At 39.7% G+C, this 913,060-nt stretch overlaps 4 protein-coding genes, 4 long non-coding RNA genes and 1 pseudogene across 28 annotated transcripts; 5 read left to right on the top strand and 4 right to left on the bottom strand.

Moving 5' to 3' along the window:
• The first annotated feature begins 53,265 nt into the window (after positions 1 to 53,265).
• LOC131820005 (large ribosomal subunit protein uL11-like) lies at positions 53,266 to 54,136 on the top strand (annotated as a pseudogene).
• An 83,825-nt stretch (positions 54,137 to 137,961) lies between these two features.
• On the top strand, positions 137,962 to 144,283 carry LOC131833575 (uncharacterized). Of its 3 annotated transcripts, none has more exons than XR_009354538.1 (6): positions 137,962 to 138,431; positions 138,979 to 139,186; positions 139,764 to 139,820; positions 140,233 to 140,468; positions 140,702 to 140,794; positions 143,720 to 144,283. It is a non-coding gene; the product is annotated as an uncharacterized LOC131833575 (long non-coding RNA). The 3 variants fall into 3 exon arrangements; XR_009354537.1 differs by having other exon boundaries at positions 137,964 to 138,431; positions 140,229 to 140,344; XR_009354535.1 differs by having other exon boundaries at positions 137,964 to 138,431; positions 140,229 to 140,468.
• Positions 144,284 to 147,446: 3,163 nt separating this feature from the next.
• Positions 147,447 to 151,093, bottom strand: LOC131833580 (uncharacterized). Its single transcript, XR_009354540.1, has 3 exons — positions 151,032 to 151,093; positions 150,247 to 150,319; positions 147,447 to 147,528 (listed from the first exon to the last, which is right to left on the bottom strand). It is a non-coding gene; the product is annotated as an uncharacterized LOC131833580 (long non-coding RNA).
• A 61,124-nt stretch (positions 151,094 to 212,217) lies between these two features.
• LOC131820000 (uncharacterized) lies at positions 212,218 to 218,217 on the bottom strand. The gene is made up of 3 exons (XR_009349439.1): positions 218,060 to 218,217; positions 214,279 to 214,359; positions 212,218 to 213,506 (listed from the first exon to the last, which is right to left on the bottom strand). It is a non-coding gene; the product is annotated as an uncharacterized LOC131820000 (long non-coding RNA).
• Positions 218,218 to 234,979: 16,762 nt separating this feature from the next.
• Positions 234,980 to 448,123, top strand: KIF13B (kinesin family member 13B). 2 transcript variants are annotated; one of them, XM_059176995.1, is made up of 40 exons: positions 234,980 to 235,131; positions 252,572 to 252,665; positions 301,416 to 301,428; positions 306,700 to 306,760; positions 308,338 to 308,430; positions 309,599 to 309,779; positions 318,448 to 318,535; positions 322,151 to 322,285; positions 324,871 to 324,983; positions 326,335 to 326,446; positions 333,697 to 333,909; positions 335,666 to 335,776; positions 338,668 to 338,802; positions 349,234 to 349,364; positions 353,793 to 353,879; positions 355,579 to 355,769; positions 356,476 to 356,686; positions 357,593 to 357,755; positions 361,495 to 361,641; positions 362,846 to 362,995; positions 363,289 to 363,417; positions 368,682 to 368,855; positions 370,652 to 370,809; positions 371,743 to 371,875; positions 376,490 to 376,636; positions 377,283 to 377,312; positions 378,875 to 378,974; positions 379,538 to 379,664; positions 380,627 to 380,682; positions 382,515 to 382,639; positions 383,876 to 384,052; positions 386,761 to 386,853; positions 388,891 to 389,043; positions 389,829 to 389,906; positions 391,669 to 391,722; positions 403,710 to 403,821; positions 411,085 to 411,218; positions 435,942 to 436,004; positions 439,621 to 440,578; positions 443,040 to 448,123. In XM_059176995.1, exons 1-40 carry the CDS (start codon positions 235,077 to 235,079, stop codon positions 443,327 to 443,329), a joined length of 5,775 nt encoding a protein of 1,924 aa, XP_059032978.1. In that variant the 5' UTR covers positions 234,980 to 235,076; the 3' UTR covers positions 443,330 to 448,123. The 2 variants fall into 2 exon arrangements, with proteins under 2 accessions (XP_059032978.1, XP_059032984.1); XM_059177001.1 differs by lacking the exons at positions 435,942 to 436,004; positions 439,621 to 440,578; positions 443,040 to 448,123 and adding an exon at positions 416,973 to 420,361.
• A 2,208-nt stretch (positions 448,124 to 450,331) lies between these two features.
• On the bottom strand, positions 450,332 to 649,268 carry HMBOX1 (homeobox containing 1). Of its 11 annotated transcripts, none has more exons than XM_059176907.1 (11): positions 648,970 to 649,268; positions 574,956 to 575,035; positions 565,066 to 565,542; positions 556,404 to 556,489; positions 516,533 to 516,643; positions 505,888 to 506,041; positions 469,619 to 469,701; positions 467,643 to 467,738; positions 466,518 to 466,612; positions 466,206 to 466,277; positions 450,332 to 464,553 (listed from the first exon to the last, which is right to left on the bottom strand). In XM_059176907.1, exons 2-11 carry the CDS (start codon positions 574,976 to 574,978, stop codon positions 464,416 to 464,418), a joined length of 1,335 nt encoding a protein of 444 aa, XP_059032890.1. In that variant the 5' UTR covers positions 574,979 to 575,035; positions 648,970 to 649,268; the 3' UTR covers positions 450,332 to 464,415. The 11 variants fall into 11 exon arrangements, with proteins under 11 accessions (XP_059032890.1, XP_059032901.1, XP_059032909.1 ...); XM_059176918.1 differs by having other exon boundaries at positions 466,518 to 466,609; XM_059176926.1 differs by having other exon boundaries at positions 466,518 to 466,606.
• A 244-nt stretch (positions 649,269 to 649,512) lies between these two features.
• On the top strand, positions 649,513 to 755,633 carry INTS9 (integrator complex subunit 9). Of its 3 annotated transcripts, none has more exons than XM_059176866.1 (17): positions 649,513 to 649,774; positions 684,814 to 684,941; positions 693,808 to 693,868; positions 697,149 to 697,211; positions 700,794 to 700,933; positions 703,340 to 703,426; positions 718,086 to 718,206; positions 718,835 to 718,969; positions 734,400 to 734,511; positions 736,896 to 737,076; positions 740,823 to 740,883; positions 744,442 to 744,613; positions 747,500 to 747,624; positions 749,905 to 750,072; positions 752,136 to 752,234; positions 753,232 to 753,369; positions 754,888 to 755,633. In XM_059176866.1, the coding sequence occupies exons 1-17, from the start codon at positions 649,766 to 649,768 to the stop codon at positions 755,062 to 755,064; spliced, it is 1,977 nt and encodes a 658-aa protein (XP_059032849.1). In that variant the 5' UTR covers positions 649,513 to 649,765; the 3' UTR covers positions 755,065 to 755,633. The 3 variants fall into 3 exon arrangements, with proteins under 3 accessions (XP_059032849.1, XP_059032859.1, XP_059032868.1); XM_059176876.1 differs by having other exon boundaries at positions 649,513 to 649,806; XM_059176885.1 differs by lacking the exon at positions 684,814 to 684,941 and having other exon boundaries at positions 649,515 to 649,774.
• Positions 755,634 to 768,887: 13,254 nt separating this feature from the next.
• EXTL3 (exostosin like glycosyltransferase 3) lies at positions 768,888 to 912,775 on the bottom strand. Of its 6 annotated transcripts, XM_059176829.1 has the most exons (9): positions 912,660 to 912,775; positions 893,215 to 893,276; positions 890,199 to 890,352; positions 807,261 to 807,360; positions 803,055 to 805,683; positions 789,962 to 790,089; positions 782,139 to 782,283; positions 776,253 to 776,381; positions 768,888 to 772,095 (listed from the first exon to the last, which is right to left on the bottom strand). In XM_059176829.1, exons 5-9 carry the CDS (start codon positions 805,200 to 805,202, stop codon positions 771,886 to 771,888), a joined length of 2,760 nt encoding a protein of 919 aa, XP_059032812.1. In that variant the 5' UTR covers positions 805,203 to 805,683; positions 807,261 to 807,360; positions 890,199 to 890,352; positions 893,215 to 893,276; positions 912,660 to 912,775; the 3' UTR covers positions 768,888 to 771,885. The 6 variants fall into 6 exon arrangements, with proteins under 6 accessions (XP_059032812.1, XP_059032793.1, XP_059032821.1 ...); XM_059176810.1 differs by lacking the exon at positions 893,215 to 893,276; XM_059176838.1 differs by lacking the exon at positions 912,660 to 912,775 and having other exon boundaries at positions 893,215 to 893,294.
• Positions 853,362 to 870,550, top strand: LOC131833520 (uncharacterized). The gene is made up of 3 exons (XR_009354504.1): positions 853,362 to 856,808; positions 860,308 to 860,355; positions 869,981 to 870,550. It is a non-coding gene; the product is annotated as an uncharacterized LOC131833520 (long non-coding RNA).
• Positions 912,776 to 913,060: the final 285 nt, after the last annotated feature.

Below are 913,060 nucleotides of genomic sequence, written 5' to 3'. Positions count from 1 at the left end.
ATTGTGTGTGTGTGTGTGTGTGTGTGTGCGTGTGTATTTTAAATTATTGCCTTTTCATACATACTGACTTTCTCTGTTTTGTGGTTGATTGTATGAAATTAAACATGTTAGAAATAACAGCAACGAAGAACTGAAGAATTTTTCACGTCATGAAGTACTTATGTAATATTAAATGAAAAAGTAAAACAACTGCAGTATGTATATGTGTACTCTGTAGTATATATAATACATGTATCTCCACTTGTATACCCACTGAAGAAAGACTAGAAAAAAATTAAAATAATGGTTGCAGTTTTGTGGTTCAGTGATCTACTGACTCCCACCTTCTTAAAATGTTCTGTGTTGTTACAGTGTTCTCAAGTTTACCAATGCCTATATTATTTATGTTACAGAAAATACTTTTAAAGGAAAAGGACCTTGATTGATTTCAAAGCTTTTTTTTTTTTTTTTTTAATAAAGTGGTTTCTCATCTCACTTACCAGAATAGTTGCAAGAAAAGTTTACAGTGAGGTTGGTTGGTTGGTTTATTTAAGGAGAAAAAATATTCCTGCCTTCTGTAATGCCATTTTCACAACTAGCACTCTATTTTCTTGAGACCCTTTTAATCCCTTGTGAGCTCCAAACAGTCTTTTTTTGTTTGTATTCCCAATTGGGCACACACTGCTTTGATTTGTAGTTTTGTGATCATGTACTGGTTTTTCAACAAATTCTAACAATGTGTGTTTTTTAGGATGCAGTGTAAGCATCCTCTTAGATATGAAAAAGACCCAAAATACAAAGTTTCTCTTTTACATACAATCTAAAAGTAGGTAGTTAAGTGCTGATAGGACCATGTCGTTTCTTCCGTAATATCTCATGCTGAATTGGCATACATTAAGTGTTCTGTGGTTAGTATTGGTTTAATTGGGCCAAAAGCCTGACTTAGATAAGCAAAAGGTTTTTATCGCAGTTCAAGAATGGCTCCGCCTTGGCCCTTGGAGACCAGAATACTTACTCAATACTCTACTCCAAATCTAGGCCTAGGTTTTAGCTGGGATACAGATAAGGTTGCTTTAACAGAGACCCAAAGATACCGTATATGAAACAAGATAGTTTGGATTTTTGTAATTGAAGCATAGTTGACGCACAGTGTTAACAATAGTTTCTGATCTACCAAATTAGCTTCAAATTCAACAAATCTATAGTTAAGCTTACCGGAAGTGTAGCTACCATCTGTCACCATACAACGCCATTAAAATACCATTGACTGTATTCCCCATGTTATATCTTTTATGCCTGTGACTTACTCATTCCATCCATAGAGGTCTGTACCTCCCACTCCCCTACACCCATTTTACCCATCCCCCAGCTTCCTCTCCTCACAGCCATCAGTTTGTTCTCTGTATTTATGGCACTGTGAAACAAGATCGTTTTGGTTTTTTCTCTCCCATAGTGGTCCAGAGGTCACTGGTCCAGGAATGGTAGGTCAGTGCTGCTGTCCTTGTACATAACCTCCATTCCAGAACCTGCCATCACAGGTTAACCCAGCAAAAAGGCAGAAAAGAAAGGGATATACATCTCAGTACTCCTGGGAGTGAGTCTCAGAGGTAGCACTACTCACTCATTCCATTGACCTGATTAGAGACATAACCAAATTCAACTAGGAGGTGGGAGATAAAGTTCTCTAGTTGGGTACCTATGGATCCAGCAAATACCCAGCGGTTCTAGTAATAAAGGAAGGTGAGAATTTACCTTGTTGGAAAATTCTGTCACTGGCCACCCAGATATTTATATATGCCCATCTTCTAACAACGCACCCTATCCCAAAGGGAGAAAAGCCAAAGTTCCAAGAATTATTGCATCCAGCTCTTAAGTCTATGATCTGAGGATGATATATAGTCCTTTACAAGTCTAAATAAAACTCCTCATGACCCAGTGACCTACTAACTAAAAGACGAGGTATCTGCTCCCCTCTCCCACACCCTCCCCTACATACCTGGTGAGGTAGGAATATGAAAAATTATTTGCAAGAAGAATGATGGGGGAGAGAAGTAATCATGGGTCCACTGCCTAGCAAAATGTTACAAAAGGGAAACTTCAGGGGCGCCTGGGTGGCTCAGTCAGTTAAGTGGTTTCCTTAGGCTCACGTCATGATCCCAGGGTCCTGGGACTGAGCCACGCATGAGGCTCTCCGCTGAGCAGAGAGCCTGTTTCTCCCTTTCCCTCTGCCTGCCGCTCTGCCTACTTGTGCTCTTTATCTCTGTTGAATAATTAATTTTAAGGGGGGGGGGGGGGCTTCAGGATTGTCCAGGTGGTCAAGTAAATTCATGGTTAGACCCCATTTCTGCTTTCCAGAAGGAATTCCTCTACTGTTACATTTGAAGTTACTGGTTTTACTCTCTGAGATGTTCTTATCCATGGTTCTCCATGATTGCTTCTGAAGAGTATATTGACAAGTATGCCCTCCTGGGAGCATACATGTCTTTTGGGGCCCAGTTTCTTACTGGTGCCATTTTGAGGGACTTCGGGGCCAAATGCACACAGGTTCTGGGGAGCTAGACTTGTAGCTTTTTGTCAACCCCATTTGAAAAAAAATATTGAATATATTTCTGGTTTATTTGTTCCTTTTACAATTCCTTGTACAAATAACCACAACAAAAGATTTCATCTAGTCATATTTCTAATGCCTAATTACTCTTCATTTTTATTTGCTAGGCTCTGTTTGTCCCATCTATCCTGTATCTATTAACTTAATTACAGTGCCCTTGCAGCCAGCAAAAACAGCAGGTTTGGTTGGAAAGGCATTCCCCTTAATATGCTCTTCACTGCTTGCCTTCTATCATCTGGCAGAAAACACTTTGCTAATGGCCCTTAAGAAGGGCTTTGCGTCGCAGTTTTATCTTCTGTTATTGGGAGTATAATAGCTTTTGGCTTTATCAAAACTATAAGGCCCTAAATAACCACCCTCAGTCAATTTGTATTGCAGACTGCAGGCAGAAAACCCCAATCTTAGCAGAGCTTTATTTCCCTTCCTCTCTTAAAATCACTGGCTTCTACCTGAGATCATCTTTCTCAAGGGACTTTTCCTGAAGGAGGCAGGCAACAGCCAATACTCTCTCATTGGCCAGAGATTCACCCTTCTGACCATTTTCCCTATGGTTACAGATTCAAAGAGCATGTGGTTGGACTTCCAAGATATTGAGTTGACAATTTTATCACATGTTTTATGGCAGCATAAAAAAGATCACCAGCTTTCCAGCCCGTAATATCTGTGTCCTTATTGTCAGCTGCCTGCCATTACATCAATGCCATATAGTTTAGGTTAATGTTGTGAAGTCTACAGAAAAGCTACTAGAGCTAATATGTTGATTTAGCAACACTTTAGGATGCTAGCTATATACAAAAATTTATTGTGTTACTATATTTGAAAGAAAAAGAAAAAATAGAAATTGGAGTTTTTAAAACACCATTTAAAATAGCATCCAAAAAAATATTAAGTATTAAGAGATATACGTGACTAAAGATGTGTCAGACCTATACATCAAAAACCACAAAACACTGTTAAGAGAAATCTTGAAGATCTAAATAAATACAGAGGTATACCATGTTCATGGATCAGAAGATTCGGCATCCAGATATTGTTAAGGTGCCATTTCTCCCAAAATTGATGTGTAGATTCAATGAAATCCTGGGAGGGGGGGGAACTCAGCAGACATTTTTCTAGAAATTGGCAAGCTGATTCTAAAACTCAGGTGCAAATGCAAAGGTCCAAGACTGGCCAAAAACTGAGGAGTTCAGCTCCAAGCCAAAATCCTTCATGTCATCTTTTAGGCCCAACCACCGGCTATTACAAAGGCTTTTCCCAGCAGGTCTCATGAGGCAAAACTGCCCTCCTCACATTTGGTGTACAGGCAATGAATTACAGTCTCTTGGAGGGAATCATAGTCAAGAACTTAAGACTTCGGCTCCACCCCACAAGAGCCATGCTCATAACCAGATCTGCATTTCTAGACCAGGCATCTCCATTTGGAAGCCTCTTTGAGTGGTTTCTCCTCCACACACCAGACTTTTGTTTAGTGCTATTCAGCAGGGAGACAATTTCCCCCCTTTTGTCCTGCATGTCATGTGATTGACCCTTGCACTCAGTGTTATTCCTTGTGGAAAGATGGAACAGGAGCCAGCACTCTCCATTTGGGCCTCTTGCCTACACTATCACAGTTAGTGAATAAAGACTTGATTGTTGTTTTCAGTTCTGCTTGTTGTCCTAGTTGACCACCCCAACACCTGACAGTTTGACACAAAATACTATGAAAAAGGACAAAGCTAGAAGACTTTCACTACCTGAGCTCAAGATTTTTACAAAACTACAATAGCCAAGAAAGTGTGATTCTGGCCATAGGAAACAGAATAATAGATCAAACTAGAAAGTCCCCAAATAAACCTACACATATAAATTGGATTAATTTTCAATCAAGTTGCAAAGACTGTGACTTCTAAAATAGTGACTTCTAGATTTCTAAAAGAAAACATAGATGAAAATCTTTATGACCTTAGAGTAAACAAAACTTCTTGGCTAGAACACAAAATGCATGAGCCATAAAAGAAGAAAACTGATCAATTATATTCTATCAAAAATCAAGATATTTACAAATAACATTTCTGATAAAGTCCTAATATCCAGAATATATGACCCTCAAAATTCAATAATAAGAAACAAACAGCACATTTTAAATGAGCAAAATTGAGCAAAAACAGACACTGCACCAAGAAAGATATATGGATTGCAAACATGCACTTTAAAAAAAAAAAACAACTATTCAACAACTTCAGTCATTATAGGGAAATGGAAATACAAACCACAATAAGAAGCCACTACACACTCACCAGAATGGCTACAATTTAACACACTGACCATACCAAGTATTAATGATGTGGGGGAACTGGAACTCTCATACACTGCTTGTAATAACCTAAAATTATATGAACATTTTGGAAACGTTTTATAAGTTTCTTAAGAAGTTAAGCACTCATCTGCCATATGACACAATCATCTTATATGAAAATATGAGTCCATTTAAGTCTTTTTTTTTTTTGTCCATTTAAGTCTTATACTCAAAGGTTCATTGCAGTCTTACTGTAATAGGCAAAAACTGGAAACAACCCAAATGACTACCAACAGGTGAATGGGTAAACAAATTGTTGTATATCCTTACAATGGAATTCTACTCATCAGTAAAAGGGGATGAACTATTGATATCCTCAACAACACGGATGATTCCACTATACAGAGTGGAAGGAACCAAACTAAAAATAAAAAAAGAGAGAGAGAGAGTAAAAATTGTATGATTCCAATTACTTAAAATCCTAGAAAATGCACAGTAATCTGCAGTAACAGAAAGCAGATCTGTGGTTGCCTGGGAATGCAAGTAAGGGATGGGCAGTGACATAAAAAGATTTATAGGGAAATTTTGAGAGTCGTGGATTAGCTTGATTGTCATGATGGTTTCACAATTGTATCCCTATTTCAAAGACTGCTAAACTGTACACACTTCTAAAAAGTGTGTTTCTGCTATGTGGGTAGAGTGAATATATTAATGTTTGAGCCCAGATCCACCTACAAAACTGCCTCTTGCTCTTCAGAAAGCAGACCCAGAAGTGACAAGATGTAAGGCAGTCAGACTTTGTTAAAGAGAGTGTTGGAGATCAGGAGTGAGAACTGCTATTAAGAGTCCACTGGGGTGAATAGGAAACCATCATGAGTAATATGGAGCAATCTGAAGGCTCTCGAACTTTTCTATACAACTTCACTCATTCTGTTGATACCAACTACAATCCCTGCCTCATTCTCTCTGGTTTTCTGACCTTATTCTTCACCACTCAATTCAAGACTTGTTTTTTCTGTGCAACCTTCCCTGACTGCACAAGGGAACAGTGGTTATTCTTTCAGTCTGGGCTCTCCCATAAAACTCACTGTTTACATCACTCAGGTAGCACATAGCATGTACTGCCTTGTACTAATAATTATCTGAAAGGATATACAAATTTCTGTGAAGTTTTAAAACATACATGAATTCTTTATTGTTTTCCCTTTGAAAAGTGAAGCCTAATTCCCCTCCCTTTACATTTTGTTTGGACTTGGTGTTTGTGTCAAATGAATAGAATAAGGCAGAAGTGATGGTGTGTGTGATCTCTGAGACTAAGTCATAAAAGGCAATGCAAGCTTCCTTCTTCCTCTCTTTTAGATCACCCCCTGAAGGGAAAGCCAGCTGTCACATCATGAAGATCTTTAATCAGCCCTCTGAAGAAGTTCACATGGTGAGGAACTGAGTTCTCCTGCCAGCAGCCAGGTGAGTAAGCAATCTTGGAAGCAGATTCTTCAGCCCTGGTCAAGCTTTCAGATGACATCTTGTCTGCAACCTCATAAGAGACCCCGAGCCAGAACTACCCAGCAAACATGCCTCCAAATTACTGACCCACAGAGACCATGAGGTGAAAAATATTTGTTTTTGTTTTTTTTTAACTATTTTTTAAAGTCAAGGTAAGATAGAGAATATTCTTAGAAACCAGGCTTATGAGAATTAAAGGGTTTTTCTTAACTGATTTTACATAATAAGAACCAAGTGAACAGGACTGGTCTTTAAATAAACCCTAGCCTAGCAATGGTAAAGGACATCACTTAAGAGATAAGAGAGAATATCAAACATCTTATCTCATTCTCCTACCCTGGGATGGATTTGGGGATGGAAACCTCAAAACATAGGGAAGAGTCTGATGATTTGGGAGCTGGTGCTTCATTTCCTGGGGCATAACCTGAGAAAGTGGCCCACTGATCCATAAAGAGATTAGTCTAGTGGATTGGATCAACGCATTTTTAAATGACTTAAAGTTGACTATATTAGAAGATATCAGAGTGAGTCTATACGTAGTGAAGATAAATAGAATTTGGGGAAATCTTTATTTCTTTGGCATATATATCTATACACTATACATGCACTGTACCTAGACATAAAACGTATTCCTTAGTGTAGGTTTTGGTAAAATAGTAAGAATCAGAATAAATTTTTTAAAAATTTAAAACCATGGTCTAGAGAGACTATAAATCTCTCAGAAGAGTCTTACTTTTGGCAGGGGATGCAATGTGGTATATGTGCAGAGGAGGAGCCATGGGGCTGAGGACAGCCTCACAAGATCCTGCACAATTGTGTTGACTATGGAGAAAGCAGGAGAGCATTCCCAGGTCCCAAGGGGGTTAAGGGTTTGGAAGGACCAACAGAACCAAAGACCCAAATAAAGCCTGGAGTTGGAGTGAGGAGACCCAAATACTGAGACCTTGTGATGAGATGCAAAAACAAGGTCCTCAGTCATCACTAGCAGGAGCCAGCATAATGCCCAATGGAAGGAATAAGAGCAGCTGTGTCTCAACAGTGCAGGAGCTCAGGGGCCAGGAGCACAAGCCACACCAATGCAGATACACTGAGGACAGAGGCCAAGGCCAACAGTTACCTTAATGGGAGGCCAATAGACCAGGAGGACACATAACCTCTCTCCAGACCCAAATGCCATCTTGAAAATGAGAAGAAGAATCCAGGAGAGAATCCCAAAGGACTGAGCAGTTACCCAAACAGGCAATTTAAAACTAAAAACCACCAAAAAGCTGCTTTTACTTGGCAAGATCAAGTGTTTCCTTCCATCGCTGGGAATGATGACTTTTTATACATCTGAGTTATGTTGTTTAAATTTCGCTCCCATTACATGTGATCTATCAAAGCATACAGAAGGGGTATTTATCCTGACTAAGAGTAAGGGATGTTCCCTACTTCCTAGGATGACCTTGCAAACAAATGAAATATTGTATAGTAACAATCTACAACAAAATAGCAAAATGAGAGGTGAAAAAGATAATGCAATAATTTTATTAAATATATTAAATACATTAATTGATTAATTAATATTAATTAATATTAAATATATCCAACTTGAAAAGTTATCCTTTATTCTAAAATAATGCACTTCTGACTTTTCTGGTGTCAAAGCATCCTTCCTTCACACATTGTGGTGATGAGAGACAGTGGTTATTCTTTTAAGGCCCTCATTTGGTAAAGTTGAAAATAGACAACATCTTCCAAGATGTTTGATCCAATTTTACCAGCACTTGAAATGCACATGTGGAACTCACACATGGCAATGTGCGTGATGGCCCCTGAGGACACAGAATAGCCACTGCATCTACACAAGTTCCCTTCCTCCCTCATCCAGTCATTACCACCCACCCTCTCAACCCCATCTTGTTTCCCAACAAGTAGCTGTGCTCTTTTTCTCGCTGGCTCTATCTCATTCTCCCTCTCGGCTTTCCTAACCACACATTGTTCCAAGCCATCTCTCACCAGTAGAGTAGAAAGGATATAAAAGATATGACTTAAAGGATGAGAGAGAAGGCCAAGTGTCCCTTCCCTTACTCCCACCTTGCATGAACCTGGGGACAGAATCCTAGAAATAGACATGGATGGGGGAAGGAGCTGAGGATTTGAGGACAGGTGTTCAGCAAAGAAGAGGACAAGAAGAGGTACCTGTCCAGAAGAATCTATAAAACTTTGTCACTACCCAATTTCCAAGCTACATCATATTATATCGTATACATCACAAACCGAGCCCAATTATATACTGAAACTTTTCTATAAACTTAGAAATCTCAGTCTCAAATTATTTTGGCAATTTTCTTTTAAAAAACCACCTACATGCCAGGGTTACTAAAAATCAAAAATAAAAACAGGGACACCTGGGTGGCTCAGTTGGTTAAGCATCTGTTTGCCTTCAGCTCAGGTCATGATTCCAGGGTCCTGAGATTGAGTCCTGCATCAGGGTCCTTGCTCAGTCGGGAACCTGCTTCTCCCTCTGCCTGCTGCTCCCCGTGCTTGTGCTTACTCTCTCTCTCCCTCTCTGACAAATAAATAAAATTTTTAAAAATAAATAAACAAAAACAAAAACCACAATAAGGAAGAAAAACATACTCCCTGAAAAGTCATATAATACATGAAGACATTTTCATTTAGTGAGAATTGAGAAATCAATTGTTATGGAAGGTAGATTTATGCCATTAAGTAAATTACAGAGAACATACCTCCTTCTCGGTTACAGAAGGCAAATGATATATATTTTTTTAATGTGTTGCTTTCAGTGTGCTTTTTATCTTGCCCCCTACATGCAGATTCTGCTGAAACCCTCATTTGTTTGGTAAATGCTGTTGAACTCCATGCCATACACTAGGCTGCAACCGGACGGCATACAACATGAAAGAGTAAGGTCTTCCCAGGACTCCAAGTGGAGACAACTTGAGTCCAGCCATCCCAATGGACCACACAAGTCAGACCAAGGGATGCCACGCAGCATAGCTCTAGAGAGAGGCTTGGGAGTGGTTTCGAGAGAGAAGATCAGACCCTCAGCTTCTGAAGCTGCTGGTCACAGATATGAAGGGCCTTGCACCAGGACTGTCCTAGGTGCGGAAGATGAAGTCAAGAATAACTTGTACGAGAGGCAAGGCTTTGTCCCTTCCAAGAGGCATGTTAGCCCTTACGTATATTTTCTGCTAAACTCCTGAATAACTGTGGGGATCCCCAGGCATACTCAAACAGAGATAAGGCTTTTCTTTTCTTTTCTTTTTTTTTTTTTTTTGGTCTTTGGTCTTTTCATAAAAATCCACTTAAGTAGGTAGAGACACTCTTATAAATGAATAAATAAAAGCTTAATGTGACACTCTATGTTTGCATACTTAAAACCATGTGGCCTTATTTATGGTTTGTTTGTAGAGGATACAAAGCTATCTTAAGCATATTAATTAATTGCATGGATGATTTCACTGAGTTTTAAGAGGAAAATAAATATAACAATAATAACAATACTTACTAATTGTTGGGCACCTATTAACCCCCAGTCACAGTTTAGAAGCTTAACATGTACTATTTCTAACCCTCACTCTGACCTGTTTCCACAGGTTTGGTTTGGTTTTGTTTTTTAAAGATTTTTTTTTTTTTATGTATTTATTTGACAGAGAGAAATCACAAGTAGATGGAGAGGCAGGCAGAGAGAGAGGGAAGCAGGCTCCCTGCTGAGCAGAGAGACCGATGCGGGACTCGATCCCAGGACCCCGAGATCATGACCTGAGCCGAAGGCAGCGGCTTAACCCACTGAGCCACCCAGGCGCCCTGGTTTTGTTTTTTAACATTTATTTTATTTGGGAGAGAAAGAGAGAGTGAGGGTAGAGTGGATGGGCAGAGGGAGAAGGAGAGAAGGTCTAAGCGGATTCCCTGCTGAGCATGGAGCCGGGAGCTGGAGTGTATAACCCCAAGCACAGTGCCCATCTCACAACCCCGAGATCTCGGTGCGAGCCCAAACCAAGAGTCAATAGCTTAACCAACTGCACCACCCAGATGCCCCATTTTCATAGTTTTATACATAAAGAAACCCAAGCAAACAGAGCTACTAAGAATAATCTGGATTCAGGGCGACTAGGTGACTCAGTTTGTTACACGTCTGCCTTCGGCTCAGGTCATGACCCCAGGGTCATGGAATAGAGCCCTGCATTGAACTCCCTGCTCAGCAGGGAGTCTGCTTCTCTCTCTCTCTCTCTCTTCCTCTACCCCTATCCCCTGCTTGCGCACGCTCTCACTTTCTCTCTCTCTCTCAAATAAATAAATAAATAAATAAATAAAATCTTTTTTAAAAAAGAAGAATTTGGATTCAAACCTGAGTGTTCTTAACTCCCACGTTCAAGGTCATTTCTTTTCTTTTTCCCTTTAGGTAAAGGGAAAAAATAATTAATCAATTATTTTTTTTTTAATCATGGTAAGTACACTCTTAAATCTCCATCAACTATGTGACCCATTCCCCCCCAAATCCCCTCCCCTCTGGTAACCAAGAGTTTTTTCTCAATAGTGAGGAGTCTGTTTCTTGATTTGTGTTCTCTTTTTTTCCCCTTTTGCTCATTTGTTTTGTTTCTTAAATTCTGCATACTAGTGAGATCATATGGCTTTTCAATTTCTCTGACTGACTTATTTCGCTTCATATTACACTTTCTAGCTCTACCCATGTCATTACAAACGGCAAGATTTCATTCTTTTTTATGGCTGAATGCTATCCCATTCTGTATATATACCTCATCTTCTTTATCCATTCATCTAACGATGGACACTTGGGCTGCTTCCATAGTTTGGCTCTTGTAAATAATGCTACAAATAAACCTAAGGATGCATGGATCTCTTTTCATATCAGGATTTTCATATTTGGGGCGTAAACACCCAGTACTGCAATTACTCCATCAATGGGTAGTTCTATTTTTAAACTTTCGAGGAACCTCCATACTCTTTTGCAAAGTGGCCGTACCACTTTGCATTCCCACCAACAGTGCACGCGGGTTCCTTTTTCTCCTCATCCTCTCCAACACTTGCTGTTTCTTGTGTGCTTCATTTGAGCCATTCTGACAGGTGTAAGGTGATAGCTCACTGTAGTTTTGATTTGCATTTCCCCAATGAAGAGTGATGTTGGGCGTCTTTTCATGTGTCCGTTGGCCATCTGTATGTTTTCTTTGGACATAAGAAATGTTTAGAGGTGGTAGATATGTCTATTATCTCAGTTGTGGTGACAGTTTCATAGGTGATTGCATATATCCAGACTTATCAGATTTATCCATTAAATATGTGCAGCTTTTTGTATATCAATTATTTCTTAGTAAAGCTGTTAAAACAAAGAAACAAATACACAAGAACATTTTATTTAAATCTTTTGGGGGCCTCTGTGGTGTGCGTGTGTGTGCATGCAGGTGAGGACATGAGTATATTTGAAGGAATTAAATTTATATACTAACTAGAGACACTTAGCCAACAAAATAAGAGAGAAGTCATATCTGCATGGAGACCCAGGAGACACCCAGGAGAAGGGGTAAGGAAAGGCTTTTGAAGGGACTTACACAATTGGCTCAAAAGGGTCTATGAGTGATTTCTAAATTCCTTCAACACATATTAACAGTTATGTCCTTGACACTGAGTAGGCAATTGAGATACAATAAGAAGTGAAAAATGGACACAGCCTCTGCCTTCCTATAACTTACTATCGATGGGAGGAGACAGATTTCAAAGGATCACATGAATAAATGTGTATAATAATTATAGCTAATATTTATTGAGGGCTTCCTGTGTGTCTGACATGATTTCAGGCACTTTTCCTTAACTTATATAATCATCACCAAGAAAAAACTGAACAAAACCAAAACACCTGTGAGTTGGGTGCTACTATGATTATCCCCAACTTTACATCTGATAAAAGCTATCAAGGGAAGGTCTATGGTGACATGAGATCCTTTTCTGGGATCTCTGGAGGTCGAGGAAAGCTGAGAAAAGACTCTCTGGGCTGCCTCCCCTTCCAAGGTGGGCAGTTTATTCCACAAGCAGTAGGGGAGTGCTGAAAGTATATTGGTTTGGGGACACTGGTGAATTCTTCATGATAGGCGAGAGAGTGGAAGATGGACATTTGTTCATGACATACTGCTTCCTCTCTGCCAAAATCTGTGCAGTGCTGAGCCCTCGTCCCACATTAGTCTCTGACTGGACTTGAATGTTCTGATCCTGAGTTCCTTAAAGAGGGAGGTCCAGAGATGAAATGCATCAGGCTACGCATAGGGGTATCTAATTAAAATGAGGTGACCCCTGACCCCTAGGGAGGAGCAGCAGCATGGGGTTGGCAGTGTCAGATGCTGTGATGGCAGCAGCACCAGAGTGGCATCTGTGGTGGCAGTGGGGGGACACGAGTGACAGCTGAGGCGAGCTCACAAGTCACCTGGGATGCTGACAGGGAAAAGAGCTCCGAGACATCTCTCATCAGATGCTTCTAAAGGCCAGTGTGGCTTGGGGAAGTTGCGTTACATGTGAGCTACACGCCTAAACGTTTCCGTGTTCTTCTCCCCTAGCGTCTTTGATGCTTTCTGGTTCCCAGGCACTTGGTTTCTCACTGTCTGTACTGTCTGCTGAGCCCTGCTGCCACTCACAACTTTAAGAGATTCTCCCGTGGGGGTTTCCATCTTTCATTTTCAATCTCTGATTGCAAATCATTTTCCTTTGGCTGTTGCTTCATATGCGTTACCCTCTCCACAACTTCTGATCCTTGTCAAGATGTGCTTGGTGTAGGAAGATGAACGGCTGAAAAGTAGTGCCTTATTTACTTTGACAGACAAGAAAATATATGGAATTTTAAAAATGTGTTTTTAAAGTTCCTGTTGTAATTCCTGACAGCGATGGCTGATTACAAAGAGAAGTTTTAAATTACCAAGATTTCTGAAATCTGGGTTTTGAGGTCCAACACATTCTATTAGATGTCACTGGATATGCTGTACATTTTAACTCTTTGTGTGATTTCTGGTGTGTTCCAAGTCTCTTTAGATCCAGCAGTGATAGCTGTAGAGAAATTAATACTGATCTAAGTTTTAATTTAGAATTCCATGTGTGACCTAAAATGGGCAGTTGAGAGTATCCTTAGACGCCAGGGGCCCCAGAGGCATATTTGGGGCAAGGGTGGTGGGTAATGGGAAGTGTAGTACCTACCTGAACAGTGCTTCTAGAAATTTGGTGCCTAGACCAGCAGTGTCAGCATCACCTGGGAATTTGTTGGAAATGCTAGCCATAGGCCCCTCCCAAACTACTGAATCAGACACTCTCTGGTGGGACTCACCAATTTGTGTTTCAACAAACCCTCTAGGTGATTCTCATGTTGCTGAACTTGAGAGCCACTAATCTACTCAAAACCACAGTGTCTTAAATAATAGAGGTTCATCTCTGACTGATGTATTAGTCTGTGAATAAGTAGTCTAGGAGTGAAATGGCAGTTCCATGGTGTTGGGGACCTAGGGTCACTCTGTCTGGTCACCCTGCTCCCCTCATTTGCAGTTCCCTTCTCCTGGTCTGCAGGGGTTACTCCATCCAGTCTGGCTCTTACACCTGTGTTTCAGCCAGCAGGAAAGGAGGGTAAGAAGGAGATCATGCTTCCTCCTTCTAAGGTCATGACCTAGGAATTGTACATATTAATTCTACTCTGATCTTGTTGATATTCACCTAGTTATATGGCCACACCTGGTCATTTTTACCTTATATCATGGGTCCAATTACAACATGGGGTGGAGGTGGAGTTACTAAGAAATGGATAATGGATATTGGAGATTTCTGGTAATCTTTTAGGAAAGATGCTAAAGGAAACTTTTACCTTCTGCTCAAATCATTCCATTCTGTTTTACATTTAGATATGAACTTCTTTCCAGGTAATAGATTAAGAGCAGAGGAATTCATTTAAGTAATATCTAACCAATTCATTTTTTCGTAAAGAAATTATCATGAAGGACTACATCATAATAAAAAGGTTTTGCACAATGAAGGAAACAATCAACAAAACTAAAAGGGAAGTTACTGAATGGAAGAAGATCTTTGCAAATGGCATATTAGATAAAGGGTTAGTACCCAAAATATATAAAGAATATATATATTCATATATATACATATATACATACAACCCAATACCCAAATACAAATAATCCAATTTTAAAATGGGCAGAAAACATGAACAGAACAGACATTTCTACATACAGATGGCCAACAGACACATGAAAAAATGCCCAACATCACTCTTCATTGGGGAAATGCAAATCAAAACAACAGTGAGCTATCACCTCACACCTGTCAGAATGGCTCAAATCAAGCACACAAGAAACAGCAAGTGTTGGAGAGGATGAGGAGAAAAAGAAACCCGCATACACTGTTGGGAATGCAAAGTGGTGCAGCCACTTTGCAAAAGAGTATGGAGGTTCCTCGAAAATTTAAAAATAGAACTACCCATTGATGGAATAATTGCAGTACTGGGTGTTTACCCCCCAAATATGAAAATCCTGATATGAAAAGAGATCCATGCATCTTCAGGTTTATTTGTAGCATTATTTACAAGAGCCAAACTATGGAAGCAGCCCAAGTGTCCATCGTTAGATGAATGGATAAAGAAGATGAGGTATATATACAGAATGGGATAGCATTCAGCCATAAAAAAGAATGAAATCTTGCCGTTTGCAATGACATGGGTAGAGCTAGAGAGTGTAATATGAAGCAAAATAAGTCAGTCAGAGAAAGACAAACAACAGTACAAAATCACTCATATGTGGAATTTAAGAAACAAAACAAAATGAGCAAAGGGGAAAAAGAGAGGGAGAGAGAGACGAACCCGGGAACATATTCTTACAGAACAAACTTGTAGTTACCAGAGGGGAGAGGGTGGGAGGATGGGTGAAATCAGGGATGGGAATTATCATGATGAGCACTGAATAACATATCGAATTAATGAGTTACTATAATGCACACCTTAAGCTACTGTAACACTGTATGTTAAGTATACAGAGATTAAAATTTCAAAAATATAATAAAATGCTCAAAAAATTGTCTCATGTCCCTTTATTTTGGCTTTGTTTTCGTATGGCAAAAACAACATGAAATCTACTTTCGATAAAATTTGAAGTGCCCAATGCTGTACTGTTAGCTGTAGGCATTATGTTGTACAGCAGATCTCTAGTACTTATTCATCTTGCATAACTGAAACATTATAACCACTGAAACACAGCTCCTCATTTTCCCCTCTTCTCAGCCCCTGGAAACCACTGTTCTACTCTCTGCTTCTATGGTCTAATTCAGATGCCTCCTGCAAGTGGAATCATGCAGTATTTGTCCTTCTGTGACTTATTTCACTTAGCATCATGTCCTTCAGTTTCATCCATGTTGCAGCAAATTAAAGGATTTCCCTCTTATTATATTTTTTTATTTTTTTAAGATTTTATTTACTTACTTGACAGAGATCACAAGTTGACAGAGAGGCAGAGAGAGAGAGGGAAGCAGGCTCCCTGCTGAGCAGAGAGCCCGATGCAGGGCTCTATCCCAGGACCCTGAGATCATGACCGGAGCCAAAGGCAGAGGCTTAACTCACTTATACACCCAGGCGCCCCAATTTCCCTCTTTTTAAAGTCTGGATAACATCGCATTGTATGTATATGCCACATTTTCTTCCCCCCCCACCATTCTTATTTAACTTCCAGTTAGTTAACATACAGTGAAACATTAGTTTCAGGTGTTGTGTGTATCACATTTTCTTTATTCATTCACCTATCAATGGACACTTAGGTTGTTTCCATGTCCTGGCTATTGTGAATATTACTTCAGTTAATATGGGAGCATAGATATCTCCTTAGAATGTATTTTTAAGACTTTATTTTTTTAGAGGAGGTTTAGGTTCACAACAAAATTAAGAGGAAGTACCAGGATTTCCCATACACCGTCTGTTCCCACACATGAACAGCCTCCCCCATCATCTCTGGAATGCTACATTTTTCACCAATGAATCTACATTAATACATTATAATCACACAAAGTCCATAGTTTACCTTAGGGTTCACTCCTGGTATTTTACATCCTATGAATTTGGACAAATGCATAATGACACATGTCTAACATTATAATATCTATGGAATATTTTCACTGTCCTAAAAATTAACTCTGTGCTCTGCTTATTCGTCTCTCCCCTTGATCCCAGAATGTTTTTTGAGGATACTACAATTTGTCAGCATTATCTTTTTTTTTTTTTCTGAGTGCATGCTAAGATTATGTGACCAGTAAACAAGACAATCCAAGTGAAAATACTTCATGTAGTGCCTAATGCCTAACAACTGTTATTTTATTATTATTGGGGTTTTTTGTTGGTTTCTTTTTAAAGATTTTATTTATTTATTTGACAGAGAGACACACAGCAAGAGAGGGAACATAAGCAGGGGGAGCAGGAGGGAGAGAAACAGGCTTCCCACTGAGCAGGGAGCCTGATGCTGGGCTCAATCCCAGGACCCTGGGATCATGACCTGAGCCAAAGGCAGACGCTTAACAACTGAGCCACCCAGGTGTCCCTATTATTGTTTTTATATTAAGACATAACAAATCTGGCCCTGGTCTGCCATTGGAGAGACTTAATAAACATTTGATGATTAAATGAATAAATGGCAAATGAATGAGTAAAAAAGAGGAGGCCTGGATTATAGTATTAGTTTTGGATTAACTAGTTCTGTGACCTTTGACTAGTGTTTTAATGTCTCAGTTTTTCACATCAGTGAAGGTGAAGGGGGAGGGGAGAGAAAACTCTAACTCTAATTCACTGAATCACCAACTTTTTAAGTTGAGAGGGCATTCGGCAGACCTGTCAGCTGGTAAGTAGTTATCAAGTTCACAAAGAGGCCAAAGGTGGCATTGCCAAGTTCTTCCAGTTTAATAAACTAGACTGCCTAGTTCTCTGTCCAGAAAATACCTTTAAAGACACAGTAGAGTCTCAGTAAATGTGTGAATTCAAATGAGTGAAATTGTGAATGATACAGTGTTATCGAATTTAAAGCTGATTTACATTGGTTTTTAAAAGCCTGATTATCAGATAACTTCTTTATTTGACTGTTATTAATAATAATTCAGAACTACTTACATGAAGATAATTCATTCAGTTAATCATTTCTGGGGACACTTGCCCCCAGGATAAAGTACATGTTTCTTTTTTTTCAACGTGTTATTTTAACACAATACAGTTAGAGTTTATTTTTAAATGTGTATGTGAGTTTGTGTGTCCGTGTGTGTGTCTGTGTGTGTGAGAGAGAAAATACTTTTTTTTAAAGACTTATTTATTTATTTTTGAGAGAGAGTGAGTGAGAAAGCATGAGTGGGAGGGGCAGAGGGAGAGGCAATGAGAATCTCAAGCACGCTCCATGCTGACCATTAAAACCCAACCACGGGGCTCGATCTCACAACACAGAGATAATGACTTGAGCTGAAACCAAGAACCCAAAGCTTAACCAGATGCCCTGAGAGTAATTTTTAAAGCCTAGATGAATATCCATTAGGACATAACAGTAGTTATCTCTGGATGGCAAAAATATAGGCAATTTTCATTTTTTTGTTCCTTCTCTTATATTCCTTCTTTTATGTAAATTTTTTGAGGTAAAAAAATGTATATAATATTATATCAGTTTCAGGTATAAAGTGTAATTCAATTTTTGCATATACCTCAAAACAATCACCACAATAAATTTAGGTACCCTTTGTCACTATACCATTAACTTTCCTTCCCCCATTTCACCAACCTCTAACCCCCTTACTCTCTGATAACTACCAATCTGTTCTCCCTGTGACTTTTGTTTGTTTTGTTTTTTAGACTCCACATATAAATGAAATCATAAGGTATTTGTCTTTCTTGTTGACATATCACTTAGCATAATACCCTCAAGGTCTGTCCATGTTTCACAAATGGCAAGATTTCATTCTTTTTTATGGCTAAGTTGTAGTCTTAATACCACATCTTTCTTATTCATTCATCCACTGATGGACACTTAGGTTGTTTCCATATCTTTTTTTTTTTTAAATTCCAGTATAGTTAACATACAGTGTTATAATAGTTTCAGGTGTACAGTATAGTGATTCAACACTTCCATACATCACCTGGTGCTCATCACCACAAGTGTGCTCCTTAATCCCCATTGCCTCTTTCACCCATCCCTCAACCCAACTCATCTCTGGTAACCATCAGTTAGTTCTCAATAGTTAAGAGTCTGTTTCCTGGTTTGTCTCCCTCTTTTTTACCCTTTGCTCATTTTGTTTTGTTTCTTAAATTCCACATATGAATGAGATCATATGGTATTTGTCGTTTCTGACTGACTTACTTTGCTTAGTATTATACTCTCTATCTCTATGCATGTTGTTACAAATGACAAGATTTCATTCTTTTTTATGGCTGAATACTATTCCATTGTGTATGTAATCCACATCTTCCTTATCCATCATCTGTTGATGGACACTTAGGCTGTTTCTATAATTTGGCTATTGTAAATAATGCTGCTATAAATATATCCCTTTGAATTAGTGTTTTTGTATTTTGCAGAGTAAATACCCAATACTATAGTTACTGAATCATAGGGTAGCACTATTTTTAACTTTTTGAGGTTGTTTCCATATCTTGCTATTCTAAATAATGCTGTAATGAACATAGGGGTACATCTATCTTTTTGAATTAGTGTTTTCATTTTCTTTTACAAAATTCAGAAATGAAATGGTTGAATCATATGGATGGTAGTTCTATTTAAAAATTTTTCAAAAGCCTCTATACTGTTTTCCATAGTGACTGTACCAATGTACATTCCTACCAATAGTGTACAAGTGCTCCATTTTCTCCACATCTTTCCCAACCCTTGTTATTTCTTGTCTTTTCAATAATAGTCATTCTAACATTTGTGAGGTGGTATCTCATTGTGGTTTTGATTTTTCACTTATCTGATAATTACTGATTTTAAATATCTTCTCATGTGCCTATTGGCCATCTGTATGTCATCTTTGGAAAAATAACTACTGAGATCCTCTGCCCATTTTTTAAAATCAGAGTGTTTTTCTGGTTATTAAGTTATTTGAGATCCTTATATATTTTGCATATTAACCCCTTATCAAATATATGATTTTCAGATGTTTTCCCCCATTCAGTACGTTGCCCTTTCACTTTGTTGATGATTTACTTTGCTGTGCAGAAGTTTTTTAACTCGATGTAGTCCCACCTATTTACTTTTGCTTTTGTTGCCTTTGCTTTTGGAGTCAGAGCCAAAACCAATGTCAAGTAGCTTACAGCCTGCGCTTTCCTCTAGGAGTTTTATGTCTTCAGGTCTTACATTTGAGTCTTTAATCCATTTTGAGCTAATGTTTGTATAAGGTCTAGTTTGTTATTTTACATGTGGCTGTCCAGTTTTCCCAAAACTGTTTACTGAAGTCGCTGTCTTTTCCCGATTATATATTCTAGGTTCCTTCATTGTATTTTAATTGACTTTATATGTGTGGATTGATTTCTGGGTCCTTTAGTCTGTTCTATTGATCTCTGCATCAATTTATATGCTAATATCATACAGTTTTGATTACTATAGCTTTGTAGTATTGTTTGAAATTAGGGACCATGATAACTTCAACTTTGTTCTTCTTTCTCATTTTGTCTATTTATTTGTGGTTTCATACAAATTTTTGAATTATTTGTTCTAGTTCAGTGAAAAATGCCATTGGGGATTTTGATAGGGATTGCACCAAATCTGTGGATTGTTTTAGGTTGACATTTTGACAATATTCTTCTAATCCATGAGCACCGATTGTCTTTCTATTTATTTGCATCTTCAATTTCTTTCATCATTGTCTTATAGTTTTTAGTGTATGGGTCTTTTACCTCTTTTGCTAAATTTATTCCTGGGTATTTTACTCTTTCTGATGCAACTGTAAATGAGATTATTAATGTCTCTTTCTGTTAGTTCCTTATTAATGTACAGAAACACAACAGATTACTGTGTATTGACTTTTGTATCCTGTTAGTTTACTGAATTCCTTTGTGTTCCAAGAGGTTTTTTAGCAGTCTTTTTTTTTTTTTTAAGATTCATTTACTTATTTTAGAGAGAGATAAAGAGTGAGCAGGGGGTGGAGGAGAAGGAGAGGGAGAGAAAGGAAAGAACCGGACCTCCCACTCAGCATGAAGCGTGACATGAGGCTCGATCCCAGGATCCTAAGATCATGACCTGAGCTGAAACCAGGAATCAGAGGCTTAACTGACTGAGCCACCCAGGTGCCCCAAACCTTGGTGGAGTCCTTACAGATAGATAGATAGATAGATAGAGATATATATAAAATATATATATGGTGTCATATCATCTGCAAATAGTGACAGTTTTACTTCCTTTTTTCCAATTTTGATGTCTTTTACTTTTTTTTCTTGCCTTATTGTTCTGGCTAGGACTTCCAATCTACATTGAATAAAAGAGGTGAGAGTGGACATCCATGTCTCGTTCTTTTTTTTTTTTTAATTTTTTTTTATTTTTAAAAGTCTTTTTAAAAATATTTTATTTATTTATTTGACAGAGAGATCACAAGTAGGCAGAGAGGCAGGTAGAGAGAGAGGAAGAGAAGCAGGCCCCCTGCTGAGCAGAGAGCCCGATGCGGGGCTCGATCCCAGGACCCTGGGATCATGACCCTAACTCAAGGCAGAGGTTTTAACCCACTGAGCCACCCAGGTGCCCCTTTATTTTATTTTTTATTTGTTTATTTGACAGAGAGAAAGAGAGAGATCACAAGTAGGCAGAGAGGCAGGCAGAGAGAGAGGAGGAAGCAGGCTCCCTGCTGAGAGAGAGCCCGATGAGGGCCTCAATACCAGGACCCTGAGACCATGACCTGAGCTGAAGGCAGAAGCTTAACCCACTGAGCCACCCAGGTGCCCCCATGTCTCGTTCTTGATGTTAGAGGAAAAGCTTTCAACTTTTCACCATTGGGTATGATGTTAGCTGTGGGTTTGTTATGTATGGCCTTTATTATGTTGAGGTATTTTCTTTGTATATCCATATACCAACATCACAAATGGATGTTGAATTTTGATTCATTCATTTATCATAAATGGATGTTGAATTTTGATGTTGAATTTTGAGATGATTATATAATTTTTCCCTCCATTTTTTTAAAATGTGGTGTATTATGTCAATTGATTTGCAGATGTCGAACCATCTTTGCAACCCTGGACTAAATCCCACTTGATCATGATGTATGATCCTTTTAATGAGCTGTTAAGTTCAGTTTGTTAATATTTTGTTGAAGATTTGTATGTGTTTTTTTTTTTTAATTCAGAGAAAAATGCTGTTTTGTAATTCATTTATTGAGTAGTCTGAACTCAGGGATATAAACATGCTTAATTAACTATCCTGACTTTCTAATTATAAAAACACAATATAGTTTTAAAAAATGTCAAGTGTAAAGGAGAAAACAAACTAACTTATAATGTACTAGACCAAATCTCCCTTCCTAACCCTTATGGATGTCTACAGAGTTCCCTAAGCTTTATGATCATTTCCAGTTATTAAAAATTAAGTCCAGTTCAGCCTATACTTGGAGATTTCAGTCATACCTATTTTAATTCCCTCCTGCTTCCTTTCCCAGTCTCAAACCTGGCTTTCCTCCCAAAGGCTATGAAGAGGAAAGGGATCACTTTGGTTATAACTTCTCCCTTTTCCTAGGATCAAGCTTTTCTAGGATTGGAAACTAAGAAGAAGGATGGAAAAATTGGGACACACCTTTCCTCAAGTGGACCATCAGCATGATTCTCTGGAGATTTCTCTACTGGCTTCTCAGGTTCACACCAATGGCATAGAGCTCCCCTGTGGCAGGGTCACCTGTATATGCTCTAATGTCCAAGTGAGCCTACTCACAGCATGGGACCTTAATTTTGGGGCTCCACAGACAGGAAACATTCTCTAGCTCCTGGCCTGGAGGTACAGTCCATGGTGTCTGGCCCCTAGGAACCATCCCATCCTCTACCCTTAGGAAACCCTTTCAGGAGTTGTAGAGGCAAGTCGAATCAAGCTAAACTGCCTTTCAAGCTGTCCTTTTGTCTCAGAGGAGCCTATCCATGCCCTTCTTGCCAAATGGTTGGACCACTTATTTCTCTTTCCTGTCTCACCTCTTTATTCTCCTTTTCCCTACTCATAAGAGTGTAGAGTGTGTCTACAAGTATAGGGTGTTAGCAGCATTTCCCCAGAGGAGAAATGCCAATAGTCCCTTTAGTTTTGGACGGAGCAGTAGTAGAGTCCTCCATATGGGGCAGACCATTCTAGACTCTGATGCATCTCCCCTCCCCCGCTCCCCCATGAGACTTTTGCCTATAGACACTGGAGAGGTCTGACCACTTCATAATAAACTCTGGGTGAGCAGGTAGACTCCAACTGCTTGAAGATCTTTTTCAGTGATGGAGTACTTGTTGCCCTTTGTCCGGAGCTTTGGGTCCTCTTTGCCAACTCCAGGAAAACAGGTGAGATTTCCCTCAACATCCAGTTGATTCTATATCATCTTAGTTTCATAGGAAGAAAAAATGAAAGAAAATAACTCAAAATGCCAACAATGGTTTTCACTCTGTCATGAAACTGTGGGTATTTTTATTTTTTCCTCCACACTTTCCTATTTTAAATTTTTCTAGAGTGAACATGTATCACTTTGTAAAGAGAAAGAAAGCAGTTTTTTGAACAGAGAATTAGTGATGCAAAGTTGACTTGTAGATTGGTGAAATGATAAAGTAAGTAAACTTCCTTGACCAATTCAACTTTATTCTTTTCATCTTAAATACTGGGTTACTTCATTAATACAGATTCTTTTCTCCTTTGTTTTATTCATATCATGAATAGAAAGATAAAATATCTGTTTATCAAAGAAAATAAGGGTTTTTTTTTCCCCCACACCTTCGGAAGAAATTAGTACTTTTTAAAGTTAACTGTCCAATGTTAGGTCATGTTTGAAAATGGGCTATTTATTGGGTTTATTTTATTAAATTCTCACTTGCAAATAAATATTTTTAAATTGCCAACCAAGTATTACAAAATGTGTTACACCCTTGGAAATCTTTGCTGAACTCCATTTTACCTACTTCAGCCTTTGTTCAGAAGTTTAAAAATAACCTGATACTGAATATTTCTGAAGGGCTTTTTTAATATATGCTTTTTAAAACATGCACTTAAAAGTATAGTTAGCATATTTAAGATTTTTGTTATCTGTATACCCAGTGTGAGGCTCGAACCCCCAATCCCAAGATCAAGAGTGGCATGCTCCACTGACTAAGCCAGCCAGGTGTTCCACAGATTTAACATGTTTAAGTAGATATTTAATATATATGTCAAAAAGCAGCCTTACAGATTGACATGATTTTTTAATTATCTACAAAGGTTAGCAAAGCTTGCTATCTTGCTATTAACATAAGTAGAAATTAGGATCTCTAATTCACGACTCTATCTTTAAGCTATGCTCCCTTCACAATGTCTACCCTGTGGCATACTTGTCAAATATGTGGATAGAATTATCTTTAACTAGGTTGATATTTCAATTTTTACATTTCAAAATTACAAATAAACATGTGCTTATTCCAAAAATTTCACACAGTACAGAGCATCTGGAGTATACGTTAAAAGAATGACTTGAACATATTCTACCAATGGTGTATATCCTCCCAGATATTTTTATATGTGGGTTTATTTTTTTATGGGTTTATTTTTAATTACCTCATTAAAATGTTTTAATCTAGTCTAACTTCAGCTCTGGTTTTCATATACAAATACCATATATTACAATACATTTTGTTTAATAAATACTATAGTCATTTAGATTTCTGCTTTGTTTTGTTTTGTCTTTTACCTATTCATCCTGTAGATAGTATGCAAAAATTTTCTAGGTCATAATTATTTTTCCACCAGCATTTCTCCCTGAAACAATCACTAGCACCAGTGCACACAATGAGAAAAAGACATCCATCTCTGTTTCTGGTCAACCGTACATTTTTCCATGTTTAGTAAGTTACGCTCTGTGTGGCTCCAATAAGCCTTTCATAAGATTTAATTAGAACTTAGGCACTCAATAAATATTTGTGGAATTGAACTGAATTTCAGTAATTATTCTGTTAATTCTTGAAGCATTTAGACACTGGGCGGATAACACAGGCTAGTGTTTTTCACTTTGAAGGTTGCAAAACCTCTAGAGACAAACCCATTTCCGTAGCAGGTGATACTAGTCAGTGGGTTTTTGTTAGTTATTTGGAGTTTACTACAGAAAGCCTTTTGATCTCTCTCCACTCATGCTTTCCTTGGTCCCAGATTTCTAAGCTTAAAAACCTCAATTGGAAATAAATTCATTTCCTTAAGCCATCTGGTGGCTTTCCCTTGTAACTGCAACATCAACTAATGGCCGAACATGGACTTCTCCAGCTCGCCCCCACAAACCCCAGGCCTGTCATTTTCTTTCTGTATGTTTTACAAAATGTGTTACAACGAAGTGTTACCTAAGTAATATGTAAATCTTAAAAATCCTAGAGGAATCTTCATAATTCTAACCTCAGGACTACTTTAATATCAAGAGCAACATAGTAAAAGCTATGAGTGATGGAGTAAGAAAAAATATATTATTTTTTATAACTATATGCTAAAACAAGCTTTCTTGAGCACCTACTATATGCCAAGCAGCATGCCTGGACTCTAAAAACCAATGTGAGAGGTCCATGTTCCCAGGGAATACAGATAAAGGGATATATGGACATAGACAACAAAGTATGATAATAAACTTGCTGAGGTGGTGAAGGGAAGAACTCTGACCGGTGACCCTTTATGCCACACTGAACACCAGGGAATGGGCTCTGTTCCCCCACAGAGTAGTCAAAATAACAGAAAAGAAAATCAGAAATCTTATCTGGAATCAGCTCAAAATAATAATAAAGAAAAGAATGGGCTTATACATGGATTATGTACCTTTGTAGCTTACTTTATACAAAAACCAAGAATATTCACATCTTTGTGTAATTCACAGCCCTCAAGGCCATGTTACCCTAAATTAGATCATAGCAACAGACCTAGAGACCCCTAGGTTATCAGTCGATAACCTCCAGGTACCACATAACTTAGCCAAACACCACCTCCACACCCAGCATTTGGAGAATGGAAGAGAGCAAAGAGGAACCTGCTTGGCAGACTGCAAGTGGGCTCTTCTAGCTCTGTCTCATTACCCCTGAATGACCAAAGGTTCTTAGAGCACATTCTCCTGGCAAGGTCGGAGAAGGCTCATGAGAGGCTGTTCAGTTTGAGCTGAACATGGAAGAGTGGATAGGAATTCACCAGATAGATACAGGGGTAAACCATTCCCTTTCATGGAGACGTGTGCAGCAGTGCAGCAGTAAAAACACATGGTTTATTTGGGATTTGGCAGGTGATTCAGTAAGGCCAGGAAGACCATTGTGAACAGGGAGTGGTGCACACTGCAGCTGAGGTAGGAAGCAAGTGCCCACTCCCGAGGGTGGCACATAGCATGCTCAGAGTTGGGTCTTTAGCCTTGTTGCTAATGGGGCCACTGAAGGACTTTAAATAGGGCAGTGATGTAATCTTTTGCATTTTAGGGAGAATGCCCTGGAAGCATGGTGGATATTAGGTTGAAACACACTCACCAAGAACTAGAAGGCCAGTTCGGTGGCTGCTAATATATTCCAGGCAAGACATGATGATGGTTTCTGGATGAATTTAGTGGCAATAAATACAGAGAAGTGGGGTTGGATTTGGGAAATATTTAGTAGTTAAAATAAACAGATTTTTGTGACTTGGATATAATAGATTAGATACATAGAGGAGTTTAGGATGATTCCCAGCTACCTGGCTAATAAATCAACATTCTTTAGGCAGCAGGATATACAGGTCTGAAATACAATGAGATGTCAGAGCTGGAGATACAAATTTGGAACTCATCAGCATCGGTGCTATGGGAAAGGAAGAGATTATTTCCGACCAAGATATTACAATGCCCCATATTTGGAAGAGAGGTGTTAAATAAATGTCAAATGACTAAATATACATTCTTATGTCCACCTGAGTATATGCAGATAACCTGGCAGGCTGAATAGGAAGACTTCAGCCTAACATATTCTACAGACCAGTGCCTGGAAATGAGGTTGGGGTTGAGTGGATGGGAGACCCAGAGCAAGGTAAAGTTTGGTTTTTGTGAAGATGTTACGGATAGTTTCAAAAATAATTGTTTCCACCAAATCTGTACCTAGGTGCATTAATATCCTATACCTGAAGTCATAGTGCTGAGTCATTCTTATCCAGGGCCAGCTGTCACTTGTCACTTGATATCTTCAGCTTTGATTGGAACATTGAGCCCTGGACTGACGAGCACTAGGGATGAAAAGTAGGGAGAATGGGAGAACTCTGCAAAATCTACCTCTATTTTTTCCTGGTTATCTCAGACCGGGTGGAAATTCCAATCAAGATCACCCTGAGGAAATAGCAACATTATTCATCTATGGGAACCTTAAATTTTAAAACTACCTAATTCTTTGCGGGAAGGGAGCAGTAACTTCCCCTCCCATTAATAAGCCAATTTCCCCTCTCTCTTCTTCCAACCCATCGTATTTTAGAAGAAATTCATTCTAGTTAATATGAAAATTGGGAGCCAGAAATTATGAAGGATGCTTATGGATGCAGTTCTAGTGTTTCAGTAAGTCGGTCTGTTAATCTAGGTATCAATAATACACTTATTTTTCTATTATTTAAATGTTTTCAGTATCCATCTGCTCTAGGAACCAACTGGAACATCCTAACATTATAAGGAATGCACTAATGGAAAGATACTGAGCTCCTTTATCAATATTAAAAGCTCTATGTCACTTTCAGGCAATCAGTGGGGACCATTCTAAAGGAAGGCATGATGACCACATAAGGATAGTATTAGAATGAATTTGACCCTTTCGGGGGAAAGAGAACCTAAGCCTAACCATAACAAGCCATTGTTCAGTTTTCCCTTATTGAAGTGTTCAAAAGTAAAAAATAGAAACCTTTTGTACCAAATTTCTGCTGAAATATTTATTATTGTCTTTATCAAACCCCACACGGTCAGATAAACAAAAAATAGAGATTTCGCAGTGAGACCAAGTACTTTCTCTAAAATATTTTGACATCTAATGAGGTAAATATTTCTTTGTTAACATTCTTTAAAAAAAAAAAAAACCGTTGTGGTTCTTCTTCCTATTCATTCTTGTTGATAGATTTTGAATAAGTTGGTCAGTTGCCTCTTTGGGGTTTTGACTGGAATATTTTTATATCTGTGTCATAAGCTGGAGAAAACAGATATCTTTAGTTTTCCTATCAATGAAAAGTGATTTTTTTTTCCATTTTTTTCTTTCTTCCTCAGTGAATTTTAGCATTTTTTTCATGTAGGTCTATCTGCTTCTTAATTTCATCCATTATTATTTTATAACAACTTGCTGCACTTAAAACATGTCCAAAAAGTGTGATCCAGAGTGTCATATTTACCAGGACATTAAGAAACTGAAATATTTCTATTAGGCTATTTTAAGAAATCACAGGAAATAAAAGAAAATATCATAATCATCTTTTCTTATGAAGAAATGGATCATCTTATAAGTTTTACTTTGGTTGCTTTATGGAAATGCCTACAAAATCACAATGTGACTACAGCAAATGTGGTTTTATTGAAGAGCACAGCCTGTCAGATCAATCTGATTTTTTCTAGAGCAGGATAACTGACTTTTAGATAAGGGCAAAGATTTATATGTAAAGTATTTGGGTTTCAGGAAGTCTTTATTCTAATGAATAAGTCTGTCACAAAGAATGTAGTAAACAGTCTGGTCCTGGCTACATTGTAGGAGGAGAAGGTAAACTTGAAAGGGAGCTATCTTTTTAACTCTATGCTTATTTATTAAATTTAAAGACAACCAGCCCTATGGCAAACACACATTATTCTTATAGGAAAAGTCAACTAGCTTTTTTTTAGAGTTGCTATTAGTCACAGATAAAAAGCAGCTTCATTCTCTTGGTCTATTTGCTTGGAAAACATTCTTATGCCTAAATTCCCTGAAGTGTAGATATTAGACAATATGACAGTGTGAGCTTGAGAACAAAAGAGGACCACGATTGTATAACCTCATGATTCCATGAATTCTGCTATTCGTTTCCCCATCAGTTTACATAGCCTCTTATTAACTCAAGTCCAAGGAAGCCCAAATCCAAAGGAGAGATGGTGAAGGGTGGTGGGGTGGGGAGTGTGTTCATGGGTAACCATTAAAACTCTCACAACATCCCAATCCCTTCTCTAGTTTTAAAGGTTTGAAGAGATAAACATGGTAAAAAGCAACAGAAACTGATGAAGATGCAGACATTTCTCGTGGGGCTACAAAGGGGCACAACTGCTCAAGATGACAAAGGAAAAACAACGAACCAAGCACAAGATCTTTCTATTATCTATTTTTCTGTGTTACACACCCATGAATACAGCCTTGTGTTCACCCAACAGAAATGAAAGGTATGTGCCCACACGAAGATTTGTATGTGAATGTGGTATATCTGCATTATTCCTAGTAGACCCCAACCTGGAAACAACGGAAATATCCAATCAATGATATGTGGCTTAAATACATTGTTATATAATAGCCAAAATACAGAAAGAGCTCAGCGGTCCATTGACAGATGAATGGATAAAGAAGAGGTGGTATAGATAGATAGATATGTAGATAGACAGATAGATAGATAGATTGATAGAGGGAGGAATACTACTCAGCCAACGAAAAGAATGAACTCTTGCCATTTGCAACAACATGGATGGAACTAGAGGGTATTATGGTAAGAGAAATAAGTAAATCATTTCATATGGTTTAATTCATACATGGAATTTAATAAATAAAATAGATGAACATAGGGGAAGGGAAGGAAAAATAAGACAGAAACAGAGAGGGAGACAAACCATAAGAGACTCTTTAGCTTTAGGAAACAAACTGAGAGTTGCTGGAGGGGAGGTGGGGGGGAGGATGGGGTGACTGGGTGATGGGCATTAAGGAGGGCACGTGATGGAAAGAGCACTGGGTATTATATGCAACAGATAAATCGCTAAATTACCTCTGAAACTAATAATACACTTTATGTTAATTAAATTGAATTTGAATTTTTAAAAACACATTGTGATACATCCATGAAATGGACTACTTATCAGTAAAGAGAGACAAAATATTAAATCATACAACATGGGTGAGTCTCCAAAACCCTCTACTAAATAAAATGAGACACGAGGACTAAATACTATATGATCCTAATTATATGAAATTCTAGAAAAGGTGAATTATTGGGACAGAAGCCAATCATAGTTGCCTTAAACCAGGGATTGGGGAAGTGGCTTGACCACAAAAGGGCAGAAGGAAACATTTTTGGGTGACCAAAATGTTGGGGAATATATTGTATATAAATTATACTTCAATGAAGCCAGTGGGAAAAATTAAACAGCAACAGAAAGCTGAGTATATACAGTGAGAGTTGATTATAAATCACATTAATCTAAAACACTCAAAAATACACATAACATTATTAGTAATACGGGCATTTTAGTTTAGCTGGAATACCAATGTAAATGGCCATGAGCAGGCTGACTTTTCCAGTTAGCACACATGTTTATGATTGTTGTTGCCTCCTTTCTTTATTGCAACTACTGTCAGCATCAGTGTTGAGAACGTTTTCTCACATGAGGTACAGGATTTGGCTCCCACAAGCTTAGTCTCTTGGCTGCTCAGAACTAAGGCTCACACAGCCTCCCTCTTACCTGAGCTGTCCATGAGCGGCTGTCAGCTGCTATCTGCTTCCTGTCCGTGGTGTCCTGAGTAGCAGGGGACTTGGAACAGCAGAAACATGGAACCATGAGGCTGTGTCGGTGGTCTCCCCAGAAACTGAGACAACTCTTACCAAACTTCAGTAGCATGGAGAGAGAGAGAACACTTCCAGAAATGCTCTGTCTGCGTTTCCAGAATCAGAGAGTCTTAGAGACGACGGAAAAGGACAGGGCCTGCCCCTAAGCTCAGGCAAAAAGCCAGGACTCGTCGTCAAAGGAGGCCTCAGAGAAAGAGGGCTGCCCAGCCATCCCAAGTGCAGGCAAGATGGGTGCTGAGTCCTGGAGCTCCAACCCTGCTCCTCCTGCCTGCAGGTGTCTGGGCCCCCCACCTCCAAAATATAGCTACTCAGCTCTGTCTGGAGAAGAGGGGTAGATGGAGGCCATCCAGCCCTGTCTGACTCCAGCTGTCCCAGGAGGCTCAAGTCAGGTGTAATTTCAGGTCCCTCTGTCGATCATCAAAGTATGATTTTTAGAAACAACGGCAAATCTCCTGAATCCAAACAAAGAATTTTCCTCCCTGCTTGTAGAGCCTTTCAATTCCTTTAAGAGGAGTCACACTGAGTCAGAAGGTTTGACTTTCACAAGTTTAGGATAGGTAATAAATCAACCTAAATTCTTTCACCTTTAAGAGTAATTAACGGTTAGTTGACGATTTATATTATTTTTCTTGGTTCCTACTGGAGGGGATTAGAGAAGAAGTGCCAAATGCTGGGGGTGGGGTGGTGTAAGAGTCGGAAGACAAACTTGATAAGCATCGTTATTTTTCAGAAAGAGGCACAGTTCTCTCCATTTGACACAAAGACTACACACTGTGGTATTTCTGCTGCGCGTGCTGAGGCCTAACTCAGTCATGGGAACGGAGTTCACCAAAGCTCTCAGCACTCTGGAGAAGGTGGGTGGTTCTGCCATCTCACTTCACCAAGGCAAGACGGAGACCCAAGAGGTAGGCAGCACAAGGGAGGGAGGCAGGATTCCAGGCCTTTCCATCTCTGTATCCAGGCTCCTTTCACCAGACAGTATGAGGGACCCCAACAACACAGGCTTAGGAAACTGTCCCCCACAAAAAGAAAGGGAAATCCCCAGCTTCTTATATTCTCACTTCTGGCTTCCCAGAGTGGAACTAGAGATGTGCATCTGGAGAGGTCAGTGGAAAGTGCTCAGTGGCTCTTCAAAATGCTAGGGGACCGTGGATGCCATGCTAGCCTCTAGTTGGCTGCTTCTCTTCTGAAAAGTGCACAATTCCTTCCTGCTCCCTCTTCCTCCACATTTTTTTTTCAAGGCTATCATTTGCCTGCCAGTCTCCAGATTCTTTCATCCAAACAGGCTGTTTCCCTTCCTCCTCTGAAGTTCCTATTATACCTTGTCTGGTCTTGCTCTATTCTGCTTTGTATTATAGTTATTTGTTATCATAGGTTTGGTTCCCCAAAGGCAGACCCCCTAAATGAGGATTCCGGTACAATTGATTTATTAAGGAAAGAAATGGTGGCTGGGAGGCAGAGGGGCAATAAGAGAGGAAGGGAGAAGAAGCCAAATAAGAGGCAACTGCAGGCAAAGACCCAGGCTCAGCCCCACCCCCATGGAGCTTTGGAGTCTAAGTTATACCTAAATTTGTTCCTCTTGGGAAAGAGGCTAGGGCTGCTCTGAAGGGTATGAACTCTCAGGCAGGCAGAGCATCTGCAGGCACACGGAAGCGGAGAAGGGACATAGAGAGGGAAAGGGGAGGCAGGGCTCCAGAGGAGGGATGATGTGTCCTCACATTGGAACATTCGCCTTGTCTCCCTGTTATGGGTTGACTTGGGTTCCCCAAAGAGACATGTTGAGGTCCTAGTCTCCAGTCCTTCAGAATGTGACCTACTTTGGAAATAGAATATTGCAGATATAACTAGTTAAGATGAGGCCACACTGGAGTAGGTCATGCTCTTGATCCAATGTGACTAGTGTCTTTGTGGGAAGGGGACATGAAGTCACAGAGTGAGGGTGCCGTGCAGCAGTGGGGGAAGACTGGCATGGTTGGTCAAGGAAAGTGAACAGCAGCTGGTCACCGCTAGAAGCTAAGAAGGGGCAAGAAGAACTCTACCAAGCATTTCAGAGGGAGCATGGCCCGACTGACTCCTCAATGTGGGACTTCTAGCCTCCAGAACTGTGAGGGAATAAATGTCTGCCCTTTTAAGCCATCCAGCGTGTGGTAATTTGTCACAGCGACTCTAGGGAATGAATCCACTCCACTAAACTATAAGTCCCCTGGCAATCAGGCAACACCTTGCTTGCTTTTCCCCTCCACATCTGTTTATAGCAAGTGCTGAGCCAGAGCAAGTTCCCCAAGTTCTCCTCAAAAGTTCTCCGAAGCTGTGCCCCAGCCCTGTGTTGACCAAGCAATTCCTTTGATGTCCAGGTGGCCGGTGGGAGTGTCTTTTGCTCTCTGTACTATGTCTGTTAAATTCATGAAGCCCACTTGGGAGCTGGCATTGCTCTTGATAATCTTGAGTTGTGTCGGTCCCAGTTTTCTATAAGGGGATAAGGTGAGCATCTCTCATCTGGGCTCCCAGAGTACCCTGGGGAAATTTCACTCCTGGCTCTGCAGACTATTAAAGAGATTAGCTTGTGCATTTGTCATCCCCCAAGACTGCGAACTCTGGTGGGGTGTTTCTGAACCCTGAATACCTGATGTCTGGCACATAATAGGATTTTTGTTCAAGCACTGCACTGAACAAACCTGACTATCCTAAAGCTTAGCTCTGAGTTCTAGAAAATTCCTGGATCATCATAGCAGTCCTTTCCTCAGTCAGAGCCACCCAGTGTCTCAAAGATTTAGTGTGTACGCTGTGTATTTTATAGGCACACCGTGCTCATAGAGAGGCTGGAAAGCTAGCCCTGCTCATTTCTTCACAGTTTATTATGCGGAAAAACATAAGCCTTCTGTTTTCCTGGGCTGTTAACTTGGAACCTCATTTCATGTATAAAACTTGCATTAAAAGATACTACCTCCGTGAATTAATCAGCCATATAAAGATCAAAAGTACTTTAGAGTACAAGGGACTCTCAGAGCTCATACCCTAGGAAGAATGACTACAGACCAGGTGAGAGAGATTGGGTCCCTGATCATTAATCCTCAAACAACTTAATGACATTGGTATAAGGCTCACCTCAAAGATGGTGAAATTGAGACTCAGAAAAGTTAAGTGACAATCCCAAGATCACATAGTTGCTAAGGGACAGAGCCCGGTTTCTCTGACTGAAAGCCATGGATTTCTAAATAACTCTAACTAGACTCTCAAAGTGAAAGCATTTTAAAGAAAATAACCAATTGTTTTTCACAAGAAGACCTGGAATCACCTAAGTGGGTGATGTTCTTCACAACCATCCCTTGGATGGTTTAAATAGTTGTGATGATTTGCTGTTCCTCGTTTCATTTGGGGAACACTTCTTTGAGGATTTGGGGTTTCAGAACCTGAAGGACATTCTTTTAAGTATCACTGCTGGGGACAAATCTCCAACTCTGAAGTCGTTCTGAGTAAGAAATGGAGAATAAGGCAGATGATTGAACTAGGCATTTAATGTTTTCAGTCTGAAACATGGTCGGCCATAAAGATACAGTATGGGTTTTCAGCGTGGATCTGGAGACAGCAGAGACAAGTTTCCAACAAGATTTGGAGCCAGGCAGAAGGGGGTCTGAAATCTGCTTTGTCACTTACTAACTGACCTCAGCAAGTGGCTTGACCTCTCCATGCCAGTCTTCTCTACAAAATCAGAATGCCACCTATTTTATAAAGTGGTTTAAATGACATAATGTATGAGAATGATCCCATACAGCCAGTGCTTACCAAAAGATAGCCATTACTATTGATTAAAAAGGACTTCCAAAAAGCTTTTAAATAACAACATAATTGAAGATGAGCTAGTTTCAAGAACATTCATCTAGGGACACCTGGGTGGCTCAGTCGGTCAAGAGTCTGAGTCTTGATTTTGGCTCTGGTCATTATCTCAGTGTCTTGAGATTGAGCCCCGTGTCAGGCTCTGCGCTCAGCAGGAAGTCTGCTTGAGATTCTCTCCCTCTCCCTCTGTCCCTCTCTCACTCATGCTCGCTCTCTCTCTCTCTCTCTCTCTAAAATAAATGAATAAATCTTTAAAAAAAAGAAAGCATACTCACCTCAATGTTCAAGCTGTGGTGCCTGTTACATATGTCCAGGGGCAAGACAAGCAGCTCAAAGTGAGTGCTTTGGTGTCTTATGTGTTCCCATAGGTTGAGTGCATTTCCACACTTTGCAGTGAGGTTGGCTCTTAACAATTAGTTGCAACAATAAAATAACACCACGTTCTGGGATTGATCATTCCTTATCTGTTGGTTACTGCTCCATAGCACAGTGAGTTTCCAGGAAAAACAGAAAAAAAGAAGAGGATTTCTATTAAAACAAGAAAAATTTATTAAGAATGACTGGTAAGTAACTGAGCATGGCCTCCTTCCCTGAGCAGAGCTGACTCTGTACTGAAATGATTAGTCAAATATTTATTGCAGAGTTTTATGCAGTCAACTGGCTGACCAGGATTCAGATCCTAAGAGAATTTTTTCATACAACATATATTTCTTTTTCATTACACTAGAAATATATGTTCCTTGCAGAAAAAGTAGAAATTGCTGACAAGCAGAAATAATGCTTAAATCACACATAATCCTGCCACCCAGAGATAAATACTGTTAATATTTTTGGTGAACATTCATTCAAGTGTCACTGTATATTTACCTATTTTTACACAAATGGGATCACATTATACATGCAATGTTATAACATGGTTTATTAACTAAGCAATACCGTGACCATCTCTCTGTGTCAATAAATGTACTTGTACAATGCAATTTTCATCAAATGGTGCATAGTATTCCACTTAAATAATAACCCATATCTATCCAATTCTGTACTGTTGAACCATGTAGTTGTTTCAAAATCATGTTCTTGCTATTAGAAATGACACTAGGATGAGGTCACCCTGGGAAGAGTGTGTTCCATGAGATGAGAACAAGCAGGGACACGATGGCCCTGATGACAAGGATAGGTCCCTTGGGATAAAAAGGAGTCCAAAGGACAGGAAAGAGTAGTCAGAAAACAAAGTAGAATGGTGGTTGCTAAGAGCTTGAGGGAAGGGGAAATGGGGAACTGTGTTCAATGGGTATAGAGCCATGCAAGACAGAAAAGTTCTAGAGATCTGCTGTCTGACATTATTTTATCAAGAGCGTAGATCTCATGTTATGTGTTTTTTACCACAATAAAAAGTATATATATGATAGGGAAAGTAATAAGGGAGGAAGGGAGGGAGAAAAGAAGGAATAAAGGAAGGAAGGAAGGAAAACCAGAGAAGCAGAACTAAAACCAGGAGGAAGTGGTATCAACAGAAGTCGGTGGAGAAAAGAACCTCATAAAGAAAGGAGAGGCTTCTCAACACTGCAGTATTTGCCACCACACCAATAAATGCCCATCCATGGAATCAACTGGATGTTCTATACAGTCCATATATGCAGCTTCACAAAATTGTTTTACAAAGCCCTCAAATTTACCCCCAACAAAATGCAGCCATTATCAAGCCACTTCGTTATCCAATGGAGTTGGCGTTCACAAAACTGACTCTAGAGCCTGAAGATGCTTTCTGGAAACCCAGTCCCTGACTTCTTGGTCCATGACAGTCTACGTTGATGCACACAGGTGTTGTGTCTCATAAGCAATGCTCCCTTTTCTGGTGTGACAGATGGGTGTGGCCTCTAAAGACAGACCTGTCTGCTGCCCTATAGCTCACTACACAACTAAAGGGTCACCCATGCCCAAGTTGACCAAAAGCTTCACCTCCCGCCGAGGCTATAACTTTATCATTGGCTTTGTTTCTTTCTTTAAAGGAGTTCTTATTTTTCCCTTAACATGTCCAACATTATCCACTGGAAATTATTGATTGGTCTAGTCACATCGTGCATAAATATTAGAAGATACAAACAATAAGTAAAAATCCCTCCAAAATGCACACTTACACAAACCTAGGCCTGTGAATACAGGCCCCTTAAAATTAAATAACCTCTCTGACACTGTCGTCAACCTGGTATAAGAGTTAATGCATTCCTACAAGGTTAAATCCTCTCCTTTAAAGGCTGGTGCTCTCAGCGCTTCCCAGTGAGGGCCCAGGGTGGTAACTGCAAATGATATTTGGCTAAGCTGACCCATCCAACCCTGGGTTTGCCCAGGAGTTTCATGGTTTTAACACTGAAATTCCCAAGTCTTCAAAAACTCTTCAGGATTATTGGTCACCACTGTGGCTCCAATTAGTTTTGCTACTCTTTCTACTAAACTCTAACAAGAGGACTTCTTTTCACCCTGACTTTCAAAACCCATTGATTGTGAACGAATCACAACGTCAGAGGGAATCACGTACAATCATTAACAGTTCATATTTATAAGAAATTATAAAACATTCAGAACAAATGATTTTTTAAAAATGACACAACTCCTTGAGGTTCTGGCATTCACCATCAGTCCCTCAGTGACCGGTGAGCCCTCACCCAGGTGCGACTGGGGGGTGTTCCTCTCCTCGGTCCAGTGCAGGCCCTCTTATATCATACAGGATTGGTGTCAAATCCGATCCTTCTTCTTCCATCCATTCATTATGTAAACTGAGTGCCTACTATGTGTCTGGCAATGTGCTGGGTCCTAGAAATACAGCAGAAAATAAGAGCTGCATCTCACCTGGTAGAATTTACACAATGGCGGAGTAGACTGATATTAATCAAATAATCTCACAAAAGAACATGTAATTATTAGTTGTGAGGAGTGCAATGCAGGGTAAGTCCAGAATGCAGATAGGATAGCAGGAGAAGCTGATTAGGGTCAGAGATAGCTTCTCCAAGGAAGAAACATTAAGTTTGCCATGAAGGATGAATGAAAAAGTGTATCAAAACTCCTACCAGATTAAAAAGTTTCAGAGTGAGACAATACCAAGTGGTAGCAAAGATGTGATGCAGAGGGAACTCTTGTGTACCATTGGTGGGACTGTGTGTCCATTTCTACCTAATGCCTCTGGGGGCACTGGTGTGGCTCAGTTGGTTAAGTGTCTGCCTTGAGCTCAGGTCATGATCCCAGGGTCCTGGGAAAGAGCCCCACATTGGGCTACCGGCTCAGCGGGGAATCTGCTTCTCCCTCTCACTCTGCCTGCTGCTCCCTGTGCTTATGTGCTTGCTCTCTTTCTCTCTCTCTGTTTCAAATAAATAAATAAAATCTTTTAAAAAAATAAAAATACCTAATGCCTCTGAATGTAACATCCTCTCTTTCTAGGCTGTGCTCTAGACCACTAGGGTTCAGACTCTGCAAAATACATTTCCCACGATCCCTTGCCTGCTGGCTTCCCGTGAAGATTTGCCAGTGCAAGACAGTGGTGGAGATGAGAAGGCAGGAGGAAAGGGAAGCTTTTTGACTCCAGCTCTGACCCTGGTGACACTTACCCATGAAGCTAAAGCGACATTGGATGGGCAGTGATCCAGATGCCAGCAGTCTGGGCAGAGGCAGCTCCTCCTTCAGCAGCACTTTTTCAGGTGGTGCCTCCCAGTGGATCCAGAATCAACTGGAATAGTGTCTTACCACAGCCAGCACAGGCTTGTGTGCTGAGCCCCAGGGATCCAGCACATTCTGATTTCTGGGTATCACTGATTCATCCTTTTTGGTCCGCTAGCTCCACCTCCTTCCTTTTGCTCTTCTACCTCTCCCAATGCCTTTGGAACCACTTGCTTGTATTCAAGTCTCTGTCTTTGAAATACCTAGAGTGGTTTCTGTTTCCCCAACTAGACTCAGTTTCAACCACCTTTTCTTCTCACAAATTTTTATTTTGAAAAATTTCAAACACACATAAATGGTCCTTCCACAATTTTGCCACATTTGCTTCCTCTTTCCCTCTTTCTCTTCCTCTATCTCTCTCTCCTCTTTCTCTGTCTCTCCATATACTCTGCTTCATGGCCATTTGAAAATGAACCATAAACATCTTTGCACTTTACTCTTAAATACTCTTACGAAAGACCAAGTGGGGGACACCTGGGTGGTTCAGTCAGTTAAGCCTCTGACTCTTGATCTCAGCTCAGGTCTCAATCTCACGGTTAGGGGTTTGAGCTCCCATGTTGGGCTCTACAATGGGGGTGAAGCCTACCGATAATTAATTAACTAATTAATTAATTAATTAAATTTTTAAAAGTAAAAGAAAGACTAAGGAAAGAACTTTTTCTTATGTAATGTCAATATCATTCACATTTTTAAAAATCACAGTAACTCCACAGTATCACCCAATCTTCAGTCCATGTTCACATTTCCCCAATTGCCCCAAATCTACCCTTTACATTTTCCCCCAGTCCAAGATTCATGCATTGTGTTTCATTTTTATGTTGATTCAATCACTTTCAAAAACGATTCAGCATCAGCTTATAGAAATTCTTGCACAGATGCACCAGGAAATATGTATAAAATGTCCATAGCAACACAGTTCTTTAGAGAAAAATACTAGAAACAATCCACGTGAAGGCAAGAGGAGGAAATGGAAGGGATCAAGCAGGACTGGCTGGGGCAGCTGGGTGGACAATGTTGCCCAGCCACCTGCTTTCCCCATGGGTCCCACAAGAGTCCATTTGCTTTTTGGGTTTTGAAGTGCACCCAGTGGCTGTCTGCAGCCACTCAAAAATCACTCTCCCTGCTTGTGCCTCAAAATAGGAAGAGCATTTTTATTGCTCTAGTGATTTCTCTGTTTGCCTTTCAAAAAACCCAGAAATCCAGGAAATGCACTGGAGGCAATTCCCCTCCAATGCCGAAGAACTCTATTATCGGCCCTCACTCTGCCCAGCCTCCGCACATCCTCGAATGATGTCATGGTCCTTAATTCCAAGTGCAGCCTGAAAGACTCCCCCATCACACAGCAGCCAGTTGTTCTATGATTATGCCCTGTCTCCCACCCTGAAACTTCCCTCACTCACTGTCCCACCCCCTGCCCTCACTGCCTCTAGAGTTAAAAGCAGCCACCTGCTGCCCCATGGGGTTTAACTACTTTACTCTTTCATGTCTTCTTACATGTGTGGGTTACACATGCAGCAATAGGATATTTGCTTTATACTTAGATCTATTTGCCTGTCTACGGTATTATGAACGTGAATGGCTTGAATCATCTACCACTGAAGACCCCGGCTTATAATGTGTCACCTCCATAGGTCATTTTGTTTTCTGTGTTGATCAAGCCTGAAGGATTAATGGGAAAGAATGCTATATTGATGAATGCCTTACGAGGAACTGATTAGGAAGATAGATCCATATACAAGACTCCAACATGACTACATTCATATGAGGCAATATATATTGCCTTCATATGAGGCAATACACTATCATACCTAAAAACAGTTCCTTATTAACCTTGTTCACACTAAGCAATAGATAGTGCTGGTAATAGTTCGAATAAGGTCAGAAGGAAGAGACTATGCCATGGCTTTCAAACAGATTCTTACAGACAGAAGATTATACCTGAGGGTAAAATGTGGTAGACAGTTCAGCATAATCCTTGATGGGCCTCAATTCTTTTTGAGAAGTCATACCAAAATCTTGGCCAAATTTCCCAAGTTATTTCACAGTCTCATCTGGGAAGTCTTTCAAGATTATCAGAGACTTCTTGTAATGACTCAAAGTCCTACTAGTCCCATTTCAAAACCTTGAAAGAAGTAGTAGATCTCCTCCAGTCATGAAAAGAAGTATGAGTGGACTCTTCTAGCATTTCTATACCCAGCACTTGTGATAGCATGGAGATGGTCAGCCACTTGCTAATTAAAATCTTTTGTTCTGTTGGTAAAGGGAGAGGAGAGCCCTTTATCCCAAGTATCATAGTCATTCATTATGCATGGTTTTGTTCTTTTCAGTTTCTTGAGTCATAGATTGCTATGGTGACACTGATTTTCTTTTCTTTTTTCTTTTTAAGATTTTATTTATTTATTTGACAGAGAGATCACAAGTAGGCAGAGAGGCAGGCGGGGGAAAAGGGGCAGGTTCCCTGCTGAAAAGAGAGCCCAATGTGGGGCTCGACCCCAGGACCCTGAGACCATGATCTGAGCCAAAAGCAGAGACTTAACCCACTGAGCCACCCAGGTGCCCCATGACACCAATTTTCTTAAGCAAAATCAGCCTCAGGGTGATCAGTGATCACATTCACAGCAATATTGTATTTACCTCTTGCTTTAACCCTCCAATGTCTCTCAAAACCTCCTCAGTTAGTTCTAGGAATTTCCAGAAGATGTCTCATATATGCTAATGGGTAAGTTCTCCCAATATCAATGTGATATCTACCATTTTCATGTTTTTCTTATCCAGTAGGGATATCTGCTATCCAGCCCTCACACTTACAAGCCCCTATCAAGCTAATCTCTCTCTCCTGCCTCTACCCATGGGGCCCACAAAGACAGTATGAATGTCAATACCACATATACTATCTATTGATGCTCATGAAATGCCAGCCCCACCTCCTGCCACTGGTCCTACAATGTTATAGAACTTCCTACGCCACAGAGTTTATAGCGAAGGCATTCCCCTGTGTTCTTACTTCAGCCTCTTCTCTCCATGGGACTTGGCATCCAAAGACGTTGAATTAGTGGACCACTCTCAAGAGCAGTTTCCAACTGTGCTCAGAAGCATCCTAGCACTCTGAACACTAAGGTATCGTTCTAAGGCCCAGCCAGTGTGCTTGCCTTCCTTTGGGAAGAGTTCTGTCCTGAAAATATTTCAGACCTTTTAAAAATTGACCTCTGTTGACACATCCTGTAACATAGATGAAATTTGAATTTTGAAACATTATGTTAAATGAGATAAGCCAGATACCAAAGAAAAAATATTGTATGACTCCACTTACATGAGACATCTAAAATAGTCAATCCATAGAAAGAGAAAGTAGAATGGGGGTAGCCAGGGACTAGGGGTGGAGGACAATGAGGAGTTAGTGTTTAGTGGGTACAGAGTCTCAGTTTGGGGTGATGGAAATGTTCTGGAGATGGATGGTTACACAATAATGTGAGTGTACTTAATGCCACTGAGCTACACACTTAAAAATTGTTTAAATAGTAAACCTTATAATATTGCATATTCAAACACAATAACAAATAAAATATGTACAACAAGATGAGCCAAAAAAAATATTGGCTTTAGCAGGCCCATCCCACCAGGCCTCTGGATATACCTAGGTGTGTCTGCTTCGCAAAGTAGACTCAAGGTGGACCTCCAACAGCTCTTAGAAACACTGTAGCAATAAAGAACTATTTTATTGAAGGCCTGTCATCTCTTGTTAGTGTTTTCACATAGGAATTCCTTCCTGGAATTACTTGGGAATTTACATTTTCCTGAATTCCAAGAAAAATCAGTCAAAAAATCAAGAAAAATTGGAATTCTCCTGTGAGAATCAATGCTTAGCAATCATCAGACAGACCACCTGGGTTCAAAAGAAACTGCTGGCATGGAGTTAAAAGCAAAAGAAAGATATGCTGATAAGTGGAGTCCATGATAAGATTGACATTTCTGAGCACCAGGAAGAGGACATGGAGTAGGAAAGTGATCACACCACCAAACAGTCTTGCTCGTGGTTGCCTTGTTGTAAGTGTGGGTTTATGGAGCCAGTCTTCTCTTAATGGTAATAGATAAATCATTCTTGCAAATAAAATTGATATTAGTAAGTTTGAACACATATAAAAATCCTATGCGTGACATTCTAAGAAATAAGTTTTGGAAGCCAAATACGTCCTTACATTGGTAATGTCAACATGTGATTCTGGGTAGTGCTATTAAATTTACTAGGACACTCAAATGTTATGCTATTCAAACACTACCCAATAATATTTATCAGTGTTTTCCAATTATCTACAGACTATAGTTTTTTATAAATATTTTACCAGAAAAAAAAGTGCAAAAAGAATAATATGTGAAAGCCTGTCATAGAATGCTTCTATATGAAACTAGAAATTGATCTCAAATCTGAATTGGCAAAAGCAATGTTAATTTCTTTTTTGTAAAGATTTTATTTATTTATTTATTTATTTGAGAAAGAAAGCATAAGCAGGAGGAAAGGAAGAAGCAGGATCCCTGCTGAGCAGGGAGCCCAATGTGGAGCTCAATCCCAGAACATCAGGATCTTGACCTGAGCCAAAGGCAGACTCTTAACCAACTGAGCCACCCAGACACCACTATGTATTTATTTGCTTGTTTGTTTGCCTGTTTATAGAGAGGACAGGCTGGCGGTGGCGGGGGTAGGGGGGTGCAGAAGGAGAGAGAGAAATAATCTCAAGTAGACTTTGCACTGAACACAGAGCCTGATGCAGGGCTCAATCTAACAACCTTGAGATCATGACCTGAGCTGAAATCAAGAGTTGGTTGCTTAACTGATTGAACTACCACGCACCCCAAGCAATATTGATTTCTATAGCAGAACCAAAACAGGGAACAACAAACTATTTTTAACATTAAAAAAGAAAATGAGTTTAAATGAAACAACACAAACCCTGTTATCCAACTTGGAGATGCTTTGGGATGCACCCTTAACAATTCTACCAGTATTGATGTAAAATGAAAGAAATTTCTCTACATCTGAAATATTGGTCACAAAACAGAGATCAAAAATTACCTTCTTTTGGTGTTTTTTTTTTTTAGTTATCAGATGTTTATAGCAAGAAAATATTGTTTTGCATGTTGTTGAAATGTGTAATCTTTTCATAATATATCACTTCATATAAACCAGGCATTTTTTTTTTAAGATTTTATTTATTTATTTGAGAGAGAGAGAAAACACAAGCAGGGAGCACAGCAGGCAGGAGAGGGAGAAGCAGACTTCCTGCTGAGCTGGAAGCCAGATGTGGGACTCAATCCCAGGAACCTGAGATCACAGTCTGAGTCAAGGGCAGATGCTTGACCAACTGACCCACCCAGGTGCTCCTAAACCAGGTATTTAATACATGAAGTAAATTTTTCTATATAGAAAAACCTGTGTATAACACTATCACGAAAATTCACTATTTGTTATTATGGTCACTCAGTTTTAAACTCAAAAATAAAGTATTAAAAATTACAATGGAAGGCATGACTTTGGGAAATCCTGAAAATTCCCAGGGATTCTAACTTCTCATTCTTGAATTCTGAATATTCACATCTATCATGAATTCAGGAATTCTATTTTCTGTCCATTTTTTGAATAAAATTGTATGCATTTAAGGTGTGAAACATGACGATTTGACATACATCACATGACACATTACATGTGAAATGATTAGTACAGTCAAGCTAATGAATGTATCTTCTTACATAGTTGCCATATTTTTGTTCGTAGTAAGAATGCCTGAAATCTATTGTCTTAGCAAATTTGCAGTATTCAATATGGTATTAGCTATAGTCACCGTGCCGTACATTAATTAGATCTCTAGGCTTACTCATCACATATAACTACAACTTTATATCCTTTGAATAACATCTCATTGACCCTAGTCACCACCATTCTACTCTCTGCTTTATATTCATTTGACTTTTTTAGGTTCCACATATCAGTGAAATCATATAATTTCTTCCTTTCTGTGTTTGGCTTATTTCACTGAGCATCCTCCAGTTTCATTCATGTTGTCCCAAAGGATATGATCTCCTTTATTTTAAAAGGCTGAAAAATATCCTATATGTACCCTAGTCTCTTTATCCATTCATCCATCAGCATATGCTTAGGATGCTACCATATCTTGGCTATTGCAAATAATGCTGCAATGAACATGAGAGCACAGGAATCTCCTTAAGGTGATGACTTCATTTCCTTTAAGTATATACCCAGAACTGAGATTGCTGGATTGTACAGTAGTTCTATTTTTAGTTTTTGAGGAACCTCCATGCTGCTTTCCATAATAGCTGTCCCAATTCACATTCTCACCAGCTGTGCACAAGGGTTCCCTTCTCTCCACATCCTTACCAACACTTTCTAGCTCTTCTCTTTGTGATGACAGCCATTCTAACAGGTGCGAGGTGATATCTCACTGTAGTTTACACTTATAGTTCCCTGATGATTAGTGACATTGAACACCTTTTCATGTACTTGTTGGCCATTTGTATGCTTTCTGTGAAAAAAAATATCTATTCAGTTCCTTTGCCCATTTTTTAAATTGGGTTGTTTGTTTTTTGCTATTGAGTTGTATGTCTCCATTATATATTTTACATATTAACCTCTTATCAGATATACAGTTTTTCCTGCCCATTTATTAAAGCCACTCAGTTCATCAGAAAGTTTGCACAGGAGTCTAACCCATTAGTTCAAGTGAACTCTATTTGCATATGGATATATAAGCAGACAGACCTTGGTCTTACTATATACTAGATATCTGAGGAATTCAAAAATTACTTTCTAAAAACTAGAATTTACAGGAAATTCCTTCAAATGGCCAAATATTAGTGTTACTTAGTAATTTTACAAAATAATTAGTCAGACATTATATTTCAATGTTTGAGATTTTGAAGAAGGTAAAATTTTCTAATGAGCATTTTGAAAGATTTAACTTTTTTAAAATTTATTTATTTTCATGTAGACTCCACATCCAGCGTGGAGCCCAATGTGGGGCTCAAACTCATGACCCTGAGATCAAGACCTGAGCTGAGATCAAGAGTCAAATGTTTAACCAACTTAACCACACAGGTGTTCCTCTGGTGATTTTTTTTAATAGTTCAGGAAATTTTATTCACGGAGTTCCTCCATTATAACATGATCTCATGGACTCCACTAGAAAGAGAAGTACATTCTTTGTCACAGATAAAGGTGTAGTTTAAGAAATAATCTTATTCAACTTACAAACACATTTTCTCAACTTACAAAAAATAAAAAATTATTTAGCAAAGCAGATCAGTCTACTTGATTAATCTACATAAGTCTAGGTGTGCTACTGAGAATACTTGTCACCGTTCACTGCAATTTGTCAGAGCTTTATTGTGCTCCCCATTACTAGTAAAATCTCAAGAAAAGTGATTAGATGCTCTAGAATAAATATTGAAGAATAATAGTCTCTATATTCAAATTTATTCTTGTCCCTCTAATAAGGGTGAAATTTCAATAATGGGCAAAATATTAGCCTGGCCCACATTCTGTGGAAAGCAGAGCCTGAGGCAAGGATTGAGTCCCAATGCTTCACTTTATGGGGTGCAGTTCCAGAGCAGTGAGAAAGAAAAGGGACATGATGTTGGTAGGGACGGGGAGCACTGTAAGACCCTGTATGTTACAGCATTAGCCATCCTTTACAAGTTGTGAAGGTATAAAAACTGACTACTTTGTAGATGTACCCATTGGGCCAGAAACTCTAGGTTAATCTAGAGAAACTATGGCTTGGAACTGGCCATTAGAAGCAACAAGGAGTAGTAATTCATCCACTCCGCTTCTTCTCATTTCTTATTTCCTTCCATTAATCAATGTTTTCCCCAGTAGGGACTTAACTCCTCTGAATTTCTGGGTAGTATCTTCTAAGCCCTTTGACTGATGCTCCAGAAATGAGATTCTATGCCCCAACACACAGCATCTCATCCATGTCCCATAGGAGGGCAAGAGGACAGAAACTCAGTGTGGTGATTGGTCAGTCTGGCTATGCAGCAGGTCCCAGGGACTCATAACCTCCAGGTGATGGAGCCATGCCACTCCAGAGGGAAGAGGCCAGAGCAGCAGCTGAGGCAGAACAAGCAGCTAAAGACCCAGGTGGTGACGGCATTGAGAGAGAGTCATAGAAGGAGTATGAGATATGCCTGATCTGAGTATTTCATACCAGTTTCAAGTATTGTCTTCAACAGAGTATCATAGGCTGAAGTGTCTTCCCACTAAAACTCATATGTTGAAGTCCTGGCCCCCAGAAGGTCCTCAGAATGTGACTGTATTTGGAGACAGGGTCTTTGAGGTCATTAGGGAGACTGTGATCCAATCTGATGGCTGTACTTCTGGGAAGAGGACATAAAGACACACACAGAGGGAAGGCCATGTGAAGAGGCAGGGAGAATATGGCTATCTACAACCCAAGGAGAGAAGTCTCAGAAGAAACCAGCTCTGCTGACACCTCAATTTTGGTCTTCCACCCTCCAGAACTGCAAGAAAATAATTGTCTATTGTGTAAACCACTGCCTGTTGTATTTTGTTTAGCAGCTCTAGCAAACTAATGCACAAAGATAGATCAAATCAAATTCCACCCTGCCTTCCCTTCACGTCGGTCTTTTGTTCACATTCCCTTGGGCTCAATTCCTAGAGCAGCCAAATTATTAACTGTCTGAATCTACCAGAATGAATGAACCATCTTAATTTTTTAATCAAAATGAGAGTCTCCAATAAAGTAGTAGATGCTTTTGCTAGTAGAATGTAACAATATATACAAATAGGCACTGTATGTTTTAATGAAGTATTTATTTATTGCACTGGTATTAGCTCTTCAATTATCTTACTACCCCTTACTGGGACATAGCAACAAATATTCATATATTAGTGTACTGATTATTGAGATAATAGAGCAACTTCAACCAAGTCAATAAAAGAAATGAAAAAATAATAGAAGTTATGATGTGCTCTTAAAAAAATTTTTTTAAAAACCCTAAAATTTGTAAAATCCATAGTGAAGCCTGATACAAAAACAAACTAGAAAAACAAAAGTGGCTGAAATACCAAACATTTACATGGCTGTGAGGAATGTCAACTTTATATAATTACAGGTTTATTCAGTGCAATTGGTGTTTTGGGGCTCAAAAAAATCATATGAATTGAACAAAATACACTTACTTTTTGTTTTTAAGATTTTATTTATTTAATTTATAGAGAGAGAGAGAGAACATGAGTAGGAGGGGCAGAGGGAGAGGGAGTGAGAGAATTTCAAGGCAGAACCCAACACAGGACTCGATCCCATGATCCCGGGATCATTACCCCAGCCGAAGACAGACACATAACCAACTGAGCCACCCAGGCACCCAATACTGCTTTATGCATACCTTTTATTAGGTGATTCACTAATGCCCTACAAACCCTGTTTAATTAGGTTCGTTTATATGATAGCAAATAAGTATTGTCTTATGTTGTTTTATGTTATATCTTTTTCCCCTTTCTCTATCGTTTAGCCATCTCTTCTGTTGGAAGTTCCTACACTATTTTCCTCATGTCTCATGTTTTACGTCCTCGTAATTGCATTTTATTGCTTCTCCGCTGGGGCAAGCTATTTTGAATCCTATCTACCTCCATTTGAGTGCCTTTGTAGGAGGCACTGAGTTCATGGGAGGAGGAAGATGAACCAAGCTAGTCCCTGTCCTCCTGGTGTTTACCGTCTAGAATGAACAAGCACTTAGAGGTTAGAGCCAAACCTGTTTAACTTGTGTAAAATTTCTGCTAATATAGGAGCAGGAATTAAAGTCATTTGACCCCTCTTCCAGTGCCTTCTCACCAGCCCCCAGCACCACATAAAGCTGCCCTTCAACAGTAAAATGGATACATAAATTGTGGTATAGTCATACAATGGGTAACTACAAAGCAATGCAAATGAACATCTACAACTATATTCAACAAAATGGATGACTCTCACATACATAATGTTAAAGGAAAGAAGCCAGCCAGGGAAGGGTGCATACTGTGCTGTATAATTCAGGTATATAATGCACAAAAGCAGACAGAACTAAGCCATGCTGTTAGAAGTTAGGAAAGTGGTTATTCTGGGGTTGAGTTGTGGGAGGCAGTGACTGGTTAGAACCATGAGGGGGATGTTCTGGGATCCTGGCTATCTCTCCCTCTGAGTACCAATTAAACAGGTGTTTCAGGTTGTGAAAATTTACTGAATGTGCACCCATGTTCCTCTATGTACTATACTGCAATACAAAGTTTTTTAAAAATATCAAATTGTGCCCAGCAATACATAGTTTTTCTAATATTGATAATCATTTAGCTCTAAATTTTCTTGATTTTCATAGAAACAGATAAGAATAATATTTCTTCATGACAAATCTTGAAGACAGAGGCATAACTTCGTTCAAAAATGTTTAGAAGGATCTTCATAGGGACACCTGGGTGGCTCTGTTGGTTAAGCATCTGCGTTCCGCTTGGGTTGTGATCCCTGGGACCTCCGATCAGGTCCCACATTGGGCTGCTTGCTCCATGGGGAGTTTGCTTCTCCCTCTGCCTGCTGCTTCCTCTGCTTATGCTCTCTCTCTCTTTCTCTCTCTCTCTCTTTTTCTTTCTCTGACAAATAAATCAATAAAATCTTTTTTAAAAAATCTTCGTAGCAAAGTCCCATGCACATCTGAGCTGAAAGAGAGATCTGGGCAACATGATTGATCAAGTTTTGTTTCTTTTGTCCATTTCAGCTGATAAGCCAAAAGCCACAGGAAATTACGCTAAACTAACAAAAACAGTTAAGTCCATTTTGAAAAACAACAAAGGGCATTGTGACAACAAGAACTCCAAGCATGGTACTAGATGAATGAAGTAAATGTGTTTTTAAAATATTTCTTTTTGATGATGAAGAAAAATGCTCTTTGAAAAACATTCACATCTATACTAGTACCCATAAAGCACCAGAGATCTAATGGACGCTCCACTAAGTGGGAAATGAACAACTTGTGAATAGAAAAAAGACAACAAAGTACTCCTTTCAACACATCTACACAAAAGAAATATACACAGAGTCAACTGGGCCAAATGAGCTGGTTGTGTGTGTGTGTGTGTGTTTCTTTTAAAGTCCCCTTGAGGAACAACACAAGAAAAAGGGAAATCAATGGAATTTTTCAAGCTACAAGAGTATGTTGTATAGTTTAAGATCAATACTTAATTCGTAGGATTGAAAGTTGGCACTTTCCTCCTGCATACATCTATTGTATTTAATATATTAGCATATTGTATTTAAAAACAATTCCATGGGTCCCAATTGCACAACAAGAAGAATGTTGAATTATATAGACCAAAATTAAGCATCTTAAAACCTGATTAGATACTTACTAAATCATGACACGACAGATAGAAAATGAATCCTGAGTCTATCCTTGATTTCAAACAAGGACTTATGAAAATGGTTTGGAATATAAAATTATGGAAAACATTACAGTACATCAAAGCAAAGCAAGTTTAATTAGGCTTAGTTTGATAATTGCTGAAAACAAAGAACCTGCCTCACAGCATGGCTAGTGTAAAATCCAGCAGTAAGTCCAGTTGATCCAAATTAAAACCACCCTATCTACCATCCCACATGAATCCTTTTATCTGAAGTCTACAGAGAACAAAGAATTACAATTCAGCTCAGAATGACAGAGGGCCTGTAGTTTTTTCATCAGGATTTGTTTTGGCTAAAACCCGACTATGCATGTTTCATTTCTCTAGTCTAAAAATGTAACATACAAGGACTTTACGGTAAAACCCAAGAGACTTACCATTACTAGCAAAAGCCAATAGGAGATCAGTGTATTTCTTCATCATATGTGGATCTATAGAATCCGTTTCCACTTTTCCCCACATAGGTGTCATAGCAAACAAATATGTCCCCTTACAGCCAAATTCTTTTCTGAATTATTGATTTTTCTGGATGCGAAGCATAGAAATGGATCTCTCGGGAGAACTATAAAACTTCCCCCAAATTTAAGGAGATTAAAAACATCATTAAATTAATTGGGTCAAAGAGTTATAGCTATGCTAATTTTTCAAAGTAAAAACATATAACAGGGAATCAGGAAGCCTAAAAGGAAGTCAGGGGTGGAGCTGAAATGCTGTTAAATCTCCGGTCCCCCTATTTTGTTCAGAACCTCATCACCTACCAGCCCAGCAGGCACTGAGGTCTCCTCCCTGGTATGCCTGACATCGGGGCTCTTCCTCCCAGCCACTTGCAATGCCTCGCCCAAATCATAGTCCTAAAAAATAAATATGATCGTGTTGTCTGCCCACTTATAGAATTCCACTGTAATTTTAAAAATTCAATCCTCATATTTAAAAAACTCACTAATAATAGAAATGCTAATTAAAGCAGCAATTAAATACCATTTTCGTTTATCAAATGGGCACAAATACTAAACAAAAAAATGATTAGTGCTGGTAAGAGAGTTATGGAAGAGGCATTTTTATACATACCTCTAGTGAAAGCATCAATTAGTATAGCTTTTTTGAAAATCAATTTGGCTATATAAGATCATGACCATTAAAAAAGTCATATGCCTTGACCCTACTTCTATGATTTTATCCTAAAAAGTAGTCAGAGTTATGAACAAAGATTTATGTAGAAAAACAATGATGAGAGGTTAAAATTGTGATGCTTAGCAGAAGTAAAACTCCAATATTAAGAAAATGGTGGCCAGAGGAGCACCTGGGTATCTTAGTTGGTTAAGCATCAGACTCTTTATCTTGCTCAGGTAGTGGTCTCAGGGTCTTGAGATTAAGCCCCACTTGGGCCTTTGTGTTCATCTGAGTCTGCTTGAGATTCTCTCTCCCTCTGCCCCTCCCCTACTTGTACACATTTGTGCATGTGTGCAGTCTTTCCTCTCTCTCTCTCTCAAATAAATAAATCTTCAGAAAAAGAAAAAAAAATGATGAGCAGAAGGCCACCTAAAGGCAGACTGGACACCTGTGTCAATCCACTGAGGTTGCTCTAACAAAATAGCATAGACTGGGTGGCTTGTAAACAATAGAAATTTATTTCTCACAGGTCTAGAGGCTGGAGAATCCAAGATCAAGGGGCTAGCAGATGCTGTGTCTGGTGAAAGCCTGCTTCCCAGTACATAGCTGGCCACCTTCACATGGTGTTGTTACATGGTAAAAGAGTAAAGGGTCTCTCTGGGGTCTTTTCTATAAGGGAACTAATTCCATTCAAGAGGACTCTATCTTCTTGACCTAATCACATCTCAATAGCCTCAGTTCCAAATATCATCACTTTGGGAGTCAGGATTTCAACATATGATTTGTGGGGTGGGGTGAGGGCGTCACAAACATTCAGTCTAGAGCAATGCCACAGGGCAAGAGTCTGGGGATAGGAAATCCTATAGTTAGGATTATGTGTGCAAACGCTGACTAGTCTCCAGAATAAGAGAAAGGAAGCTGATTGTTAAGACCATAAATACCTGAGCACATGAGCAGGAGGACATTGTCTCAATGTGCTATACCCTGCAAAGTTGCTAACGCGGCTTTCAAAATATATATTGACTTTTTAATAATGCATATACACAGCAAAGAATTCAAGTAACACAGGATATACCCAAGTAAAGTTTTAGCCCAAACACCTCCACATGAAATAAATCATTATTAATATTAAAGTCCACGATACTCTGGTTTCTCTTCAGATCGCATAAATCTTTCACCTTTTACCAAAGTACACATCAACCCAGCAGTCCTCTGTGCATATTTAAACTGGATAGAAGAAAGGCTTTTATAAAACTAGGATCAAATATAAATAAATTAAATGATACACTTCTTCTTGTTTAAATGCTGCTCATCATTTTTTAAAACTTTTTTGTGTATTTTATTTTGTTTTGACTTTTTAATGTGGTTATTCATTCCATCAAATCCTGTAGGAGGAATATCCTGTGATTTAGCTTGTGCCTTCTTTACAAAGATGTGGTCCTGAGTCTTCGTTTCAAAAACATTGGTGCTGGGTCATACAACTCTAAAACCTGTTGAAACTGATTAGTGTTTCTAACTCCAGAAATGTCCTTTATTAGGGACAAAGGCAGACTCATTTCCGTATCACACATTGTCAAGGTTGAGACCAAAATAGGAACAGAGTTGAGAAAAGAGACCTCTTCGTTTACTCAGGTCCATGTTTAGCAACAACAATAACACAGTGGCTTCTAGAGCTCTTAGGCAGTAAATGTCATCTGCGGAGTTTTGCTGAGACATACGCCTCCCCCATCCCTTTTATAATGGCTCTGAAGGGTCATTATTTAGAGTCCTCTGTTGCTCTGACCTGGCTTTAAGTGTCCCCGTAGTACAAGCATGTGTACAAGCATTAGTGTTTACTGAGTACCTACTACGTGCTCAGCTCTGCAGCTGGTGCTTGGGGAAACGAAAGGAAAAGTCAAGTCTCTGCCCTCACAGGACTTCCCAGCTGGAGAGAGAAGGTGTGTTCTTCGGAAACAGCAGCACAACGGTGCGAGACAGGAGAGAAGTACTCCACTCTGGGCTCCGCCTGAGGTTTGGTGAGATTGATTACATTCATGGGGAGGGCCCCAAGGGGTCGTTCTGTCCAGGTCCTCGCACTGAAGCCCTCATCATAAATGCCTATTTGTTGAGCAGCTGTTACCGGTCGTTACCTGATGACTGCGAGTGACACTTTTAAAGTGGGAAATTATTGAGCTTTTTGTGTGTAAAAGGTTTCTGAACTACCTATTAGTCAACCAGTTCTCCCTTAGCAGCACATAAAACTGTCATTTTGAGTCACACTGAGTCAACCACAGGCTACCTTGACTCATGGGGACAAAAATGAGTTTATGTTGAACAAGAGCTTAGACCCGCCCAACTCCGCTACCGTTTTCGTTTCTCTAAAACTTAATGTGAATTTGTCACACGTGGGTCAAAAATCTGTATTTTCTTAACATAAATTTCAGCATAGGTGACTATCCAATATAAAAGGAAGTATGGAACCAACCCCAGGTTCAAAATCTGGCTCTGCCATTCTCTAGCTCTGTGACCTTGCACCAAAGGTTCCTCATCTGTAAAATGGGACTTTGGCGACCTCCACATGGGACTATGGGACTACGGCGACCTCCCCTGCTGCGAGGATTCATATCACTCTGCAGGGAAAGCACCAGGCATAGAACATTTCTCATTTTAAGTGTCCCCGTAGTACAAGCATGTGTACAAGCATTAGTGTTTACTGAGTACCTACTACAAATCATGTGTTTGCTTCTTTATGTGAGAGTGTCTGTGTTTGTGGCCTTATTGGGACCCTCAATGTTAGTGTTTTAAGCTTTCATTCATTCACTTTCAGCTTTTAGCTGGGAGGACACCTAGGTGCAACTCTCCTCTGTTGTCTCGAATCTGGGTTCATCCGACACCTGCCGCCTCCGCCATGCCGCCTGAGTTCAACCTCAGGGACATCAAAGTCATATACCTGAGGTGCACCGGTGGGGAAGTCACTGCCACTTCCGCCCCGGCCCTTAAGACTGGCCCCCCTGGGTCTGTCTCCAAGAAAGTTTGGTGATGATATCGCCAAGGCAAGAGGTGATGGGAAGGGTCTGAAGATTACAATGAAACTGACCATTCAGAACAGACAGACCCAGACTGAAGTGGTACCTTCTGACTTGGTGCTGATTACCAAAGCCTTCAAGGAACCACCAAGAGATAGAAAGAAGCAGAAAAACATTAAGCACCATGGAAAATCACTTATGATGAGATTGTCAATATTGCCCAACAGATGTGACACCAATACTTTTTATTAATTTTATTATTTATCTATTTATTTTTTAAAAAATTTATTTATTTATTAGAGGGAGAGTACACGAGAGAAAACAGGGGCAGAGGGAAAGGGAGAAGCAGACTCACACTGAGCAGGGAGCACGACTTGGTACTGGACCCCAGGACCCTGGAATCATGACCTAAGCCAAAGAGAGATGCTTAACCAACAGAGCCGCCCAGACACCCCTATTTTTTTTTACTTATTTATTTTTAAGTAGGCTTCATGCCCACAGTGGGGTTTCAACTTACAACCCCAAGATCAAGAGCTTCATGCTCTACCAACTGAGCCAGCCAGGCACTCCAGTGCAGCATCGATAGCCAGAGAACTCTCTGGAATCATTGAAGAGATCCTGGAGGCTACCCAGTCTACAGATTACAATCTTGATGGCCACCACCCTCGTGACATCATAGATGACATCAACAGTGGGGCAGTGGAGTGCTCATCAAGTTAAGAACTACAAAGGAAGATATTTCAATAAAGAATCATAAGGGTTTTAAAGATAGAGGGAGTACTGAGATTAATGATGGCTTCATGAAGGCTTTAAAGAAGTAGAGCTCAGGGGTACCTGGGTGGCTGTCGGTTAAGCTTTTGCTTTCAGCTCAGGTCATGATCCCAGGGTCCTGAGATTGAACCCCACATCCAGCTCCCTGCTTAGCGGGGAGCCTGCTTCTCCCTCTCCCTCTGTCTGCTTCTCCCCACTGCTGTGCTCTCTCTCTCTCTTTCTCTCTCTCTGTCAAATAAATAAATAAAACGTTAAAAAGTAGAGCTGATAAAAATATATGTTTATAAAAAATAAAAAAAATTATATTAAAAAAAAAAAGTAGAGCTGAATTTTAGCAAATACTCTGGCTTTGGGTAGGCTTCAAAGAGAGGGGAAGACAAAGCAGAGGTTGGAGTCTGTATGAACAAAGTTAAGGAGGCTGCAATGAATGTAGCAACAACCTGACACTGACAGCAGTTTTCAGAGAAACTGCTATGTGCCAAGAATCTTTGCGGGCTCATTTAGGCAAATAATTGCATTTAATTTTCCTAACAAACCTATTAACTAGATTTATTTATTGGCTCCTCAGTTATTAACTGAGTGGCTACAATTTTTTTGGAAGAAGCTAGAAGTTAAGAACCTTGTTTCAGACCATGCAGTCAACAAGCAGTAGAGCTAGAATTCACACCCAAAGCTCCTGCCCCAGGCTTGTGTTTTTCCAGCTGTAAATTGCTACCTTTAGCAGCATATAGGAAATTAAAGTGGGGCAGATTACAGAGGACAAGAAAGCTGGGTAGATGAGTTTAAAATTATTGCTATGTTGATGATTCTATTGCCCTGTAATTAAATTATAGCTACACTAGCCATCCATGTATGCAATTTATCAATGATTAAATAAATGATAAGATAAAATTTTTGTTAATCCGATTAAATCAGATTAAAGGAGACATATACTAAATATGTCTATAGATAGTATACTATATGTGTATATATATATATATATATATATATATATACTATATGTGTGTGTGTGTATATATATATATATACACACACCCATACTAGCAGAAAACAAAGAAACGAAATGTGTTATGAAAGACATTATTGAGAGGTGCCTGGGTGGCTCAGTCAGGTAAGTGTCTCCCTTTGGCTCAGGTCATGATCCCGGGGTCCTGAAATCGAGCCCCACATCAGGCTCCCCACTCAGCAGAAAGTCTGCTTCTCCCTTTCCTCACCCTGCTTGTGCTATCTCTCTCTTTGTGTGTCAAATAAATAAATAAAATCTTAAAATTAAAAGAAGATATTTTGGGGTTGACAGACAAAATTGGAATTAGGATGGTAGGTTAGGTAAAAAATATTCTATCAATGTTAACTCTGCTGAACTTGATAACTGTATTATGGTAAGGTAAGAGGAAATACACATTGAAATATTGAAGGGTAAGTTCTGAGATGTATGCCACTCGCTCTCAAATGGTTCAGAAAAAAAATACACACACACACACACACACACACACACACACACACACACACACAAACATATGGAGAAAGAGAGAGAAAATGAGAGAGCCAGTAAGGTAAAATGTTAATTATAGGTAAATCCATAAAAATACGATACAATCAGGTTTTCTTTGTACTATTCCTTGTGCTATTCCTATCCTTGAAACTTTTCTTCAAATTTTCTATTATTTCCAAAAGAATTATATTTTTGATCATTTTTATTTTGAAGATTTGGGACTAAGTGCATTGATCAAATATTTAAGGTTAACCAAAAGTGACTTTTTGAAATAAAAATCTAGCATAATACTTTCCTCTTTTAAAAAGATCAAATTTAATTTATCCAGACTGTAGAAAGAGAAAATGGAATTTAATGAGCACCTAATTTGTTCTAGGTCCTTTACAAATTTTTTTCATGCAATCTTCACAACAGTCTTCAAGGTAGATTTTATCCCCATTTTTTAAGTGATAAAACTGAGGGCTCAAAGAACTCAAAGCTCCCAAGGTAATGTGGAAATTGGATTCAAACCCAAATCTATTAATATCTGTAGTGTCAAATTAAAGTAAATACCTACAAGGCATGAAAATATCACAATCATCTCATTATTTATATGTAAAATTAAAATGCATTCATATTAAACTATTACATTTGATATTAAACAAACACTGGTTAATGTCCAACCTTTACTTGGATTATCTTAAAAGCACAATTTGGATTATTTGCCTTAAGTGCATTGTCTTACATGTCCCTTGTGGAGGTCAATCACCAGCTAAAGAAGCTGAATCATGAAGCAAAGAGAAGAGATGCGGTAGCAGAAAATACCACCATAACCTCACTTGACTGCAACTGAGCACCCAACCTGTTAGATCTGGGTTTTCATTCTACCCCCTCTGTTAAGTACACATGCACGCATGTGTGCACAGCGGCGTGCCCATACGTGTGATATCATTCAGCCCCTTACTCCCCACCCATCCAGACCTATATAGTCCCAACCTGGGACTCTGTCTACTCCTCCTTTTCCTTCCTGCCCCATCAATGTTTAGTTATCAGAGAAGGACTACTACTAAGGGCCCACAGTGAAACAGGACCACCTCATGTCCCATCACCATGGGTCTGTATCTCCACAGGTAATTTCACCCAACAATGCACTCCACTGATTCAATTTCCTTTGTCACATTCCCTATTGTGATGCCAAACAGTCATAACTGCTGTTAAACCAGGCCAAGAATGTGTTTGGAGATCGTGTAGAATGGAATTGGTTGTAAGAAGAGGTGTCAATTATCGTAGACTTGTTCATCTTTTCCCTGCCATGGTGGCATTTGAAATTTTTCTCTTACTCATTTAGATTCCAATCTCTGAGCTTCCCTCTCCCTTCTTCCAGCTTCTAAGTCAAACAGATTTTTCTCAGCAAAATAACCCTTCGGTGACTAGCAGAGACAGGCTGGTATGTGGGCTACAGCAGATGTACGAGACAAGCTCTACAGGCATGTTAAAGGGCTCAGTGTCAAGATAAAATTTATCTAATGCAGCATTTCCTCTCAAGTGCAATTTATCATCCCTTAGATGTTGAACCCCTTATAAATATTAGATTCTCTTTTTCCACAAACACTGTTTGTTATTGTACCCTTGGTTCAGGACAGGCTTTGAAATTAGATTGACTCATTTCATTTCTGCTTGCAGATTCACTTTCTTTACTCCCAATTCTAATTTTTTCCCTTTGCCTTGAAATTCAATTTCTATTCTAACACTTTGAAAAACAATGTCAATTAGAATTTGGCACTTCTGTGGAAGCTGTTTGTTCCAAAATGCCTTTTAACACACTTGCATCAGTGCAGTGTCTATTGAAGGACCCACATCCTAGGAAGACGGCTGGCATCTGCAAAGTCACCTGGGATGTGCCTCAGTGTGACAGTGCCACTGATGCCATGAGGCCTTTGCTGCGACTGAGCAAAGAGATCCAGTTGTTTCTAAACTATCAAGGCCAATGATGATAGAATATTAGAGCTCGACGCCGGCCGTGCCAGCTCATTTTTTTTGGCGGCAAGATTGGAGAAAAGAGCAGTAGTCACTGAACGCGATCCTAGAGAGGGATTAACAGGTCCTGACTCATAAGGATTCTAGGTCATGTCACAGTAGCATGCCCAAAGGGACTGACAAAGCCATGCCAGTGCATAACTAATAGACGTCAGAAACCGGGGAGACATGCATGAAATGTACAGTGGATCCGAAAAGCAAACTAGGCAGTAGGTAAGGCAAATTCTGGAAATGGGCTAATGTCCTCTGCCAGACACAATAAAGGTTTGGAAGGGGCAGAATTCAGAGACCTTCCAGCCCGACATCTGTGCTGAATGAGGCCTACAGACCTGCCACTCTGTGTGAGCTGTGCTTTCCCCAACTGGAATTAATCACTTGCTCCCGAAACTCCCACAGCTCTTTGTTACCTTATTTACAACCCTTGAAATAACGGATGTGGAAGTGCTTTGTAAACTGAAAAGCACTGTACAAATGTCAGGCATTGGGGGTTTAGCAGGGGAGCAATAGATGATGCCTTTCTTCCAGTCCTGAGTCGGGAACCAATTGAGAGAGAGAGAGAGAGATCGAGACAGGGAGTGAGCCAGACCAAGCTTGTCAGGCTTATTACTGATACAGCTGGTTCAAGCACAGGGCAGCAGTGGACTTCCTCCGACTTCCCTCCAGAATCAAACTTACCCCTCAGTCAAGGCAGAAAGTCTGACCAAGGAGCCCAGGCTAATCAGAGGCTCCTTCCTCCTTCCTTGAGGAGACTTGAGTGTAGGAGCAGAGCGAAGGGAGCCTGGAAGTGTTCCTCTCAGTCCCTCCACATAGAAAACCAAAAAGAACCAAAGTCCATTCACCATAAAGGACGATCTGTGCTTCAAGCTTCAGTCACTTAGATATACTCGGCAGGCTCTGGGCAAGATGGTGAGGATATAGAGAGCAATGAGACCTCGGGGAGTTTATAATCTCATAGAAACTATTAATAATCCAATGTGCTAGCTGTCCATTAAGAAAAGTGCGGGTCATTATGCCTGCATGAGCAGGGGACGTTTGCACAGAGCAGGTGATAAGGGAGTGGGCTCCTGGAGTAGGTGTAGGAGTTCCCTAGATGGAGAAGAGCAGGAAGGGACTTATTCGTAGCAAAGGAAACGGCAGGGCAAAGACAAGAAAACTCAGACCCTAGAAGGAAGTGGAAAGGAAGTTCCCTAGAAGGAAGTTCAAATAAATGAACACAAAGGCCTTAGAGAGTACAAAGCTATACACTTCCATATCTTACTTTTTTATACACCCAAGTTGAAGGCAAAATTCAGATTAATATCTAGGCTTTTTATTTCAAGATAAAACAGAATGGTTTTCCTTTCTAGTCCTATTTACCATATATAATGAAAACTTTCGGAATTTGCTTTTTCAAGAAAAAAAGTAGTAAGTCCAAAAAGTGTCTTGAGGAAGACACAACTTTCGTGAGACACTGGTAGTTCACTCCTTACCAAAAGGTACAGTTCACTAGACTATACAAAACAAGAGAGGATACTACGGCTTATTTACTAGGTTTCTTGGAATGGTAAAGGAAATTTATATAGCCCACAGCGACTTGTAGCAAAATCCCCTTTCTTATCTTATCTACTTCTCTCACACTCCAACACTGGCCAGAACCCCTCTCCTTGACAGCCCCTCCAAAATAGACAAAGCCTACTTCAGATCAGGGTAGGAAGCACCCCTGCCTTAATAATGTGTGTTTTATGTCCTCACTTCTCTGTTTTCAATATATGTGAGATATGTGATATACACCAGCTGTATAGATGAGTATATCAATTCCCATTCAGTATGTAGAAAATTCGCTGGTCACCAGAGACTAAACTCTGTACCCAAACATACTTCCCATTGCTCTCCCTACACTGAAAAGCAAAACATTTTGGCGGCTTCCTCCAGGTTTAAGTTTTTAGGATCCTCTTACATGCATTTGCCATAATTTTGGTTTTGAGCAGCTTCCTTCATTCTCGGGAAGGGTGTATTGCCTCCATCTGTCATCTGAACTTTTCAAATACGCTTCCCCCAAAGTCTGAGGACAGTGATTGCCTGTAACTCTTAAGTTGTCAGAGTCACACTCTCCAACTGTTCCCATCGCAACCACTTTGTCAGCACTTTTCCTGATTCTGGGGGTGCCCCAGGGCAGGCGCCCTTCATCAGCCTCTGTCCTCTCTCTGCTCCCCTCCCAACTTTGCTCATCGACACAGGATCACCTGTTAAACCTAGTGACTCAGCCAGGCTTCATACCAGCATCCTCAAAAAACAAACAACAACCAGAGTTCTAGACCAGAGTATTTCTAAATGTCGGCTTGTCCCCATCTTCCACATGGCTGTGCTTCTGTTCTCAGGGTCCCATTGTTCTGCCATGGTTATGACTAAGAGGACCAAACTGCTTAGGAGAAAAGTGGGTCTAAAACAAAATAACAAGGAGTTAAGATTTTTATATAGTGAGAGGAGATGCAAAAAATTAAGATCCTCAATTGATAAGCGGATAAATAATTCACCAATATTAAATACAGAAGATTAACAAACTCAGGTGAAATTTTCACCCTCTCAAGTATTCAAAGCAGTACAAATTAAATTAAAACAATGATAAGATAAAATTTGATAATAAGAGGCGCCTGAGTGGCTCAGTTGGTTGAGTGTCTGCCTTCGGCTCAAGTCATGATCCCGGGACCCCGGGATCGACCCCTGTGTTGGTTGGGGGGGCGGTCCCTGCTCGGCAGGGAGTCTGCTTCTCCCACCCCCTTTGCCTTCTACTCCCTTTGCTTGTCCTCTCTCTCTCAAATAATACTAAATAAATAAAATCTTTTAAAAAATTGGAAAAGGGGATATCTAAAAGATGATATCCAATGCCATCAAAGGTTTAGGAAGACAAATATTCTCACACTTTTAATTGGTATGATCTTTGTTGAAAGCAATTTCAGAGTATTTGCTCCAATTGCAACATTCTACCAGAAGTATAATGGGAATAAAATGTATACAAAGGATACTCATCATTGTTTGTATTACTCAGCATTATTTATAGTAGCAAGAAAATTAGAAATATCCTTAATGTCTATTTTTAGACAAATAAATAAATTATAATTTATGACACTCATAAGGATTTTAATGCGTAAGAAACTATTCATATATATCTATATATAGTGTAATAATTAAAGTATTGGCAGATATGCATAAGAAAAAGAACAAAAGGAAATACACTAAAATATTAACAGTGATTGAATTTAAATGATGGAACTCTGGTCGATCTTTTAATTTTTTAGTTTTTTTGAATAAGAATGTATCATGTCTATAATGAGGGAGGGGGAACTTTTTAGAAAGTATTTGAATTGATGATCAAGAGACCTATTTCTAGCCCAGTTTCTGCCACTAAAAAAATTATAGAGTTTAAGAACATTCGCATATCTCTGAGCCTAATTTTTCAAGTCTGAAAATGGTGGCTCAACAATGTGTCAAGTTGATGAAACTAAGCGGGATCCTAAAATTCCCTTCCCTCTAAGTTCCCAGCTGGCACAGGTCTCCAAACTGGAAGGTAGCAGTAAAGCAAGAGACATCTTGTTCTTATGCTCAGCAGGCTGGTGCAGGGAACCAGGTGGTTCAGGCACACTGTCCCTTACCTTCTGGCTCAGCTTGCTGGTATGGGCAGCAGTCAGTCTCAAGCTTCTCTACCTTCCCTCAGATCCTCATTCAGCTTCTCCATATCCTGGAATAGATGTGTGTTTGCCTCAGTGACGAAAGGCACCATCTTCTTCAGCAGGACATCCACACCATCAAGGTCAAAGGCAACAAGAACGGACATGGGTTTGTTTTAATCCATCCTCGTGGGCTCTACATCATGCTTCCGGGTTCTGCCTTGTTCTGACTCTCCCCTGCTTTACATTGATCTCTCCTGCAGAATTCAAATGCCAGGGTCAGACACAAAGACAACAGTCAGCTTCCACGACTGCGTGGGATCAAATTCCTACCATAAATAAATGAATATCTCTTGGTTTTACTTCTCTGATGACTGATAAAGAAAGTAGGAGATGGGTGGTGGGATTTATTTATTAAAGTACAAAGTTCCTTCCAGATCTAACCTAGAAGATTCTGAAGTAAATTCAAAGTCTCCTTACATTCATAATCAATTGAAAATCCAGAGTCGTCTCAACACAAAGTTAACATCAAAGTAACATTGAGGGGCTCAGGGTGGGGTACCAAGCACACATGAGTATCTGGGCTCCTCTAAGATCTCATGAAAAAGATGGTAAAATCATTTAAAAGCTACAACTCCAAAAGAACCAAGACAAGAGTCAGCATTGAAGAGTATTAATAAATTGCTGGAAGACATAAAGCAGATGGAAGAACGGTGACTAAGGAAAGGAACCCAAGGATGCATCAGCCCAGGGTACAAACGAAGGGATCTTCAGAACCTTAAGAACTCTGGATTCTAAGATAGCAGGTTACTCAGGCACATGTGTGGGAAGCCATGCTGAGAACACCAGGATCAAATGAAAGCCTACGTGTTGGATATATGACCTCTCCCAGCAACTCCTCACCAGCATAGTGAGCAGAATGGCCACAGTCAGGCATGTCTCCCTAGCCAGGAATTGAGTTCTTAATTTTTTAAGAGAAGTTGTCCTCAACTTTATATGCAATGTGGGGGGAAATTAGGGCAGCCCCTAAGCAACATTCCCACAAAGTCGAGTCGTCCATTTAATTCCATGTAGGACCCCCCCCCAACAGTCTGCTCCCCGTCTGTCCTGTCCAAAAGCCTGATAGTCAATGACACTAGTTCTATACACCTAACTCCCATTTTAGTGTCTATTGCTTTGGTATTAAGTGTAAACAAATATTTGCATTGTAAATGAAAAAAATCAAGCAGGAAAAAAATGACATACACACACACCCCAAAATTCAGGGAACAGAAGAAAACTAAAAACACAAGCAAAGCGAAATCTGTAAAACCAAGAATTATATTCTATGAATGAGCCAAGAAAGAATAAGGAAGAGCTCTTAGAATTCAAAAATCTGGCTGTACGGTTGTTGAGATTTAAAAAGTACAATGGTAGGATAGAAAGATAAATTCGAGACTCTTCCCCAAAGCATAGAAAGAAGAAAAGTTTGAAAAATATGAGAGAAATTTTAAGAGAGATCAAATCAGAAGGCCAACATTACATTAACAAGTGTTCTGGAAAGAGATAACAAGGAAAAGAAGAGGAGAGAAATTATCAAAGAAATAGTGTAAGACAACATACCAGAGCTAAAGAAAGATACAAGTCTTTAGATTAAAAAGAGAGCCTCTGAGTAAAGGATCAAAGGATGAAGAAAGATCCCTACCTGGACATGGCATGTTGAAATTTCAGAATACCAAGGATAAAGGATAAATAGGATAAATACACTTAATAAAGAGATTGTAAATGTCATCAGAAAAAAAAGAAAGAAAATACATATACTAATATAAATTATAACCATCACCACAACACAATAGAAATGTGATTCAAAGTTTGAAAAAGTTGAGGATATGATAAAAGCAGGTAGTGGAGTGTAAAAAATTATCTACTTGAACTAAGTATTGGGCAGTCTCCATCAAATGGCAAAATAACGATGGTATTACACCCACAGAGAATGATCCAAAGTGCGGTGCTTTATACATCAGTGAACAATATTTACATGATCATAATAATGTACAAAATAAATACTTCCTGGTTTTAAGCTTATAGAATCAACACATATAGAAATCTTGGAAAATCCCACTGTAGTTTTGGGACATTAAGAGTCTCTTATGGTTTGTCTCTCTCCCGATCCCATCTTGTTTCATTTATTCTTTTCCTACCCGCCAAACCCCACATGTTGCATCTCCACTTCCTCATATCAGGGAGATAATATGATAGTTGTCTTTCTCCGATTGACTTATTTCACTAAGCATAATATCCTCTAGTTCCATTCAAGTCATCAAAAATGGCAAGATTTCATTTCTTTTGATAGCTGCATAGTATTTCAGTGTGTGTGTGTGTGTGTGTGTGTGTGTGTGTGTGTACCACAAGTTCTTTATCCATTCATCTGTTGATGGACATCTAGGTTCTTTATATAGTTTGGCTATTGTGGACATTTTTGCTATAAACATTCGGGTGCACGTTCCCCTTTGGATCACTACGTTTGTATCTTTAGCGTAAATACCCAGTAGTGCAATCGCTGGGTCATAAGGTAGCTCTATTTTCAACTTTTTGAGGAACCTTCATGCTGTTTTCCAAAGTGGTTGCATCAGCTTGCATTCTTACCAACAGTGTAGGAAGATTCCCCTTCCACCATAGTTTTGGAATATGATGTAGCTGTTACCAACTTTGAAGTAGAAGGAAGTGGGGAGGGACGGAAGGAAGGAGGAGAGCAGAGAATTCCTCATCTTATAAAATAGAGTAAAAACACAATGAGTGGAGTAAGAATGAAGAGTAAACATATTTTTTATGGGTGGAGAAGTCATCCAGGGAAGGAGAAACCAAGCATAGTGATAGAACTCAGTTGGGACAGAAAAGATATAAATGACTTGATCTTTCTTGATCATGAAAAGAAACTGATTTTGAAAAACTAAGAAGCAGTTATTTAAGCCTGTTTATATTGTTATATTAGCATTTATTTTAGAGACTCTAAAAGTGATGAACCAAAAGAACCCAAAACAAGAATAGTTGAAAAAGTGGTTGCCCTAGGGAGTGTGAGACTGGGAGTGAGCATTAACAGTGCTCGGAGTTACTGAGACTGCCTGGAAAGGAGGGCCTGCCTGAGCATGAAGGCAACATGGAGGAACCAGGATCAGGAGACAGAGAGAAAAAGAACAATCTAGATCTGAGGATATTGTTAGACCTCATCAGTCAAGCTAAAAGCAAAACTGGGTTTTTAATTTTGAAAGTTATTTTGGTGCATTCTTAGGGCTGCTCTAACAAAATCCCATCAACAGGGTAACCTGTGGACAACAGACATTTATTTCTCACCATTCTGGAGGCTGGAAAGTCCAAGATCAAGGTTCCAGCAGATTCAGTGTATGGTAAGGAGCAGCTTCCTCCATCTTCTCACTCTAAACTCACGTGGTAGAAGGGGCAAGGGATCTCTCTGGGAATTCTTATAAAAGAGCAAGAATCCCATTCATGGGGACACCACCCTCATGACCTAATAATCACCTCCCAAAGGCCCGACCTCCTAATACCATCACTTTGGGGCTAAGATTTCAACATTTGAATTTGGGGGGGACATATTCATAGCATAACCCAATAAAGTCTACTTTGGAGTTGGGTTTCTAGAACTTATCTTTAAAAATACCCAGTATAGAGGTGCCTGGGTGGCAAAATTGATTAAATGTCTGACTCAATTTCGGCTCAGGTCGTGTTCTCAGGGTCGTGAGATTGAGCCCTGAGTCAGGCTCAGCTCTGAGCATGGAACACACCTGGGATTCTCTCTTTTCCTCTCCCTCTCCCTCTGTCCCTCCTCTCCTCTTATCTATCTATCTATCTATCTATCTATCTATCTTTCTCTCCATCTCTCTCTGAAATAAATAAATCTTTAAAAAATTAATTTAAAAAATTAAAATACCCAATATATACAAGATGTTCCTCTCCCTCTACAACCTCCCTACTTCCAGCCATAAACCTGCATTGTTGGATGCCTTGTGTTGTGTGTTAGGAGAAGTTGGAATTTCCTAGCTTGAACATGAATTAATACAAGAATTATTTGGGGGGATGCCTAGGTGGCTCTGTTGTTAAGCATCTGCCTTCAACTCAGACCATAATCCCAGGGTCCTGGGATGGAGGCCCATTTCAGGCTCCCTGCTCAGTGAGAAGCCTAATTCTCCCTCACACATTTGCCCTGCTTCTGTTCCTTCTTTGGCTCTCTCTCTCTCTCTCTGTGTCAAATAAATAAATAAAATCTTTTTAAAAAATTAATTTTTTGAATTATTAAGTCCAAGCTTATTTAGCAGTGCTGTATTTAAAAATAAGGAGGTACTGGGGGCATCTCGGTGGTTCACTCAGCTGAGTGTCCGACTCTTGATTTCAGTTTAGGTCGTGATCTCAGGGTCGTGGCCCAAGCTGGGTTCCACACTTGGCGTGGAGCCTACTTTAAAAAATAATAGATAAATAAATAAATAAGGAGGTACTGTTGATTTAAAGAGACTGGATTGGGTACCTAAATTGAGTGTCTGAGTTTGGGGCCTCTCTTGTAGCCACAGCAGTAGTATTCTTGGCCTGGCACCTTAAAGCTCTGCCTGATGAACAAAATGCATGACTGTCTCTTTTTTTTTTAATTCTTAGAATTGTAGAGCCATGGAATATCAGAAACAATCACCTAACATCCTCATTTTTGTGTGTGAGAACCTGGGGCTCCGAGAGATTAATTTGTTAAGAGTATATGCTAAGAATTAGTGGCAGATCCAAGACTAGTGTCTGAGTTTCTCCAGGCTCCTAGTTCCCTTCTCTTTGTGTTACACCTTTGGGATGGGGCTGGGCAGAAGAAGCGGGGAGAGAACAGCAAAATGATGGATAGCATCAAGTCTGCAGAGTCAAATAAGGGACATAAATAGGAATACAAAGGGGTCTTGAGACCTTCCTTGTCTTCCCCAGAGACCTCCTTGCCCCAGTGATTTCCTTGACTGAAGCCAGTTCCAGAGAGTTCTGAGGCCCTCTAAGGCTGACATCCTAGATCTGGGATGCTGGAACATCTGAGAGGGGAGGACAGATCCTTTCCGTAACTTCCAGGTGTGCAGAGGGCATGCAAGGACCCCGCTCAGCCTGCTTCAGGGAGCCCAGCAGCATTTGGGCACAGACAGACCAGTGCTCTCTGGGTTCTGCGGGGTTTTAAATGCTTTTCAGTCAGGGGTGCCTGGGTGGCTCAGCTGTTTAGGTGTCAGCGTTCCCAGGTTCCTGGGATTGAGTCCCGCATCAGACTCCTTGCTCTGTGGGGAGTCTGCTTCTTCTTCTGCCTGCCACTCCCCTGCTTGTAGTCTCTCTCTCTCTCAAATAAATAAATGAAATCTTTAAAATAAATAAATAAATAATAAACGCTTTTCAGTTAGACAAATTCCTTTTTCAAACCTAATTAGTAGTAAATACAGTCTTGTATAAATATGAGCTAAGAGCATAAAGGAGCATCTGAAAGAGAAGAACGAACCACCCTGGTCTCACTAGCCTCACCCAATAACTGCCTTCCTTTCTTCTTATTCTCCTCTGGCTTTTGTCCATGTGCACACATCATTTTCTTGGTTGTAATCAGAAGGAGCATACAATTTTGTATTAAAGCAATAAAGTTTTAATGATATATAGATATAGAAGGCAAATGGCTATAAAGCAAAATTTATGCAGGTTTGTGGGAAAAAATCCATTTTAAAGGGGAGCGTATAGGATAATAACACATATTAGAGCAGCACTTTGGGGATAGTGCTTATAAAGATTTTAATAAAATCCCTTCTCTTTCCTTTTTATATTGTTCCTTAACCAACTCATGATAAAATAAATGTAATATATGTTCAGCCTATATTTGTACCATTTGATTTTTAAAACAATCATGGTGGTTACAGAGAAAAGAAATTTTCATAGATCTTAAAGCAAAAGATATTACTTCCAACCCAGTGACAGGCAAATTGTCCACAGCATTTGGAATCATGTAATTCTGTCTTGCCATGCAAATCCAGCTAACCTCAAGTAATACATAAACAAGCCCTTATCTCTTACTTACCTTGAGTCTAGAGCTAAGCATTATTATGGGGTCACACAATGGTTGCCTACGAGGTTCTTAAAAGTCCCTGAAAATTTGAGGCAAACCGACATAAATTGTCAGTGACTTGACCTGACATATTATATATTTAATTGTCATTTTGTTTTCTATCTATATTTCCCTATCAGAAGGTGACACCCCCCCCCCATGAGGGCAAGAACTTTGTTTTGCTCACGGCTGCATCAACTATGCCTCTGTCTTAGCTGGGCTGCTGTAACAAAAACACCATCAACTGAGTGGCTTACACAAGGAACATTTCTTTGCCACCCCTCTGGAGGCAGGAACGTCCAGGATGGAGATGCCAGCAGATCTTGTGTCTGGTGAGAGCCTTCTTCCTGGTGTGTGGATGGCTGTCTTCTCCCTGAGTCCTCACACGGCAGATAGTTCTAGTCTCTTCAGCTCCTTATTAGGCCACCAATCCCACCATGCGGGCTCCACTCGGAATCTTACCCAAACCACCTTACTTACCAAAGGCCTCATTTCCAAACACCACCACATTGGGAATGAGGGCCTCAACCTATGAATCCTGAGGCGACACAAACCTTCAGTTCCTAGCATCCTTCTACAGTGCCTGACCATTGTGGGTTCTGGTGCGTCAGCTGACTCCCACTTTCTGTTGCATTCTGACTGAATCTGCAGCCCAAGCACCTCCTAATGGCTTTCCTGTTTTGTTTTGTTTTGTTTTTTCCTCCAGTTCTAGACTGCAAGCTAACTGGTCTTTTTCATCTCAGTATTTCAAAGAACATCCCAGATTACATTTTTTGAGAAGATGGGCAGTCTTGTATCTTGTGACTATTTCACATGGATACAGTCAATGAGAAGGTTAATCTGTTCAATGTGAACTCTGCTCCTGTCTTCCCTAAATGTAGGCACAGATGACACTTGTCCCCGCAACAGTGGATTGATTGGGATAAGTTGCAAAGATCACAACCCACTCTCCCTGATTTGAACAGAAAGGGATTTACAACAGACATGGCTCATGGTATCAGAGACAGACCCTACACTGACCTTCCAAAACCAGCTGCAAAAGTCCCCCTGCGGAACGGGACCGCTGAGTTCCCTGCCTCAATCAGGAAATTCCTGGATGAAGCAGAGAGTTACCACTGCATCAGCAAATTCCTAAACCACACCATGTCTGCCACAATGCAGTCTCCTGCTCCTCTCAGCATCAATGGCATGTCTCCCACAAGTGCAGCTGATTGGCATCATCTAAATCCCATCCAGAAATGTAGCTGCAAAAGAGTCTGGGGAGTGTCACTTTTAGCTTTCCATACTCTGTAATAGTAGGATTCTAGAGATAAGGAGGTTAAAATAGAGGCGGTGGGATCCCGACTACACTATCCTCTACGCTGTGAGGAAGGGAAATGCACAAAATTAAGGGGGTGAGCTTTGTATACTGCCAAACACTCACCACAATAAATTTAGTTAACGTCCATCACCTCGCAGTTACACATTTTTTTTTAAGATTTTATTTATTTGACAGAGAGAGAGCAATCACAAGTAGGCAGAGAGGCAGGCAGAGAGAGAGAGGGGAGGAAGTAGGCTCCCTGCGATCATGACCTGAGCCGAAGGCAGAGGCTTTAACCCACTGAGCCACCCAGGCGCCCCACAGTTACACATTTTTTACCTTGTGATGAAAACGTTTAAGATTAGCAATGTTCAGATATGCAAAACAGGATTGGGTTATTAACTATGCTCATTAGCTACATGGGCATTAACTGTAGTCATAACTGTGTAGTTATTAACTATAGTCATCATATTGTACATTACATCCCTGAAACATAGTTATCTTGGAATAGAATCTTGTATCTTTTGACCACCTTCACCCAATACCTCCAGTCCCACTTTTGTTAGCCACAAATCTCATTTCTATTTCTAAGTTTGTTGGTTAGGCGTTCGTTGTTTCATTTTACTGTTTTAAGTTTCCACATATAAGTGAGATCATACAGTATTTATCTTTCTCTTCCTGACTTTTTTCACTTCACTTAATACCGTCAAGGCCCATCCATGTTGTCACGAGGCAGGATTTCCTTCGTTTTTATGGCTGACTAGTATTCCTCTGTGTGTGTGTGTGTGTGTGTGTGTGTGTGACATTTGTTTTTGATCATTCATGTTGACTAGTCAGTAAATATTTATTGAGCCCCTACTATGAATCAGACACATTGGGGCACCTGGCTGGCTCAGTCAGTAGAGTGTATGACTTTTGATCTCAAGGTTGGAAGTCTGAGTCCCCAATTGGGCAGAGAGATTAGTTAAAAATAAAATCTTAAAAAAAGAAGTCGGGCACTGTACTCAGAGCTGGGAATACCACGATGGCTACAACAATGGGTACCTTAAGAAACTTATGGTCTAGTGGCAGAAACAGATAAGCCAGTGATGGCAACAGAGGAGAAAGGCTTCCCTCACACAAAGTGCTGAGGGAGCCAGAAGAAACCATGTACATTTCTGGATTCCTTTCCTCTGAGAGAATGAACCAGCTTTCTACTGCATCTTCTGATGGAATCCAGCTTTTTTTTTTTTTTTTTTTTTTTTAAGTATTTTCTCTGACAGAGCTCCCCTGTGAGAGTCGAGGCATTCAAAGTTGTAAATCACTTCAAAGCTGGCCATGATTCTTCAAGTATGTTGTGTTACCATTGTTCTCATTATCAATGGTGTTGTTCTGACAAAGCCCTGGGCTGTCCTTCCCCCAAAAAAATACTGTTATGCAAATACTAGCACAACTAACTAATACTAGCACATACTAACTATGTGCCTGTATGTGAATACGTGTGTATTTAGGTAGTTCTGCTTATATCTGTATATATGCATCCCCACATAAACTGACATTTGTACACATTTATACTCATGAATGTTCATGGAGGGATGTGTATTTGTTGGGCTGTCACTCCATAAATGTGTAGCTATGTGCATGGTCTTTCCGCCTCCTTGTTGTTTATACAAATGCATGAATGTAGATGAAAGTTTGCTGAAGGTCAAATGTAAATGAATACATTCAAAGAGGTATCAGGGAAGGGAGGAAATACATGTGTGTAGGAATCATATGTGGATGATTCTCACATTGAATTATGAGGGTTGTCTTTAAGAGCATCTTGTTTTACTTCTTGAGTTATCTTAGAAGTTCTATTTTATTACTTCCATGTACAGAAGTCCTCAAGTCAAAGATTAAATCCCCAACAGGACCCACTGCCCGTTTCTGCCCACCACCCCAATACCTTGTGTCCCTGAAGGACAGAAACTGAGCTTTTACATCTCTGGATCAATGGTATGGCATAAGGGTCATGCTCAGGAAAGAAAGAAAGAGGCCAGGAAGGAGAGAGGCAGGGGAGGAGGGAAAACACAGGAAGGAATGGAGGAGAGAAATAGAGGAAGGGAGGAGAGGGAGAGAGAAGGAGAGGAAAGAGAAGGAAAAGACAGAGAAGGAGGAAATCGGCCTTACTTCTCATGAATAGACAAGCAGCACACAGTAACAGAACTGAGCTAATAAGCTGCAGGATAAGATAGGTAAGACCCATCACTGGACCATCAAGGGACCACCAACATGTACCACCCCACTCTCTGCCCCACCCCACTATCTTTTTGGTCCAAGCTTCTCTCCTGGCCCATCCATGGACTCTCAGCCCTTGAGGGTGAAGAGCTGTTCTTGGTTTGACCTCCATGAAGCCCTTTTGTCTACAAGAGTGCCTGATTAGGTGGCACCATGAGCAGAGCTCTATAGACTGTTAGCTCTAAGGCCGGTTCTCACTGAGGCTCTGCCTGTCTCAATGTCTTTGGGCAAGTCACTTAACCTTCATGGGCCTCACTTATAAGGTACTTCTCCACTGAATGATGCACTGTATGATCCCTATCCCTCCTGCCCCAGAATCCCATGATTCAATGTCATGACAGCTAGCTCCAACTGCCACCTCTGAGGCTCCAGGCTTTGTTTGTGACCATGGTCTTCCCCTTCCCCCAGCCTCCTCCCCAGGCTGGTCATCAGTTCATCGCACTCACACTGGACTCCATTTGAAGAAAACAGCAGCTGCCTCACCACAGACAGACAAGATCAATAAATAAGGTAACACTATTTATGTTAAGCTCGTGCAAGCACCAAATCCCAGGCTAGATACAAAGGTCAGTTCAAAGGCCGCCCCTGCAAGACGTTGTGCAACCCTATTATATCCAGCCGATTCCAGGCCCAGTCCCCATCAGGGAGGCTTCTGGCTCTGCACAGACACCAGCAGACCCTCACTGGGCTCCACCAGTGGCTCCAGAAACCCTCACTGTCCGAAGTCCTTTCTTTCACATGGCCTTGTGTCCCTTCTCTGTCCTGATTCTCCCTGAGCATAAAGGCCTCTCTTTAGGGAGCCAAACGGGCCTCTTCTCTTTATCCATCATGCCAACATATTAGCTGTCAGTGATTAAAGGAAACTCTAGATCCAACCCCATCTTCAACACCCAAGGGCACAGGAGAGCAAACGTCGGCTGCTTTTTGAGGGTGGGGAAGGAGAGAAGGTGAGAGCAGATCAAGATATTTGCCCTGGGGAGGGAAGAGGGCAGGAAGTCCACTAATATTAATGTTCAAAGCACTGAGGTGGGTTCCAGGAAGGATCCCCAGGACAAAGCCATCATGGCTCTCTCTAAAGGACTTTTCTAGCTACCAGAGGGAGACAGGTACATAAACTGGTATTTTGCATAAAGCATCCTGGAAAAAATGCCTACTGCAGCATACTGAGAGAATTCTAAGAAAGTAGTCATTGATTCTGTCTTTGGGGGACATTTCAGGGGAATGTGAAATTTGAAGACTTCTGAGATTTTTTTCAGTGTTATTAACCAGTGGTGATAATACTTTCCATTTGAGCAACACTTTGTGCTTTACAAAGTGCCCTCACAGCCTTTATCTTCAACTCCTACTCAACAATACCATTAACTGGGTCACTGTTGCATGACCCTTCTAACTCTGCTGGATCCTCTGGTCCTGACTTCTGGCCTGTCTGGCCCTATTATATTCACCTGAGCCCTGTTTATGCTTCCATCACCTGTCTCTGGACCACCTGACCCAAGAATCTGGGGTCAATTTATTTTCATCCCTGGTCCTTGTCAGATCCATGTGTTTCTATATCTGTCCCAATCTGGCAGACTAATACATCTTCAGTCTCTCTCTACAGGATGAGTGGCAGCCTCCAGATAGAAAAGGCGGGATTGAGAGCACTGTTGGTGGGCTTGTAAAATGGTACAAGTGTATGGAAATCAGTATGGACGTTCCTCAAAGTATTAAAAATAGAATTATCATATGATCCAGCAATTCTATTTCTGGATATTATTCAAATTATTGAAACCAGGGTCTTGAAGGGATATATGCACACCCATGTTCATAGCAGCATTACTCACAATAGCCAAGAGGTGAAAGCGGTTGTAGATGTCCATCAACAGACAAATGGATAACAAAATGTGGTGAATGCACACATGGAATGTTGTTCAGCCTTAAAAAGGAAGGAAATTCTATCACATGCTATAACATGGATACATCTTGAAGACGTGATTCTAAGTGAAAAATCCAGTCACAAAAGACACTGTACAATCCCACCCATATGAGGTATATAATGTAGGTAAATTCACAGAAAAACAAAGTAGAGTAGTGGTTACAAAGGAATGAGGGAAGAGAGTGAAAGGGAGCTGTTATTCAGTGGATATGGAGTTTCCTATTTGTAGAATAAAAAAAGTTCTGGAAATCTATTTCACAACAATGTGAATAGCACAATAATACTACTGAACTGTACACTTAAAATGGCTAGGATGCTAAATTTTGTGTTATGTGTCCTTTTAATGCAATAAGAAAATAAATCTTAAAAAAATAAAAAGTAGAAAACACAGAGCCATTAAGAGTGTGGAATTCAAGAAACATTGGGTGGGGGGGGGGGTTTCCTGGGTGGCTCAGTTGGTTAAGCCTCTGCCTTTGGCTCAGGTCATGATCCTAGAGTCCTGAGATGGATCCCTACATCAGGCTCAGTGGGGAGCCCGCTTCTCTCTCTGCCTGCTGCTCCACCTGCTTGTGCTCTCTCTCTCTCTGAAAAATCTATTAACAAAATCTGTAAGAAAAAAAAGAAACATGGGGTGGTTGTAACATGAGGCATGTAGACATGTGGTTTGGAAGGTGAGGCCAGGAAACGTGAACAAACCCATTAAGGGCCTTGTTTACACACGGCCTTTCTGTGGAACATAAAACACTCCACATCTTTGGTAACTTTGGGGATCATCATCAGCTTTCTAATCTCTGACTTATTTGGGCTTCTACATTATTAGAAACTTTCACAATCATAAACATGCAATTTCAAAAGTTAAGTTGGGGGCACCTGGGTGGCTCAATTGGTTAAGCATCTGCCTTCAGCTTAGGCCATGATCTCAAGGTCCTGGGATTGAGCCCCACATCAGGCTCCCTACTCAGTAGGGAGACTGCTTCTCCCTCTGCCTGCTGCTCCCCCTGCTTGTGCTCTGCCTCTCTCTCTGACAAATAAATAAATAAAATCTTTAAAATATTAAGTTGGGTCTCAATAACTAAGATAGTGACTGTCTAGTGTATAACCCAGTGAGACTATGGAGAGCAAAAGGAGGCTGGATTTGAGATACATGAAGAAAGCAAAATGAACAGGATGTAGGGAATGATTGGAGGAGACTATGTTAGCTAAGGATACCTTTGACTGCCGAATGTTCAACACAAACTGGCATAAATAATAAAGGAAACCAGTTCAGTCATGTGATTGAAAGAATCCAGCTATAGAATGGGCTCCAGACTGCCTCTGTGAGAGAGACTCTAGGCTCTGGCTCTGCATCATGACTCTCTTGGCCCTCCTATTGGGGGTGAATGGACTGTCCCCTCGTATGAGCCTTCTTCATGGTAACAAAATGCATTTAGCTTCTCCAGACCTCATATTTGCATATCACCTCATTCAAAACAAAAAAGGGAGGTATTCTTCCTGCAGCCATCAACTTTATTTCAGACCAGACTGGACCAACCTCCAGGCCATGGGAGGGCCATACACTAAATGGCTTGGGCCTCTGAGACAATCTCTGTGGCAAGAGAGATGGAACTATGTTGACTGACTCTAATGAATCAGGGCCCACCATCAGGGCTAGGGGCAGGGTAAATTCTACCCAAACTACACAACAAATACAGGGTAGGAGAAGCGAGTCCCCAAAAGGAAATCGAGGGGCTGAGAAACAATAGGAAAGGGAAGGAAAAGATGCTGGGGAAGAAGCCAAACCTGTCCATGATGGAGGGGGAGGAACAAGGCACCAAGGACAGCACCAAGATTCCTGACTCTGATGGCTGTGGACATTGACACCCCTAAAAAAAAAACCGGAAATGCCAGAGAAGTAGAGCAAAAAGGTGAGGGAGATTCATGAATTTGTCATTGAGTTTGAAGTGACTAAAAAGACACATAAGTGGAGTTGTTTTATGTTTGGTGGTCAATTCTGGATCCTTCCGGAAACCCCACAGAAGTGAAACCACAACTAAGTGGTCCCCCTGTCTTCTACAACACTACGCCATGTCTCTTTAGAGTTTTGAAATACTCCATAGTTATTGATCAGCCATTAGTAATTCCCTCTGACCCTGCTTAAGTATTTCCTCTCCCTCTTCAGTATTACAACCTACAAATCACTGGAAATGGGGTTGAGCAGGTGCTGATCAGAAGACAAAACATTCCTCTTAATGTAAGAAATTAATTTGTGGCTCTAATTGCCTCAAACTCTAAATGAAAGAAAAAAAAATCTACATTCCCCCAGCATTCAAAATAGAACACAGGCTTTATCTGAGTAAAGAAAATAATCTGTCAGGGGGAGAAAAAAAAGGGACTTAAGCTGCTAAAATGTCAATCTTACCCCATTGTTAAGGAAAAGCTAGTTTAATTACATTCATTTCTACACAGAATCATTTTTGAGTGGTGTACACAGGAACCTAAAGGTCTAGGGTTTCAGAATTGACAAGCTACATTAAACAAAGACAATGGGAAAAGAGCAAAGCACAATGGGGGTAAGGGAGAGACATCATTTGAGAGTCCGAGGCTTCGAGTCCTAGACTTAGCTCCTCCATGAAGCCACTTTGTGACTTTTGTCAAGTCACATACCTTCTCTGGACTACAGTTCTGTCATACGTGGTCGAGGGTCCCAAAGCGCAAATATTCTCAACTTGCCTTTCGTGTCCATGAAAACGTCTCGGGAAATTGAGGCTAGACTCTTTTCCCCAAGATAACTTATTTTACTGTAATAGAACATAGCTTTGTGTTCTATTACACATGCCCGTGAAGTATACAAAAAAACAACCGGGAGTTTTCCAATTCACAGATGTCAAAACAGGGGTAAAGGGAAAGATCCTATCTGAGGTGATCCAGAAAATCAACTGTGACTCAGAAAATGATGAACAGAAATCAAAGTACATCCCAGAAGCCAGGTCCCCAAGGAAATCAACTAAAAATAAAAGGTGGCTAGTTTCCACTCCATGGAAAATAAGCCTACCCTTATCCATTTTCCCTTTTCCCACACACGCAAAAAAAAGTATGGGGAGGGTACTAATTTTCTGTGTCTCTATACATGGAGGGCAGATAGGCACACCAGCTTCCAAGGGCGGGGAGCACAGAGAATGCATGTGGGCACAGAGCAGCCCTGCTAAATGGACGTGTTACCTTAGTCGAGCAAGTGCTCTGCACCACTGCGTGGAGGGAAGATTGAGGCAACCCCAAAGTCTAATTGCTTAATAAGCTTTAAGGGTTGTCCCTCACACGCTGACCTGCCACCACCCACCCATAGTTGCTCCCTGCCTGGGGTTTGGGCTGCTGCATTATTACTGCAAATGGCCTCTACCCGGTCCCAAGCTCAGTCTGGTGATTCCCAGCCCAGCTAGCTAGCCTTTTCTCTTCTTTGCTTTCTATCGAGAATGAAGCCATCTGGGGAACTCATTTCTTGGTACAGTGTATGTCTCCCCACTCCTGTGTTGCATCTGCTGAGGTCTTTAGAAGCATCAAGAAAGAACTGGAAAAAAAAAACAACAAAAAAAGTGGTAGAACACAGGACCCTAGGAGGGCAGTAAACTGAAGCTAGATTTTCATTTCTCTAATACTAGCTGGGTACTGGGCAGCCTGTGCAGACAGGAATCCTCCAGGCGAAAGCTGTCTTCCAAAAGGAAGATGCTCGGGGCTGGAGTTTTGCCTGCAGAAGGAAGATGGTTCCAGCGGTTCAAATATCAGTCTACAAAGCACCTGAGTGGCTCAGTGAGTTAAGCCTCTGCCTTCGGCTCAGGTCATGATCCCAGGGTCCTGGGATCGAGCCCCACATCGGGCTCTCTATTCAGCAGGAAGCCTGCTTCTCTCTCTCTCTCTCTCTCTCTCTGCCTGCCTCTCTGCCTACTTGTGATCTCTCTCTCTCTCCGTTAAATAAATAAATATAAATCAAATATCAGTCTACGAGAACCCCTGAAGAAGCAATGGATCTGCACCATGAACAGAGAACTACCTAGGGTATCATATATAGCTAACTGAAACAGAAGGATACAAACAACAGGAAGAGATATATATCAGCATGCATGTTAATTTCCATTCTCCACCCCCCACCCCCAGTTGAGAAACCAGTGAAAAGCCTCAGTCAGATGTGGTGGGGGACTGCTTTGGTCTGGTCGTGTTGGGATTTATTTTCTTCTCACACGATTTAAGGTTCTGCTGGTCCTCTGCGTGCCAAGCTGTTCTTGTTCCGTGCCATTCTGTGCTGGAATGGTTTCTTCCTGAGATCAGTGTCATTATTACTAATTTCAGAAAATACCTGTCTCCTGGCCTCTGATTTTTAAGAGTCTTCATCTATTGTTTGGCTAGAGAAGAGTGCTTGCTTTCCCTTCAGGACTCTCCGTTGAATGCCTATTTGCCAGTCCTTTGTCACCTCGAGACTGGTTTTTCCTCTGATAGGACTGTGCCTTTTGGTCTCTCCCTGAATAGTCTTGACAGAAACCTCTGTGCCCCCACTCCAAAATCCTAGTGGAAGACAGGGAACTTCTAAACTTGAGCCTCTCGACAGGGGATATTAATTTGCAAATTCAAATAGGTCTTGCTTTCCTCCCAGGATCCCGGGCATTCCCTCCCTCCCTACAGCAACCCTAGGTTTGATGTTTTAACCACTTCACATCCTCTATTGTGTTAGAACAAACTTGCCAGATTTGCCCTGGGCCATCGTGGGCTCTCCTTGCATTCTGACTCTGGTAATACAGCGTAATTGCATCAAAAATTAAATTAAGACCATCAAGTTTCAAGGATGCACGACCCTAGAAAATGAATCAGATTTTTGTTGCCTTGATGCATCTTTTACTTTCTAGGGATTGGCGCAGGGTAGATTACCGTGGGCCAAATCTAGACTTGGCATCAAATGTCTTTAAATGACAGAATCTATGCCACCAGAATATTTCGCCCCTGTCTTGGTTTCGATCCAGATATGAGCAACCTGACTACCATCCTACAGAAAATGTTTGGACCCTGAATCTATAAAACAGCAATTTTTATCACAATATTTCTGATGGCCCTATAAAGCAAACTTAAGACAGTTGTCTCTGTGAGTCGTCAGTATTTGTTCTCAGATAAAACATGCTTTTAAAATTCACTTCCAGGTGGAAGCAACCCAGTGCCTGTTGGGAAATGAATGGATAAATAAAATGTGATCAATACATACAACAAATATTATTTGGCTTTATAAAGGAACAAAATTCTGACACATGCCATAACTTGGAGGACCCTTGAGGACACGATGCTAAGTAAGATAAGCCAAGCACAAAAGGATAGACACTGTATGATTCTGCATACATGAGGGACCTAGACATAGAGACAGAAAAGAGAATGGGGGCTGCCAGGGACTGGGGGAAGGAGAAATGGAGAGTTCGTGTTCAAAGGGGACAGACTTTCAATTTGGGAAGACGAAAAAGTTCTGGAGATGGATGCTGCTGATGGCTACACAACGTCGTAAATGTATTTAATGCCACTGTACCGGACACTTAAAAATGGCTAAAACGGGGGCCTCTGGGTGGCTCGGTCAGTTAAGCATCTGCCTTCAGCTCAGGTCATGATCCCCAGATCCCGGCGGCAGGGGAGTCTGATTCTCCTTCTCCCCTTCCCCCCCTCATTCTCTCTCTCTCAAATAAATAAGTAAATAAAATCTCTTTTTTAAAATGGTTAAAATGATGGGTTTTGTGTTATGTGTAATTCGCCACAACTTTTGAAAATATCATATAAAAATTCATTTTCAGGCAAACACTTTGCATATTCCTCAGACTATCGAACTCTGTGGTTGAAACGATTTCCCCGTGACTTGATTTAGTTGCCGCACAATCTCAACAATACATACAGACTCTCCAGGCATCAGGAATAGAGGAAAGTTGTGTTATCCACTTACAAAGATTTCAAAGTTCAGAGCAATAAATCACCGATGCTTTTTCTTGGCTTTCTGGACAATCTTCTTAAAGGCCTTTTCAGTTCTTCAGAATTAAAACAGGTATGTCTTGTTTTCCTCTCAATGGGAGCAGACATGGCTGAAAAGACAAATGCATGACAAACAGATCTCTACAACAATTCACCCAGGAACGCTGTTCTCAGGTTTGAGGCTTATGTACCCAGAAGCCGTGCTGCTCACCATTCTGCCTCCCAGCCCTCCGCCCTCCTGGGCCCCTTGCCCCGTCCACTGCTCTTCAGTCTGATTATACTCTACAAGTGTTTTACATCAGGGGCCAATTACACAAAGAGATAAAATATATGCCTATATATGTTTTCATTTTTAGAGACCTTTAAAGGCCCCACATTACCTGTCTTATGATAACCTTCAATGCTAGCAACTTCAAATAAGGCATATATCCTCAACCATATGGAAGCTGAAATATAATAAAGCCTAAATGAAATTCTAAAAACTAAGTCCTTATCCAATACCCCACAACTACCTTTTTTTTTTTTTTTTTTTTTAATCAGTAACTTGCAGAGGACTCTGGCTTCGATTCCTTTTTCCATCTCTGGCTGTTTCTGGAAGGAGGGTGATGTGGCAAAAAAAAGGACAGGGAACAGAGGGGTGGGCTTTAAAGCCAGAGAGATGGATCCAATTCCTGGCCCTGCCAAGTACCAGCTATGTAGCTCTAGCTCTCTGCAGAACCCCAGCTGCTGATCTGCAAAATAGGGATGGTAATCTATACAGGCGTCTATACTGCAAAGCTGTGGCAAGAACTTGAAATTATGTATGAACAGCATTTGAGCAATGCTTGGCACACAGTAGGTGCTCAACAAATTACAGCCATTGCTCATGGTGTCTACATCCCAACACTGTGGCAGATATCACTTTCCGCTCCCCAGCTGCACTGTACCTCCTTCACCACTCCCCAGGAACCAAGTTCAGCTCAGAGCCCACAGAAGCTTACCCAAGCTGGGGTGTCTGGGTGGTTCAGTCCGTTAAGCAACTGCCTTCAGCTCAGGTCATTCTCCTGGAGTCCCTTGATCAAGCCCTGCATCAGGCTCCCTGCTCAGTGCGGAATCTGCTTCTCCTTCTGCTTCTCCCTCTGTTCCTCCACGCCACGCACCGCGCCCCCATCTTCTCTCTCTCACTCACTCTTTCTCAAATAAATAAATAAAAATTTTTTTAAGAAAAGAAGCTTACCCAAGTTCTTTCTCCAGGCACTATTTCCCATAGTATCAGTGTGGAAAAGTAGGGAACTCACACATATACCTTTACCAATAAATGTTGCATCAGGCTTTAACACTCAAGAGGCAAATATGACATTATTTGCTTGGGGAAAATGATATGCTCACTACGAAGAGACAGGGCCCAGGCCGGAAGACTGCTTGATATTTTTCTTCACTGCCATCGTTCAACCCTGCTCTAGTTCTCCTTGTCCTACCCCTTGCCCACTATCCTTCTCTTTCCTGAACTACCTGAAATTCATGAACATGACTTCATGAAATAATGAACATTAAAAGATGAAAAGCAGAGTTAAGCTTTCCTTAAATAAAATTCATCCTTTGTCATAGGAGATGATGATGTACATTCAAAGGGAATTAACCCCATACGGTATGTGACATCATCCCATTTGGCCTCCGCATCCCTCAGGATTGGCGCAAACACCAGGGGACATTGATGCCTACTTAGAGCACACACCTCAGTCCACTGGTCTTCTTGCCTTGCCTTCTCCTAGTGTTCCTGCGGAGTAAGCACTAGCCAGTGACCTCATCCCCTCAACCACAGCCAGCTGGACCAAGGACGACCACCTGATTGAAACTGTGCCAACCAGATTCTCTCTTCCAAGAAGCAATCGTTGTTTCAGAAATTCTAGCTAGCTGCCTTTGAGTACTTAAACTGGAATAGGGTCAAGACAAAGTAGACTATATTGTGTCCATATGGAAGTAGAAATGAGAAATGTGGTCTGGAGAGAGAAAAAATAGAGCAGATGCCTGGAGAGAAGTAGAATGAGAATATGCACTGGAGGGAGGAGGAAAGAGAAGAGAAAGAGGGAGAGACAGAGAGAAAGAGGGACAGGAGGAGAGAGAGAAAGGAAGACACAGAGAAAGCTTTCCTCCTGAAGACTTTCCAGTTGCCGGTTCCAGCCCTTTGCGAGCCCCAACTGTGTACTCTGTCCTTGGGATCTTCAAGAGACACCTGTATCCTTCTGATGATCTTCTCCTTTTGCTTAAGCCAGTTTTTGTGGGGTTTGTCCACTAAAAACAAAGGGTCTCTGAGCTACTGCTTCTCATTCCAACCACTCACCCAGCTGGGTGACACCACCAGCACTGCCACCAGCAGTCACAATGGAAAGCACCTCCCACTGATTGTAGGGAGCTGAGAGCCAACACTTCCTGGAGAGCAGGTCCAAATGCCAGAAGCATACCATCTTTGTGTAGCAGTGTCCATAGCCCCACGATGTGCTGGTAAATAGTTAACAACCAGCTCTTTCAGGGCAGGGAGGGAGATCCCTGATCTGTGGTGTGAAAACTCACACCATTGCTACTTCCAGTGAGATATTGTTGAGTGTGGAGTCTAAAGGAGATATTCACAATTGGCTCTTAGAAGTCAGGACAAATGGCCCTCTAGCCTATATTTTCTGATTTATAAGTACTTCCTGACTCTCTTTTATTACTCGATTCTTGTTATTATACTGTTGTTTTCATGGTTTAAGTCTTATTAGTTCTATGTCTCTTATTTTGAACTAATTCAAATCTTTTTTGGAGAGTGCATAATAAAATGATTTCAAAATACAACCACATTCCTCTTTGAGAACTGTATGCTCTCAGACACTAAAAGAATAATAACAATAATAATAATCACACTCATACAGCAATTAGACTTTCTAAATTAGCTCAATGGCATGTTAATGGCAGTAAGAACACAGGCATGATCATCTGACTGACCTGTTTTGAATCTTGGCATAAAGGATGCACCTGATAAATATTAGATTTCCCTTCATATTCACTGACTCATTTATTTCAACTATCCATCCTAGCCAAGTGTGGTTACACACAGGACAACCAGAACCTGCAAAACATTCCTGAACAAAGTTCACAGCTTTTCCAGGGCAGTGCACACCTGAACCCAGCTTTGGGAAACCTCACATGTATACAGAGACTAGAAAGAACATTAGAGAACAAATGCTTCATTTCTTATGTTCTACTTTGAACTGAGCTGTTGTTATTTTTGGTTCTGCTTATAAAACAAGAATGAGACAAGAACTCACCAGACATCTTCTCCCTCTCTACATATTGAAAGTACCTCACCCTACCAACACCAGAAGAAGGAAATGCCTTTCACTGGTTTGTGGCAGGGGTATCTAAGTAGGTCCCCTGTTCAATTTCAGCTTTAGTTCCAACCATTTCCAGTCTTGTCTTTCCAGGAATTAGATAACAAGCCTTATACAAAAGAAGCAACTCAACCAACATTTCTTTGAACTCTCTGCCCTCCCACTAGCTCCCACCTTCCTTTGTAAGAAACGCAAATGCCCCCCAGGCCCCCTTAGCCTTTGGACACCGAAGGGAAAAGCTGAAAAAATGGTTCTCCTATATGGAAATCTTTCAAAACTAGACTAAGGCTCCATCTTACAGTGTCTTTAACAAAGACTTGTGTTTTAGACCAAGGTTTTCAAAACACTTAGTTATAGATTTCTCTAAGTGAAATTTCACACAAAAGTCCTACAACAGATAAAAAGTAGAGTTGATCTTTCTTGGCTTCGTAGGTCTTTCTATTTCTCAAATTTCAAAAGATTTTCAAATTAGGACTAGTTGAATTGCACTGAGGGTCCCCAGAGACCTCTCCAGACTGAAGCCCAGCCTCTCACTTTTTGAAAAGACTTTAAAACATTTCTGGGAAACCCTAGGGCTTCTGAAGCACAATTTGAAAATCACCACATTAAGAAGCTCTCTGTGCCTGTGTGCAGGAGCAAAGTTGATTTGGGGGCAAGAAAGCCAGTTAGGAGGTTCCCACAACTGCTCAACTGAGAGATAACGAAGACCCAAACTGGCCTAGAAGACACTTCCCAAGTGAAGTCACTAGGATGGGTGGTTGATTAGATGGGAGAGTCAGGAGAAATGACAAAAACACCTCTGATTTTTCAAGCTTGTTTGACTGCAAAAATTATGGTTCCATTAGAAAAGAAACAGTCTGCAGAAAGAGAAGGAAATAATCACAATGGTTTGGAAGTATGCCATATATTATTGTTTGAAGTTGTTTAGCCTCTCCATTTGAAGCATCCAGAGGGGACTTTCTTATCCCAGAGAGAGGGAGTGACTTGTCCACAGCTTTCCATAGGAAACCAGGACCCCCATTGTGCCTAAACGGCAAACACCCATAACACAAGGCACAAAAAGATAAGCCAGTTGCAAGGCAACAGGCCCCCAGGTTGTGAGGTCTACTTATCCTGAAGTCACACACAAATGGTCAAGATCATTTTCCAAATAAAAAACTGTTTCCTCTCTCTAGGCTTAGCTTTTCTGAGGATACCGGCTGGCAGCATTGCCATCAGCAGAAATGATGTCAGATCAGATATTGACAAATGTTTACTGAGGGCCTGCCATATTGGGGTTAGCCTAGAGAGGGGAAATGCTGGCTCCCCTTAGGATTCCACGAGCTTAAGCCCACAGATGGGGTCACTGAGACCACTGCTCGTTCTCCAGAGGAAGCTCATTTGTTTGTCTTCGAGGGATCTACAAACAGTGGCTTCCTGCAGTTAGGATCAGGGACTTCATGCTCCATGACCCGCGCTGGATGCACTTGGCTGTCACCATTAGAACGCTATCATAGAAAGATCTCCCAGTGCCAATCTGCTTTTTCCCTCTGTTTGCCACTGGATCACCAGAGAAGGCAGATGGCGCACTGCAAACACAGCCATAAACCAGGCAAATGTGAACCATGTTGATAATAGAAATCCAACTTGGGGCACACCAGCCCTTGGGACTGATGCCTGCAAGTGGGTCCACTGGGCGGAATGGGAGGCAAACTTCAGGTCAACACAAAGAATACCCTCAACCGTTCTAAATGGGACCCACAGAAAACTCTCTGCGCCTCGATGTCCACACCATAGAAATGAAACAATGCTTAATATCTCCTAAATTGAATCTAAGCTTAAAGATAAACACGTGGGGATTTTAGCACCGGCACTTCCACAGACCAAGCGGCCAATACGTGTCGACAGTTATCAAATCCCATGCGCGAAGGACTGGGCTGCCTCGGGGGCAAGGGGGCCCCATCACACGATTTTTCACCTGGCATTTGGACACTCTCGCCAGTAATACTGCAGAGGGGATTTTGGGCTGTGGGTGGGAAGCGGACTCAGTTCCGCTCACGCTCTAGCCACTTCACTGCTAAGATTCCAAAACAGGGAGTCCGGCGTTTCTTCATGGGCGGCCGCATCATCCGTGTTCACTCAGCCGACAATCAGGGGACACGGGCTCTTTCCAAAGCATCGCGCACCGAGTGTCAGCAGTGGGGAATTTTAACCACAAAAGCTTGTTTCCACCCAGCCACTGTGGCCATGGCTCCAGCAACCCCAGAAATGGGGGACTCAGAATAGGCTACATGAGCTAATCACAAAAGGGCTTGTTTTCTATTTCTGTCTTCGGGATTATCTAAGGGATTGGCAGGTCTTTAAATCACTCCAAGCTGCTTGACCACGCCGCCAAGCCTGCTACCCAAAACACCCCGCCAAGCACGATGCTGTTTATCAAAACAGGGTTAAAAAAAAATCTTTTCTTTCAATTTCCACTCTATTTCCTAATTGAGAAATACATAATCCCAGGAGAAAATCAGCTCTCCTTTCTCCATCTCTTTCTGTCTCCTTGTCTCCCTTCCTTCTCCTTCCCTGTCTCCCAACCCCCTCCAGCGTTTATCATTTTAAGCTCTATGCATGCCATTCTTCAGGGGATTAAAGTCAAATTTAGTCTTCTGCAATTGTTATTACCTACCCTTTGGCTTAGGAGATGCATTTGCCTGCATTTGTAATGCCTCAATAACTTCCACTCTCCTCCACTTGTAAACAATGCATTATATTAAATAGCCTGTGTCTAGCCTTGTATTGAAACAGACAATAAATTAGGACTTCCAGTTCCTGGTTTTTACTGATTCCTAAACCTGCCAGTTACATGCCTGTCTGCCCCACTGAACATTCTCTCTAAAGCTGAGAATGCACAAAGCCCTGTTCATCGTTCTCCTGTCTCCATCACTGCTGCCGGCTGTCAGTTTCACACCACCAAGCAGATTGTAATTGGCAGGATGAGGTGCAGAAATAGGGAATGGTTTGAATATGTGGTTCTCACCACACCACACACACACACACACACACACACACACACACACACACACAGAGTCTTTCTGGCTTACAACATTCTGCAAATTTAGGGACTTGATATGTGAAGCTTGTAATCAGAACTTGCATGGGCTGCCCTCATTCGCTAGCCAGTGAGTTGGAAGCAGAGAAAGGAAACACAGTGCAATCAACACCCAGTGCTGTCCTAATCCAGCGCAGGCCCCTATGTGTGTGTTGCTTCGGGCATGTGCTCTGCTGGGAGCCAGCCGTGGTGCTTTGTGGGGAGTCTCGCTGGGATCTGAGATCTGCAAGCTTCCCAAGAGTCATGGGGGCCTGGCTCAGCCTTGAGTGAGGTCCTAGAGCAAGGAGCAGAATCCAGCTTTCAGAATCTTTGGTAGTTTTTGTGAACCTCTCGTTCCTGGGAGATGAAAACTCAACATCAATCTTACCACCCAGCGTAGTCCAACACCTACCATTCTTATCTAGACTGAAACCTAGCTGAACTAGATCACTCAGAACAGGGTTTCTCAACCTCGTCACTACTGATACTTTAAACCAGATAATTCTCTGGGGGGTGGGGAGATGCCTGTCCTGTGCCTTGTAGGATGTTTAACACCATCTCTGGCCTCTACTTACTAGATTGCCAATAGCACACGCCCTGATTGAAGACAATCAAACATGTCTCCAGACAGGGCCAAAGCGTCCCAGAAAGACAAAATCACTGGGACTGAGAACCACAATAAATCAGAGTTCTCTTTAGTTCTCATGTGTGCCCATGGTTGCAGGATGCCAGACCTAATAAAGACCAGAGAGTTCTCTATTCCTCTCCCTCTCAAAGTGTGCTCCCCAGACCACCTAGAATCACCTAGGAACTTGTTAGAAATGCAACTTATAAAGCCACACTCCCAGTGAACTGAGTCAGAAACTCTAGAGCTGGAATCCAGGCAATCTGTTTTAATAAGCCTTCTAGGTGATTCTGACCAAAGCTTAGGTGCGGGAACTACCATGCTATTCCCACACTCCCCCACTCACTATTTACAGGTAGAAAAACTGAGACCCAGAGAGGTAAAGTGACTGCCTCAAAGTTGCATAGCTCCTGGACCCTCAGACCTTCTCCTGCCCACACCGAAGCACCCGCAATTGAATTGGACTATTCTTCATGCTTATCTTCCTCATCCTTTACCCTCATGAGATTATTGCCTACAGTTAAGCTGGGATTGAGTTCAACCCTTTCTGCCTATGCTCCCTTCCTGCCAGCAGTGGGGTGTGGGGCAGTGCATACGGAACGAGTGTGGGTCTGTGTGGGTTTGGGGTGTTCTATGTGCTTGTGCCTACAAGGGTGCATTTGATAAACGTGACTGTGTGCACACCTCATCATGTGTGTCTGCAGAAGGCACATGGAGGGGAGAGGCTGAGGTTACCACAGGGTGGCCGTGCTCCTGCTCTCTCAAGAGCACACCTCTGAATACAGGATCAGTAACCTGTGACAGTGTCTGGCAGCCTGTCTCTCAGTCTGAGGGCCAGTGGCAGGTATGAATTTTGGATGGCAGAAACTGACATGCTCCTTCTTTCAGAAAGGATGACAATGAAAACTCATCTCTTGGGACTTTCAGAAAACACACATGTTCATCCAGGGTCAATAGCTTGACTATTTTTGACTAAAATTCAACCAGCCTTTGTGACACCCACCCCCCAACAAACACACGCAGAATTGATCAGTTGTTAGAATTGGCAACAGTTATTTTCACATCAGATGGACAGAGCCTCTGACCCCTACTCTTGTGTGAATATTACTAGTTGAAAAATAAATATATTTCCTAGCTGAGAAGAAGATCTGAACTACTGCCTGATTTAAATCCTGACTTTAGTCACATGTATATGTATTTGGGTTGCTGCAGAAATGTCCTGTGTAGGGAACAGAAGGATCCAAGCTGCAAATTCACAGTAGAGCTTGGGGAAGAACTCAGGCATGCTGACTTTGATTGAAAGTTATGTTCTGACAAAGACTGTTTCCTAGACCAAACTTGGGCTCCTCTGAGCCCTCTGCTCGACTAGGCCCCATCTTGGGCTTCCACCTCTGTTCTTCTAAACTCCAGTTCTAGCAAGAATCCTGCTAAGTCAGTCTAGAATCCCCATCCTCAAGATCTGATCACCCTCAATATCTGATCAAATTTCCTCATCTGTCCCCACCCCCGACCCCATAACATGGCCAGCCTTCAACAAGTATCCTGTTAAGTCAGTTTAGAAAGAACCCTCCCCCATTCATGACGTGTTGTCTTAGTAATGTTCCATCCATGGATCCCCTCTCTGCTCCTCACCTACAAATCCCTACTTTCCCTTATTGTATTCAGAGTTGAGCCCTATCTCTCTCTCCCATCACAGAACCCCATTATAAAGGCTGCCTTTCAACCAAGTCTTCCTTACTATCTCTAACAAGCATCAAAAGTGTCACATGCCAGTGTTGGAGGGGATGTGGAGAACAGGGAACCCTCTTACACTGTTGGTGGGAATGCAAGTTGGTGCAGCCACTTTGGAGAACAGTGTGGAGATTCCTTAAGAAACTAAAAATAGAGCTTCCCTATGACCCTGCAATTGCACTACTGGGTGTTTACCCCAAAGATACAGATGTAGTGAAAAGAAGGGCTGTCTCTACCTCAATGTTTATAGCAGCAATGGCCATGGTTACCAAACTGTGGAAAGAACCAAGATGCCCTTCAGAGGGGGCGCCTGGGTGGCTCAGTGGGTTAAGCTGCTGCCTTCGGCTCGGGTCATGATCTCAGGGTCCTGGGATCAAGTCGCACATCGGGCTCTCTGCTCGGCGGGGGGTCTGCTTCTCTCTCTCTCTCTCTCTCTGCCAGTCTCTCTACCTACCTGTGATCTCTCTCTCTGTCAAATAAATAAATAAAATCTTTAAAAAAAAAAAAAAAGATGCCCTTCAGCGGATGAATGGATAAAGAAGATGTGTTCCATATACATTATGGAGTATTATGCCTCCATCAAAAAGGATGAATACCCAACTTTTGTATCAACATGGACGGGACTGGAAGAGATCATGCTGAGTGAAATAAGTCAAGCAGAGAGAGTCAATGATCATATGGTTTCACTTATTTGTGGAGCATAACAAATAACATGGATGACATAGGGAGATGGAGAGAAGGGAGTTGAGGGAAATTGGAAGGGGAGATGAACCATGAGAGACTATGGACTCTGAAAAACAATGTGAGGGTTGTGAAGGGGTGGGGGGTGGGAGATTGGGGAAGCCAGTGGGAGATTGGTGGACATTATTGGAGGGCATGTATTGCATGGAGCACTGGTATGGTGCATAAACAATGAATGCTGTTATGCTGAAAAGAAATAAAAAATAAAATAAAATAAAATAAAATAGAAAGTGTCACATGCCAGCTAGATTTTGTCCATCTCTAATGGCAAAATGGATTCTTCCTTGACAGATATCTGAGGTTGAAAGGATCACTGTGAAATGCTAGGATACAGAGGACAGATGAGGCCAACAGGCCATGCTTCCCCACCCAGGACTTGAGACTTCTGTGAGCATCTAGAAATGGAAGCATTCCACTCCCAGGTAAGGTAACAGAACTGGGGGGAGAGACCCCCGATGAAATGGGTCAAACCCGGAAACCTAAATAGTAGATTGGACCATATGAAATTGCTTTTTTCATCACCAAAAATGGAAAGGCATTGGCAAGCTCATGTGGTTCAGCCTTATAACATTAATGGGTCTCTCAACAGCTGTCTTGTGAATACCCACTATGTCCAGGAGGCTCAAGATGCTACTGGAAAGAGGGGAGAGAGGGGACACAAAAGGCTCCAAGAGCTTGCAATCTAATTCAAGACTCAGAAAATCAGAAGTTTGTTCTTGTCTTATTCCTGAATGGAAAAATCAGAATTTCTCCTTGTCTTTATGGGGAAGATTCCTTAACATCAGAAATGAAAGAAGAAAGAAAATGAAAGAAAGAAAGAAAGACCTGTGGTCTCTAGTGATACCCAAGCTCTTATTAAGTATATGTGTTTATTTTAAAATCATTTCTAGGGGCGCCTAGGTGGCTCAGTGGGTTAAAGCCTCTGCCTTCAGCTCAGGTCATGATCCCAGGGTCCTGGGATCAAGCCCCGTGTCGGGCTCTCTGCTCCACAGGGAGCCTGCTTCCTCCTCTCTCTCTCTGCCTGCCTTTCTGCCTACTTGTGATTTCTCTCTGTCAAATAAACAAAATATTTTTTCAAAAAATCTAAAAAATAAAATAAAATAATTTCTATTCCTAACAGATGAAAAACAGTTATAAGAAAAACGATTTCCTGAGGGCCACACAACAAAAGACTGCCAAACCAAGGATTGGGCCTCTTACAGAACTGGGCAAAAATCAGGGTGTAGAAGTCTAGAACAGGACAACTTGGAGGTTGTCTGTGAGCTGGTGACCATCCACAAATGTTTGCTACCAGCTCCTGATAAGTAAGTACAGAAATTGAAAGTAATTTTCTAAGGACACTTAGAGCCATTTGGCATAGTAATTTTATTTCTGTTGACTCTAATAATAAAAAATTGGAGTTAGAATTTTATATGTCCGTTTTGTTTATTTCATCTTTCTAGTTATTCGAGGTGATTATATTTTACAAAATTATCAGTCCACGCTGGATTGGAAAAAGTTTTTTTAAGTCTTCCACTGTAGAGATATCTGAAAAGCACTGACCCATAGGAAGGTAGACATCCGCTTCATGTAAAGAACAGTAACACTGTCATAATATTGTGTAGCAGGTCCTATTATAAATGCTTGCAACATAAGCTCATTTACTTCTCACAACACCCCTGTAAGTCAGGAACTATTACCATTCCTCTGATTTCACAGACGAGGAAGATAAGCTGCTTTCCCAGTATTGCTCCCCTGGTGTGTGACAGGTGAGATGAGTGCCCACCATGCGTGGATCTTGGGTCCACACTAGTAAACTCTGTCATGAGACTGTACGATAAAATAGGAAACAACTTGATTCCTATGTCAGTGATAACATAGAAAGAAAATCGAGAAATGATGAACCCCCAAACTCCAGAAGGAAGATACTCCCGGGAGGAAGGAATGTAGGGAATGTGACTGGAAACAGTACACATGCCACGCTCCTGGGGTCTGGCCATGTTTTATGCTGAAACCTGGTGAGAAATATGCATGGAGTTTCATTCACTATAATTCTTATGCAATGCATGTTATACACTCTTTTATATATAGGATACATTCTACAGGTTAAAAAAAAAATTTTTTTTAAGGAGTAACTGGAGCTGTCAACCAATCACATCCACAGTCTCTAGAGAGGATGAGCACCCCCTAATGGAACGGACAGGTACAGCCATTCTCCTCTCCAGACAGAGAGCATCTGGGAAGTCTGAAAAGGACCTCAAAGTTTCCTTCCCACATTCTAGAACTCACAGGAAGGAAGAAGCCCGCATTACCTGAGAATCTGAACCAACAGCTTTATAAATGGATGCAGAATTAACATTTAAGCCTTGCGGAAATGCCACACTTGAGAAAACGTACAAGAGCACAATTATCATGAGAGAGGGTATTGAGGAACTCCTTGATGTATTCCAAGAGCTTTCACTGTATATGATTCATACATTAATACTGATGTAGGTAATATGGGGCCCACTTCAGCAAACAGGTGAAGCTACTTGCCTCATAAGAGACTGAGGTGAAATGTGTGTTTGTGCTACACAAGAACTCTTCTTGTTGTGTGGAGGGCTAATGTTGCTGAGGAAAGTCAGCGCTTGAAATTTTTGAACCATTTTTAGGTGTCCTGACGGCAGCCACGTGAGATGAAGACAAAGATGCTTACTCACCAAGAAAGCAGGGTCGATGTGCCAGGCAATCCAACAAGCATGAAACTGAGAGGCAGCAGACCCCTGGGTCGCACATCAGACCAACCGAATCAGAATCAAACCAACTGAATCAAAAATCTGCTTTGCTACAAATTACCTCCCCCACCCCATGATTCTGACTGAAATATTCCTAGGATCATTTCAGATGCACAAGGCAAATCAAGAACAAATGTTTTAAAATCACACAAACCTAGGCTGAATTTCCTTTCTGACACTTACCAGTTGTATGGGCTTTCCAAGAATGTTATTTTATTTCACTTGAGCCTCAATAGTGCCATCTATTAAAACCAGCTGATACTATCCCTGATCTCTCTGAATTGCTAATAAGATATAATTAGAGGTTGCAGATAAAGTACTCGGTATACAGTAAGTGCTCAAAAATGTTAGTTGTATTTATTCATTATCATTTATGACTCTCCATGATATGCAAGGCAATGTAGGGAAGGTGTGGAGGGAACAATACAAGAGTGGATGAAATAGATAGATAGTCTCCAATCTTCAATGAAATTATATCTAGTGGGCTTGCTTTTGAAGCTTTCCTATAAACTTACCAAGTAAAAGCAATTCCCAACTTTTTTCTAGGATTATCAAGACATCACTAGCCCAAGTCAAAAGCACTTTATAACCCTTGATCATTTTCAGGAGACAGCTTTAGAAATTGGAGGTGGGAAATCTGCTGGGAATGTATGATCCAAAAAGCTAATCTTCCTTTGAACCAGACAGGCACTATGAGTGACTTCAAACTACCAATTGTTGACAAAAAGTTTACCAGCCTGTATCCCATCCCTCACACTGGGCCCTTGTACCAATGTGTTTAATGCCAGAGATCATGACAGCCTTAAGAAATGTGTGATGGGTGCTCTTGGCCAGTGTTTATGGGTCCCCTTCAAATCTCCCTTTAGGGGATGGTGGCTCCCAGGGCCCTGTTGACCTATGTCTGCAAAGTGAAGAGAGAATAGAGGGTGAGAAGCACCTTCCCAAACCAGGCCCTAACAAAACTCATCCCCCCTGAAGGGAAAGCAGACCCGTATGTGTGAAAGTGCCTCTGATTCTGCACGGTCCTATGGTAACATTTTCTAAGTTCTACCATCAATTCTCTGTGCCAAAAGAGGGATATCATTGGCAACTTTCCTTCAAAATTATAATGAATTCAGAATTGTATCTGGGATCTCTAAGAGTGCACAATACTACAGAGACCACTCCATCCAAACTGACCCAGAGAAAGTCCAAAATTTGTACCCCTACCCTCACCTGAACTTTTCCTCATACCTGTGCACATTCTAGAGATAAGCAGTGAACACTTTTGGGGTTGATGTAAAGGAACCTGATGCTGATTTTCCTTCTCTCCGATTCAAACCCGATTGGAGTTGATAAGCAAGGGTTTTGATTCAAAAGGACTCTTAGTAAAATTATAGACTGCACAGAAACATAACTGTAAATGAGAGCTACTGAATAAGTTGAAATAAGAACTTTATCATTTTTGCTAATTATGTCAAGAAGAAATTTAAATCAAGAGTTTCCAGGGAGGAACAATGGTTGGATAATCTATCATCAGATAAGTGGCAACCCTATTAGGAAAGATATATGATTGCTAGTTATGACACTTAACTCAGTACAGTGATTTGCAGTGGTGGTTCTTTAAAATATTGATGCCAGACCCTAACCCAAGAATAACCAGATTGGAGTTCCTGGGGGTTGGGATCAGGCATCAGTATTTTTTAAAAGATCCCCAAGTGCTTCTAATGGACAGCTTGGGTTAAAACCTACTGTCTTAGTTAACAGAATTTAGTTACCTAAAGAGGTAAATGCTGCTTTTAAAATAGTTTGACTTTTTCCCTTGGGCACCCAACAAATCATGTTGATTAATTAACATTTTCCAAACAACAGTAACGAATTAACTGCTGCTAATGTTGAAGCCATGGAATTAGACATGATTTTTAGGCATCAGACTCATGTCCCCAGATAGAAGGTAGAACATGAATTTCTGAGAATGAAAGCTTGGCAGACAACAGTCAGGGATAGCCTGACCTCAGCTGAGCAAGTGCCATGGAGGGAGCAAGACAGAACTACTGGCTCACTTCTACATTAACTCAAGTATTTATTAAGTACACCAGTCACAGTGCTAGGGGCTGGAGAGTCTGAGATTAAGAGAATATGACCGATGCCCCCACAGGAACTGACAGTCTAATAGGGAGAAAGAAATATAGATAAAACTTTCCACCCGTGCAATATGTAATCTAGATACATAGCAGGTACTTGGGGAGAACAAGGAGGAAGTATAGAAGATAAGGATTAGATAGAGGAACTGTCATGAAGACAGATGAGGATTCCTGGAAAAGGTAACTATGAGCTAAATCTAGAAGGATGAGTGGAACTCTGCTAGGTCAATGAGGTCTACAACCTGTGCCAAAGTGAGGAAGAGCATGACCAGTTCTGAGAACAACCCAAGTGATAAATGAAACTGGAAAGGTAGGCAAGTTGCTGATTATAGAGGCCCCTGTATGCTCTCTAAGGGTTTTGGATTTAGCCTTGGAAGTGAGGAGGTTATTGATGGAATTCAGGTAGAAAAATGATATGATCAAGTTCACATTTAGAATGATCATACTATGGAACTAGAGCGTATCATGCTTAGCAAAATAAGTCAAGCGGAGAAAGACAACTATCATATGATCTCCCTGATATGAGGAAGTGGTGATGCAACATGAGGGCTTAAGTGGGTAGGAGAAGAATCAATGAAACAAGATGGGATTGGGAGGGAGACAAACCTTAAGTGACTCTTAATCTCACAAAATAAACTGAGGGTTGCTGGGGGGAGGGGGGTTGGGAGAAGGGGGGTGGGATTATGGACATTGGGGAAGGTATGTGCTTTGGTGAATGCTGTGAAGTGTGTAAACCTGGCGATTCACAGACCTGTACCCCTGGGGATAAAAATATATGTTTATAAAAAATAAAAAATTTTTTAAAAAAAGAATGATCATACTAGCAGTTTATAGAGCCTTGATACTCAAAGTGCAGTCCACAGACTAACATCATCAGCATCACATGGGAGCTTGTTAGAAATCAGAAAAAAAAAAACTCAGCTCCCATCCCAAATATACTAAATCAGACTCTGCATTTTAACAAGCTCTCCAGGTGATACACAGGCATTAAAGTTTGAGGTGCACAGTTAAAGAGGAGAAATTTTCATGAAAAAGAGGTGAGATTTTTAGGAAGACCAGTCAGAAGGCTATGGCAACAATTTGTTAAACCATCCTTTTAAATGGCTTTTTAACAACTGCCTATGCACATACCCACCTATAGACCCTCTTCCAAAACATTCAGTTGATAACTGAAACATTCAAGAAATACTTGTCAAGATAAGCTGAGTTTTTTCCTCAAGTTACCTTCATTTTCCACCAGCTTACTAAGAATCCTGTATATCTAACCATAGCATGAGATCGACAGGCCACGTGCACTGGAATATGCAGTGATATCTATTGTGGTATTTCAGGTGCAATTTCAGCAGAAGGGAGGAGAGGTCCCTTCATCTAGCTTTGATGATGAGTACAAGCAATGAGCCTATAATCTTTCTCTCTCTGTTATCTCAAAAACCACGTGTGGAGAGAACACTATCTTGGTAGTGGGGACCCAGAGACCTAGACCAAAGTCAATTACAAACTTTACAGTCGTTGGTTGAGTGTACTGAGAGAGATAGAGACCAAGAAGACACAAATATAACGATCTGAAAAGAGAGACGGGAGAAGTTATGTGTCTAGGGGTGGCCTTTGATGAAGATGATTTCTTCTCCTTTATCATGGACAGTAAGTGATCATGGGAAAAAGCTGAAGCTACCTGAAAGCATTCTTTTCACCAGAAAATAGCCTTCCCAAAGAGCACATATGAAGAATTTGAAAAAGGGAGTGTGATCTGGTAGGTAAGAAGGAAGGGGGCTAAAAGGACAAACAAACAATTAGTCTATAAATAAGCATAAATGTACCTCATCTTTAACAATCAGCATGTTATTGAACAGGGTGTACAATTGGACTGGGGTTAAATTAAACCTATTTTAAGCCCATTCTGGGAATTTGCTATTTAAAGGAATCCTTTGTAAAATGGATAATCACCCACTAATGAAGCTTTTGTTAAATCTAGAGTTCTACAAAGCTGAAGTTCCCAAACAGACTATGATTGGAAGATCACCCCACAGATATCTGGCAGAGTACAATTTGTCTGTATGCCAGAGAACTGAGTTCTGTAAAGAGTCCAGTGGTTAGGGAACCTTGCTCAAAGGAGTCCTGCCTTGGTGAAAAGCGGGTATGTAGATAGATGAAAGAGTACATAACTTAATAAATAGAAGATCCAGGGATTTTAGTCCAAGATCCATGGATCAAGTTAAGTAGGTGGGAGACTAGTGAAGAGAAAGCAGATTGCACATCACAGGCAGACAGAAGAAAGGGCGACAGACCACAGAAAATATGGAGATGGTGTTTAAATCGTGATTAAGTCTTCCTTTACTCATCTCTGGATTTCTAGTGTTGGTATCCAGAATGTTTCAAAATACTGTCAATTTAATTACCTGATAAGCATCTGTCAGTTCTTAACTAGCTAGAAAGACATTCTGTATTGCAATGCAATACACAAGTAATTTAGTGTTAATCAAGTGATCTTGTGTATCTTGTATATCTTGACTCTAAGTGCCAAAAGGAGACATCCCTCTGTGCTGGACTTCTTTGAATGCCTTCACAGAAAAAATGGAGCTTGGGACACCTGGATGGCTTAGTTGGTTAAGCGACTGGCTCTTGGTTTTGGCTCAGGTCATGATCTTAAGGTTGGGAGATCAAGTCCCACATTGGGCTCCATGCTCAGCTCAGAGTCTGCTTGAGATTCTCTCTCCCCCTTCTGCTCCTCCCCTACTTGTACATGCACTCACTCTCTCTCTCTCTGTCAAAGAAATAAAATAAATAAATAGATGTTGAATGGAAAGTTAAAAGATGGGAAAGGTCTGTAGTTTGGAGAGGAATGTAGGAAGAGGTCATCAGAATTAAATCCAGAGGTATAGTTATTTAAGACTCTCTCTTTAGGGGCGCCTGGGTGGCTCAGTGGGTTAAAGCGTCTGCCTGCAGCTCAGGTCATGATCCCAGGGTCCTGGGATCGAGCCCCGCATCAGGCTCTCTGCTCAGCAGGGAGCCTGCTTCCTCCTCTCTCTCTGCCTGCCTCTCTGCCTACTTGTGATCTCTGTCAAATAAATAAATAAAATCTTTAAAAAAAAAAAAAAAGACTCTCTCTTTAAATTACCAAGCACAAATCATGGACTTTGAAATAAATAAATATGTATATCCAATTGTAAGCATAGAACGGGACTCCAAGAAAGAGCCCAGGGTGAAGATAAGAACCAAACACATTTCATTCTCAATAGCAACCTAGGATTGTGATGGCCTCCTCATGCTTTCCACAAAGTAGAATGCTGCCTTTCTACAGCCAAAGGTTGAATGAGAAGGAGGTTGAGAGATACAAAGGCATCAGTGCAATGAATCAAAACAGAATTCAAGGGATGAAAAAAAAATTGAAGAGATAGGCCAGTGAAAGGGTCAGAAAGGGGTTAAATAGAGTCAAAAGAAGTTCCATTTAGATTTCAACCAAGATCAGTACCAGCTATTTCTCAAAAGCTTTTATGACTTCATGTAACTTAGCAACTGACCTATGTTTAGTTTTTGTTTTGTTTTTATCCATGTTAGTATCTCTGGAGTCACTCAGCAAAAATGCTTAAGATTGTGCATTCACTAAGAGATGGGAGGCAAGGGGAAAAAATATGTGCTATGTCCTCTTTGGCAAGGTTGTGACAATATAGGGCAGCAAAAATGATGAGCAAAAGATCCAATCCTTGGGGTTCTCAAAAGAAAAATCAAAACCTAATGGCTGTTCTTATGATCTAGACATGTGCTCAGGACAGTGTGTCCCAGAAAGCCACTGTCCTTGGGATATTTCAGGATTTTATTCTTCCCCTACCTGGAAATCAGAACCAATCCCTCAGGCAATCTGTCTTCATAGACCCCCTTGTTCTATCCCATATTGAAACAAAGGTACTGGGAAATAAAGCAGGCTCTCTTACAGTTGATGGTGGGCCCCCACAAGAACTCCACCTCCCCCCCCACATCCCCATAAGATTCTCTTCCTTGTGAAGAATATTTGGAAATGCCATGGCCAGTGAGCTATCCCAGTTGTGAGGGATGACTTTCACTGGAATGGTAGAATCACATACCCTCCCCCGACCCCCCCTCCCTTGCTGCTACCATGCCGTGGCGAGGCAGGGACAGCTCCCAGCTTCCTCACTAGCGAGGCCATTTAATGTGCATATCAGCACCACCACAGCGGACAGCTCATAGCAGGGCTGTGTGCGGAGTGTGTCCTAGAAATTTGTTCAAAACTTGGTAAAGGAAAGTTCCTAGTTGTGCACTCAGCCACCCCTTTCACTCTGCCCTGAGACAGAGCCAAGAAGTTTTGTGACCCTCTCTTGGCATAAGGAGAGCTCACACCTCCCCACAGGATGTCCATCTAGCTTTTCACTTTAGAGAGTTAACTGAAGAAAGGTTGTTATTTGTTTAGACCCCAGTAATGCCACCAGGAAGTCTGAATCTTTCTAGCTTCTACTCTGCCAGCCTTAGCTTATTGGCTTTTCGTCGCTAATGGTCTCAGGACAGCTGCCCCTGCGCCAGGTATCACATCTGCATTCAAGAAAGACAGAATAACGAAGGGATGTCATTCCAGTAAATCTGTTTATTTTATTAAGAAAACAAAGGTTTTCCTGAAGCATCCAGAGAGTCCCACTTAGGTCTCTTTGGCCAGTACTGTCAGATGACCACATCTAGCTGCAAAGGGGGCTGGGAAAATGAGAATTTAGCTTTCCTACCCTTGCTAGTCAAAGCGTCAGGCAGGAGAGCCAAGGCAGCTACCATGTCTGCCATAAGCAAAAAGTATAACCACTGTCAGGTTACTTACCACTGTGAGGCTACTTCTTCATCTGTAAAGTGGAATCATTCTAGTACCTTCTTCATAGAGATTATAGAAAGTCATATGACATGGTTCCCATAGGACATGGGACACACAGGCTCTTCAGGTCCCAGGTCAAGCACTGGATATTCTATAGTCCCAGGACCTATACCAGCAAAAATCTGGGTTACAGAGTGATGTTAATGTCCATAAAGAACTTTTTTGAGTCAAGTAAGGTACACATCAATATAAAAGTCATAGGAAGCTTGAATCTTCATGACCTCAGAGGCCAAAACCATTTTTTCTAAAAAAGGTTAATATGTTTAATTACATTAAAAATAAAACTATTCCTGGGCGCCTGGGTGGCTCAGTGGGTTAAACTGCTACCTTCGGCTCAGGTCATGATCTCAGGGTCCTGGGATCGAGTCCCGCATCGGGCTCTCTGCTCAGCAGGGAGCCTGCTTCCTCCTCTCTCTCTCTGCCTGCCTCTCTGCCTACTTGTAATCTCTCTCTGTCAAATAAAATAAATAAAATCTTTAAAAAAAATAAAAAATAAAATAAAACTATTCCTAATCTACAGAAGAGAAGCTGGGGCTCAAAGAGTTAAGTAATTTTCCCAAGATTTCATAGTTAAGAGTGTTCATGATGATAATAACCACTATTTATGAAACACCTAGTATGTACGTATATTATATTTAATCTCACAACAACCCATAGGTATTATTATCTCTACTAAGCTATTCTATCTTAGAGGGGCAATAAAGGAAGCCAGAGCTGTCTGATTCCAAAGCTCTGTCTGTGCTACCCTAATGTATGTACTTGACCCTTCTGCCATCCAGAGATGGGACCCAGGGAATGATCAAAAAGAACATTCAAGCAGGTCTGTTCTGTGAAATGTACTTTCAATAAGTAAATTAAACCCTTGCAGATCAGCTGAGGGGAGAGGGATATTCAGCATAAACTATGATGATGAAGCAATAACGGTGACATACTCTTGTCCTGCAACCTGCTGACAAAGGAGCCAGGTTCTCAATTCTGGAACTCATCCACCCACCACCAATTCCTGGCCAACTTCCTGGCCATCCCACAGGTACTTCCCACCCCCTCAAGAAGAATCCTTTTCAGGAGACACTTCCCATCCAACCTGAGATACCACATTAGGTCAGCCTTGAAAAGCAGCCACATTTCTGGAGGTGTTGTTCATGCTGAGTTTATTAGAAATGAGTTTAATTCATTCCCTTTTGAAAAGCCAACTAAGAACAAAAGGAAAATGAACCTCACATAGGTTACATATTTTGAAAGGAAGTGGGAGCTTGATTGGATAAAATGGAAAAAGCAATAAACAAAGAGTCTGAAGCCCTGGGTTCTGATTGCTTCTTCATTGATTGGTTGACTGGGTGATTCTTTTCAACTGTACGAGCTTCAGGGTCTCTTACAACTCAGGCCCCAGAAAAGCAGGAAGCAGGTTTGAAAAGGCAGCTTTCTGAGAGAGGGGTCAAGATTTTACTTAGCCACATGGCTGGCTAAGTAAAGTGAAGTTTAGCCACAAGGGTAAAGTAAGTGAAATTCAGGGACAATATTTTGAGAGCAGACAGTTAGGGGTGGAGGTAGGTAGATGGAGATATAATGGAGGGAGCAGAGGGAGCAGCTATCAACACTCAATGAGAAATCCAGGAAGAGTGTATTACTTCCTGGGCTTACCCAGGGAGAAGAAGATGGCAGTCCTTATCTTTGCAGACATCTGGACCCATGCTACCCATCTGTGCAGTGAGATGAGCGGCCATGGTTCCCTTCCTAGGAAAAACTTGCTCTTAACTGAGAATCATTTTGGAACAGCCTGCTTGCTGATGTGTCAAATAGAATGAAGCTTCTCCATTAAGTCAGGAGATTGAATCCAGCATCAGCTTTATGCTAGGCACTGTGGGAGATACAGAGAGGCCTAGAAGAAAACATGTGCACAGAAGAAAACTTGCACTGACCACCAACTTTCAAGCCCAAGGCTAGGAGTTGTGCATCTATTATCTCACTAAATTTCAGAGGTCACTCTTACAAAGTGAAAAGGAATAAAGTTCCATGAGAAACTCAGATGATAATGATGATAATAATAATTATAATGCCTGACATCTTTGGAGTGTTAGGAGTGGAGAGCCAGGCCCTGTTCTAGCATTCTGATGTATCATCTCCTTGAGACTGTGCTATGGGGCGGTCTCTTGCTTTTTCCCTTCCTTTTCATAGTTTTACCCTAATCGTTATGGCTTCTATTTCCTGAGTTTTCTTCCTGCCGTGTGGGGCCTCTGAGCCTGTCTTTGATCTCAGTCCATAAAGTGATTCTGGGAAAAAGAAAAGGTTGGTCTCGATAAGCTGAGAGCCCCCAGGGTGGCCTTGACTCAAATGGAAGCATCCAGGGAGAAGCACAGGAAGGAGCAACTCACCAGAGACCAGGTGCATTAAAGAAGGGGCATCCCTTCGGAAGTGATCCATCACTTATGACACTTAAAATGGAGCTGGGAAGAATTTGACGACAAGGATGACAGAAAGGAGCTCCCTCACTCATGCCCAGGAAAATGAAACTGATTGAGTTCCTCCCAGGGCTCTCTCTCTCTGACTCCCCAACTTCCATCCTATAGACTCAGAGGCCCCTCCCAAGAACTGGATGGTGAGCTCAGCCTGCCTGAACACAGGGACTCTAAGTTTTAAGCCCAATTAGACTCTCCATTTGCTGCTTGACCCTTGATCTCTTAAGTAGTGTCTACACAACCCCAAAACATTTTATCGGTTGAATCAGAAAATTCAGCCAGTCATTTACCAGAGATCTGAGCTCCAAATCTTTGGACCAGTTTGAAAAGATGCTTTTATTGGATTGATCAAATTGAACAAATGTTCTCCCTTGATCCTGGCATGGCCGTGGGTCCATATCTAGTTACAGCACAGAACCTGAAGGGAGGGATGAATGAGGAAAGAATGTGAGTTGTTTTTTTCTTTTTTAAGATTTTATCTACTTGACAGACAGAGATCACAATTAGGCAGAAAGAGGAGGAAGCAGGCTCCCCACTGAGCAGAGAGCCTGATGCAGGGCTCGATCCCAGGACCCTGGGCTCATGACCCGAGCTGAAGGCAGAGGCTTTAACCCACTGAGCCACCCAGGTGCCCCAAGAATGTGAGTTTTTAAACCCAGGGCTCTGCTTACCCAATTTAGCGTGAATAAATGAGATCGAGTACCCTAGGTTTCTGTTAACTAAATCTATGGGAAGTGTCTCCTCATCAATGACACTTCTTTAGTTACAATTATAATTCTTAGGGCATTTTATAGTTTATAAGTACAAATTTTATATATATCTGCTGAGAGTCCCCTGAGACTGTGGTTATTCTAAACTGAGGGTCTGAGGACTATAGATGGCTGCAGGAGGACCCAGAGGCAGTCTCATAACCAGGAACTAAGCAGGCCAATTGCTGACCAAGCTGGGTCAAATGTTGCTTAAGGACAAGTAAGATGAGAATTCCCTGACTTCCCTCCCATCTAGGTCCTTCCAGTCACTAAATATTAGAGTGCCCAGGGCTCTGCCTTCAGCCCCTTTGGGCTCTCTCTACACTCACTCCCCTATAATATTCCTATAGCTTGGTGTTTTTACCAAATGTATCCTGGTAGCCTTGACCTCCCTCTCTCAGCTCTAGACTCACACAAGTAAATTTCATGAGGACAGGGATTCTGTCATAATTCATCTGTGCATTCCTCACGGTACCTTGAGCAATACTAAGGTAGCAGGTCTCAGAGAGATGTGCTTCACGAAACTGTCTCCTAAACACAAAGGCAAGATTGGCCATGCCACCGAGAAAGATCAGTACTCATTTCTCAGGCCTGTACTTTCATCCCAGGATGCCCAAGGGTGACTTGTCCCTGTGGCGTTCCAAGGGAGCCTGTACACCTTTGCTCCCACGTAAATGCCATACTTCTCCCAACCTTGAACAAAATACCATCACCAACACAAAAGAACTGGGATTTCCAGATCCCATAAAACTGGAAACTAAAACAGCAGAATTATTCACCTCTGTCAGAATAATCTCCAGAACAAATCCAAGGGGATCCTGGTAAAAGACATGAGGAGTTTTCTCCAAGATTAAGCAGAGACGGTTGGTATAAGCTACACTGGAATAGTATGCCCACTGTGGTAGGTCACCTCTAAAATATCCTCCAATCATCTCCACCCTCTGCTGTTTACACTTCTGCATAATCCCTTCCCCTTGAGTGTGGGCTGGATTTACCAATGGCTAATGAATAGAATATGGCAGAAATGGTGGTAAGTCACTTCCAAGATGCTGTTCTAAAAAGACCATGGTTTCATTTTGGGACTCGCCCTTGCTCTCTCTACAAGCAAGCTGCTGCACTGCAAGGCAGCCCTGCGGAGAGGCCCCCATGGTGAAAACCTGAGGTCTGCGATTGCCACACAAGTGAGCAGGAACGCAGATGCTCCCCCCAGTTGAACCTTGAGCTGACAACTTGATGGCAGCCTCTTGAGGGACCTTGAGTTAGAATCGCTGGCTCAGCTACTTCTAGATTCCTGACCCACTTAGAAACTGTCAGATAATAAATGTTTGCTGTTTTCAGCTGCAATCTTTTTGGGGTGATTTGTAACATAGCAATAGAGAACTAATGCACCAGTTTTAGCATGTACGGCCCCCCACAAGCTCCACGTACCTATTTTAGCTCTTTCCCACATTTGTTCAGATGTTAACATACTCAATTGTTACACACACATTCAGTTCGGCTGTTATTCACATGTTAGTGTTTTATTCATATTTGAATGCTAAATGTAGTACTTAAACATAAAATATTCATTTAAGTGTACATGAAAGCTCTCAGATGCTGCTTTACCCCAGGTTCCCAAGAAAGCAGTCTGAAGCAAATTGTATGTGCCAACATATTACCAGTGATATAATCCAGGGCCACCAGGGTGAGGGGGAACTGGGAAGGGAGGTGGGAACAAATCCCGAGCTTCACAAAATAGCACAGCCCATTGCTTAGTCATACCGGAAGTCTCCAGAAAGACAACATGGAGTCATGGCACCTGCAACAGTCCATGAGACGGAGAAAAAGGGAGTCATTTGTTTGTTGGTTCCTTCCTGTCTCCCGTCTCTCTGTGGTCAAACTTCATCCGATGGACATGAAAGCCCTCTATGCTTCCAGGTTGTGTCCACATCCTCAGGGCAGCCACTGGGGAAACCAAGTCCCATGCCCATGACCTGGTGCTTCCCCTGAAACCAGACATGAGGGTGCCTAAGCCTCTGTGGGTGCCTCAGTACCACCCTCCCCATCCCAGGGTGGAGCTGTTGTGGCTACCACTACAGCAGACGTTAGAGACCTTGCCAAAGTCTGGCCCTCACTTGGAGGAGGCTGAGACAGATGGCAGTGTTAGGAGGTGAGGTGACAGAGGAAGCAGCTGGGGTTCTTCACTGATCAGACAGCCAAGAACTTGAGGGCAGTTGAGACTGAGCAAATCAAGGTGGAGTATAAACAGGATCTGGAACAGACTACACACAGATGAACGCAGAAGCTGCTTTTATATTGGAACTGTGTATCTATGGACACACTTTCAGGTGTTATCTGTATTCACTCAGACTTTATTACTTGTCCCCTGAACACAGGGATGAGCCACCCCCTACAGGAGGCTTGGAAGACAGGTTCGGCAGCTCGGAGTTTTGTTGCCTGGAGGCATCCTTATTCCTCAGGAGAATTTCACTTTCCTGGAAACTTAATATTATTTAATTCCATTGTCTGGTTTCATATCATGATGTCACCAAGAGTACAGGAAGATGGGAGCTGACCCAGGATGAGATTGCAGCTGAGACCCGAGTCGACCCTCTAGAGGGCTCTGGTGTGAGGATGGCCCTTCAGAGTTGTCCTAAGTGAAGAGAAAGAACCAGCCTTTGTATTCCTGCATCAGCCAGTCATCTGGCAGGCTGTGTCCTGAGGGGGATTGTAACCTTGGATGAGACAGCTCCCTGCTGCCAAGAGCAAATCTCAGCAAGAGATGCAACTCTGAGCCCCTCGATGCCCTTCCCAGTGACCAGAGATGGACACATGGGCCCTCTAACAGGGATCTCGGTGGAAGACCACAATATTCTTGGGTAAGAAAAAGTTTTCTATACCCTTCAAGGTTCTGACTGATCTAAGAATCAAGCTGATATGAGGCAAATTAACAGGAGGAAATCAACTTTAATTTCATACATATGGGGAATCCACATAAGCATGAGATTCCAATGACAGTTGGGCAATATGAGGTCCATTTGTCATCCTGAATTAAGGAGAAGAGGGGTAGGGGTCAGGGCTTCAGAGGGAAGAAAGGCAATTCACAGGAAGAATGGAAAAAGTAAATATTTGGTAAACAAGTACTTATTGGGCCATCCAGAAACAGTGAGACATAGAGAGGACTTTGATCAAACAGGCCTTGCTAGGTCCCTCCCCCACAACATAACTAGTTCATATCATAATGTAGTTATTTATGGTGCCAGCTCACTTCCTCGAGCAGGACTTCTATCTTTTAGACAGTTAGAGGGAAGGTGAAAACTTCTGAGTCTTTTGGGCCTCGGTTAAGTTTTCAGCTCAAAGTAATCTTTGTGCCAAAGTGATACATCTTGGGGTAACTTCTTTTGAACACCTACCATGTTCACTACAGTTGGCTACCATCTTGACTAAACTTCTCATGTTAAAAATTGCGACTAAATCTAACTCCTATTTTCCTCCAAAACTGAACATAATGATTCACCCTAGACTTTTCCCCCGGAGTTGAAAAGGTTTTCAATGAGGTGTAATAAAAGATTTTACAGTGTTTGCAGTGTTTACGATGATCACGTGATGTTTCTTTCCAGGCTCCAGTGATTCCCTGATTCACCAGATGACAGGGACGGGAACCAGGCCTCAAGTAATCCCAAAGTCCAGGAACCTTTTCCTTAACAAATAATCCGAAATACAAAGTCAGCTTTCTTAATCACTGTGCCTAGATTTCCTTGTCCCTCCTGAACTAAAGGGCAAACCCAGCCATTGGCTGTAGACCAAGAGGATGTTGCCCTATTGTCTCTGTTGATCTAAAGAAACCAGTAAAATAAAATAACATATAATAGCCATAATCTGAGGCCAGAAATCCCATATTCCTCCTCCTATCCCAAGTCTGGCTAATTTCTTCTGATCATTCTCCCTTTCCTTCCCCTTCTACTGTCCCCAACGGTATTGAGACTGCAGAGTCCTGTCATTGTATCCAAGTGTTCAAACTCTGGTTTACCAGGTGCCCAGAATCCCCCAGGTGCCTAAAGTCAGTGCTTCTCAAAGTGCAGTCTGAACACTTTGGGGTCTGACACAGTAGGAAATGGGTCCCCTATCCTGGCTATTTCCAGAACAGTTATTATGGGTTTTGTTTTGTTATTGTTGCTTTTAATATGTTTTACACCCTGATCTTCCTATAAAATATTTTCAGAAGAGAGGTCAAGACAACGCATTTGAAAAGCTCTCTTCCTGATCAACATTCAAGTGTTTTGCATCACCAACACCAAATTAACCTCCACTTTGTACCTACGCTTCCTCTCTCTGAGCACAAGCTCCCATCTCTCTAACACGTACTAATTTCCCACTTTAAGTGGGAAAATGTGGACTCGAGGCAGTATCTAGCTGGCATTGCATAACCTTGTTTCCCACTGTGCTCCCTTTACAGTTGCCTTCTATTGTAACAAGTAATATCCGTTTACCATCTTACACTTGTGGCATAAATTTTTCATTTTAAATGGGTATAATTCACATCATTAGATAAATGAATTTAAAGAAAACTATGAAGTAAATGACAGAGCAGACTCAGAGTTATGGCAAAGAACATGAAGGTGGTCCAGGGATGAATGCCATCCTCTGTGGGGCCGTTACCCCTTGCTGGGCGTTCCATCTGTGCTCGCTCTATCATCACCAGCTTCCAAATACAGCACAGCGAGAGTCCTCCACCTTATTGGGCATGAGAACCAGAGAGTCCGATTCAATATGTTGGAGGTGGAACCCAGGAATCTGCATTCTTGACTGACACCTCAGCTGGTTCTGATGCTCAATTATCCCCTTTGTGACGTATCCATTCTCCAGGACTCCCAGGCCACAAGTTCCTTAAGGGCAAAAATCATCTCTCACTCTTACTCAGCTGGGCTTAGCACATGGGCAGTCCTCAAATCAATGTTTGGACGGATAGAGTCAGCCAGATAGGGCAGAAATTACATGCAACCGGAAATGTCAAGCTGGGAAAAAGCCTTTCTTTCTACAGCTAAGGAATGGAGCTCGGAGAGATTGAACTCCTTGGGTCTGACCCTTGGCCTATGAAAAACAGAGTCACAGCAAAGGCCAAATATCTGAGCTCCCGCCTGAGTCCTAGACCACTGTTTCCTGCGTTGGCAGGCCTGCCAGGATTAGAGCAGGAGTTGACGAGAACTTAACAAATCATGAGCACATATTCAGTCAGTTTGGCTCACAGCAGAATCTAAGCCTTGAATTTTTCAAAGGCATAAGAGAGACTATGAGAGTCTGGGTAAATCTGCCCAACTGGAGGAAAAAGAAAAAGCAAATCTACTCTAGGTTGTCAGTAGCAACTTCTTCAAATGCAGTTGCCAGACATGGAAGATGTGTTGGAACCAAATAAGGACACATAAGGAACCAGACGGAGACATAAGGAAGCTGTACCACTCCCCAGCGTGCAGACTGGGAGGTCCTGTGCAGCCGTCTCTATCCATCCCTATGTCCCTATGGTTATTGCCTCCATTCAAGGCCCCTTCAAACAAGCCTGTGCGCTCAAATCCTTACCCTGCTTCTCACTATCTATAATCTAGCATCCTCTGTACCTTCGTTCTCTCAACTGTAAAGCTGGAATAATAGTAGTTGTTACTTCATAGCGTTGTTCTTACCTCAAGGGTCAGAACTCTGCCACCTTAGTGAGCAACCGCTCACATTTTTCCATAGTCACTAGTCAAACACCTACATAATACACAATACACTTTGCCTAACATGCTATCTTACAGATGTGATGTGTGACAAGGTTCTAAGTAAACTGCGCCAGTAGATCAACATTCCTCTGAGTTAATCTTACCAAACCCAATAAATCCATAATAGCACTGTATGTGCTAAATAGTCCTTCAGTTAATTATTTAATTAGCTAGTGATTTACTAATGCACCAATAAGCTACTAATACCTAATTGTACTTATCAATACTACCCTAAGACTGGACATAGTCCACAGACCCAATCCATTCCTTGGTAACTAGTATAATGCCTGGCACATAGTGTATCTTCAGTAGATATTTGTGGAAAAAATAAACTTACTTCTGGTATCCATTTATTTTCATGTTCAAATATCTTTAACATTTTGTTATTATTGTTTGTGTTTTGTGTGTAACCTGAGTACCCGGTCTCATACGGACTATGAGCATGGGATACTGAAAACTGAATACTAAAGTGACCTTTACTAACCCCTCCAACAATTGTAGAAAACAAGGAGTCACAAGAGAAAATTTTCTATTGTGCAACTCTACCAGAAGCCTGAGAAAATACTTCACAGGCAGGGAATGACAAGAAGACCCTGGACGGTGTGGAGTGGGAAGCAAGCTGATGGGCTCAGAGGAGAACAAAAATTCTACAGCAAGGAACATGCCAGCAGTCTAATTAAGAAAAAGGGACAGGGAATTGGAGACAGAGTCACGTGTCAAAAGATAAATTAGAACAGATATGAAACTACTGACCTGCTATTCCTATTCTAAGATCTTTAGTCAGCATAACCATAATGCAGTTTATGTTCCTATGAGCTGCTCACTGAGAGGAGAGACTGTAATAACAAGTCTTCCTCAAAAGTATGGCTTGAGGGGCACCTGGGTGGCTCAGTGGGTTAAGCCGCTGCCTTCCGCTCAGGTCATGATCTCAGGGTCCTGGGATCGAGTCCCGCATCGGGCTCTCTGCTCAGCAGGGAGCCTGCTTCCTCCTCTCTCTCTCTGTCTGCCTCTCTGCCTACTTGTGATCTCTGTCTGTCAAATTAAAAAAAAAAAAAAAAAATCTTAAAAAAAAAAAAAAAGTATGGCCTGAGTCAGAGAAAGACAAGTATCATATGATTTCACTCATATGTGGAATTTAAGAAACTAAACAGATGAACATGGGGGAAAGGAAGGGAAAATAAGATGAAATCAGAGAGGGAGACAAACCATAAGAGCTAGGAAACAAACTGAGGGCTGCCGGAGGGGAGATGGTGGGAGGTTGGAGCAACTGGGTGACCGACATTAAGGAGGGCATTTGGTATAATGAGCACTGGCTATTATATGCAACTGATGAATCATTAAATTCTACCTCTGAAACCAAAAACAAGAAAGGGGAAAAAAAAAAAAAAAAGAGGGATGCCTGGCTCAGTCATTCAGTGGCTGCCTTCTGCTGAGGTCATGATCTCAGGGTTGTGGGATTAAGCCCCACATGGCGGTCCCTGCTCAGCAGGGAGCCTGCTTCTCCCTCTCCCTCTGCAGCTCCCCCTTCTTGTTCTCTCTCTGTCAAATAAATAAATAAGAATCTTGAGAGAGAAAGAAAGAAAGAAAGAAAGAAAGAAAGAAAGAGGAAGAAAGGAAGGAAGAAAGGAAGGAAATGAATGATTTCAAGTGGAGGTATCCACTTAACACAAGAGTTTTGGGGAAAAAAATTAACAGTTATACCTTAGTCCCCATTTTAATGATATTAACAGTGAAGATGCCAAAAAAGAAAAAAAAAATATGGCCTAGCTTCCTTTGTCTTGCAAGGAAAGCTCTCAGCTCTGCACAGCACTAATTGGAATGGGCTGCAGGAGGCTTTGAGCATGAAGCCGAGGGAAACTGAGGTTTCCCATGCCTGTGTGTGTCCTTGTACAGGGGTGGGTGTGGGAGCAGCAGGCCTGAAGTGAAGTCTTCCCAAAAGTGATCAGGTGAGATGGAGTGGTGACATGTAGGAGGCAGAAGTAGAAGAGTATCCCTGAGGTTCCAGTACAATCTGTAGGGAAACTCAAGGCCTCCAGTAACCTGGAGATGTCATGGAATGGGCCACCTGTGCCAGGCGCTGAGTTAGTCCACCTCAATGCAGAAAATCAGTTGGCATCTCAGGAAAGCCAGGTAAAATTTTACTTGTATTTGACTTTTTATCCATCAGAGTCCTGGCAGGAATTGAATAGCAGCCCAAGTCATAGATGAAATTAACCAGGGATGATGTCATACCCCAGAGCTAGAATATCAGGGACCCATTACCTTTCCTGAACCCACAGGGCCAAGGGGAAGTACCCGTTGCCAGATCCCGGGGGGAAGTAGCTATGGAAGGAGATGGTCCCCATTAGCACCGGTGGTCTCTGGTACGGGGCACAGCCAGCCCCAGCAATACGGCAAGGAGGGAGCCAGGGGAACAAACACCCTACCACTCTCTCAGGCGGCAGGGCGTGTCTCCTGTTGGCCAAATCTAACCAGAAGCCAGAGGGTAAGTGTGACCCTGAGGCTCAGGGCAGAGCGAAGGATGGAGAGTGAATCAGGACTGGGAGGGGCTCTTCAAGGCAAATGTGACAGAAGGTGATTTCACACACCTCCCAAATGTATTTTTACCCTTCTCCAGCCTACTTTCTACTTGTATGGACCATATCAAAGGGCCACATCCCATGATCGCTGGCTTCTGGTTGGGTTTAGCCATTGACAAAGTTGAGAGTGTGAGCATAATGTTTATTTGTTTATTTATTTCATTATCTCCATCTCAACAAGGGGAAGCTGACTACTTGAGTCTCCATCCAGGTCCAAAGGACAAATACTCTTTCCACTTGTCCCTTCTGACTATCACACACACTTATCTCTTGTGGCCCATTATAGCTCCATGCCTTTGTAAAGAAAGAGTTCTTTAAAAAATTTAAAAAAAAAAGTCCCTTTGACTTATCTCATTTTGAGATGCTGCATTTTTCCTGTTGGGACCCTGACTAATTCATTTCATAAGGATGATTTTTATAAGGTGACATTGTTCTATAGTAACACGTATCCAATTTTTCAGTGGAAATAAATGAAGAATTATAATTTATTTACCAGAAATCCATTTTTACTTCTTATGAACCATTTTGGAATACATACATTCTACTACAGGAAGGCACACCTGGACAAGGGATAAGTCATTATAATTTTTTACTTACACAAGTGGGGAATATAAGAGAGAGAGAGGACATTCCTTTCCCCTAAGACCCTGGGGCTCTGCCACTGGCTAGCTCCAAGCTTCAGCTTAAGTAATTGCTTCCCAATGCTAACATTAAAAGCAAACTGACCATTTAGCTTCACTATTCAGCAAAATATGGATTGAGGGGCTGTTCATCTGAACAGACTTGAAATTCTAATTGGTCTTTCCTGCCTTAAAAAAAAATTTTTTTCCATAGCTCCCCATTGTGTGTAGAATAAAATAAGCCCAAACCAGAAACTCCAAAGCCCTCTGAGATCCAACTCCAACCTGCTCTCTTCTCTTCTTGCCCTCTGAGCGAATATCTTATATTTCACCTACCACAGATGGCTACAACACTCTTCCCTGTCCATGTCCTGTCTTTACTTCTCTGTGGCTGTGTACTTCCTCTGTTTGCATCTCTTGCTGTCAAAATAGTACTTGACATGCAAAGACTTCTACACATATTCACAACAGCTATAATTTAAATAGCCACAAACTGGCAACAACCCAGATGTCCATCAACAGGTAAATGGATACACAAACTGTGGTATCCATACAAGTGACTTCTACTCAACAACAAAGAACACGGTATTGATACATGTAACAACACGGATGACTCTTACAATCCTTATGCTAAGTATAAGAAGCCAGATCAAAAAAGAGTATGAAATGTATAATGCCATTTACGTAACATTCTAGAAATGTAAACTAATTTATGGTGGCAGAAAGGAGATGGAGTGGTTGCCTGGAGATGAAGGCAGAAAGAGGAGGGATTACCAAGGGCCTCAAGGACCCTTGGGAGAGTGATAAAAATGCAAGTTACTGATTGTGATGATGGTTTCACTGATATACATGGTTCCAAACTCGTAAAACTGAACACTTTAAATATGTGCAGTTTATTATACACCAACTGAACCCCCAAGAGGGGTCAAAAATACCATAAACAAATTATAACACAAACTGGAAAAACTACTGGCAGCAAACCAGAAAAGGAGTATTGCTCATATTAAGTGCCCCCAACAAACTAAAAAATACAACTAAAACAAAAACAATAATAATAATACAATACAAATGAAGCAATGGAAAAAGGGTATGAGCACAAGTAGTCAATTCAGAAACAAATAAAAGGACACACATGTGTGCATAAAATCCTTCTGCCTCAACACAATGTAAAAATACACCCTCTTCACCAAGGGACCTGAAGGACCATTGGTGTCTGGACTGAAGGTCAGGAAGCAGCTGTCTCATGGGAGGGGAGAGGGTTTTTTTAGGAGCGTCTTCATCACATCTTCAGCCCTTTCACCTTCATCGTGCTGGGCTGCACTACTTGCCACATCAGGTCACCAAGTTCCTTATGGGAAACAGAAGCCACATTCCATCTGGATGCTTGTCCTTGCATTGCCCCACCTCAGTCATCATCGGAACCTTACCATGTTCCAGTCACAGTTACATTTAGCTCATTCCAGCCCAGTACAAAGAAGGGCTGGTTACTCATCCTCAGGCCAGGAGAGAGCTTGTGACGGGCTTTATCCCAGTCTGCGTTCTGTCACAGCCAGTGACACACCTCTCTCTCTCCCCCAGAGGGAACTATGGACCCCTGAGGGCCATGGGCGGGTCTGTTCAAGGTAAGCCTCCCTCAGAACGCAGCACAGCACCCGCCACTCTTCACCCGGAATAATATCTTGAGTTTTAATGTGGCATTTACCAAAGCACTGTCGCATACTTTTTTAATTCCACTTTCACAAGAACCCTGAGCTAGGATGATGATTAATCTTATCATTATTCTGACTCTCAATGTGAGGAAGCAGAGGCTTGCAGTTGGGTGCCTTTCCTCGAGGCGGTCCACTGCAACAGAAAAGGGACAGGAGCCTCCACCCCCTCCCTCCCCGTCCTGGGTTGTCCCCAGCGCCCCCATCATTTGGGGAAGGACAGCTGAGCGGAAGGGCCCCCGCGCTGGGGCAGAGGGGAGGGTGCACCTGCAATGTGCTCTGGCAGCTCCACGGTTTTCCTGCATCCAGTCTCTCTCTCTCTCTCTCTCCCTCGGCCCGGCTGTTCCACTCTGTTTGCGGGCAGCAGCCGACTGAAACTGACAGGCTGGCGGGGGAGCTGGAGCAGAGCGGGTCGAGGGAGGGAGGGGTGTGGAAGGGGGGAGGGGTGCGGCAAGAATCGGGATGGAAAAACCCCAGGTGAGGAGGAAGAAAGAGGGAAGAAACGGGAGCATCCCTAAGAAGCGGGAGACAAAGAGAAAAGTTGGACCTCCGAGGAAACACAAAAGAGTGCATAAGCCTCTATGAAGGGGGGCGGGGAGAAAATGAACAGATGATGGCTCATTTATTAATTATTAACAAACAAGTAACACTAATGAATAGCATCATTAAAGGGCATTTTGTGAATATTAATATGTAGCTGTATTCTAAACGTTCTCCCCTTGGCCAGCCAAGGTCTTTCCGATCTTTGCTGGAAGGTCACTTATTTTCATTACAACCACACCCCATCAAAACCCCGCCATAACCACCCTAATTCTGTCAAGCATAGTTCTTATCACCAATAAGATCCCATAAATTAGTGTTTCCTATACTCATTTTTACCATCTATCTCCCTGCACTTAGATCGTATGCTCTACAAAGACATGGATTGTTGTGTATTTTGTATACTGTTGTGAACAATTACCTAATATACGATAGGTGCTCAATAAGTAGTTAATGAAAAAATAAAATAATACTAGACAGAAAAGGCAGAGAGGCTTCCTTTCATGCACCACCACCTACTTCCTGCACAATTCCTCTCTCCAGCCAGCCCTTTCTCTCACCCAGGCTTGCATGAAAGTTCAGCAGTGAGCTCAGCCTTTCCCTCTGAGCAGGCTGTGAGCAGCAGAAGGGCTGGGACTGAGAGCAGATCACAGAGCTCCTGGCTGCTAACCCCTGGCACTCTGGACTCAGGGCAGCATCCTTCCAAACAAGCACGAAATCAGAGTTCTAGACTTGAAACTGTCCAACCCTCTCGTTTTATAGAAGTGGAGTGTGGGACCCAGGGAGGTGGAGTGACAGTGAGCTCCTGAGTCCCTCTGCAGTCTGGACTGATACATACGTGGGGGCTTTGTTGGTAGGTAGCCAATGGGCCAGCTCTGGGAAAATGTTGAAGGTAGAAGACACATTTGGGCCTTGCAGCTTTGGCTTTCTGTTATTGCCTCTCCTCCCCCCTGCACAGGTCTGTCCTCTCCCAACCTCCCCGGAGCTGTAATATACTCAGTGATTCATTCAGTGATCGCATTTGGCCCAGCAGATAAAACCCTTATTTGGATTAGTGCAGGGGAGGAGGCTCTGGCAGTAGGGTTTCAGTCCTCAGGGACCTGAGTAGAAAGGTATTTCACAGAGGAGGGCAACCTTGTCCAAACCCTAATATGTGGTTTTTCAAAGGAGCTTGCACCCTTTTGGAACCCACGTGATAGTAGCAGAAGCCCAAAGCCAATGAGAGGAAATGACTGGCTCATGGTCTGTCTGTGAGTCGGGCTATAGAAATCCAGGTTTTTCCATTTCCGGCTCCCTGCTTGCAGATTTTCTCTTCCTTCCATTATCATTAGGGCTTGAGCAGGAAGAGCTGCGTATATAAAAAAAGGTCCGCAGGTTTTCCCTGGACCCTCCTAGATCTAAGTAAGCCTGTGATATGGGAGCTTTTTCTCACCCATACCTCTTTCATTTTTTTAAGATTTATTTTAGAGAAAGAGAGAGAGAGAGTGCGCGGGTGTGTGAATGGGAGGGTTAGAAGGGGAGGGAAAGAGAGAATCCCAGGCAGACTCCCCGCTGAGCTCAGAGGAAGAGGCAGGACTCAATCTCACAACCCTGGGATCACAACCTGAGCCAAAACAAAGAGTCAGATGCTTAACCAACTGCGTCAGCCAGGCACCCCCATACCTCTTTCAAATAGACAAAACGACATCATCAGAGAGGACTTGGAGCGAGAGATAAGAAACCCAGTGCTTAAAATAAGCCATAATGACTTCTATTTGTTCAGCATCTAATACGTGCCAAGAGCTTATATTCACTCATCCTCTGATATAATCCACACATCAGTCCCATGACGTAGGCTCAGAGAGGTTAATCAGCCTGCCAAATGTCACACAGCTGGTAAGTCTCAGAGCTGGCACTCAGACTGAGCACTGTGTGCTTGGGCTCCCTGTCAGGCCCCCTCCGGGCCATCCTAGCCGCCTTGGGCAACAGCAGAATGGAGCAAAGGACCAGCTTCCTGTCTGCCTTCAGGAGGATGGCCCTCTTGTCCCTCAGAGGCTGCCATCCCCACGGGGTCCTTTCCATCTCACGTTTCTGGGTTAGGTTTTCCACAGCTCCGTTGCCATGGCACTGGGGGCTCTCGTCACTATTCAAAAACCCAGAAGAGGAAAATAAGAGGACTCGGCTCTTTGATTCAAGAGCTGACCAGTTCTTTTAAAAGATAAACTCAATCTGGTCCTTGAATCAGGATTAGAAATGGGAGCTAGATAATGGCACTTATAGGTCTTGGAGTTATTTAGCTTCTTGCTTCAAGTTCAGCTCACTTTTCAGACATGATCACACTCTCCTCCACAGGCTCTTAGCAAAAGCCAGGAGTAGAGACGGGGACAATTCTCTGTCGGCCGTACCTACAGGGAGGCTCATGGCCCCCGTCCCTGTGTCTGAACTTGTTCCTCTTCGCTTCTCTACTGCCTGGCATGAAAGATAAAGATGTCACACTCCCGGCACTGTTACATGTAAATGGAAATTGATGGGAGGGCCATGGTTTACTCCATCGGGTTTAAAATATCAAGAAGTAAATATGCTGCAAGGTTGATAGGTAGCCCGTTAGAGATGAGAAGGCTTTTACTGCTTCAAGCACTGTTCTCCCCACCCAGCAGTCACGTGGTGTCTCCCAGAGGAAGAAACAGAAGTCCCAAGAGAATGAGCAAACCAAAGGGAAGGGGTGCCTGCTACCCCGCTTCAAGACAGCCTCTAGGGATGGAGACCACCTTTCCTACTGGCAGTGAGAAGGAATCTCCACCCCTACTAGGATGCTCAGCGTTTATCCCTCACTCTCTTGGCTCTTTGATTTTTCTCCTTGACTCTGCTTGCTCTTAGCACTTGGTTATCATGGAAAGAAAATGCCCTTTGGAATCAGGGAGACTGGGATTTAAAGCTCAGCTCTTCCTCAACTGAATAGCTGAGTGATTTTAGACAAATTACTTAAAATTCTCTCAATTCGGGTCTGAGGACAGCCTGGGCAGACCCATCCACTCTCTGATTTCCTGTCCTTGTTTACTTAAATAAGGTATCAGAAGATTCAAGCCCTTGCTCCACACTCTGGTATCCCAGTGCTTGCATTTTGAATGCTTTTAGCATTCAGTTTTGGATTCCACATCTCCATCCACCAAGTTTTTGTATTTACACACTAGGGTTTAGTCTTGCTGACTGGTTCTCAATACGGAGGGATCTGTTGAGAGTTCTGTAACAGGGACACATACCGATTACCAAGTTAGCTAACCCACTGACTGATGAAGGGAAAAGAGATAGAGCTTTTGCTTAGATAAAGCATGCCCTTTAGTAACCAATCGTCCAGTTTGAAGGTGAAGCCAAGGATGTTAAACATTATTTATTTAGTCTTCTGTGAATCAGTGCTCCTCTGCTCTCTGTTCTCAGCCCAAACTACAAAGGAAACTTTATTTGAAATTTGCAATAGTCCCAACCTTGGGCACCACGAAAACGGAGAAGAGAGGAATGGCCTACAATCATAGAACTTCCTATCCCAGTCAGTAATTTGAAAACAGAGTGCAATCGACGCTATGTGGCAAGAATCTATCGAGCAATTCATCCTCATATTTAAACTAAACCATCTACTTCCCTGTCAGTGCCCAGCAGGCCTGAGTTAAAATTTGTAGGCAGAGGTTTGGGGATTTGGGGAAAAATAAGGCTAATGGATTTTAGGGGTTTTTTTTTCCAAAGATTTTATTTATTTATTTGACAGAGAGAGATCACAAGTAGGCAGAGAGGCAGGCAGAGAGAGGAAGGGAAGCAGGCTCCCTGCTGAGCAGAAAACCCAATGCAGGACTCCAACCCAGGACCCTGGGATCATGACCTGAGCTGAAGGCAGCAGCTTAACCCACTAAGCCATCCAGGCGCCCTTGGATTTTAGGGTTTCTTTTCAGGGTGATGAAAATGTTTGAAAATGGATCGTGGTGATGGTTGCATGACTGTGAATATACTAAAAAGCAATGAATTGTATACTTTAAAAGAGTGAATTATATGATATTTGAATTGGATATAAATAGAACTGTTTTTAAAAATTCCTTGGCCTGTAATTCTGTTTCCTTAGTATGAAGTGGGGATAAGAGCTGACAAAGCTGTTGTGAAAGCTGAATGACTATAGCAAAGTGCCTAGTGCTGGATTCTAGTAGATGCTCAATTAGGAGAATGTTATTGTCAGAGTAGCAGAAGTAATAGTAATTAAGATAGCAGTGGTAGTGAAATCATTCTCATAGCCTCCACACTTGCTTAGCTCATTGTACCCCCTTATTTTTTTCCTCTAGATTATTATCTCTACAGCTCATTTGAAAATTTGAAAAATTAATGACCTCTTTGTGGTAGCTCTTTCAAAGCTGTCTGGAACAATGAATCCTATCTTCTATTCAGCTAGTTTTACAGTAAAAAGTAACTTTCTGTTTGTTTGTACCATCTTTCAACTAGACTATGAAACCCCAAGGACAGAGAACGTGTTTTAGTGCCCCTCTCAACACAACTTGCTCTTGAAGCAAGTCGAGATGATTTCTCGACTGGGTTTTACTATTGGATCTGTTGGGAAAATGGGATTAATATCCTCACAGCCTCTTTTGTCCCTCAGTTCCCTCACCTGTCCTTTCTTTTGTCCTTTCTTTTATCCATCTAGTAGCCTATCAATCATCTATTTTCGAATGTGAAGCATCAGTCTTTTAAAAATGGCTTCCTCCACTTTCTACTACCCCTGTGAATCTAACAGTACACCAGAGCTGAGAAGAAATTATTGTTCCAGCTGACAGATCATCAGTTAGAGAGTATTGCACAGAAAGGTGGATATGATACCCTCACAACATGTTCCTTTGAAGAAGCTTAATAAGTGGGGCCCCAAGAAATCTTTTACATACCGAATCTTGTGCCCCAAAACAGACTTCCAGGGAGTGAAGGGGTCTCCTTACTAGACAAATATCTCCTTTCCTGGTTATCTCATTGTCCTTTGCAGCTGAAGGAACACTTTCTTACCAAAACAAAGAAAACTACACAGTTCAGTCATTAAGGTAGCAAATGAGGCTTGGCACCTCGAGGAAATAGAACTGGTTATGATTAAGAATGAATCTGAATCCCCCAACAAAATAGAATACACAAACTGGCAGAATACTATGTCTCCTAAGGGGAGCTAGTAACTCGGTTCATTAAGCGTCTACCTTCGGTTCCAGTCATGATCCCAGAGTCCTGGGATCAAACCCCACTTTGGGCTGCCTACCCAGCAGGAAGTCTGCTTCTCTCTCTCCCTTTGCCTCTGCCCCTCACACCCCAATCCTGCTTGTGCTCTCTCCCTCTCTCAAATAAATAAAATAAAATCTTTTTTAAAAAAATACATCTTCTAACTACTGAAACTACCTTACATCAGTTGGGCACATGGGGCTAAACATGGCAGGAATGAGTGAAAGCGCTGTTGGTTGAAGAAACTCTGTTGACTGATTTGGAGTACTCAACAACAGATGAAGTGTGTACTGTATCTTTAACAAATGACCTAGATTCATCTCCTGACTAGCCACTCAGTGTATTAGAATGCTTTTAGCTGCAAGGAACAGAAACCCCCGCTCAATCAATAAAGAACTTGACTCGCTCACATAACAGGAAGGCCAACAGAAAAGCAGGTTTCAGAATTGATTGAAATAGGGGCTTGGCGATGTCACCAAGGACTCAAGTTCTTTTCATCTCTCTACCCTGCCACATGCAGTGTTGGTTTTAATATTAGGTTGGTAGCAATTTGGCAGCAACAATTCTCAACATTTCATCATCAGACATTCTCAGACATTCCACCATCCTTTAAGAGTAAGAAACCTTTTTGCAGCGACCTCACAGCACTAGTCACTGGTACAGGGAAGAGGAATACCCCTCCCCCACTCAGCCCTACTCTGGAGCTGGGGGTAAAGTTGACATATGGCCACATGAAGAATGGAGGGTACATGAATACAACTGGAGTTCTGAGGGGAAAGAAAGGGAAATGGAGGCTATGTAGACAACCAAGCATGACCATTACACAAACCATCCAAGGACATATGGGATGACTGGTGGGAATTAAACACCTAAATGAGCATATTCACAGAAAGTGCTTTCTCCACAGACTTGGGATGATAGAGCTTATCCTTTCTTAGAAACAATACAAAGCGGTCGTTCTTAGGAACTCCAAAGGAAGGTCAAATCATCCTAAAAAATATGCAGCCATGAGTGGAAGTGACATGAAGGTAGCTGGGGGAAGGATGAGAACATGTGGGCAATGACTAATAAAACCCACAGGCTTCTGTAAGGTTCTGAGATGTCTTACTGCCAGTAGGAAATGAGGGTGGAGGAGGGGATGTGTCACTAGCTGTTTCCAGCAACACTGTGACTGTCTGATAAATCAATGGTGTCAGGATGAGGATCACTGGCTTATTATGTTAATGGTAGAAAAAAATTTCAGATACAGAAGGGACCAAAGCCAAGTTCACAGGCAATGGCCAACTCAAAGCAGGATAACAAATTTCTCTTTGAATTGTCCTGGCACTATCTGCACATATCTGATGGGCATGGTTTGACACTGGCATAGCCCATAAGGATTGGGAAACCAGAAATGCTAGTATCTCCCCATCAAAGTTTTTGTAGGGACTGTTACTAACTTTGGGGCGATACTCTACAGTTAACAAAAGAACTTTGTGTAAATGATACCATTAATTGTTAGAGAAGATAGGTATTTGTTGTTATCTCTCTTTACATTTAAGGAAACTGAGACTCAAGGGAGTTAAGTGACCTGTTCTAATCTTCATGGTTCTTGAAGAATCAAAACTATACCCAGGGTAAATTTTCATAGAGGCAGAATAGCAATGTGCCTTTTCTTGCATACTTTGTGGCGTCTCTGAGGCCCTAGAGATTCTTAGACTTTCTTCCATCTTGTCCTGAAACTGAGCCTGAAGCTCCCACTAGTGGGAACATGTTCATTGAGCTAAGATGCCGTGTCTGCTAAAGATCCCTGTACTGCCTTGGATAATTGAAAAGAAATGGGCATCCAATTCTCCATCAATTATTCTTCAGTGTCCACCCATGCTTCCCTGAAATCCAGGTCTGTGTAGCCAAATCTTACGTGGTAAAACAGAGAGCCAGAGAGTGCATACTTAAACCGAAAGGGATAAGATTAGTTACAGGCGGTGCGGGGGTGGGGGTGGTGGGGAGGAATGGGAGGGGGAGATGCCATGGGATTCCATCTTCTTTCTGATAGAATGGCACAGAAGGGATTAGATAAATGCCTCAAGCAGCTGGGGAAAAGGGCAGGCAGCTGATGGGTTGGGGTGGGGACGGTGGTGAGCCTTAAAGCCCAAAGAATAGACTAAAAAGGGAAATGATTACTAGCCTAGAGTAAAACCCAAAGGAATCTGAGTTAGACTCCCAGATCCTAAGCGTTCCTTAAGACTCCAGTTTCCAATATTCAGCACAGCTTGCCAAGGACACTGAGTCAAACACACAGAGTTCCCCAGTGTAAAGACCGACGTAGCCCTCGCTGGGATTCTGAAGGGCCCTCGTGGTGCTGTCTTGGGTGCTGAAGTAGTACAGCCTGGTGCCCAAACATGCAGAGGCAGCAAGGTGATTTCAAGCTGCACCATACTCCACTTCTGATTCAGCTTGAGTCAGGCTGCCCTCCACCCTGGCACTGCTTATTGCAGAACTGGGACAAAGTGCCTCAAATACTCAGCTTTGCCTTTCCTCCCACCGCTCTCAGGAGCTTCTTGAAGAAACAGAAAAAGGATTTTTGAAACTCTGAGACATGTACCAGACAAACTGGCAGTTCAAATCATTTGCCACTAATCTCCCAGGAAACCACTTTTTGTGTCGCCTTTTCTCTATCTGTGGTTCCTTCTTCCTCTGCTGTAAGTACACCTATTCCACAACCCGCTTCTCTTCTTCTTGGAGGAGAGTCTGGGAGAAATCTGTCCTAAACCAGAGTGACTTAAAGTCATTTGACAACTTATATGACATGAAATGAAAGGTTGACACTTGCATAGCCCATAAAGATTAGGAAATCAGAAATGGCAATATCTCCCCATCTAAGTTTTTGTAGGGACTGTTATTAATTATTAGGCAACACTCTGCAGTTAATGAAACAATTTGACATAAATGATCCCATTAATTGTTACATAAGATAGGTATTTGTTGTCATCATTCTTTACAGTTGAAGAAACAGACTCAAGGGAGTTAAGTGACCTGTTCTAATCTTCATTGTTGTTGAAGAATCAAAACTATAACCAGGGTGACCTTTCATAGAGATAATTGACCATTTAAGAAAGGTATTTGGGAGGCAATAAGGAAGGAAGAGATTCTCCATGCTTTTAATGTTACTAAATCCATAAACAACCTCCTGTTGTCTCTACATATAAACGGTCCTCATTATTACTACATTATACAATGTGAAAAGTTTTAGTACTATAGGGGAAAATATTAAACTTATTATAAACCCAAATTATTTAGTCATTCAAGTGAAATATAAGGATGATCAAGACACAGGCTCTATCTTCAAAGCTTTCCCAATCCAGTTGAGGGAATGGGTGACATCTTGCAAACTAATAATTTTTCTACCAAGACAGGAGCCAAGTTTCACAGAAGCCCAGAGACCTGCCTGGAGGATCTAGGCAATGATCTAGGAAAGAAGTGTATTAGGTTAACAAAAGGGAAAAGGAAAAAAGAAATCCAGATTTTGTGGTTAGAAGATGTGAGCTCCAGTCCTGATTCTGCCAATTACAGTGTGATCTTAGGGAAGTCGTCTAGCTTCTCTTTCTTTGTAGCAAAGAAAAATAATAATACTGGACTCAATGAGTTATTTCAAAGATGATCTGAGATAATATGAAAACATACTTCCTAAACTGCAAAGCGCTATTAAACAAAAGGCTAACCATGTTCGGACTGTTTGAGTGACAGTGTAAGCTTGTGTGTAAGTGTGATGAAGGCAGGACTGGGTTCTTCTCACTGGTTACAGTGCCCAACAAAACTTCATGTTCCCAGAGAGAGATATCAAGAACAGTCTGATTGCAAAAGAGCTCTGACTTGGGGAAAGAAAAAGGCCAATGTTTGTCCTTAGTGGCCCGGGCTGCCCAAGCCATCCCTGGGGTGCAGAGCTGAGAGGTGCAATGGAAAAAAGACGGCTCTCACAGGAGGAGTTGGCCTTAAACAGTAGCTCCAGATGGAATTTCAGCTGGAGGCATACAGCAGCAGCTGAGCTCAAAGAAATAACTGAGGTTTTCTGGACCTACTCTCTGGCTGGTAGATGAGATGAATCAGAAAGGAATAGAGGACAGGTGGTGCAAGCAGAAGGGAAAGGAGATGGGATGAGGAGAAGCAAAAGAGAGGTCACGATATAGGGTTACATTCTAAATCCTTTGCTTGGGTGGAAATTTTCAACTAATATAACTGCCATTGGATATTGCTATCGCCTCATGAAGAGATACTTTTTAGAAAGAGGATAACCACAGATTATGAAAGTTGGAAGAGACCTTTAAAATGCTCTAATCTAACACTTTCATTTTACAGATAAGATGAGGGTTAAGAGAAGTGAAATTCAAAGTCAAAACATGAGGTCCCGAGAAAACAGACCAGGATTCAGGTCTTCTAATTCCCATGTCAATTTGTTTCTCACTACTCAATAATTGAATTAAGGTGAAGTTTGAAGTGCTGTAACAAATAAACCCAACACTGCAGAGACTTGAAGAATGAATAAGGATTTTTCTCCATTCACATAACAGTCAGAATGTGAGTGGTCTATGGGGTTGGATTTCCCAGGAAATGAACTGATGAGGAAACTTGCATGCCAGAGCATTACTTACGGAGTACTTTCCAGAACAGCGACCGGCAGAGGGCTGTTGCAACTGCAACAGAAGCTTCAGCCAATACCATAGGAAGCTCTAGAACTGGGATGCACTTTACCATTGTCCAAACTTGAGGCATGGGAACCAGGCCTGTTGACCATACATTGACCAATCACTGGATGTGGGCTGCACCTGAAGGAGGGAGTGGAACATAAGGTGGGGTAGTTCTTTCTGGCCAAGAACAATGTTTGAAAAATCCAAATGTGAATCCTCAACAGCCTATGACCCCAGAATCTGAGGGAAGGAGTATTCCAGGCCTGAAGGGGGAAATATAGATTTCCAAAGCTGGGTTACCATATTGTCTGGGTTCATGTCTTGGGAAGGAGATAGCATGGTGGAGACACACCAATATCTTAAGTAACAGAACAGGTAGTGGCTGAGATTCTGTTGACAAGAACTCAATGGCATGGTCATACCTAATCTCAAGTGCAGCTGAGAACAGTGGGCTTGCCGTGAAGCATGCGCCCAGCTGCATCCACTATCTGTGAGAGAGCATATACAAGGGTATTTATTTTTTTGATGTAATATATGTTTAAATTATCTGTTGTTTTATTCCTCCCTTTGGGGCTGGATAACACATGTTCCTTGAGACTCTTCTGTCTCCTATTATTCTCCAAGGTAGTGGTCAAGCCAGAATGCTCTCTAGATAGAGGTCCTTCTCACCTGCCCTTGAAGTGACCAGAAAACTATCAAAGAGATTTTCAGAAGCTATCACTCTGTTCTAGAGAAAACCTAGATTCGAGGGTTTCTCCATACCCAGTAAAATCTGGAGGCACAATGGCTTATAGTTTTGCCCCTCCTTATGTATGTGATGCACGTTGAGCTACAGGTGGAAGTTTCGTTTATGTCATCATTTGTTAATATTCCGTCTCTCTCTTCCAAAGTCTAGCTGGTCATAGCAGTATCTCTTCTGGCTCAATGCCCAACACAGCCTGACCTCACGTATTTTATATCAGAACCTTATAACTTAACTGCTTTTTGAAACAAGAACTAGATTTGTCAGGATCCGGGAAGTGTTTCTGAGTATTCCGTCCAAAATCCTAGAACTGAATTAATAATTCCAATTCTCTGAAACCCAACAAAGCCTTCCAAAATTTCAATGCAAAATCATTTTTTTCCCTTCTTTCCATTTTTGATTCTATAGTCACATTAAACCCACAGAGCCGTCTTTCTATAGACATTCTCTTGGGCTTCCAATCCAGTGAAGGAGGAACTGGGAAAGATACTCAGATGCTTCTAAGGGTCATGCAGAGAGCATAGCTGGAGTCAAAAATGTCGAGATGTGCACCCCCCAACTTGCAGGGACTCCAATCACCGAGGAGAAATGACCAGCCCTGTTCTTACTAATTCTTCTTTAAAAAATGTTCTTACCAATTCTTCTTTAAAAAATGTTCAGAGATTCGTAGAGCTTTCATTAGGAAAGCTCTGAATATATAGAGCAATCCTCACCATTGCTTTCTGTAGTCGGTGCTTTGCAGCTTACAAAGCACATTTACATCCATTGACTTAGATATTTCAAAAAAAAAAAAGGGTGCAGGCATGTACCTATGCCAGGGGATATGCAGAACCATCCACTGAAGTGCAGGAAAGGAAATATCAGAGCCCGAGTGTTTTATTAAATAGCAGAAATGGATTTTTATTAACATCTAATACATGGATTGATATTGATGACATTTTGTCCCTGTGCTGAAAGCCCAGATGTAACTTATAGGAAACATGTTACCTGAGGGAAGAGTGAGAGCTTCACAACATTGAAGGCTCAAGTTGGGTTGCAGACTATCTGATCTAGTTTTAATTAAACAAAGTCTCCTCTCCCGAACAAAGTGGATGCTTGGCTCAGAAAGAAATCCCAAATGGAAGTGAGTACTTAGAACACAAGCAACAAAAAAAGGCAGGGCTGACCCTTCCACTCCTAGTAAGAACGCAACTGTATAACCACCATATTATAAGATCAAAATAATAAAGACTTACTCATATCTAAGAAGTTGGCCAAAAATTTTTGTAATTATCGTAACTGTTTGAAGTACCATTTAGCATCCACTACGATTAATAATGAACCTTATCCTTAATGTATATTATAACTTGATATGTTAGCTAATGATATAAGTGATGGGATTTACAAATATATAAATATACATATATTGGGGTTACACACACAAATACATTTTTAGCAACAGGAAACACTCTCAGAAAGTTTGGGAGACCATTGCCATAAATCATTTCAACAATTCTTCATGGTCACCCTGTGAGTGGTATTATTTTGCAACTAAGAAAACAGAAACCCAGAGACTATGAGCTATAAAACTTATGTGGAAGTGAAGACCAGCCACCAATGAAACTGGCAACCCAAAAGCTGAGTGAGCGATTCAGGCAAACATCTGTGAGAATTAAAAAGCAAACCCCACCCCTCTAACTACTGAGTCGCAGGCTCTGCCCTGTTCTATTCCTAAAAGATTATACCAGGAAAGCTGGCTCCACAAAGAATATCTCATTCTATCAGACTGAACGATGTCACCCTGAATCCTGGAAGCCTGCAGAAACATCATCCTTTAAGAAAAAAAGCCAGGCATTTGTCCTAGGATGCTTTAAAGACGCTGTCACCATCCCCACCTACAAACACAAATGTTGCCTTAGTATATGCCTGAAGCAGGAAGTGAGACCACAGTCCCAAGTGACAGAAGCTGACTTCACAAGGGGTTAGGGGAAGGGGGGAGACTGATTGTGGCAAAAGCCAAGGTTTCTCGAAGTCATCCCTTTGGGGGTTGCAATGTTTAAAAGAAAATTTGCTCCCACCACTAAAACTCACTGGGTGGAAATCGCCCTCGGAAGAATGGAAACCCATTTCCCTCTGCAGCAATCCAGTCAGCTTCCCCAATGCTCAGAAATGTGCTGTGCTCAGCATTTCTGTGCTGATGCAGCATCCATGGTCCAAAAGGCGGCCGGCTGCAGCAGCCACAGCAGCAATTGCTCTAGGGGGTGGAAATCAGCTCGCACCATTTCTACCTCATTTGGCAGCAGAAGCACCGAGTCACAAGGAAGATGAGGTTCTAGTCCAGAAGCAGCTGGGCTATGTCACTCTAAAGGTGGTGAGTAAAATGGCTATTCACTGGGGCATTAAGTTTTTGTGCCATTTTCCTAAGTGAAGATTCTGGGTGTAAGCAGATATGTGTGTGTGTGTGTGTGTGTGTGTGTGTAATTGTACACATGAATGGGTACTCATATTGTCACTGAGCAGCAATACTTGGATATCTGTAAGTGGAATAAATAAATAGAATGCAGTGTTGTCGAACTGGAAGGGGTCATAGAAATCGTGCTTTCCAAGCCCCTTATTTCACAGAAGAGGATCTTGAGGTTCAGAGAAGTGAAGCCTTTTGCCAGAGATTACAGAGTTAACCGGTGGCCAGGTCTAGCTTCTCGTGTCCTGATGCCCAGTGCAGGATTCTTCCCATTGCTCTATGTGGGTATAAGATGACTGCCTCTATGCCAGGAGACCTGTATCCCTGGGAATAGGCTGAAACCTGCAGCCGCAGCATCAGTGTCACCGAGATCCTTCTCGATGTTTCCAGTAAACATGGGAAGCCATTTCTAACTCACTGCAAGCTGGGGCACAGAAGCAAAACAGCAGCACGTGTTTGTCATAAATTGCTCCAGTCCTAATGGTCACCTCCTCCCCCGAGGTTATTCTTCCGGTCACACTGCAAACAAAGTGTATACAGCACTAACGAATCTTCTCAGCAGGGTCAAGTGGGCTGTTGATAGGGCTGGAGAGTATGCTTCATCAATAATATCCCCCTTTGCTTGGAACAAGTATTTGCTGAGTGCCACCCATACGCCAGGCACCATCATATTCTTTATATCAGTACATTCTCATTGCGGCGCCGTGAGGCATCATTACCCATCTTGACAGTAACACGGAGGGTGGGGGAGGGTCGCATAGGCAAGCTATTTTGGGTCTTTGAAAAGTTCCTAGTTCTTCCAAGAATTATGGTTTTCGAAACAGTTATTTTCTGTGATCCTCCTTACCAGAATGACCACTGCCCCTGAAATGGAAGGAAATGTTCTCTCCTTAACGAAAAGCCATTATCTGCAACATTCTGGATCAAATGTGTAGTCAGATCGAGGAGAATGACATTGAACATTTGCAGGCTTGGACTCTAAATTAGGCATTGTATGGGTCTTTGGGGTTTTCTCAGGTTTTTCTCCTATTTTTCTGGGTTCTGGTTCAAGTGAAGATTGCGCAGCACGTTTAGGAACCCTGGCTTTTTAATACAGCTCTACTCCTAATTATGTGATCCTGACCAAAGTTAGTTTACTTCTCTGAGGCCTCTCATTGATAAACTGACAACGAAGACTAAATTATCTCTAGCCCTCCTTTGAGCATGGAAATGCTTGTGCATGAGTTCATTCATTCACTTACTCAAGTGTTTCCTGAGTTCCCATGACGCGCCAGACGTAGGAAGGAATTTTAGGGAGAACTGCCTCCAGCCCCACACCTTTCAAGCCTGCAGGAATTACTTGCACAGGAGTAGTTCTGGTGAAGCTCCATCAAGACACTGTCCAGCATGCTTTCTGTAAACTAAGTACGCCCTCCCTCAAGTCCCCTCTCAGTTCGAAATGAAGAGAATTTCCTTTCTGCCGGCTCTTTTGTATAATAACATTTATTGAGTACTTAGTAAGACACAGTGCCAGGCACTATGCTGGATCATTTTTATGCCTTACGTCACTGAATCCAGACAGTAATCCTATTCAGTAGATCATATGATTAGCCTCGATTCACAGATGAAGAAACTGGCAACTTGACCAAAATTGCAGTTAGAAAGTAGTGGGGACAGAGTTTCTGTTTGTGCTAATGAGAAAGATTCAGGCATGGATAGTAGTGGTAGTGGTTGTCCCACATTATGAGTGTACTTAATGCCACTGAATCGTACGATTTAAAATGGTTAGGAGGCGCCTGGATGGCTCAGCCAGTTAAGTGTCTGACTCTCAGTCTCAGCCCGGGTTTTGATCTCAGGGTTGTGAGTTCGAGCCCCATGTTGGGCTCCATGCTGGGCATGGAGCCTACTTAAAAATAAAATAAGATAAAATGGTTAAAATGGTAAGTTTTACATCGTGTGTATTTTACCATGATAATACGTATAGCAGTGGGGAAATTCAACCTCCATCGCATCGACTCCAAAACCTTCAAACCTTCAAACCTTCAACTCCAAAACCTTCAACCTCAAAAACATTCCTCCTTCATCCTCACCACAAGACAAGACTCAGAAAGGAGGGTGTACCCTCTCTAACAGAGGCTTAGACTTTTTCCTTTTGTTTGTTTGGTTTGGGTTTTGGTTTTTTAGTTTCTTAGGAAGCCACAAAAATAATGCCTACACATTGGGAAAGTTCCTTTCTGTGTTGAAGGTCAACATGAGCCTATTCTGAATCATAATCAGATTCTCAAATCTGGAAGACTCAGAAACCACTTCCATGTTGTTTCTCCCATTCTTCTCCCAGTCTGTAAGATAAAGCTCTGTCTATAAGGTCAATCCAACTTCAAACACATTTAAATACCAGGTCGTTCCTTTGTACATGTCCTGGTTTACATATTGTGGGGGAGCCGGGATGAGAAAGATATCATTTCTGCCTCCAAGAGTTTGCAATCTAGCAAAAGGGGCCAAGACAGAAATATGAAGAAGCAAAGTCATTGAATAGAATTTCTGAATACCTATGCTAGATGTGAAGATGATAGACATGAACACAACAGTTTTGGTCTGCTGCAAAGATGACACAGAGTCAATGAGAAGGGCCTTCAGAGGGAAGAGATGATATTCTGTGGAGAGAGAAAGGTATTTGCATGGTGGATTTTTCTCCTCATCCATAAAATAGCCATGGACCTATTCCAGATGGTATTAGAGTTTAAATCTCACCACCTGTCCCTCCTTTTTTTCCCCTCCTCTCATTGTTTTTTTACCCTCCTTTCTTTAGGCTCACTCTGTTTTCCTTTTTTCTAATGTTTTCAATTGGACACTTAGATCAGTAATCTTTGGTCTTTTCCTGCACTTTAAGACTAAGTTCTCCTTTAAGCGTTTCTAATGACTACAAGATACAAAGTCTTGATGTGTAGTATTTTAATGAATTAATATTTTACAATCTGGTTTCTTCTTAGACCAGGGAACCATTCAGAAATATCTTTTATTCCCAAAAGCAGGGGAGAAGAAAGTGGATGTTTTTTCTAACGATTTCTCACTAAATTACACTGTAGTCAAATAATACAATCTGGGGGTGCCTGGGTGGCTCAGTGGGTTAAAGCCTTTGCCTTCGGCTCAGATCATGATCCCAGGGTCCTGGGATTGAGCCCTGCATCGGGCTCTCTGCTCCACGGAGAGCCTTGTTCCTCCTCTCTCTCTGCCTGCCTCTCTGCCTATTTGTGATCTCTGTCTGTCAAAAAAATAAATAAAATCTTAAAAAATATATACAATCTGTATGACATCATATCATAGTATTTGTTGAGACTTCGTTTGTGGGCTACTACAGGATCAAGTTTTGTAAATGTCCCATGTAGCTTAAAAAATGTAATTTTTCTAATTCCTGATAAGGGATTTCTAAGGTTGCCCACTACAGCAAGCTTGACAGTGTGGTGTTCAAATGTTCTATATCCCTTCTAACCATTTCTACAATTACCAAGAGAGGTACCTTGAAATCTCTTCTTATCATACCTAATTTGTCTTTTTCTTCCCAAGATTACATCATTTTTTTCCTGTTATATTTGGAAGCTATGTTTCTAGGGGCATACAAGTTTAGAATTGTTCTTCTACTTAATTGTTCTTCTTACACTGGTTTTTACTTGGAGAACATCTTAACCACCATGATGTCTTTTGTCTTCAAGTGTATTTTATCTGACATTAGTAAAATACACCGGTTTTCTTCTGACAGGTATTTACCTGTTATTTCTTTTCCTATCCTATTCCTTTCAACCTTCTTGTTAACATGTTTTTTAATGCATCTCTTGCAAACAGCCCATAGCTAGCTTTTTATTTCTTGTCCAACTATATTTACTTCCCTTAAGCTTTACTATGCCATTCAAAGAATATTCCTATATCTCACCTGAAAATTGTAGATACTAACTTCTGGGAGGTTTTCAGGTTTCTTATTGCCAGAAACGAAGGGTCTAGGACCCTGTTACTTAAGATTTCTAAGGGTGTGTCTTCTCCTTTCTCCCTTTGGGGTGTTAAAATTGGCCCTTTCTCTCACTCAGTCTGTACTGTTCCATCGCATCACACCAGTCCTACCTGTCATCTTCTTCTTCCCAGACATCCCCCAAAGAATTTTGCTTCTACAGCTGGAGTCTTCAGTGTCTCCTCTTTATCCCTGCTAATAGATTGTACCAGAAGTGAATGATGATGAAGATATTCTAGATTGGCACTTCCTTGAAAACAGACCTTAACAGCAAGACTCAGTTCTTCAAAAGAAATGGAGTTACTTAGACCCTTGGAAAATGTGGTTACAATTGCCCTTCTCTGCAATTAATGATAATGCCATTACCACAAGGCATTGGGGAACTTCTCTGGCTTTCATCAAGAACAAATTATACTAATAGTCTTTCTTTGCCAATAGCAACAAAGATACCCCTTTTTAAAGGTAAAAATCAATGTCTTTAATATTTGTTGAGCATTTACTACAACAACGCACTGTGGTAGTTTTGTTTTGTTTTGTTTTGTTTGCATTGTGTGATTTTATCCTGACAATAGCTCTCTGAGGTAGATATAACTATTACCCCTGTAAGTGGAAACCTCCAAAGCGTGGGGTTCTGTGAGAGCTGTGCTCAAGCCCAGTGAGAAAGCAAGTCAACAGGCTCCACAGTTTCCCAATGAAGAATTCTACCTCTTCTCATCTGTCCCCAACTGTGGTTTACTACACAAATGCGCAAGCCCTTTTGCCTTTGACTTCCAGGCACCAAGTAACTGTGTAGCCTTGGGCAAGGTGCTTCTCTCCTCTGGGCCTCCACTTCCTTATCTTTTAGCTCTAAGATTCTCCCGTCTGACCACTTCACACACCATGGAACCAAGACTGCCAGTCAACCTGGGGAGGCAGAGCTGTGTAGTAGAGCGAGTATGTGGTCTCATGTCTGTCTCGACTCTAAAACCCACACCTGTTCTAGAGAATCCACCCTCTCTGGGAGAAGCCAGAGACCTATGCAAAACCAGCACAATTTCAGAAGTGCCAGCAAAGCATCCTGTTTTCCCCAAATAGCCATCATTCGCTGGCTTACGGGTTCCCAAAATGTTATTAATTGATGTTATGGCCTTTTAAAAATTTCCTCAGAGAAGAAATGTGGGTAGATGCAGGTTACTGAGTTGGGATCTTGTTGCGCAAGCATTGGGAGGGAGCTGCTTGAGAGGGAAGAAGAGAGCAAAACAAAGAAAGCTTGGAGCTCTGGGGAAGTAGGAAGAACCCCTACACCCTCCACTTCCCAGTGAGAGAGGAATAAGGCTCAGCAAGGGAAAATGATGTGTCCAAGATCACTGCAGCAAAGGAAGTACCAGAACCAGTTCTTCTGGTTCTTCTCCGGACTCCCAGACCAGTAGCCTACAACACCCAGTGTCTTGGGGCTTGCCTTGCAGCCTCCTGGATTAGGCAAGGAACTCTCTTGGTAACACTGTGGCTATTGACATGCAATGTGTAAGGAACGTGGAATGAAATGCCATCTTTTCCTGTCCTAGGGTAGCCAAATAATTTAAACATGTATTAAACAGAGAAACAATTCCCATAAAAACTAAATTCCCATTGTTTCTTTCATTCTCTCCTACCTTGTCCATCACTTGCTTCCGTCCACTATTTCCCTTTGTAGTCTATCAGCTCTGAGTCTCAGATCATGCACCAGAAACTGGGAACATCTCTGCCAAGCAGGAGTCCTGCTTATCATCCCTGCCTTGGGGGAGACAGGAAGCAGGAGATCACCCAGAACAAAACCGAAGTGTATTCACCTTGGTTTATGGTCCCCCATCCCGAGAATTTCCCCTGGGAAACTCTGCCCTCAAATGAGCCCCTAAATCTGTTTCTATTTTCCAACTCCCCTCCCCCCACCCCATTCCAGGTGATGAAACACTGAGACTGGTTAAGATGCTGCTTAAATGCAGAATGTAGAGGACACCTGGGTGGCTCAGTGAGTTAAGTCTCTCCCTTCAGCTCAGGTCATGATCTCAGGGTCTGGGGACAGAACCCCACATTGAGCTCTCTGCTCAGTGGGGAGCCTGCTTCCCCCTCTCTGCCTGCTTGTGATCTCTCTGTCAAATAAATAAATAAAATCTTTTTTAAAAAAATAAAAAATAATTGCAGAATGTTATTATCACCATGTATCATCCACATCAGTTTTCTAGGTCGTCCTAGATGTCAGAATGATGCAAGCCAACATTTTTATTATTTAGGATACAGTATACTAAGTTTATGTTGATTACTCTAAGTATCATCTTTGAAAGATAACTAGCATTAAAGTGTTGATAATGTTCCACTTTTGCAATCATATTTGCATAGTGTACAACAGAGTTTAGCAGGAAAAATTATCTTAAGTGGTGTTTCTCATCTGCTCTGTCAGTCTCACACTGCTTGCTTCGACTTGGTACATGAGGCAGGACAAACGTTTACAATTTTTTTTTTTATATCAGCTTTACATTATAGAATGTTATTCTTGTCCCTTCTGGGAAGCCTGCAGCATGGAGTTGTCATGGAAAAAGCAGAGTCTTGGGGGCCGGTCGTAACTGAATTCCAATTCCAGCTTATGTACTTGAGAAAGTGATTTAACCGCTCAGGGAAGCAGCCACCAGCCACCTCTTCCGTAAAATGGAGTTAGCAAGGCAGCGAGATTGCAGATAATGTATGGGAAACACCTAGACAGCACCGGGCCTGAAAGGCAGCAGCCCCCTTTGTTCCACATACAGTGTTTTTAAATGCCCCTTGACCGCATGCTGAAATTAAAGCTGGGAAGTAAGCTGACATTCCCTGCACCACACTTCTGGCTAACGATTCTTTGGCCTTCCAGCAGAGTTATATATGCAGATAATCTGTTTGATGCTGTTCAACACAGAAGGGACGCTGATTTTATTTTAGAACAATAGTTGACTGTCTCCCGAGTGTCAGCTACTGGGAAATAAATATTGTAGATTTCATTTATCCATTCATTCATTACAAACAAGCTATCCTCCAAACGACCCCCTCATTCTTCCTTTCTCCCATTTACTTTTTTTTTTTTTTACACTCCCCCCAGGCCTATTACAGTCTCTTGCCCAATTGGATGTTATTTTTCATTTCTATCCTGTCACCACCTAATGTCCAAATTTATTTAAATCATCCTCAGACACAATCCTACAAGATATGAATCACGTTCAGGGTTTTTCTCCCCCCCAACCCCCCGCCCCGACTGTCAGCTGTCTCATTTATGATTGACAAGATTTCCATTTCAGTAATTTCTACTAATTCTGCTTCAAATCTGTATATCTAATGAACACACCAATCGGCACCTCATTTTTAGTCAGGACCATTTTTTTCTCGTGCAATGCACTGACTTCATAATTTGCAGTACAAGGTAGCTGCCTCTAAATGAAACTCGAAGAAAGCCTTGTCCAGTTTGCATGAAAACAGTCTCTGGCATGTGAGTACACCCATAATATCCTCTCTAGGCTCTCATCCTTTATGCATATGAACACTGTTTGCATGCTGCCGTCATAAGAACAAAAAAGAAAAACAGTTTGTCTGCACCGAAAAGCAAAAAAAAAAAAAAAAAAAAGCAAAAAACACAGTCTAAGTTCTCCAATGCAAACGCAATCTGACACATGCTAAAAATTGCCTGAAGCACTGGTGAGTTATAGATCTTCTCCCTGGGGCAGATAATTCATAAGGAAATAGCTTCATGCCCTATGTAGCAATTGAACAAAAATATTTACTTGCAGTAATATCAGATGATAAGGGGAGCAGGGTTTCTTTCTGGGCAAGGGGGGAGGGAGAGCCCTGCGGTAGAGGCCCATCATAAGCATTGCAAATGAATCATTAGTCGTCATCCTGCAATCTAGGTCAGGATGGAGCCAAAGGGAAGGGCTTTTAAATGGGCTACAGGGCTCAGGTTGGATCTGCTTCTGTGAAGGCACAAGAGGCAGACACTTATGTTGTGGTGAGGCATTCTAAAGGGAATACAAAAATGCTTTCACCTGAGAGAGGGACCTTTTCCTGACCCAGAGAGTAATCAAGAACAAAGAGGGTTGTACTTTCAGATGAATGCCATTTAAACACACACACACACACACACACAACTTTTCTCTAAGCATTCTGTATTCAACTTTGCAGGCCCTGAAGAGTGTCTACCAGATAGATGTTAAAAAGGAGAGAGTACCTTTCAGACTCAGAAACCTGTGGGTTGTCTTTTAAACAATGCAATTTTACGCTATTTTGGTCGAAAAGGACTTTTCAAGTCATCTACTCCAGGCATCTTGTGTTGAATAAGAGGATATGAAACAAGAAAAGAGGGACCTACTTGCCCCAAGGGCATACGAGTCACCTGCACACAACTGTTTAATTTTCTTTTATTTCTTAAAGATTCTGTTTTGTGCAATAGGAATAATTAAATAAGGCAGAAACAAAACAAATTGACTTGGCAACTGCCACCTGATAAACTAAATTGGTGTCAGATATTCTTGCCAGGTGCCTCAGCCTTCCCCCAAAATGATTCTGAAAGGCTGCTGCTTGGTGGACCACTGTCTTGGGGGTCCTTCCTGAAAACCTCCGGCCCTGGCATGTTGGGGTACTCAATCCACTTGGCCAAAGGCTCTGAGACCTTTGTGTGACTCCTGCCCTACCCCTCTGGGGCCACAGGAGGCTGGCAGTGTGTGTGTTTCAAAATACATTCTGAAATATCACTAAAACTAGAGACATTTAAATAGAAAGACTTGAATTCCAAAATTAAATCCAAGCTATGCACTAAATGTAGTTGCTAGGGTTGGTGGGCTATTTCTTTTATTTGCAAAAATCATAAGAAAACTTAAAGGTCAAATGGCATAGGAAGAAAATAGGCAAGAAAGGAAGAGAATCAGTTTTGTCTTTAACGCTAGATTTGCTACAAACCATCCACATGATATCCAGAAGTAATGTCGCCTTCTGTCTAGGCCTCGCTTTCCTCTGGCTTTTCCTCTTTTGTACGAAGCAGGAAAAAAAAAAAAAAATGATCTCTAGGCATCCAGCATTAGGGTTATGCCATTCCAAGGGTATCTCCAAAACTGACTTATTTTTTGCAAGCCACAGTCACTGTAGAACTCTCTGTAGCTATTTCCAAGATGTGAACTGACACATTAGTGTCTGCTAAATTCATGTAAAGCTTCCGAAGGAGGTAGTTTCACTATTGAAATCATTCTCCAAAATAATGGTGACTGACTTGAGACTAAGAGCTTATGAATCTAACCCTCTAACCAGTATTTTTTTCCCCACTTCACTTTCCAGATTGATTTGTGAGGGCTTTTTTTTTTCCTCTTCCTTCTTTTAAAATATTTGTTAAGGCCTGAAGAGAACTAGGAATATGGGGTACGCAGTACATGTAAGCACACATAAATAAGTCAGAACAAGCCTGGTTCTTGTCTAGCCTGAACACTTCGGTAGGAAAAGAGCTCTGTATTCTATTTCTTCGGCCACCACAACTTGAAGGTTATAGAATATTCTATTTCAGGACACTTTTAGGACGGAGAAGCCCATTTAAAAGTACTGCAGTGTTATTTTGATTTCTGCCACTGAATGAATCACTCCTCCTGAATGCAAACACCAGCAAAGAATGCGTTAGACGATCCACCATCATATTAAAAATTAAATCCGGCTGCATTTCATAATGGGCTTTCCTTTTTAAAGCACAGTTTCATCTTTTCACCATGGAAATTGTGTTCTGATGGCTGTTCTTTATGGTTAACACTGAGGCATCGGCCGAGGTCAGAACCCTGCCTCTCTGAACAGGGAACCAAAATGTCACAGACACATGGTATGCTTGGCAAATAATATATTTCTTTCCAATCTCCTGTGTGTCTTCAGTTTGCCTAGTGTCATGCTTGTGGTAAGCTGAAGAGAGTTTATTTCTCAGGTCTTCTTTCCTTCCTTTGGCGGAACCAGCGGGAGGCGTGCGATTTACAATGAATTCAGAAGTGCACCTCTTTTGATTTTTGTTGTTGTCTTTATTTTAACCTCCAAGAAGAGAGAGATTTAACTCAGTCTTCACCCCAGGCTAAGCTAATACTTAGGTCATGTCTGAGCTCTCTGGGGAACCCCGCTTTATACCATCCGAGGGGCAATGGTGTCTTTTCACGTGGAGCAGCACAGCTGTCCAGCCATATGGGCCCCAAACAGCCCAGTCAATCGGATTTGGGGAGGTTTTACAATGTAATTTCTTAACGTGCTAGTATTTGGGGTGAGTTTGATCAGGGGTAGAGACAGCTCTTAAGCCCAAGGGTTTAGGTTTTAAGAAGCCATCACAAATGTCCCAGCATCTGATCAGACTGGTTAAAAACAGATAAGAAATCTGTGACTGGGGGAGGGGAAAGGACTCCTGACCCCCTCTTAGGAGAGAGCCCCAGGGGTATGCTGTAACTATTAATTCGGCATCAGCTGCCTTTTTTTTTTTTTTTTTTCCTTTTCTTTTTTAACCCGGGGCTCATCATTTAAGGCGTTCCCACTCAGGCCTGCAGAGCATGTTACAAAACCATCTCTCTGCTCCCCTCCCCCCATGCCGCAAGATGAGAGAGCAAATCTCCTGCATTGCAGCAACCGCGCTGGAGGACCGCATTGAAACCGTCCTCAAGCTAAACAAAACCAGGCCTTTGAGAAAAACCTAGAGAAGGGCAGCACCGGTATGTCCTACTGCCTCTCGGGCAAACGCACTCCAAGTCGCAGCCCGGTCCCTCCACGTAGAAGGGGTTTGGAAACTGCCTAAGGCATTCGTAAGGACTAGAAGACAAACAGTCCTGAATCTAAAACCCTCATCAAAATGGTGGAAGTCCTGAACCAAAGTACCGCCAATACAGTTTTTTCCACCCGAAAAGTATTTTAGTTGGAGGGGAACGTTAGCAGAATGGTAAGTCTTCCCCCAGAAAGGTATCCCACACCATGGCCCTTTCCAACTAACTACACAGTCTTCAGAAATTAACAATCTATTGAAGGAAGGTTTTATATATTTTCCCTCTGTTTCTCCCTGTCTCTCTGTCTCGCTCTCGCTTTCAATTTAAACCAAGGCTTTCCTTTTCTTAGAATTTACAAAAACTGCTTATTTTTAAGCTTTCTCGTGGTACGCTGTTGGAAGCAGAAAGCCAGTGCTACGGGGTTTTGAGACTGCTATTCTTTTATTGGGACAAACACTCTGTAATTGACAACAACCCTAACGGCCTTGAAGCTGGCGGGACAGCGCCCAGGGTCACATTTGATCTGGACCCTTCGGGCTCCGCGGGCGCTCATCTGCAGCGACCCCCGCAGGACCGCTCTCCGCCGCCCCGCACGGGCCATCTGATTTGAAGAGCTGCTTTCAGCTGTCGGGGGCTGGTGCTACACCTATCCATCTCTAGGTGCTCTGAAACCAGCGCTGCCCAAGAAACAGTTTTGGTTCTGTTGTTTCTGTTGTTGTTGTTGTTTGAAGTCCTCAAAGAAGAAAAGCCGGAGTAGGAGAAACAGATGGGCCCTGCGTGTGCGGAAATCACCGGGGCTGGCGATTGCCTCCCGCCGCTGCCGAACGCACTCCTCGGGGAAGACGGAAGATTTCTCATTGCTGGCGCTGGGTTTTTGTCGGGGGGTGTCTTTGGGTTTTGTGTTTATGGGCAGATTCATTCTGAGTCCTTCCTTATGACCATGCTAACCCCGTGCTCCCAGAAAAACACACAACACGGCCACAACCATCACAACAAAAGGCACCTCCCCGAAGTGAGTCTAAATGTACGCGGGACGGGTGGCGGCCGGACGTGGAGACGCACTTTTGTGCCTCTCTAATCTCGGGAGTCCATCTGGCCCCGGCGGGCGCTGGGCGGCGGGGCGGGGGGGGGGGGGTGGCACTGTAGGGGAGGGCCGGGAGGAAGGGAGCCGGGATGGGCGCGCGCACGTACCCAGAGGCGCGGGCACGCGCGCCCGCTCTCCTTCACATTCACCTTGACTGCAGGGGGGCGGAGGATGGGACTACCTTCCCCCATCACCACCAGCCCTTCTCCCCAACCCACCCCATACCCGCCGCTGTCCTGCCCAGACTCTGCTAGGGGCTGGGAGGGAGGGATGGTGGGGAGGTGCAAAGGCGCTCGGGTCGCCGCAGCGCCCGGACAGCCGCGTGCTTTCCACAGTGATGTCAACCGCATCCGCCGCAGCACCGCCCCCCCCATCCACCCCCCACCTCGGGCCTCGCCCGCGCCGTCGTCCGCGGAAACCCCCGTCTGGCTCCTCCAGCCGGGGGACGAGAAGCGGGGGGCGTGCCTGTGTCCTGAGCCCCCCACTCCTTTTGCAAAACCGGGAGAAACAGGGAGTGAACGAACCGTGGTACCGCAGCTACTGGGGCGGAGGAAGGGGTGGGGGACGATGGACCTGGGTGTAGGTTTGACGCCCAGGACTGCTGAAGGGAATCTGCCCGGGACTGGTGCAGCCGGGGTTACGTTTAGGGGGCGGAGGGCACGCATCACTGCAGGTGCCGCGCTTGTGGGCACGGCGAAAGCGCCCCCTTCGCCCAGGATAGAAACGGATAAACGGAAGCGCGTGTGAGTGTGGGGGTGCGAATTGCCACCTCCAGCCTTGGCTTTCCCGCTCTTCCGAGCGCTCCCACTTCTCACTTTCCCCAAATCCGCATTTTCCTTGGCACAGCTCTCCCGGAGCAAGAAGGAGAGGGAGGTACCCGGGGGCAGTGAGAATGACGTGTGCTGGTGCAGAGAGCGGGTGGGGGGCTGCGGGCCCCGCTCTGTGGACCGGCTCCTAATCCTCTTGTTTTCGGTACAGTCAGCAGATGTGGCTTCTTTTAGCTGAATAATCGGTTAAAGGAATAATAATTTTTAAAAAGGAGATCGACCTCACCCAAAGAGGATGGCGAACGAGATTAGGGCTGGGTAAGGATAAATTAAAAGGCTCCAAATTCTGTCTGTCCCTCTCAGCCTTCCTCTCTATCCACCTCCCCCTCCCTTCACCGCCCTCCCCTCCCCCCCTTCTTCCTCATCCCCTGCAATCCGCACTCGACGCGAGTTCACGCGGAGGGCTGGATTTTCAGGCTGAACCGCAACTTGCGCTGCGCGTTATTATTATTCATCTGAGGGTGCTGCCGCCACAACCTTTGCCTCCTGCGCTCCTCTCCTTCCCCCCGGCCGCTGCCGCCAGCAGTGCAGTCCCTCCTGCACGCATGCTCTGGTTCACCGAAGGGAGATTCTGAATTTTTTATCGTGCTCATGATCATCATCATGATGTTCCTTATCATGGTTATCATTTCCTCCTGCCAGGTGGAGCGACCACCAGCGCCTTCTCGCCACCCGCCCCTTCCCCAGCGAAGGAAGCAATTCCGGCCGGGCCGCGGCGGCCGCTCCCTAGATGCGGGTTTCCTTTACCTCTCCGCATCCTTCCCTCTTTCATCTGCATGTATGTATCTTGATTCCTTTATTCCAGTAGATGTATTGCCTTTCTTTGGGCTGGCCGAAACGCTGAGGAATGCCACCAGTCTCTTCAAAAGAAGAACAAAAAGAGGAAGACCTTGAGTGGACCCCAGGACAAAGCACTTTGGGCTCGGCAAGAAGGGATGCGCGGGAGCGCTGACTCGGAACGAGAGTGATCTCCGGTGCCAAGGAGCGCCCACCCAGCGTGCGGACCTATGAGGGTATTCGGATTGAATTTTATTTATCCTTTTGGCATGCTTGAACAGTGACACTGTTGGAGAGGGCTAGGGTTTGATTTTGTTTAGTTTTTCTGGGAAAGCGAGCTGAATGGTGGGAGATCAGATAGACCTTAAGTTGGCTTTCCTGCTCCCCTGCCTGGCCTTCTCGAGATCCGGGTGTTGGAGAAGAGAGACTGGGAAGCAGAAGGCTTAGAAAAGAGTAGGCACCGGAGATGTTGTCGGCGAGCTAAGGGAAGGTTGAGGTGAGGGGTAGGTGAGTGGAGACGGGACAGCTGGAGGAGGATTTTGAAAATAGGAGGTTTCTTTAAAACCCCCCCTTTGGGTTCACAAGATGAGTTTTGCTGGGGAGGAGAATATGGTTGTCTGTCCGTAGAAGCTCTGAGAAATTGATGAAAAATTGATATGTCCATGTACACACATAAGGAGGCGTCTGGATTTGTGTGTAAACAGAGCAGAGAGGTGGAGGAAGGCATGGAGGGAGGGGGCTTAAAATAATGTCTTATTATCCCTTTGGCTTTGGGGACTCTTATCCTCTGTCCCTCCCTCTTTTTTGACCCAGGGATCCAGCTGCATTAGACACGAGTGACCTTTTAAATCTACACCCACCCTTTACCTGGTAAAGCCCGTTGACAGTTTGGGGTGGGGTGGGGTGGGGTAAGGAGACTGGTAGGGGTGTTTTGAAGACATATATATATTCTCTCTCTCCCTCTCTCTCCCTCTCCCCTTCTCTCCCCTCCTCCCCTCTCTCCTCCCTCTCCCCTCCTCCCGTCTCCTCCCCTCCCCTCTGTCTCCTCCTCCCTCGCTCTCCCCCCATCACTCTTTCTCTTCCTCCCTCCCACCTCCCTCACTCCCTCCCTCCCTGCTGCATTTTGCATGAGCTATCTAGGTCATTAGCATTTTAGCGTATGCAAGACTTGACAAAGCTGATGAGGGGCCAGATGGGCCTCGCTCTTATGGTTTTTTTTTTTTTTTCCCTTTTTTTCCCCCTCTTTTCCTTTTTCCCCTCCACCACTTGGGACCTGAGCAAGAGGACTGCAGCAGGCGAGTTTCGGAAGGCTGCCTCCCCGATCCCGGCCCGGAGCGAGGCGGCTCGCCCCTGCGGCACGCCCGGACAGCCTGCGCCCGCACTCAGCCAGAAAGGTAAAGGCGGCGGCGGCGCGCCCTGCCCTGGTAGCCGCTGCCAAGCCCCCGCTGCCCTCCGCGTCCTGTGCCCTGGACTTCCTCCTCCACCTGGTCCCCCTCAGTTTACTGGGCTAAACTGAGGGTGAGAGGTGGGTGGGTAGGGTTTGCTGTGCTGGGGCGAGGTGGGGTTGGTGTTGGGTTGTTTGTTGTTTTGGGGGGGTTGGTTTTTTTTTTTTTTTTTCATTGTCTGGATCTGCAGGGGAGGCGAGGCGCGAGGAAGGGGCTAAGGGAGTCGGGGTAATTAACACGGGGGAGGCACCCTCCGTCTCCCACTTCCACCCACACCCCCAACCCTCCACCCCCTCCGCTTTGCAGGAAAAAGCCTGGATCCGAAAGGATGGGGGAGAACAAAGAGCCTTTGGAAGACGTCGCTGTTATCTCATTGTCTGTGTGATTGGGGGAGCTGCGGTAGGGAGGATGCTGTGGTCCTGTTCTGCCTGCCTCCCCACCCCCATCCCTCTCCCCGCTGTCAGTGCGCACGCACGCGCGCTTCTTTTTACTTATTTTTCCTTGTTTTCTCATTCCATTTTCTCCCCCCGCCCCCCATCCACCTGTCCTTCCTTCCTCCTTTCCTTCCTCAGGAGAAAGGCCTCTCTCTCCGTGTTCACAGCGGACCTTGATTTAAATGTCCATACAATTAAGGCACGCGGTGAATGCCAAGAATGGGGCTGGCTGAGCACCGTCGGTCCGAGAGGGCCCGCCGGGAAGGAGCCACGGAACCGAGGCGCCCTCCGCAGAGCTCAGCGCCGCGTCTTTGGGCGGGAGGGGTCTCGGTCTTCCGCCGGCCGGGCTGCCCCGAAACCGAGACCTTGGGGTGGGGAAGTGTGCAGTTTGTGACAGACAGGGGGCTTAGAGACACAGACAGGGAGAGAAGCTGATTCTGTGACAGAAACACAGATCTGTGCAAGCACAGATGCGATGGGGGCGGGGGGGGGCGGTTTGCCTCTGAGCGCATGACGGAGTGCTTCTGTGTGCATATTTTTCTCTGGGCTGGGGGCGCATTGTATGTGGGTCGACACCTTCCGTGGCTGTGTTTTTGTTCTGAGCTTAGCTTTTGGTTTGCCCTTAAAAAAAAAAAATAATTTGGCATCCGGAGACTGGCGGTCTGTGCCAGGGCTTGCAGATATATTGTGTTCTCCTTGAGATGGGGGGTAGGAGGTGGGAAGGGGGGGTAGCCAGTTGGAAGGGAGGAGGGAGGTGTTTGTCATTCTTTGCTGTAGAGCTGGAGGCACCTGACAAGCTTAAGGAAGTCATGGGATATATGAGGAAGAAGGAACAAACTCCTGGAAGGTTCACTAGCTTGATGGGGGCTGAAAGCCTGGCCAGGGCTCTTAGGAGCATCTCACTTCCTCCTTGCGGCTGTAATTGTAGTTTCAGGCAGAGATCCAGGAGATGCAGAGGAAGGGAGAGGCGCCATAACCTACATGTACCAAAGGAGGGGGAGGGAATGAATTCCTTCTTAAATGGGAACCGAAGGAAAAACAGATTGTGCGCAAGTGTTGCTGAGGGAAGACTGTTTTGAAAGAGGCTGTCAGGGAATGGAAAGGGCTAGCCCTCCCTCATCCTGGAAGAATCTGCTTCACAAATGAGGCCTTCCTCCCCAGCCCTAGATGGAGAGCAGCAGCTGGTCCTGGGGAGAAGCCCTAGCTGTGGAGAATGGTGGCAAGACCTAAACTCTTAAATTTGCAGGTGGAGAAAATGGTAGAGGTGCAGGTCCCTGCAGAGAAAGGAGGCCAAGAGCTGGATCTCCCCACCAGGAAGGCTGCTACGTCCCTTTCCCCACCCTTGGCAGAGGCCTGTCTTTGCAAGGCTAAGGCCATGAGGGATGCTTGGGATTTTAGTTTGATTCCTAGGCCATTAATAAAGGCCTAAAGGAGTCTCAGATGAAGCTTGCTTATTTTGTTCAGCAAAGTACCCGGCTAACCCACTTAGCAAATTAGTATTCAGAGATGCCATGGAGCCCTAGCCTCATTTCCTCCAAAATACTTATGGAGTACCTCCTATGTGCCAATCATTGTATAATTATTATATCTTGGGTTCTTCCTTTGCCCTCCTAAGGGAGTGTCTGGAGTCGGTTAAGTGCGCTGTACCCCCTCTAGATACTCCCAGAACCTTCTCTGTGGAAATGTGCCACAACCCGCTCACTCCTGCAGAGAGAAGACCGCAGTTCTCATCATGCAAACTGTGGGCATGGTGCTATCTCTCAAGTCCCAGAAGTCAAGTTTGGCCAAAGGACAGAAAAGAGCACTCTGGCCTCTGAGCCTTAGTCCTCGTTGTCCTAATAGTCAGCGGCAGCCACTGCCTTCAAAACAGACCAGCCTCCAAATGGTGCCTTGTTGGGGTGTAAATCCCCTTTCCTCTCCCCTCCCTCTTACCTAAGGAGGCTGCTCTGGTGTTGGGCTGGGGGTAGGGTGGGGGGGAGGCACGGTTTAAGCCTCTGATGACCAACACTTTGCCCCACGCTTGTGGGCGATAGTGGGATTCGTCTCTAATTGCTTCCCCATAAGTCCATCAGACATGGCCGTGCCCTTTCACTGATGCGCCTGTCCGTCAGTACAATCTCCAGATGCCTCCCCAAGTAATGGCCCTTTTAGGTGGAAACCTAACACGCTTCTCCCTGAGAGCTTAAACCACAGGCACCATGGACATAGCCCCCACCAGGTTCCTGAGGCTGATAAACTAGGCAGGGAGGGGCATATTTTTTATGACTTATATAAACTCTTGTTCCAGAAAGCATTTCATGGGTGTGGGAGTGTTCTAGGTTTGCCGGGTCTGTGTGCCTGGGTGTGGGGGTTTTCCTGTGTTCACCAGGTCTCGTTGTGAAATGTATTTTTATGTGGGGTTTTAATGGCCGAAAATGGCCCAGATGAATGCACCACTTTGCCCCTGGTGTAATTTCAAGGCCCCTTTTGTGTTCACCAAATAGAGGCATCCGAGCGAAGGTCAGTCTTAGCTTCTTGCCTTCTGTTATATTCAGGGCCTATTTATACCTGCTGATACTTACGTAAGAAAACTGAGATTTATGCCCTTCCAAGGCATTTCTTTAACTCTCAGCATCATCTGCTCGCTTGTCTAGTTGAGCCCCTCTAGTTACATCCTCAGCCTTGAACGAAGGGAAAAACATTCAATTTTTAAAACACAGGACGTGTTAAGGCAGTTCGCTGATTGAATATGCCAAGGTGGCCCCCAGGAGTCCCTACCCATCACCATCATTATGGGCCTCATGACTGGGAGCTCCTCTGTTGCTCAAGGTGACTGTACCAGATACATTAAGATGGATTTAGAAATGTTATCAAAGGAAAAAATCGGTAATATTATTCTTTCTCCTGCCAGAGACGGCCCAGGCCCAGATCTCTGTTTAAGCAGAAAAGAAACTGATCTTTTAACAAAAGCTAAGGTAAATTTCTCTTATCCTTTCTGTCACCAAAGGGGTGGGGAGCAGGGATAGGTTTTGTGGCTTAGCCAGAGAAGTGAATAACGGGGTAGAGGCAGACTTTCCATCAGGCATATGCCCATTACACATATATATGTACATTTTCTCTCATAATCCTATGCATTGCTTACATTTATAGGAAAGCATTTAAACACACACACACACACACACATCTATACTCTCTGCACAGGAAGACAATTTTCTCTTTCCCTCAACTTACATAATACCCCCATCCCTTGTTCCAGTCTTAGAATGGAGTCCTCTGGGGGCAGCTGCAAAGCACTCTCCCTAGGACAGATGGAGCCTCCCTTCCTCATCTACTCTGTGGGTGGTTTTAGAGCTCCATGAGTCAACTGGGACCAAAGGCTGTGCTGGTGGTATGTGTGTTTGATTCACGGGGATGAGCATGTCAATAACAACAGTTTGAGAATTATGATACCTAATAAAGATTTTTGTTCTTCCAAGTCCCATCTATAACTCTTTCATTTGGGTGTTTTTGCCAAGTCCTTCCCCATTTGATTCCAATGGAAAACAACAACGACAACCACCACCAAAAAAAAAAAAAAAACCCAAACCTAAAAAACCATTTAATAGTTAATTGCATCTCCAATGTAGACCTAGAACAAGAAAAAGGACTTCAAATGGGATTCGGTCCAGTCCATGTGTGCTGTTCTGTGCCACCCCATCCGGATGCCAGTGGCCTGGAGAGATCTGCACCAAATTTAGATGGCCTGGAAAAAAATGCAGGTTTCACTGAGAGCAGAAAATGTTCCAGGTCAGAAATGAAGAGTCGGCAGCTCTCAAAAGGTTCACCTTTTCATTTTCTTACCCCTCTCCCTTTTGTCTTAAGATAGAAATATTTGCCTCCAAACACGAGGACCTGGGTCATGGCTGCTGACGCCCTCTAGAATAAACCTCCAGGATGACCCGGGGCTTTCCCAGTATTACTGTGGGGAGGCAGGTTTATTTGAAATTAAAATCCAGTCTATTTCTTAGACATGTACAAATAGTGAGGCCTAGAACCTAGAACCTAGGTCACCTTGAGGTGACCTCTTCAAGGCCGTTGTTGCTGGAGAGGAGCGAGCGCGCGCTGCCCAGCCTGGGTGGCAGGGGTGTGGGCTAGGCCTGGCCATCCACCCGGCCCGCGGCCCCACGCCTGGAGCTTCGCAGTGACCTGCATTCCAACGTGCACAAGGCTTTCACTTTTTCTCCTAATGCCCCTGAGACCTCTAAATGGAGCAAGGCGAAGATGAACAGGCGCTGGTTCTGGTTTCCTTTTTCTTTCCTTCCTTGCCCCTGTTTTCCCAGCTTTGATTTTTGTTTTGTTTTGTTTTGTTTTGTTTTGTTTTGTTTTTGTTTCTCTTGCCTGAATCAAGAAACGGGTCCCCGAAGCCCTGGGTATCCCGCATTTCCAAAGCTTCGGGCTGATCCAAGGTGCGGGTGGTCGCGCAGACAGCAGTGTCTTGGGCACAGAGCCCCTGCACGGCGGAGGCAGCCCCAGAGGCCCACCTCTTACCCTCTGCAGCCCACCTCGGTTTCCCCAATTTCGCTCCAGAGCCAGAAGGGTAAACGAAGGTCAAGTTAGAGATAATTACGGAGTCGGTGGGAATGGGGGATGCATCGAGGCGGGGTACATCTTCAGCTTGGAAGAATGGGACACGGCAAACCCAAGGCCGCGGCGGAATGGACTGCCGCCCCCTCCCCCGTTCCCAGCACCCCGGAGCTTTCCCCAGCGAGCTTTCCCCAGCGCACAAGTGGAGGCCTAGATCCTGCGCCTTCCCGCTGCGCACCGCGCTGGCCTTGGCGTGCAGAGGACCCAGGGCCCCCAGGACGGTCCCTCTCCCCTCATCCTTCTCCAGGCCGCCTTCCTGTCAGCTCCAGGACCTGCGGTCTCCACGACCTCACCCGGCACCCTGGAAAGCCGCAGGATGTGCGCGCGAGAAAGAGGGGCGGGCATAGCCCAGGGAGGAGGTTGGGAGAGATCCCCATCGAAAAGTCACGGTTTAACCCCTCCCGGGCTTCCCACCAGCCCAGGGCCCGTGTGAAAGCTCTTTAGGGGTGGTTTTAGGGAAGGGAGCAGTGTTTCTGCCCCCAATACGTCCTCGGTGACTCCCCTTACACCGCCCAGCCTCCCCTAACCCCCTACACATGGAGCCCTGGCGATGGGGCCAGGTCGCTGGCACGGGCCCCCAGGACCCAGCAACCCACCAACCCCAGCGACAGGTCCTCGCCATTTCCAAATACCTTCCTCCTCCACCCCCACCACACTCTAAAGTAGGCAAAACAACCACCATGGAATCCTCAACCCAGAAGAAAAACGACAGTTTTCTCCTTCAGCCTTAGCGCTAGTCTCAACACCAGAGGAGATGGAGCCCCTGAGAAGTGGGCTGGAAACATAGGAGCAGACACTCTGTGTCTTCGTGAGCCCCCAAACCCCAGGCCTGGCCCCAGGCAGAGGAGACACTCAGCCTCCCTTCCACTGGTCCGCTGGATGGCGCCTCTTGAAAAAAGAACTTAAACCCCCCTTTTCTTCACTTGCTAGGCCCACCAGGGTGCAGAGTCAGTGCTGTGAGGCTCCTTTGGATTAACAGGCCAGTGCCCTGAAATAACCTTCAGAGCCTTGTCTCAAGGTCATGTGCCCAAAGAAAGGAGGCCAACTGGCCTCAAGAGGCTACCGGTCCCTTCAGGAGGAGTCTGGCAAATGTCATACCACCAAAAGCCTCTGATAGACAGGAGAGTACACCTGGCCTTCACAGGGGGCTTCCCTTCAGCCCCCTCTCACACTTACCCAGATTGATGTGGCAATATTTATTCCCATTTAATTGAGACACTGGTTTAATTTCAGATTGCCTCGGTTTAAGGCCCAGTGGGGTTTTCTGCAGCTCTTTTCCCCAGTGCCTCTACAGAAACTAATTGCTGTTAATATCCAATTTTGGCTTTATTATTCGTTAGCCAATTATGGATCCCATAGCCCAGGCCCCTTGCTGCTTACCGCCTCTGCTGGAATCAGCTAACACTATGCCTGGCTTCTGCTTCTTGCCTTTGCCTCTCTTCAGACCCTTCCCCCACCCCAAGATGATTTACAGGACACATCAGTCATTTGGTTAGTCCCAGTACTTAGCACAGTTGGGGATGGGGGTGTGGTATTTTCGGGCTTTATTATTTTCTCATTTTGAGGGAGACTTCTTTGCAGGTGAAGTAAACAATTTCCACTTTTTAAAAAAGAAAATGCAAGTTTTTTTGCTCTCTCTTCACCACCTCTGGGCTTTCTTTTTCTGGAGCCATTTTTGAAGTAGCCTGTTTCAGCCAAAGGCAAGCACAGTGCCTCAGCCCTAGAGTTTCCTCTCCCTCCTGGAACTCCTGTAATCTCCCCCAGGGCCCTGCCAAAAGCTACAGCTACCCCATGTGTATAACACCATGGGCTCTAACAGTAGAGTGCTGGGACCGGGTCATTTCACATTTCAAGGAGGGAAACATGAAAAAGCAATTTGGGGAAGGCACCATTTTCAGAGATGAGAAGGGAGCTGCTTTTGTCTCTAGAAACCGCTCCTGCTTTAGTTCCTTACAGGGTGGAGCTGACGCCAGTGGAGGCAAGAGCCTTTTAAAAAAGTGGTTTTGTTTTGGGCTTTTTTTTTTTTTTTGCTTCTTTTTATTTGTGTGCCCCAAGTTCACCGACATGCTGAAGCAAACACTTCCCGTTACTTGTGCTCTGCAAACAGGAAAATAAAAGTAAAAATCATAACTGACAGCAGGAAGATCCTTCTTTGTCTGTCTTCCTTTCTTCCCTCATTTTGAAATAACGCTTTACATGCTCTAATGTGCTCTTACAGTTATCTCTAGCACTTCTATAGCAACCTGCATTGTGTCCGCATCAGAATCGATGGAAATAAAACAGAATGTCAGAGCAGCTGGCTTTAACTGAGGCCTTCCTTTGCCACCTGGAGGCCCATCCCCTTCGGAGGAGGCTGAAGAGTCAGCATGGCCAGGGAGCGCAAGGGTCAGGTTATTAAGAGCGAGGAAGTGGGGGTGAATGTTGTGTAGGTCTGGGACACTGTTAAGAAGGTGCCTTACACATAAGGCTCAGTAAACACCACCAAATTGGATGTAATTAAATTAGCAGCAGCTGTCCTGCTTTTCTTGCAGAAAAGCTTCAATTATGCCTTAAGGGATTTGGGGCAGAGGACAGACAGAGTGACCTCACAGAGAACGAAGGGACCTAAAAATGTTTCTGGTTCATCCCCTAGTCTCAGCCCTGCTTGATTCATGCAGGTGTCTGGAGTTTGATTTTCAAACAGTGAATGAGTTTTAGTAAGACTGCATACATGACCATGGCGGGGGTGGGGGTGCAATGGTACATAAATAAATATCCATTTCTATTTCCTTCAACTGTAGTCCCCCCAGCCCCTTGGAAACATCTATAGTCTCAATGGTCAACAGGTGTTAGAAAATTAAGCCATCTCACAGTAATTTGTGAGTTGTTCAATCTCTTAAGTTTCCCAGAGATGTTTCTATTTTAGAAGAAACCCTTAAAGGAACAAGTGGGATTCAGTTGTAGGAGTTTCTTATAAAGGCATCCAAAAGTGGGAAAGCGGAAAAACATCAACTTTCCCACTTTTCATGTGAGGAAAGTATCATTGCCCCTTCATTCCAGACAGACCAGTGCTCCAAACACATAGATATGACATAGTTCATAAGAAAAAAAACATCTTGGGGCAACTGTCTGGCTCAGTGATTGGAGCGTGTGACTCGATCTCAGGGTTTTGTAAGTTCAGGTCCCATGTTGGGTGTAGAGGTTACTTAAAAAATAAAATCGGTGTGTTTTTGTTGTTGTTTTTGGCTTTTTTTTTTTTAGAGAGAGAGAGCATGTGAGTGGGCAAGGGGAAGGAGGAGAGGTAGAGAATCCTAAGCAGGCCCCATCAGCATGGAGTCCATTGTGGGGCTCAATCTTACAACCCTGAGATGGTGACCTGAGTCAAAACCAAGAGTCAAGATGCTCAACCAACTGAGCCACCCACGTGCCCCCCAAAAATAAAATCTTAAAAAAGAAAAGAACACATTTCAGGAACCCCAAATGAATCCTTGTTGGTTCCCTCTTTAAGCTCTGATGGTCAACTAATCCCAAGAGAATGTAGGGAGGAGCCCTGAGCCCTTAAGAAAAACACCTGTGATTTTTTTAAAAAGATTTTATTTGTTTGACAGAGAGAGAAATCACAAGTAGGCAGAGAAGCAGGCAGGGAGGGGGAAGCAGACTCCTTGCTGAGCAGAGAGCCCAATGTGGGCCTCGATCCCAGGACCCTGAAATCATGACCTGAGCCGAAGGCAGAGGCTTAACCCACTGAGCCACCCAGGTGCCCACAACACCTGTGATTTTTGCATAATAAACAGTTCAGGTTAAGGTCACCACATTTAAAGCCAGCCCTTTCAGGTCACTTTGCATAATTGTGGACTCTGATTTCACTATTCCATGAACGACAATTAATTTTTCCATCAAACCCTGGATATGTGATAGGGTGAGCCTTCCCTCCAGAAGTCCAAAGCAAACCCAAAGGAGTTTCAGGCAAAACTGGAATTGGGCAGAGCTTTACTTTGCCCCACTCCAGCCTTGGTTTTGTATACTCTTCTCCCTAGCCGGCCCTTCCCTTGTCTAAAGGAGCTCCTTCTTCTCCTTGACAACCTGACTGTGTCTTGTCCCCACCGTACATCTGTGTTTCCAACAATGGCAAAGCCAGGTCCCAGAGTAGGTCCTTGTAGGGCAAGAGGCAGGAAGGGTTATGACTTTTGTTCGGGCCCATATAGTAATGACCTTCCCAGCTTTCTGCCAGCCAGCCTCTTAGAAAACTTGGATTTGGAAAATGTCAAATGTTTCTCCCATCTTTCCACTCTTCCCCTTCTACCTCAGCATCTTGCCACCTTCGTGTGGACAATTAGCCAATAACATCAGCGCAGCAGGAGAGGTTCTCATCAGAATCTTGCTGCCAGGCCACACTGTCTCCCTGTTGCATTAGACCTGTCTTGCTCAATTCCTGAATCACTCATACTACTGACTAAAAACTATCCAAGACAGCATTTGGGGCATCTAGGATCATCATTTAACGTAATACCAGGGACTCTCAGAAGTCTAGAGGGATTTGGTTTCTTCCTTTTTCTTTTTTCTTTTGAGACTTCTGGGGTATTACAAAATTAAGAAGTGCCAAAAGCAGGGTCACCAAACTTGTAGTGTTCTATATATACTTATAGTTAAGAATTTGAAATGGCCTATGCGGTATGTATAGCATCTTCCCAAAATAGTACCAAAAGTTCTGCCTCTGAGACCCTCTATGATTCTGGAACCCAAGCAGAAAGTCCTGCAAGCTCAGGCCTACCCCTTAGCCCCCAGAGAGAGAGTATAGAATAGCATAGAGGACTGCCAGCTTTGGCATAAGACTACCTCTGTTTGATTCTTGGTTCCATCACTAGGCCTTGTGACTTAGGGTAAGTTGTTAAACCTGTCTGAGCATCTTCTGTAAAAATAAATAAATAAATAAATAAATAAATTAAAATGATGATAATAATGCTAGCCATACTTCGTAGAGTTGTTGTCAGGATTAAATTCAACCTTGCACGTTAATACGTTTAACATAACACAAAGCACTGTTCAACAGAAGTATATGGAAGTGTAGATGGAATTTTAAGTTCTCTAGTAACCATATTTTAAGTCAGAAGAAACAAGTGACATGAATTTTAATACTATGTTTTATTTAACCCAATAGATATAACCCCAAATATTGTAATTCCCACACTCAATCAATACAAAAATGATCACAAAGATCTTTAACATTGTTTTACTCACAGTAAATCTTCAGACTCTAATGTGTATCTTACACTTACCATGCCCATCAATTCAATGCTAAATTTTCATCAGAGATACTTGCTTTGTTTTTAGATCTCACAAAATTTTTGTTGAAAAGGTAAATTTGCATGCCCCAGTTAGCTCTGGCCATTCTTAAATATTTTCTCATAACCAGAGCATCTGTTTTTAAGTTTAAATTAAAGATCCCATTCTTCAGTTTGGTCATAGTTCAGGTGCTCAATAGCCACCTGTGGCTAGTGGCTCCCACACCAGACAGTGCAGATCTCAGCATAATACTTGGCATAGAGTACTATAATTGCTCACTAGCCATTACTCTCAGGGCCGATCCCTCCCCAGACACAGGGCACAACTCCTTTTCTTACCTCAGACTCTAAACTGGAGCAGGCTTATCCTTTGTTCCACGCATGGGCTCTGAGGAGAGCCCTTCTTGACTTTCCCTATTGTGATTTCATGAGGCCTTCTGGAATCTCCAGGATTGTTTTGCCATGTGCTTATGTCAGGAGTGAGGTTAGTAAGGTTTTTGTGAAGGGTTATTCTTGGCGACAAGAACTGGTACATCTGTGCAGCAGAAATGACTGGACTAACGTGGTCACACTGGTGACTGACATTTGTTCCTATTCACAGACCAAATTGTATATGACAGAAAATAGACACGGGTATGGGACATGCTCCTAAATTTAATTCTGTGCTAATTTCTCATACTGTTAATTACAGATCTTTTCTAGCTTCCCCATATTCATTTTTCAAGCAATTTTTATTAAAAACTTGCAGTGTGTCAAACACTGATGTCAGCCAGGAGGAATTTGTAGATTTGTAAGACTCACTCCCTCTCTGTCCTCAGTAGTCCTACAGACCACTGGAAAAACTAGGACAAAAACAAAAATAATTATGACAAAGCCCAATGTGATTGGTGTCATACAAAAGAGAGAGTCCTAATGCTAGGGGAGTTCAAACGAAAGAGATGCCTTTACCAATGAGAGGGTTAGGGAAACTTCAAGAAGCAGGTGGAATATTGAGGTAGGGCGATGCTGAGTGGCATCCTAAATGGTAAGATTAGCCTGAGTGCCAGCCCAGGGACGAGGAGAATCTGCAGGACTAAGCCTGAGTATGATGACAATATATCAGAAAGAAAGTTTGGGGCCAGATTGCATGTGGGAATTGCTGGATCATATAATGTCTTAGTCAGCTTGGGCTGCCATAACAAAATACCACAGACTGGCTGGCTTAAACAGCAGAAATTTATTTTCTCACAGATCTGGAGGCTGGAAGTTCAAGATCAGAGTGCCAGCATGGTCGGGTTCTGGTGAGAACTCTCTTCCCAGCTTGCAGATGGCTGCCTTCTTGCAGTGTCCTCATGTGACAAAGAGGGAGAAAGAGAGAACTTGGGTCTTTTCCTGTAAGGGTAAGCATGATGTTCTGACCCTCTTGGCAATCTAATCACCTCCCAAATATTATTTGGCAAATGCTGTCTCCAAATACCATCAAGTGGGGGTTAGGGCTACAAAATACGAAGTTGGGGTGGGTGGGTGAGGGGACATAATTCAGTTCATAATACGTAGAAATCCTATTTTTTAATTTTTTGAGGAAGCACCATACTGTTTTCCATAGTAGCTGCACCATTTTACACTCCTACCAACAATATATGAGGGTTCCAATTTCTCCACAATGTTGCCAGCCTTTGTTATTTTCTGTTGGTTTTTGAATAGCTGTCATCCTAGTGAATGTGAGGTGGTATCTTGTTGTGGTCTGATTTGCGCTTCTCTAAAGACTAGTGATGTTAGGGCATCTTTTCTTGTGCTTATTGGCCATTTTTCTTTCATTGGCCATGTATATATCTTTGTTGGAGACATGTCTGCTCAAGTCCTTTGCCCATTTTTTAATTGGGTTGTTTGGTTTTTGTCACTGTTGTGACAATCATTACTTTGGCAAATCTGAGGCAGTTCTGACAAGTGGAACAGAGTCAGCGGTCCCTTGACTGCTGAATGAACTCTTCCCATCCTGAGTCTAGTAGCAGGTAGTAGCCCCTGGTCACCTGCATGCCCACTTATCATCCTGGGTCTCCCACAGTTTGTGCTTAAATCCCCAAACCTTCCTCCTTGGTTGGGTCTCTGAAACCCTTCTTCCCTCCCTCCAGTTCCTGAGGGTGAGGCTTGACCTCTGGAGGACTCCTATTCCAAATCCAATGAAGGGCTTCAGACAATAGAATGTTTACATCCCTGACCCTGACCTCTGGCATATTATTCAGAACTCTGATGATTTCAAATGACAGAGACCCAATCTGAACCAGCTTAAACATGCAGGGGAATTTAGCAATTCATGCAACCCTGTCCAAGAACCTAGTTGTAATGAAAGGACAGCTGGAAACATGGACTCAAACATCTTTAAGTCTTCATCTCTGTGTCTTTCTGCATGCAGGTAATTCTTCTCCTTCTGCAAACCAGCCTCTGCTTCCCAGGTCTACACAGCAAGACCCATGGGTATTGGGGTTTCCCAGGTTTTACATTTTAGAGCCCAGCTTAGATCAGGGGGCCACCCCTGGGCCAATCAACTTGACCAAAGAGATGGAAAACCCCCATTGGTCAAGTGTGAATTAGGTGTAGGCATGGAGCTCCCATGGTAACTGTGGATGTAAGGGAGGGGCAGCCACCTAGAGAAAGGTACTGGCTGAGTAATACCACAATGTCCTGGGACCACCAGTGGCCTGTAAATGGTGCCCCTGGATTTGCACAGAGGTCCTGGGAGAATATGCTATTTCTGGACTGAAATCCAACAGACCAGCGTCACCCTTTCTCACCTGCCTTCCTCAGAAGGCTCTAATGCCAGAGCCCGTCACATCCTCAGGAGTCCTGTGGTTTGAAATGCTGACCCTGTCTCCTGACCCTGGTGCCAAGCTCCCAGCATGCTTCAGGGTCAAGTTTAGTTTATGATGGAAGCTAGTTGGGAACCACACATTGTTACTTTTTTTTTTTTTTTTTTTTTAACCAACTGTATAACATTTGGTGCTTTTCACAACACTATACCACTTCTATCTTACTGTACTGTCTCTCTCTCTAGCAAGCCATCAGTATGTCTTGTCTACTCCCCAAAAAAGAGAAAAGGGGAGAAAAGCACCAGAAATACCTATGCTCTCATCTCCCAGGGGTTCCTGGACAGAGAGCAATTTGGGACCTGAAGGAAATCCCCATGGAAAGGCCCTGCCCCCAGGCCTCACTAATTCTGGATTTTATTCTCTCCTGTGAGCTGGGCATTGAATTACTGTCCCCCAACCCCCATACCTCCTGTTTTCCATTGTCTCATCTAATAAAGGTTCCAGATCCGAAAGTATCTGAGACCCTAACCCTAATCCAATTAAACCCTGCAAAAGCAACTAGACTTAGGAAAGACAAAGGGGTGAAGAGGTTAATAGCAGACAGAACCTCCACTGACGAGCTAAATTAGCCTTGCCCTCCTCAGGAGAAATGTTAAAAGCAGATTACTAAGACTGCTGTTGGTGATTAACATTTGCTCAAAATTCTAAGTAGCTGATTTTTTTTTTTTTTACCCCAAGTTAAATGTTAACCTGAGGAAAGGACAGTAGCTGTGGGAGAAGAAGGTGAAGAAGAAAACAGAAAGGCCTGCTGGGTGGATGTCTTCCGCCCAAAGTAGGAGGAATCAAGAATGGTGAGGAAATGCTCCCCATCCACCCTCGTTCACATCCCTTCTCCAGTAGGAAAGACGGAGATTGTTCACCATCTTCATTCAACCAAAAAGCTCCGCTCCAGGATGGCAAGGGAAGCAGGGAGGCAGCTCCCACCCCTGACCTTGAAGGGGAGGTTGGGAGCTACCTGGAGGCCTTCCAGTTGTTTGTTTGTTTGTTTCTTTGTTTGTTTAAGGTTTTATTTATCTATTTGAGAGAGAGAAAGAGTGCACACAAGAGAGAGAGCACAAGCAGGGGGAGCAGCAGAGGGTGAGGGAGAAGCAGACTCTCCACTGAGTGGAAGTCCTATACGGGATTTGATCTCAGGACCCTGAGATCATGACCTGAGCCACCCAGAGCCCCCAGTCTTCCAGTTTTGTATCCTATCTTAGTCTGTTAGAGCGACTATAACAAATGCCATAGACTGGGCGGCATAAACAACAGACCCTTATTTCTCACCGTTAAGGAGGTTGGAAGTCGAGGATCAAAGGGCCAACCAGTTCAATCCCTAGAGAGGACTCTCTTCTTGGTGCGCAGATCTATGCCTTTTCCCTGTGTCTTCATGTGGCAGAGAAAGAGCTCTGATCTCTCTCTCCCCTTATACTCTCATCAAGGGAGCTCCACCCCTAGGACCTCATTCAAACCCAACACCTCCCAAAGGCCCCACCTCCAAATATCATCACACTGGGATTAGAGTTTCAGCATAAGGATGCTGGGGCATAAGCAGGGGTGGGGGGTTGGCTCCATCCCCTCTCGACATTTTACAGTACGTTGGTGCCTCAGGACCATATTTGGGTGCAAATAAATATCTTGATTTTCCTTGCTATCCTTTGCCAGAAGCTTCATTTACCACAATGAAGAGTAGAAAGGTTCTGATGGGAGTGTGTATGTATGACTGTTCGTGAATACCATTAGTCGGATGTCAGTGTAGACAGAAACTCAGTCCAGCAACCAGAGAGGCCCAAGAGTAATAGGCAGAACAACAGTAGGCACTCCATTAAGGCACTAATCCATCTGGGAAGAAGCAAAGAAAAATTGGACGTGGGTCTTAACTTTGAGAAACTTAAAATACGAGGAAGAGAAGACTTATAGTTAGGGCTAAAAAACATAACTAACATAGACTGCTGTTAAAAAGTCATGTCGAGGGGTGCCTGGGTGCCTCAGTGTGTTAAAGCTTCTGCCTTTGGCTCAGGTCATGATTCCAGGGTCCTGGGATCAAGCCCCGCATCCGGCTTTCTGCTCCGCAGGGAGCCTGCTTCCCTTCCTCTCTCTCTGCCCGCCTCTCTGCCTACTTGTGATCTCTGTCAAATAAATAAATAAAATCTTTAAAAAAAAAAAAAGAAGAAGAAGAAGTCATGTCATTTCAAGAATATAAAATGGTGTGGCCACCATGGGAAACAGTCTAACAGTTCCTCCAAAAATTACAAATGGAATTACCATAGAATCTAGCAACCCCACTTCTAGCTATAAATCCAAAAGAACTGAAAGCAAGACTCACGTATATATTTGCACACTCACGCTCATAGCCGCGTTATTTGCAATAGCCAAAAATGTGCGAGCAGTTCAAGCGCCCATCAACAGATGAATGCATTAAAAAAATGCGGTCTATCCAAACAATGGAACATTACTTAGCCTTAAAAAGGAATAAAATCCTGACACAGGCTACAACACAGATGAACCTTGAGGACGTGATACTACCTGAAATGAGCCAGCCTTGAAAGGACAAATCCTGTATGAGTCCATGTATAGGAGGCACCTAGAGCCCTCAAATTCACGGAGACAGAAAGAAGACCGGTGGTGCCAGGGCCTATGCTGAGGGAGGGTTGGGGAGTTGTTGTTTAATAGGCACAATGTTTCGGTTTTGCAAGAGGAAGAGTTCTGTGGACGGATGGTGGTGATGATTGTGCAAAAATGTAACTGCACTTAACAGTGTTGAACTGTGCACTTAAAAATGGCCAAGATGGTAAGTTTTAGAAATGTGTATTTTGCCACAATTTTTAACAATATCATGTTATTTCAGATAAGACTTCCTGGAAGAGGGAGCATTCAGCTCTGCTTGGAAGGGCAGGTGAATTTCAATATGTAAAGGGGAGAATAGACTATAGAAACAGAGGGAAGAATGTGAAATGTCCAAAGGCAGTGACATATTCATAAATAGACACAGTGAGTGGTTTGTTTCCTGGAACAAGGGCTCAGGGAAAAAAATAAGTTCAAACGGCTGTTGAAGCCTTGAAAACCAGACCTTGAAATCCAGGATTTTATCCTCTATGCCAGCAGATGGAGTGTTTCCATAGTGTGTTCTATAGAATACTAGTTCCCTCCGATGCTGTGGGTAAAGGGGAGGATGGAGCCCTACTGATACATTTGAGGAAATGCTTTGTAGCCTATGGGCGATTTACAAATAGCTTATCAGTGATACCCCTAACATTTTGTTTAACTTACTGTTGCCCAAGTGTGTTTGCTCATGCTGCCCCTGGAGTCTCACAACACCTAACATCCCCCGAAAGTGAGTTCCATATGTTGAGAAACACCTTCTCCAGAGCAAGGCAACTGTTGGAGATGTTTGAGCAGAGGTCATGGTCAGAGATGGCTTTAGGGAAGCACCCCAGACACCAGGCAGGTGACCGGAAGGAAGGGAGTCGAGACAAATGACGAGAATGGTGGATGATCCGCTGTTGAGGAAGGGTCACGTGTCAGGTTCATAGGTTAAGCCCGCTTTGAAAAAGTGCCCGAAACACCAGAGACTCTTCAAGCACTGAAAACATACCTTCTTACTGAAATCAAAGGCTGACAATCAGCAAATGTTCCCAAACCCAAATGCTGACTCATCCTACCCCCAAGCAAAACACAGTCTCCTCTAGGTCCAGCCCTCCTATGTTGGTTGGAATCCCCTCAGCCCCCAGAGGAAGATGAAGTAGTGCATTGAAGGGGCTTATACCAGCTTGTGAGAGCTATTTAGGAATTTTGCAAGACCCTTTGGTGGGGGCCTGCCACCATGGGAGCATTTAGACCATGGAAGTCAGCCACTACACCAAAAGCAATGCTTTGTTTTTCGGAGGTTTAGTTTACCACACACCACTGAGCAGATGCCAAGATGGGATTAAACAGGGAAGGATTTTATTAGGAAAGCACGTGTGTGAGAAAAAATGGGAAAGGCTGCGAGAGTGGTGTCAGAGAGCAAGGCAAGTCTGACCCCAAGCCAGGGAAAGAGGGAAAAGGAGGTTGGTGGAAGCATCCTGAATTACATAGACATTTTGTTGAAGAAAGGTTCTGCTAGGTTGTTGGGGAGTCCTTGAGACCTTGAGTCCTTGGACCATGGGTGGAGGTGTCCCAGGAAACAGCCTGTCTCAGTAACCCTGTGGCACTTGATCATTTATACGGAGCCAGCCCATGGAAAATGTGGCCTCAGCGCAAATGAGGCAATAGTTTTCTGAGCTCAGTAGCTAGGACCGTGAGTCATTTGTGGTCCCTGTTGGCCATGGTCCCTGTGGCATGTTCTCACTGTCACCACAGTCTACCCCTTTCAGCACACAGGAGAATCAAGAAGCAGCTCCTCTGAGCTTCCTTCCCATGGGCCTTGCTTCCTAAGGGATGAGCCACAGCCCCCATCAGCTGTCAACTGCTGTTGACCTCGAGGCTGCAATTGGCACCCTCATCTCTCTCTACTCTTCATTTTAAGCCCCCTTCCCCTTTAGCTCTCAACTCACCAGGTGTTGGTTGCTTACCTGAGGGTCTGAGCATCAATCTTGAGAGTCTAAATCCTGATCATCACATGCTTCTCACTTTGGAGGGGCTGCACATGTCCATTCATAGTTGCAGTGGAACAAGGGAGTAGCAAGAGGCACCGCAGTAGGTCTCCCGGGTTCCTCCTTGCCCTCATTGTGTGAAAGCACTCTTACCTCCTCCTGCCGATGAAGGTCAATGATTCTTGTCCATATGGGGACTCCTTTTTTCATCTGTGGATCTCTGTGCACAAAGACTCCAAAGTGTCCTGGTGGTAACCTTAACTTGTAGTTCAATGTGATCCTTGCTGTGTGTCCTGGCAAGGGTGTGTCCTCTTTGGGGACCAGGACCTCTGACCTTGCAGAGCACAGAGTTTCAGAAACAGGAGACACAAAATCTGCCCAGGGGTCACTGATAATGGTGAGGCCAGCGGTCTCAGGGTCCTATGGTGTGTGATACCCTTAGAGAGTCCCTTGTTCACAGGCCCACTTCTGAACCTCCTTAGCTTGGGCTGTGTCCCTTAATTGGATGCTGTGCTGTATGGAAATCCATGTCTATGGATTGGGTGTTATATAAGCTCCCAGAGAGCAGGGCTGGTGGAGGCACTGTAAGCAAGAAAGGCAAATCCATGCCCAGAATAAGTACCTACCCACATGAGGATGAACCAGTGGCCTTGTCAGGCTGGAGTCCTTGAGCAACAGTGCTCTATCCAGGACTCTATCCAGGGCAGCTCTGTGGCTGACAGTCAGAGGCAGCAGTAGTTAGATTGGCCTTGGAAAGTGGGAGTCCATGCTGCTGGACCCATACGTTGCCTCCATCTCTGCCACCTCAGCCATTCTGTTCATGAGTCTATTGTGCCAGTTCTGGGGTGGACAATGGCAGCTGACATCATCCGCCAAGTCATTTTGTCTAATTGATTGTTCAGAGCATCTCCCATGGCAGATGCTTGTGGGTGGACATTAAAGCATGCAGGAGAATTCTTCACATATTGTACCCACTCTTTGTACTGCACATGTCTCTACCTCTGAACTCCTCAGGCACTGCCCAGGATCAGCATACATTCTCATCCTTCCAGGGAAAGTGGTTGGCCCAGTGCACCGCTCATAGCTCTGTCCACTGGGAAGACTGTCTCTCTATACTGAGTTTTCAGGCCACCCCTGAATGTGACTGTTATCCACTTTTAGTTTGTTCCTGCATATCAAGCCAATCCATTTGTAAACCAGAACTGGGACTTTCTCCCTCTTTTAGCTGGTCATGCAAGATCCTGCATGCCCTAGGTACAACCATGGAGGAGAGCCCCAGGACAAGTGAGGTTGGTGGTGGCGTGAGGGTCTGGACTACCTGCTCTCCCAGTTTACTCACACCTTCTAGTCCAGCTCAGACTCAATCCAAGTTGCACCATTTCTATTTCACAATGGAGTGCAGCAATTTAATTTATGACTTTGTAGATTTGACAAGACTCGGTCCATAATAAGCAGTTCTGAACACAGGTCCCTGGGTACACCAAGGTCAAGTGTTCCATTTCCACTAGGGCCCAATAATATGCTGAAAGCTGATTCTCGAAGGACATTTCAATCTCTGAGTATGATGACGTGACCCTGCTCCCAAATCCCAGGACCTGCATTGTGATTCTCCCACGAGTGCTTGCCATAAACTCTATAGTGTGTCTTTTTCCTTTATTTACACTTCCAACCCCCCAGGATCTACCAGATTGTGTGACCCAGGTGCCATGGCAATTACACCACAACCGAACTCTCTGAATCACGCTTTCCTGCTCTGGGTCATCCTCAAAGCTAGATTCTTCAATGTCACAGTACAGGAGCCAGAACAATATATTTTTTAAAAGATTTTATTTCTTTATTTGAGAGAAAGAGAGAGAGAGAGAGTGAGAAAGAGCATGAGAGGGGAGAAGGTCAGAGGGAGAAGCAGACTCCCCATGGAGCTGGGAGCCCAATGTGGAACTCAATCCCATGGAGCAGATCATGACCTGAGCCAAAGGCAGTTGCTTAACAAGCTGAGCCACCCAGGTGCCCCAGAACAATATTTTTATGTGTGGAATGTTTCTTTCAGAACTTGAATAGACTCACTGGTATTGGGCTTTCTTCTTTGTTGTATAGGATGCAAGATATGCAATTTGCTTTTTATTGTGAAGGGCCTTCACCACTGGACTCCTAAAAACTTCACTGAGGTGGCCAATCCCTGAATCTCCATAGGGCTCTCTTACCACCTACTGGAGTACGTGTGCTTTACCCAAGCCTCCAGCATAATGGCTACCTCGTGCTTATCCTAAGAGCAGGATGTCATCAATCAAATGGTGTAATCCAGATCTCTCTGGACTACATTATGACAGAGAGCAGAAGAATTAATATAGATTGGGGGCAAAACCATAAATAAACATTGTTGGCCACTGCACAAGAATGCAAACTGTTTCCCATCCTCTTTTCTGGTTGAATTGGAAAAGAATACATTCACCAAATCACAGGCCACATAGCATGTACCTGTGGCTTGATTAACCTTCTCTAATGGTAAAACCATATTCAATACAGTAGCCACAATCAAGGGTCCTCATTGATATAAGTCTGTGGTAGTCTACTGGGATCCAACCAGGCTTTTCAGGACCCAGACAGGCAATTAAATGGACCACTACTGCTACATCCTTTAATCATCTCCTCCTTCCAGCCCCCACTATAACATGATATTGTTTTTTTTACTTACTTCTCTGGCTGTGAGAGGGTCAGTTTCAGAGGTTCCTTTTGGCTTTCTCCGTTATGGTAGCTTTGTACAACATAGACCAGGACCTGGTATGGAGGTTATTCCAATTGCCAAGTATACTCATTCCAAATACACACTTCAAACCTGGGGAAATTGCCATCAAGTGGATCTAAAGATCTAGTAGCCCCATTATTAAGTGTACATTAGCCAGGACCTCATTTATTACCTGGCCCTTACAGGCCAGGGAATGTAAGGACAACTTGGATCTCCAGGTATCAGTGTCATCTCAGATCCTGGCTCCAATGCTCTTCAAAAATTTCTGGTTATTCCCCTCTTCCCAGTGTACAATTACCCAAATAAATTAGGACCCCTGGGGAAGGACTTGGGGGATCATTACAATGTATACTGCCATGATATTGTAGGTTCCCTCCTTCTAGAGACCATCTCTTCAGTCAGTGGGTTTCCAATCTTAAAGTCTGTTCAAGTCTGGGAACTGAACAAAGGATCTTGACTTTTTATTGGAATGGCTATCCTTAGATTACTAACCTTCATTCTTGCCTTATTTTTTTATTATGGATATTAAATAGCATCCTTTTTGACACCTGTCTATTCTTCCTCTAGAGAACCAGTTTCACAGTTCCCTGAGGGTCAAGCCCACTTGGCTCTCTCTCCAACCTCAGTGGTTTTTATAGCAGTTAGACTGCTGGCCTCCGGGAGTTACTGTTATCACCTGGCCTTTATTACTTGGAAACCTTCATTCCAGTAGCTCTGTGACCACTTCTTTTATTCCTCTTTGCCTACAGATGAGATCCACCACTGAACTCCCTCATTCCTTCCTAATACTTTTGGCAAAATGATGTATCCATGGGCCTTCCCATGGAACATAATCCTCTGCTGGGTCTTCTTCTGGCCTTATATTATATATCCATTCTAGTATACCTACTTCCTCTTTCTGCCTTCTATTAGCATCTTCCAGAGTAACTCAGGCATTTTCCACTTTGCATCCATTGTTTTTTTCCAGGCTTCTAAGAGCCACCCCAGCAAGCAGCAGAGTTTTTTCCAACCCAGTGGGGTCATCAATAAGAGTGTTAAATTTCATGCTCTTTTAAAGTGCCCCCAAGTCAATACATTCTTGCCTATCCAACCTCACATTCCAGCCCCTTTGATCATGTACCCCTAAAATCCAATTCCAGACATAGCCCCCTGGCTCCTGCCAGGACATGTCATCTAGTTTGTATAATTCTTTAGGTGCAGAGTCTCTGTTCTCTTTCTGTGGCTGAGCACACCCCCAGCCAGATTTAAATCTATGCTGAGAATTAACTCATTCTCAGCCTGGCAGTCAGGAGAAGAGATAAGATCAACTCCTTAGGGAGAACACCTGATACCCTGTAGGGGAGGGATTTCTGCAGAATCTTCCAGTATAACAGAAGTTCTGGACCTCACTAGGGAAGGGTTCACTACCTCTGCAAACCCATAAGGCCCCATTGTGGTTGTAGAGTTAACATCCTCAACATCCATCCAGATGCCCCTTGTCCCATGTTTTAGGGTTCCAGATCATCTTAGTCTGCTCAGGCTGCCATAACAAAATTCCACAGACTACACAGATTAAAGAATAGAAAGTCACTATCTCACAGTTCTAGAGGCTGGGAAACTAAGATCAAGGTGCTGGCCAATTTGATTTCTGGCAAGAGCTCTCTTCCTGACTTGCAGACTGGCTGTGTTCTTGCTGTGTCCTCACATGGCAGAAAGAGAGATCTCTGTTCCTCTTCTTGGAAGGCCACAGTCCTATCAGATTAGAGTCTCACCCCTATTATCTCATTTATCCTTAATTCCCTTCTAAAAGCTTTATCTCCAAATACAGTCACATTGGGGATTATAGCTTCAACATAGGAGTTTGAGGGGAAGACAGTTTAGCTCATGGCACAGATTTTCCCAAGACCCTGTCCTTTGCATAGCAGACCTGTCTTTGCTGAGCATTCAAACATATTTGGAGCTCTGAGATTTGCAATGAGGTCTTCAACCTGCTGCTCAAAGTGTGTCTGCCTTTTTACTCTGAGTGGAAAAAACCTCTTTGTCAACTACCACCACAGCATTCTGGCTCTTGCATTTAGGCATTATCTGCTTGTTAATAGCCTTCAGTCTCTCATTATCCTTTTTGAAGGGCATCAGTACAACTTTGCAGTAATCAGTCAGCTCCATTGTCTTTGTAGGCACTGTCTGTCCATTTTCTTCAAATTCCTGCATCATCACACCTGCCACAGCATTCCCTGCCTCAACATTCCCTTCCACCATGACATTTTCCCAAGTTACCACCAGTGAAATCTTTAGCAAATGAGCCACTCCATTGTGGTGACTATCCGAGACCCGCCTCCTAATCAAGATGGCTTCCTCTTCCTGTTTTGGGTGGTGGCTGATCCAGTCCCACATCTCCATCTTGCCCCTTGTTTCCTCACACCACTCTCAATACTACTTGTGTTAGTCCAGGTCCTCAGAGAAGCAAATGCCAGGAAAGGAATCAGTCTACAAAGGGAAATACCTGTGGGAGAGCAAATGGGAGGAACTTCCAGGGTCTGGAGAGTCATGTCAGATCATGAAGGAGGTCTGACCCCACGTGAAGGAAAAAGGGAGGAAGGGAGGCTAGATGGAAGCATCCTGGATTGCCACGAAGTCTAAGAAAGTTTCAGCAAGGCCACCAAGAAGTATTAGAGCCAAGGTCAACTGTCAGTATCGTTGCACATTTAGTCATTGACTGGGAGCACCTGATGGAAGCCTGGACCCAGCACAAATACTGCTGCAGATTTCAGAGCAAAGAGCCAGGACTCTTGGTCACTTATGGTCCCCAGAGTCAGAGGTCTGCCAGGTGCAGTCACTAGTCCACAGTGCTTCAGCCCTTCTCTGTCTCCAACTCTGCAGGAAGAGAAAAAAATTGTTATATTCAACAGAAGAATAAATACATAGTTTTTTCAATGCTTGAGTGTCTATCTTAATACCCACTTATGCCAATTAATCCCAGATACGATCTTCCTATCACTGCATCATCTCCACCATACTGGTAAGTGTTTGTTATTTTCTCCCCCAGATCAAATACTACTGCTGATGGCAGTCAGTGAAGGCAAGGGTGCTAAAGGCCATCTTCACATTTTGTCCCATATAATCTCTTTGATAATTGCCTTCTGAGAAGCTCACCATCCAGAAGCAGTCACAATGATTTGCCATTGCCATGGTATCACTTGTATAATGTTCACAATACCAGGCTAGTCTCTGTGCCTGAAAGTTAAATGATCAGTCAAGGCACGTCCCCATGCTCCTCTGAAAGGAAAGGAATGGGCAGCTGGGATCCTGCTCCTTTACCCAGAAGGGAGAAACTCAAGTCCGTAGTAGCAGAGTGGTCACCATGCAGGGAAGAGCTGGGGCAGGACAGAGTGTGTCTAGTCGCCAAAACCATCCCACAGGTGCAGTTGCAAGTCAGTCCTGTGCCAATGATTTTGTTGTTGTTGTTTTATATCTCTACTCAGTTTTTTTTTTATATATATCCCATTCTAGATCCTTCTGACACTAGTCAAATCCATTTCCATCCATGAAAGACAAGTCCGTAAGCTCCTTCTGGCCTCAACTCATATAAAATTAGAGTATACAAGATCCTCTACACTGTCAACTCAGCATCTATTGAGCTCCTGCTGCATACCAAGTAGCAGGACTGGTAAGTCCTGGAACACAGAGATGAGATGCAGTCCCTACTTTTTGAAAGCTCCCAATCAGCTCTTCCACCAGCCTCATGCTCTTCACTGCATTTGGTGTGCCAGGGTCTAAATTATTCACAGAGGATAAAATGGTCTATTTTGGGGTAACTCCTATCACACTTCATGGTGACTGCTTCCATTTTTAAAATAGCCTCAAGTGTGACTATTAATCAGGATATCATTAAAAATAATATCTGTCAGGATGACATTCATTTCTGTTCCATAAATAATGTCACCAGCATTGAATTCCTGAACAGTGGAACATTTACAGAGTTACAGAAGAACTCCAGGTAATGAGCTTCTGGAGGACAGGGCTGTGTCTTTTGCCTTTCTGACACAGAGCACCTGGGACAGTGCCTGACACAAAATAGGAGCTCACAAAGTTCACTGAATTAATTTTAAAATTCTTACCTCTCACGTTGTGACCCTGTTGTAAAAGTTTGTTGTTCTTTGTGATGTCAAGCTCCAAGATTCAAAAAGCTCCCAAAACATCTTAATGTGTCTTAGAGAACCATGATTGCTTTCTAAAAGTGTACTTACCGCACATCCCTTAGGTGAATTTATTTCATGAGTTTATTACTCAATATGTGAAAAGACACATAGTTCCATTACTTTTAAAACCACCTCTATTAAAACTCAAGAGCTGTCCCCTTTTGAATTGGATAAAAAAAATCAATGTCAGTGTTGTTGTGTCCACTTCTAATTTTCTCTAGTGCGAACATTCTAGGCTTATTTAAGTTTTTAAATTAGATTTTGAGCTAATTGTAGATTCGCATGCAGCAATCCCATGTGCCCTTCACCCAGTTTCCTACCAATGGAAGTATTTTGCATAACTCTAGTACAATATGGCAACTAGGAAATTGGCATTGCTACAACCCAATGACCTTATTTAGACTCTAGTGTTACACACATGTGCACACACGTGTGTGTTTAATTCTATGTGTAGAATCAGTGTATTCACTGCCACAAACAAGCTTCAGCATACTTCCATTGCCACAAAGGTCCCTCCTGCTACCATTCCAGAGCCACCTCCCTCCTCCCTTTGCTCCCTAACCTCTGGCAACTACTAATCTGTTCTCTAGCTCTATAATTTTATTTACAGGATGTTTCATAAAGGCAACCACACAGGATGTAACCTTTTGAGATCTGAGATCCATGCAAGTAGTTGCATGTATCAGTAGCTTTTTTATGGCCAAGTACTATTCCATAGTCTGGATGTAACACAGTTCAACCATTCACTTGCTGAAGGACATTTGGGCTGTTTCCAGTTTGGAAATAAATCTATTTGATTTTACAACACTTTTTTTTTTTTTTTAATAAGGTCTTCAGCCATCAGGTCTCTCTTTTTTTTTTTTTAAGATTTTATTTATTTATCGGATAGACAGAGATCACAAGTAGTCAGAGAGGCACGCAGAGAGAGAGGAGGAAACAGGCTCCCCACTGAGCAGAGAGCCCGATGCAGCGCCCGATCCCAGGACCCTGAGACCATGACCCGAGCCGAAGGCAGAGGCCTTAACCCACTGAGCTACCCAGGCGCCCAGCCATCAGTTTTATCATATTCAAAAGCATAAATACTCTGTTTCTTTTCTTATCTCCATCTTTGCCTGCTCCTTTCTCTTTTTAGACACCTTTCTCGGCAATTATCATATGGTTTCACTCATATGTGGAATATAAGAAATAGCATAGAGGGTCATAGGGGAAAAGGAGGGAAAACTGAATGGGAGGTCATCAGAGAGGGAGACAAACCATGAGAGACTCTTAATTATAGACAATGAACTAAGGGTTGTTGGAGGGGAGGTTGGTGGGGGGATGGGGTAACAGGATGAGGGGCATTAAGGAGGGCATGTGGTGTGATGAGCACTGGGTGTTATATGCAACTGAAGAATTAATGAACTCTACATCTGAAACTAGTGATGTACTGTATGTTGGCTAATTGAATTTAAATAAAATTTTTAAAAAAGAAATATAATAGAGCATGCTTCTCAAGTCCTAGCATATTTTTCTGAGCTTTATTGATCAAAATTCCACACAGAAATCACACTCAAGGGGCGCCTGGGTGGCTCAGTAGGTTAAGCCTCTGCCTTCGGCTCAGGTCATGATCTCAGGGTCCTGGGATCGAGCCCCGCATCAGACTCTCTGCTCGGCGGTGAGCCTGCTTCCCCTTCTCTCTGCCTGCTTGTGATCTCTCTCTCTCAATGTGTGTCAAATAAATAAATAAAATCTTAAAAAAAAAAAAAAAAAAAGAAAGAAATCACACTCAAGGGGCACCTGGGTGGCTCAGTGGGTTAAGCCTCAGGTCATGATCTTAGGGTCCTGGGATCAAGCCCTGCACCGAGCTCCCTGCTCAGCAGGGAGCCTGCTTTCCCCTCTCTCTCTGCCTGCCTCTCTGCCTACTTGTGATCTCTCTCTGTCAAATAAATTAATAAAATCTTTTTTTTTTTTAAAAAGAAACCACACTCAAGAACACAAGACTTTAAGATGATAGTACAATGATAGTATTTTCCCATGTTTTTAATACCTTCCTTGACTGGGCCCTACACTTGGCTAACTTTTTTGGCTACTTGAAACTGATAAGCTCAGAGAAAGGTCTAATATTGTCCAGAGACATGTTTATCCCAAAAAGTTATAAATATAGTTTGGATTATTATTTTTCTGAACACCACATCTTTTATTTAGCCATGCTGAAACTCGTTTGCTATTTTTTTGTAGCTCAGAGAGTCTGGCAAGAGTTTCTTTTATTTTACAACCCTCAGTTTGCGTTTTCACTACCCAGTAAGCCTTGTGCAGTCTGCATGCTTGGAGACCGCACCAACAAGCCCCACCCTTCTCTTGTGTACTGGTCCAGGGCTTCAAGCCAGCTTTTCTCAATTTCTTATGATTGTGTTTCTTGCTAATGAGAGTCTTATTTATGACTACTTTCTGTTCATCAGAAGGAAGGGATTCATTTGACTTTCCAGAGGCCTGAGTCAGTTTTCTGAATTCTAGGAACACCCACATTCCCATCATAGACTGGAGAAGAAAGACACCAATAAGCTACACCAGTGGTTCTCACATCTGTCTGTACATCATATCCAGGTATTAAATCTGAGGAAAACCCAGAGCTCTTTTAAAAGTCCTCAAGAGTCACATAAGTTGTAGTAAATCCATATATTGGAATACTATGCAACCACAAAAAAAAGTCTAAGGAAGTTGTTCTGTTCACTGGAACATCCTTTGAATAAAAAGACAAATTTCCTCTTGCCCACTACCTATCCTGTCTTCTAGTCTGAAATAAGAAGTTGATGTCTCGAGATATGAAAACCATCATCTGATAATGACACAAAAGCACAAGAAAGGCAGGGTGGGAAGCTATGAGATATCTAGGTCTTGGATGATCTAGAACTGCGGCACTAAACCCCAGACTGCCTACTATCAGACCAGATAACAATAAGAGAAATAAGAAAATAGAAAAAAGGTACAGAAGTAGAACAGGGATGAGGAATGGGGAAGCTCTGATGGGCCTGAGTCTCAAATCTCAGTTCATTTCTGAGACCTGGTTGTATCTTCCTCTCACACTTTGCAACGTACCTGGTCTTCTCATAAATTTTTCTTCCTTTGCTTACATGAGCATCACTGGATTTGTGTTACTTCAACCAAGGGTCTCACCTAAATCAGTACTTCAGCACTGTATTATCACTGACATTTATAATTTTGTCTCTAATTCATCAAGAAAAGGTTAAAATATACTTGATAATCTCAAATTTGTTTTTTAAAAAATTAGGAGTGTTATCACAGTGTGGTAGTAATAACACTGGCTTTGGAGTTGGACAAATTGGATTCAAATCCCCATTCTGGCGGTCAGCCAACATGTTATTTTAGCCACGTTACATACATTCTTTGAGTCTCCATTTTTCTTACTGGATAAAGGGTGATAATAATCTCTACTTTGCAGGGTTGTTAAGCATTGAATACCGTAACGTAGGTATAGGGCTGGCAGAGAATGAGTATCCAATAATGCTAGGAATTTTTGAAAGAAGGTACAGGGGCATCTGGGTTGCAGTCATTTAAGTATCTGACTCTTGGTTTTGGCTTCTGTCACGATCTCAGGGTGGTGAGATCAAGTTCCGTGTGGGGCTCCACACTGTGTGAAAGCTGCTTGGGACCCTCTCTCCTTCTCCTCCTCCCTCTCTCTCTCTCTCTCTCTCGCACTCAAATAAATAAATAATTTCTTTTTAAAAAGTTGGAGAAGTATGTATTATATTTGAGAAAGACTTAACTTGAAAGTAACTTTTATGTTTAATAGGTTATCTTTTTTTTTCAAGAGAGAGGATTACCTTATTTCCCAATGATGCCAGATGGTAGATCATCCATGCACACTGGTCCAAACTTGGAATATTGCAAACATTATTTTTGAGTGTCAATAAACAATCAGAAAAATTATGTGCTGGCTAAACTATATCCTCCAAGTAAGAGTCCTAAAATTTATAGGCACTGTGTAAGGAGATCAGCAGCCAAAGGCAGCTCTGAACATTACTTGCCAGAGCTCAAGGAAAAATCAGGTGTCTTGGAATGCCAGATGACTTTACAGACCACAGGCCTCCCATATTCATCTAAGCCCCAGAGTCTCTGCAATCTCTGGACTAGGAAACCATATCCACAGGTCTGCTCTTCATCATGAACAACCATAGCTTTAAATACAAGACAGCACTTTAAATCAAACAAATCCAGATGGACAGTTCTCTCAAAGCCAAATCTAGACCCAGGACACAGATTTCTAGAGGAAAATGCAGCCAAGGCAGATACAAAAACAACCCAGGGAACAAAAAGTCCCAATCACTATAAAGTCATCGATCCCACTGCTGCTCAGAATCAAGTACCACATGTACATGGAGAGAGCCGAGGGGAGGGCCACAAGCTAGAGTCCAAAGCCCTGAGAATGTGCAGGCAGAGTGGAGATCAGTAGAACACAGCAGTACCAGTGAGGGGGCATAAGCTCCTCTAACAAGACGGTCCACTTGACGTCCACTCCTTGTTAACATTGCGGATCTGACTTCACACATATCCATGGCCCCACTACATGCACAGCCCTATACTGTGGGCCACTGTTGTCTGATATGATGCGTGTAGAATATGAACTATCTAGGAGGCTTCAACCTTCCAGAAGACACTGAAGCTCTGGTTCCTCTTCCCAGCCTTGCAGGCCAGCACTTCAACTTCATCAGTTTGCTCAAAAGTGTCCAGACCCTGCAGGACTGCCTTGTGCTGACCAAACTTGTAAGACACTCAGGTAAACCAGATGTCTACTGACTGACTCTCTCACTGGAAGGATACAGGTCCTTTAGTCTGTCTTCCTTTGGTAACACCCTTTCCTCCCAACCTTTTGTGTTCCACCAACATACATTTACTCTATATCTACATCTTTAAGACCCTTCTCTTTGAGGCAAACTCTCTGATAAACTGATGATGGTGGTGGGTGGTCAAGGATAGACTCTTTCTTTCCCAATTACAATAATAATGGTTAGCATGTGTTGAATAATGGTTATATGTCATATGCAGAACATATATGAATATATGTTATATATGACAAGCATTTTACATACACAATCTCATATAATTCTCAACTATATATGGCACTATTATTATCATCCTGATTTTTATAGATGAAGAAGTGGAGGCTCAGAGTGATTAAGTAACTTAATTGTCCCAGACTGGGCTGCCCAAGAAACAGACTCTGGAGCTATCATGCAGGGTGTTTGTTAGGGAGTGCCCTTGAGATCAACACCTGTGGAGCAGAGGGGATAAGAAAGGGAAGGGGCAGAAGGAGAAGTTGACCTGCGATGCCCATTAACAGCCTCAGCCAATCCATGGGAAGCTCTGGAGCTAGAATTGCCCTCTGATGTTGTCTCCAATTGGGCTGAGACATCCAGGTCTTTACACTCCCTCCCAATCAGTCATTGGACATGGATCTTTCAGCAGGGTAGACTTTGGGCAAGATGGCTCTGCAGAGAGGCAGACCCCAAAGAGGCTGACACATGGAAAAATTCTGCTCACCACATTTCCAGCAGCGGGGGCAGGAAGTCCTTTATGACACAGGATATGAGTGGCACATCACTGAGTCTGGAATGTTAAGAAGGTCCACAGCTAGGGTGCCTAGGTGAGCTCAGTCAGTTAAGCATCTGCCTTCCGCTGAGGTCATGACTTCAGGAATGAAGTCCAGGGATCGATCCTCACATCAAGCTCCCTGCTTGACTGGGATCCTGCTTTTTCCTCTCCCTCTGCCCCTCCTGCTTGTGCACTCTTTCTCTCTCTCTCTCAAAAAAATAAAATTTTTTTAAAATTTTTTTTAAAAAAGAAGGTACACAGCTAGTGAATTGTAGAGGCAGACTTGGAACAGAAGCCCCTCTGACCCCAGATCCTTCTAATTAACCATCTTTCTCATTAACCAACTTAGCACCTCCCACAACCCTTTAAATCCAGTGTTTAATTTTGAGCTCTCAGAAGGTGTTTTTTTCTGTTATTTGCTTTGTCTGCAAATTGGTATCCTTCTCCAAGATGATAAGACCCTTGAGTACATTTATGGCTCTTGCTTAGAGGGCAATGGCCCTATGCCCCTCTATGGGAGAAGAGTAGCCTCAGAAGTGTTGGTATCTTGAGCCTTTAGTCGCAAGAAAAATTAAAAAAATCCTGTGCCCCTCCCCCTCCTAACACACTCTGTGGTTACTTCAGCCTCAAGACTAGACACACATACGCACAGAACGAAACCAAACATTTCAGCAGTCCTACTTCATCTCACTGCCTCAGAACAATTTCCATCCATTTCCCTCTTTAAAAATTAACTTTTGAGACCTTATTTAATTTTTTCTCTTCCATCAGAGTAATTAAAATAAGCAACAGTGAATCGAACAATCTAAGAGTCACAGATCATTTTTGTGAAAACGATATTTTATCCCTGTAAGAATTTCAAACCATATATTTTTTAAGTTACGCAAAATGACATCACCCAAGGGGAACCACTGTTAACATCTTTAATATACCCTTCCAGAAAATTCTTTTCTATATGCAGACTAAAATATAGGTATTCAATTTTCCATAAATGGGAGTAAGTCATCCATGCTGTTCTGTGATCTGCTTTGTCCCTCCCTGGTGCAGAAAAGGGGCATCTTTTCATGACAACATATTCTCACCCTGGAGCATGTGAGCCGCTGAAGACGACCCTGGGGATAGAGACAGAGGTGCAGAGAAGGGGGTGGTTGTGATAAAGGTTTCTGATCTTATCCTAAGAAGACATTAAAAGACTGCAAAATTCAATTTATTTTTTAAATGGCTTATTCTGACTACTGGGTGCATTAAAATAAGCCATTATTTGTTTGTTTATGGCCATTATTCAGTAAAAAAAAAAAAAAAAAAAACAAAAAAAAACCACATTGAAATGATGTTTCCATGGCGTTCAACCTCAGACATAAGAGATGCAAATGGGAATGGCTTCCATGCACTCCATACACAAGCTTTTTGAGTTAGAATTTATCAGCTGTCAGAGAAAAAGCCATCAGATCAAAGGGGTTTTCCGTCTTTATAAATTTTATCCGTCTGCTTTCCAGAAACAATAAATGTTCATGGCAGAAAATATAAAGAATTGAAAGAAAAGAAAAGAAAACTTAACTCACTTCTAATTCTACCATCCAGACATAACCACTAACCACTACTATATTCTGCCAGTCTTTTTTTTTTTTTAAGATTTTATTCATTCATTTGACAGAGAGAGAGATCACAAGTAGGCCGAGAGGCAGACAGAGAGAGGCTCACCGCTGAGCAGAGAGCCCGATGCGGGGCTCGATCCCGGGACCCTCAGATCATGACCTGAGCTGAAGGCAGAGGCTTAACCTACTGAGCCACCCAGGCGCCCCTATTCTGCCAGTCTTTTATCTAAGAGTATTTTTTTTCTTTTACAAATAAGAGAAATCATATTGTGTGAACTTTTTATATTTTGATATATTGTGACCATTTTTCTAGATCATTAAATGCTCTCCCATGACTTCATTTTCAATGGTCATCTAGTATCCGTTGTGTGGTACTATCATTTGTTGTAACGGTCTCCATTTGTTGGCATTTAGGTTGTTTCAAACCACTGTGATGAAGAACCTTGTAGGTAAATCACACTATGATGAACATCCTTGCAGGTAGGTATTTTCATATGTTGCCATTTTAAGCTTCCATGGGCCCGATCTATTCTTATAACCTCATCCCACATCATATCAGACATTGTAAAATGTCCCTCCAGCTCACATCAAATGTCACTGTTTTTGCAGTAAAAAGTTTAAAGGATGTTTATAAGTTACTTTTTAAATAATTTAGCTCTGAAGAACATGTTTAATTTAGCTTTGAATTCTCAGCAGTCCTTTAGCATATACCAGAATTCTTATAAACTGAGAAAAATTGAACCTACAGATGGTTTTTAAATATAATGAATTTTATGAATAATAAATTTAATAATCCATTAACTTTATATAAAATTATATTTTGTGAATATGTAGTTCAACATCTGTTTATTTCATTTTTTTTTCTTTTTTTAAAAATTTGGAGCCATACATTTTTTTCTGTGTCTCAAACATTTTTTTGTAAGCTCTTTTTTTTTTTCTTTTTAAAAAGATTTTTATTTATTTATTTGAGAGAGAGAGAAAAAAAATGCAAGCCAGGAGAAGAAGAGGGACAGAGGGAGAAGCTGGCTGAACAGGGATCCCAATGAGGGGCTTGATCCCAGGATTCTAGGATTATGACCTGAGCTGAAGGCCAATGCTTAACCGACTGAGCTATACAGATGCCCCTTTTGTAGGCTCTTTAAAAGTTCATAGGTCTCAGGCATTGTGACTGTAGATCCTAATATAAGAAGTGATATTTTGGGGCTCCAGACTGGCTCAGTTAGTAGAGCATGGGACTCAGGGTTATAAGTTAGATCCCCACACTGGATGTAGTGGTTACTAAAAAAGAAAATCTTAAAAAAAAAAAAAAAAAAAGTGTCATTGCAAATTGCTAAAAGGGGCCAATAATATAGAAATATTTTTAAAATAAAGCATGGCCACTATCACTCTCAATAAATTATAAACTGTGTCTGTGTTCCCCTCCTCTTCTTCTGCTGCCTCCCTCTACACATGCATGTAACATTTACCACCCATAGTCCAATGGGCATCTTGGGAGAAACAAGAGAAAGAGAGGCATTTTGTTTCTTAGGGCTTGGTTACCCACAATGGCCTGCTTTCAACTCTTTGGTGGAAGAATCCTGTGGGCCAGCCTGCACCTTGGCACATGAACTTGCTGTTGCTGAATAGACATCTGCTGAGATGGACATGTTAATGTATTTGCATGGACACATGTCAGCAAGACTCTGAAGATAATGGCTTAGTGATGGAGGCACAGACCACCAAAAGAGACCTACAAGTGGGCCCAATCCTCTACTCCCCTGTGTTGACTTCTCCCACCCAAGGAAGCCCATTTTCCCTTTCATGTTCTCCTAAGGCCAAGGAATCATCATTCAAAAGGCATCTTTGGCACAGAAGACAAGAGGAAAGAAACCCACCCCCATCCAGCCATCTGGGATTAGACAGGCTTCAGCAGGCAGCTCTCAGATATATCAGGGCAGGATTTCTCAAAGCATCTCCAAATGTCAAGTGAAGGAATGAATTACAGCTCATCGATAGATGCTTTTCCCTTTGAAGAGACATTTTAGGCAACAGAAAAGGTCACTCCCTGCCCCTCTCCTTCCCTTCTCACCCATTTTTTATAGACTTTATTTTTTAAAGCAGCTTTAGGTCCATGGCAAAATTGAGGGGAAGGTACAGAGATTTCCCTCAAACCACACATGTGTGGTGCCTTAAGACTCCTCCCTCTTGCAGAAACACCTCTTTTCCTTTCATGTTTTGTTCTTTGGACTTCAGCCCTGTGTCCTTAGCATGGAATCTCTGGGGCTTCTTCCTTAGCTCTTCACCCCAACTAAGTTTCCTCTACCGAAAATTCCCCTCATTAATCTCTGTTTATTAGCAATGCATTTTCTTCTTATTGCATCGTACTTTTTAAATTATAAAAGTAATAACATGAAGCCAGGGTATCTTGGTATTTAGCTATGATTGGATCCTCCATCCACTCAACCCATCTCCACTTATTACCAGCATCAATCATACATTCAACAAATATTTACCAGATTCCTACTATGTGCCAGGGACCCCACTAGGAATTGCACAATATAAGAAGTAATGAGTTTAAATTGGAGCATATAGGGTTTTTATTAAATAGAATTGATGTAATAACTATTTATGGCTTAGCCAATGTTTTCACAGGCATTGCCCCAGTTGCTTCTTATGACAACTCTGTAAAGTGGCTCAGGACCGCAGAACCCATACCTCCAAGTGCCAGACATCTGCTGTTTGCCCCTCCGCATCCATTCTTCCCAGCCTGTCAATGTCACAGCCAACTTTGATGTGACCAGCAGGGTCCTGTTCCCTGTGACTTTGGTAGATTTGGGCCCATGGGGAGCTTGGCAAGGGATCAGAAGGGAAGGGATTGAGGTCAGGATATTTATTTCCCTGGTTTCTCTCCTTAAGAAGTTAACCTAAGAGGGCTATGAATCTGGACCAAAGGTCATTGCTCTTTTCAGAGCAACCTGTTCTCTATAACTTTCCTTCACAGTTCTGGTAACTCCTTCCCCTCAAGCTTAGGAGTGGTAACACCTCCAATGCTGCCAGTACCATGTTCCTACAACATTCTTGTGGCTCCTTTTCATGCAACCATACTTTTTAAATGAGTTCCTCTGCAAATAAAGCCATCTCAAATTGTATTACTTTAATAGAGAGAAAGAGAGAGTGAAGCATATCCAAACATGGCAAATGTTAACAGGTGATGGGTTTATGGGTATCTCTTATGCTATTCCTTCACTTTTAAATTATCTGAATTATTCAAATGATCTTTCCTTTAAGATTTCTTTTTTAATCTAAGTAATCTCTACATCTGACATGGGGCTCAAATTTACAACCCCAAGACCAAGAGTCACATGCTCCACCGACTGAGCTGGCCAAGTGCCTCTTACTTTTCTGAATTATCTTAATTTGAGGGGTATAATTTGCTTATGTTAGTCCCTGACTTATAGAGTAGCCAAGCCAGTGTCCAAATCAAGACTTTGTTACCAGACATACGGTGGCCAACTGCCATGGGTTGCTGGGACTTTCCCAGTGTTATCCCTCAAAGTCCTGCATCCCAGGACTTTTCCACAGCCCCATGCATTTCTCCAAGAAAGAATCAAACTGGTTGTGGTTCAGGAAAAGCCCAGGCGAAACTCTGACCCTCTTTCTGGTTAAATAGTGAATCTCCAGCCTAACTTCTCAGCCTGGAACAGTAATGTGGAGAGAATAATTATGTCTAAAATACTTGGAGTTTTTTGACTGCATATTAATGATAATACTAACTCAACACTGAAAAAATTTTTTAAACTACTAGAGCCTTATGATTTCAAATTTAACATTTTGCATTATGCACATATTTTTAGAGTAGTGAAGTAGGTTGAGATGATCAACAAACATAAAGTCATATTATGACAAAATTCTGTACAGGGAGTATAGGACAATTATAAGTTCCAAGGAGAAATGAAATTATGTAAAATTAAATTAAAATTAAAGAAATGTTTTAGTGTTAAAGTGGATAATGATGGGTATCAAATCACCATAACAGTCATATCCCAAAGGATACACTTAAGAAATTAGATAACAATTTGTTTTAAATTTTCAATATTTACAGCATGCTGGATTTCATGGCCCTTGCAAATATTTAAACTTATAGTGAAACTTTTTTTTTTTTTAAAGTAGGCTCCGCACCAAGCATGGAGCCCAACATGGGGCTTAAACTCACAACCCTGAGATCAAGACCTGAGCTGAGATCAAGAGTCAGATGCTCAACCAACTGAGCCATTCCAGGTGCCCCATAATAAAACATTTTTAATGTCAACTTTAAAATGTCAGAGAATATATAGTTTTTTTAAAAAAAATGCTTAAGGGCCACATAAGCAAGAACATTTGTATAACCTGATGAAAATGAGATAATCATAATAGTGAATTTTGATCACCTGCTCCATGTCAGACAACATTTCATTTCTCTCCCAACTTTTTATTTTGAAATTTTGAAACATTCAAAAAACTGGTAGACCACTACAAGAAACTTCACAAACCCTTTACCAGTTGATATTTGCCATTTTGCTCATTCTCCTTTCATATTGTGATCTTTCTTCCCTAAATATTTCAATAATGCATTGCTTAAGAAAAGATCATCTCCTATATAACCACAATGGCATTATCACACTTTAAAAAATTAGCCATAATTTTATATCATCCAATATATAGTCCATATTCAATTTCTCCAGTTGTTCAAGGATATTTCTTATGCTTGTGCTATTGTTATTTTATTCTGATATAAGAATCAATCAAATGTCATGCATTGCATTTGTTATAGTGACTTTCTACTCTCTTTTAAGTTAAAACGGTCTCACTGCCATTATAGTATAGTATAGTATATTGATTTTTTGGCAGGTCTGGACGAGTTACCCAGTAGTCTTATAGAATTTGTATTTGTCTTATTGCTTCCTCATATTTTGGATTTGCCTTACTGCTTCCTCATAACCTGGTTTCAAGTTAGACATATTTGGCAAGTGTACATTCTATATGATGTTGGATGCCTCTGGTTGCACACATTGGGAGGCACAGAATGTCAGGGAGTCCCATTATTAGTGATGTGAAATTTAGTCTCTGAGCTCAGGTGATAACCCATAGTTCTCTCCACTCTGAAGGTACATGTTGCCCTTGGAAATTAGTAAGATTCTGAGGGGCAATATTTTTGAGAGCATGAGAATATGTTATTCTTTGACAATTGTATTCATCCATTCATAATCTTTACCAAATTGATTATTATATTGGAGGTTAAAAACAATGGCTATCTATCATTTCTTCTATCATTAATTTTATTTTTATCTTTATTCTAATTATTAGTATAGACTTATGGAAGTTTAAAAAATCAATGTGTTGTGTAAACATAAGTCCCCAAACTATAAAACTTCTAGAAGAAGCATAGGGGAAACTACTTGTGATATTAGATTTGGTGGTGGTTTCTTGGATATAGCATCAAAAGGACAAGCAGCAAACCAAAAATAGACAAAAAAGACTGTATCAATCTTTACAACTTTTGTGCATCAAAGGACACCATCAACAGAGTGAAAAAGCAACCTATAGAATGAGAGAAAATATTTGCAAATAATATATCTGATAAGGGATAAATACCCAGAATATGCAAAGAACCCCTACAACTAACAACAAAAAATTCAAATAAGCAATTAAATATAAGGCAGAAGACTTAAATAGACATTTCTTCAAAGATAACTACACAAATAGCCAACAAGCACATGAAAAGAGGCTCAATGTCTCTCATGAACCAAACCAAACTACAATGAGTAGATAACTACACAAATAGCCAACAAGCACATGAAAAGAGGCTCAATGTCTCTCATGAACCAAACCAAACTACTTACATTCATTAGGATAATTACTATTTAAAAAAAGGGGGGGGCACCTGGCTGGTTCAGTCAATAGAACATGGGGTTCTTGATCTCAGGATTCTGAGTTCCAGCTCCTCACTGGGCAAGGAGTCTACTTTTAAACCTCCCCACCAGAAAGAAAGAAAGAAAGAAAGAAAGAAAAGAAAAGAAAAAGGAAATAATATCGGCAAGAATCTGGAGAAATTGGAACCTTTGCGCACCACTGGTAGAATTATAAAATGGTGCAACCACTATGGAAAATAGTATGGCAATGCCTCAAAATTTAAAAATAGATTTACCATATGGCCCAGCAACCATATAACCTCTGGTTATATGTCCAAAAGAATTTGCAAACAAGATCTCAAAGAGGTATTTTCATACCCATGTTCACAGCAGCACTGTGCACAATAGCCATGGGGTAGAAGCAACAAAAACATCCATCAACAGGTGAATGGATAAATAAAATGTAGTATATATATAAAATGGAATATTATTCAGTCTATAAAAGTAATAAAATTTATTTACTCTAACAATAATTATTTTTTATGCAAACAGCTTGCTGTATATATCTAATTGCCATGTTTTACAGTAACAAACATACAGTTTCTTAAGAGGGTCAAACCAATTTTATTGTGGATTTTATTCTCAAATTCTGCATGTATGTATTTAATCTTCATAGCTCAGATAACATTGCTGCCTATTCACAATTTAAAATACCTAGGAGGAATTTTGCTGATGAGGATCTAAATTCCTACTCCCACAATTTTTATAACATAAATAACATAACAATATATATAAATATATATTTCTATATACATAGCATAATAACAGTAAGGGTTAACATGTATTGAGCATAAATATGTATCAAGCACTGTGCTAAGCTCTCTGCACATCTCTGATCATTTAATTGTTATAAAAGTCTGATTCGTGGGTGTTACTATCATGCTCATTTCATAAGTAAAGAAAATGAGCTGTAGAGCAGTTAGATCACTTACTCAAAATCATACAGCCAAAGTGGGAAAGTCAGACAGTGTGACTCCACAGTGGCAATGCTGCATGATGAAGGTATTTTGATGGTGTTTATTAACAAATGTTGCATGGCAGAGATTGAGTGGTTGTCAATAAAAGGGCATTAAACCAACAGTCAATAGAAGCCAGTATTATTTTTCTTATCAACAAGATTGTAACACTCTTTGGGGGTAGGAACCCTATTGTACATTTCTTGCATTCCAATGCTTAACATAGTCTATGCATAACAGCTTCTGCTGCTCTGAAATTAGTATGAAATTCAGTTGCTATCTATAACCCAATCACATGGAAAGAACCCCACCCACATCCCATGAATCACCTGAGTTGGGTCAATTCCACTATTGAAACAGTTGTCTAATCCCACATCTCTTCCCCATCCTCATTGCTACTGCTCCCGACTGAACCCTGATCATCACTTGCCTGGCTTAGGGCAACATTCCCTTTGCAGCTGGGACACTCTTAGAGATTGTTAATATCCAGCTCTTCCTTGACTCTCTAGACAGTGTTAGTCACTCTTTCCCAGCAGGGCTTGTTCCACTGTATTATAATTACCTATACATACTTTTGTGGTCTCCAATTAGACTGAGCTCTTCCAGCAAAGGTGCTGTGTCTTTTCAGGTCTCATCTCTTCTGCCTAGCACAGAGTCTGGAACACAACAAATGTCAGTAAGTGATTGCTGGATCCATGATCTCCTGAAGGACTTTATTAAAATGTCTTGAACTAAAAATCATACTTTAAAAAAGCAAATGTAAGATTTTCACACAATATAGAAATTACAAAATAAAGACAAATTTCCCTCCCCAACCCAAGTTCTCCCCAGTGATTTTGGGGAGACACACATACAGACAATGGAATTACCCTTATGTATGCATATTATACAGCTGCTTTTGTTGCATGTATCTGGGAGATATTTTCTATAAAATTTGTCTCACTATTTCAAACCACTCTGTAGTAGACCACCAAATGTATATTTACTTAACCAGTCCCTTGCTGGTGGACATTTGGGTAATTTTCAGTTCTTTGTTAAACTAATGCTCCACTGAATTTGTCTCAAGGTCTCACTTTTAAGTCTTTTTTTTAAAACAGAGTAACACATTCACATGATTCAAAATCCAAGTGTACAAAACCACGTTGAGATACAACCTCACACCAGTCAGAACGGCTAAAATCAACAAGTCAGGAAATGACAGATGTTGGTGAGGATGTGGAGAAAGGGGAACCCTCCTACACTGTCAGTGGGAATGCAAGCTGGTACAGTCACCCTGGAAAACAGTATGGAGGTTCCTCAAAAAGTTGAAAACAGAGCTACCCTACAACCAAGCAATACTGGGTATTTACCCCAAAGATACATATGTAGTGAACTGAAGGGGCATGTGAACCCCAATGTTTATAGAAGCAATGTCCACAATAGCCATACTATGGAAAGAGCCTAGATGTCCATCAACGGATGAGTGAATAAAGAAGATGTGTTATATGTATGCAATGGAATATTATGCAGCCATCAAAAAAATAAAATCTTGCCATTTGCAAATATGTGGTTAGAACTAGAGGGTATTAGGCTAAGTGAAATAAGTCAATCAGAGAAAGACAATTATCATATGATTCACTGATATGTGGAATTTAAGAAACAAGGAAGAAGACTGTAGAGGAAGAGAGGAAAAAATGAAACAAGACAAAATCAGAGAGGGAGACAAACCATAAGAGACTCTTAATCTTAGGAAACAAGCTGAGAGCTGCTGTGGGGGGAGGGGTAGAGAAATGCGGTAACTGGTGATAAACATTGGGGAGGGTATGTATTGTAAAGAGCACTGGATATTATATAAGACTGATGAATCATAGACCTATACCCCTGAAACAAGTAATACATTGTATGTTAATTAATTGAATTTAAATTAAAAATATTATATTGGTTATAGCTGGTACAATAACTATTGACTTTTACATACTTCTACTGAGGTATAATAAACATAAATAAAGAGGCGCCTGTGGGTTAAAGCCTCTGCCTTCGGCTCAGGTCATGCTCCCAGGGTCCCGGGATCAAGCACCACATCGGGCTCTCTGCTCAGCGGTAAGCCTGCTTCCTCCTCTCTCTCTGCCTGCTTGTGACCTCTGACTGTCAAACAAATACATAAAATCTTAAAAATAAATAAATAAACATAAATAAAATGCCAAAAATACTAATTATTTAGTATTTTTATTTTAGTATTTATATTTGTATATCTGCATATTTTATATTATTTATTTATTTAGTATTTATATAATTATTTAGTATTTACTCAGTAAATACTAATTTACATTTCTGCCAGCAGCAAACATGACTTATTTCCCTACATCCTCACCAACACCAGCTATTTTCAAACCAGTAAATATTGGCCAATCTGATAGATAATAAGGAAAAGCTTCGGTGTACAGTTCTTTAATTATGAGGGAAGGTGAGCAGCTTTTCATATGCTTATTGCTGTTTGAATTTCTTTTTCTGTGAACTGCCTACTCCGGTCCTTTGCATATTTTTCTATTGGGTTGTTGTATTTTTCTTAATGATTCATAAATTTTTCTGGCATAGTATCTGCAGATATTTTCCCTCAATACATTTATAATCAAAACCACGTAATTGAAAATTTCAAGTTTCTATTCAGGTGTCAGTTTTGTCTCCCCGGATTGTAAATTCTTTAAAAACAAGGACCAAGAATTTCTTCTAGTCCCAGATTATATGGCAAATTCTTGTTGATCAGCTGCAACCTTCCTTCTGGACAGCTGACATGGCTGTGATCCTCTGGGGAAGAATTGTATCTTCTGTAGTTACAGAAGAAGATGAGATTTGCCTTCCAGGGTCAGCCCCTTCATCGATCGGTCTGGCTTTCTATCTGACAGCAGCAACAAGAAACGTGTTGAAGGGAATCCAATTACCCTCTTTGACATCTGCTTCAAAAGGTTAGGAATTTATCCTATGTATCACCATTTGAGATCTCTCTTCCATCAATTCATCTAAACCCCTCCTGAACCTCAGTGTATAGACCTGCTCCAGGCACTCCAGGCAATGAGTTCTTTTGTTTATAATGCCATGTATCAAGTTCTGGGTCAGGAGGGCAGTATTATAGGTAGACGCATATAATTCTCCCACCTCACTCCAAATACCTATAAATAATAAATAAAAATAGGTTTAAAATATTAACACAGTATTCCCTGTATTCATTCCTCAACTTGCTTCAAACTTTTCTTTGGTCCTTTTTTACTGTGTATTGTTACATACAGAAAAAGACAAAAAATATGAATACACAGTTTAATGAACAGTGGTAAAGAGCATTGCTATGTACTCACACCAGGTCAAGGGAGAATGCTTCCAGGGTCCCCGAACCCCCTTATGTCCCTTCCCCCATAAAGGGAGAGTAAACACTCTCCAGACTTTTGAGATGATCACTTTCTCCCATTACTTTACGTTCTACCATCTATGGATATACTCCTAAATACTAAACTTTAGTTTAGTTTAGTTTTGAATTTTAGGCAAAGGGACTTTATGTAAGTGGATTTTCTGTGTTTCTGTGTTTTATTGTGTTTTGATTCTTTCCCTCAACATTAGGATTTTTAGGATTTATCTATGTTTGCTAAGAACCATTTTACTTTTATTTTCTTTTTAAAACTGAGAACAGTTTTATATCATTTCTTTTCTTTCTTGATAATCTTCCATTATATGACTATACAGTAATTACACATTCTACTGATGATGGGCATTTGGGTTCTTAATTACAAGCAATCCTGGTATTCTTGTAAATATATCCTGGTACATGTGCAAGTTTCCCTGGGGTATACTGAGCAGTAAAATTGCTGAGTCATAAAGATGCATGTATTCAACTACTAGTTATACCCAAACATACTTTCCAAAGAGGTTATACTAATTTTCACCCCCAGCAACAGTGCCTAAGAGTTACAATTTCTCTATATGCTCTTCAATACTTGGTATTGTCAGAGTCTTTTTAAAACAGCTTTGTTGAGATGTAATTCACATAACACACAATTCACACTTTCAAAGTGTATGATTTAATGGGTTTTAGTACATTCACAGAGTTGTGCTTCCATTATCACAATCAATTTTTGGAACATTTTAAAAATACATATATCAAGTCATTAAAATGTACACTTAAAATATCTTATAATTTTATTCATCAATTATTCCTCAATAAGCTGAAAAATGAAGAATCAATATTTTAAAGTTTTCTAGGACCTTTTAGTTACCACAAAAATAAAAACCCTGCACCCCTTAGACATCATTGCTCAATCTTCCTGTCCCAGCCCATCAGTCTACTTTCAGTCTCTAGAGATTCACATGCTCCAGATATTTCATGTAAGTGGAATTATACAATATGTGGACCTTTGTGGCACTTGGCATAATTTCTCAAAGCTCATCCATATTGTAGCATGCATTAGTATCTCATTTTTATTCCAAATAATATCCCATTATATGCAAATACCATATGTTATTTAGCTATTAATCAGTTGATGGACATTGGGGTTCTTTCTCTTTGGGGCTATTATGAGCATGCTATTAAGGAACATTCATGTACGAGATTTTGTGTGACCGTGTGTTTTCATTTCCCTTGATTATATACCTAGGAGTAGAGATCCTGATCACATGGTAGCTCTATGTTTAACCATTTGAGAAAATGCCAGTCTGTTTTCCAACGTGACTGCACCATTTTATATTCTCACCACCAATGCATGATGGTTCCAGTTTCTCCACATCCTCTCCAACACATTATTACTGGTCTTTTTATTTTTTTTTTAGAAAGATTTTATTTATTTATTTGAGAGAAAGAGAGCATGAGCAGGGAGAGAGGCAGATGGAGAGGGAGAAGCAGCCCCCCACACTGAGCTGGGAGTCAGACATGGGGCTTGATCATGCCAGGACTTTGGGATCATGACCTGAGTCCAAGGCAGATGCTTAACAACTGAGCCACCCAGGGGCCCCTTGGTCTTATTTTTTTAGTAATAACCATTCAGGTGGATGTGATTTGAGATCTCCTTATAGTTTTGATTTCCATTTCCCTGATGGCTGAAGAGGTTGGTCTTTCATGTGCTTATTGGTCATTTGTATATCTTTAGAGAAGTGTTTTTTCAGTTCCATTGACCATTTTTTAATTGGGCTATTTGTCTTTTTATTCCTAAATTTTAAGAGAGATATATCTCCCTTACCAGATACATGCTTTGCAAAAATGTTCTCCCATACCATGGTTGTCTTTTCATTTTCTTTTTTTTTAAAGATTTTATTTATTTATTAATCAATCAGAGAGAGAGAGTGTGTGCATAAGCAGGGGGAGTGGCAGGCAGAGGGAGAAGCAGGCTCCCCACTGAGCAAGGAGCCCAATGCAGGACTTGATCCCAAGACCCTGGGATCATGAACTGAGCTAAAGGCAGACACTTAACTGACTGAGCCACCCCCATGCCTACAAATACTTGATTTGTTTTTGCTTTTGTTTCTTTTCAAGATTTTTGTTTATTTATTTGACAGAGAAAAAGAAAGAGCACATGCAGGGGGAGCAGCAGGCAGTGGGAGAGAGAGAAGCAGGCTCAACTCCCTGCTTGGCAGGGAGCCCAACATGACCTTAATCCCAGGACCCTAGGATCATGACCTGAGCAGAAGGCCGATGCTTACCTAACTGAGTCACCCAGGTGCCCCAAATGTTTTAAATTTAGTGTCAAGTTTACCTATGTTTTCTTTTATAGCTCATGGTTTTTTGTGTTGTACATAAGAAACCGTTATCCAAGGCCAGAAAAATGTACATCTATATTTTCTAAAAATTTTTATTATTTCTGTACTTACATTTAGATTTTTTATCTATTTTAAATTAATTTTTATATATGGTGTGAGATATGAATACAATTTTATTCCACGTGACTATCTATTTGCATGTAGATATCCAGTTGTCCTAATACCGCTGGTTGAAATGACAATTCTTTTCCCATTGAATTGTCTTGACACCTTTGTCAAAAATCAATTAACTGAAAATGTGAGAGCTTATTTGTAGACTGCTCTTAATTTATTCCATTAATCTGCATGTATATCCTTATATCAATATCACACTGTCTTAATAACTGCAGGTTTTTTTTAATAAACATATATTTCTATCCCCAGGGGTACAGGTCTGTGAATCACCAGGTTTACACACTTCACAGCACTCACCATAGCACATACCCTCCCCAATGTTCATAACCCCACCCCCTTCTCCGAACACCCCTCCCCCCAGCAACCCTCAGTTTGTTTTGTGAGATTAAGAGTCACTTATGGTTTGTCTCCCTCCCAATCCCATCTTGTTTCATTTAATAACTGCAGCTTTGTAGTAAATTTTGAATTAGGATGTATGAGTTCCCCAGCTTTGTCCTTCTTTTTCAAAATTGCTTTGGCTATCACGGATCCCTTGCATTTTCATATGAACTTTAGGATCAGCTTGCCAGTCTCTACAAAGCCAACTGGAATTTTGATAGTGATTACACTAAATATATGTATCAATTTAGGGAGTATTTTCACCTTAATAATACTAAGTCTTTCCAATCATAAACATAGAAAGTCTTCTTATTTATTTGGGTCTTTAATTTCTTTCAACAATATTCTGTAATTTTTATTTTATACATCTTACACTTTATACACTTACACACAGTATTTGTTAATTTAGTCTTAAGTATTTATTCTTTTTGGTGCCTTTACAAATAGAATTGTTTTCTTTCTTTTACTTTTTTTTTAAAAGATTTTATTTATTTGAGAGAGAGATACACAACTAGAGGGGGTCACAAACATGGGGAGTGGGAGAGGGAGAAGCAGGCTTCCCACCAAGCAGGGAGCTCGACGCAGGGCTTGATCCCACTACCCCAGGATCATGACCTGAGCCAAAGTAGACACTTAATGACTTAGCCACCCAAGTGCTCCTAGAATTGTTTTCTTAATTTCAATTTTGGTTTATTGCTAGTGTATAGAAATATAAATAACGATTGTGCATTGATCTTATATCCTGCAACATCACAGAACTCATTTATTAGTGGATTAGTAGATTCTGTAGGATTTTCTATATATAAGATCATGTCATCTGCAAATAGTGATAGTTTTACTTCTTCCCTTTCTTTAAAGATCTTATCTATTTATTTGAGAGAGAGAGATCATAGTGGAGGGAGGGTCAGAGAGAGAAGTAGACACCTGAAAGAGTGGGGACCCTGATACAGGGCTTGATCCTGGTACTCCAGGATTATGACCTGAGTTGAAGGCAGACTCCCAACCTACTGAGCCACTCAGGTGCCCCACTTCTTCCTTTCCAATCCAGATGACTTTTACTTCATTTTCTTGCCTAATCCCTCTGGTCAGAACCTCCCATACAATGTTGAATGAAGTGGTGAGAGCAGACATCCTTGTTTTATTCCTGATCTTGGAGGAAAATATTTCACATTAAGTGTAATGTTAGCTGTGGGTTTTTTTATAGATAGCCTTTATTGTACTGAGGAAGTTCCTTTCTTTTCCTGGTTTGCTGAGTGTTTTTATCATGATGGAGTGTTGTATTTTTTCAAACATTTCTTCTGCATGTACTCACATGATGGTATGGTTAATGTCCTATATTCAATTGGTGTTGTGTATTGCACTAATTTTTTGAATGTTGTACTGATTTCTGAATGTCAATCCAACCTTACATTCCAGGAATAAATCCTACTTGGTCACAATGTAATATCTTTTCATATATTTCTGGATTCAATTTCTTAACCTTTTTTATAGATTTACTTATTTTAGAGAGAGAGAGAGAGCATGAGCAGGAGAGGCAGAGGCAGAGGGAGAGGGAATCTCAGGCAGACTCCATCCATGCAAAGCACAGAGCCCAGTGCATAGCTAGATCTCATGACCCAAGATCCCAACCTGAGCCCATACCAAGAGTTGGTCCTCAACCAACTGTGCCACCCAGGTGCCCTACAATTGCCTAATTTTGGGTTGAGGATTTTTGTGTCTACAGTTGACCCTTGAATTACGTGGGTGCACTGACCCCACATGCAGTGCCTGGAAGCCTTATCAATAATATAGTCAATTAACACATTTTGTACATGTATTATACACTGCAGTCTTACAATAAAGTGAAATAATAAAACATTACTAGGAAAATCATAAAGAAAATACATTTGTAATACTGTACTGTAAAAAATCCACATGTAGGTGACCCTGCAACTCAAACCCATGTTATTCAAGGGTCGACTATATATTTATAAGAGATATTGTTCTGCAGTTTTCTTCTCTTGTCACTTTTTTTTTTTTAAGATTTTATTTATTTATTTGACAGACAAAGATCACAAGTAGGCAGAAGGCAGGCAGAGAGGTGGGGGAAGCTGGCTCCCCGCTGAGCAGAGAGCCCAAGGCGGAACTCGATTCCAGGATCCTGGAATCATGACCTGAGCCAAAAGCAGAGGCTTTAACCCACTGAGCCACCCAGGCGCCCCTCTCTTGTCATGTCTTTGCTGGTTTGATATCAGGATAATACTGGCCTCATAAAATAAAGTTGTCCCTTCTCTTCTGTTTTCTTTCTGAAAGAGTTTGTGAAGAATTGGTATTAACTTTCTTTAAATGGTTGATAGTTGTCAGCATTTTTTTTTTTTAATTTCTCCCAACTGGTGAATGTATTTTAGTATCTCACAGTTGTTTAAATTTCCATTTCTCTGAATACCAAAAGTTGAATATTTTTTATATATTCATTGAGCTTTTGAATTTCCTTTAATCAAGGATTTAACCATTTGGGGAAGGCTATTTTTTTTCTTACTGATTTACAAAGTTTCTTTTTATGTTCTGGATACCTATCCTTTGTAAATTGCATGGTTGCAACAAATATCTTCTTTTCTGTGTCTTTTTAAAAAGAACCTTTATGAACTCCTGATAAATAGAAATGTTTAATGTTTATGTAGTCAAATATATGGTCTTTTCCTCTCCATAAGGTCAGGAAATTTGTGTGTCCTAGGTAAAAAATCTTTTCTCACTCCCAGATTATTAAAATATTCTCCTATATTATCTATTATCTCCTAACTTCTTTCCTTTCATTTTTTAAAAGATTTTATTTATTTATTTGAAATAGAGTGAGAGCAAGAGAGAGAGTGAGAGATCACAAGCTGAGGAGTGGGGAGGGGCAAAGGGTGAGGGAGAAGCAGACTACCCCTCTGAGCAGGGAGCCTAACTCAGGGCTCGATCCCAGGACTCTGGGATCAGGACCGACCTGAGCCAAAGGCAGATGCCCAACCAACTGAGCCTCCCTGATGCCCATTTTCCTTTCATTTTTAAAAATTGTTTCCACCTGGAATGTTTTATTGTGAATGACATTAGATAGGAATCCATCTTCATTTTTCTCCCCCAAATGGGTTTCTACTCGTCCTAACACTGAAAATATCATTCTTTCTCTCCTACTATGCAGAGCCAACTCTAGAACATATAAAGTATCCCGGAATGTTTCTTGATATATATTCAGTTCCAATGATCTGCCTATTTGTATCCCAATACTATACTGTTTTAATTATTACAGCTTAAAATTATTCTTGATAACTCGTAAAATAACTGCTTCAACCATGTTTCTCTTTCTGAACACCTTGACTCTTCTTGGCTCTTGTGTTTCCATACACATTGTGGAATTGGCTTCCACCAAAATTTTGTTTAGATTGCATTGAGTCTACTCATAAACTTGAGCAGAAATGATATTTTATAATATTGAGTCTTACAAACTACAAGTATGGTGTATTTATCCACTTATATAAGTATGCTTTAGTATCTCATGCTAAAGATCTTTGTTTTGGTAAAAGCATTGTGCAGGTATTTTTATGTACTTCATTTTTTTGATATTATAAAATTATACTTAAATATTTTTTTATTTTCTGTGTGACTAGTAATATAAAAATGTAACTGATGTTTGTATCTAGTCAATTGCCTAAACATTCATTGATGCTAATCTTTGAACTGCAAATTCCTACAGATTTTTTTAAATTAACATATAATGTGTTATTTGTTTCAGGGTACAAGTCTGTGATTTCCTATGGAATTTTTATGTATACAACAATCATGTGTAATTTACACATGTAATTGTGCATACACATTTACATGTGTTACATTGTGTAACATGTAAAATGATGGGAATTTTTTTCTCCTTTTTATTTTGTTTTCTTGCACTAATGTGCTGCTTAAGACTTCTAGTATAATGTTGAACAGAGCAGTGATAGTGGATCCTTATATCGTTCCCCATCTCAGAAAGAAAGTGTTGAGCTTGTTGAGGATTTGCTTTTTATTTGCTTTTTTAAAATTTTTTATTTAAATTCAATTAGTCAACATATAGTACATTATTAGTTTCAGATTTAGTGTTCAATAATTTATCAGTTGTGTATAACACCCAGTGTTCATCACATCATGTGTCCTACTTAATGTCCATCACCCAATTACCCCATCTTCCCACCAACCTCCCCTCCAGCAACCCTTAGTTTGTTTCCCATAGTTAAGAGTCTCTCATGGTTTGTCTCCCTCTCTGATGACCTCCCATTCAGTGGCCCCTCCCTTCCCCTGTGATCCTCTGCGCTGTTTCTTATGCTTCACAAATGAGTGAAACCATATAATAATTGTCTTTCTCTATTTGACTTATTTCATTCAGCATAATACCCGCCAGTTCCATCCACATCAATGTAAATGGTTAAGTATTCATCCTTTCGGATGGCTGAGTAATATTCCACTGTGTGTGTGTGTGTGTGTGTGTATCATCTTCATTTTTAAAAATCTTTTTATTATGTTCAGTTAGCCAGCACATAGTACATCATAAGTTCTTGTTGTAATGTTCAGTGATTCATTAGTTATGTATAATAACTAGTGCTTACCTCAACGTCCATCCTCCTTAATATCCACCACTCAGTTACCCCATTCCTCCAAGTCCCTGCCCTTCTGTAACCCTCAGTTTGTTTCCTAGAGTCCAGAGACTCTCATGGTTTGTCTCCCTCTCTGATTTCTTCCCATTCAGTTCTCTCCTTGTCCTGCGGTCCTCCATGCTATTCCTTGTGTTCCACATATGAGTGAAACCATATGATAATTATCTATTTTTTTATTTGTTGGTTTTGTTCCATTGTGTTTTGTTTTGTAGATAGCTTTTATAAAGTTAAAAAATATATATAGCCTTCTATTCCTATTTGGTTATGAATTTTGTCATGAATGGACACTAAATTTAATAAAATGCCTTTTCTCCCTCTTTTGAAATGATCACAAATGTTTCTCCTTTAATCTGTTACTATGGTGATTTACATAAATTTTTCTCTAGTATTTATCCAACCCTAGTTTCCCAGAATAAACCAACTTGGTGCTAGCATATTATCCATTTTATACACTGCTGGATTCTATTTGTTAATATTTTATTTAGAATTTTTGTACCTGTGTGAGATTGGCCTATGATTTTCTATTTGCATACATATCAGATTTTGATATCCAGATGACAGCTTCAGAAATCAATTAGAAGGAAACTCTTTCTATTTTCTAAAAAGTTTGTGCAAGACTACAATTATTTCTTCCTTGAATATTGAATTGAATTTTTCAGTGAAGCTCTCTGGGCGTGGGATTTTGTTCATAGGAAAAATTTTAACTACTAATTCAATTGTTCCAATCCTTTATACAAATGTTGAGGTTTGCTTTCTCTTCCAGAGCCAGTTTTCATCTTATTTTTTTTAAGATTTTATTTATTTATTTGAGAGAGAGAGAGAGAGATCACAAGTAGGTAGAGCATCAGGCAGAGAGAAAGAGAGGAAGAAGCAGGCTCCTTGCTGAGCATAGAGCCAGATATGGGGCTCAATCCCAGGACTCTGGGATCATGACCTGAGCCAAAGGCAGAGGCTTAACCCACTGAGCCACCCAGGCACCCCCAGTTTTCACCTTAAATGTTATTGAGGTATAGTTTATGTGGCATCAAATTCAAGCCTCTTAAGTGTATAATTTAATACACTTAATTTAATATAATTTAATACTTTAGTACATTTGCAGAGTTGTGCAACTATAACCTGTTGCACAATTCTGTTTTAGAACCCAGACTTAGTTTTGATAAGTTGTTTTTTTCCTAAGAATTTGTCCACGTCATCTGAGTATTTGGCATAACATTGTTCATAACAACTTATTATTATATTGTTAATTTTTATACTACCAGTTATGTCTCCCTTCTACTTCTGTATTTTGTACCATTTTTATTCCTCAATTAGTCTCACCAAAGGTTTGTCAAATTTATTAATCTTTTGGGGGGGAACAATTTCTGGCCATATCAAACCTCTCTACTGTGGGTTCATTTTTCATTCCAGTAATCTTCTTTCATCATAACTAATCCTTCTTTTTCATTTTTTAAAGTTCATTTTATTATTCTTTTCTAATAGTTAAGATGAATGCTTAGCTCATTTATTTTCAGACTTTTTTCTTTGATAGTTTAACTACAAAGCATTGTAGGGGCGCCTGGCTGGCTCAGTTGGTGGAGCATTCGACTCTTGATCTCAGGGTTGTGAGTTCAAGCCCTATGGTGGACGTAGAGATTACTTAAAAATAAAATCTTTTAAAAAAAAAAAAAAGAATAGTCCCACTAAGTACTATTTTAGCTGTAACAATGAGTTTTGAAATGTAATATTTTTCTTATTGTCTAATTCAAAATATTTCAAAATTTCTGTTATGATTTCTTTTGGAATTCCTGGTAATTTAGTGGTACATTTCTTAATTTCCAAGTTTATGGAGATTATTTTGTTATATATTTTTATAATTGATTTCTAGCCTACTGGTATTTTGTTTAAAAAAATAAGCATTGTGGGCGCCTGTGTGGCCCAGTTGGTTGAGCGACTGCCTTCGGCTCAGGCCATGATCCCGGACTTCCGGGATGGAGTCCCGCATCAGGCTTCCAGCTCCTTGGGGAGTCTGCTTCTCCCTCTGACCTTCTCCTCTCTCATGCTCTCTCTCACTCATTCTCTCTCAAATACATAAATAAAATCTTTTTTAAAATTAAAAAAAAAAAAGCATTGCATGATTCAATACTTCAAAATTTTTTCACTTGTGGCCCAGAACATTGTCAACTTTTAAAAATATAGTATGTGCACTCAAAAAATTTTTTTCATTCTGAAGTTACCAGAAACAGTGTTCTAAATATTTATATTAGCTCTTTTTCATTAGTCATGATGTTCTAATCTTCTTCATCATTAGCAATTATTTTGCTACTTCCTCTAAAGTATTGAGAGAGAGGGTTTTTTTTTTTTTTAATCTTTCAGGATAATTGTGGATTGGTTATTTCTCCTATGATTCTGTCAAATGCTCTTTTATTATGTTTTGTGAATGGGTATTAAGTAAATACAAATTTAGAAATTAGTCAACCTGTCTGATAAATTGAACTTTTATCATTTTGATGTGACCATCTTTATGTCTAATATTGCTTTTTTGCCTTAAAGTTCTTTTATAACTCATTTTACAAATTCTGAAATTAGTTCTTTTTGATGTAGTTCTAATGAGCTTTGGCAAATGCATGGAGCTGTGTAACCATCACTGCAATCAAGGTATGGAACAATTCCTTCAACCCCCAAAATGACTGTGTGCTGTTCCTTTGTAAATACCCCCAGCATCAATCCCTGGTAGTCTGATCTCTTTTCTATCACAATAATTTTGCCTTTTCCAAACATCACATAAAGAGAGCCGTCAAGTATAAAGCCTTTTGATTCTGGCTTCTTTCAAATAGTGTAATGCATTCAGGATTCATCCATATTATTGCATATATCAATAATTTGCTTGTTTTGTTGCTAAGTGGTATTCCATTGTATGATTGCAGTGAAGTTTGCTTATCCATTCACCACTTGATGGACACCTGGGTTTGTTACACATTTTTTGGTGGTTAGAAACAAAGCAGCTATAAACATTCACAAATAGGTTTTCATGAAAACAAACCTTTTTCTTCTTCTAACTGATATGGTACATAGACATTGAACTTCATTAGAAACTGTCAAACTATTTTCCACAGTGCCTGCACCATTTTGCAATCCAACCAGTGATAGATTAGAATTCTGATTTCCCTGTATTGTTGCCAACTCTTGGTATTATCAGGCTTTTGTTTGGTTGGTTTTGTTTTATTTCAGCCATTTTATTAGATATGTAGTAGTATCTCACTGGGCTTTTAATTCGTATTTCTCTATTGATTAATGATGCTGAACAACTCTACATGTGCATTTATTATATCTTTGGTGAAAGTTTCTGTTCAAAACTTTGCTCATTCAAAAATTTTGGTTAGTTTTTTTGTTAGAGTTAGGGAGTTCTATGTACAAGCCCTTTGTCAGATAAGGTTACTTGTAAATATTTTCTTTCAGTTTGTGGCTTAGCTTTTCATTCCTTTATCAATGTCTTTCACAGATCAATAGTTTTTTATTTTATTGACATCTCTTTTTTTTTTTTCTTTTGTAGATTATGCTTTTGAGGCCATGTCCAAAAACTTTCTCAAACTCAAGGACAAAAATTTTTTTATCATATGTTTTCTTTGAGAAGATTGAGAAGTTTTTTACATCTTACATTTAAGTCTATAGTATATTTTGAGTCGATGTTTATGTAGTGTCGAAGATATAGGTCAAGGGGTTTGGGGGTTTGTTTGGGGACAGAGGTTGCATATAACTGTCCAATTGTTCCAGTATCATTTGTTGAAAAGACTAGTCTTTCTCCCTTGAACAGCCTTTATACTTCATTAAAAATCAATCAACTGCAGTTGTATGAGTCGATTTCACACATATATAGATAAATAGTCTATTCTATTCTAGTCTATTATGTACACCATATTGTCTTCATTTCTATGGCTTTATAGTAATTTTTGAAGCCAGGTAATGCAAATCCTCTTTTTCAGAATTGTTTTGGTTATTCTAGTTCCCATGCTTTTCTATGTAAATTTTAGATTCAATTTGTCTATCTACAAAACTTCCAACTAGGATTTTGATTGGGATTGCATTGAATGTTCAAATCAAACTGGGGGAATTTGGCATCTTAGTGAATTTAAGTCCTCCAACTGATGAACAGAACATATATCTCCATTTATTTAGACTTTCTTTGGTATCTTTCTTAAAGTTTATTTTGCCTGAGAGTAATATAACTATAGCAGGTTTCCTTTTGGTTGACATTTGCATGGTGTATCTTTTCCTACCTGTGGCCCCTCAGATATGTCCACATCCTAATCCCCAGAACCAGTGCATATGAGAGATTACATAGCAAAGGGAATTAAGGTTGTAAATGGAAGTAAGACTGACCAGGCTAATCGGCTGACCTTAAAATAGAGAATTTATCCTGGATTATCTGAATGGGCCTGATGTAATCAGGAGGTTGGTTAAAAGTAGCAGAGAGGTGATGGGCATTAAGGAGGGCATGTGTAGTGACGAGCACTGGGTGTTATACGCGACTAATGAATGGCTGAACACTACATCCAACACCAATGATGTATTATATGCTGGCTAACTGAACATAATAAAAAAAAATTAGAAAAAAGGAGGCAGAAAGAGGCAAAGGAGGAGAATAAGTCAGAGTGGAGCAATGTAAGGAAGACAGCCCAGTATTGTTGGTTTTGAAGACAGAGAAAAAGGGCCATGAGACAAAGAACACAGGCACTCTTTAGAAACCAGAAAAGGCAAACAAATGGGTTATCGCCCAGAGCCTCCAAAAGGAACACAGTTCCAATAACACCTTGCTTTTAGCAGAGTGAGACATCGTATTATTTAAACCAGTAAGTTTGTGGTAATGCGGTGCACCAGAAATAGAAAAATAATACACTGTCCCTTTACTCAGACTTTCATTATTTTATGCTTAGAAAGTCTTGCAAACAGCATATGATTTAATTTCGCTCTTATTTTTCTTAGTTTGATCATCTTGGTTTTGTAATGAGAGCATAGAGTCTACTTGCACTTAATGCAATTGCTTATATATGTTTGGGTTTAAACCTAGTACCTTGTGTTATGCTTTCTAATTATACCACCTATTCTCTGTTTCTTTCTCTTTTTTCCCCATCCATTTGCTGTTCCCTTTCCTTGCCTCTTTTCGCTTGCTTGTGTTTTATCATTCTATTTCTCTCCCTGTGAATTTATGCATTATATATTCTGATTCTATTATTTTAATGAATACCTAAAAATTAAAACATACATAATTAACTTGTCAAATGTTAAAATTAGTCAATATGTATTCTTTCTCTGGATAATTAAAAACCTTTAGAACAGTGTGACTCACTTTATCCTTGTCCAACGTATTTGTTATTATTGTCATGTATTTTAATTTTATTTTAAACCTCATGAGATATTATTATTGTTTTATCTAGTTTACATTAATTAAGATTTTACCTAGATAGTTACCACTTTTTCTCTTTATTTATTTTTTAATTTGGTATTACATTAATTCTATTGGAAATATATCCTTTGGAATTTTCTCTATTGAGCTTCTGATACGTCAAAGTCTCTCTCTTTGTGTTTCTTTCTACAAAAATCTCTATTTCATCCTTATTCTGTAAATATATCTTTACTGTACATAAAGTGGCAGTTATTTTATTTTTATGAATTAGCAAATTCCATTGTCTTCTGCATTCCATTGTTGCTATTAAGAAGTCAGCTGTTAGTTTTGTTGGCAGTCCTTTATTTATTTTTTTTTTAAAGAATTTATTTTATTCATTTGACAGAGAGAGATCACAAGTAGGCAGAGAGGCAGAGAGAGAGAGGAGGAAGCAGGCTCCCCGCTGAGCAGAGAGCCTGATGCGGGACTCGATCCCAGGACCCTGAGATCATGACCCGAGCCAAAGGCAGCGGCTTAACCCACTGAGCCACCCAGGTGCCCCTGTTGTCAGTCCTTTAAAGATCTTTTTTCTCTGGCTGCTTTTCAGACCTTTCTTAATTTTTGGTCTTCTAATATCAATATGGACTTTTTTAAAAAAGATTTATTTATTTATTTTAGAGAGAGAGAGTATGTGCACACGTGCGAGTTTAGAGGGAGAAGGAGAAGAAGAGAGAGACTCCCCTCCCATGTGCAGAGCCCAATGCAAAGCCCGACCCCACTATCCCAAGATCCTGACCTGAACTGAAACCGGGAGTTAGCCACTTAACCACCTGAACCACCAAGGGACCCCTAAATATGGACTTTAAAAAAAAAATTGAACCAGGTTGTGATTTTAAAATTTGTACATCTCTGGGTTGCTGTCTCTAATTCTTTCTAGAAATTTCTAGAAAATTCTTAGACTTTCTCTCATCAAATATTGCTATTTCCCTCCTTTCTCTTCTCTTCTTATGGAAGAGATTATATATATATTATATGTATATAATATATATTATATATTTGATTAAATATATGTTAGTTTTTCTCAGTCTTTTAACCATTTTTTTGTGTTTTTTATCTTTTTGCTTTTCTGTGCTACCTTCTGGAAAAACTTTCAGACCTTTCTTCAAGATTATTTATTTCTTATTTATTCTTCAGAGACATTTATTCTCCAAAGACAGCTATGTCTAATCTGGTTGTGAACCCATCCACTGAGCTTTTAATTTCAGTTATTGTATGTTTTACTTCTAGATGTTCTATTTTGTTCTTTTTCTATTAAAATAACTTTGTCATTGCTATTTATTTCCATTTCTCTATATCTTTTATCTATTTAAATATAGTAAGTACAGTTGTTTAATTGTGCTTGACATTTGCAATATTATGCCTTTGTGAGCTTTGCACTGTTGTTTCTTCTGGTTCTCAGTCACAGTTTTGTTCTCCTTTTGCATTTGTTATCTATGTGTGTTGCTACTGTACTAGATAGAATTTCTTATAGGAAGTATTTGAGGCCAAGAATTTATTATAGGAAGTATTAGAGGTCTCTTTCCCAGAGAGGATTTGCATTTTCCCCTCCCTGGTATAAAGATGCTACCAGTCCCAACACTGCCTGAAATTTCCTAACCCATCCAGGTGGTATAAACCTGAAGGACAAATTCCTTTGAGGGTCACCCTTACCCTAAAGATATGGCTCTTTGAGTTTCAGATTATGATATTCATTCAAAATATCTTCCCTAGGAACTTTTCTTCTTGAAGTACCAGAAATTTCAGTGTTCCATGTGGAGAAATGTCTAGCTTTGAACAAAGATAAGACAGTGGGCCTCGGTGGCTCAGATGGTAAAGCATCTGCCTTTGGCTCAGGTCATGATCCCAGGGTCCTGGGATGAAGTCCTGCATTGGGCTTGCTGTTCAGCAGGGAGCCTTCTTCTCCCTCTGCCTATACCTCTCTCTCTCTGTCTCTCATGAATAAATAAAATCTTTTTAAAAATAAATAAATAAATAAGGATAAGACAGTAATGTCAGAGTTCTTTCTTTTTAATAATATTCCCTGTGATATTAAGAGGCTTATCCCTGGGTCACGCCTGGGTGGCTCAGTCAGTTAAGTGACTGCCTTCGGCTCAGGTCATGGACTCAAAGTCCTGGGATGGAGCCCACATCAGGGCGGAGGTGGGGGAGTGGTCTAAGCTCAGCAGGGAGTCTGCTTCCCACTCTTCCTCTGCCCCTTCCCCCACTCATTCTCACTCTCTCAAATAAATTTTTTTTAAAAGATTTTGTTTATTTATTTGACAGAGAGAGATTACAAGTATACAGAGAGGCAGGCAGAGAGAGAGAGGGAAGCAGGCTCCCTGCTGAGCAGAGAGCCCGATGTGGGACTCGATCCCAGGACCCTGAGATCATGACCTGAGCCGAAGGCAGCGGCTTAACCCACTGAGCCACCCAGGCGCCCTCAAATAAATTTTTTAAAAATCTTTTAAAAAGGAGAAAAAAAAAGAAGCTTGTCTCTTGAATTCAAAGTAACACGTTACATCAGTTTCCTTGGAAACAGTTTATAAAACAAAAGAGCATATAATTCAAGAGATATTTATTAAGTGTCTTCCACGAATCAGATGTTATGGTCCTAGGAATACAATCGTGAGAAATACAGAAATCAGCTTACTAATGACTAATTTCTTTCCTGGATATTTCTGGCAGCTTAAAGATTATTTTATTATTATTATTTTTTAAAGATTTTATTTATTTATTTGACAGGCAGAGATCACAAGTAGGCAGAGAGGAAGGCAGAAAGAGAAGGAAGCAGGCTTCCTGCTGAGCAGAGAGCCCACTGTGGGGCTCTATCCCAGGACCCTGGGATCATGACCTGAGCCGAAGGCAGAGGCTTTAACCCACTGAGACACCCAGGCACCCCTATTTTATTATTTTGATTGATAACTTTAAGGTAAAATAAATCACTGTGTTTCTATTATTTTCTATTTGCTACTATTCCTCAGAGAGCTCAAAGCCCATTTGGGGAGAAAACATGAAACAAACTGGGTAATTCAATTCTTTTTTTTTTTTTTTAAGTTTTACTTATTTCAGTAATCTCTACACACAATATGGAGCCTGAACTCCTGACCCTAAGACCAAGAGTTAGATGTTCTTCCAAATGAGCCAGCCAGGCACCCCCTGCATAATTCAATTCTACAGTTATTTGTATGGAAGGTCTTCTATGGGAGTACATAGGAACTATTGGGCATTGAGTCCTTAATTACTAGGTGCCCAGTACTCTTCATTTATTTCTTACCTCAAACTTATGAGACAGGTATTATTATCCCCATTTCACAACTGAAGAAACTGAGGTAGAAAGACATTTACATTTCTGAAGTCACATTGTATGATAGGCAACTTCTAAAATGGCTCCCAAAGATGCCTGCCTCCTGATATCCCCACCATGCTGTATATTATCTCCTCCCCCTTGAAAGTAGGCTAAAACTAGTGCCTCACTTTAATCAACAGAATAATGCAAAAGTGGTGGGATGTCCCTTCTGAGATTAGATTCTAAAAAACTTTCATCTCACTGTCTGTATTTCCCTTTGACTCTTTTCACTTTTCATTCTGATGAAGCAAGCTACCATATCATGAGCTATCCTACAGAGAGGCCCAGGTAAGGGAGCAGAGGTCCGCAGTGCAACAGCCCAGAAGAAATGGAGGTCTGCCGACAATCGTGCACATGAGCATGAGAGCAGGTCCTCTCCCCACACCCTCAGATGAGACCTCAGCCCCAGCTGTCACCTTGATTGCAGCATCATGAGAGACCTGAGCCACAAAGCCCAGTTATATCATGGCCAGATTCCTGACCCATGGAAACTGTAAGATAATAAGCATTGTTTGGAGCCACTAAGCTTTGGAGTAATGTGTTACACAGTAGACAACAAATACATACTGCTAATATGAGGTAGTCTGATATTTGATAGGTCTATCTGAGACCACACTGTCTTCCTGGGCATGTTAATGACCAACAGATAATTAAATCCTCAGAGGAATTACCTCTGAAGAGAAATTTCAAGAGGACTCCAGACAAAAGTACAACTAAAACTACAAAAGTAGAACTAAACTCCATCTGAAATCTCACTGAATGCAATGCTTTCGTTTCACAGTTGAGGAAACTGAAGAACTGGGACTTTCCCCATGCCTTATGGCTAGAACCTAGTTAATTTCCCCATCCAAAGACTTTACACTATTTCATCCTCACTTCCATTGCTATTTAAGTAGGAAAAATGCCTTCTTGGATTTTGCTCACTAATATGTTTTGTATAAGTTGTGTGTATATATTATGAAGTAATTGCAGCAAGAGTAGAAGACCAACAGCAATTGGATGGTTACAATGAAGAAAAATTGCTTGGTGTCCTGTTATTCCCTTTGTTCTCCACCATTTGCCCCAGCAGCAAGAAACAGACACTGATTCCTCAACAAATGGTATTGGGAAAATTGGACATCCACATGCAGAGGAATGAAACTGGACCACTTTCTTACGCCATACACAAAAATAAACTCAAAATGGATGAAAGACCTAAATGTGAGACAGGACTCCAGTAAAATCCTTAAGGAGAACACAGGCACCAACCTCTTTGACCTCAGCCACACACTTCTTGCTAGACACATCTCTAAAGGCAAGAGAAACAAAAGCAAAAATGAACTATTATGACTTCATAAAGATAAAAATCTTCTTCTTTTTTTTATCTGAAATCAAACTATGGGTTTTTTATTTTGTTTTGTTTTGTTTTGTTTAAAAGATTTTATTTATTTATTTGACAGAGAGAAACACAGAGAAAGAAGGAACACAAGCAGGAGGAGTGGGAGAGGGAGAAGCAGGCTTCCTGCTGAGCAGAGAGCCCAATGCAAGGCTCAGTCCCAGGGTCCTGGGATCATGACCTGAGCCAAAGGCAGATGCTTAATGACTGAGCCACCCAGGTACCCCAAGATAAAAATCTGTGTGGCAAAGGAAACAATCAACAAAACTAAAGGCAACTAGAGAATGAGGAAAGATAATTGCAAATGTCTTATCAAATAAAGGGCTAGTATCCAAAAATCTATAAAGAACTTATCAAACTCAACACCCCAAAACAGATAATCCAGTCAAGAAATGGGCAGAAGACATGAACAGACATGTCCCCAAAGATACAAATGGCAAACAGACACATGATAAAACTCTCAACATCATTTAGCATCAGGGAAATATAAATCAAAACCACGATGAGGTATCACCTCACATTAGTTGGAATGACTAAAATGAACAACTCAGGAAACAAGAGATGTTGGTGAGGATGTGGAGAAAGGGGAACCCTTTTACACTATTGGTGGGAATGCAAGGTGGTGCAGTACTCTGGAAAACAGTATGGAGGCTCCCCCAAAAGTTGAAAATAGAGCTACTGCATGACCTAGCAATCACACTGTGAGGTATTTATCCAATGGATACAAGCACAGTGATTTGAAGGGCATGTGCACCTCAATGTTTATAGCAATGTCCACAATAACTAAAATTTGGGAAGATCCCAGATGTTCATTGACAGATGAATGGATAAAGAAGATGTAGTAAATATATACAATGAAATATTACTCAGCCACGAAAAATGAAATCTTGCGATTTGCAATGACAAGGATGGAACTTGAAGGTATTATACTAAGTGAAATAAATCAGTCAGAAAAAAACAATTGCCATATGATTTCACTCATATGTAGAATTTAAGAAACAAAGCAGATGAACACAGGCAAAAGAAGGAAAAATAAAATAAGATGAAAATAGAGAAGGAGGTAAACCATAAGAGATGCTGAACTCTAGGAAACAAACTGGGTTGCTGGAGGGGAGGCAGATGGGGGTAAGGGAGATTGGGTGAGGGCATTAAGGAGGACATTTGATGGAATGAGAACTGAGCGCTATATGTAACTGATGAATCTCTAAATTCTACCCGGGTAACTAATAATACAGTATATGTTAACTAAATTAAATTTTAAAAAAGAATTAAAATAGAAAAAGAAATGGACAATGAATGGAATTTGGAGGAGCCCTGGATAATGGGTTATCTGGATGCTTTATGAATAAGAAATTCTGATCAAGCCACACATAGGCAAGAAAAAAGTTACTAGTCCTAAGAACTAGATGATTAGGCAGCTTATCAGCCAGAGAACTGCAGATATTTTGTGACTCCTGAGATGTGGAAGATGGTTCAGAAGATAAAGAAGAATTTTTCAAGGTCCCAAGGAATCCTCAAAAGAAGAAAACAGAGGACAGAGGACTCTTTTTTTTTTTTTTTAAGGATTTATTTATTTATTTGATAGAGAGAGATCACAAGTAGGCAGAGAAGCAGGCAGAGAGAGGAGGAAGCAGGCTCCCCGCTGAGCAGAGAGCCCAATGCGGGACTCAATTCCAGGACCCTGGGATCATGACCCAAGCTGAAGGCAGTGGCTTAACCCACTGAGCCACCCAGGCACCCCCAAAACAGGGGACTCTTTGCAAAATGTATTCAATAGCCACTTGTCAAGCAACTTCCCCTCGCCCCCAAGCCTCCTTCATAGGTTGCAATGTTACATAGGTCCACTAGAGGTCAGCATTTATCCCTCTCTGAAGCAGAATTTCTCCATCACTCATCTAAACACTGACCACCCTGAGATATTTTGTCTGCTAAACCGAGTTTATAAAGAAATAATCGACTTGGGTTTTGAGTTTTTATTTATCAAAGATTAAAATAATAGCCATTATACATTTCAGATCACTCTGAGATAACTGGTGTAATAAAATTCCACAACCTCCAAAAAATATTTTTTAGTTAACTTTCTCATGGAGAAATAAACATACAATATCCAGTGGAGTTTTGAAATGCTTAAAATTTTAAAAAGAAGAAGAAGGAGGAGGAGGAGAAGAAGGAAGAGGAAAAGAAGAAGGAAGGGAAGAAGGGAGAGAGGAAATCTAAGACTCCGGGATTTCCCAATTTCCTTGGGATTCAGAGGCCCCAGTTTTGGGAAACACCAGTTTTAGCCAGAGAAGTCCCACTAACTCCTCAGGGTAGGATAGTTATATTTTCCTTTTCAATGTAGGACAGGCATGTGTCCTTGGATAGGACTCCCTAGTGTTAGGGAAGAACTGAATACGCATTGAGGAAAGCTTCAAGCTCAAACAAGCTCCTGATCACTTGTTCTTGGCCAATGACGTATGTTTTGGAGTTGAGTGGTAGTACTTGGCATCCGCTGAATTTCAGTGTCTATCCACATTTCAGTGCCATGAGCTCTCGGGGAGACATCAGCCCAGTTTGAGGCAAGATTAATTTAATCACCTTGACTGGGTTGTAATATGTTTGAAGTCAGAGACTCGCGTTTTCTCCAATGTCACTACAGAGCTTAGCATAGGGTATAAATGGGTTGATGGTAATGTTTTAATACCAAAATGTACTAATAAGCCACCTAATGAATAAAGAGCATCAATTCTCCAGAGTCTACAACTCAAGGTACGTGTGGAAATGGGTAATATACGATACACCCATGGTTTAGATATATGACCCATGTTTAGTGCTCAAGTTAAGACTTCAACCGTCGACAAAACTCAGAGGATTTGGAAAGGAATACTGTGTATATTCCTCACGTGCAAATGAAGGTGCACTGCTGGGACAAATTGGCTGCAGTAAAAATGTTGGCCACAAGGTGGCGGTGTTGCCTTGGCGTCAACCATTGCCTCAGCCCTTGCTTTAGCTGGAACCTCAGTGCTCTAATGATTAGGCTAAATGACCCCCACTTTAGTTTTAATTACTAAATCTGGAAAGATGGGGGGAAATGATATAATCACTGCCAGACTTTTCACCCTTGGCTCCATCTGAGACTCAACTTGACTTTATCAGAGGAGGAAAAGAGGGAAACATGTTTTATAGACACTCATTTCCTATTTGTGACAGGATTATTCAGCTAGGAGGCCAAGTATTCTAGGCCTGGGATCCATTTTCTCTCTGCCTCTATTCTAGGGAGTCATTCAGTAAGACCTGGCCAAAGTCTTATTCCTTGTGGAAGAAAGAAATGAGGGTTGAATTGTGTGTACAGCGAGAGGGAGGGAGGTTTCCAGAAGTGAGTTTAAAAGGGTCTTTCTTTTTTTTTATTTTTAAGATTTTATTTATTTATTTGACAGAGATCACAAGTAGGCAGAGAGGCAAGCAGAGAAAGAGAGGGGGAAGCAGTCTCCCTGCTGAACAGAGAGCCTGAAGCGGGGCTCGATCCCAGGACCCCAAGATCATAACCTGAGCCAAAGGCAGAGGCTTAACCCACTGCGCTACCCAGGTGCCCCAAAAGGGTTTATCTTTCACCGGACCCTGATTCTGTTTTCAATAACATCAAAGAGGGAAAGTTATCAGATTTTTTTTTAATGTTACTTATTTATTTATTTATTTATTTGAGAGAGAGAGAAAGCGCAAGCGGGAGGAGAGGTAGAGGCAGAGGGAGAAGCAGACTCCCTGAAGAGCAGGGAGCCCAATTCAGGGGCTTGATCCCAGGACCTCAGGATTATGACCTGAGCCCAAGGCAGACGCTTAACTGACTAAGGTGCGCAGGAGCCCCCAAATACTTTTGATCACGATTCAGAACTACCAACATAGGCAGTAACAGTTAGCCAGATCCAATCAGGTGAAGTTGAACCTGCAATAAATGTGAAGTCTCAAATCTGGAAGCAAATAAACGAATTGTCCCAATTTAGCTGAATGATCCCACCTTCCCACACCAAATTCATTTCTTTTTTTTTTTTAAAGATTTTATTTATTTATTTGACAGACAGAGATTATAAGTAGGCAGAGAGAGAGAGAGAGAGGAGGAAGCAGGCCCCCTGCCCAGCAGAGAGCCCGATGCGGGACTCGATCCCAGGACCCTGAGATCATGACCTGAGCCGAAGGCAGAGGCCCAACCCACTGAGCCACCCAGGCGCCCCTCTTTTTTTTTTTTTTTTTTAAGATTTTATTTATTTATTTGACAGACAGAGATCACAAGTAGGCAGAGAGGCAAGGAGAGCGGGTGGCGGGGGTGGGGAGCAGGCTCACTGCTGAGCAGAGAACCCGATGTGGGGCTCGATCTCAGGACCCTGAGATCATGACCCGAGCTGAAGGCGGATGTTTAGCTGACTGAGCCACCCAGGTGCCCCTGTTTATTATTGTTGTAATTAGATGGATCACAGTAATCAAATTCCTAAGCAAGAAATGGAAGTCTGAGGAAGCTTTAAATCAGCCAAACATTTTTTATTTTTTTAATTTGGTCTCTGGGGGCACCTGGGTGGCTCAATTGGTTAAGCATCTGCCTTCAGCTCAAGTCATGATCGGGCAGTGCGGCCTGCTCAGTGGGGAGTCTGCTTTCTGTCTGCCCCTCACCCTCTTCATGCTCTCTTGCTCACGCACTCTCTCTCAAATAAATAAATAAAATCTCTATTTAAAAAAACTTGGTCTCTCTGGCCCACTGGTTTATAGAACAGAACAGTTTTGATTTCTCTGGACAAATCAAAACTGCTCTGTCCTATAAACCAGTGGGCCCAAGGCTTTGATGCAGCTTTAATGAAGATTGTTCACTTCCATCAGTGGGACAGTGCATACCTTGAGTATCCACTGTGTGCCAGGCTCCAGCTAGCCATTCAAGGATGAAGCCGTGGGCTGCTGCCAGGCAGGGTCTCCCAGCAGGAGAGAGAGTGATTTACAAACAAGGAGAACAATGTGTTGGTGTGCGACAGACCCCGGATCGAGACCCTTCAAAGGTGCGGGAAAGAGAAAGCACTTAATTCTGCCCGAAGCTGTCAGGGAAGGCTTCCCAGAGGAGGGGACATTTCACGGATTTCCGGGGTCAACAGGAAAGAGAATTTAAACCAGAGGAACTGGGGAGCAGGTGGGCACGCTAAACAGCGGGCAAATGTGGGGAAATGGCAAGACCCAAAGCTGGAAGCAAACAGACACCCTCAGGGGGACCGGAGACCCAAGCTCCTGAGTATGGATTTCACACTGTTCAAGAAGAGCAATGTCTAACAATGGAACTTCTCAAACTTTAATTTGCAAACAAACCGTCTGGGGATGGCCTTAAAATGCAGGGCTGAGGAGGGCCCATCTTTCACGTTTCCAGCAAGCTCCCGGGATTTTCCCACACTATTGGTCTTCCTCAGCTGGGGCCTGGTGTTTAGTCACCAGAGAGATTTCAACGCTCCCCTCATGCCCAGAGCGCAGCCTGAGCCCAATTAAACCTGAATCTCTGGGATGAGACTTGGACAGTGGGGGTCTTACAGCTCCCCAGCGACACTGGGGCACAGCTGATCACCCACGGAAGAGGTGTTAGGAACGTAGGAAGGAAGCACATATGAGGACTTTTAAGCAGTGCACAGCCCTGTAAGACGGAATGTGTGAGAAGAGGGTAGATGGGGGGAAAGATTCACCACCTCGCGGAGAATGAACTCTTTTGAAAAGTTTTTCCTTTTTAAAAAAGATAAATTAAAACAATAAAGGGACTCTGGGTGGCCCAGTCCGTGAAGCATCTGACTTCAGCTCACATCATGATCCCTTTTGGGGGTCCCGGGATCAAGACCCTCAGTGCAGCGGGCTCCCTGCTCAGCGGGGAGCCTGCTTCCCCCCTCTGCCTGCCGCTCCCCCTGTTTATGCTCGCTCTCGCGAGCTCTCTCTCTCTCATGAATAAATAAATAAATAAAATCTTAAAAAACAAAACAAAACTTTGAAAAGCCTTTCCTGGCAGCCTGAGGCAGAATTACCTGCTTTTTCCCTTGCCACCCCCCCTTCACCCACCCACAGAAGGCCTGGATCACACGTCTGATCTTGTTTGTAACTTGCCTGTCTCTCTCTGTCACTTTTTAAAACTGTGGTAAAAGATAACACAAAATCTACTCGTTTTGAAAGGGTCCGTGACAAAAGGACGAGACCAATACAAAGCGAAAGTTAAGCAGGGCTTTACTTCGCGCCAAGCTTCGAGAATCAAACCGACCAGCCAGGACCCTCTCCTGCAAAGAGGTGACCCCTCCCAGTCTCACAGACTAACTTTTATAGAGTAAAGGCCATGTAGTTGAGCCTGGCCACACACAGGGGGCCAACTGAATTACATTCTACCCCATGATAGTCATCTAATTCAGCCTATGACCTTGGCTAGAACTGGTGACTTGTCTGGTGCCCAAAAGGCGGGGCTCACACTCCTTGGCCCGTAATACATGCGCTTTCCCTGGATTGGACGTTTCCACCTGGCCTGGCTCATCCTTGGCGGGTAGGGAGGTAATACGTGCGCTTTTACTGATTGGACGTTTCCACCTGGCCAGACACGTCCTTGTATGTGGGCTCCGTTATCAGGGGCTGGTCAGTCATATTTCACCAGTTCTGTTTCTAAGCACTTTTCTCTTGGGTGGAAGGGGCAGATTTAATCTAAGTTTACTGCATAAACAACAAAATGGCTCGCTCTGGCTAGGTAGGCCCTTACACTTTTAACCGTTTTTAAACATACAGCTCAGTAGCATTAAGCACATTCACGTCGTTGGGCAACCATCAGCACCACAGAAATTTTTCACCTCCCCAAATGGAAACTGTTTTTTCCTAAGGAGACCCCACACCCAGCGTGGGGCTCAAACTCACAGCCCTGAGATCAAGAGTCACACGCTCAGGCACCTGGGTGGCCCAATTAGTTAAGCATCCAACTTTTCTTTATTTATTTTTTTAAGACTATTTGTGTATTTATTTGAGAGGGAGATCATGGGGCAGAGGGAGAAGCAGGCTCCCCGCTGAGCAAGGAGCCCCATGCAGGACTGGATCCCAGGACCCTGAGATCATGACCTGAGCTGAAGGCAGAGGCTTAATAACTGAGTCACCCAGGCATCCCATGCATCCAGCTCTTGATTTTGGCTCAGATCACAATCTCAGGGTAGTGAGGTTGAGCCTCAAGTAGGACTCTGTGCTCAGCAAAGAGTCTGCTTCTCTCCCTCTCCCACTGCCCTTCCTTCTGCGCTCTCTCGCGCTCTCTCGCGCGCTCTCTCTCTCTCTCTCTCTCTCAAATAAATAAATAAATAAATAATCACATGTTCTAGTGACTGAGACAGCCAGTCGCCCCGAAACTCCAAAACATAAGCAACAATTCCACATTCCCCTGGTCCCCTGCAACCATTCTACTCTCTGTCTCTGCCAGTCTGACTACTGCAAGTGGAATCATTCAGTATTTGTCCTTTTGTGACCGGCTTAATCCATGTAGCATGATGGCCCTCAAGGTTTGTCCGCGTTGTAGCCTGTGACTGAATGTCCCTCCGGAGACCGAATACCATTCCAGGGAATGAGGACGGCATTTTGTTTACCCACACATCTCACGGTGGACACAGGGCATTTCTTCCTTGAAGCTATTGTGAATTACGCTGCTAGGAACATGGTATGGAAGCAATCAGTTTGAGACCCTGCTTTCACTTCCTTCGGGTCCGTGCCCAGAAGTGGAATTGCGGGATTGTGGGGTAACTTTATGTTTCATTTTACGAGGGACCTGGTCTATGGCTCTCAGAGGACTGAGAGAGCCTGCCAGGCGGCGGCTTCATCTGAGAGCCCCTCTGCAGCTGCTCATTATCGTGGCTTTTTCTGGCCTTTGTGGGGTGTGGACAGGTAAGAATACGTAAAAAAAAAAAAAAAAAAAAAAAGAGAGAGAGAGAGAGAATCACAGGAGCGCCTGGGTGGCTTAGTGGGTTAAAGACCCTGCCTTCAGCTCGGGTCATATCTCAGGGTCGAGCCCCGCATCAGGCTCTCTGCTCCGTGGGGAGTCTGCCTCCCCAGCCCCCACCGCCTACTTCTGATCTCTGTCTGTCAAATAAATCAATAAAATATATATTTTTTTAATGGAATCACAGAAAGCAGACCATTCACGAAGCCATTTTTAGCAATTTTCACTTAGTGCCACAACTGGTAGGGACAAGAACCAAAAAAACTAGAGTCAGTACAGCCCAAGGGATCCGCGGGGAAAGGTGAGAGGCTAGCAGGGAAGTGAGCCTCAGCTGCGGAGACCACTGGAAGGACTGCTTGATGCATGTACCAGCGAAGCCCTGGTGTGACCTGTGTGGGGAGGGGAGATACATAGAGATCACGGGCCCATTAACAGACCTTCCCTAAGCCCCCAGCCAAAAAAAAAACCCGAAACCCAAACCAAAAACATCAGAGTATCTTAAAACATCAATTTCTGAGCTCTAGAATAAAGAGAAAAAATGAAGAGTGCTCCTCCCATCAGTAGACAAAACTGATGTGCCTACAGAGGAAAGAGCAGAACCCACAGTGAAAAACAAGGGGTGACAAATGAAACACTCGTCTGGATGGTTACTACAGCGAAGCAAAGACAGTCTCAGGGTGGGCACGCTGGGCACCTCTGAGCCTGATGTGTGTGGAGTCAAAGACTCTCGGGATCACTTCCGGCAAGAGGAGGAACAAACAAGAAGGAAGCAAAGAAGGAGAGAGAGCACAGGTAAGCCGCGAGCCTCGCCCCAGCAAAGGGACGGAGGAGGGTGTAAATAAACTAGAGAATACACAAAAGCATTTTAAATAAAAGGCTCACAATCCCATCACCCAAAAATATTAGCCAAAAGTAAAATAAAATATATATGTGTAGTTAAAAAAGAAAACCAAAACAAAACAAAAACCTACAAGGGCAGCCAGGTGGTTCAGTCCGTTAAGCACTGGACTCTTGGTTTTGGCTGAGGTCATGACCTTAGGGTCCTGAGATGGAACCCAGCCTCAGTCTCCACCCTTAGTGTGAGTCTGCTTGAGATTCTCTCCCTCCGCCCCTTCCCCCTCATGCTCACTCTCTCTCAAATAAATAAATAAAATCTTTTTTTAAAAAGCTACTCAAAAAAGTATGAAATAAAAGCAAGAGTTTTTTTCTCTGCCAACTTCCTTTTGGCATACCTTTCTCGAAAACAGCATTTATGCATGCCAGTTTATGTAGTTGTATTATTTTTTATACATACTCTACACCCTGTTTTTGTTTTGTTTTGTTTTAAACCCAAAAGAGGAAAGAAAATTGTCAGCAAAGACCACAAAAAATTAACGGCAGGAAGGACAGAGATCCTTACAAATAATTTTCCTACAAATAATTTTCATAGGAATCCACTAAACTTTTTTTAATCCAATTTTTTCCAAAACATCCTCTGAGCAATTAAAAACGTCAGCACCTGTAGTTGGAGCTGAAATGGCAAAGATTAAGATCGCCAGTGGTTTCAGCTTTCTCATTAACACAGTCAACCTCACAGCAATATCAGAAATACCGCATCTCTCATCCATTACACAGGATGAGAAGAGAAACTACTTGTTTAATATGCTGAAAGGGGCCACTCGCCATGGTTCCTACTCTCTCCTGACTGTAAATGAGAGAAGAAAGCATTCTGGACATTTTAATCACATCTGCATTGGCGGTGTAGTTGGAAGAAAATCGCCATCCATACTTTTACTTGTTTGTCCTTTGAAGGTCCCTTGCAAGAAGTAACAAACATTTCAATAAGGCCTTCATTGTGGCACCCCATCTTTTCACAAATTAACTTTGCAGACATGCATGTTCTCTTGCAGTGGGAATGGAAACACTTGTAGAAGAAAATTCTATAGAAAATTTACAGTCCAAGTTGCCAGGCATTTGCATGAAGTGCCTCTCTGAGTCTATTTTTGAAATGGCCACTGCAGGTGAATGTATTAAAGATACTGTGCTTGCTGTTCATGATTCTTCATAACTTTTTTTTTTTTTGATTCGTCATAACTTTCTCTAAATTCTTTTTTTTTTAAGGTTTTGTTTATTTATTTGGCAGAGGGAGACCCCACCAGAGAGAGATCACAAGCAGGGGGAGTCGGAGAGGGAGAAGCAGGCTTCCCGCTGAGCAGGGAGCCTGATACGGGGCTCCATCCCAGGATACTGGGATCATGACCAGAGAGAAAGGCAGACGCTTAACGACTGAGCCACCCAGGCTTCCCACTTTCTCTGTCTATTCTTATGTCTCTTCTCTATTCTTGTTAAAAGTTCATACTTTTTAGATCCACACATGCCGGATCATCTTTGTCTGCTCAATTAGAAAGCTTAAAATATCATGAATGACTACGCTTCAATCATTTTATGGAGCACCTATCATATACCTGGCGTTCAGAAATATAGGGATGAGATAACAGTCTCTGGACTCCAGGGGGCGGACACACCAACCGAGTTGAAAAGTACCTCCAAATTGTCGCGCCCAAAACCCAGAGCTAGGACATGGGGTAGACCATGAAGACATGGGCTAAGTGAAATAAGCTAGTCCCAGAAGGACAAAGATACACAGGTATCAAGGGCAATCATCTTCATAGAGATGGAAAGTAGAATCGTGGCTGTCAGGGACCGTGTACCTTGCTTTATTTATCTTCATGCAGACATACTCTAAGTTGACTTGTCCATGGCCCTATGTTCTTGTCCAACTCCAAGAGAGAACATACTGCTACATCCCCAGCATTTAAATAGAGCCTGGCACATAATAGGCACATTCAATAGATGATGGCTATTTGAATGAGAAGATGAGACAGATTTCCTGATTTTCTAGCTATGAGGTCTTGGCTTGAAATGAGTAGCCCATACCACATTTGTGTAAGCCACAGAAGGCAGCTAAAGACTGTCTGACAAAGGCCACTGTGAGTACAAGTGAGGCACTTTCTGGGCCTAAAGCAAGAGGGGAGTGGACAGTGGCTCTGGTCAAGGCCTCACAGAAATTTCCCTCAAAGAGAAAAAATCACAGTTTTTTATGGAGACCCATATCCTCTCTAGTGCTCTCAAATGACATCCTACTTTTTCTCCCCAAATTCCTATTTACAAAGTTCCAATTACCACAAGGCCTAGGGTCATGGAGCTAGGGTTTCCCTTCAATTCTCATCCCCTACAAAATGAGATCATCTGCCCTTTCAGCTTTAAAAGGCCATAAGAGGTAAGAGGTTCTGGAGAGAAAGTAGCTTGCTTCCTTTGAGGAGTGTTGAAGACAATTTCAACTTAATATTTCATCATAGAAAGGGAGTTGTGGATGAGTGACTTTTTTTTTTTTTTAAGATTTTATTTATTGGGGCGCCTGGGTGGCTCAGTGGGTTAAGCCGCTGCCTTCAGCTCAGGTCATGATCTCGGGGTCCTGGGATCGATCCCCGCGTTGGGCTCTCTGCTCGGCGGGGAGCCTGCTTCCTCCTCTCTGCCTGCCTCTCTGCCTACTTGTGATCTCTCTCTGTCAAATAAATAAATAAAATCTTTAAAAAAAAAAAAAAAGATTTTATTTATTTATTTGACAGACAGAGATCACAAGTAGGCACAAAGATAGTTAGAGAGAGAGAGGGGGCCCTGCAAAGCAGAGAGCCCAATACGGGGCTTGATCCCAGGACCCTGAGATCACGACCTGAGCCGAAGGCAGAGGCTTAACCCACTGAGCCACCCAGGTGCCCCTGGATCAGTGACTTTTAAAGGGTAAAAATGACCCAATTCACCTAGAATTGACAGCCAAGTGACTGCTGACAAAGGAGCTCCCTAACGAGATGTTTCTGGAACTGGTGGGCATGTGTAGACTGAGGCTAAGGGAGAGGCTAGTGTGAAGCTTTGATCAAAGAAAGGGTGCTTTGGAAGCCAACATCTCAGCTGAAAATGTAAAGAACACAATGGAACAACACCCAAGAGGCTGGTTCCCCTGAGCTCTGCAAAGACTGCGGACTGCTCGAGGCAGCAGTGCCCACAGCAAGGGTGGGGCAGGACAGCGCCTGAAGAGAAAAAGAGAGACTGAGAAGAGGAGATAAGCCTCAACAGATGACCTTGGAAATGCTTTCAAGGAGTAGGGAGCAAGAGTCTTTCTTGAACCTTTATTGTGGGCTAGACACTTTGCAGGTACACCTTCTTGAAGCCTCCTACCCACCTGATAGTTTGGTATTACTATTTTCCCTTGGCAGATGAGGAAACTATTGTTCAGCTTGTGTAACTTGCCCAGCACCGGGAAGCTGGCCAGTGCAGCAGGTAGGACTCAAACCCAGGACTGACTGATTCCCAAAGGACAGTCCAACTCTGGCAAATGGAAAGCAAATGGAAGAGCACCTTGCGTTTCTTGTTCTTAGCCTTATTCTGAGCCATAGATCTCTTCGAGGGCAGGAGTGTCTTCTGGGGACCCGCGAACCTCCCCAAACTACTTGCATGTGTATGTTTCTGAAGAGAAGATCCATAGCTTTTGTTTGATTCTTTAAGGATCTCTGCCCCTTCAAAAGATCTTGACCATTGTTTTAGGAGGTCCATGAACTCTTGTAACAGCAAAAGGAGTGCGGTGGGGGTGGGGGGTGGGGTAGCAACAAAAACTCTTTTATCAAGAAACGCATCCAGGGAGTACCTGGGTGGCTTAGTGGGTTAAGCGTCTGCCTTTGGCTCAAGTCATGATCCCAGGGTCCTAGGATCGAGCCCCGCATCGGGCTCTCTGCCCAGCAGGGAGTCTGCTTCTGCCTCCTGCTCTGCCTACTTGTGCTCTCTCTCTCTGTGTCAAATAAATAAATAAAATCTTAGGAGGAAAAAAAAAAAAAGGAAACGGATTTAGGCTATGTAAATGACAAATGAGAAATGGGATGCCCGATAAATTGATAAAGTCTGCAAGGACATCACATATGTAAATGTGATCAGGATCCCTACCCTACTGGATGTTTGTCACATTTGCGGCCGCCCAGCATCTTTTTAACACCTCTCCGATATCTGGGAGCTTCTCATGTTATGAAATGCTTCCCTTCCCCATTGTCCCTTGCTACTAGGGCACAGACATGTACCTGGCTCTGCCTCCTCTCCCAGACAGGGGCTCAGGTGGTATGGAACCAAGAAGAGAGAGAAGGGGGACTTGCTTTGTCTTGAAGGTGGGGCAGTAGATACGACAGAGTGTTTGAGGCCCAGGAATGGCAGTGGGATAACTGTAGCCTAATCATGTTGGCCACAGCATCAGGGGTTTCCTCTTCAGACCAGTTCTGTAGTGTAGTTGGACATTGCTTCTGGAACTGAGCCTCAGCTGGGTCCTCCAGCACCACTCCCCACGAAGCTGTCCAATTGGCTTGCAATAAACTCCTCTTCTGCTGAATCAGCGCAAGTCAGTGTCTACTTCTTATAATTAAGACCCCTGAAAGATGTACCTTCATTTATGAAGAAAACATTAAAATTAAAAGGAGTCTGAGGCATTGGATTCACACATGCAAACAACTAGACACCCATTCATCAGAGATTAAGACTCATTTTAGAAAAAGAGTGTCAAGAAGAAAACAAATGTAATCTTTTTTTTCCTCCAGATTTCATTTAATTTCTGGTTAGTTAACATACAGTGCAATACTGGTTTCAGGAGTAGACGTCAGTGGTTCATCACTTACATACAACACCCAGCGCTCATCCCAGCACCCAGATGCCACCTTAATCCCATCACCTGTCTAGCCCATCCCCCAACCACCTCCCTCCAGTAACCCTTAGTTTGTTCTCGGTAAGGAAGAGTCTCTTATGGTTTATTTCCCTCTCTCTCCTTCCCCCCTCCCATGTGTTCTTATTTCTTAAATTACACATATGAGTGAAATCATATGGTATTTGTCTTTCTCTGATGGATTTATGTCACTTAGCATAATAATCTCGAGCTCTCTTGTTGCAGGTGGAAAGATTTCTTTCTTTTTGATGGCTAAGTAGTGCTTCCTTTTTGATGGCTGTGTGTGTGTGTACACACCACATCTTCTTTATCCATTCATCAGTGGACAAAGAAATGCAATCTACACCTACCTATTGCTCACAATCTCACACTACGATTGATATATGTTATAGTTGCGTGTTTTAAAGGGAAATGGGATTTTTTTTTAAGTTGAAACACTCTGCATCATGTCATCAGGGGATGATAAATGAAAACTATAATAAGATACTACCACGCACCTGTTGGAATGGCCAAAATCCAAGCACTGACAACACCAAATGCGGACAAAGATCTGGAGAAACAGAAACTCTCATCTATTACTGGTGGGAATACAAAACAGTTACATCAGTTTGGAAGACAGTGTGGCAGTTTCTTACAAAACTAAACATACTGTAAGATGCAGCAATCCTATCCCCTGGTATTTATCTTAAGAGTTAAAAGCTTATGTCTGTTCAAAAACCTACACAGATGTTTATAGCAGCTTTATTCATCATTGCCCAAACTTGGAAGCTCCCAAGATGACCTTCAGAGATGAAAGGATAAATCAACTGCAGTATGACGAAATATTACTCAGCAGTGAAAAGGAATGAGCTATCAAGGACAACAAGACATGGAGGAAACTTGAATGCATATTACTAAGTGAAAGAACCTAATCTGAAAGACTACATACTGTATGATTCCAAGTATAGCACGTTCTGCAACAGGCGAACTAGGGAGCCAGTAAAGAGATCAGTGGTTACCAGGGCTAGGGAGAGGAGGGAATGAATCAGCAGAGCCCAGAGGATTTTCAGGGCAGTGAAAAAATACTCTGTATGATATTATGATGATGGATACAAGTCATTCTACTTGTCCAAACCCATAGGATATCCAACATCAAAAGTGAACCTTTAGTTAAATTATGGACTTAGAGTGATTAAAATGTGTTAATGTAGGTTTCCTTAGTAAAAAAGGTACCATTCCAGTGGGGGATACTGATAGTGGGCAAAACTGTTTATATATGGTGGCAGAGAGTAGATGGGAAATCTGTCCCTTCCTCTCAATTTTGTGGCAAACCTAAAAGTACTCTACAAAATAATAATAATAATAATAATAATAATAATAATAAAATGAAGTCTTAAAAAAAAAGAAAACAGCAGGGACACCTGGGTGACTCAGTCAGTTAAGCTTCTGCCTTTGGCTCAGGTCATGATCCCAGGTTACTGAGATCAGGTCCCTCATCAGACCCCCTGCTCAGCCAGGAGTCTGCTTCTGTTTTTGCAGGCTGCTCTCCCTGATGTTGTTCTCTCTCTCTCTGAGAAATAAATAGATAAAATCTTTGGGAAAAAAAAAAAAACATTTTAAAAAGCAGCAAAATAAATAAAAAATAAAAAGCAAATTATTCCATGACAAATATAGGCATCATCATTAGAAATACATGGTAGGTTATGTATAATTTCAAGCAATAATATATGATGTTCTGAAAATAAAAAGACACAACTTTTTCAAGTCCACAACAGCACCAACAAGAGGCATTCTGAGTGGTGTCTTCATGCTCATCAAAATGCTTTCATATAAATCATTCCATTTGATTTTAGCAGTAGACTCCAGGCTGGCATAGCCTTAAACAGCCATGACATTGCCACTGGAAGTGGATAGAAATGATAAAGAGGAACTATTTTATAACTCAGCATTCTATTCTGGTCACAGTAAAACAAAAGAAAATAGACATAGGGCATTCTTCTAAAATTCCAGTCTAGGTAGACATAAAATTTTTAGAAAAATCAGGAAGAGACCACTTTCCAAAACAGCATCTTGAAGAATGATTGGAAAACATCAGAGTGAGTGTCTAATTTCATTAAAGAAAGAGAAGTAAATGGTAGGAATGTTATTCTTTAAAGATTATAAGAAGGGCACCCAAGTGGCACTTTTGGTTAAGACTCTTGGTTTCAGCTCAAGTCGCCATCTCAGGGTCACGAGATTGAGCCTCACATTGGGATCCCCACGGAGAGTGGAGCCTGCTTGAGATTCTGTCTCATTCTCCCTTTGTCCCTGCCCACCCTCAAACCCCCGTGCTCTATTTCTCTAAAAAATGATAAATAAATAAACAAACAAGCAAATAAATATCACAAGAAATATAATCATTGACCAGTAATTAAGGACTAGGTGAGAACTATATGATTAAGTGGTTGTACGTAACGTTGAGAATGGGGGCAAACCCACCAATGAATACTACAGATCCACGGTGTGTTATAGACCCTGTTATTGGTGCAGTCATGGCTTATATTCGCTTCTCCACTGGCCCAGAGAGTGGCTGACTCACAGACACAGGAGCTGCGATGGTGAGCTGGGATCTTCCCACCCCCACCTAGTCCATCAGTGTCATGGACCAATCTTCGCCCCAGCCCCTATTTTAGCCCAAATATACCTGGAGAGTGGTGGCTCTCCCCTCAGTCAAATGCAGAAAAAATTTAGAGAATAAAGGTCGGGCCAACCCTGGAAAAGCTGGACTTCCTCTAACTAATCCTTGTTCTTTAGGACCTAGGTCATGAGGAGGGAGCCCTTGTGAATGGGCTTTCCATCTGCCATGTGAGGACATAACGAGAAGATGGCCAGCTATGAACGAGGAAGTCTTCTCTCATGAGACTCCCAATCTGCCGCCACCTTGATCTTGGATTTCCAGCCTCCAGAACTGTGCAAAATAAATTTTTATTATCTATTGCCCAGTCTATGGTATTTTTATAGCAGCCTGAAAGGACTAGGACACTCACCTTAGTCCAACCACTCTGTTGACTCCTCCTTTCTAACCCTAAAGCCACAATCCCAGCTCCTGACCTGAATATTGTAATGACTTTCTTGGTTCCACTCTTTTTCTTCTTTAAGATCAAAGACACGCCCCCTGTTGATTTCTTCCGGTGTCATTCCCCTAGGCCGACTTAACTGTGCCTCATTTGTGTTCCCAAAACACCATTAGGCACTTATCACCCAGTGTTGTGGTTATTTATGACACATCTGCCCCTCTCTTGAAGGCAAGACTGGTGACATCCATCTTTGTGTCCCCAAAGAATATGCAGTCACAGTTATTCGTGAAACAGGAAGTTATGCTGCAGGGGGGTTATGAAGGGAGTTTCAGAGGCCTGGATTCAAGTCCCAACTCTGCTCTTTACTCAGCAGTGACTTTGAGCAAGTCACTTCACCTTCCTAATCCTTCCATTCTTCAACAAAAAACAAGGCAACTAAAGTCCCTGAGGAGGACTGTCGCAGGATTTGCCTCAATAAATGCCAGTTACCGATATTAACAAATTCTTGCTGAACTAAACCGGGTCTACCCTGTACATCAGTGTCCAGTTACCCTCTCGACATTGTCACTTTCATCAGATCACTCCCCTGATCAAAATCTTCCCGGGGCTTGCTCAGTTTGGATGAAGCCCCCAACTCTTAGCTTTAGGAGGTATTGATTATTCATATAGGAGGTAGTATTTATTGATTTAAATAAACATGTTTATTATTATGTGTTTTTTTTTTAAGAGAATTTATTATTTGAGAGAGAGAGCAGGAGCTGGGGGAGAGGCAGAGGAAGAAAGCCCTGAAGTGGGGTTCAATCCCAGGATCCCAAGATCATGACCTGAGCCGAAGGCAGAAGCTTAACCGACTGAGCCACTCAGGCATCCCCGTTTAAATGTGTGTGTGCTTTTTTTTTTTTTTTAAAGCACTGTTTTTGTAAAGCTTGTTTCATAATTAGGAGTTGATCACAGGAAAATCACACTCTCTGGGAATTCACCTTTCAGGGAGGCATTCTGAGAACCTACCTGTAACTCCGTGGTTCCCACCCCCAGGTACATGTTAAAATTGCCCCGGGGAGTTTTTAAAGCATACCAAAGCATATCCAACCCCCAGAAATTCCAGTCTAATTGGTCTGGGGTGTGGCCGGACACAGGGATTTTCTTTCAAGCTCTCAACTGGGTCTAATAGGCAGCCACTGTGCAGTGGCACCTTTGTCACGAGTGCTTTGTCATACCTGGGAGAACCTTCGTGCCAACTCACCTGCAACCCCACGGTTCTGCGGTTCTTGCTTTTCAGCCGGCTCTTCCTGTTCCCAGTTTGCCTGGTAGAGGCCTCAGGCTCACCGGTTCCTGCCCTGAAGGATTCGTCAAGAAGGACCTTCTGAGGCAAACGAACCTTGTCTTCAAATCAGGCCACAAACAGTCTTGACTCACCCTCATAACTTCCTGGACTCTTGATCTAGTTTACCCTTTCCTGATAACATCCTGGCTGGAGAACCAGTTTCTGACCTATGGTGACCTACTTTCCCCTTGGCTGGGGCTGGAATCTCATGTTCTCTGGGCTCCTCCCCGGTCTCAAACTAGCAGGAGTTGATTACTTCTTTGGCTATTACGGCGTGGCCTCCTGATTTTCACCTCGATGGCCCCTAGCCTTCTGAGCTTTTACAGTCTTAGCTCTCATTTTGCTTGTTCTAAACCCATCCCAGGCCCCAGCCCCAGCCCCAGTCTCAGCCATCGGTGCATTTGCGGTGACCAGATTTCACTTACTTTTCTGTTAGAGAACTGGGTGTTGAGCTGAACCTTGAACAACCAGGAGGAGAGAGGCCTGGAAGTAGTTAATTCAGAGAAAGGGAGGAGAGCAATTTTGGAGGTGGCCCAGCACAATTTATATTTGAGCATGTGTTAGGATCCTGAGGGTAACACACAGGGTATTCCAATGGACTGTGCAAAAACCACAATCCTTGAGGCACCTACATGGCTCAGTTACTCTCTCTCAAATAAATAAGCAAAATCTTTGAAAAAACAAAGACAAAACCAAACAAAAAAAAAGTCACAATCCTTTCCATCTAAATAGCATGCTTTCTACTCCTTATATATTTACTCCTCCAGCTTTGCTTTCCTCCCTTTTAGCACACAAAACACGTGGGGCTCAAGTAGGAAATCCAAATTTCTGTTACTATGGGGAGCAAAATGAGATTTCAGAATCCAATCGACTCACTGCAGAGTGGCAAAGAAAGTGACAGACGACCAGGATCTAACATTTGTACGGGTCCTCTAAGGAGTGTCTGCATCGTTAATCCAGAAGGGCCCTGCTCTTTAATTAAAGCCCCCACAGTAGACTTGGATCACACAGGCCTAAGCCACAAGTCCCATTTTAGGAGAAGGGGTGTTGCGACTCACATCAGCTCACTTCTGGCACCTATATTCCTTCCGCAATTGTCAGCTCAGGGTGACCTATCTCACAAATCTATCTGGGATGACATCTCAAGGAGTTCTTTAACTTAAAACTTAACAGCAACTGAAAGATTTATTAGGAATAAAGGAATCCACACTATGGAATGAGAACTGTGTATGATTTGTTCTATAGTTAGCTTAAATATAACTATTTAGATTATAATTATAAATAATAAGGAGTAGTGTTTTGATATTAATTCCTTCTCTACATCTTGGTTAAAGTTCAAATTTCTTTGCCGTCTCCTATTTTTTTATGGTTTACTTCATTATCGGCATCCCATACCAGCCTGTAATGAAAAAAGTCCTTTCCTTCCACTACGGCCCTTATGACTAATTCCAGAAAATTCACATTCACATGGTTGGCAATTGCTCAGCCTTCAGACAGTATTAAAACGTTTTATCTGATTATTTTTTTTGCATCATCATGCAAATGTTCCAGAGAGGGTCTGAAGGATAATCGCATCAGTTGTCTGCCTCTTCTATGAGAGAAACAATGGCTTCAAGTCTGAGGAGAGGAGCTTGTGAATGAAAACCAGCTTGAATTTTATGAAAAATGTATCCCAAGCAGCTGAATGAAGTGACCTGATGGGTAGGGACGCCCTTGGTATCGTTTGATTGTACCTTGGATGAAAGCTATCAAAATACTGTTTTAACCTTTCCATCTTGACAGTGGCTAACCAAGAAGTCTGGTCATACTTTAAAACCGCTCCAATTTCATTATAGTACAGATAAGTTCGCTTTCTCATTTTTTTTTTCTTTGAGAGAGATAGAGAGAGAGAGACAGCGAGAGGATGGGGAGGGGGCACAGAGAGAGGAAGAGGGAGAGGAAGAATCCCAAGCAGGCTCTGTGTGCAGTGTGGAACCCAGCTCAAGGCTTAATCCCACAACTCTGAGATCATGACCTGAGCTGAAATCAAGAGTCGGATGCTTAACTGATTGAACCACAGAGATGCCCCTGTTTTCTTATTTTTATAGCACTTTTTGGTCATTAAAATACGTAATTCAAAAATACGAAATACTTAAATGCTACAGAAGCAAAAAAGTCAGAAAAAAATTTATTTTTGATTACAGAAAATTGGAAAAATGTGAAAAGCATAGTAAATAATTAATGTTAGCCATAATCTCTTCAACTAAAAACTAACATTCTGGGGTATTTCTTGTTTTTCTTTTTCATTTAATGTATAGATATGTATGTGGTTATAAATGCATATTTTAGGTAAAAATGGCATCATACCATAAACTGCTTATAAAAATTATTGTTAGAATATATCTTTCCTTGCCATTAAATATTCTCCAAAAATGTGAATTTTAATGATTACATATAATGACTGCATCCCGTTGTAAAAAAACATATCACAATTTATCTATTTCCTTATTGTTGAAAATTTAAACTATTTTCAGTTTTTTAATATTATGGATAAAACCCAACGGATTATTCATAACCATAAACGTTTATTTATGACCTCTTCTAATTACTTCCTTAAGATAAACTTCCTAGAAGTAGGAGGTATAAACATGCTTAAGGCTCTTAAAATTCACGTTTAAGTTGCTCTTCAGAGAAGTTGCACCAATGTATACTTCCCACCAGAAATGTCTGAAAGTGCTGTTTTCACAGGAACTGTCTCGCACACCGCTCCCTCCCCACCCCCGCCCCACATCCCCATGGCTTTGGCACTGAAATTTACCACTGAAAGTTCCACATTCCAGGAAACCCCTGTAGAGGTCCCAGTTTTCAGATGGGTGTGGAAGGCTGGGGGAGAGTTACAAAACATCTACTGTCGTTAACACAGACGGGCTGAAAACACTGCTTTTAGTGTCAGATGGATACGGCATAGATTAGCCATCCTCCACTGTCACCAACTGTGGAAGCTGGCTGCCATGATTTTTCGTTCCTGGTGATCACCAGCCTGATTTAATTTAAGTGTGTAACTCGGAGCGCCTTGTAACCGTGAGGCTTAACAGTGTGTCTTTGTCTCTGTGGATTTACTGTTGTGCTTTGTTTGTATTGAGAATTTGTACTGAGTGCTAGTTTAGTTTTTAACATTGTCAATGCTGTGATCATGTTTTCTAAGAATTCAGATAATACCAACACCAGCATGACCCAGACATCACTGAAAAGGAAGGCTAAACAACTGTGCCATTTTACCGACAGACAAAAGGACTCAAGGATGTGATTGGGAATGGAGGTAACCCAAACAGTGCATACTATGCCTGGGCAGTAAACAGTCTGCAGTCAGTCCCTGGGGAGACCGATGTGAATGTATGAATCTCAAAAGCCTGGAGTGAGATGGGCTTGTTCTTCTAACTCAGTCAAAAGTTTGCTTGTTTGTTTGTTTGTTTCTCCAAAAGGCACTGATGCTTAGTGGAAAGGAGTGGCCATTGATTTCGTGTGACCATACCCCACTAAGGAGCACACATTTTCACAACATTCCTTTGATTGCTTTTTGTCTCAGGAAAGTCACATTTTCTGATTCTGGGGTTAAAATAAAACCAGAGCATCCTGGTGCACCTGGCTGGCTCAGTGGTGGAGCATGGGTCCCTTGATCTTGTGGTTGTGAGTTCGAGCCCCATGTTGGGTGCAGAGATCACGTTGAATGAATGAATGAATCAATGAATGAATTTTAAAAATAAAGTGTCCTGTGGGAGAACAGGAGAATGAAAGAGGAAATTTTGATAACAGATGTATCTTGCCGTGTACAGCTTATTATGGCAGAGCTTACCAACTCCGGGGTAGGGGGTCGGGGGGTGCGGTGCGGGAGACAGTTCCTGTGAAAACAGCACTTTCAGACATTTCTGGTGGGAAGTATACATTGGTGCAACTTCTCTGAAGAGCAACTTAAACGTGAATTTTAAGAGCCTTAAGCATGTTTATACCTCCTACTTCTAGGAAGTTTATCTTAAGGAAGTAATTAGAAGAGGTCATAAATAAACGTTTATGATTATGAATAATCCGTTGGGTTTTATCCATAATATTAAAAAACTGAAAATAGTTTAAATTTTCAACAATAAGGAAATAGATAAATTGTGATATGTTTTTTTACAACGGGATGCAGTCATTATATGTAATCATTAAAATTCACATTTTTGGAGAATATTTAATGGCAAGGAAAGATATATTCTAACAATAATTTTTATAAGCAGTTTATGGTATGATCCCATTTTTACCTAAAATATGCATTTATGGCAGAGCTTACCAACCATTATGCTTTCTATGGTGTATCAAATGATGAGTTTAATCATGGCAACAATAGTGATAATAAAAAGGATCAGAATATGCCCCCTCAATATATGCCATGGTGGCATATCATTTCGAGCTGGAGTCACTTAAGAAACAGTAGAGGCAAGAAATGCTCTCTGCCCTCTCCCATCAGCAGATGTACTGTATAAATTTTCCCTGGAGAAAGGTGCCCCCCGCCCTAGCTCCATAGCTTGCATCAGGATGAGAAGAGCACTTGTAGCCTCAGAAATAGGGAGCTGACACTGAGAAAGGTTTGCATAAACAGACCTTACTAAAATAACCATTATCTTCCATAAGTTCCCCCATATATTTCCTAGCTACTTCTCTGTGTTTCATCATCCCTTGAAACCCAAACTTCCTTTCCTTTGTTAAACTGGTATAGAAGCCCCCAAGTCTAACTGCTTCTTTGAGTTTCAGTTCTTTTCTGTGAATTCCTATGCATATAAATATTAAATAAAAATTGTACCTTTTCTCCTGTTCATTGGTCTCTTGTCAGTTTAATTCACAGGCCCCAGCTACTGAACTAAGAAGATAAAAGAAAACTTTTTCCTCCCTAAACAAATATGTTCCACTTCTTAGGTACTTTGATAGGAAAAAACGGAATTCCAAGTCATCTTCTCAATTTCTATGAAGACTTTAATGAAACTGCAGAAAACATAAAACAGAAGACTGTGAATGTATTATCCAACTACAAACTAGACCATGCTTATGTATTTGCGTATTTGGCAGACAGTCCAAAACGTAAATTTTTGGCAAATTCCATTCAGTCTGCACATTTCTTACCAAAGACAATGAGAAAAGATCTTTCCTGCTAAATGTTTTGCATACTTGGTGCACCGAATTGCTAAAGAGGAAGGTGAATTGCTCTCCCATGATATTGAGATTTTCATTAGAAAAGCTTAGGTCATTTTTCAGTCTCCTGAAAATTACAGAACAAGTTCATGAAATATAGGACTTTATAAAAAGGGAAGGAGTTAGCCTTCTGAGGCATGGGCTTGTAGAATTGCTTGCTTTGGAGTGTTCACAAATGACTAGCATTTTATTAATTTTTTTAGATTTTATTTATTTGCTCGAGAGAGCAATAAACTTATGCCAGAGCATAAGCAGGGAAGACGCAGAGGGAGAAGCAGACTCCCTGCTGAGCAGAGAGCCTGAAGCAGGACTCGATCCAAGGACCCCGAGATCCTGACCTGAGCCAAAGGCAGACACTTAACCAACTGAGCCACCCAGGCACACCATAAGTGGTTGACCATTTTAGACATGAATGGTCCATAAGATGAATATGCAGCCACAAAGGACATTATTGGCAAACAGTTATTCTGCCAAACAAGCCTGTAGTTACAAAGAGGATGAACATTTTTGGAGAGCTGGATACAAATTCCTACATGTCTAAAACCCTGCTAAAACTAGTAAGTAAAATCCCAAGTATTCCGTGCTGAAATGCTTTGTGGAGAGGATAGTAGCTTGTCTCCATCATAGTGAACTGACCCAGGAATTAGTGTAATGGGGCTTGGTAAGAGCAGCTCTGTAAATCAACCTGTTTTTCACATTTGAGTATATTCATTCTATCACTACACAAAAGAAAAGGAGCCCTTAAGTTATTGTCAAAGGAAACAGAGAGAGTAAAAAAATCCAACAGCCTTATGGGAGAGAAGGAAACATCTTTGTTGTTTTTTATTAAATATAAGTTAAGGTTTGTTCAATTAGTCCTATTGTATTTACACTCCCCTTTTGGAAAGTACTACATCTGTGTATCTTACACACGCACAGTAATATGGACTACGAAACGTAAATAGCCAATTAAAAGTTTAAAAAAAAGTTAAAGCTGCTGTATCAGAGAACTAAGAAACATGATAAAAATACTATATTTTGGGGGTCAACCATCTGGTTGTTTGAGCATGCTATTCTTGGTAACAGGTTATGGGTTCAAACCCCACGTTGGGTATAAAGCTTACTTAAAAAAGAAAAATCTTTTGGGGCACCTTGGGGGCTCAGTCATTGGAGTGCCCGACTCTTGATTTCGGCTCAGTTTGTGATCTCAGCGTCCTTGAGTCCTGCCCCATGCTCAGCAAGGAGTCTGAGTTTCTCCTCGCTCCCTCTCCCTCATGCAAATGACACGCTCCCACTCTTTTAAAAATAAATAAATAAGTCTTTTTAAAAAATCTTAAGAACATCATATTTTTCTTGCACATCACTTTTAATTTTGTCATGTTATTAATTATACAAGTTGCCCTTGCTCACTAGTCTCATTGTGGTTTTATTTAAATAGCATTTATGTAACAGATAAGTAAATAATACAAAATAATATATAGCTTTAGATTAACACCCATTTTACATATTTTTATGTTAAAATAACAACACATACACATATATCTAGTTATTTATTATACATTCTACTATTATTAATTTTTTGTCCAGTATGATTGTGTCATGGGTTGACTCTCTAAAAAGATGGTCACTTTACCAACCTTATGTCACCAAAAACCAGGCATTAACTTTTCTGTTAGAAGTTTGCCAGTTTGTTAAAAAGAAAAATGTCGTCAAATTTTTGTCAAATGTGCATTTCTTTAATATGAAGGAGACTGAATATTTTTCACACGTTTATTATTTACCTTTTTTCCTTTGGAAATAGCCTGTTTTACTTTTGTCAAAATTTCTATTGGTCTTAACATTTTTTAAAAAACTTTCTATTGGCCTCTTTCTTTTTCTTTTTGACTTATAAGCCTTCTTTAGGATTGTAATTCTACATCTATCAGAATTGCCACACTTCCCAGTTTATAGTTTGGCTCTTTCCATTTCCTGGTGACATGTTGGGGCATTCTTTAGAAATCATTTTTTCTCGAACTATTGGCTTTTATTTTTCCCTTAAAGAAGCAGCTCCTTGGAGGGTGAAGGGTTAGGGCTCTGGCACGGCACTGACCTACGTCTGAGTCCTCCCTGCACCTAGAAAGACCTGGAACAAGTTTCTCGATGCCTGTGCTGTTACCGAGGACTTCCTTCTTTGAGATCAGCTAACTATTTACTTTCACTTTTCTCTAGTTTTTCGTGTTTTTACTTGTAAGCCTTTGATCTGTCTGGAATTTATCTTGGTGACTGAGGGCTACATCGTTCTACGTTTTGAGGGAGGTTTTGCGTTCCTCCCATAGAGGATGTGGCAGCGAGAGAATTCTGCAGCTGTCCCTGCTCCGATCTGGGGCTTGCTCAGCTGGCCCTGAGTCACACTGTGGCATTGGGCGGGTTTTAGAGTTTCTGGCTTTCTAGTGGGTAGCATAGCTTCCAGATTGGGTCCCAGCTGAAAGAAGTCTCCCTGGGTGACAAAGAAAAATGAACTCTGTGATACTTCTTAATACAGAGCCCCCAGGCTACAGCTGTCTTGGGTTTCTCTTTAACCACTTCGAGCCCGGTGTGTGGAAGATTAAAACCACGCGTGACTTCCATCCCAGCCTGGGTCGTTTTCCCTGCTCTTGTCTTCCCTCCAGTATCAGGATTTGGGTGCCCCACCCTCATGCTTCCTGCCGAGGCGACACCTTCGAGATCTGAATCTGGGGTGACTCAGAATGGTCCTCTCTCCCCAGCGACACTTTGGTCTCCACCCCACCCACTTGCAGCTGCACTGTGTGACAACCTCCCTGGGAAAACAGGATCTTAATCACCTGGCCAGTATCAAAGGTGGAAGTCTATGGATAATTCCTTCCATTGTAACAGCATATTTATCTTCAAATGAATTACAGGCTTCTGGAAACGTAGAGCCCATCATACTCATTTTATGCTTCCTTATCGGGCAAGTACTTGATTACACATGCAATCAAATATGGGTGACATTGAATTATATTTCATTAAAAAAACCAATAATGAACAAAGGGAGGAGAGTGTCTTTGATGGCAAAGATGTGTCCCAGGGTATATTGCTAGGAGATGAATTTTCTTCCAGCTCTATCCAGGATTTCCCAGAGGAGGTTTTTGTTCCTTCTCTAGATAGCCCCCTTTGTGAAAAAAAGTCCGTTGCTTCCCTTAGGCAAGGAGCCCTGGACCAAATAGTTTACCTCCAGCTTCCCCTAAGCTTTCTTCTGTGGTTTCAAAAAACCCCTTTAAATTCTAAATGGGATTTGTTGATGAGCTGTGGAAACCTCTGAGTTTAAGGGAGCGGACCACTGCAACCCTAGATCTGACTAAACTAATCCCTTAGGCGGTACAGTGGGTCCCCAAGCAGTCCGAGCGTTTGTAATGCAGCCTATGAATATTTTATAGATGTCCTTTTGTGCTCACTTACGGGGCCTGATCTGTACAATTTGCCTTGAATAATATCAAAGGAATATCCTCTTCTGACCTCTGTCCCTAAATGATTTATGGAATAGGCTTGTCGGAGATATATTATTGATGTCATTAAGAGATGCTTTTCAACAAAAGGGGAAGGAAGTTTATGTTTGTACACCTCACAAACACTTTGGGGGGGGTTAATGTGAAATCTGTGTGTTTTGGAAGGGCATTCACTTCTGGATCTTCAGAGATTGGGAGGAATTGCAATTTCTTCAATAAAAAGGGCTAAGGGATGTTCTGAGGATCTTCCGTCCCCAGGTTCATTTATTCCTGGAATTTCTCGTCACTCTAGAATAGAAGTCAAAATAATTAACTTAAAGCCCTTCTCTTGTCTCGTGACTCTTCCACCTCTGTGTCTTTCCATTGGAACAAATCAGTCGCCTGGTATCTGTCACATGGGCTGTATGCTCTTTGCTCTGAGCAATACCCAGGATGAGAAGACATCATTCCTGCTCCTGAGTTCTCAGTCTTGTTGGAGAAGACAGGACCTCTATCCATTATTGACGTTGGCTTGTAACCCGATGCTAATATAGTATAGTGCTAACAAGTTTCCAGAAGGGAAATAGTAATGTGTGTAGGATTTAGTGAAAGATGACTTGGAGGAGAAAGTAGGTTAGCTGTCACCTGGCAGGGGGAGAGCATCATTGAGTGAGAGAAACCGAAGCAAGCATGCAGGATAATAGCGACTGTACCAACCGGGGAGAGAGCAGTAAGCGGTGAGGGGGGTGAGGAATACCACCTTCCATAAAAAAGTAAACCCCACAGCTGTGAGGGAGCCTGAAGACAGGACTCTCCTAGAGCAGACCCCATGATCTCAAATCTGTATACTTCTGATTTGACTCTTGTGGTCTTTTCCCAATCCCCATCACACTTACCACATTGGCCTCAGAGGTAGACTTCTTCCCTTTTAAAGGTCTGTCAAAAAGCCCCTTCTTTTGCTTCCCCTTAGCATAGGTCAGATACACAGAAGTTTAAGAAAGGTTTACTAAATGCAAATAAAGAATAGAAAGGAAACCAATACACAAATAATTAAGTTTACAACGTGCCTTGCTCTCTGGGATCCTAGACCCTCTCTCATTTCAAATAAGATCCCAGGGAAAGAGGGCTTTACCTGGGGCCACCCTACCTACTATGTTTCAGAGGATGTCTTATTTATTTATTTATTTATTTATTTATCAGAGAGAGAGAGAGAGAGCGCGCTCGCAAAGCAGGATGAGCAGCAGGCAGAGAGAGAAGGAGGGAGCTGTTGAGCAGGGAGCTCAATGTGGGGCTCAATCCAAGGACCCTGGGATCATGACTTGAGTTGAAGACAGATGCTTAACCTGCTGAGCCACCCAGGTGCCCCCCATATAAACTTTTTGCAAATTATGTCTTTGCGGTACTCTTTGATGCAGACCTGAATGTCTTTCATTTACCTTCTTTCTTTCATGCTTATTTTCTCTACCTCTGAGCTGCCTGTTCCATCTCCCGGCTCTTCCTGCCACATCCCCTCTCCCAATCCCTAGAACTGCCTGGAGTATCCTTAGCTTTGCCTTCTGAGTGATCTCCCAGGCCCAGCATACTGAACCTGCCCCCTTTAAAGGACATTGTCTTTTTTCACAGGACCCTGAGATCGCGACCTGAGCCGAAGGCAGAGGCTTAACCCACTGAGCCACCCAGGTGCCCTAGAGGATATTGTCTTTATTTATTTATTTATTTATTTATTAAAGATTTTATTTATTTATTTGATAGCGAGAGATCACAAGTAGGTGGAGAGGCAGGCAGAGAGAGAGAGAGAGAGAGATGGAAGCAGGCTCCCTGCTGAGCAGAGAGCCCGATGCAGGACTCGATCCCAGGACCCTGAGATCATGACCTGAGCCGAAGGCAGCGGATTAACCCACAGAGCCACCCAGGCGCCCAAGGACATTGTCTTTAAAGGGGATTCCCACACAGCACTAAAAAACAAGCAAAGAGTCAGTAAAAGAACTTGAAGAAGTTACAAATTTTCCAGAAATCTAAGCAAAACTTTTGGTTTTTAAGAACAGGTGCTATGTCTTTCTTATCTTTGCATGTCAGGCACCTAACACAGTAGTGCCAAGCACGTAGTTGGACGTTTGTTGACCAGGATAACAACTTAACTAAAACAAGGAGAACACAGTGATTTCATAGAAAGTGAGGGAATCAAAAGCTTCAAGAAGAAGGATGGTGAATAACATGAAATATCACAGAGAAATCAAGTCAAATGAGGACTGAAGGCTGCCTACTGGATTTGCAATCGGGAAGTTGATAGTACGCCTTGCCATGACAGTTTTATTAGAGGGGTGAGGGTGGGTGAAAGCATGATTAAATTAATAGTTGGTTGACTAATGACAGGTGAGGAAGGAAAAACACCGAGTGTAGATTATTATTTGTGGGGAGCTTGGCTGGGAGACAGGAAGACTGGTGACTACAGGTAGACAAAGGATTGATAGAAGGTTGTCCTTGCTTTTTTTCCTTAACTTTTTTGTTTTGTTTTTCACATGGGAGAGTCTCAGCTAAGGGGAAGGGGTCATGGAGAAGGAAAGTTGATCTGGTTAGACAGGGATTCACAAACAGAACAACTTTGCCATGGAGGTGGGATGCAAGATCATGGGACAGAGGCCTTAGCCTTGAGCTGAAGGCGCACACCTACCTCTGCAACTGGAAGGGAAAAGTTGGTGCTAATAGAGTCATGGATGACGTTGTGGGCATAGGAAATTTAGGGAATTTTCCCTTGAAAGCCTTGATTTTTTTGTGGCAAAAGTGGTCCTCCTGGGGCGTGGCCATGTTGGGTTGGGGGCTTGAAGAGAGTGATGAAGATGGCAAAGGCCTCGGGGAGAAACAGGTGAGGGGGCTGAGCAGGAGAAAGGGTTTCATGTGCTGCTAAGGGCCACACTGAGATCAAAGACCACAGATTTGTGAGGGCACTGCTGTGTATGGGTGTGTGACTTCCCAGCTGGGTTCCTGGGCGCATGAGATAAGGGAAATTGATTATGTAGGTTTAGGGGTTCGCAGGTCATGAGTGGTGTTGATGATACAGTCAAGACGGAGGTTTAGGCTAAGGTTGTGAGAAAGTGACCCCCTGAAAGAGTCTGAGTATGAGAAAAAGGATAAGTTGAGGAACTGGAGGCTCAAGAACAGTATACTTACTTGGTCCTTGGGAGTAAAAGAATGAATCAGGTTGGATGAGTTTGAGGTTATGGATGGGAGGTATGGGATTTCATAGGCGGAGCCATCTTAGATCATGGTAAGATCCAGGTGTGGTCTTGTTAGTGGGTGGTTGATGAAGAGTGTCGGTAACGCTGACAGACCCAGCAGAGCACCAGATAGCTCACAGAGAGACAGGGCAGGGGAAGGGTCATGGTGTGGCCGTCTAGGCAATGGCACATGGTGGTTGGGGACACCCAGGATTCGCATTCAGGAACTTCTTGCTCAGGCCCCTGTGCAAGTTAATTTGCCTTATTAAGTCTCAGTTGCCCATCTCTCAAGGGCTGACATCACAGCACCGACTTCAACCTCACAGGGCTGTTGTGAAAGGCAAATGAGATCACACAGGGGGAGTCCTGAGCAAATATCAGGCACAGAAGCCCTCCAGAAATAACAAGTATGGCACGATGACTGCTGTCATTGAGACAGAGGCCCCCCACTAAGGATTCACGTGGTAGAAAAGGTAACACTAACATGAAAAATACAGGAAAGGGCACATGGGTATGGCTGACAGCAACCTAGATTTTTGTAATCAAACAAATTTGTGTTTGCATTCCAACCCTGCCACTTACTAGAGTGACTTGAGGCAAGTCATCTAATCTGTCTGAGCTGAATTGTGATGCTACTATCTTCACTCCCCCAAATGTATTAGGCGCTTGCCTACTACAGACCAGGCAATGGCTTAGGTCTTGGAGATAAAGAGACTTGCAAAAGATGATATCCTTGTGCTCACAGTATAGCTGGAGAAACAGAAGGGATAGTTCTAATTGGGAAAACTAAGTTCCCGCCAAGCTAAGTCTGAGACTGTAAGTCTGAGACCCGAGTCCAGGTCAATTCTGATTTATGTTGGAAAGAAATCTCCTGCCCCGATGTAGCCATTAGTTCATTCTTTCTTTTTTTTAAAGATTTTATTTATTTATTTGTTAGAGAGAGAGAGCGAGTGCAGGCAGAAGCAGAGGGAGAAGCAGCCTCCCTGCCAAGCAAGGAACCCAATGTGGGACTCGATCCCAGGACACTGGGATCATGACCTGAGCCAAAGGCAGCTGCTTAACCAACTGAGCCACCCAAGGCATCCTTTGTTCCCTTCTTTTAAAAGGCAACAACAGAACTTAGTACACAATTCGTACTTTTTTACAGTAGTGGCGTTTTAGAAACAATTCTGGAAAACAGAATGCTAAAAATTGGATCTTTTCAAATTCCCATGGGCTGAGTGATCTGCTTGTAGGTGCTTCCCTTTATGAAAGACTGTGGAGTAGGAGATCAGAACACAGGAGCAGTCCAGCGGCTCCTGTCGTTATTTTCTTGGGTCCTTAGTTTCCTCATCTATAACATAGGGATAATAACAGTAAGTACTTCATGGAGTTAGTATGAGTGTTAAGAGAATTAATTCGTGTAAAGTTCTTAGGACAGTGTCTGGCACATCGTGAGCATTCAAAGTATGTTAGCTATTATAATTTTGCAAGCGATGATCTTAACAAAGACAAGGCAAAATTCTTCAGCCAAGGTACAGACCACCAGAAACTGCTGAATGAGTGGATCAAAGCAATAAAACAGTCAACTAGAAATCAGGTTTAGAATGAGTAGATTTGCAAAATGTCAGGGCTGGAAAAATGAGAAACTTACTGACTCAACTAAAACTCAGCGTTAAACAGACCCATTAAAATGCCTTGGAATGTAATATCTGCACCCTAAATATTTGTTAATTCAGTAAGTACTTGCTTTACAAAACAAAGGTCCATGGAAGTGCTTTCTTTACTAAATTCTCTTCCTCTCCTTCCTCTGAGAGTTGGAGAGAGAGAAACGGTGACTTTCCCTGTCTCCTGTTGGAGCTTGAGCTCACACTCCCTGTGTGGTGACAGCTCCAGTTTCACCTGGTGTGAAAGCCCCCAAGCTCCTGGGCGGCAGGCTGTAACTTGCGTCTCAGTCCTTTCTCTCAGGCCTAGCTCAGGAACACATTCCATGGGAAGATAAAGACATTTCTGGTCTCAGGCTCTCTGTTCTAAGAATCCTCCCTCCTCTTCTTTATTGCAGAAGTCGAAAGAGAGAAGTTAGTGTGAATAGAAATCAGAAGGGAGAATGGCCCGTGAGGGGTTTTCTCTGCAGTCTCTAGGGAAGCTACGATCATTTGCTTCCAGTCGTATGTTTCCAGGACAATTTGTATGATTTTGGAACTTCAGAGAAAGTCCTCACCTCTTCCTATTCTCTCCCCCCACCTCCACTTCAACTCCTTAGGGGCTTTCTTCTCTCTGAAATTTGAGCTTAAATTTAAACACAATGTTCCCACAGAAACTGTGCAGCCTTCTCTTTTTCTGCCTGTCTGGTCTCTGTTTTAAAAAAGCTACAGTCAAGCTATCATCACACCATGCCTTTTAAAACCAACATTTGTCAGGTCATAAAAGAGATATCAAGGGAAGAATGGCTGTCCAAGAACTTAGGTACATTGCAAACCTTTATTTGTTATATTCTGAAAGTTGTAAGATCGTTATTAGAAGTATGTTAAAGACTAGAGCACCCAACTCCGGTAAAGGGGACATGATAAAAATTTTTTCAATGCTAAACAAAAACAAAAGGACAGTAGTGGGGTTCTTCATCAAACAAACAATTTCCGTATAAAAATATATACTTTGTGACCTTTTTCTTCTCTTAAAAGAATGATAGGGACTGTAGATAGCAATTATTTGCATTAGTTTTTAAGAAATTTACTTGGTAAAATTAAAAAGCTGGCAATCTTAAATGGTTCTCTTTATTTGGCTGTGAAAATTAAAAGACTTACTGTATTAATATCCACTGCTTCAGCAGCTGGAAAGTCCTCTGAAACCTCAGAGAAATGCCCCATGAAATAAATTCCCTTCTTTTATTTATATTTATTAAAATTAAAAAAAATTATTTGAGAGAAAAAGAGCAAGCACAAGCAGAGGGTGGAAGAGAAGGAGAGGAGGAGGGAGAGAGAATCTGAAGCAGACTCCACGCTGAGCATGGAGCACAAAGTGGGGTTCGATCTCATGACCCTGAGATCATGACCTGAATTGAATTCAGGAGTCAGTTGCTCAACTGACTGAACGACCCATGTGCCCGAATTCCCTTTTTTAATGAAGGCATTCTGGCATAGCTTTTTCTATTTTTAACCTTTTTAAAAAATCGTGGCAAAATATACATAACATGAATTTACCATTTAAACCACTTTTAGGTGTACAGTGGCATTAAGTACATTCACACTGTGCAACCATCACCACTATCCATCTCTAGAACTTTTTTATCTTCCCGAACAGGAACTCCCTACCCATTAAAAACAAACTCCCCATTTTTCTTCCCTCATCCTGGACAACTTTCTGTCCCTCTGAATTTCATTATTCGAGGTATCTTACCTACGTGAAACCATACAGTGTTTTTGTGTGTGGTGTCTGGCTTATTTCAATGAGCATAACGTCTTCAATGTTCATCTATGTGTGGTATGAGAATGACATTCCTCCTAAAGGTGCTTTTAACCTTTTTTTTTTTTTTTAAGATTTTATTTATTTGACAGACAGAGATCACAAGTAGGCAGAGAGGAAGGCATAGAGAGAGAGGAGGAAGCAGGATCCATGCCCAGCAGAGAGCCCAATGCGGTGGTGGGATCCCACCACCTGGAGGGAGATCACAACCCTAGCGGAAGACAGAGGCCCAACCCACAGAGCCACCCAGGCACCCTGCTTTTAATATTTTTGACAATTCTACTTGTTTCTAAGCTCTTTCAACTAACTGGATGGTTGGTAAAGGGGCAAGTCTTGCTGGCTTTCTCTATTGACTCATCTGTAAAATAGTCCTGAGTTTTGTATTATCACTTAAACAAATCCAAGTAGGCGTCACAAACCTATGGGATCCAGGCACATGAGTGGTAAAGCAGAATGGAGGGGGCAATGGCCAAAGGGACAACCGTGCCTCCCATGAAGGGGGCCACTGCGACCCAGTTCCAACCCATTATTCCTAATAGGTAATGTAGACCCAGAATTGAATGGACAAGTCTCCTAATTTTCATGGCCAGTACTGCTGCACCAAAGGGACCATATTTGCCAGCCAGATCTGGCCCACAGACCACTAGTTCGCAGTCTCTTCTTGGGCATATAATGAGCTAATTTTACAGCAGCTTCATGCTTGCATTCATTCATTCATTCATTCACGCAATAAATATTTACTGGGTCTCTACTGCAGGCTAGGCTCCACATACAGATATGGTTTAAAAAATACATGATAAGACGGCAAATAATGACAGCATAAATGCTATAACAAAGTGAAGATAATAAGGACTTCCATTTATTGAGCACTTCTATGTGCCAGGGAGTTTTTAAGAACCTCACATGTATTAACTCAGTTAAGTCTTGAAACAATCCTACGAAATAGGCGTAAAGTGTTTCCATTTTAATTATGAGAAGACAAGTCTTAAGCAGTCAAACTACTTGTCCGTAGTCACACCGCTGGAGTCCTGAAGTGGGATTTGAATTTGTTCAGGAGCCCATGATCTTGACTGGGTAGTGGCTCAGACGGCGGGGTCGTATATGAAGACTTCCGAAGAGGTTAACTTTCCCCTGGTCTCGAAGGATGATTTCGGCAAACAAGTCCAGGAGTGCAACCCAGGCAGAGGAAGCTGAGCCAGGGATCATACTTTGAAGGTTGGCAGGAAATGAGTCTGAAGAGGTCGCTCTCAGGGTCTCCAATGCCATCTATTCAACTCTGTTTGCAGGTGCGATATCAGCTTATCGACGGCTTAGGTTTCAGTACTAGCTCTGAGAGCAGAATGGTGTAGAAGCAGGGGGGTATTCACCCGTTCCAGACAGCGAAGAGCGCCTTTCTCCCGCCCGAGCCCCTCCGCTGCTGTCCTGCCCCCCACCACGTTCAAGGACTACAAGTCCCGTCATGCAGCGAGAACGCGCCGGGAGCCCGGCGACCTGTCCCGCCCCGGCCCGGCCCCGCCCCCTCCCCGCCCCTCCCCGCCCCTCCCTCCCGCAGCCCCCTCCCGCCCGGCCAGCCCCGAAGAGTTGCCCGGTGGCCGCGGCAGACGGAAGCCGAGGGAGAGCCTCGGCGGCAGCAGGATGGGGGACTCCAAAGTGAAAGTGGCCGTGCGGATCCGGCCCATGAACCGGAGAGGTGAGAGCCGAGCCCGCCCGGGGCCGCGACGGTGGAGGCGGCAGGTGCCTGGCGCGCCCTTCCCTCAGCCGCGGCCGCTGTGTGGGGTCCGTCGGACCCCGCCCCTGCAGTCCGAGTCTAGTCGAGAGAGCGGCCGGCGCGCCCCGAAACCTCGTCCCCCTCGCCCGCCGGTCCTGCTCGGGGACGCCCCTCCCCTCGCCCGCACCGCGTCCCGGGCGCTGCGGGCCCCACGTCCCGGTCCGCTGCCCCTTCCGCCGGCGCGCCTGACCCGCCCCGCCCCGTCGCCCTTTCGCCCTCTCGCCTCCCCTGCCCTTGCGGGAGAGCGCTCTGGTCCCTCGCCCCCGTCTCGCTTCCTCCTCCACCCCCCCCCGCCGCTGCCCCTTGCTCGTGCCCCTCTGTGTCCCCCGCTTTCTCCTTGCCAGCTGTCAGAGTGGCCCCCGCCCCTCGGGTCCTCACCCCACCAGCCTGGCCGGGAAAGCCAGAAACCCCGAGGCCCCACGTCTCTGGCCCAGTCACCCCAACCCTGCACTTTTGTGGTCCGTGGCAGGAAAAAATGGCAGGGAATTTGGTTTTACTCCTGAGAAAGCATTCAAGTGCAAAAATTCCTCGTCTGCGGTTTTCACTTTATGTACGTTTAGGCTGGACGGTCATAAAGAATTGTGAAGACTTTGACTGAAGTTGGGCGAAAGAGATACCTTTCCCCTCCCCCTTTTTTTGAATGTTGAGATAGTTTTGTTTTTGCTTGCAGTCATATTCGTCATCTCTCAACAATAAATAGTTTAAGTGCCAAGATTCTTGTGAAATTGTATCTTTCAAGACATTCTCTCAATTCTGCAGGGAGGGTAGAGAAAGCAGATAAACCGAGTACATTTTAAATCAACTTTAGTTAGACAAATGGAGTGACGAGAACCCCCAACTCAAGTACCAAGAGGAGGTGGGCTGGGCCTTGACTTTAATGCTTAAGTAGCAGCGTCACTGGGCAAGTAACTTTAAATGAGGTAATATATTTGAAAACACTTTCTATCCGAGGCTATGTTATTGAGATCACTTATCCCGGCAGATGACTTTTCAATTGATAAGACTTAACTAATCAAAATCTTGTATCAGAATCACTTCTAAGATGTTTTTGCAACTTACATGTTCATAATCAAGTGTTGAATCTGTGTAGAAATTTTAAGTTGTTTTCTGCTTTTCCTTTTCTTTGCTGTCTTTTGTATATATTGAGATACACAGATCAACCATTTGGCAGTATGTTTTGTTGGGTTGTCCTTTTGGAAGTTGGTTTATTTCTCTTCCGACTCATCTCTTCTGTTGGAGTTGGTGATTCCTCCTGTCCCTGCTAAGTTAGTTTAAGTCTGTTGTGTGACATAGAAGAGTTCCTCCCTCTTTCTCACTAAATGAACTTAAACTAGTACATGTTTGGGATCTTCAATCTTTCCTTTGACAAAAATCAACTCGGAAAGTTTTCAGAAGCTTCTGTTCTTAAGTGCTCAGGCATCTTTATTCAAATTTATTACCATCACAATGATTAAAAAATCAGGAAAAAGTAAGCCACATAACATTGTTATCTGGGATTTGATTCTGAAAGCATGGTATCAGCACATTCTTAAAATTGCCTTTTTCACAAAAAACTTGGAAATGTCAGTGCTAAAAAGATGCAGCTAACCAGCCATCACAAAAGACCTATCTCAGATAATTAGATTCCTTCCCTGTTCCCCTCCCCCCATGAATTTCAGTTTTTGGGGGGAAGTACTATTGTTATAAATTGTCATTTAGTTAGATTGTAATAATTGGCAGGATCAGAGTTTCCAGGGACACACAGAATAATAAAAATTTTAGCTGTGGAATGGATGTTAGCTGTTCCTTTGGGTGAATTCATTTCAAAATTAAGGTTTGTACATGGATCCATTACTCTATTAATAGAAGTGCCTTATTGTGGTAAACTGTTTCCCCCTTCATTTAGTGCTATCTCTTACCTAGCATTGTATTTCCTGAATGCATATGGACTTCTTTTTGCTGTGATTACCATGATAATTAAGGTTATTGGTTCTATTTCTATTTCATCATGAAGTTGTCATTTACCTAAATCTAGACATAATGGAATACACAGTAGTGGAATTCTAAAGCTAGTGATTTTTTCCTTTTTTTTTAAGATTTCATTTTTAAGTAATCTCCATATCCAGCATGGGGTTTGAACTTAGAACTCCAAGATCAAGAGTCGCATGCTCTGCTGACTGAGCCAGCCAGGCTACCCTAAAGCCAGTGATCTTTAAACTGCTACCTGGCATTTGTTTAAAAAGGCTAAAATAGAAATGTATTTCCTTTCCAGTAATTTCGAAAAGAATCCCATTACTTTGACTAATAATTACTTCTGGGAAAATTTAGTGTATTAAGTAAGTAGTGTCTAATTATGACAAATAGTAAACTTTCAGTCATAATTATTTCTCTTTTAGCATATCAGTTCAGGATGCAACCTCGGAAATTACTCTTCACAAATAAGAATGAGAAGAGAATGGGTTACCAGGCTGATGAAGTTTTGCTGTATAGATTCTAATATTTGTAATCATATTGACTTCTTTTTGAGGAAAACTGAAATTTGCAAGAAGCTTCTAGCGTACCATTAAGTCCTTCATGTGATTCAGTGTCTGTGCTAAGGTGTTAAGGGAGTTCATTGGTTTTTTATTTAACATTTATCATGGAAGTAAGAGTTTCAGTCTTTTTTGCTAAATTATGTGTGGGTTAGGGAAACATTGTTACTTCAACATTAAGCATTATGCCCTCATTTGATAATAGCAAGAATTATAATGGCTGGGCGCCTGGGTGGCTCAGTGGGTTAAGCCGCTGCCTTCGGCTCAGGTCATGATCTCAGGGTCCTGGGATCGAGTCCCGCATCGGGCTCTCTGCTCAGCAGGGAGTCTGCTTCCTTCTCTCTCTCTCTCTGCCTGCCTCTCTGCCTACTTGTGATCTCTCTCTGTCAAATAAATAAATAAAATCTTTAAAAAAAAAAAGAATTATAATGGCTAATGAATATGCTTTTGTCAGTAATATTTTTCTTGTTATATATTTTAACATTGCACTAGCAAAATAAAACATAAAAGGGAAAAAGTCTGCAGCATCTTTCCATTTTAACAATTCAGTCTCATTTTCTTATTTTCATTCTAGTTTGTGTTCACATGCATATGTAATTTTACTTACTTTTAATATTACAACTTCTTGTTTTTGCTGTTCTTCATATGTAATATGTCTTTAAACAAGCTGAAGGAAAGCTGTAAATTTGATTCGTCAGGAGATCTTGAAGTTCTTGTTGCAGATATTGTTTGGTTTTTCATGTTATTTTTCAGACTTGGACAACTCACCAGGTAACTCTGGTTGTGTTTTTCTATATACTCTAAGGAACACCCATTCATACATTATTAACCAGTTTAATTACTAAGTGAACTGAAAGGTTTACAAGCATTATCGATGGTATTAACTAGATCAGTGACACTCTCCTGTTTAGGAATTGGATGTTTTATAACTTCAGATGGTTTTAAAAATATTTACTATTTACTGAGTGCCTGCCAGATGTCTAGCTTGTGTTAGATATTACAGGATCTTGTTGCCTTTCTGCAAGGGACTTCCCATGGTTAAATATGTGTAAGATTAACTACCAAAATAAATACATTTACATCAAAAGTGTTTGGAAAATACCTTTCCTATCTACCTAGCCTAAGGTAGTGAAACCAAGAATTACATTAGGTATTTAGCTGGAGAGAAAAATAGTGAAATAGTTTATTTCAGTTGTTAGGGAACATGGATAATAAATATATTTCAACAGGTATTTCTCAAGGGATTACTTTGCATTTTATAGTACTTGATACAGTGAAAGGCACAAAGACAGAAAGAAGAAAGTACCGTCTGACAGAAATCAGTGCTTAAGTAAATCATGGTCTAGAATCTCAGTGGAAATATTGTTATGTAGATATTAAAAATGATGAAAATCAGCATCTTTTACCAAGGAAGACAGTTTTCTCTGTTAGCAGAAAAAGCAGAATGAAAAACATTATGTGTGACTGTATGGTTGAATCTGCTATTATAATTCTTAATGTGTAAAATGTCAACAGGAATGGGCAAGGGCTAGAAAGAAACATGAAAAAATGGGATTGCTTGTTCCTGTTGGGAGACTCCTATGTCCTGAAAATTCTTAGTGTTGACTGCTATTGTAGTGTTCAGCTTTTTATGGTTCATGCTCATGAGGAAATGGCTGTCCTATGAAAAGATAGGATTAAAAGGTAAACAAGCACCTATCGCAGATTGTCAGGTGAGTGATCGGGAAACAGAAATTCAGAGGAGTGGAAGATCTCTGGAAGCCTGGTGATCAGGGAAGGCTTCTCTGGGGAGGGAGAACCTCGGTTGATGTGGAGGGAGGAAGCTTATGATCAGAACGGGTGCATGGTAGCAGGCGAGGGGAGAGTGTTGGGTCGTTGGGGAGGAAGTATGGTTTGAGAGCAAAGGCACAGAGACAGGAATGAACCAGGCAAGTTTAGGCGGCAGAGACAGGATAAGCTTGACAGAAAGGAGGGTTCTGTGAGCTTGACTAGAGAAGGATGAGATTAGAAAGGTAGGGTGGAATTTAAGGGAGCCCTGAGTGCTAACTAGGCCAGAAGTCAGGGTTAGGGTGGATGGTCCATGTGCTCTGTTTAGCTCTATAGAACTTCACATGGATCTCAGACACTGGCAGGAGGAGGAAGATTGCCTGGTCTTAGAGCAGGATCAAAAGCCTGGGTAGATGCCCGATTCAGGGCATAGGTGGGTTACATTTAAGGGTGGTGAAAATGAAGCCATGTGCATAGGAAGAATTAGGCTGATCGAACTTAGATAAGCAGTTGGGACCCAGAAGGCAAGGTGAAACTGAGGAAGTAGGAAGCTGAGAGAATACGCTGGTGGTCTGTGAAGACACAGGGATCCCTAGGAAATGAAGGGGCTTGGTGGCAAGGAGATTCGAAAACGAGAAGGTGGTTTGGACCCTGAGGTCATTAGTGGTGTCGAGGATGAGGATTGGAGTCGAGGATGGCAGTGGATGGAAATTTCTGACATACTTTCTAAAACAGAAGATCCTTGTTTTCTAGCATCTGCTTGATATGCTCATGGAGAATGAGACACACATCTATTACAACATTGTTTTGTTTCTACTGTGCACTCAATGACTGAAATTGAGATTTATCCATACAGGGCCAGAGGCTTTTGAAGAAGAGAGTACACATTTATATGATAAAACAAAAATTTGTCTGAGTTGGCTTTTACTTTTACCCCCTCATCTCCACAAAGCAATGACTAATGTCTAACTTTTCCAGTCCTTAAGGTCCGAAGATGGAGAAAACCACTGACAAAACTATTCATTAAGTTGATGAATGGAGATGTTTATTGAGTGGAAATGGATTGTTATCGATCTCTCAGCTTGCTGATCAGGTTCCCCTTGTGTTCAACAGAGCACGTTAAAAAAAAAAAAAAAAAAAAAAAAAAACTTGGCAAAGAAGAGCAGTGTAATTTATGGGGAATTGTGTGACACTAACTGATCTGTGGGACACAAATCCATGACTTAATTGGTACTGGGCTTGAGCTTTCAGGTGCTGTAGATGTCTTTAAAAGATGCTGTTAGCTTATTCAATATGTGTTGATTGAAGAAAAGAACAATAGCTACTTCTTTCTGAGAGCTTTCTGTTTGTGATCTACAGAGTTGAGTACTTTTTCTTCCTCAAACAAAATTTAGAAGGTAGTTTATGGAATTATCACTTAACAGAATCTCAGAGGGGGGTTAAGTAAATTTCCCCAGAATTACAAGACCTGCTGTGCCATTAAAGCCTGTGCTTTTACTGCTGATTTGGACAGGATGATCTTTAAAGGGACCTTGTATTCTTGAGTTTACATAATTTTCAAAGGTGTACGGGATACATGAGAGGCAGAAGTCATGATCTTTGACCAAAGGACCTCACTGTCTTGTTAGTAACAAGAGATGCACAATTACAAGAATATATGTACACAGTGATGCCAGTGCAGTTTGAATTAAAGAATGGGAGTGAGACTTGAGAATGGTAAGGACTATGCTGGAGACAATGGGCAGGCAGGGAGACATGTTAGGTGGGGTACAAAAACAAGTTGTTGGAATTAATCTGTGTGTTTTTACCCTGCTTGTAAGCTAGTAAGTTAGATAGTTACTGGTCTGTGGGTGCTGGTAGAAAATGTGGGACTTCTGGGTCAGAGGACTTACTCATGGCATGGTAAACAGTGAGAGTAGCTTCCCTTGCTTGCCAATCCACAAGGGTGTGGAGAGTCCAGATGGCTGCTGTTTAAGTAGTAGGTTGTGTTACTTCTGAGGAACACTCAGCTTGGGGAATCCACAGTTTTAAGTGGTAATAAGCAAACCTGCTCTTTGTCCTAGAGGAAGACCTTGTCCCACAAGGTTGCTGGCTACAAACACAGTCCTGAGAGAGAGTCTGGGTAAAAAGCATCTATTGCCTAGCATTCTAGGCCATATATTGCTGTATACCCAGCAAAAATGTGTAAAGGCAGTGGGGAAGCAACTGAAATTTAGGAAATATAGGAAGACTGCAAAGCTTCAAAAAGAAATACAGGAGAAGCAGGTTCTAAGGTGGAAGTGTAGGAAATGATGAGTTTTATTCTTAGACATTCAAGTATTTAGTCAGCCCTTATCACATGTTGTGTACTACACCTATAAATATGAATATAATATGTATTCCTGGAAAAAATCAACATATTTATTGAGTTTTGGATCTCTGAAGTGTAGTTAAGTGGTTGGATCCAGAATGCTGTTGCATATGAGTCAAAATCTAAGGAACTAGAGATGTGTGTAGAGTCACACATTTGGGAGTCATTACTGTAGGTAGTAGATAGAATATCAAATTAAAGTGTGTGTGAAGAAGAAGGTGGTCACAAAGTTCAAGAAGAGAGACTAAGAGGAGCAGATAAAAGTAATAGGGAAGCCCAGGGGACATCTGGGTGGCACAGTTAGTTAAGAGGCTGACTCTTGGTTTCAACTCAGTTGTGATCTCAGGGTTGTGAGATCAAGCTTCACGTGGAATGGGTGCAGAGTCTGCTTGAGATTCTCTTTCTTTCTCCCTCTGCCTCTCCCACTTGTTCTCTCTCAGATAAATAAATAAATACTAAAGAAAAATAAAAGATAATATGGAAGCCCAGAGAGAAAATGTGTCAAAGAATGAATAGTTGGTAGTCAGATATCACAAGAATGGCATGTAATAACTGTTCAGTGGATTAGGTATCATGGCAGTCAGTGGTAATTTTCAGAATAATTTTGATTGAATGAATGAATTAGTGCTGGTATGTTAATAGTGGGCTGAGAAATAAGTGGGTTGCCAGTATGGTGGTAATGAATATACAACTTTCTTTCAAGAAAATCCATTTAGAAGGGAAGGGTAGAGAGTAGTATCTGGAGTTGTACCTAGGAACAGACCTTTTTAATGAGATGTTTGAGCCTCATTATAGACCAAGGCAATAGAGAAGGAAATTTTTTAAATTTAGGAAGAAGAGGATAATTATATAATGGCAAAGGCCTGGAGTGCGTAATTTTCTTGATAAGGTAGATTCTGAGGTTGTTATTTGAGAGTGAGAAGGATTGGTTTGGCTGGGATCTTTGAATTAATGATTGTTTGGAAATGTAATTGAAGAACTCTAACCATATTTTGCATCTATTGAGGGTAGTGGGATCATTCTTTCTAATTTTTTTGAGATAATAATTCATCAAAAGTGTACAAGTTAGTGGTTTTAGTGTATTTGCAGAGTTGTGCAACTATCACCATTATCCATTTGCAGAACATTTTCATCATTCCACAGAGAGATTCTGTCCCCACTAGCATTCTGTCTACCTCCCTCCCCCAACACACACCCATCCCTCTTCTCTGCCCCTGGCAACCACTGCTCTACTTTTTGACTCTATGGATTTGCCTATCTGGGCATTTCATATAAATGGAATCAAGCGATATGTGACTTTTGTATCTGACTTTCTTCACTTAGTATAATGTATTCAGGTTTTTGGCATGTTGTAGCATGAGTCAGTACTCATTCCTTTTTAAAGTTGAGTAATATTACATGATATGGATATGCTGCATTTGTTTACTCGTTCATTAGTTGATGGGCATTTGGCTTCTTTCCACTTTTTGGCTGTTATACTGCTGTGAACATTTGTGTTTAACCTTTTGTGTGGATGTATATTTTTATTTCTTTTGGGTGTATATATAAATAGAAGTGGAATTTCTGGGTCATATAAGTAACTCTGAATTTTGAGGAACTGCTAAATTGTTTTCCAATGTGACTGAATCATTTTATATTCTCACCAACAATGTATGAAAGTTCCAATTTATCCATGTCCTTGCCAATACTAGCTTTGTCTGTCTTTTTGAATATTGCTATCCTAGTGTGTGTGAAGTAGTATCTCACAGTAGTTTCGATTTTCATTTCTCCAGTATCTAATGATGTTGAACATCTTTTCATGTGTTCATTGGCTATTTGTAGATCTTTGGAGAGATTTCTTTTTTCTTTTTTAATTTATTTTTTATTTTCAGCATAACAGTATTCATTATTTTTGCACCACACCCAGTGCTCCATGCAATCCCTCTATAATACCCACCACCTGGTACCCCAACCTCCCACCCCCCCGCCCCTTCAAAACCCTCAGATTGCTTTTCAGAGTCCATAGTCTCTCTTGGTTCACCTCCCCTTCCAATTTCCCCCAATTCCCTTCTCTCTATCTCCCCATGTTCCCCATGCTATTTGTTATGCTTTGGAGAGATTTCTATTCAAACTATCATTTTATTTTATTATTTATTTATTTATTTACTTACTTATTTTAAAAAATATTTTATTTATTTGTCAGAGAGAGACAGAGAGAGAGAGCAAGTGCACAAGCCGAGGGAGAAGCAGGGTTCCTGCCGAGCAGGGAGCCCAATGCAGGATTTGATCCCAGGACCCCAGGATCATGACCTGAGCCAAAGGCAGATGCTTAACTGACTGAGCCACCCAGGTGTCCATATTTTTATTTTTTTCAGTAGGCTCCAGGTTCAGTGTCAAGCCTAGTGCATGACCCTGAGGTCCAGAACTGATGGGAGGGGCACCTGGGTAGCTAAGTTGGTGAAGTGGCTGACTATTCTTTCAGTTCACATCATGATCTCAGGGTCCTGGGATTGAGCCCCCATTGGGCTGGGTGCTCAGCTCAGCTGGGAGTCTACTTGAGGATTCTCTTTCTCTTTTCCTCTCCCTGTGCGCCTCCCTCTGCTTGCCATCTCTCTCTCTCAAGTAAATAAATAATAAAAAAAATGAAAAAAAAAGGGGCGCCTGGGTGGCTCAGTGGGTTAAAGCCTCTGCCTTTGGTTCGGGTCGTGATCCCGGGGTCCTGGGATCGAGCCCCACATTGGGCTCTCTGCTCATCTGGGAGCCTGCTTCCCCCTCTCTCTCTGCCTGCCGCTCTGCCTACTTGTGATCTCTGTCTGTCAAACAAATAAATAAAATTTTGAAAAAAATGAAAAAAAAAAAAGATCTGAGCCGAGATCAAAGTTGGATGCTCAACTGACTTAACCACCCAGGTGCCTCTCAAACTATCATTTTAAAATTTGGGTTGTCTTTTTATTATTGAACTGGTAGAATTATTTATGTTTTTTGAATGCCAAGTCCCTTATCAGAGAAATATTTTCTTGATTATTGTGAGTTGCCTTTTCATTCTGTTCTTGGTTTTTTTTGTTGTTGTTGTTGTTCTTGGTGTCTTTTAAAGGACAAAACTTTTTTTTTCTTTTGTTTTTTTGTTTTTAAGATTTTATTTTTAAGTAACCTCTACACTCAATGTGGGTGTCAGACTCACAACCCCGAGATCAGAAGTTACATGCTCCACCAACTAAGCCATCCAGATGCCCTTGCAGCACGAAAGTTTTTCATTTTGATATGGTCCAGTTTATCTTTTGTTGCTTGTGCATTTGAAGTCATATGTAAGGAATCATGACCTAACTCAAGGTTATGTGGATTTATGCCTGTATTTTCTTTTAAGAGTTTTGTAGTTTTAGACTTTGTATTTAAGTCTTCGATCCATTTGGAGTTAAGTTTTGAATGTGATGTAAGGTAGAGGTTCAGTTTCATTCTATTACATGTGAATATCCAGTGGTCCCAGCACCATTTGTTGAAATGACTATACTTTTTCCCCATTGGATTGTCTTGGCACTCTTGTCAAAAATCAATTGACTATTGATTTTGAGTGATTACAGTTAGCTTTTTAGGAATGTGATTGGGAGGTAAAGGGAGGTACATTTATATTTCTGAGTAGTATATTTGGTTTGAAAATTATTAGTAATTTTCTGGAAAATTAGAAAATAGTTATTAAATGGGCAACTCAACTTACTTTATTCACACTGAGAATGATGCATTTCCTCAGATGGAACATGAGTTATGTAAAGGGAGTATCCCAAACCCTGCCCATCTTTCACTATGATGTCATTGAGGAATGAGCCATAGCTGATTTGTGTGTTGAAGGAAGACTTGTTTCAAATTATTGTTCACTTTTACAGGGTGACTAATTTGCTGGCTGAGTAAGCTGAATTGTCAGCTGTTAATATTTTAATATTCTTCTTGAAGAGCTTGACCTAGAAAAGGATCGTGTTTGGGAAGTAATATGGGATCTTTAATGTTAGTGGAGTAAATTTCTTTCTTTTTTCTACGGACTCATGGATACATCAAAGTATTCATGGTTCTAAGTATGATAGAGGTTCATTAGTTAGGATACTAAATTTATAGGATTACTTAATTTTAAGATCACTCTGGTTTTTTATTGGTTTTTAGACATAGTACTAGTTAAAACCCAATCTCATTATTATAGACTTCCCTAGGAATAAACTGTTGTCCATGTGTTATTTATTAAAATAATGGTGAGCATTTAGTGCTATTTTTTTATTGTGGTAAAGTATATATAATATAAAATTTATCATCTTAAACCACTTTTAAGTGTACAGTTTAGTGGCATTAACTTGTTATGAAACTAGCACCACTCTCCACATCTAGAATGTTTTAATCTTGTAAAACTGAAACTCTGTAACCATAAACTCCTCCATTGCCCGGTAAACCCAGCCCCTGGCATCTACCATCTTTCTATCTCAATGAATATGACTACTCTAGGTACCTCATATAAGTGGAATCATATAGTATTTGTCTAGCTGTCTCACTTGGCAAAATGTCAAGGGCTCCATCCACATTTTAGCAAAATTTCATTCCTTTTTAAGGTTGAATAATATTCCATTGAAGTATACCACATTTTGTTTTTCCGTTCATTCATCGATGGACACTTGGATTGTGGCCACTTTTTGGCTGTTGTGAAGACTGCTGTGAACTTGGATATTCTTTAATGTTGATTTTGCAAATGCAGCTCATAGCAGCTAGGTCCTTATCTTTTTAATCTAAGTATTGCTCTAAACTAAGAGGAAGCTGTTTATCTTTTGGATTTTTGGTAGGTGTTTTAAAATTTTTTTTTGTTTTTTTGGGATGCCTGGGTGGCTCAATTGGTTAAGCATCTGCCTTCGGCTCAGTTCATGGTCCCAGGGTCCTGGCGTCAAGTCCTGTGTTGGGCTTCTTGCTCGGTGGGGAGCCTGCTTCTCCCTCTGTCTGCCGTTCCCCCTGCTTGTGCTTGCTCTCTCTCTCTCTGACAAATAAATAAATATAATCTAAAAAACCTTTATTTTAGTTTTTAAAATTTAGATTAAATTTAAGGCCTACATTTATTTCTATTATTTAATTCCTGCTTGCTTTATAAGCAGTATAGAACAAGAAGTTTTAAATGGAGAAAGTGTCATAATCAGAATCTTGTCGCAATGTAATTTTTAAATTAATTAATTAATTAAATTTTAAAGATTTTATTTATTTATTTGACAGAGAGAGAGAGAGAGAGAGAGAGACAGAGACAGTGAGAGAGGGAACACAAGCAGGGTGAGTGGAAAAGGGAGAAGCAGTCTTCCCGCCAAGCAGGGAGCCTGATGTCGGGCCAATCCCAGGACCCTGGGATCACGACGTGAGCTGAAGACAGATGCTTAACGACTGAGCCATCCAGGTGCCCCTGTAGTTTTTGTTTTTTAAAGAATTTATTTTTAAGTAATCTGTACACTGAGTGTGGGGCTTGAATTTACAGTCCTGAGATTAAGAGTTGCATGCTCTACTGACTGAATGAGCCAGGTGCCCCTTTTGCAATATACTTGAATTCAACCAACTAATATTTAATGGTACTCTAGCTATAGCACTTATATTAAATGTTTCTTGTATATCTGACCCTTAAACTTTCTTCAAATCTCACTGCATTTATTTGCTTTGGTGTGTGTGTCCTAGATGTACTACCCATATTCTAAACAGCCTTGTTTTAATATCTGTCCATCAATCAACAAAATCAGAATGGGAATTTTGTTTGATTAAATGGAACTACTGAAATGAAGATAGTGTTTATATTTTAAAGGCCACCTTTCATGGGTGGCCTTTAATCTTTAGGACAAAATGAATTTCCGTTGAATATATTAGTTATTAGGTGATTCTGTGTATTATATAGGATATCCCCAGGATTGGTTCCTTTATCATGCCTTTTCATGTTTCCAAATTATTGGTTCTATCTAATGAGGTTATGAGACAGAGAAGGGAGGAGCTGTGAAGAGGATAGGGAAAAAGCATACAAATAGTGAAGGAAAAGTTTTGGATCCCTTCTCAATTCAAGATCATTTGAAATGAAGACTGATCACTTAGTGAGAAAATATTTGATTTACAGTTTTTCAGGCATGCATTCTAATGTATACTTCTGCATACAGAACTGTATATGCAACTCCTTTGCTTAAACCAAACATTCTTGCAAGGCACTAATAACTAACTTTGTGGTGGGTGGTGAGATGGTAGATTCTGAGTCACACAGTGCAATTTCCGGAGAATCGATAATACATTTGTGTATAATACAGATTTGACTGTAAGGGGCCAGGCAATACAATGTGATCAGAAACCATTAAGGAGTAGTATTAACAGAGTATTATGATTGCGAACTTTCTTGAGCTGTGGGCCTATAGACTTTAGTGCTAGTTGATCAGAGTAGAACATGTGCTGCTTTGGGATTAGTCTTCTACACCTAGGCAAAACATAGCTCAGTAGTTTTCCTTTCAGTTTTTTTTTTCCCCTCCCCTGAAAAATGTATTGGCTAAAAGAAAGACCACTTAGTTTTTTTGTACTTCTAGAATGTATCTTTGAGAACAATTGTAGAAAAACCAATATAAGAAAAGTTGTGGCAGGTACAGGGAGGGAAATTTTAAATTTTGCTTTTTGGTATTTGTCTCAGTTATGTAAGTTAAGATGAAAAAAAGAAATGACCTTTCCTGGCAATGGAAATACTCTTGAGTTATAATGAATATGACATTGACATTTGGCCAAGGCTCTTTAGGAAATACAGAATAGCTCCAGTATAGTGCAGCTCCTTTCCTTAGAGCTTATCTTTTGGTAATGGAGATAAGGCAAACAGTTTCATACTTCAGGTCAGAAAAATATGAGTATAAAAATATGAGGGGTGGGGCACCTGGGTGGCTCAGTGGGTTAAGCCTCTGCCTTTGGCTCAGGTCATGATCCCAGGGTCCTGGGATCGAGCCCCACATCGGGCTCTCTTCTCTGCAGGGAATCTGCTTCCTCCTCTCTCTCTGCTTGCCTCTCTGCCTACTTGTGATCTCTGTCAGATAAATAAAAAAAAAAAATCTTAAAAAAAAAAAACATGAGGGGTGCCTGAGTGGCTCAATTAGTTGAGCATCCTACTCTTGCTTTTGGCTCACGTCATGATGTCAGGGTCATGAGATCAAGCCTAACATGGGGCTCTGTGCTCATCGTGGAGTCTGCTTGAGATTGTCTTTTTCCCTCTCCCTCTGCCCAGCCCTGCTCACACTCTCTCTCTCCCTAATAAATTAAAAAATATATATATAAAAATATGAAAACATAAATATGCTACAGCCTATACTTTTTAAAAAAAGAACTTTATTGAAGAAGAAAAAAAAACCAGCTTTATTGAGATACAGTTCACATATCATACAATTCAGCCATTTCAGTGGTTTTTTTTTTTTTTTAAAGATTTTATTTATTTATTTGAGAGAGAAACAGTGAGAGAGAGCATGAGCAAGGAGAAGGTCAGAGAGCGAAGCAGACTCCCCATGGAGCCGGGAGCCCGATGCGGGACTTGATCCCGGGACTCCGGGATCATGACCTGAGCCAAAGGCAGTCGTCCAACCAACTGAGCCACTCAGGCGTCCCCATTTCAGTGGTTTTTATCATGCTCACATAATTGTGCAGTTATCAGCGATCAATTTTAGTATGTCTTCATACCCCAAAAGAAAACTATACCCATGTAACCACATGGTGACTATAGTTAGTGATATTGTATTACATATTTGAAGGTTGCTAAGAGAGTAGATCTTTAAAGTTCTCATAATGGAAACATTTTTTTGTAATTATATATGGTGACAGATGTTAATTAGCCTTATGTGGTGAGCATTTTGCAATATATACAAATAGGGAATCATGTTGTATACCTGAAACTCATAATGTTGTATGTCAGTTATACCTCAATTAAAAATAAACAAAACACCATACCCATTAGCAGTTACTCCCCAGCCATAGGCAGTAACTAGTCTATTTTTCTGTCTCTGTTTGCATATTCTGGACATTTCAAATGAATAGAATCATATAACGTGGTATTTTGTAACTGGTTTCTTTGACTTCACACAAGCTTGTAGTATGTATCAGTACCTTATTCCTTTAAATTGCGAAATAGTGTTCCATTTTATGGATGTACTAAATTTATTCATTCATTAGTTGATAGACATTTATCCATTCATTAGTTGATAGACATTTGAATTTTTCCATTTTTTGGCTGTTATGAATAGCCCAATACTAGCATTATGAACATTTATGTACAAACTTTTATGTGGATCTAGTTCTAATAATATATATATAATATAATATAATATAATATAATACAGTACAATACAATACATCTCTTAGATAATATATACCTAGGAGTGGAATTGACAGGTCATATGCCAGCTTTCTGTTTAACCTTTTGAGGAATTGCTAGACTGTTTTGCAAAGTAACTACACCATTTACATTCCCATCAGTAATGTATGAAGGTTCCAATCTCTCCACATCCTCCCTAACACTTGTTATTATCTTTTTGACAGTAGTTATGCCTATGGGTGTGAAGTGGTATCTTACTGTATTTCTAATTTACATTTCCCAATGTGTAATGATTTTGAGCATTTCTTTGCTTATTGGCCATTTTTGTATCTTTTTTTTTGGAGAGATATCTACTCAGATCCATTGCCCATTTAAAAATTGGATTGTCTTTTTATTACTGAGTTGTAAGGATTCTTGATGTTTCCTGATACAAGTCCCTTATTAGATACATAATTTACAAATTATTTACAGATTTGTTTGATTCTGTGGATTGTCATTTTACTCTCTTGACAGCGTCCTTTGAAGTACAAGAGTTTTTTGTTTTGATGCTGTCCAATTTATCTATTTTTTATTGTTTTTTTTTAAAGGTACTTATTTATTTATTTGACAGAGAGAGAGAGAGAGAATCACAAGCAGGCAGAGAGGCAGAGAGAGAGGGGGAAGCAGACTCTTTGGTGAGCAAAGAGCCCGATTTGAGGCTCGATCCCAGGACCCTGAGATCATGATCCTAACCCGAGCCAAAGGCTGAGGCTTAACCCACTGAGCCACCCAGGTGCCCCTATATATATATTTTTTTATTGTTGCTTGAGCTTTTAGTGTCTGAGAAATCATTACCTAAGCCAACATCATGTGAGTTTACCCTTATGTTTTCTTCTAAGAGTTTTATGGTTTTAGCTCTTACACATTTATGTCTGTGATCTTTTGGAATTAATTTTTATGTATGGTGTTCATTCTCTTTGCATGTGGATATCCACTTGTCCCACCACCATTTTCTGAGAAGACTGTAATTTTCACACTGGATTGTCTTGTCAAAATCTTTGGCCATAAATGTGACAGTATCTTTCAGGATTGTCTGTGTCCTATATGCCTGTCCTTCTGTCCTTATAGTAGTATAGCACCCTCTTGATTATGTAGCTTTGTGGTTAAGTTTGACATTGGTGAGTGTGGTCTTTCTACATTGTTCTTTTTTATTTTTATTTTTAAATTTTTTTTAAAGATTTTTATTTATTTATTTGACAGATCACAAGTAGACAGAGAGGCAGGCAGAGAGAGAGGAGTAAGCAGCCTCCCTACTGAGCAGAGAGCCCGATGCGGGGCTCGGGGCTCGATCCCAGGACTCTGGGATCATGACCTGAGCCAAAGGCAGAGGCTTTAACCCACTGAGCCACCCAGGTGCCCCATACCTTGTTCTTTTTTAAGAATATTTGGCTGTTCTGGGTCTCATGCATTTCCGTACAGATTTAGATGCATTCAGCTTGGTTAAAAAAAAAGAAAAGAAAAGGTTACCATGGGATTTTGATAGGGATTACCTTGAATTTTGTAGACCAATTTGGATGTATTGCCATCTTAATAGTATTAAGTCTTTCAGTTCATGAATGTAAAATAGCTTTCCATTTATTTAAATGTTGAATTTCTTTCAATAGTGTTTTGGAATTTTCATTGTACAAATCTTGTACTTCTTTTAAATTTATTTCGAAGTAGCTAAGTCTTTTTAATGCTATTATAAATTGTTTTCTTAACTCCATTTCTGGGTTTTTTATTGCTGGTGTATAGAAGTACAACTTATTTGTATGCTGGTCTTATATCCTACAACTTTGCAAGATTTGTTTATTCTAGTAGTTTTTAAATGGATTCCTTAGGATTTTCTATGTACAAGATGATATTGTAAATGGAGATAGTTTTACTTCATTCTTTTCAATCTGGGTCCTTTTTATTTATCTTGCCTAACTGCCCCTACCAGAACTTTTAGAACAATGTTGAATAGAAACTGTAGCCATAGAACTTCCTTGTCTATTCCTAATGTTCCAGGGTAAGCCTCTAAGATAAACCACTAAGCATGACATTGGCTGCAGGTTTTTGTGTATGTCCTTTATCAGGTTGAGAAGTTCCCTTTTATTCCTAGTTTGTTGAGTGTTTTTATCGTGAAGGAGTATTGTGTTTTTCTCAAATGATTTTTCTGAAATAACTAACTTTAAAAATAACCATTTTTAAAGTTAGTTATTTCAGAAAAATCAAACTGAGGGTTGCTGGGGGGAGGGGAGTTGGGAGAAGGGGGGTGGGGTTATGGACATTGGGGAGGGTATGTGCTTTGGTGAGTGCTGTGAAGTGTGTAAACCTGGCGATTCACAGACCTGTACCCCTGGGGATAAAAATATACGTTTATAAAAAATAAAAAATTAAAAAAAATAACCATTTTCTCTGTTTCTTTTTTCTCTACAGAAATTGATTTGCATACCAAATGTGTGGTGGATGTAGATGCAAACAAGGTTATACTTAGTCCTGTAAATACTAATCTTTCCAAAGGAGATGCCCGGTAAGTTAAGAAACAGTATTATGTACAATGGATTTCTAAATGACTGAAAACCATAATGGCTACTAAGCTGAGTTCAGCTTAGGAGATAACAAATGCTTCATTACTGTGTAGAGACATAGCTGTCGAGTAAAAGAGGTGATGTCTGTAATATGGAATGACTAAGTGCCAGAACAAGTGTTGTAGATAGCAATTGTATCAGAAGCTCAGAGGAGAGAGCTTTAGGTTAGAAGGTGGAGTAACTGAGGAAGCCTTCTTGAAGGAGACAGTACTAGAAGATTATTAGTAAGATGTAGATGGAAAAAAGTAGGGTAGAAGAGAAGACCTTTAGGTTGTTTCTCAGTTTCGGTTGTTTTTACTTCTGCCGCTTCGAATCCTGTTAGAGCCCATTTCAGTTACTCTTTCCTCCTCAGGGCATTCCTGCATTTTCAGGATTTCCTTCCTCTAAATCCCCTGTAAACTGTGGTCTGTTTTACCTAACTGAATTATTATGCATTGTATTGGATTTGCTGCTTGTGGCTCTAAAGTGGATTTTAAGGTCTTGGAGGGAAGAACCTCTCTGTCAGGGGTTGAAGATGAATCACTTCTGGATTTGGATGATAATATGAACAAAAGGAAGGGCCAGAAAGTGTAAAGAAAGCGAATTTGGGGAAAAAACCAGAGATTCATTTGTTTTTTCTCAGCAAGCACAGGGGAGTAAATTTAATCAAACAGGCTAGGTTCAGATTACAGAAGACCTTGAAAGCCGATAAGGGAATTTGACCTATATTTTTATGGTAAGATGTCATCTTTGACATCTTAACATGGTTAAGGAAGTGGATTAGGAAAAGTCAGTTGGTTGTATAGAGAGAATGGTTGCAACTGGGGAAAGACTGGCTTTTTATAGAGATCAGCTTGATTTCAGAGATGTTTTTCTACTGACCCTGGAAGTAAATTATACAAATTAGAGAGACAGTACCTTCCATGGTGCTTTGCATGAAGTAGATACTTAAACTTAGACAATGTTGTGCATGGAAATACATACAGAAGGCACTTCATAAATGTTGTTTCAGGTTGAGTCATTGAATTGAAAGGGCGTTAGACTTGGAGTCAGAAAATCTTAAATCAAACCCCTACTTAACTATGTTGTTTTTAAGTAGTAGTATCTAAACTAGTAGCTAGTTATTTTTAACTTTTTTGAGTCTTATCTGTATGGTATATGCCTTACCAATATCAAAGAAATGTTTTCTGAAGATCAAATTATTGCTAAAATGTTGTGTAAAGTGCTCTGTAATTGTTTGGACTTACCGTCTTTGATGTAGGGCTGTTTCATAAGTATCACTAGGTTATGGGTACTATCAGATATGAAGTTATTAGAGTGTAAAGGGTATAGATGTGTCAAAAATGATGCTAGGATTTTGAGCTTGCTGATTGAATGATCTATTGTTCTGAGTATTAAATGAAATTACTAATATTGGAGCCTGTTTATTGCTCTTGGAATTTTAATTCTGGAGATTGTTGCTTTATTTGGAAGTGGGTTACCTCTGAAAAACTTGGAGACAATATCCTTTGGTAGGATGATTGTAGGCTTTACCTATAGACTGACTTGGATTCAAATTCTGGCTTTGCCACTTGGTAGTGTGGTTACCTACCTGTGTTCCTTATTTATAAAGTGTTTTAGTTTTCTAAGTTTTATATTGCTGCATAACCAGTTATCTTTAGAAGCTTAATGGCTTAAGGCAATAGTGTGGGCCCGGAATTCAGACAGGGATGGCTTATCTCTGCCTCATGCTATCTGGGGCATAGCTGGAAGACTTGAAGGTTGGGGATTGGAATCATCTGGAGAAGGGTGGGTCACCCAGATCTGGTGGTTGATGCTGCCTGTTGGCTGGAGGTGTAGCTGAGGCAGTAGGCAGAATACCTGCTCACCATCTGGCAGGTTCCAAGGGCAGGTGTCTTGAGAGAGCGAGAAAGCCGGGTGAAAGTAGCATTCATTGCCTTTTATGTCCTAACCTTGGGAGTCACCCAGTATCTTCTTGTCATCTTTTCTTACTCAAGGCTGATCTAAAGCTCTAAACAATTTCCAGAAGAGAAAATATAGGCTCATCTGTAATGGAGGAGCATCAGTGTCACATAAGAAAAGCCTTTAGGATGGGATATATGTTATTGTGGCTGCCCTCGGAAAATACAGTCTGCCACAAGTGTGTGATAGTATCTACCTGATAAAGTTGTTGTGAGAATAAAATGACAATGTGAAAGCTGAAAAATATATTTTCTTTCCTTTTGAGGTCTTTAAATCTCAGGGGTCTGTGAAAGAATTAAATAGCTGTTCTGGTTCTATAGAGTATCTTGGATAGCTCTTTTTTCCATATGCTGCAGATACAAATTGAATATCATTCAGTGCTGTACAGGGTTGGATAAAAAACTTTAAAAAATGACAACTTCCAATAAGGTTGGTATGTTTTGGGTTTTGATGAAGTAAAGTTAAGCACAGATTTTTAAAAAACAGCTTTTATAGAGTGAAGTGTATTTAGCTTGATGAATTTTCATAAGTGGAACATAACTCCTGTAAGTGGCACCCAGATAAAAACCAAGAACATTGCTGGGCTACTTGCCTGGCTCATTTGGAAGAGCATGTGACTCTTGATCTCTGGGTTGTGAGTTCAAGCCCCACATTGGGTGTAGAGGTTACTAAAAAATATAGACATAAAAAAAAGAACATTGTTAGTATAATAAAAGATTGCCTTTTGAGAAGTGCTTTTTCTTTTAATATGCTATCAAGGTGAAAAGAGAAAATAGAAATTTTGGAACGTAGCGGTCCAGTGGTACAGGTTGGCTTCATTAAATGTGAAGAAAAATCGGAAGAAAACATAAATTAAAACTATTTTATGTGATATGAGGTTCATTATAGTCTAGTTTGTAGAATGACCAATCCATAAAACATGTTTTATAGGAGCTATATAATGAGAGAGTTAAGAATTTAGAGTTAACATGTAAGTGATTTGAGTCATTTTAAATTAGTAGTCACAGGACGCCTGGGTGGCTCAGTTGGTTAAATGACTGCCTTTGGCTCAGGTCATGATCCCGGTAACCTGGGATCGAGTCCCATATTGGGCTCCTTGCTCGGCAGAGAGCCTCCTTCGCCCTCTCCCTCTGCCTGCCTCTCTGCCTGTGCTCGCTTGCTCTCTCTGACTAATAAATAAAGTCTTAAAAAAAAATAAATTAGTAGTCAGAAAAGCTAAAATTAATATTTTTTCTTTAAAAGCTATAAAATCCATGCTTCTAGAATAGTATCCAATTCTATTAATCTAAAACCATGACTAATTTTATATGTGTATTTACAACTCAAGTTAGTATTCTTTGAAAGTGGACATATGTACATTTTAAAATAATGGTTTATATATTTTTCTGATTAATTTTGTATTAATTTCTGACAGTTTCATGATTTGATGTTTGTGCTTATTAATACTAATAGAAGCCATGGTTAAATGAGTGGATAAACCATTTCTAGTTTAATAGCTTAATCAGGGGCGCCTGGGTGGCTCAGTGGGTTAAGCCGCTGTCTTCAGCTCAGGTCGTGATCTCAGGGTCCTGGGATCGAGTCCCACATTGGGCTCTCTGCTCAGCAGGGAGCCTGCTTCCCTTCCTCTCTCTCTCTGCCTGCCTCTCTGCCTACTTGTGATCTCTCTCTCTCTCAAATAAATAAATAAATCTTTGGAAAAAAATAGCTTAATCATGAGGATTTGGGAAACATTTCTTGCTCTGCTATATATGGAATTCCAAAACTGTTCTGAAAAATAAGATGCTTAAAAATCAGAAAACTGGTAACACAAGGCTAAGAGATTAAGAATCCTGACTTTGGAGCCAGAAATCCTGGATTGAATATCACTTTTACCACTTAACCATGTATGCTATGAAGCAGGTTACTTAATTGTCCTCTGCCTCAGTTTATGCACTGGTAAAGAGGAGATAGGTTGTTATAACAATTAAAACAAGTTAAAATATGTAAAATGGCAGTGCCTGGTATACAATAAACCTTATATAAATGTTAGTTATTACTTTAAATATTACTGTTAGAAATGGGTTGTATTTGTGATGTTTGGTGAGCTGTAATATACTTTCATAAAGGAAGTAAAATTTTTTAAACCAAAATACATTCAGTTCAATACTAGAGTGTGCATACTTATCAAAAAATTATCTGGTTCTAGGGGTGCCTGGGTGGCTCAGTTGTTTGGATGTCCGACTCTTGATTTCTTCGTAACTGTTGCTGGTTTCAGGATCATGAGATTGAGCCCACTGTTGGGCTCTGCGTGAGTTCAGAACCTGCTTAAGATTCTCTCCCTCTCCCTCAGCCCCTCTTCCCCAACCCCCCACCCCACATGTCCTCTCTCAAAAATAAAAAAAAAATAATAATAAAAATAAGAAAAATTAGTTCTGTAAAAATTTCAGCTTTGCAAAGTCAAAAACTTAATTTTATGTTTGCCTCAAGTTGATGGGGGCTCTTAAGGAATAACATGCCATGTATTAGAGAGCTATGACCCCTAATTTGATGTTTACAGTGAATAAAATATCAACTAACTTGGGAAACCAGGTCAAAAGATTGATTTAGCATAGGGTGAGAACAAAGGGGCATTTTATTAAATAGGGAAAAGATTAAGGACAAAGTCTTTCTATTTTAAGAAACTCTGGTCAAATGCTTCAGACTGATAGACTTGCATCCACCAGATCCATCTTTTTCTTACGTGTGGAGTACTAGCTATACACTCCTAGGTTTACTCTATTTTTCCTTCTGTTGCACCATACCGCTTAGACTACTAGTACAATTATATGTCTTTTTGAAATTACTTTTTTGCCCTGCATCAGTTTAGTTTTCCATACTGGTCCTTGGGATTTTTCAGATCTTCATCGGCGACATGTTTACAAATTATCTTTTAGGGCTAAGAAATGACCAATTCATTATGTATTTTAGTAGATTTTTGCAAGTGTAATTCTCAACATTGGAATCTTTGCATTTAGGAGCACTTTAAGTCCCTTTTGTAACTAGTTATAAGTAATACCATGGTATAGAACAGTCCCCCCCCCCTTTTTAAAGTTTATTTATATAAGTAATCTCCGCACCCAGCGTGGAGCTTGAACTCACAACCCCAAGATCAAGAGTTGCACACTCTTGCAACTGAGCCAGCCAGGTGTCCCTAGAACAGTCCCCTTTTAAATAGCTGAGTAAATATTTAAGCCTTATTTTGTTTGAATTAAAACAAACTCTTAAAACTTGTTAAACTTTTAATCTGTAATAAATGTTAATGTTAGTTAGCCTGTCACCATCATAAGGCAAAATAGTTTCTTAGGCTAATGTTTATCTTCTGCCTTTTGCCTTATTCCCTCCCTCCTCTGCCCACAAAACAGGCCTTTCTCTCTAACTCTGGCTCAAGTTAATTGAAATCCTAATATTGGCTTTTTTTTTTAATACTAATATTGTTTTAAAAGGAAGTAAGGTGTGATTTCCTGCGGAGAGTGGCAGCTCCCAGTTTATGAAGCAGTTGTGTTATTAAAGTTATATATATGTGAATTTGGAAATGGGAAGGCATTTTCCCATAGGAACTGATAGTTATTTCTAGTAAAAATGGTGTTCTATTAAAAAAGTGACTAGTTTGGCCCACAACTCATGGAATCACACCTTTTATATTTTAGTATGAAGCAGAGGTGCTTCATGGCCACTTCCCATTTTGTCACATGTGATTATATTTATTTATAAAAGATTTTATTTGTTTATTTTTTTAGGGAGAGCGAGAGAGGGAGCCAGTGAGCCAAGGGAAGGGCAAAGGGAGAGGGAGAGAATCCCAGGCAGACTCCTTTGTGAGCATGGAGCCCATTGGTTGTGGGACCAATCTCAGGACCCTGAGACCATGGCCTGAACTGAAACCAGGAGTTGGATGCTTAATTGCCTGAGCCACCCAGGCACCCCTCTCACATGTAATTTTAAAAAAGATGTGTACTCAAGAGTAGAGATTGAATAAAATTCATAATTTTTCCTCCTTGTCAAGGACATCCTGAAGTGAGAAAAGACTTTTTCCTTTTTTGGCTCTGGGTGTGTGGCAGTGAAGATGTAATGACTACTAGTAACCAGTAGACTTTGGTGTCACTGTGCCAAAAGTGCCAGTTCTTTTAGCCGCCATTGTTTTTGCATCATGAGGGCTAGTATCAGCATAGTGAAAAAGGCAAATATCAGTATTATTCTGAAAGTAGTTGTTACCTCAAGCACCGTGTTGTCTTACCACACAACAATTTAAGAATCAGATTTAGGCATTAAATCACAGACTCTAAGAACTGGATTGATGCCTTTGGTGTATTTATTTTTAAATTACTTTATTGAAATGTAAAAAATATGCTATATAATTCATCCCCTTTGAAGTGAACAGTTCAGTGGTTTTTATTATATTTAGAGTTGTACAGCCAGCATCATGATCCAATTTTATGACATTTTAATCATTCTGTTACTCAACTTTCTGTCTCTATAGATTTGTGATTTGCCAATTTTGACATTTCATATAAATGAAATAATACAGCACATGGTCTTCTGTGATTGGTTTCTTTTACTTAGCATAATGTGTTTGAGGTTTATCCAAGTCGCATTTATCAGTACTACATTCTTTTTATGGTGGAATAATATTTCATTGTATTCTGTTTGGTTTATCCATTCATCAGCTGATGGATATTTGGGGTTTTTTTTCCCACATTTTGGCTATTATGAGTAATGCCGCTGTGAACATTTGTGTTGGTCTTTGTATGGACATATGTTTTCATTTCTCTTAGGTAGATATCTTGAAGTGGAATTGCTGGATAATATAGTAACTCCATGCTTAATATTTTGAGGAGCTGCCAGACTTTCCCAAGGCAGCTGTGCCATTTTACATTCCCACCAGCAGTGTATGCAGATTCCAATTTCTTAAGGTTTTAAGGAACTCTTCATGTACTGAAAAGGAAAAAATGGTGGTGACTCTGGCTAATTGGAGAGTGCATACCCTGCCCGAAGGCATTCAAATTACAGCTAAAAAGCAAAACAAAACATTGTGCTGTCCAAACAAAACAAGTCTTGGCCAGGTTCAGCCCTTGGCTGCTGATTTGGAACCCCAGGTTCTAGTATACTTTTCTACTGAGCCATACTTGTTGACAGGGTTTTAAAAATCGAGCAGATTTTAAAAAATAACAGTATGCAAGGGGGTTTAAAGAATAAAACACTTTTATGTTTTAACCTAAACATTTTTTAATACCTTTTTTAAAAAAAGATTTATTTATTTATTTATTTGACAGAATGAGAGAGAGGGAGAGCATGACAGGAGAGAGGATTAGGGGGAGAAGCAGATACCCTGCTGAGCAAGGATCCTGATGCGGGACTCGTTCCTGGGACTCCAGGATCATGACCTGAGCTAAAGGCAGTCGCTTAACCAACTGAGCCACCCAGGCGCCCTGAAGTTGTTTTTTTATCTTTCCCTTGTATTTCTTTATATTTTCAATATATTTTGATATATAAATATATATATTTATTTGTAAATTGTTCGCATACCACTATGTGTAAGCAAAGTGAATTTTTTCTAGAAAAAGGTCAATTATGTGACTTAAAGATTGACTACTTATACGGATTAAGGCCTGATATTTATTAATTAATTTATTTAAAGCATGGACAGGACCTGTGAGCAGGAAAAGCTGCCTAATGCCTGATTCTTAAAAGCTAAAGAAATAAAAGTGTTAATAGACGCTTAAAAAGAAAAATATCCTGAGTTCATCTTGGGGAGGAAAGCTAAATGTTGGTATTTTACCAAATATCCTGTTCCTCCTTTCTTCCTCCTGAAAAAACCAACCCAAAACAAAAGCTTTTCTCTCCTCATCTGTTGTTTATAGTGACTTCCCAGCAAAAGAAGCAGTGAAATTGTTTTAGTGTCCTTCTAACTCTTTGAGGAGACTATGGATCACTGCGCTGTGCGCACTGAGAGGTGCTGCTTTAAACACCAGAACTGAAACCCAAAAGGGAAGGAAGTTCTCAGGAAAAATTGCATTGTTTCGTCTCTAGATCCGTTAATCCACTTTCCTCTTTAGTTCTGTGTTTTCTGTCATTTGTGAGTGTGTGTGTGTGTGTGTGTAACAGGATAAGAGTTAATACACTGACTTTGGAGTCTCTCTTATAATTCTTTTTTACCCTGCCCCACCAAGTGTAAGATTTGAAGGTGAGAGTTTTCTGAAGGAGAAAATATTTGAGAGTTGGACTTAAGACCTTAATGAATCTGAACACTGATTTCTTTGGTATTATGTGAGATGGCCTGTTCTTTAGTACATGTAGGAAAGTCTCTTCAACATGGATGGAACTAGCCATAAATGGCACAGATATGCAGAGTTTTTCTGTTTTGTAGTAAAGCTGTGGTGCTTCCCTCTTTTTCCCATATGATCATGTTTAACCTGAAGTTTAATTGATACATATGAAGATGATAACTGCCAGTGTAGTGAGAATATCTGAGATGTTGATCTCAATCAGTACTGGTAAGGTCATTAAAGTTCTTTTTATTCCTTCTTATTTTATACTAGACATCAGGTTCATCAAGTCATTAGTAACTAACATGAGCAAAGCACACTCAGGCCCTTCTTTGGAGGTTTGTAGTACTCTGATCCTGGTAGAAGAATGAATATATGCAGATATATTCAAATATGCAGAGTATAGTGAGGCTGACACATGCACATACATTTCTCTTGCAAATGTACTGAGTAATGCTACCTAGGAGAGGGCCTAATGCTGCTAACTGCTTTGAAATATCAGAAGTCATTTTCAGAGTAATTCCTTGTTAGTGGAAGGCATCATTAGGTCATATTAGATAATGACTTTTAAAATTTCTCTACTGCTATATGGTTACTAATTTAAGTAAAGATTTTAATTGAAGTAAGTCATGCAAAATGTAATTATGGTATGTACAATAGACCTGTTTGTTCTCTCTGCTGTGAAATGACTTGAGTGAGGCTAATAATTCTGCCCAAATAAAATTTACTCCTCTGGAGAACAGTATGTGGTATGTTTTAATTTCATAAAGAGGCTCTTCCTTGGGGGAGCCTGTCTACCCTGATTATGTCAGACTAAAGAGGGGGAAGCATTGTTTAGTGTACTCAGAAATTTTAGATGATTTCGCCCCCTTAAAAAATACAATGACCATTGAGTGTATAAATCTTGTACTACTTATGAATATAGTTGTGAAAATGAATCACAGAAACTCTTAAAAGCTAAAAAGATAATAAAGATTGTATTCATGTCTTTGCATGGTTAATAGTAGTAAATAATCAAATAACAATAAATGTGTGTTTTTCCACGTTTACCAGCAAAGGCTAGTAGAGTGCCAAAATGAACTGTGTGATAGTTTGTTAGTAAACCTGTCTGAACGAAAATTAGATTATCATAGTAGAGTTGGTGATATTTTAGCGTTGTCATGGCTATATCAATAAACTTTTTTCTTTAAATACCAGAATAGAGAGTGTCTGTCAATGAGCCCGAAATACTACTTGTTTACTGACATTTGATACAATGAGGACTTAGAGTTACTGGGCATGATTAGTTACTAGATTAAGTTATTTATTTTTTTATTTTAAGATTTTATCTGTTTATTTGACAGAGACAGAGATCACAAGTAGGCAGAAAGGCTGGCAAAGGGGGAGGGGGAGGCAAGCTCCCTGCTGGGCAGAGAGCCTAATTTGGGGGCTCCATCCCAGACCCTGGGATCATGACCCGAGCCAAGGGCAGAGGCTTAACCCACTGAGCCACCCAGGTGCCCCTAGATTAAGTTATGGTTAATAGGAGGGGAGCCTGGGTAGTTTGGCTGGTTAAGCATCTCCCTTTGGCTCAGGTCATGATCCCAGGGTCCTGGGATTGATTTCTGTGTTGGGCCCCTTGCTCAATCTATTTCCTTTCCCATATGTGGCTCCCCTACTCTTGCTCATGCTCCCCCTCTCTCTTCCTTTCTCCCTCTCTCACCCTCTTACCTCTCGGTCTCTCAGATAAATAAAACCTTTTTTTAAAAACTTATGGTAATAGGAATTGAATGTTTTGAATTTACCCAGAATTCTGGATTCAGCATAAAATTATGAGATAATATATGGTATATTGGGTGTCTAACTTCAAATAAAGTTTAGGTAAAACTATCAAGTTGTACCTATTGAGGTATTTAAAATTGTTTTTTTGTTTGGCAGTTTTTTTTTTTAAGGGTTCTTTGTCTCAATATCTAGTGTAGGGGTTGTTGCTAATATAAACTAGATATTGTGTAAGAATCTAGACTTCTCTTTTAAAGAGAAGGTAGCAGTGCTCCCTGAGGAAGTGGCACATGAGAGACCACTCTAAAATTGCTGTATCACAATACCTTAGGAATCTTTATTACCCGTTCAATAGTTGAACATAAGCTCTTTGGCAGGTATCAAGCTAAGAATTAGGATAATCTTTATTAATCCTTAGTTCCATTACATTGTGGTCAAATTATTTTTAGCACAGAATGTCTGTAAATATACTAGTAGAACAAAAAACAAAGCAAAACAGAAAACTGAAGAGTAGAGAAGTTGAATTAGTCTCTTACGGACTTTGTAAGGTTAGATTTTTGCAGAGTCAGATTTGAAATGATTCTATTGTGTACTTTTGAGCATTGTGCATTTTTTTAATGAGAGTGATATTTAGCTAACATGAAAAATGATCTCTTTTGCAAATTAGTAGCTTAGGGTTCTGGAGCCCTTTTTCCTTCTTCCTAAGTTTGTTAAAAGAGTGTCTTATATGATGGTGAATTTTACTTTTGCTTTACTTTGATCAAATCTCATTTATATGTATTTATAATTAAATAAAAACCTCAATGGATTGGGTCCTAATTAAGAGCAGTGATGAATTTTTATCTTCCTGTTTTGGCCTATATATGAAACAAGTCAATTATCCTTTGTTTTACATTTAGGAAAACAGAATTTACATAAAGATCATTGAATAAGTAAAAATTACATTTGCCATTTAATTTTTAAAAACTGTGTTATCAGGGTGCCTGGATGGCTCAATCAGTTAGGCGTCTGCCTTCAGCTCAGGTCATGGTCTCAGGGTCCTGGGATCGAGCCCCATCAGGCTCCCTGCTTAGTGGGGTGCCTGCTTCTCTGTATGCCTACCCTCCCCCAACTTGTGTGCACACACATTCTCTTTCTTTCAAATAAATAAAATTAAAAAAAAAAAACAACCTTTTTGTTATGGAGATTTTATTTTTAATTTTTTTAAAAAATATTTTTTTTATTTGTCAGGGAGAAAGAAGGAGAGAGCATAGCAGGGGAAGGAGCGGCAGACAGAGAGAGAAGTAGGTTCCCTGCCGAGCGAGGAGGCAGATGTGGGACTTGATCCCAGGACTCTGGGATCATGACCTGAGCCAAAGGCAAATGCGTAACTGGCTAAGCCACCCAGGCTACCCTATTATAGAGTTTTTAAAACATACATCAAAGTAGACAGGATATAGTATAACGAACCCCTATGTGCCTGTCACTCAGTTTCCGAAACTGTTAACCCATGGGTAATATGGTCATAACCACATCTTCAACTCTTTCCTTTTTCCTATATTAGTTTGAAGTAAATCTGATTTTAACCACAGATATTTTAATGTATCTTTTACAATTTTTTAGCAATTGCTTCAACACCATTAGTACACCTAGAAAATTAACAATAGTTATGTAAAGCATCAAATTTTCAGTATTTACATGTCTAATTATCTGATAAAGTTTTTTCCCGTATAGTTTGTTTTGAATAGCATATAAATACAGTCTCTACATTGCAATTGGATTATTTATCTTTTGATTTGTTGCTCCCTCAGTTGTTGAAGAAATTCAGTCACTTGTTCTGTAGATAGATTAGTAGGTGAATTTATTACAGAGGATGTGTTATTCTTAGTCAGATGTCAAATCATGCTGATTTTTCTGGTGAGTATTTTTATCCCAACATTCCTTTCCTCTCTCTGACATTACCCTAGTTAAGGACCATAATTGCTTTCTGTTTAGATTACAACATAGCTTTTAACTGATTTCTGGAACCCACTAATACCAGTCTGATCTTCCTTTAAGACTGCTTCTCCGTCCTGTAATCTAGAATATTTTGAATTGAGAGCATTTATTATTTCTAGTACTTAAGCACTGTCACTGCTTAGGTGACATCTTTTATGTTTGTTCTGCCCTGTTTTCCAGTGCCTGTATTGTTTAGTGTTTTCTTCTGTGTGTGTGTTTAAGATTTTTATTTATTTGACAGAGAGAGATCACAAGTAGGCAGGGACACAGGCAGAGAGAGAGAGGGGGAAGCAAGGACCCTGGGATCATGACCTGAGCTGAAGGCAGAGGCTTTAACCCACTGAGCCACCCAGGCGCCCCTTTCTTGTGTGTTTTGAGGCCTCCTCCCCTTTTAGACTAGCTGCTTGAAAGCTGAGACCACTTTTTTTCTTTGTGTCACTTACAGTGCTTTCCATGCAAAGGTGCTCAGAGAATGGCTCTTGATTGATTATAGCTGTTTTATTAGTGCTTATTCTCAAAAGTCCCTCATTCTGATATTTTCCCTGGTTAGTAGTTGGAGGAGTGATTTATGAGGCTGGGAGTTAGATTTTACGAAGATTTTACAAAGATTATTTCTCAAGACAATGGTAGAGCCTGATGAGCCGTCTAGATCTGCTCTGCCATATGGAGGCTGTTTTCTAGCATCCTTGCCCACTAGATACAGTCACTTGTTTACTCCCCTCGCACCATGGCTTTTGTTTTATTTTTGTCATTTTGACAACAACCTTTTGTTTCAGTGCTGTTTCATTATAGTTGTGTACTGTTTCCTAGTGATCTAATATTAGGATCATACTGAAGGATGAGTTTCCTTTGGGAAGAATTTCCTAAAGATTAAATAACTCTGTTTCTAATAAATACGTTTTGCAAACTGGGGGTTTGTTTAGGGGTATGTTATAGGGGTATGTTTTGTTTGGCTTGCAGTTTCAGTGTTTAAAAATCAGGAAGTTTCATGTGAAAATTTAGATTTGCAGTTTTTCTTAAACAGCCTGAAAATCTGGCAACACTGGGCTTATTTCCTCCTTTGACAAGGTCATGAGCTCTCAGGTCCCCAGCTGGTCAGCTCCCTCATTTACATTATTTACCTGGCCCCTGTGGACCTTTCCATTTATAACCCTTGGTGTAGATTTTTATTGGGTTCAGTCACAAAAAACATTCTTTCCTGACCTTTGCCCGGGATTTTGGGGCTCACATTACTTTTGGAGACTCTCCGTTGTTGCATTCTGAATATGTCATGTTCTCAGTTTTTCTTTAGTTCATTAAGTTTAGCCATGTGAATTCCATAATTGTTGACATGACTTTATAAATTATTACATGTTCAACTTAATATGTTAACATTAATTTATAAAAATATGAAACAGTACTACTTTCACTAAATACATAGTTACATTTACATATTTTTGTTTTGGAGGACAGTTATTTTTCTTAAAAATATTAATTATGCTAACATGTAATTTTGCTATTTTTAAATGAATTATTAAAATATTTTAAAAATTTCTCAACTTTAGTTTGTCATTCAAAAAATTTTCCATGAGCTGTAAGCCATATTATAAAATGCTCTTTAGGGTCCTTGTAATATTTAAGAATGTAAAGGAGTCTTGATACCAAAAAGTTTGAGAATCTCTGATCCTCAAATATAATGTAAATTAAAATTGTCTGGTACTCATCAAATTGTCAGGTAAATTAATTAATTGTCAGGTAAATTAAAATTGTCTGATATACTTACCAGAATTTTAGAACATAATTATTTTTCCCCTTCTAAGCAGTATCCTATAAATGGGTAAATTATCTCTAGGTCCCTACAAAAGCCTATTTAACCTGTGGTATTTCTGAAGTGTATAGCACTATTTAACTAAGACTTTCTAAGCAATAATTCTTTTATTCAAGAGTTCCAGGTTAGTAGTCCTAAAAAATCTAACCCTCTCTTTTGGGTTAAGGGGTTCGTTCTAAGCTCTTCTGATTGTTCTCTTGCTCTTGATAGGGTTTGCTGGGTAAACAGTAGGAAGAGCATTTGAAAAACTAAGATGTAATGTTTTGTGATTTGTGATTTTTTTGGAGGGCTTTCAAATGAGATTCAGATGCTGGAGGGATAAGAGAATGGGCAGTTTTGGGGGTGCCAGTTAAACGTCTGCCTTCCCCTCAGGTCATGATCCCAGACTCCTGGGATTGAGCCCAGGGTCGGGCTCCCTGCTTGGTGAGTGGGGGGCCTGCTTCTCCCTCTCCCATTACCTCTGCTCATGCTCTTTTTCTCTCAAATAAATAAAGTCTTTTTAAAAAAAGAGAGAATGGGCAGTTTTGGAGAAGAAAATTGGGATTTCTTAAAGACTGGAGGGATTTGAAATAATCCTACTTCTTTCCCTTTGAGGAGTGGACAGCCTGGAAAAGAAGGTGGGATTCCACAACTTCCTGAAGTTTCTCCTTCTCCCTCTGCTTTCCATCTATCAGTCACCCATTACTTGTCCCCAGCAGAGGATCCAGGAGGGAATCTTTTCCCTCCTCTGTCCACTTTGGTGTACTCTCTTCCATCATTACAGAGTCCTCACCTTATATTACTGGAGTAGTACAACAGCGAAAGCAAGATAGGGGTGGAGAAGAGGAACTCCTTTGCTCTTGCTGTGGTGAGATAGACAGGAAGGTAGGCTGTACAGAGAAGCATTCCCAGCAGCTGTTAGAGGGCAGGGGAATTCCCAGACCAGTTCAGTTGGGCAGCTGTCCAAGTAGGACAGTACGTACACTCCTGACACATGTATGTTTTTATTCTCTAGTTGCAAACACATATCTTGTCCTTCCAACGTTTTTTAGATCCCTTTGGGTTAGGGATTGAAACTTATCCAAATACTTTACAGTTCAAAGGATTTATAGGTATAGAGTATCTGTAGGTGTTAGTATCTGGCATAGGGCTGGGCATGCAAAGGCCCAAGCAATACTTTTAGATTGAAAAAAATTATGTATATTGTCCTCTTACCCTAAGAGGAAAGTAGAAAGTCTTCAGCCTAGCCTCATACAGGCTTCTTCATCGGGTGGGATTGAGACAGGCTCTAAAAGTCTTATAAGAGTATATGTAGGGGGACACCTGGGTGACTTAGTCGGTTGGGCCGCTGCCTTCGGCTCCGGTCATGATCCCGGGGTCCTGGGATTGAGTCCTGCATCGTGCTCCTTGTCCAGCGGGGGAGCCTGCTTCTCTCTCTGCCTCTGCCTGCCACTCTGCCTACTTGTGCTCTCTCTATGACAAATAAATAAATAAAATCTTAAAAAAAAAAAAGAGTATATGTAGGGACACATGGGTGACTCAGGGGGTTAAAGCCTCTGCCTTTGTCTGGGGTTTTGGGATCAAGCCCCACATCAGAAACTCTGCTCCGTGGGGAGCCTGCTTCCTCTCTCTGCCTGCCTCTCTGCCTACTTGTGATATATGTCTGTGAAATAAATAAATAAAATCTTTAAAAGAAAAAAAGAATATGTGTGGAAAAGACAAGCTTAAATGTATTTTAACTGTAGTGCTTATTATTGGAGGGACTTCAGCCTGCAGTTCCCAGTGCCTAAGGAGGGCTAGTTCTGCTGGCTTTCTTGGTGTCTGCTGTACCTTTCAAGAAGGAGCTCCGCTGGGAGTGAGATTCTCAGGATAGTTCTCTTCTTCACAGTGGGTTATGTGAAATTCTGTATCTACTAGGATGTTAAAGAAGACAGAGAAGGCAAGAAAGGAGTATATATTAAAAGTGATGTGAAGAAAGCAAGAAACCTTTGACAAAAAAAAAAAAAAATTCTCCTTTCTGTCAACAAGATGGATTTATTTGATTTATAAACTTCCATGTTTAAAAATTTATAACAATTAAACAAAAAAACTTAAAAATATTCCTAAATAGAAAGATTGATAACTGTAAAGATTTCAGATGTCAGCAGAATGTAGTCACTGTGAGGGTGAAAAGGATTTTTATTTTCAGTCAGAAATACAGTAATTCAAGTTTCAGGATATGGTATTGGTTAGGTCTTGTGTGTGTGTGTGTGTGTGTGTATGTTTTGTTTTTAGAGAGGGAGAGAGAGGGGGTTGGTAGGCAGAGGGATGTGGGGGCAGGGGAGAGAGAGAGAGAGAGAGAGAGAGAGAGAATATTTTATTCAAGGCAGGCCTCGATCTCACAACCCTGAGATCATGACCTGAGCCAAGATCTGGAGTCAGACACTTAACTGATACTTAAGTGGAACCTTGCAGATTTTTTGGAAGTTGAATTTGTCATGTATAAGCTCTTTGGATTGGAGTTCTTTGTTTTGCGGCCTTGGACTTTTATAGTAATTTTATGCAGTAATACCTGTATATCTAAATCTCCATTAAGGCAAACCTTTTCCTTTTTATTTTTTAGATGTTACAAACTTTAAAAAAATTACTAAGTGTTTTATAAAATAAATTTTACCCTATGAAATGAAAACCATCATAAGAATCTGCAGAGTAGCTACACTTTATATTGTACTTTATTATTTTGTTTTACTTACATATTCTTCAGTGTAGAAAATTGGGTGGCTTGTTGTTTTGGTCATACGTCACAGACTTCCTTGCTCAACTTTAGTCTCATCAAATATTACCACAACAGAAACCCCATGTGTAAGCAGAATCTTTGCCTGTTTAGTTATTACTCTCACTTAGTCACTCAGTCAGTCATGGCTATCCTTGTAGTCTGCTCTCCTCTTTGGGGGATTGGAAATTGCAATATAATGGAAGGAACCAGACACTGTCTACTCATTTGGTACTATTTCACATTAGTCATTCTAATTAAGTTATGTAAGTAGTACAGGAAACCCCTATTGTGTGAAAATCCTTTCCCTGAAAGTTTGATTTATTAGGACTGAACCTATATGCTTGTCTTTATCCACTTACATCCGGAAGGATGCTTAAAAGTAGCATTCTGGGACAGAGGCTGGTTCAAGATTAAGTCATACCTTGGCACTGAACTAAGGCCTTGTCATTTCCATAAGCTTCAGAGGTTTTCTGACTCCACTTTCACCTTAGTCCTCTGTATCAGGCATCTCTGATGTGCCGCCTCTGATCTTCCTGGCCTCATTCTCCCCAGGGCCTTTGATAACGTTGTAGCCCTGGTCATTGCCAGCTCAAGCTGGATCCTGACCAACTTCATGTGGCTAAAATCTGACACCTCATTGCCTCCCACCCCTCCCCCCCTTCCCTGGGACTGTGCTCTATGATAAGCCTTGGGTTTTACTTTCTGAGGAATCCACACCAAGAAAATCCATTTTGTATGCCCTTGCTCTATGTACTAAAGGGTTCTCTTGATTATATATTAAGGTGACTGTTGGTTGGTCTGATGTACTTTGGCCTGACCTGGCACTAATAATAAAGACCTGAACTTAAAAATTAGGAAGAGGTTGGGAGGGAGACAAACCATAAGTGACTCTTAATCTCACAAAACAAACTGAGGGTTGCTGGGGGGAGGGGGTATGGGAGAAGGAGGTGGGATTATGGACATTGGGGAGGGTATGTGCTTTGGTGAGTGCTGTGAAGTGTGTAAACCTGGTGATTCACAGACCTGTACCCCTGGGGATAAAAATATATGTTTATAAAAAATAAAAAATTATATTAAAAAAAATTTAAAAAAAAATTAGGAAGAGGATAAGTTTGTTCTTCATAGAGTGGATTACTTTTTGATTTATCTACCTCATAAGAATTAGCAATGGCCTAGGATTGAGGTGCTGCCAGTAGAGTTGAACCATCATCGTTGCTTATAAGGACAGGAAAAGGCGAGACTTGGTTGAAGAGCATCTGAGAAGTATGACTCAGACTACACTTTGAGTTCTGAGTCTACATTTACCAGCTATGGGACTTTGAAAGTTTCCTTCACCTCCCTGAGCTTCAGTTTCCTTTTCTGTAAAATGGAGGTGGATATAACATGGAACTTTTATGATTTTTAGGGTCATAAATGAGTTATTTATATAAGAAGCCCAGCACAGGGGCACCTGGGTGGCTCTGTCAGTTAAGCGTCTGCCTTCAGCTCGGGTCATGATCCTGGGGTCCTGGCAACAGAGCCCTTCATCGGGCTCCCTGCTCAGCCTGTTTCTTCCTCTGCCCTTCGCCTCCACTTGTGCTCTCTCACTCTCTCTGTCAAACAATTAAGTAAAATCTTAAAAATAAAATAAAATAAAATGCCCGGCACATAGTATGTTAGTAAATGGTAGCTGCTGTTGTTATTCCTTGATTTATTTATTTTGATCAGCTTTATAAAATTTTATTTATTGAAATAGGTCATATATTTTAAAAAATATTTTATTTATTTATTTGAGACAGAGAGAGAGAGAGTATGGGAGGAGAGGTCAGAGGGAGAAGCAGACTCCCATGGAGCTGGGAGCTTGATGTGAGACTCGATCCAGGACTCTGGGATCATGACCTGAGCCAAAGGCAGTCGCTTAACCAACTGAGCCACCCAGACACCCAAAATATGTCATATTTTAAGTAACTTTTTTCCAAGCAACACTGGCACATGCTAGATAACTCAGTAAATATTTATTGGCTGGGTTAGGCATGTAGTAAATTATCATATCATGTTCTTAATAACAAATAATGCCCTTTTGCTTTTAAATGGTAGTAATCTTAGATGATTTAAGCTGTACTTTTTAGTTTCTTAACCCTTCAGATAGCAACTATAAGACATTTATTTCAGGGATTGTGGGTTTCCTCTGAAGTGTAAATGATTTGCATGCTATTTCTCAGAGTTGGCTTTCTTGTTCTGGTCAGAGCGCTATTGTTATGGTAAAAGGAACTCAGTGGTCAAGGTCTTTGAACACTTAACCAAGGTGTGAGAAATATAGGGACAGCTAGTACAGAGTTCTTGGAAATACAAAGAGTGAATAAAATTTAGTTTTTGGATCTTCTGATTGATGATAAATAGCACTTATTTATAGGCAGTATTATTGCTTATAGTGTGTTAGATCTTTTGCAAGGTTTTTACCTGTAAGTACAACAAAAGTACCTACAACAAAAGATACAGGCACCATCTTTTCTCATAATTTTCAGGAGGGGAATGAGGTAGTAGGACTTCCCAGGATCACACAATTAGTAAGTGGCAGAGCTGGAACCTGAACTGAGGTCTGCTGTGTTCATTCTTTCAAAGCCAGATGAGCTAACTGTTTCTGATTGCCTTCTAAGATCTTATAGAAGTTTCTTCTGGATTTGTAAACATTTGAAAAATTATAATTGGTTAATTCAGATTAGAGCAAAACTATAGGCAATCAACAGTTATTGATTGATAGTTAATATATCCAACCCTGGCAAGGTACCTGATAAGGGAAAGGTAAATAGGACATGCTCTTATTAATTGATTAATTAATTAATTATTCTTTAAGTAGGCTCTGCATCTAGCATGGAGCCCATGAGATTGAGCTCACAATCTTGATGTCAGCTGAGTCACTAAGGAGACCCTACATGCTCTCTTTAAAAAAATTTTTTTAAATAAACTTTTAATTTTGGAATAGTTTTAAACTTACAGAAAAATTACCAAGCTACTACAGAGAGTTCTTCTGTATACCCCTCACCCAGTTTCTTTTATTGTTTATTTTTTTCATTTATTCAGCAAATATTTGTTGAATGCCTACTATGTGCCAAGCATTGTTGTAGGTGCTAGGGATACAGCAGTGAATAAAAGAAAGTATCCTGGTCTCATGAAATTTACATTTTCAAGGAATGAATTCATTTGGGGATTAAGGATTGGAATAGCAAGGTGCAAAAGAAAGACTTGTCCAAGATATAACAAGAACATACATACATTTCCCCCCCCCCTTTTTCTCTCTCTCTTTCTCCCTCCTTCCTTCCTTTGTTTTCTTTCCTTCTTTCCTCCCTCCATCCCTCCCTTCCTTCCTCCCTGCCCTCCAGAACTTTTAATTTCAAAGCTTAAGTCATCTGGGATTTGTTGAAAAATGTTTTACTCTTTATATGGCTTTACTTTTCTCTTATCAGACTGAATATTCTTAGTCTTTTATTTGATTATTCCTTTGTAATCTAAACAGCCCTTTTATTTTTATTTTTCAACATGTTACTTTATTATTTTTTAAAAATATAGTTGACACACAATGTTACTTTAGTTTCACATATGCAACATAGTGATTTGACAAGTTTATACATTATGCTGTGCTCACCACAAGTGTAGCTACCATCTGTCACCTTACAAAGCTGTTACAACACCATTGACTCTATTCCCTGTGCTGTGCCTTTTACTCCTGTTACTTATTTATTCCATAACTGCTGGAAGCCTGTATGTTGCACTCCCCTTCACCCATTTTGCTCATTCCCCCACCCCTTCCCACGTGGCAACGTGTGTTCTCTGTATTTATGGGTCTGTTTCTGCTTTTTGTTTTTGCTCATTTGCTTTTTAGATTCCACATATAAGTAAAATCATGTCTTTCTCTGACTTTTTTTTTTTAAAGAAACTCACATTTTGAAGTTAGGGAAATCCATTCACATTCATTACTTCATTTAGTACCTGTTTTTTTTTTTTTTTTAAGATTTTATTTATTTATTTGACAGAGATTACAAGTAGGCAGAGAGGCAGGCAGAGAGAGAGGAGGAAGCAGGCTCCCCACTGAGCAGAGAGCCCGATGTGGGGCTCGATCCCAGGACCTTGGGATCATGACCTGAGCTGAAGGCAGAGGCTTTAAACCACTGAGCCACCCAGGCACCCCTAGTACTTGTTTTTTGAGTGACCTCTGTTCTCTGTGTGTGTCAGGATGATAGTGAACCTAGGAAAACAATGATGAGCAAAAGGAAAATTGTTCCAGGTTCATGCAGCTTTTTAGTCTGGCAGGAGTATTATGAATTACCATTTTGGTTGTTTATAATCAGATTAGATATAATCACCTAGGATTAGAGCTAGGTGATTGCTTATAAGCATTCTCTGCCCACCCCGCCCCCACCAGGGGGAATGTTACCATGAAATTCTGACTGAATTCTGCTACATATTTATTAATAGGCAGGCACAACATTAGTCAGACAACCTGTTCCTCTAAGCTCAGTGAAGTCACAGCTTTCAGTTAAGCATCTTGTTATCTGAAAAAGCATCTTGCAAGAAAATTTCCCTTGAGACAAATATAGTAGGATTTGGTACCTCATAGTTAGAATTATGTGACCGAATCTGAATTCAGGTCAGGCTAGAGCCCTAGGCCAAGGACACTGTTCTTGTTCCCACTGTTCCCTGGCACAGGACACTAGATTTGTGAGAGTCCTATACTTTGTTCTCCTAAGAATGGAGGTACCTATATAATATTTCTAGTCAGTCTCCATAGTTTTAACACAATGCAGTTTATCAGTGAAAAATTATTTGTGACATTCCTTGTCTTGATAAACAAACCCTCTAGTACTAATCACAAAAAGGGTAGCTGAAGCCACGTTAAATCTGCGTCTAGAGCAGAAATTCTTAACCCCTTTTGCCATGAACTCCTTTGGCAGTCTGATAAAGTCTGTGCCCTTCTTAGAATAATCTTTCAAAAGCATAAAATGCAAAGGATTACAAAGGAAACCAAATGTGGTAAAATATAGTTATTAGAAAATATTTTTAAAGACATGTGATACAGTAATATATGCTCATTTATTACTGTATTAATGAACGAGATCCAGTGTTGGGAATAATTGCTGCTCTAATTACCTAGTTGTGACAAATGTAAGTGCTAGATACTTGAAAAAGTTGAAATGTTACTTGAGGGCTGCCTGGCTGGCTCAGTCAGTGAAGCATGCAACTGTTGACTTTGGGTTTGTGGGTTGGAGCCCCAGGTTGGGTGTGGAGTTTACTTAAATAGAAATAAATTTTTTTTAAAAAGAAATGTGACATGAAAATAGGTGTGATTTTATAGGTGACAAAGTCACTACTAATATTACAATTTAATATCTACATTAGTAATTGCGGGTAATCACTAAACTTCAATTAGAAGCTCATCTGTCTTCATAGATGCTGATTCATTCTATCCAGTTTAAGATTCCCTACTCTAGTGTGTGCATTCTTTTTTTTTTTTTTTAAGATTTTATTTATTTATTTGACAGACAGGGATCACAAGTAGGCAGAGAGGCAGGCAGAGAGAGGGGGAAGCAGGCTCCCCACTGAGCAGAGAGCCCGATGAGGGGCTCGATCCCAGGACCCTGAGACCATGACCTGAGCCGAAGGCAGAGGCTTAACCCACTGAGGCACCCAGGCGCCCCTAGTGTGTGCATTCTTGATTAGAATCGCTCATATGCTACCTCATTATCCCTGAAGTGTATATTCATGATTAGGATATTCAGTGCTAGTTATTCCTACATGTGGATTAAAACTAACACTTGCATTTATCACCATTTTCCTTTTTTGGGGTATAATTTAGTAGGGACGATGACATTGTACAAATAAATAATACAGTCTAAGGAGTTCCATAGGAGAGAACCATGACGTGTTATGGGATCAGGCTGAGTATTTTTAAATAAAGACGAGGATCTTGTCTAAAATAGAGGCAATATGATAAGATGATCTAGATAAACATTAATATAGTGATGTATGCTCTGGGTGTTGGAAAAGTGAGGAGAAAGAATGAAAGTTAAAATTACTTCAATTCTTTCTTTGAGGTTAAAAAAAGACATCACAGAAAAATACATGATTAACAGGCTCTGTTTTGTCTGGTTCAGAAGTAAAAATACTTCAGTTGCAGAGAACAGAATGACAGTGGGGTAGGAGCTGGAAAGGCAGAATGGAGCCACACATGAAGGAGGGGAGGGCACACAAGGTTTTTGCATGTGAATGACATAATTATCCAGGCATGGTTATAAGCACCTTACACGTGTTAAGTTATTTAATCCTCACAGCAATAGTATTATTATTTGCATGTTATAGGTAGAGAAACAGGCATGGAGAGATTAAGTATCTTGCCCAGACACAAAAGTAGGCCTATCTGGATCCACTGGGCTCAAAACAACTTAATACAAGGTCACGCTGATGACGGTATAGAGGATCGGGTAGGCAGGAGTGCAGCTGGAGATAGGAAAATCAGGTCAGAGACTGTTAAGGTGATAGTGGCAAGACATGGTACATGAGGCCTGAACACCCAGCAGGGAGAACAGGTGAAAAGAGTTTTCCAGGTTGGAAATTGACACATTTATGTTTTCAAGTTAGAGAACATCCACAGAATAGGAAATGAAAGTTCAGCGTTCTGAGTAGAGATTTTTACCACCCCATTTGTAAATACGTACTTGGCTGGATCAGTTCTTGTGTTAAAAGTATTTCTTACTGACTGAAGAATGATCATGGTGGGCAGGGTTTTATTGTAATCACCAGTTAATGTTTACAGGAAGCATCCCCTTAGCCACTTGTCTAGATAGGAGCACCAGTGGATAGCTTCCCAAGTGTTTTATTGTATGGTGACTAAGCTCATAGTTGTAAAACACACGTACTTAGGCCTTGTTATAGCAAAAGGGATGATGAAAATCCGGCTTACTTGCTAACAGTTATTTTGAGAAAACTCCAGAGAAGTTGGAGGGAAAGTTTTAGGTCAAGGGCAGACTAACAGTACATTCTGGATCTGGAGCAGGATTGATCCATACTTGATGTAAAATGCAGCGGACACCTCAGTAAGTCCCAATTCCCTAGGCCCAGACAAATTCTCAGTGGTGTCGTGGTGTAATGAGTTCCCTAATAGACAAATTCAGGAGGGCTCAAAATGTGGACTGGCATGACTGCCTGGCAGATAAATAACCAGGGTCCGTAGTTCTCCATGTTATAGATGATCGGCGCTAACTGGGAGTTCATAGAACACATCCAGTCCACATTCTGCATTTTAGGGAATTAAGTAAGTTGGTTCCTGGTCACAAAGTGTCCAGATTGAGCTCCAGGCCTCACTGACTGGATGGACATTCTTAGGAGCCTGTGATGGGTGGGCAGGAGGACCTGCGGATGTCCTTTCCCAGCACGCTTACCCACACAGCCCTTCTTGCTCCTCCTTTTACCTCAGAATCACTGATATCTCTGTGTAGAAGTATGTTGGTTTTGTTTTTAATCCACCATAAAGCAGTGAAGATTTTCAGGTCAGTCAAGACTAAATGCTAAAATTTTCACCCTAATAGTCACCCAAATATGTGCCTGCTGCGTTCCCATTTTTAATTCCATATGTATTTCTTTTTCACTTCTGTGCTGATAGACTGATGGTCTGATACAAGTCATGATTTCTTAATAATTTCCTTCTTTTTAGATTTAGTTATTAATTACAAATGTACAAATTGTACATTCCCAGGCTGGAAAATAGAAGCAATTCTTGTCTATTCTTAATATTCATCCCTGGGACAAGCTGTTAATTGGAAGGCAAAATATTTAAAGCCAAAGTGGGAAGACTGGAATTATTCCCTTAGGATGCATTAGCTAAATGTACAGATAAAATTTTTATGCCTTTTATTTCAGGTTTTTGGTATACCTTATTTAATAAGGATTCAATAAGACCGTTGAAATGTACTTTCATTAGATCACATCATGAAGTATCTATTTCAATTACAGTCAGTCCTCATCTCATTTCAAGCTATAAAATATTTAATATTTTCTGCCACCTGTTAACAAAAAAACAGTTTATGCCAGTTGCTAGAGTGGTTTACAGTTCTATATACTCTTTCATTAAATATGTAGGAAAAGTCTAATGTTGTCATTTTGAAAAAGTTAATGGACTTCTTCCTTATTCCTATTTAGTTATTTTTAAGAATTCAATTACTAGAGTTTGATGTACATGTTAACCCAAGGAATACCATATCTTTATCATACTCCTTGTTCTGTAAATAGCTCCTAGTTTTAGTTATACATTAAATTTTATTATTATGAATCAGTTAATGAGAAACAGCATATTGATCTATCTTGTCTTTTATCCATTTTAAATTACTGAATGTATATAAGTTAGATCCTTACCTGATTGTTTTTTGTAATCCATCTTACAAAATGTATTCCATATTATAGTTCTTGAAATGAGTGTTACAACTTTTATTTGAGTTTTAAAAAGATAGGTCAGGTTATTTTGTACAGAAAACACGTTTTATTTATCTGGTTAGTTTGATAATAAGATAATCAAGATTTGATAAGATATTTAGGATAAAGATTTGATAATAAAGACATAGGCAGATTATAGGACAAACTTTCCCATAAATTGAATCAACTAAAAATGCAGCTCAGTGTTTTGAGGAAAGTATATTTAAAGCATGTCATAAGATGACATCTTGTCAAGTAGTAGTATTTTGTCAAAGGTGTAATGAAGTTAAAGTTTGATTTTTTTTTCTGAGTTAGAGAAGTTGAGCAAAGTTCCACTAAGTAAAATAGTAGCAAGTGTGATTAACTTATTATGATGAAGTCTTTAGCATATATGGAAATTGAGAAAATGAGTACCCTGTGACGTGGGTACAACTTCTCTTCGAAGTCCGGTAGTTTCCAATTCTTTCAGGAGCCTAATTGATTCAGTAGCTTATAGATCATTAAAAATAATGTTTGATGTTAAACCACTTTGTGATTTTTTTTTTTTACATGTACTGTGGAAGTTGTGCAAGGATTTGTGTGATGTTGCTATAACAGAACTTCTCATCTCATACCCTTATATATTTGAGCAAGGTTTTTAGTGCTTTGCTTCAGTACAAAATTCTATTCAGGAATAGAATTAATGCTGAGTAAAGAAACTGAATAAGTGATCAAAAAACTCCCCACAGACAATAGTGCAGGACCAGTTGGCTTCACAGGCAAATTCTACCAAACATTTAAAGAGTTAATACCTATTCTTCTCAAACTTTTCCAAAAAATAGAAAAGAAAGGAAAACCGCCAAACTCATTCTATGAGGACAACGTTACCCTGATACCTAGAAAAGAGAACTACAGGCCAATATCACTGATGAACATGGATGCAGAAATTCTCAATAAAATACGAGCAAACCAAATCCAGCAATACATTAAAAAAAATCATTGACACACTCAAGTGGGATTTATTCCTGGGTTGTAAGGGTGTTTCAGTATTTTCAAATCAATAACATGATAGACCACTTTAATAAAAGAGAGGATAAGAACTATATGATCATTTCAATAGAGGCAGAAAAAACATTTGACAAACTACAATATTCATTCACGATAAAAACCCTCAGCAAAGTGGATTTAGAGGGAACATACCTCAACATAATAAAGACCATATATGAAAAACCCACAGCTAATATCCTCAACAGGGAAAAACTGAGAACGTTTCCTTTACAATCAGGAACAAGCAGGGATGTCCACTCTCATCACTCTTATTTAATGTAATACCGTAAGTACTAGCCATAACAGTCAGACAACAAAAAGAAATAAAGGGATCCAATTAGCAAGAAAGAAGTAGAACTTTATTTGCAGATGACACGATCCTCTATATAGAAAACCTTAAAGACTCTACCAGAAAATTGCTAGAACTGATATACAAATTCAGCGAAGTTGGAGGATACAAAATCAAGGTACAGAAATCTGTTGCATTTCTACACACCAATAATGAAACAGCAGAAAGGGAAATTGATCCCATTTACAGTTACACCCAAACAGTAAGATGCCTAGGAGTAAATCTAACCAAACAGGTAAAAGACGTATACTCTGAAAACTATAAAACACTGATGAAAGAAATTGAGACACAAAAAAATGGAAAGATACTCCATGCTCATGGATTATAAGTACAAATACTGTTAAAATGTCCATACCACCCAGAGCCATCGACACATTTCATGCAATCGCTATCAAAATACCACCAGCGTTTCCACAGAGGTAGAAAAAAATAAAAATTTGTATGGAACCAGAAAAGACACCAAGTAACCAAAGAAACTTTGACAAAGAAAAGGTGAGCGGGAGCCGTCACAATTTCAGACTTCAAGTTATATTACAAAACTGTAGTGACAAAAGCACTATGGTACTGGCACAACAACAGGCATATATATATCAATGAAACAGAATAGAAAACCCAGAAATGGACCCACAACTATATGGTCAGTTAATCGTGGAAAAAGCAGGAAAGAATACCCAGTGGGAAAAAGACAGTCTCTTGAATAAATAGTGTTGGGAAAACTGGACCACTTTCTTACACCATACACAAAAAGTAAATTAAAAATGGATTAAAGAAAAAAAATGGATTAAAGACCTACATGTGAAAGCTGAAACCATAAAAATCCTAAAGAGCACAGGCCGTAACCTCTTCGACATCAGCTGTAGCAATTTCTTTCTAGATATGTCTTTTGAAGCAAGGGAAATAAAAGTAAAAATAAATTATTGGAACTTCATAAAAATAAAAAGCTTCTGCACAGTGAAGGAAACAATCAACACAACTAAAAGACAACCTTTGGCTTGGAGGAAGATATTTGCAAAGGACATAGCTGGGAAAGGGTTAGCATCCAAAATATATAAAGAACTTATAAAACTCAACACTCCAAAAATGAATAATCCAGTTAAAAAAATGAGCAGAAGGCACGAATACACATTTTTCCAAAGAAGACATACAGACGGCCAACAGACACATGAAAAGATGCTCAACATCACTCGTCATCAGGGAAATGCAAATCAAAACCACAATGAGATACCACCTCACACCTGTCAGAGTAGCTCACATCAACAGTGCAAGAAAAAACAGATGTTGGCAAGGATGCGAAAAGGGAGCTCTCTTGCCCTGTTGGTGGGAATGTAAACTGGTGTAGTCACTGTGGAAGACAGTATGGAGGTTCCTCAGAAAGTTAAAAACAGAACTGGCCTGTAAATCAGTAATTGCAGTACTAGGTATTTACTCAAAGAATACAAAAATACTAATTAGAAGGCATACAAGCACCCTGATGTTTATAGCAGCATTATCTACAATAACCAAATTATGGAAAGAGCCCAAATATCCATCAACTGATGAATGGATAAAGAAGAGGTGGTGTGTGCATGTGTATATGTGTGTGTGTGTGTGTGTGTATTTATACATACATATATATATATATGGTGGAGTGTATATATATATATATATATGGTGGAATATTGTGCTAAGCAAAATAAGTTAGTCTGAGAAAGGCAAATACCATATGATTTCACTCGTGTGGAATTTAAGAAACAAAACAAATGAGCAAAGGGAAAAAGAGAGAGAGAGAGACAAACTGAGAAACAGAGTCTCACTATAGAGAATAAACTGATAGTTATGGGTGGGGGGCGGAGCTAGATGGGAGGATGAGTTGAATAGGTGATGGGGATCCAGGAGTGCACTTCTCATGAGCACAGAATGTGGTATGGAGGTGTTGAATCACTATATTGTACACGGGCAACTAATATTATACTGTATGTTAACTGGAGTGCAAATAAAAGCTTAAAAAAAAGAGGTTTAATGCTCAGTGATGTCTCATTTTAGTAGTAAGCCGTAGTCGTCCCCATGGATTACTTTCATTAAAAGATACTTTCCAATACAGTTTTTACTTTTTATATCTATCACAACCTGTACTTGTTTTGTTCTGATCAGTGCTTCTAATAATTGTATTGACAGCTTTTAGTGCAGAGGAAGAGTAACCAGAGAAATTACACTTTTAATTTACATAGGTGTTTTTTTTTGTTGGTTTTTTTTTTTTTTTTTTTTGTAGAAAAGAATGGTAGAGCGAGTAACAAAAGATTTTAGGATAAGATACTTTATGGAAACTGGAATGGAAGCATGAATTCATGGGAAAAAAGTAAAGATATAAAATTACTATTAAAGAAGAGTCTTTTCATTTAAAGAATAGTTGATAGTATCAATAATAAGAAATCATAAAAATACCCAAATTTACAAAAATGTATGGTTCATGGTTACTGAGGATGTATTTAAAGGAATTTTATTTTAAAATACAGTATTTCAGAAATTGCATCTTTTGTAATTAAACTCATTTTTGAAAAATTTTTTATGTCAACTTAGAAATCTCTAAAAAGTTACAAGGTATTTAGGGGTACATGAGTGAAAAAACTTGAGGATTACTGTAGGTAATGAATATATGCTTTGATTTATTAATCTTAGACATAATTCATGGGTTCCCTGAAGGAGATTTAATTTCTGTGTATAGCTTTTTACCTCTTTTCTCACTGTTTGATTTTTATATTATTTTTATTTTTATAAATATATTTTATTTATATATAATATAAATATATATCTATAAATATATTAAATATTATTAAAATTATATTTTAATATTTATAAAATATATTATTTTTATTTCTTCTAGTTTTATTTCTTCTGTTTTATATTATTTTTATTTCTTCTGTTTACATAACATATTGAAACCTGTATTTTTTAATTTTTTATTTTATATTAACATATAATGTATTATTAGCCCCAGGAGTATAGGTCTGTGAATCGCCAGGTGAAACCTGTATTTCTGATTAGATCATCTTTAAACATTATCTCTTAACTACTTCATTTAAAATATTTATTTATTTTTTTTAGAGAGTGCGGGGGTGAGGGGTAGGACAGAGGGAGAGCAAGAGAGATTTTTAAGCAGACTCCACAGGGAGCACGGAGCCCCACGCAGGGCTCGATCGTATGACCCTGAAATCATGACCTGAGCCAAAACCAAGAGTCTCAATCCACTGCACCACCCAGGTACCCCTGTCTCTTTAAGCTAAGGACCCTGCCCTCTTCCTCTCTATACCTTTTTACAACCTACTTTATTTGTAAGTTGGCATTACTTTATATGATACATGTATGTATCCATCCATCTACCTACCCACCTGCCAGCTTGCCCGCCTTCCTTTCCATCAGTCCGTCCACCCATCCGTCTGTTTATCTCTTAGTGCTAGACCAGATAGTGTGTTAGGATTACTTGTCTTTCTCTGGGTTCAGTATCACAACCCATAGGTTATTTGATGGAGATTGTTTTATTATAAAGTATAAATAAATTCTCTCTTCCTAAATTCTATCCATTGTATTAGATTGTGCCACATTTTTGTTTGCTTTGTATTTGAACCATGACTTACTTGAATAGCTTTTTATTTTTCTTGCAGTTATAAAAATTTAATGTCTTTCGTATAACCTTAAATTTTCCCTTCCAAATTCTTAGCTATACTATTCTAATTTCCTCCCTTTGGAAATTTCTGTCTTAGAGCCTTTTCTGTCTTTGATTGCTCTCTAGACCTGCCCTGTATAATTCCTTATCTGGAATTCAGTGAGGAATAATTAACATTTTGTGTCCCTTTTTAATTTTTAGATCATAGTTTCTTAAGGAAACTGGTAGTTTGGAGTCTAATGTGTAACAGTTCAGGAAGGACAAGATGTTAACAAAGAATATACATAGGAAAAGTGGTGGCTGAAGATTTCAGGAGAGCCTTATAAAGAAAGTTTATTTTTTTTTTTTTTAGACAGGGTGTAGTCATGGTTAACCTAACTCTCAGTCTCTCATTTCAATAAACATTCACTGATGCCTACAATTTGGCAGGGACTGAGCTAAATTTAGGTGCTGAGATATCAAGATGAAGGAACTGGTGTGGAAGCAGAAGCACCTATAAGCAGTTGATATAAAGTAATCGTGTTATAAGGAAACATATGCAAGGAATTCTGGGAAGTTTATAGTATTTTAATTCTTTACTGCTGTAATTCTTTTATCTCATCCAGTAAGCATGATGTAATTATGCTTATAATATCCAAGATACAATGGGTGTTTCAGATAAGAAGCAGGTTTAAGGGGTGCCGAGGTGGCAAAGTCGGTTAGGCATCAGACTCTTGGTTTCAGCTCAGGTAGTGATCTCGGGGTTGTGAGATCACTTCTCACAGAGTTCGCTTGGGATTCTCTTTTCCTCACCCTCTGCTCTTCCCTCTACATGCGTGTGCTCTCTGTCTTAAACAAACAAACTTAAGGAAAAAAAAAAACAGACTTAAGTTTAGCGGTGAGTCCATTGATACCCATAAAAGAGAGGGAAGGGGGAAGGTGGTATTAGGAAAAGCCACCTTACTTTAGCATTTATTAATAGTGAATGATCCTGTTAATACAGCAAAGTATAATGAACCATCTTGAGTGGTGTGCTCTGACAGCTCTCTGCCCTGGAGAAAAGCTATGCTATTGCAAATTCATTTCCAGGCAGTGGAATGTGGCTGGGGAGATTTTAAACTAGGTGCTTTAGTGCCTTGCCTCCTCTGGACCAGCTCTTATTCTAGAGTTTTCTCCAAATTAGTTCACCAGAGAGTAAAATAAGATTTGCATCATTTTGTCATTGTAGCTAAAAGGCATTCCTCCCCTCTTAACTTTTTTTTTTTTCAGTAGGCTCCGTGCCCAGTGTGGGCCATGAACTTACAACCCTGAGATCAAGAGTCGCATGCTGTACTGATGAGCCAGCCAGGCACCCATTCTGTCTTACTTTTGAAAGAGATTCTTTTTCTCTGGGATTTTTCTCCACCCCAACTCTGAGCTGAGGTAGTCATGGGGATTAGTAAGATAGAGGAAATAGACAAACCAAAAATAAAAACACTGCATGTGGTGCTTGTTATGTGCCAGGCACTTTTCTAATCTTCATGGCAATCCTATGATATAGGTTCTCTTATTATCTACATTTTACAGATTAGGGAAACTAGATCATGGAAAGTTTAAGTGATCTGCCCAAGGTCACATAGTAAGCAGTGGAGCTGGGATTCAAAATCAGGCAATTTGATTCCAGAGCCTGATCTCTTTAACACTCTTTTTCTGCATCTCATGTCACTTTAGTTACTGATAGAGCTGATGGAGAAAATGGCTTTTGGACTGTTGGGCAAGTGGGTTTCCTGATTCCTTACCCCTGAGTTACATACTTTACCAGGCACAGGCAGACTTGACACCTGTAGGCTTCTCTTGTGTGGATGAACAGATCTCGTGAATGCTGTTCCTTCTCTTAAACACCACTGATTTGATACCTCACCCTTCCTTTCCCCCAGAGGACAGAATGAAGGGGTTTAGAGGCATCAAGAGTGTTATTTCAAACTCTTCCACATGGAAACATGAGGTTTGAGGAATTAAATATCCTCTCCATAGCACCCTTCATTCATTAAAAGCCAAATCTTCTTTGGGGAGTTAGCATAGGTGGGTAAGAGCTGGAGAAAGGGCAGTCTTCTGCCCCCAAGAAGATTTAAACTAAGCACCTAAAGCTCATATAGCTTGAGTTTTGTGCCACTGTACATACTTAACCATATATCTTTCCCCAGTTTGTAGTCCAATTTGCTAGGAGGCCCACTTCCATTTGAAGGCAAGAGAAAAAACAAATAACAAAAAACTAATAAACTTCAAATCAGGTCACTTTAGACAAACATCCTTCCCTAAGTTTCCTGAAACAAGCAAAGTTGTTTTTAACTTGTTTTCCCACATCATGTGCCATAGAGAGAGGCAAATGCTTAAGTAGAAAGAGCATAGTTTTAGAACGAGAAACTTAGTTTTGAATCCCAATTTTGCCACTGAACAAATTATTTAATCTTTGTGGTGTTCTTATTATCCTATAAAATAGAGAACACAAGACCTATCATGTAGGATTGGTATGAATATTAGAACTGAAATATGCCAGGTATTTGCCACACAGTAACAAAAGGTAGCTTCTAGTGTTAATAAAAATATGAAAAATACAGACTTGAACTAGTTGAATGCTTAAAGAATAATTTTACCTGTTTTACACAAGCAGGTTTCTTAGACAGGCCTCCTTTCAACACCGCTGGGAAACAGGAATACTGATTGATATTTGGGTATTTTGTCTGGTTATTTGTAGGCACACTCGTGTTTTGAAGGTGAGCGCACAAAACTAATTTGCCAGTAAGCCTCCTCTGTGTAGTACTGGTTATCTCTATGTTGTATTCAAATCGAGCTTTACATTTAAGAATTCATATCCTCATTTATTTTTTTATTTCTAAGAGTCTAAATTTGGATTCAGAAGCTTCCAGTGTTTTGCCTTTGTCTTTCAGACTAATGCATTCAAAGATTGCTGCTCCTTTGTTCAAAACATTTTAACTCAGTTGAAGAATGCTATAAACTATTTAAGAGTTTGTTGGTTGTATCTTAGGATGTGAAATAAACAAAGGATGTAGGTGCTTTTTTTCTTTTCTAGGACATTTCCTCGTTGCCCCCACTCCCAGCTCCCACTGCTGTGTTGCACAAAAATTGATGTATTTTGCTTCTTGTTAGATAGGCCTGACAAATCTTTTGTACCTATAACTCCCTTTCCCTGTTTCCCACCTACCATTTAGTCTATTTGGGGACTGGAATCCGTTTCCACAGGGTTTGTTTCCCGATTCAGGAAGCCAAACTTCATGTTGGAAGGAAGGAGGACCAAAACAAAACCGTGAAAGACTAACACACAGAAGGAAGAGCCACCACACAAAATTTGCTTTAGCAACCTGGTCCTGTATAGAAATATGATGTTAATGATCTCACAAGACCTGTATGGTTTTCATTTTGTCCCTCCAGCTCAGTACTGCTTCTGTCTTGGTTAGAATTCCCAGTCTAGTATTTAATTGTTGACCTTGAGCAAGTTACTCAGTCTTTCTGAGCCTTGGCTTCCTCACTTCTAGAATGGGGGCAGTAAAAGGATCTATCCTTCAGGGTTGTGGTGAGGATTAAAGAAAATAATACATGGAATAAACTTACAATAATGCTTGGATCCAGGAAGATCACAGACCTTTATTGAACCTAGATTTGAACCCAAGTCTGCTTTGTTTCCAAGCAATGTTCTTTCTGCCACACACAGGACACACTGTAGTGTAGTGTAAAGTAGGTTGTGTAGGTTTGGAGTAGTAGTAGTTCCACCAGATTCCTGAAGTAGCAGAGAGGCTTGGTGAGGCTAAGTGACCATTAGGATCACAAAGCTAGCGAAAGGCAGAACCAAACTGAAGAAGGGTTTCTATCTAGCTGCTGGGATAAACTACTTTTCCTGCAGCAACATGCCATGAAGACAGTGTCTTTGATGTCTAATGTTTTTATTTTGCCCCCTGTCTTGCAAGCTGCTTGAGGACTTAAGTGCATGGTGCCATCTGATTATAGATGCCTAAATAGAAACTGGAGACAAAGTAATAAAGACTGTTTTAGCCTAATCATTTGAGTGTATGTGTTGAGTCATCTAGTGTGGACATAAGTAATTAAATACATTATACTAAAATTAACTTATACATGTTGAGCTTGGTCCAAAAAAGGTTGGTCTAAATTTCGAATGTGTGGTTTTGCACATAAAGACCATAAAATGTATTAAATGTGAAGTTAAATATATGCTGCACATGGGACCTAGCAGTTTTACTCTTAGCTATCCAAGGGAAATAAAAATGAATGTCTATAGAAAGAACTGTGAAGTGGCTCAGAAGTGGTTAAAGGTAAAGAAGATATGGTCCATATATACAGTGGAGTATTATGCCTCCATCAGAAAGGTTGAATACCCAGCTTTTGTATCAACATGGACGGGACTGGAAGAGATTATGCGAGAGAAATAAGTCAAGCAGAGAAAGTAAATTATCATATGGTTTTACTTATTGGTGGAGCATAAGGAATAACATGGAGGACATTGGGAGATGGAGAGGAGAAGTGAGTTGGGGGAAATTGGAGGGGGAGACAAACCAGGAGAGGCTGTGGACTCTAGGAAACAAACTGAGGGTTATGGAGGGGAAGGGATCGGGGAATGGGTGAGCCTGGTGGAGGGTATTATGGAGGGCACGTATTTCATGGAGCACTGGGTGTGGTGCATAAACAATGAATTCTGGAAACTGAAAAGAAATAAAACAAAATAAAAATTTAAAAATGTTGATTAAAGAGGTAGAAGAAGTGAATGAAATAATAGTTAGAAATGGCACAGAGGAATAACTATGAATGAGAATAAAGAAAAAGTATGGATTTGACCAGGAGTTTGTCAATCCTAATAGTCCTAAAAGTAAGCATAGAAACTTGATTACAGAGAATCGTTCTGTTCTCTGCAGTGAAACATAAACACCTCTTAAAAAACTCAATCCCATTGGTCATTATGAAATGTAAATTAAAATCTCAGTGAGAGGCCATTCCACACCCACTTGAATGGCTGTATACATGACAGACAATATTCAGTGATGGTGCAGATGGGGAGCAACTGTAGCTCTCACCTGCACCTGGGAATGGGAAGCAGTGCATATACTTTGGAAAACAGCTTGATTGTCTCTGGAAAGGTAGATGTACACTACCCTATGACCTGACATTTCTTCAAGAATACATCTCTTCAAGAGAAGTAAAAATAAGTGCCCAAGACTTGTTTTTGAATGTTCACAGCAACACTATTCGTAATATCATCAAGCCAGAAACAATCCAGATTCTTCTCAACTGGTGAACAGATAAACTAAATACTATTCAGCAGTAATAAGGAACTAAGAATTGATAACATGCTACAACATGGATGAACCTCAAAAACATGCTAAGTGAAGGACACCGGATGCAAAAGACCACACATTGTAGGCTTCTGTTTCTATGGAATGTCTAGAAAAGATGAAGGGCAGAAAGCAGATGAGTGGTTGCCTGGGCCTGGGAGTAGATCCTGGGATTGACTGCAGTCAGTCATGAGGGAACTTTCTGGAGTGATGGGAATGTTCTCAAAGTGTGGGTAATTTACTTGTGGGTCAGCTGGATTGTGGCCTGGTTTTAAGCTTTGTTAGGTTGGGGCCAGAGTAGCCTTTATTCTAGGGTAAGTTTAGTCCTACACCTGAATTGTGGCCTTTTTGGGCTCTACCACCAAATGTCCCTTAGTGTTCAAGGACATCTGTCCACTGTGGCTAATTGTAACTCATGCCTCCGAGCCCTGTGTGAGCTCTGCAAATTGTTCAGTGTACATCTACTTCTCCGCAGTAGTTCTTTCCCAGAGAGTTTTATGTCCTGTGGGTGTCTTCCCTTTTGCGTATACAATTCAGTATTCAGTCAGAGAGAGTAGGGGGCCACTGCACCTTCCTGGAGTTCTTCTTCTGGGCTGTTCCCTTCTCTCTGGCCAGCAAAGTCCAGCTGCCTCAGATGCCCAGTATTAACCACCTCAGCCCAGGCCATCCTGTTCTGGCTTGGTTCCCCCTTTCTTTACAGAATGTCTCTAGGGAGAATGCCTGGGCAGTTGTAGGGCCCCTCTCTCTCGTTTGCCTTCTCCCCAAGATCATAATCCCTCACTGCCTGGTCCCTGTTTTTTGACAACATTTGCATCATATCCTTTGTGCAGTTTTCTTGTTTGTGGTAGGAGAGCTAGAACCAGTTATTGTGTCATGGCTAGAGTTTCAGATTTACATTAGCTACCTTGTTGAATATCAATGAGAGACATTTCCTGTAGCTCCTATGGCAGACAATTATTGGAAGTCAGAGTCCTCTACAGAGCTTTCATAACAAATGGTGCTTTTGTGCAAATGAAGAAAAAGGTGGCCCCTCTGGCCAGTCCAATTAGAAATAGCCATCCCTCCCGAGCTGTCCCAGCCCTGGGAAAAGCAAATGGTGCCTTTGTCTTTGAGCTTCTTGCTTTGCTATGACCCTTTACTACTTGGTCCCTGTAGCGGGGGCTGTGCTTGAATACCTGCCGAACCTCTGGGCCAGGTGCCTTTGTGAAGTGCACAGACATACAACTGTGTGTCATGATCAGTAGACTAGCTTAACATGGTGCAGCTCTTCCTCCAGTTGCATGTAGTAGGTAAGTTGCTGGGGCAAATAAAAATTAATACTGTTATTCTGGAACATTTGTACTCGAATTGTACCTCATATGTTGATGAAGACTTGTTGGAAACTTATTTTTTTTAATATTCCCCATTCAAAAGAGGGGTCAAATACATTTGGTAAGAAGTTAAAGGAAAAGGACAAGGAAAAAGGTGTCTTACATTATTTTGAATCACCATGGTAGATAAATGTCTCAGAACTCATTTTAGTAATCTTAAGGTCAGATATTTCCTTTGGGTTCTCATTAGTTTTTTGCAACAGATGTTATCAGCCATACACATTTTGTTTCTGTCAAACTAAACAAAATGGAGTACTATAAATTTGGGGGGAATGTGGTGTTCCCTGGGGGGTCATTATTTTGGGCAGTGAGGCTGGAAATGGTATTGGGTGTGTTTGGGTGTGGCTTCACCTGGAAAGGAGCAGAACAAATTCCTGTGCTGCTGTTCCCTACAGAAAACTTTTAGCCACACAGCCCTTTCTGTGTAAGGGTTGATGGCTTACAGGACTGGCTTTGTGCTCTGGAAAGGTACCTGGAATTCGTGGGTTTTTTGGCAATCAAAAAAAAAGTACAATGAATAATGTACCTATGAACTTTTATATTTAGATTCTATCCTCTTGAGCCCATGACCCTCTTATTTTTTGAGATATAATTGACCTTATAGTTTTATGTGTACAACATGATTTCATATTTGTATTACTAAATGATCACAGTAAGTCTAGTTAACATCCATCACCGTACATGGTTCAAAATGTTTTTCTTGTGATGAGAACTTTCAGGATCTAGCAGGCTTTCAGATAATACAGTATGCTTTGTTTAATTACACTTCCCATTCATTCCTGGATCCACTGTAGTCTTTACCAGTTGCACCGCTTTGTGGCTCTCAAGGCAGATTAGTGATCCTTAAAGAGCTAACCCTAGATTCTTTTCAGCCCTAGCAGCTGGAATGAACAGGAGGCTCACCATCTAGGAACCTGCCCAAAGCTTGTGTCGGATCCCGATGATGAGCTATGAGAACAGAAGCAACAGTAAGGTATCTTGCAAGTTGTATCCTGCCTGTGGAGGAGAGCCTGAGTGAGTTGTCTCACAAAATCACAGGGGAAATGAGCTCTAGGAGTATAATTAAAGCAGATCTTTGAATTGCTCTTTAAATTGGACTTTTGGAGACCACTGTGTCAGCCTCCCCTTGCATTGGCTTTTGTGACATTTGACTAATGCCCGTCTGGGATGCACCACAAGGTGGAAGGAGCTTTTTTCTTGAATTTCTGAGGCTTGGGCAGGTTGGTCCACAGAGAGTAAATGAAGTGTGAGCCACAGAGAGTAAATGAAGTGTGGCTGGGCCCCCATCAAAATCGGGAGACAGGCCAAAAAGAGCTTTCTGCACCCACTGCACCCCTCCCCCCTTAATTTGCTTGATCTCTCAGTAGTAATTGATACCGCTTATGCTCCTTCCTTCTTGAAACTCATGTGATGCCACTCTCACCTGGTTTTCCTCCTTTGGTCATTTCTTTTTGGTTTTTTTTTAGAGTATCTTATAACAGAAATATAAATTTGTGAGATAGTGTTATTTTCTTATTGTCTTGATGCCTTTCATTTATATTTGGTCCTCATTGCCTTTCTTATTTATCCAGAATGTTAGCTAATCAGCCTGTGGATATTAAACTAAGAGCATGCAAATGAGAACAAATAGAGGCTATTTGTTCAATGTTTACTATAGCAAGGGAGTCTGCTACTGTCAGTTGAGTTTGGCAAAGACTCAGAGGCAGGCAGGGGAGCACAAAAGCTTTATAGTTAAAAAAAAAAAGGAAAAGGAAAAAAAGAGGAGGATTTCAGGTGTACTTTTTTTTTTTAAAGATTTTATTTATTATTTATTTGTCAGAGAGAGAGCAAGCGAGAGCGAGCACAGGCAGACAGAGTGAGAGTGGAAGGCAGAGTCAGAGGAAGAAGCAGGCTCTCTGCGGAGCAAGGAGCCCGATGTGGGACTCGATCCCAGGACGCTGGGATCATGACCTGAGCCGAAGGCAGCTGCTTAACCAACTGAGCCACCCAGGCATCCCTCAGGTGTACTTCTGATGAAGGTTGTTGGCATGAGGAAGCTGGAGACCCGTTAACTAGAAGCAGATGTTATTTGTGGTTGGTTTGGGAGTATATTGGGCTTTTTTTCTGATTGGTCTTGAGTTGCAAGCAGGGGCAAAAAATAGGAAAGCTGGCAGTCACTGACCAATTCCTGACTGTTCTGGGTCAGTTGCCACAGAAGTTGCAGGTTTCAGTGTCTATATGGTCTGGCCATTCATTGTCAATTCAGTCTTTTAAGCCAAACATGGGTGAGGACATGAAAATGTCTTAGGAAATGTCTTAGGAAAATGTCTCTATAGCACTCTTTCTTAACCTTTTTTTGAGTTGTAGACTAAATCTTTAGAGAATCTGAAAGTTCTAGCTCCTCTGCCCAGAAAAAAAAATTTGGGAGTTCACAGACCCACTGAGGCCCATCCATGGACCAAAAATCTCACTTATTTTCATGTATATTTAACAATTTCCTCATGGTGTTACTAATTCAGTATTTTGTTCATGTGAATTTTGGACTATTACATGTTTCCCTATATTGTAGGAGTCACTGTTAAAAATATATATGCAAAGGTGTTTAAACAGCACCATTTTTATGCAGTATCACAGGAGGTGATTGGTAAGTCAACATTCTGTGATACTGAAGAATAAGCTCATTCTCTGGCAAAAAGATTGAACTTTTTATCATTTCAGTGTTGTTTTATGGAAAAACTTTCTGAAACACATCTGATTTCCCTGACCAGGGGTTGGGGGGGAGAATAACAATGGGAGATATTAATGGCTTAGAATCTTTTTCATGATGAACATGAAGAGCTTCTTGACAGAAAGGACTTGTACCTTATTTAATTTCTTTCCTTCTTTTTTTTTTTTTTTTTAAGTGGGCCCCATACTCAAAATGGAGCCCAGCACAGGACTTGAACTCATGACCCTGAGATCATGACCTGAGCTGAGATCAACTGAGATTGATTTGAGCTGAGAGAAGATTTTCTCTTCTGTAGAGAAAAGCATGGTGTCCTTTTTTTTTCTGTTTCTGGAAGCATTTTTTGCTTTTAATTCAAATATATTATGAATAGTTGGTAAATGGTATTCTAATCTGGCTAAAAAGATATGTAACTGTATGTATCTCATAAAAAATATTTTTTGGATGAGGATCAGGACACTAGAAGAATTATAGAGACTTTGCGGATAGTGTAAATCAGGAGTTAATTTAACAACTGAACAATTTAGATAAGCTCATCATCTCATGGCAAATTCCATCAAGCATCATTGAGTGCCTACCATTTGTTAGGACTGGGTAAACAAAGAAGAATGAAACATGCCCTGTGTTCTCAAGGAGCTTGTAATCAAGGGGAGGAAATAACAGCTACAACACTTTCTTGGGAAAGAAGACCTAGGGAGCTTATAAGTTCCTAAAAATGGATGGAGACAGTACCTTTTTGTGTTTTTTTTTTTTTTTTTTTTTTTGGACAAGAAGGCCATCACCAGGCCGAAAAGAGTAGGAGGAAGTACACAGGTCACCAAAAGTACAGAAGTAACCAAGCCTGAAGGACGTGACATGTCCAAATATGTGTAAAGCAAGGCACTGGCGGAGGAGAAGTAGGAGAGTGAGGCTTGGGAGGTGGGAAGAGGTTAAACCCCAAGTTAACGTTGCATCGTGACTGAAATCACAATAATGATGATATCTAACATTTATGGAGTGTGCACAAATGTGCATTAGAAACTTTCTTGCTTGAGGAGTGGATTTTATCCTCTAGGGGCTAGGGGGCCAATGAAGGGTTTTAGGGAGAATTATGACATGCTGAAACATGTGGTTTAGATACGTAGTGGCTGAGTGCAGAGTTGTAGAGAAGAGAGAGGAGGCAGTGGGGGCACCGGTAGGAAGCTCTGTGGTGGGTAGACCTAGAGCAGATGAAGAAATAGGGTGTCACTGTATCTGCTGCCTCTCCATAAGCTTTTTGCCTTCCCTAGGCCTCCGTGCAAATGCCACTCTATGAAGCCTTTCCTGACCACCCTGTTTAAAATGTCAACCCCAGGGGCACCTGGGTGGCTCTGGTCATGATCTCAGGATCCTAGGATTGAGCTCCACATCAAGCCCCACACTGGGCTGTTTGCTCAGTGGGGAGCCTGCTTCTTTCTCTGTCACATAAATAAATAAAATCTTAAAAAAAATTAAAAAAGAGTCAACCCCAGCTTCACTCCCTCCTTGTCTTTCCTGCTTAATTTTTTTCCCCCATAGCACTATTATGTTACATATTCACTCATTCATTCAGTTGTAGTAGAATTTAAGCTCTTAGAGAGCTGGGATTTTTGTCTGATTTGTTCAGTGCAGTTTTACAAGGTACTGAGATTAGGACCTGGCTTATCATAGATAGTAAATATTGTTGAAGGAAAGAGTGATCGTGGGAAGGGAAGAAGGGATGGGTTTGAAAGACGTTTCAAAGATCAAAGTCATGTCTCGGGAGAAGCATAAACATAGCAATCTACAGTTAGTTAGCTAAGCAGTTCTTACCCTTGTAAGAAGTGAAGTATTTAGTTGGGGAATGCTTGTAAATTGAGTTTCCACTTAAGGAAGCTAAAGAGATCTTTGCTAAGCATTGGATTTGGACAGTAATTATAGTAATGAGCTAGAAATTACAGTTTTTCTCAACCTGCTCGCTGACATAAACCCCAAGTTAACATTGCTTCATGAATCAGAATTGAGCATGCATGAATGTACGTGCACCAGGCATCAGATATATGCTCTTTTATTCCTTAAAGCCTGCAGCCTTTCCACTTCAAGTGTGAATTCTAGACCTATTACTGCTTATAGTGAAGATCAGCTTTAGCTTTAATTCTATTTCATAACTACTAACTATAATGACATTATTACTGCATATGATATTTGAGTTTGGGATTCCATGTTTAGGATTTGATAGCCAGGGTTGTGTGTGGAGATATCAGGATTGTCTTATTTAATTGGCTGGGCAGAATCTGTGGTGTAGTCCTGATAGAGTTGTGAAGGCACTCTACGTAGGTTCTTGGGATTGGATTTAGAAACATTCTCTTTACTTTTATGAATTTGTAAGCCTCTGTTTTGAGGCTTACAAAAACCCCATTCTACTTTTCGTTAATAGCAAGAATTTAAAACTCCAGCAGCCGCCTGGCAGATAGATCCACGTGGAAGACAGTGGTGATGTGTGGGAATTTAGGCTTCGTGCTTCCAGATCCTCTCAATTTTTAAGAGAATTCTTGATGTGGAATCTTCTGATTTTTGACTTTTGGTCAATACTGTGAGGACTAACGAAAAGATAGCTGTGGGCTATATTTGGGCCTGTGGACCTTAAATGTGTGACTCCTGGTTTGGAGGCTGGGGTTTGCATCTGGATAGAAAGAGTAAGGAGACAAGAGAGTTAATTTCATGCTCAGTAAAAACTTTTTTCTGTTAAATCCTGTCCAATCAAGGAGAAATCCAACACAATAAAACTGGAGAAATACGGGTTCATAAAATTAGAAATCAGAGATACCCACAAATACTGAGAGAAGTAATTATTTCTTTTTTGGAGTCTAAAATTAGTCTTTCAGTAATCTAGCCTAATCTGTTGGATACCTTGGAGTTATTTTAACATGTAATTATTAAAATGAATATGTATTATTCTGTTAACATAGATATGAAATATATTTCAACCCGCCTGCCAAGTTCACCAATATTGTTTTAAATCTTTGACCAGATTTAAACATTCTTAGAGCTCAAGTGGACAGTAGATTAAAATTTACTCTGTTTGTGTGTTTGACAGATGGGAAGAAGCAGGTGATTTGCAAATGACAGAGTTAATAGTGAGTGTCTTCTTTGAATTACGCTACCCCAGTGTTTGTAATTGAAATTGTGGAATTTATAAACAGGAGTTTTCATGTTTCTAAAGTTTTGTGATTGCAAAATATGCCCTTTGTGGTTCAGTGGCCATATTTTTTGGATGTTCCTCTGTTCTCAACCAATTATAGTTTGTGTGGGGGAAAGATTCTTGTAGAAGAGGATTATCAAACTGTCTTTTTCTCTTGATTTAAAGCAAGGACTGCATATCAGAGATAGTGACCCAAATGTTCTTCCTTTTTTTAAGGCCCCCTCCCCCCTCAACTTCTGGGATACTCCACACCATGCATTTCTGATCTTTCCTTGCATTCCCTGGATGCATTTCTGTCTTCATGTAATGCGTTTCATTATAGTTATCTCCTAGTTTATTCGAAGGTGAGGTTTGTATTTGTTCTTTGTTTGTTTTATTGTTTGGGGGATGATTTTAGAGAGTGGAAATGGTGGTAGAAAAATGGTTTTATTTTATTGGGAATAAATGAGATTGAGTGTAACATAAGGAACCTAATTTAGATTGGATGCTTAAAAGAGATGAAGGTAGGGAAATAATAATTAAGCGGAGAAACAATGTATGGATAGGAGTTATCCTCAAGATTTCAAGGCAGAAAGAAAATCATGAATGAAAGTCCTGAGGCTAGAAAATTGGGCACCCGGGGACAGTCGGAGGTGGTCAGGGTGGGTGAAAGTCAGACAGCACTGGATTGCGGGTAAGACAGAAGCAGAGGCCAGGCCATAGGGAGAGCTTGCTGAGTAACAAAGAGCCTTGTGTTGGATACTGATAAATGAGGAGAAGTATACTCTGTCTTTAGAGCTTATAATCTGGCTAAGGAGGTGACCCATGTATTAAAAAGTTTATATCATGTGACCAAATAATAGGTAGGATGTGAGCAATATGGATAGTTTTGACTATGGGAGGAATTAGGGGAGGAAAACTCACTTTCGGCTGGGGTTCTTGTGGAAGGTTTCTTAAGGGAGCTAGAGTTTGATCTGGGTTTTCTCATGAGGTAGAGCTTGAACAAACAGAGATGTCTGAGGGAGTGGCATTATGAGTGTAGGTCTGTGGAATACAGAAGTATTAGGGGTAGGATGTCCACTAGCTTGCTGGAGAGGAGGAATCCTCTAGAGCTGTGATGTGGGAGATAATGCTTGACCAGTAACTTGGTTTACCTCTGATGTACCAGGTATTTGCAAGTATCAGTGCTAGAAATAACCAGAAGTAGAACTTATTGAATGCTTGGTGTTTGTGTTCTTATTCTAGATAAAGAGAGCTCTACAACTGATCGAGTGTATAATTTCTCCTTCCTTCCACAACATCCTCACCAGCTACTTTTCTCTTGTCATATAGTTCCACGCATGGGAGCTGGCCATTTAACACAGTGTTAATTGTATTGGAGATATATCTCTCTTCTTTTAGCTTTCTCCAGTGGATCCTACCAAATTCTGCCTCTAAGCTGACCTAGAACAAGTCTGCTTCTCCTACCCCCAAATGTGTGAGCCCCCTCAAATCTGAAGGTGGCATCATGTCTTCCTTGAGTCTTCCCTGCACCCGGCTACATTATTTCTAGTCCTTTCATCTATTCTTTCAGTGGTAATGTTTTCAAACCCTCCTATATATCCTGTTCTCCTAGATATTCTACTTTATCAATAATGCTTTTAAAATTTATTCTTCAAAACTGAAGCGAGTACTCCAAATGCCGATGAAACACTAAACAGGCCTTTTAGTGATATTTGTACTTATTAAAGCTGGCGAGATAAGCAAAGATTGACTCTTTGGTGAGTCTAGTCAGTGTTGAAAATTTTAGTCATATCCAGCTTTATTCCTTGTGCAGAAAGCACATCAGGGGATGGGTGACCAAGAAAAAATTAACGATCATCACACAGATTGTTGTTTGGTTGCTGGTACTGCCAGCTAAGTCTGAAAAAAGCAACAATATCATTACGTAGTACGGCTGTATCAGAATAAGCTCTTTGTGATGTATACATCCGTTATGGAGTGAGTTGGAGAGAGTTGGAGAGAGATCCTGTTAAAACAGAGATTCCAAATATTTCTAATTGTGAAGGTTTCAGAAACTTAAATCATCAAAATTAAAAGAGGTGTTGATATTTGTATATTATGTTCAATTTTGGTAGTTGGACAGCATAATTGATCTGTAACTTGTAATTCTGCTGATACTGCTCTATGTTTTATACGTACAGGATGTTGTGTGGTTTATTTTGGATCCAAATTGATTTTATTTTTATTATGGTCAAATGTGTGAGCCTCCTCAAATCTGAAGATGACATCATGTCTTCCTTGAGTCTTCCTGCATCCAGCTACGTTATTTCTATTTCTTTGAGCTATTCTTTCAGTGGTAGTGTATATTATTATCAAAAGTATCAGTAAACATTTCCAAAGATCACAATTTATATAAAATAGTCATTAAATTTGTTCTTCATATTGTGATATTTAAAAAATTACTAGTGTAATTGGACTTAATTTTATGATGTAATGTATTATTTAAATGAGAAGTGAGCTATACCGATAAACCAGGTCAGTAAAAAGAAGGAGATGAGTAGCTTTTCCATAAATAACTGTTCCACTCAAATAACTGTTCCACTCAAACATTTGTTTCCCAAGTTTACCTCTTCCTAAAAAGCACATCTGTCCATGTAGATCAACCTGGGCTGTTAACATCTCCAGTAACTAGACAGTCACCATTTGGGAAACAGTAATTGTTGAAAGCAAGATTCATCAATGATGCTCAAATTCTTGGGTGAAAGTATGATGAGAGATGATATTTATATAGTCCCAAAGTCTCCCCCAATAAGAAAAATGTACAAAGAGAAAACTAGTGCTGTTATATGGAGAAACCTAGTAGATGCAGCCATAAGCAAATGATCATAGAGTTACCATCCTCAGTTAGGAGACGTGGATGGCCATCATCGTGTACTTCCTGGTGTGAGGCACTGAAAAGGACACATTACCTGTAGCGTTGTGCCAGCCAAAACGCATAACCCAAATTTAGTAATGAAGAAGAATTAGAGAAACCCACATTGAAGGACATTCTACAGAATAATTGGCCAGTACTTGTCAAGTGTTAGGGTCATGAGAGACAGACTGTCCCAGATGGGAGGAAACAGACAGCCGCAAGCAAGGTGTGATCCCCGGTCCAGAAAAGGGACATCAGTGGGGTACAGTTGGCAAAACATTTGTTTAAGGTTCGCTCTAGATTGTTTAATAAGGTTTGTGTTGATAGTTAATCCCTGGTTTTGATCATAATGACTGTGGTTATATAAGACATCCACATTTGGGGAAGCTGGGTGAAGGATACACAGGAATTCTTTGTACTATTTTTTGGAATGTTTTGTGAGTCTGAAGGTTTTAAAATGAAGTTAAGCAACAACAACAACAAAAAGTAATTCAACTCAGCTGATAGAAACTAAGACTTTCATGTTTTTACTTTGTCATGGCTCTTTTTGATTGGTCAGAACTGGTTTCCTTTGCTTCTTGAATCTCTGCTGTAAGCTGGATAGCTTAAGTTTCTAAACAAGGGATTTGGGGAGAAGTTAGCCATTACCATATTGGCTTGCAACTATACCTTGAAAGGTTTTGTTTCATTAATTAATTTACTTATTTATTTTTGTGTGGAGCTGTAATTACATCTTTGGGTTTCCAGTGGCTCTCTAGGTTATTTGAGCTTGACTGATGTAGTCACCAAAATCCCTAGCTGGAAACTTAGCTCTGTAATTAATCTACTGGTTTGTTTCTGTTTTTATTATTAGGTTCTGAATTCAGGTTAATCTCATGGATTTTTCTGTGATGTGTCCTGTATTATTGAATTTTGTATTTGTTGATTGTCTCTTAGGAAGAGCTGATTTTTGCATAGAATATTTTATTTAAACTTGAAATATCATACTAACTATCTTATTTTTCCCTCAGAAAAGACAGTCTGGAGTTTAAGTAAACTTACACTGGCATAAGCACTAAGTGGTAACCTTTTATTGGTAATAATTAGAATGAAGGAAATTAATACATTGAGAAAGGTTTCTGTTAGCAAGAACAGTTGTTAATGTATGACTCATAGATTAAGTCTAGAAGAAACTTGACGAGGCTGTTTCCATCAGTGTGAAAGAGGGGAAGAATGTGGACTTTGGGAATCAGAAGACCTAGTTTGACATCTCCTTACTGCTTATTATTGTGTCTTGGATAGGTTCATTTAACTTTTCTGAGCCTTAAGTTTCTCATCTCTAAAACTGAAAAAGACAAATAACCATATGATTTTACTCATATGTGGAATCTTAAAAAACCAAATTAAATGAATAAATAAACAAAAAGCAGAATCAGAGCTATAAATATAGAGAACAAATTGATGGTTGCCAGCGGGAAAGGGGGCGGGCGTGAATGGACAAAATGGGTGAAGGGGTGTAGGAGATACAGGCTTCTTGTTACGAAATGAGTAAGTCATGGGGATGAAAGGGGCAGCACAGTGGTATAGTCAGTGATACTGTAACAGCATTGTGTGGTGACAAATGGTAGCCACACTTGGGGTGAGCATAGCATAGTGTAGAAACTTGTACAGTCACTAGTTGACCACTTGAAATTAACGTAATAGCATTGAATATAGTCAGCAATAACAGCAACAACAAAGCCCTGAGAAACAAAAAAGGAAAGAACAAAGATGATAGCATACATCAGTGACCTCTACCATTATCTCACAGGTCTTTTTGTCAGGAAGTTTTTCTGTATCTCGTATTCTAGAGAAAGTACTTTCTTTTATATGTCAGCCACATCAGCTGTCACCCAAGAATCTGTTGGACAAGTGTCACTCTTTGGTAGACTTTCCTTGGTGTTTTCATGTTCTTACCTGAAATTATTTGATGCAAATTAGTATTAAGTTTTTTTTAGAAGAAAATTTTTTATGAGACAGAGGGACAAAAGTTGTATTGACAATTAGAAGGAAATACTTCTGTGTCAGTTTCCTTTCAGGTTTTAGATTTGAGTTGACATTTGGTCCTTGGAGAGAGAACAATTATTCCTGAAGCTCCAGTTATTGTTTTTGTCTCTGGTTTCTAAAGTTCTTTCCTTTATTCCTAAGTTTTTTGATTTTGACATTGTACCATGGTTATGAAAGTGAACATCATTGTATTAAGGAATTAGACAATGAAGTGTTTCACATAAAGAGGCATGTCTGCAGCTTACTCTCAGATGATTAGGAAGGAACTAATATATATATTATATGTGTGTGTGTATTATCTATCTGTGTATAGAGGAGGGGAGGTGGAGGGGGGAATGATATAATAGCTATGGTAATGTTAACACTTGGTGAATTTGGGTGAAGGGAGTTCTTTGTGCCTTTCTTGCAACTTTTCTCTGAGTTTAAAACTATCTCCAGAGTATACTGGGTTTAGTTATGTCTCTGTACTCTGAGGAGTTATGAGTCACAGTTTTGGGGTGGGGAAGTTATCTTACCTGGGTAAGATAGATCAATAGGGAATAAGTGAGTAAGTCAGTAAGTAATAATTCACTGGCAAAAAATTAGTTGTTCCTTTAATAAAACCGTTTTTTCTTAGCCAAAGCAGAATTTTTTTTTAAAAGATTATTTATTTATTTATTTTTTTTACAGAGATCACAAGTAGGCAGAGAGGCAGGCAAAGGGGGAGGAGGAAGCAGGCTCCCCACTGAGCAGAGAACCCGATGTGGGGCTCTATCCCAGGACCCTGAAATCCTGACCTGAGCCAAAGGCAGAGGCTTTAACGCACTGAGCCACCCAGGTGACCCCAGAATTTGTTTTTTTATAGAGGGGCCTATATAGTGAGCTGCTACAGTATCAAAGCAGAGAAAACTACCTGGAAGCAAAGTCAGATGATAAAAAGTAAAGACTCTTTAAATTATATATTTACAAGACCGATACAAGGATAAGCAGAATGTGTAAGGCAGAAATGTTAGGACTTTAAAAATTATCCAGGGCTCAGATAATGTTTTTTCTTCTTGAGAGATACAAGTTAGTATTTTATAATTAAGGACTCTACCCTACTAATTCATAGGTATTCATTTTTCCTTTATTTTAAATTGCTATTTGATTTCAAAGTTAATATTTTGTATTGCTAAAAATTTACATGGTATTTATTATCATTTTACCCATCAAAATTGTCTTCTAACCAAAAGAAAATTTTTTTGAACTCTCTCCTTCTTTCATGTCCACAATGACATCTCTTTTGGAAATGCAGAAGCCAGCCAAAGGTAAGAGATTTGCTTTATTATGCAAAAAATGCTTGTAAAGATCTTACGTGCATATTTTTGAAGGGTTGTTAATTTTCTTCTCAGAAAAGAAATCTCTCTTGTCACTTTTATAAAAGTAATGCAAGCTGTCAGCCTTTTCATAAACCCGAAATCATTTATTGGCATGGGAGGGCCTGAAGGTTTATGGAAAAGCTGTATTTGTACTTTGACCAATTCTGGCCAGTTTCCTGGCAACTACAACACAGATTCCTTTTGTGCTCCACTGTTCATGGATTGGCTTGAAACTGGTCGTTCCAGACTGTGGTCAGTACCGTGCTAGGCAGACTGATCTATGTTGTTCCCCAGACAGCTGGGGACACATTCTCAGGCCAACAGAAAGCTGCCCTGGCCCACAGTTTCTTCAGGCAGATGTGCTTTCATTTTAGATTTGAGCCCAGATTCTAAAGAAACTTCAGTGGAGTGCGTCAGTTCTTGTATATTTTAAGGAGTTTATAGGTTTGTGAAAGTGGACACAAGGACTATATTTTTGAATTGACCATTTGCTGCCATTACTTGGAACTCGTCAGGAAATTCAGATTTTTATCTACATTCTTGGGATTTTGTTTTTGAGTCTGCAGTTGAATTGTAATTCCATTTTCTATTGTTGCTAAAATATGTATAGACACGGTTCTTGGGAACTTGAGTAATGTTTTTTAATAGTTTAATATGGCACTGGATTTCTTTATATATATAAAAATCCTATTTATTTTTTATCTTTTATCTTTTTTCTGAAAAGGTTTTGGATTATTTCTATTTTCTGATTTCTCATCTTTTTTCTGAAAAGGTTTTGGATTATTTCTGTTTTCTGATTTTTTTTGATGGAGCTGGAGACTGGAGATTGCTGTAAAGATGTGAGGAAATGTTACACAACATTTTAAAACTGTTCATGTTTTATTTAATTCAGTTGTGTCTTAATGTTGAGAGGAATTGTTGACTTGACATAAAAAGTATGGAAGGATCAACACCACATTACTAACATAGTGGTTATATCTAGGGAGAGGTATGCTTGGTGAATGGGGAGATTTTTATTTTTTACATTTATGTTTTTGTGTTATTTGACTTTGTGCACTGTGTGTTCCTTTACTGTTGTTGAAAAAGTTTTTTTTTTTTAATTTTAAAGGAATAATATTTAGAAAGCAAAGGGTTTGTCTGCTTTAGGAAATTCTTGGATGATGATTCCTATAACAATTTAAAGATTCCTGTAATTGCAAAACTGCTAGAACTTAAAGAAGACTATTCAGTATTGTGAGTAAGTAAGAACTAAGTGTTCATTAGTTCCTAACTTTGTACCAGGCTGCAGTGCTTTCATATAATTTGGGGAATGGAGCCAAGCCAGCCTAGTGATAAACAGCCCCCTGGTGGAAAGGCTGGTTTGCAACCCCAGCTTCCCTACCTGCCAGCCATCAGGTTCTTCATTCTTTGTACCTCAGCGGCCCATGAACAGGGTGTAGCACCTGTATCGACTCTTGTAATGGTTACTTTAATGGTAGCTTCTCTACTGGAACTGAGATTCAGAAATGCAGTTGTTAAGGAAATCCCTAAATTAAAAAAAGAAAGAAAGAAAGAAAACCCGTAATAATCGAGAGAGGAGTGCCATATAGAGCCTGCTCTTTGATAAGTACACACATATGGTGATGGCATCTTTGAAGTGAGAGTTAAGCTTACAAAAAAAGAAGCAGGGTAGTTTCTATGTAACCTTATTAAGAACAGAATTAAATAAAATTATAAGAGACAAGAGTTGAAAGAACAGAAGAAACCTAATTTTGGACTTCATACTTTATTTCTTCTCACCATGCTGTAATGATTCTCACTACAGCTGACGAGTATAGCTTGAAAAGCAGCCCCTACCTGAAATTGTGATACACGCTCCTTTGGGACCACCTGCCATCTTCCTTTTCCTTTTCTTCCTCTCCCTGTTGGGAGTGTTGCTAACACAGTGAGCCACAACTCTTGACAAATAACATGTTTAGCTTTGGAAGCTTGTGGAGCATTAGTAATGTCCAATGCAGTGCTTCAGCATAGCTTCTGGATAGCTTCTGGGCCCCAGGGCTCTTGCCTCTTCCTGGGTCTTGTCAGCCACTAGGCTTCACCTGGCCTTTTGGGCCTAGCTTTCCCATTACTGCCTCCTTCCAGGGAACAAACGCCTCCCCTGCCTGTTGTTTTGCACAAAGATATGAGTGTTCTGATCATTTCCTGCTTTAAAGGTCCCTTTAACCAGTTGTCCTGGTGGTTGCCCCCAGAGTCCTCTAGTAGCTCATTTAGTTGTTCTCCTGGTGCTGTTTCAGAACTGGTCTTGCCTTTGGATGCATCTTCTTCTGTAGGGTTTTGGCCTGTGATCTCCATGTGGCCCTCACTCCACCCTGTCCTATCCCTCATCGGTCTCACTGCAACTATTTTTCGGGGAGTCTCAGTTTCTCCATAGGTAAAGCAAGCAGTCTAGCTTTCAAAAACTTAATTGTCCTTTCCCCTCTTCTTCCTCCTTTTGGCCCTTTCCCTTCATCTCTCCCTGCATCATTTTGAGCTAATTTCAGGTAGCAGCGGGATGTAGGCATGCACACTTAATATACCACCTTAATCTAATCTCCTTTCTTTAAAAAATTAACTTTTAGACCTTTGGTCCAGGTAGCCTTGTAGATAGCAGGGAGTCTGCTTGTCCCCAGCCCTCTTTCTCTGCCCCTGGCCCCCACTTCTGCAAACTCTCCCTCTCTCAAATTTGGGGAAAAAAAAAAAAAGACTTTACCTTTTTTTTTGAAGATTTTATTTATTTATTTGACAGTTCAGACAGATGCAATCTCCTGCCAACTCCAAATTCAACAGAGACAGAGAAAATATATTTTTTAAAGATTTTATTTATTTATTTGATAGAGAAAGATCACAAGTAGGCAGAGAGAGAGAGAGAGAAGCAGGCTCCCTGCTGAGCAAAGAGCCTGATGTGGGGCTCAATCCCCGACCATGAGATCATGACCTGAGCCGAAGGCATCAGCCTAACCCACAGAGCCACCCAGGTGCCCCAGAGAAAATATTTTTAAAATACTAAAATCATGTCATCATATTAAAAAACAGCATAATGTAACTTCAGGGACTAGCAGCAGGCTGGGGCTGAAGCCAAGTATTTACTGGGTCTTGGGATCAGAGGGAGGTTCTTGGAGGTGATAGAAGTTCTTCTCTTGTAGATTAGAGGGGCCTGATGTATGGGTGAGGACTGGAGAACTCACCATGTGAAAACTGATTTGAGTGAGGTTCCAACATGAATGAAGGCTTAAGGAAAGGGTTCTGGCCACCAACACTGAACTGTCTGTGTAAATCAGAGGGCTTGGAGACGTTGGACTTTGGGAGGACCAAAATCTGGGCTTTGGCAACTAGGAGTGGCAGTGTAAAGGTGGCCAGAGGGAGAGGAAAAAAACAAGCAACCACGTAAACCACAAAACACAAACTCGCAATTCAGATGCGCTTGCAAACTAACGTATAAGGGCCCAAGAGGAAAACTGTCAACAGGAAGAGAGGCAACAGACTCCAAAAATTGGAGAGTTTGAACTACAAGCTTAAATGATTTTAAAAACAATTACACTTGGGGTGCTTGGGTGTCTCAGTCAGTTAAGCGTCTGCTTTGCCTCAGGTCATGTTCTCAGGGTCCTGGGATCGAGCACTGCCTTGGGCTCTCTAGATAGCAGGGAGTCTGCTTGTCCCCAGCCCTCTTCCTCTGCCCCTGGCCCCCACTTCTGCAAACTCTCTCTCTCTCAAATTTGGAAAAAAAAAAAAAAAAAAGACTTTACCTTTTTTTTTTTTTGAAGATTTTATTTATTTATTTGACAGACAGAGATCATAAGTAGGCAGAGAGGCAGGCAGAGAGAGAGGGGGAAGCAGGCTCCCTGTGGGGCTCAATCCCAGGACCCTGAGATCATGACCTGAGCTAAAAGCAGAGACTTAACCCACTGAGCCACCCAGGTGTCCCTAAAAAAAAAAAACTACACTTAAAATCCTTTGAGACTTGATTGTAAATATGAAATCCAAAAAAAGAAAATTCAATGAAAAAAACTTAAAAGAGTGCCCCCCCCCCAAATAACCACAACCAACCATGCATATTTTGGAAAGTAGTAAATGTAAAAGATCCAAACAGATATCATCTGTGATGTCCCACTAGATGGTATTAACCACTAACCATTTTCCCATGTGTATTCTTTTTTTTTTTAAAGATTTTATTTATTTATTTGACAGAGAGAGATCACAGTACACAGAGAGGCAGGCAGAAAGAGAGAGAGGGAAGCAGGCTCCCTGCTGAGCAGAGAGCCCGACGCGGAACTCGATCCCAGGACCCTGAGATCATGACCCGAGCCGAAGGCAGCGGCTTAACCCACTGAGCCACCCAGGTGCCCTCCCATGTGTATTCTTAACTACTTTTTATCTGTACAGATTTTGGTACAAACATGGGATCATGGTCCAGACTTTCATAACTTTTCCATTAATATGGAACATTTTCTTACCAGTGTTCCACAGTCTTGAAATTATGCAATATTGCATGTGGGTGTGTTGTGATTTTTTGAATCTGCTATTTTATAACTACTTTTACCATGCCATAGTAATCATCTTTACATTTTATTCTTTTAAAAAATCTTCATTTTGGGGTGCCTGGGTGGCTCAGTGGGTTATCGGCTCAGGTCATGATCCCAGGGTCCTAGGATCAAGCCTCGCATCAGGCTCTCTGCTCAGCGGGAAGCCTGCTTCCTCCTCTCTCTCTGCCTGCCTCTCTGCCTACTTGTGATCTCTCTCTCTGTCAAATAAATAAATAAAATCTTTAAAAAAAATAAAATAAAATAAAAAATCTTCATTTTCTCTGAGAAAAGTAAAAATGCAGAGAATCCATAGAAACAAAGAAGACAAAGATCACTAATCTTATCATGCAGAAATAAACTTTCTATGTGTAACTATGTGTGTGTTTGCATGTATATGTGTATACGATAGCCATCATATTATAAATACTGTTTTGTAACCTCTCCTTTTTTCACCTAACATCGTGAAGAGTTTTCCACGTGAAATAAAGGTGTTGTCATTTTAGGATGTTTAGTTGTTCATTGTAAAACTGTACCATAAATAATTCAACTAACCTCCATTGTTAAGACAGTAAGGTACTTTTATTTCACTACTGCGAACAGTGTTATCAGTGTTATAGCACTGTTTATTATAAGTATGGTGAGGTTTTGTTCTTAGTATATACCATATTTTATTTTTCAACAGGTGTTTGCATATGATCACTGTTTCTGGTCTATGGATGAATCAGTCAGAGAAAAATATGCAGGTAAGTACAGCATCCTATTAACTACTATAGAAAAGGTGTTTTGATTTTTTTTCCCCACAAAGTATTAACAGCATTATTTTGTGTAGCGATAAGACCTGTATTGAGAATTTCCTCCTGCCTCTGCTGTTTTTACATTTTTGGGGAAATTGGAGATTGACTGTGTGCTGTTCTTGTTATAAGACAGTAAAGGTAAATTAATAGGGTACACAGGTTATTGAACACATTCCTAGACCTTACATGGGACATGGAGCACACACTAGCCACTTTGACTCCCTTAGATGTCTGTGATGTGGTCTACAGAGGCAGCTTGGTATAGGAAAGTTGAGCAAGGGGAAAAGGAAACCTACAGTTTAGTCTAGGCTCTGCTCCTGCCTGCTTGGAATTCTGTTATTCTCTTACCCTCCTCAGCAACACTGTCTCAAGCTTCTTTACACCACAAATTTAGGACTACAGGGACAGCCTTTTAATTGGCTTTATTCCTAACTGCGTGTGACACCTGTTTCTAAGCAATACCTTTTAAATATTGAGGGTCATATTGTATTGGCTTTTGTCATGAGACAGAGTAGTACTGCAGCTGGTTCAGAAAGTTAAGGTTAATTTACTCTAGCTGGCCCGATGGATTGCTTACGGATTCCTTCTGTATCGGAAGTAAGATGATGATATACTCATCTGGGAAATTAACTAGGAAGTGGGGCATAATGGAATGTTATTTATAGCATTCAAAGTATAACAAACATAACATCCAGTTCTTTCGTGTTTTATTCAAGACTCAAAGAGAGGTTGAATGACTTCTGTTATTAACATATTTAATTCAGCCTGTGGAGGAGAATTTCAACCTATTATTTTTGTTCATGATTAAAAGCCAGAAGACATTTTCGAGGTATTCTTCCCTCCTCTGGCTGGTGTGTACTGTAGGCTCTATAATTAAAAATTACCATTGAGGAAAAGGAGAGCAAATTGATATGTATGGTTGTTTTGAATTCTAGTACCCACTGAATAAAACATTAGCTGGTGGTATATAGTTGAATTCAGGTGCATGGAGGTCCCTAGTATGAATTTTGGGTATTTATAGTCATTGTTTATAAAATTAGCAGTTCATTAGCTTTTTGCTTTGCAGAGAATTTTTGTCCAGTATTTATTAATTCAAGTTCATATTATCAGGAACTTTTTACTCATTTCCTATCATGTGCTAACTAGAAATACTTGAAAGCCATAAGCTTTTGCAAGTATTCATCGAGTCTAAAAATCTTGTTTGGAGATAGTTTGAAAAAGTGCATCTTTAATTGTTTATAGTTTTCCAAAAAATTTTACATATGTAGTTTTGGCTTAAAATACCCTTTCTTTCTTAATTAATTAATTAATTAAATTTGTATTCATTTATTTATTTAATTTATTTTAAAATTTTATTTTTTTTATTATGTTCCATTAGCCAGCATATAGTACATCATTATTTTTTGATGTAGCGTTAAATGATTCATTAGCTGCATGTAACACCTAGTGCTCATCACCACAAGTGCCCTCCTTATATACATCAGAAAAATACCCTTTCTCATTCTTTTTCTCTCTGTCTCTTTTAGGTCAAGATGATGTTTTCAAGTGCCTTGGGGAGAATATCCTTCAGAATGCTTTTGATGGTTACAATGCATGTATCTTTGCCTATGGACAGACTGGTAATGTTAAATAATAATATATTTTTTATTAAATATATATAATATTAAATATAAATATTTAAGCTTTAAAGATTATAACAGAGAAAGTAACAAAGGGAATACATATTGTTAGCATCTTATCAGTTACAGTTGATAAGGAGCATTTGACTTTTCTACCTCTGCGGTTCTCAGGGAAGAAAATCTATTTAAAGTGAAGGAGTCACTTTTATAAGGGTATATACCTATAGCTTCGCCAATTGAAAACTATTGTATAGCTTCTCCAGTTGAAAACTATTCTTTATGGAAGAATGCTTCTGATATTTTTTAAGAGGCAGTATGTGATGTGGTTAAAAGCACATGGATTCTGAGCCAGGGTAGGCCATCTCCAGCCCAGCTCCTGTGAAACTTACATGTCAGTTTCCTTACCTATAAAACGTTGGTGAATATAGGCCTTCCCTATAGGGTTGTCACAATGAGTTAACATCAAAAACTCATAGAAAAGGCCTAGTCCTTGAGAAGTGGTGTTTTGGTTTTAGTTATTAGGCATTGATAAAGCGTCAAGTGATAAAAGCAGCAATTTGTAAATTAAAAATATCTTTATAAAAGCATTGCTGCTAAAGAAGGAAAAAGAGTTCTTAAGTTGGAGTATCATGATTTAATGTTTTCCTTTCTATTTTCCTGTGTGTTCTGACTTTTCTTTAATGAATACATATTGTTGGTACAACGAGAAAATAATTTTATAGTAGAAAAAGAAGATTACTCTTTGGTTTCTACCCTGTAGCCAGAGGGTAGTAAGTGACTTTGCTCTGGGGCCTATAGGGATACTGTGTATTTTTTGTGCTATGATTAGTGGTTGGGAACAGTCACAATAGTATTCATCATATGGATCTTCCCAGTTAATTTTAGAAAGCTGCTCAGACCTCACTGTTTTTTTGGTTGTTTTAGGTACCTTTTTTTTTTAAAGTGTGAAATGGTTTAAGAATGTTTTTATTCCCTTCCTAAAAGATATTTACTTTAGATTTTACATGTGTAATAGGAAAGCTTCTGTATTTAGTAGTCTCATCATTTTATTTGGGTATATTTTTTAATTTTCTTTTGGGCATTTTGCTAAGTGCTTATGAGCAATGGAAAGAGGGTTATGTATTTAAACTTCTCAGACACAGTAATAACTATGATTTCCACTTTTTAGGATCTGGAAAATCTTATACCATGATGGGCACAGCTGACCAACCTGGATTAATTCCAAGACTTTGTAGTGGACTCTTTGAACGAACTCAGAAAGAGGAAAATGAAGAGCAGAGTTTTAAAGTAGAAGTGTCCTATATGGAAATTTATAATGAAAAAGTTAGAGACCTTCTTGATCCCAAAGGGTAAAGGACTTTGGAAACTCTAATGTTACAGCATTGTGGACCAATACATTTAGAATTTGACTCAAGTGAAATTTTTTATATTGAACTCTGATAGAGAGCTATTTATCTAGTGATTGTCTTTGTGCTTTTATCTGTTTATCTAGTTATTGTCCTTGTGACTTTGTTTTTAGTCACATTGAGCGGCTTCCTGAAGCCAGTTCTGGCTTTTGCATTTAAGGCTGAGTTGGGGCAGGGAAGCATTGTCCAATGCACCTATATCTGGCTCATACTGCCTTTTTAAGATATATCCAAAACCACAAACAAAAAATATGCAAGGAAAATCAAGTTACTTAATATCAGACTGGTATCCTTAATCAAGTAGGGTTTTTTTTTTTTTCTTTCTTTTTTAAAAACAAGACCAAGAAATTTCAGGCAGAATTTAACTGTTTTTTCTTTGTAGGCTATGAAGTTAGGGAGAAGCATAATCAGAGATTTAAAACCTGAACTTTAGGATAGTTAATTTTAAAAATTCCCAGAGAAAAAGAGTGTCCCCTTTGATGGCATAGACTTTGAAAGCGAAGTGGTTCAGAAGTATTAGAAAGCCTAAGAAAATGCTGTTCTCACTCTTCCGTCATAACTGAACCTAATAAGGAAGGACATAGCTGAGGAAATCTGTCCATTGCACAGAGTTTCTGAGTCAGATTTTAAGGAAGTGCAACCATAATGAGAAAGAAACCCATAATAACCACAGCCTGTGGCTTAATAGATGAAGAATAGTGTCTGTAAGGTCAGAGGTCAAGTGAGCTGAGGTTGTTACAGAGAATGCGGAGTTACCAGGGGACATTTAGTTATGTTTGGATGAAGAAGTTGATCAAAGAAAGGTGCTCTTAGAAGCAGTGCATTATAGTAATGCTCAGTCAAGAAAACATGTCAGCCTCTCACTGGCATTTGTTTTCTTTGACAAAGATGATCTTTGGGCCTTTCCCAGTGACAATCAATTGGCACTTAAGTGTTTCCCTGTAAAACTTAACATTTGTTGAATGATCATTATTACATGCAGAGCACTATGCAAGTTGGAAAGGAAGATCTCCCAGTGTGGACCGAATGAGAGTTTTAGAAACAAATAATTGTAATACAATACAATAATGTTTTTAAATTGTACAAGGGGCTTACACAAAATAGTAAGCAAAGGGAATGTGGAGAAGAGTCCACAGAAGGTGCTTGATGATTTTTGTTCTAAGTAGGAGTTTGTCCACTGAGAAGTTTGGTGAGAACCATTCAGGCATAGAGGACAGCCTGTGCTAGAGCACAGAGGTATAAGAAATTACTTGCTTGGAGAGTGACCCCGCTGTCCAGTGTGGCCGGAGGGCACCAAGCATGAAAGTCAAAGCAGGAAACAAAAGGAGGCCAGAGGTAGGAAGGTTATAGCCTAGATACCCACATCTTGCTGAATATTGTGTCCTTGTATTTTTCCCAACTCTGCCCTGAATTCTCGCCCTTGCACCTCCTCTCTGTGAGGAGCATCCCTTTCCTTGAGATCCCAGCTAGAAATGCTTAGTGGGGAGGGGTGGAGTCAAGATGGCGGAGAAGTAGCAAGCTGAGACTGCTTCAGCTAGCCGGAGATCAGCTAGATAGCTTATCTAAAGATTGCAAACACCTGAAAATCCATCGGCAGATCGAAGAGAAGAAGAACAGCAATTCTGGAAACAGAAAAACAACCACTTTCTGAAAGGTGTTTTCTTTTTTTAAAAATTCTTTTTTTTTCTTTTCTTTTTTTTTTTTTCTTTTCTTTTTGTTTTTTTTTTTTTTCTTTCTTCCTTTTTGAACCTCTTTTTATCCCCTTTTTCCCCACTCACGATTTTGGATCTCTTCTAATTTGGTTAAAGCATATTTTCCTGGGGTTGTTGCCACCCTTTTAGTATTTTACTTGCCCCTTCATTTACTCTTATCTGGACAAAATGACAAGACGTAAAAATTCAACACAAAAAAAAGAACAAGAGGCAGTACCGAAGGCTAGGGACCTAATCAATACAGACATCGGTAATATGTCAGATCTAGAGTTCAGAATGACAATTCTCAAGGTTCTAGCCGGGCTCGAAAAAGGCATGGAAGATATTAGAGAAACCCTCTCGAGAGATATAAAAGCCCTTTCTGGAGAAATAAAAGAACTAAAATCTAACCAAGGTGAAATCAAAAAAGCTATTAATGAGGTGCAATCAAAAATGGAGGCTAGGATAAAAGAGGCAGAAGAAAGAATTAGTGATATAGAAGACCAAATGACAGAGAATAAAGAAGCTGAGCAAAAGAGGGACAAACAGCTACTAGACCACGAGGGGAGAATTCGAGAGATAAGTGACACCATAAGACGAAACAACATTAGAATAATTGGGATTCCAGAAGAAGAAGAAAGTGAGAGGGGAGCAGAAGGTATACTGGAGAGAATTATTGGGGAGAATTTCCCCAATATGGCAAAGGGAACGAGCATCAAAATTCAGGAGGTTCAGAGAACGCCCCTCAAAATCAATAAGAATAGGCCCACACCCCGTCACCTAATAGTAAAATTTACAAGTCTCAATGACAAAGAGAAAATCCTGAAAGCAGCCCGGGAAAAGAAGTCTATAACATACAATGGTAAAAATATTAGATTGGCAGCTGACTTATCCACAGAGACCTGGCAGGCCAGAAAGAGCTGGCATGATATTTTCAGAGCACTAAACGAGAAAAACATGCAGCCAAGAATACTATATCCAGCTAGGCTATCATTGAAAATAGAAGGAGAGATTAAAAGCTTCCAGGACAAACAACAACTGAAAGAATTTGCAAATACCAAACCAGCTCTACAGGAAATATTGAAAGGGGTCCTCTAAGCAAAGAGAGAGCCTACAAGTGGTAGATCAGAAAGGAACAGAGACCATATACAGTAACAGTCATCTTACAGGCAATACAATGGCACTAAATTCATATCTCTCAATAGTTACCCTGAATGTGAATGGGCTAAATGCCCCTGTCAAAAGACACAGGGTATCAGAATGGATAAAAAAACAAAACCCATCTATATGTTGCCTCCAAGAAACACATTTTAAGCCCGAAGACACCTCCAGATTTAAAGTGAGGGGGTGGAAAAGAATTTACCATGCTAATGGACATCAGAAGAAAGCAGGAGTGGCAATCCTTATATCAGATCAATTAGATTTTAAGCCAAAGACTATAATAAGAGATGAGGAAGGACACTATATCATACTCAAAGGGTCTGTCCAACAAGAAGATTTAACAATTTTAAATATCTATGCCCCCAATGTGGGAGCAGCCAACTATATAAACCAATTAATAACAAAATCAAAGAAACACATCAACAATAATACAATAATAGTAGGGGACTTTAACACTCCCCTCACTGAAATGGACAGGTCATCCAAGCAAAAGATCAGCAAGGAAATAAAGGCCTTAAACGACACACTGGACCAGATGGACATCACAGATATATTCAGAATATTTCATCCCAAAGCAACAGAATACACATTCTTCTCTAGTGCACATGGAACATTCTCCAGAATAGATCACATCCTCGGTCCTAAATCAGGACTCAACCGGTATCAAAAGATTGGGATCATTCCCTGCATATTTTCAGACCACAATGCTCTAAAGCTAGAACTCAACCACAAAAGGAAGTTTGGAAAGAACCCAAATACATGGAGACTAAACAGTATCCTTCTAAAGAATGAATGGGTCAACCGGGAAATTAAAGAAGAATTGAAAAAAATCATGGAAACAAATGATAATGAAAATACAACGTTTCAAAATCTGTGGGACACAACAAAGGCAGTCCTGAGAGGAAAATGTATAGCGGTACAAGCCTTTCTCAAGAAACAAGAAAGGTCTCAGGTACACAACCTAACCCTACACTTAAAGGAGCTGGAGAAAGAACAAGAAAGAAACCCTAAGCCCAGCAGGAGAAGAGAAATCATAAAGATCAGAGCAGAAATCAATGAAATAGAAACCAAAAAGACAATAGAGCAAATCAACGAAACTAGGAGCTGGTTCTTTGAAAGAATTAATAAAATTGATAAACCCCTGGCCCGACTTATCAAAAAGAAAAGAGAAAGGACCCAAATAAATAAAATCATGAATGAAAGAGGAGAGATCACAACTAACACCAAAGAAATACAAACTATTATAAGAACATACTATGACCAACTCTACGGCAATAAATTTGACAATCTGGAAGAAATGGATGCATTCCTAGAAACATATAAACTACCACAACTGAACCAGGAAGAAATAGAAAGCCTGAACAGACCCATAACCAGTAAGGAGATTGAAACAGTCATTAAAAATCTCCAAACAAACAAAAGCCCAGGGCCAGACGGCTTCCTGGGGGAATTCTACCAAACATTTAAAGAAGAACTAATTCCTATTCTCCTGAAACTGTTCCAAAAAATAGAAATGGAAGGAAAACTTCCAAACTCATTTTATGAGGCCAGCATCACCTTGATCCCAAAACCAGACAAGGATCCCACCAAAAAAGAGAGCTATAGACCGATATCCTTGATGAACACAGATGCGAAAATACTCAACAAAATACTAGCCAATAGGATTCAACAGTACATTAAAAAGATTATTCACCACGACCAAGTGGGATTTATTCTAGGGCTGCAAGGTTGGTTCAACATCCGCAAATCAGTCAATGTGATACAACACATCAATAAAAGAAAGAACAAGAACCATATGATACTCTCAATAGATGCTGAAAAAGCATTTGACAAAGTACAACATCCCTTCCTGATCAAAACTCTTCAAAGTGTAGGGATAGAGGGCACATACCTCAATATCATCAAAGCCATCTATGAAAAACCCACCGCAAATATCATTCTCAATGGAGAAAAACTGAAAGCTTTTCCGCTAAGGTCAGGAACACGGCAGGGATGTCCATTATCACCACTGCTATTCAGCATCGTACTAGAGGTCCTAGCCTCAGCAATCAGACAACAAAAGGAAATTAAAGGCATCCAAATCGGCAAAGAAGAAGTCAAATTATCACTCTTCGCAGATGATATGATACTATATGTGGAAAACCCAAAAGACTCCACTCCAAAACTGCTAGAACTTATACAGGAATTCAGTAAAGTGTCAGGATATAAAATCAATGCACAGAAATCAGTTGCATTTCTCTACACCAACAGCAAGACAGAAGAAAGAGAAATTAAGGAGTCAATCCCATTTACAATTGCATCCAAAACCATAAGATACCTAGGAATAAACCTAACCAAAGAGACACAGAATCTATACTCAGAAAACTATAAAGTACTCATGAAAGAAATTGAGGAAGACACAAAGAAATGGAAAAATGTTCCATGCTCCTGGATTGGAAGAATAAATATTGTGAAAATGTCTATGCTACCTAAAGCAATCTACACATTTAATGCAATTCCTATCAAAGTACCATCCATCTTTTTCAAAGAAATGGAACAAATAATGCTAAAATTTATATGGAACCAGAAAAGACCTCGAATAGCCAAAGGGATATTGAAAAAGAAAGCCAACGTTGGTGGCATCACAATTCCGGACTTCAGGCTCTATTACAAAGCTGTCATCATCAAGACAGCATGGTACTGACACAAAAACAGACACATAGATCAATGGAACAGAATAGAGAGCCCAGAAATAGACCCTCAAATCTATGGTCAACTAATCTTTGACAAAGCAGGAAAGAATGTCCAATGGAAAAAAGACAGCCTCTTCAATAAATGGTGCTGGGAAAATTGGACAGCCACATGCAGAAAAATGAAATTGGACCATTTCCTTACACCATACACAAAAATAGACTCAAAATGGATGAAGGACCTCAATGTACGAAAGGAATCCATCAAAATCCTTGAGGAGAACACGGGCAGCAACCTCTTCGACCTCTGCCGCAGCAACATCTTCCTAGGAACAACGCAAAAGGCAAGGGAAGCAAGGGAAAAAATGAACTACTGGGATTTCATCAAGATCAAAAGCTTTTGCACAGCAAAGGAAACAGTTAACAAAATCAAAAGACAACTGACAGAATGGGAGAAGATATTTGCAAACGACATATCAGATAAAGGACTAGTGTCCAGAATCTATAAAGAACTTAGCAAACTCAATACCCAAAGAACAAATAATCCAATCAAGAAATGGGCAGAGGACATGAACAGACATTTCTGCAAAGAAGACATCCAGATGGCGAACAGACACATGAAAAAGTGCTCCATATCACTCGGCATCAGGGAAATACAAATCAAAACCACAATGAGATATCACCTCACACCAGTCAGAATGGCTAAAATCAACAAGTCAGGAAATGACAGATGCTGGCGAGGATGCGGAGAAAGGGGAACCCTCCTACACTGTTGGTGGGAATGCAAGCTGGTGCAGCCACTCTGGAAAACAGCATGGAGGTTCCTCAAAATGTTGAAAATAGAACTGCCCTATGACCCAGCAATTGCACTATTGGGTATTTACCCTAAAGATACAAATGTAGTGATCCAAAGGGGCACATGCACCCGAATGTTTATAGCAGCAATGTCCACAGTAGCCAAACTATGGAAAGAACCTAGATGTCCATCAACAGATGAATGGATCAAGAAGATGTGGTATATATACACAATGGAATACTATGCAGCCATCAAAAGAAATGAAATCTTGCCATTTGCAACAACATGGATGGAACTAGAGCGTATCATGCTTAGCGAAATAAGTCAAGCAGAGAAAGACAACTATCATATGATCTCCCTGATATGAGGAAGTGGTGATGCAACATGGAGGCTTAAGTGGGTAGAAGAAGAATAAATGAAACAAGATGGGATTGGGAGGGAGACAAACCATAAGTGACTCTTAATCTCACAAAACAAACTGAGGGTTGCTGGGGGGAGGGGTTTGGGAGAAGGGGGTGGGATTATGGACATTGGGGAGGGTATGTGATTTGGTGAGTGCTGTGAAGTGTGTAAACCTGGTGATTCACAGACCTGTACCCCTGGGGATAAAATATATGTTTATAGAAATGCTTAGTGGACTTCATCCCCCTGTTTTGTATTCCACGGTGCTTGTGTGGAATCACTTGAACTTTATCTACAATGTGGTTGGAGTCTTCAGTAACTTCTTATGTTTGTCTTGTGTATTGTTAGTAATTAACAGCATGAGCTTGGGCTTCATGTGGCTCTGCATCCAGGTCCTCTAATTGGTACCTGTTGAGCAAGTTTCTTATGTTTTCTAGGCCTCATTTGTACTCTGGGGATAATACCATTACATAATATCACAAAGGGCTGCTGTGGAGATTGCCTGGGATATGCCTGAGGTCTTAGAACATTTACTTAGTAAGTGCACCATGGTGGCTAGCTGCTACTGCTGCCTCCACCATGCAAGTTTGTTGAGGACTTTTGCATTGTTTCCGAAGAGTTGAAGTGAATGGATTAAAAGCTCTAAGGGCAATCCCTTCTTAGGGAGACTATCTGAGAAAACTTAGTTTTTTGGGGTTTTTTAAGACTTATTTATTAATTTATTTAATAAATTGTAGCCCCAACGTGGGGCTCAATCTCACAACCTTGAGATCATGACCTGAGCTGAAATCAGGAGTTAGATGCTTAATCGACTGAGCCACCCAGGTGCCCCAAGAGAACTTAGTTTTTTATATCAAGTACTGATTTTATGAATTCAGTATCTTTTTAAGAGAATAGGAAAAATGAAAGGAAAAGGCTATGATATAGTATGGTCCTGAAATCGGACTTATGTCAAAATTTGTTCTATATTTATTTCATGTACAGTTTTATAGTAATAGGTGAAGTTTTTGGTAGCTGATCCTAGGGTAGTAGAGGATTTCAAATCATTAGAAAATAAGTTCATAAATAAGAATCACTTGCAATCTCACTGTCAACAAATATTCTTTTTTTATTGTAATTTTTATATTTTTTACAGAGCTTTTTTGAGATAGAATTCATTTACCATATAATCAACAAGGAATATTCTTAATGTTTTTTGGTTGATACAATTAAGTATGCTGTAATGCCTTAGGTTTTTGGCAGGTGCCCCTCACTGAGTTTATTAGTTCCTTCTTTGTAAGTGGTATCTATTTGTTTTTTAATCATGAGTAAGTAAATTTGTTGAATCCTTTTCACTGCACTTATTGAAATGATAATGTGTGTGTGTGTGTGTGTGTGTTTTTTTTTTTTACCCCATCTACTTAATCTATTATTCTAGTGTGGTAAATGAATCTTTATCCCATATTTAAACAACCCAGTAGCCCTGGGATCAGCCTAATGTTATATTTTTAAGTCATTATTAAATTCAGTCTGTTTTTTGTCTTTATTCATGATTCAGATTGGTCTTGAGTTTTCTTTCTTGCACAGTTAACATTTATTTAGTTTCTGTTCTTTGTACCACATTCTGTGAAATGACAAGTAGATGTTTGTATTTAGAGTCCGCATTCTTTGTGGTAGTAAATAGACATCCCACAGTGTACCCTTTTGTGTGATGTGATATTTTACCACATTATGAAGTTTTTCTTACCAGTCAAGATTTTAAATTTTGGTTTATATTCTTCTTAGATCAAGTAAGTTGGTTCTCTTTACCTGGGATCTTTGTTGAATTCAGTGTATATTTTTATGGAGCACAATTGAATCATTTTAAAAGCAGGTTATTATTTTAAAATTCTTTCTTTCTTTTTTAATGGCAGAAGTCGTCAAACATTAAAAGTCAGAGAGCACAATGTTTTGGGACCCTATGTCGATGGACTTTCCAAACTGGCTGTCACAAGCTACAAGGTAATGACCTCCTTTCTATACACTGCTGAAATTCACTGTAGCAGATTATTTCTTGTTTAATTTGTGATGATTATTTTTCTTGAAATAAAAAAAGTTAACAGTAGCATTACTTATTAAGCTACTTTTTGCAAAGATCTTTCTTAAAAAGCCATATATGGCTATTAGGACAGTTTAATTTTGAGAGAGAGTGTACACATTTGCAAAGCATCCCTATTCATCTATTGTGAAATACACTTTTACTTTCTTATGAGCTCTAAAATTGTGATAATCCTTAAAATTTCATCTTAAAATAATATACAGCAGCATTTTTCTTCCCTAGTAGTGCATAAGATAATGAAGTTGCCTATGATTTCATTAAATAAAACATGAATTGGGTATTTGGAATTCAAAGTCTGTTTCTAATTTGAGAGGATCACTCATTGGCCTTTTATTCTCTTCATTTTCAAACTTAGTTCTTCTTTGTGTGGATCCGTCAGCCTTTGCGAGATAGGAAAATGGGGTGGAGTGAGATGCTGTGATGTAATGTACATTGATTTAAGAGTCAGAGAATGTTGATCTGGTGATACTTAATCCTCTTGTATGTGACTCTTGTATGACTCAGATCACCTACCTCACTAATCCTCTTTGTCCTCATTTTTAAAATGGAAATTAGTTTTATTTTCTTGACTATCTTGTGAGGTAGGTCCATTTGGTTTTTTTGTTCATTAATCTTTTCTACCATTTGGTCCACAGTACTTCACTTAGTAAATTTTAGGTACTTCATTTGATAAACATGTATTGAACACTTGTCATGTGCCAGACTTTGTGCCACGTGCTGAAGATATAAAAAGTGAATGAGATGGTCCATTTCCTCAAGATGCTTATAGATGTTATTATAAAGGCGTTCTAAAACAACATGATTTTTAAGAGCAGTGAGAAATGCATGATTAGGATTCATGGTAGTTTTGAGGAGTGGGTGCCTAACTTAAATGGACATGTGGATGTCTGGGGAGGGTGGTGTCTAGGAAGATTTCCTGGTGGAGATCGAATGAGATAATGTGAAAAGTCTTTGAGAATGCTAGGGTTTGATATAAATATTAGTAGGTATCGTTATTTTGATAATGATCATTTGAGAACTTATATATACAACATTGGGGAGAGATCAGATGTATTTGAAGGCTCAGAGGAGATTGGAAAGTGTAAAGAGACATCCTGCTTGTTTAAAAAATTAAAAGGCTCAAAACAGCTTATGCATGAGGCAACAGATTGGGGGCCAGTAAGTAAGTGTAGGCTAAGTAAGGTGAAGCTTTTACATTAAGTCTCAGGATTGTCAGATTTAATAGATCTAAAATGAATTTGGAATGGATCTAAAATATTGTAGATTTTACTTTTTGTGTTGGTTTTTCTATTTTGGTGTCTGCTTAAACTTCTCTTTGTAGTTAATTTTTTTTTTTTTAAGATTTTATTTATTTATTTGACAGATAGAGATCACAAGTAGGCAGAGAGGCAGGCAGAGAGAGAAGGGGAAGCAGGCTCCCCGCTGAGCAGAGAGCCCGATGCAGGGCTTGATCCCAGGACCCTGGGATCATGACCTGAGCCGAAGGCAGAGGTTTTAACCCACTGAGCCACCCAGGTGTCCCATGTAGTTAATGTTTCTACTTTAAGGCTTTTTATTTATCATATTGAATTTTTTTCATAAACATTATTATTTTTCATTGATACAGCAAAATAGAAAATTATGATTTTCAAAGTTTTTCATATATGTGTGTCAGGATTGTGTTGGCTGCAAATAACAGGAAAATATAATAGAATTTAAGTCCTTTGAATTGTCATCTGTTTTGTTCCTTATTTACTCTCAGAATTCAAAATGTACCAGTTATGTAGTAGGTGACTTTCATATATATTTAAGTGAACAAATGAGTGAATGAAAGAATGAATGGGCAGAGGGCTGATATAGTGGTTCCAAAGATGCTTTTGGGGACCTAGATTCCTTCTAGCTCTCCACATAGGGCTCTGTGGTAATGCCCTTATTCTCATAGTTCAAGATCTTAGCTCTTAGAACCAAGATGTGAGAGCATGCCTACTCCCTTTAAGGAGAATTCCCAAATGACTTTGTGTTTCATTTGCTAACACTTAATCCTATGGCCAGACTGAGCTACAGCATCTGGGAAATGTAGTCTCAGTTCCACTGCAAGGTAAGGTGCTCAGCTTTGGGTTCCTTTACTAGAAAGAAAATGAGACAGGGTAAGAGGAGACAAGTAGTCAACTCTTCAATACATACCATCTTTCTTATTCCTCATTAAAATCCTTGTAAGGTAGATTATATTATAGCTCTGTATTATTACTTATGAAACTAAAATTCAGTTTGTTTAATAACCATTTTTAGAACTTTTGACATTAAAAAAAATGGAGATCCCATCCCATGATCTTTTAAGTGCATCATGCTATCTCCTTTTTTTCTTTTTCTTTTTAAATTAACATATAATATATTATTTGTTTCAGGGGTACACATCTGTGAATCATCAGTCTTACACAATTCACAGTGTTCACCATAGCACATGCCCCCCCCAGTGTCCCATCACTCAGCCACCCCATCCCTCCCCCCACTCTACTCCAGCAATCCTCAGTTTGTTTCCTGAGATTAAGAGTCTCTTATGCTTTGTTTTCCTCTCTGGTTTCTTCTTATTTCATTTTTCCCTCGTTTCTCCTATGATCCTTTGTCTTGTTTCTCAAATTCCTCATATCGATGAGATCATATAATAATTGTCTTTCTCTGATTGACTTCCTTCACTTATCATAATACCCTCTAGTTCCATCCATATTATTGCAAAAGGCAAGATTTCATTTTTGATGGCTGTATAATATTCCTGTGTGTGTGTGTGTGTGTGTGTGTGTGTGAGTGTGTGTGTGTGTGTGTATTAATCACATCTTCTTTATCCATTCATCTGTTGATGGACATCTAGGTCCTTTCCATAGTTTGGCTATTGTGGACATTGCTGCTATAAACACTGGGGTGCACGTGCCCCTTTGGACCACTACATTTGTATCTTTGGGGTAAATACCCAGTAGTGCAATTGGTGGGTCATAAGGTATGCTATCTCCTTTTTAGTAGAATGGCAATGAAGTAGTAAATCTGTGCAGGAATTTAGTTCCTTGATACTCTGTTTTCAAAAACAGATCTGGTATAATACACACTAATGTGGTGACACAATGTTATGCTTACATGAAGGGGTTGCAGTTATTTTTGTTTATTGCTTATTCATATAATTTGATTTAATACTTGTCTCCTATTGCTTGTGTTATTAAAGAAACTAAATTTTTCAAAATTTCTAGATTAGATGAGGTTTGGCATGATATATTTGGCCATCTTAGGGGTCTCCACATGTGGCTTCTAAACTTTTCTAAGTTTATTCAGCACCTACAGAAAGTAAATGTTTTGTTTGAGTTTTCAGAGACAGTATTGGCTATTATATTCAGTGCAGCTTAATGTTCATTGAGAAATAAAGTGTAAACGTGTAAACTCCAAATGTAGTTGACTTGAGTAGTGAAACTTGTAATTCATTTCATAGGATAGCAGAGTTTTGATGTTTGTTTGACAGGTAATGAAATGTGTGTCTGTGACTTGTTTCTACTTAGGATATTGAGTCTTTGATGTCTGAGGGTAACAAATCTCGTACAGTTGCGGCTACCAACATGAATGAGGAGAGCAGTCGATCCCATGCAGTCTTCAAAATCACCCTTACACATACTTTATATGATGTGAAGTCTGGGGTAGGTATTCACACGCTTGACCTTTTTTTTTTTTTTTTTTTTAAATATTTCTAAAGTGGATCATGATTTATCCTATTCCATTCCCTTTAGGTGTTAGGTGATGTAAAGTCCTAGCCAGACATGAGTATTAGCTAGGACTCAGCAAGACACAGAAGCCACTGTAGGTAAACAGAAAGGGATTTAATGGAAGGATTGGGTGATTACAGAGTTGTTAGAACACTTGAGGAAGAGTGGATTCTACACTGAATGTCTAGGAATAACAATGTACATTTCATCCACCAAGGATGATACTGCTTCTGAGGCCACCACTAGTGCTATGAGCTCCAGGCCTGCGTGATAGCTGTGGTCTGTGACACAGGAGTTAGTGAAGCTGCCTCATAGTGAGGGGAAGCTGGAGAATGTAAACTGAGACGTTTGCAGAAAACCTCCCATTTCCATGATCTTGCTTGCCAGCAGAAAAAAGCCAAAACAGGCCAGGGGGATGACCTCTACTTTGCTAATGCTTTCCAAATCTGAAGCAAGTCTATCTGCTTGGCAGAACCCAAGTCACATCCTGAACCCTGGCTGCAAGCAAGTCAGAGAAATGTAGTTTTCAGTTCCACCCTGTCCAACTAAAGGAAGGTGGGACATGCTCAACATGCCTTGTACCTCGTCGCCTCAAACCATAGCATTTTTTGAGTTTTAAACTGGATGGCTAGCTGTATAAGCTAATGTTAACTCCAGCTGATTTAGTAGATATTGTTTGGAAATGTTACCTTTTACTGAACAGCTAAGTATTAGAAGGAATAAACTATACTGGGGACTTGTATCATAAAATCAGTAGATTTGTAGAATGACTTCTGGAGTGTTTGGTTTTGAAGCTTATAAAGAGTAAACAGAGCCAGAGATGTATATGCTTCTACTGCGCTGAAAACTTCTCATTTTTCCTCTTAATTTTTATGTGAATATTTGTGTATTTTATTATGATGCCTACCCCCCAGCAAATCAGTTTCAAATACCAGAAGCTAAAATAATCATGCTGGCAAAATGCTATATTTTGGCAAGATTTTTCATTTGCTGAAAGCATATTTTTCTTTTTTACCATCACAGCAAGATTAGTGTAACAACAAGTTCTTTGTTTTCTATTTCCTTTTCAGCATAAAACAAAAACATACTGAAGGCTTTTTTTTTTTTTTTTAAATATTTTATTTATTTATTTGACAGAGAGAAATTACAAGTAGATGGAGACGCAGGCAGAGAGAGAGAGAGGGAAGCAGGCTCCCTGCTGAGCAGAAAACCCAATGCGGGCCTCGATCCCAGGACCCTGAGATCATGACCTGAGCCGAAGGCAGCGGCTTAACCCGCTGAGCCACCCAGGCGCCCGGCTTTTTTTTTTTTAACCAAAAATACTTTTGATTTGGGAAGCTGAATATCCTTTTGTTAGCAACATGTTTATTTATGGAAGTAAATATAAATATGTATATTAAAGAAAAGTTTTAAGAAATGAACCAGCCTGTACATTTAGGCATTGCTTTCCCACATATCTTGTATTGTTGCGGAAGTATAAAATATCTGTCATGTGTGTTGGTTATGTTATGGAATATTTTTGATAAAGGAAAATGTCAGCATATATATATGTGTATTTATATAATAACTAGAGAAATATGTAAATTTAATACCTGAAACTATGAAATAAAGGAGTTACTATATATAAATAATATGAAAAATGTGAGAAAGTGTTGAGTTTTTGAGAGATCCTATTATGTAAAATACTGTTTTAAGACCAGTAAGAATTGCAGAAATATTTTTCTCTCAGGGCTATTGGTAAATATTTTGATACTTTAAGCAGTTCCAAATCATATTAAATTTTATATTTTATAAGTTATTTTATATAATTCTCTATGAAAACTTTATGGGGGAGCACCTAGGTGGCTCAGTCAGTTAAGCATCTGCCTTCAGCTCAGGTCATGATCTCGGGGTCCAGGAACTGAGCCCCATGTCAGGCTCTCTGCTCAGCAGGAAGTCTTCTCTCTCTTTGTACCTCCTTTCTCTCTATCAAATAAATGAATAAAATCTTAAAAAAAAGAAAATTTTACTGGGTTCCCTTCAAAGAATACCCTTTTGGGGGGCGCTATATTCTGAGATAACTTTCACTCTTATCTAGATTAGTATAGTTGGGTATAATTTTATATATATCTGCTACTAGACTATACAGTTTTCTTATACTATTTTTTTTTTAAAGATTTATTTATTTATTTTAGAGAGAGAGGGAGAGAGAGAGTACATGCCTGTGTGTGTACGAGCAGTGAGAGGGCCAGTGAAGGAGAGGGAATCAAGCTGACTCCCCACCGAGTGCAAGCCAGACTTAGGGCTTGATCCCAGGACCCCCAGATCATGATCTGAGCTGAAACCAAGAGTCAGATGCCTAACCAACCGAGCCACCCAGGTGCCCTTTCTTACACTGTTGTATAGCAGCACAAGCTAATTTTGACATAACAGTAAATAGTGTTTTAATAAAGGATTTAGAGAATACACTCATTTGGTAAAGTTGCAGGACTTCCTATGTTGTTTAACTGTTTATTAGTATTTGTTGATTTGTCTTCTAGACATCTGGAGAGAAAGTGGGCAAGCTGAGCTTGGTTGATTTAGCTGGCAGTGAGCGAGCAACTAAAACCGGGGCTGCAGGGGACAGGTTGAAGGAGGGGAGCAACATCAACAAGTAAGTTTTCCAGAAGCTTACTTTTGTTATTTTACTGATTTAAGAGCCAAATGGTGGAACTTCTATGGTTATTAAAAGAATAAGAAGCTGGAATGATTGAAGCTATAATGAATAAATAATGGAGAATTTTTTGGATATATTATATATGTGAAATATGTATTTATAAATATATAGTGTGTATATATGTATATATAGATGTATATATAGAAGTGTGTATATATATCTATATATCTATATATCTATAGATATATATACACACTTTTTTTTTTATGGGCCTGAGCCTATTTTATGTTTTGTTGAGATGTGTGGTAGGGCTGAGGAGCACAGTCAAATCAGAGGTTTCTCAAGAGCAGCTGTATTGTCATCTGGGGCTGAGTTAATTCTTTGTTCCAGGGACTATTATTGTGTATTAGTAAGATGTTTAGTGGGATCCCTGTCCTTACCCTCTAGATGGATGGTGGTAGTACCTGCCACCTCTCTTCCCCCGCCCCCAGTTGTGACAACCCAAACAGGTATATGGACCTTGCCAGCATCTCCCTGTGGCGGCACAGTGGCTTTCCAACTGAGAACCACAGGTTTGACCTATAGAAGAGGACCAAGGTAATGGTCTGTCACAGCCCGGATGTTGATCTCAACCTGGGTGTCACTGTCTGAACCAACATCAAATTGTGTCCTAGCCACATTGGGCTTTCCCTTGTATGACTGCTGTCATTTACACCAAGAAGCTAGGGTTTTAGAAAATAATACATTGTATACGGACTCCTGCATATGGTTATATTTTCTACCTCAAGCTGAATTACTAGCTCCTTGTGGGTGGGAATCCAGAAAGATGCATATTGAGAGTAACCAACTGGAGATCATAGAAGATTGTCATCCAAATGCTATGCTATTATTATATTATTGAATGGTGATATACAGATGTATAAATGATATTATGTATGATATGTGTGTAGATACATAATGTTATACATAGATACCTCATATACACACATACATATATGCAAAGGTTTTTGCCTTATACTAAGTTTTAATGTATTGTATTGTATTTGTGGCTTCTTTTCTTAAAGATATGTGGTGTTTGTGTCTTTATCTTAACCTAGAAGCTGACAGCTCATGTTGCTACTTACAGAAGTGAAAAAAATAATTGAGCTAAGCCATTTTATTGCTTGCAGTAGTGTTAGAAGGATATCAGCTTTTAAAATTTATGTGTTTTAAACTGAGCAGCAAAATGCTGACAACAGTACTATTCTCATACAGGTACAAGGCATTTTGATGTTCAGTTTTTGTGCTAAAATGTGACATTTGATATTCTTAGTTTTTTATGATTATTCTGGTTTGTTGTACCATGCAGGTCCCTCACAACCCTCGGTCTGGTTATCTCAGCTCTAGCAGATCAGAGTGCTGGCAAAAACAAGAATAAATTTGTTCCATATCGTGACTCAGTTCTCACTTGGCTGCTCAAAGTAAGCTCCCCACCTTTACCCTTTCTGGCCTACTCTTGGTGCTTGGTAGAAAGGAAGAGTAGACTGTAAATCCTCCTGTTTCATTTCTTTTACCAATGTTCAAATTTAAAATCATTAGTCTCTCACAGGATAATCATAGATTTAATAGATTAAGTATCTGATTCACTAGAACCTGGAAGCAAAGGGATTTGGGGCACACTGAACAACACAGTTACCTTTGAGATTGTGGGATGTAAAAGAGGAACCTCGTGCTAATCTGATAGTGATTGAGTCATAGGAAAGGATTTCCACTGTCTTATAGACTCAGCTGGACTACTCTGTCTTTCTCACAGACTCCTTTTGTTTGACTGACATTTTGGACCTTGTTTTTCTGATTAACGTCAAGAGTACTCATGATCACTTTAATTTACTTTTAGCTTCTTCATGTTGTTTAAGGATACAGAATAGAGCACACAGTCATTTTTTTTGTTAATTGATTTAGTATGTTTGGGAGAAATGGAAGTGAGAAAGAACAAAAGCTGTAAAGTGCTATGACAAGAATGTAAAGAAATGTGCGACCCTCCTTGCCCTCTAATTGCTCAGGGTCTGGTAGGGCAGATAAGTTGTGTACACAAAATGTTATAACAAGAGTCAGTGATTCCATGAGAGAGATGGTAAGGACATGTAATAGGAGTTTGATGAAGAGAGAGGCTATTTTCAGCTCTCTTTGTCTTCAAATTTCCCTTTAGTTTATGGAAGTGGTGTGGTGAGTTGGATATTGGACTGGGAGCTAGAGGATAGAAAATCCAGTGACAGTTTAACTCTGTATAGGGTTGCCAACCTGCAACAAAATATTTTACTTAATACTTCTTTCTCTTTTCTATTTTTTTTAAATGAAGAAATAATTTTATGAGCCCTGTGTTGTATTGTGATGAGTTATTCTCTCATCAATCAAGAATTTACTGAACACCTGTTACTCACTGTGGTAGTGAATATACTACCACATATATATGGAATATAAAGATGAGTTAAGCACAGGTTCACTTAACAGAGGACACAGCTTTTTTTTTTTGTTGGCTATTCCTAAATTTTATTTTAATTCCAGTATAAATGTACAGTGTTACATTTAATTTCAGGTGTATAATACAGTGATTCAGCACTTCATATATCACCCAGTGCTCATCATTAGTGAACTCTTAATCCCCATCACTTATTTCACCCATCACCCCCCCCAACCAGGAACCATCAGAGCCATCAGAGTTTGTTCTCTGTGATTAAGAGCTGGCTTCTTGATTGGTCTCCCTCTTTCCCTTTTTTTGGTCCCCTTTGCTTGTTTGTTTTGTTTCTTAAATTCTGCATATGAATGAGATCATATGGTGTTTGTCTTTCTCTGACTAATTTTGCTTAGCATTGTACTCTCTAGCTCCATCCACATCTTTGCAAATGGCAAGATTTCATTCCTTTTTATGATTGAATAATATTCCATTGTGTATATATACCACATCTTCTTTATCCATTCATCTGTTGATGGATACTTGGACTGCTTTTGTAATTTGTCTATTATAAATAATGCTGTTATATACATACGGGTGCATATATCCCTTTGAATTAGTGTTTTTGTATTTTGGGGTAAATACCAGGAATGGGATTTCTGGATTGTAGGGTAGTTCTTTTTTTTTTTTTTTTTTTTTTAAGATTTTATTTATTTGTTTGACAGACAGAGATCACAAGTAGGCAGAGAGGCAGGCAGAGAGAGAGAGGAAGGGAAGCAGGCTCCCTGCTGAGCAGAGAGCCTGATGTGGGGCTCGATTCCAGGACCCTGGGATCATGACCTGAGCCAAAGGCAGAGGCTTTAACCCACTGAGCCACCTAGGCACCCCTGGGCATGCTTTATTAAGTGAAACTGGCCACAGTGGAAAATCAGGTAGAGTACTTCCTTTGGCCAAAATGCAAAAAAATTAGAAATTTAAAACAAAAAGATAAATTAGCAAAGTTTGATAATTAAAAACCACTTGTAGATAACTCTTAGATTTAAGGGGTATTACAAAACATTTCACTACCAAGGAAATAATTGTGCTGGTCTTCACATATCAGTAATTAACTTTGAAATCTCATTTGCTTAATTTCCAGAAGGAATTTCGATACGATACTTATTTCTTCCTTAGACTTCCCACAGAAACATTTCCCGATCATTCATGATTATTCCCTGCATGTGCCTGATTGAAAAGACATAATATTGGGCGCCTGGGTGGCTCAGTGGGTTAAGCCGCTGCCTTCCGCTCAGGTCATGATCTCAGGGTCCTGGGATCGAGTCCCACATCGGGCTCTCTGCTTGGCGGGGAGCCTGCTTCCCTTCCTCTCTCTCTCTCTGCCTGCCTCTCTGTCTACTTGTCAAATAAATAAATAAAAATCTTTAAAAAAAAAAAAAAGAAAAAGAAAAGACGTAATATTTACTGTTCTGTTGTTCCAGTGTTATTACCTCAGTCCATTTAAACAAACACTAGGAAATATCTCTTATCAGATTAATTCACAGGCTTGAAGTTGCCTGGGTAATTTTTGAGGATCCATTCCATAGGCTGGAGGCAGAAGAATCAAGTACCACGCAAAGCGCTTCATGTGCATGATCTCATTGACTTCTCTGAAGGCAAATGGTAGTGTTCCCATTTTACAGAATTGACAGTGGTCACAGAAACAAGATTGGAATCAGGACTGACCTCACTTCCCATCTTCTCTTGCCTAGGCTATATATTGTTCATCTTACAAAAGGTCATTTTTCATTAGAAGGAGAAGCACTTTACTCTTACCAAATTTTAATAGAAACTTGTGAAAATACTTGAACTGAGGAAAAAAACTGAACATTTTAAAAACTCACTTTAACTTCTGTTTGGTAAAATAAAGCTGTAATTGTAACCTCTTGTGTGTTGTTAGGCTTAAAAAATGAAGTTTTCTTGATTTTTGTCATACTTTTTACTTAAAAAACATTATACCTTCACAAGTGGGGCATTTTTACAAAACTTATTCTGATGTCTGCATAACTTTCCCAATGGAATCCATTGATACACAAATCATTCTCCTTTAAAGTGGCTTTTATGTTCCTTTTGCTCTCTCCTTTAATTCTAAATTAGTCAAACTCTCCCTGATCCTTGTTCGATTTTGTATGATTCTAGTGTACTCCAGCCTATCAATGAACTCATAAAATTGCTCATCCTTTATAAGGTTTGCAGTTTCTTTTAAAAAAGTGTTTTTGCATTGTATTTGCATTATAATTGTGTTATGCTCTTGATATTTACAACATCTGGGGTCAGAGAAAATGACTGCCCTTGGTGATTTGGTGGGGGATGGATGTGAATGCTCTTCTCATTCTCTCTAGCTCTTCTCCTGGTGAGTGGAGTGGTTACTCGTTTGGTAAGTGGTCGGTGGAGAACCATTTCTTATTAAGAGGTTTTCTGCTTCTCAGGGTAACCTTCTAAATATGAACCTCTTAACATCAAATAATTTCTGGTAATGAATGCTCAAATAATGAGTATCTTTTGACTTAATCCACCTTTTTTCATTATTACTGCTACTTATCTAATGAAGGCGACTTCCATCTCTTGCCTAGATGATTGAAACATCTCCCTCAAGCTTTCCATCCCATTTTTTATAGTAAGTTATCCTATCTTAAAGTTAATACTCTTTTTTAAACTTCAGTCTCTTCAGTAACTCTCTTATAGGCCATTATGATAAAGTCCAAATTCTTTGACGATTTGTAATTTACTAGGCCTTCAGTAATTTGACCCCTCCCTCTTTCTAATGGTTCATCTTGATCTTGCTATAATCAGTTCTAGCTAAGTGATGAGTGCTCTAACTTCTAGGAATTTACTCTTACTCTGTTTGGAACTTTCTTCCTCTTCTTTTCAATCTCTTCTCTTACTTCCCTCCCCTCGAGCCTTTATCTGGATGATGTTTATTCAATATCTTTAGGTCTCAGATGTCACTTTCCCTGAAAGTTGTCCCTAACCCTTCAAGGTTAGGCTTTCTGCTCGTTGTGTTTTCTACGACCATGCTGTGTTTATCCCTACTCTAGTTCTTACTATATAGTATTTGCTCACCAGGGTTACCCTTTAGGTGGTAAACTCTGTGAAGAGCTGAGTGAAGGAGTACTTTCAGCTCTGCTCTGAACTAGCGTTTATGACCTTCGGTTAAGTCTGCCAGTCTTCCTGGGTCTCAATTTCTCATCTGTAAAGTGCAATAATTTCGTTAGATGACTTCAGAGTGTTCTTTCAGCTTTAAAAAATCCTGCCTTCCAAAATTCAGTTTCTTTCCTGTGTCCATTTAATTTGCAGTTGCTGCATTTGAAACGAAGCTCATCTGATTTGCCTAATTAAACAATTAAAGAGTAACAAGAAGCTTTATACTTTCTCCTTGAATGAGTGCCAGTTCTTTTGTTGCTGTTTCCTTCTTGCTGATGGCATGGGGCCATTTTTGAATATAAGCATATTGTTACTCATGCACAAGGGCTTTTAAAGTATCAAGTATTTGTCCTTTGCCAGGTTTCCTTTTCTCAGCACAAGTTGAAGCACAGTATCCATGCCTTTTCCCCTTGTTCGTTACTGTCTCAAATACCCTTTTACCCAGTAGTATTTGCTGTTCACGTGGGCTAACAGAATGCAGTAGATCCTGAAAGGCAGCACTCCCCCGTGGTGTTGCGAGTGACTGAACTGTAATTGGAGATGTCATTCCTGTGATCTTTATATATAACGTTGGAATTTCATTCATGTGCATCTTGACATTCTTTTGGAAGTTGCCAAAGCTGGGCACTAACGGTGTGAGATCAGTGTCTGGAAGCAAAGAAGAAAGCAAGCCATCATGCAGACTTGGCGGGAGTTACTTCTGCCTTCTAGAGCCCAAATTACTTATGCTTCCTTCCTTTTCATGCGTTAGAGTATATTTCCTTTGGAAGTATAACGAAGTTATGTTTTCTATGGAAAACTGAATTTTCTTTAGTGGATTGTCATTGTCGATCACACACACACATTTGTCTGTGATTGTATTGAACTGTTAGCATTACCTAGGGAATTACTTGGTCTCTGGCAGTAAGACAGAATAACTTGGAAAGCTGTCTGGCCACTTTACTTGTTTCCCAGGTCTGAGCTCTCTGTATTGCCAAGTGTTACTTGGTTACTGTGTAATTGTGAGTAGCTGTGGGAGAGTAGCAGTCATATTGGACTTGAAAGCGGAATACCGCTGGATTAGAGTATTGTTGGTTTACTAGGTCTGGATCTTTAGGCAGAGTATTTGACCTTTTTTGTTTAGAACAAACCTCTGGGGTTTTTTTAATCAGAAAAATAATCCAGTTCACAAAACGCTAAGAGACTAGGTAAAGTCTGTCCCAAAATGGTGTAAATCATAGATTGCACAGACAAATTTTAGATATGTTGATATCGGAAAAACTTTGTATCTTCAGAAGTAAGAGTTTTATATCTGTTAATGCTGCCCAAGGTAGAGTTGGCTTTCTTACAACCTGTGATTCCCCATATTGCCTTGTTTGAGTCTTTTCTCTATCTTGAGAATCTATAATTCAGTTATATTCTCTTGCTGAAAGAGGGTATTGAGTCTCTTTTTTTGGTTAATTCTTTTCATCTTGGGATGGTATGTTAGTGTATTATTAGTTATCTATTGCTGTGGAACAGATTACCTCTAAAACTTAACAGCTAGAAACAACAGCCATTTATTATCTCATAGTTTCCATGGGTCAGGATTCTGGGTGTGGTCTAACCAAGTGGTTCCCATGGGGGTCTCTCACGTGGCTACAGTCAAAGTGTTACCGGGGTAGTCAGTACAAGGTTTGACTGGGGTTGGATCTGCTCACCTAGGTGGTTGTTGTCAGGCTTCAGATCTGTTTCTAAATTCACTCCTGAGGTCTCTTCATAGGGCCACCTCACCTCCTGACAGTAGTTTCCCAAGAGTAAGAGAAAATACCTGTAACTGAAGCCATGATCTTTTTAGAATCTCATCTCAGAAGTGACATGCTATCACTTCTGCTCTGTTCTGTTCCTTAGAGATAAATCAGATGTCCTGTCTACACTGAAGGGAAGGGGCTGGTTGTTGAGGTAGTAATACCAGGGATTAGGGCTCATCCGGGGCTGTCTGAGAGGCTGCCTGTGGCAGGTGGATTACATACAGCCTTTGGGTGGTGAAGCAGAGTCAGGGTGGACTTGATTTCTAGTTTTGTAATTCTGAGTTATATTTAGTTATTTTTTAATGTTCTCAAGTGGAAGTAGTTTTTCAAATTTGTTGGCGCCCATTCTAAAGCCTGTTTCACCAGACTGATCAGTGTTAGCATAATGAAAATGAGTGTGTTTTCTTTAGCCCCTTTGCCTGAACTGTAGAAATGGTTGTGTAGAAGATAAGCCTGTTTTTTTAGTTTTTGAAGCTGTCAGAGGGAATAAAATCAGGTACCTTCAACATATCTTTTATTTTATAAGATTATAATTATATCTTATGTTTGAAAAAGTTTGCAAGGTACTTGATAGCTTGTAACAGCAACACTTTCTCTGCCATTATTTAAGCTTCACAGAGATTCCAAGTACATGGCATTATGAAGTAGATTGTAGGTAATCACTTTTTGATCAGATAAGAAATAATATCACGATTGTTCATTTTTTCTAAGGAAGTACATGGCATCATGGAGTAGATTGTAGGTAATCACTTTTTTTTTTTTTAAAGATTTTATTTATTTATCAGAGAGAGAGAGGGAGAGAGAGCGAGCATAGGCAGACAGAATGGCAGGCAGAGGCAGAGGGAGAAGCAGGCTCCCTGCTGAGCAAGGAGCCCGATGTGGGACTTGATCCCAGGACGTTGGGTTCATGACCTGAGCCAAAGGCAACTGCTTAACCAACTGAGCCACCCAGGCATCCTGGTAATCACTTTTTGATCAGATAACAAATATCATGATTGCTTAGTTTCTCTAAGGAAGATTTTTAGGAATTTAAGAAATCATTGTTTTTTGAGTAGACTGCTTAGAACCAATTGTTATTAAACTGAAATAAATGTAGGCTTCCTTGTATTTCCCTGTCTTTTCTTAAAAACCAGATCTCCCTTCTGCGGAAAAGTAGCTTGGCAGAGAAGAGTGAGCAGGGGGCATGAGTCAGTATATCTGTTTTAGTCCTAGCTTTGCCCTTTAATATATGTTTGACCTTGGTATGTTCTCTCACCCTGTCTGACTTCAACTTCCTCTATTATGTTTTCTTCCAACTTAAAAATCCTACTCAATTTCTTTCTTCATCTAGGACAGTCTTGGGGGTAACAGCAAGACAGCCATGGTGGCCACTGTCAGTCCAGCAGCTGATAACTATGATGAAACCCTTTCAACTCTGCGGTATGCAGATCGAGCCAAGAACATCGTGAACCATGCTGTGGTGAATGAGGATCCTAATGCACGAATTATCCGGGATCTTCGGGAAGAAGTAGAAAAGCTCCGAGAGCAGCTAACCAAAGCAGAGGTATAAGGCACAGCCAAGCCACACATTGTGGGTCTAGGAAAATCTAGAATTTGAATTTTCTTCCTCTTAGCTGTAAGTGATAAGTACTCCACTTAGAATTTTTGAGTTTCCTATAGGAAGAGAAACTTGAGATGAGTAATAAGTAAAGACAGATAGTCATAGTTGAAATTTATATAGAGTTTTTACTGGTGTGAAAGGATTGAACAGGAAGAGAGAATAAAGGGAATTGAGAAAATGTTTCTTTCCACAGTATAGGCAGGAGACAAGAAAGGAGAGGTATAACTAAGAATAAGGGAGAGAGGGAGAGAGATGCTTAAAACACAAAGTATGCAATTTTAGTGCAGAAAAGACTGGAAGAGGACTCAAGCAGATACTTGTATCATTTGTTTACTGGTTGAAGGCAGAATGGAAATCTTAAGGAGTTTTTCCACATCTTAATAACCTAGTTTTTCCATGTTGTGGTTTAATTATGTTTGTAGAAAAAATATTTTATAGCAGAAATACTCATCTGTTTAGGGATGCCTGGGTGGCACAGCCAGTTAAGTGTTGGACTCTTGGGTTTGGCTCAGGGTGATGGGATCGAGCTCCATATTGGGCTCTGTGGTCAGTGGGGAGTCTGCTTAAGATTCTCTCTCCCTCTCCCTCTGCCCCTCCCACTCATGCTCTCTCTCTCAAATAAATAAATAAATCTAAAAGAAAGAAAGAAAGAAAGAAATACCCATCAGTTTAGAGGTGCTCTATTTCTACTACCCTTTGTATATTCTGTGATGTATGGTGTTTATGTTCCTTTACTGAATTTGAAACATGTACCGTTCTAACCTACAACCAGATGCTCATCCTCTTTTTCAAAATTGGAATAAAATACCAGATTCAGGATCTGTAGTTTAATTAGCATTCTATTCCCATGATTAGCCCTGTGGGACTCTTTCCTGGGTTTGGGACCATAGCCCTTTTCTTTTTTACAACCTGTTTGCTGGTAGTAAGTTGATAAAATACATGGTCAAAACAATTGTCTTGGTCATATTTTTGCCCCTTGAAATTTATCTTGTTTTTACAGTATAATTTTACAGTTCATCAGGATTCTTTGAAATTTTGTTTCCATCTTCCTGGTATTAATACTACTGTTCAGTTTACAACATGTGCAGATTTCATCTGTATATACTTGAATCAATACCTGAAGTCATGAGTAGAGATTAGAATGAATCCCATGTATGAGTCTAGATATACGGTCCTATTGGGATTTAAAAATAAGCCATTGAGAGCCTAAATGTTCTGTCTCTCTAAATGTAGATCTTGAGGTGCCTGGGTGGCTCAGTCATTAAGCATCTGATTTCAGCTCAGGTCATGATTTCAGGGTCCTAGGATGGAGCCCTGCATCAGGCTCCCTGTTCACTGGGGAGCCTGCTTCTCCCACTCACACTTGCCCTGATTGTGTTCCCTTTCTCGCTGTCAAATAAATAAATAAATCTTAAAAAGAATAAATGTAACTAGATCTTCACAGTGACAGTAGGTTGGAAGAACACAGGTGAGTCTTCCTTTCAAGCCTACCTTGGCTAACTGAATGAGCTTGTGGGATGCACAGAGTCTGGTTGCTGTTTGTCAGTCGCATTCATCGTTCTGGCTTAGGTAGATCAGAGAGCTTGGTGAATTATAGAGCTGAGAGCAGCCAGATTATTACTATTATCCTTTTGGATTTAGTTAATGCTTTCTTCAGGGCATGGTACAGACATTTCATGAAATAAACATTTTCTTATAGGCAATGAAATCTCCAGAACTAAAAGACCGACTAGAAGAATCAGAGAAGCTAATCCAGGAAATGACTGTGACCTGGGAGGAGAAACTGAGGAAAACCGAGGAGATTGCACAGGTTCGTGCTTCCTGATTAAAGCAAGAGAAAGCTCGTGGCAGTTTGTGCAATGCAACTTATGGCGTTTCTGGTTCCTTTTTTGATTTTTGGCTTTGAAGATGGCAAATCTAGCACCAGTAATAAGAAACTAGATCCAAGAGTCTATTTCACAAAGTTAATTTGAAGGCTAAAGAAGACATAATTATAATTAATAGTTCATTATGTAAGAAATATACTTAGAGACATAAACATTTTTTAAATGAAGTAGCTACTTTGTAGTCTCTGACTCTAAACCCCCAATTCTATTAAGTGCTTTGCAGTCCTAAGGAACTTAACCTTATTACAAAATTATTAGTGGCAGATACTCGGTTATAAACCTCTGGCTTTATTATGACAACTTAATAAAAGTAATATGAAATAACTGAATCTGAGTTATCTATTGTGTTTAAAATACTTAATAGAGGTAGAGTTGTGCAATTTTAGGGTGGGAACCTTAGCATTTGGAAAGAATCCTAAATGTCCAGTTGTCTACTTAGTAAAAGACTTGTTCCATGGCATTCCTTTTAGGTAGGTATTCAGCCTGTTTTAGAAATATACATGGTATGTGGAGGCCAGCCCCCTGTCGAGCAATCTTTTCATGATTGGACAGCTCTGATGACTCCAATAGTAGCTATTTAATCAGAATCTTTTATTCTTTCATTTACGTTCATGGTCCTTAGTTTGTTCTTTAAAGCTAAGAGAAGGGGTGTTCCACATGCATACAGTAAATGAGAGTAATAATAGCAAATATGTATTAGGTACATGTGTTGGGCCCTATGCTAAGTACTTTTAAATGCAGTATTTTATTTAAGCCCCCAACAGTCCTACAGGACAGGGACAGTCATTACCCAGATATTTAAGGTAACCTCTGCCTTCTTCCGCTCCTTTTCTAAAGTTAAAAATCTCTAGTGTTTTCAACTGTTCCTCATATTAGTAAATACACAGAACTTGCTACTTTTGTCACCCAGCAGGTTCCGTCTTTAAATGTGCTTCCCAGAATCAATGTGTACATCAGATATTGTAGGATGGTACTACTATTATGTAGCATAAAGTGGATATCATATTAGTACAGACTAATTTTTATATGTTTTTTATTATCATCATTTCCAAAATAGATAATAACAGGAGAAGAATATAATGGATTCACTTGTGGCATCAACCAGTTTCACTGAGATCAACATATGACCATCTGGTCTTATCTGTTTCCCAACATTGAGTTATTTTAATGCATATCCTTCAAATTAGAAGAGAATAGTCCAGTATATGAACTTTATTTCTCATTTATACTTACTTTTTGTTTTTCACAAATTGTAAGTCAGTCTAATAATTACCCAACTTAAAACTAATTTGTGTGAGCCTTTTTGAGCTACTCCAAAAGTAAACATTGACTTTGAAATGGTATTGTATTTGCATTGCTTTGCTGATGGAAGGCAGGGTAGGTCTAAGTGAAATTGCATTGCTAATGCTGTTAAATTGTTATCATTAGCATCTTTCCTTACTTAACTATTCTCTTCCTCCATCCAGTGTCCCTTTTAAGGAGGGTGCCTGATTTTATCCAACACTTCATTTAACACCTTATCTTTGCAAGCCTTCAGGCTTTCTGCTGCTGAGCTTGCGTCACTTCTCTCCTGGAAAAAGGAGACCAACCTGGTCTGTTGGTCACTGACCTTTTTTCAGAAGACACTAGCATTTCCCAAAATGCATTTCTGGTGGTATAGCCACCAGTTGTTAATAAGTCTTCTGGGAAGAAAAATGGTCCATGGTCAGGTAACTTTGGGATAGTATCCCTAAAAATAGCAGAATCCTCAGGCTGTAATTCAGTTGTACTGCAAACTTACTATGTGGCCCTAGTTAAATGACTTAGTTTTTCTTGTCTTTCCTCAGAATCAAAGGCTTTTGGTGGCTATGACTCATTATCACTTGCTATTTATGTGTTGTCAAAGACACACTGCTCTGCCCCTATTCATATACCTTAATCTTAGACTACTGGTTGCAGGAGTCTATATCCCCCTCTGTGTATACCGTTGTATATCGTTTGGATTCAGAGACAGGTAGTTACAAAGAAGAAAGGTTCATATTCTTAGGAAAATAATACTTGAATGCATATGCATTTTTTATTTTGATACATTCACAAGACTGACATTTTGAGCACTCACTGTGTATGACGCACTGTGCTAGGTGTTAGGAATTCACAGTGGATGTATGGGATCCCTGCCTTCATAGAGAAATAGTCAAGTAAACAAGTATGAGTTACCAAGTATGAGAACAAGTATGCTTCAGATAGAAGAGACAGGTGTAAAATCTGTTCATCTAGGGAGCGCATTCTTGACCCTTTCAGGAATCTGGAAGAGTTCCATATAACTCTTTGAGAGTATATAAGCCTTTGAGAGTAGGAACCATAAGACATGAAGATGGAGAGGAAGCGGGCCAGATTGAGGGCCTATGGACTTTGTTGAGGGAGTTGGCTTTTATCCTGGCTGGGGATTCACCGCGGCTGTCGGGCAAGAGAGTGTATTAAAAATTTGGCCTTATGGAAAGATCACAGTTGGTAAAACAGCTTTGCTCAGATGTACAGAATTAAATGAGAGAGACAAATTTAAGATGTTAGGTATTTTCAAGAGTAAAAATTGAGAACTCAGTAGAATATTTGGTTGCTATTGGTAATGCCTTTATTTCTCAAAATAAAGTTGTAGTTAACAAGATAAAATAACATATAGTTTGGAAAGAGAAAAAAATGCAGTGATCTATAATACCAGGTCCTAAGATAACCTACTTTAATTATACAGTTATTTAATAATTATTCCAATGTATGACCTTTTATATCTTGCTGTATCAATAGTTATGGAATTAATAGCTCTCTAATACATTTACAGGAGCGACAGAAACAGCTTGAGAGTCTTGGAATATCTCTTCAGTCTTCTGGGATTAAAGTTGGGGATGATAAATGCTTCCTTGTTAATCTGAATGCTGATCCTGCTCTGAATGAACTTCTGGTTTATTATTTAAAGGTGAGGTAACAGACTTTGCTATCATTTCCTGCAGCAATATAGAACAGTGTTTCATAGTATTTTTTTTAAACTTGGAGAACCATGCTTATTCCAAAATAATGAGAATTAGCAAATTGTTTAAATTGAAGTATAGAAAATCTTGAGTTTCTGAGATTAATTTCCCTTTTTATTTGATTTATTTTTAAGATTTATTTATTATTTTAGAGAGAGAGATAGAGTGGATGTGGGGAAGGGGCAGAGGAGAGGGAGAGAGAGAATCTCTAACAGACTCCCTGTTGAGCACAGAGCCTGACGTGGGGCTCCATCCCACAACCCTGAGATCACCACCTACGCCAGAACCAAGAGTTGGATTCTCAACCGACTGAGCCATCCAGGTGCCCCTGGGATTAGTGGCTCTTTTTAGTCTTCGAGTGATATAATTTAACCTAGTAATACAAAAAATAATATTCTGATGTTATTTTCAAGAAATTAAGTAACTGTAGCTACTATTATTGACTGTGATTTATACCTGGGAGTTAAGTAGGTAACTTTAAAGCTTAAAGAAGGACTTTTAGAACTAAATGATTTATTAGTAGACTGAAGTTTTCGTGGTTTATATGAAGCACACCTTTTTGTGAGTGGTTAGATTATAAAAAGAAATGTTTATTTATTATTTTAAAGGAAATGTAAATGGAAGTTATGGTATAGGGCCACCTACTATGAATTTTGTGTTTCCAGTAATTAAGGAAAATTTAAGAATTTGGATTATCAACTTATAAAAAAAAAGAATAGGTCACTTAGAGACCAAGAGGGTCAGAGTATGGAACAGAAAAAAACCCAAATAATGATATACACTGAAACCTGAAATTGTGGGACATATCAGGGAGGCAAGAGACAACTTTAGAATGAGCCGGAATCCTGAGCCACTACATAAATTATGAGGAGCTCACAATTGCCTTGTCATGCCAACAGCATAAATAAATTAGGTAATTTATAGTCCTATTATTAGGACTATATGATTCTGACATGTGGTTAATAAATACTAGGAGGAAATCCCCCTCTCTTATACTATAGGCACTTATATAGTAGGTTTAACTAAGATGACTAGGAAGTTAAAGATGAGCTGGTAAAGTGTTTACTGTTGTAAAATTAAAAAAACAAACAAACATGTGGCTTCGTGTCTAGGAAGACTAAAGGATTTATGGCACATTGGCTAGTTTCCCAGTTTTGATCAGAGATATCCTGGCATAACTAGTTGGTGTTATTTTGATAACACCCCTTATTAATGAGTATCTGATGCCATGTTTTATTATGCTATGAATTAAATCACGTTTTTGATACATATAGCTTGTGTGTGCTCTCAGATTTTTGTACTCGGGTGGGAGCAACATGAGAGTAGCAGGGAGATGACCTGTGTTTTTGTCTGGATGTGTGATCTCAAGTCCATTGCCCCCTCTGGTCTACAGACTCCTCTATAAATGGATGCTTTGTCTGGCTACCTCACAGGGTTCCTGTGAAGATTAAATGAGAATTGATATATACAAACACTATGTGAACAGAAGCAGTACATACAGTACATACAAATATCAAATATTGCGCATTTATTTGATGCTCTTTGTGGTGTCTTACGTATATTATCCTTGTCTGTTGAAAAAAGAAGTTTAAATGATCACATCCTGTACTGTGTTTCTTAATAATCGTGGCAGCATTTTGCATTAGGGTTTCAGCTGTAGACAGTCATATGCTTCAGGAGAGATGCAGTATAGAATAGGACTCAAATATTCTGCCCTTTTTATTTCTCTGAACTCTGAATTCTTTTTCTTTCTGATGTGATGAAGTTCAAATTGGAACACACAAACACATACGCCCAACAAGAAAAAAACCTGATTCATATCTGTTCCTTAACTATAAAATTAAACAAAGAAACTATTTAAAGATTTTTGGAGAGTAGTCAAAATATTTCTGGTCATCTCGTGTGGAGGTGTCGGGATTCTGTTTCAGATTGTGTGGTCAACCCTGTTTTGGCAGAATTTGAGGCAGTGTTGATTTCTTGACTGCCCAAGCGCACCCCATGACAAAAGCATATTCATGACCAAGCACATTCAGAAGGATGATCTCAGTCCAAGAACAGTTTTTTGCTTCAGTAAAGTGATACCATGATGTGGGAAGGAGGAATTTGGAGGCTGAGCGTTTTGTTTTGTTTTGTTTTACTTTCTTCTTGCCTTTGAATTCCGAAATCAATTTAGGTGCTGGGCAGATGACTTCACATCTCGGGGTGATTTTCAGCACCCCATCTATAAAATGAGGGCACTAGATTAAATGGTCTCTAATGTTTTTTCTGGTTCCAAGTGGTCTGAGTCTCTTCCAGAACAGAATCCTCCATTTATTTGTTTGGTCTGGAACTGGCAGGGTAGGGTATGGTGGCCAAACCATAGATGGAACTTAACTCCTGAGATGATTTCGCATCTGATTTGCATGCATGGGCAGTCTCTGCCTTGCATGGCTTCAACACACACAAATTCCAGTCACCACAATTTAGTAAATAATGTTGATGCCACTGCTGTTCATGAGATTCTACATATGCAGCCAGAGAAACTTAGTGAGGGTGAACTTACTGATGTAAGTTATGAAAGTGTGACGAGAAGGATGAAGATGTCCCAAAGGGAGTGACACCAGAGAACACTTCCCATTGAAGGAGCCCTTGGAGGTATTTTGTAGCATCTGGACACAGAGGTTAAAATGGTAGATGCTTAGAAAGGAGGATCACAGTTTGCCAAGGAACAGAAAGCATGCTCACTCCATATTGTAAGTTATATACCTATACAGAGAAGAAGAAGGCAAGCAGTGTTCAAACTACTCTTGATAAGTTTTTCACAAAGAAAATATTTTAAATTTCAATGTGTCTAATATTCTAAATTATAGTAAACTAAATAGTTTTACTGTTTTTTCATTTCCTTATATATTGTAGCAATAAGAGAATTCTTAATGTTTTTACAGACATTTAAGAAAGTCACAAAATAGGAGCACTTGGGTGGCTCAGTTGATTAAGCCTCTGCGTTTGGCTCAGGTCATGATCTCAGGGTCCTGGGAACCTGCATTAGGTTCTCTGCTAAGCAGGGAGCCTGCTTCCACCTCTCCCTCTACTTGCCTCTCTGCCTACTTGTGATCTTTCTCTCTCTGTCAATAAATAAATAAAATCTTTTTTTTTTTTTTTAAAAAAGGTCATATAATTGTGGTTTTCCCCATTGATTATTAAGATCTCCTTGCAAAAAGTTATTTTTACAACTCTGTGTTCTCAGGTAAAGCAAGGATCGCTTGTGATTCTGAGATGGTCTTGGAGACTTCTACCCAGTAACAGCCAAGCTTCTAGGGGGAAGCTTCTAGAGGGAAGAATTGCTTCCCCCACCTTAAAAACATGATGCTAGTTATACGCTTTGTTTTCTGAAGAGTTTTATAAACACTTATTAGAAAAAGAGGGGGGATCCGTGCCCAAATCCCAACATGTAGAGATGACCTCAGTTAGTATTTAATAGTTTTATCTCTATTCTCTAGATCTATTCCTATATGTATGTCTTTGGATTTAAAGTGCTACATATTTTCACATTTCAGAAATGGTATCACAGTATGATTGATTGTCAGCATGCCTTGAATTATCCACCAAATCTTTCAGGAGGGCTATTTTGCTCATGCAGTTCTGGATCTACTCTTCACAAGTCAGCTATTAATGGCCTGGGAAACAAGGCTGATTCTACATAGATTTTACATACACACAGAAATTCTACAGAGTTTACATAGACACACTCAGTAAGGATTCATACCTTGATAAGTGATTCAGCAGCAGCTTGAAAAGACATGTTGCTCATATCATTGAAAGTAAACCATCTGTTGGTATGTTGCCTAGTATTCAGTCGCTGACTGAGGGGTTCAGAATGGCCGAGGCACCAGCCAGACAGTGTTTCTGGAGCTGCAGGTTAGGTTTCAAGGAGCCCAAGATGAGTAAGATAGTTAGGGCACATTAGGAGTTCTTGGGTCGGCAGCAGTTGGACCCCTATGATTTAGGGCTTGAATTCATAAAAGATGGGCAGGTGCCTTCCTGCCTTTTCCACCTCAATTCTAGAACAGTTGTCTTTGGAGTCTTGGTTCTGTTAAGCCAGAATGACTTATTAAGGAATTTTGATTATTTAGATATGTGAGGAGTAACAAGTATTTTTCTTCTTAGTGCTCCTGATACTCACTTACCTTTTCCTTCAGAAATTATCTGAGGATGCTGATAAGTCTGAGGAACCTCATAGGCTTTACTAATATGCTGCTTTTCCTTCTTGTAGGCTCAGAAAAGCTTGCCCTGTGAAATACGTCACTAGTGGACAATTCCTGTCTCTTTTCATCTTCCTTTCTCTCCTCCCTCATTTTCACATCCCCTTCCTTCTCTGTCTCTTTCTCTTTGTCCTTTAGGATTTAGTGGATGAAAGGGAGATTCTTAAAAAAGCTGCATAAATAGTTGATTTATAAAGGAAGCAAGGTACTGTAATTCATAGAATAGTTAACTAATCATCTCCAGTGAAATTAAATTTAAATGGATGAAGAAAGATTAAAAAGCCATTTCTAGCCTTTAGCTGTTTCTGAGATTTTAAAATCTAGTATTTTATATTTGTTAAAGTTTTCCTGAAAACTAGTATACTTTAAGAATCATTATATTCAGGGGTGCCTGGGTAGTGCGGTTGGTTGGCATCCAGCTATTGGTTTCAGCTCAGTCATGATCTTGGGGACATGGGCTCAAGCCCTGTGGCCTGTGTCGGGCTCCATGCTTGAGGCAGAGTCTGCTTGAGACCTTTTCTCTCCCTCTGCCTGTCCCCCCCCCCCCACATGCGCTCTCTTTCTCTCTAAAAAAAAAAAGGCATGTATCATATTGAGATGGAAAATCTACCACCGATTAACCTTATCTTATTTTGATTACCTTGTACTTTCATAGCACTTACTTATTAGATAAACCTCTGCACCAACCTATGATGTTTATTTTTTTCCTCATGAGTATTTTTATTGCATTGCTTAGAGCAAAATAGGAGGAATTTATCAAAAAGCTTATTGTCCAACTTGTTTAAACATCAAACAGTAAGGCTTTGGCAGATTGAGCTTTTAGGGCTCAATGTTTTAGATTCCAGCCAATCATCATCCAAATCAGAATAGATTATAACCTCAAATGAGAGATTTAAGTTGTCTCTGAGATTGTAAAGGAAGCACCAGAATTGGGACTTTGTCTTTCTTTTATCTCTAGCCATTCAGTGCCCATCTTTTAATACATGTTCAGTGTAATATTTGTCGAAAAAGTGAAGTTTTCCTTCTAGAATTTGGATTAGACCTTTATATGCTTGTGTTTATATCTTATCTCCAGTAATTTTTAATTTAGTCTATGACCAGATACTTAGTGTCTGCCATGTATCATATGCTGTGCTCTTTGTTGGCAAAGATGCAGGACTCCTGTCTAAATAAAGGGAAAAAACCATTTGTGCCACAGGTAGTAAAATGTGATACCCACTCTGAATATAATCAGGGTTCAGCGAAGGGAGAAGTAGGTGTCACTTAATGGTGAAACTTTCAAGTAGAAGATGAAGCTAGACCTGGGTATTTAAGACACTCTCATTTAGATGAAGGGAAGAAGAAGCATTTCAGGCAAAGAGAACAAGAGCAAGGGCACAGATGGGGGCCTGAACCTGTGTACAGCTGGAGATATGCTCAAACTCCAACCTGGAATATATAGCTCAGGGCTTACCTCCACTTCTACCAAAGTCACTATTAGGACTCTTTCTAGAATTTCTGACAGGAGGAGAAAAGAGATTATACATGGAAATGGCCTAAGCCAAGTGTTCTGGGGGATTTTTCCTTCTTTTTTAGGTGGTCCTGGGCCCTTTTTCTCTGTAGACTTTGTTTTGTTTTAAGATTTTATTTTTTTTAAGTAGTCTTTACATTTTATATGGGCTTGAACTCAAAACCCTTAGAGTCAGGTGCTCCTCCAGCGAGTCAGCCAGATACTTTTTCCCTCCTTTTGGAACTTCTTTCTACCATGGGATTGGTTTTGTAAAGACAGGGTGGGAAGAACCAAAGTGGGTAATGGAGATAGGCATGAGATAGATTCCTCAGGCCTGCTACTGACCATCATAAAACATTACTTACAGTTTCTACACAGTCAAGTCTTGTTCTCCAGATTAGAAAAGTCTGGGGATTAGCTGGGAAGCCTCACCCAGTAGTGGGAAGTAAAGGTTTATGTGGCATGTCCTCTGTATTATGTATACTCCTTGGGGATTGGATAGGATACCATAGGACAGCTCCATCCCAGCTCCATGTTGCCTTAGAAACACTACTGCAGTATAGTTGAGTGAAGAAGCCCCCAGAAGAGGGGAAATGAAAATACTAGTGGGGAGGGGCCCTTTTTATGAGATTGAGGTCCCAGAAGAGATGGGAAGCACTGGGACCCACAACATAATTAGAAGAGTTACCAGCAAAGGAGAGAGAGAATCGTCTTCCTTTGAGTCTGAAGGAAGTGATTATTCATTTATTTTTCTTTTGAATTTATCTAATGCCTAATTGTGCCACACCTGTGTTAAGTGATTGGATTACAGTGGGGAGTGGGTCAAACTGTTCTCTGCTTTTTTCCAAGCTAGCGGTGTAGGTAGATACTGAGCCCCAACAGTCAGTGCTAAGTAAGGAATTGAAATAGGAGAGTAATGGGGTGGTTGATTCTGATGATCAGTTCGGGATATATCTCTGAGAATGTGCCCTTTAAAGGTGAGATAGAAGTGATAAGAAACTACCAATATCAAGGTGGGGGGAAACATTTCAGACCAAGGAAACTGCCTGTGTGTTCAAAGGACTGAAAAAAGGCTACGTGGCCTTATCTTGCTCCAAGAGCAGGGGGAGTGGCAGGAGCTAGAATAGGAGAGATAGGCAGGGCCACATCTCTGGGTGTTTTCTTTTTTTTTTTTTTTCCTTCAAGATTTTATTGAGAGAGAAAGGGAGAGAGCGAGCGAGCATAAGAGGGGAGAAGGTCAGAGGGAGAAGCAGACTTTCCATGGAGATGGGAGCCTGATACAGGACTCGACCCGGGGTCTCTGGGACAATGTCTGGGACCTGAGCTGAAGATAGTCGCCCAACCAACAGAACCACCCCGGAGTACATCTGAGTGTTTTTTGTAAGCCTGGATAAGAATTTGGAATTCATGGAAACCATTAGAGGGCTTTAAATAGGGAGATCACATGATCTGCCTATGTGCTGGTAGTGGATGGGGTTGGGGGGCGGTTAGGATTAAAAGTGGAGGAAATAGCAGGAGGTGTATCCCTGTAGTAGAGCAGGGTGTGATAGATGGGGGGAAATAAGCCAATTCCGGATATGTTTTGGAGGGATAGTCTATAGGGATGTTCAGACTGACTTGGGCCCAGGGGTAGGCTGGTAAGGGAAGGACAGGACTCTATAGCATCTAAGCTTTTTAGCGGACTAACTGGGTGGTGGCAGTAATCACTGCCCTGGAAGGGACTAGATTCATTGGGTGGGGTTGGGGAACAAAAGTTCTGCTTCGGGCTTTTCACTTTGAAATGTCTCCAGACACTCAGATGTCATTTAGAATGACATTTAGATGCTTTGAAATGGCTTTAAGCAGGGCAGCTGGGTGACTCAGTCGATTAAGAGTGTGACCCTTGATTTCGGCTCAGGTCATGATCTCAGAGTCCTGAGATGGAGCCCGTTATCAGGCTCTGGGCTCAGGGGACAATCTGCCTGAAATTCTTTTCCCTTCTGCCCCCCGTCTACTCCTCCCTCAGCTTGGGAGTGCGTGCACTGGCTTACATACATACATACATACATAGATAAGTAAGTAAATACATGCACACATACATACACATACACAAATAAAAGTAAAACCTTAAAAAAATGTCTTTAAGCATCCAACTAGGTAAGAAATAATGGTTAGTGAGACTAGAATAGTGGTAATAGAGGCAGGGAAATAATGGAACTGAAGTCTAGCTTCTGGCTGGTGATTTATTTTTTTTTATTTTTTTTTTATTTATTTTTTTTTTTATTTTTATTTTTTATAAACATATATTTTTTATATACATATATTTTTATCCCCAGGTCTGTGAATCACCAGGTTTACACACTTCACAGCACTCACCAAATCACATACCCTCCCCAATGTCCATAATCCCACCCCCTTCTCCCCAACCCCCTCCCCCCGGCAACCCTCAGTTTGTTTTGTGAGATTAAGAGTCACTTATGGTTTGTCTCCCTCCCAATCCCATCTTGTTTCATTTATTCTTCTACCCACTTAAGCCTCCATGTTGCATCACCACTTCCTCATATCAGGGAGATCATATGATAGTTGTCTTTCTCTGCTTGACTTATTTCGCTAAGCATGATACGCTCTAGTTCCATCCATGTTGTTGCAAATGGCAAGATTTCATTTCTTTTGATGGCTGCATAGTATTCCATTGTGTATATATACCACATCTTCTTGATCCATTCATCTGTTGATGGACATCTAGGTTCTTTCCATAGTTTGGCTATTGTGGACATTGCTGCTATAAACATTCGGGTGCATGTGTCCCTTTGGATCACTACATTTGTATCTTTAGGGTAAATACCCAATAGTGCAATTGCTGGGTCATAGGGCAGTTCTATTTTCAACATTTTGAGGAACCTCCATGCTGTTTTCCAGAGTGGCTGCACCAGCTTGCATTCCCACCAACAGTGTAGGAGGGTTCCCCTTTCTCCGCATCCTCGCCAGCATCTGTCATTTCCTGACTTGTTGATTTTAGCCATTCTGACTGGTGTGAGGTGATATCTCATTGTGGTTTTGATTTGTATTTCCCTGATCTGGCTGGTGATTTAAAGACTGTAGCCTTCAAGAGGGGTCTGAGGGCCCAGAGGGGGTCGTGCAGGGCCAGCCAAGAAGGTCCTTGCCTTCACACAGGACAGAAATCAAATGGAAGCCAAGAGGAAGAGAGCGGAGTTTACCGAAGACCTAGGGAGAGTGCAGATACAGACAAAGCACCTGTTAAACTCAGAACGCAAAGGAGAATGTCCTCTTTGCTTGGGGCCTGGGGTTTTTATTGAGGATAGTGTCTTATCAGGCATCCAGTAACAGAGAGGAGTGTTTAGGTGTCCTCGGTAAGCCACTTATGCCCTGGAGCCAGAGATCTTGGTGAGTCAGTGGTTTTGGTCACTCCTTAGGTGGTATTGTGCTGGTAGACTCCAAAGAAGTCATTAACTCCTTGACCTTTACAAGGAGAACATACATTATTTGTTCTATAGGTATGTGTGGGTGGGGCATGGGGGGCTGTTGTAAGCCCTTGCAAGAGTAGAGGCAGGAAAGGAGCAAAAATAGCAGTTTTTAATTGGGGTCCTTTTAGTTTCCCTGTTTCAACAGTATTTAATACCCATGCAACTGGATAAAGTCATCATGATCAGAGGTCAGCCTTCCACTGACCAGATCTAATTCCCTGCCTGCTTCTCTGTGGCCTGGGAGCTAAGAATGGTTTTTACATTTTTTAAATGGTTAAAAAAATTAGAAGAATCACAGTATTTCAGACATGTGAAAATTATGTCCAGTTCAGATTTCAATGTTCATAAATAAAGTTTTACTGGAAAGTAGCCGTACTTGTTATTTGTGTGTTGTCTGACCATCTTCACACTACTAGGCAGAGTTGAGTGGTTGCATATGGCTTGCAAAGACTAGCATATTTTGTGTCTGACTGCAGATCTAGGTGTATGAAAGGAGAAGGTGGCTTAGGGACACATCCCAGTGTTATCAGTGTTTAAGTATATACAGTCCTTAAGTGTTGAAGTGCGTAAGAGGGAGCTTGATTTTTATATCCGTTTCTCAGTTGTCAGCCAAAACAGCAAGGCTGGTGACTGTGGCTTCAAGAATTGAGTAATTGTGGCTCTACAGTAGGAACAACACAGCCATCATATCTTCTTTGAGGATTAGGGAGACCATGGGATTCATAAAGTAATTTTAATCTTTTCAAACTCCTTAGATTTGAATAGCTTTTTATCTTTGTAGTTGATCATCTTGATTGAGACTGGGTTCAAGATGTACAACTTAAGTAACTGGTTTTCAGACCAGCATTTTTGGTGCATTATTGACTCATGCCTCATGCTCTGAGAGTAGTATAAATTTGGGATCAAGATTGCAATGGAAAATAATGTAATATAGCCATTAATATGAAACTATAGTTTTAGTTTTGAAAGGTATAACTCAACTTAGTGCATTACTCCTTATAAGGAAATATACCTTATAGAATATATTTCAGAGAAAGTCAGAAATTCCCCCTACCCCTTTCCATTTGCTTCAAAGAAACTTTTAGCTAATGTAATGGATCAACGTAAGAGGGCTCAGAGGAGATGATTTCAGTTTTTATACATGTAAGAATACAGTATTAATCAGTGAGTTTGATTCTTTTCTAGGAACACACATTGATAGGCTCAGCAAATTCCCAAGATATCCAGCTATGTGGCATGGGGATTCTTCCTGAACATTGTATTATAGACATCACAGCAGAAGGCCAGGTCATGCTGACTCCTCAGAAGAATACCAGGTAATGTACTTTAATTAGTGTCAATGTCACAATAATTTTTAAGAGGAAGAAAGTACACTAGTTGTGGGTGTTATAAGCATGTTTGGCCTTTGCTTTTAAGTTCACTTAATGAAGCTATCCAGTTAGTTACCAAGACCTTTACATTGAACTTTTTAATAGCTCTTAAACCCATCTCTCCTCTCTATACTCACTACTGTGGCCTTGTTTAAATAAGACCCTCATCAAATCTTGATTGGAAGGAACTATGCCAACACTCTAATCTTTTTCCTGGGTCTCTTACCATACAGCCAGATGGCTTTTGACTAATTTTTATTTTATTTATTTATTTTATTTATTTATTTGACACAGAGAGAGATTTTATTTATTTATTTGACACAGAGAGAGAACAAGTAGGGGGAGCAGCAGGAAGGGGCGCGAGGCAGAAGCAGGCTCCTCACTAAGCAGGGAGCCTGATGTGGGACTCGATCTCATGACCCCAGGATCATGACCCCAGCCAAAGGCAGACACTTAACCAACTGAGCCACCCCAAACTTTCTACTATTTTTTATTTAAAATCCCTCACATCCCTCCTATTTGTCTCCTATTCCTCTGTGTCTGTTGTTCTTTTGGGCAACGGACTTGTATTTGACCTTCAAGACTAAGCTCTGTCGTTGTCAACTTTGGAGGAATTCCCTATTTGGTCTACATGAAGGGCCCCTAGTATATATTCCCTGTACACCTTATGCTTCCTCTTATGTTAAGACTTAATATTATTGTTTCTAAAAAACTTTATTTTTTAAATAGTCTCCATGTCCAGTGTGCACCCTAATGTGGGGCTTAACTTCACGACCCTGAGATCAAGACCTGAGCTGGAATCAATAGTCGGATACATAACCAACTTAGCCACCCGAGCACCCTATCACACTGTGTTCTTGTGGGCTTTTAACCTTTATTATTGCAGTAGACTGTGAGCTCATTGAGGACAGGGGCCTTTCTTTTTTGGTTCTCTCTCCTTAGTATGTAATAGAATATAAGTATATATTATAAAATATATATTATAATATAGTATATAAGCACTCGATAAGTAATGAATGAAGAGATATAATATTATGTAAATTAAATGTTTCTCACTTTGCTTCCTTGAGCTGTGAAGCTGTTACTGCCCTGTTATATAATGGTCTACAACTGTTAATTGACTTAGAGTGATTCTTCAAATGTTGATTCATTTCATTATATGATACTGAATAATCATTAACATCATTACTAATCTTGGGGTGTCTGAGTGGTACAGTTGGTTGAGCATCCCACTCTTCGTTTCAACTCAGGTCATGGTCTCAGGTCATGATCTCAGGGTTGTGAGATTGAGCCCCAAGTTGGGCCCACACTCAGTGGGCAGTGTGCTGGAGATTCTTTCTTTTCCTTTCCCTCTGCCCTTCCCCCTACTCCTCTACATGTGCTCTTTCTTTCTCTATTTCTCTTTCTAAAAATAAATAAGTCATGGGGCACCTGGGTGGTTCAGTCGGTTAAGCGACCAACTGTTGGTTTCAGCTCTGATCATGAGCTCACAGTCGTGGGAGCCTGTATCGGGTCTGCATGGTATCTGCTTCAGATTCTCTCTCCCTCCCCCGCTGAGTGCACTTGCTCTCTTTCTCTTTTTCAAATAAATAAAATTTTTTAAAATAAATCTTCAAAAAATATTATTACTAACTTATCCAAAAAGTCTTTAAATATTGGGAAACTATCCACGTCACAGTGAAGGATACAAATGAGGAAGAGGAAAGAACAGCAGGAGCTAGGCCCGGTACTCCCAGCCTGGGCATGCTATTCTCTTATTGAGTAGTCTTACTGAGGCAAGGTTACTCTGAAGCTGTGATAAAATATGACAAAGCAGGCCACATAATAATTTTGTTTCAGCACAGACAAAAACCAAGGTCACTCTGTCACACACCAAATACCAAATACTTTCTCTTGGCTGAGGTGAGTGATTACTTCTTTACCGGTCACAATTTTATTATAATCTTCATTCTAGTCTACCCTCTATAAATAAGATTTTTGTAGAATGCCCAATCATAAAAGTATTCCTGCCTTCTGAATGCATCCAACATGTACAGAGCCCCCTTCTCTCAGACCCTTTGCCAACTCGTCTGGCTAAAGCCCAAATCCTGCAACAGTCCTTCCGAGCACACTGGTACTGAGACATCCCATGCTTCCTGCGACTGTCTCTTCTCCCTGTGCATGAATAATCAACCCAGCTTGTTCAGCTACGGGAATGCTCCTAGTGGTCTTTGAGTGGAGGACATTGACACAAGTTTCCAAACTTCCAATTCTCACTTGAAATTCACAGTTGGCATTTCCTCGCTTTGTCCATTTGCAGGAAAATGGCTGCCCTAGATACCACTTTATATATGTCTTTTGCTCAGGACAGTCGTCATACTCTGGTGTCAGTGAACACAGTGCTTTTTTATGTACTTCTCGTTTTGTCAACCTGAAATGTTTAAAAAGTTACGAAGGGTCAGGATTTTTAAAAAGTAGTAATTTTTATTGCTTCATCAAGGACATCCTCAAAGGAAACCTTTTTCAACAATTCTGAGTGCATGGCATGAGTGGTTCAGTGACTACTAATCATGTTTGGTGCCATTGCCTTCGTTTGTGCTAAAACAGCAGTTTTACTCATTGCCGGTATAAACGTCAACACGGTGAAAAGGGCAGGTTAGCATTATTATAAAAATAGCTTTGATCTTGGGGACCCCACAGAGACCACACCTTGAAAACTCTTATTATAACCATGCTTTTATTTATTAATTATGGCTTAATGGCTGTAGGTTTTAAAAATTAGCCTCTATATGTTTCTCTTTAATTGAACTCCTCATTATATTTAAGGGATTTGTGTCATAAAAGCTGAAATCTGCTAATTTTAGTAGGTTCCCTCTTGTTAAAATTTTTGAGTTCATGCTTTGAATAATCAGACTATAGGAGGACCAGTTACTTATAGTGTTTAAAAACCTACACGTAGGGGCGCCTGGGTGGCTCAGTGGGTTAAGCCGCTGCCTTCGGCTCGGGTCATGATCTCGGGGTCCTGGGATCGAGTCCCATGTCGGGATCTCTGCTAGGCGGGGAGCCTGCTTCTCTCTCTCTCTGCCTGCCTCTCTACTTGTGATCTCTCTGTCAAATAAATAAATAAATAAATCTTTAAAAAAAAAAACAAAAAAAAACCTACATGTAAGTGAAATCCGGATAGCCACAGTAGGATTTTGTGTATATGCATATATATAAAAAGTAACTAACAATATAAAGCCAGTTAAGTGCTTTAGTATAGTACAGAAATAAGACACTATAGGCTGGAGTGATGAGCAGCTTTTACAGAGGAAGCAGAAACCAGCTGGGCTTTGAAAGCTGCATAGAACTTGGTAGGGGGATGGGGAGGAATGGGAACGCTGTTCTAGGTTGCAGGACTGGCATAAACCTGGTTTTGAAAGAAGAGTCAATTAAATTAATCATGTTTAGTGGACAGAACCTAAACTTTTTTTTTTTTTTTTTTGGCTGGAGTTGAGAATTTGCTTGAGGGGGAAGAGAAAGAGAGAGGTAAACAGGGCTTCGTTTTATAGGGCCTTAAGGGTCAAGATAAAGAACTTGACCTTTATCCCATATCTAAGCAAATGAGTCCTTCAGGAGGAAAGAGGCTTGATGAAACTGGTATTCCAGGAATATCAGTCTTACAATGGTGTTTTTTCCCTGCACCTGCAAATTTTTCCCTTTATATCCTTCTATCCACCCCTCTGTTGAACTCCATTGTCAAGGTAAGTAGTCAGTGGGGTGCCTGAGTGGCTCAGTGGGCTCAGGTCATGATCTCCGGGGTGGGGGGGTGGTCTCTGCTCAGCGGGGAGCCTGCTTTCTCCTCTCTTTCTGTCTGCCTCTCTGCCTTGTGATCTCTCTGTCAAATAAATAAATAAAATCTTAAAAAAAAGATAAGGAGTCAAGTGGACCCTATAAATCTTTTATATATTGATAGGATATGAATGTTTTTCTGTGCTCTAGGAAGTTACAGAAGAATTTAGCACAGGTCTCATTTTTTCTATTTCTAGAGTCTAGTTGGTTGCTTGGCTCTTATTATTCATGTAGATTGGACATACTCATTTGAGTTGTAATGTACACTGCTCCCAGCTTTTTCTTATTGACTATAATCACTTCATATTTACTCCTTAATATGCTATATAACAAGTTCGGAATTGTGAAAAATAGAGGATAGTAATTTATTATACTTAGTACTGTAAGCATTTCTCAGCAGAGAAGTAAATACAAATAGTGAAATTCACTGAGGGCAGGAGAATTGATTATTTTGGGGAATTGATTATTTCTTTTTTCCTAGTAACTAGATCTCTATAGTATTGGGTAATTAAAGGAGAAAATAAGATAATCATTGTTTGCTTGTTTAACCTCTTCTCCCCTCAGAACATTTGTAAATGGCTCTTCTGTATCTAGTCCTATACAACTCCACCATGGGGACAGGATTCTCTGGGGAAACAACCACTTCTTCAGGTATGACATTATTCATGGCTCTTAAAGAGAGATTATTGAAGATTATACTCTGAAACAGAAGAATGTATGGTAAGAATGTTAAGGTAAATTTAACTCTATAAAAAGTACACATTGTTTTGTACATATATATTTACTGACTGTTAATGGTTCGTTCACTATATGCTTTGAACCTGAGAGACGTACAAACAATACCCTCAGAGGGACGCCTGGGTGGCTCAGCTCAGGGTTCTGGGATCAAGTCCCGCATCGGGCTCCTTGCTTGGCAGGGAGCCTCCTTCTCTCTGCCTCTGCCTGCTTGTGCGCTTGTGCAGGCTCGCTCAATCTCTCTCTCTCTCTCTGACAAATAAATAAATAAAAATCTTAAAAAAAATACCATCAGAAAAAATAAGGAGTTTGCTTACTTATTTTTTTTCCATTTTATTTCCCAGTGCAAGATGGTTGTTTTGCCATCTGGTGTAAGAATTCATTAATTTTTTTTTTCTGACGTGCTTATCTTTTTATTTATTTATGTGTTATTGGAAAAGAGCAGTTTTAGTTCCCGTAGTCATAAAATAAAGTTTGTATTTCATTTAGGAATGTTTTTGACTGCAGGTAATGGCAGACTTGACTACAATGGCTTAAACAATTTATTTCACTGACCAAGTAAGAAATCCAAAGGTGGATGGTTGTTGGCGTTGGCTAAACCTCTCAAAACTGTCAGAGCAGAAGGCTTGTCACTGTCTCTTTGTCTTAGCATGTCCCTGTGGTCTAAAGACGGCTACACCATTCTAGGTATCAAAGCAGCATCCAGGCACATATGAAGAAAATGAGGGAGAAGGGTGGTGGTTCTTAAGCCCTATCTGCTTGATCAGAAATGGCAGAAGTCTTCCCAGAGCCCCCAGCAACCTTCCATTTTTGTCTTGTTTGGTAGAATTTGCTCCTTAACTACAAGGGAGGCTGAGAAAGTGGCAGTGCTGGGACTGCACACACTGTTTTCCCTAGAAAACTGGTGTTGGGTTGCTAGGGAAGGGCAGGCTGAGGTTGTACAGAACTACAGACCTGGTTTGTTCTCTTCCTGTCACTGGTCACCATGCTTGGGACATCAGACTGACTTTTCTTACAGTTAATGGAGATCCTTTGCTTGTAGGCCAGTCGGTATTTTGATTACTGGAAAAAGAATTTTCCACTGAGTATATGGAAAATATTTTTCATTTTTCTCCTTCCCAAACTAAATCAGGTGTAAACTACTTGGATTGGTTTTCAAAGCCTTCCAAGTTTGAGATACATTGATCTTTCCAGCATTAACTCCCATAACTTCTGCTATGCAAATTTTGTGTGCCTCTATGTTTTTTCATTCATAATTTCTTCAGAGACTGTGAGAGTTTCCATTTCCACATCTCTTCTCATGCTGTTCCTACTTTTAAAGCTTAGCTCAAATTACTTCCTACTGTGTCATCTTTTCTGTTGTTATTCTAGTGGTCCTCAGCTTTTCTTTAATACCTAGCCTATCACAGTCATGTGGCCCCAAGTCGCATGGTCTGTTGTAACTATTTGTGCTTGAGTGTGTGTTTATTTCTACTACCAGAAGATAAAATTCCTGAGTACAGTAATTGCCTTATACTTAGATGGTACCCCTTGGCATCTAGCAAATGCCAGTGTTTAATGGATGGAATAAGTGCATATCTTTATTTTTAAAATAATATTCTCCCCACCCCACAAGACTGAATTTGCCTAAAAAGAAAAAGAAAGCAGATAGAGAGGATGAGGAACACGACACGTCCATGAAGAATGATACCAGCTCTGAGCAGCTGGATATAGACGGAGACTCCTCCAGTGAGGTGTCCAGTGAAATCAACTTCAATTATGAATATGCACAAATGGAAGTTACCATGAAGGCTCTGGGGAATAATGGTAAGTAGATCTGCTGTGCATTTTAGAATCTTTCTAAAGTCGATGAAAAGTTAAAAATGTTTGTGACTGAGGCCTTTTAAATGTTAACAAAAAAGGAAATCTTTATGTTATTCTCTATATTCTTTTAATTTATTACATTTATAAAAACCTTTCATTCTTTCAGCCTTGAGTACAAATTGCTGCACACTTTGTTCTCACTGATAGAATTTCTCAGGTTTGAAATTTGACTGCCACTGTCACTCACAGCTTACATGTAGAACATACAGTAGATCTGCTTTTCCTGTGTGGAAGACAGTTCGGCATGTATCTGACAGAAGAGATGATATGATGAGTAGCAGGGACTAAGGACAACCAAGTTTAGTCCAAACTATCTTCAAGAATCTTCATTTAGGGGTGCCTGGGTGGCTCAGTGGGTTAAGCCTCTGCCTTCAGCCTAGGTCATGATCTCAGGGTCCTGGGATTTAGCCCCACATCGGCTCTCTGCTCAGCAAGGGGCCTTCTTCTTCCTCTCTCTCTGCCTGCCTCTCTGCCTCCTTGTGATCTCTCTCTCTCTCTGTCAAATAAATAAAATCTTTAAAAAAAAAATCTTCATTTACTAGTTAGGATGACAAACAGCATAGCAATATAGAACCACATGGGAAATCTATTGTGTTGTACTGTGACCTTTCTTTGATTATTTACCTTTTTAAAAAAAAACCTTGTTTAGATCCAATGCAGTCCATATTGAATAGCCTAGAACAACAGCATGAAGAAGAAAAACGATCTGCGTTGGAGCGCCAGAGGCTTATGTATGAACATGAATTGGAGCAGCTACGAAGAAGGCTGTCTCCTGAGAAACAGAACTGTCGTAGTGGGGACCGGTTTTCTTTCCACTCACCCAGTGCTCAGCAGCGATTGAGACAGTGGGCTGAAGAGAGGTAGGCTCATGGGGCCTTTAGTATGTGTGCATAGCATAGGCTCAACCCTTTAACTCACCTACGTAAGATGGCGTGGAGAAATCTAGACATTATTTGATAAAGAATTACAGAATTATATTAAGAGAGACGGTTACAGCTTCAGAACCATTTGTATGATCTTTTTTTTTCATTTTTGAGAAAAAACAGGAATCTTCCATTTATATTGATTTATTTAAAGTTTTCCATGTTAGGTGCTGTCCCATTTTAGTTTGTATGGCTTTTGGATTTGAATAAATAAGTATTTGTACTTAGAAGTTATACTTTATCATTGTATCATACTTCAGGTTGTGAAGCTTGGGTAGATGCTTTTTAAAAAAAAAGGAAAAAAAAGAGAGGTGGTTATCTGGACTGATTAGCTCAGGTGGGTAAAGCATGGTGCTAATGAGATGCAGATTGCAAGCTTGAACTCTATACGGGCTAATTAGCGTTGCACTAAAATGTTTCATCCATGGTTACAGACTGTACTTAACTAACCTCTTGCTATTCCAAGTTTGGTCTGCAGACAGGCAGCATCCCTATCAGGTGGAGACTGGTAGAAGTGTGGCCTGTCTGGCCCCACCCCAGACCTACTGAGTCAAGCTATTTCGGTTTTCAAGATCCTTGGGTGATCTGTATACACAGTCAAGTTTTCAAAGCACTGTCCTAATCAGTGGCCAGCTTGTTACATGAGCGTGTGCCAGTACTTACAGCATAGCTCAGATACAAGTGCGTGCATGGGTCGGTGTCAGTCATACATTTCCTGTGTGCACAAGGCACTTGTAAAGCTTGGTTCGCAGTTTGGCATTAACATATTGTGTACTACATGATATTCCCATGTGCTGCTTGATGGTTATCTCCTCCCTCCCCCGCCCTTTTTTTTTTTTAAAGAGAAGCAACACTGAATAACAGCCTGATGAGGCTGAGGGAACAAATTGTGAAAGCCAATCTGTTGGTGAGAGAAGCTAGTTACATTGCAGAGGAGCTGGATAAAAGAACAGAGTATAAAGTGACCCTGCAGATTCCAGCCTCCAGCCTGGATGCCAACAGGAAGGTGAGGTTGCGGGTAATGGAAGAGACAGACACAACCACTGCAGAAAACTGCTGTTTCACCAGTGTTAAATACCAGTGGGTGTGTCCTCATCCCCACCTACCCTTTCTGCAGTCTTCATCCTTTTGTACTTGTTCTCCTCTCTCAAGTAGAATTCACTTGCTTTTAATTCTTTGCCTTTGTGCATAGTGTCCTTTGTCCACTAGAATATCCTCTCCACCTCCTCCTACCACACCCCACCGATTTATTCCATTCAGCTCCCTTTCATCAGTCTGTTTCTGTGATTTCTGGGAAGTCTTTCCTGATGAGTCTTCAGAAAGTGGGTTTTCCCCTTCATTCCTGTGCCATCCTACAACCCTCCTCCTTTAAGTTCCGTGTTTAGTTGATATTTACATGTCATTTTCAGTTGCGAATAGATTGTTCTGCAAAACTGTTTAATAGTTGTTTCTTGTGTGTATTCATGATCACAAATCTTTTTTTTTCTCTTGGTATAATGTAATCACCTTAATAAAATGTAGGGGGAAAGCCCCATCAAAATTTTCTATCCTTGCCATCCATGTTATTTAGACCCTTTTCTAATTCTCAATCATATTCATACATAATTTTGATGGTATATAGAGTTTTATATCAGATAAATACTTTGAGGGATAAATAAAAATATTTTAAGCAAATAAATTTTATATTCAGATAAATATTTTGTTTCTCCCACAGTATTTGATACAGCAAAGCTTTAATGAATGTTTGGGTTTTCTATTCTGATTTGGTAGCAAGGACCACTTTCTTTTTCTTGTGGCATCATAGCCTCAGGGTCAGTATTTTCATAGAGTAGATATTTGGCAAATAGGTTGCTTAATGTTTTGAGTAATACAGTTATTGTAAACGTGATGCACTCATTGCTTTATGGAAACTTGCCTTTTGATACATATTCTGTGTGTGATTTGAACTTAGAACTTTATGTTGCTTATTGGTATTTGTAGGGCAAACCATGGGTACACTGGGAATCAGACAAAAAGCGGTAGAGGAAAGCCAATCATAGGCAGAAGGTATATGGCTTAGTTTTCTAGACGGCTGAGCAGAGCAAGGTCTCTTCCATTCTGTAGTGTCTGAGTTGGAAAAACAGAAACATAACCATTTTATCCCCTTGAAGCATGACTGTCTGTAGCCCTTTTCTGCGTATCCTGGCTCAGGCTTTGTTGGAAAGAGCAACCTTGCTCGCTTCTGGGCAGCCAAGTCAGTACCCAGAAGTGACACAAGTCATTTTGGGCTTCTCTGTCTCTCCTACACACCTGACAGTGTGTTCGCGGGACTGTTTGCATGGCTGTTAGAGATGATGCCTATCGCTGGAATCAAGGCAGCCATTGTTAACATGTTAACAGCTACTAATCTATGCTATTATTGATTTAATAGATTAGTATTTTCCGATTTCACCCAGAGAGAGGAGCTGGACAAGGAAGTATTTCTTAAGGAGAGAGTCCTTTTTAACTCAGGCTGGATCTTTCCTCATTTATCCAAGATGACCTTTTGTTTTTGGTACTGGAAGGGTTCATTTCAGTTCATGTCTGGCCCCTGCTGTGAACTCTGTTCTTTGTTCTGGTCTAACTCCTGGCTTTGTACTCCTCTCTCTCTCTCTCTCATTTTCTCTTTCTCTCTCTCTCTTGTGATTTTGGTAAGAGAAATTTCTTTTTTTTCTTTGTTCCAGTTCTTGTTATAGTTGCTGGAGGGCCAAGTCTTGATGCTGCAGGATATCGCTGGCTGCCGTTTCCTCCCTGTTCTAGTATTCTTCACCTGCAGTACCACTCCGTGTGGATCCCTGATGAGCTTTTTGTATTTATTCCCTAGCAGGCTGGGTAGAAGGTAGAAGGGCCTTTAGAGTAGAGAGAATGGCAATTTTTGAGCTTCAGATTTCAGAATCTTTGTTTCATTATGTGCATTCTCTTTCTTTGAAATGATTATAGACAAGATGGTAAAGCAGCGTTGGTGTATTTAACAGTTCCCTGAAGTTCTGAGTAGACCGGGTTCAAACAGTTGATAATTATCCAATAAATCTAAACTGATTAGATAACTGATAGATACGTCTCTACACATGGGGTGTTTTTATTTTCTTCTTGTGGTTTTAAAAGTTTAAAAACTGTTTCCATATTAAAAACACATTGCTTTGGGGTGCCTGGATGGCACAGTTAGTTGGGCATCCAACTCTTGGTTTCAGCTCAGGTCATGATCTCAGGGTCTTGAGTTCAAGCCATGTCATGTCAGGCCCTGAGCTCAGTGTGGAGTCTGCTTGAGATTTTCTCTGTCCCTCTTCCTCTGACCCTCCCACTTGTGTTCTCTCTCTCTGTCTTTAAAATAAATAAAATCTAAAAAAAAAAACCCCAAAAGCAAAAAACCCACCTTGCTTTTACAAGCTGGAAAAACTTCATTAAATTCTAGGGTTTTTTCTGGGGAAATTCACATAACATAAAATTAACCACTTTGAAGTGAATATTTCAGGGGTACCTGGGTGGCTCAGTTGGTTAAGAGTCCAACTCTTGATTTTGGTCATTGTGAGATTGAGCCCCGCTCTGTGCTGGGCACTGAGAGTGGAGCCTGCTTAAGATTCTCTCTCTCTGGGGACGCCTGGGTGGCTCAGTTGGTTAAGCAGCTGCCTTCGGCTCAGGTCATGATCCCAGCGTCCTGGGATCGAGTCCCACATCGGGCTCCTTGCTCCACGGGGAGTCTGCTTCTCCCTCTGACTCTGCCTTCCACTCTGTCTGCCTGTGCTCGCTCTCCCTCTGAAAAATAAATAAATAAAATCTTTAAAAAAAAAAAAAAAGATTCTCTCTCTCTGTCTGTCCCTCCCTCCTCCTCTCTTTAAAAAAAAAAAAAAAAAAAAGAAAAAGATAAAGCGAACTATTCGGTGGCATTTTGTCCATTCACAGTGTTGTGTGACCAGCATCTTTAGTTCATACTGTTTTTATTTATTGGAGAGAGCAAGACAGAGATAGTGAGAGAGGACAGGAGCAGTGAGAATCAGGCTACCCCACTGAGAAGGGAGCTGGATGCAGGACTCGATCCCAGGACTCTGGGATCATGACTTGAGCCGAAGGCAGCTGCTTAACCAACTGAGACACCCAGGCAACCCATACTGTTTTTTTTAAATTTTGTATCTAAAGTGTGTGTGTTTACAGATTGATATAATTTGTTGCCTCCATTTATCATTTACAGTTTGCTCTTTTAAACATTTTCTGTTTTGTACCACATTAAGATACTACCCATTCAAAAAATTTTTTAAATTCAAACTATTAAAGGGTAAAAGATCATTTCCTAGCTGTCCATCCCAGCAGACTTTCCCTTGTCATTCAATGCTTCTGACTCTTTTTCCACCCATAGATTATCTGGCCAGATGATGGCTTGAATAAAACCTTTTTGATTTCCCATTAAACATGATTTAATCTTTCGGGTTTTAAATTTAAATTTATATCCCATTTACTATAGGAATAACCTATATGAATAATTTACTATATAAATTTACTTTTAAAATTACATCTAACTTATATACTTAAATTTAAATTTTGATCGCAGCTGAATATAATGGCATTTTATTAAGCTTAAAAGGTTCCTGAGAAGTTTTGCGGTGAACTGAATAGAGAAGGATAGCAATTCCGTTTTGGTTGATGACATTTGACTGGTGGGTATAGAATGTTCAGGGTTGGCTTCCATGGTGGATATCTTTGTGTTTCACATGGTCACTCTTACTGTTTTACAGCGAGGCTCTCTTCTTAGTGAACCTGCAATCCAGGTGAGAAGAAAAGGAAAAGGAAAACAGATTTGGTCTTTAGAAAAACTGGACAACAGGTTGCTGGATATGAGAGACCTTTATCAGGAGTGGAAGGAGTGTGAAGAAGATACCCCGGTAAGTTATCTGAGAAAAAGGACCAAACTGGTCATCATAGAAGAAACCAAGCAGGAAGGAGCTTACCCATTTTTAGGGAAGAATTGTTCATTCTGCTAAAATAGTAATCCTGTTTCCAGAATAATTTTAATCCTCTAAATTGGCTAATCAAGAATCTTAATAACCTATTTTTCTGGCATCTTCTTTCTTCTTCTTCTCTTTTGCATTCTCTGGATTTCTAGTAGACTCTTCTACATTCCATTCTGACCTCTGTTGGTGTCACATTTGTCTGCTTCTGTACTGGACTATAAATTTACTTAAGACAAAGACCAGGCCTTATTATCTCTCTTCCCATTTCCCTACACATTTAACCTCACAAATAGAAACCTGCAGTATCTCTTTTTTTAATAGAACATCAGTGGTATCTTAATATTTATACTACTAAGAGCACATTTGGAAGGAGTTTTGATCCTACAGTGGGTGTTAAAGAGCTGTACTCTGAAACTTTCTCCTCAAGTTGCAGGTTTTCCCATTTAGGTCAGCCATGTACTTGTGCATATTTTAAAACAGAAATACATGTTATGTATATTTTTACAGTTTTTAAATACTGCTGGTGTTGCTTCCACATAGAGTTGTTTTCTTAGCCTCTTATTTTTTATTTTTATTTTTTTAGCCTCTTGTTTTTTAAAAAAATTTATTTGTCCAGATTATCATCAATAAGATTGACTTTTTGTAGTTAGATGACATTTTTTCTTAAATTTTTTTCCTTCTTTCTTCTGTACTCCTCTTGTATTTCAGCCCAGAAATAAAACATCAATAAATTACAAAAAAGCAAACCACTCTCGTGGAAGGGGGTCAGCTCTCCTTAGGAGCCCTGCATCTTATCATTTGGCAGGAACGAGTGCAATAAACATGAATGAAAACTGAAGAGCACTTTTGTGCACTTGACTCCTTTTTCAAGTCATTGGTTTTCCTCTATTTTCATGGCAAGATTTCCACATAAAGGAGAAGAGAAACGTCATGATACATTATTAAGATGACTGTCATGGGTGAAAGAGGCTGACCACCATTCTGATGGGAGAGAGGAAGAGAAAGTCTGTTTAATCCAGTGCTGTGCTTAAGCTAAATTTCATGACTTTATGAGAGGCATCAATAAGTGGTAGTAGGTTGAATTAATTCATTTTAAGTGATTTCTGAAATTGTGATGTTCCAAATCTCTTTAAAGGTCATACGTTCTTATTTCAAGCGTGCTGATCCATTCTATGATGAACAGGAAAATCACAGTCTCATTGGGGTGGCGAATGTTTTCCTCGAGTCCCTCTTCTATGACGTGAAGTTACAATATGCTGTTCCAATTGTCAACCAGAAAGGAGAGGTTCGTTTTCTCTTCATGCCTTGTGTCCCTCAGAGAAAAATTTAAGAAACAGTGGGGTGGTGACAGTATATTGCTGTGACTCTTTTTCATTAATAATGACAAGAGCCGTTTATGTGTATTATTAATACTTGTGTTTCCATCTGCTTGACGGGAATTATTCCAAAAACTTTGAGGGAAAGTAGCTGGTAGCACCTAGGCTTCTAAGTTCTCATTTACCAGTAACCCAACCATTTGACTCTAAACAGAAGAAAAAACAAAATCTGGAACCATTACCTGCTTTTCTGTTGTTCCAGGTGGCAGGTCGGCTGCATGTCGAGGTGATGCGAATCAGTGGTGACATTGGGGAAAGAATTGCTGGAGGTGATGACACCTCAGACCTCTCCTGTGGTAAGGAAACCCAGGAGAATAGACTTGTGTGCATGGTAAGTCCCAGTTTCATTTAGAAGCAGTGTCAGTGCAGCTGATTTTGAGGATTGTGGCTATTTAGACAATAAATACTGTGTTCTTTTTCGAACTTTGAAATGTCTGTCTCTAAATAAACCTTTTGTGGTGGTATTCCAGAAACCATATTTCATCATATATATTGATTTACCAGTTAGCTAGGTACTTCCACTGTCTTCCTCCGTGAAGCCTTGGATAAGTCACCTCTTTCTTCTGGAACATTCTGCTCCAAAGTTACATGGATTTCTGTTTATCTGAACTTCTCTCTAGAGAAGCACACTTTTTTCATGTAAGTTTCCTCCTCCTGTTGGACCTCTTGACTTCTACTGATGCTCAAGATTTATCCTAGCCCTGATCCTGTTCCTAAGTTCCTACTGTAATCATTCTTCACACTGTTTTTTCTCACGTGTTTTGTTCCTCTTCATCCATGTGCCTTTGTGTATGCTATTTGAGCATGTGGCAGTCTCAAACCCTGCTCTTTCTGTCCTTCCCAGGTATGCCATTCGTGCATACTGTTGCACGTTATCTGTCAGACGTCATACTGGAAATATAAAGATGAATGAGACAGGATTTCTTCTCTTAAGGAGCAACCTGTGTATTTTTTGTGAGTGTGTAGAGGGACACACATGTGAACAGAAGACTCCAATATTGTGTGACCCAGGTGCTCTGAGAGAGGTAGACAAGAGATGTTTGGGGACAGAGAGGAGAGGTAATTAATTCAGAGAGTAAAGTCTGAGGAAAATTTCTGGAAACATGACTCAGAGTGAACTTGAAGGAGAGCATGTTATGTAAAACTCTTTCTCCATAGGGTGCTGTGCTTTTCTCATGGATAATTGGTAGGTAGATTTTAAGGAGGTAATTACATTCCTAAACTCTTACTCAATAGGTGTAGATAGTGCTGCCTGTGTCACTCATTATGACACTGAAAAATATCCCCTCATACATTTCCAAACACACCCTAGCTAGTCCAGCCTGCCATCTGTTGAGAATCACTGGAGGAACCAGTTAAATGATTTTTGAGGAAGAGAAATCCTCAAGGGTTATAGGAACAATGTACAAGTGAGAAGAAGACCGTTCAAAGATGCAGTGAAAGAAGCCTAAACTTAATTCTAATTTCATAATCCATCCTCGGTCCAGTCCTGTATCTCAGAAAGTATTTCTAGAATTAGAGTTGATACTGAAAGGAGAAAGTGAGGCATTTGCTGAAAGCTATGGGGAAGCCTTAGCTGTTTAGAGATGGGCTTTTTTCCGTGGGTCTTTGCATTTATTAAGAAGGCCTCAGATGTTTAAGATGCTTCAGAATGTAGGGGGGAGAATTCTTAGTTCACTAAAAGGTTAATCTTTGATGGTGTTATTCTGGTTTTTAGAACATTTTTTCTGAAATTATACGGTTACCAAAGGTTGAGACATAGGCTCGATGACTCCATAATGGCCCATTTCAAAGGTGACAGATTAGTAAACACAGCTGTATAAAAGTTAACCTCAGTACAAGGATACTGTCTCACTTGGGAAAGTCACCACTGAAAAAAAGTAGAATATCCTGGGTAACATAAGCTTTTTTTGGTTTTGTTTTGTTTTGTTTTTAAAGAAAAAACAAAGTTAAAATATCTTGACACTGTTTTAGTGGAAGATAGCAAACATATACAAAAGTAGTGAGAAACCTCCCTCAGCATCAACTCACCATCAGTCTTACTTCATTCATCTGCCTAAGCCTCTCTGTGCTGTCCCCTTGCCCTGGGTGATTTTGAAGCTATTCCAGACATGATATTTCATGTCTGTTAAGTATGTATCTCTAAAAGAAGAGTACTTAAAAAAACACATTATATCATAACTAAAAATGAGTACTTAATATGAGATACTCAAGTCAAGTTCCTTGATTGTCTTGTTTGCAGTGTCTCTGGCATTTATCCTAATCTTTAGGCACTGACACTTGCGCTTGCTTGCTTCTTCTCTCTCATTCTCTCTCTTTCTCTCATACTGTACAGTTTATTTATTGTAGATACTGGGTTGTTGTCTTGTATTTTCTCATAATCTGGATTTGGCTGATTGGTATTATTTAATGTATTAAGATGTGTTTGCTGTAAATTGGTAGTTAGATACGAAGGTGTAAGGGGAATGGGTAGCAAGGACATTTTATAGGTAGTGGTGTGTTCTGCCATCAGAAGACACACCATCTGGTGTCCTTTGAGGGATGTTAGCAGTCATTGATGATTATACCTAGATATTTCATGAGAAGTTAGAAAAGAATGATACTATAACCCTGTCACTCCTCATTCATTACCTAGAATTCTTTTCTAGAAAGAGTCATCCTATTTCAGCAACTATTTGCACCTCAGAGATACAATTTTGTAGAGGAAGGGCAGGGTAAATGCTCCATTTTTTTCTCCTTTTTTAAAAAAAAACATCATTTTCAAAATAATTGTCTCCTACTAATATACAAAAGTGACTAGTGAGATTTTATTTTGTTTTTAGTCCAAACTAAACTAAACTTGTTATAAACTCTTTGGTGTAAGTATATTTGATGTGTTTTGATCTGTATATTTATTACCTGTCTCAGAGCTCACATGATCCCATCTTTGACCTGTGGGCTCCTCTCTGGAGTCCTTTTGACACAACCCTAACTGTCATAAACTATAGAGGCTAGCTTTCTTGCTTTCTAGTATGAGGAATATTCTGTCTAGTCCCATCCTAGACGTTTCCTATCCTAGCCTGGAATCAGCCAGCTCTCTAAGGAACCTGGTTCCTTTCAGTGGGAAGTGGTTTTTAGAGACCATATTCTAAGCATGTAATAGTCTTTTGTATTGAAGAAGGAAGACAGACTGTATGACAGTAAACACAATATAGGTGGAAAAAATAAAATCAGTCTGGGACACATAACAATAATAGGTGATAAGTACCACCAGCTTATAAAAGCAGTTTCTGGTTCTGTTTTTCTATGATGAAAATAAGTATGCACATATTAACATGTTGATATTTTAAATTACATTAAATTAAATGAGTATGTTTTAAAACCCTAAGTAGCATGTCTTCTGACATTCCTGAGCTTTATAGTGAGCAGTGGCAAGTCAAAGTCTGTGGTATTCTGACACCTTGTGGTGATTTTGATTTGTGTATGCAGAAACTTAAAAAAACAAACAAAAACTGTATTCTGGATATCAGAATAGTCTCATTCCTGATATTCTTCATTCCTGGCAATCTTATTCCTGATAAGTTGCCTTTAGGATATAGATCAGCATATGAAATCTTATAATTTATTTCAACCTTAAAATTGAGATAGATTTCTTAGAAAAAATACTGGCTTTCAGAAGGAATTTAATCATAAGGAAGTATGTTTCCAATATCTGTCCACTCAATACTTTGATGTGTTTTCATTCATTTTATTCCATTGATATGGTCAGTTCTCACTCCAGTATCATTAGGTAGCTATCCTGTTTCACGTAGGAGAAGTCTCAGCCTAAGAAAACTAAGAATTTAATCTGCTTAAAAACAGGAACTAATATATGGCAGAGTTTTATTTAGATCTATATTCTACAGAAATCTTGTAATTTTTTAAAAAGATTTTATTTATTTATTTATTTATTTATTTATTTATTTAATTTATTTGACAGAGATCACAAGTAGGCAGAGAGGCAGGCAGAGAGGGAGGAAGGAAAGCAGGCTCCCCTGATCAGAGAGCCTGATGCGGGACTCAATCCCAGGATCCTGAGATCATGACCCAATCCGAAGGCAGAGGCTTAATGCACTGAGCCACCCAGACTCCCTGAAATCTTGAAATCTTATCAAATATCATGTTGTCTCACCTTGAAGAATATAATAAAAAATTTTAAACACTTAATGAAAAAGTGATGGTTTTTAGAATGAACAAAAAATTAATTGCCAAACACTGAATTCTCTGTTGGGTTTATACGAATAAAATGCATTAGTCAGTCTGTTTTTTTGTAGCCTGTTATGGAATTGCTGTCTAAATGTTTTGAACTGTTGTTGCCATTGGGAAAAATGAGTAAAAATAGGAGTTCTCAACCATTGCTTACCCATTATGTACCTGGTATAGAAGAAAAAAGTCATCTGATTTGCCTGATATTCTATGTTACTATTAATGCTTCCTGAAACATTAAGACAATTGTATTTGTGATTGTATTTGCTGAACTGTCATCAACTTTGGTCACACATTCAATTTTATTTTTTGATAAATTTATTTACTGGAGGCACAGCATATTATGCAATGTGCAGGAAATGATCAAGTGAAGAACATAATAAATGATCAATGCTCAGTCATATGAAAGTCAGCCCATAATCAATTAAAAAGTCAATTTAGTTTTGGTTCATTAATTTTAGAGTTTAGTTTCCTTCATAGTTGGGAGTTTTGGAACATCACAACTTACCACAAAAATTGGAGCTTAAAAATCAAGCTGACACTACCTGCCAAAAGCAATATTTAGAATTTTTGACTGCTTTAAAATCCATTATGGGCATTTATTCCTGGCACATTTGGGTCTGATTAGACATGTATTTCTAATTACATGTTGTTATCACAAAACCTTACACTCCTGCAGTCCAGGGCACATTTCCTTTGATTCATCTCCCCTAAATTTGCATGGAGAAGGCCCTCTGTAAGAATTGGTACAGAGGTGGTCAGCATTCACCGTCTTTAATCCCCTTCCCTTCATCCCTCCTGATCTTCAGAGTATATCTGGATGCCTTTAAAATTTAACAAAAAATCCTCTAGTAGCATATAACTTTCTACTTAGAATCTTATTCTTTTCTAGCCTTCAGAATATCAAATAAATGGTTTTCTGCTCTTTACTGAATATTCCCTTTTGGCACATATGCTGATTTCATTCTTCATTCATCATTCTTAGCAATCTTATGTTTTTGGGATATATCCATAGTTAGCCAAATTCATATCATTGATTGGTATTGATGGTTGAGAACTTCCCTTTTCTGAGTTTATTATTATTATTATTATTATTATTATATGATGATGATGTTATAAGAAACTAGATTTGGCCTGTAAATGTTTGAAAACATCCAAGTTTATAGTCAAGGTCATTTTACCCTCTGTCAATGTCTCACTAAATATGACAGTTGTTGTCACCATTTCCCAGATGAAGAAATACAGCCCCAAAGTGAAGGGGATTTGGTCAACAAAAATCAGTAGTGACACAGTCAAGACTGGGACCCATTATCTGACTCAAGATACTTGTACCTTTTCTGAGTTAAAAACAGAGCCTTCCCTTTCCTTCAGGTTAAAATACTCCAAGCCACTGGGTTGCCACAGCATCTGTCCCACTTTGTGTTCTGTAAGTACAACTTTTGGGATCAACAGGAGCCAGTAATTGTTGCACCTGAAGTTGATACCTCTTCCTCCTCTCCTGTCAGCAAGGAGCCTCAGTGCATGGTTGTCTTTGATCATTGCAATGTAAGTTTGTTTTCCAGACTGGGCCAGCATTTGATTACTTAGGTAAAAACAAATTGTAAATTGAGCATTATTTTGTTACTAATTTGATATCAATATATATCTTGTATCAGAGTTTCTTAGAGTGTAGTTGGAGTCAGAAACCGAAATGTCATCAATACATTAAATACCTTAAATTAACACAGTGTTATATGTCAGTTATATCTCGGTAAAGCTGGGTGACAGATGCTAAAGTGTCAGTGCTTTTAACTCTTCCTCCACAGTCAAAATTTACTTTTGTGTGAATATGGATACAGCTGACCCTTGCCCAACACAGGTTGTAAATGTGTTTCCTCTTCCTTTTGGTTTTCTTTTTTAAATTTTTAATGTTTTACTTACTTTTAATTAATTAATTTTGGGGTGGGGAGGGGCAGAGGAAGAGAGAGAGAATCAAGCTGGGTCCATGCAGAGTGTGGAGCCTTATGTGGGGTTCAGACTCATGACCCTGAGATCATGACCTGAGCCAAAATCAAGGGTTGGATGCTTAACTTACTGAGCCACCCAGGCACACCCCCCTCCCCCGCTTTTAGTTTTCTTAATAACATTTTCTTTTCCCTAGCTTACTTTATTGTAAGAATGTGGTATACAATATACATAACATACAAAATACATGTTAATCAACTGTTTATGTTATTGGGAAGGCTTTCTGGTCAAAAGTAGGCTATTAGTAATTACATTTTGGGGGAGTCATAAGTAATGTGTGGATTTTTGACTGCACAGGGGTTTGGTGCGTGTTATTCCAACATTGTTTAAGGGTCAACTCTATATACCCTTCTCAAAGGAACCCATGTTTTGTATTAGACTACTGGAGAAATTGTCATCTATAAGAAACTGGTATTTAGAGAAAGTGAAGATAGAAAAGAGACAAGAATGAACTTTATCGAATACCTAATGCTCTGCTAAGCACTTTATGATATTCTTTCATTTGATCTTTATCTCGGTTGTATGTGATAATGGTATTTTTTTGTTTCAGCAGAAGCATCTGGTACAGAGGAATCAATTAACCCATGGCTAGTCAGACTCTTGATTGTTTTTTTTTCCTTAACTGTACCACAATTAATCCATCTCATTGTTTTCAAGGGAGTGGTCTCTTTCTAATCTATTTAAAACATAGAAATACCTTTAGTGTGTTAAAGATTGAGAGAGAGTGATAGTGAAAGAGAAATATAGGTTCTATGACTTTTTACAATAAACTGTTTTAGAGCTTAGTAATTACTGTAAAATGCTATCATATATATCTTGTAAAGATGGGCAGATTGGGAGAATTTTTAAAAATTAGGTGATTTTATTTGCACTGATGATCATTATTTATTTCCTTACTCTCCTGTTATTAGAGATAAAATTAACTTCCTAAAAGCTAGGAAAAATTGTTACCGTAACGCATCTATTGTTACCATACTGCATCTAATAACTTTTATATCAAGACATTGTAGATCATTGTTGAAATTCTTAATATTATTTAAGTACTTTAAAAATAGCTTCCTAAATTTTGCTAAGAAAACAGAATATAATGCTGGTCCTTCAAAATAGATTTTCAAGGTGAAAAATATTTTTAAAAATTAGATTTATAATTATGTTTGAAGTCAAGAACGTTAGACCATCTGAGCATTCATTATGCACATTAGATGACAGTTATGTTCTATAACCAAAACATTTTTTTTTTCATTTCTTTTCTCCATGAAGTGGGTGTATGGCAGTGGATATAAGTGATCATAAGGTTACCAGAAAGTACTTCCTCCTCTGTAATTATTTTCTTTCAGGAGTTTTCTGTTAACATTACTGAAGACTTCATTGAACATCTTTCAGAAGGGGCATTGGCAATTGAAGTATATGGCCATAAGATGAATGATCCTCGGAAAAACCCAGCCCTGTGGGATTTGGGGATTATCCAAGCAAAAACACGCAGTCTTCGAGACAGGTGAATTTTGGATATCCTTCTGATTCCATTTATAATTTTGAAGACTTGCTAGAAATTAATACTGCCATTTATAAGGATAGCTTTTTCCTGAGCATTACCAGTATTCCAGGGATAGATGCTATTGTTTCCAGGGTATTTATAGCACATTTAAACTTCCTTACAGGAGTGAACTTTGAAGAGTGACGGAAGAGATATTAAATGTGGAGTTAGTTAAGAATAAAGAGTGAATGAATTTTTGGAGAATAGTTGCTTATTCTGAATTACTTTTAGTTAATCAACTGTAGGGAGATATACTCTAGAATCAGGTTTTACTTATGTTGTCTTTAGTGCAGTGTTCTTTCGAAATGCCATCAGTCATGGAAGGAGGCAGGTATTTGTACCAGGATTTTTAAAAGAATGTTAAAATGGAATGGCTGAAAGGGGATATTCGTGCTTTCCATCTTATCATAAAAGAGATCCAGATTTTCTTTTTTTCTTGTTTTGGGTTTAGAATGTTTCAGCAAATCCTTAACTAGAATTGAGGTTTTTTTCCTTGATTCTGTTATTAATCTGAGCAAAGATTCTTTTCAAGTTACTAAATTGAGCATATATATCACTACCTTTATTTATGTGAAAATAATCATTGTATTTTCTTCTGGACCTCTGATTACTATATTTAGATTTTTGAGTAACCACTTTGAAATAGATTTGTAATTATACCTTTTTGAACAAACTGAAGGAACCATTTCTAGTTCTGATGTTAAATTTGTTTAATTTTGGTTTAATTATATTTGGTAGTATATATTTGTATATTACTCATTGAACTACAGGTCATTCTACTGAATTATTCTGTTTGGAGGTCATTATCATTGTTAGTTTCCATGTGAAGGATCCTAAGCTGCCTGTATTGAAATAGAAATGTGTGATTTTCCAAGAACTTTAACTGTTTCCTAGATGGAGTGAAGTTACCAGAAAAGTGGAGTTCTGGGTCCAAATCTTGGAACAAAATGAGAATGGCGAATACTGCCCTGTAGAAGTAATTTCTGCAAAGGATGTGCCAACAGGAGGAATCTTTCAACTCCGGCAGGTAACAGAATTGTTAAAGTTATCATTCTGAATGATAATACTCAATTCTTTGGCACTGTAAAGCTTAATACTGGATTCCTGTTAGCAGAAATATCTGATTGGTGATAATGAAATCTAGACTCTCCAAGTCCATCCTTTTATTAAAATTGTCTCCTATTACATATCTATTTCCTTTCATTTAAAAAAATATGCTAATTATAGGGGCACCTGGGTGGGTAGCTCAGTGGATTGAGCCTCTGCCTTCGGCTCAGGTCATGATCTCAGGTCTTGGGATCAAGCCCGGCATCGGGCTCTCTGCTCAGCGGAGAGCCTGCTTCCCCCTCTCTCTCTGCCTACTTGTGATCTCTGTCAAATAAATAAATAAAATCTTTTAAAAACAATTGTTAATTATAATATTTTAAAACCAGCTTCTCAACTTTGAGTAAGCAAAAAGATAAACTTTAAATAATGACTTAGAATTGAATTGCAGGAGACAATAGAAACGTATGATGCAGTGTTACATTAGAATATTTATGAACATAAGGAGTAGCAGTGTGACATGGCAGAAAGAATGAGCACTTCACAGGCTAGTAACGTGCTAGGGTTCAGTTCTGGTCTCCCACCGTGTAGCCCTAAATCTGTGAGCAAGTTCTGTAACCTCTCAGAACCTTCTCTTAGGTATAAAGTGGAAGTGTGATGATAATACCGACTTTGTAGGACTAGTATGAGGTTTAGAGATACTGTATGTGAAGCACAGTACTTGGTACTTGGAAGGTGAAAGGGTTCTTTTCCTCCCAATACCAGCCATTTGTCTGATTCTCTGCAGGCACCAATGGGGTGTCCCACAATGCAGTTCGGTTTTGTGTCAGATGCCACAGGTTTAAGGGCTCAGACTTAAGCACAAGATTGCCCTCACTGCAGATGCCAGTTGCAAGTATCTGGTCCTCAGTTCTATTCAACGTGGCTACAAAGTCAGGGGTTTGCCCAGCTCTCCTCCCCTTGACTTACTGTTTCTAGTCTTTTTAAATAAAGGATACTACTCAGGAATATCCCAATGGAAGAGATGCTTGGGACAAAGTCTGGGAAGAGGTATAAGGAGCGTTCATGTCCTCTCAGGGTGTGCCACCCTTGCACCATCTTGATTTGTCCCCAGCCAGGAAGCTCACTGAACCTCATTGTTTGTAGGCTTTTATGGATGTTCATTATGCAGGCATAAAGCTTGGCCATGGGTGATTAACTTATCTCCATACCTTCTCTGCTCTGCACAGAGGTTTGGGGGGGTGCTGACAGTTACAAACTTCCAGTGAAGGCTTGTTTTTGTTTGTTTGGTTGGTTTTTGCTACCAGCCCCCTTCCTAAAGCTACCTGGGGGCCTACCAAGAACTGCCAGATTTAAAGTTGCATCATTAAAAGATACACTTATAATCATTATCGCTCAGGAAGTTCTGAGAGATTCAGGAGCTCTCTGCCAGGACCTGAGGACAAAGACCAAAGATCTTTCTGTGATACTGCAGGAGGTATTAAATAAATGCAGCTAAGTAGATATGAATGCCTGCCAGGAATCAGTGTAGCAGAGAAATAGGTAGGAATTGTCACTTAACCGCAAGTGGATTATAATCTGTAAAGCGTTTCTGCTTCCAGCTAAAGAGAAAATATCTTAGTAGAATTTACATGGGAGATTTGGAAATACTCTTTTTTTTTTTTTAAAGATTTTATTTATTTATTTGACAGAGAGAGATCACAAGTAGGCAGAGAGGCAGGCAGAGAGAGAGAGAGGGAAGCAGGCTCCCTGCTGAGCAGAGAGCCCGATGTGGGGCTCGATCCCAGGACCCTGAGATCATGACCTGAGCCGTAGGCAGCAGCTTAACCCACTGAGCCACCCAGGAGCCCGGAAATACTCTTTTTTACTGTACAATACATCAATTCAAAATTTAATGATAATTTCTATACTTTAGAACAATGGAAAGATATTAGAATAGCTCTTGAAAATGAATGTTGAAATCATTCAAAGCAGAATATGAGAAAAGGTTAAAGGAAAAAGAAAGTTTACTTAAATGTTTAAGTTCTGAATGTTTCAGAAGGGGAAAGCTGATCAGCATTTGTTCTATGACCCCAGCAAGTGGGTTTTAGCAAATTCATTCATGTATGGGCAAAGAACTGAAAGGAAAAGAAAATTAGTTTAAACTATGGCATCAGATATATACATAAAATGGGATTCTTAAGGGTGTGAAGAACATCTTTTTCTGAACATCTGTTAAAGCTATATATATTTCTTTTTTGGATGCCTCAGAAATTTGTTCCCTGGAAGGCAAGACCAGATAATTCTCTATGGTTTAGTATAAATAGAATATATAAGTATTTGTCCTATTTCTGACAACCTTTACTAAAAAGTGTTCAAAGATGACTTGAGTTCATCAGGAAAGGTTCTTTTTTTTGAAGGGTGTTGGTCTTTATGTGGATGCTGAATCAGTAGTGCAAAGGCTTTTTTTCATACATAAACAGCAAGAATAAAGACACAATGGTTGGAATTAGGTAAATTTGGGGAGAAAGTAACATGTAGGAAGACCTGGAAAGCAGTAAAAGAGGAGGTTATAGAAGCACATGTGGCTTGTTGATAGAAGGACTTGGATGGTAGGCTCATTTGAATTAAAATATTTCAAAACTAGAACCTACTGTTCTTGAACAGTAAAACAGCAGAGGAGAACTTACTACGTACGCCATATGAAATTGCCTGTTTTGTAGTTTAAAAATGCTCAAATATTAGCAGTTACAGGAAGTTCAACCTATGAGTTTAAGTATACTGTTCAAAAACTTTTCGGTACGCCTGGGTGGCTCAGTTGGTTGGACGACTGCCTTCGGCTCAGGTCATGATCCTGGAGTCCCGGGATCAAGTCCCGCATTGGACTCCCAGCTCCATGGGGGGTCTGCTTCTCTCTCTGACCTTCTCCTCGTTCATGCTCTCTCTCACTGTCTCTCTCTCAAGTCAATAAATAAAATCTTTAAAAAAAAATTAAATAAAATAAAAACTTTTCTGTGGGACAGTAGCTGTTCTGGATCTTTCCCTCCTTTTTCTTTCTGTGCCAACCTTGAACCCTCCCCCTACAGTGCCTCGGACTCACCCTCCCAGTGTGGCCCCCCACGCAGAGTAGGTTACTTTTTGTTTCAAACAAAATAAACAAAACTGTAGCTAATTGAAATGACTGAACTATTTTAAAATTAAAATGTTTTCTGAGGTACTCTTTCCACAAGATACCTGACACATAATCCTTGGAAAATACTAAATCAAAAACATCTGTAACCCATCTCTTCAAATCTAGTCTTCTGATTAATCATTGCCTAAATTGATTTCCCTGATAACATGAAGCTCTTGGGAATTAAAATCTGATGGAAGAGGGGAAGAGTAACTGACTTAAAGTTAAACATGCAGATTCCATTGTTCAAATTCTGTTTTACATCCCTGAAATTCATAAACTGACTTTGAGGTCGGTATTTTGGGAATATGGAGGATCTTCTTGTAAAATACTACTTCATTATAAACATAGAGGTTTACATTGTGTTTATTATGAAAGTTTATGTAAGACGGAACAGCTTCTCTCTGCTCAATTTTTCATTTTGCAGCCAGGTTTTAAATTATTTGGGATTAGAGTGGTTAATCCAGGGTAGTGGTCATCATTCTTATTTCTGACAGCTTATTTTTAAAAGTAGATCATACTATATTATTGGGTTTGGTAATCTCTTTTTTTTTTTTTTTAAGGTCTGGTTAACATTGTTTACCATATGCTTTTTTTTTTTTTTTTTGAGGAGAGGAAAAGAGAGAATCTTAAAGCAGGCTCCATAGCCAGTATTGAGCCCCATGCAGGACTTAATCTCATGACCCAGAGATCATGAGATCAAGAATTGGACGCTTAACCAACTGAGCCACCCAGATGCCCCAATCATACTTTTTAACTTAATATATCACATATTTTTTCTTCCAGCAATATTTTATTATATACACACAGTTTGAATAGTTTTAATATTATATATTTATTTGTGTCTGGTTTTTTGTTATTCTTAACATATATTGCTTTAAGAGTCCTTATACAATATATGATTATTTACTGAGAACAGATTCCTAGAAAGTTGAATTTCTGGTCAAGGGATCCTTATATTTTTAAGGCAGATTGCCTTGCAGAAAGCTTTACCAGTTTATATTCCCAGCAACAATGTATGTAATTGCCTGATTTATAAACTATGGGCACTATCAGAAATTACCTTTTTAAAAGATAATTGCTAGTTTAGTAAGTGAAAATAAAGATGTATTGTGCTTATTTTAATTTGTATTTTTTATAAGTGAGTTTAACAGTTTTTATTGTCCTTTTCTTTTTTGCATTTCCTTTGTTAGAATGTTTTCTCTTAATGTTTCTTTTTATTGAAAAAGTATGCAAGCCATAAATATTCCGTGTCTTTCTATTTGCTGAAAAGGTAAATTATTTTTCCTGATTACTTTTTCAGTTGGTAGGTTACTGCTTAGTTTTTAATATATGGTGAAACTGTCTTCAGAGTTAAATGCTTTCTCAATATCAGCCTGTAGGGGTCTCTCTAAACCAAATTTTTAGAAATTAAACTGATTTTTAAGCAAAATATCTGTGATACAGGGACAGTCCCGGCGAGTCCAAGTGGAAGTGAAGTCTGTGCAGGAATCTGGGACTTTACCATTGATGGAAGAATGTATATTGTCTGTTGGCATTGGATGTGTAAAAGTTAGAACACTGAGATCCCCGAAGACTCATGAGACCTTTCATGTAAGTTTCTGTGCCAGTTATGTTCTTGCTGAAAGACCTAACAAGATAAGAGTGTCTTTTGGAACCTGACAGAAAACTGCCTTCTATGAACAATTCTTTCAGTTTTTTCTTTTGTTTTTCTTTGATTTCTTTTTTCTTTTTTCTTTTCTTTTCTTTTTTTTTTTAACTATATTGCATTAGCATGGAATCGCTGCACTTGCACCAGACTGTTGGTTTTGCCCTGGTAAATGGCAGACTGAGGGTTAAGACATTGAAGTCTCTAGAAATTCCTCAGTTGTCTACTAGTGATTAACTTCCCCTATCACCCACCCCCTCTGCAGAAACCCCCTGCTGGCTTGTAAAGACTGTTTGCCAGCAGGTGTTTGATTTCTCCTGGGGAGTGGGACTATAAACCCAGCAGGGAAAGTATTGTACTTGTTCCTGAAAAGGTCAAATGAGTGTTCTTCACTTTCCTGTGAGAAGCTTAAGGTCTGACTCCAACTTCCTGAAAACTATAAAAAATCGAGAATAGGGTGAGCATAGGTGGGAAATAAAATAGTATATTCACTAAATTAGAAAATATAAAGTATGGGAAAAGATTCTGGTTGTTGAGCATAGCCTGACTCCTGGAAACATGATTGTTTTAGTTTACATTTTTTTCTTTTAGGAGGAGGAGGAGGACATGGACAGCTACCAGGTAAGGAAGTACCTGTTGGCCTCATCAAATGTGCTTGATTCCTGTGCTGAATCACGCATTCCTGAGCCTTGTCATACTGTTATTTAATAACTACACAGTTAATTTTGAATCAAATACTGCTTTTTCTCAAATTAAAACAAGTTTCGTAGACTTCAGTGTAGGAAATCATTTGTGACTGTTACCCTTTTCCAAACCTGGAGCTCTGCATCTAAGTTTCCTACAGATCCATTTCTCCAGATCCTTATTCTTGCACTCTCTCTCCTTGAGTGGAGTCACCCACACTTTCCCCTGTAAGAGCTATCTCATAATGAGCCTCAGTCAAACAACACTGGTTAGGTATTTTCCATCTTCTAAACCAGGTCTCCCTTTCCCACTTCCAAGAGTCACACAGGTTTGGTTTTGCCCGCCACCCCTCTTTCTTATCTCCTGCAAGATTTTGTTTATGTCTGTCAAGTTCTATCTTGTTAGGCTTGCTAGTCATTGTTTAGGACTGTCAGAGCTCTTTGGATCCTGATTATGTCATCCAGTGTAGTCACTCTCCTGGTTTTGCATCATTATAATTTGATAAAAATGTCTGCCTTCCTATAAGTGACTGATAAAAATATTGGATCAGATAGGGTTAAATACAGAGTCCTATGGCACAACAATAGAGACTTCTTTTAAGCTGACATTATTCCATTAATCATTGTTCTTTGGATGTGATATTTCAGTCATTTATGATTTCATTCAAGTAGATTCATTGCACATTTCTCCATCTTGTCTACAAGAACGTCATGAGCTATTTGGTTAAGTGCTTTAGTGAAATCCAGATACACACTGTATCCTCAGCATTCCACTGATCTACCCAGTCTTGTTAACTTTATTATGAAAGGAAATGAGGCAATATTGGTATACAGTCGGGTGTTGACTGGTAGAGTTCTTAGTCTGGTGATAACGCCCCCTCTCTGCTCCAAATATCCCCCCACAAGAAACAAGGGAGAGAAGCATTTACATGCTGTTTGTAGAGACTAGTGAAACATGTTGAAGGCTGAAACAAGGTAAGAAGTTTGAGGAATTCCTATGATGGTTCCCACAGATATAGAATTGGAGATTATTGAGTAGTACTTGTGATTTTTTTTTTAGGTTTACTTTTTTTTTTTTTTTTTTTTTTGGTGATATCTACATTCTGTGCAGGGCTCAAACTCATGACCCCGAGGTCAAAAGTCATATGCTCTTCTGATAGCCAGCCAGGTGCCCAAGTATTTCTGATTTTTATCCAGCAGAGGGCCATTGTAGATCTTAGTTACTTGGAGTTCTGCCTCTCGAACCAATAGAAATAAAACTGGTTCTAGATATCAGAGAATGCCCTTTCAGAAGCTGTCTTTTTCCAGTAACAGCAGTGCTTTGATTTTTGGAGTTTCCTGTTCTGAATAATGATTGGAGTCAACTAGTAGTGGTAATAAACAGATTGATATATAATACTTCACATTTTTAAAGCCTTAGAGTAAGGTAGATGGAAGCATTGGTTTCAAATATCTTGTCTTGACATTATATCTGCCATAATTTCCCCTGCTTTCTTCCAGGATCGGGATTTAGAGAGACTGCGTAGAAAATGGCTAAATGCATTAACAAAACGTCAGGAATACTTAGATCAACAACTGCAGAAGCTTGTCAGTAAACATGGTAAGAAAAGCAAGTTGAATATTTCCTCCCCCCTCACACCGAATCTGTGCATAATTAATCTCGCTTGCAGCCATATAAATTAGAAGTAGATGGACACATCAATAATGCGTATAGGAATGTTACTTATTAGTGTCATATCCTTTCAGAACAACGTTTATTTAACTGTAATGATGTCTTTCTGTAAGTTTCCCCACATCCCCAACAAAGAGAAAATAAAGTATGTAAACATTGTCCTTCAAAAATAAATTAAGGAGGATGCTAACGTTCTTGATTTCTTATCCAAAAGCACCTGAATCCTCTAATTCTGGAAGAAATTATTCATGTGCTGGCCCATGGCGGCCTTCCATGAGCCAAAGATGGCCTTTCTGTAAGAGTACACCAGCTCTTTAGCTTATAGTTCATTTCTTACTGTGATTTTTTAAAATACTAATTAGGGAAGTAATAAGTTTTCAGTGAACCCTCATCAACCAGTACCTGAATACAGTCAAATCCTATTGATATGCAGGATGAAAGTGTAAATCAGGTGAGAAGTCTATATTTGATCTCCATTCTTGATGTTCTAGATAAAACAGAGGATGATGCTGACCGTGAAGCCCAACTTCTAGAGATGAGGCTGACTCTGACTGAGGAGCGGAATGCAGTCATGGTCCCCTCTGCTGGCAGTGGCATTCCAGGGGCCCCAGCAGAATGGTATGAACGCTGCCACATGTCTTCAAACATTTCAAAAGATTTTATTTATTTACTTGACAGAGAGAGATCACAAGTAGGCATAGAGGCAGGCAGAGAGAGAGAGAGGAGGAAGCAGGTTCCCTGCTGAGCAGAGTGCCCAATGCGGGACTCGATCCCAGGACCCTGAGATCATGACCTGAGCTGAAGGCAGCGGCTTAACCCACTGAGCCACCCAGGTGCCCTCTTCAGACATTTCAGATGCTCACGGAGCCTCCCACTCTCCATATCAGTTTTGCCTCTCTTTCAACTAATGGAAGACTCATCATAGCATAGGGAGAAAGTTTGAATTAAAGGAAGTGTTAAATTATTTTCATGAGTTGGAGTAACTATGGCTTAAAACTGTTTTATTAAATAATATTGTTATTGGCTCAGTAATTAAGAATTCTGAGAATCTAAATCAATATTTAATACCACTGCACTTAGCATTAAAAAAGAAAGTTAATATGTTAATTACTTGGGTCATTCCCTTAAAAGACCATTCGGTCATAATAAAATTGCATCTCCAGGAGTTTTTGGTTTTGTGCTGGCTTAAACTGTACTGTCAGCAAATGTTCTGTGCCACTTTATAGAAATTAAAAATAGTAAATTAAGCCATATGGGGCCCTTAAGTATATAATTTTTTAAGAAAGTAACTTTAAACAAAGAAGCTTCAGTTACAAACAGGTAGCTGTATCTTATAAGACTGAATTCTAGGATCAGAACGTATGATAATTATACACAAGAGCACCAGTGAAAAGAAGCAGCATTTACAGGTAAGTCTTTGGGGCATCTCTGATTTGAAATTATGACAAAAAAACGATACCCACAGTTATTATTGGCTTGACCTGTAATAATTCTCAGTGTGGATTAATGCTGTGTCTCGAAGTACATTCTGCTGAGAAAGTCGGCTTTATTTGAGGTGCTATTTGTTTATTATGTTTTAGGACCCCAGTTCCTGGGATGGAAACACACATTCCTGTTATATTCCTTGACTTAAATGGTAAGTTAGGAGATACTTTCTGAAGGCTTACCTCAGACAAATTAGTGTCTGAGTAACACTTAGATTCTAACAAAGTCTGCAGTTAGGCAATTCAGTAAGAATAAGGTTAGGGTCTATTTTATGTATGCAGAGGGACACTGACACTTGACCAAGAATGAATTATCTGTAAGAGTAATATTTCTGTAGCGGAGGTAGGTATGTTTCATCCCAGGACGTTTGCACATTTCACTGGGTAATCCGTAATAGCTGCGTGTGTGCTTTGTTCTTCTCTTCATGTGAGGTAGCAGTAGCAGGTGTTCCCCTACACTTCAGTGTTGTCTTCTTTATTCTTAGGAAAAGACTTCTCTCTGGAAAGGACTAATAACTAGTGATGCTTATGTAGGATGCTTTCTTTTATCTGGTGTTTTCTTAATCTTAGCTAATAAATTTTTCACTTTCTGTGGGTTCGTTTTTGTTGTTGTTGTTGTTGTTGTTTTAAAGATTATTTATCTGTTTATTTGGCAGAGAGAGGGGGAAGCAGACTCCCTAATGAGCAGAGAGCCCAATGCGGGGCTTGGTCCAAGGGCCCTGGGATCATGACCTGAGCCGAAGGCAGAGGCTTAACCCACTGAGCCACCCAGGCACCCCTCTGAATTCTTATGCCCTCATTCGTGCATTGCTTATTTGTGAGAAACTGTCCAATTTTTCTGACTTTTTTCTCCTTCATATAAAATATTTTAGATGTGGCTACATTTTACATTTATTCTGTCCAAGGAAGGAAAATAAAAATGAAAAGGTAGATTAAAGAGCTAAGGATAAGGTAAAAGTCAGCAGTTAAATTCCTAAAACATCTCAGAGAAACTGTGTATTATAATGAACTGTCCTAGATAGGCAAGCTTGGATGTCCTCAGTGGTTTGTTTCCACACAGCTGAAAGTGAGTTATAATAACTAAGGTATTTAGCATCTTGTACTACTTGGTTTATTTAGACATATGGAAAATTTTGTGTGCACACAGAGTTAGCAAATAATACTTAAGTCACTTCTGCTGTCAGTCCACCTGAGAGGGTTTCTGTGTTTTGCCACAGCTCTCTAGCCTACCTTGTTGTTCTCTGGCGCCTTGGAGGCTGAAGCTTACTCTGGGGCTTACTGTCCTTACGTTAGGTTCCTACATAGTTGAGGGGCTCGTGTGTGCACGTGCTTGTGCACGTGTGTAGGAAGGTAAGAGCGGAAAACAGTAAGCTTATAGAAGACCTGTTTGTATGGACATCCCAAGACATGATCAAGAACTTATGCAGCCTGATGCCCATTCTTGATCCCCATAAGCCTACATACTAGAAAGATACTTTGATGGCTACTCACAAGCTTAAGATGGATAGGGGGTTGGGAGGGCCTGACTTAGAACTAAATAACTAAAGGGCCAAGGGGCAACCCTCCCAAGTTTCTGGCTCATGTAGCCAATTGATTCTTTTGTTGAACTTAACGGTCCAATAATTGGAATCACTCTCGCTTCTCATTTCTTCAGTGCACTAAAAGATGGGGAATTTGGGTTGTAATCCTATCATTAACATTTATGGGCTGATCTTGAGTAATCTCTTGGGTATCTTGGCTTCATTTGCCTTCCATGTAAAATAAGGCATAAAGGTAGGAGATTGGTTAAGATAATTTCTTGAGAGTCTGTCCTTCTCTAAGAACTGTGAACTGTTTAATGGTTCTCTTCCATGTCATGTGAGATTTTAGAGCCAAAAGCAAATGAAATTTGAGGCAGTAGAATTTTAATACTAAGCACATTGAAATTTAGCTGGTAGGGGTTATCCTTTGAAATGATCTCTGATTTAATGGAACTTGCTTTTAGCTGATGATTTCAGCTCTCAAGATAATCTTGATGACCCAGAAGCTGGTGGATGGGATGCTACCCTAACCGGGGAAGAAGAGGATGAGTTCTTTGAACTGCAGATTGTAAAACAGCATGATGGAGAGGTAAACAAAGCATAAGTAGGGAAAATCATATGAAAAGTAGTTTCTTTAACCTTTCCATACATCTTTTGAAATAGTCAGCAGTGTAATCATTTTAATGCTTACATTTCTCAAGAAATATAAATGAAAACCTTTTACTGCGACTTCCAGAAAGAGTGGAACCCCTTCCAGAAGAAGTGGATGGTTAAATTAGTTCCCCTCCTGGTAAAGGATCTCTGTTAGTATTCATAGTTCAGGCCAGCAGTGGTCCCCTCTCTGGGGAAATGCTACTGAAGTACATAGAGGTAAAATACACAGCATTTGGGATCTCCTTTAATTCTTTAGTAAAGACTTTTTAAGAAGAGGGAAAAAAGAGTAGATAAAGGCAGTGTGGCAAAATCTTGATAATGTTTGAATCTGGGTGATGTGTGTACAGTGGGGCCTTACTTTCCAGTTTTGAGTATACTGGGAAAGTAAAAAAATAGTTAAAGCGAGGAAAGCTGATGGGGTGCTCTGGAGGGCACATCATCCCTTAGTGGTATTCCTAAAAGATGCAAAACTTCAATAGTAGGGGGCAAAGCTAGCTGTGATGCGTTCTATACAACAGTGGTCCTATGGTGTCATGGGTGACAAAGAAGGGCTGGGGAACCATTCCAGATCAAAGTAGACTAAAGAGACATGACAGCTAAGTGCAGTTAGTGATCCTGGATTGGAACAGTTGAAAGATTTGATTATGGACTGTATTATATCATAGTATTGTGTTGATGTTAAATTTCCTGAATTGTCCTATAGTTTAGAGGATGTTCTCACTGTTAGAAGACACTTGTTAATCTATTTAGGCAGGTAGAGTAACAAGTCTGGAACTGACTCACAAGTGGTTCAGCAAAAAATAATCCTGCATGTGTATGAGTTGTAAGAAAGAGAAAGGAGAAGTGGCAAAATATTAATAGCTGATGATTATAGATGGAAGATAACACAGGAGTTCATTGTCCTGAATTCATATCTTTCCTTTATGTTTGAGCATTTTGCAAAATAAAAACATTTCTGGAATCCCACCAGCCAAGAATGTTATCCCCGTACTTCCCAGACTAGAGTGATGGAGGCCACATCCTCACATCCTGGAGTCTTTCAGGCCACTTCTAGTAGATCTTCAGTGGGGACCAGTATGTCCAACTTCAGCCAAGCCAGGATGTTTCCTTGTGAAGTGTTTTGTGTTCAGGAGGAGAGGGCAAACAAAGTATGTTCTTTTGGTCCCTGCAGGTGAGAGCAGAAGCCTCTTGGGACTCTGCCGTGCACAGCTGTCCTCAGCTCAGTAAAGGCACCCCAGCAGATGAGCGCGTGTATCTGATTGTGCGGGTGACAGTCCAGCTCAGCCATCCGGCCGACATGCAGCTGGTATTACGGAAAAGAATTTGTGTCCATGTTCATGGTCGGCAGGTGAGTCATTAATCCCAGTTGAAGAACTGATTTTAATCACAGGTCCAATTAGGGGCAGGGCCAGGAATGATTGCTCTGGCCTCCTGTCCACACAGCCTCTGTGAACCGATTCAGTTTTCTCTTCAACTCAACCCTTGCTATCGTGTAGTCGGGTCTGCTTCATTCCCGGCCCCTGCTGTTCTGACTTTCTCCTAGATAGTGTTCAGTTATTACAGTGAGTCCTTCTTATTACAGAGTCACAGATGGGTGCCCCAGTGCCCCGTCAAAGCGCAGTTCTAGGTTTTTGACTTTACCTTTGGGTCGCACAAGACGTGACAGTTCTCCACAGATTAGTTGTTGGTTGGACTCACCCTCTGCTTTCTGCTTCCTTCTTCCCTCTCAGTCATCTCTGCTAATTTGTGGACTCAAATATTTGGATAGTGTACTCTGTCGAGCTTTTGGATAGCAAGACGAGTAAGAATTAGTCTGCATCTTGAAACCCCCAGTGTCCGTCGGCGTGTATAGCTGAATAAATAGACGGCGCCTCTATTGGCTTAGTGTGGGAAGGCAGGTGTTCCCTGAGTGCGGGAAGACTATGGGCGAAGCCATGGAGAGCTCACACTGAGCAAGTCTGAGAAGCCATCAGAGCCAGGGTGGTAGCATGCTGGCCATTCCTTTACAGACACGGTGCCAGAGGACATACACTGTTCAGTGCAGGGGGTGAGGAAGGACAGGGCAGGGCTGACTGGGACCTCAAGCAGCAGAGTGTGGCAGGCATTGTGACGGAGTGTGCCGCAGAGGTTGGGGCCCTGGCTGTCCACACAGTTGCAGCTGCATTATGAGGGACCTCATGCCGTCTGACTGGGTTTAGTAGACAGCTTCAAGGGAAGAACATAAACTATTTCTGCCATTGGCTTTGCAAATACAGGATTTGGGAGGCTCATTCTAGGGATTCTTTGAACTGTCTGTGCTCACTTTTTTTGAGGCCTTCTCAACACATTGACTAAAACCAGGACAGATGAAAAGACATCTTTTCATTTAAAAGAGCACAGTCACGGTTGACAGAGTCCTAGATGTAATCTCCACCCCTAAAAATTAATCTTTAGTTCTAAATGTCACACTGATATCCATCTTTGAAATGAAGACTGGTGGTAATGCTGTTAAAATTGCAGGTCTTTAGCTTGGCAATCCAGCATCAATAAAATCCAGGTCATCGGGTGAGCTATAGACGTATATGGGGTGTCCCCTGTTCGCTCTTTTCTCCAACTCTCTTTTCTCGGAAGTCTTTAAAGGATAGAAAAAGATGAGTTGCTCTTGAGGAGCATTTTGAAGAGTGATTTGCCATTCCTGAGCTAGAGATTCTGCTTGCCAGGCGATGACCTGGTATGGCACCGGCCCCACCGAATCCTTAACAGAAAGGATGCATCGTGGAGTCACCCAAGCTTCCGCTGGTGGTGGTGTCTTTTTTGTTTGTTTTTAATTTGTTTTTAAGTTTTTATTATAGCGGCAAGAATTTACCTCTGTTTTTCCCCTGGATGAAATGACGTGATATTATCAGATTGATACTGAATGACATGATAGTACTTTAGGACATGCCAGTTTTCTTCCCAGTTTCAGATATTTCAGTCCTAAAAATTGCTTCTTTATGACAAGAATGGGGACTTCCCCTATGACGCTGATATTCCTTATGATGCTCATACATGCAAATCACCTTCAATAGCTCCATACAGAAAGAAAACAAAAGGTAAATTAACAACAGCAACCCCCCTTCCCCACCCGAACCATGGAAAAATAAAATCTTAGCTGTCCCTGACTGGTGTAATGGGCTGTGGCTCTGCATTGCAAGGCTCATGAAGGGCTGAAATCAGTGGTCTCTTTGCATTCTAAGAGCTACGGTCTTTTAAAAAAGTAACTAAAGAGCACTGAATAGGAAAGAAATTATTATTAAACAGGTTTGTGAAATTATGTACTTCTAAGACCAAGTGGCTTAATTTTTCTATATTCTTTGGGAGTTTTCACATTATTTCCTACTTCCCTTTTGCATGAGGGAAAAGGTTGGGTGTTGGTTTAAAATTCTCTCTTCTTCTTATCTTTATTCACCAATTGTATTCTGCCCTCATCCCCGCTCTCTTCAACCTCTACAGGATGTTCAGTCTTAGCAGCATCTTCAAATGAGTCATCTATGCATTAATTCAACGGTTCAATTCTTAACTGTGCAAAGAGCACAGTCAGCATAAACAATGACCGTGCACTCTTAAATCATTCTTCATAACGATCCTGCTTTGGTCGAGAATTTAATGCCTGAACTTGTCAATATTCATGCTGCAAGATGTCCATCGTACTGGTGAAAAAAAAAGTGTAAGAGTCACCAGTCCTCACTCACATCTTAGGAAGGTCATTTTATTTTATCGAAGTCAACAGTCTTATTTCTGTAGCCTTTAAGTAGACCTGAACCAGATGCCCAGTGTCAGTTTCCAGAGTTTTGGGTTTATATTCTTCATATACTAGATATAGGACCTGCCAAAGGGCAGGGGCCTAGTAAATTGATTTTGTGTGCTGAGACAAAGTTGAAGAGCCTGTATTTTGTGATTTGGGTTTCAGCTTGTTTATATCGGAAATATGCTGTTTCTTTTTGGTTAGGGTGAATGCAGTATCCTTTGAGCTCTTTGTTAATGAAAACCCAGTTTTTGAGGTAGGAAACCATATCTTTCTTTTTTGTTTTTCTCTAGGGTTTTGCTCAGAGTCTCCTAAAAAAGATGTCACATCGAAGTTCTATTCCTGGCTGTGGAGTGACTTTTGAAATTGTCTCCAATATTCCAGAGGTGAAGGATCATATGAAGTTTGAGTTTACTAAAAATAAACATGTAAAAAGAGCTAACTCCTTGAAAGTCACCTACTAAGAAATAAATAGTCAATGAAGTTGTGTATTTGGGTAAACACTATAGATTTGTAGAAGAAATTTCCTAATCTTAATGTGATTCATTGTAAAATATATTTGTGGCTTAAAGGTTCTGGTTTTAGTATTTTGTTAAAGGAGTTCCTTTTAAAAAGCAAATCAACACTCCTAGAAGACATAAGGTAACAATATTGTCCCCCTCAAAGGGACGTAACATAGCATGTCCCTGAAAACAGAGATTCAGGCTTGCGTTTTGGAATCACACAGAAATCTTATTTTTGTCACCTATTAGTGAGGTGAACTTTGTAAGTTACTTGGAGCCTCAATTTTTTTCATTTATTAGATTAGGTTAGTGATAGCTTCTATATAGGGTTGTTTTTAAGGATTAAATGAGATGATATATATATATATATATATATATATATATATATATATAAGTTGTTGTGCACACACTGAGCAGTTGATTGTAATTCCCATTATTATAGTTTCTATTATTTTCTTCTTGTTACTTCTCTTTCTAAACTGAGAAAGTCATAGGAATCAAGCATATGGAGTTTATAATACCGCCCCCCGCCATGGAAGCTTGATGCGTGATGTAGTTCATATATGTGCTTCCTAATATTTAATCCCAGATTTCTTCATCCAGTCTGTGGCACAGCTGGTAATGGGGTAGGGGAAGGGAGGCTTCTAAGAAAAGGACCGTGGAAAAGAGTAGAGCAGTTTCTTCTGTGACACTCACCACCTGAAATCAAAGAGTGAGCGTGGAGATGCACATTGTACTTTGGCAAAAAATGCAAGATTAGGACTTGGTCTCTTGACTCCTGATCTTGCCTTTTTTTTGCCAATTAGTGGCTTTCCTTTTTCCTCATCTATAAAATGAGGATGATTGCTTCTTTTCAGGGTTATTAAAAGGCCCAAATGAATCACTATACGGGGTAGAAGTTTTGTGAACTTAAGCCACCTTCCAGATTCTTCCATATTTTATCTGTAATAAAAGCTCGCTTAAATTTTTAAAAATAATTTTGATGTTAGAATGTGTCTTATAAATGATATCTTAAAGTTAATTGGCAGAGTTTTTTTTTCTCCTTAGTGGTATATAAAATATTTTTTTTTCCTTGAAGTTGATGGCATCTTAAGATGCAGTGGCATATGGCTATATATTTTGTAGTTTGTGACATTATTATAACAAATTCACAAGTAAATAAAGTATCAGATTTTCTCTGAGAAGAGTAATTTGTTATGAGCCAAGCTAGCCTGACATGATTAAATGCACTAACAGCCCTCCCTGACTTGTGAGCGTCCCATTGATATGCATGGGGCACCCACATGAGAGGAGCAGGGCTGGGCTCTGGGGGAAAGCACAGTGAGTGAGAATTTACCCAGATACTTTTCTTCTTGGTGGGAGCTACACTGCCTGTAGCCTGTGTTGAGGATTGAGGATTAAAACCAATTTTAGAAGCTGCCACATGTTGAACATGTAGTCCATGGTCTGCTGCTGAGTGAAAGGGTTGAAAGCCGCCCTACTTTCATTCTTACTCTCTTGTGTCTGCCTCCTGCTAGCACTGTTTGGACCCCAGCTTCTCATTCCTGTCTCTTGCCTCAGTGATTTATTTCTGAAGTATTGTGGTAGTTGGTTGTATTTCCAGCTATTTCCACCAAATCCTTTCTAACCAATAACATTTTCGTTTGCAGTAGGAAAAAAGCAGAGGACAGTTTTATTAAGAATGTGCTATGTTTCAGTGCCATTGGGTTTAACCTTGCAAGTTAATCTGATCACCATTTATAACAATTTCTCTGGGAAAATGCATTTTGAGTTCCAAAAGCTGGCGTTAAAATGGAATTTTGGAATACATCCCATTTGTTAGCTCAGTACTCTCTGTGTGTATGTTTGTATAGATTAAGAAGCTTTTATGTTTTCTTCTATAGAGTACTTAATTTTAATACACAACTTTCTGTTCTCCAGGATGCCCAGGGAGTAGAGGAACGAGAAACATTAGCAAGAATGGCAGCTAATGTTGAAAACACAGCTTCTGCTGACTCAGAGGCTTATATTGAAAAATACCTCAGAAGTGTGCTGGCTGTGGAGAACCTTCTCACTTTAGATCGTCTCCGCCAGGTTAGCCAACAGAGCTGGTAGTAGCGGTGCGGACCCAGCCTGATTCTCTTCGCCTCTCTGCAGTTCTCAGCGTTGTTACATCTAAACTTTGGAAGCATCTGTTTAAGTGCAGCATATTAATTTAGATTAAATTTGTCACTTAAGTCTGTGAATATACAAAAGCTCCACTTGGAAGTTTACTTTTACCAAGGTGCTAAATGGTATCAAGTTGCTTTGAGGTAATGGGAGAAAATACTTAACTCTTGCTGGCTGAAGAATTACTTTAAAAATTCTTTGATAATGGACAATAACGTTGCTGAAGAAATATGTAGGAAGGTGGCAGAATGGGCCCTTTCTTGTTTAGCTGGTCATGCCTGCCACAGCTTTAGGGTGGATCTCTCAAAGGGATAGTAGAGATGCCTGCCAGCAGTATACCTAATCCTTAGTGGAACCCTAAACGTATTTTACATAGATATATGGAGGCTTTTTTGGTTTTAACCAAAAATCCTTATGAAAAACAAAAGTGAATGATCTAATTTTGGCGATTTTCTCCTGGGACTAACTTTTGTTTGGTCAGCTTCAAGGCGGCCGTCAATAGATACAGAAAAGAATGTAGAATCTAGGTAACTTGGAATACTCCACAATGTTTAGAACTAGGTCTTTCCAAGGCATAAAGAAACATCTATGATTTAAAGAACCAGGAATATGTGTGTAGAGATGGTAGCTCAAACACTGCTGTGCATGGTACTGATTTGGAGGTGGGTCTCTGATCTGTGTTTTTCCTCTGTATGTTTTCTGACTGACAGGAAGTTACAGTGAAGGAACAGTTGACAGGAAAGGGGAAGCTAAGTAGGAGGAGTATTAGCTCTCCCAACGTGAACAGAGTGAGTACATGGACTCCCCATTTTGTGCTCTGCCTGGGCTCTCCTGCCCTGCCCTTCTTTCCTTGGATAACACTTTTTTGTATCCTTTAACTCTCATCTCAGATGTCATTTCGTTCTCCAGAATGATTTAGGATGCCCTGTTCTCTACCCTGTAGCATCTGTGCACACCTCTGTCACTGTCTTTACCAGTATGGTAGGGACAGTGTCCATTTAAGTTCATCTCTCCTGTTTCTCACAGCTTTTGTATGAGCAGTGCCTAGCACAGTGACTGAGTGGATGTTCAGTGAGTGTTTGTTGAGCTAAAGCAAAACTAGCCCAAATGCCTTTGGCAAGCCATTTGAATTTTCTGGGCCCAACTTAATTATTTATAAATTGAGAAGTCTGGACTTGGTTTACAAACTCAATTGCTTAAAGGCCATCCAGGATAGTATAAATGAGTAAAACATCTTAGATGTATTTCATAACAGTGTCTTAAGTTTTTTGTTGTTTTTAAAAACAGAGGTATAATTTATGTGCATATTAAAGCATACAAATAATTCTTCACAAAGAAATATGATTGTGGCCGTGTGATTTATCTCTCCTTTCCTTACTTTTGACAAAGATACGGATATGAGAAATATTACCTTTGCTAACTTTACACTAAGAAAAACGACAGTACAAGCATCATAATGAAGAGCAGCTGACCCTTCCCCTTGGTGTTTGAGAGACGATAGTGAAAGTAGGGAGAGTATCAAACGGGAGGGCACATGTGGTCCCTGAGTGACTGAATGACATCACTAATGATCTCAGGATGAAAGATTGGGAACATTGAGGAATATATCACTTTATTTCAACTTGAAATCTCATTTCTTCAAAAAATGATACATTAAAATGCAGATACTTACAGAGGTTGGTATTTAGAAGAAATATCAACTGTGGTTTAAAAGAAATAGTTTGTGTTTATATATCTGCTACGAATACCCAGAGAAGGAAGTTGTAAGATGAGGACATGGTAAAATAATTAAGCTGGTATCCTTTAAATAGAAGGGGATAAACAAATGAAATATCCCTTACCCATGTCCTACTTGTTGTTGCCTCAGGGTAAACTGGGTGTCTGATCTTTTATAAACCTCCCACCTTAAAGTTCAATTCAGTTTAAAAAAAAATTGTGAGGGGCACCTGGGTGGCTCAGTTGTTTAAGTGGCCAACTCCTGACTTCAGCTCAGGTCATGATCTCAGGGTCCTGGAATTGAGCCCTGCTTGGTGCTCTGTGCTCAGTGGGGAGTCTGCTTGAGGATTCTGTCTCTCTACCTCTGCCCCTCCTCCTGGCTTGCACACATGCTCTCTCTTTTTCAAAATAAAGAAATGCATCTTTAAAAAAAGTTGTGCGTAACAATGTCTCAAAGTATACACTAGCCTAATTTACAAATGTCTTGACAGCATCTCTGCTGCCATCTGACTGTTGATTTGGTTTTCAAATTCTTGTATTTCCAGGAACGTAGATTCCTGTACTTTCACACCTAAAGGGCTAATCCCAGGGAAGCCTGGGTAGCTCAGTCGATTAAGCAGCTGCTTTTGGCTCAGGTCGTAATCCCAGGGTCCTGGGATTGAGCCCCACATTGGGCTCCCTGCTCAGCGGGGAGCCTGTTTCTCCCCTGTCTGCCATTCCCCCTGCCTGTGCTTGCTCTCTCTCTCTCTCTTACTCACTCTGTCAAATAAATAAATAAAATCTTTAGAAAAAAATAAAAATAAAGGACTAATCCTCTTTTTTTTTCTTTTTCAGTTGTCTGGCAGCCGACAAGATCTTATTCCGTTCTATAGTCTAGGCAGCAATAAGGTAAGTATTTATAACTATTTTTCTGTCAGTCTTAGACCGATTTCCCATCAACTTTCCTTTTCTCAAATATCACATGCTCATTTTGCATGCCAAAATTTCTCCTGTTCTTCTGTGCTGTGTGAAATTTATTAGAAAGTGATTACAGTTCATTTCTTTTTACCAGTTAAGTTAAGGTTTATTAGACCTTACTACTCTACTTTTTAAGGGTTAAAAACCAGTTTTGTTGCTTGAGTTCATATTTTTATGTAGACATTTCTTCCTGTTTGAGTCAAAAAAGGAAATTTAAATCAAAATTGTAATAGTAAAATATTGATAAAATGATTGAAAATGTGTGAGGAATAGGAAGATTTTATCTGAAAGTTAATATTATTCGCTAGAAGAAATTAAAAATAAGGGAACAGAACTTATGTTAGCTGGGATTTATTGTTAATATAGTGTTTCCCAATTTAGTTTAGGTTTAAGCATAGAGAATTCTTTTTTTTTTTTTTTTAAGATTTTTTTTGTTTATTTGACAGACAAGGATCACAAGTAGGCAGAGAGGCAAGTGGGGGGGGTGGGAAACAGACTCCCTGCTGAACAGAGAGCCTGATGTGGGGCTCCATCCCAGGGTCCTGGGATCATGACCTGAGCTAAAGGCAGAGGTTTTAACCCACTGAGCCACCCAGGCGCTCCAAGCATAGAGAATTCTTTATCTTTTACTTAAAAGTATCGTACTCAGAATTGTTGTAACTGGATGTCCTATATCATAGTTTTGTGCCCGATATTTTTTGAGGGATCTGGTTAGATGTTGGTACTGTTAGCTATGAGCAACATGCTCTGTATTGCTCTCTTAACCCTTGAGGAGGGTAAAAATGAACAGTGTCTTATACAATGGCCTGATAATCAGGGATTTATTTTCAAATAATCTCGGGGGACAATGAGGGCATAGATAAGAGAAGATGGTCTATTTAATGGTGGTGCTTATAGCTGCATGGGATTTGTTATACTACCCTTTCTACTGTTGTTAGTTATTTTATACTCTGTTTTTGTACATTTCAAATTTTCCTTATAAAATCTTAAGAACAATTAGTTGATAAATAATAAGACTTATTCTTAAGATCTAGGTTACTAGGAGTTTACCTGAAATACATAAAAATGTGTGTGTATGTATATGTGTGTGTATGTGTATATATATATATCCCATTATTTCAGGCAAACTCCTAGTAACCTAGATCTTAAAAATGAGATATATATATATATATATATATATATATCAGTGTTTATAGACATATAAATTGCTCTCCAACTCACCTAATTTACTGTTCACCTACCATGTCTCTGAAAGTGTGCTAAGTAGTACTCCTTTATACTCATCCAGTGATAGGCTTGATCAGTTCTTAGTGAGCACAGCACAGCTTGTGATTACCGGAACAAAGCTGAGTTCCTGGGAAATTGTTTGTGTCATTATTTTTAAATGTAAATAAGCAAAATATTTTAAGGGAAATATATCTATAAGAAATAAAGCACAACTTTTTGTGTTTTTTTGGAATTACATCTAATCTAAATCCCCAGTTATATTTTAGTTCCTTGAAAGAAGTGGCCAAAATTTTCTGTCTACCCCCAATCTCCTTCTGTTTAAATAGAGAAAGTAACAGTATCATTTGAAAGAAAGTTACAGTGCTTCATCTACACCAAGTAAATGGAATAAAGGAACATAGATGCTATACTGGAAGTATGATAGAGTAGGAGACCAAAGGTGGGGGTGGACACTTTTAAAGGCATTATTCACGGATCAAGAGAGGCTGCAGAGATGATAATCCCCCTAAGCTAAAAGGTGAGGTCCCCCCACCTGCCCCCCGAGGCAGGGAAGGAGTGAAAGCAACAGTGTGAACAGAAGCATGGAAGGAGGAACAGGCTTGCTATGTTCATGACACTGCATGCAGTGTGACTAAAGGAGAGGGTGTCCGTGGGGTACAACCCAGAGAAAAGGGGCCTGATTGTCGGAGATCTAACATCATGTACCAAGGAGTAATGGAAGAGGTAAGGAGCCCCTGAAGGAGTAATGGCATTAACATGGTTACAGTTGAATTGGAAAGTGTTTTTGAACAGTCCACCTAAACCCCACTTGGGTTCCTGGCTGTGGCCCATAAAATCACATTAGAATATTGCATATAGTACAGATATATACAGTTATCAGTGCAAAAAGTGAAAAAAAATTTAATTTGTGAATGGATACATCAGGTGGGGGAGGAGATTCAGCAGTGGGAGGGTGAGGGAGTTGCTCTGGAGGAGGTAGATGCTCTGAAACTCCATGGACAGAAAGGTTGAGCGAGGAGGGCGAGGAGGGCGACGTGCACTTCTGGATGACAGAATAGAGAGATGAACTGTTAGAGGGACAGGTTTGGGGAAGAAAATGATTTAGTTCCATTTTTGATAGAAGGTGTCTGTGCCAGTTGAAGGGTCTGGAAGCCTGGGCCGAAGACAGATTGGGGAGCTGAGGGCATATTTATAACTGAGTGAGGGATTAGATCTAAAGTTGGAGCTGGTTGGCATGAGAATACTCATGGGCGCGTGCTGGAAGAGAAGCTGGCCAGAAGACCCAGCAGAGAGTAGCTTGGAAACTGGAGCAGAAAGGAATTTTTAAGTTGTTTGGTTTTTTCCCAAATATTTTTACTTATTTACTTATTTTAGCAAGCATGCATACATGAGCTGGGGGAGGGACAGAGGGAGAGAGGGAGAATCCCAAGCAGACTCTCCACTGAGCAGGGAGCCTGACATGGGGCTTGATCCCTCAATCCTGAGATCACGACCTGAAGCTGAAATCAAGAGTCGGACACTCAACCAACTGAGTCACCCAGGTGCCTGGCTTTTTAGCTTTTAAGATGAGGACCAAAGACGGCTTCAGATATGACAGCAAAGAGTTCCTGGGAGTCCATTCCCAGGGCAGTTTCTGTGGCAGGTTGGGGACAACTCAGCAAGACATGTTATAGTAAATGAGTAAATGTAATGTTACATATTTTTGCTACTCTACCAGGACCTTCCCTTTCTTAGTCATCTTGATTTCTTGGGGTACCCTAGTGAAGAGGAGGAAAGTTTGATTTTCAATCTCTCAGGTTTTACTGATACCATGGTACCATTGCAGCAACAAGGATATGTATCCCTCCACTCTATTTCAGGGTATATTTTGAGTTGTCATACACTTCAAACAAGTTAAATACCTTTCCCCCCCTATTTCTGTAGTTTAGTCTTCCTCAGAATTTGGCTTACTTGCCCCTCCCTGACCATATTAGTCCCCAACCCTCTGGAAGTGTATTGTCAGGGAAAACAAAGGGTGCCAGCTTGCCATTACTAACTAACTTTGCTCCCAATTTAGCTATGAAGCTGTTATTTTTATCTCCTTTTGAACTCCTGGCATCCATGGGCCCTGAAAGGTTACGAGGTATAGCTGGGCTTTAATCAACATCTCGTCACTGTGGGCATCCCTTGACTTCTCGCTAGGTTGAATGAATGTCCACCTATCATAATTAGAGACCTTTGGCTGTTCAGTAGAAGAAAGATAGAAGAAACCTGTTAGAAGATTTTTATGCAATGGGTCTGTTCAACGAGTAAGGAGATTCTAGTGATATAGGATTGTAATTGTGATGCTTAGAAAACGAAGTGAAAAGATTACAAAGGAAAGAGGATTTGATTCCAGACTTCAGAAGGGAGTACAGAGTAGCTCCCCCATATTCAGAGGAAGGGTTCCCTCAATAGTTTTATCATCAAAAACAGAGCATCTTAAAAGAGTTTTAGGAAAAATAAATATTCTTAAAATTATATTTTCTTCCTCTGGTCCCTGTGGCCTTAAATGAAACAAAGAAAATCATGCTTTCAAGTATAGCATTACCTTGTATTCAGTATGTGTTTTTAATACTACCCATAAAAGAATTCCTCAAGACTGAGTTGTGCATAAACTAATTGACCTACAAATTATCAAAATCCTGTTAAAGCCCTCTGCAGAGCAGCTGTGCTTATACCCATGTGAAATAATACATGTACAAGTGTCCATTCAGATATTGTTTATAATGGCAGAAGACTGGAAACAAACAGACTGTCCATTGGTTTGGTCTGGTTAAATACACTTAATCTGGGCAGATGTCATATACCACCCCCCCCATACATACAAATAAATGAATGGGATACTATGCAGCTGTAAAAATAACTGGGAACCCTGCTAGATACCCATATGGAAAAATTACCAGGATCTACTTAATGTTTAAAAATGAAGTGCAGAGGGGTGCCCTTGTGGTTCGGTCAGTTGAGCATCCAACACTTGGTTTCAGCTCAGGTCATGATCTCATGGGTCACAGGATTGAGACCTGAGTCGGGTTCCTGGGTCAGCAGGGAGTCTCCCTGAAGATTTTCTCCCTCTGCCTCTCCTTTGCCCCTCTCAAAAAAGTAAATAAATCTTAAAAAAAAAAAAAAAAATGAAGAGCAGAGAGGCACCTGGGTGGGCTCAGTCCATTAAGTGTCTGACTCTTGTTCTCAGCTCAGGTCTTGATCTTGGGGTTGTGAATACAAGCCCTGTGTTGGGCTCCAAATGGGACATTAAGCCTACTTTTAAAAATAAATAAATAAATAAAAGTGAAGTACAAATTAGTATACTGCCATTTATATTACAAAAGGAGGGGGACAGGAGAGAAGTGTGTGTGACTGTTTATAGATTTGCTTACATATACATAAGAAACCCTAGAAGGATATATAAGAAGCTAATACCATTACTTATCTGCCTGGGGAGAGGGTGAAATATGTGGGGAACTTAACAGGTTGGGGTAGAGGTAGATTTCTCACTATGCCTTTTTATATTATTTGGTTTGGGGATCATAGGAACCAATTACCTATTTTTTTGTTTATTAGAATTTAAAACATATGTATGTATGAAAATCTCAATAGGAGCAAAAAGAATATGTGTCAAAATTCAACACCTTTTCAAAAACATATATTAGAATTGAAAAATTTTACTCCTTGCTCTTTTAAGTAGCTAGTTTTTGTTCTTTTATGTGTAGTGGTTTGAGAAGGTCTCCAGTAGCTTTATTTATAATAATTTGTACACAGATTCCTAAAATTTCCTAACAATTTCCTAAAGGAAATTGTTTTGAAAAATCTCAGACTTTTTTTTTCTTTTCTTTTCTTTGGGGGACTTCCTGCATTCTTCAGTTTTCAGAGATCCAGGGACAGGTAATTAATCATTAGGTTTTCCTAATGAGTGGGATATAAGTACTATCCTACTACCCTAAAACTTTGTATCATGCTTGCTTTTACCTTGAAAATAAGAATGAATTTTTAAATGTAGTTTTTATAAGATGACTAAATTTGGCACTATACTAATTTTTTGGCTCTTACTCTTTTGTAAAAATAACTTCGGTAGTCAATATATAGGATTCCTTTCACATGCTTCTTTTTCTAAGACTGTAAAAGTAGCTGTCAAAAGAGCCCAGGAACTAAGGCATCTTAGTAAATTTAGAGGGTTCTCGAATGTGAGGAGTTGGAGTTAATTCATATTAAGCAGATAATACAAATAAATATTTGGGAACTTGTAAGATGTGCTTTTCTCAAGTGTGGTCAGGGAAAGGGGAATAAAATGACAAAACTGCTTTGGGCATTCCTTTGACATCACAGAACTTTTCTCAGCAGCGCCATTTTGGTTTCTTTACCTTAAAGTATTTGATGCACAAGAGAGAAATATAATTTTAACCTGGAGTTGATGATGCTTAAAGTGCTAGAAAAATGTGCTTTGAAATCATTGAATATTAGTTATATCTACCTTGTAAACTTGTGTGGGCCTATTTCCAGGTTCTGTATCCGTTAATGTGTCTATCCCTCTGATCTTGATTATGAAAACAGAAATATAGGCCACAGAATTTGATGTGCTGTCTTCCCCTGTGTAAGATGGGAACATCCAGTTCATTGAAACAATGTTCAGAAGCCAGGAGAGGACACAAGAAGAGGTTCATGTCTCCCTTTCTCTCCTAATTTTTAATTGATACCATGGCAAAGATCAGTCATTTAGGACAAAGTGATACTAAAAGGTATGGGAGGAGGCAGGGATGGAGAGTTTGATAGGATTAGGGCTCTTTAGGGGGTAGGAGGAAGCAGTGAACTACTAAAAACAGTCTCCTCTTTTGGCTTATGACGCTTGGAATTTGCCCAGCCATATTTTACACACCCTTTTTATGGATGCTCACTACATGTTAGAACTGGAATTGCTTTACTGAGCTCCACCAAGATTGAATTGATAGACCCGTTAATCTTAAAAAGATAAACTGAATTTGATGAACTACTCCCAACTTAAATTCACCTTAGGGCCTAAAACAAATCATTCTTTTTCTTTTTTCCCCTCAAGCTTTTATTTAAATTCCAGTTAGTTAACTTACAATATAATATTAGTTTCAAGTGTGCCGTGTAGTGATTCATCACTTACACACAACAACTAGTCCTCATCACAAGTGTCCTCTTCATCCCATCACCCTTTTAGCCCATTCCCTTGCCACCTACCCTCCAGCAACCCTCAGTTTGTTTTCTGTAGTTACAGTTGTTTTATGATTCCTTCTCTCTTTTTTTATTCCCTCCGTGTTCATCTGTTTTGTCTCTTAAATTCTATATATGAGTGAAATCATATGGTGCTTGTCTTTCTCTGATTTATTTTGCTTAGCATAATACTCTCTAGCTCCATCTGTGTTGTTGCACCTGGCAAGATTTCATTCTTTATGATGGCCTAGTAATAGTCCTCTGTGTTTGTGTCTGTGTGTGTGCACGCGCGCACACACACCCACGCACACATCTTGTATCTTCTTTATCCATTCATCAGTTGATGGACATGTGGGCTCTTTCCATGATTTGGCTATTGTTGATAATGCTGCTATAAATGTTGGGGTACATGTATCCCTTAGAATCAGTATTAAAGTCATTCTTGATAGCCTTTTCAATTAAAAATATGTCCCTAATAAACTACTGGAACTACACCAAAATAAAAAGCTTTTGCACAGTGAAGTAAACGATCAGAAAAACAAAAAGGCAGCCTACCAAATGGGAGAAGATACTCTTTTTAAGATTTTATTTCTTTTGGTGATAGAAAAATGCAAGCAGGAGGGGAGGGAGAAAGGGAAAGGGAGAGAGAATCTTAAGCAGACTCCACGCTGAGCATGGAGCCCGACGGTGGGGCTCGATCTAATGACCCTGAGATCATGACCTGAGCTGAAATCAAGAGTTGGGCGCTTAACCAACTGAGCCACCCATTTGCCCCCTAGTGGGAAAAGATATTTGCAAATCAAATATCCATTTTGAACTTATACAACTCAACATCAAAAAACCTGAAATCATCTGATTAAAAACAGGCAGAGAATCTTTTTTTTCCAAAAAAGATAGACAGATGGCCAATTCACACATGAAAAGATGCCCAACATCACTAATCATCAGGGAAATGCACATTAAAACCACAATGAGATAGTACTTTACACCTGTCAGAATGACTAAAATCAAAAAGACAAGAAATAACAAGTGGTGTTGAGGATGGGAAGAAAAAGAACCCTCATGCACTGTTGGAATGGAAATTATGTAGCCACTGCCACTGTGGAAAACAAAATAGAGGTTCCTCAGAAACCTAAAAACAGAATTACCATATGATTCAATAATTCCACTACTGGGTATTTACCCAGAGAAAACAAAAACTTTAATTCAAAAAGATATATATACACATTTTATGTGTATTGCATTATTTATAATAGCTAGATATGGAAGCAACCCAAGTGCTGTCTGTAAATGAATGGATAAAGAAGAAGTGGGACATTGGTATAGCCCATATACACAATGACATACATACAATGGAATATTACTCAGCTATTAAAAAAATGAAATCTTGCCATTGTGACAACATGGATGGACCTAGAAGTTAGAAATGCTAAGTGAACTAAGTCAGAAAAAGACAGATACCATATGATTTTTCTCAAACGTGGAATTTTTTTTTTGTAAAGATTTTTACTTATTTATTTGACAGAGATCACAACTAGGCAGAGAGGCAGACAGAGAGAGCGGGGGAAACAGGCTCCCCACTGAGCAGAGAGCCCAATGCGGGGCTGGGTCCCAGGACCCTGGGATCATGACCTAGCCAAAGGCAGAGGCTTAAATCACTGAGCCACTCAGGCGCCCTTCACACGTGGAATTTAAGAAACAAAGAAGAAGAGACCAAAAAACCCAGACTCTTAAATACAGAGAACAAACTGGAGGTTGTCAGAGGGGAGATTGGTGGGGGATGGGTAAAACAGATAAAAAGGTTTAAGAGTATTCTTATCTTTTTTTTTTTTAAGAGTATTCTTATCTTGATGAGCCCTGAGAAATGGGCTCATATGTCCATATATATATTATATATATATAATTACAGTGATGTTGCTATTTACTGTTACTGGATATTTCATTATTATAAGGCAGTTTTAAAAAAAATTATTTTATTTTATTATTTTAAAGATTTTATTTATTTATTTGACAGAGATCACAAGTAGGTAGAGAGGCAGACAGAGAGAGCTAGAGAGGGAAGCAGGCTCCTCGCTGAGCAGAGAGCCTGATGCAGGGCTCGATCCCAGGACCCTGGGATCATGACCTGAGCTGAAGGCAGAGGCTTCAACCCACTGAGCCACCCAGGCGCCCCAAGGCAGTTTTTTAATATATACAGTGAAAACTTAACAAGCTTTTTATGACCAGTCTACCAAGATGGACTTAGCTGCAGAATTAATTTCAGCATATTGTTTACCCATCTAAAAATTGGTTGTGCATTGAGACCTTTTGCAGTGCAAGGTTACACTGTCAACTTAAAAGCCATTTTAGATGGAATTATACTTTTTAATGTTAGTAAGGTACTATGTTTATCATCTTCGGATTGGAGGTTAAAAGTATCCAAAAGCTTAAGTGAATATTCAGTTAACAAAAATGATTTTTGTGTGTTTTGGCAGCAGTGCCTTCCTGAATACTGCAATTATTTAGTGTGTCACAGGTAAAGGCTGAAGCCAAATATGAGTCACTTCTTCATTATTTGCATTAGAAGCCACCTTTGGACCTGGAATGTTACTGGCATTTCTCTTTCTTTACCTCTTTGTCACCTCCCTGATCAAAAGCAAACTTTTAAAAAAAAAACTTTTTATTTTATTTATTTATATTTTTAATTTGGAAAACCCAAAGAATTTGTGTCTGGGAAGAGCAGTAATAGGAGAACTCTAGGTGTGTAAGGAAGACCAAAGCATGTTCTCAAGGCAACCGCCAGCCTCCCGTGTTTTCTCTGTTCCATTTTGTCTTTATCTACAATGCCAGCTACAAATAATTGCTATCTCGAATGGGGTTTTATTTCTTGGAATTCAGCCTGTTAGCACAAATAATCCCTAATAAGTATGAAGCTAGTTTAAGGCTCTAAAACAAAGCCAGAGTTTTCTCTCTTGTATCTCCTCATCTTGGCTGATTCTGAAGTTGGTCGACATGCAGAATGTTAGAAACAAGTCACAGATCTAGCTTTTCAGATTCCAGGCATATAGTTTATATTCCATACTCTTTCCACTTTGAGGACTGAACTCATAAGACAGCAGAAAGGTCCAGTGTTTGGCCATATCTTTTTTTATTCATTGTCCTGAGTTCATCTCCCTCTGAAGTACTTTTAACCGAATGTTTCCTCCCCCCCCCCCCAACATTTCAGTAAAGGGAAAATAACTCTGGAATAGCCAGTAAAATTTATTGAAAGATACTAATTGCCTTGTCCCCAAGGGGCAGTGTCTGTAGTTAGACACTGAACCATGGGTTTCTTTTTTGGCAAGAGAATGGACATGCACTACAAGAGAGAATAAGTGAATGATTTCAGTGAAATGTCTCCCCAGAGATCTGTGGGTATCAGAAGGAAGAGGAGGGAGTGTTGTACCCAGTTTGTCATCCAAATTTGTTGTTCCCTCTGAAGCAGAATCTGTTCTTCCCCAGATCAATTTGAGACATTCTATGTCCCTGTCTTTGATTGGCGAGACCTGGGAACAGTTAGTGTGTGAAATTCCTCAAGGTTAAGATGATGGTTAAGGTAGCATGGATGAAGTGAAATGTGTTTCCATTTTTCATCCTCTGCTGAGGCTAGCGGTCTGGCTAAGGCGTTATGTGTGTACTGTGTGCACCCTTTCAGATGTTCTCACTTGAGATATTTGAATATACGAGACAGTAAAAGTTATTGCTTCCATTCTGATTTGTTAGTAACATCGTGTGTGGGAGTGCCAGCTGGGAAATATTACCTGGGAAGCTAGTGGAGCCCCGAGTGTGCCTTGGGGAAGAGATGACACCTACATTATTTGTCACCGGACCATCATTATACACCAAATGGCTGAGATGCCGACTCCAAATCAGCTACTTAGTTTCCCTAAGGGACAGAGTGCCACTGTGTGAGCTGCCAAACAAGAAAGAAAAATCGAAAATACAAAAATAAATTTATTTTCAAATTAAGTAAGTTGTCTTCAAAACAACCTTGCATGAGTTTAACACCGTAAACAAAGCATGAGGCTTTTCCTCCTCTGAGAAGCTCCAAAGAGTATTGACCTTAGTGTTCAGCTTCCTGATTGTGATGTCCCAGAGTACACAAAACTGTGGCTTTCCCAGACAGACAATTAAATTTAAATGCAAAAGACATTAAGAAACATTAAAGTATGTAAATCAGTGTGTGATTCATAGTAACACAAATGCTCCTGCAGTGAAGTATTTCAGAGTTCATGGTTTCCCTAATCATCTCTTCATGGCTATTTTGTTTCCTGGCATCCTAATGCTAAGACATCATACCATCTTTTTTTTTTTTTTTTAAATATCAAGTGCTGAGAGAGTTCCTAGGGAAAAGTGGTGTTCTCAGAGGTAAACAGGATCCAGATCACTTAAGATTTATTGATTTTATGATCAGTACTTAGGTTGCTGCTAAAAGCAGATAGGTTTTCCAATACATATCTGAAACCGTAGAGGGCATTCCACTCCATCCATCTTCAGGAGCAGGGAAGAGCTCACTTTGCAGGCGATTACTAAGGAAAACTCGAACATTGTTAGGGTCACTCATCTGTGGAATACCAGCTTAAACTAATATAAAATACTATTATTTAACTCTGATGAGAAAGAAGCAGAGTGATTATCAAAGGATCAAAGGGGACTTAAAGCTTTTAGAGGACTTGCATCTCATCTCCATTACTGGGTTTTGTACTTGTAACATTTTATTGGGGTTTATTTCTTTGCCAGATGGTACTGATGTTAAGAGTGCTTTGATGATTATCCCCATTTTTGTGGTTTGCCACCCTATTCTGGATTGGTTAATCACCCAACTGGCATTGTTCTTGTATCATGCAGTGAAATCTCTTTAGTGGGAATTTATAGAATAAGTTGAGAGTACAATAAAACTTGTTAATCCAGAGACTTCCATTATTTGGAACTTGGGATTACTTGATTTGCGCTTAACTGGAATTTCTCTTTAATATCTGTGGAAAATAAGAGCCTTGATAATATATTGTTCTAGAATTTTTACTTTCATGAATGGTATTGGAATGGATAGAAGGGTAGTCCCTGGAGAAGGAAGAAGAGACAGTCCACAGTATTAGGGTTGTTCCTCGGTTTGATTTGAGAATCTGAAGCGAGAGAGTGTCTTGAGGCAGAGGAGCAGAACGTAAGGAAGGAATGTCTTCACATACTCATATTTCATGGAAAGCAACATGATGTATAGAAAAGAATGTTAGGACAGAACTGAGGAGACTTCCAATCGTGAACTGGAGGGAATAGCCATATGTGAGGTCTTACTAGTATTTGGGAAATTAACACCTGAAAGATGAAAAGTGTAAGAAGAAAGGTAGGTACTTAAACAGTCAAATCTCCCATGTCTTGCAAAGGGAATAAAACTTCAGTAATGTATAAAGTCTTTCTTAAATATTTTTAGGTCTTTCTGTTAACTGATTCATTTGAATAAAAACTACTGCTTTTGTCCTTAACAGGGCCGATGGGAGAGTCAACAGGATGTATCCCAAACTGCAGTCTCCAGAGGAATAGCTCCAGTTGCCCCATCCCTTCCTAACTGTCCCCCAAATAACCATCCTCCTGACCCAGGTAAGTTATATTTTCATTTGTCAGTCACTGTCAGGAAATTTGAGCGTCTTTCAGAAATAGTTCAAATCAGGATTTCCTACCACATAACTACTGACCTCCTAGTTAATGTCATCTGATATTTCCCTTTTTTGCCTTATCCTGTTAAGCTACATTGATTTGAATGTTGAGTTTATATTGCATCCTTCTGATAAATACCACTTGAACATGATGATATTTTATATACACTTGATTCTATTTTGTAAATGATTTTTTTTTAAAGATTTTATCTATTTATTTGACAGAGATCACAAGTAGGCAGAGAGGCAGGCAGAGAGGGGAGGTGGGAAGCAGGCCCCCCGATGAGCAGAGAGCCCTATGGGGGGCTCCATCCCAGGACCCTGAGATCATGACCTGAGCTGAAGGCAGAGGCTTAACCAACTGAGCCACCCAGGTGCCCCTCGTAAAGGATTTTTGTGTATGTGTTCTATGGCGAATATCTGCTTCTCTGTTATCATCATTTTTTGTTAGGTTTTGGTATCATGATTATGTCGGCCTCATGAAATGATATTTCCTTATCATCTTTTTTTCTGGAAGATTTTATATACTTAGTATTGCTTCTTCCTTAAATGTTTGACACGACTCACCAGTGACACTGTCTGGGCCTAGAATTTTGTCTTTGGGAAACTTTTAAATTATGACTAATTTCTTTAATACAGGGTTATTTAACTTGTGTTTCCCTATGAGTCAGTTTTCATAAGTTATGCTTTCAGGGAATTTTCTGTTTCATTTAAATTTTAATGTTTGTTTCAGTAAATGTTACAATGTTTCCTATCGCCCTTTTAATGTTTGTAGGATCTGTTGTGGTGTTCCTTCTTTTTATTTTTTTATTTTATTTATTTGTTTTTAAGAATTTTCTTTTCTTTTTTTTTTTTTAAAGATTTTATTTATTTTTTTAAGAGAGAGAGAGAAAACACAAGCTGGGGAGAGAGGCAGGGGGAGAGGGAGCTGTAGACTCCCTGTGGAGCAGGGAGCCGGATGCAGGGCTCCATCCCAGGACAGTAAGCAGATGCTTACTGACTGAGCCACCCAGGTGCCCTTCTTTTTATTTTTGACAATTTTTTCTTTCTGGTTTTTTTGACTTTTTTTTTTTTAGATTTTATTTATTTGACAAAGATTACAAGTAGACAGAGAGGCAGGCAGAGAGAGAGGAAGGGAAGCAGGCTCTCTGCTGAGCAGAGATCCCAATGCGGAGCTCAATCCCAGGGCCCTGGGATCATGACCTGAGCCAAACGAAGGCAGAGGCTGTAACCCACTGAGCCACCCAGGCACCCCTTCTTGATTACTTTTGAGACTAGTTTTAGTTTTCTGTCTTCTCTCACAACCAAATCTGGTTTCTTACTTTCTTTATTGTTTATTTTCTGTTTCACTGATTTCTATTTCTTTCTGCATTTCACAAATTTTGAAATGTGGTGCTGTCATTTTCATTCTATTTAAAATATTTTCTAATTTCCCTTTGATTTATTCTTGACCTATAGGTTATTGGATAATTGGTTATTGGTAATTGATTACTTATTTAATTTCATCACGATCTGAAAGACTCTTAGTCTTTTGGGATGTTTTTGAGACTGTGTTCTATCTTGGTAAACATTCTATGCGTGCTTGAAAAGAAACTATTCTGTTTGGGGGCATAGTGTTCTGTATATATCAATTAGGTCAAGATGGTTGATAACCTTGTTCACATCTGTTCTTTAAATATTCTGTTCTACTGATTTTTTTTTATCTATTTATTCTATCAGTCACTGAGACAGAGGACATTAAATCTCCAAATCTGATCATGAAAATTACCTATTTTTCCCTTGATAATCTGTTAGGTATATACATATTTAGGATTGATTTTTTCCCCCCAATGTTTCTATCGTTATGACTGTCCCTTTGTATCTTTGGAATTCTCTTACTTTGAAATCTGTCTTAGCTGATATTAATATAGCCACATCAACTGTCCTTTGCTTATTGTGTGAATGATGTATCTTCGTCTCAGTCTTTTAAATTTTGGCCTGTATTTGTTCTTTAAATTAAAAATGATTGTCTTGTAGCCAGCATATGGTTAGGGCTAACTTTTTTCTTTTTATCTAGCCTGAACAAATTCTGCCTTTTAATTGGCATGTTTAGTTCTTTTACATCTAATATTATTATTGTTAGGTTTGCTTCATCGCTGCCGGTTTCTCTTTGGCCTTTCTATTTTGTTCCCCCACTATAACTTCTTTTTTGCTCTCTTTTGGGTTAAATGAAAACTGTTTTTTAGTATTTAATTTTATTTCCATTTCTGGGTTTTTGGCATTTTTTAATTTCTTTGTTAAAGTCTTTGCTCAAGGACTGTAGTATGGATTCTTAACTTACCTTAGTCTACTTAGAATTAATAATATATCACTTCCCACTGCACAAATATTAGAACCTTGTAAAGGTATAATTCCATTTGCCTGTTCCCAACCCCCCCCTTATTTTGTTTTCTTATTGTTGTATCTTTTACAGTTATTATGAACCCATTTTACAATGTTACTCTTTTTGCTTTAAAATAGCCACTGTCCCCTGGGGCTAAAAATACATTATATGTTTATAAAAAAATTTTAAAAATAGCCACTGTCATTAAAGGAAATTAAAGAGACTATAGATAATCTTTAATATTTTCTTCATATTTATTATTTCTGGCACTAGCTAGTCCTTCCTGAAGTTTCATATTTATCTGATATCATTTCTCTTTAGCCCAAAGAATATTCTGCAGTATTTCTTATTGTGCAGTTGTCTTAGGAAAGAGTGCTCTCCCCTTTTTGGGATTATCTTTAATCACTTTTTTTGGTAGGATTTTTCCACTAGCAGCACTTAGAAATCTTACATTATCTTTTATATTTCTTTTCTGCTGAGAATCAGTAATCTTTTGTGTCTCTTTTCCTTACATGTATTATGTGTCTGTTTACACTGTTACTTTGTTTGCTCTCACAGTTTTCTCTCTTTTTCTTGGACTATGATATACTTAGGTGTAGTTTTATTTGCTCTTATCTTGCTTGCATTTCATTGATATTCTTGGTTCTTTCTGTAAGTTGAAGTTTTCTATAAATTTAGGAAATGTTCAGCTAGTATTTCATTAAATTATTCCCCCTGACCATTTCTCTCTTTCTCCTCTTCTGAGAATCAAATTACACACATTAGATTGCTTACTATTACCCTACAGATCACAGAAGCTCTGATTTTTTTTAACTTTTATTTTTTAATCTTATTCTTGTTTCTTCTGGTTGCATAATTTCTCCTGCCATTTCCAACCTTCTGTTAAGCACATCCAGAGAATATTTTATTTCGGTTACTATTCTTTTCAGCTCTAGAATTTCCAGTTGCTGCTTCTTTTAAAGTTTTAATTTCTCTGTTGATATTCTCTACCTATACATTTGTTGAGATCAAATTCTTCTTTTCTTCCTTGGACTTGTGTATAAAAGCTGCTTTAAAGTCTTTATCTGCTGAATCCAGCTTCTGGGCCATCTCATGGTCTATTTCTCTTGACTGCTTTTTTCTTGACATGGGTCATATTTAATGAGTTTTGCCCATTGTATACCCCAGTCAAGATATACAAGATGTATATGACTCCAGTTTCTCTCCACAATCAGCCAATGTTCTGATTTCTATCCTTTCAGATTAGTTTTGCCTATTCTATAATTTCATACAAATGGAATCATACAGTATATACTCTTTCTGTGTTTGTCTTCTTTTATTCATCATTTCTGTTTACATCTCCATACCACAGCATCCTTCAGTAATTTATTTTTTATTCTTGAGAAATACTTCACTTTTATGGTTGGATTTATCATAATTTTTAATTAGTTCTTCTGTCTGGACATTTGGTTTGTTTTCAGTTTTTAGCTACTGTTAGTAAAGTTTGTTCTTGCATAAGTCATTTTGTGAACATTTCTCTTGAGTTAATACCTAGGAGTGAAATTACTGGCTCATAGAGTATGACCTTGTTTTAAAGTTATGTAAAAAAAAAAAAGTTTTTTTTTTTTTTTTTAGAGAGAGAGCATGCATGTGTGCATGCCAGTTGTGGGGGGAGGGGCAGAGGGAGAGAGAGATAGAGTCTTAAGCTGAGCATGGAGTTCAACATAAGGCTCCATCTCCCAACCCTGAGATTATGACCTGAGCCGAGATCATAGGTCGGAGGCTTAACCGACTAAGCCACCCAGGTTCCCCAAATTTGTTGTTTTAATAAAACATTGTGGGGTGCCTTGGTGGCTCAGTCAGTTTAAGAGTCTGAATCTTGGTTTTGGCTCAGGTCTTGATCTTGTGGTCACGGGATTGAGCCCGCAAAGGGCTCTATGCTTAGCTTGAAGTCTGCTTCAGATTTTCTCTCCCTCTCAATTTTCCTCTTTCTTTCTTAAATAAATAAATAAATAAAATCTTCAAAAAAAAAGTTCATAATAGGGGCACTTGGGTGGTTCATTCAGTTAAGCACCTGACTCTTGATCTCAGCTTAGGTCTTGATCTCAGGGTTGTGAGTTCATGTCCCATGTTGGGCTACATACTGGGCTGTTGAAAAAAATAATAATAAAATTAAATAATGTGCAATTAATGCTTACTTGGCTTACATATTTACTACTCTGCTTTGCTCATCATTGCTTCTTGCATCTCACTTTGTTCTTCTGAGTTTAATTTCTTTTTTGTGAATTACATCTTTTTTTAAAACATCAGTACATTTAACAGTCATTTGTTAGTGACAGGCCCTTTCTTTTATGTTTTTTATTTTGTTCTAAGTTTGAAGAATCCTTTTACTATGGTATTTGTGGTATATTTCAAACATAGAAGAGTAGAAAGAGTAGGGGCACCTGAGTGGCTCAGTTCATTAAGCGACTGCCTTCGGCTCAGGTCATGGGATCCCAGGATCGAGTCCCGCATCGGACACCCTGCTTGCAGGGAGTCTGCTTCTCCCTCTGACTTTCCCGCTCTTGGGGTCTCTCTCTCTCTCATTCTCTCCCTCTCAAATAAATAAATAAATAAAATCTTTAAAAAAAAAAAGTAGAAAGAATAACAAGATGTGCCCTTAGGTATCTCCTCCCTCCAGAATGATCAGTTCACCACCAGTCTGACTTATCTCTACTGCTGCTTCTCTGCACCCTTTCACGATTAATTTGAAGCAAATCTCAGATATCCTTTTATCTTTAAATATTTGTACATGTATCTCTAAAGCAGTAACCCCAATAACATTTCACTCTTAAGAAAATTTAAAAATAAGTCCCCAATATCTAATCAATGTTTGTATTTCTCCAGTTGGAACAAAAATACTTTTTAGTTATTTTGAATGAAAATCCAAGTGTAAGGTTCATATATATTCTGATGAGTTGGTATGTGTCTTGAGTTAAAGTTTAATGTATATGTTCCTCTCCGCTCCTCCCATTCATTGTCTGTGGTGAAGAGACTGTCTTTGTACAGTAGACTTTGTGTGTTCTTACTTTGCTGGTTATATCCCCATGAGGTTTTTTAAACATGGTTCTCTGTCTACCATATTTCCTATGAATTGGTGGTTAATTCTATAATCTTGAACAGATTGAGGCCAGTTTGAAGGAGGTATTAGAGGTAGTTTTGTGTATATACCAAAGGAGAAACATCATGTCTGATTGTCTCGCTTTGTGATATATGCTGCCTTTGATAGATTATTGGCTAGATCTTTAATTAGGGGTCGTCTTCAGTGTAGAATGTTAATTTCTGGTATATAGAACTTTAGATTTTCCTTTTTTTTTTTTCAGCATTTAGATGATTATATTCTTCTGGCTCTTTATTCATCTCAAACTTGTTTTCTTTGTTTTGTTTTTCTCTTTCCTGTTTTTGCCTTCTTGTAAGTTAATTGACTTTTTTGAACTCAGTTTTAACATACCTCTTAGCATTTATAGCTCTCTCTTTGCTTTATGTTTTTTTTTTAAAGATTTTATTTATTTATTTGACAGACAGAGGTCACAAGTAGGCGGAGAGGCAGGCAGAGAGATAGGAGAGGAAGCAGCCTCCCTGCGGAGCAGAGAAACCAACATGGGGCTCGATCCCAGGACCCTGGGACCATGACCTGAGCCAAAGTTAGAGGCTTAACCCCCTGAGCCACCCAGGCACCCCTGCTTTCTGTTTTTAATGGTTGCTCTCATGATTATAAAATATCCTTACCTTTTCAGTTTACTTAGATTTAATACTATAATACTTTATGTAAAATGTACAAACCTTGGAACTGTATGGGTCCATGTACCAACTATATTACCAATGAACTTGGGAGACCTTTCAGGGGTTACTTTAGGGGTAGAGGTACACGAGTAGTTGTGTGTTTCTCTTCAGGCGGTATCACACACAGATTCCTCAGGTTGACTTGTTTGTTCTTTGTCAAGGGTTATGTGGATACAGTATTTTATCATTTATGAGTTAGACTACATTTTCCTAGAAATTTAGTTTTATTCACTAAGGGAAAGGAAATCTTATATCATAGGCATCATCTACATGTCTGATCCCATCCTTTGGTAATTTAGAGCAGGTTTGTTTAGGGCATCAATCCCTGTCTTATGAAAACAACTGAAACCTCACCCTCTTTCTAAAAGATCCATTTCATTATCTTTATTCAGTAAGTAGATATGAAAAACTAAAATTGTAGAAGACATAGTCCCTGACTTCAAAGACTTTAAAGTCTAGATAGAGAGCTATACATGTGTGTTATTAGCTATGTGATTTTTTTTTAAAGATTTTACTTATTTATTTGACAGAGAGAGATCACAAGTAGGCAGAGAGGCAGGTGGAGAGAGAGAAGGAAGCAGGCTCCCTGCTGAGCAGAGCGCCTGATGTGGGACTTGATCCCAGGACCCTGAGATCATGAGCTGAGCCGAAGGCAGAGGCTTAACCCACTGAGCCACCCAGGCACCCCAAGCTGTGTGATTTTAAAATGAAAAACTCCATCTCACTCTGGGGCAGAAGTTAGTATGTGAACCAGTTAGTGACAAGGACTGGGGTTGGATTACCCTTCAGATACTAACAGAAACACTGGATATTAGAATGTTTTAGAACTGCCCTAATTGCTGTTCTTTAATTGGAAAAAGGAAATAGCATTGTGTTTGAGGACAGCTATAATACTACTACGTTTTTCTAACATTTTTTAAGGATACTTTTCTAGAATTTATATCATTAGATTTACTACAAGTAAAATTTGGCAAATTTATAGGAGAGAAAATGTATACATTGTTGTTTACATTTGATCTCTTTTCCTATCAATATTGTTGACAGGACTTAGTAGCCTAGCGGCCTCCTACTTGAATCCAGTAAAATCCTTTGTGCCACAGATGCCAAAGCTCTTGAAGTCTCTCTTCCCTGTCCGCGATGAGAAAAGGGGCAAACAGCCTTCTCCCCTTGCACATCAGGTAAAAGCATCAGGAAAGCAACAGTGAACATTTCTAATTCCTGGCGGAATGATACTCCGTGGTGCACTGACGCTGGCGGGAGAGGGGTAGCAGGGATGGGAGGCCTTAAAGCTGGGCTTTTAGGCCTAGTAAAAGCTTGTGATTGTTTCTCCTCTACTCTCTTCTGAGGTAACAGAGCTGTTGAAACTTATTGACAGTCTCAATCCTTTTTGCTTTTAAAAAATGCCGAGTACACTGCTAATGTGATTTATGGTAATATTACTTAGAGCAACAATAGTAAAATTTATGAAGTGCACTTAGTGTTGTTTGTGTATTGCCAAACAGAAAATGTAATTCTATTTTTAATTCTTGATTTCATTTCATATTTCAAACAATTTTATATCATCGCTGTCCTTCCCTCTCCACTTCTTTTTCCTCTGCTGTGGTTTACCCGTTCCTCCATTTAAAATATTAAAAGTGATCACTTGTCTTTATTTCCCCCTTTTCTTAAAACTCTCTACCCAGACTTCAGAGAAGTTTTAGAGAAAAATCTTAAACGGCTTTCCACATAATCAGGAAACTGCTCTTATGCAATGGTGAATGGGAAGCCTGTTGGAAATGTAATTTCCAGTCTTATATAGGTGTGAATTCAGCAGAAAATGATAAATGAGGATTTATTTATATTCCTTAAAAAACACATACAGTGCAAATGCTGTTGTTGAAATAGGTCTTTTGACATCAGCTTATCCGCATTCACGTAAAGCATTCATAATTGCAGAAATGTGGTTGAGTCCTTGTCCGAGACCTTAATTATTTAAAGGAATTATCTGAGTTTGTGAATGCATATTCAGGGGTAGTGGTATTAGTTTTGTAAGGCTGCTCTACAGATAACATGATTTTTTAAATCTAGCATTATCTAAAAAATGTACTTAAGCAGACATGTACACATAACAGTATGAAACAAACAAACATGGCGATTTTGGATGTTTGAACTAAATTTAACTAAGCACATAAGGAGTGCTTGACAGTTACCAAAGAATCTATGACCACAAGACCTACAAGAAATAGCAAGTCTAATACTTGGTTGGGGTTTAGGCAAAAATGGTTTTCCCAAGGATTTGCTGTTGCGTATATTACTCTGTCTTAAACTTCCATGTCATTGTTTTGTAATGTATGATGCATGGGGACTCTGTCAGAATTTCCATGGTAGATTTTTAAGAAGGTAACTTTAAAAACAACAATAACAGCCTGACCTCATAACCCAGACCCCATCTGGGGTACCTTTATAACCTGTATTTATAAGTACCCAAGGGGACTCGAGCAAAATGTAAAGTTGGATAACGACCCTTTTTCAGTTGCTGTTTGGTGAAGACAGTGTTCTAGAAGTTAAAGGAAATTGGCGTGGCATCAGAAGTTATTGAATCAGACTGCTATGGTTACAGTTTGTTTTTAAAAACTACTTTGAGTTTTTGATATGGCAGGTCAGATCACCTGCTACAATAAATTGTTTTTACTGTTTTGCCAGTAAATGATTGGTTCTTCTGGATATAGAGGAGGAACAATCACGTGTTAGAAAGAAATATAGTGATGGCAGATAACTACATTTTGTAATGTTCAGTTTAGGAAGGGCAATCTTGAGATAGTTTGAAGATCTCTTGTGCAATATTTTGTCCATTCGGTTTACTTTTTTCAAGCATATATGACCAAAGATACTGGAAAAAGTGGCCCTAGATATTTTATATTTTATAAATAAATAAAAATATAAATACAAAACTGGTTTTAATGAAGACACCCAGTGGTGGAACTAATTGGTCCATTCGGTTTGTGAAACCCCCACTCCACTGAAGAGCCTTCCCTGAAGGTCACCAGGGACCTGCATCTTGCCTTCACCATTCCAGTATCCTCTGACTTGACATCGTACTTGAATCACTTTCATCTCTAGGCGACATTTGCCTGGTCTCCTCCTGCTGACCGCTCAAATCCTTCTCACTTGCCTTTTCTGGGACTATTTATTCCATCAGGCTGCTAACATTCGGGTGCTCCAGAGCTCCATCCTGGGCCCTCTCTCTTGGGTCATCCCCTTTGGTTCCATGGCTTTAACTGTTTCTGCATTGATAGTGTTCATATTTCTATCTCCAGTCCAGACTCTGCCCCTGAGCTCTGGCCTCATGCAGCTAAATCCCCATTAAGCTTTTCCACTTGTGAATCAATTAGGCATTTACATTTTACCCGTGCAGAACATTCCTGTTGGTTTCAGCTCATCAGTCTCTTTACCCCCAGCACACAAAATGCTTAAAAATATATGCCCGTTGGGCACCTGGGTGGCCCAGTCAGTTAGGCCTCTGCCTTCAGCTCAGATCATGATCTCAGAGTCCTTGGATCCAGTCCCTTATCAGGCTCCCTGCTCAGCAGGGATTCTGCTTCTCCCTCTCCCTTTGCCCCTCCCCTTGCTCGTGCTCGCTCTCTTGCTCTCTCTCAAATAAATAAATAAAATCTTCGAAAAAAAACATACATGCCCATCTTAGTTTGTAGCGCAGCTATCTGCCCGGTTGCTCATACCTCATGGAGTCCACCGGTAAGATTCAAAGGTACCACTTCCAATCCAGTGACTCCCAGTTATCTCCATTTCTCCTTAGTCATTCGTCCCACTCTGGTCTATTGCCCAGATGATTACAGCAGCCTACATACAGGTCTGTCTGACACTTTTTGCCTTATAATGTCTTTTAATCACGAAGTAGCCAAAGTGCCCTTCCAAAGTCTTACTTCAGTTCATGGCTTGAAATCTTCAACTGCTTCTCACTGAATAAAATCTAAATTTCTTACTGTGCCTTATAGTGTTCTATATGATCTGGTCCTCTGACCTTTAATCTTTATGCCTTTTATTTCCTCTTTGTTCACAACACTAAGCCATGTTGGCCTTTTCCTTCCTTCCTTCCTTCCTTCCTTCCTTATTTGAGAGAGAGAGAGAGTACGTAAGCATATGAGTAGGGAGCAGGGAGAGACAGAGGGAGGAGGAGAAGCAGGCTCCCCATTGAGCAGGGAGCCCGATATGGGACTCAATCCCAGCACCCTGGGATTATGACCTGAGCTGAAAGCAGCTGATCAACCGACTGAGCCACCCAGATGCCCCTCTTTCTTTCTTACCTCATGAACACATGAAATTTGTTTTGGTCTGAAGAATGTTTTGTATTTGCCTTTCCTTCTGCTTGGAATACTGTTTCCCAGTGTCTTTGCATGGCTACCAGGTCTCTAGTAGGGTGGTCTGCTATTAGAATGGTTAAGATCGGCCACTCTAAGGAAGTACGTTTGCGTTTAGAGTGGCCTCAACCAGTTAACCTAAAACAACTGCTTCTGTATCAGTATATTATTCCCATATTTAATCTTTTCAATTGGATATTATTGTTATATTTATATATTTACTGATTAGCTCCTCTCTAATATAACCAAGAATATAATCCTTGAAGGCAGGGACATGGTTGATATGAAATATCAATGATATGAAATGTGTATTGGTTGATCATCGACATATACTCAGATTATAATATTAGTTTGTCCGTATCATTGTCATCCAGTGATATAAAGAACTATCTTCACAGTTTACAGGAGAGAGAATCAGACCTGAGTGGAGACTTGTGATATCAGGACAGAATTATGAACTTTCTTTCCTAGATTGATGGAAGTTCCACTAAAGAACTATTCCTAAATAGGGGGAAAACTTGTTTATCAGTAGGATTTAGTTGATCAAAGATGTTTATGTTCATCTCAGTTTTGTTGACTATCTCTGCTAAAGTTCTAAGAACAGTAAATTGTAATTTTAAATGACATTGTCAAATAGAGGTTCCTTTACAATGGGCCACTTTGTGCTTTAAGTTGTTGCCATCTGAATGGTGTTTCTTCCTTGGAAAAAAAGCACTGTAATGCCAGCGGGATTTCAAAATAACAGCATAACAACAGTGCTGTATTCGTTAGACTTTTTTAGTACCCCTAGCTTTTTAAAGTAGTTGTCTTTACTGTAATGCCATCCCATTCACTTGGAAATCAGATTTGATACCTAAAGTTGAGGGTCTTTTTTTTTTTTTAAAGATTTTATTTATTTATTTGACAGAGAGAGATCACAAGTAGGCAGAGAGGCAGGCAGAGAGAGAGAGAGGAGGAAGCAGGCTCCCTGCTGAGCAGAGAGCCCGATGCGGGACTCGATCCTAGGACCCTGAGATCATGACCTGAGCCGAAGGCAGCGGCTTAACCCACTGAGCCACCCAGGCGCCCGAGGGTCTTATTTTTTTTGACGATCTGCCCTGCCTCTCTCTGTGGAACTCCCAAGTCCTCCAGGAAAAAGATCAGTTTATTTCCAACCAGTCTTTGCCTCAGAGTTTCCCCTGCTGTTACCCAGGAGTTAGAGGGAGCGTTTTGACCCAACGTTTAAGAAGGAGATTTTCTAGACTTAACAGCTATAGCTTTGCCCACTGTATCTCAGATACTAAATACCTCATCATTCTTTAGTTGTCTTGTCCAGGTCTTGCTTCAAGTGGGGAGCCCAGAAGTATTTCCAAGTCCATGCTTGAAAATGGTACAATTCTCATCTTCCTCTTCTAAATAACATACTTCTACCAAAGTAGCACATGATTGTACTTTTTTGTAAAGGCCATTATTAGCTTTTTGGGCCCCTGGTCAGTTAGTATGCCCTTTTTATTTCCTTGTTTGTTTAAATTCTTGGCAATGCAGTTCATTTATTATTATGCTTTCTATAAAAATACTTAAATAAGGAACTTTAGATTGATTTCTAAAATTTTTCATCTTAGTTTTGTTTTAGTGCTCCTAGAATGTCAAGATATTTCTTGAGTAATTATTTTAAAAAATACATGTGTAGCTATCATCTGCAAACTTTTCAAGGGCATAGTCTGTCTGCACTTGAGTCATAAACAAAATATTGAACATTAGAAGGCCCGAGAGAGGACCCTGTCACAGGCAATTCAAGATCACTGCTCAAGGCCCACGGTGACAGATCAGTGTTTCAGCTCTGCATGTTCAGTAACTGCCACCCCCAGCCCACATTTCTTCCTCTTTCTATCAAAGAGATCATGGGAGACATTGTTAGATACATTATGGAAATAAAGGGACACCCTGCCTGTGGCCTTTGTGTCACCAGTCTTGGAAGCCTAAAACACATTCATGCTGACCAGCATTCCTAGACCCCTCCGTTTACCGCCTGGCTTTGCCGTAGCTCCGTGTGAGGTGTCTAATACTGTGACTTAACCAGTAGCCTACAGAGATACGCAGGTGCTGTGAAGCTTGCTCTCTCTTTTTGATTGTGTTTCATTTGCTGCTAGTGCTTGGTTAGTGCACTCATTTCATTCATTAAATAACCAATACCAGATTAAAAAACTGTGTTATAGAGTAACATCAAAGACAAAACCCAGAAAAAATAGAAATCAGTGCAATGCCTAAAAGGGATTTGGATCATTCTACAGTAAGGGAAAGAATAAATATGATATTAATAATGCATAAAACTTAGAGATAACAAATAGATAGTAACCTTGCTGAAGACATATAATATATGATTGACAGAAAACAAAAATAAGAACCCAAAAATGGTTTGAAAATCAACAGATACAGTACATGATAACCAAATAGACCATGAATGATAGCACATTCTTTTCTTTCTACTCTGCCCCCAACTTAATCTTTTTATCATTTGTAAAGCTGTTTCTCTCCATTTCCCACCAAACTATGATGAATGATATTAAAACTTCTTCCTCTTTTATATTTCTGTCTCAGTTCAGTTTGGAGGCCTAAGGTTCTTCTGTGAAATAGTCACAATAACGAAGAAACCCCCACGGACTTGCTGAACACCGCCCTTGGCGTCACTAGACCACACTTACATTACTGCACTTGGTTCTGGATATGTTTCTACGGGAAATCCATTGACCCATTGGATTTATTTCAGGGGATAACATCAGAAATGATTTATGAGGAAGGATTAGAGGATTTATTTATAGCCAACCAAACAATGACTAAGAGAGCTGACTGTATAAGCATTCAAGGGATGGCAGCACCAAGGCGGGGAGAACCGTGTAAGGGCGGCTGGCTACGGCAGGGGGTGGAAGGCGTGTAGAATGACAGAGATGAAATTAACAAAGAGAATGGTAGCAGCTGTGAATAAGTAGGATGATTTAGAGATACAGGGTGCTCTCTTAAAAGCAAAACAAAACACTGGTATTTCTGTCACTTCTGTTTTTAAAAAATAAGATTTTGAAAATGTAAAAATAGTCCTGGGATAGGTCCTATTCCTAGCACTCATTGCTATGTTTTCACTGTTAGATAGAAGAGAGGCAGAAGTTATATAATGAGGGAAGGATTATTCTCAAAAAAGTACTTTTAATCAGTGTGTCCTTGACATTTTCAAACAAGAGTGTTCGATACCCTCCCTCATGGAGAGATACAAACATATAACCATGGTGAGACTCTAACGAAGAGATGAATGTTTATTAACTTGTTCTTTGGAGTCAGCAGGTTTTCAGATCAAGCTGCTGTTATTTTTTGGCATTCTATTTCAATATTTGGAAAGATCTCTGTGGATCTTTCCTTGTAGGGTAGAAGTTAGCAGTTTATTCTTAAGATTTAAAAACAAAGATTCTTATATTATACAAAATGTTTTGGTTTGAACATATTCATAAAGATTTATGTTTCTCATTTTTATGGAGATTTGTTTTTGTTTGTAATCAATTTCTGAATTCCAGAAATGCAAAGATACTGCACTGAAAGAGGTGGCAGCTGACAAAATTGCTGTCTTTGACCTTCTGATGCAAGTTTAGTAACTAATCTGGAAAATAATGAACTGCAATTAATGAAATCTGTACTCATATTCAAGTGTGTTTCTCAGACAGCACATAAAATAATTGAAAGAACTTCCTGCTCTCTAATTAGTTAGATTGAATTAATTTGGCATAATAGCTTTTTTCATGTATCTAGAAGTTTGTGTTCAGATGAAGCTATTTATGTACTTTAAACTTTGGGACTCCAGATGGTGTCTTTGGTTATCTGGAGAATTAAAGAGTTAATACTCAGATTTAATTTCCGCCATCGAAAGCACAGTCATATGTCTGACTTATCTTTGTTGTACGGCTGTCCCTCTTTAGTGTCCTGCACTTTGCTTGGGATTGTCTTGTCAACCACAGGGATATTTTTCTCCATTTTCAATACTGCTTCCACCGTGGAGGAAGGACAAAGCCTTGAGGGGAGAGAGCAGCACCTTGCACATCTCAAATGCTGATTGAAAAGATGCCTGTGTAGTCGGTGATTCCATCTTTCATGCCAGCGATCCTTCCATATTATAAAATGGAGAAAAAACACACCAACTACTAGTTCTTCCCTTGTGCACAAGATTCTGTTGTAGGGCTGCTCAGACTTGGACTCCCTTGATAAAACGAAGCATATAAATGCTTATCCTTGTGTCCTCATCACCAAGGATTCGTCACCATAACTAACAAAATAAGAAAAAAGGGTTTATGTCTTGTCTTCCAGCCTTCAGTGTTAATGTTTGGGTTCCTTAAAGAGTATGGATATGACCATTTCCCCCCTGTAATTTAGTAAGGAGCACACGTAATAAATATATTTGGATATGTTATGCTACATTCACTTGTTCCTGAGTTAACAAAGGCAAATTTGCACAGGCTTTCTGGAGTACAGACTTAAAAAATTTTTTTTGTCAATTCAAGGCACATGATTTCCATTCATTTGTTTTAGGATGAATTCTTAGGTACTTTTACTACTGTTAGTTTTCCAAAATCATGTTTTGCCATCTCTCTTTGTCCCAGAAATGTATGGATACTGTGTTGACAGATACTGATTGACAAGGTTCTCTTCACAATAAGGTATGGTCTTGATCTGAAAAATAACAAAAATGAGACTTTCTGAGGCAGTGCAGAAGTTGATTGAAGAGACCTTAGTCTGCTGGTCATTTTTTTTCAGAAAATGTCATTGTATGCTTTTGTTTGAGGCTGTAGATGAGATATTGGCCAAACTGTTTTTGTTAAGTGCCATATAGTATTATTCTAGGCTTTGCAGGCCTGTCAAAACTAACCATAGACAATATTTAATAGTAAATGAGTATGGATATGTTTTAAGAAAATTTTAAATTTATAACCCCCAAATTTGAATTTCATAGAATTTTTTCATGTCACAAGGTATTCTTTTAGTATTTTGAAAATGCAAAAACCATTCTTAGCTTACCTGGTATACCAAACAGGTAACAGTCTAGATCTAGGCCCTATTTTATTTTATTTATTTTTAAAGATTTTATCCATCTATATGACAGAAAGAGAGAGCACAAGCAGTGGGAGCAGCAGACAGAGGGAGAGGGAGAAAGCAGCCTTCCCGCTGAGCAGGGAGCCTGATGCAGGGCTCAATCCCAGGACCCTGGGATCATGACCTGAGCCAAAGGCAGATGCTTAACCAACTGAGTCACCAGGCATCCCAGGCCTTATTTTAAAAAAAAAAAAAAGTTCTTTTAAGAAAGAATGCACAGGTTGGGGGTGAGCGGCGAGAGGGAGAGAGAGAGACTCCCAAGCATACCTCATGCTCAGCACTGAGCCTGACATGGGGCTCAATCTCAGGACCCTGAGATCATGACCCGAGCCAAAACCAAGGCTTGCATTGAGTCACTCAGGTACCCCTAAAATTTTTAAGATTAGCAAATATTCTGGCTTTTAAGCAAATATACTTTGTATTTCATAGATATTTGAAAAACTAATAACTATTACTTTGAATGAAGTGAAATTATAGCCTTTAAAAAAAATGTTAAGTTTTTTGGGGGCAGCTGGGTGGCTCAGTCTGTTAAGCATCTCCCTTTGGCTTAGGTCATGATCTCAAGGTCCTGGGATCGAACCCAGAGTTGGGCTTCCTGCTCCATGGGGAGTCTGCTTTTCTCTCCCTCCACTTTCGAATAAGTAAATAAAATATTAAAAATAAAATAACATAGGGCGCCTGGGTGGCTCAGTGGGTTAAGCCACTGCCTTCGGCTCAGGTCATGATCTCAGGGTCCTGGGATGGAGTCCCACATCGGGCTCTCTGCTCAGCAGGGGGCCTGCTTCCCTTCCTCTCTCTCTGTGATCTCTTCCCTTCCTCTCTCCTACTGTGATCTCTCTCTGTCAAATAAATAAATAAATAATCTTTAAAGAAAATAATAAAATAACATAAAAATAAATAAGGTTTTTTTTTTTAAAAAGATTTTTATTAATTTACTTGGGAAGGAGCAAGCAAGGGGTAGAGAGGGCATGAGTGTGGTGGAAGGGAAGATCAGAGGAAGAGGAAGAAGCAGACTCCCCACCAAGCAGGGAACCTGATGTAGGGCTCCATCCCAGGATCCCAGGATCGTGACCTGAGCTGAAGGCAGACACTTAACCAACTGAGCCACCCAGGCACTCCATAAATTTTTTCACATAAATATTTAAGTAGCTGTTAACAATTATCATGTGGAAGTTTAAAAAGTAAACTAGATTCTATAAAAATAAACTGTATCTTTTCTGAGAACTCCAGAAATATAAATACATTTATATTTATTTATAATATAATATATCTACTATATTAATTAATTATATAATAATATATAATATATTTATATATATATATAAATAACATAGTGAAATTAATCTGTTTTGATGGTCTTATTCACTTTTATCCACTGATTAGATAGTTTACTTATTGATTGAAGAAATAGGCCTTTCAGGTTTTTTTAATAATTAGGTTCTTCATTTGAAAGAAAATGGCCATAGAAAATGGCCAAAGGAAAGCCATATCCTTGAATGGCTTTGGGGCTGATAAATACAAGGAGAATCTTTCAATGTATATTTTATATCAGATATAATTGTTGATTATTTAAGTTGGGCTTTTATAGTAAACCAAGCTAGAAATATCTTGGAAGACACCAATGGCTCCAGTGATGGGGAAGAGCATGCTATTTTACAAATGTGCTGAGTGCTTACTGTGTGCCAGGCATTTTTTTTTTTTTTTTTTTAATTTTTTATTTTTTATAAACATATATTTTTTATATACATATATTTTTATCCCCAGGTCTGTGAATCACCAGGTTTACACACTTCACAGCACTCACCAAATCACATACCCTCCCCAATGTCCATAATCCCACCCCCTTCTCCCCAACCCCCTCCCCCCGGCATCCCTCAGTTTGTTTTGTGAGATTAAGAGTCACTTATGGTTTGTCTCCCTCCCAATCCCATCTTGTTTCATTTATTCTTCTACCCACTTAAGCCTCCATGTTGCATCACCACTTCCTCATATCAGGGAGATCATATGATAGTTGTCTTTCTCTGCTTGACTTATTTCGCTAAGCATGATACGCTCTAGTTCCATCCATGTTGTTGCAAATGGCAAGATTTCATTTCTTTTGATGGCTGCATAGTATTCCATTGTGTATATATACCACATCTTCTTGATCCATTCATCTGTTGATGGACATCTAGGTTCTTTCCATAGTTTGGCTATTGTGGACATTGCTGCTATAAACATTCGGGTGCATGTGTCCCTTTGGATCACTACATTTGTATCTTTAGGGTAAATACCCAATAGTGCAATTGCTGGGTCATAGGGCAGTTCTATTTTCAACATTTTGAGGAACCTCCATGCTGTTTTCCAGAGTGGCTGCACCAGCTTGCATTCCCACCAACAGTGTAGGAGGGTTCCCCTTTCTCCGCATCCTCGCCAGCATCTGTCATTTCCTGACTTGTTGATTTTAGCCATTCTGTCTGGTGTGAGGTGATATCTCATTGTGGTTTTGATTTGTATTTCCCTGATGCCGAGTGATATGGAGCACTTTTTCATGTGTCTGTTGGCCATCTGGATGTCTTCTTTGCAGAAATGTCTGTTCATGTCTTCTGCCCATTTCTTGATTGGATTATTTGTTCTTTGGGTGTTGAGTTTGCTAAGTTCTTTATAGATTCTGGACACTAGTCCTTTATCTGATATGTCGTTTGCAAATATCTTCTCCCATTCTGTCAGTTGTCTTTTGATTTTGTTAACTGTTTCCTTTGCTGTGCAAAAGCTTTTGATCTTGATGAAATCCCAGTAGTTCATTTTTTCCCTTGCTTCCCTTGCCTTTTGCGTTGTTCCTAGGAAGATGTTGCTGCGGCAGAGGTCGAAGAGGTTGCTGCCCGTGTTCTCCTCAAGGATTTTGATGGACTCCTTTCGTACATTGAGGTCCTTCATCCATTTTGAGTCTATTTTTGTGTGTGGTGTAAGGAAATGGTCCAATTTCATTTTTCTGCATGTGGCTGTCCAATTTTCCCAGCACCATTTATTGAAAAGGCTGTCTTTTTTCCATTGGACATTCTTTCCTGCTTTGTCGAAGATTAGTTGACCATAGAGTTGAGGGTCTATTTCTGGGCTCTCTATTCTGTTCCATTGATCTATGTGTCTGTTTTTGTGCCAGTACCATGCTGTCTTGATGATGACAGCTTTGTAATAGAGCTTGAAGTCCGGAATTGTGATGCCACCAACGTTGGCTTTCTTTTTCAATATCCCTTTGGCTATTCGAGGTCTTTTCTGGTTCCATATAAATTTTAGCATTATTTGTTCCATTTCTTTGAAAAAGATGGATGGTACTTTGATAGGAATTGCATTAAATGTGTAGATTGCTTTAGGTAGCATAGACATTTTCACAATATTTATTCTTCCAATCCAGGAGCATGGAACATTTTTCCATTTCTTTGTGTCTTCCTCAATTTCTTTCATGAGTACTTTATAGTTTTCTGAGTATAGATTCTGTGTCTCTTTGGTTAGGTTTATTCCTAGGTATCTTATGGTTTTGGATGCAATTGTAAATGGGATTGACTCCTTAATATCTCTTTCTTCTGTCTTGCTGTTGGTGTAGAGAAATGCAACTGATTTCTGTGCATTGATTTTATATCCTGACACTTTACTGAATTCCTGTATAAGTTCTAGCAGTTTTGGAGTGGAGTCTTTTGGGTTTTCCACATAGAGTATCATATCATCTGCGAAGAGTGATAATTTGACTTCTTCTTTGCCGATTTGGATGCCTTTAATTTCCTTTTGTTGTCTGATTGCTGAGGCTAGGACCTCTAGTACGATGTTGAATAGCAGTGGTGATAATGGACATCCCTGCCGTGTTCCTGACCTTAGCGGAAAAGCTTTCAGTTTTTCTCCATTGAGAATGATATTTGCGGTGGGTTTTTCATAGATGGCTTTGATGATATTGAGGTATGTGCCCTCTATCCCTACACTTTGAAGAGTTTTGATCAGGAAGGGATGTTGTACTTTGTCAAATGCTTTTTCAGCATCTATTGAGAGTATCATATGGTTCTTGTTCTTACTTTTATTGATGTGTTGTATCACATTGACTGATTTGCGGATGTTGAACCAACCTTGCAGCCCTGGAATAAATCCCACTTGGTCGTGGTGAATAATCTTTTTAATGTACTGTTGAATCCGATTGGCTAGTATTTTGTTGAGTATTTTCGCATCTGTGTTCATCAAGGATATCGGTCTATAGCTCTCTTTTTTGGTGGGATCCTTGTCTGGTTTTGGGATCAAGGTGATGCTGGCCTCATAAAATGAGTTTGGAAGTTTTCCTTCCATTTCTATTTTTTGGAACAGTTTCAGGAGAATAGGAATTAGTTCTTCTTTAAATGTTTGGTAGAATTCCCCCGGGAAGCCGTCTGGCCCTGGGCTTTTGTTTGTTTGGAGATTTTTAATGACTGTTTCAATCTCCTTACTGGTTATGGGTCTGTTCAGGCTTTCTATTTCTTCATGGTTCAGTTGTGGTAGTTTATATGTTTCTAGGAATGCATCCATTTCTTCCAGATTGTCAAATTTATTGCCGTAGAGTTGCTCATAGTATGTTCTTATAATAGTTTGTATTTCCTTGGTGTTAGTTGTGATCTCTCCTCTTTCATTCATGATTTTATTTATTTGGGTCCTTTCTCTTTTCTTTTTGATAAGTCGGGCCAGGGGTTTATCAATTTTATTAATTCTTTCAAAGAACCAGCTCCTAGTTTCGTTGATTTGTTCTATTGTTTTTTTGGTTTCTATTTCATTGATTTCTGCTCTGATCTTTATGATTTCTCTTCTCCTGCTGGGCTTAGCGTTTCTTTCTTGTTCTTTCTCCAGCTCCTTTAGGTGTAGGGTTAGGTTGTGTACCTGAGACCTTTCTTGTTTCTTGAGAAAGGCTTGTACCGCTATATATTTTCCTCTCAGGACTGCCTTTGTTGTGTCCCACAGATTTTGAACCGTTGTATTTTCATTATCATTTGTTTCCATGATTTTTTTCAATTCTTCTTTAATTTCCCGGTTGACCCATTCATTCTTTAGAAGGATACTGTTTAGTCTCCATGTATTTGGGTTCTTTCCAAACTTCCTTTTGTGGTTGAGTTCTAGCTTTAGAGCATTGTGGTCTGAAAATATGCAGGGAATGATCCCAATCTTTTGATACCGGTTGAGTCCTGATTTAGGACCGAGGATGTGATCTATTCTGGAGAATGTTCCATGTGCACTAGAGAAGAATGTGTATTCTGTTGCTTTGGGATGAAATATTCTGAATATATCTGTGATGTCCATCTGGTCCAGTGTGTCATTTAAGGCCTTTATTTCCTTGCTGATCTTTTGCTTGGATGACCTGTCCATTTCAGTGAGGGGAATATTAAAGTCCCCTACTATTATTGTATTGTTGTTTATGTGTTTCTTTGATTTTGTTATTAATTGGTTTATATAGTTGGCTGCTCCCACGTTGGGGGCATAGATATTTAAAATTGTTAAATCTTCTTGTTGGACAGACCCTTTGAGTATGATATAGTGTCCTTCCTCATCTCTTATTACAGTCTTTGGCTTAAAATCTAATTGATCTGATATAAGGATTGCCACTCCTGCTTTCTTCTGATGTCCATTAGCATGGTAAATTCTTTTCCACCCCCTCACTTTAAATCTGGAGGTGTCTTCGGGCTTAAAATGTGTTTCTTGGAGGCAACATATAGATGGGTTTTGTTTTTTTATCCATTCTGATACCCTGTGTCTTTTGACAGGGGCATTTAGCCCATTCACATTCAGGGTAACTATTGAGAGATATGAATTTAGTGCCATTGTATTGCCTGTAAGGTGACTGTTACTGTATATGGTCTCTGTTCCTTTCTGATCTACCACTTGTAGGCTCTCTCTTTGCTTAGAGGACCCCTTTCAATATTTCCTGTAGAGCTGGTTTGGTATTTGCAAATTCTTTCAGTTGTTGTTTGTCCTGGAAGCTTTTAATCTCTCCTTCTATTTTCAATGATAGCCTAGCTGGATATAGTATTCTTGGCTGCATGTTTTTCTCGTTTAGTGCTCTGAAAATATCATGCCAGCTCTTTCTGGCCTGCCAGGTCTCTGTGGATAAGTCAGCTGCCAATCTAATATTTTTACCATTGTATGTTACAGACTTCTTTTCCCGGGCTGCTTTCAGGATTTTCTCTTTGTCATTGAGACTTGTAAATTTTACTATTATGTGACGGGGTGTGGGCCTATTCTTATTTATTTTGAGGGGCATTCTCTGAACCTCCTGAATTTTGATGCTCGTTCCCTTTGCCATATTGGGGAAATTCTCCCCAATAATTCTCTCCAGTATACCTTCTGCTCCCCTCTCACTTTCTTCTTCTTCTGGAATCCCAATTATTCTAATGTTGTTTCGTCTTATGGTGTCACTTATTTCTCGAATTCTCCCCTCGTGGTCCAGTAGCTGTTTGTCCCTCTTTTGATCAGCTTCTTTATTCTCTGTCATTTGGTCTTCTATATCACTAATTCTTTCTTCTGCCTCATTTATCCTAGCAGTGAGAGCCTCCATTTTTGATTGCACCTCATTAATAGCTTTTTTGATTTCAACTTGGTTAGATTTTAGTTCTTTTATTTCTCCAGAAAGGGCTTTTATATCTCTCGAGAGGGTTTCTCTAATATCTTCCATGCCTTTTTCGAGCCCGGCTAGAACCTTGAGAATTGTCATTCTGAACTCTAGATCTGACATATTACCGATGTCTGTATTGATTAGGTCCCTAGCCTTCGGTACTGCCTCTTGTTCTTTTTTTTGTGGTGAATTTTTACGTCTTGTCATTTTGTCCAGATAAGAGTAAATGAAGGGGCAAGTAAAATACTAAAAGGGTGGCAACAACCCCAGGAATATATGCTTTAGCCAAATTAGAAGAGATCCAAAATCGTGAGTGGGGAGAAAGGGGATAAAAAGAGGTTCAAAAAGGAAGAAAGAAAAAAGAAAAAAAAAAAAAAAAAAGAAAAGAAAAGAAAAGAATTTTTTTTTTTTAAAAAAGAAAACACCTAAGAAAAATGTAAAAAAATATATATATATATTAGATAAACTATTAAAAAATCGTTAAAAAAGAAAAAGGTAACAGTTAAAAAAAATAAAAAATAAAAAATAAATAAAAAAAAATAAAATAAAAAATAAAATTTTACCTGAAGGCGAGAAAAAAAAAAAAAAAATGAAGAAGAAAAAATTAAATTAACTGCAAGACTAAAAAAAATCACAGGAAAAAAGCCATGAGTTCCGTGCTTGGCTTTCTCCTCCTCTGGAATTCTGCTGCTCTCCTTGGTATTGAAACCGCACTCCTTGGTAGGTGAACTTGGTCTCGGCTGGATTTCTTGTTGATCTTCTGGGGGAGGGGCCTGGTGTAGTGATTCTCAAGTGTCTTTGCCCCAGGCGGAATTACACCGCCCTTACCCGGGGCCGGGGTGAGTAATCCGCTCGGGTTTGCTTTCAGGAGCTTTTGTTCCCTGAGCGCTTTCCGTAGAGTTCCAGAGGACGGGAATACAAATGGCGGCCTCCTGGTCTCCGGCCCGGAGGAGCCGAGAGCCCAGGGCCGCACTCCCCAGTGCACCCTCAGAGAACAGCGCCCAGTTACTCCCGTCTGCCTGACCTCCGGCCGTGCCCCGAGCTCACCGAGCCTGCGACCGGTTCAAGGTAACACGGAGCTGCGAGCTTACTGTCGGCTCTGTCTCTGTAGCCGGCTTTCCCGTTCCAATACCCGCAAGCTCTGCGACACTCAGACACCCCCGATCCTTCTGTGACCCTGCGGGACCTGAGGCCACGCTGACCCCGCGTGGGCTTCGCCCCGGTTTAGCCTCTGGAGCGATGTCCCTCCGCGGAACAGACTTTTAAAAGTCCTGATTTTGTGCGCGGTTGCTCCGCCGCTTGCCGGGAGCCGGCCCCTCCCCCCGGGGTCTATCTTCCCGTCGCTTTGGATTCACTTCTCCGCCGGTCCTACCTTTCAGAAAGTGGTTGTTTTTCTGTTTCCAGAATTGCTGTTCTTCTTCTCTTCGATCTGCCGATGGATTTTCAGGTGTTTGCAATCTTTAGATAAGCTATCTAGCTGATCTCCGGCTAGCTGAAGCAGTCTCAGCTTGCTACTTCTCCGCCATCTTGACCTGTCTCCTGTGCCAGGCATTTTATATGCATTAGCTCAACAGTGGTGCTGAGTTAGATCAGTGCCGTCCAATAGAAATTTGTAAGTTATACGCGATGTTTTAAATTTTCTGGTAGGCACATTTAAAAAAAAGTGAAATAGGTCAAATTGATTTTAGTAATACAGTTTACTTAATATAGTCATAATGTTGTCATTTCAATCTGTAATCAAAAAATTACTGAGTTATTTCCTTCTTTTTTTTTTCCTGTGAAATTCTTATTTTTTTTTAAGATTTTATTTATTTATTTGACAGACAGAGATCACAGGTAGGCAGAGAGGCAGGCAGAGAGAGAAAGGGGGAAGCAGGCACCCCACTGAGCAGAGAGCCTGATGCGGGGCTCGATCCCAGGACCCTGAGATCATGACCTGAGCTGAAGGCAGAGGCTTAACCCACTGAGCCCCCTGTGAAATTCTTGAAATCAGGTGTGTAGTTTATATTTCTAGCACATTTCAGTTCGGATGCTAAATTTTTGTCAGAAATCCTTGATCTGCCTTTGGCAGTTGAAAAAAAATAGATCCCTCTGCCCAAGGTGTTCCAAACATATTAAAGGCACTTTAATTTTTAAATTTACATATTATTCAGTAAAATTAAGTAAAATTAAAAGTTTACTTCCTCAGTCACACTAGCTTCATTTTGAGTGCTAAGTAGCTACGTGGGGCTGGTGGCCACCACATTGGACAGCACAGAGTTAGAGGGTGACTCTAGATACTCTGACATTGAGGAAAATGAGATTCAGATAGATAAAGCACCTCATCTAAGGTTACAGAGCATACTGAATGGCATGAGATGAACATTCAAGAAGTAAAGTTGAATGAACAGTTGTGATATTAAGAGATTTCACTGGATCCGATCAAAAATATTACCAGTGGGGGCACCTGGGAGGCTCAGTGGGTTAAAGCCTCTGCCTTCAGCTCAGGTCATGTTCCCAGGGTCCTGGGATCCAGCCCCACATTGGGCTCTCTGCTCAGCAGGGAGCCTGCCTCCTCCTCTCTCTCTGCCTGCCTCTCTGCCTACTTGTGATCTCTGTCTGTCAAATAAATAAATAAAATCTTTAAAAAAATATTACCAGTGGTTATATATATAGAATGAATGAATCTAAAGTATTTGAAGGAGGGACTTGTCAAGACATGGAAATACACTGAGTAGGACCTGTATGTATTTTATTTCTTGCCCATTCCTTTCTAAAAATAATTATCTGTGGGGGTACCTGGGTGGCTCACTGGGTTGAGCATCTGACTTCAGGTGGGTCACAATCTTGGGGTCCTGGGCCTTAGCCCAGGTTGGGCTTCTTGCTTGGTGGAAAGTCTGCTTCTCATCACACTGTACTCTTCTTCTGCTTCTTCCCCTGCTTGACCTCTTTCTATCTCAATAAATAAAATATTTTAAGAAAAATTATCTATGGGCAATGAAGAATCATTGACTGTTTTTTTTTGGTGTGTGTGTTTTAGAAAGCTCTTGTGACTGCAGTTTGGAGGGTAGATTTGAAGAGGATAAAACCAAAAGAATCTATTCAAGTGTATATAAAAACCTCATGAAGCATTGTAATATTGGGCAGAAAAATTGTCACCTTCCCATGCCTGCATTGATACTTTGATGTTACCGATCAAAAGGGGCATGTGCCAGGTAGTGTAAAAGTGTGTCTGGTAGGGACCAGCTGGTGGCCACTTGTCATCCTCTCTGGATGGCTTTGCTTAGCGAATGCACGTGGGCTGGATTACCACCTTCCAGATGTGCAGCCCCTGAGGTGATCAGGTCTACACGAACAAACGACTGATGGGTTGGGTAGCATGCTGAGTTACTCATTTAAAATAAGACATATAATTGCCAGGCAGGTGGACAAAAGTGCTGCTTCACCAGATCACCCTGGAAAGCCAGAGTGTAAATCCTGAGACTGCTCCGTGAATGGGGACCACCTGCGGGAACCAGATCCTGCTGGCGGCTGACGTGTCTGTCTTTGGACCAGCGTGGGTGCTTCCTTCAGCTTTCTTCCTGTGACATCACAATCCCCCTCTTGCAGCCCAACCACTCTACCTCTGATTAACATAATCTTTAGAAAGTACGTTTATATTAAGTTATTGCTGAGTCTTGATCTTTAGGTAATTGTACATGTATGTTTTTGTCCATTGTTTATTACTTTTTTTTTTTTAAGATTTATTTATTTGTTTGACAGAGAGAGTGAGAGAGGGAATACAAGTAGGGGGTGGGGAGGGAAAATCAGACTTCTTGCCGAGCAGAGAGCCTGATGTGGGGCTCAATCCCAGGACCCCGGGATCATGACTTGAGCCGGAGGCAGACGCTGAACTGGCTGAGCCACCCAGGTGGCCCTGTCCATTGTTTATTACTTTTATCAGTACATATTTGGAGATTAGAAAGTATTTTGTTTATATGCGCTCCGTCATTTTTCTCACTTCAGCAGCATGAAAACCAAAGGTTGTCTACTGGTTATTTATAGCAAAGGTAAATCGTACATCTCATATTCTTGTGCTTGGTTAGAATTTTTAAGAAAGGGGGTACTGCCTAGCTGTCTCAGTTGATAGAATGTGTGACTCTTGATCTCGGGGTTGTAAGTTTGAGCCCCACATTGGGTGTAGAGATTACTTTAAAAAAAAAATCTTGAGGATCATACTTGCTTAGGAACTATTGGAAGATGACATTTGAGGGTATATCAAACTCAGAGTAAGGGGTGATTATTAGGAAACATTCATTTTTCAAACAAGAAAGAATGCATCAGAAAATTCAGTGTTTTGGACTGCAGTGATGATTTTTTGCTTTAAAATATTTATTCTCCCTTCTACCCACCCCAGTGCCCAAATTTCAGAATGTCTATTCTTTTATTTTTTATTTTAAGATTTCATTTATTTATTTGCCAGAGAGGGAGAGGGAGAGAAAGAGAGAGGGGGGTGGGAAACACAAGCAGGGGGCGTGGCAGGCAGAGGAAGGAGCAGGCTCCCCGCTCTGAGCAAGGAGCCTGATACCGGACTCCATCCCAGGATCCCAGGGTCATGACCTGAGCTGAAGGCAGACACTTAACCAACTAAGACACCCAGGTGTCCCAAGAATGTCTGTTCTTTTTCTAAATTCTCTGTAAATGGAAAATTTGGCCTTTGTCATGTCACTTAAGTAATTAGCTTGTTCATTTACGTATGCATTTATTCAACATGAACAAACATGAAGTTACTCTTTTCTGTACGGGAATACAGAGATGAATGAGCCATAATCCCTACCCTTCAGAGAGCTAAATAGGGTGACATTACAGATGCCGTAATATGTGTATGTCTGGGACTGGCGTGGTGAAGGCATTTTCGGGAAGAGGAGGTCGTGCCTGAGCTGAGACTGATGCGCACTGGTGCTTACCAGGTAGCCCCGACTCCCTAGGGAAAAGGAAGGGCTCGAGGAAGGCTCCAGACAAGCAGTGTGGTCAGTTCAGAGTGGGGTTAGCATCACAAGCGAGGCACGAGTGCAGCCTCACAGGGAGGTGAGGGTCTTTACATGTTGCCAAGGTGTTAAAACTCTATGCTTTGAGGCAGAGGGGTCCCCCAGTAACTCAGATGCCTGGTTGAAATTCTGAGCTGATCTGCCCTGATTTCTTCATTCATGTGGCATGTGAAAACCAGAGTTAAAAAATGGTGGGTTATGATAAAGATGTGACCCTCATCTTTTCCCTTAAATACTTTTGAGTAGCTCTCTTGCTTGGAACCCACTCATCTGCTAAGCTTCAGTGATGCTCAGTGGACAGCGCGACTGCACGTTCAGCTGGTGCTTGGGGGTCGGTCCTTTTTCATCTCTGTGACTGGCTCACTGGGCAGCCTGAATGCATGTAACCACTGGGTGAATGTCTGCGAGCCTTGGTGTCTGTAGTGCGAGATGTAGATAATTATACTTCTATCCACTTGCCTCTTGGGACTTCTCCTTAATATTTATAGCTGCAAAAGACTTCGCAGTCATTTTTATTAATAGTTGCCAGATGTGTCGTAAGGATTAATGAACTTATGATCTGAAATGTTTTGAGCTCCTGGAATAGGAGGCAACTGCCTGCACCAGGGATGTGTAAAAGAGCATTAAAATGCAAACAATACACATTTGGAAATTTGAGCTCTTAGGTGTGAAGGACAAATGGCACACTTGAGATTTCAGTACACTTTGTAGGTATTTTTGGTATCCTTAATGAAGCTCCTGAATTCATCACAGGCCATTGCCCAACATACAAGGCTGGGTCCCCGCACCCTTGCACATGGGCCCACACACAGGCGCACATGTGCATGGACATGGGTTCTGCTAACACCACCATGACCCTTCTTCCTGTCATCCATCCTTCCTGGGCATCATCTTCGACTGTTTCTACAGCCTCCCCAGCCAGTTGTTTCCAGGTGTTCCGTAGTCTACCTCATAGCTCTAACTTTTCACTTCCTTTTCCTCTTTCCATCCAAGTTCAGGCTCTCAGTAGCTCTCCAGCAAACCCATGATGCAACTTCTTCATTGATCTCTCCAAGTTTCGTATCCCTATTTAAGGGTTAATCTTCTCCAAGCATAGCTCTTAGCACCAGTCATTCATTTACCTTTCATAGCTGGACTGCGGGTGAAAATCAACCATAAGCTCCCAAGACCTCCTGCACATGGCCCTAACCTGCTTCCCTCTGCCCCGTGCAGGTCACTCTAGATTATTCTCTCTTCCCCGAGATGTCCTGGCAGATTGAGTAGCTTTTCTGGGGGCAGAGGTGGCTGTAGAGGGAACACATCAGGCACAAAGAGGAGCATGCCTTTGCCTTGTCGTTCTTCATGTTGGAAGTATCCCTCTGCCCTGGGAAAGGCTGCTCAGTCTTCAAGGCCTGTCTCAAAGTCAGATCATCCCCGGGAGGATATTCTAGGCCTGTTTCATTTATCATCCCTTCCTCTGAATCTTCTTTGCGTTTGAAGCTTTCATTCTAGTATCTTTCGTTTTCCTTGATGTTTTGGTTATTTGCATACATGTCCTTGCTGGTCTGCTGAGAGCAAAGCCTGTGACATTGTGATCCTTGTGTTCTTCCCAGCACCTGTTGCAATGCCTTGTACGCTGGGAGACCTAAGTCTTTGTTGAACTGAATTTGTACAGTGAATCAGAGTCCCGGTTATTTCCTTCATGTAGGACAGCGTTATGGAAAAATCTAAAATACATCAAAGTAGAGAGACGACGACAGTGAATCCCTGTGTGCTTGTCACCTAGTTTCAGTAAAAATCAATACAGAGCTGGTCTTGTATGCCAGTACCCTGCCCCCTTTCAGAGTCCTTGGTTGGAGAAGTAGCCACCTGAGGCTCACTTGGCCAGAGCTGGCCTTTGGCAGCTGCCACCACCTGTTCGCACGGAGGGAGCCGCCCAGAGCTTCTAGCGTGGGAGCCAGAGAAGGAGGTGTGCTGTGAGTACCTGACTTTGCTCAGGACCCATTCAGACCCAGTCCCCTTTTCTTTGCGACACTGGGTTTAGCCATTTCAGGTATATGTCATCAGTCAGTGTCCTGATTCCCCCTTCCTCTGAGTGGTGGGCTCAGGGTGGGCCATTGAGAGCGACTGGTGGTGCAGGGAAACCTGTGAGGGAGACCTGAGGTCTTAGTGTGATGGCCCAGAACCATGATGTGGGGCTCTGGGAGCCTGGAAGCCCATGGATTCACTGATGCCACAGTGTCACAAGCCTATCCCTTCACTCATGGCAGCAGATATTTTTTTTTTTAAGCATTGACTGGAGTTTTCTAATTCTCCTGAGTCCTGGGGGAAAGTGTTAGGTTATGTTTCCGTGCTCTGTTCAGGAGGGCAAGAGTCCTCTCATCTTAGAAGAGGCTCCTTTTTAGGTGGTTACATTCCACTCTTGGTGGGATTTTATGTGTTTATGCTTTAAAGTGGAATGTTTCACCCCAATCTGGTCTGTTTTAGAGACGATCTAACTCAAGAATGTAAGTATTTTGGAGTTTGAGCTTAAGAGACTTTTTTTCTGCCTTTACGAAGGAGTATGCTGTGAATACCTTTCCATTTGTAGGGGACTTTAGATACTATGGGAGAAAGTAAATACAAAAAGAAAGATGATGAGAGACTGTGGATTCTGAGAAACAAGCTAAGGGTTTTGGAGGGGAAGGGTGTGGGGGGCTGGGTGAGCATGGTGGTGGGTATTAAGGAGGGCACGTATTGTATGGAGCACTGGGTGTGGTGCATAAACAATGAATCTTAGAACATGAAAAAATAAAATTAAGATGTCAAAATAAAATCATATATTAAAAAAGACAGCAGCCCCTGTATTCAAGGACTATAAGGTAGAGTGAGATACTTGCTTGAAAATAACTCTGTCACTTGTCTACCGAGCTGCCAGTAGAGTGGAGGAATGGAGATTCCCACAGGTGGTGTGAGAGAGGGGAGAAGCGATGTGTCATGCGAGTTGAGGGGACCTACTTACTGCTCCAGGCATCCCGGGAGAGGCTGGAAGGCCTGTGGTTCAGGCCCTCATCTCATCCAGTGGCCTTGCCCCAGCCCCCCAAGTGTCCTCCCTCATCCTCTTCTGTTGGCCTCTCACATTGTCTTCCTTAAACCTGCCATTGATCGTGGCTGTCCCTGGCCCTAAGCCCCCAGTGACTCCCCAGTGTTTGCAGGATAAAAAGTAACATTCCTTTAGTTTATCCCTAGGTCTTCCCATCTGTTTACCCATATCTCCTATCATGTCGTACTTAATCGCCTGGCCTCTGTGTCTTTTCTCAAATCCCACTGCCGCTCCCTAATTCAGCAGAGTTAATCACTTCTTGCTCTTTTCTCCCAAAGACAGTTGCAAGGTGTAACTGGTTATAGTGGTGCCCTTTGCCAAAACGCAGTTATTTGGTGCTGTGAACTCAGGCTAACCTTCTAAGTGCACAGTCCTATTCCACATAGGCTTTTGTCCCTTCAGTAAGAGTTTGGGCTGCTCAGTAGGAAGCCGGACTTCGGCTGTCCAGCCTTGGTGCCTGCAGACAGTCTAAAGCATCCTGATGGTGTAGAAGCCATCGTGGGAACTGGGAGGCCCTGAAGTACCTAGGGTCAGAAGAAAGGAAAGGGAAAGACAAGAGATCTGCCTCTCTACACAATTTAGATTAGGTAAGAGATGAGCGGTCAGCTACTTTTCCTTTTGGATCCAACAAGAGAAAAGACACTCCTACTGCATGGAAATGAACCACGACACCAAATTTTGCTGCCTCCTGTGAGGCTGTGCTGGCAGAATCCTCTGGGAGCTGGGCATTCTGAGGCAAGGTCCAGACTCTGGTCCTGGAACAGGGAGACCAGAGAAGGGGCCAGAGGCTGGTTGATGGAATAAAGGCAGAAGTGGTAGATTTGTAGTTTCTTCAAGAAAATCCTGTCAGTTTCTGTATCCCAACGCCATTGTAAACCCAGCAGCTGCTAATTGATTTCTTCTCTTTTGCACTTACCAGCTTCTTCTTCTGACCTCTCTCTTTCTTAACCTGGTGCTCTTTTTTTTTTTTTTTTTTCTTTTTAACATTCCTTGAACTGCTTGTCCATAAGTAATGATGTCCTTTCTTGTGCTATTGCTCACACAGCCATTAATTCAGGCTCTTATCCCCTCTCATCTGTTCAGTTGCTGGAGTCTCATCAGTGATCTGCCTACCTTAGCCTTGAAGTATTTCTCCAGTCCCTTTGCCTTCTACTACCAGATCCATCTTCTCAAGCTCCTGCTTTCTTCACTCAGGCATCTCTGGTGGTCCTCATCCTTACCTGATTGGGATACCAAATCCTCCCTCCATATATCTGTCCTTCTCTGGGCTATACCCCAGAGGTGGGCTCTAGCCAGACCGGCTTCCTCACTCCTCACTTCCTGTGACGACACTCTCCGGTCCTGCTAGGGCACCAGTTCTCCCTGCCCGTCAAGGCTTGGTTTGTGTTCTGCCTCCTGCCTGAAGCCTTCGTCCTGACCTTTCCTGTTCCAACCCTTTGTCTCTAGCCTCCAGAACAGCCCTTGATGAACACGTGCGGTATGTGAGAGGAGAGAGAGCCTGTGAGTGTGTAAACATGCCCTGTGTTACTGTTCTGGCACATTTCTGGTGTTGCCAGCTGCTTGCTGTGTCCTTACTGCTTACATTTCCCTGTGTAGTGCAGCGCCACTAGCCCTTGGCATGCCTACTTGGCAGTGACTTACCAGAATTCCCAAAAGTTGTGAAAGTTTATTTCAACTAGGTCCTCCTGACGGGCTTTCCAGTGTGTTCAGTGAAAACCTCTAGTTATCTCTGTTCTGCTTCTCTCAGTCCCTCACGCCTGCCTGTTCACTTGTTTCCTCAGCCCGTGCCCCGAATCATGGTGCAGTGTGCCTTGGCGGACGCTGGGACCACCGGAGCTCTGGAGGTGAGTCAGACGGGTGGGGGGTGGGCCGGGGACAGAGGGACACCTTCACTGGTGGCAGCCCCATGTGTAGGGGGGTGGCCCCGATGCTGTAACTGTTGAGTCCACACCCGTGGGTTTCTCATTTTAACGTTCCTGTTTTGATAATTAGCTGTAATATAGGTCACTGTCTTCTCCCTCTATATTTTCCTTGTTCCACTTTTCTATTTTCAACTTGTTAATCATATGATTGCTAAACTTTTAGGTGCTTGACTGCTAATGTAGTCTGTTGCTTTAATAGCCCACTGCTAGGCAAAGGCGATTTCTATAAACAGAACAATCTCCTTATTCCAAGTGTTTGCTTAATTCTCAGTTTTACATTTCATTCTGATTCATGATATCAGCGTGAAAAGACTAATGCTAAGCTGGGGAGAAAATAGTCTCTTATGATCTCCCACAGATGAACAGCACTTCTCATCTTATGAATAGCAAATCTATTTTCTCCCACTGTGTGTTCATTCTCTTAGGAAATGCTGTATCTTCATCGGAAAATTTTATTTATTAAAACAACAGAAAAAAGGGCAAATAATTTGGAAGGGAATTCAGCCCTCCACGGATTCAGTCCTTTCTGAAGGGCCCTTTCTAATTCAGGACACTTTGGTGTTCATGTGCTCCCCCTCCGCCAATCCCCTGCGAGTGGTGTTCATTATTTTGCTGAGGCAGGCCTGTGGCCCCAAGGCCAGTGGGACAGAGGGAGACAGAATCTTTCTGGTGAGGGCTCCAGATCTCCCACAGCCTCTGCAGCTCACACCACTCTGCTGTTCGTCTAGTGATTTTTGCAAGGTTAGGCTTTCCCAGCAGTCTCTCGAAGTGTCAGTGGTAAAAGAATAACCTAAGGATGGGAGTAGGTTTCCACTCACCTATCAACTCCAGTCAAGTGGGAGCGGCTTCCTGCAGTGCTTTCACGGAAGGAATCAGGCTGCGCTTGGGCTCAGCAGGAAAGAACTGTGCAATCAGGGCTCGCCTTCTGCCACTGTGGGTCTCTGTTGTCACTGCAGATCTGACCTCTGATACCTGGTTGTCACTTACTGGAGGCTCTGGATAAATCCTTGAACCTTGCTGGGCCATGTTATAAAATGCATATGGTCAGACTTCTGGCCTACATCAAGGGATTCATGTGGAAGCAAATGGGATAATGACCAGGGAAATCTAAGGCACTGTCACTGGACTGTTACCTCCTCAGGACGGGGTATAGCTGGCCCTTAGACAGCTGTCTGTGTGGCAGTGATGAGGTATTACCCACCAGGGGAAAATGGAGCACCCACGAGTCCAGAACCAAAGTTCCTGTTCAGATTCCAGGCTCTTGTAATTTTGTTTGTGTATTCTTCCCTGCCTGGTCAGTGATATTGAAAATAAAATAGAAAAGAATAAATAAAACACATACAAGTTGCAAAAGAAAAATGATTGAAGGATTGCCTAATCTTTTAGAGTATTTATGCTGGTGACAGTTATTGATCTATTGGATTTAGTAAATTTTGCAGCCTAGAGATCCATCACAAAAATGGGCTGTTAATCTCAAGAGGTGCCGTTAATTTCGTACCCTGAAAGTGTGCCTTGTGGGGAAAGGAGGGCCTCTGGAGACAGGAATATAAATGACAATTCACGTGAAAATGCATGATTTATCAAACTGCTGAGTTAAGCCAAGTAACTGTAGGAGACTTATAGATCTCAGCTGTTTCCCAGTTCAAATAAATCCTGTATTTCAAATGGAAAGTGGCCATTCCTGTAATATAAATAATCTTTCCGTAAATATTGGAAAACATATTTCTTTTTCTGAACAGCACCCTTCTCCAGTGCTCCAACCTCATTCCCCATTCCTGCTTTCTCCCTTGCCCCATCATTGTGAATCGGGAATAGAAAGGGAATCTGCTCCCTTGTTCAGATGGCTCCAGTTACCAACAAGGGAACACCTTAGCAGCACCTCAGAGACAGTAGAATGTGGACGAGCCGAGGCTGTTGTCATTCCCCAGGCGATAGGGCCCTGTGTGCATCTCTGCCAGTGTGACTCAGACAGGTGATCCCCAGAGGGGGAGGCCAGCCTCTGCGGCTTTGACCGCGCTCACCCCCTCTTCACAATGGGGGATGTGGCTGCTCAGCTTGTGTCTCCCTGGATCAGGGGGCCCCCAACCCGTGACATGGGACTGGCCTGCCCATCTCCTCTTGCACCAGACTCCCTGCCGGGAGCCGCAGGTCAGCCACCAGGCCTGAGTGTTATGCCTGGCTGTGCTGGTGAAGCTATGCTAAGTCCCTTTTTCCTCCCCCAAGCAGATCCTTGTTCTAGCTCTGCAGGAGAAAGGCGTGAAGTCCATGGGGGCAGGGGATCTGTTTCTGTGGGAACAGGGTTCTGAGCCTGAGTGCAGCCAGGCCAAGGGTGCTGGTGGGTAAGGAGGGGCTGGAGATTTAGTGTGTACCTCCTGGTTGCTGCATCTGTGGTGAGGGCCTTTTCCTGCCTTGTCAGGCCTCACAGACCCTCGTATGCCTTCTTGCCTACCACCAAGTGAGCACTGTCCCACACCAGCCGAGTGTTCTGCTATTGAACTCAATTCTGACACTCTCTACCCAGGGACGGCGCCAGCGTCCACAGGTTAAGGCCTCAGGCCCACCAGACTCCCCCCACTTTGGATGCCAGTTGTACGCCCCAGTTGTGACCTGTACTTCTGAACAACCGGCTGTAGATAAGATTTTTCCATGAGCTCCACCTAAGTTGGATTGATTTGTTAGAATGCTTCACAGAACTCAGGAGAACCATTTTACTCACTAGATCACCAGTTTACTCCAAGGGGTAGGACTCAGGACAGCCAGATGAAAGAGAGGCATGGTGCAAGGTGTGGGGAAACCCCGTGGACGTTCAGCCTCCCTGGGTGCCCCGCTCTCCCCACAGGTCTATGTGTTCATCAGCCTGGCAGCTCCCAGAAGACTGTCCTTCTGGATTGTTCTGGAGGCCTTATTACACAGGCACGATTGAGTACATCTTTGGCCAATTATGATTAAGTCCCCTGCAGCCCCTCTCTGCGTCTTGAGGCCGTGAGGCTAAGCTCTCATCACAAGGGTGGTTCCCCTGGCAACTGGCCTGCCATCCTGAGGTGCAGTCCCAGAGTGCCCGCTTTACGGTGAACTCAGGTGTGGTTGCAGGGGGGTTGTTAGGAATATCAAGACACCTTTCTTGCCGCTAACATTGAGGAAACCCAAGGGTTTCAGGAGCTCTGTGCCAGAAACAGGATGAAGGATATGTGTTTCTTAGGGTGAGTGGCACTATTACAGACCGTGGTTAGACTCCTGAGTGTGTACAGAAGGGGAGGAGGGGGAAGTGGCAGGCCATTGGCCGCCTGCTGAGCTCTGGGTGCATGGGAAATGCAGCAGCCGCCTGGGCCATGGTGGGCTCTCCGCGTTGAGTGCGGGTCAAGAGCCCGGACCAAGCAGGGGCACCGGTACGGCCCCAGGGCTGCCCCAGTGCACGGCCACAGCTTTCTGCCCTCCAGGCCGCCGTGTTTCCGCTGGCAGAATCTGTCACAGTTCTTTTGGAAATGAGCCGCAAACTTGGCATTTTAACCAGTTATCCTTGCACCCTCCCCTGCTCCAGGCTCCCAGTGTGGCCCCGGCGGTGACCGTGCCCCTGGCCCCCGTGAAGCTCCACGACAGAACGACTAAAGCACCCACGCCGCAGGCTCCGGAGGTGCAAGAGGGGCCGCCCAGTCCCCTGAGCGAGGCCTCCAGCGGCTACTTTTCCCACAGCGTGTCCTCCGCCACGCTGTCCGATGCGTTCACCCTTGGCCTGGACGGCGCAGCCGCCGCGAGTGGGCAGACCCCTGGCTCGCCCCCACTCACCCTCTTCCAGGCCACCCCTGAGACGGAGCTCCCGATTCCACCCGTGGCTCCCGCGGCTGACAGTGACCTTCCTGCCCGCCCGCTCAGCCGGAGCTGCCTTCTGTCGCCGGTCCCGGCAAAGCAGGATGCGTGGAGTGACAGCAATGCCTCCTGCGACACCAAGGAGCCGGTGTTCTCGGAGAAGGAAGAGGCGGGCGCACCCCCGACGCCTCTCCCCACTTGCACCCCCCAGAAGGAATCATGCAGGCGGCAGAGCGGGGGCGAGGTTTCCCCGGCCACCGAGCGGCTGGGAAGGCCCGAGGACCGCGAGAAGCCGGCCTCCGGCTCAGAGCTGGACATTTCCAAACCACAGGTGCCTCCCGACCTCCTGTCTCTGTCCCCTGCTCCCGCATCCCCGTTCAGAATCCAGAAGGTGCGGACCTCCGAGCTGAAGTCCTTCACACGCATGCTGGGTGGAGACCCCAGCTGCTCCTCGGCGGCAGAGGAGGACCTGCTGGCTTCGGGGGCGCTGGGTGATGGTGGGGCACGGGCACCAGCCCTAGGAAAGCTGGAAGTTTCCTCGGATTCCGAAGAAGCCAGTGAAGTCCCAGAATGGCTCAAAGAGGGAGAATATGTCACTGTGGGCACCAACAAAATGGGCATCGTGAGATACATTGGCCCCACCGACTTTCAGGAGGGGACGTGGGTCGGAGTGGAGCTGGACTTACCTTCAGGTGAGTGGTGCTGCTTGGGCCTCTGGTTCCCTGCCTGCAGTGACTCAGTTAAGGGTGGGGTGGCAGAGGAGTGCTGGCCCTCGCCCAGCACTGCCCGGAACCTACTCTGGGCACCTAGGCTTTTATTTGACCTCCCTGAGCCTCCAGGTCACTACTTTTCAAATCAGGAATAAGAGTTTCCTAAGTGTTCTCTTTGCTTAACCTCCAGACATTTTTCAGAAACTTAAGACATTAATTGAAAGCTACTTTTAATTTGGTAATGAATCTAAGCACTTTTTTTTTTTAAGTCACAGAGGCATCTGCTCTTGAACTGTGACAGTCTGACAGTAGCTCTGTGTGCTATGTCTGCTCCGATTGCAAACATGGGTGCCTGTGGGGGTGCTGGGTGCCCGGGCTGGAGAACAGAAGGTGGGTGATCTAAGGTGCTTTACAGGCTCACCCGTCTCTTCAGTCTCATTACAGAACAGGACATTCTGCCACCGACTGCATTACTGTTTTCCAAAAAACCAGGGCCACAACTTAAGGAATTACTTGGTCCTTCAGATCGATTTATTTATTTATTTATGAGAGAGAACCCGAGCAGGGGGAGGAGTAGAGGCAGAGGGAGAAGCAGACTCCTTGCTGAGCAGAGAGCCCCACATGGGGTACCATCCTGGGACCCTGAGATTATGGCTTGAGCAGAAGTCAGTCAGCTGAGGCACCCAGGCGTCCCCAGATGGTTGTTTTTTTTTTTTTTAACAGCTTTGTTGTGATACCACGTCACATACTGTAAAGTCTGTCTGTTAAAAGTGTACCGTTTAATGGTTCTGATATATTTACACAGTTGCACAGTCATTACTACAGTCTAATTTTAGAAGAGGTTCATCAATCCCCCCCCCCCCAAAGCCACATTTCCATTTGTAAGGTAGCCTCCTCTCTAAACTCCAGGTAACCAATAGTCTATTTTTGCCTCTCTAAATGTGTATGAAGTGTCCCAGTCTAGACTTCCACATAAAGGGGATCAGGCAGAAGGTGGGCTTTTGGGACTGACTTCTTTCACTTAGCATGATTTTCCAAGGTAGATCCGGTTCCATCTTCTGTCAGTGTTTCATTCCTTTTTATGGCCAAACACTAGTCCGTTGTGCCCACCTTGTGTTCATCCCTTCGTCACTGGCTGGACATGTAGGTGATTTCCACTTCTTGGCGATTGTGAATAATGCTGTAAGTTGTAAGTGGTTCCAGAAGAGGCATGTAGCTGGAATAGTTTTTAAAGGAGAGTCTGCTATTACGTGCAGAGGAATTGGGAGAGAAGTCTGTATCTGCAGTTGACTGAGAATTACAGAGGGAGGGGCACCTGGGTGGCTCAGTGGGTCAAAGCCTCTGCCTTTGGCTCAGGTCATGATCCTGGGATCGAGCCCCACATCGGGCTCTCAGCTCAGCAGGGAGCCTGCTTCCTCCTCTCTCTCTGCCTGCCTCTCTGCCTACTTGTGATCTCTGTCTGTCAAATAAATAAAATCTTAAAAAAAAAAAAAAAGAATTACAGAGGAATTAACAAATAGATGAGTTCATCCAACAGTTCATATTAAGCACCTGCCATGTTGCAGACACTGTCTTGGATCCCAAGGATACCTTGGGGAGCAAAACAGAGTCTGTGGTTTCACTGGACTTTCATTTTAAGAGGGAGAGAATTGCCAAGTAGACAAATAAATAATTAAAATTTGATAGTAATAAGTATCATAAAGAAAATGAAATGGGTTGAGTGGGCAGGATGGTGGGGAGCCCGGAAGCAGGGACCCAGTGCTGGGGGTTGGTGTGTGCGCCCTGGGAGCTGTGTGATAGCAGTGGCCCAACCTGAGAGGTGCACTGAGGGGACCTTTGTTGATAGACAGCAGAGGTGGGGGGGAGGGCAGGTCAGATGTGCAGAGAGTGAGCATAGAAAATTCATGACTGTTTTTGCTGCAGAGATCGGGTTCCCCACCAACCCATCCCCATGGCACACTGGCATTTAGGGGTCACGAGGGCCCCTGTCCCTCTGCTCTCTTTAGCGCTGGGTTCTCATTCTTTAATGCATTTCTTTTGCTTTTACAAAGGAAACTTCCTCACACCATCTCAATAACATCAAGTGTGACATCTAACTAGCTACAGTGGTTTAATTTGCCAGTTTCCATCTGATAAGTTCAGGAAAAGTAATCGTTCTACCCACAACTCCATCCTAGGTTTACGTGTGGACCAGCCAGGTTGAAGAAGGTCCATGCCCCAGAGTGGGGTGGGATTGGTGACTTGCTTGCACTGGGGCATTGAAATGGCAGGACCTGAGGCTACTTGTCCTTGGGGACCACCATGTGCTGCCCCGAGACAGTCACCCCGGCCCCCTTTGCTAAACAGTGAGTGCCTGTGCCCCCCAGGGAGCTGTCAGGCACACAGGGAAGGGAGCTAGGTTCCTGGGAAGTCACCTCCGTGTGCTCTTCTGTCTTCCCCTCAGGTAAGAATGACGGCTCCATCGGCGGGAAGCAGTACTTCAAGTGCAACCCAGGCTACGGGCTACTGGTGAGGCCGGGCCGGGTGCGCAGAGCAGCAGGCGCGGGCCGGCGGCGCAGCGCGGGGCTCCGGCTGCAGGGTGCCCCTGAACCCCGCAGGAGCAGCACTCTCACTGGCTCCGCCACCAACCTGGCTTCTCTGACGGCGGCTCTGGCCAAGGCAGAGGGCGCTATGGCGCTGAGGGCCGACAGGAGCCAGAAGAACCCCGAGAACCGAAAATCCTGGGCCAGCTAAACCAGTGCTGGGCGCCACCCACCACCCCCAACCCTGGGTTGCCTCTTCCCGGGCTGCCAGTCTGCTTCCTTCTGCTTCCCAGGCAGAGGCTGACCCCTCCCCCCCCGGGGGTGCCTTTTCTGAGCCTTGCCAGTGACAGCCCTGGGGTGGAGTTTGGACCTGAGTGGGCAGGGACACCTCAAACCCCCTTCCGTGGGGAGCATGGCGAGGTGTCCTTTCTGCACGAGGCAGGGCTGCTGACCTCTCCCTGCTCCTCCTGGGACTCTGGAAGCTTCAGGTCTTCCTCTGCCCAGAGAATGGGGAGGTATCTCTGCAACGTAGAGGGGTTGATGGTTCTAGGAGCCCAGAGCAGTCCTGGATTGTGAGTGTCAGTGGGGCCCATGCCTGGGGTTTTCCCCTAGGGCTGTTGTTCTTTTTTTCTGTTCCGATGACCCCATTAACATCTTAACCATCCCAGTGCCTTTCTCTCCCTGCAGAGGTGGGGCCTCCTCCCTGTGCCTCCAGAACTAGCACCCAGCAGACCCATGCTGGTTCTGGCTTGCTCCCTAGGCTCACTGTATCCCTCTGACCCCCGGAGTCTCTACACCAAGTAACAAGCTCCCATAAGTGCCTCTCGCTGGCCTCCTGGGGCTCCTGGCACAGGGTCCTGGGTGCCCTAGCAAGGGGCTCTGGGCCCGGCCCCTCCCATCTTCCTCTCTTCTTTCCACAGGGTTTCTTAGGGCTTTCTTTGTGGTTGTGTTAGCGTCTTAATACCTGCAAAGTGTTTTCTCTTTACCATTTATTCCCTTAACAGAGTGCTTGGAATATATTTATTTATATTTATTTTTTCAAAATCCGAAATCACTCGCGAGCCACAATCGCCTGCCCAGGCAAGAGTGCCCAGGGTTTGCCTTGCACATCAGCAGCCTGTGAGGTCACTCAGAGGATGCAGGTTCCCTGAGGGGCGAGAGGGTGATGCCCCTCCTTATGTCATGACTGATGCAGATACACAAGTGGCCTTCCTCTAAGGTAACAGTGACAACTTGGAGAATTACTTTATTGTGCTTCCACAGTAACGAAGTCAGAGGCATCACGACGTTATTTGGTGCAATTCTGGTTTCTTGGAAGGACCTTAGTTAGACTAGTTTCACTTATTGGCAGTTCTCTACCCTGACTCCCTGACCCGAGCCTGGGGAACCGTGGCCTTGAAGGGTTCCCCACAGTCCTGCGGCTGGCCTTTGCTGAACCACAGACATGGCCCGGACAGCACGAGCCCTTCAACAGCATTGCCCGGCTCCTACCCTGGAGTCTTTTCCTGCAGGGCGCACTGGGGAAGGCGTCTGTGGGGGCGGGCAGAAAGCTGGACCCTTGCAGGCCTGGGTGGTACGGTGGCCCTGAGGGGGACGTGCTGGCTGGGCAGCGGAGCCGCAGGGTGCTAGGGCCGATAGGGCCCTTCCATGGCAGAGCCGCTGCTTCTCCTACTTCCTGCAGCCCTAGTCCAGTGACCACCTGCCCTGGGCGTCCTCACCAGGGTCTGATGGACCCCAGCCGTCAGCAGGAGCCTGGTGGACACATGGCTGCTCAGGCCCAGAGTTTCGGGTCAGGATTCCTACACAGCACTCCTGGAAGGCCTGTTTTCAGTTCTCACGTTTAGACTCTTAAAAAACGATGCTCAGAACGGCTTTTCTGAAAGGTCTCATTCTCTAGGGATTGGAAGCCCCTCCTGAGCAGTAACTCCAGGTTCCCTGCCCCTGAGTGAGGCTGTGTGGGGCCCGCGGCCAGCTGGGGAAGCAGAGACCCATGGGCCCCCCCCAGGTGTGGACTGCTGCAGGCTTGATCCCCCCCCAGGGAGGAGCCCGAGATTAATTAGCTCCCATTAATTACACGTGGCGGTGCCCGCCAGCCGCTGAGGCCCAGCTGTGCGCCAGGTGGAGCGCTGCCGCTCCCGCCCACACCACCACCCCCTCCCGGGCCCGCGATTGGACCTCTGCCCGGGAGGGGGGTGGTCCACGCTCGGCGCCTTCCCCGGACCTCTGTCTCGCCGGCCCAAAGCGCGAGCTGCCCCCCACCCCCCGAGGATGGGGCCGGAGCTACACCCCCGGCATAGCTTCAGCTCCGCAGATGTTCGTGGTTGCAGAGCTGGAAGGAACTTCTCAAGGGGAACAGGCTGAAACCTAGGAGAGTTAAGCGCTGCCTTCCAGCTTGTAGAAGCGCCAGCGTCCCACTCCCAGCGCGGCGCTCTCAGCTGTTCCAGAAGCACCGGCCCCTTCTCACAGCACCCTGGCTGCCCTCCCACCGCCTGGAGCCCCGGCGCTCTGAGCGCCCAGCTCCCCCGGGACCAAGCCTTCGCCGTCCGGTCCTCGCCCGCAGGGGGCCGTTGGCCCTGCAGGTCGGTGTCTCAGTTCCTCCCGTCGTGGCGGCCACGAGCGCATCGGGGCTGGTGGTGTGCTCCCCGGAGGGTGTGAGGGGGTCCCGCCCGGGGCGGCAGCTACGCCCCCGCGGTCCTGCGTGCTCTGGGTCTGGGCTCTGCGCTTCTGCTTAACGTCCTTCCCGGCGCAGAAGTCTAACAACCGGTGTTTAGTTAGGACTCGTCTCTGTGGACACCAGCATCCGTGTGGTTCATGGACGTAGGTCCCGCCACTGCCCCTTTCTCTGAGGGGAGCAGCTCTTGCTCCCGTAGCCTCAGGTTACCTGCCTGTGGGCCCACGTCACCCACCAGGCTCCCTGGGAAGAACAATGGAAGGTGGCTTGGCCCTTCACGATCCTCACTTACCAGGCAAAATACTTGCTGGAGCCCAACTGCCGGTATCGTGGCGCCGACCACGCTCCATGGAACCGTCTGGGGAAGGTCAGTTGGTTGGCGAGGGCTGTGGTTCTGGCTCTGTCCCTAGGGTTAGTTCAGATGCAGCAGACCGTGATGGAATTCTGGGCTGGAGCAGGGTTTTAGGGGCCAGAGCTTGCAGGGACAATGGAAGAGCCTGGACAGACTGAGTTCCGAGCAGCCCTGGCATGGGAGGACTTTCCAGACCACCTCTCTCTGCCATGCTCCCCACCTCCCCTTTGCCAGGGGCCTACTTTTTAAACACAGGGGCAAGCGTCCTCTGCCTGAGATCCCCCCCACCGCGCCTTCCCATTCCCTGCATCTCTGCCTCCCCCATAGCAACCCCCCCGCCCCTCCCCCCAGCATGGGCTTCGGGCCATGCTGGGCCTTGAGCACCTGACCAGGGCCGGCCGGGCCAGCTCTGTTGCCTTCCTGGGTGGGAAGGTTGTTGTCCTCCTGGGAGGAAGGTGCTACGGCGGCATCTTGCCAGGTGTTTCCTGTGAGTGGAGTGAGCTTTGGGATCCATCCCGCAGCATGTGAGAGAGGAGCTGGCCGTCCTGTAGGTGTTCTTGGGCTGTCACCACGGCTGGGTGGTCACCAGTGCCCAGAGAAGCGGGTGTGGCTCTTGTGCCCCAGCTGTGGCCCCGCGGGCACCCTGGCAGCCATGAGGGCTGGGCCGGATCCTTGCAGGGACAGGGTTTGCGGCCCTGAGCCGCCTCTCTTCTTGCTCCAGCACCGGAACTTCCCGTCCAGGCCAACGTGTCGCTGGATAACTCGGGGTGCACGTGTCACTCCGTTGCAGTCTGCTGTCATCCTGGGCAGCCCGGGGTAGCCCCGCTCCTTCCCAGGGAGAGCAATGCGAGTCAGATGGAGGCCCGTCCTGCTTGGTCTGTGGCCTCCGCTCTGGCTGCTTGGTGCACAGTGACATGAAGCAGTGACACGAAGTAGATGTGGTCACTAAAGCCATAGCCCAGGCAGTCCCCACAACCCAGCATTTATTGGGCCAGAGGTGCCGTCTTTTGGGTCGTGTGATCATGGGAGAGGGAGGAAAGGGCCCCATTTCCTGTCTTCTGTTCTCCCCTTATGGGCGTTATGTTAAGCGATGTGTCAACGCTAGGATTCCGGGAGGAATCCGGGTTCCAGCAGGTCCCAGGCTCTGGAATTGGGGGTGACAGCAAGAGGGGATGGGCTGCCTGGCCACAGGTGCAGCATGAGGACTTGTCAGAGGCCAGATAGGGGCTGCAGCGGGGACAGCTGTCCAGAATCCCAGCCTGGCCAGAGGGCGCGGGAGCAGAAGGAAGCACAGCCAGCGCATGTAGCTAGGGCCAGCCATGAAGGGCCTCGTGTGTTTGCTGAGAGATAGGAGCTTCCGTTGAGCTGTGAAGGGGACCCTTGCAGATTTGAAAGGCTTTAGGTGTTTCCATCCCCCATTACTCCCCTTCCCCTTCTCCTCTTGGCTTAATGTTCCTTGTATGTGAGGCCCACAAGAAGTTCAAGGGTATTTATTTTCTTGGCTAGGATTAGCCCTACTTGCCCGGGGTCGCTTGAGGCCTGCGTCTTGGACAGGGAGTGCCCAAGGAGGCAGCCATCTGTCTGTCGTGACTTACTCTGGGGACTGCGAGTGCAGCCTGTCTTCTGTGCCTAAAGACACTGGCTCGATGATCTCCACAGGTCTCTTTCTCTCAGAGAAGTCCGTCGTGCCTTCAGCCGGACTACTGACACTAATTTTGTGGGGAGGGTCTTGGAACATCTCCATGTGCGGAGTTCTGTAAATAGGATGGGTTCACATATAATGAAGTGGTTCTGATTGGGGGACTGTATTGATTTGCTGCACATGAAATGGGAGTTTAAAAAAAATCCAAAGACTCTGTAATGAATTGTAAAGACTGAATGATTTGTATTATAAAATGAACTAAACCTCTGTAATTTTGTACCATATATGCCTTCCTCTCTTATGACCAGCAGCCTCTAAATAAAACCCGATTTCGTGCCTATGTCTGAGGTTGGTCTTGTTGCCTTTCCTTCCGTGAACCCAGACGTGGTGGTGTTTGCGCTCATTGTAGACTGTCCCACAGGGCAAGGGATGGCCTGGGTCCAGGGCTTTTCAAGATTGAGGCTAGAAGAGGGAGGTTCAGGGAGACAACAGGTCCCTGAGTGCATGTCTCCGGCCCCTCTGCTCTTTGTGGTTCAGACTGAAGAACCAGTGGAAACTTTGGGGTTGCCTTTGACCCCGGGTAATGGGAGCTTCTGGGCAACTGGGAGGCAGCTGGCCTGGGGGATCTTGGGGAGGTGCTGGGACAGGCCGCTTCTCTGGAGCAGGATGTCCCAGTGCTCAGGCCAGGGCCCCACTGCCTTGATCTACAAGCTCGACCTCACATCAGACCCCCAGCTAGGGAGCCGGGGACGTGTTCCATGGCTGCACAGGCAGTTCTGGGAAGGAGGTGATAGTTGTGGACCCTAGCAGGGCTGGGCCGCATCCCCACAGGCTGCGGAACCCAGTGTTCTCTGTAGACTCCTGCTTGTCCCCATCAGGACGAGGCTCAAGTCATCACCCAGCATGGTTCACAATGGCACTTGGTCGGGGTGGTGGGTCCAGCCCCTCCGACCTGGGCAGGGGGGAGCAGGTCTCCTCTTAGATGGCCTGCGGGGACCAACTTGAGGTCCCTGAGCGCAGCCCGGCACCAGACAGGGACAAGGCCAGCCCAGGGTGCTGTTTCCCCAGGGAGCCGACTCATGGGCAGGCCTGCACCCGCCACTCGCGTGGCCCTCAGCTGATGTAAATGTCCTTGCCTATGGAGAGGCCCGATTGGTGGTGGCCACCAGTCAGGGCACATGTTTGCAGGAGTTGTTTATATTCATAAGTGCCAAAGAGTTGTTCTCAGAGAAAGTACTGCCAAATTATGACAGAAATTTGGCAGCCAGGAGCTGCCCTGCTCTGAGGCAGGAGTCTGAATGTAGAACTGATCTAGCTTCTAGGATAAATCCTCATTTTTCGAGTTGCTACTCGTTTTCTTGAGATGAGGAGAGACGACCTTGGTCTGCCTGAGGCGGTGGGCTTGTTTCAGTTGTGCAGACCCGAAAACGGGCTCCAGTGGACACGTCCCATTTAGTTCGTTCAGTCAGTCACTCGCTGAGTCACTCAGTGAACACTTGTGTCCTTGTCCTGCACCAGGTCTCATGCAGCAAGCAGTGCAGACAAGTGATCCTGATGAGACGAGCCCCACAGCCGGGTCTAGAGGGCACGGGGTCGGCAGGAAGGGCGGTAGGGGCTGAGGGGGTTCCCTCCAGTGTGGTGTGTTTGCAGGTCTCAGAGGAGAGAAATTGGGAGGGGGTATCGCTGGGCAGGCGGGTGTGAAGGAAGCAGAGAGCAGTCTGGGCCCAAACAGAGGAGCGTGAGGGGAAGATGGTTCTCGGCATTCCCGCCCCCATCTCCTGCCCCCCTCCACTTGTGACTTAGGATTGCGGGGCAACTTAAAATTCAGCAGAGCCTTTTCTAATGATGTATTTATGGGAAGAAAACCATTTACTTCTTAGGCTTTCTCTGAGGAGGAGTAAAGCAAATCAACCTGAGTCTGTTGGGTAAGAGGGGGCTCGGGCACGTGGTCCTTGAGTCCCGGATAAGTCTTTAAAGAAACACAAAGAAGCTTCAGCTTTCTTTGATTTCATTTTTCACTGCTAAAGGTCAAGAAGCCCCAGGAAAGATGGCTCCTTTAAGAAAACTAGGTGCTTGGGATGTGGCCTGGCGTGGGAGAGGTAAGGTGTGTGGGATTTCACCACTCAACCCAAGAAGGAAAAGGCTGCGGTCCCAGCGGTGGAGAAGCTGCTAGGACCGCAGTGGTTCTGGGCTGGGGGAAGCTGGTGGGAAGGGAGGAGAGGGAAGGAGGCTGGGGCCTGCGTGAGGGCACCACGGGGCAGGACAGCTGGGGAGAGGCACAGCCGGTCCCACGGTGGACACACCCAAACAGAGAAGGCGGTTCCAGAGGAGGTGGATGGATGGACTCGGGGCCTTTTGTGAGCAGGTGGCATTCCCTCTCACCAGGCAGTGTTTGGCTTCTGCCAGGCATCCTTGGGTCTCCGGGCGCACCAATTGCTTTTTAAAGCAAAGGCACCGATGTCTGAAACAGAACGCGGCTGCCCCTCTCTATGTGAGTGTCGAGGTGCTTCCCAGGTGACCCTCCTTACCCAAAGAAATCCGGCCAGTCTTTGTTCAGTTATACGTTTTATTCTCTAATAGGTACAATACTAAAATAAACACAAATTAAAAAAAAGTTTTATTAAAACAAAACTGTACAAAAAAGCAGTATACTACATTTTAATTACAGAACAGTCTACTGTCCAAAAGGCACTAATCCAGAATAGGAGATACAATGATACAGGACTCATTTGAACTATTTTTAATCAATACAATAGAGCACTTGTTTCTTTGACCATTTACATCTAGAAACAAGGGCTTTTTGCTACAGTCATTACACATTGTTATAAATATGAGTCCCACAGGTGAAGGTGCAGTATCGCTCTCCCTAGACAAGGTTCACGCCAAGAGGGACTGCCTTGGGGTTGAGAGGTGGGTGGGCAGCAGGGGTGGGGCCCAGGCCCGGGGTGCCCAACGCTTCCCCCGGGGGAAAGGCGACTGCCCTGGCGCACAGAGCTTGTCTTCCAGCCTGGCCTCTCAGATGGTTGGTTTCTGGCCATTACTGGCAACCACTTTACCCCCCTCTTGTGTGTTAGCACCGGGAAAGTGGGTTCCGAGATGCTCCAGGGAACTGGGGCTGGAGGTCTGGGTGATGAAGCGTCAGCAGCTCGGCAGAGGGGAGGCATTTTGGTAACCTGGTCTGAAAAAGGCAGCAACTACTCGGAAGAGGGACACAGAGCCCAGGGACAGCCAGCGAGCTGGGCAGAGCCCCCTGCTCCTTTCTGGGCCAGAAGTCTGCCCAGAACTGAGAGGTCCTGCACCTCTCCCTGAGGGACCCGGTGGAGTCTTATGTTAGAGAGATCTGACAGTCCTTTGTTTTGGAAGTTGCTTTCTAGAAGTGAGATTCAGCTTCCCAGAGGCCGTGCCCTGCCTCACTGCTGCCTCAGGACCGCAAGCAGCCCCTGGGCAGGAGAGGGCCAAGCTCTGTCCACTTCTCCATGTTTGGTGGCCTGGACAACTCTCTAAACCCCAGATTTCATTCTCTGTTGGACTCTGGACCTAAGGAAGAGAGATACTGCAACTTTCCAAACAGTGTCATACACATAGAAGACAAAGACAGGCATCTGATGTTAACAAAAATAAGTAACAAAGAAATAGGATTAAACCAAATCTCTTCTCACAGCATCCTATACTACATCCTCCTTCTGCTTAGCAGAAAATTGTACGTACACAAAAATACAAATACACAATTTTGTAGAACAGTCTGATTTTAATATATTTATATATATTTATATTTATACGAGTGGCAGGTTAGTTCATTATATAGAGCTTTTTGCACTTTTGGCTCATATGCAACAAGGCTTATAAATTCAGCTTTAGCTTTCATTCAGGTTTTATAGCTTTTGAACAATTGTTTTCACATTTAAAGCAGCATCCAATTTGCACTAGGAGTTTGTGGTGATTACAGGAAAGATGGGGTCAGGAGGTTACCGACAGGGAAGGCAGGGCCAGGGGCAGATATACATTCCAGTGTGTGTGGCGATGTCAGAGGATTGCTATGGGACAGAGTTGACCATGATGACCCCTTGAGGTAGACTGAACACCTTACAGCAGACTCAGACACAGGTGCGACTCCCCTCAGGGACACATGGTGCACAAGATGGGGGACAGAGACCAGGAGACGCCAAAGGGAAACACAAAGACTAAGACACACGACGGCCAAGGCAGGGAAGGGGGCGCTCTGCCCCCATACCCATCTGGTAGGGACCCCACACAGCCCGTCGCAGATACTCGAGTATTTGGTGGACGCTAAAGACTTTCAGGCGGTCCCAAGGCATCTGGTCCATGGTATCTGATCAGATTACGACTGTCAAACCCACTTTCCATTTTATAACCTGCTGTGCCAGCTCGCTCCCACCCCCACCATGAACAGGCAGACAGAGCTGCACGTGGTTCTGCAACGGGGATGAGCCCCCAGCACTCGGCGGGTGCCGGAGCTTTCGGGTCCAGTTAATGGAGAAGCAAGCGGGCCTCTTCAACCCGGCGCCGCAGCGCACGGCCGGCTCCCCGCGCCCCTGCGGCCCCCATTGGACGCGCGTCTGGGGCAACTGACCAGCGCTCGGGGGCGCTGCCCACACCAGCGTCTGCGGGACGGAGCAACAGATCGCGGCCCCATCCCGGGCTGGCTGCCGCCCTCAGCAGCAGCTCCCTCTGGTCACCACCAATGCAGTGGTCTCCCACTGGGATCACTTTCATCAACCCGCCTCCCTTCTCTATTCAAATCCAAAGACTTCCTCTGGCAAATCTGCTCATACCTGTTAAATGTGAATGCCCACCGTTTGGGTTATTACATTGTCTGAACAAAAACGCTGGATTATTAATGAAAATAAAGTGCCTGGGTATGGATTTGTCCATTTTGCAAAAACTTTCTAATGCACCAGCAAATCATCTGAGCGCTGCTTAGTGCCGTGATGTGAAGAGTGCAGTCACAAAATAATCCGTCCTACACCCACCACATAATAAAGGCCCCGAATTTAGGTCAGACTTCAATTACTTTAAAAAAGAAGCAAACAAATAACTCACATTTTCAAAGATGCACCTCTGATCTTGCTTCACCCCCAGCAATGATGGCCCTTCTGAGCCCTTGTGAGCAGACGCCCTGATCCCTCAAATCTAGTGTGAGGACAGGGAGAGGCAGCCAGGGTTCCAGTGATTAATGATGGCAAATGAATCATGGTGTTTTTAACTGTGATTATCTGACTCTTTGCTCTCTTGGATCTGGGTGCATTTTCCAGCTGAGGACAAAGACAGACTGAATTCTGCTCTGTGGCTGTGTTGCTCTCCCCTATCTTCCCCACTCAGGAGCTGTAGACCTCGAAGAGCGGGCTCCTGAACATTCTCGATGAGCCAAGACTGGAAGCCCACCAACAGAGACATCCCTAAAAAGCAGCACAGGAAAGAGTGACAAGCCAGCCTGCGGGGGCACTGATGATGTCGCCCTGCCCACCAGCTTGCCCTAGCAGTTGTTCTGCCTGCAGAACGCCGGGGACCCTGGAGAGGGGCAGCTATCTGCCCCCGTCCCTGGGGGCTAAGTGCAGGGTGGGGAAGGGGTGGGGGCAGGGCACAGGCTGACTCTCTGGCAGGTTCCAGAGTTCTGTAACTTGCTTAGGCACTTAAAAAACGTAACTAGAAATGTATTCTTGGAAGGTCCCGCATACCCAACGGTGACTATGGCCGTGGAAGGGAAGGAGGGGAGCCCAAGGGGAATCAGAGAAGGCTGTGGGCTCTTTCAGGAGAGGCAACGAGGATGTTCTCGCTATCTTCTGGCAGGGGAGCGCCCCCCCTTGCAGCCTGGGTGAGTCTGAAGAACCAGGGCCGGGCTGGCAGGGGCTCTGCTCTTTTGTTTCTGCAGACCAGGGCGAATGGATGGGGGAGAGCAGGTGTGTGGGAAGTCGGGACGGCCTGCTCTAGACTCATGGCCACAGGACGGCACGGGCCTGCTTTCTGTTATCTGTGTGAGGAAAACTACGAGGAAAAGAAAAGGCCCTTTCTGAAAAGAGTGTTCTGGCAAAACCAGTGAGCAGTAAAGAAAAGCCTTGCCAGAGATGCTGACGCTCGAAGGTAGCAGCTCCCTACCCCCCACCCCTGCCCCCAAGAACTTTGGTTTTGGTTTCGTGGTGCCCATTTTCAGAGATGCAGGATTAAGGGGCTCACTGACTCTAACATACAGAAATGTGGTTTTCAAGGCAAATCACTAATAATAATGCTCTTGCAAGGAGCCTGTGGCAGAGCTCTCACCTTTGTTCAATCCACTCCACTAATGTCCGCACTGCCTACCCCGCCTATGAATCTGGCATAAAAACAAAAGAGTTCAATGTAATATCACTAGAGTGGCTGCTGTTTACACTAATACAGCACTAATGTCGTTTTCTTTCTAGTTTAATAGCTTCAATGAATGATGAAGTGGAAAAACGACCCTCCTAAGTTTATGCTGGGCTCTTAGTTCCAGTAAAGCAACAAAAGGGGAGTGGTTTCTGGGCTTAAAGGAAGCCAGAAAACAAGGCTGAAATTTTGGCTTGACCTGGAAGTGATGGGAAACTGGACAAGGCAACACAAATCTGGTGACTCATCTCTCCCATGTATACTGCTTGGTTAAGAGTCATGTGCTCTTTCCCAGGACGGAGTTAATGTCTCCATTCCAAAATTTCAGTGGCACCCAGCTGCCACCAGAGATGCCACACCTGGATCAAAAACTACATGGAAGGCACGCATACCTTGTTCTTCACATCGGGGTGGGGGTTCTGTTTTGTTTTGTTTTTGTTTTGCTGTTTGTTTGTTTGTTTTTTGGTGGGGAATAGATAACCAAAAAACCCCATGGGCCAGCTAATGAAACAAAGTACCTATTACTGGGGACCCCAATCCCAAGGTGTCAACTTGGTGGATCCACTCACGGGGCCAGGCCAATGGGGGGCTCTCCTCCAGGGCGGACTCCACTCTCTTGGGCTTCAAGAATGTCTAGGACATGAGAGAGTGGATGAGAAGAGAGAGGGACAGTCAGTTCCTGAGAACCGCTTATTTGCAAGAGGAAAAGTGTCAGAGAAGCGACGGGGAGAGAAACATGGCATTTCAGTCCCATCCTCAGGTCAGCTTGGAGCCCATGCCCCTGACAGTAGTCACTGAGCTGCCACCTGAACTCCGAGGTGGCTCGGCCCTGTGCCAGGCTGTGGTTATGAGAAAGTTCTTATGCTGAGCCCAAATCTGTACTTGTCTCCATGCAGGGCAGACGCGAATACCAGAGTCCCAGAACTTCCTACTGGCTCAGCCCCACCACTGTCTCTCATGACTGTGATGGACATGACAGCAGAATGAGTTGGAATGGCTGAGCTAAACACTTCTGTGCAGAAGCAGGATGCCTAAAGGTAACAGGCATTATGAAGATGCTTGAAGAGCTAAACAGAGAGAAAACAGGAAGTGTGTGAGATTTTTAATATCCTCTGCCTCAACTAACTGGAACTACACCTAAGGAGTGCTAGTAAATTCGACTTCTCCACAAGACACAGATGAGATAGCTGTACTGTTTCTTCTCCACAAAAAGGCAGGACCTCACATTTGCCTTCTGGAGACAGGATGCCTGAAACAAGAGGTTTTACATTATAGCTGCAGAGCCTCCCTGAGGTCACTGTATTTCCATCACCATCACTAAACAAGGAGAAAGGCCAAGAGAAAGGGGTGCTCTAGTGTCTAGACCATCACGGTAGCACCAGTTCAGGGTCAGAGGGAATGAAGGGCAGGGAGAGATGATAGCATTGGGAGAGGGGGCTGGTGAGAATTATCCAGTGTGGTCGTCGAGAAAACAAAACAGATTAAATGCAGTGATTTCACTCAGGGCAATGCCAGGCAGACTCTCTGGTCCATTCTCCAATGAACATCCTACGAAGATGAAAGAAGCAACTGGAGATTTCACTCTTCTCCATTAAGGTGGTACCACTCAGTGTGGGGTCTGTGAATCTTCAAGAATAAACGAGACAGACCACTCAGCACAGTGCTGGGCACACGGTACATGCTCAGTAAATGTCAGCTGCTATTATCATGAGCTCTGAATACTTCAGGAGGTCTGAATGTTTGTCTCTTGTCGCATCATGATTTAGAACAACGTCTTTACTCTGTTTTCTTGTAAGAGCAACTCCGGGTATTCTCTTCCTCAAAATCCGTATTTCAAGGCTAAGTCCTACCTCCATTTTCACGGATCTTGGTGAGTTGGCTTTCTTTTTTGGTTTCGTTTTTCTTTTTAGTGGGGACTGCTAGTGGTACCGGCATTTATGGTGGAGGGTGTTTTGAATCACTGAAGTGGCCTCTGGAAACACCTGGGGAGGGAGATGTCTTGCCAACTCCGGTTCTTTCTTAGTAGAGCCATTCCTTAAGCAGCGCATCTAATACTTTGATCCCTCAAACAGTAGATTGTGTTAGAAGGTTTTAACTGCAGTGATAATTCTATTTTCTTTGAATGTAAGCAGGTAATCAGAATGTTCTGCTGGCTGTTTTAATGCAGGTCTCACAAATCACAGAATTATACTCATCTAGTCGGTTCTCAGAATTGCAAATCTTAAGACAGATTCTCAATTGTAATGGAGATAGTTATCTTTCAGCAGCTGGGAAAATAAGGGATGAGATACTCTGCTCTTTGGGGTCATAAATCCACGATCATTCCAACTGTCAGAAGACTGACAGGATCCCACAGAAAAGTCTCAAAGACAGCAAATGTGTCTTGAAGGTAGGCATGTTGGGTGGGGCTGAAAGTCCTTTTAAGATCATCTAGGAAGAGAAGCACTGAATAAGAACTTTTAATGGCATTTTTCCTGATTTAGCCCAACTACTATATATTTGGAGGTATTTTTGAGGGGAACACGAATAAAAGACCCCAAGGCAGTCTTTTCCCAAATTGTGTGTGTGTGTGTGTATGTGTGTGTGTGAGAGAGACAGACAGACAGACAGACAGATTGTGGACAGGGGGAGAGAACAGTTATGGAGAAGCAGCCTACCTCAGCATTTTCATCAAACTAAACACTTTAGCGTTTGGTTGGGATCCCTTCTGAGCTGTGGACCAGGGAAAAGGTTTGTATGAGGCTAAGCAGCAAAATACGAACAAAAGCAAGAGCCACATTTTCTCAGTGGTTACTAACCAATGCTGGAGGGTTCAGTGGGCCAGGCTCGTGATCATAGCCAGGAGCCACATGGGAATGAAGCACTTGGTACGATGCTGGCTGCTGCTTTTGCATAGACTGACTCTTGATATAACTGAATGAAGACTTCTGCAAGTGATGGAAAAAGAGCCAAAAGCACATTCTAGGGAAAGGCTAGATAAAGACAAAGCAGCTCCGGTCCAGTGGGAGGTCTCAGCGGGGAAAAGAGCAGACATCTGGGGCAGGAGACTGTGGAGGGTGTCCAGGCCACCCAACGTCAGTGGGTGGGACGAGGTGTATGCAGAGAAAGGAAGAGAAGTAGAAGGAGAGAAAAAGAACATGGACTTGCAAGGGCTAGGGAGACAATCCCACCGTCTTGGCAGAATAATGGAGAAAACCCTGGCTAAGAAAAGGCTGCCAGTACAAGGAAGTTGGTGGCTGCCATGTGAGAGCTGTGTGGGGGAACACATGTATGCCCAGTAACCTCAGGACGCTGCCGATCAGTACTCCAATTACGCCACAGACCCGTTTACAGCCCATGTGTGTTCACGTGCGTTTGTGTCATGCTGGCCGAACATCCTAGGATCCAATGAGGAAAATGTGTAAATTTCCATCTGATGCTTTCTGATGGTGACAAAGGAAACGCCACGTAACCAGGGAAAGAATTAAAACCCTAGGGAGCCCATTAAGCAGTGAATATCCGCAAGTTAGGCTGCACTGCATGCTAGTGGGCTAGCAAGTCAGACAGAGTCGCAGAGGCCTTGTCAGGGGCCGACTCAGTTTGGGATTCTGACTGGAGTTTCTGCCAAAGGTGAAGCAGTTTGAAACTGGACGTGAGACAAAGAGGTTTCAAATCATGTAGAAGTCAAATGGGGAGCAACAGCAAAGGCTTCCATTTTGAAGCTGAAATAACTCCAAATCCTTCTCTTTCACTAAGGAGAGGACACGAACACCATGTCATTATTTTAGTTTACTGAGTTGCTGTTCCAAATGTTCTTGGGAGCATTAGTGCCAAAAGGGAACAGGGAATGGGAGATCTGCCATTTCCAATCACATAAAGGACAGAAATCCTTTTAATTATGACCATGCCAATCTACATCTTGCTAAAACAGCTAATTACATGTCAGGAGGACACTCAGTCATTCAGAACAATTGTCATTATATTTTTATATATTCATTCTGTGCCACCCCCCTCAATTACCATGGTTACAATTTGAAAGGATTCAGGCAAACCTTCATTTGATCACAGCACACCAATGTGAATTTGAGAGTTAATTATGGATGTACAGAGCCACGTTCATTAAAAGAGAAAATGCAAATGGAGTTAGGGGAGTGGCACCCGGAGATGTCCCAACTGGGAGCCGAGCTATGAGCATACGCCCTCTTCAGGTCAGCCTTAGTGACCAGTCACACTCAACAGCTGCCCCATGCCACCACACCGTGGGGCTCAGACACCCACAGGAGGGCACAGTACTGCTGTCCAACTCAATCCCCAAACTTGCCAAGTAAAAAGGACGTCAGGAAAGCAAGGCAAAGCCTCCTGCAGATGCTTCCTTGTTTGCTCTTAGGGCGCTGCGCTGGCTAAGGAGCTAATGGGCGTGGAATGTGGCGGTTAGTGGTCAGTGGTGTACAATGCAAGTCGGACTTCACGTGAATGCAATCGACTTAGTTCTACTCACTGCTTGGCCCCAGGTGTCACGTGAAGCATGGTATAAAGCAAAAAGTCCAGTGATCTGCACATTTGTTACACATGGCGTCTACTATATCCTCAAGGTCCTCGGTGACGGTAAGAACAGGATATAAGATCTTTTGGTGTGGCCAGAGTTTCCTTCTCTTCTCCACCATATCTACTTCCCTCTTAATTACAAAGGAAAACTAATGTTATAGGAAACCGGACTTCTCAGATCGTTAGCTTTCTCTTTGCTGCCGCTTCTCATCTCTGCCAAGAAAGAATAATGAAACTGATGTAGACACCTCACAGTTTATGAACTTCCAGCTTTTGAACATCCATCAGTAGGAACAAAGTTGCACTTCAGAGTGAGTCAACCACTGATGGGTCCTCTAAGACGGCAAAAGCAGGAGCTTATCATTTTTAGCTTATAAGTAAAGAGAATTAAGAACAGCTTTTCTGAACATAACCAGGTTTGTGAGAGGAGTTTTTGTAATCAGAAAGGGATCTGTAGGTCCGATGCAGTTAAAAAGCCTTTCCCACCACCCCAGTAGGGTAGTTCTCCTGAGAGTGGTAAAGAAATCTTTCCTCTTGAGTGATAGTCATCTTTTGAAAAGAGCATATAATGAAGGAGACGGTGGTGCTGGAAAAAAAGGGCCTCTGACAATAGGTTACGGTCAGGGAAATCTTCATAGGATGACCCGGCCACTCATAGTTGCCTCCCTGGGAAAACCTCATGTTCTCATTACGGTGCAGTATCTTCAAACTGGAAAACTTGGGTGAAATGAAGTAATGTGAAGTAGGCAATCCGGAAATTAAGAAACAGGAAGAGGGTTTCCAGGGCATGCAGCTCAGTTAGCCAAATGCAGTATGGCTGACAACTGATCCCTGAATCCTGAGTAAACATCCTTGCTATTTAGAGAGCACACAAAAAGGAATGTTTTCAATGTGCAATTCCCACCCCTGCCCCAGTGCATCCCCGCACTTCGTCCCTAACCTCCCACACAGACGCCACCAGCAGAGCTGGTCAGTGCGCCCAACTTCCGCTTGGGAAATCCTGACAGACAAATCCGGCTCAGTAAAGCTATAAATGGATTTGGCTGGTCTCAATGCAGCCCCAATGAATACAGTAGTAAAACATTACTAATAATCACAACAACAAAACGACAAAACCTATCACCACTCTGACCTAAGATTTAAATCACGGACGGAGATTAACACAGAAAACCAACACACAACGCGAAAGGTCAGGACTATTCAGTGTAGAGTGCTACTTAGCACAAGATCATCAATAACAAGAAAAATTATTGCCTAAGAATCTGTTGAGACTCATTGGGGAGAAAATACTCCAGTTGTTCTCTGAACAAGAAAAGACAAAAAAGCAATTTTAAAAGGCAGAGCCACAACTTAAATGGGAAGACTGCTTCTACCCAAACCCTTCTTAAGACCGAGAGAGTAAGGACTTGAAGTTCACATTTTTAGGACAGGGGTGGGAGGATTGTATATGAAGAAGGGATTATTTCCACTGTTATGGGCAGAGATAATGCAGCTGGTCAGTAGAATATGTAGCTGGTCAAAAGGATGGCCTGCAAGACAGGACGGAGTGTTTGTGTGAAGAGAGGACCACACCCACCTACTCTGCCTACTGTGGAACATGAAATCCGAGCACAGATGTCAGCTCAAGATGAGGCCTTAGTATTGGAAACCAAGAGGCAAATGGAGGAGGAACTGTTCACAGGAGGAGACAAAGCCACTGGAGATTCCTGAAGAAATGAGTCTATTTACACCTGGTGCCTCTGTTTGGAATCCAGGAGCAAAGTTTGTGAAGACAAAGGCCAAACAGGGAGAACTGAAACAAGTGTATGAATGAGCTCTTCATGAGTTGTCCCCTTTGAGGTAAAAAATATATGGTGGATATCTGGCCCCAACAGTGGTACTGCTGGTCACCGGACTGCCTGCCATCCTAATCTACCAGGAACTGGGATACTGGATTTGCACACTTCTAATGGTGATGAACTGCTTACTCACTCACAGCTCTTTAGGGGGTCACCTCTACTAAGCCAGAGTGAAAGGTACCTTAAAGGGGTCTTCCTATTCAGGAACTTTCTTCCTATGAAGGAATAACAGGAGAATGGGGGCTGGGGCTGTCCCACCCAAGGACAGGGTACGGGAACTGGACAGATGCCCTAGATAAGTGGACAGATTCCCTAGATAACTATCAACCACTTTAAAGGATTGAGACTGTGAAGAAAACTGCCGTAAGGCGTACTCAACAATTAATTACAAGCTTTGCTGAAATAAACCTGAAATAAACCAAAATGTCTATTTGGTACTGACGGTACCAGAAGGTATCAGCTAAGAGTGTACTGTACTGCCCTCCCTGGCCTTTATCTTGCGTTAGGGTCATCAACAGAAGGCAGGAGTCTCACTAGGATGGTCCATCTTTCGAAGGTCCCTTTGTAAGGCTGTGTTGTAAGAGGAGTAGGAAGCTTACCCATGTGACTACAGTAATTCAACAAAAGTGTCTTTTAAAAATAGTAACAGACAAGTTACAGGAACTGCTGACAAGGTTCCCCATCCTCCTCACCCCTTCGGTCTTCCTCATGAGGAAAGAGCAGTCCTGAAACAGTCCTCTGGGGCCCGAGGGAAGTACAGTATGGAGTAAGAGAAGAGGGATACAACAACCAAAAAGCACAGAACACGATTTTTTTAAGAGCCTGGCTCTTTCCCCTTCAGTAAGAGCGCAGTTTAGGGTTTCTATTTAAATATCACCAAACCTGAAAAAGCTTAAGAAAATAAATTCACTAGCCAAAGATATTACAAATCAGACAGTGGCAACTCTATATGCCATTTAAGAATTAAGGTAGCCTGGACAAGACAAAATTCAACCTGGTGTCAAAAAACAAAACAAAACAAAACAAAACAAACCCCAAAGCAAAAACAAATCAACCACGGTAGATTTAAATCTAGGCCCCAAAGACCTACATTTTCACTCTTGGTGAAAAAGCAAAACTTATATGTAAGGCAGTGGGTCTTCAGAGCAGGCCAGCCATCTTCTTCAATTGAAAGACGAATTCTGGATGAAAGCTTCCTTCCTCCTGTTCCTACTGAACCCAGGATAAGGCTATCCTGCATTGGTAGACACGTTCTTCCACTTTTTCCAGGTCGCCAGATAGGGCTCAGTACTGCTTTCATAGATACTGACTCTCCTTTATCACTGAAGCTTTTTTTTCTTTTTAAGGCCTTAAAACAATGAAACCTTTTAGCTCTTCTCTGGCAATCACTGTATTTCTTTAGAAACTGCAGCTGTCTTAACAGTTTGAGTCTGTTTCTTTAAAAAGACCAGCAAGAACAAATGATACCAGCAATCCCATCATAAAGAAGCTATCAATTATAATAATCTCCTTACAATAAATCATGGATGTGGCTTGTCAGACAGTATAGTCTTCTCTCTTCTTTTCTTTGAGTCAACCGAGAATAAGCAGACAAAATTCCACCGAAATGGAAAGATACAATATGTTATATTTCTTCTACGTAATATAAAAGGAAAGAAAGATAACATAATCTCCTAATTGAAATAAAATGTCAAACACACCAAGAAAGAAAATGAGCAGGGGGATCATTCCTGAGAATAACAAATGCTACTCTTCAATTTGTTGGTTCAAGTAATACGGTAAAACAGGAAAGACTACCCCATTTTACTTCAGTTCTTGGAAGAAGCATATACATTTTCTGCCCGAAATCCACAACCAAGAGCAGGCCCGGTCCCTGCCCAAAGCTCCTAAAAGTCACAGACCCATATAAGGCAGCATCTTCATGCCCTCTCAAAGGCCTCCGCACACTGGCCCAAGCAGAATGAACGGATACGGAGAAGACCTTGTCAGCACGTGCCTTAAATGGAGACAGACCAGCTAAAAACTTGTGGATATTTACTATTTCACTAACGAGAAAGGGAAAAACAAAGAAGTCAGTCAGTCTCTCTCTCAGTGGTTTTAGGCCGATAGGGGAGGAGAGGTGAGGAGGTAAGGAAATGGCACCTTTCTTCCACCTTAGAGATCGTTCTCAGGTAATGGACGACAAGACAGAAGTCCTGGTTAACAGCCAGCCCCACATCCCCCTTTAAACAAGGCTTTACCGTGCGCAGAAAGGAGATGGAATGAGGCAGAAAATATACAGCAGGCATGCCTCCTTCAGACGCACCCTCAGCCGCTACATCGAAGGCGGTCTCCTCTTCCCCACAGTGACAGTGTGTCATTTAATCAGGATGCCAAGGGATCATTTTCATACAAGGCCAGCAGATGTAATTTTCTTTGATGCATGAATAGTTCATCATTTTGCTACTAGATGACAAGGTGATCACAGGGTGACTTTATAACGCAAGTTCACTGTTTGGTATTTTGAGTTCTCAAAATGAAAAAAAGATTTATCAAATATAAATATCTTTAAAAAGTAACAAAAGTGCTACATATGTGATCAAGGAAAAAAATTCCATTAGTTACTGCCGCTTAAAGTAGATTAAACTTTACAAATATTACCACATCCATTATCAATATGGCTTCCAATTATTAAATAAATTGCCTGTAGCAATATAGCTTTTCACACCTCTACAAGGACAGAGTAAAGAGAACACCAAAGCAGTCACATCACGTTGTATCGAAGAAGACCCACCGCGTAAGTGGCAACTGTCCCCTGCTTTTTTCTGCTCCTATTTAGGAAAGTATTTGCATTTTTGATAGTCAGCCAGCATAATCCCGCTCTAAAGTCCTCTATCAACCTCTCGTATTGAGGGGGCTTCAGTTAATGGATACAAAGACTGGAAGTTCACTCACTCATTTGTGACCTTAGCTCCATCCTTGAAAGACTTTTTTTGGTAGCAGGGAAAGGGGACACAGACAGGAGGCAGAGCAGCGTCCATGATGGCCTCCAGCACTCTTCCACGCAGGCACACACCTGTGCCACGCAGCGTACAGTGGTTTTGAGAACTGGACTTAACATCCATTAGACATTCAGCTCGTGTTTTTTTCCAATGCTCTCAAGCTGGGTTTGTTTGTTTGTTTTTTAAATGACTTTTGTTTTTTATCTTTTTGTCTGAATCATGGTCCCAAAGGCAGAAGGCAGTATTTTATCTACTAAGTCACACAGCTTGTGAGAGGAAAGGATGTCTGTGTCAGGCATGTTAACATCAACCAAAATTTGAGATCAAGTTTTTCCATGGACATTCTTAGCACAGCACCCAAAGAAGTATAATCTAGCCACAGTGTGACTATTATGAGGCACGGCTTATTGCAGCTGGAAATCAGTGATTCCCACGCTGAGTGGGAATGCTAGTGTTCCTTTTACTCTGCGGATACTCCCCAAATGGTGTCTGTCAATCCTGGGCCACACAACCTCAGCTTGCATCCTATCAGTCTTGGGGAAGGAAAAGGGTACAGACTAGTGTAACAGGAATCTAAAGGTACCCAAGGTCTTACACGTAGCCTAATAGTGGAGAACCGAGGGCTATCTAAATACCTGGAAGCACTTTCTTGGAATGCTAAGACAGAGCAGCAAGGTTTTCTAGCCTCAGGGGCTGGGAGAAGGAAGTTTGGTTGGTTGGTTGGTTATAATTTACTGGGAATTAATACTGAGAGAGTATATGCAAAGGCTGAGGGCACCATGCCATCTTCACAGAACAAGACCCTAACGGCTAACTGACATACAAGAAACTGCAAGTTATACTGTAAGAACACATGTTAAGGACCGAGGAAAGTCTGCTAAGGTGCTACGTCTAAACTAAGTTAACTTCTCCTGTTCAACCCTCCCTGATCAGTCGTCATCCAGGGCCTCTGTCTTGATTTCGTTGGCTCCTTGTCGGGCCAATGCCAAGATAGTGTGGTTGACTGCTGCCATTTCCACAGCTAATGAGATGGGGTCTTGGTGGTCACTATGGCTAGTGCTGTCATCCTAGACGTGCAGAAATAAGAAAGAAATGTTACTAGTGGATTGGCAAAATGCTCCAACTCACAGAAAGGCATGCTGTGGGCAAGGGGAGGCAGAACATTCGTGGGAGGAAACAGTGGGGGAGGGGCTCATGACACAGTAGAGGTGAAATGTATTTAAGTAGACACTGAATGGAAATAGGTCAGGCCTTCAATTGCCATTTTTAGGATTCAACAAATAAAAAGCACCAAAATATTTTCTTCCTTGCTGAGAACTTGATTCCTTCTATCAGAAAGACTGCTGGTGAGGCTAATCAAATCTGAACAGTCTAGTTTGCAACAGACATAGCACTAGTCATTGAAGCCCTAACTAGTGAGCTACTCAATTCTGGACTGGTACTCTTACAAACGGATTCAGACCTCATTGTTCTTCTCCACTGAACTGAGAAAACTAGACTAAACTACAGACACCAACATCTAATGGGTAAAAACGATTTTATAAAAGAACAAAAAACCAAAAACCTCTCAATTGCAGCAGGATAAAAGTATACTAGCCGGAAATGGCTACGGGAGACAGTGTGTGGTGCTCTCCTGCTACAAGGCTGCTATGCCGGGCAAGTGGCAAGGGAGTGTGAAGTTCTCCTTCGGCGCACAGCTAAATGTGTTACACAAAAAGCTGTGAAGGAAACTGGCATTGCAGGATGTTTGTCAGGCCCTGAAGATGGTGTTACAAATAATGGGTAAATTTCTCACCTGTCACATCTTCAGGGGAACTCTGCATCAAAGAGCTTTGGGAAGGGTAAGCCCCTTTTGGGGAAAAAAAAAAAAAAAAAAATCATGGGATATGCTGCCCTTAGGGCATGTGGAGAAAAACGGTGGAAATAATCCACCTACATTACATGGGTAGATTGAAAAAATAACAGGAATGTTCCTGATTAGAAAGACAGAACATTTTCTTGAGTAAAATGTGGAGCTATGATTTAGAGTCCTAAAAAAGAGAAAAGATAACTCCTGGGAATTATGGGCATCGTTGTTTCACTCCCATTTTCACAGTATAAAAGGGGGCTGCATGCACTCCTGCAGCGTCGGCGCTCAAGCTGGTAAGGAGAGGCTGTGAAATGGCTGGTAGAGGGAATAACATGGCAGACTACTTTTAAGAGCTGACTGAGGGGCCAGGAAGAGATGTTTATATACCATAGGAAAGAACAAGAGTTTCCCTGCTGGGATCCAGAAGAGATCATACGTCCTTTTCATATTCCAAACAGAAATGAATTTTAAATCCTATGGCAATTTTAATGAAATCTGTCCAGAGATATGTGGGGGGAAATTCCCACATTCTTGGTGACTGAATTATTCCATCCAGTGGCTACAATTAAATATATTTCCCCCCCCAAGCAATGAAGACTAAATCAGGGTGAGGTGAGAAGACATGCATTTATGACAGGATGTGTGTGTCAATGTGCCAGAGACTCTGGAAGAACCACTCATCTGGACATGAGGGTTCTCGCTGCAATGGGACCGTGGTGGGTGGGACCTTCCACTGTGTGCTGCGTCGGGACATGTTTAGGCATGGATTACAGCTACCCAGTAGCCCCTAGTATTTCTCAAACATTGAGTGTGTGTGTGGTGGATGGTGTAACTTGCTTGTTTGGATCAGATCCTCCTCTCTTCTTCTACCTTCTCTGCTTCTCTGCCTCCCTCTGAACTTCTTCCCTCCTCCTCCTCCCCATTGCGTACTTGCCAAGTATCCTGTTGTATGACAATAAATCCATGTGGGTGAATAACAGTTTCTCACAAATTTAACAGGACAACTGAATTTTACCACATTCCTTTCAAATTACATGAAAATCTAACTATACACATGAGCAGAGTGGAGGGACACTGGATTGTCTCCTCTTCCCCACCCCGTACAAAACGCACCCACAGAATTGACTTGTCATACTGTCCCACCCGCTCTGTAACCAAGAAGCTCTGCTCTCTGCTGCTCACCTGCTCTGAGTAGTCATTCCCGTCAACATCATCACTGTTGGAATGGCCTCCTGGACTCTGTACATCTATCCCATGACTCTCCAGGATTGCTGCTTCTTCGAAAAAAGCAAATAGATCCCTAAATTATCTGTTACATTATTGGAACAGCTTGAACACTGAATTAATCTTTGTGCTGAGGAAATAAGGATGTCATTAAGCAAGAACCTAGATTCCTGTATGTTTTCTTTTAAATTGCAGATGGACAGAATTCAACTGCATCCAGGCCAGGGGAGGAACACGTCTGTCATTCTGGAGCCCCCGCTGCTATGAGAGCCACATGTCAGTGGTTTGACTGTTAGGTGCTTCCTAAATACTTACCAACTAATTCAACAGCCCTCTTGTCTCAGGGTTCTGTAAAGTGTTTGAGAATTGTATTGATGGAGACGAAATTAAATTTAGAAATGAAATACAATTTTAGAAGCTCAAAACCAATTCCCCACACTGATCTCATCAATTCATATTTCTTAAATGCTCTTTTTAAAAATCCTTGTTTTGGGGCACCGAGGTGGCTCGACTGGTTAAACATCTGCCTTCGGATCAGGTCATGATCCTGGAGTTCTGGGATTGAGTCCCACACATTGGGCTCCCTGATCCGCAGGGAGCCTGCTCCTCCCTCTGACCCTCTCCTCTCTGGTGCTTTCTCTCTCTCACTCTCTCTCTCTCAAATAAGTAAAATCTTTTTTAAAAAAATCTGTGTTTTGCTCTGTTCCCTCTTAAGACTCTTTCATTCCAATTTTATTAAGCACATGTTTCTTAATATCTAAGTCACGGCCCAGTAACAACAAAGAAGCTCAGGGCTCAATACCTTAGCCAGTAGCTTTAATATGTGGCACAGGAGTCATGCAGTCAGGGGCCATGTCTAATTCTAGATTCTAGACTATTAGGAACAATGATATTATTAGTATAATACAGACAGTGCTAATTAATATTAGTTCTTCAAAACACAAAGAAAAACATAAGGACAATTCTTGTTAGGCTTAAAAGTTAGCATCATTAAGACCTGCAGTTCTAACTGAAGGTGCTCTCAAAGCAAATACAATGTCCATGACTGCTTCAAAAGGGAAAGCAGCCTCTCTGATACATTACCAATATTGGCTCTCCTCTTGATCTCCTTCCGTCTGTTAGCAAACCAATTATATACTTTCAGGGAGGTAACTCGTTCCAGATCAGACAGTTTTTTGCCTGTGAATACATGCAATAAAATTCAGATAGTCTGCAGCTGAGACCAGTTTAAGAAATAATACTTTTCTTTTTGAAAAGTTCTTTTGATTGCATTTACTGCCAATACAGATATAGGCTTTCTTGTTGTTGCTGTTGTTCAGTATTGTGTATACACTTAAACTATTATTGAATGAATAAAAACTAAAGAAATACAAAAATAGCAGGAACATAAAATATTTCAGAAAGCCACATAACACTAAAGAATTCTAGTACTATATACAAAATTAATGAATTCTACAAAGTCAGGCTGCCAGGGTTCAAAGGTCATAGGATAGGCTGTGGAGGCTTCATTTAATTAGCATCATTATAGATGAGTATGTTAGGCTTCATCAAGTTTTCAGGTAGCTCAGGTTTACTTACAACTTTAAGGCCCTTTTAAACTGTTTCCTGTTGTTACTTAACATCCTTAAGGCCTTATATAAATTGTATCAGGCGGTTTTACAGACTGTCTGTAGATAGCCGGAAACAACTGTCACCCATGTTTTCTTGAGGACTAAAGGTCACTCCGACATCCATTATTATAACTATGCTAGAATGCATAGCCCAATTCAGATTGCATTTTAGACTCATTATCTTCCTTGCTGTCAAATGTGACTTCTTACAGATTAGCACCATGCTGGCCAACAAGGGCCCATCTGCTCCTTTCCTTCCTCCACTGGCCTTTTTCTGTTTTAGCTTTTAATCCACAGTGGGTGGAGAAGCCAGAAAACAGGTTGAAGTGTTGATGATACAGGGCGAACTGTTTTCCAGGAAGCTTCTGAGTTCCTGCACAGCCTCAAGCGTGGGACTTGGGCTGCTGTAAAGTAAGAAGTAAGGGTCTAGGTGCCATTGGAGGTGTGTCTGGAGGGTCTAGATTGCTAGAAGTCTGGCTTCTGGGTAAGGGGGAATAAACCACAGTTTAATTATGATAAAACATTGATACTTTTTGTATCAATGTTTTATCAGATGCTTTAAGCCAATCAAATTAACTGTCCAAATGAAGATCAATTGATCATCTTAACTGAGAATGATTTCTGGTAATAAAAACCGTGAAGTGTGGAATAATATTTTAACACATGGAAGAAAAGTCATATGTGTGTTTTAGTGGCTTGGCTGACTTGCATTAAGAACATTAGAACTTCGGAATGGAACTAGCCTAAGGTTTTCCCAGGTGTGTGCAGAAGTCATCCCAATGTGGGAAGGAGAAAGAAGCCAACTCTAATAAGAATTCTTTCTTTAAACAAGAGTACAGAATTATAAAACTTGTTTAAAAAAATCTAATGGAAGGGGAGGTGAACCATGAGACTATGGACTCTGAAAAACAATCTGAGGGGTTTTAAATGGCGGGGGGTGGGAGGTTGGGGTACCAGGTGGTGGGTATTAGAGAGGGCACAGATTGCATGGCGCACTGGGTGTGGTGCAAAAACAATGAATACTGTTATGCTGAAAATAAATAAAAAATAAATAAATAAAATTCTCTTTAAAAAAAATCTAAATCTTTTCATTTACAAGCCTTGCTTAAATATTCCAAACTTGAAAATTATTTTGGAATCGACACAGTTATGCCATATTTTTGGAGGAAGAAATCTATACGGTCTTAAAAAATATAATTTCAAGGTCTCACATCTTTAAGCAGGGATACTCCCTGGGAACCTTCCCTATGAATGTTTGATCTGGAGTACTGTAATTGCATCCCTAAGAAGTGCTGCTTGAGCAAGACATGGCAGTGACTGGACAGGAAGGTAGTGAGGACGGAGCTAATGGCACCCAGCTGGGATGAGTAAAAGAAGATTTCCCGTTACAGATGACGCTCTGAAGCGGAGATGACCGCCACGGAGGAAAGCGGCAGCCTGCCACCTTACCTGGCTTCTGTATGACGGCGTTGCAAGCGTTGGCAATTTCTTCTCTCTTAGCTTCATCTGGATATTGATTCTCATTGAAGTAACTGCAGGGGCAACCAATTAAGACACAAAGTTTGTATTTTAAAGAATGTGCTCTCATTAAAACACTAGCCCACTGAAAAATATCTTCTTCTTTATGATGTAACATTAGTGTCTGGTCCAGGGTGTCCAGTGGAATTCTCTGTGAGGATGAAATGGTCTGGCCTTTACTCTCCGAGAGGGGAGCCACTGCTCACAGGCGGCTGCTGAACAGCTGAAATGACGCTGATGTGACTGAGGAAGTGAATTTTTGATTTAATTTTAGCAAATTTAAATTTAAATCACTAAATGTGACCAGTGGCTACTATATTAGTGCAGTCCTAGTTACTGCTTTGCTTCACTGAAAGATGTCCTTGATACAAAAGTTGCTTGTGATACACATATGGGTGGTTGAAATCATGGAGTTCTATTACTGAGACACTGGTAACAACAGGACTTTTTTGTGTCTGTCATATTTTGTAGTGGCAAAAATTCTAAATGACCAAATTGTGCATCAATGGGAGAATGGTAGAACAAACTATGGGACATCTATATTTATACACGGCTATTTAAAAATGACTAGGAAAAAAAGAAGTTAGAGCTCTATCCATTGACCTGGAAGGATGTTTATAGCATTCCTAAGGCAGAAAAACAGTCTGCAGAATAATGTGCATGGAAAATGCCATTATGGAATTTGAAAAATTCCTATGTGCACATAAATTTGCATGGATAAAAGCTGGAAGAGTACACAACAGGCTGTAAAAATCAATTACGTCAATGTTGGGGAAGGGGATTAGTGGGAGGAGATGTAAATATTTTTGCTTTTTTCCACATGTTAAAAAAAGCATATATGCAATAATAGTACTTACAAGAAATTAGGTTTACAGAATTGCTCCTCAGCATTATCAGACCTATGATATCACCTTCCTGTGAAACCCCAAACCCCAAACTCCTGATGCCACCACCCCAGCCCCCACTGCCTACAACCCCTCCCCCATCTCCATGGAGCACATCCTTTGACAGAGCAGCTCCCATCCCTGGGAAGCCTTTCCTCTGCTGAACTGTTAAGTCCTAGAACCAGATCATACCAGGCCTGTCAACTACCATCCTCCACAGTGGCCTCCTGCTTGGCTCCATGCTTTAAGCATCTCTTCCTACATGATTTTCTGTCATCTTTAGGGCTCTAGTGTTCATATTGAGCATTTTCCCAACGGACTATCCCCACAACTGCTCCGCTTCCACATTCCTACTGCCCTTTACTCCACCTGTGCTGTTCACTTGGGCAAAGACGTTCTCAATTAGTTTCACGAGCCTGCAACACCGGCATCAACTGGATGCTTGTTAGAAAGGTAGAACCACAGATCCCACCTCAAGACTGAATCAGAATCTGAATTTTACAAGATTTCCAGGTGATTTGAATGCACATTAATACTGGAGAAGGACCGGATTACCACATTTATTTAAAGTTCCACAAAGACAACAAAAGCAGATATTAAGTACCTAACATTATACATTTGCTCTGTGGGTAAAGAGGATTCGATAGTTTCTGAGTTTAAGGAGTTTACAATATACTGGAGAGACACATACAAATCAACATGCTCGTGGTAAAATTCGTTAAGATGTCTGAAGAGAGCACTGCTGGAGCACAGATGAAAGTGTGCTCAGTGTTGTTTGCAGGGTCCCAGAAGGATGTGACAGAGGAAGTGCCCTCTTGAGTTAGTTCTTAAAGATAGGCAGGAGTTTGCAAGGCAAAGAAGAGGAGGAACAGCATTTCATACAAGGGAATAGCATGTGCAAAAGCCAACGGTAGTTAGAAGCCTTGAGGCTTCTGACCACAGAGAAGAGTGGTTGGAATATGGTGTTCACAGGAAGAAATGAGATACTAGCTTGGAAAAGCAGGATGGAGCCGGCTTGTGAAGAGCTTGCGGGTTCTTGCCAGTAGTAAAGACATCATGGTGAAATAGAGGTTTTCAAGCCCCTTCGAGATAGGTGTACACCCATTTGTGTTTTAGAAAGATTACACATCTTCAAGACTTAACCTTCTAACTTCTACCTCCATGATCTTAATTCTGAAATCCCCCCACTCAACTTTCTCCTTACTACTCCTCCTCTTCAGAATAATTTTTCCTTTACCTTCTTTATAATCTAGAATCCTTTTAAAACGCTCCCCCTCCAACTTATAAAACATCTGTTTATCTATTTTTCCAGCCTCACCTTTCATTTTTTAGCCCGAACTTCAAGGCAAGCCAAATCAACAACATTCCTTAGGAGAAACTTATTTAGCTTCTCTGTCCTTCCACATTGCCTGTCCGGCCAGTCTCCTACCCTGCAGAAAGCACCTTCCACATGTTCTCTTCCATCCTTCTCTCCCAGTGTTCCTGGACAAAGTCATAAAATAGGGCCAATTGGTTTCTTTCTAAGCCTGTGGTTTTCAGCCTTAACCAGGCCCTCATTTCGGATGGGAACTTTTTTCTAACTGTTTTTAATACTCCATTTTTCATGTCCCACTTACCTGAAACCTTTTCACTCTTAGGTCCCAAGTGCTCAAACCCACCAGTCATTCTTTTTACAGATGACCTTGCCTCCTCTTCTACCAAGAGGGAGGTTATTTGATGTAAGTTTGTGTGATGTTTTTAGCTTCTCAACCTCTCAACTTCTGAGTCATTGTTCACCTTTTCATCTCCAGCTGGAGGAAGATACACTCTCCCCTCCAAGGTCTACTTCTCCACTTGTATCTCTGATCTCATCCTCCCTCCTTTGTTTTCTCAGCTCTTTCCTGTCTTTCTTGCATGTCCCATCTCTTCCCTGTACCTATGCAATGATGCTATTTCACAGATTTTGTGACGTACATTAATTATTATAATCCCTAAAATCAAGATTATCTTATAATTGGTGGTGTCTGAAAATTAACTGGCAGTGTTTTTTGTTTGTTTGTTTGTTTGTTTTTGGTCCCCCATCACTGGTACATAAAATCAAGGTGTGTCTTAAAATTAAGGCCTTTTCAGATCTGATAGAACATGGGTATTGTTAAGACCTCCAGGTCCTATTTCAACAGCAGCTCTAGGGCCACTATATACCTCATTATAGCAACTCTTCTTCCAAATTACTGCAAAGCCAGTGACTGACACCCCATTCACCCCTTCTAATGTCTGCTTAATATCCCTAGTGTACATCTCTAGTCATGGGCACTATCCTGTTGGAAATTTTTAAAGTTTATTATAGAGGTGTTCAGAGTTCTCCTCTAAACTACCTTTGCTTCCTTTTCTGCGGCTACTACCACATATGCATGCTACAGTCTAGGAAAATGGAATAGCCTTGTAAACTCCTGCTATCTCTGTGCCTTTCTCCTGCCAGTAGATCTGCTTCTTGCCTCCCTCCAACCTAAATCTTCAGGATATAGGTTGAGTCTCAGCTCTTGGCCAAAGGTAAATATCAATCCCATGAATCCCACAGCACTCAATCTGTTCCTCTCTCACATTTTTTTTCACCTTGTATTATAGTTATCACTGTGTACATCTCTCCCCTACTATGCTGAAAGCTACCTCAGATACAAGTCTGATTCATGCTTCCTTATATGCATCCCCACTGATGGCAGTGCTGACAAGTCAATAATGATGAACCAAGTGTCCACCAACCCAGTGTAAGGGTCTCCAAAAGAAATAAATACCACTGTACATGGAGTGCTGAAAGTCAGGGATATAGAGTTATTTTAAGAAGGTCTCAAAACATACACACTAAAGAAATGCCTGTCTCTTGACAGCAAGAATAATGGGGCTGGATGGGAGACAGGGAAGTACTGGTGATAACTGAGATCAGTTTTCACAGTCTGTTTTATGTATTTCTCTATTGAGTTTCTGAAATGAATATATGCTATTTTTATAAATTTTTAATAAAAACTTTGGGTAAACACTGAAACAATTAAACACTAGTTTAATGATTAATACTCCATAAACAATATATGTTTGTAAAGTGTATTTGGATCAGCTAGAAAATACTAGGATTGTGACTGCTATTCTAATGATTAGTAGGATAAAGTCACAATATTTTGGGAAGTTAAGTTAGAATTTGCAGTTATTTGCTGTACGTATAACTTAATGAGTTAAGAAGTCTTAAAAATCATTTTTACTGTATATTTTTAGGATACAGTTATATAAAATACAGATGATCAGCATAAAAATAAATCAGTATCTCCTTCCAAATCAAGGAATATAAGAATTCACTACACTTCTATATCTCTAAGCCTGACAATTAATCCTTTCTTCTCTGTTAGGACTTATTATTTTCATAATTAAGAAATGTAGGATTATTCAAAGCGTAAAATTTCAGTAAAATGCACTACTACAGCTGGAGGTGTGTACACTGGACTACTGAGTCCACCACTTTCATCTTTTTAGTTTAAGTTTCATCATTTAAGTTTAAGATGTAATAATTAAAAATATTCACTGCAAAGCTCTTAAAACCTCCCCAGCCCAAGTGGGAACAGATACACAACACCAACATAAAGAGGAAGAGTTTTTAGGAAAGACAAAAGTAGGCCAGGAAATAAAATTTTCAGCAAAAATGTTAAATGAGTATACTTGCGGAGTAGATAGAAGTTCAAATATAAGCCCTGATCTTAAGAACATGTGGTTCAGCTGAGGAGGAATATATAAAAAAAGTTAAGCTGTAGAAGGAGTCAAAACAACAGTCAAAACAGTAACATAACAGACAAACCAGAATATACCAAGCTGCTAATTAAGGATATAAATGATAAACTAAATAAATTCAAAAGAGAGAGATTTCCACAGATGAGGCTGATCTGGGAAAGCTCACTGAATTAGGCAGGATTCTGAGGGATGCACAGACTCCAGTACTGGAGAGGAAAGGGCAAAGTTAACAGTAAAGACAATGATACAAAGGCATCAAAACCTAAGATGTGCTTGAAAAACAAGGCAACTGGTAATGCAATCTGATTAGACTATCAGGGGGTTATAGAGGTGATCTTGGTTTGCCTGAGAGAGTGCTGTTATTTCAGATTATTAACAAATTCACTTTCCCAAAGTATCCCACTTTAGATAATAAACTATATAGTCACCCTGCAACCACATCATATTACTGACTAATCTGAATTAGTGTCAAAATCCCTTTTCATATGTGCTCTGTGAAAGAGAGCATGTTAATTGCTCAGAAAAAAAGCTAGCATCAAAGGTGGTTAACTATAATTTCTACCTACTTACTCACAAGCGAACCTATCTGAGCCCAAAGAATCTGCTTGGCATATAACAGACATTCAATAAGCAACTGTTTGATCAATAGATGGTTGAATCAATAAATATATGAGGGAATAAATGATGGAAGAAGGAAAGAGAAGTGAAAACATAGAAAACGGTGGTTGCAGTTAAGGCTTTTAGTGAAACCATGGGTATCTTTCAGGAGAAAGCCAGCTGAGATCTCACCACATTGTACACTATCTTCTCCAGGCACACTCGGAGGCTTTAGACTAAGAGCTGAATACAATTACATTAGCATAGTGTTTATTTCTGAGCTATATATAACCAATAGACTATCAATGAAGTTGGGAAATTGGTCTAATGACTTTTTGATTTTGGAAATAATCATTTAGCCAATGAAAAAATGTTAAGTTCTAATTTATACCAGGCAATTGGCTAAATGGTGACAAAGATGAATCAGACAAAGCTTCCCAGTGTCACTGGAGGATGTATGTATGTAATGAAACATATTATAAAATATCATAGAATGGACTGTATTAATGGTATGAATATAGTATGTGGGAGCAGAAAGGAACCAACATTTGTACAGGATCTTGAAGAGAGAGCAGAGAGGGTGGGTAGAGGGAATTACTACAAAGTAGAGGAAGCAACATATACAAAGAAAGGGAGTTATGAAAGAGCGTAGAATGTTCTTGAGAATAGGAGGAGTTCAGTGTGGCTGGAATATATTGTACATAAGCTGGGGCAGTTGCGCACAAAACTGAAAAAAAAAAAAAATCCACGGGGTCCAGATTTTAAAGGGTATGACAGAATTTGCAGTTAACTTTTTATGCAACTAGGAATGAAGGTTTTTAAGTAGGGGTATTATATGATCAGACTTATTTATGTAGGAAAGTATCTCTGGTGTTACTAGAGGCAGAAGCCAGTTAGGTAGTGTGGCAATAGCTGAGCAGAGGTCTGTAGTAGGCTGAGGCAAGAGAGGAAAGGTAAAATTCAAGAGACATTTCAGAATGGTAATAATTCAAGACAGCTTCACCTCCTGGGTTTAGGTGCCTCTCTATCCCTATACCCACCCCCCCCAAAAAAGCCTTAGGAATAGTACACACTATTTATTATTCACCTTTAAGCATTTTAACCTTTAGATAATGTCAAAGAAATAGATATTTCTATTGTTACCAGGTGGACAAATTATAGGAGAACTTGGCTCTAAGACTAAAAGAGATCTGTTTCCAAACTGGAACTTTGGAGTTCAAAACATAGTTCTGTTCCATATAAGAATATTTTATAGCCCTAGACATTTTCCAAGACAAAAAAAGGAAAGAAATGTAAACAGAAATCTACAGGTAGTAATAAAAAAGTAAAAAAAATAAATCCTAAGGGCACTACACTTTTATAGACAAAGGACATTGTCAGCTGAGTAATCAGTGAATATCTTCCCAGAGAGAAATCAAATGATCGTTTTGCCAGACAATGACAGCAAAGAATTAAAATGAAAAGTGGCAAAATAATTTACATGAGATGAGAAACCATAAGCTAGTAACAAAATGGAAATGTCCTTGAAGCACTTTCATTTCAATAACACTGAAGTCTATAAAAATTGCAGCCAGAAAATGCCTCCTTTTGTGTCTTGGTGAGCATATAGAAAAGATGAGGACTAACTCTTTTTAAGCAAGAGATAATGGCATGTAAATGATTTTTTTTTTCCTTCTGTGCCTTTAAATATCCTGAAGAGATATTTAAGCCTCACCATTTTAGTAATTCAAAATAAGGTTTCAGGACTGTCAGACATTGCCCACTATCTATAATCTAGTGTGCATTTCTTTATCACTAAGTAAAATTATGGGGCAGTACACAGGAAAGAGAATAACATGAAACTGGAGCACTTGGGAACCCAACTGTCCTGTCTCCTACTTCAGGTCATGTATGTATTAAATGATTTTTGGCACGAAAAAAATTTAAATTTTCTTATTTTTGTTTTTAAACAACAGAGTGAAAGCTGAGATGAAAGAAATGGGAAAACCTCCAAGTGCAACAACTATCTTGTTAATCCTCGAAGGCCTAAGAAATAAGGAACCCCTTTAGTTCACATTCACATACAAACCAGTATAATGATATTCTGTATTTTATCCAAAGATGTCAAAGTCCTTCTAACACTAATCAGACCTTAAAGTACCCCTGAGAAACTATCAGGGACCAGAGAAAAACAAGAGGAGTAGAGCTAGATATTAGCTATACATATGATTCTTCACTATTTAATGTAGATTTTAGGACAATGAGGGACCCTGAAAGATTATTCACGATCAACATCCTCATTTGAGAAATGGAGCCAGTGACAAGCCTATAGATGACAAGTTTCCCCAAAGTTAACAGATCTAGCTAGGACCAGAGCCAAGATTTTGGATTTCTGAGTTGATTCTCTTTCTACTACTGCTTGCTAAGGAAATTGCTGGGTGTAGTGAGTTGAATAGTGTTACCCAAAAATTCATGTTGGCCCAGAACCTCAGAAAGTGATATTTGGAAATAGGGTCTTTGCAGGTGTAATCATAAGAATCAAGATGATGATACTAGGCCCTAAAACCAGTGTGAGTGTCCTTATCAAAGAGAGAAGGACACAGACACAGAGGAGTGTAGAAATGGACACAGATGTTGGGGACAATGCAAGTCAAGGAATGCCAAGGATTGCCAGTAACTGCCAGGAAGGAGGAGAAAGGCATGGAAGTGTTTCCTTCTGAGCCTCGAGGAGAAAACGACCCTGCTGGCACCTTGATTTCAGATTCTGGCCTCCAGAACTGTGAGAGAGGACACTTCTGTTGGTTTAAACCACCCAGTTTGTAGAAATTTGTTATGTCAGACCAAGGAGACTAATGCCGTAGAAACAGAGTCAGTACAAAAAGAATGGGATGGTCTTAAGGGCTAATGTGACTCAACTATCATGGTTTGACAGATGGTATTTCACTACAGAAATATACCTGGCAAGTGGACTGGAATAGCAGCTGTTTTTGTAAGCTGACCAAAGGTTTTCTCTTCTCTAGAAAGTCTGGTCAAATACTAAAAAATTCTTTAAAAAAAAAATTTATTTATTTATTGACAGAAAGAGAGACCACAAGTAGGCAGAGAGGCAGACAGAGAGATGGAAGCAGGCTTCCTGCTGAGCAGAGAGCTCGATGTGGGGCTTGATCCCAGGACCTTGGAATCATGACCCGAGTCGACGGCAGAGGCTTTAACCCACTGAGCCACCCAGGCACCCCAAATACTATAAAATTCTAACTTCAATTCTTTTTCCTCTGTAGTCCAAGTTAGACAGCTATCCTGCTTCTGATGCTTAACACTAACCTTCAGTGGAACAGTTTTCATACTAAGGTCCCATTTCAAAGCTTTATTGAAAGTTTTTAGATTGGCCACTTCTTGATAACAAACAGGGCTAAGAGACTGCCATATTCACCTGTATCTTCAGCAGTTAGTGCAGTGTTGACTTTTAAAAATCTTGGAACCCTTAGTATAGATAACTAATTTAACACAACCAAGAGTATTGATAATTTAAAAATCTGCTAAGAGATGTGTAATAAAACAAGTATTTTTAGTAAAATGTTAATGGTAGAATCTAGGTGGTAACTATAAAATTCTTTCAACTCTGCTGTACATCTGAAAATTTTCACAATAAAATATTAGGAAAACAGTAAGTGATAACATTAATAATAAAATGATAAAATGCAAGCAGCAACTTCATTAAATCAGAGACAAGGCAACAGAGCTCACAGCCTCAATATAATTTTTTCACTGGCTACAATTTAATGTTTATCTGAAAGTCCTAGTCAGTACAATAAGACATGAAACAAAATTAAGAAACAAATTGGGAAGAAGAGCCACAAAATTATCATGGGCATATTATACTACATCAAGAAAGCCAAGGGAAAAATGGAAAATGCCTCAAAAATAATTAGATGGTTGGGTACTAAGTAGGAAAAAAATACTGAAACTTTCCCATGTATCAGTAATAACTGGTTTGATGTGACCTAACAGAAAAAAGGCATCTATTTAAGAAAGCAAGAAAACTGAAAAAAATAAAAATAACTGATGAGAAAAATATAGAAACCACATAAAAAACTAAAAAATTTCGGGGCGCCTGGGTGGCTCAGTGGGTTAAGCCCCTGCCTTTGGCTCAGGTCATGATCCCAGGGTCTTGGGATCGAGTCCCGCATCGGGCTCTCTGATCATCTGGGAGCCTGCTTCCCCTTCTCTCTCTGCCTGCCTCTCTGCCTACTTGTGATCTCCCTCCGTCAAATAAATAAATAATAAATCTTTAAAAAAAAAAAACTAAAAAATTTCACTTTGCTGAGAGGTACTAAAAAGATATAATAAGTGGAGAGGCATATAACACATTGCTAGATAAGAATGAATAATATGACAATGTCATTTCTTCCAAAATGAATCTTTAAGTTTAATGCACTTTAATCAAATTAAAACAAGCACATTTTTTTTTCTTCTCTCTTTTTTCTCCATGGAGTGGTATGGAGTGGTATCAACAATATGATTTTAAAGTTCACTGGAAAAAAAGATTGTAAATGGCTTAAGAAGATTTTGATAATAAATAGTAATGATGGGCCCTATCTTGTCAAGTATTGTAAAATTATAAAGTTATAATAATCAAAACTGTGGTTCAAGATCTGATGATGAAATGAATAGAAACAAAAAATATAATAACTTTATAGCAAGAAAGAAAGAATCTTAAAGGAGAAAGGAAAAACTGACTATTTGGAAAATAAGGCCAAATTAGATCCTCAACTTATATATCCCAATATATTAGGGTGAAATGTGAAAGTGAAATCATTAAAAAAAAAAAAAAAAACTATAAGAACACCTCCAAATGAGGAAACATCAATGATGGGAGGTAGCTACACAAGAATAAAGCAATGGATTTACCTATATTTAAATGAAAAATAAAATAAATTGAAAATAAATATAAACATACAGCAGAAAATGTTAATGATCTCATTCTATAAAGACTTAATATACAAGTCAATAAGAAAACATGAATACACAACAGAAAAATGGCAAAAGGAAAAAATAAACACCAAGTATGAATAAACACGTAAAAATGTTTAGCCCCACTAGTAATCAGAGAAGTTTAAATGTAGACAAAAATAAAACATTGTTTTTCACCTATTAAGATAGGCAAAACAAAGATGATTACAATATGCATGGAAGACAGGCTCTGGTGATAGGACCAGTATATGCTCAAGACCACTGTGAGTGAAGTGGACAAATTCAGCTTTTTAGAACGAGGTAGTGCATGGAGCACTGGCGGTGGTGCATAAACAATAAATTTTGGAACACTGAAAAAAAATAAATTTTTAAAAAAAGGTGGTTCATGTCAGTACTATTTAGAAGAGCAGAACTGGGAAGAATTAAAGGTCTAATCAAGTAATAATAGTTGAATTATTTGAAGAACAAAGGAGCTCTTAAAAATCACATTTTCAAAGAGTACTTAATGACAGGAAATGTTGGGGGAAAAAGCAGGTTACAAAACCATATATGCTGGGGCGCCTGGGTGGCTCAGTGGGTTAAAGCCTCTGCTTTCGGCTCAGGTCATGATCCCAGGGTCCTGGGATCGAGCCCCACATCAGGCTCTCTGCTCAGCAGGGAGCCTGCTTCCACTTCTCTCTCTGCCTGCCTCTCTGCCTACTTGTGATCTCTGTCTGTCAAATAAATAAATAAAATATTTAAAAAAAACAAAAAACAAAAAACAAACAAAACCATATATGCTTTATTGTAATCATGTTAAAAAATTATATCTAATACATAGATAGAAACACTATAAGTAAATATATTCATGTGTTCCAGTATTAAACTTATGAATGGAAATACTTTTTTTAAAAACTGTGTTTTCTAAATAGTTTACAATGTTTAACTATTAATTTTCTAATAAAAATGTTCCTGAAAATGTTATGTGATATTACAAAAAACTTGTTAATTTTATAGCTACTTTTCAAAATACTTTCTCTCTTTCACCAATCATGTATCTATCTACAAACTGGCAACATAGCTAGCTATTAAGTCAGGACCTGAATTAGATACAGTTACTAACCTAAATTTCCAGCTGCAGGGGACTGGGTAATAAATCATATATATATATATATATATATTTTATGGATTTAAGCATTAAAAATTATGTTTGCAAAGAGCATATGTATATTAAATACAAAACTACATATCTGGTATAACCTTCTTTGAAAAGATACATACATAACAGGAAAATGACCAAAAAGAAATACAGCAACAAAACATTAATGATTATCTTTAAATGGTGGTAAGTGGTATCTTAGTATTCTTCTTTATATTTCCTTACATTTCTCCATATTTTATATAAGTATGTGCTAATTTTTCAATCAAAAAAACATTATTTGAAAATAAAGTTTGCTGTCTCAAAGCAAACTTACGCAAAGTTGCATAAAATTATTTTTAAATAATTTTCTTGGTTTATCTTAATGCCTTTCAGAAACAAACAAATTTATACTTCGAATGTTTGTTTTGCAAATACACTATAGGACAACAAACAAAAGATGTTCCATACTAAAGTATATTTTATAAATAAGAGTTCATTTTGAATTCTATAGACTTAAAATAAGGAACAGCTCTCTCCAAATCAGCCTTGTGGAAGGTTCCTGTGACTATAAGGAAAAGCTAAAACATAAATGAGTTCTATTATAGAAGAAGCTATACATTTTCATGGCTTTGCAGCTTGTTAAATTTTCAGAATAGAAAAACCTGTGAAAAGAGAAGCCTTTAAGGTAGAAAAATTAGTATTAACCTATGAACAAATTAAAGAATTCAGATACAGTAAGTTGAATTTTGGACTCCTAATTCATAAATGCAATGGAATCCCATAACATAACTCCTTACCCATGGATTTAGATATTTGACAGAGTAGATCCTGACAAAGAAAGTACTTTAAGGTGGAAGGAAGTATTACCAAGTCGCCCTCTTTATTTTGCAGATGAGGACATGAACTTTTGGATGAGGAGCCAGAGAAGAGACTTGACTTGTTCAAGGTCACATTACCTAGATCTCAGTTTTCCTGACTCAGTTCACTGGCTCAAAGTTCTCACAGGAATGGTCATCATTTTGTTAAGACTTGGTATTGGTTCAGACTTTCTTTAAGATGCACATTTCTGTAGTAATGAATCATGTAAAACAAACTCTTGTAAATTTCACAAGTGCTCCTAGAAGCAAAGATGTGACAGCATCAGTAAGAAACCCAGGATAGTCCCAGGACCACAGCTATCTCTCACCTAGGGGCTCTTTCCTTCCGGTGAGTGCTCTGGAGACAACCACAAGGCTGACCTACCTTTTTTTCACCTGGCAGAGGAAAATTAAATAAATTGTGGGACTTGTCTCTCAAAACACAACATCAGTGCACATTTAGATCTATGTATATAGTGTAGGTTAATCTAACACAGAAGAGTTGGTAGTACCTCCTCAGACACTAGCACACACACAAAAGCTTTCCAAGGCCTTATCAATATGGTAAGATTCCTTTCTTTATTTGCTTAAAAAAGAAACATCCATATATGAGAGAATTACTGATACCATGTATGAAATGTGCCCAAACAAAATTTTTATCTCCCAAATGTTTTACTTATTTGCACCATGTAACCTGCAATTTAATGATAAACAGATAGAAGGGTAACACTGAATTTAGGGGCTAAGTTTTTTAGCATACTCTATCCATCAGTAGTTTTAGAAACAACATAGGCCCATTACTTGTCTAGTAACAGGCAGTCCTACATGAAGTCCTACCACGGTAGAAATTTAATGTGAGTTTTATTTCTACATGACAATTGTAGAGCTAGCTTCCTTTCTACTATGGATTACCTTTTAGTCATAAGTCTTGCTATGAAGACCATGAAAAGAACTGAGACAATTTTCTGGAGTTGGCAGACAAAAACAGTAAAATCGACAAATTCTAACTACTTTAAAAACAATGGGGGGTACCTGGGTGGCTCAGTGGGTTTAGGCCTCTGCCTTCGGTTTGGGTCATGATCCCAAGGTCCTGGGATACAGCCCCACATCGGGCTCTCTGCTCAGCGGGGAGCCTGCTTCCTCCTCTCTCTCTCTCTGCCTGCCTCTCTGCCTACTAGTCTGTCAAATAAATAAATAAGATCTTAAAAAAAAAAAAAAAGGAAAAACGGCGTTCCTCTTGAAACCTGTCTCTTCACTGCATACTACTGAATTCATTAAATGTTTGTTCAACCCTCCATTTTATTTTAATAAGGAAGAAAAAGGACATGCACTTGAAGGCAGTGTTTGGTTTTGCTGGTTCGAACCTAGTTTCCTAAATCAAACTACCAAATATGAGTGAAAATTATATAAAGTTCATACCAGTACAAACTGTGGCACTTGGGAGAGTGACCTGCTTCTGCCAGATCATACACTCAAAGGAATGGAAGGCAGGGAAGTCAAGGCATTGAAGCTGGTGTGCCCCTTGCTGCATGGACTTCACTTCTGGAAGGGTAGCAGCTCTAGCCTCCTTTCCCTGTTTTGTCAGCCCCTGCTGACAAAAGTACGTTTACAAGGAAGTACATTTACAAAAGAGACTTGTAAGGCGATCTGATGAAGTTTCTTACACCTGGTGTACAAGTTGTCCTAAGGCAGAAAGCCTTTAAATATAAAGTACTGATTACTTAAGAATTTGACACTGCCGGGGCACCTGGGTGGCTCACTGGGATGGAGCCCTGCATTGGGCTCTCTGCTCAGCAGGGAGACTGCTTCCCTTCCTCTCTCTTTCTGCCTGCCTCTCTGCCTACTTGTGATCTCTGTCAAATAAATAAATAAAATCTTAAAAAAAAAAAAGAATCTGACACTACCGATCAACAATATACTTATTTTTTTAAAGTAATCTCTTCACCCAACATGGGGCTCAAACTCATAACCCTGAGATCAAGAGTAGCGCTCTTCTGACTGAGTCAGCCGGGCACCCCGATCAACAATTTACTATAAAGTGAAGACCAACAGAACAGGATTGATAAAATCAATCCATTCATTATCTCCTGCATGGTTTTGCTTATCATCAATACTGTCCTGCAAAATAATTACTTCTTGCTAAAAGGTACAGTCTGTCTTTAAAATGAGAACTTATTCTCTCCCAGGGGGAAGTCTGAACAAATAGCAAAGTAACCACAGACAACAGCATAGACTCTTTATAGAGAATCAGAGGTAACAATGCTTGAGGATTATCCTCCTATCTCCCTGAAGAGGGAGAAACACAACACAATACCTTGTATTTAGGGGTACTTACTACTTCCTCTAAAACTTAACACTTACTTCCTGTGTCATAGGTTTGCTGCTGTTTTTATTGGGAGTCAATCAAACTACTCAGGATAAATGACTCTAACTGCATTTTCCATCCTAGAACAGCAATGACATCAGAAAAGAGGGAAAGGAAAACCAGTTTGCCAGGGGTTGCAGTGATGGCAAGTAATTGGTAATACTTGACAAAGAACTTGTACATTAATGTCAGAGCTGAAAGGTTATCATACCAATTGTGTACAAGTTAAATTCTTTCATAGTAATACTACAGAGCAAATCTGGGTGGGGTATAGTCATCTTCCAAGGAAGATGTTTTGGTGACAAATTAGTTTCTATTCCTATAAGGAAGATAACTGCAGGATGGTCTCAAAATGGTTAGGACTATACATTAGTCTGATCTTTTGACCTTTCAGTGAATGACATGTCAAAGTAGGAACCAATAAAATATAATATTTGGGTGAGGCACTATTATGATTGGGATTTCTATGGTATACAGGTTTTAAAGTATAAAGACGATTTTTAAATACTTTCTATTCCTGAAATTACACAGTCCATTCAGACTTCCTTAACCAAAAGGCAACTAAAACAGAAACAGCATATTTACCCACCAAGTTCATATTCTACTATTCCAAGATCTTCAAACATCAAACACATATGTAAACGTTGATACATGCTGTGAATGTTTAGTCTATCCATAATGATTTCCTAATGCACTATAAGGGCCAGGATCACATCTGTTTTATTAATTACTGTATCTGTCAGTGTCTATTACAATAAGTAGAACCTCAGTAACTATTTGTTGAGTTTAAAAAACAAAATGCTCACTAGTTTTCTGAAGATTTTTCTATTAGTCCATAAATTATGTCAATATTAGTGTTTATAATATGATGCTTATAATTCTGCTCCTGGAATGAGTCATATCTTCATTGGTGATTCATTACATACAACACCAGTATTTCCCAAACCATACTTCATTTCTTTGTAAACTGTGGCCACAGAACAGAATGAAGAACGTGAGGTCTTTGTCCTGTTTAATTGGTTAAGGAACTAGAGAAATGAGGGTCTGTTGTTTGTATAAAATGAAACTACTGGCAAGTCTACATGGGGATGGGGAGAATTTTTAATCTGCCTCAAAAACACTGTGATAATTTCTTCTGGCTATTTCTGTTTGACCAGAAAGGAACCAGGAAGCATAATTTGCCAATTTTAAAATGCATTTAAGGACATTTCATCTTCTTACTGGCTATGAGAAATGGATTGGGATAACTTTACCTGTCAATAAGTGGGAAAGTTTTGTTGTTTTTTTCCTCAAATAGTCTAATGGATTGAAATGAGGTCATGTCCAGGCTCCTGCTGTCTTATATAAATGTTAAGAACTTCCTTTTATTTGCAGAGATACAGGAGGCGTAGTTCATTATGTTCTACCCGAGTCATTCCATAAGAAGTATGAAAGAGGTTGAACTCTTTTTAAATTCAACTTCCAGCATCCATTAATTCCAAAATTTATAGTGTATTCTTGCAGCATTTTCCATCCTAGAACAGCAATGACATCAGAAAAGAGGGAAAGGAAAACCAGCTTGCCAGGGGTTGCAGTGATGGCAAGACAACCTAAGGGAGGACAGAGTACATATATATTAGGTCCTCATTCCTTATAGACCAGAACAAATATTCAGTTTCACAGGACTCATCTTTAGTCCCACAAAGTGTTTTTTGTTGGGGTTGGGGGAGTGGCACAATGATCAGACTAAGGAAAAAACGTTATCAAGTCACTGGAAAGTCATTTTTCTGCTGTTTTTGAGTCATTTGGATTGGATCACTTTAAATCATCAAATTATTATTCATCACTGAATTGAACTGAATGCCTCACAACTTTAACAAAAGTAGGAAATACTGTATCATACCATTCCCTACTTTGAGCCCAATATGTCTCACAGGGAATACAGGGGTATAGCATTTTCTAATTAGGTTAAAGTTGTACAGTCTCCTTAAATACTCAGTCCAATCACGTTCAAGCAACATTTATTGATGTTAGATTTTCATGCATAGCACTGAGCTAGCCTAGGAGCCAGCTAAATATAACCAAACCCTAGCTTGTGGGAGCACATAAACTTCATCACTGAAGTACCAGGTGAAATTTACTTACTGGACAGTGAAATTATTCATTCTGGTAAAGATATGGCCCAAATTTTCTTCTTTAACAGAAGTCAGTAGAAAAACTGGATTTTATAATTTTATGATAATCCACTTTTATAATACAAGTCAGCAGGGGTAAATGGGTCAAAAGATTTCTTTTAAAAAAAAAAACCTGAATGGCTGGAATTTCAACATATTTCCTTGAACACACAGAAAAGGGAGTATGATTTAGGCTCTCTCTCTTTTTTTTAAAATTTATTTATTTGACAGAGAGAGATCACAAGTAGGCAGAGACGCAGGCAGAGAGAGAGAGGGAGGAGGAAGCAGGCTCCCTGCTGAGCAGAGAGCCTGATGCAGTGCTCGATCCCAGGACCCTGAGATCATAACCTGAGCCGAAGGCAAAGGCTTAACCCACTGAGCCACCCAGGTGCCCTAGGCTCTTATTTTTAAAAAAGGAAGGCTAAGAAGATATTTCAAAATAGTTTCAATTTTTAAAAATTCTTAACAATGTTTCACAAACATTAGACACAGGAACTAGAGTCACCCTGAAAATAATCTGAGTCCCTGACAGAAAAGTTCTACTGATGCTTTCTATGTGGGAGGAAAATGGATTAAGAGATTTCTTCCCCCCAATTATTAGAACCATCATACTTCTGCATGGGTGCAAATACAACTGCTTTGAGAGAGACAAATGTTGTAACTGTGGCAATTCAAGTCTTTTCCACAATCTAGAAGCAACCTGCTTCCAGCCTCATTTCCTGCCTGAGTGATCATACATTCCAGTTACCTAATTTTTCATGCCTCTATGCCTTTGCCAAGGATGCTTTTCTTCCTATTCCTCAGCCATCCAAATCACACTTTTTTTATAGGACCCTGCTTGACTGTTACCTCAGTGTTGCCACTCTCCTCTGTCCTACTGGACTTGGTACCCACCTCTTCCATGAGTTTGTTTTGTTTGGGGAGGGGGGCCTGATTCCTTCCCCCTCCCACCCAGTAGACTGAGGCCTATTGGTCTAATATGTTTAAATATGCTTCAGCACTCACTGGTTATAGTGCTTGTCACACACTATTCAGATGATGAATAACTTTAAGTAAAGAAATGCCAAATAGCTTTTTATTGGCTGAGGGTTAGGAATACAAAGAATAACTTCAGAAAATTTCATTTGAAGATACCCAAAATTCTTTTTGAAAGTTCCTACTTGTTTAATATTTCTGTGCTGAATATTTAGGAGTAGGAGGCATATATTAAACTCCTACATGTGTCCCCTGTACCATGCTTTGTACTTTACATGCACTGTCATTTAGTATTAAATCATAGCACTCCTATAAGATAGGTGTGATTATTATAGTCATTTTATAACAAGGAATTGCCTGAGGCTATATATAGCTAGTGAGTAAGACAGCCAGGACTGGAACCCCAGTCTTTCTAACTCAAATCTGTGTTCTTAACCACTGTATTTATCAAAAACAAACAAAAAGACAAAAAGTATCATAAAAACATACAACTATTCAACATTTGGGGGAAATCATTTTATAACCTCTCCCAATCTTTATCTTTGTAAATATGACTTTTTTGCATTATTGTTATAATGCAATTTTTCTTTCATTGCTCGACATTATTTTATTCACATTTTTGTTTGAATTTATATAGGACACATCTGTCATTCTATCATGATACTCCATTTAATAGACTGATCATCACTGACTCAGCCACTTCCTAAAAAGCTTTCATGGATGCAGGTAAAGAAAAAATTTTCTGAATTTCCTATCCAAACAAAATCACTATCTTGGTCAGACACATGCCTTCTTTAGTCCTACATGTGAAGAAGATATTCTCTTCAGTTAGTCCAATTAATTCAGAAGCAACATAACAAAGAAGAAAATGGGATGTAAGTTTCTTTGCAATTGTAAAGTACTTGAAGGAAGTTTTACTCTTAGAAATAGAACAGAAAATAGGAGAAGCAAATTTCTTCCAAGAGTGAGAACATTTTTTGTTCAATGCCGAAGATCGTGGCCTGAGCCGAAATCAGGAGTCTGATGTCCAACTGACTGAGCCACCCAGGTGCCACAAGGTACTCAGATATATTATGTGGAGATATATAATATGGAGATAACTGATCTTCTGACAGAACTGAGTTACCATGGAAGTGATTTAGTTCTTTGAAGTTAGATGTTAGTCTATTCATGTTGTTACACTGAGCACCAATTATTTTCCAAAGATTTTATTCTAAGATGGGAGTACTTTCCTATTAAAAGCCACTGGGTCTAAGAGAGAACAAAGTCTCCACACAAAACAAGAAATTAGAATCACAGAGTAATACAATTTGAGAACTTGAAAGATCCTTGAAAATTACAAAAGATTAACTTTCTGAAAAATATGATTACCAATTTGCTTTTTATTCTTATTATTTATTTATTTATTTTTTTAGATTTTATTTGTATTTTAGAAAGAGAGAGCCAGCATGGGGGGAGGAGCAGAGGAAGAGGGACAAGCAGACTCTGCGCTGAGCATGGAGTCTGATGTGGGGCTCAATCCCATGACTCTGAGATCATGACCTGAGGTGAAATCAAGAGGCAGATGTTTAACTGACTAAGCCACCTACGTGCCCCAACCAATTTGTTTTTTAAATGAAATTAAATAGGAGCATACTTTTTTAAGTAAGTGTAGGAAATACTAAAGTATATATATATCAGTTCACATTATAATCAACTAAGAAGCAACTAAGAACGAAGGCTTGATGGTATAAGGTGTGCTTAAAAGAAAAGTGTAAAGGAAGGGAAAAAGGAAGACTTACAGGGCATGAGGGCAGTAAGAGATGAATAAAGCAGCACAGACAAGAAAAAAGTCAGTGAAAAGCAGTAAGAGGACTTTTGTCTTAACTCATTTTTGCATTCTAATTCTTGGCATGCAGCTTAGCATAGAGCAGACATTCAATAAATGTTTATCAAAGAGGATAGAAAGAAAGGGCTGAGGGCACCTGGCTGGCTCAGTCGGAAGAACATGCAGTTCCTGATCTCGGGGTCATGAGTTTGAGCCCACGTTGGGGTAGAGATTACTTAAGTAAATAAATAAACTTTAAAAAAAAGAAAAAAGAAAGGACTGAGAAGTTCAATGAATATACTTCTTAGAAATCATTATATGGTTCACATGGCTATGGATTCAAAATGAGCAACTTAATCTCATTTCTTCTGTGAGTTTAGCTAAGTTCATTAACCTCTTGGTTAATTAACTACAGGTTTTTGGTCTAAAAAATAAACTAATTGAACTGGATGATTTTTAGGGTCTCTTCCTTATTCTCTCCCGAAATAGTAACCAAATATAGGTAAATAAAATCAAAGAAAGGTTCTTAGCTTAAATGCTGCTTAACCTAAATCAGTGGTCAACAGATGCAATTTATATATTTTTATACAACTAAGGCAAATTAGTCCCTTTATTGTTCATATGGTACGAGCAGTCATTCAAAAAAACTTCTAAATAGGTCTCTGTCAGAAGAGCAGTATTAGGAAAGCATTATAAGCTTTTCTGCCCAATTTTTTTTCTGGCTAGATATATCTTACTGAAATGAGCAGTGTCCCTTACTCCATAGATTTCTGTTTAGTATTAATGATAGCAAATAATACTGAGACACTGCATAAAGTAATACAGAAGGATACTTCTAAGAAAGAAAAGAGTGATTATTTTTCCATTTTACAAAGTAACAGGATTCTGTTCAAGAGACAGAGTTTTTTGTTTTTGTTTTGTTTTTTAGAGGGGAAAAAACATTATTAGGAGAACAAGCAGTTATTTCCCCCATTCTTTTATGGTAGATAAGGTCTCACACTATACTATACTAACAACTATATTATGCAATGCAAAACAAGAAGAAAAGAACATTAAAAGAAAATATGGTTTCATGGAATGGGAGTTGAAGTGGAGAAGACTTCCTGTGTAAAAAATTTTTAAATCACACAGTGATAATTAAAAGTAATAAAAGAATGATGGGATGTAGCACCATGAAATCAGGGTGGGTTAATATCATTTGGAGATTACTATAAAAGAACACAGAAGAAACAGATCTTCCAGAGCCACTTCAAGTATGAACCTATGGGACTCTTCTGTCTTTATTTTAATTACACACACACCCACACAAAGTACATACTATGTATCATCAGATCATCATAATTCAGCATAATTCAAAGTCAGAAGACTAGGAAAAGGAATGTTCCCTGCAGGTCAGGGTTTTGATGACCCGCAAAACACTAGCACGCTTGCACTGCAGTTGTCTGAGCCACACCCAGTCTGCAGTTAAATATAGAATTTAGTTTCTGGAACTATTGGTCTTTTTAACCTTCACAGTGCAACTATTCACTGAAAAAATTAAAAGTAAAAAGGAGAAAGGAAAGAGACTGAAACCAAAGTCCAAATACTAATAAACTGTCCTGGGAAGAGTTCCAAAATGCAGTAAATACAAGAGAATTAAATTACAGAAGCCTCAAGCAACGTTCTAGAAACACACTTTACAAACTGATTTGTCTCTTCTATGCTGATTCTACCAGGATGTATAACATACTTACATAAAATGTATTTGTGTACTAGATCCACGTCTTTAATTCAGATTATATATCCAGGCTATATAACATATCAGGTTAACAGCAGTTACACCAAATCTGGAGCTATGATTTAATTTTGGTTTGTTATAGTATTGTGGTTGTGATGCTATTTTTGCTCATGAGGAGGTACTGTTATCCTAAGAAGCTATTTTTAGATGCTTAAATTTTGAGGGAAGAGATACTCTCAAGCTAAAATTTTTAATACTGATTCTTTGTTGGGAGAATATTTCGGGTTTATTTTTAAAAGTTAATTTTGGAGACAGACAAAAGTTAAACAACAACAAAAAAATGTTTCCTCGTAATTTCAGAGGACTCTGGGCTTTAGTAATGATTTTGTTTTATATATTTTGTATTGATATATATTTTAAATTTATATTTATTTATTTATATCTCACTGAGGATGAAGGTGGAAAGAATTAAGAGGAGCAAAAAACATAGTATAGGAATACTGTTTCCATGAAAAAATAAAACATACAATAGTTTTAATCATAAACAGAGAGGTATTCATTTTGCCTCCACTTTCCTATGCCTGGAATCTAGACACAGATTCATCTTTCAGCTACACTGATGAAAATTAAAAGCAGTAAGTACCCTATATGCACAAATATAGCTCCAAAACGATTACTCTTAACCACTCTACACTATTGCTTCTACCTGTCACAGCTAGGTGCTCTTACATTTATTCTTGTATCTAAAGTCTTCTCCAAATTGTTTCTTCTCTTTCTATTGTACTTAATTGGGCTGAAAAACCTGTATAAGGAGATTTGATGTATTCTTTAATATATCTTCCTTGAAACCAGAATAGATGAACAGGTCGCATTCCTTTGTGTCCTGGTCATATCCTAGTACTCCAGAGCCACATCTGTTTCCACAGCTAAAAGAATACCCTGCCCAAACTGCAGAAAGGGTAAAGGAAAGGAAAAAAGAAAAGAGTACATTAGAAGTCTTGCTCCTAGGCCACAAAGCCTCCAACACTTCTGGCCATAAACTCAAAAGACGTTTCAAGTCAACTAGGTTTATCATCCCTCTAACTCCTATCATCCAGAAGTATCTCCTTCTCTGTCCCCAGCGCTTTGCCTCATATCTAGTGAATACTTTGTTGAATGAAATGAACCAAAGGATGGTTAGGTTTGCTGAATAAAAACCACATTTGAGTCTGACATTACATTATTTACACATGCAGCTATTTCTGACATTATGATATAGATATTTTCTGCCCTTGTGAATAGGTAAACTACTGGAGGTAAGCCTCCCTCAGGGCCAGCACAGAGCATACACTATATAAATAAATGACTGAATGAATAAATATTAGTCAATTATCTAATTCTATTTTAACCATTTTAATCTGGTCAGGTCCTCCTTAAACAACGATAACAACAATCTTTCCGATTATGGAAAATTTCAAATCTATATATGTTTGTGGACTCCTCTGAGTGCTTCCCTCTCCTCATTTAAACAGGAAGCACATCATCATGGGAATGAGGATGCGAGTTTGCAGAGAGAACAAAGTGTGAAATAATTCTTTAGAAGATTGGGAAAGACTGAACCAGGTGGGTCCAGTATACTATGATTGTCTGGCAGAATTAAAGAGCCACTTGAGGTTCATGGTCATGAATTTAAAATGAGATCAGTCCGCAGGGTTTTAAACTTTTCTCCAGCCATAGTTAGCTGCAAAAATGCAAAAACAGTATAAGCAAAAGTGCAAGATAGATTTGACCAGGATTCATTCATACCCGTGGTTTTAACTGCACCTGATGTAATGGTGCCTCCTAAGTCTCCATTTCTAAAGGCACTGAGTTCTCCTAACATCTTGAAGTGAGTTCACAGTCAAAGCTCGAAGTAGAAAGAACTTTAACGGAAAAAGAATACTGGCTCACCACTGGTTATGAGGAAGGCGTTCTACTGTGTGCTTTACAATACAGTGATCTCATAAAACTCTTCTCATAATAGCATCTCCATTTTATAGAGAACTGAAATTCTTAACATTAAGATGAAGCTGGGACTAATTGATAAGTCTATATGACTCTGAAGCCCATCCACTTCTTACTATATCATAATACTTAACTCTTCTTTTTAAAATATTGCAGTTGGGATTAAGAGATGTTGAATGAGGGACGCCTGGGTGGCTCAGTGGGTTAAGCCTCTGCCTTTGGCTCAGGTCATGGTCTCGGGGTCCTGGGATCGAGCCCTGCATCGGGCTCTCTGCTCAGCAGGGAGCCTGCTTCCCCCTTTCACTCTGCCTGCCTCTCTGCCTACTTGTGATCTCTCTCTCTGTCAAATAAATAAATAAAATCTTAAAAAAAAAAAGAGAGATGTTTAATGATTTGTCCAAAGTCAAACTATTTTCTAATAGTATAGATTCTGTCTCCCAGAGGAATGTTCTACGAACATCATCAGTATTAAGCTCTCTTCTACACTTTCTGCTTTGTCATCTCTATGTTCCATCTGTAACTAGGTTAGGCTGTTCTTTTCTTCATATTTTTTCTGATACCTATTACTTTCTATCCATTTTGTTTCCCCTTTGCCTTGAAATTACAGCTGGGGCGCTCATCATCCATGCATAGAAACTCTAACGGCCTCCTAGCTGGCCTCCACTTATCCTTCTTCCAATCCATTTACATGGCTAATCATGGCCACTTCCTTTCTCTGAGGCTCTTGTCTATAAACTGTAAATAATAAAAATATATACAGTACAAAATTTTGAAGGTCAATCGTCATACAGAATAATTATCAACAAGATCAATAATTATATAAACTATAAAATCCTACTCAAATGTAAGTTATTTTTGCCTTAAGATATATGAAGGCAGATACTACAGTTTATAATTATTTTAAATTTATTTTCCCTTGGCTCTAGGCATCTGGTATATGTGTTTAAATATATATTTGATTGGCTGATTTCTTGCCTATCTTCCATATTCCTACTAATATTACCTAATGGACCAATCTGATCAGGTACAATCTCCTTTATGAAAAAGCCTGAACACCAAAGCTGTGGGATAATTAAGCACGGTACTTACTTAATTATAGCATGCATAGTATGACTAAGTCTTGCATAATCAAGTAGAGATGCTCTTAATGAAAAACCCTATGCCCCGCCATGGAGAACTTCATGATAATCTAGAATATTCTTTCTCTGATTCTCTAATTAGTGAACTTCTATCATCCATCAAAACGCAGCCAGATTGTCATCATTTTGTTAAACTCTTACTCCTTCCTCTGTTGTTTGCATCTCATGGACCCACACACTCAAGTACTCATCCTTATAACAGCATTTACTCCTCAGTTCTATAATTGCTTATACAGTAGTGCTCCCCCCACGTTTGTGAGGGACTCTATTTCAGGGTAACTAAAGAGTTGATGAGGGAAAGTTCTTCTTTAGGGAGGAATTCAGCTAATTAATGCAGAAGAAATGAAAAAAATTGGAATACAACTGTTACAAAACCAAAAAGTGACTAGGAAAAAAATCATCAGTGGATGACAAAACAATGGTTTTCAATCTTGGCTGTACTTTAAAATCACTTGGGAACTTTTCAAATATACCTTTATCTATCTATATGTCCCAGTTGGTCAAGGGTAATGTCTCACTGATATTTTTAAAAGCTCCCAGGTGATCAGCTAAAGTTAAGAATCACTGCCCTCAAACTATTCACTAAATGGGGAACTTTCTAATAAGTGGATCAAGATGACAGCACTGAATCCCATGATTAATCTTATAGTTACTAAAAATGGGACAAGCAGACATAATGTGCATCCTTATATGATGTACTGTGAAGAACAAAGTAGCAGTTATGTGCCAAAAGAGCTAAATTAGAATCTAATGAGGACTGTAGATCTAACTACCAATCTACAGAAAATATGAGGTCACGTTAAGAGACACATATGAGGATGTAACTGGCCAAACTTAAACTGTGGGAAATTCAATATGACAAATGCCTTAGTATTTTTTTTTTAAGATTTTATTTATTTATGTGAGAGAGAGAGAATGAAAGAGAGAGAGAGAAAGCATGAGATGGGAGATGGTCAGAGGGAGAAGCAGAGACCCTGCTGAGCAGGGAGCCTGATGTGGTGGGACTCAATCCCAGGACTCCAGGATCATGACCTGAGCTGAAGGTAGTCGCTTAACCAACTGAGCCACCCAGGGACCTGCTTTAGTGTCTTTAACAAATAAACAGCATTGGGGCACCTGGGTGGCTCAGTGGGTTAAATAAACAGCATGAACAAAATGTGTGCATGTGTGTGAGAAACCATTACAAACTAAGAGACCCAAAAGACACAGCCACCAAATGCAGTGTGTAAAAATACATTTGATAAACAGGTAAATGAATGAATGAATGAATGAGTGAGTAAATGAATGCTAATAAAGAAAAAATCCAATCATTATAAATAATAAATTGTTAAATCATATACTCTGAAAAGCAGGGTGAGATGTGGGAAAGGATGCAGAAGTAAAATAACCATATGGGAACTAGTGAAATATTTATCTGTTTCTATAACCGTCATATAGAAAACTTTCTAAGATATTTCAGTGGACTTAATGTTTGGTTTTTAATTTATATTTCTCTTTGCCTTATGACTTTGAGTAAAAAGAAAAACAAAAGCAAATCATTATGGGGCAAACATAACCATTATTTTTTCAATTGGGGATGAGATACAGTTGTTCTGTATCAGAGCTGTCTAAAAAAATTTTCTACAATGATAAATATTCCATATAAAATTTTCTGTGATAGAAATACTGTCTAAAACTATAATCAGCAGCCATATATGACTACTGGACACTTAAAATGTGCTAGTGTGACTGAGGAACTGAATTTTAAATTTTATTTCATTTTAAGTAATTTAAATTTAAATAGATACTCATCGCCACCATATCAGACCGTGCAGTTCTATTTGATTACAACTCTTCTCTCTACCTGCAATATTTGCTCTTTCCTTATACCTAAGCAACTCTTACCACATCCCATATTATAAGATGTCACACCATGGTGACCTTTCCTTTCAAACATATATTACTATTACAGTTTTACCTTGATTTTTGTGATTATCTGATTAATGTCTGTGTCTCTAACCTGATTGTAAACTCAAGACTGCAGGAATTATTTACGTTCATGATCACATTGTAGTCACACTCATTTACTAAAGAAAATGCTATTATTAGATAACACTGTGTAGTTTAGTTTTTGTGATAATGAAGACTTTTCATTTCTCATAATTCCATGAAGTTTGATCTAAGATTTAGATCCTTAACACACACACACACCAGTGTATATATATATGATACATATATATATATGACAGTAGAGAAAACTGTATCATGAACTCCCAAATAAACATTACCAGGCTACAGAAACCATCAACTTATAGATACATTCTTTGTTTTATCCACACCCTTGCCTTTGCCTTTCCACTTTGTGTTACATTGAAGTAAATGAAAAATAACGTATCATTTCATATTATATTTTTCTAAAAGACAAGAACTCTAAATTTTTATAGATGTACCACCAATTACATAAAAGCAACCATTATCATAACTGAAACAAGAATCACCATTTATACAGTGTTCAAATTTCCTCAACTAGTTAATGTATTAAAAAAACTTGAAGAGACTTAGTTATTATGTTCTTAGGGTCTCTCACATCATGAACTTTGTTGATCTGAATTACCCATAGTATCAATTAACAGAACTTTGTTCCATATCTCCTACACACCTGGAGCTGGACATAGAGGCTTGATTTGTTTCAGCTTCAATTTTGTTAGAAAAACACTCTACGTGGGTGGTGGTATTTACATCCTCCAAGAGGTACATATTGCCTGGTTGTCTTTGTTAACAGCTATTCATGATCATTGTCAGATCTATTATTTCATTAGGAGTTTACAAAATGATGACACTGTAATTATATTATTCCTTTTTCATTTATTAGTTGGACATCCTTCATTAAAGAAAGCCTTTTTTGTTCATTAGTGATAAAGTCCATACACAAAACACAATTAAAGGCTCAGTTCTTTCCTTTTACCATTTTGAAATTTAGTTGGTCTCTAACATTTAGTCTCTAACATTCTTTAGGTGTGACCAATAATTTTTTTTAGTATCTTTATCACATATGGATTTTTAATGAGTTTGCTGGGTTTCAATCTATTACCACTGGTGTTACTACTAACGTTCAAATTATTTCCATCTTTGGATAAGGGGAGCCTCTTCAAGTTAGCTCCTGAGTCCTTTTGATATCACTCACCTATCTATAATGGCCTTCTTGCTTTAACAAGTTCTTGGTCTTATGATGTACATTTCTTGTTCCAAGTCTAGAATCAATCCACGGAGTGTTAATGGTACCTATGACCACAGTCTGGGCCCCAGGCCTCCTCATTTAGGCTGATCATTGTCTATGGGCTTTTTGAGTAAGTAAAGATGGAAAGTACACCCCTCCTTTTTTTTTTCAGGAGAAACTACAACAAATTCACATTATTATTTCTAATTCACATTCAAGATTTTAGGATTTCCCACCAAAATTATGGCTGGCTTCTCAGCAGAAGTTGACAAGCTGATCCTAAAATTAATATGAAAATACAAAGGATCCAGAATACCTGAAATAATCCTCAAAAAGAAGAAAGTGGAAAATTCTTATATCCAGATTTCAAAATTTACTATCGTAAAACAGTAATTATAACAGTGTGAAATATAGATCAATGGAACAGAAGAGAACTGAAGAGTACCCTCAAATTTACAGTCACTGATTTTTGACAAGGGTGCCAAGAGTAATCACTGGGAAAAGAAGAGTTCTTTCAACAGTATGGGACAACTGGATAACCACATGCAAAAGAATGATGTAGGGTCCCTACCTCACATAATATGCAAAAATTATCTCTAATGGATCAAAGACCTAAATGTAAGAGTTAAAAGTATAAAATGCTTGGGAAAAAAACACAAAAGTAAATCCCGTGCTTTGATTTAGGCACAACTTTCTTAAATAAGATAATAAATGTACAAGAAGCAGATGAGAAAATAAACTGCACTTCATGAAAATTAAAAGCTTGCATGCTCCAAAGGTCATCACTGAGAATATGAAAAGTCTATCCACAGAATGGGAGAAAATATTTGGAAACCATGTGCATCAGACTACGTTGTCTGCAAGAGACTCATTTTAGACAAAAGATACCTCCAGATTGAAAGTGAGGGGATGGAAAACCATGTATCATGCTAATGGACATCAAAAGAAAGTTGGGGTGGCAATCCTTATATCAGACAAATTAAATTTTAATCCAAAGACTGTAATAAGAGAAAGATACTATATCACAATTAATGGTCTATCTAACAAGAAGATCTAATAATTATAAATATTTATGCCCCTAACATGGGAGCAGCCAATTATATAAACCAATTAATAACAAAATTAAAGAAACACATCGATAATAATACAGTAATAGTAGGGGACTTAACACCCCACTCACTACAATGGACAAATCATCTACACAGAAGATCTACAAGGAAACAAGGGCTTTGAATGACACACTAGACCAGATGGACTTCACAGGTATATTCAGAGCATTTCTTCCTAAAGTAACAGAATACACATTCTTCTCCAGTGCACTTCGAAAATTCTCCAGAATAGACTACATACTGAGTCACAAATCAGGTCTCAAATGGAACCAAAAGACTGGAATCATTTCCTGCATATTTTTAGACCACAATGCTTTGAAACTTGAACTCAATCACAAGAGGAAATTTGGAAAGAACTAAAAAACATGGCAGCTAAAGAATATCCTACTAAAGAATGAATGAGTCAACCAGGAAATCAAAGAAAATTTTAAAAAATTCATGGAAACGGGGGCACCTGGGTGGCTCAGTAGCTTAAGCATCTACCTTCAGCTCAGGTCATGATCTCAGGGTCCTGGGATCGAACCCTGCATTGGGTTCCCTGCTCAGTGAGGAGCCTGCTTCTCCCTCTCCCTTTATCTGCCACTCTCCCTGCTTGTGCTTGCTTTCTCTCTTTCTGTCAAATAAATATATAAATAAATTTGTTTATGGAAACGAATGAAAATGAAAACACAACTGTTCAAAACCTTTGGGACGTGGTTAGTATACAGCAATACAAGCCTTTCTTAAGAAACAGGAAGATTCTCAAATATACAACCTAACTCACGTTATACCTAAAGGAGCTGGAGAAAAACAGCAAATAAAGCTAAACTCAGCAGGAGTAGAGAATTAGTAATGATTAGAACAGAAATCAATGAAATCGAAATCAAAAGAACAGTACATGGGATCAACAAAACCAGGAGCTGGTCCTTTGAAAGAATTAATAAAATTGATAAATCCCTGGCCAGAATTATCAAAAAGAAAAGAAAAGGGCTCAAATAAATAAAATCATGAATGAAAGAGGAAAGATCAAAACCAAAATGAAAAAATACAAACAATTATAAGAACACATCATGAGCAACTCTATACCAACAAACTGGACAATCTGGAAGAAATGGATGCATTTCTAGAGTCATTTAAACTACCAAAACTGAAACAGGAAGAAACAGAAAACCTGAACAGACCCATAACCAGCAAGAAGTTGAAGCAATAATCAAAAACCTCCGCAAAAATAAAAAGTCCAGGACTGGGTGGCTTTCCAGGGGGAATTTAACCAAATATTAAAAGAAGAACTAATACCTAGTAACTAAATCCTAGAAGAGAACACAGGTACCAACCTCTGTGACCTCAACTGCAGCAACTTCTTGCTAGACACATCTCCAAAGGCAAGGGAAACAAAGGCACAACTGAACTATTGGGATTTCATCAAGATAAGAAGTTTTTGCACAGCAAAGAAAACAGTCAACAAAACCAAAAGACAACAGAATGGGAGAAGATATTTGCAAATTACATATCAGATAGAGGGGTAGTACCAAAAATCTATAAAGAATTTATCAAATTCAACACCCAAAGAACAAATAATCCAATCAAGAAATGGGCAGAAGATATGAACAGACTTTTCTCCACAGAAGATATTCAAATGGCCGACAGACACATGAAATTATGCTCTACATCACATGGCATCAAGGAAATACAAATCAAAACCACAATGAGATACTACTTCATCACAACAGTCAGAATGACTAAAATTAACAAGTCAGGAGATGACAGATTGGTGAGGATGCAGAGAAAGGGGAATCCTTTTATACTGTTGGTTGGAATGCAAGGTGGTACAGCCCCTTGGAAAACAATGTGGCAGTTCCTCAAAAAGTTGAAAATAGAGCTACCCTATGACCCAGCAATGGCACTGGTAGGTATTTACCCCAAAGATAAAAATGTAGTGATCTGAAGGGGCACTTGCACCCCAACATTTATAGCAGCAATGTCCACAATAGCCCAGATGTCATCATTAGATGAATGGATAAAAGAAGACGTGGTCTATATAAATAATGGAATATTAGTCAGCCATTAAAAAATGAAATCTTGCCATTTGCAATGATGTGGATGGAACTAGAGGGTATTATGCTAAACAAAATAAGTCAATCAGAGGAAGACAATTACCATATGATCTCATTTATATGTGGAATTTAAGAAACAAAATAGAGGTTCATAGGAAAAGAGAGGAAAAAAATAAAGCAAGATGAAATCAGAGAGGAAGACAAAGCCTAAGAGACTCCGAATCACAGGAAACAAACTGAGGGCTGCTGGAGGGGGGGAGTAGTAGGAGGATGGGGTAACTGGGTGATAGACATTAAGGAGGGCACGTGATGTGATGAGCACTGGGTATTATGTAAGACTGACGAATCACAGACCTCTACCTCCAAAACTAGTAATGCATTACATATTAATAACTGAATTTAATTTTTTAAAAGATTTTATTTTTTTATTTAACAGAGAGAGAGAGAGAGATCACAAGTAGGCAGAGAGGCAGGCAGAGAAAGAGGGGGAAGCAGGCTCCCTGCTGAGCAGAGAGTCTGATGTGGGGCTTGATCCAAGAACCCTGAGATCATGACCTGAGCCCAAGACAGAGGCTTAACCCACTGAGCCACCCAAGCGCCCCCTGAATTTAAATTTTAAAAATTCAATAAATAAAATGTCAAGGTACCAAAAAAAGTATTTGAAACCATGTATCTTATAAGGAACCCCTATCTAGAACATATAAAGAATACTTACAAATGAATATAAAGACCACCCAATTTAAAAAATGAGCAAATGATCTGAATAGACATTTCTCCAAAGATGAAACAGAAATAGCCAATAAGCATATGAAAAGATATTCATCATCACTGGTTAGAGAAATACAAACAACAATCACAGTGAAAATCTACTTGTTCACATACTAGGAAGATTAGAACCAGTAAGACAGCAAAACAAATGCTGGTGAGAAACTGGAACCATCATATGGTGCTCAATGGAATGTAAAATGGTATATATGCTTTGGAAATTGTCTGGCAGTTTCTGAAAAGGTTGAACACAGTCACCATATGACCCAGCAATTCCGCTTAGTACACAAATTTCATTGATGGCAGCATTACCAATAATAGATAAAAAGTGGAAACAACCCCAAATGTCCAACAATTGATGACTAAATAAATTATGAGTGAATAAATGAATGAAATCATAATAAATGAAATGAATGAATAAAATATGGCATATCTATAGAATGGACTGTTCTTTGGCAACAAAAAGAAACAGAATACTGAAATGACCTACAACATGGATGAACCCTGATAACATTATACTAAGTGAAAGAAGTGAGTCAAAAACAGCCAGGTTTGTTTGATTCCATTCATATGAAATGTCCAGACTGGCCAAATCTATATACAGGGAAAGCAGATTAATGGTTATGTAGGGTTGGGGAGGATGGGGGAGAAAGGAGGGACTGCTACTGGGTACAAGAGTTTTTTGGGGGGTGAAGAGAATATTCTAAAAGTGATTGTGGTAATAGTAGCATAATTGTAAGTACACTAAAAAGCACTGAGTAGTACATTTTAATTAGGTGAACTGTATCTCAATAAGGCTGTTATTAAAAAATACAAACAAGATAAATTTCTGTATGCACACACATACAAAAGATTATAGTGAAACAAGATGGGATTGGGAGGGAGACAAACCATAAGTGACTCTTAATCTTACAAAACAAACTGAGGGTTGCTGGGGGGAGGTGGGTTGGGAGGGGGGGGTGGAGTTATGGACATTGGGGAGGGTATGTGCTTTGGTGAGTGCTGATTCACAGACCTGTACCCCTGGGGATAAAAATACATGTTTATAAAAAATAAAAAATTAAAAAAAAAAGATTATAGTGATTTACTTAATTATTTTATGTTTATATGTTCTACACTGAAAAACTTGATTCCTAATAACACTATGATTGTCTTGCCTATATCTGTATCTACACAAATAAAAATAGTACCTGAATAACATTATCAATATTACCAACATTAGTAAAAGCAAGGTAAGATTTTTTTGTAGTTCTTTTTATTCCTAAGCTGTATCCCACCAAGACGCACAGTCAAAATACTGTGTTATAAAGTTATTCAACACAGTTCATGAATGTTTAGGTCATACTTTTGTTTCCTTTTAGTTTTTTTTAGGGGTCACCTTCCCCCCATTTCAAAGTAATCTTGTTCTATAATTACATAAAATATCTATATGGTTACAATGTGAAAACATGGTATATTTAGATGAGTTGAGCTTCTATTCTTGTTCCCTCCAATCTGTGTTTTTTTCTCTTCTATTGGTAACCATTTTATTTATTTTATGGTGTACTCCTTCATCTTAAAACAAATAAGGAAACACATAAATGATAGCCTACTATATACAACTGACACTACTTTTTTTAACATTATATTCTGAAGATCACTGTATATAAAAAGTATTCATTCTGATGGATAGAAAAATGTGAAAAAGCCTTACAAAATATTTCATAGTGATAGTACAGAAGGACACAGTATGATTTTCATTCTGTAGAAAGGAAAACTCATTCCCTTTGCTGCTGTGTAGCACTCTATTATTTGAGCCTGGGCATTCAACGTATAATTCACTGTAATTTATTCACCTAGTCCACTACTGATAGACACACAGGTTGTACTCAATATTTTGATATTATTGCAAACAGGGATGCTGTACTTACACTTCTGTCAGTTTATCTCTGGGATCATTTTCTAGAAGTGAGAATGCTGAGACAAAGGGCAAACCCGTGGGTAACTGTCCCCCAATACTATCAAAATCCTGTCCATGGAAGTTGTTACACTTTGCATTCCCACAAGCCATGTATGAGAGTGGCCATTTCCCTACAGCTCAATCAATGTGATAGGAGAAGAATAGTGTCTCAGTATAATTTTAATATGAGTTTCTCTTACTATGAATTAAACTGAACATTCTTTCATATGTTTAAGAGGCATCTGCATTTGTTTTTCTGCAGGTATCTAGTTTCTACAGAGTTGGTGGTCTTCTCTTTTAAAAGTTGTTTATATATCACAGATAATAATATGAAGCAAATACTTTTTCCAATTTTTCTTTTTCTTTTTTATTTTTACCTTGTTTGTAGATATTTTTCTCCCCAAAGCTTTTTTTTTAATGTAAATAATCAAATTTATCAATCCTTTCCCATATTTTGGATTTTGAGTTCTAGTTAGGAAAAATTTTACCATTTCCAGGGGACCTGTATTTTCTTCTACTATTTTATATGGATTCACTTTTTTTGATTCATTCAAAACTTGTTTGGTGTATGGTATGAAGAATGAATGATTTTTGACTTATACTAATATATTTGAGTAAGCCTATGAGTTTGCTGGCTTTATAGTCTATGCATGTGTATTTATCCACCAATTCAGTATACTGAAAAACATCATGCATTGCCAGAGAATTTTATATTCCATGTTAGAAAATAAAAAGTTCCACTTTCACAGAATGAAATCATACCATGATCTACTGCTATTAAAATACTCTGAGAGGCTTTTGCATTTTTGCAACTACTGGAATAAACTACATACTTTCTTACTGGTTGAGCCACGTAAGATAAAATAAAACCAAAGACAACCAATTCCTGGATTAAAGGCATTTATTAATTAAAATGAAGGTTAAAAGGTGAAAATTAAGATTAAATGAGAGTTTTACACAGGGTAAGTGCTCATATCTTTTTTCTTCTTAAAGTGGGCTCCATGGCTAGCATGGAGCCCAATGTGGGGCTGGGCTTGAACTCAAAACCCTGAGATCAAGACTGGAGCCAAGATCAAGAGTCACCGGCAGCCTCAATATCTTTGTAACTGATATTTGATCAGTGTGATTCTGTGGGCAGTTTGGTTGCTTTGGAAACGAGGTTAAATTTTGAAAATGTATTAGGAATATCACCTTTCATTATTAATATTATCAATTTTAACATTAATCTGATCTCATACTGACATTATATGATAAATGTATATTGGTATCGTCATGAAAAAATTAAATGGCAGAATCAGTAGCAAAATCAGAGCTTACAACCAAAGCTTGTTTTGTACCTGGGTGGAAAATAGATAATGCTGCAAATAATTTAAGATTGATATTATTTAAATTCATTTCTGTTATATAGTAAGTTCTGAAGAAATTTTCTGAAACAATCACAGTTTCTAAAAGAGAAAAATAAAGCAGATTTTAAATGTCAGGGCTCTGGAACAAAAAAGTCTTACTCTTCTACTTTAACTGCTCAAGCATATAAGGATTCATTATTCAATGAATGGCTTCTACTAGAACTTACAATAAAGAAACTAAGGAAAGCAACATATAACATCAATGAATAATCTACAGTCTCTTTAAGCAAACTTTTTAATTTCAACCAAATCACAAGAACAAAAACCCAGGCCTCAACTTTCACATTTTCAATCTCTGTCTACTTCAGGTAGTGATGTCTAATGAGCTGGGAGATAATCAGAAAAGAGGCAGAAAGAGAGATGGCAAAAGTCCCGGATGACATATGGTTCACCAGTGGCTACTGAAAAACTTCATTTTATAGATGATGAAGTTACTGCTCAGAGTTTGTGACCTGGACAAAGTTGCATAGCTGGTTAAATGCCAAAGCCAAACCAGGGTTTCAGTCTTTGACTCTAAAAGTCAAATGTTCTTTCCAGTTTGCCATTCGACAAGTCAGATTAGATAACTGGGGAAAAAAGTGAAACTGGTTCAATGTAAATATGTATTTTATGTTACCTTAGAAGTTAAACCCAGTTTTAAACATTCAATTCCATTCTTTTCCATTATTTAAATTATTGAGAAATCTCAATATGAAAATCCAATTGTTTTTACCCTTGCCTAATATATTCTTTTTCTCTATATTTAATCTTAGGAAGTAAATACTTTTCTAACAGAAAACATTACCTTATTGAATATAAAACTCTTCATTGAAACAAAATTCCATACACATTACTTACAGGTAGGAGACTAAAAGGGTAATTCTACTACAGGATCACCCTAAATATACTGAACATTTAATAATCATATTTAATTAATTTATACCATTTCAGATAGGAAAACTGAAGCTAAGGCCTAATTCCAGTCTAAAACATACTGAGTACTTACTATGGATCAGATACTGGTACTAGAGTCAAAAGATAAATTACCAAATCAAAGTAAAAAACACGTATTTTGAACCCTTGGGACTAAGCTTATTTAAGCCACACTCCTGATTGAAAGAAGTAAAATTTTAGTGGACTCTTATGTAAGTATTCAATATTTTTGATGAAAATAAGACTTTGAAGAGTGTTTCTAAAATACAATATAAAGATTTAAATTAAAAAATTCTTCTAAAGTTTCTGAAATTACTGAGAACACTATTAAGTTATATTCACAGATGCTAAGTCCAGTTTTATGACTTCTCATTGGTAAGATCATCTTATTTCAATAATATACATTTATAATATTCCAAAATACATTTAGAGATAGAACCTAGATCCCAAATTACTTGTCTGAAATGAAACTGTCCCAAATCTATCTAAGGTTTCTCTCTTTCCTAAGGTTGGGAGATTGCTCATGGGAAAGGACACATGTACCTTTCCATTACAGCCAGGCACTCCTTTCTCCAGGTAAATCGACTCCCTCGTCGTAGTCGGAAGGTGCCAGATGTGGCAGAGACTGGGGGAGGTGTTTGTCTCCACTCTGGGTCCTCTATTGGAATGGGGGCTGGTCTCATACTTAGTGTAGCCCCTGAAATAAACAAGACATTTTTAGCAAATATCTTGCAATTTACTAAAACCAATGACAAATATAATCATGAACTCGACAACGATAAATTTTTGTCCTTCCATTGGAAATTGCAAGCCAAATACATTTGATATTTACATTAAAAAAAAAAAAAAGTTCCCTGGGCCTCTCATAGTGCCTGCCCCATGCCAGTGCAAACTGTTGCCTTGAAACCATTGCCTACTCTTTATGCCACAGGCTATGGGTACTGAAGCAGTTTGCAGTTTGGGGGAAAAATAATTTGACCCAAACAAAAATCCAAAGGGACAAAAACTTTTCCTTAAAAAGTTTATCATTAATTACTTTAAAATGTCTTTTTTTTGGGGGGGCGGGTCACTTGTCTTTTATCTTTGTTTATGTCATCTTTTGAAATTAAGCCCAAAATCTCTCTTTAGGGAAAAAGGGAAGTATGGTCTTTGGACCAATGACAACTTAGAGTATCTTCTGAAAAATCTTTCTTGAAATTTCTATCTGACAGTTTTAACTCTTTTGAACAATATATACTCTATGATCAGAACTTTTCATTACCATTCAAAGGACTCTTCTTATTAAGAAAATGGAGCCCTTAAAGAATGTATGCAAATAGGAGATGAATTTAAAATAACCCTAATTGTTGTAAACTCTCAAAGAAAAAAAAGTCAAATGTAGCATCAAAGACAGTAAGTAGTATTTGACATTATTTTAGTCTACTAGTTAACTAAAGTCAGATCTCCATAGGTCTACCATGTGTAAAAGCTATACTGTTTTCTGTTACCTCCTGAATGTAATAAAAGCAATGGGGGGAAATGTAATTAGGAATTTTATTAATTTAGACTAGCCTTTTCTCAAACAATGAACTGCTGATGACATATGTATTCATTAGTTCACCATTTATCAACACCCCCCCACACACACACTTTTTTTTTCGCTTGCTCTAGGTTAGAAGCTAGGGGGGAAAAACCCCAAAAAAACAAAACAAAAAAACAAAAAACCCAACATTGTCTCTGACCTCTGTAGACTTATTTCAAAGTATTTAAATATAACTTGGTATGTGTTCACAGACTTCAGTCCCTGGATTTCCCACTGTTCCTTCATTCTGTATATTGTTAAATTCATCTTCCCAAAGCATAATTATGATCATAGCATTCCACTGACCAAAAGCCTTGAAAAAGTTCCCACAGCCTATGGAATAAAATATAAACTCTTAACATTGACCTAGAAAGACAGGTTAGAAATTGTTAGAATTATGTGGAATAATGCACATATTAATAAATATGTATTTATTTCTTCATAACAAGAATTATACCTTATTTATTGTACCTTGTAATTAATACCTTGGGTAGTATTTCTACCTTACTACATATAGATCTCTTTGTAGATCCCCCCTAATAGCTACATATTTATAATCTGTTATATAGAGGCCCAATATTTTAGCAAATCCTGATCTTCCTCTCCAAACCTGTTGTCTTGCAGCCCTTTCCATCTGAGTAAATGGCATCTCTATTTTTCAAATTGCTTGACTCAAAATTCTCAGATTTATCTTTGACCTCTCTATTTCTCCTACATAACATATATCTAGACCATAGCAAACCCTGTTAATTTTATCTTCAAAGTATATCCAGAATCAGGTCCGTTTATATTACTTCACTTAGCTTTAGAATAAGCCAGCATCAACTCTGTAAAGCTTAACTTTCTGGAAAGGTTCCAAACATGGCCCTTCATAATAAGTCTCACCTCCTGGTAAACATCCTCTTGAATTCTAAGCTGGTCCTATTATATGTTTTGACAGCAGAAAATGGAAACAGTTTGAGGCTAGGTCATAAGACCCTTTGCAGCTTCTAACTAGATCTTCTGTAACGCTGGTTCTGGGGGAAGCAAGTTGCCATAAAAGAAGTATGACTAACCTGAGACTACAATACTGTAAGGAAGCCCATGTTAGCCACATGGAGTGAAAGATGCCCAGCCAACCCCCAGGTGCCAACGTTGAGGGGAACAAAGCCATTCTGGGTATTCCAGTCACAGCAGAAACCATGTAGAAAACTGTATAACCCAGCAGATGGAGAAATAAGGCCCTAGGCATACACTACCAATACAGCCATGTGGTAGTTAGCCCCCAAGATGGTTCCAAAGGATCCCTGCCCCTGGTGTTCACCCTGTTGTGTAGTTTCTTTCCATACGATATACCAGGATTAGTGTGTGTGTGACCAATAACATGTGGAAGAAGTGATGATATGTCACTTTTGCCATTAGATTACAGACTACATCATGGTGTCTGTTCTAGATCCTCTATCTCTTAGATCACTTGCTCAGGGGAAAAACAGCTGGCAAATTGTAAGGACACCCAGGGAGTCCAGGTGAGAGAACTTGAAATCCCTGGCAACAGGCAGGAAGGAAACTGGGGCCTGCCAACACTCAATGGTAGCGGTCAGTGGCAGATTGTCCAGGGGCTCACAGCTCGACTACAACCTTATGAGAACTCTGAGCAGAACCATCTCAGCTAAACCACTCCTGGATTTGCCACCCACAGAAACTGTGAGATAATAAATGTTTGCTGTTTTTAGCTGCTCAGTTGTAGCTTAATATGTTGTACAATCATATAAAACAAATATGAGATATTATAACCATCTCCAGTTGTTTATTTCCCCACATTCCCCAACATACTGAGTACTATGAGTATTATTCTTCACATTTATAAATTTGGCAGGCAAAAAAATTTCTTTTAATATAGAGATTTCACTATTGGTAAAATAGTATCTTTTGTTTACTGAACTTTATATATCTTTTCTTGTGAATTTGTATCTTTTATCTTTTCTTTTGAGTTATTTATCTTACTGGTGTATTGAAACAATACCAATTGCTAGTCACACAGATTGCAACTTTTTTTCCAGTTTGTCTTTTTATTTATGGTGTGCTTTCTGATCTTAAATTTTATGTAGGCACATTTGTCACCCTCTTCTTTTGTGGTCAATATGCTTTGTATCATTCAGAATATTTTTATAGTTTTCTTATTGTTTAAACCCTTAATAGATACATGATTTCCTATTGTATATGATGTAAAGTAATTATTTAACTTCTTAAGTATTAACTTCTTCCTCAAATGGACAAGTATGTCATCACACAATGCTTTAGAGATTCATGGCTTAAATGTATGGCAGACTATGGCCAGCTGCCATAGTTTAAATAAAGTTTTATGGGAACATAGCCATACTCACTCATTTACATGTTGAATTTATATCAAAGTTTTACATATACATTGCATTTGCATCAAAGTTAACAAAGTTTAGGCATAAGGAGAAAATAGAGGGTTGGAGGATTTCAAAGTCTTTGTTTTGGTGCTTTTCTAAATGCAAGCAGGAATTTCAGCATAATAAGGGCTCTGGAATCTACCTAAGTTACATTATGTAAATTTTGCTCACTAGTGATGATAAGAGGGCCAAAGCAGAGCCAAGCAGATATCACTGCTGAACAAGACAGAGGTAAAAACAGATTGGGCAAGGCAGTAGGTCCCCTCATTCAAAGCCTGGTTTCTGTTAAAAGGATATTTTTAGGGCTTTAGTGGGTGAAGGATAGGGAATAGGTGAGTAAATTATAATTAGTAGGTTGCACTGTAACTATGGCATCTTTTCTTAGTTAAGGGATAAGTAGGTATAAATAAAAGAATACAAAGAATCTTAATCATGGTAGTGGGGTTTATTGGTCATGTAACTATTTTTCTTTATAATATTCTGTATTATACAATTTTTCTATACAAAGGAAATTTAGGTGAAATAAATTAAAATACTTCAAAAGAAATCAAGGAAACTTATGCACAGATGGGTGGAAACTCAGTAATTTCAAACTCGTAAACATACTGAATTTGAAACATAATATTATCACATTACTTTTGAGGTTTTTTTCCCCTTGCTCCTTTTTCTTTTTCAATGTAGCAGTATTTAAAAATAGCACAAGCAGCATTCTGGAAACACTCCAATAAACACGGATTTGTTCTAGAAACCTTAGTTAATCTTGCTCTAGTTAAAGCGATGGAGAGCAATGAATAATCCAAAAATGGGTTCAAAATTATAGACTCTGACAGAAAAATACAAAGATACTAGAATACAGAAACAATGTAACTTTAAACCCCTCTGAAATAAAATACGGGATTTCTGGATTGGCTATGAAGAACCCACTTTTTGTTTCTCCTTACAGTAATTTTCCTTCCAGAAACATTTTTTTCCCCATCTTGTATCTGGGCTCTCATTAAGAACAAAACTTTGCACATTAATCCAGCAACTCTAAACCCAAGAGGAAAAAAGTCTTTTCCTAATTTGCTGATAAATTTCTAATTTTGATAAATGTTCTCTTTGCATATATGATAATTTTCCTATCAGGTTTACTTCTGAGTGAGCCTTTGCCAGTCAACTAATAGAATATGACTACAAGCATGTCATTACTATCCTGTTCACAGAAATTAGCTTCTCCAAAAGTAATTTTTCATCATCCCCTATGTCACACACATGATTTCCCTGAGGTTCTGACACTCGGCAATAGTGAAGGGAGGAGGCATTACTTCTGATCTCCAAATTTACTTCATATGTTTGCTGTATGAGCCTCCTGGCAAACTTTATTTGTTTAATTTAGAAATAGGCAGAATCAGTGCCATGAGCCAAGAGGAACTCAGCAAACCCTGTCTGCTATAGTAATGTTTAAATTAGACAAGGGAAAAGATTGCTGAGCTTAATTTGATTAAATAAAGGGGTTTCTGATGTCAACCATGCTGAATTTAGTACCCATTTCTTTTAAAAAATGGGCATTTTCTTGTAAATGTTTTCATAAGAAACAAGATAAAATGTATTTGATCAGTTTCCATCAGTCTATTTTATTCATACTCCTTGGCAGGCTTTGGGGTATGCTGTGAAATTCTAATGATGGGTCTGTTTATCAGAGAACTACAATGTATCTATTGGATTATCAGTAAAAATAACCTAAATACCACTCTATTATTTTTCTTGCTGAGTTCACTTCAAGAGAGAAAAAAAAAAATCCTGCATCTAAATAGATCCAGAGTGAAGAGGTTGAGAAATAGAAGAACTTCAATGACGATATACAGAGAGAAAAGCACTGAGCCCAAGAATAGAGATAGAGAATGTAGAAACATTTTTTTATTTGTTTTCTAAATACTTACATTTAGAGAAAAGAAAAAAAGTACTTTTTCGTTTTGTGATTTTCCTAAATTTTGCATTTCCCCCCCAGAATTTAGCAATGGGACGGTACCATTTACATTTATTCCGATGAGCAAGCAAAATTTGTGAAATAAAATCACTTCCTATTAATAAGGAGGTCTGAACCACGTGAACCTAGGTTCTTCAGTTTTTTTATATCTTGAAAGCTGTTAACAAAGCAGATTAATCTCATTTCTGCCTCTCTCTCATTCCTTCCCTTTCTTCTTTCCCTTCTCCCTCCCTTTCTCCTTTTCATGAAACTTTATATGTACCTTTTGAATACATAGTGGAAGTACAAAATTCATAAAGACACAAAAGGCTATACAGTTAACAATCCCCCTGCCATCCTGTATTCCCAGTCTCTCAAAACTTCTACAGAGCCTTCCTTAGCTCCAAATACAGTCTGCTAGAGATGTTCTAATGTTTACATGAGCATATACATGTATGTGTTCCTTCTATGTAAATGACAGTATACTGGATCTATTGTTTTGCATCTTACTTTATTCCCTTATGAATTTGATATTACTACATATAAATTCAATTCATATAAAACCCTCCTTTAAAAAAATATCTATATAGCCTCCATACTGTTCCATTGTACAGACATATCATTTATTTAACTGGTTTGTGACTGAGGGACATTAGGCAGATTCCAATCACTTCTGCACTGACCTGCAAGGAAGATTCTCATGTACTATAAGCACCTAATGACTGTATAAGTTATTTTTAGGTGCTAACATAATTTTAGTTCATCAAGATGATCCAAACAGAAGAATAGTTTCAAAGTATCCATGGAGAAGAAACAATACAATTCTTTAGCTAAAATGAAAGGTTATTTTATTTTTTAAAAATTTATTTATTTATTTGACAGAGAGCAAGAGAGCGAGAGAGAACACAAGCAGGCCAGGAGACAGAGGGAGAGGCAGACTCCCTGCCAAGCAGGAGCCTGAAATGGGGCTCGATCCCAGGACCTTGGGATCATGACTTGAGCCAAAGGGAGAGGGTCAACCAACTGAGCCACCCAGGCACCCCTCAAAGGTTATTTTAAAGTCAACAAAGCCTCACTTAGAAAGAATTCTATCAAATTAGGTCTTACAATAAAGGTAAAAATGCAAGGAGTAACTTCTAAACATTAAATTTTAGTCACTAATATCTGATTACTGTTGATGCTATGAAAACTACCAACTGACAATTACAAATTATCCTCTTCTCTTCAGCTAACATGTCCTATAGAACCCTTATGGACTTGGTTTACAAATAAAAAACAGAAAGTCCTTTAAAAAAAGATAATCAGCAAAACTTCACTGAAAACCAAATGCATATAGTCAGGGGAACTTATTCTTTTTTATTTATTTTTAAATAAACTATACACCCAACATGGGGCTTGAACTCACAACCCCAGATCGAGAGTCACATGCTCCACCAGCTGAGCCAGGCCAGGAATTCCTAGAGGGAAGTTATTCTTAAAAGGAAAGAAAGCAACTCCTCATCAACAGCTGGATGAAGGCTGTTAGTCCTTTCCCATTTTCCTGTTTCAATGCCCTAGTTCCACCTTCCATCAGTTTCCTGATGATGGTTTAGCCTAACTCTGGTTCCAAGACAAACTGAAATAAAAAATAAGATCAAAAACAAATAATTTTTAATAAAAATTTAATAGTTTTTTAATAAAACAGCTTTAGAAAAACATTATATCACCCAGAGCTAAAAACTGGATTCTGATAGCAGTATTCTGCAGTTGGCAGTGCTATCAGATCAGCTGCAGGGGCCTAAGAGCTACACCTTAGTCCCCTTCTGTTTTCTGATGAATTCATTTTCCTGGTATCCTAGTCCCTGCCTGGGATTGAAGCCCAGCCTTGAAATCCCAGGGGAATGAGAATTTAGCCTCACCAACTTGATTAGATTATATGTCAAGGCACTATTTTAAGTGCTAAATCTGAGAGACAAAAAAAAAAAAAAAATCCCTTCTCTTATAGAGGCTGATTGCCTGACACAGTTGGCTAGTTTTTGTCCTTCAAATTCTTCACTGTTCTGCCCTATACATTTTTGAACATCTTGACAATCTCTTTGGTGCTCCCCACCATGGCAATCAACTGCTGCAAAGTGACCAGGTTTATGAAAGCCCTAGGTACAGTTCCTTATTTACCTAGCCAACCCTTTGCTATTAGCTGCTCCATTAAGCAGACCAAGTGCCAAGTTTTTGTTACTCACCATCTGATTTGCTTTGCTGTGTGTGAGTCATGGGAGAAGTGATATCTTTGGAAAGACTGCTTAGAGCTAAGTTTAAAGTGTTGCTTCAAGTATGATTTAGCTTAAGATTGTCAAATAATGGTAGCCTCTAGCCACATGTGGCCATTGAGGACCTGAAATTTGGTTGATCGGAAATGGTATGTGCTTCAAGTATAAAATACATACTAGATTTAAAAAAAATCAGTAGAAAATAAAAGAGGAAGGAAGGAAGGGAGGGAGGGAGGGAGGGAGGGAAAGAGAGAGGGGGGAGAAAAGGGGGTGCCTGGGGGCTCAGCCGGTTAAGTGTCCAACTCTTGATCTCAGCTCAGGTCTTGATCTTAGAATTGAGTTCAAGCCCTACACTGGGCTCCACCCTAGGTGTGGAGCCTACTTTAAAAAAAGAGAAAGAAAGAGGTCTCAATAATTTTTAAAAGTACTGATTAAATGTTGAAGCGTTAATACATATTTGCTCAATAAAATACATTATTAAAATTAATTTTAGCTCTCTCTTAATTTTTTAAATGTGGCTATTAGATAATTTTTAAATTATGTGTCATTTGCATTATATTTCCACTGAATTGTGCTGCTTTAGAACATTAAGCTAATGGTAGCAACAAAAGAGTCATTATTTTGAGAGATGTGCTTACATATCTAGCTATCATTAGAAGAATACCTAAAAATGGAAGTTATTTGCAGAAAAACTGCTAGCTAATAAATGCTAAAGGAATGCTAAATAAGATCATCATCATTTTGCAATCCCCAATGGAATAACTCATTTAGGTAAGCATCATCAATGGGTGCTAAGACCACGGACAGAAGGTTGCTGTAGAAGAGGATATCCATCCAGGGACAAAATGATGCCCTACAGATTACTACAAACTGCAAAGACAAGACCTGGTGGTCATTACTTTAACAAATGATTAAACTTAGCATATGATAGTGCTATAACCTGACATGACATGCCTCTTTTGATATATGAAGTAAATGTTACCGACAAAGCATGTTGCCCCAATGTTTTACTGTGAAAATTTTCAAACACATATACAGCAACAATTAAAGGATTTTATGATGAAAATCTGTACTCAAATCATGCAATATTTTACTCACTTACTTTATCACATTATTTATCCATCTCCTTATCCATTTTATTTTGATGCATTTCAAAGTACAATGGAGACCTCATTACATGCCCTCTCTAAATAATCTATGAAGTGTTCTTGCCAAAAATGGTTAACTTGAATCTACTCTAAACCTAACTTCCAGGTTACAGGAAACACAGGGGCTATAGAGGAGAAAGTTAACTGACACTAAGAGGAAACAGAAAAATCCAGAATACCAGACATCTCTAATATTAGATGATTTAAAAAGTGTATGTTATTTTAAAAAAAAAGTTTGAGTGACTAGATTTAAGAGTTTAAAAAGACATATAACAACAAATTCCAATCCGTCTACCTAAATCAGATACTATTTAATAAAAAAAATTCTTGTAACAATTAAAGAAATATGAATATAAACTAGATGTTAGATGATATTATGGAATTAGTATTAGTTTTCTTAGATATGGTCATGAACTGTGGTTATGCAGGCGATTACCCTTTTTTTCAGGAGATGAATGTTTACATGCATATACATATATACATGATTTTAAATTTACTCTATTTTTTAGAGATAAGGCAAATATAGCAAAATGTTAACAATTATTGTATCTAAGAAGAGAATAAATATGTTCACTGTACTGGTCTTTCCACTCTTCTATACATCTGAAACACTTCAAAACAGAAACTGGGGGGCAGGACAGATTAAAAAAAAACAACTCGTTGTAGAGAGGCTGATATGGTCTCTTCTATTTTGTTCTGCCTGGGCTTTTCAGATTAGGAATGCGATCTTTAAAAAAAAAATCTTACCCCTCCCCCACATGTTTCTCTAACATTATTTCCACTTCAGAGTCAATGCTATATGCAATAGTCCAACTGCTGATTTAATCTAAAATAAGCAAAGACTTTAATGCTATAGTGTTACAGAAGACAGTTCTCCAAGCCTAAGGCTAAACTTGAGATCAGGCTCATCGCCACCAGTCTGTGCAATGTATAGATTAAGGACAGGCTGCCACACACCTTTAGACTTTATATACCACTTGTTAAAAGTATCCTACAATAGATCTTGCCTATCTGGCAACTTCAGACATAAAGGTTTCATGATTTCATTTCCTTCAGATTTCCTTGAGATTTCATTCTACTTTCCAACTTATTGCTGCTTCCTAAGTTATCAGGGCAGCTTCACCCTAATGTCCAAAGACATGCTCATCACCCAGGTAATTAGAAATAGAAAATCAGGGGCACCTGGATGGCTCAGTGGGTTAAGCCTCTGCCTTCAGCTCAGGCCCTGATTTCAGGGTCCTGGGATCAAACCCCACATCAAGCTCTCTGCTCAGCAGGGAGCCCGCTTCTCTGCCTACTTGTGATCTCTCTCTCTCTCTCTCTGTCAAATAAATAAATAAATAATCTTTAAAAAAAAAAAAAAAGAAATAGAAAATCATTAGCAGAGGTCACCGGACACAGTATAGCAGTAACTAAATAAAAGTATTGAATTTATATTACTAACTAAAATAACATTTACAAAAAACAAAACAAAACAAAAAAACAAAATCAAAAAACCCCACCCAGATGCGGAATCTTTTGTGTACATACAGTTGAAAAAAAGAAAACAGCCACTGATAATCACGACCTGTCTTTCAAACTATCGTTAGAAAGAGCATATAACCTGCAAACAAAGAGATGCTTTGGAGGAAGGGGGAATATGACTAGATAGTATTAGACATGAAACTAAAAAATGGCATAATCAGGGCTTAGGTTTTACATTTAATGCTCTTTGGGCAAGATTGGGCACATTCAAGGTGTTATGGCCGTAGACAAGGGTACTCTTTGCGAAAAAAGAACAACAATAAAGTATAAAATCATCTTAGTGAAGATCAGTCAGCACACAGATTTAATAAAGTAATAATTACATCTGTCTTGTTTCAGATACAATAAAATAAGAAAATGATATTTACCAGGGTTTGTCTTCTCAAGTTGGTACCATCGGTAAAATGCTCTCTTCTTCTGTTCACTCAGGTCTGAACCCTGCTGCAACAGCCAGTGAGAGATCCGGCTCTGACTGATACCTGTGGAGAAAGAGAAACAGCTATTGCAGGTACTTAAAGTCCAGGGAAGCTGCGAGTTCTGCTGGTTCTAGGTTACTGGGTCCTTTATTCTCTGTGTTAATCTGTAATGAAGCAGCTTGAACAAACTCTCTAATATTAGATTTCTTTGTAAAGCCTGACTGCACTGGCTGGAATATACTCAGAAATGATCCACCAGAGGTCAAAGCATTTTATTAACCAAGATGTCAAAGTGGTCTCTAAAATTAATCCATAAGCCAAGTTCATGTGAGATAAATGAAGAGATTCCTAATTAATAGTTGTAAGTCGGAAGTTGACTACATTTGTACTCTGACCACCATCCCGGCCCAATCCTGGTTGAGAATGTTAGAATATTAGAACTTTTACCAGATACTGAGAAGGAAGAAAAAAAAAATCAAGCCAGCAAGTTTTGCTATTCATTATCAACACTAAGAAAAAAGATTTAGGGCCTAAGAAAGGAGAGATTATTGAAAACAGTCTCTTCAATAAGGTTTCTGGCTTATTTGTTAATTCATATAGGCATTTCCAGACTTGTTATTATTACTACATATAACAAAGAATTGGAAGAATTTTAGGTTATGTTGCAATATGACCTCTTAAGAAACCTCAAGAAGTAAAGACATCCTTCTAAGACACAGGCTTATTAAAAAAAAAAAAAAAGAACATAAAGCAGTGGTTTTCAGTTACCTCTAAGAAGTTCTTGACAGCAATTAATTAGAAATGTGGAAAAACCTCCACATGTGAAAGTAAGAAAGCATGACTAAAACTTACTAGTATGAGAATCACACGCTTCTTCTGGTCATTATAGCTATTTCAAAAATGAATAATTCAACATGCAACTGGCAAAAGCAAAGAATAATAGGAAAGAAGAAACTGTCTTATATGCCCATAAGTCACTTTCCAAAAGACTATTCAGCTATCATAGAGGGTTAACAGTATCTAAATTCTCCCAAGGAATTACTTATAGTAACTGGATGGTACTGAATGCCATGTGTGCGAACACCTGTTTAAAACTATAATGCACAACAGGAAGAATAGTTATCAGGAAGAAACACACCTCCTAACATGAGAAGCAGGAGGTCTGGTGATCACATTTAACTCATTAGAAGCAAGCCCCCAGAGTTTCATACTTTGAAAACCTATGTTATAAGAAAATGGGAGGAAACTGGGGAGAGATTTGTTAAAAGAGAGGTTGGGGTTTGAATCATGTTTCTCTGATTGGAAATGCCTTTCACTTTGAAAGGATAAAGTCAAACAGTTTTCCAAAACCTAAGTGATTACATTCTCAAGTAATTCACACAGTAGTTTTCCAGTGGACTGAGGATCTATGTGATGCAGGTGCTGGCAGCTAGCACTGTATGCTTATTCTAAGAGAATACAAATTATTCTGGATAATTTAATTGGCTGTTTAGCAATGCTTTCACCAAAAGTCTAGTTTCAGAGATTATACTACTTTTTATATTACCTTTAAACAAGAGTGAAAAAAAAAAAAACCCATTTACCACCATAAAATCAAAATTGGTTTTCATGTCATAAAATGAAACTATTTTATATGGATTCTTCATATTGGTACTACACTATTCATAAAGAGGAAATTCAAGAAAAATCTGTTAAGAAAAAAAAAAGGATACGCAGATATTCTGAAACTTTCAATATTGAATCTTCTGCACAGAGATCACAGAGCCCACTAGATATTGGAGCTGTCCAGGTTCTGGCTGTGCTGTAGTGGAGGAAGAGGAAAAAGCCCATCAAAAGGAGATTAAATTATGGACTACTCACATAATAAAATACTGGGCAGACTTTTAAAATGTTCTTAAACAGCCAAAAAACCAAAACTAACACAAAAACAAACCAACCAAGCAAAAAGCCATCAATATCAAGTGTTGGCAAGGGCAAAGAGTATATGGAACTCACACTTCTGAGAGAAGGGTAAGATGCAGGGCCACTATGAGAAACAACTGAGCAGTATCTACTAAAGGGAACATATGGATACCGTATGGTCTAGCAATTTCTTTCCTTGATATACAGCACAGAAATCTGTACATACTCAATAGAAATGTGGGGCAAAAGGCATGTACAACTTGTACACATACAGACCTACAGAAGCATTATTCATAATAATCCCAATCTGAAACAAGTCAAACACAAATCAACAGAATACATAAAAATCAATTTATGCATTCTACTAAAGACTACCATACCACTGATACACGGAACCACATTAATAAATCTCACAAGAATAATATAGTCCTCCCCAAAAGACACATACATAAAAAAGCCACACACGATTATATGATTCAATTTATAAATAGTTAAAAAACAGACACAGCTTATCTTTATGAGTGGTTACCTATGGATAGGAGGAAGGTTAATTAACTGGGAGGCAGTTGAAGAAATGCAGTGGTCAGCATGATTTCTGATTTTTTTTTTAAAGATTATATTTATTTATTTATTTGAGAGGGAGGGAGCACACATGAGTGCATAAGCAGGGGGAAGAGCAGAGGGAGAGGGAAAAGCAGACTCTCCACTGAGCAGGGAGTCCTGAAGGATGTGGGTCTCCATTCCAGGACCCCAGGATCATGACTTGAGCCAAAGGCAGATGCCCATCCTACTGAGCCACCCAGACACCCTGGCATCATTACTGATCTTGATCTAGATGAGAGTTATACATGTGTCTTCACTTTGTAAAAGTCATTAAACTGGGACACTTTTCTCTGTATATATTTCAATTTTTAAAAAAAGTTTCCTGCCAAAGTTTTCAAAATTCTATGCAGTGTGTAAAAAATAAATTGGTATGTGTCAATATGGAAAAATGGCCATGATATCAATGAAAAAGTATATAGTTTTATGAATATATTTTCACATAATCTACATCCTGTTTTGTATAGTAAGTAACAAAAGCTTATACATAGCCAAAGACACACAATAGGAATTTAGAGTGGCTGACTCTTCGTATATTGCATACCTTTATATTATTTTCTTAATCTTACTACAAATATGTATTAATTTATTTTTAACCTTTTCCTATAATCACTACATGTTTTATTGGTTTTTTTAAAAACACTGTAATGAAGTTAAACAACGGACATGTGCAAAAAGAAGTTAATTTCTTCTTTTTTCATTAATTCTCCTGAGGTAAGCAATGTTAACTGTTAACATATGTTGTTCCACAATTTTCGCATAATTATTAATTTAATAAAACAAAAGAAAGTAATAAAGAATTCTTCCCCATCCAATCTTTTGTGTGAAAAGGAAATAAAGGAAGTCTTCCCTGTATATTTAATAACAGTTTTCATATAATAAATACAGAAAATGAAGTAATAACTTTTATCCAGAAGAGGCACTATAAAAACTAAATATGTACAATAATACATTTTGCAAAAAAAAAAAAAACAAAAAAACATTTTGCAGTGATTTTTCTTTTTTTTCTTTTAAGATTTTTTTTTTTAAGATTTTATTTATTTATTTGACAGAAATCACAAGTAGATGGAGAGGCAGGCAGAGAGAGAGAGAGAGAGGGAAGCAGGCTCCCTGCCGAGCAGAGAGCCCGATGCGGGACTCGATCCCAGGACCCTGAGATCATGACCTGAGCCGAAGGCAGCGGCTTAACCCACTGAGCCACCCAGGCGCCCCTTCTTTTAAGATTTTATTTATTTATTTAACAGAGAGAGATCATAAGTAGGCAGAGAAGCAGGCAGAGAGAGAAAGGAGGTAGCAGGCTCTCCACGGAGCTGAGAGCCCAATGCGGGGCTCGATCCTAGGACCCCGGGATCATGACCTGAGCTGAAGGCAGAGGCTTTAACCCAGAGCCACCCAGGCGCCCCTGCAGTGATTTTTCTTAATTAGCAGTTTGCTGATAAGTAAGTTTCCTTTAACACTCATCCTTCTGTGCCTGGTCCAAGCCTTTGGAACTTTAGTTGATCTAGGTGTAAAAAGGGCCTGCTGCTTTTCTTTACTGTCTGCTTTGGTACTTCTTCTTGAGAGACAAATTCCCTTTCCTCCCTCCCACTGCTGAAAAAAAAAATGTCATTCCTCACATGTTTTAGCTCCTCAAAACCTCTTCACCTTCCATAGGGCAGAAGAAAAATTCACATATAACTTTCATAACTCTCTTACACTGAGATACTAAAACTAACACCCCATTAATTTCTTTCCACTAAGAAACTGATTGGTCACACTGAATTCAACGGATGAAAAATGCCAGTCTCATTCACATTCTTTTCTGAGCTTAGCTTCATCATGCTCTTTCCAGTTCCTCAAATGCCATACTCCCTCCCACTAGAGGGCTCTCTACCACAACCCATTTGGGTCAAAAACTTTGATGCAACAAATTCGAATGTTTCCTCTTCCTTCCCCTTCCTGGGCAATGCAAATGACCAATCACATCATCTTCATCCTTGAAAAATGTTAGATACAACTATCCAATGCAACTTTTTAGTCAGCTTCATGGACTGTTTGCTAGCTCCTTACATGTTAGTGTCCTCAGGGTTCTATCTCTAAGAATCTTCTCTCCTATACACACAGCTATCAATCATGATTTTAAAATTCTAAATGCCAATGACTTCCAGAGCACCAGACTGTTCTTTCAAACCATCTGCTAGATAGCTTCATGAGATTTTCTCACAGGCCTTTAAGTATCATTAACTTAACTCATATCTTCTTCCTTTAAATCTGCTCTTCTTTCTGTGTCCCCCATCTCAATTCTACCTTCCACTCTACTCTCTCCTCTAATTCTCACATGATTACCATATCTAATCACTTCTTAAAATTCTCTTCATGTTTTCTCCAATCTTCATTCTTGTGGTTCAGAATCTCAGCCTTGTTTGCCTGGACAATTGAAATAACTGATAAAAGAAGAAGCCATCTAAGATCCACGAAGACAAAAACCTCATGATCAGATCCTTCTTTTTTTTTTTTTTAAAGATTTTATTCTTTTTTTTTTTTTTTTGACAGAGATCACAAGTAAGCAGAGAGGCAGGCAGAGAGAGAGAGGAGGAAGCAGGCTCCCGGCTGAGCAGAGAGCCCGATGTGGGGCTCGATCCCAGCACCCTGAGATCATGACCTGAGCCGAAAGCAGAGGCTTTAACTCACTGAGCCACCCAGATGCCCTGATCAGATCCTTCTTAATTACAAGGTCATTTCACAGTTGAAAACATGAAATGTGATTCTGCAGTCACTTTCTACTTGAGAACTGCAGTCATCTCAGGGCAACCAGAGTTTTATCTCCAAATTTAAAACAGATTCTTCATAAAAAGTATTCATAAACATGGGGGAAAAAATCCATCCTCCATCCCAACTTTTCTATTTCTTATCGTTGAGGTTTATTTGGATGTGAATCCTTCTAGACTCTTTCCTATGCACTTAAGACATAAACATGTACACATATATACATTTAAGTTTTTTTAAGCACACATTTGTAGTTATTCAATATATAAGTAATACTTCTCACATAAATGGAATTTTCTCATGTAGTAATTTAATAAACTTTCATCATTCTAATGGTTACATGGTATTCCACACCAAAATCCACTTACATATTTACCTATTATTAAACATTTCAGTTGTTGCTAATGGTTTACCATTATAAATGATGATACAATAAATACTCTATGCATATCTTCATGCATATGTACAGATGTTTTAGGATTGACTTCTGAGAATGGAATTTTTGATTCACAGCATATGAGCACTTAAGTTTATGACAAATACCAGAGTGCCCTCTTAAGAAGGTTGTACCAAATTTTATACTCTGACCAATAGTGATGAAATTATCTCCCTATATTCTCATGATTACTAAATACTATAAAACTTATTTTGAAAGTCTTTCTTTTTGTAATACATGCTCATTATTAGAAAAGAATTATAAGCAATTCAGCGGAAAGAAAAATTAAGAAGACAGCTAATAAAAAAAAAACACACACATCCAAATTCTTACCATTTAGAAATAACTACACTTAGGGTAAGATCATTCCAAGCATATGCAGACATAGGGTAGGCAGAAATAATTACTAAAAGTAAACATATGCATACTGTATACTATATAGACAAACTATAGACAGAATTTTGAAATATAAAAACATAAAAATCAGTTTGATTTGAATGTAAGAAAAATTTTTAATAGAGTGAAAATAAACTATTACTCAATTTTAGTAAATGCTTCTATAAGGCAAGCAAGGTACCTTAAAAAAATGCATTAAAGCAAGGAAATGGGTTATATAAAAACATTAGGTTGGGGGCGCCTGGGTGGCTCAGTTGGTTAAGCGACTGCCTCCGGCTCAGGTCATGATCCTGGAGTCCTGGGATCAAGTCCCACATCAGACTCCCTGCTAAGCAGGGAGTCTGCTTCTCCCGCTGATCTCTCTCCTCTCGTGCTTGCTCTCTCTCTCTCTCTCTCTCTCAAATAAATAAATAAAATCATTTAAAAAACAAACAAACAAACAAACATTAGGTTGGAAGCATTACCTTCTAACTTGTGGGCAGTATGTAATGGCTCCTGGCTAAAAACGTTGAGGAAATTAGCAGGCAGTGGTGGCCAGGCTCTAAGATGACCCCTAATTATTCTCTGTCTTCCTCCTTTTGTGTAATCCCCTAAAACCCTGCTTGAGAGTTGGTCTGTGCAACCAAGAGAATATGGCAGAAATGATAGTCTGTGACTTCTGACACTAGGTCATGAACAACGTTACAGCTTCTGCCTTGCTCTCTCTCTGATAGCTGGTTCTAAGGAAAGCTAGTTGTCATGCTGTGAGACCATTCAACCTGACCTATAGAGGAACTCACGTGGCAAATAATTGAGACATTCTGCCCACAGCTACCCAAGTGAACCATCTAGACCTCTAGTCTTAGGTAAACCTCCCAATGACTGTAACCTCCTGAGACACCCTAAACCAGAATGTCCTGTCTAAGCTGCTCTTACATTCCTGACCCACAGAAACTGAGATAATAAAGGTTTAGGTTTCAAGTTGTTAAGATCTGATGTTATTTCTTATGCAGCAATAGATAACTAATACATATATATACTATACTTTCCCTATCTTTCTCCCTGGCCTATATACCTAACTCCGATATTTGGAAGATAAATGCAGAGTCAACATTTATATTCTGTTCTGGATTCATAATTTCCATAGTTGTTTACTTACAGGTCTAGATTCAAATGGATTCAAGATTTACTACAAAGTTTATTTTTTGTTTTTAGCTGAGGCATATTTTATCTACAATAAAGTACACTACTCTTAAATATATATTTCAATGGCTTTTGACATATGTATATATATATGACCATTGTTCAAATTAGTATATAGATTATTTTCATGCTCCCTAAAAGGTCCTTCTGTTCCTTTCCAGTTACGACCCAAATTTTCAATTTAATTTTTGGTTGGTAAGATTTCTTCATCAAGAAGTTTTTATCATTACAGGTTTATTGGTGTTGTATCCCCAGTCCTTGTTTTCTTATGTTCGTCTTCCACATTTATTTTTTGAGGATAACTCCACAAGGGAAATAATTTAGGAGGGATTAGTCTTTCCTCCAAAATCTGTTAAACTGGAGTGAGGTCTAGGAGAATGGCAGACTAGGACCTCTGAGAAACAAGTCCTCTAAAAAAAATAGTAAGAGCAAAAGATGTTCTGCCATAAAAATACTGGCAAAAATTGTCAGAATTCAACTTAACCAAAAGTTTGCAACAATCCAAGGAGTGCTTATTTAAGAAAAAGTACTTAATTTTAATGAGATCACTTGTATGACATTTTAACCAGACCTATATCCATTCCCATTATCACTACTGAAATCAATATTCTTTCAATCACAGTGAAAACAGGAATGGCTTAGTAGCCACTGGATGGAGTAAAACAGGTTTGGAGTTCCCCAAAATACCATTCAAAGAGAACTATCATGAATGGACCTATCTGGCAATTCCCTGGAAACTCCCATTTGTAAAGGCTTGCCCTCATTTGACCTGATTCAGAGCTCACTGGGTGTAAACAGACTTTTCTCTAGGAGGGAAGTACAAAGGGAGGTGGTTTATTGAAAACAATCAGTGACAATCATTTAACATTGCACTAATATTAAATGAGGTAATGATGACAGCTGAGGCAAACAAGGAGCTGATCAAAATATTTAAAAAGCGGAGGAATGAGATGTCTATGAGTATCTTTGAAAACCTTTGACGGGGCATCTGGGTGGCTCAGTTGTTAAGCGTCTGCCTTCACCTCAGGTCATTATCCCAGCGTCCAGGGATCAAGCCCCATATTGTGCTCCCTGTTCAGTGGGGAGCCTGCTTCTCCCTCTCTAGCTCCCCCGTGCTTGTGCTCCCTCTCTCTATCTCTGTCATAAATAAATAATACCTTGAAAAAAAAAAAAGAAGAAAGAAAGAAAAGCTTTGGCATATTTTTGGGCAATATAAAAAATTAGGCACATGCGTAGTACTGTGTCTATGTACATAATTACAGTAATATGTACACACAGGAAAGAGCTATGAAAGCACTAAGATTTCACCTATGGCTACTGGGAGGCACAGTATAAAGAGAATGTGAAGGCAAGGGCAGAATTATTAAGTGCCTATCTGAGCATTAAAGGCATGCAGAGCGCCTCAGCAAAGCTGGGAAACTTAGAAGCTTTAGGCATTTAAGAAAATCTCTGAACAACAATTAGCTGACAACTAAGCTAACAAGAAATTACCTCACACCACAAAGAATACTGACTATAGGATTAGTTCAGGAAAGTCACTAAACAAAGAAAGAGCAACAGTATCAAACAGAGACCACAACAAAGCCAAGGGTGGGGAGGAATCTGATTTCCAGATTTCCACATTATGTTACTTAAAAAGTGCCCAGTTTGAAAAACAAAACAAAATTTATAAGCCATGTGAAGAAATAAAAAAGAATAACGCATAGTAAAAGAAGCCATCAATAACTGTCTTTGAAGAAATCCAGATGTTGGACTTAATAGACAAAAATTTAAATCAGCTATTTTAAAGATATTCAAAGAATTAAAAAAAAAAAAAAAAAAACATGTCTGGCAGCGCCTGGGTGGCTCAGTGGGTTAAAGCCTCTGCCTTCAACTCAGGTCATGAACCCAGCGTCCTGGGATAGAGCCCCACATCAGGCTCTCTGCTCAGCAGGGAGCCTGCTTCCCTTCCTCTCTCTCTGCCTGCCTCTCTGTCTACTTGTGATTTCTGTCAAATAAATAAATAAAATCTTTTTAAAAAAATGTCTGGAGAACTATAGGAAACTGTGAGAAAAATCCCTCATAAAATAGAATATCAATAAAAAGAGAGGAATTATAAGAAAGAATCAAATAGAAATTCTGGAGTTGAAAAGTATAAAACTTGAAATTAAAAATTCACTAAAGATGTTCAACACCAGATGTGAACTGACAGAAGAAATATCAGGAAACTTAAAGACAGGTTGACTAAGATGATCTATTACAAGAAACAGAAAAGTGAAGAAAATATTTGAAAAAATAATGGCCAAATAGTTCCCGAATCTGATAAGAAAACATTAATCTACAAGTCCAAGAAGCTTAGTAGTATTTAAGTAGGGTAAACTAAGAGAGACCTATACCTAAAAATATAAATTGTTGAAAACCAAAGACTAAGATAAAATTTGAAAGCAGAAAGAAAAAAGTGACATAATATATAAGGAATACTCAATAAGATTAATAGCTGATTTCTTATTAGAAATTGTCAGAAGTCAGAAAGCAGTAAGATAATATATTCAAAGTGCTAGGGGAAGGAAAAAGAATCTCAAACAAAAACTCTATATCTAGCAAAACTATCCTTCCAAAATGAAAGAATCCTTAAGATATTGCCAGGTGAACAAACTGGACAGAATCTGATGTCAGCAGACCTGTCCTATAAGAAAAACTTCTGCTAAGAGAATTCCTTCATCTGAAATGAAAGAACACTAATAGTAATTCAAATATACATGAAGGATAAAGAGTGCCAGTAAAAGCAATGACATAATTAAACATAAAAAAACCAGTATAAATGCATTTTTTGTTTATAACTCCTTTTATCCTTTATAAAAGTGGACAATGCAGTAATTATAAATCTAAGTTGATGGGTACACAATATAATTTGTATGACAATATATGGCACAAAGCAGGGGAAGAGGGAATAAAGCCATAAAGGAGTTAAGTTTTTCTATATTACTGAAATTAAGTTGCTGTTAATCTATTATAGATTGTTAACAATTAAATCATTCTAGTTATATAATTATAAGTTAATGGTAATTCCCAGGGCAACCACTAAGATAGTAACTAAAAAACATATAGTAAAGGAAATGGCAAAAGACTTAAATTGGAACACTATAAAATATTTAATACCAAAGAAGGAAGTAATCAAGCAATAAGGGGAACAAAACAGACACGTCATAAAACACAAATGACAAAATGGAAGACATAATCCTATCTCATCATAATTATACTAAATTTAAATGGATTAAACACTCCAATAAGAACTGTAAATTGTCTGTAAGAACTGTACATTCTAAATTCAAAGACATGAATAGGTTGAAAGTAGAGGTATGGCCAAGGATATACCATGTAAACATAGCCAAATGAAAGCCTGAGTAGCTATACTAACATTAGACAAAATAGACTTTAAAACAAACTTTTGTAATGAGAGACAAAAGAAAGCTATTTTTACAACAATAAAAAGGTTCATTCATGAGAAAGATAAACTAAATACATAAATATAAACAACAGAGCCACAAAATATATGAGGCAAAACTGATAGAATTGAAAAGAGAAATAAATAATTCAATAATAACAGCTGGAGACTTCAATATTCCACTTTCAATAACAGGTAAAACAACCAGACAGAAGATCAATAAGGAAACAGAAGATCTGAACATCATAAACCAACTAGACCTAAAAAACAGACATTCCACTCAACAATAGTAGAATACACATTCTTCTCAAGTGTGCATGGAACATTTTCCAGGACAGATGTATGTGTGGCCACAAAACAAGTCTCAATAATTTTTAAATCATAGTGTGCTCTCCAAACATAATAGAATGAATTATAAATCAAAAGAAAAAAAACTAAAAGCTCACAAATATGTGGAAATTAACAGTCCTAACCAATCAGTCAGAGACGAAATCATAAGGGATATCAGAAAACACTTTGAGATGATTAAAACACACACACACACACACACACACACACCCTACCAAAACATATGAGATGAAGTTAAAGAAGTGCTCAGAGAGAAATTTATTGTTGGGGTGCAGGGGTGGCTCAGTGGGTTAAAGCCTCTGCCTTCGGCTCAGGTCATGATCCCAGGGTCCTGGGATCAAGCCCTGCATAGGGCTCACTGATCAGTGGGGAGCCTGCTTCCTCCTCTCTCTCTCTCTCTCTCTCTGCCTGCCTCTCCATCTACTTGTGATCTCTGTCTGCTAAATAAATAAATAAAATCTTTAAAAAAAATTTATTGTTGTAAATGTCCCTACTGAAAAAAGAAAAAATACCTTAAATCAATACTCTGGACTTGTACCTTTAAAAAAACTGGAAAAAGAGTAACTAAATTCAAGGCAAGCAGAAGAAAGGAATCGAAATTATATAGAGGAGATATAAAAGAAGCACAAAATAAAAACATAATAGAGAAAAAACCAAAATAATAAATTGTTTGAAATAGGTCAACAAAATTGAGAAACTTTTAGGAATATTGACAAGCAAAATGAGAGAAGACTCAAAACTAAAATCAGGAATGAAAGAGAGGACATTCCTACTGACCTTTAAGAAATAAAAAGGGAGGGGGAGGAGTCAAGATGGCGGAGAAGTAGCAAGCTGAGACTGCTTCAGCTAGCCGGAGATCAGCTAGATAGCTTATCTAAAGATTGCAAACACCTGCAAATCCATCGGCAGATCGAAGAGAAGAAGAACAGCAATTCTGGAAACAGAAAAACAACCACTTTCTGAAAGGTAGGACCGGCGGAGAAGTGAATCCAAAGCGACGGGAAGATAGACCCCGGGGGGAGGGGCCGGCTCCCGGCAAGCGGCGGAGCAACCGCGCACAAAATCAGGACTTTTAAAAGTCTGTTCCGCTGAGGGACATCGCTCCAGAGGCTAAACCGGGGCTAAGCCCACGCGGGGTCAGCGTGGCCTCAGGTCCCGCAGGGTCACAGAAGGATCGGGGGTGTCTGAGTGTCGCAGAGCTTGCGGGTATTGGAACGGGAAAGCCGGCTACAGAGACAGAACCGACAGTAAGCTCGCAGCTTGGGGTGACCTTGAACCGGTCGCAGGCTCGGTGAGCTCGGAGCGCGGCCGGAGGTCAGGCAGACGGGAGTAACTGGGCGCTGTTCTCTGAGGGCGCACTGAGGAGTGGGGCCCTGGGCTCTCGGCTCCTCCGGGCCAGAGACCAGGAGGCCGCCATTTGTATTCCCGTCCTCTGGAACTCTACGGAAAGCGCTCAGGGAACAAAAGCTCCTGAAAGCAAACCCGAGCGGATTACTCACCCCGGCCCCGGGTAAGGGCGGTGTAATTCCGCCTGGGGCAAAGACACTTGAGAATCACTACAACAGGCCCCTCCCCCAGAAGATCAACAAGAAATCCAGCCGAGACCAAGTTCACCTACCAAGGAGTGCGGTTTCAATACCAAGGAGAGCAGCAAAATTCCAGAGGAGGAGAAAGCCAAGCACGGAACTCATGGCTTTTTTCCTGTGATTTTTTTTAGTCTTGCAGTTAATTTAATTTTTTCTTTTTCATTTTTTTTTTTTTCTCGCCTTCGGGTAAAATTTTTTTTTAACTGTTACCTTTTTCTTTTTTAACGATTTTTTACTAGTTTATCTAATATATATATATATATATATATTTACATTTTTCTTAGGTGTTTTCTTTTTTTAAAAATATTCTTTTCTTTTTTTTTTTTTTTTTCTTTTTTCTTTCTTCCTTTTTGAACCTCTTTTTATCCCCTTTCTCCCCACTCACGATTTTGGATCTCTTCTAATTTGGTTAAAGCATATTTTCCTGGGGTTGTTGCCACCCTTTTAGTATTTTACTTGCCCCTTCATTTACTCTTATCTGGACAAAATGACAAGACGGAAAAATTCAACACAAAAAAAAGAACAAGAGGCAGTACCGAAGGCTAGGGACCTAATCAATACAGACATCGGTAATATGTCAGATCTAGAGTTCAGAATGACAATTCTCAAGGTTCTAGCCGGGCTCGAAAAAGGCATGGAAGATATGAGAGAAACCCTCTCGAGAGATATAAAAGCCCTTTCTGGAGAAATAAAAGAACTAAAATCTAACCAAGGTGAAATAAAAAAAGCTATTAATGAGGTGCAATCAAAAATGGAGGCTCTAACTGCTAGGATAAATGAGGCAGAAGAAAGAATTAGTGATATAGAAGACCAAATGACAGAGAATAAAGAAGCTGAGCAAAAGAGGGACAAACAGCTACTGGACCACGAGGGGAGAATTCGAGAGATAAGTGACACCATAAGACGAAACAACATTAGAATAATTGGGATTCCAGAAGAAGAAGAAAGAGAGAGGGGAGCAGAATGTATACGGGAGAGAATTATTGGGGAAAATTTCCCCAATATGGCAAAGGGAATGAGCATCAAAATTCAGGAGGTTCAGAGAACACCCCTCAAAATCAATAAGAATAGGGCCACACCTCGTTACCTAATATTAAAATTTACAAGTCTCAGTGACAAAGAGAAAATCCTGAAAGCAGCCCGGGAAAAGAAGTCTGTAACATACAATGGTAAAAATATTAGATTGGCAGCTGACTTATCCACAGAGACCTGGCAGGCCAGAAAGAGCTGGCATGATATTTTCAGAGCACTAAACGAGAAAAACATGCAGCCAAGAATACTATATCCAGCTAGGCTATCATTGAAAATAGAAGGAGAGATTAAAAGCTTCCAGGACAAACAACAACTGAAAGAATTTGCAAATACCAAACCAGCTCTACAGGAAATATTGAAAGGGGTCCTCTAAGCAAAGAGAGAGCCTACAAGTGGTAGATCAGAAAGGAACAGAGACCATATACAGTAACAGTCACCTTACAGGCAATACAATGGCACTAAATTCATATCTCTCAATAGTTACCCTGAATGTGAATGGGCTAAATGCCCCTGTCAAAAGACACAGGGTATCAGAATGGATAAAAAAACAAAACCCATCTATATGTTGCCTCCAAGAAACACATTTTAAGCCCGAAGACACCTCCAGATTTAAAGTGAGGGGGTGGAAAAGAATTTACCATGCTAATGGACATCAGAAGAAAGCAGGAGTGGCAATCCTTATATCAGATCAATTAGATTTTAAGCCAAAGACTATAATAAGAGATGAGGAAGGACACTATATCATACTCAAAGGGTCTGTCCAACAAGAAGATTTAACAATTTTAAATATCTATGCCCCCAATGTGGGAGCAGCCAACTATATAAACCAATTAATAACAAAATCAAAGAAACACATCAACAATAATACAATAATAGTAGGGGACTTTAACACTCCCCTCACTGAAATGGACAGGTCATCCAAGCAAAAGATCAGCAAGGAAATAAAGGCCTTAAACGACACACTGGACCAGATGGACATCACAGATATATTCAGAATATTTCATCCCAAAGCAACAGAATACACATTCTTCTCTAGTGCACATGGAACATTCTCCAGAATAGATCACATCCTCGGTCCTAAATCAGGACTCAACCGGTATCAAAAGATTGGGATCATTCCCTGCATATTTTCAGACCACAATGCTCTAAAGCTAGAACTCAACCACAAAAGGAAGTTTGGAAAGAACCCAAATACATGGAGACTAAACAGTATCCTTCTAAAGAATGAATGGGTCAACCGGGAAATTAAAGAAGAATTGAAAAAAATCATGGAAACAAATGATAATGAAAATACAACGGTTCAAAATCTGTGGGACACAACAAAGGCAGTCCTGAGAGGAAAATATATAGCGGTACAAGCCTTTCTCAAGAAACAAGAAAGGTCTCAGGTACACAACCTAACCCTACACCTAAAGGAGCTGGAGAAAGAACAAGAAAGAAACCCTAAGCCCAGCAGGAGAAGAGAAATCATAAAGATCAGAGCAGAAATCAATGAAATAGAAACCAAAAAAACAATAGAACAAATCAACAAAACTAGGAGCTGGTTCTTTGAAAGAATTAATAAAATTGATAAACCCCTGGCCCGACTTATCAAAAAGAAAAGAGAAAGGACCCAAATAAATAAAATCATGAATGAAAGAGGAGAGATCACAACTAACACCAAAGAAATACAAACTATTATAAGAACATACTATGAGCAACTCTACGGCAATAAATTTGACAATCTGGAAGAAATGGATGCATTCCTAGAAACATATAAACTACCACAACTGAACCAGGAAGAAATAGAAAGCCTGAACAGACCCATAACCAGTAAGGAGATTGAAACAGTCATTAAAAATCTCCAAACAAACAAAAGCCCAGGGCCAGACGGCTTCCCGGGGGAATTCTACCAAACATTTAAAGAAGAACTAATTCCTATTCTCCTGAAACTGTTCCAAAAAATAAAAATGGAAGGAAAACTTCCAAACTCATTTTATGAGGCCAGCATCACCTTGATCCCAAAACCAGACAAGGATCCCACCAAAAAAGAGAGCTATAGACCAATATCCTTGATGAACACAGATGCGAAAATACTCAACAAAATACTAGCCAATAGGATTCAACAGTACATTAAAAAGATTATTCACCACGACCAAGTGGGATTTATTCCAGGGCTGCAAGGTTGGTTCAACATCCGCAAATCAGTCAATGTGATACAACACATCAATAAAAGAAAGAACAAGAACCATATGATACTCTCAATAGATGCTGAAAAAGCATTTGACAAAGTACAACATCCCTTCCTGATCAAAACTCTTCAAAGTGTAGGGATAGAGGGCACATACCTCAATATCATCAAAGCCATCTATGAAAAACCCACCGCAAATATCATTCTCAATGGAGAAAAACTGAAAGCTTTTCCGCTAAGGTCAGGAACACGGCAGGGATGTCCATTATCACCACTGCTATTCAACATCGTACTAGAGGTCCTAGCCTCAGCAATCAGACAACAAAAGGAAATTAAAGGCATCCAAATCGGCAAAGAAGAAGTCAAATTATCACTCTTCGCAGATGATATGATACTATATGTGGAAAACCCAAAAGACTCCACTCCAAAACTGCTAGAACTTATACAGGAATTCAGTAAAGTGTCAGGATATAAAATCAATGCACAGAAATCAGTTGCATTTCTCTACACCAACAGTAAGACAGAAGAAAGAGATATTAAGGAGTCAATCCCATTTACAATTGCATCCAAAACCATAAGATACCTAGGAATAAACCTAACCAAAGAGACACAGAATCTATACTCAGAAAACTATAAAGTACTCATGAAAGAAATTGAGGAAGACACAAAGAAATGGAAAAATGTTCCATGCTCCTGGATTGGAAGAATAAATATTGTGAAAATGTCTATGCTACCTAAAGCAATCTACACATTTAATGCAATTCCTATCAAAGTACCATCCATCTTTTTCAAAGAAATGGAACAAATAATTCTAAAATTTATATGGAACCAGAAAAGACCTCGAATAGCCAAAGGGATATTGGAAAAGAAAGCCAACGTTGGTGGCATCACAATTCCGGACTTCAAGCTCTATTACAAAGCTGTCATCATCAAGACAGCATGGTACTGGCACAAAAACAGACACATAGATCAATGGAACAGAATAGAGAGCCCAGAAATAGACCCTCAACTCTACAGTCAACTAATCTTCGACAAAGCAGGAAAGAATGTCCAATGGAAAAAAGACAGCCTTTTCAATAAATGGTGCTGGGAAAATTGGACAGCCACATGCAGAAAAATGAAATTGGACCATTTCCTTACACCACACACAAAAATAGACTCAAAATGGATGAAGGACCTCAATGTACGAAAGGAATCCATCAAAATCCTTGAGGAGAACACGGGCAGCAACCTCTTCGACCTCTGCCGCAGCAACATCTTCCTAGGAACAACGCAAAAGGCAAGGGAAGCAAGGGAAAAAATGAACTACTGGGATTTCATCAAGATCAAAAGCTTTTGCACAGCAAAGGAAACAGTTAACAAAATCAAAAGACAACTGACAGAATGGGAGAAGATATTTGCAAACGACATATCAGATAAAGGACTAGTGTCCAGAATCTATAAAGAACTTAGCAAACTCAACACCCAAAGAACAAATAATCCAATCAAGAAATGGGCAGAAGACATGAACAGACATTTCTGCAAAGAAGACATCCAGATGGCGAACAGACACATGAAAAAGTGCTCCATATCACTCGGCATCAGGGAAATACAAATCAAAACCACAATGAGATATCACCTCACACCAGTCAGAATGGCTAAAATCAACAAGTCAGGAAATGACAGATGCTGGCGAGGATGCGGAGAAAGGGGAACCCTCCTACACTGTTGGTGGGAATGCAAGCTGGTGCAGCCACTCTGGAAAACAGCATGGAGGTTCCTCAAAATGTTGAAAATAGAACTGCCCTATGACCCAGCAATTGCACTATTGGGTATTTACCCTAAAGATACAAATGTAGTGATCCAAAGGGACACATGCACCCGAATGTTTATAGCAGCAATGTCCACAATAGCCAAACTATGGAAAGAACCTAGATGTCCATCAACAGATGAACGGATCAAGAAGATGTGGTATATATACACAATGGAATACTATGCAGCCATCAAAAGAAATGAAATCTTGCCATTTGCAACAACATGGATGGAACTAGAGCGTATCATGCTTAGCGAAATAAGTCAAGCAGAGAAAGACAACTATCATATGATCTCCCTGATATGAGGAAGTGGTGATGCAACATGGAGGCTTAAGTGGGTAGAAGAAGAATAAATGAAACAAGATGGGATTGGGAGGGAGACAAACCATAAGTGACTCTTAATCTCACAAAACAAACTGAGGGTTGCCGGGGAGAGGGGGTTTGGGAGAAGGGGGTGGGATTATGGACATTGGGGAGGGTATGTGATTTGGTGAGTGCTGTGAAGTGTGTAAACCTGGTGATTCACAGACCTGTACCCCTGGGGATAAAAATATATGTTTATAAAAAATAAAAAATTAAAAAAAAAAAAATAAAAAGGGAATTCTATGAACAACTATATGCCAACAAATAATACATAATCAAGATGAAATGGAGAAATTCCTAAAAAACCTGTGGAACCCAATTCAAGAAGAAACAGAAAATGTGAATAAACTTCCAGCAAGAAAAGATACTGAATTGGTCAAAACTTCCCCCACAAAGTCAGATGGCTACAATGGTAAATTCTATCAAGTATTTAAAAAAGAATTCTCTCTCACACACACACACACACACAGACCCCTCACAAACTTAAGCAGAGAAGGAGAAAACACTTCTCAATTCATTCCATAAGGACAAAACCAAACTAAGATACTGCAAGAAAACTACAGATCAATACCCCTTATAAGTACAGATGTAAATATCCAATAAAATACTAGCAAACTGATTCCAACAACATATAAAAAGGACTTTATACCAAGACCAAGTGGAATTTATCTCAGGAAAGCTAGGTTTATTGAATACATGAAAATCTAATCAATGTAATATACCATATTAGTAAATCACAAAATCCATGGGATTATTTTAAGACACAGAAAAAGAATTTCACAAAATCCAACATCCTGTTGTGATACAGAACACTGAACAAACTAGTAATAGTAGCAAACTTTCGTACCCTGATAGGGGACATCTATGAAAAATTGATATCTTACACTTAATGGTTAAAGACTGAGTAGCTTTGCCACTAAGATCAGGAACAACATGGAGATGTTGCTCTCACTATTTAAAAAGCATTCAGATTACATTGGGGAGGGTATGTGCTATGGTGAGTGCTGTGAAGTATGTAAGCCTGACGATTCACAGACCTGTACCCATGGGGCTAATAATACATGTTAGTTTAAAAAACAAAAAAACTATTTTAAAAAAGCATTCAGATTAGAGAGGAAGAAGTAAAACAACCTGTTTGCAGATGACATGATCTTGTCTATTAAAAAATTTGAAGGAATCCATGTGAGCATGCATGCTCACACACACACAAACACAGACATTAGAACTAATAAACGTGTTCACTGAGGTTGCAGAATACAAAATCAACATTAAAAATTAAATTTCATTTTTATCCACTAGCAATGAATAAAAAAAAATTTCAAAAAAGTAATTCCATTTACAATAGCATCATAAAGAATAAAATATTTAGGAAATGCAAAGCCTGTAAAACAAATACTACAAAAAACTGTTGAAAAAAATTTAAGAATACCTAAATAAATGGAAAGACATCTCATATTCATGGACGGGATGACTTAATATCATTAAAATGACAACACTCCCCAAATTGATCTACAGATTTGATGTAATTCGTATTAAAATTCCAGCTGGCTTTTTTGCAGAAATTAATAAACTGATTTAAAAATTCCAATGGAAATGAAAGGGACCCAGAAGAACCAAAACATTCTTAACAACAACAAAAAAGAACAAAGTTGAAGGATTCACAGTTCCGAATTTCGAAACTTACTGTTAAAATTATAAAATCAAGACTATGTGGTACTGGCATTAAGATAGACCTACAGATCAATGGAATAGAACTGAGAGTCTAGAAATAAACCCATACATTCATTAATGCCAACTGATTTTTGACAATGTTGACAGGAAAATTTAGTAGGGAAAGAACAGTCTTTTCAACAAACAGTGCTAGAACAACTAGATATCCAAGTGCCAAAAAAAAAAAAAAAAAGATATTGGACTCTCCCCTTACATCATATACAAAAATTAACTCAAAATGGATCAAAGATCTAAATATGAGAAATTATAAGCCTCTCAGAAGAAAACATGGACATAAATATGTGTGACTTTGAGTGGGGCAATGATTCATTAGTTATGACACCAAAAGCAAAGAAAACACAAAATGGATTTTAACAAAATTAAAACCTTGTGTGCTTCAAAGGGCACCAATAAGAATATGAAAATCAATGCAAACCCTACATCTGACAAGGCACTTTTTTCTAGAATACATAAAGAACTCTTACACAATTCAATATTAAAAAATAAAAACTCAATTTAAAAATGGACAAAGGACTAGACGTTACTCCAAAAAAATATACAAATGTCCAAAAAGCATATGAAAAGATGGTCAATATCATTGGTCATTAAGAAAATACAAATTAAAACTGAGATACCACTTCACAACCACTAGGATGGCTGTAATTAAACGGATGAATAACAACAAGCACTGGTGATAATATGAAGCAATTGGATCAATCCCTCCTACATTTGTGGGTTTGTAAAATGGAAAAAAGTTTGGCTGTTCTTCAAAATGTTAAACACAGAATTACCATGTAATCCACAATTCCAGACTAGGTATATTCCAAGAGAATCTGTCCACACAAAAAACCTGTACATGCATGTTCACAGCAGCATCATACATAATAGCCAAAAAAGGTGGAAATAATCCAAATGTTCAACAGTCTGTTAACACAGTATTATCTAGACAGTGGAAAATCATTCATTTATTAAAAGAAATGAAGTACTAATACATGTCACAATCTTGAAACCTTTTCACAATCTTGAAAACATTATGCTAAGTAAAAGGAAGGCAGACATGAAAGTTCACAGAATGTATGAGCCTATTTATGAAATGACCAGAAATCTGTCTCTAGGTAACTCCACAGAAACCGTAAGTAAGTCAGTGCTTGCTAGGACCTGGGGAAATGAAGAACTAGAGAATGACTGCTTATAGGTATGGAGTTTCTATACTGAATTTTATCTAAACAGGAATATTCCCATTATTCTTGTTGCCTCATCCCTTTACAACTGTTGTTGTTGTTGTTCTTCTTCTTCTTCTAAGACTTGCTTGTTTGAGAGAGAGAGTGAGTGCAAGTTGGGGCAGGGGAAGGGCAGAAGAGCACAGGGAAAGGGAGAGAATTTCAAGCGGACTCCCAGCTGAGTCTGACCTGGGCCTCGAGCTCACAACCCCAAGTTCATGACCTCAGCCAAAACCAAAAGTTGGACACTCAACTGACTGAGCCACCCAAGCACCACTAGAACTATTATTCTTAAACCAAAAACAATGGATCAATCATTCATATCTTAAGTACTTTGAGACAAACTTATTACCTTCTCCAGAATGGAGGAGGCACATCTCAGTGACCATCATTTTCTCGTTTGACTCAGAATTCTTATTTGATTTTGTCTGTGTTTTAAGGTTCTAGTTACTGCTTCATCAAAGACAGTTTTTCTTTTATTTTTATTGTTTCTGCTTGGTTAGACAGAAGTGAAGAAAAATTTTATTCTGCTGTTTTAAACCAGCAGTATCCCTCAATCTACTAAGGTCTGCTGATCTAACAGGCAAACAAAACAAAACAAAAACGCTGTTAACTTGCAGTTGCTTATTCTTATTTTATTTTCCAAGAGGCTGCAAATTTTTTTGTATGTTTACGGGTCATTTATATTAAATCTGTAAATTATATACGGATAGCCTTTGTAAATTGTTCTATTGATTATTTGTTGTTTTCATAATAACATGAAATCATTCTTTTGATTAGTATCATTGATACTAATCCTTTGCTCTCTATATTGCAAATATCTTTCTGTGTGAATCTTGTTACAGTCTTTTATTGGACATTTTTTAAAAATTTTACACATTTAAGTCCACCTAACTTTATCTTCTGGATTTTATGTATTACATCAGAAAAGCTTTCCTAAAGACATTTATCATATGATCTCTCTGATATGAGAATTTGGAAGGCAGGGTGAGGGGTTTGGGGGGGTAGGGAAGGAAAAAATGAAACAAGATGGGATTGGAAGGGAGACAAACCCTAAGAGACTCTTAATCTCACAAAACAAACTGAGGGTTGCTGGGGGTTGGGCAGGGGCAGGGATAGGGTGGCTGGGTTATGGACATTGCGGAGAGTATGTGCTATGGTGAGTGCTATGAAATGTGTAAGCCTGATGATTCACAGACCTGTACCCCTGGGGCAAATAATATATTATATGTTAATTTTTTAAAAAGTTTTCCTACCTTAAAATAACAAAAGTATCCAGTATTTTCTTCTAACAGTAATGTAACAGTACCCTTTATCCGGCATTATAAAGTATATCTTGGGATGCCTAGGTGGCTCAGTTGGTTAAATATTTGCCTTTGGCTCCAGTCATGATCCTAGGTTCCTGCGATGGAGTCCCACTTTGGCTCCCCTGCTTATCCAGGCGTCTGCTTCTCCCCCCCCTCTCTCAAATAAATAAAATCTTAAAAAAATAAAAATAAAAAGCAAATATATCTAGGAGTGCCTGGATGGTTCAGTTCATTGCACAGCAATGGTTGATTTCAGCCCAGGTCATAATCTCAGGGTCATAAGATCAAGCCCCATGTCCAGCCCCGCTCAGAGGGATTGGATTCTGCTTGAGATTCTCTCTCTTCCTCTCCCTCTGCTCCCCTTCCCCCGTTCCCCAGTCACACTTTCTCTGAAACAAACAAACAAATAAATAAATCTTTTTTTCCTTAAGTATCTATATCTGCCTCTTTATTCCATATGAAAACTCATGTTTGGTTCTGGTGTGATGTTGACACTTATTTTAAACAACCAATAGAAAAACACCATTTCCTTACAGATTTGAAACACTTTGTTTATTTAAGCTAAATTTTCTTTTTCCTTTAAGGGATTTTTATTTTATTTATTTGACAGAGATCACAAGTAGGCAGAGAGGCAGGCAGAGAGAGAGCAGTGTCAAAAGACTCCCCTCTGAACAGAGAGCTAGATGCAGGGCTCGATCCCAGGACCCTGGGATCACAACCTGAGCCAAAGGCAGGGGTTTTAACCCACTGAGCCACCCAGGCACCCCTAAGCTAAATTTTCTTATGTACAAGGATCTATTAATGAATTCTGTTCTGTACAGTCTGGCAGTACAATCTTGTTTACTTACTTTGTTAACCATATGGCACACTTTAATATCTGTTTAAAATTTGTTTAAACTCATTCCTCTGTTCTTCTTAAAGAATGTTTTACTTATGCTTCTGCATTTTTCTTAAAGCTGAATTTTATTTTATTTTTATTTTTTAAAATATTTGATTTATTTACTTGAAAGAAAGAGAATGAGCACATACACAAGGGTGAGCAGAGGGAGAGAACACCCAGGAGACTCCCTGCTGACATGGGAGTCCATTCAATGCGGGGCTCAAACTCATGACCCTGGGATCATGACCTGAACTGAAACCAAGAGTCAGATACTTACCCAACTGAGCCATCCAGTGCTCCTCTTAGAACTGAATTTTAGAGTTCTATTAAAAACTGTTGTGATTCTAACTGGTGTCAAAGAGCACACAGAACAAACTGGTAATACTTGAGTAGAATCTAGCCAGTGCATATTACTGATGAGCTTCTGACATGGTATATGTTTAAAAAAATTATGTTTACAGATTTCATGGAGCACAGGGTGTTATATGTAAACAATGAATCATGGAACACTACATCAAAAACTAATGATGTACTGTATGGTGACTAACATAATAAAAAAAAGAAATTGAAAAAAATAAATAATAATCATAAAAACTTTTAAAAATCGGTGCTTAAAAATAAAATCACTCACCTCTCTCCCACCACCTTACAACACATTCTCTTCCCCATTCTACTCGAGATACATAGACCTGCCTTATTTTTTTTATAAATAAATAGTGCTCCATAATATGATCTATCATAACTTACCTCACTAGTCCTCTACTGATGGACACTCAGGTTACTTAGAATCTTTTGCTAAAATATAATATGCTGCAATAAATATTCCTGTACGTGTATCACTGTAGACATAAGCAACTATTACATTGGATAAATTCCTATGAGATAAATTACATGGTCAAAGGGAGTGTGTATATATATTTAAAAAAAAGTAAGTTACACATACAAAAGTACATGTGTATTTAAGAGAATATGATTATAACAATCATCAAGCTAAATCTTATCTATACCTTTATCTAAATTTTATTTACTTAATTTATTCAACAAATATTTAGTGAGTGCCTGCGTGGGGAATAAAAGCAAAAGAAACCCGTTTAAAGTAGTTACTAAATTGCTAAATGTTACTAGTTGATTAAAAATTATAGTATTTAGAAGATGGGATACTATGCATTTTTTTGGACAATGTTAACAATATATACACATACCAAAAACCCCATTTACATCTTAAGTATATAAAATTTTGTCAAAAAATTTTAAATTAAAACAAAACAGAAAAAGACAACCTTTAAAAATTAGCAACGGGGCATCTGGTTGGCTCAGTTGTTAAGTGTCTGCCTTCGGCTCAGGTCATGATCCCAGGGTTCTGGGATCGAGCCCCCCATCAGGCTCCCTGCTCAACAGGAGGCCTGCTTTCTCTCTCCCACTCCCCCTGGATGTGTTCCTGCTCTCTCTCTCTCTCTGTCAAATAAATACGTAAAATCTTAAAACAAAAACAAAAACAAAACAAAAAAGCTGGCAACAGATTTAAACAGGCAATTCACAGAAAGTATAAATGGTCAATAAATATTAAGTGATGTTTAACCTAAATTATAATCAGAAAAATACATTTATAACTGCAGTGATGAAATCTGCTAAGACAGTAAATCTCACAAGTCTTTACCATAAGAAAAAAAATTATTTTATAACTATGTGGGATGACAGATGTTAACTAGACTTATTGTGGTGATCATTTCACAATATATACAAATTTTTAATCATTATGTCGTACACACAAAACTAATGTTATTTATTATTACGCTTCAATAAAAAGTAAAATAAAGGGGCGCCTGGGTGGCTCAGTGGGTTAAGCCGCTGCCTTCGGCTCAGGTCATGATCTCAGGGTCCTGGGATCGAGTCCCGCATCGGGCTCTCTGCACAGCGGGGAGCCTGCTTCCCTCTCTCTCTCTCTCTCTCTGGCTGCCTCTCCGTCTACTTGTGATTTCTCTCTGTCAAATTAATAAATAAAATCTTTAAAAAAAAAAAAAAAGTAAAATAAAAAAAACTGCAGGGAAATACCATTTCACTTTTACCATGTTAGAAAACTTGACAACATCTAACAATGTACCAATTGTTGGCAAAGATACACAGCAATGGTTAAAGTATAGACAGTTAAAACTGATTTGCAGATCAAACCAAGCAGGATGTTCATCAACACTTATACCACATTTCATCAAATCTATGACAACAATGACTATAAAAATGATCATTATTTTATGTACCAATAAAAGAACAAAATCACCAAAAAACAAACAAAAACAAAAGCAAAAACAAACCCAAACCCAGTAATAATATTCTTTACATAGTGATATGGGGTAACTTCCAAGTTACAAAAGCTCAGTGTAGAATAATGTAAATAGCATACAACCCCTCTAGCAAAAAAGGAGAAAGGACTAAGGATATACTTGCTTACTTTTTTTTTTTTTTTTTAAGGACTTATTTATTTGAGAGAGAGAGAGAACAAATGGGAGGAGAATAGGGAGAGGGTGAGAATCCCAAGGAGACTGCATGCTGATTGAGAACCCAGATGTGGGGTTTGATTCTGGGCTCAAGCCCATGTCCCTGAGATCACAATCTGCACAAAAACCAACTGTGCCACTAGGCACCCCATACTTATTTGTTTTTTTAAAATTTTATTTATTTATGAGAGAGAGAGAGAGAAAGAGATAGCAACAGAGATAGCAAGACAGCAGGAACAGGAGGAGAGGGAGAAAAAGGCTCCCCCCACCAAGCAGAGAGCTCAACACCCAGCTCAATCCCAGGACTCTGGAATCATGACCTGAGCTGAAGGCACACACTTAACCGACTGAGCCACCCAGGACCCTACTTATTTGCTTGTAAATGCATAAAGTATCTGTCCAGACACTGGTGAAGTGCCTACCTTCTGAAAAGGGGATTATGACTAAGGGGCAGAGATAAAAGAAAGATTTAGCCCTGTATTAAGTAAATTTATGTTTTTTAATTTTTCACTTTTAGTTTTTTAGGTTTTTATTTCCATAATAAGAATACTAGAAAAATCTTAAATTTCATTTTAGTGACCTAACTCTGTTCAAAAAATAATTTTGAATGATTTTCACTTTCCTTTCTATCTTTTAAAACAGATTTATTAAATATAATTCACATACCATGTAATTCACCCATTTAAAGTGTACAAATCAATGGTTTTTAGTATATTTAAAGCATTGTACAACCATCGCCACAAATGATTTCCCTACCTTTTGAATAATAAAATAAGGATACCAGACAGAATTCTGGCAAGGTCAACAGGTTGAAAATTATGGGGCAGAGAAAAGGAAGATCTTGCTATAAGAGCTGAACTTTCTATATATTTATACTGAACTTTCCTTCCTACTTTCTAACTCTCAGTATTAGCTATAATTATGTAAATAATATTTTTAAGGCAAATTTGTGTACATCAAAATGGAATAGTAATGGTGAAGAAAGTTTTCCATGCTAATATCAAATGAACTTACACAGTATTTTTTTCAGATGGAAAAGGAAGGAGTAAATACTTGACAACATCTAACAATGTACCAATTGCTGGCAAAGATACACAGCAATGGTTAAAGTATAGACAGTTCCCCCCCCAATAGACTGTGCATATTCTCTGATATTACACTAAAACCTGACAAATGATACATTCTTAAAGGTTAGCTGCAATGTTGAATCTGAAATCAACTAACTAACATGTTTTTTTATACTCTTACATTAAAATCCCTAATCTATCATGACATTTTTTATGTTAGTTTTAGGTGTCAATATAATGACTTGATAAATTTCTCAAGAAATGATTACCACAATAAGTCTGGTTAAAATTTATCACGATACATAGTTAAAATTCTTGTGTGTGTTTAGGATAAGAATTTCTAAGACTTACTCTCTTAGCAGCTTTCAAATGTACAATAGAGCACTGTTAACTATGGTGCCCATGCTGTTACATTATATCCTGAGGATTTATTTATAAGTGAAATTTTGTACTTTTTGACCACCTTCACCCATTTTGCCGACCCCCTAACTCCCTAACACTGGCAAACACCAGTCTGTTCTCTGTATCTATAAATCTGGGGTTTTTTAAGATTCTACATATAAATGATATCCTATATTTGTCTCTCTGTGTCTGACTTATTTAGGAATAGGGTCCATGTTGTCACAAATACCTTCAAGGTCTATCTATGTTGTAACAAATGGCAAGATTTTCTTCTTTTTTATGGCTGGATGATATTCTACTGTATAGGTTACTTTCACATCCTAGTTTATAAATATACTGAAATGAACAGGGGGTGCTATATATATTTTAAAGTTCATTATTAAGTGGCCAAAGGCTAGAAACATTATGGTTAATATATTTAGTCTCAGGAAGTTTAGCTTAAGAAAAATCAATCTGGAGAGGGACTAAGGAGTATAATAATGATAATAACATTATCATATATGATATATATCACATAATGATATATATCATAGATCATATTATGATAATAATAAGACTTCTAGGGCATTTACTACGTACCAGAAACTTTACATAAACCAACTAATTTAATCTCAAAACCCCTGTTAGGTAGGTATTATTATTATTCTCATTTTCCAAAAGAAGAAACTGAGGATTAAGATATTCAGTAATGTGCACAAAGATATGTAACTAGTAAGTGACAGAAAACATATATATTTTTTAAAAGATTATTTATTTATTTATTTGACAGAGATAGAGATCACAAGTAGGCAGAGGGGCAGGCAGAGAGAGGGGGAAGCAGGCTCTCTTCTGAGCAGAGCCCGATGTGAGGCTCAGCCCCAGGACCCTGAGACCATGACCTGAGCTGAAGGCAGAGGCCCAACCCACTAAGCTACCCAAGTGCCCCCCAAAACATATTTTAACCTTCAATGTCATGCTCTAGACCACTGCACTATACTGCATCTATAAACTGTAATGCTATGTAATGAACACTGGCTTTGCAGCAAGACAAATGGCAATGAGCTGTGTGACTATGGGGAAATAACTGACTCTCCTTTAGCCTCAGTTTTCTTGCCTGTAACTAAAGAAGTTAACACCTGCCTCTCAAATACATAAAACAGTTAGCAGAGCATCTAGCACTTGGTAAGTGTTAAAATAAATTACAGCTAAAAATAAAAACCCTCCAAAAGGAGAAGTTTAGCTAACAAGGTGCAGAGCAATAAAATGCAGAGCCACTGGTTATCCACAAATCACTTAAGAGGGCTATGTGCTCTCCTGGTAGGTTGCCTAGCACAATGATAAAGCTGAGCTTTATATACATTTATATACATGTATATATACAAATATATAAATTATATGCATTTATATATAAATATACAATAAAAGTGTAAGCAACAATGGTTCAAGAGATATTGTTCTTACTAAATATTATTACACATGAAAATTATTTTAACATATACCACTCAAACATTTCAAAGACATTCTTTATGTCCAGAAAAATCAAGACAAACTGGTAATATGTCTTCTAAAAACATATTTAGAAACAAAAGGTCTTGGGTACCATGGTCAATCTTTATATTCACAGCAGTCAAAGGAGAAAAAAATGCACTTTTATGAAAACAGCATATTCTAGTCTTTAAAATGTCTCAAAACATTAAATAAAGATCACATTAAGAATGTTTCTAAAGGGGTGCCTGGGACTGCTCAGTGGGTTAAGCTGCTGCCTTCGGCTCAGGTCATGATCTCAGGGTCCTGGGATCGAGTCCCAAATCAGGCTCTCTGCTCAGCAGGGAGCCTGCCTGCTTCTCTCTCTCTGCCTGCCTCTCTACTTGCGATCTCTCTCTCTCTGTCAAATAAATAAATAAATAAATCTTTAAAAAAAAATTTCTAAATCTCTTCCCTACGTTCTCATCAAGAACAATGACAGCAAGCCTAGGGTAATGTTATATTGGATATGTACATTAAAATCAATGTGTTGGAAACCAAGAAACTGTCCACAGATCTGCTTGGGAGCAGATTTAGAGACAGGCCATTCAATATTTTTAAAACTACTATAGGGAGCAAAATCTCAAGCTTAAGTGAGTAAAAACTATGTCTTATACTCAGGCATAGTAGGGCACAGGGGAAGGGTTATTGCTCTATCTAAAGCAAATTCAATTTGGTTTGTGGTTTGTAATCTTGCTATTTTAGGCAACAGGCAAGAGAAAAGTATTTCTGCCAAGGATAAAATCATGTAGAAAAGTGCTGGCAACCTTTGAGATATTAAGGACCTGATAATCTACACTATTCTATAGTGGAGATTCTATATGCTATCTGCAGCCTTCAGTACAAGATAGAAACCTATCCTTTAGTTAAGTAACAGCCAAGTGTAAGATAATCACTATTTAAAAAAAAAAAAAAAAGCAAAGTTTCAAAGATATTTAAGGAAGAAATAACACCAACTCTACATCAATTCTTCTAAAAACACAAGGGAAAGAAACACTTCCCAACTCATCTTATGAGGCCACATTATCATAATAATAAACTACACCAAGGACATTACAGGAAATGGAAAAAGCAAAACAATCCCTGAACAATACCCCTAATGAGTACAGATACTACAATACTACAATACTCTACAGTACTAGAGTATCAGCAAATTGAATCAAAACATATACAAAGGATAATACATCATGAGTCAGTGGAATTTTTCCCAAAGTGCAAGGTTGGTTTAACGTGTGGAAATCAATCAGTGTAACCCACCCTATTAACAAGACTAAAAAAGAAAAATCATGAGGTAATCTCAGTAGATGCAGAAAAAGTATTTGACAAAAATACAACATCCACTCATGACAAAAATTCTCAGAAACCAGTAACAGAGGAAACTCCCTTGAAGGGGATCTTGATAAAGGGCAGCTATGAAAAACCTAACACTAAGAACACACTTAATGGTGAAAGAGTGAATGCCTACTCCCTAGGCTTGGAGAAAAGGCAAAGATATGCGTTCTCATTACTATGTTCAGTTTTTAACCAGTGGTCCTAATCAGTGGATTGAGGCAAGAAATAGAAATAAAAGGCACAATCACTGAAAAGGAAGAAGGAGGGGCTGTCTTAGATAGAAGCAGTTCATGATGCTCCAAATCAATTACAATAGTAACACAAAGATAACTGATCACAGATCACCATAACAAATATAATGAAAAAGTCTGAAATATTGCAAGAATTAATGAAGACACATAGTGAGCAAAGTCTGTTAGAAAAATAGTTCTGGGGGCACCTGGGTGGCTCAGTGGGTTAAAGCCTCTGTCTTTGGTTCGGGTCATTATCCCAGGGTCCTGGGATCGAGCCCCACATCGGGCTCTGTGCTCTGCAGGGAGCCTGCTTCCTCCTCTCTCTCTCTCTCTCTCTGCCTGCCTCTCTGCTTACTTGTTATCTCTGTCTGTCAGATAAATAAATAAAATCTTTTAAAAAAAAGAAAGAAAAATAGTTCTGGGGGCACCTGGGTGACTCAGTGAGTTAAGCCTTTGCCTTTGGCTCAGGTCATAATCTCAGGCCCTGGGATAGAGCCCCGCATCGGGCTCTCTGCTCAGTGGGGAGCCTGCTTCCCCCTCTCTCTCTGCCTGCCTCTCTGCCTAATTGAGATCTCTCTGTCAAATAAATAAATAAAATCTTAAAAAAAAAAAAAAAGAAAGAAAAGGAAGAAGGATAATTAAGTCTACTCACAGATAACATGATTGTCCAAAGAGAAAATCCTAAGAATTTTTTAAAAAGCTACAAGAATAAATGAATTCAGCAAGATGAGAAAACAGAATATCAATATACCCAAATCAATTATTCTATGACTCAAGAAACAAACAACTAGAAATCAACTTTAAAGATAGTACCAATGTAATAGTATCAAAAATGCAAAACAGAGATAACTCAAGAAAATATGTGTAAGACTTATACCCTGAAAACTAACATGGTTGAGAGAAATAAAGATCTAAAGAAATGAAGGCATACCATGTTCACGGATTAAAACACTCAGTATTAAGATGTCAATTCCTAATATGAACTGACCTATATTCAACATTATCCCAATCCCAATCTCATTACAAATACCTTTTTTGTAGAAACTGACAAGGTAATATTAAAATGTATATGGAAATGCCAAAGACCTAGAATAACAGTGATCTTAAGAAAGAAAAACTTCAAGACTTACTACAAAAGTCTTGTAGTTTTGTATTGTTATAAAGATAAACGTAAAGACCAATGGAATATAACAGTCAGTCCAGAAATAGACCCAGGCATAAATACTCAGTGGATTTCTGACAAAGGTGCCAATGTAACTGAGTAGGGAAAAACTAGTCACCTGACCACTGCTGACCATTTTCAACAAATGGTGCTCCAACAATTGGATATACATAGGGGGAAAAAGTAGGTCTTAACCTTTACTTTATGCATACACAAAAAATTAACTTGAAATGGTTCATAGACCTGAATGTACAATCTGAAATTATAAAGCTTCCAGGAGAAAGCATACGAAAATCTTTCAGACTTAATTTAGGAATATTTTCTTAGGACACAAAAAGCATGAACCATAAAGGGAAAAAAAAAGATAAATATAACTTAAAATGAAAACATTTGCTCTTTGAAATATAACACTAGGAAAATGAAAATGCAAGCCTGAAAATAGGATAACTGTTATATCCACTTTTTCAAGGACTTGTACCCAGAATATACATAGAACTCTTGTAATCAATAGTAAGGGAAACAATCTGATTAAAAAACAATGGGTAAAAGATTTGACAAACATTTCACCTAAGAAGATACATGAATAGCAAATGAGCATCTGAAAAGATGCTCAACATAATTAATCATTAGAAAAATGCAAAATAAAGCTAGAGTGAGATGCTATTACATATGCACTAGAAGGGCTAAACCTAAAGAGAAACACAAATACTAAATACCAAGTGTTGAAGAGAATGCAAAGGACCTGGAAATCTCATATACTGCTGGTGGGAGTGCAAAATGGTATAGCCATTTTGGACCACAGTTTGACAGTTTCTTGAAAAGTTAAACATATACTTACCAATAACACCACAATCCTACTCCTTGGTATGAAAAACATATATCCATGTAAAGCCATGCAGACAAATGTTAACAGCAATTTAATTCACAATTGCCCAAACCTGTAAACTACTCAAATGGCCATCAACTGATTAATGGATAAATGAATTTTGTTATAGCCATTCCATTAACTAGTATTCAGCATTTAAAACTTAAGAACATGTAACAATACTAACGAATCTCAAAAGTATCATAAGTGAAAGAAGTCACAAAAAGAAGTGACACATAAAAAAGGTACATATTGTATGATTCTAGTCAATGACATTCTAGAAAATGCAAAATTATACTGACAGAATGCAGATCTGTGGCTGGCAGGGACTTGCAGTGGGGTGAGGTATATGACTGCAAACGGGCAGGAAGAACCTGATGAAATACCAAAAATGTTTTATCTCCTAATTTTGGTTATACCACTGTATAAATGTGGTACAATTCAGAGACCAATACTCTTATACAAATTTTATCTAAATAAAAGTGACTAAAAATAAAGGAATAAAGCATATTTCCCCTGGATATCTCAAGTTTTGTAGTATCAAAAGATATAGTTAAATTTAGCTAAAGTTGACACATGGTGATATTAAAAGCTTTCTTAAAGGCCATAAGAGTCTGAATGATTGTCAGTTTTACAGACCTCTCAGTACCAACACCCTCAAACCTGGTTAGTTTGGTTAGCTCAAGCTTCAGTTCCTTACCTAAGGAAGTTACTAAAGTTAGAATTTACTAAAGTTAGAGGTTACTAAAGTTAGTAACTACACACTACTAAATCTACTATGTCTTCCTGACAGAACAAATTATTTGTAGCAACTGAGGTCAAATCCTTTGATTTAAGATCTATCGCTGAGTAAACATCAAGAGTTAACAGAATAATTCCTTAACGCATAAAAGACCATACTATAGTTTACAAAAAATGGTATTTATCCCTTCAAAGCTTTTTTCTGCAGGAAGATATTTATAATATTGCCTGATGACTCACATGAACTACAGCTGAACTTTAGATTTTGCTGTTTTATCACAGAAACCTTCTGACTTATTTACTAGGGCATTCTGTCACTTATTCCTGTTGCTTTTTTATTTTTAATATAAGGAAAATTAACTTATGTTAAGTAAGAAATAGTTTCTAAAACTGCTAAAGTAATATTATACTACAGGTAAAGACTTTTCTCCATCATCTTAGGAAACAAGAATTAGTGAGAAGCAAAAATGAAAATGACTAACTGGGGGAAAAGCCACATCTATGTCTAACCTTTTAAAGTCACTTTTGTCGAAGCTTATGGTGGAACAAAAATTTTTAAAATATAGTTTCTACTTTAAATACAGGTGGAGGAAAAATCTTATTCTCACTTGCAAACCAACCTTCTTAACTTTGACACTAAAAATGTGCAATCCTATACACTGTATTTGAGATGATGAAAGCCTTGATAGAACAAGGAATTTCAAGAATTTCAAGAATTGTAGCAAATTGATTTTCTAAAAATAAAAGTATCTTCTGAAGTTAATTTCACCCCAATTTCTTACTCAGCTATCACCAAAGTGAGAAAATGTGGGTATTCAGATATAGAGGCTAGACTTTTTCTCTAGGAAAAGGAAAACATAACCTTATGTGTTATGTTTATGAGAAAATAGTTTGCCAGCAAATTGCAGAATATAGAAGAAAATGAGATAAAAAAGCAAGAATTTTTTGAACCCGGGACAACATCTGTTCTTATTCTCTAGAGGCTTCAAAACAAGAGAAAATCCTAACTGCACTCTGCAAAAATTTTTACATTGTTGGTAACTGCAGTCCATTCAAAGATCTAAAAAGAAGTTTTCTCCTAACAAACAAAAACTTTAAACTTTTTCAATTTGGAGACAGATGTTAAATCTCAAATATAGAAATTTGCCTTTTGTAGACAGGTAACTGCCTTCATATCAGAGATCTATCTAAAACTAGTGAAATTCATTATGCAGGAATTGATAAAAATCTTGTTAAATGAGCTTAACAATTAGTTATATTTCGTTATATGACATTAGGACAATACTACAGTCTGTGATATATGCCCTAACAACATTATAACTTTATTCATAACTGCCAAAACTTGGGAGGCAATCAAGATGTCCTTCAGTTATGAATGGCTGAATAAATTGTGTTAAGTTCAGACAATGGAATATTATTTAGCACCAAAAAGAAATGAGCTATCAAGTTATGAAAAGACATTTAAAGAATCTTAAAACCACATTACTAAGAGGAAGATGCCAACATGAAAAAGCTACATATTCTAGGATAACTTTCTGGAAAACGCAAAACTGTAGAGACAGTAAAAAGACAGTGGGTGCCAAGGGGTTAGCAGGGAGAAAATAAGGGATGAACAGGCAGACAGAACACACAGGGTTTTTAGGAAGTGAAACCGTAGCATCATTTTATGATACTATAATGGCAGATACTTGTCATTATACTTTTTTAAAAAACCCCACAGAATGTACAAAATCATTTACATATAATGTAAACTATGGACTTTTGGTGATAATAATGGTGTCAATGTAGCTTTACACATTATAACAAAAGTAGCACTCCAGTGGGAGGTGCCCGTAGTAGGGAGTCTATGCATGTGGAGGGGGTAGGGAGCAAACAGGAACTCTGTAGTTTCCACTCACTTTTGCTGTGAATCTAAAACTGCTCTAAAAAATGAAGTCTATTTTTAAAAAAGGATACTGACACTTTAGTTGGTTTTTAGTATCTGGTCTGAAGTTCTCCATTTAAGGACAGGATCAATATATACCTATCTCTGTAAAGAAATTATTATAATTAGGTTGAATATGCAGTGTTTTCAAACTTCATTTTAAACATAAATTTAAAAAAGGGAAGTGATCTAAGTACAGTTGGAACATTTCTAAAACTGGTTCAGAGCTTTCTTGAGCTTTCTCTACACAAATTCTTACATTTTGGGAATGAGACGGTAAAATGAAATTTGGTTAAATGAAATTTGTTTAATTTTTTTTTTTTAAGATTTTATTTATTTGTCAGAGAGAGAGAGAGAGAGCACAGGCAGACAGAGTGGCAGAGAGAGAAGCAGGCTCCCCACAGAACAAGGAGCCCGATGTGGGACTCGATCCCAGGATGCTGGGATCGTGACCTGAGCTGAAGGCAGCCGCTTAACGAACTGAGCCACCCAGGCGTTCCTAAATGAACTTTGTTTAAAAACAGAATAGAATTTGGGGCACCTGGGTGGCTCAGTTGGTTGAGTGTCCAACTCCTGGTTTTGCCTCAGGTCCTGATCTCATGGGTCATGGGATCCAGTCCTGTGAGTCTGCTTGGATATTCTCTCCCTCTGCCCCTTCCCCCACTCATATGCGCTCTCTCTCTCTCTCTCTTTCAAACAAATAAATCTTTAAAAAACAAAAAACAGGACAGAATTTGATAACTCAAAAATATTCTTGGAAATACTTGGTCAAAGCCTCTCATCTTATAAATAAAGAAAATGAGGCTCAGAGAAGCTACATAATTTTTCCCAGGACCACAAGGCTATTTAAGACAGAAGGACTAGAACTTTGGTATTCTAGAGTTTCGTGGTTGCTTTTTCATTACACTACTATCACTCAAGAAAACAAAATTGTGTTAGATTTCTTAAAGTTCAGAGATGTAAATTTTTTCTTCTTCATCCATTTTAAGAGGATATGAATCCAATTAGTGTATTTTTTGGCTGATAAGCACTCCCTCATGCTCTGCCCACTTACTCATTTATTCTGCCTCCTTGATTTTTCCCAGAGGTCATTTAAAAAGAAAATCATATTTTAGTAATTCTAAGAGCCAAAGAAAATGTTTTATCATGAAAGTGAATATAAAACCCACGTGTGGGTTATTACTAAAGCAAGGGCTATGTTCCCCATCCCACCATTGTTAGTCAGCATTTAGAATCCTGCTCGACCTCTAACAGAGGTAAAAATCTACCCTTGGTGGGAGCAGCTGTGACTCTGTGAAAGAAGCTACAAATAACATGCTGGGAAATTTAGCAGGCACTGTTATTATATCCTGTTTATACTGTCATTTTTCCTATCAGTAGGATATTATTTATACAGACCCCACCCATGAACTTCTTGTTTATCTTATTATAGAAATCCTCCAAATCTATAAAAAGAAGCCTCTGTATTTGTTTCTGGAACAAGCACATGTGTTATAATTTTGCACCTCACTACATTTTTTTTATTTAGCATTTTCTTTTGTTATGCTTGTTCTCATTTTTATCTCAAGGTTGATTTATTTCATTATTTCACATATTAGAGTTGAACTTAACTTTTATTTATTTATTTACTTGTTTGTTTATTTGACAGACAGAGATCACAAGTAGGCAGAGAGGCAGGCAGAGAGAGAGGAGGAAGCAGGCTTCCCGCTGAGCAGAGAGCCTGATGTGGGGTTTGATCCTAGGACCCTGGGATCATGACCTGAGCCGAAGGCAGAGGCTTTAACCCACTAAGCCACCCAGGTGCGCCTGAATTTAACTTTTTAAGACTCCATTATAGGACAAAGATTCTGGAACACCACATCTTAAACTTTATTTTGGGGTAGATTTCATCAGGTAGATATTCCTCTAAGATACACTGGACTAATTTGTATAAAGATAAAAAAGTGCCTATATACTGAGATCAGGTACCCATGGTGAGTTAGTCCTAAATGCTAGACGGCTTCCTTACATAGGCTACCTGTGCCAGTATGCCAGTAATGAGAGCCAGGCTTTATACTGGTTCTCACCAACTCACTATTCTGTAACTGGATCTCTTTTCTAGAATGAAAAGCCCTGTCCCTGAGTCTAGCTTGATGGCTGGATGGGCCGGATGAAAGCATAACACAATAATACATGAGAAATACATGAATTCACCAAGTTTATCAATGGGACAATGAAACAATGCGGTTGTAAATCATCCCCACTCCCCTGCCTTATATAAATAATTCAATTAAAGCAGATAAGAGAAAAAAATGGGTTTCCTTAAGGGCAGAAACTCATGCTGCACTTTTGGAGTAAATAAATAATTATTTTTGGAGAGGGAACATCACTGGACAAAGTCAATGGATAAATTTTCATATGTATAGCTTGTGTTAGCTTCACTAAAATTCCCTTTACCCTACAAGACAGCACTACAAGGTAGATAGGTAAATAAATCTCTGAAATCTTCAGAGAGCACATATAATGCTAGACTCTCAGGATATATAAGAAAGATCACAGCATTTAAAGAACTCTAAATGCATAAACAAATGCATAACTGAAATGGAGCTTAGTATCTAAGCATGGTGAACTTAGTGTAATTGATTTTAGAAAAAAAGAGAAATCTACAGGAGCCAAAGTGATCAGAGAAGTCAGAATGAGGATAACAGCAGCTAATCTTGATAAACACAATTTTATAAGGCTAAGGTGAGATGGGGAAAGGCATCCTAGGCACAAACGATTTGTAAGGATCCAAGCAAGAATTATGAAAATGGCAAGGACCTAAATTTAGCTAAGGAGAATAGTGAATAGAAGATGACAATAAAAAGGAGGCTGCTGCCAGACTATAAGGAGTTTCATTTTTCAGACAATGGAGAACTATCAAAGATATATGATTAAGGGAAAATGCACCCAAGCTTTTCGAGCAAAAATGAAGAGGAGGAAGAATAAGTTGGACTGAGGTTGAAATGGGGAAAGAAGTTTTTAACAGCATCAAATCCTATGGTTACCGCAGCAAAAGAAAGGTCCATGTGATAAACAGATATTTTCAAAAACAGGAGATGGCATCATGATGACTCTTACTGAGTGGGACAATGTTAAAACTATGTCAGTCCATTGAAGTTAATGTCAGGAAAGCTTACCAATCTCCTAGAATAGTACTTCTCAAACCAAAATTACCTGGGGATCTGATTAAAATGTAAATTCTGATTCAGTACATGTAGAGTGGTACTCTGTATCTTTACATTTCTAACAAGCTCCAAATTAGCTCTTCCATGGACTACACTTTGAATAGCAAGATGCTGAAACATCTTTCATTCTCCCTTTCCAAAAAGGCAAGGCTACTATGTTTAATCCACCATTGTATAGCTAATCCTTTTTACTCCTAAGAAATTCCATTTAAAGGTACTTTATTATAATTTACATCAAAGTCAGGTGGGTTTCAAAAGCTACTATTTTAAAAGTCTAAGATGATTCAAGATTCAGAGTATTCAAGATGCTGAGAAATATTTCCACCTGGAAAAAAAAAAAATCAACTCTATAATACTGTTCTATAACACTACAATTTTGTTCTTTTCTGTAGGGTGGCAAACTAGAAGATACTATTGCTTATAATCTTGGAGGCAAAGTAAAAGTCCTAAAGAAAACACTCCATCTTTTCATAGTGCCCATCAGTGGATTTTGGTAAAACTCACTTAACTTGCCCTTATAGTCCCATTAGCATATTCCTTAATCCTTGGAGATAAAGGTAAGAATTTATTTTAAGTATTTTTTGAAAATTATAAAAATTAAATTCACACATCATCCCCCCGTTTAAGATTTCTAAATGGAAGGATATGCCTTTTATTAAAATCTTTTACCGTGAACAGAGGCATCATTTATAAAAATATATTACTAGTGTTATATATTATACACACATACATGTATTAAGATTGGTTGACCTTAGATTCTTGGGATGAAATTTAAGACTCCTGAGGTCTCAAGTTTCATCTTTAACCATATTTATGGTCAATAACAACCTTTTAGGTAAATTAGCTTCAATATATATCGATGTCTAGAGAACAGAAATGATATCTTAAAACTGGAAGGTACTGTATGATCAGATCCAACTATTTCATTGTAGAGGTAAGAAACTGAGATGCAGAGGCTAAAAAGCCCAAAGTCACATAGCTGCTAATGGCATGTTAAAAAAGGGTGGGAGGAGGAAAAATATAATTTTCCTATCTATTAATAGACAACATACAACAATGTATCAACTACAAAACGTAGTTAAAAGAGTTTCTGGTTCCTCTCATGACTAGGGCATAGTTGATTTTATTAAGGTCTTATAAACCACTGATATCCAAGAAGGGAAGACTACATACCAACAAAGAAGACATACTACCCCAGAATTTAAGAACTCCATAAAAAAACGCAGTCTGAATAGAGAATGACACATATACACCACACACTGAAGATGGGGCTGTGGTGGAGTGGGTAATGGGATGAGATATAAAGAACAAAGAGAAACCATGATAACTCTTATCTTCTCAGTAATGGTTTGAGGAAAGCTTTCACATAGAGAAAAGTGGTTAAAAAAAAACAACAAACAACTTCCTTTACTCTCATGAATCATTTTTTAATTGGTAAAATCAGGAATTAGGAGGACCATAAAGCTTTTAAAAATATGAAATGTAGATAGCAGTTGGATGTGCGTGTGTCATGAGCTTTGTCACAATTACAAGAAAACCACAGAACCCTTCTTTAGCCATAAAATGGGGAATTTTGTGCTTATCACAAATGCTATAAAATTTACTAGCACAAGTAAAAAAAAAAATCACTGGAGAAGTTCCATGATACCAGAGACAATGGGTTTTAAATCACAGGCATACATTATTATGCCTAAGTTGACAGGTCTGCACTGCAATGCAGAAATGCAAGCAATATTCCAACATCTGCACCAGAAGGCAGAGACTAGACATGATTCCAGAATAAAGGGCTCTTCAGCTCTTACCTGTAACCTGTGCAACAACTGCTTGGGAAATCCTCCGATTGGCAAGAAAGGCTTTGATTTCCTCTTTTATCACACTGCTGTCCCTCCTAACAAAAACAGAAGACAAGACCAACAATGTATGTTGAAGGTAGAAATCCTCATCTTTGCTAAGAAAGGTGAAGCAGAGAGGTGGGGAGAACATAGAAAGAAGGGACACAAAAATAAAGGTAAACAGACCAAGCTTGTGTGAAAATATGAAATTAAAACAAACCAAGAAACACCAAATATTCAAGTCCTAAAACATCACACCATCAGACAGACGTGTTAGTGAATGCCACAGGAGATATAAGTCTCATACCAGAGGATGGTTAATCGCATGCTGTGTATAATTCACATTAGGAACAAGGCTGCCATATGGTATATACTAAGTTTCATTACTGAGGAATGAATATACCTTACAAAGACAGAAGCCCTAGAAAAATAAAAAACAACAACAACAACAAAAATCAGTTGTGAGTAGCTTGTGAGCTTGCGTGTTAACTACACAACTGCATAAATATCATGTTTAGTCATTTTAAAACCTTTGTTAAAGGAACAGAAATCATCATCATTCTTACAACTGCTAAAATATTAGCCATTTTAGGAAATTTAATTTGCCTTCTTTTTCCTGTTAAGCCAAAAAATAAAAATAAGTGGGAGGAGGTGAATATAGAATTTTTTAAATATAAAAAAGGTATTTATTTATTTCCTGTTATATGTAATATCTAGAATACTTAAAATTATGTCATACCATGTCCTTGAGATTACATATTATGGACCTAATTTTTCCTCCACCAGAAAACAACAAACTCTCAAAAGACTAGACATTTACTAGAATAACAATGAGAGGCAAGACTTCTATTTCCCCATCAGAATAATAAAGTAAAACTTACACTGAAACCCTTAAAGCCAACCAATTTCTCGTTGAATGTTTTATGTCCAAGAGGATTACATAAGTAAAGCACTGATTTTTCATCAAGCTCAAAAGCAACACAGAAGAGCAGTAATTTATAATCTCATATAGGGTCAGCAAACTATGGCTAAATCTGGTCTCCCATCTGTTTTTATACAACCTATGAGCTAAGAATGGTTTTCACAGATGAACACTTGCAATCATTACTTGGTAACAGAGAACACTAACTCTGAACATGAATTAAGCTAAGTATCATGTCCTCCCCACCAAAAATTCCATTCTTCTCATTGGTAGACCTGTATTTTAAAAACTATTTCCAATTACTAATATTCTATATTGAATTTTGTCAATAAAAATTTGTGATCTTTTTGTTTTCTCTTAGCTGTAAGTATGTGCATTATATTCTCAATTTTGCCTCTTGGCCACAAAGTATAAAATGCTTACCATCTAGTCTTTTCCAGAAAAAGTTTACTGACCTTTGATCTGAGATAAAGAGACCATGAAATCTTTACAAATCATTTTGTAAATGAACCACAAACTTCTATTAGGAGCTCAAGTCTCTTTAAAGATTATTTGCAGCAATGAAAGAAAAGATCCTGTTCAAAAAGAACCAGCTGTGATTTGACTTAAAGCAGGTATTTTAGCCCCTTGGTGAGGAAGGGGCTATACATTTTGTTGGTGGATTCCATGTTCCCTTTCAGGAATTTTGAAAAAGGTTAGAGAACCAACAGTAGGGACAACTTTCAATCTGAAGCTCTTAATAGTGCATTCCTGATCTACTGGTTGGAAATCCTAGTCAAAAAGACTTCTAGGTTAAGAAAATAGTCTGGGGTCTAATCCAATATTTAAAATTTCTCATACTCACCTAGATTCTGATCTAGATACTAGCTAGATTCTTTCCAAAACTTTCACTTATTTATACTTGAAGTTATTTCTTTGAAAAATATGATTTTCATTTTATTTAAAAACTGTGTATGGGAAAGAAAAAGGCACAAATAAATACACTTTAAAGTCAAATAAAACTGCTCAGTAAAATACAGATAGGTAGAATAGGCCAAATGGCTCGCAAATACCCACCAATAAGCAGCTGAGCAAGAGATGACTTCAGTGGTATGACATTCACTTGCCTTATGTAAGTAAAACAACTAAATCATTTAGTTTCTGATAGAACTTCAAAATTAATCTGAAAAATTTTAAATAAAGTACTGCATTGAAATATATAGAATAGCCATCTAGGAAAATGAAAACTGAGTTTAAGAGAGAATAGCATTGAGGATATTAGGAGAAGGGAAAAATGGAGGAGGAGAAATCAGAGTGGGAGACTATGGAGACTATGGACTCCGGGAAACAAACAGTGGGTTTTAGAAGGGGGGATGGGTGTGCCCAGTGATGGGTATTAAGGAGGGCATGGATTGCATGGAGCACTAGGCGTTACACGTAAATAGTGAATCATGGAATACTGACATCAAAAACTAATGACGGACTATATGGTGACTAACATATACACACATACACAAAAGAGAATATTTATTAGGTTAAATTAAAAATGTGCTTTTTGTGGGGAAAATGATTAAATGATATTTTCTTGACTACTGATTTAAATCAATTTATTTTAAATTGAATTCACCTAGAGTAGACACTAAATCATAAAGAGAAGATAACACTCAATTATTCCAATAGAAAATATCCAGTTTGTGAATTATTCACAGCCTTGCAGTATAATATTATCAAGGACTGCAGTAAGACAGAAGGAACTTCAAAAAGTCTGCAAAACAGCAGCAATTCACTTACCCTCTCATAGACTATATTTTTAGATTTACTTGGCAAGTTTGTAAGTACCCACAATGAGTTAAAAAAAAATAGTAACAAAACCTCTTTTGTCAACTGTTTTACCAGAGAGAAGCTTTTTCAAATCTAAGAAAAACTCAAGACTTAAAAAATAAGGTTATGCTTGGGCAAGTGATTTAATATAGCTGGACCCTGGTTTCATCATTTAGTAAAATGAGAACATTAAAGCCCTTATCACAAGACTCTTGAAATTTTTCTCTACACACTGAAATTAAATTTAAATGAAATATAGTATTAAATGTGTGTATATGTATATGTGTATAATATATAAAATAAAAAATTCTTCAATGTAAAAATTTTTGAAACTATAAAAGCATTCAATAAACAATGATTATTATTTTATAAAACACCAGAAAGAATCTCATGTAAAGAAAAAACAAATGATCTGCTGTAACAACCTATGACTGAAGTAAACATCTGCATGAGGTCCTTTAAGGCACCATGGAAAGATTTCTATGAAGTCAATTTAGACACAAGCAGTGATGTGTCATCTAGTTATTTTCTTTCTTTTAAAAAAAAGATTTTATTTATTTATTTGACACAGAGAGAGATCACAAGTAGGCAGAGAGGCAGGCAGAGAGAGAGAGGGGGAAGCAGCCTCCCTGCTGAGCAGAGAGCCAGATGTGGGGCTTGATCTTAGGACCCTGAGATCATGACCTGAGCCGAAGGCAGCAGCTTAACCCACTGAACCACCTAGGTGCCCTGGTCTAGTTATTTTCACTAGGTACAGATATCCCCTGCTTTCTAAAAGTTTGCATTATGCCTCTCTGCTTTTATAAAAGACCTACATAGAATGGTAACAGCATTTTTTTTTTTTAAAGTTTCAGTTAGTGAAAACGCGTACTAATGGAGCTCTTTCCTAAAAGTGAAGTGGCATAACTCAAGCTTTCAGATAGTGGGGGGAACCTGCATTTTCAAAATAGTAATAGTATTCAACTTTCAGTTGTGTCCAATTCTCTTGTGTATTTCAAAGATCTCCAATCTATAGGTTAACTTGTTCTTTAAACTCTCAAATATCCCCCCTTATTTAGTCTTGAGCTGCCTCTCCTACTGTCCACATAGCAACTCTGTGAAATGAGTTTCTTGGTGTGGAAACTCCTTTGTTTACTCCATATTTAATTTTCATATACTCTCCTACTGCTTTGCTTTCTCCCTTTGCTTGAAAATTTTCATCCTCTTTAAAAAGAACGAATCCCTTTTCTTCGCTTTTTTTGAGAGCTGATTTTTTCAAGTTTTTATTTTATCACCCAGCACTCATCACAATTCACTTACAAAATTTCACATTCCTCATGATTTGTATTCCTCAAGTCTTACGAAATTAGAGTGAAACACAAGTTGATTTTTCTTTGACTCCAAAGCTTACTTCCAAGATGAGCTACCAGTCTACTGGCATCAAACCACTTCAAATCTATGTCATCTCCTCCTACCACCTTTTCCAAATCACAGCCACCGTGAATTCTTCTATCTGGGTGCTTTCCATAAAATTCTTGTTTCCACCTTCCACTACCATTAATTTTATAACTTGCTAAATTTTCCATTGTTATCTACAGACTTTTTTTTTTTTTTTAAAGATTTTGTTTATTTATTTGACAGACAGAGATCACAAGCAGGTAGAGAGGCAGGCAGAGAGAGAGGGGGAAGCAGGCTCCCTGCTGAGCAGAGAGCCCTATGTGGGGCTTGATCCCACCACCCGGGGATCATGACCCAAGCCGAAGGCAGAGGCTCAACCCACTGAGCCATCCAGGCGCCCCTCTACAGACCTTTCTTAACATCCAAAATGAATTAATCAGGAATGCCTCTTTGTAGAATCACCCTTTCTTTAAGATACAATATAACTGTCATCTAGTCAGAGAAGTTCTCCCTGATCCTCACAGCTAAAAAAGATCTCTTTCTTCCAACAGCTAACTTTATCATTTCAATTATACTACTCACATGCTAATATGTTACATGCTATTCTATATTATAGTCATTCCTGATCTGGTCTTATTGCTCCTACTAGCCTGTGAAGTCTTTCAGCACAAAGATTGCGTCTTATTCTTCAGGGGGTTTGCATATAATAGAGCTTAATTTGTTCAATGAATGAACAAATTTGAAGTTGAAGATAAAAGGTTGTAAAATGGCAAACCTGTTCTAGATAATTTATAAAACAGCTCTAAATTCTTAATCTCAAATATGTTTAAGCTTCCCAAATCAGAATGGAAAGTTATTTGTGCTAGCTCAAAATGGCAATCCTTCCATTTCTGGAACAAAGACTATTAAAGACTACATGTTTAAAAATTAAATGCTTTAAGATCTTCCATATTCTCTCAGTTGATATATACTACACATTCTTTAGGACTCCTTAAAGTAGCCATCTAACTCAATGACTTCCAGAGATGGAGCAATACCTACAAGGACAGACTATATCACAGATGGGAAAATACAATTACATACAAACTCTTTAACTTTTGAATAAGAATCTCCTCCCTTTGATTTCTACAGGGAGATAAAGCATAATTTAAAATTTTTGAAGATAACTTTAAAAGGAAAGCTACTCTAATGTATACACAACATAGTAACTGAATTTAGGAAATAAATATCCTAAATCGCCTATTGTTAGGGATACAGTTGAGCACTTGGAATAAAGTCCTGCATCTTATATATAAAATACAAACACAGTCATAAAATTTAATACATGGGTAGTTAAGAATAACAACTTAATATATGGCATTATTTATAAATTCTTGATAAGCCTCATTTCAATTGTTACTTTATAGTATATATATGAAAGAACAGATCTACACTATAATATTAACAAATATATGCTGACATAAATATATATGTTAATAGATGCAATTTAAAAATACTAGTATGTATATGGGTTTTTCATTCTAGCTTTTTGCTTTAAAGTCCTTCCTAAAATGTTATATATTCAATAAATTGTTGAGAACTCACTATCTAGGGTTTTTTTTTTTTACCCCAAGCAATTAAAAAGTGGGAAAAGTAGCAGTTTCTTTCTTTCTGATTCTTTCTTAACAAGTTTATCAGGTATACAGTTAAAAGTTAATTTCTACAAAAAATTTCCTTTGTGTACCTTGAAATTTTTAGGTGTCAAGTCTATGACACCATGAACTCAATGGGCTATGTGATTTGTAAAATACTTATGACTGAGTGTTACAAAGGTTGGGAAATGTGAGCACGCAAGATGTGAATTATATATGATTATCTAGAAAAGGAGGCAGGAAGGCATTTAGATACCCATTCTCCCCACTTAGAGCCCACCAAATCTAATCCACTACAATTTCATAGTGTTGAGTGATTAGCAAGGGCAGTACAGCCCTATGTGGTACAGGATACTCAGAAAAATTCACTGCTCAAAAATTTCTCTAACATTCTACCAAATAAAAATTCCTCTGGTTAGTAACTGATCTGAAGTGGCAAATACCATGGGGGTGGGTAGAGGGAGGGAGGAGCAGCCCATTAAGTCATTCACAGCTTCCACTTGTGTTACATCATCCACTGTTCTTAAAATCTTACTGAAATCTACAGACATGAAAAACTTATTTACAGAGGCAACAGATACTACAGACATGGTAATAAAGACATGGGTTAGAATTCAGGCTCTACCCACTTTAAATTTTCTTGGGCTACTTATTTAAATTTAATGAATCTCAATTTCTCCGCTGTACCTCATACATAGCATGGTTATAATGATTAAAAGTGAGAACAACCATGCAAAAAACCTCTCCCTTTGACCTAAGGATCATTATTACGTGCAAACTTGAGGTGGGCATAAAGGAGGAGTGCAGGTGTGGGTGAAGACACAATGGCAGAGAACTACAGAGAGCCAGAAGGTTCAATGAGACCCTTAGATGATTACAGAACCAAAGTAGCAGTTCATAGAAAGAAGCAAAGAATAGGGTAAAGATAAAAGTATTGTAACTATGCAATAAGTGGCAGTAAATTCAATGTAAAAACATGCATATTTTTAATGATAAAACTTGAATGTGTGTTAATTGTGGGATTTAACTACAAATCCTAGTCACTGCTAAATAGGTTTTCTATTTTGAGAACACAGTTGTATTATAACATTACGCCAATATAAGAGCGAACAGTTGAGTTTTTAGACCCTTGTAGTCAAGTTTTAGACCTTGGCCAATATTCAGAGCCTTTTGTTAACAAGAAAGTTTCCGTAAATTTTGTGGTAGTCTAATACACGTTTGGGAATTAATTGTTATGTTAAAAGCTTATTAAAACTGACCAATGACAGCAACAATATAAATTTTATATTGATATCCTCTCTACTCAGGATAATTAAAAGCTAATCTTGTTATATTTCAATGACTTAAGTAACTTCTACTTGACGTAATGGTTCTCCCTTTCAATCATGACAATGATACACATGTTAAATTCATGTTAACTTTGGCCAGCTGTTTTAACAAGTGAAAATGAATTCAAAACCAAATTAATCTCTTACACTTTAAGTTTTAAAAGTTTAAATAACGGTTCTATGGCTGCTCTATAAAACCATTCATTACAGGAATTACATTGTAATCTAGATGGAAGAGTCCATTTAGTTCACAATTCCACACAAGGCAGTGCTACCCTAAAAATAAATTCGGGACAGTTTATTTAAAATTTATTTAAAATTTACCACTGTGGTACTAGAGAATGGATCTTCCATATGCAACATTAAGTCACCATTATACCGTCTTCAGTCTTAAAAGCCTTAGGAAGAACTATAACTCAACACTACAGGTTTTGACTTTATTTTGACAAATTTGTGCTACAACTTCTAATCTATCTGCAGGCTTTCCTCCTACTACAGTAGTGATAATCTATTGAAAACAATACTTTTATGATGTCTATTCCTACAGACCTGTAAAAAATCCTTAATTCCAAACAAATTAAACATAAACTACTTGTGTGGAACGCAAATCTTCCCAAACCTGTACTGCATCCTAAAATAATATTCTTATTACCATAGTCTAGAGCTCATGCAACCTTTATAAAACTGAACATCCTTGCCTTCTCTACCTTTTACTATTCCTTTAACTTTAAATAAAGTTCCTATATTTCAAAACAAAAGCTATCCTTTTATATTTAGCTCAAATTCATCCATTCACTTAACATATTAAACCCTTACCATGTGCCAAAGACAATTCTAGATCCTGGAAACACAACATTCAAATAAAACACACGCTTACTGGCCTCACAGTGTTCCAGGTCCAGTGTGAAGCCTCTCCTAATTACCTAGAAGAAGTGGACTTCTTTCCTCAGTGTTTAAAACATTTACCTTGTAATACATAATATATATACATACATATGTTTGTGTGTGTGTGTGTGTATATATGGCATATATTAGAACTCTGTGTATGTGTGTATATATATACATGTATGTATGTATATACATACATGTATATATATATGTGGTATCTATTAAATTAGAACTTTAGCTTCTTAGGGATAGAAACCATGTTTATTTTTCTTCCGAAGAACACAACTTTTTATATAATAGGTGCTCATAATTACTTTATTGTGGTATGTTAGAGTGAAAAATTGTACAAATTCTGTATCATGGTAAAATCATCTTTTCTCTCAAAACTCGAAGGACTGGAATGTGTTAGCAATTCAGATGTTAGCAATTAGTACTATAAAGAGAAGGTTAACTTCTGCTTTGATAAACAGAATGGAAAAGGCTTATCAGGCAGCAAAGAGAAAGGGCTATGGTAGAGAAAATTTGAATTAAAATCATAAAACTTGAAAATATTTTCTTTCACCTCCAGCAGGAGGAGGAGGAAATCATAGTTCTTATGGGTTAAGTAGCTGAAATACAGTATATTACTCAAAACCAATCTAAGAACAAACACATTTTGGGGACTCTGAGTAAGCAAAAGAACTAACCTCATTAATTCCTCCACTTTATCATCTACATCTAGGTCCTCTTCTGAGGCTTCAAAACTGTATGACCTCTGACCCATGCTGTTTGCATGGTATCGAGTGGGTGACATCTTTCCATTGGATGTGGATAATCGCTCATTATTCTCCCTCCCATTTTGATTGGTAGTGCAAGGCTGTGGGGAGGTATCATAACTGTTGCTAGGAGATGGGGACATTCCAGAATGCTGGGTCTGTGTGGAAGCTGTAGCTGTGGAAGATGATGCTGGAACATTGTTGGTACTATTCCCATAAGAACTTCCTCCATAGCTGGACCTTCTTCCAAACTTGTCACTATGCTCTTGATCAAGACGGTCCAAAGTTTCCAAGGCATGCAGAATTTCATGTTTAGTCATTCCAGTACGCCGAAGGCGTTGAAGCAGATCTATCTGCTCTATGGTAAATCTGGGTTCATCTGTATAGTGAGACATGGTTTCCAGCAAACTAAAAAAAAAAAAAAAAAACAAAACCCTTTTATTTACAGCATATATCAAAGAACATATCATTATAGAGAATGCTGAGGGGAAGATGCAAAATATTTCTACATCAATTTCTTTACTGAAAATGATTAACACATTATTATAGTAACAGTTATTATCACTCCATGCTAAAATGTTTTTGTCATGACAAACTGGTATAGTTACTGAGTTTATTAGCAGACGGACATTAGGTGTAACATAAAACTATTATTTTTTTTTTTTTAGTATTTTATTTATTTATTTGACAGAGAGAGAGAGAGTGCGATCATAAGTGGGCAGAGAGGCAGGCAGAGAGAGAGGTGGAAGCAGGCTCCCTGCTGAGTGGAGAGCCTGATGTGGGGCTCAATCCCAGGACCCTGAGATCATGACCTGAGCCAAAGGCAGAGGCTTAACCCACTGAGCCACCCAGGTGCCCCAAAACCCAATTGCATATGGCATAAAATTTATACTTTCCTCAATTTGGTAAATATCTGAACCAAAATTTCAGTTATGGCAATAATCCCAAAACAGCAGATTAGATACATACACTTTTAATCCTAGCCTAATTGTGATTACTCATAGGTGGCTTTTCCATCTCAAATTCATTACTCTACAGTAGAGTACCATTAATGAAAAGTTGTTGCAAAAGCAGTTTATATTATCTTGTTTTACTAAATATCAGCAAAACTAACCTAAGAAGTCTGTTATCTTCATTTAGTGTAAACAAATGACTTGGTAAGGTAAGCCCAGGCAAATACTAATAACCAGCAAAAATATTTAAATGGAAAAGAAGGTACATAAAAAAATCTTAACTAAGTACCATTTCAACCACCACTTAGCAATTTCATTTAGTATCTCATCTCTGTAATGCACTCTCTCTTAATAGTTATCCTGAGAAATGGATCTTTCATGGTTGTAGCCAAACTATTCATTTTTCTTGGGAAATTCCTTCCACATCATGTTTCCTTTAACTAACACAAGAAACTAGCATGCCAGAAAATGTCAGTGTTATAGCAATATTAATTTTAAGTAAATTATCAAATTTAAAAATTCTCACTACTTAAATTCCTTTCTTATAAAACCTGACTTTCCTAATTTAAGATTTTCTTTAAAGATTTTTATTTTTATAGTTCAAATGCCAAAAGGATGCATGGCATACAGTAAGTTCTTAATAAATGCTTACTAATGGAAGGAATTTTCTCATCCTTTACATGTAAACATCAGTTCTGGGTCAGTTCCCCACAGCTGTTCAAAGTCTGTTTCTTCATCCCTCTATACTACAAATTTACTGAACATTCACTTCTAGGCAGGCATTGGGCAAGAGTTTCATAGAATGTAATTTCATCTGATCCTCACAACTCCCTATGGCAGACTTTTAAAACACATATTAGTTGACTGAATCATTGAGGAAACGAAGTCTGAGTGGTTCTATACCTTGCAAAAAATCTGATTTAGAGTAGAAAAAAGATTTAAACCTAGATCTTACAGATTACAAAAACATATATTATTCTGTTTTCCAACATATAGCGGGACTTACTGGAATCCTATGATTTGGGATATAGGCTATTTAACTCTTTTAAGTCTCCAGTTAAAACCACTTGGATAAAATCACTGTACTGATGGACTCGAGGTCCTAGAAATAGGATTTTTAAATTTAAATCTTTGCTCCATCTGGAATTTATATTTACTTAATGAGTGTGAAAGGATTTGGGCTTTAAATTTTTCCAAAAATTGCATAGGTGGCTTTACTGAGTAATACATCTCTTCTCCTCTAATCTGAAATACAACATTTTTCATATGCATAATTTTCACACAAATCTCTATCTACCTTTGGATTGTCTATTCTATTCCACTGATTGTGTTGCCTTTCAAATCCTTCTAACAATGAGCAGGCAAAAATCTAGAATTTTTATGTGAAATCTCCAGTTGTAGAGACAGGATAATTAAAAATAAAAACAAACACATTTTGCGGACCACAAATAACATGTTGCAAGCCATTTGTGGTCATAGGTCACATCTTCTCCTTTCTTCTAATACTCACTGTGACAAGCTATCCATGATATAAGTCCTATTTTCATGATTTTTACATTCTTTCTTGTTTGCCTGGGTTTTTTCCCTCCAACATTTTATAATGAAAAACATTAAACATACACAAAAACTAAAAGAAATTTGCAGTCAACAGTCACATACTATATTTTACTGTTAACATTTTACTTGCTTTATAATGTTAACTACCCCTTCCCTTATGTATCCATACCTATATTCATCTTATTTTTATGCATTTTAAAATCAGGTACAGACATCTGTATACTCCCTCCTAAACACTTCCACATGCATTTTATTAACTAGAACTCAGTATTTGTAGGTTTTTTCTTTTGAGGTAAAATTTACATAAAAGAAAATACACAAATCTTATGTTTACCATTCTATGAGTTTTGAGAAGTACATGCTGTAAAAAAAGAAATATATAACTTGTGAAAATGCCTGTGAAGATATAGAATATTACTTCCATCCCAAGAAGTGTCCTGTTCCCAGTTAATCCTTGGCCCCTTCTCTCACAAGGAGCCCTGCTCAGATTTTTCCCACCACAGATTAGTCTTCCCTGTTCTAAAAATTTATATAAAGGGAATTCCTATGTACTCTTTTCACTCAGTATAAAGTTTTTGAGATTCACTTCCAATGTTGTGTGTATTTGTAGTTTGTTCCATTTTATTACTGAGTACTACTTCATTATAGGAATATACTACATATTTGTTTATTCATCCTATTTTAGACACATGGACTGTTTCCAGTCGTTAGCTATTCTAAATGTTTTGGCTATGGGGCACCTGGATGGCTCAGTCAGTTAAACATCCGACTCTTGGTTTTGGCTCAGGTCATGATCTCATGGGTTGTGGGATTAAGTCCCATGTCAGTCTCCAGGTTCAACGAGGAGTCTGCTTGAAGATTCTCTCCCTCTGCCCCTCTCACAGCACATGAACTTGTACTCTAACTCAAACTAATAAATAAATCTTTAAATTCTTTGCCCATTACAATTATACTTTACTACTTGTTAGCTTAATACATCCCCCTCCCTAATATGTCATCTAGTTGGGAGAGAAGAGAAAACTGCACCCAGAGTAACTCATTTATTTTTTTCTCCTGACCCATTTCAAAAGAAGAATACACCTGGCTTAACATAAATGATCTATTATTAAAATGCTATGCAGTGCTGGTAATGTTCCGTGTTCTATGTTAGTTATATTACACTGGTATATTCATTGTGAACATCCACCAAGCACTGACTACTGATTTGTACGTTTTTCAGAAGGTATATTAGGCTTAAATAAGTTTGTTGTAAAAGCTATGTGAACATTTTCCAAGGGGCTTATAAGAGACACTTAATATTTTAGTTTCTGTTACAATCTTTAGCCATTTGTCTGCTCTATCAGTGCTTAGTAATATACTAAATCCAAATCCTAGGAACTTCTGTTTAAAAGCAGATGCTAAATGACAAAAACAAATGGAAACATATTACATGCTTATGGATTGTGAGAACCAACACTGTTAAAATGTCCTTACTGCCCAAAGCATTCTAAAGATTTAATGCAATCCCTAATAAAACAGTGACAGCATTTTTCACAAAACTAGAGCAAATAATCCTAAAATTTGTGTGGAACCATGAAAGACTCAAATAGCCAAAACAATCTTGAAAAAGAAGAACCAAACTAGAAGTATTATAACCCCAGACTTCAAGATACACTACAAATCACCAGTAATCAAAACAGTACAGTACTGGCACAGAAATAAACAAGAGATCAACAGAGCAGAATAAAAAGCCCAGAAATAAACCCATGATTATGTGGTTAATTAATCTTTGACAAAAGAGACGAGAATATGCAATAGAAAAAATATTGCTTCAACAAATGGTGTTGGGAAAACTGAACAACTTTACATGCAAAAGAGTGAAACTGGACCACTTTCTTACACCATACACAAAAGTAAACTCAAAATGGATTAAGGACCTAAATGTGAGACCTGAAATCATAAAAGTCATGAAAGAGAGCACAGACAGTAGTGTCTCTGACATTGGCCATAACAACATCTTTCTGGATATATCTCCTAAGTTAGAGGAAACAAAAGCAAAAATAAAAAATTGGGACTACATCATAATAAAAAGCTTCTGCACAGCAAAAGAAACAAAACTAAAAGATAACCTACTAAATGGGAGAAGAGATTTGCAAATGATATACCCTATAAAGGGTCAGTATCCAAAAGAGATAAATAATTTACATAATTTAATAACAAAACCCGCAAATAATCCAATTTAAACATGGGCAGAGGACCTGAACATACATTTTTCTAAAGAAGACATACAGATGGCCAACAGACACATCACTCATCACCATGGAAATGCAAATCAAAACTATAATGAGATGTCACTTCACACCTATCAGAATGGATAACATCAAAAATACAAGAAAAAAGAAATATTGGTGAGGATGTGGAGAAAAAGGAATCTGTGTGCACTATTGGTGAGAATGCAAACTGGTACAGCCACAGTGGAAAATAGTATGGAGGTTCCTCAAAAAATTAAAAATAGAACTACGCTATAATTCAGTAATTCCACTACTGGGTATTTACCCAAAGAAAATGAAAACACTAATTCCAAAAGATAGATGTAGCCCTATGTTTACTGCAGCATTATTTACAATAGTCAAATTATGGAAGAAGCCCAAGCGTCCACTGTTAGATGAGTAGATAAAGAAGATGTGGTATATATATATATATATAGAGAGAGAGAGAGAGAGAGAGAGAGAAAGAGGAATATTAGTGATTAAAATAATGAAATCTTGCCATTTGTAACCACATCGATAGAACTAGAGTATAACACTAAGTGAAAAAAGTCAGAGAAAGAAAAATACCATAATTTCACTCACGTGGAATTTAAGGAACAAAACAAATGCACAAAGAACAAAAGAGACGAACAAAAAAACAGACTTGACTATAGAGAATAAACTGCCAGAGGGGAGGTGGGTAAGGGATGGGTGAAATAGATGAAGGGGATTAAGAGCACACAGCATGATGAGCAGTAAGTAACATATAGAATTGGTGAATCACTACATTGTATATATGAAACCAATACAACACTGTATGTTAACTATATTAGAAATTAAAAAATAGGGGTACCTTGACGTCGGAGGCAAAGCACTACGGAGCAGCACTCTGATAGCACATGATCCCAGGGTTCCAGGATCAAGCCCCACAGTGGGCTCCCTGCTCAGGGGTTAGTCTGCTTGTCCCCTCTCTCTCTCTCTCTGCCCCTCCCCCTGCTTGTGACACACACACTCTCTCAAATAAATAAAATTTTTAAATCTTTTAAAAAATTAAAAAATAAATACATGTAATTGCCCAATCCCTTTAGTAACTGAAATAATTTACCCCTGAATTTACTGACTTATTAAGTTGAGGTTTCTAAACGTTATTCTTTGCCATTGTGAATAAAGTAGATCTGTCCTTTGCTAACTTCAGTCTTAATGCTTTCAAAATACTTCATAAACTAACCTTAGTTTAAATGAGACTTCATAAACTGTTTCTATCATATGGACAAAAAAAATCAAAGCTGATTTTTTTCCTATTTATTTTCCTGTCCAATTATATCAGAGCAGGTAGTACCTGTATATAATTCCTTAAACCTTTTTCCGTACGGAGCAGGATAGCATAAAACTAAAATAAATTTTATATGAATTTAACCTGTTATTGAAAAGTACCATCCTAAGCTTGTATTATAACTATCAAAACTAATGATTCCACAGTATCTGGAACAAGTTAGTATTTTATGTCATTTCAGATTCACCATGGGAAATACTTTTATTTCAAAAGCCCTAAAAGGAGATAGATAACAGAACATATGTATTATTTTTTCTGCCTAAGAGTGTCTCACTGTTTCCAACTACATGTTCTTGGTATTGCCACTAGTAATATCCTACCTTCTGGCCAAAAAGATGGGTACACAAAGAAGCCAAGCCTTGCCCTCCTTAAAATATTTAGGTTAGATCAGGAGGAAAATGGATAGTCACTATAACCATGCTCAGTTGCAGAAAGATATTAGTCTGACAGGTTCCTCACCACCTGAAAGAAGTGACTTTTTTAGGAGAATAAAGCAGACATGGTAGGAAATGCAGAACAAAGGAGGAAGCAAAAACAAATAAAGGAGAAAGTTCTGCAGTGTTCATACTCTGTTCTAATAATTCCTGAGTCCCTGCCACATCTCTGTCCTTCTTGCTATGTTATGTAAGAGCATAAATTTCCCCTTATGCTACACTTGTTTAAATTGGATATTTGTGCCTTGCACCAAGAGAGGTCCCTAGTACAAAGATATATCTAATGTAAAAAGATCTACAATTGCTAAGATGGAATGTATGATCACTACAGAGTAGGCATAATGACCAGGATCAAATCATGCATACGATGTTGAATGTACTATATTTCACTCAGAAAATGCCAAGATTAGAAGTTTTCTTGGATATCAAGAATAGTATCTCCATGTGTATTAACATAAAAAAAGGTACAGCCTCTCATTTCTACACTTTGTTTCTCATAACTTACCTAGTTTAAGCATGTAATCCTGAAATTATGGCAGTAAATGACATACAAAGGTCATCTAAGTCCATGATACCAGCAATTCTTTTATAACAGAAAAAGATAACATGTAAAAACTGAATTAATTTTCTTATATAGCACAAGAACTGTTCACAGGATAAAGAACGTCTTTCACTTTAAATCACTAATCTGAATGCAGACTCAGGCCAACAATAATTGAAAATGATGTGAGAAGAATTTTGACACTGCAGTAACACAGCCAATGTTTAAAGCATAAAAGAACAATTAAATTCAGGAATTATGGCTCAGTTCATAAACTGATATTCCAAAAGACCATACTATCGGACCATAGTAGTAAACCTATTTTATTTTTTTTATTTTTATTTTATTTTTTATTTTTTAAAGATTTTATTTATTTATTTGACAGAGAGAGACCACAAGTAGGCAGAGAGGCAGGCAGAGAGAGAGAGGAGGAAGCAGGTTCCCTGCTGAGCAGAGAGCCCGATGCAGGACTCGATCCCAGGACCCTGAGATCATGACCTGAGCCGAAGGCAGCGGCTTAACCCACTGAGCCACCCAGATGCCCCGTAAACCTATTTTATAATCAATTTTATCCCTACTTGGATTTGTACCTAAACCCTTCTTAGATCGGCATCTGGTCCAGAACACTTACTTAAACTAAATTTTACAAACATATAGAGCAAAGAAGGTTAAAGCATTTACATATAATTAATCTTGAAATTACCTGTGCAAAAATGACATTACTACCTTACTTGTAAAGCATTAATAGTTACTAAGATCTTATTAAAATAACTGCGTTTAGCATTTTCTTCAGCTTGATTCTCTTTGCTATCTTTTTATCTAGAATGACTAGGCAACATATGACCTACTCGTAAGTTAGTTTTGTTTCACATACTTGGTATTTACTGCATGATGATTTAACGCATTCTAGAGTTAATCATAATATTCATCAACTAAAGATGTACTCGGGCTCTTCTTACTATTTATAGCACATTAACCTCTTTCACAATTATTATTACCATCAAAGGAGTGGGAGTCTTAAAGCTTAAAAATGATAAGAAGTGAGAATAAGTAAGAAATGAAGATTTACTGGGGACTGAGCTCAACAGTATGATAAGATGATTCTGTAATTCAAGCCAATAGGAGAACTGATTAAAACAAAAGAATAGGGGTTATAACTACAAATGATAATATAAGATGTTCTTTTCATAATAAAAAGACTGAGAAAAATGAGATTATATTCCAATGTGTCAATCACACTTTTTAACAGTTATTTTTAAATTAACACTGATAAAGACTGAAATTTTCTTCTTGTAGCCACCTTACACATGCTCAGGAAAAAAAAAATCCAAGTCAAAATTTGCAAGTTTATAGAGAGAAATTGAAAGTAGGTGTGCAATCAGAAAACTGGACACCATTTAGAGAAAAAGTCATTCATTCAACTAACATTTACTGAATATACCCTATGTGTCAGACCATGTACTTGGCAAAAAGGGACAGATCAGGCAAAAACTCCTGGCCTCATGACGCTTACATTCTAATGGCCATTAAAAACAGCCATTAGCAAGTGCATCATTAAAAAAAAAAAAGGGAAACTAAGGCCCAAAGCATGCAGTGCCTTGCCATTTCCCAAGGATATAGCTATTTAGTAGAAACTCAGGCTACAGTTCACATCACCTGGGCCTAATTCCAGAGACTTTCTGATATATGCTAGTCAGTGAGAGAGGAAAAAAAAAATTTTTTTTTTGAGAGAGAAAAAGACTTTAACTAAAAACCCAAATAATAAAGAAAATCTATGTTAACATCTACTTACTGGATTATAGAACTGTCAAACAAAATGGAAGGAATTTAATTGAAACATAGCACCAAATTTCAGAAAATACTTATGCTAAAGGCACTCTGCATTAGACTCTAAAGATGCACTTAATGAGCTAATAGATACTTTATCTTCTCTAATATCTGAAATTCCCGGAATACTTTTATTCAGGGGCCTATTTAATATGAACTAGTGGTTACAGTTCATATCCTAGCACAAAAACTCTCAACATAATACCACCATCTCCATTTGTATTTTTTGCCTGATTCCAAAGAAAGGCTACCAATGACATTAGCTAATAGGCTTAACTACATTATTATCTCCAGGAGGTAAAGGAAAATGGCCAAGGTGCTTAGGAGTTTGCACACAAAGGCAGGGTTAGGGTAACATGCTTCTAATACTCTGCCTGTCACAAGGAATCTAACAGTAGCTAGCCATCTATTCTGTAAGCTTCTTTTTTCTTTTCTTTCTTTCTTTCTTTTTTTTTTTAGAAGCTTCTTTTTTCTTTAAAGATTTTATTTATTCCATTTGAGAAAGAAAGAGAGGAAGCATGAGCAGAGATAGGGGGATGGGCAAGCAGAGAGAGAAGCAGACTCCCCACTGAGTGGAGAGCCTGACTGGGGCTCAATTGGGCTCCATCCCAGGACCCTGGGATCATGACCTCAGCTGAAAGCAGATGCTTAACCATCTGAGCCACCCAGGTGTCCCTATGCTGTAAGTTTCTAACCTATTAATAAGAAGTTTGACATAATTAATAGTTTTATGTTAGAACTGAATGTCAGACATCAAAGTTGAAAAAAAATGGTAAAAGAGAAAGTTCATAGATTTGAAAATTTGTTCCTTTCCACTGTGATTATGAAAAAATTCTTTCTACTCTACGAATCCCTGCTGTCATTTTTTGCATTGTAATCATAATGATTTCTTCACTGTATTAAAAACAATTGGGAAGATAAAAATTAAGAAATGGACGAGATACTTACACCACTGGAAAGGAACTGAGCATACTTTACATGAGGTGAACCAATATCCTTCCTAGAGATGATCAGCTTTATTAACCATTCTGTAGAATAAAGACAGAAAAATTCAGAAATATTCATTAATCAAATGTTGATTAAAAATTTTAATTATATAACTAAAAGATATTAACAGTCAACATCAACTAGCCATGTTTTTAAAATTACCTTGTACTTTTAAGATGAAATCTTGGCTTGAAGCAAAATTTAAAAAATAAAAAAATATTGATAGCTTTCACAATTATTCACTTGGAAAAAGTAATAAAATCACACTCCTGATTTAAAAAATATTGATAGCTTTCACAATTATTCACTTGGAAAAAGTAATAAAATCACACTCCTGATATTTAATGTTATCAGACATCACCCAGGGAAAAAGATATAAATGTGATGGAATGTATATATTACTGAGACATTTGAGAAAACTGTTTGATAATTGTTAACAGTGCACTTATGCAGCACCCTATAAGCAAAAAAACCCACCACAAAATGACTACAGCTAAAAGTCTTAACTGTAGGGTAAATTCTGGGATCTAGTTCCAAGTATATTAGTACTTAATATCTTAAGTAACTTAATTTCTCTAGGTCCTAATTTCTGCATCTATAAAATAGGGATGATCAATAACTACTTCAAAGAGCTACAAGAAGTTAAAACATTTTTTTTAAATGGTGATGAAAGCACTTCACAGGCTATCAAGAAGCAGGGACTATTATTACCAATTTAAAAGGGAGATTAGTGTCCATGTTACTTTAGATTACTGAGCACAGTGTAAGTTAATAATAGAGTGAGTCCAGTACTTCTGTCTTCTGATTAGTATTCTACTACTTTATTCACCATTCAGACCCTATGACCCCTTTCAATTCAGACATAGATTTTAACAAAAAAATGAAATCTACAACTCACAGCTTAGGAGCTGAAGATCATGTATTACTTACTGAACTTATTAGCAGTTTCAAACCACAATCTATAGAAGCAACAATTTCCATTAATTCCAAGTTAAGATTATAAATTACACAAAAGTTAAAAATGTTGATGTCAAAACTCTCACATTAAAATATACATTCAGCACTGAATTATATTAAGCAAGACCAAAGTGTCTAACAGTGACTAATGATATATGCGAAATGTACAGGGTAAAGTTAGAAACCTTTCACATTTGCATATCCTAAATTGTAGCTTTAATGAAGTTCCTGTTGTAGTTAATTTTCTTGCTGACTTAAGAAATACCTGTCCTAAAAAACGGTAGATAAAATGTACAAGGAAAATCTACTGAAAGTGTTGCTGATTCCGAAAATATCAAAACTAAACCACAAAACTGATTTCTGGCCAATATAAATTTCTCATTCTTGCTCAAATTCAGTTAAAACATATAAATATCTACTTGCCCTGATATAGGCGCAAACTCATAATAAGAGTAAGATATGGTCCCAGTAGTGTAGGAGCATATTAAACTATAGAAGAAGGTCAAATAAAAATTACACACACATACCTCTATAATAAAATGCATAATGTGATAAAACTGAAAATACAAGGTTTATGAGAGTAACAATTTAGAGATTAATTTGGGCTACAGAGAACTGGGAAGACTTCTTAAAGTGAGATCTCAGCTGTTATCTGAAGATCAGAATAAGACTTCCACCAAACCAAGGTGTGAAGGAAGGTGAGAATCAGTGGAAGAAAAGATTCCAGGGAGAAGGAACAGTTAAAGGAGACCATGAGGTATGTTTAGGGATTAAGTAGACCTACGTGGTCAGCCTTTTACATATGTGCATGAGAAATACATGGGCTAGAAAGGGAAGACTTCCACAATATGTGGAAGACTGATAAATGCTTCATAGTAATCCTGGCCTTTATTCTGCAAATGTGAGGACTATGGTACAACTGAATCAGACAATCTAGGAAGTAAATTACCAAAACCTTCATTTTACAGGTGAGGAAACTGAGATTAAGACACTGATACAGACTTATATAACTGCAAATCACTGAGTTTATGTTATTTACATTATGGATATAAAAAGACTTAAATATTCAACAGAACTAAAATATTCTAAGGACAGAAGAGCAAGCAAGTAAGGTGGTGCTATGAATTCTCTACTCTCGGGCTCAAAGTCACAAAGCCTTACTGCATAGGAGACACATTTTTTTTTTAATTGACAGATTTTTTAAAAAATTGTTTCAAAAATGAGTTTAATAAATATAAAACTTACTTAAATGAGTTTTAAATAAAAATTAAAAATCACAGCCATTAGAAAGGCCATTATCAGGGGTGCCTGCATGGCTTAGTTAGGTAAGCATCTCTTGGTTTCGACTCAAGTCATGATCAGGGTCCTGAGAACAAGCCCTGCATCAGACTTCCTATTCCTCTGCAGCCCCCATCCCCACACATGTGTGCTCTCTCTGTCAAATAAATAAATACATCTTAAAAAGGTGGGGGGGGGGGAAGCATTAAAAAAAAAAAAAAGAAAAGAACAAGTACTGACAAAGATGTGGAGAAAATGAAACCTTCCTGTGTTGCTGGTGAGAATGTAAAATAGTGTAGCCATTATGGAAAACAATATTGAGGTTTCTCAAAAAATTAAAAATAGAAATACCTTATAATCCAGTAATTCCATAACTGGGTATTTACCAATGAAAATGTAAACAGAAAACCGAAAATATGTATGCATCCCTATATTTATTGCAGCATTACTTACAATAGCCAAAATATGGAAGCAACCTAAGCGTCCACTGACAGATGAATGGATAAAGATGTAGCATATATTTGAATGTAATATTACTCAGCCATAAAGAAGAATGGGATCTGGGATCACAAGGATGGACCCTGAGGATCAGACATTAATCAGATTGAGAAAGATAAACACCATACGATTTCACTCATAAATGGACTCTAAAAAATAAAGAAACAAAAAGCAGAATCAGACCTATAAATACAGAAAATACACTGATGGTTGCCAGAGGGAAGGGAGGTGGGGGGATGAATAAAATGGGTAAAGAAAAAAGTAGGAGATACAGGTTCCCTGTTATGGAATAAATAAGTCATAGGAATAAATGGTACAGCATGTGGGATATAGTCAGAGATACTGCAAAAGCATTGTATGGAGAGAGATGGTAGCTACACTTGTGGTGAGTGCAGTGTAACATTTAGAGATGCTGAATCACTATGTTGTACACCTGAAACTAATGAATATTGTGTGTCAACTATTAAAAAAAAAAAAGACCTAAAAAAAATAAAAAAAATTGGAACTTAAAAAAAAAAAGCAAGCACCCAGCTCTAAAAAGCAAGTAACCTATAAAGGTTAAAGAATCAGCTCCTCATTGGCCTCTTCATTTTTTGTACTTTAAAGAGAGGGGTGTCTGGTAAGTGTCTGACTCTTGATTTAGGCTCAGGTTGTGATCTCAAGGTCATGAAATCAAGCCCCCGCACCTCTCAGGCTCTGTGCCTGTGGGGAGTCTGCTGGAGATTCTCTCCCTTACCCACTACTGCTGTCTCCTCTGGCATGCATGCTCTTTCTCTCTAAAATAAACAAATCTTTAAAAAAAAATTTTTAAAAATAGAGTTAAGGAACATTCACAGACGACACAGACAAAAGAATCCTGTGCCAACCAAGCTTACATTTTGATCCATGGAAAAAAACTGCAAATATGCAAAAATTCAGATTACATTTTCTCAGGCACCCCAGTTAAGAAACATAACCAAGAAAGGGCTCTAACTAAGAAAAAACAAACCAGAAAAAGAGATGTGGTAACAGGGAAGATGAAAAAGAAGAGTAATATTGTAATCAATGAAACTTTCAGTTTATATTATATAATACACAGTTAAATAATAACCAAATGTCTAGGAAGAGACAACTTATATGATAAAGACTCTTGAAACAAAAGAATGTATCATAAAAACATTTCAATACATTTCTAAACTATTCAAAGTAAGAGTTGCAGACAGGTGAGTTGAAGGTAGGCAGAAGTAAAAATACTTCCAAGATCTCATGAGGAAGAAGAGGATAAGGGGAAAAAGGAAGAGAGGCAGAAAATAAAAGTATTCTAAAGGTCTCATCTCTTCAAGGTCAAGAAGCCAACAGAGAAAGCAATTAGCATCTTTGGGGGGAAAAGAATATTTTGTTTTCAGATTACTGCAAAGAAACATGTATCAGTCAAGGTTTAATTTTAAGGTCAAAAGTACTTACCAGTATAAAGAAAAATGTTATACAATTATAAAATACACAGTTTATGATTAAATTGTAAGAGTTAAAAAACTGTATATACCAAACAACATAGCAGGCAATAAAGTAAAACTTATTAGAACTTTAATAAATTTATTTTTAAAAATACAAATATACTGAGTAATTTCAGCATATCTTCTAGAACAGATAAATATAGGTGGAAAGAAAAAAATAACACATTTAATTATATTATCAATAAATATGATTTTTAAAAGATACCTTGTAATCCTCTAACAAAAAAGAGGTATTTTTTCCTAAGTTTATCACCATGACTGATCCTAAACATGGTCATAATGAAAGTTTTAAGTTATTTCAGAGATATATACCTCAAAAATTAAGAAAAAAAAAATTACAACAATTTCTTTCTGTAAAAACTGTGAGATGACACTTGATAATATTTGGATCAAATAGGAAATCAAAAGGGAAATTATGCTTTATGTATAAGCTATGACAAAAAATAGAATAAAAATAATTAAGACCCATGTGATCCAGCAAAATTTATATTTACAAGTAAATTTATGGCTCTAAGAATTTTAATTTTTTTAAAGGCAAGGGAGAAAAACACTCTGTAAAAAAGAAATAAGAGAAGAAACAAAATAAACTAGTTTATCAAACTAAACTAGGAAAAAACTAGTTATTTTGATAAACTAAGGAAGGGAGAACCTGGGGATTCTGTCAGTTAAGCAGCTGCCTTCAGCTCAGGTCATGATCCCAGGGCCCTAGGATGGAGCCCCGCACTGGGTTCCCTGCTTGGCAGGAAGCCTGCTTCTTCCTCTCCCCCTCCCCTGCTTGTGTTCCCTCTTTCCCTATGTCTTTCTCTCTATCAAATAAATAAATAAAATCTTTTTTAAAAATTAAAAAAAATAATAAACTAGGAAGAAGAATCTAAGAGATATTTAAAATTAACCTAACATAAAAAAGTATAGAGGACATAAATAAATCTAAAAAGCACCCCTTTGAATGATGATGAAATAATCACTCAGTCTAGTGAGTGGGTTAAACAAGGTGGGGAAAGAGACTCACAAGATTCAGAATAAAAGAGAAAACCATAAGCATAGGAGATAACTAAGAAAACAAGACAAAACTAAAAAAAAAAAAAAAAAAAAAAAAAAAACAATAACACACACACAAATGCAATTGCGTGCCAGAATTTGAAAACCTAAAAGAGAAGATGATTTCCCAGTAAAATAGAAAATATCAAAATTAACCCAAGAGAAATGAATTCTTGAGTAGAACCAAACACCATAAATTAAAGATAATTAAAAACCTACTATAGAAAAAGATACCAAGACAAGCTGGGTTCTCTGTAGATTCTTAATCTTTAAAAAAAAATTTTTTTTTCTACTAATATCAAACCATAGAAAAATACAAAAAATGTTCCAAGCCATTTTTAGGTCAAAACAACACAAAGCCAAATCTAATAAAGGTACTAGCGCATAAAATATACCCATAAACCGATTTCACTTAAAAGTATAATTCTGAATTAAAAAAAAAATGTAGACAACAGAGTCCAGCCACATGTGAAAAATAATATCCTACTATAATTATTGCAGAAATATGACAGTGGTCCCTTTATAATCAACATAATCCAAGACATCAACAAATTCAGGAGAAAAAAAATCGTATCATTTTATCAATTGATGCTGAAAAGGCATTTGATAAAATTCAGCAACGATTTTTAACAAAAGCTCTATGGGAAAAAATAGGAAAAAAATAAGCATTTTTGAAAAAAGAACAGTAGCAAGTACCATATGCAGCAAAACACTATAACCATTTCAAATAAAACTAAGGTTGCATGGACACAATAAATATGTACATACAGTGTACATATACGTGTGTTTATGTATATACCTATATTAAGAACTTGCTTCTGTATGGAAATCTGATGAACTGCGGAAGAGAACCAACAACAGTGGTTACTTTGAGTACAGGGTAGAAACTGAAAAGATTAGAGAAAGGGTAGGAAGGAAAGTGTACACAGGAAACTTTTTTTATTATTTTAATCATATGAATGTTCTCATTCAATAAATCAAATTAATAAAATGAGGGGTTAGAACAGGAAGCCCAGGGGCGCCTGGGTGGCTCAGTGGGTTAAGCCTCTGCCTTCGGCTCAGGTCATGATCTCAGGGTCCTTGGATCCGGCCCTGCATCGGGCTCTCTGCTCAGCAGGGAGCCTGCTTTCCTCCTCTCTCTGCCTGCTTCTCTGTCTACTTGTGATCCTCTCTCTCTGTCAAATAAATAAATAAAATATTAAAAAAAAAAAAAAAAAAAAAAAAAGAACAGGAAGCCCAGGTGTGCCTGGGTGGCTCACTCACTGAAGTGTCTGCCTTCAGCTCAAGATCCCAGAGTTCCGGAATCAAGTCCCACAGAGGGCTCTCTGCTCAGTGGAGAGCCTGCTTTTCCCTCTGCCCATTACTCTGCTCATACTCGCTCACTCTCTCTCTCATTCTCAAATAAATAAATAAAATCTTAAAAAAAAAAAAGAATAGGAAGTCCACTAATCCCTTTAAAATAAACACTGACTTGAAGACTATAGCAACTAATTAAGATACAAAAATGAATTAACTAGCATAAATATCAGAATGAAAGAGAAAAATAACTTTTTGCTAATGACCTGATGGAATCCTAGAAAATGCAGACAATTCCAGTAAAAGAAAACTGAAATTAATAAAAATAATCAAGAATACAATACAGTTAAATAATAAATAATTTTCCCTAGTTTAGAGAGAAATACCTACAAAAATAATGGGAAAAATATTTCATTCATAGTACTTTGCCCCAATGACTGTATAGAGAAATAACCCCCAAAGATTTGTTCTTTAATTTTTATAGGATCTTAAAGTTATAAAGCAGAAAGTCCAAGAACTACCCAGAAAAAAGAGAAAACCAAAAGTGGACTTCACTGACCATGTTTCAGAATACAGTCAAAAGACACTAATTAAGGGGCGCCTGGGTGGCTCAGTTGGTTAAGCGTCTGCCTTCGGCTCAGGTCATGATCCCGGGATGCTGGGATCAAGCCCTCCTCAGCGGGGAGCCTGCTTCTCCCTCTCCTCTGCCTGCAGCTCCCCCTGCCTGTGTGCTTTCTCTCTCTCTGTCAAATTAATAAGTAAAAATCTTAAAAAGAAAAAAAAAGACAATAATCAAATCAACATGGCATTGGCTTAGGAATAGAAACAGATGAGAGGAACAGAATAAAGAACTTAAATACAGATTCTAGCACATATGAAAAATGTACAAGTCAGAAGTTAAATTCTATTTCTGCAGGAAAGAATAAATTTTTTTTTTAAATTATCAACACAAAACTGGCTGTCATCTAGCAAAAAAAAAAAAAACACAGATCTTTATCTTACATTTTTTTTTAAGATTTTATTTATTTATTTGACAGACAGAGATCACAAGTAGGCAGAGAGGCAGGTAGAGAGAGAGAGAGAGAGGAGGAAGCAGGCTGCCCGCTGAGCAGAAAGCCCGATGTGGGGCTCAATCCCAGGACCCTGAGATCACGACCCGTGCCAAACACTTTTTTAACCCACTGAGCCACACAGGTGCCCCTCTTACATTCTTTATTTAAAAAATAAACTCTAGGCAGTTTAAAGAAGGACAAACAAAAGAAATAAACCATAGCAATACATTCTACAACATAATTTATAAGATGTCAAGTATTCTAAACAATCTTAACAAAGAGGAGAAACTTGAAAAGAGACATAAAAGTTTAGTTTCCTAGACATAATAAGTGAAAAAAAGCATAAACAAACTCAGAAATTAAACCAGAAAAAATATTTGACATGTAGAAAGAGAGCAGACTCAAGTTGTCAAGTTTATAAAAAATACTCAAACTTACTAAAAGCAAAATAATAATTATGTGGTTTAACAATGAGATTATCACTTTAGCAAAAATGTAAAAGACTGATTAATACCTTCTCAAGAGGGTACTGTTTTATTTCGTTATCTAAGTGAATTATTCCATCCTTTTCAAAGGAATCTAGCACCATGTATAAAATTTAAAGTACATATACCTTTAACCTAGTAGTCCAATTCCTGGTAATCTAGCATATAGAAATAAAAATCATACCTAATATGTACAAAGATGCTTACTGTCACTTATTTTCTAAATTCTTAGTCTTCACAAACAGAGATGTTTCAATCAATATAGGAATGGCTGAATACATTACGATTTACTCTGATCAATTAACACAATGCAATCATTAAAAAGAATAAATTAGTTTTATTAGGTACCTTGGTGGTGGATTTGCACATTTCATTTGTTGAGAAAAAAAAAAAAAACCAAAATGCAATCAAATGAGTATTATATGACCAGGTTTTTCAAAAAAAACCCTTTGGATGTGTAGGTCTTGTGTCAGGGGTAGAGCTATATGCATACATATAACACATATGTAAGTACCTGAGCACAGAGAGAAAAACAGGTAGTCATCAGGTCACGGAGCTGGGGTTAAGGACAGAAATGTGTATTTGGAATATGGTCAGGAAGGATAAATAATCTATACAATAGATATACATACACACACATTTAGGCAATAAAATTATAAAAATTCCTACTATCAGAAATGGACTCAATTATCAAATGATTTAATTTAGGGTTGTCAAAATCCTACACAAAGGCTGAACAATAAAGAAGCCTACTGTCAGCATTGTTGACCACTGAGGAAAAAGATAATCCAGAAAATCCATTAGGAATAAAAGCCTGTAGATCCTGTATAATCCACAGGTAGTAAGAAAGCTTTTTTTTTTTTTTACATAAAAAGTAGTAAAGGAAAAGATTAAATTCTTTGTCTTTTTTTCTAAAGAAAAGATGAATTTCAAAAGAACTACGATAGTCTGCCTCCCACCCCAAACTCCTTTTTCTCTTCCATCCAAACACCACGCAGTTTCTTCATACATCTTTGTACGAGGATGAATATAACTTTATGATAGATTCCCAGCAGAGAATCTGTTATGACAAAAAGTATATACATTTTAAGTTATGATACATTTGTCAAATTGCCTCCCAAAGAGGAAATAATTCATACTCTCACCTTCAGGAGGTGCTTAATTGTGAATCCAGTATATCACTGGTGATATACAATTGAATTTATGCTGTGCAGTTCAGCATCTATCTGTTTCATTCAATAAGAGTAAACACAGGAAGGACAGAATATTTAAATCAAGGAAGAAAGACATAAACAAGTAGTATAAGGCTTTACGAAAAGGGAAGCATAAGAGAAGGTGAAGAGTTAGCTATCGTACAAGCAGTAAGCAAACCATCAAAAGGAGAGGAAACAGTGGACAGTACAAACATCAATTAGTAACCCCTTGTGTCCGTATTTGGATACTAAAAAAGAATTCTCAGAAGTTTAAAACAACCATTACAGAGCTCCTCTTATTGCTCATTCAGCACCTCACACAGACCCCAGTGTTACCATTTAAACTATATAAAATAAAGTAAGAATGTGTTAAAATAAGAGGTACACAGCTTCATGATCCTATAAGTTAGATGCTATTAGTATTTTCAAATTACAGACTGTGAATTCACAGAATTTACAGAAGTGAACCCTCTTCCTGACTAGATACACATCAAGACATATACACATACACAAATACATAACTAAACATAAGGGCTGCCTGGTTGGTGCAGTCAGTTAAGCATCCAGCTCTTGGTTTCAGCTCAGGTCACGATCTCAGGGTCATGGAGTGGAGCCCGGTGTCAGGCTCCATTCTCAGCATGAAGTCTGGTTGAGATTCTCTTTCCCTCTCCTCCTGCTCCTCTCACTCATGTTCTCTCTCTCTCAAATAAATAAATAAATAAATACTTTTTTAAAAAAAAAAACGAGAGAGATCAGGGACGCCTGGGTGGCTCAGTTGGTTAAGCAGCTGCCTTCGGCTCAGGTCATGATCCCAGCGTCCTGGGATTGAGTCCCACATCGGGCTCCTTGTTCAGCAGGGAGCCTGCTTCTCCCTCTGCCTCTGCCTGCCATTCTGTCTGCCTGTGCTCAGTCTCTCCCCCTCCCCGCCGATAAATAAATAAAAAATTTAAAAAAAAAAAAAAAGAGATCAATAAACAATATATGAAGATAAAAAGGGTCTTAAAAAACTCCATTAGAAAAAATAAAGTGAATATCCCTTCCCCTTAGCTCTCAGTCCTTTTGTCCAAAGATAAATACTATTAAGTTTCCTGTGAATCTATATAAAGATAAAAATTAAGAAATAAATATACATAGACCTCCATATGGCTACCATACAATTCCTTTCCCTAATGGTGGTTTTAAAAAACTTTTTTATTATGAAAATTTGCAAATATGTACAAGGGCAGTTAGAACACAGTAATAAATGCTTAAGTGCCTATCACCCAGCTTGAATAATTAAGAAGGGAGGGGAGCTGTTAATTGTTTTAAAGCAAATTCCAGCCATCTTAATCATTTTAACATGTAATTCTTAGCAAGCCTGAATATCTGGTTTCTACATTCAGGAGTAGATTAGGTATAGAAATTTAGAAAGTGATCCGGAGTGTATAAAAAGCTTTACCACAGAAAAAATGATAGCTCCCTGAAAAGAACAAAATGAAATACATGAAAACAACTATTTAATTATACATCATACATCTAACACTAGCTTTTCAAAAAGTTAAAATCATATTTAGGGGCCTTTGTTTTGTTTAAACACAAAAGACAGGAAAGTATGTGATACACTCGTTTTTAATTTTTTTAAGATTTTATTTATTTATTTGATAGAGATCACAAGTAGGCAGAGGGGCAGGCGGGGCGGGGGGGAAGCAGTCTTCCTGCTGAGCTGAGAGCCTGACGCGGGGCTCAATCCCAGGACCCTGAGATCATGACCTGAGCCGAAGGCAGAGGCTTAAACCACTGAGCCACCCAGGTACCCTGATACACTCATTTTTAAAAGTTGAAATGGTTAAAAGTTTACATTTTAGGAAGTAATCAGAAAGTGTTTCATTTATGTCAAACATTTTCCCCTGGACAATGCTACATAAATGAGGCCTTACTACATTTAGCTATGATTTGAGAGGCACATGCAGAGTTCTGCAGTGTAAAATGCTTGGTGATATAAGGAAAACAGAACCACAGATATTACAAATTTTTACAAACGCATCTAGATGAGAATATTAATTTCTTAAATAATGCCTCCAAGTAGTTAAAAACTGTAAATAACAACTATTACCACTATTTAATGTATACTTCCATGGGCCAGACACTCACTGGATAAGTGCTTTACACATACAAACTCATTTAATCTCACAATCCCTGAGGTAGGGAATTAAGTCAAGACACTACTTATCCACTGTCAATCAGCTAATGGACCTTTCCTTTTCTTATTAGAATTGTAACTATATATGTACTTACATCAGGCTTCATTTTTCTGTAAATATAATTTTAGGGATACAATTTATAATTTTTCTGGGGCAATTTTTAATTGTGATAGGTACTATGCAACAAGCTGAGCAAAAGATACACCATTAAAAATCTAATATTTACATCAAGTTTTACTCATTATGATTCATGATTAAAGGATATCTCATATTATGGAGATTTTTATTCCAAAATAATTATTACATTTACTACTTGTCAAAATTTTAAAGACCTATAGACTCATGTAGCTTCTCCTACATCTCCAGTAACATGGAAATTTAATGGAAGAGTTTTGCTGATAAAGATCTTCCTTTTATAGACTCTAAATGGTTTCTTATAACTTCAACCCACTTGTCTGGCTGAATCAATACAGACTAAATTTCTTCTTTTCTCTTTCACAAGGCAGCTTTTAAAATTATCTGCATAATCTTGCAAAGAGTCTCCATGCTAAATATTCCCAGTCCTGATTCCAATTTGACATGGTTTCTTCATTTGTCATGATCCCGAATGTCTTCTCTTAAAAAGTGGCTCCCCAAATTCAACACAATACTTCTGCAAAGAACCTAATCAAAGCAGAATACAGGGAACTATTAGTTTTCTTGTCCTAGACCTAAAGTTATATTACTTTCTCTTAGTACATATAAAAAAGTTGTATTACTTTTCTCTATGTACTAAATTTGCAGACCAGTTTTTTTGCACATTCATTCAAGAGGCAGTGATTAAACATCCATGATGGTAACTGAACCAGGCCTCTTTTTATCCCAGACTTCCCTTCCCTAAAGTCGGCTTTTTTTAAAAAGCAAAAACAATTTCACTTTTCCTTTCTTTTTCTTCTAAGCAAATATTAATCTTCAGTGTATCATATACTTATATTGTCTATTATCTATGTCACTATCGTCCATTATCTATACCTGCCCTAGTATCTGGAACATAATAGGCACTACAATATTTGTTGAACTAATTCATGGATAGGAGAGAGTGGAACATTCCTGTTTTTTTTTTTTTTTTTTAAGATTTTATTTATTTATTTGCCAGAGAGAGAGAGAGCGAGCACAGGCAGGCCGAGTGGCAGCAGAGGCAGAGGGAGAAGCAGGCTCCCCGCTGAGCAAGGAGCCTGATGTGGGACTCGATCCCAGGACGATGGGATCATGACCTGAGCCGAAGGCAGCCACTTAACCAACTGAGCCATCCAGGCGTCCCTGGAACATTCCTGTTTTTTACGGCCTATAGAAAGGAATCTCTCAGCTACTATACTTCATCGTTGGATGATCTTGAAGCTTTATCAATAAACACAATTAATCAGAGGAACCATATGACTGCCACATATCCTCTAGAATTTACTATGGTGGTCAAATAAAGGAGTTATAGGTTTTGATTACTTTAAGATATGTGGTGTACTCCCTACTATTTTTCCATTCCCCAAAGTATTCCCTACTTTTTTTCCATTCAAAAATAATGGTATAACCTGAAAATAAAAATAGACATTTCTCTATTATTAATAGAAGGTAACTAGTAAACTCTATAGAACTGTGCTGTGAAATGTTAGGAAATACTTATCCTTAAGTAAGAGGCTGAGCCAACATCTCTGCCTTTATATATAGCCTCAAATGTACTTGACTCCAATCATGACCACCTTTATACCTGTGTCGGTTTAGATGCCACTTTCTTGTGGCTTTTATATATGAAAAAATTGTAGTTTCAGATTTTTATAATTTATTTAAGTTCAAAATATATGAAGTGGCTACTGTTTATATCATCCTATTTTGCATTCCCTACTATAGAAGCCTCAGGGTGCTTGACTCTCATGGGGTTCTTACAGTTAAGTAACACTGTGACCCTACTTCATTCTTATTGAATTGCAGTACCAATACATTGTAGCAGACAGCATTTCCTCTCCACATCAGTTTAGAACAGTTGTTCCCAAACTGTGCTATGCATCAGAATTAAATACAGAATCCTTAGCCAACTCTGGACCTACTGAATCCAAATAATTGAGTGTAGGAATCCATGAACACTTTTCTTCCTTAAAGATTTCATTTATTTATTTATTTAGGAGACAAAGAGGGGCAGAGTGTGGGCAAGCGGAGGGGAGGGGCGGGGGGGGAGAGAGAGAGAGAGAGAGAGAGAGAGAGAGTCTCAAGCAGACTCCACGCTGAGTGTGGAGCCTTACACAGGGATCAGTCCCACAACCTTGAGATCCTGACTTGACCCCAAACTGAATCAGATGTTTAACAGACTTAGCCACCTAGGCACCATTCCATGAAAACTCTTAAACAGCTCCTGAGGTAATGCTACTTGGAAACTACTGGTTTAGAGAATAAGAAAGAACTCTACTAATATGGCAATGCCACAGCTGGTGCATGAAAGGTAATGTCTATGTATGAAGACAATTTTGAGAGTAATGTTACCCAAAATGTTTCCTATTATTGCCCATATCAATCAATACTCTAAGCTGAATACCTAAAATAAACTTAAATATTAAAAATAAAAGAAATTTGGGGTGCCTAGGTGGCTCAGTGGGTTAAAGCCTCTCCCTTCCACTCAGGTCATGATCCCAGGGTCGTGGGATCGAGCCCCGCATCGGGCTCTCTGCTCAGCAGAGAGCCTGCCGCCCCCTCTCTCTCTACCTGCCTCTCTGCCTACTTGTGATCTCTGTCTGCCAAATAAATAAATAAAATCTCAAAAAAAACTCTAAATTAAATTAATTGAAGGTAACACTGAAAGAATTCTGATTCAACTGCAACAGGAAAATTTAATTTGGAGGTAGAGGCTATCATCATTACAAAAAACTTTTAAAGTCTGTGTTACAATAGAACATGAAATCAGAGATGTGGGAGCTACTAGGAAGGCCAGGTCAAACAGGAACCTATGGTTGAAAATTTCTATTAAAAATACTAAATACTGGGGCGCCTGGGTGGCTCAGTGGGTTAAGCCGCTGCCTTCAGCTCAGGTCATGATCTCGGGGTCCTGGGATCGAGTCCCGCGTCAGGCTCTCTGCTCAACAGGGATCCTGCTTCTCTTTCTCTCTCTCTCTCTTTCTGCCTGCCTCTCTGTCTACTTGTGATCTCTCTGTCAAATAAATAAATAAATAAATCTTTAAAAAAAAATACTAAATACTGTCTTGGCTAGGTAGAATTTAAATCAATAGCTTTACTAGGGATGACCCAATTTAATAGGAAATTTATCATGAATTGGTAATGATAGAATTTCTGATAATATCAACAACAGGTTAATAGAAATGTTATTCTGGGGCATTCCCAGCATCCATTAAATTGACTTCAGAGCAACATCAACTACTCATAGGACTAGCTCTGAAGCATCCTCTTGTCCATTTACTAGGAGGTGAGTGCTAAAAGGAGGATACAAAGGTAGAGGATGAGGGAATTCATATCCTCTCCCTTGCAAGAGAAGCAGAGAATGCTTCTACATCTCAGGAGAATATGCTAATACATAATTCAAAATAAGGAGGTGGCCAATCAGATAATGTTCTACCACTGAAGTTGAAATCAAATAAATTCCAAGGAGCCAACTTACACTTTATCCCCAAACTTATAGCACTGTAGGCATCCCAAGGACAGCTGTACTTTCTTTTATTCCCTGCATTCCTAACAATCTACTACAGTTATTTTCAAGCCTCATATTTTGTACTGCCTGACTGCACAGACATAAAAAAGCATCTCAAGTCATGAGAAAAGGCTCTCTACCCAAGTTAGGGAGCCCACGGCTTTTCTCGTATTCATCTTTAAAATCCTGGGGGTGCAGATATCATCACATTTTCTCTTTCTTTTGTTCCTTTATGTTCCCCCTGACCTGACCATTCCTAGCAAGATCACAAATTCTACTCCGCAACCATAATAGCTTTTCTCAATTTTATTTGCTGTAATATAATCTCTATATATTTCAGATCCCTTATTCTGAGTTATTTTCCTCAGATATCTACTGACAAACTCATGAGTTCTCTAACTATAAGAACAATTATAAAGTGTAATGTACCATACAAAATACAGTATTAATATTTTAAAATTGTTTACTGTATCTAGCAAATACTACTAGCTCTCAAAAAGCACTCTCTGTACTATGGATTTATATCTAATAATAAGTAGCAAGAAATGTTCAATCTTTGGAATAATTTCCAAACTCAAATCAGTTTTAAATTCTTTCATATTATGTCTGACCAGCATTTTAAAATGTGCTAAATCTGTATCCCATGATCTTTACTACTTTTTTTTATATGAGTTAACATATAAACAAAAGGAAAGGTTTAAAAATATCTATCAAGCACATTCATATTAAAGACAATCTCTACAAAGGGCAGAGAATGATTCAGTCTTAAAATTCTGATTTACACTTTATGCCATATCCCCAAATATTAAGCATTAATAACTTCAACATATATTTGATAGGTTGTCATTTTAAATTGGAATTTATAGCTTGAAAAATCTACTCTTTATACAGTGAACTGAAACAAAACACAAGTATATGCTAAACCAATGGTTTAATTATCCCTTTTAGCAGGTTCTTTTATCTGTAACTTTCTCTATCTTACTCGAAACCTTCTCTTCTGCTATATTGATGCCATGGTTTCCAACTGTCCTCCTTACCTCCATTCTTTTCCATGTGACACACCATTAACAAAACAGTCTTTCTAAAATTTAAAACTGGGAGTATAACAGAATAATACAAAGAATAAGAGACCTGGAGGAAGATGTTTGAAATCTCAGCTTCTACTACTTGTTAGCAGTTTGATCTTGTACAAATGTCTTAATCTCACTAAGCACTGGTTTCCTCCTCTGTGAATCGTGAGCAGTGATTTCTGAATAGTGACCTGAAGGGGTCACTATGAGGACTAAAATATCATTAAAAAGCTTCCTGAGTTAGGCACCCAGAAATGTTAGCTCTCTTGCTCCTTTGTAGATATGAACCATCAATCTTTCAAAAAGGTTACTGTAACCTAAGGGAAACTAACTTAAGAAGACTATCAGAAAAACTATGTAATGGCTTGTATTGAGAATAGTGGCTTTCTAGTAGGGAAGCTTATTTGGAAAACTAAACTCTAAGAAAATAGTTTCACGAATATGCAGAAATCGAGAACAGCTCTCAGCCAAGAACTGTTTGGACATGGCTTGCTTTTCCCCAGTAACTGCAAGGACTCATTGTCCCAAGTTCCCTCCCCCCCACCAAATTCAATTTTTTATAGTGCCTCTAACTAACTTTCTAATTACCCTAATTATGAGTATAAGACCTTGGCCATTTGAGAAAAAGCATCAATGGCAGTAGTTTCCAACCATCTGAAAGAAATTACTTTTTATTTCCTCAAAACTGTGTAATCACCTTTGATGAACTGGGGTGGGCGCAACAGAAGTCCCTGACAAGAGGGAGGGAAGAGGTAATACAGACAATTGTATAACCCCCTCTAGTAGGAAATTCTGAAACGTGGGATTAAAAAAACACTAAGTAGATAGGTAAGAGTTTTTGATCCAACAGTAATCATAATTCAATGTTTGGAGACTTTGGCTCCAAGTATTAATTCCTCTTCCAATACCTCACAGAACAAAGCATACTCAAAGGATGCCATAAATGACTACAGACAGAAAAACCTTTCTTGCTAAGATTTTAATACTTATTAACATCTATGATCATATCCTCCCAGCTCCTTCAAATAATGATCAAAATCTAGAAAGAATTCTGGCAGAGATCACGGAGAGAACATAATGAATAGCAGTATTTTCTGATCCTGCCTGCTAAAGTTCTAATAATCTACACATCTAAAATAGAAAATGCTGGGACACCTGGATGGTTCAATTGGTTAAGTGTCTGCCTTTGAGGGGGGGCGCGCCTGGATGGCTCAGTGGGTTAAAGCCTCTGCCAATAGCTCAGGTCATGATCCCAGGGTGCTGGGATGGAGCCCTGCATCGGGCTCTCTGCTCAGCAGGAAGCCTGCTTCCTCCTCTCTCTCTCTCTGCCTGCCTCTCTGCCTACTTGTGATCTCTAACTGTCAAATAAAATAAAATTTTTTTTAAAAAGTGTCTGCCTTTGGGTTGGCTCATGACCCCACGGTCCTGAGATCGAGTCCTGCATCGGGCCCCTTGCTCAGCAGGAAGCCTGCTTCTACCTCTGCCTGCTGCTCCCCCTGCTTGTGCACTCACTCTCCCTCTCTCTCAGGCAAATAGAATCTTAAAAAAAATAAAATAAGATAAAATAGAAAAATGCCTGTTGGAGTCAAAGGATATGGTCACCAAATGAATAGAAATGAGATATTAGAATCTTCTAGTTCTGTACACTGTCATCCAGGGTGAAGAAAATTCCAAATGTCCTTTACTTTAAAGAAGACAAATTTAAGAAGATGATGATATACAGAACTAAATATTTAACAATCAATGGGACATCTGGAGGCAGTATCTAGTTGATAGCAGACAATGAAGAACCAGAATAAGTGGGAGTTAGAGCTAGCAAAATAGACCAAAAACCCACCTCAGTATGTACGACAGCAGAGGGCATAAACTGAAGGCTTTGCCAAGCTGGATCAATCCCATGGATGTATCTTGTTTAGTCTACATGGAATTTTAAAGTTAGGACACTGAATATAAATATGAAGACTTCTGTTTTTAAAGAAAAAAAAATACAGCATCTGTCACCACTGAGTCACCACCGAGTTTGTAATATGTTGTGTGCCAAAAATTGGCTGGAGTTGAATGGCACTTGCCTCCCTTTATGTAAGGCAAGCACCCTCCAGTTCACCACAGTCCCTACCATCTCTAGACACTAAGTATCTGCCGGCATTTACCACTGAGCTTACTGAGGTTTGTTCCAGGATAGAGAAATAATTCTTTATACTCTTATCTCTAAGAAAAGTATGAAAACAAAAACTAAATCTATTTTTTTCCTTACACTTGGTCCATGTATTTATGTTCCTTGGGCACTGCCTAAGCAATCACCAAATAAATGCTCATTTATTAAAAGGAGGAGTCTAGAATATAAGCTAGAAATCAAAAACTAACTTATAAAAATTTATTAACTGAAAATGTAGCAGGTTCCAAATTATATAACCTTCAACCTAGCAATCCAGTTCTGGGGACTTACCCCACAGATATAGACAGGCAAAATAACTTATGATAAAAGTTATTCTCTGTGGCATTATTTGTAATAGGGAAAGATTAGAAGCAACCTAAATGCTGGCCATTAGGGGACAATATAAATAAGTTATGATATAACTATACAATGCAGCCATAAAAAAATAAGGAAATTCCTGATGTACGAATACAAAACAGTCTCCAAGTGAAAAGAACAGAACAAGCAAAGCATGTAAGTCATTTGCAAAGGAGTAGGGAGAGAGTGGGGAAGAATATATATGTTAACTATATAGATTTGTTTATATATGCATAAAGCACTTCTAGAAGGATACAGAAGAAACTGGTAATACTGATTCCCCCATGGTGGGGAACTTGAAACCTCAGGGATAGAGGTGTTAGACTTTTCACTGGATATATTTTTTGTATCTTTTGAATTTTGTAGCAAAGGTACTTATTTAAAAACCAGCTTTTAAAGATGTAACAGGTTAACTGAGCTAATTCCAAGAATGATTAAGAATTCAGCAACCACCATGAATGATGCAAATTTCAGCAGGAATCTAAAGGCAGTTGAGAGGCTGAGCAGGAGGAGGGTGAGATGAAATAAGGACAATGGAAGAAATGGCATGGTGTCTTTTTCCATCTGGCTCTCTGAACTGGTTTTGAGCCCAGAAATAAAAGGATAGATGGAAAAGATAAGAAACCTTTTCAAGAGAGGCTGAAACTGTGAGCACCAATTCTGCTACTTTGGAATTTGGGTACAAAGTGTGGCACAGAGATGAGAGGTAGGGGGAACTCTCTAATTCAGATGTGTACCACCTGGGCACTCTGAAGACTGGCAGCTCTGAAAGCACTAAAGACAGAATTCCTGGCTACTGTCCCTCACAGGACACCCAGCAGCAGTGGCAATGAAAAGATACCATATTGGGGTGGCTCAAGGAGGATGGACTTCGCAAGCAGGCTGTAAGAAAAGAGTATTCACTTCATGTTCCTAAACACATTACATTCCACTCATAGACTCCCAGAAATACCTAAGGGAACTCTGAAAAGGGCTGGAGGGTTTGTGTGAGCAGAAGGGAACTAAAAGTTTTATTTCATGTTCTTACAGGTGATGAAACCTAGAAATAATTGTGCTACAAAAATATAAAAATATTATGCACAGGATGAAAAAACAGAAAACAATACACTGGCAAGAGAGCCAAAAGGAAAAGTCTTACTGTTTTTGTTTTTTTAAACCTAGGCTATTGCTCACTGGACAGGAAGTAGAAGAGAAAAAACATGAGGATGGCTGGAAAGAGGTTACTCAAGGCTCTGCTGGGAACCAACACACTTAGTTATGCAGTACCTACTTTCCAAAGTGAAATCTTTCAACTGCTTTAAAATGTTTCTTTTCTAAGCCATTGAAAGCAATGAGATCATGTTCTTGATTAAGTGCCAGGGTTTTTTTTCCCCTGCAACCCAAATTGTTGAAGTTAAAAAGAACAAAAATTAAAGGAATAAAAAAAGGATGATGGTAGGAAGAACAAGGAACAGAAAACAATGGGGAGGGGGGAACATAAATATATTTTAATAGGGCTAAGTAGAAGAAAATTATGGAACGACCAAACATAGAAAGTTTGTTTTAAAAGTTGAGGGTATCTTGCCCTGTTCCAAAAATACAACAAAGTATCCATTCAATTTAACTGTTTTCCTATTCCATCTTATTCTGTTAGCGTAACATATACAATCCCTTTATGCCTCACAGCATGTAGTATTAAGTAATTACAAACACACAGATAAGCCATTTATGAAGGATGAGGTCTGTATTAATACCATAGGGCTTGCTGTACCATAAAAAGGAATCTGAAGGCCAGTCTTAGGCAATTTTGACTCATGCTTTTCACAGTAGAAATGATATTCACTAACCTTAAACAAAGTATAGTGAGAGCTATAATTTGTAAAATAAGCAAGACATCAAATGTATAAGAAGCAGAAATTAAACTCCATCTTGAAATGCAATTCCTATGGCTTAAAGAATAAATAACAGTAACATGGCCCATGTATTATTATCCATGACAGTGTCTTCCACTTATATCACTATTTCATGTAATTTTATATTTGAATAGCATTTTAGACTTTTCAAAGTATCTTCACATTTCTCATTTAATGTTCACAGTACCCTGTGACCATCTGCCCTGTAGGCAGAACAGGTATCATTAAGTTTTTGATACCAAAACAGAAAGGTTAAGAGAGAACTGACAGGTCAGTTGTAAGCCAGGGACAGAATATAAGGATCCAGAACTTCTGGTCCAATGTTTGTCAAAATGATGTTTGTGGACCATTATTCATCTGTGTTCGCGATTTACCTAGTTAAGACCATGTTTCAGGAACTATAGACAATAGGCACAGATAGAGGCAACAGCAATATGACAGAGAACAAGAACACACATAATTTCTACTCTCTTGGAGCTTCCAGCTAAGTGAAAGTCACAGTTTAAATAATTTTACAAATAAATGGCAAAGCTTCACTTATGAGGAGTGCTATGATGCAGTACTTGGTGGTCTGAGAATACGTAATTTGGGAGAGTTGACCTAGGAAAGGATTCACTAGGAATCTATAATAGGCTAGGATTCTCTTAGGAATTAATGATAAAGCTCAGATGTGAAGCAGACAGATACCATACAGACAAAGCGAGAAAGGAAACACTGATTCTAGACTAAGGCAACATCAGGTGCAAAAGACCTACTATCGGAGGGGTTGTGTAAAACACAAGAGACCATGTGAAACACAAGTACACTGTGTTTGAAGTAGAAGGCCTGACCCCCAACTTACAAGAAGGAGATCAAAATTCCCCATGTGACCTTAGACACATTTAAGGTTTGAGTGACTACTGCCCTAGCCTAATACAGTTTTACAATATCTAGATGCTTCACTGAAGAGCAGTGGGTAGACTGAAAAGAATGAAAATGTAAGGCAACTGCTATAACCATTAAAAGGTTGCCAAATCATCTGAATTCTAAGAGGTGAAATCACTTTTAATTTAGGACATAAAGGGAGAATTTATGGAGGTGGTGACATTTGACCTAGGTTTTTAGAGGTGGACTGAATTTCCATAGAGGACTGAGAGGCTAGCACAGATAAAGAGATGCAGAAACTAAAAAGAGGCCCCTTGTTGCTTCATAGGAGTGTGAATGTTTTATTTTAATGTAGCCTTTTCTAAGTGGTACTTTAGACATACCATCCCTATAATATCTTAAAGTTGCAGAGATCTTGTGCAGCTTACAAAGCTTTGTTTAATTTTATACCAACAGATTCTATTAGGTTCAAGGACAAACAGTAATTCTCTCTAATCTGCAAATAAAGAAAGCCAGCTAAATGAGGTTGACTTGTGCAAGGTTACATTTCAACACTGCTCTTTCCTTTAACATTATAGATTTCTGATCATCAGAATGTGGAACAGGTATCAACATCTGTTATCTGAAATATAGAGAACTGACTAGCCCTGGCATACTAAGACACATGAGAACTCTACTATGATAATTTGAGGCAAAAGCCAGTTATTTCTTTTTAATTAAATTTAAGTAATAGTAGGCATGTGGTCTTCTTAGACAGTGAGAGAGAAAGAGAAAATAACAAGAGACAGAGATTCAAATGTGGCATCCCTTATAAGCCCTAATAACTGACGTATTTAAAAAATTAAAAAAGCAGGTAAGGGGCTGGGGGTGGAGGGGGTGCACAACAGAACAAAGCATGATATACTGAGGGACAAAAATAACAGATAAGCAGAATCTTAAACAGCACTTTCTAATGTTTTAAAATGATTTTTCCAGTTTTCTTTCAGAAGTTACCTTCAAGAAAACTCTTGATGATAACACTTTGAAAATCGATGCTATTCTTAGCCATCAAACACTTTTTCCTCTTTTCCTTTTCTAACACTCAAGGATTCTAAATGCTGCAAATAACAGTCTTACTTTTATTAATAAACATTAAGCCTCTACTTTGTGTAAGATATTATGGAAGATACAAAAACAAAGTCTCCAGTCTCAAAGGTTTATTTACTTTGGCAACATCAGTAGGTCCAATCATTAGACTATATTCAAGAAAATCTGCTGGACTTTATTCTCATAAACAGAAATGCTTTCTATAAAATAGAAATTTCAAAATTCTCAATAAGAAGATCCATATCCCATGGAGACTGACCCAAGGAAATGGTCATATAAAATAGAAATGCTTTCTATAAAATAGAAATTTCAAAATTCTCAGTAAGAAGATCCATATCCTATGGAGACTGACCCAAGGAAATGGGTGCCTTTGACTTATGAACCTATTTGGCCTATAACAAGTACTTTATAAAGTGATAATATTGTAAATATAAGAATAATTTTCCTTAGTTAAAGCATAGAGCATAAAATAGGAAGGAACAGAGATGGAATGACAGTCAACTACTAATAAGAAAAAGGCAGTTTCAATGACTATAGATAACAAACTATAATAACTTATTTCCACAATCCAAAGGTCTCAGGGTCTCTGTATAGAAATACTGATACTCACTTAAAATTCTCAAGAACCAGTTTATAAATCTCTTTTTCAACCTCAGCTTTACCATCCTCATTACCAATCTTACCTTCTTCCTCTTAACAATCTTTCTCAACCTGTCCCAGTGAACTGGGTGACTGAAAAGATGGAGAACCAACAATGGAAAAAAGGAAGACACAAAGAAGACAAGTGTTTTTTCTTTCTTTTGATCTCTTCAATTCTATTGTCTCGTATCCTATCTATTTAATATAAAATGAAAAACAATACTACACTTTAAAAGTAGAATGATGAAGTTTTCTAGTTTTCTTGCCCCCAAATCCCTTAATTTCGTTTTCTTCAAAGTGGCCTTGGTTGCTATTATTTTTTAACCCTGTCATTCAATGGTCCCTGATAAACATAGGTTCTTAACCTCTCTGATATAGAAAGTTTAAATTTATAATGGATGACTCATGGGTGAGTCTCTACAATCTAACTTTTTTAGATAGTAAAAAACTCATTTTCTCTGTGTCAAAGACAAGTGGATTTGTGAGGCAACAAGAGTTCATCTCATTTGACATGAAATCATTCTCTTTTTTAGCTCAAAGTGTCTAATATGTTCTTGGGAACCACTTAACTATCTTGTATTTCTTAGAGTGGATAATTACATGTACAGCTGAATCTCGCTACACTAAAAAAGTACACTAAGGACCAATTCTATTACTATTATTATAGCTTAAATATATAATACATCATATACATTTATAATGTTATATTTATTCATATAATAATAAATGACATGATTATTACTTATTATCTCTACCTTTCTAGAGAATGTTTCTTCAATTGCTCGTATAAGTAATGCTGGTAAAAAGGACTGGCTTGGTATAAAACTACACGGCATTCACAAAAGTACTGTGAGCAAGTTGTCCCTTAAGAGAAATGGAAAAAAAAAAGACTATATCCACTTTTGATTTCTACAGTCAACAAAGATCAGAAAGATAAACTGGAGCTTAGGGATTTTACAGCTATTTTTACAGCTATTAAAATATTTAAAATTTTAGGGGCACCTGGCTGGCTTAGTCAGTGGAATATACAACTCCTGATCTCAAGGTTGAGAGTTTAAGCCCCATGTTGTGTGTAGAGATTACTTGGGGGGGGGGGGGGGGAGGAAGGTACTTAAAAATGTTAGACTCTCCTTAAGAGATAATTATACTTGGTTAAATGAAAAAGGTCCTTTCATACTAGCCATTTTTCAAGGGGAGGAATTAAGGTTCATTTATGTATGATAACAATAATGATGACAATGATATATTAAAAATATCCAATAGCATTATAATATTTTATATCTTTTTTTTAATTTGACCATCATTATAATCCTTCAAGACAGGCATCAATATTACAATTTACAAAAAAGAAAGAATGAACCAAGGCTCAGAGACTGTAAAAACAAACAAACAAGCAAACAAACAAACAAAAAACACAAAAAAACCCCCACTAAATTTCATAAACTGTATCTTTGACAAGTGCCAGAGTTAGGATTACGTATGAGAAGTTCCTGAGTCTCAACCTCAGCACTCTTTCTTCTTCACTATACTGGAGTGATGGACTGCATAATAAGGCTACAAATTATACCATCTCAGGATGTCCATCTGTAATGTGACCTTGTTGCTCCTTACATGTCTTTCAAAGAAAGAAAGTTTTTAATTTTCATGAAATGAAATTTATCAATATTCATTCTCTTATCATTCATGTTTTTTGGGTCTTCTCTCAGAATCACTGCCTTTCAAAGTCACATTCTCTTCTGTAAGTTTCATAGTAATTTTCAGTTCTTAGGTTTACAAGCCCTGCATTGGGCTCCCTGCTCTGTGGGAAGCCTGCCTCTTCCACTCCCCTGGCCTGCGTTCCCTCTCTCACTGTCTCTCCCTCTTTGAAATAAATAAATAACATTGAAAAATAAATAAAAAACATTTAAAATTTATCAACATATCAAGTTTTACCAAAAAGTCTCTTGGGGTTTTGATTGAGATTGTGTTGTATCTATTTTCAGAGAAATGAAATTTTAAAATTATTGAGTCTTCCGATCCATGAACATGATATACATCTCCATTTATTTAGGTCTTCTTTAATTTATATTAGCAGTATTTTATGGCTTTCAGCATCAGGTCTTATACACACCCATTATTTATTTTTAAGTATTTCATTTTTTTATATTATTACAAATGGCACTGTTATTGAACATCTGCTTTCCAGTTGATCACTGACAGTACCAGATAAGGGTTTATAAAACTAGAAATGATTTCTGTATATTGATCACAGATCCCATGATTTTGCCAGACTAATTTAATAGTTCTAAGGAATTTTAAAAAATAGATTCCTTGGGATTTTTTTATAAACACAAGTAGGTTGTCTATGAATAAAGACAGTTTTGTTCATTTTTTTTTTTTTTTACAGTTTATATGTCTTTTATTTATTTTCTTAACTTACTGCAGTGGCTTGGAACTCCAGTACACTGCTGAATGAATATAAGTGTTAAGGGCAGAAATTCCTGTTGTGTCTTCAACCATAAAAGGAACACAGTGATCCTTCACCATTAAGTATGATGTTAGTTTTAGGTTTTTGGTAGATACCCTTTATCAGTTTTTTTTTTTTTCTTTTTTTTTTTTTTAAATTTTTTATTTTTTATAAACATATATTTTTTATATACATATATTTTTATCAGTTTAAGGAAGTTCTTTTTCATTCCTAGATTGCTGAGTTTTTATTTTTTTGTTTTTAAATCATGACTGGTGTTTTGCTGTATCTTCTGCATCTTTCTCCAATTTCTGCATCTTCTGCAATGAAATGATTATAGTTTTTCTACCTCAGGCTGTTAATATGGTAAATCACACTGATTTAGAATGTTAAATTTACCTTACATATTTTGTATTATACTAGTCATGATGTATTAACTTTTTATTACATTGCTGGATTCCATTTGTTATTTGTTTATCCTTTCCTAATATTTTAGTAAGAATTTCTGCATATGTTCCTGAAGGATCCTGGTTTATAGATTTCTTTTTCTGTCACGCCTTTGTCTTGGTATCAGTGTAATATAGCCATCATAAAATGAGTTGAGAAGTGTTCCTTTCCTATTTTCTAGAGGAGTTTATGTGGAATTGGCATTATTTCCTCTTTACATGTTTGAGAGAATTCACTGTGAAGCCCTGGAGTTTTCTATGTGGGAAAGTTTTTAACTACAAATCTTTTATTTTTTTAAAAAGATTTTATTTATTTATTTATTCATTCATTCATTTGACAGAGAGAGAGAGAGAGACAGATGACAAGTAGGCAGAGAGGCAGGCAGAGAGAGAGGGGGAAGCAGGCTCCCTGCTGAGCAGAGAGCCCAATGCAATGCGGGGCTCAATCCCAGGACCCTGAGATCATGACCGGGCAGAAGGCAGAGGCTTAACCCACCGTGCCACCCAGGGGCCCCTTTAACTACAAAATCTAATTTATGTAATAGACACAGGGATTTTCAGGTTAATCTATTTCTTCTGTGAGCTTTGATAGTTTGTGCTCATCAACGAATCTGATCATTTATCGAAGTTGTCAAAATTGCTGGCATACATTGGTTCATAATACTCTCTTACCATTCTTTAGATTTTTTAGGGTCTATAGCGGTATCTTTTTTTGTTGTTGTTATTCCAGATATTGTTTGTGTCTTTTCTTTTTTTCTTGATCTGTCTTCAGATTTGTCAATTTTATGGATCTTTTCAAAGAACCAGCTACTGGTTTTATTGATTTTTCTTGCTTGTTTTCTATTTCATTAATTATCATTCTTGATCATTTCTTTCCCTTGCTTACTCTGGGAAATAAATTTGCTCACCTTAATCTAGTTTCATAAACTAGAAACTTAGATCACTGATTTGGTACTCCACTTAGTTCACAAGAGTCCAAATCAAAAGAGTTTCTGCACCAGCAGAACTGAATTTGAGGAGCCTTATTCACATATGTACCTGATACAGATGGACTTGGGACAGAACGACTACAATCAGATAAGACTTTGGGAAACCTGGGGGAGAAAACTTGCAGGTAGGAGAAATACAAAATGTAATGCCCAGAAAGTCGACTGTGATAGATTATTTTCAGAGATGGTCATAATAATTACTCCTTTGCTATGTGAATTTGTCCTTCTTTCTCCTAAGAAAGAGCACACGAATCTGAATGGACACTTGGACTTGTTTTTACTAACAGGATGTGAGGGAAGAGAGGTTACACAACTTCCAAAGCCAAACTCTGAGCCTCTGGTAAATTATACTTTTCATTTCCTTGGAGAGCTGTCCTGAGATTACCACGTAAAGATGATCTAGTTTACCAAAAGCTGAGAGACCACGCAGAAGAGAACCAACGCATGCCAGCTGCCAGTGAGACATATAGGTAATACTATCTTGGACCTTCAGCCTCCACCTAAATGGACCCCCATGAGTAAGCCCAGGCCAAGCCAATAGAGAAGCAGCTTAGCCAGTTATCAAAATCATGACAAATAATAAATCTTTGTTGTTTAGACACTAAGTTTTGAAGTGGCTGGTTAATCTGTAATTAACTGAAACAGTACTGATAGAAAAACAGATGAAAAAAATTTTCTATGTAAGGAGTTGACAAGGGGAAAATCATAACATTTAAAACAATTGAGATACTGCTAAACATATGCATTAAAAACTACAAAAGTAAAAAATAAAATTAAAAAGAAAGGGTATGAGGTAGAAGAACTTAAATAAGGGCTTCCCATAATTTATACATTTGCTTTACATTGTCTATCAGTGCCTGTTTTCTTCAGAAAACAGATCTTACAACCCTTTCTCAATAGTAGCCAGAGTGATCTTTTAAAACTGTAATTCCAATCATGTGATAGCCCTACTTAAAACTCTGCAGTGGCTCCCCAGTGCACAGAGAATAACATTTAAATTCTTTGTCATGATCTACACTGTCTTACAAGATTTGGCCTCTGCCCTTCACTCCCTATACTCTAGCCACAGTTGCCTTCTTTTTCATCCTTGAATACCCCAAGCTCACTCCTATTTTAGAGTCTTTAAACTGCACTCTGCCTAAAATATTCTTTTCACAGCTGGTTTCTTATTCAGATGCTAATTCAAATGTTACCTCAGAGAGACCTTTCTTGACTGCCCAATTTAAAATACTATATATTATTACAACTTTGACTTACATTCTTCTAGAACTTATTATTCTAAAATTACTCGTTTATTTGTTTATCTGTCCTCCCAGCTCTAAGAAAGTAAGGATTATTTCAGGTTAGTTAACCATTATATTCCCACATATGCCTAGAAATAATAAACTATATGCCTAAGACTGTAAACAGTGTCTGGCACGTAGGAAGGGCTTAAATACTTGTTTTCTTAATGAGTGAATTATGAAAATATAAGATATTAGTTTGGGACTCTCACCCCACTCCCATGGGGAAAAAGGTAAGAATGCTCAAGCTCCCCATTAATAAATATGTTGAAAGGTACAAGAAAAGGGGCACCTGGGTTGCTCAGTGGGTTAAGCCTCTGCCTTCAGCTCAGGTCATGATCTCGGGGTCCTGGGATCAAGCCCCACATCGGGCGCTCTGCTCAGTGGGGAGCCTGCTTCCCCCTTTCTCTGCCTGACTTTCCGCTTACTTGTGATCTCTCTCCCTCCGTCAAATAAATAAACTAACTCTTAAAAAAAAAAAAAAGTAAGGTACAAGAAAAGTATTTGACTATTTCATAAGTTGTCGCCCTTAACTATAAAGGGTCTGTGCTAGCACAACTCCCACACTTTATGCTACAAACCAGGGCTGTATGTGAACACATGACACTAATCTAGAGTATCCTAATCAGCTATGACAGAATTTTGACTACAACTTTAACAGGAGAACTGGAAACACAATTAAACCCAAAAGCCAAGTATCAAGCATGCTGGAGAAAATGAGGTAAGATACCCTCAGATATCCCTAAAAGTCCAAAGAATTCTTCATCACTTTTGTTGAAAGCAGAGTCTGACATGGTAACTCTCTCTTTTTTGGTGGAAGGCAGGAAAATCTTACTTATGTTGATCAGTCTGATGAATCCTGGAACACATTCTCACCTTTGCTTACATGATTTCTCCCACCAGAAATATTTATATTCAGGATTTTTCATGTTTTCAAAAGCAATTCCATCTTTCAGAGTTTCACCATATGCTTTCAAAGCAAATAATAAACAGCACCATTCAAAATGGCTTAAATTACACAGGCATTTACTATTTCATACAACAAGAAGTCAGGAAGACAAGGCAGCTTCAGAGTAACTTAATTAAGAAGACCAATGATCTTTATCAAAGAACCTTTTCCCTTTCCCTCCCATTCCCATTGAGAAAAAAACAGCTTAAGTGCTTTTTAAGCTATAGATAGGGCTACATAGAGGAAGACCAACCTATGTAACAATCAGAGCTCTGCAAGGTGGGAAAAAGAAAGACCCACTGACTAGGTAACTGACAGTACTTACACAAAGGTCCAATCACGAATACTGATATTTCAAGAAGTCTTTGGGTACTCAAGTCTTCTGTGACATTACATAAATGACTTATACAATTATCTAGCATTTTAAATCATTCTTCTGTTATAAGATTATCATCTTTATTAAAATCTATACGGAAGGAATATACAAGGTATACAAAGTAGGTTTACTTGATATGTGTGAAGACACTAGCAGAACAAATATTAAAATAAGACTATATACCTACCTGTAAAAGAATTTCAAATTTGGTATATATCTACATAGATGTGTATAATTTTAAGCTACAAGGATACTCAGAATAATGAAATACTGGAAACAACTCACTTATCGAACAACAGATCATTGTTATATATATTCTAACAGTTATAGAACTCATTAATATATACTCTTAAGGAAAAATTTTGGAAATCAATACCTAATGACAGAAAATGCTCATGATAGAATATTAAGTGAAAAGGAGACCACAAAAACTCTATGAAGCACCTTTCTTCCTGGACCATTTGAACTAAGTAACAGAATATGCCACACCAAGTAAAAGAGTCAGTATTTTAAAGTAATAACTTGTCAGGGCACCTGAGTGGCTCAGTCAGTTAAGCATCTGCCTTCGGCTTAAGCCATGATCCCATGGCCCTGGGATCGAGCCCCACATTGGGTTCCTTGCTCAGTGGGGAGTTTGCTTCTCCTCTCCCCCTTCTTATTCTCTCTCCAGATCTCTCTCTCTCTCTCAAATAAATATATAAAATCTTTAAAGAAAAAAAATAAAAGTACTAACTTGTCTTGACACAGAAGAGGCATCTGCAAATCAAGGTCAGATAAAGGTAGACACACTGTTACTGTTCGTCAATTAATAAGGATCAGGATGTGAAAAAGTCAGAGGGCTATTGTGACTTTCTAGTTTGGTTCTTCACTGATACTTCCTAAATTTTAGGCCTGTCTTTAACTCTGACTGTCACTATAAAGCCCAAGTGCTTTGGGACTATTGAAGAGGAACAAAGGAATAATAAATAAAAGATAAAAATGAGATTAGCTATGGGTCAAAGTGCTAAATTTTCAAAGTAAAAAAGTTAATTTTATTACATTTACAAACTGCTGCTATAATGTTGTATGACTTTTAGGAAATGAACCTAAACATTATTCTTAAACTAATCTGTGCATGGGCATAAATTTTATAAATGTGAAAAGTCCTTGCAAAAATATGTAAACTCATTTCACATGAAAACGACATTGCTGATAGGTTTATTTTTTTAAAAAATGATTAAAGGGGCGCCTGGGTAGCTCAGTGGGTTAAAGCCTCTGCCTTCGCCTTGGGTCATGATCCCAGGGTCCTAGGATCAAGCCCCGCATAGGGCTCTCTGCTCAGCAGGGAGCCTGCTTCCCTTCTTCTCTCTCTGGCTGCCTCTCTGCCTGCCTGTGATCTCTGTCTGTCAAATATATAAATAAAATCTTTAAAAAAAAATGATTAAATTCTGAATGACTCAACAATATCCAATTTTTTGGCTCCTTTGTTCATTTCTTAAATTCTACGTATGAGTGAAATCATATGATATTTATCTTAAACTGACTTTATTTAGTATTATACCTTCTAGGTCTATCCATGTTGTTATAAATGACACGATTTCATTCTTTTTTATGGCTGAGTAATATTCCAGTATATCACCTCTTCTTTATGCATTCATCAGTGAATGGACACTTTGGTTGCTTCCATATCCTGGCTATTATAAATAATGCTGCAATAAACACAGGGGTGTTTTATCTTTTCAATTTAGTGTTTTCATTTCATTTTCTTTGGGTAAATAATCAGTACTGGAATTACTAGATCACATGGTAATTCTATTTTTAATTTTTTGAGGAAGCTCCATAACATTTTCCACAGTAGCTACACCAGTGTGCATTCCCACCAACAGTGAACTAGAGTTTGTTTTTTCTCCACATCCTCACCAATACTTGTTTCATGTGTTTTTTATTTTAGCCATTCTGATAGGTACAAAATGATATTTCATTGTGGTTTTAATTTGGATTTTCCTGATGATTAATGATGTTAAGCATCTTCTCATGTATCTGTTAGCCATCTATACATCCTCTTTAGAAAAATGTCTATTCAGATCCTTTGCCCATTTTTTAATCGAACTGGAGTTCTTTTGGTGTTAAGTTGAATAAATTCTCTATGTTCACTGGATTCACAGTCCAGAGTGCTCATCATTACACCATGGAACCACCTAATTCTCTATGCATTTTGGATATTAACCCCTTCTTGCATATATCATTGGTATATATCTTCTTCCATTCAGTAGGCTGCCTTTTTCTTTTGTTGATGGTTTCCTTCACTTTGCAAAAGTTTTTATTTTGATGTAGTAGACATCAGAGCCTGCTTCTTCCTTTCCCTCTGCCTGCCTCTCTGCCTACTTGTAATCTCTTCCTCTGTGTCAAAAAAATAAATAAAATCTTTAAAAAACAAAACAAAACAAAAAAACCAGAGTCTAAACTTCCAGTCGCTGGTCTCAAAAGCAAAGCAACTACTTCAACTTTTTTAGGTCATCTTAGAAGACAGCTTCTAGGAAGAGATCAAGTCACAGGATCTCCAGAAATCCATGTGATTAAAAAAAAAGAACTGTTTATTTATTAAGAGGTAGGTGGTATAATCAAAGTGCACTTTCTCCAAAGAAAGCCAGCATCAGGAATTAGGGTTAATTCTGTGGGAGCTCTCCAGTACTACTGGGAAAGAAGAAGATCCACTCCATTTCCTGGGTCATGGGGCCTAAGTGATTTTGTTTACTACAAAGTATTTCGATCTGTGCCCACTGAAAACACCATGAACATCTTTAACTGTATTTTGGAAGGAAGCGCAGATGGATTCTGTAATAAGAGATGATCCATCCTCATGAGGATATACTGAGTGTGACAACAATGTAGAGACAGAAACTGAACAACTCTGCTATTAATAATAGCATATCTGAAAAATTTTATGGGGTAACTTTTATAACACTATGTACTGTATATAAAGACATTCCCAGATGTGGGGAAATTTTATGCCATAACCTGAAATAATTTTTAAGACTATTTAAGAGTTGTCTCGAATGTGACATCTTGGACTTAGGATCTCTATGTAAAAGTTCACAGGCAGCACAGCAGCTGTATTTCTTTTCTATATCTTATTATAGTACTAATCACATAGTGGAATTGAATATTACTTAAAGGCCAAATAAATACATGCATAAACTTTACATAATTACATAGCTTTTGGTAGAAAGGTTAGCAGCTGAATACAAAATGAAATCCAGGTTCACAGGCATTCAATAAATGAAATTTACTACTCTGGACGCAAAAATGTGATCCTCACTTATATGTAAAATTACTTAAGTAAAAAAAGTAAAAAGAGAGACTATGAGTAGCTATGCCCAACACAATTACCCAGAATTCCACTCTCAGTAAAACTCAATATTAAAGTTATTATTTCAAGACTTTCATGCGACCTCATCTACAATATTTACAATAACTTGTATTTAACTGGAATGATCAAAGGGAAACCTGGGTGCCTCAGTTGGTTAAGTGTCCGCCTTTGGCTCAGGTCATGATCTCAGGGTCCTGGGATCAAACCCCACATGGGGTTCCCTGTTCAGTGGAGAGTCTGCTTCTCCCTCTGTCCCTCCCCACCCACTTGTGCACTTACGTGCTCTCTCACGCTAATAAATAAATTTTTTAAAAAAATTTTAACTGCAATGATTGGGATGGGTCCTTTCTAAATACTCTGGTCATGTGAGAATTAAGTTTCTTTTTAAATGTTTACTTATTCTATTCTATTCTATTCTATTCTATTTGAGAGAGAGAGAGAGAGAGAGAAAGAGAATGTGCACAAGTACAGAGTGAGGAAGAGGGGCAGAGGGAGAGATTTTCAAGCAGATTTGCTGCTGATCATGGAGCCCAAAGCAGGGGTCAATCCAGAGACCAATGAGGTCATGACCTGAGCCAAAACCAAGAGCTGGACTCTTAACCTGCTGAGCCACCCAGATGCCCCATGTGAGAATTAATTTTATTTTTATTTTTTTAAAAGATTTATTTATTTGACAGAGATCACAAGTAGGCAGAAAGGCAGGCAGAGAGAGGAGGAAGAAGGCTCCCCACTTAGCAGAGAGCCCGATGTGGGGCTCGATCCCAGGACCCTGAGATCATGACCTGAGCCGAAGGCAGGGGCTTTAACCCACTGAGCCACCCAGGTGCCCCGATTTTAAAGCAAATATTTTTAAAATATTTGCTTTAATATTTTAAAGCAATAATTTTAAAGCAAAAATATTCCAGGGGCACTTGGATGGTCAGTCGGTTAAGCATCTGTCTTCAGCTCCAGTCATGATCCCAGGGTCATGGGATTGAGCCCCATATCAGGTTCCCAGCTCTGCAGAAGGCCGCTTCACCCTCTCCCACTCCCCCTGCTTGTGTTCCCTCTCTCGCTGTCTGTCAAATAAATAAATATTTAAAAAAAAAAAAAGGCAACAATATTCCAGTAGTTGATTACTGACAATCCCTCTAAATATGTTGATATACAGTTGACCTCTGAACAACAGAGTCAGAGGCACCCTGCCATATAATTGAAAATCTGCATATAACTTTTGACTTCCCAAAAGCTTATTAGTAATAGTCCATTGTTGACTGGAAGCTTTACCAATAACATAAACAGATTTTTTAACAGATTTTATTTATTTATTTGAGAGAGAGCTAGAGAAAGAGCATGAGCAGGGGGAGTGGCAGAAGGAGAGGGAGAAGCAGACTCCCCACTGAGCAGAGAGCCCGATGCGGGACTCGATCCCAGGACCCTGAGATCATGACCTGAGCCGAAGGCAGTGGCTTAACCCACTGAGCCACCCAGGCGCCCCGACAAATAAATAAAGTCTTAAAAAAAAATAGTTCTGATATTCTTTTGATCTACATAGGGTTGCCACACTCAATTAAAACACACACACACGCACCCCCCACACACACACAAAAAAAACACACAGAAAAAACATGCAATTATCTGCAAAGCACAATAAAATGAAGTATGCTATAATTTAGATGCTCTGAATATTTAGGTACTTGCTATTGTGTGTATTTCTGAAACAGGCAAAATCTGTACAACTCCTGAATAGTCCCTGAAAATCTTTGTCTCTGTTTTCTTCCACTTTCCCAACAATTCCTAGTTTATCTGAATTTTCCTCTCTGTTTACTGCTTTTTGCTCACCCAACAAAATTTCTTTTTGTCACCTCAGCACTTAGCATTTTAGTCCTCCCTCTCTGTTGCATCATTCCTTCTTTTCTTGCCACTGATTTTCCTTTCTTTTTACATTTGCAGCAACTTGATTTGCACACTAGTAACAGAGAGCTACCTTAAATTCTACACCTTTTCAGTTGGAGCACCTAACATACAATAACAATGTCTGCTCTTAGGGTGCCTGGGTAGCGCAGTTGATTAAGCATCCAACTCTTGGTTTCAGCTCAGGTCCTGATCAGGGTCATGAGATCAAGCCCTGTGTCCGGCTCTGTACTCAGTGCAGAGTCTGCCAGAGACTTTCTCTCCCTGTCCTTCTGACCTTCCCCACAGCATGTGCTCTCAATCTCTCTCTAAAATAAATAAATCAATCTTAAAAGAACAAAAACAAAAACTTCTGCTCTTCTCCATGACTTGTCTATTATGATCCTGCCATTCAAAACAATACTGCTTATTGGGAGCTTTAAATTAACTTGGGACCCAGTTGGTGATTAACTATACTGTTTGGGGATGCCTGGGTGACTTAATCAGCTAAGTGTCTGACTCCTGATTTCAGCTCAGGTCATGATCTCAGGTTTGTGAGATGGAGCCTCGCATCAGGCTCTGCACTGGATGTGGAGCCTGTTTAGGAATCCCTATCTCCCTCTCCTTCTGCCTCACTCTCCCTTTCTCCCACTTTCCCTCTTTTAAAAAAGACCAAAACAAAACAAAACAAAAAACCACTATTCTTTCTGTATTAGAATGGCTGAACTCAAAACAATCTCCTGAAGCAATTCAATGAAGCAGTCTCCAATTAATATGATCAACAAAACTTGTATGTTATTCTTCATTAGGGAAAAGAGAAATTCATATTTTAGATACATATGTCAGATCAAAGATTTTCTTTTCTAAAAAGTTATTATAACTTCTGAGAATAAACATTTCTACAGTATTTGGCAAATGTTCAACACATACAATTTTTCTTGAATTTCATTTAAATCTGCTATGTCAAAGTGTATAAAAAAAACAAATTTAATGGTCATTGCTTTTTTTCCTCTCTTGATATCACCTGGGTTATGGCTCTTGTAAGTAATTAAAAGCACAATTATAGAAGAACGTGGTGCTAATCTTCATCCTAGCCAACACTTAATGGAACGAGCAATATGGAGCTACTTAAAGTGTAATATATCCACCCAATGCAATGCTCTGCAAGTATAAGAAAGAATGAAGTTCTCCATGCATTGATATGAAAAAATTGTCATTATATAAATGTTAAATAAAATGAAGAAAAACATAAAATGTGCTATCTTTATGAAAAAGAAAGTGAAAATAAGAATATGTATTTGCATAAAGAAATTTTGGAAGGATAAACAACAATCTAAAAACAGTATTACAAAAGAAAGAATGTCAGAAGGAATTTGGTGTGTGAAGAGACTTTCTAACTGTCAATATATAACTTCTTACATTTGTTAATTTTTAATCAGATGGAATATATTTGTTATTGAAAAATGATCTAATTTTAAATCTCCCCTCCTGAAATGAGATTATATATAAATATCAAGTTTAATGGAAAAAATTACTTTTAGTTAAAATATGCTGAAAATCACTGTGGTAACAAAATAGGGGTTGAAGAGAAAGGACAGCCTTAGTTCCTAAAAGAATTTCTGGTGATGCTCTCAATACCATATTATATCATAAGCTTAAATCATTAGTCTAAAATGTATACTCAAAATACCCAGTTAGGTACTGACGGACATGTTCCCTACACTCATAACATAATTGTCAAGAAAATTCAAATACAGTTAAAAACAAACAATGATTTAAGGCAGAAAGGCCTCTGCCAAATGAGTGGTACAAACAATATATGTTCCAACTGACTGAACTGAATGCTCACAAAATGCAAATAAATTAAGAGTTCATATAAGATGCAGGCATTAGGTAAGTGGAAAGAAAAGAAGACTATTCTAGGTTAAGTGGACTTCTATAGCAAAGATGCTAAGGGAGCAAGAAAAAAAAAGAACAAAGTATGCTTAAAGAAGCTGACTACACCAGTTTAACTGAAACAAGAGGCTGGTAAAGTTAACAGAGAAAAAGATGAGTAAAAGTAGATATTTGTGCAATATCTCACTTACATTATCTCATTTGATCATCAAAACAAATACTTGAGAAAGGATAGATTCCAGACAGCCATGAGAATCACACTATGTCCAGCAACAGCATCTAAGCTGGTCTAGTCCCTACATTCGATAAGGAAGAAACTGGAAGCAAGAAGACTTGTTATGAAAGATCAGGCATAAGGTAACAAGAATGCAGGTTAAAGTGATAGCAGTGAGAATAGAAAGGAAGGAAGAAATTTATCAGAATATGGTGATAACTGTGGGAGAAGGTGAAACTGCCAGCACTTAGACTCAGTTACTAGGAGGATGATATGGAAGTCCAAATGGAGAGGAGCTGTTTTTAGTAATAGAGTCTGGTTTCAGAAATATGTTTGAAGTAAAACAATGGCACATCCAGTTTCTAGAGGCTCTATCACACCTTCCAAGAGTGTGTTCTATGTCCACCATCACCTAGCCAAGTGAGACATGTTTCTCTACCATTAGGCCCAGGGCCTAACATCCTCAAAATGGCAACTGATATGGGAGGGAGGAACCGGAGTGACTGCTTAATGGGTATGGGGTCTCCTTTAGAGATGTTCTGGAACTAGACAGGGGATGATGGCTGTACAATACTGTGAACACACTAAATGCCATTGATCTGTACACTTTAAAATGGTTAATTTACATTATGTGAATTTCATTTCAATTTAAAAAAAAAAAAAAGAGGCAGCTGAAATAAGACCACGATGTCTTTCATCATGTTGTGAAAGGTCTATACCCTTTAGAATGCCCTGTGCTGTCCTGACAATTCATTCTACCTATGTCTCTCTACCTTCCAAGCTGTTCCAGTGTGCCTCTGGCATGGTCTTTAGCAATAACCTGGACATTTTGTCTTAAAACTCTTTTCTTATTGTTTCTCTTTACTTTCTCCTTACTTTAAAATAAAGTTGGCTCTCCTCTATGTACAATAGAACTCTTTTCTTATTGTTTCTCCTTATTTTCTCCTTACTTTAAAATAAAGTTGGCTCTCCTCTATGTACAATACTTACTTGCAGCTCATCCAATGGTGTGTCTGTGTGTGTATGCGTGTGTGTTTTATTTTTTTCTTCACATGGTAGTTATCTCAGGGCCTGGAGGGAAAAAAGAGTTTCCCTGGTCCCACCATAATCTCCAAAAATTACTATTTTATCATCATATTAAAAAACAAACAAATCATTTCTTTGATGCACAGGCCCTCTCAGCTATATTACCATTTCTCCCCCATCACTGCTGTCATTTTCTAACTTTCTGGTCATTGTCTCCTCATTTGTGTAAGTCTCTGGCATCCAGCTTACAGCCTCCTTTCCCTAAGCTTTGTCATCATTTTAGATACTTTCAGATCCAAGAGAACAACTTTCCCAAAAGTACACTTTTGGGTCATCTCCAGTGATATTCTCCTTCATGCCACTTTAACCATTCACTGCCGAGGTAAAACTCTGGACACCGATCATCACTCAAAATGCTCTTCTACCAAAATTAATAACTCAGATATCCTATTATTATCTACTTTCTCCATGCATGACTGCATCTGAGCAGCCAAGCAATTACTAGGGAGAGTTCTCCAAAGGGTGAGTTAATTCTATTATGAACTCATCATTACTGATCTCAAAGGAGACTTCCATGCAAGGGAACAATCCTACTTTTCTCCAGTTAATGCATTCTTCCACATGCCACTATGGCTATTGCAAATCTTCTCAATTTTGTGGGGGAGGGGGGTCCTCTGATTGACACTCCCCTCTCTTGCTGTGAATAATGACCTTTCCTCCAACTTTAGAGAAAATGACCATTAAGCAAGAACTCTGACATCCTTCCAATATGAAACGCAAAAAAAAGTACCTTCAGCTGCATCCACCCTATTCTCCCTAATTCTCAACAAAAGTGAAATATCCCCTTTCTTACTTCAGGCTAGTCCTATACTCTCTGTCTCATTCCCTTAGTTCATTCTTTAACATTCAATAAATATTTAGTGAAGGCCTACTAAGTGCCAGGCACTGATCTCCACATGGGAGACACAATGAGACAAAAATTCCTGCCCTCCTGGAGCTTACCTGCTGGGACTTGGGGGAGAATATAAATGATAAACAATAAGCATAGGCAATATGGGACATATGCTTATTTCATATGACATGACAAATGATATGTTAGAAAATAAGTGCTCTGGGGGAGGAAAAAAAGCACAGAAGAACCAAGAATGTGTGGGGCAGGAGTCAGCACTATTTCACTGTAAAATGGGTGTCAGAGTGGACCTCACAAATATATTTCTCCATCTGCTAGGTCTGGCTTTTACAGTCTTCTTGGAGGTTACCATTTAGTAAAATAAGACAATGGTTTTGGATCCTTTGTTAAGGATATGAAGATTGGGAGGTGGGAAACATTCACACATTCTCTTTGGACCTGTTTGAGTTTCATGAGTTGGATTATTTATGTCTGGAGCTCAGAGGACAGATCTGAGATGGAGAAATAAATTTTCTCATTACTACAATTTTTTATTTTTTTTAAAGATTTTATTTATTTATTTATTTGACAGAGAGGGAGATCACAAGTAGGCAGGCAGAGAGAGTGGGGCAGCAGACTCCTTGCTGAGCAGGGAGCCTGATGCTGATGCCCAGTTTAATCCCAGGACCATGACATTGTGACCTGAGCCGAAGGCACAGGTTTAACCCGCTGAGCCACCCAGGTGCCCCAGCTCTGCAATTTTCAAAAATCTTTAATTTACATTCAATTTAAGTAACATATACTGACTGTATTATTAGTTTCAGAGGTAGAATTCAGTGATCCATCAGTTGCATACACCCAATAACTCGTTACTTCAAGTACCCTCCTTAATGCCTATCACCCAATTACCCCATCCCTCCACCTCCCCTCCAGCAATCTTTAGTTTGTTCCCTATAACGGATGAATGGAAAAGGAAGATGTGGTCCATATACACTATGGAGTATTATGCCTCCATCAGAAAGGATGAATACCCAACTTTTGTAGCAACATGGATGGGACTTGAAGAGATTATGCTGCGTGAAATATGTCAAGCAGAGAGAGTCCATTATCATATGGTTTCACTTACTTGTGGAGCATAACAAATAGCATGGAGGACAAGGGGAGATGGAGAGGAGAAGGGAGTTGAGGGAAATTGGAAGGGGAGGTGAACCATGAGAGACTATGGACTCTGAAAAACAATCTGAGGGGTTTGAAGGGGCGGGGGGTGGGAGGTTGGGGAAACCAGGTGGTAGGTATAATAGAGGGCACGGATTGCATGGAGCACTGGGTGTGGTGCAAAAACAATGAATACTGTTATGCTGAAAATAAATTTTTAAAAAATGGGGTAAAAAAGAGTCTCTTATGGTTTGCCTTTCTCTCTGTTTTTGTCTTATTTTATTTCTCCTTCCTTTCCTCTATGTTCATCTGTTTTCTTAAATCCTACATATGAGTGAAATCGTATGGTATTTGTCTTTCTCTGACAAACTTATTTCACTTAGCTTAATACCTTCTAGCTCCATCCACATCACTGCAAATCATAAGATTTTATTATTTTTGGTGGCTAAGTAATACATTCATATATACACACACATATATATACACACACACACACACACACACATATATATATATATATATACACACACATATATATGTAACCTCTTCTTTATCCATTCACCTGTGAATCATCATCTGAGCTCTTTCCATAGTTTGGCTATTGTGGACAGTGCTGCTATAAACATTGGGGTGCATGTGCCCCTTCAAATCACTATGTTTGTATCCTTTGGGATAAATCCTAGTAGTGCAATTACCTATGGGTCATAGGGTACCTCTATTTTCAAATTTTGAGGCATGTCCATACTCTTTTCCAGAGTGGCTACACAAGTTCGCATTCCTGCCAACAGTGTAAGAGGATTCCCCTTTCTTGGCATCCTCTCCAACATCTGTTGTTTCCTGACTTATTAATTTTAACCATTCTGACTGGTGTGAGGTAGTATCTCATTGTGGTTTTAATCTGTATTTCCCTGAAAGAAGCACTGTAATTTTACAACAGAGGTAATTTCTCAAAATCAGAGGTAAAAATTCAAACATTATAAATGTAATATATTTAATCCATCCAACTTTTTTTTTTAAGATTTCTTTATTTTAGAGTGAGAGAGCACGTATACATACACATGCATGTACATGGGCAAGTAGGGTGCAGGGTAAAGGAGAGGGAGAGAATCTCTCAAGCAGACTCCCCACTGAGTGTGAAGCCTGACACAGGGCTCAATCCCATGACCCTGAGATCAGGACCTGAGCCAAAATCAACAGTTGGATGCTTAACCAACTGAGCCACCCAGGTGCCCTTAATCCATCATCAACCTTTTAAAGGAATGGGTACATAAATGTATGGGGTAGGGTGGGGTATATGTGTATAATCACAAAGAAAGTCACAAAATTCTTTCATATTTAAATACAAGTTCTTTAAGTGTTTTACCAAACTTTTTAGAAGTCCAGCAACAAATTCAGATTCATTTTACTATAATCAAATAAATCAATATCAAAAAAATTAAAGTTGATATAATGTTTGTGCATCATTTGAATAAACACCATTTTCGCTATCTGCACACTAGACTTTGCATACAACCTTTCACTTACCATAATTATTTACAAGTAGTTAACTCAAGATCACCAAAGACGACAGCTAAGAGAACAGCTTTTGGCTACATGTAGCTTATTTTCAGAATTTTATTTGATTTAAAAATATAGACAAATTGACTTCATAAGGATTAAATAAAAACATTTCTTTGAAATAGAAGATGCCTCTCATAAAAAGACAAAAAAAAAAAAAGAAGCAACACAATGAAGAAGAAACAGTATAGATAGATGCCTATAAAATAATGAGATATCTTCACAAATGATTTTCAGGGTTAAGGGTGCTTTGAATCAAACCTTCATGACTAAGTCGATATTTCTGACTGGGCTGAGGTGCTCTACCTGTAGTATTTTATTTAGAAACACATTTAATTTTCACCTATAGAACTCGACATGCACTGACAGTGCTTACAAAACATTTTTTTCCCATCACCACCTCATAGCTGAAAGTAAGCAACAAGAAATATATCGTTTGCCAATAAAGAAACAAAAGAAAGTATTAAACAGTAACTATAGGGCTTTAGTTTAAAGAAGAATAAAACTAGGATTAAGAAAAACACCTGGGGGGAAAAATGTCTCTGCAAACCAATTCCATCAGATGTAAATCTTGGCTTAGTCTCTCTTCAGGGTATTCCTCAGGGGCTTAGCTCTTAATCATTAATGCAAAACACCTGATACTCTCTACCGCCATCAAATAATACATAAATAAGTGTGGCTGCATTCCATTAAAACTGTATTTGTGGACAATGAAATTTTTATATGTTATAAAATATTGTTGATTTTTTACAAATATTAAAAATTTTACATTTTAAATCGTTCTTAGCTCCTGGGCTGTACAAAAACAGGTAATCAGCCAGATTTCACCTCTGGTAGTTTTTTGATCAACCCATGGTCTAGAAGAAAAGTCATTAATATGACAGATGATTCATTCTCTTATTTATATGTGATCCATCATTTCACTTTCTTCAACAATCCAAAAAAAAAAAAATTACCTAAAAATAGATCAAATATCTAAATATAAAAGTGCTGAAACTATAAAACTCTTAGAAGAAACCATAGGGAGGGAAATCTTTATTACACTGAATGTGGCAAGGATTTCTTGGCTATGACACTAAAAGCTTGAGCAAGGGGGCACTTGGGTGGCTCAGTGGGTTGGGCCGCTGCCTTCGGCTCAGGTCATGATCTCAGGGTCCTGGGATCGAGTCCCACATGAGGCTCTCTGCTCAGCGGGGAGCCTGCTTCCCTCTCTCTCTCTCTGCCTGCCTCTCTGCCTACTTGTGATCTCTCTGTCAAATAAATAAATAAAATTTAAAAAAAATAAATAAAAGCTTGAGCAATAAAATTAATGAAAAACAGGTACATTGAACTTCATCAAAATAAAATTTCTGTGCATCAAAGGACACTATCACAAGAGTGGAAAAACAAGCCAGAGAATGGGAAAATATACTTCCAAATCATCTATCTGAAGGGATTAATATTCAAAATATATAAAGAACTCCTAAAACTCAATGACAAAAAGAACAAACAATCAAATACGAAAATGGACAAAGGACCTGAATAGACATTTCTCCAAAGATATACAAATGACCAACAAGCACATGAAAAGATGCTCAACACTGCTCATCAGCAAAGTACAAATTACAACTATAAGATACCACCTACAGTGGCTAGATTTTTTTTTTTTAATGTTAAATAGCAAGTATGAATGAAGATGTGGAAAAATTGGGACCCTTGTTGATGGGAATATAAAATGGCAGTCACTGTGGAAACAGTTTGGTAGTTCCTCAAGAAATTAAACATAGAATTACCATATGATAGTTCCAGTAATCCCCTTTCTAGGTATAAACCCAAAAGAACTGAAAATAGGCTTTCAAACAAATATTTGTAGATAAATTTTTACAGCAGCGCTACTCATAATAGACAAAAGTAGAAACACCCAAATGTCTATCAATTGATGAATGGAAAAACAAAATGTGGCATACCCATGTAACAGAATATTAAGATGCAAAAAGGAATGAAGTACTGACTCATGTTACAACATGGCTGAACCTTAAAAACATTATGTTAAGTAAAATAAGCCAGACACAAAAAGCTATACAGTGTATGATTCCATTCACATGAAATGTCCAACACAGGCAAATCCATAAAGATTGAAAGTTTATCAGTCCTTGCAAGGGGATAGAGGAGGAGATAATTGGGACTCACTGCTTACTATAGGGTTTCCTTCTGTAGTGATGAAAAGTTCTGGAATTATATAGGGGTGATGACTGCACAACACTGTGAATGTACTTCATGTTACTGAACTGTATGCATTAAAGTTGTTAAAATGATCAAAGGTTGTGGGGATTTAGCACAGTAAAAAAAAAATCTTAAAAAAAGGAACAAGAAGGGGGAAATGCTTGCTTACCTACAGGCCTTTATACATTATTATTCCAGTTATAAAATGAGATTGGATACCTGGCATCACTATATAAATTATAACTATTCCCGAAAAGTATGATTCCTAGCAAGACACACTCTGGATAAATGAGAATTTGCAGGAGAATATGGAATACATTCTATAGTACATAAAATAGTAATATATATTCACAGAAGCTGATAGAATATATTTGTAGTAATATACTGTCACTCTTTTTTTTAATAAAAGATATTATTTATTTATTTGAGAGAGAGCCTGAGAGAGGGCACAGCAGGGGAGAGAGGAAGAGGGAGAGGGAGAAACAAGCTCCCCACTGAGCAGGAAGCCCAGGACTCTGGAATCACAACCTGAGCCAAAGGCAGATACTTAACCAACTGGGCTACCCAAGCACCCCTACTCTCACTGTTCTTCAAACACAATTTTATGGGTTCAAAGTCTCCATTACAGAATATGAATAATTTAAGCAAACAACTATGGGATTAATGCCTGGTGAGTTCTTAACCAGAGAACTGCTTGAAATTATATGAAAATTGTGTGTGGAGCACATATGCACATGCATCTGTGTGTCTATTACTATGAGTACAGAATTCATAATTTTTATTTTTATTTATTTATTTGACAGAGAGAGACACAGCAAGAGAGGGAACACAGCATGGGGGAGTTGGAGAGGGAGAGGCAGGCTTCCAGCTGAGCAAGGAGCCCAATATGGGCCTCGAACCCAGGACCCTGAGATCATGACCTGAGCCAAAGACAGCTGCTTAATGACTGAGCCACTCAGGTGCCCCAGAATTCATAATTTTTAGATTCCAGTCATACCCAGGTTGACAACTACTGATAAGCCACAAAGATTCCATTAAACAAAAGAATGATTTGTTTGATTTCTCAAAGCACAGATTTGTCTTTGCAAATATAAAGTGCTTAAAAAACAGTAGAACTCAGAAATAAAAGTCTACCAAAGTAAGGCTTTATTATTTCAAGGTTAAGTTTAGGTCCAGCTCTTCCCTGAAGCTTTTCCTGAAGACTTCACTTCATAATAATTTCTCTTTTCTGTTACTCCTCTTCTAAATATTACCTTTGTGATAGTTTCTTATATAACTCTCATTTGTTAATTTAGTATAATTCAAGACTTCAGTATGTGTTACCTAGATCGCTAAAACTTCTGTGGAGGTCTTCTCTACTTCCATAAATGGTAAGCTACCCAATGAGAGAGGTTTGTTTTTCACTTATTTAGTGATCCAAGAATATAAAAGAGAATTATTTTCACATGCTCCATATATGTCTTTTAAAATTAACTACAAGCATTTATTATGGCTCATGGTCTGTATTTTAAATGAGATATATATCTTGGAGTAATTTTACAGTTTTAACACTAAATAAAATTAAACACATGCAGTTACCAAAGTCATTATTAAAGTAATTCCTAACCATGGTGTCTCATTTGGTCAACTATATTTACTAATGCTTCACTGCACTATTAGTATTGTCCATGAATGCTTATTTTATCTGTAGGGAGAGAAATAAACTAAAATCTTTCCAGAACCTTTATAGGCTTCCTTTACTCCACACTACTCACTGTGTGACAAACTAAGAATGAAAAGTCATTAGCCACCATTTTTACATCAAATGATGACAAAGGAACTATAGAAATATGTTTGGCTTAAATGTGATCAAAATGTTGAAGAAATGTTCTTTTTCTTTTAAAAGATTTTATTTATTTATTTGACAGACAGAGATCACAAGTAGGCAGAGAGGCAGGCAGAGAGAGAGGAGGAAGCAGGTTCCCTGTGAGCAGAGAGCCTGATGTGGGGCTTGATCCCATGATCCCAGGGATCATGACCTGAGCAGAAGGCAGAGGCTTTAACCCACTGAGCCACCCAGGTGCCCCTATATGTTCACTTTTTTGTCATCACAAAGTTACAGGCATTCAGAACCACTTAATCACTATAAATTACACTAGAATCTATAGTTTTCTTCTGTGTTTAGTTTAGTTTATCCAAGAGTAAGTCAGAATAGGAACTCAAAATAGGAAGTAAAATAAATCTCTACTTAAGTTAGCAATTTCATTTATCCTAGGTTCTCCACTATTATTATTTCATCCCCTCATTATTTTGTAGAACTCTAGTCTCTTGAAAGATAGATAAAGCCCTTTCTGAGACTCTACTCTCAAAAAAATCAAACCAGAATTAAGCACTTTCCCTCTTTTTGCTTCTATACCACCTTGGTAGTATTTCTACTATAGCAATAATCATACTGCTTGCTTCATTTATACTCCTTTCTCCTTCATTAGACAGTAATCCTTATAAGGTTAGAGTACTGTGTTTCATATTATGTTTTTCTAAAACCTAAGCACAATCTCTACTATATGCTCAATTGATGTTTGTCCATTAATTTTGGGGGGAAGAAATATTTGGATATAAGGAATATATGTTCATATAGAAGCATTAAATAAGATTAAGTTCGTAATATAACCAACCACACAATATCTTAACACCTGTGTCTTTTCTGTTATGTCAGCACAAGATAGTCACAGGATAAATTTCGACCGGTGCCAAAATAACTTCGAACCTTACTTATATTTCAAGTACAGAGGATAGGATGTACTTGAACTATCCTCCTCTTCAGAAAAGAGAGGCTAAGTTAAAATTTCACTGGAGTCAAGATCACCTAATATTTAGAACCAAGTGGCTATAAATCTTTGTTTATAACAGCACCATGTCATTGAGAGAGTATATAAAGATGGGATATGGGAGACAATTCATTTATAAAAATGTCAAATTATTTCCAACACTTTTATTTTGTACCAATTCTTTATTGTTTTGCTTAGAAAGGAAACTCCTGATATGAGATACAAAAACAAGAGAAAGAAATATTGCTCTACAGAAAAGAATTATGACAGACATTGCTAATTGGTTGTTAAAAATCTTTTTTGGGGGCTCCTGGGCAGTCATTAAGCGTCTGCCTTTGGCTCTTGGCTCAGGTATGATCCCAGGGCCCTGGGATGGAGCCCTGAGTAAGGCGCCCTGCTCAGCGGGAAGCCTGATTCTCCCTCTCCCACTCCCCCTGCTTGTGTTCCCTCTGTTGCTTTCTCTCTGTCAAATGAATAAAATCTAAAAAAAATATATTTTCCTTTTATTCCTTACTAACAAAACTCTGATTTTGTTTGTGGTGGCAATGGGAGTCACCAGACACTTTTAAGTGTAGAGGTGTCCACAGGCACCTGGGTGGCTCAGTCAGTTAAGCATCTGACTCCTTGTTTCCACTGCAGATCTCAAGGTTCTGGGATCAAGCCCCAAGTCAGGCTCTGAGCTCAGGGCTGAGGCTGCCTGAGATGCTTTCCCTCTTCATCTCCCTCCCCCTCTACCCTGCCTTTGTTCCTGCACTCTCACTCTCTCAAATAAATAAATAAAATCTTTTTTTTTTTTTTAAGATTTTATTTATTTATTTGACAGAGAGAAATCACAAGTAGATGGGAGAGGCAGGCAGAGAGAGAGAGAGGGAAGCAGGCTCTCTGCTGAGCAGAGAGCCCGATGCGGGACTCGATCCCAGGACTCTGAGATCATGACCTGAGCCGAAGGCAGCGGCTTAACCCACTGAGCCACCCAGGAGCCCTAAATAAATAAAATCTTAAAAAAGAGCAGAGGTGCAAATATAATACAGTTTTAGCCTGTAAGACTGAAGTAGAAAGAGTCTGTTAGATCAGAATTGAAGAAAAAACTCCAAACAAACATAACTAGGACAGTTAACACAGGAAAAAGCTCATTTGCAGCTAAGGGAGACTTCACAGGCTTCATTCTAATTTTTGCAAATTAATAAAATCGCTTATTTTCTGGCAAAACACAGGTATTAGTTGACATACTAATTGATAACATTAACAGAGCCCTAAGTATATAACAGGCACTACATCTATGGGCTTCATACCAAACAACTCATTAAATCCAACCCTGGATTTATGAGACAGGTAACAATATTAGTTTAAGATCACATAGCTTATAAATAGCATATCCAGAATTCAAACCCAGGTAGGGTAACTCCACAGAGTCTATGCTGTCAATGACTATGGTCTCATTATGTTCCAAACATGGCAATATATGTGTGTATATATATGTATATGTATATGTATATATATATATATATATATATATATATACTCACATGTGTGAGTATAAATAAACATGTTTGGACATCATAGAAGTTATTGCTGAATTTGAACTTAACACAAAAAATCCTCATAATAATATAACTGATAATGTATTCACACTTTAAGCAAAAACTGCCTAGGGTTTTAATTTACAAGTAGTTTATTGGTTTAGTGTGACCAAATCTGTCTTATTCACAACTATAGTCTAGCCTCACCACAATGCCTTGTTCATAGTAGTACCTTGGAAATTTAGTGACCTGAATAAACAATATAAATAAGTAGTTAACATACAGATTTGAAACTACAGCTGTTGTCAAGTTTACCTGGCTAATGTTAAATCTTGGAAGAAATATTTTTAAAATGCTATATTTGTCACAATAAACATAATTGTTTATTCATAAGCCAATTTTGTATGCAGTACATCTCTGAGCCTAGCTTTAAAAAAAAAAAAACTCTGCTTGTTCTTTATAATATTTAACATTTAAAAGATCTTTTTGACTAAGGCTTTTATTATTAAATTAAGGTAATGATAACTTATTTAAACTACATATTTACAGTTACCTTTGAACTTTTAAAAAGGATAAACAAAGACTAAATTTTTCTAACAAAGATCTGTGAGTGCTAATTTTATAAAAAATATTTAAAACAGGGACTTTTTTTTTTTTTTTTTTAGCTTTACCTGTTCTCCCATAGCACATTTTCAACAAAATTTGGTATAGAACAACTCAAAACTATTTACTATCTTTCAAGGATATGTTTTTTGGCTGAAAGAAAGTTGAACAATGTTATTATTTTAATATCCAGAATCATAAACAAGTCATTCAGGTTGTGGATATCCTACATCTTACTTCTGCATATAACTGTTACCAGTGTTACTCCTTCACTGTAAAAGGAAAGTTGGCTCTGTTAACAGGAACACTGAGCAACCAATATTCTATTCTGTCACTTTCCTCTTGGTACTTTGGCCAAGAAAAAAAACTTCCATGCTTTTTTAATTCCCTAATTTTCAATTTAGAATTGACAGGATAACAAAATGCTGTATAAAAACTGACACAATATTTGGATAATGTCTTCAGAAGAGGTTCCTGCTGTTTAAAACTAGATTATGACTTTAGTATTCTTCACTGAATTCACGTGCTTAAATTAATTTACTAACATATCATAAACACCAATGGCAGACCCTTTAAAATTATTTGTTCACTCATTTCCCAGAAAATGACTATGCTTGTTCTTTCTTTTTTGTTTAAATTCCAATTAGTTAACACACAATGTAATACTAGTTTCAGGTACATAATACAGTGACTCAACACTTTTTTTTTTTTTTTTTAAGATTCTATTCATTTATTTGACAAAGAGAGACTGCGAGAGAGGGAACACAAGCAGGGGGTGTGCGTGAGGGAGAAGCAGGCTCCCCTGTGAGCAGGGAGCCCAACGCAGGGCTGGATCCCAAGACTCTAGGATCACAACCTGAGCTGAAAGCAGACGCTTAACCATGGAGCCCCCAAGGTGCCTCAACTCAACACTTTCATACAACACCTGGCACTCATCACAAGTGCACTCAATCCCCATCATCTATTTCACTCTTACCCCCACCCATCTCCCCTCTGGTAACCATCAGTTTGTTCTCCATAGTAAAGAGAAAAATGACTATGTTTTTGAATGACCTCCGTTCTACCAGTTTCAGACACTTATGCTAAGTGAAAGGCTGAAAAGCATTTAAACTTGGTACCCAAGTGGCAAAATGATGTTTATATACTAAAAGGAAGCTCAAACATCTCATCAGTTATGGGTTTTTGATAATGAAAGAGAAGACATCACTAGAGACCCTACGGAGATCATAAGAATAAAACAGAAACAAGTCTATGTCCATAAATTCAGCAACTAAGATAAAATGGACCAACTCCTTGACATACATAAATTACCAAAAGAAACAACCTGAATAGTCCAACAGCTATTAAAGAAGCTGAGTTCATAGTTTTAAAATCCCCAACAAAGAAAACTCTAGACCGGGCGCCTGGGTGGCTCAGAGGGTTAAGCCTCTGCCTTCGGCTCAGGTCATGTCTCAGGATCCTGGGATCGAGTCCCACATCGGGCTTTCTGCTCAGCAGGGAGCCTGCTTCCTCCTCTCTCTCTCTCTGCCTGCCTCTCTACCTGCTTGTGATCTCTGTCTGTCAAATAAATAAATAAATAATCTTAAAAAAAAAAAAAAAAAAGAAAGAAAGAAAGAAAGAAAACTCTAGGCCTGGATGGCTTTGCTGAATAGATGATTCAACTTGAGGAAATGGAAAGAAGCAACATTCAGGTAAAGCAGAAACTTTATAACTGTTTTGCCTACCAAAGTAGCTACCAGCCATATGTGGTCATGGAGCCCTTGAAATGTGATTGATCCCAATTAAGATGTGTTGTTAAATGTAGGATATATAATGATTTTTGAGGATATGGCATGAAAAATAAAAGGCATGTAAAACATTAATAATGTTTATGCTGGTTATATGTTGAAATGGCAATATTTGGGGGATTTGTAGAAATTTTCTTTGTAATTCATTCATTCCATTTGCATATGTTGATAATGCATTTTTAAATAAAGCACTTTTATAAAGCACTTCATTTCCATTATAGTTATTAGAAGCTAACACTGTTTTAAAATAAATTCTAAGCAAAAAAGTAGGTTCTCACTGAAATAAGAATAGAGAAAAAGAAATGGTCACTGAAATGAAAACCACATATTCATTTATTAGTTCAAAACTGCTGAGCCCCTCTTTAGGCTAGGGGTATTAAACAGGTTTCACTGCCACATCATCTGTCATGGCTGCCTCTAGTGCTATGGTTCAAAGGATGTTAGGCTGAAGCTGATAGAGATGTTAATCAGGAAAAAGGAGAAAAGTGAAGATATATTTCAGATATTTGCCTCTGCTGTACAACAGTGACTCTTCGGAATTAAAAGCAGGAAAGGATTATTTTGATAGGATTAAATTTCATGAACTTTTAATTAATAAGTTAAATTTCCCATTGACCATTGTTTAATAGATACATTATATATTGGATCTCAGAATTACAATTTCTTCTTAAGCTCCTAAACATAGATTTTACTATGTAAGTTCCAATAATTTTCTAATATCCATTTTGACAATTTAGAGTTAAAACTTATGGAAAGTAGAAGTGGGAGGGAAAAGTATCCTACCTAAACAGCAGATGAGATAGCAGAGACAGGAAGAAAACCGCCCAACTAAGAAACTGAGTTCAGTATAGCTGGAATACCAATTACAAGAAAAGTAGAAATAAGAATTCCACAGATATGTGGGTGCAGGTATCCTAGAGAGCCTTACAAGATACATTAAATAGTTTGGACTTTATCCTAAGGGCAAGGAATTACCATAAAAAGATTAAAGGAGTAACATTATCTATCTGACTAGCCTGTGGGAAAGAGGACAATACCAACATCAGGGAGTGTTATTATAAAGTTCTACAGTAACCATTTGAGGCCATCATTAACCGTGGCGTGGACCAGAGTGACTGCCGGGAAGAAGAGAGAACCGATGAATTTGCAAAGTTAATTTTTAGTAAATTGAATTCTAGAATATGTGGTGTGAAGGAGAAAGAAAAGTCAGGGGTAATCTCTAGGAATTTTAGCTTAAACAGATGTTTGATTAGTGGTGTAATTTCAAACAGTATTTAGAAGAGAAAACTCAAATGTGGTTTCTAGAAATGGTGATTTGGGGATGGCTTTAAGACACACAAGAAGAAATGGCTACCAGATATAGAGTTCTCTTTGAAGTTCAACAGAAAGGTCTAGGCTAGTAAGTGGTAACAGGCTATGGGAATAGAAGAGCTCCCCTATTCAGTGTGCAATGATAATAGGGCCTGGAGCAGATTCCTTGACAAACCTGAAGAATTTGGAGTGCAGAAAGATGAAGCCTCCAAGAGACTAAGAAGAAAAGCCAAAAGATGGGGGTGTCAAGGAAGGGTTTCAAAAAAGAGGCACAACTGTTGACAAAAACTGCTGAGATACCAAACTAGAAAACTTTTATTTGTCCATGGACTTTAGTTATAGAAAACAGTTTTGGGGATTAGTGAGAGTAGTGAATTGAGGAGTCTAAGAAAGGTCAGGAAATGGAGGTGAGGGCAGTCAATATGGTCTGTAAAGAAGAGATATATGACAAAATCTGGATAGGAAAATGAGGTTGAGAGAGCTTTTGTTTCCTTTTCTTTTTAAGATACAAAATACTTGAGCATTTTTAAACACCATTAAGAGACAGGATTTGTCTCATTAACAAGCTTGAAAATGCCAAATACTCATTTCCCAATTTCCTTTAGAAACAGCATTAGCAGATGTACTTAACTTAGACTTTGAATTGGGAATTTGTGTCACGAACAACCAGAAAGAACCTTTTTAAGTAGAAAGGATCATTGCAGCAAGATTAAGTTTCAGGGCAGCAACAAAAGTCAAGCAGCATCACTGGTCCCATGCCAGCAGCATGGGTCCTGGCTGGGCTTTCTGCCAGGGGACAGCCCCTAACAGTTCTTCCCATTGTACAAGTCTAGTTCTCTGGTCTTCCCAGAAGTGGTGAGAGCTTCTGAACATCCATTTGATAAATTTACTTTTAGCATATATAGCCAGTCAGTTTTTGTTGCTCCAACTAGGAAAACCGACTGCTAAAGGAATTAAAACAAAAGCTGATCTGTCAATGATAGGGTAGCAACATACATATCAGGATATCTGGTTTAAAATACTCATGGGGCACCTGGGTGGCTCAGGGGGTTAAGCCTCTGCCTTCGGCTCAGGTCATCTCGGGGTCCCGGGATGGAGCCCTGCATCAGGCTCTCTGCTCATTAGGGAGCCTACCCCCCCAACCCTCTGCCTACTTGTGATCTCTCTCTCCCTCTCTCTCTGTCAAATAAATAAATAAAATCTTTTAAATAAATAAATTAATTAAATATTTACTCAGTTACTTAACATCACTCAGCAAGCGAACTCTAGGATTATGTAAATCCTTCCTGGAATAGAGCTGAAAACAAAGTAAGGCACCCTGCCACAGGTCTCTCATTTCACTAGTCCTTACGGTTCTTTAAAATAAGGAACAATTTAGGGGTGCCTGGGTGGCTCAGTTGATTAAGAATCTACCTTCAGCTCAGATCATGATCCCAGGGTCCTGGGACTGAGCCCCACATTGGGCTCTCTGCTCAGTGAGGAGCCTGCTTCTCCCTCCCCTTCTGCCTATCTCTCTCTCCTCTCTCATAAAGAAAATCTTAAAAAAAATAAAAGCAAAATGAAATAAACAATTTTACCAAGTCAGAAAACTACCACTTTAAAACACATAGTAAAAGAAAAAAGCCAAACATTAATTTGAGATGTTAATAATAATTTCAGTTGTTAAAATATCTGAAAATCATGTATCTGATAAAAGATAAAGAAATCTTGTAATTCAATGAGACAACCCAATGGCAAAATACCCAAATGAATATTTCACAAAAGAAGATATATGAATAACCAATAAGCACATGAAAGGACATTCAATGTGATTAGTGAAATGCAAATTAATACCACAATGAGATATTACCTCACTGCTATAAGAATGATTACAATCAAAAAGAAAATAACAAGTATTGACAAGGATGTGAAGAAACTTCAACCCTAATACACTGCTGGTGGGAATGTAAAACAATTTTGCAGTTTCTTAAGAAGTTAAACGTTAAGTTTACCATCCAAGCCAACAATTCCACTCCTAGGTATCTATCCAAGAGACATGAAAATATTTTCACACAAAAAGTTGCATGCAAATTTTTACATAACTTGATTCATAATATCACCCAGCTTGGAAACTAAATATACATCAGCTGGTGAATGAACAAAATGTGTTATTTCCATACAATGGAATATTACTGAGCAATAAAAAGGAATGAAATACCAATATATGCTACAACATTATGCTAAATCAAGAAGACCAGACCCAAAAGATCATATATTATATGATTTCATAACATGAAATGTCCAGGAAAGGCAAATTTATTGTCACAAAAATGAGATTAGTGGTTCTAAATTTCACCTCAATAAAATTATGTTTTTCTTTTTTCTAAGTTCCCCTGACACATTTTTGGTCTCAGGAGGCCATTCAGCACTTCAGTAGGTCAGGCACCTGTATAATGTTTGCAGGAACAGTACTGACTGTAAAAAGGGAGCTTTGTAGCCTAGTTATTTGTAACATTTGTATATATTCTTAACAGTGCCTCTCAGAGCGTAGTCTGCAGACAAACACCTATCTATGAGCATGGTTACTGTATGAAACTGGTCCATCACTAGGTAATTACAGAAGTTGAGATTATGTGTTTAGAAACCTTGATAACAATTTGACAAAGTAATATTACTGCATCTGCTGAATCTGATAATAAAATATTTAGACTTGTATCTTGTATTTCTTTGGTTACTTTCTCCATTTTATTTTTCTAGCCATTCATTTTCATTATATTTACATAAGAATCGGTCAGCCATTGATTGGAAACTTAAAAAACAATGTGTGCCACAGGAACTATTTACAGGGCTTTCCCATTATCCTACAATTGGCTATTGTACCCATCACCAAAATTTTTCAAATTATGGTCAAACTAATTTTTCTTTAAAAACATGTTTCCCAAGATAAAACCAGAAAGGGAGACAAACCATAAGAGACTCTTAATCTCCGGAAACAAACTGAAGGTTGCTGGATTGGAGGGCGGGTGGGAAGGATGCGTGGCTGGGTGAGGGACACTGGGGAGGGTATGTGCTACAGTGAGTGTTGTGAATTGTGTAAAACTGATGAATCACAGAACTGTATCCCTGAAACACATTATATGATACTAAAAAAACCCACAAAAACATGTTTTGAAATGCTCAAACTATCTGGTAGTATATTTATCAGTGCCAAATTCTAAGGTCTGCATAATCCAGATTTTAACAGATGTTCATCTATTTTTGTTTTTATAAATATATATTCAAGTTTATAATTAAAAGATAAAAATTCAAACTATGTATTTTTAAAAATTAATGTCAATTTTCTTCCCTTTCCCTCAACAAAGAAGTAGGTTTAAGTTGGAAGAAAAAAACCTAGTCTTTAAATTCAGATAAATTACAGTTCTATGGAGGTCCTCTAAGTCAAAACAAGGCCAGTTGATTATATTTTCATTTAAAAATAAAAGTATAAGCCAAACTAAACAACATGTTCCTATGTTCATTTGGAAATTAATATAAAAAATGATATTTAAAGTATAAACCATTATCTAAACATTATGCAACATGATGTTCCAAACTGTATCAATAAATTAAATCAGGCAATGTAATGACCAAGCATACATATATTACTTAAGAGATCTCTGGGAGAGGAGCATCATTATGTAAAGGCCAATATAGGGCTAGACAATTCAAAACTAAAATAGGAGAGAAGCTGCCTAAGATCTCTGAGAGATGCTTAGCAGTCTGCAGGCCTCCTGTGATACAGTCAGGTGCAGAGACATATAAGAAATCAATGACAGCACGTATTACTTTTATACCACTTGTATAAGATTATTTAGATAACGTATACTATACAATAAAATAATAATGAAAGCAAGAGATAAATTGAATCACTGTTAAAATTCTAAACCTATCTATAAAAAGCGTTAATCAAATCTCCTAAATGTCCACAAATTTGCAGTTTGAGCACAATGAATCAGAAAGTTTCAGTTGCCTTTGGTAACAAGTAGTACAATAGAGAGAATGTGAAATGAGAAGGTAAGTGACCTGAGTTCACCCTGGCAATAATGACTTTACACAAGAACATCTTTTTCCCTTCATTTTCTTATTGGACACAAGTAATAAACCATATTATTTTTGGTCCCTCCCTTTCAAGAATTCTCCTTACAGCTTGTTGATACAAACACTAACAACGAAAAACACTGTTACCATATACACTCAATCAACAGCCTTAAAATATTTACTGTGCCTCTTCTAAACTGAATCCTACATATGTGGTTCATTTTGCAAATAATCGTACATTTAAAATAAATTAATTTTTCCTCCCAAAATTCCCACCATTTCCCAAATAATTCTGACAACATGTAAAATATGTTTGACTTAAAATTTATTATCTTGATAAGTCAGGAATTATTAGTTTGATAATTTGTTCAAAACTGTCATTTCCAAAAATTCTTCCTAGGAATCTCTACTTAAACTATTATGCTTGAAAGGGTAGAGGAAATGGATAGGCCAAGTAAGAAAATGTTCACATAATGAGTATCTTTTATAAATACAGTGTTTTATACATGCTACAAGACAACTGTATAAACACACAAATAATTTCTTATACAGTAAATTTTGTTTTTATGTAAGCTTGAAGGCAAGAAATGATTATTTTTAAAAATCTCATTAATTAAGAGTTAACCCAGTCATGTTGCTCTAAGTAATCTCTTATTGTTCTCTTATGGTTTCTCTAGATTAAAACAAAACAAAACAAAACAAAACACCATCATTAACAGAAAGCACAGGGAAAAAGAGCTAATATTTTCCTCCTAACTACAGAAATAGTAATTAACAACTTTAGCAATCCTGTTCTAATTCATCTTAATCTTCTAGATCTGAAAAGATTAACCATTTATTCAGGTTCTATTTCCCAACAGATGTTGCTTACTAGATAATTCATTAGGGTATCTAAATGCCAGTTTCTGGATTTCTCTGATTAATCTCTGATGAAATTCTAAATAACACCATTTTATTAGGCAATAAGTCAGCTTGCACAAGTTCATGTAGCCAAAATTATGCATATATTTTGAAAATTCATATAATCAAAGCTAAAAAAAATGCTAGTAATATAAAGATTGAAAGTGTTGGAATCAAGTATTTAATTAGAGAAAACTGAGATGCTAACTAAGTATTTTAAAGAGGTATAAGAAATGTTTTGATAAAAAGCAGGAAACGGGCTGATAGGGTTTAGCATAGAAAGGTCCAGATTAAGGTAATCCAGAAATACAGATGACAATCAAGTAAATTAACCTGTTTAAAATAGAGTTGTTAAATAGGGGAATAGTCTCTGGAGCACACAAAAAAATATGATTAAATATACTTCATGAAAGGCACTGGAACCCAGCAAAACAGTATTAATTTTTAGACAGAAAACGCTTCCTGATAATCTCAAATACCCAAGACTGCTAAAATCCTACCACTAAGTCAATCCTACCAGAAAACGCTTCCTGATAATCTCAAATACCCAAGACTGCTAAAATCCTACCACTAAGTCAATCCTACCATGTAAGTCAAGGGTGAAGATCATTATTCTCTTCCTAACGCTACCACTGACATTGCCTCTGTCCTTTACCCCCATGATATCCTAACAAATTCTACCAGTTTGAGGCAAGACAGGTTGTTTTTTTACTGTTTGCTTTATATGTGTATATGGTTTCGGCCTTGTTCATTTAAGTAAGAAATGGTTTTCAGTGAACTTTGAGAAAATTTTTTTTTTCTTTTTAAGATTATTATTTGTTATTTATTTGACAGAGAGAGGGAAAGAGAGAGAGTACAAGAAGGGGGAGCGGGAGAGGGAGAAGCAGGATCCTCATTGAGCAGTGAGCCAATGCAGGACTTGATCCCAGCACCCTGGGATCATGACCAGAGCTGGAGGCAGATGCATTAACCAACTGAGCCACCCAGGTGCCCCTCTGAGAACAATTCTTAAGAATAAAAAAATTCTTAAGTTCCTTATTGTTTACCTAGGCTCTCAGCCAACCTCCATTTGGCCACCCAACACAACCAACCAGTGCCTTCTGTGCCAACCAAGAGTGGGTCAGTTTGTTCCCTAATTGTTTATATCAGTTGTTCATGCAGTTGTGGAATGATATATTATCTAAACCACAAAATGTGAGTATGAAGAATTGTTTCTATGAAAAATAGAAAAAAATAGATGTAATAGTTTGGTATAATAGATGATTTACTTTAAAAAAGAAAATGCTGGGATGCCTGGGTGGCTCAGTTGGTTAAGCAGCTGCCTTCGGCTCAGGTCATGATCCCAGCGTCCTGGGATCGAGTCCCACATCGGGCTCCTTGCTCGGCAGGGAGCCTGCTTCTCCCTCTGCCTCTGCCTGCCTCTCCTGTCTGCCTGTGCTCGCTCGCTCCCTCTCTCTCTCTCTCTGATAAATAAATAAAATCTTAAAAAAAAAGAAAATGCTACTGAACTGGGTGTGGGTCTGTCTACTGTAAAAAAACTTGAGGAATGGGCACCTGGGTGTCTCAGCTGGTTAAGTGACTGACTTTGGCTCAGGTCGTGATCCTGGGGTCCTGCCACTGAGTCACATTGGGCTCCCCTTGCTCTGTGGGGAGCCTGCTTCTCCCCCTCCCTCTGCCTGCTACTTCCCCAGCTTGTGCACTTTCTCTCTCTCTCTGTCAAATAAATAAATAAAATCTTAAAAAAATAAAATTAAATTAAAAATAAATTAAAACTTAAAATCATAAATAATATACATGGGTATGGTTCATGCATGAAAATCTAATGCAGAGTGCCAATCCATGGATTCACATACCAAGAAAAAGCCTTAACTTTAGACTAGAGTTTCCTGACCCTGGCACTATGGACATTTTGTACTGGAAAATTCTTGTTTGGAGATTGTGAAAGAGGGAGGGGGACCAATACTGCCCTGTGAATTGAAAGATGTTTAGCAGCATATCCCTCCCTGGCTTCTTTACTACTACCCACTAGATGGCAACAGCAGCATCCTCACCCAGCTGTGACTATCAAAAATGTCCCCAAACAATACCAAATACCCCAGGGAGTAAAATTATCCCAAACAAGAACCCCTGCCCTGTATCAAACAATTGAGAAATATATGTATACTTATGTATTTTCATTAAAATAAAATGTTTAGGGGGCGCCTGGGTGGTTCAGCCTCTGCCTTCGGCTCAGGTCACAATCCCAGGACTCTGGGATCGAGCCCTTCTGAGCAGAGAGCCTGCTTCCTCCTCTCTATCTGCCTGCCTCTCTGCCTACTTGTGATCTCTGTCTGTCAAATAAATAAATAAAATCTTTTAAAAAAAAAAAAGTAAAATGTTTAAGTAATCAGTTTTTAATGATTTTTACTATAATCAACTTTTTTGATTAATTGATCAACTACTAATTCAAATTAAGTCAATTATGAAGGCTTTTCTAGACATAACAGAAAGAAAATCCTTGAACTCGTGAAGTGCCAAATCAAATAGCTTTACTTTATATATGATAATATCCCCTTTTCTAACACATCTTTCCTGAAATCAAAAGAGAAGCACAGGGGTGCCTGGATGGCTCAGTGGATTAAGCCGCTGCCTTCGGCTCAGGTCATGATCTCAGGGTCCTGGGATCGAGCCCCGCATCGAGCCCCGCATCGGGCTCTCTGCTCAGCAGGGAGCCTGCTTCCCCCTCTGTCTCTGCCTGCCTCTCTGCCTACTTGTGATCTCTCTCTCTCTGTCAAATAAAAATAAATAAAATCTTAAAAAAAAAAAAAAAAAAGAGAAGCACAAAATTCCTGAATAGGTCAGAACAAGTAGAGAAGGAAGAAGCAGCAAAAGAAACAAAAGAAATTTAACAAAGCAATTTCTAGATGGCTGGTAGAGTAGCATAAGGAGAAAAGCTTATTAGGTCTTGACCACACAGTCCTATTCACTGTTACTGCAGGCCCATCACACTGGTTAAGAGAGTTTCATGTGCATAAACTCCAGAAAGCTTAAATGCCTGCTATTATAGCAAATTATGATTCATTCATTTTTGATGTCCAAAAAATTAAGGTCTTTATGTACTGACACTATCACATATCATTAAATAAATGTAAGTTGGAATATGATACAATTATTTAAGTAGGCATTTAGAAATATGATTTGTACATTCAAAGAAAAAGATTCAACAACAGACCAAATTACAAATAGCATTTATCTCTGGTGTGTTGCATTCTTCATAATTGGCATTACAATATTTCCTTCGTACATGCTCTTCTAGAACCTTGCCACTCCTCCTTCAAGGATTCTGTGTTCCTTGTTCTTGAACCTAGGCAGGAACAGGACTGCCTCAATAAACAGGATACAGATGAATTCTGTGTGGTTTCCAAGGCTAAGTCATAAAAAGTGATATGCCTGACTTCCCTTCTCTCTGGGACACTTGCCTTTGGAACCCTGAGGTACCATGTAGAAAGTCCAACTATCCTGAATCCACCATACTGGAAGGACCACCAGTCTTCAGTTGTTTTTAGTTCTCCCAACCTGGGCATCAGACACAGAGTGAGCCAGCCTTCAGATGACTCCAGATAAGAGATCCCAAGTGAGAACCACTAAACTGAACCAACCCCCAGAACCCTGCAAAAGAATAATAAAATGATTTTGTTGTTTTAAGCCATTAAGTTTTGGTTTCTTATGGGTTTAGTTTCTTATGAGTAACAGAACACTGGGGTAGAAAAACACTAGGGAAGAATATGTTAAGAAGAGGAGGGGCCAATTACAATCGTTATTTTATTTTTTATTTATTTTTATTATTTTTAAAATATTTTATTTATTTATTTGTCAGAGAGAGAGGGAGAGAGAGCGAGCACAGGCGGACAGAATGGCAGACAGAGGCAGAGGGAGAAGCAGGCTCCCTGCCAAGCAAGGAGCCCGATGTGGGACTCGATCCCAGGACGCTGGGATCATGACCTGAGCCGAAGGCAGCGGCTTAACCCACTGAGCCACCCAGGCGTCCCTACAACTGTTATTTTATACATGCTTCTGCATTGTTGGGATTCTTTTCTATGTAATAACTTTATAATTGTAATTTTAAGTTCACAGATCTCCTGCTGTGCTGGAAAAAACTGAGCTTCTCCTCAGAGAAGAGTGAATTTAAAATTCGTACATATCATCTACCCTGTATGTTCTATTTTTTTTTTTAAGATTTTTATTTATTTATTTGACAGAGAGAGAGAGATCACAGTAGACAGAGAGGCAGACAGAGAGAGAGAGAGAGAGAGGGAAGCAGGCTCCCTGCTGAGCAGAAAGCCCAATGCGGGACTCGATCTCAGGACCCCGAGATCATAACCTGAGCTGAAGGCAGCAGCTTAACCACTGAGCCACCCAGGCGCCCTACCCTGTATGTTCTTAACCACTATCATTGGTACCAACATTCTACAGCCAAAAGTATTTGTCAGGAAGCTAAACTCAGCAATCTATATAGTGGTAATTGTTATTTTTGAGAGTAGAATCATAGAAATTACTGAACCAAGAATAACTAAGGTACAGTATGGAAATCTGTACCTCTAGGTTCAGATCTTATCAAATCCAAACTGTGAAGTACCTAAAGTATAGGCCTATGTCTTATATAGTATGTAATCAATATTAGTTAGATGGGACACCTGGATGGCTCAGTGGGTTAAGCTTCTTGATTTCGGATCAACTCATGATCTCAGAGTCATGAGACTCAGCTTCCACATCAGCCCCCAATGAGTGCAGGGTCTGCTTGGGATTCACTTTCTCCCTCTCCACTCCCTCCTCCTACTTCTGCTCACATACTCTCTCTTTCCCTCTCTAAAAAAATCAATTAATTAATTCATTAAAAATTAAACATATATGAGATGAATGAGAAGTAATAAATGGACTATGAAAATTATAGGAGAAGGGAAAAGAATGCAGGGAGGGATAAGTCAATAGGAGACTCAAGGAACTTACACTTCAACTAGAATCCAATTCATATACATAAAATGAAAACTAGAATATTTACAATGTGATATACAATGCAAGTAAATACAAACAAATTATAGACACTATTAATTGAGTGCGTAAGTATTCAAGAGTCTGTGTTCTTGAGTAAATAACTGGTCCAAGTGTGACAGGGTTCACTGGAAAGTATCTCCTCAGAGAGGGAAGGCTTTAAATGGGTTTTATTAAGAAGATTTTAACTGGCAAGATAAGGATATATGAAGAAATTAAGTAGGGAAATTAGCAAATACCAAGAAATGAAGGCTGAAAACATACAGCAGGAAGAAAGGTAATTTATTTGAATGTAACTGAGAAAAAGTTTAAGAATAAGAAAATAGGATGCCAGTAAGGGAGGAAAGAACCTAAAAAAAAGAAAAGCGCTGGGATTAAAATTGGAATAGCACACAATTCAAATGAAGGTACAGCAACTTCTTGAATGACTTGATGAAAAGTGTTTGATGAAAATTATTCTAAAAGTACTATGCACCATGGAATAGAGTAGGAAAGAGGCAGAAAGGCCAGTTTTACTGCTGTAATCATCTCAGCAAGAAGTGATGGGGATGGCAACTATAGATGTAAAAAGGGAGAGAAGGATCTAAGAGATGTGATAGTGAAAGAATCAGCAGAACACTGCTGATGAATTAGATGAGAGAGGAGAGAGAGAAGTATGAAGAGAAAGTACTAAAAGGGTGTTTTTAAGGTTTTAAATCTAGGAACTCCAAGACCAGAAGTAAATTTTAAAAAGGATGATGGAAAGAAGAATACCCAGACAGAAAGAATTTTAACTAAAAGGAAACAGGCATTTGTATCAAATGCAAATAAGGCCTATGAAAGGATAACTGAGAAGGAAAACAAATCAGGGAACAAAAGTAAGTTGTTTAGGAAGACATTACATGCAACATATGAGAACTCTACTGATTCAGAAGGAGAGTAAAAACCTTAGAAACAGTAGCAAAGGCCAACTAATAAAAAAATGATAAGGTATATCTTAATCCGTGCATCCACACTTCTAAGCACGTATACTACTACGCAGAGTAATTTACAAATATTACCTTATATGCTCACAACAATCCTGTGATATGGGCTCTACTATTTATCTCCAATTTACAGATGGAGTTACAGAGGTTTATGCAGTTACAGAGTAAGTTGTGGAGGTCAGATTTACTCCCAGGTAGTCTGGCTCCCAAATCCATGTTCTCAACCAGCTCGATATTCTAAGATAAATTAAGGCTCTGAGAAGAATGACAATACACATTTAAAAAAGGTGAGAAATTAATTTGTGAGGGTAAAGGTTCATGAGATGGTTGATATACCAAAGTACATATGTTGAAAAAGAAAATCCTGCTTAATCTAGAAAACTAGAATAAGGGGGAATTTATTGACTAAATGGAGGGTGGGAGTAGGGGCAAGGGGAAGGACTGCCTTAAGAGTTGGTATGTAAAATTACAGAAGTTTAAGAAAATGCACATATGACATAACCACAAAAAACTAGATGGTTTGGGGTATAACACTAACCATTAAATATTACATCTAGAAAAACAGCCATGGTAAACCAAAACATATCCCATGGCACAATCTAGTATCATAAGCAGTTATAGAGGATGGATATGGAATATTTAAAACAAGGCAGGCATATGTCAGGGAGGAAATATTCCAAGTTATATAGGCATTTAAGATTACTAAGTATTTTACCATAAAACCAAGCACATAGTTAAGTTCTTAGTAGTATGTCTGTGCATTTTCCAAATGTCCTGAAGACCACCTTATTACAATTACCTGGCACACTTATTACGAAGGACACATTCTTGGGCCTATTTTGAGATTTTAAAAATTTAGGAGTGGAGTTCATAAAACAAAAATTCTAATACATTTTCCAGGAAATTCTTTTGCACAAAACTTGAGATGCAGCGCCTTCCTGTGTTGCCTAAGTATTTGAACTCTATGACTCCCCACTGTTTGTCTTCTATGGCTTTATAATCTGAAAGTGATCATCTAATTTCTTTCACTGCCTATGCTTGACTTTTGCTTATTTCTAAAATTTCAATCTTGGTTTGGTTAACTTAATCAAGACTTGCCTTTGGAGTTTATAGCCCTGAAATCCACATTAACTCCAACACTGACATAGGGACAGAAAAAGTTCTAGTTCCTTTCCCTAGTTCATGGATCTTCTGTTAAATGTAACATATGGTATTGACTAGAAACAGGGTTGACCCATTACGTTAATTCTTACATTGTCAGATCTGTACTGAAGAAAATGCTCACTACTATAGACTTACCATATGAATTTCTGTTCATTGCCTCTTGAGTAAGAGGCCACAAATATCCTGTCTGTGTCCTAATTTACCAGCAGAGCTTGTCAGAGAGGGACACAGCAAGAGAGGGAACACAAGCAGGGGGAGTGGGAGAGAGAGAAGCAGGCCTCCTGCTGAGCAAGGAGCCTGATTTGGGGGAAAGGGTGCTCGATCCCAGGACACTGGGATCATAACCTGAGCTGAAGGCAGCCGCTTAAAGACCAAGCCCCGAAAGACATTTTTTGAGAAGACAGTTGTCACCATATAGACTGTATCAATGAGAATGCTCTTGTTTCTGAAATAGTGAGTTCTTTTAAGATGTCTCTTGACCTCAGTGATAGGACAAATGGTAGCCAAAAGGCCGTGCTCTTGATGAGAGGTAGAACTGGAAAAAGAGCCTCTTTAGTCAACAAGGGATGCTCTCTGATAGCAGCAACTAGGATCGTGAAAGAATAGCTTCAAACTACTTTCATGCTTTAACAGATCTGTGCTTCAAATTGTTGAGACAGTACAGCCATGTCTCTAGTGTTACTTTTGGCTCTTTCCATAATCCTGTCTAGTTCTATAGTCCTACTTTGTCATCTTTCTGGTTTGCCTGAAGTAACTAACATTAAAAGCTAACACTAAATTACACAGGAAGACTTTTGCCATTTCCTACAAATTATTTGATCCTTGAAGAAAATCTTCAAATCTTTACATCCCACAGAGTACCTAAACATGCACTGCTATACTTGACATGTTTAACTGAGTGCCTTGTTCAATCCCTACAAGAGAATCCTCCTCATGCAGAGCACCCAAAAGCATTAGCCTTATATAAAAGGTGACTTCCCCCTGTGTCCTACCCTTAAGGTCATGGAATACAACTGACATCTAACTCATGGTCATGCATTCAGGTTTCCCTCTTGCCACCTGCACTAAAAGAAGCACACCGTTGCCACTATGAGGGTAAGTAAGCTTTAGTTGAAAGGACAAAACAGTTCAAGTCAGCACCGCTGGTGAACAAAATCCATCTGCAAGTCAAAGTTATGGAGAAGCAGGAACTACGTAAAACTACAGTAAGGCAAACGGAAGTGGAAGGAAGAAGTAACAAAGCTTGATGAAGCAGACATAAAAAGAGAAGGCAAGACAAAAAACCATATATACCCAGAATGAGAATCAGAGACTAGCTTCTCAGATTCCTTACAGATCTCCCTTTCACATAATCTCAAAGAGCTAGATCCCTACAACAAACTTCTTTGAAGCCAAAGAATTCCTGATTAAAGCATTATTTTTTTTTCTTAGAATGCACACCAAGAAAAATAAAAAGCTGGCAACAGATAAATCCAAAGAGGGAAAAAAAAATTGCACCAGGAAGAAAATGAAATCTCAGGTTAATCAAAAAAATTCTCTAAATATGAATCTGACTTATCAGAAAGTACCATCCATACTTACCATATTCTTGTTAATGAAACAAATTAGAATTTAATTGATATTTTCAAAGCAAATTATCAGTGTGCATAAAAAAATTGTTTCAAACTTAGAGGAGAAAAAGGCCATGTGATATATCTTTTCTGGTAACATATTTCAAAATATTCTGTCAGCCTATTTAAAGCAGATCTTTGCTGTTTGATGTCTGTAATGATCAGTAGTATATTACATTTATATCCTCATCTTTAAGACAGGCTTCATAACTTAGACAGTTGATAATGGGAAGGCAAAGGCCAGTCCTGTAACTAGCCTCTAACCTGATGGTCCGTTCTTGTACGTAGACTAACAATAGTATCTAGAACCTCATTTTTTTCCCCTCTAAAGATCCTTTCTCTGGAAACAGTCTTTGAACTGACTTTCTCTGAAGAGAGTTCCCCTACAACAAATCCAAGATAAAATTGCTCACTATCAATTCATCTGACAAGTTTTCTTTAACACTGTTAAACGCCAAACTAACGTCTGAATAATTTTTATTTTGCTTATCTAATACAGATTTTAGCATACTTCCTGTCTGGCAAGAAATACATCACTTAAGCCTTAAATTCATTTAAATCTTACATGCTTTTTTACAGAAATTTTTCATGTTACTAACTTTTACTAAAAAGTTTAATGGCTGTTAGTATTGTAAATCCTCAATTAAGTAAAGCTTGCCAATTTTTAAATTCTAACAAGAAAGTTTAATTAGATTTTTCCAAAAAAAGTTTCAAGATGTGCCAAAAGAATTTCTGAACTACTATAAAAGGCAAAAGAGTGAAATGACTGATCCAATAATTGGTGTTCTTCTCCTTAGTTATATTTGACAAAACAAAATTTATCACTAAGAGGGGAATTATTCAATCTCTGTAACAAAAAAATTGTTCTTCAATAGTATTTGATTGTAGTGGTGGTTATAGAATCCACTACACATGAGCAAGGGCAGATCACCTGGTTAAGTGTCTGCCTTTGGCTCAGGTCATGATCCTGGGTCTGAGGATCAAGTCCTACATCTGGTTCCCTGCTCCTCAGGGAATCTGCTTCTCCCTCTCCCTCTGCCTGCCACTCCCCCTGCTTGTGCATGTGTGCCCTTTCTTCTCTCCCTCTGTCAAATAAAAATATAAATAAATAAAATCTTTAAAAATTCAAAAAAAAGAATCCACACGTGATAAAATGGCGAAGAACGATACACACATATTATACCAATGTCAATTTCCTGATTTTAATACAATACTAGAAGCTTCATAAGATGTAACCATTAGGGAAAACTGGGTGAAAGGTATAGGCCTTTTCCACTATCTCCATAACTTTCTGTGAATCTATAATTATTCAAAATTTAAAATAAATAAGAAAACAATTTATTACTTTAATAACAAAAATATCATTTATATTTTTTAATTAATCTAAATACCCTGTTTAGCTGACTAGGAAATAAAAACATAATCATTTATACATACAAGCTTACACTGTCAATAACAAAGTCATTTAATTGACATGCTGTCAACTAAGACATCTATTTCAGAAACTGGAACTTAAAATTGAAGTAACCAATAACTTGTGCTCATTAAATAATGCCTTGTTTTAGGGAAGAAGACTAGGTCAGTTGATGCCTGTGTTAAACTAAAATCAAAGCCATATATATATATATATATTTTTTTTTTTTTTAAGATTTTATTCATTTATTTGAGAGACAGTGAGAAAGAACATGAGAGGGGAGGTCAGAGAGAAAAGCAGACTCCCCATGGAGCTGGGAGCGCAATGCGGGACTCGATCCCAGGACTCCGGGACCACGACTTGAGCCAAAGGCAGTTGCTTAACCAACTGGCCCACCCAGGCATCCAGCAATATAGGTATTTTTTAATTATCATACTTTACTTTAAGAAAAGTTCCTTTTTGAGAGGAAAAATAATCAAAGATATTTTTATTTAAACTTGGACTAACACCTTTTGGAGTAAAATGACAGTTTATTGAAAAGATGATGCAGAATTTCAAATAAATAAGATCATGCCAGCTTTTCAGAGAGGTCTTCCTCAGACTATAGCAACTACTCTTGTCCTGAGTGGTTTTAAACAGTTACTATGTAAAACTAAATATACATAGGCTATATATGAATCCACAAAATGGATTTTTCAACCAAATAAAGATAATATTCAGAACAGCTACTTTCAAGTTCTCCACAATGAACAATTATGTTCCACAAAGGTAAATACTGGCTAGATTAGTGGTTGCAAACTATAGTCATAATAGAGCCTCCTACAAAAATTACATTCTAAAGTCTGGACTGATACCTTAGCTATCATCCTGCTACCTCTATACATAGTTTTGGGTAACATTTATCCTTGACTCAGTTTGGTTAAAACAACAACAACAACAACAACAGGACATTCTTTCTCCTCCATGAGGAAGGAATGAGACACAGATATGAATCACCATATGTGCATCATCTACCACTTTGGAAAACCAACCAAAGCAGTGTGAAATAAACTAGCCACTCAACCTCAAGTATAAACATTAGTATGTAAGTAAAACATATGTCTGTTCCCAGATAATATATAATGCAACTATTCAATTGTCTCAATAGCAATGTTAAAAAAAAAAAAAAAATTGACCCAAAATGGAGTAAGAATTTGGATTTGTGGGGAAAAAATGAAAGAAATTATATACAAAATTAGTAGATCCTTCATGAAATTAGGTGAGAAGATAAAAAGGTTGGATTAGCAGTGGGAATCTAAGTTTGAAACATGAAAATGCATTAACAAGGGCAAAGAAAGTGAATTTTAAGTTGTTGTCTGAATTAGGCAATAACCTAACTAACACTGCCTTTTACTTTGAGGAAAAATCAGAAGTCAGAGCAACAGAATATACTACTATTCTTTATACAGCAATATGTTTTAAAGTTCACAATTAATTCTTTACTTCTGAAGACATTACCAACAACTGTAACCCTCAAAGACTAATAATAATACTTCACCCTCCTTATCTATGCTAGAGTGCTTGTTTGGCCTTCCAGTAGTTTGACGTGGCTAAGGCACAGGGTCTAGAGCTGATAATGATGAAATAAACAGAAGAAACTAGAACACAAAATATGTGGTATAATATGATGATAATAATAGTTAACATTTATGATATTCCTGAAGCATTCTAGGTACTTAACAGTATTCTAAGGGCTCATGAAAATCCTATGAAGTAAGGACTATGTATCCCCATTCTACAGATGAGGAAACTGAGGAACAGACAGATCAAAACACTTGCCCAAAGGCACATAGCAAGTAACTGGCAAAGCCAGCATTTGGACATGCGTGGAATAACAGTTTGGATTTATTTGAAAGGCTGGAGAGCCACTGAAGGATTACAGGCAAAGTATGGCTAACAATCAAATTCACACTTTGTTTTAGCAAGATCTCTCAAGTAGGAGTGAAAAGTAACTTAAGAAAAAAATACTGAAAGCAGGAAAATTAGTTAAGAAACTGATGTGGCAAGACAGAAATGATGAAGGCCCAAGTTAAGGGAATAGCATATAATGAAAAGAAGTCAACTGATATAGATACAAAGGAAGTATAATCAACTTGATTCTATGACTGGATGTGGAGAGTCAGAGTGACTCAAGGTTAGACTGAGTTGGCCCAACAGTTTCATTTTAATCACGCCACTACCTTATCAAAATTTTAAGCAGATAAATTTAGTCTCGGGTCATCCTCATTTCAGCAATAGCCACAGCATTTGACTTTCCCTTCTTTGAAAACTATAACTATAAACATTAAAATTACTGCCCCTTGGCAACTCCACACTAATTGTTTAATATGCATACAGTAAAGAGCACTATAAATGTTTTCGATAAACCACATGCAGACCGTCACTGAGCATTAGAGACAAGCTACAGAGACTATGTGCAACTTAGTAAACATTATCATAATCAGCACACTAAACCCATTTAGGGTTTTAAAAAACCCTAAATGCCCTTTGAATGAATTAGAATCACTTTATCATTTTTAGAAGGGATCTATGAATACCTGTTTTAAGATCCCAAAAAAGTATAATAACTCATAACTTGAAACTAAATCTATTGGTTTTTTTCCTTTTGTTTGTAAATGAAAAAACAAAAACAAAATTATTCCCCAAGTCAAGGATCTGTAAAGTATTGCATTAGAATTATAATAACCGTTGGAAAAACTTACTGTAACTTTAAACTTACTACCATTGTAAGGGTAAAACTATGCCAAAGCCAGAGACTTCCAGTAACTAAATGCTCTTGGAAAGTGTCCAAAACAATGTTATAGTAAATTTCCAACTTGTTTCATCTGGGATCAAGAAAAACAAGTTAACTAAAGCACTGGATTATGTTTAAATAGACTATAACTAAAAGTTATACCTCAAATAATTCATCAGAAAAACCTTTCCTCCATACTTATGCTGGGCCATACAACCAGTATGGGTCAGGTGGGGAGATAGCTGTACCTTGGAATCTAAGTCACATATTAATTTATATTATTTTCAGAAAAATTTCAATACCAATAAGTTCCATTTTGAGAGAAACAGATTTTGGCAGAATCTGTTAAAATAATGGTTTATAATGACACTGAAAATCTCCATAATTTCTATAATGTGGAAAGCCTATGGTGGTAGTTATTCTGGTTTCTAGTTTGAGCCACTGTTTGGTGTCCTGTTATTTGTGGTTCAGATTCCTTTTTTACAGGTTGCATGTCTCATAGATATATACCAATTTCATATATAAACAAACAAAGATGCTTTATGTGAGTGCATATGTAAATGTAGCTATATGACACTCTAGACAAGCTGTGATTCCGACTAACAATTTTTTTATAAAAAAATTTTTAAAGTTCTACTGAATTGAGAAGCAAAAACCAATAATTAAGAGAAAAATCTAGCCAAAAAAACAAAGGGAGCTACAAAATTAATTCTGGAAGCCAAAAAAAAAAAAAAACAAAACCCTAAATAAAGCAGGTTTTCAAAACAAACCCAACATATTTTCACTGAGCACTTTCTAGTTTACCTATAAACATTCACAGTTTTAAAAATCTGAGTGGTACACTAACTTTCATTTACGAAAAATGACATCCTGGGATAAATTTCTAATTTCCAAGAAAAATAACTCAAATTTAAAGATCTGCATACAAAATAATAAAAGCAAGAGCTGCAAAGAAAAGAACCCAAAAAGCAAATGTGGTATTACAGGAAATACGGAAGCTGTGTGCAACATTTAGAAGTGGAATGGACAGAATATAACATACACAAGACCCCAAACGAATTGCATAAATAGCCCCAATGTGTTCAACATCTATTGAAATAAGCAATCCCATTCCAATACATACTTGCCGCAAAAACTGCCACAAACTGGTTATTTCTATTTTTTTTTAAATGATGAAACAATGAGAGATTTGTTGTAATATATTTTATAACTTACCATTACTGAGCTTCTATACTTCTATTAGTGATGCTTCACCTAAGGATTTGTGCTGAGAAGAGCGAAATCGGTTCATACAGCATTGATAATGAAGCCTCACTACAGACATTCAACATAAAGCTGACCCCTAAAGGCTCCTTGATGCACATTTGCAACCAGAGTATTCATGATATGCAGTACACTAAACTAGCAACAGATTGGTTAAAAACAGTTTGGATTCTCAACTTCCCATAATACAGGCAACATTTTTAGAAGCAATCATATTAAAATAAATGTGTCTTTCACAGTTACGGGATGAAATTTTAAGCTGGACAGGCACCAATGCCCTGATTTTCTACTTTTTTCATAAACCATATGACTTCCACATGCCGACAATGTTTTATGCTTTAACCTGCAGTAAAGGCTTTACATCATTTTAATGCTCGGCGCTTAAAATGCAACAGATTCACCCCCACCAAATGCAAGGAATATAGTTTACTTGTAGTAATTTCAACCAGACTACTAGTCAGAAAAAGTTTAATGAAAGCTTTTCCCAGTAAGTAACTTTGCCCTTCCATGAAAGAAAAGAAGATTGGAAGTAAGGGTAGGTGGAAGAGAAAATACTGTTTTATTTTTCCAACCCTTAAACATTTCAGTTTTTTATTTCTAAAATAAGTATCTAATACTTTAAAACTCTACATCTCACAGAATATCTTTCAGCAAAAATATACTCTATTATGTAGTTACATAGGATTTTCCTCCAGTTTTGGCAAAGTAATATTTCAGGTTAGGATGGAAGGTTAAAACACAAAAATTCTGGATATCCTAGTCCAAAATAAAACAAAGGTTCAACTTTGTATCAACATATTTTTGTTCTAAATTTGAGATTTAGAAGATACATACATCAATTTTTTTTTCTATTCAGGTCAATCTAAATATACAAACCTCACATTTTTAGTCAGCTCATCTGTGTGAACGATCAACTGCAGAAATTTCAAATCAAAGGTTATAAAACATACCATAAAACTGCATACTGTATCTATGTGACTTTCAGGGAATCTAAGATCCTTTACTGATAGGTTTGAGAACTGGTAAGTGTGGAGCCATACATGTAAATATCTCAACAGTCAAAAGAGCAATTATGCCAATTCCTTTAGTTATGTAAAGGTCCGTATTACACAAAATAAAAACTGTCACAGAAGAAGTGCTATTGAAAACCTTCTATTTCAGGCTGAAGAAACTACAAAATATATGGTCTTATTATCCTGGTGTAATGTTATTAAATATTAAAGACTGTGAGAAAAAAAGAGATGTTGCAATCCTCTTGCCTTTATAATTCTACTTGAAACTTGAGGGAAAAAAATCAGAATTCAAATTTTCCAAACTTGACTTATAAACATAATTCAACTAGATCAAACAACAACTTAGTTGTGCAATTTTAAAATTAGTTTAATGCAAAGCACTTCAATCCTGATGTGACAATTACCTGTGGCATAAATACAAAGTAAAAACAAATGCAAGTCCTTGTCATCTAATGATGCATTTTATAGTAAAATCACAAAAAGGACAACTATATTAGGACAAAGTAAATAAATAGGTACAGGAGGCATCATGTCCATCTGGGAAAAGAAATGCAGCATGCTAAGAAAGAAAGGACTGAAGGAGGAATGAGGGAAGGAAGGAAAAGAAGGAAGGGAGGGAAGGAAGAGAGGTTTCTATACCTTGCAGGATCCCAGAGAAATGAACTGGTCACATCACTCTACCCTATTAGATACATAAGGGTTTTTAAAGCTTCAGGGTAAAAAAACAGCAATCACCTTACACTATTCAACTTTGTAGAGTATAGTATCTTTAATGTCAACTGCCTTCCACCCTTCATTCACCCAATACTTCCTCACTCTTCCACACCAGCTTCCAGACAAATCCGAGACAGAACAGGGTGGGGTAGAAGAAAAATACAAGCTGCGCCTATCAGCTACTCCCCCCCGCCACCAAATATTTTCCAACAGTTTTTCCTAATACGAAATTAAGTCTCCCTATCTCAAGATACACAACAGTCATCCTGTGTCTTCAGTACACACACAGAGACGCATACCCATGTCAGCACTCCAGACCCCCACCGCACGCCCCCGAATCTTAAGTAATGTTTAATGCATTTAACACGAAGACGACGAGACACATCTACCTACTGTTTCGGGGTGAGGGTGGGTGGAGGACTCCTTTCAAAGTAGCCCCAATAGTGTAACCAAAACACGGTTCCGGAATAAAATATTAAGAACACTTTTCCTTTCCCACCTATCTATGGACTTAAGGATGCAAAAATCCGTCTCCACACCTCCTCATCTCTAAAATTCTTCAACCCGGAGTTTGGGCTGGAGATTTGTCCAGGGGAGGGGGCGGAGGCGGAGAGGAGAAGTGTGAGCGGGCAATGGGACACAAACGAGTTGCTAACCCCAGCTACCCCGGACCACGTCGCCAGCCCAAAGGTCCAGGACCCGGACCTCACGCACGCTTCTCTGCCCAGGCCCAGATAAAAGCTATGACTCCAGCTAGCTAACTCCCTATCTATAGACATTTATTCAAGCCTAACATATCACACAAGTACACGTCACACAGTTTAAAACACAGTTATAAACCCCAAACAAACCCACACACCTCAAATTCACCTCGCAGTTTCCCAAACTCCAAACAGGAGACCCCACCTCCAGGATTCAAACCTTCCGCCCACAGTGGAGGAAAGCAGGAGAAAAGAGTTGGGGAGCAGCCGACGCCTTTCAATTACCGCCCCCCACAAACTGCCCCACCCCACACCCTGCGTCCGGGTTACCCACTCGGAAGCCCCCTGCTTCCTCCCTCCTCTCAATCGGGCCGCTTAAGAGACCCATCCCCAGCCCACTCACTTACTCCCCAAAACCCCTCAAAAAAAAAAAAAAAGTGAAGAGAAAGAAGTGAGGAAAGAGACTTGAGGTAGTCCGGCTTCAAAACCGCTTGACTCACCTCAGAATCCTTGCTGAGTTCTCTCCGCCCGGCACAGCCCCCTCCCCAACGTCCCAGTACGAAGGGCTGAGGCAGGGAGGAGGGGAAAGCGGGAGGGGGAGGGGTGTCTTCCGCGTGGGGCGCCAGTCGGGAGGGGACTGGGGAGGGGTTGAGGCCGGCGCAGGAAGAGGAGAAGGGGGAGGGGAGGCCCCTATCTCCCAGTCTCCCCCTGAAAACCACCCTTGTCTCAATCACATCAGACTGACTGTCTTTGTCTGGCTGACAACCGCCATATTGATATCAACAGCCCCGCTCCCACCTGCTGCCGCCGGGCGGCCCTGGGAGTTGTAGTTCTTGCCTCCCTTGAGTAAAAGCTCCGGACTCGGCATCCGGAGGCCCCTGGGAACTACAGCTCCCGGCAAGTCCCGCGCCCATCCGCCTTCCCACAGGGAGGAGGGGTAAGGGTCTCCGAGCCATGGGGACTACACATCCCAGAATACCATGGGTCCCAGACCCAGCAACGGGACATGATATCATGCTGGGGCGCAGAGGGAGGATGAATTGGCGGCGGGGATGAATTTGAGCTGGCCGAAGGAGGCGTTGGAGAGGAAAGGGACGGAAAAGAAAGATGACCACAGTTCCCATGATTCATGGAGAAACGACTACACTTCCCATGATGCCCCGGGAAGGGGGCGTAGAGCAGAAGGACTGCATGTCCCGCGATGCTCTCGGCGGGCCGGTGGCGGTGACTGAACCGGAAGACGCTTTCTGCGTTTGAGGACTGGAGTGTCTGGTACTGAACAACCAAAAGTCCAGTATGAAACTGGTGAGTCTCTGCTCCTAGGTCAGAGAGCAAAGGTGATGCCATATCCTTTTGGACTTCTTCGTTTGCACCTTGGGAAGGGAAGTAGAAAGTGGGTGGGCCAAGGAAAGCTGCTGCTGTTGGGGAGGTTTGAATCTTGGCCCCCACCCCCAGCTGCCTGGAGATCCTGTCGATCCATTGAAGGGTCCCTTTGGTTAGATAAAACGTTGACTCTGTCGCATTTCTTCTCCGAACTAAGGTTGGGCCTTAATGAGCTAGGTTTGACTTCTCAGCTGCCACGTGAGTGTTGAAACAGGTTAACTTCTTTTCCGTGCTATTGGCACTTGGTTAGCGTTTCTCCCTACCGTTGTTGAGGCGGATTTTGTTAGATCTGAGCGGAGAGTAGAAAATATTGGACAGAGGGTAATCACTTATTAAATTTTGTACTATAGAATCCTAACTGTCCTAGGACTTCAGAGAAGGACGAAGTCAGGGTATGACTTCGGAGGAGTTGAGTCTTAAACACTACATACAGTGGGCTGAGAGGGAAGTGTTAAGGCATTCCACCCTAGGGACTGCGAGAGCCAAGGTTAGAGGGAACAGTATCTGAAGAAGTCTTTCATCACAAAACCCAAACACTTTGCTTATAGAAAAACTTCCCAGACCTTTATTTTGGGCCGTTTTGCTTGTGCGTAGATCTAACTAGTTTATTCTACCTGTATAGAATTAATAATAGCATTAATTAGGAGGTGTGAGATCCTATTTCTCAGCCTTTTAAAATTAATGTTCCTGCAGCCAAGTATGTCAGGCTTTACTTTCTGTGATTTTTGTACAAAAACAAAAGGTTTGTTTTCTTATTTGAACATATTTTTCCACTTACATTCTTTCTGTCTCTTTCTCCAGATATATACTCTGCATAGTGTTAGCGGTTTTTTTGAAAAGAAGTCACAGAAAGTATTAAAGTAGATTAAACTCCAACACTGCTGTCATTTAAGGCTGCCCTTAGGTAGGGAGAAGGGCACACAGATCAGTAAACTCTGACTGCAATTTGTTCCTGGGCCCGAGTGTGAAACATTTAAGAATGCAGAATTGAAAGTCTCTGCCTTGCCCTATAGAAGCAGGCAATTTAATGAAGATAGAAAAGAAAGCCAAAATAATAATTCATTGCAATTTATGGCAAAATAAAAACGTGTTCAGCATTTGGGGAATTGAGAAGATAATGGATGGGGAAGAGGTGGAAGACAGCTTCCTGGAAAGCACTCTAAACTGATAAGAAAGAGGAGTAGGCCAGGGCCTTCCATGAAGAGGGTTCACATTACAGGTGGAAAAGCGTTTGGAAGTGTGAAGCAATTTTTTCCATAATAATGCATTTGGCTGAGAGTCTCGGAGAGCCAAGATTTACTTTATATATACTTTGCTTTCCTCATAATATCCTTCCGCTTAATATATTTACAGATGTGAAAACATGGAAGGAAAAAGTAGAAACTTGATTTTTTCCTTTAAGAATCAAATTATGCCTCCTAGGAAGAGGAAGTGTTCTATCTGTAGTCCCTCCCTCTTTACTTTCAATCCATGTGTTACATATTAAAACTAATTTAGTAGTTAGATGATATTGTAGTATTTCTGCAGAATTACCATCAACATAGCAAAGTGCTTTGAAAAATATTGATGCTCACTTAGATGTCTTGTGTGTGGCAAGCCTGATAAAGTTGAAATAAATTGTCCCATGGCCTGAAATTTTTAATTTTGTGTACTGCGTCAGGAATATGTAGTAATAAACCATGCTTTACATTTATTTCATGAAACACAGAAATAAATTTTATTGAGCACATTCTTGAGATTATGACTTCCCAGAATACCTTCCCCATGCTCAATCTAGGACCACATCTTTTTGCTTTGCTTGATTCTTCCTCTGTTCTTGAACAAGTCTCTTTCTCTCCAGTCCCACTAATACTGCTTTTGTACTGGCTTTTTTCATGGGATACTTGGAATTCAACAATACTTTCTGAATGATCTCCCTGTGTTCAATCTTAACCCCATCCAGTCTATTTACTCTACATCTCAGAAGTTGTTTTAAATTGCAGAGTCCCATAAAACCCCTCAGTACCTTCCTTTGCCCTTAGGATAAAGTCCTGTAATTCTTAACCTGGCTTGCAAATATGGCATGCCTTCCTCTCCAGGCTCATACTTAGCCCTCACCTCCCTTGCTCCCCTGGTTCCAATTAAAATATTGCACATCTTCTAGTTCCTTCAGCTCACCATGCTTTTGCCTCTGGGACTTTGCCTACAATGCTTTGTTGCCTACCTTATTTCTTCATGTATCTCAGGTCTCTGTTTAATACTTCTTCAGGGTTTCCTTGAATTGGTTGCCTCCATTATATGCTTCCATGGCACATTTTCTTTTTGTAGCACTGGTAATTAATTATTGGTTTTATGTCTGTCCTCCTTCATATATTCTCAGGGTCTGACACATAGTATGATGCCACTGAATAGTTGTTGAATAAATAATCTCTGAAGGATTATCAAATCCTGTGACTAATGATAAGAAAAGATTAAGGAGTTTATTTAAATCATGACAATAAGCAATATCCGTTGGAGTAAAAATAATAATAATAATTACTACCTTTTCTGGAGCCATTATTGTGTGCCACGCGCTGTACTAGGTACAGTGCAGTGTGTCACACTTACTCCTTTGCTCTAGGTGATAGTATTCCCATTTTACAGATAAAAAGTCTGAGCCTCAGGAAAGCGAAGTGGCTCACAGTTACACGGATGAAAAGTAGCAGAACCAAAATCTGAATCCAAGATTCCTTCCTTAAGACTCTTTTGCTTAATGAGGGCCGGGATTCCAGCATCTTGCCAAGTACCTGGCATATGTTATCTCTTAATGAAAGGAAGCTAGAGAGTGCATACTGGGAGAGTTTATTCCAGGCTGTTTTTAAAATTAGCTTTAAATGTGAGCTTGATTAAGTTAAGATCTTTAAAAAAGATTATTGGTAAAAAATTAAAGTTTGGAAACTTCCTTGATATTATAAAGGGCTCCATATCAGACCATACCAATTGAGTTGAGTGCCCAAGTTAGTTTTTATACTACCCAATTTAACCTCTGTAATCCCATTTATAGTTCTCTAACTTTACATATGATTCTCTCGGTGGCTTTCCATACATCCAAGGAAAGACCACGGCTGTATTTATAAAATATTCCTTGGATAGCTCCATGGAAAAATACTAACTCAAGGGGTGCCTGGGTGGCTCAGTGGGTTAAAGCCTCTGCCTTCAGCTCAGGTCATGATCTCAGGGTCCTGGGATCAAGCCACATCAGGCTCTCTGTTCAGTGAGGAGCCTGCTTCCCTTCCTCTCTCTCTACCTGCCTCTCTGACTAAAAAAAAAGAAAAAAGAAAAATGCCAACTCAGTTTGTTTTTTTTTTTTTTAAGATTTTATTTATTTATTTGAAAGACAGAGATCACAAGTAGGCAGAGAGGGAGGCAGGGGGCGGGGAGCAGGCTCCCCGCTGAGCAGAGAGCCCGATGTGGGGCTCCATCTCAGGACCCTGGGATCATGACCTGAGCCGAAGGCAGAGGCTTTAACCCACTGAGCCACCCAGGCGCCCCCCAACTCAATTTTAATTACTGTCTAATATTATGCAGTATTCAGGCAGTTTTTTTTTACTGTAGAAAGTATATTGGCACCTTCAGTTAACCAGAATCATTTTTAAAGAACAGGAAAATTAGAAGATTAGAAGAAAATTATCATATTTTAGAGCCTGTTCTGTTATTAGTATAAATTAAGTCTACCTGCGTATACCCTGGTGGCCAGTTCAGGAAAGGATAGGAACTAGAATTCATCAGGGTCCTTAGCAAAACATTATGGGGAGAAAAAAACAAACAAACTGAATACGTTGACAAATCGAGTTTGAAACATGAATTTAGTCATTCAAATAGATATAAAGTGAATAAGATAGTAAGAAGCAGTTCAAGAATGTAGCATGTGTCACACTTTCTATGGATCCAGAGATAGAATTTTCTAGTTTATTAAGTCAATAAAGATTTATTATGCAACCACAGTACACCCTTGGCATTCAAAGTTTTAATACTTTCTACTTTAATTCTTGTATTTGACCCCAAAGACTGATGACAGGAAATTATTTTGCTGAGACACAAATTTGAATATGACTTTAAGATTAGTGATAATCTGGGCACCTGGGGTGCTCAGTCAGGTAAGTGTCTGTCTTTAGCTCAGGTCATGATCCTGGGGTCCCTGGATCAAGCCAGAGTCATGCTCCCTGCTCAGCAGGGAGTCATCTTCTCCCTCTTCACCTCCCCCGACCCAATCATGCTCTGTCTCTCTCTTTCTCTCTCTCAAATAAATAAACAAAACTTCAAAAAAAAAAAAAATAGTGATAATCCTTAGTGAATGAACCTGATTGCCTCAGAATCCATGGCTCTCTGTAGTTATTGTTGCTCTTTTGTTACAGTTCTGAAAGAAAGGTCATTTAAATGCCTGTTCTGCTATACGTTTTGAATTTGATGGAGGAAATTGTATGCTGTAGTCGTATTTACAAAATTTAAAACTCAGGAAGGCCAGGAGATGTTCTTCAGTGATCTCTGCCCCTTTATACAAAGAGCTGTTTTGTTACTACTGGCTTTTTGGGGAAGGCTTACACTTAACACACCGTTTCTCCAGGAAAACAGATGGAGCAAAGAATTTGTCCTCTACTATCCCCAGTGGAGAACAAATAAAACATGAAGTAGAATTGTAGGTGATCTAGAAGATCTTTGTTTGCAAGGGGCAAATTCTGCCCCAAGGTCAATTTAACAAATCATTAGAAAGGGGTGTGTTTTTTCCTCAACTGGGATCTGAGAGTGATAGATTATTTCTGTCATTTACAGAATGCTTTTGGCTTCTTAGAACTTGGATCAAGAATAGAAAATCTCTTGCTATGAATTGCAAACATTCACAATTTTACCAGTGCTTACTAATTCACCTGTTATGGTGCAGTTGTTAAAACATCAACCTGATTTCACTATCTTTTCTGTTTCTCTTTGCTGGTTGATTAGAGTGCCCTCGTGTGTCTTTACGATGTAATATCATATCAAGCTTCCGAAAGGTCATGTTTTATTACAACCCCAGTATGATAGGTTTTTTCCTTTCTTTCCTCAAACTTAATAGAAATGTGTAACACAACACCAAGTCACATACTTTATTCAGCTGTGCTCTGAGAGAAAAATGGATAAATTTACTTTGGGACCTTTCAAAGTCATAATTGTTGTTCCTCTGAAAATTAACTCTTTTATACTTCAGGTGAAAAAAAAGTATACCAATAATAGATTTTTTCAGCAATAATAGTTGAATCGAAAAAAATATATATGACTCACAACATAAGCATGACAGCATTAGTATTGCATATAACTGCAGTAGCACATCTACTTTGTGCCTGGTTGCTTTGAGCACTCAAATGCCACTGTTACTGGCTCTGATGATTAGAAAAGTGTACTTGACATACCAGGGCCAAGAGTGTAGCATGGCATGGAAATCAGTAAAACCCAACATTCCAAATGGAAAACTTGCTCCTGACTCACTAAATACCAAGAGAGGTCCAGGCATACACGACCCCTTAAATCTCCATCATTATTCATTTATTCATTCAGCAGCTCTTTCTGACCACCCATCTCCTCTGTGCTTGCTCAGGGTACTGGGTGTATTGCAGGAAACCAAACAGATTTACTCTCTGCCTTTATGGAAAGTAATGTCTAGTGGACTTACTGTGCAATTCAAATAATACTACAATGAACTTCTAATGTAAAGATATCATCGGGCACGGGCTCACCTATTTTTTTAATGTAATGGTCAAACAATGCATTTAATTGTATCCAAGAATATGCCTTCTTAAAATTTGAGCAGTTATGGCCGACTTGCCCACTAGTTTACCATTGTACCAGTAGTGTATGAGAATGCATTTCCTCCCCCTTGCCAACCATGCCATCTGTTTCTTTACTCTTACTATGTGTCTTACTAATGCAACTTTCTTCTCTCATCAATCCTCACACCCTCTTGTCTCTTAAACTTCAGGCATATTTAGTAAAATCCTTACAGTAGTGATATATGGATGTGGGAAAATGTACCAGAAAGGGGAACACATTTCTTCATTTTATAAAAAAAATATTGTGTCCTAAGAATCTTTAAAAGGAATTTTTTAAATAGTCTGGTGTTACTCTGAAAATGCTGATGCATGGGTGTAGTAATTAAAATGGCAGTATTGTGGGATCAAAGGGATTGGAGAGGCAGCCAGGCCAAGTGTGCATAAATGACAGAGGAGATCCCCCATCATCTCCAGAAAGAGGATGATCTGTGAGGTAAAGCTAGAACTTGATATATCAGGAAGGGCTGAGGAAAAGGCAGATACCAGAATTTGCAGAGATAGTGAAAAAAGGCGAGACTGCAAACTAAAAGGATGATGGGGAATAAGAAAGTCTGTAAGGAGAAACAAGTCAGTTTGAAAACCCCAAGGCATTCAGTTGATCAAGTCTAAGAACTGTGTGGTAGGAACTTTACTATGAGAAAAACAGGAAGTTTCAGTTGTCCCCGATTGACTATATATCTGAAGGAAATGCCTTGAAGGTCTAAAACATTTAAAATTTATTGAAAGCACAACTGAATGAACTTTAGCTCTCTCAAGGGTATATAATCAGATAGATGATGTTCAAGAAAGTGATTTTTTAATAGGAATTGCAAAATGAAAACTCTTTTTGCCCTTAAGGTACAGTTTATTTTTCATCACTGATGTTTATGAAGGGGGGATGAATAGTAAAAGGTCTTGCATAATCCACTCCTCAGATATTTGTGGCCTAAGCAGAGATTGTCTTTTTCTACACACGATATTTCGGCATTTTTCTATTTCAGTAAAATAGAGGGAGACATAATTAGATGTTCTAATTTTTTTTAAGATTTTATTTATTTATTTGAGAGAGAGAGAGAGAGAGAGTGCGCGCGCATGAGAAGGGGGAGGGTCAGAAGGAGAAGCAGACTTCCCGCCAAGCAGGGAGCCTGATGTGGGACTCGATCCCGGGACTCCAGGATGAGACCCGAGCCAAAGGCAGTCGCTCAACCAATTGATCCACCCAGGCGCCCCTAGATGTTCTAATTTAATAAGTCTTCCTTCCCATATGTTTTTCCAGCATGTGGGAATATGGTAAACAAGCAGTAGTATTAATAATGTAGAGGATATTACTATTATAACCATTACCTTTTCTTTCTTTACATTTTAAAAGCAGCTTTATTGAGGTGTAATTTACATGCCACTGAATTCAGACATTTAAAGGGTTCTATGTGATGACTTTTAGTAAATTTACACAGTTGTGCTACAATCACCACAATCCAGTTTTAGAGTATTTCCATCACTCTGAAAAGATCCCTTGTGCCCATTAGCAGCCAGCCCCCATTACAACCTCCAGGCTCAGGCAACTGCTTATCTATTTCTGTCTTGTAGATTTGTCCTTTCTTGTCATTTCATATAAATTAACTACTACAATATGCAGTCTCTTATGTTGGACTTCTTGCTCTTAGTATGTTTTTGATGTTCCCTCATGTTGTAGCATATATTGCTTAATAAAATCCACTATATGAGTATACCACATTTTGTTTATCCATGTACCATTTGATAGACATTTGGATTGTTTTCACTTTGGGCCTAGCATTGTGTGTAAGGTTTCCATTTCTACTATCTACATGATTTCATTTATTTTTCTTGCATGATTGCACTAGCTAGAACCTCTAGTTCAATGCTGACTTGAAATGGTGTGAGCAGACATCCTTGTCAATCTTTTTTCTGGTTCCCAATCTGAATGGGAAAAGCATTTAGTCTTTCAGTAGTGAATATGATGTGAGCCATAGGTTTTTTGTAGATACCCTTAATCAAGTTGAGGATGGTCTCTTCTAATCTTAGTTTGTTGAGCATTTTTAATGCGTGTTGGATTTTCTCAAATGCTTTTCAGTGGGGTATCAAGATGATCATATAGTTTTTGTCCTATATCATATTAATATGGTGTATTACCTTGGTTGAATGTTGAAATTTTTTTTTTAAGATTTTTTTATTTATTTATTTGACAGAGATCACAAGTAGACAGAGAGGCAGGCAGGGGGACGGGGATTGGGGGGAAGCAGGCTTCCTGCTGAGCAGAGAGCCTGATGCAGGGCTCTATCCCAGAACTCTGGGATCATGACCTGAGTGGAAGGCAGAGGCTTAACCCACTGAGCCACCAAGGCACCCCGAATGTTGAATGTTAAACCAATCTTACATTCCAAGTATAATTCTCACTTGGTCATGATGTATACATATTGACAGAATTGGTTTGCTAATACTTTGTTGAGGTTTTTGCATATATATTTACAAGTGATATTGTTATGTAGTTTTCTTGTAATGTCTCTGGCTTTGGTATCAGAGTAATATTGTACTCATAGAATGAGTTGAGAAATGTTCCCACCTCCTCTGTATTCTGCAATGGTGTTCAAAGAATTGATATAATTTCTTTAAATGTGTGATAGAATTCACCAATGAAGCCATTTGGGCCTGCACTTTCCTTTGTGGGCAGATTTTTTTTTTTTTTGAAAGATTTTATTATTTATTTGACAGCAGAGAGATATCACAAGTAGGCAGAGAGGCAGGCAGAGAGAGAGAGAGGAGGAAGCAGGCTCCCCGCTGAGCAGAGAGCCCGATGCGGGACTCGATCCCAGGACCCTGAGATCATGACCTGAGCCGAAGGCAGCGGCTTAACCCACTGAGCCACCCAGGCGCCCCGTGGGCAGATTTTTAATTGACTAATTCACTTTCTTTACTTGCTATGGGTCTTTTCAGATTTTCTGTTTGTGCATTACATTTTTTAGAAATTGAAGTAAAATACACACAACATAAGATTAACTCTTAACCATTTTTGAGTAGAGTTCAGTGACATTAAGTACATCCACATGGTTGAGTCACCATCACCATCTATGTGCAGATATCACTTAGCATAATATCTTCAAAGTTTATCCATGTTGTAGCATGTGTCAGAATTTGCTTCTTTTTAAAGGCTGAATAATATTCCATCAAACATGTATACCACATTTTGTTAATTCATTCATATGTCTATGGACCCTTGCATCATTTCTGCCTTTTGGCTATTATGGATAAAGCCGCTTTGAACATGGGTGTACAAATAACTGTTCAGATCTCTGCTTCGAATTCTTTGGGATATTTATCCAGGAATAGAATCACTGGATGACATGGTAGTTCTTCATTTAACTTTTTGAGGAATGAACATTCTGTTTTTCACAGTATGTGCACCTGCACCATTTTATATTCCCAGTACACAATGGTTCTGATTTCTCCACATCTTCACCACTTGCCAATATTTGTCATTTTGTGTTTTTTTTGCAAATAGCCATTCTAATGGGTGTGAACAGTATCTCACTGTGATTTTCATTACATTTCCCTAATACTTAGTGATGTTGAGCACCTCTTTTGTAATTTTTTAGTTAGGTAATGTTCATTGTTTAATAGTTAAAGAAAAAGAAATTATACAATTTTAAGGGGAAAAAAAGTGAAGAGATCTGCTCCTCTCTTTATTTTCCTCCCCAAGAGCAATCTCAGTTACCAGTTTCTTATGTACCCTTCAGAGATACTCTGTGGATATATATTTATGTAATTTCCATCCCTTTTTTATTTTTTACATATACGGCGAGATCCTACCCACACTGGTTTTTGTGAATTCCTTTTTCTTTTTTAAGTTAGAAATGTATCTTACCTATCATTTCATATCAATATCTAGAACTGGCTCATTTTATAAAACACTACATACTCCTAATGAATCAGAGTCTGCATTTAATAAGATCTTGGATCCTTTGTTTTCACAGTTCTTTCGTTGTAGACAGTGAAATATTTTTAATGCTCCTTTCAGATAGTTTTTAAAATATTTCTAACAGACACTTTGTATTTTCATTGTCGAAAGAGTTTAGAAATATGGTTGTTAGGCAGGAAGATAAAGTTCTGCTGCCCCCACCTACACCCCTCAGGATGATTTTGAAAATCATTCATTGTTAGAGTTTAGGGCATGGTTTTTTTACTAATATAAAACACAACATATGAAATTAGCATCAACATATCTCAAAAATATGTTCATACCATTGCTAGAAAATAATCAGTTGCACAGTGTTTTGTTGTTTAGATATGCCATAATTTATCTGGCCATACCTTCATCGATAAGCATTACATTGTTTCCAGTCTCTTGCAGTTAGAAATCATGTTACATGATAACCTCCTTTATGTGCACCTCTGGAATTATATTTGTATGAAACATTTCTAGGTGAAATGGATGGTTCAAAAGGTGTGTGCATATTTTATTTCATTTTATTTCCAAAATACCCCCAGAGAAACTTATCTGATTACACTGTTTCTAGCAGCATATTACAGTGTACCACTACAATTTTACCATCAAATAGTCTTGTTTTTTTCTCACTGACAAGTGAAGAAATGGTCTGTCATTATACTTTTAAAAATGTTTTTCTCCTGTGCATTAAGATGTAGGACATCTTTTCATGTGTCTACAAAAACATCTGTATTTCTGTTTTCTTTTCAACTCTTTTATCCCACTTGATATATTTTACAGTAATACATTTTATTTTTTGTAGTTTTAGAGCGTATTTTAATGTCTTTTTAAGATTTTATTTATTTATTTGAGAGAGAGAGCAAGCAAGACCAAGTATAAGCGGGGTGAAGGGCTGAGGGGGAATCAGGCTCCCCACTGAGCAGGGAACCCAATGTGGGACTCTATCACTGGACCTCGGTATCATGACCTGAGCCCAAGGCAGATGCTTAACCAACTGAGACTCTCAAGTGCCCAAGAGTTTATTTTAAAATCTTGTAGTACTTGTTCCCACTCATTGCTCTCTACTTTAGAATTTTCCAGACTTCTCTCAAACATTTTTTTTCATATAAAATTTAGAATGTTAGATGTTCTATAAAATTGAGAATTATTATTCCCAGTAAAATCTTTCTCATATTTTTATTGGAATCAGGCTAAATTTATTAAATGTAAGGAGAGAATTGTCTTATTTCTTTCAACATATTGCTCAGTCTAAAGAACAAATGTCTTTATGCTTAAATCCTTTTATAAACATTATCTTTTTTATGGTTACTGTAATTGAAATATTTTCCTATGTAGTTTACATATAAAAAGGATATTTCTTTTTTTATATTCTCTCTATGGCCCTTTGTTGAATTCTTCATTTTAATTTTTAGTATGTTTTTCTAGTTAATTCTCGTGGGTTTTCCTGGCGTATAACTTTGCAGATCGTCTTTCAAATCTCGTTTTTTTTCTGTAGTGCAATTACATTTGCTTATATTTGCAAGATAGTTTGGAGTAGGAGTGGTGGTAGACATTTCTGTTCTATTTCTGACATAAACGGACATGCTGCTTTAACTCAATATGTCACTGTTATATCAACTTTTGGTTTGAAATTTTTGTGTATTTTAATTTACATTTTATAGTTCACTGTTTTCTTGCTCCAGAATTTTCCAGTCACTAATAAAGTGAGCTTCTTTCATATCAACCAACAGTAAGTTGTTTTTTAAGGGGAAGATCTATTTGTATTGTACTGTATTGTTTGTCCTAGGCAGTTAATTATATCTTGAGCCCATTTCCAGACTTTTGAGAAAACAATAGTTTTTATAACTTAAAGTCTTGAGTGGTGTATAGCAGATTCACAGAAGTAAAAGACTTCTATGACCTTAAGAGAAAATTGCAGGGTTTCCTTGGAAAACAGAACAGCCAGAAATAGTTTGTCTCTCTGTACTTAAGAGACAGGCCTGATAAAGGCTAGAAATGTAAACAAATTGGTCAGTTAAAATAAACATAATTACCACACCAAAAAAAAAAAAAAAAAAGTAGAAACAAAAAAAGGGTTCAGAGCCCTAGGCAAGTGTTTATTTATTTTAAGCTGTATTTGATTCAAACTATGTAGATCCAATAGGAAGAAAATGTTGATGAACAGCCATGAGATAGTTAAAATTAACAGATAAGAGAAGCAATAACAAAAATCCTTTATTTGGCTGTATGATCCAACAAATGTTATTAAATGCCTATGTCATACAAAACCTTCTTGATGCCATAAGACATACTAAAGATAAGACAGAGCCTATTATCAGTAACTGACTATTTAACAAGCTCTGTATGTATATGTGACTGACCATATGCAGTTTTAGCAATAGACTGATAAAGGCAGAAGTGGGGTGTATAAGTTTAGGATTATGAAAGATGTTTTCCAACCAGAAATTCAGAGTTGCCTACAGAAGTAAAATTTGAGTTGGCTTTGAAAAGTATGTTGGCTGACAAATATGTCAGAGTTAGAGTTTTGTGTCATTGTCACTGGGGTCAAGGGTGGAATTGCTGGGGGTTGTCAGGAATGACAGTTAGAAAGGTAGATTGAAGCCACAGTGGTGACTGAATATGAGACTCAGTGGTTTGGACAGTAGCAAATAAGGATATTTGAAAAACATATATTTCAAGGGAGTTTGGGAGATTTAAAGATTGACCTTTCTTTTTTAAGATTTTTTTTTTAATGATTTTATTTACTTATTTGTCAGAGAGAGAGAGCACACGAGCGCACAAACGCCACGAAGCGGCAGGCAGAGGGAGAAGCAGGTTCCCCAATGAGCAAGGAGCTGGTTGTAGGACTTGATTCCAGGACCCTGGTCTAACAAACTGAGCCAAAGACAGGCACTCAACTGGCTGAACCACCCAGGCATCCTTAAAGCTTTACTTTAAAGTAAGAACATTTAAACACCTGGAGCCTTTAAATTTATCCCTTGGGAAATCTAGAACAAAGGAGTTGGAGGAACTGTATTTAACACACTTAAAAAGAACTTTGGAATGTGAAATCAAAAAGTATGATTCCTGCAGTTACAGAAAATATTTTGAAAACCGAAAATAATCAGAACAAGAAGCATTAGGGAGTTTAGCAAATGCATCAAAGCAAATGCAAAGTCAGAATTTACCCAACTTAGGATAAGGTTTATCTAAGCACTTTATGAGGACCTTATAAGCCATAACCAAACTCATAGATAGATCAGAAGATGAAAGGGGTCCAGACAATTCGTGGGACCAGTTGACAGGTACCGTATAAGAACAATACCCAGACGGGAAGAAAGGAAAGAACAGAGACAGACAGTGAATTCTTTTGACATTCACCTTTATTTAGAAAAATCTGGGCGACAGTCCCTTTCCTGCAGAACTGATAAATGCATAGAATATTCTTGGTTACATCGTCAACTTGCATATAGATAGATCACTAGAAAGTGTGATGCCATCCTTAGATTTTTTTTTTCATGTAATTTTCATACAGTTAAAGTAGCATAAATTTCAAGTGTGCATATAGCTCGATCAATTTTTATCTATTACACTTCCATGTATGTTCTTGTTTGTGTCTGGCTTTAATTCAACAAGTTGCTGACCTGAACGTTTTGAAGGATGTCAACTGTTGACTTGTTGGCTAACCTATGTCACCCATGTATGAAGAGCAACTTCCTAGAGGACTGGCAGATTGCCTGTCAGATTACCATCTCTTTGTAGGGTTCTAGAAGGGACCCTGAGAAATTCAGCCTGGTAAAACCTATTTCTGGGCTTGGCAAGCTGCTGCCATTCAGTGGGAGACTGTCGGGCAAACACAACATGGTTTCTTTTAAAAAAGAAATCAATCTGACTGAACTATCAGAGTTCTGTAAAGGGGCTAAATCTTGTTCCTTTAATTCACTCGAATTTTTGAAATGCTTTTCTCAAAAATATTATAGAATCAATAATACTCACAAAAAAATTTTTCAGAATATAATTGGAAGCTATAAAGAAGGAAAGAAAAATCACCTGTCATCTCACTACCTAGAATAATTACTGTTTAACATTTTGGTATGTAATCTGCTCTGCTGGATGTATGCAATGTCTTGTATATCAGTAACTCTGAAGTTAAAAATCTGTTAGGAGTAGATTCCACTGAGTGATAGGAAGCCTAAAGTAACCATGGTTTAAGTAGAGTTGATGTTTGTTTCTCTCTTATGTAAATGAAGTTTGAGGTTAAATAGTCTAGGGCTGATAGGGCAGGCAGTTCCATGATCCTTAGAGACCCAAATTCTCCCTACTGGCTTATTGCCCCACCACCTTCAATATGTGGCTTACTCTTAGTGATCCAGTATGACTTTACCAGCTAAGGCCATCAGGTGCTTTTTCCAGCCAGGCAGAAGGGGGAAGGAGCAAAGAAAGGATGCCCCTTCCCTTTGTTAGTTTCTCAGATTTGCATACAATCCTTTGAGCTATCTTTTTGGCCAGGACTTAAATTGCTACATCTAGTTGCAAGAGATACTGGGAAATAGCCTTTATTCCAGGTGACTATAATTCCAGCTGACATTTGGAGTTCTATAAAAGGACAGAGGGGGATACAGATAATGAGACAACTGTCTCTGTCACAAGCCTTTCCATTTTAAATATTTGTATTGCTCTTGTGGGGTATTTTTATAGTATTACGTTATTGTGGTTTTATTCTGCTTCTTGAACATTTTGGTTTCCATCCCCTAACTGTCCTGCATAATGCTGAAGAGAACATAGTTTTATTTACTTTTTTTTGAACTGGTTTTTTGGTTTTTTGCTTGGTGTAAGTAAATTCCTTAGGTAGAATTGTGAGGTCAAGGACTGTACTTGCACATTTTAAATTTTGACTCAAGATTGCTTTTCAGAAGTTCTTTCATTTTCATCTACCAGGAGTAACAGAGTTTCCCTTTCCCCACATCCTGATGATGAGTTTCTTCAGGTGAGTGTTTGGACAGACCCTTTCCTTACAGTGTAGTTTTAATCTGCACTTCTGTTGTTTGTATTTCTTGTAGAAAGGTTGCATTTGTTTTTTGGTGTTTTGTCATTTGGGTATTTTTCAGGGGCCCTTTTTACAAAGTACCTGTTTGTGGTTTCCCCCTGTTTTTCTGTTGGCATCTTTGTCTTTTTCTTACTCAAGTTATTAGAGTTCTTTATGTATTAAGGATATCAGTTCTTCATTTTGGTTTTATAAATGGTTTTTGCCAGTGTATCTTTTTTTGCCTTGTTTTAGAGTAGTTCAGCCATACCGCCCCAAAGTTTTTAGTATAAATGAAAAAATCTATCATGATTTTCTTTTCAGATCATGGCTTTAAGATGGCACTTAAAAGTCCCTTTCTACACCAGGATTATTATCAAATATTTCCCTAAAGTTTTAGAAATTCTCTGCTAGGATTCAATACAAAGTTTTTAAAGACGTGTTTTATCAACCACAACAAATTGAAAATCAAAATCAGATTACTTCCTCTGATAAATAGGGGTCTTCCTGATGCCATTTTTGTAGTATCAGTATTAATTTTTTTTTTAAGATTTTATTTATTTATTTGACAGAGAGATCACAAGCAGACGGAGAGGCAGGCAGAGAGGGAGATAGAGGGAAGCAGGCTCCCTGCTGAGCAGAGAGCCCTATGTGGGACTCGATCCCAGGACCCCGAGATCATGACCTGAGCTGAAGGCAGCGGCTTAACCCACTGAGCCACCCAGGCGCCCAAGTATCAGTATTAATTAATAAAAGAGCTGCCTCTTCTGTTCTTTCCCAGGGACCCAGGTGGTATGGGCAAGAGAAAACTCTTTCCTTTACCCTGACTCCTGACATGTTAACTGTGTGACTAGTAGGAAATTTTTTGGTTGATGAAAAGCCTTTTCTAGACCCCCAAACTAATTGCTGATAGCCTGGTTTTTGTCCACACATAAATGCTCATGAAGAACCCAGCATGAAGTGCTCAATAAATGGTAGCTGTTTTTAGAAACTTCTTCACTTAATAAAAAGCAGTTTGTAAATTCATTTCCTTGAAAATCTGAAGTGATTGAAAGGAGGTTTTCCCTAATGCACCCAGAAACATAACTCATGTAAAGGTTGAGTTAGGAATATTCTTCTCTGTGCTGATATGCATTATTTTTGGCACCTTCTGCCTAAGTAGAACAGTTTTGTCGACATTGAAAGTGTTCAAGGAGTGCTTGGATGGCTCATTCAGTTAGAAGTTCGACTCTTGGTTTCAGTTCAGGTCATGATACCAGGGTTGTGAGATAGAGCCCTGCATGGGGCTCCATGTTCAGCAGGGAGTCTGTGTAAAGATTCTCTCCCCCTCTCTCCCCATTCTGTCTTTGATAAATAAGTCTTTAAAAAAGAAATTAAGAGGAAAAGAAAAAGGAAAGAAAGTCTATTCCGTTAGGTAACACCTCTTCCCAGTTATCTACACAAATGCTCAGGAAACTCCCTTGTGGCCTTGGTATCTGTTCTCTCTCCTTAATAGTTGATCTTGACATCCAGATTTGTCTGGGCATTGAACCTTGGACCAGTTCATTATGTGTGATTTGAGGGGGAGAAAAAGTACACAGCTTTTTTAATATGACTAGAATAAACTCCTCTAACTTACTCTTGAATTAATGTTAAACTAATAAGTCTCCTTGTTGATGCTGATCTTAGCCACTTACTAGTTTACCATTTTGATAACCTTTTTTCTTTTTTCTTGCTCATTGTCATTGCTGCAGATTTTCAACAATTGGTATAAATTCCATTGCCCTTAAATTGCCTCTACTTTTACATAATTCATCCTGTAAATAATACCATTACCATATCTCTTTCTCCTTTTAGAGATATCTTTACCTTCATCCATCATAATCATATATTGCTTTTTGCTAGCACTTTTATCACTCTTGCTGTTTTTGTTCTTAGAGGACATACTGGATTAATAGTGTTCATTAAACACCTGAAAACCAGTCACAAAACAAACACTGTAGAACGAAACCAGCTCATAGGCCTGTCATATATGATCTTTAACGCAATATATTTTTGGTGGTGGCGGAGCACAGTTTTTACTCTGAAGTGTCGTTACGTACATAGTTGGTTTTCATTAAAGATTAGGTTAGAGAGGCGCCTGGGTGGCTCAGTTGGCTGAATGTCCCAACTCTTGGTTTGGGCTCGAGTCCTGGGATTGAGCCCCACATGGGGCTCAACAGGGAGTCTACTTGAGATTCTCTCTTCCTCTCTCTTCTGCCTCTCCCCCCACACCCTTCTAAATAAATAAATGAATCTTTGAAAGATTAGGTTAGAGTAGTACTTATTATTTTAATTTATTATTATCCTTAGCAATTTCTCCCCTTATCTTTGCCTCCTATATTTCTTATTTCCTTTCCTCCAAATGCTGTTATCCCTTCACTCTCAACCTCTTCTAAAACTCTGTTGCATTAAGGAGGGCAAGTGATGTAATGAGCACTGAGTGTTACATACAACTGATGAATCTCTGAACTCTACCTCTGAAACTAATAATACACTCTATGTTAATTTTTTCAAGATTATTTATTTATTTATATATTTGACAGAGAGAGAGATCACAAGTAGGCAGAGAGGCAGGCAGAAAGAGAAGGGAAAGCAGGCTCCCTGCTGAGCAGAGAGCCCAATGCAGGGCTCCATCCGAGGACCCTGAGACCATGACCTGAGCGGAAGACAGAGGCTTAACCCACTGAGCCGCCCAGGCGCCCCTATACTATATGTTAATTAAACAAAAAACTTTGTTGCAAATAGAAACTTCTATGGTAATTACTCTGTTTCCAAAAGAAAAAAAAAAGTCTGAAAAAAACAAACAAACAAAAAAAAACTGGTCAAACTCTGGTTTTAAAAAGAACACAAGAGGGGTGCCTGGGTGGCTTAGTTGGTTAAGCATCTACCTTTGGCTCAGGTCATGATTCTGGGGTCCTGGAATCAAGCCCTACCTCGGGTTCCCTGCTCGGCGGGGACCCTGCTTCTCCCTCTACCTCTGCTGCTCCTCCTGCTTATGTTCTCTCTCTGTCTCTTTCTCCCACTCTCAGTCAAATAAGTAAATAAAATCTTTAAAAAAAAAACAAAAACAAAAAACAGGAGTATCTAAAGTCAAAAGTGAAAGTTGCAGTATGGTCAACCACCCTCTCCCCTTCAGTAACCACTTTTACCAGCGTGTTATGTGCTTTCATTCTTTTTTTTTTTTTTTGAATTACATATATATAGATCTACATAAATGAGGTCATATGCATAGCTCTGTGAACTTTTTTTCCATCAGCTCTAATTACTTTTTAACATATTTAAAGTTCTGGTTCCAGACAGCCGGTGATGTTTGTTCCCAAGCCAACCCCTAACTATTTTCTGTCTCCCATCTTTAATATTTACTGCCAACATTCCCACCCTTTCTGAACTTATGTTGGGCTATTTGCGTTTTTATGACCACTCTTTGCTTCTTTACTCATTTGCATGGAGAGCCAAGTCAGGGATGAGGATAAGCATGAAGGAGCAGCCATAAGTGTCAGTTACCCAACTAAGTGTTATCTAGCCACTCTCCAGCCAGAAAGTGGCTTCACTGTGTTCACCATGCATGCTGCAGATACTCTGCTCAAATGGAAAATTATCCCTCCATCCAGCTGTGTAGTCAGCTTGACAGTGAGTATGATTGGCACATTTAACAGCTCTCCTGCAAGATAAAATCAAGATATAAAGTGAGAGAAAGTGAAAGATTACCACATAGAATTGAGATGTATTTATAGAAGTCTCGGAGTGTTGGAGGGCCTGGCCCAAAATTCTTAGCAGGGGTGATAGTTCCAAATTAGGCAAATGTGGCTCAGTGGAAGCCAGTTTAACTCAGGATGGTGTGGTTTAAGGCAGAGTTTCTCAATAGAGTACGCTCTCCCCTTTCCCTGCCACACTAAGAATCTTATACATTCTGTTGGGGCATGGAATATCTCCTGGTGAGCTATGGTATGGATGGCAACAAATGCATGTCTGTGTACTCAGGGGTGACGGGCTAAGTTTTTTATTTTTAAAAGAGATATTTGGACTAGATGATCTTAGAATTCCTTCCAGCTTATAAATCATATAATGTGTTCCATTTTCAGAAAATCATTTGTAGGGGCGCCTGGGTGGCTCAGTGGGTTAAAGCCTCTGCCTTCGGCTCGGGTCATGATCCCAGGGTCCTGGGATCGAGCCCCGCGTTGGACTCTCTGCTTGGCGGAGAGCCTGCTTCCTCCTCTCTCTCTCTCTGCCTGCCTCTCTGCCTACTTGTGGTCTCTGTCTGTCAAATAAATCAAATAAAATCTTTTAAAAAAAAAATCATTTGTAAAGAACACAGTGGCATAAACACATCTCAGTGAAAGGTTATACAAAAGACCAAAGAGATTTGGTCAACCCTGTGAAATGATGGAATAAAGAGAAACAACATTTTTGTGTTAAGAGAGAGGTTAGAGGAGCGCCTAGGTGGCTCAGTCAGTTAAGCAGCTGCCTTCAGCTTGGGTCATGATCCCAGGGTCCTGGGATGGAACCCCGCATCGGGCTCCCTGCTTCTCCCTCTCCCTCCGTCTGCCGCTCTGCCTACTTGCACTCTCTGTCTCTATCAAATAAGTAAATAAAATCTTTAAAAAGAGAGAGAGAGAGAGAGGTTAGAAATAATCTAAGTTTCCTCATTTGCCAGGTGAAGAAATTTGAGACCCAAAGAATTTAGGGGTTTGTTTGGACTAATAACAAATTGAGGCAGTTAGAACTAATACTTTATGCCTAGAACTAATGCTTTATATTGGATACTGTGGTACACAGCCCAGCAATAAAATCTAACTCTAAATTTTTTTAAGCTAAAAATAAATTTCTGCTCTCGAAAACAGTTTGGCAGTTTCTTATAAAATTAAACATATGTAGCCCAGTAATGTCACTACTAACTATTTACTGAAGAGAATTGAAATCATACCTCCTACAAAAACCTATATTGAATGTCTATAACTGCTTTTTCATATTCAGCAAAAACTGGAACAACAACCCAAATGTCTGTCAGTTTGTGAATGGATAAGCAAATTCTGGTAGCTCTGTACATTGGAATACTTAGCAATGAAAGGAATGAACTACTGGTAGCAACAAAGAGGATGACTCTGAGAAGCATTATGCTCATAATATATGAGATTTCTAATTTTTCCACATCCTTGCCAGCACTTGTCAGTCTTGAATTTTGACTCTTCTGCTAAGAGTATAGTGGTATCCAATTGTGGTTTTAATTTGTATTTCTCTAAGGACTAATGTTTAGCATCTTTTCACTTGAGTATATTTGAAGTTGTAAGAATTCTACCTTCTAGTTCTTTATGAGATATGTGTTTTGCAAATATATTCTACCAGGCTGAGTTTTCTTCCATTTTCTGAAGGATATCTTTTGAAGAACAGTTTGTCTAATCTAAGAAATTTTTGCCTAACTTAAAGCACAGAGATTTTCCTCTGTCTTTCTAGATTTGCCCTGTCTGGCACAGTATCCACCAGCTGCATATAGCTTTTTGTTATGTATCTATGTATGTATGTATTTTGTGCATATGGATTTTGAACACAGTGTTACTAGTGTGACTAAGGAAGTGAATTTAATTTTTTTTCAAGATTTTATTTATTTATTTGAGAGAGAGAGAGAGAGAACGGGGAAGGGACAGAAGGAGAAGCAGAGTCCCCGCTGAACAGGGAGCCCAATGCAGGGCTTGATCCCAGGACTCTGGGATCGTGACCTGAGCCCAAGGCAGATGCTTAACCGACTGAACCACCCAGGTGCCCCAAGGACTGAATTTTTTTTTTTTTAAGATTTTATTTATTTGACAGACAGAGACCACAAGTAGGCAGAGAGGCAGGCAGAGAGAGAGAGGAGGAAGCAGGCTCCCTGCTGAGCAGAGAGCCAGATGCAGGGCTCGATCCCAGGACCCTGGGATCACGACCTGAGCCGAAGGCAGAGGCTTAACCCACTGAGCCACCCAGGTGCCCCCCAAGGACTGAATTTTAAATCCCATTTTATTTTATTTTGAAGATTCTGATTTTTGTTGAGAGAGCGTGCAGGCACAGGAGCCAGGGAAAGGGCAGAGAAAGGATGAGAGAGAATCTCAAGCAGCCTCTCTACTGAGCACAGAGCCCATAGCAGGGCTCCATCTCAGGACCCTGAGACCGTGACCTGAGCTGGAATCAGAGTCGGACACGTAACTGACTGAGCCACCCAGTGCCCCAAATGGTATTTTATTTTAATTAAACTTTAAAAGTTGATACTTGATTTAGTTATTGAGAAAATTTTTAATGTGTTTGGAAGAACTTAGGTATGTGGACCTACTTTTTTAACTAAGTGTTATGCAATCTAAATGCATATGATATATTTCAGATGAAAATTTAACATCTGAATTGAAATATTCTGCAAGTATAGCATCCATACTAGGTTTTGAAGCCTTAGTATCATGATATAATGGAAAAATCTCATTAATATTTTTATATCAATTATATAGTAAAATGAAAATTCAGAGATACTTGGGTTAATGAAATATATTACTAAAATTAATTTCACCTGTTCCTTTTACTATTTTAATGTAGTTCCTAGAAAATTAAAAATTATGTATGTGGCATGCATTGTATTTCTATTGCATGTACTTTCAGAGGTTTTATTATTTTAACTCTTGCATTTAGTTCTATAACCCATTTCAAGTTCAAAGGCCACTTTAACCCATGTTATGATTTTTATGGAAGCTAAGAGTATGATAAACAGAAAGCTGAGAAAAAGAATTAAATTTTTAAAAAATTTTGTAGATTTTGTCATTAGGAAATGCCACATTTTAAATATGTTAAAATATACCAGGGTACAACTTCTCAGGGATATAGAAATGATAGTGTCATTAGCTTAATCAACTAGTTAAATGTTTTCCCTTCTTTGTCTATCCTAAGCTCTCTGCTTTAAAAGTAATCTAGCAGGGTTTAGTGGTACAACAGGAAAACAGTATTGATAGAGAATTAGAAAAGATGACTACAAAAAACTACAGTTACTCTTACTTCTGAGAGCCTTAGTTGTTTTTTTTTTTTTTTTTTTTTTTGATTACTGCACCTTTATTTTTTTTTAATTTTTTATTTTTTATAAACATATATTTTTATCCCCAGGGGTACAGGTCTGTGAATCACCAGGTTTACACACTTCACAGCACTCACCAAAGCACATACCCTCCCCAATGTCCATAATCCCACCCCTTTCTCCCAAACCCCCTCCCCCCAGCAATCCTCAGTTTGTTTTGTGAGATTAAGAGTCACTTATGGTTTGTCTCCCTCCCAATCCCATCTTGTTTCATTGATTCTGCTCCTACCCACTTAAGCCTCCATGTTGCATCACTTCCTCATATCAGGGAGATCATATGATAGTTGTCTTTCTCTGCTTGACTTATTTCACTAAGCATGATACGCTCTAGTTCCATCCATGTTGTCGCAAATGGCAAGATTTCATTTCTTTTGATGGCTGCATAGTATTCCATTGTGTATATATACCACATCTTCTTGATCCATTCATCTGTTGATGGACATCTAGGTTCTTTCAATAGTTTGGCTATTGTGGACATTGCTGCTATAAACATTCGGGTGCATGTGCCCCTTTGGATCACTATGTTTGTATCTTTAGGGTAAATACCCAATAGTGCAATTGCTGGGTCATAGGGCAGTTGTTTTTTTTTTCCTATCCAACTATCCTATCTATATTAAATCTTGTGCTCTTATCATAAATCATAGGTTTCCTTCTAGTATATCGGTGGATGATTGAAGAGAAGGCATTATGAACTTGTGCTGGTTTGAGTGCAAATTCAGTCTTATTAACTGTGTGATCTTGGGCCTTAACAATTGAGTTGGTATCAGTACTACTGACTTTAGTTGTTGGGTAAGAACTAATTAAATACTGGATAGAAAATATTTGTCAGTAATTTGTATTGTTAGTGAAGGTAATTCATACAGTGAAATTTCCAGTTGCTGTTTCTTCCTAAGCTAGGGTCTGATTTTATTTTTAGAATTCCTTTTCAAGTGTCAGCATTAATGTGCATTTTTATGAATATGTATATTGTATAAATATAGCTATCGTGTTAATATAACATTCCTGGTAATTAGATAATGATCAACATCATTTGAAAAATTTCTTGTAAAATTATAAAGCCTTGCTGAATCTTGTTGGAGAAGTGTTTTGCCAAACTTTGTAAGAAAGTTTGGAAAGCATCAAGGAGTTCAAGGAGTTCACTGGCAGTACTAATGTAATCTCAGAATTTTAGACTAAAAATGTGGAAGTTATCCTTGTTTCTTCCTTATCCCTGCCGAAGGCCATATCTTGTTGAATCATCCTTCTCACGAGGTAGCATTCTCATTTATTCCATTGCCATTGCCATGTCAGCAGTATTTAAGTCTTTTTCTTTTACATCAGGACACGTATATCAAAATGAAAATTGTGGACCATTATCACTATTCAGCACAGTTCCTTAAAAGTTAACAAATATATCTAGCAAACGGTTTACTAATACTAAATTATTTATCCATTATGATCTCTTGAATTTTATTTTTGTACCATGAGACTTTTTTTTATAAGGAAAATAACACTACAGATTTCGACAATAGTAGGAAAGGTATAGTTACATAATTCCAATGTCTGAGGAAATGTCTGATAACAATACAAAAAAAACCCACCTTACTATTTGTTACTAATATTAAATAGATGTTAGTAATTTGCCTTTTTTTGTGATCATATCTCTTCTCCTCCCATCCCCTTTTTAAAGACATAAGTTATATCTAAATCAAAGATCACCAACCTTCACTTTTCCTCCCTCTTCCTAGGTTACTGCTTTCCTCAAGTTGATGTGTATCATACCCGAACATGCTTGTTAGTTTAGTATTCAGTATTATTAGGTATTGCCAAATTATTCTCCAGTCACACCAATTTATAGTCCATTTTTACTGTATTCTCTTCAATACTTAGTATCATCAGTCTGTTTGCTCATTATTGTCTTATTTTGCATTTCCCTGATTCTAGTAATTTTGAGCTTTTTATATCTACATTTATTGCCCACTCTTGTTTCCTCATTTCTTTTGAGTTTTAAAATCTTTTTTGTCGTTGATTGGTATGAGTTTTTAATGCCGAATATGATACTAGTGCTTTTTTAGTAACACGTGTTGGAAATAATTTCTCCCAATCTCTGGCTTATGTTTGCACTCTTTAATGGTATCCTTTGACAATTTTCATTTTAAACTACTATAGTCAAGTTTCTTAATCTTTCTGTTATGGTTTGTACATTTTTGTCTCTTAAGAAATTCTCCACTACCCCAGGGTAATAAAGTATTTATCCTTTTTTTGTTTTTCAATAAAAGTTTTAAAGTTTTGCCTTCATATCTTCAGTATTTAAGTCATTTGAAATTAATTTTTGTGTATGATGCAGCCTTTTTTTTTTTTTTTAATGGGTTACCAACTTCCCCAGCACCATAAATTGGAAATACCACTTTTATCATATGTCAAGCCCCGAGGTATATGTGTGTGTCTTTTCTGGACTATTTATTCCTGTTTCACTGGTCCATTAGCTATCACAGTATAATATCCACTGTTGATTACATTACAGTAAATTATAATGTCAGAAAATTTAATTCTTCTCAGTCATTTCTCTTTAATATTTTCCTAGGTAATCGTAGCCCTTGACTCTTCCATATGATTCTTAAATTTTATAAAAAGTAGGTTAGTGAAAATTGCTATTTTTTGCAACATTTTATTTTCCTTTCCAGTTAATATTATCTTTAACTAGAATTTTTAATTTTTTTCATAAACATTTTAAATTTCTTTTTTACTTTGATGGTGCATTTAATTTTTTGCCATATAAATGGTATTCTAATTTTTAACTCAGTACTCTTACTAATTGTTTGTTGCTGGCATATAAGAGCTCAGTTAATTTTGGTACATTGATTTTTGTATCCAGCAACCTTGAGGAACGCCCTTATTAGCTGTAATAGTTTGTTTTTAGAATGTCTTCTAATTATATCAGTTGTGAACAATCACTTTTTATTTCTCCATTTCTAATTATCTTTTAGTTTTCTTGCCTTATTGCATTCTATAGCATTTCCAGGTATACTGTGAGGTTTAAACAGTCATAGTGAATATCCTTGTTTTGTTCTTGACTTTAAGGAAATTGTTTCACATACTTCATTGTTAACTGTGATGTAGGATTTGGTTAGGGACCTTTTATCAAATTAAAGAAGTACTTTCCATTTATAGTTTGGTAAGAATTTTTGCCTAGAATCAATACTGTGTTTTTCAAATACATTTTCTGAATCTTTTGAGATTTGCTTTTTCCTATATTCATTTATGTGTGAATTATACTAATAGGTTTTCTGATGTTGTACCAGGAAGCAAAACCATTACACAAAAATCAATTGGCTAAAAGTTTTGTTTGTTTTTTAATGTTGTATTTGAATCAGAAACAATCTAAGTCACTTCTTTATTCCACTAGCAGGGAACTTGTTTTCTCTTTGCTCATAGATCTTCATGAGTTAGTTAAATAGACAAAGGAGAAGAAGGAAAAAATTGGTGATACCATTTGTAACTTATTTCTTTAATACTGTTGACTATAAAAAGCAGTTCCTTTATGGTGCTGTGCAGTTCTCCCAAACATATTTAAGAGCTTTTGGCATTAACTCAACCTAGAGGTTATAGGTTACATTAAAGATAATTAAAGGTAGTTCAGCAACAAAACTACTTTACAGTGAGTAAATCCTATCACTTTTTTTTAATGCAAGAGAAGATGCAACAAAAAAATTATTGCTATGATGGACTATAGACCAATTTAATAATTTAATTTATTTGAGACTTTTGCTTTATCTTACATTAACTAGCTAACTAATTTTCTTTGTTTACTACTAGATTATAAATTCAAACTACATTCTTATCAATTCTAAGTAGGGCCTTTTAGAGCACATCAAAAAAAATTTTTTTTTTATCCTCTCTGACAATCCCTTTTTCTCTGCGTAGCATGGTTAAGAGTATTCTTTCTGGATCTCACTGTCCTGGATTCAACCCTAGGACAGCTCTTACAGCTTTAGAACCATGTGCAAATTTCATAATCTCTTCATTTGTAAGATAGGAATACATCTCCTACCTCATAACATTCTTAGGAAGATTAAAGGAATTAAATGTAAAGTTCTTGCAGAGTGCCTGACACTGCATAAACACCATATCTTAATAACTGTGTATGTTATAATTATTTTTAAACAGAACCAGACAATAGGAGAATATATATGATATTTCGGTCCATGGTTCTTTCTGCAAAAGACCATGGCTTTATTCCTCAGAGCCAATTCACTATAATTCAGTTTGCCATGACCATATTGCCAAGTTTAACAGATGTACTAATTTGCTAAATCTTTTGTTTTGTTTTATGAAGTTTTCATTGTTTTATGAACAATTCATACTGCTTTTGAAGATTTCTGTGAGGTTAAGTTGGTTGGTCATTATTTTGTCTTCATAGCAGCTTTTTTTTTTTTTTAAGATTTTATTTATTTATTTGACAGAGATCACAGGTAGGCAGAGAGGCGGGCGGGGGGAGGCAGGCTCCCAGCTGAGCAGAGAGCCCAATGCGGGGCTCGATCCCAGGACCCTGAGATCATGACCTGAGCCAAAGGCAGAGGCTTTAACCCACGGAGCCACCCAGGCGCCCCCTTCATAGCAGCTTTTAAAAATATTAGAATTGCTGACCCCTGAGGTCATGATATGAGTCTTTTCAGTAATAGATTTAATATTCAGAAACATAAATCCAAAACCCTCAAGGGCTATGTACCTCAGTGAAAGGAGTGCTAGAAAAATACCATTTACTTGCTCAAGAGGTCAGTAGGGAAGATTGTCTCTGCAAGGAGCTTGAGCCAGTGCTTTGAGAGTGTTAAAACTCTGATTTATATTAAGCTCCTTTATATAGTTATAGATAGTCAAGCTGAGAAATCAACATAAAAATTGATCTAAAGATGGTGATAGTTCTTGGGACCTGGCCCAATGCTTCTGCATAGAATTTACATAGATATAGATCCACTGAAGGTGGTCTTCCAAAATTTTAAAACAACAGATGAACAACAAATGAAATCCACTGTGCGATTCAGCAGGTATAACAAGACTCCTAAGAACTTCAGAAAATTGTATAACCTGCTGGAGAGTCTAAAATTAATGTTAAAGTGATTAAAGACATATATGGAGATATCAAACCTATGAAAAGAAGAAAATGCTATCTTTTAAAGAGCTATTTATTAAACTTATTTTTAAGTAATTTCTCTGCTCAATGTGAGACTCAACTCACAATCCCGAGACAAGAGTTGCATGCACTACCAGCCAGATGCCCACAAGATGCTTTTTTTTTTTTTTTTTCCCAAAGAGAAACTCTAAGAATGCCAAGGTGGCTCAGTCACTTAAGCATCTAACTCTTGGTTTCAGCTCAGGTCATGATCTCAGGGTTGTGAGATTAAGCCCCATGTCAGGCTTCATGCTCATCACAGAGTCTACTTAAGATTCTCCCCCTCTCTCTTTGTCCTTCCCTATCCCCACTCACTCTCTCTCTCTTTCAAAAAAAAAAAAAAAAAAGTTAAAAAGAGAACTTCTAGAAATGAAAAACAGACACTGAAAAGAAAATTTCAGTAGAGGGTTTAAATAGCAGATTTGACACTACTGAAGAAAGAACTAGCTAGCAAACCGTAAGGTAGAGCTGAGGAAAGTATCCAGAATTCACAGAGCTCAAAAAGCAAAATACGAAAGGATAATTTAGTCACAGAGATGGAGAGTAAAATGAAACATTACAACATACACTTAATAGGCATTTCACTAGTAGAAACTAGAAAGAATGGGAGAGACAATATTCAAAATTATAATAGCTGGCAGGTTTTTTACAGTTCTGAAAGACAAGTCCTTGTATGTTAGAAGCATAAATCAAAAAGAAAGTTATACCTATGTAAATTTTAATGAAAGATCAGAACATTAATGGCAAAGAAAAGAATTTAATTGCAACCTGTAATGGAACACCAGTTAGACTGGCAGCAGATTTCCCATTAGCAAATAGATGCCAGAAGACAAGTTGGATATTTATGTCCTTAGTGTTCTGAAGTAATTTGCTGTCCTGTAATTCTGCTTCCATCACTGTTGAGAAGTAAAGTTAAAATTAAGAAATTTTCAGACCAGTAATGACTAAGAGTTAACCTTCTGAACACCATCACCGAAGGCAATATACTAAGGGATGTAATTCAGGAAGAAGGGAGTTGAATCCAAAAGGAAGAAATGGGTATAAAAAAAGGATTGGTGAGCAAAGATCAGTTAAAATGTTGGCAAATAATCATTAACTGTGAAAAATAGTATAAAATCATTGACTCAACAGTACTAATGTTAAGACATATCTTTCCTTCATTTACATAGCATCAGGTAAGAACAAAGCAGTGAGAATTAAACCATGACACAGTGCTTTAATCAGGGCACTGATTAATCTGTTAAACTAAATTCCCTTTCCTTTGAAATTTCTTTTATCTAGTCAAAGGAATATGGCAGTTGCCTTCACGTGAATTTGACTGTGATAGGGAATACTTTTGTACATATCTTAGTTAGCAAAGCTTCATTAACTTGTGGATAGCTTCCATAATAGAAAAAAGTGAATAAATAACTAAAATTCAGTAAACCAAAAAATAACCGTATAACCATATGACTGAGAAATACAGATGGAATTAGAAGAAATAGCTAGAAAAGTCAAAAGTAGTTAGCTTTCAGAATGGAACTATGAGATTTTTTATAGCTTATAAGACTTTTTGATTCACTGTTAACTGTGTATGTGTGAAATTTCACTTAAAATACCGTGTCAGACAATGATTCACCAAAGGAAAAATACTGGTAATAATACTGACTCTTATTTACCTAGTAGTGAAGCTTCAAAATATATAAAACAATATTTGACAAAATTATAAATTGACAAGTTTTTCTCTCCTAAGACTCAAGCAAGTAAGAGTATGGGAGATTTAAGTAAGGTAATAAAGTTAATCTGTTCTGTATACACAATTAGATTATGTCTTTCCAATTTCCATTGATAATTGGATCATTTGTAAAAAATCAACTATTTAGAGTGCACAGAGTCATAAAGCAAATTTAAATAACGATCCAAGAAGTAATATTCAAATTCCATTCTCTGATCATAATAAAATTAGAAGTCAGTAACCAAAAGATAATCATTACTGCCTGTATATTTTGAGATTAAACCAAACACACTTGTAAGCAGTTTGTGACTCAAAAAATAAATCACAACGAAAATTACATAGTATTTAGAAATGCATACATTGAAAACACAATATAAACTTGTAAAACACATCCAGGGCATCACTTACACGGCTGTTTGTAGCCTGAATACGTATTTTAATCAGCTACACATCCAACTGCAGAATTTTTTTTTTTTTAAGATTTTATTTATTTATTTGACAAAGATCACAAGGAAGCAGAGAGAGAGAGAGGAAGGGAAGTAGGCTTCCTGTCAAGCAGAGAGCCCAATGCGGGGCTCGATCCCGGGACCCTGGGATCATGACCTGAGCCGAAGGCAGAGGCTTTAACCCACTGAGCCACCCAGGCGCCCCCAACTGCAGAAATTTTTAAATGTAGCAGTTTAACAAACAGAACAAGGGGCGCCTGGGTGGCTCAGTGGGTTAAAGCCTCTGCCTTTGGCTCAGGTCATGATCCCAGGGTCTTGGGATCAAGCCCCATATGGGGCTTTCTGCTCAGTGGGGAACCTGCTTCCTCCTCTTTCTTTCTGCCTGCCTCTCAGCCTACTTGTGATCTCTGTCTGTCAAATAAATAAATAAAATCTTAAAAAAAAAAATAAAAATTAAAAAAAACAGAAAAATAAAATAGAGCAAAAATTAAATAGAAATTAGAAAGCAAAAAAACACTTGGGGCGCCTGGGTGGCTCAGTGGGTTAAGCCGCTGCCTTCGGCTCAGGTCATGATCTCAGGGTCCTGGGATCTAGCCCCGCATCGGGCTCTTTGCTCAACTGCTTCCTCCTTTCTCTCTGCCTGCCTCTCTGCCTGCTTGTCATCTCTCTCTGTCAAATAAATAAATAAAATCTTAAAAAAAAAAAAAAAGAAAGAAAGCAAAAATACACTTATTGATAGCTGGATGGTTGCTTATGAACTAAGGAAGAAAATATTTTAAATTGTAAAGGAAGAAAAAAATAAAATTAATAGAGAAAATACTGCATTGCTCCTGGCTCAGAGAAATGTTGTGACATGTTAAACATGGCAAGGGTGGGTCAGCCAGGTGGCTCAGTGGGTTAAGCTTCTGCCTTCCGCTCAGGTCAAGATCTCAGGGTCCTGGGATTGAGCCCCTCATCTGGCTCTCTGCTCAGCAGGGAGCCTACTCTCCGTGCCTCCCCCCCTCCCCCATCTGCCTACTTGTGATCTCTCTCTTTCTCTCTCTCTGTCAAATAAATAAATAAAATCTTTAAAAAAAGAAAGAAAATGGGAGGGGCACCTGGGTGGCTCAGTCAGTTAAGCATCTGTCTTCACCTCAGGTCATGATCCCAGGGTCCTGGGATTGAGCCCCACATGGAGCTCCCTGCTCAGCAGGGAGTCAACTTCTTCTCCCTTTCCTGCTGCCCCTCCCCCAGCTTGCGCACTCACCATGCGGTCTCTCTCTCTCAAATGAATAAATAAAAAATATTTTTAAAAATATTTTTTTTAAATGGCAATATTCCCTAAATTAACATATAGATTGAATGTAGCCTCCATTGACATCCTTGGGAAAATGTGTCTTTAGAACTGAAGTCTAGTCATTCTAACTTACTTGAAAATATTGTAAAGTATAAACATTATAGCATTAGAAGTAAAAATAAAAAACAAGCCCCATGGACAAAACAGAGGCTTCAAAAATATAAACTGCTATAGGACTTGGAGGTGTAGGTTACAAACTAAGGATAACTTAAAGGTGAAAGGAGTCACCTTTCATGAATTTTGCTAGGGCATTGAGGAATATGGGCTTAGGCTTTTTGTCCCAGTTATGGATAAGAGATTAATTTAAGACTATTTATGAAAACAATATTTTCAGAGATCAGTTGTTTGTCACCATAATAACTATTGTGAAATGTGTTAATATCAAAAGAAAAGCAGCAAAGAAAGAATATAGTTGTTAAACTCATCCATGTTGAGTCATGAGCATTTGTTATACTAATTTTGCTTACTTGTATGTTTGAAACTTCCCACAATTTATTTAATGAAAGTGAAGAATGGGAAAAATATGTAGTATGTTTAACTGAAAAAAAATTTTATCGAAAAATAAATGCTTATATATATATATCTATATACACACATACATATATATAAGTTCCATAAGCATATATATGTAGATATATATACATATATTGCATAACCACATTCCATTTATTCCATATTAAAAGGAGATCAACAGGGAGACAAGTAAATGTTGATAGTAAATCTTTACACAGAAAAACCTGCAGCTTTGTTACTAGTTAGGAATAAAACTAACAGGAAAGCATTGCTCTGAGTTTATTAAGCTAGAAAAAGATTTTAAAACCTTATATTAGCTAGATTACTCATTTCTGTACTCGGTAGTGACTGTCTCTTCCTAGAGGGAAAACTAGCAATAGAAAGTATTTATAAAATTACTCACTCACTTTACCTAGTCTGTGGGATACACAAGTGTCTGAGACATTAGTGAATGCTAATATAGAATAGAATTTCTTCTCTAAAATGCTGTAAATTTAGGTGACCCTCCCAAATATAGGTGGCCTTTTCAGCCCTTTAATTGTTCTGTGACAACTAGCAGTTAACACATACTACAGGTCAGGTAGTTTCCATGCTTTCAGTCCTCCCAGCTTGAGGAGAGTAGCTTCTATTACGGTATCTTAGAGATGGGGGAACTCAGTCTTTGCAGAGTGAAGCGATTTTCCCCACATCACGCATTAATAATGAGCTCACTCGGGATTTGAGCCCAGGCAGTCTTACTTCAAACCCCCTGCTTTTTGAATCATTTCTCCAAACTCCTCTCAAAATGAAAGCCATGTATCAAGTAGTTGACTTTTCCTGTGTAGGGCCATTTAATTGCTTCAGGATAGCTACTACTAATATTTCAGCTTCATTTTAGTATAGATTCTAGATGGTTTTGACCATAATTCTGATGGGAATAAGCAGTGAAACAGATCTTCTGATATATAACTGATGACATTGTAAATAGGTACAGCCTTTTTTGGAAAGCATTTTGGCAGCATATTTCAGGAGCCATAAAATGCTCATATTTTTTGACCTAGTTAATGCCACTTCTGGGAATCTTCTAAAGAAATAGTCTAATATGGAAAAAGCCATAAGCACTAAAGTGATCACCACAGCCATGTTTGTAATAGAGCAACTGGAAGCAACTCTTAAATGTTCATCAGTAAAGGAATGATTAAACACACCATGGTACATTTACTTAGGCAGCCAATAAAAATGAAGTGTGATGCAACATAGACAAAACAGAGTCATCTTGAGCTTTCAAAGCAGCATACAGCTGTATGTTCACTAAAATTACAGCTTTTACAAATAAGAAAAAAGACGGAGGGGAGCCTGGCTTGGTCAGGTAATCTTCTGCTGTTGGTTCAGGTCATGATCTTGGGGTCCAGGAATCAAGCCCTGTATCCGGCTCCCTGTTCAGTGGGGAGACTGCTTTTCCTTCTGCCCCTTACCCCGCTCACGTTCTCTCTCACGCACACTGTCACTCAAATAAATAAATAAAATCTTTAAAAAAGAAGATGGCATAGAACAGTGGTTGTGGGTGATTATTTTTCAGGCTTTTTGTAATACAGATTTATTACTAGTTTTAAGATTTAAGTCACATGATTACTTAATGTTTTTGTGTATTCATCTCCTAACCTTGACTAGATTATGAGCTGCGTGTTTAAAAAGAGCATCACTGGACACAGGCAAACTTCAAGCACCTTGTAGGTGCCTCATTTGCTGGTTGCGTGAACCTCCGCCAGTCAGTCAGTCTCAGCTGACTCATTTGACCCATGAAGTGAGCGGTGCAATTTGCAAGACATGAGTGGAATCTTTGGAGTGAGGAGACCTTGCTGTATGTCTTTGGCTCTTAGACAAGTGGCTCAAACTTTGTAAAGCTCAATTTCCTCATCCATAAAAATGGAGCTAGTGAGATCAAGGTCTGGCACTCCCTTAGTAGAAGCTCTGAAAATGTTCCTTCCATTTAGTCACAGCCCTTACAAAGTGCTCCTCACCTTTCTTTATCCTTATGTGACAAGAACAAATACAAAGTCTTCAGCTAACTCCTTTTGAGCAGCTTTTACATGTCCATCTTCTGGCATAACTTGTTATCTATAATTTAGAGTTAAGGATGAAGGACAAAAAGCTTTGTCATTCAGCGTGGCCCAGAAAGTTTTCAGTTTTGTATTAGTCTTTTTTTCTTCCAACTGTACAAGTGTAGGTAAATGGTCATTGTCAAATACTTGGAAAATACAGAAAGCTGGAAGAAGAAAATGATACCATAATCTTTCCACCTAGAAGTAACCATTATACATTTCATTTTATTTCTTCTTAATTATTTCTGAATATCAGATTTTTTTAAAAGAGAAATAGAGGAAAGCTCTTATTAGAACATTTGTTATGTTTGGGGCAAGTTTAATATGATGTTTGTGTTTGTTTTGAGATAGTTTACCTTCAGTAAGTTACTCTTATATAGGGATAAAGACCAAGCTAGCAATAAGGAAACAGATAGAGGATGGGGATGGGGATTGTTCTGTCTTAATTAGTAGGACAGGTGTTTTGGTTTTTTTCTGTATTTCTGATACCTGCCAAAGAATGAACTTAGGTAAAGTCTAACTACCCAAATCATGCTTCCTGGACTTTTTTTTTTTTTTTTTAAGGACAGTTCCAATTTTAAATAGCTTGTGATGTTTTCTTCATAGTTATCCTGTACTTTTTCAGACCATGAGCTGTGAATTTTGGTTTGGAAAATATAGTCATCATACATAAACTTGAAATAAAGAAAAAGCTTACAGAATAACCACAATTTCTTGGCTCTTGTCCTTATCATTTTTAGAACATGCAATTTTTAAAAATTATCAGTCCCTGTAATATCCTCTGGAGAAAAGGAGGAAATGTATCCAGTGACAGAACCAACAGAGCAGCAAATACCTAGAAAGACAGCCTGAGCTACTGTGGCCATGTGGGGCCAGGCATTGATGTCACATTACCGTAACTTGTGTTGGACTTGTACTAAAATCAGAAAGGACTTGTACTTGTTGAGGGATTGAGAGCATTGATCCCTACGTTTAGGGACTTTGCTGTGCAAGGGTGGCTTCTACAGGATGACTGTAAGAGTAGGGGAAAAGGTCTTTTCCCTCTTTCGTTTCTTTTCTTCAGAGCAGCAATAGAATTATGAAAGGTGACAGGGTACATCCCATATAAATAATTTTCAGTGTGGCATATCTGTCATTCCCACTACATCGAGGAGGACATGAGAAATGTTCGAGGTCAGTGTATTGTCTTGCCTCATCACTCTCCTTTGAATATGCTGCTGTGGCTTGTGCCCCTTTGACTGCTGAGGTCTGCTGCCCCAGGCTAGAGATTCTTGATTAGTTGGGAGTAGGTGTCCCTCATTCCTGTTTAAGTATCTGCACATCAGGGAAGTCACTTGTCCTTTTGAGTCATTTCTTCTGACAAAGATGGACCGTAACTGCTTACTGATCCTTGGCTTATTAGCCCTTTCCAGTCACTTCCTCTTTGAGGAAAATCACTTGACCTCTTCACAGGAGAAAAGCTAACCTATAGCACTGTTTGAGGATCCAGCTTGGACCTTAATGGACCTCTATAGCTTAAGGCAGTACTTAGGTATATTGGGACAGTGAGGATTTGGAAATGTCCTGTGGGGGGTTGGGGCAGGGGCAGATAACTAAACCGTGTAAACTTTCTACTTAGAATAATTTTGGTCCCTCCAAAAGTGTGCTTGCCTGAGATAGGACTCCGTGCCCTATGAAAAATTATGACATGAGCCTTTTGAACTGCTGAGGGAAGTAGTAGCCAGAAGCTGCAAAGAAAGTTAGCTGAGTTTACACACTGTTCTTATAAGAGAAGTGATCAGTTTTACTTAATTCACTGGACTCTTTAGACTTTTTCTATAATTGATTATTGTTAAAAATGATTTAATTTTTTTCAGTATTGCCTGTCGGGGCACCCGACCTTACCGTGCAATGTGCTCAAATTCAAATCAACTACCATTATGTTGGACTGTGGACTGGACATGACTTCCACTCTCAATTTCCTTCCTTTGCCGCTTGTTCAGAGGTATGTGCTGCTGCATCTGGGACAAAATGAGCTTTAGTTTGTTGAAAAATGGTGCTGCCTAGCATAAAGATTACCAGTACCTTGTGTGTTGTCCTTAGTTTACTTTGTTCACTTAAAAATGTTCTTCATCAGAATTATTTCTTTGGCTGGGTTGATGGAAAGTGTTATATTGATTTATTGATTGACTTCTTTATTATAACTTCTTCTGAGCATCTGTAAAATGTTCCTGCAACTGCTCTGTGCAAGTGAGGTCATGTATATTTCATCTTTCTTGCTAATTCATGTAAGAGCTGATAAATGGTCAACTGATGAGCCCAAGAATTGAATTTTAGAATCATTTAACTGCCTTTGCAGGGACTTGACATCACAGAGCCTGACATTTCTTTCTGATAAGTATCTATGTGTTATTTTCATAATAGGTATAGATATCATGGAATCACATATGAAGCCAAAGTCCTTGTCTTAAAACAGATTACCCAAAACCTATAGTCACCATTGTTTACTCTTCCTATGACTTTGTCTAAAAAATTGTTTTCCCAGCTTGCTGCTAAATTGAAATTTGTAAGGGAGGTAACTTAGAGAAGCAAATATATTTCCAGTAACAAAAAGTATTTTCACATAGGAGAGACAGAAAAGCTATCGAAAGCAGATTTAAGAGCTTAAAAGCATAGCAACCTGGGCAAACCCTAATATATCTCATTCATTTCTGAAGACATCACTGTGTGCAATGATTATTCATAATGATAATCTTCTAGAGAAAGTATAATTAAAACTCAACCTTTGATTTTCTTTCTGAGATAAGGGACATAATAAGGTGAAGGGGACAGAAGGAATTCTAGATAATTTCAGATTACATTTTATGCAAAGCTGATAAAATTCAGTTATCACACCCAACACTTAGAAATACATTTATTATCTACAGATATTATCTGTCTATATATATAATTACAGTTGCTTCAGAAACTGTAGGTATCATATTTCTGTAAAAAATGACTGACAGGTTATTTCTTACTGAAATAGTCTGATATTATTGTCTGGTTCCCCCCAGAGATTACAGTTTTAATTTATTTTGTGTTTATTAAGAATCTGCACTGTGCTGGACCAGAGGATACAGATGTAAATAAGACAACTTTCCTTTCCTCATGGAGCTTTTATTCTGTTGGGAAGGAAGTATTCCACAGCCAAAGACTTCATTACACTTGTTTTAAGAGAACAACTACATGCTTGTGATAATTATTAAAAAAAAAATTTTAGGGCGCCTGGGTGGCTCAGTGGGGTAAGCCGCTGCCTTCGGCTCAGGTCATGATCTCAGGGTCCTGGGATCGAGTCCCGCATCGGGCTCTCTGCTCAGCAGGGAGCCTGCTTCCTCCTCTCTCTGTCTGCCTGCCTCTCTGCTTACTTGTAATCTCTCTCTGTCAAATAAATAATAAATAAAATCTAAAAAAAAAAAAAAAAAAAAAAAAAAAAAAATAAATAAATAAAAAAAAAATTTTAAATAAGGTATTACAAGAGTTTCCTAAAGGGGGCTTGCACACTATGCAAGGTCATGAGTTATCTTGCTGCTCCAGTCCTGAACTGGGCAGGCAGTTCTTCTTAGCTGCATATTTTCCCTTTCCTGTTCATTCTTGTCTTTACCTAATTCTTTATTCTCACTGACTCAGCATTGGAATCCTCCATTCTCTTCCCCTTATCATTGTTCTTCTGTCAGAGGGAAGTTACGCTAGTGGGATGATTGGCAGCCCATATATATAGTTCCTTACAAAAAGTATTTTCTGTTGCTCAGGCCAGAAACTTTGGAGATGGTCTTAGCTAAAATAGTACCCCCAGTCCCTTCCTAACCCCTTGTCCTGCTTTATTTTTCTTCCTGGTACTTAAACTATTACATTATATGTATGTATTTACTTTATATATTATTTATTTTCTCCACTAGAAGTTTTTTAAGGGCAGGGATTTTTTCTGTTCCCTTCACTGAATCCCCAGGGCCTAAAATAGTTCTTGGCATGTAGTAGCTACTCAGTTAAGATATGTCATATGAATGAATCCTTTTATCTTCTCCAGATTCCAACCCTTCTTGATAGCAGTTTCGCTTTTAATTGTAATCTTTTCTTTATCTTGAACCTTTTCATCTTGATTCAGTTCTTCCCATTTAATTATGCTTGGTTATTTCTAACTTAGTATTTTAAAAAAAAATTTTTTTTTAAGATTTTATTTATTTATTTGACAGACAGAGATCACAAGTAGGCAGAGAGGCAGGCAGAGAGAGAGAGGAGGAAGCAGGCTCCCTGCCGAGCAGAGAGCCCGATGCGGGACTCGATCCCAGGTCCCTGAGATCATGACCTGAGCTGAAGGCAGCGGCTTAACCCACTGAGCCACCCAGACACCCCTAAAAAAAAATTTTTAACCTTCTCCCGACTCTACTTTCCCCTTCAACATTACTAACTCCTCTCCAGTCTGTGATTTGCCCATATCACCTATCAGAATGCTGCTCTCTAGAGTCACCAGTGACTTCTATGTCACTAGATGCAGTGACACAGTTCTCATCCCACTTGGCCCTTTGGCAGAACTGTCCTCCATTATCATGCATTTCTGCTTTTCCTCTTTTCTGACTCTTTTTTTCTATCTGCTTTGGAGATTGACCTTTCTCTAACAATAGTCACATATCAGAATTCTTCAATATCCAGTGCTTGGCCATCAGATTCTCCATCAAAGGAATTTCCTAAGTGCTCAGGGCTTTGATAATCATCTAAACAATAACCTACAAATGTGTGTCTTTAGTTACTAATGTTCTTCTGAGTTCTAGATTCATGTACCCAAAATGCCTGCTGAGTTTCTTTCTCTCCTTGGATGTGCTTTGAAGGTTCTTCAAAACTCAGCATGCCCCAACCTGAGCCCATGAGTAGACTTCATTCAGAAGAGGAGAGAAAACCCTCCCAGACCTAGGTTTCCTCCACAGTGTACCCTATCTTAGTGACTGACATGCTGATATGAGAGCGAGAAAATTGGAAAGTAACTTAGATGTGCCACTCTTTCTCTTTGCCCATATCCAATCCTATATGAAGCCTTGTTATTTTTACCTTCTCAAAGACCCTGGAATCCAGTCTTTTCTCTTTAGTCCTCCTGTAGGCATGACCATCTTTATAGGCATAACTGTCAATGCCTAGTCAGTTTCTTCAGTCCTGAACCTGCCCTTGTCTGAATCCAGAGCCATTTTTGTGTAACTTTTTTATTTGAAATCATTTCAGATTTATAGAGAAGTTGCAAGAATAGTACAAACAACTCTCAATTACCCTGGTTAATATTTCATCACATGTATTTTATCACTTTCTCTTGATATGTATGCACGCATACAATTTTTCTGACTCATTTGAAAGATTTACTTTTACTGCCTAAATACTTGAGGGCCTATTTGCTAAGAAAAAGGCAATTATTTTATATTACCACAGTACACTAATCAAAATCAGTGAATCAAAATAATTCGCACGGACACTGTGCTAGTATCTAAGCTGTATACCTCTTTCATATTTCCCAAGTTAGACCAGTTTTATTTCACTATAATGCCTTTTATAGCAAAAAAGAATAGCAGTACTGGTCCAGGATTCAGTCCAGGTCACAGATTGCATTTAGTTATCCTGTCTTTAGTCTCCATTAATCTGTCATTTTTAGAAGTATGGGTTAATTATTTTATATAATGTCTTTCAGTTTGGGTTTGTCTGATGTCTCCTCATGTTTAGGTTGGGGTTATTTTGATAGGAATACCACACAAATACTCATATATATTATCAGATTGTACATGATGTCCATTTTCTTCAGAATCATCTTTTAGAAATATACATCTAATCTTGTCTCTCACCTGTTTAAAACCTTTCAGTGGTTTTCATTGGTCTCGGGATAAATACCAAGTTCATCTTGGCATATTATGGTTTATGCTTACCCCTGTAGTATCTCACTTTTTATTTCCTTTCAGTTTCAGAGAAAGCCTCTCTCCTGCTCGGGAGCAGTCACGCAAATTTTTCCTTCAGCCATAAAGGCTCTTTTCCCCCTCCTGCAACCCCCCTTCCCTTAGACTACTTAGCAAGAGCCTTTATGCCTCCAATTTCTATATAGAAAGGATCTAGAGATAGCGCCTGGTTGGATGTGGTGAGAGAGGGTAAATGGGCCTCTTCTTTTTTTTTTTTCCCCCAAAGATTTTACTTTTTTTTTTTTTTCATTTTTTATTTTTTATAAACATACAATATATTTTTATCTGTGAATCGCCAAGATTTTACTTTTTTATTTGACAGAGAGACCGCGAGAGAAGGAACACAAGCAGGGGGAGTGGGAGAGGAAGAAGCAGGCTCTGAGATCATGACCTGAGTGGAAGGCAAATACTTAAGGACTGAGCCATCCAGGCACCGTAAATGGGCCTCTTCTTGAAACTTCATTTGAATAACCTTCTATGTAAGATGTCCAGGACAAAGGTTGGTCAGAATGACTTGGAGGAAAGTATAGGCCTTGTAGCTGTCTTTCTCTCTTCCTGCCAAACTTTGCCCTTTGACTTAGTTTCCCCTTTAATCTAGAACTGTCTAGATCTCAATCATCATAGACCCAGAGAAGTCTTTTGATGCTGCCTTGACCAGTCCCTCTTTAGGGAACTTTGGACTAGACTGCATCATCATTTTTAACATCTGGTGCTCTTCTTGTGTGATTACTCAGGAGGACAAGTATGTTGTGTTCATGGTCACATCACCAGTACCTACATGCCTGACACATAAAGAAAGATTCATTATTGAATGAGTGAAAGTGAACACCTCATTCTCCTGCAGTACTATTATTACCACATGTTGAGGCTATTGCCTCCCTGTTCCCTCTTTATGGAAAACCTCCTCCACCCTCACCTCCTAATTCCTATTCCCAGCTCTCCCACAGCACCCCATGCTGTCAAAGGTGCCCTTTCTGTATGAACCCGTAACATTTCTGCTTACCCCATCATAGCTTTTATTTTATTCTGTTGTGATTGCTTTTTACCATTTCCCTGTACTAAAGTGCACACTCCTGAAACTCGAGGGTTATTTTACATACTGTCATATCCTTGCACTTTGTATACTTTGTTCAGAGTAAGCTTTTACAAATATTTTTTGAATGAATAAATGTAGTCATGCCTCTTACATTCTTTCCTGATTATAAAAGTAATGCATTTCAAAGTAAGAAGCTGGAAAAATGAAAAGTTAAAAGAGAAAATGAGTTGCATATCATGTTTTTTCTACCTTCCATTATTTTTTTAGGCTATAGATTATTTTTAAATGCTTTAGGCTATTTATTTACTTATGAGAATATTTTATCTATTTTTTAAAAAAATAAGTGGGAAAGGGGATTTAGTAGTATAGATATGTCATGGAGATGAATAGTACTGCATAAGGAATATGGTCATTAATATTGTAATAATGTATGGTGATATCCAGTGACTACAGTTATCGTAGTGAGCATTTAGTAATGTATAGAATTGTTGAATCACTGGGGCGCCTGGGTGGCTCAGTGGGTTGAGCCTCTACCTTCGGCTCAGGTCATGATCCCAGGGGCCTGGGATCGGGTCCCGCATAGGGCTCTCTGCTCAGCAGGGAGCAGGGAGCCTGCTTCTCCTCATCTCTCTCTCTGTCTGTCTCTCTGCCTATTTGTGATCTCTCTCTCTGTCAAATAAATAAATGAAATCTTTAAAAAAAAAAAAAAAGAATTGTTGAATCACTATGTTGTATACCTAAATCTAATGCTGTATGTCAATTGTACTTTAATAGTGTAAAATAAATAGCAGATCTTGTATACATGTGTTTTGGACTATAACATTTTTAATGGCACTTTTCCCTAAGAAATTATTGTTAATAAGAGATGGAAAGATGTTTTATCCATAATCATAATTTTTCTAATATATTCACCTATCATATTTTTTTTTATTGTGTTATGTTAGTCACCATACAGTACATCACTAGTTTTTGATGCAGTGTTCCAAGATTCATTGTTTGCATATAACACCCAGTGCTCCATACAGCACGTGCCCTCCTTAATACCTATCAGCGGGCTCACCCATCCCCTCATTCCCTTCCCCTCTAAAACCCTCAGCCTATTTCTCGGAGTCCACTAGGAGATGGAAAGATTTATCATCTATAATCATAATTTTTCTAATATCTTCACCTCCCGTTTTTTATCTAAGTAGATTTCTGTAGAGACTTCTGCCTCCTAATTTTAAAAAATTTACACAGTTGAAGGCCCCTGGGTGGTGCCATCAGCTAAGCATCCAACTCTTGGTTTCGGCTCACATCATGATGTCAGAGTCGTGAGATCAATTCCCATATCAGCTCCACACTGGGTGTGGAGGCTGCTTAAGATTCTCTCACTCTCCTTTTGCCCTCTCCAGCCCCCATGTGCACATGCACGCTTGCACACTTGCTCTCTTAAAAAAAAAAGTACACAGTCACATTCTGTAATACTAAAAACAATGTAATAAATCCCTTCCCCTTTGGTAACTTAAAAGTATACGGACTCTATGATGTAGTCATTAACTGATCAGAACTCAGTCACCAAATATTTTTATCTCTGTTGTCAGCATCCCTTTGCCATTGGTGACATGTTTCTGTGGCACTTCATCTGTGGCACTGTTGTTACAACATGGTCATTGCTCTTCTTTGAGCAATCAGTCCCATCAACTGGCAGTCTCTCAAATCCAGAATAACTACAGGTGTTTTGTAGAAGGCTTTGATGTTATTTTAAAAAGCGCTTAACAAGAACTAAAACTACAGTATCTGAGGGGCTCCTGGCTGGTTCAGTTGGAGGAGCATGTGACTCTCACCTCAGGATTGTAAGTTAACAGCCCTACGTTGGCTGTAGAGATTACTTAAAAATAAAATCTTTAAAAACAAAACAAACCTACAGCATCTGAAAATTTTGCTTTTTACACACTTATTGTCGGATGAACAGTGTAGCATTCTAATCAATTGTTGGTAGACAGCTAACTGAATCAGTCATCTGTAATTTGAAGGCTGATTTGTGGGTGTATGATAGGGAACAGACAGAATATCATGTCCTGTGATCCAGTTCTCGTTATAAAGGGAAGTGGATATTTACAGCCTTCCTTTAGAGAATTAGTGTGCATGAAATGAGAGCAGTATTCACGTTGTTTTGTCATTATACTTTCATTTGAGTGCTTGGTTTTTTTATTTGATCTGACAGTAAATATATTTTTCAACAAGTCTGGAAGTGAAGACATCCAAGTCTGAAAGAAGACATACATGTAACTATGAAATGAGATGGGAATTAAACAGCTAATGATAGAATATTTTTCTGAGAGGCTAGAGCAGAAAGCTCCCAGAGTTTAAAAAACAAGTTTATCAGGTATAACTTATACAAACCAAATTTACTCTGCTACTGGTAGTTTTCATTCCCAAGTATGAAATCCAAAATTCTCACTTTTTGATAAATAAAGAGCAAAATGTAAATAGAGAATAGAGGCAAGGGACCTGTGGGACTTCATTATCCTTATATTCGTACAACTTTTCTGTAAGTTTGGAGTTACGACAAAAAAGTTATCCCCCAAATTCCTATTTTTTTTTCTAAAATTAGATGAATATGTATTTTATGCAAGTTTTTAACCTTCCTTGAAGATTGGAAAATAGTCACAATATTTATGGGTTTTTTTAAGATTTCATTGATTTGAGAGCGAGCTAGCGAGCACAAGCAGGCAGAGCAGCAGGCAGAGGGAGAGGAGAAACAGACTCCCCACTAAGCGGGGAGCCCAACATGGGGCTCAGCCTGAGCCCAAGGCAGGCATTTAACCGACTGAGCCACCCAGGCACCCCAATATTTATATTTCTATTTGACTTTCATACCCTTTCACCTAACTACAAAGTCAGAACTTGATAAAAAACTATTTTGGCAAGAGGATGAGGGACTGTATACTAACTTAATTTCTGATATGGAGTCTTTCAGTCCCACGCCATTACTTTGCCCTTACTTTCACTTTACAAACTAATTTTGGGATGAAGTGCTAACATCCTCTTGCCATCCAGCTTGTACTTCCGATGTGCCTTTCTTCACATAACACCTTGGTCATTAAGTTTTTCTTTTTATCAGCATTTTTTCCCCTAAGTTATTTGCATTTTCAGCCTTCAGCATAATTCTAGTCAACTAATAGCATACACTCAAATCCTGAGATTGCCAGAAGTGAATGATTTCTGAATCTGGACTTTTTTAATGTAACATATATGTGAAATTAGCCTCATCTTCTGGAGATTATTCTACCAATGTATGTTGTCACTTTGTAATACTTAGGAGAACTAGGTTTATTTTCCGGAATTAGAAACCCAAGCCACAGGTGAGAAGTGACTAATATCTTTATAAACAGTGAATCCAGAATGTGGACTTGACTGAAATTCAGGTATTTTTATTTGCCTTGAATTCAGGCTGATAAGCAGCTAAGTATTCTTGTCAGAGCACCTGACCCCAGCTGCGTCTGTTTTCTCATCCACAATATGATGTTCCCGTTCAGCCCTCCCCTCAGGCTTATTGTCAAGCACAAGCAAGGGGCAGTCAGGGGCAGTCACTGGGAAACGATAAAATGTTGTATTGTCTCATCTTTCTTTTTTCTCTTTATTATTCTGCATAAGAGTCTTTTAATTTTCCCAATTTAGTGCTAAACTACTTGTCATTTTAATGTTCTGTTGCTGCATAATTCTTAAGCTTGTTACAACATGGTTATTTTTCATCTTTTCGATTAGTATTTTGAGTGGACATTGCCGCCAGCAATTTCAAAGTCTTTTTAACTTTATGGAGATGATACAGTCACCATGAAATCACTGAGGACTATAATCTATTTAGGATAATTTAATCTTTTGTTTTGCAGTCCCAGGCTGTCTAATCTTCCTGGCTGGTCCCTAAAGGATGGAAGTGCTTTCTTGGACAAGGTAATAATAACTGAGGCATATCTACACCCAGTGGAAGCCATCTTGTCATACCAGAGCCACCCAATAAAAATGTAATGGATGGGCTCATTTTTTTTCCTTTGTATTCTCTGAAAATTCCCAAGATCCATGTAGGGTCTTCAGTACTTGGTGATTATTTTTAAGAGCCTTTTAGGGAATCTCAGTGTTCAGATTCAAGTCTGTATAAAAATCTAAGAACTTCTGCTGCAAATACATTTTATCACCACAGAAAGAAAAACTATTATTTTTAGAATTGCGATGAGAGTTTCAAAGGTATTGCCTATAGAGACTTCCATCCAGTTCGTTCTATTTTCAGGCTGTTACTGACTCCATGACGGGAAGGAGTAAAACTTTTTTTAAAAAACAACTTTAAAATCCTCAAGAATGTGAGTTTTAAACTGCTTCCGTCAGCAGTTAGGTAAGGTGGGCTTTGAGAAGAGTTTGGTTCTCACTCTTTGGGTGAAGAGAGGCCATGGAAGGAGGGCAGTGTCATCGTCTGATCAGATCACTCTGGCTGCCATTGGAGAACAGACTGCAAAGCCAGTGTGAACTTTCCAGGCGATGTGTTCTTGGGGGAGTAGGAAGGGAAACATGTTCTTGGGTAAATTTAGGTAGAGGGCCTTCTAAACTATGAGCTATCATCTTCTCATTCCAACCTTTCCCAGTAGCCTAGAATGGACAGCCTTATATAGGTCATGAAAAAAGAGCATAGTTCTAGGAATCTAGGATTTGGGATTTTATTGTGACGAGTCACTGACTAGGCCTACAGTAAGTGACTTAAATAACTTTTTTCTTCGAGGCTGTTGAATTTTTGACATTAGATTGTCTTCACAGTAATTCCTTCTTCAGATCAGTTTTTAGGCAGTTAATTTATAAAGAGAGACCAGAGGTATAAAAAAATGTTAAAACGATCATCTAGTTGCATTTTCTACTAAAAAGATCAGAGGTAAAAGAAGGTTGAAAACTGTAAAGCTCATCCATGCCGTTCTTAGTCCTCTAAATCATTCTTTCTGTCTCAAATTTCACAATTGAAAGACCGAAGAAATTTAAAGATCCTTAAAAAGAATCATCCATGTAAGGCATTTCCTTCTAACAACAGGTATTGTTAAATAAAGAGTTGCTCTTCTTACAGAATTAATTTCTTTAACTGCACCCCAACCTCCACTGTAGGGCAAATGCATAATTTGAAGCCAGATTTCCCTCCTAGCTAGTCACATAAAATTATGTGACATTCAGGAACCTGTGCACCTGATTTCAGTCTAACTCTCCTGCTGGCTATAAATCATTGTTCCCTGAGAGAAAGACTCAGAAGCATCCCATTACCGGTGCATTGTGAGCGAAAATGACTTGCATGTGTATGTGGGAGCATTTCATTAGAAGGGAGTGGTGAATAAAATACAGAGACACCGTAAGTGTGTGGAATGGCAAATATGCTTCTCCAGACCAGGAAGGATGAGAGCCTCATGTCACGTGAGGTGGACATGCCCTGATGTGTAGCATTACGGGGAAGAAGATTACATGGGCAATTTAAGACCAGGCAGGACTTTGAAATTTCCATGATTTGTCTTTAATCATATTTAGCCTCATCCTGAGGGAGTTGGGAGTCTTTTCCCATTAAACATAATTGCTCTTTTGTTTTTTGCTAGCAGGTACATTGTAATTAAGAACTGTTTTCAGTCCGTTTTTGGCTCAGTCTTTCACTGTTTAAATGGTAGTCCTATAAGAAGAGGAATCTGTTTATTATAGTGAAAGACAAGGAGATGAAGTCTTCTGTCAGGGTTCTGATAGAAGACTTGTAAAATTCAAAAGGAAAATCACATATAGTTAATACCCTAATTTCAGATAAAGATTGAGAGTGGAACCATGCAGACTCTAAAATATAAAGACATACATAGACTATATAGACATACATGTTCATTGAGTAATGAAAACATGATGGAACAAAATTCTAACAGTATTTTTCTTTTTCTGGAAAGAGCAAACTATCAACCAAACACTGACTTTTACTGGTTTCCTTATAACGTCTTAGAAAACTTTAACCTTAATGATCCAAAAAAAATTCTCCACAGATTTCAGTGTAAAGTATGAGTGAGGGAAGACAACAACTTTAGTGGCCTTCAGGAAGCACTGTAGCAGCCCCTGTTGGCGGCCCTCTCATGCTTCTTCTCTGCATTGCTCTGTCATAATTTCAGATGCCAATACTTGTATGAGTCTGCCAGAGAGATTTTCTCCCTGAAGTCGCATGAAATGCAGGAGCTGCCATGTAAATATCCCTTATCACTTGCCCCTGAGAATGGTGACTCCAAGGTGTATGTTTTATACCATTTCTTCGAGTTCCCAGTGGGAATAAGTCCCAGCTGTACGCAGTGGTATGTAGCTCAGTAACATACCATTGTCACCCCTCTTCCTTTCCCCTTATCACTTGCCTGTCCTCCAGCTTTTTTCTCAGCACTTCCCTCTTAGCTCATACTCACCCTTTTCTTGAGATCTGTTAGTGAGGGAATCCAAACTAAGGCATATTAAATATCGTAGGTCATGAGCAGAGTGGGAATTGTAGTATATCTCTTTCTATATAAGTATACTTTTTTCTTTTGAATGAATACATGTGGTTTACAATCCCAAATAAATTATATGCTCTGCAAGGACAAAGATTATATTCACAGAGGTGATAGCGATCATGGTTGTTTAATTCCTACCCTCTACTCTTAATTTCCCTCCTTGTTTGCCCCTTGCCCCTCAAACCTTAGTAGGAGGAAGAAAAGGCTGTAAATCATTTGTCTGAGGCCAAGACTCCTAAGGCGCTTACATAACAACATCACTTAGAAGTGCCTCATCCCCAGATTTCTGTTCTCTTGGGTCTTAGATGGGACCCAGGAATGTTTATTTCCATCCGAGTTCCCAGATTATTCTGGTATTGCTAGTATGAACTGCAAAACTGTGCTGGAAACTCAAGATGCAGTGCTGAAAAGCACTGCATCATGAGTTAGAAAGCAGCATATGTCCATACATGCCTTAAAAAGGCATGTACATTTAGAGAATGTACATTCAAATTCTGAGTTAGCCACCAACCAGCGTTTTAAGGCACGTAGCCTCCCTGAGCCTAAACAAGAAAACAGTTGACCTGAGTAACCTTCTGGCTGCCCTCCAACTCTTTGGAAGTCTGTGATTCTTCATGGAAAGTTTGATTTGGGAATGAAGTTTCTTTGGTGCTGTGTCTGTTGGATATCTCTTCCTAGAATTTTTTCCTTTTTGTACCTTTTAGGAGCTAAAAGAATGCTCAGGTCATGTATTTGTGGATTCCGTGCCTGAATTCTGCCTGCCAGAGGTAAGATGAAAGTGATTCTTATTGTTGAAACAAAACATCTCTCTCAAAATGAAATCAAGAATTAATTCTAAGGGGCTTAGTAGCTTTCTGTTTTCAAATTGAAATGAATCTCTTATTCTGGCACAGTATTATACAACTAAAATATAATCATTTAGGAGCTTTTTATATTATCTGTAAGAAATTTAACTCTCCTTTTGCATTCCTTGCTCCTTCTACAACCCCACTGACACTTTGTACCAGGGCATAGTTTTGAGCAAGGTACTGAAATAACTCAAGTCTTTCAGCTTTATAATTATATGCCTGTGCCTTCGATAAGCCATACTTTTTGTAGTCTTACTTACAGTAGGTAATTGGGAATTGCTGTTATTCAGCCAATACAGTAAACTGTAAAAATTCTTGCTGACTTGAAATATCATATCAAATATTGCTTGAAATTCACAGATTCTGAATTGAGCCATGGATACCTATTGCTTACATATTATTATCACTGTGAGACTTGTTATAAGAGTCTGGGGCCAGTTTTATCATTTTAGAGAAAATGAAGATCAGTCACCATTCATGTTAAAGGTATTTAAGCCCAGCTAACAATCCTCATCTCTAGCGCGGCGTAGATGGCATTCTCAACAGACAGATAATGTATAGGGAGGCCAGGTTCCTGAGGAAATCCATGAGAGAAGCCACCATCCTGTTTTTTCCATGCACCCAGTGGATTACAGTGCTTGTAGGAGATGCTTTCACAGTTCGATGCCAAAAGAAAATTTGGAATACTTTTTCCCCTATTTTTGTACTCTCTTCCTGCCTCTCTTTCCATTTCAACACTCTCTGTAGATAAACTTTTTTTCTTCAAAGTATGTTTATGCGTCCTTTTGGGATAGTGGAATGAAAGAGAAGAAAGATAAAGTAATTGAAGGTGGCAGTTCAGGGAACAAGTTTGAGATAAAGTCATAAGAATAAGGGTGAAGATAAAGCATTACCAAGAATCCTGAGCTCTTCTAACTGCTATTCAAATCTTTTGTCCCCTTCATTTGTCATTTAGGAATTAGTGGGGCAGGTCCCCATCTGTTCAAAGATTCCTAATCCCAAGTGCTACATTTATTTTCAGTTTTCTACATATGGCACTGACTGGTGCAACCTTCAGTTTATGGACAACAGCGTAGAATTTATGAATTGTTCTCTAAAGACTTTCTGACCTGCTCCATGGAGCACTAAAAAATCAGAAATTGGAATTAAACAATGACCATTTCACAGTTCATCTTTCATTGTGCTAAAGGATTATCAATATATTTAGGCTTCTAGAGCTGTTGTGTAAGGTTTTTCAACTTGTATTGTCTTGTGGTTGGTATCAAATTAATAATAGTCACTATTTTAAGGTAGAGGTAGGGTATTTATGACTGGGAGAAAAAATAGAGTCACAGGATCAGGAGAGAGGTACTTACTCCAGTCCAGTCTTCACAGCCTTGTAGGTGAGCCAGGCAGACCTACTTCCAGCTTCAGTGAATTTATAATCTAGTGCAACTACCTGAAATATTTTTTGTATCCCCCAAAGTCCACACTGTAGACTGAGTTTGAGGTTTAGGGCAGTATAGTAAGCAGCCAGTAAATTATGAGTGTTTGACCCAGTTCATGGTCTGTAGAACCCAAGTGTATCTGTATACAAGTTGAATATTAAAATAATCCTCATTGGATTTCATCAAGTGAAAGAATATAAGCAAATATATAAATGTGGGTATATAAACATGGATTGGATGTTAAATTTATTTCTCAGAGGAAAAATGTTTGTATAGGCACTCTTGATAGATATAGATATATATAGATATAGATATAAATTTTTTTCCCCCTTCCAGCTGTCCTCACCAGATTTCTCATGATTCTAGACTCTGTGGGCTGATTCTTACATATGATAAAGAAATTTCAAACTCACCCAGTTTCTATACAGAAGAAGGAAAGTGGAGATGCTTTTGAGCTTTCTTGTTGCTTCAGCTATTGTTCCCTTGTTTTCTTCTGGATCTGTCATCCTGTGATTATATCTTGATTTTCTTATTTGTTTAAAAATGGTTCTAGAGAGGTTGTAGGGAACAGAACTAGTGGAATGTTACATGACCCTTCGTTATGAGGGTACTGTCTTGGAAGTGCCATGCACCATGGACTTAAGGGTGGTATAAATTGGCTATTACTATCATTAGGCATTTTATTCACACAGATTGCCATTGCCCTAGCAATGAGTAGCTTCTGACCTCTGATCTACATGCTGTCCTCAAGAGCTGATTTTGTCTTGGTGGCTTTATTAAATTAACTTATTTCATATGTGAAGCCATTGAACTAGAAAATACCCACAGCCCAAATGGCACACCGTCTCTATTATTTGCAAAGACGGAACAGATATCTTTGTTACTACCTCTCTGTGGGAGACATACTAGCTCAATAACCCACTCTCCGAGCTAAAACATTTCCGTGGCTTACCCCATGCTGTCCTTAGTGCACCATGCAGTTTCTCAGAGGGAACTTCAGTAATCAAGATGATGTCTGTGAGCCAGAGTGACACGTTTTCCCACAGAAGGTGCAGTTAAAATGCTGCATCGCTCCAATGACAGGGCACCAGGCCTTGCTTTGCACTGGCTCCCACAGCTGGGAGGGGACAGAGATGAGTCACACAGGATCCTTAACCTTAGAGACATTTAGTGCTGGAGGGACAGAGCAGTACTTTGAGGAGCTTTGAGGAACTTTTGCGTAGAAATTGTTGTGAGAGGGACGTCCATAAAATGCATTAGCGGTTCCGAGGAAGAGATGTTGGGTTTTTTGTTTGGTTGGTTTTTTTTCCTCACCTGGGCAAATCAGGAAGGCTTAATGGAAAAAGAGAATTGAGCCTTAAAAGACAGAAAGGACTTAACTATATGGGAAAACAATCTCTTCTACGCAAAGAGTTTTTATAAAATTTACTAACCATGACTGGCATTTTCCCTTTTCATGGGACCTTAATAAGGGAGTAAAAGGTAAATTTGTGGTGAAGGCTAGGGCAGAATATGAGAGTATAGTTTCCTTTTGTGATTCTGCCACAAAATTTTTGTTGTTATTGTTCTCTGTCCAGCACCAGTAGTCAAAAGTTATCTCAAAAAAGGAAAAAAAGTTTCCGCCTGCCTTTGACTTGTGAAGAGCTAGTTTCGGCCTGCTTCTTCCTCTGATACCAGTAAATCCATGGTGGTCGTGCCTTATGTTCTCATTCCCCTCACAGCTTCTGTTGTGCACTCTCTGCTTCATGGTAACTGGTTGCACTTGCCAGGCAGCAGCTGCTGGAGTGTCCTGTTGACGTTTACACTCGTATGTGAAACTCAGAGCTCTATTTTAGTAAAATCAGAGTGCTGCCAGAGCACTCCTGCGTTCTCATTAGCCATCCTGCTCTGCTACTTAATGTCAATATTAGGAAATACCCTAAAATGAGAGAACAGAAGTGTTGCAGGAAAGGCATCATTATTCTGTAGTACAAAAATGACTTCTCTGCATTCTGACAGCATCATTTTTCAGTCACTTCTTGCTGATCTGTGTGCCCTGAACAGAAATGTATCATTCCCTCCCCTTCCTTTGCAGACCGAGCTAATAGATCTGTCTACGGTAGATGTGATCCTCATCTCTAACTACCACTGCATGATGGCGCTGCCCTACATCACTGAGCACACTGGTTTCACAGGCACGGTGTACGCCACAGAGCCCACCGTTCAGATCGGCAGGTGAGAGCCATTCTTCTTACCCCAGGAGAAAGTGGCTGAAGCACTCCTTTCTTCCCTGGGGACCGTGTAATAGTGTCCTGCCACGAGGCTGTCTCCTCCTGAGTAGCTAACCCAAAGAATTAGTATGAATAGATGACTCTCTAAATAAAACAAGTGCTCACCGGAATCGCCTTGAGGTTAATGCAGTGAGTAATCTTGGTCTTTTTGTTGTTGTTGTTGTTTTTGAAACAAAGATGGGAGGAAGGTGTTGGCGGAGACAGCTCCTCTGTGCAGGTGATACTAATTAGGGAAGGTAATGTTGAGTAAGACACCACAGAGTTGCAAGGTGAAGAGCTTCAGGAGAAAGCAGCATAACACATTTAAAAAAAGAAGAAATTTTATTACTTTTTTTGAGAATTCCCCTCCTTTATGATTTAGCACAGACTATAAACGGAGACAGCTTGCAGAAAACAGGGTAAGTAATTAGATGGTTGAGTTGAATGCTTTTGACAGAGTGCAACTCAGAACTCTAAGGAGCAAAAGGAGCCTTCCTTTGACTCTGAGAACACTCCGCCATCCGTCCCTCTGCCCCTCCCAAGCCTTCATGACACAGGTGGTTGCTTCAAGTAGCCCTAGCATCATTCTGTGAGAGAAAAGTTATGTGGAGAAAATCACCAATACATCTGGGTGGCTTAGTTGGTTATGCAACTGCCTTCAGCTCAGGTCATGATCTCAGGATCCTGGTATTGAGCCCCGCATTGGGCTCCCTGCTCAGTAGGGAGTCTACTTCCCCCCTTCCTGCTCCCCCTACTTGTGCTCTCTTTCTCTCTGTCAAATAAATTAATAAAATATATATATATATATATATATTTTTTTTAATTACCTACCCCTGAAAAAAGCTTTGAAGCAAACTAACAAGTATGGTGAAAGGTAAAGATATTAAGACTCAAAAGGGGGGATCAAGGTGTTGATACGGACTCTTAGCTTTGGGTACCAGTGTCTTACAAAAGTGCAACAAGGTGGAATTAAACAGAGATGAAACCAAATATGCCTTGGTTTATGTGTCAGCTCCCATTAAAGAGCATGTAGTGTGTACAGAGAAACATCAGGGAATCTGAGGAAGAAACAGTACAAGGAAGTAAAACAGAGACGATGGATCAGTTGCAGGGAAAGGATAGGCTGAAAACATGAGATTCTAGTCTGAAAAAGTTACAGCATGAGGAAGGACACACCAGACTCCAGAGAGCTACAGCCAGAATAATAATGCACCTCGATCCCAGGTCTTTGAATGCTGAAACTAGTGCTGCTCCTTCAATATGAAAGAAGGAGATGGGATTAGGAATAAATAAATCTGGTGAAAATGAAATGGAAGTTGTTCAGTATTCAGATGCTAGTAAATTGATGGCTTTGCATGTCTCTGTGCTCATTGGGAGAGGATTTAAGTTAATATGGATCATCTGTACTGGATTCTGAAAGGGGATTCAAGAGATTAAAAAATCTATTTCTTGCTTTTTGATCATTCTCTAGCCTTGCAGGAGTCTAACTGTCTCTGTGCCATGTCGTTCTCAGAGCACATGTATCATGGATCCTCTCGAGTGAGGCATTTCTTCAGTTCCCTCAGTTATGATTCCATTGTAATCCATCTTGTGGTCTGCACACACAACCTGTCCCTTTGCAGGTGCTTGAGTTAGGCTTTTAGGAGTAATCCTTAGAGTATTTTTCCACATGGAATTTTGTAAATCCCCAAAATACATGTCAAGAGAACGTACTTTTCCAGTTTAAAATGTCCAATTAATATTGTCATTAAAAAAATCTGCCCCACCCTGCTACCACCACAATCAGGTACTTCACAGTCATTTGACTTTTTCCCCTTTTATATTTTTAGTTATATAAAGGCAGAGATCTTAAGAGAGAGAGTTAAACCACGGTCTTGTGTATTTCAGTGTTCAAAGATAAGATGCATGTGAGGCTTGTTTTAAAGGTGAATTAAATCATTTATGTTTGAAATGTTTAACATGGAAGTTCAGTGAGATGGTTGGGGTTTGGTTCAGGTTTATGTAGAAGAGTGTCCAAGTTTATATGCAACAGAAAGAAAGATGATTGGGATGGAGGGAAGGCAGGCCAGCCCATTTGTCTTGACTGCAATGTTAAGAGTACAGTGTTTTTCTTTTTTTTTTTTTTTTTTTTTTTTTAAAGATTTTATTTATTTATTTGACAGAGATCACAAGTAGGCAGAGAGGCAAGCAGAGAGAGAGAGAGGAGGAAGCAGGCTCCCAGCAGGGAGCCTGATGCGGGACTCGATCCCAGGACCCTGAGATCACGACCTGAGCCGAAGGCAGCGGCCCAACCCACTGAGCCACCCAGGCGCCCAAGAGTACAGTGTTTTTCTTCTCCTTTTGTGACGTTCACCACTTTTCTCTTTATCAGGCTTCTCATGGAAGAGCTGGTGAATTTCATTGAGAGAGTGCCCAAGGCTCAGTCTGCCTCCTTGTGGAAGAACAAAGATATTCAGCGGTGAGCAATAGGCCTGTATGTTCCTCTGGACAGTAGACCCTAGGATTTGCAAAACAGTCTCATTTGTTTTCTTATATGTTACGCTTTAACATTTATACTGTTAGAACTAGAGATTCTCTTTTCCTTGTTTTAGGGAAGGGCTGTGTTTGATTCAACCAACACACAGTGGGAGGCAATCATGCCTTGTCCAAGGTACTGTGCTGTGTCTGAGTTTTTAAAAATTAGTAAAACAATTGGCACTGTCTTTGAGGTGCTCAGGGGTTGATGGGAAATCAGATCATTAACAGTTAAATTGCAGTCTTCGGTGGCATATATTGTAAGAGGTGCTTTTCATGATGCTGTAGACCGTCAGAAAATGAAGAACTTTCTGTGTATGGAAGCTGAGGAGGACGTCCCTTAGGAGATGACAATGAAAGTGGGTCTTGGAGGAAGAAGAGGACTCTGCAGGATAGAAAAGATGAGGAAGTGCGTTCAGACACAGCATGATGGGATATAGTGTATTGGGGGACCAGGGAGAAGTAGATTAGAGTGGGAAGGCGGAGAGAAGAGGTGAGAGTTGAAACTAGAGAGGTACATTGGAACAAGATAATGAAGAATCTGATATGTAAAGTTTGAGTTTTATAAGATGGAGAGTGGGGAGTCCCTCTGTGGCTTATAAGGAGAGTGATGTGATCACATATTTGTTTGGGGGAAAGTAACTCTGGAAGCAGCGTGGGGGATCAATGGGGGTACAGAGACAGGAGCAGAAGACCAGGGGTCGGACTGTCAGAAACCCAGGCAAGAATAAAAGCCTGAACTGAGGCAGTAGCAGTGAGCATGAAGAGTCTGACTTAAAAGACATTTCTAAGACAGAATTGAAATCAATTGGTAAGAACTGTAGAAGAGGCTATGAAGTCAGCCTTAGGAAGATAGGAGGAGAGCTGAGTGGAAGCCAAGGGAGAAAAGAAGTTTCCCCAAACCTGGGCTTGTCAGTGGTATTAGATGCTGCAGAAATATCCTGTAAAATGAAGATGAGACCCTTGGTTAGGAAATCCTAGAGAGATTCATTTTATTTGAGTAGGAAGCCAAACCAGATTTTAAGAGGTGACAGAAGTAGAAATACAATGGCGGAGGGAAGGAGGCAACTTGATTCTACTTCCAGGCTCTCGTATTTCATTGGACACCAGCCAGTCTTTAGCTTACTGCAGTTTCTCTGAGCCTCCCAGCTGCTGCCCTACCTCCTGGCCCCACAGTGGTCCCAGCCTTCCAGGCCTCGCATCCAGGGTCTGGAGTAAAAACTTGTCTTTGGCTTTTTAGGTAATGGGTATCCCATATGTGCCTACCTAGGTCCACTGTTTTTCAGCCACCTTGCCACTGACTTCTCTTTCCCTCTAGGTCAATAACTTGTTAGCTCTCTAGTTATCTGAGCTTTGGAATGTCTTAGTTTTTGTGAATGTTGTTCTGAGAGAATATGTATGTATAGGGGCATCTGGGTGGCTCAACCAATCAAGCTTCCTACTCTTGAATTCGGCTCACGTCATGATCTCAGGGCCCTGCAGGAAGTCTGCTTCTCCTTCTCCCTCGCCCTCTGTGCTCTCTCTCACTCGCTCTCTCTTACTCTCTAATACATCTTGTTTTTTAAAAAAAAAGAACATGTATGTGTAGCTAAGAAAATATGCTTTGTTTTTATACTGTAACTGTTTCAGAGTCTGAGCATCTGTGTGTCCTCTGTGCATTCCTTTGTGTATGTGTTATTTGTTTTATTTAACTTAAATAGCACTTGCTGTGTGCCAGACATTATTCTCAGTGTTTTACTTAATTCATGTACTTCTTTAACATCATCTTACAGAAGAGAAAACAGCCACAGCAGGTTAAGTAACTTGCTCAAGGTCAGCCAACTAGTGAGCAGTAGGATTTGAATTCAAACCCAGACAGGAAGTCTAATCTAATTCCAGAGTTTGGGCTTTAACTATTACGCTGGGCTGCCTCTTAGGCACACGTGTCTCTTCTCAAGTGCATGTGAGCCCCTTCATGTGAGGGAAAGTATGTGTAACTGTGCACGTTTTCTCTTCTGTTGGATGGATCTTTTTTGTATCTCTATTAACCCGATTATGGATATCATGTCTGTATGTCTTCATGGTAGGAAATGTCGGAGTCTTCTGCGTGTATGTGAGTGACTTCCTTGATCTAACCACACACCTACTTATGACAAGGTCCCTTCCCCTTCTCATTTTGCATTCTTATTCTCAACTGCCTTTCCTCCTGCCCATTGCTGTCCCTCCTTCTCCTGTCTTTGTCTCTCCTGTGGACCCGCTGGGCCACATCAGACCTAGTTGTCTACATTTCCCTCCTTAGAAATTTTAGGACTTTGTTTTCTTTCCCTGTGGAACATGTATGCCTTGGCTTCCCTTACTTCCTCCTTTTAAATTTGTACCCTTTATAATATTCTGCCATAAATAATTTTGGCACACCAGAGGTGATGTTCAAAGGTCACTATTTCCTGGCTCCGGAACCCTGGGCCAAGTCTTAGGAAGTCCCACGTCCTTATTTTGCCTTTTCTACTGTGACCTTGAGCAGAGTCCTTGGCATTTTTCCTTTGCCTCCATTTTTTGTGAAATACAGCAAGATAAATGGCTTACTAAAATGCCATCATTTATTAGGGAGAAGGGTGAATTGAACTAGAAGGAGCAGAGGGTGAGGAGGGTGGGGTTCCTTTTAAAAAAGGATGCTCCTTGAGATAAAACCTGAACTTGCTATCTCGCCACCTGGTGGGCAAAAGTCTGAAACTGTTGAACACTAACTTGGTAGAGAAGCAAGGAGAATAACTTGCACTATTGGAGAAGACCTTATTTCCTTATTTCATATACCATAATCATATTTCTGATTCTGGGAAAGTATTTTGCTTTGTCTTTTGGGCATGAGATGAGCCACAGTTACTGACAGAGAAAGGGAAGAGTCTGATTATTAGAAAGAATGTCCTACAGTGTTAAGATAACCAAACCAAGCAAGCTGTGTCCTCTTTTTCCCCTGAATAAACTCACCATAAATATTACAAGTGGTAAGAGGAATTTGAAGAACTATTTTATAATTAACATCAGACAAAAGAGTTCTTTTGAAATATTCACCTAGACTTTAACCTTGGGCCAGAATACTAAAAGTGTTTCATTTGAATAGCATTTATGCCAAAGGATTTACATCACTTTATAATTTCTCTCTGTCACGTGCCAGTTTCTGTCCAGTGTCCCAAAGTACTGTGGCAAAACTAAACTGAGAAACACTGGTTTTTAGCTGTCCATTACAGTAGACATTTTTCCCAAGTGCTATGAGCTGTGTCTTTTTTTTCATTCCCTCCCCACCCCCCCCCTTTTTAATTCCTGTACTCACCTTGTCAAGAGAGGCCTCAGGTAGGGATCATAGACTCTGCTGTCTCCAGGGATGGGGAAGGTAGATACAGGAGTAAGGTGGACCAGTGGCCGCACCCGTCTAAAGGGGCAGCTGACACACAGCTTCTGCAGATTATGGCCAGATGGAAACGTGAGCCCATTGCTGCCAAATACCCCCCCCTTTTTTTCTTTTCTTAAGTTAAACTCAAAATCTGGATGTTTTAAATGTGAGGGTTTTTTTCATCTTTTTAAGATGTTGGCTCACACGTTAAAATAAAATCCTGTATGATCCAAGCAAAACACCTCTGAGTTGGATTGGAGACTCAAGCCCCCGGTTTTTGACTTAAACTTTACACAGGCTGTCTCTTGGTTAAGTGCCTGGAATTGATGCATTTTAGTAGCTTAAGTTATTTAATAAGACTGTGAACTAAAGAAACTAATAAAATCTTTCAGACTCATTGGTCAAAGGGATCTGACAAACTCTCTTAAATCATTTGAAATTAGTTTGAGTTAGCTTTTGATTTAGTATTAGTATGTCTACCAAAAGAAGCTATTACTCTTGCTTTTTGGCAGCTATGGGACTCCCTGCCTTGGTTGACACTCCTCCTGAGATTTATTTAGAAGTTAGCCATCTTTCTTCCTTATTTTGATGCTGCAGTTTACTCTTCTTGAAAAAGAGATTTTGAAGGGTAGGAAATGGAGACTCCCTTGCAATGTAATTTTTGAGTCTCTGACTTTCTCATACCCACACTAGAAGTTTAGGGTTTGCAATAGGAAAATTTAAAGTGGAATATTCCACTTAAGAAACTAAACCAGCTAGAAATCTAGTTATAATTAAGAAGAAATCATTACAGGATATTGTCATAACCCTCTTGCGAGCATTAAGGAATTGTGCACCGATATATTCCTTGCTAAAATGTTATAGCCATTTTCAGTAGTCACTGTTACTTAAAATGTGGATTCATACCTTACCGAAGACATGAAAGAAAACATAGTTGAAGTTCCTCTGCTCTGATGCTCCATGGGCATTTATAGAGGAATTTATCAGGTCTAACTATATGGTAGGGAAAAAGTTAAAGCTATGGGTTTAGAGATCAAATAGACCAGTGTTTAAATTTCATATCTGCTTCTTAGTAGTGGTAGCAGTTTATTTTTTCTAGGCTCTGTTCCCTCATTTATAAAAATTTTATAAAATAAGAATAATATTAGCAACTTTGCAGGGCTGCTGGGAGGACCAAATCAGCATGAGAGTCCTTAAAACAGTGCCAGGCACATAGTAGGTGCTCTGTAAACATCAGCATCCTTTTTCCCTTTAATGATAGACTTGGCTGACATAACACCCTTTGAGTAATCAGCACACCTTTGCCTTCCACAGGCTAATTTATCTTGAGACGCCACCTTTCCTGATGAAAGCAAGGTAGTATAAGAAGGAAACCGTTTTTCTAATCCCACTCTTGCCTCCTGTTAGCCGTGTCATCCAGACACTGGGACTCATTTTCTTTTTTTGTAAAACAAGGAAACTGAATTCAAGTATCTCTGGGTTCACTTCGGTTATAGTTTTTTAAAGATGTTCAAGGGAGAGAGGCTCCTTCAGCCAGCGTTCATTGAATGGCAAGTACTTCAGTGAAGTCATCAGCACTTGTCTTTGAGCTTTGCAGTTCCAGAAACTTTATCATTTCATTTCACTCAAGGTTGATTAGCCTCTGAGGGGCTGATTCGGACTAACTAAACTCCCAGGATATTGACTGACAAACAAAAATCCCATTTAATTACTTTATGCTGAGACATCTGCCTGGCTCCAGAACTAAAAAGGTTAGGACACTCTGGTCTGGTCAGCAGGTTCACTTAAGAGATTAAGATAAGAGGAGGGTTTTTTTTGTTGTTGTTTTTTGTTTTTTGATAAGAATAGAATCAAAGCAGAGGTAGTTTAGGTATTCTGGAGAATTGTTTCTATAGTGCTTTTGTAGCCTGAGCAATTGCCTTTGTCCCTTTTAGAGATAAATTGATCTAAAACAAAAATCAGGCTTTATATAGTTTCAGATTAGTTTTGAGAAATGCTTGATTATCAGGCTCCACTTCAGTAAACTCTGTAAAAATCACCACTCTGCTAACACATTTCCACTCCATCCCATCCACATGTATTTTAAGCACACTTTGCTGTAATGAGAGGAAAAAGACTTCTGCTTCTTATATTCTTTGTGTGCTGCTCTTATATTCATTTTGCAGAGTCCTTCATTCATCACACACTTAGAAAACGCCCAACCAGTGTTTTATCTACAAGCTTTTAAGTGGTCCTTGTGGACTTTAAAGTCTTCATCTTTAACACAAACACCTGGTCTTTGCTGCTTGTTGGATGCTGGTAAGATGGAAGAAGAGACAGCAGAGTTCTGGCATGATGTTGGAGCACTGGGGAAAGTTTATTAAGCATTCAATATGATAAGAAAAAACAAAACAATGAAATCTTTTAGAAAGTACTTATTAAACATTTAGACTTTGGGAACTTGACTTTGATAAGTTAGAAAGCCATAAAAATTAGAACTAGTTCCCACTGGGTTTCCTTATCCATCTTATCCTGAATCAGCCAATAATCTTAATGGCTTCAAATGGTTCTAAAAATGCCACTCTGTAATTATGGCCTCAAGAAAGCATAAGCAGAATTTTAGGGAAAGCTGGGTTAGAATGTTAGGGGATAGAAGGAAATAGTGAAAAAGTGACTAAATATCTCAAAGGAGTAAGAAAAGGCTGTTAACCAAAAGAATTTGTGTGTGTAAATATGGAATTCAGATGACTTATTTGTTGATTAACTGCCAGGTGCCTGGCATCATGGTAAGTTTGCAGGAAAGTGCCCAAAAAAGTTCAAGGCATAGTCCCTGTACCCAAGGAGCTTATCAAGCAAAGATTTTGTACTAAGTGGCAAGACTTAGCCTGGACTTGGCAGGTTAAGTAGGGTTTCAAAAAGGGAAGAGAAGATTCTAAAATAAGGGAAGGGTATGGGCAAAAACATGGCAACATGGGATGATGATGGAGAGGTGGCTGAATTAGTTAAAATCAGCCAGTGCACACCAGGAAGGAGAGAAAAGAATTGGAAATTAACATTATATAAAAAAATATTGAAGCTTTGGTCTTTTGAAAAAGTCAGCAGCATTTTTGACTAATTCCTAGTGGGGTTTTTTGGGGGTGTTTCTTTTTTTAAAGATTTTATTTATTTATCAGAGAGAGAGAGCGAGCTCAGGCAGACAGAATGGCAGGCAGAGACAGAGGGAGAAGCAGGTTCCCTGCCGAGCAAGGAGCCCTATGTGGGACTCGATCCCAGGACACTGGGATCATGACCTGAGCCGAAGGCAGCTGCTTAACCAACTGAGCCACCCAGGCGTCCCTTGAGTAATTCCTAGTTTAAGTCTTTTCTCTAACTGATAGGAAATTCACCAAATTGTGAAAATTTTGTCATCAAACATATATGAAAAAGGAAACCTCTGGATTTTTCACAAAGTGTCATAGGGCCCAACCTCTTGCCAAATTTGCTGGTACACTGCAGCCAGAACTTGTTAGTAATTGGCTCACTGGTTCGTACCTTTCCTGGGGCAACAAATGAACAGGTGTTTTGTCTTTTGTGTTGGGTACCGCTCAGTGCTGAGGATATGAAAATGCAAAAAGACACTACTATGTGAGTAATATGATATGATAGAATAAAGACATATGTTGTTTTTGTTGTTGTGTGTAACAAGGCTGTTGTCTCCAACAATGCTGTAGTAAACTGGTTGATAAAAATCATCATGAAGGTTTCTCTAGAAACAGATGATTTCTTTAGTTTCTTTGGAACATAAATTTATTATTTCTATGCCATCTACTCTGAAGAGAAGATGAGAAAAGATCCAAGTTGAAATATATCTGAATTTTTCACATGTCCTTTGTTTGACTTAAGGAAATCATTTCCCTACCTGAAACACTCCAGTAATTTCTCTAGAAGTAGGTTCTGAACTGTTAAAGACAGAAATAGTAAATGTTTCATATCTTAAGTCTTCCCTTTTTCCCTTACTGAGGGCTCAGAGCATTTGCTGGCTTAATCTGGAGGTTGAATATATGACTGTTTAATCTCTAACAGAGAGTGGAAACAGTAGCCAAATGCCTCATTTGGAGAAAGACTACTCCAGATTTTAATCTGCTTAATTTTTGTAGGACCTTGTCCTAGGTGGGAAGGGGGGAAAGTATTCTGGGAAGGGACAACAAAGGGAAGAAAGTAAAGCCCAGATGTTTGCAGAATGGCAGTGCTGATTGTCAAGGGATGGGAAAAGGAGATCCATAGTAAAGAAAGAGGATGTAATATATAGAATGGAATAATACTCGGCTATCAAAAAGAATAAAATCTTGCCCTTTTCAACAACATGGATGGAACCAGAGAGTATTATGCTAAGTGAGAGAATGACAAATACCTTATGATTTCACTCATATATGGAATTTAAGAAACAAAACAATTGAACAGGGAAGGAAAAATAAAATAAGATGAAACTAAGGAAAGAAGCAAACCATAAGAGATTCTGAACTCTAAGAAATAAACTGAGGGTTGCTGGAGGGGAGGTGGGTGGGGGGAAGGGCTAATCGGGTGTTGGACATTAAGGAGGGCACCTGATATAATGAAACTGGGTGTTATAAGCAACCGATTAATCACTAAATTCTACCCCTGAAACTAACCATACAATATATGTTAACCAAATTGAATTTAAATAACGAACTTAAGAAAGGGAAGGAGGAAAGTAGGAAGAAGGAAAGAAGGGAGGAAGGAAGGGTCTAATCTAGCCTTGTGTATGACTTTTTGCCCACCCTCTAATGGAGGTGACTCAGTTCAGCAGCCAAATTCACCTAGGTGGAAAGATGCCGTTAGGCTGCAGACATGTGCAGTCTAGGTTCAGGCCCCACCCTCTCAGGCCACTCCCGTAATAGCCTTCCTGCTCTGGCATAAAGTTAAGAAACCTTTCTGCTCCTACCCAACCCAGAATAAGTCTTTATTTTTAATGAAGGTCAGCTCTAGGGGGCCCAAGCCCTGGTGCTCCCTGATCCTGAGAAATTTAAAGGAGGAGCTAAAGCAGGAGAGTAGCTTAGATTTTTCCTTGAGAGCATGTAGAGCAGTGCTTGGGCTACTCAAGTTCAGAGTCATTGCTGCTCATTGAACTAATTCACCCCAGGCTGAAGTTTATTTACCATGGTATTGTGGGAACTGCATATACTCCTGAGCTGTAGTGGCTGCATCTGGGGGTAGGGGACAATTAGAGTCCGTCTGTTGTCAGCATCTGTTCTGTGTCAGAGACTCCCATACATTATGTCATTTAACCCTCACAGAACGACTCTGAAAGAAAGGTGCTGCTCTCCCTATTTCACAAATGAGTAAACTGAGGCTCAGAGGTGAAGAGGTAACACTGGAATTTATAGGCAGACAAGTCTGTAAATCCTGTTTTTTTCCATCCTTTGCCTGGGAGAGAAACCTCTCCTTTCTCTGAGGGGTTGGCAGAGAGTCAGTAGGAATGTAGAAGGAGAAGAGAAGTGGTGGCAGCAGCCCTCACTGGGAGCCGTCCAGAGGGGCCTTCTGTGCCACTTCCCTGTCTCCGATACACAGTCAGGCCATGTTCCCAAAGACCATGTGAGATGTGCACCTGGCCTTGACCACTGTCACAACACCTGAGAAAAAGTGACAAATGGTCTAGATTTTAAAGGAGTAAGTGTTGTCCACGCAAAATCAGAAGACGACAGTGTGGTGGGTTACAGGCTTGAGGGAGCCTGGCACCGAGAGAGCTGTTGATAGCCCAGTTTATAGAACAAAGGCTGAGGCAGGACCCAGATAAAGAAGGGCCTTATAAAGTCATGCTAAGAGCCTTTGATTTTATCCTGAATTTAATGGAAAGCCATTAAAGTGAAGGAGAGGAGGGTTGGATATGTGTGTGTGTGTAGATTTGCATTTTTAATGTACCATTTAAACCCTTTGGTGAGGAAAGGCAAGTCTGCAGGCAGCGATGACTCATGGCTTTTGACATCTCTTTATTGCCTTGTACCACTGTAGAAATTTTCTGGACTTAAGCTCCTTATGAGCAGAGGCCTTTCTGTTGTTCCTGTTAATATCTCTTACAGGACTTCAATGCTATGGCCGTAGTCAGGGCTAAATATTTATTGAATAAATATTATAAAACCTAAAGCAATCCGGTGTACATAGCTTAGATAAGCGAAATAAAATCTTGTGTCTGTTTATGCAGAAGCTAAAGGGAAGAATTATTAGTATTTTGTTGCTGGAGAAACAAAGGTGAAGAGTATTGGAACAATGTAATCTGTATGCTAGGTTAGCACCGGCCACATAACATTGTTAGGGTTATTTTTTCTTTCTTGCACGACTTTTTGTTTTCCCTTGAGTTAATAGGGCTCTTGTTTGCTTATTTGCTTAGTTTCCTACATACTTCTTACTGATGTATCTTCAACCTCTCTGCCATTTGTATAGGTCTCTCCTTAGTATGTTCAAACTCGCTGGGTGTTGTAACAATTTTATCTTCTTGGAAATCTTCTCCCAGAGCCTTCTGTCTTTTCCCAGTCTGATCCCAGCTGCTCTTGGACTTACTGCATGGCTCCCAGTTTTGGATTTCCTTCACCATTATCCTGAAGATATCTTTAGCTCTTTATTCTGTTGGAAGCTCTATTTCCTGGGTCTTTCTTCATGCCTTCATTTTGCTGGGGACATCTGAGAAAGAATGCACAGAAGGTCAATTTTCTGAGCCCCTGCCTGTCTAAAATGCCTTAGTTCTACCCTTACCTTCCGGTGGGTAGAAATCTAGACGTGATAACAGTTTTCTTTAGCTTCTGGAAATGCCACTGAAAAGTCCAGTACTGTTCTGAGTCTGTATCTTTGGTATGTATCCCACTTATTCCTTTGTGGAAACTTTAAGAATTTTCTTGTTCCTTAAATTTGTGATGATGTGTCTTAATGAAGGACAGGAATTTCACTCATGTGCTGAGTACTTAGTGGGTCCTTACCATCCAGAACAGAGGTTCCAGTTGTGTCCAAGCCCCTGTTCAAGGGGCCAAATCTGGCCTGCCACAGTTGTTACAGGTAAAGTTTGATTGGCAAAGAGCCACACTCATGCATATACATACTGTCTGGGGCATTACACAGCTAAGTTGAATGATGTGACAGACTGGTCTACAGAGCTTAAAATATCTGTGGCTTTTTACAAAACATGTTTGCTGACACTCCCCCGCCCCCCTGCCGCCAGTCTAAAAAAACAAGAACTTCAGTTTTGGCAAAAAAAAAAAAAAACAAAAAAAAAAAACCACCAAAATTTTTTTTTGTTTTTAAAATTTTCTCTGTCATGTTTTGTGTTTCCCTCTTTCTAGAACTCTCACTACTTAGATTTTGAACCACCTGGACTGGAACTCAGATCTGTTTTTCTGCCCTCTCTTCCCTCTCTTTGTTTATGTTTGCTCTTTTGCCTGAAATATTTTGTTTGCCTCCCAACTGAACCATGAGTTTTTCACTTTTGCTGTCATAATTTCTTATTTTGGCATAATTTTATTTTATTTGACAGACAGAGATCACAAGTAGGCAGAGAGGCTGGTAGAGAGAGAGAGGGAAGCAGTCTCCCTGCCGAGCAGAGAGCCCGATGTAGGGCTCAATCCCAGGACCCTGAGATCATGACCTGAGCTGAAGGCAGAGGCTTTAACACACTGAGCCACCCAGGTGCCCCATAATTTTTTTTAAAATTAACCTTTTTATTATAAACAACAATAATAATAATACATAGTTAATAAATTTTTATAAAGCAGCCATCCTTATAAATGCTACCCACGTCTGAAATAAATGTTTCCACTAACTCAGAAGCCCCTCTCTGTGCCCCAATCTAATTACAGCCCACTCTGACACATATATCGTGGATTTCGACCCATTGCAGCACTGTCTTTTTTGCAGCTCAGATTATCCTGGCTTTGGACCGTGAGCCTCTTTGTGCTGTCCACTGTGTCCTTTTATTGTGACCTTTGTACCCTTTGACTGTTTCCTTGCTATGTACTTTAGCAAGATGTTTAGGACTCCTCTTGTACATTCCTTGCCCTACATCTGGAGTCACCCATTTCTCTAAAAAAAACTGTAATCTTTTAGTGGGAAATGGAATTGTCAGCTCCTGATCTCGTTGCTAACAATGCTTATTACTCCTGCATTCGTCGTTATTTCTAAGTCATCATTTGGAGGAAAGAGTATGTGTATTTTCCTTCCCTTTTTTTTTCCATGCTCATATTATATTATCAGATATATTACAGCCATTACATACTATCTTCCCTCTATCTTTTAATCTTCATTTGGTCTTACTTCTACATGACTATATATTTAATACTCAGTACCAGCTTATGTATCGATGTTTCTATAGTCATTTATGTTGTCTTAAACTCATTCTTCACAAGATACCGCAGGATGGGATCATGAGAACAATATTCCCTGAGTTCTTGCAGGTTAATAATAGTTTATCTGTGCTCTGTAAACTTGAGAGTCAGTTTTGTTAATGTATTATCTTTGGCTTGCATTTTTTTTCTTTGAATGTCTCCAATATTTTACTGTTTTTTTCTTTGAGTAAAACAGCACTGCTGTTGAAACTCTAGTATTGTATTTTTCCCTTGTAAAGCATTCACTCTTTTTGCCTAGCTGCTCTAAAGTTTATTTAAAGTGTAAATATTTTCCCAGAATATATCTGCTGTTACTTCTTCTGGGTCAGTATTCTCAGGTATGCAGTGTGTCCCTTCAGTATTTAACTCCAAGCCTCCTTTTATTTTAGCAATTAGAGCTTTTAGTATTTGTTCTGTTCCCTTGTTTGGATTTCTGTTAGGGACTCCTGTTCTCTATATTTTGCTTCTTCCTTGCCTGTCTTCATTATCTGCCACTTCCTTTCAAAGTCTTTTTATCACTTCATTTCTTTTTAGCATTTAATCTTTTCTTCCTATGTTCTTCTTACCTGTTGTGTGTTTATCCACTCATATTTCTATTAATTTAGTCTTCATTGTTGAAAAAATTTTTTAAATTTCTAACTTTTTTAAGTTCCGTCACCTTGTTTTGAAGCTTTTCTGATTTTTCTTTTATGTGGCTCTTTTGTGTCTTGTGTAATTTTTTTGTTTTTACTTGAAATTTTGGTAGGTTTTGGTGGTATGCTTTCGTTGTCTGTATACTGTCATATTTTTATGTCCAAGAGCTTTTTTATTCTCTTAATGCTCCCCCTTTTTTTTTTAATAGAAGTCACTTCTCATTTCTTAGTCTATCTTATTTATCTCTCTAAGGATAGTAATGATACTACCTTTTAAAGTTTTATGATGGGCGCAGGGATGGCTCAGTGGGCTAAAGCCTCTGCCTTCAGCTCAGGTCATGATCCCAGGGTCCTGGGATTGAGCCCCACATCAGGCTCTCTGCTCAGCGGGAAGCCTGCTTTCTCCTCTCTCTCTCTCTGCCTGCCTCTCTGCCTACTTGAGATATCTCTCTCTCTCTCTCTCTCTCTCTCAAATAAATAAACAAATCTTTAAAAAAAAAATAAAGTTTTATGCTACTAGCCTAATTTACTTCCTCTCCTCCTCCCTTCATTTGTTTTAGCCTTTATCATTTTAGAGACTTTCTTCAAGCGTATGGTGATCCTTGGTTATTGGCTATGTTTAGGAGTCGGACAGTAAAAAACTGATTAGAAAGTCTGTGCCATGAGTTAGGACTTATTGAATTCTAGACTTTACCATACTGTAAGCGGGTTGGGCCAGTATCTTTTAGTTGATTTTTTTCTTTGCTGCCGATCAAATTCTTCAGAGAAGTTTCTTCTGATCAGCTACCCTGGAGGATATAAGCCTGACTAATAGTGTCCTGAGAGCCTTATGAGAAGAAAATTGTTACTCTTGGTATATAAACTTTTGCTTATTAAACAAAGCTGCTTCTAGGTATTGATGGTTTCCCCTAGTCTAGACTTTCATTTTTAATTTCTCCAGAGAACAACCTCTAGCAACACGTGTGGGAAGGGAAGAGGCAGTCACTGAGCTGTCTGGACTAAGTGAAGAGAACTGGAAGGTTCTATTTCTTATCAGTATTTTTTTTTTCAACAGATCCTCTTGTTTTTAGGCTCACCTTCAACCTCACTTCCACATGTGCCTATTGTTTCAGATTGCTGAGCTTTTTATGGGTTCTGCAGTATAAATTAATATGAATTAAATTTTCCTGTATCTGCTAAGTCAGTTGTCTTTTTACTTTCCACTTTCTAAAATGCTGTTGCTGTTGCCTCTTATTCTCTTTGTCTTGAACGTGTGTGTGTGTGTGTGTGTGTCTGTGTGTGTGTAAAGCTCTTTACTATGTTTAGTGGTATTTCAGGAGAGAGAGTAAAGCTAATGCACACTTTTCAGTTGACCAGAAGTTCCTTGACCTATTTAAACAGAGAATCTCAGGGAAGTCACTTACCCAGGTCTGTTCCCAATTCTGTTAGAACAAATGATACAGTCTTTTTCTAATGACAAAGTTTTGTTTGCTTGTTTTAAGGGATACTCCTGATGCTGATCTGAAAAGTCACAAATTGTGTTTTATTCTCCTCCTTTATGCCAGGCCTCAACTATGTTTAACTCAGTCCTTTTCTATAGCTTTGCAGGCCCATGAATGAAGTATATTTCACTTATCATTCATGAAGAAAAAAGAATTTGAAATTTCATGTAGAAATGTTCTGTGTTAAGACATACATGATAAGTCCTAGAACAACCACTAAGGAAATAACTCAGAAAAATATAGTGAAAAACCATGAAGGAAATTAAAAGGCTGCATCAGAAAATACTTACTTAGTATCAAAGGGTAAGTAGAAAAGGAAGAACAAAGGAACAAAAAGGACATGAGACATAGAGAAAACAAAAATTGGTAAACATAATCTAGCTGTATCAATAAGAAATGTGAGTAGATTAAATAGTCCAAATGGCAGGGATGACCAGACTAGATTAAAAAATAAAACACACACAATATCTAGCTATATGCTGGATAAACAGAATAAAAATTATAAAAAGAATAGAGAAAAGTTTTTTGGTTTTTTTTAAGATCAACAAAACTAGCAAACCTCTAGCTAGATTGACAAAGAAAAAAAGAGAATACTCAAACTGCTAGAATCAGAAATGAGAGGGGGACAGTACTACCAAACTTAGAAAATAAAAATGATTACAGAAGAATCCTATACACAATTCTATGCCAGTAAGTTGGACAACTGAGATGAAATGGACAGATTATTTGAAAGGAATCCGCAATAACATAAAAAGTTGGCATTGTGATGCATTTACAGGCTGTTGCCTTCTCCACTCAAGGACGCAGTGGAAGTATCAACCTGGAGAAGATGCTATACAATGCAAGAGGTGAACTCTGCCCTTAGCAAAATCCAGCTGGTGGGATATTCTCAGAAAATTGTGAGTGTTAAATTTTAAGTGATACATGAATGCTTTCAGTTTGTATTGTTACCCTTTGGGAGGAGGACATCTCACCCTATTCACTTCAGAACGGTGGGTGCAGCTTTATAGGTTTTGGACAAGTGAAATAGGAAATAGGGAGTATAAAACAGATCAAGAAGCAGTTTGGCAAGTAAAATTTTTGAACTCTGACCAGGTAGTTAAGGATTCCCATTTTTGTTAACTTGTGCCCAGAGCCACTCAGTGTAGAATGACTGAGAGATTAATGCCTAGCCTAAAAAAAAAAAAAGAAAGAAAGAAAAGAAAAGAAAACCCAAGTATTTCTCTCTTTGGTCTTTCTGGTAATCTGTCCTCTCTTTTGATGAGTAAAGCCTGGGAGCCTGGTATATGTGGCCAGGTTGAAACTCAGAGAGGGGGCAGGTCAAAACTGTAGGATTGCTTTCTGGGTCTGCCTATCTGGTCTCCATTGTTTTGTTTTGTTTTTTGCTTTACTTTATATTTTCTGTTTTACTTTAATTTTCTTTAAGTGGACAAGGATATTTCTGGGGTTTTTTCCCTACAAAGAGTTACCTGGTGTGACTGCACTGCTGAAAGCTCATCACACATTCTTACTGTGGCTCTTTTCTAGGAGCTTTTTGGTGCAGTCCAGGTGACTCCGCTAAGCTCAGGCTATGCCCTTGGAAGCTCCAACTGGATTATCCAGTCCCATTATGAGAAAGTATCGTACGTTTCCGGATCCTCCTTGCTTACCACACATCCCCAGGTAATTCTAATTCTCTTTTAACACTCAGGTTTTTGGTTATTTAACCCAAATTCATAATGTATCCAGAGTATCATCAGTTGTTTGTTTGTTTGTTTGTTTTTCAATTTTTTAATTAACATATAATGTATTATTAGCCCCAGGGGTACAGGTCTGTGAATCTCCAGGTTTACACACTTCACAGCACTTACCATAACCCAACCCTACCCTACCCCCCTACCCAATGTCCATAACTACCCCCCTACCCCCCTACCCCCGGCAACCCTCAGTTTGTTTTGTGAGATTTAAGAGTCTTATGGTTTGTCTCCCTCCCGATCCCATCTTGTTTCATTTTTTCCTTCCCTATCCCCCAAACCCCACACTTTGCCTCTCAACTTCCTCATATCAGGGAGATCATATGGTAATTGTCTTTCTTTTTCAGTTGTTTTTAAATCTTACTAATTTTGGTTTCTACATGTATCCTTTTTTTGTTGTTGTTAGAGTAGGAATGCTGAACATGAGATCCATCCTTTTGATAATTTTTGTACTATACCTTATTGACTCTAGGTACGGTGTTACATAGCCCATTTCTAGAGCTTGTCTTGCTTAACTGAAGCTTTGTATTCTGTAGACGCTCTTCATGAAAGTTAGACTTTTCACATCCCAGTATTTAGGATTGCAAGTTCCTCTGTGAGATAGGGCTGTCTTTAGGTTCATCTCTGGAATTCTGAGATTTTCCACCACTTGCAGTTACCATGGCCTGATATAGAACAGAAATGATCACTCATTTACTGAGCAAATATTATTTATTTCTTTATTGAGGATCTCCTCCGTATCAAGCACTCATCTGACCCCAAAGGCACAGTCCCAGCTCATGAATCCATGTTCAGAAGAGCCAAGAGGCCGTTGTGACTGCAGTGTGCTGAGTTCAGTCAGTAGGGATGTCCATGAGATTCGCAGAGCCAGGTCACATGGAACTTTGTAGACCATGATGAGAAATTTGGACTTTATTTTATTTTTAAAGATTTATTTATTTATTTTAGAGAGCATGAGTGTGAGGGGCAGAGGGAGAAGGAGAAAGAATCTCAAACAGACTCCATACTAAGCACAGAGCTTGATCTCACAACCCGGAGATCCTGACCTGAGCTGAAACCAAGAGTCAGATGTCCAACTGACTGCACCACCCAGGCGCCCCTGGGTTTTATTTTAACATGTAGAGGGAAGCTATTAGGAGATTTTAAGTTGGTTGTTCGTTAACAGTCTTATTTGGCAAATAGCTAAGTACATAACCGTTGTTACAAATATATTCTTTATTCCTTTTTAGGGATTATTGTTCATTTCATAAATCCTGATTCTTTTCATGTTTGTAAAGGAGAGGCAGAGAAGATTAGATGTCAGCTGACGGATGGGTACATACATAGATAACTTGGGGAAGCCCATATCCTTTTTTTTTTTTGGCTTTCACATAGATTTATTGTGACAAACAGAAAGCACACAATTTGCTTGAATCTACCTCTGACCTAGCAAAGGCTAAAATACTTTTTTTTTTCATATCCTATTTTAATATGAAGGAAAAAAATAACTGCTGTAGGTCTAGAACAAAGGATGCATCTGAGCTACCACTTTGTATTGGCTTTTTTCATACCTTCTTTTATAGTCAAGTTTCATCTCAAGGTCTAGAGGGGGCAAGTTGCTATTTTTTCCTATAGCTAGCAGAATTCTAGGCCTTTCCCGCTTATTGAAATCAGAAGCCCATCAGTGTCATCTTAATCTGCTTCATTAAATCAAAATACTTTATTGGCAGCTTCTATCATTCTTGATATATTCTTCCATAAAAGACAGAAAGATTACTTGGCTGCCAACTCTTCCGATTTGTCCTGCTTAGATCAAAGCCTTTACAGTACTACTGATGTAATTTCCAGTAAATTATTCTTCCAAGATTCGTAAATTTAAAGGAAAAATAAGGTCTTGGAAGTGATGAGCAACATACCTAAGTAATTAATTTTAATTTCTAGCTGGTAACCAGGGTTGTATGTAAAAAAAAATAATGAATTAGATTTTCTTTTACCCAGATAATTGGATTCTATATTGAATTAGCAGAGATAAGAAAAGTTAAGGTTTGGAAAAACTTGAATAGTCCGCTTTGTAGGTCAGCAGACTATGGCCCATGGACCAAGTTTGGCTTGCCACCTGTATCTGTAAATAATGTCTTATTACAGTAGAACCACATTCATTTAGTAATGGATTGTGTATGACCGCTTGCACAGTGTAACAGCAAAGTTCTGCTTTAGAGTTAAACTTTACAGGAAAGGCCAGCTGCTGACCTACTTGAGTGGCATCTCCCCAGCTGGGAAGAATAGGCTACTGTTGTGATCTCATAAGCTAATAAGTAGAGGGGAGTGGCACTTTGGATTAAGGCTGACATGGGAAGAATGGAGTGACAGAGAAGACACTGACAGGTCTTTAATTCAACAAATGCTTACTGAATGCTTTCTGTTTTCAGGGAAGGAAAAATACAGGCCAGAGATTTCTTCTTAGATGATACTGAGAATGATGATGATGACACTAATCCAGTCGACGTGGAGTTGGCAGAGGGGGTTCCAATTTCAGGAGGGGTTAGTGGGTATGATGAATAGGAATTTGAGTGGACACTGGCGACAGATGAAAATAGAGAACTGGAACTTGGATGTGATGGCAAGCCTGGAGACAAAGTAGAGGAGCAGCAGATTTTTTAAAGTCTGTACAGAGCTGAAGGGGAAAGACTGAGTTGCAGGAACATTTACCCATAAAAAGTGGAAGGAAGAAAAATGATCTTGAATAAGAATGGAGAGTTAGAGTGCCTGGGTGGCTCAGTACTTAAGCAGCTGCCTTTGGCTGGGGTCATGATTCCAGGGTCCTGGGATTGAGCCCCACATCAGGTTCTCTGCTCAGCAGGAGACCTGCTTCTCCCCCACTCACTCCCCTGCTTGTGTTCCCTCTCTCACTGTCAAATAAATAAAATCTTAAAAAAAAAGGAAAGAAGAATTAGAGAATTGACGCCCACAAAAATATAGTATCCCAAATGGAAGAAGAGAGGTAGCTTTTACTGAGCAGAACATCTCAGTATTAATTTTTCTGATTGATCTGATATTCAACAATGTACTGAATTCTTATATTCTAATATTTATCTATTGATGGTGATATTATCTGCAAAGAAGTAACAGTTTTGTCACTTCTCTTCCAATCCTATTTTCTTTTCTTTCTTTGTTCCTGTCTTACCAACTACATACTGTAGTCCCAAGTAGACAGAAGTGATGATAGTGGCAGCCTTGTTTGTACTAGATTTTAAAGGGAATGCCTTTGTAGCTTCTTCATTAAATAGCTGGCTTACCCCTTATTTTAGCTAGCAAGGTAAGGAGTTTCTCCTCTGTTCCCAATTTTCTGAATTTTTAAAGATCTAATGTAGATGTTGTACTTTACCAAATGCTTTTTTTGAGTCTATAGGATGATCATGTGATATTTTTCATTTAGACCAGTAATGTAGTGAATTACAATATTAGCTTCTCTTATATTTAACTGTCCTTGTAGTCTTGGGATAAGCCATATTTGATCTCAATGTATTCTTTTTAAAACACTCCTGGAATAAATTGGTAAGTATGTCTGCATTAGTGATTTTCTTCAAAGAATAAGTTTTTGCTTTTAATTGTTGTATTTTTATTCTCTCTTCTGCCCTTTATTATTTCCTTCCTCCCATCTTTGGGTTTACTCTGTTGCTTTTCTTTTAACACTTACCTCATTTGTTTCCATCCTTCTGTGCTTTTCAATAACTGTGCTTAAAGCTATCAGTTTCTCTCTTAGTATCATTTAACTCTGTTAAATTGTTGATACATAGTGCTCTGTCATTCATCTCTAAGTATATCATAATTTCCTTCATAATGTTCATAATTTAAGTAGCCAAAGTTTGTTTTGTAGTGCTTGTCTCTTTGTTTCTAGTCCATCCAATATGATTAGACTTAGGGTTAGATGAGAGACTTTTTTCAAGTCATACTTAAATGTTTCTGGATTTCTCCCTCCCTTTCCTTTCCTTTCCTTTTTTTAATTCCTCCTTCCTTCCTTTCTTCCTTCCTTCCTTCTTCCCTGCCTGCCTTCCTGCATTTGGATAAGAGTTTACTAATTCACTGAAGTTACATTGAAACACAGTCTGTTTTTTAAGTGTCCTGTGTATGTGGGAAAAGACTGTATTCACTGTTGAATGAAAATTTTTCTATATGTATTTACTCATTTGAGTTTATTGTGTTATTCTGGTCTTTCATATTTGTTTAGCTTCCAGTTTCTGAGAGGATGTGTTTGTTGATCAGTTTCTCCATGTACTTTCACCAGTTTTTGCTTCTTCTATTTTTAAGCTGTGTAGTCAGAGGTGTATATGTTCATGATCATTATGTTTTATCGGGTTGCGTATTTTTTTTCCTATCAAAATTGCATTAAAAGCCGAAAGACTTTCTCCCCACTCCATATTTGCCTGGTATTCTTCTCCATCCCTTTCTTTTCATTCCTTCTGTATCCTTTTCTAGTGAATTCCTTGTAGACAGTATAGTAAGGGATTTCTTTTCTTTCTTTCTTTTTTTTTTTTTTTTTTAAGATTTATTTATTTTAGAGAGAACCCTCATGCAAGTGGGAAAAGAAAGCAGACTCCCCACTGAGTGCAGAGCCTGAGGCAAGACTCAGTCCCGGGGCCCCCAAGATCATGACCTGAGCCAAAACCAAGAGTCAGACATTCAACCACCTGAGCCACCGAGGCGCCTTGATTCTTTTTTCTTTTTTAACCACAAGGGCCTTTTGATTATTAAAACTATTTGTTTGTTTTTAAGATTTTATTTATTTATTTTAGAGAAAGAGAGCACAAGCATGAGCAGGGGGAGGGACAGAGGGAGAAACAAACTCCCATGGAAGCAGGTAGCCCAAAGCAGGGCTCCATCCCAGGACCCTGGGAGAATGACCTGAACCAAAGGCAGATGCTCTGCCAACTGAGCGCCCCCAGGTGCCCCAATGAAACTACTTATATTTCCTGTAATTACTGTTGTATCGAGGGCTTATTTTTGCAATCTTATTTCATGGTATTTTTAGTTTATTCTTTTCTCTGTCCTTTCTTCCCTTCTTTTAGATGGCTAAATTTCTTTCTGTAAGTTTGAACACATGTATTTGATTATTATTCTTCTGGGTTTTTCCTTAATTTATTTTTCCTTTGAATATCCTGAGCCTATCAATATCTTTTTCTTTCCCTCCAGAGCCACGTCTTCCTCTTGTCTCTGCCATCTTTTTCTTCTTCCTCCCCACCCCACCACCCTCCCACTGTGTTCATAATGTCTGGAATTTTAATTCTGGGTTATTTAGAATGCACGTAGAGTACTGAATATATTATTATAGACAACAGTGAACCTTACTGAGTTTTGGGTTTTTTTCCCCCAACCTTACGTCCTGTACATCTCATAGTCCTTCTAGATTTACTTTCCTTCTTCCAGGAATACTTGAGGAATGTTCACCAAGAGAGTCCTAAAATGGTAACCCTTGTGAGGTCTTAAAGTATGAGAACATCTTTAGTATTTCCTCACATGTAAATGATAGCTTGGATGGATATAAAATTCAAGGAAAAGAACTTTGGAACTATAAAGTTTTGAAGGTATTTCTTCTTTTTCCACTTGTACCCTTGTTGCAGTTAAGAACTGCAAAGCCCTGGGACACCTGGATGGCTCCCTCATTTAAGCAACCAATTCTTGATTCTGGCTTCTGCCATTTCAGGGGTCCAGGATTGAGCCCTGCGTTGAGCTCTGAGCTCAGCAGGGAGTCTGAGGATTCTCTCTCTCCCTCTGCCCCTCCCCCTGCTTGCTCCCTCTCTCTCAAAAAATAATGTAAATCTTTCAAAAAAACAAAAAAACTGCGAAGACCTTTAGATTTGTGTTCCTTTATACGATCTGCTTTTAGAATTTTCACTTTGTCTTCAGTATTCTTAATTTTTGCTATGATGTATTTTAAATGTGTATTTTTTTTCTCCGTATAATACTTTGAGAAATCTTGCAGTTTCCTTTAACACAGAAAGAATCTTAATCATTGTTAAAATATTTATTCCTTTTTTTTTTTTTTTCAAGATTTTCTGTATTTATTTAATATATAGAGAGAGATCACAAGTAGGCAGAGAGGCAGGCAGAAAGAGAGGAGGAAGCAGGCTCCCTGCTCAGTGGGGCTCGATCCCAGGACCTGAGATCATGACCTGAGCCGAAAGTAGAAGCTTAACCCACTGAGCCACCCAGATGCCCCTATTTATTCCTTCCGGTTAATTTTTTTTTCCCTCCTTATGAAACTTCTAGGTATTGACACTGTGTTTTCCACCTTGCCCCCCCCACCCACCCCCCCATCTCCTTCTTAAAGCCTCCTGAAAGGACTCCTCAACTTGATCTTCCAGCTCGTGAATTCATTCTTTGGCTCTATACATACTGCTCTTTAACCTATGTGTTGAGTTCTTTGTGTCAATGATTATACTTTTAGACATAGTATTTTCAAATATTTTTCTTTATACTTAATCATTTTTATTTTACTAATTTTTATTTGTGTGTGGACTTTTTTAATGCATATTCTACTGTCCCATTTGGTTTATTAATTCTCCATGTGGGGTCAGTTTTTAGCTTAATTATATTTAGTAGGTGTTGCTTTCCTTAGTGGTCTTGTTTTATTTCCCTGTCAGCTCTTACCACCTGGACTTCAAGGAAATCTTTTGTACCTCTGCTATAGGCACTGCTTTTTTCCCCCAGAATTTGCCTTCCTTACTTGTTACCACTGAGCCTTGTTATCACTTAGCTTCATAGTATGAGGGAGCAAGGAAGGGCTGGTAGGGCTGCCTATCCCTTTTTTAAACACTTACCCCACTGTTCTGGTATTTTCTGCCTCACAGTGTGTTGGAACCCGCCACAGTCTGCCAGTAGTAGTATGGAGGAGAGAGAAAAGGACAAAGAGTTCCTTGCCAGCCGGTATTTTTCCTGCAGTGCCCAGCCCGGTTTGGCTCTTGCTTGCCATTTTGTCCCCATCCCAGCACCCATGGTTTCCCCAGGAATTCATGATGGTGATTTATTTTCTCAAAATTGTCAGATGCCCTTATTTCTTTGCTTTCTCTCAACTTAGATTCTACAAGAAAGCCAGCAGCTTGTGTTGACTCTGTCTTGTTGAGAACTCTAGTGGGATTTTTGTTTTGTTTTAAAATATTATTCCTTATATTTCTGATTAGAAGATTAATTTGTATTTATTGTAGTAGTTATGGAAAGTAACAGAAATCTCAGAGAAAGCAATAAAAATTGTGATAATCCTACCATCAAGAGAGAACTCTTTGCAGCCTGGTTTTCTGCTTTTTTCCATTAACTATGTAATGAGCACTCCTCAGTTCATTAGTATTCCATACATGTTTGATATTTGCCTAGTATTCCATCATACGGATATGCAGGAAGGTATCTGTTTTCTCACAGTTAGACATTTAAGTTATTTTAAGTTAAAAAAAATTTTTTTTTCTGACAAATACCTACTCCAAATAGATGTGCATTCTGCCCAAAAAGAAGGCATAAGACACAGTTTAAAGACGGTAACTAATAGAACAAAACAGATGATGGCTGTGGGTAGATCCCATAAATGTGTTAGCAGTAACTAGTGCGCACTTTTGGTTAATATTAGAGCCCAAGCCTTCCTGGCCTTAGGAGTCAAATTAATGGATTTGCTTGTGGGTTGTGAACTTATATTTGCACACCAACTTTTCCATTATGATGGTTTGAAAAAGCAATGTGGTACACATTATTTCAATAGCTTCCTATCTATGCTGCCTCACTTCAGGAGTAGGACTTGAGTTTAGATGTGAAAATCACCAGCATAATAGAACAAAACTACATATACCTGAACATGGGGAGCTACAGGATTTGGGGTTAGTTTTAGAAACTAATCTAGAACAGGATTTGGATTTCCATTTAAGGCTGAGATTTGAAATACTAGAAATTGTATTGTGTGGTAGACATTTTGTTGTTGTTACTATTGATAATAGGTTTCGGTTTGGTTTTTTTATTGTTTTTCTTTTTTTCCCATCCTTCTTCTGACTGTTAAAAGAGACCCAGAAAGTTTTCTGTCCCACTGCTTCAGCCCTTTTGGCCTTGAAGACTCCCCCACACTCTTGGGACTGGCAACAAACTTAGGAGACCAAACTCTTCCAGTCACCACACTGTTTCCTTCCCATTTGACCTTTGGCCTTGAAGGCAAGACAAGTAGTTCTGTCCTTTGCAAGGTGGGTGGTAGCTGTGAGGGACAATGAGAAGAGAGATGGCTTGAAAGCAAGGGCTGTGGATGGGAACTTATGCCTTAGGGCAGTGGTTTTTAACATTTTGTGGGTCAGGGACCCAAAAGCCTGGTGGTGAAAATCTGGCAAAAAATGATTAAAATAGGGTCACCTGGGGTGGCTGTTAGTTAAGCCTCTGACCCTTGGTTTCAGCTTAGGTCATGATCCTCAGGGTCATGGAATTGGGTCCTACTTCAGGCTCCACACTCAGTGCTGAGTCTGCTTAAGATTCATTCTCCCTTTGCTTCTCCCCCTGCTCACATGCTTTCTCTCTAAACTAAATAAAATTTTTAAAAAAGAACAAAGAATGACTATAATGACTTACAATTATTATGACTTATAATGATTATAATGACTATAATATACCATATATATATATGCCACCTACACAATATTTTGCATTTATTTGGCATCTGTACATTTATAGAGCCCTCAGAAGCCCATTGTTATGTATCAGGCTGTTATGTATCAAACTGAGAATCTCTTTTACATTAGAACTTGGAAGTAATTTTTTTAAGAAATAAAATTAATTTAAAAAATTAATTGGTGGGGTTGGGGTATGGGTGGCTCAGTGGGTTAAGTGTCTGCCTTCAACTCAGATCATGACCTCTGGGTCCTGGAATTAAGCCCCACATCAGCCTCCCTGCTCAGCGGGAAGCCTGCTTTTCCCTGTCCCTCTGCTTGTGTTCCCTCTCTCGCTCTCTCTCTGTCAAATAAATAAATAAAATCCTTTTTAAAAATTAATTAATTAATTAACTGGTGGGGCAGCTGGGTGTCTCAGTCAGTTAAGCATCTGCCTTCAGCTCAGGTCATGGCATTGAGCCCCACGTTGGGCTCCCTGCTCAGAGGGGAGTCTGTTTCTCCCTCGCCTTCTGCCTCCCCACCTTGTGCTCTCTCTCAAATAAATAAATAAAATCTTTAAAAAAATTAATTGGTAATTTCTACTCAGTCAATTCCCTTAAGCCTATGGTGTTCACAATGGGAATTCCTTCTTGTTGTCAGCGCTGGAAAAGGTTGGTAGCTGGCCTATGAAAGTCTCCGTTGAGGCACACACTTCCAGCATTCACTCTGCCTCTCCTTCCTCATCTTTCTCCCTTGGGAGTTCAGGATGAACTGTTGATTTGTTTTCCTGAGGTCTTAAATACTTTGGCAGTAATAAATGTATATTCTTCTCTTAATCTAAAGAAATTATCTTAAATTTGGACTCCTTGAATCAGGTTTCTAGAGCTAAGGCAGTTTCTTGGGTAGGCTTTTTTTGTTTGTTTTGCTCTGTTTTGTTTTTTATATTCTATCTCTTCCCTCTGAATTCCCCAAGTGTTTTGTTGTTATTTATGCAGAGCTTTGATCTGGATCCTCTACGGTTTGGTTTTGGGTTTTTTAATGTATTTTGTTTTGTTGTAATAAATATGTGACTTGTTCCAATCTTCATGTGGATGTATATGTTCAGCATTTTCAGCCATTCCTTAGTCTTCTGATGTAAAATTAATTTCCTTCTAGATATCCCTGGGAGATATCTGTAGGCCGCTGCTTCTCCCTCCAGGCCTGGCCTTACAGGGCTCTCACAATCAGGTTTAGTCCTTGCAAAGTTTCTGGGAGTGTTTGTCTTTCTCCAGTATGGAACTGTGGAATTAAAGCCACATGGTCAGCCTTAAGCACAAGGCAGAGCTGGGGATGTAGTGTCAAAACAAAGACATTTTCCTGCTTCCACAGAACCCTGACTTTAACACAGCTGGTTGAAGCTTCCTTTACACTGCTGGTCAGAAGTTACAGGCGGGTTTCCCTACCCCATGTTGTTCAACAGCCAACTCTGTTTCCTTCTCTCAGAAATAATGTATGCTACTGACTTATTTGTTCAATCACTCCTTCCATCACTTAGTCCATGGCAGCTCTTAAAACGCTACTTTGGTCAGTGGAATATGCTAGGCTGGAAGGGGAACAAAGATGCGTAGGTTTTACATTTATAGATGTTACACTAGGGGAATATGATGGGGACCTGCAAGACTTTTTTTCTTCAGGGTTCAGGTAGTGAATCCTGTCAGATTAGGAATCCACTGGGAAGAGCCATGGGATTCTCCCCGTTCCTGGGGAGTTAGTGAGACGTCATAGGAGACCAGGTTTTGATTTGGTCTAAGAAAGCTGGAGATGATGTCCTTCACGATCTCAAGTTTATGTCTTCCTTTCTGTCATCAAAGAAGTGTAGGTCGTTGGGTCATTCACTCATTCCTCCTTTTCTGCCTTTAAGTAAACTTGAAGGGTTTTAATATGGGAAAGGGCTTTCAGTGGACTGTCTCCTTGCTTCACCACCAGATTCTTTCTTACCCATGATGAGATTTCTCCTGTCGTTTTGCTCAGCTCAGTCTTGTGCACCTGGCTTTCTCCCTCTTTTACCTCCTAGATCTGTTTCACTTCTGTAGCCCAACAGCAATCAGCCTCCAGCCAAATTTACTCTTTTCCGTTTTCCCCAGCATCTCACAGCTGCATTTGACACTGTTCATCATTCACTTGCTAAAATTCTTTTTCATCTAAGCTTTTGAGGCAGTCTTGCTGTTTTCTTACTCTGCTTGATCTTTTGTCATATTATAGAGTATAAGCACCAAAAAGCTGTCTTTCCCGAACCGCCAATTTTTACAGGCAGGGAAGCTCTGCACTGCATTATGTGCTTGTTATTTACTTGCTTCTATCCCCATTTACCTTAAGGGGTCCCACAGCCATGGTCCTAGACACACTCTACTTTCCTCACTCCAACAAACTGGCATTTTTGTTAAATACTTTGATAATGGTGCCTAGCAAATCTCCATATCTGTCATGTACCTTTATTTTATCTTTTATTCTCACAATCCATTTTGTTTTCCCCCAAATGTTTGCAACAGTCCAACACTGGACTTATTATTGCCTCCTTATTCTTTTATTTATTTATTTATTTATTTATTTATTTATTTTAAAGATTTTGTTTATTTATTTGACAGACAGAGATCACAAGTAGGCAGAGAGGCAGGCAGAGGGAGAGGAGAAAGCAGGCTCCCTGCTGAGCAAAGAGCCTGATGTGGGGCTTGATCCCAGGACCCTGGGATCATGATCTGAGCCGAAGGCAGAGGCTTTAACCCACTGAGCCACCCAGGTGCCCCGCCTCCTTATTCTTTTAAATCGTTGTGTCCAGATTTCCCTTTGTCTGCATTTCTGACAAGGTCTCACTTTGTCCATTGTCCAGTATATCTGGTCCATTCCCACCTGTCTATTAACAGTTTTCTGTGATGTTGCTGGATCTGCCCCTTCTGTCTCCTCAAGTTCTATAAAATTATAGTTTTTCCCCCTTTATGTCCAGGCTGCTATAGAGGACTTCTGAGTACTGTCCCTCTTTTTGGTCTTACCCCCTCCTCAGCTGTCACCTATAATTATTGTTGCCAGAATGTCACTCTCCTGCTTCAGACTGTTGATTTCTTCCTACCAACTCTGTCAGTTTTCATGATTCTGACCTTTTTGGTTCTTTACTAGTTACACTTTCCCTCATTTTTACTAATCTCTTTCTCAGCTCCAAAGTAAACTTTCTATTCCAGCCAAATAAATTCACTTGACACCTACAGGTTATCTTTCTCTGCCTTCTGCCCAGCCGGTCTCCAGCCCTCCTGCCCAAGTCGACTTGCTGATTCTCACCTTGCTGACTTCTAGTGAACTATTTCACATTATAGAATGCTCTCACATTTCTTACCAGACCGTGTTTTTTGTGCATTCATTTATTCAGCAAATATTTGTTTACTATTTTTTTGTGTGCCAAGCATTTGCTAGGAATTAGGGATGCCAAATCCTTGCCCTCAGAGAGCTCCATAGGCCTGTTGGGGACACAGACAAGTAAATAGGCAGTTACGATGCAGTTTGATTAGTGCTGGTAGAGAAAGTCTTAGAGGCCACAGGGGCATATGTAGAAGGGACATCTTGCTGTGGGAAAGAAGGGGTGTCATACAGACATTCCAAAGGCTGTCTTAAATTGAGACTTAAGTTCCTTAGCCAAAGAAAGAAAGAAAACCGAAAGCAAAACTTTATGTGCCAGAAAACCTTGTATAAGTGGTCCCACCTGGCCTGGTGGGGCCCTCTACTATGCATTCCTCTTGGCCTTCATGGACCCAGTGTAAATTCTTGAAATTCGCATTAGGTTTTCTATGGCTTTTTGAATAATCCTCTTAAAAAAAAAAAAAGATTTATTCATTTGAGAAAGAGAACTGGCAAGGGGGTTCAGAGGGAAGAGAGAGAACCAAGCAGACGCCATGCTGAGTGTGGAACTTGACATAGGGTTCAGTCACACGACCCTGAGGTTGGACCTGAGCCAAAGCCAAGAGTCAGACGCTCAACCAACTGCTCTACCTAGGCGTCCCCCAAATCCTCTTTTTTGACGATACATTTTTTTTTTCTTCAACTGGATTATAAACTTCTTTCAAGGACCTAGAGCCTGAGTCTCCTTTTTCTCATACTCTGTGCAAAGTGTCCAATGTAAATTCACCAGCAGAGAACACAGTGACCACAGCCTTCTTGGGCCTAGGGTTTTTCAAAATTTTATTCTGCAAGCTTGATTGTGACTGTCAATTTAGTAAGGTATTTTTATTTGAATCTTGGACACAGTGGAATTTTCTGTTGTGTATGTTGGAACAAAATGTTCCCACTCGAAGCACTCAGTGAGTTGCCATTGACACCAATAATATGTACATTTGCCCTTTGGTAGTGAAATGGAGATGTTGGCAGTGTCAGCTTGGTTTTGAGAGTGTCACTAAAAAGCTTTTAAAGCTGATTCTTTACAGTAGCCTTGGGAATCAACAACAAGGGTCTCCCAAGTATAGGGCTAAAATAACAAACACGTAGTCTGACCTGATCATGAACTAGTTCTCATAATTTCCAACTCCATAGTATTCATATTGTAGTACTGCTTTTGGCTTTTACTATGGGCATTTAATTTTCAAAGGAAGGCAGCATTGATGGCTGAGGTTCAGAGGTAATGTTTTCAGGGGCACATTTGTTCTCCATTATGTTTTCATTTCAGCTCCATATGACAACCCAATCAAATGTGTGAGAAAGTGTTCACAGGCACACAAAGATTGTATATACTATTTAGGGGCTTCCTAGACCCTCTGAATTCACCATCAGCCCTGTGGATCATTGTTGGCTTGTTCTAATAAGGTTCTTACAAAATTATTGTCTTTTCTAAATAGGCTGTCTAACAAAGTTTGATCCCTTTTGTCACTATTCCAGTTCCTTCTGTTTGACATACGCACATTTCTCCAGGCTCACTGCACATCTATTATAAGCCATCGTCCTGTACTTCTTCCTTCTCTGGAAACAGTGAATGTATATGTGTTTTTTAGAGAACTGCAGATAGATCAGTTCTGCCCAAGCAGAGGAAAAGCTCTTGTATGCATTAGTGTAATACATCCATGCAAGTAGGAATTAGAATCTATTCCGTATAGCTGTCACAACCATACTTTTCAGCCTTCGTGTTAAAGAAATGTTTCTCAGGTTATAAAGCAGCTTATATAACTATAATCCTATTATTTAAAAATAATGAGCCCTTATGTCCGTGTTTATATAAAGTACTAAAAGAGTGTACATCAAAAGGCACGTATGTTCAGGTAACATTGCAGGTGATGGGTCTTTGCTGTGCTACCGTTTGGAGTTTTCTTTATTTGAAAATCTGGGTGGAACAGAGAAAGGAGGTATGAGGCTTCTTACTAAACTGGGTTTCTGGCTTTTTTCTTCTTACATTCCAGTGAGTATGTGAAATGACAATGAGGAGAAGATAGGTTACAAAATAACTCCAGCATCTCAGTCCATGGGTCTGCATTTTTGTTTCAGTTTGAATCCTGATTTCCTTGGAAAAGATAGTTAGTGTTTTGTTTTTGTTTTTAAAGTGCTCTGGAGACAATCAAAATTAAATTCAAATTGTGCCAAGTAAAAATAAAAATATGACATCCTAAGTATCCCATAATAGTGCCCCGTGGGACTTCACAGTTTACAAGAAGACTGTGTATATTAGTTCTTGAGACTCTCAGAAATCAGGGAAGGAAGATGGGTTAACAAATATGCCCATGTGTGATCTCTATGCCTAGCTCAGAGCCGTAGCTGAGGTCCCATGGCTTTACAAGGGAATGGGAGTGAGTCTTTATATTTCTGGTTCCTAATTCAGCATTCTTCCTGGCTCCTCTGCCATGGAGACTTGGGAGAATCGCCTTGGCTCTCTGAGTCCCAGCTTGCATTGTCATAATGTAAACTTATTTCGTGTGTTTATTTCAAGTTTTTACACGTGTTTTCATTTTGCAGAGTTGTGTTGAGAATCAGATTATACGGTGCAGTAGTTCTCAAAGCACAATCCCTAGACTAGCACCAGGAGCATCTCTTGGGAGCTTATCAGAAATGCAAATTTGTAGGCCCACCTCAAACCTGAGTCAGAAACTCTGGGTTTGGCACCCAGCAATCCCTGTTTCGGGAGACCCTCCAGGTGATTCTAATACACAGTCAAGTTGGAGACCCACCACTGACAATGTGTGAGATAGCATTTTGAAAAGAACAAAGCATTCTAGAAATTTCAAATGGGAAGCTCTTTTTTTTTTCCTTTTTTAAGATTTAATTTATTGAAGAGAGAGTGAGAGAGAGCATGAGAGCAGGGCGAGGGGCAGATGGAGAAGCAGACTTCCCGCTGAGGAGGGCTCTATCCTGGGACTCTGGAATCATGACCTGAGCCGAAGGCAGACGTTTAACCGACTGAGCCACCCAGGTGCCCTGCTCTTTTTTTTTTTTTTTTTTTTTTTTTTTTTTAGTTAGTTGAGGTAAAATTTATATGTGGTGAAACCCAAAGATCTTAAACATACAGTTCTGTGAATTTTCACATTATGTGATCATCACACCAGTCGAGACATGGAGCTCTTTTGTCCTTCTGTAAAGTTCCCTTGTCCCTCCGTGGTCTGTCCTCATCCCCACTGAGCAGCTGCTATTCACTGAACAGACTTCATTAGAGGAAGTAAGAGGACATGACGATGATTTGATCACAGAGCAAGGACTATATTCTCTTTTCCCTTTACTACTTATACTTGCCATTTCTTTTTGAATTACTAAGCAGAGTTCTCTCTGGTGTTTCAGCCCATGGACCAAGCTTCTCTCAAAAACAGCGACGTTCTCATTCTGACAGGCCTGACCCAGATCCCCACCGCGAACCCGGATGGCATGGTAGGAGAGTTCTGCAGCAATCTGGGTACGTGGCTGGCTCGCACTGTGAATGGGATGAGGTGTTCTAGGTTTACTTTTTGGATACCTTGCTTCGGTAGTATGTGGTCCTTCCCTTCACAGTCACACCCACTGATGCCCCTCCAACCCCATTCAAAGCTTTTCTTCCCATCTGCTTCACCCGTCTTGCCTATCCTTCAAAGCTTGCTGTTGTCAGCAGAAGCAATTCTTAAGCAACATAAATCTGAAGAATGTCAGAATGACTGTCCTAAGAGTCAGTTCAAGTGCTTTTATGCAACAAATACTCAATGTTCTCCCACTTGACTTACGTTGGAAAATTCTTATTTATTCTTCTTGCTTTGCGGTGGGATTTGGGGGCAGGACTGGCATTCATACAAGGTAGCAGCTGTCAAAAAAGGGAAGAATTGCATCTTTGCTTTGCAAATAATAGCATGGAAAAGACTGTAAATGCTTTGCATTCATAACAGCGAGACACTGAACAGATTATTTTTTTCTTTGAGAGAAGACTGAATTTGGGGGAGAGCCCTGGGGGGTATTTGCTACCTAGAAGAAATATTTGTGTCTTTGGATATAATTGTTAGTAAAATCTAAAAATCCTGCCTTTCTTTATAGAAAAGTATGGGTTGCTTACTGTCTTAGCTTGGGCTGCTGTAACAAAACACCATAGACTGGGTGCCTTGAACAATATTTATTTCTCATAGTTCTGGAGGCTGGAAGTCTGAGATCAGGTTGCCAGCATGTTCAGGCTCTGGTGAGGGCCGTCCTCCTGGCTTGTAGATGCCTACAAGAACTAAGTTGGCAGAGGGAAGCAACTCTCGTGTCGCTTCCTGTTCTTGTAAGGGAACCAGTCCCATCTTTAGAAGCTGTCCCCTCATGGCCTCATCTAAACCCAGTTACTTCCCAAAGCACCCACCCCCCAGTACCATCACATTGGGAGTTATGGCTTCACTATATGAATTTTAGGGGGACACAGACCTTCAGTCTATGACAGTTACCAAAGGGGTTACTGAGCTCAGACCGACCACCCCTAGCAACTGTAAGTGCTGTCACCTCTGCTCTGGGGAAAAGAAATGGTCATCATCTTACATTTACGTGAAAGGCAGTATCCTTTGACATTTCACTTGCCCATGCCAATCATCATAGTTTGTTGTTTGCTGATAGTAAACCAGACATAGTTTATTCTTCCTTGAAAAAATTATTGGACTTGTCTCAAATAGCATCTTTGATCTGTATGTTTGTTTATAATCTGGAGTCATAGACTCAAAGAACTTTAGATCTGAAAGGAACCTTAAGCTAATCTACTGTTTCTCAAAGCCCACACTAACTACTTGCCTCAAGATCAGTGAGGCCACTTACTAAAGATGCAATTTGGAGGCCCTGCCACAGATCTAGTAATTCTAGATTCTAGATCAGATTCTCTTGGGAGAGGAAAGACCCAGAAGAAAAGCTGCATTTTCAACATGTTCCCTGGCAATATTCATGTACACTAAAGCTTAAAGACCCCTGATCTAGTTCAGTCCTCTCATAACCAGTCAGAGAACAGGCCCCACCAGGTATCAGTGGCTTACGTGAGATCCTATAGCTTATGACAAAGGTGGAAGTAGAGCCAGGCCTCTGGAGCCCTGACCACTTTCTCTCTCCACGCTACCATACTGTCATAATGGCAAGTCAGCCAGTGCTCAGGGTACAGTGTTTGGGAGAGTGTGTGTGTCAAACATGGGAACGGAGGAGGATCCAATATACCAGAGGCTTCAATATCTGTACCCAAAAGTTATGTTTTTCAGTTTGTTTTGGAAACCAAACAAAAAACAAAGTTAAGAGAACTTGGATTTTTTTTCTTTTTTAGCCAGGTATAACTTCTAATATGATTATTCCCATAAGTTGCAATTCCCCTATTGGCTAACTTCTTTTAAGTATTTAAAGTATGAAGGATTTTCTTACAGATAACACATTAATGAAAGAAAATGCCACTAAAATGAGTCAAACGGAAAAACTTGGCCTATTTCCTTATAGGTCATTCAGCAGTGGTCAGACAGAACAGAGACAAATCCAGCAAAGTTTTGAGCAGGACCTAAAAAGAGAAGGAGCTTGGAGGGTCTCTCCTGAAGCTTGGCTGCCATTGGTAACCTTTAAAACCCAAACCCTTCACTGCACACCCTGTTCCCAGGGACTGAGATATCCAGTAAAAACCCAACTGATGGTTAGCCTCTGTATTCTCCCACCCCCTTGCTGTTTCTCAAAAGAAGCAGATCATTATCCATGGGAAATGAATTATATGAACAGAAATAGGAAAATGAAAGAAATCCAAATATCATTTTTAAAGTTTCCTTCTACCTTTATAAAACTATTCTTCTAATGCCCCTGTTTTCTCTCTGGCTTCAACTTTTCTAGCACTGACAGTCCGGAATGGAGGAAACGTGCTGGTGCCCTGCTACCCTTCTGGCGTGATCTATGACCTCCTGGAATGTCTGTATCAGTACATTGACTCAGCCGGCCTCTCCAATATTCCTTTTTACTTCATCTCCCCTGTGGCCAACAGTTCACTTGAGTTTTCTCAGATTTTTGCTGAATGGTATGTCTGTGTTCTCCATGACTCAGTACAAGAATAATAAGAATGAAAATGTAAAAAGTTTTTTTAATTAGAAAAAGAATGGAAATAGGTTTTTTTCCTCGCATTATTATGAGACTTTCGTTTTGTTATCTTTCTATGTCTGAGATGTGAAAATTGTATTAATGAAAGCCAAGTCTGTTATATTGCTAGGATGTAGAAGAATAGTTATCAAGAAGAGAAGGATGAAAGACAAAGATTAAACTCAGCCAGCTCTTTCAAAATCAGTGACAAAAATATTACGCATTTATCTTCTCACACGCTACCCTCTGCCTGTTACAAAGTGAAGTGAAGTGACACATTCTAGAAGCTCAAAAAAAGCCCAAGCTCATGTTGTCTGGAATTTACAACACCAGATCTTACAAGAAAGGCTGGATTTTTTTTTTTCATTTCAATAGCTTGATATTTGACAAAATTAAGTTTTACTACAGTAGGAAATTATTTGATTTAGTCCTAAGGTGGGTAAATGATTGTACAGGATGAAATTAGTGAACCCTTCCTGAATTATTTAGATGCACGTCTGAATCTAACTCACCTGGCCAAAAAAAGGAGGGATGGGAAAAATACATTAACTTTTACAGTCGACCGAACAGTACCTTAGAGTGGAGTTTCTAGATGGGGGTATGACACATACTCCGGTGTATTTAATCCAATGTTGTGTGGGAGCCTAATAGACACAGTATTCTACTGAGTTCCTCATGAAAAAGGAATTTGTATGTCATTCTGTCATATAACTTGTTCCATGTACTGCCCCCCCCTCCACCTTTTAAAAGGGTTTTTTTTTTCCCCTCCCCTTTTAGTTGTAGTCAGGGTCTTTTTTTCTTTCACTCTATTCAGACAAGCTTCTCTATTCCCTGTGTGTGTTATTCATGTTTGTCCTTAGGACTGTCGTTTTCATTGGTACCTATGGAATTTTATCCTTTTCTCCCCCAACATAGGAAGTTAATCTTGAATAATTAGCAGTCCACCCTAAGTATCACTTGTTCAGTTAGTCAGCATATACTGAATTTTCTCATCCAGATCTTTAATTAAAAACTCCAGGGCCAGCCCTGCGAGGCCCAGGGGCTCCGCCAGGCTTCCCCTCCCCCACTGTGTGCTGTTCTTGTCAAAATATCTAATGGGAGAGAAGGCAGGACCATGAGAATTAATATAGGTGGTTTTTGTGTTTCTGGGTCTATTTATTTGTTCATTTCTAATACATGTGTAAATACATTTACTATAGGAAACAATATGAGTTACAGAGGAAAAAAACTGAACCCATAAGCCCACTCCAGAAGTAATATTACTGTTGGCAGTTTGATGGATTTTTTTTTTCTTTCTATATGGGGGTCATGCTGATTATTTAATTTTGGATCCTGCTTTTAAAAATTTTAATATGATATTTGAGCATTATAAAATGTTCGAGGGGCACCTGGGTAGCCCAGTGGGTTAAGCCTCTGCCTTCAGCTCAGGTCATGCTCCCGAGGTCCTGGGATCAAGCCCCACATAGGGCTCTCTGCTCAGCGGGGAGCCTGCTTCCTCCTCTCTCTCTCTCTCTCTGCCTACCTCTCCACCTCCTTGTGATCTCTGTCAAATAAAAAATTAAAATCTTAAAAATAAATAAATAAAATAAAAAATAAAATGTTCAAGAACATAGTTTTTACATGACTGCATTATTATATCATTTGTACCTTATTTGTATATTGTATGATTTTCTTAACTGTTGTCTTACAATATATTGGACAGACAGGCTTTGCCCAGTTTTTTCCTTTTAGTAATAAATCTTCAGTTAATATCATTTTTATGTATAAATGACTACATCTTCTGCTTAAGTCAATTACTAAATGTGAAATTACTGGAACAAAGATTATAAACATGTTTTAATGTTTGTTATACAGATCTAAATGGCTTTTCAGAAAGGTTTTTGGCTTCTGTAAATTGTCCCTTTTTTTACATATTTAGAGGTGCTATACTCCTCTTACCAGTTTATCTAAACTCTGCTCTTTTGTTATATTTCTGCAGACATTTTTTCCCCATCTTTGCACTTTGGATTTTAAGGTCTTTGTTTTTTAAATAATAAAGTTGTGACTTTGGAATATTTTGAGGTTACAGAAAAGTTGCAGAGAGTGCAGAGAACTCCTATATACCTTCTACTTAGCTTCTGCTAATTTTAACATCTTATGCAGCCATTTACACATGCCAAAACTAAGAAGTGGACATTAGCATATTATTATTAGGTGAACTCCAGTCTTTATTCAGATTGTACCAGTTTTTCCACAAATGTCTGTTTTCTGTCCCAGGATCTAGTCCAGGATACCACAAGGCATTTAGGTTTCTGTTTTTGATTCATTTCTTTTTTGTTTTTGACAGAAATATTTTGGTTTTCTATATTGATGCTAACTAATGCAGCATAATATCCATTGCAATTGCAACAACCTAGGAAATCTTAATTAAAGATCTTATATTTGTCTCTCTTCCTGAGTTTAAGAGTTTTATCTTCCTGCTTAGAACTATATAATATAAAGTAACCCTCCACAAGTATCTTCCTCCAAAAAAGATATAAAGTGATTTTTTAATCAAAATTAAAGGGAAGTGTAAGAAAAATTAAATAATAAATTGTATTAATGAAGTCAGTATAAAACCCAAACCTTGAAGTCCTAAACTACCCTCTAAAAGTCATATCTGTTAGAACTGTTGAAATACTTTAATACTACTGTTTTAGTAGAATTCTCACAAATGGGCATTAACAAACATACATCACTACATATATTTTTTTGTAACATTTAAAAATGCCAAACCTATAGAACACCCATGGCTCTTAAGTTATCAGTTGTTAATTTTTGCTACAGTTGCTTTTTTCAGACATTTCCATATTTTAAATGTCAGATCTAGCCAAGAAAGAGCATAGTACCTAAAACATTCACAGTGTCTTCAGAGCTGAGATACTGCATTGCTCTCCAGCTTGAGTTACCAGTGCTGCTTAGTGGGTGTGCAAACGACAAGTTGTATGTCTGAATAAAAGTCTGTCACTTTGTCCTCAAAAGCGATCACAAGTGCAATAACAGTCTTTGAATTGGATCCTGGAACGGGAAAAGGACATTAGTGGAAAAACTGGTAAAATCCAGACAAAATTGGAATGTAGTTGGCTGTAATGCACTAATATTAATTTTTTCATTCCCCAATTGGATCGTAGTTATATAAGATGTTAACATGAAGGGGACACTGGGTATAGGGCACAAGGGAAGTCTGGACTGTCTTTGCAACTTTTCTGTGTAAATCTAAAACTATTGCAAAATTACAAGCTTACTTTTTAAGGCAAAAATGTATTGAAGAATTTTAACAGTTAAAAAATGCACACAGGGGGCATCTGGGTGGCTCAGTCGGTTAAAGCCTCTGCCTTCAGCTCAGGTCATGATCCCAGGGTCCTGGGATCAGGCCCCACATCAGGCTCTGCTCAGCAGGGAGTCTGCCTCCTCCTCTCTCTCTGCCTGCCTCTCTGCCTACTTGTGATCTCTATCAGTCAAGTAAATAAATAAATTTTTTTTAAAAATGCACACAAGACATTTATGTTCTGAATACTCTGTAAACGCTGACTTAGTCACAGTGAGATTGGCAAGCAGGAAGATTTTAAATAACCTTTAGTATTTAGTGTTTGCACTGCTACCACTAGGTGGCAACAGATGCCCTGGGCGCCCTACCTAACAGGCTCTTTTGCTTTTCCTCTTCAAAAGGCTTTGTCACAACAAACAGACTAAGGTGTATCTCCCGGAACCACCTTTTCCTCATGCAGAGGTAAGAAAATGGCATTATTGGGTCAGAGCAAAAAAAATTATAGATAAATAGTTCGAGATGGAGATAGGAGGTCAAGAGGTTTTAAAAAATCCTGGGGCACCTGGGTGGCTCAGTCAATTAATTAAATATCCAACTCTTAATTTCAGCTCAGGTCATGAGACCTCTCTTTGGGTTCCATGCTGGGCATGAAGCGTGCTTAAGATGCTCTCTCTCCCTCTCTCTCCCCCTCTGTCTCCCTCTTTTTGTATATATCTCAAAATAAAAATTTTAAAATCCTTAACAGAAACTCATATGGCCCTTTGTTTCCCATTTAAGACGACAGAGAAGTACTCTAACTCAAGATTCGCTACTTTCTCTTCTCATTAACACATTATAGTACCAGTATGTGTCTGCAGTTCATAACTTACCTCTGTTCTTTTGTCCGGGTGAGGAATTTGATCTAACATCTACTGTTAACCTTTTTGCATAATGACAGATTTATTTATTGTCAGTCTTCTTTCCAGTTAGTTATGTTGATCGTAGATGTGATGCTTTAATGATGAAAATAATAACATTTTAAGTTTTTGGAAAATAAAGGGTCAGAAGGAACAAACTTTCACTTATAAGCCATAGGATGTAGCATATAGTGTGACTGCAGCGAGCAGTACTGTGGTCCGTGTCTAAATATTGCTAAGGGAGCAGATATTAGAAAGTCTCATCACAGGAAAAAAAAGTTTGTAACCACACATGGTGATGGGCTTTAACTAGGCTTACTGTGGTGATTTTTTAACGATAGATCAAATGCTGTACAGCTGAAACTAATACAACATTATATGTCTATTATACCTCAGTTTCTTAAAAATGGAAAAATCATATCTTTCTCTCAGAACAGATGAGTGTTTTTATATAAGTTTATACCCAGTTTTGTTTTCATTATGTTTTTCACCAAATAGTGTATCTTGGACATTTTCTGTGTGCCTCACATTGTAATTATTGCTGCCTCGTATCCCGGAGGCACATCATATGGGCATTCTATAATACACTTAACCATTCTCTTAACTGTCTGACAAAAGAGTTATGCCCAGTTTTTTGTTATGTTTTTTAAAAGGTTGTTTAAATTGGTATAACCACTTTAGGAAACTGGCAGTTATCTGCTAAAGCTGAACACATAATGTACTCTCTGCCTCAGCAGTTTGATTCCTAATGTATAAACCAAAGAGAAATACGTAGGTGTGTCACCAAAAGATGCACAGAAGTCTTGAGAGCTCTCTTAGGCGTAGTTCAGAAATACACCCAAGTCTGGTGGATTTTGTGGCATGTTCCCACAGTCTACTCTCTTACCCAATAAGAATGAACGAACTCCCAAGACACGCAGTCATGTATACAGAGTTCACAGACACGGAGTGAAGTAAGTCAGACATAAGAGAGTAGGCACCATGTGATTTTCTTTATATATAAGTTCAAAAACACACAAAACTCATGAAACCAGCACAGTGGTTACCCTGGAGGTAGATAGTAATTGGAAAAGGACAAAGGGGAATTTCTGAGAAAATTGCAATGAATATCCTGCTAGCTATTTTAAACTTAACAACTTGCACTATTCTTACTTATTCCTACTCCAGAGGACTTTAACGAACCAGAATCTTACATGGAAAATTCTGAAAAATTCTTTTTTCAATCCACACACTCTGTTATAGGAGCCAAGGTATCTGCAGGCTCTGCCATTACCACAGTGAAATTCAGGCTAGAAATATGTAATGTCAGAAAATTAAGTGTGGCAAAACATATTTTGTGGCAGACTTTCCCACTGAAAGTCTGTTTTTCTCCCCTCCTGTCAACAATTAGCCTTTCTTTGTTTTCTAAGAATGTTGCTATACATTCATACCCACATATGTCACAGATGATCTTTGTCCCATTTACAATTATGAAAAGACCATAGTGGCGTGAACAGGGTTCCTGAAGTGCACTTGCCAACATTAGGGCATGATGGAGTTGACTCTGGGTACTGTGACCAATGCCCGTGCCCCCATGCAGTGCTGCCCTTAGTACTGATAAAAAAGAATTACAGAATTCCTCCCCTGCGGCTTCGTCACCTGTACAGTTTAGACATTAAAGAAGTGCAGAGGTAATTCTGGATGGTCAAATGTAGCAAGTCAGCTGGAAAGGTAGATCCAGTTGGCAAAAAAAAAAAAAGAGAGAGAGAGAGATGAATTTATCTTAGTTCCTATGCATTGATCAGAAGAAAGAACTTCAGGAACTGTAGGTAATGACTAAAAAATGATTTAAGATATGTGCCAAGACCCACTGCTATTCTTAGAATCCCATTCATCTCCTTGACAGCAATGGATACAGTAGGCTTAGTCTTTTAGACATCGCTTACCCTTATTTAACTGGGACAGGGAATAATTTTGGCTATAAATCGGTTATAAAAAGAATGTCAGTTTACTCACATACAACTTGGAAAGAAGGTGGGAATTCAGCATTTGCTCCATCTTTGCTATGTATAACCTATCCAACCTTGGATGCCTGGTTAGGATCTCTGGGGTAGTGTTGCAGTGCTACCAGTAAAAGCAGTCTCTCTGAATTAAAGGTTAAATCTTTAACGTGAAGAGAATTTGGCTTCCCTTTGGGGATTGTCCCATTGCGGCCACCTGTCAGTATTGGGACGACTTCAGATGGAGTTGGGGTTGTTGACTGGGCTCCCCTCTTATGCATGGTGGCTTGCTTCGGGATTAAGTTGTGTCACAGACCATTTCTTTATCCATTAGACAATATCTCAGAGCAATACTCCCTTCGCCCTAGCTGGTATTTAGGGCCTCTGAAGTCTGGATGTTTGCCATCTGGCCTTTCATTGCCAGAATGGGGGACGTGGGGGCAGGGCCGGGGCAGAAGGAAGAGCTTCTGAGCCATGTCACAAGATGCCATCTGTGGCTGTAACGGTCTGTGGTGTTGCCTTGGGTTGGGCATGACTTTGGGAGAATAGTGCCAGGTATTGTGCTGGAAGGGAGATTTTTTTGGTTCAGAACATACACTTTTAAGACAAGTTTGAGGCTGCGCACGGCCCCACTTACCACAGCTCTCTGTGTCGTGAGCATGTCATATCTCCTAAATTTCTGAAAGCCAATTTGGCCTTTGTCTTTATTAAGTTGCTGCAGTAACTTTACAGCTGTAACTTCTCAAGAGGTGGTCCTTTGTGGGTAAATAATTTTTCTTGTGTGAGATGTTTATTGTTTACAGAACTTGGTGATCCACATGTTTTGGGAAAGTTATTTGTACTTCAAATAATACTGGGAACTTCTGGGGCCAGGGCTTGCGGTGTCAGGAAGCTCTAAAGGAGGACTTAGACTACATCAGGCCTTAACAGCCTGAACAATAGTATCCCCTGAGTATGTTAATACGTACCAGAAAGTCTCATCTGTCCAGAAAGTCACCTTGTAGATAGAAAATCTCCATTTTCGGCAAATATTAACCAGATTATGTGTATTTTTAATTTCCTTCTCCCTCTCGCATGCTGTGTGGTTCTTCCCTCCGGCTGTACAGGCTAACGTCTCTTCGTGTGCTTCTCTGTACATCTTGCAGCTCATTCAAACCAACAAGTTGAAGCACTACCCCAGCCTCCACGGAGACTTCAGCAGTGATTTCCGCCAGCCGTGTGTGGTGTTCACTGGGCACCCCTCCCTCCGATTTGGGGACGTAGTCCACTTCATGGAGCTCTGGGGGAAATCTAGTCTCAACACTGTCATATTTACAGGTAAACAAACAAAACCTTGCCCTTTCCACTGAGACCGTCACTCAGAGCACCAACCAGGTGGAGACCAAGGGACGAATTTTACAGTCAGACCGAAATATGAACAACACATCTATCGTAAATACCAAAGGGTGAAGAAACCATGGGGAAAGAGAAAGAATAGAGCAAGATGGACTGTGAGGAAACTACTGGGCAAAGCTTTCATAGCGGTTTTGAGAGATTTTTGCCTGGAGGCAGATTCCTCATGACTGCTTTTGCAATGATTTTGTGTGCTGTTTCAAGAATGGCAGTAATTCTAGGAACCACTTTTGTTTTACCCTTTAGGAATTATTCCCTGAATTGGGTCTTTCACCTTTGGCTATAGTTTTCTCTGGCTTCCAGTTTTCCTTCTGGAGACAAACCCCTCAGAGTAGAGCAGATCCTTTCATGAGGTCAGGCCAGGGGTTTTACCTTAATCGCTACATTATCTTATCAATTTTAGGTCTTCAGTCAGAAATCTTATGGGCAGTGAAGTAAAAAACCTTGATCCAAATCTGGTCTGAAGGACTATAACTTAAGCCAAGTTACCCCATGTCTCTGAGCCTCATTCTTCTTCGTTATCAAATGGGGTTAATTGCTGGCTCCTTCCTTGAGTATCTCTGTGCATTTAGTGTAATGTTTAAAAAGACACTTCATACAGTGCCTGGCACATAAAAGCTTTTGAGAAAATTATCAGTTGACTTCTTTCTCATTGCTTTTAAGACTTGAATGATGGAAAAGAATCTACTCCATCCCCAAAGCTTCAGGACCAGGGACCCCGGGCCCTTCCCTGTGTTCAGCCTGTTGGTGAGAGTGACAGAGGCCTCCACCACAGCAGTAGTCAGACAGAGTTGGCTTAATGACTCGGTTGCAAGTGGTAAGGACGCACAAACCATGGGGAAGTGGAAGGCATCTCAGAATATGTTGAACTTAATGGATTTGGGCTTATGTTGGGTGATTTTGAAGTGGGTTCTTGGCTGTGGGACATTGCGCTGGATTAGCTGTTGTCAAGAAACAGGAGTGGTTATATTACTGAGTATCTTAATAATTCTTATCTAGAAGGCAAGAAGAATGGAGCTAGGAGAGGGTAATGTTTGCTCATTTTGTGGTGTGAACAGTGTTGTGGTTTTGTGTTCAGACATGATTACAGAGGGGTTTTTGTTTTTTGTTTTGATCCATTCTGGTCACCGAGTGGTCATGTCTGGTGTTAGTGTTCTGTGAAATTGTGTGTGTCCAACAGGAGAGCACCGTGGCCTATCCATGAGTGACAGGCTGGCTCTGGCTATCACCAAGGCCTAATGGAAAGTGCCCAGATTGCTGGGGCTGCTTCTCTCTTTCCCAGGCCCCCTTTGGCCAAGAGGAAGTCAGGCCACAAGACTTGATTCACGGTACCCAGAACCTCACTGTTGCCAAGTTTTGCTAAGCAGGAGGTGATCTGGAGAGCATTGTCTGTAGTAGGACCAAAGGTGGTGTCTCCTATTCTTTTTGAGGAGTTGTTAACCCTGATGCAGTAGTTGGTACAGTGTTTACATAGGCACAGTTAGACGATTGTGGATGTTTGGTAGACATCTACAATGTCTATGGTAGACGTTTTCCTTTAGCCAGTTAGGAAGAAATCAGAGGCTGTGTGATGGTCCATAACCATCCTGGATAATGAATTTAAATCTCAGCAGGTTTTGAGGGGCTTTCAGAACAGGAGTTAGGTCATTTGTGAGGTTAGGTAGTGTCAGAGAAGCGTCTCAGACCACTGTTTCGGGTCATATTACAGCTGTTGCACAGTTGAAGCTTACTTAGGCCACGTCAAAAAAGTGTCTGTCATCTCTCCCAGATGCTTGCCTCCTTTGGGGGTATTCTTCTTGGAGAAAAAGGAGCCACTGGAGGGGGAGTAATTTAAAAATCTGGAAGTTCCATCAGTTTTCCCAAATGCACTGGATAAGTTAGTGGGACAGTGGTGAGTGTAAGCCTGAAGGCTGTAAGAAGTGATGTCCTCGTGGGGCCACAGGCTGTTGGGAATCTTTTAAGTATTATTTTTCACACCAGAAATGTGCCAGTTCTTCTGGCTCAGGGTGGTCAGCCTCCTTGAGTGGGTAGACCATTCCTCCAAGCAGCCTGCGGGGAGTGCTGCTGGAGGGAACAGACGGGCCATTAGGGCAGATGTGGTTCCCAGTCATGCTGTCACCGGCTTTGCTGATGGGAGCACAGCAGCGGCAGCAGAAGTGTCTGGTGACATGGAGCCAGGGTCCTTTGCTTTTCTTCTTGCAGCATCCTCTCAAGTAGGTGGTGTGTGGTTTGTCTCATACCTGCGTGTTAACTCTGAGCACTCAATTCGAGTGGCCTGCACCAGATTTCCCCACTGTGAGGTCACTGTTTTATATGTAATAATTATCTTGGGGAGCTGGGGGAGGGACTTCCCCAAACTTTTCTCTAATTTTTTTAGCATCTATTGATGATCCTAGTCAGAAAAAATTATTACTGTGATGATTGCCAAATGATGATTTTTTTTTTAACCTTTACTGTTCCTGTTACATTTATTTGGCATTCTTTTGTAAAGGGGTTTTCTTCCTCCCCCATTTACTTATTTAACCCTTGTTTATCTCCTCGGTCTCTCCATGTTGAAACCTTGAGCTCACACCCATACCTCCAATCCCACATCTACTCTGTACTATTCACTCTGGCCTCTCCTTGCCCTTAGTTGTAGATTCCTCCTCCCCAGTGATAAGGAATCTGGTTCCCCCAGCCTCGGACACATACACTGCCTCACCCTCCCACTGGTGCAGCCATCTGCTCACTCTTGACCACACCAGCCGCCTCCTCACTTGGCAGCAGCTCCGTTGCGTGCATCTCAAATTTTGGTTCTTGTGCTCTCATTAGAACCTGATTTCTCCTACCTGGAAGCACTGGCTCCCTACCAGCCCTTGGCCATGAAATGCATTTACTGCCCCATTGATACACGGCTGAACTTCATCCAGGTGTCCAAGCTGCTTAAAGAAGTCCAGGTAAGGAAGGGAAGTGCAGTGTCTCCACAGCCCTGTCACCGCTGGGGTGTTCGCGGGCTGCGGGCAGAGGGCCGGCTGCATTTCTTGCCTAGCTTACTTCCCATGTGTCCACAGCATGCTGACGCATGCGCCTTAGTTATCCTTCACAGTACTGAGCTTGACACCTGGAAAGTCCTTTCCGTTCTAAAGAAGTCAAAAGTGGAAGGAAAAGAAAGCATAAACAGTCTATTTTGATGAGGACCACCTGTGTCTGGTTAAAAGCAAATTGCCCCCTCTCCCACGAGAAAAGTTATTCTGGAAAACTACTCATTGAGCCAAAAGACAGTTTAGCTGAAACCTGGGCTGGGCCCTGGGCCACATGTGGATGAGCAGCACACGCAGAGTTACTGTGCCTTTTTTTTTTTTTTTTTAAAGATTTTATTTATTTATTTGACAGACAGAGATCACAAATAGGCAAGAGAGAGAGAGGAGGAAGCAGGCTCCCTGCCAAGCAGAGAGCCCGATGCGGGGCTCAATCCCAGGACCCTGGGATCATGACATGAGCCGAAGGCAGAGGCTTTAAACCCAATGAGCCACCCAGGTGCCCCTCTTTTTTTTTTTTTTTAAGATTTTATTTGACAGAGATCACAAGTAGGCAGAGAGAGAGAGGAGGAAGCAGGTCCCCTGCTGAGCAGAGAGCCTGATGCGGGGCTTGATCCCAGAAGCCTGAGATCATGACCTGAGCTGAAGGCAGAGGCTTAACCCACTGAGCCACCCAGGCACCCCTACTCTGCTTTTTTAATGAGAGGTTTCTTTTGGTTTGGCTTCTGTTGCATTTGTTTGTTTTTTTCCTTTTGCACTTTCTGCCATAGGAGAAAGCCAGAAGTAGTTGGGTAAAGGCGTGGGTGAAAGGAAGGCCATCCAGCGGGAGAATGGAGAGGGAGAGTGGGGAATAGAAGTCACCCCACTGGACAGCACATCTGACAGTGGGCACGGGGAGGCTGCTCGGGAATGGCCCAGGAGTGAGGCCAGAGGAAGAGTTCTCATTCCCCATTGCTTTGGGAGCTCAAATGAGCACCATGGGGCCTTGGCACATCTCAGATCAGAAGTGTGCTTTTCTCCTCTGAGAGTTTTTGACCTCAGGATGGGAGGCAGTAACACAGAACTCTGAGGAAGGCTAGTGAGTAATGGGAAACTCGGGAGCCTCAGGAATGCAGAGAACATGGCTGACGGTGATGGCTCACTTGCTGGCCCCACAGGAGGGAAGATGGGCTTTCTCTAGACATGATTCGAGCAGTAGATGAGCTGGGGCAGGTTTGGCAATTCGCTCCCCCACCGTGTACGTATTGGCATATGGGCAGACATGGTTAAGAGCCTATTGTTTTCATCACTAACTATTCCCTACAGCAGTGCTGTGCTCTGTGCTCGTGGAGCCCTGGCAGCACAGGACAGTGGGGACAGGAGGCCACCTCGTCTCCACTGTGGGAGGGGGAAAGCTGGCTGGAGGCCTCAGGCTGGGACCTCGCAGTCAGGTGGCTCTGAGAGGAGTTACAGGATACCACCCAGGTCAGGAAGAGGACAAGTCTGAGCCCAACAGAACAAGCGCTCCTTTGAATGCATCTGATGGGCCTGCTGGAAGGCCTCCCTCCAGGAACTGGAGGTGAGCTCCAGGCTCTTCAGTAAAAGCGGTGGCAGTACAATAACTCAGGGCCCCTGGGATCAGTTTTCAGTTGTGTGTTATTTGTCCCAAGTAGATGCTGGTTTAATACTTCTGTCTCTCAAAGTAACAAAGAGGGACATTTTGTAAACAAGCTCTGAGTCAGTCTGTCCTACACAATTGAGAATGTGATCTGAGCAGTGCCCACTGCAAAAAAAGAGCAGACCTGCCGATACTGGAAAAAAGCCCAACCCAGAACACCAGACTAGCACGACAGTCAGTAGTTCCTGCCCACTGGCCTCCAGCTGTGTCCACCAGTCAGTGATGGTAGGTGTGATAAGAAGACTATGCCCTCCAGGGGCTTAAGGACCAGCTGAGAGCAGACCCCTGGAAGTCACTGTCAAAGTGACTTAAAAAGAATCAAAAACAAATGCAAATAGAGGCAGTGGATCCCCACTAGTCCACGTGGCTAGCAGTTGAGGGCTTTGCCTTGAAATTTTTATTCTTTCCCCGCACTGCACTCACCTCTCCTGCTTCCCATTACTCGGGTTTGAGAGGAGGAGAGAGAGGTCAGATGGCCCGAAAGTGGTGAGGCTGAGCGTGCGTGCTCGAGGCCTCACCCCGCCCCATCCCCTGGGTTCCAGCCGCTCCACGTGGTGTGCCCCGAGCAGTACACACAGCCACCACCTGCGCAGTCCCACCGGATGGACCTGATGATCGACTGCCAGCCGCCCGCCATGTCTTACCGGCGGGCCGAGGTCCTCGCCTTGCCTTTCAAGCGTCGCTACGAGAAGATCGAAATCATGCCAGAGGTGAGCCATTCTCTCTCTCATGGTCAAACCCAGGCTTTCCACGTGAGTCTTAGAAAGAGGACTGTCCCAGAAGTGGCTGTCTTCTGGCCAAAGAATGCAGATCCTTTAAGTGAGGACCTGGGAACGGAGCCTTCCCAGGGATCTCTGGGATCTTCAGAGCCTTCTCATTTTTTGGGTAGTGAAGTAACTGCTGTTTACATCACAAGTACATCATAACTATGCCCTCAGGGGTGGGCAGTTGTGATTTCTGCCCTTTCTGTAGTATAAATCATGCTATAGTACACACAATACCGGCATGTAGTATAAATCAGAACCATCCATTTACAGAAATCCTTGTCCATGTGTGGAATATAGAGAGCTAAAAGCATCATTGAGTTTTGCCGGGAGAGACCTGCATGAGATACAGGGGTTAAAAGTCTCACCATTCTTCAGTTTTTGCTACTACTAAAGGATGCTTATTTCCATCCCAAATGAGAGTGTGTCCTCTGCAGCTTCCTTCTAATCCTCCTCCTCCGTCCCTGTAAGTGCAGGAGGGGAGACCTGATGTGCCAGCCCTCGTGGATGCATTCTGGTAGGAAAACTCTGGTCTCTGGCGGCAAGGGACACGTCTCCAGCTCGCAGACGTGTGTGAACTGAGGGGTGGTTGTTGTGGGCTCCGGGTAGACGTCCCTCATGGCACAACAGAGTCTTATTTTGCTCACGGGGCTGCCACGGTTCCCACAATGCCATCCCCAAACCTCCCAGACAGTGCCACCAGGCAGCCTGACCTGTGGGGGGAGTAAGTGCGGTGGAGGAAGGAAAAAGCTGTATACGGACAGGCATTGTCAGGAACCCTGAGCAGACATGGGTCGCCCCGGGGGGAGCATTTCACACTCGTGCCGTGTGTGTTTCCTTATTTCATGAAGCAGTCCTCATTCCTTTTAAATATCCTAAGTGGCTTCCTCTGTCCATGGGATATTGATCTTCATATTTACGTAAATGACATTTTGCATATTTATTCACTTTTGTTTTTACATAAAGGAGTCTTGGACAGATCAGGGTCTACATGTGTCAGAGCAATAGTCAACTAAACCCAGGAGCGAGGGCTTCTCACAGGATCACACATTGCTGCTGGTAGTGGAGTTGGGGAGCTTCAGAGCGTCAGACTCAGATGGTAGGGAAAGACATGGCCCCCTAGGTAAAGGCTGGGTGTTCCACTTTGGGAGAAGTCAGATTTCCAGGAATTAGCCCACTCAGGCCAAATGCTGCTGTCCCTGTCCTTCCTGCCTGACTAGTCACCTGGTGGTTATGAGGAAAGAGGCAGAGGCCATTGTGGAAAGTCAGCACCTGTTAGGTATTCAGAGTAAGAAGAAGCCCTTAGCAGTTTCCAAGAGATCCTACTCAAGTGTCAGGAGTGGTCTGGAAGCCACCCAAAATGTGGGTTGTGGCGGTTCAGGTGATGAGCCCGTGGCAGGATTTTGGCGGTGCATAATTTGGGGGTTGACTAATAACAAAAGGGCAAAGCAGAAGGGTCAGCACCCTGGGGTCCCAGTGTGTGACGGCACAGGCTTACACGAGGTGCCTGCTTAGAGTTGTGGGCCACCGCCAGGAAGAGCGCCCCAGGCAGGCTCAAGCTCATTCTCCTCCTCTTCTCAGCCCAGTTTACCCGCCACCGACACCCCCTTCTCTCTGTTTCTCTTACCTCCATTCTTTCTTGTGATCGTTGTATTATTTGTATATGTGATATATTTTTGATTGAAGGTATTTTTAAGTTTTTTTACCTTCTTACTTCCTTAAAATTATGTGTTATTTTAGACTGCAATGATATAAACAAAAGATAAAAGAAAGTGAGGAATGGCGGTCACAAAGACTCAGCTTCCCTGCGCCATACGCCGCACCCTTCCCTCCAGGCTGGCAGGGGTGCGGCGCTGTGAGCGAGCTGGTGGCTGTGGAAAGCTGGCCATGGCCGTCACCGGCCATCCGTGAGCTCAGTGTGGCCTCCCAGTCCTGACTTGGGATGGCGCAGCTGCAGCACCTGGTCCCACACATGTAGGGAAGCCCAGCTGACACCCGTTTGCTTCCAGCTCGCAGATGCGCTGGTGCCCATGGAGATTAAACCTGGCATTTCCTTGGCGACTGTCTCGGCTGTGCTGCACACGAAAGATAACAAGCACGTGCTTCAGGTATGGGGGTAGGTGGGCTGGGCTTGCACCCCCGAGTTGCCACTGGGGCTTGTGAAGACGAGGAACCCCCCAGACCGCCCCCATCAGTGGTCCTAGCACTCCCACCAGCACAAGTCAGAGACCAGACTCTTAATGGATTGGATTGAAACAGAGAAGACATTGATATAAATTCTTCCCTACTTATCTCTCTGGCCACATGCCTCAGAGAGAGAAGCGGGAAGAGCAGCTATTATTCATGGAGCTGGGGCCGCACTGCATCCTAAGTGCCTTTCCCGGCTCCCAAGGACTGGCATCTCTCAGCGCACCTGCGGGCGCCTTTGCTAGACCTGCAGTGCAGAGTGCGGGCGCGGGGAGCCCCCAGAGCAGCAGGGAAACCCACCCCAGGCAGCAGCTGGGCACCTGTGAGCCGCGTGCCACAGGGCCTTGTCCCCGGCACCTCGTGCCCCAGTTCACCGTGTGTTTACTGCCTCATGGCATGGCTCTGTGAGCCCTTGTCCTCACCCCCCTTCTCAAAAAAGACTCCTTTCAGACTTGGACTGTGCTGCCACATAAAACATGCAAGCTCCTTGCCGTGAGCATTTCTCACCTTCCCACATTATCCTCACCAGACTCGGTTACCGCCGCTCTGTAGGCAGTTTCTCTGACCTTTTACCCCGTCATTCTGGGTTAATCCCCCACGATGGGTGGCCTGGGCCACCGCGCTACTGCTACCTGAGCAGCTGCCAACACAGTTTCTCATTTGAAGAATTTAATTGAAAAATACCGAAGTGAATCCTTTAAAACTTAAAAATGAGTCTTGATCAAAGGAAGATCTCTGCCAAAAAAGTCCCAATGCTGTGTGGATACTTGGTGTTAGTTTATGTTGGGAGAGCCCCAGCTGGCGCGGGGCCCTGGGTGGGACCGACAGACAGGCTCGTGCTGTGGCCCCACAATGGCCTCTGCGCTCGGCCTCTGCGCTCTCGGTGCTTGATGAGACCCGCCCGGTGTCCTGCTCTAGCCCCCACCCAGGCCAGCCCAGCCCAGCGGCGGTAAGAAGAGAAAGCGGGCGAGCGAGGACATCCCGGACTGCAAAGTGCTGAAGCCCCTGCTGAGCGGCTCAATCCCCGTGGAGCAGTTTGTGCAGACACTGGAGAAGGTGAGCGCTGCCCCAGCTGCAGCACCGCGGCCTCCCCACTCTTCGCTCACCTCAAGGAACGCCATGTCGCTGCTTTTTTCTCCAGCTACACTTCTGAGCTGCTGTCCCTGTAGTATCTGCTTGAGTCAGGATCAGGGCAGAAGACAGAACCGGGGGAGGGTCCCAGAGAGTTGGGAGAAGACCATGCTCTTCTTCCCTGTAGGTCCCCCCATTTCTTCTCTGCCAGCCCCTTCCTGTCAGACTCAGGCCACAAGAAGACTACCTCACCACACCCCGTTTCTTGTGGGAACTAGACCAAGCGAGCCCTTCAGAAACTTAGATGTGACCAGTGGGTGAAGTGGGAAGGCCAGATAAAGGAAACTCTGTAAGTCTGCTCCTTAGAGACTTACTTTTCAAGAAGCCCCTTGCTGATCAGAGCGCCAGCATGGATGCTGGCTGTGTCACAAGAGACAAGAGGCTTATACTGGGGGGCGGCGAGGGCAGAGGCACCCATGTGTTCAGGTCCCTGGGAGAGGGAGAAGCAGGGCCAGCAACTCCCAGATGGGTGGGAAGAGAGGGAAGAAGTCGGCGGTCCTCGGGAGGACCCTGGCCCTTCCCCGAATCAGCAGCCAGCCATCAGTGGTTTAATTTTTCCCTAAAGGGAAAACTGTGGCCAAGTTGTGCAGCCCTGCTAGCCCCTGAGCGGGGGAGTGACTGCTTCCTCCCGACCTTGTGCTCCTCCGGCCCCTATTGGTAGGACTCAGCTTGACCTGTTTTTTAAAAGCCTAAAACAGCTTCCTTTTCCAGAAGCAGCTTCACTTGGTTCTGCCTGGCTCGTGTAGAACTTGACCCTTAGGATCTGCCCCAACCTGCACATGAACTTTCTGGAACTAAGGGGAGAGATTCTCCCTAGCCCATATTCTTTACCTATCCTGTGTCCTTTTCAGGCAAATCAGTGTTATTTCTCCTTTTCCTCTTCTCAACTTTATGTGTGATATGTAAGAAAATTCTATAACTCACGTTAAGGTACTTAAAGAAGGATTTGCTGTCCTGCCTTGTCTCATTCTCCCTTGAGAAGGATTTGCCAGATCACAAGGCTATTGATATCTTGCTTTTAGGAATGGCATTTTTCTGGGATGGGGTGAAGCTTTTTTTTAATCCAGAGCCTTTGGCTGGTGATGGATAGCCCAGCACCCCAGACTCCTGAACTCAGGCGCTTGGATGTGCTCCTCAGATAACTCAAAAGCTTAAGCGGATTACATAAATTTTGTTGTGTTTTGCATGAAAATTGGCATGTTTGGAGACTTCTTTTAAAGTGTACGAAGCTGTTTTTTAATTCTGTTGCTGTAGGAGATCTTATGACAAGTCTGAAGAATTGTCTTGGGAGCATCAAAAATGACAGTTTCTAGAATGTTCAGTTTGGCCAAGCCTAGGAAGTATCCTTTCTTAAAACCATCAGTTGCTGCAATATCCTCTGCCTTTCAGTCAGCCTCTTGTTTTCAGAATACCCATCATCTGCTTTCTCTTCTTTTGGAGCAGCATGGCTTCAGCGATATTAAGGTGGAAGACACAGCAAAGGGCCATATTGTCCTACTCCAGGAAGCCGAGACACTCATCCAGATTGAGGAAGATTCGACTCATATCATTTGTGATAATGATGAGATGCTCAGGGTACGACTGCGGGACCTCGTTCTCAAATTCCTACAGAAGTTCTAAAAGGAAGGTCTAAAAGGAACATCTAAGCCGTTTCTACTTCACCGAAATCCTGCAGTCCTCTGCTGGGGCTGCCGGCACAAACTGAAGAAGAGCATAAAAAGTTGGCTGTGGCTTGGTGGTGTTCTCTGGCTTAAGGAATAAAGAAGTAGCCCTTGAGGGACCTGATTGTCAGCAGTTACAGCCAGAAGCTCCTGGGCTGGATTGCCACTCTGTTTTGGGCAAGATCTTTTGCTTTAAACTTGAACTCGTTCTCTTCCCAATTTTGCCTCTCTTGGGTGGCCAGGATGGTAAGGCAGCAAGCTAAAACATAATGTAAGTGGAACAGATGCAGTTTCCAAGAGGTTAATGGTGGAAGGGGAGGTAAAAAATGATTGACTTAGCAGTCTTCATTTTTCATGGTTTCATAGGCCTTAGGCAGGAGGAACAAATCTTTGCTTGTTTTATTTACTTGTCTACAGTGCTACACCTATGAAGAAAGATGATTTTAAAAAATTTTGGTATAATGAACCATATATATGTATTTTATACTGTGAGCCCATTTTGTTAATAAAACTTATTTTTTTATAGAAGTACATGTGCTCTGTTGAACCTAAAATGTACACATTGATTTAGTATCCGAAAAAATAACTATACAGAACAGCATAAATTGAGAAAATAATAATAACCATAATGATAATAATAAATAATAAATAATAAATAAATAATAAAAATAAATAATAAATAATAATAACCATAATGGGGCACCTGGGTGGCTCAGTTGGTTAAGCATCTGACTCAATCTCAGGGTCGTGAGTTCAAGCCCCATGTAGGGCTCCATGCTGGGCGTGGAATCTACTTAAAAAAATACCATAGCATGGGGCACCTGGGTGGCTCAGTGGTTAAGCGTCTGCCTTTGGCTCAGCTCACAGTCCCAAGGTCCTGGAATCAAGGCCCACATCGGGCTCCCTGCTCAGCGGGAAGCCTGCTTCTTGCTCTCCCATGCCCCCGTTTATGTTCCCTCTCTCGGTGTGTCTCTCTCTGTCAAATAAATAAAATCTTTTTTAAAAAAAAAGTGATAGCAAATTTTAGTTTGGTGTGTGCAAGCATATAACCCAACATTATTTAGAAAAATCAGATACATGTTTCCTAAATTGTATGAAAAGTTGCCTAACTTTATCTGAGCTGTGTCTGTATATAAAACAACACAGGGGCACTTGGGTGGCTCAGTCTCTTAGGCATCCAGCGCTTGATTTTGGCTCAGGTCATGATCTCAGCACCCTGAGATCTAGCCCTTTGTCGGGTTCCGTGCTCAGCACAGAGTCTGTGTGTCCCTCTCCCTTCGCCCTACCCCATCCCTGCTAGTGCACTCTCAAATAAACATATAAATAAAATGTTTAAAAAAAAAAAAAAAAAAACACCAGCACAGATTGGTCACAGCAGCCTTAACCTTTTGAGGAAAGATCCAGAACACACAGCCCAGGCTCTATTAATTAATCCATCTCACTGCTGCCCTTGCCACAGATGATCAGGATTCTCTGCATTAAGCAGAGCATTAAACTCAGATACCCACAGACCCTTATAATAATAGTAAGCTAATATATTTACAATAATGCTGCTTCTTAACTGCTTAACACAGATGTTTACCTCATCTAAGATAGCATCAGTTGTAACGCATGTGCCGATTTTGCAAGTATTATCATTGGAAGAAGGGGGATAAAGAGCACAGGTCTTAGAATTGGTCAACTGTGGAAGTAGGCCCAGTTCAACCTGCTCCTACGATCTCTCTTAACTGGTTGAAATTACTCAGTGATCAGTCCTCCAACTTGGCCAGCAGCTGTGCATCACAAAGGGATTTAGTGAGCCAAGAACTACATACAGTTCTGTTACTGGCTCAGGTTTTAGAGAGAGTTGACAGACCATCCGTTCTCTGGAGTGGCCCTGCCAATGGAGGAATTCTTCATGAGGAGGAAAACAAGCAGCTTCCCTTGACAGGCGCGGGCACAGGAATGCTCAGCATTGACAGGCCTCTGTTGTCTATGGTATGGGTCATTCCAACCAATCAGGGGGCCTAAGATGCATCTACAGAATGAACTGGGGGGACCTATAGCCTTGGATAGGGACTGACGTTACAGGAGATTTGTTGCTATGAAAGCTTACCTGTGTTTTTAGGAGGAAACTCTAAATATGCAGCACATGTAGTAGAAGACCTCCTGACAAAACTTTTGTGAGAAATCAAGTTAAATTTCAAGGATCTTTTAAAATGTGAAAGCAGTATAAACTCAAGAAAATCAAAATGCTTATTTTACTTGGATTTGTTCAAGTTTGATTTCTATTAAAGGGCTTGCTCAGAGAGCCCAAGGCATTGCTCCCTTGAGAGGTGATTACGGAAGAAACAAACAGTATATAAGTGCAAATCAGTCTGTAAATTGACAAGCCAGTAATAACTTAGAAATTCTAAAAACTGTAATCAAGTCACCACCACCTACTGAGTGGCAGAAGCCAGAGAGGTAGGAAGAAGCAAAGAATCATTTGTTAGAGCGGAGAGAAAATCTGGAGCTGGAGCAGTTACAAATAACTGCCTAGAGTTCAGAGATTTGGATATTAAACTAGGTTGGTTAGTAGAAGATCCAGAAGGAACAACAGAACCTGCCTTCCCGCGTCATGATTATACTGATGGGGGCTCTATTGGAAATAGCGCACTGACTATTGGCAATGACCTGCTGAAGAGCTGGACATCTAGAACAATTTCTACTCAAGCCCAACAAAATCCTAATGATGAAATAGTCATTGAAAAACCAATACTAGTGAAGAGGAACCTATTTTTATTATTTCTTTAAATCTGAGAAGTGGTGTGTTTATTATTGTGTAACAAATTACTCCAAAACTCAGTGGCTTAAAGCAACATTCATTATCTCACCGTTTCTGTGGGTCAGGAATCTGGTGTGGCCTGGCTGGACATTCCTGCCTCAGGGTTGTCTCTCCACAGGGCTACAAATAAGATGTTGGATGGGGAAACTGAGGTACAGAGATTAAGCAGCTTTCCCCAGAACATAGCCAGTAGGTGGTATCTGCCTTACCATAATGTCACATGTTGGTACCAGGAGCAGGAGCAAGCCCGGAAGCAGGGGCATCCCTGTTAGTCCACTTCTTTTCAAGTAAAGGTAACAGCTACTGCTCTTCCAATCCCTTGGGAGCTTGAAGCTTGTGGACTTCACAGCTGTCCTACACAGGCAGGAGTTGGCTCTTCCAAACTACTGTGAAGTAGTACCAGAAACAAGAGTGAAGAAGCCTCCAAAGCTGTCTGATGATAACATTCCTGTGAGTAAGCACACAGGTGGATACGAAAAGGAGACACTACTTCTCTCTGGCCCCGAGTCCAGTTTTCTGCTGCGGCCATAAGGAGAGTTGACTATTGTCTCATCGTTTCATGCCACATTGTGGGTAGGTAGGAAGCATCTGATGTTCTCCAATTCACTGCAGTGGAACTATGGGTAAACAATAATCCTCTTCTTTAAACCCAGAATGAGGTTAGAAATAACCAACTACAACTCCGAAGAAAATGGCAAAAAAAACCTAGAGACGGGCCCTGTAGAACTTGGCCGAAAATGTCTAATCTCACCAGAGGCTAGAGCCAACATCAATCATGTGTGTATTTACTAAAGATTAAATACCACAGTCTGCTGCTGCTTGGCAGTGTATTATAGGTTTTAGTTGCATCATAAAAACAGTATTTTCCCATCTATAGATTCAATGAAATCCTTAGCAAAATTCCAATGACATTTTTCACAGAAATAGAAAAAAAAAAAAACACCAAAAATTTGTGTGGAACCACAAAAGACCCTGAATATTCAGCTAAAGTAATCTCGAAAAAGAACAAAGCTGGAGGCATCATAGTTCCTGATGTCAAGCTTTATTACAAAGCTATTGTAATCAAGACAGTATGTTTCTGGCATAAAAATAGACACATAAACCAATGGTACAGAGAGCCCAGAAATAACCCACACTGAAACAGTCAACTAATATTTGATAAGGGAGCCAAGAATACTCCTTGGGAAAAGAGTAGTCTTTAATAAATGGGAAGCTATAACCACATAGAGAAGAATGAAATTGAGCTGCTATCTTACACCACTCAATAATTAACTTGAAAAGGATTAAAGCTTTAATTTTGAGGCCCGAAACTACTTGAAGAAAACGTAGGAAGTAAGCTGCTTGACACTGGCCTTGGCAATAATTTTTCAGATAGGACATCAAGCACAAGCAACAAAAGCAAACATCAACAAGTAGAACTACATCAAACTGAAAAGAGTTCTGCACAGCAAAGGAGACTCTCAATAAAAGTAAAGGCAGCCTACTGAATGGAAGAAAATATTTGCAAACCATCTATATGATAAGGAATTTATACCCAAAATATATAAAGGACTCATACAACTCAACAGCAAAACAAAACCAATTTGATTTTAAAATGGGCAAAGGACTTAAATAGACATTTTTCCAGAGAAGACATAGAAATGGCCATCAGGTCACTCGTTGTCAGGAAAATGTAACTATTCAAAACTACAATGAGACACCGCCTCACACCTGTCAGAACGACTATCCTCAGCAAGACAAGAAATAAGTATTGGCGAGGATGTGGAGGAAGGGGAACCCTCGTGCACTGCTGGTACAAATGTAAACTGGTGCCGCCACTGTGGAAAAACAGTATGAAGTACCTCAAAAAATTGAAAATACAGTGTGATCTGGCATTCCACTTCTAGACATAGAGACCAAGGAAATGAAGTCATTCAGATATGGGCAGCCTGAGTGTCTATTGATGGATGAATGGATAAAGAAAATGGACACACACACACAATATGGGATATTATTGAGTCATTAAACACATACACACACACACACACACACGGAAATTCTGCCTTTTGCAACAACATGGATGGACCCTGAGGGCTGTATGTGAAATAAGTCCAAGAAAGACAAACACTGTCCAGCCACACCTCACCTTGCGCTTCAGAGATACTGCTATTTGGACAAGCTGAAGTTTCCAGACTTGAGTGGAGGAAGTGACTGCAGACGTGGTGGCAACAGCAAGAGAACTAGACTTAGAAGTGGAGCCTGAAGATGGGACTGGGCTGCCGCAAGCTCATGATCAAACTTGAACAGGTGAGGAGTTGCTTTTCACACACGAGCTAAGTGGTTTCTTAAGATGGAACCTACTGGTGAGGATGCAGGGAAAACTGTTCAAATGACAGCAAGGAATTGAGCATATGACAGAAACTTGGTTGATAAAGCAGCAGGAGGGTGTGAGAGGAGTGACTCCAGTTTTGAAAGAAGTTCTGTGGGTAAAATGCTATCAAACCGCATCACAAGTTGCAGAGAAGTCATGAGAGGAAGAGTCAGCTAATGTGGCGAACTTCACTGTAGTCTTACTTTGAGAAATTGCAGCGGCCACCCCAGCTTTCACCACCTGCACCTTGATCATCAGCAGCCACCGGCGTCAAGACAAGACCCTCTAGCAGCAAAACGATTACACCTAGCTAAAAGCTCAGATGATGGTCAGCATTCTTTATCAGGGAGGTATTTTAAAATTAAGGTGTGTGTTTTTTTGTGCACTTAATAGACGACACTACAGACATAACTTTGATATGCCCTAGGAAACCAAACACCTGATTTGACTCGCTGTTGCAATATTCTCCTTACTGCAGTGGCCTGGAACTGAACCCGCAGTATCTCCAAGGTATTCCCATCTGTTCTCATTCTATGTGCAATCTAAAAAATGCAAACTCGAATAGTAGAATAGTGCTTGCCAGAGCCAGGAGGGGAGGACATGGGGAGATGTTGGTCTAAGGGTACAAACTTCAGCTATAAGATGAGTAAGTTCTGGAGCTCTGATAGATGTATAGCATGGTGACCAATTAACAATACTATTGAAAAATGTACTCGAAAGTTAGAAGAATGGATCTTAAAAGTTATCACCACAAAAATGATCATTATGTGAGGAGATGGAGCTGTTAGCTAATTTTAGCATGGTAATCATTTCTCAGTATGTACGTGTACCACATTGGCACCTTAAACAGGCATGGTATGTTTGTCAATAATAGCAGTAAAGCTGGTGAAACATTATTTTACATGTATTAAACTTAAGCATTTTTTGAGTCATGGTACCACAGGTTGTCAAGAGCATTTTGCCCGCAACTTGTCATTAGACATACAGGCTACTTCTTGTTTTCTTATATTGTTATGTGAGACCACAGTAAAAAACGGAGGGAACCCTGTGCACAATAATTCTTGTGCTAGCAGGGTTTATCTTTTACCCTTCTCTACGACAAGCCACGGTAAGAATTCCTAGCCCATTTATGAGTCTTCCTGATGTCCGGCTAGAAAATCAATCACATATAAAAAGTAACTTTAACTTGAATATTCAAATTTTGGATTACTAAAAACATGATCAACTAAAAGTTTGCTGACATTTTTGAGATGAGCTAATATAAATGTTTCACCTAGTAATTAGTTATGACGCGGAATTTTGAAAATAGTGAATTTTGGTGTTATGAAGTCTTTCCCAGTCATCAGTAGGCCCTTCCGATCATCAATGAACATTTTTTAGGCACCTGTTATAATCTGTGCATTGTGCTCCTTTGATTTTAGCTTGCAAGAATAACAGATAAAAACTGGAGTTTCTCCTAAATTTCTCATTAAGTATAGAGGAACAAATTTTCAGGACCGTGTGTGTGTGTGTGTGTGTGTGTGTGTGTGTGTGTGTGTGTGTGTGTGTGTGTAATATGGAATATTACCAGCCATAACCAGGAAGTTCTGGGGGCCCTGGGGTGGCTTGATCTCAGCTCAGGACTTGATCTCAGGGTTGTAAGTTCAGGCCCTGCATTGGGTTCCATGCTGGGCGTGGAGCCTACTTAAAAATTAAAGAAAAAAGAAGTTCTGACACATACTACAGCATGATGAACATTAAAAACATGCTGAGTAAAATAAACCAGACAGAAGACTCGCTGTTATATGAGTTTGTTTATATGAATGTCCAAAAAAGATTCATGGAGACAACACTGAGGCTGTCAAGGGCTGACGGGAGTGAGGAATAGGGAACTGCTGCTTAATGGGCACAGATTTCCTGTGGGGAAGATGAGAAAGCCTGGGAATTGCCGGTGGTGACAGTCATTAACCGTGAGGGTGCTTAATGCCACTGAACTGTGCACTTAAAAATAGGTTAAAAGGTCATTTTTAAGTTATGTAAATTCTACCAGAACGAAAATATTTTAATTCTAGGGGCACCTGGGTGGCTCAGTTGTTAAGCGTCTGCCTTCAGCTCAGGTCATGATTTTAGGGTCCTGGGGTCGAGTCCCATATCGGGCTCTCTGCTCGGCAGGGAGCCTGCTTCTCCCTCTGCCTCTGCCTGCCTCTCTGCCTGCTTGTGCTCACTCACTCACTGTCAAATAAATGCACAAAATCTTTTTTTATATGTTTTATTTATTTGACAGAGAGAGATGACAAGTAGGCAGAGAGGCAGGCAGAGAGAGGGGGGGAAGCAGGCTCCCCGCCAAGCAGAGAGCCCGATGCAGGGTTTGATCCCAGGACCCTAAGATCTGACCTGAGCCAAAGTCAGAGGCTTAACCCATGGAGCCACCCAGGTGCCCCTAAATGAATACAACTTTAAAAAAAAAAAATCTACCTTGAACAGACACATTGTTAACAGTCATGAACTTCATGTATGCCTGAGTTGGCATTGGTAGTAACTTGTCTTCCAAGAAGATACACACCTGTTGAACAGTTTCTCAGCAGTTGCAGTGAGGATGAATAGTGGTACCCATGATTCTAGGCCCAGCACTGTCCAGTAGAGATACAGTGCAAGCTACAAATGCAAGCCATGTATGTAATTTTATATATATAAAATTACAAAAAAATAAGTATAATTAATTTTACCAATATATTTTAAGCAACTCGTTATATTCAAAGTTATATTATTTTAGCATATAACCAATGCAAAAGAGTATTATGTTCTTGGGACTTCATCTTTGTACTCCAGAGTGAATTTTACACTTAAACAGCACATCTCGGTTCATACTGGCCATGTTTCAAGTGCTCAATACTGATACCAGGCTTGTGACTATCATACTAAAGGCACATGTCAATACCATTGTAGGTGCTCTGTAGTAATTTTATCTAAAATAGGATTTGTGGTTGTTTGTGTTTTGTTAGCAGAGTTGCTTGCACTAGAATATATTTTTATGTGTAGTGATCCGTAAAGCTGGTTGTGAACTTGGTTCCTTTCCCTTTATTGTAAATTTAAAGGTCACATGACCTAAACCAGTTGATCTCAACCAGGGGTAATTTTGTCTCCATGGGACATTTGACAGTGTCTAGAGATGACTGGTATGGGATGGAAGGGGCCTAGAGGAATCTAGTGGGTCAAGGCCACCGATACTGCACAGGTCCCCCGCACCCCCACTCCCCCCAGTAATGAATCATCCGGTCCAAATCTCAACAGTGCTGACAGTAAAAAATCTTACTCACTCAACTTTGTCCCAGGTTACAACTAGATAAATTGCTACTCTTTTGCTCTGAGAATAAACCATATCTTTGTGCTGAACTTCAGTTGTTCAGATCATGGAACTTCTTTCCACATGTCTTGATATGGGCCAAAATATTTTGTTTTCTTCTAAATCTCTAATTATATTCTCTTTGCTAAAATAACTAGTGTGTTTTTTGTTGTGTCGCTGGGCCTTGACTGGCAAAATTATTTTATGTCAAAGAGTTGCCCCTTTGGTTATTTAAATAAGAAACTACAGATTTTTCAAGGCAAGAATGTTTATTTTGCAGCATTAAATGTCAGCATATCGTTACAGTGAAATCGGGGTAAGGCTGTCTATGACCTTTCAGACATACCTGTGCTTCATGGCTTTTGCAAAGATGAAAAGGGATAGTGTTTCTTCTTCTTCTTCTTCTTCTTCTTTTTTTTTTTTAAAGATTTTATTTATTTATTTGACAGACAGAGATCACAAGTAGGCAGAGAGGCACGCAGAAAGAAAGGTGGAAGCAGGCTCCCCACTGAGCTGAAAGCCCGATGTGGGGCTCGATCCCAGGACCCTGGGATCATGACCTGAGCCAAAGGCAGAGGCTTTAACCCACTGAGCCACCCAGGCGCCCCCTTCTTCTCCTTTTTAAGTAGGCTCCATGGCCAGCATGAAGGCCAGTGCACAGCCTGAACTCATGACCCTGAGATCAAAGACCTGGGCTGAGATCAAGATTCAGACACTCAACCGACAGAGCCACCCAGGAGCTCCTCTTCTTATTACTGAGTGTAAGAAGCAAATGAGAGGTACAGTACTATCACTTTAAGTCTGCCCCATTACCCATTCCTACAGTGGCCCTCCTGGCTAACTCCCCCAGGAGAAACAACCACCTCACCAAAAGGGAGGTGCACTTTTCCCCTTGATTATGTAAGAAAGATAATTCTAGGGGCACCTGGGTAGCTCAGTCAGTTCAGTGTCTGCCTTTGGCTTGGGTCATGATCCTGGGGTCCTGGGACCTGGTCCCACATTGCACTCCTTGCTTACTGGGGAGCCTGCTTCTCCTTCTCCCTTTGCCTGCCGCTTCCCCTGCTTGTGCTCCCTCTGTCTCTGTCAAATAATAAAATCTTAAGAAAGAAAAAAAGGACAGACAATTATATCCTGAATGCTAACCTGATCCTTTTGAAGATTTCTTTTTTAGGAGCTGGGGAGGGATAGAGAGACAGGGAGAGAGGGTCTAAGCAGACTCCATACTGAGGCGTGGAGCCTGATGTGGGGCTCGATCTTATCACCCTGAGATCACAACCTGAGCTGAAACCAAGAGTTGGACACTCAACCAACTGCGCCACCCAGGTGCCCCATTTTAATTGTTTTTTTTAAGTCTGTGAATAAAGTAGAGTAACATTTGAAAATCTGGCTGATAATATTCCAATGGGAGTTTTGTTTTTTGAACAGATGTTTAGACCCAGCATATAAATCTGCTAACTAATGGTGACTTTCTGTTCCTCCAAAAATGATCTGTTGAAGAAGTCACTTTCCATTCAGTCCTGGTATAGATGCCAAATTAGTGTTCCAAGATCTTACATAGAATTTATTTTAACCTGTTCTTTAAAAGAAAAAAAAACCAAAACAACAACAACAGAAAAAATGCTGGTTTCTGTGTTTATAAACACCCACAAAACCTATCTTTTATAAAATGCTGACATAGAACTAACACTCACATTAAATGTCCTGCTCCTGCTATAAAATCACCTTAAAATCAGTCAACAAACCAATTACTGTGAGACAATGAAGACATACTAACCACAGTCCCTTGCCTTCTAGGAGTTTATCATCTAGGAGAGAAGTGGGATCCAGGGAACATAACAGTGCCATCAGATGTTCCCTAAGAAAAAAGAGTCCCATGAATAAAAAAGTTCAGGAAACATTAAAAAAAAAAAAAATCCTAGACTGAAATGTAAAAGCTAACACCATAAAGCTCTTAGTGGAAAATGTAAAAGAATATCTTTAGAACTTGTGGCATGGGGGCACCTGGGTGGCTCAGTGGGTTAAAGCTTCTGCCTTCTGCTCAGGTCCCGGAATTAAGCCCTGCCCCCCTCCCACTCTCCCTACTTGTGATCTCTGTCAAATAAATAAAATCTTAAAAAAAAAAAAAAAAAGACCTTGTGGCATGGCTTTCTTGAGTCATAGAAAGCAATAAATAAGAGACAGTAAGACCATATCAAAATTACAAGCTTCTGGGACGCCTGGGTGGCTCAGTTGGTTGGACGACTGCCTTCGGCTCAGGTCATGATCCCGGAGTCCCGGGATCGAGTCCCGCATCAGGCTCCCAGCTCCATGGGAAGTCTGCTTCGCTCTCTGACCTTCTCCTAGCTCATGCTCTCTCTCACTGTTTCTCTCTCAAATAAATAAATAAAATCTTAAAAAAAAAAAAATTACAAGCTTCTGCTTATCCGAAGAGATCAAAAAAATGGACAGGCAATCCACAAATTGGGGGAGTATCAACAATAAAAAGACAACGTATCCATACAATGGAATACTATCCAGCAATGAAAAGAAATGGGCTATCAAACCACGAAAAAGATGGAGGAAACAAACATTCACATACCTGAATGAGAGGCCCATATGTGAAGGCTACATACTATATAATTTCAATCATAGGACATTCTGGAAAAGGCAAAACTATGGAGACAGTAAAAAGATCAGTGGCTGCCAGGGGTCAGAAGGAAAGAGCTGGTGGAGCAAAGAGGATTCTGAGGACAGCGAAACTTCCGGTAGAACATTATAATACTGGGTACAGGTCATCATACCGCACATCAGGCTGTTTGCTCAGCGGGGAGCCTGCTTCCCCCTTTCTCTCTGCCTGCCTCTCTGCCTACTTGTGGTGTCTCTCTCTCTCTCTGTAAAATAAATAAATAAAATCTTTTAAAAAAATGTATTTTTAAGCAATACAGAAAAGACCAATATTGTCCAGATATTTTACAAAGAAAACACATATAAATGATGTAAGCATGTAGAAAGGTGCTTAATGTCACTAGACTTCAGGGAAATACACATGGAAAAGTAGGAGATACCATTACTAACCCACCAGAATGGCTAAAGAGCCTGACAACAGCATAGCCCGGTGAGGATGTGAGTAACCGGAACTCTGAATCTTTTTGGTTACTGTAGAGAATGGGTATAAAGACTTAGGGGAAAGGTCCAGCAGTTTGTTTGTTTTTTTTTAATAAAACTAAATGTGTATTATACCTACCTTATCTGTCACACAATTTCACTCCTGAGAGAAAATGATAAATCCACAAGAAGACTTGCGCATGAATGGTCATGGCAGTTTTATTACTGATAACCCAAAATGGAAACAGCCCAAGTGTCTAGCAACATAATGGATGAATATTGCCATGTGAGGCCATACTACCCAGCAATAAAAGGAACAAATCACTAATAAACACAATATTGGGTAGATCTCAAAAATATGCTGAGTTTCTAGAAGCCTGGCACAAAAGAGTAAAAATTGCATGACACCATTTACATGAAATTCTAGAAAACGGAAAACAAATCCAATGTGAAAAAGAAACAAAATCAAATCATTGGTTTTCTCAAGGGGGTGGAGTGGAGAATGACCAGGAATGAACATAAGGGACCTTTCTGGGTTTAACAGTAATGTTTTCTTTTCTTTTCTTTTTAAAGATTTTATTTATTTGAGAGAGAGAGAGCCAGAGAGAGTGCACACAAGCAGTGGGGAGAGGCAGAAGGAGAGAGAGAAGCAGACTCTCCACTGAGCAGGGAGCACAACATGCTCGACTCTAGGACCCTGGGATCACGACCTGAGCCCAAGGCAGATGCTTAGCCAACTAAGCCACCAAGGCCTCCCTGTAATGTTCTCTGTCTTGACAGGGGTAGGATTACACAGGTAGATGCATTTGTCAAAACTCAAAGAGCGTACACTTAAGTTTTGTGCATTGCAGGGTATAAATTTTATATTTAAATTTTATATTAAACACATAGAAATTAATACTGACCTCCAGCTAATAATATGTGTATTTGGAAGGAAGTATATTAATGTCACTAATTCACTTAGAAATGTGCCCAAAAATAAGATGGATAAAAGGATGAAGAGAAGACGGATACATGGATAGGGGGATGGATACACAGACAGCAATAAACCAAGTATACAGTAAAATGGTTGGTAAGTATACGGGTTTATACTACAAATAATATACTTAATTTTTCATGGTGAAATACTGGGACCAATAGTTCAAATAGAATCTAAATAGTTTAAGCCCTAACATGACAACCCTGCGATATGACCAGGATTTGTACTTTCCCAAATACGAAGACAAATTGAGAAAGAGAAAAACATTTGCTGAATTAAAACAAGTCAAGGGTTTACCAATTGGAATTTAAATTAAAACTTGAAAAGTAAACCAACCAACAAACCAAAACAAACCAAGAAAAGGGAAATTTAATAACAGACAGACCCAGCCCTACGGTTGGGCTTCCTGCCCTACTTTGATGGTGTCTTCTGGGATCCAATCTGCGTCTTCCATTCTCCTTGGCATGCTTTCTTGTCTTCCTTTGTCAATGAAGATTTAAAAAATAAAAATAAGACTTCTCAGCCAGTGTGCGGCAGGCTCCTTTAACTCTCTGGTAACACCACATCAGCTCTATTCCGAAAGCACTACAGGTCTGGCTACCAATTCAGCTTGTTGCCTGCTGGGATTCCCGTGTGACCCTCTTTGGATATTTTGTCAAGTCATTCATTCATCCAATGGAACAGGAGATAGGGCAAGCAGTGGCTTCCGGTGCGTCCAGAATCTCCCCCAACAAGCCAGCATTAAGACACGCGGAATGCAGAGCCAGCCGCTGAGAAATTCTCAGTACGTCACCCCAGTGAGCAGCATTTCTACTGTGGGCCAAATGGCGGATGCCTCGCATTATGTTAACTTCCACCTCTGAGATCTAAACACACTGCTAGCTCCGCAGCACCACACCACACACACATTTTTAAAATGACCATGAAAAAAGGAAGAAGGGAGAAGCTGGCACTTGCCATCCTAGATCCCACAGCCATCAGTTAAAGGACACCTGAATTCCTCCCTGTGCCATCGAACCACGGATCCCAGGACCAAGCCCCGGCAAGGCGGCCCACGTCCACGCATGCTGACAGCATCACACAGGTTCAAGTGCGTGGGCTGCTCCAAGACCAGTCACGCAGCCCACAGGCTTGTGCGGGGAGGGGGCCCAGCTGGTGGCTCCCGGCAATCAGGCAGGCCCCTTCTCTCAAGTCACTCTTCTGGCCCTGTGGAGTAAAAGCATACAGGACCTCCACACTGCTTGTGTTAAAGTCTCCATTTATTTTATTTTTTTACAAAAATCCAACATAAGACTATTGTGCTCATGACTGGAAAAGGGGGACGAGGTGGATGGACATGGCATGGACATCAAAGAGCTTCCCCCTGCAAAATATCATCATTTCAAACCAGGAGCTCCCTGAGCACACACACAGGCAGCGACTGAAGAGACGACCCCCACCTGCCCAGACAGGGCCTCCCCGACAGTGCGCAGGCCTGGGCTTGAGGAGCAGTCCACAACACACGGAAAACCACTGCCAGGGGCACAAAAGCTCAGAGCGGCCTGATGAGCACCTTGGGGAGGCTCTCACATTGGTGAATGCCCCTCAGGGTTAAGAGCAAACTGGCTAGCCGCGGACGAACACATCCTGGGCCCTGACAGCAAAGACCAGGCAAAAAGGTGTGACCTGTGAAGGGTGGGGGAAACCCATGTAAGCTGCAGAGCTGTTTTCCTGTTCTAAATGAGTCCCAGTCACGTGGTTTAGAGGACATCTGTTTCCCCCAATGGGACAGATCAGCATCAAGGGCATTTGAAGCATGGAGCTGGGCCTCCTCCAACCACCCTGCAAAAAGCAGCATCCATTCTCCAGGAGCACCTAACAGAGTAACGTAAAAGGTCTGACTGCCCAGCCTCTTGCTCCTGAGGAGCATCGCTTAGGAACATGGCCGGTGCCCACCAGAGCCTACTGTTTGGAGCCCCTCTGGTTAGTGTCCTGTTAGGTCCAAGTAGTGCTCACCTTGAGGCTCTGACAGCATAAGCCTTCCTGTGGTAGACTTCAATGTCATCCAGAATCTCAGACCACTCGGCTACTCCTGGATCTCCCAACAGCATTTGGGGACCCACCAGCCTGGCTCCACAACAGGGGGTCCTAACAGACTGCTCTTTTCTCACGGGGTCCCACTGAAAGCCAGTTTATGAGTTCCTCACACAAAAATAAACAAGATAAAAATAGCAGCCACGTATATAGCTCAAAACACCACACTCTTTGGCTCCCTGGAGGGAAGAAGGCTATACTAGTTAGGAGTCAGGAAAGCGGAGTTAGAAAGTTAGGGTGCCGGGAGTCTGGACCTCTCTGCTGGGCTGCTGAGAAGCAGGGCTGAATTTCCTGGGTAGCTGCCTCTATAGGAGAGCAACAAGAAGATGCCAGTGGGAATCCCTGGAGGCCACAAGTCCTGGGAGCAGCCCTGGTCTTGCCTGCCAATAAGGAGAGGTCTTTTAATCCAGCTAGCCCTCTACCTGGGTGGGATCTACAGGACAGAATCTTGCTTCAGAATGATACTTGAAGAGACCCAATGAGATAGGTCAGAGAAGAATGTGCCCCCAGGAAAGAGAAGCACAGGGTGTCAAGGTCTGGGGAAGACAGAACTGGCTTAAGGCATGTACATGACCAGGACAAACCTGAGCTTTTGTCCAGCTGTGGGAAACCACCTGTATTCAACTCCACTGCAAGAAAGTGGGGTCCAGGAAAATGGTAGAAGTCATGGGTTAAATCCCTGCCAGATGCCACTAATAGCCTCTTCGGGTCCCCTACTGCCATCACCACCAAAACAAAAAAAAAAGAAAATTAGCTTATTTCCATTTCAGCCAGGGAATAGAAATGTAAACCCAGAGTGGGAAGTGGTAACATGGGTATGAATGCCTATGAAATCTCAGGCTGGACTGGAGCCTAACATAATAAATGATGTCTTCTTCTCGTTCTGGCACATAACAAATCTCAAGGGGTTCTGGAACAACCTGGCATAAGGGATCTAAAAACTACAGGTAACATAGGGTATAGGTCCAGACAAAGGTTGAAGGAAGGTGAATTTCACCAAGGTATTTATCCCAAGGCAGGTGCCTTGCTATAAGACTTCCCGGCCAGCCGGGTGGGGGTCCGCAAAGGATGCTCGCTCATTCTACACCAGAGAGAGCAGGCCAACCTGCAGACCACTTTAGATCACAGCTGGAGGTGTGGCCTGCCAATTCTCTGTTCTCTTAACAAGAGAGAACTTTCAGGAAAGCCTGAAGCCAAAGCACAATGTGCGTTTCAAAAGGAGGGCCGAACAAGAAGAGTCATCTGGGAGCACCATCTTCAGGTCTCACTCCTTCCTCATTCTTCTGTTTCAAATGGGAGATAATGGGAGCTGGGACAGCTCAACCTAGCAATTAATCCTCAAATAGCACTGAACCCAGCACAGGGAAGCCTCGCTGTTCCCAAATGTGCAGGTCCTCCCAACGTACTCAAGCAACAGGAGGACTCAAGCTCCAGATTACCAGTTGGCACAGATGGAGGAAAGAACAAACCAAGAGGGTTTATCTCGTCCAAGAGCCCCCTAGGAAAGCCAAGCCTGGTCCTTTTTTGCTTTTGCACATAGACGCTCTGGGGAATACGGAGATGATCTTTAAGGATAAGCCAGATACCATAAGGTCAGGATCCATCTCCACTAGTCCAGAACATCAGAAAACTTAGTGGGTCCCTCACTTTATGAAACAGGCAGAACTCTCAAACCTCCCCCCCCCCCAAATCTATCTATCTCTCTCTCTCTATATATGTATATGTATGTGAGAGAGTGTGTGTGCATATATACATACATATATATACACACTTATATATAAATAAGCCTCGAATGGCAAATCTCAAACTTTCTCCTTTTAAATAATAATAATAATAGTTGTTACTGAATTTAAAAACCACAAACCAGCTGTCCTGGACTTATGAACTGCGTGAGCAACTCCCCGGAGTCCCCATTGTCCTCAGTGTAAGCTATCAGTCAGTGCCCTGTGTAGGGAACCCCCGAGTCCTCTGACCAGGGTTCCAGGCCCAGTGTGGCCGACTTTAAGAGGAAGAAGGCTACTTCCTTTCCACTCTTCCCGCCTCCTCTCCCAGTAGAGGGTTTGGGTCACCCACCCAGCGGATGTCCCTGGGGTCCTTCAACGTCTAAGAACCGTAGAAGCCATCTCCCCCACTCTGCTCATCCTCTTCCCAGCACTTGCAGTGTCCCTAGATGAACTTGAAGCACTTGGTCTTGTCATGGGGCAGGCGGGTCTTGAAGAGCACAGAGTCCACCCTGAATTGAGTGTAAAGTAGGGGCATATAGCCATACACCTTGACAAAGAAGTTGATACATTTGTGCCGCTCATGGAAGTGAGAATCGTCGTGTGACAGGGCCTGAGGGCATCCTGGGCATCGGAAGGTCCACCGAGAGGTCACCTGGGAATAGGGAAGAAAGAGCACAGTGAGAATCGCAGGGACCAGGACAGACAGAAATCCTGCCACCTAACCAATCCAACAGTTCCATTTTCCCAGGGAAGACACTGACAGCAGGTGGCCATGTTCACCCCTAGAGGGCGTCAGAAGCCAGAGCCTTGGCTCCTTCCTGCCACATACGTAGCTGTATCGCTGGAAAGACTGCTCTTTCCAAATGACCTAAACTGTAGATATCAAAAGCCTTACAAGGTTTAGTATTACTTGTTTCAGTAACTCAACCTCTAGTACTTATCTGGGTCACACGGCAAGACGTAGCTATAAAGGTGTTCATTCCATCAACATTTTTAGTAGCAAAAACTGGAAAAGTACCCATCAAACGGGGACCAATTAGATAATTATTAAATACTACACATTCACTAGAAAAGGTATTTAGGAAAACTCTATCTGAAGACATGGGAAAGTTGTTATATGATAGTAGCAGTAGTTAGGATGATGCTGAGGAAATTTCAAGCAGTTAGAACAGAATAAAGAATAGTATTACAGCTTCACTTCCAGCAATGTGGCAGACCAAGTAACCTAAAACTCCCTTAGCAGAGAATACCTGAAAATGCAGGACGAACTATATAAACAAACTCTTTAGAGACAGTAATGAAAGAAAACCTGTAATCAAAGGAATGGAAATAAAAGGAAAGAAATTAAATCATCAGAGGCCAAAATAATGAAAAAGCCTGAATTCAATGAATTAACCAGAGCTTTGGTTTTAAACAGGCTGGGGAGGCAAGAGCCACAAAACTACTGGAGATTTTTCAGAATACCCGGACCCAATGGAAGGCTGCGTGGGCTGGAGGCAGCTCCAAAGAAAGCTGTCTTCCGAGCCTTCGCTCTAAGTGGAAGAGGAACTATCACCTGTGAGAATGGAAAGCCACACACTGGCCCTTACCCACTTGGGGCTAGGGTTTATGTCACCTGTGTGTTCTGAAAAGCCCCAAGATGCTAATTCAGCTTAAACAAGTCTCAACTAGGTCTTGACCCAGGGTACGCAGAAGAATCAAGTGCAAACCCTCTCGGGTATAAAGTCAGGCCTCCCAGAAATGCCATAAGTGAAATCCTAAAGAATACAATTTCACAATCAAATTCACAAAAAAGGGAAAGAATCACATGAGGGAGAATCTGCAGAAACCAACAAGAATCAGACCCCCAAACATTGCAGTATCCAGGATTCTCAGATGGTGATGAGAAAGGTAAATGTATATGTGCCCTGAAATTCTGAAAGACTACTTAAGGTCTGAGAAAGAAAGCCAGGACTCTCAAAAAAGTCCTAACAGATATGAAAAAGAACCAAAAAGAACAAGAATGAAAAGCATACTGAATTAAATCAGACAATGGATGGGTGTGAAGAGAAAATTAGTGAGGAAAAGTATACTAAAATAACTACCCGGAATAGAAAATATTGACTAAAAGCTTTAAAAAATTGGAAAGAATGATTGAGAGACATAGAGAGGAGATATTGTAGGATTCCATTTCGATAAAGTTCAAAAAGAGGCAAAACCAATCCTACAAGAGAAAAAAAAGCCCTTGACTGGCTGTCATTCTGCCAGCTGAGCTCCCTGGCCTGCAGGGAATTCACTCAGCCTCCATAATAACCAGGCAAACGTAAATGAAAATAGTAGGATACAGTTTATACCCATCAGATAGGCAATAATGGAAGTGTGGCAGTACTGAATGTTAGTAAGGATATGGAGAAACTGCAACTATTATACAATGCTGGTAAGAATATACACTGGAACATCTATTTCCAAGAAAGTTTGGTACTACCAAGGTACACATACCCCATGACCTCACAGGAGAGGAATGGATGGAGGGAGGGTGATATAAGACATCTACTCTATTTGTAATATTTTAATTCTTTTAAACTTTAATTTTTTTTAAGTAGACTCCATGCCCAGCATGGAGCCCAACACAGGGCTTGAACTCATAACCCTGAGATCAAGACCTGAGCTGAGATCAAGAGTTGGATGCTTCAACTGAGCCACCCAGGGGCCCCTACTGAGATTTTTTTTTTTTTTTAAAGTTATATTAAGGAATCCATGGTTTTTGGTTTTTTTTTTTTAAGATTTTATTTATTCATTTGACAGAGAGAGATTACAAGTAGACAGAGAGGCAGGCAGAGAGAGAGAGAGAGAGACAGAGGCAAGCAGGCTCCCTGCTGAGCAGAGAGCCCGATGCGGGACTCGATCCCAGGACGCTGAGATCATGACCTGAGCCGAAGGCAGCGGCTTAACCCACTGAGCCACCCAGGCGCCCCATGAGATTTTGATTTTTAAAAAGTCATCCTAATCTTCAGTTGAACTCTTATTATATTCCCATGAAGATTGAGAAAATTCTCAAAGAATACTCATTTTTCAAGATTTCACTTGGTAAGGAACATGTATACCATGTGCAAATTATTTCTGTCTCATTCTCTACACTGAAGAGACAGTTCTGGCTAATGAAACACTGGCCTAATAATATGGTAGACAAACACGCTTTAATAAGGACAAAAAATTCATCATGTCTGTGAGTGCTTCAGGTGACTAATGCTATTATTAGGCACCTAATCACTCAGATACTTTAAATTTTCATGGATAATGTCTTCTGATCTACTAGCAAAGTATAAATAGAAGCATACATGTTGGATGAAGTTTAGTCCCTGGCCACGTAAGAAAGGATAAAGAAAGAAAAGAACATTGCACCGATCATTAATTTCTTTCTAAGACCCCTATCTCCCTATCTTAAAGTTTATAAAGAAGTGTGCCTTTTCATTTAACATCACACAGAATGAAAACAAATATTTTCATTTAATATTTATTTATTTTAATATCTATCACTGCACCTGAGAAACACACACTTTTATTAAAATAATTATAACAATTATTCCATTTTTTAAAAATTGGAATATTATTTTGCTAATTATTTTTCTTTTATGAGACTTTAGCAGACGGCCCAGGAATAGAAAAAACTATGGGGTAATCAGGAATTAAGTTCTAATGCTGAGCTATACTTGGGAAAAGGTATGATTAGGTATAAATGAATCATAAGGCCCACAACTGTTTTTCTCTCTTTTTATGCTTTTTTTTATGAACCCAATGTCCTCTGTTTACCACTCTACCACCACTAAAGATATCATTAGCATAGGTTGATGATTACTTAATCTATAACTTACCTTCAAAATATAAGAAGAATGAAATACCCATCCAATTATTATTAATGATATACATGGAGGTAAACTTGTTATTTTGTAAAATTAAGTAATATGTCTTTTTAATAATAATAACATTAAGATATGACTCAGCTTATTAATCCTGAGGACATCAGGTATGAATCCATCACATAAATACTGACAGACCATGGTCATAGATACTATTACTTTGAACTGACAGATTCTCAAGTATTAACTGCTGCGAGGTCCTTACCAGGCCTACGCTAATTCCTACCAGAAGAGCTTCCACTTGTCTGCACCTGCAATGATGACACAGAAGATGATGTAACTGGCCCTTCTGTGCACTGAATATGAAATTATTATATTCTGGTCAAATATATTCACTAACTCGAAGACAAAGACAGAACTCAAATTTCTAGAATTCTGAGGGTACTTGTGGTTTTGTTTTTTGAGTAAATTGTCTTTCATAGTATTACTTATATGCCTGGCACTATTTTTAGAGCTTTACATATATTAATGCAGAAACCTTAAATTTCTTGTACCAAGGGTCTATGGAAAACTTAATAATTTTAAAGTCTTGATGGACATAAATAATACTTCAAGATGTAATAACAAAAGTAATGTGATATGAAAATATCTGTGAGTTCTATTGGTGACAATCACAGTTGCTGCAAATACTCTTAGAATGGTCACGTGTTTCCTAACTGATGAAAATATTAAATCCCAGTTACAGATTAATAAAAATTAAAGATGTTACATTTTTCCCATCCAAGTTCTAAACCCTCTGACTTCTGTCCATTTAACCTTAGTAGTTAAGAGTCCCTATATTCACAATTCATTTAACGCAAAGACAATTACAGATGAGGACTCTGAGGTATGGTGAGTCTCATACTGCACTACCACGAAATAAGTGAATTAAGTAAGCATGCACCCCCAGTCCCTTAAGTACTGGGACCCTCACCTTGATGGGAGGTTTCCGAGTGATGTGGGAGACAAGGAAGTTCATGGCAATGTCCTCACAGTTGATGTATTCATCCACCATATCTCGGATGGCCTGGGGCATCACGTAAGAATACAGGTAGGCATAATACTGTCAGGGGTAGAAAAAGAATCACATAATCTGTTAGAGTCCACAGTTCTCTGGCTCTCAGCCAAAATATACATGGATCCAGGGGCTGTTAGGAAGTGTAGGGTGGGGAGAAGGTCGAGTGTGATGATCAGCCATGGAATCACCACTCCCTTTAGGGAGTTGGAGCCAAGGATGCTAAACATCCCACAAGGCAGATACTCTGTAATAAAGAATTATCCCATCCAAACTGCCATTATCACCCCCCTTTTGAGGTCCTTGGTTCCTCAGTGACTTTATAAGAATATGAAGATTCATCAAAGTAGGTCAGACGGTGGTTTAGATGAACAGCACCCTATGTGTGACAATGGCAATAAGGGATAAGTGAGGGGAAAACCCGACAATAGAGCCATAAGACATCCAATCCCTCAGTTCCTCCACTTAAGGATTCTAGAATCAATCACTTCTGAATGCTTGCCCCTGGCTACTCCCTACTCCAAGCTACAAACATCTCTTGCCTGGATTATTCATGCAGTCTCCTAAACAGTTTCCCTGCTCCCATATTTTCTTTCCTCCAATCCATTCTATGCACACCAGAGTGATCATGTTCAAATACAAGTTCAACTGAACATGTCACTCCAAACCCCTCAATAGCTTTTTATCTCGCTCAGAGTAAAGGCCTATGTTCTTAAAATGTCCTAAAGGCCCACAAAATGGTGTACTAAAGCTGGCTCACACCTGCTAATGAATGTCGATTGCAAAATTTTCAGGAATTTTGTGAGGCCATTTAGAATTTTGTGAGATTATTATGAAAAATAGCCATTATTAAAAAATATAATTACATAAAATTAAATAAGCTATATTAAAAACCAATAAAAACCTAAAGCACATCACTTCTTAATTAATTAGCTTCATTTCACTATTGTTTATTACATTTTACTATTGTCTTATTTATGTCTATCATATCTATATGGTGAAAATATTATAGAACTGCCCATCCCTTCCCATCTCCAAATTCAGTGACTCATGTGCATAACTTCAAATGAGCCATGCTAAAAATATTTATACCACAGAAATGGACAAATGCCATAAACACGGCACATATTAACTGATATGTTGCAATGTTGTTGCTGCTGAATAGGTGAGGTGCCCAATAAAACTGTTTTATATGTTAGAATTAAAACTGATTTAAATAGTTAGAATCTATGTAATGTAATAATGATCATAAAATTTTTGTATTACCCACTGGTTTGCTGGTTATTTTGTGGCAAAGTACTTAAAAGGTGGTGAACTTAAAAGGTGAATTACAGGGACGCCTAGGTGGCTCAGTGGGTTAAAGCCTCTGCCTTCAGCTCAGGTCATGATCCCATGGTCCTGGGATCGAGTCCCACATCGGGCTCTCTGCTCAGCGGGGATCCTGCTTCCCTCCGCTCTCTCTCTCTGCCTGCCTCTCTGCCTACTTGTGAGATCTGTCAAATAAATAAATAAGGTGAATTACACGCATTTCTTTTATAAAAAGACAAGATGAGGGGCGCCTGGGTGGCTCAGTGGGTTAAGCCGCTGCCTTCAGCTCAGGTCATGATCTCAGAGTCCTGAGATCGAGTCCCGCATCAGGCTCTCTGCTCAGCAGGGAGCCTGCTTCCCTCTCTCTCTCTCTGGCTGCCTCTCCATCTACTTGTGACTTCTCTCTGTCAAATAAATAAATTAAATCTTAAAAAAAAAAAAAAAAGACAAGATGATTGAAATTTGTTGACACTTTAAATGGCCAGTGGCTGTCATGAGTATGCTAATGAGACTATATTTACTGAACACAATCTATATCCTCAACAAGAACTGCCTTTAGAAAAATGGAGAAAGCACTATGAAAACAAATGTTTAGAAGTATTTCCACCATTATGTGACTGTGACTGATGCCATAAATCAATACTTTGATATCTGTATATTTTAAAATATATAAAAACTTTGTAACCTATTTAAAAATATTTCCTTTTTAACTTTTATTTTTATTGATTTTTTTGAAGATTTTCTTTATTTATGACAGAGAGAGATAGCAAGAAAGGGAACAAAAGCACACAGGAGCTGGAGAGGGAGAAGCGGGCTCCCTGTTCAGCAGGAAGACTGACATGGGGCTTGATCCCAGGATGGTGGGATCATGACCCGAGCCAAAGGCAGACACTTAACAACTGAGCCACCCAGGCACCCCTGTTTAAAAATACTTTAAATAAAGTTTCAATGGCTTTAGAACCTACTGTAAGAAAAAAGTAACACTTTCTCATTAGTTTGCTTAAAAAAAAAAAATCAAATGACATTACAGAAGATGAAAATTCTAGTTCAATTTGAACACAATTTAGTGGATGAGTATCATGACTTAATAAGCACAACAATATGATATTTCTTACAGGGACAGTAACTAAAACCAAGTATCAAAAACATGTTTAATTTAGAAATAGAGCTCTGATTTGCCATAACACAGTGTCAAATCAAGACTTAAAAAAATAATACACTGAATCTAATATAACACTGTATGTTAACTAACTGGAATTAAAACAAAGAGTTAAGGGGCACCTCAGTGGCACAGCTGGTTAAGCATCCGACTCTTGGTTTTGGCTCAGGTCATGACTTCAGAGTTGAAAGATTGAGCCCCATGTCAGGATCCATGCTGGGTGACAGCCTGCTGGGATTCTCTCTCTCCCTCCCTCACCCTCTGTTCCTCCCCGCTGCACACACACACACTCTCTCTAATAAATAAGTAAATCTTTAAAAAAAAAAAAACTTAAATGAAGCACATTCAATCATATTGCTCTCACTAAAATTTAAGAATTCACTGAAATTATTTTGAAACTTTATTTCATTTTATCTCAACATTATAAAAATTTCTGTAAGTACAGTAGTATATATATAAATTTAATTTATAAATAAATATACACATCTGTGTGGTACAGGTTTAAAATTTTTTATTGATAGGTATTTATAATTTAAAAACTTCATCTTTCAGAATGAGGGATGACCAACTTCAGTTTTCAAGGACAAACAAGTAAGGTAAATAAATGACTTTTATTTTTTAAAGATCTTATTCATTTATTTGAGAGCGAGCGAGCGTAAACAGTGGGGGAGAAGTAGAGGGGATGGGAAAAGGAAAGGGGAGAATCCCAAGCGGACTCCCTGCCAAGCGCAGAGCTCGCAACAGGGCTCAACCCCATGACCCTGAACCAAGACCAAGAGTCAAATGCTCAACCAACTAAGCCACCCAGGTGCCCCAGTAAGTGACATTTTAAAGAAACTGATGAAAGAAAAACAAAGAATCATGGGGCAAATAAACACATACATGTCCATCTACAGAGAACAGTAGCTATGTAGCTCCAGCCAATTGGTGCCTGACAAGAACAATGCCCAATGTGACCTCATCTTCATGGTTACTGAGGTCTAGATCTTTCTGTAAAATTCTCTGGTACTGAAAAAGCCTGATGGCGTATGGGATAGCACTGGAGGACTAAAAAAACATTTCTGTAAACCACAGGCTTGAGGGCTACTACTTTATAACCCTTGCTCTAGATTTCAAATAGAAAATAAAAACTATAAGGTATATTAAGTAAATGATTTATTACTTGAAAGTAAAGGGATCTTGCTCTAACTTTTAAAGAGCAGTCAGAATTTGAGAAGAAGCCGACTTCTCAGAAGACAAGTAAATTCTCAAGGTATGAATAGACAATGCTGAAATTAGTGACTCTTTCCCAGATGACCAATGTGAAAATAAAGGACTCCTAGTTAGGTATGGTTTCTCAGTCAGAAACTTCCTAATCCTAATCCTACTGGCATCCCCCATCCCAACCAAAACTCAACTGTGTTTGGAAAATAAGCACAACGGTAAGGTTCAAGAATGGGAAAAGCATACCAGCTTCACACATTAAGTTGTAAAAAAGAAAAGAAAAAAAAAGCTAACAATGTAATGATTCTTAGGCTGGTTCAAAATGTCCCTAGCAAGATGACTTTCAAGATTCTGTTTGAGGTGGGTCACAAGATCCCACCATCTGAAATATGAAATATATGAGGGATAAAGCCTGGGGAGTATTGGGATATCAGTTTAAAGTACCAGAGGGACATACAGGGGGGTGGTGCCCTGAAAACAATTAGGTATATGAGTACAGGCTTCAGGGAACAGCCAAGGTTGGAATACAGACACAGAAAATTACCAGCCTGCCAGTATTCAGCCCCAAGATCTTGAGATATGAGAGAATGTCTAGGGAAGACCAAAGTAAGAAGACCACTAGATAGAGAAGCTAGAAGACTAAGATACTTCAACATTTATGGGGAAAACATCATGGCAGATGGGTCTTCCATGAGGGCAATGAAGTTGCCCAGAATGAGAGAGGGCATTGCAGGGGAGGTCAAGAGAATGGGCCATGTGCCACATTTTCAATGACCAGGAAGAAATGGCTAGGAGGTGCTAGATGGCAGCAACAAAACAGAGGCTGTGAGCCTCAAATGAAATTTTATATGATAGCTGAGAATCATCTGGAAGTGTCATCAATAAGCAATAATGGTTCTTTATATCTTCCCTGCTCCAAAGTACATATCTGGTGAAATGAGTACACTCAATCACTGTCCCTGGAAGAAATACAGGAACAAGGTAAAGGGGAAGTGCTGTCCTCAGAGAAAAGTCAGGTTTTAATCAGGTCAAGAGATAGAGGAGACATCCTGTGAAGTGGGGTGTGCAGGCAGCTTGACCTCAGAAGAGGGATTCTTCAGAGCCCAGAAGTAGTACTTGGGAGAGAAGGTATAGAGCAACACTATCTAAGATATGTGAGTCACATCTGTCACTTCTCTAGTAGCCACATTTTAAAAAAAGATTTTCATAATTCATTTGTGAGACAGACACAGAGAACACAAGCAAGGGAGAGGGACAAGCAGATCTCCCACAGAGCACAGAGCCTGACACAGGGCTTGATCCCAGGACCCTGAGATCATGACCTGAGCCAAAATTAGACACTTAACTGACTGAGCCACCCAGGTATCCCTACAGGCCACATTCTTAAAAAGAGAAACAATAAAATTAATTAGAATACATTTTATTTAACCCAGTGTAACCAAAATAATTGCATTTTAAAATATAAAAATCTGGTGTACACTTTACACTTACAGCTCATCTCAATACCGGCCAGCTGGATTTCAAGTGCTCAATAGCTATGTGTGGCCAGTGGCAACTTTATAGGACAGAAAAGGTACAGATGAAAGATAAGTCAGAAGCAAAAAGAAGTTAGCAATAGCAATACAAGAGAGAAGTAATGACTAGAGGGGTTTGCATTTTAGATATTCAATAAAAATTGGGATGTGTGCCATGGTGAAAGCTCTAAGGAATAAACAAAACTTGTATAACCATAACAGAGGCTCATGGTGAAGCCTGAGATAGCAGTGGGTTAACCCGAGTGAGAAGAGAACCAGCCTTCTGCTGGGCAGGCCATGTCTGGGATGGCAATGGCAAAACAACAGTATTTTAGCTCAAAGCTCTCAATTTTACAGAAGGAGAGCCTATGCCCAGAAAGAACAAACTAATTTTCCTAATAGCCTACATACAATTGTGCAGGGAGCCTTCTCACTCTGACTTTATTCCAGAGTTGTTCTAAGCATCTTGAACAGTCTTTAAAAGCAGAAATAACTTAAATCTAGCATGCAAGGGACATATAAGAAACATTAGAAGGCCTAACTTTAGGGCAGCATTTCACTACCACACAAAGGCTCAACTCTTAACCAACCTCACACCAATCTTACCAAGCTTTTTCTTACCTTGTGAAAGAAGGCAGCACCTGTCAGCACCATGGACAGCTCACAGGAGTAGTTGGAGTTATAGAGCCAGGACTGATGAGGAATGTCCCATGCATGGTAACGGCCAGGGAAACCCACAATGCGATCCCGTGCTTCTCTCCATACCCTCAGAAAACACAAGTATATGCACACACCTGAGTACAAAGCTCTAAGATTATCAGAAACATTTAAAATTATTGCTCTATCTTGCAAAAAAAAAAAAAAAAAAACTCTGGTCCTTGGGCTATTCTTTTTTCCTCTTAAAAATTTTTAAGCAGGCGCACCTGGGTGGCTCATTGGGTTAAAGCCTCTGCCTTCGGCTCAGGTCATGATCCCAAGGTCCTGGGATCAAGCCCCACATCAGGCTCTCTGCTCAGCGGGGCGCCTGCTTCCCCCCTCTCTCTGCCTGCCTCTCTGCCTACCTGTGATCTCTGTCAAATAAATAAATAAAATCTTTAAAAATTTTGTTTGAAACAAAATTAATCACAGGCTAAACAGGATAAGAACAAGCAAACAGTGCTACATGTAGCTTCTTTAATAAGCACCCACTTATTGCTCTTCTAACTTCTGCAGCCAGGACTTTCTCTACCCTTTACAGAAAGAACAAGCTGGAATAACATGTGAAGGAGGTAACTGAAGTTCAGAAGTCTCCAAAATGGGGTATGTACATCATCAAAAGAAGTGATCTACAGGACCATACAATTGAAAGACTCATAAATGCAAGAAATAATAAGCTGACTGGTGCTTGGGTGACTCAGTCAGTTAAGCATCTGCCTTTGGCTCAGGTCATGATCTCAGGGTCCTGGGTTCAAGCTCCACCCATTTTGGGATCCCTGCTCAAAGGCAAGACCGTTTGTCCCTCTCCTTCTGCCCCTCCTCCAGCTCATGAATGCATGCACTCTGTCTCAAATAAATAAATAAAATATTTAAAAAATAATAAACTGAAAATTCAGTATATTTCCAGGATAAACTTTTATATCATCCCTAAATTTATTGAAAAGGTAGAACAAATAAAACCAGTTCCCCAATTTCACAGGCTAAAAATCAGAAAGCTGAAAGCATTTATGCACTACAAAACCCTACAGCCCTGTAGAAGGGCTTCAGGAGTCCTATAAACAATGAACCACTACATCCCCACTCCACCTCACTCCCAAACAAAATATAAACTGCTTGAGAAACTCTCTCATCACGTACATGGAACTTCAATTCCTAAAAAACAAAGAGTTTATTCCCAAAGAGTTCCCCTCCTATTAGGTTTGAAAGCAATTAATCTAGTAGGATAGATGAGAAACCACAACTTCTATCACAATTTAACAGTCTTCTAGATGGGCCTTCTGCCATGTCCTACCCAAGTCCTACCTCAGTCCTAATTTATTTCCTAAGAACAACTCCAAATTACTAACCTTTAGTACCTTTTTAGTACCTTTTAGTACCTTTTTAAAACTATATTTGAATGTAAAAACTGCCAATAAATACCACTGAGATATCCAAATGTTATCATCAATATTCCTAAAAATACTGATGTCTTCAAATGCCTATTGTTCTTAATAGTACTACCAGGCTAGCAGAATAGGAAACTGAATATTTCAATCATCTGATTTGGTTGATTTAAATAAATATAATGTAATGTATTCATTTAAATAAATATAATGTAATAAATTCTTAATAAGGCAAAATCTATTAGCTACACACATGATATCAAAAGATATCAGCTAATTTGTTAAGGGCGGTTAACCATGATACAGTCAACTGGGTGTTAATTATTTATTAAGTAATAAGGGGGAAAACCAATATGGAAGGAATTGTAGAAGATAAACACAAGGAACAGCTTAATTAAATTTCTGGGACAACACATCAGTAGTTTTAGATAGTATGGTCTCAGTGGACATTTGAAAGTTAGGCATTTTAAAAGATTGACAGGGACATCTGAGTGGCTCAGATGGTTAAGCATCTGACTCTTGATTTTGGCTCAGGCCATCATCTCACCAGGGTTGTGAGATCTAAATGAATCCATCTCCACACTCAGCGGGAGTTTGTCTTTCTTCCTCTCCCTCTGCTCCTCCCCCACTCGTATGCCTGGGCTCCAAAGTAAATAAATCTTTTAAAAAATATATATTTATCAAATATAAACAATGCTACCAATTTACATAAAAATGTTGCACATAATCAGTTCCTTAACATTATACTCAAACTTCCACTGCACTAAATATTTTTAACGTATGTGCTAAATTATAGATCAGGCTTTGGTATACTTTACCTTTAATGAATTGTTCTTTAAATGTGTTAATGTTCTAGTTACCAAGACACTATATACTTTTGTTAAAGATTTATTTATTCACTTTAGAGAGACAGTGCAGGGAGAGGCAGAGGGACAGGGAGAGAGAAACTCCAGCAGACTCCTGGCTCACAACTAACCTATGGCTCAATCCCAGGACCCTGAGATCATGACCGGAGGGGAAATCAAGAGTCCAGCGCTCAACCAATTGCACCACCCAGGGCCCCCCGCAACATATAACATGAAAAAAGTTTCAAAGGTAATTTATAGCTCAAACTTCAAAATAAAAAATTCGCTAGATAAATGAAAACTCAAAAAACTAAGGAAAATTTTAGAAATAATGAAATCAAGACAGAATTCCACTGAAGAATTTGAATCATGAGTAATATTTTTCTATTTACATTTCAAACTTAAATACTATCATGTTGGAAATAAGTGCATCAATTCAACCTTTTTGTGGTATGAAGTTTGACACATAATTTACCACACATCATCCCCAAATTAGTACAGCCAGTTCAATAAAAACAAAAAACTGTTAACAGTTAAAACACTACATATTTTAAATAAAGACATATTTTTAAGCAAGTATGCAAGATCTAAATAATTTTTAATGAGTTGCCTGAATGAAGATGTTACTGTTAACTTTTTAAGATTTTATTTTTCTATTTGTCAAAGAGAGAGCACATGCATGCACACAAGGAGGCAGAGGCAGAGAGAAAAGCAGGCTCCCCACTAAGCAAGGAGCCTGATGCGGAACTCAATCCCACGACCCTGGGATCATGACCCGAGCCGAAGGCAGATGCTTAACTGAATGAGCCACCTAGGCGTCCCTACTGTTAATTTTTAAGATTTTATTTATTTCGTTGAGAGAGAAAGCACGAGCAGGGTGAGGGGCAGATGGAGCAGCAGACTCCCCAGTGAGCAGGAAGCCCGATGCTGGGCTTGATCCCAGGACTCCGGGATCACAACCTGAACTGAAGGCAGACACTTAACTGACTGACTGATTCACCCAGGTACCCTTTACAATTAGTTTTTTAAAAGATTAATTTGAGAGAGCAAGCAAGCATGGGAACGGAGATGGGGAGGAACAGAAGGAGAGGGACAAACAGACTCCCAGCTGAGCACAGAGCCTGATGCAGGTCTCTATCCCACCACCCTGAGATCATGACCTGAGCCAAAATCAAGAGTTGGATGCTGGGATGCCTGGGTGGCTCAGTTGGTTGGACAACTGCCTTCGGCTCAGGTCATGATCCTGGAGTCCTGGGATCGAGTCCTGCACTGGGCTCCCAGCTCCACGGGGAGTCTGCTTCTCTCTCTGACCTTCATTCATGCTCTCTCTGTCTCTCTCTCTCAAATAAATAAATAAGATCTTTAAAAAAAAAAAAAAGAGTTGGATGCTTAACTGACTGAGCCACCCATGTGCCCCATTACTGTTAATTTTTAAATGAAAGCGGATTTTATGATCTTTGAAACTTAGGCATAACAGTTTTAAAATAAAGATCAGTAAATATTTATGATATTATGGTATATTTACATTTAATATAAATTTAATAATAATGTACATAAAGGTTAAGTACTACATTTAATGTATATTTAGTACCTTAAAGTCCATATTAAACTAATATGGACTTTATTATACAAAGACACATTCTTAATCTTGTTGGTTATACTTCCATGTTTTTCCTTCTGGTTCATTAAGAATCAATTTGAAATGCTGTAAGAAAATAAACTGTAAAATTAACTAATAATCCAAAAATGTATAAAAAAAAAGGTGAGATTTTGCTTCCTACTTAAGAAACAAGAATTTCTTTTCCAAATCCCATGTTTCTTATATTATGATAGTACATAAGCCTTTTCCTCCTCTCCAAACAAAATACTGAGGCAAATCATGGCAAAGGAAAAGGTTTTGGTTAGTTCCCTTTGGAAAAGAAAACCTATAAAGCAGAGCCATGAAATACAGAGAAAAAGATCAATGTCCTGCTTCAAAACAAGAGACACTTGGACCCAGGAAGAGAAACCTACCTTACAGTCCAGACTCCCATACCTTCTCTTAAGCTTGTGTAGTCTTGTCTTTCTTTCTTTTTCCCAATAAAGTTTACTGAGATATAAATCACATGCCATAAAATTTACTCATGTAAAAGTGTTTAACTTTGGGTTTTAGTATATTCACAAAGCTGTGCAACCGTCACCACTATCTAATTTGAGATTGTTTTAATCACTCCAAAAACAAACCCCATCCCCATGAGCAGTCGCTCCCCATTTCCCTCTGTCCCCAGCCATGGCAACTACTCATCTTCTATCTGACTCCATTGGCCTACTGTGGACGTTTCACATAAACTAAATCAAAGAGCAGGTAGCCTTTCATACCTGGCTTCTGTCACTTAGCCTGGTTTCAAGATTCATATGGTAGCTCATATCAGTACTTCACTCCTTTCTATTGCTAAATAGTATTCCATTGTATGGATATCTCACTTTTTTTTTTTAATCCATTCATTCACTGATGGATGTCTGGGTTTATACTTTATTTTTTTTAACAACTAATTTTTGTGTGTGTGGCAAAATACATGCAACATACATTTACCATTTATTTTTATTTTTATTTATTTGACACAGAGAGAGAGATCACAAGTAGGCAGAGAGGCAGGCAGAGAGAGAGGAGGAAGCAGGCTCCCGACTGAGAAGAGAGCCCCATGTGGGGCTCAATCCCAGGACCCTGAGATCATGACCCCAGCCGAAGGCAGAGGCTTAACCCATTGGCCACCCAGATGCCCCTACATTTACCATTTTAATCATGTTTATGAACACAGTTCAATGGCATTAAATACATTCACACTGTACAACCATCACCTCCATCCATCTCCAGAAGTTTTTTATCTTCTCAACCTGAAACTCAGTGCCTATTAAACACTTAACTCCGCATTCCTGCCTTCCTCTAGCCCCCTAGCAACCACCATTCGACAATCTGTCACCGTGGATCTGACATATAAATCGAATCATATGATATTTACCCTTCTGTGTTGCTTATACTTGTTCACTATTATAAATTATGCTGCTATGAACATTCATGTACTGCTTCTGTATGGGCATACGTTTTCAATTCTCTTGGATCCCCGTTGTTTTACCTGTCCATTAAGAACCTATCTGCCTTTTTCTTTGCTATATAAGTTGAAATTAGCCAAACCCCTATTATCCTTTGCCTGAGGAGATAGTTCTTGTTATACCTGCTTCTTCCCTTTTGAACCTAGGTCTGTTCCACTCCCATTCGGATGAAATAAGCAAACTGGAAAGAAAAGAAAAAGCTTTTAGGGGCGACTGGGTGGTCCCAGGGTTCTGGGATGAAGCCCCACATCGGGCTCTCTGCTCAGAGGGAAGACTGCTTCTCCCTCTCACACTCCCCCTGCTTGTGTTCCCTCTCTTGTTGTCTCTCTTTGTCAAATAAATAAATAAAATCTTTAAAATGAAAGAGAGAGAGAGAGAGAAAGAAAAAGAAAAAGCTTTTAGATCAAAGGATGCCCAAATAAATGAGTCAAGGTGATGAAAGACTGGGTAGTATCACCAGAAATAATTCTCCAGTTCCATACCGGAGGCTAAACCACAAATTTCCAATGATTGGTAAGAAATTCTTATAGCTCAATAATAAAAAGACAAATAATCCAAATAACAATGGGCAAAGGATCTGAAAAGACACTTCTTCAAAGAAGATACACAAATGATTACTGCACATGAAAAGCTATTCAACATCATTAGCCATTAGAGAAATGCAAATCAAAACTATACTGAAATACCACTTCACACACAGTAGGATGGCTATAAACAAAAAACAAAAAATAGCAAATACTGTCAAGGACATGGAAAAATTGGAACCCTTATACACTGATGATGGCAATACAATGGTGCAGCCTCTGTGGAAAACAATACAGTAGTTCCTCAAAATGTCAGAGTGATCCCACCCAATGTATATATCCAAGAGAAAAGAAACATGAACACAAACACTCGTACATGCATTTTCATAACAGCATTATTCAATAACCAAGAAGTAGAAATAACCCAAATATTCATCAACAGATAAATCGACCAGCAAAATGTGTACATCTAGACAAAATAAGTATCAACATGTGCTACGAGATGAATGAACCTTTTAAACACTAGGTTAAGTGAAAGGCGCAGGTTACACATCAGCACATATTATATGGTACCATTTACAGTCAAAGTGTCCACAAAAAGCAATTTATGGAAGCACAGGTAGATTAATGGTTGCCTAGGGCTTAGAGCAGTTGGAGGGAAGTGGGAAGTGACGAGTTATGGGTACACAGGATTTCTTTTGGCCGTAATGAAGATAGAAATCTTTAAAAAGATCAAGATGACAGTTGCAGAACTCTGTAAATACACTAAAAACCACTGAATGAGACATAAATGAGTGAATTGTATGACATATGAATTGTATTTAATAAATGTTACCCAAAACGAAATTGTGAGGAAATGATCCCAAACCCGGATGTCACAGTAAATGTCAAACTGCTTTAAAATTAAGTCTCTAAGGCCTACCCTCAATTTTTGTACTTACCTCACTGTGGAAAGATGATAAACTGTCCATGGCCTGCATTCTAGTCCATGATACACTTTGAACAGTCCTAACCTACTCTGTTCTCTAACCTGTAATGCTCCCTCAACTGGGATATATAAGCCCCAGTAAGAACTACTAAGAGTCAAGAAAACAAAATAGTTAAGTCAGTGGGTACTACAAGTTCCAGAGTCAGACAAACCTGCACTTGAATTCCAGCTCTGCCACTTACTGTCTAGAGTCATGGTTTGGTTCTCCTGGATCTCAATTGACTCCTATGTAAAATGGAGATGAGTACAACTTGTATCAACAAGTTTTTGGGGTGTTAATGAGATAAATTGTAGAATGCTCAGCCAGTCTCCGGCATACAGCCTGGGCTCACCAATATCATGCACTGTCATTATCAGAATCACCTCCACCAACTCCTCCCCCTCTTTTCCTCTGGATCTTTACATCTAACCCCATCCTTCCCTATGTCTTTTAAGCCCCAGGACTCTGGCACTGTTGCATTGCCCTAACACACAGCAACATGTTGCTTCTGCCTGACTGGAAGCTATTCCCCATTCCTGTAAACACAAAAAGCTCCAATTTCTCTCAGGAAACTACCCTTTGCCTCCACTCAGTCCGTGTGGTTTGTGGTTGGAAGATGATGTACTTGCAGCTCCAGGGCCAGGCAGATAAGCCTGGTCTAGCCAATCACAGAAGCCATCTCCCTGGCCTCAGAGGAAGAGTCTTTGTGAAATCAAAGGCAACAAAGAGGAAAGCAGAACCTCGAGATGAAGAGAAATGGAGTTCTCCAACATCACCTATGACCTAAAAACCAGCTATGTCCTAAGTCAGTCATTACTACCTCTGAGGATTTCTGTTACTGACAGCCAAGAAATTCATTTTGCTGCCTAATCCAGGTTTGAGTTGCTTTTCTGTCACTTGCAAACAAAAGTGTCTCCTGATTGAAAATCAGCTGCTCACCGAAACCCAAACATGATTTCATCATGGCGGAGGTGAGCATCATCATCAATAGAGAGGATGGCCTCTGTCTCAATTTCATTCCAGGGCAAGAATCGATTGTTCAAACTGTTCTTCTCAGTACGGACCACCTGTAAGGAGGAAGTAAAAACACTAATGGTCAGTGCTGCATTACAGAATACAAAACCCAAACTGCCTTGAGGTCAAAGGTAAATTTACTAAATAATCTTGCCTGGTGGCCTACTGCCTATAAACCCTAGCATATGCCTTTCAGGAATAGAAACTGCCTTATAATTAGCATATGTATAAGGATTTCACATTTTAAGCTTTATTCATTTGCTAACTAATTTTCTTGTGAAAGCAGTTAAAGCTGAGGATTATTTTGCATAAGCAATAAACACAGTCTAGGGAAATGAAAAATAACTTTCCCAAGAGAACACAAGGTGGCAGAGTAGAACTGAGATTATAATTCCCAGCTCTGAAATCCCCAGGCTTGCTCATGAATTTTAAAACCCAATTCAGAAATCCCCTCAGTCTGTGTCATTTCTGATGCCTAATTTTAAGGTCTTTTATCTGGTATTTTAGGGGGAAAAAAAAAGGAGCCCACCCAGTAGAGGTTAATTACCTAACCTTTTGCAATTTGCAATTTCCACCTGTGGCACGGACTACACATAAAAAACTTTCTTTCAGGGGGTACCTAATTCAGAGAAGTTAACAGCTGTGTCCGCAGCAAATCCCTATTCAGAGAATCTCTACCCAAAGTGACCCATATATGCAAAGCAGTATTTTCTTCATAAAACAAAGATTAGTGCCCAAACAGAACTACATTATTTAAAAACAAACAAACAAACAAACAATTTTTAACTTAGACGTTACCTTAGATGAGCATAGTTTATTACAATGCAGGCAGTAGTTTTGCTAATCACCTTGCCCAATACTCAAATGAGGATAACCATACTCAGTACTTTAATAGCTCATTTTATTTTTATGGTATCTATATCTAATTAATCCAACTGATGAGGAACTATCATTTTATTTCAAAAAAATAGAAACCAAGAACTTCCTGAGAAATCATCTTTTTAGAAAGACTGAAGAGTCACCTTTTTTTTTTTTTTTAAGATTTTATTTATTTATTTGACAGAGAGAGACTCAGCAAGAGAGGGAACACAAGCAGGGGGAGTACGAGTGGGAGAAGGAGAAGCAGACTTCCCGCCAAACAGGGAGCCTGATGTAGGCCTCGTTCCCAGGACCCTAGGACCATGCATGACCTGAGCCGAAGGCAGACGCCTAACGACTGAGCCACCCAGATGTCCTGAGTCGCCTTACTTACAACAGAAGCTTAAACTGAGAATAAGCTCTACCTAGCTTGATCAATGGAATTATACACAGGGTCTAGAAGTTTATGAGTGGTTTCAAAGGTCCTCCTATGACCTCACAAATATGGTCTCTTCAGTTTAAAATACTTTTTCTCCTATTCTTCGACCGTGATTATTCTCTCCCTAGAGACTGAGCTCTCACACCTCCTGTCACTTCCTCCCTTTTCAAAATTAATCACTTCTATATTCTTAGAGCACAGTCCGCATACTTCAATTAAATCATTCTAAGACACCTAGAATCCAATTAGTTCAGAGCTCAAAGGGCCTTGGAGATCATATGGTCCAATTCTCATCCTGTACACAAACGACAAATGGCAGAGCCAGACGCTAACTTGTGCTTTCTAACTCCAAAGCAGTCTTTTTCTGCTAAATTCCTATTAAATTTAGAATGCTCATCAAATCAAAGCCCTATGGAAAATGCATTATTAACTGTGTACCATCAAAGAAGAAAAATGCTGCCAAACAAGAAAGCATGTAAAATAGTTTATCACTTAGAATGTTTACTCTATTAAAGAGCTTTTTAAGACTTTGCCTCACCCCCAGAGGAGCTCCTCCCAAGTCAAGACGAGAGAGGATCTATAACAGATTTGCTACTACAGAAAACAGATGTCAGAACTAAGCGATAGACACAGATTCCACCCTGCCCTGAAGCATGTTTGACCAGTGTAAAAATCTTCGTCTCCCAAGCTCAGATTCAGCAGTTACAGAACAAAGCACTGGGCTCTGAGTCGGGGGGGGGGGGGGGGTAAAGATCAAGGAGGGGGAGATGATCAAGTACTCACCATAGAAGCTGCTGGGCTCCATCCCCAAGGAGCAGGAAAGTGACCAGAAGTAGTAGAAGCCAAACCCCAACCTTAGCAACCATAAAATGCCATCTATCTTACAAGGCACCTAATTTCAGAGATGTTAAAATGTTAATAATGTCCACCTTACAATCAATGGACTACGGCATCTGTCTGCTCAATCACATCCAACAAACTACCCCTGGTCCTTCATTTCACTTTTCAAACATGCCTAGCATTCAGTTAATACAGAACTGCAATTTTGCCAGTTCAGGGGAACAAAGCTGCCCCCTCAACTCTAGCAATAATGCACATAGCTTAAAATGAAGAAGAAATAATTGAATAATCCATTTCTTGACTATTCAACTGTAGATTATCAGTTTTTCAAGTCAGACACCAGAAGGATTATCTATAGCAAAATTAGTAATCCAGAAACATAGCACAGAGCTTTAGTACTCAGAGTGGACCCAAAGACCAGCAACAGGGGCCTCGCTGTCCTCCTGAGGACTCTCTTAGAAATATGCAGGCCTACCCCAAACCTACCAAGTCAGAACCTGCAAAATCCCCAGGTGATTTCTATTTTGAGAGGGTCCGTAGAGAAAAAAGGCAGCTTTGGAGTCAATCAGAAAAGCCTGAGTTCAAATTCCAACTCTACTACTTACTTGTTGTGTGAAGGTAAGGAAGCAGCATCTCTGCTAAATGTATATAGCACCATGTTGTGTGCAGAAATGGAACTTGCTTATTAGCCAAACTTGACAATCTTATAAACAACCTAATTCACTCTAAAAACAGAAAGCAACAGCAAGAACTAAAACAGTCGTGCTCTGATGCCTAGATCATATCCAAAATTTTTATCCAATTTACAAAGTAAACCAAATCAAGAGGATCTACTTGTTCACTGTAAGACTTGGAATTGAAGATCTAATACCAAATGTGTTTTAGCCTAGATTTCACATCCACGTTTTTATCAAGTATATTAAAGTCCATTATGAGGCAAGTCCATTAAGAACAATTACTATGGGGGCACCTGGGTGGCTCAGTCTGTTAAGCATCTGCCTTCGGCTCAGGTCATGATCCTTGGGTCCTGGGATCAAGCCCCACATCAGGCTCCCTAAGCAGCGGGGTGCCTGCTTCTGCTTCCCCTTCTCCCTCTGCCTCCACTGATGAGTAGCTCGCTCTCTCTCTCTCAAATAAATAAAATCTTAAAAAAAAAACTACTATGGATTCCAGAAATAGAGTACACATACTACTTCTGCTCATCCTGGCACAACTCCAATGGGCTGAATGGCAGCAAGATTTTAAGGATTCGGGAACTGGTGCAATAGCCATCAGAATAAAAGAAAAAATTTAAGGATTCATAGAAACACAACATCATGAGTTGCAGCAGCTTATTTCTGGTTAACTTAGAAACAACTGTGGTCAATAAGTCTGCTTTCAGAATTCATAGCAGGGATTCTCAATTCTGAGTGATTTTGCCCACCATGAAACATTTAAAACAATGTCTTTGGACTTTTGTGGTTGTCACAACTGGTGGAGGAAGGAGGTAAGCTACTCAACGTCTAACTAGCAGAGGCCAGGGGTGTTGGTAAATCATGCAAAGCACCAGACAAGCCCCACAACAGACTCATCTGACCCTAATACCACTGGGGCTATTGCTGAGACACCCTGATTTAGAGTCAACAATCAGGAAACAGTACACCAAACTGCAAAGAATAAATGTAGTTTGTTATTTAAGAACAATCACCTTTTCCTCCTAACCAAAAGGATTTCTGCACTTATAAACACTGCACATATAAACTAAAATTAAGGAGGGGAAAAGAGTAAAAACTTTCTTCTAACAGTTCTGCCTCCAAGCTACAGTGCTTAATGGCTGTAATCAGCAAACCAACCGTTATCCCTTCTGGCACCAAAATCATAAGGACAAAAAAACTTAAACATTTGTAATGCAGACCTGCAGAGGAGCTTGGCCTCTAAGAGTCTGAGAAATGACAGATCATACATGAAAGAAATGAGTCATCCAGAGTAGTAAGTCGTGTTTACAAAATATTCTCATTTTTGTTGACATTCTTTCTTTTGTTTTTCAAATTAAAAAACTCCTTCTTCCTCAATTGGCTATTTTTTTCATGCCTTATGATTATACATGAGTAACCTGTGAACATGAAGACTGACCTTCACATTACTGAGTGAATTACTGGTTACAACACTGACCAGAATGTATAGACTATGGTCCCTGGAATCCAACAAGTGTTCAACAAACATTTTATAAAGGAATGAATGAACAATTGACTCGGAAATAAGACCTAATTTAGCCCTGTCCATTCTATTTTCAGAATATGGAATAAAGACGATAAATTTATATATCAAAAACACAACATTATATATACTGAAACTTCCTTGTATTTAATCTAGTTTTCCACAGCAAAACAATCCATCAACCTACAACTATCAAGTCAGGAGCAATGCTCAGTAACATTCATTTTTCTTGTTTCGCATACAATGCTTCCTGGGGATGCTTCACTAGTTCTCCTGTTTACCATCATTCATAAAAGCCTTGACTTTCTCTCACTGCAACTCTCTTCCTGTCACAATGGAACAGTACAGCAATCATAGCCTGGTGCCCTACCATATGCAAATGTATGCAAGTGTATGTATGATCAAAAAACAGTTTTAGTAACCTCAGGTAACATTCAAATTGGTTCTTGAGGAATTCTGGAATTTATAAATGATAAAGAGCTACTATTCTAATAGGATCCTTTCTTCTAGTATGCTAACTAGGCATTTGGCTTCTAAATCCAGACAGAATCAGCAAACCCACATGAAGTAGGAAAGTATCAATTTATATAATAAATAATTAGTTATCATAATAAATGTGATGTCCAATTAATAGTTAGCAAATATCTCTTAATATGTAAGGTGTGGAAATATAAGTAGTTACTGCTGTTAACAAGGAACAACAGCACATGTCAACAATTATTAAGTCATAGTTGCTTAAATATAGCAGGATAAATTTGGATTCAAATAGAGTAAATACTTAAATATGGAATCTTTTATAAAAGCAGCTCATGACCAGCCATAGGTAGGTCTTTGAAGTTGGTAAGCAAGAAAAATAGGGCTTGAAGAGATTATGTGAATTAACACAAGTCATAAAGCAGACCAAGAACAGAGAGCACAAAAAGGTAAAACATACCTAGGAAGTAATAAAATTAGAAAACGTATGTGGAGGGGCTCCTGGGTGGCTTAGTTGGTTAAGTGGTTGCTCTTGATCTCAATGCAGGTGATAATCTCAAGGTCACGAGATGGAGTCCTGTGTCAGGCTCCATGTTGAGCAGGGAGTCTGCTTGAGACTCTCTCTCTCCCTATGCCCCTCCCCTGGCTCACAGGTACATATACATGCATGTGCGCTCACCCACTCTCAAATAAATAAATCTTGGAAAGAAACAGAGAAAAGAAAATGTAAGTGGAAAATATAAAGTGATCATGCAAACACATAATGCCACCTACTAAAATCAGCAATTTAAATATCCTTATAACATTATCCTTTCTCTCCTTTTCTTTTTTTTTTTTTTTAATAGAGAGGGAGAGAGAGAGACTCCTAAGGAGGCTTGCATGCCCAGCGCAGAGGCGCACTGGTGCGGCTCCATCTCACAACCCTGAGATCATGACCTGAGCAGAAATCAAGAGTTGGGACACAAGCAATTGAGTCAGTGGGGTGCTCCTTTTTCTCTTTAAGATCAAATTTTGTTCAGCCAAAGCTAGCAATTTTCAGCCTCAATACATACACATGTATAATGCACTTCTGTAATGAATACATTTCTGAAAATGAACCTTATGTCAAGGCATCATATAGACAGTTAGGTAAACACCATCTAATTTTTGTCCTCCATCCTTCCCTTTCCTCCAATTTAAAAAAGTAACCCATCGCAGAGCTCAGGAATCAAGAAAATGAGGTCCAAAAGGAAGCACATGGTCATGTTTACCTACCTGTAAGGACTCACGTGAAACAGCTTGAGGGGATGGTGATCAACAGATAAAGGCCAAGGAGCATTAAGATATATTAGTTTTTCAAGGAATTCATTCAATAAACACCAAGTGGTGGGGACAAAAAGTTAGGAAGTTCACAGAAGGAAGAAAAAAGATAAGAAGGTAACACACTGAACTGGTTTTCTATTTACAACTTTCTTTAAATTTGGGTCAATTGCAGTATTAAAAAAATTATATATTTTAGATTATAAGTCTGTTTTAACTCATATAAGAGAAGTTACACATGCTCCCTATGAAACTGTAGATAAAGAACTGTGGATAGCATAGGTTGGAGGTCTGCTATCAAATCAGAGAATGCAGAGCAAGACGACAACACAGTGCTGAACACAGAAAATGCTCAAAACTTGTTAGCTCTTATTATTACACAAGATTAACACAATCTCTTCCTGTTTTATTTTGTGAACATTTTATATACACACATATATATACATACACACACACACACACACACACACATATATATACCGTGCCTTTTCAAGAAATTCAAATTTGGTAAAAATATGCACTGAACATGGTTCAGAAGTCCTAAGTTCTAATTTCAATATTAATTAGTTGAGTGACCTAAAGTAATAAAATTCTCAGTCTTAGATTCCTTACTTTGAATTAATAAAAAGAGTACATATAGACTAAGAGGGGAAGATTCTACCTAAAGAACTGATTTGTAGCAATTAGGAAATCATTTATGCAACATGACTTTTCAGCAATTCCTTTATGTTATACATTTATGATTCTTGCTATCAATTTCTGATTTTTGGTAGCTTTGTCTTACACAATTCTCCTTTGCAGCCATGCAGCCCCTTCTCAAACAGAAAAAAAGAGGGCCACAGCTATAATTACCAAGTTATTAAGTAAAATGATGCCCCCCCCCAAAAAAAAACCAGATACACCAACACCTAATGAAGTATACCAGACTTTGTAATCTTGGACCTAGAAAAGCTAGGCAGAGTTTTTCCTATTAGCTGTGCTTCAAAATCACAATTTTAGGATATTATCATCTGATATACTCAAGTAATATATTTTTTTAACTATTTTATTTATTTATTTGACAGAGAGAGATCACAAGTAGGCAGAGAGGCAGGCAGAGAGGGAAGCAGGCTCCCCACCGAGCAAAGAGCCCGATGTGGGGCTCAATCCCAGGACCCTGAGATCATGACCTGAGCTGAAGGCAGAGGCTTTAACCCACTGAGCCACCCAGGCGCCCCTCAAGTAATATTTTTTAAAGGTGAGTGGACACAGATAAAAATAAAGTGTATCAACTTTCTAAGGAATAGCCTTTGGAATTACCTGTACTGTTGCCTGAGGTCTAGCCAGAAGTAAAGCCTTTAACAGCCTGACTGGCAGAGACCCAGGCCTGCATATTAATGACACTGAATTCTCTTCTAGTCTTCCTTCATCTTCCCTTAGCTTACTACTACTGGCATGATGACTGACAGCACAATAACCACCCTGGCATGACATCAGGTTCCCAAAACAGAATTCTCCTTTTCCAATTCTAATATCAAGGGCTGAGAAGGAGGGGAAAGGGCAGTGAAAAATACTCTCCTATCTCTATATATAGTTGTCATTTGGAACAACAAGCACATTTTGGCCTTACCACTTCCACAGAGACCTTGAAGTCTACAAGGGAGGTGTGATATGCTTAAGTCATCCTCTCCACCACGACTGCCCTGGTCCAAGCTGCCCACACCCTCACCTAGGCTCCTGCAATAATAAATAGCCTTTGAACTGTTTATTCTGCTCTTTTCTCCGTAGTCCAACACACATCATATTACTCCTCACTCAAAACCCTCCAATGGCATCCTAACACACCTAGAATAAAATCTCCAATCCCTACCATGACCTACCTGGTCCTACATGTGCTGACTTCTACTCTCTCCAACCTGCTTTCAAGTGCTCTCCTTGCTCACTCCACCTCAGATAACACAGGGCATTCTTGCCATGTCTTGAGCACGACAAGCTCCTAGCATTTGCTATTCTCTATATATTCCTCCAGAATTTACATAGCCCATTCCCTCACTTCACTCAGGCTTCTGCTCACATGTCACCTCTTCACGGAGGCCTTCCCAGGCACATTATGTAAACTGACTGTACACTTCAATGGAGAAGAGAATTAAAAACTAAGAATTGGAGAACTGGCAGCCCACAAGACTGAGAAATGAGTAAGTATTCAGTGTGAAGATGAGTGGGGTTTTGAGTGAGCAAGACCACACCACTAATTACTGAAACGTGTCCTCCTTCATAACAACCCAAGTTTTCAAACTCAAAAAGGAAAGATTTTGATGTTCTTATTTCCACAGAAAGCTCCAAACAAGGCCACCCTATTTATTACTATTATTCAGAATACAAAGCAGAGTGAGGTAGATGTGTTAACTAATGAGAATGAAGTAATAACTCAAACCAAAATTTGGTGTGGGCTATGTATCAAAAGGATTACTTGGAGGTTTCTGTTTTCAGGATGGCTGAAGAAGCTCCTAACAGACCCAAACCTCCTACAGATGGTAACTATAAACTCTGGACAAAAATACCAAGAAAGCAATTACCTGAAGGCACTGGACAGTGAACAGAGGGTGGCAAATTCCAGAGAGGAGCTGAAATTTAGGAAGGAATGACCAACATGAGTAGAATCACCATTGCTTTTATCCTGACAGTAGGCCAGTCAGCAGCATATAGAACAGCTAAACTCACATACAAACATCCAAGTCTTTTCTGGCCTGAAGAACAAGAGGAAAGAGTGGGAATCAAAAACAGCCCTCAGAAAGAAAGGAGATTCCAGAAGAGAGCCAGATAGAGGGAGCTCTAAGTTCTATGTATAAACTATCCAGTCTCTGGCCCCCTCTAAGCCACATGTGCATGCTTGGTGCTGTCTGTAAGCCAACCAACAAAAGATAAAAGGATCAAACTCACGTTTGAGTTGCAGCTCAAGAGACAGAACTTTCAGTCTAAGTTCAACTGAAGAAATTGCTTGCAAAAACTAAAACATCACTACTTTTCAGAGAAATAAAACAAAACCCACAGTCTTCACAGTATAATATTCACACTCTACAAAACTATGTGATGTACCAAGAACCAGAAAAACATGACTCTCAAGAAAAAAGAAATTCAGTTAAATCTATCAAGTGACCTATATGTTGGAATCAGGAGACAAAGATGTTAAAGTAGCTATTATAATTATGTTCAATGAAATAAAAAGCATACTCAGAGTGGAAAAAAAGAGGAGATCTCAGCAGAGAAACAGAAACTATTATTTTAAAAACATGGATAGTCTGGAATTGAAAAATATATTTACAATTTAAAATTGATTGGATGAGTTTAACTGTAGAGATGACACAAAAGTCTGTGAACTTATCAATCAAGAAAAATGATCAAGGGTGCCTGGGTGGCTCAGTGGATTAAGCCACCGCCTTCAGCTCAGGTCAGGATCTCAGGGTCCTGGGATGGAGTCCCGCATCAGGCTCTCTGCTCAGCAGGGAGCCTGCTTCCTCCTCTCTCTCTCTCTGCCTGCCTCTCTGCCTACTTGTGATCTCTGTCAAATAAGTAAATAAAATCTTTAAAAAAAAGAAAAAAGAAAAATGATCAAAACTGCAGAATAGGAAAAAAAAGTTAAAAAAAAAAATGAACAGACACTGAGAACTGTGGGACACAATCAAAATGTCTAATATACATATAATGGAGCCCCCAAAGGTGAGGAAAGAATGGAACAGAAAAAAATACCTGAATAAATAATGAAGTAAAAATTTCCCAGTATATGCTAAAAAAAAAAAAATTTGATAGATTTAAGCATCTTAGTGAATCCCAGTCAGAACACAAATCAAAGAAAACTATGCCAAGGCATATCATACTCAAACCACTGAAAAAAAATGTAAAAAAAAAAAGTCTTGAAAGCACCCAGAGAAAAGAATATATTCCATATGGGGAAACAAAAATTTGGAAACCACTGACATACCATCAGAAACAAGGGAGACCTGAAAACAGTGAAACAGCCTTAAGATGCAATGAAAGTGGTCATACCTGACCCAGTAAGGAGTTTTTGGAAGGACCAGCTTTCAAATCCCTTGGCATACTACTTCTCTCCATTTGACTTCCATTAGATAGTCTTTGTTGTTATGCTCCCAGAGCTAAGGAACCTGATTCAACTGCTTACGACACAGGCAAGAGACAAAGCGGTCACCCACCATCACCACATCTGTTCAGCAGCCCCACACCATTCTGACAGCTACTTCAACTAATGGCACTTCTTCCATCTCTCTGAGTGGAGTCCAGGCCCTATCCTATTTGAACTGATGAGAATTAAAGTAATTGGGGCAAGAGTATCCAAGGCTGGTAGCAGTAAAGGTCACATATACTCTAAGCCATATCTAATTCAGTTTCCCTTGTTATCTAAATAATAGACAAGAATGAGGAATTTTAATATACAAATACCAGTAGGCACCCCTAAGACAATCCCTCTCTACCAAAAACCTAGGGCTCAATAGATTTCATAGCCCACAGATATTTAGCATTTATGCCTAATGCTTAGATAAGAACCTGAGCACAAGAGAAGCACAAATTGTCCATCGTTTTCCGAAATGGTATGTGGGGTTCCTGAGTTGATTCAAAAATGCTGACTTCAAATCATTTTCTCTGAAGGACTGGAATCTGAGCGATTGCCTGGGAATCACCCTACTGCTAAGTTTATAAGGACCTGTTAATTATAACATAATGGATAAGGTACATCTGCATCCCGGGTAGCAAAACTACTCCACGACATCTCATTATAGTGCCATTTCTCCAGAGGGGAGAGAGCTGCCAGTCCCTCCTAGTCTCAATGCCTGGTAATGTTGGCTCCATGCTAAGAGGCCAGCAATTCAACCACTGCCACCCCCCCCCCCAAAAAAAACCCTGCCTCTCTTAAATAGAAAATGGAGTCAAAATATTTAGAGAATACAGTGTTTTCTCCAGCTTGAAACTGTTTCTTCTTTTTCAGAAGAACTAAAAAACACCGGTACCGCTAATATGAGTAAGCTATTCAGAATGGCCTCCCATTTGGAAAGTTTCTGGCATTTTCCAACTAGGCATTGTATTATGGCAATGAGCTACCCAGTAATCAAAGAGAACTACTTATTTCCCACCAGAGTTAAAAGAAAGGATTAGTTCTGGTAAGTTCTCTAACAAATTTCAGTCACTGTTAACAAGGTGGTGTCGGCTTCTCTACATCCATACCAAATTCAAAGAAAACTCGGGAAAAATGGCAAACAAAAGCTGCTTTATTATTGTATTTGAGCAGCATCCACCTTTCATAGAGCAAATGCTTTCTTTTTTTTTAATTTCAGTGACACTTAAAAAGTTGTAACGGAGAAAGAAAAAAGTGAAATTTATTCAGAAAGAAATCTATAAAGAAATCTTCCCATTCACAACACTTTTCTTAATATACAAGATAAATTCTGGAATCAAAAGTTTTTAGAACCCCACATAGTTTGAAGAGCCTCAGATTATAATTAAAATTTAAGAAAAGAAAAGACTAGCAGTGGTTGAAAAAAATTTAAAACAAAGATTTGTACAGGAGAAGGTAAATGGTAACAGCTACAACACAAAGGGAAATTATGCAGAGGACAGACAAGGCCTTTACCAGTGAAGTGAATTAAAGTTGTTCATAACACAGGCAGCATATCCATACTGCCTTCCATCTTCTTAGACATAAAGGGATAAGTAGGAGTCAAACAGTTACTGGGTACCTTTCTAGATTCCTTATTTGTATTATTTTATTTTCCTCTCTAAGCCTTAATTCAAAGAAGTTAACTCATCAAAGATCACAAAACTGACTACTTAATCCCAGGTCTCTATTACTCCAAAATTCATACTGCCCTATTATACCATGCTGCTGCTCAGGAAATATTTCACATGAATCAGTTTCTTACTGATACAATTTTAAAAACCAGTCTGGCACAAATATTCCCCTTCTAAACAGATTCTTCCTAAAAACTACATTAATTTTCTTTAGCAACCTTCTAATAATGCAGGGCCCATGGGAACTTCTGCCTGTCCTTGCTACCTTTTTCTGAAATGTATCTGTGCCACAGGATAAATAGGGGCAGTTTGTTTGCTTATGACGTGCTCTAAGGCCTCACATTTAAGATAAATAGGTAATCTTCTAGATTGCTAAATTCATGCCAAAAGGTGGATAAACAACAAAGTCCTCAGAACTAAAGCCCTATCCTACCATTATCTTTCCTGTAAAATATGGCATCCAAATCATGACAGAAAGAACAGAAAGAACTCTGAGAGACCAGGACCTCCAACTCCCAAATATTTCAAAACCCAACTCCAATCTTCCAAAAAACCTCTACAATATTCTGATAAATAGTCTTCTTGCTAAGTATGGAAGGTGATTAAAGCTGCAGCTTCTGCAATCAGACAACACTGAAGCTCAGTTTGTCTATGACTTGTCATGATTATGACCTTGGGCAAAAGAGTTAACCTCTTGAAGCCTCAGTTTCCATAGAGATAAGGAGAAGAAACCATAATAATGATGTAAGTTTATAAATCCTAAATTACACTGCCTGGGTCATACGCACTTCCTAAGCATTAGTTTTGTCATCATCATTTGCATGAACATCTTTGTTATGACATGGAAGACATCAACAGGGTAACTGAAGGACTTTTGTAAATCTTCATGGGGCCAATATTGATTTCAGTTTTGGAGAGTCTTAGGAGATTTAGGAAGTGAGTAGCAGAGATGGAACTGGCAAAGCCTGAAAGGACTGAAAAAGAAGCAAGTACAAATTCCACAGGGAAAGGAAATCTGTATAGTTTAAAAAAAAAAATGTATCTACAAAGACTTACATTATATATATTTGGAAAAGGGATTACAAGTGAAACACTATCTCATGCAGTAAAACAAATTGCTCATTTTTCTATTACCATGATAGGGACGCCAATGTCAGGCCACAGAAGGTCCTCCGACGGTAGCTTGGGCGAATTCCATACCACCACTACCTTGTTCAGGTAAGGGAGGCCATTCAGTCTCTCTAGAGAGTTCATAAGCACTTCCTCCCGCTCATAGGTCAACATCACCACTGTGAACTGCTCTCGTGGAACATTCCCTCCAAGTGCTGCCTGAAACTCCTTGCCAGAACCCCCAGCTCCACCACCAATAGGCCGAAATCCAGTCCCTGAGCCCAAGAATTTGGCTTCTGAGGGCAACACAGGGTCAAAGGGTGTGTGGGGGAACAGATGGAAAGGCCCTGGAGCAGAGTTCCAGCTGCGGTAAAAATCAGTGACAGTCAACGTAAAGTTGCGGAGGTATTTGGGTGAGGCATAAGGTGGCTCCGTCTCTACTGGCCCCAGGTCCAGGTCCCCGTTGTCGGCCATGTTAGGGTCAGTTCCAGCCGCCTTGCCTGACCGATGGGGGATCTCAGCGGCTGCCTCTTCCCGGATGGGAGCAGCTGGGATCTGTATGCGAGTCCTAATCATAGCCAGCACGGTATTAAAAATACTGTCAGCGGTTGAGAAGTAAGTCTCCCAGAGAAAGCGGCCTTGCCGCCGCATAGCCAGCAGATCACTATCTGAGAGGCTTCGTAACAGAAAATGAACCTCAGTAACGCGTGGCTTGGGTACCACCAGGGCAGCCTCATTCCATTGCAGCATGTCCTGGTAAGGAAGCTGTACCTGCTCCCCCAGCACAACTGGGACAGCACCGACTTCCAGGGCTTCAAAGAGCCGTGTTGCACACCCAGATGAAATAACCAAGTGAGGGTCCCCAGGAGTGATAATGAGGGCAAAGGTGGAAAGCTTCAGCAATTCCAAGCGGTCCTCACGCTCACCACACAGTGCCCACTCGGTAGGCAGACTGGGCTTCGGCTGGTTTTTGCAAGTAAATTCTACCAGGACCTGATCTAGCCTGCTGTCCTGTACAGCCTTTAAGGTGGCAATGATTCGATCATCATAGTCAGCTGGGGGGTCACCTTCCATTTCTTCTTCAAAGGAGCGGGCCTCTTGAAGGCTGGACCTCAGTGATTCAATCTTCTCACCCTGGAAGGTGAAAAGATATTTCCGTTTAACTGGCACCTGTGGTGGGATTTCCATGAAGTTGGGCTCCGACATGGCATGAACTAGTGGCGACACTACCAAATCAAAGCCAGGTCTGTATTGGGAAGCATAGAAAGTAGACTGAGCCACCATGGCACGGCCTGTACTGACATTATATAGTAAGTTCTGTGTATCTGACTTCCGCGACAGATTGATGATGACATGGTTGTGTCCATCTGTCCGCCAATGTGGTAGGGAATAGAGCTGCTTCTCAAGTTCGGCAGGCCGAAGAAGTACTGGCTCCTGTATTTCTCCCACTAATATCACATAAAGGCAGGCAATGTCTGCATTTTCTGTAACATATACATTGGCTCGTGCTGTAGCTTGAAAAGCCTGCTTGACTAAGGGATCCAGGTAGCTGCCAAAGGCAAACTGGTCACTGTCATACACATAGACTGGAAAACCGGAGGTGAGAGGACAACGAGAATAATCAAAACAATTGTGAAGCCGGCATCCCCGTATGACCTTTGGGGGAGGAAGACCAGCATCGTCCTTCTCTGGAAGGAGCCGGATAGGCAGAGAAAGTTTGGGCTGATTCTGAGCCATCAGCTCTTTATACGAGTGCTCAGTCTGGCTAATGACATTCTTGAGCTGAAGCAGGTCCTGCTTGGCATTCTCAATACTCTTCTTACAGGCTTCAATCTTCAGATTCAGCTTGGCAATTTCACTGTTCAGCTCTTGCCGCTTGGCTTCCAGCTGCAAGAGCTCCTCACTCACAGACTCACGAATCCGGCAAAGATCCAGCACGTGCTTTACCTCGCAGAGTTCGTTACCAGCCCTTGGGCCAAAAATTCGCTTGCCGGCCTCATCAGCCTCATCCAGAGTGGTGAGATAATAGTGAGCAATGAGGGGGAAGAAAACCAGAATAATGAAGAGCGTAAAACTGAGCCATGTGAGTCGGATCCGGTTGGACCACCGTAACATACAGGTTTGACCTCCATTCCCCACTCCCCCATTCCGCAACATGGTATAGCCCGTCATGAGTTCCTGTGTGGCTTTTGCCCCCTCTAGTCACGTTGGGTCACTCGCCATAACCATGAGTTTCTAGTAAACAAACTCAATCTCTTTTCACTCACACCTTTCTGTTAAGAGTTAGTGTGCTCCCTCTACAAGGCACGGAATAAAATGGAAATTTCATTTTCCTCAGCTGTAACTGAAATGGTCTCTGACCTTATTCCAACAGATTTTAAGTTCTGATTGCTGACCAGTGGACATGTCCTTACTCTTTAACGAATGGTAAAAGGTACCACATTGTTGATGAGATGAAAAGGAGAAGGTCTCTGATGATGAAAGCCAGGAAAAATAACCTGGAATCAGACAGACTTTTTCAACTGCCATAGCTCTTGTTCCTCAATTTTGCTGACCAACAAATACACATAGTTACTATTCACAGTTATAAAGTAGCTGGTTAGAACAGAAAGAAATGCCAGCCTCTTATCGATGTCATTGCCAACAATCAGGCCTGCAAAAAAAAAAAAAAAAAAAACCATGTCAGTCTTGAAAAGATTATGTCCAACAACCCCGCCTTCCCTCATGTTTCTAGAAAATGCTTCTATCTTAAAAGGTAAAGGAACAGCTGGAACATTGGGCATGTGTCTCATAGAACATTTGAAGTTCAGTGTAGTTGCCTTTGGTATGGATATTTTCCTTGTGGTTAATAAGAAATGGATAAGGATAAGTGTCCAAAAATAGCCTCAGATTTTATACACACAGATATACATACCCCTTCCTCCTATTTAACTGGATATAAATCAGAATTAGAGCTCTATAAAATGAAGATCAACCACATTCAACAGAGTGCAAAGATGTCTGCAACAATTTTTATTCAAAACTGAAGCAGCATCTTTAGATGGAGAAACACCACCTTATCCAGCCTTGATAGCCAGTTCTACTCCTAAGATGAGTCTCTTTTTTAATTACTTAGAAAAAAAAAAAAAAGACTCTGGGAAGCTCAATGTTTTATATTCAGAGCTGAAACGAGAATTCTTTTGATCTCTACCCAGTAGTAGGTGCATTAATCCAGAGACAAAATGTATTTCCCAGGTTGCTTCTCATTTATCTTCTGCTAGCAGACATCATGTGCTCCTTCTTAAAATATAAATAGTAATTTGGTCTTTTAGAAAGACTACTATACTTAGAAATGAGGGCCATTATTTCTTCTCCTTTGGAGACAGATTTGCTATCAAACTTTATACCTCAGTTTCCTAATCTCCCAAAATGAGACAAGTGTACTGAGACAGAAACAATATATTGTGTTGCTATGACAAGAAAGGACAGAGGATGTTAGGATACTTTCAGCTAATAAATCTTAAAACAACATTCCCACTCCTGTTCATTTACCAACTTTAAAGCTACAAAAGCTTTTCACTTCTTTCATCTCAAACTTAACAAATGTAGAACTGAACTCCTAATATTCTGTGCCAAAGAATACTCCCAATTTCTTCCATTCATTTTCTCCAAAAAGTATTTATCATACTTTTGACACGTCTGAGACATGTTCAGTATAGCTGGGAGAAGGTAGAATGCAAAATAATCTTTGAGGGAACCTCCTTTAAGCTAAGATATAAGATGTAAATGAACAGCAAGGATATTACTACAAGGTAGGATAATGTACATAACCCATCAACAGGTCTCATTTCACAATCCTCTCTAGCTTCCTTGTTTGGTATAAAATTAATAAAGTCTGGATACAGTTCTCTCTCCTTTAAACAAAAAAAGTTGCCAATATTAATAAAAGGCTTGAGTAAGTAGAACAAGAGATACAGATAACAGAAAACCAAACTATTGATCACAAAAAATTTGTGATTAAATTTGGTGGATCAAACCTTGGATAATTAACAACTAATAAGCAAATACCCCAGAGAATGTTAAGTCAGTATTTCTAAAGCACTATCCTTCTAATTCAAATGTTAACAATCTCTCTGTTTCCAAAAAAATACTCTCTGCACCTTACAATCAGATTATAACAAAGAAAGAAGAAATGGAGGAAATAAAGGAATTCATAATCAAGGAAATTCAGTTGATTCATTCCCTCCTTACCATGTGTTTCTGGATCCTTTCTTTTTCTAACTCATGCAGCATTTTACTTCAGTATACAGTTTCTTGAAATAGTGAACTCCAGGTCCCAGGGCTTGCTCTCCTGGTAGAAAATAGAAAAGTGACATGCCATTAGAAAAACACTCAATACTGGGCAGCCTGGGTGGCTCAGACAGTTAAACTTATGCCTTCGGCACAAGTCATGATCCCAGGGTCCTGTGATTGAGCCCCGTGTTGGGTTTTCTGCTCAGCCGAGAGCCTGCTTCTCCCTCTCCCTTTGTTGGCCGCTCTGCCTACTTGTGCCTTCTCTGTCAAATAAGTAAATAAAATCAAAGAACAAAAGAAAGAAAGAAAAATACTCATAAACTAAAGGTGCTATTAAACAATGTATTTACTAAAGGGAGAAGATGCTTTGGGAATAGAAGAACCCTAGGCTTGCCTCATCGTCCCTTGAACTCAACTAGATAACTACCAAATCATCCCAAAACACCAGAAATCAGAAATTGATGGGAAGACTGGCAGAACAAACTCCACAACTAAAGGTAGAGAAAAACCCATACGAAGAAGGTATGAAGTGCAGAGACATGGTTTGGGAGAGAAGTGGATCCTGGCCCCTACAGTGAGCAGTGAGCCACCGTGGCGAAGAAGGGCAAGAGACAGACTAGCACCCACATGTGGAACACAGATTCCCATAGCAATGGCTTGGAAACCAAGAGGGGTCAAATTTCATGAGTTCTTGCTAACAGTGGAACTTAAAGCCTAGAGTTCTAAAAGTCTGCAGGCTTGGCTCAAGGAGAGCCTAGTGGGCACTGGGACTGTTCTTGGAGAGAAGGCAGGGTGAAGAGCCCATGGAAACAACAATCTGAAGAGCATCTGGGGCACACAGTGGGGAGATTATTTGCTCATCTAAATGGCAGTGTTTGCAGAGAGACCTCTCCAGAAATGAAGGAACTGGCCTGCACCACCACCCCCGGCCCCTGCCACTCAGCATGAGCACCAGGTCACCTGCGGAACCAGCACACCCCTCACTGCTTAACTCGCTTATAGCAAGCCCCACCGCACCCACTGAGCTGAACTGGTACTCCCTTCAGGCTTGCCTCAATCCCAGCACAGTGGGCTCCCTACCCCTAAAGACTGGCACAACCTCCTTCCCACACCACATCTCCCAACTTGGGAGTTTTGTAGGGCCTGAGTTCAGGCAACAGTGGCAACAGGTCTTATTTCACAAGCAGATGAGAGCACATTTAGTAAAAACTCATCACATTCAGGCCAGAGACTAAACATTGCTCACAACAGGCAAAGACAGTCTCTGCAGATGACTGGCCTAAAGGATAAAGTAACCAGAACACAACAGGAGAGAGAAGGCAGCACACAATGGAGACAGTCCCTGAAGTGCCAGACCCTGGGGAACTGGGGACACTACACTGTAGGGCAGTACTAGACCAATTTCTTCATAAGGCCATTACTGTCAAGAACAAAAGACTGAACTATCTTCCTAACACAGAGAAATAGGCACAGGACCTAGAAAAAATGAGATGACAGAGGTATGTGTCCTAGAGGAAAGAACAGGACAAGGCCACAGCCAGATATAAGAGATATAAGTGAAACAGATATAAGTAAGATGTCTGATAGAGAATTTAAAGTAATGATCAGAAAAACAGTCACTGAACTTGGGAAAAGAGTGGAAAGCATCACCAGGAGGATTAATACAGAGATAAGGAATACCATAGCAGAGGTAAAGGGCTCAATAAAAGAAACAAGAAACACCCTTGATGGAATGAACAGCAGGCTGGAAGAAGCAAAGGAACAAATGAGTGACACAGAAGGCAGAATAATGGAAAGTAATCAAGCTGAACAAAAGAGAGAAAAAAGAGCTATGAAAATGCAAACAGATTTAGGGAACTTAGTGACTCAATCAAACAAAATCACACTTGTATCACAGGGATCCCAAAAGAACAGACAGAAAAGGGGACAGAAAATTTATTTGAATAAATAAGAGCTGAAAACTTTCCTCATCTGGAGAAGCAAAGATATCCAGATCCAGTAAGTACAGAGAACCCCCAACAAAGTCAAGAGAATCCACATCAAGAGATACTATAATTAAAATGGCAAAATGTAGTGATCAAGAAAAAAAATTTAAAGCAGCAAGACAACAGAAAACAGAAACAGAAGGGAAACTCCATAAAGCTGTCATTCGATTTTTCAGAACTTTGAAAGCCAGATGGAGTGGCATGATATATTCTAAGTACTAAATGGGGAAAACCTCCAGCCAAGAATACTCTATCCAGCCATGAATACTCTAAACAGCAAGGCTATCATCCAGAATACAAGGGGAGATAAAGAGTTTCTCAGAGAAACAAAAATTAAAGGAGTTCATGACCACTAAACCAGCCCTGCTAGAAATATTAAAGAGGATTCCTTGAGAAGAAAGGAAAGACCAAAAATGACAGTATGATTCTAGGAAACATAAAAGTGTTAAAAAAAAATGAGTATTTCTGTAAAAATTCAGTTAAGGAACTCACAAAATAAAAGGATTCGGAGTATACACCATATACTTAAAATGTGGGGAGGAAAGGAGTAAAGAATGGTTCCAATTTAAATGATCATCAACTTAATATAGACTGACATATGCAAAAGATGTTATCAATAAACCTAAAGGTAAGGATGCCGGGGTGGCTCAGTTGCTTAAGCGTCTGCCTTCAGCTCAGGTCATGATCCCAGTATCCTGAGATCAAGTCCCACATTGGGCTCCCTGCTCAGCAGAGAGCCTGTTCTCCCTCTGCCTGCCGCTCCCCCTGCTTGTGCTCTCTCTAACAAATCAATAAATAAAAATCTTTTTTTAAGTATAAATAAATGGACCTAATGGTAACCACAAATCAAAAACTACTAATAGATAAACAAAGAATAGAGAAAGGAATCCCAAAATAACACTAAGGTAAACTAGTTAGCCATAAAAGAGAAAGAAAAGGCTCAGAGAAAAACTTCAGAAACAATCACAACACTAGGACTAAAACAGTAATAAATGTGCATCTGTCAATAATTACTTTTTTTTTTTTAAGATTTATTTTAGAGAGAGGGGGAGAGAGTGTGCAAGTACAGACACAAGCGTGCAGAGTAGGGGCAGAGGGGGATGAGAAAAATCCTCAAGCCAGCTCCTCACTGTGCACTGAGCCCAATGTGGGGCTGACATCATGACCTGAGCGGAAATCAAGAGTTGGACGCTTAGCCAACTGAGCCCCCAGGTGTCCCTATCAATAATTATTTTGACTGTAAGTGGACTAATTGCTCCAATCGAAAGACATACAATGACAGAGTGAGTAAAAAAACAAGACCCACCCATATGCTGCTTACAGGAGACTCATTTAAGACCTAAAAACACCTGCAGACTGAAAGTGAAGGAATGGAGAAACATTTATCATGGAAATGATATCAAAAGAAAGCTGGAGTAGCAATACCCACATCAGACAAAACAGATTTTAAAACAAAGACTATAACAACAGACAAAAAAGGGCACTATACCATGGTCGCCAAACTGTGGAAAGAACCAAGATGCCCTTCAACGGATGAATGGATAAAGACGACATGGTCCATATACACTATGGAGTATTATGCCTCCATCAGAAAGGATGATTACCCAACTTTTGTAGCAACATGGACGGGACTGGAAGAGATTATGCTGAGTGAAATAAGTCAAGCAGAGAGAGTCAATTATCATATGGTTTCACTTATTTGTAGAGCATAACCAATAACAAGGAGGACATGGGGAGATGGAGAGGAGAGGGGGTTGAGGGAAATTGGAAGGGGAGATGAACCATGAGAGACTATGGACTATGAAAAACAATCTGAGGGTTTTGAAGGGGCGGGGGGTGGGAGGTCAGGGGAGCCAGGTGGTGGGAATTATAGAGGGCACATATCACATGGCGCATGGAGCACTGGGTGTGGAGCATATACAATGAATTCTGTTACACTGAAAAGAAATTTTTAAAAAAGTTAATTTCATCCCAAAAAAGGGGGGGGCAATATATAATAATAAAGAGGTCAATCCAAAAAGATACAAAAATAGTAAATATTTATCCACCCAATATGAGAGTACTCATATGTATAAACAGTTAATTACAAACAAAAAACCTAATCAATACTAATGTAATAATAGTAGGGAAATTTACTTACTTGCTTATTTATTTACTTATTTATTTTTCAGCAAAATCTACACCCAGCATGGGGCTTGAACACACAACCCTGAGATCAAGAGTCACATTTTCTACCAACTGAGCCAGCCAGTGCCCCAATAATAGTAGAGGACTTTAACACCTCATTTACATCAACTGACAGATCACCCAATCAGAAAATCAACAAGGAAAAATAGCTTTGAATGACACCAGATCAAGGGGATTTAACAGATATATTTAGAACATTACACCCTAAAACACAGAATACACATTCTTTTCAAATGTACATGGAATATTCTCCAGAACAGATCATATATGAGGCCAAAAAACAAGTCTCAACAAACTGAAAAGGACTGAAATCATAACATGCATCTTCTCTGACCACAGCACTACACAACTAGAAACCAACCACAACAAAAATCTGGAAAGACCACAAATACATGGAGGTTAAATAACATGTTACTAAACAATGAAAGGGTCAATCAAGAGCACAAAGGAGAAATCAAAAAGTACACTGGAACAAATGAAAATGAAAAAACATGGGGTCCAAAACCTTTGGAATGCAGCAAAAGCAAAAAAGGAGGGAAGTTTACAAAAATATAAACATACCTAATGAAGAAAAATATCACATGAACCACCTAAACTTACATCTAATGGAGCTAGAAAAAAAACAAACAAAACCCAAACCCAGTAGATGGAAGGAAATAATTAAGATCAGAGTAGAAATAAATGATACAAACACAAACAAACAAACCCCCCCCCAGTAGAACAGATACATAAACCAGCAACTGGTTCTTTGAAAGGATCAGCAAAATTCATAAACCTCTACCCAGACTCCTCAAAAAACAAAGAGGGGGTGCCTGTATAGCTCATCTGGTTAAGCATATGGTTCTTGATTTCAACTCAGATCACGATCTCAGTGTTGTGAGCTCAAGCCCCACATCAGGCTATGTGCTCAGTGTAGAATCTGCTCCAAAATTCTCTCTCTCCCTCTCCCTTTGCCCCTCCCCTTACTCTCTCTCTAAAATAAATTACTTTAAAAAAAAAAAAGGATCAAATAAAATTACAAATGAAAGAGGAGAAAAAACCAACATCACAGAAATGCAAACAATTTTATTTATTTTTTTTTAAAGATTTTATTTATTTATTTGACAGAGAGAAATCACAAGTAGACAGAGAGGCAGGCAGAGAGAGAGAGGAGGAAGCAGGCTGCCTGCTGAGCAGAGAGCCCGATGCGGGATTCGATCCCAGAACCATGAGATCATGACCTGAGCCGAAGGCAGCGGCTTAACCCACTGAGCCACCCAGGCGCCCCAGAAATGCAAACAATTTTAAAAAAATATTATGAAATACTAATACCAAAGAATTGGACAGCCTAGAGGAAATGGATATATTCCTAGAACATATAGCCTACCAAAACTCAATAGGAAGAAACAGAAAATTTGAATAGATCAATTACCAGCAAGGAGATTAAATTAGTAATCAAAAATAAATAAATAAATTCCCAAAGAATGAAAGTCCATGACCAGACAGCTTCACAGGCAAATTCTACCAAACATTTAAAGAAGAGTTAATACTGATTCTTCTCAAACTATTCCATAAAGTAGAAGAGGAAAGAAAACCTCCAAATTCACTGTATGAGGCCAGCATTAATTACCCTGATACCAAAAGCAGATAAAGATATCAAAAAAAAAAAAAAAAAAGAGAGAGAGAGAGAGAAAGGAAGAGAGAGAGAAGAGAGAGGAAGAGAGAGAGAGAGAACTATAGGCCATAATAACTTTGATGAACATCAATGCAAAAATCCTCACAAAATATTCGTAAACAGAATCCAACAATACATTAAAAAAATCATTCACCACAATCAAGTAGGATTGAATCCTGGTATGCAATGGTGGTTCAATATCCACAAATCAATCAATATCATACATAACAATAAGAGAAAACACAAAAACCACATGATCAACTCAAAAGATGTAGGAAAAAATCTGACAAAGTACAGCATCTATTAATGATAAAAGTCCTCAACAAAGTAGGTTTAGAGGGAACATACCTCACATAACAAAGGCATATATGAAAAACTCACAGTTCACGTTATAGTCAATGGCGAAAAACCAAGAGCTTTTCCTCTAAGGTCAGGAATAAGACAAGGATGTCCACTCTTATCAACAGAGTACTGGAAGTTCTAGACTCAGCAATCAGACAAAAAACAAAAGGTATCCAAATTGGTAAGGAAGAAGTAGAACTTTCACTATTTGCAGATGACATGTTACTCTACACAGAAAACCCTAGACTATACCAAAAAACTATAAGAACAGATAAATGAATTCAGTAAAGTTGCAAGATACAAAACAAATGTAGAGAAATATGTTGCATTTCTATACACCAATAATGAAGCAGCAGAAACACAAATTAAGAAACAATCTCATTGGGGCGCCTGGGTGGCTCAGTGGGTTAAAGCCTCTGCCTTCAGCTCAGGTCATGATCCCAGGGTCCTGGGATCGAGTCCCACATCGGGCTCTCTGCTCTGCGGGGAGCCTGCTTCCTCCTCTCTCTCTGTGTGCCTCTCTGCCTACTTGTGATCTCTGTCAAATAAATAAATAAAATCTTTAAAAAAAAAAAAAAAAAAAAAGAAACAATCTCATTTATCACTGCATCAAAAATAATAAGATACTAGGAATAAAGCTAATCAAAGAGGTGAAACACCTGTACTCTGAAAACTATAAAACATTGATGAAAGAAACAAAAATGACATAAAGCAATGGAAAGATACTCCATGCTCATGGAATGGAAGAGTATTATTAAAATGTTTATACTACCCAACGCAATCTACACATTTAATGCAATCTCGACCAAAATACCAACAGTAATTTTCATGAACTAGACCAAAAAAAAATCCTAAAATTTATGTGGAACCATAAAAGACCCTGAATTGCCAAAGCAATTTTGGGTGGTTGGGGGGGGGGGGGGAACAAAGCTGGAGGTATCAAAATTTCGGACTTCAACTTACATTACAAAGCTGTAACAATAAAAACAGTATGGAACTGGCACAAAAACAAGACACATAGATCAAAGGAACAGAACATAAAAACCCAGAAATGAACCCACAACTGTATGGTCAATTAATCTTCAACAAAGCAGGAAAAAATATCCAATGGGAAGAAGACAAACTCTTGATCAAATGTTGTTGGGAAAACTGGACAGCAACATGCAAAAGAATGAAACTGGACCACTTATTTACACCATCCACAAAAATAAACTCAAAATTGATTAAAGACCTAATCCAAATGTGAGACCTTGAAACCATAAAATCTAAGAAGAGAGTACAGACAGTAAGGTCTCTGACCATCAACTGTTGCAACATTTTTCTAGATATATATCCTGAGACAAGGGAAACAAAAGCAAAAATAAGCTATTGGGATTTTATCAAAATAAAACGCTTCTGCACAGCCAAGAGAAACAATCAACAAAACTAAAAGGCAACCTATGGAATAGGAGAGGTTATCTGCAAATGAAATATATGATACAGGGTTAGTATCCAAAATATATTAAAAAAAAAAAAAAAACCTTATACAAATCAACACCCCAAAACAGATAATCCAATTTAAAATGGGCAGAAGTAATGAACTGATATTTTCCCAAAGAAGACATACAGATAGCTAACAAACACATGAAAAGATGCTCAACATCACTTATCATCAAGGAAATGCAAATTGAAACTATAGTATCACCACACACCAGTCAGAATGGTAACAATCAACACAAGAAACAACAAATATTGATTAGGATGTGGAGAAAAAGGAACATCTTGCATAGTTGGTGGGAATACAAACTGGTTCAGCCACTGTAGAAAACAGTACTGAAGTTCCTCAGAAAGTTAAAAATAAAACTATCCAACGGTCCATTAATTATGCTATCGGGTATTAACCAAAAAAATACAAAAATTCTGATTCAAAGGGATACATGAAGCCATATGTTTATAGCAGCATTATTTAAAACAGCCAAATTATGGAAGCAGCCAAAGTGCCCATCAATAGACGAATGGATAAAGAAGATGTGGTGTGTGTGTATATCTATATAATGGAATATTATTTGGCCATAAAAAAGAATGAAATCTTGCCATTTGCAATGACATGGATGGAGCTAAAGAGCATAATACTAGGTGAAATAAGCCAGTCAGAGAAAGACAAATACCATATACCATATGAGATTTCACTCAGATGTGGAATTTAAGAAACAAAACAATCAAAGGAAAAAGAAAGAGGTAAGCCAAGAAACAGACCCTTAACTATTGAGAACAAATTGATGGTTATCAGTGGGGAAATGGCTGGTGGGGGTGGGTGAAATAAGTGATGGGGATTAAGGAGTACATTCTTTGTGATGAACACTGGGTGATGTATAAAATTGGTGAAACACTATTATATACCAAAAACTAATATAACACTTTATACTAACTATACTGGAATTAAAATAAAATAAAATTTAAAAAAAATAAAATGAATGTATTTGCTGACAACTATGAAAAGCCTTCCCTTATGTATATTAGGTGACCACAGAATTTAATATTCAAACAGAGACATTCTTAACTGAAAAGGGTTGATATTTGATAATTATACTGGAACAAGAAGCATATAAATTGACATTCGAAGACAAACCATCCACATACACGGTTACCTGTTTATGTACTCAAAGAGGGAATAAACTAAAACACTGAATTGTTTAAAAAAAAAAAAAACAACACCCTACCTATTAGAAGTATTACTGAGATTTTTATTTTTTTTTAAGATTTTACTTATTTATCTGACAGACACACCAACAGAGGAAACATAAGCTGGGGGAGCAGCTGAAGGTGAGGGAGAAGCAGGATCCCCGCTGAGCAGGGAGCCCGACGCAAGGCTCTACCCCAGGACCCTGGGATCATGACCTGAGCATAAGGCAGATGCTTAACAACAGAGCCACCCCAGGCGCCCCTATACAGAGATTTTTACAGAGAAAACAATTTATCCAGAATTTGCTTAAAAATAAACAGGATGAGTGCGGGTGGTAAAGTGTGTTTGGAGGTACAGATGAAACAAGATTAACCATGAGCTAACTATTGTTGACACTGCATGATGAGGATATATGGAAGTTTATTATACTGTAGTCTGTATTTACATATGTTTGAAATTTCTCATATTTAAAACTCTGAAATATATTACACAGAGTCTAAACAATAATTTTTTAAAGTCATTTGCTGACTTACTATACTAAATCTGATATTGTTAGTGCTAATAACTTACATGATCACAGGTGGAAACAGAAACAAATGGAAATCAATAATTCAAAAGAATTTTCCCATCAAGTTCCATCCCTTTTATTAGAATAAAGTAAAACTATTGTCAGTGTCCAAGAGCATGAACTTTCTTTCCTAAACAGACAATTAAATTATTTCAAGCACAAAAGAAAAAGAAAACCCTCAGAATCTCTTCTGTAAAAAGAAAAATGAATCTCTTCTTTCATTCTCTGTAAAATGACAATGAAGTTCTTAGTGTATAGAAATAAATGTCACTGAAACACTAATAAGGAATAATCTCCAGAGATTTTCTTTACTCCAAATACAATATAACCTGCCTTATTCTCTGTCATCTGCCCAGCAGTGAACACCTAGCTTGTCAGCCTGCCCCTACAAAGCATTCTATACATAGCAACCAGAATCATCATCTTAAAACATGAATTAGAATTTTGGTGGTTCAAGAGTGCAGTGTAAGAAGACACTGAACTCACCTCCTACCAAGGTCACACTGAATTTATACCTACATATAAAGCAATTCCTCCTGAAGAAGAATTGAGGGCTCATTAAAGAGCTTCTGCACCAAAAAAAAAAAAAAAAAGAGGGAACACACTTAGAAAACGGAAGGAGACAGAAACACTGCAACAACAGGAATCCCACCCCAAAACACCATCCTGCAGTGGGGAGCTATATTACTGAGGGGCCTGTGATTCATGTATCCCAGGGCACAGTGAGAAAACAGTGACTTCAAGGGCAACTACACCACACGTGAAAGAAACTCATTTACTAACTCTTGAGCATACACGAAACAGGAGGAAAATTGCTCGAATTCTGTGGGTTCAGAGGCACTAGGAAGCCTCTCCACCTTGATAGCATGAACAGGAGCAAGGTATACATGCTCTAGCTAGGGTGCTAAGGTCTCCCAGCACACTCCAGACCCCAACCCACCCTAGCTCCAGGTGTCCCACCAGGGCAGCTCCTGTGCAACATGCTACAGGCTACTCCAGCTGGCCTTACAAGAAATGTTAAGGAGTCTTTAAGTGGAAAAGAAAAGGCCATAACTAGAAATAAGAAAATCAACCATAACTACAATAAGTAGTTAAGGGATAAAAAATGAACATATAAAGTATGAAGTAAAAAACATAAAACAGAGTAAAGGGTAAAAACATAGCGTTTTTAGAATTTATAATGTGTCTGAACTTAAGTGACTATCAGCTACATATAAAGATCAATATGTATGAACCTCACAGTAACCACAAACCAAAACCTACAGAAGATACACAAAAAATAAAGACAAAGGAACCCAAACATAACACTAAAGAAAACCATCAAACCACAAGAAAAGGGACAAAGATGGGGCGCCTCGGTAGCTCAGTGGGGTAAAGCCTCTGCCTTCGGCTCAGGTCATGATCTCAGTGTCCTGGGATCAAGTCCCGCATCGGGCTCTCTGCTCAGCGGGGAGCCTGCTTCCTCCTCTCTATCTCTCTATCTCTCTGTCGTCTGCCTCTCTGCCTGCAGATCTCTCTCTGTCAAATAAACAAATAAAAATCTTAAAAAAAAAAAAAAAAAGAAAAGGGACAAAGAGAAGAAAGGGACAAAAAGAGTTACAAAAACAACCAGAAAACAATTAACAAAATGTCAATAAGCACGTATCTATCAATAATTAATTTAATGTAAAGAGACTAAATGCTCTAATCAGAAGATATAAGGGTGCCTGGGTGGCTCAGTGGGTTAAAGCCTCTGCCTTCAGCTCAGGTCATGATCCCACAGTCCTGAGATCGAGCCCCACATCGGGCTCTCTGCTCAGCAGGGAGCCTGCTTCCCCCTCTCTCTATGCCTGCCTCTGCCTACTTGTGATCTCTGTCGAATAAATAAAATCTTTAAAAAAAAAAAAAGATATAGGGTGAATAAATTTTAAAAAAAAAGATCCATCTATATGCTGCCTATAAAAGACTCCAGATCTCAAGACACACAAAGGCTGAGAGTAAAGGGATAGAAAAAGATATTCCATGCAAATGTAAATGAAAAGAAAGCTGAAGTAGCCATACTTATATCAGACAAAACAGACTATAAAACAAAAACTGTAACAAAACACAAAGAAGGAGGGCGCCTAGGTGCCTCAGTCAATTAGGCATCTGCCTTCGGCTCAGCTCATGATGCCAAGGTCTTAGGATCGAGCCCCAAGTCATCAGGTTCCCTGCTCAGCAAGAAGCCTACTTCTCCCTCTCCCTCTGCCTGCACTCCCCCACTTATGTGTTCTCTCTCTCTCTGACAAATAAATAAAATCTTAAAAACACACAACACACACACATACACACACACACACAGAAGGGCATTACATAATGATAAAGGAGTCAATCTGATAAGAGGATATAACATAGGAGTTGTTTTAATATTAATAACAAATATTAATGGATATAAAGGGAGAAATGGACAATAATACAATAATGTAGGGAAAATTATACTCCCAATTATATCAATGCATAGATCATCTAGGCAGAAAATCTGTAAGTAAACACTGGCCTAAACCACCACCACAAAAAAAAAAAAAAAAAAAGGAGTAAGTTACAGGTCAATATCCTTGATGAATACAGATGCAAAAAACTTCAACATGATATTAGCAAACTGGGAAGAGAGGTAAGATGGTGAAGGAGTAGGGGAGAGTCATTTTATCTGGTTCCTGGAATTCAGCTAGATAGCTATCAAATCATTCTGAACACCTGTGAACTCAACTGGCAATCTGAGAAAAGAATTGCTGCAATTCTACAAATAGAAAAGCAATCAATTTTTGCAAGTTAGGAGGTATGAAAAAGTGAATCTGAGGCAATATATCATCAGAAGATAAACTGTAGGGGGAGGAAGCCTCTATAAGTCTCAAAAAGTGATATAAGCAGTGGAGAACCAAAAGCAGAACTTTCAGAAGTCTGCTCCATTAGGGGATGCCCCTGCCTGAAGGGCGCTCAGGTGGCAAAGAATCCAAGGTGCGACAGTGTGATCTCAGGATACCTGGGGTCACAAAAAAATGGGGTTATCTGAGTGTGGCAGAGTTTCCAAGTATCGGAGCAGGGAAGCCAGCTACAAGTAGTAAGCACAGGTTTGAACTTTGTGCTCAATGTTGGCATAAACTGTAAAACGAAGCCCAGTCGTGTGACTGCTCTGCAAGCAGGAGCCCAGCAAGAGGCAAGACCATGGCAAGACTCCATTCCCTCCCCCAGGAGACCAGCACTGGCTTGCACCACTGGAGTCCATAAAGTTTGGAGAATTGAAACGGGGCACATGCCTGAGATTAAAAACACTTGATCATGGGACGCCTTGGTGGCTCAGTCAGTTAATCGGCTGCCTTCAGCTCGGGTCATGATCCTGGGGTCCTGGGATTGAGTCCTACATCGGGCTCCTTGCTCAGCAGGAAGCCTGCTTCTCTCTCTGCCTTTGCCTGCCACTCTGCCTCCTTGTGCTCTCTCTCTGACAAAAAAATAAATAAAATCTTAAAAAACTAAACAAAATGCTTTATCATAGGCTGCTTGAACACTGAATGCAGACAGAAACCAGGGAGACAAGAGTGATTGCTTTTCTCTGAGGGCACACTGAAGAGTCAGGGGTACAAACTTTCAGCTCCAGGGCTGGATATTGGGAAGCTGCAATTTTCATACCCCAAATTGGTGCTGAAATCAACCAGTTTAGATTTTAGAGAACAAAAGCCACACACACAGAGCAATCTGGGGTTGCTTATACTGAGCTTGGCCCCCTGGTAAGAGGGATGCAATTCCACTCAGGCAAAGACACCTGAGAATCAGCCCAACAGGCCCCTTCCCCAGAAAACCAGCAGGAACTTCCAGCTAATACCAAGTTTACTGATCACAGAGAACTGTAAAACTCCGGGGAAAATCAGAATTTGTGGTTTTTTTCTCACAATTCTTTAGCCTTTCAGTTTTAAGTTTTTTCCTTTTCAGCCAATTCCCTATTTTGTCAAATTTTTTAATTTCCATTTTTACATTTATGTTTTATATATATATATATATATATATATATATATATATATATATATATTTCATTTTTGGCTTCCTTTCATTGCATTCAGTTTTATTTTTGTATATGTATATAAGCTTTTATTTTATAATTTTGGGATCTAGTTTCTAGTTTTGAATATTCAAACCAAAATACACCCAGGACCTACTTTAATATTCTGTTCTGTTCACCTCTGTTTGATTTTATTCTCTATTATTTCTTTTTCGCTTTCTCATCTCTTCAAATTAGTTTAGTATATATTTTTCTGGTGTCATTGTTGCTATTTTTTATTTTTTTCTCTCTCTCACCTACTCTTCTCTGGACATAATGACAAGATGGAAGAAGTCACTGTCAAAATAAAGAGAACAAGAGGCAGTACTCACTGACAAGGATTTAATCAATGTGGGTATAAGTAAGATGTCAGAACTAAGAATTCAAAACAATAATTATAAAGATACTAGCGGGGCTTGGAAAAAAACACAGAAGACACTAGAGAATCCCTTACTGGAGGAAAAAAAACCCTAAAATCTAAAGAGGTTGGTATCATAAAGGCTATTGCTGAGATGCAATAAAAAATGGAGGTCCTAACTTCTAAGATAAACGAAGCAGAAGAGTCAGTGCTATAGAAGACAAAATGATGGAGAATAAACAAGCTGAGAAAAGGAGATAAACAATTACTAGATCATGAGGGGAGAATTCAAGAGATCAGTGATAGTATAAAGTGAGACAATATTAGAATAATTGGGATCCCAGAGGAAGAGGAAGGGGCGGGGTTAGAAGGTTTATTTGAGCAAATTATACATGAGAACTTCCCTAATCTGAGGAAGGAAACAGGCATTCAAGTCCAGGAAACATAAAGAACCCCCCTCAAAATCAATAAAAATAGGTCAACACCTTGACATATAGTGAAATTTGCAAATCTCAAAGACAAAGAGAAAATTCTAAAAGCAGCTCGGGGACAAGAGGCCCATTACCTACAAGGGTAAAACATAAGGCTGGCAGCAGACCTATTCACAAAGACCCAGCAGGTCAGGCATGACATATTCAGGGTGTTAAATGAGAAAAACATGCAGCCAAGAATACTTTATCCAGCAAGGCTGACATTCAAAACAGAAGAGATAAAGAACTTCCAGAACAAACAGAAACTAAAAGAATTTCTGATCACTAAACCAACCCTGCAAGAAATACTAAAGGGGATTCTTTAAGTGAAGAAAGAGTCCAAAAGTAACACAGGCCAGGAAAAAAAAAAAAAAAAGACAAAAGCCCAAAAAGAGTGACTTCACAGGTAATACAATGGCACTAAATTCCTATCTTCCATTAGTTACCTGAATGTAAATGGGCTAAATGCCCCAATCAAAAGACACAGGATATCAGAAGGGATTGAAAAAACAAGACCCATTGATGTGCTGTCTGCAAGAGACTCATTTTAGAACCAAAGACACCCCAGATTGAAAGTAAGGGGGTGGAGAACCATTTATCATACTAATGAACCATCAAAAGAAAGCTGGGGTAGCAATTCTTATATCAGACAAATTAGACTTATTAATTTATTACCAAAAACTGTAATAAGAGATGAAGAAGTATACTGTATCATAATTAAAGGGTCTATCCAACAAGATCTAGCAACTGTAAATATTTGAGCCCCTAACTTGGGAGCAGCCAGTTACATAAACTAATTAATAAAAAAATTAAAGAAACACATTGATAATAATACAATAATAGTAGGGGACTTTAATACCCCACTCACTGCAATGGACAAATGATCTTAGCAGAAGATCAACAAGGAAACAAGCAAGGGCTTTGAATGATACACTAGACCAGATGGACATCATAGTATATTCAGAACATTTCATCCTAAAGCAACAGAATACACATTCTTCTCAAGTGCACATGGAACATTCTCCAGAATAGATCACATACTGGGTCACAAATCAGGTCTCAACCAGTACTAAATGACTGGATTATTCCCTGCATATTTTCAGACAACAATGCTTTAAAACTTGAGCTCAGGGGCACTTGGGAGATTCAGTTGGGTAAGTGGCTGCCTTTGCCTCAGGCCATGATCCAGGAGTCCTGGGATTGAGCCCCTCATTGGGCTCCCTGCTTGGTGGGGAGTCTGCTTCTCCCCTTCCTCTCTTACCCTCTGCCACGCCGCTTTGTGCTTTCTCTAATTTAAAAAAGACAAAACAAAACCAGACTCAATTACAAGAGAAAATTTGGAAGGAACACAAACACATGGAGGATAAAGAGCATCCTACTGAAAAATGAATGGATCAACCAGGAAATTAAAGAAGAGTTCAAAAAATTCATGGAAACAAAAGAAAATGAAAACACAATTGTTCAAAATCTTTGGAATGCAACAAAGGTGGTCCTAAGAGGGAAGTATATAGCAATACAAGCCTTTCTCAAGAAATAAGAAAGGTCTCAAATATACAATCTGAACTTATACCTAAAGGAGCTGAAGAAAGAATAGCAAATAAAGCCTAAACCCAGCAGGAGAAGAGAAATAATAAAGATTAGAGCAGAAATCAATGAAATAGAAACAAAAAGAACAGTAGAACGATAAACAAAACTAGGAACAGGTTCTTTGAAAGTATTAGTAAAATTGGTAAACACCTGTCAAGACTTATCAAAAAGAGAAATGACCCACATAAATAAAATCATAAATGAAAGAGGAGAGATCACAATCAACAATGAAAAAATACAATTATATGATCATATTATGAGCAACAATATGCCAACAAATTAGGCAATCTAGAAGAAATGGATGCATACCAAGAAACATAAATTACCAAAACTGAAACAGGAAGAAATAGAAAACCTGAACATACCCATAATTAGCAAGCAAATTGAAGCAGTAATCAAAAATCTCCAACAAACAAGAGTCCAGGGCCAAATGAGTTTCCCAGGGGACTTCACGAAACATTTAAAAAAGAATTAATACCTATTCTTCAGAAGCTGTTTCAAAAAAGTACAAATGGAAGGAAAACATCCAAACTAATTTTATGAGATCAGCATTACCTTGATCCCAAAATCAAACAAGGACCCCACCAAAAAGGAGAATTATAGACCAATATCCCTAATGAACATGGATGTAAAATTTTTCATCAAGATACTAGCCAATGGGATCCAACAGTACATTAAAAGGATTATTTGCACAACAAAGTGGGATTTATTCCTGGGCTGCAAGGGTAGTTCAACATCTGCAAATCAATCAGTGTGATACAGCACATTAATAAAAGAAATAACAAGAACCATATGATCCTCTCAACAGATACAGAAAAAGCATTTGACAAAGTATAGCATCCCTTCTTAATGAAAACTCTCCACAGTGTAGGGACAGAGGGAATATACCTAAATATCATAAAAGCCATATATGAAAAGCTCCCAGCAAATGTCGTTCTCAATTGGGAAAAACTAAGAGCTTTTCCCCTAAGGTCGGGAACACAGCAGAGGTGTCCACTATCACTGTTGTTATTCAACATAGCACTAGAAGTCCTAGCCTCAACAATCAGACAACAACAACAACAAAAAAAATAGAAGGCATCCAGATGGGTAAAGAAGAAATCATACCCTCACTCTTCGCAGATGACATGAAACTCTATGTGGAAAACCCAAAAGACTCCATTCCAAAATTTCTAGAAGTCATACAGGAATTCAGCAAAGTGGTAGGATATAAAAGCAATGCACAGAAATCAGTTGCATTCTTCTACACTAACAATGAGACAGAAGAAAGAGAAATTAAGAAATCAGTCCCATTTACAATTGTATCAAAAACTAAGATACCTAGGAATAAATCCAACCAAAAAAGCAAAGAATCCGTTCTCTGAGAACTATAAACACTCATGAAAGAAATGGAGGAAGACACAAAGAAATGGAAAAATGTTCCGTGTCATGGACTGGAGGAACAAATACTGTTAAAATGTCTATGCTACTCAGAACAAACTACACATTCAATGCAATCCCTATCAGAACACCGTAACATTTTTATAGAGCTGGAACAAATAATCCTAAAATTTGTATGGTACCATAAAAGACCCCCAAATAGCCAAAGGAATGCTGAAAAAGAAAACCAAAGACGATGGCATCACAATTCCAGACTTCAAGCTCTATTACAAAGCTATAATCATCAAGACAGTATGGTACTGACACAAAACAGACACAAAGATCAATGGAACAGAACAGAGAACCCAGAAATGGACCTTCAGCTCTATGGTCAACTAACCTTCAACAAAGCAGGAAAGAATACCCAATGGAAAAAAGACAGTCTCTTCAACAAATGGTATACGGAAAATTGGACAGCCACATGCAGAAAAATGAAACTGGACCATTTTCTTACACCACACACAAACATAGACTCAAAATGGATGAAAGACCTCAGTGTGAGACAGGAATCCATCAAAATTCTGGAGGAGAACACAGGCAGGAACTACTTCAATCTCAGCCACAGCAACTTTTTACTAGACACGTCTCCAAAGGCAAGGGGGAAAAAAGCAAAAATGAACTACTGGGCCTTCATCAAGATAAAAAGCCTTTGCACAACAAAGGAAACAGTCAACAAAACCAAAAGACAACCTACAGAATGGGAGAAGATATCTGCAAATGTTTTATCAGATAAAGGGCTTGTATCCAAAATCTATAAATAATTTACCAAACTCAATACCCAAAAAAGAAATAATCCAGTCAAGAAATGGGCAGAAGATATGAATAGACATTTCTCCAAAGACATACAAATGGTCAACAGATACATGAAAATGCTCAGCATCACCTGGCATCAGGGAAATGCAAAACCACAATGAGATACCACCTCATTCAGTCAGAAAATTAACAAGTAAGGAAACAACAAATGTTGGCGAGGATGCAGAGAAAGGGGAACCCTCTTACACTGCTGGTGGGAATGTAAGCTGGTATAGCCATTCTGGAAAGCAGTATGGAAGTTCCTCAAAAAGTTTTAAATAGCTACCCTATGACCTGGCAATTGCACCACTAGATATTTACCCAAAGGATACAAACGTAGTGATCCGAAGGGGCATGTGCACCCCAATGTTTATAGCAGCAATGTCCACAATAGCCAAACTATGGAAAGAGGCCAAATGTCTATCAACAGATGAATAAAGAAGATGTGCTATATATATACAGTGGAATATTAATTAGCCATCAAAAAATGCAATCTTACTGTTTGCAACAACACAGATGAAACTAGAGGGTATTTTATTGCTAAGAAATAAGTCACTCAGAGAAAGATAATTACCATTTCGTTTCACTCATATGTGGAATTTAAGAAACAAAAGAGGATCATGGGGGAAGGGAGGGAAATATAAAATAAGACAAAATCAGTGGGGTGCCTGGGTGGCTCAGTGGGTTAAAGCCTCTGCCTTCGGCTCAGGTCATGATCCCAGGGTCCTGGGATCGATCCCCGAGTCGGGCTCTCTGCTCAGTGGGGAGCCTGCTTCTGCCTCACTCCTCTGCCTGCCTCTCTGCCTACATGTGATCTCTGTCAAATAAATAAATAAAATATTAAAAAAAAATAAGACAAAATCAGAGAGGGAGACAGACAATAAGAGACTCAACTATAGGAAAAAGACTGAGGGTTGCTGAAGGGGAGAGAGTTGGGAGGATGGGTATCTGGGTGAGGGGTATTAAGGAGGGCACATGATGTAGTGACCACTGGGTGAAGTGACAGGATACAAAATTAACATACAAAAATTAGTAGCATTTTTATACACTAATAACGAGTGATTAGAAAGAGACATAAAGAAAACCACATTTATAATTGCAACAAAAAGAATAAAATGTCAGGGCACCTGGAGTGGCTCAGTCGTTAAGCCTCTGCCTTCCGCTCACGTCATGATCCCAGGGTCCTGCGATTGAGCCCCACATCAGGCTCACTGGGAAGCCTGCTTCTCCTTCTCCCACTCTCTCTGCTTGTGTTCTCTCTCTCATTGTCTCTCTGTCAAATAATAAAATCTTTAAAAAAAAAAAAAAAAGAATAAAATGTCACTTTTATTCTTGCCTCTGCTCTCTGCTGATGTGTTATGTTGGGGGTTCCAGAATGGTTAAGTGGTTCAGGATACACAGCCTCTTGAGCACCAGGCAGGGCACCAGGCTGTAGCTGGGAAGGTCTGAGGATCCCTTGACCTAAATATGTGGAGGGCAGCAGCCTGGCCTAGGCCACATTGTTAATGGAACACTAAGAGATCCCCAACAGGCCCCAGTCTGAGATCCCATGCCAGGATAGGAGGAGATTGATTTTAATGCATCTTAGTTTACTGGTCATCAACTGTATGCCAAGGAGTTTATAATATAAGCAGAGATTTCTTCCGTGTGAAAGAGAGGCCTCACTGTATAACTGCATGTATGCCTGCCCTATCGCAGTATGAAATCAGTCAACATTCAAGTAAAGTGCATTTAAGGTTTTAGATCTTGATAACTGTTTCAAGTTGTAAAACTTTGCAAATATCAAATGAATATCATCAACTATGCAGGTGAAAGATGTATGCTTAAAACACAGACTCCTGCTAAATGAATGCTTTCTGGGCACACGAAAGCTGACTGGAGGATGTTCCTGGTAAAAAATTTGAAAACTTGATCTTCACAAGAGCTTCTTGGATCATTTAAAATTTCCAGAAGTCTGAGGGGTACTAAAACTATTGTTTTTGGACAGTCCATAAATATACATTTAAAACAGTGGGACTACTGAAAAAATATTTCAGTAAGCTTCTTGGAAAAAAAGAAAGAATAAAATACTTAGAAATAAATTTCACCAAGGAGGTAAAAGATGTGTAAAAGAAACTAAAGACAACATAAACAAACAAAAGATGGTCTGTGCTCATGGACTGGAAGAATAAGTGTTGTTAAAATCTCCATACTACCTGAAGCAATCTGCAGATTTGATGCAGTCCTCATCAAAATACCAATGGCATTTTTCAGACAAAGAATGAACAAGTCTAAAATTTGTATAAAACAACAACAAAAAGCCACCTTCAAATAGCTAAAGCAATCTTTTTTTTTTTTTTTAAGATTTTATTTATTTATTTATTTTGACACAGAGAGAGAGAGCGAGAGCAAGAGAGGGAACACAATCAGGGGGAGCGGGAGAGGGAGAAGCAGGCTTCCCATCAAGCAGGGAGCCCAATGCAGGGCTCAATCCCAGGACCCTGGGATTATGACGTGGGCTGAAGGCAGATGCTTATCGACTGAGCCCCCCAAGAGCCCCTAAAGCAATCTTGAGAAAGAAAAAGCTGGAGGTATTATGCTCCCTGATTTCAAACTACACCACAAAGATATAGTAATCAAAACAGTATGATATGGCCACAAAAACACAATAAAATCAATGGAATAGAAAGCCCAGAAGTAAACTCATGCATGTATGGTCAATTTACAATGGAAGCACCAAAAATATACAATGGGGAAAGGATATTCTCTTCAATAAATGGTGCTGGAAAAACTGGGCAGCCACATACAAAAGAATGAAATGAACTAGGTCCTTATCTGACACCATACACAAAAATAAATTCAAAATGGACTGAAGACTTGAATGCAAGATCTGAGACCATAAAACTCCTAGAAGGAAATATGGGTAGTAAGCTATCTCACATCAGTTTCAGCAATATTTTTTCAACCAATCTCCTTGGCAAGGGCAAGAAAAACGAAAATACACAAATGAGATTATATCCAATCAAAAAGCTTTTGTACAGCAAAGGAAACCATCAACAAAATGAAAAGGCAACTAGAGAATGGGAGAAGATATTTGCAAATCATACATCTGATAAGGAGTCAATACTAAAAATACATAAAGAACTTATAAAATTTAATATCAAAGAACCAAACAACCTGAATAAAAAATGGGCAGAGGACTTGAATAGCCATTTTTCCAGAGAAGACATACAAATTCCCAAAAGGGACACGAAAAGATGCTCAACACCATTAATCATCAGGAAAATGCAAATCAAAACCACAATGATATATCACTTCATACCAATCAGATTGGGTATTATCAAAAAAGACAAAAATTACAAGTGTTGATGAGGATGTGAAAAAAAGTACATCATGAGAAGGTAAACTGGTGTAGCTACAATGGACAATAGTATGGAAGTTCCTCAAAAAATTTAAAATAGAACATACCGCCCAGTAATTCCACTTCTTTGTATTTATGCAAAGAAAACATAAACAGCAGTTTGAAGAGATATATACACCTCCATGTTCACTGTAACATTTTCACAATAGCCAAGAATATGGAAGCAAAGTGCCCATCAACAGATAAATGGATAAACATGTGGTGTATATATATACAATGGAGTATCATTCAGCCATAAAGAATAATAAAATCTTACCACCTGAGACAACATAATAAACCTAGAGGATATAATGCTAAGTGATATAAGTCAGACACAGAAAAACAAATACTGTATGATTTCATATGTATGTAATCTAAAAAGCAAAATAAACAAAAGAGAAATGGACTCAAATACAGGAAACAAACTGTTAATTATAAGAGGAGGCCTTGGTGGGGTAGGGGTGGGCAAAATAGGTAAAGGGGGTTACGATGTACAAATTTCCAGCTACAAAATAAATAAGTCATGGGGTTATAAAGTACAATTTAGGGAATATAATCAATAATATTGTAATAACTTTGTAATGTGACAGATATAATCAGCTGTATTGTCATCTGATTCATTTCAGGAATCATTTCACAATGTATAAAAATATCAAATCACTGTGATGTACTCCCAAAACTAATAGGATATTATGTCATTTACATATCAATTAAACAAATAAATATGAGTTAGACCATGTCTCTCCCCTCCTTAAAAATATTCAGGGGCAGGGCACCTGGGTGGCTCAGTCATTAAGCATCTACCTTCAGCTCAGGTCATAATCCCAGGGTCCTGGGATTTAGCACCGCATTGGTCTCCCTGTTCGGTGGGAAGCCTGCTTTGCCCATTCCCTCTGCTTGTGTTCCCTCTCTCGCTGTCTCTTTCTGCCAAATAAATAAATAAATAAATTTTTTTTAGAAAAAAATTTTTTTCAGTGGTTTCCCACTATACTGCCAGGCTCTTCATAACTAGATCCTGATCACCGACTTAATCTCATTTGCTATCACTATTCCACTTCCTTCCTCAACTTTAGCTACCCTGGCCTCCCTTCAGTTCCTTAACTACACCAAGCTCTTTACTGCCTCTCAGAACTTTTACATCTGCCACACTTTTAGTCTCAAAGGCTCTTCCCCAGGGTTTCTCTGGCCAACTCTCATCCTTCAGTTTTTAATTTTCTTGCTACTTCTGTTTAAAGCAGTTTCTTACCCCCTGACACTTTCTGGCATTGATCTACTGATTTCTTTTGTAACATCTTTCACTTAATTCATTTAATTCTTGAGGACAGGAATCTCATTTGCTTGGCTCACTGCTATATCACCAGTACCCAGCAGAGAGTCTGGCACACTGTAAGTGCTCTATAAATACCTGTTAAATAAATGAACTATATCACCCACCATCTTCTCAATTCTACTTTTTACTTGATTTCCCAGGAAACCATACTTCCTGGTGTTCTACCTATTTCCCTGACTTGTTCTTTCTTTCTGCTTTGTTGGCACCCAGTATTCCTCCTACCTCATAAGGAAAATGATCCCCAAAGGTTTTCAACATGCCTGATAATGAATCCATCCACTTAAATGGCGTCAACCCCCAGACCTATTACTCCGACCCTACCTTTCTGCTTTGTAGTAGACCAACTTTCCAACCCTAAAGGATACCTCTCCTAGGATATATATCACAGTCATGACTCCCAATATCTCATCTCTCCAGAAACTTGCAGTTCTGCCCATACTACTACATTCTTCCAGTCTTACCAACTAGAAACAGTGCGATATATAGGTAGGAGTATAGACCTCAGGACTCACCAGACCTGGATCAAATCCCAGCTTTATAAGCTATTAGATGGTCACTTAACCATTCTGAGCCACAGTTTTTCATCACTAAAATGGTAACGATAATGTTCAGGATTGTTGTGAGAATTAGAAATAGTAAATAAAAATTAACCTGCACAGTATCTGACATATAGTAGGCTATTTACCAGCCACAAGTCTTAGAATTATTTTTATTTTTTTTAAAGATTTGAGAGAGAGAGAAAAATGAGAGAGAGAGCACTAGTGGGAGGAGCAGAGGGAGAGAGAATCTCAAGGAGACTCTGCACTGAGCATGGAGCCTAACGTGGTGCTCAATCTCATGACCCTGTGATCACAACCTAAGCTGAAACTGAATCAGATGCTTAAACAACTGTGCCACTCAGGCACCTCTTAGAGTTATTTTTATTCCTCCAACTGTTTATGTCCACATCTGACCTCATGCCAAACTATATCCATTCCTTCTTATAATAATAATTATGGTAGTACTATTTATAATAGCAATAATAATTTATAATAATGTTTGCATTTATCTCTACTGCCTGCACTCTAGTATAGGACCATAAGAAACCACAGTCCCTAATTTCCACGCTCCATTAACTTATCCTGTTTCACTCTAACTGAATATTTTTTATTTCACCTAATAGTGCTTCAGCTTGAATAATTTCAATTGACCTTTGAATTCACCAAACCATTCTTCTGTTATGTATAGTCTATCATTCATTTCATTCAATAAATTCTTTTTTAAAAGATTTTATTTATTTGAGAGAGAGAGCATGAGTGGGGTGAGGGGTAGAGGAAGACAGAGAAGCAGACTCCCCACAGAGCAGGGAGCCCAACACAAGGCTCAATTTCAGGACCCCAGGATCATAACCTGAGCTGAAGGCAGATGCTTAGCTGACTGAGCCACCCAGGAACCCCTACAGATTTGATTCTAAATGACTATTTCCTCTCTTAATCAAGGACCGTATTTACTTGTTTCTTTGCAATCTTAGAATTTCTTATTATGTGGTAAAATATATAGCACATAAAGTTTGCCAACTAAATCATTTTTAAGTGTGCCACTCAGCAGCATTAATTATATTTACAATGTTGTACAACCATCACCACTATGTATTTCCAAATCTTTTTCATGACCCTGAACAGAAATTCTTTAACTATCAAGCAGTCACTCTCTCCTTCCCTCTCCTCCCAGTCCCTGGTAACCTCTAATTTACTTTCTGTCTCCATCAATTTGCCTATTCTAGATATTCATCTAAGTAGAATCATACAGTATCTGACTTATGTTACTTAGCATAATGTTTCAAGGTTCATCTACATAATAGAAGTTCATCTCAGAACTTCATTCCTTTTTATGGCTGAACAATATTCCACTGTATGTATATACATTCATTTTGTTCATCCATTCATTTGTTGATGGACACTTAGGTTGTTTCCATCTTTTCAGATACTGAGGTATTAGTTAATATTGGCCTAGTTTAACTTTTTCCATTCTTTTTCTAGCAAACATTCTATATCCATGTGTTTCAGGTACCTCTCACAAATATTTGAGAATGAGATTTCACTTTTTTTTTTTTTAAGATTTTTTTTATTTATTTATTTGACAGAGAGAAATCACAAGAAGACGGAGAGGCAGGCAGAGAGAGAGAGAGGGAAGCAGGCTCCCTGCTGAGCAGAGAGCCCGATGTGGGACTCGATCCCAGGACCCTGAGATCATGACCTGGGCCGAAGGCAGCGGCTTAACCCACTGAGCCACCCAGGCGCCCCGAGATTTCACTTTTTAAATAATATTCCAATATAACAATCTTTGCCTCTAGTGTTTGGTCTGCTTTTGCTTATTGTGATACATTAAGATTTACTTATAACAATCTTAATCTGTGTTATGTTTGTCAATGCTCCTCACCGCTATCCTGTCTTGTTAGTTATCAAGGTTTTTTCTTCTTTTTAAACCCCTCCACCAATCTGTAAGTTATACATTCAAATTTATCTTCTTTAGAGGTTACTCTTAAAATGTAACATGCATCCCTGACTTAAGTCAAAAGCTTACCATGTCTCTAATATTTCCTCCCTCTTCTCAATTAATTAAAGATCTTCTTAACCTATGCTGATCTACCTCCTGAGTTCTTCATCATCACTTGCTAACATTTTATTGTTTTTTTGCCTTTACTATTATTAGAATTCACACATGTTTAGATTCACTCATATATTTACTGGTTTCCTTACTCAAAATTCCATTCCTTTTTGCATCATTCCTTCCCTCTGGTTTTCTTTTTCCTTAGGTAGTTCTTCTCAGTGACAGACTATTGGTGGTGAACTGTTTTATGTGAAAACACTTTATTTTACCTAAATCATGGCGATGATCTAGCTGGATATACAATTCTTGGCTCACAATTCTTTTCCACCAAAAGTGAAGAATCCTCTGGATTTCATCACTGTTGCTGGGAAGTGAAATGTCAGTCTAATGGATGTACCTTAAAATCTGACCTTTCATTCTGGGTTTTAATTTCAATGACTATTTTATGTTTCCAGAAGTTCTACTGGCTCCTTTGTTTTCTAATATGCCATTGTTTATGATTGCAGCTATTCTTTCTCACATTTCCTGTACCTTTCCTTCATGTGTTTAGTTTGTTCTATCTGCTAATTCTTACTTAAAGACAAATAATGGATTGTTTACTCACATGCTGTATAATTCTATATTGAGTTCATTTTTGGTAGTGCTTTATTCTAGGAAACACACATGTTCTGGGTTGAGGATATGTGCCTCTAGAACGAGTTCTGTTTTCCAGACATCTCTGTCATATTAACAAGCTTAAACCACTTTCTTAATATCAATTTTCAATCTGGAGATTCTACCAGATCCCACCGGTATTGAAAATTTGAACATAATAACCATATGAAGGAAAGTCATGGTCTTGAGCTCTCAGCAGATATTCCCTTCCCCAGTGAATCCAGGATTCAGGCTAACAGAAACATCTCTGTGCTCACAGGCAGATATATTTTTTTTCAGTTTTTTTTTTCTTTTCAGCGTAACATAATTCATTGTTTATGCACCACACCCAGTGCTCCATGCAATACATGCCCTCTATAATACCACCACCTGGCTCCCCAACCTCCCAACCCCGGCCCCTTCAAAACCCTCAGATTGTTTGCAGAGTCCATAGTCTCTCATGGTTCATCTCCCCTTCCAATGTCCCTCAACTTAATCTACCTACTCCTTCAGTGAATGTTCAGCCCTTTGAATATCTAGTCTTATGTGGTGTCTCAATTCTAACACTCACAGGCCTAAGGGTTTTTCTCTTATCTCTATGAAAACTAAAATGCAAGTTACCAAGATTAGCAAACAAACACTCTAAGGGGGCTATAAAATCAATCTGCACACCATATGCTTTTCCAATTCCAACACTCCCTGCTCCCACCATACTTTTACTTTTTTTTTTTTTTTTTAATCTTGAGAGCAAAATATGCATTTTGTAGCAGTGGGGATTTCTATTTATCTAGCCTGCTATTTTGCCAAAACCAGAAACCTCTTCCAGTCTTTTCTCTAAGCATGAATAGACATGCTTCCAAAAACATACAAAATGTTTCAAATCGTGACTCTTTTAAGCACTGTCCCAATACAAAGAATGAGCTGGCTCAAGCTGTGCTCTTTTCCAATCTTCATCTCTCCTCCCCAAAAACCATGCCAAAAGACACTTGGATTGGTATTCTTTGTCTTTTCCATTTATGCACTAATTTTTTTTTTTAAGATTTATTTGTTTTTTTGACAGACAGAGGATCACATGTAGGCAAAGAGGCAAGCAGAGAGAGGGGGGAGGCAGGCTCCCTGCTGAGCAGAGAGCCTGATTCTGGGCTCGATCCCAGGACCCTGCGATCATTATGCAAGCCAAAGGCAGAGGCTTCAACCCAATGAGCCACCCAGGTGCCCTTATGCACTAATTTTTGGGGGCCATTTTTAAAGACTTACCTCTTTCATAAAGGTTTCTCCAACTACACTAGATTATTCAACTCTCTAAACACATACTCTATTCAGTATCAGAGAATTAAGAACTTAATCAACTGTTCACTGGTTTTATTTAAGTAATTTATTTCTCACCAGCTGGATTAAATCTCTTTATAGAAAGAAACTATTTTTCTCACCACTTCTGAAATCCCCTCTACTAAACTCTACAAAGTTCAGGTACCTGATCACTGCTCAATAAATGGATGATACTAGCTCTAAGTCATAATTTATATATTCACTCTCCTTCAAGTTTAAGATTTACAGCCTAGATAGTCTTGGTCCAAGGAAAATAAAATATTGTAAAATAAGGGAATTTCACAGCCAGGAGGAGGCTTGAAGTCCACCTGGACTTGTTCAGGAGTCCACACACTTTCATAATTTAGGAATGTTACATAATTTCCTCCTTAAAGTGATGTTGAAAATCCCTACCTACCTCCAGAGGATTCAATAACATTCATGAAAAATATTTGTGGGACACAGCTAAAACAGTGGTGAAAAGAAAATGTATGCACGGAGAGCCTACATTAGAAAAGAGGAAAAGTCTCAAATCAATAACCTAGGCTCCTACCTCAAGAACCTAGAAAAAGAACAAAATAAACACAAAGCAGAAGAAAAGAAATAAAGAGAAAAAATCAATAAAAACCAAAAATGAAATATCAATAGAACAAAGAGGTTTGTCAAGAGTTTTGACAAACTTTCAAGACTGACAAAAATGGGGGGGGCACTTGGATGGTTCAGTTGGTTAAGCATCTGCCTTCAACTCAGGTCATGATCACAGAGGCCTGTTATCAAGTGCCACATTGGGCTCCCTGCTCAGTAGGGAGTCTGCTTTTCCCTCTGCCCCTCCCCTCTGCTCCTGCTCTCTCTCTCACTCTCAAATAAATAAAATCTTTAAAAAAAAAAAAAAAAAAAAACTAAGAAAAAAAAGACACAGATTGCCAGTGTCAAGAACGAAATAGGGAATATCACTACAGTGCCTATAGACATCAAAAATGTAATAAGGGAAGAATGAAAAAACTCTACACACATAAATTTGACTTAGAGGAAATGGAACAATTCCTTAAAAAACACAAACTACCACAACTTACCCAATATTAAATAATTAATTTTATAATTATTAAATAAATTAACTTTATAATTCTAAAACTCCCCAAAGAGTAATCTCTAGCCCCAGATAACACAATCTCTACCACAGGGAACACTTTCTAGTTCATTTTATAAACCTAGCATTTCCCTAATACCAAAACCAGACAAAAACAGTGCCAAAAAAAGAAAGCTACAAATAGCTCTCATGAATATAGGCACAAAACTACTTAATAAAACATTAGTAAACAAAATTCATAATATATTTTAAAAAACTAAATTGTGTTGCATTTAAGTAGGGAAGTATTATTTTCATATAGCTAATCTTACCCAGAATAATGAAAATCCTCTCCATTTATTCACACCTTCCTTGATTTCTCCTATCAAAATGTTCTGCCATTCACACACACACGCTGTCTCATACTAGTTAATTTTTATTTTATGTTTTTAAATCATCTGTTCTCTTGGTTCTTCACTCCTTCACAACTTTTTTTTTTTAATCTTATTTATTTATTTGGCAGAGATATACAGAGAGAGCCCAAGTAGAGCAGCAAGCAGAGGGAGAGGGAGAAGCAGGCTCTCCGCTGAGCTTGGAAGCCCAATGTGGAGCTCAATCCCAGGACCCTGGGATCATGACCCGAGCCTAAGGCAGCTGCTTAACCAACAGAGCCACCCACGTGCACCTCCTTCACCACTTTTAAAGACAGTGGTTCTTCACCAGTTCCTCCTTTGTCCTCCTCTTTCAGTCTTCACTTACTAGACCTAGCCAATTAGCTTCAATTAGCTCTAACTGGATAACTGGATGACTCAAATTTACCTCTCTAAACTTGACCTCCTCCTGATATCTCTTTCACATGGTCAGTAACAGAGACATCCGTACCTTAATGTTCCAATGGCAGTAAGAGTACATCTATGATTACAAGGAGGGTACAGTACCAAGTTTCTTCTCCCAGCAAAGAGAGAGAGAAAAAAATTCTAACTACTTTGTACATAGAGATTTACCATGCAGATCATGGCTGATGCCCTACTTTCTACTATTTCCCTCCTCAAAAAAATTCTGCTGGTAACTGCAAAGTAGAATTCTTCATCTGTTAGCCACTCACTCCAAGGCTTGAAACAAACTATGTTCCTGGAAAGCAGAAGTGGTAAATAACTCAATTCAAACGTCCAAGAGGTAGGGTGCCTGGGTGGCCCAGTCAGTTAAGCATCCATCTCTTAATCACAACTCAGGTCATGATCTCAGGGTCCTGGAATCAGGCTCCACACTCAGCAGGAGTCGGCTTGAGGATTCTCTCCCTCTGGCCCTTCCCTTGCTCGTGCTCTCTCTCTCTCTCTAAAATAAATATCTTTTAAAAACAAAACAACAACAACAACAAAAGAAATCAAAGTCCAAAAGGTAAGCTGAGAAGTTGGGGTTCAGTTCTAATTTAGAATTCTTCATGCATTTGTATTCCCCCTCTTATCTCCTCATGATTATAACTCAATATACCAATGCCCTCTATTACTGCTTTTTCTTTGCAGTGGCCTTCTAGCATTCCTTACCACAACTGCCAAACTATCAGCTGGAACATTACCTGTAATCAGCACTCGGCTTTCAAGAGTTTGATGATACAAAACTATCCTACCAACTACTGACTGGACTTTTCTTCTTTTAAAACCAAACACTCTGATACTGAAACTCCTTGTCATGGACCTGGGATATCTCTGCTTATTCAGGTCTTCTTTTATGACTTTCAATAAACTTGTATAATTTTCTTCATGCCAGAAAAAAATCAGCAAAACTAAACTAAAACACTCAATGAAAGATTAAAAAAAAAAAAAAAAAAAAAAAAAAAAGCAGGAGGAGGAAAGAAGGGAATGGCGGGTTCCATTTGGGCTGCCATCATAGATCATATCTGAAAAGTATGGGGCAAGAAACAGAAAAATTCAACACTTTCCAGATTTTCTCACATGAGGAAACCAAAGCACAGAAGTTAGGTAATTTGCCTAAGATCACCCATACTAAATAAAACTTGGCTTCAAATCAAACTCTTAGACCTGCTTTGATGTGAAGGTTGATTTTAGAGTTGCCCACACTCTTAATCCCTTAACCATTACGATGAACTGCCTATGATATTAACTCAAGGAACACACATAAGGAACATGCATATTATACATAAATTATTTTAAAATTATCCATATTCTATTGCTTCACTGTAATCGTGGATAATAATTATAATTACAACACAGTAATACTAATTCAGAACATAGAGCTAACACTACATTCATATTTAAAATATTTAACTGCTCTATCCCAGAAACTAATAATATACTGTATGATAACTAAATTGAATTTAAATAAAAATTTTTTTAAAAAGGAAAAAGGTATGTATCTGCTTTAAAAAAAAACAGAGAGAGACAATAATATACTCAGAAGAAAATATCTTTGCCAGTGTACCTATGATTTACCTGTGTATCTGATGCACGTAGTACTATTTTTTTTCATGTAAGACAAACTGGCCCATCAACGAAGCAGAATTTCATTACAACCCAGGTGCAGGTTCTACAGATTTGTTTGTACGTTGTTGCTGTAACTGCCACAAGCCCTTCAAATAAGGTAAACATAATTCTGTACAGGAAATCACTTCAGCAAGGTTGCTGAAAGCAGTATTTCAGAGGTTTGTTTTGTTTTTAAATACTAACAACCCGGGCGCCTGGGTGGCTCAGTGGGTTGGGCCGCTGCCTTCGGCTCAGGTCATGGTCTCAGGGTCCTGGGATCGAGTCCCACATCGGGCTCTCTGCTCGGCAGGGAGCCTGTTTCCTCCTCCTCTCTCTCTCTGCCTGCCTTTCTACCTACTTGTGATCTCTCTCTGTCAAATAAATAAATAAAATCTTTAAAAAAAAAAAAAATACTAACAACCCAAAAGAACATCATTTCCTGATTTCCTACCAAACACAGGCATGACAAATAGCCTGTTACAGCAAGGTAGCACCTAGTTCAAAAATCAGGAAGTATGTTAATAATTAGTAAAACAATTCTCCAATACTAGCACTACTGTTAAGAGTCTGACTACTCTCTTTTATTGTTCAAAATAACAAAAGGCACTTTTCAGAGAAGCTAACTATAGATAAAAAATGACTGGTAAGAACTGCAAGTAGGCACTTCACAAGGTAAAGGAGATAGTGGCCATGTGTTGTTTTTTTTTTTTATTTAAATTCCAGTTAACATATAGTGGAACATTAGTTTCATGTGTGCAACATAGTGTTTCAACACTTGCATACAACACCCAGTAACTCATCACACCAAATGCACTCCTTAATCCCCATCTCCTATTTCACCCCCACCCACCTCCCCTCTGGGAACCATCAGTTTGTTCTCTACACTTAAGAATCTGTTTCTCAGTTTGCCTCTCTTTTTTTTTTCCGCTTTACTTGCTCTGTTTCTTAAATTCCATATGTGAGTGAAATCATATGCATCGTATTTCTTTTTCTCTAACTTAGTTCACTTAGCATAATACTCTCTTGCTCCATTCATGTTACTACAAAATGGCAAGATTTCATTCTTTTTTATTGCTAAGCAATATTCCATTGTGTGTACACACACACACACAAACACACACCCCTCATCTTTTTTATCCATTCATCAGTCGATGGACACTTGGCTGACACTTGGGTTTATAATTTGGCTATTACAGGTAATGCTGCTACCTGTAAACACTGGCATGCGTGCACCCCTTTGAATTAGTGTTTCTGTATTTTTTGGGTAAATACCTAGTAGTGCAATTGCTGGACTGTAGGGCAGTTCTATTTTTAATTTTTTTTCAGGAACCTCCATACTGTTTTCCAGAGTGGCTATACCAGCTTGCATTCCCACCAACACTACAAGAGGGTTCCTCTTTCTACATCCTTGCCAACATCTGTTGTTTCCAGTGTTAATTTTAGCCATTCTGACAGGTGTGAGGTGATTATCGTATTGTAGTCTTGATTTGTATTTCCCTGATGATGAGTGATGTTGGGCATCTTTTCATGTGTGTTAGCCAACTGTATGTATTCTTTGGAAAAATGTGAATTCATGTTTTCTGCCCATTTCTTAACTGGACTGATTTTTAGGTGTTGAGTTTGGTAAGTTCTTTATAGATTTTGGATACTAACCCTGTATTAGATATGTCAAATATCGTCTCCCATTCCACAGGTTGCCTTTTAGTTTTGTTGATTGTTTCTTTTGCTGTGCAGAAGCTTTTTATTTTGATGTAGTCTCAATAGCTTATTTTTTCTTTTGTTTCCCTTGCCTCAGGAGAAAGATCTAGAAAAATGTTGCTACAGCTGTCAAAGAGGTTATAGCTTGTGTTCTCCTCTAGGATTTTTTTTGGATTTCAGGTCTCACATTTAGGTCTTTAAGCCACTTTGAGGGTTTTTTGTCTTTGGTGTAAGCCAGTGGTCCAGTTTCACTCTTTTGCATGTAGCTGTCCATTTTTCCAACACCATTTTTTCAAAGAGACTATATTTTTCCCACTGAATATTCTTTTTGCTCTGTTGAAGATTAATTCACCACACAGTTGTGGATTCATTTCTGAGTTTTCTATTCTGCTCTATTTCTATTCTATTCTGTTCCATTGATCTGTGTCCAGTTTGTGCCAGTACCATAGTGTTTTCTTCACTACAGCTTTGTAATATATATTGAAGTCCAGAATTATGATGCCTCCAGCTTTGCTTTTCTTTTTCAAGGTTGCTTTGGCTACTCAGGGTCTTTTGTGGTTCCATTCAAATTTTAGGATTATTTGTTCTAGCTCTGTGAAAAATGCTGATGGTAGTCTGATAAGGACTGCATTAAATGTGCAGATTGCTTTGGGCAGAATAGACATTAAGCAATATTTGTTTTTCTAATCCATAAGCATGGAATATTTTCCCATTTCTTTGTGTCTGTCTTCAATTTCTTTTATCAGTGTTTTATAGTTTCCCGAGTATAGATCTTTCACCTCTTTGGTTAGGTTTATTCCTAGGTATCTTATTGGTTTTGATGCAACTGTGTATGGGACTGATTCCTTAATTTCTCTTTGTGCTACTTCATTATTGATGTATAGAAATGAAACACATTTCTGTACATTGATCTTGTATCCTGCGACTTTACTGAATGCATTATCAGTTCTAGCAGGCTTTTGGGACGTGTGTTTTCACAGTACAACAACCACAATAGCTTATTTACTGGACAAACCTAATTTGGATATAAAAGAAGGGAAACAGAAAGTTGTCACCAATTAAAAACCAAAATGAGGTAAGAAAAACTGACTGTACTCTGATCTACTGAGTTGAGAGTTAAGATAAAGATCCAGAGAACACCATCGGTAAGCCACCCTTATTACAGAGCTTTTAGAAAGAGAAAAACATGGGGAGGGTCTGTACTATGGTGAGTGCTGTGAAGTGTGTAAACTTGGCGATTCACACACCCGTACCCCTGGGGATAAAAATATATTATATGTTTATAAATATAAATAAATAAATAAATAAGAAAGAGAAAAACAGGTATTCTTTGGACTCAAGAGCAAATTTCTAAGGCCAAAGATGTTCCACAAATACCACTCACAGACAAATCAAGGTATTAACAAGTAAACAAAGATTCTTGATTAACCCAGGTCACCTGTTTAGTCTGTGATAAACCTGAAACCTGAAGTCTCAATACCTTGGTAAGTCTTCAATTTGAAAATTATCCCATTTCCTATTATCTATTTCCCTTACCACCAGTTTGATAACATCCCACATACCAAAAACACATGGTCTCACCAGTCAGTTTTAACTAAGGTTACAAACCAGATTCACGACTCACTCAAGAATTTCTTTCAAATGACAGACCCAGGCTCAGTCTACATTAACTGAATCAGAACTTCAAAGCATGGGGCCCAGGTTCCTATGCTTTGACAGAACTCCCAAGTGATTTTAACACAGGGTACTCAACTCTAACTCAAAACCACTGGACTAACAAAGAATTAATGACAACCTCTATCCTGATCAATGACATCTGACTCAATGTAATTATAGATAACTAAGGAAGACAAACAACACCACACCTTATTCATGTAAGAGTTCTACAGATTACATCATACACCTTTGGAAGACATAGACAGTATGGGAGACTTTCATTTGTTATAAATTATATTTATTTATATTTACAGCATACTCTAGATAACATACTTTATACATATTATTTCATTTCATCCTCACATCAACCATCTGGGATTGGGGATTGTTATTTATCCTTTACAGATAAAGAAGTGGGAATCATTGAGGTTAGGCAACTTGTTCAAGGCCATACAGAAAGCAAGTTGAGGAGCCCAGGTACAAACCCAGGTCTATCTGACCTATAGCCTACTTACTACTCACATGTTTACTCTTTGTTTACTCAACATTCATTTTGCCTTCATTCATTTAAAAATAAGCATGTACTAGTTTTATAAAGAAAAATATTATCTTGCTGCAGTCCCTTCAAAGTACACCACACTAGATTTTTCAATAAATAATGTAACAATCAGCTTTTTGGAAAAAATAAAGTCAGATTCCTGCATGACAAACCAAATCCAAAAATAAATCCCAATGGATTCTAGAGGTAATTGTAGTAAGTGAAACCATAAAAAGAACAAAAAGAAAACATGTAGTATCATCTCAAAGTTAAGTACAGCCACTTCTATAAGAAATCAAAGAAAAACAATCTGTAGAAGTTCCATAGATGTGACTACATACAAATCAAAAGCTTCTATGTATTTTTAAAAAATGTTTAGATTCACTAAAAAGACTGGGAGAAGCATCTGCAACATGACTTCACTTTAAGAGAAGTAAAAGCAATACAACAGTGATCAAAGGAAATAAACAGGAAATTACAATGCATACTTCATTTTATTTTGCTTCATTTAATTGCACTTCACATGTACTATGTTTTTACAAGGGGAAGGTTTGCTGCAACCCGAGTCGAACAAGTCTATCTGCCATTTTTCCAACATTTGCTCACTTCATGTGTCTATGTCACATTTGGTAATTCTCAAAATTATTTCAAACATTTTCATCATTATTTTATTTGTTAAGATGATCTGTGATCAGTTGATGTTACTACTGTAATTACTCTGGGGCACCAACAAACTGTGTCCAGCCAGAACGGCAAAATTAATAGACAAATGTGTGTGTATTCTGACTCCTCCACCTATGCTGTTCCCGTCTTTCCCTCTCCTCAGGCTTCCCTATTCCAAGATACAACAATACTGAAAATACGCCAGTTAATAACCCTGTGGTGGCCCATAAGTGTTCAAGTGATAGGGAGAGTCACACATCTTTCACTTTAAATCAAAACCCAGGAATGATTAGCTTAGTAAGGAAGGCATACTGAAAGCCAAGGAAAGCATGCTGAAAGTTGAGACAGGCCAAAAGCAAGGTCCCCTGTGCCAAACGAAACAAGCTGTAAATGCAAAGGAAGAATTCTTAAAGGAAATTAAAAATCTTCACACAAATAATAAGAAAACAAAATAGCCTTATTGCTGATACAGATGGAGCAAGTGGTGTGGATGGAAGTTCAAATCAGCCATGTAACATTCTGTTAAACCAAAGCCTAATCCGGAGCAAGGCCCTACCAGTCTTCAACCAAAGCCTAATCCAGAGCAAGGCCCTAACAGTCTACAATTCTGTGAAGGCTGAGAGAGGCAAGGAAGCGGAGAAGAAAAGTCTGAAACTAGCAGAGGCTGGTTCGGGAGGTTTAGAGAAATAAGCCATCCCTATAACATCAAAGTGCAAGGTAAAACAAGTGCTGCTGTAGAAGCCGCAGCAAGTTATCCAGAAGATCTACCTCAGATAATTAATGAAGATGGCTAAGCTAAACAACAGATTATTAACATAGATGAAATAGCGGCCTATTGAAATATGTCACCTAGGCCTTCCATAACTAGAGAAGTCAATGCCTGCCTTCAAAGCTTCAAAGGACAGACTATCTTGTTAGAAGCCAATGCAGCTAGGCTGAAGCCAATGCTCAATGATCATTGTGAAAATCGGAGGGCCCTTAATTGTGCTAGATTTACTCTGCCTGTGCTCTATAATGGGAAAAAATGCCTGGATGACAGCACATCTTTCTCCAACACAGATTACTGAATATTCTAAGCACACTGTTGAGACCTACCACTCTGAACAAAAGACTTCTTTCAAAATATTACTGCTCATTGACCACATTACCTGGTCACTCATGACCAAGAGCCCTGATGGAGATGGTAAGATTCATGTCGCTTTCATGCCTGCAAACACAATGTCCATTCTGCAGTCCACAGATCAAGAAGTTATTTCAATTCTCAAGCCATATATTCTTAAATAGTACATTAAATAGCTACCAGAGATAGTGATTTCTCTGACAGATTCCGGGCAAAGTAAATTGAAAACCTTCAGGAAAGGATTCACCATTCTAGGTGCCATGAAGAACACTTGTGATTCATGGACAGAGGTCAAAATATCAACAAGAGCTAAGACTGGAAGAATCTAATTGCAATCTTCATGGAGGACTCTGGGGAGAGGGTTGGGTTTCAAGACTTCAGTGCTGGAATAACTGCAGATGTGGTGGAAACAGAGAACTAGAATTAGATGTGGAGCCTGAAGATGGGAGTGAACTGCAGCAATCTTGTGATGAAACATTAATGGACGAGGAATTATTTCTTACAGATGAGCAAAGAAAGTAGTTTTTTGAGATAGAAACTACTCCTTGTGAAGATCCTGTGAAGACTGTAGAAATGACAACAAATGGGTCAGAATATTACAGAAACTTAGATGATAACATAGCAGTAGGTCTGAGAGGACTGACTCCAGATTTGAAAGAAGTTCTACTGTGCATAAACTGCAAACAGACAGCATCACATGCTACAGAGAAATTGTTTGTGAACGAAGAGTCAACTGATGTGGCAAACTCCACTGCTGTCTTATTTTAAAAAACTGCCACAACCACCCCAGCCTTCAGGACCACTACCCTGATCCATCAGCAGCTGTCAGCACTGAGGCAAGACCCTTCACTAGCAAAAAGACTGACCTGCTGAAAAATCAGATGACAACATATTTTAGCAATAAAGTATTTTTTAATTAAGGCTTATACATTTTTTAGACATAATGCCATCATACACTATTTTAATTGACTATGCTACAGTGTAAACATAACCTTTATATGCACAGGAAAACAAACAAACAAAAAATCATCTAACTTGCTTTATTGTGGTATTCATTTTATTGCAGTGATCTGGAGCCAAACCTGCAATGTCTCTGAGGTGTGCCCGCATACAAAAAAAGGGGCCCAAATAATAAATAGTTTTAAATGATTAATTATCCTGGCAATCATAGAAATGTTCAGATAAACAAGATACAATGACATTTTCCACATACAAATAAACAAAGAGTTGTAAAATTAGAATATATGGTGCTAACCAGGATCAAGGATAACATTCCCACACTCTGCTGCTGGGAGTGAAAATTGGCAGTCCTTCCAGAACACAATTTGGCAGGAAGTGATAAGTGCCCTGAAACTGCCTCCACTCTAATCCCACAATTCCACTTCCAGAAATTATTACTAGGTAAGAATCACAAATGAGACAAAGGATTTAACTTCAAGAATATTCACATCACAACATTAAAAAGTATACCACTTAAGAGTACTATACATCCCTGCACTACATTGGCAGCTACACACTGTGGCAGGAACTCGCTTGTATTAGTAGGAAGGTAAACAGAAAAGTAATTTGCCACTTGTAACAGAAGTCTTTAAAGTGTTCAGCAATTTCACTTTCTAGGAATATATTCCATGTGAACACAGCTTTCTTTTTAACAGCATACAGAGAAAGAAAAGTTTAAATTAAATGTTCAAAATGAGAAGCATGGTTAAGTATTAAGTATGATAAAATCCATGTCATTAAAATGATTATCAAGCTGTCAATAAGTTTTTCAATCACTTTATATAAAATTGCAAAATGTTCACAATACACTGCAAAGTGGAAAAATACAGATTCCACTATACTGAAGAGAGGGGGAAGAAAGACAAGCTTTCAAAATTAAGGTCTTCAGGGGCACCTGGGTGGCTCAGTGGGTTAAGCCTCTGCCTTCGGCTCAGGTCATGATCTCAGATCTCTGGGATCAAGCTCCACATCGGCCTCTCTGCTCAGTGGGGAGCCTGCTTCCCCCTCTCTCTCTGCCTGCCTCTCTGCCTACTTGTGATCACTTTACGTCAAATAAATAACTAAAATCTTAAATAAATAAATAAGGTCTTCAGCTGGATTTTGCTAAAGTGTCTTCCTGGAGCAGTCACTGACATGCAAGCGCCTGGAGTATAAACTAATTTCTCCAAGGTTTTCATGTCTCGAGAAAACATGATTTTTATTTTACACTATGAATGAGACAGAGAACTGAAGTAAAACTGTGCGAAGTCATACATAAATCAGCTTTAGGACTCAGGCATCCAACTGCAACCTTCATGGGTGAATTCAAATCCAGACTCCACAGTTTTGCTGCCCCTTTCCTTTACCCCCTGATTCACTGGGTCCCCCTAACTTCACAATTTCTTGTCCTTCTGGACTCATATTCTCTTTATCCTTTTTTAATTCATAAATTAAAGGACTGAACTAAATGACCTCAAAGAGCCTTTTAGATTCTTGGACCCCACTGATTTACCACCAACTGGCACACAAAAAGCACATACATACCTCTTTTACTGTGGGGTAAAATTTTACTCACATGTCAACTTAGGGCAGCAAGACTCTTCCCAAGACCTCCTTTTGTTTCACCTCCAAGGTTTTAAGCATAATGCTTTCTTTGAAGGCCCCCCTTAATTTTCCACTGAACCCATTAATAACAGGGTGCCCATCAATTACTTTCTAAGCCATAGTGCTTCTATATTTTACAGCTCCACTTCAGAGATAAAAACCTCACATTGGGAAAAGTAAGTCAAGGCTGGAAAAAACTTCAGGATACAAAAAGATTTTATCAGTCTGGACTATCCAAGCAGATGAAATTTAATATAGATAAAGGCAAAGTTCAGCACTGTATCTTAAAACTACATGGAAATGACATGGTTTAACAGTAGCAGAGACATAAACAGAGCTGTAATTTCAGTTGATGAAAATTTCAGGAAGTCAAGAATATAGGACGGGTTAGGGAAAGACAGTCCTTACCATCTTGCTTTTCTTTTCTTTTTTTTTTTTTTTAACCCAGTGTCAAAATGGAAAAGAGTAATGGTTACTCTCTGCTCTGTAAGGTAACACTATAGGTTGACTACCGTAAGCTGTGCTGAGTCCACTTTAAAAGGGACAACATTAACAAAGTAAATGGAGGGCAGAGGACTAAGAAGCTGATGAAGGGATTTGAAACTGTCAAATAAGAAACATCTGAAGGAAATGGGAATATTTACCCTGTGCAATAGAAGAGCTAGGAAAAGGAGAGCAGTAACTACAGGAGCCCTCAAAGTGAAGCAAAAGAATGAAGTCAGTAGGTAGAGACTTTAGCAAAATGGACAGTATATTACCATGAAAGGGAGATTACCACAGTTAGAAATGCAAGCTCTGTATCACTGAGTCCTCTAATTTTCTTTCCTCCAGAAAAGCCAGAAATTTTTATCTGAAATCTCCCCATTTCTGAAAGTCCACTCCTAATTTAAGTTTTTGCATAATCTGGGCAGCCAAATGATATGTATGCAGGCCTCTTTTGACAAAGCACACCAGTTTGCAATTTGTGTCTTGGGAAAACATGATGGCTACCTTCCAACATCTGAAAAACTGTCACAAAGAAGAGGCAGAGACATGTTTTACACTGCCCTAAAAGGTGACAATTACAGAGAGGCCAACTGCATGTCAACAAGGGAAAAGAAAACTAGTCTACAAATTCCAATGGGACATATTCAAATGGAGACAGGTCAATAAGTAGTATTGGCCAGGTCAAGAATTCTGCACTTATTACCACTGGCCTTGGTCAAAACCTCCCCACATCTCAGTTTTCTTTCTTACCTTCCCTTCCCCTCAAAAGAAGAAACAGTATTAACATTATCTATCTCTCAGAATTACTGTAAAAATCAAAACCCATGTAACAAAAAAAGAAATACATAAAAGTACTCTATAATGGCAAAGAACAATAGTAATTATGACATTATCATAACCTGCCATCATAAGGTATTTATCTATTTCTTTTATTATACAAGCTAAGGGTATACTCCCAATCTAATTCATTTCCTGCCACAGAATATCAAACATTTGTTGAAAAAAATGTTTAAAGTGTTTTAAAAATGCTAAATGTTGAGAGAACAAAGTTAAAATGATAACAATATAAAGAAGATAGGATAACAGAGAAAACAGTCACCAAAGCAAACATCCAGGATGTTAATCATTAACATTACCAACTAGTCTAAAAGGAACTGCACACAACTGAACACACAAAAGTAAGGACACATGTATGAGGGGCTGATGCACTAGGGCAGACAGTGATAAACTACAGCCAGCTGCCTCTTCTGTAAATAAAGTTACACTAGAACACAAACTTGCTCATTCAGTTATGGATTACATGTTTGTACTACTGTATGTATTTATTGTATATATGTATTATGTAGATACTGCTTTCGCTCTGCAGTAGCAGAGCTGAAGAGCTGCAAAACCTAAAATAGTTATTATTTGGTCCTTTACAGAAAAAATTTACCTACTTTTCTGTAAAAGTACTCTTCGGTTGCAAACCACACAGGTGGCTGAATGATGAGATACCTCATCTTCCTGTGGCTCCATCCCTAGGATTTTACTGGGTCGTTTCGATGCATGTGAGCAAAATCCCAAACTAAACATTAAAGCCTGAGTATAGGGGAGATAAATGTGCGCTAAATGGAGACCCCATATTCCTCTACACACTCAAGATTACAAAATTTTTAATACTATCTCTCTTCCACCTAGTAACATCACCAAAAAGATGTGAAAAATTCCCCGTGTACAAGGAGTGTGGGACTGATTCAGGCAGGAAAAGATCATGCTACCTCCATCCCTCTTAAGTTCTCAAACTCTCATATGTCTAAGCTCGACTATTTGCATGGAACATACAAATGCATGAAAAATCTTTTGGTTATCCTATCATTATAGGTTTTCAAAGTAGTTACCAAAAATTAAGAGGAAATAAAAATAAAATGGAAATAAATATGCTAACAGAAGTTTTCTGATATAAACTTAATATCCAGCAGAAATAAGTGCAGTTTTAGGACTTCATGGAAGATTCATATTCTTTGGCTCATTCTGAACTTATTACCACATGCAAAGTCGCTCAAATCTCTACCAACGGTAGATTGAGACAGATCTTCATTTTCCTAATACCTGACTCTACCTCTATTTCTGGCAATATTTCCAACCCTCCTCCAGGGCATTACTTGCCAGTCTCACCTCAGATAGGGAACACACACACACAGCCCTTCCACTATTCTCTCCTGCACCGAGACTTTTCACTCAACAGATAGCCTAGTGCCCAGAGGGAAAGGGCAAGTCCTTATCTAATCCCCACATTCTTCTTACAGCTTCCAACCATCCTTTGAACCTTCCACTGTGTCCTGTAAGTCCACTACTCAGGCTTACTCCATGTCTTATTTCTCTCTAACCTGCTCATTTAAAGTCTTTTTACTCATAGGTTAAAACTCTGAGACCTAATCATTAAGAGGTTCCAACTACATGCCAAACATTTAATGCCAGTTTGTTGGGTTTTTTTCCCCCTAGAAAATGGAGAGAAGGGGCGCCTGGGTGACTCAGTGGGTTAAGCCTCTGCCTTCAGCTCAGGTCATGATTTCAGGGCCCTAGGATTGAGCCCCCCACACACCACCATCGGGCTCTCTGCTCAGAAGGAAGCCTGCTTCCCTTCCTCTCTCTCTGCCTGCCTCTCTGCCTACTTGTGATGTCTCTCTGTCAAATAAGGAAATAAAAATCTTAAAAATAAAATAAAATAAAATAAAAATAAAATTTAAAAAAGAAAATGAAGAGAAATATGAAGGAATGAAGACACACTCTTGACAATCATTTGGTTAATAGGCATGCCCCCTGAGACCACAGACCACATCTTCAGGTATTAAATAAATATCTCAAGATTCTAACGATCCACAATTCTAAGTCTCCTCCAGAAAGCATTTAAGCGAGTTTCCCACATACTTATATGTACTTACAATTCCTCAGCCTCCCCCAGAGGTGGAAGATCAGGAAATTCCCACAGGATAAGGTATTTTTAACTCACCAAGTAACAGTTTTAGATGAGGAAATATTTAAGTCCCCCTGCTAAATAAGTTGTTGAGAATGTTTAGCTTTACTCAAGACTATCAAGAACCCACAGGTTACTATCCCAGGCACTTCAGATATACCCTATAATAACTGGATAGAACACACCAAAACTAATCTTGAGCAAAACAGGGTAAAATGCTGATAGTCTCCATGATCGCAACACACAAAGATCTTTTAAAAACAAGGAAACATGAGGAGCCCAGCCTTCAAAACTGAAGCTACCTAAATTAGAGCGAAAACAGGACAAAGTGAGGGGAAGAACCGCTAAAGACACCTCTTAAGTAAATCACATAATGCGGGGGGGGGGGGGGGAGGCCATACGCTGTTCTGATTTCCTCCTCCTCTTGCATTGGAGTTGAACTAAGAGGACTTGTCAGAAGCCCTTAAGAATTTGTTAAAAGGAAAGAAAAGAAGTCCAGGCCAACAAATTCGAGTCTTTTGAGAGCTACAGATAACAAAGAGGAACTGAACCACTGGCTCAAAGTGGAGAAGAGATATACACACTATCTGCAGTCTGGCAGCCCTGCCTGATCTTCAAAGCGCTCGGATTCGTCCTGTCCCCTGCAGCGCGCGGGTCGGGTCACCGGCTAAGATTTCAGTAGCGTGGACAGGCACTCCGCAGTCCCTCTCCTGCCCAGGCAGCGTTAGGCCCATCGCTATAGAGCTGGGCCTGGGCGCAAGAGTCTCAGATGCAGAGAACAGCGGCCCCTGGACCCTCGGACAGGAAGTGGCTATTCCGACTGCAGGCTTATGATCAAAGGAGGTGAACCCCTGAAAAGAACCAAAGCAGGAGCAGCTGCAGGCGACTGTGTGTGAACGCGGCGCGAAGCAGATGGTGGGAGTGTGTGCACAGGGAACAAGGGAGGGGGGCAGACCCGGGCTGCCCCTCCGTCCACAGAAGATGCTCTTACCCAAGCAGCTGGACAAACACAGGGGGCAAAGGAAGGGTGGAGGGCTTAGGCAGAAGACGCTGCACAGCCTGAAGACGAGCTTCCAGAAAAAGGGGTGGAGGTGGGTACGCTGCAACCCCAACGGGCTACCAGGGACGCCGGGGAGGAGGGAGGGTCGCGTTGAGAGCCCCCGGAGCCCGGTTACCCCTCCTCGCTGGTGGCTAAGGCCCTGGAGGTCCTCCCCCCAGACCCTCGAGAAGGCTGGGAAGGCCTACTCCGAGGCTGCACGCCCCCGCCGCGAAGGGTGGCAGCCTCCCGGCGGCTCCCGCGGCCCCGGCACTGCCGGACCCGGTCCCTCCCGCCCCCCTGCCCCGTGCCTAGCGCTTGGGGCCAGCCCCCGATCCCTACCACGAGCGCTTCCGGGCCGCCGCCCCCGGCTGCTCCGAGCTCCAGCCGCCGCCGCCGCCGCCGCCGCCAGGAGTCCGACCGGCTTCCAGTTCAGGGACGAGCCGCCGCCGCCTGCGCGAAACTCGGGTACCCCAAAGCCGCTCTCGCCGCCTGCTGTCCGCCTTCCAGGCCGCGCCGGATCCTCCGCTCCCCCTGCCGGCGGGCAGCCATTTCCGACAAGCGACTGCGGAACTTGCCGAAGTGCGCCGGGCCGGAAATGGCCGAACCTGGGCGCTCGGGAGCCCGGGAGGCGGGGGACGGTCGCCACTTTCCGGACTGCGTCCGAAGGGCCGCCAAGGCCTCGGGCTCCGCCGCCGGGCTCGCCTGAGTCCGGGGGCGGCGGCGGCGGCGGCGGCGCCGGGGATTGTGGGAAACGCGCGGCGAAAGCGAGGGCGACGGCAGCCAGCCCGAGGAGCGGGAAGGAAGGACGCGGCGGGCTCCGCTGGGCCCTCAGACCGGCGTCCTACGGATGCCCCTCGCCCCTTAGAAGAACCTACCTACGGAGTGCGGAGAGAATGCCTCCGACAGCTCTGGAACGGGTTCCGACTCCGAGAAGCTCGGCCGCTTCGAGCAGGCCCGGTGAAATCCAAGTCCAAAAATCAACCCAAACCGGTAGAAAAGGCCCTCCTCAAAGAACGGACCGTCCCCCAGCAACAGTCTGGAGTTTTGAAACACTTTGAATGTAACAACAAAGAAAAGGCCTGGCAGCTTGGATGCTTAACAAAACAAACAACAACAAAAACCCCCGGGGCTTTACAAAAACAATAGCTTAATCCAATCCTGTAGCAAAATCAACCAAAACTAGGAGGAAAAAGCAATACCGTTTGCAATACTGAAGAGCCAAGCCCTGTGAACCTGCAAGGGCCCCCTATCCTACAGTCAGTCTTAAGAGACCCTCACACCTGCAAAGTCAGCGCAGAATCTGAAACAATGGGGGTGGGCGAAGCAACTCTACCAGTCTGAAAAGACCCACCTGATCATTATTGTTAACTCAAGAAGGAGTTTAAACATTATTTAAAATCTATAAATGGATTCACTATTTTCTTAACATGTTTTTAATCCTCCAGATGGGCAGGGCTTCTGCTCCAAGGTTTCCTGAGCAGGGAACCCAGAACACCCAGAACACACCAGAACCAAGAATAGCGGGGCACCTGGGTGGCTCAATGGGTTAAAACTTCTGCCTTCGGCTGAGGTCATGATCCCAGTGTCCTGGGATCGAGCCCCGCATCGGGCTGTCTGCTCCGCGGAGAGCCTGCTTCCTCCTCTCTCTCTCTCTGCCTGCCTCTCTGCCTACTTGTGATTTCTATCTGTCAAATAAATAAATAAAATTTTAAAAGAAAAGAAAGAAAAAAAAGAACCGAGAATAGCTGGGGAGGGCCAGCGGTAGGCTCCTATCCCTGTGCGTGGGTGGTCTGGCACTCTAGCCAAGCTGCATCCCCAGAGACAGCTCCACAGCTGCCATATCCCACCCATACACCCTTCCCGGTAGAGCCCAGGCCCACGCTCTAGCTAGGAGGCCTAGAAAACACTGAAGATTGATTAGTTTCCCACAGGGGACAGTTTGAGCTGAAGATTCCACCCCCCAAAAAACTTTAAGAAACCTAGCAAACCGTTTTCCAGAACACACCCTTCATTCCTCCCTCTGACCCTCCTTTTTCTTCTTTCCTGACACCTCCTTACTCACCCCTATTTCCCTTTCTCCTCCTACCTCACCGTTTTCCTCACCTTTATTACTCTATGCTAGTAGTTTATCACTATGAGCAAATATTCAAAGTCCTACCGCTATCATGTATGTACAACAACCTTTCTAACTTTTAACCAGTGTGTTCAGGAAAGGGGGGGAGCAAATTTTTAAAAATCAGAAGCATTCCAGGAAATGAAAATGAGGAAGACATGCCCAAATAACCCTGAATAATCTAAGGTTGTCTTTTTTTCCTTTCTCTCTCTCTTTTTTTAAACAGCTCATCTTCTTGGCTCTCCTCCAGAGCTCTGTGGCAGCAGGCAGAAGTCTGGCAGTGTGGGAGGAGACAAACAGAAGCCCAGAAGCCATGGTAAGTATTACCAGGTATTGGTTCATCTCCACACAAGAGAGGGCCTGCAGATAGCTGCTACCTAGAGGACTCAGCCTAAATGTCTCCTGCACATCCAAGTGACTTACCACATGGTTTTCCCTATGGTTGATTTCCTTGATTCTGAAGATAGATAAACTTTAAGAAGAAAAATGGCACCCAATGGAAATTTGGTGTCTCGACTTCAGTAGAGCTCTGGGTGCTAACCATCCTCTTCCTTTGGATCTTTTGAGCCGGTCCTCTCTCTCACTTTTTCTTCTTCCTTTCAAACAGTTCCATATTCAGTCTCTCCCTCTGGCTCCTGTTCCTTCTCCTGTCTCCTAAGAGATGTTGTTCCCTGAAAAGTAATGAAGGACCACTTTCTGATTCCTCTCCACAGTCTCTTCGTTGCCAGTGTCAACAGCTCCCTTGCATCGCATGCATGCTCCTCTAAGCAGATTCCTGTCTTTGAGTCCCTGTCTTCGAGCTGCACTCCAGACATAAGCACACCATCATCATCCTATCAATACATGTTTTATGAATACTTAATTGCCAAGCAATAAGCTAAACCCTTTGTAGGCATTGTCTCATTTTAACCCTTACAGGGAGCTATAAGGAACAGAGACTTAAAGAAGCCAAATAAGTACAGTGCCCAAGATCACAGAGTGGGGTACAAAGTACAACAGGAACTCCAAGTCCTCCAAACTCCAAAGCCAGTATTCTTGACCAGAACAATATGACTGTCTCGCCAGGACTTTAAATTTACTATATCCCGCACCGAACTTCTTTACCCCCTCCCCGTTTGCTCTCCTCAAATGTCCCTGTTTATAATGGTGTTACCATTATCTTTCCTAACATAGAAACTCAAAACCTGGCACCATCTTCATTTTTCTCTTCACCCTCACATTAGATCAATTTCTAAGACCTAACAATTTCATGTATAGGATCTCTACCACCTCTTCTCTGCAGTCCCACACTTAGTTCCTGGATCCAAGTCCTCATTATTCCTCTCTTGGGCTGTTACCTTAACTCTGCAGTTTCTGGCTTGGAAAATACAATCACATTCACAGTAACTGTCCTCAAGAAAGAAAACCAAGACAGTAAGATATGCAATGAAACTAGTTTACTGATCACTCCATATTGTGACCTTTTACAACATTTATTGTCTCTACTTTGCATTTTGGAACTCAATCAAATAGTTTTGCTTTGTTATTTAACTGTCATATATGCAGATCTTTATACGCTTCAAGGAACCCAGTATGCCTTTGGTACCAAAGCAGGAGAGCCTGTGGGTCTTCTCTCTAGAGCACAGTCACAGGGACTTTGCAGTGCCCAGTCTGCCTCTTTTTGTTCCAGATTTTAAGTTCCTGGAAAAGAGACACGATTGTCCTGGCTTGGGTCCTGTGCTGACCCCTTGATCAATCAGCTTTGGCTAAGCAGCAGATCAGCCTTGTCTAAATACAGCAATGAGAGCCTCTCCTATAAATACGGCATGTTCCCAGAAAAGGAAAAGGCATACACCACTGTTTATTTGTTTATTCATTCATTCCATCAACAAATAGTTGAGCATTCTCTCCAAATATATGCAGGGTTTTTTGCACGTATGCAAAATGTTTAAAATATAACACTTCTCTCACACCATGAAACTCATAACATAAAAAGATAAGAAATCACCAGATAAAAAGCATAACAATATTCACCCATAAGAGACCCTCAATTCAATTATATATGATGGAAAATAATTCAGCACACCCTGCATGAGCCTGTGGTGGTAAAAGTAATCAGGAGTAATGTGTGCACGTCAACAAAACAAATTCACAACAGCACCACAAGGAATAGACAGATACAGAAAACAACCTCATGTCCATCAGGGATAGACTAGATCAACAAAGTGTAATGTACTCACCCAAATGAATACTTTACAGCAATGAGAATGCCCTACAAATATATACACCAATACTGGGGAAGCTCGCAAACAACATTAAGCAAAAGAAGCCAGACAGGAGGAAAGTACCTGGGCTGTGATTCCATTTATGCAGAGTATCAACACAGGCAAAACTAATCTACCCCAAGGAGCAGCGACCAGAAGAGAGTGTGAAAGGAGCTACGTGTGTGCTGGCCACGCTCTGTTTCTTGAGCTGCACGCTGCTTACACCTGTTATCAGTTTGTCAAAATTCATCAAGTTGTACACTTGTGTTAGTGTCCTTTTCTATATGTATATTATCCTTCAATAAAAAGATTTTTCAAGTAAGTAATTCAGTCCACAACATGGAGCCTTTAAGCACCTTGGAGCTTTGTCACTATGAATATCCTAGCGTTGCCAATACTGTCACCCTACCCCCACCATTACACCACCTCCTTAGAGACCCTTTGGAAATAGCCACCATTCTTATCTAAGAGCTTCAACCTTTCTAGCCCCAGCTGATCAGACTTCTTCTTATCTGGAAACTTGGGAGCAGGAGTCAGGTGATAAAAGTGCCTCATCTAATAAATTGTATGGATTTGGAGGAAAGGATCTCTGGACATGGGCACAGTGCTAAGCCAAGAATGCTGGTCTGCAGAAAATAGAGCCAACACACAGAGTGAAGCAAACAGTCCTGTGGGAGATGGAGAAGCCTCAGAGGTTGCGCACTCTCCAGCTCTGGTCATATATATCCCAGGTGTCACTGGGTATCCTTGGGATTGCTCACGTAGCCTTGCTATTGAAAAACAGAAAGAAAGAAAGGCAGGCAGAAAGGCCTTACTTATTTAAGCTAGTGCAAATACGTTTCTGTTTGTGGAATGTATTATCTCATTTAGTCCTAACAACACTACATAGTAAGTACCGTCACGATTCCCATTTCACAACTGAGAAAACGGAAGCCCAGAGAGGTTATGTAACTCGCCCAAATCACACAGCTGGTCAGTGGTGGTGCCAGGATCTGGACCCAAGTACTCTTGACTCCAAAGGCTGAAATCTTAACAACCATATTACACCACATTGCAAGAGAAATGCTGGAGATGGCAATGCAAATTGTATGTTGCATTAATGGATTGAACAAACAGAGGCATCTGATTCTGTTAAATGAGTTCAAATGGTACAAATAATTGAAAGATTGGCTGCTTAAGAAGTTGTTATTTCTTTCACAAGGGAATTATACTTTGAGTCATAGATGTTAGAGAAATAGAAAATGCATGGAGTGTGACAGATTATACTAATGAGACTGTGTTGTTACATCAGGAAATTTATTTTATAGATTTCAGGAAAGAACTCCCTTAGAAGATCCTCACTGATGACCTGTTTTTCCCAAAATGTAAATATCCAGGAGAAAGGGGCTTTACTCCTATAGAAGGAGAAATCGATAAAAGTTAACTTCAAGTCGTAGAGGGAGAGAGGCACCCGTGGTCACTTTCCATGATGATGGCTGCCAGACCCACAATCCACTCAGCAAGGCTTCCAGATCAATCACCAGCAAGCCACTGGTGACCCCCAGCAACCTTCAAAAGGTATGATTCAGGAATTATTGGTGAGTTTAAGTCAGATAAGAACTCGTCCTATCTGTAGTGCTTTGATTTTAAAGGAAAGTGCTGACAGCCACTATTCAAGATCTTTTCTAAATATAAATGATTGAGCAGTTTTGTGGCTTATAATTAGAACAATGCATGACAATTCCTAGATTAGAGTTCCAAGGTTACTCTTTTCTTTGGTCCATCAATGCCAAAAAGACAAAAGGTCATCTTCTGAGGCTCCATGGATGGCACTCACTAGCCTGCTAAGTGGCTCACTCTGAAAGTTCTGGCTTTGATGTTATCTTTTAAAAGAGGCTCTTTTTTATCTGGCAAAATCTGAATAGGACAGTTTGCAAATAATTTGTAGTAAGAATACTGAGTTAACATCACCTCTAAAACAGAGCACACATTACTGTCAAAAAAGGATTTGTTGGGGCACTTGGGTAGCTCAGTCAGTTAAGTGTCTGCCTTTGGCTCCAGGCATGATCCTGGGGTCCTGGGATTGAGCCCCATGTCTGGCTCCCTGCTTCCCTGCTCCACAGGGAGCCTGATTCTCCCTCTCTGCCCCACCCCCCATTCATGCTTGCTCTCTCTCTCTCTTTCAAATAAATAAATAAAATCTTTAAAAAAAAAAAAAAAAAGGATTTGTTAACTCCTTGCCTCATGTCATAGTACTCACTACCTTCTATGTGGCTGTGAAAAAGAAATTTTGTACTAGTTTCACATTCATTAGGATGCTTAGCCTGGTTCAAACCGGTTATCTACATAAGAAGTGTAATCTGTAATGACCAGTTAACATTTCAAAAATTAGCTGTCATCCCTAAAAATACAATGTATCTGCCTGTAAGGTCTCTTCTTCCTTCAAGTGCTGTCTCTTCTGTGACTTCTTATTCTCTCCCTACCATGTCAGCATAGCTTTGCAGGGGCAGTCATGTCTGATGATCAGTAAGTATCAAAATGCCATCAAAATTTCCTAAGCTTGTTCCTAGAAGTTCCAAGTAATGATACATATGTTCCCTGCCACAAAAATACAGGTTCCTAACATTTACTCTAAATTATGCTAGTGAGTGCAAAAATGTGCTCAGCTAAACACAGCATGCCTTAACATAGCATGTCTGAGTGTTTGCAGAATTTCGCACAATGAGAGCTGTAACCAGAAAAAAAGAAAAAAAATTAGGGAGAGCACTGACAGCTGAGTTCCAATGTCACACTATATGCAGCTCTATGACTTCAGGAATGTCCTTACACCAAAAAAGCTACCCATAGATTCAAAAAGGCTTGCTATGCTTTCACTTAAAAATACCTCAAGTAAACAAAGCATTCCAATTGAAAATTGGCAAAATGTCAAAGAAGTACTTACAGAACATCAATTAATTTCTTAGTTAGCCAATTTGGTTATAAAATCAAAATTGAAGGGCACTTGGGTGGCTTAGTGGGTTAAGCCTCTGCCTTCAGCTTAGGTCATGATCTCAGGGTCCTGGGATGGAGCCCTGCATCAGGCTCTCTGCTCAGCGGGGAGGCTGCCTCCCCCTCCCTCTCTGCCTACTTGTGATCTCTCTCTCTCTCTGTGTCAAATAAATAAATAAAATCTTAAAAAAAAAAAAATGAAACCAAATGAAAATGTGGTATTTCTAAAAAAAAAAAAAAAAAAGAAAAGAAAATGTGATAGTTCTACAAATCCATCAGTTCTGGGGGCCACAATTAACAATCCAAAGCTCACCTCTAATGGATAGTATCAGATACGTCGTATCTTTTAAGTAATCTCTACACCCAACATGGGCTTGAACCTACAACCTCCAGATCAAGAGTCACGTGCTATGCCAACTGAGCCAGTCAGCGCCCCCAGAAAGTTCATTTTCTGTAATAAGGGACACAAATAATAACATTGTTATTATTATAACATTATAAAGAAATACACACCTATAAAATGAAGAGGTGATTATTTAGAAAAAGGGTAAATGAGATAAATGATGCAAGTAATCAAAAAATACATTAATTATATGTAAAATATACTAAATATGAAAATATTTTAAAAGTTCAAACAGCACCATGCATTTCTATTACTTTTATGTACATTTAAATATGCTGTAATGATGTTCACTTTTTATATATTTCCTCTTTAATTAGCTTAAATAATAAACATCTAAATACCAGTAGGAATACAAATTAATAGCAAAAAACACAGAAACTGGTAAGTATTTGTCAGTTCTGTGGCTTCCAGCCTATGAGCAAAATTTTATAAAATTGCTATCTTTACGTATCAGCCATTTCAACAACTTCTTTTTGCTTTGTTGTGTTCATTCTCATCTCTAAAGGTACTAGAACATTCCATGTCTGTTCTCAGTGGTCCCTGAATGACAGTCTGTGGACCAAGATTAGATAAAATTTTTGTCAGTCCACAGTTCAATGAGAAAAGCAAAGGCAAGTTATTGAGCTTTTAATAAAGCTAAATTTACTCAATTTAAAGATTGTCCTTTATTTTGAGATTATGTCCCTTCCCCTTTCTTATGTTAAAATTCCTTCTTAGAAAATAAAAATGGTGGTAAATGGCAGCTTTTTAAAAATCTTCCCTACATGACAAAATCCTGAGACATACTTATTTTGGTGCCCCCCCCACTAATTATTTGTTATTTTACCAGTTCTAATATTAAATCCAGAAGTCAGATAACTATCTAACTATACCCCCTTCCTGGCATTTTAAGGTATCAGCCCACGCAGAGATACACACACACACACACACACACACACACACACAAAACGTTTTTGGAAAGACTTCTCTGGTAACCAGCCTCCAAAACATCCCCAGCAATCTCTAGCCCTAGTATTGACAGCCTCATGTAGTCCCTGTCCACACTGTACCACAGATGATCTCTGACCAACAGAACAATGCAGAAATGATGGTAAGTCACTCCTGAGATTAAGTTATATAAGGTATTTCAGCTTTCACTGTGGTGGGTTTCTTTCTTCGATCACTCGCTCTGAAAGAAGCTAGAGGCCATGTCATGAGCAACACTGTAGAGAGACCCATGTGGTAAGGAACTGAAGGTTCCTGCCAGCAACCATGTGAATGGGATTGGGAGCAGATCCTCCAGCCCCAGTCTGGCCTTCAAATGATGCAGCCCATGAAAGATCCTGAGCCAGAGCCAGCCAGCTGAGTTGCTCCCGAATTCTTGACCTACAGAAACTGAGAGATAATAACTAGTTATGTGTGTGTGTGTTTTTAAGATTTTATTTATTGATTTGACAGAGAGAGAGAGAAAGCACAAGTAAGCAGAGAGGCAAGCAGAGGGAGAGAAAGAAGCAGGCTCTCTGCTGACCAGGGAGCCCTATGCGGGGCTCAATCCCAGGACCCTGGAATCACAATCCGAGCCAAAGGCAGCCACCCAACCAACTGAGCCACCCAGGCACCCCACTAGTTGTGTTTTAAATCACTACATTTGAGGTCCTTTGTTAGGGGACAACAAACAACTAATGCAACTCCTTTGTCCTTTTTCAGCTGCAAGATGAACAGCTATCTAGGCCCAGAACAACGCTGAAACTGCATGTATGTATTCATGCCTGTGTTGGGGGGATAGAAAGGATCTGTGATCTCCATTATCCTGACTTTAGTTTACTTACACTGACTTTTCCCTTCTCTGTTGGTTTTTCTACTTTTCTCATATTGACCAGAGCACTCAGTAAACTCAATAATTCATCTCCAGCCTGAGAATCAATTCTACTCATTTGTAGGCTTAGTTTAAGGAATCATTCTATGTAAATATGGTATTTTATCATAGTTTAGAAACCTGGTAAATTTCTTTGTCAGAATCCCTCACCTTAGTTGTCAGATCTCTCCTAGACCCATTCCTACCTCAACAGAAAAGTACATCTCATATTCACTGAGAAAAGAGAAGCAACACACATAATCCCTTTAAGTTCTCTTCTCCCACATTTAAGCCATCTGTAAGTACTGAGTGAAAAGATTATTGTTTTAGCAGCTGATGCAAAGTTCCTCTCAGGGATAGACAATGCCTTCTAGAGGAATCTACCTCAATATTACACTTGTGGAGTATGGAAGAAGAAAGCTTGGCTTGTAATAAAACTGTGAAACAAAGAGATTGCTAAACAGATCTGCATTTTAAAAAAGAGGAAGACTATGAAGTCTGGAACAGGGCAAAGGGGAGAGGAAATGGGAGGAGTGAAAGGAGAGCTGGTGCTTAAATAATGGCGTGGGAGCTTGAAGCTTGGGGAGAGAGTTCCCGGGAAGGGGGAGCGGAAGTCATGTTTAAAATAGAATCTTCTATTACTGGACTTCACATTGTTTTGTGTTGCTAAGGATATAAAATCCCTGAAGCCTTCAGTAATATCTGACACATGCACAAATGCCTTTTGTGAGTGATTTGGGGGAAATCAAGGAAAAAGATGCAGAGGGGACAGGTCTGAGTTCTACAGCTGGGTCAGCCTGGAACCAAGGAATAGAAACAAGGAAACTGAATTACAAGTGAGATCAAGAATTTAGTGGAAGCAGAAACTCAAAAGCCAAAGAAACCGCATTATGAACTTCCAGAAATTAACAAAAATCTTGGAGAAGACACTGACCTTTCGAAGGAAGTCTCAAAGTGGAATGGGAACTTTTTTAAGTAAGCCAATTTTTCCTCAAATCTCAAAAAAAAAAATCTACCTTAGCTGACATCTGGTCCATATTCATGGATTCTTCTCTCATCTGTTCTGGCCTTTGACGAAAAAGAGGTGTCCAAAAGTGGGCACTCTGTTTTTTAACATGATCTGATATTCCTACTTTCTGTGACCTTGCTCCATCAATCATTCCCTTTATACATATAGTCAATATTCTCCTCGCTACTGGGATTTCCCCCACTGCTTATACACAGGCTCCGGCCCCAACTACCACCATCTTGCAACCCCAGATTTGAACTCTGAAAGATTTAGATTTTGAATCCTTGATCTACTGTTAGAAGTATAAACCTTGGGCTTATTCCTTAACCTCTATAAATTATCTTGGCTACAATTTCCTCATAACAAAATGGGGATAATAATAGCATATACCTCATAGAGGTTATGGGTTAACTTGGTTAATGAGAGTAAATTATCAGCCCAGTGCCTGGCCAATAGTAAGCTCTCTTACATAACTGCTGTCATCATCATCATTCACCAGAATTCTCAAGAGTCATCTCTACTCTATGCCCACTCCTCTCCCACCACTCACTCTGTAACATCCAGAAGGCTGACTTCCGCCAAGCTACTAAAATTGCTCTCATTATGGTAACCAAAGACTTCCTCATTGAGTAAATGCCAATGAATCTTTTAGGCCTCCCTTTGCAATTCCTCTTCAGTACTTGGTAGTTCTCATCACCCAGCTTCTTAAAATGGTCCAATCCTGGCTTCTCATCACATCACTCTCTCACTACACTTTCTCTTTTCTCCCACTGACTCTTCTTTCCCCACCACTTTTAAATGAAGGTGTACCAAGAATTCCGCCCCTCACCATCTTCTGTTTGCATTCAGCACTCTCCTGGCTATATGCGTTCACGACTTAAGCAGCCACATTTCTACCCTAATCAAGACCCTCCCAAGCTCTTGAGCCAAACTGCCCACTAAGTATCTTGCCCTAAGTATTTCATATACCCAGCCACCCAAACCACATTTATAGCTACTGTTAACACAATCACCATTTTCTCTGACCTCCCCAGTTCTTTCCCTTCCCTAGTAGTCATTTTCATGACTAACACCAGCTGGGATCCTTCTTGTCTCCATTCCTCAGGATCTCACTGTAGTTCTGAGTGAGCCTTAGAGTCACATGGGCCTGGGTCCAAATATTAACTACAATAGTTCTGGGCCAAATTACTTAACCTCTCTGACCTCTGGTTTTTGTGATAGTGAAATGAGATATCACATGCAAAATGGCCAGCGCACAGTAGGAATTCAGCAAACATTCCCCTCCACCCCTTCCTTCGGGTCTCTTCACCAGCTGCTTCAGTGCATTACCCTCCTATTTTGTTTCTCTTGCCCCTTCCTCCTCCACAGTGCCCTAGAGTTAATCTTCCTAAAGAAAATAAATGTGATACTACTATCTCTTTGCTTAAAAAATCTTCAACATTTTCTTTTTTCTTATGGAACAAAGTCCAAATTCCTTAACATGGTAACTTCCAACTGGCTTTCTTGTCCCTTCTCCTTCAGACCAGTTACTCTAAGATATTGGAGAGTCACCAACTATTTCATGTACATACTGGTTTACATCTCTGCACATTCGGAGCCCTCTGGCTATAATTCCCTTCCCATGCCCAAGTTCTTCTGTCCAACAGGCAAGCTTCTTCACCCCCTTCAAGACCTACCCGAAAAGCTGTCAATTATATGACAACAAAAGCTCAGTCACCAAAGACAGAAGTTTCTACAAAGCAAAGAATCAATAAAATGAAAAGGCAATCTACAGGTTAGGAGAAAATATTTGCAAACCATATAACTGATAAGTGTTAATATCTAAAATATATAAAGAACACCTGTAACTCAGTGGGGGGGGAGGCGGGGAAACAAAACAACCCAATTAAAAACTGAGAATAATCGTGAACAGACATTTTTCCAAAGATGATATACAAATGGTCAGCAAGTACAAAAAAGGTGCTCACCATCACTAATCATTGAGGAAATGCTTATCAAAACCATAATGAGATATCACCTCATACTTGCTAGGATCACTATTATCAAAAAGATAAGAGATAACAAGTTGTTGGCAAGGTGTAGAGAAACGGGAACCTTTGTACACTGTTGGTGGTAATATAATTTTGGGGTACAGACATTTTGGAAAGCAGTATGGAGGTTGCCACTCCCCACTCAAAAGAACTATTCCTTAGAAACAAAACTACCGGGAAGCCTGGGTAGCTCAGTCGGTTAAGTGTCCAACTCTTGATCTCAGCTCAGGTCTTGATCTCAGGGTTGTGAGTTCAAGCCCTGTGTTGGGCTCCATGCTCGGTGTGGAGCCTACTTTAAAGAAATTATTCAGTTAAATCGAATCAAAAATCAAATTAAATTTAAAAAATCAGAACTACCGCAGGATCCAGCAATGCCTAGTCTGGGTATATATCCAAAAGAACTGAAGTGCAGGTACCTAGAAGAGATATCTGCACTCCCATGCTCATGGCAGCATTACTCACAATAGCCAAGATAGGGGGAAAACCTTAATTATCCATCCATGAACAAATGCATTAAAAAGTAGAGATGTATATATATGCCACAGTTGTATTATATGTGTGTCTATGTGTATACACACACACATACACACACACAGACATGCACAAACAATAAAATATTATTCAGCCTTAAAAAAGAAAGAAATCCTGCCATTTGTGACAACCAGGATGAACCTGAAGGACATTAAACTGAGTGAAATAAGCCAGATGCAGAAAGAAAAACACTGCATGACCTTACTTACATGTAGAATCTAAACAAGTCAAATACATAGAAGCAGAGAGTAGAATGGTGGCTGCCAGGGGTGCTAGGGGTGGAGGAAGTGGAGAGATGTTGGTCAAAGGCCACAAAGTTGCAGTTATGCAAGAGGAATAAGTGTACAGATGTAATGTACAGCATAATGACTATAGTCAATAATACTGGATGTGAATACTGGAAATTTGCTAACAGGTTAGATTTTTTTTTTAATATTTTATTTATTTATTTGACAGAGAGAGATCACAGTAGACAGAGAGGCAGGCAGAGAGAGAAAGAGGGAAGCAGGCTCCCTGCTGAGCAGAGAGCCCGATGCGGGACTCGATCCTGGGACCCTGAGATCATGACCTGAGCCAAAGGCAGCGGCTTAATCCACTGAGCCACCCAGGTGCCCCGCTAACAGGTTAGATTTGAGGCGCTGTCACCACAAAAAAGAAAAAAATGGTAACTCTTTTCAGGTGAAGAAGTGGATCTGTTAATTAGCCTGACTGCAATAATCCTTTTACTATGAATATACACACAAAATCATGTTATATACCTTAAATGTATAAGTTTTTAAATCTAAGCTGTCATTACAAAGGTGACACTTTTTCTTTACTGGTTCAGAATTTTAAAAAACAACAACAACAAACACAACTATTCTAGGGGGTGGGTGGCTGGCTCCCTTGGTGGAGCACGTGACTCTTGATTTTGGGATTGTGAGTTAGCCCCATATTGGGTGTAGAGCTTACTTTAAAAAAAAAAAAAAAACTATTCTGTACACACAACACACACACACAAACACACACCAAACACACAAAAAGGGAGAAGGAGAGAGGAAGAAAGAATGATAATGTGGATGTAGCACATGTCAAAAATTGGTGAATCTGGGTAAGAATCATTTGGAATGGGGGTGCCTGGGTGGTTCAGTCGTTGGGCGTCTGCCTTTGGCTCAAGTCATGATCCCACAGTCCTGGGATCAAGCCCCACACCAGGCTCCCTGCTCAGCTGGAAGCCTGCTTCTCCCTCTTCCACTCCCCCTGCTTGTGTTCCCTCTCTCGCTGTGTCTCTCTCTGTCAAATAAATAAATAAAATCTTAGGGAAAAAAAAAATCACTTGGAACTTACAAAAAAGTTGCAAAACTCTATATAATTCTGGCTTTTATGTAAGTTTGAAATTATTTCAAAAGAGAAAAAGAAGAAATCATGAAGTAATCTAACCAGGCGGTAACAATCAAACAAACCCAAGTTGAGGAACATTTCACCAAACAACTGGCCTAGATTCTAAAAATGTCAATGTTGTGAAAAAAGAGAGGAAGCCAAGAGGGAAGGAGGGAGGTGGGGGCTGGGCTGAGGAAATACCAGAGATCAAAGGAGACTAAAGAAACATGACAACGAAATGCAATGTGTAACCCCGGGTTGGATGTTAAATTGGAAAAAAAATTGCTAAAAAACACATTATAGAAACAGGTGGTGAAACTTGAAAATGGACTGTTTATTATAGAATAGCATTATAGTAATATTAAATTTCCTGAATTTAAAAATTGCACTGTATGAGTATGTAAGAGAATGTTCTTGTTCTTAAGAGATATATCCTGAGGGATTTAGGGAGAATTTATGGTAATGTCTGCAACTTTATTTTGTTTCAGCAAAATTCATAGTAACAACTAAAATGCAAGTATTGAAAGAGAGTGTAGCAAAATGTTAACAACTGGTGAATTTGAGTTAATGTTCCCTTTCTTACAACTTTTCCATGTTTGAATTTTTTTTTCAAAATAAACAGTTTTTTAAAAAGCTATCTTATTTTAAAAAGCTATCTTATTTAAAATCTTTTCCCCCTCTCCCAGATAGAATTGATGCTGCCTCCTCTAAGCTGCTATAAATGTTTTAATTTTGACTTGAAAATACTCAGATTGGGTTGTAATTATTTATATAGGCATTTGGCTTATTCCATTAGATTGAGAGCTTCTTGGGGCAGGAACTAAAATTGCCTTTTGGCCCGGCTAGCTCAGTCGGTAGAGCATGAGACTCTTAAAATTGCCTTTTGGAAATTAAAAATGGCAGAAGTATTCTAATTCAGGGCCATTTTATTTGCTGGCATGGTATTAGTAGAGTACTCTAACACTATATTTAGCTCAGGGCCAAACACGGCTGGACATTCCTGAGTGGAGAACCAGAACAGAGCATAGGAAAGTGCTGGAGTTCATCTACAACATAAATCCCTTTATGGAGACTTCTGCTGGCTGAGCTGGGCAGCCCTCTTGTCCCAGGCAGATACACCAGGGTGCTCTATGTTTGAGGTAGAGTCCCATGAAAGTGGAGCCAGATTGCCCCTAATACCTGGAACACACCCACCCACATATCTGCCTTACCACTTCCAACACGTGTGTAACAAGAGAGCAGCCCCATCCTCAGCTGGCCATGGGGCTAATTATAAAACCCATGCATCAGAGGATCAAACTATTGGAGAGGGGAGACCATGCTTCTCCCATCTCCCCAGTGCTTGCTTTGATCAAGAATATAGGAAACTGTCTTTCTCCATAGTACAAAGAGGAGAGCTTCTAACCTTCTCTCTGCCCACTTCCCTTACTTGCTCAAGGAAAACACAAATTACTTCTATGATGGACGAGACCGTGTACAGGGTCATTATGCACACACTACCCAAGGGCCATGTGTTCTCTCCTCATGCAGTGGCAGGTAAAGCCGGTTCCAATGACCTTGCCTATGTCCAGGGGGACAGTTCAGGTCCTGGAGGAAGAAACAAGAAGCCAGTGTTGGCCTCGGGTGCAAGCCACATTGTCCAAACCAGCTTTAGCAACATGAAAGGTGGTATTTCAGTCCCAGCCTGTTTCTTCTAACTGTATCATTTTGGTTGATATAGCACTTAGAAAAGAAAGGGGCATGAAGGTCCTCTCTGAATCCCTACAGTATTTTACTAATCTTTGGATCTCAGTGGTGGCTTGTTTTATGAGAAGCCCTCAATAAATCGTTGTTGTCTAGAACTCAGACAATGTGACACGCACGCAGGCATATGACGGCTCACAGCTATCCTTGTGGTGGGGGTTGTGTTTTTCATCGTACAAAGTGGTTTTTGAAGCTTTTCTAGTTTGAGGGCTCGGAGGCTACAAGGAAGCAGGCTTTCGTCAGTAGAAGAGAGACAGCTGCGTCTCTCTGCTTCACTGTGATTGCAGTACCGGGCTGTGATAGCCCAGGGGAGCTGTCAAGCAGCTCTTGATGGCAATTCTAGCAAGAAGGTGGTAGAAACCCAATTTTAGCAATAATGATCAAACAGGTTTTGAAATTTTCCTTTATCCTTGAAACGCCTTGTGTTGCTGAAAGTCTATTCATTACTGATCATTCATCTGTAGCAAGTCATCTCTTTATGTATCCGTGCACGGAAGTGACAGTGCAGGGAGGATTTTGACAGAGAGATAAAGGCTCCTAGGCATGGTGGGGGAGCCAGAAAGGCAAAAGTGAACAGCAGCTCTAGGAGGCAGGTGATGGAAACACAACAGAGGAAGGAGAAGCCACGAGAAAGTCCTCTTACTTGAAGGGGGCTTTGGTTTTAAAAGTGGACACCACAGTCCTTTAATATGCTTACTGGGACCGTCTCTGGTACCTCCATCTTCTTTTGGGTTCACTCCCCTGATCTCATCCACGAATCACTGCTTTTCTCTCCAGAATGTCCAACTTCTCCCATCTCTCGCCTCAACTTATAAATGTGCCCAAGGTTCTTACATCCCCAGAAGTCTCATACCCTCCAATGACCACTCTCTTGCCTCCTCACTGTGCATTCTAGTGCCCCCCCAAAGCTTGGCTTGTGGCCAGCAGCATCAACAATGCATGGAAGGACATTCAAGGTTCGATCCTCAGGCCCACCCCAGACCTACTGACTCAGAATCCCCACAGGTGTGGGTGCAAGATCTTGTGCTTTACGTTGAGGCTCTCCAGGCGATTCTGAGGCACACCTGAGTTTGTGAAGTGCTTGCTGCCGGTCTGCCATGGCTCTGCTTCCTCACCATTTGGGGACGCCTTCTTCTGTCCCTTCAAAGTTTTTCTCCAAGGCTCTGTCCTGGTCTCTTCTTTTCTTGAGTTATATCCTTTCTCTTAGTGATCTCAGCCATCTGAAGAGTGATTTAGTTATTTGAACACAGGTGTGCATAAACTTGAGAATTATTCCATCCCTGGCCTCCTCTCTGAGCCTCCATCATGTCCAGCTGCCTTCTGGACCTTTCTACCAAAATGCGGCACTGTTTTCTAAACTTGGTCTGTCTAAAACAAACCCAGTATCTCCTCCTACACCCACTCTGCATCTGTTTTAACACACTGGGTTGTAGGGTAGCACTACCACCCACGTAGTCACCTTGAACTCCTCAGCAGCCTGCTTCCTTTCACCCACCCCTGGCCGGTCTCCAAGCACAGCTCCACACCCACCACTTCCCCAGCCTGCACCCTGTCAATGCCCATCTTCACAAATCAGTCCAACCCATCACCTCACTTAAATCCCTTTCATGAATCCTGACTGTTTATCTAATAACTTCTAAGCCCCTTACCCTGGCCTCATCTCCAAACATACATCCCATCCATTCTCCCCTTCATCAACACACAAGTATTTCAGTAATAGTAAATGACCCCTTGTTTTTGGAATGGCCTGTGCTGCTTCACAAGCTTGTGTCTTGGCACCTACTGGTACCTGATTCTGATATACCCTTCCTTCTGTATGTCTTCCCACCTCACCTGATCTTCCTGGCAAACTCCTATTCAACCCCTAAAACCCCATTCCAAGGTCAAATCCTCTGTGAATTCTTCCTTACACTATATATAGAGTACTTACTAATGTGTGTCCCCTCAATAAGACTAGATCACCTTGATGGCTGGAAGCCTGTCTTATTTGCCTTTGTATAAATAGCACCAAGCTCATGCTCTAATATCGAGAGTGTTTTAAAGATTTTTTTTAAAATTTATTTAACAGACAGAGGCCACAAGCAGGCAGAGAGGCAGGCAGAGAGAGAGGGGGAAGCAGGCTCCCTGCTCAGCAGAGAGCCCGATGCGGGGCTCCATCCCAGGACCCTGGGACCATGACCCGAGCCGAAGGCAGAGGCTTAACCCACTGAGCCACCCAGGCGCCCCTTGAGAGTGTTTTAAAAAACATTTTTTTTCTCCCTTAGGTTGATTCATTCACCCCAAAAAAATCCACTGAACAGGGGCGCCTGGGTGGCTCAGTGGGTTAAGCCTCTGTCTCTCTGCCTGCTTGTGATCTCTGTTAAATAAATAAATAAAAATCTTTAAAAAAAAAAATCCACTGAACATATATCATTCAAGGAGCACCATGGATACAATGGGCAAGACAAAAACTCTCGGCCCTCTAAGAATTTATCATCCAGTAAGGAAGCTAACAAGTAAGCCAATAATTTTAACAGTGTACTCAGTGCTACACATGAGGGATAAGCTTAGGGAGTTATGTGGGATGACACCTAAATTAGTCTTGAGGTAATCTTATTGTATGCCCTTGGTAATACAGGCAGTCTTCGGATCTGCAAGGAAAAATGATCATATATATTTTTAAAAGAATATCACAGTATCAAATTGTTAATGTTCCTGCCAATAACAGGCATATTTGTCCTTCTTGAGTAGATCTCCCTCCTTCTGCTTAAGTCTGAAGAGGGAAGACGTGAAAATAACTCTCCACATGCTTTTCTTGTTGGCAGCTGCCATGCAGGTGAACGAGAGCCCCTCAACAGCTTTTCTTTCCAATAGGACTGAAGAAGCAGGAAGACCTCTGGTGGTTGACTGACACTGTGCGTCCCATCACTACCCACCCCCACCCTCACCGTTTCATGAGCTTCTTGAACCTAACCTTAAGAAGCTCTGTCAGCTGGCAGAGAGGTAAGACAATGCTAAAAAGGCATAACGTCAACAACAAATCCGCCTGCGTATGTCTCTTCTCCCTCATCCATTCCCCACCATTTGAGCCACAGGAAGTGTAACCTGTGTTTCGTGACTAAAGGACATCAAGCTATGACAAATTCTATTTGTGGATGATCCTGCCTTCTTCAAACTGACAGCCAATAAAAACATATGAAAGAACAACATATCAATAAACTGAGCAAGGCTTATATTCACCATACAGTCATGACAGTATCTGCTTCGTGGGCGCCTCGGTGGCTCAATGGGTTAAGCGTCTGCCTTCGGGTCAGGTCATGACTCCAGGGTCCTGAGATCGAGCCCTGCATCAGGCTCGCAGCTCAGTGGGGGAAGCCTGTTTCTCTCTCTTCTACTCCCCCTGCTCGTCTTCCTGCTCTCGCTGTTTCTCTCTCTCTCTCTCTCTCTGTCAAATAAATAAATAAAATCTTTTTTTTAATGAGGAAAAATGTTTTCTGTATAGTTTTGGAATTCTTTAGAGTGATGGTTTACATACCTGGCTAATGGTTATGGTTGCCTTTCTTTCTTTTTGCTCAAATTCAAGATATACACATCACCACCAAGCATTAATTGCCAACATTCTAGATCAGCAGTTCTCAAATCTGAGCATGCATCAGAATCACCCAGAAGGCTTATTAAAATGCAAACTCCTGGGTCCCATCCCTAGAGCTTCTGACTCAGGGGATGGGACCAAAGATTTTCTAGTTCCCAAAAACTCCCAGGCGATGCTCCTTCTGCTGCTGACCCAGGGACTACACTTCAAGAACCAGTAAAGTCAAGGGTATAACTGTCAGCTGTACCCGACAATCTTTACCACCATGAAGACAGATGAATCTGATGTGCCTCAAGAAAACCGTATTGTAAGAAAAGCAAATAATCGCTCTAATTATACATTTTTTAATGATTGTATTTATTTACCTCAGAGGGAGAGAGTGCAGCATGAGGAGGGGTGCAGAGGGAGAAGCAGATCCCTGCTGAGCAGGGAGCCCAACAAGGGACCTGATCTCATGACCCTGGGATCATGGCCTGACCCAAAGGCAGACACTTAACCGACTGAGCTACCCAGGTGCTCCTACGATCAGACATTTTAACAGCCTCTGCCTACTCCATGCTACTTAAGGGAGGAAAACATCATCTGGTATTAGCAAAGCTAAGTGTTGGAAAGGCAAGAGGAACACAGGTTCCAACACTCCCAATTCTATTCTCTTCCAAAAAACAATTACAGCAAAGGCAGAATATACCTATAAGAAAGAAATCACTCCCAGAGGATCCCATTCTCCTGAGGTTTCCTTCTTCTCACAGAGTGGTGCTAGTGAAAAGAAGAATTTTGGTAACTACTCCTTTTATCCTCATTTAGTGACTGATGTGTTAACATCAGGTGAGTTTAAGCAAAGGGTCCAACTAACATTTAAAGCAGGTGCTATGGTGCTCTCAGGAAAGAATTAAGGATTTGCTGTCACACTATTCACTCCTTTATGTTTCCAAAAGTTGAAGGGACTATCCAAAATGCCAATGTAATAAAGAGGAGGAGGCATTTGTGATGGTTAATTTTATGTGTCACTTTGACTGGGCCTGGGGGAGGGAGTTGGTGGGGGGTGGGGTAGGGCCCAGATGTCTGAACATGATTCCAGGTGTCTCTCTGATGGTCTTTTTGGAGGAAATTAACGTTTGAATCAGTAGACTGAGTCAAACAGCCTGCCCTCCCCAATGTGGGTGAGCCTCAGCTGAAGGCCTGAACAGAACAAAATGGGTGAGTTAAGAAAGACCTCTTCCTTCCTGACTGCCTTGAGCTGGGACCTGGGTCTTTTTCCTGCCCTCAGACTCAAACTGAAACATTGGCTCTTTTGGGTCTCAAGCTTGATGGCTTCTGGACTAGAACTTACACCATCAGGTCTCCTGGGTCTTTGGCTTGCTGCCTGAAGATCTTAGGACTTGTCAGCCCCTATTACTGCATGAGCCCATGCCTTACAATAAATCTCTCTCTCTCTCTCTAAATATATATATATATCAAACACACACAAACACACACTTCCTGTTGATTCTGTTTCTCCAAAGAACCCTGACTAATACAGCACTGGACAAAAATGTCTTTCTAAATCATGGGTTTTCCGCTTTAATTTCTAGTTCACTAAAAATCAGCGCCATTCCCAGCAACCTCTACCGAAGTCCCTTTATAAAGGATGTCTGAATCTTGACATTTCCATAGAGGTGATACTGCTTCAGTGACTCACTGGTGATCTCAGCCCTGTTGTGCTGTCAGCCCTGGAAGTGACATCAAGGTTGGGACCTGCTGAAAGGGGAACATGGGCTCATTTAAGATACCCACTGGAAGAAGCTGGCTAGTGTAGAGTTTCCTTTGTTACTACCAGAGAGTAGAGAAATTAGAGAAGCGATGTCAAAGGCAGAAATAATATTTTCAGTCACAATCATTTGCAAGGATCCTGTTCCATTTCTGTGGATGCACGTGCATGTGCACACACGCGCGCGCACACTCACACACACACACACACACACTCTCTCTCTCTCTCCTTTTCAAACTTCTGAAAGCTTTTACTTGTACTTTTCAAAGTAAAGAAGCCATGGAGGACAAATCAATTCATTAAAAAGAGTACCACCATTTTGCTGGAGATGGCAACTTGAAGAGAAGCATTGGATAGGCATGAAAGAGCAGATAAGCTACATTAACACTCCACTCTAGGTACTGACATAGTAATTATGCCATAAACAAGAATGTTCCAATGGCCTTGGTATGCAACACTGTTGGAATAAAGTTAGGATGCTTTCCTTACAGCTACCACCGTGAATACCACTAGAATACCACTCAGATTAAGACTGCTTCCACTGAGGGGCACCTAAGTGGCTCAGATGGTTAAGTGTCTGCCTTTGGCTCAGGTCATGGTCCCCAGGGACCTTGGATCAAGCCTTACATCAGGCTCCCTGCTTGGCAGAGAGCCTGCTTTTCCCTCTACTTCTACTTGTGCTCTCTTGCTCTGTCAAATAAATAAATAAAATCTTTTTTAAAAAAATTGGTTCCATTCAGCATTTCACAGCAAACAGGACTACTCTATAGGTTACTGGTATCTAGTAGATATTCACCAATCTGCCAGGCCTAGGAAAATTTGTATATTAGTCATGATATAGGGAATATTGTTGGGGCTGCTTGAGGAGATCCAGATGATGTGAGTAGTATTATTTTGGGTCAAATAATACTAAGATTAGGGGTACCTGGGTGTCTGGTCGTGAGATCAAGCCCCTCATCAGGCTCCATGCTGGATGTGGAGCCTGCCTAAGATTCTCTCTTCCTTTCTGTCCCTCTTCCTGTCCCTCTCTTAAAAAAAAAAAAAAAAAAAAAAAAAAAAAAAATGGGGCACCTGGGTGGCTCAATGGGTTGAGCCTCTGACTTCAGCTCAAATCGTGGTCTCAGGGTCCTGGGATCAAGCCCCACATCGGGCTCTCTGCTCAGCAGGGAGCCTGCTTCCCCTCTCTCTCTCTGCTTGCCTCTCTGCCTACTTGTGATCTCTGTTTCTCTGTGTCAAATAAATAAATAAAATCTTTAAAAAAATAAAAACTAAAAAAAAAAAAATTAATGGTAGTTTCCACGTAATGAACAGTGATAATTACATTAATAGTTAACTCTAAGAAGGTATTTTTAAGTGACCTGTTCAAATTCATACAGCTAATAAGTAGCAAAGATCTGACCCTAAGTGCTTCTAATTCCAAAGCGTATTCCCTTTTTTTAAATGATTTTATTTATTTATTTGAGAGAGAGAGAGAACAAGAGTGGGGGTAGGAGGTAGGGGTAAGGAGAAGCAGACTCCCTGCTGAGCAGGGAGCCAGACATGGGGCTTGAACCCAGGACCCTGGGATCACGACCTGAGCTGAAGGCAGCCAGTTAAAAGACTAAGCCACCCAGGTCCCCCCTCAAAGCATGTTTGCTTAACCATGATTCATTTCTGCCTTCCAGAGGAATGACTAATCTTTAAGGAAATGTCACCAATCAAATATACATAAATAAATAAGAATGAGGTATCACATTACATCTAGGCTATTTATCCACTTAGGGTGATAGCCACTTGGTCAGGAGGCCAAGAATCCCAGTACTAAATAGAAATATTCTCAGTACCTATACACAGAATGAGGAAGGGGCTGACGAGGATCCCTTTTTTTGACCACACTTTGGTCCCGCTCTTCTGAGCTCTCATCTTGACCAGGCTGTGTCCCAGTCCTCAGCCTGCTTATAACCAGTTCCACACAATCCTGCTAAGCCAGTTTAGCAAGAATCCCCCAACCCTTAGTATCTGCCCAAGTTCCTCTTAGGAATTTTCCATCCATTGATGCCTCTCATCCTTCCTGTTGGCTATAACCCCCCCACCCGACCCACACTATTCCTGTGTATTCAGAGTTGAATCCATCTCTCACCCCTAGCCTAAGTCTTGACCCCTAATGCATTAGTACTGAATTAAGTCTTCCTTGCTGATTTAAATTTGTCTGATACAATTTTCCTTTGACAGGGCAAAGGAGGAGCTGGGAGTACAATCATATTCCCTCATCCTTGCAAACACAGAATATTCGACAAACCTCCCAAGTCCAGCCTGCCTAGAGAATTGTCCAGAATTCTTGGCTGTGAGAACCTTCCTGCGAGCTAAGAAGATAAGCCAAAAAGTGGGAAGAAAGGGAAGAGAGAACCAGGCTTAAGGAAGAAATGAGACTTCCAGTCTAAACCAAGAACTGGGTACAGGAACCCTCTCCTCTCCCATCCAAAATCCCATTGAAAGATGTTTTGCCAGAAAGATTTTTTGAGAAAGAATGAATAACAGAAGTACAAAAATAAGAAAGGTAGCCCATCAGAGGACCAGAAAGCCTGCGAACATAGAAGCATAGAGAATATATAGGGCATAGAGAGCATCAGAATGGGGTTAACAAAGACAGCTGAAACACCTCAGGGGACCACAGGTCTTGAAAATTAGTTCCACAGAAACTTTAAACTGGGTGGCAACCCGAAGTACAGAAGTGCCCCACAGACAATCATTAGGATAATTTGTTAGCAAGCAGCATTCGGAGCCACTGGGGAAGCTGGGAATTCCGGTGTTCTCCACCTAAACAAATTTAGCTTTTGCCTTCCAACTACACATGGAAAACAGATCAAGAAAAGAACAAAAAAAGAGCACTTGGTAATTAAAGTATAATTACAGGGGGTAGGAAATCCAATAGAAGGAATGAATTCATTAGAATGCACACAGGCAAGGACTCAATCTGTGAACTGGATGTAAGGGAGAACTTTCAGATTAAGGAGCAAATAGACCAAATTGTGGAAATAAGAGACCAAAGATAAGGCTCATGGATGATAGATTCAGGTAGCCCAATATTCCTTCAATAGGAATTCCAAATTGAGAAAAAGAAATAAGGAAAGGGAAGAAGGTCATCAAAGATATTAGAGAAAATATCTCTGAGCTGAAGACAGACCCAAGTCTTCAGATTAAAAGCCCAATGAGCACTGCGCAGAGTGAACAAACAAATACTCAACTTATTGACCTTGCTAGGAAAGTTCAAACTTCAAGAAATTTTAAGGGACACCTGGGTGGCTCAGTCAGTTGAGCGTCTGCCTTCAGCTCAGGTCATGATCCCAGGGTCCTAGAGTCGAGTCGGTGTCAGGCTCCCTGCTCAGCAGGAAGTCTGCTTCTCCCTTTCCCATTCCCCCTGCTTGTTTTCTCTCTCTCAAATAAATAAAAAATATTAAAAAAAAGAAATTTCAAAATTTTCCAATGAGGAGGGAAAACGTACACGAAGAGGAAAGAGAATTAAACTAGCAAACTTCATCAACAATATGAGTTGCCTGAAGACAATGGAAGAATATCTTCAAACTCTTGAGAGAAAGACTACTTGGAGCTCTGAATTCTGTGGTTAAAAAATCATTCAAAATACATTCAGGTCTATAAACACTCATCGTATCTGAAAAAATTACTTCAGGTGTTTGCTCACACAAAACGAAACAAATCTAAGAGAGAGGGTGACATGGGTTTCAGAATGAAATCACAGCAGGCGATTTTAGCCGTATTCTTCTGTGGGTTATTTGTTCTTTCTTTCCACCCTGGTGCTCGCTGAGAGATTAGTTACCAAACTCAAACTTGGACTTTGGCCTTACTCTTTAATCAGTTCAACCCTATACAGATTCTCCCCACTTTTGGTGCTGGCATACTATAAAATCCTAATTATCAGAGGACTCTCTGGAAAATTGAACTTTTCTTGCTAATGCCTTAAAAATTCTGGTTCTCTTTCAGTTGTGAGTAAATTTTTAAAAAGTTTTGAATGTATCTGTCCTCTCGTTTGCCAAAGTAAACACACAGTGAACAAAACGCTACTTGTTCCTCAATTCAGGATCATATACTCCTGTGGAACAGGTCACCATTCCCCAGAACCAAAACGTTTGCCCGAAGACCCAGAAAAACAATCAAGTGACATGCCCGCCAGGCCCATAGCCACTTAATGGCAGATTCTGGGTGAGACCCTCCTATTCTGACTCCTGGTGTTATGGACTGAAGTTTGCCACCACCACCAGCCCCCACACACCACCAAATGCATCTGTTGAAACTCTAACCCCCAACGTGACTGTAGTTGGACACAGGGCTTCTAAGAGGTCATTTAGGTTAAATGAAGTCATAAAAGTGGACTCCTCAGGGTGCCTGGGTGACTCAGCTGGTTGAACATCCGACTCTTGGTTTCAGCTCAGATTACAATCTCATGGGTCTTGGGATCGAGCCCCGTGACCCGCTCTGTGCTCAGCATGGAATATGTTTGAGATTCTCCCTCTTCCTCTGCCTCTCTCTCTCTCAAGTAAAGAAATAAAGAAATCATTTTTTTTTTTAAAGAAATAAAATCTTTAAAAAACAAAAAAAAGTGGGATCCTTATCAGATGTAAGGACCGGTGCCCTTACAGAAAGAGGAAAAAAGATCTCAATCTCTCCCTCCACATACACACACACTGAGGAACGGCCAGATAAACCCACAAGGTGAAGGGGGTGCCTGCAAGCCTGGAGGACAGCTCTTACTGGAACCGAAGCGTGCTGGCACCTTGATCTCGGACTTCCAGCCTCCAGAATTACAAAAAAATAGATTTTCTGTTGTTGAAGCCACCTAAGCAGACCACTACTGCCCGCGTGTTTGTGTTCCTCCAGATTCATGCATTGAAACGTCATCGCCAGTGGGATGGTATGAGGAGGTGGAAACTTTTGACGGGTGAAGCCCTCTATGAGCCGGCGGTTAGGGCCCTTATGAAAAGATCTGAGAAAGATCCCTGACTCCCTTTCTGCTGTGAGGTTACAGCATCCATGAGGAAGCAGACTCTCACCAGAGAGAGGCCCCTGCCTCAATCTTGGACTTTCCAGCCTCCAGAACTGAGGAATAAATGCTTGCTATTCCTAAGCCACCCAGTCTATCTTGTTCTCTTACAGAAAGCCAGACTCAGACACTCAGCCAAATCCCATTTGTTTCATTCTCTCTGCTCATCTCGAATGAGTTGTTTGTCAAGTGCATTTTTATCTGTCACAGATAAAGAAAATGTTGACTATCTGAAGTGAATAGCTCTTTCCACAAAATAAACATTCATATTTTAGTATTAGCTTACTTACTATGTCTCTGCCTCTTTTGCAAGCATCCCTAAAAGAGCCCATATTCATAAATTCATAACAGAGTTATGGGATTAATTTTTCTTCCTTTCCCTCCCCCAGCAACTCTATTTCTTCTCAATTTCACCAAACTGTTTTTTCGCTTTGTGGTGAGGTAACTGTTTTTCCATCACTCAACAGAACATCTATCATAATTTTATTTTATTATCTTAATTGAGATATAATCGACATTAATATTATATTAGTTTTAGGTATATATCTGTCATGATTTTATTTTTTTATTTGTTATTTGCAAAAGAGTGAACACAAACAGGGGGAGCAGCTGAGGGAGAGGGAGAAGCAGACCTGCCACTGAGCAGGGAGCCCAATACCAAGGGCTCAATCCCAGAACCCTGGGATCATGACCTAAGCCAAAGGCAGACGTGTAACCAACTGAGCCACCCAGGTGTCCTCTATCATGAATTTAAATATCAAACTCACTCTTCTGAAAATATCCATGGCTAAACAAGTATACAAATGCTAGAAATGAAAATGTAATTTTACTTTTCACTGCATTTCAGCCATGAAAATCCATTTAAATGGAGAAGTGAGCACATTCACTCTGTTGACAGTGCTAAGATAGAAGACTGAGCGAACCCCAGGTCAGGCCCCACTTGTACTTTGAAGGGATAAGGAGACAGTGATATTTTCTAATTTATTTTCTTCTTTTCCCATGAGTCTCTTCGTAATTCCTGTCTGCTGGAGCAGCCAAATTCCGACGTCTGCCTTTTTAAGCTTAGAGAGAATCAAGAGATCAAGTGTCTGCAGTTCTGTGACCAGCCTGGACCACCACTTTTGCGGAAAAAAAAGAGATAACCATAGCCTCTATCTGGAACATGTTCCACTGCCGGGAGGCTTAAAGGAGACCTTGTGAAGTGGAAGAGACCAGAGGCTCTGACAAATGGTGGTATTCGAGTGGGGGGCTGCAAACACCTTCTATACGGGACGAGACACCAGCAGCTTAGCGAATCGGTGTCCAGATATGCAACATAAATTCAACAATTTCCCGGCCTGAGCTCTTGCCTGTGTGGCACAATCAGATTCCTCCTTTCCCCAACAGTCCTCCTTCCACTCTACAAAGGACGAGAACACCTCTCACCTAGGCCAGTCTCACCATGGTGCACCCCCTTGGGCACCAAACAGAAAGAGAAATGGGAACACTAGTGTTGGTGCGGAAGTAACAAGACTGAGTAACACATGCATGTACAAATCGGGGGAGTTTCCGATGCTTTGGGTTCAACAAAGCTAAAGGAGGCCCAAGAGTCTCAGACTTAGAGAGCATTCAAAATGACTTTTGACAATAGGTCAACAGAGGATTTGGGGCTCAGAATGAGCTCAAAGAATTAACTGAGGGTGCTATAACACAATTCTTTCCTTTCCTATCTTCTTTTCATATGAACGAGATTCCTTGGCATTTCCCCTGAGAAACACAATTGCTACTGAACCCTGACCCACTCTAGCAGTGAAAATAACCAAACCCAGATACACAACCTCACTGTGGTAAAAATCTCATCTCTCTCATTAAAGGATATATTTCCGCTAGAATATAACTTTACATTTAGTAATTACTTACTAATTTGAAGGATACATTGTTGTTCTGACCAAGTATATTGCTGATAATTATAATGATAACTCCAACAGAAGACAGTATTCAATGGTCATAGGAAATACAGTCACAGGAAATAAAAATATTAAAATATATTTTTATATGTATTTATTGCAATACAACAGGGTGACCATGGAAAGATTTTCAAGCATAAAAATATACATGAGAGGAGTGCCTGGGTGGCTCAGTGGGTTAAAGCCTCTGCCTTCGGCTCAGGTCATGATCCCAGGGTCCTGGGATGGAGCCCCGCATCGGGCTCTCTGCTCAGCAGGGAGCCTGCTTCCTCCTCTCTCTTGGCCTGCCTTTCTGCCTACTTGTGATCTCTGTCTGTCAAATAAATAAATAAAATCTTTAAAAAAAAATACATGAGAAAAGTCCATATAGGAAGTGGAATGGAAATTCAAACTCAGGGGAAAAAAGAATGATGTAAAATTTCTGAGGTTTAAAGGAGAGTTTGTTCCTGTAGTGTTTTAATGGATGATGGTGAGTATCAATCACAATTAGTTTCCTCCTCAGACATATAAAAGAATAATGCCACAGTTTTGAGTAGGTGTGTGTGTCATACACACACATACATACATACACATACATCTGGATCAATCGACCTATCTATATATTTGTGTTAATGCTCTATATTTTATCATCTGTAGTTTATATAAATATATTTATATTTTATATTGTATTATATATATTATGTATATATGTACACAAAATATAAATATATTTTTATATAATTTATATGCTCAATGGGGATATATAAATGTGTGTGTATATATATATATACACACATTCCTATATATGCACTATAACAAATATACCATACATATATGTGTGTCTACATATGTATACTATATACATAGCTCTATCTGCATCTATTCATGTTAAGACTTTACATTTAGGTGTGTCTATTTTAATAAACACACATACACATACGCATGCATACATATATGCGCATTTATATTTATCCTAAGACTTCACACTGTATATAAATACATACATGTATTATGCACACACACACACACAAAAGCCTCAACATGAATATTCTTTGTGGTAAAATATGTAATTACATGCAATTACCAAAATTTATCAAACTGTACACTTAAGGTTGCCAGATTGTATGTAAACAAAACAAAGAGAAGCAAAGCCTCCCCATTAAGATGCAAATAGAAAAAAAAAAAGCAAAAATTAGAAACAGGATATTTCCTTGGTATGACTGGTAAATAAGTATCTCGTGTGAGTGTGTATAAAATGGCTTAGCACACACATATGCAGGTATATGTATATTCAGTGATTTTTTTAAGTCAATATTGACAATAAACTATAAAATATATCCTTCACAACTATTTAAACCTAAAATTTTAGATACAGACTATAAAGATGTGAGGGGGGGCATGTACTTTTCCAGAATCCCTCTGGAGGATGTATAAGCCAAAAAGTCTGAAGACCCCTGGGTGCCAAGACGGGACAATACATATGGGTGAAACCAACACGGTAGACACGGAGAGAACAAAGAAAGAGTCAGTACATTTTTGCTACTAGGATATAGGAAAGCTAGATTACAATGACATAATGTTTACATATGCAGTAGACACAAAATTTTAAAAGGAGCTCTTTGTTCTACTTACTGTGGGGCAGGCACTGGCACATATGAAGAAGGAAAAGAGATGACTGGACAGGCAAGGAATTAGACTTGCTGATGCTGAGACACCACCAGATCAAATCTGGTAGATGACCCTGGGTTCCAGGATAGAAGCCCACACACACGCATGGTCCCACCATAAGCCCAGGTCTCAGAACCTCGTCTCAGGACTCATTCCATAACTACATGAAACAAGCCTCATAATTACTTTGGGGTGGGGGGAGAGAAGTCAGTTCTGCTGAACTCATACCAAGTTCAGAAATCTTTATCATTAAGGTCTAACTGGATTCTTTTTCCAAATCACACTGCAAACAAATTTTTGTGCTCTTAGGATGCCATATAAATAGTATTTTATAAATGCAGATGATTCAAAAGTGGTAAACACTGGGCCCTTGCTCTCAGTAAACTTGCATCTAACCAGGAGGACAACATCCAAGTTAAAACAACTGAAGAACAATTCAAAGCCACATATAAGAAACACGTAATAATCCCGCAGGGGAAACCACTACTCTCATACTTTCCCAGTGGCAGTATAAATTGGTACAATCCCCTGTGGAAGGAATTTGGGCACATAGATCAAAATTACAACTAAGTGTCCCCTTTGACCCAGTAATTTAACCTCTAGGAACGTATCCTTTAGGTCATACTTTAGAAACAACATATATACAAAGTTTCTCATTGCAGCATTATTCAAAATAACAAAAAGCTGTAAAGGACTCAAATACCCTTGAATAGAGGACTGGTAAAATAAATTATGCTACATATGCACAATAGAATATTTTGAAGGTATAAGCATGCACGAGGAAGCTTTCAATGCACAGACATTTTTTTTAAAGTCTCCAAAGTCTATTAGGTGGGAGAAAAAAAAAACAAGCTCAGCAGGTTGCAGAAAATGTATATAAGAGGCATCCTTTTGTTTATGAGGAGAAAACAAGAATGCAGAATATATTTGTATTTGCTTTAATATTCATAAGTAAACTCAAGATAAATACACACAAAAATGAAAAACTGAGACCAGCAGTGAGTTGAGGGAGGGTGAAAAAAGAGTGATGGGGAAGGAAAGGAGGGAGACTTTTGCAGCATAAAGGGCATAGATCTATTTGGAATCACGTGAGGGTCTTCCCATTCAAAACAACTAAGAAGAGAATAATGTAAAAACACCCTCAAGGAGGCTCAGCAGAAAGGATGAAGCTGGTTTTCGTGGGACTCCTCCTCGCCCTGTGTCGGGCATGGAGCATTGGGCAGCTCTGTGAACAGAAGGGAAAGAAAGGGAGCAAGAGCACAGAGTTTCTGCACAGCAGCACAGGGCTGTTTCTACTGGTGCCATCATGTCTAAAGGCCTCTGAGCCACTGTCCAGCTGAAATCCTTCCCCCACTGGTGTCTCCCCCTCACCAGAGCCTGGATCCCATTCCTCCCTGCCCTCCTTGTTGCCAGGATGCTTGTGCCCAGCCATCCACACCAGTTACCAGAATCCTCAAGCAGCTGGCTTTAATCTTTACTTTGGGAGAGTAGGAGGGGGAGGGCAGGGTCGATTAAGTAAATTTCTATTAAGGGAACAGTAAAGTGCAGGAGGTCAAAGAGTCTGGGACAGATGCCTGGCTGGCTGCCAAGCCAAGCTTAGAAAATACTCCCTAAAGATACCAGAGAAATCTGCCCAAATGTGAATGCTGCTGGCTTCAAGTCGTGTAATCATGGGTGATGTGCTTTCCAATTTTATTTTTATTTTAATTGTTTAAATATTTTATTTATTTGAGAGTAAAGAGAGCAAGAGAGAATGAGAGAGAGAGAGGGAGAGAACACGAGAAGGGGAGGAACAGGGGGTGAAGCAGACTCCCTGCTAAGCAGAGAGCCTGATGCAGGGCTCAATCTTGAGACTCCAGGATCATAACCTGAGCAAAGGTAGATGCTTAACCAACTGAGCCAACCAGGTGCCCCTCCAATTTTATTTTTAAATGGAGCACAGATTACACTTAGAAAACAAAACAAAACAAAAATATTGCACACAACGTGAAAGATGTATACATTAAAAAACCAAACCACTGTTATTACGTAGTTCAGAAACTTTGGAAGATAAAGAAAGGCACTCAAATGGGCAGCGTAAGAATTTCACAGCTGTAGGGGCACCTGGCTGACTCAGTCAGTAGAGAATATGACTCTTAATCGTGGGTTCATGAGTTCAAGCCCCATGTTGGGCACAGAACTTACTTTTAAAAGATGAATAATAAAATAAAATACAATTTAAAAAAGAATTTCACAGCTGGAAACAATCAAAATAAGAATACCATATTTTGTGGAACATGAAAGGAATAGCATGGAGGACATTAGGAGAAGGAAGGGAAAAATAAAGAGGGGGATATCTGAGGCGGAGAAAAACATGAGAGACTATGGATTCCGGGAGACAAACTGAGGGTTTCAGAGGGGAGAGGAGTGGAAGGATGCATAAGCCCAGTGATGGGTATTAAGGAGGGCACGTATTGCATGGAGCACTGGGTGTTATATGCAAATAATGAATCATGGAACACTGCATTAAAAATTAATGATGTACTGTATGGTGACTAATGTAACATAATAATAATTTTAAAAAGAATACCATATTTTTAAAAATCTTCCTGTAATGCTGAAGATGTTACCTGACTGGATGTCAGTGCGACCTGCCTGGTCAGGCTGAGCAGAGTGGAACTGTCCATGGTTCCAGGGCAGGAAAGGGCAATCATTTAAGAGGTGGCTGCATCAGTCCTAGCTCTCCAGGCCACAGCCAGGGACCCCTTTGTCTTCCTCTCACTGGGTTTGAAACTCAGTATCTAGCACTTTGAACCCAAATGATGGTGATGGTCCTATTCATCTCAGAACCTTAACAAACACATTTTGAAAATTGGCCAGTTTTTCTCTCACCTCCTTAGTAATCGTGGGAAACATAAGCTAATATTCAAATTACTTGGGTAGGTTTGGGCATAGTTGAAGCTAATAAAGTTTCTCACCATTTAAAAAACAGTTCTATTTAAAGGAAAGTCAGTAGAATTAGATGGAACATCGAACCCCTCAATACTTGGAAAAACAAAAAAATAGACTGGACCTTGGTGAAGGGGTCTATCCTAAAACCTTCCTAAAACCCAAATGTGAGAACTGCACTATCGTATAGAACTTCCCCCTTTATTTTTTTATTATAAATGATAGGCACACAAATGACCAAAATGAGAGTGCCCTGGAGGACAGAATTCAAGGAATGGCTAGACAACAAAATCTTTAAAGGACAGGGGTGCAGTAGGCGACCGCAAGAACAGGGCCCAGGGACACATATACCAGCAAAACTCTGTCCACCTCTCACTTGTGCTTCTCCGTGCAAGCCATCTTCACCATCTGCTACACATGGTAGGAAATATGGCCATTGAAAGGCAGCTAAAGTATCACCACTCGCAAGGAATTGCTCAAATTTTTTCTGGTTTTAAGTTCAAATATCATGAGAAGAGTCTTTGATTGACCTGCAATAGTCAGGTGTCCACCGTGGACCAATGAGCTATAAAAGCATGGCAGCTCCTTCTAGACTCATGTGGTTGAAGGGAAGAACACCTGATCTCAGTACTCAGAAGGTGCTAGACAGACCAAAACAAACAAACAAACAAACAACAAAACCAGAGGGCTACTACACTGCAGTATAGAATAATATTCTAAAACTCAAAAGTGTAAATGACATTTCAACCTTTTTGGGAGTCCCTTTTTATTTTTTATGCAGCAAAGCTGCAGTGAGATAAAGAGGCTAGGCCTTTGTCTGGGTACTCTCAGAAGCAAAGAGTCTCCCTCCGACATACCAGCCTCACAGCACACACAATTCAAGATCAGTCCACCTTAGCTCAATCCAAACCACTATGTGTCATGGACTTCTGATTGCTCACAGGTGGTAAATTATAAATAAGAAGGGTCTAGAATGCCTCAGAGAAAAGCATTTTTAATGGCAGGTGCTTCTCTGAAATGAATAGATTATATAAAAAGGAAGAATGGTTCTCAATGAGCCTGTGTATTCTGACTCATCTTGACACCACCTGCTCCTTCCCGCCCACTCGATCACCAACTAATTCCTATTGTTTCTACGTCAATAGCAACCCTCCCTTTAGTCCCTTCCCCTTATTCTTCCACTGTCCTGCTTCAGGACATTATAACCAGGTTGAATCATTCTATAAATAGTAGAAAGAGAAATAGGGTGCCTGGGCTCTTGTTAGCCAAATACCTATTGAAGAATAAATGACTTTTAGTGCCAAAGTTTAAGAATAATGAAGCCAAGACTAGGAAAATGACAAGAGCATGGGTGTTGGAACAAGATAGCTCTGTTCTGAACCCAGCCCTGTCATTTACTCTCTGCATGACCATTGCCAGTTATTCAACCCCTTGGAGGCTGATTATATATAATATTTGTCTTGCAGACTTACTGTAAAAATTAAAATAGATGACAGATTTCAAATTGCCCCAAATATTAAGGGAATATTTTGTACTTGCTTCTGACAGTAGAAGACTCGTGCTGACCTTACAAAGGTCAATAAGCAAAAGCAAAGAGAATACAGGGGTCCAGAGACTAAATCTGTTCCCCTCCTCCCATCTTGCTGTGGCTCACAAACAAAGAACGGCCATTTTTTCCCTCTAAGCCTGAAGGGTCTGACTAAATAGTAGCTCTTGGTTTTCCTTGTTTAGCACTGCTTTGATGCAGAACAGTTATCTGAAGGAAAAACATTTAGAGTCACTCTTCAGATTGCGTATAGCCGGACTCTGCATTTAAGGAGACAGAAAAGTTTGGGAAAACTAATTCCCTGAATGCTTTAGTAAAGTTTGAGTAACTTGAGTAATTTTCACAGCATACTGTGAACTTAATGATAGAGTAGGAGGGGTGAGTGGCACGTGCCAGTAAATTTAAATGTTTGAAGGATTACAACTAACTTGGAGTATGAGACAGAAGATAGGGCTCCGGATCAAACACCTGGAGTATTTTGTCCTATACTATTATATGATAGAGACTGCTATGGGAATATGATGACAGAAGATGGAATTAGTGAAGATTCTGCAGTACTGAACATGGATTCAACAAGAAAATCTTCCTGAAAAAATTTTTTTTGCTTTAATCAAATTCAACATAGAGGAAACTAATCTCTTGTGACCTACTAAGGATAAGGAGGTCAACAAAATCTCCTGAGAATCTGTAAGCCAGAGAAATTTTTATCTCTTTCTCCTTATTCAAGAATCCTAAAAGATCATCACTAGGGAAACCGATTCTGGTGCTAAAAGTAATACTATGTCGCTTTCTCTCATGTTAGGTAACATTTATAAGACTTTACATCTCAGGAAAATCCTTTTCTGTTGTATTACAGAGATTTGTTACTATCTTACTAACAAGTATCAGCAAACAACCAACATAAGTAATCTGTGAAAAGAAAATGTGAAACACTCTAGAAAGAACGTAAAGATCTTCATAAATAGAAAAACACCCCATGTTCATGGATTAGAAGATTTAATGTTGTTAAGAGAATAACACTACACAAAGCAACACATAAATTCAATGTGGTGTTTATCAAAATCCCAAGGATCTTTGATTTAAAATGGAAAAACCCATCCAAAAACTTGTATAGAGCTTCAAGGGACCCACAATAGTGAATATAACTTGAAAAAGAAGAACAACTTTGGAAGATTCATGCCACTTGATTTTAAAACTTATAAAACCACAGTAATCAGAACTATAGTACTGGAATAAGAATAGACATATAGACCAATGGAATAAAATATAGAGCCTAGCAATAAACCTCCAGATGGATGGTCAGTTTATGCTGATAAGGATGCCAAGACCTCTCAAAAGAGAAAGAACAGTCTCTTCAAAAAACAATCCTAGAGCAATGTCCACAATAGCCAAACTACAGAAAGAACCTAGATGTCCATCAACAGATGAATGGATAAAGAAGAGGTGTATATACATACAATGGAATACTATGCAGCCATCAAAAGAAATGAAATCTTGCCATTTGCAATGACATGGATGGAACTAGAAGGTATTATGCTGAGTGAAATAAATCAATCAGAGAAAGACAATTATCATATGATGTCCCTGATATGAGGAAGTTGAGAGGCAAAGTGGGGGGCTTGGGCGGGGTAGGAAAAGAATAAATGAAACAAGATGGAATTGGGAGGGAGACAAACCATAAGACTCTTAATCTCACAAAACAGAGGGTTGCTGGCAGGAGGTGGGTAGGAATAGGGTGGTTAGGTTATGGACATTGGGGAAGGTATGTGCTATGGTGAGGGCTGTGAAGTGTATGAAGTGTAAAACCTGGCAATTCACAGACCTGTAACCCTGGGGCTAATAATACATTATATGTTAATAAAAAATTAAAAATTAAAGAAAAAAGATGTTGGGGGGGTGCCTGGGTGGCTCAGTAGTTAAGCACCTGGCTTCAACTCAGATCACGATCCTGGGATTGAACCCCACATCAGGCTCCCTGCTCAGCAGGGAGTCTGCTTCTCCCTCTCCTACTCCCCCTGCTTGTGTTCCTTCTCTTTCTGTCTCTCTCTGTGTCAAATAAATAAATAAATTATATATATATATATTTTTTAATGATGCTAGGAAAACCAGATTCCACAGGCAAAAGAATGAAGTTGGCCCTTACTTAATACATATTTACAAACATTAAGTCAAAATGAATCAAAGACCTAAATTTAAGAGCTAATACTATAAAACTTTTTGAAGAAAACATAGGGGAAAATTTGTATGACTTGGATTGGGCAATGGTTTCTTAAATATGATACCAAGAGCACAGACAACACAAGAAAAAAATAGATAAACTGGACTTCACGAAAATTTAAAACTTCTAGGCATCAAAAGACACTATCAAGAGAGTGAAAAGAAAACCCACAGAATAGGAGAATATTCGCAAATCATATGTCCAACACAAGTTTAATATTCAGAATAAAGAACTCCTAAAATTCAACAAGACAAAACAAACAACCCAGTTTTTAAATGGGCAAAGGGCGGGGTAGAAGTGAGAGGGATGAGTAAGTAGGACACAGGATTTTGGGGCAGTGAAATTATTCTAGATGCTACTATAATGATGGATATATGCCATCATACATTGATCAAAGCCCATGATCTCTGATGTAAACTCTAAACGTTGGATGGTAATGAGGCACTGATCCAGGTTCACTGACTGTAACACATGTACCTCTCTCGTACTAGATAAGCTGATCCTAAAATCCAATAGAAGAATGAAGAACTAAGAAAAACAAAAAAAAAATTTTTGAACAAACTAAAAACAATGTAGGCCCCCTCTCCCTCTGAGATATCAAGATGTAAAAGATGTTACAGTATGTAGGCAGTGTGATATTAGCCTAGGAATAGACAACTAGATCAATCAAGCAAAGACCTCCCTGGATGAACCCAACTGCATGGAAACTTGGTTTCCGGCAGACGTAACAGATCAGTGGGAGAAAAACAGACTATACAGTGAAGGTGTTGGACCAACCAATGATCTATATGGAACAAAAAGAAAAATGGACCCCCAGCTGATGCCAACCACAAAATAAATGCTATTTAGATTACATGATTAATGTGAACATCAAAACTTGAAAAAAAATTTAGAAAAAAATACAGATATGATTTTGGAGTGGGAATAAAACTTTTTAAATAATACTTGAAAACCCAATAAAGACAGTGAAATCATCGACTACCTTCAAATTAAACTTGACTGTATACCAAAATACCCTATAAACAAAGCAAAAGACAAGCAAGAGATGTGGAGATCCCTGCAAAAGATATGACTGGAAAAAGATTAGTAACCAGAATATACAGTGAACTACTTCCACCAACAAGACAAAGAACTATAGGACAGACAAAAAAGACAAGAATATGAATAAATAGGTCAACCAAGAGGAGACATGAATGGCCAAGAACCACATGAAAAAATGGTCAGCCTCAGTATAAGGAAAATACAAACCATCATGAGAGATCATTTCACATGCATCCAACTGGCAAAAATATTTTTAAAACTAGACAAGAGTAAGCATAACTAAGGCAGCTCAGAAGCTGTCACACACGCCATCAACTGGTACAACCATTGTGGAGGTAAATTTGGCTGTACCCGTGTGCATTCAATAGAACCCAGCATTGCAGCTCCAGCCAAACACGCTAGAGAAACTCCCACCCCCATAGGTGAGGACACAGCTACGAAACTGTGTCTCAGAGCATCAGGTAGAAGTGTGTTTATCCATGCATTTATACGTAGCAAGTGACAGGATAGAAGCACACACCATAAGCATACCATAATGGTAATTTCGAACAGTGGTGGCCTCTGGAAGGGAGGGAGGGGGAGAGAGAATGGAGAGGTATACAGGGGGTTTCAAATACATTCATATTTTTAATCTAAAAAACAGAACTGGAACAAAAAGGCAAAATGTTAAGATTTGACCAAACAATTGTGAGTACATGATATTCTTTACACTTCTCTAGATCCTTGAAATATTTCATAATAATAATTTTTGAAATTCTAGCAGTAGTTACCCAGCATGGCTTTGAGGACATGGACATTCCAGATAATTGGGCAACAGCAGAGGAGGAGAGATATTTAGAGCTGGAGGATCCAGGAAACGTAGATGAAGAAATACCATGAGATACAAACTGGAGGCATCAACTTTGTTTCCCTCCTGGTACAATGATTGACATCAAGGGAATTCTCCTGAGAACTCCCCCAGATCCTATCCACATGTCTCTCTCAAGGCTTTATCTCGACTTCTCTCTCGCACTAATTATAAGCCCTTTTCTACACATAGAGGAGAGTCATTTATTCGTTTTCAGCATTTCCTGCAGAGATAATTAAGTATTTTAATACAAAATAAGGGAAACTCAAACACTGTTCCTTGCAGCTCCTACTGCAATGCAAAAAGTGCTGGCAAGGATGTAAAGAAAAGAACCATAAGCAAAAATAACAATGACCAATGAATGACTCACCAAGTGGAGGTAGAAAGGTGTGGTCAACTGTGGTTTGCATACCAACTCCTCTACTTATTTGCTGACTTAATTGATTATATCTCTGAAGCTCAGTTTCTACACCACCAAATAACAACAATAATTCCTACCTCACATGGTTAATGAGAAAATAAGATTATATATAAAAACCACTTACACAGGTTGTCTGGGTGGCTCAGTCGGTTAAGCATCTGCCTTCAGCTCAGGTCATGATCCCAGGGTCCTGGGATGGAGCCCCAAGTTGGGCTCTCTGCTCAGTGGGGAGTCTGCTTCTTCCTCTCCCTCTACCTGCCGCTCTGCCTGATTATGCTCTGTCAAATAAGTAAATAAATAAATCTTAAACAAAACATCTTACACAATGGCTAGAACATGACATATTAATAGTAACAACAAAAATTTTTATTATCAATAACCACAGGTTGGACTACATTGTATTTAGTCTTTGCATTTGCTAGAATGTAAACTCCACAATAATCGGAAAGTCTGTTTTGTCTCTTTTGTTCACTGATGTGACTAGAAGTGAACTCTGGCCTAGAACTCTGGCCCATACTAAATAATAAATGTTCGTTGAATGAATGAATGTGAATCTCAGGATTTGGCACATATTAGGCACTTAATAGTTATTATTTATTGAGAGCTTATTATGTGTCTGGCATTACATTTTTTTGTATCTCCTTTAATCTCTACAACAACAATGTATTATTTGTTTTATACATGAGGAAGCTGAGGCTCAGAGAAATTAATTTGTTTCCTCAAGCTCACAGAGTTAAAGGGAAGAGCCAGGATTTAAATCTAGGCTGTTAATCTTCAGATATTTGTTAAATTCATTAGTAAGTAACGGCTCAGAGTTAACTTGGCAATATAGAGCATGTTCAGAGTAGTTAGGGTAAGAAAGACAAATTACCCTTGGTGGCCATGTGAATTCTTATGAATTTTATCATAAATTGGTTACTTTTAATTTAGTATTTATTTTTTTTAATTTTATTTATTTACTTGACAGACAGAGATCACAAGCAGGCAGAGAGGCAGGCAGAGAGAGAGAGAGGAGGAAGCAGGCTCCCCGCTGAGCAGAGAGCCTGATGTGGGGCTCGATCCCAGGACCCTGGGACCATGACCCGAGCTGAAGGCAGAGGCTTTAACCCACTGAGCCGACCAGGCGCCCCTTAATTTAGTATTTATTATGTGTATCTATGTTCCAGTCCAGGGGTGGAGCCCCATTATATTTCCAATATCTCTGCTGGGGTAGAAATAAGAAAGTTCTCCACATTTTACAGGGAGAGTTACTGGACAAAAAGCTGAAAAATAAATGTCCCAAGGTTATAAGGAGAATTAACAAGTAAACTAGAAATAAATTCCAAGTCACCTGCTCTCTTCTCCCAAGACTCCATCTAGCATAGCTATTGATTTGGAATCCATTGCATCTAATAAAAAATGGTATCAAGGCAAGAAAGTAAACCCTTTCCTTTTCATAAGACCTCAAATATTTCCATATTTATCTATAACCAATTACTTCTCAAGAAAAAGGTCATATAAAATAACTTTTTGGGAAGTTTATTATAGAAAAGTTTAAAACACAGATAAAAATTAATTTCATTACCACCATATAATCTTTATCTTCCTAGTCATTTTTGCAAATTTTTCTTCTACAAAAATGAGATGAAACTCTATCCACTTTATAGCCTTCATTTTTCAATTAATAAATTATAACTATCCTTATATGTCAGTAAATACATTATTTTTAACTGAGGAATCTCCTTGTATTTATAATATTTATAATATTATATATTTATAATATTAACTCCCCATAGCTCAAAATTCAAATTGTTTCTAATTTGCCTCCATTATAAACAAGGCTGAGCTGAACATACTAGAGCTAAATCTTTTTGCATGTGTTTAATTATTTCCTTAGGATAGATTTCCAGAAGTAGACTTGCTGGGTCAAAGGGCTGCATTTGGAATTTTTTAATTCAAGCATGAACATCTGTTTCAAATACTTGTCTTTCACTTCATTTTTAGTTTCTTTTTTAGAATCAAGAACTACAAATACAGGCGAAGGCCCCGATAGAGACTGGTTGACTAGACATCTCCTTATTCCATTTCTCTCTCTTCTTTTTGGAAAAAACTGCCTGCAAGTTAAAAAAAAAAAAAAAAAAAAAAAAAAGGAAATAAAGATGAAAACAAAACAATAGGGGTGCCTGGATGGCTCAGTGGGCTAAGCCTCTGCCTTCTGCTCAGGTCATGATCTCAGGGTCCGGGATCAAGCCCCACATTGGGCTCTCTGCTCAGCAGGGAGCCTGCCCCCCCCCTTCTCTGTCTGCCTCTCTGCCTACTTGTGACCTCTCTCTCTGTCAAATAAATAAATAAAATCTTAAAAAAAGAAAAGAAAAGGGCATGGCCAATCAAAGAAAGAAAGTAGGAAAGGAAGGAGGAAGGAAGGAAAGGAGTGGGCCCCACTAATACCTAGGGAAATCAAATTCCATCATTAGAAGCATATGCAAGATGTTGTATCAGGCACAGTAAAATTTAGAAGAAATGAAATATATAGGGCAGGCTCTACCCCTTGAGAAGCAGGGCATCATAATGAAAAGATATGTTGTACATTTTATTCTAAATTAACGTTTGAAAAACATTTATGCACAATCTCTGAATGAATTGTCAAGGAATTTCTTTTGGAATAAGTCCATTAACTAGAGCATCATAACGCTTTAGTAAAGTGGTTCTATTTTTGGTTTCCCTCAATTTTTTAAAAAGTTGTTAGTAAATTAAATTTTTAAATAAAAAAAAATTTAATTCACTAACAATTCTCCCTCATATTTGTTTTCTCATCTATATCCAGTTCTACTATAATTATCCTTAGTAAGTTACTCTTATCCAGTCCTTTCCACACCTCAGCTTGGTTTTTATAGAAGCAATTCCCTTTCCAACTCCTGTTACATAATGGACATCAGTCAGTAAGCCTCAGAGAGGCAATGGAGAACAGAGTTCACACGAGCTAAACAGAAGTCTGTTACTTCCTTTACACATATGCGTGTACCTCAGATCAAATCCAGATGGCATCTACTCAGTAATTACCCTTCTGAGACAAACAGGGAAGCCACCAAATCTGAAGTGTAACTTCCAGTGTTTTGTGGGCAGTGCGTCAGAGAGCCAATGGGATACGCTACCAACCCTACCTGGGAGGTGGGGCTCCAGAAGACACTTGGGCCTCTACAGACCGGGAAGTGGTTTTTTCATCCTGAGAAACAGTTGGAATCTATTAAGATATACAGAACCAGCAGGTACATTTTAAAAAGTGGAACATGTGGGGTGCCTGGGTGGCTCATTGGGTTAAAGCCTCTGTCTTCGGCTCAGGTCATGATCCCAGGGTCCTGGGATGGAGCCCCACATCGGGCTCTCTGCTCAGCAGGGAGCCTTCTTCCTCCCCTCTGTCTGTCTGCCTCTCTGCCTACTTGAGATCTCTGTCAAATAAATAAATAAATAAACAAAGAGGCAACCCACGGAATGGGAGAAGATATTTGCAAATGACAGTACAGACAAAAGGTTGATATCCAGGATCATAATGAACTCCTCAAACTCAACACACACGAAACAGGCAAACATATCAAAAAATGGGCATGGGGCGCCTGGGTGGCTCAGTGGGTTAAGCCGCTGCCTTCGGCTCAGGTCATGATCTCAGAGTCCTAGTATCGAGTCCCGCATCGGGCTCTCTGCTCAGCGGAGAGCCTGCTTCCCTCTCTCTCTCTCTGCCTGCCTCTCCATCTACTTGTGATTTCTCTCTGTCAAATAAATAAATAAAATCTTTAAAAAAAAAAAATGGGCAGAAGATATGAGCACACACTTCTCCAATCAAGACATACAAATGGCTATCAGACACATGAAAAAATGTTAATCATCACTAGCCCTCAGGGAGATTCAAATTAAAACCACATTGAGATACCACCTTACACCAGTTAGAATGGCCAAAATTAACCAAACAGGAAACAACATGTGTTGGAGAGGATGTGGAGAAAGGGAACCCTCTTCCACTGTTGGTGGGAATGCAAGTTGGTGCAGCCTCTTTGGAGAACAGTGTGGAGATTCCTCAAGAAATTAAAAATAGAGCTTCCCTATGACCCTGCCATTGCACTCCTGGGTATTTACCCCAAAGATACAGATGTCGTGAAAAGAAGGGCCATCTATACCCCAATGTTTATAGCAGCAATGGCCACGGTTGCCAAACTATGGAAAGAACCAAGATGCCCTTCAACGGTTGAATGGATAAGGAAGATGTGGTCCATATACACTATGGAGTATTATGCCTCCATCAGAAAGGATGAATACCCAACTTTTGTAGCAACATGGACGGGACTGGAAGAGATTATGCTGAGTGAAATAAGTCAAGCAGAGAGAGTCAATTATCATATGGTTTCACTTATTTGTGGAGCATAACAAACATCATGGAGGACAAGGGGTGTTAGAGAGGAGAAGGGAGTTGGGGTAAAATGGAAGGGGAGGTGAACCATGAGAGACTATGGACTCTGAAAAACAATCTGCGGGGTTTGAAGTGGAGTGGGGGTGGGAGGCTGGGGTACCAGGTGGTGGGTATTATAGAGGGCATGGATTGCATGGAGCACTGGGTGTGGTGAAAAAATAACGAATACCGTTTTTCTGAAAATAAATAAATCAATTTAATTTTTAAAAAATTATAAATAAATTAATAAATATTTAATATTTAAATAAATAAATAAGTAGAACATGTGAGGCTAGAGGCAATAATTAGTTCTTTCAATTAGTATAAAAATCATACCACACTAGTCTGTTAAAAATGCTTATATAGGGGCACCTGGGTGGCTCAGTGGGTTAAAGCCTCTGCCTTCGGCTCAGGTCATGATCTCAGGGTCCTGGGATCGAGCCCCACATCAGGCTCTCTGCTCAGCGGGGAGCCTGCTTTCCCCCTCTCTCTGTGCCTGCCTCTCTGCCTACCTGTGATCTCTCTCTGTCAAATAAATCTTTTTTAAAAAGTGCTTACATTATGAGATCATGGAAGAAGAAGTCACTCTGGACTGAAAGTTATGAGCTCTGAGTTCAAGTCCAATTAGGTCTGTGGCTTGTACAAGTTACAGGCCCTCTGAGCTCCCTCTTCCTCAACTACCAAAGTGAACTAGTGCTAGATGATGACTAGGATTCTCTTCAGTTTTAAACTCTACTATTCTTTATGGAGGAACAATAAGCACATTTTTAAAAAGGCCGTAGACAGGGGCACCTGGGTGGCTTAGTGGGTTAAGCCTTTGCCTTTGGCTCAGGTCATGATCTCAGGGTCCTGGGAGGGAGCCCTGCATCAGGCTCTCTGCTGAGTGGAAAGACTGCTTCCCTCTCAGTTTCTGCCTGCCTCTCTGCCTACTTGTGATTGATCTCTCTCTCTCTGTGTCAAATAAATAAATAAAATCTTAAAAAAAAAAAAAAGGCAGTAGACAAGGGCACCTCGGTGACTTAGTCTGTTAAGCCTTCTTGATCTCAGGGTCCTGGGATCGAGTCCCACCTCTGGCTCTCTGTTTGGGGGAGAGTCTGCTTCTTCTTCTCACTCTCCCTCTGTGCTCATATGTTCTCTCTCTCTCCCTCTCAAATAAATAAAATCTTAAAAAAAAAAAAAAAGGCAGTAGTCATTGTATTCTAGTATTTCCAGTAGTTTACTGAATCACTCTAGATTCTAAAACCTAGAAGTTAATTGGAAAATCGCCTCATACAATAATTAATACCTCATTTTCTCTCACAATTCAATCAAATATTTATTGGGTGTCTCACTCTGATGCTGGGGATATTTCACCAAATAAGGGAAATATCTGCCTTCGTGGACTTTACGGTCTGCTGAGGGATTCAGATAACTTAACATTTACAGTAGAGTATGATCACTGCTAAGATGGGAAAACTAGAATGTTCTAACAGGAAGAAATATGTATATCATACAGGATTGACAGCTCTTCTCAGTACAGTCATACCAAATGGGAGACCTGAAAGGATAAATAGAGGTGCACAAGGAGGACGCTCAAGAGGGAAATAGTCCAGGTGGAGGGAGCAGTATGTGAAGAGGATTATAGCTGGAGACAGATGGCTAATCTGGCATCTATGGCCAAACTGTCTGGAACAAATGATGAAGTAAAAAGTGCAGTAACAACACCCAAAGAACAAATAATCCAATCAAGAAATGGGCAGAGGACATGAACAGACATTTCTGCAAAGAAGACATCCAGATGGCCAACAGACACATGAAAAAGTGCTCCACATCACTCGGCATCAGGAAAATACAAATCAAAACCACAATGAGATACCACCCCACACCAGTCAGAATGGCTAAAATTAACGAGTCAGGAAATGACAGATGCTGGCGAGGATGCGGAGAAAGGGGAACCCTCCTACTTGGTGGGAATGCAAGCTCGTGCAACCACTCTGGAAAACAGCATGGAGGTTCCTCAAAAAGTTGAAAATAGAGCTACCCTACGACCCAGCAATCACACTACTGGGTATTTACCCTAAAGATACAAACGTAGTGATCCAAAGGGGCACGTGCACCCCAATGTTTATAGCAGCAATGTCCACAATAGCCAAACTATCGAAAAAACCTAGATGTCCATTAACAGATGAATGGATAAAGAAGATGTGGTGTATATATATACAATGGAATACTATGCAGCCATCAAAAGAAATGAAATCTTACCATTTGCAAAGATGTGGATGGAACTAGAGGGTATTATGCTTAGTGAAATAAATTAATCGGAGAAAGACAACTATCATATGATCTCCCTGATATGAGGAAGTGGAGATGCAATGTGAGGGGTTTGGAGGGTAGGAAAAGAATAAATGAAACAAGATGGGATCGGGAGGAAGACAAACCCGAAGAGACTCTTAATCTCACAAAACAAACTGAGGGTGGCTGGGGGGTAGGGGAGGTAGGGAGAAGGTGGTGGGGTGATGGACGTTGGGGAGGGTATGTGCAATGGTGAGTGCTGTGAAGTGTGTAAACCTGGTGATTCACAGACCTGTACCCCTGGGGCTAATAATACATTATATGTTTATTAAAAAATTAAAAAAAAATTTTTTTAAGTACAGTAAGCAGTAACGCTAGCACTCAAGTACTTAGAGAATATAATAAGGAGTTTCCCCTTTAACTTCCTGCCAATGCAGGGGGTCATCAAAGTTTGATAGAATCAGATTAACGTTTTCAAAAGATTACCCTGGGGGTGCCTGGATGGCTCAGCTGGTTAAACAGCTGCCTTCAGCTCAGGTCATAGTCCCAGGTTCCTGGGATGGAGACCCACTTGGCGCTTCTTGCTCAGCTGGGAGTCTGCTTCTCCCTCTGCCTGCCAATTCTCCTGCCTGTGTTCTTTCTCTCTCACTCACTCACTCTCAAATAAATAAATAAAAACCTTAAAAAAAAAAAAAAAAAGATGACCCTGGATGATGTGAAAGAAAAGATTGAGAAAAATCACTGTGAGGCAGTTGCAAGAATCTAGACAAAAAGTGGTGACCTGAACTAAAATCCTGGCAGCAGGGAGGGAGAGAGATTTAGAAGTTGGGATAGGACTCAGTCATTAAGCAATGGGGGAAGAGGGTTCCAAAAATGATTCCTAGAATTCCAGATTAAGAAATCGGGTAGAAGTTTTTCTATTGTTTGTTAAGAAAATTGGATATAAGCCGGGAGTTGCTGACAGGCAGTTTGCCATCATTTGGAAAGAACATGGAGCCAACAGAGAGGAAAACAAAGTTAAGAGACAGAGAGAGTGAGACTGTTTGTGATGTCCTTATCTTATGTCTCTGGACCTGCCATCCCCACTTGACTGCTGGAATTTGCAGGCACATGAATCAATGTATTTCCTTCGCTGTGGTTTTTGGTGGTGATGGTGGTGATGGTGGTTCGATTGGTAGATGGTTTAGTTAAATTTGAGTTGGGGTCTTACTACTTGGAATCAAAAAAGCCTTGGGAAAAGTGGGGACAGTGGGAGCACAGAGCCCAGGGTAGAATTGCCATTGAAGCAAGAACACTGAAAGATGAGCCCAAGAAGAAAGCAAGAGGAAAAAGGAACCCAGGAAAATAGAGTACCAGATGAAGATAATTATTCAAAAAGAAGCACATGGTCAGCAAAGTCCAATGCTTTTGAGAGACAAGACAAATGCACTGGGGTTAGCAGCAAGGCAGTAGCTGGTGGCCTTTATGAGGACAGTTTCAGAAGACTGATAGAAATACAAGCCAGACTGAAAAGAGCTGAGATGCTGGGATGAGGTAGTAGAATTGAAACAATTCTCAATTAAGACGCTAAGTTGTGAAGAGGAGGGCTGCCTTAGGGACAGGTTTTCAGATGGATGTGATGGGACCATAAATAAAGGCTAATGAGAAGGACTCAGCAATCACTGAGAGAGATCCCTGAGAAGGAGGAGGGAGAGGGTTCAGAGCACGGGTTGAGACAGAGACTTAAAGGTTGGCCCTACTCAAGGGAAGGATACCTCTTAAGTGGGGACTTTACAGACAGAGCAGAGGATGCACATGGAATTAACCAGATGAGTTCATACAGCAGCAGGAACCCAAGGAGTTACTGCTGGATAGCCTCCATCTTCTCCCAAATTAGCGGGCATGGTCCTTTGCAGAAAAATGGAGCATGGGAGGTTTAAGGAGAATGAATCTGTTTGGAAACTTGCCATGGAAAACAGGAGAGAGATTAGGGTTTAAAAAAAAAAAAAAGCAGCTGACTGAAAGCTACAAGGGCCCACTTGTTGAGAGAGACCATTCCCTGGTTTTACCCAAATCTGGTAGTCGAAGAAAGAATGGAATATGAAAGTAAATATCTGCTTACAATGAGACAGTTGATTTATGAAAAAGACCTTTATAAAAGAGTCTCATAAATTAAAAAAAAAAAGTTAGTACTGGAATATTCTTCATTACTAATCTAAAAGAGGAACTGTTAAGTTTGCTGATATGACAATCAGCCTTTCTTCATCGGAAACTGCCAACATGTTGGAGATAAACCACAGGAAGAGCTCATAAAATGGTGTGACCAGGCCCAAAGCGGCTGCTAAGATTCAGCAGGCTGGAATAGGACAAGTAATCTAGGTTTACAAAACAAATCAAACTCAAACTGTGCTTATAAAATAAAGGTTTTGAGATCTCGGGGCGCCTGGGTGGCTCAGTGGGTTAAGCCGCTGCCTTCGGCTCAGGTCATGATCTCAGAGTCCTGGGATCGAGTCCCGCATCGGGCTCTCTGCTCAGCGGAGAACCTGCTTCCCTCTCTCTCTCTGGCTGCCTCTCCGTCTACTTGTGATTTCTCTCTGTCAAATTAATAAATAAAATCTTTAAAAAAAAAAAAAAAAAAAAAAGGTTTTGAGATCTCAGTGACAGCCCAGTGAAGGGATCCAAGTTACCAGCAAGAGTTCTCCTTTTTTTTTTTTTAAGATGTTATTTATTTATCAGAGAGAGAGGGGGAGAGAGCGAGCACAGGCAGACAGAATGGCAGGCAGAGGCAGAGGGAGAAGCAGGCTCCCTGCTGAGCAAGGAGCCCGATGTGGGACTCGATCCCAGGACGCTGGGATCATGACCTGAGCCGAAGGCAGCTGCTTAACTAACTGAGCCACCCAGGCATCCCCCAGCAAGAGTTCTCTTAAGAGCAGACACAACCTTTGGGTTGACCAAATGCCAAATACCAAGAATCTATTGATAAGGTCCTTTTGCAGTATCAAGACTCTTTAAGTTCCAGTTGAGAGTGATAAGAGCTCACATGAGACATCTACATCAAAAGATGGCTTCTCCCAGCCAATTAGCTATCTATGTGTTCAAGTTCTACCCATTTACCCCACTGTATCCTCATCATGTAGTGTGGGAACTATATTATCTCAGCCCTTCCTGAAATGTCTTCTCTGAATTACAATGTCATCTTGTGGTATCTATCTTCAGGAAGCTATGATACCAATATTCTGAATAGCATTTTTTGCTTTTAGGGTTGAGGGTATCTCCTAAATAGAATTATTCAGTGTTCCTCACAAAGGACAAAACAAACAACAACAAAAAAACCCAGAAACCCAGGGGCGCTTGGGAGGCTCAGTGGGTTAAAGCCTCTGCCTTCGGCTCAGGTCATGATCCCAGGGTCCTGGGATTGAGCCCCGAATTGGGCTCTCTGCTTAGCAGGGAACCTGCTTCCCCCCCCTCTCTCTGCCTGCCTCCCCGCCTGCTTGTGATCTCTGTCTGTCAAATAAATAAAATCTTAAAAAAAACAAAACAAAACAAAACAAAAACCACAGAAACCCAGCCAGGAACTTTGCTCTCCTTGCCTGGATTTTCATTTATCTGCCTCATTTCTTATCTATCTTTCCAGGTTCTTGAGCTGGAAAGCTCATTCCTCCTTTAGAGTACTCTGACTCTCCTTCTCAGGCTTCACACACTGAGGTTACCAAGTCCCAGAAGTGATTACAGATTCGTAGACAAGTAAATATAACTGGACAGGTACTGTGAAAGTAGGTAGAGGGGCAAAAAGGTGAGAGTGATGACCTCTTCCAGCATGGACAGAAAGAGTCAGGAAGTCTTCACAGCGGAGGTGACGTTTTAGCAGAGTCTTAAAGGATGAGAATTTCTCCGGGAAGGGAAGGTGAGGAGGAAGCATGGAAAGCAGAACAGTAGAGAATAAAAAAAACATGGCATGTGGAATAGGCTTACTTCTAGGGGCTGTAAGTTGCATAGTATTACTGGAGCACAGAGTATAGGAGGAAGAAGACAGAAAACAAGTCTAACAGGTGAGAAGGGACCAGACAAGACACTACAGGGCTTAAGAGTAGTTAAGAGTTTGGACTTTATCCTAGCCCAGATGTGAATCAGTATTTTTTCCATTGGCTTACATTGGGTAAGATTTGAAATTTTAAAAGAGAGGTTTTGCTGAAACACAAAGGGAAAAGCAAACAAATATAAAAACACAAAGCAAACATACAAAAGCATAAAAATGAACAGCTCACAGGTCCCACCCAGACTGCAGTCGCAGATCAGCTTTGCTCATATTTCTCACAGACAGATGGTCCACCCCAACCTTTCTCTCCTCAACCCAACTAAGTTGGCACTGGAACAGCCTACTGAGCCTCTTGTCCACTACCCCAAACATGAGGCCAATGGAAGTTTTGTTCCTTCTAGAGCCAATCTCTTAGTATTCACTCTTGGGCAGTCCTGTTTACACTGAGATTGACTTGAGTTTCTAACCTGTAGCTTCCTTGGCACCTGGAGGTCTTATTTTAGATCTGGAATCAACAAACACTTTCTATAAAAGACTCGTTAGTAAATATTATATGCACAGCAGGCCATAGGTATTTCTGTCACAACTACTTAACTCTGCTGTTGTATCATGAATAGATAATATGTAAACAAAATGACATGGCTGTGTTTAGATAAAACTTTATTTATGGGCACTGAAATTTGTATTTTATATCATTTTCATGTGTCATGAAATCTTCTCTCTCTTTTTTTTTTTTAACCATTTAAATATATAAAAACCATTCTTAGCTCACTAGCTGTACAAAAACCGATATGGGTTTGATTTGGCCTGTGGATGAAAGTTGCTGAGCCCTATTCCAGGCACTAATCCCCAGGACAAAGATGGCCTCTTTCACTATTATCTAATCAGTCTATTATTATAACTCATACTAATAATATTAATATGTGCCATGTGTTGAGCACCTAGGTGCCAGGTAGTATGAACCACAGAGAACTGCTTTGAAGAATAAACAAAATAATGGACATAAAGCTCTTAACATCATGGTTCATCTGAGGTAAGCATCAATAATTGTTAGCTACTATTATTATTTATCTCTGATCAGCAAAATGACTCAGAAAAGGATGATACTAAAATCCAATGGGGGATAAGAAAAATCAAGTAATTTGTGAAATCACATAGTAAGTAGCAGAGCTAGGATTTGAACCTGATTTATCTGACTCCAAAGTCCACGGCCTTTTCAGTACCTCAAAACCTCCTGTTCAATTCAACAGTACATTAGAAAGATTATTCACCACGACCAAGTGGGATTTATTCCAGGGCTGCAAGGTTGGTTCAACATCCGCAAATCAGTCAATGTGATACAACACATCAATAAAAGAAAGAACAAGAACCATATGATACTCTCAAAAGATGCTGAAAAAGCATTTGACAAAGTACAGCATCCCTTCCTGATCAAAACTCTTCAAAGTGTAGGGATAGAGGGGACATACCTCAATATCATCAAAGCCATCTATGAAAAACCCACCGCAAATCATTCTCAATGGAGAAAAACTGAAAGCTTTTCCACTAAGGTCAGGAACACGGCAGGGATGTCCATTATCACCACTGCTATTCAACATAGTACTAGAGGTCCTAGCCTCAGCAATCAGACAACAAAAGGAAATTAAAGGCATCCAAATCGGCAAAGAAGAAGTCAAATTATCACTCTTCGCAGATGATATGATACTATATGTGGAAAACCCAAAAGACTCCACTCCAAAACTGCTAGAACTTATACAGGAATTCAGTAAAGTGTCAGGATATAAAATCAATGCACAGAAATCAGTTGCATTTCTCTACACCAACAGCAAGACAGAAGAAAGAGAAATTAAGGAGTCAATCCCATTTACAATTGCACCCAAAACCATAAGATACCTAGGAATAAACCTAACCAAAGAGGCACAGAATCTATACTCAGAAAACTATAAAGTACTCATGAAAGAAATTGAGGAAGACACAAAGAAATGGAAAAATGTTCCATGCTCCTGGATTGGAAGAATAAATATTGTGAAAATGTCTATGCTACCTAAAGCAATCTACACATTTAATGCAATTCCTATCAAAGTACCATCCATCTTTTTCAAAGAAATGGAACAAATAATGCTAAAATTTATATGGAACCAGAAAAGACCTAGAATAGCCAAAGGGATATTGAAAAAGAAAGCCAACGTTGGTGGCATCACAATTCCGGACTTCAAGCTCTATTACAAAGCTGTCATCATCGAGACAGCATGGTACTGGCACAAAAACAGACACATAGATCAATGGAACAGAATAGAGAGCCCAGAAATAGACCCTCAACTCTATGGTCAACTAATCTTCGACAAAGCAGGAAAGAATGTCCAATGGAAAAAAGACAGCCTCTTCAATAAATGGTGCTGGGAAAATTGGACAGCCACATGCAGAAAAATGAAATTGGACCATTTCCTTACACCACACACAAAAATAGACTCAAAATGGATGAAGGACCTCAATGTGCGAAAGGAATCCATCAAAATCCTTGAGGAGAACACAGGCAGCAACCTCTTCGACCTCAGCCACAGCAACATCTTCCTAGGAACAACGCCAAAGGCAAGGGAAGCAAGGGCAAAAATGAACTATTGGGATTTCATCAAGATCAAAAGCTTTTGCACAGCAAAGGAAACAGTTAACAAAATCAAAAGACAACTGACAGAATGGGAGAAGATATTTGCAAACGACATATCAGATAAAGGACTAGTGTCCAGAATCTATAAAGAACTTAGCAAACTCAACACCCAAAGAACAAATAATCCAACCAAGAAATGGGCAGAGGACATGAACAGACATTTCTGCAAAGATGACATCCAGATGGCCAACAGACACATGAAAAAGTGCTCCATATCACTTGGCATCAGGGAAATACAAATCAAAACCACAATGAGATATCACCTCACACCAGTCAGAATGGCTAAAATCAACAAGTCAGGAAATGACAGATGCTGGCGAGGATGCGGAGAAAGGGGAACCCTCCTACACTGTTGGTGGGAATGCAAGCTGGTGCAGCCACTCTGGAAAACAGCATGGAGGTTCCTCAAAATGTTGAAAATAGAACTGCCCTATGACCCAGCAATTGCAGTACTGGGTATTTACCCTAAAGATACAAACGTAGTGATCCAAAGGGGCATGTGCACCCGAATGTTTATAGCAGCAATGTCCACAATAGCCAAACTATGGAAAGAACCTAGATGTCCATCAACAGATGAATGGATCAAGAAGATGTGGTATATATACACAATGGAATACTATGCAGCCATCAAAAGAAATGAAATCTTGCCATTTGCGACAACATGGATGGAACTAGAGCGTATCATGCTTAGCGAAATAAGTCAAGCAGAGAAAGACAACTATCATATGATCTCCCTGATATGAAGAAGTGGTGATGCAACATGGGGGCTTAAGTGGGTAGGAGAAGAATCAATGAAACAAGATGGGATTGGGAGGGAGACAAACCATAAGTGACTCTTAATCTCACAAAACAAACTGAGGGTTGTTGGGGGTAGGGGGTTTGGGAGAAGGGGGTGGGATTATGGACATTGGGGAGGGTATGTGCTTTGGTGAGTGCTGTGAAGTGTGTAAACCTGGTGATTCACAGACCTGTACCCCTGGGGATAAAAATATATGTTTATAAAAAATAAAAAATTAATTAAAAAAAAAAAAAACCTCCTGTTCAGTGTCCATGAAGTAAATTCATTGGTTGCTTGTTAATTGTTGGTCTATCCAAGAGCAGCAGCCATTACCATCCCTGAAGCCTGCCATCTTGTGTCAAGGGTAGCACAGTGCTTACTCTATTCTTACTTCAAAGCTTAAATGCCTGTTGGATCTTAGCATTTGTCTTCTTCCAAGGGATACTCTCCTTTCTAACAGGTAAAGATAACTAAGCTCAATGGTCAGTTAACTCTTTTCCCGCTCATGTGTCTGATTCTGCCCACTTTCCTAGGTTCTTCTAATGACTCATCCTTAGGTAATTTCCTAAAACTGTCTCCCAGGGATCCTACTGTGACAGCATTCTAACAGAAAAATACTTTACACTTCCAGGGATAACTCCACATAGTGTCTACACAAAGCTAAAAGTGTTGTTGCATAAAAACCATTCATCTGCATGACGTTTTCAGAGTTGACCATAAAATGGTATTGAAGATACTGTCCACAGCTTCAAAATTATATTCAAGGGAGCTCATGTGATAAATCCTTCCTTTAATTTAGTGCCAGGGGAAAAAAAATTCTTCTCTATAGTTGAATCTGTATATTTTATCTTGCCAGAATAAGAATATGATGTAACCCAACCTGTTTCCTTTTATATCATGGCTTCCAAGAAACATAAAGCCAAATTCCATGCCAAAGTGTCTCATCCCAGGTGCCTAGTAGAATCTATTTCTGCTTCACTGCTATGGCCACTTTAATGTTTTACAATTTTAAATCTAGTTAGCATATACCCTGTGCCTCCTCTATGCCAGGCACTGCGACTTTCCTAATGTGCCTTTCCTTCTTAAGTGGTTTCAAATCTTGTGCTTATTTTACTAAACTACCCTAGGGCCTTAATTTTTTAAAGATTTTATTTATTTATTTGAGAGAGAGAGAGAGAGTGACAGAGATAGCAAGAGACAGCACGTGCAGGGAGGTGAGGGAGAAGCAGGGAGCCTAACTCAGGGCTCGACTCCAGGACCCCAGGATCATGACCTGAGCCAAAGGCAGACACTTGAGCAACTAAGCCACCCAAGCATCCCTTGTGCCTTATTTTTTAAGTTATGTTTTACTTCATGTCCTATATCTAAGATCTCTTGAAAGCAGGCAGGTCCAAATATTGGATTTAAAAGAAACAAGGCACCGTTTGCCTTTATGGATATAGTTGTGAAGAGCCAACCTGGCTTTGTCCTTACAGGCCACCTGAAAGGGGTGTCATACCATAACCATAAGGGCTTTTCTGGGTTGCACTGGCTGCCATACCTCTGTCTTTCTACCTCTACTTGTCTCCATGTACCACTCATTTTGTTTATCTTCTGGAGTTCCCACTGTGGGCATCACTGATCCTCCGTGTAGGCACTAAGAACTTTAGGCAGTCCAGTCTGAGCCAGGGGCGAGTTACATGAGCCCGACTCTCATCCTGCTACATCCATAGCCCCCAGACACATATCCCACTGAGACTCCTTTAGCTTGGTGTGGCTTCCTTGCTGGAATCACAACTCTCTTGGGCATCTGCCACCCTCTACTTCCCCTCATGTCACTTGCTCTCCAATTACATCTGCTCCCCTACTGACCTTTCTATAAGTCGGTGAACGTTAATCTAACTTATAGTATATGTCCAAGGTCAACTCTCAGGGCAGCATTCAGAATAAACTAGCAGACAGCTGTTATTGATGAAAAAATTGGAAACTGGAGAAGATATCTGGCATGACATAGGCCCTCAAATATTTGATAATGAATGAATGAATGAATGCACGAATTCTAACTCATGGCCACTTTCCCACCTTGCTACCCAGACAAAGCCAGCTACCGAACACCAATTCTAAGCACACAGATTTCTTCAGTAATTATAATCCTATGAATTGACTACAGTAAGACTGATCAAAATGGAAAGCTTGGTTTCTCTCTCTACTTAAAAAGAAAGCCAGATTTTAAAAAACGGGGGTGGGGGGACACCTGGGTGGCTCAGTTAGTTAAGAGACCAATTCTTCATTTTAGCTCAGGTCATGATCTCAGGGTTGTGAAGTGGAGCCCCACGTGGGGCTCCACGGGGAGTCTGATTGACATTCTCTCTGTCCCTTTCCCTCTGGCCCTCTCCCCTCCCACCTCTCAAATAAATAAGTAAATCTTAAAAACAAAACAAAACAAAAACAGAAAGCAAGCAAGCAAGCTAGAGCAAACCTCTGTTAGCTCAAAGAGATTCCTTGTCAGTAGCAGGCATAACTGCCAGGCAGAGGCCAGGTTTTGGCTTGAATTCTCCGTTTGCCTGAACTTGCTCTGTGACCCTGGACAAGTCACTCAATGACTCTGGGCCTCACTGTGCTCGTCTGTGAAAAGTGGAGGTTGAACTAAATGGTGGGTGCTTCTGGAATCTTCTAACTTTATACTTCCGTGATCTGTCCTCTGGGAATCCAGCCAGCATTCTTTTCTTGGGCTGGGTTTTTTGAGATGTCTGCTTTAATTTTTGACTCGCACTTCCTAGTCTTCTTACCACAAATTTATTAAGCTTCTGGACTTTGGTCATTAGACCATAATGTGATGCTCAGTAGGACGTATGTGTGTATGTGTGTGTGTGTGTGTGCGGTAAAGTACAATTGATCACTTCAGCCATTTTTCAGTGTCTAGGTCAGTGTCATTAAGCACATTCACACTGCTGGACCACTATTACCACTGCTCATCTACAGAACTCTTTTCAGCTTCCCAAACTGAAACTCTACCCATTAAATGGCAGTTTCCCACCCACCTCCTCCCCTGTGCCTGGCAACCACCAGCTTCCTTTCCATCTCTATGATACATGGAATCATGTGTTTGTTCATGACTGGCTTGCTTCACTCAGATGTCCCCAAGGCCCAGCCATGTTGAAGCACATGTGAGAATTTCCTTCCTTCTTTTTTTTTTTTAAGATTTTATTTATTTATTTGACAGAGAGAGATCACAAGTGGCAGAGAGACAGGCAGAGAGAGAGAGAAAAGCAGGTTCCCCGCTGAGCAGAGGGCCCGATGTGGGGCTCGATCCCAGGACCCTGAGATCATGACCCGAGTCGAAGGCAGAGGCTTAACCCACTGAGCCACCCAGGTGCCCCAATTTCCTTCCTTCTTAAGGCTGAATAATATTTCATTGCATGGGTGGACCACATTGTGTTTATCCATTCATCCACTGGTAGACACCTGAGTCATTCCACCTTTTGACTATTGTGAGTAATGTTGCTATCAACACAGGCCTTAGAATATCTGTTGGAGACCCCGCTTTCACTTCTTTGGGGTGAATACCAGGAACTGGAATTGCTGGGTCATATGGTAATTCTTTTTACTCTACTGAGGAACTGCCACACTGCTTTGTTCAATGGGACTTGGAAATGCAGAGACAGAACCGCTTAAGAAGCTGGGCATTGCAGGCTCATGACCATGCTGACCCCTGACAGGTGTTTCTAGGGTACAGATTTGCTGAGAAGGGTCGTCTTGCCTCATTCTTGAGAGAAGCAGGATCCACTTGCTGTTCAGAATGAATTCCACACTAGACACTCGACCTGCTCTCAGTATCAGCTTCTGTAAAGTGACCTAATAATACTGAATTTGCCGAGTTTTCATAAGGGTCGAGGATGATGCTGCACAAAGCACTGAGGTAAGCACTTACAAAATGAAGATATGAATCTTATCCTACTGATTGCAAAGGGTGGTTCTAAAACCCAAATGGAATAACATATAATTCATTCTACAGATGCTAAGCCCTCATCATTGCTTTTCTATTATTCTTTTTTTTAAGATTTACTTATTTGAGAGAGAGAGAGAGCATGAGCAGAGGAAAGAGGCAGAGGCAGAAGCAGGCTCTCTGCTGAGCAGGGAGCCCGATGTGGGGCTCGATCCCAGGACCCCGGGCTCATGACCTGAGCTGAAGGCAGATGCTTAACTGACTGAGCCACCCAGGTGCCCCTCATCAGTGCTTTTCTAATCACTATCACATCCATCTATCTCCTGGCCTCCTAGGTCTAACTCAGGCTTTGGAGGGACTGTCTAAAGCACATAAGACCCCATTGTTCTCCCACCAAAGATTTCAGTGGCTCCCCTCACCCTTACCAAGCCTCCTCTCATCTGACCCCTTCCTCTCTTTTCAGCCTTATTTCTAATTTTTCTAGGCCTCCTATCTTGCCACTTTACCCCCATGATTTTGTTCATACTTGTCCCCTCTCCCTGGAAAACCCCTCTGCCATTTCTGGCTAAAAGTCACCCTTTAATACGAATTTCAGGCACTGACTTTTTCAGAAGGCCTTTTCTGACCCCACCAGACCAGGAGAGGAGCCCACAGCAGTGGGAGCAGATATTACCATATCAAGCACACACTGTCTTATAATTATCTGTAGGGTGATTTCCTCAACTAAATCAGCATCTTTTTTTTAAAGATTTTATTTATTTATTTGACAGAGATCACAAGTAGGCAGAGAGGCAGGCAGAGAGAGAGGAGGAAGCACGCTCCCTGCTGAGCAGAGAGACCCTAGGATCATGACACTTAACCAACTGAGCCACCCAGGTGCCCCCTAAATCAGGTTCTTAAAGTCAGCAGTTAGATTATTCTTTGCATTTCCAGTGTTAGCACATTGTTAGGATGTTAAATATATGGATATGAATAAATAGGGTGGTGTTTTTATTATTACAATGTTGGGATTATTACAAACTTCTATTACATGACTCTACTATTAGAATAATTCTAGTATCACACTATATAATGAAAAGGGTTTTTTGTTTGTTTGTTTGTTTGTTTGTTGTTGTTGTTGTTAATTGGCACCACAAGGGATAGAAGCCACAGGGGAACTATTTAAAGGTACTATCTCTATCCCTTTCTCCTTCCAAAATAAATGGTGTGTTTTTAAATTGAGGTCCTCTGGTCTTCACAGTTCTTCTGAAAAATGCTTTTCTTCCTGAGTGAGCGAGAAATAGCCTGGCCCCTAATTATATGGTCCTGAAGACACAGCCCCCAATAAGAGATCCCCCTACATCCATTTTTCACTAGGAGTGACTAAAGCAGGGAGTCCAGTCTTGCATCTAGTAGATACTTGATAGATGTCTGCTCAAGAAAAGAGTAAATCATGAGTTGCTCACAATTTGTGCTAACTCCTGTAAACTCCAGCCTGTGGCTAAGGGTCAGTTTTTAAATTCACCTCCTTCAGAAGTAGGAACTGTGTCAGCTGTGTTGTTTTTGAAACAATAAGGACACTGGAAGATTGTAAAAGTAATGGGCTAACTGTTTAAGTTAACCTAAATTGCATAAATGTACAGTTGGTGTGGGAAACATTTGATCTGCTTATTTTTAGTGAGCCTATGAATTTGTATTTAAGTTTCTTTCCGTGGGTGTCAGTGTCTTTCCATATGACTCTCTTGAGGCTGTGGGCTCACCGATGCTTATAACCTACTGCACAGAGTCATCTGTTTAGCAGTTTAACATCTACTGCACAGAGTTATCTGTTTAACAGTTTAACATCTCCTTAAACTGTTCCTTTTAAGCCTCAAACAGTGCCCTCTAGTTCTTATGGGTGTTGGTGACTATTAATCACTTAACTAGATTTTGGTTTTATGTTTTGGGTTTATTTCCACTAACTAAGGATCCTGTGATGGGAAGCGCTAATGTATACTAACACAATTTTTTTCTTGTTTTTAGTCTTTTAAAGATTTGTATCTTTTTACTCATCCATACACAGAGCTTTAAAATAAATATTAATGTTGGGGTGCCTAGGTGGCTCAGCCGGTTAAGCGTCTGCCTTCAGCTCAGGTCATGATCCCAGAATCTCACAATCTCAGAGTCTCAGGATGGAGCCCCGCCTCAAGATCCCTGCTCAATGGGGAGTGTGCTTCTCCCTCTCCCTCTGACATTCCCCCTGCTCCTCTCTCTCTCTCTTGCTTACTGTCTCTCTTTCTCAAACTAAATAAAATCTTTAAAAGTTATTAATTTTAAAAATTATTTTAATTATTAATGTTAAATGTGGAGAATACAAATCTTCTCCAAAAAAAATTTTATACATAATGAGCAATTCATAATTTCACATCGTGATAGAGAACTAACACTCTGGACCAAAGTATCCAGAGACAGGACCATTAAGGACCATTAAGAATTTCTGCTTAACAAAAATTTAGAATCCTAACAATTTTTAGACTTACCCTCTTTCCTTGGACATAGGTAAGGTGATAACAGTTGGAGGGGCACCTGAGCAGTGCAGTCAGTTAAGAGTCTGACTTTTGGATGCCTGGGTTAAGCCTCTGCCTTCAGCTCAGGTCATGATCTCAGGGTCCTGGGATCGAGCCCCACATCGGGCTCTCTGCTCAGTAGGGAGCCTGCTTCCCCCTTCTCCTCTGCCTGCCTCTCTGCCTACTTGTGATCTCTCTCTGTGTGTCAAATAAATAAATCTTAAAAAAAAAAAGAAAAAAAAAAAGAGTCTGACTCTTGATTTTTGGCTCAGACCCTGATCTCAGGGTGGCCAGATCGAGACCCTTGGTGGCTCCGAGCTCAGGGTAGACTCTGCTTCAGATTCTCTCTCTCCCCCTCTCTCCCTCTCCCTCTGCCCCACCCTCTTGGACATGCTCATGCAGGTTCTCTCTCTCTTTCTAACTCTCTGAAATAAATAAATATTTTTAAAAAGGTGATAACAGGGGTGTCTGGGTGACTCAGTGGGTTAAGCCTCTGCCTTCAGCTCAGGTCATGATCTCAGGGTCCTGGGATTGAGCCCCACATTGGGCTCTCTGCTCAGCAGAGAGCCTGCTTCCCCCTTTCTCTCTGCCTGCCTCTCTGCCTACTTGTGATCTCTCCCTGTCAAATAAATAAATAAAATCTTTTTAAAAAATAAAATAAAAATAAAAAGGTGATAACAGTTTGAAAGACTTTCCCTTTTTTTGATATCTCCAGTCAGGAGCTGTATTTAGCAAAAAAGGAATCTGTGTTCATTTGTAGCATTTTACATTTGGAAGGAATAAAGAAAATTTTAATCATCCAACGTTCTCTTCTTAGAGGCAGAAATGTTCTAGAATCAAGCTTGTTGGACTTCCCATCTTCTGCCTTTTATGATGAGCTAAGTTGCTACTTAGGATCATGTTCATCTGAAGAATGTATCTTTAAGTTTTTAAAATCTTTATTACAAAATAATAAATGAAACTGCTTGGATTTCACAAGTAAAATGAATCAATTGATAATTACTGGAATGGCTGAAACACAGGGTGAGGGGTTTTTAAACATATATATCTTGAAAAATATAATTTACTTTACACTGGGGATAAGGATCAGAGGACTAAAGAGCTTTTCTAAGCCTTTAGATGTGGGCAAAAGGACTTCATTTTAGAATCGCAGCCTGGCGTTTTCCAGGTTGGGATTATTTTGGGTTGGCATTATTACCAGGAAGTGAGACTGAATGAACGGAGCCTTGCGGTGTTGACCCAGAAACAGACTGAGGAGGACGGACACCAACAAGCTTTAAGCTATCGCAGGTGCCCCCCTATCCCAGGGCATGCTGTCTGCCAAACTTTATTTTTTGGAAATCTCAAATTGTAGGCTCTCCAAACTAGAGTGAGCTGTGATGTGAGGGGGCTCTGGCTGTGGCAGCAGGGACTGCCGGGAAGTGGTGTCCTAGGCAGCCGTCCTGGGGTACAGTGTGTCTGGGTCTGTTAGAACTTGAGGACACCCACTGGCTTTAGATCACAGGACAGCCACCTCCGGATCGGGTGGCGCAGGCGGCACACGTGACAGACACCGCTCCCCAAGTACCTGAAACCGCGGGGCTCAGGGTCCCCACCCACACCGTGAAACAGACCCCGACAGACATCTAAATTTTCCTGAGTTCTCACACATGCACGCATCCGAAGAAACCAGCCCACATCCACACAAGTTCTCCCAGTTTAACCCCACCCCGGAGTTTTCATCCACACACAAGGCAGAACGGTGAACCGAGAGCTTGAAATTAACCAGGCACAAACTCCCCAAATCAGGCTTCCCACAGCCCCGCAGGGTGGAGGGAGCCGAGAAAGGGACCCAGACAAAAGAGTTTTAAAACAGACCTCTGCGAGCCGACCTGATTGCTCCCTGGCGAAACGCGGGCCGCGTAAGTCTTCTCCAGTTTGAATAAGAAAATACTCTACACCCACAGCCCCTCCCCCCAAAAAAACGATGGTCCTGAGGCGCCCCCCTACCTTGTCACAGCTCCGGGTGGACAGGTCTCCGAGGCTGAGAATGGTGCGACCTAAGGCCCGGCGGCTGCCCGCAACAGCCACACAGCTGCTGCCGACCGCGGAGACGGCGGCCTCTGGCCCCGCCCCGCCCCGCCCCCTGGACGCCCCGCCCCCTCCGGACGCCCGGCCCGCGTCCCGCAAACCCTCCCAGCTCCGCAGCTGCGGCCGCAGCTCGGTCACCTCCCGGAGCGCGCACTTCAGAGCCCGGTGCATTGTGGGAAACCAGAGCCCAAAGCTGGGCGGACGCTGACCCCTGGTGGGCGCCGTTCCAAAGGAGCCCCGGGACTCGGGTTGGGGGCGCTCGCAGCTGAGGGGGGGTGGAGAGTTGCAGCCTGGAGGGAAGGCCAACCACTCAGGGCCAC

This window comes from Mustela lutreola, chromosome 1 (assembly GCF_030435805.1).
Source record: "Mustela lutreola isolate mMusLut2 chromosome 1, mMusLut2.pri, whole genome shotgun sequence".
Taxonomy (NCBI): domain Eukaryota; kingdom Metazoa; phylum Chordata; class Mammalia; order Carnivora; family Mustelidae; genus Mustela; species Mustela lutreola.
Note: the sequence above shows the minus strand (reverse complement) of the source record. Positions and strands in the feature narration are given on the sequence as shown.

What these genes read in the sequence shown, in the direction of transcription:
- KIF13B (XM_059176995.1), top strand. Translation starts at nt 235,077, where the DNA reads ATGGGGGACTCCAAAGTGAAAGTGGCCGTGCGGATCCGGCCCATGAAC. An exon ending in TTGTCAACCAGAAAGGAGAG is followed by an intron (nt 362,996 to 363,288) that starts GTTCGTTTTCTC and finishes CTGTTGTTCCAG; the next exon opens with GTGGCAGGTCGGCTGCATGT. An exon ending in TAAAACAGCATGATGGAGAG is followed by an intron (nt 382,640 to 383,875) that starts GTAAACAAAGCA and finishes TGGTCCCTGCAG; the next exon opens with GTGAGAGCAGAAGCCTCTTG.
- HMBOX1 (XM_059176907.1), bottom strand. Translation starts at nt 574,978, where the DNA reads ATGCTCAGTTCCTTTCCAGTGGT. An exon ending in CGCCGTCATACAGAAGCCAG is followed by an intron (nt 467,739 to 469,618) that starts GTAAGGTGGCAG and finishes ATGTATTCACAG; the next exon opens with GCAAAAAACTGTCTGATCTG. An exon ending in GGAATGACTACTCAGAGCAG is followed by an intron (nt 466,278 to 466,517) that starts GTGAGCAGCAGA and finishes GTCATACAACAG; the next exon opens with GATACTTGGCAAGTACGCAA.
- INTS9 (XM_059176866.1), top strand. An exon ending in GAAGTGCTTTCTTGGACAAG is followed by an intron (nt 693,869 to 697,148) that starts GTAATAATAACT and finishes TGTACCTTTTAG; the next exon opens with GAGCTAAAAGAATGCTCAGG. An exon ending in CAACACTGTCATATTTACAG is followed by an intron (nt 744,614 to 747,499) that starts GTAAACAAACAA and finishes TGCTCTCATTAG; the next exon opens with AACCTGATTTCTCCTACCTG.
- EXTL3 (XM_059176829.1), bottom strand. Translation starts at nt 805,202, where the DNA reads ATGACGGGCTATACCATGTTGCGGAATGGGGGAGTGGGGAATGGAGGT. An exon ending in GAAATCATGTTTGGGTTTCG is followed by an intron (nt 782,284 to 789,961) that starts GTGAGCAGCTGA and finishes GTGTTTTCTGAG; the next exon opens with GGTATGGAGAGAAGCACGGG. An exon ending in CTCGGAAACCTCCCATCAAG is followed by an intron (nt 772,096 to 776,252) that starts GTGAGGGTCCCA and finishes CCCTATTCCCAG; the next exon opens with GTGACCTCTCGGTGGACCTT.